The sequence below is a fragment of the Pelodiscus sinensis genome, chromosome 8 (assembly GCF_052426305.1).
Source record: "Pelodiscus sinensis isolate ZL-2025 chromosome 8, ASM5242630v1, whole genome shotgun sequence".
Taxonomy (NCBI): domain Eukaryota; kingdom Metazoa; phylum Chordata; order Testudines; family Trionychidae; genus Pelodiscus; species Pelodiscus sinensis.
The window spans coordinates 28,826,775-29,980,207 of record NC_143059.1 but is presented as its reverse complement, the minus strand read 5'-3'; the positions used below and the strand labels follow the sequence as shown (position 1 = coordinate 29,980,207).

The 1,153,433-nt window shown below is 45.6% G+C and overlaps 8 protein-coding genes, 1 long non-coding RNA gene and 1 pseudogene across 24 annotated transcripts; 4 read left to right on the top strand and 6 right to left on the bottom strand.

Moving 5' to 3' along the window:
- The first annotated feature begins 49,164 nt into the window (after positions 1 to 49,164).
- Positions 49,165 to 216,482, top strand: UNC5B (unc-5 netrin receptor B). 3 transcript variants are annotated; one of them, XM_006121488.5, is made up of 17 exons: positions 49,165 to 49,686; positions 165,848 to 166,069; positions 177,913 to 178,056; positions 181,132 to 181,235; positions 185,300 to 185,480; positions 186,288 to 186,455; positions 187,140 to 187,301; positions 191,509 to 191,541; positions 194,246 to 194,440; positions 196,711 to 197,100; positions 197,913 to 198,000; positions 199,594 to 199,762; positions 200,096 to 200,329; positions 202,613 to 202,762; positions 207,709 to 207,873; positions 209,663 to 209,841; positions 211,899 to 216,482. In XM_006121488.5, exons 1-17 carry the CDS (start codon positions 49,605 to 49,607, stop codon positions 212,062 to 212,064), a joined length of 2,832 nt encoding a protein of 943 aa, XP_006121550.1. In that variant the 5' UTR covers positions 49,165 to 49,604; the 3' UTR covers positions 212,065 to 216,482. The 3 variants fall into 3 exon arrangements, with proteins under 3 accessions (XP_006121550.1, XP_006121549.1, XP_006121552.1); XM_006121487.5 differs by having other exon boundaries at positions 49,169 to 49,686; positions 187,137 to 187,301; XM_006121490.5 differs by lacking the exon at positions 191,509 to 191,541 and having other exon boundaries at positions 49,169 to 49,686; positions 187,137 to 187,301.
- Positions 216,483 to 237,408: 20,926 nt separating this feature from the next.
- On the top strand, positions 237,409 to 279,143 carry SLC29A3 (solute carrier family 29 member 3). The gene is made up of 6 exons (XM_006121491.5): positions 237,409 to 237,985; positions 240,493 to 240,794; positions 262,089 to 262,171; positions 266,759 to 266,985; positions 269,977 to 270,139; positions 271,995 to 279,143. Exons 1-6 carry the CDS (start codon positions 237,538 to 237,540, stop codon positions 272,641 to 272,643), a joined length of 1,872 nt encoding a protein of 623 aa, XP_006121553.2. The 5' UTR covers positions 237,409 to 237,537; the 3' UTR covers positions 272,644 to 279,143.
- Positions 279,144 to 284,420: 5,277 nt separating this feature from the next.
- Positions 284,421 to 290,960, bottom strand: LOC112545527 (uncharacterized). The gene is made up of 3 exons (XR_003089023.3): positions 290,762 to 290,960; positions 285,266 to 285,399; positions 284,421 to 284,651 (listed from the first exon to the last, which is right to left on the bottom strand). It is a non-coding gene; the product is annotated as an uncharacterized LOC112545527 (long non-coding RNA).
- Positions 290,961 to 297,854: 6,894 nt separating this feature from the next.
- Positions 297,855 to 870,963, top strand: CDH23 (cadherin related 23). Of its 5 annotated transcripts, XM_075934954.2 has the most exons (68): positions 297,855 to 298,906; positions 331,929 to 332,000; positions 353,666 to 353,743; positions 435,925 to 436,067; positions 443,350 to 443,397; positions 443,736 to 443,828; positions 524,132 to 524,326; positions 530,535 to 530,663; positions 548,592 to 548,670; positions 574,922 to 575,034; positions 581,231 to 581,419; positions 613,501 to 613,650; positions 616,262 to 616,420; positions 661,020 to 661,084; positions 662,940 to 663,177; positions 666,116 to 666,221; positions 667,097 to 667,224; positions 677,166 to 677,238; positions 679,586 to 679,702; positions 682,327 to 682,439; positions 687,971 to 688,078; positions 692,036 to 692,225; positions 693,724 to 693,869; positions 694,759 to 694,978; positions 698,226 to 698,378; positions 701,108 to 701,221; positions 709,813 to 709,961; positions 729,358 to 729,418; positions 730,949 to 731,097; positions 733,717 to 733,852; positions 735,211 to 735,599; positions 735,702 to 735,803; positions 740,377 to 740,526; positions 742,851 to 742,979; positions 745,002 to 745,130; positions 747,034 to 747,261; positions 818,385 to 818,606; positions 818,694 to 818,813; positions 822,883 to 823,063; positions 825,263 to 825,396; positions 826,535 to 826,744; positions 829,528 to 829,635; positions 831,395 to 831,497; positions 832,616 to 832,741; positions 832,943 to 833,146; positions 834,126 to 834,584; positions 835,498 to 835,614; positions 837,020 to 837,244; positions 837,828 to 837,997; positions 839,448 to 839,585; positions 839,918 to 840,037; positions 841,465 to 841,642; positions 842,642 to 842,853; positions 847,998 to 848,192; positions 852,339 to 852,449; positions 853,158 to 853,287; positions 855,285 to 855,548; positions 856,244 to 856,405; positions 857,326 to 857,582; positions 858,863 to 858,960; positions 860,770 to 860,890; positions 861,333 to 861,412; positions 861,943 to 861,983; positions 863,465 to 863,525; positions 864,129 to 864,258; positions 866,071 to 866,193; positions 866,713 to 866,826; positions 869,445 to 870,963. In XM_075934954.2, exons 2-68 carry the CDS (start codon positions 331,934 to 331,936, stop codon positions 869,766 to 869,768), a joined length of 10,074 nt encoding a protein of 3,357 aa, XP_075791069.2. In that variant the 5' UTR covers positions 297,855 to 298,906; positions 331,929 to 331,933; the 3' UTR covers positions 869,769 to 870,963. The 5 variants fall into 5 exon arrangements, with proteins under 5 accessions (XP_075791069.2, XP_075791071.2, XP_075791067.2 ...); XM_075934956.2 differs by lacking the exon at positions 866,713 to 866,826 and having other exon boundaries at positions 297,857 to 298,906; positions 869,445 to 870,961; XM_075934952.2 differs by lacking the exons at positions 297,855 to 298,906; positions 331,929 to 332,000; positions 353,666 to 353,743 and adding an exon at positions 394,823 to 395,079.
- On the bottom strand, positions 576,803 to 580,927 carry LOC149523993 (uncharacterized; annotated as a pseudogene).
- C8H10orf105 (chromosome 8 C10orf105 homolog) lies at positions 714,239 to 721,428 on the bottom strand. Of its 4 annotated transcripts, none has more exons than XM_014572737.4 (2): positions 721,268 to 721,428; positions 714,239 to 716,452 (listed from the first exon to the last, which is right to left on the bottom strand). In XM_014572737.4, the coding sequence occupies exon 2, from the start codon at positions 716,445 to 716,447 to the stop codon at positions 716,028 to 716,030; it is 420 nt and encodes a 139-aa protein (XP_014428223.1). In that variant the 5' UTR covers positions 716,448 to 716,452; positions 721,268 to 721,428; the 3' UTR covers positions 714,239 to 716,027. The 4 variants fall into 4 exon arrangements, with proteins under 4 accessions (XP_014428223.1, XP_014428220.1, XP_014428222.1 ...); XM_014572734.4 differs by having other exon boundaries at positions 720,937 to 721,426; XM_014572736.4 differs by having other exon boundaries at positions 721,106 to 721,426.
- On the bottom strand, positions 764,232 to 807,033 carry VSIR (V-set immunoregulatory receptor). Of its 2 annotated transcripts, XM_006121492.5 has the most exons (7): positions 806,791 to 807,025; positions 792,412 to 792,867; positions 790,796 to 790,852; positions 784,271 to 784,378; positions 773,775 to 773,802; positions 765,604 to 765,791; positions 764,232 to 764,466 (listed from the first exon to the last, which is right to left on the bottom strand). In XM_006121492.5, exons 1-7 carry the CDS (start codon positions 806,873 to 806,875, stop codon positions 764,429 to 764,431), a joined length of 960 nt encoding a protein of 319 aa, XP_006121554.3. In that variant the 5' UTR covers positions 806,876 to 807,025; the 3' UTR covers positions 764,232 to 764,428. The 2 variants fall into 2 exon arrangements, with proteins under 2 accessions (XP_006121554.3, XP_075791076.2); XM_075934961.2 differs by lacking the exon at positions 784,271 to 784,378 and having other exon boundaries at positions 806,791 to 807,033.
- Positions 870,964 to 876,226: 5,263 nt separating the features above from the next.
- On the bottom strand, positions 876,227 to 921,791 carry LOC102446209 (prosaposin-like). Of its 2 annotated transcripts, none has more exons than XM_089780125.1 (14): positions 921,706 to 921,791; positions 897,216 to 897,349; positions 896,253 to 896,327; positions 894,119 to 894,244; positions 893,164 to 893,358; positions 890,550 to 890,681; positions 889,364 to 889,420; positions 886,967 to 887,083; positions 885,163 to 885,258; positions 884,648 to 884,831; positions 884,233 to 884,402; positions 881,096 to 881,176; positions 879,971 to 880,075; positions 876,227 to 878,398 (listed from the first exon to the last, which is right to left on the bottom strand). In XM_089780125.1, the coding sequence occupies exons 1-14, from the start codon at positions 921,788 to 921,790 to the stop codon at positions 878,363 to 878,365; spliced, it is 1,593 nt and encodes a 530-aa protein (XP_089636251.1). In that variant the 5' UTR covers position 921,791; the 3' UTR covers positions 876,227 to 878,362. The 2 variants fall into 2 exon arrangements, with proteins under 2 accessions (XP_089636251.1, XP_006121559.3); XM_006121497.5 differs by lacking the exon at positions 921,706 to 921,791 and adding an exon at positions 917,504 to 917,663.
- Positions 921,792 to 921,859: 68 nt separating this feature from the next.
- LOC102451819 (prosaposin) lies at positions 921,860 to 974,576 on the bottom strand. The gene is made up of 14 exons (XM_075934951.2): positions 974,426 to 974,576; positions 945,891 to 946,021; positions 944,283 to 944,357; positions 943,746 to 943,871; positions 942,475 to 942,669; positions 940,840 to 940,983; positions 939,864 to 939,920; positions 934,049 to 934,162; positions 933,825 to 933,917; positions 933,288 to 933,471; positions 931,673 to 931,836; positions 927,783 to 927,863; positions 926,692 to 926,799; positions 921,860 to 925,029 (listed from the first exon to the last, which is right to left on the bottom strand). The coding sequence occupies exons 1-14, from the start codon at positions 974,553 to 974,555 to the stop codon at positions 924,994 to 924,996; spliced, it is 1,638 nt and encodes a 545-aa protein (XP_075791066.2). The 5' UTR covers positions 974,556 to 974,576; the 3' UTR covers positions 921,860 to 924,993.
- Positions 974,577 to 1,054,181: 79,605 nt separating this feature from the next.
- CHST3 (carbohydrate sulfotransferase 3) lies at positions 1,054,182 to 1,116,722 on the top strand. 5 transcript variants are annotated; one of them, XR_012905598.2, is made up of 4 exons: positions 1,054,182 to 1,054,977; positions 1,106,470 to 1,106,762; positions 1,108,130 to 1,111,576; positions 1,111,980 to 1,116,722. XR_012905598.2 is itself a non-coding variant. In XM_075934948.2 (4 exons), the coding sequence occupies exons 3-4, from the start codon at positions 1,106,626 to 1,106,628 to the stop codon at positions 1,109,370 to 1,109,372; spliced, it is 1,380 nt and encodes a 459-aa protein (XP_075791063.1). In that variant the 5' UTR covers positions 1,054,182 to 1,054,977; positions 1,055,743 to 1,055,819; positions 1,106,470 to 1,106,625; the 3' UTR covers positions 1,109,373 to 1,111,656. The 5 variants fall into 5 exon arrangements, 4 of the variants coding, with proteins under 4 accessions (XP_075791063.1, XP_075791062.1, XP_006121561.1 ...); XM_075934948.2 differs by lacking the exon at positions 1,111,980 to 1,116,722 and adding an exon at positions 1,055,743 to 1,055,819 and having other exon boundaries at positions 1,108,130 to 1,111,656; XM_075934947.2 differs by lacking the exon at positions 1,111,980 to 1,116,722 and having other exon boundaries at positions 1,108,130 to 1,111,656.
- Positions 1,116,723 to 1,153,433: the final 36,711 nt, after the last annotated feature.

Below are 1,153,433 nucleotides of genomic sequence, written 5' to 3'. Positions count from 1 at the left end.
CTTTCCCTTCTCTGATTAAGAGTTTAAATGAGAAATGAAGGCTGCCAAAGGACTGTCATCCTTTTCCACGTTTCTAGGTCAATGGCTTACAGGGGGCTGTCCAGCTCCCTTCAAGGTCAGTCACAGCCCTGCAGTGAAACTCCAGCAGATCCAGAAACTGTTGTGTCTCACAACTGTTCCTCTGCAGAGCAGAGAGACAGGGCTCTGCAGTTCTCCCAACCTGCCCATCACCTGAATGCCACCCCATCTCCACTCTGCCCTCGTGTTTAGTTTATCCCTGACCCATAGTGAACACACAGCTTTCTGTGTTTGTCCACTTCTCCCTTGGTCAAACACTGCTTCATATGGGATTTTGCTCCTAACGGCCTGAGCTCGGAAAAGATATTGGCCCTGTGACTAGATGACTCAGTGACTCAGTGACCTGGCCTACCACCTTGAAGACTTCATTCAAGTCATGTCTTATGTCATAGCTGTGACCTCAATCCAGTCTCTAGAGGTCATCACAAAGCCGGTAATGTGTCAGGACTGATCATTTCTAGAACCAGAACAGCTGGACGTGCTCTAGCTTAATAATGAGGAGCACGCACAGAGAGGTTAGTAGGATTGATGCTTTATCTGAAACCCAGCCGGCCAATGACACTAAAGGATCCATTTCTGAAGTGATTCATAAGTCATTTAACTGAACTACTCCAGTTGACATCGAAGGGGATTCTGCTCTGACATGGGAACCCAGCACAGTGCCAACCCACCCAATCCTGACCCTTGTAATCAGGTCCCCATCAAGTCTGGGAGGGGTGGCACGATTCTATGTTAGTGCTCTATTAGTAGCCCAAATCCAACTCACCTCTGGAGAGCAGACTCTCAAGTTTCCAGGTGGCAGACTCCATCCTCATTGAACTATTTCAGCCTGTGCATAAGGAGGCTTTTCACACACCTTAAGTGACATTTTGCACATTGATTTTCTAGTCATTTTCTGGCTCCGTCTTCTGGAGTAGTCACAGGTTGCTCCATGCAGTGGCTGGGGTATTAGTGAATACCTGTGTCATTTCTTACATCCTGACAGATTCTCTGTTCCTACAGCCAGTCCTTGGGAAACAGAGAAAACATGCCAACCATAGCCCTCAAAACACATGCACAAGCAGCATTTAGAGAGTTATACCACCTTCTCTTCCACATTATCATCAACAAACACATTATAAAATGTCCTTTGGTCTTGAGCCCAGTAAAAATAGCAGAGAAGGGAAAGCTGATTTGGGCTTAAGATGATTGTCTTAGATTAACATTAGAACTGAGTGCAAGACCAAAAGCCCTTGTAATCCTAGACTTGCATGGATTGTTTAATTCTGCCTTGCAGGGGACTCTCAATGTTGCTTGAAGGCGAAAAAAGATGGAAAGAAACAATCCTGAAAAACCAGCACTTGGAACAATGAGAGACAGTTTTGTTAAAGAGCAGGAATTAGGTGGCTCAGGCTATGTCTAGCCTACAGAGTTTTATCGGGAAAAGGTATGCAAATTGCACTCTGCACTTTTTCCGATAGTTTTGTCAGAAGAGGCTTTTCTGAATTTTGGCCCGTGTACACTCCTCTTTCGGTAGAGCCCGTCTTCCTCATAAAGTAGTCTAGACATAGCCACAGAAACATAAGGAGTTAACATGTTTGTCTCCCATCAACCCTGTAAGGTTATAGATGAAAATGAGTTCAGTTTCTCAGACTATTTCCTAGTGGATGTTGGCTCCCAGGGTAAAACCCCACGAAAGGGGCACAATTACAAGTTTCTGCTCACGAGAAATTCAGGACTGGCACATCAGGGCTGTGATATATTGACTAGGTTTGGTGGAAATCCAGGCCTGGAGTAGTGAAAGGGAATGGAGCTATACTTTACAGGGTGGCACACGTGCATTGGCAGAGCTGGACAGAAGCCAGGCCTGGAACAGCAACTCTGATTTTTCTCTATTTGACTTTGCCATCCAAGGCTCCTGAGTCTCTACTATGTGTCAGTGTCTGGGAGACAAAGACTAGGTGGCCGCATGTTGCTCTTCCAGCAGCCAGTAAGGAGCTAGTTTGCATGCCCAGAGTGAGTTTTTTGGAAGGGTAAAAGTGCAATGCTTCGATAGCAGCTAGAGAAGCAGAAGCTCCTCCCTTACGAGCATTATACATGTCCAGTGCCTCCAGCTTCTGCTAGCAGAGCAGCAAGGTTTTAAAGCAGCTCTTCTTGTGATGAGTTTTGGTGATTAACACCGGTTTAAAATAAAGCCAAGGTAACACTTTAACTGCTTTTAGCCAGCTCTTGGTTCCCCAAAAAGAAAATAATTTCTGTATTCGTTTATAGATGGAAATGATTCCCTCATTTATGACATGGGCTCGCCTTCTTGTCATGAACAAGAGGGAACTCTACACCAATAGAGAGAATTTCAGAGAGAAGGGACACAAGACAGGCATTTATGTGCTTCAATTACAAATGAAAAGAAGCCTATGGTGCTATGGGTTTCTTCCCACCAGCTCCCCCACAAAAAAACAGATTGGGTGAAGGCTAAGATCTGATGCGGCCCGTAAATGTCCTGGATTCTTCAGTGTTGCAGGAGGAAAATGTCTGCCAACCTTTGTAAGTCATAAGACTTGTTGTGACTTTACAGTTTGAAGACATCTTCTTTCCCAATTGTCCTCATAAATAGGTAGATGGATTGAAATTGTAGGCTTGGGAAATCTGTTGTTTTTCCAATGGCAGGATGAAATCAGGCAATTAACATGGGTTAAATTAAACTGATTGATGTTAATAGCAGTTGTGGGTGTAAGTGAGCCAGAGGCCCTACTTGTGTACATTTCAGCCATTGGCTCATACCTGAAATCCATTCTCAAGTGGGCTCTAAGATCCAACCTGGCATTTCTATGTAGCTGCCATAGGGGACAGGGGCCACATAATGGGACCTCCACCAGAATCTTGAGCCTCTTGATTCATTTAGAATAAGTAGGAAGAGACTGTCATGTGGATTTATTTTTGCTGAGCTTCTTCATGAGCATTAGTATCTGGGAACAGCACGTACCCTCTTGGCAGCACTCGTCGATCCCAATTATCTACTATATATTTGTCTGTTCAAGAACCTTCCTGGTCACTCAATCCTGGATTTAAAAGTAGCTATTCTTCTACAAAGGAATCTCACCACTCACTTACAGAGAGACACTGCAGAACTGGAATTCATCTACAGATTTGACACTGTTATTCTGGGCTTGAATAAAGACATTAAGAGTCTGTCTACACAGCAGTTATTTTGAAATAACTTTACTAGCATCTACACCGCCAAACCGCTATTTCGAAATTAATTTGAAATTAATTCGAAATAGCAGCGTGCTTATTTTGAATTTGGTAAACCACTTTCCACAAGGAATAAGGCCAAATTCAAAATAGCTATTTCGAAATAAGTGCTGTGTACACACTTATATCGAAATGGGGGCCTCCAGCCTTCCCAGGGTGCCCTGGTGGCCACTCCAGCCTCAACCAAAACCACTCCTCTCCCTCCCCCCTCCCAGGGAGCCCTTAAAGGGGTAGACTCTAGCCACAGTGCCTGTGCCAGCTCCAAGCCTGCCAGCCCAGAGCCAGCAGTCACTGCTCCTGACCCAGTGGCCCCAAAACATAAGCCAGCAAGCCACAGGCAGCCAGCCCTCCACCACTCCCTAGGAGCAGTCTGCCAGCTCCCAGAAGCCTGCCAGGGCCCAGAGAAGGTGGGCAACTTCCTGGTCCAGGGTGGAGATCATGGACCTTATTCAAGTTTGGGGAGGGATGCCCCCAACGTCCATGATCTCCGCACTGGATGGAAGAATGTGGCTGTGTATGGCAGGATAGCTGCCAGCCTGGCCACCAAAGGCCACATGCGAACTCAGGAGCAGGTTTGCATGAAAATCAAGTTGGTCCGGCGAGATCCCCACCCCAGAGCCCTGAGCTTCCCCTTCCCCTTCTTCTTCTTGCTTCCCCCTTCCAGCTCCCTCCTCCCAGGTTTCCCCCTCCCCTATCCCACCCTCTCTTCTCCCCTCTCCTGCCTCCTTTCCCCAGTCTCATCAGAGTTTCATTCCCCCCACCCCAATTTTGTTAAATAAAGAGAGTTTCTGTTAGGGAGGGGTAAGTGGAAGGACGTGAGGGAGGAATGAGGCACAAGCCCCAGCGGAGCAGACCAGGGAGGCTCTTAGAGTTCCTCAGGGTGGAAGCTCTCCTGCAGGGCCTCCTGGATACTGACAGCCCCCCGATGGACCTCCCAGATGACAGCCTGCAGAAAGTGCAGCCAGGCTCGTAGCAACACGTCCACGAGAAGCACCAGAGTGCCCAGGGGCAGCTCTGGCTCCATGTTGCAGAGTGCTGTGGTGAGGGCAACCAGAGCACGCAGAGACAAAATGCTTTGCTGTCCCTCATCGAGGTAGGCAAGCAAGCAGGGAAAGCTGAGAACCAGCTGTCCGGGGGGGTCCCTTTAAGCACAGGCCTCAGAAAGCCTCAGGCAGCAGCCACACAAAGTAACTCCTGACCTGATGCCCTGCTGGACCTGGTTCCGGCCAGCCTTAAATGCGATTCAGCGTCCACTCAGTGTGGATGTGCTATTTCGAAATAGCAAAACGCTATTTTGAAATGCATTTTGTGTGTAGACGTGTTATTTCGAAATAACTTATTTCGAATTAACTATTTCAAAATAAGATATTTCGAAATAACGCTGTAGTGTAGACATACCCTAACTGGTTAACTCATTACAAAGCCAATTTCCCCTGCCTTTAACACTGGCATTTTCATATCGAAGACTATGTATGGGACACAGCCGGCCCACTTAATTAACGTCAATAACACCCATTCTACAATTGACAGGTACTTCTTTTGCTGTTATATATATCTTGGTTTCTGTTACTTATGCTCCAACTCATCTGATGAAGTGGGTCTTACCCATGAAAGCTCATGGTACTACATATTTTGGTTAGTCTCTAAGCCCTGGTCCACATTAGGACCCTTATTTCCAAATAACAAGCAGAGTATCCACACTATGCAGTCTGTTTTTTCGAAATAAGAGGCTGGTTATTTTGAAATAATGCCTGCTTTCCATAAGAAATAACATTTATTTCAAAATAGTTATTTTGAAATAGTGTTAGTGTGGATGCTCCACTGCTGCTATTTGAAAATAACTGCTCTACAGAGTCATTCAGAGTAATTACTCCCCAGTGCTTCCTGGGGCTTTAAGTCAAGGTAGCACATCCACATTAAGAAAGCCTGCCTCAGACTAATTTCGTGGTTTCCCTGTAGTGTGGACACGCTATTTTGAAATAATTAATTTGGGAGTTATTACTTCAAAAAAGTTTTTTGAAATAATTTCCTAGTGTAGACATGCCCTACGGTGCCACAGGACTCCTCCTAAACAGTAAGAACTAAGAGCATCACATTTGGTATACAGTTTCCTTTTATCATAACTTAAAGCAAGGTAAGGGTTTGGTTGTGCCAGGAGAATGGAATGTGTCTGGGATGGGATTGCTTCTCATAAAACCAAACAGAAAAGACAGAATCACAAGGCAGATGAGAGGGGCTGGCCCCCAAGTCCGAGACTGCTGCAGCCCCAAGCCTTCCACCACCCCTCAGGTACACTTTAGGGGAGGTGGGGGGGGGAGGGCTGAAGCTTCCCCTGCCCCGATTCACATGGGAACATTGCTGGCTGTTCCCCTTCATCAAGGAGCAAGGGGAAAGTGCACTGTTTGCTGCATTCCTCACTCTGGCTGGGGAGCACAGGGGGCAGATGATCCTGGACCTGCCCCAGATGGAGGACATGCACCCCTCCCCCAGCTGTGCCCACTGGAACTGCAAAGCCATGGAGAGGCGCTTTGCACCTGGTCCCAAGCTGCTGTGGTGAAAGAGGGCTGAGGTAGTCCTCTCTCCCCAACGTAGCCTGAATACTGAACCCCACATGCCCAGCCCCACCCCAGAGCAATGGTTTAAATGAAGCATGTACATTTTCATGTTATTTTCCAAGAAACAAAAATTAATTGACTTAAGGATCCAAGCAACGCCGGGTAACTCATCTAGCAGGTTATAAAATTGACTCCTGAAAGTCTAGTGAGGAGCTGTGCCAGAAACCAAGGATGGAGACGTTGTAAGGCTGATCTGGCCAGACACCTTTTCCATCCATGCCCCTAAGCTGGAAGAACTGGCCATATAGAGCTACTGTGCTGGGACTCTGCTGCCTGGGGAAACCGCAGGAAGTCAGGTAAGTTGCTTTTATAGCTCACAGTAGGGTTGAGTTTCAGGCCTTTCATGTCTTGCCTGTGTTTGCCCATGCTGCAGTGAATAACCCTTACTACAGTGAGTATACAGGCAAGACTTGAATGGGCATGCTTTTGATCTAGCTGAGCTCTAGCAAATAAGCTAAAGGAAGGCTTCTTCTGCATAGTTCATCCACTGGTAGCTCTTCCTCAGCTGAGCAAGTCACAGCTATGCAGTGACTTGTTCTCATTTGAAAGCAGCCTGTGTTGATATACAGGGGGAGGGAGATTGTAGTTCACTTTAGTCTTCTCTAGACACATTGCCCTTAGGAAGTGGTCACTATCCCAACAGCTCCTGCCACAATTGCTAAGGGAAAATGGAACAGGTGCTGGTTCCACCACATGCTAAATCCGAGCCTGTGACTGGAATCCGTGGTGCCCCTCTAGAGCTATGGTGCAATCAGGTTAGCGGGTGTGGGGAAGGTTATATTTGAACAGGATAATTGATATTAAATTAAATGGAAAAGAAGAAATTGTAGATGGGCAAGCTGGTAAACATATCTATTTTTCATTGTCCACCAAAATGATTGAAGTCAGTAGCAAGGATGATACGTGACAGAAAATTGATAAAACATTGATGACAGAGGATGAATATTTCAGAAGGGGTCATATGCATCGAGTGCCCCCCGTGGTAAATCTTTAGCCATTGCTGGATAACCTTGAGATGCATGTGTTAGTTCTCATTTAGTTAGTGGCAAGGCAGGGGTGGGTGTTTAGGGAATAGTAACCAGGGAGAATTTAGGCTTTCTTCTTATCCCACTGGGAGGTCCCATTGGTGAAGAAGAGATTTTCATAGAGCTACTGTGCTGGGTCTATGCCACCCAGTTAAACTGCCTATCCAGTTTGCAGAAAAAGCTACTGATTTACTAGTATTGCAACAAAAATCTGCAAAAATAGTCCCATCAGTGCAGCTGGCTTATTCTACAGGCAGATGCAGGAAGCTGAGATTGAGGCAGGCCTGCCTCCATCTCCCATGTTATCAATTTGGGGTGTCATTACGAGCCCCTTGGAACATACCACAGGAATTATGTCTGCACTCATGCAAGTGCAAGGAGTGCAGCTGTGACAGACTCTTGAATGATTCAAGTGAGAGATTGCAATTTACCTCTGCCAACCATGGTCAGGGTATGTCACAATTTAGCCTTAAGGTGGAAATGGGCCTGAAGCCCCCCAGAACTTTGTGGGATTATGGTGACAGACCAAGACCATTAGCAGGTTAGAATGACTGAGAGGGATGGCCTTTTTTTCATGTTTGTTTAAAACTAGTCAGAAGACACCACACGGATGGTCTGGGAAATTGCTTCTCTGCCCTGTGGGTTCTCTGATGCAGAGTTGTACCGGGTTCTCCCGTGTCTCACTTATTTTCCACTCATTTATCCTGTGTGACTGACACTGCTTACATACTTACTGGTGTCCAGGTGGAGTGTTTGGTGTAGATTTTGACCTGTAACTCTCTAAATAGCCTGAGACCTGCCTATCTAAGTAAGCATCTCTCTCCAAGTCCCAAACTAATACAGCTGTGGTCAGCAGGAGCACTCAAACCACAGGCCCTCTGGGTTAAAAGAGAAGTGAGCTGGGAGCAAAGCACTATCTAAGAGGGAGCTTCAGCTGTAGGATCTACTCTCTTCCTCCTTGATGACTTTCAGAGCATTCTACAATAACCACCTCTGTAACCTAGGTTTCAAGGAGGGACAATCTGAGGATAGCTGATATTCAGAGTAGTTTTTGGTATGGGGCCCTAGTTGTTTATTTTTTTATTTGCCAGTAGAAAAAATAAAAGTAAAATGAGGGGAGCCATAAACTGAGATATTCAAAACAGCCTAGAGGGTTGGATGCCCATTTCCCATTAGTTTTAATGAAAGCTGGGCACTCAAATCCCTTTGGCAGGTTTGAAAATCTCAGAGGCAATGCAGATGGTTTTTCTGTTCCACTTGTCTCAAAGCATGAGTATAAATAAATGCTACAAGAAGCTAGAAAACTGTAACAGGGCTAGGGTGTTAGGCTTGCCAACTTTCTGTGAACAGCACCTGGCCCATCCAGTCAGGAAAGTTAGCAATCCTAGGTGGGATTACTGTCAATACCCTTCTATGTAGTGCTAATTCTGCTCCTACTGAACCTACTGGTCAAACTCCCTTTTACATAAATGTTAGGCTCATGCTGAATGTTTTTCAACTTCCCATTCCCAGAGGGGCTGACAGACTTGCTGAGCTCCTGGGCAAGAGTGGGGAAACTCTGTGCTCCCAAAAGAGGTGGAAGGGGTGGGACAGAGGCAACCTGCCTTCAGCACCGCACCGCACCTCCAGCCCCCACCAGCTCTCAGACCCTCCTAGAGAGCGTCACATGAAGCTCTAGCAGTAATTTTAAGTAGGGTTGCCAGGTGTCCGGTTTTGAACCGGACAGTCTTGTATTTGAGCTTTCTGTCCGGGAAGCAAATTGAGAAAATACTGGACGTATAAATGTCTGATAATTTCTAATTAAGTAAGTTTTATTACAGGTAGTCCCCGGGTTACGTACAAGATAGGGACTGTAGGTTTCTTCTTAAGTTGAATCTGTATGTAAGTTGGAACTGGCGTCCAGATTCAGCCGCTGCTCCGCCGCTTTGCTTCCTCTCCCTGGTCTGCTGGAGACCAGGGAGAGGGCCCCGTTCGTAACTGCGGATCTGACGTAAGTCGGATCCGCGTAACTCGGGGACTGCCTGTATTATCAGAAGTATCAGTACGTAGTTGCGTACTGCCTGGCTGGTAGACGCGCTCACACTGCGTGAGCATATATACTAGCCAGGCAGTACGCAGCTACGCAGTAGAGAGGAGGGTGGAGGGGGCAGCGCCGGGGCAGGATGGAATCCCTGGGGCCAGATTCACTTGCGTGCCCAGCTGGGACTGTTCAGAGGATGGGCAGTACCCTGGGATCTGAGAGCACCCAGGTCATCCCCACTCCCCGCTGGCCGGTTCCTCCCTACCTCCCCCTGACCCCGCTCCAGGACAGCCCTGCTTTCCGCCAGCTGGTTCAATCCCCCAATCTCCCCCAGCCAGCCCCACTCCTCCCAACCAGCCCCACTCCCCACCGGCCAGTTCCTTCCCCTGATCTCCCCCGGCCAGCCTCACTCCTCCCGACCCCCTCCCCGCCAGCTAGTCCCTCTTCCCCCCCAAGTACCCCCAGACAGCTCTTCTCCCCACTTGCCAGTCCCCCTCCCCCTCCCCGAGCTCCCCCAGCTAGCCCCAAACCCCTCTCTCCCCAACCCCCTCCCAATCAGCCCTACTTCCCACCAGCTGGTGCCACCCCACCCTGATCAGCCCTGCTCCCCCCAACCCCCTTCCAGCCAGCCCCGCTCCCCTCCTGGACGGTCCCTCCCCCCCCCCCCCCGGATTCTGAGATCACGTGTGTCCGGTATTTTTTGAAACCCATCTGGTAAACCCTAATTTTAAGGGCCCAGGGTTTCAGCCATTGCTGCTGCAGTAGTGGCAATTGCCAGGAGTCCAGAACCCTTTTGAATTGCTGGACCCTGGGGCAACTGCATCCTTTGATTCCTCCCCTCCCCAGGTCAGTGGACTTGCCCATTCCTATTGTGTGAAATTAATATTGAAGTAAAATTATTTTAAATTGAGCTTGGAGACAAGATGAGGATGTTAGATCATAGAAGGACACGCCAATCCGAGAAAAGGATAGAAAGGCTTGCGGCTGTAGCAAGGAGGCTTGGGTTTTCCGTTTGCCCCAGTGAGAATTGAGGGGAATATTACTGAAGGATTTAGGAAAAGACTTGCCAGCAACCATCAAAACAGAAAGTGTGAGGGTATGTCTACACTACAGCGCTAGTTCGAACTAACTTAGTTCAAATTAGTTAATTCGAACTAAGCTAATTCGAACTAACGCGTCTAGAACTAAAAATTAGTTCGAATTAGTGTTTTGCTAATTCGAACTAGCAAGTCCACATTGAGTGGACTCTGAACAGGGCTTAAGGATGGCCGGAAGCAGTGCCGGCAGGGCATCAGAGGAGGACTTAGAGCGTGGAGATGCTGTCTCAGGCTAGCCGAGGGCTGCGCTTAAAGGGTCCCGACCCCCACCCGGGACAGACAGTTCTAAGGGGTGCCCCGCTTGCAAAGCAGTCCTGGCTTGGAGTGCCCGGAGTACCCACACTGGGCACATCACAGCACTCGGCCATCAGCCCGGCTGCACTTGCCACAGCCTGCCATCTGGAGAGAGAGGGCAATTGGGGGGCTGCAGGAGAGCTTCCACCCCCAGAAGCCCGCAGAGCCAGCCCAGTCCTCCCCATTGGGGGCTTGTACCCCATTCCTCCCTCACCTCCTTCCACTTACCCTTCCCTAGCCCCCCTTCTTATTGATGTACAAAATAAAGATAACGTTTCTTCCAACATTGACTCTGTCTTTATTGAACAAAACTGGGGGAGACTGGGAAAAGGAGGTGGGAGAGGGGAAGAGAAAGGCTGGGAGAGGGGAGGGCAACTAACATGATCAGGGGTTGGGAACAGGTCCCAGATGAAGAGAGGCTACAGAGACTGGGACTGTTCAGCTTAGAAAAGAGGAGACTGAGGGGGGACAGGATAGAGGTCTCTAAAAGCAGGGGTTGGGTGGAGAGGGTGCATTCAGAAAAGTTCTTCCTGAGTTCCCATAAAGAAGGACTAGAGGACACCAAAGGAAAGGAATGGGTAGCAAGCTTCAAACTAGTAAGAGAAAGTTGTTGTTCTTGACAAAGCAAATAGTTAACCTGTGGAACTCCTTGCTGCAGGAGGCTGTGAAGGCTACAACTAGAACAGAGTTGAAAGGGAAGTGAGATCAAGTCATGGAGGTTGGGTCCATGGAGTAGTCTTAGCCAGGGGGTAGGAGTGGGGTCCCTGCCCAAGGTTTGTGGAAGGCTGGAGAGGGATGGCACGAGACAAATGGCTTGGTCACTGTCTTCGGTCCATCCCCTCCAGGGTCCCTAGGGTTGGCCGCTGTCGGCAGACAGGCTACTGGGCTAGATGGACCTTTGGTCTGACCCAGGACAGCCATTGTAAGCTCAGGGTCGGGGGTCTCAGTGGACCCCCTTGATTTTCATGCACACCTGCTCCTGGGTGGCCAGGCTGGCAGCTCTCCTGCCCTAGACGGCCACTTTCCTGTGCCTAGTGCGGAGATCGTGGACGAGGTCCACGATGTTCGCACTAGCCCAGGAAGGTGCCCGCCTCTTGCGGTCCAGGGCAAGCTCCCGGGAGCCGCCAGCCTGGTCCCGGGAAGAGGGGGTGGGCTGGGGGACATCGGGTGGGTGGTTCTGTGCCGTGCCAGGTGCAGGGTCTGCTGGCTGGGTGCTGGCAGGCTTGCACCTGGCACGGGCACCGTGGCCAGCCCGTACCCCTTTAAGGGCTCCAGGGCCGGGAGGGGGGCAGAAGAGTTTCCCTGGTGTTGGCCAGAGTGGCCACCAGGGAAACCTGGGGAGGGCTAGCCTCCCACTAGTTCGAATTAAGGGGTTACACACCCCTTAATTCGAACTAGCTAGTTCGAACTAGGCTTAATCCTCGTAAAATGAGGTTTACCTAGTTCGAACTAAGCGCTCCGCTAGTTCGATTCAAATTCGAACTAGCGGAGCGCTAGTGTAGCGGCTATGAATGTTAGTTCGAACTAACGTCCGTTAGTTCGAACTAACATTGTAGTATAGACATACCCTGAGTGAAGAAATTAAGAGCAGCATGGGAAATTTGGGGCAATGGAGACAACTCGGACTTTCCTAGACCCTGGTAAGTAGAAAAGTATTGCTGGTTTGTAGCTATTTTCAGATAGAGAATTAATGAAGGATTACAGGGAAAACAATAAAGCTGTCCCAGAAACCGAAGATGTTGAAGTGTTATTGCTAGGCTATTGGAGAAAGCACTCAGCCATAAATTCATCACTATACCACTGAATTCAAAATTTCCATTGACTTCAGTGGGAGCAGAAGCAGGCTCCATGATTGTACTGCTTATTTGGGGTGCGCATGTGACCTGAATTTGTTAACTTCAGAAAAAGTCACCCGAAAGTACAAGGCAACAGCGTTTGCATGGAACCCAAGTTCAGCTCTAACATACCGTACAATGTGCCCACACAGGCATTAGGCCTAATTCTCTTCACTGACATTCAGAAGGAGCCTAAGGGACTCTCTGTATTTGCTGCTCCATAGGTTTGCTTGTTTACTTGGAAGTTGGAATTGTCCTGAACTTCTTTGTTTAATAAAACCTTTAAGAAAGTTTCTCCCTCAGATGAGGTTTTCTTGGAATGCAGGAGATCCTCAAGTGTTGTTTGGATGTTTCATGAACCCAAGTGATGATACTGCCATCATTATTTATTTGTGTTGTGGTAATGCCTAGGGGAGGCTATTGTGCTAGGCTCTCTACCCTGTACACTGGTAAGTGTGAATTAAAGGGCCATAATTCCATCAAAAGGAGCACGGTGACATCTTTCATGAGGACACCTGAATCCCAAGATGGAATTATAGTCCATTAGCTTACAAATATAATTACTCAGTTTATAGCAATAAAAAAAGCAGGAGGAGCTCCATAGAAAGAAAAAAAACACAAGAGAAAAGAGTAGCCTGTAGACAAGAAAGACACACAAGAAACCATTTCTTCATGTGGCAATCATGCCTGTTATCACCCTGTCACTAGCTTTCCCTCTTTAGAGAAGACAGTTGAGACGGTGGCCAGGTAGCATGGTAGCAGATGTCTGGAATCTTGACACTTCCTCAATCCCTTTCAGTCTAGCTCTTGGTCAGACAGTGCATTTCTTACTCTCACTGGCTGTTGACAAAATGATGGACAAAGGTCAGATGTCCATCACACGGATTCTTTAAAATCTATTGGCAGGCTCTGCTGTCATTCGCCATGAAGTTTTGTTGAATTTTCTGTAGAAGATAATACAGTTCCTAAGGTTCTTTCCTAAAGGCACTAATAGAAGCCCTATCGTTTGAGTCCCCCTACCTTTTTTTAATAAAACCAAGTAACACATCAGCAAATGTATTCTGTCTGTTTATCTATACTGTGCTCATCACTGTGATTTCCGATTCCCTGTAAGGAGCTGGTTATCTGGATTATCTAATAGTTCCTTTCATGTCTCATTTCTATTTTTCTATAACAGCGACAGGCAATACTGCCCTTGGGCTGGATCCGGACTGTCAAGCTGCTGAATCCAGCCCATGGCAGCCTTAGCCAGATTTCCTACCTGGCCTGCCCCCCGCTCAGAGAGCCCTCTGAATGCTGCAAGCCCAGGGGAAGGGGGAAAAGATTTTTCATGCTGCTCCCACCCCCAGAACAATCTGTCAGCTCTCATTGGCCAATTTCCTGCACTCCGACCCCAGGTTACAACCCCCTGCCAGACTCTACATTCCTTCCTGCACCCCTCCTCCAGGTCAGAATCTTCTTCTGCATCCATATCCCTTCCCAGATCTCATACCCCTTCATGCTCCCCAATCCTTACCACAAGCTCTCTTCTGTACCCAACCTCAATTGTTGTACAGGATCTTTTTCATGGCGATAGGGCAAAACGCCATATTTACATACATCAATCAACACTGCACCATATGCATATGATATATTACGTTCATGCACTCTCACTCACACACACATAAGCACACTCTGTGTTGTTGCTGTTGCTGTTACCAGTTAGTTGCTCCCCCTAACTTCACTGGCCAAGTGAGTTAGATGGGGGAGGGCAGTGTAGCCAGACAGGAACCCCCCTTGTAACATCCATTTTTGCTTGCCTGGAGCGTGCAGGGCACACAGAACAGAAGGCCAAGGCTGCTGTGACCGTGAATGGCTGTAAACAGAGATATGCCAATTGCTGACCAAGAGGCTGCCAAGGAGTGTCCTTGACTCAAACCCATATTGATACGAACACACAGCCGCCCGCGGGGGGAGGAATCTCTTGCCCAGTAAAGAATATCCGGCACTCCTAATTTAGCTATCTTCCTCTCTTGCAAGTGTAAATTAACTTGAAACTTGCTTGTAAGAACTGGCGCCACAAAGCGGACCAGTACAATTTGGCCTCTTAGATAAGAAAGAGGATACGGGCCCTCAGGGGTATAAAGATGGGTCCAGCAGTACATTTACTCTGAGTGTCAATCTACCATCTATCTGCTGGTCGGGTTAGGTGTTTGATCTCCCGAGGTTCCAGAGGGGACGCCCACCTCATATTCGTCTTTCCTAGGAATTGAGAGACCGGCCCTGGCCTGACACGCTGGAGTCGAGAGGCACAGAAAGGGGTAAAAATTGTACCTGGATGTGGTCCTTTGCTTAAGTATATATATACATAGTGTTAGAGCTCTTTAAAGATTAAGCTGTCACTTGGTACCATTATTTCTATTTTCTATCTTTATTTTCTTTGTAACCATTTTTTTTTAAATCTGTATTTGCTAACAGTTAAGAAAGAGAGCAATAGCCATAGTAACCATATGATTTATAAGTCTTTTTAATAAACCTGTAACTGTATAAGTTTTAACCTGACTCCTTCAGTTGCTGTAACAGAACCAAGTACAATTTAAAAGAACTTCAGCCGGTCATAAAGGGACAGTCATATGAAGAGCTTGGGCGTTTGGATCTGTGTCACTCCCAGGAGACAGATCCGTTGGGGCACTTTTCAGCCTTCCCCAGGCTGCCCGCTGCGAAGGAACTTTGTGTTCTAGCAGCTAAAATCTAAGGTGTAATAAGCTCTTCCTATATAATGGGGCGTCTGTTGGCCTGCTGGCCACCCTCTGTGACGGGACCCCGGTCCTAGCAGTAAAGACACGGATGTTAAACCTCTTCTCGGAAACACACACACACTGCCCTGACCGTCGGCTGACAGGCAGGAGCTGGGATTCTGCCGATCCGGATTGATGCTCCAGTGTTGGCGAGACAAGACCCAGGGTCCCCTGCAAGACACCCTACACTTATAGTAGCTTCCCTCTCATGCAAATCTATACATGTTAGCTGTACTAGTTAGTCATCTTATGCAAATCAATTCACTCTAGCTGTGTCAGTTAGTGATCTGTGGCACCTTCTTACAGGTATTGTCCTCGATGATGCCACATTCATCTTCAAACAGGGTTTTTGAATTTACTTCAAAAGAAGGTGCTTGCTTCTGACTTGCAAGGCTGTCAATATGTCTGATTTTTTTCTCAATGAGCCCCCTTGACAGGTCTTAGACGATATCTATACAGCAGCATTATTTTGGAATAACTGACATTATTACGAAATAACAAAGAGTGTGTCTGCATAGCAAGCCATTATTTCAAAATAATGGTGAGCTGGAGGACTTCTTATTCTGACTCATAGTAACCCTCATTTTAAGAGGAGTAAAAGAAGTTGAAGGAAGAGTGTTCTTTCTTCGACTTCCTGCTGTATAGACAGTGCCAAAAGCTGAGTTAAGCTATTTCAACTTCAACTATTCAATTGACGTAGCTGAAGTTGCGTAGGTTATTCCAACTTTAGCCCTGCTGTGCAGACATACCTTAAGGTGCATCTGCACCCTTATCTCAAAATAAGCTATGCAATTTGAGCTACACAAATTGTGTAGCTTATTCTGAGTTCATTTCAAAATAGCTTATTTTGAAATTTGGCGCTGTCTACATAGCACCAGATTTCAAAATAGAGTGCTATTCCAAAATGTTTCTTAATTCTCATGGAATGAGGTTTACAGGGACTTTGGAATAGTGAGACCATTATATTTCAAAATAACGGGCTTGCTCAAAAGATGTGGAATAGCTATTTTAGGACACTTCTGATATCCTGAAATAGCTCCGCAATGTAGACGAATCCTTAGTGTCCGTGGGTTTGGCTCCTATTCCCCATTCCAACTGTTGCAGCTGTTTGGAGGTGCTTGCCTTCTGTACTTCATTCATTTAACAGGGCCACATTCAAGTCAAAGGGGAGAAAGATCTATTCCAGTGTTTCTCAACCAGTGGTATGAGTGCCCTTAGGGGTACTTGAGAGAAGTCTGGGGGGTACATCAACACAACTGAAATTTGGAGAAAATTGAATTTTTGTTTTAAGTTTTACAGCGCTTTATTATTTTTGTACTTTTTACACCCAAAAATTTGAACACCTACCTGGTTATGATTACAACCGCTTCCCGAGTTACGACCACCTCCACTTACAACCAAAGTGGTCGTAAATGCAGATCCGAGTTATGAACGGCGATCCACACTTACAAACAGCGCGGTCGCCATGTAACTCTATGGGATCCGAGTTACGAACACTTTGAGTTACGGACCAAGTGTTGGTCCGTAACTTGTTCGTAACTCGGGGAGCAGCTGTAGTTGTTTAAAAAATGTGCTGCAATGGTAAAACAAAATTTTCTGTGTCTGAAAACTGTAGGTATTGGGGGTACTTATAATTTTTTTGAAAAAAAGGGGTACTTTATAAAAAAAAGGTTGAGAAACACTGATCTATTCTAATTCTAATACAAAGACATTTTCTTTACCTTAATTATTCCTAAGGACTATAACATTATAAAAAGATGTAATACAAAATTTCTGTATTATAAAGAGACTTAATACAAAGTTTCTACAGTATGACAAGACTTAATACAAATTACGAAAAGACTTAATACAAAGTTAAAAGACTTACAAAGCTCCTATATTATAAAATGACTAATACAAAGATTTATACACCATCCCAGACCTCACACCTCCTCCATTAATATCATGGAAGAGTGCAGCCCTTGACCACTTACCAAATTCTTGGAGTCCCTCCCCCCTATCAAAAATTATTGCCCACCCCTGTTCTGTAGGGTTCTACCCAGAGATAACATCATGCTGATTTCTATGGCAACCACCCCTGGAATTTCTCATAGCACTGATGAACTCTTGGATAATGCAATAGGAATTCTAGTGTAAAAAGAGCTATCAGCAATTCCAAAAACCACCTCTGTCGATGCCTCCTCCACACAGGTAAAAACAGGGAACAGAAGATTGGAGCATTTATACATTTCCACAATAATTCACTGTTACTTCTTTGTAATGAATAGATGTTTGCATGTATCACGTCAGAGGTTGTTTTGCACAGAATCAGTTTCACAGATAGGGGCCATAGACCAGGAAATATTTTTGAAACATGGGTGCAACAGCTCTTTAAAATTATTTGTAATCATAGTGTTGGATTCAGAAATGAATGACAGTGGTTGAAAATATTATTTCAAAAGACATTGCATATCTGTGCATGAAAGCAGGGCTTCTCAATGTGGGGCAATGATATTCTTCAGCAGAGTCCAGATGCTTAATTTTGTATCTGGCTGTTAAATGTTTAGCAAAAGACAAGTGTTCCATTATGGCGCCATGTTAACACTCCTAAATTTCTTGTTCAATTTACATGTGAATATGATCGTATGAACCCTGATTCTGCAAAGCACATACATGCTGCTTAACTTTAAGCAAGTGTTTCAATCACAAATAGGATGACTCGAGAATGTGCTTAAAATTAATCATGTACATAGGTAACTTTTTTAATAGAGATTAATTTAAGCCATTTTAAGCAGCTCGCTAATCCAGGGCCATAATTACATTGCCTATAGGTATCAGTTTAGAATTACTCTGATCTGTGAATGAAACAGCAAAATCTTTTGTGATAATACAGTGGTACCACTTATGTGAAAAAAGAAATCTAGTACCTTTGGTGTCCTGTGCTGAAGGAGAGCTAGGCATTATCAGCTGTGACATGTGTGATTTAAGGAAGACTATTGCTTTAAGAAGTTACACAGGAAAAGACAGCACAGACGCACTTAGGAAAACACAGTGAAACTAGACAACCTTCCAGTCTATTCCCCAATGCATTTGCAGTGTCCATTTCAAGGTTAGTGAAACAATAAAAATACTGAGCAAAGAAAGTTAATCTGTGGTCCAAAGCACTTGAACAAATATGTTTAAAATAACCACAGCAGACCCATTACCTCTCTCCCACATTTTGTAATAGCGTCCCTGAAATCCCATGACTAAAGATGTTACTATTTCAACATCTTTTTTTTTCTCTAGCCAATACCTAATTAATTCTAGATCTTAATGTATGTCAGGCCAGGTACTCTGAATGCCCCAATTATGCAAAAGTCAAAGAGCACCCATTACAAACAGTATGCCAATACTTCTGACCTAGTACCAGCATCTTCCTACCAAACCTTTCACATCGCTGGCTGCAACAGATTGTCGTAGTTGCCTACTGGTTTGTAGGGTTGTATGACATAGTTCCAGGATCAAATATACTCCTGAGAAAGAAATGAAAGATTTCCAGCCTGCAGCAAAGTGTAAGAAAGCAAATGATCCTTTTTGCTGTTATTGCTTCTTGCTATGTTTCTGACAAGAAAATCCACTGTGTTACGATGAGTTAATAAGCATCCTCCTTGGGATTTCTATAGCTGCAGCCCTCAGAGACTTTTCCATGTTTTGTGTCTGACTAATATTGTGTGTAGAGCATGCCAGCATTTTACAAGCACTGAAAAAGTGCTGTCTCACATTTTGGACTTTTCCCAAATGTTACCACATATTTCCAGGTGATGGTATTAAGAGGTGTGGAGACAGGAATTCAATTCTCCTAACTCCTATTCATAGACTTCCTTTCTTTATACACCTCCCAGAACTTACCTTCTCCCACTTAAACTGTCTTATCAAATACAATCTGCCCTCATTATAATGTGCCTCAGATTGTTCAGTCTCAGATGTAGAGCTATTACCATACACTCTCCATACATATACATTACAACATATTATCTCCTCATAGATGCATACGCCCCCTATTTGCATATACCTGACTAGGCAATATGTTCTGTAACTGTGGTCAGACTACACTGACATACTACCACTAACTGATACGAGATGGACTGAAACGCCCACTAAGGTCACACCTAAATCTCTTTCTGAAATGATCAAGTGCCCTTGCTCACCAAGGGTATGTCTAGACTACATGCCTCTGGCGACAGCAGAGTTCTTGCTTCTTCTTTGTATAGTTTAAAGCACTGCTGAACTGTAGTTCATAGTACTTGCTACCACTCACTTGTAGTCTAGACATACCCCAAGTGAGTGGTAGCAAGTACTATTAACTACAGTTCAGCAGTGCTTTAAACTATATAAAGAAGAAGCAAGAACTCTTTGTAATTTCTGAAATAGGCAGGCAGGGGCACCCTTGTAAATTGATTCTGCTCAGAAACAGGAAGCTGCTGTAAGGGAAGGTCACAGGTGCTCCCTTCTTCTCCATGTGCCTATTTTCAAGGCTGTGGCTGTGCATGCCCTACCCAGATGGCATATGATGAATCTACAGTGGAAGGTAACATCTCTTGGGGAAGGAAGAAAAGGTGCTGAGATGGTTGGTGTGTGCTATCCTGTGACTGGTCAAAGGGGGTCTCAGTACAGTGTAATGGCCAGAAAATGTAGTTTTATTGCTTTGCTTAATTTTACATATATATATATTCCAGAGATATGCATTGCAAAGTGATTATGGTATTTCACAGAGGGTTTAAATTTATTTGGCTTTGTGTCTTGGAATACCCCAAACGGGGCATGTTATAATTGCCCAGAAACTGACTCCTATAATGTTTGCCTGTAATGGTCTGCTTATAGTGCTTTATTAGAGCCACTCCTTAATAAAAACACCTGATTGTGGGAGATTAAAGCTGCCAATAGAAGAAAACCTCCTACTCAAGGTTTTCAGTGGGCTTTGAAAATATCCAGGAAGTAAGACTCACAGCACCTATATGAAGTACAGTGGTAAAGTATTATCATAATTTGACATCTTGAAACACAGATGCAAAGGGAGGCTAAGTGACTTGCCCCAGACCACTTCACAAGTCAGTGGCAGAGCTGGGATTAGCATTCAGGTGTTCTTGATTCCCCCATCAAACCAAGCTGTCAGTCTGCCTTTTGATGCCTAGAGAGCAATAGTGAACTATAAGCCTGATTCCAGCGGCACTCACGAAGGCTGCATACATTCACAATAACACAATTCTCGGTTTGAACTTGTAGAACATTATTGCCCATTAATTATTGATAGTTATTGTACCCTCTGGACAATAAATGATTGAGGTTACACACTGAATGGAGAATGAGAAGCAGCTTGTGTTCTGTTTACAGCATAGCAAAGCTGAGCTGTTTTTTCCTCTTTACCTTTCCTTCTGCATAAGAGAGTCCCCAGCTGAAATTAGGAAAATGCCAAGTCTCTGACTACAGTGAATCAGAGAATACTAGAACTGGAAGGGACCTCGAGAGGTCAACGAGTCCAGTTCCCTGCCCTCACAGCAGGACCAAGCATGGTCTAGATCATCCCTGTTAAATGTCTCTCCAACCTGCTCTTAAAAATCTCCAGAGATGGAGATTCCACAACCTCCCTGGGCAATTTATTCCAGTGTTTAACCACCCTGCTGACAGGCAGGAAGGTTTTCCTGATGTCTATCCTAAACCTCCCTTGTATCACGGGGCCAGACAGTACCTCTGTAGGAGTTTCCAGAGGAATCCTGGTTGGGGAGGAGGGATCCCTGAATCTTGTGATAAGCGGCCTCCCGTAATATAGAGCCCATGTAGGTTTGAGCGAGTGATCAAGAGGTGAAAGTGCCATGTCAAACACCCACCCATCCCAGTTCTGCAGTTCACTTTCACAGTAGTTGCTGAATTCTTGGTTCACAACAACTAAAGTCCACAGTGGAAAGTCTACAATGCTATGTCTGGGGTGGTTAGAAATAACAGCGATTCAAGACAATCCTATTAATAACTGGTTCTTCCCTTTGTCCTTGCAGAATGACATGACCTGGTCACCCTGCTAACATTTTCATTCTCTTTGGAGGGATGTGCTTGTAACAGGGTGTTGCAGTCACATGATATTTTGCATTTACAGTATATAGCATCTGTTATCTGAAGAGCTTAAAGCTCTTGATGTTCCTTAGAAGAACCATTTCCCAGACAGAAATACATGCATTTTCAGTGAAATGATGGGGTAGTGGTGGTGGTGGGGTGTAATTCCATGTTTACTGCAGGTTCATTTAATTGGTTTTTGTCTTTATTGGCTGGTTAAAAACAAACACTTTCTGTATTTAGGCCCACACTCTGCTAGCTTAAGGATGGCTGTTTGGCCACTGCACCAGTGTTGGGGATGAAGTTGCACGCAGAGAGAGATGTTTTCATGTCAGTATCACATAGCTACGTGCATCAAGGGACCCTCCCTTGCCAGGATCTGATGAAAGCATGGGCTAATACTTTCACCTGAGGCACTCAGATTATTTTATAAACTTTACACCTATGAGAGAGAGATGGTTTTTCACTCATTTTTTGTGTTGGTTAACTGAAGCACAAAACTGTCATGTGACTTTCCTTAAGTCATTCAGTGAATCTGTGCCAGAGATAGACGTAAAACCATGGTGTCCTGACTCCCTGGTCTCTCCCATTAGAAAATGTTTTCACTTCCTGGGAAAGATCTCACCCTTTGCTTAGTCCTACGTGCAACCAGACTTATACAAAATACTTAAATATTTTGTACCGCATAGTACTGAATAATAAAAACTGACCAATTGTGCTAACATGAAGGTGCATTTTAATATCTTTGTGTGTATAGATGTATATGTCTTTACTTGTGGATACAGCCATGTTTGATTAGACATCAAGGAGAGGGATTTCAGTGGGAAGTTCCTTGTGTTTAGTCAGGTTGGAATTGATAAAGGAGTGGTGATGACTATACTGATCTTAAGCTAACCATGGAGACTTAGAAAACCTGTAAGAAATACTGCATGGGCTGTTAGACTGATTGCCTCTTTGGCCAAGTCTCTACTACAAAGGCTTTGCCGGCTTAGCCATGCCAGCAATGGAGACACAGCATATACCAGCACTAGGAGTTTTTATTTCAGTACTGTTAAACCACCTTCCTAAACAACATAAGCTAGTGCCAGCACAAGGACTCTTTTGCTGTTATGAGCCTGTCTCTACACTGGAGTTTTTGCCAGCATAGCGACATTGGTTAGGCTGGGGGTTGATTTTTTTCCCATACTCCAACATGGCTATGCCAGCAAAGATCTAGCCTCACACATATGGTACGTCTAGACTACATGCCTCTGGCGACAGAGGCATGTAGATTAGGCTACCCGACAGAGTAAAATGAAGCGGCGATTTAAATAATCGCCGCTTCATTTAAATTTACATGGCTACCGCGTTGAGCCGACAAACAGCTGATCAGCTGTTTGTTGGCTCAGCGTGATAGTCTGGACGCTCCCCTGCCGACATCAAAGGGAGTTGTCGACAACCCAGGTATGCCTCCCAGGTATGCATACCTGGGTTGTCGACAACTCCCTTTGATGTCGGCAGGGGAGCGTCCAGACTATCGCGCTGAGCCGACAAACAGCTGATCAGCTGTTTGTCGGCTCAACGCGGCAGCCATGTAAATTTAAATGAAGCGGCGATTATTTAAATCGCCGCTTCATTTTACTCTGTCGGGTAGCCTAATCTACATGCCTCTGTCGCCAGAGGCATGTAGTCTAGACGTACCCATAGACTGCAAGGGGGTTTGTTATATGAGGTTCATAAAGCTGGTTCCATTCCTTCTCAGTTGGTAGCCTATTTACAAATGATCTTTCTGATCTCCTGCAATCACCACAGCACAAAATGCCCCTGATTTCTGTATTCTCTCCTGAAGGAGAGAGCTACAGTGAGCATCTATTCCGTCTCCCCACCCAAAGCTTTGTCCGGAGCTTGTTTCCACATCCCTGCCATATCTTTCCACAGCAGCTTGTTGAGAGGCTTGGCTGAAAGAGTGATTTGGCACACCACAGTGATGATAATTAATCATCTCTGGCATCCATTTGCAGTTTGGTCTCACCATGTTTAGAAATAGCCAGGCTCAGGAGCACCATCGCTTTATTTTCCATGTCTAATCCATGCACCCTATTCAGGATACCTAGCCCAGGTACTGGAGGTGGAGAATGACGCATGGGATGTTGTTGTTGCAAATATATTCTCTCTGGACTCACCACTGCTGTTCTCCATTTACACCTGTGCAAAATGAGTGCAACATGATTCCATTCTGATTAGCATTTTCACTCAACTTCACACAGGTGCCATTAACAGTGCAAGGCACTAGAGAATCATGCTCACATTACACACTTTCCCCTCTGCAATTGAAGCACTGCCTTTGGCAGCATACATCCGGCTTTACTGAGCCCACAGCATCACTCTGCATCTGTCTCTGCATGGAGACTCTCCATCCCCTTTCCTTGCAGGATTTGGGGAGCAGTTTGTTCTCAAGACAGAGGCAGTGTCCTCTTCTAAACAAGTGACTAGGAGTAGAATCCTAGTCTCATACAGTGAGAAAGGAAGAATACCTATCTAAGCACAGAGATTATTTCCCTGTCTTAGGCTGTGTCTAGACTACATGCTTCTGTCGGCAGAGGCATGTAGATTAGACACATAGGCAAAGGCAAATGAAGCTGCGATTTAAATGATCGCGGCTTCATTTACATTTACATGGCTGCCGCGCTGAGCCGACAAACAGCTGATCAGCTGTTTGTCGGCTCGCGTGCTAGTCTGGACGTTCCCCCTGTCGACATCAAAGCCCTTTGTCGGCAGCCCCGTTATTCCTCGTGGAATGAGGTTTACCGGGGCTGCCGACAAAGGGCTTTGATGTCGACAGGGGGAACGTCCAGACTAGCGCATGAGCCGACAAACAGCTGATTAGCTGTTTGTCGGCTCAGCGCGGCAGCCATGTAAATGTAAATGAAGCCGCGATCATTTAAATCGCGGCTTCATTTGCCTTTGCTGAACAAACAAATCTACATGCCTCTGCCGACAGAGTCATGTAGTTTAGACGTACCCTTAGTGAAATATAATTCCTTTATATGGAGATGTCAGATATTAAAATGAGTTTACACATGAGTAAACACTTGACCATCACCATCAGTGAGCAAAATAGGACTCATCTCATACATTAAGCAAAGTTTAGTAGCAAAAACATGGTTTCCCCTGCATAGATTGCTAAGAGGTACACTGATATTACCTGGAATAATCCTCAAGAACTATACAGTTAAGCCCTTGGAAACAATAGTAACTACATGACAAATGGTTAAACTACCCAGTTATGCCTATATTAATGCAGCTCCATAAATAGCTTATATCACCACTTTTATGAGCTTCCTTACCTTCTATTTTCTTTTCTACTGCCTTTATCCATTTCTGAACTATCCCACACTCCTCCTACAAGCCTGACCTGTATCAAAAGGATGCATGAGTCAGAAGGTTCTTTGACTTCTACTTCCATTAGTCTCCATTCTTTGTTGTGTATCAGCAAGGGGACAGAATCTCTGCAAGTTCTGCTAACAGTGGCTGGTGCAAGTGCACTTTTTGGAGCCTATCAAGGCCTTGATCAGTTAGAAGGATCTCTGATCAGTGCCAGAAAACCTGATTCTCCTGTGGCCCTGCGCTGTAGATCCAGCACTGAAGCAGCAAGGCTGTGTCTACACTGCACCCCTTTTCCGGAAAAGGGATGCAGATGAGACAAGTCGGAATTGCAAATGAAGGGGGGATTTAAATATTCCCCGCTTCATTTGTATAAACATGGCTGCCGCTTTTTTCCAGCTCGGGGCTTTGCCGGAGAAAAGCGCCAGTCTAGACGGGATCTTTCAGACACCTTATGTCTGATTTTAAGAGGAATAAGGGACCTTTCAGAAAAGGCTTTATTTTCTGAAAGATCCCGTCTAGACTGGCGCTTTTCTCCGGCAAAGCCCCGAGCCGGAAAAAAGTGGCAGCCATGTTTATACAAATGAAGCGGGGAATATTTAAATCCCCCCCTTCATTTGCAATTCCGACTTGTCTCATCTGCATCCCTTTTCAGGAAAAGGGGTCCAGTGTAGACACAGCCCAAGATTATGCAGAGCAGGTTTGGAAATAGAGTGTGTGCAGAAAGCATGTGAAAATGTGAGTGCTGTCCTATAGGTTGGATTACCTCTCCCTCTAGACATACCCCTGGAAGAGTCCCAGGGAAAGAAAATGTCTGAGAGGATCTCCTGGCAAGGGTTCACTCAAGTCGTTCTATGGGAGCAGATGGGATTTGCCCCACTACCATGGAGTGAGATGTGGTTTCTTCCCAAGCTCAGAGGTTTGGTTGGGGTGCTAGTCCCTCCTTGTGAAGGCTCTCTTGCTCTGTGCTGGCTGTAACACTCCCAGCACCATCTGCCTCCGTGGTTCCAGTGGCGATCAAGGCTTCTTTAGGATGCAGCTGCCCTGAGCACCTTGTTAAAAGGGGTTGCTCTGTATGGAGGCCTGTGCCTAAAGGAGAGTACAGCCTGGCATGGCAGAAGGGAGGTAAGTGCTGTGCAGCTGGCTGACCCTCCTCCTTTCACACAGGACAGGGCAACCTGGCAGGCTCTGTCTATGTGCAGAGCTAGGGCACAGGAGCTGTGCATCTGTTTGACTCTAACCAGCATGACCAGACTGGCTTTCATTAACACCAAAAATCCAGGGGGTGAAAGGAACTTAAATTTCTTATTGGTACTGTTCAGTCATAACCCGGCTCTCTGCCAGCTTTTTAAATAGCTCCCTGCTGGCTTTTGCCACAGCTCTTGCTTCTAATCCGAACTAGCTAGTCCGTGCCACGTGTAGCCACGCGGCACGGGGTCCGACCTAGCCGGCATTTAAAAATGGCGCTGGCCGGCTTCATGCAAATGAAGCCCGGGAAATTCAAATCCCGGGCTTCATTTGCAACTGCGGATGACTACATTACCTCCGCTAGTTCGAACTAGCGGGGTAGTGTAGACATACCCCAAGGCAGCAGTGCATTATATCACATACAACTGCTCTTAGCCGTTTCTTTCCCCTGACACATGCTCTACAAGTGCATGTGTTCACCTTCCTCTTGTTCCCCAAGCTGCACTGGGAGAGTGATTACAGCAAATGAATTGGGCTGAGGAGGGAGGAAATGATGCAGGGAGAGAGTGATCACAAAAACTGGGGTCTTCCTCCTCCTCCGCCGCTCTTAGCTGTTGAAGTGGATTTACATCATAATCTCAAACTAAAGCCAAGTAGACTCTGGAATCAGTAGAAAGTGAAGCGCTTTCCCTAATCGAATCACACGCTGGTGTCACTTGTGAAGCTCTGCAAAGCAGAAAGAACTCTGGATCCACTGAACTGCAAACACCATCCCCTCCCCTTCGCCAACTTGTTTCTTTCTTTTCCTTCTCCTTCTCTCTCTTTTGGCCATAAGCAAGCTGGGGCCGGGGTGTGTGTGGGAGGGATAGCAATGCCATGTGAGAGACCTGGACTTCCGCTCCTCGTCCTTCCCTTTTCTGTGCCTCTGCTTCTTGGCTGTCCCTCCGTCTTCCTTCCCCCTCTCCCCCACTTGCTTCCCCATAGCTGAGGGAAAGTGAGAGGCTGAAAATACCACACTGACTAGCTTGCGGTCCTTATTATTGCTCCTGTTGGGACAGGGCACCTCCTTTACATTCTGTGTTTAGGCACATCCTCTGAAAACACACTACGCTCTACAGGGACTTCGGCCCAATCCTGTGCGGTGCTGAGGGTCTCTCAGGATCATGTCCTGATAAAGCAGGTAGACTTGTTGTCCTACCGTGCCTTTCCCCTCTCTGTTTTCTACACTTAGTCTCACCTTCTCCCATCTCTCACCCACTCATTTCTGAGCATCTGCCAAGCATGCCCCAGGGTGAGCTTGCTCCTGTCCCCTTTGAAGTTGATTTGTTAACAGGCTCTTTGGAGGTGAGAAGCAGATGGAGGAAGATCTAGGACTGATACATCACCTGCACCAACCATGGACCAAATGACATTATGGGTCTCCAAGCAGGACCCAAACCAGGGCTTCTATGCTGCATGGCAGAAGGCCTGATTCTCCAGTGCTCTCTCACCCCTTTGGGGAATGCAGAGCAGCTGTAACCTCCGTGTAAATGGTCCCAAAGGGATTCCTTCAGCATTGTGGCACCCTGCACCAGTGAGGAACTGCTGTAGTAGTTCCTATGGAGCTCTCCTTCCCATCCCCCAGTTCAGGGCTGTATCCAGGTGAGGTGGGGAGGGTATGGACGGGGCATCCCTATACTCAACCTGGGAGACTGTGGTTAGGGGAGTGCAGCACATCCCTGGTGAGTTATATGAGTCACTTTTGCCCCCCGGCCTCCTTCCCATGGATTTGTGCTGAGAGCTTCTCAATAGTGCAGGGAAGATGGGTCCAAATGTCCCTGATGATTTACATGATTCTGTTGACAGCATCTTCTCACTAGAGTATTCTGCCTGCCACCCCAGCTGGTGTGAGGTGCAGCTGTCAGGTGAGGCTGCCATGTAGAGGAGCCTCAAGGAGGGAAATGAGAAGTTAGATGAATCAACCATGTTCTGGAAACAGCGACACACAGGTGCTTGGGATGCGGGAATTGTTATGTGTCCAAGCTCAGCCACTGCTCAGGCTCTGCTGAGGCAGCTAATAAGGACACCTCTTGCTCTGGGTGGTGGGTATGATAGGCAGGAGAAGGCAATGCCTTTGCACACTGCCCAACTGGCTCTGCCCACTCTCCACCTCCACCCTCCTTTCAGCACGACTTCCCCACTCTCCTGGGGCTGCCTAGGCTTCAACCCTGCCAAGACTGAGGCCATCCTGTCAGTCCTCCCATGGGGAGGGGAGAACGAGATGACTCGGCTCCCACGAGGGCACTGGGTAGCAGGAGCGGGACCTCGGGCAGAAGAGGTGGAGCTGGGGGCTTGCCTCCCCTCAGCCTTAGGTCCACCCACCTCTTATGCCTATTGCATTAATTTATGTGACATAGACACTTGTCTACCAGGACTGGACTGATACACCAACTCACTCATATCACATAGGCCTTAGAGCTTTACTTAGGAAAACGGCTCTCCCTGATTTCCCCCCTTCCTCTCATCTTCAGTTCATTTCTTCCTTCTCATCTCCTCTGTTCAAGAAGGGGAAGGGCAATAAATTTAAAATAACCAGGCATCCCAGCAAGTGCCCATCCCACACAAAAGCTCTGTGGCTTCTCAAAGACAATAAACAGCATCATTTCACTAGTCTGTCAATGGCTGACATGGCAAAAGAGGGGATGTGAGAATAGAAAATGGATTGAAACTGGTTCTCCTGCCCTCCCAGAAAGCAGCAGGCCACCCTGCACCTCCAGCTCCTGACCCACCAGTCAGACAGGGGTATCATTCCACTCCTACGGCCAGCTCCCTGACAGCCACACAGCTATGGGAACGAAGAAGAGGGGGAGGTGTTGCTAACACCAGGTGCCTGCTAACTGCAACACAGAGGAAAAATCATTACTAATATCTGAATGTCATTGTGTTTATTTTTACGTTTGGATTTGTCAGTAACATCCTTTTTATAACTCATCTCTACAAAAGCAAAAAAGCCGCTTCAGCACTTATCAAACCCTGGAGACTGAACTCTGTCTACTGAACAGAGATTGCAAAGGCAGTGACAGGGGAAGCCCCCCTCACATGGGCCAATCAGTGAGCCTTCTGCCTATCAGGAGGGGCCACTTTGAAGTGTGACATTCCCAGACCCATTCAGTCCTTGGCTTTTCTGGAGAAACTGTAGATCAGGGTGCAAATGATTATACATCGTGGACAACAAGGAATGAAGAACTGGAAAGAGACCAAAAACATTTGACACTCGCCACCAAATAGCCACCAGCTGATAATACTTCCTGGTCACTGCTAACCTGGGCGGATCCCATTACTACTGTCCTAAATCACCTTTCCCCTTGTTAAAACAATACATTTCCAAAAGGGAGCACACTGTTGTCAGGCATGGCCCTGGGAAGCACAATGAATGCCTCACACTCACTCCGCCAACCCTGGCATTTCATCATGCAGAGTTTTGACACATTTCATTAACCTTCCAGGCATAGCTGTGAACCAACACCTCCTCCTCCTCCCGGACCTCCTCCCGGTCATTTCTAGGCATAGCTGTGAACTATTCCCTGCCGCCATTTCCAGGCATTGCTGTGAGACAGGCACACACCTTTCCAACTACCATAGCATTCCAAAACCACTGACTTGAGTGTAGCTGACACAAGTACAACTGCTTCTTTCACATTAACATTTATTTGGGGCATGGATGAGTGGGGAAATGGTAAACAGATAATGGAGCTTTTCACATGCGAGTTGTGCTCTGATTGCTATTTAATGTATGCACCGTCGTTGAAGCCATGTTGGTCCCAGGATATTAAGCAGATCAGTTGTTTTGGTTAAATGAATTGTGGGATTCAGTCCACAAATGGATACGGCTCCACATCACAACTGTCACAAATCACAACCAGTATCCTAGCTGGCAGCCCCAGCAGAGGCCAAAGAAAGAATATGCACAAAGAGCCGTGCTATCTTCTCACCTCAGAAGGTGGCTTCCCCAAGTCTGACATCAGTCACAGTGGCAGGGCAACAGATTGACCTGGTGTTGCTCATGCTGTGTTGGTTCTGTAATAAAATGACTTTAGAATCCAGGATTTTCCTCTTGTTGGCTTTTCCCCAGTGCAGTAATTCATCCTCAATAAAAAAAAGGGGGAGAAAAACAAGCCAGCTATTTTTGTAAGGGAAGTCACAGCCTTGGGAATGAGTTGCTGTGGAATTATTTCCCTTATCTAGGCAATTCTCTATCATAGCTTTGTGTACAGGAGTTCTTGGTTTGTCCTTTTCATATACTTTATCCAGCATTACCAAAATCTCTGCCTCACATTCCTTTTTCTCAGTGTTAATTTCTCTATATTCCTTCATCTCACAAATGCCTAATTAAGTTGGAGCAACTGTCAGACATGATACTGTAGTTGTAGATAATATATGCAAATTGTCTTGAAGTCCAGAAAAGCCCTGAAATAGAATGGACAAAGGCCTATAGCTAACCCAATACATATCTGTTAAGGGGTCTTTTCAGCTGACCAAGGCTGAAAATAACAAGCATGCTGCAATCTGCCTATGAGATCTTGAATTGATAAACTGGGTGAAGGCAAGGAGACTGCCAAAAAAAGAATCAATGGTTTAAAAGAGAAATGGGAAAGTATCTTTTAAAAAAAATTTCTCTCCATTATAATCTTATCTGTATCCTAAATATACCTACCAGACCTCTCCTGGTGTCTCAGAGAACTTGTTGCTGCACAGACGTAGGCTAACTCTACACTGGCACTTTACAGTGTTGTAATTTTCTGGCTCAGGAGTATGAAAAAGCATCCCTACCTCGGGTGCAGCAGGTTCCAGTGCTGTAAAATGCCAGTGTGCACCATGCTACAATGCTGTAACTCCCACACTCCCAGGGCTGTTAGCTGTTTTCCTTGCAAAGGTTGTGTATACAGAGCTCTGGGAGATCTTTCTCCTAGCACTAGTGCTATGGCCACACTTTCTGTTCAAAGTACTGCCACGGCTGTGTTTTAAACTTTTATGTGTGGACAAAGCCTTAATTTCCAGGCCAGGTGCAGTAACATAGGCGTGCGCACAGGGTGTGCCGGCTGTGCCTAGGCACACCCTAATGTCTCGGACCAGCTAGCGGCTGCTGGAGGAGGAGAGGAATTTGTGACGGGGTGCCACAAACGTTCACTTTAAATTCCCCACAGCCATCTGAGGGGCACTGTGGGGCAGAGAGAGCGCATGCACAGCATGCTGAAACGCCGCACAACAGGTGAGAGGGGAGATGCCCGGCCGTGGCGTGACATCATGGCCCAGGACTTTCAAACCATGCGGCCCAGCTCCACAAGCAGCTGAGGCCCTACTACAAATGCCGGCCAGCCTGAGATTTTTGCACTCTGGGCCCCGCAGCACCTGCCCAGCCCGGCAGCACCACACGGCCCCCCTGAGGCACCTCCCCCTGGCCCAGAAGCACTGCGTGGCGCCCCGGGGATGCCCACACCCAGCCCGGCAGCACCACGTGGTCCCCCCTGAGGCGCCCCAGGGACGCCCCTGCCCGGCCCGGCAGCACCGCGCGGCGCCCCAGAGGCACCCCGGCTAGGGCCTGGCCGGCCTGTAGCTTGGGCCAGCTCTGACTCCAGCCCCGTGAATTGGAAGGCAGAAGCCGAAGGTAAGGAAGGGAAGGGGAAAAACTAAGAGGAAGGGGTGGGAGAGGAAGGGGATTGTGCTGAAGGGAGGGGGCAGGTCAGGAGAAGACAGGGGAAAGTGCTAAGGGAGATGGTAGAGGAGAGGCAAATGCCAGGGGGCCAAGTGGAGACAATGAGGAAAAGGGCAAGAGGGGAGGTGTCAGTGGGGGGACGACAGAGTGATGCTGGGAGAGGAGAGGGGAAGGGCATTGGGAGCTAGAGGGGAGAGGGGAAGGTGCTGGGAGAAGACTTGAAAGAAGGGGTGGGCATGAGGAAGGTGGGGATGGAGCAAGTCATGTGAGGGCACAGAGGGGCATGAGGGGAATGGGGGCAGAGGGTGGTGAGGGGATGGACATCAGGGAAAAAAAGGGCAAAGGGGGCAGGGGCAGTGAGGGAAGGTGGGGCACCAGAACAGTGCAGGGCTAAGGGAAGGTGCAGGTGCCAGGGGAGTCTGGAGGTGAAGCAGAAGGGCAGACACCTGCAGAGAAGGGACAGCACCAGAGTAGAGAGGCAGGGCAGGTGTGTAGTGGGAGGTGTTAGGAGAGGGGATGAGGAGGGGTAGCTCACATGATCAAAGTGGGGCTACTGGAGGAGTAGGCTACTGGAGGAGAGAAGGGCTGGTGGAGGGGGGGCAGGTCGCAGGAGGGCTGAGGGCAGTGAGAAGGGCAGGAGTCAGGACAGCAGAGGAGGGTGAGGGGCAGGGGGGCAGCAGGCACCAGGAGCTGATGGAGCAAGGGGAGGAGACATGGCAGCAGAGGAAAAAGGTAGCGGTTTATAAGATATTTATTAATAACTTGGGTGCCACAGTGGTACATCCAAACAAGCCCCATGAACTCAGTACTGGTGCACAACACAAAATTCATTCTGCTCATGGGAGGAAACTCTTAGAGGGAACACGTCCCCCAGCCTCTCCACCTGAGTTAATGTCACACACATTGGGGTAATGCAACTGCAGGATAGTTAAATAAGGGGAGGTTTTTTAGGGAAAACTAATCCCTATTGGTAGGAGGATAGTGGAAAAAGTCCTTGGGGGGGGGGGGGGATGTCACATGACACCTTTTCGTCATGTGTCCATCTTGCCCAGAGAGTGTTACCTCCAGAGGTGTGGCCAATGGGAGTCAGGGGCATGGCTAACAGGGTCAGGGGAGTGGCTAATGGGGGTCAAAGTACATTTTTTAAAAATTCTTTGGGTGCACACCCTAGTGAATTGTGCTGCGCACGCCTATGTGCACTAATGTCGCAGCATCGGAATAGCTGACAAGCTTTTCCAAGTGACTGTTGATCCTGTTCTCTTGGCAAGTAGGGTGGGTGGGTGGGTGTGTACAGCCACATGCACGTATGTACATAAGGCAAGTAAACCTTGCAGTTAGGATGGAAGAAAATAAACTAGTTTCTTCTTTAGGGATGCAGTGGTGTTATCACATGATTGAAGTTGGGAAAGAAGCTCCATGGCAGAAGTACCTTCAGGAAAGACTGAATAAAGCTTTGCTCCTCCTACAGGTTATGCCCCAGAGTTTTCTTCTATAATTTATATTAAAATATTATTTTAAAAATCAAGATAAGAGCACCTGGCCTTTCAGTATAGCTAACATATGTGGAATAAGGAACAAAATAGCTGACAGTCTATAGGAATAGTGCAATGTAATGGAACAGCACAAAGCATCATGTGGTCTTTATAACGGGAGTACATCACAGGAGAGCTGGGATTGCAGATATTTTTGGAAAGTGGAAAGGTAAGATGCATTATATAGGGCTGTTCCAAGTGAAATGGTTTGCAAAGAGTGGGAAGAATGAACTCAGAAGAGGTTAGCATGGAGTGGAGAAGGAACAAACTCAGAAGTGTGAAAAGGAAGCAGTCAGAAGAGAAGGTTGGCTAGACCATAGGGAAAGATGAGGTGAATAAGGAAAGATGAGGTTAGAGGTTTGGGCAGGGATTAAGTTAGGGAACCTCTATGGAATAAGATATGGAGCAAGCAATGGGTACGTCTACACTACAACGTTAATTCGAACTAACTTAGTTAATTCGAACTTAGCTAATTCGAACTAACGGATCCAGACTAAAAAACTAGTTCGAATGAGCGTTTTGCTCATTCGAACTAGCATGTCCACATTAAGTGGACCCTGAACCAGGCTTAAGGATGGCCGGAAGCAGTGCCAGCAGGGCATCAGAGGAGGACTTAGAGCGTGGAGATGCTGTCTCAGGCTAGCCGAGGGCTGCGCTTAAAGGGTCCCGACCCCCACCCCGGACAGACAGTTCTCAGGGGTGCCCTGCTTGCAAAGCAGTCCTGGCTTGGAGTGCCCGGACTACCCACACTGGGCACATCACAGCACTCGGCCATCAGACCGGCTGCACTTGCCGCAGGCGGCCATCTGGGGAGAGGGGGCAATCGGGGGGCTGCAGGAGAGGTTCCACCCCAAAAGCCCGCAGAGCCAGCCCAGTCCTCCCCATCGGGGGCTCGTACCCCATTCCTCCCTCACCTCCTTCCACTTACCCTTCCCTAGCCCCTTTTCTTGATGTACAGAATAAAGGACAAATGTGTTCAAAAATAGAATCTGTCTTTATTGAACAAAACTGGGGGAGACTGGGAAAAGGAGGTGGGAGAGGGGAAGAGAGAGGCTGGGAGAGGGGAGGGCAACTACAATGATCAGGGGTTGGGAACAGGTCCCATATGAAGAGAGGCTAAAGAGACTGGGACTTCTCAGCTTAGAAAAGAGGAGACTGAGGGGGGATAGGATAGAGGTCTCTAAAAGCAGGAGTTGGGTGGAGAGGGTACATACAGAAAAGTTCTTCATTAGTTCCCATAAAGAAGGACTAGAGGACACCAAAGGAAAGGAATGGGTAGCAGGCTTCAAAGTAGTAACAGAAAGTTGTTCTTCACAAAGCAAAGAGTCAACCTGTGGAACTCCTTGCTGCAGGAGGCTGTGAAGGCTAGAACTAGAACAGAGTTTAAAGGGAAGTGAGACCAAGTCATGGAGGTTGGGTCCATGGAGTGGTATTAGCCAGGAGGTAGGAGTGGTGTCCCTGCCCAAGGTTTGTGGAAGGCTGGAGAGGGATGGCACGAGACAAATGGCTTGCTCACTGTCTTCGGTCCATCCCCTCCAGGGTCCCTAGGGTTGGCCGCTGTCAGCAGACAGGCTACTGGGCTAGATGGACCTTTGGTCTGACCCAGGACGGCCATTGTAAGCTCAGGGCTCAGGGTCGGGGGTCTCAGTGGACCCCCTTGATTTTCATGCACACCTGCTCCTGGGTGGCCAGGCTGGCAGCTCTCCTGCCCTAGACGGCTACTTTCCTGTGCCTAGTGCGGAGATCGTGGAGGGGATCGTGGACAAGGTCCACGATGTCCGCACTAGCCCAGGCGGGTGCCCGCCTCTTGCGATCCCGGGCAAGCTCCTGGGAGCCACCAGCCTGGTCCCGGGAAGAGGGGGAGGGCTGGGGGGCATCGGGTGGGTGGCTCGATCCATGCCAGGTGCAGGGTCTGCTGGCTGGGTGCTGGCAGGCTTGCACCTGGCAGGGGCACCATAGCCAGCCCGTGGCCCTTTAAGGGGTCCGGGGCCAGGAGGGGGGCAGACGAGTTTCCCTGGTGTTGGCCAGAGTGGCCACCAGGGAAACCTGGGAAGGGCTAGCCTCCCACTAGTTCGAATTAAGGGGCTCCACAGCCCTTAATTCGAACTAGTAAATTCGAACTAGGCTTAATCCTTGTGGAATGAGGATTACCTAGTTCGAACTAAGCGCTCCGTTAGTTCGAATTAAATTCGAACTAACGGAGTGCTAGTGTAGCACCTATGAAAGTTAGTTCGAACTAACGTCCGTTAGTTCGAACTAACTTTGTAGTGTAGACATACCCAAAGAGATTCAAGAAGGGGAAAGACAGGTTCAGATCAGAGGAAGAAAATAATCTTGGCAGTGGTGCTTTGGATAGATTGATAGGGAGACAGAAAGAGATCATGGAGGAAGAGAAGGAGGCTATATCAGCTGATAATAGCCATAAGAGGAAGAACCACTATCTATAGGTTGTGGAGTGACTAGCAGGTCTCAGGTGGTAGGGAGCACAGCAGAGAAGTCCCAAGGTGGCCAATTCCACATTTTAAAGGCACTTGGAGGAGAGTGCTCAGTAAAGCAATCCAACTGATGAATGCTGGTCAAGTCCACTCTGTAAACATTGATACCTGGATGATAACTGTGATACTTCCTGGGGCAACTAGAACTGAGAGTCACCTTTTTGCTACCTTGCTCTAGCATGAGAGATTTTTGGTTGTACTAACTGGCGTTAGTTCCTTAGTACAACCAGCCTGTCAGCCATTCAACAGCTTGTTTCTGGGCTCTGCAGATTCACAAAAGAGGTATCCCAACCACTGAGTTTCTTCAGTGTCCTCCTATAGCAGGGCTACTCAACACGTGGCCCGTGAGCCGCATACGGTCCGCAACCCATTTGTTCGCGGCCCGCGGTGTAGTTTGAGTTTATGCGGGGCTCAATACATGGCTCATGGGTGGGAGCCAAAACAAAAAAGTAGTCAATATATTGGCTTTCTGTTGATATGCATTTTAGTAGACTGTCATTGCTCATTAAAAGTGCTGTCATATGTGTGGAAATCGGGTAAATATTGCATTTTATTATTATCAGCAGAACTGACTTAAATGGGGCCTACGTGTTCTGTAGTCTTGCCTTAATCTTTATATTCATGCCCATCAGTGTGAAATAAACTATTTGCATATATATTTGCATATATATACACACATGTATATGCAACTACGCTGAAGTTTCAGAGGGGTAGCCGAGTTAGTCTATACAGGATAAACTTTAAAAACAACAAATAGTCTGGTAGCACTTTAAAGACTAACAAAACATGTCGATGGTATCATTGCGGCCCTCAGGATGTTCTGTGGGTACCATTGTGGTCCCTGAAGCTTCCAAAGTTAAGTAGCCCTGTTCTATAGTAACCAGCCTGTGATACCTGGACATCTGCAGAAACCCCACATCTTTCATCCTTCTCCTGCATCAAACCCAATGCTTGAGTTCAATAATAGTAAAACAAAAGGAGATTGATTTAAGAAAGTCTAGAGCAATGGTCTCCAACCTTTTCACACCCAAGATCACTTTTTAAATGACAGAACAAGCCAAGATCTACCGCCGTGCCCCTTCCTCGAAGCTCCACCCTCTCTATTCTCCTCCTCTCCATCACTTGCTATCCCCAACCCTTATATTGCTGCTTTTCCCCCCAATTCTTCTGTAGGAAGAGGTTTTTCCAACATTTGGCCTGTCTAGACTGGACCAAATGTCAGAAAAAAAGCCCTACTTTTGGAAGCCGCCTTATTCCTCGTGGAAAGAGGAATATAGAGGTGACTGAAAGATCATGTTTGCTCTTCCACTAAAAGAAGTGGAAGAACAAATGCATCCCTGGATGCAGAAGAGTTTTTCTGGGATACCTCTGGAATCCTGAAAAACTCCTGCAGTCTAGCCGAAACCTTGCTGGGTGGAGACAGGATGTGTGGGCTCTGTGGTGGGAATGAGGGATTTGGGTGTGGGAAGGGGTGAGAGGTGCAAGCTCTGGGAGGAAATCTGGATGCAGGAGAAGGTGGATAAGGGGACACTGGCTTGGGGAGAGGGCGCCAGGCCAGGCAGTGTTGGGGTCAGATGTAGGGTTAGGGTACTAAGCAAGCCACAGACTTCTGGATGTAAGGGTTCAGGAATTTGGATTGGGGTATGTGAGGGGCTCAGGGCAGGGGGTTCCAGTGTATGTAGGGTCTGGGGGAAAGGGGAGCGCAGGAGTGTTATGATGCTGTGGCCAGATGGATTCTTAGCCCCAATTTGGGGTTTGTTGGCCAGGGTTCATTTTTAAATAAAACACTACCTCCATTTTCACTTGAGGTAGGTAGTGGGGCTTCTTGGGGGTGGGAGGGAAATGGAGGCGGGGCGGACAGGACACCTCACGATCAACTAGTCGAGGCCTCGCGATCGACCTGTTGGTGACCACGGGTCTAGAGATTCAGTGAGGAACACATGTGAGTGAACCCAAATGGCTACATATCAAACAAAATAATAAAATGTGAACTAGAGTCTACACATATTCATAGTTACCTTTTGTATCTAATAAAGTAGATTCTCACCCCAGAGATCAGTCTTTTGCACCACCGATAGTCCCGAGAAGGTAAGGCCAGGTCATTCATGAAGTACTCCCATTCATCAAGGTATCTCAGTAAATGCAAAATCAATCCATAATGTCCTTTCCCATTGTGAATGAGTCTTTTGTCTTTATTAACAGACAGGGCCATTCTCTGTCTAATACTCCTTTTCACCTCCAAAGGGGGTTGATTATTATACTGTAGTTTGTCTGGGATGGTTTTCCCATTGACTTTTCTGGGTGGGTGCAAAGGTAGACAATTGAGCAATACATTATGTAATTGGCTAACTAGAGAAGAGTGACTGACAACTGCCTCCTACTTGAATGAGCCATGACAGAGACTTAAGATTCCCCGGTGATGCCATCTCATTACATGACCATAGGGCTATAATGTTCAATATAGTGTATACTTGTCTTACATATCACCTGTACAGCAATAAGTTACCAGTTTTCAGGAGAGACCTCCATGAAAACACTGTATTATAAGATGTAGTGAGTTTGCTGGGTCTGAGGAAGGAGCTGCTTGTAAAGAGCAGTGGAACCTTTCCCAGTTGGCACCAGTTCTGTGTCACATCTTTCTTCCTTCAGTCCCTAGTGGGGGGGGAGGAGAGAGGTTGCTTTCCCTTACACAATACATATAGTCCACCTTGCTGAGTCTCACTGACTTGAGTACAAGTGCAGCGGGATGATGGAGCAAAGGATTTATGTTTTCTCTTTGAGCTCATAGGCCTCCCAGTAATGTGTAGAAGTCACAGATGCACTAAGAGCAGAATAAGTCTCCTCAATTTAGATAATAATTGTGCCATCAGTGGGATATGAACTAGCCAGCAGGATATAATTCTGGCTTCTGACCTGCTGCCACCAGGCCTGCGGCCAACTGTGCTTCCAGCCAAGCAGTGAAATGCAGCACACCATTTCTGAAAAGGTAAAGGCCATAAGCAATTATTGGACAGGGAATTGCTTTGCTCATTGAGCATCCTCCTTTAAGCAGTGTTGTGTCTCCGCCTATGCTACAATCCTTTTTGTGGTACCTGAAACTGGCTCTCATTCTCTTTCTAATACCATCCTCTGGGCCAAATCTTAGTCTCAAGGAGGACACTAGGAGTTTTAGCAGTGATTTCAAAAGGACCAGGATTTGGCCCTGTGACGGAGCACCAGGGCTCTGCACTGGCACCCCGCCGGTCTCCCAGCTACCGGGGAGGGACGGGGACGCACCGCAAGGGCCCGGCCAGGAAACCGACCGTAATGGAGAGCCATGGCTCCACGCTCAAACCCTGCCGGTCCCCCAGCAACCAAGAGCGGGCGGGGCTGTGCCGCAAGAGCCCGACCGGGGAGTCGGGAAGAATGCTGCGGGGCGGGGCAGGTGTGTTTGAGGGTGTGGCAATGCCAGGTGGCGTTGTGCCGCCATCTTTAAAAGCCGGCCGGAGGGCAGAGGCCGGGGGGAAGAACCAGGGTGGCTGGAGGCGAAGGACTAAGGGGTGCATGTGGGAAGGCACCAGGGAACAGGGGCCTCACACCCTTGCGCCAACAGCACTGACGGAGGGTAGGAAGTGGCCGAGGGCAGGGCAATGGGAGCCCGTGGGTTGGCGTGTTACAGGCAGTCGCCCCGCCAACCATAAGGGAGAGAGTGCGGCTGTTCTCTTCCCTTTAGGGCCCTGGGATGGGACCCAGTCATGAGGGTGGGCCCGGGTCCCCCTACCCTCCACCCTGCAGAGTGGTGCTCGGCGAGGGCGTTCAAAAGCCCACAACTTGTAAAATAAAACCCTTGACAGGGATCGGGGGGAGGGGTGCACTCATTAAAAGTGGTGTAGCAGACAGTGTACTGCGTACTGCCTCTTATTGGGAGAGGGGGGTTAGGAAGCGCGTAGGGCATGCGCGCTTACAGGCCCGTTATGCCAAATGCTTGAAAAAATAGATGTTGCATGCAACCAATAATTACCTCCTTTTCCATATCCCCTGTGAATTAGGTGGGCTTTGTTTTTTTACCCCAGATATTCATTGTTTGAATATTCTCTGAGGGTGCGTCTACACTGCAACGCTATTTTGAAACAACTAGTGCTATTCTGAAATAACTTAGTCCGCGTCTACACAGCAGGCAGTTATTTCGAAATAGTGTCAAAATTCTGTCAAGCTGGAGGACTTTTTACTCCGAGTCCTGTAACCCTCAGTGTACGAGAAAAAAGGGAAGTTGGAGGAAGAGTGCTCTATTTTGAAATAAGTGCTGGGTAGATGCTCCCTATTTTGAAATAAGATACGCAATTGATGTAGCTCAATTTGTGTAGCTTATTTCAAGTTAACCCCTGCACTGTAGACGCACCCTGAGAGAGGACATGTAGGTTTTGGGCCTCTGTCAACATAATAGCTCTGCTGTGTAGTGCTACAGCTAGCATGGGAGAGGAATCAAAGTAAGTCCTCTTCTGCACTGCAAAGCACAGTCCTGGTAAGATACCCAGATGGGGTTCGGGAGGGTGGCTTGGAAGCTGCAGTGGGAAGAGAGGAGGGGACTACTTCTAGTGGGAGTGGCCACCTCTCACTGTATGCTATGTAGAAACAATCAGTCACATGGATCTTCCTTGTTTCTGCTGGCAGCTGGCTCCTATACAGACTACAACTAGTGGCAAGAGTCTCGGGTAATGTGCTGTTTGAGCCAGGTTAGTCCCCAGATTGGCAGAGGTAGCCTCTTCCCTAAGCCCTGTCCTCCGAGCGACGCAGCCTGTGGAATTAGCGGGAGGGTGGGGCTATGTCGCTTCACTTCCCATGGCTCCCACCACTGCTGGTGAGCACAAGGGTAGGCCTGACCCCTGCTGCCGGTGCAAGGCCCCCGGGCAATCCTCTAGGGCTGTCCTGGGCCCCCCAAAGTGCAGGGCTTAGAGCGGCAGCCTCAAACAGTCTTATGGGTGGGATGGCTCTGTACCGAAGTTAGGCTTACTGGACTGTAATTGCCAGTAACAACTCTGGAGCCTTATTTAAAAAACATCAGAATTATATTAGCTAGTCTCCAGTCATCCAGTACTGAGGCTAATTTAAGCAATAGGTTACATGACACAGTTAGTAGTTCTGCAATTTTATATCTGAGTTCTTTCAGAATTCTTGGGTGAATACCTTCTGGGTCTGGTGACTTATTACTGGTGTGCTTTCTTTTCAGCCTCCAGCTGCTTTGAACATTCATCTTTGCTGAGTAGCTTTCTCCCTTTCCTCAGCTGCTTTCCTCAGTTTGGCCAAAGCTTGCTTCTCCTCTACTCGGATATCAGCCAGCTTTTGCTTCATTTTCAAGCCTCTTTTCATCTGCTTGCATCTGTACATGGACAGCTTCTGTTGTTACCTTCTGTTCTCGTGTCAGACTTACGGTCACTGAGCTTTAATCTTTAAAACTCTCTATATCAAATTTAGATTCTAAAATGCGTGGGGTTCGGCTCCAAAGTCCAGTTGGCCTGGTTCTGTGGGATCCTGTCCTGACTACACAAAAGTGAACTTGACTGCTGTGGGTCACAGCTAAAATGACAAATTCAGGACAGACTGATTAAAAAAAAAACACATAGGCAATTACACCCCAAACTGGTGGTTATTCTAACATAAGAGCTCACCAAGCCCATGACAAAGTAACCTGCTGTATCACCACACTGGTTAATAAAACTCTAAAAACCACAGTCCACTTAGGCAATCTAGCTCCTACCAGAGCCAAGACATCTGGTCTTTATGATGAGAGGTTACTGAAAATCAGATTCATCCTGCATAAGATTCTTCTAATCCAGCGCTGAAAGTAACCTCAATGTCTTACTGGTATATGGGGATACTGGGCAAGGTGGGGGATGGCGCTGGGCCCCTGGAAGAGGCAGGGCCTCAGGCAGAAGGGGCAGGGTGCCAGCAGCAATTTTAAGGGCCTCAGGCTCCAGCTGCTGCCACTGATGCAGTGGCAGCTGGGAGCCCTGGGCTCTTTTAAATTACAGGATCCCAGGGCACCTTCTCCTTTCTCCACCTCATTGGCAGTCCTGCCAGTATGGTCCTTAAAGTGCTGCCGCGGTGGCACTTTAACATCAGCTGTGTACCAGCCCCTACCAGTGGCCATACACTTGCTGGTGGGGGAAGAGATAGCTCAGTGGTTTGAGCACTGGCTTGCTAAACCCAGGGTTGTGAGCTCAATCCTTGAGTAAGCCATTTAGGGATCAAGACAAATCTGTTAGGGATGGCACTTGGTCCTCCTGCTGCAAAGGCTGGGGAATGGACTCAATGACCTTTCAGCTCTATGACAAAGGTATACAGGCAGTCCCAGGTTACGTACAAGATAGGGACTGTAGGTTTGTTCTTAAGTTGAATCTGTATGTAAGTCGGAACTGGCGTCAGCTGCTGCTGAAACTGATCAGTTTCAACTGCAGCTGAATCTGGATGCCAGTTCCGACTTACATACAGATTCAACTTAAGAAACCCAGGCGTCCCCAAGTCAGCTGCTGCTGAAACTGATCAGCGGCTGATTCCAGGAAGCCTGGGGCAGAGCAACTCTGCTGACCTGGGAGACGGGGAGCAAAGCCGCAGAGCACGCGGGCAGCAGGACAGTCCAGGCGCGCCCGGGCTGTCCCGCTGCGGGTGTGCTCCACAGCTTTTTTCCTGTCCCCCTGGTCTGCTGGGGGGGGGGGGCTGGGGGGCACTAGCTGCGCTCCCCCCCCACCAGACCAGGGAGACCTGGGCGGCGGGACTGCCCGGGTCCTCCACGGCTTTGCTCGGGTGTCCCTGGTCTGGGGGGGGGGGTCCAGCAGCTTTGCTGGACCCCCCCCCCAGGGAGACCGGGAGAAGCTTTTCTCGCCCCGGAGGACACGGGTGGTGACCCGCCGCCTGTGAGCTCTGGGGCGAGAAAAGTCCCATTCGTAAGTGCGGATCCGACATAAGTCGGATCCGCGTAAGTCGGGGACTGCCTGTATCTCCATTTATTTATTTCACCTCTGCTCTACTCCCAAAAGATCCACCACTTCCCCCCACTCAATATAAATAATTAAGATCTTATAAAATACCATGATTGTAGCCAATCCTTTAATAACTAAAAACTAAAGGGTTATTAATAAAAAAGAAAAGGAGAGAGGTTCAGGAATCACACATTACAAGTGATTCCAGAGTCTAAGGATCTGATTCATAAGAGTGATGGAAGTCTGCTAGCTTGTAGTAAGTTTCTCTGGTTCACCCAAACTGATCAAGGGGTCATCAATCCCTTGTTCAAAATCTCTTTTCTGTTAGAATTCATGTCCAGACATGTAGTACAGGAATGAAGACAGTGATGTCACAGTTTCCTTTTATACTTTCAGCCCAAGTGCAGACAAAGTTACTGGCAAAAGAAAAAGTCTTAGATCAAATGTCCTTACATGTCTCGCTGAATCAGGGGGCATCCATTGCCTCAGTGTCTACAGGAGAGGCTCACTGTGTGAATTGTTTGTTCTTAATGGGCAATTAAGCAGGCTGGCTAGTCTAGATGCAAATCCATCTTGGGACATCACCCAAGAACACAATGTTTGAGACACAAATACATAGGCAATATTCATAACTTCAGATACAATGTTGATACATGGATTCAAATAGGATAATCATACATAACAGGTTATTATATTTCCATTGATATCTTACATGGCATACTTTGAACAAGGCTAATTGTAATTTTGCAACAGCAGTGACTATTATTGTACCTAGTTATGTTCCTTTCTGGACATCACCAGAGTTAGTTTTTGTGTCTTTTGCTAGTTACTCTTCAAATTCTTTTTGGCTGCCTGATTATACTTTTATAGTTGACTTGCCAAAGTTTATGCTCCTTTATAATTTTCTTTCTAGGATATATGATGTCTAGCTTTTAAAGTATGCCTTTTTGCCTCTATCTGCCTCTTTTACTCTGCTGTTTAGCCATTATAGTATTTTTTGGTCCTCTTAACTTTTTTTTTTTAAGTGGGATGTACATATAGTTTGAACCTCTGATACTGTGTCTTTAAATCATTTCCATGCAGTTTGCAGGCATTTCATTCTTATGATTTTTTTTTTCAATTTAAGGAGCTTCTTCATTTATGTGTAGATCTCCTGTTTTGAATGATATGCTACGTGGTGCAGTTCTTTGGTATGTTTCCCTGTACAGGATGATGCATTTAATTACATCTTGGTCACTATTACCAAGAGGTTCAGCTATATTCATATCCAGGGCTCGACAAATAATACAATTTACTCGTCCGTGGCGAGTAGATTGCAACCCGGAAGAGCTGGGTTTGGGCGATCTGCGCATGCGAAGAATGATCTGCGCATGCTAAGAATGATCTGCGCATGCGCAGATCGCCAGACAGCGTGGCTGGCGAGCGGGGCTCGCCGTGATTCGGCGAGCCCTGTTCATATCTGCAGGGCTTGCCAAGTGGCAGCGAGGCCCGCTTGCCAGCCGCGCGGAACCGCATGCTGCACATGCACAGATCGTGCTGTGTGGCTGCACCAGGCTAAAATCTACTCGCCACGGGCAAGTAGATTACATTAATTGTCAAGCCCTGCATATCTGGACCAGATACTATATTCCATTTAAGACTACATCAAGAATCATCTCTCCCATTATGAATTCCAGGACTAGCCGCTCCAAGAATCTGTTATGAATGATGTCTAGACATTTTATCTTGGTATCCTATGTGGAGGTGATGTGTCAATATTGGGGTAGTTTAAATCCCTCGTTGTTATTATTGAGTTTTCTGTTTGATTAGCCTCTCTAATCTCTCTGAGCATTTCCCAATCCCTGTCAACATCCTGGTCAGGTGGTTGGTAGTATATTCCTACTGCTCTGATCGGTTATTCAAGCATGGAAGTTCTACCAATAGAGATTCTATAGTAAAATTTGACACATTTAACATTTTTACTATATTTAACTCTATGCTTTCTTTGACATACAATGGTATTTCTCCACCAGCACAATCTACTCTGTTATTTCTATATATTTTGTACCCTCATATTATCATGTCCCATTGATTAGCATTGTTCCACCAAGGTTCTGTGATGCCTGTTATATCAATATCCTCATTTATTACCACACTGTCCAGTTAACCCATTTTAGTGAGTAGACTTCTACCATGTGATATACAAGTACTCACAAAATTTGTCAATATTTAGTGGTCTGCCTCCATGAGATGTAATTGAGTGGGAAGTCTTTAGACTATTTTTCTATCAACCTCTAGCCTCTTTTCTTACTGGGATATAATGAATCCCCTTTAAGAAATCCTTCCCTAATGGATGTCTTTGTCCAAACCATGTGTTTCTTCATATCTGTTGGCTTCTCTACAGTCCTTAGTTTAAAAACGATTCTATAACCTTTTTAATTTTACATGACAGCAATCTGGTTCCATTTTGGTTTAGGTGGCGCCCATGCTTCCTACAGGATCCTCCTTTCCAAAAAGGTTCTTCAGTTTCTAATAAACTTAAATCCCTCTTCCAAGCATCATTATCTCATGCACATACTGATTTCTGCCAGTGTAACGGTTCCTGCATGTGGAAGTGACAGCATTTCAGAGGTCCTGGACTTTAATCTCTTACCTACCATCTTAAATTTAGCTTCCAGGACCACTCTCCTACCTTTCCTTTTGTTATTCGTACCTTTGTGTATCACCATCACTAGCTCCTCCCCACCAGTACACATAAATCTATCTATATGTTTTGAAAGGTTCACAGCCTTCAGACCCAGAAAACAATGTGTGGTTCTGCCTATCATCATAAATTATATTCCTAACAATCAAATTCCGCAATATTATTACCTGTCTCTTCTTAATGTCAGGGTTCCCTTTCCATAGAGAGGTACCCCTAGTGTGAGAGGAAACCATAACATCATCTGGCAGGGTGATCCTAACCATAGGGTCTTTTCCTCCACTCCAGATTAATGGCCTCCTTCCCCAAGGGTGCGTCTACATAGCATCCTAAACTTAAAATAAGATACACAATTTGCGTAGCACAAATTGAGTATCTTATTTCAAAATAGCTTATTTTGAAATCTGGCGCATCTACACAGTGCTATTCGAGCCATCCCCTATCCCGCGTGCAAAGAGGTTTACAGGAATGGTGAAATACCGTGCCTGTTAGTTTGAAAAATATTTTGAAATAGCAGGCGCCTTGTGTAGACATGGGATAGCTATTTTGGGATACCTCTGGTATCCCAAAATAGCTGTGCAGTGTAGATGTAACCCAAGACTTTCAGCTTTTAAACTTATCCACAGCAAAGTGGCTGACAGACAGGGAGTGGGACCATGCTCTTATGCCCAGGAAAGTCTCATCCATATACCTGTGCATCTCCCTTTTGTCCTCCAGTTCAGTCACTCTGATATCAGGAGCCCACTGTTGGTCTCTGAGGACCCTGAGTTGCTTGCACTGTAGGCTGGTGCAACTATGTCAGTGCAATACACTGGACAGCACCCTCTCACTTGTGGACTTCCTGCATAATTTTTAGTATCAAAGGTTTTTTTGTTGTGGGGCTGGGGTTTTTTTGGGGGGGGGGGCAGAGTGGGAGGGATTTGCCTAAACTTAAACAATGTTTATTAGGTGTATCTGGCTCTCAAGTTCCCTCACAAAACTCCCCTGTTGCTGCTCCTGGCTCTTAAAACCCCCTGCCCCCTTGTCAAGGGATCCTAAAGCGATTAGGGAGCAGAGCCAAGCTGCACTAGGCCCAGGGCAAGCACACAGCAACAAACGAACAGGCCACAAACTTACCCCAAGAGTCACACGCGGTCTTAATGTGCTATTAATACTATTCCCCAGCCCCGCACTCCCAGCACTTCTGCAGGCACAATCCATGTTCCACGGGAGACGCATCTCTAGTCCGCAGGGCGCTCCCTGGCCCAGCAGCAAGGAAAAGACAATCCTGGCGGGCGTTTTCAAGTGAGAGGGAGAAGGGGCTGCGTTAGCAATTCACCACTGTCCAATGAGTGCACCGAGCTTTGGGCTGCAGCGTCTCGCGCGGAGCCTACAGAGATTGGCGCTGACCCTCTCCCAAGCTCGCTTCGCGTCCCGATCGAAAGTTGGTTGCGCTGTTTGATCTTTGGTAGAATGAGGCCCGAAGGCCGCAAGCAAGGCAGCCACCACAGGGCCTGGGAGAACCCGCGTGCATTGCAACCACAGCTCTTGGAGCTGGACCGGAGTGTCCCAGGCGGAGAATACAGCGCACTGCCGCGGAGAAAGTTGCAGAGCTCCCCCTTGTGCTGATTTTTGCCATTGCGGAAGAGCAGTAGCAAGGGAGGGTTGAATAATCCAACTGCTCTGACTTTTTGTGGTGGTTCTTATTGAAGTAACTCACTGCCATTTCTTGTAGCTGAGACCAGCCCCGCGTGAAATGGTGCAGCACAGAGGAACAATAGAGCTGCTGGCACCAGACACCCCATTGATCATTCCGGCCCATCGTTGCTTTCTGTGTTTCATTAATAACTGGGGGCGGGGAGCAGTGGAAACTGAGAGCTGCCTTCTCTTCGTTTGACTTTGCTGCCGTGCAAAGCGTTACAATTACAAGCCCAAACTTGCCATTATCGTTAGCGGACGCTAAATCACTCCTGGAAGTAGGTCTGCGGTAACATCCCATTAGCTTTTCTCTCCGCAGCAAATGCTGGATCCACACACGCGCGTCTCGTGTGGGAAACAGCGGCCTCTTCACACAGCCCTAAGCCCCTTTCCACGTCCCAGTCCAGACAGCGGGGTTATAAGGATACAATGGTCGGTGAAACATACGGGACTAAGTGAGTTGCTTTAATAAACTGGCTGGGAGGTGTTTTTTGGGGTGGGTGGGAAGGGGAGTTAAAAATAACTGGGGAAAGGTGGCTCTGCAATAAACATGTCCAGGGTTATTATTTATTTCGCAATTAGGACAGAAATGCTTGGCCTGTGTTACACAATCGCGGAGGTTTCTTAATTGAGGAAAAGGCACAACCGACACCAGGCAGATTTGGCCGGCCAGCTCTTTCCCCTTTTCCCCTTCCGTGTGTATGCAAGCCCGGCCCAAGTGACTACAGAGACAGGTATCTCGCTGGTCGAGTCCCCACTCCTAAGCATCAGACCCAGGAGTGAAACCTGACCCTGGAAACCCGGTGTGTGTGTGTGTGTGGACAGGGTGTCTGGGGAGTGTCTAGATAGCTTATTTACACTGCCTAAGATTGAAGACTCGGGCCAACTCCTGTCCTTTACCTGGTCCCCCAGTTTGGGGGTGGATTTAAGAGACTGTGGTAGGTAAGGGAGGAGAAGGGAACCTGCTCTCTGGTCCCCTTCTATTCCATGATGATCCAGACCAGGAAAGTTATGAAATAAATGTAAAGGGGAGACAAGGGAAAGAAGCCCCCTTCCCCCGCCCCCTTTTTATAAAACAATAGAGGCTTTGCTTGGATAGGGATCCAGATCCCATTCCCCTAAGCAATAAACAGTAGGAGAAGCACTATACCTGCTGCATTATCTCTGCCCAGGGAACTGGAAGAATCAAAAGTATCAGATAAGCAGAGCTTCTAAAGAAGGCTCTGTGTGGATGCGGCCAATTCTGCTACCTCTCCCCTCCCCAAATCCCTTCACAAAAGGCAATAATTCTACTCTGAGCAGGACTAAGGTTACATAAAGTGATCAGCAGAGCGCAAGCAGCCCATCAGCTCACCCTAATGGTCCTTTTCTTATCCCTTTCAGATTTTGTTTTGCGGTGGGAGATGGTTATCTTTTCTCTGGTATGGATTTATCCCCCTTCTTTAATATTGTTAATCTATTTTACTTTCATATGTTGCAGACCAAATAAAAAAGAAAAAAATCAGGAAAGCCAAGAGTGCATCCTAATACTTTGAAAACCCAGCGATTTCTTTTAATCTGAAAAACTGTGCAACTTTTTTTCGGGACTCATCAGATCAACAAGAAAAGGGGAGACGCTGCAGGCCAATCCACTTCAGGATCTCCTCCCTTCTGCTCCTATTTTTTTTTTCCATTTCAAGGTAAATTTGCTGAGGACCATAGGAAAGGCACCTAATACTGATAGACGTTAGTCTGCACCCTTTGCCTCCTATCCGGAAGTTTCCTCCTTTGTTCCTTCTCTCAATTGGATGTCAAGAATCTCTGCCACTTACAGGTGCTTGTGCTTACCTGACTCGCGCACTGCATCCCCCTTTCCCGTATACTCCATAGACATAGGGCTTGGGAAAGCAGCAGGAGGGAAAGCCAGTGGGAGCTGAGGATTGTTTTGGAAACAGCTGAACCGATTATTTAATTAGGAGAACAATCACAGGGAACATGAAATATTGACTAAAGAAAAGGACAGGGCCGGGAAGCTCTGAGGAGCTGCAGAGGATGTGCAAGGGGCACTTTAAGAGGATCAAGGAAGAAAAAAAACCGTGTTCCTAGGTAGTGGCACGGGGACTGCGGTGTCAGGTGCGATGTTCATGCCAGGCTACAGCCGCTCTGGACTAGGTGGGTGGTACCTGCCCCAAGCCCCGCAACCCCAGCAGAGACAAGCACAAGGCAGGTGATGTGTCTAGCCGGAGCCCCAGTGTACGGGGGGAAAGGTGCTAGGCGCGGGCTGCTGGAAGCGCGCTACCTGCAATGATGTGCAAAGCCGAGGGCGGCTGGGGAAAGAAGGGGGGCGCGGGCCACTGGGGAAAGGCAAAGGGGGGAGGCAGAAAACAGCCTGACGGGCGAATAGGTTCCAAGCGGAGGGAAGCGCCGGGCGACTCCAGCTCCGCTTCTGCTGCGGATCCGGCCAGCCGGGTTTTCCGCCGGGTCCGGCGCTGCGCGTTGCTGCCAGGGCGGTGTGGGCCGTTCCGAACTCCCTGCCGCCCCCCCTCGCCCTGCCCACGCCGCTCCTGCGGCTGTCGGCTCCCCCCCCCCGTGGCCCCCCGCCCCTGCGCCTGGGCTCCGGCGTGCGGGCCACCTTGGCAGTGTGGCAGGAGCCGGGCTGGGCGCAGGATGCAAGTGCCGTGCTAGGCGCGGCGCCCGGCGGGGAGGCGGCGGCAGGAGGAGCCCGCAGGGATGCGCACCCAGCGCCCGCGCCTCTGACTCGCTCTCCTTGGCCCCAACTTGGGAGCGGAGCTGCCCAGCCTGGCACCGGCGGGCTCCAGGGGCGGGACCCTTCCCCGGGCTCGCCTGGCCGAGCCCCGCGTCCCCCAGGCGCGTCGGGAGGAGGCGGCCCCGGGCCGGGAAAGTGCCGGGGGACTCGGGGCCGGCGTGCGGAGCAGGCAGCCGCGGCGAAGGAGCCTGCGAGCCAGCCCCGAGGGGACGGACACGGGCGCTCAGCCGGGGAGCGATGCCTGCTTCAGCGCGGAGCCGGGCCGGGCTGCTGCTCCTGGCTCTGGCGCTGCACTGCAACTTCGGGCGCTGCGGAGCAGGTAAGGGAACCGAATCAACAAGATGTTGGGATGAACGAGCCGCGGCGCCCGGCCCCCGCCTGCCTCCTGCCTCAGGGGGCCACGGGAGAAGGAGTCCCCGGACCCCCTGCGAAGTTGGCTTCTGGGTTTCGGGGCGCACTTTTGTTCCCTTTGCCTCCGGGCGCTCCACGTTGTCCCGCGGCAGCAGGAACACGGGCCGGGCTGGCCGCAAGGCATAAGCCTGGGGCGGCTTCCCAGGCCGAGCAGTTTGCAAGTAATTGAAAACCAGAGACACGTTACTCTTCTATTTGGCGAGGAGACTGGAGCAAATTCTTCTACATCTGCACTGGGCTGGTGTCCCACTGCTCCCGATCTAGTGACTTAGAGGGAACTGCAAGAAATCCAGCTACTTCTCCTATCCCTACCCCCTCTCACCAGCAGGGTGACCCCCTAACTCTTACCGTGCTCTGGCTACCTTCCCTAGTTGGTTCGTTTTATTTTGCACAAGGGAAATCGCTTCACACAAGGGACCAGGAGGTTACTTTGGGTCTGGGCTGTAACATTTGAGGGGTGTCTTATTTAAGGAAGTTGGAAACTAGATGTAAATGTTAAATAGGGGCACAGGGAAAGAATGACAATATTAAATACATCTAAAAGGGGGTTAAAGTGTTCAGCTGGTCAGTTTCTGTAAGACCCTGAGTGCAGAGATGGAAATAAGGGCCTGCCAGTGCATTTGCAAACTCTCAAACTATTCCACCTTTGCCTAGGTCGACAGTAGTCTCATTGAAAAGGATCCTCTGCCAGCCCAGGTAGTAAAATGGGTCTCATGGAAGGGAATTAGGACCATGCTCATGTTTGCAATAATACAGTGCAACTTTAGTAACTGACTGCCACCCCTTACTTTTGTGGAGTACAGTAACATCACGTTTCAGGATTAGTCCTGTAGAGTATGCTTATTTGTATATCTGTCATATGAAACACATACCTCAGCTGCTTTCCTCTAAGGTAAATAATCAGGGTGGGAAGAATTAAGAGGTCTAGGCAAGGGAGAAAATAGTTCTCTTCCTAGATGAAACTAGAAAGGAGCTGGAAAATGAAGGAGCAGGATTTGTTTTGCCTTTTTTTAGGTGCATTATTTACTGGTGAAGGCCTCAAATTCCAGGGGAAACGGGACTGGAGTTTTCAGCTTTCTTACTGTCAGGTTACACTTTTGCAGTAAGGAACAGTGTAGGAGTTTTGACCTTCTGGTGTCAGGAGGGTGACTCAAAGTCCTCTCCCTGTGGATCATTGACATTTTTGCTTGTCTGTTTGCTGGCCGCTGTGTATGTTCTGTTCTGTGTGTATATTAAAGAGATGTTTCCATGATGGAAGGGAAGAGGACAGTACATTATCTAATTAGGGAGGCATGCCACATGTTTTTGTGCTTCTTAATCGTTTTGTATGAGTGCTGTAGAAAAGTGGAGCAGACTGTAGCTTACTGGTCCAGAGGCAAAAGGGTTCTCTCTCAGGCCCATGCATGATCTGTGTGGAACATGCTTGGTGGAAGAGTTTTAGAACAACAGATGGAATTTTTTGTATGCCTGGCACTTTTGAAATTTAAGGCTAAATCAAAGGACAGATCTGTATAGACCATGTTAGTGGCGATTTGGACTTGGATAAATATTTATAATTGACAACGGCTGCTACTCTGTAGCAGCTAATCACTTACTAGTCTTATAGGCTGTGTGCCTTTCTTTTCTAGTGCAGTGCTTGATACTGTTCTAAAAAGTTGCAACACTTTTATAATTTGATCTGCACTAATTATAATTTGTCCAGAGTCTGGTATTTAAAGATGTATTTTGGAGTTGCAGTTAATGATAGGGGGAAGGTTCAGTATGAATGGAGAACATTGTTTAAAGGGATTCAGGAATGTGAAATAGGAGCACTGGCTTAAGAACATTTAGAGTATGTTTATGAATGTGCAATACTACAAAATAGAAGTAAAGCAATAGAGCAGATATTCCAAATCAAAGGCCCAATTCTGTATTCTTTGTGCACTCAAAATGCCCAGTGAAATCAACGGGAAACTTGGGTGTGCAAGGAACATGGAATTGGACCCCAGCACAATATGGAGACACTGAAGGTAGGGTCTGGGCCTGTTTTGAATTAGTATTAATAACAAAGTTGCATTCCTCAGAAAATGATAATTAGGGACCACAGATGAGAGGAAGGGAGACAAGGAAATCTAGCTGAGAAAGTTGCAAGCTGCTCCTGCTGTTATCTCCAGCTTTGATTCTTACTGATGTTTTGTTTTGTTGGCAGGGGAAATCTACATCCCTGCTATCTATTCCATTCTCTTTAATAAGCCAGGTATTCAGACCGGCAGTTGAAATGATGGGTATAGGGTAGGGGCTTCTTACTGTGGGAATAAAAAAAAGGCTCAGGCAGTAATCATTGCAATCACTGACATTTAAGAATTACCTTTTAATTATGGATTCTGATTTCTTATTGATTGACACATGGGATTGAATCATATTCTTCTCATACTTGATCTTAATTTTGTAAATTAGGTTGCCAAGACCAGAATGAGCCCTTTCCTACAGCTCCAAAATTTCCTAGGGGCAAACAAATCTGGTGATCATGAGTCATTTAATGTCAGCCTTTCAGTTGTTTGTGTGTTTGGGATTTCTCCCCTCCCCCCAACATCCAAAAAACTCAGGACCATGCATTCTGCTTCCTACCTTCATTCCTCATACCCCGGATAAAATGCAGCTGCATGCTGCCTAGAATGACTTTACTTTTGATGTCTTGTCTCTCTTTATCTTTTGATTCTGCACCATTTATCCTTTGTCACCCTCCAGCAATAGGAAAATATAGGTGCAAGTGTTTTCCCTTTAAGTGCAGATATAAAAAGATGTCTTCAACTGTAGATCTCAAAAGTGAGGATCTATAAAGTTTGATGGCTGTGGAGTTTGGAAGAGACTATAACTATAAATGTCAGACATTTGGAGTAGCCTGTCAGCCGGTGACAAGCAGACAGCTTGTAATTTTTGATGAAACTTTAAAGTCTAACTAACATAGCTGGTCATTTTCTTCCCATATTGTGAAGGAAAAAGGATGGCTGCAGAATGTGGTAGGTGTGTGTCACTAGAGCTGGATGTTTCGCAGATTTGTCGTCTTCTAGTGAAAAGTCCTTTTTTTTTTTTTTTTTTTTTTTTTAACTTGGCAAGGTGAACTTACAGGAAAATGAACCAAGCCGTCATTTTAAAGGGCAATTAAAGATGAGTTGGAATGTTGAGTGTTTCTCAACTGGAAGATTTAACCGCCTCTCTCCCCAATACACTTCATAGGGTAGGAAGATTTATCTTTTACAAAGGTACTGTTTAAAACGTGGGGACGGGAATTGAGAGTGAAGGGAGACTAATCTTAATACACTGGATCTTTGGTTCTACAGGCTGATATTAGATTTCAGTCCTTGGTCAGCATAAGTGAAAATGAGTTGGTTAATTGCAATCTGAATTTAATAAGGAATGTTGGTCCATTTAGGGGATACAAAGAAAAGGGAAAAAACACAGTTAGTGCTGTGTGCCTTAAGGCGAGTCAGCCTATTGGACTACAATAGGGATGGTGCAAATCAGGATTTTTTTAATATGTTGACAAAGTTGAACAGAGGGAAGGAGAACTGGATTAGCAAGGGTGCTGCAGGTCTGGATTTAGGTGCATTGGCAGAGCTGCAGAGCTCAGGCTGGGGATTAGAACGGGATGCTTCGGGTCAGGATTGAAGCATATTGGCAGAACTGCGTGGGTGCCCAAGACCGGAATAGCAAGCTGTGTGCAGGTTTAGAAAGAAAAGCATTGGATTAGACCTATGTGTGTCAGAAGGTTGTACAGCTCCTGTCCTGCTCTGTCTGGAACACCTATCTGTCCTCTAGTTTTTTGAGCACTACATTCAGCATTACAATATAAAGGAAGAACCGCAAGTTGAATATGAGGCCTGAAAGGAGAGAGTCATTCTCTTCATTTTAATGGCAGAGAACTTAAACATTTTCTGTTGCCCTCTATTCCCTGTTAAAGAGGGAAGGGATTTTTAGGGTTTTATCTTTCTTCAAAAGCTTTCAGTAGAAAAATAGTAGGAGCATTTGTTCCTTTGAGATTTCTTAGGTGCTCCAGAAAATGTTACCACCACTCTGATCATACCATTTGCTTGATGGGAATTCATCGCTGTTCTCTGACATGGGACTGGTTTTGTTGTGCATTTGGTTTTTATTAGACTCGGCATGTACATCTTGGAACAAGGATCACAAGCTCTCTAGGGTATATTTCCTTTTCCCTCTTCCTTCTCTCTGCCCCACTTTGTTGCCAACCCTATGTGGGTTGTGTAGTGGCTGTGGAAAAATGGGAGTGTGATGCTGTAACATTGACTACGCAGTTACAGATACAGCATAAGCAAACCTCTCATTGTTTATTCCAAGGTAACACCATCACTTATGTTTGACTAAGATATCATCCACCACTGCAGATGGCTTTAAAGAAATAGATATACTGGTGTTACCCTGCTTGATGGAGATGGAATCTCTGGAGCCTAGGGTTAAAACAGCAGTAGGAGTTGTCATCGCAGGTCAGGATTGAGTGTCACCATATGATGAAAATTTCACAGCGTTGCCTGTACCATGCTAGGTTTACTCCCGTGCTGTCAATTTTGTATTTTTGTGACATTCCGAAGAGGTCTTTGCTTGGATCTCTGGCCCATCAATATACAGAAAAGTTACCAGGAAAGGGAAGGAAGCTTCTTGTCTCTATCCAGGATTAGGCCCCCTTGCCTAGAACATATGGGTATACTGGTGTAGGCTTCTTCAGGCAGCATTGCCCCAAATGCACAGGCCAGGGACGGCCCTAGACTAGCTGCCAGCAACTGGCACCCTAGGCGAACTATGTAATCGGCACCCCTACCTCTAAACCCCTCAATGATATTTGAGGCCATCATTTGGTGCCCCATTTAACTTGGTGCCCTAGGCGACTGCCTAGTTTGCCTATGTGGACAGGCTGCCCCTGGTACAGTCAGGTGCACCTCTGAGCTAGAGAGCTTTAATTGAGGATCTGTGGTTTTCAGTTTGGCCCTTTCATAGTGGGCCCCAGGCAAACTGTTGAGAAGACAGCCCAGTACCAAATAAGCCAGTACCGTTATCCCAAACTGATTGGAAAGTGGGTGTCTATAGAATTCTACATGCTGTTTATGTCAATCCCAGTGGAATTCCTTCCACGTGATGTCATTGCAACTGTATGGCAAAGGGAAAGAAAGATTAGACTGACCCATCAGAGAAGCCAGGAATTGCATAGCAAAGAGACCTGCTTGGCTGAAGAGTGGTGTTTGAAATGCTCCTGTGTTGTCTTTTTTTTTTCCTGGTTTTTGGAATGGGACCCTTTTCTAAAATAAAAAGCAAGTTCTTCCTTGCTGTGTTGTTAGACTAAATGTTTCTTATAAAAACCGTGAAACTGCAAAAATGACACCCTGGGGTTCTGTATTTGGGACTCCAGGCACCATTTTTTTTTTGCTTGCAACTCTAAAGTCCTTCTTAACCAGCAGCCCTGCAAAAACATCCTGAAAAGTCAAGTTGTGCCCTGCATGATGAGTGATAGTCAGAGGAGACAGATTCTACAGGTTGAACCTCTCTAGTCTGGCACCCTCAGGACCTGACCGGTGTAAAACCAGAGAATTTCTGGACCACAAGAGCTCAATAGTGTCTAGCAGCATTACCAACACTTCCACTGCTTACTGGGCTCTTAGATAACACTTAGGGGTAAATTACAGCACAAAACACTGAGAGCCAGAACTGGTGTCTATATACACACTTTGAGACCCTGGGAATCTTGGCCACACCCATGATAAGTGGACAGCTGGCTAACTAAAATCATGATGGACCACAGATGTTGGCGGACCACAGCGTACTGGACTAGAGTTGTTCAACCTGTATAGTTAGACCCTGAAGGGCAGTGCAGCTGATGCTGTACAAACCAGACTGGAATCCGTCTCTTTCCCTTGTTGTACTAGCTGTGTTATGGTAACAGGAATAAAAGTTTGTGAGCTGATATGACTGGATAACTCCAAGGAACAGATCTGTATTGAATTAGGTCTCTTTACTTAATTTATTTTCTGATTGTAATGACATTTTAAAGTCACTAGTTCCATGGCTTTCGATGTATATTGGCATGAGCGGAGTCAGGACGTAACACAGCATGCAGTGTGATCCTCTTAGATTAAGGGGAGTTCTATGTTCCAAACGCCTTTTCTCTCTTTTTTAAAAAAAAGATGCCCAGGAATGGTTGAATGGGTCGGTGCCGTCACCAAAAGGGCACCCACATGGCTAATATGTGGGTTACTGGATTTGCTGGCAGTGTGTGTGGAGAGTAGGCAGGAAGTGGCAAGCACTGAGGAGATGATGGAAGGGGCTGTACGAAGTCTGCGAGGAGTTCATTACAGCAGATGTTAATGCCATAAAGCCACAGATTCCCGCTGTTTCTTATTCGCTTATGTCCTTTCAGCTTGAGCAATGCTAATGTTACTGAAAACATTTGCTGAAGTGGAGGCATAAATTACAACTCTAGTCCCACTTCTCGCCAGCCCCCCACGTCTAGTCTTTCCCCTTCTTGTCATCTTTCTCTCTTTTGTTTGCCTCTTTCCTTCCCTTCTATATAGCAGCAGCAGAGTCAGTAGAAACTTGCACATTTCCCCCTCTGCAACAATGAGCGCACATTAGCATCTCTTTAGTGGTGTGGGTTTAATTCAGTGCTGTTCGGCAAACACTGCTCTGTTACTGTCTGCACACTCCCTCTTTCCCTAAGTGTGCTGCCACTCATTCACATGCATCCTGCGCACAATAGCACACTCCTGTTCATGAGCCCACGTGCAAGGCTGACCCCCTCACTTGCCTTCTCCTGGTCTTAGATAAAGGATTTTATCCAAGAAGTTGTAATGTTAATAATGATGTATGGCCTGGAAATAATTCTCACCTTGCATGATCCGGCTGCACTGAAATCACCGTAACTCTTTATCTCTTTCATGACAGAGACACTTGTTTCTCCGTTGATAAAGAGAGGGCGCACATGATGTGTGGTTATGAAGAATAAGCAGGAAAGCTTTCTTCTGTGGATGGGAAGGGTTGGAGTAAGGAGGGGCCCAAGTCAGTAGCTGGTGTTTGGAGTAGACCTTCCATCAGAGGGATACCGACACCCAGGTGCGCAAGGTTTAGAATTGCTGCAGAGAGAGCTGAAGAGCCACTACCCCAAACCTGAACTTGGTCTGGGTTTATTTTCCGAGTTTGAGGCTGAGCTGTTGCCCTGATCTGATTGTTAATGAGAATCCCAAAAAAAGGTTGTTTTCCCCCGAGGACCCTTCTAGGCTCCATTGTGACTGAAGTGATTCCCCCCTGCTTGGGAAGAGAGGCAGATGTACACAGGCACACACAGTACCTGTTGGAGAGGAAACAGCTGGGGTAACTTCCTTCTTTCCCACCTGGATGTTAAATGTATTCCTATTTAAACAAGGATGAGAGAGAGAGAGTCTATGGAAGTGAGTAATGGCAGTTGGCATTACTGATCCTCAAGAAATCGGGGCTGCAATGGAACAGGATTGTTTTCTTGCTTTTCCAATCAATGCTATATTTTCACCCCCAGCATATTAAACCCTCTGTGTAGTTATTTCTACTGATGCCTTTGTATTTGCAAGGGGTTTGAGTTTTCACCCTGGAATTTGCTGTGAGCAAGGGTCTTGATTCTAGGGATGTCATTTATGTTTGATAGAAATCCTACACTTTAAAGTGTTGTATAGTCCCTCATGTAAATAGGAACACTTTTCAGGTACACTTAAATTGGTTTTGTTTAATCTTTTTTAAGCCTTGTTCTTTTCAGTCTTGAGTAAGGCAGAGTTTTGTCATTTAGCTGCTGTGTTGGGAATCAGACACAATAGCTCTGTTGTGCTTGAGAACTAGAAAGGGGCTCAGTGCAAATAAGTGAAGTTGGTTAAGTGCATTATGATTGCCTATGCTGAGTGACATGCAGAAAGTAAACAGCACACATTGCACTTTTAAAATCCCTTTGGTTCTAATAATTAAAGGTGGTGCTAGGGGTAAGGAAAGAACCTGTCTTTTAAAATATGACTTATCTGCCTTGGACTGAAATTAAAACTTTCCTTTTTGTAGCTATGTTTAAAAATACTCTCTTTGTGTGAGAAAAGAGAAGGAACTTGGTCAAAGAAACAACTAGAAATTACTTGAGCAAGTTTGAGAGTCTCTGGGTTAGGCTAAAAAGGGTAAAAAACAAAGGTGATGTCACTCTCGGAGTCTCCTACAGACCACTTTCCCAGGCAGAAGAGGTGGATGAGTCTTTTTTAAACAACTAACAAAATCATCCAAAGCACAGGATTTGGTGGTGATGGGGGACTTCAGCGACACAGACACATTTTGGGAAACTAACACAGCAAGACACAGATTATCCAATAAGGTCTTGGACTTCATTGGAGACAATTTTTTATTTCAGAAGGCTGAAAAAGCTAGTAGGGGGGAAGCTGTTCTAGATTTTATTTTAAATAGAGAGGAACTGGTTGAAAATTTGAAAGTGGAAGGCAGGTTGGGTGAAAGTGATCATGAAATAGAGTTAATGATTCTAAGGAATGGTAGAAGGGAGAAGAGCAAAATAGAGAGAATGGATTTCAGGAAGTCAGATTTTAGTAAACTTAGAGCTGATAGGTAAGATCCCATGGGAAGCAAGACTAGGAGGAAAAACAACTGAAGAAAGTTGGCAGTTTTTCAAAGGGAAATTAAGGGCCAAAAAGCAAACTATTCCACTGGTAGGAAAGATAGCAATTATGGCAAGAGATCACTTTGTCTTAACCAGGAGATCTTACATGATCTAAAAATCAAAAAGGAGTCGTATAAAAAGTGGAAGCTAGGTCGAATTACAAAGGATGAATATAAGCAAACAACACTAGTATGCAGGGGCAAGATTAGAAAGGCAAAGGGCACAAAACAAGCTCAATCTACCTAGAGACATAAAGGGTAATAAAAATATTAGAAGCAAGAAGACCAAGGACAGGGTAGGCCCATTGCTCAGTGAAGAGGGAGAAACAATAACAGGAAACTTTGAAATGGCAGAGGTGCTAAATGACTTCCTTGTTTCAGTCTTGAGTAAGAAGTTTGATGATGATGGGATGCCTAACCTAGTGAATGCTAGTGAAAATGGGGTAGGTTTACGAGTTTTAAAATAAAAAAAGAACAAAAATTACTTAGAAAAATTAGATGTATTCAGGTCACCAGGTCCTGATGAAATGTATCCTAGAATACTCAAGGAGCTGATAGAGGAGGTATCCGAGGGCACATCTAGACTATGCGCGGCTTCTGAAAAAAGATACGCAAATTCAGCTCAAATTTGCATATCGTCTTCCATTTTTTCCTGGAAGAGGCTTTTCTGATATTTGGCCCGTCTATACGGGGCCAAATATCGGACCCCCCCCCCATTTCGAAAGCCCCCTGTAAACCTCTTTTTAGGGACTTTTGAAAGAGGGGTTTTTTTTTCCTGATATTTGGCCCTGTGTAGTTGGGCCAAATATCGGGAAAGCCTCTTCCGGGGGAAAAAAAGGAAGAAAATATTCAAATTTGGCTCAAATTTGCATATCTTCTTTCGGAAGCCGCAGGTAGTCTAGATGTGCCCTGAGCCTTTAGCTATCATCTTTGAAAAATCATGGAAGTCGGGAGAGATTCTAGAAGACTGGAAAAGGGCAAATATAATGCCCATCTATAAAAAGGGGAATAAGAACAACCCAGGAAACTACAGATCAGTCAGATTAACTTCTGTGCCGGGGAAAATAATGGAGCAAGTAATTAAGGAATTTATCTGCAAACACCTGGAAGATAATAAGGTGATAGGTAACAGCCAGCATGGTTTTGTAAAGAACAAGTCATGTCAAACCAATCTGATAGCTTTCTTTGATAGGATAACAAGTCTTGTGGATAAGGGAGAAGCAGGTATGGTATACCTAGACTTTTGTAAGGCATTTAATACAGTCTCGGATAAGGATGTAAGTGACTAGTCGAGTGACTACTTGACTAATCACTTCCCCCACTTTGCCTCAGGAGCCGGTGCTGGGGGTAGCTGTCTGAAAAGCAGGTTCCCCCCAGCACCATCTCTGCGAAGGTTCAAGGGAGGCAGAGGCACAGCGGGGAACTGGGCGCAAGCCAGGAATCAGCTGATTCCCAGCTCGCACCCAGTTCCCCGCTGCGCCTCTGCCTTTTAAATCTAGTGAGAGCCTGACAGCTCTTACTAGATTTAAAAGGTAAAGCCGCAGCAGGGTTGGCTCCCAAGGTCGGGAACTAACCCCGATATCGCTCTGTAGTTTCCCTCCTTATTAGCTAATCGAGTAATCAATGGAAATTCTATCAACTACTCGATTAGCTGATTAAACGAAATGTAACATCCCTAGTCTCACATGACCTTCTTATCAATAAACTAGGGAAATACAACCTAGATGGGGCTATTAGAAGGTGGGTGCATAACTGGCTGGATAACCATTCTCAGAGAGTAGTTATTAATGGTTCACAGTCATGCTGGAAGGGCATAACAAGTGGGGCTCTGCAGAGGTCTGTTTTGGGACTAGTTCTGTTCGGTATCTTCATTAATGATTTAGATGATGGCATAGAGGGTATAATTATTAAGTTTGCAGATTATACCAAGCTAGGAGGGACTGCAAGTGGTATGGAGGATAGGGTCATAATTCAAAATGATCTGGACAAACTACAGAAATGCTCTGAGTTAAATAGGATTATGTTTAATAAGGACAAATGCGAAGTACTCCACTTAGGAAGGAACAATCTGTTTCACACATACAGAATGGGAAGTGACTGTATAGGAAGGATTACTGCAGAAAGGGATCTAGGGGTCATAGTGAACCACAAGTTAAATGAGAGTCAATAATGTGGCACTGTTGTAAAAAAAAAAAAAGCAAACATGATTCTGGGATGCATTAACAGGAGTGTTGTGAGCAAGACACGAGAAGTCATTCTTCCATTCTACTCTGCACTGATTAGGCCTCAGTTGGAGTATTGTGCCAAGTTCTGGGCACCGCATTTCAAGAAAGATGTGGAAAAATTGGAGAAGGTCCAGAGAAGAGCTTCAAGAACAAGAATGGAGATATTAAGAGCTGGTTGGATAGACATCTATCAGGGATGATCTAGGTGGTGCTTGGTCTTGCCATGAGGGAGGGGGCTGGGCTTGATGATCTCTGTAGGTCCCTTCCAGTTCTAGCATTCTATGATTCTAAGTTGAAAATCAGGGAAAATTTTTGTTCAGAATTCATCCTTTTTGCCAAAATCTCAAACTTCATCACAATTTTGAAATTCAGAAAATGTTGCCTAGCTCTAGGCTTACCAGAAAGTAGAAGGACTTTTTCTGTGAAAAATTCATCCCATATTTTAATCACCTTTCATTATGAAATCAATATTTAGAAAAATGCCATCTACTCCAGAAATTGGTCCATATATCATTTCAGAACTTTTTTTTAAAACAAAGTGTAGAAACTCAGTGGCCCATGGAATAGGCCAACTTTCCAGCTAAGGAGGTCTGGCTGGGACTCCTTTCCATGATGCTGTTTACTTGACCAAAGTAGATGGAGCTAGTGGCTGAATTTTGGGACTCTCTTTCACACGACATAGAGGCTTCTGTTGCTGGGTAAAATCATAGCCTTGATGAAGTCAGCGGGATTTTTGCCACTGACTTAGTGGGTCTGAGATTTTACTATCTGTTCTGACAGAATTTCTAGTCCTTTGAGCTTGAGGAACACGAGCCTAGGACACACGCTTGGGTCTCGTCCTGAATGGAGGAGGCTGTTTTGTATTTCCTTTGGGTGGGTCTGCTATACCCAGTCACGTTTAGGCCTGTGACTGAGTGGAATATGATTTTATTTTTTACCAGTGGACCTTATTTCTCATAGAAGAACTCTACCTCCTTCTCACCAAGCATCATTCCTGCATGAGCACTCCAGAGAGAAGGAAAGTTGAAATGTGCTACTGCTTTCCTCCCTGAATCACCGCTCTTCTCTATGATGACCGTATAAGTCCATAAAAGTTAATGAGAGTCTTTTTGTTGATTCGGTGGACTTGGGATCAGGGACTAATACAGGGGTGGGCAATAAGCAGCCTGCTGGTTAGGTGCAGTTCACCAGGTTTAGCCTTTGGTGGGCAGCTGGTCACTTTATTTACCTGTGAATTGGCAGGTACAGCCACTCATAGCTCCTGTTCACCACAGTTTGCTGTTCCTGGCCAATGGGAGCTATGGAAAGTGGTGGTCCAGCCATTGCTGCTATAAAGACAGAGGGATTGGTATTTGAACCACATGACCTGAATGCGCTTGCATCAAAATATATTTGTAGTCCATTTAACACTACCCTGGAAAGAACAATTGTTATCTATTTTTGCAGTGTAGACATAAAATGATCCTTAACATGGCAGGTGCAATTGGACGTAGTAAAGAGTCAAGGACATGTCTGGCTGAAGAATGAAGGACATGACTGTTGCTGTTAAGAAATGGTTTATCATGAAGGTGACAGTATTTAGCATCTCTCTTAAAGGCCTCACTCATGTTGTTGTTGCATGAGACTCTCCTCTTTTTTTGTTTGTTTTCTGAAGTAGGTTTCTGGCCCTCATAGTTGTGGAAAGAAGCTGGAAAACATTCTGTCCGCGTATTCTAAAGGTTCAGAAAATGGAAAACAAATAAAATGAACCCAAAATATATTATTTTTCAAATCTCATGACTTTGAGGGGGCCTGACTCATGGCTTTGGAATGCCTGTGGTTGGCAGTACTGCTCTATGTATGGGCAAGGAAAGCAGCCTTCTCTTGCTCTGAAACTAATTCCCCATTTCAAGTGCCAGAGCGGGTGCAAGCAAGCACCACAGCTGTTGTGTTCTCTGTGTGTCCCACAATGGCAGTTGCCAGAAGCCACTTTTATGTCCGACTACTGAAGTGGGGCCCTCTTGATAGGATCTTCTATGTTGTTGCTGCTCATGGCAGGACTCTCTGTCTGTCTGTGAGTCTCTCTCTCTCTGTCACAGGGAAGCTTGGCTGGCTGTGAAATAGGCCATGGCAGGCTGCACATGAGCAATCTCTGTCCCCAGCCATGTGCTGGACACCTCGGTGTCAGTAGGAATGGAAAAGGTGGTGGAATTGGCCATGAATTTGCAGACTTGCCTGCTCTGTTGAGTCTGCTGATTGAGAGAAGACCTCGCACAAAGCCCACATGCCAAACAAGAATTCATCTGGAAAAGGTTAAGCAAAGCAACACTTCAAAAAGAGAAGGAATATGAACCAAGTACAGTACTTAATATGGGACTTGCTCCAAGATGTCCCACATGGCTCACGCCCTTCCGTATCTCAATCCGTGGGTGCTTCCTTCCCCATTCCAACCTATCATGCACAGCTCACAGCCCTAATACTAGGTGCTCCCTGTAAAGTGCTCTTGTAATGCATTCCATTCGTCCTTCAGGATCTACACCCTCTCCCAAGGAGTCATTCAAACTTCCTGTGTTGTTTGTTTTTTCTTCCAGCAAGTCCTTTAGGCCCAGCCCCCTTTTCATGTATGTATTTTTAGCTCCCTGTTGTTGTTGTTTATGAGAAAACAGATACACCTGTAAATACAGGATGCTTTACAAACATGTATAAAGATAGGTTCCATGCTCTGGAGGGCTTGGAATATAAATAAAATAAGGAGGATGGTTCTTCAGGGAATAGAATTGCCTGTGATAAGAAGGCAGGGGAGAGTGAATAAGATGCCAGCTGTGTTTTGAGGAGGAGAAATAAGGTATTAGGACACAGAGAATGTAGAGGGCAACATCTAAGAAGGAAAGCAGCCAAGAGTAAGAGGAGGAAACTAATGCAGGAGTAAGACTAGAGAACTGGGAGGAGTGTAGGGGAAAGAGGAGGGTATGGGGCAGCACTGTAGGTCAGGCCAAGAGGACATAGAGCCTTGCAGGTGAAGATGAGGAGGTTGCTTTCCTGTCTCTTACAACATCAGATTCAAATGAGAATTTTAAAGAGGAAGGAAAAAGATGGTTTTAAAGAGAGGGATTTTGGATAGGCTCTGTGAGCGGAGACAGCTGCAGTGACCAAGGCAAGAGATGAGCAGGGGATTGACTAAGGGGCCGGTGAGGAAAGGGCAGACTTTGTTTGCTATGTATTTTGTTTCCCCTCCCATCCTGCCCTGTAGGACCAACACCCTCTCATTAGGTCGTTTTTGAATGGCCTATGTGCCCTATTCCTCATACCAGCCTGCCCTGCAGAACTCCCATCCTCTCTGCTACACTGTAGGTCACTGTAACTCCCTTTGCAAGGCTTCTATGTATACTCCATAGCTCCCTTGCTGAAGTCTCTTCAGCAGGCCCATAATCACCTTCTTAGACCCTAGAAAATGACATAAGAGGAGGAGATAATGAACTTGCTCCTTTCTACCATTTGAATATTAATGTGATCTTGTGGGAGAGAAAAGGGGAAATATCAATTCTCAAAAGCCCTCGGATAAATCCTTGAAACTGCTCGTGGTGCTTGTGCAAGGCATGTCCACACCCGTGTGTGTGTGTGTGTGTGTGTGTGTGTGTGTGTGTGTGTGTGTGTGAATATCTGCAGCTGCACTTGAAGGCCTGGATTATACTTTGCTCTTGTATGGCACTTTCCAACTGAGGGTCTCAAACACTTTACCAACCTCACAATCCCTCCCCCTGGGTTAAACCTCATAATTCCCATTTTACGACTAGGGAAACTGAGGTCAAATAATGTCTTTAGAGTTCTGTAGAAACAGAAACTGAAGCACCCAAGTTCCAGTTCTGGGCTTTTCCCGTAAGGTCGTGCTTCTCCCTGGAACTTCATTTCTGCAGATGAAATATTTCCAATGAGTTGGTGGGGAAGAGTTTACCGTCATTGACATGTTGGGCTTAGTTCACATAGCCATGAAAATTTCACCATGCTGGCAGAGGCAAACAAGAAATTCTTCCTTCTGTTCCTGCCTTCACCCCCTCGGCTTAGTACATTAGTGCATCTTAAACGTACAGAAAGAAAAGACCAAAATCTGATGAGGAAGTGGGGCTTGGAAGGTGAAGGACGGAGTGAATGGAAGCCCATCTAAAGAACGTGTATTCGGTTATACAGTAGGTAGACTTGGAAGGGTTCCAGTGCATCTGAATCTGTAGGCATAGACCGAGCATCTGTACTCTCCCTTCTTTTTGGACAAGTAGGGTGTCTTTTGTTAGTGAATAACAATGCCATAGATTGTAAAGCTTTTTTTTCAGTTGCTCTCCCTCCAAGTCTGGTCTGATACAGCCCATGAGTTATTCACAAAAAAGAGAGACATATAATTAATGAACCCTAACCACCCAGACGTGTTTCCATTTTCTTTTCAATGAAGCAGAATGAGAGCTGGGTGGGATGCTGTTTTAGAATCATGGCAACTTCAGCTATAGTGCAATATAAAGGAAATAGCCCCTGTTGCCTGCAGCCAGCACGCCCCACCCTCCAGTGCAAGAACTCACAGGGAGTTTCCCCCGCCTGCACTTTTGTTCCCTATTAATTTTCTAAAACAGAGACTTGTTTGCAGGGGAGAGAGCTCTTCCCCAGCTGGAGCTGAGTGTGGAACTGCAGGCCACAGAAGGGCCGGATTGCCTTCCTAATCACTACAGAATCTTTATTGATCCAGATTCCAGCATTGCCAACACTCTCAGGGGGTCTCGCTAGTGTGATTTCTTCAAGGGGCCTTTGAGTGACCTTTCTTTTTCCCCAATTCCTCTTTCTTGCACACATGCACTCAGCTCCAAAGCGGCGGGATTGTTTTCTTTTGAAAGAGCGTGGAAAATCTCATTTTGAGACGTTTAATGCTTATTACGTCCATCTGCCTCTGGGGTGAGCTCCTTTTCTCTCACTTGGAGGCCACCGAAAGAGAAGCGCCAGAGAGAGACCCTTTAGCATAAGGCACAGACAGATGCAAAGTACTGGGATGTGGAGGCCTTTCTTCGAGGAAGCAGGATTGTGGCCAAAACCTGTTAGCAGTAACCAGCAGCAGTTAATGGACATTCATGTTGGTAGCTAGAGGATTAGCATGCTGATATCAAAAGGAGAGAGATCTCTGTCTATTGCCCAAGTATGTGTGTGTTTGGAAAAGTACAGAAATAGTCCAGTTGCTAAGCACATGGACATGATTTAGCCAATAAACACACACCCCATCCAATACTTTCTGGTTCAACGTGGCTACTTTATATAGGTTACCTTCCTATTCTGGGTCAAATCATGCAGCTGTTACATGGGCAAAACTTCCACTGAGTTTTTAGGTCTTGTTAAGCGAGGAGAGCAAGATTTGGCCCATTGACTAGAATTTCCTTGTGTGTGTGGTAGGCACTGGGCTGCCCTTGAAGCTGTGTCTTTTCTTATTTAAAGGCATGTGACTTTGCTTGAAGTACAGCTGCTGCCATTGTTTCAGATCCGTGCAAGAGGAAGGGACCCACCTAGCGGCAGAGAACAGATGCTGCTGCCTGGGCAATTCAGATCTCCTAGGGAGCACCGTACTTACTCTGAACGTGCCAGCCATATGCCATCTTTGATAACTTGGTTGTGGTCCCATCTGATTACATTACCAATGGGCACTAACAGAGACGGACCTCCCACTTCTCTTCCACCTCCTGGCTTCCCCGTCCATCTAATAGTTCCTCAGAAGACCTGGATCTCCCAAACAGGTGATAGTTTTGTCTGGCAGGAGGTGGCCAAGGAGGATGCCATGAGGCCAGGAAGGCAAGAGAGCCTGGTTGCAAATGGAGAGGTTGAGGGATGAAGTTGTCCATGAAAGCTTTCACAGCGCCCTGCAAAACCTAGAGCTGGGTTTGCGTCTCATCCTATTGGATGACAACCCAGGCACTCAAATAGCCTTGCCACAGAGGAACTGATCCATTGGTTCATTTGGATTGTTACATTTTCCTCTAGCTATAGGGTAGACTTGTTAGTACAGTTTAAAAAAAAACCATGTGAAGCATTGGGCAAACAGCAGGCTCTGTTGGGAGTAGGATGGGAAAATTCATTTGTGACTCAAGATGCTCTCAGCTGATGCCCTGAAACAGTGAGAGTTGGCCAGCCTTACAACCTAGCTAACTGCTGAGCGGGATGTGGTATATACAGGCTAAGGTCAGCATTGGCATTGCCTGGGAGCATTATGAAGGCAGCACAGCACGTTTAGTCCCTGGGGAGAGAATCCTTGCTTTGCAGAACAGCTACTTTTACTGAGACAGAGCCCTACCTAATACTTTGGTGCAGTGATGGTGGCTTCAGTGTAGAGGAGACGTTAAGCAGGCAGGGTGTTGGGAAGGGGACCTTGGGACACTTCATGGAGTTTGGAAGGTGTCAGGGAAAGGGTAAAAACATCTTTTTCACATCCAACTTGACCACCTTCGATTCTCTTCTCTTCCTGACACATGCTTTTCTCTCAGTACCAGCTTTCCTTGATGCAGCTGGACTCAAGTCTCTCTCCTGGAAACCCTCCATTGGATGCTTTAGAGGTGAGGGGCCCAAGAAGGTAGAAATCTGCTTGTGCTTTATCCTCCACTTGGTTAATTTCTATTTTCATACCAGTCCTTTTCATTTGTCTTACTGTTCTGGCCAAGCACCAAATGGAGCCCAAATGGAGCCAAATTCCCAGATTTGTTAAATGGATGTGAATTTTCTCATGGTTTGATTGTGCAATACATTATAATAGCCTTGAAATACAGGTAATCAAAAACAAACATTGAAATGGCACCAAGAGACTTCTGTTGTTCCTGCAAGAGACACTCAATCTGTGGTATTGTTCTGTCCCAGGATTATATTGGTGAGACTTGCCCATTGTCTGGGACGTAGTGATTTCTGCTGTATTTTTGACAAACCATGTTTTTCTGTATCATTGACTTGCTATATTTTCATTGGCTTAGAGAACAGACTGTCCTTCGGCCAATTAGAGAGTGGTTTATCCATAAAATTGCAGAACGAAGCCCTGTATTTATCCTCAGAGTGGGCATAGCACAGGCAAATGTTAGGGCAAGCTTCCCCACCCTGACCGGAAGGGACAACCTCTAGGGGCTGGGAGGTAGGCCATCCTTTGCAGAAACTGGCAATTAAGCTGCTAATTAGTGCCAGTTATGGTGATGGTTTCTGTCATGTGGACGTTCTGTCCATGGGGACCTGGCCTAAGGCCACCAGCTCATTTCACGTAGGCCACTACCCAGCCCTAGATATAAGCCACTTTGTCATTTCCTCCACCCTCTGTTTACCCTAAATAAGCAATGAGAACAGAAACTCTATGGTTTGTGCTGTATTCACAGATTTGGCTGATTTATTTTTAAATCCCTTCAGACAGTATTGCAGCACTTTGTATTTGGGTCATATTTAGAAGGGCTTTTTCTTCTGCAAACACAAGGGCTAGAGACTTCTCTTTAAATGAGCACTTTGACTCTCCCAGCACAATTATGCAGCATTTATGTGGCTGCATAATCATTCTACATAGACCCTGCATTCAATATTTCCTCCCATGAGTTTGAGCGCCTCAACCCATTCTCAGTGGGGCTCACCTAGACTTCTCTTTTCAATCTCAAAATCAAACCAGGGAGCATTGTCCTTTAATGAGTTGGTCTTGAATGATACAAAATCTAAATCCACTGCAAACAAGCTGTCTTGTTACTGCTGTTAAGTGTCTTCTAACCAGTGCACTCCTGAGTTGCGATGCTTGCATCAGGAATCCCACATTTTATCTTGCTTCCAGAGGCCCTCTGGTAGTAAGTGGTTTCAAGATGTTTGCCCAAGGTAACAACTTGAAATGGCCACTAAATAGACAGTGAGTGGGGACAGTGAGTGAGGAATGTTCCCCTCTAATTTTTTCCATCCAGGTGCAGAATAAATTTTGTTATGTACATCACATTCACACATGCATTGTACCACCAGTGGAAACACATGCTGCCAGCTGAGGGTGCCGTGGGCACTCGTGCTAATCAGCTGGGCGGCATTTGAATCTCTCCTGGGTGGCTGCCCCAGTGCTCAGCGTGCAGGGAAGAAACACTGTGTGGGAAGAGACTAAGGGCTCTCTTTAAGCCTCTCATACTACTAAATATTGTCATTCTTCCCTGCCTTCAGCTGGAGAGAGAGAGTTCTGTAAGGTCATTAACTGTATGAGAGAACATGAGGTAGGCGATCCCAGTGGGTTCTGGGCCTAACGTTTGCTTTTCAGGGCTGCTGAAATCCCATTAGACCCACCGAGGGAATGTCTGGAGATTGTGTGTTTTGTAGCTGTGTCTGTGAAACCCTTTATAAAAAAAGCTTTGCCCTTTTATGGGAAGTCAGGTGAGACAGATTCCAGGCTGTGGAGGCCTGTGCCTGCTGTCATTTTGTGGATCTCTTTCCTGGAATTGTGCATGTTTTGGGAGAAGGAGTCTGTTCTTGGGCCGTGCTTCACTGGAATTGAAATAGCTTTACAGGCAGTCCCCGGGTTACGTACAAGATAGGGACTGTAGGTTTGTTCTTAAGTTGAATCTGTATGTAAGTCGGAACTGGCGTCAGCCACTGCTGAAACTGATCAGTTTCAACCGCGGCTGAATCTGGACGCCAGTTCTGACTTACATACAGATTCAACTTAAGAAACCCAGGCGTCCCCAAGTCAGCTGCTGCTGAAACTGACCAGCAGCGGCTGAATCAGGACGCCTGGGGCAGAGCAGCTGGGGTGCTGCTGGGTTGGTCCGGAGCGGCGCTGCGGGACCAACCCGGCAGCCCCCAGCTGCTCTACCCCAGGGGTAGGCAAGAAAAGCCTGGTCTGCTGGTGGGGGGGCACTAGCTGCACCCCCCCCCCCAGCAGACCAGGGAGACGGGGATGGCGGGACCGCCCAAGTCCTCCATGGCTTTGCTCCGTCTCCCTAGTCTGCTGACCTGGGAGACGCGGAGCAAAGCCGCAGAGCACGCGGGCAGTGGGACAGTCCAGGCGTGCCGCAGTTGTCCCACTGCAGGCGTGCTCCAAGGCTTTGCTCCCCGTCTCCCTGCAGACCAGGGAGATGGAGAGCAAAGCCGCAGAGCACGCCCGCAGCGGGACAGCCTGGGCAGCTTTGCTCCTGTCCCCCTGGTCTGCTGGGGAGGTCCAGCGGCTTTGCTGGACCCCCCCCCCCCCCCCCAGCAGACCAGGGAGACCGGGAGAAGCTTTTCACGCCCCGGAGGACACGGGTGGCGACCCGCCACCCGTGAGCTCCGGGGCGAGAAAAGCCCCGTTCGTAAGTGCGGATCCGACATAAGTCGGATCCGCGTAAGTCGGGGACTGCCTGTATTGTACTGCCCAACTCCCTGTTAATACTGGTAGCAGGGGGAGGAGGTAAGATGCAAGAGAGTTGGGGAGGGATGTTAAGAAAAGCAAGAGTTAACTTAGCGTCATTGCTCTCTTAGTTATTTATTTAATTAATTTTCAACACCCTACCTCTCCCCCCCCCCCCCAAAAAAAAAAACCCGGACAGCTCCTCCTCCCCATTCTGAACCAAAGTTCATAATGGTTTGACTCGAAGCATTATGTCAAGAACAGTTAGTGTAAGTGAGGGGCTTAGTACCATTAGAACAAAGCCACCATCTGCTGTGCCCCCCAGAAGTTACATAATCTTACAGGAGATCTCATGTTCTGATGGATTTGGGGAACAGGAGGAGGGAAACAGAGGAAGTTCTGCTGGCAGATTCTTCCCACTATGCCTCTGGATGATCACATTGTTGTGTAACATGGGATACAGTCCCCATTGAACTCCTTCCTTGGCCTGTTGGTTTTTACTGTAGTCGTGTACTTTCAGAGATAAGCATGAAGTGACCACGTAGAAGTGTAGCTGTTCTGTATGTGCATGTGTTCCAGCTTTGTTTCAGTGTTTGTGAAAAGAAGGAACTGTTTGCCCTGCCAAGGCCAAACACAACCCGAACAAGCAATGTGTGAGCCACCTACTCGCTGGCAGGGCACCTCAGAATACTCATGGCATTCCAGTCCGAGGCCTTGTAGTTTTGATGGTCTCTTTGGAGCACAAGCTGTGCTGAATTGTGTAGTGTATTCTAATGAGGACAAATGGGCATGAGGCATTATCGGAGTCTTTGGCCCTTTTAACACTAGTCAGGTCTGAACCCTGGGATCTAGAAGGAAATTTCCATTCTCTACCTTAGGTATTTATATAGCACGTGTCAGTGTGTGTAAGTGACTGCCCAATAAGCCTTTCCAGAAATCCCACTATGTTGGATGTTTCCTTTTTTTTCCTGAAGAATACTCTGCTTTGTTTCTTCCTGCTTACAAGCTCATCTCTGAAGTGTCTGAGCAAAATGAAAATGGCAGTCAGTAAGCGTTTGGAATTGGCTTGCGCTGAATTTGGGCCCTGACACTGATCTATGTGACAAACGTGCATCAGCATGGCTGTGTTGGGAAATCCACACCCCTGAGCGATTCAGGTACACTGACAGAACACCCAACATAGACAGCACTGTGTCAGCAGGAGGTCCTCTCCCATTGACATACTTCACCTTCTCCAGAAGGGGTAGTTATCTACCCCGATGGGAGAAGCTCTGCTGAGGTAGCATTTTCACCAAGTGCTAGAATGCATGGCTGCAAGGGCAGACAAGTGCATAGTTAGGACTTATGGAGCCAGAGGTCATCTCTAAGAGGTTGAGGGTGAAAATGACATGTGTTTACAGGCTGGGCTGAGATTGCCACCAGCTGGCGGCATTAAGCCACACACAGTGTAACTTTGATAAGCACCAAGCTTTGTTTGTCTGTCTTAACTGATGCCTTTAATTATAGCTTAGCAAGTGATAGTAACATGCTGGCACTCAGACTTTTCCCTCTTGTGAATATGTGTGTTCTTGTTACACTATCATAGAAATCCTGTGTGGCTATCCTGAATACATGCATGGTCAGAACCTTCATTAGCCAATCAAATTCCTCCTTTCATGTGCCATATTTTAATAATAATGATAACAGAAAGATGTATTTCAAATCATAGGCTTTTACTGAATGGAAGTCACAACATTTAACTCCCCCAATGACATTTGGGGACAATTGGATCCACTCTCTCTGATCAGAAGTGGGAGTGTTAGACCCCAGGAAGAATGCTGGCATTGGAACATTGGGATGCATCTCCATGAGGACAGCTGCACACACATTTTTGTCTCTCCGATGGATGCTGCAGAGTAGAGATAGAATTAGTACTTAACCGACAGTTGGGTTAGATCTAGTGGCAATTGCCTAGAGCAGTGTTTCTCAAACTGTGCTCCACGGAGCCCCAGGGCTCTGCGAGGTTGACAAACTAGAAACATTGATAGGTACAACACATACAATCAGTGGACCGCTGGAGCTCTGCATAAATTTTTACGCATGTAAAGGGCTCTGGACCCCAAAAAGTTTCAGAACCACTGGTCTAGAGGCACAGGCTGGGAGAAATATTTGAAGGTGATTTGTCAAAGTACAAGGCTGATCTGAGACTTGGTTGTCCATCAAAATATTATGATGGTCACAATTTTTGAATCCTGGAATTAGTCATGTGCATGCTTCTTCACTTGAAACCATGCAAGTTAGAGTGTAAGTTGCGCAAAATAGCCAGCCCAGGGAGCAAGCCATTCATTTCTTTTGCTGACAACCAGGTTTGCAAGAACACCAAGGCAGGAGGCCCAGTTTTCATTTTCAGCCTTGATAAAATCTTCCAGGCAGCCACTTATGATTTTTAAGTAGTGTCCTGCATCTCCTCTGGCAGACATCAAGAGTGGACTCATCCCCCTTCCACAGCCAGAAGGAATACTGTAAGGCTCCTTTTGCTCACTTTTCATCAGACTGTTTGCCAACTTGAAGGGGAGTAGGGTTGCCAGGTGTCCAGTTTTCAGCTGGAACTTCTGGTCAGAAAAGGATCATAGTAGCTTGGGCAGCTAGAAATTCAGCTGGCCACCAAGTCTGGCTCTGTGTGGCTCCTGGAAGTGGCCAGCATGTCCCTATGACTCTTAAGTGCAGAGGCAGCTAGAGGGCTGTGTATACTGCCCCTGCCTGTTGCTCAGGCACCACCCTGAGCACCAGCTCTGCAGCTGCCTTTGGCTGGGAACTGCGGCCAGTGGGAGCGGTGGGTGTGGCGCCTGTGGAAGGGTGTAGTACGTAGAGATCCTTGGCCACCCCTGTGCCTAAGACTCAGAGGGACATGCCAGCTACTTTTGGGAGCTGCCTGAGGTAGTTGCCACCCAGCGCCCACACCCCAAGTTTCTTCCTGAGTTCCTCTCCTGCACTCAAACTCCCTCCTGGAGTCTACACCCCTCCCCCCCCCGAACCCAAACCTAGTGCTCTAGCCAGTATTTCCCCTCCCACAGTCCAAATCACCCCACCTGGAGCTCCCTCTTGCACTCCAGAGCCTGCATCTCCTGTGAGAGCCATCATCCAACCCAAACACACCCCAACCTCCTGCCCCAGCCTGGTAAAGCTGAGCGAGTGAGCATGGGGGGAGAATAAACAACAGAAGGAAGGGGTATGGAGTGAGTGTGTGTGGGGGGCGGGATGCCTCGGAGAAGGGGCAGACTAGAGGGTGCGGCAAGGGCTTTTGTTTTTCTGTAATCAGAGCTGCCAACGTTCTGAAGGGGAATGATATAGGCCTCGGTCTTAAAGTCCCTGGAAATCAATGAACAGTCTCCCTTTAACTTCAGTGGGTACTGGATCAGGCTCTTATTTTCAGCGGCCTTTGATTCACTTGGAAAAACCAGTCATCCTGTGGCATCTTAGAGACTAACAGATATATTAGGGCATAAGCTTTCATGGGTAAAACCCACTTCGTCAGATAAATTGGAGTGGAAATTACAGAGGCAGAATGTGTATATATATTTGCAAACAATGTGTATATATAGAAACAATATAATATATAAAATGTATGTATTGTAAACAGTGTGTGTGTGTGTGTGTAAAAATACATACAACCAAAAGTACAACAAAAGAAAATTATTTCTTAAATGTAGGACCAGTGTTAAGGAGGCTAATCAAGTTTGGGTGGATGTGGTTCATCAAGAGAGGGGAAATTGACTTTGTAATACATTAACCAGTTTAAATCTTTAGTCAGGCCTAATTTGTTTGTATTGAATTTACAAACGAATTGGAGTTCATCTGTTTCCCTTTGTAATAGGGTTTTGAAGGTGCTTTTTGTAGAAAGATGGCTATTTTCAAATCCATTATTGGGTCCAGGGAAGTTAAAATGTTCCCCTGTAGGTTTATGTATGTCACCTTTCTTGGTGTCTGATTTGTGTCCATTTATCCTTTGACACAGAGACTGTCCAGTTTGGCCAATATACATGGCAGAGGGGCATTGCTGGCACCTGATGGCATAGATCACAAGTGGATGTTCAGGGACCCCGATCATGTGGCTTATGTGATGCCAGAGGGCTCCTTGTTGTTTTTGCAGATACAAACTAACACAGCTACCTCTCTGAGACTTTTATAGCATGTTAGAGTTCTTACAGAGCAGATTTTCTGTTCAGCACTCATTTATTGCCTCTCTCTCTTTCTACGCACATGACTTATTGGATAGGTTTTCATTAGTATTTATGTACTAGCTGTAAGGGAATGCAGCAGCTCCAGCCTGACTGTTAATGACCCTTTCATGCAATAGCAAAGACCACTTAGCTGACTCAGTTGAAGAGTTTTACTGCCAGCCTGTCCATCTCATTCTGCCTAAGTCTGTCTTATTCCTTTAGACAGTGATATAAAAATGTCTGTGATTTTCATTTAGAACAAATGTGTATGTGTATATTTAGAGAGAGAATGCAAAATTTGTGCCTACAAGGGTTAAGTTGTACAATTAAAACAAAAACATCTGGAAATGGAAGAAGTTAGGGTTCCTACACTTCAATTGCACTGTATGTGTTGTGTTCATTGCATTATGCCTCTAGTCCCCATGAAATATGGATTGCAGAACTGGGGTCCTAATTGTGCTGCTTAAAATGCTGAGGAGTTTTTGCCCATGCTAGGGTCCCACTAAATATAAGTGGTACTGAGTATGAGTGAAGGTTGCAAACTTGGACCCTTGAGGAAAACAGAAATAGAAAACTGCATTATTCTGATTCTTTACAGCATTAACTGGAGCATAAAGTTTTGGGACTGGCTCTGTTCAATGTCTTCATCAACTATTTAGATATTGGCATAGAAAGTACGCTTATTAAGTTTGCAGATGATACCAAGATGGGAGGGATTGCGACTAATCTGGAGGATAACGTCATAAGTCAAAATGACCTGGACAAATTTGAGAAATGGTCTGAGATAAATAGGATGAAGTTTAATAAAGACAAATGCAAAGTGCTTCACTTAGGAAGGAACAATCAGTTTCACACATACAGAATGGAAAGCGATGGTCTGGGAAGGAGTACGGCAGAAAGGGATCTAGGGGTTATAGTGGACCACAATTTAAATATGAGTCAGCAGTGTGATGCTGTTGCAAAGAAAGCAAACATGATTCTGGGATGTATTAACAGGTGTGTTGTAAGCAAGACACGAGAAGTCATTCTTCCACTCTACTCTGTGCTGGTTAGGCCTCAATTGGAGAATTGTATCCAGTTCTGGGCCCTGCATTTCAAGAAAGATGTGGAAAAATTGGAGAGGGTCCAGAGAAGAGCAATGAGAATGATTAAAGGTTTAGAGAACATGACCTATGAGGGAAGGCTGAAGGAACTGGGTTTGTTTAGTTTAGAAAAGAGAAGATTGAGGGAGGACATGATAACAGTTTTCAGGTATCTAAAAGGGTGTCATAAGGAGGAGGGAGAAAACTTGTTCATCTTGGCCTCTGAGGATAGAACAAGAAGCAATGGGCTTAAACTGCAGCAAGGGAGGTTTAGGTTGGACATTAGGAAAAAGTTCCTAACTGTGAGGGTGGTTAAACACTGGAATAAATTGCCCAGGGAGGTTGTGGAATCCCCATCTCTGGAGATATTTAAGAGTAGGTTAGATAAATGTCTATCAGGGATGGTCTAGACATTATTTGGTCCTGCCATGAGGACAAGGGACTGGACTCTATGACCTCACGAGGTCCCTTCCAGTCCTAGTATTCTATGATTCTATAATTGTGTGTATTTTATTTCCTAGGCATAAAAAAAGAGAGAAAAGGGTGGTGGTAGGGAACCATGAATAAACTATCCTAATGTGGACTTTTTGGAAGCACAGGTACATTCTTCTATGTAGTCTACTATAGACATTTAACCTCACGATTTGTACACATGCATTATGTGGTTATTTTAGGGGGATTGTTTTGAAACATCCTGGGTTGTTTGTCTTTTGTTTTTCAAAATTTCCCATGAATATTTTTCAGTTTTTCCAACTAAAAACTGCAAAATTTAAAATCTTTTAAAAAAACTTCAATCCCAAGGAACATTTTCTGTAAATAAATAAAAAATTATTTTTGCTCAAAAAGCTATTTTTCTTCAAAACAATGTCCTGCCAACAGAGTTTCAACCTGCTGTATGTTTTAGGAGTGTGTGCTCAAAGGAGCCACTAAAGCAGCATTTACAAGTCTGCGTGGATTCACACAAAAAGAGACTGCAGCAAAGGTGTGTGTGGCTCCCTTGCTAATCCGGGACAGGAGGATTGAGGTTCAAGGCCTCAGGCCAGATTAACTCTTCTGGGGTTCCAGGGTTAGTGGATTTTGAGGGCCCTCCTAAGCTCTGGGGTAGGGCTTAAAATGAGGGGTTAAGAGTGTGGGACAGGGCTGCCAGTGAATGGGATAGGGATTGGGACGCAGCATCTGGGCAGGAAGTGAAATGGAGGGGGTGATGGTGCAGAGTCTGGCCAAGAGGGAGGGTGCAGGATTAGGCTGGGGGTAGGTTTCTGGCTGGTGGAGGGTGCAGGAGCAAGGGAGAGTGGAGGAACAGGTTGGGGCTGGATAGGGTGTCTGGCCAGGGTGTGTGTATGCAGGAGCAAGGGAAGGTACAGGAGCAGAGTGAAGGGCAGGGGTCTTGATGGGGGGAGGGTGTAGGAGTGGTTTGGGAGTACGGAGTCTCAGTGGAGGATGTGTTGGGGGTGGTGGAGGTGCAAGGTGGGAGAGGGGTATGAGTGAGGCGAGTGGGGGTGTAGCGGTCTCAGCTTGGGGGGTATGAGTGGGGCCAAGAGGGTCTCAGCAGGGCAGTGAGTGAGCGGGCTCCAGTGTGGGGTTTCAGCATGAGGGGAGGGGGGGGCCACTTAATTTGCTTTTGCGTGGCTCCCAATACTGTGCCCTGAGCACTGCCTCCCACTGCTCCTATTGGCTGGATTTCCAGAGTACAGGAAAAGCTCCAGGAAGCGCAGTGTCCCAGCCAGGGGAGAGGGAAGGGAACTGGCAGTGTGTGCAGCCACTTCTAGCTACACTTCTTCCCCACACGCCAGATCCGGTGGGGAGTCTCAGGGCTCCCCCTCCCTCCCACAGGAAGCCGGCACTGGTGTTTCAACCTTGTGGAAGGAAGCGGCGCGGGGGGGGGGGGGGGAGGGCGGCGCTGGAGCAGTGGAGTGAGTGAGGTAGGGCTGAGTTGCAGCTGCATAAGAGCCATATCAGGCTTGGAAGCCATAGGTTGCCGACCCCTGGCATAGGAGGTGGGGCTTTCGTGGCCAGAGAGCGGGATGCTGTTATTTTGTCAGCCAGCAGGAAATAGTTTTTATCTATCTACCTATCTATCTAATCTTACCGTATCTTCTTGTTATATCACTGGTAATATATTAACCCATTTTATACCATAAAAGATGGCCTTGTCCTTTATTACAATTTTGTTAATGGGTTTTACATTAGCTCAAAGCATTATTGAGGAGCACAGTCTTTTTGGGGTCCCCCGTCATCCATTTAGTGTGGAATGAGCAGCAGGCCTTTGCACAGAAATGCAAGGACAGCTCTTTTCTGGCTTTACAAAAAATAAATGCTGCATTTAGTACAATATGCTGAGTGATGTGATAATTGATTGAAGTTCAGCAAGGGGAGGAGACAGCCCTTCTGCAGATTGCAAAGTGATCCAAGTTCTGTCATCTCTAGGAGGTTACTTTTTAAACTCAGTTGGCCATAGTTTCTGCTATAAATTAAGATCTCTGTCATCTGCATGTTATTGCTCTCCTTTAAACCTTAGTGTATGCTCAGTGTGCTTCAGATGGCATATGAGAAGAATTCATCACTGCATTTGGTTCTCTGGTTGGCTCATTAGTTTCCCTGGCTTGGGCTGGATACTGACAGGGAGTGTAACATGGACACTGTTCCATGCCCCCCTCACTCCTTTAAATAATGAAAAGCAAAGTAATCCAGTCTTTCCCCTTCCCTTTGTGCTTGCCTCCTTTTGCTTGTTTGCTTCTCTCCATGCGGAGTTAGCTACCCTCAAAACCCCCTGCAAGATTTTTAAAGTTATATTTGTCTTCCCATTCCTGATTCCTTGCTTATCTTTTCCAAGTGGGTTTCCACTCAACTGCTATAGGCACTTGTCCTTGAGTCTGGAATGTGTCGCAAGGTTCTTTGCATGGAGGCAGAATCTCCTTTAAAGAGTTTGGTGACTGGTGCCATAGCTGAATGGGGAACTGGGAACCCACTTCCAAAGATGAGGTTTTTATGCCAATAACACAGAAGGAGATAATCACATGAAGACATCTATTATCTGAATTCTGGTTGAAAAAGAGGTATTTGCAGCCCTGAAGTATGTATGGGTTTCCCTAAGTGAGTGCTGTGGACTTAACTGAAGTGCTTAAAAGAACTTCTAAAGAGTAAGTTCTCCAAGCAAACTTCCTAACTCTGAGAGATCTTTCATTTTAAAAAACCGAAGGGACAAGGAAAATACCTGATTTTCTTGGTTAGTGTTAAAAGGCTGTTCACCCCGTAATCTTAGTAACCATCTACTTCCCCTAGAAGCCCTCAGGAATGATTCCGTATCTGGGAACAGAGTCCAGAATTAAGAGAGGCTATTGAGTATTTTTCATAGAAAGAAACTGAGCTTGCAAGCAGCGGTGAATATCTCCATGGTGGTTAAATTCCTCAGACAGATGTATCTCAGTTCAAGAGAGTCTGCCCGTTACATAAGGCAGAAGCTCTCGACCTTTCCAGATTACTTAACCCGTAAAAAGAGTCTGATTTGTCTTGCAAATCTTCAAGTTTCACCTCACTTAAAAACTACCTTCTTACAAGATCAGGCATAGAAATACAAAAGTATCACAGAATATTGTTAGTGAGAAATTGCTTACTTTCTCATTTTATCATATAATTATAAAATAAATCAATTGGAATATTGTACTTACTTTTCAGTGTATAGTATATAGAGCAATATAAATATTTCATTGTGTGAAATTTTTGTTTGTACTGACTTTGCTAGTGCTTTTAAAGGAGCCTGTTGTAAAACTAGGTAAATATCTATGGGTATGTCTACACTTGCAGCCTATTTTGGAATAGGGCTGCAAATGTAGGCATTCGGAATTGCAAATCAAGCCCGGGATTTAAATATCCTGCACTTGATTTGCATCTTCCCAGCTGGGTGCCATTTTTTGAAATTTACAAGCCTGGAACAACTATCCGCGTCTACACTCGGCAGTGAAACGGGTGTTTGAAATAAAGCCCTATTTCGAACTACCTGTTATTCCTCCTGCAATGATGTTTAACCAATATTTCGAAATAGGGCTTTATTTTGAATGCCTGTTTCACTGCCGCGTGTAGACGCGGGCAGTTATTCCGGGCTTGTAAATTTTAAAAAATGGCACCCAGACGGGAAGATGCAAATCAAGTGCGGGATATTTAAATCCCGGGCTTGATTTGCAATTCCGAATGCCTACATTTGCAGCCCTATTCCGAAATAGGCTGCAAGTGTAGACATACCCTCAGAAAGTTAATGTACCCTGGGAAGGCCCCCTGTGTACTTGGGAGTATGTGCATCCCAGAATGAGAACCACTGACATAAAGAAAGGAAGCCCAGGAATAAGAAAGTGACCAGAGCCCCAGGAAGACACCAGCAAGCTGTCCAGATCTTTTTTTCTATTGTTTGGATCCATCACAACATCCAGAGCAATGATTTTTCAATAAGGTAAAGTACAGGCTCTGTGATAAGAGGATATACAGCTTATACAGGGACAGGAATTAACCAATTCCTGTGTGGTTTTGCATATGCGAATACAGCATCATGCCTGCCATGGGACTCTGAAGGCAAAAACTGCCCTGTGCATAATGGGAGGAGCTGTGATTTATACCACTTCTGAGAATTGTTTGTGGTACAGAATCAATGGGATGCTAATGTTCCATATTGGGTTAATGTAAATATAAATAATGTAAATACAAGGATGGATATTGATATGGTGCTTGAATAACTCTAATGTCTAAAACATGCATAAGCCAAAATTTGCTACTATTAAACTAAGAACTGAAGTGATATTGAAATTATAATGAAGGTGAGATTTAGAATGTCTTCCAGGTCACTGTAAAATACAATGATACTTGTTTTTTGTTTGACACCATTAATTGTAACAGAGGCAAATGGTCTTTCACTAATTAGAAGAAACTGGCCTCACAAGATGAGTCTGAATTGGAGCACAATACACATTTTTTAGATATAGTAAAGGAATTAAGCAAAAAACCTCAATTTGTTTTGTGTATAGACATGGGGGTTAGTAAAAGACATAACAAAGAAGCTACATGTTACATTGCCATTCCAAAACTATATGTGGCTCATCCTTTGCCTTATGGTTTATGAGGGTAGGTAAAAAGGCAATTCGAACTGGAGAACCAAGGAAAAAAGTCACACACAATTTAGTGAATGGGTTACAACTGATTATGAGATTCTACTACTAATGGAAGTGTAAGTGGGTGTGGGAATTAAAAAGGCATTGGAAATCACTGTATGGGAGCTGATCAGTATCCAGTTTCAAAACCACATAATTTATTTGGATTAAATAGTAAACTCTTGTGGGTAGGGATTGTCTACTATTCATTTATTCAGTGGGTCCTTGATATTGGTTGGTCCGTAGGTGCTACCATAAACAGTTAATGATGATAAACTGGCAGAAGAGATGAAATTCATAAAACTTGACCCATCTCAAGCATATTGACAGATGGCACTAAAGTCAGTGTCTTAAAAATCTTAGTGAATGCACACGAAAGGTTAGTCAGATAGAAAAGAGTCTCAGGTAATATGGCTAAGAAGAATAGATTGAGTTCCACAATCTTTGAACCGGTTGATTATTGAGATGACATTAAGAACACTTGAGAAACCTTGAGAGAAGGTTCTAAAAAGACAGCAAAATATTCATTTAGATGTAAGGAAGTAAAGTGTGCTTTGTCCAGAAGCAAGTTGATTATTTAGGGTTTAGCATAGATGCTAGAGAGGGGCTTATATATCCCTTAAAAGAAAACCATAATCAGGCTTCTGAGAATTTGACTGTTCCATAATGTTTCAGAGAGAAGACCATTTTTGGCTATGTTAACCTATTCTGAAGGTTTTATACTGAAATTACCTGGATTAGTAAAGTCAAAGTCTTAATTTTTATAGAAAAATGCAAAGTGTATTTGGTCTGAAAAGTAAAAGGAGACTTGATGAACCAAGTTCAGAACTGAATACTTGCAATGTTTTTGGTCATCTTTTATCCAGAGTTTCCCTGCCTATTACATGGAGTTCTTCTCCAGTAGAGTGGGAACTTTAATTTCCAACACATGCAAAAATGGAACAAAAAAGCCTACAGCATTTGCTAAAAGAACATTAACAAAGCTGGAAAGAGTTCACTCAAATGGAGAGGGGCAAGAAATTTTTTTTAAAGTAACTATGTTTAATAAACATTTATTTAGAAAGAAATTTACCTGTAGGCCCAGAGAAAGTATTGTGTCCTTGGTAGTAGCCAGAATTCAGAAGAGGGCTTTAATTTCAGTGGCCTGTCAGTACATCGAAATAGCTTAATTCGGTGTTTGGTGCTGTCTACACAGCAGGAAGTCTTAAGGAAGAACACTCTTCCTTTAACTTCCCTTACTCCTCGTGAAATGAGAATTACAGGAGTCGGAGTAAGAAATCCTCCAGCTCGCTATTATTTTGAAATAATGGCTTTCAGTATAGACATGCTTCTTGTCATTTTGGAATAATGTCAGTTATTTCAAAATAATGCTGCTGTGTAGACATTGCTTTAGAGGATCTTCTCAGTACTGCAAAAGAGTAAATAACAGAAACTAAGGAATTTCATGTTTAAAGAATGATATATACTCTTTCTGGTTGGTGAAATCATACAGGCTATGTATAGATTGGCATGATTTTCCAGAAATGCTTTTAACTGAAAAGTTTTCCGTTAAAAGCATTTTCGGAAAAGAGCATCTAGATTGGCACGGACGCTTTTCCGCAAAAGCACTTTTTGCGGAAAAGCGTCTGTGCCAATCTAGACGAGCTTTTCCGCAAAAAAGCCCTGATCGCCATTTTTGCGATCGGGACTTTTTTGCGGAAAACAAATCTGAGCTGTCCACACTGGCCCTTTTGCACAAAAGTTTTGCGCAAAAGGACTTTTGCCTGAACGGGAGCAGCATAGTATTTCTACAAGAAACACTGATTTCTTACAGTAGGAAGTCAGTGCTTTTGCGGAAATTCAAGTGGCCAGTGTTGACAGCTGGCAAATTTTTCCGGAAAAGCGGCTGATTTTCCGGAAAAACTGGCCAGTCTAGACACAGCCACAGTGAATGAGAAATTTTATCATTGCTCTTCTAGGAAAAATTGAGTGTTCCGAGAACAATTAATTATGATGGGGTACAAGTATGCTGTTACCAGAAGGTTTTAACTGCAAGATGCTGTTTGAATTATCTGACTATCACCAAAGCACACTGGAAAGAAGAAGGTTGGCTAGAAGTTATTTTTGGAGGTTAAACTTAGATGAAGGAGAAATTAAGCAATGTGAACTCTCTGGTCACTACTGAAATGTGTTACAAACCATTCCGTGTTGTAAGTGGGCAGCTAACCCTTGGCAAAGACAACATGCTGATTTTGGTAGAGAAGAATAACCAAATGCATCTAACAATCAGAGGAAAGTTTACTTGGGGGCACGTTATTTTCATAACTTTTTACTGCAGATTGTCTTGTGTTCTCTAGAGCAGTGGTCACGAGTCAGTAGATGCTGCTCCTGCCCTCTGCCTGGGAGCTGTCCCCCCACCCCCAGCCTCCTGCATGCTGTGCAGGGCGGGGGGGGGGGGGAAGGGGAGAGGAGGGGAGTGCTGATGTCAGGATGTCACACTCCCTCCACCCTTGTAAGCCATCTGCACAGAGTGGCTGGAGGGGCATGATAAAGGTTCGGGACAGAGCGAGCTTTCTGGCCACTTTTGGGAGTAGCACAGGGCCAGGGTGAGCCTACCTTAGCTCTGCTACACTGCACATGATTTGCCTGAAGAAAGAGTAACAGTTGGGAATAACAGTTCAGATTGTTTCAGAGGGATTTCAGATTTTCCTCAAGAAGAATGTAGTAGATCATCTACTTACCATTCGCATTGTATGGGTTAGCAGACTGCTTTGTGTAGACACTTAAAGTCATTAGACAAAAGCAAGGGTAGAACCCTCGAAAGCTGTACTGCAGACTGTGTTTTACTGTATAGGTCAGCACTGCAGATCACGATACAGAAAGCTCCAGCAGAGTTATTTCTTAAACATCAGTTACAAACCAGATTCAATTTGCTTCGACCAGACACAGCAACTGAACTAGATGAAAAACAGCACAGAGCAAGGAACCCACAATATAAGCCTCACAAATTTTTATCTAGAACAAAGGGTACTGATTTTTAAATACAAGAGAGTATAGAAGTGTGAGGGGAAGAGGTTAGAAAGGAGTTGTAGGAAAGGTATTGAAATCCGTGACATACCTGGTTGAGGTAAAGGAGACCATAAAGAAGAAGTGTATTGTTACTGAAGGCTCAGAAAATAGAAGAGGAATTTAAATGGCTGCATACCATGTAATTGCTATGAAAGAAAACTGTTCTCCTTATCACTGGCCTGATGATGGTATCAATGTTAATATTAATGCAGAAAATGACTCTTGGAATGCAAATATTACTGTAGAAAATGGATCTGAAAATGTTAGTGAGGAACTGGAGAAGCAAATGACAACTACTCTTCCTGATGCGCCCTTCCAACCAAAACAGAATTATAAGCCTCCCAAACGTCTGAATGTATAATTTAAAAATGACTAGGGAGGAGAGTGGTATGTGAAGCTCTTCAAACGTTGGTTACTGCACCTTGAGGACCTTGAACGCTCTGGACGCAGAGCTCAAAACAAGAGTGTCATTTGGAAGCAATGGCTGTGGGAGCTGGTTGGAAACCGAACTCAAGAATGAAGCAAGAGGGATGCAGCTTGCAAGCAAGGGCCCTCTGACTGGGCAGGCTTTTCTGAATCAGAGCAAGAAAATAAACCAAAGCCCTCGTGGTTACACCACTGATGTGGTTGGCTGAGTGTTTTTTGGGAGAAAGAACAGGCCAGTGGAGAGCAGCAAAGAAAGCCAGGATCCCAGTGGTAAGGGTTGTGCAAGCCAGGCGTCTTTCAGGCCTTGTCCATGTGGGAAAATTATATAGCTATTGTACTCAGGCATTACCCCACCCCATGTGAACACTTTTCCTGCAGGAGAGGGAGTTTTTGCAGCTTCCCTTAAACTCCTTCCCAAGCAACACAGTCTGAACTGAAAAATGGCGTGGGAGCAGAGTGGTATGGGAGGGTGGGTGGACAGGGCAATGTGTGCACACGTGTTTATACTGGTATATCTGCTCAAATTCACACTCTTAGAAACACAGGGCTGGAAGAGATCTCAGGAGGTCATCAAGTCCAGCCCCCTGCCCAAAGCAGGACCAACCCCAACTAAATTAACCCAGCCACGGCTTTGTCAAGCTGAGACTTAAAAACCTCTAGGGATAGAGATTCCAACCCCTCCCTAGGTAACCCATTCCAGTACTTCACTACCCTCCTAGTGAAATAACTTTTCCTAATATCAAACCAAAGCCTGCTCCACTGTAACTTGAGCCCATTGCTCCTTGTTCTGCCATCCGTCACTACTGAGAACAGTCTCTCTCCATCTTCTTTGGAACCTCCCTTCAGGAAGTTGAAGGCTGCTATCAAATCCCCCCTCACTCTTCTTTTCTTCAGACTAAATAAGCCCAAATCCCTCAGCCTCTCCTCATAGGTCATGTGCTCCAGCTAGGGTTGCCAGGTGTCCAGTTTTGAACTGGATAGTCCAGTATTTGAGCTTTCTGTTTGGGAAACAAATTGAGAAAATATAAATGTCCGGTATTTTCTAAATAAGATGTAATGTAGATTGTGGTGTAATGTCAAGTGTGTCCGGTATTTTTCTTGAAACCATCTGGCAACCCTAGCTCCAGCCCCCTAATAATTTTGGTTGCCCTCCGCTGGACCCTCTCCAGTGCGTCCACATTCGTTCTATAATGGGGAGCCCAGAACCGGACATAGTACTCCAGTTGTGGCCTCACCAGAGCGGAAGAAATAACTCTGTTATGACATTTCCCTGCATAGACAAGGTCTTAGAAGATACTTACTCTATGAGGCCATGGTAGGGATGAGGTAGCCTCACTGGCTAGCTGTGCCAAAGAGGAAAAGGAGGCCACTGAAGTTAGACAGCCGCCTACAGAGATCCAGACATGGAGAGAGGTCCAGGCTGCCAGAACTAAAGAAGCTAGGAGGAAAAAAGCAGAAGGCTCCCATCTTCCTCTACTCCACTCAGTGAAAAACAGGTAAAGCAACCTATTTATATTGGTGGAAGATGGGAGATTGACATCCCTGAAGCCTTGAGTCTTCTGTCTAACCACTAAAAAGAGGCATTGCGTTGACAGTAACGGTGTAAGCTACCCCACCACGAAGCCCAGCTACTACCTGGAGGGGTCTCTAGTCAAGAGGTCCCCTTTGTTGACAAGTCTCAGGTTTTTTAAATTCAGCAGACTCAATTCAATGGAAGTTACTAATGCATCTTGTATGGATGCTGCACATTTTGGCTCAGCTGAAGTGTGCTGTCAATATAGTATCTGATAAGACCTATGTCACAGAGTCTATATCGAGCCCTTGCACAGAGTTATTTAATAGGTTTTTCTCTCTACAATTACTTGGACATACTGTATTCTTGTTTCTCAGAGAGCAAGAGAGCCTCACAAATGTAAATATACATTTTAGATGATACTGTATGGCAGTGGTCCTCAACCTTTTTGTGGCCAAAGCACATTCATGTTTTCAGAAGAGTATGGCGGGCGCCAACAATTTTTCAAGGCTTATTTTGTATTTTACATTAAATAATACGGAAAACATCATATTTAATATTACATAATATATGAATCCATAAGATAAAAAAAGTAATTCACATGTAAAAGGTATTAATTGAATTATTCAGTAATTATTCGGCCCCCCTTTGGAGAAAAAATAGAAAAAGGTGTCAAATGCGCAAATTGAAGGCTATTTTCATATTAAATGTGAATTGGGTAAATTTCATAGAAACTTAATTTACTTGGATAATGTTTATTTTAATTATAATGTAATTCATTTTTAAAGAAAATTCTGCATTAATAAAAAGGGGGGGATGTCCAAATGTTGAGCCAAAAAAGTACCCTCCCCCCCCAAAAAAATAATCATGGCACCTTTAAATCTCACACTCCCCATCCCCACCATCTGCTGCCATGTCTCCTCCCCTTGCTCCATCAGCTCTCCTGGTGCCTGCTGCCCCCCAACCCCTCACCCTCCTCTGTTGTCCTGATGCCTGCCCTTGTCACTGCCCTCAGTCTTCCTGAGGCCTGCCCCCTCCACCAGCCCTTCTCTACCCCCTGTGCCCACTCTAGTAGCTCACTCTGATCCTGTGAGTTACCCCCTCTCCTAACACCTCCCTCTACACACCTGCCCTGCTTCTCTCCTCTGCTGCTGGTCCCTCCCCTGCAGGTGTCTGCCCTTCTGCTTCACCCCCAGAATCCTCCTGCACCTTTCCTTAGCCCTACACCCTCCTGGTGCCTCCCCCTTCCCTCACTACCCCTGCCCCCTTTGCCTTCTTTTTCCTTGATGCCCACCCCCTCACCACCCTCTGCCCCCATTTCCCTCATGCCCCTCTGTGCCTTCACACATGATTTGCTCCATCCCCGCCTTCCTCATGCCCACCCCTTCTTTCAAGCCTTCTCTCTGGCTGTTGAAGCCTGAATGGGCCATGGAGAATTTATGGCATGTTCTGTGGGCAAAGTGGAGGCTCATGATATTGGGAAACCAGTGTTGTGTATGGGCAGAACTTTTGAAGATTTTTCTTCCATTGATTAGTTTTGAAGCTGGCAGAGCTGCTATATCTTGGCCTAGAAAAGGTGCAGGTACTTTCTTTGGCAGAGCACAGGGCATTGACCCCTAGTAAGGGCCCTGCAGGTGCGTGGAAGCAGTGATCTCCAACAAATGGATTTTCTCCCCTGCCCCCATGAAGTCTAGGGCTATAAAACCTCAAAATTTAATGGCCTTGTGCTGCTGTCTGCCTGGGAGCTCTGTCGCCTTGTAGCATTGCATGAAAGATTCTAATAGCAGTACCTCAAAGAAAGCCGTATCACAGTGCAAGAGAAGAGGAGGTTCCCCTGTGCAAATGTGTTCCAGCTCCCCTGATCCTGGCTGTACCATGCCTCCCTCCACTTCCCATTCTCTCCTTTGTGGCATGTCTCTGATGCACCTTGAAAAGGAGGGTGCTGAAGTTCTCCACACTGGTGCTTTTCATACTGCGGTGCCTTGTGCTGATGGAGCGGCAGTGCTGGAATACCTCCCTTCTCCTTTTGTGCTGTTCTTCCAGTGGTTAGATTTCCTTGTACTTTGCAGGGAATGCTGCTGAGCTGCAGGAATTGGAGGTGATGGTTCAGAAGGTGGGATGCTTATATATTAGTGCTGAACTACTGCCCTGGTTCAGCGCTAGAGAGCGCTCAGCCCTGCTGGAAGTGTCGTTCCCCCCCTCCTCCCCCCCCCCCCCGTTAGAGGAGACGATCAAAACTTCAGTTTTATCATTGTGGCCATTTTAAAGAAACCCTCCCTCCCTTGCCAGACACTTTTCACGAGGCAAGAGGTGCCTAGCTCTGATAGCCTGTCAGATTCTAGCAATGTGACCTGCCTCCCATCACCACTGCAGCAGTTTCATCTGAAGAAGCTTTCTTGCCTAACATTGGGCAGTGTCTTGCACTGTTAAACTGCTGCCATGCTCCACGCCGGAGCTGGATGAAGTGACTTTTGTGTTCACTACCCATAGCACTCAGTTCTTGGGGATTCTTTGAGATGAAGGCACCATAGAAAATGTAAGCTGTGAAGGTAGTAACTAAAGGCCTCAACCCATGTAGGAACCCCCGTTAGGACTTTGGACTGGGCCCTAAGTGGAGAAGGCAGACCAAGTTTGGGTGAAGATAATAAAAATTATACTTCCTCAGTTATCTAGCTGTGAGCTTAATAAAAGGCCTGAACACAACTGCTACCTGTGACAATAAAAAACAATGCTCCCAGGAGACTGACAGGAGTATGTCATGGGAGTCATGGCATATATGGGACTGCCACGTGTTCGAGTGCCCTGTTGCTGTAGGCAGTGTAAGAGCTACCTGTTATGGTTTATTAAATATTCCCACAGGATGGTCCAAAAAAGCATTGGATGCCAAGGTGGCTACAATGAAACAAAGCAAACTTTAATTTCCTTAATTAAAGTGCTTGTAGCTCCCATTTAAAGATGGGTGAAACTATAATAAATACAGAGTGACAAGTCAATCTGTATCCAAAGCACTATAATAAACAAAGGTACAAAAATACAACCACTGTGTCCCTGTTCTCTCCCACAGTCTTGGTTTGCTCTTAGATGCCCCTTAACTCAAGGAATGGGAAGAAATGGTAACTATATAAAACCAATTTGTGTTTAGGTGAGATATTCCAAGATACCTGATGGCTGAAAGCTGCATAGACAACCCCAACGTATGCCAGCACTGGTGCCCCTAGTGAGAACCAGCCCTTCTTGCAGGTGTCTGGACAGAGCAGCATTTCTTTAGTCAGCCCCAATAGTGACAACGGGGGTGGGAGGGAGGGTACAGTTCATAAGAGGCATTTCCCCCTCCCTCCCCAGGGCGAGGGAGAATGTTATAAGTAGTTTACGTCCTCAGTGTGAGAGTTTATTTTTAATAAAACTATCAAATCTTTGTGGCATTGGGGTGACCTCTCAAGTGGGCTGAGCTGCAAAAGCAGAGCAGCAAAAACTGTCTGTGCCCCTCTTTGTAATGGGAATGGGAAGCTGCAGGTCTGTTCTTAATGTACTTTCTTTGAAGGTGAACGAGGGAACCCTAGTTGAAGTATAAAATTAAAGGAAGCCCATGGCAGTTTGGTTTGAGAACATCGATTGGTGTTTGCTTTCACATCATGCTGGAGGAAACTGCACTGCTACTGTCAGCACATAAATAAAATAAGAGCTTTATTTTAAATTAGACTCTTTCTGCTGTTGGTTAATTAGATGAGCTCCTACCTGCAGATGCACTACCTAGGCACCAACTGTACTATGCATATTTGAGGCATATGGTTGATGCCTATTGCTTCCAAACTTCATCAGCCCCCTATTATTTTTTAAATGCCCCTTTTAATTGGATGCAAATTCCTTGGGGCCTGCTAGCATAAACAGAGCCCTTTGTAGATAGATGCACATGAAACCATCCGGCATTTCTACACAATCTCTTGCAAAGATTAAGCAGCTGGTTGTTACCACAGATTGGGACATAGCGGCAGACACTGTTGTTAATGGGAGCAGCATATCTAAATAGCCATGCGCAGTGCTGGAAATCAATTCATCACTGGCAAGAATTTACTGTCTGTGTTGGAGCGATGAGTTCTGGCAAATGGGTAATGGTTTAGGTTTCCAATTACAAGAGCAGTTGCTTAGAGTTTTCAAGTTTGTTAAAATGTAGCTGTGAGTATTCGGACTGAATGGAGGTTATGTAGTTATGGATGGACTCTCTGGCTATATCTAGACTGCAAGCCTCTTTTGAAAGAGAGCATCTAGACTACAAGCAGATTTTTCGAAAAAGTGAGCCACTTTTTTGAAAGAGAGTCTAGACGCTCTCTTTCGAAAAAGCACAGTTTGCATTCAGTAGTGCCTTTTTTTGAAAGAGTACTTTCGAAAAAAGGTGTTATTCCTCGTAAAATGAGGTTTACCGCGATCAAAAAAACTGCCACGTTCTTTCGATTTACTTTTGAAAGAACACGGCTGTAGTCTAGACATGGATGAAGTTTTTTCGAAAAAAGGCCACTTTTAAAAAAAAAAAAAACCCTGTAGTCTAGACACACCCTCTCACTCTTCAAGACCCTGGCTCTCTGTTCTGGCTGAACTGTGCTCATTAAAGTAACAAAGGGGTGAGCTACAGAAGGTGAATTTGGCTTTATTTCACCGTTACACTTTCCCTGTTATCAAACAGACTGTATGTCCATTCAGTCCCTGACATATATTAGATCAGCTTCGAGGCACTTTGAGTTTGTACCAGATGCCAGCAGCTCCCAGGGCTGTTCTGTCAACCAGGAGTAACTGGAGCACAGTGAATTTGCCGGTGCTCTGTGTTCCCAGGCCTTGACCCCTACATTTTTTATATTCTGGTGTAAACTTGTGGTCAGATATTATGGCCCCTTTGAGTCACTGGAGTAACACAGATTATCCGGCTTGGCATCCAAATGCAGCAAAAGCCCCATCAGCACTTCCAGATGCATCCATGAAATGCGAGTGGCTGTTGTACTAAAAACTTGCCCTCAGTTCAGTGGTGGCTGCTACCATGATGACTCTGGTAACCCTTACCTCTTTGAACTCTTTTTATTCCCCGGGTGTTAAACCTACCCTTTATAAGCAAATAAGGAACATGGCATGCCCTAAATCACAGTGACACATGGCATCCCCACTGCTGCTTCATTGCACCCTTTTCTTGGGCAGAACTGAGGAAAATGTTATTCATGAGTCTGAGTTACAAATCTGTGCTCCCTAGGCTGTCACCCCGCACACTCTTGCCGAATGCTGCCAACAAAAAAAAAGGAGCCAAATGTTGTTCCTCCTTTTCTAGTCGAATTAAACTTTCCTGTCAAGCTGATATATTAGGCACCTGAGCTGATATCCCCACACTTCCTTCCTCCTGTGCCTTGGCCAGCTCCAACAGCCTGGAGTTTGGCGACTGAGGGCTTGACTACATAGGAAAATGTAGCAGAATAATTATACTAGTATAATTATATGGCTATAGTTGTTATACTGGTAAAACTGCTTCTGTGAACGCTCTTTCTGCAGAGTTAAGAGTGCCTTCTTCCAGTTTATGCAGCTTTAGAAGCAATAACAGCTAAACTGGAAATGGGAGGGGGGGAATTGTTAGGTTGGTATAACTATTCTGGTATAATTATACAGTTTATAATTATGCCAGTAAACTTTCCCATGTATAAAAGGAGCCTCTCTCCTGCTTCTCCTGATGAAGGGCAGCTCCCTTCCTCTCCCCTCCTTTTGTATGTGTGTGGTTTTTTTTTCCCCCTCTCTGAAAATGTTGTACTAGTTTCCCTGATCCAACATTCCTCTTTACAAGGAGATAAGGATCCTGTCTGGCGCCTGGGTTTCAAAACTGCTCCCTGATTATCTGCAGACACCCTGGTATGAGAGCCCCAGGCAACAGATAGAGAGAAGGGGAGGCATTCTTCAGACCACAGCAGCAGTCTGGTCCCCCAGCCTGTCTGTTCTGTTTGCTGTAGCAAAACAAAACCCCACTGGGTGATTGCTTAATGCTACCATTGTGCTAAAGAAATTGTTAGCCCTGGTAAAAAGGGCATTTTTTGCTGACTGGCTTTGTCAGAGGCAGTGGGAGGAAAACCAAAAAATAAAATGAATCCAGGAGGAAGAGCTTGACTGGAGCTACTTGCTGTTAGCGAAAGGACGGGAATGGCCACGAGATACCAGGTGGCTGAATGTAACTTTGGGAGTGAAAAGCCCCCAAAGCCATCATCACCGAACCAAATAAATAATGAGATGAAATCTTGTTAAGGAAGACTACGCTGTCCAGCTCTCCCTGCTGAGAAACTCCTTCCACAGATGGAAGTGAGGAAACCAAAGCCTTAATGAAAGGCAGCTGTTAGAATTCTCTGCATTTGGCATAGGGGTTTGATTCCTACGTCCCTACCTGCCAGGTTGAGAGCTGGCAAACCTGGAGCTGGAGGGGTGAGTGTATTCCTCCTGGCATGCAGCTTGGGAAAGGAGGGAGGAATGCCCTGTGCATTTCAAGCTGTGAGAGGCAGAGAAGAAAGAGTTTGTGGTAAGTGCATTAGTTAATCATCCTCACTAGGATTCAGAAAGAACAGAGGAGATGCAATGAAACCTATAATCAGATGGTTAGCCCCTAGCAAAGTCATATTTTCTTGGAGCCAAACCAAGGGAGATGCAAGCCTTTTGGACCTTTAAACTAGGTCTACACTATAGGTTTTTTTCGGAAAAAGCCACGCAAATTGCTTTTCAGGAAGATGCTTTCCCGCCATTTGGCTGAGTCTAGATTGGGCCAAATGGCAGAAAAGCCTCTTCTTTCGGAAGAGCCCTTATCCCTCGTAGATTGAGGTATTCAGGACTACCCGAAAGAGCTTGTTTGGTCTTCCACACACACACAAAAGTGGAAGAGCCAAACGCGTTCCTTGGACGTGGCAGAGTTTTTCCAGGATCCCAGCGGGGTAAATCTACCCTGAGTATTTGTGTCTTCCCTCTCCAGAAGAAGACAGCAAACAAGCTTTACACCAGTCACAAATGTCTGTCACCTACCTTGCAGGAGAGTTAAAATGTTCTGCCTTTATTCTGGGCCTGATGACACTGAAATGCAGTGGTACAAGGTACATGCAATGCCACAACAGTTGGAAGCCGCAAGACCCTCACACTTTAATCTGAGTTACTGGTATGTAGTAATGCAGCTGTTACCACAGGATTGTTTAGTCTTGAAGACTGTCAGCGTTCTGTATGCTTCCTGCTCTAGCCCTAAGAGTTTGGGCTTCACCAGCTGTAGAACAAAGTGCTGTACCAGGTGGATGAGACCTGAGCTGGGCAAAAATACTTGTCATGTTTGGGCACCTGACCTGGTATTTTTACTGATCCATTTAAAACCCAGGTGTCCCTTCTCTTTGCTTTGCTAAGGAATTCAGCAGTAAGGGTAGAAGCTTGCTCTACTCCTTTGTGTGCTGATACCTGGAACACTTCTCCATCTCCATCTCACAGTTATTTCACAACTGTGTTAAGATCTGAGCTTTGGGAACAAACCAGAGTTATTTCCTCCCACTCTAATGGAATTTGTAAATAGTATAACATTCCCGTGATTATATTTCTTATTATTTCCTCTCCAAATTCACAGTCCATTTTAGTCAATGTAATAGTCGTAGGATTTTAAAAATAATTCGTTTTATGATTTCAGCTATTTAAATCTGAAGTTTCACATTATTATAATTGTAGGGCTTCTGACCCCAAAAGGAGTTGTGTGGGGGTTGCAAGTTTATCGTGGGGATGGGGCTGCAGTTGTGGTACTGCTAGCCTTACTTCTGGCTGCTGCAAGCAGTGGTGTTGCCTTCAGAGCTAGGCAGCTGGAGATTGGTGGCTGCTGACTGAGAGCCCAGTGCTGAAGGTAGAGCTATTGCCAGCAGCAGGGCAGAAGTAAGGATGGCATGGCATGGTATTGTCACCCTTACATCTGTGCTGCTGCTGGTGGGGTGTTGCCTTCAGAGTTCGGCACTTGGCCAACTGCCACTGCTGTCTGGTTGCCCAGCTCTATAGGCAGCGCAGAAGTAAGGGTGGCAATACCATGACCCCTCCACAACTCCCTTTTGGGTCAGGACCCTCAGTTTGAGACATACTGGTCTTTCTCCATGAAATCTGTATAGGATAGGTTAAAAGCACAGAGATTTCATGGTCTATGATATGTTTTCATGTCAGTGAATTTGGTAGGGCCCTACTCATTACAGTTAAGCCCGTTTTATTTTTGAATGCTTGGGTTTGGTGGTAGTGTGTATATCCATAGATGAGGAGGAAACCCCTTTATAGAAATACTGGCTCTCTGAGGAGGTAGTAGGTGTTAGACAAACGTTCTCTCTACAGCTCCTGGCCCTGTCTGTCTGGCACAAACTAAGCTAAAAAGAAGTTTCTTTCATCCTATCTATTAATTTGTTCCCATGGGAGATAGCAGCTTCCATGAAATGAGCTGTCCCCTGCCACAGAGCAACGCTGAGCTTTCCATGGGCATTCTGTTAATGCTGGATATTTTGTATCAATAAATATTTGTATCTACAACACTCAATGAAGAAAAAATTAGAAGATGTGTCTTAACCTGCTGCTCTACTTTGTTCAACTGCATCTTTGGGTACCTCACAAAACAGCAACGTGCTCTAGATACACTTTTTACCTAAATCACTATAGTTACATTGTTGGTATGACAAAACAGCACATCCTAGGCATATTGCTTGCCTGTTAGTGTGGTGGTAGCTAGGGATGGAAGTGACTAGTCAACTAGTGACTCAACTAGTTGCTCTCCCCCTTCCTTCCCACTTGCTGCCTCTATCAGAGAGAGACAGCAAAGGGGGGGAGGGAAGCAGGAGCCAGTGCTGGGGGAGCCAGCTTAAAAGCCGGTTCCTCAGCCACGACCCCCCCCCCCATCCCCTTGGGGGTGTAGCGGGGAACTGGGCACAAGCTGGGAATTAGCTGTCCCGTGTTGCGCCTGGTCCCCCTTGCTACGCTTCAGCCTTTTAGCTGTATTAAGAGCCTGGCAGCTCTTAATAAATTTAAAAGGCAGAGCTGCAGCAGGGAGCTAAACCTGATGTGGCTCTGCAATCTCTCCTCCCCCCATCCCCTCCCGCCATCAACAAATCAACTAGTCAATGGAAATTCCATCGACTAGTTGATTAGCTGATTAAACGCCATTTAACATCCCCAATGTTGGAGAAACAGTGCCTCCGTGGAGATGTAGGAGAGGCAACATCCATCCTACTGTGCCAACACTTATTTCCTGGGGGAAGACCATCTGCGGGTGATACTGTATCCCTATAGGGGCATTATAGGTTGTGATGGGTGTAAACACCCTCTTTCTCACACCCTGGCTGTGTCTAGACTGGCAAGTTTTTCTGCAAAAGCAGGTGCTTTTACGGAAAAACTTGCCAGATGTCTACACTGGCCGCTTGAATTTCCTCAAGAACACTGACTTCCTACTGTCTGAAATCAGTGCTTCTTGCGGAAATACTGTGCTGCTCCTGTTTGGGCAAAAGTCCTTTTGCGCAAAGGGGCCAGTGTAGACAGCTCAGATTTGTTTTGTGCAAAAAAGCCCCGATCGCGAAAATGGCGATCGGGGCTTTTTTGCACAAAAGCATGTCTAGGTTGGCACGGACGCTTTTCTACAAAAAGTGCTTTTGCGGAAAAGCGTCCATGCCAATCTAGACGCTCTTTTCCGCAAATGTTTTTAACGGAAAACTTTTCCGTTAAAAGCATTTGTGGAAAATCATGCCAGTCTAGACGTAGCCTCGTATACACACACACATACACTTCCATGTACATACACTTCCATACTAAAGGCAAGATTTTCAGATACTCAGCTCCCAGTGTGACCCGTTGAGAGCAGAACATTTAAGAAAATCTGATCAAGTAATCTGGTACCTAATTGGGAGCTGAGCTCTTTTGAAAATATGAGAAGACTGGAGTGAGGGTCAGAACACTTTTTCCAAGGTCTCCTGTCTGGCAGTATAAAGAGGATGGTAGCTATTGTGAGAACCCACATGCAATTTTGTTGCGCACTTGAGACCAAAAATAACTCTATTGATTTTGTTTGTAGTTTTGAAAAGAGGTTATCTTCCTTTGTTGCACCAAACCCAGCAACATAGCCTTCATGTTAACTCTTATCCCAGACAGTAGCTTTAGTCCATCAGTAACCCTCCTCCCAACCCACTTTTTTTAGCCAATCAACCATAAAATAATTACTCTGAAATACAATGAAAGGGAGCTCTCCCCCACTATGCATTGGGGAGGGCCTTGAATGTGCATATGCTCTTACATTCCAGTGTGGTTTATCTGAAGCTTCCCAGCATTAATATTTGATGCCTTTCCTTGGGGCAAACATTAAAAAGATATGGCCATCTCCCTTCCCCTAAAAAAAGTTTTGGAAAAAAATTAGCTGAAATGAAATCGTTTTTTATGGCTTCCCGGAGCTGCTTGGATGTGGACGGGATGGCAGTAGGTCAGGAACAGAAGGCCTGATAGCCCTGTGATTGTCTGCCTCCTTGCATCTTTCCCTTTCAGGTCGTAAATATAAAACCACTGTTTGGAAAACAAAAAGGTCATTAAGCTGTCAGCGGGCTCCTTCTTAGAAGGCTGTAAATGTTTCTTTTAACAGTGCTTCTCACTCCTGTCTCAGCTGTGGGCTCAGGTACTTTCTGTCTCCTGAAGAAGCTGTAGGATGCTGAGATGCCTGGTTTGAGCCCGTAATAAAATGAGGGAGGAGGAGCTGGATCCTGTTTACATGGTTCCTGAGTTCACACTTCAATTCTCTAAGGAGACAGAGAAATCTTATTGTCCCTTTTCCCTCCATCTCTAGGTGTGAATTTTCAGAAGTGCTTTAGTCATTTCCCCCAGCTTACTTTCCCTGACCACAAGCATGGCTGGTCCCCTCTTTGAGATTGTCCTGTGGGGCTTGTGCCCTCACTCTATGCACAGCATCTCTAGGCACTGATAGAGCACCCTTCCATCTGCAGACACCAGCGGGAAGTGAAGTCTCTGGCAGGCTGAGATGTGAAATGAAAGTGAAACTCGCTTATCTGCATACAAGCTGGGTTTCAGTGGCCAGATGGGTCTCTGCTCAGTGTTGCAGCCTTACTGCCCTGAGAAATTGCTGCTGAGCAATGCAGGGCACTCACTGTGCCAAGCCTGAACCAGATGGAGCTGTGAGCTCTACTGGGTTGTCTCCTTTTGGGATAAATGTTCTCTCAAGATGGCACAGTATCTCCTCCTGTTTGTGGGCCCTGCACATGAGGGCTGTCATGTATCTTGCGCATCCATAGAACATCTTTAAAGTGTCTTCTGTCCACAGCTGCTCTTTTCAGGGCTACCTGAGAATTTTCTGTGGCTGCCGTCTCCTTGGCTTGCACAGCGATGGTATTCTTAATACAGTTTTTAATGCCCATGTGTTGCTAAAGAATAATAAAATCTGAAATTAGATTAGCGTTTCCTAACTATTAGAGTTTCCTAATTACTGGGAAGAGTGTGTGTGTGTGTGTGGGGGGGGGGGGTCGTAAGAGAGTAGGGGTAGAAAAGAGAGAGGAAAAGAAGATGGAATGTTAATGGGAACCTGATTTCTGAGCAGTTTTAAGTTTACAGCCTTGCAGGTAATTACAACAGGCAGCCTTCATTTGCTTTCCTGTGTGTGTAGGAGGGAGGGGGACAAGGCAAGGGCACAGAATCTTGGCACTGTACCACCTCATTAAGTTAATTACAAATAACTTGACTCTGCTGCTTATTATTTGTTGAGGTGGGAATGAGGGACAATTCAAATAAATTACATGATAATACTAGTCAGAGGGAAAAGCTTATGACAGGGCATTGTAGGAGTAAAGAGTGTGTGTGCTAGTCACAAAGCCCCACTTACTAATGTGTGGGAAAAGCTGAGATGTGGCATGGAGTCAGGATCGCCCAATGCCCCCTACTGGTGAGACTTGCCAGCATCAAGGAAGTTGTGAAGTAAAAGGGCCAGGGATGTCAGGAGGATGCTGCGTCTCCACTTCCAGCCCTGTGCCATTAGAAAGAGATGACCACAGGTGTCATTTAACTTCTGTGTTGAGGGGAAGGGCTGCAGTTCCAGCCAGTGTGTCTGGGCATGGGTTGAGGAGCAAATTCCATGCCTGCTTGAGGCTTGCAGTTTGGGGCAACAGAGTCCCCAGGCCTTCCCCAAACTGTGCCCATGGGGGACCAACTTTAGTTTTGTAGGTGAATCTGAGCCAACAGGTAAAAAGCATCAGTAATGAACAGATGTGATATGATGGATGGATTCAGATTGTTGTCCAGTTTTTGCCACCCATGCCCATAGTGGCATGGCATAGTGGCACCTGGTTCTTCTGGGTAGGGAAGTTAAATATCGGTTAATTGAATAGTCAATTAACATCATGAATTCTTATCGGTATTTGACTATTCGGTAGCCCTTGTGGGTGGGGCCAGCAGCCAGTACACTCCGGCCCCACTCCTGAGGAGCCCTCTGCCACTCTATACTGCTACCTCTGTCTGAGAGGCAGCAGTGCGGAGTGCCAGGTGGGAGCTGGTCTGTGAGGGGAACCCGTTTAAAAACCAACTCCCCTTGCAGACCGGCAGCAGCACGATGTGGCAGCAGCCACTGTCCAGAGGGGGTGTGAGGTCCTGGCACAAGGCAGAACTGAACCGGGCTGCCTGCCCACCTGACTCTTAATACACTTTAAATGCAGAGCCACAGCAGGGGTCGGTCCTGGACCCAGTGCTAAAAAATGTACTGACAAGGGGGGGCGGGGAGGAGATTCGTGTAGTCTATAGCGTTAACCTATAAGTTTTTGCTTATCGGTTAATCCATTATACTATTACATTCCTACTTCTGGGACCTCCACTGTGCAACAGCATTTCTTGCCCCAGAAGCCTCCTGCTGCCCCACAGTGGTAGGGTTTTTCTACTACTCTTAAACCCCGATGGCTGGCCTGTGTCAGCTGACTTGGACTCGCAATGCTCCAGTTATCCATCTGGGCTCAAGGGCCTTCCTCCTTCTTTCTACCCCCCCCCCCCCCCCCGCCCCCCACTATCTCTTGGCTGGTTATACCCAAGCAACAATCATGCAGCATACAGGGACATTGCTGAGCACTCAGTTATGGAAGGGGCAATTTCTTGGTTGCTCTTGTTCAAGTGTGCTGCCTCAGCAAACTCCCCCTCCCACCATGGGACAGTCACTTTCTTTTCTTAATGCTGGCTGTCTGGGGGTTCTCCTCTCCCTCCTCTCTTAGCTTGAACAGGTGGATACATAACTCAGTCAAAACAGGCCACGAGGCTTTACTAGTATTGCCTTTGCTCATGAGGCTTCTAGCCCGTCTTCCCATCAGACTTTTAACCTTAACTCTGGTCTCAAGTTAGAGGTCTTCATTTTCAACTGAGTTCTAACTGGTCAATGCATTCACTTGTTGCTAACCTGGCACGCTGCTCTAGGCAGAAAGGCTTGTTTTTATTACTACACAGACATGGATCTGATGTAGATTGATGTCCTTGTATCTCAAAGGATGTGCCATGATGATGGAAGAGAAAGGAGCAGTTGAGATGAGTAGTCGAAAAGCTTGTGCTGGAGGGAAGAGGAAAAGAACAAATAGAGGGGAGGAGAGAGTAAATGGAACATAACAGTAATTTCTTAATTTTTTTCCCAAAAAACAATTAAGATACATAATACTTTCCAAATGTTACTCTCCCATAGAAGCAGTTGCTTTTGACTCAGGGATGAATTGCTATTGTGAATAGGAGTGGAGTCAGTCCATGCAGTAGGGAGTAGTAAGAAAGGTGTTTTGCAGACAATCTGTCCAATAAGATAGATATTTTAGGCTACAAATAAGAACTCCATCCATGCAATATTTTTTGTCATTTATGCACCAGATTTTTTTTCCGTGGTTGCAAACTTCTCAGAGATTGGTTACATGCCACATACTGAAAAACAAAACTCCTGTCATGTTACTAACTCTACTTAGCAGTAGCAGCAGTTTAAAATAGAAGAAGGAAAGGAATGAGAAATTAGAAATGGAAAAAACCTATTAGATCATCTAGGCTCTGACCTAGGATTATTTCTATTGCTTTGTCCAGTCTTTGTTTTAAATGTCCCTTGGGTTTCCACTACTTCCCTTGGAGACGGTTTCATTGTGTATTGAAAGTGATGTGAGGCCTGGCAAATTTATAAACTTTGTACAATAGAGTTAAAAGAAACAGTGCATGTTACTACTATTGCATTGTTTTATGTAGCCAGCTTTGCTTTTCACTCTTTTCATACCTATTTAGCTGGGATTTTCACAGGAGGCTGAGGAAGTTATATGTCCTGTTCCCACTGAATTTTGATGGGAACTAGGCATCCAACTGCTGTAGGTGCCTTTGAAACCCCCAGCCTTACATCTTTATCAGCAACATGAGTCACTCAAGCTGTGACTGACACTTTATTAATTAATGGCTTCCATGTTGTCATGCAAGACTCCTGAGTCCTGGGTACATGAGGGAGGGAGGGAGGAAAAGGTATTGTAAATTGTACTAAAGGAGAGGCGCGCACAGCAGATAAAAGGTGGTGTTACTTGCCTGCAGTCAAGCTGCCTGCTGAGTCCAATGAACTCCAAACTGCAGGAAGCTTCCTATAATTAGGGTGGTGGTCTTATTTCACTAGGTGTTTAGTTATGGAGAGGCTTCCATCTTTCATCCACTGATCTGGGCTTTTAATTGAAGTGCAGTATTGATGCTAAGGGGGCTGGTGGCCACTGTCATGAGGTCCTGTTAGGCCACCAAGGGCCTTGCATTAGAAGTGAAAACAAAGCCAGGCTTTGCAAAGATGGCAGGTTTCTGGGTGAGGCCATATAGCCTTCTCTCCAGGAAGTGTAACCCAAAGGTAGCAGCCTGTGTGTGTTCTCACTCTTGGGCTGCAGGCCTGGAGCACAGGCTGGAGAACTATATTCTGACTTCTAGTCATCATAAACAAGCCTCTGAGCTAAGCTGAGCAGTGTGGGAAAGGTGCTTCCACCATGCTGCCTGTTCTTCTGTGATGTTGCAGCATTTCAGAGAAGATAGAATGTGTGTGTGTGGAAGGGATCCCTGTCCTTCCTTCCCTATTTTTATTTGGCCCCTCAGATGGTGTCCTAGCACAGCACTCCTGAGTAGTCCTTGGGTGGTTCCCGAGGACAGCACTACTGATTAAAGACAGTGGCCGTGTGAAGAAATCAGCTGTTTCTGTGCCCAGGGGCAAGGCTCGTTCTTATGTGAGAGAACCCCGAATCTTTGCATGGGGCTTATTAGGCATCTCTGTGGTCACTCCGCTTAGATCAGTGGTCCCGAACCCTGGGGGGGGGGGAGCGCATATGCACTGTGCATCCGGGGCCAGGGCCACCCATGCACTGCGTGCCCAGGGTATGGCCGGCCCCGATCACTTGGCGGGCACACATAAATGCCCCGGTGGGTGCCATGGTGTCCACGGGCACTGCGTTGGGGATTACTGGCTTAGAGGGAACGTTGGTCACAAATATTACTGGGGTTCTGTGAATATATCGCCTTTTGGAGAGTCTGGATCCTTACCTTCTAGATGAACTTGCCTCAGTATGGGTTTTGGAAGGGGGGCAGAGGGTGGAATTTTGCCTGGGTCAGAGGACAAGCGTATGGTGTATATGTGGAGGGAGATGAAGGATCTTTATTTACTGCTGAAACGGAGCTGTTCCAAAGAGCCTGCTAGAATCCAACACCTTCTGCTATTTTTCTTAATTGAAATAGTCTATTTGCCCTCCTGCTGTATGTGTTCAAATGTCTTCAAGAGACAGTCTGCCTGCTTGTTGAGCCAAATATAGCTGTGGTGTCAAGTGCATGTAACTTCTTCAGTGCTGTTGTAACTCCTTGTGCCAGGGCTGAGTTTGGCCTGTCAGATTTCTCTGAAAAAGAAAATGTGATTTAATAACATAAAACAGTTATTGGGTCTGTAGAGGGAGAGTCCATTCCAGAGGAATGGGTGTTATAATGGAAGCCACGAGGCTGGGCTTTACTACCAAGGCAAGATTCAAATAGCTGTGTCCTTGTGTGTCTGCTGTTTGACCTTGGGTAATTCGCTTTCCCTGCCCAGCCTTTGTCTATTGTGTCTGTTTAGACTGAAGTGCTTTTTGGGCAGAGGCCTAGTGCCTAGCACAACGGAGCACTAATCTTGAAAGGGACCTCTGGGTGCTATGTTACTAGTGGAGAGGGAGTTTACCTTTGTACAGCAAGAGACAGTTTTGGGGATCTTCTTTTGGTGGAGAGTGTTCCCAGCTGCATCCTAACCACCATTACATCCTGGGTTCAAAATCTGGTGTACAGCAAACATTCTTTGTTTAAAAAAATGTACATTGCTTTGAGTGTGTTCCCTCCCTTCCTAATTTCTCCTCCTTCTATTACTATCTCCTTATTTTCCCCCCTGTTCTGTTCCCTTTTCTACCCCACTCCCACCCATGAAGTCTAATCCATAATTCTTGCCATTAAGTGTTTCAGTTCTACTTCCTCTCAAAACATGTCTCCTCTTTTTGTAATTTTTTTCTCCCTCTCCTGTTTTTACCATTAGGGTTATTTTTCTCCTCCCTCATTATCCTCTCAGACCTAATCTTTTCCTTTCTCTGTCTTTCCTGGTCCTCTTGAGACACAGCCTGAGTCCTGCTTGCCCTTCAGAGGGTGGATTGGAGAGGTACAGGCAAGCTGTTGTACCGGAGTTTGTAGTAACTCAAGTGAATACAATGGTGTTTCCTTCTTTTTAGCATCTTCTGTGGGATGCCGCCGTGCTTTACAAAGCAACGAGTGAGATCCAATCAGTTAATACATAGGTGGTGCTGTAGCCATTATGCACTTGACAATAGTCTTTGCATACAGCCTTGAACTCTAGAAGCTGGTTCATTAAGAGAAGGAATGTTGGGTGGGACACTGGGGTTGTACTTTTGCACCTCATAGCCAGCATCTGAGAGCTCATTTGAAAGGATCTTGGCTTAATCTCTCATCTGGTAGATGGTGTGCGACTGAATCACCATATTGCCAAGGGTGTCAGCTGCAGTGTTCTGAGGAGCCTCAGTCCCGAATGGTGTAGGATTCACCTCACTTGTAGCTTCCGAGAGGTTTGCATGCGATAGTGACATGCTGAGCTTTGTACACTGAAATTCAATCTAGCCACTGCCTGCCTACATATGTACAGCATTGCCAAATGAACAACAGGACACCAGATGCTCTGCAGCCCGGGAGCGTGTCAATCAGTTTGACACCTGTTGGGTCCAGCAAAGCTTTGGCTTGTAATGTTAGGGAGCTGTCTTTAATCCCCGCTGATAGAAAATGCAAGCCGCTAATCCTGGGACTTTTCACGGGACGAGTGGGAACCTTCTCTTCCTGCTTTGACAGCACACATGCTAACAGCAAACATGGGAACCATAACTTGCTCTGAACATCTTGGGCGGCAGCTTCACTCCCCGATGATCTGAAAAAAAAATCCTATTCTTACATTAGCTGCTGTTTGCTTCTGATCTCACCTGTATCTAAATGAAGCAGAGTTCACTGAAAATTTTGTCTCATTTTCCAATAGCTTTGTCCAAACTCCTGCTGTTTAATACACCAGCTGCACTCCTGGCAGGTTTAGTTTTCCTCTCCGTTGCACAGCTTTTCTGAAACCAGTGATTTTACACTGGTTAAAGTGAGCATTAACTGGGCTTCCCCCGTGGGATAAGTGTTCCTGAGCAAAGAAGAAAGCTTAGAACCACAATTATGGGTGAAATGTGCTCATCGCAGTTGGAGGACAAGTAATCTTAGGGTCCTTAGCTTGATTTGGAGCAACCTTGGAGCTGCTTTACATTATATATAGAAGTCTGCAACTCCTTTGGGGCCCTGTAAATATTCTGGGGTTGCTGGGTGTGAAAATACTGTCTATGACCCCCTTCTCCCAGAAACACCTTTTTTTTTTCCTGAGGCTGGGATGGGGGCCAATGCAGAATTCCTACACTGGCTCTATACTGCCAGAGCCCTCTTGCTCAAAGGGAATCCACAGGGAGCCCATTAAGCCTGCTTTCTGACTGGTTTGCTCCACGAGAGTGGACTCAGAAATCAGGCCCATCTTAGCAACCCGAGATTTCTGATTGTGCGTCTAAAGTGGTGGGAAACCTGTTGCCCACTGAGGTTCCATCTGCAGCCCAGGGAGCCCCCGGCTGCCCGTCTTCTCCACGTGCCTTGCGCACTGGGGCACCAGAAACTAAGGATGATAAGGACTAGTCGACTATCTGATAAGCATTAGCTTATTGGATAGTCTGTCAACTAGTTGACTACTCGATTTACCTCCTCTTCCCCCTCCCCCCGCTGCCTTTATGAGATAGAGGCAGCAAGGGCAGGGGAGGGAAGAGGTACTTCAAAGTGGCAGCGCTGTACAGCTGAACCAAGGATCAATTGTGTGGCACCGCCGCTTTGAAACCCCAAGGTGGCATTTCAAAGGGGCAGCTGCTGCACAGCTGGTCCATGGCTCAGCTGTGGAGCGCTGCCCCTTTAAAATGCTGAAGGGTGGAGCCCGGGGTCAGCTGGAGACTCCACAGCTAACCCCCAGTTCCGAACAGCATTTCCTCAGAACCCAGGGAAGCGGCATTGCAGCGCAACATGGAGCCCAGGGTTAGTGGGGGACTCTAAGTCCCCCGCTGACCCCTGGCTCCATGACTTTGAAATGCACAATAGCCCCCACTGGGGACTCTTACATTTCAAAGCAGGCATCCGGCTGCAGCCCGGAGTCAGCGGGACTTTGCGCTGGCCCTGGAGTTCCACATTCCTCCTTTGAAATATACAAGAACCCCAGTAGGAATGCGGAAGTGCCTATCAACAAGTCGAGTAGTCAGTTAACCTCATTTTAACATCCCTACTAGAGACCCGCACTTCCTACACCTCCCTCCCAGCATTTTCACCTGATTCATGCTCTGTCCCTACTCTCCTCCCAGAGCTGGAATGGGGTCAGTCAGCTGATGTAACCCCAGTGGTCTGTGGGCTGCTGCTGCCCACTGAGGGAAGGAGGGCCACTCATGCAGTCCACTCCCTATTCATGGTTGCCCATCCCTGATTTAAAGTCATGTTAAACGGGCATTGAGATGAAAATACACTCAGCCCCCAGGCCCTCTGGGCAGGATCCTTTCAATCCTCCATAGAAGGCAGCAGGGCAGTGAATGGAGATATGAACCCCAGGGCAACATGGTACTCTCAAATGTCAGCTTTGTGGGTGATGCCATACATGCTTGGAGGAGGTGAGGGCTCCAGGAAGCCTCAGGTGCTGTACCACTGGGGGAGACTCATTCCCTCCCCCACCTCCACTTGCTTTTGAGCTCTGAACCTAGTGCGCCTCACCTCGGGTGTTGTTGGGAGGGTGTAAAAAGCTGAAAGGGCAGGTGTTGCTCATCAAGGATTAGCCCATGGGGTGGGGTTTGCTGAACCAAAGTGGTCTGTTTTCCCCCCCTTCTGTTTTGGGAGGGCGGTAGCTGATCTTTTCTGTTTATCAGGGACCCATCTCAGCACCATGCTATAGCAAGGCTATCATATCTGCTGCCAGTGCAGTGTGTCATTAGTCCCCGTGCTGCCTCTGCTGGGCCATCGCAAAGCTGTTGCAATTGTTTGAAATACGCTGTGCGCCTTCCGTTATTCCATGGGGTCAGTCTGGCTGCCGCAGATATACCACGAACACTTCATCTCACTCTCCTGTGGGCTGTAATCATGACAAGTTATTTTAGACTCAGATCCATTGTTACTGACGAGCTTGGCAACACTGATGCTGCAAAAAGAGATGTCACTGCTTCACAGCTCCTTCGGTCCTGGTGTGTGTATGGAAATGTTCAGGCATGTGTGTGTGTATTTGTCGGACAGGGGATTTACCCATTTGACGAGGCAACGAGAAGGATTTAAGGGTGGGTAAGGGGCCTACAGAGAGACGGAAAGATCTGATCAAATCCCGAGATGTTTAAGAGTTGCTGCACATGCGTTTGATGAGATGGGTTGAACCAAACCCTGTTATGGGTGGCAGACTGAGCCTTCCCAAACGGCCTGGCCTGGCCCCACCCATGTTCCACTCCCAGGAGTGCCTGTGAGTTCTTGCTCGTTCATGGCTCAGGGTAGACTTGGGCTGAGATTTGGGAAGCTAGAGTGGGTGCTCTGCCTGGTGCTCTGGTTGGGGGGGTGCTGCAGAGGCGCCACCTGCCCGGTGCTCAGGGCTGGGGTTGGGGATGTTGTGGCTGCGCTCCCCACCTCACATTCCAGGGCTGGGGTCGGGGGAGCTGTGGTTGCTTTGCTCACCTTGTGCGCCAGGGCTGGGGCTAGAGGAGCTGCAGGCCCTGCACTCCCTGCCCACCCCATGCCCTGGGGTTGGGTGTGCTCTAGTGGCTCTGCCATGCCATGTCTGGCTGGGAGCCAGGGGCCCCGCACTCTGGGCTTGGGATCAGGGCTGTTGTGACCACATTGCCGATCTGGAGCTCTGGTTAGGGATGGGGGCCCTGCACTCCAGGGTTGCAGTCAGGGGTGCTGGCTTGGAGGAGAGTGAGGCCAGAAGCAGCAGGGGGAGGGGACAACGGGTCAGGGATTGGGAGGGAGTTAACCTCTAATTTCCATTTTGTGTGCTGCCCATGGATCCTGTTAACAGTGAGAACCCTGTCCCTTCTGTAGTGCACTTCAGGATCAAAAGGGGAGGGGTAAGAGGGAACAGACCTGTTTAGTTTTCATTATTTTTGAGACATGTCACCAGGTACCCCAAGAACCCACACCTCTGTAGGCTTGTAGTGTAACAAAGGCCAGATGTTTTCCAGTCTTTTTTCACTTCCCGTCTGGCTCCTCCACATTTAGCTTTTTCTATGAATGTATTTGTTTTGGACTACAAACAAAATTAAAAAAGGCTTTTATAACCCTGTTCCCATGCAGGGGACAAGTTCAGGATATAATTTTAAATCTATTCACTATTGTCTTGGGGCTATTCACCCCTCCAGCACCCTCTATCACCATACACACTTTTGTTCAAGTTTTTTTCCGGTATGACATCTTTTCTCAGGAGGCTACTGGGCATTTTCTATTCTCTTCCAGCCATCAGGGAGATGGTGGGAATGTCTTGAGGTAATTGAGAATGAAGCATGTTTCCCATGTAGGTTGAACATTTAGATAACCTGATTCTGGCTGCCAAAAAGGAACTGTGAGCTATTAAACATACATGTGCAATGCTTCTAGATAGGATTCTCCTTCCCTGTGAGTAGGGAAAGCGCTATCAAAATGCATCAGGAGCATATTTTGGTGTTATTGATTATACAGTGTATTTTGTGCATGTGTGTGCAGTTATGAATGTGTATGTAGTATTTAGTACAACTCCTTTTATCTGAGATGTTTCAGTGACATCAAAACCAGGTAGGAAAATAGGATAATTAATGGTGCTTGCAGCCCTTACTATATGCAATACATTTAGAGAGCATTGAGAGTCAGAGAAATAAGATAGCCCTGGAGAGTGAGTGAGAAGAATAGCACTTTAGATCATTTAAAACAGGATCTGTGGCTCAAGTATTTTAATTTGTTTATGTGAATAAATAAGCTTCTGAATGAGATCCTAAATAGCTAAGGAAGAGAGAAATGGTATTATTAAAGGTGCCACCACCAATTTGAAAATATTGTACCTACAATCATTCAGTAGTCCCTAAAGTGACTATAAGTTTTGGCAAATTACTTTTGATATAGTAATCATAGGGGCTATTTGTCATAATTGTAGGTACACTCTCTTTAAATGTTTAGTTTGACTGTATTTTGTGTCTAGTCAGTTTCACTGTTCCTCTGTATATTGAGCTAGTTAGTCTTTTTTTCCCATGATGAAAACACTCTTACAAAGATCGCCAAGAAGGGGAAAAGCTTTTTAACATTTAAAAAAATCTAAAATATTTCAGGAGATGATGCTTAAAAGATGCCCTGGATGAATCTGGGGAAAATAAAATTAAGTTGACAGTATCCCTTTAATAAATGTCAGTTGTTTTTTGTGCCCAGATTAGCCTTTTCTACTCTATGGAGTTAGTCTCTATAGCTCTCCTCTGTCCCCTCCCTCCCTCCCTCCCTCTCGCTTTCTCTCTCTCTCTCTCTCTCTCTCTCTTAATTGCCTGTTAAATAATTTAAATATTTAGGACTAAAGGGCTTCAATTATCCATTAATTTACATTAGTAATTTATATATCAGGCTGAATGGACACACTGTTAGTATAATGGGCCCCAGTGGACTGGTGGAATCCACACTGCAATGCATTTTACTGGAATATGATCTGTTTCTTTACACCTCCAGGCCTTTATTTTAAACACATGTAGGCACATGTGTTTGGCTGCATGCATGTACACACACACACACACACACATGTGCACACAGATGTGCCCACAACTATGTGCATTTCCACATACACAGAGGTCTCTATGTGCACACAGAGTTGTGAACACCTGCTCTTTTTGAGCCCCATGTCCAATGTACAGAAGTTTGCATTTCCACAAACACATAGATAACAGGGCGCTCACTTGCATATTTCCACTTGTTTTAGAATACAGAATCTCTTTCCCTGCGTCTCTTGAGCAATTCCAGCCCATCTTTTCCTGAGAGCTGGTGCTTTCCTGACCTGTATAATTTGTGCAGATTTGCCTCAGTGTCCTGTTAATCAGCATCTCCCAGGCCTGAGATCACTCTTGGCAACAGGATAGCAAAGCAGGGAATATTTATTGTCTATTTAATATTAAAGGGAATTTAAATCCTAGAGAGGGTGGGTATTTTTCATCTTTCAGTGGCCCACTGTGCTTCTGATGGCTGTGAGGATTCCACATGCTCTCCCTCTCCCTTCCCTCCTTTCACTGCTTCTTGCAGTTCCTCCCTTGGTGTCCACACTGTATGACCACCCTCTGTGCTATGCTGTTGTGCAGTGCAAGGGAGGGAGGGAGGAAGGAGGAGCTGGCTTAAAAGCCAATTCCGCCCAGCACAGTCTCCGCGGAGGCAGGGGAGGTAGAGGCACAGTGGGAACAGTGCAAGCGGGGACTGAAGCAGTCTCTGCTCACGCTGCTTCTGCTGCGATTCTGTTTTTGAAATGTACAAGAGCCCAGCAGGGTTCTTGTACATTTTAAAAGCAGAAGCCCCGCAGGGAGCACGGGGCTTCCTTTTGAAATGTGTTCTTGTACCTTTCAAAGGCTGAGGTGCCGCAGAGAACGTGGGGCTAGTGGGGGAGTCCTGAACAACTTTCCTGCCATTTACTCAGCTCTCCCCCCTGATCTTGGTGACACCTGCCTGTCCTCACCTAACTGATACTATGTCTGTAACTTGATTGCAATTTGCCTTCCCTGACATGCCTTTCTCTGTTACAGTTGTAATGTCAAACCAGAATCCTGTGCTGCCTCTGTTGTTCTGTACAGAGAAGAGCAGTGGCCAGAGACACCCTGCCCATCTTTGCAACAAAGAGCAATCTGCTTTTGAAAACAGAAGCTTGGTATTAATATGGGTTCTGATAGCAAAACCAGGCTCTAAAGCCAATCAGATTAGCTGTTAAACATCTGACTCTGCATTTGGATGTGATGTTTCCCATTGCAGTTGTGAAGACGGGCAGGGGGGCAGGGGCGGACTGGCCTGGCGGGATACCGGGAATTTCCCGGTGGGGACTGTCGAAGGACCGGCTGGTGGCTGCTGGAAGAGGAGGGGGATAGTGACGGGGCGCCACAGCCCCGCACTTTAAATTCCCCAGTGCTGGCCGGGTACGGGGCACAGTAGGGCCGAGGGTGCACATGCGTGGAGTGCTCAAACGCTGCACAACAGCTGAGAGGGGAGACGCCCGGGCATGGCGTGACGCCCAGAGTTGCACTGCGTGTCTTAGCTCCAGGACCAGCAAGTGGTCTGGAGCCCCAGAAGCAGCTGGGGCCCAATCACAGACTCCAGCACCGCAAACTGGAAGGCAGAGGGGGAGGGAAGGGCTTGTGCTGAGGGGAGGAGGACAGGTCAGGAGAAGAAAGGGACCAAGGAACAGGGTGGAGGAGAGACATTCCATGAGGAGTAACAGTTAATTCAAACTAAGGAGTTAGTTCGTATTAACGTTTAACTGCCACATCTAGCCACGGGCAGTTAGTTCGGACTAAGGGGGATTTAAAAATGGAGGCACCTGGGATCATGCAAATGAAGACTGGGATATTTAAATCCCAGGCTTCATTTGCAACTCCGGTTGCCCTCATTTGCCTACCTAGCTCAAACTAACAAGCTAGTGTAGACAAACCCTTAGAGGGAACACTTCCCCCAACCCCTCTGCCCCCGAGTTAATGTCACACACATTGGGTTAATGCAATTGCAGGATAGTTGCATGAGGGGAGTTTGGGACCAAACTAATTCCTACTGGTAGGAGGATGGTGGGGAAAGTCTTTAGTGAGGGGTCACATGACACCTTTTACTTCTGGTCATGTGTCCATCTTGCCCCAAGAGTGTTACCTCCAGAGGCCTGGCTAACAGGGGGTCAGGGGCATGGTTAACAGGTGCCAGGGGGTCAAAGAGTAAATTTAAAAAAAAATTCTTTGATGTGAAAAAGTGGGCCGTTCTCAGTCCATTTCCCAGGCCTACTTTGATTGCCAGTCCGCCCCTGCATGGGGGGATAATAGTATGATAAAGAATCCTTCCACTCTGTCTCATATATTGTTCAGTTTCCACTTCCCTCTAGGATGCTAGGAATGAAATCTACATGATTCACGCTGCTCATTCAGTGTATCCCATGTTTTGTCACAGAGATTTATCAGTGACTGTTTATCATGTAGGTTGTTGTCACTGCACTATTAACTTAAGTGATCAGCAGTTGGGTCTGAATGCCTGGGTTGGCCTTGCCCATGTGCAAAAGCCACATTGCAAGTCCCACTCAAGTTTTTGTGTCTGCATTGGTGCTATACTCCTGCATGGCTACGTCTACACTGGCCCCTTTTCCGGAAGGGGCATGTAAATTTCAGCAGTCGTCGTAGGGAAATCCGCGGGGGATTTCTTATTCAAAGTAAGAATAAGAGCCTCCGGAAAAGGGCACTTTTTCCGGAGGATCGGGGCCAGTCTAGACGCTCTTTTCCGGCTTTTTTAAAAGCCGGAAAAAAGCGGCGGACATTTTTATTTAAATGCCGCGGGGGATATTTAAATCCCCCGCGGATTTCCCTACGACGACTGCTGAAATTTACATGCCCCTTCCGGAAAAGGGGCCAGTGTAGACGTAGCCCATGTGTCACTAGGATTTCTGGAACCTATCTCCTGGGTCTTTGTTTTACTCTGGTGTTGTTTGTATTGGGGTAGCACCTAGGAGCCCTGGAGCCATTTGTGGCAGGTGCTATACAAACAAACAAACAAACAAACAAAAACAGTGGTCCTTGCCCCAAAAAGCTTACAGGCTAGGTAAGTGAAGTGTCTCCTTGACTCCGCAGTAAATTGTGGGAAACCTTCTCCGTCCTGCTGGACACGTGAGAGGGGCAATGTAGGAAGGTATTGGAGGATTCTGATTGAGTGGTTTCTCACAGCAGAGCAGGTGTCTTACTAACCCAGGTATAAACCTTACTTAACCTATAGCCTCAGATGCCCTGGAAGGCAGCAGTGAAGACAGCCTCTAGCAAGAGGTTTCAATCCTAAGGTGAATGTTTTCAGAAGTGGCTAGTGCTTCTGCATGACCCACCTAGTCTGAGATTAAAGCACTACCACCTTTGGGTGAGTGGGTTTTGTATGAGAAGATGAGGCTGGGGGCAACACCTAAAAAAGAGCCTGAGTTCACTCAGCAACGAAGAGCCTGAGTTCACTTCAGCCTGGTAGCCGAAGTCTTGATTGTGATGTGGTGAAAAGAACAACACTGGTACAGTAGCAGGATGGCTGGGGCTGAGCAGGACTCAGAGCCTCTTTGCTGGATAAATATCATTGGCCATTCCTAATGAGCTTCACGAAAAACAATGTGAGAGAAAGCAAAGGCCTTGTGAGTATTATCCAGTGTTGACAGTGAGCTGGGACTCTGACTTCACTTTTATAGCAGGTTTGTAGCTTTGGAACAGTGGCAGCCATTCAGTGTCTGAGATGGGTGGACAGAGAGTTTGCTCTGACAAGCCCTTCTCGCAGATAACACCCAGTGCTGTGATGCCTCCATTGGCTGAGACAACACACGAGGTCTTTGGCTTGCTGAGGTCTTTGGCTTCCATTCTTCCAGTTTGCCAACAAGGAACTATTTATACTTTCGCATATGCATTTATTTTTGTAACACGTAAAATGGCATCTTTCTTTACGCTTTGTTCCTGTTCATCCTCTGCCCTTTGGTATTAAGGAGCAGGAATGTCACAAGCACAGTGCAACAGAGGGGTGAAGACTTAAACTCCCTGCATCTGTTACGGTAGCACTTTCTGATGGGATAGGCACTTGGGGCATTCAGCACTGAGAGGCCTTCGATAGGCTCTTTGTGCAGTTGTGTGCATGTTCTATAATGCATGCATCATCTGCAGCTTTGAGTATTCCATCGTCGTTTGGCCATATATTCATCCTTCTTTGTAACAATTGTTCTCTGCTATAAAACTCAGCTCTAGCTATTAATGAGCTCACTTTCAATGACACCCAGTATTCTGGATTAGGACAGGAGCTATGAATACTAGGACATGTCTATGCCACAAACCAAACCAAAAAAAGATGGCAACTTAGGTTAGCTAAATCAGATTAAAATGGCAATAAAACCACAACAATTCTGCTCTGAACTTGGGTTAGCAGCAAGAATTCAAAAGGCAGCCTGGGACTGAACTCACTCTTGTAACCCAGGTTAAAAGCATATTTGCAGTGTCTTCACCACCATTTTAGTCTGTTAGCTAACCTGAGTTGAGAGACCCATTTCTGGGCCATGTAGACATAGCTGTATTAGTTAGCCTAGCTTAAGAAATGAGGCCTGCATAAACTCATGAGAGTATTAGAATGGAATGGATAGTACTCTGACAGAATAGATTCCTTCAGTGCCTTTTATATGAGGGATCTAGAAATGACTCTACAGACTTGTGAGTTGTAGACAGAGCCATGTCTGGGTAGGCAAATACAACGCCATAAGTTCAGTGATAGCTCTCTCACAGCCTTAGAAATCTGTTTCCAGTGGAGAACCAAGGTGTTGTCAACAGCATTTTATATTCCCTCTGTTGCCATAAGGTTGTTAGCTTGCCCCAGAGACAGGCAGAGGGAGCCTGTTTGCTCTTCTGTCCAGATACTAATAAGTCTTGATACTAACAAGTCTTATGCTGCAGCATCTCCTTCTCCTCAGAACTTCACTCCACCATTGGCATAAGAAAATGCATTGCCCAGACTTCCAGCCCAGAAACTAGCCCGAACCACGCTGAAATGAACAATGTTCATGTAGCCAGCTCTAGCACCTGCCTGTGCTAAATATCTCTAATGTGTCAGGTAGGAAGAAACCAACTAATATGCAAATATTTACATTAAACATTAATTACTGTTCTGTGTGGTGTTGTGTGGATAGGGGAAAAATAGGAGGATTAAGGTGATAGGAAGCATGAAAACCTCAGCTTTGTGATCAATAGAACCTCAATAGTCTGAACCTCAATTAGACAGACTGTTATCAGAAGGTCAGACTTGATCCCCAGGATTTGATCTCATTCTGTGGAAAACTTTGTTCCTTAAAGTCCTTAAGCACTTCTGTCTGAAGTTAGTGACCTCCACAGCATAAAGGCGTTTCCCTGAGGAATATGCCTTATTCAGCTGCCCTTCTTCTGCAGTTTTTTCTAAACTCAGTAGGCACCTGACTCCACTAAACCCATTTCAACAAATCTTTTATTATCTAGATGAACATCAGGTCCCCAGTTCCAGTCAGATAATTGAGGTTACTATGTGTCAGTTGAAGTATCTCTGAGGATATGTCTACACTGCAATAAAACATTCACAGCTGGCTCAGTGTCAGCTGGCCTGGGCCTGGATTCGGGCTATGGGGCTATAAAATTGCAATGTAGACATTCAGTGTCTCAGAGCCCTTAGAGTCCTGGAGCCCCGGCTCCAGCCTGAGTCTAAAGCCTTACAATTGATAGCCAAGCAGCCTAAGCCTTGGTCAGCTGACAGATGTTCTACTGTAGTATAAACATACCCCAAGCAATCATGTCACTCGTTTCTGGCTATTCTTTCCCAATTAGTGGGAATTTGACATGGATTTTGTTAGCAGAGTTGCATGCAAATTCTGTAAGATGTAGGCATAATGTAAACTGATAAGTGCAGGCATTTGAGTGCTGACCAAATTCTTTCTGAACAAACCAGATTTCAACTCTGGTTCCCAGGAGTGAAAGGCTAGTGCAGGCATGTCCAAAGTCCGGCCCGCGGGCCAATTGCGGCCCGTGTTCCGGTTTAATACGGCCCCACAGGTAATTTGGCAATATCTATCTTTTATGGCCCCCAACGAATCCATATGTATTGAGATGAATACATTGTAAAATCTCAGTTAATGTCAGTTGGTCTAAATCAGTTATAAATATATTTGGACACAACATATATACTTGGTGTTATGTTCCTGTTCATATTTTTTGAACTTAAAAGTTGACAGACAACCTTTATTACCAATAATATGTAATGTACTTTACAATGTTCCTGACATATATTTCAGCTTCCTGGATTTTTTTTTCATCTGGCCTTCAGATATGAAAGGCAGAGTGATTTAACACCTGTTTAGATTTGTAATCCATGTGACGAAATGAAAAGTATGCCGTTTGCAATAAACTTTACATAAAATAGTTAATTTGCATTTAATTTTAATGGTTCAAAGAATGTCAGGCAAAATGGTCGGCCCTCACGCATGTTCACTTCATCAAATCTGGCCCTGTTTGAAAAAAGTTTGGACACCCTTGGGCTAGTGTATTTACTCCCTGTGCTGCAGCAGGGAATTAGTTAACTTTCCAGGCTCAGTTTAGCATTGCTGGGTTTCTTACCTTCTGAGCAGACTTCCCACTGCAGAATCTCTAAGATGAAATTCAGAGATGTCAGGCCCCCTTCCCGTCACAGACTAACACCAGATTACATGAACTGCCAGTCACCCATTAGTTCATTGTCACAGAGATGCTTGTTTCTCATGAGGAAGATTCAGGTTGGCAAATCGCCTTGCATTTAAATCTTAATGGCTAATGTCCACTGGAAAATGACAGCCATTGCTCTTGTCTGCTGTCATAGAAATCCAGCTCAGTGTGTCACACGCACAATATTCAGACTCCACTTTGGGAGGGCAGGTTTCCTACTTGAGGTGGCACACAGGTTCCATTCCAGATGGGCACAGAAATCCAAGTCTCATAGTGGCTAATTAAATCAACTTCATCCTCTTGCCATTCCCAGAGAAACCACATCACCCACCCAGGACTTTGTGGTCTATCAGTAACAAAGTTTTGGTTTTCAAAATGGGAACCCTCTAAGCAAAATTGTGGTCTGAATTTTGATGACTTTCTGGAATGGATTTTGGATCTGCTTTTGGAACTAGTAGGAGTAAACTAACAGAGGATAAGGAAGGGGGAAAGTATTTTGGGCCAGATGGGCAAGATTGCAATCAGCAGGTAGACGAAGCAAAATGGGAAAATGAACATTTGGCTAAGAGTGAACAGTACCTATAGTTCTGTTCTGGTTCTCTGGACAACCAGCTGAACCTAAATCAAACCTCTACAAATCTCAAAAAATTGTTGTTAGCACTCTTACTGGGTAGTTTTAATTATTTCCATTTGTGTAGTCTTGCTTCCAGTAACACAGTCATTATCATAGTACCTCTTCTCTCCGCCCCAAAGGCACCAGACCAAAGGTCTTAGATTACATCTGCTGATTAGCAGTTGGGCTCATTCACACCTTTGGGCCTCATACCATTATTATCTAGGTTGCTCGTTTCCACAGTGAGTACCAGCCCTCTGGATACTCACAGAAGTGGACACAATAAGCAAATCTATTTTATTAGCACTCAAATTCTAAGGACAACCATACACCCCAACCATAAATCAACAAAAAACTAAAAACATCAATCAAACAACAAAAAATCATAATGCTGCCTGGGACATAGATAATGTTAATAGCTGATTCCTGAATCTTACTATGATAGGGGACTTGCTCTCCGAAAGGTAAAAGGATGGTGTGTGATCTGAGGGTGGGAAGCTGGGTGTTTAACATTTCTGGAAGTTCACCAATTTCAACTCTTTTATCTAGGATGCCCAACAGAACATAAGAACGGCCATACTGGGTCAGACCAAAGGTCCAACTAGCTCAGTCTCCTATCTTTCCAAGAGTAGCCAATACCAGATACCCAGAGGGAGTGAACAGAACAGGTAATCATCAAGTGATCCCTCTGCTGTCATCTGTTTCCAGCGTCTGGCAGACAGAAGCTAGGAACACCATTCCTACCTCTCCTGGCTAATAGCCATTGATGGATCTAACCTCCATGAATTTATCTAGTTCTTTTTTGAAGCCTGTTAAAGTCCTGGTCTTCACAACATCCTCTAGCAAGGAGTTCCACAGGTTGATTATGTGCTGTGTGAAGAAAAACTTCCTTTTGTTTGCTTTAAACCTGCTACTTATTAATTTAATTTGGTGATCCTTAGTTCTTATGTTATGGGAACAAGTAAATAACCTTTCCTTATTCACTTTTCCACACCAGTCATGATTTTATGGACCTCCATCATATCCCCCCTTAGTCTCCTCTTTTCTAAAATGAAAAATCCAAGTGTTTTTAATCTATCTTCATATGGGACCTGTTCCAAACCCCTAATCATTTTTGTTCCTCTTTTCTGAACCCTTTCCAATGCCAATATTATGCCAACAAATCACCAGAAAAGTAACCAGGATATGATTGCACAATAATCAGAGTTGTTTTCAGCACACTTAGCTATACCTGAGCTAGTTTTGCTTTGGTTAATTTGAGTAACCATAGTAGTAAACCCTAGCAGCATGAGGGGCAACACAGCTGTACAACCCCACTGGGGATGGTGTGTAATCCATGCTGCTGGAACTTCACTCTTGATGATGTTTGAGTTAGAGCAAAGCTAGCTTCAGGTATGTCTACAGGTCCTGCAGCCTCTGATTGCACTGCAAATATACCTTGCAACAGGGGTAGTCAATTATTAAGTCCAAATTTATTGGTCAAAATGATGATGATGATAATTAAGTAAAGAGATACCAGGAACCATTTAATAGGTCTGGCTATCTGGATTTGCCTTATAATCCCTGTGGGGTATGTGTGGGTGTGTGTGTGTGTACAGCATTTCCTTCTACTTCCCACCCTGCCAACACACCTCCTTCCCTTCTGATTAGTAAATTAGTATTAAATGCTGATGGAAAGGACATAGAATGAACTGTCAGGGGCAAGAGAAGTAATCATGGCTCGTGTGTCAACATGAGTTTGTCAATAGATTCCTTCTTCCTCCTCATTCTGGAATGCTCCCCCCTTCTCATTTTGACTCTTCTAAGCAAAATAAACAGATAGATAAAGCGGGGAAATACCAAAGAGGACAGATGAGAGGGGAGAAAGATGGGGCAACACAGCTATGCTAATGTCCTTCTGTTCTGAGTAAAGCCATTTCCTGCCATTCCAGCCCAGGGTTTTAGCAAATCTCTGCTGGTTTGCAGTAGTCCAGACCTGCAGCACCTTCATCCTTCCTCTGCTTGTGCTTTAGCTTTGATTTTTGAAAGTAAACAGAGCACCCTGGGAAAATCCCCTGGATCAGACTTGCAAGAGTTTGGCAGTACAGGAAGGTCCCTTTTGGGAGATGCTCATACTGATGCAATGTGCAGTAACTGTGGGAGAAAGCAGCCTGGAAGCTTTTTTTTTTTTCTTTTGCATGGGGATACCTGTGTTAGTAACGTAAGGTTTTCAATGCACTTGTCAGGAGTTGAACCTGATGTAACTGTCAACTTATTTTCTTTTTGTTTTGGTTCCAGTAGGTTCAACCTCTGTTGCTTGTAAGATGCAGAAATGTTCCCTGTTAGCATAGCCTTTTAATCTTTAGTATGTTGCGAGATGCTTGCCTTTATTTCAGCAGGCTGCTGTTGCCTGTGGATATCCAGAGTTCTAGCAAAATAACAATTTTACTAATCCCAGGCTACCCAGAAGATGCAAGGGTATTGTGTGACTTTTGGACTCGGACTCGGGGGTGGGTGGTTCTCTGTGTGCTGGAGATGGCACATTCAGTAGCAGAATGTACAGTGGAATAGATGTGTATGACGAAGGCTCTTGACAAGTAGTGCACTCAGTGGCATTCCTCTTATACAAGCTTCCGGCAGGTGGGTGGAAAGCAGGGCCTATTGATGACAACTTCAGAGCATGGGGGTTACTGTAATTAACTAAACTGTACCAGCATCCAAATAGCTCATGAAAGGGATCTTAAAGCGCCCTTTGCCTTTGCCTGCTCAGCTGTGCTGAACACCCCTCTGTGGCTGCCATGGACCTTGCCCAAAGCTTAGATGTGGATCTGTACAAAGGTGATTTTAGATCTAGAGCTCTGATGTCAGTAACAAGCTGCAAGGCACTAAGTGACTGCTGTATACTTCTAATAATAAAATGAGTAAAGTTTCTAGATTCTTCATATTCAACTTTTATTTCACTTCTTTTTTCATCTAGCCCTAAGGATTCCTCATTTCCTTCTGAAGTTTTAACTGGTAGCTTGAGAGTCTGTAGCACACAGAGAAGGAGGGATTTCAGCTCTCCTACAGCTCTTCAGAGAGAGTTGTAGAATGGCCCTCAGTCAATGTGTGCATGAATGCATCCATGTCACAAGTTCCTGGAGATTTCTGTGAATTTGCATGCTGCTGCTGCATGGTATTGTATGGACCATCAGTAATTGTACAGGAAATTTGCGTCAATGGTCTCTCATCTAACATTATTGGGATTCCTTGCTACAGTTGTGCGGTGGCGTAGTGCTACTCCTCCAGGCCATAGTCTTTCACGTCTTTAGCGCCCTGGATGCCCCTGAACATCGTGAAAATGAAAAATGTTTTTAGGGAAATGGTGGGTGCTGGTTAGCTTTAGTGTACCAATGGGAGCTGTTATACAACAAGATTTACTCTTTGTATTGATATGGGTAAGAGCCAGAGTATGTATTTCCGGCTCTTGCTCATTCTCAGGAGTGCCATCCTCCATAATGACTGCCTGCAAAGTGGCTTGGGCCAGCAAGCATTATGTGCTAAAAGCCTCATTACCTACCGTCACTGCAGTTTCATGTGCAGTGTGTTCCATCAAACACAGGCCTTTCATCCTGAGTGGCGCGTGGAGGGGTGAGGGCATGGGGCGTGAGCAGTACCACGCTTGAGTGACTTTGTAAAGATTAAATGTAGATAGTTTTGTTGCTGTTGCCCATCATGTCTTCAAAGGCCTGTGTGGTTCCTGTAGTGTCAGCATTAACACATGGCAAACCATGCAATTAGAATAGGGACTAGGAGTGTTAAATTGCGCTTAATCAGCTAATCGAGTAGTCGATAGAATTTCTATCGACTACTTGATTAGTTGATGGGAACAACTGCAGAGACACAGCAGGGTTAGTTCCCTGCCTGGGGAGCTAATGCTGGTGTGGCTCTGCCTTTTGAATGTATTAAGAGCCGCCAGGTGTAGCAGGGGGACTGGGCATGAGCTGGAAATCAGCTGATTCCCACTTTGAGCTCATTTGAGCCCCCAGTTGCATCTCTGCCTTTTAAATGTATGAAGAGCTTGGTACAGCATCTGGGACCAGGTGTGAGCCAGGAATTAGCTGACTGCTGACTCAAGCTAGTTCCCCCAGCTGTGCCCCTGCCACACCTACAGAGATGGTGCTGAAGCCAATTCCCCCCTGCACCGGCTCCTGCTCCCCCCACCTTTGCTGCTGTCTGATAGAGGCAGAGGGAGAGTGGGGGAGAGGGAGCAAGTATTCGAGTCACTACTCGACTACCTGATAAGCACATGCTTCTCGGGTAGTCGACTAGTCGCTTGCATTCCTAATAGGGACTTGTATGCTTTGACTGTGTTTTGCCTGAAAACCAAGCATTTTCAGTTGTACTTTGAGTACTGAATCTTAAGTAAACCAGCCACCTGTTTTCTTTCTTTTCTGTTTTGTAGGACATTCTGTTTTGTAGGACATGAATTTGGCACTCACAGATGGGGAGGGACTGATGGCTCTAGTTAGAAACAGGCCGGTGCTGTGCAAACTTCTGCTGCACATCTCTGCCAAAGTACCATAGTGCTCATTTATGGCCCTCCCGCTATCCTGGGTTTGGACCTGACCTGGATACATTGAATTATGCTCTCCTCCAATATCTTTGAGCAGCCGTTGTCCCAATCTTAGAATTACAAGGAGTGAAGATGCTGCTCACTGGGCTCTGATGGTGCCCTGTGTTCTTAACGTATCTCATTGGCAATACTCTCTCTAATCTTTTCCATCCATGTTCAGATTTTGTCCATTCATGTGTGGAATAATTTAACTGATGCATATTTGAATGGGCACCACCAGTAGAAACAAAATCTAACTTTGTGCACTCTCCTGATCAGCTGGGTGGCATCTGAATCTTTCCTGAGTGGCCGCACAAGTGCACAGCTTACAGGGAATGCTGCTCGTGTTTTGTTTTGTTCTGTTCTGTTTTCATTTTTTTTTTTAACTCCGTGTCTTTTTCTGGTGGGGATGCGAACTGCATTGTTAGCACTCAGTAAATTTCTCCCAGGAATCTTGGAGGTTTGCCACCACATTCCACCCCAGGGAGGTGCTCTTTGCCATTTTACCTTTTGGCAAAATCAGCTCCAGCATTTTGCAAAAATGATGCTGCATTTTGAAAAATGATGGAATGTCTGAGAAAACTGAGCAGGAGGAGGGAAAACAGGTTTCTGCATTGACTTTGTGTGAGCCTGGGGAATACTGAGAGAGAGACTATGGGAGGAAATTGTTTATTCTGTGAAAGTCTCCCCCCAAAAAGTAACAAAAACTGCTACAAGGTGGAAATTAATTCCCAATAGTAAAAATAGGAAAGAAATGGCATTAAGCCTAGCTGCTGGATCTGTGTTTTGAATATATTTTCGAAACAATGTTTCTTGGGTATCTTTTAGAAAATCACCAGTTAAAACTTATCTGGCTCCCTGTTTCCAAAACAGTGAAGGCTAGGCATGCACGCAGGGAGAGTATCTCTTTATAGCACTGATTAGGAAGTAATCCAGTGGCACATGAAGTGCCTGGAGCCAATTCCTGTTTGTAAATGTTAATAATACATGGTGAAAGCATAGATGCCACATATTGCTCAGTTGCTTCTAGTGTTACTGTGGGGCTAGGAGGGAGAGAGCCAGCTGCAAGACACAAACCTGAACAATTCAAGGAAACTCCCAAAGGAAACCCACAGGCTGCAGGCAAAGAGGATGAGGAGCTAACTATGAATGGAGAGGCTTCCCACCAATGGTGAGAACAAACGGCTAGCTTTAAGACTACCTTGCAATAAGTGGAAATGGAAGCGGAGGGAAAGGACTTTGCTTTCAATGTATATAGATTTCCTTTCTTTCAATACTATTTTTGTTTTTCTCACCCTTCCCCCTTCCCTGTCAGGCCAAAAAACAAAAACATCAAGGAATGAGCTTTTAGCAGCAGGTGCAGATAGGGGGTGTGCTGCATTGTAGTATCTGCTCTCAGAGGAGGTGTCATGGAGCTCATGAACAGAGAGAGAGCAATGGGAAGCGTAACTAAAAGACACATCGCTAGACAGTTATAGAGCAACAGTGATGATGAGTAATGTATAGCAAACACGTGTGTGTACAGAATGGTGAGGTAGTAGAAAGGATTGATCAGTCTGACTTTGGGATGGCCCCATTTCTTGTAGCTGAAAAGGCCAAAAGTGCACTTGCAGTTCCTAGAAGTTCTGTTAGCATCTGTATAGCAACTTGTATTCAACAGAGCCAAAGATGTGACAAAGAGCTATCTTGCAAAGGTCTTCAAGAGTTTTTAGGCTGGAATTTTCAAAGGCACAGACATGCAAATCACTGGAGACTCCTTGAAAACAACAATTGTAAAGTACAGGTGTTCTGTATATCTTGTAAAGCCAGGTGCAGGTTCTCATACACCAAATGTGCAGAGCTTAAAGGAAGAGGTAAGAATAGAACTAATAATTAAGTATCATCTGTACACAATCAGGGTGGGTATAATATTGATTGGAGATGAGGTTTATTTCTAGAAAATTCTTCCTTTTGCAGGTGAAATAAGTGACTGACAGTGCGAGAAAAATGCTTAGGACTGCATGCTGACTGTAAACTTTTTGGGACTGTATGTTTTGCATGAACAAAGGAGTCCTGTTTTATGATTGTGTACAGGGCATCCCCACATATCCAACGTATCCAAGATATGTTAAAAAAAGTGGACATATAGCGAAAGGAGGTAAAGTGGGGAATTTTTTTCCCATGGCTGACTTCTGTTTGCATGAATTGGTCTCTCTCTCTGGGTTTTTGTTTTTTTGTTGGCACGATGGAAGAGTGGAGAATGGGAGGACTAAAAACTGCACAGTTCCCACAAGCGTCAACAATACTAGTACAGAACCAACATATACTGGGGCGACTTTAGCAGGGACACCCTGTATGCAAAATATCCAAAAGTCCAAGGAGGTCATTGTGCAGCTGTGTTTTCAACCCAAAAGCACATGATATTCCATTTGGTCTAGAACCTACATTTTCTATGGCATGGCCACTGTGACATCTTTAGCAATAGAAAGGAGCAAGCATCTTGCATATCCTCATAGGAAATTATTATAATTTATTTCTTTTATAGTAACTGTGAAATTTTAGGACTTTTAAATAAGTTCCTGGTATCCCTAGGATGAGAAGTGTATATATATGTAGGATGATTTCCCTCCCCCCCCCCCAATTTTGTTCTTTATGATCTTTCTAAGAAACCTGAAAGGACATGGTTAGAGCCAAGACATGTGCCCTCAGCTACTTTATTTAGAGCATTGAGGTCAGTGGGACTACTAGCAGGTATAATTATTTCTAGGATTGGGCCCTTAGGGTGAAATAAGTTTGTTTCTCAAATACACAGGGGTTTTCCCCTTCAATGCACTGCAGAGTTTCCATATGCTGCAGTTAGCTGTTAAAAAATATTTGTAGGGTGTGTGTGTGTGTGTGTGTGTGTGTGTGTGTGTGTGTGTGTGTGTGTTTAACTTTTTAATGAAAAAACTGAAGTGGGGGTGAGGAAAAGCTGAGAAGTCTTTTGATTTTCAAATATTTTTTTAAATATTTTGGGTTGGGTTACAATTTTTTAACCTTTTTCTCTTGTTTTTCCTTTTCCCTTCCCCCTCCTGTGCCCCATGTCTGCTTTTTTCCTTTCCATTTTGCCACAGAACCGAGGAGTGGGGACAGAGAACAGAAAACTGATAATGGAAATTAAATATTTTCAGCTTTCATTTTTAGTTTCTTAACAAAAAAAAAATTTCAATTTCTTGAAAAAAAGTTTGAAATTTCCTGCCAAAAAACTGTCGGACTTTTCCCAACTGTCTCTATCTGCAATGATTCTCTTTGAGAGATTAAAGGTCTTGTGACCTTATCGCTGCCAATGTCTTATCTGCTAGTAGATTAATTTTTGGCACCAGATTTAGTTTTGTTTATAGTACAACTAAAAGATGTACCTGGTGTTGTTTTGGTCCTTAATTCAATTAATTTTTGCTTTTCTTTATTTAAATCATTGCTCTGGAGCGGGTCTGGGGACGAGGGGCTCAGTATGTAGGCCTGTGCACTTTCCCTTAGCTCTCTGACAAAGGTGAACAGCCAGCAGTGTTCCCATACTGGAGGGGGGCAGGAAGGAGGAAACTTCAGCGTCCTACACCTTCCTGAAAGGCGCCTGGGGTGGTGTGAAAGGCTCAGGGCTGGGGCAGTCCTGGATGGGAGTGGGGATAAAGAGGAGGGAGGGATGCCCCAAGCCATCCCCCTTTCCCTGTATGGTGCTTCTGTGGCTTCTGTATGGTTTTAGGAGAAGCAATCCCATTCCAGGCACATTCCATTTTGGTTGTTCCTGGAAACCCTGACCTTGCTTTAAGTTGTGATGAGAGGAAGCTGTATACTGAATTTGGTGGTCTTTGCTCTTACTGATTAGCAGGAGTTCTTGAACAGAGACAGACAGACAAACTCTCTAAAATAGATGGTGTATATTGCAGTTAGTTGTTTGGCAATCTCTAGCTGTAATGTTTTCCAGAGTGGGAAAGGGAATGACCCTTGCTAGTGTATCTGTGTTTTCTTTCCCCATTTTAGGAGTGTCTGCATAAATCTCAAGCAATAGTGGAGTGGAATGAAGTGTCCATTGCCACATGTTCTCTTTATACCACACCAGAGAGATGGGCTGCAAAGTAGCTCTAGGGATAAAGCTTTTGCTGTCGGTACAGTTGTTCATGTTATCAGAATAGTTACTAGTAGAAATGTAGAATTGCTGTGATTTATTGATAGCTTTTATTCCCCGCTGGTGCCATTTAGATGTATATTTATGCTATAATGGACAGGCTGCACTGAGCTACAAGAAGATAATTCTGTCAAGGAGTTCTAATGACAGCAAAAATCACAAGAGGTAGAAAAAGGAGACTGAGAAGGTCTGAATATAGTGGGAGGGAGTGTTTCATCACCAGCATACCAAATTAAAATGGTTGCTGTATTTTATTTCTGCAATACTGTCCATGGATAAGAAACTGTCGTGGGGCTGGGAACAGGCATCCGAAACCATGCAGGGATTTTATGGACTAAGTCACTTACAACAAAGTTGGCAGCGTGAACAGAGAAAAGGGAGGGAGATAAGCAAGATGTTGATCAGATGGCAAGGAGCAGTGATTGCCTTTCTTTTAAGGACATCAGAAGCAAGATGTTTGCTAAACAACCAGTAGGGCCTGGACGATCTAGATGCTAAAGGAGCACTCAAAGACAATACAGTCATTGCAGAGAAACTAAATCAATTATTCGCTTCAGTCTTTACAGCTGAGGATGTTAGGGAGATTCCAAACCTGAGCCATTCTTTTTAAGTGACAAATCTGAGGAATTGTCCCAGATTGAGGTGTCATTAGAGGAGGTTTTGGAACAAATTGATAAACTTAACTTAACAGGTCACCAGAACCAGATGCCATTCACCCAAGTGTCCTGAAAGAACTCAAATGTGAAATTGCAGAACTGTTAACTATGGTTTGTAACCTATCCTTTAAATCAGCTTCTGCACCTAATGACTGGAAGATACCTAATGTGATGCCAGTATTTAAAAAGGGCTCTAGAGATGATCTAATTACAGACCAGTAAATCTAATGTCAGCACTGGCCAAATTAGTTGAAACTATAGTAAAGAATAAAATTGTCAGACACATAGATGGACATAATTTGGGGGGGGGGGGGGGAGAGTCAACATTGTTTCTATAAAGGAAAATCATGCCTTACTAATTTACTAGAGTTCCCTGAGGGGGTCAAGAAACATGTGGACAAAGGGGATCCATTAGCTATAGTGTACTTAGATTTCCAGAAAGCCTTTGACAAGGTACCTCAACCAATGGCTCTTAAGTAAAGTAAGTTGTCATGGGATAAGAGAGAAGGTCTCATGGACTGATAACTGGTTAAAAGACAGGAAACAAAGGGTAGGAAAAAATGATAAGTTTTGGAGAGAGGTAACTAGTGGTGTCGTCCCCCAATGGTCTGTCCTGGGACCCATCCTTTTCAGTTTATTTATAAATGATCTGGGGAAAAGGGTAAACAGCGAGGTGGCAAAATTTGCAGATGATACCAAACTGCTCAAGATAGTTAAGACCAAAGCAGACTGTGAAGAGCTTCAAAAATAACTCACCAAACTAAGTGATTGGGCAACAAAATGGCAAATAAAATTTAATGTTGATAAATATAAAGTAATGCACATTGGAAAAAATAATCCCAACTATACATACAATATGATGGCGACTAATTTAGCTACAACTACTCGAGAGAGAGAGAACTTAGCATCATTGTGGGTCGTTCTCTGAAAACATCTACTCAGTGCAGCAGCAGCAGTCAAAAAATCAAACCGAATGTTAGGAATCATTTAAAAAGGGATAGAGAAAAAGACAGAGAACATCTTGTTGCCTCTATATAAAACCATAGTTTGCCCACATCTTGAATACTGCATACAGATGTGGTCACCTCATCTCAAAAAAGATATATTGGCATTGGAAAAGGTTCAAAAGAGGGCAACAAAAATGATTAGGGGTTTGGAACGGGTCCTATATGAAGAGAGATAAAAATACTGGGACTTTTCAGCTTATAAAAGAGGAGATGAGGGATATGATAGACCTCTATAAAATCATGACTAGTTTGGAAAAAGTGAATAAGGAAGTTATTTACTTGTTCCCATCACATAAGAACTAGGGGTCACCAAATTCAATTAATAGGTAGCAGCTTTAAAACAAACAAAAGGAAGTTTTATTTCACACAGTGCATAGTCGGCCTGTAGAACTCCTTGCTAGAGGAGGTTGTAAAGACCAAGACTTTAACAGGCTTCAAGAAAGAACTAGATAAATGCATGGAGGTTAGGTCCATCAGTGGCTATTAGCCAGGAGGGGTAGGAATGGTGTCCCTAGCTTCTCTGTCAGAGGCTGGGAATGAGTGATGGGAAAGGGATTGCTTGAAGATTCCCTTTTCTGTTCACTTCCTCTGGGTATCTGCCATAGGCCACTGTCGGCAGACAGGATACTGGGCTAGTTGGACCTTTGGTCTGACCCACTTTGGCCATTTTTATGTTTAGCGAAGGTTATAAAACTACAGTTCCTGCCCTTGTGCTAATGAAAATACACACATTTAAAGCTGTCCATTCTTGTATATGGTGTGGAGCACACAGTGTTGTGTCTCTTGTCGCTCTCGAAATCACTTGAGAAGTACTGATTTCTGAATACAGTACTAAATGCAGATTGTCTGTGGGTCTCACTTTCTAAATATGATCTTCCTTCTCTTCAGTAGTGTCACACTGTCCTTGGGGAGCTAATAGTCAACCCTTGCAAGCATTTTATTAAAAAAGTGATTTTAACGGGGCTGACTTGTGAGATTGGAAGCTGAGGTAGAGCAAATAGTCCTGCGTCAGAAGGATGATAGAACTGCAAGACTTGTATGGCAAAGAGAGCAATTATTTGGTGTCTGCGTGCTGTACTGTATAGCAGCAGTGGCATGTCTCAGGGGCTATTGGTACATGCTAAATGTCATGCAAATGAGAAGCGTCAGAAAGAGAGGCAGAGATTGAGCCCCTGAAAAGGGATCACTTGAAGTCAGTAGGGTCTGGGGTTTGCTTGCTTAGATCACTTCGTAGGCTAGGGACAAGGTAGGTGTTCAGGCTTGGTCATAGCCACAGTATATCAGCGTGTTACATCCAAACATATTGATTGTACTGTTAACAAATAAAGAGAGAGGATCTTCATGATGGCGCCTCTTCTAAGGGGAAACGTAAAACTCTAGTGCAGCACTAGTCTGCTGCACAAGTAGAGAGCTGGGGCAGAAAAACTATTAAAAAAGGAGCAGGCTAATGCTAAATCATATACAGAGGTAGTAGCTGAATAAGGCTCGTTATACTAGGGCTGGTCAGATGCAGTAGCCCCACTGTTGGGTTCCAGCCCCTCTGGGCAGTCCCGCTACCTCCAGGCCCTGCTGGCCAGCGTTGCCATGGAGCAGCAGCCCTGTGCTGAGTTCCCGGTTTCACCGCCAAAGGGCAGCCCCGCTGCTGGACTCCAGCCCTGCTGCAGGGCTCCGAGCCACCAGCCCTCCACCGGGACTCTCTGGTCCTGGAACATCATTCCCGGACCAGAGAGTCATGGTTTAGAGAGGTTCAGCCTATAGTGAAATCTATGATGTTGCATTCATCCCCTCTTACACATGGAACATTTTAATCTCAGGTGGCTTAAAAGCATTGGTTACAGCTTTTTTAAAGTCAGCATACATTGCCTTAAAAAACCATTATTTCTGCCTGTTTTCTATGGTAAGACAATTCACTGCAAAATAATGGCTTTGAATTATAAACTCAATCAGATATTTGGGATTTAAAAAAATATATATATGTGCAATTTCCATTCCTATATGGCCACTTTGTGTGTGTGAAATAGCTCCTTTATTTCCCATGTACTGTAGTATGTTTAAAGGCATTGCTCTTTAAAAAAAAAATTTTTTATTTTGTCTGAATCAGTTGTTTCAATGAGATTTCATCTTGTGCTTAATTTACTGTATGCTGGATAATAATGCTTTGGGCTTTCTGACATTCACTGGAGCAGTGACTTCCCTTTCTTCTTCTCTTTTTTTGTTTTAAGACTGTCATTCATTTCACAATAGAGTGCAACACCAATGTTGCAAGTGAAGAAAACAGAATATTACTGCATTAGCTACTGCTGGATTTTTTTATATGGTGTAAAGCCCATATAATTATATCCATTAAAATGATATTGGGGCTCAGTAAATAGAACAAAATATACACGCGTAACATGACAGTGAAATTAAAACAATACAAAGAGAAGTTACTTTTCCCATAATAAGAACCAGCATCAGATGAGATTTTGAGATAGTTTTCAAACATTACTGCCTCACTGAAAGAAATGCATAAAATAGCACAAAAGAATCTAGCACAATAGCAGAGTATAATATGGATTCACTACATTTTTTTAAGTCTCCCTTCCCTTGGTATATTTATGGAGATTTACAAGGCTCATTGATGTCCCCTGTTAAAACCAGAAATAAGGAACAATTTGCTCCAATCTGCCTGTGATATGTTATAAACCTGTGTAATGGAAAATGAGCAGGTTCATACCATGAAGAATCTCATCTGTTTACACTTCTGTGTCAGTTTCCTTATGATTAACATAATCACAAAGATAAACCAAAGAATACTACTAATAGTTCCGTAAATACTAAGATCTAATACAAAATAAACAGTCAGTCTTCTCCTAACTCTGCACAGGACAAGGCATCTTGTTTTTGTCCTAATTGGGGGTTGGTTTTCCCAATCTCTATTCTTTTGGGAGGCATCTTGTACTTGTGGCATTTAGAGTTGTTGCCTTTTTCATGGTTGAGGTTTTGACTTGTACATTGGGAGCTTTTGGATTACATGCAGATGATGGCACTGACAGGTTGTCTACCTTCCCTGTCTACCTGCCCCTCTTGGAGAGCACATGGTTAATCATTTTAGCCATATTCTTGGTACTGTTCTCCATTGTGGTTTAGAAGCCCTAGCACAAGAAGCTTGCAGACCCAATGTTGGCAAAGGGTTACCCAAAGAGATGATTTTTTTCCCCTTAGATAATGTGTCTTCTCACTTGGGGCCATGCTGAGAGGCCAGAAAAGCCAATCACAGAGATTTCAAAACAGAAGTAAATGCCAGGTGGTTCTGTTTAGCCTTAGGTGGAGTTAGGACATGGCATAGGTAATGCCTGTGATGAATAGTGAGTTTCTGTCTTGCGGAAGTCATCTTGTTATTCCTGGTGCGGCTGAATGTTAACGTACGTCGCCAGAGGTTTATGAGCCAAAGTGCACCATGTTGTGAGTCTGTCAGTGACGTATATTGAACCACTACTTTAGCACGATGGATGTTTCCATCTCAGACCTTGAACTTATAAAATGAACCTGGCTGTCCCATTCCCATAGTGCTCCCCCAAAGGATGGAGTGTTGTTCAAAGGATGGTGTGACCAGACTAGAGCTCAAATAGAAACTGCCAGGTAGATGGGAATGGTACATCCCCATTAGCGTCAGCATGAGTCATAGAGCCCTTGCTAGAGAGGCTAATAGCTAATGACTTGAGCTGGGAGGGGGAAGGAGAAAGGAAAGGGCACAGTGGGTGATCCTTAATCAATATACACCATTTATTAACACACAGGCTTTCAGGCAGTTTGTACTCATTCTTCCTGCCCAGGAGAGCAATGCAAGGCCAGTTTCAGTAGACACTGTTCACCTATTTTACTTTAATATATAAAACTAAAGTGAATGAAGAACTCATGAAAGGGAGAGAATAACAACCCTGGTAAATGCTGGCACACTCCTGGCCAGCTTCCCATGCACACAACTCTCCCCCTAACGCACAGCACCTGCAGTTCCTTCAGTCCTGAGTGTCCCACTCCTACCTTGGCTTGTGCACTTTACATTTGTTTCATGATGGGCAGTTCTTGGGCCAGGTTTCGTCCACACAGAATGGTGTTGATGCCAAATTTTGTGATGGCTTATGGTATTCTGATAACAGTGGCACTTAAAGTGCAGCTGGAAGCAAACTCTCATTGTGCTGTACGAACATAGCAAGAGGCAGTCCCTTCCTGAAGAGTTTACACACTATAGATGACAGGGGAAAGGTGGGGAAAAGGAAGTAAGTGTTATGAACCCCCTTTCACAGATGGCACAAGGCTCAAAGTCATACAGAAAGTCCCTACCAGAACCATTAATTGAACCCAGATCTCGAGTCCCTTTCCAGTGTCCTCTCCATAAAACTATCCTTCATTATGAAGCTGATATATGTTAACTAGTCTGGAAGGCCACCAAAACAATTTTATTGGAGTCCTGAGGCAGGATTTGCATCCAAACATGAATGAGCATTGCTGTAACTCATTCCAGAAGCAGTAATAAAGCTCTGATTCAGTCAGTCAAAGACGCAGGGAACTTTGTATGGATTCTCCACTTAACCTAGTGCCTGACAGTTGCAGATAGAGAACTGGCCATGCAGTGTGTTTTGTTTTATGCTTTATCTTGAAACTGTTAGATTTTACACTGTTCAGGGCAGAGACAGTTTTATTAATTTTTGAAGCACCATAGACACGTGCATCATGGACATTTACAGTGCTATAGCCTACATTTACACTACCATGGGGATAGACGCTCTGAGATCGATCCATCTCATTTGATTTAGCGGGTCTAGTGAAGGCCTTCCAAACTGATGAGAAAAGTAAGGGGCGGTGATGGGAGAGTTTCTCCCATTCACTCCCCCACAGTATAGACCCTTCAGTAATTTGATCTAAGGTACAATAACTCTAGCTATGTTATTCATTTAGCTGGAGTTACATGCCTTAATTCAGCTTCTATGGTAGTGTAGATGTAGCCATAGAAATATTTAATAACGTAAGATCATTTCATCTGAAGAAGTGGGTTTTGCCCATGAAAACTCATGATAGATACAAATATAGATATAAATATTTGTTAGTCTCTAAGGTGCCACAGGACTTCTCATTGTTAACACTAAGTCTGCTTTTCTGTGGGTGTAATACTTTGGCCTAGTTTGTTGGTGTGATTAGTGTGCTCTTGCTGGGTGGCACTGTGGCTCCAGGAAACATAGGAGATCAGACAAGATGATCCTGTGGCCTTTTCTGATCTTACACTCTGTGATTATTTCCTATAGAAAGATACTTTTCCACGACCCATTAAATGCCTCTGAAATCCTAACTTCTACCTCTGCCTCCAGATGTGCAACAGCTTGGGAGAAGCTACAGGAGAAAGCAGAGTTCCTCCCGAAGTGTAAAGCATTGTACTTACTGTGCCTGGAAGTGCAGGACCCAACAATATCGTGGGGAGCCCAGGCGGTAAAGAGCATAAAAGGAGGGAAGTGCAAGCCCAAGGCAAAGGAGCAGGGTCAGGGCAGTGTTGTTGATGGTTCTCATTCACAGGACGAAAAGTGACAGGTGATGGAGGAGGTTACTTAGGAAGAAATCCTAAGTCCTGCCCACCAAGCTGGCACAATGAATGTGGAAGATGAAGAAGAGGAGACAGAGAGGCAAAGAGAAGTGGGGGAATCACTATAAGGGCTATATTGCAAAAAGGTATCAGGCAGCTGAAGCTGGGTCAGGGGAAAGTTGTGGACTGGAAAAGTGTGACAGTGGAGAAAGGGACCACTTGCAGACTTTCAGCTAGGCCTCTCCTTAGCTCAGCCTTGAACTCTTAAAATGAAAGAGACAAGTGGGGGAAAGAACTCGACCTGATAAAACAAAAGAGGCCATTCCTGCCAGCACTTCTGAGCGCCAGCCCCTCCTAATTAGGTTGAGTTTTTTAAAGAGTTTTTTTTCTTTCTTTGTATGGACATCCCTCTCCTTTTTTTCCCCCCCTCAGTGTCCAATCCCTATTTAATAAAGGTGCACAGCAAGGGAGTTCATCTGCAGACTTTTAATTTTGCTTGGAGAAGAATCTGCTTATTTTAAAACTGTATAATTACTGCTGGCTTAAAGCACCCCCTCATTACCGGAGTCTGGAAGGAATGCTCTGTAATTATAGCATTCATCTACTGCAGGGAGGGAGGGAGGGGAGAGGAAGGGATCTGCTAACAGGTCTCAGAAGCTGGAGGCAATTCATCTGTGAAAAGCGTGTGAGAGCACACTCAGTTCTTGGCCAATCTGATCCAAGAGGTCAAAGGGAGAGGCTCAGCTAGATTATGTTTAAGGACCTGTTGGGGGTCAATTTAGCGGGTTAGTCAAGACCCACTAAATTGACCACTGACTCTGGTACTCCTTCAGAATGAGATAAGTAAGGAAAGTTGATAGGAGAGTTTCTCCCATTGACCCAGCGCAATGTGTACCCCACGGTAAGTAGGTCTAAGCTGTGTCAATTTGAGTTACGCTACTAATATAACTCAAATTGTTTAGCTCAGCCTGTCCCTGTAGTGTAGACCTTCCCTAATACTAGGAAGGCGGGCATAGGTTCAGGCTAGCCCTGGAAGCCCTTGTTGCCCATGAATGTGGGGTGAAATCATAGCCCCTTTGCAGTCCAATGGAAATTTTGCCATTGACTCCACTGTGGCCAAGACTTCCCCCCTGAAAGTATAATCCTTGAAATCAAGTGGTAGTAACAAGGACAATAAATAGCAATCACCTAGTCCTTTCATCTGAGGCTCTCAAAGCACTTTACAAAGGAGAGCAAGCTTTATAAGACCTGTTCCTGAAGCACGGAATGGAGTGTTTCGCGTTCATTGAAAGGGAGTCAGTAAAAACCAGGCCTCTTGGCAGTGAGGGGTTGGTGACATAACTCTCCCCTCCGTCCTCCCTCCCGCCCCTCTCCCCCAAGTCCTTCAGTCAGGTGGAGAAAGCTGCAAGGTTGTGAGATTGAAGGAATTGGGAGCAGAGGTGTTTCTAAAGAGAGCCTCTCAGTTTGGAGCTTCCCCATAGTACAGCCCTGGCCATGTCAAGACATCCTGAGGAAATGGAGCCATGTGACTGGTGTCCTCAAGCAGGTTAGTTTCTTCAGCAGCCAACGGATGAACCCACTAGTGGCTGGCATGGCCTGTTTAATGCAAGAGTCTAAATGTGCTCTCGCCAAAGGAAGAGAAAGGGGGGGTCACCAAAATGGTTTGGCAGAGCCAGTTGAGGTGATACGCATTAGGAAACAGGCTCTCCCAGGCCCTGTGGGATCTTGAGAGAGATTGCATGCCTCCTTGCTTAAAGAAAATAATAGACTAGTTCAGCTGCAGAGAGATTTCACCCCAGCAAGTGATTCCAGATTTGACAGGAAGGGACACAAAGGGGACCATGAAACTCCAGGAAAAGTGCAACTGGTGGAGGAAAATGAGCCTGTTAGTCAGACACAAATCCTTTTGGAAAAGGGTAAGTGTTTTTCTAAAATTCGTTTTTAAATAAAAGATTATGCAGAATAGAACAAGTTGTCCATTGTTTTGTGTGAGCTAACCTCAGGGAGGGAGGGGAAAGTGGTATTTTTGGAAACTGCACTTACTGTTACAGTGGCTGAGACTACAGTGCAAAGAGTGTTATTCAAAACTATTTAAGCTTATGATTAGAAGCATCTTCCACAACACTAGCTGCTCTTTACCCTGTTACAATCAGAGAAGTAGCAAATTGAATTCGAGTTTGGGTCAGGCTGAAGAGGCATTGGTATAAAGGTGAGAGCGTCTGAGTGTCATCATAACACAGTGTGCTGTAAGCCAGCCCTACCATACTAGGTTGGAGGCCTAAATCTTGGATAACAAGGGCAGTTGCTGGCAAAGAGAGAAATATGCTGGCAGATTGCTGGAGGGAGGAGGAGGGGGAGCTGCAGGTGAAAATGACACTAATAATAATTGTAACAGTCTTGCATTTATATAGCACCTTTCATCTATGGCTCTGCACCACTCCCTGCACAGGGCTTTGTGCAAGTCACCCTATTGATCCCATCAAAAATTCAGCTTTGGCAGAGAGCTGAGCTGGAGAAATGAATCCCCCCTTTCCCTAGAGTGGGTCATTGGCTCCTAGCTCAGTGGCTTGAGACACATTGTTGTCCTGTGGTGCCTGTTCATACATGCTGACATTAGATCAACAGAAACTGTTGCTCCACGTAGATTAATCCTTTAAACAGAAAAAAATGTGTTATTGTCATATCCGAGCATCCAAAAATCATGAGTGTGTTTCTAGAAATCCAAGGGAATTTTAAACATAATAAATGTAATAAATATAAAGGTTCTCTTTCTTTCCCTTCTGGTTTTTGAGTCTCTAGGGTGCTTGCAGCAACAGGGACTAGAATAGTGGTCCCCAACCTTTGGGGGCTGACGGACGTCCGGGGGTAGAACGGACGGTGCGGGGGCCTCCCATGCGCCTCATGCCCGGGGCCAGCGGCCGCCCCCTGCGCCTCGTGCCCGGGGCCAGCACTGCCCATGTGCTGCCTGCCCGGGGGTGGAGCCGGCCCAGATTGTTCGGCAGGCGCACATAAATGCCCCGGCGGGTGCCATGGTGCCCGCGGGCACTGCATTGGGCACCACGGGACCACTGGACTAGAAACTTGAGGTGTTTTTATGGAGGAGGATTTAGTGGGGGTTCCCATGTGGTAAGATGATAGCAGAAATTCGCATTAGGAAAAACACCAAATACATTGAGACTTGGCAACAATGTTATGTCGAACAGCACATTGTATGACTGACCATTTCAATTTTAGGAGTAGATTATGATTTCAGCTACAGGTGTAAAGATCCAGGAACTGTACTGCAATCTAGGGATGTTAAATATCGGTTAATTGAACCGTTGCTTAACCTCGTGAATTCTTACCAGTTAGTCGACTATTCTGTAGTCCCCGGGGGCAGGGCTGGCAGCCAGTGCGTTATGGCCCCACTCCCAGAGTGCCAGGAGGGAGCTGGCCTTCAAGGGGAGCCAGTTTAAAAACCAGCTCTTCTCGCAGACTGGCTGCCTGTGGCCCTGTGCTGCTGCCTCTGATACAGGGGGGAAGGGGACAGGGAAATACGTGTAGTCTATAGCATTAACCTATATGATTTTGCTTATCGGATAATTGATTAATCAACTACACTGTTACATCCCTACTGCAATCAGGACCTTTACTCTGCATTGACACCAGTGTAACTGAGCTCACAATCTGGCCTTTCATGGATAGTGTACCATTTCTTTGTTGCAATTGCAATAACTAAATCATCTTATTACCTCCCTAATACACATAGATCATAATGTCTCCAGTTTCCTTCCTCTCAGTCTTATTTCCTTCTCTCCTGAAACCATTACAGAGCCTGTGTGCCCTTCTGAGAGAGAGAGAACTGTCCTGGGGAATGCATTCCTGGGCCAATCTCCACTGAACTGCCTCTCTGTGGCCTAGCTGACACTGTGGCCGTCTTGTGAGCATTGGGAATTTGATTGGCACTTAAAGTATGTATCAGCATGAGATGTCAGATGCCAAAAGGATAGGAGCACTGTATATATACATGGGGTAGATATCCTCCGGGTCCGTTACGCTCAATTGCACTCTGCAGCTGAGATGTAAGGTATAAATATTTCCTCTTTCCCAGCTATCCTTCCTCCTCTAACTTCTCATCCACAGGGACCTGTGTCTCCGCCCCAGATTCTCTCCCTCACAGCTCCTTCCTTCGGAGGCAGTCTCACATCCCCCTACTTGTAATCACATTCCTTTTTTCCTGTGTCACACAGACCCGTTTGTTTACCCTGTTGCACTGTCAGTCCTCCATGCCCTCCCACTCCTCACTTAGAAGGAGAGGTTAATGTACTCTGCACTGAGTTAATGAGGGTGAGGGATTACATCAGCAAAACTGCAAACAATGGCGAGAAGGTAACAGCAGCTCCCCCGGGAGGGCGGTGACAAGGCCCCATTATATCCTCTGTATCTCTATTTCATCGACTCTTTCCAACTTGCATCAGCCTTTTGCAGCTCCTCGTCGTCAGTGGGTATGGGCAAGCACATAGCTCACAAACACTGCTATGTAGCCAGTTGGGTCCAGTCACAGACTCTTCACTTTTCCATCCAGGGTTTCTTAGTTTGCAGGCATGGCTTTATACATAAGCAACCCTCATAATCGATTGAAGCTGCTCTCTCAGGTGGCACCGCGTTCCTGCCCCTCTCAGCTCACAGACCATTAGACCAGAGTGAAGCAAGTCCCCGCACACTTTCCCTCATTCTCAAGGTAGTGGATCCTTAGGGAGAGACAATTTCCAGGCCATTATCCCCTCTCTCCTCCCGCATCATCTTAGATGCTCTGCTCTTACTTGGAGCCCTGGAAATGCAAAGCCAGCTTTGAGGGGGAGTCTGCAGTTTACTGCACTGAGGGATAGCAGGCTAGACAAGCAATCTTTGAGTTAGGTCTGTGACGCATAAAATGGGGAGATCCCCAGTGAATTCTGCTATGGACAAACAGGAAATTCTTGCCTTATGGAGATTTTAAGGAATCAATTGAGCATCGAAGCAGCATTGGAAAATGGGCACTGAAGGAGGAATTAGTTCAGCTGACTCAAGTGCTGACGCTGCAGGTATCCAAAATAACCACATGCAGACAGAGAAACCAAAAGGAGAGAGGCTCATGCTGCTTCTGACTTCCTGCTTGTTTAGTTACAGCAGCATGGTATAATTGGAGATTGCCAGAGCAGCATCGTGCATCTGTGTCTCTGATTGTTACCTATAAATATATGCACCCCTAATGTAGAGATGATAGCCAGATAAGTTGGAGAGTCATGTAACAAATAGATTTAATCATGCACCTTTGAGCACCTCTCCTGCCTTATGCCCATTAATCCAGCTTCATTCAGAACTTCTCTGACATCCCCAAACCCAACCAGCTCCCTGTCCTGGCCCTGCCCCACCAAATGAGCCACTTTTCCCCTATAATGAGAGTTAAGACCAAGGACCATCAGGATTCATTCCCGCAACGTGGTTCATTTATGGACCAATACCTATAGGCTGTGTCTACACTGGCCCCTTCTTCGGAATAGCCATGCTAATTTAGAACTTTGGAATAGGGAAATGCGTGGGGGATTTAAATATCCCCGCGGGATTTAAATAAATATGGCCGCCGCTTTTTTTCCGGCTTGGGGAAAAGCCGGAAAAGAACGTCCAGACTGGCGCGATCCTCCGGAATAAAGCCCTATTCCGGAGGATCTCTTATTCTTACTTGAAAGATTGAGATTCTGCATTCACTCCAAGCCTGGTAGGCATCAGGTGTTCAAGTCATGGCATCCATGGAAAAGCTATTTTAGTCTACTTTTTGGGAACATTTTACATATATATTAGTTTTAATTTTAATTCCTCTCTGAGATGCACAATTGGACTCCTGGTAACCAAGACAGCTGGATTCACAGGCAGAGGGATACAAATATAGGCCAGGTGATGTATAATAACTGACTCTTTGGTAAGAGGTATTGCTACAGCACATGTGGCATATACTTTGTTCATGGTGATGCCTTTGGTATGGAAGTTTTAATTACACATACTTGGGAAACCTGCAGAAATCTCCTGTAACTTTACCATTAGGGAAGCGAATGGTTAACTGGTATGGGCTGGAGCAGTTCCCTGCACTCTGTGGACAGGGGCTGCTCCAAGCAGGAGCGCTCCGGGTGGCCTGAGCAGCCTCTGTCCACAGCGGAGCTGGCCTGGGCTGCTCCTCCCCTGCCTGCCTCCCCTTTAATTGGTTTTCTGGTTAAACAACATATTTAACCGGTTAATCAAATAAAATGGGATTTCACATCTCTATTTGCCACATACAAGTACCGTAACCATCCTTAACCCACGCTGGCAAGATCTTTTTACAATGCCATATCATTATGTATTTTCTCTGTGTGCGTGTCTATATGTAGAAAATCAGCCTTGCAAAATTGTCATGAGACTGTATTAGCTTAGGGACAAAATCCACCTATTTTCTCATTCAATTTGGTATTGATGTAATGGGGATAAGTAGAATTGTACCAGGCTGATACTTTAGGTATGTATGGCACTGGACTTGTGGCACATGTTTCTGTTTGTCCCAGTGGATCAATGCAATACAAGATTTGAACTAACTCACTTCCCTGTACTTGGTACTTCTAATGCTGACCTCAGTTCCATTCTCTTTCTCTATATCTGCAAGTGAGAGTTCCTGGACATCTGCCTCATTTGCCAGCAGAAACGTGTGATTCCTCAGAAAGAAAAGTAATCAGTGCTAGAATATAGACTGCTTTGTCGGCTTGTGGGTTATAAAACATTACCTGTTAAGGGCAAGATTTCCCTTGCCACTTATCGTTAGCTCAAGAAGGCGAGGACAGCTCAGGGCAACCAGATCTAAAAGAGAATGGAAACTAATGGAATAATTACAGATATAATAGTTCCATAGAACCAAACTCAAATAATTGATGATTCTGTAACAGTGAAACCTGACACAGAGAGCATTATGGCCTGAAGTATTTGAGCGCCATGCAGTTTTAAATCTCCTGTTTTCAGGCATCAGTTATTACATTCCAATGTGCAATCCAGTCCAGTGATGGGCTGTGTCAATACTTGCCCTACAACTTTTGGTGCCTCGTGTTGGCAGTGCTCTGGTCCATATAGTGCAAGGACTCTTTCCTGTGCACACATGTATCTTCTTCATCCCACAAAATCGCGAAAATTGAAGGAGAGTGTAGTTCAAGTCCCAGCAAATGCATTTGGCCACAGAAGAAATGAACATGTCCTGACCTTAATGCTGAGAGGGAGAGAAATTCTCTGGCATGTGCCATGTAGGAGGACAGACTAGATTATCACAACGATCCTTTCTGGCCTTGGACTCGATGACTCTGGAAAGTTTCATGGAGCATACCCAGGGGACTTTCTCTCCATATTTTACACCCCTGACTGTGCGTGCTTTGTTGTCTGATCAAACCCCATGCCTTTGGGATGCTCTGAGTAACAAGGTCCAAAAGAGTTTCCTTCCGTTGTGCAGTCATATTGATGACAAAGGCATGAAATGAGGATGTTCCATGTGTTTATTTCAATTTCAAAGTCCTGCAGGTAAACAAGATAGTCGCATCATGTGATATGCACAGAAATAGCAAAGAAGGGGCCAGGGTGTCCTGGAGCTCTCTAGTCCCTGCTCTTCATCTTTCCATCTAAAACCAGGAAGGCTTGGTAGTGGGGATTCTGAAACAATCTTTCCCCTGAGGTCTAAACTGTGCTGTGCCATCACAGTAGGTACCGTCCACGGGGCATCTAATAAGAACATGCTGTGATTCTATAAGGCTTTTCATCTGAGGATTTCAAAGCACATCTTTACTAATTAAGCCTCACAACATCCCTGTGAGCGAGGTAAGAGGTATGGCGGTGGGGGATGCTTCATTAATGAGTTACTGTTCCTAAAGCTGTGTAAAAACAAAAGCATAAGTGCTAAGTAGAGATGGGCCAGAACTTCAACATCTTTGCAGTATGGGGAAGTTCACATTTGGAGCTGATCTTGCAGCTAGCTCCCAAGGCTCCGATCCTCAAAGACATTTAAGTGCCTATCTCTTAATATGAGTTGGGCCCCTAACTGTTCTAGGCTCTCAGCCCTAGCTCTTAAATGAGCCAAATCAAAACCTAAGGCTATGTCTAGACTGCAGGCTTCTTTCGAAAGAGGCTCTTTCGAAAGCATCTTTCGAAAGAGCCTCTTTCGAAAGATCGCGTCTAGACTGCAGGCGGATCTTTCGAAAGAGCAATCCGCTTTTTCGAAAGAGAGCACCCAGCGAGTCTGGATGCTCTCTTTCGAGGAAGCCCTATTTACATTGAAGAACGCCTTCTTTCGAAAGAGGAACTTTCGAAAGAAGGCATTCTTCCTCGTGAAACGAGGTTTACCGCCATCGAAAGAAAAGCCGCGTTCTTTCGAAATAATTTCGAAAGAACGCGGCTTGAGTCTGGAAGCAGGGGAAGTTTTTTCGGGAAAAGGCTACTTTTCCCGAAAAAAACCCTGAATCTGGACACAGCCTAAGAGCCCAACAGCGACCCCAGGCTTTGGGGAAAGCTGATGCCAAACATTGTGAGGCAGGGCCTTCTTATAATATTAATTAGGAGTATTGTTTTTTCACTCCTTACTGAAAGTTAACTATCCTTCAAATGGGATATGACATTTGTGCATAATAGTGCATGGTAAGACTATAATAATTAGGGCCCTATCAAATTCAGGTTCCATTTTGTTCAATGTCACCATCATAGGATTTTAAAAATCCTACATTTCATGATTTTCAGCTATTTAAATCTGAAATGTCATAGTCTGTACACTTATTGCGGCCAAGTATATGTGTGTGTGGTGGGGGGGGGGTTTCTCAAGGCTACTGTGTGTATATGTGTGTGTAGAATGGGGGTTGCAGTACAGGCAGTCCCCGGGTTACGTACAAGGTAGGGACTGTAGGTTTGTTCTTAAGTTGAATCTGTATGTAAGTTGGAACTGGTGTCCAGATTCAGCCGCCCCTGAAACTGATCAGTTTCAACAGCGGCTGAATCTGGACGCCAGTTCTGACTTACATACAGATTCAACTTAAGAACCCCAGGCATCCCCAAGTCAGCTGCTTCTGAAACTGATCAGCGGCTGATTCCAGGAAGCCTGGGGTAGGGGCTTCCTGTAGTCAGCCACTGGTCAGTTTCAGCAGCGGCTGACTTGGGGACGCCTGGGGCAGAGCAGCTGGGGTGCTGCTGGGCTGGTCCAGTAGCGCCGCCGCTCCTCGGCGCTACTGGACCAACCCAGCAGCACCCAAGCTGCTCTGCCCCAGGCGTCCTGATTCAGCTGCTGCTGAAACTGACCAGCAGTGGCTGAATCAGGACGCCTGGGGCAGAGCAGCTGGGGTGCTGCCGGGTTGGTCCAGTAGCGCCCAGAGCGGTGCTACGGGACCAACCGGCAGCGCCCCAGCTGCTGTACCACAGGTGTCCGGAGCAAAGCCGCGGAGCACGGGGGCAGCGGGACAGCCCAGATGCACCGTGGCTGTCCTGCTGCCCGCGTGCTCCGCGGCTTTGCTCTGTTTTGCTCCCCGTCTCCCTGGTCTGCAGACCAGGGGGACGGGGAGCAAAGCCGCGGAATACGCGGGCAGCGGACAGCCCAGACGCGTCTGGGCTGTCTGCTGCCCGCGTGCTCCGCCGCTTTGCTTCCTCTCCCTGGTCTGCTGGAGACCAGGGAGACGGGCCCCGTTCATAACTGCGGATCCAACTTAAGTCGGATCCGTGTAACTCGGGGACTGCCTATACTGCTACCCTTAATTCTGCACTGCTGCTGGCAGCACTACCTTCAAAGCTGAGCAGCTGGAGAGCAGCAGTTGTTGGCCAGGAGCTCATTTCTGAAGACAGAGCCACTGCCAGCAGTAGTGCAGAAATAAGCATGGCATGAAATGGGATTGCCAGCCTTACTTATGTTCTGCTACCTGCAGAGCTGGGCCCTCTGTCAGCAGCCTCCAATGTCCAGCGATTCTGATCTGAAGGCAGAAACGTAGTGGCAATGGTGGCATGTTATGGTATTGCCACCCTTACTTCTGCATTGCTTGTGGTGGTGCTACCTTTGGAGCTGGGTGCCCATTCAATAGCTGACACTCTCCAGTCACCCAGCTCTGAAGGCAGCACAGGAGTAAGGGTGGCAATATCATGACCCCTCTACCATAATCTTGTGATCCGCTTCCCCAAATCCCTTTTGGCAAGGACCCCCAATTTGAGAAATGCTGATCTCTCTTGTGAGATCTGTATAGTATAAGGTAAAACACAGAAATGACCAGACTTCATGGTGGGAGTCAGATTTCATAGTCCATAACACGTTTTTCACGCTCTGAATATGGTAGGGCTCTAATAATTCTATAACACTGGGCAGGAAGGAAGGATAACTGTCCTCATTAAAACTTCAAGTAAAATTTAGGTTTCCAAATATGTGTGGGTGATCTATCAGAGTTAGAATTTGGCCAGTACACCAGGAATTAGATCTGTGCTCTTATAACGAGTGCCTTGAGATTCTAAATAGGCACAAGGGATCCAGACCTTACATCCACAAGATAATATGTCTGAGATAAAATGGAGCATTGATTGAATACTGACTCCCAGAGAACAGTGCCTCAGCAACTCTTTCCACAGCACCTAGATGGCCTTTGGGGAGTGCAAGTGTGAAAACTGAGCGGCTCATGGCAGAAGGTAGTCTGACAATAGGCTGTGACTCTTGGTAGTGTAAGAGCAGAATGGAGCTTTCCTGAAGTGGCCACCGAGTTAGTACAATGTCTGTTGCTCAGGCAAAATGATTTGAACAAAGGCTGCTCTAATGCACTGGGTCTGAAATGTGTCAGAGCACCAGCCTTCAAACACTTTCAGGTCCCAAGCAATCTAAAGCTTCCTGGGAGTCTGCACTAGAGGTTTGTCTATCAGAGAATCTGATGGCCACACACGTGATGGTGTGATGCAAAGCTTGGTGTCAGTGGCTGATTTGTTGCCGTGCTGAGCATTTCCCTCATGCTTTGCTCGCCCTTGCACTCCTCTGCATTACCTGTCCACCATCTTTTTTTTTTTTAAAGATAACAGGTTTGATTCACCCTAATTTGCATCAGAAGGTGCAAATGGGGTTTCTCTCATTTCAGGGTTTTGCTGGAGCACCACTTCAGATTTTAGTCATTGGGCCATGAGAGGTTGCACTGAAGGCAAGCTTGATGAGCATGTACCCGGCCCCTGGACTAGCACAATCCACTGCTGTGGCTGAGACAGCTAAATCAGGGACCACTTGGAGAGGGGAGTTTGTGGGCCTCTTGCAGACCTTGATGTAATCCAGGAGTGAACTGAGGTCAAATAATTTATTTTAATCATTCATCTCAACTATTAAATTGTACCTGGAGAGCATGGGAAGGAGAAGGGACAATGTCTCTTGTTTCTCTGATCCAGAGACCAGTCTCTGTCCTGCAAGGTTAATTCTAGCTTGGTAATAACGGATAGGCTGTGCTGCTTCCTCTCCCCCAACAGTTCATTCATCTCAGGCACAGAATGGAGATGGCATCACCGATTGATACATTGGCTGGGAGGAGGAATCTCAGTCCTCTGAAAACAGCGGTCTTGTTTGTAGGGGGAAAGGGAATGTAAGATGTGGTGTGTGGGTTTTTTTTTTTTTTTTTTTTTGCATTGAAGTTTGCTTTAGCTGAAATGCCAACAGTGCTAATCCTTAAATGAGTGTTTGTTTCTCCAGAGGCAAGAGGGAGGGCAGAGGAGAGAGGGTGAGAGAGAGAGAAAGCAGAAATGGGGGGATGGAGAGTGTTTGGCTCCAGACTTTCCACAGGTACTTTGAAGTGCCTTTTAAAATAAAACCAGTAGCTTGAACAGTGCTGGATGTTTGACCATAGAGATAATGACCCTGTCAACTAGCACAGAGGGTTTTGAGAGCAAGGTGCATTTGGTCTCTGTTAGAGATGTTAAATAGCGGTTAGTAAGCTAATCGAGTAGGCGATGGAATTTTGCTGCAACTCTTCTTTTTAAATGTAAAGCACCAGGCTCTTACTACATTTAAATGGCAGAGCTACAGTGGTGCAAGCCACAGTCTGGTGGCTCTTACTACATTTAAAAATCAGAGGCACAGTATCTGGGGACTGAGCTCTCCAGGCTCCCACCTGGTCCCAGACCACTGTGACTCTGCCTTTTAAATGCAGTAAGAGCCTGGTGGCCTCTTACAACTGATACAGAGTCAGCAAGTGGGAGGGAAGCAGCTAGCTGAGAAGTGAATCGACTGCCCCATAAACCTAGGCTGATCAGGTAGCCAACTATTGAGCTAGTCGCTTGCATCCCTAGTCTCTGTGATCACAGTCAAGCTGAATACACTATAATACTGTACATTTCTATAGAAAATCTGTGTGAAGATCTTGAAGTGCTTTACAGCAATGAGTGAATTTAGCAACTGCCTTAGTGAGTACTGTGAGGAATATTGTTATGGCTCGTGTGGAGAAACTGAGGCATGATGGTTAAGTGTCCAAGGACCGATAGGAGATTTAGCAGATCTGGTTATAGATTTCCTGACTCCTGGCCTGGTACTTCATCTTTAGAGAATGTTTGATGTTCCTTTTCTACCTCTACTTCTGCATATGGTACTATTGGGGAAGGAAAAGAGGAAGTGGGGGATGGGCACTGGCTTTCTCAGCCATTAATGCGCTCATAATCTCCCAAATGTTTTGATGGATAACAATTGCAGAAGAGAGGATTTTAACGCTTTCCTGCTGATATTTGCATGTGATGGGGAAACAATTGCTGTGAACAGTTGAACAACAAGTAGACAGGTGTGGGAACTTGTTTTCTTAATGTCTCTTGTTTTGTTTTTCAACTGCTTTCCCTCCAAACCCTTCCCAAAATGCCTACCCTGCCCCCCCAATGAAAAACTCATTGTGGTATCTCTGGTTTGAGGATGTCAGTTTTTTAACAAGTTGAGAGAGCTGGCTGCAAACGTCTCCAAATAAGTCACTGAGGAACAGATGTTGCGGGTAATCCGGATCAAGTCCATCAGATTAAAATGTGTGACATGCATCCCATCAAATGTGCTGTGTGCCAACATTTCACCTACTGTCAGAAAGAGAGAACACGGGTCGTTCATTTTTCTGGGGCATCTAAATTGGCGGGGTCCCTACACTCAGGTCCTGTTGGCCCAGTGGCTAATACACCACTGTCGTATTGCAAGGATGGACAGAGTGAGGCGGCCTTGTACAAGCCATCCTGTGTCCAGCATTTTAGTTATGGCTTTTCCTGTTCACCTGTGACAGTGTTCTTTCACGGGTAGGTCCCATGTTTAATGACTACTAGGGGGCTGTGCCCCCTGCTTGCTGCACTCACCAACCCCCCTATCACAGGGAGTAGGCAACCCTGGTTCGCCCCCGCCTGTCTCCGCTCCCCCACCAGCCCGGGTCCTTTCTCCCCCGCCGCTCCCCTGGCCACGGCACACACCAGGCCCAGCTCTAACCCCAGCAGCCGGGGAGACGCAGGGGTGCCTGCCTATCCCGTGTGGGGTGCAGGGAGGGACAGGTAGTGCATGCAGCACTCTGGTGCACTGCAGCCTGCTGAGGTGGGGAAACCAGCAGGGTGGGGAGCCGCTGTCCTGACCTCCCCAGTGCAGTCCCCCTGTGCTGCTCACCACCCCAGTCCTGCCTGCAGAGCCCAGAGCTGCCCATCCGCCAGCCAGATGCGGAAGGGAAGGAGCAGACAGGTCAGTGTGGCCACTGCCTCGGGTGGCCTGGGGGGTGCTCTGGAAGCTGCAGTAAGTGCAGCCACTGGAGAGGGGTGAGTTTCTGCAGGGGCAACCGGACTCTGGGCAGTCGGGCACCATTCTCTGGCTCCCCAAGAGCCTGCTGCTGCCACATAAGCCCGGCTGGGAGTCCTGCTCCTAGCATCTGTCCCCGGGCTGCTGTCCCAAGCACTGTACCCTCCCCACCCCGGGCTGACGTGGCTGTGATGTAGGGTCTGCTGGCTACTGTGCCATGTTTCTTGGCATTGACAGCCCTGTGGGTTGGGAGTGGCAGAAGGGGAGTAGGTTTAAAATAGCAATTCCAAGTGCCGAGGGGAAGCAGAGAGGTTGGGTTCGAGAGGGGAAAGGGGAGAGAGTGAGGAGAGTGATGATGTCACTGCAAGAATTTTTTTTTAATATATAAAGAGATTAGCTCTGTGTTGGCTGGTATGTGTTTGTATTTTCCCTGCTCTGTTTCCTCATTAGCCTCCAGGTAGCGAGGGGCCTGGCAGTAACAATACATATTCCAAAATATGCCTGGCCATATGCTGCCTGTCTGCCACAGACTGAGCAGCATTAGCAGAGTTGTGTGGAGGACCAGGCTTGGGATAGAGTTGGGGCCGTTGGTGAGTATTAAGTTCCTGGACAGATCAGTACAGAGAAGCCTGCTAATGCTGGTCATGCGGCATGGTTCTGGATCGAATTACGGTGTAGACATAGTGCTCATTGGGTGGGCCAGGAATAGAGAAATTTGTTGGGCTACGTAGGTTTTGTGGCTCTCGCACTTTTCCATGCCAAGCTCTCAAGGGTTGCATGCTCCAGCGAGGCCGACAAGGTAAAAAGGACTTTGTTTACAGAAGCCAGCCAGCCTTTTGTTGCCACTCAGAAAAAGCTCCCAAATTGCCAAATGTAGCAGAAAGTGCTGAGCGGTGTCTATTGATACATGTCACATTCTGAAGCCTTTTCTTCTTCCCTCACTCCCTGCCTTCCCTTCTTTTCTTTCCTTTATCTTGGTCTTTCTCCTCCCCTCTCCTCAAAGATACCCCAAGGCAGACAAAACCTGGCCCCTCCCCTTTTCTCAGTGCCCCTTGCTGAGGGGGATTGTCCTGTGGGTTGAATAGGCTGATGGCAGGTGAAGGGGGAAGGAGGCCTTGACCTGCTGGTAGTAGCAAAGCAAAAACACAGTGTAGGGCAAAACAATCAAAACTCCGCCAATACAGAGGACCTTTGTAAGCTTTAGTCCCAGCTGAATAGCTTGTGTGTGTGTTCTGTTTTCCTTTCAGAAAAGTGGGTGAAGGGACTCTTCCTTTTTTTTTTTTAAACTCACCACCTCTTCACAAAATAAATAATCCTGTAATGGCAGGGAGTACAATAATTTAACCTGCGCGCAGATTTGGAGAAAGGAAATCACTTGGACCTAGGTTTTTGTGACTCCTGAAAACTGACTGCTAACCTTTGGGAGAAGGGAATGGCTGGAGAGCAGAGCATCATTAAGTCCCATATATTGATAAATTCTGGTCAGGGAGACTATAATTGTTCTGTTGTTGAAGGAAGACATGAGGCAAAAACACATCCCCTTTGATTTAGTTTAACACTTTATTGTCTTTGTCAGCTATGATGATTAGCCCTGACACATGGTGGTGCCGTATTTCAGCACAAATACAGGAACAAACTCCTTTGCAGCATAAGGTGCTGAATGCTGCTTTTTGATTGATTTTTCTTATACTGATTTTTTTGCTGGTAAAAGATTTGTTGTTGTCAGGATTTTTTAGTGGGCAGTCTTTGTCCAGACAAAGAAGGGAAGGGCCTTTTCTTTTTTCTAACCCCACTTTCTCTAACTGCATCAAGGCAGTGTCTTGCTTGGAAACGTGCTTATAGCTTGAAAATTCAGCCTTCAAAGTGCTTTTGTCCCGTCCCCCCATCCCCAAATAAAAATGTAGGTGCTATAGCAGCAAATATGTGTGTTTGAAATGCACCCTGTTTCCTACATGCTGGATTATTTTGGTTTATGATGCTAACTGACACTTACATAGTACCATTCATCAAGATCCCAAAGCATGTTTTACACAGGAAGAACCATGGCTCTTAACATTCAGTGCTAAATTCAGCCTGACAAAACATTAGTTGATGGGGAGGGTCTGAAGGATCATTTAAAATCCTGTGACTCTTACCTTACAGAACTGCAAATGTAACCCTTTCCCATTATGCCAGTGTTCCAATGATAGCGATCAATAGACGGCTTGATCCTCCACGGCCTTGTGTGATGGCCACTAAGACACTAGGGGTGCGTCTAGACTGGCAAACGTTTTTGCGCAAAAACTTGCCAGCTGTCTACACTGGCTGTTTGAATTTGTTCAAGACCACTGACGTTCTAATGTAAAAATTCAGTGCTTCTTGCACAAATACTTTGATGCTCCCGCTCAGGGATAAGCCCTCTTGTACAAGAATACTTGCGCAAGAGGGCCAGTGTAGACAGGCACCTTAATTTTTTGCACAAGAAAGCCCGATGGCTAAAACGGCCATCGGAGCTTTCTTGCGCAAAAGTGCATCTATACTGGGCATGGATGCTTTTGCGCAAAAGCACTTTTTGCACAAAAGCATCTGTGCCAATCTAGATGCTCTTTTGCGGAACTACTTTTAACAGAAAAACTTTTCCGTTAAAAGTATTTCCGCAAAATCATGCCAGTCTAGGCGCAGCCTAGGGGATTGAACCAGGAAGTTCCAGACCTGAAAGGAGGAATCTTTGCAGCTTGAGCCAGAGAGCCAGGCTCTGTATCTTACACAGTAAGGGTATGTCTACACTACAGCACTAATTCGAACTAACTTAATTTGAATTAGTTAATTCGAACTAAGCTAATTCGAACAAGTGCATCTAGACCTAAAAACTAGTTCGAATTAGCATTTTGCAAATTTGAACTAGCATATCCACATTGAGTGGACCCTGAACTGCAGTTAAGGATGGCCGGAAGCAATGCCGGCAGGTCATCAGATTAGGACTTAGAGCGTGGAGCTGCTGTCTCAGGCTAGCTGAGGGCTGTGCTTAAAGGGACCCGACCCCTACCCCGGACAGACAGTTCTCAGGGGTTCCCCGCTTGCAAAGCAGTCCTGGCTTGGAGTGCCCTGAATGCCCACACTTGGCACATCACAGCACTCGGCCATCAGCCCAGCTGCACTTGCTGCAGGCTGCCATCCGGGGGGGGGGTTCAATCGGGGAACAGGTCCCATATGAAGAGAGGCTAAAGAGACTGGGACTTTTCAGCTTAGAAAAGAGGAGACTGAGGGGGGAGGTCTATAAAAGCGCGACACCAAATTAAATGAATGGGTAGCAGGCTTCAAACTAATAACAGAAAGTTCTTCTTCACAAAGCAAATAATCAACCTGTGGAACTCCTTGCTGCAGGAGGCTGTGAAGGCTAGAACTAGAACAGCGTTTAAAGAGAAGTTAGATAAATTCATGGAGGTTGGGTCCATGGAGTGGTATTAGCCAGAGGGTAGAAATGGTGTCCCTGGCCTCTGTTTGTGGAAGGCTGGAGATGGATGGCACGAGACAAATGGCTTGGTCATTGTCTTCGGTCCATTCCCTCCAGGGTCCTTAGTGTTGGCCGCGGTCGGCAGACAGGCTACTGGGTTAGATGGACCTTTGGTCTAACCCAGTACAGCCATTCTAAGCTCAGGACTCAGGGTTGGGGGTCTCACTGGACCACCTTGATTTTCATGCAAACCTGCTCCTGGGTGGCCAGGCTGGCAGCTATCCTGCCCTAGACGGCCACTTTCCTGTGCCTAGTGCAGAGGTCGTGGATGAGGTCCACGATGTCCGCACTAGACCAGGCGGGCGCCCGCCTCTTGCGGCTCTGGGCAGGCTCCTGGGAGCCGCCAGCCTGGTCCCAGGAAGAGGCAGAGGGCTGGGTGGCAGCGGGTGGCTGGTTCGTGGTGTGCCAGGTGCAGGGTCTGCTGGCTGGGTGCTGGCAGGCTTGCACGTGCCCCTTTAAGGGCTCTGGGGCCGGGAGGGGGGCAGAAGAGTTTCCCTGGTGGTGCCCAGAGTGGCCACCAGGGCAAGCTGGGAAGGGCTAGCCTCCCACTAGTTCGAATTAAGTGGCTACATTCCATTTCAAGTAGGAATAAGAGATCCTCCAGAAAAGGGCTTCATTCCGGAGGATCGCGCCAGTCTAGACGCTGTTTTTCCGGCTTTTCCCCAAGCTGGAAAAAAAGCGGCGGACATGTTTATTTAAATCCGCGGGGGATATTTAAATGCCCCGCGGATTTCCCTATGCTGACTTACCTGCTTTGCATCCCTTTTCCGGAATTTGGGGCCAGTCTAGACGTAGCCATGCTGTTTAACTGAGAGCAGAATTTGGAGTATCTGTGTTTAAGTGTCTGACTCAGTAGCAAAATTCTGATTGAAAGTTAATGGGACTTGTGTTTCTATATCATCTATGCACTTTTGAAAGTCCCTCCCTGTCATGGCTCATTATAATTACTCGTTACCAGCTAATAGTATTAAAAAAAAATTTGAGAGAGAAATGCTTGCATATTTCCCTCTGAAAACATCCAAAGTGCCTGGGTTCAGAAAATATCACATTTCTTGTGGGTAACCAAGCCAACCTTGTGCTGTGATGTTTTCAGTCTCTCTTTAGTGCCACAAATATTTAAGACCTGAACGGATCGTAAAATGACCTTGGATTTCACAGGGTTAAGGAACACTGTTAAAGTACAGTTTTTTCCCCTGCTGTAGTGCAAGACTAACCTATATTTTGACCACAGTTGGAGCTACTCTGTTGTAACCAAGTCCTTCCATAGATTTGAAACAGCACAGACAGTTCTTAAAAACTCCCAGTTACCTCTGGGGGAACCAAAGTTTGACAAGGGACAGGAGACACCCCGGGTTAACTTTGAGTCCGCTCTATTCCAAAGGCCTGGGTTTCAGTGTAGCTAGAAAGGTACACCTGAATATATTGGTTTCCGGGTGGCAGATGTTATTTAAAAGACAAGCATGTAGTTTGATGTGATTGGCAGCCTGGCCTTGGGCAGCTGGAAGGTTGAAATAGCCAAGGATATTATAGGTCGAGACGGAGGTGTGTCGGCATCACTGTGCTGGCTTTCCTGCTTGGATCTTGCCAGTGCTATTAATGCCTCAGTACTAAGAGCAATATGAAGCTGATTAAATGGCAAAACGTTTAACCCTTAACCAGAATTGCATCCAATTTTGTTATTGTTTAACAAGGCAGAGCAACACATTTGCTTGACAGGCCCAAGGAGAAGTTACTGCTCAGGTTTTTTAAGAAGGAGGCTGTCCCCTTTGTGTTGTCTGAGGCATGGCTGGATAGGGATTTCTAGACGGCCTTGAATGAGTTCATCGGGTGAGTGGGGCATGGTGCTGACTGGCCTGGCTCTCTAATAGCCACATTCATTGCCTTGTATTGCTGGACAATGGGAGCTAGATTTATTCCTGGTATAATACCTTTGACTTCAGTGTAATTACACCAGGAATTAATTTGGACCTGTTCAAGCAAACATTTCTTCTCTAAAGATGGAAAAGAGGGCACCAGTAACCCACAATAGTTCGGCTATGAAGAGAGGAGGGCTTACCCAGGCATCATCTTCTGTCATTCTTTACCAGCTTCTTCAGCCATCACTTGAGAGTCCTCTCTCCTTCCCTCCTCTCCCTCTCTGTCCTCAAGTCTACTTCAATATCCTGCAAAGTCACTTTTCTGGGGACCCTGGCTGCCTAACTGCAAACCAGCTTTGCCCAGGATTCCAGCAAGGAAAGCAAAGGGAAAGAGAACACTGCTTCTCTTGTCTTCTGGCTGCACTCTCTCTCCCCCGCCCCCTCCCAGTAATAGCTTAGCTTCCAAGGCAGATTGTGGACTCTTCATTGTTGCAGGTTTTTAAACACAAACTGTACAAACACCTATCGAGGATGAACTCTTTGTTCCATGCCCTGCTTCAGCGCTGGGGGCTGAACTCCAGGGCTCCTTGAAATCCCTTTCATCCCTAAATTTCTATAATTCTGTGGCTTCTCTGCATGCATCAGTGCCTGGGTCCCTGTTCCCTTTCTGAATAGTCTGTTCCTTCTGTGATCTTCCTTGCCCTTTTACCCTCCTTTTTCCTGCTAACACCTCCTTTTATTTGACATTTCTTGAAAGACTAGGGAAGTGACTACTTCCTGCTATGCCAGGTGGAAGTGACAGATCAAGTAAAGGAGCTGTAGAAAACTTCTCCTAGGGGAAATCTGCTTGTACTAGGAAGAGGGTGCTTCTTGATTGCAAAAACCCTGCTTGTCCCATAGCAGTCAGCTTCCATTTAACATGAGGTTTTTTTTAATTAATTATCAGACTGTTTCCAGTTTTATACTAAGAAGAGTCAGGATCATCAAACTATTCATCCACCATGAAGCTGGTGTAAAAGGAAGGGGGTTGTTTTGTGTGTCCCTTCCTTCCCTAATACTAAATGGTTTTTTTCCTCGTGGAGAGAATGTAAGAGATTTCCCATGAAGTGGGTGGCCAAGGCTGCTGAAATTAGCAAGAGTTAGGAGGGGTATGGATGCAGAGGGAGTGCACAGCTCCCAGAGTCAATGTTGTGTGCAGTCAGCACGCACCTCACTTCATGTGCCCTTGCTTTATGCGCGTGTCGCTTTAGTAATGCTGACAAGAAAAAACCTATGAGGATGGAAACAAGCGGAACCTGCTGACCCAGCGCGTGGGCAGCCGTAAACAAAATGTCTCACAGGCCACATGTTGCCCATCTCTGCAGTTGGGGTTCAGAGTCCTTTGTCGTTAAGCAGTGGGAGCCCTGTCGGACCTGAGCATGCGTCTTAGGAGTTTCCTTGATGAGAACGGTCACTATGACCTGAGTGACAATGAAAGGGGTTCAAGTAGGAGCAAATGGGGAACAATCAGTGCGCCCAAAGGGGCCCTGAGGACTTCAGTTGTCCCATTGTAGCAAAGAATCACTAAACTGTAACAGGGACCATGTTGTGAGTGGTAACAGCCCATCCATTAACGATGGGAAAGCCAGGCCCAAAGAATTGACTCGCATCTGAGGCTTGTTGTTTCACATCTTTTGGTGCTGCAATGAAATGAGAGAGAACTGGAAGCCTCAGATCCATGCCAGGCAGGGACAGCCTATTAGATTTGTGGCAGTGAAAGGAGGAGGGTGGAGGTTAATAACACAGGCTCTCCCTTCTTCTGAATTGTGGTCTGGCTGGGGGGCTGGAGCAGGCTGCTGCTTGATGGTAATAAAGATTGATAGCAGTTATTTCTTTTCTTCTCTTCTCTTCTCTGGCCCTTTCCCTTGCCCACTTTCAGTCGTACAGAAATAAGAAGCACATTACAGAGGCCAGGGTGCCTGGCCTGAGCTGCCACTTCGTGTATTCAGGCTCTTTGCTACTGGCTGCACACAACAGCTGACATGCAGAGAGGGAAAGGGAGCTGTCTGCCTGGGAGCTGGGCTGAGGGTTTATTTTCTTTCCCATTCCTTAATTTCAGAGGAAAGAGAGGGGCAGTCTGGTAAAGTGCAGACCTGCTATAATCTGGTACAGACATCTCACTGGAGCTGTGCTTTGCTGATGCCATGGCGATGGATGGCCCTCAGACTTAGGTGGTGTCCTACACAAAGAGTTAGTTTGCTGGGTTTAGTGGTGTGTTGGGATTTATGTAAATGAACCAAATGTACAGTCCAGGAGGGGTGAGGGAATGTAACTAAAGGGTGAGCATTTCCAGACACCAGGTGCTAGTTATTCTTGATGTGGAAATGGCTGTTTGCCCCTTCAGATGAATGATGTATACAAGCTTTGTATAAGGAGTGGAGAATTGTCTGCTTTCCTGTTGTCCCATTCCCAGCAGATACCAGGTTTGGAAGTAGGAATGTTAAATTTAGATTAATTGGCTTCTCGAACAGTTGATGTAATTTGCATCAACGATTCAATTACTCGAAAGGGTGCCTCCGCCTTTGAAGTGCAGCAGTAGCCTCAAGGCTGTTGCTACACTTCAAAGGTGAAAGTGCTGCAGGGAGCACGGGGACCTATGCTCCCTGCGGCATTTCAAAGCAGCAGCACCACATGGAACCCAGGGTCAGCCAGGGAGTTCCCAGCTAACTCTGGGCTCCAGGCAGTGCTGCCACTTTGAAATGCCACATGTAGTCCGGGGCCTGCTGGGATCACATGGCATTTCAAAGCGGCAGCACCATGTGGAGCCCAGGGTCTGGCCCCAGGTTCCATGCAGCGCTGCTGCTTTGACACACCCCCTCTTCTGCCCCCCCCTCCTACCCAGGTGCCTCTTTCTGATAGAGACAGTGGAGGGAGGAGGGCAACTAGTTGACTAGTGTGTTGACTAGTCGTTCACATCCCTAGTTGGAAGTGAATGAGGCTGGATATGCAGGAATCGTTTAGACCCTTTCTTAATGCTGCCTGGTGACAGTAGCTGCCTGGAGTTCACTGCTATCTCCATGGAGCAGGTTATTCCATGTGAGAGTTAGCGTGAGTAAGAAAGAGAGATGTTTTTCAGAGGGGCAGCCATATTAGTCTGTTTCAGGGGGAAAAAAAGGTGTGAGTGTTACATTACTACATGGTGGACCAGTGCTAAGGAGGCCAATTCAATCAGGGTGGATATGGCCCACTCCCAAAAGTTGATAAGAATGCCCAAAGGGGGGGAAATTACTTTCTGTAGTGAGCTAGCCACTCTCAGCCCAATAGTGTGAAGTTTGCATATGAATTCCAGCTCATTAGTTTCATGCTACAGTTTTTTTTGTTTTGTTTTTTGCTCATGTATATCAACGTTAAAGGCTGATACTGAGGGTACGTCTAGACTACATGCCTCTGTCGCCAGAGGCATGTAGATTAGGCTACCCGACAGAGTAAAATGAAGCGGCGATTTAAATAATCGCCGCTTCATTTAAATTTACATGGCTGCCGCTTTGAGCCGACAAACAGCTGATCAGCTGTTTGTCGGCTCGGCGCGATAGTCTGGACGCTCCCCTGCCGACATCAAAGGGAGCTGTCGACAACCCAGGTATGCCTCCTGGGATGAGGCATACCTGGGTTGTCGACAGCTCCCTTTGATGTCGGCAGGGGAGCGTCCAGACTATCGCGCCGAGCCGACAAACAGCTGATCAGCTGTTTGTCGGCTCAAAGCGGCAGCCATGTAAATTTAAATGAAGCGGCGATTATTTAAATCGCCGCTTCATTTTACTCTGTCGGGTAGCCTAATCTACATGCCTCTGGCGACAGAGGCATGTAGTCTAGACGTACCCTGAGTGTCCAGGGAGGTTGAAGTGCTTTCTTACTGGCTTTGGAATGTCACCATTCTTGATGTCTGATTAGTGTCTATTTATTCTTTTCTGTAGAGACAGTTCAATTTGGCCAATGTACATGGAGGGGCATTGCTGGCCCATGATGGTATATATCACATTATCAGACAGGGATGAGAGATAATATTCTGCTATCCACATCTCCAACATCAGCAATGTGTCCTTTTCCCCTCACAGAAACAAAGGAAGGCTGGTCATGTAGCTACGAGCTGGTGCATGGAAATTAAAGGGGTTTTAAGGGATCATGTGATCAAAAGATTAGAACAAAAGACAAGGATAGAAATGGTCCTGTGTTCTAATCCCAGCTGACTGCCAACCCCGTACGTGACCACACTGGGCACGTCACTAAAAGACTGTATAACTGGGGTGAGGAGCCTTTCAGAAAATGTTTCATCTAGTTGGAACTTCTTATGTTTCAGTATTGTGAAAGCACTCAGAGCCAGGCTGAAAGGGGGAGGTATATGTGTACTTTGTGCCCTTTCAGGAGCAGACTACTACTGCACATTCCAGCCCATGCCCAAGGATGGGCCTAAATTGGACATAGGACTTGTGCATTAGGCACTAGTGGAATTCTGTAAGTACGTTAGAAATGGAAATGTGTATTTTGCATTATAGGTTGGGCCGTGGTTTTGTTACAGGAGATCCTGGGAGTCAGACTTGACTTTTCGGTTTTGCAGGCTCTTCTTGTTGCTGAGCCCCGGGCAGGGGGCTAATGGGTTGTCTGTGCTTTGCTCCTGGTCAGGGATAGGACAGATCGTTTTGCAGATAATCAAGGATGAGTCAAATCTGTGACTTTTTTTATCCATTTCTGCCATGACTCATATGTAATTCTCCCACCCTCCAAAATCCTCTCTGACCCAAAGCCCCAATTATAATCAACAGAGAAGCAAAGTGTCTACTGCGGTAGGAAAAATGTCTGGATTTTGTTTTGGTTAATGATGTGCCCTCTCACGCACACCAGAAGGATTTGCATGTTACTCCGTAATATGGAAGTGGGTCTGCTGTCTTACCTTGTTTGGGTTCTGGGAAAAAGCAATTGTATGGCTGGACTGAAACAAAACAGAGGTATTTGCATTTGGGGTGTTGCGTTGGTATTTGTTGATGTCAGAACAGTGTCTCAGTGTTGGGATATGTCTCACTCCACAACACTGGAAGTCAATTCATGGCTCTCTGATCACTGTATGACTTGGGTTTATATGACATGGGGCAGGCTGATGAAAATCCGTATCCTCCCATGAATTTTGGGTGGGAGGTGCTGCTTGTTCCTAAGCTCATGAGGAAAGAATGTTGTAAACTAAAAGGCTAAGGTCCCTTTCCTTCTGCAAGTCAATGCCCTGCTTGGAGGAAGTTCATGCATGTGCAGTTTGTAAATTGCAGTGCTGTTAGCCCATGGCATAGGGTTTAAATCTGAGTTTAAAAAAGTGAAATAAAAAACTAACTGGCACATACACAGCAGAGGAGAGAAACTTAATCGGTAGCTTCAGGCCTGCATTACAACTCTGGCCAGGGATAATATATCTTTAAGTACTTGTAATCCTTTGAAATTCCCTTCAGCCATGCCTGGGAGAGGACTGGAGATTACTGGGAGGACCAGGGTGGGGGAGGACGCTGCCAGACGCACTTTAAGAGACTAATGGATTTCTAATGTTTACATTTGGTATATACAAACCTACTTTATAAATGATCCTGGCATTAGAGTTGTAAAACAAAGTCATAAAAACAGCCTGCAGCTCAGGCAGAGCATAAATGACTCTTTCTGTAGGCAGATGAGGGGGAAAGAGAGCACATCGCAGAGTACGTCACAATCAATATTTATGTGTGTAGCCATGTGTCGGCAATACAGGAAGGAGGTGGAGCATACGCCACAAGCCATTATGGTGGAGCAGTGGGATTGTTATTTCCCTGGGTGCATGTTGGGCCTAAGGAAAATAAGGGGCAGAGAATGCTGTGGATAGAACCAGTCAGGTGCTGTGCAAGCTTCTCCCACGATACTGTTAATGTCTCTGCCTGGCCTTCACTCTCCTTTTCCTGCCGCCCCGCTGTTCCTGTGTTGATTCAGCTCTATCAGCATGCCTCATTCCTGACCAATAACACACCCAGCCACTCCAGTTTCTTGCTTCTCCTAGGCCAGGGGGAAAATTTTTGAAGTGGTTGCGGGCTGCCCCGGAAGGCGTGGGGCCTTGGACTGAAGAGGCGGGGCCTCAGGTGGAAGGGCGGGGCCTTTAAATAACAGGAGTTGAAAGAGCTTATGCCTCCCCTGCAGCTCCCAGGTATCACGTTAGCTGGAGATGGGAGCTGCAAGCCCTTTCAATTCCTGCTATTTAAAGGGCTCGCTGCTCCCTGCCTCACTGCTAGCGCATTGCCTGGGAGCTGGGGACACATGAGCCCTTTCAACTGCTTTTATTTAAAGGGCTTGCGCCTTCCCTGGGGCTGTTGCCTGCCAGCCACGGGAAGGCTCAAACCCTTTAAATAGAAACAGTTAAAAGGGCTCACAGCTCTGGCACCGCTAGCGCATTGCCTAGGAGCTGGAGCTGCACGAGCCCTTTCAACTGCTTCTACTAAAAGGGCTCACGCCTTCCTTGCACCTGTCAGGGGAAGCAGTTGAAAGGGCTCCCAGGCAACACGCTGGGGGCGGGGTTTAGAAAAGTCACGCAGGCCGAATGCAGCCCACTGAATGGCTTTTGCCCACCCCTGTCCTAGGCAGTGGCTGACAGTGTGGATGAACTGTGCCACATACTTTATATGATTTCTGAGAAAGCAGCAACTTACCTGTAGATCAGTGGTCTCCAACCTTTTTACACCTAAGATCACTTTTTAAAATCTCAGAACAGGTGAAGATGTACCGCCCCGCCCTTTCCTTGAAGCCCCGCCCTCTCTATTCTCCTTCTGTCCATCACTTGCTATCCCCAGCCTTTACTTACACACTCTGATAAACAGTTTATTTTTAAATTATGCGATATATAAAATTAAAATCACGTGTTTATAGTTATGAAATAGTCTGTTTCTTATGCACGCTATTTAAATCTAAAATGAAGCATTTATAATTATACATTTTGTGGGGACAGAGTTCTGCGGCTGGGGGCAGGGGAGAGGGAAGAGGGTGCTGGGAGGGCAGAGGACAGGGTTCTGCAGCAGGGGACAGGGTGCCAGTGGGGACAGGTTTCTGCAGCTGGGGACAGGGTGCCAGTAGGGACAGAGTTTGGGGAGTGGGGACAGGAATAGTGACAGAGTTCTGTAGCTGGGAACAGGGGAGTGGGGACAGAATTCTGTAGCTGGGGACAGGAGAGTGGGGACAGAGTTCTGTGGCTGGGGACAGGGGAGTGGGGTCTGGGGAGCGGGGAGTGGGGTGCCCATGGAGGCAGAGAGTCCCCCCGCATCTGCCTCCTCCCAGGATGCCCCCCCAGAGGGAAACCAGTGCATGCCTGACCCAGGGCCCCTGCCTCCCCCCCTCCGCGGCACAGGGAAGCCCCGCGCATGCATGCCTGCCCCAGGGCCGACCGGTTCAGGGAAGCCCTGCACGCATGCCTGCCCATGGGACCGACACCCCCCCCGGCGCAGGGAAGCCCCCCGTGCGCGCCTCCCCCGGGGCTGACTCACCCCTCCTGTGCAGTGCAGGGAGCCGATCCTCCCTCCCGCAGTACACCCGGCAGATTAAGCGATTGGCTGAGGCGGAGTCAGAGGGGAGTGGAGTTTGGAGAGTACCATCTGCATGAGGAGAAAGAAGGGCAGGGGCTACTGGCATTGGGGTGAGGCGGAGGCAGGGGGCAGTCTGTGCTGTGAAATAGGGGAAGGTGTGGATAATTCATTTGTGCTTTAGCTGGGAGTTAGGGACAGGAAAGACTGATGGTGCCTGCTAGTTTGAGAAGCAGGATTTTATCCCAGCCTCCATCTGAGCTGGAGGGAGCAGATTGCACAAGGATTGATGGGCAAAAGGGGGTGGATGTGCTGGCATCTGTGCAGTGAAGTGGAGGTGGAGGGAGTTTGTCTGGGATGTCCCTGTCTTGCTGCAGTTCTCTCTGTTTGGCTGGGGCAGGGAAAGCAGGCTGCATGGGGTGAGTACATGCCAGGACATTTCCATGATTATATTTTAAACAAAGTTTACATAGGTGTTAATGGCTTCAGGTAAGAAAGGAAAAGATTCTTTTAACAGATTTTTTTGGAGTGTTGCAGATATCTAAAATTCTTATCTTAATGATTTTTTAAAAGCCTGTGTTACAAATTAATACATGGTATATTTGACCCCTATTAAATATTGTAAGCATTGCTCCTTGCTAACTATCCCTTGTTCTAATATACTTTCTTCTACATATATGGATTGCTTTTTACAATACCTCACTCTATCTCAATATTGGTGTTGCACATTAGGGATGTTAAAATGCGGTTTATTGACTAGTCGATTAGTTGATTGAATTTCCATCAACTGCTCGACTAGTCGATAGGCACTTCCGCATTCCTCCTTTGAAATGTACAAGAGTCCCCAGCAAAGGAGGAATGCCGAACTCTGCATACAGCCTGGGGCTAGTGGGAAGTCCCACTGACTCTGGGCTGCATGCAGGTGCCTGCTTTGAAATGTACAAGAGTCCCCAGCGAGGGTTCTTGTGCATTTCAAAGCCATGGAGCCCAGGGCCAGCAGGGGACTCCCCAGCTGACCCCGAGTTCCACGCAGCACTTCCCCAGCTGATCCCAGGTTCTGGGGAAATGCCGCAGGGAGCCCAGGATCAGCTGGGCAGTCCCCAGCTGACCCCAGGCTCCATGGCAGCTGTTCCTTTAAAACACTGCCTCTGGCATTTTAAAAGGGCTCCATGCAGCAGTGGAACCCGGGGTCAGCTGGGCACTCCCCAGCTGACCCCTGGTTCTGGGGAAATGCCGCGCAGAGCCCAGGATCAGCTGCGGAGTCCCCAGTTGACCCCGGGCTTCATGGCTGCCCCCTTTGAAACACACGGAGGCGGCATTTTAAAGGGGCAGCCCCGCCTCCACACAGCTGCCCCTTCGAAATGCTGCCACTTTGAAGTATCCCTTCTCCCCCCTTTTGCTGCCCCTTTACTGCGGGGATATCGACTAGTCTACAGACTATGCGATAAGCAAATGCTTATCGGATAGTCAACTAGTCTTTAACATCCCTATTGCACATAAGAAAATTCAACCTGCCCAAAAGAAAATTTGACCTGTCCAAGGATAGAAAATGTTAGAGAAAACACTACCCCTGCTCTCCCTCAAGAAGCCAGCGCTCGTGCTCCAATCTTGCAGGGGGGCGCTGAGGTTGGAGTGCCAGTGCAGGCTTCCTGCTGCAAGGAGTTGGGGGGAGGGGACTGAGCTTGAGCTGCAAAAGAGCCATATGTGGCTCCCTACTGAGCCATATTTGGCTCGCAACCTCTGAACTAGAGGCAATGGAAGCTGAGCACGAAATCCTGGGAGAAGCTCATATGAATTCAGTAGTGAAAATGGCTCCTAAGTAAGGGTGTGGTGACACGGTGATACACACTGGCATGTTTGCTGCATGCATTGGCTTTTTAAGCATGTTCATGTGGTTTAAAACGTGTTGATTTGTGGCACATTCTGAAAGGATCCAGGATTCACTGGGAATTCAGTCACATCTGCTTGTATCAGCTGCTCTTAGCTGCTGTTTTGTGTAGGTCTCTGCAGTGCTGTGCTTGACCACCTCTTCGAATCTGCCATGCTCAGCCAAATGCAGGGTAAAAGCCTCTCCAACACTGCGCAAATCCATCCACTCACTCTGTTGTTTGTCACTGTATTACTCATCAGCCCAGGTTAGAGAAGCAGAATGTGATCAGACCTGTGCCTAAATGGGAGACGCTTCTCCAAGAAACATACAGGTTCTGAAATAGGTAGTGTTGGCTAGTAAGCGAGAGAATGATGCTGACCCCTGCCCTCCAACCATGCTGAATCAGTAACAAACCATGTCACTCGATGTGCTGCAGTTCCGATGTGAGGTAAAACAGAGGTCTTGACCACTTACAGCTGTTAAGAATCTCTCTCTCTCTCTCTCTCGCACGTGCGCGCTCACAGAGAGAGAGAGAGAGAGAGAGAGAGAATCATACTCAGATTGTAAGGACATACAGTGAATGGTCCCTTATGAATTTTACACGCAAAGCCAGACTCACAGACCTGCTCTCCTCTGTAAATCATTAACAGCATGTTCTCAACAGCACCTAGTCTGGAGAGATTTGCATGTGATGACTAGTGAGACTGATTATAGTCAAGTAAATGGATTGTAGCATGGCCTTTTATTTCTTACCTTGAAACATGTATCTTAGGTGCAGTGTGTAAACCATCCATGAATCCAGTGTGTATTCCATTTTGCCTTGTTTCTGTTGATCAAGTGCACTTCAAAATTCCTGAAACACTTTTTGTGGTATGAAGAGTTGTTATGCATGGTGTTCTGGCTAAATTTCAATTCTAATAGGGTCTGATGTTGTTACATTGCTGCGTGATAGTTGTTTTGTTTCTCCTCAGAGGTAGCAGCTTTTCAGTGATATGAAGTATAAGATGATGTCTGCCTGATGAAAAGTAAAGGCATCTCCTGCACTGCTCCTTTCTGTGCACCTGTATCAGTCGGTCTCTGCTCACTGTAGGGCAGAAAAAACTTAAGCAACAAATAGTCTGGGAGCACTTTATAGACTAAGAAAACATTGTAGATGGTATCATGAGCTTTTGTCAGTACAGCCCACTTCTTCAGAATTTTGGTCTTGTTCTGTCCTTCATGCTCCACTTTTGGGAGAATCTTGCTGTTAGGGATGTAAAATCCTGTTTAGTTAACCGGTTTACCAATTAAACAGGGCGGGTGGACTGGAGCCCACCCCACCCGCTGCTGTGGTCGTGGGCTGCTCCACTAAGGCTAGAGCACCTCCCACCTGCGGTGGGCCCTGCAGGGCTGGGAGCAGCCCCCTGCCCACTGAGACCAGGGGTCTGTGCCAGCCCCCAGTGAAACCAGTAACAGGTGAATCTTACCAGTTAACCATTAACACCCCTACTTGCTGTGCCTGTCTGTTGTGAGTTACCCAGGGATTGGTGTTCCCAAAAGACCATTGTTTAATATCCAGCCCCCCCAGTGAAAGCCTATACTCCACGGACCGTGTCACCTGCAACATTAGCATGGTCACCAGTTTTCTGTGACTCTTTCCTGTACCTATTTCCCTGCATTCTGATAGGCTCTCTCCACCCCCTCACTCCTTATCTTTGTTAGTGAAGGGGTGCTTTTGTCACCCTGCGGCATTGGTTGTCCTCTCAAAGATCCCGCTGAGCCTTCTACTGATGTCTTCTTTTTAAAGGCCAAAACAGGAAGCTGTGAAAATGCTTGTTCTTAGTCATCACTCCCCTCTGTGTATCAGTGGGATCTGCACTAAAGGACACTTATTCATTAAATCCTTCAATCCTCCAGTATTTGAATTTTCACTGCACTGTGTTCTGCTCTTCACAAAACATAATGCTTTCCTGCCCCCTTCTTCCCCTCCTACCCAACGAGGGCTTGGGGCGCCAGCCGGCAACCTGGTGTTTGAGTTGGGCAGCAGCTCACAATAGCTCACCAGGAGGGCATTGTACCTCCTAATTATTCTGTGTCCCAGCGCAATTGGTAGGGTGCTGAGAAAATTACAGATCGGCAAATGAAATCAGGGAGGGAATGGCCAGTGGCAGCAGCCGAGAGGGGAAGAGCTGGAAAAAGAGAGAGAGAAACTAGCCTGGAGTTTAATTCATTGTTTCCAAAAGAGCAGTTAATGGATTATGACAAATGTCCTACTGTTCTCTCTTAGTGTTGTGTTAAAATGGAAATGGAAGGTCAATTTTCCTAAATAGATTTTAAATGACTGTCCTCCTGTGTTTTTCACTCACCGATTTTCATCGGGGAGGCAGCTTGGTCATTTTGCTTTCTTGGTCGGCCTGATTTTTGTTTTCTTTTTACTCCCTGTAACGCTTTCTGTGGCCCTCTTTTATTCCATAGCTTTTTGCCAAGGGTGACAAGAGACTGGGTTCACCTCAGCATTGCCACCACTCAGGATTTCGTCACCAATCTGAGAATCCAATTTTCACTCACTATTTAGAAAAGGATGATCTTAAAGCCCTCTGGGTTCCAGAGAAAAGCCTGAAAACTTGACCTTAGTGTTGCCTAAAGGCCCTAAAACAAAAAAGTCAATTAAAAGAACCTTCAAATTTTAAAAGTTTCTGATTTTTGCAAGGCCCGACTCATGATTTCATGAATGCTTGGGCTTTAGTGGCTCATGAAAGTGATGGAGTAGACCGAATTGGTTAGGACTCGACATTCATAGGCCATGCAGGCTTGAGGCAAACTTCCCCTGTGCAATTCTGTTTTCGCATCTCCAGCTGAACCTGCAACATCCTCTGCTGTTTCCTGAGCATGTACAGCTCCGCTGTGGTAGATAAGTGCTCACCCACATCTATCTCCTCACTTACGTCTCACTGCTTGGCCTGAACACAAGCCACTAGTGTCCCTTTGTGTCACCTTTTCAAATTGTATTTGTGCGTGAATATTCACTAAGGTCAAACCTGACAAACTCACTACAATTGTGAACAAAATGGCATATCTGAACTCAGCTTTCTAGGGAGGAACCTAGTGTTTGAAATTCTTGTTCCACTGTCAAGAGCTCTAGGCTCTTGCTTTCTTTATAGCTCTTGATTCCTAAAGCAAATGGCCTGGCTGGAAGTAGTCACGTTTTTTTGCCAGGGGGATTGTGAGAGTGGCGTCCAAGTCCATTACCAATTCAATGGTTTTAGTCATGGAAAAAAGTCCGTGGTGCTTTAGATTACATGTGCAGCTGCTGCAAAACCTCTATTGTTGATCATTCGTGAAATATTGTGATCTCTGTTCTGGAGTGTATAATCTTCTGAGAGGGATGAACTGGGCATAGGCATGGGCAGTGGAATGTGAGTGTTATGCAAAAGAAACGGGAGAGTTGGCTGGTGTGGGGACCACTGGAATCCAAGAAAAAGCGGTGCCTAAAATCTGGAAAGACCGGTCTGTGTGATTTATGTTGCGGTCACAGTCAGCTTTCCCAGTGCAAGCCCTGCTGGGGTTTTGTTTGGATCACACCAATGCATTCCTTTAGCCTGTGGGATCGGAGACCCTGGGCCTATGCCAGACTCTGCTCATTCTCACAGAAGTGAACCTGTGAAAAGAGTTGACATGGAGCAAGAGACTGGGAGGAAAATGGTGTGAAAACCCTCCTTTCCATTTCAGCACCTTGATTTTCTTTAACCCTTTTGGTTCCGATCCATGACTTGTAGGTACATCCTCCAAGTATCCCCTTTCAGAGAAGCCTCAAGTGACCTGATAACGCATTCACATTGCTGTTTGGGGCAATGACGAGGCAGCTCTAACATGAAGTACCTGCCTCTGCTCCTGGATTGATGTGTTTTCCCTATTGAGAGTACCTCCACCCAGCAAGAACCGGAGAACTGGTGTGATTTTGGAGTTGTTGGGTGCCAATGACACACTATGGATGCCTTCAGGCTGGTTAGCAGCAGCATGGCGGGATGTCAGAGGCATGTGGCTGAATCCTAGGTTGCTCATGGCTCCAGTGAAGGGTGGAAGAGCAGGGTTCCGTAGGAGTACAGAGCACAGGAGAGGAGGGGCTGGGGACTTTGGGGAGGGAGAAGGGGCAGGAAGTGGCAGGCAGGTGAGGAGGCTTGGGGGAAGGGGCAGAGGTGGGGGTAAGGCAGGGCAGGGGAAGGGAAAGACAGGGTGGGGGCAGGGCCTCGGGTGGTTGTACTGGGCCCCACATCCTTCTAGGGATGGCCACGTTTAGGGGCCCACTATTTACTGCTCTCGTTGTGAAAACTGATTATATATTCCTATCTGTTGTCCTTTCATTTAACCAGTTACTGATCCATGAGACAACCTTCCCTCTTATCCCATGATAAGCTTACTTTGCCTAAGAGCCTTTGGTGTGGGACCTTGTCAAAAGCTTTTGGAAAGTCCAAGTACACTATGTCCACAGGATCCCCTTTATCTACATGCTTGATGACACCCTTAAAAATTCTAATAAATTGGTGAGGTGTGATTTCTCTTTATAAAAGGTGTGTTGACTCTTCCCAACGTATTGTGTTCATGTATGTGTCTGACAATCTTCTACTATATATTTGAGAGTGTCAGTGGGCGAGTTTCTGTCCCTCCATCTGTCTGTCCTCCTCCTAAACATTAAGAGCTAGGACCGCCAAGTTTGGTATGTAGCGTCCTCTTTTCATAACGTAAAGCAAGGTCAGGGTTTGGTTGTGCGGGATTGGGGAGACTAAAGTCCCCTTCCCAGTTCGTACAGGGACACATAAAACCGTACAGAAAAGAGACTTACCAGGGAGGTGGAAGGGCTGGCTGAGAGTGCCTCTTCCATCCAGGACTGCCTGAGCCCCAAGCCTCCCATCCCCCAGATACCCATTAGAGGCAAAGGGGCAGTGTCACTCCCACCACCCCAACTCACACTGGAACATTTCTGGCTGTTCCCCTTCCTCAAGGAGTGTAGGGAATGCAGGAAACAGATGAACCTGGATCTGTCCCTGCACCCCTTCCCCACCTGTGCCCCCTGGAGCTGCAGTGACCATGGAGAGCCGCTTCTCACATGGCCCCATGCTACTGCGGGAAGAGAGGGCTGGGTAAGCCTCTCTCCCCGGAGCAACCTGCATACTGAACCCCTCATCCCTAGCCCCACCCCAGAGCAATGATTTAAATCAGGGGTAGGGAATAGAGTTACCAGGTAGACCCCCCCCCCCAAAAAAAACCGGACACGCTTGATCGTGGGTTGGGGGGGGAAGTGGGGCTGGCTGGGGGGGAGGTTGGGGGCCACGGGGTGGCCGGGAGGAAGGGGGGCCGGGAAGCAGAGCTGGGGGGAGATCGGGGGCCGGGAGGAGGGGCGGCCGGAGGAAGGGGGGCGAGAAGCAGGGCTGGCGGGGGGGTGGGGGGGTGCAGCCACTGGCCTCAGACGGAGTCCAACAGGCCACGCCCCAGGCAGGCACTCCCTCTCAGTTGCTAGTAGAAGCCTGGTGGGGGCAGGGGGAATGGCTGGGAGCCACCCCCCCGCCTGGCTTCTGCACGCAACCAGAGGCTCCCAGCTGGGAGGCGGGGCTTCCATTGGCACTGGGAGCCTCTGGTTGGGTGCAGAAGCCGGGCCGAGGGAGTGGCTGGGAGTCCCCTTCCCAGTTCGTACAGCGGCCCACCCGGCTTTTGCACGTGACCACAGGGCTCCCAGCACCAATCGCGGCCCCGCTTCACAGTCGCTCCCCCGCCCCCGCCAGGCTTCCGTCCGGCACCCAGCTGGAAATTCAGAAAATACCGGACATTGCACATGTCTGGTATTTTCTGAATTTTTCTACTGGGCAGAGACCCCAAAAACCGGACTGTCTGGCAGAAAACTGGACACCTGGCAACCCTAGTAGGGAACCAAAGGCCAAGGGGCCAGATGTGCTCCCCGGCTTGCCTGGATCTTGCCCCCGAGGCTCAGGGCTCCCCCCAACATTGAGGAGCCTGCGCTGCCATCTCCCTGTAGGGCTGGAGCACACAAAATTTACTAGCCTGGGCCCCCTAGGCTCTGGGGTGCAAGAGGAATATGCGGAGGGTCCCCCTGCTTTTCTGCTTCTTGTTCTGGAGCCACATCAGTGAAGGGTTTGTTGTTGTTTTTGTTTTTTGCTTCTCACTTGTGTGAATCCCCCATCCTTACTTGTGTGATTTTTCTGTGGGTCGGTCACCTCTGACCCAAAAAAGTTTCCCCACCCTTGATTTTAAATGGGAAAAAACAACAACAATTGATTAAGGACCCAAGCAATGCCAGGGAAATTGTCTGAATCTTAAATGCAGAGCTGATAGGTTTAGACGCTGGTGATGCTTGGGGAAGCATTAGTGGAGCACATGCAGTCAGAGTAACTGCTTTCTTCATTCTCTCCCTTTCCTTGCAGGAATTGAGTACAGCGATGTGCTTCCAGATTCCTTCCCATCAGCCCCTGCAGAGACCCTCCCCCATTTCCTGCTGGAGCCCCAAGATGCATACATCGTAAAGAACAAGCCCGTGGAGCTGATCTGCAGAGCCAACCCAGCCACTCAGATTTACTTCAAGTGCAATGGCGAGTGGGTCAACCAGAATGACCATCTCACTAAAGAGAGCTTGGACGAGGTGACTGGTAAGAAACCACTCTGGCCCTAACTCTCTTTTTATCTTGTTTTCACCACCCATCCTGCCCTCTCCTTCCTATCTGACTTTCTCTCTCCTCTCCTGCTGCAGCTGTCTACTCCCTCTCTTTAAAGCTCTGTAGTGTGAAACAGAATGGTATTTAAAGCACATTACTTTGCATGCATGCTTGAAATGGAGAAATACCTGGATCCTTTTCCACTTTGGATGAGGAACAGGATTGCCACCTGCATTCAGCCTTGCCAGACAAGATTGGTCCACTTTAAAAGCAATTTATAAGCCTTTTCTCTGGCTATATACAGTCAGATTTTGGAAGTTCAAGGAAACATTTCCTACCATGTAAGAATGAATTTTCACACACCTCCATCATCATCCAGGAACCCACCCCTGCAGTCATCCCTGGTGCAAACTGTGAACACACACCAACAATTTCATCACTGGACCCAATGACATCAGCCACCAAATGAAAGGCTCATTTAACTACACATGCACTAATGTGATCTATGCCATCAAATGCCAGCAATACCCACTGCAATGTATATTGGCCAAACTGGACAATCTCTACGGGAAAGAATTAATGGACACTAATCAGATATCCAAAAAGGCACTTTTAATCTTCCTGGACACTCATTAATGGATCTCCAAATCACCATTTTGTTTCAGACTAATTCTACAAGCCAAATACACAGAAGAATTGGAACTTAACTTCATTCACCAGTTTAATTCTTATGCTAATGGTTCTTAGCAGCCTCTTGTAACTATTTGAACTGTCTCTCTCTTTTTTCTTCCTTCTCTCTCCCCCCCCCCCCCCCAATTTATTCTTGGATCTCGACTTACTGTACTCCGGTCATCTGAAGAAGCAGGTTTTGCCCACGAAAGCTCATGATACCATCTACGTGTTTTGTTAGTCTTTAAGGTGCTACTAGACTATTTGTTGTTTTTTAAGTTGTATCCTTCTTGTTGCCCTATCTCATCTAAATATTTGTAGACTGATGCAATTCCTCCCTGTACACCTTGCTTGCTAAAGCTATGTGCATTTATCTGTGTCTAATTTTCCTTCAAATCACTACTGATTTTTGTTGGTCTTAATTAAAGCCTGAGACTGAAGAACCCATGTGTGAAAAAAATATTGGAGGCCCATTCCCACCAGACCAAAGAGAACACCATTGTGATCACCCTTCCCTCTGTTCTAAAGTGTCAGCATGTGCCATCCAAAATGGAATTGATCTTTTCTGCTGCCAGATTTTCCTGCCAACTCATGGCTAATTTGTTGTCTATTATTGCCCAAAAGTCTGTCTCAGAATTTATCCTTTTTTTGCTTTTCTTCCTCCTGTTGTATATCTGTTTGAGATTATTTCTCCCCAGATATATTAGCTTGTGTTTTTCCAGTTCATTTGATTATTTACCATCTATGTCCAAGCTCTCTAGGTCACTGTGATTTCCTTGCACTCACTGTTCCTCTCAATTTTTATTACCTGTGACTTTCAATAGAAGAGTTGCCCCTCCAACTTTGTTGGTGAGGTTATTGAATAAAAAGAGACCTATCAAAACTCCCTTGCTGAACCCCACCGAGAAGCAATTTATCAACATGTTAAAAGAGTTATTTCTTGGAACATCTAGTTCTAGACAACACAGAAGGAGACAGTGTTCCCAACTTAGTCGTAAGTTACCAAAAGGAGTTCAGTCAAAAAGTAGCTATAGTTAAGCTATTTAATAACAATGACCACATTGTAATTAAGCTCAGTACCCTTGTGGGAGGAATCCTACCAGTGTGGCTTTTTTAGCTGAAAATGTATTGAAGTGTTGAAAAAGGAGAACTATTAGATATAATTTAGTTGGACTTTCCGAAAGCATTTCACAGGAGGTGGTTGAAAAAACTAAGTAGTTAGGGTCAGGTGTAAAATATTGACATTGCTTAGGAAGTGTCAGAGAGAGAAAACCAAGAACAGGGATAAATGGTCAATTTTTAGCATGGCGAAAGGTTAACAGTGGGGTACACCAAGGATCTGTATTAGGACCTGCTATGCTTGTTCAGAAAAGGTGGGAAACTTTTGGGTTGGGATTTTTCAAGGAGCGTCAGGAAGGCCTACAATTCCAATTCAGTTTCATCAGGTACTTTACTCTCTTTTGAAAATTGCAGCCCTTGGCAAAATGCTATTCTGATAGAAAAGTGATGCAAAATTGCCTGCACAAATGTGTGACAAATGCTTTGCCATTTTTGTCCCACTTTATTTAAAATCTACGTTATTATATTGCCACATTTCTGGGGCATCTGAGTCCCACACAATCTTCCATGTCTTTATCCTCATAATATCCTTTAAGGCAGGAAAGTACTATCAATCCCATTTGAAAGATGGGGAAGCAAGGTACTAGAGACTTGCCTAAAATCCAAGAAAGTCTATGGCAGAGCAGGGAATCGAACCCTGGTTTCACTAGCCCTCTCCTAGTTCCTTGACACATGGGACAGACCTTTATCTCTAGGGCCTAGTGACTATACTAGACCAGGCAGGTCGGCTTAAGGTACACCATCCAGCTATGCAAAGTGTGTACCTGGATTCAATTTACCTTAAGCCAAACCACCGCAGCATCCAAACTGCGGGAGGCTGACGGGAGCACACGCTCCTGCTGGTTTCCCTTATTCCCCACAGAACAAGGAGTACCAGACGCCAGCGGGGGCTGCCCTCAACATTCGATTTACAGGTCCATTAGACCCATAAATGGAATTCTAGAAGATTGACCTCCGGAAGGTTGATCTGCTTTGTAGCAGACATGACCATGTGGTATGGAAAGGCTGAACGAGTAGGTGGCATAATTTGCAAGTGACACAGCTTTATTTGTAATAGTCAATCTAGAGAGCTCTGACGAACTTCAGAGGGACCTAACAAAGCTGGGTGAACGGGTGGCACAATGTCCGATGAAATTCACTATTGAACAAGACAAGGTAACATATTGGAAGCAACAATGTGAATTACTTACTTTGCCAAGTTCAAAATTAAGTGGGATCACCAAGAAAAAGAGCGAGGGCTGAATTAATTGAAAAGCTTTCTTCACAGTTCAGTGACATCCGAAAAAGCCAACAGGATTCCTAGCGAACAGGATAGAAAAGAATATTGAGACTTTCATAATACCATTATATAAACCCTTGGTCTCACTGTCACCTGCAATACTCTATTCAGTTTTGCCAACCATATTGCAAAAAGGTAAAGCAGAAATGCAGAGGGTCCAGAGGCTGTCAGTGAAAATGATTACAGGTGGGGGGAGGGAAAACCTAGATGAGGCGAGATTGGAAAGATCAAGATTCTTGTTTAGAGAGAATAAGAATGGGAGATTATACACAATAATGGCTGAGCTAAGGAAGCTAGATCAGGCACTGGCATTTATATTTCTCATAATCCAGGAATGAAGGGACATTTAATGAAATTGAAAGGCATTTCAAACTGATAAAAAGAAAACACCCAACACATAGTCAATCTATAGAACTCATTGGTAAAGGGTATCAGAGGCCAGAGGCTGAGTCAGATTCGAAAAACGATTAGCTATTTAATGGCTAGTGAGAAGGTGCACAGGTAGAATTTAAAATGTATATAAGTAATATCAAAGCTCTCATGCTAAGAGCATAAATCAAACAGTAGCTGCCCTGATGAGGAAAAATGTATCTTATGGGCACATTATTCCATAGTTGTCCATTACACTTTTTTGCACTTTCCTCCTAAACCCACATGATTCTGGTTTCTGACAGAGATAGGATAATGGACTGGTTGAATCCTCAATCTGACATAATTTAAATGATTTGCTAAAATGTAAATATTTTACAACTATCCCTCTCTTCATCGCTGATTTTGTAACTGTCCTGAAAAAAAAAAGCAATCAAGTTTTTCTTGTAAGATATGTTCTTGGGACAAGCCCATGGATGTGGTGAATTATTCACATGAAGTCTTTAAATCAAGATGGAATGTTTTTGAAATGATCCTTTAACTCAAACAGAAGGACATGATGCAGTAATTATAAGATGGGTTTTTTTGACCTGTGTTATACAGGGGGTCAGACTAGATAACATCGGTCCCTTGTGGCCTTAAAACAATGAACATTGCCCATTGGTCATGATCCTGTTAGCCCCTTGATAATGCCCCCATATTATTAGCATCACTTTACTAGCAGGATAGTAATTACCAGGATCACGCTTCTTTGCTATTTAAAATATCAGCATTACTGCTTCTCATGTCCAGTCAATCAGTACTTCCCAGACTAGAGGTTTTTGTCACTTTTCATTACCAAAAGTTAGTGGTACATGACATCTGAGTTAGATGATTTGTGCAAGTTCACAATTTCCAAGTATTCATTCAGCTGCCTGTTATGAAGAGCTTCCTAATTGTCTCAGTGTTTTCTTGTTCCATCCTCCTATCATCACCATCTAGTTTTAAATGGGAGTTCACTCTGTTCTGTGAGTTCTTGTTTGCTTGCCTTTCCAAAACTACAGTGTTGAGGGAAGAGTATTTATTTTAACCTGAAATAGTTGAGCAGCTTACCTGGAAGCCATTTTTCCTAGTCTGTACATTTTTCTTTTCCAGACAATTTGCTGTCTAATATATTCCCTATAAGGTTTCCCAGCCACTTTCCATTCCAGTGAATTTGAATACTCCTTCCAGTCACACCTTATTCACAATGTACCAGATTTTAAAAGGCATTTAAACTTGCTGCACCCAATGTTATAAAGCCTAACTGATTTTCAAAATGATCACTCAGGAGCCAAAATTCCATTGATAAACTATCCGATTATGGTACTAAGAGTGTAAATCATTCCTGGAAAATGGGATTTAGGCACCTAAATCAGTTAGGCATTATGACACTGAGTGCAGCAATGCTTATGTATCTTTTAAAAATGGGCTTAGATTATTTTTTAAATAAATACACTCAAGACTCTTTAATTACCTTGCATGCTGAGTTTACAAGTTGCAGGACAGACCTATAAAATTAGGATAGTTGTGCCAATTTTGGGGTGAGCAGAAGGGAGGTACATCAGAAATCAGACATCTTGTTTAATTGCCTCCCCGTCTGGCATCTGAGGGAACCTGAGGATTGCCAGGGAAACATATGAGTGTGAATGTTGTTCTATTGTAAGTGAATGATTGTAGGAAGGAAAAATGTTTGTTCCTGAGTAGTTTATTTTGTTCTTGTTTGCTGTGTTCAGTTTTCTATCTAGAATTAATGCAGAACTATAATTAAAGCATCCATTAAAGAAATCCGTGTTGCACTGTTAAACTTCTGCAAAAGTCTGTATGAAATGGCTAAATTATTTAATTAGTGTCTAAATTACCAGTATGAATATTAAATGAATTCAGGATGGCAGGAGGCTTTATGTTCTCAGGAGGCTAGTTGATCCATACTGTTGTAATCCCAGCTGTGTGACCATCATATCAGCTAACGTAGCTAAATGTCAGGTGTGATTCAGAGGCGAAGGAGTCAAGGGGCTTGCAAAGAAATTTAATGAAGCTAGGGTTATGGGCAACTTATATATGAGAGAATGTGATGACAAATTAAACTTTCTAATAAAAGTAGCAGTTCATGGGGCAGTATGCGACATTATAGGGCAACTAATGCTGTAGTAACTGTGTCTCTTGTATTTTTAACTAGCTGGTGGTGCATTCTGGGATTTAGAATTCCATCATGGATCTTTGCTCATGGTTGGAACTCTACATACCACAGAAAATGGAGAAGCTGATTGTGCACTAATGATTCTTCTGTGCCTCTGCAGTCTAAACAGGCTCTCTCAGGTGGAAATGTGCAGATTCTTTAATTCAGAACGTGAAAACTGCAGCTAAAAAGACCACTGAGTCATTTCATTGTAGTAAGAAGATGACTTGCCTGTGGCTTTACTCTTACTGGAAGCAGTGACACAGAGGGGTTGCTATTACTCCCTGCCTGCTGCTGAAGTAGTGGCCACCTCCACTGAGGACGTGAGCTATGTTCCACAGTTGTTGGGCAGATTGCACCTTTGGCCGCTCTTGGCCTTTCCGAGCGCACTCCTGCTAAATGTAGCCATCACCTGTCTCTGGGATAGAATTGGTGCAGGGGATCGGACTAGAGCTCTCAAGGTCCTGCCCATGCCTGCATTTCTGTCAGTCTCCCACTCTGACTGGACACTGCTTTGCATTTCCCTGGGTATCAACCAGAAGTTGCCTCAGCAAGTCTGACAGTGTCCAGACCCTGCAGCTCTGTTCCCTCGGGGACAATGACAGGGGTAACTGGTGACCAAACGGCCACCTTAAAACAAAAGCATTTAGGAAAAAACATATCTTAAATACAGTACAATAGACCATGTGCATGTCATAAGCGTACCAGGTGTAAAACCATTTTTCACAGGGGGATCTTCGTTGGACTAACTCTGTGAGGACTTCTCCCTAGAGCCTCTGTTCAGCCCTGTGCCTGGGCAGAGCTAACTGACAGCAGCCTGGACAGCCCCTGGTAAATTACCCTCCTGCTCCCCACTTCATAGGACTCAAGTTCACTTTTTAACTCTTTATAGTCCTTTTGATCTGGTGGTTCTATGCTATGGCAAAACAAGGATGGCTGCTGGGTGAGACAGGGTTCTGAAACTAGCACTTTGCTCCATTGTATTGCAAGTATGTGCTCAGGCATTCTTATCTGGAAAGCCATTACATGGCCTCCATGCCTTGTACCCTATTGAATTTGAGTATTATGGGCATATAAATAAACAGTCCACTGCCCCCAGTGTAAACACAGGGAATTTTAATAACTTCAATGTACAATAACTTTCCCCTACATACTGGTTACCAACAATGTTCATAAAATTGTAACATCTCCATGTTGACAACATAGGAATTAGTGGCCATTTTGAGTGAGTGCTGTTGACATAATGGAAAATACAGGGAAAATTTTCTAATAACTTTGCTTAACTGGAACCTAATTTCTTCAAAGGCATGATTGAAGGTGTCTGGCAATGAGTTTTAACTATATGAAAAATCTGAAAGCTAAAAATCTATCATTTATAAGCAAAAGGGGGCTAGAAAATAGGGATGTTAGATATCTTGTAATTGAATAATCATGTAATTGCACCAAATATTATCAGTTACACTATTATTCGATAGTCCCCAGGGTGGGGCCAGCAGCCAGTGTGCTCCCAGCCTCACGTCCGGGGTGCCCACTGCCACCTCATGCCACTGCCTCTGCATCAGTTGGGAGGTAGAAGACGGTCTGCAAGGGGAGCCATTCAAAAACTGGCTGCCAGCACAGACCGGCTCCCGTCTGCCACCCCACGCTGCTGCCTCTGATGCAAATGTTGTGCCGGCATCCCTCGGAGCAGCTTCCTGTGTCCCTCCCCATGCTGCTGCTTCTGATAGAGGCAGCAGCCCGGTGTGGGGGGAGTGTGAGGCAGGTGGGCCAGTGCTCATGGGGAGCTGGCTTAAGAGGCAGCAATGCAGGCAGGGGGAAGAGATGCTGCTCCACTGTATCTGGTGCTTGTGGGGAGCCAGCTTAAAAGCCAGCTCCCCATGGGCACTAGCTCCCATCTTCCTGTTGCTGCCTCTGATACAGACCCAGCCACCGCTAACAGGGGCTGTTGCCAGAGCAGCCTCTGCCCACAGCCAGCCCAGGCTGCTGTAAACAAGGACTGCTGAACCCAGTGTGAGCCAGGACTGGGCCCGGCTCTTACTACATTTACAATGCAGTGCCGTAGTGGTCCCAGACCTGGCGCAAGCCAAGACTCATTAGTCCTGGCTTGCACTGAGTGCGTAAGCTACCCCTGCCATGGCTCTGCATTTTAAATGTAGAAAGAGCTGCAGGGGTTCCTGCTCTGTCCCGGCTCGCATCGGTCCAGGACCTATCCCCACTGCGGCTCTGCAGTTTAAATGTAGTAGGAGCCGGGTTGCCTGTGCCCTGAGCTCTTACTATGGGCTCATCTAGACTATGCAAAAGTGTCAAAAGAGGATATGCAAATTCTGCGGGGATTTGCATATCTTCTTCTGATCTCACTTTCGAAAGCAAAGCTTTCGAAGGTGAAAGTAGTCTGCATGTGTTTTTTCCGGCAACCCCCTGCTTCCTTTTTCAAAAAGCTGCATAAAGCTCATTTAAACTGCAGAGCAAGGGTAGCTTCTGGACCAGCATGAGCCAGGGCACAGCACCTTCCTTTATTGACTAATTGTGTAGTCAATAAAAATTGCATTGACTACACGATTAGTCAGTTATCCCCCTCTTAACATCCCTAGCCTCAGAACTGGCTGGCCAGAGAGCATCCAGCTCAGAAGCAGCACCCCGCCAACAGTAGTGCAAAAATAAAGGTGGCAATACCATATCACACCATGCTGTCCTTGCTTCTGTCTGTGCTGCTGTTGGCAGTGGCTCTGCCTTCAGAGCTGGGCTCCCGGCCAGCAGGCACCACTCTCCAGCTGTCCAGGTCTAAAGGCAACTCAGAAAAAAGGATAGCAGTACCGGAGCCTCCCGATAATAGCCTTGCAACCCTCCCACAACTCTTCTTGGGTCAGGACCTCTATAGTTACAACACTATGAAATTGCAGATTTAAATAGTCGAAATCATGATATTTACATTTTTAAAAATCTTATGACCATGAAATTAACCAAAATGGATTGGATTTGGTAGGTCCCCGCATGTGTGTTCTCAACTTGGCAGTGCTAAGATACATAAACTCACACTGGTTCCAGTTGTCTTGTTCAACTTGATTGTTTAACTTTCTAACATGGCAGTTTAAAGCTATAAACTACCATGTGGTTAAATAATTCAGGCACGATTTCAAAAATGACTAGTGATTTAGGTTCTCCTTTTTGGGTGCCAAACTGGAACACTTTAAATGGACTGATTCTTGAGAGAGTGCGGAGAACTACCCTCTGAATAGCAAATCCCTTTAAAGTCTGGAAAGAGGCTTGTCATCCAAAACATGTCACTTCTGAAAATCTTGGGGTTTTTTTTATCTCTTCCCTAAACATCCTCCCCCCCCCTCCTCCATGGGATACTTTTTTGTTTTTTTCAAGCATCTCATTTTAATTAACAAAATATATAACTAGTCATGGTTTTCAAGTCTGTGCCTTTAAAGATGCAAGACTAGCACATGATCTGTTACATTAAACGGACTTTGATAGACTGCTAGGCAACCCTTTAGGGTTGCATCTTATTCTGTCAGTGCAATAAAACTATATTGAGAAACAGGGAAAGAGTGTTAAAACGGGCACTCCAAATTTGGTGCGAAGCATGTTCCTCACTTCATACTAAAGCCATGTTCACGCAACTACTTATGTTGCCAAAACTTATGAAAAAAACCTCCCTGAGTGACACATGTTTTGCAGGCTTACTACTCTCGTGCAAGTGCTATATTGGCAGGAGATGCTCTTCCCACCAACATATTTACCACCACTCATTTAGGTGGTTTTATTACGTTGACAAGAAAGCTCTCTCTCCCTCCTCCCCAGCAAAGCATGGCTACACAGGTGATCTTACAACGGTGCAGCTGTACTGATACTGGTACCACTGTGCGATGGTAAGCTTGTTAATGTAGACATAGCCTTAGCCCGTACATGTATCCCTCCTTATGTTGTGAAAATCAAAATTCATTCCCTGGCTGTTTTGTTTCTTCAAGAATAGATAGGAGGATGAGAATGTTCCACGTGTTTCACTGTGAGTGGGACACCTGCTCAAATACCCACCTTTCCTTTAGTTTGTAATGGCTATAGATGTGATGAGGATTGTATAAAAACACAGAAAGGATAAGATATGAATAAGGCTACAAGTACGTTATGGAGGTTGCACGGGTCTTGGAATCTGTGGCTTCTAGAGACCTCTGTGACATTGGGGCCTGCAGCAGCCCAGCACCATAGGAGCAGGAGAGCTCAGCAGCTCCCAGCTGCCATGAGTGGCAGGGGAAATCCCCGTGAAGTGAGTGGGGAGGGAATGCCCAGAGCACCCCAGCCACCAGTAGCAGCAGGGGACCCTGCAGGTCCTGGTAGCCAGTGGAGATGCCCATTCCCAGTTGCTGTAGGCACCATCCTACACCCCCTCCCCATGTTCAGCCCTGCAGGGCTGTGGGGAATTCCCCTCCTAGTCACTGCACAGAGGTGGACCTGGAGCTCCCTGCCACCGCATTCAGAGGGACAGGATGCTGGGCCCTTGTCCCTCCCCATTTTGTCAGGGATGTTTATAGTAAAAGTCACATGAATTTTTGTTTACTGCCCGTGACCTAGTCATGACAAAATTGTAGTCTTAGGTGTAGGTGTTGGGGCAATAAAACAGACTCTTTAGTCCCTACACATAGTAACTGGGGCTTTATTTTAAACAAAGTCCTCAGAGTGACTTTGCATACAACTTATCACAACCTGGGATGGCTAAACGCAGCCCAGCTGGCTAAGGCATGGTCATGTGATCAGAAAGTATTAGAGGTTGACCCACTTGCCACGACCCTGTTTCTCAGCCTTCCTCTTTCACCCCGTTCTCTCAGCAGCCCCTTTTCTCCCTCAAGCTGGGGGGGGGGGGGCTGACATACTGTTCTTGCTATCTCACTTCACTACCACACTAGGGATGTAACAGTGTAGTTGATTAACTAATAAGCAAAATCTTATAGGTTAATGCTATAGACTTCACGCATTTCCCCCCACCCCTTGCCAGTACATTTTTTAGCAGGCTGGCGAGCAGCCCAGCTCAGTCCCAGCTTGCACTGGGTCTGGGACCCACTCCTGCTGTGGTTCTGCCGTGGTTCTGTGTATTAGGAGGCAGCCGGCCAGGCAGCCTGGCTCAGTTCCAGCTTGGGCCGGGTCCAGGAGCTCAGACCCCTTCCTCCCAGATAGGTGTTACCCGGGGACTATAGAATAATCAAGTAACCAATAAGAATTCATGAGGTTAATCAACTATTCAGTTAACAGATATTTAACATCCCTCTACCAAACCATATTGTGCCTTCAGTTCTCCTGTGATGGGTACAATGGCACCATGTGCACCATCAAAGCTTTTATATGTCCAAGGGTCCTGTCAGCTGCAGACAGGCACTTTAAAGGGACATTTACATGGGTGGTTGGTGAACTGCTGGTTTGGAGTGGCTAGCCCCACCACACCTTCCTAGCCCCACCACTTCTGCCCTAGGCCCTTACATGTCTGCCAGAGCCCACTCACCACTGTAGCAGCTGGCCAAAGCCCCCATGCCTGCCCCACTCCCAGACTAGTGCCCCCCAAGCATTGGGATGCTGGACAGCACAGCCCCAGTGGCACCCCAACCCTGGAGCTTTGGGAGGTCCAGCCCAGCCTCTGTAGTACAAGAGCACTGGGAAGGTGGACAGTGCGGAGCATGATGGCACAGGGGAAGAGCCAGCCACCTTCACAGCAGGAAGGAGGAGGGAGATTGGGACGGAATGTGGGTGGAGCCAAACCTGGATGTTTGGGTAGACTCCACCTTCCCCAGCCTGTGACACCCACTGCCTATGGACACTGATTTGAGATGGGATTTTAAAAAAGTAATAACCTTAAATGGCAACGCAACGAAGCCACCAGCATGTCCTGAAACATGGTGTCACCTTTAAAACACTGTGTATTGGTGGAGGAGATCCTGGCATGGATCAGAATCTGGATCGAGCCTTTGAAAAAGTGGGACAAAAGAGGGAGAGAGGAAATGACTGCCTCATGAAGAGGCCATCAAATGCATCTCTCTGTCAAGCTCCTTTTTCAAGTTGGAGGGCCATCATTTTCCTCTCCTTCAGTTTGTGTGTGTGTGTGCGAGTACACACGTGCACACACAGTAATTTCCATCTGTATAAGGAAGGGTTCAACATTCTGGGCTTCTCTCCCCCCGGCCTCCTTAACCTTCTCTTGTTTTCTCCTTCCAGGGATGTTGGTGCGGGAGGTCCAGATCGAGGTCTCCCGGCAGCAGGTGGAGGAGCTCTTTGGCTTAGAAGATTACTGGTGCCAGTGTGTGGCGTGGAGCTCTGCTGGGACCACGAAGAGCCGAAGGGCCTATGTCCGGATAGCATGTAGGTGGAATACACACTTCTCATTGATCATGGGCTCTGCTCCATCTCTGTCACTTGCTCCTTCTTGTCAGCTTGTCCCCACATTCTTTGTGGAAAATCCTTCTCATCTGCCCTTGTGGCGATTTGGGAGTGGGAAGTTTCTTAACAGGTTTAGGCATTTGACAACCTAAAGTTTTATAATTACTTGAGCTGGCAAAAGCTCCCATCTCCATTCCAAGCATCAGAGGAAGGACAGAAACTTTCCTTCTTTATTTGCTCAATGGTTTTCTCCCAACATAGTGCCATTACTTCTCCTTTTCCACTGGCTGCCACCATAATCAGGCTTACCTGTGACAACCACTGAGATAGATGCTCATCTCACTCCCATTTGATGGAGCTGGTGGGGTTCACTCAATGAGGCAGAGCCAAATTACCCCATCACACGATTCCTGCCACACCTGTTGGACTTAGTTGATTGGTCAATGTAGGCTAGTGGTTACAGTCAAGGATACGAGCCAGGAACTCCTGAGAACTGTTCTCAGCTCTAGCATTTACTCACTGTGTGACTGTGGGTAAGTCATACTTCCTTTGTATGTAGCTCAGTGTTCTCATCTGTAAATGGGGATAAGCTTACCTGTCTCACAAGGGCATTGCGGTATTTAACTAGTTGATGTTTGTGTGGCACTTTCGACATGCTCAGCACTTCCACAATACTTCATTATTTTTAGCAGCCTGACAAGTTAGCACCTTAAACATGGAAGTGATGTGCCTGATTCAGCAACTTTAAATCCCACACCCCCAGTTGTTGTTCTATCTTGTTTCCTTTACCAAGTGAATAGCATGTAAATTCTTAGGGTACAAGCACTCTACAACTGGGCTCTTCTGCCACCCAAAGGATGCTAAAGGTGATTCTCTTGACAAGGCGAGAGCTGGGGGAATGGTACGTTGCAGTGTGGAAATTTCAGATCTGCCAATAGGGAAACTGTTCTGTGATTAAAGATGCTTCACTATAGAAGCATCATGCTGAATATTGAAAGTCCATATGGAACCTACTTTAAGAATTTGTTACATTTACACTCTGTACAGCTTGCACGAGGGAGCCCCTTCCCTGTATGACCCAGCTACACAGCTGAGCAAGGCAATATGCACTTCCCCTTCTGCAAAGCTCCTAGGTACATTTTAGACCATATGTACAATATAGAACTATAATGCAGAGCAGTAATACTTGCCGTCATAGGGCTATACTGTAGACTAGGCCAACTCTTTTTCCAGAAGACTCGGGAATACTGAAAATGGCTATCTAGGGTGGAAGCTCTTATGTTGCTTTATTTGTAGCAGTTGCTTCTTTCCAGCTAAAGCCACTGACGTGTTCTCTGCCTTCAAGGCAGTTTTGACACAGAGTGATGCTTCCTGTGCTCAGTTGACAGTGCAAGGCCACAGCTGGGGGAAGAAACTGTCTCTTGTCTTTCTCTTTTTCTTCATCTTGCCTTTTTTGAGGCCACATGAAAAGCCCTCTCTTGTCTCCTTTCCAAAATGGACCCCAGCTCAGTGACATTTGCTAATGGACCTCTGCGTTTCACAGAGTAGTTCTGTGGCAGTCAGCCTGCGCTTTTCACACGCTACATAAAAGTGTGTGTGGGGGGGAAGGAATAGCACAAAAAAAGTTGGCACCCAGTCACATTTAGCTCAAGTTGGAGTGATGCTTGTTGGAAGCAATTTCTGTGGATTGCAGCGCCATCTAGTGAGGAAGGGAAGGACTGGTGTCTGTTGCTCCTTTTTCACCACTGAGTTTGCCTTCACATGCTGCTATATTGGGCTGCCTGGTTCCCTTTCATTGAACATCCCATGTGATCATGAGCAAGAACATTTGTGTTACATATATATAAAGCCCAGTTCTGCCTCCTACTCACAATGAGTGGTTCCTTACTATGCAAGAGGTGTCATTGACTTCAGTGGAATTATTCCTGAAGTAAGGTGTTGCTTAGTGTAAGGATGGCAGAATTGGGCCCATGTTACTGACAGTATATATGTATGAGCAGTGTGATATATGATCACTTTTATAGTATGATATACTACATGGTTACATATGCTGTTAACCCATACAATAGTTCTGTATAATTCATTTAAAATGAAATAAACGCAGTTTACATGTGATGAATGAAAAAGACAAAGATCAGATTTGCAAAAGTGCCCAGCTTCTGGGACTTACAAGGAGATGGACCCTTTTGAAAATCTGACCTTTTCTTTAAGGGGCCTAAATGGAAGCAGAACACTACTGAAAATATTGTCTCTTGTTTAGCCTCAGTTGGAGCTTTCTGGGGTTGAGAATCTGGTCTGGAGATTTCCTTGAAATGCACAGTGCTAACTAATTGTCACCCAGAGTTCCAGTTCATAGTAGTACATCTGCCCCTGGATCAAACTGCTCCAGCATGTACTGCCAGATCTCGGTCCCTCCTTTTCACTAGTGTAACAAAGCAGCAAGACCATGTATCTGTGGTCCCCTTTCAGAAACATAGGTGTCATCATTTTGGATTGATTTGGATTATAGAAGGTGAAGTTTCTAGACAGGCACATGTCACTCCAGCAAAAGTGGACCAGAATACATCTCTTCTCCTCCACCCCGTACCCTCTGGGCTACCTCCTCTGAACAGTTCATTTAAGGGGAGGGAAATAAATTGCATTCCAGGAGTGGGCGAACACTCAAAACCATGTTTTATCCATGGGCAAGCAAATGTCAGCCCTAGTTCTGAGACATCCTTTGGAAGATTTAGCCTTTTTCTGCTGGAATATGATTCCCTCCAAAAGATAAGTAAGTGCCTGGGAAACAGCAGTTTTTACAGTTCCAAGCATAAGGTAGGGTACAAAGAGTCCACCTGGATGGGTGGGGCAGGTACTAGTGACACCCAGAAAGAAGGGTGGAGGTGACAGACAGGAAATCCCTGGAATTCTCAGTGGCTAGTCAGTAGGCTGATATAGTGAACTCCTGGTAGATTTTATCTCCTCGCAGGCTCCTCTGTCCATAGCTGGTACCCCCAAGGTACTGTGGGTTGCTCCATTCCGGGCTGATAACACTTGGGGCTCATTTTTCTTTCCCAGACCTGAGAAAGAACTTTGACCAGGAGCCTCTGGGGAAGGAGGTTCCACTGGAACAAGAGGTGTTACTGCAGTGCCGCCCCCCGGAGGGGGTGCCCCCAGCAGAGGTAAGTTATTCTCTTGCTTTCTCGTGCATGTCTCCCAACAGCAGAGCTGGCTTGAGGGGCCACGTTAGATGGAAGGTGTCAGCCTATGTTGGGGGCATATTTTATTCCTACAAGAAAAACTACTTACCCGAGAGCTCATACATTTCTGTTCCTCCTCCACCGTCCAGCATCTTTGCCCAAACAGACCAGATTTTCCATCCACACCAATCCTGGCAGACGACCCTTCACAGTACAAAAAAGCCCTCTTCATAGCGAGGGATTACTGCAGGGAAGGCTGCACCATCTCCATCCACCAGGGGCCTGCAGTGGCATCCCCAGAATGGGCAGCACTGACAGTGGATAGAGCATTGTCCTATCAGCAGAGGGATATGCTGTTTTAGTGCAGCCTATGGTGGTCTGGCTCTTGGGCATTCCTCCGCAGCTGTCCTCCCTGGGCAGAAAACCCTAGGGAACGCAGCCTGCCCTCGGTTGGCTGTATCTGCCCCGGGATGTAATAAACTCGACTTCCCTGCCCGAGCAGAAGTGACACCTTTTCCAAGCCCAGCTCCCCATGCCCTCTCTCTCCCCCAGGCTGATGCATGAAAACACTCGTGCAGTCCAGTGGGAAAGAGCATGTTAGGCACTTTTCCTCTCTCACCTGCAGTCTCTATTTATGACTGTCCTGGTGGGTGTTAGTCTGGAGAGACTCCACCCTCTTAGATTTGTGGGAGCTGCTTTTTTGTTTCTAAGAGCACCTCTAGTTGCCGGATGTATGTTTCTATCTGCTGGAGGCAGATGCTGGAATAGCATTTACAAGGCTCCTGGCATCTCTTGAATTTTGCCAGTTTTAGCAGGCACACAGCTTTCAGTTATGGATTTTACTGCCCTGTCCCTTTTCCAGCTGTGGTTTTTGTTTATCTTTAATCATAGGACATAGAAATTACTGGTATTTAGCCCCTCCCACCTGCCTTCCCTACCTTCATCTGGACACAGCTGTGGCTTCAATGAAGCCTGATCCCAAAAGTGAACAGTTGCTAGCCAGCCCCCTACGTTCTCCATCATGATCCCCTCATAAAATAGCACAAGCTAATACCAAGTCATCTTTGGGGACGCAGCTCCTCCATATGTTGTTCATTCAGCCCCTAGAACTCGTATCTTCCCCAATGTCTCTTGCACCACCTTTCCCGCTCCAGATGGGATTCCCAGCAGCTCAGTGTGCTAGTGAAGTTGCACTTCGGAGCAAGGAAGAGAACATATGTGGTAGATAGGGCACATCTTTGCAGGTGGATTGGGCCCATGATAGATGGCCTCATGTAGGCCATCAGCATCCATTATTCAGCAAAACTGTTTATTTTGGGCAGTAGATCTGTTATTCTGACATCTAATAACATACTTAACCTCAACACCTGTTCAGCTTACGCCTCTCTCCTATACATGCTCATCTGCCATTAACCCTTTGCAGGACTGATCTGGAAGAAAAGGAAGTACAGAATGGCTGTTTAAATGCTTTGAGTAAAAAATGAGTTAGTGGGGCCTGGAAAGAGGAAGTTCATGGTAACTCGTATCAAGGCAGGGCCTTTGCCTAGTCCAGTCACCTTTCCAAACTTGTTCCAGTAACTCCATGCAGTGCCATTAACACCAGCGTGAGTGCTCTCTGTGTGTGATAAGCCTATGGCCTGTCATCTCTCATAGAAAAAGCAAGTAGGTGGACAACCAGGTTGGTGCTAGTCCAGCCAGTAGTGGGAGTTTGAATATTTGGGACTGGGGTGGGATTCTGTCCCTGTTCTCAAGTGGTAAACAGAGTTCTCCTGCCTCATGCTGCCAGCATCTCTCCAGGCAACACGAGCCTTATATTCGTGTGTAAATGTGACACTGTAAAGGGGTACGCTCGCTGCCAAAGCGCCACCAGCCGTTGGTCCTGGGAATTAGCTCGGACGGCTGGTCACGGGGTCCTTTTCGGGACACTGCCCTCCAGCAGTGCCCACTACAGTCTCTGAGTTCCCCCCTTCTGCGGGTTGGTTGTAGGCTTGTAGGCCTCCCGGAGGGGTTCCTCTGCCTCCGGGTCAGTGGGCGGTATGCCTGTCCCACTGCGCAGCCCCTGTCAATTGTCCCCCAAGTCTCTAGTCCCACTGTCAGGCCTTGGCCGCCTGGACAGGTAGAAGGGGTCAATAGTTCATGTGCCCGGCCTTGCTTCAGGTCCGAGCCATAGGGGAAGAAGTTCAATAGAGACTCAAGTCTCTCAGCTCACAGTGCCGGGCAGGGCAGGGCAGCAGTCCTAGTCCTGCCCCTTCAGGAGGCCCCGGCCTGGGCCCAGACCAGGCGGTAACCACCCACACTACATAAGCCCTGGCTCTGGGGCCAGGCGGGGCACCAACCACACAGGTTTGAGGAAGCTCCTGATTCAGGAGCTGGGCAGGTAGCTCACCTGCAGCAGTGGCAAGGGGGAGACCGCCACCCCGTAGGTGGATGGCAGGGGGCGCAGGCCCACCCACGCCACTGTGCCCCGGCCCTGGATGCAGCAGTGCAGCTGCTACTGGCTCAGCAGGGGCTCCAGCCCGCAAAGTGCTGGCCTAGGGCTGCAATCAGCCCGTGCTACCCCCTGGGCCACCCTTGGTCTCCCCCTTCGCGGTTACCCGTGTCTCCAGCAGGTCGGTCAGGGAGTCGAGGGTGGTGTCATCCCAGCAGAGCAGCCTTTGCCGGCCTTATGGAAGGCGGCTGTGAGAGGCCCAGGCCAGGTTTCAGCCTCATCAGCCAGGAGCTCTGGGCAGGCCTCTGTCTCCCTCAGAGGCTGGGCCCCGACTGAGCTCCCAGGCAGAGTTCTTATAGTCCTAGCCACGCCCCTTAGCTTCCTGTCAGGTGAGGGGGCGGGGCTAGGTTGTGGAGGATACTCGGAGGATACTTTCTCCCTTCTGATAGTGGGGGACATCTCCAACCCACTACAGACACCTATAAGGTCCAGGCAATGGAATTTTAAAACTTTATTTTTTTTAAATGTCTCTGTCACACCTGCATGTACTTTAACATACTGAGTAGTGCAGAAATACATACACACATTAGAGAGACAGTGTGCGCCATGGTCTCAATGCACCGAGGAGCTGCATGATGACACGCTGCCTTGGGGTTGTACCTTGCTCACTCCTACCCCTGATTCATCGTTTCCAAGGTCAGGAGGGACCATTGTGATCATCTTGTTTGACCTTCTATATTACACAGGCTATAAAACTTTCTCAAAATAACTCCTAGAGCAGCTCTTTTAGGCAAACAGCCAATTTTGGTGTCCAAATGGTGGATTCTCCATCACTGACCATGACCCTTGGTAAATGGGGCCAATGGTTAATTACCCTCACTCTCAACAATATTCCTGTCTGAATTTGTCTAACTTCAACTTCAGAGTACATATCCCCCTCTCCTTTGAATCCTATTCCTGCTTATCTCTTTCTGTGTGCCCATCAAGATGCCTTCTCCTTTGCTGTTTTCCTTCCCACCCCACTGCAAGGTTCTTCCTGTGTATTTAAAGCAACTGGGCCCTGATTTGGTTTACACCTTGCTTACACTGTTTGTAAGCCAGCATTGTGGTGGAGACCATGTGGCATTTGGATTTCTTTCCTAGTCCTTGCCCACACTCCCATTAGCCACATCCCATGTTAATTATCCATTCAGCCCTGCATGTGCTGATCAGCATTCATTGTGTGCTACAACACCTAGCTCAGGAAAGAGCCAGCATGCTTCCTGCCCCTTTGGCCACGGGTTTGCACACCTTCCCCATCTCTCATCCTGGGCCATGAGCATCATGGCTCCCCCTCATTCACCTAGCCATGGACCATTTCTTTTCCTCGATGGACAGTGGTGGATTTTGGGTGGTGTTCTTAGAGATTTGGCAAGGAGGCTTCTGGAAATGACAATGCATGCTGGATTTTATCTCTGTAACCTTGCTTTCTCCTAGTGAGACCTAATTGCCTCTGGTTCTCTTTCTCTTTTTTCCCCTTCCTTCCTCTGTTTTCTTTCACTAACTTTCCCCATCCTTTCCTCTCTTTTATTCCTCTCTGCCTTTCCTTCCCTCCTTTCTTTCCTTTTTTTCTGCCTAGGTGGAGTGGCTGAGGAACGAAGATGTAATTGATACCACCCAAGACACCAACTTCCTGATTACTATAGATCATAACCTCATAATCAAGCAGGCCAGGCTTTCAGACACCGCCAACTATACCTGTGTGGCCAAGAACATTGTGGCTAAGCGCCGGAGCACTACAGCAACCGTCATCGTCTATGGTACTGATTCTTTGTTCTTAGGAAGCAGGAATTAGCCATTGTGTGTGTCCACAAGCTCAGGGAAAAGTATTGTGACTATCTGTAGCTGCATCCTTAGAAGTACCAGAGTTGCGAGCTACCACACACACAACTTTAGATGTAGAGCAAATCCAGGCAAGTTTTACAGGGAAACCAGATGAAATGCTGGATTTGGCTGAATTTGTTTTGAGCTTGAATCAAAAGGAAAGGATAAAAGTTGAACCAAACCCCACACATCTGTATCTATTTCATTTCTAAAACAAAGTAGTGACCATTTTCTGCTCTGACCCACTAAAAAGCTCTTGGAGTCAAAAACATTTGTGAAGTTACAACTCCTGTAGAGCTGCGGTAAATCAGTGCAGCTCCAGCATGGTGAGAAACCAGGAACACTTAAAAAATGTTCAGCCTTTTTTAATCAGCCAGAGTTGGGAGGCACTCACATAGAAGATGCCTGTTTATGTGGTAGAAGGTGCGTGTTTATTTGTTGGAGAGCGTTGGGAATGGGGTATGTAGGATTAAAGGAACCCAGTAATTGGTTGATGTGGATCAGTCTAGGGAGCTGGAAAAGACTAGGTACCATCCTCAGCTTCTTTAGTGACCACTCCCGTCGAGTCCAGGAAACCGCAGCGTTCACTCCACCAACCACTTTCCCTATTGGCTGTAGTGACTGCCAGGAAAGGAAAGGATGAACGTGACTGGAGTGGTGCTGAGACATGAGTCTGAGTGTCAGTCCAAGGCTCAGGGTTTTTAAGTAGCGTTTTTGGTACTATTTAATTTCTCTGTACACAGTGAACGGTGGCTGGTCCACCTGGTCAGAATGGTCTCAATGCAACAATCGCTGTGGCCGTGGCTGGCAGAAGCGCACCCGGACCTGCACCAACCCAGCACCTCTCAACGGCGGCTCCTTCTGTGAGGGGCAGCCCTTCCAGAAAATCGCTTGTACCACGATGTGCCCAGGTAAGGGCAATTTATTTGAGAACCCGAGGCCGCCAGGAATCATGGCTATGTGCTCGCCTCTTCGGATTGTCCAGTTCAGCAATATCTAGCACTGCCCAGGGACTTGTGGGGATGGCATGTATTCTGGAGGGGGATCTGTAAGAAGTCACGGAGTATGAATCTCAGAGCAGCCTCCTTCCAACTAGTGCAAAGTGACTTTTGTCCTGTTGAAAACTCTCATTATGGGCTGTGAAACTCTAGGTTGTAGATGTGAAAGCAGCCATGCCCCTTACATTCCCCGGGACACTGCTGGACTGGGCTTGCCATGCAATAGACTACCATAAAGACCCCCTGCAGAACCTAGGCTGGTGGAGCCGTCCCTCTTCCCCCAAATGGCCTGACAAAGTCCTTACTTTGCCTGCCCTATCATCTAGAGAACAAACCACTAGTGAGACGGCCTTCCAGTTCTCAGCTGTTTGAGCTGCTAAGCCAATTCAGAGCTACGTTTTGTAATGACTTCACCTCCCAGTTTGGTGATTGTGCAGCAGCTGCCTTATCCTAAGGTTTCTTTTGATTATTATCTGTTGGGATTAGAGAAGCCAAGTGCCTTCTGATTCAAATTTCTCTGCCCTTCCTCCTAGCCTTTAATCAGTTGTCTTCTCTTTGTGTCTGTGTGTGTGGTTGTGTTTTCCTGGAACACAGTAGATGGAGCCTGGACAGAGTGGAGCAAGTGGTCGGCCTGCAGCACGGAGTGCACTCATTGGAGGAGCCGGGAATGCACTGCCCCTTCTCCGAAAAATGGAGGCAAGGACTGCAGCGGAGTATTACTGGACTCCAAAAACTGCACTGATGGGCTGTGCATGCAAAGTGAGTGAGCGAGCCAGTCGGGGACAGCATGGGAGGGAGGGAGAAGGAGGAAAGAGACAGCCAGGGGAAAATGTAGGCTAAAAAGGTTTATAGGAATGTGGAAGACATTGCAAGCTGAAGGGTATGTTCTGCCTTTGTCTTGGCAGCAGGCGCTATACTTGGTCTCCTGCTGTGGGTGGATACAGTATTCAGTTCAAGTTCATCTCAACTGCTCCCAGAGCTCATTCCAGGTGGCCCCAGAAACCCAAACCCACTTCAGAGCTCCTCTTACTGCAAGTGAATAATAGACCAGAGTTGCTCTCTGCCTGTCTGACCGTATCGCCAACTCCATACGCTTTTCACATTGGACAACCACTGGTAAATTCCAGACTGGATATCCGAGCCCAGCTGGAATGGATTCTGATTGCAGTGCTGCACAGCACACAGCCAAGGAGAGGTGGTGACAGCAAAATGGATGTGGGATATTTTCTTAAGCCCCATTACTGGACTCCCTCTTGTTGCCAGTGCTAGCATAGAATTCTGATACAGCCCTTTCTAGCCCAATCAGAGCCTCACTAGACTACTTGCAAACCTGAAGGTTAGACATTGTTAGGGTGGGCAATCCAATCCAGCTCCAAAACATTGATGGCAAGTGGACTGCAAGGGCCATTGGCTGAAGCACCAGCCTTTTACTTGTGGCACCTGGCTTCAAATCTAATGAGTGCACTAGGTTTTAGCTCAGGCCTCCTAACCCTCATGGTGCACATTATCATTCAGCACACTTGGCAGTGTGCTCCCTGCTGTGGAAGGACTTAGGAAGGAGTTGCTAAAAGAAAGTAAAATGTTTGTCATCACCTTGCTACGGCAGGGTGGAGGTGACTGGCTGCACTACAGAGGGTGAATGTGGCCCGCAGCTTCCTGGCCCACGCATGTAAACACAAGGCATCAATTTCCATCACTACAGAGTCCATTAACCTTAAAAAAGTACGAGTGCTCCATGTGTGTTGCCAGAGGAAAGGAAGCTGTGGTAGGAGGGAGGAAGGGAGGGGAACAGAGGGCCAACCACTTGTTTTAAATACGCCCTTTCTGGGATTGCTTTAGTCCTATATTTCCCAGATGGCTCCTCTGTGTGTTTTTCTGCTCTGCGCACCCACACCCCTCCTCTTGAGGTAGCAGTGTTTAGACACGGGTCTCTCTGAGCAGACTCAGTGCTTGCCTGTCACCCCCAGCCCGGGAAGGTTGAATATGCAGCTTGACTTCCCATAAGAGAAACATTTCATTTAAGACCACAGAAAAGGGGACCATTTAGCAGCAGTGGAAGCTTATTTCCCCTCTGATCCCTGTCCTTCACTGGTATGCCACGTCGTGGCTGAGTTCCCGGGTGTTCCCATCCTGACCCTGCCTCTAGCAGAAGTGGCCAGCCACTCCCCATGCTGATCCAGGCCCACGCAGTGGAGGGTGCTGAGCGCCCACAGCTTTCTTCAGAGTGCATTAGTGCTGCACATGCTCAGTGCCATGCTGGATCAGGCTCTCTGCAATATTTGTGTCACAATAGTGGATAAGACCCAACAAACTCATTTCATTCCTGACCTAAATCCCTAGCGAGAATAGGGATTAATCATCGTTCTGTTTTTTTTCTTCATCAGTTGTTATCAGTCTGTGTCCCAGGGCCTGGCATGAAGCCAAAAACCAGAAGTCTTTAAAATGCCTCTGAATTAAACCGTCTCCTCTAGAATTGAGGTGGAGTGGAGGAGGGCTTGGATATTTACCATACCCTATTTGGGATCTAAATAGATCAAATGAGTATTCTGAAATACCAAGCCTGTTCTAGGTCTGTGTGGCAATGAGTCTGACACGCTTCATGAGACAATCTTTTACCTGAATTTGGAATTCCTTGGACTCCCCTCATTCCTTAGTATCACTTCTGACCAGCAGCTACAAACAATCCCAGCTACAAATGGGAGGGGGGGAGGTGCTACAAGAAAAACATGCTTTAGAGAGTATTAAAAAGTGTCCTCCTTAGCCTGCTTACCAGCCAGGAATAGTACCATTGCTGCCACCTGCTTGTTCTACAGCAGTATCTGCCCTGCTGCCCTGCAGCTTGTGTGCTTAGCATAACCCGGAATGCCCCCCGTGCTGTAATCTGCTTTCAAGAATGAGTTAGGAGCACATCATAACCCAGGCCCCCCTGTATGACTGCCTTCATGTCATCTTAAATAAACTCACCATGTCGATCTGTGTTGGCAGTGAGCAAAGGGAAGGGGAAGGGGGGGGGATTGAACCACAGAAGTGGTTTCAAAGAAGCATCTTGCAAGCTAGTGCCCTCTGGGCCTGGGAGAAGCTCATGGTTGGGAAAATTAAGGCATCATGACAGCAGAGGTCGGGTCCAGCTCGCAGGCAGAATCAAGCTACGTGTGGTGCCAACTTGGTGCTGGCTGTTAACACTTAGCAGGCAGAAAGCGCCTCGCAGAGAAAAAGGAAATAGCCGAGTATTGAGGAGCAAGTCTGCAGGGTGTGGAAAGGAGTGGGGAGGGCTATTTTATATCCATGGCTACAAATCATTGAGCCGATGCTCAGGACTTAGACCAAAAGCAAAGGCGTGACCTTAGAAAGTGGCTTCCATCCTTGATCCAACTTAGACAGTCAAAACGTGAAGGGAAAGTATTTGGTAGGTTCCCATGTGAATCTCTGTGATTGTTTGCCAGCCATGTGTCTGAGTAAGAGCCCTTCCTCCTTTTCTGGCCATGGTGCTCTGCAGTTGCTGAAACTACTCTCTTGTCTCATCTTGTGTCTCAAGGCTTCAGTCCAAGCTGGAATTAAATGGGAGGCTGGGCCAGGAGGGAGAGAGCTATTGTTACGTAAGGCAAATAGCTTTGATAATCAGCAAACAAGACAGAGGACAATTTTGAAAAAGCCTAACATGTAAAAGGACAATGATTTTGTTTCAGTCATTGATTTCTAGTCTGGGGTGGGGGTAGGCATAAGCCCAATTATGGCAGAGGAGGGAAGGAGAGAAGCCAAGCAAGGATGGGGGGGGTGGAGGAAGAGGTTTTAAGAACCCATATCCTCCCCATTGCAAATGTCCTGCAAGTTGCTCCCCCCTCCCACGTGCTCCTTTGGTGGTCCCTAATGCAGATTCCATGAGACAAGCTCACGTGTACAGGCTCAGACGGCAGCCTGGCAGCAAAGTGTCTCTCTTCTGTGCGTACTTCTATACACGTGGCACCAGTGCAGCCCTGAGTGATCACGTGGAGGCTCCTCCACCCTGTCAGGAGCATGTAGCCATGTGATGAGTGAGAAGAGTGTGTACGTTGGGGGTAAAAAACCACCCCAAAATCAAGCAGAAGAGTTAGAGTAGAAAGTGAACAAGGAGGGAGGAAGTGGATGAGAGAGAGAGCAGTGAGAGGAGAAGAGGAATGGAGAGAGGAGGAGAGGTGGCATAACTGGGCTGAAGAATGGTAAATGGGGAGATGGACAGAGAATGGCCACTGTCATCTCTCAGTCCATGACATGGGAGTGCCCCCTAAAAGAAGAATCACAGGAAGGGCATCACTGGTTTTAACAGAATGAATGGTTCTCCCTGGGATACTGGACTCATTAAAATAGCTCTGAAATTCAGTGTGGCTTTCTTGGGTCTGGGCTGAGCCTAGGGCACCCCTCATACTCTCCACCACACCTAAAAGAGGCAGAGGCTGGCCTTTGAGAACTTGCCACTGCTTCATCACTGGGGCCTGAAGTGCCTGGGGCTTTTAGTCTGTTGAACCCCCTGGGAGGCAAGTGAATTTCATGAAGTCAGACCAGGGACCAAGTTCTGCTCCCCTACACCCTCAGGTGAGCAGTGGGTTGAAGGGCTTGGGAAGCTGTCTCCCCACTCACCCCACTGAAGGAAAGGATTTAGGGGCAAGGGGTCAATGTGCTGTCAGGCTCCTACAGCCTATTGGAAATGTAGATCAAAATTCATCATTCTGGTTGAGCAGTGTAGGCTCCTTTAGATGGGCAGCAAGTCCTGACTGAGTGATTACATGCCTGCTTTCTTAAAACTACCACCTGAGCAAGGCTTCCGCATGGCTTCACAAGGCTCCTTGTTCTCTCTAAACCATTTGTGGGGTTTTATCTCTCGTGGGATCCTTCTTGGCATGCTGGGGCTGATTGTTGTTTGTTTCCTTCCATTAGCATCATCACCATCAACATTTTCACCCTTTGTTTTTAACTTTGTTTTTCCTAACAGATAAAAGAGTTCTAAGCGAACCCAAAAATCACTGTAAGTCCTCATTTCATGGCCACTTTATTTCATTGTGATACATTGATTTGTTTCTTGGCACCTCTGAGCGCTCCTTGGTATCAGGCTGGAACTACAAAGCAGCTGCATTACACCACAGATGTTAGCAGATGTTAAAGGATCAGTTGCTCCATCAAACTTGAAACACCTAAATTTAACTTGTATTTCACCCGTCCATTTCTCTATGTGCATGGGCTAAGTTTTATGGTTAGTTACAACAGAATACACCCAAATTAACCAAAGTCCATGAAGTTATTCCAAAATGAATGAAAATTGAATTTGTCTGCTTGTCTTTGTGTGTGAATGTATATATATATGAATAGATACATGTACACATATGTATCCATATAAAAAGTGTGATTTTTTTTTTAAAAAATTGTTGTTTTTTTTTGCTTTGGAACAAATGCCTAGATTCACACACACACACACACACACACACCCACTCCCTGCCAATTAAAACCAGTGCCAGTAGTTCGTTTCTAGTCCTGTTGTTGTTAATGCACCTGTGACAACTTAGGAAATAACACTTCTTTCCTGAAGAAGAGCTCTGTGGAGCTCAAAAGCTTTGCCATCCACCAGCAGAAACTGGTCCAATAAAAGATTCTCTCACCTACCTTGTTTGTCTCATATCCTGGGGCCAACATGACAACAACACGGTAGACTTCTTTCCTTGCCATCTTTGTCATTTTCCATTTTACCAATGGGGTTTCTCTTCTGGGATTTCACTAGAATGGAAGCTAATGTGGCTGTTGATTTACTTCCTTCTTGTGCCTCTATATCCCCACTCATATCAACATTGTAAGGTTTGATAGTGTGTGGTTCTTCTCCGTTTTGCCAACTTCAAATATTCAAAAATTGAGTCAGACTCACCAAAAATCATATTGACTTTAAAATTAAGAGATTGTGAAAAAATAATATATTTGGTGATTCTTCTTATTTTCTTTCTGAGTCTTTAGGGTGCATGAGGGTCACATTTTGATGCTTTTTCCACAGACACAAGGGTTAGAAACTTCCCTTTTCTTTAAAAATGAAGGCTGGACCCATCCTTGACTCCAGGAGTTGGGGCTTTAAGGAAACCAAGTATAATGAGACTCCTGATGAAATCACAGGAGTTGACAGCACTACCTTCTAAAGGTGCAGAACATATAACACTGATCAACATTTTTTGTAGCCAGTGAATTTAACACTAGTAAAGATGAGCTCTTTAAAAATTGGATTCTTCCCAGAAATTAGAAGAATACTGGCCTGTGCTATAGCTCTGAAATACTTGTCTTTATCTCTGGGAGACAGGTGCAGATCATTTCAATTGTAGTTAATGTTGGATGTTGTCATATCTCCCTTGACAATCTCTGTGGAATCATCCCCCTTCTACAAAAGGTAGCACTGAAAACACTTTAGGTCTTTCAGGTTTTCTGTGAGTAGAAGCTCCTAGCTATTCCCCTTCTATCAAACTGGAATATTTCTGTAATCTTGCTGCAGAAGGAATACCCCAGAGGACAACCTACCCACGCCCACACAAATATACCCCAGGAATAGAAACAACCCTAACAAACTGGCCTTGGTTCTGATCCATACCAGACTCTGTACAGGTTAGAAACCATGAAACTAAGCAAAACAATCAAAGAGCACCTGGAAACAGGAAAGGAAAAGAGAGAAGAGGGGTAAGACAGAGAGCATGAGTGTTCAGGCCAATCTGTTTAATGTATCTGGAGTAATTTTCCTTGAGGCAATGTTCAAAACAGACGTGGGTGTATGTCTCAGAGACCGCAGCATCTGATTCTCTAATATGGCCTTATTTAAAGCACTCGACACGAGTCAAGGGTGGATGCAGATTCTGTCTTTGACACTAAAATATGCTGGAGACAAGACACTGATGCTGCAGGATCCTTGTAGAGTTGGAATTCCTTCCCTTGGCAAAGGAATGTAATCTGAGCTCATTTGAAATCAAGGGACTAAATCCCTTGGGTAAAACAAGGGTTAATTTGTTACTGAAGCATGAAAGGAAGGGAGTCAGTGACAGGAACAGAGATTCATGGGCCTGGTTCAAGCTTCCTCAAGTCTAACAATCTACATTCCCAGGCTAGAATGACATAGATTGGCTTAGGTGTCCATGCAGGCCACAGCAGCTGATCAAATCACCAGAGCAGCCATTCCGTAACAGCTGGTATTTTCCTTCTCTGAGGAAGGAAACACATCTACGAGTTTGAGGTGGGAGCAGATGGAAGAATGCCCAGTGGTTGTATGGCATCTCTCCATGTGCTATCCTATTAGCTCATTTTTATCTCTTCCATGTGCATGCATATCATCTTTCAAGGCAGATTTCTTCCTTTTCCCTGGACCAGGGGAGCCCAAAGATCAAGAGTCATACTGGGTGTGGGTGGGTGTGTCTGTGTCTATATATACACACAAACAGTGACTTCTGATTTGGGGCATACAGATAGATATATCCATTGTGTAGTTCTCATTATTGGACTACACTTTGAGCCCATCTGTTACCTTGTTGGGCCACCCTAGCCTTCCCCACCTAGCATTTCCTAAAAGCTTAATCCTAGAATTAGTAGTATCTTCTGCATAAAGACAGTGGGTTGATTAAGCAGGGATCCGGCTGTGGGTGGTCCAGGTCTGACAGCAGATTGTGCAAAGCCCCCTTTTCCTCAGGTTTCCTTTTCTCATTTATCTCTCCTAGTGTTGGAAAGCACAGGGGATGTGGCCCTGTATGCTGGCCTAGTTGTGGCCATCTTTGTTCTCATCGTCATCCTAATGGCTGTTGGAGTGGTTGTGTACCGACGCAGCTGCCGGGATTTCGATACTGACATCACCGACTCCTCAGCTGCTCTGACTGGAGGTTTTCATCCAGTCAACTTCAAGACCTCCAGGCACGGTAAGAAGAAAGCAACTGGCCTGCCCCTTCATAGCATGTCCACCTTTGATCTGCCAGAGAAAGGAGGCTGAGGGAAGAAGGTGGAAACAAATAAAAGGGGTCAGGTTTAGGGGAAGAATAGGCCATTTTGGACATCGAGCGTGAGAGGAGTCATTTATGACTTGGAGAGAAGAGTTGAAGTTCTCGTGTCACATTGCCTTTCTGTGTGAGAGCCAGGAAGGCCCACAACATTTTGGCACCTGAGGTGGCGGGGAGCTCAAATGATGCCCCCATGTCCCCTCGCTAGGGCCAAAACTTAGAATGGTCTCAATTCTGCCTTCTTGCTGTTCTACTCCTCTCATGGCACTCCACCGTCTCTGTGCATCTAGAGCAGAGAGAATACATATGCACCAGCAGCAGACACAATTTTCTACACTCTGGATCCTAGTGGTGCCCCCCCACAGTCTGGCATCTGAGGCGGCCACCTCAGTTCGCCTCATGGTAAGGCCAGCCCTGCCACAGTCAGTGCTCCCCGTGCAAAAGAACCATGCTTAGAATGTTTATATTATTTATTACTTGTATTCCTGTTGTGCCTAGAAGCCACAATCAAGATTCACCCATAGTATGAAAACGAGCTAATTATCTTGCTTGATTTGTTTCCTTATTTTTAAAATGAGTTTAAAAATAAAATGACACTTTGCATCCAGAGTAGGTTGTTTTATGTGTGTTCTTTATCAAACAAGAGAGCAAATGAGTGTTACAGGTTCAGTTGCCCACTTTACCAAAGCCACCACAGCTGAAATGAATTGGCAGCTTTATTGGAAATCTCTACAGAGACTTCTAGAGACCACATTACCCAACGGGGCACAGCAGAAGCTTGTATTTCCACTTCCTGCACTGTACCAGTTGTGTGGAAAAGAGGGCTTCAGTTTTCATGCCTATCAATCTGGCACTGTTCACCGGCATTAAATTGCCCCCCAAACTTGTTTAGAATAAAAAAAATAATAATTTCTATTTGCAATAGGCAACAGGTCCTGTTGGCTCCGAGCTGTCAGAAGCACCCTTCCATTCACCTCTTTATCCATCAACACAACGGTGCCCATGGGGAAGGGATTTCTGTCTGTCCTGTACACCGATCTGATAGATCAGATTCCATTTAATTCCTGCCCACTAACTCTCAAAGGATACAGAGGAGAAGTCCATGGTCTCATAGGTTAAGAAATGAAGTAACAGGCAAGCTCATAGGTAGAGTTGGTTGGAAAAATTACAACAAAACAGTTTTTCATTGGGATTTGCTGATTTTCCAAAATCTGAACCATTTCCATGGAACAATTCATTTCAATTCAGTTCCTCCAGAAACCAGGAAGTTTATGAAAACTGCTTGATTTCTTGCTGGCTTGCCAGCCCTACCTGCTGCTTCAGGGAAGCCAGCCAGGTGCCCCAGTCAGTGACCCTAGGGCTTCCAAAGTCTGTGGTTCTTGGGCAGCCCCACCAGTTCTGTCTCTTTGTGCGGACTCCACTGCTTGGCCTTCTATGGAGAACTTTGAAACATCGGGGTTTAATTCTGAATAAAAAAAAATCTAAGTATCACAATCCTCTGCAAAATGGAATTGCCCAGCTTTGCTCATAGGTTGTTTTATTTTTAAACTTACCGGTAGTTTAAAAAATAAGGAAACAAATCAAGCGAGATACTGAGCTCATGTTTGTACAGTACCTAGCACAGTAGGGCCTCGATCTTGATTGGGGCCTCTAGGCATAACAGGAATATAAATAATAAGCAAAAGTAACAGGAAGTATAGAGAACACAAAGCATTTCAGCAGTTCAGCATGGAATGAAATACTGTCCTGGTCATCTGAAGAAGTGGGCTGTGCCCACGAAAGCTCATGATACCATCTACATGTTTCGTTAGTCTATAAAGTGCTGCCAGACCATTTGTTGTTTTTTAAGTTTGTCCCCTTTGTGTGAGTTACAGGAGAGGTGAACTGCTTTGAGATTCTTGATAAACTTTCTGTGTTCACACGATGATGCAGTTTCTCCTTCATTCTTAAGGGAATCTTGGTCCTGATTCTCAGTCCAGGCAGTTTCCTTTCAAGTAATTGACAAAAGGGAGAGAGTTCAAAGTCCAGGCTCCAGCCTCTTGCTTTAATAACCTGTTTCTCCTAGGGAGAGTAACATACCCTTAGCCTATTGATTCACTGAGGACAGGTTTCCATATAGGACTCCTTTGATTTGAGCTAGTTTACATTGACATGTTACTGAAGTTTTTGCCTTTTTCATCTTTATCTTGCAGACAATCCGCAGTTGTTGCACCCTTCCATGCAACCTGACCTAACAGCCAATGCTGGTGTATATCGCGGCCCGATGTATGCCCTGCAGGACTCCTCTGACAAGATCCCTATGACCAACTCTCCCCTGCTTGACCCACTTCCAAACCTAAAGATCAAAGTGTACAACTCCTCCACAGCATCCTCCTCCCCCAGGCTGAATGATGGGGCAGACCTGCTTGGGGCAGTGCCCACAGGCACCTACCCAGGGGACAGTCCAAGGGACAATCACTTTATGAATTTAAGGAACAAGGCTGCGGGCTCTCAGCATCTCCTCACCCTGCCCCGGGAGCATGGGAACAGTGCCACTGGTACATTTGGCTGCTTGGGAGGAAGGCTCACTATCCCAGATACAGGTAAGCACCAATGTAGGAGGTGCACCTGCGGTTGCTACTGTCCCAGTTGCTCTCAGTAACTTACAGGTGAGTGGTGAGGCCTTGTGATGGTGGTCTTTGGTTTTGCAAACAGTCTGGTGCTGATTTGGAATAAATGATGCACATGCATATCCCTTGCTACACTGAAAACCCCATTAGGCTGCCGGCCTCAGTATCTCCATAAGAAACAGCTGATGGGAATCAGTCACTATCTTGTGGTGACCGTCGTGTATTTTCGTTACTCCATTTGTAACGTGTTGGAGAGCAATGGAGAAAGTCAGCTCCCTGCTGCACTTCTTGTGCTAAGGGTTTCCCCATCTCTGAATGCTGCCTGGCTACACAGTTGGACCCATTTCCATCTTGGCAGGCTAGGAAGTCTCTTAGGTCCTTCCATAAATTCAGTAGTGGCTGCTTTCACATCACATTGGTGAAAGCGACTGTGCCAGTAGTTGAAATAAAGCCAACATGTGACCATTTCACTGCACTTGCCAGATCACAGGCCTTACCCAGCTGCCAGTCTCTACAAAGGTACCCACTTGTGATACAGGCACTTCAACACGGTGATACGTGATCTGGAGCAGCAGTCCCACATCCTGGGAAGCTTTGGGTGAGAAGAGCAGGAAGCCTCATGCCACTGTCTGCACCCAAGTGAGGCCTCCAATTCAGTTTGTACTATGTGCCCAGCATTTGAAATTAACCCATGAGGAAACTGGAAGCTCTCCGGGAGAGGGGGTTCCTTCATCATTTCCTCACCATGAAGAATCCCAAACCCCCCTTTTTATTCTTTTCCCTAGGAGTGAGTTTGCTGGTTCCTCATGGAGCAATCCCACAGGGGAAGTTCTACGAAATGTACCTACTCATCAACAAGGCTGAAAACACTCTGTAAGTAGAATGTACTGTACAGTGGTCCCCAGTCTGTCATCGCCATAACTATCCCCAGAAAGAAATAGCATATCTTAATTCCTTCTGCACTGCCCTGCATCTCATTTCTTGCTGCTCTCTCCCTTGCTTCTGACTTGGACCACGCCTCATGCCCATCCACACATCGGTCTCTTTTATATTCTTCTCTTCATGGCTTCTTCGGCTATGCCTTTTATACCTGGAACGCCCATCCTTCCTTTCTCAGACACTCATCTTGTTTCCTTCATTCAAATCTGTCCTCAAAGCATTTCTTCCACTAAGCTTCTCAATTCTAGCTGCCAAACAAAGACACATTTATTTTACACATCATTAACGATAAAAAACACTGTGCTTCCTTGTGGTAAATTTTATCTGGTACATTCTGTGTTGGAATCGGATTGCTTTGTATGTGTAATTGTGAGCACTTTGAGTCAGTTATTGTATCTTCCCCTGTGCTTTATACATCACTGATCATGTTCTCTGGTGCTCAGTAAATAATGTCTGGGAGGGTTTTACTCCTGCACCCAAAGATGGCAGTGACTATTGCTGGCAACACAGCAAAGAGGAGAGAAAGAAGTGCATTGTGCTCTGCAGTTTGCTAATGTGGTACAGAGTGAGATTTTTTTGCCGCTTGTATTTGTTTTGTGGCTCGTTATCAGGGGATTTCTGTGCAGCACCTGGGACTCTCATGAAGGTAGTGATGATTCCAGAAGCAGTGGCTACACAGTGAACTTGGACTCTACTGTCCACTATTCAGTATGGCTATGTCTAGACTACATCCCTTTTTCGTAAAAGGGATGTAAATTAGACGTATCGCAATTGCTAATGAAGCGGGGATTTAAATCTCCCCCGCTTCATTAGCATAAAAATGGCTGCCACTTTTTTTCGGCATGGAGCTTTGCCGGAAAAAAGCGCCAGTCTAGATGCTGATCTTGCGGAACATAAAGCGTTTTCCGAAAGATCCCTTACCCCTCTATGAAATAAGGGATCCCTCTATGAAATAAGGGATAAGCGATCTTGCGGAAAAGGCTTTATTTTCTGCAAGATCAGCATCTAGACTGGCGCTTTTTTCCGGCAAAGCTCCCTGCCGAAAAAATGCGGCAGACATTTTTATGCTAATGAAACGGGGGAGATTTAAATCCCCACTTCATTAGCAATTGCGATACGTCTAATTTACATCCCTTTTACGGAAAAGGGATGTAGTCTAGACGTAGCCTATGTGTCCTCTGCCAGACAGCTCCCTGGCTAGCTCGTCTGCAGTATTTCCACAGGCCAGCAGAACTCCTAGTAATAAACACAGTAGTTTGTTTGCCAAAAAGTGATCATTGCTATCTGCATAGGAGCCCCAAGGCCTTTAACCATGGCAGAGCTGATTCTCCACTCCATGACTGTTACAACTCCACTGATTTCACGGGGTGGGAATCAGGCCCATTAAGTTTAGAGGATGGTAGGCAGCCCCTTCCTCAATTGTGAGCAACAATGTCAGCACTATGCAGGCTTCCTTCTTTCTTTGCATGCATGACTTGGCTGGCCTAGGCTAATTATTTTCCATATGTGTTTATTCATCCCCTCCAGCTTACCTTCAGAAGGCACACAGACAGTATTGAGTCCCATGGTGACCTGCGGACCCACTGGGTTGCTCTTGTGCCGCCCGGTCATTCTTACCATCCCCCACTGTGCGGACATCAGCTCCTCAGATTGGATTTTCCAGCTGAAAACACAATCTCACCAAGGAAACTGGGAGGTAATATGCCCTTTAATAATACAATGGGAACGAAATGTCATCACATTGCTCCGCCTCAGTCAGCAGGAGATGCTGGAGGGTATATGCGGGAATACTGCAGAGCCGGACACAGCAGTTCCATTAAGAGCTTCTTGAGGAATCTTCACTATTTGGGGTGGGGTGAGGGGGGCAGCTCTCCGCAGGTTTGCTGCAGGGATGGAGTGCTGCAGGAGCACTGACCTTCTCAGAGGTCTTCCAATCTGAACGACCAGTAGAAACTTTGCCTATGCTGAACAAATTACTTGGGAGCAAAAGAGCTGATCAGGAACCTTCGTTTTTAATCCCTCCCTTTAGGAAGTTGTGACCTTGGATGAGGAGACCTTGAATACGCCCTGTTACTGCCAGCTTGAGACTAAGTCTTGCCATGTTTTACTGGACCAGCTTGGCACCTATGTTTTTGTGGGAGAGTCCTACTCCAGGTCAGCCATCAAGAGACTTCAGTTGGCTATCTTTGCACCTACTGTCTGCACCTCCCTAGAATACAACCTCAAAGTGTACTGCTTGGAAGACACACCGGACGCACTGAAGGTAACACTGCCTAAGTTTGGGGTCATAAGTAAGCAACCCCCCACTGTTACATTTTTCCTATCTCCAGCCCCCTTTTAGTACCTGTGAATTCACAAGAATTCATCATAGAGCAAATAATGAATAATCACTAAGCTATAAAAGTGCTTCTTTTTTATTGTTGTACAGCTTGTCACTCTCAGGCTCTCTCTCCTAAAACTGCAGGGAAAAGCCCTGATTAACTGTGAGCAAGTTCTGCTCCATGACAGGGGAAAGCAAACTAGCTTAGAGCCTGCCAGTCCCAACGGGCTAGCAACATAAATCTGTTCTTGTTAGTCCAGCACTAACGTTAGCCAATATATTCATCAGAGATTTTCAGGTGGCTTTTTCTGCTGCACTTGATCCAGATCTGATATAATCTCGAGGGCTTTGGAATCTTTCCACGAAGTTTCCTGAACTATGTTTTGAGTTGGTTACCAGCCCACTGGTTTGTTTGTCCTTGTGCATCCCTAAATATATAGGGCCAGGCCACCAGTTGGGGTAGATCAGCACAGCTCTGTTGACGGCAGTGGTTCACACCAGTTGTGAATCTGTCTTGCAGTAGTTGGTTAACATCAAATACATTGTGCATGTAAGTTTACTTATGAATTCTGCTCTTCCAACTGCCTGAGTCTCTGTGTTTGGGTTGCTAATTGGTTCAGCCTGCTCCTGCCGGTGCTTCCAGATGTGTGTGGTGTCTCTCGGAAAGGTCTGGCTCTGGGGAGCAAACAGCCTGATGCAACCCTGTGAAAAATGACCAAAGTTAAATAATAAGCATGTTTACTGTGTTCCCCAGAGATCAGCCATAACATTTTCCATGGTCCTTGGAGGGAATATCGAGGGGAAGAGGAGGATGTCTCATAGCCGATATTGTGTGCTTTCTTTCTGCAGAGATTGCACAAGGACTTTTGTTGTTGAGACTGAAGGAAGATTTTTCTTTCCTTCTTGTACTAATCAACCCTAATGTGAGATACGAGTTTAATACTCAGTTCACCATAGCTCCTATCATCCCTGGCTTAGACACATTTTCTTATTCCTACCCAAGAATTCCTTGTCTGTTTGTGGTATAATAATTGATCATAGTATTAAACTTAGTTTTTATAAATCATCGTTGTAGGTGCGTGGGGACCGTATGATAAAAGAATATGCTAGGAGCCAGCAAGTTTCCTTGAACTGAAAATAACTATCGTGATTTGTTACTGAAGCAACAGTGGTATTAACACAGATGGGCGCACACACTTATTATAATGCCCCACCTGTACATATTAATGAAATACAGACCTTCAGATTATCTGAAAAATAAGGCAGGTTCCAATGTCCAGAACAGTGTTTCTGCCTTCACTGTGTTGTAGAATCATATTCATTTTATATTACACTCAACAGCATTCTGTTCTCAGATTCTAAAATATCCATGAGGTGACTTATGAGGAGTCACAGTCTTCCATATTTAGGTTACTCAAATCCAAATCAGAATGGTGGTGACTGAAAGTCTCTATAAAATGGCCTCTATAAAATGAGTTGGTGGACTCAGTCCAGTTTCTGTTGAACAGGTGTCAGCATCACACAATGCACTATTATGGCTCCTTAGCGGAGAGGCCAAGAATGGAATGAGTGAGGAAAGTGAATTCCCACCTCCCTCTGAGCAGTGATCCTTTGAGTTAGGGGTTCAGTTATATTGCTCATACAGATTTGGGAAGCTTGAGCTGTTGTAATTCTTTGGATAAACGGGAGAACTTATTCTCCTGGACTGTCAACGTGGCACATTTCACCAGCAAAGAATTTATTTTTAGAAACATTTTGTTCATTGGGGTCTAGCTTAGCTAGAGTCTATGCTGTAGAATTAGAGGAAATTTCAAATGATGAGCCCTTTATCGGGGAAGTAGCTGAACCTGAAGAAGGCCATGGGGAAGTGCAGCAAAGGCATTGTTGTAATTCTTAAGAGCCATGCCATACCGTAGATATGCAGTTCCTTGTGTTTTGCTAATTACTGGAGTTAAATTTGGTATCATTCTTGTCATTTCCTCTCTGATTGGGTGGCTTGCATTGCAGCACCAACCACTATACATTGCGCAATATCTTCAACTAGCCTGAACTTGAAAGAACTTGAACTTTTGTTGTTGTTTTTTGGCTTTTTGTGAAATGTTTTGTGAGCAGAGTTCATTGAACAGAGTGGACCCTTCATTGACATAGTGCTGCATTAAAAGCTCAGGTGCTCCACTTTGATGTGACCTTTGATGTCATGGCTTCTTATCCTCTGTCTGCCCATAGGAAGCGCTGGAACTGGAAAAGACTCTGGGTGGCTATCTGATAGAGGAACCCAAGCCACTACTCTTTAAGGACAGTTATCACAACCTACGCCTCTCCATCCATGATATCCCCCACTCGCTGTGGAAGAGCAAGCTGCTGGCTAAATACCAGGTGGGTGGCCAAGTGGTAACAGGAGTCATTTGGAATTTTCATGTGTAGCAGTGCACTGGAATTTAAGCTACTACTGCAAAGAATGGGGGGAGAGGGCAGGATGGGGCAAAGTGATCCGAAAGTGCCCCCCAAAGGTAATAACAACAGCTATGGAAAATTATAGGTTGAACCTCTCTTAACTAGGACTCTCTGATACAGCAATGTCCTTGGTCCAGTAGGACCACAGATGTTCCTGGACCAGAGAGCCCCAGCAATTGGGAGTCTGATGGCAGAAGGGCTAGTAGCCTGCCAGGGCTGGGACCCCAGTTGAGCTGGTGGCACAGGGGTCAGTGGCCAGAAACCTCACCAGAAGGGGAGCTTAGGAGTGGGGGCCAGTGGTTTCAGGGGAGAGGCCGGAGGCCAGCCGCAGACAGCCCAGCATTGACCTCCCCTGGTGCAGCAAACTCCCAGGTTCGGGACCAGTGAGGTTCCAAGGGTGCGCAAAGAACACCCATTCACATAGGAGCCTATGTGACACACACACACACTTTGTAATATCATATTAATATTCGAATGCCAGCAGCAATTCAGGGGTTGAAGTGAGTCTAGTTTATGCGATAAATGATCAGAAAGAGAGATGTGATCAGGCCCTGAGGGGGCGGGAGGTGGCAGTTGTCCTGGGGCCCAGCAATTCAGAAGGGTCCCAGAGCTCTTGGCTCTGCTACCACAGAAGCACCAGTGGCTGGAGCTCCAGGCCTTTTGAAACACTGCTGGACAGCCACGCAATGCACTCCGGGCAGCTCTGAGGGCTGCCAGAAGGGAGGGGGGAACCAATACAGTGCACTCCTGCCTGCGGTCCTGCCTTTTCAGGGGCATGGAGCCCCTCCGCTAACCTTGCCAGGAGGCCCAGCAAGTCTGTTGGGGCTCCTGTATGTGCTCATGCCTTTGATTATAAGTAAGCTAGGGATGTTAAAATTAGATTAATCAACTAATCAAATAGTCAATGGAATTTCCATCGACTATTCGATTAGTCAATAAGGGTGCTTCTGCTTTGAAATGTAGCAAGAGCCCACTGGGCTGTTGCTACATTTCCAAAGTGGATGTGCCATGCGGCGTTCTGCCTTTGAAATGTTTCAAAGATTGAAATGCTGCCAGGGACCAGTCCCCCGCTGGCCCCAAGCTCCATGTGTCTCTGCCGCTTTGAAATGTACAAGAGCCCCAGCCCCAGAAATATACTCTTGTATATTTCAAAGGTAGAATGCCACTGCTGCACCTCACTTTTAAGCCAGCTCCCCCAAGAACCTCTTCTTCTCCTCCCCCCACCCCTTCCTGCCTCTTTCTAATAGAAGCAGCAAGGGACAGAAGTGATTAATCAACTAGTGTGTCGATTCTCTGATAAGCTTTTGCTTGTCTGATAGTTGAGTAGCTGCTTACACCCCTAAAGTAAGCACTGTTCATACTATTGAGATCCAGGACCTTCCTTTCTCTCTCTCTCTTTTTTTTAATCTAATCAAGATTTAGGGCTTACCCATCTACCTGTGATTATCTGCTAAGAGAGTGACATATCACTCTGTGCTCTCAGGCTGTGGCGCTCAACTTTTCCAGACTACTGTAACCCTTTCAGAAGTCGGATTTGTCTTGTGTACCCCCTCATTTCACATCACTTAGAAAATACTTGCTTCCAAAGTCAGTCATACAAGTACAAAAATGACACTGAAAGTTACCATATAGCATAGCAATTACTATATAATTATAAAATAAATCAATTAGGGTATGTCTACACTACAAAGTTAATTCGAACTAACAGCCATTAGTTTGAATTAACTTTGATAGGCGCTACACACGCGAACCGCTAGTTCAAACTTAATTCGAACTAGCGGAGTGCTTATTTCGAACTAGGTAAACCTCATTCCACGAGGACTAACGCCTAGTTCGAATTAAGGGCTGTGTAGCCACTTAATTCGAACTAGTGGGAGGCTAGCCCTCTCCAGCTTTCCCTGGTGGCCACTCTGGGCACCACCAGGGAAACTCTTCTGCCCCCCTCCCGGCCCCGGAGCCCTTAAAGGGGCACGGGCTGGCTACAGTGCCCGTGCCAGGTGCAAGTCTGCCAGCACCCAGCCAGCAGACCCTGCACCTGGCACGGCTCGAGCCAGCCACCCACTGCCACCCAGCCCTCTGCCTCTTCCCGGGACCAGGCTGGCGGTTCTCAGGAGCCTGCCTGGGTCCACAAGAGGCGGGCGCCCGCCTGGTCTAGTGCGGACATCGTGGACCTCATCCACGACCTCCACACTAGGCACAGGAAAGTGGCCATCTAGGGCAGGATAGCTGCCAGCCTGGCCACCCAGGAGCAGGTTTGCATGAAAATCAAGGTGGTCCACTGAGACCCCAGACCCTGAGCCCTGAGCTTAGAACGGCTGTACTGGGTCAGACCAAAGGTCCATCTAGTCCAATACCCTGTCTGCCGACAGTGGCCAACACTAGGTACCTTGGAAGGGATGGACCGAAGACAATGACCAAGCCATTTGTCTCGTGCCATCCATCTCCATCCTTCCACAAACAGAGGCCAGAGACACCATTTCTACCCCCTGGCTAATACCACTCCATGGACACAACCTCCATGACTTTATCTCACTTCTCTTTAAACTCTGTCCTAGTTCTAGCCTTCACAGCCTCCTGCAGCAAGGAGTTCCACAGGTTGACTATTTGCTTTGTGAAGAAGAACTTTCTGTTGTTAGTTTGAAGCCTGCTACCTATTCATTTAATTTGGTGTCCTCTAGTCCTTCTGTTATGGGAACTAATGAAGAACTTTGCTTTATGCACCCTCTCCACACCACTCATTCTTTTATGGACCTCTATCATATCCCCCCTCCGTCGCCTCTTTTCTAAGCTGAAAAGTCCCAGTCTCTTTAGCCTCTCTTCATATGGGACCAGTTCCAAACCCCTGATCATTTTAGTTGCCCTCCCCTGTCCCACCCTCTCTCTTCTCCTCTCCCACCTCCTTTTCCCAGTCTCCCCGAGTTTTGTTCAATAAAGAGTGTTTCTGTTTTTGAACACACGTGTCCTTTATTTTGTACATCAGGAAGGGGAGCTAGGGAGGGGTAAGTGGAAGGAGGTGAGGGAGGAATGGGGCACGAGCCCCCAGTGGGGAGGACTGGGGTGGCTCTGCGGGATCCTCAGGGTGGAAGCTCTCCTGCAGCCCCCCGAGTGCCCCTCTCCCAGATGGCAGCCTGCGGCAAGTGCAGCCGGTCTGATGGCCGAGTGCTGTGATGTGCCGAATGTGGGCACTCAGGGCACTCCAAGCCAGCACTGCTTTGCAAGCGGGGCACCCCTGAGAACTGTCTCTCCGGGGTGGGGGTCGGGTCCCTTTAAGCACAGCCCTTGGCTAGCCTGAGACAGCAGCTCCACGCTCTAAGTCCTAATCTGATGCCCTGCTGGCACTGCTTCCGGCCATCCTTAACCTTGGTTCAGGGTCCACTCAATGTGGACATTCTAGTTCGAATTAGCAAAATGCTAATTCGAACTAGTTTTTAGGTCTAGATGCACTAGTTCGAATTAGCTTAGTTCGAATTAACTAATTCGAATTAAGTTAGTTCGAATTAGTGCTGTAGTGTAGATGTACCCTTAGATTATAAATTTTGTACTTGCATTTCAGTGTATACTATAAAGAGCAGTATAAACAAATCATTGAATGAAAATGTACTGACTTTGCTATTGCTTTTCATATAGCCTGTTGTAAAACTAGGTATATATCTAGATGAGTTGAGTCATGCCTAGAAGATCCCTGCATACACCCCCCATGTGCATACACATTCCTCTGGGTGAGAACCACTGCCCTGAATGAAGGAAAAGGCAGCAGTAGAATTTTCACTTAGGCTGTGTCCAGACTCCATGCCTCCGTCGACGGAGGCATGTAGATTAGCCAGATCGGAAGAGGGAAATGAAGCCGCGATTAAAATAATCGCGGCTTCATTTAAATTTAAATGGCTGCCCCGATCTGCCGATCAGCTGTTTGTCGGCAGATCGGGAGAGTCTGGACGCGATGCCCCGACAAAGAAGCCTTTCTTCATCGACACAGGTAAACCTGGTTTCACGAGGCTTACCTGTGTCGATGAAGAAAGGCTTCTTTGTCGGGGCATCGCGTCCAGACTCTCCCGATCTGCCGACAAACAGCTGATCGGCAGATCGGGGCAGCCATTTAAATTTAAATGAAGCCGCGATTATTTTAATCGCGGCTTCATTTCCCTCTTCCGATCTGGCTAATCTACATGCCTCCGTCGACGGAGGCATGGAGTCTGGACACAGCCTTACTGTGTTTGAGTCAAGTAGGGCAGCTGGGTCACTGTCTATCAGCTTTCCCTGTCCTGCCCTGCCAGCTGTCAACACAGAATGATCACCATGTCCTGCCAGCGGGAAGCAGAAGCTGGGAAACCTAGAATATGTCTTAAATGCAAATCTGTGTGTTATTTACTCGATTGTGTGGGCTTTATAATGCAGGGGCAGCTGGCATAATAGGTGGGGGAAGGCATTGCCTTTCCAAACCCCCGGCCTGGCCCCACCCATACTCCACCTCCAGAACGCCTATTCTAGGCATACTGGGAGTGGAGCATTACTGCCTCTGAGCACCCCCCGTCCCCATGCTCCAGGGACAGTGAAGCTGGGGCTGTGTGCCACCCCACCTCCCTGTGGTGCTGGGGGTAGGAGAGGAGAGGGCAGCTGAGCAGAAGGAGCAGAGCTGGGGCAGGACCTGCCTCCCCCAGCTCTACCTTCACCCACCACCCATATTATTGTGGCTCTTGTACAATTAATTATCAGGCACTTAAAGCCTTATTTGTGAGGTATTTTAAAAATTGCTCCTTAAATAATTTCAAATATGAAAAGCCTCATGGGCTTTTGTCAGGAAGCCCTTCCTCCATTTACAAAGGGTTGTTGAGATTTGCATCACATTGTACTGAACTAATCTACTACAGGAAATCCCCTTTTACCACATCTGGAGTGGCAGCCAGAGGGCTCTGCACTGCACCTTCTCCCTGGAGAGATACAGCCTGGCTTCCACAGAGCTCACCTGCAAGATCTGCGTCCGGCAGGTAGAAGGGGAAGGGCAGATATTCCAGCTGCACACGACACTCGGAGAGGTGAGCAAAGAGAAGAGGGAGAGAGCAGGGAGCCGTGCCCACTGATAGTTATAGTTGGGAGGGCAGAGGAAGGACCAGGGTATTTAAGGTTGGTCTGATAATGTCTCTTCTGAGGGTAATGACCTGCACCCCCAGGCCCTGATTCTGGTCTGAGTTTTACACCAGAGTAATTCTGTTGACGTCAGTGGAGTGAGACCTGATACGTGTGGTACAAGTGAGATCAGAATCAGACTCTCAGTTAGCTCAAAGAAAGCTGATGCTGTTGCCTCAGGGGTAGGGTTCCCTTTTGCCACTCTTGTTAAATAAAAGAATAACACCAGCCTGTTTCTTTAAATGTCCATTGCCGTGTTGCAGCTGTCGCCATAGATACTAGCCTAGGGATCAACAAGGCTCAGCTACAGCCCTCTGTGGATGCGTCCACTCTGCTAATTACTAAAGAGGAGGTCCCCCATCCGCTCTAGTAACAGTGAAGACTAGAAATGGTCTTCGGATGTCCTCAGTGAATTCCTGGATTTAGGGATTTGAGCTTCTCTCTCTTAACCTGTATAATTAATAATCTAGTGTAGTACCCCCCCTCAATGTTTTATATCTATGGATGCCAAGATAATACCTGTGTTGACCATGCCCCCGTGTTTCTTAGGTCTGTGGTTCAATCAGAGATTTGTCTCGCACTCCGAGATCAAGGCTTGTAAATGAACTATCCTCTTCTGCTCCCAGGCTACTTGTGGAATGGCAAGGCAGTGCAGGGAAACTGGCACTTGCTCTCCCTGCCATTACCTGATAAATAGTGAACCTTCAGTGTCTAGGTCTGTCTCCCTGCCACCTTTCACCAGCACTGCATTCACTTCAGGGGAGGGGAAAGGATGACAGAAAAAAAAGAACCATTAAATTGAATGGTCGTCCAGTTACAACTGTTGCTGAGATACCAGCAGAGTCTGGCAGGAAAAGCAAAGAGTTAGGTTGTGATAACATTTTGTTACCAGAGCGATTCAGAATCCTGATTTTGAAAATATTGATGAGATGCTGATTTTTGATACATGAGCAACCCCTAGGACACTCAGCTGCAGCTCCCTAAATAATCCCACCCCACCTCTGCTGTGTATGAATGTTGTTTTCCAGAGGCTGTTTTGGGGATGGCACTAAAATGCTAGTTGGCACTTTCCCCACTCAAAGCCAGGTGAAAGTGTGTGCTAACCAATGAGAAGGAAGTAAATGAAGAGGCTGAGAGCTGGCTTTTGGAACCACTGCACTTGGAAGAGTCGCTGGGAATTTCAGGGCTTTAATATTTATGCCTCCCTGAAAATGTGCTTGAATGCTACTGGCTCTGCTCCAAATTGTTTAGCCACATGCACTGATATTTGAAGGTTGCTTCCGACTGGGTTCACTGGAGGGACCCTTGGGGGAAGAGCTCAGTGTCACTAAGAACTAGCTGCTTCACTGTTATTCTTTGTGGCATGTTATCCACCTCTCTCTTTTGTTTCTGTTCTTAGACATCTGTGCCTAATGCATTTTAGTGAATGTTACCATCTTATATCTCTCTCTCCCTGTCCTGATCAATGTTGTCTTTTTTTTTTCATCTGTCTGAATTTCTCTGTGATCCAGAGTTATCTTTGCTGCTGGATTGTTTGTGAAAGCACTGCTGAAATTCCACATAAAGAAAAAGGCATCCCTGCTCTTGGACAGGAATGCACAGACCCCGAATTGTAGGCAGGATAAAGTAACATGGGGACACACCAGTGCAAGCTGATAAGGAAAGAATTCTCCATTGAAATCCTTTTTTCCCCTCCAGAATGCCAGCTCCTTTGATGCCTTCTGCTTGCACCATGGCAGTTCTGTGACAACCCAGCTGGGACCCTATGCCTTCAAGATCCCGCTATCCATCCGGCAGAAAATTTGCAACAGTCTTGATGCTCCCAATTCAAGAGGAAATGACTGGAGACTTCTTGCTCAGAAACTTTCTATGGATCGGTGGGTTTCAGTTCAGTGAATGGCTCTAGATCGGGGTGGGGAACTTAAGGCTCGGGGACCAGATGCAGCCCCGAGCTTGCCTTGATACAGTCCCCGAGGTTTGGGGCTCCCCCCAGCATTGTAGAGCCATGCTGGCTCTCCAGCCCCTCACTGTCTCGCTGTGGGGCTGGAGCACGTCTATCAGAAATAGCCTGAAAGAACAGATTTGCCCTAGTCTCCAGAAGATGCTCTTACAGTATCATTAAGCCACAAGGAACAATTACTGACTCACAGGGCCAGCTTTGGGAAGTGTTCAATTTGCACATACAGGTGACAGCTCTCTGGTCCAGCACCCTTGGGACCAGAGTGGAGGTCAAGGCTCCCTGTACAGCTGTAGGCTCTGTTCCTGGCTGGGGCTGCACTCCCTGCCGCTGCCTCCAGCCCAGGTTGGGGCACCACCCCCCAAAGCACCAACCCAGGCTGAGTGCCCACTGCTGGCCCTGCTGACTTCAGCCCCGATTGGGGCTGCTCTCCGCTGCCAGCCCTGGCTGAGGCTGTGCCCCCCTCAATACACCAGCCACAGCTGGAACTGCATTTCCCCGCTGTGCTAGGCCCAGCCAGGGCTCCACTTCTGGCCAGTGGCCCCACTGATTCCAGCCCCAAGGGGGGCTGCACTCCTCACCACCAGCCTTAACCAAGGCAGCATCTCCCACCCTGCCAGTCCTGAGCGAAGCTGTGCTCTCCACCGCGCTGGCCTGTCTGCTCACCGCCCGACACCATGGATGTGGAGAGTCCTGGATTTTAGAGGTTTATCCTGCACTGTGAAGCCTTGAGGGGGGTGTCTGTGACCAACAACACAGAAACTAAGCACAGCAATTTGGGAATCCAGCTGATGACGTGAAGCCAGCAAGTATCAATGCTAGTGGGCTAGGGAGAGGGAAGGAATAGGGTGTGAAGAAGCAGGGGGAGCCTGCAGCTTCCACTGGCCTCTAGGCAAGTTGGGGGTGGGGGTGGGGTTGGGGAGGGCAGATGCTCTGTGCTCCCAGAAGGAACAGAGCTGAGGGTAGCCAGGCCTCAGCACTGTCTGGAGTACACCACACCAGCCCCCAGGCAGCCCTTTGTGCTGGCCAGAGCATGTGGTGTGGAACTCTGGCAGTGATTTAAAAGGCTCAGGACTCTGGCTGCTGCCTCTGCTACTGTGGCAGTGGCTGGAGCCCTGGGCCCCTTTGAATCATTGGGCCCTGGGGCAACAATGGCTCCTTTTAACATACAGGACACCCTTGTCAGCGGGACTGGAAAGGAGACACAAAAATGAAGCCCCGGTGACTCAGAAAGAACACTGTGTAGCACTAGGATGTGCAGTCAGGAACTACTTTAGCCTCACAATCCAGGCTGAGGTAGGGCTGTGCTAGTGTGTCTGCTCTGCAGACGGAGAGATGAGGCACAGAGAGGGTGAAACAAGTTCAGTAATGGTGCACAGTGATTCGGTGCTTGAGAGAGCCCGTGCAGGAGCTCGAGTCCTAACCCTGTGTTGGTTGTGCTTGGCCTCTGTGTCTTTAGACCTGGAGGGTGGGAAGTTGCTGTTGCTTGTTGGGTTTTAATGGTGCTCCCCCTCTCCCTTTGATTGGCTCTAGAGCCCTGAAGGATGGGCTGGCGGAACATTCCAAGCCTTCTGCCATGTTTGGGCAAAGCAAGTGCTTCACACCAGAGACCTTGACTGCTCTTGAACTCTTAGGCTGTGCTGGTTTAGGATCTCACTTTGGGTCAGGGGTGGAGAGAGCATTTGTAATGTTAATAAAATAAAATTCCTTGTCTTGCTTTTCCATTAATGTTTTCTGCATCAGTGCTGTATAATAAATGCAGATGATGCCCTGAGGGGCCCTGCATTTTAATTCCGGCATTTCCATCTCAGTGCATATCAGAAAGAATTACCCACATTTGCTCCAGAGTCTAATACCCTGGCCTCCTTTCCCAACATTTTCTTCTGCTGCTCTTGGACCATACCAGCAGGGATACCCTCCTAGCAAGTAGATGTGTAACGTTAGAAACCTGCTCACATTCTCTCTCCTCCTTCACAGGTATCTGAATTACTTTGCCACCAAAGCCAGCCCAACAGGAGTGATCCTGGACTTATGGGAAGCCCAGCACCAGGATGATGGTGATCTCAATACCCTGGCTAGTGCCTTGGAAGAGATGGGCAAGAGTGAGATGCTGGTTGTCATGGCAACAGAGGGAGACTGCTGATGTTACTTTCAAGTAGCCAGTAGGAAATGGATGAGGAGGACCGAGTGTGGAGGGGGAAGGGAGGAGGAGGAGAAGGAGGAAGATAGGGAACGGCCTTTCCTGAAGGGAAAGGTGGTGGGGACAAGGGCAGTTTCTGCTTTGTCTGGTGGGTTGCTGATCTGTAGCTAACAGTAAGAGGTAGACTCCTTCTCCCACTCCTTCCTCAACAAGTCACCATCCGCCTTAGAGATCCGACTACACCGTTTACAAGCAATCCAAGTGTTAAACAGGCTCCCTCCTCCGCCTGGCCATCCTCCAGAGTGCGGCGCGAGAGCAATGCATCTTTGGTGACCGTGATGACAGCCATTGGTGAAAGTGGGCAGCTGCTTCTGCCACAGCATGCAGGAATTAGGGCTTCTAGAGTCTGGGTTGAGGTTTATTTTTATTTCATTTATTGGGGCTGCCTCCCCCACTCTCCCTTTGTTCTTCTTTAATAGCATTTATGCTTAAAAGACTTAAGTACAATCTAGACAAACTGCTTTCTTCTGTCAAATGCTTCAGACAGCTTATTAAGGGGAAAAAAGGAAAAAAACACAGTTTCTTAGGAAACGCAAATAATTTATTATCCAGATCTTTGGATGAGTCCTTTTTAAAAAAAACAACCATAAACATTAAGTCTTTTGTGTGTGAGCAAGAACATTGATCCACTTTGTGTGAGAATGAGTGAGAGAGAGAGAGAGAGAGAGAGACTTAATAATGAACACACACAAAAAGTTAAGAACAACTTGTTTCTGTATTTGGACCCTTGCTGAAGTCAGATTGGTTAAGTGCCTAGAGACCCACGTGGCATAGAAAGGGCAAGCTGAGCCCTCACTGTAACATCTTATTTGCAAATTCTCCTTTATGGCTGCAGCACAATGCACAGGAGGCCACTCAAGCAACCAGCTCACAGAAGAACAAACCCATTTCTGGAAACAAGGTTAAAGGGACATTGTTGCTCATTTCGTGGTTTTCTTCAAACTACAACTAAAGTCCTCAGAATTATTTCCAGGACCGATAAAGAAGCTGAAACCTCAAACAGCCTCCCCCCAGCCTCTGGCCCTACACTTTACAGGGATTATCCACTCCCATACCCATCTTGCGTCTGTTTGAATCAGAGAGAAGAGTGTGGCTTCATAGAATTAGTTTCTTTTTGTGTGCACCAGTGTCATCATTTCAATGGAATGATAATGAACAAAGGAATCTTTCAGCTGCAAATCAGGAAAAAATGTATTCATTGTTGGAGTGTGGAAGTTTGTCCCAGAAGGAGCAGGAGACACCCTCAAATGTGAAGTTTTAAGACTAGACTGAAGGAAATTGGACAAGATGAGCGCTACTTGTAATGGGCCCTTTCCTGGTTCCTATGCAATCAGTATAGCTCTGGGAGTTTCTTTTGTTAGTTAGCTGAGTGTACAGCCTGCAAGGGGAGGACAAGAGGCTACAGAAGAGGGCTGGTGGTAACCTATTTATGTGGATTGTTTAGGAGGGAAGGTTAATGCTTAGGCACAGTGGAGAATTTAATTGAAAACTATTTATGATTTATGGGACACCCTCCATCAGATTATTACAATTCTGGGATGGGTCAGATTTTGGAGCCCAAAGTATTTAAGATCTGTATTTTTAGAGGAAATTCTTTTAGGACTTTTGGGAACGAAAAGGATAAATTTCATCTCAACAACATAAATACAAACTTTCATGGATACAGTCAAGCACTAACACACAGCTGCATACCGCCACCCATAAACCAAGACTCTAGAAAATGGGAGTCTAAAGTTAGGCACCTAAATCTTTTATTTCGGCACTTGAAGCGAGTGGGCAGATTTTCAGAAATGCTGAGTGTGTCATGATTCCTAATGGGAGGCCAGCTGTTGAGTACAAAGGGTCTATTTTACAAAGCAAGGTTCAGTGGCCTGGGATGTAGAGATTAATTTGAAGACTATGTTATTTTAAAGTCCTCATAATCAAATCCATCTTTTGATAGAATGTTTCACAGAATCTTACTTTGATAAATATTCTTGTTCTGAACACTGGCCAAGAGACCATAAACAGTAGTACATCAAGTAGCAGAGTTGTTTGGCATGGTCCTACAGTGGGCAGTGAACTGTAAAAAAGAATAACCAGCACGTTAATGAAATTCACAAGTGATACTAAACTGGAATGTGTTGCAAATACCAGTGAAGAAAGAGAACTAATACAAAGGGAACTTGGTGAGATTAGAAACTCTGTTTGAAGATAGCAAAATTAGAATAAAATTGAAAAATGCAGCCGTTGTAGCTGCAGAAAAAGATAATCTGAGACACAAACTCATTGGGAAAGAGAGAACTTGCAGGCACTGATGTTGAATGGAATTGTGGAGTTGGGTGGGGGGAGAAGATAAGAGAACACTGCAGATTAAACATTTGCAGCACCCTGTGACAGCAAAAATTATCAATGCAACACAACTGCATGTGCAATTAGGTCAGGGTGCTTTCTGTGGCTATCACTGTGGCATACTGGAACTTAACGAACCGTTTTAAACTACGCCGGACAAATACTAGAATATGTATAGTGGGAAATAATCCCTCACTGATCTGTCTGGGTAAACTCATTTGTCAGGGAAGGATAGCATCATGGAGCTCAGTGCTTCTCCCACTTTGATCTTAGCAGTTCCTTTCTTTTCTGCATTAAAAGTGTGGTGTTTAAATGAAAGTTGGCTACATAACAAAGCTGATTTTAATTAAGGGGTATCCATGAATACAATGTAAGTTTCACTCCAGGATGTGGTATTTTAATGAAGGGAAAATATTTTGAAGGGTATTTTGAATAGCCACAAGTGGAAATATTTTACTCTGGTTGCTGCCTCTTAAAAGTTTGTCCTCCAAGATAAACACATCATGACACAAACAGCAACAGAGAGTCATATTGTGATGATGGCACATTTGCTCTTAAACCCCAAAACCTCTTACCACAAGATCTTTGTGGCCAATAATTTAAAACTTTACAGCATACAATAAGCTTCCCATCATTCATTACCCCATACTCCCTCCAGTCTGCCCTCTGTGGTATGGTGATATAGCTAAAGAAAAAGTAAACACAAACTCAGGGAGCCAAGCACATAATATAAGAAGACATTGCCTCTAAAGGATAGGTTAGTATTTCCTCAGGGTCTGAACCTCCAGTTGCATAATTCTTTAGCACACAGGTACTTACAAGCCTGTTTCCATCTCTAATGTTTCTAAATTGGTAGCAGAAAGGACCCACGGACAGAGAACACAGGCAATGCTCGTTCTGTTTAATCACATTGGAAATGGATGGATTGATTGTACAGAGGTACCATACAGTGGCAGAACGAATCAACCCCAGTCCTGAAACTTAATTGAAAAGGACTATCTCAGAGCTTGGAGCCTGGCTTATGTGTAGAAGAGGCTGTACCTTCTTGCCTGATTAGTCAGATAGAAGCAATTCTGGATTTTGAATTTTGTTTTTTATGTATACAGAGACCATTTTTATGGTGTAAATCACAATCAGTGTTCTTCAAAAGTCATTTTATAAAGACTTTTTGCCAATGCTGTGGCTATTTTCTTTTAGCTGTGCACTTGCGTTGTGAATTTCATATCATGGGTGTAATTCACAAACAATTTTATTTCAAATACAAAATGTGCATTCATTACTATTTATATTAAATTTCACTTTCCCCTTTTTAACTTCAAAACTCTTAAAGCCTGAAATAACTGTATATATCTGTAGGTAATATACAGATCTGGATAAGTATCCAAAGTTGTGGATTTGTATCTTTAAAATAATCGAAGGCTCAAAACTGACTACTTGGCTAGATCAGATACTCCAACATAACTGAATTTTTTTTTTTGTGTAGCTGGTTTTTGTTTGCTTGTTTGTTTTTAAAGACTTCCATGGACAAACAGTGTGGCTGCATGGTATTCAGGAAGTTTGACAAATATGACTTTTCTCCACCACAATTCCATTTCACAATACTGGGGAAGGCGTTGGGAGGAGAGCCCCGATCTTATCTGACATTTCATTGTGTTAGTACATTAGTTTTCAATATGTTGCATAGACTCAGCTAGAAACTAAGGGCCTGCTCCAGTTCCTCTTAGTCAGTGACTTCCATTGATTTTGGTGGAAGTCAAATATGGCTGTAATACAGGGAATGAGTTTTTCCAGTCTGTTTGACTCCATTTCATAATCTGATTTGTTGAAATCTTGCCTGTAATCTGAACAAGCAAATACAGGAAGTAATGTAGGAAGCGATAAAGCACTAAACAAATAAATATTTTAAAAGCTACCATAAATAACCAGCCATTGCGTCTTTTCTTAGAAAGTCAATGGTGTCCATGAAATGTATCCTCACTGTGCTTCTCTTGGAACACAGGTGTAGATTGTCAACCTATCTCTCTCTCCCCCTTTCTCTCATTAAAGGATCATGGTGTGTCAGTCTCACTCTCAAATCAGTGTGTGGGTGAGATTAAAAAATCAATGTGTGTTTGTGTCCCCTCTTCTCTGGCTATAGACCCAGAATGTCTGAGTACATGCTTTTCTCTCTCTCGATCACTCTGTATGCTTTTCTTAGTCTTTCAGATTAAGGGAGCTGTGTGTATGTAAGGGGTAGGAGGAGGGAAGGAAGGTACTTCTCTCCGATCAGTGTGCATGTGTTCTGTCCCCCTCTCTGGCTCTCTCTCTTGGACCATGGGATTATAGTGTATGTGGTGCTCAGATCACTGTGTCAGAGTGTCCCAAGCCTTCTCCCTTGGTCATATGTGTATGTATCTCTATCTCTTGGAGATGCACTACACTATGATCACACAAAGCGGGGCAGCAGTTTTGTGATACTGGACAGGCATTTCATAGTTTGAGTGAAAAAAACCAGCTGCTGTTTCTCTTTTTGAGAGTGTCCATTCTCTTGCTCTGTATTCTATTTGCATATTTATATGTCATGGGATGAGTCTGGCAGCATCCTCCAAACACACATCTGTTTATTCTGTAAACTAAGAACTGTAAATAAAGTTTAGCATTCCTATTGTAACAAAGTAATTTTTATGCAATAAATTATATTTCCTAGTCTAATTAAAAATGTGTTTTGCTGCTTTATTCCTATTTCAATTCCAGGTGGATTTGGCTGTAGCAGGTTTTATTTCTAGGAACATTGAATCTTGGTTTCACTGCACAGCACTTGCTTTCTGTTGTGTCTAGAGGCCCTTCCTAGCCCACTACTATGCAAGGGTATGTCTACACTACAAAGTTAATTCGAACTAACAGACATTAGTTTGAATTAACTTTGATAGGCGCTACACATGCAAACCGCTAGTTCGAACTTAATTCGAACTAGCAGAGCGCTTAATTCGAACTAGGTAAACCTCATTCTACGAGGACTAACGCCTAGTTTGAATTAACTAGTTCGAATTAAGGGCTGTGTAGCCACTTAATTCGAACTAGTGGGAGGCTAGCCCTTCCCAGCTTTCCCTGGTGGCCACTCTGGGCCCCACCAGGGAAACTCTTCTGCCCTCCTCCCGGCCCCAGAGCCCTTAAAGGGGCACGGGCTGGCTACGATGCCCGTGCCAGTTGCAAGCCTGCCAGCACCCAGCCAGCAGACCCTGCACCTGGCACGGCTCAAGCTAGCCACCTGCTGCCACCCAGCCCTCCGCCTCTTCCTGGGACCAGGCTGGCGGCTCCCGGGAGCCTGCCCAGGTCCACAAGAGACGGGCGCCCGCCTGGTCTAGTGCAGAGATCGTGGACCTCATCCACGACCTCCGCACTAGGCACAGGAAAGTGGCTGTCTAGGGCAGGATAGCTGCCAGCCTGGCCACCCAGGAGCAGGTTGGCATGAAAATCAAGGTGGTCCACTGAGACCCCCGACCCTGAGCCCTGATATTAGAATGGCCATAATGGGTAAGACCAAAGGTCCATCTAGCCCAGTAGCCTGTCTGTCAACAGCGGCCAACACTAGGTACCCTGGAGGGGATGGACCGAAGACAATGACCAAGCCATTTGTCTCGTGCCATCCATCTCCAGCTTTCCACAAACAGAGGCCAGGGACACCATTTCTACCCCCTGGCTAATACCACTCCATGGACACAACCTCCATGACTTTATCTCACTTCTCTTTAAACTCTGTTCTAGTTCTAGCCTTCACAGCCTCCTGCAGCAAGGAGTTCCACAGGTTGACTATTTGCTTTGTGAAGAAGAACTTTCGCTTATTAGTTTGAACCCTGCTACCCATTCATTTCATTTGGTGTCCTCTAGTCCTTCTATTATGGGAACTAATGAAGAACTTTTCTTTATGCACCCTCTCCACACCACTCATTCTTTTATAGACCTCTATGCTATCCCCCCTCAGTCTCCTCTTTTCTAAGCTGAAAAGTCCCAGTCTCTTTAGCCTCTCTTCATATGGGACCTGTTCCAAACCCCTGATATTGTAGTTGCCCTCCCCTGTCCCACCCTCTCTCTTCTCCTCTCCCACCTCCTTTTCCCAGTCTTCCCGAGTTTTGTTCAATAAAGAGAGTTTCTATTTTTGAACACACGTGTCCTTTATTTTGAACATCAGGAAGGGGGGCTAGGGAGGGGTAAGTGGAAGGAGGTGAGGGAGGAATGGGGTATGAGCCCCCGATGGGGAGGACTGGGGTGGCTCTGCGGGATCCTCGGGGTGGAAGCTCTCCTTCAGTCCCCCGATTGACCCCCCTCCGGATGGCAGCCTGCGGCAAGTGCAGCCGGGCTGATGGCCGAGTGCTGTGATGTGCCGAATGTGGGCACTCAGGGCACTCCAAGCCAGGACTGCTTTGCAAGCGGGGCACCCCTGAGAACTGTCTCTCCGGGGTGGGGGTTGGGTCCCTTTAAGCACAGCCCTCGGCTAGCCTGAGGCAGCATCTCCACGCTCTAAGTCTTAATCTGATGCCCTGCCGGCACTGCTTCCGGCCATCCTTAACCTCGGTTCAGGGTCCACTCAGTGTGGACATGCTAGTTCGAATTAGCAAAACGCTAATTTGAACTAGTTTTTAAGTCTAGATGCGCTAATTCGAATTAGCTTAGTTCAAATTAACTAATTCGTACTAAGTTAGTTCGAATTAGTGCTGTAGTGTAGACATACCCCAGTACCTTTCCAATGCTCCTTCTGTCCATCACCATCTGCACCTGTCAGTCATTGCTGGAGAAGATCTCCTCAGTGCTGTTCCAGCCAGATAGAAGAGAGAGTTGGACTGGAACATAACTGGGTGTGCAGTGTGGGCTGGTATGAGCAATTCCCTCACCTTCCCTGGTAGCTGAAGCTTCATTAATCTCATTCTCGCAGATGGGCAAACTGATTTCTCTTGACTCTGGTTCTAGAGGTCCATTTGCCCCACACACCATAACCAGATCCTGGCCACCTTTCCAACCACCCAACACCAGGTGCATACCAGCTTCCCTTTCAGAAATGTGTTGCAAGCTCCAGTGCTTCTCTGAAGCCACATGCCCTTTTTTCCTTTTGGCCAGGCTGTTTTGCACTCCAAATTTGACACTGAAGGCATCTGGTTCCCAGCACACAACCGTGCCTCTGAAAAGGGAAATGGCCCATGAAGCTCTAGAAAGCAGGAGTTAGCATTAGAACTGGTTGGGATTTTGTTATTTTTCATCAAAAGATGCCAATTCATCAAAACCAAAACTTCATGAAACAGCATCAGATGCAATATGTTTCCTAACTCAGAAAAAAGTCAGAAAAGGTTTAAAGCATTTTGTTTTTACATTTTAAAAATCAAAAAAGTCTTTAAAAGTCAATTCAGTCTAAGCTAATTAGACTGAAAAAATGTTTTAAAAGCAAAACAAAACATTTCAAAAATACCATAAAACACTAGAAGACTTACCTGGTGTTGCTTGGGTCCTTCAGAGTAGACGGCTGGTGGTGTGGGGGATGCAGGAGTCAGGGTAGGAGGTGAAGAGGGATTCAGCTGGGGTGAAGATTTGAAAGAGGTGGAGGGCTTAGGGGGTGCCCACCAGCTTCTCCTTGGGGCGGGGGAGGGGATGCGCACCCCGTTCACTGGGTTGTCCTTTTCGACAAGCGATGGCAGTGGAGCTCAGAATGGGGGGAGCCATACAAGCCAGCTTCACTAGCACTTCCTGGTTCTGAGGTGCAGAGGGGGGCACGCAGGCCGGCCCCATCGGCACCTCCAGGTCCAGATGACAGAAGAGGGAACTGCTTAGGCCAGGGGCAGGTGCGCTGGGTGCCTCGGTGCTGGGGAGGGCAGTGAACTGTGGCTTCTTGTGCTCCTAGGATGATGGGGGAGGCCGCAGTGGTGGGATCAGCAGAGCTTCCCCCTCCCAGTGTGGTTTGGGGTAGGGGACCACTTACCTGGGCTGGTGGCCAGCAAGATAGGGAGCCACTGTCTTCCTTGTGTGGCCGCCCCCCAGTGGTCACTCTGCAGTATAGCTTGTACCTCCCTTTCCATGTTAAGGAAAACAATTCCAGGCACATCCCATTTTCCTGGCACAACTTCTATGAGGAGTAACGGTAGTTCGAGTTAGAAAGCCTAATTCGAACTACCTACTCCGTGCCACGTGTAGCTGCGGGCACGGAGTCTGCACTAACGGGGATTTAAAAATGGCGGCGCCCGGCAAGATGCAAATGAAGCCCGAGATATTTAAATCCCGGGCTTCATTTGCAACTTTGAATGCCTACATTAGCCACCCTAGTTCGAACTAGGGTGGCAGTGTAGACATACCCTGAGTAGGTTATGGGGGCATATGCTGAACTTTACTTGGGAGTGCAAGTCTCTTAATTTACTACTAAGTTCTGACCTAAAAAGAGTGAGCTATTCCCAACTTATTTGTATAGAACATTAAACCCTGTGCTTGAGCTGGCTGTGCTGAGCCAAAATCAGCCTCTATGGCTGTGATGCTTGCAATTTTTAGGTAAATTAGGGGTAGCACCATAAAAAGTAGTGGTGGTCATCAGTGCTTTAGCCACTGTGTCATTTAGACCTCTGCTTAGAAGAATTAGATGATACGGTGTTTAAAATGGTGGGCAGATGCAGAAGCATTGTCTACATTAGTGCACCTGACTGCCATCACACATGGAGGTGAACTAGGGGCAATCTTTGCAAAAAGTCTAATGCAGAGTCTAGAGACAGCTCATGGGCCAGTGGGCTGGTTCATTACTTCACTAATTGGGTTAATGGAACTGTGACAGGGTGCAGTCACAGAAGATCCCTTGGGGCTGTTTCCCAGTGTGCTGAAAAAGCCATTGACACTTGACTTTTTGCCCTCAAGGGGCTCCTCACCACCCTTTCCTGTTGGGACAGATCTCCTGGTCTCCCCCAGCCAAGGCACAGGCACCAGCGCCTGGGAGGCCCAAGCTAGTAGATTTTGTTTGCTCCAGCCGGGTGGGGGTGGGGGCAAGCTGGAACACCAGTGTAAACTCTCCATTGCTGGGGGGATCTCTGAGCCTCAGGAGCTGGATCCAGGTAAGCCAGAGGCCAAATCCGCCCCTCAGACCTTAAGTCCTCCCCCCACACACACACAATTTAAGTGATTATAATTGAAAACAGACAGAGCAAAGTTAGTTGCAAATTTAAAATAAAATGCATGCCTAGTTCTAACACATTAAAGTGTATTATAAACTTAATCTAAAACTGTTCTTATTTCAGGCAAATCTTCAAGTCAGCGATCTTTTATTCTGACCTGGATCATTGGCTCTGTTCGGTGTGTCATGCCAGCCAAAGACAGAGACTGCTAGCTTTCTAGCTTAAATAGACTTCCTTTAGCGTGAGAATCTTTTGTTGCGCATATTTGTATCCATAAGACAATTTCATACAATGTGTGGGGAAGGGCAGGAGGGAGGGACAGAGGGAGGACTGTCATAGCAGCCACCTCCAACACAGGAAGTGGCAGCTGTTCAACAGTGCGGAGCAACACTATGAATAGTTTTGGGTGGGAAGTGAGGGTAAGATTTCCTAGCAAGGTTGTGGAATTCCTGTCTCTGGAGATTTTTAAGAATAGGTTAGACAAATTTCTGTCAGGAATGGTGTAAGTGTAGTCAAGCCTGCCTCGGCATAGGGGGCAGATTAGATGACCAGTCAAGCAAAGTTTGTTCCAGCCCTACACTTCTATGATTATGTAGATGAATACTGTATCTCATTGAAGGTAAAGAAGAAGGTGCAGGTAGATAGAATATAACTAAAATTTGACTAGGACGCCAAGGCCAACATCCCTAGCAGCTGGCTCTCCACATAGAGTTAGTGCTTTCCCTATAAGTTTTTCACATTTTATGAAGGGGAAAGAATGTGATTCTTCTGTATATTTTGTCAGGGGAGAACACAGTGAGCATCAGAAACTTCAAGGAAAGCATCACACATGATATTCACACAGAACTTCTTGCCCTTTGAAATGTGTGCCCAATCCAATGGGCATCATTTCAAATTGCTTATACTTGAATAAGTGTCTCCAGAATGCTGTTGGAAAGCGGAGCAGTCTTCAATTGGCTGAAGAAGCATACTGCATCCCAGGCTTTCTCTAGCAGATCCATTAGAGGCTGGGCCTATTTGCTTTGTTTTCCTCTCTACCTAAAGTGAGTCATGTGTGTGTGTCATCTGTGCTTTTATTAAAACCGTTTGCATGTTTGTGTGTGTCTGGGGGCGGAGGGGCATTGATTGTGCTGGGTGCATGGGCTATAAGCAAGTGTGTGTTTTTTTTCTGAAAGTGCACTTTTCAGCTTGAAATAGCCCAACCGCCAAAGAGAGAGAGAACTGGGGGCAAGTGACTCCACCTGTTATCTTTACCACATCTATCTTGTGAGGATCTGTTTTGTTAATGTAGCTGCGGAAAGTTCAGTCTGGTGGCTGCTGCTGCCGCTGCCACCTGGAGTATTTAAAAGCAAAGAGGCTGGATCCCGAAGCCTTTCAGCATGGACAAAATGCAATGTGTTTTTAAAAACTGTTTTCAGTGTGCATCATTTATTCTTTCCATGCTGTGCTAAGGAGGCCTGTTCTGCTCCTTGCCTCAGAGTCTTCAGCCTGTCATTTAAAATCCCACATCTCCTTCCTGCTGTCCAGGTCTTTATTCTTCTCTTATCCCTGACTCTCACTAGCCTTCAAGAATATTAAAGTGCACATTTGCTTCTTGTAAACATCACCTATTTTTTTTCCTTCTTCTCAGTATTTTATGATGCTTCATAGGATGGCCTATATGCAGACATCCTGATGGGTAGCCATTATCTGGAAAGGCATAGGTGTCCTGCTTGCAGTGACATAAATGATCCATTAGATGGCAACATTGCTCCTCCACCCTGGAACTGGCCTCTGAAACAGCAAGCCTGATATTTAGTTAGACAGAGCAAGGAGCAATGCATCTATTTTCCATCACTCTTATCTGCTTGATGAAATGTCACTGTAATAATTAAAACATGGCTCTGAAAAATATAGTAAATGCAACAAAATTGCCTAATATTACAGTCAGCTAAATGATGGACTGATCACAATTATTACCGGATCGGGCAGTTGCTGCATGTTGTCAGCTCAAAGGCAGATGCTGAGAGTGGTGCTCTTTTTTTCTTCTTTTAAATCAACTCAAACAACCCCAGATGGCCCGGGGCTGAGTGAGAAACCTGCTTGTATACAGGCAGGTGCTCCAGTACCGTGAGTCTAATTGTCCAGGCTTCTGAGGGAAAGGAAAACAATAACTCATACATTTAAAACCTCCAGATGTGACCTAAATCATTTTTTCTAAACATACGAAAGCCTTGCTTTAAAGGTCTAATATCCTGAGGTCTTGCAGGGCTTGTGCGGTTTGCCCATTAGAAGTCTGTGAATCTCCTCTTTCCAGCAGTGTACAGCTCTTGCTTTTAGCACTGAAGACTCATAAAATGTCCAGCTTAAACCTGATGCTGTTTGAGTTCTGTACTAGGCTTCAGGATAGTGTGATTTGGACACCTGACCTGGGAGCAGTTACTGAGTGTCACCCATGTATACAATCTAAAGTCATGCTAATGTAAAACCCTCTTGCGCAATGCCGTTACACAGGTTATTTTCAGGAATAACAGCATTGCGCAAGAGGATTTTTCTTGCGCAAGAAGGTGCAGTGTAGACACTCCTTCTGGCGCAAGAGCCTCTTCCGCAAAAATGGTGGCTCATTAGATATGCAAATGAAGCTCAGCAATATTCCACGCTTAGTGTCATTTGCATATTTCTGGCGCAAGATCGCACCAGTATAGACATAGCCCAAGTGTGTGGGTTACACAAACTGTGTAGCAGAATTAACAGATACACACTTCAGGTCCCCCTTCTTCCCAGCCCATCATTCCCAGACTTCTGTAGGTCTTTTTGGGGAGAGAAGGGATGGATACCTCAGCCTCTACACTCTTGAGCAGGATTGTGCATTGGGTGCCTCCCAGCAAAACACCTGAGGGTTCTCCTGATTTCCTCCTATCGAGAGTCCTGTGTGGATCTCTGCTCCAGGAAATTAGAGTGCCCTCTCCTGGGAACTGTTGTTCCTGTTTGATGACCTCTTTGCTTAGCTGCTAGATGATAGGTGGTAGTCTCTGGCTCGTCTCCTCCCCTGACCACAGGTGGTCACCAGAAGTGGCAATCATAGTGGCAACCAGCAATTCCCCTTCAGCCCCATGTGCATAACTGAGTACTTGCTCAGCTGGGGCTTCCTTCCACAGATTAAACTGCCCAGGGTGCAGGCAGTCTGTGCAATATGTGTTCCTCAGGTGTGCAAGAGATGTTTCTGAGTTCATTGCTAAGACTTGACAGGATAAACCAAAGGAGTGATAGTCTTCTGCGCTCCACCCACAGACCATGCGCCATCTACTGGTGATGCCATAACAACACACTGCTCATGGAACATTTGAAGGTGTACAAACTGGATTCCATCTGCTTTGCTCTCTTTCAGTGGAGATGTCAAACACACACATGGGCAATTTGGGTTTGGCTCTCCTTTGGTGGAATTAGGAAAATTCCCTGGATTCCTTTCTTCTCTTTCTGGTTTCTGGGCTCTATGGCTCAGTTTGGGGGAGGAGGAGAGAAGGAAGATTGGTGGTACTCTCCCAAATGCTACCTGCTGTTGGCACCAAAGTGAAGCATTCATTAGTTTATGCAGATCTCTTCTTTCTCCCTTATTTGCTTTGTTCAGTGGTGAAGTATGTCATGCTGATATCATAATTGGACATCTGAGTTTACAACACACTGAGATGAACATGGCTGTTCATTCTTCTCAGAACTATTATTTCAAGATGTTTGCAAACTCAGGTAGACATCACTCCATCAGCTTATATATTGTTCATGGGGGAGTTTTTTCTTCACGGTGATAAATTACCATCAGCAACAAATAACTTTATTTCCAGAAAATACTTAAAAAACAACGAATAGTCTAGTAGCACCTTAAATACTAACAAAGCACATAGATGATATCATGAGCTTTCGTGGGCAAACCCCATTTCTTCAAATACCAGCTACATGTTTTGTTAGTCTTTAAGTGCTGCTAGACTATTCATTGTTTTTTAAGTTTTTCCAGTTACAGACTAACTTGGCTACCCCCTGAAGCTTTTTTTTCCAGAGTATGGGTATGTCTAGACTACAGAGTTTTGTCGGAAAAACAGCTGTTTTTCCGACAAAACCCAAGTTATGTTCATACTGCAAGTGCGTTCTTTCAACAGTAAATTGAAAGAACAAAAGGGGATTTGCGCAATTGGTATTTCTCATTCTACAAGGAAGAAGCCTGTTTGAGAAAGAATGCTTTCACAAAAAGGTGTGTGTGTACGGGGAAGAGGGAGTTCTTTTGGAAAAAGAGAGAAGAGGAAAAAGCACAGGTGCCCTGGTAGCCATTCTGTGCATAGCAATCACTGCTTACATGTGAGATAGCACCCAGGCAGTCTGGACGCTATCTTTCAAAAAAGCACATTGCTTTTTCGATGAGCTTTTGCAGTATGGACGCTCTCTTTTGCAAGAAGTTTTTTCGGAAGATCTCTTCCGAAAAAAGCTTCTTGAGCAAAAAGCCTGTACTCTAGACGTAGCCTATGAGTCCCAAAACTAGGCACAATATGCACAGACCCAGTGGTTTATCTTGCCTTTCTGATATTGTGTCCCAATTCCCAAATCATTCCCAAAAATTGCTAGAGCAATTATCATCAGAGTTGAACATGTAATCCCATATACCATGTATATAGTGGTGATATCTACATGCTAAATTCTTTTATCATGCACCTTTGACCATTTCACCTGCCGCCTTCTGCCCCTTAAGCCCTTTTCCTTAGAGCTTAGTGTGAAATCCCAAACCTCTGATCACCTTCAAATGGATGTTTATTTCGTACTAAAATAGCCTCCCAAATAAATGTTTCTGTCTTAGGACCTACACAGGCAGTACATGACTTAATCATGATAGGGTTTAAGGTGGACATTTTACTAGCCTTAAGTGCTAAAAGCAAGAGCTTTATTCCACTGCAAAGAAGAGATTCCCAAACTTCCAATGGGCTAACTATACTAGCCCTGGAGCTCCCTCTCTCCCCCCTCCCCCCCATCAGTAGACCTTTGAGCAAGGCATTCTTATGTTCAGAAAAGGTGTTTTAGGTGACTTCTAAAGCTTTTTAAATGAGTGAATGTGAGTTACTGTTTTTCTCTTCCCTGGAAGCCTGGACAATTAGGGTGCATCTACACAGAACAGTTATTTCAACATAATTTCAGAATAACAATGCGAGCGTCTACACAACAATTCAGTTATTTTGATCTAAATTTGAAATAATGGATGGCTTATTCTGACTAGCTATTTTGGAATAGCTGTAGTGTGGATGCTCCACTGCTGCTATTTAGAAATAGCTCCTCCACAGAGCAATTCAAACTAAATCGTGGAATAACATCCACATTAGGGAAGCTTGCCTTGGACTAATTTTGAGGCTTCCCTGTAGTGTAGATGTGCTATTTCGAAATAAGCTATTTTGGAGCATTTCTTCTGGAATAGCTTATTTGGAAATAACTGTGCAGTGTAGATGTACCCTTAGATGCAGAGTATGTATGCACTTGCGTGTGTCAGAGCAAGGATTTAAAAAAAAATCCCAATTAATTTATTTCAAGTTTGTAAAAATTATTCATATTTTTTCTGCAACATGGGATAGCACAGACAAAATAGCCAAATGTGTAATACTAAGGTTTTACCAGCATGAGTTTGGGCTGGTTGCATTACAAGTGGTACAGCAGTTATGGAGGTTATCCTACTTTATATCACACCACAGAGCAGAGCAATGCACATCATAATGGCCACTTTGAGTCAGACCAACTGTTTGTCTAGACAGTATCCTGTCTTTCAATGGTTGTCAATGCCAGGTGCTTTAGAGAGAATGAACAGAACAGGTAATTATCAAGTGATCCCTCCCCTGTTACCCATTCCCAGATTCTGCAAAATGTAGTTTCCAGTCATTATTATTATTTTACTTTTTATTGGTATTGGGTAGCACCTAGGATTCCCAGGATCCTAGTATAGTAGGTGCTAGAACAAAAAAATGAGTTCTGACCCAAGAATCCTCTGCCTTCTCCTTTTCTTTGCTTAGAGCTGAGAAAAGTCTATTCTGCCATTGTCTCCAGTATCTTTTCATTTCTTTTGCCATCTCCAATAGAAAAGGGAAAGAAGATAGACTTGGCCAAGTTTGGCAGAAAATCCAACAGGCCCTCCTCATACAGGTCCTGATCCAAAGTCCACTGAAGCCTATGGGAAAACTGCCTCCTCCGCAGGCTTTGAATTAGGGTCACAGCTCCTAGGGAAAGGAAGGAATGGGGCTGAGAGAACAGCAATAGAAAAAACATGTCACGAGTGTAGGAGTCTGTAAAATCTGTTCTTATCCAACATGTAACTATGACTGAATGAACACATCCATCTTTTGGCTTTTTAAACATTTTAATGGGTACTATTTACTTGATAGACATTATCAGTTAAATACAGATTCTGTTACCAATACTAATTATATTATTTACCCTGGTAGGCTGTCACAGTGTTTGTGCTAATCTGATCAGAGGCACTTTTTAAACAGTGGATTTTTTGACATGATAGACCAGAGCAGCTCAGAAATATCAGGCAAATCCTTCTGAGCTGATGGATAACAGACCCAGATGGGCTGTAAGAGCTCCTCCGGTGCTTTCATGGTCTGATATGTCAATGCAGATGAAAATCGCAATGAAAACCAGGAACTGAAAGAATAACACTCACATAGAGTCATTCAGTCTTACAAACATTCCATTTGCTACTGTACCTCAAGGGTGGCCATGTTTCCTTTGTGTTTGATGAAAAAAAAGAGAGCCCAGGGTTAATTTTACATCTGCATGACCAAGCCAGTCTGATTTATTTCCCCAAAAGGCTCTGAAGAAGGCAGTGCAGTTGTGTTAAGGACAACATGACTATTTCCAGATGGCTGTGGGTTTTTTTATGTATTCATGCAGTGCTGCTGTGGGTAGCTGAGGTGTTTGCATTATACTGTATCTATTTTGCAGTAATTGCCTTATCACTGGAAAAAAAATTAACTAGACTTTCCTAAATCTTTTTGCATGTACGAGTCCCAGTGGAAGGCTCTGCTGTTTCTTTGTCAGCTTTGATGCAGGGTGACTTTCAAAATCTGTAGATGGGTAGGAAGTGGCAGGAGCCATTTGGACCTAGAGACAAGGCAGTTGTGTGCAGGCTCTGTGCTCCAGCAGAGACAGGATACTGAACAAAATGGGAAATATGCCTGATCTAAGATGATAATTTGTGTGTTCCCCTCCATCCTTACCTGCTTCCAAACAGAGACATTTCCCTGACACTAGGGAAAGGAAGCACAGTCTCTCCCTGCACCCCACTTTCCCCCCAAGTCTGAACCAGAGAGACCCTTTCTCTGCAATCCTGAACCAAAGAATATAGAACCAGTCCTCAGCTGGTGTAAATTGATGTAGCTCTATTGAAGTCACAGAGGATATACACCTGATTTTTCAGAAATGCTACTGAGAACAAATTCCACAGTAAAGTCAATGAGAGCTATAGCTGGTTCCCAGCATCTCTGAAAAACAAGCACTTTAGAGATGTAAAGGCTACTTTACTTTCAGTCTAGGGCTTTGATAGAAAGGGAAGTGGTGGGGAAGTAGGACTGCATGGGTTGAAAATCCAGTGAATTAGCACAGGTTAGCATGAACAACTGGAATAGTAGTCGGCCATAGTCTGTATTTAAATTAATTTAATTTATTAAAAATGAAGCTAACAGCAATGAGGTAGAGAAGCATGTAGGCATAGGTTGTCTTTTGTTTTTTAAAGCAGGCCAACCCTTTAATCTCAAATATTTTTAAAGGCTAAAATATAAACAAATATATATTTTAAATTAAATATATCAATATAAAAATGGCAATCTGAACCTGAAAAAGATCATGTTAACTATGAACAAAAATAGGACTTAAAATGAACAAAAAAACAGTAAAAATAAAAAGGTTAAAATTATTTTAGAAATTGAAATATAGGAAATGATTGTTATTAATACTTAAACAGAAAAAGGGAACAAATAAGATGCGTGCCTGATCACTTTGGGACCGATATTGCAAACATTAGTAAAGTTGCTCACTTGTGCAGTCCCATTAATTTCAATAGGACTACTCATGCTGAAAATTAAGTGTATGTGTAAGAGCTTTGAAGAATCAGCGCTCTGAGTAATCCCACTGACTTCATGTGGGCAAACTCATTCATGTGCTTAAATCTTTGCAAAATTGCCCTCTTTAGACTATAAATTGTGTGTTTTCTTATGGGTTTTTTTCAGTAACATGTACAGGTACAATGGGACTCCAGTCTTGACTGGGGCACTATCACAACAAAAACTAATAATAGTAATAATAATAATCAATTGTCTTCAACCATTTTTTACAGCAGGGAGTGATCTCATAAAAATTACAATCCATGTTTCTGATGAAGCATGAAAAACAAACGTGATAATACTACTATGACAGTATAAACCCTTGAGTTGACACCTTACAATGTTTGTACACTGTCATGTATCATTTAAAAACTCATAATTTGCTGATCAATAAAAATATGGCAAAATGCAAGTAGCAGCAGTATGTGTAGAGTTATAAATGTAAACTGAGATGCATATTTTCCAGATAAGTATGGGGACTGGCCAAGCCATTCTCTTATAGAAAATGGCAAGAAAATGCCTTAGCCAGGTGTAAACATGGCGATGGTCTATTATCTGCTAAGTGGCCATTTTTTGGTAGAAAAGGGAGCAGGGGCAAAATCCTTCATCTTATGTCTATAATGCAGCCTTCTTCCACAAAAGCTTATGCAAATGAAGCATGGAGTAGAATATCACTGTGCTTCATTTGCATAATTAATTAGCAGCCATTTTTGTACAAGAGGCTTTTGTGCAAAAAAGAGATGTGTAGACAGCTCCTTTTTTGCGCAAAAAATCCCTCTTGCGCAAGAGCCGTTCTTCCTGAAAAAATTAGAAAGAATGGCTCTTGCACAAGAGGGGTTTTTTGCACATAAAGGAGACGTCTACACAGCTCCTTTTTGCGCAAAAGTGGCTGCTAATTAATTATGCAAATGAAGCACAGCAATATTCTACTCTGCGCTTCATTTGCATAAGCTTTTGAAGAAGAAGGCTGCAGTATATACATAGCCTAGGAAACAGCATGTGGTTTCCTTCCACACAGACTGCCTGCTGCCTTACTTCCAACTGGAAATGCTTCTCAACAGGCAGGGCAGTCACTAGGGGGTGCAGGACCCAGGAAACCTCCTCTCCCGCTTGTCTCAGGCCCTGCCCCTGCCTGCTGCTTCTTCTTCCTCCCCTCCCCTGCTCTGCCCCTGCCCTGTTTCTTCCCACTCCTGCTTTGCCCTTTTCCACCCCCACCCCTATTGCATCTCTTCTCCAAAGCCCCCTTATCCAAGCAACACAACTCAGGGGTTTTTTGGGGAGTAGGGCCTGGCACAGGGCAGCAGCAGGGACTGGGCCACCACACACACTGTAGTGGAAAGTGGAGTGACACAGCAGCCTGCTGTGCTCCACCATCTTGATGGCCTGTCAGGATTGGGTCTATCTGGGGGATTTCAGTGTCTTCTCAGTTTCATTGGCATAGTGTTGAGGTCTGATCTTGGAGTTGTTTCCTGGAATTGGTTTGCCAAAGAACTTCCTTTTGAACCCCAGTTTATATAGTGAAACTTAAATCCTGCTTAGCAATACTGTAACCGATTATTTTACTAAAAATTTTACTAACCAATCCTATTATATTGTAAAGTACTTCCCTAACCAGATATATCCCACCACCTTAATTGATTCACACGTAACACAATTATTTATACAGAAACAATTAGAGAACTAGACAGAGATTATAAAGACAGACAATAGGGAAGTGGGACCACAATGACAGAACAATAAAGAGAAGAGGATTTAATAACCCCAACTATTAATAAATAGTTGCGTGTCAGACAGAATGCTATCAAACTAACCTTAACCTTCTTAACATATTTTTTTTCCCGATGATATTAGGTGCCATCAGGATGTTAAGCAGACCCTGCCCTGATATTGCACTATTTTAATGCAAGTTAGAGGGAATGTGAAGATGTGACTTCCTGCTTCTCAGCTAATGGCTGCTGCTCTTTCAATCTGGCTGCAGATGAAGACTGTAGGCTTTACGCCTTAATATGACCTCTGCAAAAGGCCTTATCCTGACACTTACATAGTGATTTGCATGCTAGAGGCTGTTTCTGAGCAGTCCAGGTCAGAGGCTACCGCAGCCAGCAAGGCACTGTAAAGAATACCCCTGGTTGCAGGCCAGTGGTGACACAACTCTCCACTACTCTGCACTGTGCCCCCAGCATGTCACAGCTACCAAGTTACCATGTTATAATTTTGGATTTCAATGTATTTATTGATTTTCGAGTAAATATGTATTTGAAAGATGCAGGTGAAACGCTCCATATGAAAAGAGGAGAGAGAAGGAATAAGAAAGATAAATTATGCTTTTATAAAGATTTCATATTGTCTTAAAGATGACAGGCTTAAATTTAATTTAGAGGTAACTTTGCCAAGAAATTAAACTCTATTATGTGTTCAAGAAGATGATATGAATATGGCCAGAATAGAATTACTAACACAGAACAGAATTCCTTTTCCGCTCACCGGTGTTTGGTATATCATAGTCCAGCATTTCTGAAATGCCACTGCCAGGGGATTTTCCTCTAGCCACAGCCTCCTGGGTGGTTATTGGGAGGGAGGGGGAATCAACAGCTTCTCCCATAGAGCTGCCTCTAGGGCCTGGTCTCTAACCCCTCCTGGAGCCAGAAACACTGTAGGACCCGGTAACCAGTGTGAGTTCCCCACCTTCCTGAGGCAGTAGGCAGAGGGACTGACAGAATTGTCAGGCTCCTGGGCAAGTTGGGGGGTGGTTCTGTGCTCTTGGAAGGGGCAGGACCATACGCAGAAGAGAAAGAGCTGGGGACAGCCTGCCCTCAGCAACAGCCAGATCGTCTTGTACCCCAGCCAGCCCTTATCACAGCCTAGAGCAGTGTTTCTTAAACTGTGTTCTGCGGTAGAATTCAAAATGGCCACCCTTAAAGGGGCAGGTGACCTTTTTTTTTTTTTTTTTTTTTGGCTCAACAAAAAATCCTTGGTGTTCCCCATAAAAAAATTATTGTTTGGTGTTCCTCAGTCTTAAAAAGTTTAAGAAACACTGGCCTAGAGTGTACCATGACCCCCCCACAACCAGGCCTCAGAGCTGCCCAGAGTGTGCTTCCCAGGGCTCTGGTGGCAATTTAAGGGCCTGGGACTCCAGCTCCTGCTGCAGTAGCAGTGGCTGGGATCCCCAGGCCCTTTTGAATCTCTGGGCTACAAGGCAGTTCTTTCCTACTTTTTGGCAGGCCTGGTGGTGAGGCTTTAGGCTTCTACCCTAGAGTGGTGAATGTAAGGCTCTGCCCATACAGTGGCAGATTTCCCTCAGCCTCAGGGGTTTGGGCTCACCTCGTGAAATCATCTCGACACCTTCTGCCTCCTCCAGCTTTCCATCACCCCTTTCTCTCTTGCCGCCTTACCCAGCTCCTCATTCAGGGCTTAATTTTACCCCCAGGATACCGGGGTTGAGTAAGTCTGCTGTGAAAAGTTATATTAACAAATATTACTTTTCACAGTAGCAGATTTACTAGCAATCTAAAAAAAAAAAAAAATCAAAACATGCAAAGCACCTTACTTGTATCTCTATTCTGTTTAGGTACAGTAAAGAATAGAGACAACTGTACATTATTTTTATTATTTTTTATTATTCCTACATAAATAAATGACAATTAGCTGGACATGTATATGCGCCCATTCGTTGTTGTTTTTTAAGTTAATTAAGTATTTTAAGAAAAATGCCACCAGCAAGAGTTGGTAGCTATACCCTGAGGCCACCAAAAATATTGGTTGAGAGAACACATAAGGTACAGCTACACAGCAGGGCTAAAGTGAAATTAAGCTACACAACTTCAGCTACATCAATTGTGTAGCTTAAGTTGAAATAGCTTAATTTGGCTTTTGGCGCTGTTTACAGAGCAGGAAGTCAAAGGAAGAACACTCTTCCTTCAACTTCCTTACTCCTCGTGAAATGGGAGTTACCATGAATTGGAGTAAGAAGTCCTCCAGCTTGACATTATTTCAAAATAAAGGCTTGTAGTGGACTTGCACTCTATTATTTTGGATTAACGTCAGTTATTCCTGAAATAATGTTGCTGTGTAGATGTACCCATAGTCTGACAATGGGCCTGCACATGAGGGTTTTTTTAAATACAAATTGATTTTGTGGCTATGCTTTTGCTAAAACTTCTCAATTTCAAATTAAAAAGCTGACATATATAGGTTTTTTTCAGTTCTAGATTTGTTTGTAAGACAATGTTCTTTTTTGCAAATGTGTCCATAAATATTCACCAAAAAAGTTGGAACAAAAATAAATCAACTTTTGGGTTGTTTGCAAACTTCACTTTGATTCTTCATAGTGCAGAGTCATGTAAGCCACATGATACTGTGTTTGTACTGATACTTAATTGGATTGTTGAAACGTTATACACAACAACAAAAACAAACGGAAAAAGTGGATAATGAACAGAGATTACTCTTGCAAATACACTAATATCCTTGACAAATCTTCATTATGTACAGCTGTATCTTAACAGACCAGGAGTGAGTAGAGACTAGCTGAAATTGCTGAGAGTTTAAAGACAGAAATTTCAGGAAATGGGGAGCAAAATTGGTCAGTTTCACATTCATGAGTTAGCTTAAAGAAAGAGTCTTCTTTGAGCGATAGTCCCTATTGTGTTCCACTGTGCACTATGCATGTGCCTGTGGCAGGGATATAAAAAGTCATTTTAAAAATGTAACCGAGTAACTGCTAAAACTCCTGTTGGTTACAGTTTTTCAAGCTCTATACTGCAGAGCATACAGTGAAGTCTCCCCAGGAGTGGCTGCCGGCCCCACTCCCGGAAAGGCTTTGCTGCACTCTCTGCTCTGAAAGTTATACTGCAGAGCCTGCTCTGAAGCTGGTTCCCCAGAAGTCAGGGAGCCAGTGTGTAACTGTAACAGAAAATAATAAACTGAGGTTTATCAGTTGATCATTTAAATGGTTACACTTTTACATCCCTAGCCTGGAATCAGAATACAGATGGGGACATCATATCTGGAAGAACCTCCAGTTACAGGTAAATAACCACTTCTTCCATGTTAATCCTCAACTGCCTGATTACAACAATCAAAATAAAAAACAGTGAACAGAGTATTAGGTTTGTAAAATTATTTTAGCTTTAGTAAGAGATTATATTAAAGAGAAGCTGATTTAAACCCTAACCCTAATTTAATCTAGATTCCTAATTTAATCTACAAAAATGATATATGCATTCAAATGGGCTAATCATATTGGCTACGTGTAGACTGGCATGATTTTCCGCAAATGCTTTTAACGGAAAAGTTTTTCCGTTAAAAGCATTTGCAGAAAAGAGTGTCTAGATTGGCACGGACGCATTTCCGCAAAAGCACTTTTTGTGGAAAAGCATCCATGCCAATCTAGACGCAGTTTTGCGCAAGAAAGCCCCGATTGCCATTTTCGCGATCGGGGCTTTTTTGCGCAAAACAATACCGCGTTGTCTACACTGGCCCTCTTGTGCAAATGCTTTTGCACAAGAGGGATTTTGCCCAAACGGGAGCAGCACAGTATTTCCGCAAGAATACTGACAATCTTACATGAGATCGTCAGTGTAGTTGCGGAAATTCAAGCGGCCAGTGTAGACAGCTGGCAAGTTTTTCCGCAAAAGCAGCTGCTTTTGCGGAAAAACTTGCCTGTCTAGATGCAGCCATTCAGTACATTACAATCTTTCCAGTGACATGTTCATGAACCATCTTGCATCACTGAGTTATGACATTCAAATCATAAACTATATGGAATATTACATCACATCCACATGTAAAGTTAAGCACGTGCAGAGTTTGCTGTCGTGACTTTAGATTTAAATTCTGACCTTTAACATGATAGGCAAAATCTTGGCCCCATGGGCAAAATTTCCACTGATGTCAATGGAGCCAGGATTGTGTGTATACAGTCACAACCTATAAAGAAATTACAACTGGCTTTGTTTCACTCCTCTATGACTCCATTTCCTTTTCTATCCTTTGTTGGTCTTTTGCGGTTAAGTAATCAGAGTAAGTAAAGGCAAGCATGAGTGTAAATCTTTGCAAATTTAGTTCTGTAGAGAGTAAGCTCTTTGGGACAGAGGAATTTCTCATGTTCTATATCAGTGCGTCTCATCTTTTTTTATAAAGTGCTCCTTTAAAAAAATTATAAATACCCCCAGTACCTACAGTTTTCAGACACACAAAAATGTTTTCTACCATTGCAACACATTTGTTTAAACAACATTGCTGGGCGAGCAATGACATGATTGGGTGTAAAAAGTACAAAAATAATAAAGCGCTGTAAAACTTAAAACAAAAATTTGGTTTTCTCAAAATTTCAGTTGTGTTGACAACCCCCCCAGACTTCTCTCAAGTATCCCTAAGGGTACTTGTACCACTGGTTGAGAAACATTGCTTTATATCTATATAGTGCTTAGCACACACAGGGCCTCGGGGTTGTAACTAAATAAATAATGCTCTATTCCACAGACAAAGGGCAGTGGACAATTATCTTTCTATATTTCCCAACTATGTGGACAACAAGTGAACTTTGAAACAAATAAGATTCTTACCCTGAAAGAGGAAGAAGTAGAAAACTAAAACAAGCAGCAGAACACAGTAGATGGAAACAGGGAAGAAAGTAATAAAAACAATGGGAATTTTGTTTTGCAAATAATATTTTTACATTTCTATAGTGCCTTTCCTCTTGAACAATTCCAAAGAACATTACATATTAATGTACAAACTAAATAATGGGATCACTTTGTCTACCAACCTGTTGTGGAATGTAGAATGTTAACAGTTGTGAATAAGCAACATTGCACAGTTGGTTAGGACAGGAAGTGACTAATATCATATCTAATTAAAATGTCAGGGTATTCAGAGAGGCAGAACGTAATACATGCACTGCAATTTGATCAGGACATTAAGGGGAACACCACTATTTTTGCATAAGTATCCTAAGCTTTTTGATGCCCATAAGAAATCACAACTTTGGTTTTTCCTTTTACCTTTTGGTTGTGTCTACACAGGCGCGATCTCGTGCAAAAGCGGCTGCTCTTGCGCAAAAACTTGCTGCCTGTCTACACTGGCCACATGTTCTTGTGCATGTAAACTGACGTTCTAATGTATAAAATCAGGGCTTCTTGCGCCAGAACTCTGACACTCCCGCTCAGGAAGAAGCCCTTTTGCACAAGAGCTCTTCCAGAAGAGGCCAGTGCAGACAGTAAACATGAATTTCTTGCTCAAGAAAGCCCTATGGCAGAACTTTCTTGTGTAAGCGAGTGTCTACACTGGCATGGATGCTCTTGCAGAAAAGCACATCTCTTCCGTAAAAGCACATGCCAGTGTAGACGCTCTCTTGTGGAAGAGTTTTTGCACAAGATCTCTTCCGCAAAAGAGTTCTTGCACAAGAAGCTGCCAGTGTAGACGTAGCTGTGTTTTGGGTGTTTGTCCCTAACATTCGATCAGTACCAGGGTAGCTATCTACCTTTCATGGTTATTAAGGACCACTATGAAAAATAAAGGACAACACTTAATTTTAAAGGCTAGCAGAACAGTGTGTTTTATTTGTGGCAGCTAAGTATGTGTCCCTTCAGGCAAACATATAAACAGTATCCGATCCCATTTTTACAAATATCTCTTCAATGGATGGTGGGTGTCAGGTACCAGATACAAGCATTCAAATCCAGGATGTGTTGATACCCCATTTGGGGCTGACTCTGAGGGATGTGAGTCACTGGGGCTTTTCACAGGTGGAGATATTCAGGAATAGCGTCTCTGGAATAAGAATTTCTGTACAACTCCATGTGGATGCTCTTCCTGCAGGCTGATTACACCGTGTTCCCATTTTAATCCGGTAGTTGGAATTTATGGCGCAAATTGCACAGTCTGCACTGAGCGTGTCTACAGGGAGGAATTATTCAGACACAAGACCACAGTTCACCTTAATCCGAATTGCCTTCCAGGAGTGCACCAACGCTAGAAGCGTTACCCGCTCCCCCCCAAACTACGCCCATGTTAAACATCGGGGGGGCTTGCCCCACTGCTCGACCGGGGCCCCCCTCCTCCTGCGGCCTGCGAGCGGGGCCGGAGCGAGGAACAGCAGAGGAAGGGAGGCCGGCCCAGCCCGCCCCCAGGCAGGGCCGAGCGCCACATCCCCCGGTCGGGGCGGTGCTGGAGGCCGGGCCTGGGAAGCCAGACCCGGGGGGCGGCGTAGAGCCGGCGCGGTGCAGCCCTGGCCCGGCCAGGCCCCGCTGCGATCCCCGGTCTTGGAGTCGTTGCTGTCCCGAGCGGGGCTGGAGCCTCACAGCGGCAACAGTGAGTGGCTGCTGCCGCCGGTAGCTCCTCTGGGGCCGCGGGGGGCCTGCCTAGCCGGCTGCCTCTTCCCTGGCCGAGGCGGGCCGCCCCTGGCTGCCGGGCGCCCGGGGCTGAGCTCGGGAGGGGCTAACAGGCTCAGGGCTGAGCTACGCGTGTCTGCTGCTTTGGGGAGCTCCAGGGCCGAGCTGAACAGGCCACTACCCCGCCAGGCAAGCGAAGCTGGGGGAGGCCACCCCCCCTAGGGCCCGTTTGCCTTGTGTGAGGCTCAAGGTAGCAAATGAGCCGCCAGCAGCGGTGCTGAATGGGACCTGGGTTGCTGAAGGGCTGCTCAGGTTTGCGATTTAAGAGCTGTGCCACACAAAGGTGAGGGCAGTGCTAGTGTCTATTCTAGGCCTCTACCTTACATTGGGTGAGGACTGTTGCCTCACAAATCTGCTCCCCCTGAGCAGCTTACTTATAGCCACCTAACTCTCTGGCTATGTCTAGATTAGCATGATTTTCCGGAAATGCTTTTAATGGAAAAGTTTTCCGTTAAAAGCATTTGCGGAAAAGAGCGTCTAGATTGGCACGGACGCTTTTCCGCAAAAGCACTTTTTGCGGAAAAGCGTCTGTGCCAATCTAGATGCACTTTTCCGCAAAAAAGCCCCAATCGCCATTTTCGCAATCGGGGCTTTTTTGCGGAAAACAAATCTGAGCTGACTACACTGGCCCTTTTGTGCAAAAGGACTTTTGCCTGAATGGGAGCAGCGTAGCATTTCCTCAAGAAGCGCTGATTTCTTACAGTAGGAAGTCAGTGCTTTTGCGGAAATTCAAGCGGCCAGTGTAGACATCTGGCAAGTTTTTCTGGAAAAGCGGCTGATTTTCCGGAAAAACTGGCAAGTCTAGACACAGCCCCTGTGTAGACAGGGCCATGTAGGTGGGAGAGCATAGCTCATTGACATAGTTGCTGCCTCCAGAGGTGGATTAACTGCTGGTATAGGAGCACTATAAGAGCGGCTTCATTAAAGCGCTGCAGCGCATTGGTGCGATTGTGCTGATGCAGTATTTTGAGTGTAAGCCTGTCTTAAAGTACTTTAAGTTATAAAATACCAAAGAAGTGACCCATCAGATTTCATTTTTACCTTGGTTCTAAGGATAGGCACAGGCTGATGCCCCTTGTATAAACTTAAAAAGCAACCAATAGTCTGGGAGCCCTTTAAAGATTAACAAAACATGTAGATGGTATCATGAGTTTTAGTGGGCAGAGCCCACTTCTTCAGATGGGTTCTGGACATCCAACACTCTGGTCATCTGAAGAAGTGGGTTGTGCCCATGAAAGCTCATGATACCATCTACATGTTTTGTTAGTCTGTACAGGGTAAACTTAAAAAACAACAAATAGTCTGGTAGCACTTTAAAGACTAACTCAGCTACCCCTCTGAAGCCCCTTGTATAGGGCATGGAAGATGTTTGTGTTCTATATGATGAGGGTTTATGATGGAAGCATTGACATTAAAGCAAGGCGCTTATTGGGACTCCACCAGACATGCCCTACATATTGCCATAGGTGGACCTGTCTGATTGCATGACAGTTCTTTCTGTACTTCTGTTGGAGTTAGTGTAGTTGGCCCAGTGCTTTTTCTGATTTCCTTTAGATCTGCTCTTGTGCCAGTGAGCAGAACATTGTGCCTGAAACCCCTCATACATTGCATCATATCCCTTCAGTGTCTCATCTGGGTCTTTGTCCCATTGTTTCCACCATCACCAACTTTTGTTGTAGCTCCTGTTCACTGTGTGTGGTCAGTGACCATGTCTCTCCTTTATCATACTCTGGGTTAAACCTCTCCAGTCCAGCACTCTCTAGTCTGGCAACATCCATGGCCTGGCATGATTTTAGTTAGCTGGATGTCCACTTATGGGTGTGGTCAAGTTTCCCATGGTCCTATAAAGTTTGTTTACAGCCTCCAGTCCTGGCTCTCAGTGTTCTCTGCTGTTAGTGAGCTCTAATTTACCTCTAAATGTCTTCTAAGAGCCTGGTAAGCCGTGGAAGTGTTGGTAATGTTGCTAGACACTGTTGTCCTTCCGTGGTTTGGCAAATCCCCTGGTTTGGCACCAGTCAGGTCCCATGGGTGCCGGACTAGAGAGGTTCAACCTGTACCTGACTCTGTAATAGCATCTCTGTTCTTTGCCAGCAGCATATGTACTGACCCATTGACCTTCAAAATATCTATGTTTCCCCACTGCATGGATGGGAAAGTGAACACAGAATTTAATTGTTTTGCCCAAGCCCGCTTGGTAAATTAATTGTTGGCACATAAGTGTTCCTGGTTCCCAATCTCATCCTGCTTTCTCTTTAGCATGCACTGCCCTCCTTTTTCTATGGACTGAAAGAGAACACTGGTATGCCTTCTTCTACAAGCTGACAGGAAATGTGTGCCTTGTGTTTCTTGGCTTCTTGAGATATTTCATCCAGCTGGTGTAGAATTTTATCATATACAATAATTCCTCTTTTTGCTTTTCCCTTAAAGTGGCTGTTGACTTGGAAGATGGAGATGAAAGACTTCAACACAGTGCAAACTCCACATATAAACCAGTGAATACCTCTTACCAAGAAGAAGAGCCTCTGATTGAGGAGCCAGTGGGGAACAGATACATTCTGCACAAGCCTAAAGATCGCTTAAATGCTGCCTATGTTATTTTTTTCATCCTGGGTATTGGCTCTCTGTTGCCTTGGAACTTTTTCATCACAGCAAAACAATACTGGATATATAAACTTCAGAACTGCTCCAATCGTGAGGATCCGGAGGGAGATGGAGTCTCCGATCTCCGTGTGAGTATAATAGGTTCCCACTTGATGTCTGTGCTAGTGCTTGCATCAGCCTTTAAGCCCAGCGTGACTGGATTCTCTGTACTTTAATCATGGTAATGGTTAACAGAAATACTAGGCACTGAGGTTGAGGCAGCAGACTTCTGCTTTCATATAGTTTGAACTGCAGTTGTGTTCTCTAAAATGGGCCTGTTAGTCACTCAGAACTAGGGAGTGGTAATAGCTGCTCTGTAATTAAAGGTTGAAACTAACTAGTTATTATCATCATAAACTTTACTTCTTTCCCTCCATCCCCTTTGCACTTCGGAGAAAAGAAACAAATTCCCCTGAAGTTTTGATGCTGTATCTGTTGGGGATACAGGGCTTTTTATTATGTTTTGTAAAGTTTGCTAAAAACAAAAATAATTCTAAATGTTATGTTTAGAACTTTTACTTGAAGTTCACTTATGATTTTTTTAATATGTTAAAAGTAAACTCTTATTTTTATTCAAATAATCTATCTCCAACAATAGCCTATGAATTTAATATGTTTTGGCATTTGCATATATTTTTGCAAATTTTAAGTGAAGTTGGGGTGTGGTGTAATTCTGATGAGGAAAGAGTTAATGAGAGACAGATTATATGACCTTGAAAAATTCTGGATCTCATAAATACTCATTTGCAGACCATTTCACATTTTTTATGGCATAAAATGTGAGTTGAGTCAAATAGTATTTTGGGTTTTTAGCTAAACTCAAAATACACTTTCAGCTTCAACTCTTAGTGTGTTTTTCATTCACTCTGTTTAATTAAACAGAGTTGATTGAGTGTTTCAATTTCAGTGCAAAAGCTCATGTCATAAGTTCTAATAGCCAGGGATTGTTGGATTTGGAGTTGTTCACTACATTCCTCCATTTCCTCCCAAAAATGAACTTTCATTTCCCTTCTCCCTTCACTGTGTATTGCTTTCCAAAAGACAATTCAGCACCAAAACGATTAAATTCAGAACTAGAGGAAACCACTTTGTCAATAGTTATGTTCATAGTTAGGTGTATAGGTCTGGTAGCATCTAATACTGCAATGTTCAGTGATCATTATTTGTTGCTATACCTAGGTCCTATTGAATAGTTGCTGCATCTGTATGTGGTTTCCTTATGGAGACATGCACACTTCTTCTAAGAAACCAATTTTCACAAATAGCTTCAATCAGTCAAAACCAGAAATTTCCTAACCTGTCTGCTAGGTCAAAAAGGGGGGAGAGTGGAAAGGTAACTCTTGTTGCTGAGTAACTGTAACAAAAATAAGTAAAAATAATTCTTTGCTGTGAGAGAAGACATGGTGGAATATGGAATAAACTTCCTGCTCTTCGTAACTTTGAGAATTAGGAATACTGGTGACAAGCTCACTCCTGATTAAGATGTCACAAAATAATGACATTTACAGTTGCGAGTATACTTCTCAGCCCCCGGGAAGGAGGGGACAACACAAGGCTTCCAGCTGCCACTATTTATGCAGCAGCTGGAGCCCTGGGACCTTTAAATTGCCACTGGAACCTCTCATGGTGTGCTTGGGACAGCTCTGAGGCTGGCAGAGAAAAGGAGAGAGGAGGGCGCAGTGCAGCATGCTAAGAACTGGCTGCTCCAACCCTTCCTCTTCTGGCTGAGACCCCACCCTTTACAGGAGCACGGAGCTGGAACCCTCCCACCCCGACCTTGCCCAAGGGCCTGGTGAGTCTGTCGTCCCCTCCACGTCTCACTGACTATGCAGGGGATTACCTTATAATGGTCAGTTTGTATTCAATGTAGCAACATCTTGTTCAGGGCTTTCATACCTTGAGAAATCCAAAGCCAACTGAGCTTCCTCAGATCAACTTCATCAGGTAAAATTAACATCTGTTTGGACTGCAGTTTGTAGCTGGATTGCTGCTTCACTATTTAGCTCTGGCTCTATTTGGAATAGACACTTTATAGTCAGTTTGGCTATATCAGATGTTTCATTGTGCACAGGGAAGACTAAGAGGCACAAGGTGTCTGTCTACTTTTCTGGAGACAAAATAAGTACTAACATGGCCTTCTAAAGAGACATTGTGCTGTTTTCAGCATCTTCCCCCTGTGCACCTAGTGATGAAGCATGTATATAAGAGGCAAAAGGAAGCATGACAGCAGGACTTTGAAAATGACAATGATAGCAAAACTTCTATGATGGGAAACCTACTCCAGGTCTTGTTATTTACAATTCTGCAGACTACCTTATGATGCAGTACAGCTTTTCCCCAAGTGCTGGCACGTGTGACTGTAGTACCTGCTACAGCAATAAGCCTCTGGCTTTTGGCATGTGAGATGAGAAACTTGTCATCTTTCGATTCATGGTCCAAACCTTTAAAAGCAAACTTGCCATTGGAGGATGAATGCTCAGCGGCTTCGTGTTTTGCATTGCATTTTTCTTCTTAATTCCTTGCTCCTTCACTTCTCATTGCTGCTGGATTCTTCAGTTCCTTGCAAGAGGTGCTACTCTGATGCCCCTATCTGAAAGCTCCTGTGGGTGAACACAAACACACCTGGCTTCACAAGACAAGCACCTGCAGTCAGATCATTTATTTACCCTAAAAAGAAATCATGCCAATTCTCCTTTTGAATGTAGCTTTCCAAAAGCAATGTTGGCAAGAGAAACTCTCCTGAGGCAGAGCAGTCCTGAAAATCTGAAAGTCTCTGTAACCCACCTACAGCTTGTGATGGCTGAGGAACTACAGGCAGTCCCCGACTTACGCGGCTCCGACTTACGTCGGATCCGCACTTACGAACGGAGCTTTTCTCGGTCTCCCTGTTCTGCTGGGGGTGTCCAGCAAAGCCGCTGGACCCCCCAGCAGACCAGGGACACCTGAGCAAAGCCGCCGCCTGGGCAGCTTTGCTCGTTTGCCCGGGAGCAAAGCCGCCCAGGCAGCGGGACCCCCGCCGCCTGGGCGGCTTTGCTCGGGTGTCCCTGGTCTGCTGGGGGGGTCCAGCGGCTTTTCTGGACCCCCCCCCCAGCAGAACAGGGAGACAGGAGCAAAGCCGCACAGGTGGCATCCCGCCGCCTGTGCGGCTTTGCTCGGGGGCAAAGGAGCAAAGCCACACGGGCGGCGGGGTCCCTCCGCCTGTGCGGCTTTGCTCGGGTCTCTCTGGTCTGCTGGGGGGGAGGCGGCGCAGCTAGTGCTCCGCCCCCCCTCCCCCCCCCCCCCCAGCAGACCAGACTTTTGTTGCGGGACGCCTCGGGTAGAGCAGCTGGGGTGCTGCCGGGTTGGTCCTGTGGGAACCTACCGGGCAGCGCCCCAGCTGTTCTGTCCCAGGCTCCAGATTCAGCAGCTGTTGAAACTGATCAGGCTGATTCCAGGAAGCTGGGGGCAGAGCAACTCTGCCTCCGGCTTCCTGTAGTCAGCCCCTGGTCAGTTTCAGTGGCAGCAGCTGAATCTGGAGCCAGTTCCGACTTACATACAAATTCAACTTAAGAACAGACCTATAGTCCCTATCTTGTACGTAACCCGGGGACTGCCTGTATGTATTCTGCTCCTTCTTGGTTTCTTCAGGTAGAAAACACATATCTGTCTACACCCCATCGATTACTAAATGTCTTATAAACATAATGATTTATGTGATTTCCATCCCAAACCACTGCCTACGTTTAGTAAAAAAACATACAAATTATATATGGATCTCTTTGCTAACTGCTCAAAGGTAGCAACTTCTAGGCTGAAACTTTCTGGCCCTTGTCATGTGCCATCTTGATAATTGTAAACTCCTCCTTTGTGGCACTCGCATCACGCCATCCTCATTCTTACAAAACATAACTTCTGAGATTTTCTTTGCCCTTCACTCTGAATATATCATCACTTACTTCAGATCCCTCCACTAGCTTCTTATTTTCCACCACATCAAAGTCAAGCTTCCTAGTTTCATCTTTTGAGGCCCTCATTACTAGGGATGTTAACATGTAGTTGATTACACAATCAACTTATAAGCCTTGGCTTATTGATTAATCTTGTCTACTTCATGCCACCTTTCCCCTACAGCCTCTGTATCAGAGGCAGTAAGGGGCGGGGAGCGAGAGCCAGAGACTGTGAGGAGTTGGCTTTAAGCAGGCTCCCCATGAGCACCATATCTGCTTGCCCTCCCACCCCCCGCTGCTGCCACTGATAGAGAGGCATCAGTGTGGAGGATGAGGAGGGCAGGCTGGAGCCTATACGCATAGGAAGCTAGCTTTCTAGTAGGCTCCCTATGTGTGCTGGCTCCGCGCACTCGAGGCAGCGAGGGGGCGCAGGGCAGGCATGAGCTCATGATGGGGGGAGCTGGCTTAACAGCCAGTTTCCCCCAGAACCAGCTCCGTGGTACTGCCTGCCCTGCCCCCCATTCTGCTGCGTCTATCAGAGGGGAAACAGAGGCTGCCATGAAGCAGCCTCTTTCTGCAATGGCCTGTGCCTGCAGCAGACAGAGGGTCAGCAGTAGCACCTCCTGTCCATGGGAGGTCCGAGCGCCCCACGAACAGAGGCTGCTTCAGCACCCATGGAGCAGCCTCTGTCTGCAGTGAGCCTGGGCCCGCCACGGACAAAGGCTGGTCCATGGCAGCAGCTCCCTACAGACAGAGTCTGCTGCTGCGGACCAGCCTCTGTTCTTGGGGAGCTTGGATCTCCTCCATGGACAGGTGCTGATGCCACCCAGCACTGCTCCCTCTGTATCAGAGGCAGAAATCTAGGGTGGCAGGCAACCGGTCTGCATGGGGAGCTGGTTTCTAAACTGACTGCCATGGTGAACCAGCTCCCGCTTGGTACCCCGTGCTGCTGCCTTTTGATACAGAGGCAGCAGCGTGAGGTGGCAGGGAGCTCCTTGAGAGTGGGACCGGGAGCGCATTAGCTGCCAGCTCTGCCCCTGGGAACTATCAAATAGTTGTGTAACTGCTAAGATTTCATGCAGTCATACGACTATTCAACTACACGATATCTAACATCCCTACTCTTTTCTAATCTGTTTAGTATTCCATTGCCTTCTGCTCCTCCAACGCCTTGAACACCTTTTTGTCCAATTCTTCCTTTGTCTGTGTGGCTTCTTACATGTCATCTGCCATGTGGGGAAAAGTTCTTCTTGAGATGATCATGAAAACTCACTTCAAGACTAACATTGACATGACTGCAGCACAATGGGAATAGATGCTTTTAATTAATAGGGAGCAAAACAACCAAATATTTCCAGATGAGCCATGCCATTGTGCATGTAAGTTGTCTGCATAAAAGAGTGGTCTAATTGTTATTACCCATATCATTCCTCTCTTCCTCTTATTGTTTGTTGCAATTCTTACTACATATTAGGTCCTGATTCTGCAATCTTATCTATATGGGCACAGCCTCATTCACCTCACGGGGATTCTATGCAAGTTTCTTGCCTTCAGATACAAGAGAAAGACCTATTTCTTTGTCATAATTTTCCCAGAATAGTACATTCATTCATTCATTCATTCATTCATCTGTTCATTTTAAAACCTGCTAAGTCTGCTTCTTAGTGGCTGGGGTGTGGGGGAAAGAACACTTTCCCCTTTAAGAGGCATTTGGTTACAGTGATCGTGAGGGCCACAGAAGTATACAGGTACATAGGAAGATTAGGGGATGCCTATGTAAATCAGATTGAAGATCAGAGCATTGGATTATAAACTCTGATGCAAGGGTTAGGGGGTCCTTTGTGGTCACACAGCACCTACCATATGCCTGGGGAAAATAGGGCCAGTGGGCTGCATCTGGCCCGCCAAGCCACCAGATGTGGCCCGCGAACATAGTGAGAAGCCTTAGGCAGACTCCCTGCTTGCCCTGCCCCTGAATGCTGCTCAGAAAAGCAGCTTATGGGCTGTTTGTGTTTCACAGCTGGGGTGGGGAGGGCAAGTGTGGAGAGGCTTCATACATTATCCCCGCCTCTAGCACAATCTCATTGGCCGGTTTCTGGCCAACCGGAGCTGCCTGTTTGAAGAACAGGCAACATGTGAAGCACCATTCTCCCCACCCTTCAGGTTCTTATTCACACATGCACATGGCCTTTGCAGCCTATGCAGGGGCAGGGCTGTCAGGGAGGCTGCCTGGGCTGCTGGCTGGGAGTCACCCAGGTAAGTCTCCCATTCAGAACCTGCCTCTGGCACTCCAGCCCCTCCCTCCCTCAATCCACCACCACCCCACATAACCCAAAACCTCTGTCCCTCTCCTGAACCCATACCCTTTCCCAGATCCTTCACCCAATCCCCCGCCCTACATCACAACCCAAACCCTGGTACTCCCTCCTACATCCCAGTCCCCCAATCCCCCGCCCTACATCACAACCCAAACCCTGGTACTCCCTCCTGCATCCCAGTCCCCCAATCCCCCGCCCTACATCACAACCCAAACCCTGGTACTCCCTCCTACATCCCAGTCCCCCAATCCCCCGCCCTACATCACAACCCAAACCCTGGTACTCCCTCCTGCATCCCAGTCCCCCAATCCCCCGCCCTACATCACAACCCAAACCCCGGTACTTCCTCCTGCATCCCAGTCCCCTGCCCCAGGTCACAACCCAAACCCCTGCACCTCAAGCCCTTGCCCCAGGTCATAACTGCCTCCTTCATCCAAACTCCCTCCCAGACCACACATGTCTCTTACCCCAAGATTCCTTCTGCACTCAACTCCATCTCAGACCCCGCACCTCCTCCATGAATAGCATGGAAGAGTGTGGTCCTGGACCACATTCCAAAATCTTAGATTGACCCCCTCATCAAAAATTCTTGCCCACCCCCAACCTGGCACAGTGCAACACCAAGTGACAGATATATCAGTCTGCATTTTCCTGAATAAAATTCCATTTTGTTATCTTGTGCCCATGTTTCTAATCTAAAGCCTTCTTTGTAATTTTTCTCCTCAGTAGTATTTGCAACATCTCCCAACTCGGTATTATCTGTGAATTTCATTAACATGCTGTTTACTCTTGTCTTTCAGTGCATTAATCAAGATGTTAAAAAAAGATCTGATCTAATATGATCACTCAGGTGGCACTCTATACACCTCCTCCCAACTTGTCACGTTGCCAGTTACTAATCTTTTATTATGGTCACTTAGCCAGTTTTCATTCCACATGAGAGTTCCCATCCAAGCCTATTTTAATTAATTTTTCAAATAAAAAATTGCTATATATTGCTTCTGTCTTCCCTCTTTTGCTCCAGTGTTTAATATCGTGCTGCCACATTAGGTCATAGTGTACTCCTATCACGTTGAGAGGGAAGAAATGGAGTAAGGAGGTGAGCCATTCATGGGTGGTTGGTGCAGCACCTCCAGCCTCACCTACAGCCCCACCCCCTTTTCTGAGACCCCTGGGTAGGGGAGGAGGCAGGGCAGTGTGCCAAGTGCTCCTCAGTCTCCCTGGAGCACTGTGGAGGGGAATATAGGGTAGGGGAGCATGCGCACAGCACAGCTCCTGGAGCATTAGGAGAGGAGAGGAGATGGTTCCAGCCTCCCTGGCCAGGAGCACCAGGAGGGCAGGTGCTGGGGACAGCAACACTCTGCCCCCAGAACGCCTATAGTAGGTGCTGTGGGGGTGGAATGCGCGCGTGGCCAGGCTGGCACTTTGAGAAGGCAGAGCCTTCCCTTGCCTTAGCCACTGGACACCCATGGAGCCATTTCTGAAAGCAGATGACAGGACTTTTCCAAAGGAGAAAAAAATGCACTATGTATTTGTACTGTGGCTTAGGACTTTTCAGCTGAACATTTTGTGAGTTCATTTGAGGGACACATCCTTCTTTACATCTTATTTTCTCATTTTGGGTGGGTTAGGGCAGTGGTTCTCATCCAGGGATGTGTAGAGGTCTTCTAGGGGGTTTGCCAACTCATCTAGATGAGATTCTCAACTTGGGGGTTGTGAACCTGAAGGGCCGGCATTAGAGGGTGGTAAACAGGGCAGTTGCCTGGGTCTCCATGCAAAAGCTAAAGTTACATGGTTCACTATGAAGTGACAGGGCTCAAACTTCAGACTCCTGAAAGGGGTGCAGTAGCCTGGAAAGGTTGAGAACTGCTGGGTTAGTGTTTCTTCACAAATTGATCTTCGCTACTTTTAAGGCAAGGCTCATCTGTAGAGCCCCATGGATGAACTGGTGTCTTTTAGTCTTCATTGGAATTATCTTACTTTTTAAAATTAATAATGTAGTATTAATGAAGCTGACTTGCCAAGCCTGAATCATCTACTTATCCACACAGCAGATATAGCAAAGGCAGGAGCACAGGAAGCTTTCCCAATCTGTGCTCCACCCATAAGATCATATCTTTATCCCTGATTTGGAAGAACCAGTCTTCTAGGGATGAGAGGGTAATTCAGTCACCATGTCCATGATCTCTCTGCCAAGGAAAGAGTAGTTGCATTTTTTCTGAAGCGGGCCTCTGTCCACTAGGAAATGGACTGAAATCAACAACTTATTATACAGGCTTCTAAATATCCCCATGTGAAATCTGCTCATTCTTTCTTAGGTGGCTTTGGAAAGAAGAAATTGTATTGGTGCTTTTAAGATCCAGGTTTATCCAGTAGTCAGCTCAGTGCCATTCACAGCTTCTCCAATAGAGTTATCTGCTGATGCCTTCTTGGCCCCAGAAGATATTGGTGCATTGAGCTCTTGTGTGGGAAGGCTTTCTGATGGAGAGCAGGGAGGGCATGGAAGGAGAAGCTCAGAGAGGAAGTAAAATCACCTTTAGCTTCCTTATAGGTATCAGTTAATTGGAAATTTAAAGAAAGCAATTAGTTAGAATGAAAATGACTGTATGTTTTAGTCTTCCTGAAAACTGCTACTCAGCCCTTTTAAAAAACAGAGTATTCCTAATAGGAGGGCACAGCCCACTATTTAGCTTGAAGATCATGTATTTATTTCACATTTTGTTCTTCATGTAGGAAATATTGAGGTCCTTCCTCACTACTGTGTATTCAGTAGCACAGAAGTGACCCTGGTTTGGTTTCGTTTACTTCCGTGGTGATGTACCAATATCAGAATTTATATTCTACATTATGGGGAATGGATATTTTAGTTAACTCGCTGTTGAAGCAGTGGTATACCTCATGCCAGTGGGATTCACAAGAAAATTGAAAACAAAAAAAAAGTCAATTTGTGTAACTTCTTTGCAGTGGAGAGTTGGGTTTCCAAGGCTTCACATCATAAAGTTGTGTTGCTCCATCACTATGTCATGGAAATTGAGTCCATTCAAAAATGATTAAAAAAATTAATTTCAGTATTTAAATTTATAATCTAAATTTCCAGAAAAGCAAACACCTTTGTTACTTTCATTCAGAGGTTATAATGAAATGACCTAATATGCTCACACCAAAATAGCAACATTTTTCTCCCTTTCACACTGTGAACCCATATGTGCTTGCAATAGATATGCCTATAAGTAAATATGTGTAGTCATTTGCAAATGGCTTTCCCAAGATTCTTCCCTAGAATACTGTGCACTAGTCCTTGCAACGCTTTAGGAATTAGTGCAGCATTTTATGGGGAGTTTTATGGTGTCTGAGGAGGCAAAGAGGTTGAGCAAATTCATTTTAGCTGCTGCATGTACACAAGGAATAGGAGCGAGTTTGCTACTCACCAGTGATGGTTAGCGACCTCTTAGGTATTACAGCCTATGTGCTGAGAAGTGAAACTGAGCTTGGAAAAATAGCAGAAAAGGTGCTCATGGAAATCTAGCTCCTCCCACTTTGACTAACTTAATTTTGGTTTTAATTTCTTGTATGGTCAATGTTTCAGTTTATAAAACTCTTTAAATAATAAACCCTGGGTATCAGAGTAAGTGCTTATGTCATGGTTTATTAGACACTTAGGGGTGACTAACTCATTCATGTGGACGAGGTTTCTATAGAAAAAAAACGAGGGTCATGTGGTTGCAACTTTATTGCTGATGACTTTAAATTTGCCTGAAAAACCTTCCTCTCTGCAGCATTCAACCACACCAGATTGCAGGAGGGTTAAATTGGAAAAAGGAAATAGATTTTTTTTAACACTAGTGAGACTTTCAAAATCTGCTAGTCATGCACCTAAATTATTAACCCTATTGAGAAGCAACTGGATTTGTGCTTCTCAATCACTTTTGAAAATCCCACTCTGAGCGAATTTTGTTGCCTATGAATGGTGGTGGCTTGCCAGACTGGAAGGATGAAATCCTCTATCTACAGAATAAACATAGCATGGTCAGCAGCCATTCAGGCTTTCAGTGTTTCACCTTGTGCTGTCCTCTTGACTTGGAGAAAATTTCTGTGAAGTTGGAAGAGGTGGTCCAGTTTCTGTGCCCATTCTATTCTTGTGTGTCTGTTGAGATTGTAATGAATGCAAAATGTGATTGCCAGACTTTGTTAATTATGGAATTAAATTGAGACCATAAAATCTAGCCCACAATACCACCAGTCATCCTCAGATGGTAGTGACCTTTGGTTTCTACCCATCTACTGCCCTGAAGCCTTAAAATCCCACCTCTCTTGTAGGAAGGATGTCAGGGAGGAATTCCCCTTCTGGCTATGTGGTGCAACATTTTCAACACTTGGGCGCCTAAAGCTAGGCTAGTAAATTTGAATGTAGTCACCTAAACAAAATGGACTGATCTTTCAAAAGTGCTGAGAACCCAATAATTCCTATAGTTGTCATTCGGGCACTGTTATAGAACTCTTGGCCATTGAATTTTAAGGCATCAGGATTATGGGCTAGAGTCAAGCCTGTAACCCACAGATAAAGGTTTCTGTTTGGTATTTAGTGTACACTGACTTTTAGCTGAGGATTTCAAAGCACCATAAAACCTAAATTAAGCTTTATACCATGCCTGACAGAGAAAGAGGTATTGTTTTTCAGATGGAGGGACTGCAGCACAGAAAGGTTAACTAACTTGCAGTGGCAAAGATGGGTGGAGAACCCAGGTTTCCTTGACTCCCAGTCCTGTGCTTTAGTCTGAGGCCCATCATTGCTTTTTATTAGGATGCTCATTTCTGTGTGTCACATTTAAAAGGAGTCTGGTTCAGGTCACTAGGGGCATGAATCCTCCCGTGAGGCAAGTGGCATGATGTTGGCTCCCTTGCTACCAGGTGTTCCAGTGTTGCCTGCTTTGAAGCTGATACTACCCAGACTTCTGGGGATGGGGGATAGTGCGCTTCCCCTGCAGAGTCCTCAGAAGCAGAACTCTGCTATCGAAAGATGAGTTTACAACTGCAAACTATTCTTGGCTCCAACCTGCTTGCTGCTGCTAATTTCATGCCCTGTGATCCAGGTAACGCTCTAGTGCCTTGAGCCGCCACCCTGGGCCTGAATTGCTTTTCTAGCCCAGCAGGAGCCAGCTGCCTGTGCTGCCGAATTTAGGCTGTAGCTGAATAAAAAATACTTTGCAGAAGCATTTTGGCAGCACAGTGTAGAGTCTGCTGAAGCTAGTGACTCATTTGCTACAGTTGTGTTTTGTTTTAAAGTACTCAGTATTCTGTTTGAATAACATCACACATAGGCAAAGATCACAGTATTGTGTTTGAAGATGCTGTAGTTAATACTGGTCATCCTCTCCATTGTAAACTTCAGTTCTCATATATTTTAGAATGCTGGTGCTTGAATTCCTTCTGGGTTGGTGTGTACTATATGGGAGATTGGAGAAAAGTATTTTTCTTCCTTTTGTAAAGGTGATTGAAATCAGCCCAGCTGGCTGCTTAGCATTCTCATTTTGCTTTGAAGAGGAAAAAGCTTGTTTTGTGCTGCATACGTAGTCATTGCATCACAGAGTGGAGAGGTGACAACCCTCCACTTCCACCCACCTCCTCCCTGTTTCTTTTGACACCATGACTGCCTACATCAGAGCCCAATACATATTCCATACTGAAGGAAGAGAAACCTATATATGGGGCTAAGTAGGAAACAATAAGAACTAAAACGTTTAGGCTACGTCTACACTGGCATGATTTTCCGGAAAAGTTTTCCGTTAAAAGCATTTTCGGAAAAGCGCGTCTAGATTGGCAGGAAGCTTTTCCGGAAAAACATTTTTCCCAGAAAAGCGTCCGTGGCCAATCTAGATGCACTTTTCCGCAAAAAAGCCCCGATTGTCGTTTTCGCTATCGGGGCTTTTTTGCGGAAAACGCTACTGTGCTGTTTACACTGGCCCTTTTCCGGAACAGTTTTCTGGAAAAAGACTTTTGCCCGAACGGGAGCAACATAGTTTTTCCGGAAAAGCACTGATGATTTTATATTAGATCGTCAGTGCTTTTCCGGAAATTCAAGTGGCCAGTGTAGACAGCTGGCAAGTTTTTCCGGAAAAGTGGCTGATTTTCCAGAATAACATGCCAGTGTAGACACAGTCATACAGTATAACTAAACTGTGAAGCAGGGGAGCAGTGGAGGAGCAGAATATAGGTATATACAGATACGAGAAGAACGTAAACACCAATAATGGGGAAGAGTTATTTAAGGGGGAATGGAGTTATGACTAGAAGCAATCATGACATTTGGAAAAGGAAAATATTAGGCTGATTTCCGGGGCATAGAGGATGGTAATTTCCTGACAGCAAAATTTAATAGTCTGGGAAATCGTCTTCTATGGAAAGTTGTGTCTCATCGATCTTCAAAGATGTTTAACATGAGGCTGGTAGGGATAGTAGCAAATGTTCTGTGAGGTGCCATCCTTGTTCTTGGAGAATGGACTTGATGTAATTCTGTACATCTTTTCCACCTCTAACTTCAGTGATGCTATAAAGATTCAACAAGTCGTTCTGTAGCACCTTAGAGCTAACAAAAATGTATAGTATAATGAGCTTTTATGGGCAAGACCCACTTCCTCTGAAGAGCAGAGTCATGCTCTGCGCATCTGAGGATGCGTGTCTTGCTCATGAAAGCTATAGTTTATGATTGTGTATTATGTTTTAAATGAACACAGTCATCAGTTATGATAATAACAGCTTAGGTTATCAAAGTGAAAGAATTTGACAAATTCAGCGCACAGTACTTGGTAGTGTTTATACTTGCTTGATGCATGCTTTTGGCAGTGATGCTAGCAATTAAATCTCTTTTACCATCAGGATTTTAGGACCTTAAACAACAGCATCTGGCCCTGCTATGGTGTAAAATTCAAAATAGCATCTATATTAGGGGTGAGCAATAATTTTTGATGGGGGGGCACTCCAAGATCTTGGTAAGTGGTCAAAGGCTGCACTTTTCTATGGAGGGCATGTGAGGTCTGGGATGGAGGTTGGGTGCAGAAGAGAGGGGACTGCGGTGCAGGAGAAGGTGTGGCGTCTGAGAGGGAGTTTGGGTGAAGGAGAGGGTTGTGATCTGAGACAGAGGCTTGGAGGGCAGGGTCCAGGAAGAGGTATGGGTTCAGGAGAGGATTCTGGCCTGAGGGAGGGATGTAGAAGGGGGTTCAAGGCTTGGGAGGGAGTTGTGACCTGGGGAAGGAAGAAAGGGAGGGTGCAGAGGATTTGGATGGTGACCTAGGGCAGGAAGTTGTGGGGAGGGAAAGGCTGGGTTGCCAGAGGCAGGCTGTGACAGGGAGGCACATACCTAGGTGACTCCCATCCAGAAGCCTTACAGGACCTTGAGGCAGGCTCCCTGCCTGCCACAGTCCCAGACTGCTCAAAATGGCTGGGTGCTTCCTGTGGCTCTCTGTTTCTGGCACCAGGGAGAGCGGGAGGCTTTGTGCGCTGCCCCGCCCCCAGCAAAATCTCTCATCTCCCATTGACTGGTTTCTGCAAAGCCTCCCCCACCCCTCTGCACCAGGAGCAAAGACTCAAATGAGCAACTAGATGCTTAAAGCAGCACTGGGATGCTCTGAAGCAGCTGGCTGTTTTGTGCCTGAGGGTCTGGGCGGGGCAGCCCATGGGCCAGATCAGGTGGCCCCAGGGCTGTAACCAGCAGCTTGGTAGGCCATATCTGACCTACTGGGCCATATTTTACCTGCCTCTCTCTCTCTCTCTCTCTCTCTCTCTCTCTCTCTCTCTCTCTGTGTGTGTGTGTGTGTGTGTGTGTGTGTGTGTGTGTGTGTGTGTGTGTGTGTGTGTGTGTGTGTGTGATATGAGTACTTCACTATAGTGTTGAGATCCAGCTTCTTTAATTGGATTTTCTAAAAACTATTTCTATTGCCCTAAAGTTTAATAAAACCTTGTTTTCACAAAACTGAATGTGAGAGTGATAGTTATGGTGACAGCATCCCTTTAAAAAATCCGCAAACAAGGCTACATTTTAATAATTAAGTTTACATTTTTCTTATAACCTTACTCTTCTATATCACATCCCATTTCCCACAGCTTTTTCTTTGGGATTTGTTTATTCATACTACTGCTATAGTAGATTTCTGTATTTATGTCTCACTCTCTTCCTGTATCTACTTCTCCACGATGACCTACGTATAAGACTACCTATTAGCTGAAATGGCAAAGCTATCAAAAATAAATTAATTCTGCACTCTAAAAATGGGAAAAGTAATGAGTGTTTTAACAGCATAATAACACATAAAATGAATTCAGAATAGAAATGCTGATCTGTGATGTTGGCACAAAAAACATTGCCTTCATTGTAATCATTGCTCTCTGTGTCTCTTCTCATTGATATTGTTGCCTGGTGTGACCTCTGTATGTCAGACTTGCCAATATTGACCTAAATGTCAGCCAAGTTACTCAGGGCATGTCTACACTAAAACTTAAGTCAAATTGTTTACTGCAGAAGTTCATGTCCAGACTGCCCTTCTTTGGTTAGTGATGTGCATCCTCACCGGGAATGCTTCCACTGACCTAAGAGGGGCAGTGAGAGGAGCTGAGACTCCAAGCTGCCTTGTATCAACGTATTTGTATAGTGTAGACCAGGGCTTATATCAGGGGCTTTCAATCTTCATTGCACTGTGATGCCTTTCTGACAACAAAGAATTACTGCATGACCCCAGGAGAGGGGACAGAAGCCTGAGCCTACACAATCCCTGATGCCCTGAGGGAGGTTGGAGGCAAAGTCTTTTCAGCTCCAGGAAGGGCTGGAGACCTTGAGCTTTAATCCTGGGTGGAGGGGCTTTGGCTTCAGCATCAGCCCTGGGCATTTGGGCTCAGACCTCATCTTGGGGCCTCAACACATCTAAGCCAGCGCTGCCAATCACATTATAATAGTTTGAGAACCACTGATTTAGATGATAGATGAGCAAATCAGGGATGTAAGGGAGTAGTTGACTAGTCGACTACTTGCATCCTCCTCCCTCTCCCCCCCGCTACCTCTGTATCAGAGGGAGCAAGAGCCAGGGAAACAGGAGCCAGTGCTGAGGGGAGCCAGCTTAAAAGCCTTTCCCCCCGAGCACCGTCTCTGCGGTGCTACCTGTCCGTCCTCCTCCACTGCTGTTTCTGTCACAGGCAGCCGGGGGCGGGGGGGAAGGGAGGAAGAGCGGGGGTGCTGCTGCCACAAAGCAACCCCTGTCTGTGGCAGCGTGGACACGGACAGGGGCTGTCTTGTGGCAGCAGGCCTGTGCGCAGGAGGTCCCAACTCCCCACTGGGACCCCTGAAGACAGAGGCTGCTGCTGGCTGAGCAGGCGTCCAAGCTCACGCTGGGTGCAGGGCCAAACCCCACTGTGGCTCTGCAATTTAAAATGCAGTGGGAGATGGCAGGCAGTCTGCCCGGCTCATATTGCCTTTTAAATTGCAGAGCCACAGCAGGGTTTGGTCCCGCACGCGGTGCAAGCCAGGACTGAGACGGGCTGCCTCTCGACTAACTGAGTAGTCAATCAAATTTTTATCAACTACTTGATTAATTAAATACCTGCCTCTTAACATCCCTAGTGCAAACACAATACAATTAAGTCTGAGTCTTAGGCCTTTTCACTGTATTGTGTGTTTTTACATGCCTTCTTTCTAGCTGCAGGTATTTTGTGTTACAGTGTATGTCCTATGCAAGGTCCAAATAGAGGAGAGAGAAGAAACAGGTTTGATTAATCATTGGAAACTTTACATTTAGTTACTTAACAATAATGTTTTTGTATTATATTCCATATAAACAAATCCTCCAAAATGCCTTTGAGTCAGTAAGCTGAGGCAAAGTGGCTAAAAGATTTGCCCAAGGCCAAGGAGAAAATAAACATCAGAAGATTAGAAACCAGGGATGTAAAAACGGTTAAAAATGTTAACCATGTAACTGATTACAGTTCATTTAGTTACATGGATAAGCGCTGAGGACGCCATGGGAATTTAACCAGTAACTGGAACTGATAAGCATCGCTTCTCTGTTAACTGGTTAACTAGTTAAACTTTTACATCCCAATTAGAAACTGCAGATTGTGGCTACCAGTCATATGCTCCAGACAAAAGATGATCTATTTCCTCATTTGCATCAGTGTCCATGAAGGGAAGGAAATCTAGGTTACTCTAGGACTAAATGTCTCAGGGGGGTAGCCATGTTAGTCTGTAACTAAAAAAACATAAACAGTGATGGTCCTATAGCAACTTAGGGTATTTCGAAAGTGAAAGTGTGTGCTGGGACACAGGTCGAACCAAACCCCTAAAAATGAGGAGTAACGTTAGTTCACTTTAGAAACAGCTTTTGATCAGAGTAATGTGCTGGCAAGATCATGCTAATGAAGTGCAGGATATTTAAATCCCCGCTTCATTGACTATTTCGAATGCCTACATTTGCATCCCTAGTTCGAACAAGGGTGCAAGTGTAGACATACCCTTAGGCTATGTCTAGACTGCAAGCCTCTTTCGAAAGAGAGCGTCTAGACTGCACGCGGAATTTCGAAAAAGCAAGCCGCTTTTTCGAAAGAAAGCACCCAGTGAGTCTGGATGCTCTCTTTCTAAAAAGCCTGTTTGCTTTCAAGAACGCCTTCTTTCGAAAGAGCACTTTCGAAAGAAGGCGTTCTTCCTCGTGGAATTAGGTTTACCACCGTCGAAAGAAAAGCCGCATTCTTTCGATTTAATTTAGAAAGAACGCGGCTGCAGTATAGACGCAGGTGAAGTTTTTTCGAAAAAAGGCTACTTTTTTCGAAAAAACCCCTGAGTCTGGACACTAACCTTTGAGACTAACCAAAAATATTTTTCATGTGAAGAATTGGGTTGGGCCCACGAAAGCTCATGATACTATCTATATATATTTTTGGTTATTCTCTAAGGTGCTATAGGACTGTTGTTGTTGCTTTTGTTTTTGTTTTTGTAAGGACTAAATGGTTGAGCTAGGACTAAGGGATACCTACATAGTCTCTCTGTGCCTTTGTTCCTCAGCTATAAAATAGGGATAATAGCACTTCCCTACTCACAGGGATGTCGTGAGGTTAAATACGTTAAAGATGTTGAGGAGCTCAGGCACTGTGGTAGTGGGGGCCACATCTGAATCTGAGATAGAAGTCAGATTAGTTCTGAGCTGGATATAAGTGCTCTTCATGGAAGCTGGTGTGAACAGATGTCGTGCTGTTAAAGGAGACAATCTTTTGATGGCAACCAAAATTATTTTGGGGATAGAACCAAAAGGGGTATATCTTTGATACAACATACTTTTGGGTGAAGATACTTCTTAAGTAGCCAAGGTTTTTTAAAAAATGAAGGAATCCTAACAAAAGGATTCCACTGCTATTAGGAGAGTGGGGGAAGGAAGGGCAATGAGAAATTAATTGGGATTGTATGTTTGTTTCCACATACTCTTCATTCTGCCTTGAAAATTCTTGCAGTGGAAATGCAAAGATCTCTAGTTAAAAGCTTCAGTTTCTTTCTTAGCTATGTTGTCTGTCTGCATGTGTCTCTGCCAAATAAAACATGTCAAGATTAATAGTTGCTAATTCTCATGGATGTGAATATACACTACACTAGACAAGGCTGGCCTTATATACAAACAAATTTCTTCTGGGAACCTGACATATAACAATATCTCTGTAAATTGTTCCATATCATAGCTTTCGCACTGGAATTCGGGTGATAAATTAAACTCAAAAATAATATTAAGCAGTATCATATTTGCTGCCAGCTTTTATAGAAAATCACAGCCCTGAAGCGGTGGAAGTCACTGGCTAAGCACCTGGAATCAGAATTTGAAGTGTTAAGTCAGCTTCAGACATCAGGAGCCTCTTGAAGAGAGAATAATTTCTTCATTTCAGTATATTCAGCTAATTCAGATCAGTGACTAATTAGTTTAAAGTTAAAAAACCAGTTGGATATTGAAAAGCAGATAAGCTTGTTTTCCTCTTCCAATCTATGAATATGAACTAGAAGTGAGAGGATGAGGTCTCGTAATTTGGTAACCAGAAATAATTAGTTGACTTGTAGCTAAATTACAGATAGTACGCTTTTGTAAACTTTCTGACAAATATTTTTTGAATGATTCTGCCACTTTTAAGGTAATTTCATTGAACTAATAAAAAATTGAAATACCGTTTTTCTGCAGTTTAATTTAATTTAAATTTCTAGCCAAAGATAATTTGTGACAAATCAGAATAAAAAAAATCATCTAGTCACTTAAGAAATGTATCAGTCATCATTTTCGTATGATACAATTGTAAAAATTAAGAATTGGAATAAATGTATGTTACGCTTTGTAATTTCTTAAGTAAATTCATATGGCTAAAGTGTATCATCCTGTTTAGCAAAAAGTAGCACCACATGTCATGTAAAAGCTACATTTATTTGCAAATCACCCTGTTTTAATGGTTCCTAACTAATGAGCAGTAACATCTGGGAAAACAAGTAGAAGTACTAGTGCAAAGTATGCTTAAAATTAATTATTTAATTAAGGGTTTCTTGCTTGGTGATATTTTTAAATATTAAAGTTGGTGTAAAGCACTTTGGTTTAAATCAAACTACCTTGACTTCATCAGTCCCATTTATGCTCCTGGCCATGGGATTTGAGGACCTGACAAATTACTGCCTGATTGTATGCAAACACAGAGGCTTTCAATGCAAATACAGATCTGCTCTAAATCCCTAATGCCTTGTCTACACTAAAAGGAAGATCGCCACTCCTGCGATCAATCTTCTGGAGTTCGATTTTAGTGAGTCTAGTTAAGATTTGCTAAATCAAACTCAGAGGGCACCCCCACTGGCAACCAGTATTCCTCCTTGTGAGGTGTAAGAGAAGCCCTGCTATGGGGACACCGCCAAGTTCGGCTTATATATTCTATGTAGTTGGAGTTGCGTACCTTAAGCTGAGCTACTGGATTTAGTACAGACCTGGCCTAAAACCTCTTAATGAGATGCTCAGACAGTGATCCATATAATACAGTGTCCTGTTGCTGCTGCAGGGGAGGGTACAGGAAACTGTGTTATAGTCAGATACGTGATTACAGTCAGATTACATGATAGTCAGTAAAACCTTTAGTTGTCTCCTAACCCTTGGTAGTTAGAGGTTGGCTTCTTAAGCCCTTAACCTTGAGGGGTTATAGCCCTTCCATAACTCTAGTTTGTTTTTATACTGAGCATTATTGTTAGTCACATACAAGTCTACATATTGTTTCTGAATGCTACTGAACTCTTGGCCTCACCAGCATTTTGTGGCAATGAATTCCACAGCCTCATAGTATATATATGTTCTGTATTTTTTATTTTCTCAATTTTGAATTTGCCATCTTTCAGTGTCCTGTTGCTCTTGTGTTACGAACTCAGTAAATGGAAGTTTCCAATCTCCCTTCACCATGTGATTTATAAAATGCTTTGGAACATGTGCAATCATGGAGAGCAGACTATATCTGGTGGTTAAATTTCATACCCTGTTGTGAATAACAGAGAGGACAGCTATGTTCTCCTTGGCTTATCAGTGTTTGGAATGCAGAATCTCTAGCCTGGTTAATACACTAGAGCAGGGATGGTCAGCCATGAATAGTGGGTGGGTAGCATAAGTGGCCCTCCTTCACCTCAGAGGGCCACATCAGCCTGCAGCCTGCTGGGGTTCCACCTGCAGCCCTCCTGTCTTCCCTCCTCTGCCAAGCACCTCTCACCCCTGGGGCACCGGAGTCCTGCACTTACCTGCCCCTCACTCTTCCAGCATTTTCAGAGTGCATGAATCACCTTATTTGCTCCCCATCCTCACTCCTCCCTTTTCCTCCCAGAGCTGGATCACAGTGAATCAGCTGGTCGCAGGAGGGGGAGGAGTGGGGTTGGAGTGCGAATTAGGTGATGTGCACACTTCAGAAGTGCTGGATAGAGAGTGAGGGGCAGGTAAGTGCAGGGCTTTGTACCCCAGTACACAAGAGGTGTATGTGAGAGGGGAGCAGCCTGAGGGTCTGTGGGCTGCAGGTGGAGTCCCAGTAGGCTGCCTGCAGGCTGCAGATTGCCCACCCCTGCACTATAGGTTGAGCCATTCTAGAATTAGCCATTTTGTCTTATAGAATATGTATATAACTAATCACTTGTGCACTGTTTCAGCCATTGATAAAACCCTTATTAGATTGGGGGACCCCCTCTGTTATACTTCCTTAGGTGCATATTTATTCACTCTCTAGGGATGTTAAATATCAGTTCATTGAATAGTCAGTTAACCTCATGAAGATTACTCGACTGTTCTGTAGTCCCCGGGGGTGAGGCCGACAGATATCACACTCTGGTCTCACTCCCGAGGAACACCCTGCCACTCCACATTGCTGCCCCGTTATCAGAGGCAGCAGCGTGGGGTGCCAGGTGGGAGCTGGTCCATGAGGGGAGTTGGTTTAAACACCAGCTCCCCTCGTGGACTGGCTGCCTGGTTCCCTGCACTGCTGCCTCTAAGAGAGGCAGCAGCACGAGGTAGCAGCAGCCCCTGTCCAGAGCAGGAATGAGCTCCTGGACCCGGTGCAAGCCAGAACTGAGCCGGGCTGCCTACCCACCTGGCTCCGAATACACTTTAAATGCAGAGACACAGTGGGAGTAGGTCCTGGACCTGGACCTGGTGAAAGCCAGAACTGAGTTAGACTGCTGGCCAGCCTGCTAAAAAAAATTACTGGTTAGGGGGAGGGAGGAATGCGTGTAGTCTGTAGCATTAACCGATATGCTTTTGCTTATCAGTTAATCTACTACACTGTTACATCCCTAATTTACTCTACCCTGCTAAGATTGAACAAATCACCATACAACACGCATTCCATAGAGATGCTAATGCAGTGAATATTTTAGTAGCTCATACCTATTTACTGTAGTCACCACTGAACCTGGAAGATTAAGACATACATTAGAAATACATTTGGTAAATTGCAGCTCAGTTTGTAGGCCCACAGACAGTAGAACCTTATGATAGTATGGCAGCTGACAGCTTTGTCTTGGTGTTCTTGATTTGCTTGCTGCTACTTGTATAGAAGGTTTCGGAGGTAGTGCTTAGCTAAACTTGTTTCTGATTTTAGGTCTAAAGGCCTTTGTTGATTTTTGCAGGACTTCTTTGAAAGTTACATTTCCATTGCCTCGACTGTGCCTTCAGTGCTCTGCCTGATTGGAAACTTTGTGCTAGTCAACAGGTAAGTGCAGTTACGTCTCCAATCCAGGATGCATTAAGCACCACTATTTCCAGACTTGCTTGCTGCCTATGCAGTCCAACCATTCCACCATTTTCTTTAGTCTTTTTAGTGTTAGCACAGCAGTGGGCTTGAAGTCAAGCTGAAACATCTAATGGGGAACTACATTTAACCAGAAAAAAATGTTAGCTAAATTGCTTAAGAAAGAGACGCACTCTGTCTTGTCTCCACTGTAAAGCCTACTTGACACTTCTTAGAGATTAGACCAGGCACAAATATATTTCTGTGCTCAAACTCATGTATCTGTTCCCTGTTGTGATGGTAATAGTTCAGTGAAATAATAGCCTATTGTAGAAAAAGTTCAAATAGAGTATTAAATTCCGTGTTACATTTCCCTGTGAAATCTGTGTTCTGAATGCTACTGCAGTTTATAACGCAATACAGGTTCCTGGAATCCATGATGCTTGTTCGAGTGATGGTCTCTATATGTATTCCAAATGTGGGGTGTGCCTGTGCACCATGTACTAGAGCCAGAAGATTTTCCTAGCAGTGTCCATTGACCCACATGTGCGTCGCAAATTCCCTGTGCTTGCAGTCGATAGTATAAGAGGCTGTGTGAGTCGATGCATCTCCATTTCCTCTTACCGCCATGTGGCCTGAGTCGAAACCCTTGTTTGTTCATGCTCTTAGTTTTAACTAAATCTGTATTCTGAATACTACTATAGCTTATAACTAGAGCCCTACAAAATTCCCAGTCCATTCTGGTCAATTTCATGACCGTAGGATTTGAAAATGAGTTAGTTTCACATTTTCAGATGATTACAGCTGAAATTTCAGTGTTGAAATCATGGGTCCTGACCAAAAAGAAGTTTTAGGGCAGGGATGGGAACCTTTTTTTGGGTCTGGGGCCATTGACCCTCAGAAATATCAGTTGGGGACCGCACACAAATGAGGAAAAAAAAGTCACTGATTTTGCTGCCCACTGAGAAGGAGAAAGACACTCCCCACATTCCCCTCACGCCTGAGGTTCCCCACCCTTGTTATAGGGGGGTTGCAAAGTTTTTTGGGGGGTTGTCATTCTCCCTTCTGTGCTGCATTCAGATCCACCTTTGATTACCATCTCCTGCTGTAGGAATCTCCATGGCTGAGCAGCAGGAGCTTCCTCGAGATGGTTCTGATCTCTCCCCAAGAGCAGCTGTGCAGAAGATAAGCAAATCCCATCCCCCTCAGCCTGGGGTATAGCCCCAGCTCTGTGTCTCCCCATTCCCTTCAATAGCTATATTTCATAGGAGAGGGCTTATTTCATGGTTTGTAACGTGCTTTTCCTGTCTGTGAATTTGGTAGATCCTCACTTAGAAGTCCCAGAAATCAGTGATTTTTAGATACCTAATACATTCATATTATGTTTACCATGTATAAATTGTCTGTCTTTGAGCTTAGAAACTACCCATCATAGTAGTAATGAAAGGCCAAACATACAAAACATTATATAGGGGATGCTACATAAATTGGCATATATGCAAACTAAATTGAGTCAAAGGTTTTTGCTCCTCTAGGCAGATCTGAAAACGACCTACCCTCACAGCCTGGAGCTAGCTGAACTAACAGTCACTAAAGTTGTGATCCCTTTAGCATCTGCTTACATAGTAAACTGGCCCTGTACATGGACATTTTTTTTTCTGTCCAGTAAACTGAGATCAGAATTTGAGGGAAGAGAGTCAGGAGGAATACTCCTCTTGTACCCATTGTCCAGTTTACCCCCTGCCAGGAAAATCTGAAACACATTGAAAAGGTTTCCCCATCCACTAAGATAAAATCTTTTAGAGAGAATTATAGTACTGCACTTGTCTTGACTCCCTGCTGACTGGCAACTACAGTTCTGTTTTCTGTACCTGTGGATTTTGTCAGTGTGCCAATCCCTTTTATCTGCCTTATTCTGCAAGTTCTAATCATTGAAGTAAGAATAGAAATTAATTTGAAGGTTAGCTTATGTATGAACAGTTTATACTTCATATTGAGTAGGTATTTAATGTTCACCATAGAAATTATTAGCCAAGTGATAAATTCTTAAAATAGGTGCTCAGTTGTTACCAATCTTTGCACGTTGTATGCAAACGGGAAAGAAAGCAAAGGAGAACTTCAGAAAATAGATCTTATTTTGCGTGCATATTCTCCGGACTGCTAATGTATCCATTTCACTAAACTATTTTGTATTTAATGAATTACATTTAAATGTAGCATCTATCTCCTGCATATCACTGATTTTTCTGACTGGCACATCTATAATCAATAAGTGTTTTATTATGTTAAATTTTCAACATCATAAATACTCATGAGGCAGATTAACATTATGAAGAATTCTGAGCAAATCGGTTCCCTGTGGTTCAAATATTATGCAGCATATTTGGCTAGCATATGCTCCACCCTCAGAATACAGCATGTTGGAAAGCTTACCATTATGGCTGTTTTAAAGTAGTGGCACTGTCTGCGGATATAGCAACACATATGAAATCATGACTATTTTTTTGTACATTGTTTGGGAGAGAATAACAAAACTAGGTAGTGCCAGCCTTTTGAGAGGACTCGTGAGTATGCTTGCTTTCGTATTGATGCTCTTATTTGACTAGAGATCATTTTTGTGGTTTAATTGGTGTTCCATGCACATAAGGCATATTTCTCAAGAGTCCTTCCTCCTCCTAGAAATGGGCTAGTCAGACTACAGTATTTTTAGTTTAGCTAACTATGTAGCATGGTGCACCATATTGTGGCTCCTTGGAGACCTCCCTAGGGGAACAAGGTTTAGTACAAGAGACCTTGTATCTGAGGATGGAGGGAATATATTTCAGCACTTCATCTTTAGATCTTTGTTGCTAGTTTAGCTTTTCTTTTTCTTCCTTTCCCCTTCATTCCTTCTCTGCCTGGAAGGTGAGCTGATAAAGTCTTATGCATCTATAAATAATTTTCCTGTTCAGTCATAAATTTGATATGAGAACTCTTTAAATAATTACTTTTTATTTCCCTTCTTTTTCTTGGTCTTTCCTGCCCCACAGGAATTAGTTCATTGTAGCTTCTTCATTGGCTCCATTTCTCTAGCCATTTGGCTTCCTTAATGCTCTTGTATTATCTCCCAGTTGGCTGGTACATCAACAGCCTGCCTTAGCCAGAGTATGCATTTCTAGGCTGTCACTTGTACTTCCAAAGCAACTCCATTGTCAGTCCCCAAGTTCCTGTGTATGGTGTGGATTCTTGAGTCTGTGTTCTAAAAAGTGAGACAGCGTGGCAGCTACCCACTTGCACACTACATTTTATCAGCAGTCAGTACTGCAAATGGCATTTCTTGGCCACCTTAAAGCAAAGGTCCTTAGTTCAGATGGTGAAAATTAGTTTGTAAAGTACAAGGAAACTCTTGAAAGCAAAAGGGTATAGATATGCAAAGTTACAAAATGATAGCCATTCTTGCATTTGTCTGGAAACTTTTTGATGACTATAGGGTTGTAAAAATGAAATATGTAGAATAGGGTAGATCATTGCCAGCTTACAGGCATTTGAAGATGAATCACATGTAAGGAGAGGCACTATGACCTAATACATTTGGAACTATACTGGGAGTCAGGAATCCTGAGTTCTTCTGCCAGTTCTCCAACTTCACCCTCACTTTGCTCTGTTTCCCCTGGACCATTGTCTGATAAGATTGTGAGCGCCTCAAGGACTGTATTTTACCATATGTGTATACCAATATATACTAGGATGGAGACTGGGTACAGAAGGGACTGGGGTGCAGGAGACGGTGTGAGGTCTGAGAGGGAGTTTGAGTGAAGGAGAGGATTGTGACCTGGGTAAGGAGATTAGGACGCAGGGTTTGGGAGGGTGTTTGGGTGCAGGAGAGGAAGCTAGCCTGGGGAAGAGGTGTATGAGGGGGGTATAGGGTCTGGAAGGGATTTGTGACTTGGGGCAGGAGGTGAAAAGGGTTTGGATGGTGACCTGAGGGTGGGAGTTGGGATGTGGGAGACAAGGCTCTGCCTGGGAGGCGCTTACCTAAGTGCCTCCTGGTCAGCACTCCCAAAGCAAGCCGGGCTCACTTCAAACTGCAGGCTATTCCCTCCATGTAGCTCTCAGCTCCAGGAGGGGGCAAGGCTTGCGCTGCGCTCCCATCCCCCAGGCCAATCTCTCAGATCCTATTGACTGGTTGTTTCCAGCTAATAGGAGCTGAGAGATTGGCTGGGGTCAATTCCTATTGGCTGGTTCTTTCTGGCCAATAGGAGCTGTGGATTGGGCTGGGGAGATCACATGAAGCCTTCCCCTCCCTCCAGAGCAGAGAGCTGCCGGACTGCGCTTTAAACCTGTGGCAGCTGTGTGCCTGAGGGTCCCAGCAGGGTGGTCGGTAGACCAGATCCATCTGGGGGCTTCATGGGCTGGATCCAGCCCCCAGGCCATATTTTGCCCAGCCCTGGTGTATAGTGCTTAGCTCAATGGGAACTGTATCTCAGCTGGAGCATCAAGGTATTACTGTCATAGAAATAATGAATAATAATGCCTTTTTGATTAAAGTAGATAATGGTGGGATCTCAAACTGTTGCATTTCTTCTTTAGAGTATCTGCCAGCATCCGCATTCTGTCCTCCTTGGCTGTCATGCTGGCTGTCTTCGTGGTGATCACTTTGCTGGTGAAAATGGACACCTCCACATGGACACAACATTTTTTTGTCATAACCATATTTTGTGTGGTTATAGTCAGTAGCGCCTCGACCATCTTCTCCAGCAGCATCTTTGGCCTCTCAGGCTGTTTCCCCATGAAGAATTCGCAGGCATTGATTTCAGGTTAATCTCCCTCTGATATTTCAAAATGGAATTGGTGGTAGTAAGTAAATGATTAGCTTTGGCAATGGAAGGCTATCCACATGCAGAGAATCAGAATGACGAGATCTGAGAAACTGCTTAGGTTCATGGATTTTAGTTTTGTAACGTATGCTGTGGGTTCTGCAGCACTTGCTCCATCTTGGTGGAGGTTTGCTGTATGCATTTCAGGCATGTGATAATGAGTTCTGCATGTTAACTGAAGTAACGTGTTTCCTTTATTTAAAAAAAAACAACCCTGTAGACTGAGATAAAGGGAAGTTGCCAAGGAAGAAACACAGCCAGTCATGTGAGCTGACTCTAGTTTCTGTAAACATTTTGTAGACTGCCATATTACACTGTATACAACAGCATTTGATCTCTCAAAAGACACAAAGAAATTCCCAGATCTTTCACATCGATATCTTATGCCTGATTTCCCCCTAAAGCAATCTGAGTCAAAGGACCACAGAGTTGACTTTTCTATAGGGAGAACGACCCCTAGTTCCACATCTGTTTATATCTCAAGAAATATTAAACTTCGCATTGTCTCTCTTTTATATTCCACATTTACACTCATTTCCATAATTGATGAGGGACATGCTGAGAGTCATAAGTGATGAGGTCCCTGAAGGTTTGGATGTGGTTGATAACATTTTAAATGCACTGCAGGGTAGGTGTGAGAGAGAGGTGAGGGGAAGAAATCAAGACAGAAATATTTCTTTGGGCCAAGGCTGGAATGTTTTAATTTTTTTTTCTTGGCGAGGGAATTAAGCTTGTCTCAGAGGTTCCTGTTGTAAAAAAGATGCATGTTGTATTGGCAAATTGATTTGCATTTTGGGAGATAAAAAAGAGAGACTCTCAAACTTCCAATTTTAGAAAACCAAGCTTATGTTTCTGATCTGGTAACTGATATTCTTCTCGTTGAAACTAGACATAGAAAATCCACATTAAAGCCCATCACACAAGATCTACCTGGCCCAAGTAGTGTAATGGAGTTGAGTATCCTTACTGGAGTGGGGAGACGGATGGATGGAAAGCAAGGCTCCCATTTCACTACAACAACTATTACACCTCAGGAGTTGTGAGCCAATAATTAACTGATTTGTAGTACAACACAGAAAAAGAGACAATACCAAATACAGGCAGACCCCGGGTTACGTCAATCCGACTTGAGTTGGACCCCTAGTTACAAACGGGGGGGGAGGGCGCAGCTATTGCAGGGTGCCTCCCCCACTGTCGCCGCCTCTGGCGGCGTGGGGGACACTTCCCCCCAGCAGACCAGGGAGACGCGGAGCGGCTTTTCTCACCGCGAAGGACTCGGGCGGCGGGACTGCGGCGCATCTCGGCGGTCCCGCCGCCCGCGTCCTCCGTGGCAAGAAAAGCTGCTCCGCGTCTCCCTGGTGTGCTGGGCGGGAGGGGGGCACAGCTAGTGCGCCCTCTCCCCCCAGCAGACCAGGCTTTTCTCACCGCGGAAGACGCGGGCGGTGGGACCGCCAAGACGTGCCGCAGTCCTGCCGCCCGCATCCTCCACGGCGAGAAAAGCCGCTCCGCGTCTCCCTGGTCTGCTGGGGGGGGGGGTGCAGCTAGTGCGCGCCCCCCCCCCCCCCCCCCCAGCAGACCAGGCTTTTCTCGCCGACGCCTGGGGTAGAGCAGCTGGGGTGCGGCGCTACTGGACCAACCCAGCTGCACCCCAGCTGCTCTGCCCCAGGCGTCCCCAAGTCAGCCGCTGCTGAAACTGACCAGCGGCTGACTACAGGAAGCCCGAGGCAGAGCTGCTCCCCTCCCAGCAGACCAGGCTTTTCTCGCCGATGCCTGGGGTAGAGCAGCTGGGGGGCTGCCGGGTTGGTCCCACAGCGCCGAGGTGCGGCGCTACTGGACCAACCCAGCAGCACCCCAGCTGCTCTGTCCCAGGCGTCCCTAAGAGCAGCTGGGGTGCTGCCGGGTTGGTCCCGCCACGCCAAGGGTCGGCGCTACCAGACCAACCCAGCAGCACTCCAGCTGCTCTGCCCCAGGCGTGTCCGATTCAGCCGCCTCTGGTCAGTTTCAACAGCGGCTGAATCTGGACACCTGGAACAGAGCAGCTGGGGCACTGCCAGGTTGGTCCCCACAGTGCCGCACCTGGGCACTGCGGGGACCAACCTGGCAGCACCCCAGCTGCTCTACCCCAGGTGTCCCCAAGTCAGCTACTGCTGAAACTGATCAGCGGCTGATTCCAGGAAGCCCGGGGCAAAGCAGCTCTGCCTCGGGCTTCCTGTAGTCAACCGCTGGTCAGTTTCAGCAGCGGCTGAATCTGGGACACCTGGGGTACAATATGTACCAGTTCCGACTTATGTACAAATTCAACTTAAGAACAAACCTACAGTCCCTATCTTGTACGTAACGCGGGGACTGCCTGTATACAGATGGACTTTCCCTTTTAAGACTGCAAGCTTTGAAGCCTCATATTTGGGGTAACTAGATGATCCATATTAATGCATGGCTTTTCACCTCTAGAGACCTACACTCCACTGAGTGTAGGGTTGAGTCAGATAAGCAGTGAGTTCAGAGGTTTCTGCCTCACCAAGTATTTGTTTTTTCCCACCTCCCAAAACTATAATACAACTTGCAGCAATTGGCTGCTTTGTATCAAGAGACCTGGAGCTGGAATTCAAGCCTTGTTCATAGGTTAGGATTAAAGTGCATTGGCAAAGCTGGGTGTGAGTATAACACGAGCACTTGCACAGCACATGCCGGCTTTGAGTCTGGCTCTGGCCAATACTACCAGTAGCGTTGTTCCAAGAACACGAAGCTTGCCCACATACTCCAATTAAAAACAATTTCTGAAATTCTTAGGTACAAGCCTCTTACCCTCAGCTCTCTTATCCCTGACTCTCTGTTTTGACTTTGGAGCTGCTGCCTACCCAAGCGTCTGGGTCTGGGCATTATTGCATGCTTCAGTGACACTGAATTCTTGCTTTCTCTCACTTCACATAGGTCAGGCCATGGGGGGCACACTCAGTGCTGTGGCATCGGTGGTGGATCTGGCAGCAGCAGCTGACGTTACAGACAGTGCCCTGGCCTACTTCCTAACAGCAGATGTCTTCATCATTGTCTGCATGGTAGTATACCTGATTCTTCCCAAGTTGGAATACTCCAGGTAAAGTCTGTCAAGTTATCACACTATTACTATGCAAATATCCTAAGCTGGGTTCAAATAATATATAACACACACATGGTGAATATGCCTCACATGCAGGTAGAGGTTTTTTTTTGTTTTTTGCATATTAAGAGCTACAAAGTACATAACTGTAGTATACTGAGGTGTGAAAAGCCAGCAGTAAGAACAGTGGTGCAAATGGCATAGCTGGGGACCTACTTTATCTTTCACTGTGTAATATAAAAGGTCAGAAAATCACAGTCTGTATGTGATGCTCGTTTCTCTTATTTCCTGCCATTTGCAGTCTTGCTTTTTATGTTCTTTGTTCATGTGCTTGTCTGTTGCAAGAGTCTACCTTTCTTCTTACCATGCTCTGAGGGCCATGCAACACACCCTATGCTTTAGGGATATAAGCAACTAGTTGACTATCTGATAAGCAAAAGCTTATTGGATAGTTGACTAGTCCCTTCCCTCCCCCTCTCCCCAGGAAGGCGGGGGGAGTAGGAACCAGTGCTGGGGAGAACCGGCTTAAAAGCTGGTTCCTCCCAGCACTGTCTCTGCGAGGGGTAGGGAAGGCAGGTAAGTAGCGGGGACTGGGTGCGAGGCAGGAATCAGCTGATTTACAGCTCATGGCCAGTCCCTGATGCTGTGCCTCTGCTTTTTAAATGTATTAAGAGCCAGCTATCTCTTAATACATTTAAAAATCAGACAGCTGATTCCCGGCTCATGTCAGGTCCTCTGGCTGTGCTCCAGTCTTTTTACCTTTAAGGCTGGTGCAAAGAGCGAGGGACCTGGCCCAAGCCCAGAATCAGCTGGGATGACTTGTGCCGGGTTCCCACCCTGCGCTCCAGCCTTTTAATACATTTAAAAGGCTAAAGCAAAGCAGGGAGACTTGGCACAAGCCGGGCCAGCTGATTCTGGGCTCACTCTGGTCTCCGCTGCTGCGCACCAGTCTTAAATGTAAAAAGGCTGGAGTGCAGTGGGGAGACCCAGCGTGAGCCAGAAATCAGCTGTCCTGCCTCAAGCTCAGTCCCCCCCCCCCCCCCGTTGCAATTTAGCCTTTTAAATTAATTAAGAGCCTTAATACATTTAAAAGGCAGAGCTGCAGCAGGTTTAGCTGCAGCTGGGGCCAGGAGCTAACCCCTCTGTGGCTTCCCCACTTATTGACTAATCAGCTATTTGATAGGAAATCCATCAACTTAATTGATTAAACGAAATTTAACATCCTTACTATGCTTTGCTCTCCTGCTGATTATGTTCAGTTCCTTTGCTGGGTCTTTCATCTGAACTTTCCAATTTGACAGAAACCACAAACAGAAACTGTGGGATTTGCAGCTTGTCTTGAGTTTCTGAAAAGTTACCTTTTGTGGGGAAGGGTGGGTGGATGACTGAAACCACATATGCAGTTTCTGATACGGAGGGCAGCACAAGCTATGTAATATAAATTGCATTCTTCAAAGTCTGGGTAATGGCTTGTAAGGGTAGGTCTTTGGCCGTTGCAAGACCGTTGCAAGATGCTTGTTTACCTGAGTGTCCACAGGCATAGCCATTTCTAGCCAATAGGAGTTGCCAGAAGCAGTGGCCCAGCAAAACGTACCATAGCTCCTGTTGACTGGGAACAAACTTGCAGCCACTGGGAGCTGTGAACAGCCATGCGTGCAGGTGCTCTGATAAACAAGTGTCTCATGGCTGACCCTTAAAGACGTGATCCAGACTTTGAAAAATCCCAGTCTAAATACTGAATTTATTTGTTGGATGCCAGCAAATTTTCCTGCGCAGTCGACTTCTGTTCTCCTTGTAACTGTCCACTTTGATTTCATTGGGATGTTGATTAGTTTTCCTTCCTTTTTTTCAGATACTACATGAGAAGCCACAAGAGTAGCACAGCCAGTGTACTGCCTAGCAGTTATTTAGAGGAAGTGGATGAGTCAGAAGACATTACCAACAGTGATCAATTCATCCCACCCCTACGTCCTATCCTGAAGAAGACTGCTGTCTTGGGCTTCTGTGTCTTCTACGTCTTTTTCATCTCTATCATTATATTTCCTTCCATCTCCTCCAGCATAGAATCTGTCAACAAGAACTCGGGGAGTTTATGGACCAATAAGTACTTCATCCCCCTCACCAGTTTTCTTTTGTACAATTTTGCTGACTGGTGTGGACGGCAAATCACCGCCTGGATCCAGGCTCCTGGCCCGAAGAGCAAACTGCTCCCTGCTCTGATCCTCCTGAGGACTTTGTCACTACCTGTATTCATGTTATGTAACTATCAGCCTCGGAGCCAAATCAAAATGGTAGTCTTCAACAAAGATGTCTACCCAGCTGTTTTCATTGTACTCTTAGGACTCAGCAATGGTTACCTAGGTACCTTAGCTATCATCTATGGCCCCAAGATCATGCCAAAAGAGTTAGCAGAGGCAACAGGGGTGGTGATGACATTTTACCTGACATTAGGTTTGGCTATGGGATCCGCCTGCTCAATTCTTGTGGTCCATTTAATATAGAAAAGAAGTGGGAAAGTGAACGATTACTCCCCCTGTGCTTTATCACCTTTGGAAGTTTCCAAAGGGCAGAACAGAGTTGTATGACTAGCATCCACATTCGTTTGAAGGGCAAGTGAGCCCTAGCCAGCACTGGAGGAAATGCTTCTGTGCCCTGCTGTACAAGGATTTGACACTTGTTTGGCACAAGGGAATACATAGCTTTCAATTTTAATGTCTTGGTGCTGTCTGGGCTGCTCTGTTTCTGGGTTTATGTTAAACCTCCAAGCTGGGCAATGGCAGAGCTAACACCTAATTGTATTTCATCACTGAGAGAGAATTCCTAGATTCCAAGTATTCCAAGGATTTAGTTCATCCTTCCCTTGCTACTCTTTCAAGGAGTAGTCGTCATTTTAGAGGGACACTCTGAAGAATCAGCTAATACATTGCATTTGTAGAGCTGTGCTGACATAATTGAGGGCACACAAACAAGAAAGTAAACAAGCCAGGTTAAAATCCAAACTCCTTAAAAAGAGGATAAAAATTCATGTTTGCTCATTTAGCATTGGATGATATTGTTAGGAAAGGAATTATTTTCAAGCTTCTAAAAAGTCTGCAGAGCAAAAAAGTAATTAAATATTGACAGTGTCCTTTTCAGCTTTAAAACCCAATGTGCAGGACATTTTTGGGGATTGCTTTAGGTAAATTATAACACTGAAGCCAAGGAATCTCAGATATCGAATTAAAAATGTGAAGATGCGATGAAAATGTGAATATGTTAGGGATGGTGCTTGATCATGTGGTAAATGCAAGGGAGTGGACTTGACCTCTCGAGGTCCCTTCCAGTTCTAGTATTTTATGATTCTATGAATTGGAGTACTTGGGTCGGATAGTCATGCCTGTGTAGTTATAGGGGTTAGTCTCAGTGTTTACTGTCTTGAAGCATTTTATATTAACCTTTATTATTGGGGCCCAAGGAATTAACTCAGGATTATGTTAAAATATGTTCTTTTTGTCAACTGCCAAGGAGCCTGCATCCAACACCTACCACATCAGCGTATGGATCCCTGGTGTATAGTGTTGCAAAATAGGAATGTCAGTGTTTGAGACTTCCATTGTATGTCTCAATGCTCCTCTAATGTACCTTTAAAACTGTAGATAATGGCAGAATAAAGGAAGGCGTGAAGTGGTATAGGTGCATTGGGGCTAACAGGAGTGGCCTCTTTGCTATGATGTGCCCCACTCTAGTTTTCCTTTTACGGTTAGGGAGTTACCTTCTGTTTGGTCAGCATCAGGTTGAGGCCACCAGCTGTTGGTTGAAGAATTTGCTCCTTTCCCCAGGGAACCTATGGTGTTGCATTCCTGAATCTGATCCTGATTAAGTCTGGAGGGGCTCAGAAGTTGAGCTGCTGAAAACCATGTGGACAGGAAGGTTACGGGAAAGCAGCAGAGTTACTTGCTGAACCTGAAGATCAGGTGAAATGAATTCCTCATTAAGAAGCTCATAAATGAGGGCCTTTCTAGTATGGAGAGAAACAGAGCATTTGCAGAAATTCTCAAGGATCAAACCCTATTCAATGCTGTAACCATATCTGTTATTTTGATCTTACATGAACTATTTGCTGGCCTCTGAAGCATCAAGCTGACTAAACTAGTTCAAGTTACTGCTAATGCTAGAGATGAACTAATAATGAATTTTGTTAAACAAACAAGCCTCTTCCCCACTCCCTCCCACTCCCTTCCCCATGTTGTTTGTGGGGAAGTTCCCATAGGCTGTACCAAAAGAGGTTAGTCCAGAAGGACCATTTTGATGGTTGGAAAGCTTCGTCTCCAGGAACAACTCAATAGGTCAGGTGGATGTGCACCAAATGTTGCTCTTTTTCTTCCATCCACAACTATGCTGTCTTTCATAAATCTGCGAACTAGGAGATGATTTTTTTTCTTTGGGATCAGCAGTCCACAGAGTTTCAAGACCTTACATTTTCAGATGCTTCAGTAAGTCCTGCTATTTTCTGCTGGGCAATTTAAAAGGACACTCTTGGAATATTTGTGATTATTTTATTACCAAATTAATGCTGTGGGACCTTGAAGCTGAAGTCTGTTTCCTTGTGGAACGCTTCCCTCATATAATGTACATATACACTGCTTTGTTGTTTAGGATTGTTTATTACAGCTGACCTTGGGTACATGTATAACTTTCAATGTTGTTTGCATATGTATAATGTGGAACAGAGCACTGAAGTGTTAGTCTTCGGGGGAGGGACGACAGAAAATTGGATTTTATATACTTATTCTAAGACAAGGAAAAACCCTGAATATTGGGCATAACTTCCTAACAATGAGATCTATTTGATTGTGGAATAGTTTGGAATAGTTTCCTTAGGGATGGAGTAGAAGCTCCTTGCCTACATCATTCCAAATTAGACTGGACAAAGCATGAGCAAGGGATGTCATAGCTCTCATCATTCTTGGATCTGTTGGAGAGTGGGTAGTACTTTGTGCTGTTGTAGACTTGAGAACATTCTTTTTTACTGTAACTAGCATAGCATGGCTTAATGGTTATTTAAAAAAAAAAACAAACAAAAAAACCTTCCTGTTCATATGAATGGACACTAACTTTTTTTCCCCTCAAACGTATCAAATGGTGACCCAATTAAATCTTAAATTGAAAAGGATCCAGGGATGATAAATGTTGCTGATATTTTAAAAGTTCTATAGTGTGTGTTGAGAAGAGAAAATTTTATAAAAAATTAGATTTATTAGAGGAAGCACTTTGTTTATTAAATTCACTATATGAGAAACATTTAGACCCCAGTAATTCAATAGACTGGCAGTGAGGGAAGAGAAGGATTACACTGGTAACCTGGTATTAGATACATTTGGCCTATACTATTATCCAAATGTGGAGATGTTTTAAAGCTTAAAAATGGCATCCAAATGGGATGGCTTTTTAAATTTATATATGAAATTTAGATAAAGCACAAACTAAACGAAATAGGGTTCTGATTATATTTTTACTCTACCATTGAATGGATTTATGATGTAAAGGCCTAATTTTATAATTTGTCATTAAAGTTGAATGTCTTTGGGGAAAATAACCATTGAAAAAGTTTCCTTCAGGATTTGATGTCTCAAAGAATTGAAAGAGGAATATCAAACCTTTTGTTTCTAGATCATTGTTTCAAATTCACCCTCAACTGGCAACTTCCTTAGTTTTTAGTCTCTCCTTTGAGCTCCTAACATGCTGGTGTTCATGTTTCCTAATCAACAGGAAATAGGTGCCGGTATGCCAGAAGGGAATCCCATTCAATTCAATTAAGATGGGAAAATAGGTGCCGGTACACCATCCTGGGGTGTACTGTCACAAGAAAAAGCACTGGTCTTGGGAATCACCTAGGTCATGTTTACACTAGGAAACTCTTTTGAAATAACAAGATTTGACTTAACTCCTAATTTTACAAAATTGAAATAGCATGTCCCCTCTATGGGGAAGCCTTGAAATTAGTCTGAGGCAGGCTCTGTAAATGTGGAAGCTCTACCTCAACTTAGAGCCCCAGGAACCACTAGAGAGTAATTAGTTTGAATTACTCTGGAGAGTAGTTATTTCAAAATAACAGCACCAAAGCATCCTCAACAATGCTATTTTGAAATAACTATTTTGAAATTAGCATTATTCCCCAAGGAAAGCAGGAGTACAGATCTCGAAATAAGCAGTCCCTTATTTCAAAATAACAGGTTTGGTAGTGTGAACTCTCTGCTTATAAATTCAACCTAAAAGGTTGTTTTGAAATAAGCCCTAGTGTAGACCAGGGCCTAGAATTAGTGCTAGTAATTCAAAGGATTTTGTCAGGATGTTGTGACTGGATGCTGTGCTGCTGCCAATGCAGAGCCATTTCTCTGATAGTTATTTAAAGGATTTCAGGTTTTGGTGTGGACAGTTAGGAATTAAAACGTGAACGATATATGTAGTGTTTTACGATTTTAACACTTGACAGAATATTAATTGGAAAGTAATCTGGCCTAGTCGCTGAAGCCAGTGCGCTCTTTTGGATTCTCTTCCTTTCTTATGGTCTGCACAGGCAATAACAGTAGGTGATAAGGTTTAAAAATTGAAGTTCAGTTTTGATAGCTGTGAGTTTCACAAAGTGTCTACCCACTGCTGGCTTTCATTACTTTATATAGAATAATACATGGCTAGCATATAACCTATCATGATTGATAGCAGTTATTGAGACTGAACTAAGTGTTTTTTCAGGATTTAGTCTGGGATCATTGGTAATACACATACATTTCAGCTTTGTAGGTAATTTTTAAACATAAAATCCAGACATGAATGAAAAATGTACAGGGCATGTGATGCAGAAGGGGAAGCTTTACAGCATGTGACTTTCTATGGCACAGCCTTTAAAAAACTGAAATGAATACTGTCTTTTCATTAGGAACTAATCCTTTGGCCTTCATTTCATGGAAATACAGCACAGCCTGGCCAAGGCAGATACATGTTAAATTCTGCTTTTGTTTAGACTGTAAAGAGTTGCTAAATGACTAAGTAGTACAGTTTAAATGCACCTCTACCAATGACAAGTATTCTTCAAGGCATGGGTGTTTAAACCACAATATTACTTGCTTTGCACTGGTACCTGCCTCCTCTGCAATGTTGTGAAGCTTTGGGAGCCTTTGGGAGGTGTAGCAGAGTACTCCACTAGACTCTCATCCCTGAAGAGCGGAACTCAAATTCACTTTAACAGGTAAAGGCATAATGATGACATTTGTGGTCTTAACCATTTCCCACAAAAAAAAAATGCCTCCATCACTTATGTCATGCAACATTGAATATTTTTCAGGAAAAACCTGGGCCAGGAATAGCAGTGTGTTGGGATATATGTGTACACAGCCTCCATTCGAGTTTAGATTTTTTTTTTAAAAAGAGGCTTAAACCCAGCATCTAGTTTTTTACCTGCAGTCAATTGTACAGACACAAACAATGACATTAGCACTTCTAATTAGCTGATTGCAACTCCAAATCAGAGAGATGCCTAAATACAATCCCTCGTGTCTGCAAATTTAGAGCCACAATTAAAATATGGCCTGTTGATAGCTCTGGGGCTGGCAGGGCAGAATCTAACAGAACACTCTTCCTATGCTGAAATTTACTCACAAATGCCATTTCAGATGCTTAAGACTAAAATTACTTCAGCCAACAGGTTGCTCTGCAATTCTCTAATACACTTGCTGTGGATGTTTAAAAGTGTTCTCAATGGACTTTAAAAATATGGAGCTGCCTACTCGATGTTCCTGCTTTTAAATGTCTCTGATTGTGAGTAGGGTACATAATATTAAGAGACAACATGATCCTTGAGAGGGATTGCTCATTAATTGACTGTTTTGCACCTACTTTGATTCTGTCCACAGTTAAAAAGAGAAATGAGTTATTACCTCTTGATACAGAACTCTAGTTGTCTCTCAGCATTGCTAATAACATTGATTTGGTACTGGGTAAATGCTAGAGTCTAGAGTGGTAATTTTTTTCTTTGATATATTCAGAGTCTAAGCAGGCTTCCCACTACCAAGGCTAATCAACAGGGAATACATTTTCAGCCACATCTTGGGATTGGTTTCCCCCATTAAAGGTTATACATTTGAGGTGCGTCTAGACTGGCAAGATTTTGCACAAAAGCAACCGCTTTTGCGCAAAAACTTGCCAGCTGTCTACACTGGCCGCTTGAATTTGCGCAAGAGCACTGACTTTGTAATGTACAAAATCAGTGCTTCTTGTGCAAATACTTTCACGCTCCCACTCAGGGATAAGCCCTCTTGCGCAAGTATTCTTGCGCAAGAGGGCCCGTGTAGACAGGCACCTTAATTTTTTGTGCAAGAAAGCCTGATGGCTAAAATGGCCATCAGAGCTTTCTTGCGCAAAATCGCGTCTATACTGGCCACGGATGCTTTTGCGCAAAAGCACTTTTTGTGCAAAAGTATCCATGCCAATCTAGACTCTCTTTTGCAAAATACTTTTTATGAAAAAACTTTTCCGTTAAAAGTATTTCCGCAAAATCATGCGAGTCTAGACACAGCCTTGGTGATATATTTACTAAACCCAAGGATGAGAAGCCAAGAACAAGGGCTGATATATATTTGGGCAGCGTGTATATACTGAACTCGTATTTGAACCTGAGCATAGTAATTGTTTTGTCCTGAGAGAACTTTTGAAATGTGAACATTGACCTCATCAGAATCTTGACACACTTACAGTGATTCTCTCCTGTATTCACTCTTAATTTATCCTCCCCTATTATGTGATTTTTTTTAAATGCCTTTATACTTCCCATTTCCATAGCACCTTTTTAATAGGAGAATCTCTAAAACAGAGACTCCTCTACAATCACTGTTTGCCTTATAAGCATATTAAGTGTTATTCCAATGATATATCACTGAGAGATGGAGGAAAGAAAGAATTAAATCTGTTGTCTGATTTTATGCCACAATAAATGGCTAGAACAACTAACATGGTTTGCCTGGTTATTGCAATCAAAACTGTGTCCTCAAAATTTGAAGGCAATGTCTTGATGGAGCAGAACAGTACCGGCAAGTAGAATGCAATCCATGACTTCTGACTATGCCGATCTTCTGATTATTAGACCAGACTGCGTCTTAGATAAAAACATTGTTGGATGCTTAGAATAACTATCCAAAAAGTAGAATAGTGATAGAAATGTAGCCGTGTTAGTCTGGTGTAGCTGAAGCACTTTAAAGACTAATAAGATGGTTTATTAGATGATGAGCTATCGTGGGCCAGACCCACTTCCTCAGATCAAGTGGATCTGGCCCACGAAAGCTCATCATCTAATAAACCATCTTGTTAGTCTTTAAAGTGCTACATAGTCCTGTATTTTGCTTTATCCAAAAAGTAGTGAGAGTCTCAAATAGAGTTTTGGAGCCAATTATAATGGCTCCAAATACATTCACATGATTTGGAGGAAGATGCAGAGCAGAGAGACTGCTTACTCAACTTACAGGTGATGCAAACAAGGAAGGATTTCTCTCACTTTTTATTGTGTTATTAATCTAGATAAATGAGGGGAGAGAGAAAATCAATAGAGGATCAGTTTAGAAGACAGACTTAGACATAATATAAAATGGAAGAATCCTGTTCAGAATTCTGAACCACCACAGAAGAACTAAGGCGACACCACCACAGAAGAACTAAGGCGATGACAATTTGGGCATATGGTGTGATGCTTCAAAGAGAGACAGATAATTTATAGGAGATTGCATACAACAGCTGGGAAGTAATTCTGTATATGGCATGGGCAAAGCCACAGGTGATATTCATTGTGGGCACTGTTTTGCTGTAGAAGAGAATCAAACTGAAGCATACAGAAGACTGGTAACAGAAATACTAAGCAAAAAGTGTCTTTTGAAAAAAGGTGGAGTTAGGGAGTTTTGTTCGTGTATGGTTTAATTGTTGTACCTCGTTAAAATATAATGTTATGACAGTGTTTAAGTCAGTAATTGGCGCAACCAAAATGGAATCTGTGATCCTTGACCTAGGAATCCATGTTGGATCTCCTCAGGCACTGACCATTCAGAGACCAGTCTAAACCGGATTTACCCACCAACTGGTCAGAAAGGTTCTATTCGCCTCAGACTTTTCCCACCCTTCTGGCTTGATAACAATTGTGTTGCCTCAGCCTCAGGGCTGTCCACCACAGCGGCAGCTGTGTGTGGGTCCATCTGTTCTGCCATCTGACAACAAGGCTACGGCTACACTGTAGCCTTCTTCCGGAAAAGCTTATGCAAATGAAGCACAGCGTGGAATGTTGCTGTGTTTCATTTGCATAATTAACAACCGCTTTTGTGCAAGAGGTTTTTGCAGAAAAAGGAGAGCTGTCTACACAGCTTCTTTTTGCTCAAAAGCCTCTTGCGCAAAAGTGGCTGCTAATTAATTATGCAAATGAAGTGTGATTAGGAATATCACCATGCTTCATTTGCATAAGCTTTTCCAGAAGAAGGCTACAGTATAGCTGTAGCCTAAGGGACAAGATGCAAGATCAAGATGAACTAGCAAATGAACTATCGTGCTTCAAATTAACATTGATCAGTCCTTCAGAAATACTGAGGAAAATTTACCTTCCACCATTATCCCTTTTCCTGTAAACAGTAGCCAACAATACATTTAAAATAGACACAGATTTACTGGGAATGGCTACCACTAGTTTAGGCTAGTGTCTGTCTAATTAATGTCTTATTCTTTAGTCATTTAACAGACTAGTAAGGGAAGTTTCTGTGCATCATTTGATCTTCTTTTGTCCATGGCCATCCTCTGATGCAGGCTTGTAACGGATTGTGCAACTTTTATAACATCCAGAAATGGAGATGGTGGACATTTTTCAAATTTCCAAAATTCTACTGAATTTTTTTCAGGAAAAACTTTTCCCGGTTTTTTTACCAGCTCTATTTCAAATCATGGGATGTTACTCAGGTGTTGAGTTTCTTTGTCATCTGAGCTCACCCTATGTTCATTGTGAGGGTTCAGAATCATAACCCTGTGTCAATTTATGCTTTCACTCTGCAGCTGGGGAAAGCTTGTTATTTCACATAGTTCTGAAGCAAAACCAGCTGAAGTGATGCAGTGTTTCAATTTGTTTCACTAATGGATGTAAGACCACAAATGATTCTTACACAATTCATGAGTTCAAACCCATGTGAAATAAAACCAAATAAAAGAGTCACATGAACCTTCCAAACTCCCTGACAATACAGTCCACACAGCACAGCACTCGTACACAACATGGCCAAAGGAAACAAGACAAAACGAAGATAAGCCTGAAGATTCTCCTCTGGCAAGGACAAATGTAGAAAGGTAAGGATGCTGAAATTGAAATGGCCTGTATTTTCAATTGTGTCCAGTCGGGCGAAGACTTTTTATCAGAAAAGTGAAGAGGCTTGTGGGGATAACTGCACTGGGAAGGAAGCTGGCAGTAGGGTTGGAGGAAGGGGAATGGAGGAGACATCCACATATAGCATAAAATACAGGCACATGCCCCAAGCAGTGTGCCCCTGTTCCTCTCTCACACCATTTCCTTACCACCATATTGACAATCTCAAGTGTTCAAATTCGTCCCCCATTCAACCTTTAAAGCTGTAAAAAGAATTTGGGGATTTTTTTTAAATGCCATCTGGTTTTTGAAGTAGTTTAGGTCTGCTCACATATTCAAGTTTTTCTCTGAAATCACGAGATCTAAAACTTACATAAAAGATGTCAGGCAATCACATGACTCCAGGAAGGGGGGGGGGCTCCACATACCATGGGACACACTGTTTCAGTGGACTAGTGGGGCAATTTGTGAAGAGTTATTCCTGTAACTTTAGCATAAGGAAACAATCTGCTTTGTGTGTGCTAGTAGCAATTCTTGCTCTGTATGTGCAGCCTAACCATACAGTCTATCTGCAAAGTTCACACACTTCCTAATGAGCAGTATGCATATTTCTCTCCATATAGGTCCACAGGCCAGCCAGTATGACCTCACTCCTAATTACCAATCTCCTGTCAGCTTGATTCATATGGGAAGGGAGCCCCAGGGAAGCATCAGTGTTTTTCATCACCACACTGATTCCAGCAGAATGTTAAGAGATTTCCCTATTACAGGTGGGTCTCAAGTCATTGCTCTTTAACCTTCCTTCAGCAGCTCATCAGCAGCTGCATTTAGAGACTTTGCTACCTTGACCTCTACAGTGAAGGGCAATGCGTGTTCATGGGACAGTTCTGCTGTTTCAGACTGTTCCAAATGTGGCCCTGTCTGTGGTTTTTTGGTTTGACATTTTTATAAGCGGTAGTTGCTTGGCAGTTGCACCCTTCCCCCCACTGTCACACCTCACATTCGCTACCTGTTTCCTTCATCCATATGTAAATCTTCACCTATACCAATGTTCTAAAATATTGAGGTTCTCTTACAAGTCACCAGGTCCTGATGAAATGCATCCCAGGATACTCAAGGAGCTGATAGAGGAGGTATCTGAGCCTTTAGCTATGATCTTTGAAAAATCATGGCAGACAGGGGAGATTCCAGAAGACTGGAAAAGGGCAAATATTGTGCCCATCTATAAAAAGGGGAATAAGAACAACCCAGGAAACTACAGACTGGTCAGTTTAACGTCTGTCCCAGGGAAGATAATGGAGCAGGTAATTAAGGAAATCATTTGCAAACACTTGGAAGGTAATAAAGTGATAGGGAATAGCCAGCATGGGTTTGTGAAGAACAAGTCATGCCAAACTAATCTGATAGCTTTCTTTGATAGGATAACGAGCCTTGTGGATAAGGGAGAAGCGATGGATGGCATATACCTAGACTTTAGTAAGGCATTTGATACGGTCTCGCATGATATTCTTATTGATAAACTAGGCAAATATAACTTAGATAGGGCCACTATAAGGTGGGTGCATAATTGGCTGGATAACCATAGTCAGAGAGTTGTTGTTAACGGTGCTAAATCCTGCCGGAAAGGGATAACAAGTGGAGTTCCGCAAAGGTCTGTTTTGGGACCCGTACTGTTCAATATCTTCATCAATGATGTAGATATTGGGATAGAGAGTACGCTTATTAAGTTTGCAGATGATACCAAACTGGGTGGAGTTGCAACTTCTTTGGAGGATAGGGACATAATTCAAAATGACCTTAGCAAGTTAGAGAAATGGTCAGAGATAAACAGGATGAGGTTTAATATAGAGAAATGCAAAGTGCTCCACTTAGAAAGGACCAATCAGTTCCATACATACAAGAGGGGAAGCGACTGTCTAGGAAGGAGCATGGCGGAAAGAGATCTAGGGGTCATAGTGGACCACAAGTTGAATATGAGTCAACAGTGTGATGCTGTTGCAAAAAAAGCAAATATGATTCTAGGTTGTATCAACAGGTGTGTTGTAAGCAAAACTCGTGAAGTCATTCTGCCGCTCTACTCTGCACTAGTTAGGCCTCAGCTGGAGTACTGTGTCCAGTTCTGGGCGCCACATTTCAAGAAAGATGTGGAGAAATTGGAAAGGGTACAGAGAAGAGCGACAAGAATGATTAAAGGTTTAGAGAACATGACCTATGAAGCCAGGCTTCATGAACTGGGCTTGTTTAGTTTGGAAAAAAGAAGATTAAGGGGGGACATGATAGCGGTTTTCAAATATCCAAAAGGGTGTCACAAGGAGGAAGGAGAAAATTTGTTCCTCTTGGTTTCTGAGGACAGGACAAGGAGTAATGGGCTTACAGTGCAGCAGGGGAGGTTTAGATTGGACATTAGGAAAAAATTCCTAACTGTCAGGGTGGTCAAATATTGGAATAAATTGCCAAGGGAGGTGGTAGAATCTCCCTCTCTGGAGATATTTAAGAACAGGTTAGATAGACATCTGTCAGGGATGGTGTAGACGGAGCTTGGTCCTGCCTTGAGGGCGGGGGGCTGGACTCGATGACTTCTCGAGGTCCCTTCCAGTCCTATTATTCTATGATTCTATGATACATGGGCTAAAGGAACACCAAGACCTGGAAGTGGAGCTCCAACTGTGATAGTCAAATGTCTCAAGGCCTAATTCTAAGTCAGTTGACATCTATGGGAAAACTCAAAATGTCTTGAATAGGCTTTGCATCATCAGCCCCCAGCAATGGAACATTCCAGGGCAGATGGTCTGCTCCTATACCAGACAGGATTGTTGTTGTATCTTGTAGCATTTCACTCTGTAGAAATAATTATACTTTGAAATGTAGACAACCAGCTGCAGACTCGCCCTCTGACTCTCTGTTCCTGTCCTCCTTTAGCAAGTTTTATGGAGTGATTTGTACTATAGTTACACAATGGTGATAAACCGTTTTTAAAATGGAATGAAGAAAATGCAGTTGAATGAATTGCTACAAAAAGTCCTGTTTACCATTTTAAAAAAAAGTATTAAAAAATCACCATTATGGAGACATTCTGTTAGTCAGATGTGGGTAGTTTTCTGTTGATTTGTGTCCCTGATGTGAGGAGAAGCAGCCACAGATGCATGTTGAATTCTGCAGGGAACATATGCATGCATTTAAATCATTTACAGCTTTTTACTGGTGCAATTGTAAAGCACATTATTTTTTTGCATTTGTAATTAGGTTCTAAACAGATGGTGAAGGGCTGTAGCTCGCACTAAGATGGGCTTGTGCTCTGTTGGATTGCATTGAAAGAACTAACTGAGATAAGAAAGTTTCCTAATTTATTACATCATATTGGGAGGGAGGATATAACTATGTAACAGGGGTTGGCTAAATATGAATTCCAATGTGTATATATCTATCTGGAAAAAATTAAACTAGTCCACTTATCTGCTTATAATGTAATAAGCACATTTCTATGAATACAGTCTTCACTCCCAAAACTTAGCATAGATTCCAGATTTCATAAATATGAGTGATACCCAGTAGCAACTGCTCTGCACAGCATAGCTTTTATTGTGCAACAGTATAAGACATAATATCTGCTGTGACAAATGTTTTTAATATAAAGCAGAAGGTTTTGATTTGAAAAGAGTCTTTAGAATTAGAGCAAATTTGAAACACGAGATTATATACAAAGGCCAACTGTCCTGTTTATGGTTTTCACTTTGCTTTTCAGCACTGCCTTTCCCCTTCAAACCTACCTTCCCATGCTGTTTGAAGATACGGTGTAAAGTTCTTTTAATCCTCTTCTGAGGACAGCCTTGTAAACTGCAGCAACATCACAAACACAGTCTACTTCCTTCATTGCAGGATTAAGAACAAGGAAGACAATGAGCTGTGAAGGAGAAAGCCCTACTTTAAACATCTCTCACTATGGGCTGGGTAAGATGGTTCTGAAAAACACATCACGAGTAGCTAAACTAAACAGTTGTGTGTATAAGCATAATCCATTTTAACCTTACTCCTAGAACTAAACTCCTGTTCTCAGTTTATACTCTACACAGAATTAAAAACCCCACAGCTGGCCTGGGTCAGCCAATTCAGGTTCTGGAGCTGAAAAAAATGCTATGTAGACATTCTGGCTTGGTTTGGAGCCCAAGTTCTAGGACCCTGTGAGGGTGCAGGTCTCAGAGCTTGGATTCCAGCTGAAACTTGAACATCTACACAGTGATATTTAGCTCTGACGCCCAAGCATGCCATCCCATTCAGCAGACCTGGCCCAGCAGTGGCTTTGCTGCAGCACTTTTGTCCCTGTGTAGGTGTACACTTAAAAAACTAACTGGATCTGCAGATGTTTGCCTTTACCAAGCTGCAACTGTTCTTTATGAGCTAAGTAAGCATGGGTACCAACCGGATAATTCCACACCTTATGAGCTGCCTTGTTTTCAGATAAGCTGTTGAGTGGAGGAGGAATTCTTAAGATGCATTTCTTTGTATTATAAATGTATAGGTGTCTATTATTCTGCTGCATCTGCCCCAGTTTTTTGTGTTTTGTGTGGGGGGGGGGGAGGGAGGAAGAGAAGAAAAGGGAATTAGGTGTGTGCATAGTTAGGACAGGATGAAAACAGACAAGTGGAAATTGAAGGAGTTTAGAATAGAGCCAGGCTATACCAGGAGCAAGTGTGACAAGGCTGAACCACTAAAAGAGATGCAATGCAAACAGTCTTATAGGTAGGCACAGGACTGAGATTCTGTGTTCCAGTTCTTCCCAAAGATCCTCTGTGATCTTGGATAAGATATTTAAGTTACTTCCTCACATGTAAAATGGCAGTAAGGATATTTCCTTTCTCCCATCCTTGCCCTGGCTTGTACATTTATGTTGTAAACTCTGTGGAGGAGTTGTTGCTTATTGTGTGTATGAACCCAGTCTACCACAGTGGTGTTTTATGCTTGGTAAGGCCCTTTTAATTCAAATGTAAACAAAATGCTGGCTGTTTTACCAACATGCCATCTCCACTGTGTTCACCCAGAGTATGTTTAAATGATAGTGGCAAAAAATGTCATGGGACATCAGCATGTTTTCTCCCCTCAAGCTTATGCTGTTGCTACTGCTGGCACAATCAAGAACTCTTGAAGTGTTGAGTATAGGCATGGTTTGAGTCTATGGAATATGAGAAGCAGCTAGCTTATGCTGAATTGTTTGCTGCTAATTCCTTGTCCTTAGCTCCAGCTCCTGAGTTGGTGGAGATTCCAGCAGTTTGTAGGGCAGCTGAGAAGACTGAACAATTGCATCCAGAGAGAATGGGAGACTAGCTAGAGGCAAAGATGCAAGGTGCTCCAAGATTATGAATAGTTCAGCTCTTTGCTGTGGCACAGAGAGTTACTAGACAAGTTTTTTAATCATTTAGAGCACACCTCCAGGTCAGAAGTTGCTGGGACCATTTTAAGCAATGTGTTTTTGTTCTACAATGGTGCCTGTTCCTTCTCTCCGTGTCTCTCCCTTACACCTTCATCTTTAAGAGGCCCATGGTGCCAGTGCAGGTGATCCTTTACAGAATGGACATATAAGTGAGCCACTTATCTGCCATTCCTTGTGCAGGAAGCTGGGCTTTCTATTGGTGGCTTTCTGGCTGCTAGAGAACAGAAGTTGAGAGGGAAAGTGGCAGTTAAAGCTTTCAAATGGCAGCCATGTGCTGGTGACTGGAAAGGAACATTTCAGAGAAATCTGCCCAGGGTCTTGGAGCTCTTGTGGCCCTTAAAGTCCTTATTTTGCTGTGAAGTCTAGGCCTATGAGAGGGGAGAAAAAGATATCAAGGCTTCCTCCTACATGGGGATGTTAGTAAGTAGTCAACTGGAGTATCAACTACTCACCACCACCCCTCTCCCACTTGCTGCCTCTATGAGAGGCAGCAAAGTTAGGGAGGGAACAGGAGCTGGTGCTGGGGGAAGCTAGCTTAAAAGCTGACTCTCCCCTCCCCCTCACCCAGTGCAGCCCTGCAACCCCCCTGCTGCCTCTGGGTGGGGGGGGGGGGGGTGGAATATGAGATACTGCTGTGAAGCAGCCCCTGTCCATGGGGGTCCCAAAGGAGAGTTGCCCCCTGCAGATGGGGGCTGCTGTTACCAAGCAGCCTCTGTTCGTGGCAGCCAAGGCTGGCCATGCAAAGGGGTTGCTTCAGCAGCAGCCCCTGGCCATGGCCAGCCTTGAGCACCATGAACAAGCGCTGGTGCCAGAGCAGCCTCTGTTTGCGGTGGCCAGGTATGGCTGCCATGAACAGAGGCTGCTCCAGCAGCAGCCCACAGCAACCTCTGTTCATGGTGGAAATTGTATCAACTACACGATTAGCCAGATAACTGCAATTTAACATCCTTATTCCTACACTATGCTCATCTGGATGAGGATAGCAGGGGCCACTTGTCCAATTTTCCCAGCTGTAGGCAAAGGGGAAGAAACAGGGTAGAGAGGAGAGCAGAGGGGAGTGAAACAGTTCTTGGCCCCATCCTCTTACTTTCAGCCACAGTAGCTGGCTGGGCACACAAAGGGAAGTGAGTAATCTTCTTCCTTACCCAGCCCTAGGGAAAGGGGGGAGGGAGGAGGAGAGGAACTGAGACAGTTCATTCTCTGTATGGCTCCTTAGTGTAATCAAAGAATCATAGAATACTAGGACTGGAAGGGACCTCGAGAGGTCATCGAGTCCAGTCCCCTGCCCTCATGGCAGGACCAAATACTGTCTAGACCATCCCTGATAGACATTTATCTAACCTACTCTTAACTATCTCCAGAGATGGAGATTCTACAACCTCCCTGGGCAATTTATTCCAGTGTTTGACTACCCTGACAGGAACTTTTTCCTAATGTCCAACCTAAACCTCCCTTGCTGCAGTTTAAGCCCATTGCTTCTGGTTCTATACTCAGAGGCCAAGATGAACAAGTTTTCTCCCTCCTCCTTATGACACCCTTTTAGATATCTGAAAACTGCTATCATGTTCCCCCTCAATATTCTCTTTTCTAAACTAAACAAACCCAATTCGTTCAGCCTTCCTTCATAGGTCATGTTCTCTAAACCTTTAATCATTTTCATTGCTCTTCTCTGGACCTTCTCCAATTTCTCCACATCTTTCTTGAAATGCGGTGCCCAGAACTGGACACAATACTCCAAATGAGGCCTAACTAGCACAGAGTAGAGTGGAAGAATGACTTCTCATGTCTTGCTCACAACACACCTGTTAATGCATCCCAGAATCATGTTTGGGAAACAAATATTTGTTAATGAGCTCCTCAGTCTCACAGAGAAAGATTTAACATAATCCAATGGCTGGAAGTTGAAGCCAGATAAATTCAGCCTGAAAATAAGGGACAACATTTTTAGTAATTAACTAAATTAACTTGATTTAGTAATCAAGAGTAATTAACCATTGCAACAATTTACCAAGGGTTGTGGCAGATCCTCCATCACTTGCAATTTTTGAATTGGCTGTTTTTCTAAAAATTCTGCTCTAGGAATGATTTTGGCAAAGTTCTTGGGTCTGTGTTACATTGGCGGTCAGACTAGATAGGGATGGGCAATAATTTTTGCAGGGGGGGCCACTCCAAGATTTTGGAAAGTGGTCAAGGGCTGCACTTCTCTGTGGAGGAGATATGGGATCTAGGATGGAGGTTGGGTACAGAAGGGTACATGGGGTACGGGACTGGGGTGCAGGACATGGTGTAGAGTCTGAGAGGGAGTTTGGGTGAAGGAGAAGGTTGTGACCAGGGTCAGGGGATTGCAGTGTAGAATCAGGAAGGGGATATGGGTGCAGGAGAGGATTCCGGCTTGGAGGAGGCATGTAGGATGGGGCACAGGATCTGGGAGGGAGTTGTGACCTGGGGCAGGGAGGTGCCGAACATTTGGATGGTGACCTAGGGGAAGAAATTGAGGTACAGGAGGGGCAGGAGTGCCAAAGGCAGGTTCTTGCTGGGAGGCGCTTACCTAAGTGTTTCCCAGCCAGCAGTCCTGCAGCACCCCAAAGGCAGGCTCAGCTCCCTGCCTACTGCAACCCCAGACCACTTGAAAATGCAGGTTGCTCCCTCCATGGGGCTCTCAGCTCTGGAAGGGGAGAAGAGGCTTGCACTGTCCCCATCCCCCACGCCAATTTCTCAGCTCCTATTGGCCGGTTGTTTCCCATGAAGTCTCCCCCTCCCTCCAGAGCAGAGAGGCACACGGAGAAGCTCTGAGTTTAAACAGCAGCAGCTATGTGCCTGAGGGTCCCATCAGGGTGTCCGTGGGCCGGATCCAGTGGCTTGCAAGACGTATCTTACCCAACCTTGGACTAGGTGGTCACAAAAAACTGAGGGCAGGTTGTCAAGTTCCAATTTAGCCCACAGCTATCATCTCAGCAACAGTTCCTCACTGATATCTAGAAGCATGTGCAAGGCCCACAGGTATAACTGAACCCGTGACCTCTGGAGCTTAGTGCACGAGTCTTTACTGCTTTCACTAAAAGCCAGCTGTGTCTCAGAAGGCTGTAGACAATCAATCCCGTTTGTGTGTGTGTCTCTCTCTCTCCCTCTCTCCTCCCTCCCTTTCTATCCCCCTTCCCAGTTGCCGCTAGGTGGGACAGTACACACATGCACCAACTGCAGATCTTCCCTCCTCTCTCTGCCTGATGTGTTCAGGTCAGAAGGATGGCATCAGATAAGTAAATGATCATGACTTTATAATTTGATGCTACCTTTGAATTCTACACACAAGTCCAGAGAGAGAAACTGGAATCTAACCTCTCCCTAATAGGGAATGCTTCGTGGACAACTTCCACAATTTTAGAAATGAGTCAGAAGTCCTGTGTAATCAACCCCTACAATGCAGGATTGTTCCCAAAGGTATGTCATTTAGTGCTCTAATCCCTCCCTCTGCCCCACTTTGGAACCAATGTTCCTCTCAGCTGCTTACTCCAGTCACTTAGTACCTCACTGTGCAGGGAAATACTTTGATTGTGAGCTCTTTGGGACAGGGGCCATCTCTTTGCTATGTTTGCAATGGGTTGAGGCGACTAGGTGCTATCGCAATACAAATAATTAATTATATAATCAACCTCTGAGCAGATCTAGCTGATATCTACCTTCCCACCTCAGAAATGCTTCTTAGTCCCTTCCATCACATGCATTAATTATTAGTTAATATTTATATTAGTGTGGTGGGTAGAGAACCCAGTCAGGGTTAGGGCTCCATTGTGATAGGAACTGTACAAACATATGGAGTCATGGCTTACAAAGAGCTTACAAGGCATCTATGCAGTGGAAGTTTCCTCCATGCTCTGATATCCCGGTTGTGAGGGTTCTTAGTCAACAAGGCAAGCTCATGGGATTAGCATATTACTGTTTCAGGAGAAGAAACCAGCTCTTTTTGGGAAGCTGGAGAGCTAAAAGGCTGTAGTGTTGACAGTTAGCCTGTAGATGGCACCTTTTACTGTGTCTGTGGCTGAGCTGGAAATAAATGATGAAAAAAGTGTTACAATGCAGGGCTCAGAATTGAGAGGGAGAAGGGAACCTCTGGGACTTCCCTAAATGGCATCTAAATCTAATCTGCAGCAATGGCTCCAGAGTGCTGCAATCCAGATCCAAATAAAGGGACTTGGACTCCAGTTCTGCCTTTCCCTGCCCATAACTCCTTCCTCACTAGTAACTTTTAATCATTGTATACTTGCCTTTCTGTCCATCTCCATATTTTCCTTTATAGGAAATTATTACAACAGCTATTTCAGACGCTAGAGAAAAAAGTCTCTAGCTGCTTGAATTGGAGTTGTAAAATGTATGCCAGCCATAACGTTCCTTAACCCCTCATATGTTAGTGTATGAGAAACACTTTTAAATATAGGACATTTATGTATCTCTATTTAAATGAATTTATCCAATGTAATTAGCATTGTACAAAGCAGACAAAGATGATAAATTGCTAAAATGGAGCTTTTATAATCTAAATTAATTGCAAACAAAGTATTCCTCTTCAGCTTCAATTAACTGCAGTTGGCCAAATGTTCTCCACTGTCTAGTTGTACAAATAACTTTCAGTTTTTGGACTAAAGTTATGCTTTTGGGTCTGCAGTGGCAGAATGTTCAGAGCTATACCTGCAAACCCATTCCATGGGAGCTCAGAGCTCTTTTCCAAATGCTTATTCCCAGGTAGTTAACATTTCTATGCCTCTAGTTGCATGGCAATGAGGCACATTCCAGAACATGGAGCTCCCATTACCAAGGGACTCTGAGGGATCCCTAACACACTGAAACAGAGATTGTACCAAAGCCATCCAATCCCTGGCCAAGAATTATAGGAGCCATTGGAATAGAGCTCTGCACAACGGTTTTTTGTCTACCCAGCCTTTAGTCTTTCCATCATGTTTAAATGTGTGATTTTCACAGTGGATACTTTATTAAATTTTAAATGCCATTACTTTCCTAAAAATATTATTTTTTTCAGAGCAGAGCGATCAGTTTATATATCCGAAATATATCCACCATCCCTTTAATCAACAGAGTGGACAATCCCTTAACTTTATACAGGCTTCTTTGCCTCACCTGCTTACATTTCTCAAATAAATGGCATGATCTTAAGATTTGTCTTAAAATGCTGTATAAAATTAACCTAGAAATTAATTTCACGCAGGAAGAATGGGTCACGGTCAACCATAACATTCAGATATGTTGCATGGACTATCAAATCAAGAAAATTCAATGCAAATCAGTTCACAGCATTTAGCGAAGCTGATTTGATTGTACCAAATGGCCTGTCCCAAACATGAGGGGCTAAAGCTGGGGTGAGGGGAAAACACCATCATCTACATACTATCCCCATTTTAAAGTGCTGTTGTATGAAGAATCACATTAATCCTGGGAATTCCTATTGTTGATCTGTTTGCCAGTTCTGTGCATTTCTTAATAAGCTGGGGAAGATGTAACTTTCTGGTGCCTAGAGTAGTCTTCAGATAATAGTTCTGATGAACCTGGCTGGGTAAACTGACCCTTTGTGTAGAAACAAAGAACAATGCTGAATTTCATGTTGCTGAAGCCAATACCCTCCCTTTGTCACCAAATTGAGGGATTATGCTTTTATACGCAGCAGTGAGTTTTTAAAAAAGTCCCAGTATATGGCTGTTTAGCAATAGAAGGGTTGTTGCAGTCAAATAAGGTAAAAGAGCTGTGCATGTGATGCATTGTTGAGTTATCATTCCATAGTATCTTAGACATTCTTAAGACAGTGTTTCCCAAACAGTGGGTTGTAATCCAGCAGTGGTCATGGGGAGGATGGGTTGTGGACCAGTATGGTGGGGAAGTTTTAGGGGAGATTGGAAAGCAAACCTGCCTTGCACTCATCTAACAGAAGCAGCATCTGTCTTCCTGGTGTGAGCCAGAGTCTCCAGTCCAGCCATTGTGGTGTGACCTGTGTGTGCATGAGGTCACATCACCACATCATAATGAAAGATCAGCCAGGACAAATTTGAATGAGTACTGTTCTGACCTTGTGCCAAACATAATTGGCACTGTGACCCTGTGTGTCTGGTCAGAATGTGCCGAGAGAGAGTCTGGGCTTAGCCCCTTTGGAACTGCTCTGTGAGTATGAGGGAGGGGGTTGAGCTCCAGTATCCACTCTCCTCAGGTCACCCCTCTACATTGGGCCAAGATTAGGATGGTGCCGGGGGAAAGGAGCTGCTACAGGTGATTGATGGCCCTTTGATGGGGAGAGGAGGAGGGAGCGATAAAGAAAGAGGACACTGCTCTGATTTGTTCTCCCCTTCAAATTTGGACCTTGGGTGGATCACAATAAAATGCAGTTGGTGGGTAATCTTAAGACAAAGTTTGGAGACCACTGACTTAGGAGAGTACTTATTAAAAAATGTCCTGTTGGCTAGTTCAAATAGTCCACAGTTCTGCAAACAGGTGTATCTATGACCTAAAAAAAGCCCGTCAAGGTTATAGGTTGAATAGTGTTCTGTGGCGATGTAGAATATGAACAAGAGGAATAGGACAATGATTCTTAAGTGTAAGAGAGCTGCACTTTAAATAGAAACACTGGCCTGAATTTATCATGGCAAGTCATTAAGTAAGCCATCATCAGTATGAAGTCAGAATGACTGCAAATGACCAATCCGGAGCCTTGTCTGCAAATAGCTTTTCCCCCCCCCTTAATTATTTTGTCTCTTGTAGTTCTCTACTTTATTTGTCTATGTTTTATGGATGTGAATGAAATCCATCTGTACAGTTTATTTGTATATTCCAGCAGCACTTAGCCTGTGTTAAAGGCTGGCCAAGACACCATTCCTGCCCCACAGAGTTCCTAACCTAAGGGTGCATCTACACAGCACCCTAAACTTGAAATAAGATACACAATTTGCGCTATGCAAAGTGTGTATCTTATTTCAATTGAATTTCAAAATAACATATTTGGTGCATCTACACAGTACCAAATTTTGAAATAACGTGCTATTCTGAGACATCCCTTAACCCTCGTGGAACGAGGGTTACAGGGATGCTAAAATAGATATCAAACTAGCTGATGTGGTATCCCAAAATAGAGGGTGTATTCAAAAGATGCAGGGTAGCTATTTTGGGATACTTCCAGTATCCTGAAATTGCCCCACTGTGTCAACCTACCCTAAGAGAACAAGCAATATGGGTGCAGGGGAGAGACACAATCTACCATGCAATTTATGTATGTTAAAGTATCAGCGAGGCCCTAACTGCCCCTCACTATATGCATTATTAGCTGGCATTTCATTTTATTTCAAATGAATTAAACTCCTTCCTGATTCTCTGGCGTCCAGCTCCTTTCACCAGCAGTCTCCATCTTCCAACATTAAAAGACAAGGAGATACTTCTCTTGACTCAACCCTAGTACTGACTTTGAGTGGCCATTTGTCAGCAGTGTCACTTCTGGAGAAAGGGACTCTTCCACCTGCTGGACACTAAATGACACTGCTATCACAATATTACTCTACTCCAAGATGGGCAGTGCAACCTCTGATAAGTCACCTGCTCCTCCCTGCAGTGCCTGTTTATAATCTACCCCTACAGTACATCCCCCTTCTATCAAGGTAATGACTATCTCCTCCAGAACTATGATTGCACTCCAATCACGGTGGTGGCTGATGAGGGAAGGGGGGTTGAATAATACAGAGAACTCCCTTTACCCTCCCCATATTCAAGAGAGCAGGGGTAATCTACATCTTATTCAGATTGCCCAGTGCCCTATAGCCACTCTCAGGGATAGTCTATACTTGAAACACTGCTGCGATGCTTCAATGTAGCTACTTACTGTAGTAATGGGAGGGGTTTTTCCATACGCATAGGTAATCCATTTCCCTGAGGCATAGTGTTTGACTACTATGATACTGCAAGTATTTAAACCCTGAAACTACTGATCAGAGCTAGATCAGTGGTGTTTGTTTTGACCATTAAAAACAGATTTGATTCTTGCATAATCAAATTATCTCAGTAGGAGAGGATCATGAGGGAGGCAGGTAGCTGTATGGATAAGCCAGGAGGTCCTGTCTCACCCTGTCACCACATCTTATTCTTGGGGCGCCGAAGGACTTCCTTGCTGCAGACAGCTGTTCTTGAGAGGGTGTTTATGATGCTGGTTTCATAATGCAAGGTTTAATAGGTCTGGTAACAGAGAGAAACTTAAATTTACAGTGTGGTTTGCTCTCTAAGGTACACCACTGGACTTAGAAGCCTCAGAGAGGAAGGTTTTATACATAGCTTCCCAGTTCACTTCTTTATCTGAACTAGCAACACTTACCAGAGTCTGGGATCCTTCAAAGCGAACAGCTGCATCACAGCAGAGAAACAGAGTAACCTGAGCACACTGCAAACAACAACTTGTGTGATTTCACTACTGGAGCAGACATTGCACACATGCACTCCTGCAGAGGCTAGACTGCACAGTTACAGACTATATAAGGGAATCACCTCTAATATTTTATACCAAAGTTGTTTGGAGGATTGTGGTGTAATGCAAATGCTTACTCCATTTACAGTCCGGGGGGGGGGGGGGGCGAGGGCTTTGTGATACGCAGATTACCAAAATCAAACTGGCTTGTGGATGCTAGAAAGTAAATATTTGATGACATCTAGTCAGATGCACCAATATTTTGTACTTTTGAAAAGCAAACTATTCAAAATGCTTAATTAAAGAGATCTCCATAGTGCAGCAAATTAAGTCTCTAGCCTTTCACCTTGGGTTCAGATTGCTCACAGGCAAAATGATTTACTAACTACTAGGGTCTAAACTGAAGATATTTGTCCACTCCAAATCAATAAGCACCACACAGTTTGGTAACGATCTAATTGTCCACAGATGTTCAGGAGAGTCCTCAGATTAATCAATGCTACCAGACCCTGACTTCAGTAAGCTGAATGAGTCACTCATCCAAAGATGTTTTTAAAGGGGGGGGGGGGGGGGGGGGGGGGGGGGGGGGGGAGCATTTGATTAACAAAGCATGCAGGAAGAATTCTGTAACAGTCTAAAGCTGAATACAGATGTAGATTTACCAGAATAACTAGTGCTCAACTTGAGACCTTTTCCACAAACTGGTTCTCATTGTTTTCTGAAAATCCATGATCTTCAAGCTGGGCACACAAGAATCACTATTCATTTTTTTAAGAATTAGTGAATAATTTTTTAGAAAGAAAAATATATATTTTTTCTGAATTTAGGTAAAAGGCTATGCTGTTCTGGGTTTGCTTCCATGATTTCTCTGCTGAGACCAAATGTGAGATCAAAGAGACAGAATTGGCAGTTTGTATGGAAAAGAAACTCGGGACTAGTGCAGTGAGGCCATTAAAGGTTAGGATTGAAGTGTGTTAGTACAGCTGCAATGTGTGAGAATTCAGAACTGGAATAATAGAGGCAATTCAGAGTTAATAGCAGGCCTAGCTGTTGCACATTAGGATGGAGGTGCATTGTCAGAATGGAGTGGGGAAGATTGCCCAGTTCACCTATGTGAGTAGAGATAGTATCAAGGGTAAACGGGCCCAATGGTGCATTAATTGCATCCTGAAATACTCCTTCCAGTTTGGCTCCCTTTAGTCACTTGTTGCTTTTGCTGATGTGATTAAACTTAGTCCTATATGCAAGCAGACTGAATTCTGTTGTCATATCATAGCCTTGCTATGCCAACGTGCAAGAAAACATTGATTGAGATGGCTTTAGTATACGTCAGACTAGTCCTCAGACAAGCCATGTTTAGTGGATGCAATTTAGCATCATTAAGGGAGTAACTTATCATTAAATGTAAAACTAAATCTCTCTCCATTACTTGTATTGAGAGTTACTGGAAATAACTTATTTTGTGGCATTCATGGAGCAAAACAGGTGCAGAGAAGATATAATTGCCCTCTTCCTCAGTGGAAGTCAGGTGCCAAGATCATAAACTGCCAGTAACGGGGAAGATAGAAATAACAGCCTGTTACCAATGAGAAGCATTGCCTATGCAAGTCAGACCCCCCCAGGCACCAGAGCGCAAACAGGAGGTGAATGTTGCACTATTCCAACTGCATGCCTCTATGCTGACACCAATCCATGCCAGGGTTTGCTATTTCACATTCATCTATGATTCATGCCAGTCCTGGTAATCCAAGTCATTCTATGCCCATTTTCATTTGCTTTTAATATCATGGTTGTAGCAGGGCGTATAAATAGATAATGGCACAGAAGCCAAGAGGAACTTTATGTACACACACACAATGACTAGTTTAGAATTATGGGAGGAAAGGAGGCAGGGTTGTTAGAGGCAATTGTTTCCCACTGCAGTTTATGCTGCTACCAAAACCTAGCCCTTTTCTAGGTTGTTTCTGTTTTAAATGCTGAGCTATCAGCCAGAGGCCAACCCTGATTATTGTTAAAAGAAGATTTTGGATGCTTTAGATTTGCCAGCCTCCACAATTGAAAACCCAAATTTCTATTCAAACATGCTAGTTTAATGGAGACAGAGATGATTGAGGGACAGGGAGCCAAAGCACTAGGAAGTGCTTCTAGAAGCTGATGTTTTAAAATAATTGTACATGGCTTAAAAAAAATCCAAGGCCTGGGGAAATTCTGCACGTACTCTTCAGACCAGAGAGTGACTCAACTCTGCTAGAGGAAGGGATCACACTGAAGAGAAGCGGAGCACTGCTGAGAATAGAAGTGGATGCGAAGCAGGATTGAATTTCCAATACATGTAGCTCCCCCGCCTCGCTAAAATGCTAACTTCGTATTCTAGCACAAAGGCAGCTGCATCTCGTCTATTTACCCCCCCGTTGAGGGATTCTTCAGCCCCATTTACCAACGGTATGGCTAGGTGCTTTTGCCCAGAGCCTGTTTTCCCGCTCAGCTCTATCAATACGGACTAGACCCGGTGGCATTAATAGAGTTGGTCAGGCTTTTACCCCGGCTCTAAAGGGATCCGCACCTATCCCTTGGGTACCTATATTAGTCTCAGGGCTTTGCTCTGCAAACTCCCAGGGACAATCACTGTACACCGAGCAGCGATATTTAAATACCGACATTCCTGCTCCCTGGGCAGGTAGAAAGCAGCCCGTTGTGAGGAGACAGCGAGGGGAGGATCGGAGAAGCAAGGAGCTCACTGACAAACAGCATCAGCTGCACCTGAGTCTGGTTCCTGCGCTCCGCTCGGCTTCTCTCGGGGGATCTGTAGTCACCAAAGCAGCAACCACCATGACATCAGCTGAGGGCAGTTTAACGCGCACTGAAATATTCATTACCTGGCAATGAGGCACTGCCTCCTTGCAAAGTGATCAGCAGCAGCTGTGCTGTCTGCACGCACTCTCCCTCCACCCCCCTCTCGTTTGCAACCGGGGGCCTCAGTTTACTCCTATTGTTTCCAAAGCCGGGGTGAGGTCGAATCCCCCAGAGTTCCTGATGGCGCTGCTCCCGGGAACCCCGCAGCACCCCATGCCTCTGCGCCGCGGCTCTCGCAGAGGGGATCTGTGTAAACGGACCTAAGTGGGGAGAGCGAAGCTAAAGTTGCCCGCGGACGCCATTCTCTTCGGACAGAGCAGTCAGCAAGGCGCTGGGCTGCAGCGGGGCCCCTCCAGGGTGCGCTAGGCTGTGAGGGCATCTCCCTGGCGCCCCTCGTTCGCCGCGCGTTGGCTTGCGCCGAATCAAGCCGTGTGAACGTTCTGTACGCGCAGCGGAGACCCTGTCGTTGGTGGGCAATGGAAACAGGCTGGGAGTGGCGGGGAAGCGCTCCCAGCTGGAGTTGATGCCGGGTCTCTCCCTCCTGGCCTGAACTTTCCATCCTTTGCAAGACACTCGTTAGCCCGGGGGAAGAATTTCCAACCTAGCAGCCTCTGAAGGGACAGAGCGAGCCTCTTCCCGCGTCATTACAGAGCAAACGGTCCCCAGAGGCGGAGCGCTCCCGGGCGTCAGGTAAGGCAAAGTTTTACAGCCTCTGCCGCCGCCTCCACTCTGTGGAGCTGTGGGTGTGAGCCTGGCTTGTCCGGCACGCGCGGGAGAAACACTTGTTACTCCGCAGCCTGTCTCTGGATCGCATCTCTCAGCCGTGGTGTAGCGAGACAACCCTACTCCCTCCCCTTATTTCGTGTCTTTGTGTCGCGCTGTGTTTTGGAGGGGGTGGCAGGGAGGCGACTCCCAGCGTGGATGAATATTTAAAATACAAACTAAAAGCGAACAATCGATCTAATTCTCCACCGTCTCTCCCTCGCCCCGCGTCCCTCCTTTGCAAGGAATTTAAGGAAACTTTTCTTCTACCTGTCAAATTGTCCAGGTAGAGGAGGATTTTCCCGAGGGGTTGCCCTCCTGTGCCTGTGGTCAGTTAAAACGCCCAGCCCTTCCCGTGGCCTGGTGCCCAAGCAATATGCCGAGAAGGGGCAGTTCTTAGTGGCTGCCCGCGGCGGGAGTTTGACAACTTGTAGTTATGTTCCAAAGGGCGGCGACAGCTCTGGGCACGATCCGTATCGCGGTGGGCCGGACGCGCCAGTCCGGTGCCACGCGAGAGCTGCAGGAGTTTGGCTAACTTAGAGGGACGGACATTCCCTCCCCTCTCCAGTCCCTCAGACGTGCAGTCTTCCTCGATAATGGTCAGAGGATCCCGTTTCTGACAAGCGGGATCTTGTGTGTTGGGTACCGTCGGTGCTCACAGCTATTCGGGTGCATGGCTTTTTCCCCAGGGTGGCACTACAGAGCCTTGCTGGAGTAACCCCCCATCCTTGGGGAGGGGTCACACCACCTGTCTGGAAAAACACGGTCACTAGACAGCGGGGTGTCTATGGCCAGCGCCTGGCTCTGCCGCGGAACCTCTCCTGGCGCGGCGCTGCGAGAGCAGGCGAACCGTTCGCGCGCTCAGCTGGGCTCCGGCAGGCTGGCCCGGCGAGGCGCAGCGGAGGCGAAAGGGGTTCCTCGCAGTGCCGGCCGGCGGCGTAGGGGCGTTTTCACTCGAGGCCTCCCAAACACCAGGCGGGGGAGCCTTGGCTTCGAGACCGTTCTCCTGCCCGCTCCTGGGACCTGAGGCTACCTCCCCGCTCCTGTCAGGTCGGCGATCGCTGTCTGCCAGGCTGGGGAGATGGCTGGGGACCCGGGGGAGGAAGGCGCTGGAGGTTTCTGCGCAAAGAGGAAAGCAGGCGAGTCGCCAGTGGCGCCCGTGGTTGTCCTGCATTTGACTAGCTGGTAGGAGTGGGTACTTGTTGCAGGCTGGTCTATGCCCCGCTCTGGCAGGGAGCCGCTCTGATCCCTTGGCCAGTCCGGGGGCAAGGTGTGCAAACTGGCCCAGCTCCTCCCCGGGCGCCAATGCTGCCAGAGCGCATGAGGGGCTCTGGCGAACGGTCTGTTCTGCTTAAAAGCAACAAGCCACAGGAAGGGCTGTTTGCAAGGAGAGTTGGATAACTGGGTTTTATTGGCTAACGTACCACTAGTTCCGGTTTCAATTGCTCCTGTAACAAAAAGTTAATATTTAGTATTTTTAAAGTGCATTGGGGCACATGGTGGTCTAGAGAGAAACTGTCCTGTGAAAAGTCTAAGCTAGACAGTGGTGGGCAAAGATTAAAACACCGATGGATAAGGACCAGGAGAGAGGCTCTCGCTGTGCGCACATTCGGGCCCCGATTCTGTAACGAGATGAGGACTTTGGATGGTTCCTATTTGTTTGGAGTATCTTGGGGGAAGGGGGAGTACATTTGAATTAATATGTCAACATACTAACAAATCAGAAAAGATCAGTTTGAGAGTTCCTAGGAAATAGTAGGGTAATAGCCATTGTGGATTAATCAAGAACAAATCAAGTCAAACCAACCAGCTTTTCTTATTTTGTATGCTTAATGGCCTACTGCATAAGAGGGAAGCCATAACTGGGGTATCTTGATTTCAGGAATGCTTATATGACAGTCTCATATGACATTCTCATAAGCAAAGTAGGGAAACACAGTCTAGATGAAATTACTATGAAGAGAATGCATAAAGGGTTGAATGAGCATTCTCAAAGAGTATTTATCAATGGTGCACTGTCTCACTGGGAGTATGTATCTAGTCAGGTCTGAAGAGTTCTGTCCTGTGTCCACTGCTAATTAAGATGTTCATTAATGAGTTGGAAAATGGAATGTAGAGTGTGATTGCATTTTTTGGACAACTCCAAATGGAGAGGGTAGCGAGCATTTTGGAGGACAGGATTAGAATTCAAAATGATCTTGACAAGTTGGAAAAATGGTCTGAAATCAACAAGATGAACCTGAATAAAGAAAACAGCAAAGAACTATAATTTATAAAGGTGAAAAAATCAAATGCATAACTACCAAATAGGGAATAACTGGCCAGGAAGTAGTACTGTGGAAAAGGAGCTGGGAGTTACAGTGGCTCACACATTGTCACAACATTGTTAGCTGATATTCAAAGTTCTAATTCTGAGATGCAATAACAGGACTGTCATCTATATGATAGGTGGGAGCTATCCTGCTCTCCTTGATTCTGGTAGCGCATTGGCTTGAGTATTGCTTCCAGTTCTGGAAGCTTCACTTTAAGAAAAGATATGGACAAAGTGGAAAGAGTCCAGAAGAGAGCAACAAAAATGATAAAAGGGTTAGAAAACCTTAGTTATGCGGAAAGGTTAAACAAGCAGCATGTTTAGTCTTGCGAAAAGAAGGCTAAGGGAAAGGGAAAGCAGCAGGAGGAGGATGGAGCCTGATAAGTCTTCAAATATCTTCAGAGCTGTTTATAAAGACAGTGATTGATTGATCGTTCTGTGTCCACTGAAGATAGGACAAGAAGTAATGGGCTTAATCTGCAGCAAAGTAGATTGGGGTTAGATAGGTGGAAAAACGTTCTAGCTACAAGGATAACTAAGTTGGGAATAGGCTTCCCAGGGAGGCTGTGGATTTCCCATCATTTGGAGCTTTCTAAGAGCAGGTTAAACAAACAACAGTCAGATGATCTAAGTGTACTTGGTTCTGCCTCAGGGCAGGAGGCTGGGCTAGCTGACGTCTCAAAATTCTTTTCAGCCCAAAACATCTGATACAATTTTTGCTTATGATGTATCCACTTCCTCCATCCTTTGCTTGTTCGAATCTTTTTCTGTAAATTCTCAAGAACAGAGTTTCTCTCCTCTGTTTGTGTAGCACAATGGGGTCTTGCTTCATCTTTGAATACTACCATAATTTAGGTAGTTACTGCTTACAATTAATATTTGAGGGAGAAGTAGGGTCGGGCAAGAAGTCAGCCATGAAAGGATAACTGAATGAAGACCTGTTTGAAAGCTGCATGGTACATATACTCTTGAAAGGTATTTCACTTCTGAGGGCATGTAGTTCCCTGTCTAATGTGATGCAGTCAGCCAGAAGCAGAGTTTCCAGAAAGAGCTACTCAGTGCCACAGGGTCCTATTGAAATGGAGATATTATTTGTAGGTGCACCCAGCATAGCTGTACCATTACATGAAAAATTCATGGAGACCAAAATGATCACAAGACAAAGAAGAGTATTTCATCTTGCCTGAGATCATCATGACAAAGATGAAGCCATTAAAGCACCTGGAGAAGTTTTAAATCGCAGTGTAGAAAAGAAAACGTAAAAGAGTTCTTCCTTTGGGCAATGGTAGTAATGGAATAATCAATCTATTGTTACTATTGCATTGAAGCAACTTCTTTCCTCCTTTAGAAAGATACCAGAAAGTTTATTCATTCAAACTGAGGTCCTATAGAGGCCAATGTTTTCCCATGACTCAAGATCCCTTCTTGCATGCCAAACGATATAGCTATAGATTTTTATTGTGAGTTTTTCCTGGGGATTTTCATTCTAATGATAAAGGCTAGGTAAGGAAGTCTCTCCTCATGAGACAGGTTAAGTGCCACTCTTAATCTTTCTTGAGCTAGGTGTGGATAAAACACTACTGTTGGTAGGAGGACCAAATTCTGATTTGGGAGTAGCTTATACCTACTTTGCACTGTTGCAAATGACTATACAAGTTGCAGAGAGAGACTGGCAAATCAAGCTTGTAATATTCAGCTATTGAATATGAGATGGCAAACTGGAGCATCTGGGATTTGCACAAGAAAGAGGACAGTCTAGAACCTGGCATGTCTAGTGATTAACATGCTTTACAGTAATACCTGCTTAGTGAAAGCCTTCACAGACAGGGAAGGAACAGACTAGAAAGCACACACTTATCCCAAGGCTGCAGAAAGGGATTCCTATTGGTGAGTGGAAGGAATATTTAGGAAGTACAAGAGTATGAATAACTTAGTGGAAATGCCAGCGTGAGGACCACTCTGCAGATCAAGAAATCAGCTGCTCTGATTGCTGGAGTATGTGTTTGCATTTATTGCTTAACATTGTGTTTTTTAAATATGTTTGCTTCCATGATATGCGCTGTTGGGGGTGCAAGTTTCTTCTGGAGTGAGAAATTAGTTAAGCAACGCTGCCACCTGAGTAAATGACCAAGACCTGTCCAAGTTGAAGGAGAGGATTCGCAGGGATTGCAGAAGAAATGGCAGGATGGTTTTGATTTTGACAAAAGTAATTGCCCTGTCAATTGTCTTGCATCTAAGATATTGCAAATCAAAGGCCAATTGGCTCCTGGTTTTGATTCTGGATGCCAGGCAGGAAGCTGTGAAAGGCTCCAAACATTTTTAGGAAGATAGTAGAAAAAAGATTGAACTTCCAAAAAGTGTAAGGTACAGGGATATGAATTTACCACAGAAGCAAGGGTTTAAATTAAGCCTCATCTGCAATAGCTCCTAAGAACCATTCAAACAAAACTATAGCCCAAGGCTACGTCTACACTGGCTCGTTCTCACGTAAAAACTCTTTTGCGAAAGAGTTCTTCTGCAAAAACTCTTCCAGAAGAGACTGTCTACACTGGTATGTGTTTTTGCGCAAGAGACGTGCTTTTGCGCAAGAGCATCCATGCCAGTGTAGACGCTCTCTTGTGCAAGAAAGCTCTGATGGCCATTTTAACCATAGGGCTTTCTTGCACAAGAAATTAACGTTGCCTGTCTACACTGGTCTCTTTTGGAAGAGCTCTTGTGCAAAAGGGCTTCTTCCTGAGCGGGAGCATCAGAGTTCTCGTGCAAGAAGCCCTGATTTTATACATTAGAACGTCAGTTTACTTGCGCAAGAACATGCGGCCAGTGTAGACAGGCAGCAAGTTTTTGCGCAAGAATGGCCGCTTTTGCGTGAGATCGCGCCAGTGTAGACACAGCCAAACAGAATTGCATTGTAGCTATAGCTAAATAAAATACAATACTGAAATAAAAAATAACTTTTTGACAAAACATTTTTTTACAAACGAGTTTTTATAAACATTTTGGCTTTCCAGGTTGTCTTTTTAAAATTAAAAACAAATTGACCAAAACAAGCAATAATAATAATATATTGAAGATCTTCATTGGAAACTGAATCTTTTTCTGACCAGCTCAATTTGTTTGGCTAGAGCGAATGGCTCCAAATTAAATAAGAGCAGTGGCTCTCACTATTTGCGTAGTTAGTAGTTCTTAATGCAGGTCCGTACGTAGTGGAAGGGTATGAAGGATGTGAAAGCATCCCACAAGGGCCCCCCAAATAAGCATGCTCTGGCTGGCCAGGCGAAGGCAAGAGTAGCACTCTGCCCGAGCCTCCCTCCCCCATGCTCTGACCAGCCAGGGGAAGTTGGGGCTGATTTCCCCACTTATTTGGGGGACTTTGAGGCGTGCATTCACACCCTTGCGGTCCATACTTACAAAAAACCCACACGCACCTCACAGAAATTACTGCATATGGGCCTGTAGTGGGATGTGACAGGAGCTTTTGTTAAGAGCATCTGCAAGTCTAGAGAGCATTGTTTTGACAAACTCTTCTAATACAAATTGGATCCTGTTCATACTGGTCAGACAAAATGTGTTAGCCTCCAGTTTGGCTACAGTGGAATTCAGATCTAATTTAGGCTTTGTTTGCATTTAAAAGTGGGAGAAAAATCTCTCAGCGCTCTATGCAAATCCCCTCTCTGAGGGGAGTAGCTAGCTAGCAGTACTGGAAGCCTGGCTCTCAGTGTGTTCACAGCCCCAAGCCAGACTGTTACAGTATTGTAAAGTGCCAGGGTAGACTTAGCCATAGATTATAAAATCAGGGGGTCTTTGTCTATTTACTCTGTTTGTACAGCACCTGGCACAATGGGCTCCTGGTCCCTGTTAGGGGTCCTAGAAGCTACCATAATATAAATAACTTGGAGACCATGATTAATTGCCCTTTTAAACATGGCTGGGGAAAGATAGGTATTACCGTTCAGTTACCAAATAACTAGAATTCTTGACAGTGTAAGTTTTATTCTGCGTAAGTCTGAAGCAAGAATGCAATGAGTTGATGCAGCCTGGTTGATGAGAAGAACTAAGAGCCATGAAACAATGTATTGCCTCTGTTGGATTAACAACTGAGCTACATGGGGAGAAAACAGCAACTTGGAAGCTCTGTTGCAGGCAGAGAGGAGAGGAATAGCTGAATAAAAAGTAGTTCCGTGGATCCCAAGAGAGCCGGTGGGGGGGTGGGGGATGAAAGCCATTGCATTAATTAGCTCCCTCTAAGGATGTAAAATCCTGTTTAATTGGTTAACCAGCTAAACATTGTTTAATTGGTTAACTGATTAAAGGGGAGGTAGATGGGGTCTGCTCTGGAGGGTCCTACCACCACCTCCCTGCCACTGTCAGAGGCTGTACAGGCTGGGACACCATAGCAGCCCCTGTCTGTGGTGGGTCTCCTGCAGGGCTGGAGTAGTCCCTGCCTGCATCAGGTGGGGAGCTGCTCCAGCCCTCACCTGTTAACCTTAACCAGTAAGCCTCACCCGTTAAGGTTATCCATAGCTCCATCTAGAGTCTTTTGGAATCTGGTGCTGAGCTGTCAAGAAGGAACAATGTAACTGAATGCCAATCCATGTGCGGTGCCTAGGGACTTCTGTGTGTAATTAGGTTCTCTGGCACAATGCAGGCAATGCACAACGTATGTAACTGGAGAGTTTACAGTTAGACACAGATTTCTCTATGCAAAATGACAGATCAACTCCTCAGAGACATCCCAGAGTAAGTGTAGAGGAGAATCCCTTTCTTTGTTTTTCTCTCATATCTCTTTTCTCTCTCCTCTTAACCCCATCTGTCTTCAATTTGTCTGGTGCTGCTCCTAGCCACTGCTTAGTGGTGCAGCATATTTCATAATTTTTCAGGCCCATGTAAATCAACTGTTTCTGATCTGGACCTATAACTGTATTTGAGGAGAAGAGGGCACTTTGGATCTGGGTGCCTCAAAATTAGGTTGGGGGAGGTTTGGAGGACCCATTCTCTAGTAGTGCTGCTGGTAGAGCTGGCGAGATTATATATGTCAGCAGCTTACATTTCATTCCAAGTGTGAAACCTCATCAGGGCTTGTAGCTCAGTATCACCTGCTCTGCTCCTCAGTTATTCTGGCAGAAGATGTCACCTGCTCTGTTCCTTCCCAGTTGAATCCCACGTGACAGATTGCCCAGTAACCAGGAGGCTGTGCAGGCAGTCTAGTGTAATGAGTAACTACAGCTGACTATTTTCCAATGGAATGTTTTTCCATCAGAAAATGCCTATTCATCTAAATCAAACTGTTCTGTTATGTATCTGTGTTGTTCTGACCCTTCAAGAGTCAGGAGACCTGGGGTTGGCCAGCCCTGCCTAATTAGCCCTTCCCCACTAGACCTGTGTTGGGTGTGGGGAAAAGGGGCTAGAGTGGGAGCCAACTCCTAAGTTGGTGGGACCAGGAGTTTCATACAGGATGGAAGCCTGACAAGCTACAACTGAGGAAACAGCTGTAGGCAAGACCTGTGGGTACCAAGATCAGTTCCTGAATGGAAGAAAGGAAATGAAAGCAGATCTGAGTAGGAAGACTGAAGTCTCCTGACTCAAATGTGGGGTGAGATGCACTAAACTGGGGCTGGGGCTGGAGGGCAGTGGTGTAAGGGCAAAGTAAATTGGATCCCATGTGGGGAGAGCTTTAATTACCAATGGATTGTGAAGGGGCATTCTTGAGGAGTTGAGGGGAAACTGAGGAAAGATGCTGCAGTGCTACCTCTGACAAGAAAAGGGAATGTGAGAGGCAGCCTGTGGGAATGTGTTTAGAAGATTTTTTTTTTTAAAACAAAATTTCAAAGCATTCTATTCTGGAACTGTTAAGAGGGAGAAAAGTTTAAAATTGCTTCTTTCATTCTTTACATGTTGTTACACATTATAATCTACTATATTTTTGAGAGAGCTTGTCTGTCTGTCCAAGAATGCCTTCTAAATGTAAGAGCTAGGACCACCACATGCAGTATACAGCTTCCTCTTTTCATGACATAAAGCAAGATAAGGGTTTGGTTGTGCCGAGAAAATGGGATATGCCAGGAATGGGATGGCTTCTCATAAAACCATACAGAAAAGAGAGAGAATTACCAGGCAGGTGAAAGGGTCTGGTTGGGGGGGGGGGGGGGGGGGGGGGGGGATGCTATCCAGCCCCAAGTCTCTCACCCCCAGGTGCCCTTTGGGGGGGCTGAATCTCACTTTTCCTACCTGCTCCCCCCATTCACACAGGAGCATTGTGGACTCTCCCCTAGGGGAACATGCACAATTTGCTGCAATCCTCACTCTGGTGGGGAGTGCAGGGGGCAGGCGAACCTGGACCTGATGCAGCCAAGGGACATGCACCCCTCCCCTAGCTATTCTCTCTCTCCCGGACAGCATGCATACTGAACCCTCATCCCCAGCCCCACCATTTTATTTTCCAAAAAACAAAAATGTAGTTGATCACCCAAGAAATGACTGGTAAAACTACTTTTATTTTATGCTAGTAAGAAATACAATATTTTTATTGTAATGGTTTGTTTCAATGACTTTTTCCCTAAAAATATTATTTTGTAGGAAACTTAAAATGTAATAAGTTTCAGAGGAGTAGTCGTGTTAGTCTGTAATTGAAAAAAACTTTAAAGACAACAAATAGTCCTTCAGTACTTTAGAGACTAACAAAAAAGTAGATGGTCTCATGAGCTTTAAGTGGGTTGTACCCACAAAAGCTCATCATACCATCTATATTTTTTGTTAGTCTCTAAGGTGCTTCAGGACTATTTGTTGTTGGTTTTTCTTTAGTGTAATGTTTCAATCCTATTGGAAAACAAATCTAAAAAAAAATGGGATTTCCTGTGAAATGGAAATTCTGGTTCCCACATAGCCCTGCGAATAACTGTGGAGCTTGCTGGAGTTGCCCCTACATGCCACTAGACCTGAATGATTTGGGGGAAGAGCTGTGCTCAGTTGGTTAATGAGGGACCCAATCACCAGTTGTATTCAACCACCTTTCTGCTCATGGGAATCTCACGAATGGGCAAGATTGTTTCACATCACTGCATTATCTGTGTTGCTTTAATAAAACCCAACAAAATAAAAGCAATGAGATGTTTGCCTCCCCCAGCCATGACCTCCTAGAAGTACTGAGAACTGTATCTTAAAACTGATTTAATTTGTCAAGTTTCTTAAATGTTCTGGCTGCTCTTTGTGTGGATAACTTTCAGCAATGACGCTTCTAAATGTAAAAACGTAAAAAACAACAAATAGTCTTGCAGCACCTAGAGACTAACAAAAAAGTAGATGGTGGTATGAGCTTTTGTGGGCACAGCCCACTTCTTCAGATGAATGGAGTTTAAGGGTTCCAGTTTTCAAATAAATTGCATAGAGAAGAGAAGGAAAAAGAAGGGGAAAGAAACTGTCAGTGTCCATGCTAAATAGAGCTGATAAGAGCACTTAGTATCCACTTTAAGTACCCTTTGTTTGGTTTTTTATGTCATTAGGCTGTGGAATATAGTAGGCCATTCAGCCAATGTCTTTATTTATACTTCTGTTGTAGGTAACAAACTTGTAAATGAAATTAAGTTCTATAGCTTTCCTTTAGAGCACGCTTTTGAAATTGGTTTGAAATAATACGGTGACTTTGAGATCCATTAATGAATGCCTTGGTGAGCTTAAACACAAAAAGGAAGCTTACAAGAATTGGAAACTTGAACGGATGACTAGGGAGGAGTATAAATATATATTGCCCAATATAGAATGTAGGGGACTTATCAGGAAGGCGAAAGCACAATTAGAATTGCAGCTAGCAAGGGATGTGAAGGATAACAAGAAAGGTTTCTACATGCATGTTAGCAATAAGAGGGTCATCAGAGAAGGTATGGGGCCCTTATTGGGTGAGGGAGGTAATCTAGTGACAGACGAGGTGGGAAAAGCTGAAGTATTCAATGCTTTCTTTGCCTCTGTCTTCATGGACAAAGTCATCTCACTGCGTTGCCTAGTGCATCAGTCTGAATGGGAAGGAGATGGACAGCCCTTCATGGGGAAAGAACAAGTTAGGAGCTATTTAGAAAAACTAAACATACACAAAGCCATGGGCCCAAATTTAATGCATCTGAGGGTGAGGGAGTTGGTAAATGTCACTGCGGAGCCTTTGGCCATTATCTTTGAAAACTCGTGGAGATTGGGAGAGATCCCGGATGATTGGAAAAAGGCAAAGGTAGTGCCCATCTTTAAAAAGGGAAAAAGGACAATCCAGGGAACTACAGACCAGTCAGCTTTACCTCACCTCAGTCCCCAGAAAAATCATGGAGGGGATCCTCAAGGAAACCATTCTGAAGCACTTGGAAGAGGGGAAAGTGATCAGGAATAGTCAGCATGGATTCATGAAGGGCAAGTTGTGCCTGACCAATCAGATTATCTATGATGAAGTAACTGGTTCTGTGGATATGGGAAAGTCAGTGGATGTGATATACCTTGATTTTAGCAAAGCTTTTGATACCGTCTCCCACAATATCCTTGGCAGCAAGTTAAGGGAATATGGATTGTATAAATGGACTGTAAGATGGATAGAAAGCTGGCTAGATTGTCGGGCCCAACGGGTAGTGATCAATGGCTCGATGTCAGGTTGGTGGTCAGTTTCTAGCGAAGTGCCCCAAGGATCTGTTTTGTTCAACATCTTTATTAATGACCTGGGTGAGGGGATGGATTGCACCTTCAGCAAGTTTGCAGTTTGCAGATGACACTAAGGCAGATACGCTGGAGGGCAGGGATAGGGTCCAGAGTGACCTGGACAGATTAGAGGATTGGGCCAAAAGAAATCCGATGAGGTTCAACAGGGAGAAGTGTAGAGTCCTGCACTTGGGACAGAAGAATCCCAGGCATTGATACAGGCTGGGGACTGAATGGCTAAGTAGCAGTTCTGCAGAAAAGGACTTGGGGATTACAGTGGATGAGAAGCTGGATATGAGTCAACAGTGTGTCCTTGTAGCCAGGAAGGCTAATGGCATATTAGGGTGCATTAGGAGGAGCACTGCCAGCAGATATAGAGAAGTGATTATTCCCCTTTATTCAGCTCTGAGACCACATCTGGAGTAGTGAGTCCAGTTCTGGGCCCACCACTATAGAAAGGATGTGGATGCATTGGCGAGGGTCCCGCAGAGGGCCACCAAAATGATTAGGGGGCTGGAGCACATGACCTATGAGGAGAGACCGAGGGATTTGGGTTTGTGTAGTCTGCAGAAGAGAAGAGTGAGGGGGTTTTGATAGAAGCCTTCAACTTCCTGAAGGGAGGTTCCGAAGAGGATAGAGAAAGGCTGTTCTCAGTAGTGATGGATGGCAGAACAGGGAGCAATGGTCTTAAGTTACAGTGGGAGAGGTCTAGGTTGAATATTAGGAAAAACTATTTCACTAGGAGGATGGTGAAGCACTGGAATGGGTTATCTAGGGAGGTGGTGGAATCTCCATCCCTAGAGGTTTTTAAGTCTCGGCTTGACACAGCCCTGGCTGGGTTGATTTAGTTGGGATGGATCCTGCCTTGGGCAGGGGGCTGGACTCGATGACCTTCTGAGGTCTCTTCTAGATCTGATTCTAATGCCCGGGCAAGTTAAAATGTTCCCCAACAGGTTTCTGTGTCTTGCCTTTTCAAATATCTGATTTGCGTTCGTTCATTCATTCGTTCTCATAGAGACTGTCCAGTTCGGCCAATATACATGGTAAACGGGCATTGCTGGTATTAGATGGCATAGATCACATTAGTGGATGTGCAGTTGAACAAGCTTCTGATGAGCTTGTTTATGTGGTTAGATCCTGTGATGATATCTCCTGTATAGATGTATGGACAGAGTTGGCATGGGGGTTGATTGCAGGGGTGGATTCCTGGGTGATTATGATGGAGGTGTGCTGTGTGGTTATTGGAAATAATTTTTCAGGTTATGGGGTTGTCTGTTCCCCAAGGCTTGTGAGAGTGAGGGGTCATTTTCCAGGATGGATTGTAGATGGTTGATAATACGTTGGAGGAGTTTAAATTGGGGGCTGTAGGTGATGACAAGTGGTGTCCTGTTGTTTTCTTTGTAGGGCCTGTCTTGAGGCAGCTGATGTCTGGGTACTCATCTGGCTCTGTCAATCCTGTTTTTTCACTTCTCCGGTTGGGTATTTCAGTTTTAAGAATGCTTTTTATAAATCCTGTACGTGTTTGTGGGATTGGAGCAAAGTTGGTTGTATCTTAGGGCTTGGCTGTAAACAATTGATTGGGAAATGTGTCTTGGATGGAAGCTAGAGGCATGAAGGTAAGTGTAATGATTGGTAGGTTTCCGGTATAAGGTGGTGGAGATGTGTCTGTTGTGTAATTGTACTGTAGTGTTAAGGAAGTGGATCTCTCGTGTGGACTGATCCAGGCTAAGGTTGATAGTGGGGTGGAAGTTGTTGAAGTCCCTGTAGAATTCTTCAAGGGTCTCTTTCTTGTGGGTCCATACGATGAAAATGTCATCAATGTAGCATGAGTAAAGTAAGAGTGCTAGGGGGTGAGAGCTGAGGAAAAGTTGTTCAAGGTCAGCCATAAAGATGTTGCAATATTGTGGGGCCATGCGGGTGCTCATAGCTGTGCCACTGACTTGAAGATGTAAATTGTCTCCAAATTGGAAATAGTTGTGGGTGAGGACAAAGTCGCAGATATTACTTTTTAAGGTGCTACTAGATTATTTGTTGTTTAAGTTTTTCCTGTTACAGAGTAACTTGGCTACCCCTCTGATGCTAAATGTAAATAGTATAGGATAGATTTGCTTTGACTTTTTCTTTAGGACAGATTCCCTGCAGTGCATATGTACAGGAACAACATATGTCTTGATGTCATCCCTGTAGGGTTTTAAATGTAGTGTTTGCTCTCTGATAACTTATACTTTTATGCTTGTTGGGCAAACTGACCCCAATTTTTCACAACAGCCACTGGAATTTTTCTCCTGTAAAATTTCCTTCACTCTAATAGTGACAACTTCATGCATGTTTAGTCCTTGGGTTTGAAAATATTTAGGCCCGTGCTTAACTTCAAACACATGTGTAACCCCCTTTTTCCTCCCCGGGTTACTGGGGAGCAGGTCACACTCACAGGTGTGCCTGGGCGCCTGATGTTTTAACCCAAAAGAGATCCTGAGCACCCCAGTGGTGATGGTGTTTAGTTGGGGAAAGCCCTATCCATCCCCTTGCTGCAGTCCCTTGCTGTAATGAATGTAAAATGGCGGTGCCTCCACCTGACTGGCCTTGTACACACTCACTGGTGTGTCTTGAGAGCCTCCAGGAACATCCTCATTCCAACATAAATCTGGATCTAATTCCAGAACAGCTACAAATCATATACGTCTAATAGAATATTTTATTTAAGTAAAAATTGTTTATTTTAAACAGGGGTTAACAGATTTAGCAATGAATAGCATTAACAAAACACATAACAATAACTGAAGCTTATATAGCTAACATTTGTACTGACAGTGACCCCACCCCAGAGTGTGCACACCCCTGGACTCTCCATCCCAGACTCTTGCTTGCGTTGGCGCGCTGATGTTGCAGCTGTAATGGAGATTCTGTCCAGGCTAGACAGCAGCTCTGTCCCAGGCAGCACTTTCCCAACAAGGCCCAAAAACTTACTGCCTCATGCTGTGCCTATTGAAAGCAGCCTGCTAAATCCCAGTTCCAACAGGCATCTAGTCCCGGTCTGTAGCTGCACTCAACAGCCCCTGGACTGGATCAAACTCCTTGGCAGCAGCCTGGCTCCCCCTTCGGTTCCAAACTCCAAGGCAAAGTCCCAGACTGCTAGGGCTCTCTTCTCCACGCACACGGAGAGAGGCCGTCCTCTCCCACACAAGAGTCCTTCCTTCCTGTTTTTCCCAAGGGCTCATGGGAATCGTAGTCTGGATTGTAGCACACAGGGTCTTTTCAGAATAAAACAGAGGCCCCTTTAGTAAGGGGACTACACATGTTTGTTCAGTGCCTCACACAATGGAATGCTGGTCCTTGACTAGGGCTCCCATGCACTCTGGTAATACAAACAATCCAAAAAATAGAGTACCTTTGCTGACTTTTTCATAAGACTATTCATTTGCTGAAAGTAAAGTACGAGTCTAAGTGTTTGCAATATTGGGGCCATGTAGTCTTTCAGTTGGGAATTTTAGTGCTTTGCAGAGAGTTGTATTGTGCTCTATGTACTCATGCCGATTCCTTGACTTCCTTCCCTTCCCAAGCTTTGAATTTTTCTTTTTTCCCTGTCCCTGGGGAGGGAGCAGTACACTTCTGACCAGTCAGAGCACCCTGTATAAACCTGTGGTGCACGGTGCTGCTTTGGTGAGAAAGTAATATTCCTCGTGCTGGTTCCACCCCCAAGGAACACTGGTTTCCAGGTTAAGATGAAATCACCCAGGTGAGGAGGGCTATACCCAGATGCTAACAGATGCTCCAAGTGCAAATGACAAGCCACAGGGTGTGGCCTTGCCAAGATGAGGCCTGGGTTGGATTTTCTTTCTGTTTGGGCTGCACTATCATGGTTGGTAAGGCTTGAAGTGGAGCCTTTGTGGTCCCTGGGCAGAGAAGCTTCTCTGACTGAGGTGAGCTAGCAGGATCTGTGCTGAACCTCTACTACAGCTGTCCTCTTTTTTTTTTTTCCCAATAACCTGCCAGTGGACAGTCCTGCAGAAACACTGGCACATTTGCTTCTCTTTCCTGGATCTGGTACATTGGAGGCTGCAGCATATTGCTCCTGGGGAGGAGTGGGGGAGAGAAGGGTGTGTGTATGTGTGTGTGTAGAGGGAGAGCTCTGAACAACACAGGCTAGTCTTGTACACTGTCTTTGCTGGTTTTAATGGACAGAAGCACAGGTTCAAGACTCCCTGAACTGACACAGAAACATGCATAGGTGGAGAGTGTCTCTCTGGTGTCTCTGAAGTACCAGATTTCTGGAACTGCTGGGTGGGGCAGAGATGGGCCAGAGCTACCTTTACACAGGACCACCCTAAAGGAAGTAGTAAAAGCCATCCATTAAAACATGTAAACAATGATATGAGACCAGCCTCAGCAGTGCCAATGGCTCCTATAGCAGACCAGAGGTAAGTTTCTTCCACAGACACTGGAGGCTGTGCCAGACATTAACAGCTTCTATAAAAACTGTATTTTAATGAAATGCCTTTGAATATTGCTGTCCTTTTTCCTGTATTTGTTTTCCCAATTTTAACATCCAGAATGTGCTCGGGGCTTTTCTAATATAGGGTCAAGAGGGATCTACAGTCTGGAAACAATGGGTAGAGAAGAGATGGGACTCAGCTAAAGCAACAGATAAAAGGGGGAAGGTCACCACTTCCTCACTCTTGGTTTTTGTTTTTCTCCCTATTCTTCCCTCCCTGCCCCTTCCTTAGTGATTACTAAGAGGCTGGTGGTGTAACAAATCTTCCCCAATTCCTCATCAGGGGTCCAGAATGAGTGAAAGTGTCTGTCTCTCTTTTAAAAAAAATCCCCAAATCCACAAATTATCCCACATTTCATACTGGTCCTATTGTATATGAGGTTAAGACTTGGGCACTTTTTGCATTGCTTAGTGGATGACCATGCAGTGTGGCCATATTCAACTAAGCAGATCAGTCAAGGCTACAGTGAGAATAATGACATGTCTGATACTCAACTGGGCAAGCCCCAAAGGCTCTGCTGTTTATACAGCTGATTAAAATCTCCTCTTGAACTTGCAGAATTGGGCAGAAACAAGAGCAGCTTTTCCTTTTGATGAGGGCTCCAGAGCCAGACACATGTGGGAATATAAGTGAAAGGCTGACTGATTGCCTTCACAACCAAGGCTGATGTTTCAGATGTTCTGTTTTTAATCCCCATTGTTCTGTCCCATTCCTGGTCCTAGTCAGTGGGTTTGACATCACCACCACTTCTAAGAAGTGAATTATGTGAAAGAATCAAGAAGGGATTGAGGCTAAGGAAGGAAAAAGAGTATTTTATACATAAATCATGGTATATTGTAATGATGGGGAAGGAAACTTGGGGGGGGGGGGGAATGACTGGGCAGCTTAATGGGATTTTGGCAACAGAACAAGAATGTTTGCATGAGTGTTTGTGGTGGCTGTTTAGCCATTGACTATCTAATAAGTTGCCAACTAGTTTGTTTCATGCTAGGTATTTTGTTTTTCATTTTGTATCTCTCCTCCTTTGACTGAACAATGGGGTAGCTTTGGTCTGACTGTTCTAAGTAGCCCTCTTTTTCCTTCCTCTCGCTACCCCCACCTTTTAAAAAAGGTTTCAACAAGCAAGTGATTAGCCTCAGCGTGTCCACAGTGTTACTATATCAGACAGAGTGTCAGTTTCATTAGCTTGAACAGCTAGTGGGCCTTGGAAAGGTCTGCAGCAGAAAAGTGCCTCTCCCTGAGAGTTAAGTGAGCCTTGTGCAAAACCAGCAAGGACACTTGCTCTCTCTTGCTTCATTTGGATGAAAAGAAAAATGGGTTGAAAAAGCTTTTGCCTTTGAGACTTCCAGAGAGACCTTTGCTTCTGGAGCAGCTTTGGGAGCTCTCTGAGATTTGCCCTTTCAACCCTTTGCTCCACAGCTGTAGGAATGGACTGTTGTAGCCATACCGGTTCTTTTTTTTAATGTAGTGATGCAAACGCTGTGGAATAGTTGGAGATAGTAAAGAATGATGAAAACCTTGGAACCCCTTCCAGTCCATCACCTGCTTGTGTCTGGTTCATGTACAGACACTGATGTGGACTTTAGATGTAGTCTGGTTATTTTTGGGCAGGGGGGAGGAACAGAAGTTTGGAAGGAATTTAAAATGTAGCTTGATTTAAAAAAAAAATTGTGAATTTCCAGCATTGAAATCAATAAGGTTTGTTTCTGAATTTTCTGTCTTTAGCTTTTGCATCCAGGATTCTGCAGAGGGGAGATCACAACTTAAGGAAATGGAGGTGCTTTTTTTTGTGTTAGGAAAAGGGAAATATTAGTGTTTGAGGATACATGGACTCTAGCCTAATGTTGCCCAATGACCTGGCCATGGGCTCCCTGACATAGTTCAGAAAGGCAGCAACCTGGCCCCTGGTATGTAAAAGGTTGAAGAGCTCCCAAGAGCTCCCTGACATAGTTCAGAAAGGCAGCAACCTGGCCCCTGGTATGTAAAAGGTTGAAGAACACTGCTCTAGGCAAAGGCAGGGCCAATCCCCAGTCCTGTCAATGGACAGCAACACTAGCCTGCAATTCCCTGCTGCTTTTCCAATGTTGCTTCTCGTGCCAGTAACCTACAAACTACAATTCGGAGCAATTAGTGGTCAGACTCGTGCATTTGAAATTAAGGCTACATTTTTATTCAGTACACAAAAAATGAAGTTGGTGCCTCTGAATAAAATCCCCTCCACAAATGCCTTGAAAGTTGCAAAATAATTGTTCTGTGACTTGTTCAAATGTAGAGGAGCTGGAATTTCCCAAGTTTGCAGGCATGATATGTGTATGTGCAATTACACTGCACCAAAGTGGCAGATTCTAGGCTAGCATGTGAGCATTCAGGGCTCCTCTTACAGTTATTTTGATGCTACTGCTTGAAGCCTGTATGAAAGAGCAATGTAATTCCTGATGTGAGCAGGTGGAACTTGTTATATTATGGGGGACCCAAGAAGAAAGGGTGTAGGGTATGGAACAGAGAAGTCCAGCAGGGGAAATGCTAGGAACAGCTAAGAATAGGGAGAAAACTTAGACTGAAGTCTGTGTTCCAGGAGCAGTAGTGTGATCTAATGGATAGGACACTGGACTGGGGCTTGAAATCGGAGTCATGGTGGTGCCTCCATTTCTCCAGCTGTGAAGGGAAATGATGATACTGAATCCTTTGCAAACACTTTGAGATCTATGGCTGAAAAGCTGACTCTTAAGATTTTTTTTCTGTGTACACTACTGAAGGAAGCACAATACTCTTGACTCAGAGGTGTCCATCTAACATGACAACTTTTGATCACCACCTTTGATCAATTCTAAACTTTGAGGGACTATTTTAGGTAACAATGGCAAAAATCGAGTTGATTTTGGTGAAATTAGCAGAATCAGCCAGTTTAGCCCTCTCTGTAATTGTCTGTATAGCTCAAAGAACCAGACCGTGGCTGCTATTAACATCTTCCGACATAGCACTACTCCTATCTCAGCTCTGCCCTTCTTCCCAATGCCACTTTAAAGTACTGATCCCCTAAGTGTGTGGGAGGGATGTTTCGCGCACACAGCCCCGGAAGATGTCAGAATTGGGATTCTTTGGTATGGGGGTTTGGGAGGGATATTGTTGGCATGGGGAAAGGGGGGAATTGGGTCTTGTAAAGAGTCCAAGGCATGGGTGGTGAGGAGAGTGAAGGACAATTATGTGGAGTAGGGAGGTATATGGCAGAGACAGAGCCTCTGATGTGGCAGAGATGTGAATCCGCCAGATTGGGGATGCAGAGAGAGCCTGAAATAGAGAGGCATGGGTGGCTAGCCCACAGAGAACTTTTGGGGGAGGGGTGAAAGACTGAAGGGATGCAAGAAGTGTATGCAAAGAACTTGGTCTACATAGGTAACCAAAGGTGTCACAATGTAGTGAAGGAAAAGCCCAAGAAGTGAGAGTTTGGACTCTAAGAAGTGTCTGTAAGTATCCAGTTCAGAGCAGGAAGGGAATCTACCTCTGGTCAGGTAGGGTTGGATAATGCACTCCGTAAATAATGAACCCCCCCATTGATTTTAATCTGCACCAGTTTAGGCTCTAAGGGACTGGAAAGTCTTCTATTGACTTCAGAGGTCTTTGGATAAAGCCTTAAGTGCCTAGCCTTTCCTACAGCCGTGTGCCCCTCTGTGCCAGCAACACAGTGCCCGTTTGATGTTTGTTTTAAACACAGTGCCCTTTGCAGAGTAGAGTCTGCTCATCATCCAAAATGTGAACTGCACACACTGATTTCATGCATGTGTTCGTCTTTTGTGTTGCTTGAAGGGAATGTTCACCTTCCTGAGAAAGGGAAGCTCTCCAAGTGGAGGTTGATTGCTAATGACAGTAGAATTAGATAGTAATTAGCAGATTAACTGCATTGACACTGTACTGGCAACTTTGAGAAGGAATTGATCTCCTTTCCCTCTCTGTATTGTGTTGTGTTCACCACATACACACTAAAGCACTAGATAAAAAACAGGAATACTCTTGCAGGAAGGTTGCAACATGACATACTTATTTCTTAGAATTCAAAATCACACACGAACCTGAAAGCAGAGAGAGGGAAAACTGGCTGCTCTTTAGGCAGTGAGGCACAGCTCACGCTTGCTTGAAAATTAGCTCTTTACAGACAGACTCTGCAGGGACCCTATAGCCTGCTAGCAGCACCAGGACTGCCCTCTCTCCTGAGCTTACAACGATGCCCTACTATTCCAACCGCATTGGGTGCTGGTGCATTTTTGGAGATTTCAGCACACGACAACCTTTAAATAAAGATTAATCTCTAATTCCTGGAGAGTTGGCACCCTAAACACAGTCCCCAATACACCACATGTTGGGGCAAGGCTGCTCTTTTTTTTTTTTCATTCTGTTTGTGTATGTACAGTACCTGACACAGTGTGGCTCAGATCCTTGAGTGGGGCCTCTGAGCTCAGTACAAATAATAAATAGAAGTAGTCGTACCAATATGGCTAACTGGATTCCTATTACCAGTCATCTAGCACAGCAAAGAGGTGGCTCTATCTTACTTCCCTCAGTCTCCATTTGTAAATAGTACAGAGATTGCGGGGAGGTGGGGGGGCAGGGGGGGGGAGGAGGAGGAGGGAATGAGCCTTACATTTGGCAACTGAGCATTACAGAAGTGTGTCAGCATGGTGCTGCAGCTGATTGTATGCTCATGGTTGCAGCAGGAAGTCCTGCACTGTGGATTATACAGCAGATTTCCCCCCCCCCCACACACCCCCCTTTCGCTTCTGCCACAAGGGGTAGAGGAAAGGTGTGTATGTAAGGTTTCCCCGGCCCACTGCATTGTGCTGAGAGGGAGAGGAAGTGAAGGAGTTCATTTTATAAAATGTTTTCAAATGTGCTTTTCTCCCATGATGCATGGGACTGTCTGCCATAGCCACTTGCTCTGTCTCTGTTCACGATTATAGATCTTGGAAGATGTGCTTTGCTGTAAGATTTAAGGGGAGATTGCTTCTGATCTATTTTGCCAGGTATGATTTAGGTGAGGACTTGTTGCAGTGTGACTTCCTGGACCTGCTATTGTTTCCCTCCTTGCTTCCCTTGCTCTGGGCCATGTTGTGATAATTTTAGAAATGGGTGTATCTTGGTCATTCGACCGATGGAATATCCAGGGGATCTCAATTCTTCTATGAAATTGCTTGCTTATTTTGCTATCTGAGAGAGATGTCACAGTGAAGTGTTCATAGATGGGAGACTGACTATATATTAAGCATTCTCCTTGCTGGGGCATTGACAAAAAAATGCACTGGCTGTATTCACAACCCCCAATAGAGCCTCTTTCACATCCCTGTGCCTTGCACCCTTACCAAATATCAATACATATGTTGGCCCACGTGTATTTAACAAATAAAGTGTTTTTTTTTCTCACTACAGGGTTGGGGGTGGGAGTGGAGAAAGAGGGCAAAATTCTTCACTGGGAACAAATCTCATTTTCAAGAGTCCTGACAAAATGAGCCATAAAATTACAATATTTCAAAGAGCTCTGTAATTCCAGTGCAGATGGCTCTTCATCATGGAATCTGAAAGCTCAGAAAATCTAAAACTCATTAGATTAAAATAAACCACCTACTGCGAGGAAGAAAAGCTTATTTATCAATATCAATTTACTTCTGATTACCCTGCTCTGCAATTTGTTATTTTCAGGAATTATGATTTGTGTATTGCTCATGCCAATGTAATTTTTTTAAACTTTAGTTTACTTTTCTGTAAAATTTATTTTTTTAATACATCTAGCTAGGAACTACTGGTAGACTCCAGAGCAGCAGAAGCTACTAGCAAATTGTGACAAAAAGTGAGCCATTTATATTGCAAAACATCCATAAGATATTTGAGGAAGGGAAGGGAGGGTGGAACTGAGTATGTTAGTAAGAGTTGGGGGCTCTGATTTAATAGTAGTATAATGGGGCAGAGATTTGATCATACAATTGTGATAGGTACTTCACAGGGATGTGAGAAATATTCAGGTTGTAAAATCAGCCTTGGTTGGCGTTGGACTTGCATTCATGCAGCAGCAGTAGTTAGTACAAAGTTTGTATAAGTTTCTTGCACAAATTGGATCCAATTGTGTTTGTGATCTTTAGATACTAGCAATGTTTGGAAGCTGCCATTTGCTGATGATTTAGGAATATAGCTTGAATTCACAACTAGAGATCATGTGGAATTTTTTTGGTCCAATCAAAGCTGAGCCTTTCCCAGTTTCAACAGTTTTCAAAGTGATGTTAATTCAAATACTGTACTAACAATTTTAGAAAAACAATTTCCAGCTGGATTTGGTCATGGTTGTATGACTTTAGTATGAACAGATCTCTGAATGGAAACTACTTATGAGACCGTGTCTACACTACATAACTGTGCTGGCAGAGAGTGTCTACATTGTAACAACTGGAGCAGCAGAGCTGCAGCTTTGCAGCTGTATCTGTGTAGCACAGGGGTGTTTTACATTGTCCTTATGGAAAGAACCTTTTTGTCAAGCAATCCACCTCTCTGAGTGGCAGGAGCTAGGTCAATAGAAGAATACTTCTATCAACCTTGCTGCATTTATAATGGGGGTTAGATTGACCTAAGTAAGTTGTTCACTCAGTATGAAATTGTTCACTGCATTCAGCAATGTAGTGAGGTTGACCTAAGTTTTAGGTATAGACTAGGCCTTTGATGAAGCTCGTGCCACCAGAAAGAGGCATTCTGTAGGCATAGCTACACCACCTCCATGTGCAGTGTTGGATATGCTGGCAGAAGCACTCTTCGGTTGGCACAGGTGTGCCTATTTTGGGGTTTTGCTGATGTAGCTATTCAGCTGGGCAGGGTATAGTCGGGATGTGCTATCAACATAACTATGCTGGCATAAGTTTGTAGTCTAGATGTGACTTGAGGTACATCACTCATTTGGGATCCAAATTAACTCTGCCTCGATTAAACCTGGCAGCATTTTAAATTGCAGTCATGATTTCCCAAGTCTCAGAAGGGTAGACTTGTTAGTCTGTATCTGTAAAAATAATGTTTCCTGTGGCACCTTAAAGACTAACAGATTTATTTGGGTATCAGCAACCGTGGGTAAAAGCTACTTTGTCAGACGCATCTGATGAAGTGGCTTTTATCCATATGAGCTTATGCCCAAATAAATCTGTTAATTTTTAAGGTGCTACAGGATTCCTTATTGATTTTTCCAGTGGTCATCTAAGCTCTGGGCAAACATTAATTAAGGCAAATGTCCATAGAATTTCTAGAAATCAAGCAATATCCTTCATTTAGGTCTGAAAGTTGTGCTTGCATTTCAAATATGGAATTTGATTTGAGTCCAAACTTCTTCCAAGTTTGAAGATGTTCAGGCTCATTGTTTTGACTCAGTCCATTGTAGAGACGCCTGAGTACCAAGGCAGATCCAAAGATTGGGGACCAGGGTTATAGGAGAATAGTTCATGCACATAGAAGATCAAAATTTGGCCTTCAATGTTTAAATATGGGCTAAAAAAAAGTTAAAGCCCAACTCAAAGTTGTCTTTTGTCTCTGTGTCCTTGTATCCCATGCTGTGGTTCTGTATGTGGCTATGTGATATAAAAGCTTTATGAAGGAAGTTTTCTCATAGCCTCAATCAATTGATGTCTATTTTTTTTTTTTAAATCCCTGCATCATGCCATGATTCCATGATGGATATTTTGTTGTTGTCTTTGCTGATGTGCTTCCCTATGTAGGGGTCTTTCTGTCTACATTTTAAAGACCATTGTCATGTTGAAGCATCTATGGGTTAGAAAAGGTTAGAATGTGTTTTCCATTCCCTTTGTTCTTGAACAAATGGGAGCAGAAGGAAGCGAGAGAGCCAGGTGTGATGGGAAAAATCACTGCAATGGTGGTAGTCAGTATGCCACTGCAGAAGAAACCTCCTTGACAGGTGGATGAATGCCACATGCACATACACAGATCCCTATTGGGTTGCCAGAGATCTTTTTTGTCTTTTCTAAAAGGAAGCAAATACCATTAGTGGGTAGCCCCAGCTGTTGTTTCCCAGCTGCAATTATTCTGTGAATAGGGGGTGGGGGAAAGGGTGTGGGGGCCGAAGCTCATTAATTGCTCGATGGGTGTCTAGAGAGGCAGTTTGGAGAAGGGAGCGGAGAGGGGTGGTCTAGCAAGCAGTTCCTCACACAAAAGCCATTTGGGAGATGCTTTGATTTATACTTTCATTTCTTCTTTATGCTCTTGGAACAGCATGCAGCAAACAGAAAGACTGACACTGTAAATTAAAGACACAAATATTGTGGTGGTGTTTGAGAGAGAGAAGGCCAGGTGGGGGAAAGGGAGAAGAGGATTGTAGGTTTGGGATTATAAAAATGCCAGCAGCAGCCCAAATGTTTCTGCATGGCTGCCAACAGGGCCCAGGCAATGCAGAAGCTGCTGCTGTTCTGACAGAGGCAATTAAGGGTACTTTGTATGTATAACAACTCCTCTCCCGCAGAAGTGTCCCAACAGTGCATTTAAAATAACCAGTACAGGTGCACAGCCCTATAAACTGCTACTTCCCAGCCGGATAACAATACACAGAACAGCAAATCCAGATATGGTGTAAGTGGGTGCATCAAGTCCATATTGTTTCTAGATAAAACATTGGCAGCTTCACCACCACTTGTTACCAATTCCACCTTGATTAATTTACAGTGAAGGCATGGAATGGGGACCTGGAGCATGCACCCCCTGGGGTGACTGCAACTCAACATAATACAATGAAGATGGAGTGTTTATATAATTGATTTTCTGCTCTCTCTGCCTGGTCAAAGGCTTCAGAACCAAAGGCAGAGAAGATCCATAATGATTTCTTGGTAGACACTAAGGCAAGACCATAAAACCAGAGGATGTACAGGCAGTCCCCGGGTTACGTACAAGATAGGGACTGTAGGTTTGTTCTTAAGTTGAATTTGTATGTAAGTCGGAACTGGCTCCAGATTCAGCCACTGCTGAAACTGACCAGCAGCTGACTACAGGAAGCCCGAGGCAGAGTTGCTCTGCCCTGGGCTTCCTGGAATCAGCCGCTGATCAGTTTCAACAGCGGCTGAAACTGGATGCCTGGGGCAGAGCAGCTGGGGTGCTGCTGGGTTGGTCCAGTAGTGATGAGGAGCAGCGCTGCGGGGCCAACCCAGCAGTGCCCCAGCTGCTCTACCCCAGGCGTCGCAAGAAAAGCCTGGTCTGCTGGGGGGGGGGGGGGAGGCGCACTAGCAAAGCCGCGGAGGACGCGGACAGCAGGACTGCGGCGTGTCTGGGCAGTCCTGCCACCCACGTCCTCCGAGGCTTTGCTCCGCATCTCCCTGGCCTGCTGGGGGGGTTCCCCCAGCAGACCAGGGAGACATAGAGCAGCTTTTCTCGCCTCGGAGGACGCGGGCGGCGGGACTGCGGCGCGTCTGGGCGGTCCTGCCGCCCGCGTCCTCCAGGGCAAGAAAAGCCCAGTTCGTAATTGCGGATCCGACATAAGTCGGATCCGCGTAAGTCGGGGACTGCCTGTATTACTATTAGTTGCAGCAGCAACCATGCAATGTGGCCAAGTGGGCAGAAAGGTAGAGGCTTTACATGTGAACACAGATTTGATTGCAGGATTGGGATCTGTTATCTAAAGTGCTACCCCTATTTCTAGCCAGGGTGATAGATAGTTGCTTTTATTAATCTCACTATGTCACTACTATTACAGGCTTAATACTGCCAGATGATTACACAGCTACTGCAAAGTAATACAACAATTGGCATAGGCAAAGAATGCATGTAAGAGTAACAGGCACTTAGAAATGCTTACACCCATTTAGTCTGTGGGAAGTTCCATTCCGGTCACCTCGCATCCGGCTGCAGTGGACATGGCTCCAGCTAGGGGGATTCAGGACACCCTTTGAGGTTTATGTCCCTGGTGAAACTCTCAGAGGGGTGGGATTGCCAGTGATCCTATACTACAGTTGTTTACCGGGTGTGTACCTGGCTCAGCGCCATTCTTATCACTCTTATGAGCTGAGACTGAGGTCACACTTGTTTACCGCTTAGTAGTTTCCCAGCTTAAGGCATGAGTTAGAGCTGATAAAGCCCAGCTGCTGTTTGGGCTTGCAGGGTCCCAGCTATGCTAAGCTGGGTACAGTAGAGATGGAAACTTCCATGCCAGGCCTGCCGAGCTGCAGGACCCACATATGACTTTCATGTGACAAATGAGTGTACAGAAATGGGTGTCACTGGGATGTGAGTTGTTCTTTGGAGCACACCAAACTTGTGGGTGAGCAAAAGTTTCACTTAAAATGCTGAGTGACACTCAAGTCTACATAAGCAGGCATGTCTGTCACCCTCTAGAGCAGAGGTGGGCAATAATTTTTGAAGTAGCCCCAGACCACCTGGAAGGGGTAGAACCTAAACAGGAAGGGGCAGGCCTAAATGGGAGCTAAATGGTCTGGGGGTGGGGGAGCCCCTTTGCACCCCCTTCCCACTAGGCACCCATGCCTGGGAAGATGCTAGGCACACTCCCCCACCCCCAGGACTGTCAGGGCCTGGGGGTGGGGGAGCACGGGAAGCCTCCTCCCACCCTGTGAGGAGCATGTGTCATTTTGAAGTGCCACAGGCTCCTCATAGGGCTGGTGCAGGGCGAAGGAAGCTTCATGCAGCTCCCCAGGCCTGATTGGCCTGGGGGCGGGGGAGCGCGCAAAGCCTCCTCTGCCCAGCCCCCACTGCGAGCAGCGTGCATTGGTTCAAAGTGCCACGTGCTCCTGGAAGGGTGGGAGGAGGCTTCAGGTGCGACCCTGCCCCAGGCCAATTAAGGCCTGGGGGTGGGGGAGCATGCGAAGCCTTCTCCGCTCTGTCCGCCCCCTACGAGCTGTGCACGACACTTTGAAGCGCTGCTCGCAGGGAGGGGGCAGAGCGGAGAAGGCTTCGGGAGCTCCCCAGACTCTAATTGGCTTTGGGGTGGAGGAGCGGTGGGGCCTCTGCGGGTCAGATCCACCTGCTTGTTGGGCTGGAACTGGCCAGCGGAGGCCCTTTTGCCCACCCCTGCTCTACAGGCTGGCTTGCTTAGTGTCTTGAGACTGCTTCTGCCCCTCAACTAATGGAGCTTGTCATTAACTTAACCAGTAGCTCCTCAGGAAGTCCCAGGTTCAGGTCCCTCAGATGACCTATCCAGTGCCCTTATTTGATTTATATATACAAGAAACTATGTTTCCACAGTGAATCTTTTTTTGCTAAGAATCTCTTTCTGGGACAAGGCACAATTAAATAACTCTTTCCAACACACAATTTTAAAACTCTCCCTTGACATTCCAGAATCCATAATATCAAAACACAACCATCTCTGGAAACCAGTGGGAGAAGTGCAGCATTGCTGAAGAAAGACAATCAAAATGACAGTTCAAGCAATTGCTTGTGTAATGAAAAAGTGACTTTGGATATACAATACTCAGATTATCATTCAAATTAGAAGGGAGGCTGTCAGCTGTCTTTGTCTAAATAATTTGAATGGTTTTTCCATTGCTAGTTGTTTTAGAGAGAGACACTGAGAAGCTGGAAAATAGCATTTCACCCTCTCTGGCTTGTGGTGGGCTCTGGTTCAAAACCACAAGCTCAGCTTTCTCCTCTTGTGAATCTGGTGCAGCAGACAGCAGGAAGACAGGATGTTTTGTTGACGTCTTCATTTGGGCCACAGCAGCATCCTCCCTGGAGCCAGCAGAATGTGCACCGCTCTGGAATTAAGGTTATTTGACTGCGTGCTGGAAAGGGACACTCATACTTGGGTTATGATGTGTGTCACACCAGAATGGCAGTGCTTAAAAGGGGATCTGCAGTGGAAGAAAATGGGTTTGTGGACTTTCTGGATTTTCCCCAATCCTGCTATGTATAAACCTGGTAGGTTGGGGAGGAAAGGATTAAGAAGGCAATAAGAGGGGCTTGTGGCAGAGTACTCGGCAACAGCAGCTGAGTCAGCACTCTGGTCACTGCAACTCTAATTAATTACCACAGAGCAGACCTCATTAAGAAGAGTGGTGTCTGACTGACAGGTGAGGAGAACTAAGTGACTAATTAGGCCATCGGGCAGATGGTACAACAGGCACAGGAAAGAAGTGTGGGAGGGGGAGAGGAATGAAGCAGATTGCTTTTCCCTGCTTGTCTCAGGAGCTGAGGGCTCCTGAGGACTGTAGAGCTACGTCTACACTGGCCCCTTTTTCGGAAGGGGCATGCTAATTTTGAAAGTGGGAATAGGGAAATCCGCGAGGGATTTAAATATCCCCCGCGGATTTAAATAAACATGTCCGCCGCTTTTTTCCCGGCTTGGGGAAAAGCCGGAAAAAAAGCATCTAGACTGGCCCGATCCTCCGGAATAAAGCCCTATTCCGGAGGATCTCTTATTCCTACTTCAAAGTTTGAAGTAGGAATAAGAGATCCTCCGGAATAGGGCTTTATTCCGGAGGATCGGGCCAGTCTAGATGCTTTTTTTCCGGCTTTTCCCCAAGCCGGGAAAAAAGCGGCGGACATGTTTATTTAAATCCGCGGGGGATATTTAAATCCCCCGCGGATTTCCCTATTCCCACTTTCAAAATTAGCATGCCCCTTCCGAAAAAGGGGCCAGTGTAGACGTAGCCTAGGTGTAAAGCTCTAGTGCAGTGTTTCAAAATGGGCTTCAGACCTGCCTGGGTAAGACATGGGTGTATTGCTCACTTCCCTTTGAGGGGGTTATTCTACACATGTATCTGCCAGTGAAGAGTGAGCTCCACAAGTTTTGGCTTTTCATATTAGCTTGGATCCTTTACAAAGCTCACCGAATCCTTTTAGTTTTGTTCTGCTAGGCTGGAGATCGCCAAAGAATTAGCCTCCCAAAGGTTTCTCAGCTTCCACTCCTAGCTGGAGAGGTGAATGAAACATGGGAAAATATATAAATGAACTGTGACATACCTTTCCATTTTTAAATTAATGGTGATGCCCAAACCTTTCTCAATATTGGGCACAAACCATCCTGGGCTCGTTTCCATTGTATTATTTCTAGTTTCCTTTGCTCTATGCTGTGATGTGATTTTTCTGAAGGAAAAGGCAGATGCTTTTTGGCTGAGGATGTGTGAATATTATCCTGGTAACTTATGTAACAGGTGTGGGAGAAGAGCATAAAGGTTACTTCAGGACCAGGAGTGCCCCTAGTATGTTCTTAACTCTGGCTGCCTATAACGTGAGTTGAAGGTGCTGACAATGGAGCTGTTCCGGGCTGTCCTTTTGCGGGGCCATCACAGAGGGTCCTCTCCATTGCAGTGTGATCACTATCTGTCCAGCCGCTCTCTATGCCTGCAAGCTACTAGCTGAGTTGGAAGCTTTGCTGGATTCTACACTAGCTGCTCACCTCCTTGGTCACAGCAGCAGTAAGGTTGGAAAAGCAACAGTAAGGGGAAAAGGTTAGCAAGAGTGGGGGAATCTGCATCTTGCATTCCCTTGCGCTTCCATTTCTAAAGGCCAAGCACGATGAGAGAGGAAGTGCTTTGGTCTGTCATGGGCTAAATATATGTGGAACTAGAAGATTTACCCAGTGTTGCTTGGATCCTAAATTCAATTTTTGTGTTCTTGGAAAATGAAAATGTATATGCTTCATTTAAATCATTGCTCTGGGGTGGGACTGGGGATGAGCGGTTCTGTATGCAGGCTGCCCCAAGGAGAGAGGACTACTCCAGCCCTCTTTCAGCTCAGAAGCTTGCAGCCAGGTGAGAAGCACCTCTCCATGGCCACAGCAGCTCCAGTGGGCACAAGGGAAGGGTAGACCTGTTCCCTATCATGGGCAGGTCCAGTTTCATCCTACCCTCTGCGCTCTCCAGCCAGAGTGAGGAATGCATTAAACTGTGTACTTTCCCCTCACTCCCTGTTGAAGGGGATAGCCAGCAATGATCCTGTATGAATTGAGAGTATGGGAGAGCTTCAGGCCCCCACCCTAAAGGCTGCCTGGAGGGTGGGACTAAGCCTCCCAGACTGGAGCAGTCTTGGAAGGAGGAGTGTGACGGGGTGTCCTCGCCCCGTCCCTTATCCGCGACCAGGGAAGCACTGGGCAGCCGCCGCGGCGGGGAGCCTCACCCGTGCGCCGCCTGCTCCAGCGCCACTCAGCCGTCACTCCAGGCTGATGTCAGGAGGGGTGACGTCAGGGGTGCCCCGGAGCGAGTGGAGGGAGCGAGTAACGGCCCCGCCCCCAAGGAAGGAGCCAGGGTGCGCACCGTCCCAGACCGGGGACGGGACGTGGGGATGCTGGCATTGGGCAGGGCCGGGGCAAGCTGTTGATATGGCCCCTGCCCGTGATAGGATGGTCAGGGCAGCGGCGGCTATTCAAAAAGGCACGCTGGCCTAGACCAGGGAAGGACCGAGCCCGAGCTGGAGCGGGAGGCCCAAGACCGGGAGAAAACAGCCCGTCGTCGCCAGGAACGATTGCATCTCCACCAGCAATCCTGTCCACAAAGGGGAAGGTGGGCACCGTGGGGGTGGGGCTTTTGGGGGAAGGGAAGTTGCCCAGGGCAGAACCCGGTGTGGTTGGCAGGTCAGTGTGTTTAGGCGACTCGCCCCACTGACCGGACCGGATCCTTCACGGATCTGAGTCCTTAGGGCCCTGGGCTGGGGCCCGTGAGCGAGGGCAGGTCCGGGCCCCCCCTTCTCCCTGCCGTGGTACCCCTGGTCGCCGTAACGAGGGTGTCGTGGTGGCACTATCAGCGGGGACTATAAGGGCAAGGCTGAGGCAGGGAAGGGTGATGATGATGCCGGTGATGAGCACCCGAGACAGACTGTAGGCGGTCCAGCGTTGGACTGAGTGAAGACAGTCGATTGGGGCACTGAGGCACGGTGGGGGGGAGGCGGTCACGGGAGCGCCTCCTGACAGGGAGCGACCCCCCCCCCCCGACAACCCCTCTTCTGTGTTTAGTGATTCTATTTTCCGTGTGTTTTTTGAGAAGTGACTGTATTCTAGGCACATCACGTTTCTGTGGTACAACCAAACCCTTACCTTGCTTTAAGTTATGACAGAGGAAACTATATACCAAATGTGGTGATCCTAACTCTTACCGTGTGGGAGGAGTTTTTGAACAGACAGACAAACTCTGTCCAATATATACCCAGCATTGCTCAGGTCCTTCAGGGTAGGGGGCTGGCAGTGTGAGTGCGGGGGGGCAGGGTGCAGGAGTCAGAGTTGGTGCATGAGGTGTGGGTGCAAGGAGATGGGAAGGGATGGGGAGCTCAAGGGACAGGGTGGGCGTGGTGTTGGCTTCTCCCTGGAGCTGGCCTGGAGCATGGTGGGGGCACACATCACACTTGCCAGCTTCTCCCTGGAGTGTGTGTATGTGGGGAGTAGGGACCGTGCACCCTGTCTGCCAGCTTCTCTGCAGGGCTGGCCTGAGGCGCGGGTGTGTGCACGTGCAGGACAGCATATATTTTCTTATCAATCATGTAATTTGATTTTATGTTTACCTCATTTTAAAATATGATTTTTCTGTGGTTTGGAGGTTTTCTGTTTTTGGTGCCCCCCTTCCCTGGTCTCTCTTCTGTAAAGCATCTGACCATTCTAATTATTTCTGTTTTCATTTTTAATTCTGTGGCCTCATTGTAAGCAGCCATGTGCTCTGTTAATACTAGCCTGGGAAATTCTAGAAGCTAAGTGAGGTGCGGGAGTGTTCGTTTGCATGCTAATGTACTCAGAATATTCTTCCAGCTCATAACTATTTCACAGCAGTGCTGGTGTTTGAGAGCTTTGGATGTGCTTGTATGTTCTCTGTTGTTTTCTGCATTGTACTTCTAAATTCCTAGTGAATTTTTAGTTATTCCAGCCCTAGTCTCCCACACAGTTTTGCCAGTACAACTTGGTAATTTGCTGCTACACCAATACTGGGCTCCCATATCACATTGCAAAACAACTTTAAATCTCACCTCCAGCATTTCACTGTTCTCTGCTTCCTACCAGCTTGTCCTGTGCATCTTAGACGTGCAGCACCTCTGCTGTGCCAGTTCTGAGTTTGGAGAGCTGTCTTCTGCGCAGACACTGTTGATCATGCCAAACTGTGAAATGAGTCTTATGATGTAAGCAAACATCCACTGGAAACATTGATCTTGTTTTGATTTGTGACATCAGCAGTCATTTGACCCTGGTTTCCAGCTACAATTGGACAGATTCTTCCCTCGGGTAACTCCACTGACTTCATGGAATTAAATCAGGGATGCATCTGATCTAATAATTTTAATCCTTTGATTCTGCACACCGGGTTTTGTGAGAGATGGGGGGGGGGGGGGGAGAAATGAGATCTTTCACAGAACGCAAAGTTATATGGCAATGCTCTCTAACTGTAATACTTCTAGACATACCCGGATGAGATCAAAACAACTAAGAGTAGTAAAGACTATTCTTGTCATACTGCCATTCAGATACAGATAGTCAATGGAGAGGAGAAATATGGAAAGCAGTGACTTGTCAATCAGACAGGAATTTTGTAAAGAAGGCAGGTTTTGGACTGCCTGGATTAGGAAGGGGGTAAGTGTTCTATTTGGCTCTAGTGAACCTATCCCTGGAATATAGGGTTTTTTTGGGGGGTCGCTAGACAAAGTCCAGTAACTATTCTGAAATAACAAATGAAGCAAAGTTTTAAAAAGTTAAATATAATTTGGATTACTCAAGGGAGACATGACTGTATGTGAAGTATTTAAACCCAAACAAGGAGTGGAGGAGTTCAGAATAATCCAAACGGCTATAAATAAGAGTAATGAAATTTAAAATGAGCAAACAAAAACTGGGCATCAGCAAAGATTTTCCTAACAATGAAATCTCTTACGTTGTGGGAAAAAATCTCCCAAAAGAAATGCCAAAAGTCCCATCACTTTAGATGGTTGCTTTTAATGTAATATTGAACTGTAGGATCCAATCCTGTTTAGCCAGAGTTATGGACATATACTCTGGTATAAATCTCTTGTATCTCTAATTTCCATTAAGATGTATAATTTCACACTATGGACCCGATCAGTACTTCCCATAGCTTATAGATACCTCTGTTCACATCATCTGAATGCCCACCAAGTGGCATCCTTCTGCTCCCTTTGCCCGATATATGGCCACATACCGCGAGCTTTAACCAGTGTCTTGGGTGAGGTCGGTGATGACTGACTGTAAGATGAGTAGCAGAAACTGTCAGATGGCATTTGTCATGGACATGAGTGTATTTCTCTCTATCTCTCTGCATTTATTGTGTAGGGTGGAGGTTAAGGCTTTCACAGGTTTCCTATCTCCTAATCGAAAGACCATGGCTTGTCTCCTTCAGCCAATATGTTTTGGACTTCCTGCCTGGGTGCATGGTGATTTTGTTTGCAGTGTCATGGCTATACCCCATGTTGGGAACAGATTTTGTCCTCCAACCCCACCACACAAGTGTGCATTGGGAGGAAGCTGTCCTTTACCAAAACTCATGAGACTTAAATATTAAATTTGCCTCTCTTCTTTTATCAGGAACCATGAAGTGTCATTTTGCCGCCAGCAACTTTCTTCTCTCCCTTATGGTCTTGGATTTTGTCTGTTTGGGTAAGTAAAGTTTCTCTCTGTTCAGTTTTCCTTCTTTTTTTTCCCTGACTCATCTTTTTTGACTCATCTTTTTGTTGCAAGCTTTCCGGTAACACTTAAACAGCTTAACCGTTGCATGACTTGGAGTTTATCTCTAGTGACAGAAAGGCTTCATCTTTCGACTGAGTATGTGATCTCACTAGCTACTTAGGCTGTGATTGAGCCTATTGTTAGATAGATGCCTTTGAGAAAAGGCACAGAATGAACCAGCCACCACTCCAGAAAATGGGGGGTGAGCAGCACATAGATGCTAAGTGCTCCAGGGCTGGGACTGTCTTATGTGTTTATATTCATAGCACAATGAGGCCTGGCTCTGTGACTGGGGTCCCTAGGCACTGCACGAGAAAATAATTGTTATACCGAGGAAGATCAGTTCTGATTGAGTCTGTCAGTTGTTGGTAGTTGATGCTTATCTGCCACCAGGGTTTTCTATCACAATAGTCCTTTAAGAGAATTGGGGCCTGCACTTTTAAGTTAGTTTCACGCTGTATATGATAGATTGAGAGAGGGAAATATGTTCCCTTATGAAATAAGACCTACTGAGAAACTCCATGCAGTGAGTAGTTTCATTATTGCCTATTGTTCTATTGGAATATATCGGACGAGGGGGTCAAAAACCCTGGAGACTTGTCATACATTACAGATACATGGAGCCCTGCAGAGATAGACATTTGTATCCACATCCGATCCACAAAAACAATCTGTGGCTATATAGCAGGTACCCATGGATTTGCAGGGCTCTGCAGATACAGGCCAAGCCAGCTGGCTCCTCCTGGAGGCAGTTTTGGTACCAATGTTGGTGGCAGGTGTTAAGTCTTTGTTGAACATAGTGGACTAATTGCATCCCAAATATTCTGTGCTTTTCTTTCACATCCCTCCCACTGACCAGCGCTCAGAGTTAGAGGACAGACTCCTTCTCCAGGCTGCTGCTTGTCTTCTGCATTGAGCCCCTAAGGGTAGGACTACTGGGCTGAAGAACCTGTGGCCTGCCTGAGTTAGCTAACTCTGGCTGGGAGGGGGAGAGGCTCAGGTTCCGGGCCTGAAATGTTGCCGTCAGACATTCTTCCTCCCTCTAAGGGCTGACACAGAGAATCAGGAAGAGAGAGGCGAGAGCTGCTGGGGGAGGAAAGGAGCACCCCAGCACCAGGCCTGCAGACAGGGGGAGCAAAGGGGGCAATTGCTCTGGGTGCCAAAGTGCCACTCCATGCAGCTTTGAGGGCTGAAGGGGGTGACCGAGTGCCATGCACTGGACAGCACTAAGGGATGACTGCTCTTGACCCCACCCCTTCTGGAGGCATAGAGACCATTGCCCCATCTTGTCCTGGGGCCCACAGTGGCTGTCAGCCCCACTGTCCAGCACAGAAAGCAGCAGAGAGCTGGCAAGAAGTGCATGGGGAAAGCTCCAAGGGACTGGAGAGAGAGAGGCATTCTGAGATCTGGAAAAGAGCCACAGCTACTGTTTGAACCTGGCAAGCAGCAGGCTAGAGCACAGGTCCCTGGGAAAAGGGAAGATCCAGCTTGGCCAGAGGAAGTTAAGCCCAGAAGCAAGAGGGTTGTTGCTGGAAGATGGACCCCAGGGTAAGCCTAGAACTGATGGGCAGGAAGGCCACGGTAGTGCAACACTGAATGAGGCGGAGCCCTCTGGGTGAAGAGCTGAGAGGGGAGCTGCAGGAAGAACCTAGGAGCAAGGTCTTGGTCCCCAAGGGTGTTCCCTGAGCAGGGGTTGGAGATTCAGGCAAGGAGGCATGGGTATTGGAGCATTACAAGGAGCTCTTTGAAGGGAGGTGATGGCAAAAGAGACGTGAGAGTGGGGCCCTGGAACAAAGCACTGCTATTGACTCCTGGCTGGGTGATTTGGAGCCATGTCCCTGGGGTGAAGAATGGAAAGCCTACCAAGTTTGTATCTGCTTCCTGTGGGAATTGAGTCGTTTTACCATCAGAGAATTACTGCATTCGTGTATGAATAGAGTATACCCAGTAGCAGGCTGTGTGTGTCACGCACTGAGAGATGATGTTCCTTCTGTGACCAAGCAAAAAAGGGAAACTGAAGCTGTGTGCACCTGTCATCCTGCAGCCAGCCTCTCGCTAAAGGGTGCCCCCAGCAGTGCTGCTCTCCTTAAGTACCCGGATGCTAAGATCATGTCCCTCCAAATGCAGTCTGGTTTTTCTTCTGCACTTCTGCTCCAGCATGATGTCAGCAGCTCCTAGCCTCACCATTTGCTAGAGTGAGTGTGAAAGGCATTACAGATGATCAGATGGTACACAGCATTAGTACTAGCTCTGAGTTCTCTAAATAATGCCCACTAAAAGCTGCTGAGACCCGAAAGAGCAGTGAGCCTCGGAATGTGGCGGAAGAAGCTCCAGAAATACAGGCATCGCCTTGGTGTCAGAGAGGAGCTGCTCCCCTACCTCAGCCTGTTCAAGGAATCTGCAGATGCACTTGTGGGAGCCTCTCATTCTATCCAGTAGAGGGCAGTGGGACACACACGTAGATCTAGGGACTGGGCTTTCTCTGTATTGGGATTAAACAGAGGACCAGCCAGTTGTGCTAGAACTACGATCAGTATGATAAGCGTCTCTTCAGTCTTGTGTGTCTGAGATTAATATAACTGAATGTGTAGTACATATCCAATACTAAAACAACATTGCTGGGGGGTGGGGCAGCAATATTATTGGCTGTGATGCCAAAATGAAAAACAATTCAGTTGTATAGTCTCTGAATATCACATCTTCTACCTTCCTGAACAGCCACATGATCTACCTGCATTACAGGGCTTGTTAACAACATGGTAAGGAACATGTCTCTAAAGGGAGCAAGCACAGTATGGGAGATTCCTACGTCTTCCCCCCCCCCCCCAATTAAATTTAAGACCCTACATGCTCCTTCACCCTGCTCTTTTGGAAAGTGGTTGGTGGGAGTGGAGGTTGACTTAAGGAAGGGAAAAGTTGAAGCCAGCAATTGTGGAAATTTCAAACCTGCTCAAGTTGAAAGGTTCGCTCACAATTTTCAAATGTGGGTCAATGTTCTCCCTACTTTTTTCCACCTATGTGTGGAATATACTTTGTGTATTAAGGCATTTGCAGAAGTGTACCAGGAGTAGAAACACATGCAGCTGGCCATGGAGACACTGCTGATCAGCTGAGCGGCATTTGAATCTCTCCTGTGTGGCTGTCCAAGCACTCGGCTTACAGGGAACACTGGCTGGGGACCTATACTCGGGCATTTAAACCTATAATTAGAGACTTAAATATGCAGCATGATTACCTGAGGTGCCCAGCCTGGCAGACAAGCATTCACATCTCAAAAAGACACTTCTAAAATGATCAATAAATAGGTTTCTGCCAGCAAAATTCATAGCCCCCTTTCCCAGTTTCCTACTATGATACCACCTTATTGGTAATAGGGAACCACCAGAAAAACAAGAGGAAGCCTATACAGCCTGAAGTAAGGTACTAAGCCCCAGAACTGGGACTGTAACAGACTCCTGTCTTCTGTGGATCAGACACATATGGGAGACTCCTGTCTTCTGTGGATCAGACACAGATGGGAGTCTGTGATGCCCAGTGACCATTAGTGTGACTCCTAACTAATGATGAGACATGCCTAAATGTGCTGCTGATCCCCTTTAGCACAGTAGGAAAGGGAGAGGTTTGGGATAGCACTGGCTTTTTCACCTCTTTCTTTCTTCTGATCCAAACTCTGAGCTTCTAGCCAGGAAGCGTTTCCTCTTCTTTGAGGAGGGTCCCCGTAGGTCTTTGGGGCACTACTGCGCACCTAGTCAGAGATTTACAGTAGCAGTGTCCTCTGGTAGGCTGCATGTGCGAGGCAGACGTCACGTGTGGTGCTTCTACCATACATGCGCATCCAACCGTCTCTTCAGTTCCTTTTCTACTGCTGCCTACGTCAGTCAGAACCACAGTTGCTCTCTGATTTCTTCTTAAAATACTTTAAAAAATTGAATTTTTCTGTGTTAATAGTTAGCTAGTGTTACAGTTTTTTCTAGTTTAGAGTTAAGGTTTTTGTCTTTAAATTAAAAAACAAAACCCCACCCCTCTATTCTCCAGTTTGCAAGGCTGAAAACAGTAGCCACCTGACTTTTACTACCTGGGATGCCTCGTTCCCTGGAATTCAAACATTGCCTCTCCTACAGGCTATCTATCCCTATCTCAGATAATCATTCCTAGTGTGTGTGCTATTTGGGTCAGGCACACGTTTTACCACACAATGCCAGCATTGCAAGCAGTTAACGGCTTGCACGCAGAAGGCATGGGAGCTTCAATTAAAACTTCTGTCACTTGAGAAAACAAGACAGAACTATGTAGCACTTTAAAGACTAACAAGATGGTTTATTAGGTGATGAGACCTGCCTCAGATCCAGAACATTCCTCTTCCCCGTGCCAGCCATCCCCCGTGGCCATGTCTGAAAGGGCCACATCTGACACCTCTACCTCGAGAGACTCTTCCTCTGACCAATCTAGAAAGGGATCTCATTCTTCAGGGAAAACAAGCTCCCAAAGTACCCCCTGCTCCCATCCCTGCTATGGCTCCAGACAGGGAGATTCTGGGACTGTCCAGCACCAGTGGTTCCCAAGAGTCCAAGGACCTAGCCAGGCAAAGCCAAGTCTAAATCTGCGCCATCGGCACCGTCAGCACACACATCCATGCTGAAGAAAGATAAGACCAACTCATCTTCGGCTGAGGCACTGCAGGCACTGAAGAAGCCTAAGCCTTATATGGCACCATCGGTACCCATGCCACCCCCAGCACTGAAGAGGCATAAGCAGGTGGCACCGACTGTTTCCCGTTCAGCACTGTTGGCACCACAGGTAGCAGCGATAGTCCCATCTTAGTTGCTGTTGGCACCACAGATGCTAGTACCTTTCCCATTCACCACCATGGAGGAGCTCAAGGTATCCTTGGTTCCCACAACGCCTCAGTTCAGCCCAGCTGGCATGCCCACATTCGGCAGCTTTTTACACTCCGCTACACCAGGTTTGGCATTGTCATTGTCTATCGATGAGGACGAGGAGCCCTTGGTCGGCACCCACACACCAAGGCATTCCTCCCCAAAGCAACCCCAACCACAGCAATAGGACACAGCAGTGCAACTGCATCCGCCACAACGGTTGCCTCCTTCCATGCCACTCCCTTCCAATTGGCCCTATTGGGACCCATGGGCAGCGCATCAAGCACAACATCTGCAGCAGGTGCAACACCTTCCTCTAAGGCACCATCCTTACCATCACTTGACAGGTCAGTCTAACAAGAGGAGAAGGAACCAGCATCTAGGGGCAAGGAGTCTTCTGTTTCCTCCCGTCTTGCAATGCATATCTCCTTCTCCTGACAACATGCTGGTGCCTCTGCTTCCCACGACGGGAGGTGACTTCCGTTGTTTCTAGGAACACTACAAGCACGTTGCAGAGGTCCTTGAGGTCTCCCTGGTCAGCCTTCCCGAAACTGAGCACAAACTGACCAGCATACACCACACTTCACCTGCCTCCAAACTGGCTTTACCCATGGGCCTATGCTTATGGACCCTGCCAGGTGCATATGGCAGACACCAGCCACAATACCGCTGGTCTGCAAAAGGTCTGACTGCAAATTCTATGTGGCCTTGCAGGGTGTGCCACACACACCACCCCATATGATAAAGAATGGAAGCACCTAGACTTCATGGGAAGAAAGGCCTATTCCTCAGCCTCCCTTCAGCTCCGTATATCAAATTACATGACAATGTTGGCCAAATACACCCACCATATCTTTGAACAGCTTTCCCTCTTTGACAACTTATCCAAGGATAAAAGAGAGAGCAACTCACAGCCAACGTAAATGATGGCATGCTGATTTCCCCTACGGCCCCACAAGCAGCCTTCAACACAGCCAACAGAGCATCACGATCAATTGCAACCACCATTGTGATGAGAAGGTCCTCCTGGATTCACTTTTCAGGTTTTCCCTGTGAGGTACAGGCCACGGTAGAGGATCTTCCCTTCTAAGGATCAAAGTTGTTTGCAGACACCATGGGTGCATCCCTTCATTCACTTAAAAATTCTAAGACGATGCTGAAAACTCTTAGCATATACATACCTGCAGTTAAACACAAACAGAACAGGTATTTTAATCAAAGATACAAATCTTCACCCTTCAGTCAAGCTCAGAGGCATTTTGTCAATAAGAGGAGGTAATGACAAACTGGACATAGACAGGCCCCTGGCCAACCTGCTGCATCTCAACCATCAACCTCAAGGCAGATGTTTTGAAGATCAGGTTGAGAGTCTGATTACACCCCCTTGTCTAGAGCAGGCTCAAACCCATCTGCTATTTCATCAATGCCTACTACCCTTCTACCACCACTGGTCCTCTATCACAACTGACAAGTCGGTGTTAGGCATCATGAAGGATGGATACTGCATTTCTTTTGCTGCTAACCATTCTTCCCACCCTCCCTGTCCCTCTTCAGGGACCCATCTCCCAAGAGTGTTCTACTCCAAGAGATTGAACGCTTTCTCCACCTAGGGGCCATAGAAGCCGTACCCCAGCGATATAAAGGCAGGGGTTTCTACTCCCATTATTTCTTCACAATAAAGAAATCGGGAGAGGGGAGACCAATTCTCGATCTCAGGAGGCTCAACCGACACAACGTCAGTGCTTCAAGATGGTGACCTTATCTACAGTAATACTAGCCTTAAATGAAGAGGATTGGTTATCGACTGTCGACCTCCAGGATGCTTATTTTCATGTATCCATCCACCAGAGTACGTAGGAAGTACCTAAGATTTGCACTTGGCAACACACGTTTCCAATACACAGTGCTACCCTTGGGACTCTCCCCAACCCCAAGGTTTTTCTCAAAGATAATTATGGTGGCAGTGGACCTCCCCAAACAAGTCCCAGCCAGCGCTTACCTCCAATTACTAGGCCACATGGCAGCGGCCACATCAGTGAGACCAATGCAGTAGTGACTAAGAACAGTATACAGCCCTCATTACAACAGTTTCAACAACTGATTTCATTTCCAAACAAAATCAAACAATCACTAAACTGGTGGGTGGACCCAAAAAACATGTGCACTGGGGGTACCCTTCCGCAGAAATCCCCTGATGATCACAATCATGACGGACACCTCCCTCCTGGGGTTAGGGGCACACTCTGAGCCTCTGAGTCTAAGATCGATGGGATCCACATTAATGTTCTCTGCAAATCAACGTATTAGAACTCAAAGTGGCATGATATGCGTGCCAGAACTTCCTACATCTGATACAGGGCAACACGGTACACATTTTTATGGACAATCAAGCCATAATGTACTACATGAACAGGCAGGGTGGAGCCAGATCTCAGCACCTATGCAGAGCGGCAATCCACCTATGGTCGCGATGCATAGATCAGAATATCTGCATCCAAACCTCTTACCTTTTGTGCAAGGAAAATCTTATGGCAGACACCCTCTTATGGAAGACACCTTCAGCTACGAATGGGATATGGATGATGACATAGTACATATGATCTTCAAATGCTGGGGATTCCTGTTGTCATTGGTTTCAAATAAGTCCACCGTAGGGAAGTGTCCATAGTATTGTTCACGTGTGAGCATTGGGTTACACTCCCTGGGGGATGCCTTTACAGGACTTTGGAATGCACTCCTTTTCTATACATTTCCACTGATCCCACTTCTTCACCAGGTGATCAACAAGACGAGTAGAGGCAGCATCAGTAATACTTACTGCTTCAGCAAGGCCATGCCAGAGTTGGTACACTTACCTGCTCCACATGTCCATGAGACCACCATGGCATCTCCCTATAGTTCCCCATCTTCTAACTCAGAAAGATGGTAAAATCCGGCATCCATTCCTCCAGATCCTTCACCTCTGGGCATGGTTCCTCAGTGGCTCTTCTCAATGGAAGCAACGTTTACAGATCAAGTCAAACAGATCTTAATAAGTAGTCGCAGAGTAACAACAAAAATGTCTTACTTCCACAGGTGGTGCAGATTCTCCCTCTGGGTGAACCAGAGATCCACAAATCCATCAACAATCTCACTTTCCAATATATTAGAGTACCTCTTAAACCTAAAACATTCAAGTCTTTTGTTTAGTTCATTGAAAGTACACCTCGCAGCCATAACAGCTTTTCACCAACCCATCGAAAACAAATCTGTTTTCACCCGCCCAACAACTAAGCACTTTTAAAAAGGAATTCAAAAAATGTTCCTGACAGTTAAAACCCCAGTTCCAGCCTGGGACCTCAATCTGGTACTCCACGCTCACCCATGCACCATTTGAACCTATGGCTACGTGCTCAATGCTTCACCTCTCAATGAAGGTGGCTTTGCTGGTTGCTCTTACATCAGCCAAAAGAGTAAGCGAAATTGGGGCACTAATGACTATCCCACCTCTCACGATATTTCATAAGGACAAGGTGGTTCTGCGACCACACCTAAATTTCTTACCAAAGATACTTACCTCCTTTCATTGCAATGAACCATTGGTGTTACCTGTTGTCTTTCCAAAGCCTCATGCCACTGCAGAAGAAGATAAATGGCACACTCTTGATGTGTGCTGAGCGATTGCCTTCTATTTGGAAAGGACAAGGACAATTTAAAAAAAAAACCACACATGCTTTTCATCGCCACTGCTGAAAGATCCCTGGGCATGCAGATCTCTACCCAGAGACTGTCCAGATGGATTGTGGGCTGCATCTGCCTGGCTTATGCCAGTTAACCAGGAGCCTCCATTTCAATCATGTGCACACTCCATGAGGGCCATGGCAAACGTGACAGCTTACCTTAGTAGCACTCCTCTCACAGACCTTTGCATAGTTGCAACTTGGTCTTCTGCATACACCTTTGCCCTCGATACTTACCTGAAACAGGGCACTCAGTTTGGACATACTGTCCTGACCAATGTCCAACACAGCACTTAGCTGAGGCACCCTCCTTCCCACTACAGATACTGCTCTATAGTCATCTAAGGTGGAGCACCCACAGGGACACTCCTCGAAGAGAAGGTTACTCACCCTATGCAGTAATGGAAATTCTTCGAGATGGTTGCCCCTGTGAGTGCTCCACCACCTGCCCTTCCTCCCCTCTGCTTTGGACACATTGATTTCTCCTTCTGGGGCAGAGAAGGAACTGAAGGGACAGTTGGCTGCGCATGTGTGGTAGCAGCACCATGCGTGCTGTCTGCCTCTCATGAGCAGCCTACTGGAGGGCATTGCTACTGTTAAATCTCCGACTAGGCTTGTAGTGGTCCACCCAAAGACCTAAGGTGGAGCACCCACAGGGACAATCATCTCGAACCTCCATTACTGAACGGGGTGAGTAACCTTCTCTTTAATGGTGTTTAAAAATGGCTTTGACCATCTAGCCTAGGAAATAATGAATCTTCAACCTCAATGAAGGAGGGGCTATGGGACATCGCTGTCAAGTAACGCATTTTTGGCTGTCCCTCAATGTGAGGATGATGTTTGCCAAGGGGGCTCATTGGTGAGATTTTTAAGTGTCTGAGGAGCCCTACAGATTTTCCCAGAGAAGTGACTAGTGTAATCCTGGAGGACGTTGTTGGCTGGATGGTTGTACCCTTTCTTTCCTCCTGTGTTGCTTCTATTGAATGAGCATGTCTGTTCTCCTCCACATGGGCTGTGACTTGGTGTATAGTGTGGTGCCACTGTGTTCTGTCCTGCACTGAGTCCTCCTAATTTGTTGGGCTGATGGCTCCCTTTTTAAGGTGCACTTTCAGTGTGTCTTTGAAATGCTTCTGTCGCCCTCCATGAGCCTTTCTTCCCTGACTTGACTGAAAGAAGAGTACTTGCTCTGGGAGGTTAGTGTCAGGCATATGTACTCAGTGGCCAGCCCAGCAGAGTTGGTATTATATTACCTGTGCTTCTATTCTGCTGATGTTGGCTGCAGTGAGAATACTGGTGTTAGTATGTCCGTCTTTCCCAGCTGATCCTGAGAATCTTCCTGGGGTGGCTGCTTGAGATGTCATCTGTAGGTTGCTCAGGTCTCGCGCTCGTAGGAAAGGGTGGGGAAAAATAACTGCAATATAAACATAAATCTTGGTGCCTGTTTGCAAATCCCTATCACTGAAGACTCCATCTTCCAAAAGATGTGCTGGCATAGCAGATCCTGATTCAATTTCTGTGTCGGTGCTGATTGTTTGGGAGAGGTGGCCATCAAGATATAGGAAATGACCCAGGTTTCCAGGGGTTCTCTGCAGCCGGTGATTTGTGGATTACAAAGATTAGTTTGTGCAGGTGAAGGCTGGTTTGTGCCGTGGTTTTCCTGAAGTTGAGAGAAACCCAGGCTGTGATAGGCATCTGAAAAAAGATTTTAGATACATTGCAGGTAGCCTATGTGTGTGCAAGACTGACAGTCATCTGCATACTGAAGGTCAATGTTGACAATTCTGGGGAATTTAGATTTTGCTTAGAGATGTGAAGATTGAGGAATTGGCCATCATATGATGTTCAGTCTTGATTCCATTAGAAAGGTGATCACAGATGAGAATTAGGATCAGGTGAAGATAAAGGGAGAAGAGTGTCATTGGAACAATGACCCAACCCTGCTTGACACGGATGTGAATGATGAATGGTTGGTTGTCCACAGAAGTTAATTTCCAGCATCAGACTTCTCCATGATGGGATGGCTGCCAGCATTTTGTGCAGTGGCTCTCAAGTAACAACACTTGGGAGCAACAGATTATTTTCTTTGGGTAGATTGAGTCCAAGGCTTTCTGTAGTAAGATGGTAGGGGCACAGAGCCTCTGTTATCCATTAGTTCTCCTCTATCCCCAATGACCTTCTGGTAGGTTAGCCCTGCACTAAGGAAAAATAGTGTCTTCCATATGCTCTTCATTTGTCTGCATGGCAGGATTAAAAGGTAAGTAAATAAAATCTAAAGGAAAATAAAACAAGCAGACAAAAGGCTAATACATGAAGTGGAAGGCAACAGTTGCTACATGAGAGTGGGACCATTACCCCAGCATGTGGCAGTGCTTTCTCTTCACTCTTAAACAGACTTCAGCAAGAAGATTATTAAGATAATTGTTTAATATATTCCACGCAGCAACACCCATTCCTTAACTGTGAAACAGCTTTAGAGTTCCAGTGGAATATTTACAGGTACATATAAAGCTCACAGCAAGAAAGGGAAATGGTCCTGCCCCCCTCTCTCCCCCATGAAACCCTCCACTTTCCTGTTAGCTAATGATATTAGCAGCAGTTTGGCTCATTTCTCACATGCACAACAAAGTTAGTGACAAAAGTGTCAACAAGATCAGCAGCAGCCCTCTAAAACACCCACTTGGCAAATCTCCCATGTGGGGAGGTAACAGTGTAACACAGTGCAGATCCCAGGCAAGGTGAGATGGCTCCCAAGCTTCACACCAAGGCTTAGCTTTTCAATCAAGTTATTTCTGTCTGCACTTAAACAGGGCCCATGTGGTAGCCAGAAAAGCAGTGTGATAGTATCCAAGTCCCCAGGATTTCAGAGAAATAGAGGTCCTGTTCTGCCCTGGTGGCTAGTGTTTGAATGCACAATGACTGTAATGTTGCTGCTTAGTATAAACTGGTGATCCCTGCAAGTGGCATTGTGTCAGGGCACACTCAAATAAGTTTCAAGTGGCTTATTTTTTTGTTGTAAAAGTGTATAGCACAGCCCCATGAAATGGAAATAGGTGCTTGAGTAATTGAATAGGGACTGTTAGCATGGGGAGCTGTATGTGACTGAGAAACAGCAGCATGCTGTTGACAACACTGCACACTTAAGCAAGTGTTTCTCTGCTAAGAGACAGTAGCAAAAACAGGAGCCACATATTTGGCCCAGATTAAGTCCTTTTTGTGCCACTTCAGTGAGGATTTAAAGCTGATTGAAAGGGAAAGACCAGATTTTCCCCCAGTAGCATAAAAACTGCCTAGTAGGGTTACCAGGTGGGTTTTAAAAAAAATACCAGACACACTTGATCTCAGATGTGGGGGGAGGGAGGGACTGGCTGGGAGGGGAGTGGAGCTGGCTGGGAGGAGGTGGGGAACTGGCTGGTGGGAAGCAGAGCTTGCGGGGGGCGGGGGTGTCGGGGGATAGCAGGGCTGGCCAGGGGAGATTGGGTGTCGGGGGACAGCAGGGCTGGCCAGGGGAGATTGGGTGTCGGGGGGAGGGGGGGCGGCAGGAAGCTGGGCTGGCTGGGAGGGGGTCAGGGAGAGCAGAGCTGGCCAGGGGAGATCAGGGGGTCAGGGGATATCGGGGGGCAGGGGAGGGGACTGGTTGGTGGGATGCAGGGCTGGTTGGGGGCAGTGGGGTTGGCCGGGGAAGATTGGGGGTGGGGGAGACCAGCCGACATGGAGCAGGACTGACCCAGGCGCACACAGATCCCAGGGCCCCGGGGATTCCCTCCCACCCAGGCCTTGTGTAGTTGCGTATTGCCTGGTTGGTAGACACACTTGCACAGTGTGAGTGTGTCTTCCAGCCAGGCAGTTTGCAACTACGTAGTGATACTCCTAATAATAATAATAAAACGTACCTAATTAGAAAATACCGGACATTTTATATGTCCCGTATTTTCTCAATTTGTTTCCCGGACAGAACCCTCAAATAACGGACTGTCCAGTTCAAAACCGGACACCTGGCAACCCTAGTTTTCTAATACTGGCTTTGTTACACACTGGACTCGGGAGGGTGTGACCAGGGTAGGGAGAAAGGGACTGCACTCCCAATCATCCTGCCACCCATCTCAATAGAACGCTCCCTAGACCGGGGTTTTCAACCTTTTTTCTTTCTGAGCCTCCCTCCCACATGCTGTAAAAAGTCCACAGCCCACCCATGCCACAACAACTGTTTCTCTACATGTAATAGCCAGGGCTGGTGTTGGGCTGGGGGGGAAGAGAAGAGTAGCAAGCAGGGCAATTGCAAGGAGCTCTGTGCCACAGGGCCTTTGGTTTCAGGCCTCAGGGGTGTGGCTTGAGGCCCTAGGCTTCTGCCCCACAAGTGGGACTTTGACTTTTTTGCTTGGCCACAGCAAGTCAAAAGCCAGCCTTGCTTAATGGATCCCCTGAAACAGTCTGGCAGCCCCAGTCTCTGGACTGGGAACTCCTGGCCTAGATGTCTCAAACTGGCCTCCAGAGCATGTTAATCTCCTGGCTGGCCCCAGGACTTAGGAGTATAGACAGGTGCTTTTCAGCCACCTTTAGTGTTCAGCAAACCTCCTCAGTGTTGTGCCTACTGTGAGTTTGGGGCAGCTGTGAATCAAATCTATAGGTATGTATTTAAATGGTTTCCAAATGACTCCTGTTCTTCAGGTCCTTTATCTTTGACCTACAGTTGTGTGTATTCCAAAGATCTTTCACCCCCTCAGCACTTCGTTTTCCTTCTCATGTGAATTTTAACAGGCCATCTTCTTGGTGACAACCATCATGTCAGAGATGTAACCCACTCTTTGTACTGGGAAGGACAGAAGACGGGAGATGTCCTCTTTCAGGACCCCACCTTCTTGCTCCTGACCTAGCTGTATCTGTATCCAAGCACCATAGCTGGCTCACGTATGTTCTGTGATCTGACAGCTATAACACATCAAACATCCTAATACAGCTGTTTTAGGAGCAGTTACCATTATTTCTAATATACTGTATAATATAAATAAGGCCATCACGTGAATCAAGACAAATCTCCTCTACAAAGCCAAGGCCATTCAGCCTGCAGAAAAAACTGCCCACTAGGGGCTTAAAATGAAATGCCTGTTACTCAGAGGTCTGCTTTGTATGTAGCAGGTGATCTCAGAAAGCTGCTGCCCAGCAGGGCGTGCAAAGACTTCAGTGGCTGATTATCGGCAAGTACTTTAAACTACAATTTTAAAAAATTGCATGCCACAGAGAAGGTCTTTTTGGACTTGTGAATTTTGTCTGGCTCTCTTATCTTTCCCCCTCTTAAGCTCCCACCCTGGAACATCAATCAATGTGTGCTGACTTCTAACCCTCCGGAAAAGTAATTAGCATAGAATGAATCATTTTGTCTGTGTGAGTTGTAATTTTTCCAAGTGCTTAGCATCGGAGCCCTCAAGGCATTTCACAAATACCGATTGTGTAACCCTCCCTGTGCTTGTTTGAGGTAGCCATGGGAAAAGCATTATCCCTACTTTAAGGGGGAGGGTAGAGAACACAGGAGGTGGCTGTGGGAGCCAAGATGAGTATGTAGGTTTCCTGACTCCATTCCTGTATGCTTGATGCTCCTTAGTTTGCTTTCATTGTTGTATTTCAAGAGGTGAATTTTGTCACTTCAGAAAGTGTACATCCAAAAGTAGAACTTCTGATGGGCCTAGTTCTAGCTTATAATCCAGATCTCTGGGGTGCTGGAACAATGTGTATAGTGGGGTGTTGAGAGCCATTGAACCAAACTGTAAGCCCTCTATACTTGGAAACCACTTTAACCCAAGTGATGTGACACTACCCCTAGTTCCAGAATCTACGAGATCTCTGCCCCTTCACTTTGCGGCCACCATGAATTTGAATCCAGTCTTCAAAGAGGCTGGTTTCACTGGTATTTTGGGAGCATGTGGGAGCAGTGCAATGAGGATCCTTCCTTCTTCTGGTGGCTGGCCCTAGTGACTCTACTCAGAGCTAAAGGAGCTCTCAGTGGAAGAGCTCCATGATGGGTCATGTTTTTGTTTTGGAGGGGAGATGATGCTGTTGGTCCCATGTTCAGTGCCCACCAACTGTGATGGCTGACTGAGCAGCTATTGTTTGTTGCAAGAGATCTGTAAGATGTAGAGTGTCTCTGGAACCAATCAGTCATTGAGAGATGAGACAAGGAGTTGGAGTGGGCTGTGGGAAATGGAAGCCATGCCTCCTCTGCCAGTTCAGAGGCATGCAGATATATAAGGGATCTAAGCACCCAGCTCACCTTTCTTCTTGTGTGTTCAGCAAGCTTAGAGACTGGAGGTTTCTGCTGTAAGAATGAGTCTTTCTCTGTCCTCTTTGGAACCTCCCTTCGGGAAGTTGAAGGCTGCTATCAAATCCCCCTCACTCTTCTCTTCTGCAGATTAAACAAACCCAAATCCCTCAGTCTCTCCTCATAGGTCATGCGCTCCAGCCCCCTAATCATTTTGGTGGCCCTCTGCTGGACCCTCTCCAATGCATCCACATCCTTTCTATAGTGGGGGGCCCAGAATTGGACACGCTACTCCAGAGCCAAATAAAGGGGAATAATGACATCTCTGGATCTGCTGGCAATACTCCTCCTAATGCACCCTAATATGCCATTAGCCTTCTTGGCTACAGGGGCACACTGTTGACTCATATCCAGCTTCTCATCCACTGTAATCCCCAAATCCTTTTCTGCAGAACTGCTACTTAGCCATTCAGACCCCAGCCTGTAACAATGTTTGGGATTTTTCCATCCCAAGTGGAGGACTCTACGCTTCTCTTTGTTGAACCTCATCAGATTTCTTTTGGCCCAATCCTCTAATCTGTCCAGCTCACAGTGGACCCTATCCCTGCCCTCCAGCATATCTACCTCTCCCCCACCTTAATGTCATCTGCTAAATTGCAGAGGCTGCAATCCATCCCCTCATCAATGTCATTAATAAAGATGTTGAACAAAACTGGCCCAAGAACAAATCCTTGGGGCACTCCGCTAGAAACCGACCACCATCCTGACATCGAGCCGTTGATCACTACCCGTTGGGCCCAACAGTCTAGCCAGCTTTCTATCCATCTTCAATCCATTTATTCAATCCATATTCCATTAATTTGCTGCCAAGAATATTGTGGGAGACGGTATCAAAAGCTTTGCTAAAGTCGAGGTATATCACATCCACTGACTTTCCCATATCCACAGAACCAGTTACCTCATAGAAGCTAATCAGATTGGTCAGTCACGACTTGCCCTTCATGAATCCATGTTGACTATTCCTAATCACTTTTCCCTCTTCCAAGTGCTTCAAAATGGTTTCCTTGAGGATCCCCTCCACGATTTTTCCGGGGACTGAGGTGAGGCTGACTGGTCTGTAGTTCCCTGGATTGTCTTTCTTCCCTTTTTTAAAGATGGGCACTACATTTGCCTTTTTCCCATCATCCGGGATCTCTCCCAGAGTTGTCTCATGAGTTTTCAAAGACAATGGCCGAAGGCTCTGCAACGACATTTGCCAACTCCCTCAGTACCCTCGGATGCATTAAATTTGGGCCCATGGATTTATGTATGTTTAGCTTTTCTAAATAGTTCCGAACTTGTTCTTTCCCCACCAAGGGCTGTCCACCTCCTTCCCATACTGCATTGCCTAGTGCATCAGTCTGGGAGCTGACCTTGTCTGTGAAGACAGAGGCAAAGAAAGCATTCAGTTCTTCAGCTTTTTCCACATCATCTGTCACTAGGTTACCTCCCTCATACGGTAAGGGTCCCACATCCTCTCTGATCACCCTCTTATTGCTAACATGCCTATAGAAACCTTTCTTGTTATCTTTCACATCCCTTGCCAGCTGCAATTCCAATTGCACTTTTGCCTTCCTGGTAAGTCCACTGCATTCTTGAGCAATATATTTATACTCCTCCCTAGTCATCTGCCCAAGTTTCCACTTCTTGTAATCTTCCTTTTAGTGTTTAAGCTCACCAAAGACGTCTCCAGTAAGCCAATCTGGTCACCTACCATATTTGCTTTTCTTGCTGCGCATCGAGATGGTTTCTTCCTGTGCCTTTAATAAGACTTCTTTAAAATACTGCCAGCTCTCCTGGACTTCTTTCCCCTTCATGTAAACATCCCAGGGAATCCTGCCCATCAGTTATCTGAGGGAGTCAAAATCTGCTTTTCTGAAGTCCAGGGTGTGTATTTTGCTACTCTCCTTTCTTCCTTTGGTCAGGATCATGAGATGGTGGGATTCAGGATCACTGCTTCCCAGGTTGTTACCCACCTCTACTTCCCCTACTAGTTCCTCCCTGTTTGTGAGCAGCAGTTCAAGCTGTGCATGTCCCCTGGTCGGTTCCTTTAGCAGTTGTACCAAAACGTTATCCCCAACATTCTCCAAGAACTTCCTGGATTGTCTGTGTACTGCTGTATTGGTCTCTCAACAGATGTCAAAGTGATTAAAGTCGCCCATGAGAACCAGGGCCTGAGATCTGGAAGCTTCTCTCAATTGTCCAAAGAAAGCCTCGTCTACCTGGTCTGATGGTCTATAGCAGACACCAACCACAACATCACCCCTGTTGCTTCCATCTCAAAACTTAATGATACTCTGTCAGCCGACGGTCAGGGCAGTGAGTCCCTTATGACCGGCTGAAGTTCTTTTAAATTGTGCTTGGTTCTGTTACAGCAACTGAAGGAGTCAGGTTAAAGCTTAAACAGTTACTATTTATTGTTACAGGGTAAACTTAGTTGTTAAATGCTACTACTGTGTTACAGATAACACAAACACTACAAAGGACAGGACAGAAATTACACTAAGAAGTCACTTACAGGTACCATGAAACCCTTTTGGTTCTCTGAGCTCTTATTAAATGCATGCAAAATACACATAGCAGGTATATATTCTCACCCCTGCGTTCCAGACTTGGCGTGGCCAGCGTCTTTCTCTCAATCCCTCGGGAAGAAGTAGGGCGAGGTTGGGCGTCCCACAGACCTCGGGAGACAATCAATACCTGCCAGCAGGTATAGATGATTGGAGCTCAAATGGGGTGGGCTGCTGAACCTCTTTTATACCCCTTGGGTCATTTAGGCTTCTTCCTGGGCTCAAGTGGCCAATTAGGAAAAATGGCTTTGAATGCCAAGTTTCCCACGAAGGGTGCAAAGCATAATTTACACCTGGGAAAATGCAGACAATGGGCACCTCTGGTATGTGATGGGCGAAGATTCCTCTCCTGGGACAGTGCAGGCGTGTCAATTACTGGTACTAGCCATCAGGGCGACGGGAGGCCCCGGGTCGTCAGCTAGCCCATTTACTGTCTGGTTTCTGTTTATGGTAGAGTCAGGGACAGGCAGCAAACCTGTGTTCCCAGGGCATCAAAGGCTGACTGCCTTTCTCTTGCTTTCTGGGGGAGGGGGGGGAACAAGATGGGGCTCGTGGAAAAACAAGATGGGGTTTTTGTGTCTGGCTACATACTCTCAACAGTCTTTTCTCCCTCTAAATACTGGAGCTCATACTGTTCTCTTACATACAATGCTGCTCCTCCTTTTTTCTCCTCTGCCTGTTCTTCCTAAACAGTTTATACACTTCCATGACAGTGTTCCAGTCGTGTGAGTCATTCCACCAAGTCTCCGTTATTCCAATCTCATCATAGTTCTTCGACTGGTCCAGGGCTTCTAATTCTTCTTGTTTGTTTCCCAAGCTTCTCGCATTTGTGTACAAACACCTTAGATAGCCAGCTGATCGCCCTACCTTCTCCATCTGAATCAGGGGTCCTCCTTTGTTGCTAACTCCTCCGTGTGATTCTTCCTGGTGTCTGACTTCCTCACTTACCTCAGGGCTTTGGTCACCGTCCCCCAACAAACCTAGTTTAAAGCCCTCCTCACTAGATTTGCAAGTCTGCCCGCAAAGATGCTCTTTCCTCTCTTGGTTAGATGGATCCCATCTCTGCCTAATAATCCTTGTGCCCGGAACAGAGTCCCATGGTCTTGGCAGTTAAGGAGAAGAGCCTGAACCTATGACCCCAAAAGGCTCAAACACCAGAAAGCAAATAAAGCATCTTTAAATGCATTATTTACAAAAAAAAAAAAACCTCATGGTTTTGGGGTGCCTGACTCATGGTTTGTGAACACCTGATGTTAGCAGTCACCTACTTCACACAATCATACTTCAGCATAGACTTGACTGGGCTCATCCACAAAGCCAAGGACAGTGCAGGAAATTCAAAGGCACTATAGCTAATCTTCCAGCATGTCCTTTTCAGTTTTTTTCTGCCAAAGAGCTTGCAGAATAAATAGAGAGTGGCAGAATGGAGAGTGTTCCCAGTTTTAAAGATGGGGAGCTCAGGCATAGAGAGAGTGGTGGGTATGAGATCATTCAGGTGATCTGTGCGCAGCCAGAAAATTGATCCCAGACCTCTTCAGTGTCACTCCTGGGCTGTGCTCACCCTCCCCCCAGCTGGCATCTGGGGCATTCCCTTGGCTTTTCTAATACAACTAGGCTAATGATTGAGGCAATGATCTGGACTGGCTGAGTTGATCCCAACTGATCGGATAATTGGTTTTTGGGTCAGACCACTCGTATTCCCAGCGGCAGCAGGACATTGTATTCGGAACCTGACTCCTGCAGTCACTCACTCCTGCTTTCCAGGTGAGCCAGAAACTGGAACCCATAGAATTCAGATGCAAAACACTTCTGACAGGCCAATTAAAATCTCCACTTCCCTTGTTCAATAATGTTTGTTGTCTGGCAGTTAAACTGTATCTCCTAATGTGTGAGTGTACTGGCTATTTCAGCCCTGGCTGGAAATCCAAGGGAACTCCATCTGTCAAATGCAGTACTGTCAACCATAGGTCCTTTTGGAAACCTGCTGTGTGTGTCTCCTGCCAACTTGTATCCCATCTCTGCCCTTGCTCTCATGAGAGAGCCACAATAGTTACCTTTTCCCAAAGCTCAGGCTGCACTCTTGGTCCACGTGGTCTGGCCTGAACTGTCTCAGAACTAATGAGCTTCAGCCCATGGGGTGGCAATTGCTGCAGTTCTGGGGACAGGAGAACGCGTCTCCAGCCTCACTCTCACTAAGTAAACAGGGAGTTGAAATAACTGAGCCTGGTTATTAAAGGCAAAAGGAGGCAATTATAAGGAATGTGGTAGTGACTCTTTGGCAGAATTAAGGCTGACAAGGCAAAAGGCTCTCAGCCATGGGAACAATGCGAGAAATTAATCATGCACTAAAACAATTATTGCTGTCTCCCATCCCTGAGCTGCTGCTCCCACTACCATCACCCTACAGAGTATAATGAAAAAAGGCACTGGTTGCGGGCTGCATTCCGAATCCCTGTATCCATGCCTCTCTTAAATCAATCTGCTGTGAGCCAGCAGCAGCGCAGAGACAGATCTGGGCTGCTAGGATACTCTTCCCTCTTTTTTTTGTTCTGGGCACTTTAGTGCTTTATCTCCTCTGTATTCTTGTCTGAGCTCCTGGGGCAGGGGAGAGACACAACTGGGCAAAAGATTACTGGCCTGTTTCATGTCCCTGATTTCCATTGCATGTTTTCTGGGGGCCATATCTTCACTACAAATACTACATCTGCAGTGACATGGCTGTAGGAGCTCCACTACAGCCAATGGAAGGGTTAGTAAATCCACAGTCCTCTTCAAGAGGTGGCAACTAAATCTAAGGAATTCTTCCATTAAACTCTACAGTAGGAGTTAGATCTACCCAGTTGCATCACACAGCCTTGAGCAATGTAGCTAGCTCTACAGAAGTTTTTAGGTGTAGGCCGGGCTCAAGTATCTATGCAGTTCTCCCCCACTGGAATATCAGAACACCCACTGTGTACAATGAAGCTTCCCACTTAGTTCAGCAGCTTCTGAGTCAGCCAGTGATGGACAGGCCCGTTGATGGGGGAGGGAGGGCAATTACCCTAGGGCCCAGGTATTCTAAGGGGCCCGGGACTCCCAGCTGCTGCTGTTGCTGTGCACCAGCAGCAGCCGGAGCCCCAGGTCACTTTGGACCACTGCTGGAGTGCCAGAATGCTGTGCCGGGTGCTCCATGGGCTCTGAGGGCTGGGGGAGCAGTGTCGTGCTCCAGGTGGTGCTGAGTGCCACTTGCCCCTGATCCCACACCTTCTGTGTGAGGCCTTGCCCTTCCTAGGGGCACACAGCGCCCCCCGCCTCTCCCCCCCTTGCCCCAGGGCCAGTGGTGGCTGTCAGCTCCACTGGTGATCGAGCTATGAAAACTGGCCCCATTTGTTTCTCAGGAATGCAACCCTAGAGAGAGATGGTGGGGGAGGTAATATTTTATTGGACCATTTGCTGTTGGTTGAGCTTACACAGGTAGAGTGCTCCATTAATGCATCTTCAGTCATGGGGCATAAATCCAATGTGTCTGCTTACCCTGTGATTTTTCGTGTCTAACAGAGCAATACATGTACATTCCTTGGCTCATCTTTTGAAAGCATTATGCAGATTTCTTTTGAGAATGGAGACCGATAGGTCAGATATAGAGTGATTTGTGTCCTATGACTGCAGAAGTATTAATGGGGCACTCCTCCATGAACCATCCCTTCTAATATGTGCTAATTACCAATGCTAAACAATCTGCTCCCCCTTGAATTTAGCTGAGACTTTGAGGGTATCTTTCCCAGACATGGTGAAGAGCGCTGCATAAATTCGTCTTTCACCAACAGGTGTTGGTCCAATACAAGAGATCGCTTCGCTCACCTCGTGTGTCTACTGTCCTGAGACCAGCATGGCTATAGTTACGCTGCATACAGTGTGACCCTATTTGCTATCACAGGCAGTTGGATGAGGAATGGGACCAGGTGGGTCCCTCAAGCTGCATAGATTTTAAGGCACAGGAAGACTGAGTGTCTTGCTGCTGGCCCTGCAGAGAGTTAGGGCTGGCCCCAGGGTACTGCCAGCTGTTTATGGCATAGGAGTGCTTGGAATAATCTCCTACCAATCAAATGAAATAGGATAAAAATACATTTAAAAACCTTATTTTTCTCCTTCATCCTTTCAGGTCTGAGCAATCGGCTGCCGTACTTCATCAACTATTTCTTTGATACCTACCTGCTGATCAATGAGGATACCCCTGTGGGTAAGTGAGCCTCACTTGTGTTCATGAACGGATTGCATTGTGTTCCAAGCCTGTTAGGGTGTGTGAGGAGCACAGAGTGGCTAGCAGGCTCCCATCACATGGACTATGAACAGGGTTGCCCCCTGTCCATACATTCACGGAGAATTGTAAAAAAGGGCTAAAACTGGACCTGCCCATAAAAGCATTTAGATATCAATAAAACCCCCGAGCTTTGTAGTGGAGCTGAGGAATACGTCCCCTGAGATCCTGCAATGAGTTCTGTGTCGCGGGGCAGCTTCAGGAAATCTTCAATTCCTGAGGCGGGGCAGAGAGGGGAATCCTCTGACTTGCTGCTGGCTAGCGGGGGCTGCTCTTTTCCACTTCCAGCTTCTTTGGCATCCCTAGTGTCAGCACAGCAGCAGCCTTTCGTGGGTGTATGTGCAGCACACACCTCTGCCTGGCTCTCTGTGCTGGGGAAGGGGTTGGGGAAAGGATACAAAGGGCTGGGTGTAGCATCCTTCCATAGGTTTCCTATCAGTAAGTTACAGTGGGGTGGCCTCTGGTGGCGGCCCCGTCTCAGCTTGGTGAGTGGTTCCTAGACATCTTCTCTCAGGGTGGGAAGAGAGTCTGGAGAGGGGATGGTTTGGGCCATGGGGACTGTGATTGGAATAGGATTGTATCTGCATGCCTGGCCAACATGTTGTAGGTCCAGCTGCCTGTGTTGTAGGCTTCCCCCCTTCCCCTATCCAACTGCCTGCTGCCTGGCTTGGTTTGCTGGCTGGGCTACAGTTTCCTAGGTGCCATCACTGTCAGTTCAGCTGAGAGACAGGAGTGTTGTGACATATGTGTAAAAACACTGAATACTGTTCACTTTTTTGTCCTTTTGAAACCTTTATATTATGCGAGAATGTGTCTGTTTTCTGTAACTTTTTTCTATGCTGCCCATAAAAATAATTTTCAGCAACTGGCAACCCTGACTAGGAAGTGAGTATGAAATAGCATAACTGGGAAAAAGATCCAGGCCAGCTGGGAGAAAGGAACTTATTTTTTAAAGAAGACAATAGGCAGCATTCCCTTGGGAAGTGTGTGACGTTTGATTATTTTAAGATATCAGTCAGACTGAATGGTGCATCCTGCATCAGCGCTTAGGTGCCTTTTCTCCTGTAGAGAAGCCAGATCGGCTTTATATGCAAACAAGGCAGGTGGGAGATGTCTTTCTGCCCTGACATCTCCAGAGCAAGGAGCTAGTCTTGAGAGAGTGCTGCATGCCCTCCACTCTCAGTGCAGCATCACCCAGGGAGAGCTCAGAGTAGCACAGCACTTTGAAAGATCAAGCCTCAGTAGAGCTCTCTTCAGGGCCCAGTTCTCCATTGCCCAGCAACATTTTTTGTCACTCACCCCAGCACAACGTGTAAACTGTTACCAGACCAGAACGGTAGTGCCTGACACCCACTTTGCACCAGTTTCAGTGGCCACACAAGGTGCAAGGCAACAGAGAATCAGGGTCTGGGTGCCAGTGGGAGTTCTCTAAATGCATTAGCGGATGGAAGTAGAGACTTAAATAAAATTGTAGCTCAGAACTGGAACTGCTCCGAGAGGTACCTGTGGAGGAAGAGTTACACATGGATACGATTGTAGCCTGGTTGCACTTTATACTAAAATAATATTGTGTAATATACAAACTGCATGTGTTCTCTCAGATTTCCTCAGTCCCTTTTTAATGTTGGCTGGCTTTCTATAGATAGCCTAGAAAAACCAAGGTGTATGAGACATGAGAGAGGCTTCTAGGTGGTGCGGTAATAAGCAAACACTTTCCCTTGGCTTCTTGTAACATGTTGCCTATTTCCCTCCTCTTTCCTACTTCCCGCTGGAATAGGTAAACAAGTCCGAAAAACTTTCACAGAAGCAGTTACAAGAATTTGAGGTGGGAGAGTGACACAGATTAGTTAGCTCAGGGAGGTTTACAAGTTTAAATTCTCAGAGAGAGGCTCTTGTTGGACAGTGGTAACTTCCCCCTTCCCAGACCTGCGCACACATGCGCAGCCAGAGTCAGTTGCCAAAGAGCAGGCGGTTTGGGTAGAAAAGGGATTTTTTTTGTATAGTGCCTTTGGAGAAAAATGGCAATTTTTGATTGACAGATGTGGCTTTTTATTTTATTTATTTGTTTTGCTAGTGATCAGTTTTAGTAAATGTAGAAATTGATCGGGCCTTTCTCAGCCTCTTTCCAGTCTCTCAGTCCATTAAACTTGTGCTCTTCAATCAGGGCTGGTGACTGGCTTTTAATGCTGAAGGAATTGATTGACCAGTGTGTTGTGTGGGTCTGGGCCTCCATCTGCAGGCTAATAGCTGTGATCTTATCAAGGCCCCATTTACACTGACTTCCTTCACCTGCCTCTTTCCCCCTGCCCCCAAACATAAACATTGCAGATCCATGCAGCAGGAACCTAGCAGCTTCTGAAACATCAGCAGGATTTTCACAGTTTATCTGGGACCCCAGTTAAGGGTGCTTCTCTGAAGAGACTAAATAGCACAGGTTACCAGAGTCAGGTCTGCCCATCCAGCTCTGGGAGGGACCTCTGTTCCATATTTAATTGTTCTGAGGACCTATCCTGAAGTGGGAATATGCTGTTATATTTTTATGACCCTTGTGTATTTGTTTCCCTCTGTGCTTTGTACAATCAAATGTGTAATATTTACTCTTGGGGCAAAGCAGGACATGAGGTGAGGTGTCATTTTACATCTTGGCTGCAGTGACTTGGGTCATTAAGGAGCTGTCTGGAATATGCCAAAAGCGACCCATATCAATGCAGAAACAAAAGGCAGGACTATGTAGCACTTTAAAGACTAACAAGATGGTTTATTAGATGATGAGCTTTCGTGAGTCAGACCCACTTCCTCAGATCAAATTGTGGAAGAAAATAGGCATATACCAAAGGGATACAATTAAAAAAAAAAACGTGAACACATATAAAAAGGACAAATCAAATTTCAGAATAGAGGGGAGTTGAGCGGGGGAAAGGTAAATGTCTGTGAGCTAATGATATTAGAGGTGATAATTGGGGAAGCTATCTGTAATGGGTAAGATAATTAGCCCCCATCTTCCCCTCCCCCCCATCTCCCCTCTGTTCTGAAATTTGATTTGTCCTTTTTATGTGTGTTCACTTTTCTTGTATTGTATCCCTTTGGTATATATGGTCATGCCTATTTTCTTCCACAATTTAATCTGAGGAAGTGGATCTGGCCCATGAAAGCTCATCACCTAATAAACCATCTTGTTAGTCTTTAAAGTGCTACATAGTCCTGTTTTTTGTTTCAGCTGCACCAGACTAACACGGCTACATCTCTATTACATATCAATATAGAATCCCCAAAAGACAAAGGAAAAGCCTCATGGATGAAACAATGACACCATGAGACCCACTGAGCAAAAGAAAGGAGTTTTGTTTCGCAGATCTTAGCAGTGAAACTGAGCAGACCCCAGCTTGAGAACAAGACTGAGTCATGGCAGGCAGGGAATCAGGAGTTGGCTCCTGGAGGAAGCTGGCTGCAAAGGAATGAGACAGACAGACAGACAGACATGATGCACTACAGCCTGGCTGGTAGTTTGTGCGGGTTTGTCCAGGATGGACAATGTTGTAACCTTGATTTCTCTGTGCTAACCTAAGAACTTCCAGTGCTGTGTGCCAGCTGTCTAATAAATCGTACTCTGTTTTGAAAACACTGCTTGCGTGTCACTGTAACTACCTGCTGAGATGCATTAGTCATGGAACAGTGTACAAGTCTCTTTCAAGAGTCTATTTCATCTGGGCTAGTTGAGCAGAACTCACAACATGAAACAGGAGTGCTGGAGCCAATGTAAGGGGACAGTTAGCCCTTTACTAAAACTCAGTGGGAGTTTTTGATTGGCCAGCTCCCAGAACCAAAAGGGGAAGGGCCCATGAGAAATCAGGGCCCTGAGACTGACAGACCCCAGGGACAATGGGAAGAGGCCAACACTCCAGCTCAGCCTGATTGACAGGTTGAACAGGCCAATGTGGGAATTAGGAGGCCAGGTTCTGTCCTCCATGTAAGCTGGAATTTTCTGGGTCTGAGTCAAAGGGGGAGAGAGCTATGAGTAGTAGCAAGGGGTCCAGGCTGTCCTGACAGGCAGACCTGCAGCGACAGAGCCATACACATGCAGTCCAAGGAGTGCAAGCTGTGCTGAGGAGCAGACCTGCAGTGACCAGAGCCAAAGGGGTCAGAGAAGCAACACAAGAAGCTGGAGGCTGGCAAAGCAGCAAGGTCTGGAGCTGGATGTGGTGAGCAGCTGGGACCAGCAAAGGGGGGAAAAGAAGCTCTGGGAAAAGAGGGAGATGTCACCACCAAGATGCAGGCCAGACTTTGAGAGAGATTGTAACTCCAACTGGGAGAGGAGTCCTGCCACCTAGAGCCTGAAGTTGTGCGGTCACTACCATAGCAAGCGTGTCCAACCTGCAGCCCCCCTGCAGCACAGCCAGGGCCTGAAAGAGAGGCCTGGGACCTATATGGAACAGACTGTGAACTGTCCTTACACTCTGCAAACTGCTGTTTGTGATGTCGCGTGCTATGGAGCGGGGCTATGTGTTCTCTTAACCTTTCTCAGTTTTTCCTTATTCTTTTCTTTTTAATCAGTTGCTGTTTAATAAATTGTATTCGCTTTGAACTGTATGTAACAATCTGTGGGTCAAGAAAGCATCCAGTGTGAAGAGAACACCCCGGAGTGGGGACACACTAGCCCCTGCCCTAAGTAACCACAAGGTTGGGGATTAAGCCCCAGAAAACCTGTGCCCAGCCTTGTTGGGATTTCGAGGACTTTGCTCCACGGGAGTGTAGAAGGGGAGCCCTCAGGGTCATGGAAGCCTTTGGGTAAAAGAAGTGGGAGTGGGGATTCAGATGCTTTCGCTGGTCTGTTTCACCGGGGTAGTATAGAAGCCAGGAAAGTTCCCCACAATAGCGGGACCATTCTCCTGCTTACACCTAGATGCTCATCTGCAAGGTGGTGAGGGTGTCTGGTCTATGCTGAAGGAAGGAGTGGGACCCCTTGAAGGTCTGCCACACTAAAGGGGTTGCTCCAAGAGACTATTAACAAGATGGGACATAGCACAACTCCTGTGAATCTATGATAGGCCCCTCAAATTGAGTCTTGCATGCAGCCTGTGGTGGTGCACTTCATAGAAATTCTCCAGGACAATGAAGTGGCACAGCCCTCCTCTTGGAATATATCCTAGAAAGTCCAATGGCTTGTGATCCCTTCCTTGAGAAGCTCTCTAAGGCAGTGAGATGCAAACATTTTCAGTTCATCCTCCCTTTCCATTAACATAATGGCTACATCTAGACTGGCCACAAATTCCGGAAAAGGGATGCAAATCAGGAAAGTCAGCATAGGGAAATCAGCGGGGGATTTAAATATCCCCCCGCAGATTTAAATAAACATGTCCGCCGCTTTTTTTCCGGCTTGGGGAAAAGCCGGAAAAAAAGCGTCTAGACTGGCGCGATCCTCCGGAATAAAGCCCTTTTCCAGAGGATCTCTTATTCCTACTTTCAAGTACTTTTAGCTAGTGAAATGCAGCTAAAGAATTTCAAATGGGGGAGCAACAGTATTCTTTCTTGAGAGAGACATAGGGGATCTTCTTCAGTAGTAGAGAAGAAATGAACTCTCTCAAAACAGATCTCTTGGGTTCATCAGCATGTGTGACTAGGAAAAAGTTTAGGTAGTTGATAAGGTTTATTGTTTGGGGTTTGGAAAATTATGTCTGAGCTGGTTAATTGTTCTCCTTTTCTCTCCTGTAACCAAGAATTAATCCCAGGGGGAATCCCTGAGCTTTGTTTCAATTCATGGCTTTTTAAAACCAAGCCATTTGCTATTCCTGCAACGAGTCTTGTTTTAATAAGAAAAGTGGGGTGTGTTTTTTTTTTTTTTTTTTTTGTTCTGATAACTGGTACTGTTTGATCTTTTGTGTCCTTAAACTTATATGCCTGGCTGCAGACATGTTACTAGAGAGAGAGCACAGGTTCATTGTTCTCTGCGACAGTGTTTTGTTTTTTTCCAACTCCTTTGGGAAAGGAGGTTGGGGGTTTTGCCCTCAAGGAAGAGATTCCAAGTGATTTCTTCCCTGGAAAAGGAAGTTTATACATGTGGTGGTGGCAGTATCAACAGATTTCAGGGGAAACTGAAATCAGGAAAACTTTTTTGTCTCTGGGTACTACAGAGACAGGATCTGACGGGTTTTGTGTTATTTTATTTAGCCAGCCCCTATTATCTACACTCTTAAGTGCCAGGTTGGGGAGTTCAGCTGTGACACCCTCCATGGGGTCTGGCCTGCACCTGAAGGACAGAGGAGGGCTGGAAGCATGGTGCTTCATTCTTGGCCCTTGGAGGTCTGGCCTTGGCCCTGTTGCATGCCTCCTCACAGAGTTCCTTCATGTCCCCGCCATTTGGAGACAACTGATCCTTCCCCAAATTCACAGAGGACTGACTGGCAGGACCCAAGTAAAGATGGTCAGGTAACTTTTAGGGAATTACAGCTATGGATTTTAGCACCAGTTGTATCTTGGTGATTGTCCAGACAAACATGTAGGAGGTGTTGTAGTCTACCTGAAAAACAGAATAGCCTCCTGCTCCTGCTGATCGAGTCAGTACCATGGTGGAATATGGACCCTAGGTATGAGGGGTAGCATCAGTAACAGTACCTCTCAGTGGTTTGTAATGTAGTGCAATAGAACAGAACTGGGTCTCTGATTCTTGGTTTGCTGTAAATCTCAAACTTCTTCATATCTTAAAACAGATTTTAATGGGCACTACCTTTCACAATCTTTGAAAATGATGAAGATTGTATAAAAGAAACAAGAAAATAAACTCCCTTTTAATATGATCTGTTGTTTTGTACCTGTACTGAAACAAAATTAAGAGGTAGTAGGTTTAAAACAAACAAAAGGAAGTTTTTCTTCACATAGCTAACCACTGGAACTTCTTGCCAGAGGATGTTGTGAAGACTAGGACTTTAACAGGATTCTAAAAAGAGCTAGATAAATTCATGGAGGTTAGATCCATCAATGGCTATTAGCCAGGATGGATAGGAATGGTGTCCTTACCCATTTTCAGGCGAACAGAGGCTAACAGGAGCAGGATCAAATGATGGTTAACTGTGTCCCCCCTTCCCACTAGGCACCCATGCCCTGGAAGAGGCATGGCACACTCCCTCACCCTCAGGCCCATCAGGGTCTGGGGGCGGGGGAGCACAGAAGGCCTCCTCCCGCCCTGGGAGGAGAATGTGGCACTCTGAAGAGCTGGAGTAGGGGAGCGTGCAAAACCCTCTGGCCTGGGGGCGGGGGAGCCTGTGAAACATCCTCTGCTCTCCCCACCTCCCTGCGAGCAGCATGCGGCACTTCAAAGTGCTACGTGCTGCTCGCAGGGCAGGAGGAGACTTTGCGTGCTCCCCCGCCCGCAGGCAATTAATGCCTCGGGGCGGGAGAGCACCTGAAGCCTTCCCTGCTGTGCCCCGCCCTGCTCGCAGCACACGGTGCTTCCAAGTGCTCCATGCTACTTGTAAGGCGGGAGGAAACTTCGTGTGCTCCCCCACCCCCAGGCCCTAATTGGCTTGGGGGTGGGGGAGCAGCAGGGCCTTTACGGGTTGGATCCACCTGCTTGGCAGGCTGGATCTGGCCCTCAGAGGCCCCTTTGCCCACTCCTGGGCAAGAGTCAGCATACCATCTTGGACGCTGGAAGCCATATTTCCTGAGGGAATTCTGATCATGGTTATTGGTGCTGCTCACTTCATATTGCCAACCTATCTTTAAATTCTACCAGCACTGTGGGCACAAGGGACTGTGCTTTAAGGTCACATGCAAAGGGCATACTAGCAGGTCAGTATCCCCTTCTCCTGCATTGATGTGTCACTGCTGGACATACAATTACTATGTGAGGGATTTCACCCTTTGACATTTTGACACTCACATAAGAATGGTGCTGATGAAGACTTACTGAAGAATATAGTAATCATTCCAATAGCTGCACTCATTCAACAGAAACTGAACTGCAAAATGCAGCTTGGAGTGGATACTTTCTAGGGCCACATTTTTACTTGTCGTGCTGAAGATGGATCTTTTGGTGTTCAATTTAGTGGGTCCCACTAAATCGAATGCTGAGGGTGGCTGTGGTTGGCGCTGGTACTCCTAGCAGTTCAGGAGAGAGGCTACGTCTAGACTATTTTGGAAGAAGCTTTTTTCAGAAGAGATCTTCCGAAAAAACTTCTGAAAGAGAGAGTCCACACTGCAAAAGTGCATCGAAAAAGCGATCTGCTGTTTTGAAAGAGAGTGTCCAGACTGAATGGATGCTCTCTTGCGTGTAAGCTATGATTGCTATGCATGGAATGGCCACCAGGGCACCTGTGCTTTTTCCTCTTTCCTCTTCTTCTGAAAGAACTCCCTCTTCCCCATCCACACACATCTTTTTGCGAAAGAGCTCTTTTGCAATTGCAGTGTGGATGTTCAAGTTTTGTCGGAAAAACGGCTGTTTTTCCGACACAATTCTGTAGTGTAGACATACCCTAAGTCTAAGGGAAGATAGACAGGAGTGTTTTCTCCTGTTGGCCTCCCTCCGTGAAAATGACACCAAGTTCAGCTTAAGGTAAGCTGACTGCAGCTCCGTATTTTACGTAGCTGGAGTTGTGTACCTTGATCCAACCTGCCAGGTCTAGTGTAGACCTGGCCATAGATGTTCATTTGATTCAAAAGGTATCCACTGTCATGAGGCCAAAGAAGTCAGTCATCCACAGACAGGAGAAAACCCCTCCAAACTGCACCCAACTTGGTATACCCTAGATGGAGGGAGGAAGAAAGTTTCAAAATATCGGCAACATTCCTTTTTCTGTTAACTTTTTCTCTCCCAAAAAAGCCTCCCTGCATTCTCACCTACCTGGCTAGAAATTGACAGTCTCCTCTTCCCTCACGTGATACCTAAAAGAGTCTTAAGCAACAATTAAAGAGATCATTCCCTCTCTAATCACTTACAAGAGTAAATTAGTCTTGTCAGGAGCTATTAAGACAGAGCGCTTGGAATTCATTAGGCTAGATTGGGCCTATGGAGCTCCTGGCACTGCCGCCAGTCCAGGCTGATTAATTTATCTGAAAACACCATCAATGCCCATCTGTTTCATTTAAGTCCAGGGAGAGCAATTTTCAGGTGGAGTGATCCCCCTTGTCAGTTATTTCACCCAGCTAGTAATGAAACACACACACACTGCAGAATTGGGGAGGGAGAGAATTGGAGGGGGAATATAAAATACAAATACACTGTATGAAGAATACAAAAGCAATTGAATTTGCTAGGCAGCAGAGAAGAAATTGAAGGACAATAGAGAAATGAGTGAAGTAAAGGAATATTAGGTACTTTATGATGTGCATGACACAAGAGGTTGGTTTAAAGAAAGGAGAGGAGGGGAGAATCACCCAGCCACAGGGCTGCCAACCCAGAGCCATTGCAGAGACTCTTTACGTGCAAAAAAAGTGGCTCATGGTAGAAGAGAGTGAGGAGGGTCTGTTTTGAAACATGCAACTTCAGCCATTGCACATACAGAAGCTATGAACTAGGTGGGAGAGACGGATTGCAGACACTTGGGCCCCCAATCACTGTGATGGGGAGCAACGAAGACAAAACTATAGGGCATGAACCTGGACTCAGATGTTTAATCCAGGTCTCATTGCTTTGTAGCTGGTGGGAGGCAAGTTGTAGAAAACCAGAATTGCCTATTAACTGTTTTGTACTCTTTAATGCAAAGTCAGTAGCTAATGAAGGACAAGGCCCCTGACTTTGCATGTATGGGTGAGACAGTTTGATGAGGAGGAGGATGCAGGACAAATATTTGTGCAACTGTATCTGATAAGGTGTATGGTTCAGCATGAGATTAGGGAAGACTGAGTCAGAGGTGCTGCTGTGTTTGCATCTGCCTCTAAGTGAAATGGAGTTTGTTATGTTCTAGGTATCCACAGTTACAGAAACAATAGTTGGCAATTGCCTTTACTCTTAAAACAACTTCAGAAACATTTGACTAATCCTCAAAAGAACTAGATAATAATATTACCATTTTATAGACGGGAAGGGGGGGGGGGGGAGAGATAAGGCTAAGAGGTCAGGCCAAATTAAAGGTATTTAGGTGCTTAAAGCCCCATATAGATATTTTTGAAAGCCTTTTCAGTAACTATTTGCATCTTTAAGTGCCTTTAACCTCCCTGGGCCCTGTTCTCTCCCCCCCCCCCCCCCAAAAAAAATAATTCTAGCCTTTAAATGTCTTGATCAGAACTACAAAGGGAATCAACTTTATACTGGGATTAGGATTTGGCCGTTTTTGCCTGCTATTTCTCCTATACCATGTGATCAAAAACAAAATGTGCAGCCCCTGAACATTTCTTTACTATAAGAAATGGGGAACATCCCATCCTGGTGTGACATTTGTGGGACAAAATAATTGCATGATGCTGTAGCCTGATTATATGAAATGTGTGTTTTCATATCATCCTAGAATATCATCACAGGCTGTTGTGGCATGATGTCTTTACATGATTACAATGTTATCACTGAAAATCAGCAAGCAAATGGTCTGGTAGCACTTTATAGACTAACAAAACATGTAGATTATATCATGAGGTTTTGTGGGCACAGCTCACTTCTTCAGATGACTGGAGTTATGACTAGGGGATAAGAAAATTTGAAATAAATAGAAGGGGGGGGGAGAGAAAGATGCAAGTCATGAACTCTCTAATTGCCCTGTGAGATGGATTACAGGAGGTGGGACAATGAAGTGAAAACTGAGATTGCCTAACAAATTTCAGAACAGCAACCTTGTAATTAGCTGTGTTACCTTTGCACAAGTTTCTGGAAAAGTTGCATGCTTTGGAGCCTTGCAAATACCCAGCAGATGTAACTCAGGAAAGAAATATACTTTAAGTGAGTCTGGTTCTGAGTTCCCTTCATCTTAGCTGCTGCACTTAAATGTAATTCGGAATAATGCTCTCTCCAAGTAGTAATAACTGATTATGTTGTCAGAATGGACTCCAACAACACACCTTAGGACCGACTATTCCATTCTCAATGTAAGAATGAAAGTATATTGTGTGTGGGTAACTACAAGGTTTGATATCAGGGAAGAGGACAGGAGGGATGGCCAAGCAGAACTACGTTTTGGGTACTCTAGTTTTACATGCTCCATTCACAGGTTGGGAGGGCCTACTCAAACCAGAGCTGTAAAACAGGAGATTGAAACTGATGTAATAGTGGCAAATATCAATGAGTACTCCGGTGTTTCACTGTGAGGTCTGACTGTCCATTCATAACTTCAGCATGGAAGGGGTATGGTACTTTTGTTGTTCTTTCTGGGACTATCTCTTCAGCTGTGTTTGGTTCTGGATGAGAAACCAGTCTGGGACTGGGAGCTTTGCCCAGGAGCGTAGCACACCTACTTCATTTCAGACAGGTAGACACACAAAACTCCCCATTTGTTCTCCAGCAAAAGGCTCCTTCTAGCTACATATAAGTTCAGCATATATTTTTGGGCAGAGAGAGTAAACATGGCTGATGTTCTAGCTTACTGCATTCATGATGAGATATTGGCTCAATACCTTTAGTGTCACACATCAAAGCTCAGATCTCTGTGCCCTGTTCAGAAGTCGCTGCAAAGTTATTGGCTCAACAGTTGAGTGCTGGGCTTGTGTCCAGGTAAGAGTCTCTGCTTGGTCACTGGAACAGATACACTAGCTTGCTGGATTTATGCAAAGGCCCAGCCTCTGTGCACTCTCTGGCTCAGCACCTCTTGCTTGCTGGGAAGATGCCAAGGCACCAGCCTTACGGTGGAGACCTGTTCAGCACTGCTGGCTTTCTGGAATGACCGAAAGCTGTGATAGCTTTCTGGTGTATGGTTCAGAATCTTTCTCCACATATGGATGGATGGTGAGTTACGGACCTCTCTGAGTTCACTGGCTAAGTACCTGTAGTTTACTGGTTTGTTGTGAAGGCCCAGGTCTCTGTAGGACTTTGGGCATTCTGGATTGCTACCAATTCATGGGCTCTTGAACATTACTGGCCCAGCTTTCATAGAATGACAGATCACAGGTGGTCTTGCTTAGTGGTTACAGCTGGGCAGGATATGGTGGTAGCTGGGCAGGAGCTGTAGGAATAGGAAGAACCAGATCATATAAGCAGGCTGGGGTCCAAGAGTGGAGATCAGAAGGTGAAGCAGGCTCTGAGTGTGACAGCAGGATGAAGTCTGTGTGGGTACCTAGACAACTTCCTGGGGCAACCCTTGGGGTTAACTTGGGTGCTTGGCTTATCAGAGGGCCACAGGGTATTAGTCAGGGGTCTCTTGGATGGCATTTCCTTTGCATAATGCTCCATGGCAGTGCCTCTGTATGGCATTGCAGGGCTTCAGCCATCCTAACTCTACAGCCCTGGGTTCTTGTTCCAAGTCCTTGCGTGCTACAGTACTGGATGTTGGACATCTGGACAAAGGTCTTGAGTCCACAGGCAGTAAGTGAACCTCTGGATTGGGGAGGTTAAGTCCTGGCCCCGCCTGTTCTGCCTTGCCCCAAGCTGGTGCCCTCCCTCTCTATTGTGTGGACTCTTTCAAGGTGTGAGACTGTAAGAGCTATGAGAACTGTGCCAGTGAGTGGATTTGAATTAGGGATGTTAATGGGTAATGGCTTAAATGGTTACCAAATAAGCATCGCCCTTATAGGGTGATACATACTGGGTAACCGTTAACCGGTACCCAGGAACATACCCCTGCTTGCAGCCTGGCTGTGGGTGGAGGGCTGCTCCAGCCCCACTAGGTCCCCTGCGTGACGCTGCCATCAAGGGCAGCTGCAGCAGTTCCTGCCTGCAGTGGGGCCAGGAGCTGCAGCAGCAGCCCCTTCCTGTGGTGAAGCTGGGAGTCACTGCGGCGGGGGCTGCTCTAGCTTGATCCCAGTGGCTGGGGGCCACTCCAGTCCTGCGGGAGCACCTCTGCTCCCACCTCCTTTTAAATGGTTGAATATAATGGTATCACTATGTTTAACTGTTTAACCAATTAACTGGGATTTTGGATCCCTAATTTTAATATGAACAATGGATGCATCTAGGGGCCTGGGCAAAGTACCCCACAAGCTGAACTGGGTAGAATTCTTTGGAACAGCTGAGGTGTTTAGTAAAGGAAGGTACTTGTTGGAACCGAAACTATTTTATAATTGTGCAGTACTGTAATTGTACAGTAGTAACTGCATAATTGGGCTGAATCCTGCCATGGGATGCCTCCTACTTCCATTGACGTGGAAGGGAATTGACAGTGCTCTGATTGTCCCAGTACTGGGACCATACTACATAGTATTATAAGGAGTGTATGTGTGTGTGAATATTGCTAATGGTGCTTAATAAGAGTGTGAAAAGGGCTAAAAGCCACAGTGTCAAGAAAGTGCTGCAGGCATACTGTTAATGAGATACTAATTGGGTACTAACCAGGTGTGAATTAAATGAAGCACAGAGGATGGTTGCCAAGCTGTTGTAAACTCATTGTTGAGACAAGCTGAACTTCTATGTTGGCTGCAGTTCTTGTTACCTTGTGTATTTGTGGGCATGGTGCACACCAAGAACACCTATTTGTGGACCAGCCAATCTTTGCTCTTTGCACTACTTCTTTGGTGCTTGTTAGGAAGGGCAGGTTGTGGTTTGTTATGAAGAAATGTTTAGCAACATTTCACAAAATGATTCTGAATTTGCAAAAACTTGATGAAGCTGAAGCACAATTAAGAAGCTGTAGAAAATATGCTTGTTTGTAAGATGAGATCTACATAATATAGCGTGCACCACATGTCTACCATGTACATCAAAGGACATGACCTCCATTAGGCTAAATGCCCACATCAGAGGACCCAGAAATTAGAAGAAATCAGAGGACCCAGTTGTTATATGGTTAAAATGAGTCATGCAGACAGTTCCTGAATATGTTGGCACTTACCCCAGTTGCATTGCAAATGAGTTACACCAGAGCTGACAATTGTGAGAGCCCTAAGGTAGACTATTTCTGCTGTCTTTTCCAACCTTATCCACAGCTGGTATAGATGACAAGGTGGTTAAAGCACTGTCAGCTGGCACTGGCAATTTTGTTCTAATAGCAGTAATTGGTGGCCAACGACTGGTATAGATGCACCAGAGCAAGCTCCAACTGTAGATCAGTAAAGCTGTGATTTGTACTGGTGCAGTTTACACCACTTTCAGCCATGAGGAAAGCAAGCAGTTCTAGATGATGATATGGGGGATGGAATTCTGCTCTCCCCCTTCTATAATATAGGTACAAGGTACACACACACAAAGAGAAAGAAAAGCAAGCTGTAGAGCCACCATGTTCTCCTCTGAGTGCCATGGAGTACAATTACACCTGTGAATAGAGATGGTGAGGAGGGATTGTTTGTATGACTGAGCGTCCTAAAGCTCAGGGAATTGGACAATTAAGCTGGACTTGGAGGGCTGGTGATTCTCCCAAACCATGAACTGAAATTTGGTGGTATGTAAATATGTGGTTACTATATTTCTTCTGGTTTTTTCCCCTCTTTTCGACTTAATATCCCAGAGTCCTTTGTGCTTGCCAGTAGGGATAAGTCACCTGGAAGAAATCACATTTTAAGTGTCCAGAGCCAAAAGTAGGAGTGCAGCTCTGAGTAGAACCTTGAGGCATCCTTTTATTTACATCAGGAAAGGACCTAGAGGGATGGAACCTGGCTCTTTACTGCTGGCTCTGGCACCTTGGAGAAGGGTTACATAGTGGTATAGAAGGAAGAGTATCTAATGTATATCAGGCCTTTGTGCAAAATGGTCTGGCTGCCTCAAGTTCTGAGTTTCTCCTTGAGGCTGAACCATAAGGCAGAAATAAGCAGTTTGTGTTCCATTCAAAGGATATGGCTTTTCCATTCCTGAGAAAAGTGTGTGTGTGTGTGTGTGTGTGTGTGTGTGTGTGTGTGTGTGTGTGTGTGTGTGTGTGTGTGTATATATATATATATGTTCATCACCATCATTACCCCACATGTGTGCACCATTATTCTGAGTGGCTGCGTCTAGACTGGCATGATTTTGCAGAAATACTTTTAACAAAAACTTGCCAGCTGTCTACACTGGCCATCTGAATTTGCGCAAGAGCACTGACAAAAATCAGTGCTTCTTGTGCAAATACTTTCCCGCTCCCACTCAGGGATAAACCCTCTTGCGCAAGAACACTTGTGTAAGAGGGCCAGTGTAGACAGGCACCTTAATTTTTTGCGCAAGAAAGCCTGATAGCTAAAATGGCCATTGGAGCTTTCTTGCGCAAAAGCACTTTTTGCTCAAAAGCATCTGTGCCAATCTAGATGCGCTTTTGCGCAAGAAAGCTCCAATGGCCATTTTAGCTATCGGGCTTTCTTGCGCAAAAAATTAAGGTGCCTGTCTACACTGGCCCTCTTGTGCAAGTATTCTTGCGCAAGAGGGTTTATCCCTGAGCGGGAGCGTGAAAGTATTTGCACAAGAAGCACTGATTTTTGTCAGTGCTCTTGCGCAAATTCAGGTGGCCAGTGTAGACAGCTGGCAAGTTTTTGTGCAAAAGCAGGTGCTTTTGTGCAAAATCTTGCCAGTCTAGACGGGCTCTGTGTGTGTGTGTGTGTGTGTGTGTGTGTGTGTGTGTGTGTGTGTGTGTGTGTGTGTGTGTGTGTGCATTTAGCAGAATTGATTTGGCATTTACAAAGGGTAATTCACTATGAATAGTCTGGTCTCTGACCATGGGACAGATTGAGATTTTACTGAATCTGCTTGGATGGTTTCGCAAAATGCATTCTAGATATGTCTAAAAAGTTATCAATAATCTGGGGTTTAGCTTACAGAGAATAATACAATCTCCACTTTAGTATTTGTAGTTTGGAAAAAGTATTGCCCTCAACCGTTATGACCTGTCTAAAATTATACTGCAAATTCTTGGGGCAGCAATGGCAACCTCTTATTTGTTCTGTAAAGTGTCAGGCACACTTGTGAGTGCTATAATGATAATAAATGTAATTATTTAAAACATACATTATGAAACAGTGAAACACAAGGATATTCCATTTCAATGCTTGATACAGTATGAAAAATGTACTTCACTATCTGTGGAAATAACCAGGTTTGAATACTTGTGTGAAGCTCCCAAAGGTGTGAGTACCACTGTCATGATCATGGGGGTTAGCTAGCAGCCTGGGAACTAAGGGGTTAACCTTACCTAAGTCAGGTAGATTCAGCCATTAGGAATGTAGGTAGGAATTTCAAACTGAGACAAAGGAATCTTTGGTTTCTCCCTCCTTTGTACTGGACAGTTTCTCTCTATCTACTGAGGGGGACAGACAGAATGTCTCCCTCCAAGAATAGACTCTTCACTCTTCTGTAAATAGGGTAAAGTTTAGATAAATCCGTTAGGTTTTATTGTTTTATGGGTTGAGAAATGGGGTCTGATGTCTGTGCATTGAAAAATGCTTTTTGCTCTCTTTTGTAACTAAGCTCCTGGCCCATGGTGGGTTTCTCCTCCAGGAGTATATTACTTTCTAACTTTCCATCTAGTCATTATGCTTGCAACAGGAATATTATGGTGACAATAAAAGTTCTTTCTCTTTTCTTTTCTTAACCTGGCATTGGTTAATTTTTGTGTCCTGATTTGTACTTTAGGGCTGAGATTTCCCAAGTGATCTCTCCCCTGATTTTCTTATCAGTACTTGGGTGGTGGCAGCGGAGTTTTCCCCCCAAAATCTAGGTTAAGATTTTGGGGGGAAGTTTTTTACCAAAGCCTGGAAATATAAGGTTTTGGGGTACTTTTGTGGGCCCCCACTTCTGCATTTATTGTGCCAGAGTGGGGAAGGAGCCATGACAACCACACTCAAAGCAGACTCTTAAAAATCAAGGCACAAACCACAAATTGGTAGGGAGTTCTATAAATAGATTCACCAATCCACTTCATTACATCTGTTGAAGAAAATGTACTATTTTACATATTTTTTTTGAATAGTCAGATATTTCTTGAATCAACCACTTTTTTCAAACTAAACATTGGGGCTATGTCTAGACTACAAGCCTCTTTCAAAAGAGAGTGTCTAGACTACAAGCAGATTTTTCAAAAAAGTAAGCCACTTTTTCGAAAGAGTGTAGATGCTCTCTTTCGAAAAAGCACAGTTTGCATTCAATAGTGCCTTTTTTGGAAAGAGTACTTTCAAAAAAAGGTGTTATTCCTTGTAAAATGAGGTTTACCGCCATCGAAAAAACTGCTGCGTTCTTTTGATTTACAGGCAGTCCCCGGGTTACGTACAAGATAGGGACTGTAGGTTTGTTCTTAAGTTGAATCTGTATGTAATTCGGAACTGGCATCCAGATTCAGCCGCTGCTGAAACTGATCAGTTTCAACAGCGGCTGGATCTGGACACCAGTTCTGACTTACATAAAGATTCAACTTAAGAACCCCAGGCGTCCCCAAGTCAGCTGCTGCTGAAACTGATCAGCGGCTGATTCCAGGAAGCCTGGGGCAGAGCAACTCTGCCTCGGGCTTCCTGTAGTCAGCCGCTGGTCAGTTTCAGCAGCGGCTGACTTGGGGACACCTGGGGCAGAGCAGCTCGGGTGCTGCTGGGTTGGTCCAGTAGCGTGGCCGCTCCTCGGCGCTACTGGACCAACCCAGCAGCACCCCAGCTGCTCTGCCCCAGGCGTCCTGATTCAGCCACTGCTAAAACTGATCAGCAGCGGCTGAATCAGGACTCCTGGGGCAGAGCAGCTGGGGTGCTGCCGGGTTGGTCCAGTAGCACCAAGGAGCGGTGCTGCGGGACCAACCGGCAGCGCCCCACCTGCTCTACCACAGGTCCCGGGCTTTGCTCCACGTCTCCCTGGTCTGCTGGGGGGGGGGGGCACTAGCTGCGTCCCCCCCCCCTCCGCCCAGCAGACTAGGGAGACGCTGAGCAAAGCCACGGAGGACCCGAGGCTGGACCCGCGGCTGCTTCCAGATCAGCTGGAAGCGCCGCGGGTCTGGCCGGGTCCTCCGCGGCTTTGCTCAGTGTCTCCCTGGTCTGCTGGCTCCCCCAGCAGACCAGGGAGACGGGGAGCAGCTTTTCTCGCCCCGGAGGAGGCGGGCGGCGGGACCAGGCCTCCCACCGCTCCAGTCCTCCGGGGTGAGAAAATTCCCGTTCGTAACTGCGGATCCGACATAAGTCGGATCCGCATAACTCGGGACTGCCTGTACTTTTTTCAAAAAAACCCTGTGGTCTAGACACACCCTGGCACTAGTTCTTAATCAGGTATATGTGTTCAATCTTGCCAGTCTTAAATGTTCGTGGAGTTGAGCCCCACCCCTGCCCCAAATTATGATGCCCAAAAAATGGGGTGAGGGAGAAGGAGGGGGTCTCTTAACTTTCCTTTTGCAGTAATTTGAGCCTTTGGGTATGCTTACTTCATGTGTTCAAGCTTTTCTCTGTAGCTGCAGAAGGTAGAGACTTTGCTGCTTTTTTGTTTTTGTTGTTGACATCTAATATTTTGATAACAATGTCTTGATTCTAGTAGCAGGGGGAGAATTGTGCCGACACACAGTGATTTGCAAGATTATCAATTTATCAGTGAAATAATGCAATCATATGCATCAAACCTTTTTTGTTGCAGTGCTGGCATTTTAGTGAAAACTGCCACTATGGCAGCAAACAAGATTTAATTGCACTCCTTTTTACACACTTTCACACTCAGAATCTTCTGGAAAATTCATTTTATAATGAAACATTTTATGCTTGTGCTCAATTGTAATGTGTGGACTTTATTTTTAAAATGCTTAGCAAAATACTTTCAGTTGCTTTTTAAACTGTTTCCTACTGTTTATAATTAAAGATCACATTTCTTGTACCATGGTTCAAAGATGGCTGAGCTTTAAAACTTGAGAATTGAAATATGGCTAGTCTTTGTTGAAGAGAATGGCCATAATCAGGTATGAAAATAATTGGGTGAAAACGAACAGTTATAAGCACTTGAAAATGTTTTGTACTGAGCATATTTCATGAAATTTCTGTCTCTGATAGTTTTCTCATTTAAATAAGCCACACACATGATTGGTGCATCTCTGTAGATGTGGACATTATCCTTTTTAATTCCTTATAGCTGTAAAAGTACTTACACCACCGTTATTGGTTAAAATAGCCTAATGATAAAGTTTAACCCTTTCCTTTTTTAAATAAATAGGAAAATGTAAACTTTTTAATGGAATATTAAAATTTCATAATATAAAATGAAAAGTTCCAATAGCACTTTCATTTGACCACAGTATGAATGTAATATATTTTATTTCTGTTTTCCATGTTATTGTATGACCTGGATATACAGAAGGTGCAATGTGCCCAAACTAATATTGCTGTTTGAGTCAGCATTTCATAATGTTTTAACTGTGGAACCTTAACACAAAGCTGACACTCTTTTTCATGTAATAGATGAATGTTTGAATGGCAGCATAAGTTAAAAAAGTTGTCATGACTGACTACTCATACACATGGATGGCTTTTGCATCAGCTGTATCCATTTAAGAGAACAGATTGCGACAGAATTGTGAACAGTGCAGTGAAAACATCTCTTGAGTTTGCAGCTGCTGTTTTTAAAAGAGTGAATAAGCTGTGTACCTATTTCTTAAAGATGTATTAATATTGCATTTTACACAAGGGGGAAAGATTTCAAACACATGATCATTAATGGTGAGTAACTCAATTTTATTCCATTCATCTCCATGGCTTTGTCAAAAATTATTTCTCTTTGGAGTCTCATGTATTATATTGTGCAGGTTGACTTTCTGTGGTTGTGCAGTTAGGAAGGTAATTCAGTCTTATTTTTCTCTTGTGTGTTTACTACAGGCAGTCCCCGGGTTACGTACAAGATAGGGACTGTACGTTTGTTCTTAAGTTGAATTTGTATGTAAGTCAGAACTGGTACATATTATAGGGGAAACTCTAGCCAAACTTTTCTCCAGAGCTGTGTTTTATTCTCCCACACCTCACTTCCCTCAGTCCTTTATTCTCAAGCTGAGGTGTCTGCTGAGAAAAGCCGCTCCGCGTCTCCCTGGTCTCCTGTGGGGGGGGGGGGCGGTGCGCTAGCTTTGCGTCTCCCTGGTCTGCTGGGGGGAAGCAGCTAGTGCAGGGTTGCCTCACCCCGTTTGTAAGTAGGGATCCGATGTAAGTCGGATCCATGTAACCCAGGGACTGCCTGTACTTACATATCACATATTTAAAAATTCAAATTCAGCTAAAGGAATTTGGTGGGGGTATGCTCCCGAGACAGGCCCTGAAAGGGCTAATGTGGGCCCGAGACCAGACCAGTTATGGTGCCTGGCTGCATCTGGAGGAGAAACCAGACTTAAATGAACATGAAGCCCAGCTGGGCAGAAAGCACTCTGGTTAGTATAAAGCCAAGAAGTTGACAGCAGAAGGAGGCTGAAGTCACTCTTCGAGAGCAGAGATGAAGAGGTGAAAATCTGAGGGAGAAGAAGCCCTGGAATCCTAGCCCTGGAAAAAGGATTAACTCCACAGGAGTTGTGGGGGAAAAGCCTGAGAAGGCAAGGCAGGAAGAAGCCAAAGGAAACAGTAGCAAAGAAAGGGGACCATGTAGATGTTGGCTGCTTGTTATAGGATCCCTTGGCTAGAATCTAGTTCTTTTGCCTCACACTGGGAAATAGCATAGCAGTTGTCAGACAGACCCTTCAGACCAGCTGTCTGGTAGACACCTGATTCCCTGGAGTGGGGGGAATGTACAGTAACCTGGCTTGTCACAAAGAAAGAGCACCTTGAGTCCAGAGGAAAAGAGATAATTGGGTAAGAAACTGAAGGAGAGGGCACCAGAGGGGAAGAGAGCTAGGTGAAGCCGCAAGAGAAGCCACAAGCTAGCAACTCTGTAGCGACTGAACAAGGAGATATAGAATATTATGAATATGCATAATACCATTATATAAATCTGCTATAGCCTCATCTTGAAAACTATTAAGTTCTTCTTTGAGTGATGTCCCCGTGGATGCCCCACTGCTGGTGTTGGGCTCATCCCGGCACTGCAGATGGGAGACTTTTTCAGCAGTGTCCAATGGGGCGGCGCATGCGTGAAAGCGGTGTGTGCTGATTGCGCCCCTGGAATTTGCTTGTGTGGCCCGACTCCTGTCAGTTCCATTTTGACCACCCTTAGTTGCAGACAGAGCTCTTTTGCTCTCCTCCCTCCTCAGCTGCTTTTTTTCTGTAAACAGGAATTCAAGCAATTAGTTAGAAATCATTCCATTCTCGTATTTATAGTCAGTAGTACTTAGTTAAAAATTTTTCCTCACGGTGATTGTAAATAGTTAACCCATAGTGCCTAAGGGATGATGGATTTACAACTGGAACCCCTCAGCCCTCTGGTACCAAAAAAAAAGAGAGAGAGAGAGAGAAGTGTGTGGCACAGATAACAGAAATGCCAGTCTGCACTCATTTTAACAAATGTGTAACATGCTGAGATTCTATGCCTGTGTCAAATAGCCATGTGTCGTGCATTCGATGTGCCACAAAAGTGTGCTCACTGCTTGAGCCTTATGGACAGACCCACAAAAACAACAGAAAGCTCAGGCTACGTATGCTGCTGTTCGACAAGGCACTCGAGCCACAGGTGAACTGCGATACTGACTCTGCAGTGAAGCAGAAACATAATCAGAACTTGCTACTACATAAGTTGTCCACCAGAAGAAGGACCTCTCCTGCTTGCTCCCTCCCATCAGAGTTACCAAGGGACACAAACCACGCACTCTGGCTTGGCATGCCCACATGCAGCATCGGTGCTGGAGTTGCAATCCCGTTCAGAGCAAATTACAATATTGACTGCCCCAGCACCGGAGGCATCTGACACTAAGGATCTAAGCAGCACAGTGTCACTGTTGGTGTCTTCTAAGACCTCGGCACCTACAAAACCCAGGCAAAATTGGTGAGGTTAGTGCATAGCCCTCACACTACACCATCACCAGCGGCACAGATGCCGCCCTCCTCGCATTCCCATTCTCCGGCACCGCAAGAACCACCATATAGTCAAGCACCAGTGCGACACCAGGATCAGGACCTCCATATACTCCTCCCCATTTTCTTTGCGTGGCTCTCCGATTTTACCACACTCGCCAGTGCTTTCATACTACAGCTGCTGCAAAAGGGACCATAGGAGTGTATTTTTCTCATAACACTTTTCCCCAACCAGATGGCATTCACTTTATGGCAGGCACCATCTGCACTATACATGTCACTCAATATGGTATCCAGACTGGTCTTACCATCCATATCATCCACCCCGTTGGTCTCCATATCCACATGGGGCACCTTCATAGCACTGACCTACCGTGCACTCAATTCTATCTCACAGATCACTACCTCCTTCACACTTATACCTCTGCCTCCCATATCACAGCAATGGACACTGAGGAGGGACAGTTTATAGATGATGCAGATACCAAACCGCCAGATGCGTCTCCAGTTGACAAATCTTCATCGGTTCCTGATGACTGGCTGTCATCCCAGAGGGCCGGTCATCAATTGACCACCTCAGGCAATACAGCATGGACTTTTTATTTTTCCACCCACAACCAAATTCCTTAGTGGTGGATGCTGCAACCCAGAGGGACAAAATACCACAATACAGATCGGTAGCACAAGGCCAAGGTCACGAGCACTAGATCTGTTTGGCAGGAAAATGTGCTCTTCTTCGACCCTGCAGCTTCGAATAGCTAACTATACATCACTTTTAGCAAACCGCAGTTATACTAAAATGACAGAACTGATGCAGCACCTCCCCGATAAGACCCATTTTAAGATCTATAATCTAGGAAGGCTACGCGATAGCCTGAACAGTGCTACAAATAGCACTTGTCACTGCATACCTGGCTGCAAGAGCAACCACAACATCTGTTGTCATGAGACTCACGTCATGGTTACAAGCAGTTGGAGTCCCCAAAGAGCTCCACGCCAAAGTTGAGGACTTGCCATTTGACAAGGACAAATTATTTGCAGCTAAGACTGATGAAGTTCTCTGCTCAAGTAAGGACTTGAAGACTACCTTGTGTATACTGAGGGTGTACTCACCGCCTTACTGCAGGAGACAATATACTTCACTTTTAATATACTGCAACAGCAAAGGCCCTGTGAGAACAATTAAGCCAAAAATGAGAAACCAGTACCCATGACCCAGCAACACTTGCTCATCTAATCACCAGAACTCTAAGCAGCAGGTTTGAGGTCTTGGTCAAGGGCTTGCAAGATCTCTTCAATTCACCAGTGCCTTGCCAGTATGCGGTATTTCATCACCATTTACGCCACTTCTACAACCAGTGGGCAGCAACAACCATGAACCGTTGACTTTTAGAAATCATCAGGTACAGACACTCCATTCCCCTTCTCTTAAATCCCACCAACTTCCCCACCCTCCCCAGGGAAACGTCTCATGAGACATTGCTTTGTAGTGAGGTGGAGCACCTCCTACACACAGGAGCCATAGAGAGGATACCCGAACAATATCAGGACAGAAGCTTTTATTCAAACTACTTTTACTCAAAAGAATGGGAGGATGGAGACCTATTCTTGACCTTTGCCCCCAGACAAATATCTGTGCAAACACTGGTGACAATAATCCCAGCACTAGATGAGAGACACTGGTTTGCAGCCCTTGACTTTCAAGACATATACTTTCATATAACGTTTCACGCCGTGCACAGGTGCCTTCTTCGCTTCACACTTGCTCAAGAACACTTCCAATACAGAGTTCTGCCATTCAGTCTTTCATCAACCCCCAGAGTTTTTTTCTAAGACCCTGGAGGTTGCAGTGGTGCATAGTCATTGCAAAGGAATCATGATATTCCCATATCTCGATGATGACCTCATTCGTGGACCATCTCAGAAGGCTGCAACGGATATGATCCTCTTCACAAACAATTTCTTAGACTTCCTAGGGTTCATTATCGAAGTACAAAAATCTACCCTTCTTCTGACCCAATCCCTAGAGTTCATAGGAGCACATTTCGACTCCCCTATAGCACTAGGGACTTAGGCTGCTGAGCTGCACTAACCCTCATAGAAGGGGATCTGGTACTCAGACTCCAGCCATTGAGCCGTACTGACACTGGTAAGCAGACTTGTAGGGGATTTTGACCATGGGAGTCTTCCTGAGGGGAGTCCGCCTGTTGGTTTCTCACCCAATTTGCTCACTGAATGTCATGCAGATTCCTAAAAGGGCTGCGTAACCTACACCCATCCTATAGACTGATTTTTTTTTCCCCCTCATGGAATTTGGAGTTAGAACTGCATGCACTATCCAGACCACCGTTTGAACCCATGACTAAGAGCTCACTCTAATTATTAACTGTAAAGATGGTTCTCCTACTGGCTATCACATTGGCAAGACGTGTAAGTGAACTCGCTGCTCTAACAGCATTGCTCCCTACACCATCTTTATCAAAGATAGAGTAATTTTATGCCTTCACCCTTTCTTCCTTCCCAAAGTTTGTTCCAACTTCCATATCAATGAACTCATAGTACTTCTAACCTTCTACTCAAAGCTTTACACTTCTCGAGAGGAGACTTTCTGCATATGCTAGACGTTCACAGAGCGTTCTCATTCTGTAGAGACACAGTCCTTTCGGAAGTCTCACATTTTGTTTCACTGGCAAAGCAATCCAAGGGAATGCCACTCTCATCCCAGACGATTTCTAAACTAGTTACAACCTGTATCCTCCAATGTTACCCCCTTCAGGATACTCCACATTTTGTGCTTCCTAGGGCGCACTCCACACATGCCATGGCAGTGTCAACAGCCTTCTTGAAAGGAGTTTTGCTCACAGACATATGCCGAGCTGTTATCTGGTCCTCCAGTCATGCTTTCATGAAACATTATGCAATTTCAACTCAACCAGACATGAACTCTGCAGTAGCCAATGCAGTTTTATCATTGGCACATAGAACCTAGCTGAAGCCCACCTACCATCTGTGGGATACCGCTAGGTAGTCACCATGCGAAGCACCCAAAGTTACTCTCCTTGAGCAGGAACAATTGTTCTTTGAGATGTGTCCCCCTGCGGGTGCTCCTCTCCTCTATTTTGGCATAATAACTCCGGCAACAGGGCATTCACGAAGAAACCGCGGGGAGTCAAGCCGTGCGCATGCACACATGCCACGGTTGCAATTAATGTACATGCAACACCAATTGTACACTGCTGAAAAAGTTTCCGATCTGCAGCGCCGGGACAAGGCTGACACCAATAGTGAAGCATCCACGGGGGGGGGGAGACACCTCTCAAAGAACGGTTACTGCACAGTGAATAACTTCCTTTTTTGGTCAGGTAATTTTAAAAAACAGATCTAGCAGAAAAGAGAGCTAGAGGAGAAGAAATGTTTCAGGCCAGGGAAGAGAGGGGTTGCCACACAGGTGAGACTAATGAATTTGGAAAGGAGGGGAGAAAGAATAGGTATGTCAGAGAAATATAAAATGCCTTGTGGTATACAGAAAATTAGCCTGCTTTATGGCATTTATCTTTTTCCATAATACAAAAGCAATGAAATTTAACCATTTTAAACCATGAAAAATAAGCACTTGTGTTTGCAAAGTTTTAGCATATGGAATTCAGTGAAGTGGGAGATCAAGGCAAATGGCTGAAAGAAATAAGCAATGAGTCATAAAAAATATCAAATGTTCTTGACCCTGATTTAAGCGGGGTCTATGGGCACATGCCTAACTTAAAGCATGTGGGGAGTCATACAGACTTCAAAGCTAGGCGTGTACTTATGAACCTTGCTTAGTCTGGGCCTAACAGTATACTAACAGTATGGCTACGTCTACACTGGCCCCTTTTCCGGAAGGGGCATGTTAATTTCAGCCATCGTAGTAGGGAAATCCGCGGGGATTTAAATATCCCCTGCGGCATTTAAATAAAAATGTCCGCCGCTTTTTTCCGGCTTTTAGAAAAGCCGGAAAAGAGCGTCTACACTGGCCCCGATCCTCCGGAAAAAGCGCCCTTTTCCGGAGGATTTTATTCCTACTTCAAAGGAATAAGATCCTCCGGAAAAGGGCGCTTTTTCCGGAGGATCGGGGCCAGTGTAGACGCTCTTTTCCGGCTTTTCTAAAAGCCGGAAAAAAGCGGCGGACATTTTTATTTAAATGCCGTGGGGGATATTTAAATCTCCCGCGGATTTCCCTACTACGATGGCTGAAATTAACATGCCCCTTCCGGAAAAGGGGCCAGTGTAGACGTGCCCTACATGTTTATCCTCCAACTATACGGTTAGTGCATGTGCTTCAAAGAATAAACTATTTAGGAAGAAATAGGTGACCAGGACACAATGTTCTGTTGTTAGGGAAGCCCAAAGCCATGTTGGCCCCTGAGCAAGGTGGGGGGGGGTCCCCAGTTCTGTGCTACTGGAAGGGGTGGAGTCTCAAGCAGAAGCGGTTGGGGCCAGAGCTGCTAGCCCTCAGCACCATCAGGAGCACACCATGCACCTCCCACCCCTTAGTCACTCAGAGTGTGCTGCGTGATGCTCCAGTGGTGACTTAAAGGATCCAGGGCTCAGGGGACCACTGCAGAGGCAGTAGATGTGGCAGTGACTGGGAGCCCTGAGCCCTTTAGAATCACCCAATCATGGGGTAGTCCCCCCTACACCCACGGTCGGTGGGTCTGTCCGTTGCTCATAATGAGATGTGCTTATATAATGTAGGTCGTTTTTCAAACATCTTGACATTGGCAGTTCTGTATAGCTAAGATCCCTGAAACCTAACTTCTCAGCTGCTACAAGTAAATATAATGCCACTGAAATCATCCATCTAGACAACTAGAAAGCCTGTGGACTTTGCAAGTCTTCAGTGACTCTGTATCCACTGAGAATAAGTTGACAACATGGATACGGCTCATCCTTTCTACATTGGTGTGTAAGATTATATATCCCCCTTTATACCAATGGTAGCATGAGTGTACCAAGCAGTGAAAGACCGAGGTCAACTTAGATTTGTTTTCTCACAACACTTCATTAATGAAGCCTGTGTTGTCTGCTAGAGATGCTTCTACAGGTAGATGCCTTAGCACAGATCCATAGGGACTAGATTAGAAGGGGTGTTCTGTTGAATTCCCAATATAGAGCTGTAGATGGTAGGATCACAAAAGTCAGAGTTTTGTATGTGCTGTTGCACAAACATACCAAGCAAATTTACCTTTGCCCTGGCAGGGGGGAAACCTCTACTCACCAGTGAAACTCATCTGGATTTTCTGCCTGTCCAAATGGTGCATGCAGTTGAGCATGTCAAACGTGGGGTCTGATAATCTTCATGTCGTCTGCCTGACTCTGCCGAACTGCTTAAGGATGCAACTATGCAAGAGATTCCCCATGCAGACAGCACAGTCCTTCTGGTTATCAATTTTTACAGCTGTTTACTTGCCATTTTGCTGAAAAGTTGGAAAAAAAATCTCCATAGCGGATATGAATTCACTTTCCTGGAGAAATTGCCCCTGTGATTGGAACATTGTCTGTAGTCCTGTCAGGTACATAGCCACAAATGGCAGGTTATAGAAAGCAAATTGGCTAAAAGCTATTACCCTTTTACTTCTGTGGACTTGGAAAAATAGTCATAAATTAATGTTCCATGCTGGAGAAGAGAAGTAAAATTCCCCAACAGGCAAACCCATACTTTTCTTTTTTTGGGTTGGGGGGGGGGGGGGGGGGGGGGGAGAGTCCTAGGGAGAAATAGGATGCTATGATAATAGATTTAAACTTCTGATGCCTCTTCCAAATTACATACAGTCCTGTCACTGGGGTGGGGGAGAGGGAGAAGCCTACAAGGCATGGGAGCCTGGCTCTGAGCTGAGCCTGGCATGGGGGTTTAGGGTGTGACCTCCAGGAGGGAGTTCAGGGCTGGGGTAGGGATTTGGAGTGTGAGAGAGACTGAGGAGTAAGGGCTTATGTCAGGCAGCTCCAGTTTGGTAGTGCAGGGGTTAGGCAGGCTCCCTGGCCCTGGCCCTGGCCCTGCACCAATCCTGGAAGCAGCTGTCACTGTGGCCCATGGTGTGAGAGGTGGCTCTGCACACTGTCCTCAGCTGCAGGTACCACTCCCACAACTTCTATTGGCTGGGAGTTCCTGGCTAATGGCAGCTGCAGAGTTGGGGTGAGGGCAGAATGTGGCAACTCCATGGCCCTCCAGAGGCCACAGGGACGTGCCAGCTGCTTCCAGAAGTGGTGTGGGCCAGGGAAGGCAGGGAGACTACCTTATGTCTGGTGTGCTTCTGGTTTGGCTTCAGCTGACTCTGGAAGATAGAGCACAATTCCAGGAGACTCCTCGTGAAAGTGGGTGGGTTGGCTATTCCGATAGTGGTTGGAGTAATCGTCTGAGTCAAGGAGTCAAGCCAACAGTCAGAAATGGATTTGAATACTTGGCAAGGACCAGGACCGGGGACAAGGCAAGAAGGCTGGGACCTGTGTAGCAGCCAGGCAGAACTCAGTTGTGTGGACAACTTCCTGTGCCTCTCTTTAGGTTTAAATAGGAAGTCCTGAGCAGAAGTGTTGTCAGCTTCAAGCAACTATTTGAAATAATGTACTAGACAGGAATGAAGTTAAGTGGGTTTCTCAGAAAATCTGAAGGTGGAGGTAAATGGAAATATACCACTCCAGACTGTACAAAAACCTAGACTTTTGAAGCTACACCTTGAGGAGAGACCCATTGTTGGGCTGATTACCTGGTCAAAGTCTCTACAGATCAAAGACCCAGACTGCAGAAAAAAGGCTAACCTAAGCATGGAGGTGATTGTTCTGAGTTAAATGCTGTTATACACTTGTAAATCACAGAACTCCTCCTTGGTGGAAGAGAGCTGACACCTGCCAGAGCCCTAGGTGGAGTTGGGGTGATCACTGGTAAGATTATTATTGTGTGTAGATTCTTTTATTACTTTGTTTTTCTCTGCAATGCTCTCACTTTTAAGAATAAATATGCTTACTTAGAAAGGGCAGTGTGGTATGCTGTAACTGTGTCCAGTTGTGCTGTTTTATAGCCTTTTGATGAGCAAGCGCAGCAGGCTTGCTTTTGCAGTCTGACTTGTTAGAGAAACTCCTAATATAGGTAGGGAACCGTGCAGCCTGGGAAAAACCCTGGTCAGGTTTCTGCCCAAGAAAATTCCACAGATCTTTGCCCAAGAAAAATGACTGAGGATCTGGGAGCCTCAAAGAGAACATAAGAACGGCCGTACTGGGTCAGACCAAAGGTCCATCTAGCCCAGTATCCTGTCTACCGACAGTGGCCAGCACCAGGTGCCCCAGAGAGGGTGGACCGAAGACAATGATCAAGCGATTTGTCTCCTGCCATCCCTCTCCAGCCTCTGACAGACAGAGGCCAAGGACACCATTTTATCCCCCGGCTAATAGCCTTTTATGGACCTAACCTCCATGAAATTATCTAGCTTCTCTTTAAACTCTATTATAGTCCTAGCCTTCACAGCCTCCTCTGGCAAGGAGTTCCACAGATTGACTACACGCTGTGTGAAGAACTTTCTTTTATTAATTTTAAACCTGCTCCCCATTAATTTCATTTGGTGTCCTCTAGTTCTTCTATTTAGGGAACTAATAAATAACTTTTCTTTATCGACCCTCTCCACACCACTCATGATTTTATATACCTCTATCATATCCCCCCTCAGTCTCTTCTTTTCTAAACTGAAAAGTCCCAGTCGCTTTAACCTCTCCTCATATGGGACCCATTCCAAACCCCTAATCATTTTAGTTGCCCTTTTCTGAACCCTTTCCAAGGCAAAAATATCTTTTTTGAGGTGAGGAGACCACATCTGTACACAGTATTCAAGATGTGGGCGTACCATAGTTTTATACAGGGGCAGTAAGATATTCTGGGTCTTATTTTCTATCCCTTTCCTAATAATTCCTAGCATCCTATTTGCCTTTTTGACCGCCACTGCACACTGCGTGGAAGTTTTCAGAAAACTGTCCACGATAACTCCAAGATCTCTTTCCTGATTTGTCGTAGCCAAATTAGCCCCCATCATACTGTATGTATAGTTGGGGTTATTTTTCCCAATGTGCATTACTTTACACTTATCCACATTACATTTCATTTGCCATTTTGTTGCCCAATCACTCAGTTTGGTGAGATCTTCTTGGAGTCCCTCAGTCTGCTTCTGTCTTGACTATCCTAAACAGTTTTGTATCATCTGCAAACTTTACTACCTCACTGCTTACCCCTTTCTCCAGATCATTTATGAATAAGTTGAAAAGGATTGGTCCCAGGACTGACCCTTGGGGGACACCACTACTTACCCCTCTCCAATCTGAAAATTTATCATTTATTCCTACCCTTTGTTTCATCTTTTAACCAGTTCTCAATCCAAGAAAGGACCTTCCTTCTTATCCCATGGCCATGTAATTTACACAAGAGCCTTTGGTGAGGGACCTTGTCAAAGGCTTTCTGAAAAATCTAAGTACACTGTATCTACTGGATTCCCCTTGTCCGCATGTTTGTTAACCCCTTCAAAGAACTCTAACAGATTAGTAAGACAGGATTTCCCTTTACAGAAACCATGTTGACTTTTGTCCAACAAATTATGTTCTTCTACATGCTTCACAATTTTATTCTTTACTTAATTTTATTCTTTACTTTGAGGTGCCTTTGTTGGACAAGGAGGAAAGCTGACTCAGGTGTAGTTGCCCTGAACTGGGACAAGTACTTCAGAAAACCAAGGTGCTTCCTGCTGCATTTTGTCTTGTTGTCAAGTGTGGGATGAGTACACCCTATCTTCCTTGCAGAGACAGGATAAGCTGCCTTTGCTTGCTGTATAAAAGGTAATTAAGAATTACACACAGGATAATATGGGTCCTCCTTTCCAGAGAATTTGTCACCTTTCCCTGGTGCTCTAGATAAGTTGGGACAGTGCCAAGTAAAGGACTCTTTCTTGTACAGGAACACATGTTCCAGCCCTTTCTCCTGGATTTCACTTCTCCTGGCAGCACAGGAGCATTGTCCAGATCCAATTAGGCACAGTGCTCTGAGAATTCTCCACAAGTGTTGGATGGAATAGCTGTGATATTGCTGTTTTGATAGGTCACAGAATAAATTTTCTAGGGACAATTAAACACTTCACAGTAAAAGGGGGGGCAGGATTTCCGGACCACTGGGAAAGTTAGGGTGACTCCTTGCTCCAGGATGGGGTGGTGTCTTAGTTGGAAAGGATGGAGCTGGGAGCAGCCAGCCCTCAGGACCATCCAAAGTATGGTGCACTGAGGCGCCCCCTCTCAAGGCAGCACTCAGTGCTCCAGCAATGATTTAAAGGATCTGGAGCTCCGGCTGCTGCTGCAGTAGCAGAGGCGGCATCCAGGATCCCTGGGCCCTTTTGAATTATTGGGCCTTGCGGTAGTTGCCCCCTTTTCTGCTCCCGCTGACTCAAAACACTCAGGATAGCTATTTTCTCAGAACTTTAACCTTCCTCTTCTCCATTGCTTGGCAGATTTGTGAACAATAGCATTGTCCTAGTAACCCTGATCTAGAAGGGTCTCTGCCTTCCCAAGGTTTAGCTGATGTTTTTCTCTGTTGCAGCATCCTTTCAAAGGGAATTCAAAGATAGTCAAATCATCCGGAATTGAATCCTTGTGGTTTGCATTTTCATGCACTTTCTCATAGAAACTGAGCTGAGAACATCAGCTCAGTGCTTCTGTTGGCCAGTCCAGAGGAGAGCGCTTGGTTTTTGGTTATCTACAAAATGCCTACTGTTTTAGTATCCAAGCACAAAGCCATTGTTCTCGGGGGGCCGTGGATATAAAGTTGATCAGAACCCCCTGAGAATCTCTAAATGAGGGACGTTTTCTGGTTCTCAAACTTGTGATCACTCCAGATATGTAAGAATGTTCATATATGGTCAGACTAACAGTCCATCAAGCCCAGTATCCTGTCTTCTGACGATGGCTAGCGCCAGGTGCCTCAGAGGCAATAAACAGAATCCTAGAATGGAAGGGACCTTGCGAGGTCATCGAGTCCAGTCCCCTGTTCTCATGGTGGGACGAAGCACTGTCTAGACCATCCCCAATAAATGTCTATGTAACCTGCTTTTAAATATCTCCAGAAATAGAGATTCCACAACCTTCCTAGGCAGTTTATTCCAGTGTTTAACCTCCCTGACTGTGAGGAAGTTTTTCCTAATGTCCAACCTAAACCTCTGTGTCTGCAATTTAAACCCATTGCTTCTTGTCCTCTCCTCAGATGCCAAGGAGAACAATTTTTCTCCCTCTTCCTTATGACACCCTTTTAGATACCTGTCCCCTCTCACTCTTCTCCTTCCAAACTAAACAAGCCCAATTCTTTCAGTTTTCCCTCATAGCTCATGTTCTCTAGTACTTCTGTCATTCTTGTTGCTCTTCTCTAGACCTTCTCCAATGTCTCCACATCTTTCTTGAAATGTGGTGCCCAGAACTGGACAGAATACTCAAATTGAGTCCTAATCAGCGCAGAGTAGCATGGAAAAGTGACTTTGTGTCATGCATCCCAGAATCATGCTTGCTTTTTTTGCAACAGTGTCACACTGTTAAATCATATTTAGCTTGCGGTTCACTATTACCCCTAGATTCCTTTCTGCAGTACTCCTTCCTAGATAGTTGCTTCCCATTCTATATGTGTAAAATGGATTGTTCCTTCCTAAGTGGAGCACTTTGCATTTGTCCTTATTAAACTTCATCCTGTTTACCTCAGACCATTTCTCCAGTTTGTCCAGATCATTTTGAATTATGACCTTATCCTCCAAAGCATTTGCAACCCCTTCTAGCTTGGTATCATCTGCAAACTTAATACGCGCGCTTTCTATGCCAATATCTAAATCACTGATAAAGATATTGAACAGAATCGGTCCCAAAACAGACCCCTACGGAACTCCACTTGTTATGCCCTTTCAGCATGATTGTGAACCATTAATAACTACTCTCTGAGAATGCCGCTTCTTGTAGTAGCTCCATCTAAGTTGTATTTGCCTAGTTTATTGATAAGAAGATCATGTGAGACCATATCAAATGCCTTACTAAAGTCTAGGTATACCACGCCCACCGCTTCTCTGTTATTGACAATACTTGTTATCCTTTCAAAGAAAGCTATCAGATTGGTTTGACATGATTTCTTCTTTACAAATCCATGCTGGCTGTTACCTATCACCTTATTTTCTTCCAGATGTTTGCAGATTAATTCCTTAATTACTTGCTCCGTTATCTTCGCTGGCACAAAAGTTGAACTGACTGGTCTGTAGTTTCCTGGGTCAACAAGTGATCCATCCCCTATTACCCTTTCCCAGCTTCTGGCAAATAGAGGCACAAAGTGAATTAATAATGGCACAAATGCTTCTTTTTGCTGACCAAGCAGAGTCATAAATGGCCTTCATTCTGAGCAGAGGTCCCCACTGTCACTAGATGGAATTCTCCATGTTAACAGAGGGTCAGCTTGTGTTCCTTGCTGTCTAAAGCGGGCATCTATTCAGGGACACTTTCCTTAAGCCATTCTCTGAGTATAATTTTAACAGTGTAATTAAATGCTCGCCCCGAACAGTTTTATTAGTGCGATTCTGTGCAGGAATTATTGGAAAAAATAAAATAAATATTTTTCTAAACAAGGTGGAGAGCAGCAGTTATGATTATAAGTGACGGCTATAAAGGGCTGGGCTGTGCAGTGGGCTTCTCCAATCCTGTTCTCATCCCTTTTATCTATTAAACCTGCTGTGTTGTAAACGCAAACGTGGCCCAGGTGGCAGGATAATCACCTCTTTAATTGTGCTCTGAATGAGATTAATTTCTTATCTGACAGCTTGACATCTTTATTATTATTAATGTGTGAGTTACGCTTTCATATTTTTGTAAATGTGGTGGCAAATATTTTCTTTGTTTCAATGTATTGGTTACATCCTTAGTTATCCTAGGCTGGATTCTGAGCCCACTGCAGATGATGTGACTGGGCTCAGTTGACACTTGTTTTTCTTTCCTCTCTTTATTTCGTGGCTCTATTGCTCCTGCATTTGTTCCTCAGAGAAATGGAGATGCTGGCTGTGACAGAGTTCCAGTGCTAAAAGCACAGCAATGCTAGAATTTCTGGGCCTAATAAAAGGAACTCACGGTAAATGTGCTCTCGGCTGGCTGAAATGTCAAGGAGAGCCCTTCTTGCTCACCACCATTACAGCTGGTTGATCATTTTAGAACAGCAATGCTGGTGGGATTGAGGGTTCAGGGCATCATATAACTGTGGTGACCTGAATGGGATGCTGGCTGCAAATTTTCAGTCACCGGTGGTATAGCCATCGCTCTGGCTGAATCGCCTCCGCTCTCATCCATGGTGCATTGACAGAAATGTGGATAGAACCGCAGTGGCTGCAGCATCAGCGCTGTAGCAAATGTTAGAGCAGAGACTGGATATAGGGAAAAGGGATTGTGCTGTGGCTTGCAGCTGGTGTCCAGGCAAGGGCTGATGGCATGTGTGCATCCCAGTCAAACCAGTGTTGCTACTTAACTAGCTGTTCCGTGGAATGACAAGGTCAATAATGCCTTTCCCTGTGTGAGTTTTAGCCAACATTGCTATCAAAACCAACATTAATTCTCACTAATTAGGAGTTGCTACTAATGAATGTCACAGCTAATTAACTCATCTGTAACTCAGTCAAGGAGCAGACCACATGCCCAGCATCTGAGAATGAGAATCTGACTTTCCTTAATCTCTGCCATGCTTTCATTTATCACTTGCCTGCTTTCTGCAGTCATTCATTCTGTGAAGACAATTCTGTGCCCATGTGTGAACTGTGTGTGCATGCATACATTTCTGTGTTGCTCTGGAGTGGCAAGTTTGGGAAGGAGCAGGAGCATCTTTACTGAACTACTCCAGACTGCAGGAGTTGCCTGGCTCAATCTGAAAAGAAATGGTGATTTAGCAGATGATCAGGTGAAGCAAGAAAGGCTGAGAGAAGGGGGCAGGAAGCTGTAAAAAGGACTTATATGGCTGCATTTGAGAGAGAGCTGGCCAGCTGTGAATCAACAGCACTTGATGAAACAAAATGAGTGCAAAGGGGGATGAGGACAAGCAAGATGTTGGATTTCAGTGAGATTATAGAGCTCCAAAGTCAGTTTTTTACAAAAAGTACAAGGAAAACTCTCTCCTCCCTCTTTCCCCCACCCCCAAAAACCCAACAACAATAACCCATGACTGCAATAGGACCATATGAGATGGGAAAAGAATTGGAAGAGTTCTCAGCAAAAAAGCATGGGGGAGGGAGGGGAGGTGGAAATGGCCCTGATGGGGAATTTTGGCAAGGTGATTTTTTTTCTTTTTCTTGCTTGGACCTCTGGAGGAATATTTTGAAGTCCTGCACTACATATTTTGTGTTGCCCTCCCCACCTCTGCTCAGATTAGTTTCCTGTGACAAGTCAGAGAAGCTGATTTGGAAAATGTGCAGCACAGGAGATGACAAAAGAGCTTGCTGCAGCTGAACATGTTAGGTTAGTAGAGGCTTTTGCATGGATTAATTTTCTCCTTGTAATTTCTTACAATGGTATCTATATTGTAAAGCCATATGCCCTGGTTTTTATTGTCTCACAAGAGCAGGGCAACCCATGATATGGACATTTTGGCAGTATTTTTATGATTCTAATATGCATCCCAAGTTTGCCTCATTTCTTGGTGTTACTGTGCACACTGAGTATAAAGAGCACCTCATGTCTCCTGCTTTGTTATATAATTGTCTTGGGCTATTTATGACTGGATTGTTAAGGGCAGGCCAGGACCCTACAGAAAGTCAATGGAAATCCCAACTACTGAATAACTGACACCTATTAATGTGAGACGGCTCCCAGCTTACCGGGGTAGTGCACACACAAACACAGGCCATGTCTACACAGCAGTGGCATAGCTGAGGGTTAGATTGAGAGCTATATATTTCAGGGATGAGGCTTTTTCACCCCCGTGAGTCATAGCTATGCTAAGGTAAGTTCCCAGAGTAAAGCCACCCTAAAACAAAGGGACAGAGACAGGAAACCAAGAGGTCCCTAGAGCAGCATGGTTCGAGGGACTCCATATAGTTTATGGCAGAGCTACATCTTAACTTTTACTTCTCTATGATAGCCTAAGGACTTGCTGACAATGAACTCTAATTGACTTTAAACACTACTCTGTTCTAAAAAGGCCACATGGAGTTTCTGCAAATACTTTTTGAGGTGCATTGATCCCTGAAGAGGCTAAAAGACTGAGCAGGAGTCTATCTCAGTTGGACTTGCTAGGTAAAACTCCTGGGGAGAAACAGAGTGCTGTATCTCAGAAGCTTAGTCTTGGAGGTGCTGAAACCATGAGATCTGGCACACTGAAGCACCGACTGTTAAGTAGGCACAGATTCTGTGGATTCAGACACACGTCCACAAATGTTCTTTGGAATTTTTAGGAATGAGCTTAGCCAGTGTCTGTACCTTATTTGTGTTTGTTTTCTGCAGGGTATATTGGCAGGGCTAGCCCACTGATGCTACAGAATATTTCAAATGGATAATCATAACTATTGCACAGGAAATCAGTCTCCAATTCATCCATGTCGGAAACAGGACCATGCAATATGAGTTGTGTGTCCAATAAAATGACTCAGATTTTGAAACCAACAGCTCCAAAAGAGATACAAGCCAAGAATTATTCAGAGATTTTTTGACAAATAGTTCTGACCACATGTTTGGGACCGTTGCAGTCTGTTTGCAGACAGCTTGCCAACAGAGACACATCAAAATTCATTGAATAAATTATTTATAGTTTATTTACCTCATTCTAACTAAGCCACCTTACTGCTTCTCAGTACAGGCAGTCCCCAAGTTACACAGATCCGACTTATGTCGGATCCGCACTTATGAACGGGGCTTTCTCGCCCCGGAGCTCGCAGGCAGCGGGACCGCCCAAAGCACAGCGGTCCCACCACCTCGAACTCCGGGGCGAGAAAAGCTGCTCCGGGTGCCCCTGGTCTGCTGGGGACCGTCTCCAGCAGACCAGGGACACCTGGAGCAAAGCCGGGGAGGCGGAGGGGTCCCGCGCCTCTGAGGCTTTGCCAGAGCAAAGCCGGGGAGGCGCGGCACCCCGCTGCTGCTGCGGCTTTGCTCCCCGTGTCCCTGGTCTGCTGGGGGGGGGGGCGCAGCTAGTGCCCCCCCCCCAGCAGACCAGGCTTTTGTTGTGGACCCTGGAGCAGAGCAGCTGGGGTGCTGCCGGGTTGGTCCTGCAGGGACCTACCTGGCAGCCCAGCTGTTCTGTCCTAGGCTCGAGATTCAGCCGCTGTTGAAACTGATCAGTGGCTGATTCCAGGAAGCTGGGGGCAGAGCAATTCTGCCTCCAGCTTCCTGTGGTCAGCCCCTGGTCAGTTTCAGCAGCAGTGGCTGAATCTGGAGCCAGGTCCGACTTACTTACAAATTCAACTTAAGAACAAACCTATAGTCCCTATCTTGTACATAACCCGGGGACTGCCTGTACACTCCTTTGTTTGAAGATAGCTATCCTGGGGCAGAGAGGTGAGCAATGCTTGCATTGCCATTGCGTTTTGAAATTTTATTTAAGAAAGTTAGATGAGCTGTACATTGAGTTGTCTGAATTTCTCTGATGCCCCTATACTTGTACCTCCCCCAAAGCCAGAAAATAAATGGATTTTTTTTTGGGTGCCTGTACCCTGCATATCATCAAATTCAGCCTGTTTTGGACCAAAATAGGGAATGAGTTCTAATGGCCTCATGGAAAATTCTCTGTCGAAAGTGAGTTTCTTTTTGTAATCTTAGCCCCTTCTGCCCTGGTGGCCTTGCTGGAGTGCTGTGACCAGGAATCTTGATCCTTGATAGTATTCCCCATGGACTTAACTTTGGAATGTGCTGTAGGTTGCTGATTCCAAGAAGCATTCTGTCACCTGCCCCCAACCATCACACTCCTTGTAAGTCCCGCAGACACCTTTGCCTTCTTGACCTACTCACCAGCCATCTGCCTCCCAGTGACCTAAAATCCTCCTCAGAGGGAGACGAGAGCAGCAGCAGACTGACCCTTAGGCAGCACACATGTCACTTTCTGCTCTGCTGCCCTAAGCCAGCCTCTGAAATCAGGCGGCTAATTGCTCTATTGTTCAACATAATTATATGATACTGTCTGTATCCAAGGCAGGTTCCAAGCCATTTAGACATTTAGAGGTTGAATGTAACACACTAAACCCACATGAAAATTAACATTTCCCTCTACGGTTGATCCCAGCCAGAGAACATGTTTTTAAAGGTATTCAGTTCTGTCTACACCTGTGTGTGAAACGTTAGTTGAAATGTGTTGACTAACCTACTTTAAAACACACTGTTTCCCCTTGTCTGGATATGGTTGTGGAGATGATTAGGAAGCTCAGAGAACAGCCTAGAACTATGGAGATATGTTCCTGACTGCTGGGCTTGTTGGTCCAAGCTCATATTTCATAGGCTGTTCCCTTTCCAAAATAAAATCAGCAGGTCTCCCTTAGTCTTGAACACAAGTATGTAAGCATGTCAACTGGAGATTAGCTTGAGTCAAACTTGAGTTGGATGTGTGCATCATTTAGAAGCAGAGTATTTGCCTTACTAGAGCAAATCAAGGGCCCATCAAGACTGGGATGTATTCTGGCAGAATCCAATACTTGATTCTTTTAGAAGAAGAAAACTCACAGGGTCTGACTTTGCATTAATGTTGTCCTGTTTTGAAGGAAGCTAATGTGGAGTAGGAACCTTTTTGTTCTTGTCCAAAGTGTCCGTGTGGGGAAGTTACAGGACAGCATGTTGGTACAGGGCGTCCCCACTATAAGTTGCTCCAGTATACATCCATTCTGCACTAAAGTAATTGACACTCGTAGGATTAGAAGTCCTTCCATTCTCTGCTCTTAAGTCACACAACCCACCCCCCCAATCTGTGCAAATGAAGTCAGCCATGGGGAGAAAATTCCCCGCTTCAAGTTGTTTCACTATAAGTTCAAGTTTTTTGAAACATACCTTGGACTTATAGCCAGGACAGCCTGTATACACTGCTGTGCCTGCCCCCATAGTGTGAACTGTGCAGCAGTGTAGCCATGCTTTTGGTTTCCCTTCATGGTGAGTTCGTTAAGATGATGTGCACTGTGAGAAGATTTCCAAGATTCACCTACGTTTTACTGCATCTCTTGGTTTTGGGAATCTCTCTCAGTACCAGTCACAAAGGCAAAAATACTGAGATTACGGAAGTGGCAAATAATTCACTACAAGCACCCAAGGGGTTAAAACAGTCTTCTGTAAATAGCATCATGCAGGAGCATCCTGTTTGATGCATCAAATGCCCTCTGGAAATCAGTGTCTCATCCCTGAAAACACAGAGTTTTTGTGAGAACTTACACCAACAGAAGGTAGAGCTGGCAGCACAGCACGCCCCTGCCTTTCCTCCAGCGTGCTGCCACTCTTCGCTTGGGGGAGTGGTGGATGAGAAAGTTGCTTTGCACTTAGTACCCAGGAAAAGCGACCTTCAGGCAGAGTAGTTCTTTGGAAAAACTTCCCCATCCGTGACAGATTTGACTATAAATCTCCAGTATTAATGCTCTGGTTCCCAAGGTCTGTCATCCTGCATGCCGGTTAGGCATGCAAGTTGCTTGAAAACAATGTACTGATTCATCAGTCATTTCTGAGATGTGTTCCTGTTGCTGTTACCAGGCGGTTGAAGGAAGACTCCAAGAGGTGTTTATATGCATGTGAAATAGAACGCTGCCGTGGGGGTTGCCATCCAAGGGAGAGGAAATAATGGGGTATATTTGTGCACTGGAAAAATTATTACTGTAATGCAAAAAAATCTGTCTTAATGTAGGAGAAGCCAATTTGTGCAAGGTTTTGATCCGCTCACCTTTCACCTCTGGAGCCCTGGCTCCTCATAATAAAAGGCTGAGGTTTTAAACATTGGAGGAGAGCTGTGTGGCTTTCTGAATTGAATTGGCAGGGCTGAGGCAGAGCAGTTCTGAAATGTATGTAGTCATAACTGCTTGGGGAAAGTTTGTAAACCACTTTACACTATACTGGACTCTAATCCGTGCTAGTGTCAATTTCTCCCTTTTGATTTGTCCTCAGAACTTCCAAGCCACACAGGTGCTGCTGCAAGAACTAGTCATTTCCATACATTTGTCTTTGTGTGGTCAATAAGATGATGAATGGGGTTTCTCTTGCAAGGGTCATACCGTGTTGCATTTGTGTCAGTCGGGCTGAGTAGCCTGCCAGACTCCTAATTGTATTTTAATCAGAAAGCTATTTTTTCTTTCCCAAATGCTTTTGTGACTACTTTCTCTCTAAAGCAGTGGTCTCCAACCTTTTTACCACAAGATCACTTTTTCAATTTAAGTGCAATATAAGATTTACCTCAAACCCAAATGCTCTTTCCCTGCATCCTTCCTACCCCTTCTTTGAGGCCCTGCCCCTGCTCCACCCCTTCTCTGAGGCCTCACCCTGCTCACTCCATCCCCCTTCCTCCCCAACCTCCCTCACTGTCACCAGACTGGCGTAGGGATTGGGGTGTAGGCTCTGGTCTTGAGCCAAAGAGTTTGGAGTATGGGAGGGGCTCCAGGCTTAGCCCAGAGTGGGGGAATGGGGTCCAGGAGGGGTTTGAGTGCAAGCTCTGGGAAGGAGTTTGGGTGCAGGGGGACTCACATCTGGGGCAGGAGCTTGGGTGTTGGAGGAGGTTCAGGGCTAGGACAGGGGTTCAAGAAGCAGGTTCTGGCTGGGCACTACTTAACTGAGACTGCTTCAGGGTGGTGGAGCAGCAGAGAATTACTCCTGTCCTGGCCCTGCACCACTACTGAAAGCAGCTGGCACGTGCAGCAATGGCTCCATGGCGTTGTGTGCTGCCCCTCATCCACAGGCACTGAGCACACAGCTTCTACTGACTACGGTTCCCTAGAATTGATCAATGGGAGTGTGACGGGGGTAACCTGCCCCGCACTGAGCAGGAGGGAGAGGAGCCCGCTTATTGGGTAGAGCACGCCCCTCCCCCACAGCCCTACTGGGCATGCTGGAGGTGCAGCCTCACTATAAAAGACTGCCGGGCTGCTCAGTTGGGGCAGACCGCCGGGGAGGAAGGAGCTCTGGCCCAAGCTGCAGGCCCGCCGCCGGACCGGCCGCCAGATTCAGAGCCGGAGGGACGGCCGCTATTGCTACTACCATCTCCGGGGCGAGCACGCCCCCAACGCCGACGCCGGGGGGCCGCCCGCCCCGCTGCAGGAGACACCCCCTGCGCTGCTGCCCCAGAGATGGGACCAGCTGCTGCTGCCGCCGCCGCCAATCCAGCTTCGCCATGTGGGACCTTCGTCGGCCCCAAGGCTGGGGTAGGAAGCAACCCAGGGCAAGGGGCAGGGAAAGCCTCCCCCCATGGGCTCGGCGTGTTTCGGGGAGGACCTCTCCCCCCCGCTGAACCAGTGGTGGGAACCACCCTCCACCATTAGGACCCTGGATTGGGGTCCGGTGCAGAGGGAGGGCCCGGACCCCCCTACCCCAACTCCTCAGGATGTGGACTAGGCCTCAGGGCCTGTTGCGGAGGCTGGACTAGGCCTCAGGGCCTGTTGCGGAGGCTGGACTAGGCTTCAGGGCCTGCTGCAAGTGTTGGACTAGGCCTCTGGGCCTGTTGCGGCTACTAGACTAGGCCTCCGGGCCGGTGGCTAGCGCTTTAATCACGGGGAGAAGGGAAAGGGGCGGGGAGGACCCCGCCACAGGGAGCTTCAGGAGTGGTGTCTGTAGGCAAGGACACCATGTGGAGACTTCCTGATCTGCCTTTCTCAGGGGCTGCAGGGATATGCCAGCCACTTACAGGAGCAGCAATTACCACAGGGATAATTACTCCAGACATGACAGGTTAGGCATTTTAGAATTCAGTACTCAAAGAATTAAATTTAAGCGCAAGAGAAAAATGAAAATTATGAAATGCACAGACCAGTCCAAAACCAAAAATAACACACTTTGCAGGCAGTAAAAGAAGTAACAACCACCCCCCGTGTGTATGTTGGGTTGGGAGATAAGTGAAGGACAGTGTGGGTATGTCTACACTACCCCGCTAGTTCGAACTAGCGGGGTAATGTATGCATACCGCACTTGCTAATGAAGCCCGGGATTTGAATTTCCCGGGCTTCATTAGCATAAGCGGGGAGCCGCCATTTTTAAATCCCCGCTGCTTCGAACCCCGTGCAGCGCGGCTACACGGGGTTCGAACTAGGTAGTTCGGACTAGGTTCCTAATCCGAACTACCATTACTCCTCGTGAAACGAGGTGTACCGGTAGTTCGGAATAGGCACCCTAGTCCGAACTACCTAGTTCGAGCCCCGTGTAGCCGCGCTGCACGGGGTTCGAAGCAGCGGGGATTTAAAAATGGCGGCTCCCCGCTTATGCTAATGAAGCCCGGGAAATTCAAATCCTGGGCTTCATTAGCAAGTGCGGTATGCATACATTACCCTCCTAGTTCGAACTAGAAGGGTAGTGTAGACATACCCTGTGTGTTTGTGAGTATGACAGAGATACAGTGTGTGTGTGTGTGTGTGTGACAGAGATTTGTATTGCCAAGCTCCCTCCATCCCCATCTCTGTGTGGAGACAGGGTACAGGAGTGTAAGGAGGAGGGACACGCTGACATCAGTTCTCTCCCCCCACACTTCTCCCTCCCACACCCTGCACAATAAGCAGGAGCTTCTCCGGGTGGCAGCTCCAAGGCAGAGAGCAGGAGCAGCATGACAGTGGTTGGAGGGGCAAGTGAAGTGCCAGTGATTGATAGCTTCCCAGCCAAACCAGTCAGAATCACCTGTTAGAGGCTTCGAGATGTACCGGTAGATCCCCATCCACTGGTTGGTGACCACTGCTCTAAAGAAAGAGGAGAATGGGAGCATTTTCCTACTGAAGATGGAAAGAGTAAGGTTGATTGCAAAATAGATGCAGTGAGGGTATCGGTTTTATTTGTAGAAGCATTAAGAAAGTTATGAATCTCTTGCAGTTCTTTCTGCTAAGAAAATCCTTTCTTTATTTCTTTCTCATTCACTTCTGGTTAATAGGGCTTCTGATGACTCATCAGTAATAAGGGTGATAATCTTGGGCTTCACACCAAATCTGAGAGAATTTCAGAGGTGTCTAGGCAACAGTACTCTCTTCAGCCTCACAAAGATAAGGACCAGAATCAAGAAGCTTCAACCATTCACCTTTTTGCAGTGTTCGCTATCTTCACTACCTCATACTAAAACTACTATCTTTTAATGGGTTGGAGGGAAAGGGGTATGTTTCATGTTGATGAAAAGCGTGTGATGACTGGCTAGAATGAGGTACTATACAGTAAGGCATTGGGCAAACTTCCTTTACATTGAGTGAGGCCAATGTGCTTCAACCTGCCATGAAGTAGTAACGTAAACAGAAGCCCAATAGGGACTATGGATCGTCTGAGCCTGCCATGTTTATTTAATGTGTGATTCTAAGTCTCAATTGTTAGCTCAGAACTCTAGAGGTGAAAGGTTAGTACATTAATTTGCTATGCCATTCTTCTGCCAGTACTTCCTGCCCTCCAGCAATAAAACTCCTGAAGAAGACTAAGAAGGGGACTTGACTCTGATTAATTGTTCTCTGTGGCCCTGAAGATAGGGCAAAATATATTGGGCTTAATCTGTCTCAAGGGAGATATAGATTTGATATTAGGAAAAACTTTCTAACTATGGGGGTGGGGAGGAGTTGTCCTTTGTCACTGAAGATGCTGCTGCTGATATTCCACCCAGAGAGTCGTACGCTGGCGGCTAAAAACAGATGCACGAGTGGCAGTTCCTTCCCCATGAAGTGTATAGTTAGCCAATGCTAAGGAAGGGAGTACAGTCTGTGCCTGCTGTGTCTGACAGCAGTTAATCTTGAAGTAGGTAACCCTGATGTTGACTACTGCTTGCCAGCTAGATCTGATTGTGGTGGATTCCCCACAGCTGTTAAAGTTATGTTTCAATGAAACATTTCTTTTGGCTGCCTCATTCAGTGAACCACTTTCAGACCCACATATGAAAACTGCCATGGTGATCTGGTATTATCTGTTGTGATGGGGGTAATGTCACACAGATCTAGTGATCAGAGCAGAAGTTGGGAATCTGGCTGAGTCAGGCAACAAGGACAGAATCCAAGACAATCCAGAGGGTTTTATACCAAACTTTTTAGCTTCTGAGCTCAACATGATCTTTCCAATTTTTGTGGCTTTTAAAAACTTCTGATAACTACTTAAGAAAAATCCCAGGATACCTATTTGGCTGATATTCCCTGTAGTGACCACTTCTATTAACTACTCCAGCCAGTATTCATGCATTGGAAGTCAGCAAAGGCAATTGTGAAAGAAGCTTGGGAGGAAGTCAGTTGCTTCTCTATAAGGAATGTGTACTGAATAAGAGAGGATGAAGTATTAAACAGGGATATGCACACTGCCAATCTAGTTATTAGATTTTTCTCATCATTTCAAGAATGGCTAAACAGTATAGAAAGGTTTCCATTTCCAGCAAATACACAAGTTTTCAGTATAGAGAATTTATATAGACCTGAATCCCGGAGTCTCACCTTTGTTGGCAATGTGTGTGTAGTGCAGTGTTCGTAGTGTGTTAAGGAATTGGCCTTTTGGAGTTCCTGAAATGCTGGCTTACCTGAGGAGCATGTCAAGATAGGAGACTTAAGAAGTGTTGGGAGTGAGCTGCTTTGACATGCGAGTCAGTGGTGTTATGGAAGCTGCTAATATTGAATTGGATGGAAAAATACATAACACACTAGCTATCCGTATACAGGCTGCTGTGTCTTGTGCTTTTCTCCTCTCTGATGTTTACAAGTAGCTGTTGGCAAGTGTATGCTGAATTTAGTGGTCAATACCCAACTCTCTCTCTTAACAATAAACATTTAAAGCTTTACTCTGAGAAATTGGGGGGAAAAAGTCCAAACAGTGATTTATAGAATAATTTTCCTCTCCATAGATTTCCACTTTTAGAACAGCCTATGAAACCAGTGTGATTACTTTTTCTCCCTCCTTCAAACATCTAGCAGCTGGGATTTCATTTTTTTAAAGATTTTGAGGAAGTTTTTATGCTGTGGCTGGGTTGGACACAGGAGAGAGACATGCATAGAGTCAAAGTCACATATTGGAGCTGCAAAGCTGAATGCAGTAGAAGCTGCATGACTTGCTTCCTGTGCAGTCTGATTTTTGTAGGTCACCTTGGCCATTAGGCACACATTGGTCTGAAGAACTTTACCTTTTTCCATGTTGTTAGTTTATTTTATATTTAGGGCTTGCCTAAGCTTATAGCACTGTAGCTGCAGTACTTAGTGAAGATTCTATCTATGCTGACAGATGACCACCTGCCATCTGTGTAGGTACTCCACCTTTTGGGAGGAGGTAGCTGTGTTGATGGGAGAAGCTCTCCCATTGACATGGCACGGTCTACACTGGGAGTTAGGTTGGTAGAACTATGTTGTTCAGAGATGTGGAAAATCCACATCCCTGAGTGAAGCAGTTCTGTCATAATTAGTGTATAGTATAGATCAAGCCTCAGCACTGTTTACAGTCTAATAACACTGGAGTGTAATGACACCTTCACTCCATCCTCTCTGCCTCAACAGGTCTAAGAGAGAACCAAGTAGAGGGAAGGTCTAAACAATCCCATTGCTCCAGGCCCCCCTATTTCCCCTACATTTAAATAGCTTCTTCTCTTCATTTTGTAATAACCCCCATGAACATCTAGGAATGTGGCTATGTGAAGTATCAGATGCCCCTAGACATGCTGTTTTGTGAGAACCACCTGACTGGATAATACCTCCATCCTCCAGTAGGAATAAGGAAGAAAATGCAAATATAGTAGCTTCTGCACATAATCTCACTAAGAACTGGGCACTGTCCTACTTTTCAAGTCATCTGTCCGCCCCCTGACTGTTATTTTTAATGTACTGTTGATGTACAGCACAGATTTCCTACTTCAGAATGCTAGGACTAGAAATCTAGGAGCGCCACTATTGTCAGTGTCTCCTGTATTTCCTACAGCAGCTTCTGCAGTGCCTGAAGAAGCATTCAACTTTCCCCACCAATGGGGGATACTTCCTATAAACATTAGGTTACATTCTGGCCCGATTGGAGTCTAAGGGACAGGATTTTGTCCACTCTCTTTCGTTTTCTTAACCCTTTTCGTTCTGAGGTATCTCTACCTCAAGCTTGCAATAATATCATGAAACTGCACCAGTCCATGCACAACTCTTTCTCCACAGTAATGAATATAATAAAAAAACAAATGATTTCACCTCTGTCCTAAAAATGAAACTCACTTGCTCCAGAATAATAATTTTTTCCAGATCTACTTACCATGCATTACAAGCCATCCAGGAGTGACTTCACCTGCTACTGTGAAGCCTAGTAATCAGTTAGGCAGCTGGCACAGAGGAAGGTACAAAAGGTGCAATGGGATTCATTAATATGCAGGTAGAACTGACAGGATTTTGGTTTTTAACATGTCTTGTAATGATCACCCTCAGCCCATACCTGGTTCTATGCAGCTTATTACAGTTCATCTGCTTCAGAGAGATGAAGGGTTGAGTCAGCCCTGAAGGGGTTAAAATCTGTAATTTCAATGGAGTTGGGTGTTTCAAACCTGATGCTTGCACCCCATAACTATGATACCTACCAACACTCTAAGGCTATGTCTATGCTATGGAGCTATTTCGGGATACCAGAAGTATCCCGAAATAGCTATTCCACATCTTTTAAGCATGCCCATTATTTTGAAATATAACAGGCTCTCTCTATTCCAACATCCCTGTAAATCTCATTCCATGAGGCATAAGGGATGTTTTGGAATAGCAATTTATTTCTAAATAAGTGCTGTGTAGACAGCGCCAAGTTTCGAAATAAGCTATTTCAAACTTACCTCGAAATAAGCAACGCAATTTGTGTAGCTCATACTGAGTCACTTATTTTGAGCTCCGGATGCAGTGTAGATGCACCTTAACCGTGGGAGACTGGGATTAGTGTAACTCTCTGGAGGGATCTGGCACATACATTATTTTACATGGGAATTTATTACTGCAGGGTTGTTGGTTTTCTTTCATGGAGAATCTCTTGACGTTTTGAGGTTTCTCATAGTTCGCATTCCTGATTTCTTTTCCTATTTCTCTGTGGGGGCAGCTGGTAGTGAAAAACACACAATAAATATGTTTGTTGAGTTGGTTAGACACAGAGGCGAGAGACCAAGATATGACAATCAGATATGTATAGCTGACCTCGAGTTAGATTAATGCTTTTGTGAGATGTTCATGAATTCTCTTCTGAATACAACAATGCGACTTCATTTTGGTATTTCAAAGCTCCTCTTATTTTCTTTGTATTGACATTCACACAAATAACCGTATAGTTTCAAGGAAATTCATAGAAAAGTAATGTCAATACTCACTATTTTTGCATGTGTGTTCACATGTGAATTGCATGCCATCTTGAAAGCTGTTTCTGGATTTAGGCATCATTTATTCCAAAAGAAGAAACAATCCTACATACTTTAGGTGACCATGTGAACTGCAAATACTCAGAACAATTGTCATAATGAGAGAGAATTCCATAGCCTGAAATACATTTCTAATAAACCACTCATTGAATACACTCGAATAACGTATATGTTCATAAGAATCCAAATCTATTTGCAGATAATTCACAAACAGGAAGAAGGGCTAAGTTCACCAAATACATTGTTCACTAGGAATAGTGGTCCAACTGTAACAAGGACTTCCAGATGTTTGCTTGCAGTAGTACATTCTTTTTTGGATCTGCATACATTAACTCCTAAGCAGACTTCTGGTGCATACTTGTATTTCCACCTGAGAAGCTCTATTCTAAGAAAGCCAGCAAAAACTCTTTCATTTCCCACTTATCATTCTTCTGGCCACATTTGGCATCTCATGCAATGTGATGGAAGAGACCTGTGTGAGTTTCCAGTGCTTCATCTAATTGAGCCCTAATACAGTGGGAATGCTTTTGTTTCTAGTGCAGGCCAACTGTTAGGTCTTGACTTTTGTGTGGGTTGGTTGGTTTTCTAGATATAGTTGTAGGAAAGAGGGATGATGAACTCGCCAGTCTGTCAAGTTTGAGAGGGCTAGTGTTTGTTCTGCTCTTATGCATTATATTTGAGTGGAATTGTGGTTTCTTATGGGATGTGGATGGAAAGCCTGTATATGAAGTTGTTAGAAAGGTGGAATGCCATAGACTTGATGTTAGCCAGCAACCAGAATTTTGACCAGCCCCCTCTAAAAGAGGAAGGATTTATCGGTTCATTAGTGAATCATCAGTTCAGTGTAATTCATTCATTTCCCCCAGTTTTATTTTGTTTCTGTTACTAAACACCCCAAGATGGTTTTTAAAGTCCTGTAACTGAACTGGCCCATTACTCACATGTGAGAGGACAATAGAACACCAGGCCGCTCTTAAATGTCTCTCCACGTCGGTATCATTAATAACAGTAATGTTGGCATCACTCGCTCCTAAATAGCCTCATTTATCAACAAGCAATTTACCGTGGAGCGGTGGCAGGGACGCAGATAAGCAGTCGTGGCTGAGATACCACGTGCCACCTGCAAAGTCTCTCTCCCCACTTTCTCCTTTGGCATTTCTGTGCTGGAGACAGGAAGAAAAAGAGAAACACTGGAAAAAACTCAATTTGAAACGTGACTTCCATTGTGAGCGCCCATCTCCTCCCAGCAGTCGCAGAACTAGTTTCTGATCTGTGGCAGGCCACTTCAGAACTAGAATTGATGGGCTAAAGGTATTCCTGAACTGAATATGCCACTTATAATAGAAGCATCCATGTGCAAGGGTGTGGTTTGGTTAAAGGTGGTGTACATGCAACTCTCTAGTCCTATGATCTCCCCCACACCCTTTCATCACTGTTCTTGTTAGCTATTCATCTACACTTGGATGAATTCTTTACATTAACTGTCCATAGCTGGCTATTTCTGTTGTTGTTTGGTGGTTTTTGTGGTAGGGGGGGAGAAGGGGCTATAGAAGGTATATAGAGAGTCCTTGTCTGTTCCCATGGGTCCCACTCATACTACAGCTGTACCTTGGGGATCGTGGGTTGTAGACTCTCATCTGTGCAGTGGGTGAAGGAAGGATGTAAAGCTGTATGGTTTTTGTTATATTTTCAGTATATCTACTTCATAATACATGGATTGAAACATCTATCTTAAGTTCAGGCACTGAAACCAATTTCGTAATGATCACTCCTTGAAAAACCTCACTTTGGTTAAGGACTCATACCATTATAGGATAGTTCTGACCATTAACCCTATTTCCCTTTGACTTCAGCCAACCAGCATGGAGAGCTTTCTCTGGAGAGCTTTTCCTCCTCTCGCTCCCCCCCAAGTGCAATTCATTATTGCACCAAAGTCCACTCTGGCCACTAGCTCACCATGTTGGCCAGCCTAATGATACTATTACTGACTTTGCTCTAAAACAGGGATTTTTAGCTGCCACTTGAACAACCAGTTGTGGGCAGAAGTGACCTTGTCCAAAGTACAGTACCCCTCTCCCCAGTTTTCTAGACAGTGGAGCCCTTTTTGAGGCACCCTGACATGCCAGGGCATGATTTTTTGGAGCAGAATATCACAATGCACACAGAATAAAATGCATAAGCAGGGTGAAAATGCCTCAGTGAAGTGTACACTGATCTTAGAATCATAGAACACTAGAACTGGAAGAGACCTCAAGAGGTCATTGAGTCCAGTCCCGTGCCCTCATGGCAGGACCATCCCTAATAGATGTCTATATAACCTGCTCTTAAATATCTTCAGAGATTCCACAACCTCCCTTGGCAATTTTTAGAGTTTTTAACCACCCTGACAGTTAGGAAGTTTTTCCTAATGTCCAACCTAAACCTCTCTTGCTGTTGTTTAAGCCCATTGCTTTCTTGTCCTAACATCAGAGGCCAAGGAGAACAATTTCTCTCCCTCCTCCTTGGGGCACCCTTTTAGATACCTGAAAACTGATATCATTTCCCTTCTGAGTCTTCTCCATTCCAAACTAAACAAGCCCAATTATTTCAGTCTTCCCTCATCGCTCATGTTCTCTAGACCTTTAATCATTCTTATTGCTCTTCTCTGGACCTTCTCCAGTTTCTCCACATCTTTCTTTAAATGTGGTGCCCAGAACTAGACACAATACTCCAACTGAGGCCTAATCAGTGCAGAGTTGAGCGGAGTGTGTGTGTGTGTGTGTGTGTGTGTGTGTGTGTGTGTGTGTCACCAGTGCCCCCTTTCTTCAGCAGCTCAAAGTAGCATAGTGGGAAGGTGGGGCTACAGATAAGCTCTGCAGCCCTGTGGCTTTTCTTCCCTTTGACAGAAGTGGGAACCTTAAGGCCTCTTCATCTTGCCATCAAGTATGTGTAATAGGAGCTGTATGTTCTTCTTCGAGTGGTGTCCCCATGGGTGCTCCACTCTAGATGAAGGGTCACTCTGAGCCACAGATCAGAACTTTGTATAGCAGTTTCCCCTGTTGAGCCACGCATGCCCAGGAGGCGTCTCGAGCCCTTCCCGCCTCCTGAGGAGCACGGCTCAACCCCCTCCCTTTCAGTTCCTCTTTAACCGCCCTCGTCAGTGGACGGAGCAGCTAGGAGCTCCCTGTCAGACTATCTGACTACTTTCCTTTTAGTTATTTAGGCATAGTTACCTTCCCCTGTTCTATCCAAGTTAGTCTCTCCCTGTTTTCTTAAAAAAACAAAAAAACAAACAAACAAAAAAGAAAAACCTAGAAATAGGAAAAATAGACTTAATTAAAATCCCCCCGCGGGGGGCTTGAACTCACCCCAGATAATTCATATAATCGATACCGGTATGGACAATACAATCGACCACAGAGGCCTTATGAAGACACCAGACCAAGACAGCGAGGTCCCAGAAGGCGACCCAACCAAGCCTGCCCACTGGCTACCCAACCATCTAAACAGCAAATTTGAACATTTGGTCGAGGGCCTGCAAGACCTCCCTCATGATCTAGCACCACCTCAGCCCGGCCATCTATTCAACCACCGCTTGTGCGCTTTCCTCCCACAGTGGGAATCCATAACAGCGGACCACTGGGTCCTAGAGATAATTCGAGTGGGCTATACCATCCCTTTTATTTCTATCCCCCCTACCCTTCCCCCTGCCCCGTCCCTTTTCAGGGACCACTCTCACGAAACCCTTCTAAAACAAGAAATCAATCGGCTCCTCGTCATCGGAGCTATAGAAAGGGTACCCCGAGAGTTCCATGGGAGAGGGTTTTACTCGAACTATTTCTTGACTGAGAAAAGAACAGGGGGTTGGAGACCTATATTGGAGCTCCGCAAACTGAACAAATTTCTCAAGAAACAGCGTTTCAAGATGGTCACTCTCTCCGCAATCTTTCCTGCGCTAGATCAAGGGGACTGGTTCACAGCCCTCGACCTCCAAGATGCCTATTTCCATATAACCATCCACCCCTCCCACAGACGCTACCTACGCTTTGCGCTCGGTCCAGACCACTTCCAATACAACGTTCTTCCCTTTGGCCTCTCATCAGCTCCTAGGGTGTTCTCGAAGGTACTAGCAGTTGTAGCTGCGTACCTCAGATAGCAGTACGTTATCATGTTCCCCTACCTGGACGACTGCCTTCTAAAGGGATCCTCATACACCGAAACCACCTCTATGATTCATACGACTGCGGCCCTCCTCAATCATCTAGGCCTTCTGATCAACAAAGAGAAATCAACACTGCACCCCGTCCAAGATAGAGAGTTCATTGGCGCAGGACTGGACTCCGTTACAGCCCGAGCATACCTACCTCGGCAACGTTTCGCAACTATATAGGAAATTATAACCGGGATGCTCACAATACCTACTACCGCAGTACTTACATGCCTCCGACTAATGGGACACATGGCTTCCACCACCTACGTAGTCCACCATGCTCACCTACACTTTCGATGCTTCCAGCTCTGGATGGCGACCGTTTACATCCCATCATGACACCCTCGAAGAAAGAGAATTACTATCCCACCAAACGTGCTTGCATCCCTACGATGGTGGACCGTGCCAAAGAATGTTCTGGCGGGGGTCCCATTCCAACAAACCGAACCCACTATCCAAATTACCACGGATGTTTCCCTCCTCAGCTGGGGTGCACATATGGACAGCCACGAAGTTCAGGGCAGGTGGTCCCCAAACGAGACACTCCTGCACATTAACCTTCTCGAATTAAGAGCAGTAAGGAACGCTTGCGCACACTTTGCTTCCGACATCACCCTCCTGGGCATGCGTGGTTCAACAGGGGAAACTGCTATACAAAGCTCCGATCTGCGGCTCAGGGCGACCCTTCACCTAGAGTGGAGCACCCACGGGGGGACACATCTCGAAGAACACTCATTACTGCATGAGGTGAGTAACTCCCTTTTGCCTCCAGAAGGGTTCAGCTCACTTCCTCTACTTCATGTCAGGTCACCATAGCCAAATCTTGGTCAATATTATGAAGACCTGAGGGCGCTAGATCAGTCTGTTCATTGCAGAGTCCATTTTATGTTGAATGGTAGATTTCAGTGCCCCTTCCCTTCCCTTATGCACAGTACTCAAAGCATTGTGCTATGAGAGGGGTGACCTCCAATGGGGAGAACTGTTGTGCCACGCCTGCTGGTTCAGTATGCCAATAGCAGGAGTATATTGGGAATTAGGTCTCCTGCATTCTACTCTAGTGTTGTCCTTCACTTGCACACAGTGTGCTGCATATTTTCTAAACAATAGAAAGACACAATCCCTGTTCTGGAAGTTCTATGCTCAGTTCTATGAGAGAGACTCATATACTTACTTAGCAGGAAGTTCTGTCTAAATATTTTGTCTGTAATGCACTTTGAAATGCTCAGGTAGAAGATGCTATCAACCTGCAAAATTTAATATTCCCCATTGATTCACCTGGTAAAGCTGCTACCTTCAATTTGGAGGATCCTGGCTTTGAGTCTTGGTTTCAGATCTTGTAATCAGGATCTGTTAGGTCGAAAGTCCTCTATTTGCCCCTGCGGTCTTGCTAATTGGCAATTACAATAATGAGCACAATCTTCCCAGTCTGAATCTGGAAAACCTGTATATCTCATCTCTCCAGTGTCCTCCCTGTGCTTTCAAGCTAGTACTGCATAAGTACTGCAGTTTTGCCTATTAACAATCTCTTGTACAACTAGCCTTATGACAATCTGAATAATTCATACAAAACATTCCTGTTTCCAGCAGTTGGTGCATAATGAATCCCAACAAAAATCAACCACCACAAAACCCAAGTAATTTGGAATTTTTACTGAGAAACAATCATTTTGCAGTTACTTGATGTGAGTTTTCTGAAATGCAAAACTTGACTGCTGCAAGATGATTTTCTGACACAGTTGGCAATGCCAAATGGTGGCGGACTGGATAGCTCAGAAAACATTGGGTTTAATGTAGAAGCTCTGCTAAAGGCTTGACACAGGTGGATTGTGAATGAAAGTCATTTACTGTCTGGTGTTTGTGGGTACAAAATTAGTCTGTGGTCTCAATCCCATTTTCAGTGAGTTGGTGTTCCTCGTACTGGAAAGAGTAACCCAAATGGAATGTTTCTTGGCTGAGACACTTAGGACTGAATGGACATGAAAACTGACCTAACTCCTGGTTCATATTTGGAAAAACAAGGATGCTAATGTTCTTCCTAAAGGCTTTGTTGGCTTGGACACACTCTGAATTCCTCTTACACTGTGGGAGAGCCTTCCTTTCCCATTTCTGCCTTGGAAATCAAACAAAGCAATGTTTTATAAACTGAGGCAGGGATTCCCAAGGGGCTGACGTCAATAGAGCTGTGCACCCAATTATCATAGATGCTATTGAAAATCCTAGCTACGATGTAATTTATTCATCCTAATGGTGGGTGGGTGGGTGTGTGTGTGTGTGTGTGTGTGTGTGTGTGTGTGTGAGAGAGAGAGAGATTTCTTGCTCTTTTTTTTTCTCTTCTCCTCTCTTCCATTTTTCAGCCATAATCCACTTCCACCATACCCTTTTCTATTCATCAACTCAATGACTACTCTTGCTGTTCCACTATCTGGTGCCTCTTTTCTGTTTTACAAACAATTCATTTCTGTTTCCCTCTCTCTTTTACTCTCTCCCATAGTTTGTCCTTTTACATTCTCAGTTCTTTCTTTCCCCTCCCCCCACCTTCTTTTACTCTGTTCTGAGGCAGGACTATCCTTTTCTTTTGTTCACCATTCTCTTGCCTTTGTCTTCCAGCCCACATTTCCACCTCCTTTTTAGATTCTTTCTTCTCTCACATACCCTTCAAAGGACATCAAACTCAGTTGATCTCCTCCTCCTATCCATTCTCAGCTCTCCAGCCTTCTGCCTTCCTTCCTTTCCTCTCTTCCTCTCTCTCTAGACTTTTGGGTCTTGGCCCAGCTGGTGCTGGTTATCTTCCCACAGCACTCTTCCTGCTATTCCTTCCCTTTTTCTGTTGGTTCTGTGCCTTGCCCACATACGCCATCACCATTTATGCTGGTTTCCACCATCTCTAGAGTTAGTTTACCACATAGCGACTAGGAGATGTGCATATCCTCAATGGGTAGCATGACACAATTCAGAGAGGAAGAAATGGCTGGCAGTGAATACATCAGTACACTAGGACCCAGGACAGAGATCCTCAAGGAAGGCAATAAGGAAGCACTGAGTGGTTCTATAGTGGGAGGAGAGTTAAAACATTGAGAAGAGCACTGGCTGCGTGTTGTGAGCTGCTACTCAGTCACAGAGCAGGAATAAACCCCAAGATCTAATCCATGCCCGTGTGGGGAGCTGTCAGTAGGTGCTGATATATGCTGTTTCACATGCTGCCCTTTCATGTCTCACTTCAGGTCAGGATTGAGGCACGTTTGTGGGAAAGATTGTTCTACCTGTTCTGTGAGCAAACAGAACTTTATCAGTTTCCAAAGCTCTCTTATATTCTTCACAAGCACTATTCACTGGTAATTCACTCAGTGAGATTAAAATCACTATAGGAATGGCTTTGTGCAAATGATAAAAAGGGATTTTGGTGCTCTGTGAAACTGTCATGGGAGACTGTATAAAATCTCGATTTTCATACGATGTGTTGTCTTCCCAGTGTATTACACTCCATTGGTTTGTAACTTCGACTGAGAAGCTAGAAGATTCAGTTCCCTTACCCACATCTATTAACTAGCTTATTGAAGAAGCTTGCACTTACCCTTCACGACTGCTCAGTGTTTCTCCACAGCACTGCCACAAATATTGCAATAGACTTTTGGAAAGACAGTTATGTCCTTTTCCTCAGGGGGCCAAGCTGTTACATCCTTGGATTGGTCGGGATGTTTTGATGAACCATTAAATCCCTCTGTTACAGGGGTCTCATCCCAGAATAGGGTCCCACATGTACAGAGCTGATTCAACAGCAGTCAGTGTGCCCTTGGGATTGGGTGTGGGCCTGTACTGGGAGTCCACGTACAACTTAAACCACAGTGGTCTTCTGCCCCTTCTAGGCTTCTCTTCATTTCCCTGTTCCTCTTACAGTTGCCCTAACGCAGTGATCTTCATTTCCTCTTAACGGTCCAGCAAGGGTACCCACTTCTAGACCTCCAGCTCCTCACTGTTGTCTTGCTTGGCCTGCATCTCACTCACCTGTGACTGATGCATTTCTAGGCTGGACCATTCCTGGCCTGTGGTGTTGTCAGCAGAGACAGCTGCCTAGCACACATGCTTGCTCTTTCTTTTGAGTCTGCTGACAGAGTAATGTTCAACAGTTAGAAGTCACACACAGCACTTCCTATGCAAGCCCATTTTATTCTGAAATAATATCTTGAATGGAACTACCCTGCAATCATGCTGGCGGCTGGCAGAGCCAGTCACCAGCCAGGGACAAACAACCCAAGTTCAGTTTATAGGCTTTGCCTCAGGGCTCACTCTGTAGCCTCTTTACAATCTTTTTTCTGCAGCGTCTGGCACGAGTTCATATTTTTCAACTCTCATATGGAACTGGGAGCTCCCTTTTATCCCCCATCTGGGACTGATCTGTCCCAATTGCTTGATGATTTAGTGGCAGATGCCCAGCACTTGACTTCTGTTTTCCTCTCCTGTCTCTTAAAGGGGGAATCCTATGTCTACACCAAATCTGTTGGTCTGAGTGTAAAGATTAATTCAGTGACTTGATAAATGTGTGTGTGAGAGAGAGATTCCTACCAGTGATTAAATGCCCATGTAGCACTAACAGAAGCGACTATAGTACTTGAACTTTAGGCTTATGATCTGGTTGGCATGATCACCAGCACTACAAAACTTCTGGGTACCATTTTCTCATACACAGTATCAGGCCTCTCTGAGACAAAATTAGGGTCAGTTAAAATTCAACTAAGTGAGTGAGTATTCTGTTGTATGACTTTGGATCTCCATTTTTGCCTCACAACTGAATAAAATATAGGAAGAAGGAGGCCCATGTGGAGAAAACAACTTAATCATCACTTTGAAGAGACAGATGGACAAACTTATGAGTTTAGTTGTATGCTGGGGCTGCTTGAAATGGTGGTGATGGGGCCTCAGCAGGGTATGTTCCTAACAGCTCATAGCCCAGGGCCTCAGGAAGGGATACTCCCCCCACCCCCAATATTTTCTAGGAGGATTTTTTTTTAAGTTTCCTTGTCTGGAGCTTCAGAGATGGCTATAGCTGTAGAAGGGACATTGGGTGGTGAAGTCCAGGGCTCTGAGGTGGCACTGAGCATTCTGTCTCAGGGCTTTGGCTGGTTGGTTCTTGCTCATGTGCTATGTTTGGTTGTGAAGTAATTTTTTCCCCAGGATCTAATGGAAATGACCTTTTTTTTGCTTCTCTCAGCAGTGTATCAGTGCAGGTCACTTGCCAGAATTAGTATTTTGCACTTACCTCTCTGCTGTTGCAGGGGCTCAGGAATTGGTGCACGTGGGTCTATCCTGTTGGTTACCTGGGAGACACAATACTCTAGCCTTCTACGGTCTGTAATATTCTGGTCTAATTTGAGTTGTTGGGATTAGTGTTTGGGTATGTTGCTTACTTCTTGCTTTGATTTCACTCTTTAATAATTCATTCTTTAGACTCTTTTCTTCACTCTTCTTTGTAGGCCTTTGAGAGACTATTTCATCCCTTCTCCATCTATAATCCTGATTTTATCTACTCTGATAAATCCTTTAAAGTCTGATCTAACTCCTCTCTATTTCTGCTCATTCTGAACAGCAAGAAGTCAGTGTTATCATACCTTCTGCTGCAAAAATGCCCCTTTTTTCATCCAAGCTCTAATTTATACTTTCCTCCAAGGTGTTGTGGATGGACCTTCCCTTGTTGGCTCACAGCCACTTTCCACAAATCCTCTGTTCCAACAGGATTGATGAAAACTACCATGACATGCATTTCATGTGTACTGTCTAATGAATAAATGACAGAATGAGACTTCAGAGACTCTGAAAGGACTTGTGCATCCATTGTCCAGCTGGCTGCTGGTTGCCATTTCACAAGTGGTTGCATTTCAGCAGGAACGTAAAATGAGACCAAATCTTGAGGTAGTATTCGTTCAGACCATCCGTGATCAAAACTCCCAATACCATAAAATATGAGTAATGATGCCAGGTTAAAAAGCACCATATAAAAATGTGACACTTGCTGGTGTTGCTCATTGTAGGTGCCCATTTTTCTACATCCTCTTCTATTGACCAGGAATCAGTTGCTTTCAGGGCACCCAAAGTTTTCTGTATGTTTGAAAGTGACCTTTGGGATTTGCACACACTCTGACACATGGATCTATTTATCAGAGGATTAGCTGGACTTGTGCATGTTTCTGTATACACATGCATTTTATAAAAGGTGACTATGACGTGTGTAATGGTGTAACTTCAGAGAGATGTCCCAGAACTTGAGAGGATTGGAGAGGGAGAATGGCAGGTACAATTCAGAGCAACCATTCAGTCTTATAATCCTAATAATATCTTGCTCTTCTATTGCACTTTTCATCAGTAGTTCTCCAAGTACTTTTCAAAGGAAGTCAATGTTATCCTCATTTACACATGGGGAAACTGAGGCACAAATTGAGGCCCAGAAGTGAAAATGCATGTGCCTTGCCATAATTTTGAGGAAACATCCAAGAGACAGACCACCTCTGTCCCCTTCAATGGTTGTACCTCTGGGTTCAATTAAATTTCTCACAAGCTATCTAATGTTCTGATTTCCCAATTCTAGCAGCATTCTCTGGCTTAGAGATTGCCCAACAGTCACACTTCCAGAATGTTTGGCAACTGCATGTGTTCACTAAGAGTAGCAAATTATAACCATTAACATTTGTTTTCCTATATATTTCCTCATTGTCCATGATATTTAAATGAAAGGAGAGGTATATGCTTTTTTCCTCTCCACAATAGCGTTAACAATAAAACTATGTTGTTATATATTTGAAATCAACTATATACTTATCAAATTGGATTGCTTGATTAGTTAGAAACTGAAATATTTTTTTTTTTGGAGTGGGGGACATGTTCTTAATCCTTTCTAGCCTGTTTCCTTATCTGCAAATTTAAATTTCAACAAAGGATATTCTGTGGATTTAGGGTTTAAAATTTGTCAGAAATGTTAATCAAGGCTTTAACTAGATTTGCTGAGCCGTATGAGAGGGTATGTATATACAGCACTTAAGTAGGGTGTTTATAAGGTTCTGTTGATGGAGGTGTAGGAATATATGTACATGGACAGGGAAAAGGGTTTGTGTATTTCCAGGAGTAGTATTTGATCTCTGAACATTTCTTCTTGGCCAGCTGGCCAAAGCCATCTCAACTAATGCAAGTTAGCCATAAAATTCATTACATTTCTTTTCCTCCAAAAGATCTTCCAGACTCAGAGGGTTCTTCCCAGCCAAGCTGCAGATAGTCATAGGTCCCTTATTTTGAGTCTATGGCATGGGGGTTCACCAAAAAGCAATGCAAGGTGGCCACTCCATGATAGGCAATTTTTCTGATTTTTATATTTCCAACAGTAAATAGGGATTTCCACCTCCATGTTAAATCAGTCCTAGGATTACAAACCCCACACTGCCACCTATTCCATAAAAAGGGTGCTGCCATATTGTGGAGAGCATACAATTTACTTCTGTGTTGAAAGCTGGAGGAATTTTACTTTCCATCCCCATTCAGTGTCCAGGCAAACCCTTCTTTCCCACTGGCCTTGGGGTGGGAAACTCTACTCTCCTAGCAAGAGAGAGGAATTTCAATTTTCATGTTGATTTCATTCCTGGATTATCATTTCTCTCTCTGTTCTCTCCTCACTGCAGTGTTCACAACATAAGAGAAATTAGGGATGAAAAAAAGTATTCCTTTAGTCCATGCTTGTGGGGCCAGTTCAGGGTTGTTCCCAGTGGCATTCTCTGTTTTGTCTATTTTTTTGTCCCTCTTCCATTCCACACTCTTGATCTAGTTTAAAAGTGCCAGTTGAATAGGTCTTCTTCCACTGCTTCCTGGAGACTCTTCAGCATCCTAATATACCTCACTGTGAGGCAAATTACTGCTAATATCAAATCCACATTTTCCTTTACTTCTAGTCAATCTCCCCTCCCTTAACCTACATAATTCTTTGTCCTTGTTGGACATACCTTGCAAATAGTTGTACATGGCCATGGTATTTCAACAGGATGGCCTCTCTGAAACCAAGTTATATGTAATTGCCTGACTCTTTTTTTTTTGAGAGAGAGAGAATCTTCCACCCAGTCCTCTAATGCCTCTGCACACTGTCAGTGCTTGATTTGTACCAAGGCTGAGCCCTGGTGCCTCTGTGCTTGGCAGTTTATAGCCTGGACATCTCTGGGCTTTCCACATCTGTTATGAAAATAAAAGAATTGCTTAAACCCAGCACCTGCTTGAACTCCGGCACCTCTTTCATTACAAATTAAGGACTGCACACTGTCTAGAAACCAATGCAGTATTCAGAAGACACTTGCATTAGAAATTATCACACGTTGCTTTGTGGCCTGGGTCCTTGTCTATGTCCTTCAAAATCACATTTGCCTTTAAGAAATGTCAGAAACAGCTAGTCCAGGGGAGAAGCTTAGGTTGAGGCTTGTGTTTCATCATTGTTTGATTTACCAGGAAAGATAACCTAAGCTGGAGAGTACGTTTTACTTTATACAGCATGAGCAGACTTTATCTAGAACAGTTTGGGAGTAACACCTGCTTACAATGTCCTTCTGAGAGTTTTCATGCCCTGACAGAGTGCTTATAACTAAGCCACTGTGAATTTTGTAAGACTTTAAGACAGTGCATCAAATAATTTTCTGAACTGATGATATATGTTGTACATTTCCTTGCCTCCACTCATTTTATAGTTCTGTCATAAAAATCAAGTTTATCTGGTGTGATTTCTTCCTTTATAACTTCATGATGTTCATTGCTCATGTTTCTTTATATGTTTACATCTTTTTCTCACAATATTTATTCTATTACTTTACCAGAGACTGACTTTAGACTTTCCAGAGGGTAAATATTTGTGTTTTTCCAATTCTCTGGTACCTCTGCAGCACTCCAACTCTTCTTGAAAGTGGTTTGCTAGCTAATTTCCTTCAGATTAGTTTAAAACGCTCTCCTAAAGTCTCTTGAAATGTTGTTTTTATTAAGGGATCCTAATCTTTTCCTAAACGAGCCACCATCCACCGATATGAGGATAAAATTTTTATAGTTTTTTATGGCTAATTTGGGAACTATGTGGTCGTTCTGTGATGCATTCTGAGATCAAAACTATGGCCATCATTTGATCCATCATCTTTGCGAGAGACTAAAGGGGCAAAGATGGCTATCCATAAAAGTGAATGAGATTGTTTGACGGTGCAGCTTCTGAGACGGAACTTTTTATAGCACAAACAATGGATGGAGCAATATTTGCATAAATCTCATTAGAAAATTTGCAAGTTTCATAAATCTTGTGATAAATTAGTGTGATATCATTCCAAATGTGATGTATTAATTTTAAGGTAAAATGTATGGTTCTGTGATCATAGCTGGTAATTAGGCTTCCAGGCAGTACAGAGAGGAAATGACTTTTTTTTTTTGTTAAAGGGGGCTTTTTAGCATAGGAACTTCTATCAGTCTGGGGATGGCTAAATAGGCACTGACACCAGCCTTTCATAATGCTTCATTTGTTCTACTCCTCATTGTTCTGTAATTTGGTCTTATTGTTTGTCCTTCCCTCTTTAAAGCTAATAAGTTTTTCAATTTTTTAAACCTTTTTCAATTTAGTAACGTGTTAATATTCTCGCTTACATCACTCCAGTATGCCAGAGTGTTTCTAGCGGAACTGGAATCAATAATGCTACCTGTTACTTACTTATTTGCACACCCGCATTATTGATAATCTTATCAGGAATGTGTCAGTTTGCGGAAAGAGTTTAACAAGCTGCTGCAGGGGCACAACCAGCCGCAAGCTAGGAAAATGAACTCATACTGCAGGGACTGCTTGGTGCTTGGGATGTTATTTGCTACTTTGTGGGCTCTTGATCTAGAATTGAAATTGGCACTGGCATGGGGATAGATGCATGCACCAGCTTCTGTATGACTATCTGAGGATAACTGTACATAACAGAAATTGCATCGATTAGAAAACTATCCACGATGACTCTGAAAACAGCTGCTCAGTATGCAACAGCAGTCAAAACAGCTAACAGAATGTTGGGACCTATTAGGAAAGGGACAGATAACATGGAAAATATAATATCCCTATGCAAGTCCATGGTGTGCCCACACCTTATATATCTTGTGCAGTTCTGGTCACCCCAAGCCCCTCCCCCAAAAGATGTATTACATTTGGAAAAGGTGTAGAGAAAAGAGACACAAATGTTTGAGGAGATATGGAACAGCTTCCATACAGGAGAGATTAAAAAGATTATTAATCTTAGAAAAGAGATGGCTAAGGGGGCCTATGACAGAGGCCTATACAATCATAAATGATATAGAGAAAATGTATAGGGAGGTGTTATTTTCTCCTTCATAGAACACATGAACTAGGGATCAAAAAAGAATTAGCTATGTTCATGGAGGATAGGTCCATCAATGGTTTTTAGCCAAGCTGGTCAAGGGATGCAAGCATATGATCCTGTAAGTCCCTAATCCTCCAATTATTAGAAACTGGGACTGGACAATGGGATGGATAACTTCATAGTTGCCCGGTTTGGTTTATTCCTGCTGAAGCATATGAAACTGGCCACTGTTGGAAGACAAAATACCAAGCAAGGGCTATGTCTAGACTATGGGGTTTTTCTGGGATAATCCTGCCACATCCAGGGAATGTGTTCACTCTTCCACTTTTTTTCCGCATAAGAGCAAATGCGCTTTTTCAGGGAGCCCTGTATTCTTCATTTCACAAGGGATAAGGGCTCCACTGAAAGAGGCAGCTTTTCCGCCATTTGGCCCTATCTAGACCGGGCCAATTGGCGGAAAAGCCTCTTTCAGAAAAAGTTACACAAATTGTGGAGTGCAGTTTGCATAGCTTTTTCCAATAAAGCCCTGTAGTCTAGACCTAGCCTTGATGGACCATTGATCATATATTCTTATATTACTTTCTAAATCAATTTACCCAACATGGTGCCAGCCCTCTTGTGTGGACACTTAAACTGGTTTAAGAAGAAGTGACTTCCACTTCTGTATTAATCAGTTTCAGTGAGGTCCAGGCCCCTGCTCTGAGGCAGGATGGAATACAACTAGACCATCCCTGACCAGTGGTTGTCTAACTTGTTTAAAAAACCTCTCAGAAACCTATTCCTGAGTTTTACTACCCTTATAGTTAGAGTATGCACACATGGAAAGCCAGTCAATTTAATACAATTGATTTTAGAAGTCAGTTTAATTAAATCAGTGCAGTATGTGTGAGTATATGGCCTGAGTGCACATGAGAGAACAGCTTGCTAAGTGGGTGACATGTATGCAAGAACTGACTGTGTATGCTATATATGGTATTATTTTTGTGAATGATAATGTCAGGAAAGTGCAGTTTGACATTGTTTTTCCTCCCATTTTCTTTGCAAAGATAATTGAATTAAGTTTTTTTTAAACTTTCACTTCACTAATCACCACTATTAAATGATGAGGAGATCTGAGGCACCTTATAGATGAACAGATTTATTGGAGCACAAGCTTTCGTGGGCAAAGACCCACGTCATCAGATGCATATAGTGGAAATTCCAGAGACAGGTATAAATATACAGGCATAAGAAAAGAGTACCATATCAAGACAAAGGCTAGAGATTCCGAGGTCAATTCAGTCAGGGAGGATGAGGCCCACTTCTAGCAGCTGATGTGGAGGTGTGAACACCAAGAGAGGAGAAAACTGCTTTTGTAGTTGGCTAGCCATTCAGTCTTTGTTTAATCCTAAAATGATTATATCAAATAGGCCAGTGAGGAATTAAGTATTCTTTCTTACTTTCATTCTATTTTCTATTCTGGGTTCATCATCTGTTACTTCTCCCCCCTAAAAATCTGTCCCTTCTGCCCAAAAATCTTACTAAAATTGCCATTTTTTGAACTGCATATATTTGTCCTCCTTCCGGTCATTTCCCCCTTTCATAGAAGTATTAGGTTGGAAGGGATCTTGAGAAGTCAGCAAGTCCAGGCACCTGCTATGAAGCAGGATGGAATACAGCTAGACCAGAGGTCTCCAACCTTCTTCCACCGCAAGATCACTTTTTCAATTTAAGTGCAATGTAAGATCTACCTCAAACCCAAATACCCTTGCCCTGCTTCCTTCCCCCTCTTCTCTGAGGTCCCACCCCTGCTCCACCCCTTCTCCTAGGCCTCACTCTGCTCACTCCATCTTCCCTCCTCCCTGAATCTCATTCACTTTCCCCAGGCTGGGATAGAGGGTTGAGGTGCAGGCTCTGGTCTTGGGCCAAGGGGTTTGAAGTATGGGAGAGGACATCCTGAAGGCAGTGAGGTGGAGTGCGTTCTGGAGTGGCCTAGGGCATTTTTCTGGGGAGAGCAGGGTTGGGGGCTCAAGTTCCTCCCTCTGCTGTGCCCACCCTGGAAGCATCCAGCCAGCCAACACAGGCTGCCCCACAGGTGGAGCTGGCTACTGCATTAGGAAAGTAGGATAAGGGATCTGCTGAAGATAGGGAGATGGTGTGGGATGTGGAGTGGCCATGGGGCTATGGCATCAGCATCTGGAGCAGAGGGTGGAGGACTTGATCTGATCGCCGCTCCACCCACTCAAGCAGCGGCCTGGCAGCCAACACCAGTTGCCCCAAGGATGGACCTAGCTCCTGCATTAGGAAGGTAGGATAAGGGACCCTCTGAAGGTATGCAAGTGGGGTGGGTTCTGGAGTGGCCTAGGGTATACAGCATCTGTCTGGGGAGTGCAGGGTGGTGGACTCAAGTCCTTCCACTCCACCCACATATGCAGTGGCCTCGCACCGCAGCCAATACCAGTTGCCCCAGGGATGGAGCTAGCTCCTGTATTAGGAAGGCAGGATAAGGGATGCCCTGACAATAGGCAGGTGGGCTGGGTTCTGTAGTGTCTCAGGAGATAGGGCATTCACTTGGGGAGCATAGAGTGGTGGGTTCAAGTCTGCCCCCCCACAGCAGCCCAAGCCTCCTCTCCCTTTCCCTACCCCCCATCACCCCTGGGAATGATCAGACTGCCAAGACAGGATAAGGGATCCTCTGAAGGTATGGAGATGGTGTGGGCGATGGAGTGGCCTCTAGGGGATACAGCATTTGCCTGGGGAGTGAGCACAGGGCTGGGGGCTTGAGTCCCACACCCACCTTGGGAGCAGCTGAGCAGCCAACACAGGTTTCCCTAGGGATGGAGCTGGCACCTGCGTTAAGGAGGCAGTATAAGGGAACCCCTGAAGGTAGGGAAGTGGGGCGGGTGGGTTCTCAAGTGACCCAGGGGCTAGGACATTTATCTGGGGAGCACAGGGTTATGGGTTGGAGTCCCACCTCTGCCCACCCTGGGAGTGGCCAGGCAGCTGCCCCAGGGATGGAGCAGTGGAGCCAAGGAAGGCCCACTCTTGCCCTGGCCCCGCACCACCCCCAAAAGCAGCTGGCATGTATAGCTGTAGCTCCATGTGCTGGACCATACAGTTGTTATCCACCACATAGTAATTTCATTTAGACCACATTTCCCTAGTATTGGTTATAAGAATGTCCATGTGGGACTGTCAGGTTTTGTTGTTAAATAAAACAATATCCTTTACCTGGATTTTGTCACCTGGTTTATTCATTTATACAATTTTTACATCTAGAAGGACAACTCCCATTCTCCATGTGTCTGTTTCTCCTAGCACCATGCCATTCACCTCTGTGAGCCTGACACAGAGCAGAATAAATCAGTGCACAAATTGTGGGAGCATTTCTTGCTTGCTTGTCATTTAGCTGGAAACCAGATTTTTTTCCCCCCTAAGAGAATTATTGTCCCCTCCATCTCTCATGTGCTCGCAGTTTGGCTTGTGTTGGATTGACCAGTGATGCAGAAATGTTGGCATTAACTTGCCTTTTGATGTTTTCCCTAAGACACAGTTTTCTTAAAGTTAAGGGGAGGAAGCATTTTTAAGGTGTGTGTGTGTGTGTGTGTGTGTGTGTGTGTGTGTGTGTGTGTGTATAGAATTACATGGACTGTGCAAAGATAAAGGAAGAGGTGAAAAATTAGGAACATAGGATTCACCTTTCATGATTAGGTGTACTAGAAGCCTCTTTCCTATAATGAACAGGGCCAATTGTGGAATGCTTTATATAGAGATGGGGATTGCTTCCTCGCCCTGACAGTGATCATCTTATGTCCTAGCACTTGAGATGAGCTGTGTTTTGTCCTGACCATAGCGTGCATAACTAATACATCAGTCCTGCAATCAGAGCCACTCAAGCATGGGCTGTCATGCCAAGCCTGGATTATCACCGAAGTCAATGGGACTCTGCATCAGTACACATGCCCTAAGTAGTGGTGTTCATTATCTAGTTCTAAAAAACAAAATACAGAAAAGTCAGCACTAGAGTTTGATTTGCTGATCATCGCCAGCGGAGGATTTTGCTGACACTGCCACCCCCTTTCAGCTTTACTTTGACAGGAAGCTTTTACTGGAGCAAGGTGTTTTGTAATAAAATGAAGCCCTGAAACCTGGTGCTGTTTGTATGGAGTGTAACTCTGGATTGCCCTTTGCTGGGCAGGGCTACCTAGTGATATTATCTTATGTGTCATGTGTAAAACTCTGCCAAAAGATCTGAAGTATAGTGAACTTACACTTACACTTATGTAGAGTATTCCAATAACTCTTGTGCTCTCAGACAGTCCTCTTGGAAAGCACATATGGGAAAAAGGCCTTGGTACAAAGAGCTGCTTCTGCCTTTGTCTCCTCCCTCAGTGTGCTTTATGTAGTTTCAGAATGAAGTGCTGGTTCCTTCTTTCCCATGCTTTGATTTGGGAGTGTATGGTTTTCTGTAGTACATTTTTTTCTATAAGCTGAAGCTTTGCTGAGTTCTCTCCAGATTCTGGCGTGCCTATTGTATAAATGACAAGAAAGAACAGTGCAAAGAAACTGTGCAGAGACTGTACTATTGCATTCAATAATAAGGCCAGAAGGGGTCAGACCAATGAAGAAGCCAAGGTTAAGAAAACAAAGTGCCTTTTTAAAATGAGATTTTAAAACAGAAATATTAAATGTACTTGGGGTCAGAAGATCTGACCCAAAGTCCATTGCAGTCACCAGAGGGCCTTGCACTGATTCCAATGAGCTTTGGAACAGACTCTTTGAGGATGTTTTTTAAAACAAATAACTAAAAATCCAACCTTTAGTATTGGTTTCAGCATCCTCCCCAGTCTCCTTTACAGTGTCCTTTCTCTCCTCTGGTACCAGCATCTCAGATGTAATTCTCCATGTTGTACTCTCTTTCCTGGCTCAGGAGCTAGCTCTTTCCTGCTCCTGAGGTCATCTGTTTTTGAAAACTCCACTGCATTTTGAGGATCTTTATTCTTCTTGGGAATTCATTGTCTATTCTTTCAAATACATTATTCTGCGAAAAAAGAAAGGGGTTAATAGTGATGTTAGTCCACTATAGCAGTCGGATTCAACATAGCACTTTTTTCTCACTCTCCTGCAGATGGATGGAGGGGAAGTTGTAAAAGCATTGTTACCGAGGAAGTTCTCTCAGAAGAGAATTCTTAGTTTCCAGGCAAAGGGTGAGGAAGGGGGGAAACTTCACAACCTTTGAAAGGTCATTCTGTTAAGCCCAGTGCTCTGTGGTCCATGATAATCGGTATTTGCAGTGCTAGAAAACCCCAGATTTAGAGATGAAAGCAAGACATTGAGGTAGGAGTTTTCTACTTGAAAAACAAGAAATCTCCAGGGGAAAAAAACAACAAAAAAACCCTGAGGTCAGTCTAAGTTCAAGAATCAGGAAAGAAGAAAGTGAGAGATGCAGCCATGATTGAAAGAGGGGAAGCATAAGAAGACAAGATAGATTGTGATTATCTGGAGAAATCAAGACACTTAACTGCCCTGTCTCATTCCTGAGGGGAAACAAATGGAGCCTATAACTTTGCACTACAAAAAGATCATTTGTTCTGGTTTCCTTTGTCCTTCTGCTAAAGCAGCTGACGCATGTAGACTACTCTGTTCTTCTCAATGTCCAGCACATTTTTGGCAACATGTCATGTTCCTTTTCCTCTCTAGCTCTTGAAAAGTGAGCTCTGTGCAGTATCCACCTGTGTAGGCATAGATCAGTGTATCAATCCCTGCATAGCCCATCTAAGGGGCAATCCTGCTCCTTGTAACAAATCCATGTTAAATTTTTACCAATGATATAGGAACCTTCATCTCGTGATCTTGAGGCCTTTGTTAAATATTTCTGAATTATGCCTCACAATGCTTGTGTCCAGCAAGGAAATATGAATATTCTTGTTTTGCAGATGATGACATAAGGCACAGAAAGGGTGCACAATTTTCCCATAACTAGACTGGAAGTCTGTGGCACAGTCATCAGGAACAGCTAAGTATCCTGAATGGCAGTCCTTTGTATTTCCACCCCACCCCTGATGATCCTTCCTCCTTGAATGTAGCACTGATGGTTAGTAGCTGAACTAAGCATTTGAACTGGCTTACAAAGTGCCAACCTTTGCACTGTTGGTAACTTTCCCGTTCTGAGCAGTCTGAGCCACAGTGAGTGCAGCAGGTAAACAGAGCACAACAGGAGAAGTGAGAGAGGGTGCCCATGGGAGCCAGCAAAGGTTAATATGAATCGGAAAGGTTTAAAAACAAACAAAAAAAACCCCACACTAGTCTCCTGGGTTTCACAGTAGTGTCCTGTCTTCTCTCTGTGTGTCTTTGGACCTGTAAACTCCTTGAAGGAGTTGTTTGCTTTGTGTCGTCGTCAACGCTGAACACATTGTTGACACTTAAAATGAGATGCTAGGTAAAAATTGTCTTTTGTTTGCTTTTTTGTGGGCACAAACCAGTTCTGCTGGGATTTATGTTGTTTGTTATTGTCTACCTATTCCACAAACTGCCATGCTGGCTCGGGGCAATGGCTCTTGACAACAGTGGCTCCACTTTCTGGTCCTTCCATCACTGCAGTCACCAGGAGAGGCGTATGGTTGTGTGAACACAGATTTGTATCAGTGGTCAGGGGACCAACAGACTTGCTGGGCCCTTGGGCAAGGTGGGGGAGGGCTGGCTCTGTGTTCCTGGAAGGGGTGGGGTCTCAGGCTGAAGGGGCCGCCCGGAGCACACTGTGTGGTATTCCATGGGTAATTAAAGTGCCCAGGGCAGCGGCTGGGAGGCCCAGGCTCTTTTGAATTTCTGGGCTCTGGGGCAAGTGCTCCCTTTGGCCCCTACCCCCATCGGCAGTGGATATTCATATGTGGGCATATACATTTGTATCCACACAGGGCTCTACCAGTCGCTATTGGTTACCTAGTAATCATAGGTGAGCTGGGACAGAATAGCCTCAAGCTGCAGAAAGGAGGATGTGATGATGCGGAGTATTATGAAATAGACTCATGAACATGAATATACACAACTCAAAGGTGGTTTGAGTGAATTATTTCATGTAACCCATCGATCTTCATGTCATGATCCGCTGGCTCTGTTTATCTTACTCTGTTGTATGTATCATTTGGGTGTGTAAAATTAGACACGTGGAGTGGGGAATACTGTGTGGATTTCAAATGTGTGAATGGGAGAAACTGAGGGTATTCCCTGCAACTTCTAGATGAGTCACTGTTAAACAATCTTTTGTCCTTAAGTCTGAGCCCTGGTTGGTAGGGAGGGGCCTCAACTCCTTACCAAAAGGAATAGGAAAGAAGACGCTGGAGTCTTTTGGCTGAGCTGCACCTGATGGAAGGGACCAGGGACTCCAGGGTGTGGAAGAGAGCCCTGGTTTGGAGAGGCAGCTGGAAAAGAGGTTTTAGGGTGAATTTGATTAAGTTTGTACTGAGGTTTCAGTGTAAAATTAACAAAGTGGTTTTGTTTCTTTTGATTTGTAACCTAATTTGCTCTGCCTGTTCTCACTTACAACCACTTAAATCCTACTGCTTCCACTCAATAAAATCATTTTTATTTTCTATCAAGCCCAGTGTAAATAATTGTTACCTGGGGGGGGGGGGGGGGGGGGGGGGGGGGGGGGGGCGGGGGGAACCAGTGTGCACATTCCCCCTTTCATTGTTAAAGGTGGCTTACCTAATTCTTTGGTGTTTGATCCCATCTGGGGAGTGCTACCTCAGGAAGGTGGACCCTAAACTGCACTCTCCTTGGACCTGAAGTGGTTCAGTGTCTGTACTGCTTCTCGGTGGGGGCAGGGACCTCAGCTTGGGGCTTTGGCTGGGGGAGACCAGCGGAGCTGGCCCAGCAGGACCGGGTGGTGAAGAGCCCCAGAGAGCGGGAAGGTGAGTGGCAGTGGCTGTGTCAACACTCTGGGGGCACCCTGAGGGGTCGTCTGTGACAGTACCCCTTCACAGACGCGTTCCTTGGACTTGGCATTGCTTTTCTGGGATACCTCCAGAATCCTGGGAAAGCAGTGCAGTCTAGGTGTAGCCTATGTGGGTTTTATTTAAGGAACCCCTTGAAGGTGGAGACAGGCAGGCCGTGACCTCAGACATGGAGGAAGGCATGTGGGAGGCAGTCAGCTGACGGATAGAATTCTGGTGCAGCAAACAGCTGTAGAGTTATCAACGTTGGGAGGAAGGGAAACCGGTTCTCATTAGCTTTGTCTGAACCAGGCTTCCCTTTTGGAAAACCACTGCTGCCAAGGCTCACAGTTTTATCAGACTTTTGTTACATTTGGTATTTTTTTTTAAAACCCAACCTCTTGGAGACATGAGAATCTCGACTTTGAATTTATTTTAAAAAGTAGTTTCTCGTCATCCTGGTTGCAGGAAAAAAAATGGAAATATGACCCTTAAAAGCTCAAAGTCAAGAAGACATATATAATTTTCAAGTTATTTTAATTTATGTTTATTCAGGTGGTTCTGATTCAAGGTTTTTATGTGCTTGGGAGTGGGAAGTGGTATTTATACATGAAAATAATTTAAATTATTTGCTTTTATTCAAAGGAAAATTATCAAAAAGTTGGATTAAAAATAATTAATCTCGAATTAGTTTCACTGGAGTTTAGCTCAAACCCAGGGCCGATTATTACACTTTCTTTGGTACCACTCCTGCATGCGTGTGACTGCAGGTGAGGACTGTATGCTGCTGCTGTGTGTGCTGCTGTGGTCCCTGCTCAAGTAATTGCTTGGTGGTGTGGAAAAGCTTTCTAACTGGGGAAAGAAACAATGCAGCCCTCCCAAGCCTAACAAATGGTTAGCAGAGGGTTGCAAGATAGCGCCAGAAGAGTTTCATAGAGAATGCTGGGAGGATTCATTGGGCATCCTGTTGTGAGTAAACAAACTTTTTCTGCGATGCGTGCTCTGCCTAGCTGCACAGGGAGATGAGAAGTCAATGGAAACTGTTCCTGCGTTGGTTATTTCACTATCACTTCCAACCCGATTTAAAAAAGCAGTACATGACCAGTTGTATCCCTGAAGTACTGAAGCAGAGTAGAAGTCTCAGGGGGTAGTTGTGTTAGTCTGTAACTAAAAACAACTTAAACGACAATGGTCCTGTAGCGTCTTAGAGTCTGTCAGGGCTGTTTCTCACGCTGGCACTCTGAGTGCAGAAAATGGGAGCCTGCAAGAGACCTTAAAAATACCTTGCCTCTGTAGGTTTCTGCTTACAAAGACTCTTGCCACCATCAAGTGTAAAAACTCTTTCTTGCGTAAACCAAGAAGAATCACTTGAACTTTTTCCAGAGGGATACCCCAAGTTCTTTTCCCACAAGAGAACTTGGAGAAAAAAAAGAGAAAACAAACTGCAATTCCTGATAGCTGACTTCCCACTCTAGGCACACATACATATACCTCCTGCTACTTTCCAGGACACAAGAATCAAATCATCGCCTTCAAAAGAGGTGATTTTATTAACAAAAGAAAAAAATATACTAATAAAGCATATTGATTGCTAGGTATTACAGAACAACTAAGAAAAACAAATCAAAACAGAGAAACATAGTTTCTCTGGGCTGCAGCTTAGATATGATGAATGGGGGAAGGAGTACACATGGATTAACACAGAGAAGTTAATCAAACAACAAAACAAAGAAAATAACCTGATTGTGACTAAATATACATTTTCCCCTATTATTCATGATCCACTTCAAGGTCCAGTCCATTTTCATGCCCAGTATTCCTTGGAGTCATGGTAGTCCTGCCTGGATTTAAAACATCCTGTTTCACCAGCTCCTGGCTTAAATTTACACAAAGGAAAAACGTCAGGCAGGTATATCTTTACAATTCATATTTCAGCGCTGTATCCCATTGGTTCTTCTGCTTCCCTGCCAACACCCCTAGCTATCTTAGCTTAACCGTTTAGTCACCAAATGCTGGACAGCACTCCTATCTATCACAGAGAGAAACAAAAATATATAAATAGTATAATGAGCTTTTGTGGGCATAATCCACTTCTTCTGGGCTGTGCCCATGAAAGCTTACGATGCTATTTATATATTTTTGCTCGTCTCTAAGCCTACGTCTAGACGATGTGGCTCCGGTATGCCTCGTGAAACGAGGTTTACCAGAGCGGTCGGCAAAGGCTTCCCTTGTCAACTGCGCTGCGTCTAGATTGCTGTGCTGTGCCGGATCAGCTAATCGTCGGTACAGCGCGGTGGCCATTTCTATTTTAATGAAGCAGAGATTATTTAAATCCCTGCTTTTTTGACTATGCCGAATGAACTATTTTACATGGCTCCGTCGATGGAGCCGTGTAGTCTAGACGTAGCCTCTGGTGCTACAGGACCATTGTTGTTTAAGTTTTTTAAGCAGAGAAGTGTAGCGCCTCCTCTCCACCCAGTTACCTTCTTTAATGCCAATCTGCTTATAGGTTTTGATGGACAAGTCTGGGTTCTTCTGGATCCCGCCACCCACTCAGCAGGGTGTATCCTCTTTATTTTTCCCTATGAATTTATTTGGCAGTGACTCCTTCCTGGCAGGGTCACCAGCGCAGCTTGGGAGGAAAATTCTAACCACAGGGTAATCCCCACTTACTTGCCAGATAGTTGGAGACTTCCAAGAAATAACACAAAACATACAATATATTCAACATAATAATTATATGAAACAGGAGACAAATATAACATCATAGGGTAAAACACTGTTTTTAGGTTCCCATGTGGCTAATGCTTGCGACTTGCCCCAGTCACGTGACTTGATGTAGCAAATGTAAGATTAGTGTCCCGTTGGTACGCGTACTTTGTTGGGGCCCTTGATGACCTATGACCACAAAATTCTTCTCTGCAGTGGTTTAGCAGTGGGGCTGACAGGGTCCAGTACAGCCCAAAGGACTCAGAAGCGGGAGAAGGTAGTAAGTCCCTCCACAGGTTTAATATGCAGCAGTTTATAAAATCCCCAAACCCTTACTCCCTGGCTTGAGGACACAGTTCAGGGAGTAGGGGGTCCCCAAAAGAAGTTCCGTGACTACCTAAAGGATAGTGCGCTCACAAACACCATGAATGATGCTCAGGTTCAGAGATGACTCTGGATGACTCGGTCACTGCAGAGGGGCTGATCTCTGCTAGCAAGAATCCTCTTCAGGCAGGAATCAGGCTGCTTCAGTCTCAGGATTTCCCCTTACCACAAAGGGGTGCAGGGCTCAAGGTGCAGATTACACAACAGTACTAAAATCCAAACTGTAGTCTCCTAGCCCAGCGGCCAGACACACACACAGCAGGCAGCAACCCTGAACTAGCAGACAGAGCAGAGCTGACCATGTGGTGACTGGTCTCACCTAGGGAGCTGGAGGGCTAACTCAGCCTGGCTGGGGAAGTTTCCCAGCAAACTCTACAAACTGGGAATCAGGAGTGGAGAAAGGAAAAGCCCACCTGAGGGATCTTGCTTTTGGGTCCCTAGAGGCCAGTTCTCAGGGAGAACCCTGCATACAGGCCTGGGGCTTACCAGCTCCCCACACAGCCAGCCCTGCCCTTGCCTTGGCTTGCTCCAGACTCCCACCAAAAAAAATGGCTTCTCATAGACTCATAGACTTTAAGGTCAGAAGGGACCATTATGATCATCTAGTCTGACCCCCTGCACAGCGCAGGCCACAGAATCTCGCCCACCCCTCTTAGAATAATCCTCTCACCTATGTCTCAGTGATAGAAATGTAGCCGTGTTAGTCTGGGGTAGTTGAAGCAAAATGCAGGACAATGTAGCACTTTAAAGACTAACAAGATGGTTTATTAGATGATGAGCTTTCGTGGGCCAGACCCACTTCAAATACTTTGAAGGCCCCAACATGCAGAGAGTCCTTCAGCTGTGATCTGTGCCCAATGCTACAGAGGAAGGCGAAAAACCTCCAGGGCCTCTGCCAATCTACCCTGGAGGAAAATTCCTTCCTGACCCCAAATATGGCGATCAGCTAAACCCTGAGCATGTGGGTAAGACTCACCAGCCAGACACCCAGAAAGTTCCCTATAATGAATGGTCAATTAGTTACCAAGATCATGTTATTTCATCCAACCATCCCCTTATCATAGAATCATAGAACTGGAAGAGACCTCAGAAGGTCGTCAAGTCCAGCCCTCCGCTCTAGGCAGGACCAATCCCATCTAAATCAACCCGGCCAGGGTTTTGTCAAGCCGAGACTTAAACACCTCTAGGGATGGAGACTCCACTACTTCCCTAGGTAACCCATTCCAATGCTTCACTACCCTCCTAGTAAAATAGTTTTTCCTAATATCCAATCTGGACCTCTCCCACCACAACTTGAGACCATTGCTCCTTGTTCTGCCATCTGTCACTACTGAGAACAGCCTCTCTCCATCCTCTTTGGAACCTCCCTTCAGGAAGTTGAAGGCTGCTATCAAGTCCCCCCTTACTCTTCGCTTCTGCAGACTAAACAGACCCAAGTCCCTCAGCCTCTCCTCGTAGGTCATATGCTCCAGACCCCTAATCATTTTGGTTGCCCTCCGCTGGACCCTCTCCAATGCGTCCGCATCCTTTTTGTAGTGGGGGGCCCAGAACTGGACACAGTACTCCAGATGTGGCCTCACCAAAGCCGAATAAAGGGGAATAATGACATCTCTGGATCTGCTGGCAATGCTCCTCTTAATGCATCCTAATATGCCATTAGCCTTCTTGGCTACAAGGGCACACTGTTGACTCATATCTAGCTTCTCATACACTGTAACCCCCAGGTCCTTTTCTGCAGAACTACTACTTAACTGGTTGGTCCCCAGCCTGTAACTATGCTTGGGATTCTTCCGTCCCAAGTGCAGGACTCTACACTTGTCTTTGTTGAATCTCATGAGATTTCTAGTGGCCCAATCCTCCAATTTGTCTGTCACTCTGGACCCTATCTCTGCCCTTAAGCGTATCTACCTCTCCCCCTAGCTTAGTGTCATCTGCAAACTTGCTGAGGGTGCAATCTATCCCCTCATCCAGGTCATTAATAAAGATATTGAACAAAACTGGTCCTAGAACCGAACCTTGGGGTACTCCACTAGAAACCGACCGCCATCCTGACATCGAGCCATTGATCACTACCCGCTGGGCCCGGCCTTCTAGCCATCTTTCTATCCATCTTACCGTCCATTTATCCAATCCGCATTCCCTTAACTTGCTGGCAAGAATATTGTGGGAGACCGTATCAAAAGCCTTGCTAAAGTCAAGGTATATAACATTCACTGACTTTCCCATGTCCACTGAGCCAGTTACCTCATCATAGAAGCTAATCAGATTGGTCAAGCACGACTTGCCCTTTGTGAATCCATGCTGACTATTCCTGATCACTTTCCTCTCATTCAAGTGTCTCAAAATGGATTCCTTTAGGATCCCTTCTCCCCTCTCCTGAACTCCCCAGGAGGGGCATCTCACTCTCTGTTGGTTGCCTGGCAGACTCTGAGTTTGCCTTGGCTCCCCCTCCCTGCCAGGGACAGTGTGCCTCTCCCTGAACTGCCAGCAGACAGAGCCCCAGGAATCTAGCTAATCTCCTTTGGGGTTACAGTAGTTTTACCAGACATTACCTCCCCTGCAGCAGGTTGAGCAAAGCCGGGCTGGTGGGACTCTCTAGACCAGGGATGAGCAATAAGTTTTGATGGGAGCCCACTCCAAGAATTTGGTAAGTGGTTAAGAGCCACACCTTTCTATGATATTAATGGAGGGAGTGCAGGGGCTGGTATGGAGGTTGGGTGCAGGAGAGAATTCTTGGTAGGGAATTGGGTCACAGGAGGAGGTGTGGGGACTGGAAGGTGGCTTAGGTGCAGGAGACTTGGAGGAGGGGCAAGGTAAGGGGTGCAGGGTCTGGGGGAGAGTTCTGACTAAGGTGGGGGTACAGAGGGTGTGGTTTGTATCCTGGGGCAAGGAGTTGGGGTGCAGAAAGGGATGGGATGCCAGGTGCAGGTTCTGGCCAGGAGATGCTTAGTGTAGGCAACTCCTGCTCAGCAGCCCAGCAGGACCCTTGGCAGGCTCCCTGCCTGCCATGCCGTCACATGCTGCTCAAAGTAGCTCACTGCTGGGGCCAGCATGTTTGTTTGTGCTGCATGTCCCTTTGGGGGGGGAGGGGGGCAGGGCGGGGCTGCACTGCGTGGATCTCCACATGCTGCACGTACCTGCAAACATGGTCCAGGTAGCTCCTATTGGCTAGTTTCTGTGGGCCAGATCCAAATGTTTGGCAGGCTGTATTTTGTCCCTCTGTGGTCTAAACTGCTCAGGACCCCCCCCCCCCAAAGAAAAGGTCACCCCATACCACCAGATTGCCTATCTATTGCCCTTCTCATCTAGTACATTTCCTAATCTAGTACTTTGTCCTCTGGGTGCACTCCAGTGGCCAGTGACTCCTGCTCCCTACTGTGTGCATGGAATTCTTGGCAGTGAAAGTGGAGTTGCCACCAAGGATGGAGTGCAGCTCCTTGTATAAGTGCCAAGTCTGTTGCTCTGCACCAGAATGTCTATTTGCCTCTCTTGTCTGCTGATTTGCCTGCCTCATCTCCTTGATTTTTATCTGGTACTGCTGGGTGTTATTGTCATAGCTCTTTTCCACCAGAGCTTAGGTGATCTAGCCATCTATATCAAAGTTCCTTTGGTAGGAGTAGAGCTGTCACTGAATGGCCTCCTCTCCCCACAGACCTAGGAGATCCACCCCTTCTCATGTACTCCAGGCAGGAGCGTTCTTGTTGTGTGAAAACAGCATCGTCAGCAAAGCAGTTGCTCTCCATGCTGAACAAACAGGAAAAGCATATACCTGTGTACCAGCCTGCAGGGTAGCAGAGTTCAAATGGGTGACCAGAGCGGTCATGGTGGGCATTCTGGGGCAAACTCCTGGAAGCCACTTAGGGTGACGTAAGCAGCAAAAAGCTCTGTGCCTCTTGTGCAGGTGGTTTTATTCGGTTGGTGTAGCTGGTAAGTTAAAGCGGAGGAAGGCGCATTGCAGTATGTACACCTTCATAATTGGGCTGGAAAAGCTGCCTTATGCCTGCCTAACTTAGTAATGTAGACAGATCCTAAGACTTACCAATGTGTTTAGAATTGTACCAGGAATAGGCAGAAATGACCCTGATGTAATGTTAAGGAATTTTTGCTCCTTGCACTGTACAGCTTGGCCAGTTGCATACTCTTATCAAAGTGATTAAATCTTGTACTTTCTCTTGAATATTTAAAAGATGGGTTCACCTACAAGAATTGGACCTTTTGGATCTGATTATCCTTTGGATACACATCCACTTCTGCTGTTGGCTTCTGACCATTGCAAGTAAGTCTCTAAGGGCAGTCAGGCCCATAAACTATACTATGAGGTTAAGTCATGATCCATAAGAATATTAAGGCAGTGCTCATTCCTTTTCTCACTTGGTTTTTCTTTATCTGCTCTTATGCCACTTTATGCGTCTTCCTTCCTGACTTCCACCTGGCAACCAAGTTTGACTGCTTCATGGCATATTGATCTTCACCTATTGCCTCAAAATCAGGTATCCCGAGTGGTACTACAGTGTGCCAGTGGAAATGAGGCAGAGAGTACCAGCCTCATTTAAGATCAGGTACCTGTTTTAAACAGTGTTGCAGACAGATGTACAGTTTAGGGGAGAAGCAACTTCGCTCTCTCCATGACATTTAAAACAGCCTTTGGAAGCCAAGATCTTTTTGCAACGTCTTATGCAAGGAAGTTTTCCATGTAGGCAGGAATTAGCAAACTCCACACGTTGGGCACGGGCCATGCTTGGAGCAGCTGCCTCCACTGAGATGTGACCTTCCTGACCTTTCTTCCCATGAATGGGAGGGGGAATCTAAACTCCTATTTGTGCGCACAACCTCCATGTTGCTTTCCCTCAGTTAAAAAATGGCCTCTGGCAGTATAAGGGGCTTAATGTATGTCAAGTGGCCTAACTGAGGGTTGGAATTCCTCTGGGCTTCCCTGCCTTTGATACAGAATCATACTGTGCATTTTGATCCATTTCATTGCTGCTCCTGATGTTTTTGCCTTCTTTTTACCAAATATCTCGGGAGGTTTTTTCTTTTACAGTGATGAAATCACAGTCATTGCTGTCTTCCTCTTGCGTCCGCTCTTTTTTCTAAGACTCTTTAATACAGGCAGAAAAGAATGATAGGTGATAGGGACATTTAGGGGGCAGGGTGAGCCAGGATCTCCTTAATACAAAGCATACCAAACTTTTTTTTTCACTTCTAGATCAGCAGTTTGCTTTGAATGCATGAAGGAAAGGGTTTGCCAATCCTTAAGCCACACCCATGCATATACCTCATATGGGTAGTAAAACCATGCACATGAGAAATTCACATATGCATTGCATACACAACTCTCTCTAACTCTGTCTCTCTCACACACACACACAGACACACACACACACACACACTCTCTCTCTCTCTCTCTCTCTCTCTCTCTCAAAAGCAAACATGTGCAGCCTTTCATATGTGTGCAAGCGTAAACTCATCTATGCCTGGTGCATATACAACATCTACGACTTAGCAACATGACATGCATATATATCCGTATCATTTGACCATAGAGCAGCTGCTGGAAATATTTTGATTTTTTTGATATTTTGACCAAGGGTTTTTGAAGGGACAAAGGAGTGGGGGTTTTTATAGTTTGTTTTTTGGACTGTATAAATGAGAAATTGACTCCGTTGCATTTTGTGGCATTAGTCTTGTGTGCATTTAGTGCAAATTAGGGGGAATTGGGCCTATTACCTCCAGTTGCTGTTTAAATGTAGGGCATGGGGTTGTATAAGTTTAATTCAAGGCAGCATTTAGGCTATGTTGTTGTATTGTACGACATCAGCAATCTCGATAGGCAACATTCTGAGCTGCTTAATGGCAAACTCAGCTTTCTTAGAAAGTTAGTTGTTTGTTGATTAGTGAGACTGCCATATAGGGAATCTAGTGAATGAAATCATGAATTAGTGTGGAGTGCTTAACACTTTTGGAAAATGCCTCATCAAAACAACATCATGAGACTTTCACAGCGCAAGACCTAGGCTATGTGTTTGAGGACTGTATTTTGTCCCCTACATCTAATTCTTGCATGTCCACATCACAAAGCCACTGCCTGATTTGGTCTGACTCCCAGTTCCAGTTCAAAAGGTGACCAAGTCTGGAACATAAGACAGTACTAACGGATGGGGCAGAAATGCAGGAGCTCAGATAAGGTCTGGCTCTAACTAGGACTAATTGTCTCACTGGTTGAGCACTAGAATTCCCTGAGACCGCCCAAATCTCATCTCTATACAACAAAAGCACTTCTACTACACTGATACTCTCTAACAAACACACCCATGATTTTGTGCCAACATACCCGAGATGGAGGAATGAGCCTAAACACTCCCAGTGCTGACACTTCTGATCCTGTTTGTCCTGGTTCCTGACTCTGCCACTCCCTGTGGGTGGGGCTGTTGAGCAGGTGGGACATTCCACAGGGGGCTGTTTGAACAGCTGTGCCTCCTGAGCTCTCTAGTTTGAGATGCCATTTACACTGCTTAGCTCTGCGGTGCGCAATAATTTTCAATGGGGGACGTGGTCAAGAGCCGTACTCTTCCATCATATTAATGGAGGATATGCGGGGTCTGGGATGGAGGTTGGGTGCAGAAGGGAGCTCATGGTAGGATTTGGGGTATAGGAGAGGGAGTGGGGTCTAGGAGGGAGTTGGGATGAAGGAGGGGGTTGTGACCTGAGGCAGGGGATTAAGATGCAAGAGGAAGTGCAGGCTCTGGGAGTAGGCATGGATATGGGTGCAGAAGAGGGTCCGGACCTGGAGGAGGGTGAAGGGGGGATGCAGAGTGTGGGAGGGGGTTATGACTTGGGGCAGGAGTACAGGAGGGAGTTCAAAGATATGTTCATTTGTCAGTTGTAACCTGGGCAGGGCACTGGGGTGCAGGGACTGGGAGGAGGGTATGGATGCAGGAGCAGGGGTGCAGAAGGTTTGGATTGTGACCTGGAGTACGGCAACAGGAGGAGGGTAAAGGATTAGGGAGGTGGGAGGGGCTGACGTGCCCAGTGCTGGCTCTAGTCACTTCCCCTGTTCAGTGATGCTGCTTCTGTTTTTTAAGTGATCTCTCTGTGAGAAGGTGGAAGAGAAGAGGTGAGGTGGAAGTCACTGTCTTTCATTCTTATATCCCACTCCTCTATATGGGGATTACCCCCCAGTGGGGCATAGTCTCCCATGTATGCTAGAGTTGAAATGTTTCTGGGAGGAAATGCAAATTATTTGTTTATAGCCCATTCCGCTCTCCTGGCTGGTGCAATGGTCAGGTAATGGCCCTTTAGCATTTTGCTGTCCTACTAGGGCATCTTTGTCTCTGAGGAATTGGTTTGTGGACATTATCCAAAACTACAAAATAGTTCCCTAACATTCAGTAAAATCTAACACCTTTATGCACAGTATTGTTATACACATCTTCAAAGGCCAGTGATATTCTGCAGATTGTGTATTCAAATAATACCTCACAAGGCATAACTTGTACAAAATGTATAATAAATCATAAAAAGGGAGAACATGGGGGTACAGGGTTTCACAGTAGGATATGTGTTTGATGGATGAGAAATGCAATATTTTAATATAATATTAAAAGTCCACCTTCAATTAATGTGTTCAGGAAAGGTCACTTGCAATTACACACAGACGTGTAAGTGGAGGTGCCAAACACTATGCTAAGCTATTCAAGATGCTCAAAAGGGTGGTTTCTGGCAGTGGATAATTGAGCGCTGAAAAATGGATATAAGTAATAAAAATTAAAGGTTTGGTGGCAACTGATGATGACCTTGTCCTAGCTCTCTTCACATTCTTGAGGTATTTGGGCTCTAAATCCTCTAGGAAGATTTGCTTTCATTATGATCATTCTGACAGATGTTTCCATTTGTCCTCCTCTTATGCCTCAGTGACTAGTGAAGTACCGGAGAAGGTACTTGTTTGGTGGTGGTGCTCTTAACATGGGACTTTTAATATACTCGGGGCAGATGAGAGTGCCGTGGGGCCCCGGGCAGGGAAATTTTGCGGGGCCCCACCTTTGAAATGGTGCATGCGCCGTGGCCCCATGGCGCACGCGTGGGGCCTCGAGAAGCGCGGGGCCCGGGGCAGCCGCCCCGCTTGCCCTGCCCTAAATCTGCTGCTGAATATACTAACGGTTCTCACATTGGCTTCCTAAATGCTGGGTTGCTCTGAGCTATGGGCAGCCTCTATAAGACTCCTGTAAATTAAAACAGCCCCCAAGGTTGCTGTAAATTGTTGTGGGAGCCATTCTGGATGCTCAGCCAGACCAGAATCTGAGTGGCATTAAGGTGGTTCATAACCATTTGGGCTCTATCTTCAGTTCCTTGGGGTTTAATTCTGTCTCAAGCATAGGAAATTTAGTCCGATATCCCCATAATCCCTAGTGGGTATCTGTCCACAAAAACACTCTGCCATTTGGCACAGTGTAGAGTTGTAGGCAGTCTCTGCTCAAGGCCCAGAAATAGAGAGTTCATGTTGTAGGTGAAGACAGAGAAATTAATCGGCAGATGGGTGAAGAGGGCTCTAGCGTTGAAATGAGAGTGGGTCCTTTGGCAGAATTGTGTGAAGGAAGCACACATAGTAGCTGTTCCTTTGTTAGTCTTGGTATTCTTGTTTTCCCTGTTACTTCCATAAGCACTAAAATTCAGTAGTAACAACTTAAACAACATGAAAGTGAAGTGCCTGACAGCTCTGAGGACAGATCATATTGGCAGACTGGTGCCAAAAAAAGATGCCTGGATTATCTCTGTTTCTAGTGATAGGTACAGCTGCATGCTGTCACTTTTTTCAGAACTAATTCTACTTTCCCATATACAATAATTCCTTACCTACAAGGGGTGCAGTTTGAGGAAATGTGGACTCAGCTTGGCAGTGGTAGCTCTGCTGAAGGGAACAGCAAACCTATCCTCAATTCCACCTTTGCTACTTAGATCACAGATTGTTTGAAACATTGCAACATTTGTAAATATATTTGAGGGGAAACTTTTTTTAAGCGAGCAAAGATGAGGCTGCGACTCAGACTTTCAAAAGTCTAACAATGCCATTCAGCGATAAGAAGCTAATTGGTTCCTTGAGTCTGACATTTTCTTCCTTTTTTTCCCCCACTCATCCACTTTTCCTTTTGTTCTTGCTTATGTTGTTCTAGGTTCGTCAGTGACCCAGCTGCTTGCCCGGGACCTAGACAATGACCGTCTTGTGTTTGGAGTTGTCGGAGAGGAGGCCAGCAGGTTCTTTGCCGTGGAAAGTGTGACTGGCGTTGTATGGCTCAGGCAGCCCTTGGACAGAGAGGTAATGTCACTTGCTGCTAGGAGACAAGCTGCTACACCTTGATACGAGGGTTGTTTTTGTCAGAAATATTCTCCTTTCCCCCTTAGTTTTACTTCATAGTCAGATAAGTTCTTTTCTTTTCCTAATTTCTCAAAAATGGTTTTTCTCCTTTCTTGTCAGCTAGCTGATGAACACTTACCATAACTGTCTCTCTGGGTTCCAAGTACTGCATTACATGCAGGGCCATCCCTATATTGGATGGTCATTCACATTGTATTAAATGTTTGGGAGAGTCTCACATCCCCCAGATATGCCAATGAAGCTTTGGATTTGGTGTCTTAAATACAACACCAAGATATTGGCTTCTTACTTCCCCCTTTCTCTGAATGTTACCACAAACTAGCTCAGTAGAAAATTTCCTCTGGGTCACAAATGGAAGTTAAATGAGACTGTCATGCACGATATATTCCATATATGAGGTAACCCAAAACTGGACCTCTTTGCAACTGTGATGATCAAAAAATACCCTGAAGTGCAAAACTAGGGAAACGCTCCTTCTAGGGATGCGTTCATGATCCCATGGGACCACAAGTTACTGTACATATTTCCCCCCCAATACCATTTCTCTACAGGTTGTAGACAAAACTATGGACAGACTATTCCAGGGTCAGTCTGATATCCCCTACATGGCCGAGACATGTGTGGTACCCCGTCTGTACCAAGATGTCAATTCATGTACCAGTTCTGCTCCCCTACCTTCTGAATCTCTTATTGCAGAGCTATTGTTGACTAACTATTCCATCCCAACCTAGCCATATTACACCTCAGGGCCTACCTCCTTCATTGGTCTCTCATGATAAATTAACTTGTTCCGAACAGGTTCAAAGGGGGTAGAACACATTTTTATATGCACACCTACCTTCATAAATGGACAAAATTCATGCACTGGTGTGCTGACCAACCACTTCTGCACCTTTTCCACTAATACTCAATTAATCTGTTAGAGCTTAATCTTTCTGTACTCTCCCTCAGCTTCATCAAGGTCCATCTAGCTCAATTACAATGTTTCATCACAATTTTTGGAGACATTACTATCTTTGGTCATCCCATTACCAAATAGTTTCTTAAGGGCCTTCAGTTCCTTTACGTGGACATTAAACCATCCACTCCACCTTGGGACTTTTGCTTAGTCTTAACATTCTTGACTCAAAAATCATTTGAACCATTAGCAGCATGCTCCTTTTTTACCTCTCCATGTAGTATTCATGGCAATTACCATTGCCACACATGTAGGGGAAATTGGAGTACTCATGGCAGATCTACCATACACTATATTTTTTTTAAAGACAAAGTCACCTTCAGACTGCACCCCAAATTTCTTCCAAAGGTAAACCTGTCCATTCATTTCAATGAACCTGTCCGTATACCTACCTACCTACCTTCTAAACGGTATGCAAATTCCTAGGAATCCACAATGCACACACTAGATATGCGCAGAGCCTTGTCCTTTTACTTGGATAGGACCAAACCCTTCAGGAATTTTATGGAGCTCTTTGTCTCCATTGCAGAACACTCCAAAGGCACATCCATCTCTACTCAGAGACTTTTCAGCTGGATATCTGGTTGCATTCATCTCTGTTATCAATTTCAGAATACGATTTTTTTTTCAACTAATACCAGGACTCAATCTACCAGACCCATAGCAACCTTGGCGGCTTTTCTACATAATCTTCCCCTCAAGAATACTTGGGGCTTCTGAACACAATTTTGCAAAACGCTGTGCTCTTACCTAAGGATGATACACTATGTGTATGGGTAGAGCTATCTTGTCCACCACCTTCTTACCAGATCTGAAACCCCTACCTCCTTGAGAAATGTGGCTTTTCAGTCACCCAGAGGGGAGCGCTCATCACTCAGAACATATCTCTTTCAAAGAGTAGGTTACTCACCTGTGTAGTAACTGATTATTTGAGATGCATGTCCATGTGGGTGCTCCACTCCCCACCTCTTTACTTTGGAGCTGTGGCAGCCCCTCTTGTAGAGAAAACTGAGGAGACTGGTCATGCACATGCACTATTAAGACACGACAGGCATGTGAGGTAGTCTCTGTGTGCATGTGACAGGTACGAGTACTGCTGTAGAAATCTCTGAGCGAAGGCACAGAGGTGTATTGACACCTGGAATGCAGTACACACAGGGACACACATCTCCAACAACATCAGTTACTGCACAGGTTTGAGACCATTCTTGGGAAGAATGGCGAGCAGATCACTTCAAAGCATATAATCTGTTGGTGCCCTTCCACTATTCCTCTAGTGGGATGGTCTCTCTAGTCACCAGTCCTGAAAACAGGACTGACCCATCAATCATCTGATGCAGGTTTTGGCCAAAGAAAGATATAGAGAGTTCAGGCTGCCTTAGCCTCTGTAAAGTTGCCTGGAGTCTGCTATTGCTAGGTGTCTGCCTTTGAAACTCTTGTACCTTCCCCAAGATCCACAACCACAGTAGTAATTGGAAATGTGGGGAGACACCATGGCTCTCCTGTTAGGGTCTACTTGAGAGTTTGGGGAGGGGGTTCCAGAGCATGGAGCTCTGTTGATTCCCAGGCTTTATCCATCCCACGTTTGCACTGGTTTACTTCCAAAGCTCTATCAAGCTGCACAGAAGGCAAGGGTGTGTCCAGGTGCTATCAATACTCTATCTCTTCTGGGGTCAGGATGGGTTCAGGGCTCAGACGAATAGGGTTTGGCATAGTGGGCATGGGATCAGGTCACCTATTCTTTCCTACTTCTGCTTGCACAGCTGAGAATCAATAATGGCCTTTATGCAGTTAGGGTTTTCAAAGAGTGCTATCTCACCTTGAGTGGCTTCACCTGAGTACCCTCCAGAATTGGTATAGCTGGGTTGCCTCATTCCATTTGAGATCAGCTACAAGCTGTCAGGGTGTCCTAGGAGGTGGCTGGCCTGGTCCTTGTCCTTGTCCCAGCAAAGCTTCCCAGGGTATCCTATGGAGTGGATGTGATACTGATCATCAAAGACGGTTGAGCAGGCATGTGTAAAGGCATTCCTTTTGGAAAGTACTGGTCCATAATGTAGCTGCTTCTCCTTGCAAATGTACTCACTGCCCACACAGAGCTTGTGCTTCAGCAGCAAGCTGGGTAACTAGGGTGTTGTAGCATGAATTTCCCCACCCACAGGTGAGTGACTTGGTCCTGCAGATTCTGAGACCTTGGGGAGTTACTGATCGGAGCAGGGCCTGCCACTTCTGTCATCTGTGGAGGGGCTGGATGGATTGAGAGTGAGCAAAGGTGATCTGAGCAAACTTTCAGGACAAGGCTGTGAACAGTTTGTGTGCACTGCTCAGTTACCAAGCTGCAGGCTGGAGATGAATTAGAGGAGTCAGGATCAAGCTAAAGCAGGATACCAGGAAGTCAGGGTCAAGCACCATGTTGCAGACAGCAGGCAGATAGCTGAGTTGGGGACTTATTATGGTAAGAAGCTGGACTTTGAGATCTTCAGTAAGGCAAGGTGTAGAGCAGAAGACACTGGTTAGCTCTGCCTACCCTGGTTAACAAAAGCTTAAATGAGCACTGACTGTTAAGGTGTGTCTAGACTACATACCTCCGCCGATGGAGGCATGTAGATTAGACAGATAGGCAAAGGGAAATGAAGCTGCGATTTAAATAATCGCGGCTTCATTTAAATTTACCTGGCTGCCGCGCTGAGCCGGCAGACAGCTGATCAGCTGTTTGTCAGCTCAGCGCGCTAGTCTGCACACTCCGCGCCGACCTGAACGCCTTTTATCGACATCCCCCTTATGCCTCGTAGGATGAGGTTTACAGGGGATGTCGATAAAAGGCTTTCATGTCAGCAGGGGAATGTCCAGACTAGCGCGCTGAGCCGACAAACAGCTGATCAGCTGTTTGTTGGCTCAGCGCAGCAGCCATGTAAATTTAAATGAAGCCGCGATTTTTTAAATCGCGGCTTCATTTCCCTTCACCAAAAAAACAAATCTACATGGCTCCATCGATGGAGCCATGTAGTTTAGACGTACCCTTAGAGAACATAGCACTTAGAAGCTCCAGGAGAAGTATAAATTCAGCCTGTCTCCTTTTAAGCCTACACCTTGAGTCCAATTTTCACTTCTAAAGAACCTAAACCTGCATTTAGGACCTTATTTAAAGAGATACTGGATATGTCTATTTCTACTGTGTTTACATGGCTGCTTCTCCTCAAGCTCAGGCACTTGGATATTAAAATTGGCACAATTCTGGACATTAATGACTCATTTTACATACTCGCAGTCAATCTTTATTTGAGAGCCTAAATTCAACAGATGGATGATGTCTTATTTAAGTTCTCATCTTTGAAAGTTGTGCTTTGCTGGTCCCCTAGCTGTTGCATCTCCTGTATTTGTAGTGAGAGGGAGGCTAGTTTCATACGATGAAGGTACTGCCACAGACTTCCTGTGTGACCTTAGGCAATGCACTTAATCTTCTCCATGTCTTTGCTCCCTATCTATAAAACAGAGAGAGCACTTCTCTACCTCACACAGAAATGAGGCTAAACTCCATTAGTTCAGGTGGGGTACTCAGGGACTATGGGGTTGGATACCAGAGAAATCCCACTTTTTTTTTTAAGTAGGGAGTGGAAGGATTTTGCATAGCAATGGAATGGTTCTTTACAGAGGACCAGATTCTGTGCTGTCTCTCACATGAGGGTTGGCACAGCAGATGCAGGCTGGGGTGGTGGTGTAGGGGAGCAGGCAAAAGGTAGTTTTAGAAGAGCCTGTATATGAATTGGTCCTGGGGGAGTCTGCAAGTGATTATGTATTGGCTTGGTGGTGAGAAGTTGTGTGTGTGTGTGTGTGTGTGGAAGAGTTTTGGGGAGGTGTGTGTAGTTTTTATATGCAGGAAAGAAGAGTAGGTGTGAGTTTCAGAAGATGAAGGTGGGAAGAGTATACAGAACTTAGAGTGAGGAGCATGAGAGAGGAAAAGAGAGAAAAAGGAGAAGATTACCAAGTGGGAAGAAGAGAAAACCACATGTGGAAAGCGAAGGAAATACACCAATTATTGCCCAATGTAGGAAAACGATATGGAGGGGCAAAAAGACATAGGACAAAACTAACACAATAAATAGCAGTGGAAAAAGAGAGAGCAGTGAAAGGGGAAAACATGTGCCGGGGAGACAAAGTAAGCTTTACAAGATCCATGTAATACTAAGAATTAGGTGTAAAATGATGCAGTAAATAACCAAGTCTAAAAAGGAGTGTGATTGAAATGTGCAATTGGGACAGAAATTAGGCTGGAAATGGCTCTCTCCATCTGTCCAGTCTCTTCCCTGCTTACCTTTTTTACGTTCAACAAAATCTGGAGTTGATCCCCATTTTCCAATGATTTCTTCCTCCCTCCCACCTTGGTTGTATTTGTGGGTGGAGAGGGTGTGTGTGTGCAGGGAGGAGGGGGAGAAATGGGGATGAGAAAGCTGACAGGATAGAGTCTTACAGCAAGGAAAATGGCTCTTCCTCTTGTGTCCTTGGCATTTGGGCTGCTCAGAGTAGCTACAGGCATTGCCCCGAGGCCTTCTCAGTTTGCATTACCTAAACCTTCATGGAGGGTAATTTAGGCTTTGGTAAATCGACCCTGAAGTCCTCTCCAAGGTAAACAGCTATCCTGATGTAAGTGAGGTTAAGTTGCAGTTTGGGGAATCAGAGCCTGCCGGCTATCCCTGAGCTTTCCTACTAAGAATAAATCAGACTAGTCTATAGCACATAAGATGATCCAAGCAGCTTCCAGATTGCTCCTGTGCAATGCTTCCAGAGCACTTGTCACTCCACTCCCACAGCAGTAGCCATTTAGGGGGCAGAGAAGCTGTAAAGGAAGAATTGGAGAAGGAAAGGAATCGTTCGGGTGGTTGGGACACTGGGTTAAATGAAACCAGATGGTATCCAGGTAACAGTTCTGTTATAATATTTTGCATCTCACATCACAGCCCGGCATGAGTTCTGAGACAAGATTTTTATGGCTCTCAAATGGGACAGTCCTGGGTGGAAAAAAGGTGATCTGAAAAGAATGTTCCTCCCCTCCTCCTTAAGTGTCCGATGCCAGCCATTGCTTGGATGCAAGGCACTAGAGTTGACGGACCAAAAACCTAATCCAGCCTAGCAAACACATTCTGTATTCCTGTCCAGAAGCTATTGATACACTCGCATCCAGGGGCTGGTGGAGATGGGTGGGAGTGGTACAAAAGGAGGGAGAGCAAAAGGCTTTTTTTTTTTTTTAAATGGTATGAAAAATCGATGGGACTTCGCGGGTCCCTTGTCTCTAATCTGTAAACTAGGGCAAAGACACAAGGATTTTGCTTCCCCTTGACTCTTCACAGTCCTGGATTAAAATCATTATCACAGGGCCAGTTTGGTGGGGGTTATTTATTTATTGTTACATAAAGCTGTTGAATTCACTGAGATGCTAATGAGCATTAATGGAATGGGACATTTGAGTTCTCTAACTTTTCCCCTAAGGGGTCTCAAACCATTGTCTAGAGTGCACAAAATATCATGGATGCCTTCTGTGGCAGTCCCAGTTGCAGAACATCCCAACAACTAAGGAGTATCAGAGTAATATTAAGAAAGCAGTGGTGTGTTTTAGCAGTCTTTAGTGAGGCAAGTATGGTATCCTTTCTGGCAAAACTTTACCACATTGTTTACATTTACTCTTCACTTCACCACCCCCACACACCTGTGCTTTAGCTCTCAGCTAGAACCAAGAATGACAGGCAGCTCTTTGCAGACACCTTGTGGTCCGGAGGCTACAATGTGGGAGCCCTCATCCTAGAGGAGTTTGCTCTCTCCCTCATTTACTCCTCCTCACTGCCAGTGCTAATAGCCTTTGTTGCCAGGATCACAGCATATGCCAGAATAACACCACAGGGGGTGGGCACAACAAAGAAGGTTAAACAGCAGACTGCTTTGATCTGTATGGCTTTCATGGAGTACTCTTCTGGTTAGGAGTCCTCTGCTGGCAGTTGGGAAGCTGGCTACATCCATAATTGCCACCTATTGACACAGGGGAAGAGCTGCCTCTTGTGTATAGGTAATGTACAGGAGCCCCATGCAATTAATACTCATGAGAAATTGCACCCATATACAATGTAAGTAAATGGACTTGGAACCCCTCCCTGTTCTCTTCAAGGCCTTGATGGTATGTGGCATGAAATAATACTCGGCTAAAGTTTAAAGCTTGCCATCCACAGATAACCACTACAGTACCTCTAATTATGTGTTTTTCTTCTTGTTTCATTTCAGACCAAGTCAGAATTCACGGTTGAATTTTCTGTCAGTGACAGCCAGGGGGTAAGTGTGACTTTTTTCATTTATGATCTGAGACAGGAGATATGTGAAGTGGGACTGGAGAGCACTGGCTGTTGAGGAGATCACAGCCTCTCTCCAAAAGGGGCATTAGAGTGGCATCTGCTAGCAGGGGGCATTATAAGACCCATTGGTCCTCTGGGGATCTAAAGAGAATGGTATACAGCAGCTGTGGCTTTAGGGGAGTTCACAGCTGCTGAAGTTGTCTCTTCTCTTGCTGCCTGGTTCTCCAATTCTACCTCCCTTTTCTGAAATCCTTTAAGAATGAAGAAAATATCCAGTAGCCTAATCCCTGCTGTATGCTTTTATCTTTCTGGTGACAGGTGATCAAGGGAACCGTGAATATCCAAGTGGGAGATGTGAATGACAATCCTCCAAGGTTTCACAATCAGCCCTACAGCGTTCGCATTGCAGAGGTAGGAGTCTGATTTTCCTCTGGAAATATTTTTTCCCAGGACACACTTTCTTCTTTTGAGCAGAGCTTACCCTTCTGCTTCAGTTAATTATCAAAGGAGCAGAACTCCTTCTCCAGCTGTGTGGTGAAGTCCCTCTGAGGTGTTTGGTTTGAAAGTACTGGAGAGCAGTTTGGATTCATCTCTTCTGTCTGTCCCCTCGGGCCTCCGTGGAGGATGAAATCCCTGAAAGTTTAGACCATTTGTCTCCAATCGGAGTAGTGGAATGATAATGCTTCAGAGGCAGACTATATCCATTGGGAAGTGTAGGTAGAAGAGTGGGCTGTGAGCTCACAGAAATGTAACACATGCTCTGGGTGGGGCTTTAAACTCAGGAGCAAGCTTTGGGAAGGAGTGAGGACTGAAAGCTACCCAAAATAGGAATCTGTTGTTTGCTTCTGTTTTCTTTTGAGGATAAAGGAAGAGGAATCTCCATGGAGGTAATTTTGTGTCAAAGTAAATGTTCCCTCAGGCCTTTTTAGATTAGTCGTAAATTCTGGGGAAAGTGCCTGAATGGCTCTGCCCTCTCAGCTAATCAGTTTCCTTGTAAACCTCGCTGGGGCGTCTTCCCTGGAGATTGCCTCCCTTCTTCCAGGGAGGCTTGGCCATGCTAACTCCTGGGAAGAAAATAGGTCCTATGTGTCACTAAGTCAAGTAGAATGATCAAGGAGCTTCTCATTCTGGAGACTTCAGGATGATTTTTAGAACTGTTGGGTGCAATCTAGAAGCAAATGTTTAGTGAAGGAGAGTCTGCAGCTCAACAAGCTGCACCATGGCATGTACTAATCTTAGTCAAATGATTAGCAGTTTGGAAATGGAGAAATGAACTGATGGAGCTCTCTCCCTATCTGATACTGGGCCAGGCCCTGCTGTTCCCAGACTAGAGAAGCCCTGTGTGACGCCAGGCAGGCTCATGTTATTCTTGGAGCATGCGTCTGTTTGCAGATAAAGGGGTACATCTGTATATGTGAAACTAAGCAGTCTTTTTGGTAATTGAGAAGTACAAATTGTTGGATTACAAATGGTTGTTTAATACATCGGCTGCAGTACTCTGTTGTAGTGGAGCTTCGCTGTTCCTCTCCTGTGTGGGTGAGTTTTCTTCATTAGGCTGTTTGTAATACATTGGTCTGGAGTTTGTTTCCCATTTGCTTTGTCAGCTCATCTGTGAAACAACTAAATCGGAAACAGCCCATTGAGAGTGACAGTGGGTCTGAAGCATTTCTTCTCTCTCTCTTTTTAAGAGAGTAAACTTAAAACAAAAGTCAAACCCCTTGAAATGAAGGAATGACTGAATGGTCATCCTGAAGATATCCTCTATACAGTGATATGTCTGAAGGGGAGGGTATTTCATTCAGTCTAAAAAGTGAATGGTCAGTTGGGGTTGGAATTGCATGTCCTATCTTCCACTCAGGGATATGGGAGAGGAGGGATTTGGCTTTTAGGTAACTTCACCTAAATCCTTGAACACACAGACCCTTTTTTTCCTATTGCTCTACTCTTCTTTTCAAACTGTTTTCTTATCTACAGAAGCAGTATACTCCCCCAGAACACAGGTGAGACTTAAGAGAATGTTTTCTCTTGCTTTCCCATCCCAACTTCACTCCTTAAAAACCTGTTAAAATATTTTATGGTGTCTTTTAGATAGAGTGCTCCCTCCTGGTTCTGATTAAATGAATGGAAACTGAATTTCTGTACTCATCTGGATTTGACACTAGACTATGCTCCTATATTTAGATAGCTAGATATAAGCCATGCCATTTCTCCTCTTACTTGTCACCTCCACTTTGAGAATGAAGATCATAAATCTCTAGCCATCCATATATTTGTATTTAACTTACTGGGATCAAGTATGGGCAGTAAGGAGGGCCAAGGGTCAGGAACTGATGTGAACATAAAACTTGGTAGAAAAAGGCACTGTGGTGGCAGTGCTGGAGGACAGAAAAAAATTTGTCATACTTTGTGTGTGGTCTTTTTCTAGCTATGAATTATCTGCTCTGCAATGAGAGGTTTTCAGACCATCTTGCTGTGTTTGGTTATACTTAGCATCATGTTACCCATAATGCACCAATGCTAAAACTTACTTCTCAGAGCTCATGCTTTTTAGGAAGTTGGTCTAACATAATTAAGCATGTTCTTGTGCCAATTTGCAATTTCTAGCCATGTTCTTTAAGCAGTGGACATGGATCAGAGCTAATGAGCCACATACTCATCATTCAGCCAGTATCCTGAAAGTATTTGTTTCTCTACTAGGAGATAACATTTCCATCGGTTCTTTTTAATGTGTGGTAAAGTACTGAGAAAAAGGGTCCTCTATTCCTCCAGCACACTGTTGGTGAAGTTGCTTCTAGCTTATTTATATGACAGGTTCTGGGGCTCCTGAGCAGCCTGTCTGGCTTCAAGCTTATGCTTTTTTCATTTTGTAGTAACTTTGGCTTGGCAGGAATATGCCCTTCTCTCTATCACAATATCACTTTACATTTTCCAAGATCTGCCAATTCATCCCAGTTCATGTGGGAATTCTGATGGAGTCATCACATAACCCATCCTACTGGTCAGAAGAAAGCAAGCAAGCAAGAGAGATGATACTTTTACAACTGACAGTTGGGTGTGTTGATTAGCTGCCTGCTGCTACACTCAGCTGGTGCTGAGGTGCCATTGACTTCACAGGGAGGTATACATTCTCTTCATCTTGGGAAATCAAGCACCTGGTATAAAAGGGTGGCTTTGTGCATTACAAGCTGCTTCATGCTTTCTTTGATGTGCTGACATTTTACCAAAAAAGTGGTCCCAGGAATGTTATGGGTATTAAACAACGAGATTACTAATCATAAGCTATGACCCCCCACCCCAAAGAACTTAGGATCCAAGTTCGAGACCAGATGTGACTAGACACAATGAACAAATGGGATTGTGAAGTTGGGGAGGGAGTCCAGGTTAATAGCAATGCAAATGAAGTTAGCAGTTGGCATAATAATGTGTGGAACCCTTCTGCCAGGTGGAGCCAGCAGCAGTCATGACTGTGTGTTCAATATCTAGGTGGTGTTCTCCACCTGTCTAACACAGAACTGGCTCAGGACCCACCCATCAACCTTGGAAATTTGCATATCACCCTTGGTGCCTCTGAGCAGCATTACTTCCCCACTCATAAGTACAGAATCTAAGTGTAGAAAATAAACTTTTAATAAAAGGAAGGATGTAACATGGCATTCATTGGGGAAGATGCCTCAAGCAGGGTTCATAAACATAAACCATGCATAAAAGTCTCACCTCAAGTAGGCTGAGCAGTGTCTTTTCCCCTCAGGCTCTTAAGGCCAGCAACCTGAAGGTCCTCTTCACGAGTCCAACCCTACTCACAGTTGCTGCTCGTGGTCAGTGCAGACCAAGAGTTCAGAGGTGCATCAGCAGAGTTCACCTCCAACTCTGAGTGGAGGAGGGGAGGAGTAAGGAGGCATTTTAATCAACTCTGTTTGGCCTCTCATAGTGCCTCTCCACTGGCTGCCTGCTCGCCACTCCTGCTAGCTCTCTGCTTGCTGCTTTCCCTGGCCACCCTCACCAGGCAGTCCCTTAGGGTATGTCTACACTAGCCACCCTAGTTTGAACTAGAGCGGCTCATGTAGTCATTCGAACTTGCAAATGAAGCCCGGGATTAAAATATCCCAGGCTTTATTTGCATGTTCCTGGGCGCCGCCATTTTTAAATGCCCGGTAGTTCGAACCCCCTGCCCGCGGCTACATGTGGCATGGGCTAGGTAGTTCGAATTAAAGCTCCTAATTCGAACTACCGTTATTCATCATTGCAGGAGGAGTAATGGTAGTTCGAATTAGGAGCTTTAAATCGAACTATCTAGCCCATGCCGCGTGTAGCCACGGGCAGGGGGTTCGAACTACCGGGCATTTAAAAATGGCGGTGCCCGGGAACATGCAAATAAAGCCCGGGATATTTTAATCCCGGGCTTCATTTGCAAGTTAGAATGACTACATTAGCCACCCTTGTTCGAACTAGGGTGGCAGTGTAGACATACCCTTATTGATTTTAGCTCTCTATAAGCTGGGCAGAAACACAATCCTGCCACAGATGATTTCAGATCTGTCTGAACAATTTAAAAATAGCAAAGGAGACTCCTAATGAATCCTGTTTACTCTATTCTTAAACAGGGGAGAAATAGGTTGAACCAGTCTTGCAGCAGGGCCTTGAGGGCATGAAGCAGGTGGGGGCTCCTATCTTCTTCTTCCACAGGGCTCTGACATTTCAGCCCTTGTCTGTCCAAGGCTCTTTCAGCCAAGAGTGGTTTCTCTTTTGGGACAGATTAAGTAGTTTTTCTTTTCTGTATTCCCATAATAATTACAAACACTGGTGACCATATTTCACTATACCTGCTTTCAATACTGCCATAATTTGTGATTCAACACCAGTCAAGTTGATTACAATTAGCAAAACACCACTCCACCAGCTGAATATCTAACAAATCTAAGCAAAACATAAACACACCCAGTGTCTCTCCCCTCTTCCAGCTAGCTCTCAGGGAAGCATTTATTCAGACCCGCCAAACATGAAAAAGCCCACCCTTTAAAATGCTACTTCTGATTAGGCATACAAGTGCCTCACAAAACCCATTTGCTTCAAGAACATAAATTATTTGGTCATGAGCCATGCCATGCAATTTGAGTGCGTATATGTATGAGTGAGGGAATGTGTGAGTAGTTTTAGTGGGGGAGGGAATTAACATCCCTTCTGTCACACTCATTATTGGACTGATGATCATGCCTCCTTGCCTTATGCGTTGGTATGGTGCTTGTGGCATGGTGGTCTTCAATGCCTGTCATGTCTTAATTACATCAGTCACCTGTTTGCAATAGAGAGCAGGTGTGTGTTTATGTGGAGGGCGGGGGGTTGAGGGGTCTTTCTCTCCCCCAATACCTCACTATGCTGTTCCATTGTAATTATCCATTTTATCTGGGCTAACGGGCCTGCAATTCACTTGTCGAACTCTAATGAAGCAGCACGGATGCTTTCAAGTCTGTAAAGGAAGGGGAATCCAGCTAGAATTGGCAACTTAATTCACCAAGCTGGCCTTGACAGACCTCATTAAGTTCCCGTGTATTCATTTCAGGCTAATGGCTGTCATGCTCACTGCTGTTTGATTTGCTATAATAGACTTTTATGGCTTTGCAATTTGCTAAAACGTGTTTGCCTGTGTCTGTGCCCCGGAGTGTTTTGGTAGTACATTAGTTAGGCATCCATGTGCATTCCATGTTGACCTTCAGGGTTTGTTCTCTAAGATGCATTTTTTCACTTTGTTCTCTTTGCCCCTGCTACAAGGAACCATAGACTCATAGAAACATAGGGCTCAAAAGGACTGTTAGAGATTATCATGTACAGCCCTTTGTGCTCAGGCGATATCAAGTAACCGTAGCCCATCCCTGGTACGTTCTTATCCAACTTGTTCTTAAAAACCTGCAATGACAGGGATTCCACAATCAAACTTGGAAGCCTATTTCAGAGCTCACTTACCCTCATAGTTAGAAAGTCTTTCCTAATATCTAACCTAAATCTTTCTTGTTGTAGATTTAAGCCCAGTACTATTTATCCAACCTTTAGCGAACATGGAGAACAACTGATCTCTTGTCTTCTTTTTGACAGCTCTGACCACATTTGAAGACTGTTATCAGGTCCCCTTTCCATCTTTTTTCAAGACTAAACTTGTCCAGCTTTTTCACCTTTCTTCATAGTTCAAGTTTTCTAAACATTTAATAATTTTTCCTGTTCTTCTCAGTACTCTGTCCAATTTGTCCATCTTTCCTAAAGTGTGGCTCCCAGAATTGGACATAGTACTCCATATTAAATCTCAATAGTGCCAAGTTGAGAGGAACAATTCCTAAGTGTTTTATGTACAACACTCCAGTTAATACACCCCAGAACAATATTTGCTTTTATTGCAACTGTGTCAAATTATTGACTCATATTCCATTTGAGATCCTGTATAAACTCCAGATCCTTTTACCCTAGGGCTGTCAAGCGATTAAAAATTTTAATTGCGATTAATCACACGATTAAAAAATTTAATTGCGAGCAATTTTGAAACACTGTGGTGGTGCTTCCAAAGGGCAGTGCAAGCGGAGCCCCTTTGAATTGCAGGAGTGGCACTTCAAAGAGGCAGCTCAGGCTAATGCTTTAATGGCAGGCATTAACACAGGTCAATTAACAGCCCTATTTTATACAAAACAGCAACCAATCAGTTATTTATTCTCTGTAGTTGTGCATTAGAGTTTTTCTTCCTAAGTAATTTCACTTTATATTGAATTTCATCTTGCCAAAATCAGACCAATTATCCAATATATCAAGATCATTTTGAGTTCTAACCCTGTCCTCCAAAGTGCTTGTAACCCTTCCCACTTGGTGTCATGGACAGATTTTTAAGCACTCCATTATCCATGTATTGAATGAAAATATTGAATATTACCACCAGATCCAGGACTGGCCCCTGTCAACCTCACTAGATATAGCATCCCAGTGAACCATTGATAACTACTCTGATTATGATCTTTCAATGAGTTGTTCATACAACGGAGAGAAATTTCATTATCTTTTTCTTCCCCTTTTTTTCTCTGTTTTGTTTCCATTTTTCCCAGAATCTGGATTTTTAAAAAGTATAATATTGAGCAATTCCTCTGTATATTCTGTGTTGTTTGGAAATAGATGTGAAACATTAGTAAATATCAGAAACCCAGTTTTGTGCATGAGATCTAACCAAGCTTTGGGGTTGTCCAGACTGTATTGGGGAAAAATGGGTCTTCCTCAATCTGAAAACTCTTGCGCATCTTTAAATGCAAACTAGCCATTCCTTTCATTGTGCATAACATGTAGGAAAGTAAGACTCTTGTCTACCAGCTTGAGATGGTATAATGATACTATTGTGACTGGGTCGTTCCACTCATGGGCCTTAGACCCCTGTTCAATTCACTGTCTTGTAGGTAATTTAGGCATTGCAGTATGGGCCTTGCTTGCCCTTGCTGAGGTTTGGGCTTCTGTCCCTCGGCTAGAAGGGCATTGGTGTAAGTGCCCCCTGGTCAGCTTGGGGCTGGATAAACAGTCCTCCTCAGTGACTAGCTGAACTCTCAGGATTCCTGGGAAGGGAGCCCAAAAACACTACTCCTTGTTGGAGCTCCTCACCTCCCCTTATCTGCTTCTCTGATTCTCTCCTTGGCTATGTCTACATTGGCAAGATTTTGTGCAAAAGCATTTGCTTTTGTGTAAAATCTTGCCACCTGTCTACACTGGCTGCGAGTACTTGCACAAGAACACTGATGTTCTAATGTATAAAATCAGTGCTGCTTGCGCAAATGCTCTGACACTCCTGCTTAGGGATAAGCCCTCTTGCGCAACTGTTCTTGCGCAAGAGGCCAGTGTAGACAGGCAACATCAATTTCTTGCTCAAGAAAGCCTGATGTTTAAAATGGCCATCGGAGCTTTCTTGCGCAAGACAGTGTCTACACTGGCATCGATGCTCTTGTGCAAAGGCACATGCCAGTGTAGATGCTCTCTTACTCAAACGCAAAAACTCTTGCATTAAAGAGTATTTGCGCAAAATCTTGCCAGTATAGACGTAGCCTTTGTCTGTTAAACTCTCGGTCTCACTCCAACTTCCTTTCCCACTCTCCACACCTTCCCTCAGCAAGGAAGGCTTTTTAAAAGGCCTTGTGTCAGTCTCAAGTGAGATCAGCTGGCCCTAACTGATTTATAGCAGCCCGTCTCAGCTGCTCCCACTCCACTCATGATAACTCTGGTCAGTTGTGCCTGGTGCTCTGAAGGAACCCTCTTCTAATTAGCTAGGGTCATTTCTGTTTTCTAAAACTGCCCCCCTCTCCCGTTCTAATCTAACCCTCTGGCCTGACCCTGTCATACTATGTTAAGCAAGCTAACAGACAGAACAGAACCAACACTTATTTTTGGAGTCTGGTCCAGGAAGGGTGCTAGGCTAGACACAGAATATTTCCCGCAGGCACAGTACTACCTCTCTTGTCCAGTTTGCAAATACATAGCTTCCAGGGGCCAGTGTCTCCCCATACTCTGGGTTATGCATCACATTCATGGTGGGAACCTCTGTGTTTGTAAATAGCATGGTTCTGCACACACACATTTTCTGTCTATTAACTCAGCTTTTTGTACCTAGTGAGCTAACTGTTTTAGCAGGGAGAGTGATTAAACCACAGTAGGCCAGTATCCATTAGTAGGGGTCATTGGCCTATATTCTGATTCCCGTAGAGCCAATCACTGCTTTTAGTTTCCCACTGTTCTGAACCACTCTTACCTTGCTAAGCATGCCTCGGTTCTCTGTAACCGTTGGGGAATCATGAGTCCTGATTGGATGATAGAAATGTCAATTGATTGTTTCCTTCTTGGATGAACCTCCAGGTGGTCATTTCCAACAGGGATTTTCTGTTCTGTAGCGGCAATTTCCCCATCTCCTTTCTGTTGTATTTAACACACTGGATGATTTATAAAGTAATATATCTTACTGGATTATTTCTTCTGGCATAAGACAGTCTTCTCAGTCATGTTTTAGGTTTCAGACTGCCACTTAGTACCTTAACCACCTGTGAGATGACACTTACACCAAAAGAAGTTCCTGTAACTTGACAGAGCATATTAATTTATACTAGGGCTTTATTTACAAGAAGCTTCCGCTGCATCTATAACCACCTGCCTATTGATCTGTGAGAGAAAGGAGCAGAGCCCTATAAATCATCTCCAAACTTCTCTGCTGTTGGACTGAGCCATTCAACTGCAAGTGCCTCTGGGCTACAGGATATAAATATCTTACATCTGCTTCAAAGAACATTTTGTGGGCTGAGGTTCTTTGACCTTTCCCTTCTGTTAGTATGGTGAGGAAGTAATGAGAAAATTCCTCTAAACATCAGATAGGTGGGCATCATTTAGAAAACTGACAACTTTAGCTTTGTAGCCCCATGACTTTGGTCTGTAGCAGTTTAGCATATTAAACAGCATCAGGCATAAGAAGGGACGGGAGTATAGCATAAGCCTGCATCCATATGTGGTTTCCAATAAAAAACCAAACCAAACCTGGTATCCACACTGCAAGCAGCAAGTCTTTGCACTATCCACTTGCTAGTCTGTATTCCAGCCTTCCAGAGAATCACAGATCATAGAAACATAGGGCTGGAAGCCCTGGTCTACACTAGGGAGTTATTTCAAAATAATAAGGTGGCACGTCTACACTACCAAACCTGTTATTTCAAAATAACGGGCTGGTTATTTTGAAATCTGTACTTCTGCTTTCCTCAGGGAATAACTCTTATTTCGAAATTATTTCAAAATTGCATTAGTATGGATGTTCCACTGCTGCTAATTTGAAATACTTGGCCTCCAGCGGCCTCTCACAGTTGCTCTTCTGACCACTCTGGCCACACCTGATATCTCTACTGCTCCCCTTCAGCAGATTTTTAAACTCTAGGCAGCAGGAGAAGGGTTTATCACACATGGCCAGCTTTGCCAGCCCTGTGCAGACAGCAGCATCCCAAGAGCCATGAGTGACCCAATGCTCCCTTAGAGCCTCCCATAGCTGCCAGCACTACAGCTGCTCCCTTGGCTGTCTCTGGCCAGGGATTCAGCAGAGCTCTGGCCTGGATTGGTGCGGAGATCCTAGACCTACTGAGGTCTGGGGGAAGGAAACCAATCTCCAGGATCTCCACACCAGAAAAAGAAATACAGGTGTCTATGGCTGGATCGCTGCTGTCCTGACCAACGAAGGCCTCAGCTGGACCCTGGACCATTTCTGGGTGAAGCTGAAGGAGCTCCAGCCGGTCTACTACAAGGCCAGGGAGCAGAGCAGATGCTCTGATCTAGCACCACACACCTGTTGCTACTTTGAGCAGCTGGATGCCATCCTAAGGAGGGGCATGTTACCTTCTCTTCCCCCTCCCCCCCATCATTGAGTCTAGCCAGGACACGCCTGGCATCAGCCTCCAAGAAGGCAGGGTTGTGGACAAAAGAGAAAGAGGAAGCCAACCAGGTGACTTACCTACCACCAGGAGATGCTTCTCACCCTGGAGCCAGTCCCCCACCTCAGGATGTCTCCCAGGCTTCAGAGGAACCCAGGGAAAGCACTTGAGGTGAGTTCTATAACTTTCACTGTCTACACGTGGGGCAGGCAGCAGGCTGTGAGGGGCTGCACACTCCTCTCTTGGCCTACGCGACCTGGGGGCCCCACAACAATCTGTGAATGTGGGTGCACATGGAGCACCAGTCTGGAGCACTCAGCCCCATAGGCGTACACAGCACCTTTCATTAGAGTGTGCACCCAAAGAACTTTTTAAAAATATACTCTTTGACCCCCATTAGCCACATCTACTGACCTCCATTAGCCACGCCTCTGGAGGTAATACTTTTGGGGCAATATGGACACATGACCAGAAATAAAAGGTGTCATGCAACTATCCTGCAATTCCTTTAACCCAATGTATGTGACATTAACTCGGGGGGTGGAGAGGCTGGGGGAAGTGTTCCCTCTAAGAGTTTCCTCCCATGAGCACAATAAATTTTGTGTTGTGCACTAGTACTGAGTTCATGTGGCTTGTTTGGATGTACTAATGTGGCATTCAAGTTATTAATAAGTATCTTATAAACCTCTACCCTTTCCCTCTGCTGCCATATCTCTTCCCCTTGCTCCATCAGCTCCCCTGGTGCCTGCTGCCCCCCCCCCCAACCCCTCACCCACCTCTGCTGTCCTGACTCCTGCCCTTCTCACTGCCCTCAGCCTTCCTGAGACCTGCCCCCCCTCCACAAGGCCTTCTCTCCCCCCTGTGCCCACTCCTCCAGTAGCCCCACTCTGATCATGTGAGCTACCCCTCCTCATCCCCTCTCCTAACACCTCCCACTACACACCTGCCCTGCCTCTCTCCACTTGTGCTGGTCTCTCCTCTGCAGGTGTCTGTCCTTCTGCTTCACCCCCAGAATCCCCTGGCACCTGCACCCTCCTGGTGCCTCCCCCCTCCCTCACTGCCCCTGCCCCCTTTGCCCTCTTTTTCTCTGATGCCGACCCCCTCACTACCCTCTGCCCCCGTTCCCCTAATTCCCCTGTGCCCTCACACATGCCTTGCTCCATTCCTACCTTCCTCATGCCCACCCCTTCTTTCAAGCCTTCTCCCGGCACCTCCCCTTCTCCCCTCTAGCTCCCCAAAGCCCTTCCCCTCTCCTCTCCTAGCATCATCCTGTCCCCCCTCTCACTGACACTTCCCCTCCTGCCCTTTTCCTCATTGTCTCCATTTGGCCCTCTGGCATTTGTCTCTCTCCTCCACTCTGTCCCTTGGTGCCTTCCCCTTTCTTCTCCTGACCTGCCCCCCTCCCCTCAGCACAAGCCCCTTCCTCTCTGATCTTTTCCCCCTATTTTTCTCTCCTCCTCCAGCAGCCGCCAGCTGGTCTGTAACAGAGTTCTAGGGTCACCCTGACTGTCACCCTTCTGGTGCTCCCCCTACTCTGTCTTTTAGGTTTCTCAGCCCCCTTTTGGGCCACAAACTCCCACCCCGCAGTCTCTGGTTCCTAAAGTTCCGGCAGTCCCCATCACTTGGTGCCTGCACCGGGTCTGACTCATAGGGTTGCCAGGTGTCCGGTTTTCTACCAGACAGTCTGGTTTTTGGGCCCTCCTTGCACCCCTCCCCCGCCCCAAGCCCAGCTGTGCTGCCCCCGGCCCCGACCCCGGGTCCCCCCACCCCGAGCCCAGCCGTGATTCCCCCTACCCTGACCCCCCCCCCCCGCCCCGAGCCCAGCTGCGCTGCCTCAACCCAACCCCTCCTCCCCCACACCCCACCTCCAGCTGTGCTGCTCCCGAGCTGAGGCGAGTCGACCCCTGGCCTAGCTGTGCTGCTGTCATCCCCTGCCCCGGGGGCAGGCACACCCCCCGCCTTCCCACCTGGGGTTTAAACTTACCTCGCTTGCTGGGGAAGTGGGGTGACAATTCTGCTCCCTGCTGCCTGTTTCTGTGGGGTCCTAAGACCTGCCAGTTTTAGCCACGCATGTGTGACAAACCCTGCTCAGCATCCATTCCCCAGCGCACCAGGGCGGCCCTTTGAAACATTAGGGTGTGCCTGGGCACACCCGGCACTCCCTGTGTGCACGCCTATGCTCAGCCCCATGACACTCCCATGCAGGAAACCCTTGGTCCTTCTCACAAAGTTCCTGGAGAGGCCTGCCTTTCTCCAGCCTGCATGATGAGATGCTTTCCCATGACAAGTCACCACTAAGTAATCTGGTGTCATGCCTGCACTCAGGCAATGTTTGCTCCTGATCAAGCGCAGCGATATGGAGGAGACGGATCCTGTGCATAAGAACATGCTCGGGGGAGGAAGAGAAGGGCAACTGAGTAGCACTGTCTCTGGCAAGCAGTGTCTGCAGCTAACACACACCTCCCCCAACATTCTCCCCCTCCTCCAGCGGGCAAGGATGCTGCCAGTGCCAGACCCGGTGTTTGTGGGTTACTGAAGGAAATTGAGCCATCCCATCCTCCCCTCCTGCCCACAGGCTCCTGGCCTGTCTGGCACCTTCCCATGCCTGCTTGTCCTCTGCAGAGGAGGAGGGGGAAGGTTGGAAGGGAGGGCAGGGAGAAGGAGGGGTGGGAGAGGAAGGGCACACAGAGGCAATGCAGGGGCTCCTTCTGGAAAGCCATGCAGGGGAGTCTCACAGCTGGCCTTGGATGAAACTCTCTCTCATATGCTCATATGCCCTGGCCAGTCATTCAGTCTTTGGCCCCATCCTGGCCGAAAAGTCTGTCCCTTGCTCTCTCAAAGGTTGTGGAGCACACTGCAGGCTGCTACCACAAAGAGGATGTTGCACTCACAGAGATCCCGGTGGGTAAGGAGACTTGGGAACTTTCCCTTTAAATGGCTGAATGCACACTCCACCACCATGTGGCACCTGCTCAGTGTGGCTTTCAAGTGCTCTTTGGTGGGGTCCAGGCTGCCTGTGTAGGACTTTGAGCCAGGAGAGCAAGAGGTAGGCTGCGTTGCCCAAGATGCAGATGGGCTTGTCCACTTCCCCGACTCTGGCACTTTTTCTCCTCAACTGCACCATCAATGTGCATCTTTTGGAACAGGTAGGAGTTCCAGAGCATGCGGGCATCACGCCTCCCCCAACCACTTGCTGATGATGTTGGTGAAACGTTCCATGTGACCCATGAGGGCCTGCAGCACTCCTCATGGGAAGTACCCCTTCCTGTTTACGTAGTCCAAGGCACGGTGGTTGGGGAGCCAGGATGGAGATGTGCATGCTGTGTATGACCCCCTGGAGTTGGGGAAGCCCATGGCAGCAAAGCTATCCATGTCCACGTTCCCCAGTGTGACCTCCATAGCAACACCTGGTTGATGGCCTTGGCTACCTGCAGGAGCATGGCCCAGACTCTGGATTTCCCCATGCCAAACTGATTCCCAAAGGAGTGGTAGCTGTCCAACATGGCGAGCTTCCAGAGCGCGATGGTGATACCCTTCTGCACTGGGATGGCGGGTCCTATCTCCTGACATCAGGGGCAAGCCACTCACAGTGCTCAAGGAAGGTGGCTTTCCACAGGGGGAAATTCTGCAGCCACTGCTGGTCATCCCATAGCCGCAGGATGACACGGTCTGGCAGAAGCAGTGTTCCATGGTGTCCAGCGGTCTGAGGGGTATGTGCAGCAGCAGGAGTGCTGGGACCTGGGTGATCAGGGCCTGTGGTCTGAGCTGGTCCATGTCCTGCGGGAGAAGCATGCAGGCAGTTTGCAAGTACTGCGCCATGAGGCACAGCACAGGGTCTGTGAGTTTCGCATTGCTTTGCAGAAGCTCCAGCTCCAAGGTGTGTGTGCTGTGGCGACCATGAGGGCAAGCAGAGCACACTGCTTCCCTTTTGTGTCCCACAAGGCGGGAGGAAGTGGAAGAGTGGTGAGAGAGACGTGGCTGTAGAGAGGAGTCCCTGAAAGCACATGTTGCAGCTTGCCTGACCAAGCAGCCACAGGAAATCTCTGCTCTCCTGGTGCCCTCCTCAGAGTGCTTCTGGGGGCTCTAATTCTGAGGCAGGCTTCAATCTGTGTGGACGTGCAATTCTGAAATAATTGACTAATTTCAATGCTTCCCCATAGTGGGGACACGCTATTTCGATTTTGTTAAATCCGGAGTTATGTCGATTTTATTAATTCAAAATAATTTCCTAGTGTAGACATGCTGGAAGGAACTTTGTTTCCCTTGTTTCTACTGTATCTGTCTCATTCAAAGCAAATAAGAACGAGTCCAATAGCAAATAGGGCTAGAAAAAAAGGAAATCCCTAGACAGCTTTTAGATAGAATCGCCACAGGAAATTTCTGCAAAGCAGAGACCTGCATATGTAGCCACAGTCCATCTTGTCAGTGGTTTTGATAACCATGTATTTTAATTGGAAATGTGAAGGGGATACAATCACTTGTCATTCAAAGCAGTTATTTCTCTTAAAGCAAAAGCCTCTGGGAATGAGGCTTCACAAGCCTGACATTACCATTTCCGTTTTTAATGTATTGACACCGCTGAAGCAGCGTTCTCTCTTTAGTATTGGACAGAAAGGTGTGCTGCTGCCCAGGATGGAGGCTGCAGGAAAGGGTAGTCATCACACTGCCTTACTTGGAATGAAATAGTTCTAGAAGAGGGCTGGTAGGAAAAAAAACAAAGCCCCTAATGTCATTAAAATTATTATTTTGGTTTAATGGTAATAACGTTAGTAATTACATCAGTTTCCCAGCCGGTCCTGCCCAGAAGTCTTTAGAGACCCATACCATTGTATTGCAAGGGCTACACGGCCTGATGCTATGAATATGAAGCAGTTAGAATGAGTGTGAACTTCTATTTCAGGCACATTAGTAATTCTCGTACACACTTCAGGCCACCTTTGATTATTTTTAAATAAAAAAAACTTCAAATTGAGGGAGATAATGCTCTGATAGGACAGAAATTTCTGCTACTCTGCAGTGCTGTCAGTAATCAGTGCTGGCTAGATTCCTTTCTCTTTTCCTTTTTTTAATCCCGGCTTGCCTCCTTCCTCTCTATTCACCCTTATGTGCCTGTGTGTATTTTAGAGCAACACAAATGATTATCAGTGAATAATTTATCTGGCAAATCTATCCTCCTCCCCAGTCGTACCCATCCCAGGATAATTGAAAGCGGATCAAGATTTCCTCAGATGTACTCCGTATGCAAAATTATCTGATGAAGATTTTTAAGACTTTCTGGATTGATCACAAAAACTTCTATAGAATATTCACTATTCAGAGACTGTTGGTTGATTGTGATTGGTCAGAAATCATGGGATTCTGTTCTCAGATTGGTATGCAATTCACATTTCCAGCACAAATACTCCCTAATGTGAATGTAAATTTTGGCTTATTCAATTACTCATCTTGCAACTTTGTAATTCACTTGCTGCAAACACTCTTACCAATAACACTCAATGGCACAAATGTCCATGGGAAATGAACACCAAAAAAGTCTGCAAGCACATCCTGAGAGAGCAACTTTAAATATTCAAAAGAACATTTATTGAAAAACATTTTTTTGTAGAATCCATCCAACTCTACCATATTATTTAAAATACTGTAACATTCAATCTCACAGGGATTTAAAAAGCCCAAAGATGAGGGAAAGACATTCATTCACCATTCAGGCAAGTGAATCTCTCTGTTTTGATATCACTTTCTTTGAGAGAGTGAAATTAGTTCTGATGATAAATGTCAGAGTGATAGCTCTAAAAATTCTTCCATGACATTATGGTCCTCAACCCTGACCAAGTGCTGAGAGGGGAGGTCTGTAGGTTCCCTACTGAGATTGCAGTTGTCATGGTGTCTTGTCTGGGAATGAACACCTCCCTTCTAGGAACTAAATTGAGCCCGTTGGTTCATTTTATACATAGGCTTCTGAATAGGGGCTGGAAAGTGATAACTTTTGGACTTCTGAACTAGAGCTGTCCATCTGAAAGAGTTTTACTAGCTCCTCTGCCATACACAGACCTTTGGTGGTTGAGAGACTTGCTGAGTTCTTATATAATTAGATCTGTTCTCATATAATGTATTGAGTTCTTGTACCACTAGAAATTCCGAGTTCAAAGGTTCTATGACTTGCTTACATTACTGATTAAAATGTGTCCTTGTTGCTGCCTTTAAAATGTTTGCATTTTTAGTACAGATGGAAATGAGGAATTGCATTAGCTGGGCATAGTCTGAGCAGGCTTTAATTTTGACAGCACTTTTTAATCCTGTCCTGCAGTTCTTCATACTGCTTCAGTTCTAGGAACTCTCAGAGCTTTGCAAAAATAGTCCCTTTCTGACTTGCAACATCTTACCCCTGCTAATTCAGTCCTAAATCTCTGGGCAGAAATCGCTAATCATGCCAAATTTTGTGTCACTATGAAATGATTTTCAGTTGCAAACATGAGAACGCTAATTTGAGTTGATAATTCTGCATAATAAAAACTAGAAAGTGGGATGGTTTGAGTTTTATAAACTTTACACAGAGATGTTTGCACAAGCTGTTATGGAATCATTTATAAAGCATGCAGTCTAACACACTGAAAGTCTCAGAGAGGGCTGGGAGAAATCAGATTCGCATGCTGAAATCCTAAGGAGATCAGCCTGTAGCTTTTATTCCTTGGGATGGGGTGCTCACCACACATCAACCCTGAAAGGGATAGGTGGTTTACAAGTGTCCAATTAATCTTATAATCTGCATCTGAAATGGGGAGTCAGGCTTGATTGATCAATCTAATTTATGGTGACACACATGTGGGCAAAGGCTGACAGATCTTGTATAAACCTAGGAAGTTTGCAACAGAAAGGGGCTTCTGGGGGAGAGTTTGCAGATGCTCCCTTGGTACATACAGGAGTAAACCCAAAAGGAAGCAAAAGCCTTGGGAACTTAGCTCTGTGGCAATGATTTATCCAAAGGAGTTTTGGGTAAGAAAAGCCTGTGGAAGGCAGAGTAGGAAAAAGGCCAGGGAAAAACGCAGCAAGGTTTGAGTCTGTCAAGACTTTGGTTCCTGCTACTGGAACCCAGTGTAGCAGGTGGGCTTGAGTTCTCTTATCAGCTGCTGGGAAAGTCGTGCAGATCAGGAAATGCTACAGAAGTCTGCTTGGTATGGTGTAGAGACAATTGGTGTGTGGGGGATTTTGATACCCTCAAAGACTAACTAAATAGTGACCTGGCTGGAAAGCTGAGTCAAACCCAGAAAGCACCTTGAGTCTTGCACAGAGAGAGGGCAAAGGGTGCCAGACTGGTGGAGAACTGATAACCAGCACAAAGGGGCATGCTAGTGGTGAGTGAACCCTGTTATGTTCTTCCGCTAGCCACTGGAGCTGTAGAAAAATTTTTTTGTGAGCTGCAAGTGCTGTGATGCTTGCTCGTTGAAACCACCTGTACTGCTGTGTGGGCGCTTTGAGTACAGTCAACAGCGCTTCCCTGTTCCGACAGAGATGAAGATGATAAAGCATCTTTGAGGAAGATGCTGGAGCCCCTGAGACCTCCCCACCTCAGTGCACACTGCGTCCTGCATGGTCTTTAAGGGTAATAGCTTATGCATCCATTCTAAAGTCCCCAGGCATGAATACTTTGTTATTCTTATGATAGTTTTATGCTGGTGAAACATGAACAATTTCAGTGTGCTTACTCTGAAATAAAGCTTACATAATGAAGTGAAGAGTAAGGTCTTGTCTACACTAAATGGAAGACCACCACTGCAGCAATCAGTCTTCCAGAGTTTGATTTAGCAAGTCTAGTTAAGACTCGCTAAATCAAACATGGAGGGTGCCCTCACTGATGTCCAGTACTCCTGCTTTTGTGAGGAGTAAAGGAAGCCAATGGGAGAGTTTGCTCCCATCGTTTTTCTACTGCGGGAATGCCATCAAGCTTGGCTTAAGGTAAGCCAAATCCAAATATTTATTCTGTGTAGCTCAAGTTGTGTACCTTAAGCCGAGCTGCTATGCCTAGTGTAGACCTGCCTCAGGTGCTCTAAGTTAGATTCAAGCTGCTGTCAGTGAGTGAGTCTCCTTCAGCCTAACTAGTGATCTTTCAGTTCACTAATAGAGTTTCTAAAATTTTCCCGCCCGCCTGGTAGGCCTAACAACTTTTTGCTTTTTAGTTTGTATTCATGGCTGACTCCTTTTTTGACATTGGGTGGCTCCCTGGCACTGCTGGCTGCCCATGCCACCCGTGGACTGACCTTAAAGTTCTATCAAACAGAGTAAGCATAAAGGAGACATTGTCTTTAGATGATTTCCAATGAGCATCTATAGTGTTAGGGGAATTTTTTACTGTGTTCGAGGTGTGTGGACTTTGTGAGAGAGCTGATTGGGAGCTGTGGGAACACAGTGTCAGGACAAGGAATTTATTTAGATTCCAGTGTCCGCAAATCCTCTAGAAAATGCTATTGGCTGGTAAAGTGTTTTAGTCTTAGTTTTGTGATTGCTGCTCTTGGGCTACAGCCCATGGAAAGGATCTTTGCATATAGTTTGTGAAAGAAGGTGTACAATGTATTACTAAAAACGTATATCACGGTATTTATTTACATACTTTGGTTGTGCTCGGAGGCAAGAAGTTGAATGTTGGGTACCTTTGATAGGCTTTGTGCTTCACAACTTAGAAATCCTTACCAAGTAGTGCTGTGTCAATCTGGCCAAGGAAAGTATCCCAATTTTGATTGCCTGGAATGTATGTAGGAAGATGGGACAGTTATGGATGCTGCTCATCCTCACAGAATTCCGCATTGTGACACGTCACCATTTCACAGAAGTGTAACAATACGCTGCAGCAAATGAATGGGGGCATTGCCGGGGCCATCCATTCAGAATGTGTGTAAACTGTAGACAAATCATGGGCTTAGATTTGAGTGTTTTATTTACACTATTGCAGATCTTGGGGGAGGCAGTTATTTTATACTGTATACTGCTGCTGTATTGTTTTCAATTGGTATTTATTTTTGTTGGGATAAATTCCAGCCCCCTCTAGCTATGGTTAATTTGTGAGCAAAACAGGACAGATCTACATCTTTTCTCCCTGGCATTTGAATAATAAGTCACTAGGGGCTCATTTTGTTGTATATTCAGAGCACTAAGCTCTCCTCCCTTTAAGCTGGTGGAATGGCAATAATTTCTTTGATTTCTCAGCAACCTTTAATTACTTCCCAACTTTGTACAGCAAACTAGCAGAAGCGTGAGGTGTCCAATGAGAAGTAAGTGATTTCCTTTAATAATCTTAACTGGCTGCCTAGTGGCTAGCTGTAACAAAGCCATCGCTGAGCTAGATAAGATGATGTCTTAGAGAGGATTTCATTTGATCTGTAATTATTAGTAGATTACAAATGTCAAAAACTCTGAAGTGAGTAAAGAAAAGAATAAATGGGGGCATTTTAGTGATGATTTGGATGCTGGAAGCAGGAGGATTTTGTACAAGGTTCAGAGGTTATTGAATCTCCCTGCTCCATCCTTTGAGTCTTGTTGTCTATACAAGGAGTCCGGCCAGTCAGAATGCCTGATAAAACTGAGAATTTTCTGCCCCTGAATATTGTTGTCATATAGGTTTCTTTGTCTCTCTTGGTGGTGCATGCTCTAATAAATCACAGAAAAAACTTCAAAACCTTTCTGGAAACTTACCCCTCCCTGAATGAGCTTATTTCCTCAAAATCAGAGGACAAAAATTCTCCACCTCTGGGAGTCCTGCCATTTGTCCTAGTTCGCTGACATGTACAAAACCCTGATTTTAAAACATGTGCCCAAGAAGTGAAATGAGAAATGCAACAGAAACTACTGGGGCGGAAAACTCCAAATGGCGTGGAAGTAATATCTAAAGTGCGCTGGAGATTACAGTCATTTCCACAGACAACACTTTGACTGTATGAGGAGGGATATTGCAGCAAAAGAGGAGGGGGAAACAACCTAAAAATTAAAAATAATAATTCCATTCCACCCAATGTAGTTCCCCCAGGATAGACAAAGAGGGACAGAGAAACTTAGAAAGTGGAGAAAATGGCAAATTTGGATGTCAAGGAGAGGTGTATGTGGGGCAGAAGATAATTCTATGCATCTGCAGTGAGGCTGTTGCCTTGGGAATATAAGATTCCTAGAACCAAAGGAATAATTTCAGGGCAGAATAAGAAAAACTATACTCAGAAGAATTCTTCAAACAATGCACACCTAAAAGGGAGAAGGGAAAGGAGGGAAGCTGACCTTCGATAAAGAGGCAGTCATCCAGCTAGTAGTAGCATAGTGAGGCTAAATACTCTTTCAAGACCCTCATCCCCAATACGTATATATTTCATATTAATCATTGCACATAAAGATAGCTCCAGTTCCTTCCCCTTATTGGCTTCTAAAGATGTGACATTGTCTCATCCACATTATTGTCTTGAGACCTTGCTCATGACTCTGAACACTTTTTCTTTTTGGGGGGTTGCAGTAAGCAAGAGAGGGTTAAAAAGGATTAGAAAGCTAACACACAGTGGAAGTCACCCAAAGTATAGCTCCTTTCAGGTCCCAGAACACACAATGCATATTACATTGTGTGTTCTGGGACCTGAAAGGAGCTATACTTTGGGTGACTTCCACTGTGTGTTAGCTTTCTAATCCTTTTACATTGCATATTACATTGTGTGTTGAGGGAACTCATGGAAATCCCTTGAGCTTGGTATCACCACCTACTACTAGCAATGACGGCTCTTCAGGATCTCCTCAGCCCAGTTGGAAGCAAAGCATTTTTATTAAGACCTTGGTTTTAGAGCCTGGTGATAGCCTATGGTATTGACACTTTCCATGAATGAATACTGCCTAGTTCAAGCCCATGATGTTGCAGAAAACATAGCACCAAGAAGGACTTCTCTAATCTAGAAAAGAGGAGAGATGAAGTAATGGAGAAGTTTTGGTTTTACATTTTTACTCTGCATCATTTATAACATTCTTATAGTAGCTTGAAAAAAGGTGCTTTTTTGTTTTTTGTTTTGTTTTTGCTACAAGTTATCCTTTTTCAAATCAGGAAAGTTTGATTCTTTGCACTGCAGTTTCTAATGAAATAGAAATGAGACAGTTCCTTTTTGTTTGCCTCTCTTTTTGTGCATTTATGGCCATAGGTGTGTGGTTCCGTTTGGAAACAGGTTTTCTTGTTAACTGTTGCAAATCAGGCAGCAGAGGGAGCTCACATGTAGTAACTACATAGTGTGAAAAACCAAACAATATTACCCAAAAAACAACCACCCCTCTTTCAATCACATTTACTCTGACAGAAACAGATACTTCAGAGAGATTTTTTTCAGACTTGGGACCCAGAGTGGTTGCACACAATGTGTATGTGCATACACTTTGACGTAATACTCTGTGAATTAAACAGATACTTGGAAATGGAAATCAGTACCTGGTCCAAATACAGCAGATACACAGTTGTCACAGGTCTGTATTTTGCAGGCATAGCTTAGGTACCAAGTTTTGAACATTTAACTGTAGAATCAATGAGTAGTCCTATGGCACCTTAATGACTAACCAATTTATTTGGGCTTCATTTTTCATGGACTGCTTCATCAGGTGCACATTTGGCTGGTTAAAAAGATGGATGTCTGACTTGAAAACCAATCCTAGAACTAGACTTGCCTGGCCCTGCCTCTCTTTAACACATTTATGTAAACTATTGATTTTGTTTTTAATCACTGCACCTCGTGTACCTTGTCCCTTCGATATTCCCAATGTTGAGAGTTCCACCCTTTAATTATGAATTCTGTGCATATATGTAGAGTGCCTTCTATTGGGATGGTGCCAACTGGGCACCATCCAAACACCTTCCATCTTAGGATGTCAAAGTTCATTACAAATATTAATGAATTGAGCCTCACCACAGTCTTTTGAGAAGGATACATATTATCCCCATTCAGGAGTGGTTCTAGACGAGCTGCTGGCAACTGGCACCCTAGGCGAAACGCGTGATTGGCACCCCTGCCTTGAAAGCCCTCAGTGGCATCAATGGTGCCCTAGGTGACCGCCTAGGTCGCCTGTATTGACACGCCACCACTGTCCCCATTATATAGTTAAGCAAGGTGAGCTACACTGAGGCTAAGGCCAAAAACTTCTAAAGGGCCTATGATTTCAGGCTGCCATAATTCTTAGGTGCCTGACTCAAGACACTTCCTTCACTTTCAGTGGGGCTAAGCACTCACACCTGAAACTCACTTTTAACTGGAGTTGTGGAAATCAGGCTGTGCATCTTTGTAGTTGAGCACCTAAAATGAGAAGTGGCATTTGAAATTGTCTGGCCATTAGCCTTGGAGATGCCAGTCTTGTATGCTCATTTCTCACAAGTGTGAAACTGTCCTTGGCACTCATGTTCACAAATGCCCTCTCACAAATGTCACAGTCACCAGGGAACACAGTTGGTTGTTACCTGTTAGTATTACTGCATGTGAAGAATCATTCTCTCCTCCATTTACTGCCCAGTTCAGTCCTGGCTTGTTTAGGTCTCCTTTGGCTGAATAATTTGTTGCCTGCATTAAAGGATGAGTTGTCCTGTAGTGATATTCAGTGTCACGTGAATACTGGACCAAATCTCAAACAGAACCTGGACTTAAAAGCAGAAAACATTTTTTTTGGACTGGGTTCTTTAGATACGAGCTGCCTGGTCTCATCTTAAGCGCTCTACAGCCCCAGTCTGGTACATGCAGCCTCCTCTAGTTTGTTTCCCTATGCCTTACCTAGTTCACTCTGGACTTCCTGGCCTTATTAATTTTCAAACCCATCTCAAATCATCTGTACTTCCTATTTCTAAATAAATAAATAAAAATACCAATGTCAGTCAGTGCCAGACTGAACCAAAGAGACTGAGCTTTACCTAAACTGGATGGACCTGGGTTCAGGTATTTGGTTTCCTATCTTCATATCACCCCATCCATGGTTCCAGAAACTTTGACACTGAGGAGCAGTGCACACACCTCTTTGACCATCCCCTGTGCTGCAGGGTGCTGGTATGAGACTCGTTCCCTTCTGAGCAACAGAACAGGGCAAATGTGCAGGAAATGAGCTTTCTAAATATGCTTTTTCAGTTTCCTCCCTCCCCCCCTTCTCTTTGCTCCTGCTGCATCTCTGCCACTCTGCCTTGCTTTCCAAATGTCACTCTATCCTTTCAGCATCAGTGGTTCCCATTCTATTGGCTCAGTCCCAGCACCAGCTCTCTCTCCCTTTTGGCTATTTGGTCTTAGTTTAAAAATACACCATAAGCTCTAAAGGTACTCTCCCACCAAAAAAAAAAGTGGACATATAGCTGTAAGTGAGAGAGATTCAAGGCACCAGAAAAATGCATCCACACATAAGTTCCATGTTTTAATACAATCCAAGTAATGCAGACAGGATTCATCTGTCCTGGTGGCATGGGCAGTAGAAGAAAGAAGAGGAACTTTGCCACTAGTTTATTGCCATTGAGACAAATTCATTATGGCATGTTGAGGTGGTGATAGGTTTTTTTACTCTAACTCTCAAAATGAGGATGATGTTTGGTCCTTTCTGTGTCAGGTACTTCAGTTCCTTCCTCTTGTCTGGCATTGAGCAGCAATTCACAGTCTGTAGATTGGAGGCTTTGTTTCTGGAGGCAGAACAGAAACTGGGGCTGTAATCAGTGAGAATTCCTTAGGACCTGCTGCAAGGGTAGTATAGAATACTGCTGTAAATCAAACTGAAGGGAGCATGGAAGCTAAGGAAGACAAGCAGAGGGGTAATTAGCTGGCCATCTTCTATTCAGTCAGCACATGAGTGGCTTCTGCCCCTGAACATGCATACGTGCATACTCCACATGTTGCTTGAGGGCTCGAGCCTAGATGTAATCTGTCTATCATGAGCACTACACTGATTCTCAGAATTAGGAAGGTGATAAAAGTTGGGAATGGATATGTGAATCAGCCTATTAGATGAGTGACTCCAGTTCCTGTTTATTTGAAAGGATAGGCAATATGCTAGTAGAAAATACTTGTATCTTTCTGTCAGCGATAGGTCCAAGATGAAATCCCAGGATCTAAGCTCCTCTGAACTTTGCGGAAATATAAATCCAGAGCAGAATTTTGCAGGTTGGGCCTCTCTCTGCTTTATACCATGGTTTGCAATACGTGAATAAACTGCGTGGCTAATAAAAACTCTGATCTGTGTAATTTTGAAACCCACGCCCAACGTGGGGCAGGAACTACTGAGCCAACATAAAAATAGCTGTTATATATGCTAAAGACACATGGGCAGATGTGCTATTACAGAGTCTCATTTGCTCTCATGCCTCCCTGGAGTAAATGTTACCTACCCTGAGAACTGCATGCCAGTCCTTATTTTTGAAGATTGGTCAAGGGACAGTGATAATGTTAAGGCATAAAGCTGTTCCAGTACAGTGGCTAATTTATAGTCCGTGAAGTGTCTGCCCCTGTTTGTGATATGTTGGTAGGCTGAGAGCACAAGTGGTTATTCTTTTGCTATGTGTATTTTGTGCATTTGATAAGGGAGATTTTGTAAAAAGGCTGCCACCCCATTCAATGAATTCCCAAAGCAATAAGAGATCAAGGAAATTGTTGCATCTGCATCTCAGAACATCAGAAACGTTGCAGTTTATGCAGGGCCTTAGTGGCCCTTAACCAGATTATTTCTGCTTGAAGCGGAGCGGGGAGGTTAGCGAGAGGAAGCAGAAGGAACCTGCCCTCCTCCTTTGTGCCCCTGCACAGATACAATCTCAGTGCCTGGCTGTTGGTGGTGGGGGAAGTTAGTGCCAGTAGCATGCCTGGGATTGGAGCTGGCCCTATCTCTGTGGAGCACATACTGCAGTCTTTAGAAAGGTGTAGCAGGAGCTCCATTAGTATGTCTGGAGATGCAGAGCCTGCCTTCAGTGTAGTACATCCAGCATCTCCTAGGACTGGACCATAACTGGCTTGACCTCAGTAGAGTCTGGACCAGGCCTTAAATGCACCATCTGACTCTAAATGCACCACAAATTACATATTTTTCAACCAGCTTGCATCCCTAAGGTTTGTCACACTGGGCATGGTTCCTTGTCATGTACTATTCCTTACCTTTGCCCTAGTGTAGATTTTTCATATGGACACTAGAAGCTGTCTGTAAGGTCTTAGCATTCACTCAGAAACAGCAGATCCATATCTTTTTTTTTTTTTTTTTTTTTAAGAAATGTGCTCTACTTTCCCGAAGCTTTGTCAAGGAGCAAAGGGTCCATGTTGTGTTGGTTTCCTGCCCTTCTACCTTGATCTGCACAGTATAGTATGAACAGCTCTGTCCTGCTGGAGCGAAACATCCCAGCTGGGGCTATAAGTCTCTCTTGGCAGTATAGGCTGTTTGGTATCACACACATTACCAATACTGTGGGGTAGCACTTCCTCCAGGCTCCAATCACATGACTTTAACATGTTTCTAGAACCTGGTTCTTCCTATTTCGGGTTGGAGTCAGGTGGAGAAGCAAAGGCTGGAGAGCAAGTGAAATGATTCCTTTCTGGGCTTCCCCTAGGGAAAGACAGCTGGAGGAGATGGGGTAACCGGGGCAAGCAAATATCTCAAGACTATCAAGCACACTTGGTGAGCTGTGAGGTCTATTAGTCACGTCCATTCTGCACGTTTGCGCTTCAGGCTGGGCTGCGGCAGACATGCTTTTTTTGTTTTTGGTTAAAAAGCCTCATCGGAGCGTTATGGAATTGGAATGTGAAGGGTAATTGAGCTGAAAGCCATTCTCTTCCTGCAGTCGGCGCGATAGGAGTGATTGAAGCTCCCTCAAACGCCAGCCCTGGGAATCCTGATGGAAGAACATGTAGCAGCTGGAGAAGAGGGGGAAGGGAGAAGTAGGAGCTAGGGAGAGGGAAACACAAGTCTCTTCTGTACATTGTCTCCAGTTCAGAACTGCCCAATGCCACCTAGGGTTTTATTTTCCAGCCTATCCTGTTACTGAGGCCATACTGAGCCCCTGTACCCCAAACTTTCAATTGCACAGCAGAGATGATTTGTAAGGAAACAGAATTCAGGAGAAGCTGGGTTAGTGACAGACAAAAGTTTGGGGTATGTCTACACTACAAAGTTAATTCGAACTAACAGATGTTAGTTCGAATTAACTTTGATAGGCGCTACACTAGCGCTCCGCTAGTTCGAACTTAATTCAAACTAGCGGAGCGCTTAGTTCGAACTAGATAAACCTCATTCTACGAGGACTAAGCCTAGTTTGAACTTACTAGTTCGAATTAAGGGGTGTGTGGCCCCTTAATTCGAACTAGTGGGAGGCTAGCCCTCCCGAGCTTTCCCTGGTGGCCACTCTGGCCAACACCAGGGAAGCTCTATTGCCCCCCTCCTGGCCCCGGATCCCTTAAAGGGGCATGGGCTGGCTACGATGCCCATGCCAGGTGCAAGCCTGCCAGACCCTGCACCTGGCACGGCTTGAGCCAGCCACCCGATGCCCCCCAGCCCTCCCCCTCTTCCCGGGACCAGGCTGGTGGCTCCCGGGAACTTGCCCGGGACCGCAAGAGGCGGGCACCCGTCTGGTCTAGTGCGGACATCGTGGACCTCGTCCACAGCCTCTGCACTAGGCACAGGAAAGTGGCCGTCTAGGGCAGGAGAGCTGCCAGCCTGGCCACCCAGGAGCAGGTGTGCATTAAAATCAAGGTGGTCCACTGAGACCCCCGACCCTGAGCCCTGAGCTTACAGTGGCCGTCCTGGGTCAGACCAAAGGTCCATCTAGCCCAGTAGCCTGTCTGCCAACAGCGGCCAACCCTAGGGACCCTGGACAGGATGGACCGAAGACAGTGACCAAGCCATTTGTCTCGTGCCATCCCTCTCCAGCCTTCCACAAACTTTGGGCAGGGACACCACTCCTACCCCCTGGCTAATACCACTCCATGGACCCAACCTCCATGACTTGATCTCACTTCTCTTTAAACTCTGTTCTAGTTCTAGCCTTCACAGCCTCCTGCAGCAAGGAGTTCCACAGGTTGACTCTTTGCTTTGTGAAGAAGTTGTTTCTGTTACTAGTTTGAAGCCTGCTACCCATTCCTTTCCTTTGGTGTCCTCTAGTCCTTCTATTATGGGAACTAATGAAGAACTTTTCTTGATGCACCCTCTCCACCCCACTCATGCTTTTATAGACCTCTGTCATATCCCCCCTCAGTCTCCTCTTTTCTAAGCTGAAAAGTCTCAGTCTCTTTAGCCTCTCTTCATATGGGACCTGTTCCAAGCCCCTGATCATTGTAGTTGCCCGCCCCTCTCCCACCCTCTCTCTTCCCCTCTCCCACCTCCTTTTCCCAGTCTCCCCCAGCTTTGTTCAATAAAGAGAGATTCTATTTTTGAACACAATTGTCCTTTATTTTGTACATCAGGAAGGGGGGCTAGGGAGGGGTAAGTGGAAGGAGGTGAGGGAGGAATGGGGTACGAGCCCCCGATGGGGAGGACTGGGCTGGCTCTGCGGGCTTCTGGGGTTGGAACCTCTCCTGCAGCCCCCCAATTGCCCCCTCTCCCCAGAAGGCAGCCTCCGGTTCAGGGTCCACTCTGTGTGGACATGCTAGTTTGAATTAGCAAAACGCTAATTCGAACTAGTTTTTTAGTCTGGATGCGTTAGTTCGAATTAGCTTAGTTCGAATTAACTAATTCGAACTAAGTTAGTTCGAATTAGCGCTGTAGTGTAGACATACCCTTGGTGTGTAATAAGCACACCAAGGTAAATAGTGTCCCTGAATTAGAATCTCAATTTCAGCCATGAGCTTCCCAACATTTTCTGAATTAGTCCTTTCTCCACTCACTGCACTTTCCTTTGCTCTCTTTTCAGTGATGGTGTCCTCACTTCATCGTTAATCCTATTGTACCCTCTCACCATTTCCAGAGCCTCCCTTGGACATCCTAGTACAGTTCACCCACCCCTAAGACCATGTACATTTTGTAAAAGGTTGCATACTATTCACTTGATCAGCAAGATGTGTTCTATTTTAAATGATTGGAAAGGCTGGGGAAAAAGATGGCATCTGACTGGGCCAGGAAGGGTGCTGTTATTGGGTATAACTGGTTGAGGCTAAATATAGTAGTCACATTTGCCTCTATTAAAAGCATGGAGTAACACACTACAGCAAATGAGGTTACACAGCTACCTGCACTATGTCAGAGGAAGGGGTTAGCAGAAAACTCCTGTCTGTCTAACAAGGCCACCCACTGACATGCAAACACTTGATATGACTGTGCACCTTGCCAGGTATTATTGATTGCAAAACAGGCAGCGTTAAATGTGTTTCATTAATATCTGTTTTGGTCCCTTCCCTAAACTCCGATGTGTGGAGAAGATGCTTCTTATCTCTCTCCTGCAGGTTTTATTTCTGGAAGATTCCACTTGCTCGTGGCAAACCCGTTTTTGTAACAATTGGGCCACTTTCCCTGATTTTTTTTCAAAATTCAGAAATTCAGTTGAAAGGCCATTAAGGCTATTTTTTTAAAGCAATGTTCAACTTGTGCAGCTGAATTATTGACTGGCTTGCTCAGAGTCATAAATCTATCAAAAATGGATCGTATGCATATGTGGTTTACTTGGGGTAATTTTTTTTAATCATCTTCTTACCATATGCACAACCTGCCTCAGTTGGCATGTGACCAATATCCACCATCTAATTTGATCCGCTGGTTGGAACATGAGCTTTCCTGGGACAGTGTGACATGGACGCTGATCTCCAACATTTGAAAGTATGTGCATGAGCTGGGTAATGGGATAGCTGATGATTCAATCACTGCGTGTGAGTTAAGGTGTTTAAGGGACAGTATGAAGGGTTTGGAAACCCTGTGGTCATCTATTTTCTATCTTTTTTTTGTGTGCCATGGCCAGGCCATTGTTACTTCCAGTCTACATAAGATCCCTTTGGTTTGCTCTCATTAATTTTTGGTTTCCCTGTTGTATCTGTCCGCAAGATGCTCAGCTGACCTTTTTGCATATTTCGATGGCCACTGGCTAGCTCCTGTTCTGTCTCTCTGATGAGGTAGTTTCTGAGGTAACTGCACCTCTGACCCCCTTCTGGTTCCTTTAATGCACCTGCCTAAGTCTCAAGCTATCACTTCCTTGGGGTGTAACTCTGCACAGGAAGATATTAAGACATGCCTTTCTCATTAGTGGAGCCACGCCGCGTGCCTGCACTAATTAGCTACCTCCTCCTGAGTCCTGTAGATGGACAAGGTGGAAGAAGTTAAGGTTGGGGCCGGGGGGAGGGGGAAATAGGAGTGAAGGGTGTGAGCAGGAAGTCAGGAGGCAGAGGGAGAGTTGACTCTAAGAGTCCAAATCCCTCACTGTGCCTGTAGAAACGGCATCTCCTCCTTCTCAGCCAGCACCAGCAGCTGGGCTGCTGTAGTGTGCCTGCAAATGGAAGCAGCAGCCCTCCTTCACGCCTCCTTCCAGGCAACCCCATGTGCTGAGCTGCCAGGGCTTTCAAATAACAATGGCAGCAACTCTGTCCCCTCTGCTTCCTCTCCCTCTGGCAGCCCCATGTGTTGGGCAGCTTTTCAATAAGCTTTTTTTATCCCTCTGCTGTCTTCCCCCTTCCAGGCAACCCCATGTGCTGACTGCTTTGATTAAAAGTGTGGGAAGCGCATTGCACTCTCCATTTTCCCCTCTCAGGCAGCTTCCTAGGTGTTGGGCTGCTTTGAGTCAAAACGGTGCCTCCCTGTTTCTTCTGCCCATTCCCCTTCCCACCAGGTAACTCCAGCTGCTTGGCTGCTGTTCAGAATAAAAGTCAGGAAGCACCCATAAAATAGACCAAGTCAAATCTGAGACTGACTGTGCTAATTTGGTGCTAAAATGCTGAAGCTTGCTGTCTACCCACTTTATTCAGCCATTCCTTAGGTGCAGAAATAAAAACAAAAGAGTAAAATATGCAGGATTTCATTCGCCAAGCTTTCCCCAAAGCTGAATCACACCAACTTTGATGAATGGCAAAGCAAATTGTCTGAAAGATTTGAGATATGTAAACAGAACTGAAATATTTACAAAAATCCTGTTTCTTGGGTAATAGAGAGCAAGATGTGCAGAAAAAGTGTTTAGAAGTGAGCCCATTAAATAGCATTTAGTCAATAGTTGAAAACAATTAAAAACTTCTATCCCAACAGCCCAACCCAACCCCTACTAGCTAAAGTCCCAGTGCCTTCAACTCTTACTTTCCTGGCAAGGACAGGAGCAGACACCATTTTAATAAGATGCCAAATGGCTACTGAAAAATTTGCGGTATTAATTTTATTTTTATTTGATTTCATATTAAATAAATATGTAAAGTCAGGCACCTTGTTAATTAACCCACGTTTTAGGGCTTGCTGGTCCAGGAATGCCCATGTTCCTGCTGGACCACAGATGTTGCTGGATGAGGGAGTCCCAGTTTTGGGAGGTCCAAACTGTACTAGTGTTTTGTTGCACCTAACCATCTGTCTGCTCCTGAGCAATGTGCCAGTGCTTTGATTGTGACATTGCAATAATGTCAAATGATTTCACAAATGCCCACGCTGTGACATCACTGAATGATTCAGGCTTGCGCATGAGACTGAAGAGAGCTAGTCTGTATGCAAACACCCTGGCAGTTAGCAAAAATGAAGAAAATACAGAGGAAAGGAAAGGACGGTTGAGTGAAATGTTGATACTTATTTTAAATGTTCCTGACCTGCAATAAAGGCTGTTGCAGGAGAGGGGGAGATGTGATATGATTGTTTAGGCTTTTTAGCCCACCAGTGAGATTCTGTTGAATGGAAAATCTGTTGGTGATGATGAATGTGATGGCGGAATGCCGTACCCTGAAGATCGGAAGAAAGGATGCCTTAGTTCTGTGGTTCTCTCCAGGGTCACATGTATGCAGAGGTGTTCCAGAAGCTACATCAATTCATCTGGATATTTGCCTAGTTTTACAACAGGCTATGTAAAAAGCATTAGCAAAGTCAGTACAAACTGAAATATCATACAGTGGCTCATTTATACTGATCTATATACCATACATTGAAATGCAAGTACAATATGTATATTCCAATTGATTTATTTTATAGTTATATGGTAAAATGAGAAAGTGATTATTCCTTAATAGTGTAACACTTTTGTATTTCTAGGTCTGATTTTGTAAGCAAATAATTTTTAACTGAGGTGAAACTGGGTTGGTATGCAAGACCAATCAGATCCCAAAAGAGGTACAGTAATCTGGAGAGGTTGAGAAGCCTTAATTGACCTGTTCTTTCATAGATGATGTACATCTTTAGTTTGCTTTTGAGCCATCTGGTTCTGGTTTTTTTTTCCTGGTGATGATTTTGTTTTGGATGCCCTGTTTCCAAATATCATAGAATCATAGAATACTAGAACTGGAAGGGACCTCGAAAGATCATCAAGTCTAGTCCCCTGCCATCACAGCAGGACCAAGCACCATCTAGATCATCCCTGATAGATGTCTAACCTGCTCTTAAATATTTCTAGTGATGGAGAGTCCACAACATCCCTAGGCAATTTATTCTAGTGTTTAACCACCCTGACAGGAAGTTTTTCCCTTGCTGCAGTTTAAGCCCATTGCTTCTTGTCCTATCATCAGAGCTCAAGGAGAACAATTTCTCCCCCTCCTCTCTGTGACACCCTTTTACATACCTGGAAACCACTATCATGTCCCTTCTAAGTGTTTTCTTTTCCAAACTAAACAAGCCCAGTTTCTTCAACCTTCCCTCACAGCTCATGTTTTCTAGACCTTTGATCATTTTTGTTGCTCTTCACTGGACCTGCTCCAACTTTTCCACATATTTCTTGAAATGTGGTGCCCAGAACTGGACACAGTACTCCAATTGAGGCCTAATCAGTGTGGAGTAGAGAGGAAGAATAACTTCTGTGTCTTACATTAACAGGAGTGTTGTGAGCATCCCAGAATCATGTTTGCTTTTCTTTTTGCAATTGTGTCACACTGTTGACTCATATTTAGCTTATGGTCCACTATGACGGACACCCCTCTGAGCCAGTTCCTTCAGCAATGTCAAGGGATAAAATGATTAGTGTCTGCACTTTTTTTTTTTTTTAAATCTCAGCATTACAAAGGGGCTTGTAAAGATGTTTGGAAAAACCTTGATGGGAGCAAGTCAATTGGATCCTCAAGGGCTTGTAGTTGGCCAGTTTGTGAAACAGAAATCTTTGTGTTACAACAAAAAAGCCTCATCTTTTAAAAGCATCTCTCTACTCCCCACCACCTTTTTATTGCTCCTTACAAATTTTATAGTGTGAATCTTTGGGTTTATGAGTGAGAAGAAAGACAGAAGTGGTAGTGAGGGAAGGGCAGGAGTGTTTTATTGACATCTCAATAGGATGGTGACACCGTATAAATTATACCATTTGTGTATGCTTTGTGAGGTCACAAATGACCAGCAAGAAACCCACTAAATAAACAGATAACCTTCTGCCCCAAATACTTTCTTTCCTATTTTTCCAGCAGGAGTTTCTCTCAGAAGGCTTTGTTGTTCCATGTAATATATTTTGGCTTGGTGCATGGAAAATACTTTTTATTTAACAGATCTTTTATTGGGTTGCTTTTTTTCTTTGGGCACACTTGGGCAATTTATTTGTTTAACAGGTTTATTCCTGTGTCAGGCATTTTATTTTAAAGGACTTCTTTTGTATTTCTATGGACAGTTTGTTTTTCTGTGTGGAAAATTTATTTTGTTGTTGGTTTGCTCCTGTGACAGGGGTACATCTAAGTGGGTTCCATTGTGCTACTAGGTAGCTTGACATGTGTTTTACAAAATTGGTGACATCAGAAATGAAAACCAATGATGATCTTATATTAAGGCTTTGCAGGCTCAGAATTCACTACCGTATCTCCAGTAAGGTTCAGGTTGGATAATTGCAATGATACTATCTATGGGGAGAAAGAGTTTAAAGGACACTGCTAAATACCTTTTAGATGACTTTTTAACTGTTATAAAAATCACTGAAAGAAGTTGGAAAATGCAATTTGATTGTTCAAAATGCAAGAAGGAAAGATCTGAAGAGAGTAAATGGCTAATATATTTTGTATGTTTTTTTTTTTTTTTTACTTAGGCATAGAGAAGTGCTGCATTCACAAATATGTGGAATTATGAATTTTCCGAATCTTTCAGGATCTAAACATCTTTTATAAAACAAGGTTTTATCTCTTCTGCTTGCATGGAAGAGGATTTTTGGAGTTGTCTCTACTGATTTTTTTTTTTATGTCCCAAATTTCCCACCATTATCATTACAAATTTAGCTCCACTGGTGATACTAATGCTGTGAACTCTAGTGTGGATAGGGCATGAGAGAGCTGCTTTGCACTTCAGGCACTGTATTCAATGCAGTAGGAGATTTAAGCAGCTTTCTTGGAGCTCAAAAGTACTGTGGGACAAGAAATTAAATTCCTAGTTATCTCAGACTCTCCCCTGTGTGCCAGGAAACCAATGTAATTTCCAGGGTGTCTTCTCAAATTTAATTCCAGAGAGGACACCAGCCTCTTCATTGCTGAGGAAGAAGTTTGCTGTCTGACCTTTGAAATGTAGTCACCAAGTGGCAGAGGTGGTTCTGCAGAGTGTACTGCAATTCGGCTACTAAACCTACTGAGCAGGTGCTGCAGTGGCTACAGGTCCTATCCCTGAAGAATAACCTGTTTTCCGCAGTACCTGAGAGTTCATGGGCTAGAATGCCATTTTGGAGTCTGAATAACAATGACAAACATGTTGCAGTGAGGGTCTCTGAAGATAGAGGATGAGCAGCAATGAATGCAGAGTTTCATTAAAACGAGGAAAAGTCTTTTCTTGAGTCAGCTAACTCTGACTTTGCAGCAGTAGGTTACCAGGATAAGAGTTCTACTCATCTCCTCTCCCCCTGCCCTTTTTATTTTAATTTTTAAATGTGGCAGTTGCTCTGTGGAAGCTTCCTAACCTGAGTTACTCACTGGCTGGGAAGTCCACAGTGGATAGTGTTGCCGTGGAGTTAGGACTGACAATACATAGTATATTGCAGGGACATGCAGTGATGGTGGGAAAGAGATAACTGAAGGATTCGTGCAGTTGGGATCTCTTGTCTAGGAGCTATTGATGGAAACTGCATGCTAGGTTTGTGCCCTTACTCCTCCTCAACAAGTCAGAGGACATTAACAGTCAGAAGGGGTATAGTCAAAAGTGACAAAGGCCTGAGTGGATTTTTCTGACAAATTCATGAATGTGTATGGAGGCTGGCCAGGTAAAGTACTTGATACTAGAATTAAAAACACTCTTGACTTTTCAAGAAAAGTAGGAAACTCTTACCACTGCCTGACATTGACACAAATGACATTTCAGCTCCCACTGTGATTCCCAGGACCTCTTATATGTGATTAAATGTGCTTTTGCCATGACTAATGAATGAGGATTACACAGATGTGAAGAAACATCTATCGATCTCTACTCTCAGTGGGTGCTAAATTAGGGGAGTTCCTCCACAATGGAGGAAGAAGGTAGCAGGATGGGAAGCAAAGCAACTCAACACCTAACCAGACAGACAAGCTGTTGCTCCTGAGATGGAGCTGATCATCATCAGTCTGAAGTTGTCATGCTTTGTGTTCACACATCCAAAATTATGATGAGAAAATGGGTGGTGGATCCTGTATGGAATTGGTGATGTTTTGAGGCATCTCAAAATTATGCAAATGAGCTCCATAGTGCTCACAGTGATTTTGCTATAAGTAAGTGGTTTCTAGCAGTGGAGGGCAGCAGAGTGCAGAAAACAGATCAGACAGGCCACTTGAATAGTGATTGGTGCTGGGAGCACTATTTGTTGTGTGGCTATTACACCAGTGATTCCTGTTGATGGCAGTGTACAGTGTAAATTAGTCCGGTGGCAGACAACACTAGAGTTAACCTTGCTTAAAGCTGGTCTTGTGCAAGTGGTGGCATGATTGACTCTTTGTGCTGCTGGGAACACCTTTTGTGCATGGATGTGCTTGGCCTTTTAGAGGTGTCTAGGACACCAAGCAGTGATAATTAGGCGTTTTCTACAGTGCCCAGCATGATGCGTTCCTTCTCTTGATTGGGGCCTATAGGTCCTACCATAATATAAATAACTAATCATGAATTTTGAGTTCCAGTTTTGCTAATGTAGACAATGGTGGACATAACCCAGTTAGGCAGGGTATGAATTACGCACCATGGTGCATATGGATTTCCCATTTGGTACTTTCTTTTTGTTAGGTTACTTACCCTTGGGTCAGAAACAAACCATTTAAAACAGTATCAACCATTTTTTCTCACAGTGCTAATTAAGCTTCGTGCACTAAGAAAGGATTTGCCCATAGAACAGAACAAGTAGCATTTGGACTTCCACTCTCCCTCATGGGAAGGCAGCTTTTGTTTTCCTTCTGGGATTTCACCAGAGCCTTTCTGGTGGCATGCTGCAAGAGGGAGGCTGAGCTAGGTAGGAGCTGTGCAGCCATAGAGGTATCTATTGCCTGATGTATGTGGAAAGGGTTCCATACAGAGGGAAATGTTCAGTAGCAGAGCTGTACCAACATAGAGGAAACCTAGGTTACTTAATGCTGACTGGGATTTACATGTGGTAGGGTTAAGTGAGGGGGATGCTGCAGAAGAGTATCTGTTTCCAGTTCCGTTATGAACTCACTAGAGCTTCCCATATAAAGTTATGGGGCAGCAGAGCCAGAAATTCCTTTTCTGGGCTCTCTTGTCACTGTTCTGCCCCCCTTCGCGCCCCTCCCCCCCATTATGTTCTTTAGTCTTCGGCTTCCTATGTACGCAAATTTGGCTAAATGACCAGTGGGCTAAACTGAGACCCATTCCACACATCTCCCTAGAGACTAAAGGTCAGTTTAACCTCCATTCTAGTGTTTCCTGAAGCTGCTTTGTCAGAAAATGGATTTTTGGCATCCAGAAGTTCGGGCATTTGTCCTGAGCCAGAAATACACACAGATTTGCTCTCTAATTTAATAAAGTCATCCAAATAATATGATTTCTCCCATAACCATCATTTGTTTCAGAGCAAAATGATAATGAGAAAGTCATTAGAAGTAATAAACAATACCAAACCCACATGGCATTAATCCTTCACTGAGCCTGACTGATGATGAGAACAAGAATAACACTTGAATCTTAGTTAGCCAGTGCAATGTTTGCTGTCTGCTGCTGTTATTTAAGCAAATGTAAAATGATGCTTCAAGAAGATGGTTTTTAATTTTTTTTGTTTTGTTTTTCTTCAGAGGATTTTGGTGCCTCAGCAGATGGAGACAGTGAGTCCAGTGCTAACTTTCCCTTTTGGAGCTGAGTTTTTATTTTTGTCTAATACTCTATTGTTATGGTAGTTACAGCATCCTTGCTTTCCCCCTGTAAGTATGCTGGTACAATAGATAATAAACCATAATCTGTCACTCCCCAGAAAGCTTTCCTTTCCGCATTATTTGGCTGACTAGCTTTTTCTTAGTTGTGCCGCCAGCTTGTATTTTAAGAACCGGACCTGCAGGAATGCTTGTGGGTTCGTACAAGCACATGTTTCTGTCCTTGTTTCCCCGTCTGATGGGGTTTAATAAATCCTTATTTAAAGCTCAGTCACCACCTTTGCTTTCCCTGACCAGTATATGCAGAAATGGCTCCTCCTATAAGAATGTGATTTTTTTTTTCTCTGTAGGTATTAAAAACTAAATAATCCAACAGAAATACAGGAAAACCCCTTAAAGGGGCAGCTGTGTCTCCAAATCTCTGAAAGGCTTTCTCTCTTGTGTATGTACTCTTTTACTACTTGTGGCTCTCTTTGTTAGACACTTGTCAGGCCTGATGAACTAAATGATGCAAAACCAGAGAGATAACAGCTCCTTTTATCTCCCTCTGAAAAACCCAATTTGTCCCTGCCATCTCTGGGGCAATCCACTGTAAATTCCTGCTGCTGCTGCTTTTTTTTTTGGGGGGGGGTGCATTTCAAGTATTACTCTATTTTCTCCCATTCCCTCCTAAGGGGGGAACATTTTATCTGTTTTGCACGTTCAGTGCATGGTGAACGAGCAGGTGTGTCTATGGTACAGCTGCTAGCATGATTGCATAGGGTTTAACAGACCATTTGGAAATTTTATTTTTAACCCTTCTTCCTCCCAGATGTGGTTTAATCCACTGAGTGGAGAGGACATCCTAGGAGAAAACGCCTTTCTCTGCCACTTTCTTTCCCAAGAGAAACTGTGATGAAAATACTTAGCGATAATTTGAACAAAGATTTTTTTCAATGCAAAGGAAAGGCTCTTCGGGTCAAATTTTTCCAAAGTCCCTTTTGAGACAGATGATTGCAGGATGCTTAAATTCATGAAAAGTTATATACCTTGTTAAATCTTCCCAGCTCTTTGGGAGTGGGGCCTCAAACACATTGTGGAACTGATCCTACTGGAGCTATACAGACTTCATCAGCTGAGGCACTGAACCTCAGCCTCCCTTAGAGGTCTGTAGGTTTAACACCTCTGTAGAGAAAAGGCAACATTCTTGACCATTAGGGACACTGTAGAAGTGTAATAGTCAGGCTGTATCATTAATGCGTCTTATATTTATTTTCAAAGATCTATTTTAATGCCACCTGCTGTGGTCCTGAAGGATGGTCTTAAAAGATTTTTTTTTCCCTTATGGTATTTTTTCTTCTCCATCTGGGACATTTATTTCTTTGTTACTATGTTCCTGATGGCACCAGAACCCTGGTACTTCACTCCAGGATAAATAGGCAAAGCACAATCTTGTAATTATTTATCTTTAAGGTATATTGCAACATCTTTGTTCCAGACTGACAAGTTGGAGGCACTACCATTCCGTTCTCCAGTGCACTGAGGTCCTATTGCGGAGCAGAGGCTAAAACCAGTAAACATGGAGTTAAAGAGCTCCTCTGGGAATCAGCCCCAATCCAGCCCCTTGAGAGGTTTGTCAAGCCTGGAGTCCTTTAAAGGGAGGATCCCTGCATGACTTGGGGTGACACTCAGGAGGAGTGGGGCTGTAACTGGGAGCTCCCCAGCCCATGGAAATGGGGGTTGCTGACTGGGGAAATCACTTGGCAGCCTTTAATAAAGGAGAGGAGCCTGTTATTTTTAGTTTTCTAAAAGCCTTTTGTGGGGCATCCTGACTTTTTTGGACAGACAGCTTTACCCCCTGTTCTGAGGCAGATGCTCTGAGCAGCATAGATTGTGGACTGTGCCCACGATTCCAAGACTGCTGTGGTGAGGGGAGGGATCTCCAAGATGATAGCAGTGCTCACTTGTTTCTAACAGGGTGCCAGAAAGTTATGCACTTAGCTACTAGAGCCTACAATGGGACATTACCTGGCATCATGGCACATTACTTGGCATCCTTTCAGAGAGTGAGAAAGTAAGAGTTTAGTAGTGGCGGTGGTCCCACTGCTTTTCCATGCAGCTTTTCCAGTATGTGTCAGAAATGTGTCGGTGACGATCACTAGATATAAAGCTTCATGGAAGGGTGTGCTAGTGAGGAGGTAGCGGCTCCTGTTCTTTTCAATGGAGATGTGAGTGACACAGTTCAGTTGTACTGTCCTGCCTACTTTATGCAGCAAGGGCTTTGGCACAGCTCTGAAGGCACTTATCATTCAGCTGATGGCTTTTTGGAAATAGTTGGTCATCAGACACTTATGGATCTCTCAAGCCCCTTTCTCTCCCTAATAATCCCACCTCTTGGGAGGTATTGATTCCTCACTGTGGGCTGTCTCTTGGTATTCCATGGCCCATTTTTGTCTGTATAAATTGCTGTGCTATTATTTTCACGCAGCAATTACCTGCTCTGATTTCTTTTATCCCGAGTCCTTTGCCAGAAATCTAAACTCTGTATTGACAAATCACAGCAGCAAAAGAAAGGGATGGAAGGTGGGAAGAAGTTTAAAGAACAAACTTTGAGAAGGGTTTCCTCCCCTGTAAAATAAATAAAATGGTATGGCTATAGAGAGAGAGAAAACATATATTCACTCCTTGGATCAGACACACAGTGAAGTTGTCATGTCACTTGCTTCTCTTGCCACTGTGTGGAACTTACATGACCAATGAAAAGGGGATTGGAAAATTGTATGGGGAACAGAGCCTAGGGAGGCCTGCGAGTCAGATCATTGAAACCTTCCCCTCCTGCCTATTTTTACTGAAAACATAAGAGATTCTCAACCTCCACAATCATACCATTTGTCATAGGCTTTGCCTAGAGACTTTGAGGCAAGGATTCTTTGGGAGGGGATCCTCCCAAACTTAATTGAATTGTTTTATATTAAAATATGGAACAAGATTGATCAACAGCAGCTTCCCGCTGTAGAAGGAAAGGAACCTGCCTGTTTGGTGTGTGCATTGGTGCCACCATCTTGAATTGTTACGCAAGGGGCAGTTATTCAAGATGTGGTTTTGTGGATTGCTTGAAGAGCACTGGGAGGCTACTCTCTGGATTCTAGCACCTTGCAAAGATTAATCAATCAATACATCCCTTCATGGACTGTCCATAATAGGCTTTCTGGCCAAAAATTTCTCATCCTAGCTCATGCTGGGTCAGTTTCATTTGTGGTAACAAGACAAGGCTCTTTGCTGCCACTGGTATTTTCACTATCATGTGGTCTCACCTTGCTCAGAGCAAGTCCAGAGAGCACAGTGTTTGTTGTTCTGGGATTTGCTGGCACTGTGGTTATTACTATTGGTGGAGTTGGACTAGCAATGGTTAAAATGCAATAATTATCCATGTTTCACAAATGGGGAAATGAAGGCAGAAAGATTAAGTGTCCTGACTGTGTCAGAGCTGTGTCCCTTGCTTGAGCCACTAAATGTGCTGACTCTTCAACTGTCAAGCTACTATACTTTGTGGCTTGAGGTCATACTAGTTGCTCTCAGAAGTGTTGAGTTAGCTGCAAAGCGTCGGAGGGAGCTTATAGCCACCTGGACAACACTGCTTCAAAACAGCTGCAAGCTGAAATGAGTTCCAACATCAAAAGAACCTCAGAATGTGTTTTTTCAGACAGGAAGACCAGCCATGGGGAGAGATTAGGAATTTGAATAATCTTGGATAGTGAGGAAAATATTTGGATACTTTTCAGTCCTTATGATCTGTTCACATTTTTACTTCAATTACAAGGAAAGGAGCTAGAAATTTAATTTTTGAAACAAGAATTGAGATTAGTACTGATATGCATAGCTCCCTAAAATCTTGTATGAGATTGGGTTCTGCAGTTGCTGGTTTCAAGGGCTTCATAGATCTTTTCTGATGGAAGACATTTGCCCAGGGAGATGAACGAACTTCTAGTTTAAGTCAAAAGACATACATGTAGTGACCAAGAGGTGTTTGAACTCTTCACCAATATTGGTAACTGGTATCAAGAGAAGACTTACTGAATAAATATGGTGTTCATATGGCATCTTTCCTTTTATTTCCCAAGACAGGATGGTCTCTCTTGAACCAGGGTTAGGGTACATCTGCGAAACAGATGAGGGAAGAGACTGGAAAGCTTGAGAGAGAATGAATTTGGAGTGACTGCCATACAGCTTCTATTGAGATGCATTTTTTTCAAGGTAAAAATAGTGAAGTAAATGGAGAAATAAGGCAGTATGTTAGGTTTCTCTTTGTCTTTGGATTTCTATTCCTATACTGTTTACCACATAATGTACAAACTTCTAGAGGTGACATGAATTTTCTATAACATGGCACAAAGTTTTACTTCCAAACTTGAAGGCATTTTGTTATTAAAATGGTACGCCTGGCCAGTGAGAGCGCTCACTTGAACAGAATCCCCATCCTAGCAGAGAATAAATTAAAACGCCAACTGGCCAAGTCTGCCTCAGGAGTGCAGGGAGCAGAGATAGGGCCAGAAGTCAGATAACAGTGTCCAGAGTTGTGAAGCCTGATGCAAGGCGTGAAATTAAAACCTTTTCTCCCACCCTTTTCACCCTGTAATAAAACAGTTCCTTCCACAGTCTGGCAATACTCAGAGCAAAGAGGAGAATAATTAATAAATAGCGATTTTGTTTCTGATGGCAGGTCTTCCCAGGGAAATGTTCTTCCTCCTTAGTCTCTGTTTTGGACATCTGCTGCTAATTTTGCAGTATTGCCCCATGTTATTTCCCCTCTGTATAGCATGCTTAACTCAGGCACTAGCCTGTGACAGAATCTATTTTTCCTCTCAGCACATGGTAGAGAATGCTGTAAGTGCCTAGTTTAGCCCTGCACTTAGTTGACAGGTGTGTTTCTACAGGGGAAGGTGCAGGGTACGCCAAGCTTTGGAAACCAGTTCCCAAACCCTCCTAAAACAAGTGCAAAGAGTTGCTATCAGACTTCTTTTCCAAAACCTAAGCCTATTCAGAGCTCTGAAAGGACGGACTCCTGTTGCTTCTCTGGAGTTACCACAGAGAAGCGATGAAGCAGGCAGCACTTTTTAATCAAAGTTACATTAGGTGAAGCCTTATATTATTCACCCTGCTTTATTACAGCTATTTTTACACAGGGGTTAGAAGTTAATACTATTCTGCAAGCCTGGTTTTACTGAACTCTCGCAGGCACAGAAATCCATCAGCAAATCAAGACTGTGTAGGAAAGAGCCAGAATAGAAAAATAAACTCACCAACTGAACAGAGAGCTGTTAAAAACAAACTTTAAAAATCCCTTTAATAACAGAGGGTAGGGACTGAAGTGGCAGGAACAAACTAGGGATATCAGTTCTAATCAGTAGAACTAAGAGGGGCTGCAATCACTGCAGTGTGGGAAACAGGGACTACAATGGGAGTGGTGAAGGGGAGGAGAGAAGAGGGAGTTTCAGTGCTGTTCTGTAGGCAGGTTGCTTTTCATGGGCTAGAAAATTAATCAGAACTCTATTATGGTCCTCAGCCACACACCCAGTTGAATTGACAAGGTTTCAGCCTGATTCTATGAGCAGTACATCAGAACTCAGGAGACTGAGGTGTTGGCTGATGTTACGTGCGTCGTTTCAGGCGTTTTTAGCAAATAAGATGTGATGGGGGCATATTTCTGAAGTGATACATAGGGCTTCAACAGAACAACTTCCTTTGACTTGGACTCAGGAAGGGTGGGATAATATGCCACAATATATTAGCAGATCTGAAACTGTGGGTCTGAACCCCAGAGTGGGTCAGGATCCCATTTTAATGGAGTTGCCAGGCCTGGCTAAGACTTGCTGGTGCCGAGTCAGAACTGAAGCCCAAGCCTCACCACCATGGTATAAGCCCCTGGCCTGGGGCTGAAGCTCTAAGGTGCCCCACACCTGAGGCAGTGGGGCTCAGGCTTTGGCTTCATCCCCACCATCCACAGCAGTGGGGCTTGAGTGGGCTCAGGCTGTAAGAGTCCTCAAAAGCTAAGTATGGATGCTTAAATCCCACTCTATTAGCCTCATATAGCATGGGCTCTATAATTAACAGGGTTTTTTTTTCTCCCCCTCTCCTTTCTTTTTCTGCTTTAACTTTGGGGTTTCTGTCCCTTTTGCTCCACTCATCTGAAGAAGTGGGTTGTGCCCACGAAAACTCATGATACAATGTATCATGTTAGTCTCTATGGTGCTATAGGACCATTCATTTTTAAAAGGTTTTTTTAAGTTATAGACTAATATGGCTACCCCCGAGACTATAAAACCAATACATTCCTTATTTTCTCTTCCATACCTCATCCCATCCCATAACATTCCTTCCACAGTAGGCACCCACTCCAAAACTCTGCGAAGGGACCACAGCAAAGCTCACTTTCTTGCACTAAAGGGAAGACTATGGCAATATGATGTTTATAAAGATCGGTTCTCTATGTCCACATTCACTGGTAGATCCAGTGCCAGTCATTAATGAGTTACTTGTTTGCTTGCAGCCGTCAGAGGGACACTCAGAGTCTGAGTGCATAGCACTAAGTGTCCATGAATTGGGGCAGATATATGAAGCAAGTGAATGGCTATGATCCTTCACAAATCAGGTTGGCACAGGAACTTCCTACTCATATTTGAGAGAGTGATCCTCAGGGCTTTTTAAAAATAAAACCACTTATACAAATCCCAGAAGATGGTCTTAAGCGCCTATCTTTTGTCTCCCATTTTTAAGAAACAATTTCACTGAGTAGTAGCCTGCGGTGGGAATTAGCCAAACCACATGCTTAGTTCAACATTGTTTTGAGAATGCCCAGAAAAATGCTTAATTTGATCAATCCTAGTTAACTGTGCCTGCTGCCAATCACAGGACAGACCACAGGGAGTCCTTTCTTTCTTCTCTTGGCAGCGTTCTTTTGAAGACTGAGAGGAGTAGTGAAGACAGGCATTTATAAACTTTGGCTAGCTTTCCTCTTGTATCCCTATGCACAACATTCCCGGCAGACATCAAGAAGAATTTTTTACAATCATGGGAAAGAAGGAGAGAGGGTGGGAGGGAGAAGAGGAGGCAGGAGTTGTGCCTGTTAGTTTTAAGTTTGTAACCTAAAATGGACTTTTCCCCCTCTCTCTGTTTCTGATGATAAATTTTTCTATGGAGGGAATCCCGTACACATTTGACATACAAGTGTGAGCATGGACACAGCTGAGTAAAGATGAGAACCTACATGACCTATCAAAAAAAGTAGATTCACCCTGTTTCCTAAATGGGTGACAGAAGGGATGACATTTAAAACATACCTGTTTCCAGCCACAGAGACATGCTCCTCTGTCTGGATTTTATTGTTTAAAATGAATTACAGGAATTCAAAACATTGCTGCTTTAATCCACATACAGGCATAAATCAATTACTAAGGTTAATATTTTGTCCGCTATTTTAGTAAAAATCAAGGAAAGGTCATTGGCAATAAACAAAAATTCTCAGAAACCCATGGACTGCCCTTTTACTAGAAGTACTCCGGGGAGCACAAAGAGAATGCTGCCAGAGCTTGCAGCTACTAAAGCCCCATTGCTGCTGTTGCTGTTCCAGGGGGCTATTGGCTGGTGCTCTGACAGGCTCAGGGCTGGCCCCTGGTCAGCTTTTCTGGAAGCCACTGCTTCGGTGGCCCTGGGTCTGTAGGCTGCTCCAGCTCTTCCCCAGAAGAAGTCAGAGGTCCTGAGTTGCCTGGACTAAGATTGTGTTAATTTCTAATTACCCCCTTTAGAGTTGACAGGTTCTTTGTCCCAGGATCAGGCCCAACATTCAATTATTCTACGGTTAGGAACCCTGATGTTTACAGTTGCCATACTCACGCTATAGAAACTCTTGAATATTTACAAATATAGTTTATTAATACAGTTAGCACAGTCACGAACACCCCAATTTCATAAGATAGGGAATGTCCATCCATATTTCATACCCATATACTTATATCATTCCTTCTAGAACAATCTTAGGTGTTAGCCCATCATCTTTCTCATTACCTTTACCTTCCCCATCTTCACCAGGGGCCATCATTCTGGCCCTTCCAAAGGCTACCTCTTCTTCTCCCTCTCATCCCTAGGCTGGGGTCCCACTTTTATACTATGTGACGCTGCATATTCAGTAGGGGATGTTTCTAATGTTGAAGTGTCCTTTTCCTATGTATCATTGCTCTCAACTTATCATATACGTCAGTTCATTACCATGGGCCCTTGTGGTCATCTATTACATGCTGTATCCTGATTACTCAGCTCAGCCTGAACCAGTTATTTTTGGACTTTTTATATAATGATGCATCTGCTGAGTCTGGGGGTGAGTCTAGACTACAGGGTTTTGTTGACAAAAGTGGACTTTTGTCAACAAAACTATACCTGCATCTACACTGCCGCTGAGTTCTGTCGACATAACTTCGACAGAACTCAGCAGTTTTGTCGACGGCTGTAAACCTCATTCTTCTTCAAGTGGCCCCGTGGGTGCTCCACTCCAGGTGTCGGGTCCATCCCGGCGCCACTGATCGGAAGATTTCATAGCCATACCGGGCCGGGCCACGCATGCTCCCTGCGCTGCTGGTAATTCGCGCCCTTTCTAACAAGCGCGGCTCGGCCCCCCCGCCAGTTCCTCTCAACCGTCCTCGGTTGCTGACGGAAACTGCGATCTCTCTTCGGTCGCTTGCCTTTCTCTGAAAAAAAAAAAAAAACCAAAAAAAACCGCTAGTTCTGTAAATAGTTGATCTTTACTGTTAGTTAGTTAGTTATTAGTCTTTCTTTAGTTAGTCTTTATTCCTTTTCTTTTTTTTTTAAACTAAAAGAAGATCATTTTAGTCGCGCGCTGAAGCGCTTTCCTTGTCAGTTTCACCGCCATGTCCGGATCACCCGGCTTTAAGCGGTGCGGGCAATGTAAAGAGGCTATACCTGCTTCTGATGGGCATACTCTCTGTTTTCGCTGTCTTGGGGAGTCTCGTGTCACAAGCAAATGTGCCCACTGCTCTAAACTGACTCCGAGGGCAAGAAGAGACAGAGACCTCCGCCTCAAACTCCTGCTTTGTGATAAGGCTCTTCAGCCATCAAATCCTCTGCAGCAGGAGTCCCATCAAACCCCGAAAAGAAGGGCATTATCCCCTGCAGCAGCCGAAGCTAAAAAGAAAAAAGCCTCCCCGGCCCGCTCCCTGCCAGCGGTACCTCTCCCTCCGGTGATTCAGGGAGACCGGGGATCGGACAACAGCCGCTCCGCGGCTAAGTCAATTTCGCAGCCACGATCCTTGAAACCGGGCAAGCAACGCACTGCTTCTGCCCCACCGCCAGCCTCCCCTCTCCATGGGGAGCACGACCAGACTCCGATCCCTTCGGGGAGCAAGCGGCCCCGGCTAACGGCGCCGCTGGAGAAATCATTGTCCCCGGAACGGCAGGACATGCAGGGGTCGGCACCGGAGTTGGCTGTCCAAGCGGTCACGGAAGTGGTGCCGCTTATGGCTCCGCGAGACTGGGCGCCTTCGGCACCAGACAGACGGCACCGGGAGAGCCCGGCACCGTCAATGCAGCTGGCGCCGGCAGCTATCAGCTGTTCCTCAGCGCACCCGGTGCCGTGGGAATTACCTGCATCGGCACCGAGAAAGTCCTCGCAATCTGCTCAGCAGCCTACGTCCATACTGCAAACAGGCTCTCCCTCCTCCCATGAATCAGGCTCCCCATCTGTCAAAGAGATTTATTGCAGCACAGCAGGGCACTCTTCAAGTGTTAAAGGGCACCCATCATCAGCCCATACAAAGGCATCTGGGAAGTTGATCCCTAGGGATCATTCACTGTCTCCCTCTCCTGTGCTTTCAACATACCCTTCCCCACCCCATTATTTGGGACCGGGAAAGGAACCTTACTATCCCAGGCATAGGTCTTCGCGTTCCCCGCAACGAAGATCTCGCCGTTATTACAGACACACATCTTGCTCTCCGAGTTACTCTCCTCCAAGATCTCACCATACTAGACGTGGCAGTAGATATGCGTCCAGAAGACCATCTCCTGATTCAGACTACCGTTACCACAGGAGTTATTACACGGGGAGGGAGTGCAGATCACCGTCCCACTCGTATTCGTGTTGTTGCCATCAGTCATCTTACAGACGCCACTCGCCAGCGGTCTCTGATCATCGACTGTTGCAGTCACCCAGACCACCTCCTAGTGCCCCCTCAATTTCAGTCCTGTCGGAGCCTGAAGAGGGCCAGATATCGGACACAGATGAGCGGGCGCCACAAGCTTCCCCACGGGATGCTCAATCATCTTCCCCTGATGATGCAGTTTTTGCAATGGACTCCTCACCACCAGATGACACCAGAGAATTTCAAGACCTCTTTAAGAGGGTAGCACAATCACAGGAGGTTCAGTTAGCGGAGGTGAAAGCGAAGCAATATAAGTTACTGAAGAATTTACACCCTAGACAGCAATCTAAGGTGGCTCTACTGCTGGATGAGGCGATCCTGGAGCCATCCACAGAAATTTGGAATACGCCGGCTTCCACTACTCCATCATGCAAGCGAGCAGAGAAGAGATACTTTATATCTTCAAAGGATGCTGAGTTCCTTTTTACTCACCCTCAGCCAAACTCGTTGGTTGTGGATGCAGCTCTGCAAAGAGCAAAGAACCCGCAAGTAAGAAACTCGGCAGCAGACAAGGACGCAAAGAGACTGGACATATTCGGGAGGAAAGTGTACTCCTCTTCAACACTTCTCCTCCGAATCGCAAATTACTCAGTGTTGCTTTCCAATCATAGTTTTTGACAACATTGCAAAATTATCGGAAATTGCTCAGAGAATTTCCGAAACTGCCAAAGTACTTCTCCGATCTATACTGCAGGAGGGCTATGCATGTGCCAGAGCAGGTTTGCAAATCGCCATGGATGTGGCAGACACAGCGGCTCGAACAATTGCAACAGCAGTTTCCATGAGAAGAGCTTCATGGCTTGCGACCGCTGCCGTACCGAAAGAGTTGCAATCTAAGGTCGAGGATCTTCCATTCGACAGAATCAAGCTGTTTGCGGAGAAGACGGAGGAAGTGCTCCACACGGGCAAAGATTCCCGGGCTACCTTACGTACCCTCGGGATCTATGTTCCACCTTTCCGTCGTAAGCGCGATTTCCCATTCCAAAGACGTTACGATTACTGGTTTCGCAGACAACAAAACCGTCCATATGATCAGAACCGGTCCAAGCAGAGGACACAGCGCAGACGCCCTCAGACATCTAGGGCAAATAACGCAGCAGCACCCAAGCAGCAAGTTTGACTTTCAGGTCGAGGGCACGCCGGACATTCCGGTATCAGTCAGAGACACCACTCCCATTTTCAAACATCGGTTGCGACCCTACTACCATCAGTGGGTGGCCATATCATCGGACAGATGGGTGTTGGAAGTGATAAAATCCGGACTCACCATTCCATTCACATCCCTTCTTCCCCCTACCCTTCCCACCCTGTCCCTTTTCAGGGACCCTTCTCACGAGACCCTCCTAAAACAGGAGGCCTATCGCCTGTTGGAAATCGGAGCAATAGAAAGGGTCCCAGACTGCTTCAGGGGAAAAGGATTTTATTCAAGGTACTTCCTGACTCAAAAGAAAACAGGGGGTTGGAGACCCATACTTGATCTAAGGGAGTTAAACCGTTATCTGCGAAAGCAACGGTTCAAGATGGTGACTCTGACTACGATAATCCCTTCTCTCGACACCGACGACTGGTTCATGGCCCTCGATCTCCAAGATGCCTACTTTCATGTGGCCATACATCCGGCGCACAGACGTTTCCTGCGATTTGTTATAAACAACGAGCACTTTCAATATTGTGTCCTTCCGTTCGGGCTGGCTTCTGCTCCAAGAGTTTTTTTCAAAGACCCTTGCCGTTGTCGCCGCCCATCTTCGTCGTCTCTGAGTCATCATATTCCCTTATCTGGACGACTGTCTCATAAAGGGAAGGACGGCACAGGAGACGACTCGGATGCTTTCAACAGTCAGAGAGACTTTCAACTCACTCGGGCTGATAGTAAATGAACAAAAGTCCACGTTAATTCCAACACGAAACATAAAGTTCATAGGAGCGGTTCTCGACTCCTGTACGGCGAGAGCATATCTGCCCATGGACAGATTCCAGGCAATAAAAGACCTGGTCAATCTTCTCCAAAGAACCACAACAATCTCAGCACATGCTTGCCTGCGATTGCTCGGCCACATGGCGGCGGCCACCTTTGTTGTCCCGCACACATGTCTCCATTTAAGAAATTTACAGCACTGGCTGTCAACGGTGTATGTCCCATGAGACACGACATACGCAAGTTGGTTACTCCTCCAGCCCACGTGCACAGGTCCCTCCGATGGTGGACGAACCCATTAAATATTCTCACGGGAGTACCGTTTCATCAGCCATCGGTTCAATTAACATCAGATGCTTCACTCATCGGATGGGGTGCTCACATGAGTGGGGAGCGCATCCAGGGACAATGGTCTCACGCCGAGAGATGCCTTCACATCAACCAGCTAGAGTTGCGAGTGATCTTTCTAGCATGCAAACACTTCCTCCCCAGTCTGAGGGGCAAAACAGTCAGGGTGTTGACAGACAATGTAGTGGCGATGTATTATATAAACAGGCAGGGAGGGGCAAGATCACGCTCCCTATGCGCCAAAGCGGTACGGTACTGGAACTGGTGCATACAGAACAACATAATTATAACAGTATCGTACTTACCTGGCATAGCCAATGTCATTGCCGATTCCCTCAGCAGACGCTTCCCCACGGACCACGAGTGGGAGGTGAGGCTGGACGTACTTCAGAGGATCTTCTGCAGGTGGGGAACGCCCCTGGTAGACGTCTTTGCGACGTCTGTCAACAAAAAGTGCCGCCTTTTTTGCTCCAGAGCGGGGATCGGCAAAGGATCTCTCGGCGATGCACTCCTGACCAATTGGAAAAAGTCGCTACTGCACGCTTTTCCACCAACAGTCCTCATTCCCAGAGTAATAGAGAAAATCAGGACGGAGAGAGCGACAGTAATTTTAATAGCACTAGCTTGGCCGAGGCAAGCATGGTACCCGTTCTTACACAAGATGTCACTTCGACCGCCATGGCCTCTGCCCTTGTATCGAGATCTCCTCTCTCAAGACTGGGGGTCTCTCCTTCACCCCAAACTAGAAACATTGCGCTTGACAGCGTGGCTCCTGACTGGCTCACACTAGACGAAAAGCTTTGTTCACGTCAGGTCAGGTCCATATTGATACATAGCAGAAAGACATCTATGCGAAATACTTACCTGGCTAAATGGCGCAGATACTCCTGCTGGTGCCTCCAGAATAACGTTCAACCGTTGACTTCTCCTCCACACCAAATTCTCGATTACATTCTTCATCTACGAAATGCAAAGCTTTCTCTGGCATCCCTCAGAGTTCACCTGGCAGCCATCAGTGCTTTCCATTACCCAATACAGGGTTATTTGGTGTTCTCTCACCCGATGTTGAAACGATTCCTGAAAGGTCTGACCAATATGAGCCCACCTCGAAGGCCGCCTCCCCCGTCGTGGAACCTCGACCTGGTACTCGATACTATTATGCATCCCCCATTCGAGACTCTAGCATCTGTACCTTTACAGATGTTAACCATGAAGACCGTCGTCTTGCTCGCAATTACATCAGCTCGTAGAGTTAGCGAGTTAGGGGCGATAATGGCAAATCCCCCCTTTACTTCTTTCTCGAAGGACTTGGTAACGTTACGATTACACCCAGCGTTCATACCCAAAGTATCTTCATCATTTCATATAAATGAACCGATCATCCTTCCTTCCTTTTACCCTAAGCCACACGCCTCAACGAGGGAGGCCCTGCTACATACGCTGGACGTTAGGCGGGCTCTTTCCTTTTATATGACAGAACCCGCCAGTGGAGACGAACAGATAGACTTCTAATATCGACAGCGAACTGATCTAAGGGTGCTGCACTCTCCACTTAGCACATTGCCAAGCTTATCACCTTGTGCATTACCACATGCCATTCCATTCGGGATAGACCCTTGTCTTCTCAGCCACGAGCGCACTCGACTAGAGCAGTGGCGATATCTACCGCCTTTGCCAGAGGAGTTCCTTTAGCCGATATTTGCAGGGCAGCCACTTGGGCTTCCAGTTCTACATTTATGAGGCATTACGCTATAGTGCAGAAGTGGGAGGCGGACCATTCAGTGGCTTCTGCAGTCCTTTCAACAGTAAAACCTAAGTAACCCGGAGCGCTCTTAGTTCCGACTACTGCTATATAGTCACCTGGAGTGGAGCACCCACGGGGCCACTCGAAGAAGAAGGGGAAGTTACTTACCTTGTGTAGTAACGATGGTTCTTCGAGATGTGCCCCGTGGGTGCTCCACGTCCCGCCCTCCTCCCCGCTCCGGGTTGTTTTCTTTCTTTCTCTTCCAGAGATCGAGCGGTGAGAGGAACTGGTGGGGGGGCCGAGCCGCGCTCATTAGAAAGGGCGCGAACGACCAGCGGCGCAGGGAGCATGCGCGGCCCGGCCCAGTATGGCTATGAAATCTTCCGATCAGTGGCGCCGGGATGGACCCGACACCTGGAGTGGAGCACCCACGGGGCACATCTCAAAGAACCATCGTTACTACACAAGGTGAGTAACTTCCCCTTCTACGAGGAATAATGCCTTTTGTCGACAGAGTTCTGTTGACAGAAGGCGTTATTGCGTCTACACTGTCCTTTGCGTCTACACTGTCATGTTGACAAAGTGGCTTGCTTTGTCGACACAACTGAATGTAGTCTGGATGCTCTTTGTTGACAGAAGCTTTGTCGATAGTATCAGTCGACAAAGCTTCTGTCGACAAAAGCCTGTAGTCTAGACGTACCCTGAGGGTATTTTCCCTACTACCTCCTATTTGGGTGAAAAATCCCAGACATAAGTTCCCCTTTAGAGTCCAGGGAAGCTATAAATAAGCTATGACCTGTGTCTGGATGAGACTCGTGTCTGGGTGAGACTCGTGTCTCAACCACAGAAATCTGCTAACCTTAGCTTCTGCTGATCTTGCAAATGGCCTATTACAGCTTTTCGGAGATTTCTTGTATTACAGCTCTCAAATTTTACCTTTATACTAAATCTACCCATTAATCTAAATCAACATAATCATATTATTAGCATGATAGGCAAGCAGCTTGATAGGCTACACCTGAAAGTCACTGATTCCATGACCTCTGTGACAGAATCATATCATTATCGGTGATTTATAGGCATAAATCAATGTGTTGGATCCTCAGGCAAATTCTTTTGAACAGGAATCATATTAGAAAAATAAGGTCCAATTAATACAGTTGTCTAAGGTGGCATGTAAGGTAGTATTTGTGAGTTGGTCCTGGATATTGGAGAGATGGGATGGAGAATATATTTTATTGGACCAACTCTGAGTACATTTCCTAGACCTGAAGAACATCTCGGTGTAAGCTAAAAAGTTTGTGTGTCTCACCAATTGGCAGAGATCTTCTTTAGGTCTGGGAAATGTACTCAGCATGCCACAGGTAATGACAAGATGGAATGCATTGTTTAGCATACATAGTTAAGTAATATTTCAAGGGATCTTTCAAGGTGAGGTGAACGCATCTCCAATCATAGGAGGGAAAGGAAGAAAAAAAACTTGGTGGTGATGGTCATTAATGCCCAGGATATAGATTGGCCATAAATCCAGGATCTCATCAGTCCATGATTTTTAGTGCCTAGCAAAATTGAGAAGTTAAAACTTCCAAACTCATATTTTGAAGGTGTTGTGTAGATTTTCTTTGAAGAGGACTGAGAGGTCACTTATAGAATTATCATTTTGTGAAAAGTGCTCATCTGCAGTGAGGTGGTGGTTTTGTATTTTATTGTTTTTCTGTGTGAGTTCATTTGAGAGTTAATGATTGTCTCATTTCATCCAGTTAGCAGTTGTTGGGCCACTTAGGGCACATCTACACAGCAGGGTTAAACTCGAAATAAGCTACGCAATTTGAGTTATGCTAATTTTTGGTGCTGTCTGTACAGCAATTATTTTGAAAGAGCACTCTTCCCCTGACTTCCCTTTTGAAATGAGGTTTACAGAAGTTGGAGTTAGAAGTCTGTTATTTCAAATTTATTTCAAAATAATGGGCTTGCTGTGTAGACCCACACTATGTTATTTTGGAATAGCTGAGGTTATTCTGAAATAATGCTGCTGTGTAGACATAGCCTTAGTGTCCTGGCCTGTGGAGAGCTTGCTTTTGATCCTGAACTTGGAGAGGTTGAGGGTTGATGGAAGGCTGTAAGAGGAGGTTCAGGAAAGATTTTTTTCTGAAAGTGGTCCCCACCAAGTATGTATTTGTAACTGTTTAATAATACCCCAAAGTGGTTGTAGAGGGGGGTAATAGGTAACAACTACAGGTGTGCAGTTGAGGAGGGGGTTGGTTATTTCTGTGTTGAAGCAATTTCTCTTGGGGTATGTTGGTGGCCTGTTCCGTGATATGACCTACTCCTCTTGTGATGTGTCCTTGCTTGGTTTAAAGTATGTTAAGATGTATATCCTGGACTTTCTCCTCCAAACATGCTCAGTAGTATCTGAGTGCCTGACTGTAGGTGACAGATTTCTTGTAGTGTTTAGGGTGGATGATAAGTGTGGTGATCTGAGTATGTAGTGGTTTGTAGGTTTTCATTGCTGAAGCTGATCATGGTGTCCAGGAATCTGGTATTTGTGTTTGAAAATGTAATGGATGGGGGATGGTTGTTGAAGTTGTGGTGGAAATCTGTGAGGGAGTTTAGGTTGTCTGTCCAGAGGATGAAAATAACATTGATGTATCTGAGGTATATAACTGGCTTCATGGTAAGATCTTTGACTAGTTAAAACCAGGGGATTTAATAATTCAAAGAGCCTTGTTACCATGAAGGAACTTTCCACATGTCAGTCTCAGCCTGAAGGGAGTGGCACTGACCAGGATGAGGGGAAAAGTCCCTGCTGGATTGGTTGCCCAGAGGCAGTTAAGATTTTACATCAGATTGTCTGACAAGGAAATGTACCTGCATCTGTATTCAGGCTGTTGAATCACACACTCAAATTCAAAGGAAACAATGTTCCTGCTGTGGTTGCCTGAGGCATTACTCTGATCTTGTTCTGTTGGGCCAGAATCTGGCCCTTTTTGAAGCTTATCTGGTCACTTTTCTCAAGGCATAATTTATATGGCCAACATCAATTAGGATGGTGAATTCCTTCTCCCCTCTGACTGGCAGCTCAGCTGTATTGCCCTCTTCCATCGCATTTCCTTTTACTGCTTCTGAGTGAGGTAGCTCAGTTCCCTTTGCTCCACTTTCACACATCCCTCTGGGCATCTTCTTCTTTGACTGATAACTTTTTGCTGTTTTCCCTGAGTTCACAAGTCCATGTCCAGTCGTTCTTGGCAGTGTTTTCTGCAGTCTTTAACTCCGGCTTTCACAGATGTATGCAGTGTATGTCATCTATGGAGCTATCTGGTAAGGGGGAAATACTGTACTTGATTGGTCACTGTTGATCTCCGTGGAGAAGCTTTGCTCTCATTCTGACTCATCTTCAACACTGACATGCAGTTGCCACCAATCTTCAGATACCCACTTTTGATCCAAATATTTGCTACTCAGGTAATCCTGGAGATTGTGCATTGAGATGGCCATATACAGGCGGTTATGTTATAGTAGAAAGGCTGAAGTCCATGGGCTATATACCAGAACTTCCTGAGCCACGCTTTAGTTATACTTTTTAGAGTGTGTGTGTTGCTGTTCATAGTATCATAACTTTTATTTATATGAGTAATTTCTTTGCTTTGTATTGCTAGTTGCATTATTTTGAATATTAAGTCCTTTCCTTTGGGTTGTCCATGTGCTCAGTTTTATTTCCCACTCATCAGTGCCCATCTTCCTTTTCCCAGGTCATCTAAAAACAGTGTTGTTAATAAAACATGTATTTTGTAACACTTATTTAAACAAGGATTTCTAAGGATATTGGCAGAACTGCCGGATGTTGTGAATTGGAGTACATTCGATGCCAATGCTGTCTCATGCAGACCACTGGCTAGAAGGAATTTATAGGACACACCTATTAGTCTGTCAATCTGTCAGGGTATCCAGAATTTACAAATCTGACAAGGAGTGGATGTGAAAGTTTGTGAAAGTGTTAACCTGACATAGCCCATCCTGTTACGTGTTGATCCTGTTGCAGGATTGTGTGTGTGTGACTGAGGTATTGAGGCAAGTGAGTTCTACTTGGATATATGCGGTAGATAAAAAAGTGAGCAGAGAGACTAAATATTCTGAGGTTGGCCTGTTTTGAAACAGGCATCCTAGGAGCAGCTCAGCCTATTGAGAAGACCTGAGCTGAATTTTATTGATAATTTCTTAGTTAATAAAGCTATCTCCAGGAATCTGAGGTTTTTTATTCTATGCAATGTTTTGTTTCCATCAGAGATCTTGGAAGTAGACCCTGTTCAGTCTTCCAGAAATTTTTCAATTTAAGAGGTTTTCTTCACACTAGTTTAGGTGAACATACAGGTTCCAGGCATCAAGTAGATTTTCTACCTTCATGGCCACACAATATCTGTTCCACTTCTGATCAGAAATGGAGCATCTTTGCACAGCTCTTTGCTAAGGTGAAAAGCAGTTTTAGCCTGTGTTACCAAAGCATAACATTTATTTTAAACGTTTGTGAAAGAGCTATGGAAACCATAACTAACTTCCTGCATTGTTGCTTGTTAAATTCCTTAGTCCAGGCGCAGCCTTTTCCCTGTGGCAGGAGGGGTGTTTGCTCCAAGTGGCTGGCTGTTCTCTGTGGCTCTCTGTGTTGCAAAGGGCTGGGAGTGGGAGAGGCTTCACGCATTGCACCTGCCCCCAGCAAAAAAACAATGGGAGCTAAGAGATTTTTTTTCTAGGGGTGGGGGCAACGTGCAGATCCTCCCCCTGTAGCGTAGAGAGCCACATGGAACAGCCAGCTGCTTTGAGCAGTTTGGGACTGCTGGCAGGCAGAGAAGCCTGCCTGAGAGTGCTGCTGGGTGGGAGTAAGGATGTTAAGTTGTGGTTAGCTGGCTAATCATGTAGTCGATGCAATTTTATCGACTACACGATTAGTTGATAAGGGGCCACTCTGCAGCGGGAGCAGCTCCAAGAGCTGGCTGGAACCAGGACTGAGCAGTCCTGACTCATGCTGGCTCTGGAAGTCACCCACGCTGCAGCTCTGCATTTTAAATATAGTAAGAGCTACCGGGTAGCTCTTACTTGATATCAGCAGTGATGGGGGAGGGGCAGGCAGCACTGCGGAGACAGTACTGGGGGGAACCGGCTTCTAAGCTAGCTCCTCAGGACACCGGCTCCTGTTCTCCCCCCTACATGGTGATAAGTATCAGAGGGGTAGCCGTGTTAGTCTGTATCTTCTTAAACAATGAGAAGTCCTGTGGCACCTTGTAGATTAACAGATTTATTGGCATATAAGCTTTCGTCTATAAGGTGCCACAGAACTTCTCATTGTTCTCCCCCCATTGCTGCCTCTCATATAGAGGCAGCAAAGGGGGGGGGGGAGCAAGTAGTCAACTACTCTCTAACATCCCTAGGTGGGAGCTGCTTAAGTAATCACTTCCCATTTTTTGATCTGAGGAAGTGGGTCTGGCCCACGAAAGCTCATCATCTAATAAACCATCTTGTTAGTCTTTAAAGTGCTACATTGTCCTGCATTTTTTTTCTTGTGAGTTTGACTCGTGAATAAAATGTATTGCCTGGTCCTATTTTTAGTTACTACTTAGTGCGTCATGCTGTGCAGGAGACCATGGTTCAAACCTGGTGGTTGGAACCTTAGGGGCAGGAGTGGGGGGAAAAGAAGAAATATCCTCTATTGCTGGAGGAGTACAAAGGCATTTTTTAGGGAAAGCAAATTTGATACCAAACTACTGTGCAAAGGAAAATGTGTTTGCAGACACCCTTAAACTTTATGTATATATTTGCAATATGTTGCATAAATGAATGTAGTACCTAATGATTCGTGATTATTATTTGAAGGGTCCCACTGTTTCAGATTTATTTGTCATTTCTTGTAATAACACAGATGATAATGAATTCATTTGTATTAATGTAGGTGTCGTGGACTTCCGCTGAAATTCTGCATTAATTAATGTACCATTAAAACAAAGTGTCACCCAATTAATATCAAGTAGAGGTAATACTGCAAGTGTCCTATCATTAGGAATTCATTTGTAAGTGATTGTATTAACACTCTGCTTAATGAAAGTCATTTGCAATCCAGAGTATCACCCCATAGGCTTCTCTGGGAGTGCCAGCATTAAATATGAGCTAATGGACTTATCAAAAGAGGGTTACTGATTTGAATTGATAATGACAAGACACTGTTAAAAGTGATACTCATTAATGTCTCACCCCAAGTCCACATCAGATTGCTTAGAATTCCAGTATTGGCCTTCTTCCCTCTTCCATATCAGCTGATTAGAGAAAGCCAGTTCTAGTTTTTTGTTTGTGTTTAATTGTCCTTCATTCCTCATCTGTAGCATCAAAGCTTTTTAGAGTCCCAATTGTGCAGCAAAATTGGAATTTGTTTACATATCCACTGGTGATTAGGGATTCTTTCCTTTTTATTTGTGTTACAGTAGCATCTGGCCCCTTAGTGCAAGTCACTGTGCAAATGAGTAGTAAAGGCAGTCCCTGCCATGAAGAACTTACGGAATAGATATATATATGACAACATGCAACAGGAGAATGGAAGAGACAGAAGGGTTATGGGAGGGGTCAGTGGGAGGAACCAACTCAACATTTACATCCTAGTCAGCTACATTGACAGTAACTCACTTTATTACTGATAGCCCTTTCCCCTGCCCCATTATCATAAGCCAAGTGTGTTCATGAACATAAGCAGCCACTGTAAATAAAATATTACCTAAGGAATAGGATCTTTTGGGTCATGACATAACCTTAACGCAGGAATCAGTGAAATAGTTTGTCCTAAAAGTGCTTTGGTCTGTAAGAAAAATCTTACTGAAGACTTGCTTTTGCTTACTGATTTAAGATATTAGAGGAAGAATGGTAGTGAAACTTCAGCTGGTGGTATAGGAAGACCCAATGTCATCCAGTGGTTACAGAAGGGTATCAGGATCTAGAGACCTGGGTTCTATTCCCAGCCCTGCCCTTTCATTGGGGAAGTTGCTTTCCTATCTGTCAGTCATCTTCATCCAAAAACCTGGGTTAATAGTACCTGCTTCCCAGATATCATTTGATTGCAGTGGGAATTGCAGGTGTCCATCATCCCAGGTGGACAGATGTGAGGGAAGGGAGAATGTAATGCTGCTAGCCCAGGCTGCTATGCTACTTATTTTATAACAGAGATGATTCTGGTACCTGGTGGTATTACACAGGGGGGTTGTCAGACTTTTTCTAGCCACACACCATTTCTGAGGTAAGGTGTCTATGAGGTCAGAAGCTAAACCAGAGACAGGCTAAACTCTCTAAAATCTTTTTGTCTCTCAGAACAGCATTCTACCTAGGAACGGGGGTCGGTTTGTGCATGACGGCATGAATGAGATAAAGCTGTTGTGACATGACTGGAAACCTAAATCTGGAGGCAGAAGCTGAAGGAGGGAGAAGGGCTCACTTTCCCCATCTGAGTTGAGGGCTTGCTGGGACAGTCAGAATGAGCTCTCAAGCAGAGCTTCCTGAAACTGAAAATCTACTGCTTTGCTTCTACTAAGGGACAAGAAAGAGCAAATGAATTGCCATTGTGAGGCCCTGAGCTTTGTGACTGACAGGTTTTCACATTCTCAGCATTTGCTTCTGACTTTCAGATGTCTCATTAGGCCAGCCTGGGTTCCCATCTGTCATGTCCTAAATCAGGACTGACATGATAGCAATTCAGAACATTAAAACAGGCTACTCTCACAGTCCTTCTTTGGCCCCCTTTCCAGCTGCTCAAGGGCTGCAACCTTTTAAAAGATTTCGCCTCAGAATGGGCATGTTTCTTGAAATATGCTAAAGATGAGGGCACCAGGAGAGGCAGCAAATTAATTCTTTCCTTTAATCCGGGCATGAGGAACCATTTTTTAATTAGGGGTGGGGGGAGAGGTGCTGATCCACAATTGAAATGCCGCACACAAGTGAGATGCAAAAAAACCCAAACAAACAAACAAAAAACTCCCAACAAAAACAAACCCTCACTAACATGGCTCATGTCTTAGAAGGAGAAAGACACTCCCCACATTCTCCCCTCCACACCAGAGACTAAAAAAAAGCAAGCAAATGGTCTGGTAGCACTTTATAGACTAACAAACCATGTAGATGGTATCAGGAGCTTTTGTGGGAGCCTTGTTTAGTAGATTTTGTGTGCTCCAGACCAGTGGTGGGGCAGCAGAGGGGCTGGAGCACCACCACAGGCTCCCCAATGCTGGGGGGCAGGCCCTGAGCCTAAAGGGCAAGATCCAGGCAAGCTGGGGCGGGGTTTCCCACCACTTCTTTAATCTGTGGACACTTCAGATCAATTAGGTCACAACAGAAATAAATCTAGAGACTTTCACCTAATCTGGAAGGCAGGCTAGCTGCATCAGAATGTCTTGAATCCTGCACATCTCTGCTTGTTATTCAATCTCTCTTTTGGAAAGAACTCTGGCAGAGAATAGCAGAGGTTGCTTCCTATCAGTATTAAGGCTGACAAAGGCTGGAGTTGGTGGGACGATATAGAAACTGGTACAGTGGGGCATGCTGCCAAAAACTATTGGAGATTGCTGCCATCCACCTAAACCTGCTTCAGTCTGTCACTTTTACTATCATGAGAATGCATCTTTAATTAAAGAAAATGCTTACAATTATAGCAGTTGGGATAGAAGAAAGGGCATGAAGATTTGGTTTAGTGATTTAATCCAGCTTCCTGGACAGCCCCTTGTGTTAGTAAATCTGAATGGTATTAATTTGTTGTCACGGGTTCCTGATAACTTACTTTCTAAGAAATCCCACCTAGACTTTGTTCATTCACAAATCTATCTGATGCTATGTCTGCAGATAACTAGAATTATATTGGGAGGGGTAGCTGAGTTAGTCTGTAACAGGAAAAGCTTAAAAAACAACAAATGGTCTAGTAGCACCTTAAAGACTAAGAATACATGTAGATAGTATCATGAGCTTTAATGGGCACAACCCACTTCTTCATGATACCATCAACATGTTTTGTTAGTCTTTAGAATTATAGTGACACTCCTGACCGGTGCCCAGACAATCCTGATGTACGGTATGTGAGGGACATTGTAAGAGTTAATTTCAGAGAAGGATGCCAGTCCAGAATTTCCCTGTGGCTATTGCAGATGGAAAATGGTACCAATGAAAGGCTGTCCTGCTGTGAAAGAGAGAAAGTAGGGTTTCCTGGTCAGTTTGTGTGGAAAAAGCTAATGCACTAGATTCATGGCTGTCATATAATGAAGACCTCACCTGCTGATGTGAAATCTGCTGATAAGCTGTAGCCGTACACAGAGATAGCGAGAGGGGGAATGTGTGTGTGTGTGTGGGTAGATAGGGGAAGAAAACAAAAATTCCATTTCATGGGGATTTTGAGATTTCAAAATGTATATTCTAATTTGAAACAAAGCCTAAAAATTGTGGAATTCTCTATGAAAGAGAATTCTGGGGAAAATATTTTGGGGGTAGATCAAAATGAGGTGTGTATGTGTGTGTGTTTTTAACAAGATGAAAATGTTTAGTTGTGTTTTGACTTATCTTATAATACAAAATTTAAAATATTATAAATGAAAAGTTTTAAAGGAAACATTGAATTTTTTCAATCTGACATTGTCAAAGTTGGACATTTCAAGTCCTATTTTGACATTGTCAGAATGCTCCCTTCTTCTCCAAAACTAAATTTCACTGAAATCAACATGATGTTGTGAAGTGTTTAGATTTTGATGGATCTGAGTTTTCTTATGCAAAAACTGTTCCACTGAGAGTTTTCTGATGCAGCTTTACTGTGGATATGGCTGTATGTCATTCATGTCTATTTCTATGCATGTTTTTATAGGTTCATGTAAATACTTAGAGAGCTCTGAGAATCATATTCATTGTCTGCAAAATGAGGGGGAAATGAACTTTGACAGACAAAACTGATCAGTCTGCTTAAATATCCAGGTACAGCTGAGAGAGGAAATTGTAAAAAGCTGGTACATCACTTTTGTCCAACAATTTTCCTTTAGTGTCTTATGGTGCTAATACAGGCACCTTTTTTCTTCATTACTTTATCTTTGCAGCAGTTGTTAAACAATGTGGTGTTCACGTTATAAAGACATCCAGTTTCAGTGCAGAGCAACATGATTTCACTGTTTTTTATGAGAGGAAAATATGTGCTGCATTTCTCTTTGCTTTGGTTTTTAATGCAAAGAATCTTTAGGGATAAAATCGGAAGTTTAGAAAACTTATATTTGTAGCAGTGACTAGAACCCCTATAAGAAGATAATTGAAAATGCTGCACAAATCTGCTAGCATACTCAGTTCTTCACCTCAAATATCCACTGCTATTGGAATCCATCTGACTCTTCTTCTGCATCCCAGCTTTGCTAATGCACTTTATCCCATCAAACATGACCTGCAGCATCCTAGATACCCCAATCCTGAGCTCCCACATGTATCTGGCAATGCATCTCTCTCCTGATCCATAGCACCCAGTTATTCTGGTCTCTAGTCTGCCCTGAGCAGTGCCTCCTAGTCATGTTGAATTTTTCTTAATAGTATGAGGTTTGTGTGATGTGGATGACGTTGAAATTACCAGGCTCATTTCATTTGTGACTTAGGCCAAACTTGAATTAATGTCTAGGATGTGGCAAAGCTGATGTGCCAACTCGCTTCATTTCTCTCCTCTTTCCCTTTTCACATCTAGAATTGTAACTGATCTGTTACTTTTCCAGGCTGCACAACACTTAATGCTGGAACTGGCAGGCACCACATTTTATGCCTGGCTGGCAAACATGCTGTAGTCTTGGTCAAACAGGGTCCCTTTTTGAAGTGGCATTGTCAGAGATTTACTTTGTTCCTTCCTCATCTGGTGATCATTTAAAAATATACATAGATTCCAGAGGAGTGTGTTAGCCTCCATGCAGCGCTGTAGCTCTGTTGCTCCCAAAGCTGGAGAGTGGGCAAGTAACAGGTTTCCCTTAGCATATCACTTCCTGGGAGATAGAGCGGCAGCAGTGGGAGCTTATAAATAAGAGACACGTTTTATTTCTTCGTCTTCCATCTGCCTTTTTTCTTCTCCCTCTTCTGTTTCCACTGTATTACAAACAAGTCGTCGATAGGTGTGGTGTTTGAAGTAGTATTTATCTGCCTCCATGACAAATAAGCCAACTAGGTGCCCACAGTGGAGACCCACTAGATACTTGGGGAGGGGGGCTGTCAGTAGTGTGGCTTGACAGAGATTACTATTGCTATACTGCACTTGGTTTATGAAGTACTGCACAACAGGCTAAGTAAGCACAGATTTCAGGTGCTTTCAGGGACACAGATCACCTCCTTTTTCTCCAGAGGAGGAAGTGAAGGGACTTCATAGGACTGAAGGAAAATAGATGTTCTGCCCCCACAATACTGGAGCAAGGACCCAAACTACCCTTCCCCCTGCTTGCCTTTAGGCACCTAGCCTACCTGTTAAGTTCTGCTGCTGTTGGTATCTACAAAGCGTGTGGCAGAACAGTGTGTGCTTTATGTATTAAGTTGTCTGGGAGTGTTGAGAGACCATTTATCTTCCTACAGCAATATTTCCTTTGCCACCACCTCCACAATGGGATACTTGTGAGAAGTTATGTGTATGTTACAGTATTTCACTACATAGGGGACCATTATTTCCTTGTAGTCCATGACTAATTGCCCGCATGCAGTCAGACGTTCTAGTAATTGCTCTGACCAGTGCACCATAAGCAGCATTCCCTGACACTAGATGCAGAACAAACTGGCTTCCAGTGTGTCAAATTTCTGCGAAGGCCTGCTCATTATAATGTTGCGTTCTTTAACATTTTTGCATTGAATTGGCCTGTTTGTTTTGAATAACAGCACACCGAGATGAGAGCAGTTAAACAGGCTGTAATTCAGCCTCGAGTTTTGCTAACGTGAGTACTCCAGCTGTGATTATTATGTTTTCAGAGGCTCCTCAATTGAATTACTGCTCTGTAATGGCTGTTTGCCAATGTTACCCTCTACTCTATAAGAGAGAGGTTACTTAACAGAGATAACAGGAGATAAATATTAAATAGAGCCGGTGAAAAAAGGGACAAAGTATTCACCAAATATTTGTCCATTTTTTAATCCATTTTGTTTTTGAGATTTTAACTTTGACTTGGTTTAATATTAATGCATATTTAATAATAATAAATCCTTAATAAGTAGCTTGGAAATCCAGGGGAAGGGGTGGACGTGTATATTCAATGGTCTGTATATGTATAATGCGTGAAGCAAGAGGCTGATTTGATGTGGCAGCCAGGTGACCTCTGAGAGAGAACCAAGGAATGGAGATGAAGCTTTAGATCAGGACTCATTTTTCCTCTCGGTGGAGTGAAGAGCAAAGGTGAAAGTAAGCTGGTGTGCCACATGAGAGACTGGCTGGCTGGGGGATGGCTGGGGGCACACAGGCTTCAGCACTGATGCTCTGGCAGCGCAGCCCTGGCCAGACCCCATGCTCGGGTGGTGCAGGCAGCTTGGCCCTGGCCAGCCGTCCCAGTGCTCGTGCAGCCAGGGCCGCGCCACCCCAGGAGTCTGGCAGTGGAAAAGAGGAGACTGGCAGGGGGGGATATGATAGAGGTATATAAAATCATGAGTGGTGTGGAGAGGGCGGATAAAAGTTATTTATTAGTACCCATAATAGAAGGACTAGAGGACACCAAATGAAATTAATGGGTAGCAGGTTTAAAACTAATAAAAGAAAGTTCTTCTTCACACAGCGTGTAGTCAACCTGTGGAACTCCTTGCCAGAGGAGGCTGTGAAGGCTAGAACCATAACAGAGTTTAAAGAAAAGCTAGATAATTTCATGGAGGTTAGGTCCATAAAAGGCTATTAGCCAGGGGATAGAAATGGTGTCCCTGGCCTCTGTTTGTCAGAGGCTGGAGAGGGATGGCAGGAGACAAATCGCTTGATCATTGTCTTCGGTCCACCCTCTCTGGGGCACCTGGTGCTGGCCACTGTCAGCAGACAGGCTACTGGGCTAGATCGACCTTTGGTCTGACCCAGTACGGCCGTTCTTATGTTCTTCCAGGAATCCCTCACCCCTACCTTGACTCCTGGACCCCCAGCGCTTTGCCCTGAACCTCTAACATACCCCAAGCTCTTGGCCTGAGCTTCCCACACTCTGAGCTGCCTGCACCCACACTGTCCCCTGCCCCAAGTCTCCCCACATCCACACCCACTCCAATAGGCATGACACTGCATTAACAAAAATCAGAGTTATTGCTTTAATGACATCTGTTTTACATTCATAATATTTACATTACAAATCCTCTTCAGTTTTCAATTTTTACTTTTCTATCTGGTGAGATATGGTCCTCTCTGGTGTGATATGACATAACAGCACTGTCCTATGGCAACCTGCTCTCCCCATTGCAACTTGCCCCCCTGAGGAGGAGGGTTACAATAGGACAGTACCTGTAAGAAACTTGATAGAAATGTAGCCGTGTTAGTCTGGTGTAGCTGAAACAAAATACAGGACTATGTAGCACTTTAAAGACTAACAAGATGGTTTATTAGGTGATGAGCTTTCGTGGGCCAGACCCACTTCCTCAGATCAAATAGTGGAAGAAAAGGAAGTGGGTCTGGTCCACGAAAGCTCATCACCTGATAAACCATCCTGTTAGTCTTTAAAGTGCTACATAGTCCTGTATTTTGTAAGAAACTTGTTACTTTCACTTCTGGTGTAGAGAGAAAGATCTCAGGATAGGATTGATTCAGATTCACAATAGAGCTCTCCTTCTACTTTTGCTTGCTAAACCCTCCAGGGCACCAGGAAATGGAGATTCAGCTGGGAGCTGGGGTGGGTGCTAATGTCTCACCAGTCAACTTGCAAAATAAACTAATAATCCCTTTTCCTCCCTCTAACCAACGAACCAACCCGTGGCTCCCCTTGGCTGCAAAGGACGAAACTGAGGCAATGGTGGCTGTGGCACCGGTAAATAAATAAACCGGGGAGGCCAGTTAATGTTTTTCCGAGAGTGGTTCTGTGGAACAGAGTCAGAAACATTGATCTAGTCCCTGCCTCAGGCACAAACTGGGTTGTGTCTAGACTGGCAAGTTTTTCTGCAAAAGCAGCTGCTTTTGTGGAAAAACTTGCCCAGCTGTCTACACTGGCCGCTTGAATTTCCGCAAGAACACTGATGATCTCATGTAAGATTATCAGTGTTCTTGCGGAAATACTGTGCTGTTCCCATTCGGGCAAAAGCCCTCTTGCGCAAATGCTTTTGCACAAGAGGGCCAGTGTAGACAATGCGGTATTGTTTTGCGCAAAAAAGCCCCGATCGCGAAAATGGCGATCGGGGCTTTCTTGCACAAAACTGTGTCTAGATTGGCACGGATGCTTTTCTGCAAAAAGTGCTTTTGCGGAAAAGCGTCCATACCAATCTAGACGATCTTTTCCGCAAATGCTTTTAACGGAAAAACTTTTCCATTAAAAGCATTTGCGGAAAATCATGCCAGTCTAGTCGCAGCCACTGCAGTCTGAAATGGCCACTCATCTTTGGCAAAGGGGTGTGGACCTGCTGCCTTCTTCTACACTTCCCTGCAGCCTTAGTGCTCTCAGGCCTTGCCTCAGGTCCTGCAGCCTGAGCTCTGGCTGCCTTTCCCCAGCACTGTTCTGTCTCTGGAAGCCTCTAGCTTCTTTAGTAGACAAGTCCTTCCTGCTTCACAGCTGGAGCAAGAGTGTATTCTTCTCTGCTCCAGGAGCCCTTATTTATACAACCCCAGCTGGGCTCTAATTGGCTGTATCTACCTCAGCTGCAGGCTCCACCATCTCAGCCCTCTCCCAGGGCTGCATTTTAATCCTTATAGTGTCAGTGCAGAGCAGATGCCCCATCACAATTGGTTTGAATCAGAGAAGCGATGGTTATCCCCCTGATTGCTCTGGGAGGGGAAAAGAACCCAGCATGTGGTGACACCAGTCTGGCTGAAAGCCTCAGCATGACATAAGCCTGCTTTTGGAAAGAGCAGAGTGAGAATGACCTTGCCTATTGTTCTAACCCCAGTGCCCGTCAGAATGCACCCATCAGTTCATTTCTATTATTGTCTCTCATTTCATTGACCTTCAGGCAGCTGTTTGGCCAGATTGCCTGCTGCTTTTACACATTATTTGCATTGGTACCGCGGGCATGCCGTCGCATCCTAATCATGTTACCAGCTTCTGTTCCTCTATTGGTGAGTGACTTTGTCCAGGGCAGTGATATGGTGGTCCTGTGAATTCCTCTGGTTGCTCCTAGATGATGCAAGCCACATTTTACTGGATCCTGTTCTTGCTGGCTCGCTAGGCTGGCTAAAACACCTGTAGTGAGTCTTCCACAGGAAACTGCCTGCTCTCTTGTCATTCACTTTTCAACCCAGATGCATATATGTCCTTTTCCCATTGATCACATCTTCAGAGGTGTGAGGAACATGACCCACAGTCATGCTGGCAATGAAACCTCAAACTACAGCTGCAGATTCCTCCATTTGGGCAGCAGAAAAAAGGAAAGACATGTCTAAATAGGAGACTGACCCTGAGCAGAGCCCCCTTCCACCCCAGGCAATGTATACATGCCATTAAGTATTTTCTCACTTTCAGCTGCTACATGAACCCTTATCTCATAGTGTTTAGGAACTAGATGAGGTGCAATTGTGCCTCTTTAGAATATGAGTCTGCCTTTTGGGCTCAATGGGACAGGGCTGATGCCTGGTCTTAAGTCTTTGCAGACTGGGGGCAAACAAATTTAGTTTTCATAGTCAACAAAACACAAATAGATACCTGCCAATATGTAAAAACACAATACTGTGATGCACAACTTGGCACAATAGGCCATTCTTGTTCAGGAAGGGTCCAGAATTGGAATACCGCAGTCCCAGGGTTCAAATTCAGCCAGAGCTGTCCAGGGCAGACCTCAGTTGCATATTTTAAAACCTGTGAGAATTCAGGCCTTCTGTCTCACAGGGTTGGGGCTGTGAGACCTCATAGGTGAAATCCAGAGCTCTGAATGGTGTGGGGAGAGGTGCTCTAGGAAATACCATTTGAGAATGTATTCCCTGTGCAATGCAGAGTGCTGAAATTCGGGATTGTGGCACGATGACAAAGCTGGGTGAGGCACACAACTAGAACAGCAATGGGACCTTTGAAATCAGGATTCTGAAGCACTTGTCAAGGTGGGTGGAAGAATTTGTACAATAATTTCCTGGCATTCTACTTCAAATTGGTACTGCCTGTTCCTCACCTTCGTGAACACTGTATTTGTATAGAAGTGTGTTTGTGTTTCTCAGGATTCTCTTTATGTTTTTGGAAGTTCCAATGCTCTTTATCTACCCAGTAGTAGAATGCCCCTTAGGTTTTCAAGTTGTGGCCAACATTTGAATCAGATTTTGTTTTAAATTAATTCTTACATTTAATGAAGGAGGAAACTGAGAGATTTACTTTTCAAAGTCTACCTCCACTTTGCCCACCTTTATTTGTATCAAATACTGATCCTGCTATAAAGGAGTCAACTTTTTTTTTTCTCTCTCTCTCTCTCTCCTCTTCATACAGATGGGCACTTGGCAGTCGGCCAGTTGGATGAGACGGATGGATCAAGTCACGTTCTAGGTGTTTGTGGCTTGTGGTCCGTGAAATAGTTTTGATACGGTGGAAAGCTCTTAAAAGCATAGTGCGATTCCATTCCTTTAACAGGTTTATTCATTTAGTTGGGCTTCTCTTGTACCTCTCTATCTGCCTTAGGTTTTTATAGAGAGTTGGAGTTTTGCCACTGCAAATGTCTTGGGCCTCGTGAAGGGCTCTCGATGCCAGGTTTATATTGTGAGAGGGCCTATAGTTTAACTCAGCACCAGCCTGTTGTCGGAATCCACAGCACATGAAATGTTCATAACTGGGGGAGAAGGTAGAGGGCAAATGGCAGGAAGGAAATTCAGACTCCTGATACTTTTAATTTGTTTTAGGTTTTCATAGCAGATGAATTCAGCTTCAGCACTAAAGCTGACACTGTATTGGTATGGTATCCCCATTATCAGAGCATCTGGGCACCTTGGTCTGAAAGCCTGAGCTGTTTCATGCATATATTTTTTGAAGTCATGCATATAAAAAAAAGACTGAGAATGGCTGAGAACTTAGCAATTGGATAACAAAAGACTGCAAATCCCAGCTATGTTTGAATCTGGTGATATTTTGAACAAAGAGCTCTGACTTGGGCTGGTAGCAGTTTTTGTTGCTTTGCACTGACTCTACAGAGATATTCAGGCAGGGCTTAGCTACGTCAATTGCGTCGCTTATTTTGAAATTGAAATTGGGAGCATCCACACAGCACTTATTTTGAAATAGAGCGCTCTTCCTCTGACTTCCCTTACTCCTCATACAACAGGGCCAGCCCACAACATTTTGGCACCTGAGGCAGGGAGCTCAAATGATGTTCCCATTCCCCCTTATTTCGGCCAAAACATTGAAAGGTCTCAATTCTGCCCTCCTTCCTCCAGCACAGCACTCCACCATCTCCGTGCATCTAGAGCAGAGAGAATACATTTGCACCAGTAGCAGACACAATTTTCTACACTCTGGATCCTAATGGCACCCTTCCCCCCCCCTCCCCCCCCCCCCCCGCACACACACAGAGTCTGGCACCTGAGGTGGCCGCTTCAATTCGCCACATGGTAAGGCCAGCCCTGTTGTACAATGACAGTTACAGGAATCGGAGAAAGAAGTCCTCCAGTCTGACAGTATTTTGACACTATTTCGAAATAACTGCCTGCTGTGTAGACACCGATTAAGTTATTTCAGAATAGTGTTGCAGTGTAGACATACTCAGAGTGACAATCAAGGAATTACGTAGCTCTTCACTTTTATCCCTATTTTACAGATGAGGAGCTGAAGCACAGAGAGGCTATGTGACTTGTCCAAGGTCATACACTCAATACTCTGCTCCATGAAAACTGAGACCACATCTTTTGAGTCCCCAGTTAGGGTTCTAACTAACTACTGCACAATCCTTCTCTTGTCCCCAATGTTAGTTTAAACATTGGGTCCATAAGAGAAATGTAAATGGAACTATTTCTCAAAAAAGACTCAAATTAGTTGTGTTATAAACTAAAGGAGAAGTATGCTCAACAAGCTTACTATGCCTTGAGGGACTTGACCTCTGAATTTTCCCGTTATTTGCAGTTTCCTCTTTGAAGAGTTCCTGGCATATTTTGGTGTCCAATTTAGAACATTCCACTATCTGGAGCTATTGTTATTGGAACCTTTCAGGGAAAGTTTTGATATCTATATAATCTGTGAAATCTGAATTATGTAATCCATCTGGTATTATGAGACATGCATGCTGAAAGGCTACATTTTGTACATGTACTAATCTGCTATATATTGTTACACTTTGTCAGAATAACTTCTGTAAAAATTGATTGCTAATGCATGTTATATGCCTTTTAATATCTTTATAATCAGACATTAAACACTGTAGTTCTCTCTCCTGGGCATATCTTAAATAATTAAAAAATATCTTTATATGTAGTACCTTCATAGAATGTTGGTTTGCGGGTGCCTTTTGTTTAGAGTGTTATATAAGGCTGGAGTGGGCAATTAAGTTTTGAAGGGGAGCCACTTCAAGAATTCTAGAAGTGGTCATGGGCTCTGCCAGAAGGGGTGAGGCCTCAGATAGAAGGGGCAGGGCCAGGGGACTTTGCATGCTCCCCCACCCTCTGACCCTGAGTGGCCAGGGGATGGGGGAGCATGTGAAGTCTTTGCCTCCCTGCTCCATCCTGCCAGGAGCAAGTGGCGCCTAAAGAGACCCACCAGCTGTTTTGAATAGCTGGCGGTTCCCTCTAGGTGCCGTGCACCCCTGGCAGAGGGAGGAATAGAGGAGACCTTGTACGTTTCCCCCGTCCCCATGTCTCAGTTGGCCTGGGGGCAGGAGATTAGTTGAGCAACCACGGGCTGGATCAACTGGCTTGACAGGCCAGATCTGGCCAAATATTAACATAGCTGTGTATCTGTGTGCCTTAAAACATTTGATTTCCTCATGCAAGATACAGGCTTACACAATGGGTGGAATCCTTCCCTGGTTGAAGTCCACAAGAGATTTGCTATGGACTTCAAAGAGGCCAGCAGGATTTCATTTTATATACTTGAGCTTGAGCAAATCACAAGAGCTCTGTCTGTTTCCTCAATTGTAAAATGGGGCTTTAGTAGGTCAATTCAGTTCATTAACGTTTTATTGGTGGCACAAGCTATACTGGTATTGCTGAAATGTAAGAGACAAACCCCGCATTCTATGCTCCTCCAGGGGAATGTGTAGTCTACTTAGCATGGTGCTTCACACGGTTTGTATTTGCTCTCCTGTATGCATTTGTCTTTAAGGTCCGTCTTTAAGGTCCATTCTTTATCCAGAGGGGAGGGTGCAACATAGTTTAATGTCATTTCTGCTGAACATCTTCTTTTCCTCAGGACTAGATACAGCTCTTCCTTGTAGCTTCTTGAAGAGAACTCTTATTTCTGATCATTTAAAGCAGTGTTTCCCAATTTTATTTGGCCATGGAACCCTTTTAAACTTGGAAGTATTTCGAGGAACCCATAGGGAAAATTTGTCAAGCAAAATTGCTGGACCTGAGTGCCATGACACGCCCCCCTCCCCAATAAGTAAGGATAATAATAATGAACAAATGCTAAATAAGGTCATGAGATCAACATTTAGTTTAACTGAACATATTTAAAAACATAAATCACATTTAATGTGTACAAAAAATAAAGCTCAAAAACTAATATGAATTATAGTGGCAGTTTTCAACGTGAGGAGTGGTTTTTCTTCTTTTCTTGGCAAATTCTTTTTATATTTTGTTTAATACTAAAAAGTTGGATTTGCATATCTGTCGCTGCATTCAGTTGATTTCTGTATTTTGTTTTTGTTGCTGCATAATTCGAGAACCCAGTTTCACACAACTATGTGCTCGTGAAGGTTAATAACTGACGAATTGCACGTCTTGATGAAGCTGAATATTCTTGACATATGCTGCCCCAAAACGTAATCAGAGAAACTTCTTTAAATTTTTATATTAATTGGCCATCTGAAGTGACTTCGATTAGGATTTCATTATCTTGCATAGAAAAACTGACTGGCTTTCCTGTTATACTTAATGGATTTCAAATCCAGTTATTGTTGTCATTTATGGTTGGAAAATACTTCATGATGTTTGTGTATAAATCACAAAGATGATCTGCAATGTCCTGGCCTGGAAGAAGAGTACAGGAGAAAGCTTGGGGAAGAGTTGTCTGGACGGGGGAAGGTACAAGAGGGGACTTAGGGCAGGGTGTCAGAGCATGCTGGGAATGCGGGCTTTTGGTCGAGGGGGAGAGGAGTGAGGGGGATATGGTGCAGGGTCTGGGCATGAGGGGGGATGCTTACCTGGGTTGGCACCCTGCTGCAGCAGGGAAAGCCTGCAGGCAGCACGCTCTTGTTCCTGGAAGGGGGGAAGCTCAGTCTTCTCTTTCTCTCTCACACTCCCACCCACCCACCCTGCCCATGCAGTGGGGAACCCAGCGCAGCTGCAGCACCAGGTCTAGTGTCCTGCTGGCAGGGCGTGTGGGTGGGGAGGGTGTAGAAACCCCAACCTTCTCCACCAGATCAAACTCTGCCACTTCCCCAGCAGGGTGAGGAGGGGTGCAGGGGAGAGAGCAGCAGCAGCAGCATGTGGGGGGCAGCAGAGCCCGAGCATGCCCCGAGGGGGTGCAGCAGAGCCTGAGCACATCCTGGTGTGTGTGTGTGTGTGTGCCGAGGTCCTAGAGCGGCTCCTTGGCTCTGGCCACTCCTTCCCCTCCTCCTCCCAGCAGCAGCTGCCACTATAAATGCTGCCACCTGCACATGAGGCGGAAGCGGCTGCAAGGCACTGGGACAGGGCAGTCCTGTAAGGTAAGGAGGGGCTGCGCCGTGCATGGGGGTGGGGCAGCTGCAGTGGGTGGTAGAGTGGCCAAAGTCGCATGCCCCCAGAAGCCCATCCTCACTGGCAAAGCCCCAATGGGAGCTACCTACGGGTTCTGCAGGGGGCGGGGGAGCAGAATTTTTTCGCGGAACCCCAGCGTTCTGCGGAGCACCATTTGAGAAACACGGATTTAAAGAAATGCCTTTTGTGCTGTACCCCCGTTGTGTTGGACTGGAAAGTGTCTGTCCCAATCTCTCCTCAGTCATACTGATTGCTCCGTCACTCTTTTCTTGGTTTGGACTGTTACGTGTCTCCCAGGTTCCAGCTCTACTTTATGGTCACTGATTCTGTGTTTGGTAAGACTCTGCCCCTGCTTTGCATATTTCACTGCAATGAAGTAGGCTGCTAGTGTAAAGTTCTGTTCAGAGATCTGTACTAGTGTGGCTTGTTTTTTGATGGGCTCTTCCCAGTGACTTGTATATTTGTGTATTTCAGTGTGATTCTGGTCTGTTTATCATTTTTCAGTGTACAGTGGATTGTGTGCTCTGTTGCCTGGGAAGTTAGTCTTGTTGATGACAAACCAATGGAGCATTCTTTGATCTGTATTTAAATGTTGATCTTTTAGTGCTTTGTTGTGAATGTTTCACTGCTTTGGTTGAGAGGATGCTGGAAGTTCAATGTTCTTTTCTTTGTGTTGATTAAGATGGGGAATGAGCCCACTTTGGCTTTGCAGCCATTGCTGCTGCAGTTTCCATATACATGCAGCTGTATAAATACTACAGGTATAGGCTTTATATTGGGATTTTGTCCTAGCTGGTGTAATTGTCCATTACAGTTAGACCCCAGATTTAATTCCCATGTAGTAAACAAACTTAAAATATACAGCTGAATAGTTCTAGCCATTGGTTTGCTGCAAGACTGTGTCTTCTAGTCAGTCATAGAAGGCTCACATAGCTTTCTCATTTCTCCAGCCATTTGAAGCTCTTGATGTGTTTGTTGTAGGGCTCAGGCATGTTCAATATAGGTTTGTTTAACTTTGGGCTTTGCACTAAATGTTGAGTTTGTGGGTGGTGGTTTGGGAGCTTTCTCTAAAATACTGAGATTTTGGTTCTTTCCATACTGTCCTGGAGGGCTATGAACTACAATCTGGTGGTGCTGCTGGTGGTGTGCGGTGGCTATCTTGTGTAGGTAAATACACTGTCAAGAACTGGCTGGCTCATTACCAGACACAGTATTAAGTCCCACTGCAACATCCGGCCAATAAAGGACTTCATGACCTCCAGAGCACAAAAGAGAGAAGTGCCACTAGAGGACAAGGGAGACCTAGCTCAAGAGGTTGCTGGTGGCTGAGTGGGAGCAAGAGTTGCTGCACCTGGAGGCCAGCGTCTAGGAGCTGGCTGTGGAGAGAAGGCCAGGCACTGTGGGATTGCAAGACTCATAGCTTGTCTTGGAAACAACTTTTACTGGCAAGTAGGGTAGTGGTAGCCATAGCTAATGGATCATGAGAAGCAGCCTCCAGATGGCAGTTGTGCAGACTGTTTCAACCAGTATGGACAAAATAACTGAAATCTGGTCAAGGCAATTGGCAAGCTGGGATCTGATTGCCTCCAGGGTGGAACCTCCCTGGCATCAGGCCAGAAACTGCCTTCAGGGGATCAGCTTGAAGCTATTGGTTCATCTTTTGCATGCAACTTAGGCTATGTCTGCACTTAAAAAATTAAGCACAGCCACGGCAGCACTTTAAACGGAAGGTGTGGCTCCCAACACTGTATGTAAACCACCTCCACCAGAGGAATAGCTAACTGTGCTGGGAGTTAGTGCTGTGAAGTGACAGAAAAGATTTTGCATGAGTCACTGTCCTGACACTGTTTTTCTGACAACCCAACAACCCTTTTTATAAACCAGACTAAGGCAAAATCTACACTGGCACTTTACAGAACTGTAACTTTTTGGCTCAGAGGTGTTAACCCTTCCTCCCCCCAAGTGCAGCAGGTCACAGTGCTGGAAAGTGCCAGTGTGAAACAGGCTACAGCTCTGTAATTCCTGTACTCCCGGCACTATTGGCTGCTCCTCTTGTGGAGGTGGTTTACATTGAGTTCTGGGAGGTCTTTTCCCTAGCACTTGTGCCATGGCCACAATTTCTGTTTAAAGCATTAGCTGCAGCAGCACTTTAAACTTTTAAGTGTATGGGAGGGTGAGAGCCTAGTGCTAGATGTGCCTACTGCTTGGTACATCTACCTTTGCCAGACATGTAGGGACTGGTATACCATAGCTGTTAAGTATACCATACAATAGTTAAGTCCAAAGCAGAAAGTGAAGAGTTTCAAAGGGATCTCACAAAACTAGGTGACTGAGCAGCAAAATGGCAGATGAATGTTAATGTTGAGAAATGCAAAGTAATGCATATTGGAAAACATATACCCAACTATAAAATGATGTGGACTAAATTAGCTGTTACCACTCAAGAGATCTTGGAGTTATTGTAGATAGTTCTCTGAAAGCATCCGCTCAATGTGCAGCAGCAGTAAAAAAAGCAAACAATGTTAGGAATCATTAAAAAAGGATAAAGAATAAGACACAGAATAACTTATTGCCTCTGTATAAATCCATGGTATGCCCACATCCTGAATACTGCGTGCAGATGTGGTCACCTCATCTTAAAAAAGATATATTGGCATTGGAAAAAGTTCAGAAAAAGGCAACACAAATGATTAGGGGTATGGAATGGGTGCCACATGAGGAGAGATTAATAAGATTGGGACTTTTCAGCTTAGAAAAGAGCAGACTAAGTGGGGATATGACAGGGGTCTATACAATCATGACCGGTGTGGAGAAAGTAGATCAGGAAAAGTTATTTACTTTTTCCCATAACATAAGAACTAGGGATCACCAAATGAAATGGATAGGTAGCAGATTTAAAACAAACAAAAGTAAGTATTTTTTCACATAATACAGTTAACTTATGGAACTCCTTTCCAGAGGATTTTATGAAACCAGGACTTTAAGAGGGTTAAAAAAAGAACTATATAAATACATAGAGGATAGCTACTTCAATGGCTATTAGCTAGGATGGGTAGGAGTGGTTTCCCTGGCATGTTTGTCAGAATCTGAGAGTGGATGACAGGGCACTTGATGATTACCCCTGTTTTGATCATTCCCTCTGGGACACCTGGCATTGACCACTGTTGAAAGACAGAAAATTGGGCTAGATAGACCTTTGGTCTGACCCAGAATGGTCATTCTTATATTTTTATGTTCACATAGTGACGACCCCCTCCCCCCCTTTGAAATGGCTTGATTACAGCATGGCCAGTTCATCAGTTTAGAAGAGGTATTTTATCTCCAGATTGCTTCATGGGAGTCCTGGGTTAGTGTATTGATGTATATGTTGAGGAGGGTCAAACCTGGGATAGATTCCTGTTTACATCTTTCTGTTGCCCAGAGAAATTGGCATGCATGTTTATTTCTACCCTACATCTAGGGGAATGGTACATGGGTTTAATGATGATGTGATTGTTTCCCACAGTTCCACTTTGGTAATAAGTTGAAGGTTCAGTTCTAAGTGATGGACCAAGTAAAAAAACACTTTTTAAAAATTTGGGGAAGCAGGCAAATATTGCACTTGTTTTCAGTGAGCATATGTAGGGCCTAGACTCGGCCAGTGATTTGATTCCTTTTGGAATGCATTTGACTTCTTTGCATTTACTTGGAGCTGAGATAAACAACTCTTAAATCAGCATGGAGGAGGCAGAAAGTTACATGGGAAACATATAAGCATTTTGTAATGGGCCAGGCACTCAAATGTACAAACATGACTCATCTTGTGTGATTTACTGGTTATACGCATTCATGAGTTGTGCCTTCAGCTAGCTATTTATAAAGAAATACTAAATCATTCCAGAATGTTTACCCAAATGCATCACTCAATTGTGGTGCCTCTTTGTAGACCTAAAGTGCCATCTCTTGCTGTGGAATATTCTGAGTGACCTATTTGTTTGTCACTCTTGGGAGGAAATGGAGGAGGATTTTTAACCTGTTTTGTTTATTTTAAGGAATGTTAATGGAAATTCCTCTGTTATCTGTACATTCTAGCATAGGTATAAGTGCTGCAGAGAACATCTCCTTTCTTAGTGGAGTGCTGTTGTGTTTTCAGTCTGTGCCTCCTGTTTGGGTCTCACCAGAACTCTCACTTGACACGTTTGAATATGAAAAGGCGCTTCAGGGGATAGCTGAGTGAGTCTGTTACAGAAAAAAACAACAAATGGTCTGGTAGCACTTTATAGACTAACAAAACATGTACATAGTATCATGAGCTTTCGTGGGCACAGCCCACTTCTTCAGATGACTGGAGTGGGCTGTGCCCACGAAAGTTCATGATACCATCTACATGTTTTGTTAGTCTATAAAGTGCTACCAGACCATTTGTTGTTTTTGAATATGAAAAGACATTTTCAGGAGCACTTCTTGATATAGGTTCACACCCTTAACCTCTGTGCAAGCCTGAGTTAAATAGGCTTTGAGCAGATATTCTCAGCAAAGCATGGGGTGATGGGATCATCCCCCAAGACTCATGACCATGGAGTAGTAATGGAGCGGCTTCTCAGAATACCTTCAACAGAGCTACGTCTACTGCAGGCTTTTTGCACAAGGACTGTTTTGCGCAAGAGTTCATGTGCAAAAGGTCTTGCGCAAGAGCGCATCCATGCTGCTATGTGCTTTTGCGCAAGAGATGTGCTTTTGTGCAAGAGCGTCCATGGCAGTGTGGATGCTCTTGCGCAAAAAAGCTCTGATGCTCATTTTAACCATAGGGGTTTCTTGCGCAAGAAACTCCTGTTGCCCGTCCACACTGCCTTCTTGCGCTAGAGCTCTTGCACAAGAGAGCTTGTTCCTCGTGGGGAGAGGAATAACTCTTGAGCAAGAAGCCCTCTATTCTGACGCTTTACTGTAATTTACTTGCGCAAGAACATGCGTGCACTGTAGACGCTCCACAAGTTTTTGTGCAAGAACGGCTATTCTTGCACATAAAGCCTGCAGTGTAGACGTAGCCCAGATGTACCAGCCGTAGCTCATGTGCTCTCCTTTCCATAGGGTTTTGGGTCAGTTGGTCCAGGCTGTTTTGGACCTATTGGCCATTCTGTTGCCCAGTCGTGCCTCCAATAAACCTTTTTCTGTTGGTGTGGAGCACAATCCTATATCTGTCAAGGGCACAGAGTGCCCCGAGAAGGTTTTTCAAAATCTGCCCTCTGCAGCAGAACTTCAGTACTTCTAGTGATAGAAATGTAGCTGTGTTAGTCTGGGGTAGTTGAAGCAAAATGCAGGACAATGTAGCACTTTAAAGACTAACAAGATGGTTTATTAGATGATGAGCTTTCGTGGGACAGACCCACTTCCTCAGATCAAATAGTGGAAGAAAGTAGTCACAACCATATATACCAAAGGATACAATTAAAAAAATGAACAAATATGAAAAGGACAAATCACATTGCAGAACAGGAGGGGGTTGCGGGGGGGGGGGGGAAGGAAGGAAGGAAGGTAAGTGTCTGTGAATTGATGATATTAGAGGTAGGGAGAGTGGGATGTTTGTGAGTTAATGGTATTAGAGGTGATAATTGGGGAAACTGTCTTGGTAATGGGTGAGATAGTTCAAATGTTTGTTAAGTCCTTGTTGGCAAGTGTCGAATTTTAACATGAGTGACAGTTCAGAGGATTCCCTTTCAAGTGCAGATGTAAAAGGTCTTCAGTATTTCTGTTGACCTTTGGGCTAATCAATGTGTTTAGAATGGGCAGCAGGATTTTACCTACATCATACAACCTATGCACATCTCTTTCACTTGCATCAGATATGTGACTCTGTCTGCCCACATTGTAGCATAGATATAATAGCACAGCCAGCACCTTAGTACCAGTTAGTAGTGTGAATTACTGAGGTTCTACACTGTAGCTTTTGTTTTTGTCCATGAAGGAAGCAGATGGTGAATAGTAAAGTTAACATGGGCCATATATCCAGGATTGTGAATGTACCTTAGAAACGGATTGTTAAAGGGTCGATGCCCATCTCAGTTTCTGCAGCATTACCAGCTTTGTTAGCTTCAGAATCCCACATCCTTCCTGCTGGCTAGTTTTGAAAAAAAGATATGAGAAATAACTTGGAGGATTTAAATAGTGCATGACATTATGATGATACAAGGTTACAATTAGAGATGGGCAAAATTGATCCACGGGTTGATCAAAACATTTCATGAATTCATATAGGATTCAGAGAATTGTTTCAGCAATAAAACTAACTCAATTTTTTTAAAAAAATTACACAATTTTGTTATTTTTAAAGCAAAACATTTCAAACTGAAACAACTTTTTTTTCAAAATTTACTTATATTTCATTTAAAAAATAAAGCTTTTTTGTTTAAGGAAAAAAATATTGTAGGGACACTTTTTGGTTCCTCCCTCCCCCTCACAAACACCCTGGATTTTGAATTACCAGTGAAAGAAAAATGTTCATTTCATAGTGCTAGTCATCGTATTGGTGGGGGGTTTTGTGCAATGTGATGTTTTGACATTACCCTTACATTGCAACATCATGATGATGATAAATGTCAGTGCAACTTGAAACAAGTTAGATAAACCTGAATAAACAACATTGTTAGTTTGTTTGACTGCAGCTGTGCTAGTCAGCTTGTCATTTAGTCAAATATCTACCCTACTTAAATCTCACCTGCACAGCTTACCTCTCTCATATATGTGGCTGCATGTCTCTTTATAACATGAGCCTAGAGACACTGGACCCCCTTCCTTGTGGATAATGTACACTAAAAATACAAAGTCTGAAACCCTGTTCACGTGTAACTTTAATATAGGCGAAGTACAAGAGGGAGAGCCTGACCAGTGAATTTCTGAGAGAGGAGAGTAATTGACTTTATCCTCAACCAGAATCCAGGCTTCATAGCCGTCTTGATTCCAAACTACTTTTCCATCCGCAAGAAACTTTGTTGACCAAACCTAAACTTATCACATCTGTAACCCTGAATCCTCTGTGTGGTTTCAGTTTTGGAACAACTGTGCTGCCTTGGGGGCTAGAGAATGAATTCCTTTCAAAGGCTGTTTTTTTTTGGCTATTGTATGAAATACAATACCAGCTAAATCAAACTCTTCTTTTTCACAGCCAGCCATGCAGTCTGATAATTGTTGGTGACCAGAGCAGATTTGCATGTTAAAAGGAGTGACTGGGGACACTTAAAAAGAAGTGGAAACATATTCATCAAGGCTAGCTTTATCCTTATGAATATTATTATTCCTAGGGACAATACCCACAGACCTCATCAGAGCAGGCCTCTATTTAGACTCCTTTTTTCTCCATTAATAGTTAATTTGTAATGGTTGGAGAGACTTAATGCTTATTCTGTGCAGTTCACCAGAAGGAATTAAAGATGGAGCCTGTAAGGTGCTCTCTAGCAGCAGTAGTGCACTGCATTGGAAGGGTAGTTGGAATTGAAAGGATGTGCTAAGGGGAAGGGCAGGCTGTGGGGCAGCTGGGAAGGACAGCTTTCTCAGGAAGTGTATAACGCTGGAGTTGTATAATGCAGATTTGCCTGCATGGAATGAACAGAATCATAAGGCATTACTAGCAGGCAGCTAACACTGCTGGTGGCCCACTTGATGCTAATAAAAGGGGACTAGATTTCTGAAATAGAAATTGGAGACACCATGTCTCCCCATCAGAGGGGGAGGTGTAGCAGGGTTTTGGTAGAGGGGGGCTAGAAAGAAGGTTCTTGTTGTGATTCCTAATGAAGTAGTGCTTAACAACGATTGCTCCCTATCCTTTCCTACCAGAGAGGAATCTCTTCTCACTCTCTGCAACTTTCATTCCTCTATCAGAAGCAGTGGGGGAGTGGAACAGCGGGGGGCAGGGGTCCATGGTGGGTCCCAACTACCCACTGGGACCTCCTGCGTACAGGGGCTGCTGTCGGCTAGGCAGGCAGCCCGGATCGCACTGTGTTTGGGTCCAAGCCCTGCTGCAGCTCTGCAATTTAAAACACACTGACTAGGCACCGGGGGGAGGCTGCCCAGCTCCTACTACTTTTTAAATTGCAGAGCATCATGGGGTTTGGTCCCACACCTGGTGCAAGTGAGGACTGAACTAGGCTGCCTATCGACTAATCAGGTAGTTGATAGAATTTTTATCGACTACTCAGTTAAATACCCACCTCTTAATAACCCTATTTTGATTGCTGTATATGGTATAATTTTTCTGACTTTAAAGATTTACTTTCAAGAATGTGTATCTAAGTTGCATGTGTACAAAATGGAGTGGTTTTGTCCGAAAAGGATAATTGTGCTCTTACAGCTAATTAACAAAAGGAAATGCCAAACTGTGTTTGTAGTTTCTGATTTTGTATGCTTGGCTGTGTATATACAGATTACTTACTCATTTATGAAAATTTAGACTGTAATATGTATGTAATCTGGCCAGGTTTCAGTTGATGTAGTGGCTGTAACTCAGTATTTCATGTAAATTCTAGCAGTAGTGTTACATTTAGTACAATTCTTTTTGCTCTTTTTCTAAATGCCAGAGGTAAAAAAATTGAGTAATTTAATGTTGAAATAAATGTTCTTTTGGGCTGAGAAGAAACAAGAAGTTTCAGTTATCAGAGAGATTTTTCTGGCAAGTCATAAGTGTCGAAAACAGGTGTTTAGATTGAAAGTATCTTCTTGACCACAACTGTGTAATTATTATCATAACTACATTGACATTTTTATAGCAATGACAATGCTGTAATAAGACAGCAACTGCATACCATATAAACATCCTAAAACACAGAGAGCTTGTTTATTGTATTCACATTTTTTACTTCCAGAATACTCCAGTGGGAACTCCCATTTTCATAGTGAATGCCACAGACCCAGACCTGGGGGCAGGAGGCAGTGTGCTGTACTCCTTTCAGCCTCCGTCTAGCTTCTTCACCATTGACAGTGGCCGCGGCATTGTTTCAGTGATACGAAGGCTGGATTATGAAATCACCCAGGCCTACCAGCTCCAGGTCAATGCAACGGTGAGTAAGGCCATCTGCTTCATTTAATTCTTATGCTTGGCATTTGAGACACTTCAGCTGCCGTGGAAAGAATATATTACAGCCTTGTTTTATCTCTTCTCCTTTTACTTTCCCTTTAGAGTCCTGGGTTCAGGTGGATTGCAACAGTAAAGTTCTATTTTAGAATATTTTAAGTGGTCACATAGGTGAGGTTAGGAGGATTTTATTTAAGCAAATGCATGCAATATGTGTAGTCAAGCTACCTTACACTTGGGCGTGGAACGAGGTGTACAGATAGATCGGAATGGCTACATAGTTCGAACTATCTAGCCCGTGCCACGTGTAGCCGCGCGGCACGGGGTTCGAACAAGCCGGCTTTTAAAAATGGCGGAGCTGGCTTTATGCTAATGAAGCCCGGGAAATTCAAATCCCGGGCTTCATTAGCAAGTTCGGTATGCATACATTACCCCCCTAGTTCGAACTAGGGGGGTAGTGTAGACATAACCCTCTTTTCCTGAGTCAGTTTGCATGGCCAGCTATGGTTTTTTAGTTACAGTGTAGATATATCTTTTAAAGACAGTGGGCCCAGGCCAACCAGCCCCTGTTTCAAGGCATGGCCCTTTTAAAGAAAGGATCAGGAAGATCAGTCATCCAGCTGGGAAGGGGGACCAGGTGTTTTAGTCAGATGACTATAACTCAGTTCAGGCTAAGAGCCTGTGTGGAGCTTGAAGAGGGGAGCCTACAGTCTGGAGAGATGTGGGAGGGGGGGGCTTCCCAGCACACAATATGAACCCTGATAAGGGAGAGCTATGGTTTTTAGTGAGGACTAGAGCACTGTGTGAGCAAGCAAGTCTGAGTACCTTATCCCAAGGGAGAAGAAGTTTGGCCAGAGTGAAGGCAGCAAGCATAGAAGAGGCCCTGAGAAGGAGCAGCAGGGCAATTTGCAACTATGTGGGACAGAGAGGTTTTTTTGCCAAAATCAGTTCATCAAATAAACTGGGTGTCTGGGAGCACGCAGCTGATGGAGAGTTATGTACAGGAGCTAGTTCTTTTCCTGAAGGGGAAAGGTGATGAAGCGACATTTGACCAGTTCTCCAGGACGTGTTGAATACCTAGGACCATTTCAGCTAAACTGGGACTGTTAGAAGGTATGACAGAGTTGAGCTGCTAGGGTCTTCCCCGCAAGTACCCATGGCTGGGGGAGGGCTGAGAGAGACTCTGTGGAATGGAGCCACAGAGACAGAAGATAATTACAATTAAGCATCTGATTCTGTGCCTTGATCTCTGACTTGATGTTTCAATCAGTGATGCTGCAAGTCACAAGGCTTGGAAATGGCAGAGATGCTTAATGACTTCTTTATTCAGTCTTCACTGAGAAGACTGAAGGAATGCCTAACATAGTAAATGCTAGTGGGAAGGGGGTAGGTTTAGAACATAAAATAAAAAAAGAACAAGTTAAAAATCACCTAGAAAAGTTAGATGCCTGCAAGTCACCAGGGCCTGATGAAATGTATTCTAGAATACTCAAGGAGCTGATAGCCTCTAGCTATCATCTTTGAAAAATTATGGGAGACAGAAGAAATTCCAGAAGACAGGAAAAGGGCAAATATAGTGCCCATTTATAAAAAGGGAAATAAGAACAATACAGGAAACTAAAGACCAGTTAGTTTAACTTCTGTGCCAGGGAAGATAATGAAGCAAGGAATCAAGGAAATCGTCTGTAAACACTTGGAAGGTGGCAAGGTGATAGGGAACAGCCAGCATGGATTTGTAAAGAACAAATCATGTCAAACCCATCTGATAGCTTTTTTTGATAGGATAACAAGTCTTGTGGATAAGGGAGAAGCGGTGGATGTGGTATACCTAGACATTAGTAAGGCATTTGATACGGTCTCCCATGATATTCTTATCAATAAACTAGGCAAATACAACTTAGATGGGGCTACTATAAGGTGGGTGCATAACTGGCTGGATAACCGTACTCAGAGAGTAGTTATTAATGGTTCACAATCCTGCTGGAAAGGAGTAACAAGTGGGGTTCTGCAGGGGTCTGTTTTGGGACCGGTTCTGTTCAATATCTTCAGGTATCTAAAAGGGTGTCATAAGGAGGAGGGAGAAAACTTGTTCATCTTGGCCTCTGAGGATAGAACAAGAAGCAATGGACTTAAACTGCAGCAAGGGAGGTGTAGGTTGGACATTAGGAAAAAGTTCCTAACTGTCAGGGTGGTCAAACACTGGAATAAATTGCCCAGGGAGATTGTGGAATCTCCATCTGTGGAGATATTTAAGAGTAGGTTAGATAAATGTCTATCAGGGATTGTCTAGACAGTATTTGGTCCTGCCATGAGGGCAGGGGACTGGACTCGAGGTCCCTTCCAGTCCTAGTATTCTATGATTCTAGAGTGCCATGAAGTATGCTTTGCAATTCAATGTCAAAGCCAAACTATGATTGCATTGTGGCCTCCTATGACTCTGTTCATTAATGACTTGGCTTTCCAGCTCCTTCAGGACAGGTGCCCCTGCCCAAGCATTCCATGTCTAGACACAACTGAAGCGAGTTTAGTGATCTCCTCCTAAGTGTGAGTGTCTACTTGTCATATTAGAAAGCCACATGTGCTACAGCAGCATGGTCAGTGTGAGCTCAGAAGAGGCCAGGTTTGAGTTCTTCCTGGTGGAGTGGAGTGTAAGTCCAAGCTTTGGGATAGAAAGGAGTATTGTGGGTGAGCACTGGGGTGGGGCCGGGCTTCTGTTTGACAGAACTAAGGTCACACTGGCAGAGCCTGTTCAGCTGCAGAAGCCTGTGCAGTGCCTGCCTGCATGGTGCAGGCCACCAGCCTGCACAATCAGTCTAACTTCACCAGACTGAAACTAAGCTTGAAAAAGTAGAAGTTTTTATCTGAAGAAAAGAAAATCATCAAGCCAACAGTGATGATGGCAGAGTAGCAGGAGAGTGTGAGTCAGAAACAAGCATCCATCAAGGCCATAAACACTAAGGCCTATGTGTTAAGAAGGTAATGTACAAGCTGTGTTGTTGAATGCAGGTTAAATTAACATTAATCTCCTGGCAATCAGTCCTTTTTGGTGTTGAAAACTATTTGCAGAAATGTGCAGTAACCTCTAATATTTTGCCTTTCATCATTGAGCTTAATGGTTGGGTAACGAGACTTGTTTATCTCCATTCATGTTCTCATCCATTCTGCTTCTCTTCTACTGAAAATGTAACACATTAGCACTTTATTTGGCAAAGGGCTACATGAGCTAGCATGGGCTTGGGGCTCCCATTATGGAGAGACGAGTTCAGGGGTCGGCAATCTTTCAGAAGTGGCACGCCAAGGTCGAATTTATTAACAGAGCTGTGTGCGGAGGGGAGACAGGGGCAGGTGGGATACGGTGACCATATTTTCTGAACAAGCTGCAGTTAGGTAGAATGGTTTAATTTAATTTGTTAAACAGTTTAAGTGTTTTAACTTCCTCATGATAGTTTATCAAACGTCATTTTAAATAAAGTAAAATATTAATTTATGTCCAACATAAAAGGCTTCAATGTTTTCTTTCTTTATGGCAGGGATGGGGAACCTTTTTTTGGGTCGAGGATCACTGGCCCACAGAAAAATCAGTTGGGGACCACACAAATGAGAAGCAAAATAATTCCTCCAAAAAACCCCAACCCTCACTGAATGTGGCCCCCAAATGAGATATCTCACTCCTCTGTGCTCTAGCCTCACAGGGTGAGAGGAAGGGACAGGGAGGTTTGAGGTTCAGGGTTTCCAAAAGGACAGATTTACTTTTCTGAGGTCCTGGTGTTAGTGAATTTTATGGACCCCGTTAGGCTCTGAGGTAGGGACAAAAATGAGGGTGTCCAAGACAGGGCTGCCAGCGAGTGGGATAGGAATGGGGTGCAGGATCTGGAAGAGAGGTAGGGTGCAGAAGGGGGAGAGGTTGGGAACTCTGGGTGGGAGGTAAGGTGCTGAAGCAGGCTAGAAGTGGGGGGTCTGGCCAGGTGGAAGGAACAGGAGCAAGGGAGGGTGTTGGAGCTAGCTGTGCGGTCTTGTTGTGGGGAGGGGAATAAATGAGGGAATTGGGATCTGGGGCTCTGGGAATGGGGGGGAGGGATGCTTACTTGGCTTCACACCCCCTTGCAACGACTGCTGTGGCCATGAGATCCAGGGCCGGCCCTGGAGGAGCTGCTGTTGCAGCCATGTGGGATGAGAGAAATTACAGAGAAGTGCTCAGAGATCTCGGGTGCTAAGAAACTTTGCACGAGAACAGCAGAAAGTGGAATTTAGAGAGTGGAAAGCCGGAGCTAGAGCTGGGATGTTGCCGAATCCCATTCAGGGGCTGGGGCTTCTCGGGGCATGTAGAGGGGTGACCAGCTGGACACTCCCAGGTTTTGGGGTTCCTGCTGCCCTGCATTTTTCTGAACTCCCACAGTAAAGCAGCCTCCTTGCAAAGGGTGCACCAGGAGAAAGAGGCACCAGTGCCACTCACGCACCCGGTGCATGGATCTGGATGGGAGTGGGAAGGTCAGAAGGGCTTGGCCACTCAGGCACCAGGGGCAGCACTATGCAGGTGAGGCAAGGCATAAGCCAGGGCTACATAGCTTAGGCTCCCCTCAGCCCAGCGGCACTGTGACCCCAACTGGGCAGTGGCTGACCGCAGGAAACACCCAGACCCCAGGTTTGGTGAGGGGAGGAGGGACGTAGCCACTATGGGGTGGAGCTTGGGGACTAGAGCCCCCCGCAGGCAGCCAAGACACACGCAGGGTGACATGGATCCTCCTACTGCACTGACCTGGGATCAACACAAGCCAGACCTACCTGAGCCATCAATGCTGCCTGCCCGGCCTGGTCTGTCGCCGCCACCTCCACCATGTGACCCAGGCCAGAATGAAGAGGGGTGGGCCAACAAGAGTCTTCTGGGTCAGAGGCACTTCCAGGGGCCTGGCAGTTGCTGTGGCTGCTGTGGGTCGGCTCGAGGGGAATTTGTGCTGCTGAGGAGCCTCAGCCCCAGCTGCCTCCTCCCCAGGGCTGCCTTCTCCCACTACAGCAAAGCTCCGCGTGGTGCGCCAGGGGCTGACCTCCCACTGCATGCCAGTGAAAATCGGCTCGCCTGTTGCTTATGGTGTGCGTGCCGCGGATTGCCAACCCCAGGACTACTGCAAGAGAGCTCCTGTTACAGCAGACCTCTCCTGATGTGGGACAGTGCCTGCGTGGACACAGTCCCAACTACTGCTTCCCACTGTTGGGAAAGTTCCATCTGTGGCATGTTAGCCACTGTGGCTGTAGTAGAGTGCATACTGCAACAGTCCTGTGTGGCAGTAATAGGACTCAGTGGTACGGGTGCCTACTTCACTGTCTTGAGACCATTGCGGGTTATTTCTCTTGCAAGCTAAGCCATGTTTGAACCCAGACGTCCAGCAGTGAAAAGCGTACAATAGCCCAATCACCCTCAGCCCCCTGGCTTGAAATGTTCCAGGGCTGTTGCTTTAAAGGTTTTCATAACAAGACCTCCTACACACTTGTTCCAAGCTCTCACCTCCCTACATCACAGGAATCAATTTGCTGAACATAGAAAGAGAGCTGCAGTTGTACTAATCTTGCCCAACTTCTTTAGAATAGAATAGAAGTGGGTGACTTTTGACTTATTTAAACTAAAAATGTTACCTACTTGCAAACGATTTTAATATCACGAGGGCATGCTGTCCCATGTCTAAAATGTTTGCATTTTAACCCATTATGTCAATTGTAGAAATTAAAATTAAGGGTTGCTATTTGTGGAGCCTCTACACATGACCATGTTATGGGCCCTTGTTAGTTACTAGCAGCCACTGCACTAGCAGTTAAGAAAATCTATAGCTTTAGTTAAAGCTAAGACATTTCAATATAAGTAAACTATGGATTGAAATATTGGTTAAACAAAAAAGCAGACTCTGTTCCATTCAAAATAGAGAAAAAAACACAATGTTTACTAAATTGTACAGAGCAAATCTTGAGGAGAAAAACATGTTATTTTCCAGCTCAGAGAGATGTGTTGACCACACTAACTTCACAAGATAGTTTTAAGAAAAAGTGATTTCCTGTAGTATTTATAAATCCCAACCTCCTCGTGGATGAGATGGCAGGAATTCTGTAAGTGCAAATCTGAGACACTTTACCATTGTGTGGGATGAACGATTTTTCTGGGTATCTCTGTTCTTATCGTATATTTTTCCCCCTCTCTGGGTTTCCAGGATCAAGATAAAAGCAAGCCCCTGTCCACTTTGGCTAACCTGGCAATCACCATCACAGATGTGCAAGATATGGATCCAGTCTTCATCAACCTGCCTTACAGCACGAACATCTATGAAAATTCACCTCCGGTAAGGGCGTCTTTTTCTTGCAGTGAGAAGGGAAGTGAGCTATGGCTAAGGGGATAAAGAACACTAGACATCATAATGCTGGGGATGAATAATCTCCTGTCAAGTACTGTGGCTTCCTCCTCTCAGGATGGTTTCCTTTGGTTCCTCTGTCCCAATTTTCAGGTGTTGAATCTGGGCTTTGTATGTCCAAATGCAAACACCACAGCATAGTTTTTGTTCTGCAGAACAAACAGGGTCAGTGGCAGATAGTCCTTGGTCTGAGGTTTACTAAAGCTGTTAGTTATGACAGTAACAAGGTAATAAGGTATCTGCTCGCTCTTGGGGAGGGGTAGCTTGACTTACGGTAGCATTCTCAAAAATCTCTGCATCCTGTATGCCATTGAGAGTCAATGGTATTTACATTTCAAAGTAATTTTTGAAGACTTTGCCCATAAAGCACGTGTTCTCTATACTTCGAAAATTACATTCTGTCCTAAAATTATCATGTGCTAGATTTCCATGCACTCACATAACACATCTGGAATCCTATGTTCAAATACTTAATTAGCTCACAGTTTAATTTGTTCATCTCATCCAGCTACACAATGTAACATACAGATGCACAAGAACAACCAAGAATGAGAATAAATGTAGTGTGGATTGGCGTTGAATGTACATGCTGTATAAAGGCTCATTACAGGAATAGGCACAGTGGCTACAAATCAAAGTTAAGGTGAGTTGGTGATATTGGCACTGGATGAACCTTCTTCAGACTCGACTATTCTTAACTCAGGCTTGGGTTACATATGCCTCACTTTCATAGCTCTATATTCATCTATAGAGGTTCTCAATTCCACCCCCAGAATTCCAAGTAATTTCTTCTGCATTTATTGTATGCTCGTACTGAAGAATTTCTAAAATACTGCATACTAACTAGAACATTACAAAGTCTGTGTGAATGGGCCTGGTAGACCTGCACGCTAGACAGGAAATATAGGGTGAATACATTTTTAGCATCCTCTGAGTGTGTGGTGGGACTGTCACCAGTGCACAGAGAAAATGGTTGTAAATCAGATTGGAAATCAAGCATCAGTATGGATAATTAACAATTAGAACAATGTACCTTGGATTTTAGTGTAGTCTTCATCACTAAGAAGGTTTAAATCAAGATTGGATGTTTTTCTAAAAGATCTGTTATAAGAATTATTTTGGGGAAGCTCCATGAGAATCAGACTAAATTATCACAATAGTGTCTTCTGGCCTTGAGAGAGATGAATATTTGATGGTGGAAAAATTATTATTATGTGTTTGATGGGACAAATGTCGTGATATTATGAAGTCATGTCAGCATATCGCAATGCAATGTACATGGTAGAGTGAATGTAGGAGGACTTTATAAGCAATGCTTGTGATATTCAAATCACTCCTTTGAAAACAGGACAATCTTAAAAATACAGACACATCATGGAAATTCTAAATACATTTGATCTTAGCTGAAAGGCTGAGAAGTGATTCAAGACGGAAGATGCAGTTAATAGATACAAGTGACTACATGAATTATACTCACATGAAATCCTGTCCTGTTTATATTAAGCATTTTTTCATCAAAGTTCCTACTTAGAGTGTTATTAACAAAAAAAAAAGATATGAAATGAAAATCCTCATTATGAGCAAAGATTATAGACTAGATCACCTTCACAGAGTGACTTTGTAACTGTGTAAAGACTCTCTCTTACATTAAATGACAGAATAGCAAGAAAAGCTAAATAGTCCCTTCATGTTGTTGTTTACACTAACATACCTAACAATTACTTTCTGAAAGTATAGTTCTCCGCCTGGACAAAATAACTAAAGAATCCATGTTTGAGGTGCAATATGAGATCAATCCATAACTACTAAGTCACAATCTAACAGATTTCCAGTTTGTTAAATATTTATTGTCTCCTGTTCTTCCATTGCATCTGGAAAAAATCATATAATAGCATCAAAGAGAAAAAGAGGTGGAAACAAAATTCGGATCCGTCCAAGTGTCCTCATTCTCCATATAAAATGCATGAGAGTGCAGCTTGTAAAATTTCCTCGTCACTTTCTCTATCACATTGGTACATGCAGTAGATGGGAGCTCAGAGGATCTGTATGGTGGAGTGTAAAGATGGGCATATTTTTCCTTCAGGGGACAACTTCTGAAGTCTGTAAAGAACATAAGAACACAAATCTCTGTGCAAATGCTGAAGCTGGGCTGTGCCACTTTTGTAAGACAAGAAATGTCTCATCAAAGCACCAGCCAGGTGGTGTTATCTACAGGACCTCTTTCCTTTCAGATCTCCAAGCTGTCTGCCTTTACCTCTAGTCTGGAGGCTTTGTGACCTAATAGTCTCAATATATATGGGTACGTCTACACTACAGCGCTAATTCGAACTAACTTAGTTCGAATTAGTTAATTCGAACTAACGCATCTAGAACTAAAAACTAGTTCGAATTAGCATTTTGCTAATTCGAACTAGCGCGTCCACACTGATTGGACGCAGGGGCGCATTTAAGGGCAGCTGAAACCGGTTCTGGCAGGGCATCAGGTCAGTAGTTGCTTTGTGTGGCTGCTGTCTGAGGCTATCTGAGGCTCGTGCTTAAAGGGACCCCCCTGGACAGCCGGTTCTCAGCTTTTCCTGCTTGCTTGCCAACCTCGCCGAGGGACAGCAAAGCATTGGTCTCTGTGCCCGTCTGTGTCGGTGCTTCCCTTCGGGGACGCCGCCGCAGGTGGCAACATGGAGCCAGAGCTCGCCCTGCACCTTCTGGTGCACTTTCTGGACTTGCTGCTGCAAGCCTGCCAGCAATGGCTCGAGGCTGCCTGGCACCACCTGGTGCACGTCAGCCCCCTGCCTCTCCGCCTGGCCGCCCTGGGGGCCGTGGAGGAGCCGCGGCGGCGCCCCGGCACTGGCGTGCCCCGCCGCATCTGGCATCTGGACACCAGCAGCGACTGGTGGGACCGCATCGTCCTGGAGCGCTGGGAAGACCGACAGTGGACCCAGAACTTCAGGATGAGGAGGGACACCTTCCTGGAGCTCTGCGAGTGGCTCACCCCTGCTCTGCGCAGAAGGTACACTCGCATGAGGCCTGCCATTGCCCTCTGGAAGCTCTCCATGCCGGACAGCTACCGATCCGTCGGGAACCAGTTCGGCGTGGGGAGATCCACCGTCGGAGCGGTGCTTATGCAGGTATGGCACTCGTTGGCCACTGTGCCGGAGGGGGGAGGGGGACTGCAAGGAGGGGATGGGCCGCCCCAGGGACAAAGGGGGGGCAGGAGGAGGCGAAAGCACCCTGCACCGGAGGGGTCGGTCTGTCCCGGCCGTACTACACGCCGCCAGGGGGGTTGCTTCTGGGAATGGGGCGCGGGGCACTGCCAGGGCACGAATGCTCCCAGCCATCCGGGCGTCCCACTGATTGGCGCTTTGCTGTCTCTCTCCCCGCAGGTGGTCAAGGCCATCAACCGGGTGCTGCTCCACAGGGTGGTCCGCCTTGCCGACCCGGACGCCGTCATCCGGGGATTTGGCGCCCTCGGCTTCCCCAACTGTGGGGGGGCCATCGACGGGACGCACATCCCCATCCGTGCACCGGAACACCAGGCGTCCCGTTACGTGAACCGCAAGGGGTACTTCTCCGTGATCCTGCAGGCCGTGTGTGACCACCGGGGACCGTTCACGGACATTAATGTGGGCTGGTCCGGCAAAGCACACGACGCCCGGGTGTACCGCAACTCCTCCGTGTGCCAGCGGCTGCAGGACGGGACCTTCTTCCCCGACCGCCACATCAGGGTCGGGGACGTGGACATGCCCGTGTGCCTGGCGGGGGATGCCGCCTACCCACTTCAGCCGTGGCTGATGAAGCCCTACACGGGGCACCTCAATCCCTCCCGCCAGGCCTTCAATGCCAGGCTGACCAGGGCCCGCATCGTGGTGGAGGGGGCCTTCGGGCGACTGAAAGCCCGCTTGCGATGCCTCCTCACCCGTCTGGACCTGGCCGAGCACAACATCCCTCCCGTGGTGGCAGCATGTTGTGTGCTCCACAATTTGTGTGAGAGAAAGGGGGAGGCTTTCCTGCCAGCCTGGATGGCTGAGGCTGAGCGCAGCTTCCTGGTGGAGGAGGAGGACTGACCTCTCCCTGCATGCCCCACTGGGGCCTTTTTCCACCCTACTCCTCTTCCCCTTTTCCCTCCCTCCCTACTGTCAAATAAAGACACCCGTTTTTCAAACAAAAACGTCTTTTTATTTTACATAACTGGGGTGGGGGGAGGGAGGGAGGAAGGAGGGTGGGAGAGAGGAGGTTGAAACCTGGGACGAGGGAACTGGAAGGGGAGGGAAGGGAGGAAGGGAAAGGAAAGCTCAGGGGTGGGGGTCCGGCTGCCTCTCCTGTCTCGCAACGCTGCGGGTCCGGGGGCGTTGGTGGGGAATGGTTGTGGAGGGTGGGGCAGGAGGGACGGGGGTCGTGGAGGAAGCAGGAGGGGGAGCAGAGGGAGGAGGAGGAACAGGAGGGGGAACAGGGGAACAGGAGGAATTGGGAAGCGGTCGAGCAGGCTCTGGAGGTGGCCTCGCAGGGCATGGCCCTGCTCCTCCAGTGCCTCCAAGCTCCTCCGGCGCAGCCTCAGGTCCTCCTGGACCCAGTGGTCCTGGAGATGGAGCTGTTGCTCCAGGAACCGGAGGTGCCGCCTCTGGTACTCCTCCTAGTTCCTGGCTCTCCTGCTTGCCTGGGCGTGGGCGGCTGCTGCAGGCGGTGTGGTGTGCCCTGCAGGCCCAGGTGCTGCGGCTGTGGTGAAACCAGAACAGCGGTCAATTACCCCAGGGGCCCAGGTGTGTGAAACCCAGCTCCCCTCTGCAAGGTCAGGGCCCCTGCAGGATCCCCAGCTGCTGCTCCGTGGTGGGCAAGGCCCAGGCACACGGTCCCGGGGCTCCCTCTCGCCCCAGCCCCCCGTACACATAAGGGGAGCACGATGGTACTCAAAGGTGGACACCTCCCCGGCCTCGGACGACACAGGCGAGCGGCTCTGTGGGGTGCCTCGGGGGTCCCAGGTCCTGGGCAGGCTGCCGGCAGGGTCCTGGCTTTCGGAGCCCTCCTCCTCCTCCTCCGTCTCCTGGAGCGGTCCCTCTGCCCCGGGGTCTATCACGTCCCAGGGGGCAGGGACGGCATGAGCCCCCAGGAGGCGGTCCAGAGCCTGGAAGTGGGGGCAGGCCTACGGGTCGGCCCCTGGCAGGCAGGCCCGGGAGTAGGACTGCCGCAGGTCCTTGATTTTGCAGCGCACCTGCTCCCGGCTGCGCTGGTGGCCCCTGGCGGCCAGGCTGGCAGCCATGCGGCCGTAGACTGCCGCGTTCCTGTGGCTAGTGCGGAGATCGTGGACATTGGAGGCTTCCCCCCAAACCTCGATGAGGTCCACGATCTCCGCACTAGACCACGCGGGCGCCCGCCTCTTGCGGCCCCGGACAGGGTCCTGGGAGCCGCCAGGCTGGTCCCGGGAAGAGGGGGAGGGCTGGGTGTCATCGGGTGGCTGGCTCATGGGTGTCAGGTGCAGGGTGTGCTGGCATGGGTGCTGGCAGCCTTGCAACTGGCACAAACTGTGTAGCCAGCCCGTGGCCCTTTAAGGGCTCCGGGGCCGGGAGGGGGGCAGTAGAGTTTGCCTGGTGTTGGCCAGAGTGGCCACCAGGGCAAGCTGGGAAGGGCTAGCCTCCCACTAGTTTGAATTAAGGGTCTACACAGCCCTTAATTCGAACTAGTAAGTTCGAACTAGGCTTAATCCTCGTCGAATGAGGTTTACCTAGTTCGAACTAAGCGCTCCGTTAGTTCGATTTAAATTCGAACTAACGGAGCGCTAGTGTAGCGCCTAGGAAAGTTAGTTTGAACTAACGGACGTTAGTTCGAACTAACTTTGTAGTGTAGACATGCCGTATGAGATTAGGAGACTAGTGGGAAGGAAACTCTGATAGTATAAGAAGTTACAGTAGAATGTTCTCTTGCAGGAATAGTGATCCTGATTAACAGCAAAGTGATTTCTCTTCGATGTACCAGTACAATAGCTTGCCACTTACTTCTGCTTAGTCACTTTTGAACCTTAGGAAATCAAGCATTAAGATAGGATCTAGCACAGTGGTCCTCAACCTGCATTGCAGTCTGTGCAATGCAGCTGTGGCCCATGCAATATCCCCAGGTAGTGATGGATGCAGCCCACAATGGTTGAGGACCATGGGTCTAGAACAATAGCGAGCAAAATACAGCCCCTGGACCAGATCTGGCCACCAAATCACTGGATCCCACCTGCCACTGTCCTGTGGCACAATAGGAGCCTCAAGCAGGCTCCCTGCCTTCTGCACCCCCGCATGCTGTCAAAGCAGCCAGCTGTTGGGGCCATGTGCATCTCTGTGCCACAAGTCCATAGGGGTAGGGGCAGTTCACAGAGCCCCCCCTCGGGCACTCAGCATGCAGAGACACACATGGCCCCCACAGCCATGCTTTGAACAGTGGGCAGGTGTGTGGCAGGCAGGGAGCCTGCACAAGTCTCTCATTGGGCTGCTGACTAAGGTAAGCGCCTCCCGGCCAGAGGCTGCATGTGGCACCCCATCCTCCCTCACCCCCCCAGCCCTGTACACCCACATTCCTGCACCTATGCCTCCTCTAGACCCTGCATCCCAATCCCCTGCCCCAGATCACAACCCCGTCCATATTTTGCCCTCCCTCCTACAACCTTCTCCCAAGTCAGAATCTCTCTTGCACCCATACCCCCCCCTCGTATCCCACACCTCCTCTGCATTCCAGTCCCCTGCCCAAGTCACAACTTCTTCCTTCACCCAAAATCTATCCCAAACCTCACATCACCTTCTGCACCCCAGTCCCTTACTCTGAGCGCTCTCCTGCACCCAACCTCGATTCCAGACCCTGCACCTCCTCCATTAGTATCATGGAAGAGTGCAGCCTTTGACCACTTACCAAATTCTTGGATTGGCTTCCCATCAAAAATTACTGCCCACCCCCGGTCTAGAGCCTATCATGATGCATACATGGACTGTGAAAACCTTCTAAATACACATTCTTCCTGACCTATAACACCTTTGATACTCAGTTGAGGGGTGAATAAAATAGTCAGTGTGTGGTAGTTACGTGACATGAAAAAAAAAAGTCCAGTAAATATTTTGATGACGCATCTGGGCTTTTTTTGCCACAAAATGGGCTTCAACTTGATCTGCACACTGTGAACTGTGTGCCATGCACTGTGGCCTTGATATATACATCCTCTTCTGGCACATTGGGCTAATATACACGCAAGCTGATTCTGCTATTGTAAGTATTAGGGTGTATACAATGTTTGAACAAGGCTCCTGTTAGTTTCCCTAGCCTCTTTACCTTTGTCTCTCTCTCACTGTTTATCTGTGGTGCACAGCATGATTGTGTTTCTCTATCTACGCATCAGGCAAGAATAACTAATCTAAAGTGTATATGTTACCTAATAAAATCTTCTTATTTGGGATTACTGCATCAAATTTTAATTTCCTGACTCAAGTAACAGCATGTCAGCCAGCCTGTCAGTGAAGAGCTGATAGAAGGTGAAAGAAGAGGATAAACTGCAGCAAATTACTGAAAACAGATCCCTATCAGCCCTTTGACTAGAATTGACTGGAAATAAGGAGTGAGAAATAGGATTTTTTTTAACCTCAGATTCCGCCATGGCAGCTTTCTTAAGCACATGATCCTCCCATTGGCTCCTCCTGCCTTGACACAGGCTATGGTTCATCTTTCAAGTCCTTAATCCTGAGGCAGAAGAAGGAAGAGAGAAGAAGAGTGCTGCTGGAGTTATTTTTCTGACCTCAGGGTGCTGTGCCATTATTCAGAAGCATTTTGCACATATTCAGACTCCGGGAAGAAAGAAATCTCCCCCACCTCCCATTTAGAATTCATTAGCAGTCAAGGAGGGAGAGAGATTTTGTCATCTTGTTTGGAACTGTATATTCTTTCTTGATGTAGTGTGTATTTTCAATGGGAGCAATACAATTTTTCCCTGTTTCCTGGACAAATGAAAACAGAACACATAGTTACAGTAATGTTCAACACTTGTGGTACAGAGTTCTTTTCTTCAAAACGCTTTACCAATATTAATCCCCACAACCTGTATCAGTTAGTAAGCATTGGCCATTTTACAAATAGGTAATGGAGGTACAGAGATGGGATTTACTACCAGCCATAAAGACGTCTCACTTCCTGATAACCCAGGACTTCTTGATTCCTGGCTTTTTGTTCAGCCCACAGCTTACTCTTGTCCAAGAACTTTAAATCAAGACCCATTTTCAAAGGGGACTTCTGCAAGAGGTAGGCAGAGGCACACCTGAATGCATTCTACATTAGCAGATGAGAAACTGTGCAATAGTGGATTTAAAATTAGCCATTATTCTACAAAGGAATTTTACTACCCAATTACAGAGAGAGACTGCCGAACTGGTATTAATTTACAAATTTGACACTTAAAAAACATCAAATAGTCTAGTAGCACCTTAAAGACTAACAGAACATGTAGATGGTATCATGAGCTTTCGTGGGCAAAACCTACTTCTTCAGATGACTACCAAAAGTGGGTTTTGCCCATGAAAGCTCATGATACCATCTACATGTTTTGTTAGTCTTTAAGGTGCTACTAGATTATTGGTTTAATTTTTTCTTGTTACAGACTAACTCGGCTACCCCTCTGAAATTTGACACTGTTACCCTGGGCTTGAATAAAGATATTAACTGGTTAACACACTACAAAGCCCATTTCACCTGCCTTTAAGATCTGCGTTTTCACATCAACAAACTATGAATGGGAAACATCCAGCCCACTTAATTAGCTTCATGAACATGGGTCCTACAATTGACAATTGCTTTTACTGTTATATCTATCTTAGTTTCTGTTACTTCCATTCCAACTAATCTGATGAAGTGAGTTTTACCCTAAATAAATAATCTTAAATAAATATTTTGTATTAGTCTCTAAGGTGCCACAGGACTACTTGCTGGGTTTTCCAAGGTCAGAGGATAATGCGTTCCTTATTACAGCATGGCATTTATCTCCCTTAACATAGAATTAAAATACTTGTAGGAGTTTTGGGCACTTCCAAACTTCCTTTCCACCCAAAAATCAGTAAGTTAAAGAAATAATGCAAAAGTAGTACCACCTTAGCTCCAGTGTGTCAGTAACTCTCAGTTAATTCCTTCTTAGGATAGTTCTAGCCCATCAGTGTGAATACTTTATTAAAAGCTCAGGGTTTTATTAAAAAAGGATTTATTTATTCTCCTCCCAAAACCTTCAAACTTTATTTGGCTAATGTAAAATCCTTTTTCTGGTTTTTAAGCATGGGACTGTTTCAGATTATTGCTTTTTAAATCTTCTCCTCCCATCCACATGGGAGCGGGTTGTTTTGAATTGTAGCACTTCACTTCTCACTTTACATCATCTACTTCAGGGCTTTGTTATAGGCCTGTGGTCCCCAACCCGGTGCCCGCGGACGCCATAGTGCCCGCCGGGCTCTTTACATGCGCCCGCGGAGCCATGGTCCCCAACCCGGCCCCGGGGGCACTGCGCGTGCCCTTGCCGGCTCTGGCGCCGGCCTTGGCCCCGCCCCCGGGGGCGCCGTGCGTGCGCTGGCCCCGGCCCCGGCCCCGCCCCGCCCCTTGGCCCCGCCCCCGGCTCCGGCGCCGGCCTTGGCCCCGCCCCCGGAGGCACTGCGCGTGCCCTTGCCGGCTCCGGCGCTGGCCTGGCCCCGGGCCCCCCGCCCCCGGGGGCGCGGCGCTTACGGGGGGGAGCGCCGGCCCCAGGCGCGTGGCTATGGGGGGGACCCGCCCCCGGGCATGCGGCTGGGGGGGGCCTCCCCCGGGCGGGCAAGTGTCCCCGCCCCCTGGCGCCCGGCGGGCGAACGGCCACGCCCCCTGGCACCCGACAACCTGAAAAGGTTGGGGACCACTGTTATAGGCTCATCCCTCCTTGATGATCAGGTAAATACTGAATCCCTGTAAGAATAGTGGGAGCTTTCAGGAGTAGCTGCGGACACCAGTTTACCTGACAGAGGCATGGATGACTATCATATATAGACATGAACTTTGATTTAATCTAGGAACCTCATTGTATATTGGTTATAACAAGGACTTCTCCCAGGTGTAAGTGGCAGAGTTACCTCTGATTTAGAAATGAAGGTAACTGCGTGCCTGCTATTGAAGTTCCCTGGATAATAGGCTTTCATCTTACAATGATCTTATGATGGGTTGGATTGTAGAAATCTCCTTGGGGTTGTTACCCGGTGTGCTGATCAAGCCTGTGACACCATCCTTCCTGCCCTCTGGAGCTTCCTGTCCTGCTGGGCCATAAGCTCTGATCTCCCCAGCCAAGGCACAGAGTTGGGGTAACTTCCCCTGCTGCAGAGCAGCACAGACACTGATAACTCAGCTCTGGGAGGGCTCAGTGATAAGATCACTGTTAGCACCCAGGAAACCAACCCCCCCAAAGGACCAGAACCCCAACGAAATCCATCTTACCCTGTGTAAAAGTTTTACACAGAGAAAGCTAATAAAGATGTTCACCCCTTTATCAATGAAAGAGATATGTATGCAGTGGTAGCTCCTCTCCAGGCAATAATTATTTATGCTGGGCTTGATAATAAATAAAGTGTTTTTGTTAAGTATAAAAAGTCATATTTAAGTCATTGCAAGTGAAATCAGATGGAGCAAAGTTAAGTTAAAATAAAGAAAAAAAGCTAGCTAATTCTAAGCCCCTACAAAACTTGTTACATGTAAATTCTTATCCTAAACTGTTCTTATCTCAGGTAAAATGCTTCATGTCAGAGTTGGGTCTACAGCTTTTCAGAGTTCTTTAGAGTTCGTTTTCAAATTTCTTTGTGTATCCTCTTAGAGTAGGCAAGGCAGTTTTAAAAGCCAGCTGAAGATGTCAAGGCTTTTCCCCACTCTTCTGAATGCAGAAGTGAGGGCCCACAAAAGCACCCCAAAACCTGATCTCTACAGGCTTTGGTACAAAAACTCCCCCCAAAATCCTAATACCTGGACTTTGGAGAATAAAAACTGCTGCCATCACACAAGTAATGGTAAGAAAACCAGGGAAGAGATCACTTGGGAAAGCTCAGCTCCAAAATAAAACCAAGACACACAAATTAACTAATACCAGGTCAGTTAAAAAAACCCCGAACTTTTATCATCAAAACAATACCTCAGTTACAAGCATAGTTGGAATGGCTAGATGTTAAGAGCCACCAATTAATATACTCATCAGGGATTCCCTCCTCCCCCATGGGCCAAAACTTAGTTACAAAAGAGAGGAAAAACCATTTCCAACAGCACAGACCTCAAATCCAAATTCCCAAACCAGAAAACAATAAAACCTGACGGATTTATCTAGACTTTACCCTACTTACACCTTATGAAGAGTCTCTTTCTTGGAGAGAGACATGTCTTCTGTCTTCCTCAGTATCTAGAGAGCAAACTGGCTCAGAGATAAAGGAGGGAAAACCCCAAAATTCCTGTGTGTCAGTTTGAAATCCCTAACTGCATTTCTATTGGCTGACTGCTACCTGGCTAGGTACAGGGGGCAAAGACATGATTGCTTTCCATTCCTTAACTAGACCTTTCCCCAGGATGGGAACCCTTTGTTCAGTTTCCTCATCCCAATAGAAAACTACTAGATTTAATATGGATGCCAGTACCAGGTAGGTGGCATGGTCACATGTCTTTGTATGACCCACCACTGTTTGGTCTTGTAGGAAAAATAAAACTATTCATGGGTCATTGACTTGAGTACTGAGACATTAAATTCCTAAAGTATCACTAATGGCCCTCATTAGCAAATTTAGAATTAAAAACAAATTCACACTTTGTGTTTTAACTTCAGATACGAGAATGATACATGCACAAATATAGGATATACAGATTCAGCAGATTGTAACTTTAAAAATATGTTACATGAGCTGTTATGCATAAAGCATCTTTGAGTTATGGTATTCATAGTCATATGCCAATTTTCATAAAGCATAAAAGGGGCATGACACACCCCACAGACAAAATTAGGGTGCCTTGTAAGAAGAACCGGGGAAGAAACCAGCTGCCAATCCAAGAGGAGCTGAGAGAAACAGCACAATGAGGAAATTAGCCAATTAATTTGCATTTCTTCATATGAGGAATTATATAACTAGGATGGAGCTGTCAGGGCTTTCACTTGTACTCTGTATAGCTGCCATGGAGTGCTTCTGTATTTATTAGCATACTGAGGGTGTTTCTGGGTGGGGCCTCAAAAGTACTTTTTGATTTCCCTTTGACCTTTGCAGCAAATGGAGAAATTGCATCAATTTACATTTCTATTCCCAATACAGGCAGTCCTCGACTTACGCGGATCCGACTTATGTCAGATCCGCAGTTACGAACGGGGCTGCCCCGGAGGACACGGACTGCGGGACCTTGCGGTCCTGCCGCCCATGTACTCCGGGGCTTTCTCTGCGTCTCCCTGGTCTGCAGACCAGGAAGACGCTGAGCAAAGCCGCGGAGGGGCTCGGGCAGCGAGGCAGCTTTGCAAAGCCTCGGGGAAGCCGGCAGTGGAGCAGCCCAGGCGCGCCTGGGCTGCCTCGCTGCCCGAGCCCCCCCGCGGCTTTGCAAAGCCTCAGGGGAAGCCGGCAGCGGGACAGCCCAGACGCCCCGCGGCTGTCCAGCTGCTGGCGTCCTCAGAGGCTTTGCTCCCCGTCTCCCTGGTCTGCTGGTCTCCAGCAGACCAGGGAGACTGGAAGCAAAGCCGCGGAGGACCCAGGCGGCGGGACCGCGGTGCATCTCGGTCCGCCACCCACGTCTTCCTGGTCTGCTGGGGTGGGGGGGCGCAGCTAGTACGCCCCCCCCCCCCCAGCAGACTAGGCTTTTCTCCAGACGCCTGTGGCAGAGCAGCTGGGGTGCTGCCGGTTGGTCCCGCAGCGCCGCTCTGGGCGCTACTGGACCAACCCGGCAGCACCCCAGCTTCTCTGCCCCAGGCGTCCTGATTCAGCCGCTGCTGGTCAGTTTCCGCAGCGGCTGAATCAGGACGCCTGGGGCAGAGCAGCTCGGGTGCTGCTGGGTTGGTCCAGTAGCGCCGAGGAGCGGCGCTACTGGAGCAACCCAGTAGCACCCCAGCTGCTCTGCCCCAGGCGTCCCCAAGTCAGCTTCTGCTGAAACTGACCAGTGCTGACTACAGGAAGCCCGAGGCAGAGTTGCTCTGCCCCGGGCTTTCTGGGATCAGCTGCTGATCAGTTTCAGCAGCAGCTCACTTGGGGACGCTTGGGGTTCTTAAGTTGATTCTGTATGTAAGTCAGAACTGGTGGTCAGTTTCAGCAGTGTCTGAATCTGGACGCCAGTTCCGACTTACATACAGATTCAACTTAAGAACAAACCTACAGTCCCTATCTTGTACGTAACCCAGGGACTACCTGTACATGCACTCTGAGATGCAGCAGAATTTCAACAGATGCAAACAGAATCTGTTCCGAGTTGGTGCCAAGTTTGTGACTGAAGCCTCAGAAATTAGTTGTCATGATTTCTGATGTGCCAAACCTTCCTGAAATTCAGCAGTGAAATATGGGATGTTTTAGGGGCAAATTATTTGGGGGAGGGACTTCTTGGTTATTTTAGGACATGAGAATATGTAATTAAAGCATGGCACATAAGAGAAAATGAAGGCTATAGAGAAAGTCCTGTGTTAGGGCCGAACTTGGCTCTGTACAGTTTGCTCTGGGATAGCAGATCAGTGTTTCCATTTGAGGCTGTTAACCAGTGCTCACTGTGAGGCAGGTCTTGGCTACACTGTTATATTTCATTTCATGTAAGCAGTTAATTGAAGATGTACAGTTAGGACCTGATACTATGAATTCAGTGGAAAGATTTTCAATTACATTGATGGGCTTTGGATCAGGCTGTTAGTGGGAGATGTACAAACTCCTGGAGTTTGGTTCCACTAGTCACTGGGATGTTCAGGGAGCATTCTATAAACAGGACTGCACAAAAGACAAAGTCACACAGTCTGGTAGACCATAAAGCAAAATGTAGCTGGTGACAGTTGCTGTCTCTGCTGTGGGTTCAGGAAATGGATGTCTAAGCTGTGGAGGTGAGGTAATTCTATCTCCAGTAATGCATGTTTCACTATCATGAATAAAGTGTGAATCATTGTCAGAAGGGCATGAGGAGGGGCTTCTAAACGAGAGCAGAGGAGTAAAAGGGTTGACCCAGAATTGCAAAAAACAACTCCATGAAAACCTGTGTCAGGCTTTCCAGAGGCAGCAACGCCCTAGTTTCCTGTGTTGCCAGTTCTTTAATCCTCATGAAATACCAACAACCCTGTGGGTTACCCCCTGGCTCTTGCAGATGGGTTTTTCTAAAAAGAAAATCCCTGAACTCTCACAGCAGTGTTGGTATTCTTAGCTTCTGCCTCTGGCAACGATCGCGTCACTTGGCACCCACAGAAGGTGGCTTTTTGTAGGATAAACTTGCACCACAATAAACAGGGCCATTACTATTCCTGTGCCATCCCTAGCCCCTCATTCCTAGCAATTGCTTTCCCTTTGAAATGTACAGCACGGCTTGTGACACTTATCATTCTGAGCTGCTCCTTCTCTCCTGACAGGCGATGAGTGAACTGTCAGATAGGTCGGCATTGCATCTTGTGTCTTTGGAATGGAGATGCACTTTAGTTTGCCATTGAGCAACTGGAAGCTCATCTCCCATGGGAACAGTAAATTGAAGTGTTCCACTTTGGGAAGTGAAGTGAGCACTGAATTGTCTGCACTGAGGTCTCTTTCTCTTCCACTTTGTCTTTTCTGTTTTCTTCACCTCTCTAAATCCCAGCTCTTGGCTCCCACCTGCCTTCGTTTCCCCATTTCTCTGGGGTTTGTAAATACCATCTTTATCTGTACTTGCTGATTTGGAAATCACAATTAAGCCTGGTCATTTAAATGCTCTGTAGTGTCCGCTGGATCCCAAGAAGCTGAGTGACTTGGGGAGTTATGCTTAATGCTATCAAATAAAAGTGCAGATTTACTTTATTGAAATGCCAGGGGAGATTTATCAGAGAAATATACACGGCCCAAATAACTTCCCTTTTGATTATAGCCAGTTCCATATTTTCTCCACTCAGTTTCTCTGTGCTCCCTGGAATCAGACAGACTGATGCTCTGAAAGCCGGACAATGAAAATCTGAATTTCTGAGGAGAGAAGTTCTCTTGGTGTTTTCTCCAAGGTAGCTCAAGGAAGTTTTTAATTTCTAAATGAGCTGATTGTGTTGTCACAGGATCACTTTCCTCTACTGCACTGTTAATAAGATTCCCCTCTGTTTGGCTAGTGTACTTGTGTGTTTTGTGCACACACATACTCTGATGGGTATTTCATTTGCATATGCTTAAGCAGGCAGGCACAGATACTCATGGGTAGGCAAGTACGTACATAGCAGCAAGTGTGCATATGCCTACCCATCCCACACCTGGGTACTTGTATGCACATCATTATACCCATAGTAACTGAAATACGCACCTATATTGGGGTGGGCAAAACATTTTGACGGGGGCCACTTTGGACATTTTTTAATTGCCCCCCTGGCTGCCTTGGAAGAGGCAGAAACCTGCGGAAGGGATGGAGCCAGGATACTTCCATGCTTCCCCACCCACAGACTCTGATTCCCCTGGGGGTGGGGGAGCATGCAAAGACTTTGTCCTCCTACTCCCCCCCCCCCCCCCCCGCCAGAGAGAACCGACAGCTGTTCAGAACAGCTGGCAGTTCCCTCTAGGTAGCCGTGCCCCCTGTGGTGGGAGGGGACTTCACATGCTCCCCCCACTGCCACCCAGGTCAATCGGGGCCTGGGAAGGAGGGGCATGTGCAGTCTCTTGCTCCCTGCCCCCACCCTGCAAGGGAGCTCACACTTAGAGTCAACCACTAGCTGAGCAGAAGCTGGTGATTGACTTCAAGTGCTGAGCCCCTTGCAGGGTAGGAGGAGACTTCACACGCTCCCCCCACCCCAAGCCCTGATTGGCACTTAGAATCACCGTGTGTGCCTGGAATGGTGGGAGGAGACACACTCCTTGCAGGGCAGGAGGAGATTTCGCACACATTCCCCCCTGCCTCCAGGCCCTGATTGGCCTGGGGGCAGGGGTGCAGTAGGGCCTCCACGGGCCAGATAAACTCACTTGGTAGGCTAGATCCAGCCCAGGGAGGCCCTTTTGCCCACCCCTGACCTTTATGCAATGCATACACATTTATATACACACATTCTCATGCATTCTCAGTGGCAAGATTTTTTAAATTTAGTGCAGGTCGTAAAAAATCTGTAGTTGTAATGAAAAAATGAACCAGTAAGGTTGGTTAAATAAATGGTGGAAACTCAACCTTCGGCCTTCAGCTGATTCATTTTGACATTGGTGGAAATCAGCCAAAGCCAGCATGCTGTCTTGCTTCCTCATTAGACATGCAAATGCCATTGTTGACATTTTCTCTCAGGGTGAAATAAATGCCTCTTTTCCTGCTCTCAATAAACCAATGAAAAGGAAGCAGCTTAATGTCAGAAATGTGTTCACACAACATTAATTACTGTTTTGTGTGTGTGTGTGATGTGCCCATGCATGGACTCACTCGAGCCTCATAAGTAAAGCCAAAGCTAGAGATGCCAGATAGTGAATTCATGAATAACATTTCTGTTTCAAAAAGTAATCCTGGGTCAGTCTTTGGCCATTTACAGTTTACTTGGGGCTCCTAGGCTTGTACATTCTTTTGGCTTATTGTGGGAGAGCAAGTCATGTGACTTTCCTGAAGGAACTTGTGGAACTGGATGTCTGATAGAGGCAACCATCGGTAGACTGACCCCTATTCTGAGCTTTGTTCTGACGCTCATTCTGCCTACAGCATTTTATTAAAATGTAACTGATCTTTTTAGTTCTTCCAGTCAGTCAGGTAGCTGGCCAGCCCTGATCATTGCTGAGAGAGCCTCATTCAAAGAACACTGAAGACAAATACCAAAAGAAATCAGAACTGAAAATAAAATGGACAGGTGGAATCTATGTACTGATGATTGTTGAAATCTATGGTGGAAAAATGATTGCCTTGTGGGATATGAGGCCTGAAGCTCTAAGCAGAGGAAGCTATTGCTTAGTGGAAGTCCTTTTTCTCAAATTAAGGAATAGATAGTTTCAATATATAAACTCCAGTATAAAAACTCCAGTCTTCGTATCTGTTCCAGTCTTAAATGTTTTTTTTCCTTAAATTTGCTACACCTTCCTTTACCCACAGCTGAGCTTTCTCTGGTTTAGTCCTAGTGTTAAGAGAGCTCAGATATTAATTGCAACATTCACCTTGGTGACATAGCTTCAAATTCTTCTATTAAAGGTAGGTGGCAAGTGACAGTGAAATGTGTTTGTTGGTGTCATCATAGTCCCTGGTGGATATTTGCTCACTGCACAAAACTACAACATGATTTGTCTCAGTTTGTTCAGAAGACCTTGTGTGTTACAGGTCTAGTTCTGCTTTGGGTATTACAGATCAAGACCAAGGTACGTTGCCAGAGCTTTGTGAGGGGCACAGGACTTGAATAGCAAAGGGTGTTGCAGGACAGAAGTAAGCTGTATTGGTGCGTTGGCTATGGGAAGCTATTCTGGGGCCTTACTGCACAGTGCCTTGTCCTGTTCATGAGCAGTTCCTGACTTCCACAAATACTCAGCACATAATAAACCACATTACATTAACAGGGCACTTCAACTGCTATACTTGCATTGCCATGAGGTTCTCTGATTCACTCTGCTATTCTCATTCCCTGAGTGCATGTGAGTTAAGCCTTACGCACCATAGAAGTGCAAGAATTTGTAAACATTCTGCAGTATTATACAGCACAGGAAAACGATACAGTGGAAGTCTACAGGGCCTGGCATGTTCACATCTTCCTTTCCTTCCTAGGGTACAACTGTGCGTATGATAACAGCAATTGACCAGGACAAAGGACGGCCCAGGGGTATTGGGTACACCATTGTCTCAGGTAAGTCCTGTGGAGAATTTATCATGACCCTTGGTTGGCATATGTTGGAGGTGAGGGAAGAAATGGACTTTTAAAGAGTTTTCACCTTCCCTGTCCAAACATGAAAAACTATTCTTTTATTCAACTATTATCTCCTTAATTGTGTTTTTTTAGGTCTGTAGTCAGTTCTTTAATTGCAATCATTGCTGATTACCAGAGCCTTCTGACATAACTGAAATCTTTCTGCATTCTGATGAATTTCTTTTGCTATCAGTAATGTCACAAAAATACCCTGTTAGTGACTTCTCAATTCTCTTGAGTGGAAATGGTCATTTTACGTACAATTTTCCAATATTTTTATATTGTCCTTTCAGTGTTAATAGCATGCAAGGTACATACAGCATGACTACTAGACTATATACATTTCCATGTCCCCAATGTTGACTTTGCATTGCTTGCTTTGTGCACCTTTGGATGCGTCTACCTAATAACGGAATGCAGTTCATCATTCTGCATGTATCCCACTAGCTCAAGGCTGTGTGCAGTTTACATGATACAAACTTGCAGGTGATTAGGAGAGACCTTAGGGTGGGCATTTCCCTGTGATGGTGTTGCTTTTAGAAAAAGAATATATGTAAGAGTAGACAGTATGGTACATGCTTATTTTCAAGAGTTAAGGATTGCTGCATGACTTACATGTTTTGCCTTGCTCCATCACTTGTAAGTATTGTTTATCACAATGGAATGGTTCCATCTCATACCACACCAGAGAAGACGTCTGCAGATAGCTAAGTGTAAGCATTTTGTTGCTGATACGGTTGTCATATTATTGATATAGTTATGGAAATAGTGTGATTTATTACCTACTGAATTACTGAGACCATTTTCTGCAGCACCTAAGTGTTCCCTAATTATCTCTTATTAAAGTATTAGCCTGGCCCACCAAGACTCTGCTTAACTTGTGAGATTTAGTAGGATCATTTCACAGGTTGGTCTGCCTACATGCTAATTTTTAAACCTATTTTAACCCAATCTGATTGTGCCACCTCACTCCCCAATACGAATTCTCCTTTCTTCTGGGGCTTTATGTCCTCAGTTCTTCTTCTCTGTGGTCAGTAGGCATTTCTCATGCTGCATTGGGAGCCTGGACCAGAAAACACTTCCATGTGGGAGAGGTCTGCTTAGTTTATACCCTTTCATTGCTGCTTTGGAGTGATCTGTGTGAAATTCCCAAGCAATCTAAAGCCACCCGAGTTACAGTAAAACTTGTTTAAGATAGAATCTGATTTCAGAAAAAAATTGAATTCAGTTATTTTTTCTGCATGGATACTTGAAATTGAACTCTGCAACAGCTCCTTTAGATAGATACCATGCAGGTAGTTATGAGGAAATAAGCATTATTTTCTGCTTCCCATACATACATTCATCCTTTCTCTTCAGACAATGATCCCTTTTACTGGCTTCTATTTGCAGAGACATGGCCTTGAGTCTCAGGATTCTCATGTTGTCCTTCCTCTCTCTTGCTCTCTGGGATCCCAGCCCTTTATACTTTGAGATGCTTTTTAATAATGGTGGTTTGGACAGAATCCAGTGGCATATCAAGTATGCAGGGCTAGGTTGCAGCAGCATTTCAGCAATGAAATGTTCAAGCAGGTGTCTCCTCATTGGTGAAATGTAACAAGCTGTGTGCTTCATGCAATGACTATTGTACTTTGTTCCTGCTCACAGTTACCACCCTACCCTCCACATCTTACTCTGGAGCTACTTTAGAGTTTTCTTTCTCAAAGCCTAGTGTTTCAAATGTCTTTCGATATTGCCTGCACCTCAATCAGCCTGAAGGGTCAGGGTGACTTGATCCTGGCTTTCATGTCTGTTGTCTCTGGCTGGAAGTTTTAGTCTGAATCCAGCTCAATCTGACTTTAAAGAGACTGAGATTATACATTTGTATAATTCCCTTTTAACTTTTTTCTGATCTACATAGAGTATGTATTAACTGACTGATTGGCATTGACCTGTCACACAGGGATATTAATCAGAGCAAATTACAGTAGTGGGTTTTTTGTGATGTAGACACAGATTCACTGGAAACTAGACTGGGACCACAACATCATTTCACAGAGGCCATCAAGCAACCTTCAGATGGTAAAGACTTTCTGCAACTGCTGACCTGTGATGTATTCAAACCCATGACCTAGAAATAAAAGTCTCTGTTATCCAATTACTCCTCTCCCAAGGTCCATTCTATAAGCTAATCCTCCAGGATGTCATTTCCTGAGTGCTGCTCTGTATATAGCCATCACCTTTAATTTTGTCTGCTGGCTTGGCTGTTGAGTATGTTTTGGGTTAAATGTGTATCCCCATTACTAATGACCCCTGGTTTCCCACTTTCACAATTGTGGCTTTTGTCTGTGTTCCTAAAGGACAGCTTTACTGCAGCTATCCCTTTCATTCTTTCCTGTGTGATCACCTTGAGGCTCAGAGATATTGGGAGGGGGCAGGTTCCTCCTGAGCCTTCTATGCGCTAGATTTGCAGGAGATATTTCCCCTTTGTGTTGGTGATGCTGGGAACACAAGAGTAGATAAGGCACCAATGATCACAAGCATTTTTACTCATTTGATCTGTAGGCCTGCTCTAAAGAGCATTAGACTAATGTGTAGGGCCCTACCAAATTCAAGCTCCATTTTGGTCAATTTCACTGCTATAGGTTTTTAAAAATGGTAAATTTCATGATTTCAAACATTTAAATCTGAAAGTTCAGGATGCTGTAATTGTAGGGATCCTGACCCACAAAGGAGTTGTGTGAGGATCACAAGTTTATTGCAGGGGGAGTTACAGCACTGCTACCCTTACTTCTGTGCTGCTGTTGGTGGCGGCGCTGCCCTCAGAGCTAGGCAGCTGGAGAGTGGTGGCTGCTAGAAATAAGACTTACTGTGTAGACGTGCACAGCACTATTTCTGAATCACATTAGTGATTTCGAAATAATGCTTCAGTGTAGACATAGCCTTAGTGAGCAGCTGCCACTCCCTGGCTGCTCGGTGCTGAAAATACCCAACCAACCAGAGCTGGCCCAAGCTACGGGCTAACCGGGCTACCACCCTGGGCACCCCATTGTAGGGGGAGCCGTGAGAGGCTGCTGGGCGAGGCGGGGGCAGCACCACGCATGCTCCGCCTGTCCGGGGTTGGGCCGCGCATGCACTGTGTGCCCGGGGCAGGGCCACGCATGCGTCGCACTCCCGGGGGCGGCGCTGCGCTCCCGAGGTCCGGGGAGCACGAATGGCTTAGACTGGCCCTGCAGTCAACATTACAGACACTATTCTCCGGTTACCCAGTTTTGAAGGCAATGAATAAGTAAGGGTGGCAATACCGTGACATTCCTAAAATAGCACTGTGATCCCTCTGCCACTGCTTTTTGAATCAAGATTCCCAATTTGGGACATGCTGGTCTCTCCCATGACAGCAGTATAGGATAGAGTAAAAGGACAGAAAAGGTCAGATTTCTAGAGGACACCAGATTTTGTGGTCCTTGATGCATTTTGTATGGCTGGGAATTTGGTAGGACTCTGAGTAAGCAGTAGTAAAATCCCTGATTCCCTGCCTACATTAGTGCTACTGCCTAAATTAGAAGTCATACTGGTAATAATGGAGCAGTGGGAGATTTCCCACTAAATCCAGCGTAGACTCAGCTCGTATGTGACACTGCAAGTTTTCATTGCAAAATTTTGGCAATCTGTTCTGCTCAGCTACATCATGCATGAGCAGATTCCAACAACATTTCTCCCTTTCCATACAGGTTACCTTGTGCTTCTAAATTCAAGTTTCCTGAAGCACTGTCACTGATTGGCCTTGAAAAATGTTTAGGGCTGAAGGAAGTTTGTGGTGTGAACATGGCCTTTCTTGTCCCTCTGACTTTTGGGGGGCATTCTGTAATTGCTCTCAGCTGAGAGGTTTCTCTTTTTTCCAAAAGGTGGTCACTGACATCATTTTAGGCATGAACCTCACTTGGCCTATTCCATCTGCTCTGGCAGAGTCCCAAGCAATTTTGCGTTCTTTGTTGTGGACTGGTTTTTTCTACACATCCATTCTTTACTTTGAATTTTGATTGATTTTTATCGCACAGAAGAATATTTACTAGCTCTCTCCCCCACCCGATAATCCTTTTAAAAACAATGCCACGTGATGTTAAAACAGTGTGATTTGATTAGCCGGTCTAAGTTATTAACCAGTCAGTATGCTTTTATTACGTTACTAGCCAACTGTAGTTGATAAAATAATTTTTACTCAGTCATTTTGCTGTAATAATAATATATATGAGCTAAATATTTTCCCTGTCATGCTGTTTAAAACTGAATATATAGTTCTATAGCAAATGAAACAATGAATTCACGCTATTGTGGCTCTTTTGGTTAGTGATGATTGCTAATTTGGCTCCTGAGCCACTGAGGGCTAGGTATCACTGCTGTAGTGTGTGTGAAAATGATCAAAGAACAGTTTTACAGGCCCATTGGGAAGCTAACATTGTAGCTTTGAAGAAATGTGATATTTTTCATTTCACTTTACTTTTAGGTATTTTCTTTTTAGCTTGTCAACTGCTATCAATACAGGCAGTACCTAGAGTTGAAATATTTTTCTATCCACTGGCCTAAATCTGCAAAGCAAACAAACATGCATGCAGTTTACAGGTCAGCTAAATTTGCTCATGTTCACATCTGGTTCCCTACTCCATTAACACCCTGTTTTAATTAATTCCTTTCTTACATATGCTCTGTGGCTTGGCTAGTGTAAGTCTTGTCTGTGCTGGTCCAATCATTACTCAGTTGAGATACTATGGGAATAAATGAAAAGTGCTTTGGAGTGTGGGTTGTGTGTGTGTGTGTGTGTGTGTGTGTGTGTGTAGAATTTATAGTCACAGGCTTGCATTCGGTGCCTTAAAGACACTTGGATTTGCTTGAATATGCCACTAACTTAATCGCTGCCCCTGGATCTGGCCTGGTGGGAGAGCGGCTATTGCAGAAAACAGTAATTAAGAATACATCAAAGCCACAAGCGATTAAATTGTTTTGCATTTTTGGGGAAAGCCAAAACACAGGAATTTTAAAATATTTTGGAAACTGGCCATATGTTACCCTGTCTGATAACCTCAGTACTCTCCACTGTGACAGTGATACTGAGGTCTGAGGGAGTAGCACATTCATGGACAGATTGAGTGCCCAGTAAAGGAGAAGGATTGGAATGTAAAGGTATGTATGAGGTACCGAATGGATGGGTTGCCTAATGTATGCAATAGAACAAGCTGAAGCCTATTGGGCCCAATCCTAATCTTATTTACACCAGTTTCAATTATAATATTTTTATTTTTACTCATTTACTTCACTGCAAGACCGGAAGCAGGTGTATGGTGTTGAAACACAAAGCAGTGAGGAATTCTAGTAATCTGTGTCCTGAAATGGGATAAATGAACATTGCTACAATCTGAACCTACAGACACTACTGTGATATAAATAATAATAAGAAGAAGATGTATTTTTTCATGGACATCAAATCCATTGAGTCCTTTTAGCACTAGCTTTTGCAGGGCAGCCTTCCTGTCCCTCACCCTACTATAGTCTTAAAACAAAGGTTTGAGAAAATTGCATTTTGGGATAAAGGTAGGGTTGCCAGTTTTCTGCTTGCACAAAATCAAACACTCTTGCCCCATCCCTGTCCTGTCCCTTCTCCAAGGTCCTGCCTCTGCTTATTCCATCCTTCTCCTCAGGAGTGCAGGCTTCAGGCGGTGGTTATCTCAAGCAGCTTCTGGAAGCAGCAGCAAGTTCTCCCCCCCCCATGGTTCTACATCTGCAGGCCATGGCTCCCATTGAATGGGAGCTGCAGAGCCGGCACTTGGCTGCACCTACACATTGGAGATAGAGGGGGGACATGCTGCTGCTTCTGGGAACTGCACAGAGCCACAGCAGGTAGGGAACCTGCCTTACCACCATTGTGCTGCCAGCCAGACTTTTAACAGCACTGTTGTCAGTGCTGACTGGAGTTATCAGGGTCCCACTTTAGCTGGGCATTCCAGTCAAAAACCTGGTCGCCCTAGATAAAGACTGGGTTGTAATCAATTACTAACATAGTTTGTGTGTACAAACAACATGCCTGAAGCTTGGATAGTAACCACATCTGTTAAGTGTTTCATCCATGTTCGAGGCCTAGGCTAAGCACATGGGAATCTGTCATCAGCACAGCATACTATATTTGCGCAGTGCAAAGACCTCCTAACAGTGCCTAAGAATAGGGTTGGCCAGAGTGCATTGCCCCATATGTTGCTGGCACTGTTCTCTGTTCATGTGCTCCACGCACTCTGTCCACTGCTGAAACACTAAAAGATAATTACCATATTTCCGCAGAATGCACTAATACAAACATAGTCTGGAAGTGTGGTATGTGCAAGTGCACAAGCTTAGTTTTAATGGCAGAAAAGCTATGACGTGGCCGCAGCCTGTTAACTTCCTCCAGCCAGTTAACAAAATCACAGTTGTGGATGACTAGCTTTTTGTCTGTTCCACTTAAAAGAAAGGTATTTTAAATTCACACATCATTAAACTGATACTGGTAGGTCAATTTAGGCTCACAATTTAAATTTTGTAAAAATAAACTTTATGAAAAACTTAACATGAACAGAAATGAGAGTGACTCCTTTTGAATCATATCTCTTTAAAATTTCCATGACAATAACATTTTTAAAAATAATATACTTTCTTATGCTTTATATTCTAGACATTGAAACATTGTTAATTCATCCTTGCAAAATTCTACTCACACAAGGCAAATAGTTTTCTGGCAGTCAAATAAAACATCATTAATTCATCATTATCCTTAATCATTATGGTAAAAGTCAATGAGTATATTTTGTGCCTATGCAGGTAAATTTTCATGGCAATTTTGCAAAGCTGTATAACATATGGGTATCGGGAAGTTAATTGAATTAGCAACTGACCATAAGCAAAAGTGAAAATGAATAATAGTAATAGCTAGCTAGATCTTATACAGCCATATCATCAGTAGATCTCAAGGTGTTTTACAAAGGAAGATAAACCTCACCATCTCTATTTGACAGATGGGGAAACTGAGGCACAGGGATGGGAAGTGATGAATCTCAGATTACCAGGAAACTAATGGCAGACATGAGAATAGAACCCAGTCTTCTGAGTTTGCCAGTGATAGTGTCCAGGCAACACTGTCTCTCTTACATACTCATTTCGTCTGTTTTTATTATCCACATTGTGAAAATACAGCAACAAGTAAATTGGATATTTATTGGTTTTACATTTTAATAAATTATGGTGTTAATAGCACTGGAAAGGACATTTTATAAAAATTCTGAATCATAAGGTGACATTGCCCATGTCATCCCCTTCCCTCTTTTAGTTGTGCATTAGTTTGTGTCTTCTGGATATTCCGCAGATACTCTTATTTATGCAGCGGTCTATGAGTAAAAGATTCTCATGACTGGAAAACAACAAAACTACAAGATTAACCCAAAGCATATAAAATAAGTCTTAAGTCATGTTGTTTGGTTTCAAAAATATTAAAGTCTGAAATCATACAGAATCCAGTGTTCTCATCCATATGCCTCTCTTTCTTGGTCGGCATGGCTGACTGAAGTTCTCTGTTTCCAGCTAGCTGGCTGGTTTATCTACATACTAATTTATAGATTTCTTCCCTTATGGAGAAATCCCTTTTAAAATTTGCTTTTTGTGAATAAATTAATACGCTTCTCTCCATGAAAATATTTACCATTTTTGACAATTTTGGGGCAGGTGGGGGAGGTGAAATTTCAAATGTCAATGAATAATTTTATTGAAAAATTCAAAATTTAAAACATTCTCTCTCTAAACTCTAGGCTTAAGCGTAATGGGAGAAGCAATGTCATAAGCCACCAGAGGCTTGTCTACACTAAGGCTTCCATTGATGCAGCAGAACCATTGATAGCAGTGATGGGAATTTCCCTAGAGGGACATGTCCATAGAAGTAGTACAGTGGGAAAAAATGTTGGAGATGGGGAAGGAAACTAGCTGCAGGCTGGTTTTTTTTTTTTTTTTTTGTCCAGCTTGCAGCATGTGGAGCTACATCAGTGTGTTTTACTGATGATTTTAATCTTACTCAACATTGTTCAAGGCAATAATAGAAATACCTGTGCTTCTTATAAGTGAAATTCAATGAGGAAAAGACTGTCCTTGGTATAAGTCTACTCATTTCTCTCCTGGCAGAGTCAAAACCTTTCTTGACTCCTCACTAACTGGGTTAACAGTACTGAAAGCAAGAGAAAATAAATAACATCTGAGCCTGAAAGAACAAGAGAGAGCTTTTACTGAGGAGCAGTAGTAAAAATAATGATGGTTTGTGGGGGTACGTGCGAGAAATCACCGAACACCATTCAAAAATCAAACTGCAACCAGCAAACAGCTCCTTTCATCAAAGTTCACTAGTTGCCTTGGCAGGTTAGTGATGCTCAGCAGTTGAGGTCAGGGCTTTGTTTGAAGGACAAATCATTAATTCAGCAAAGTAATCCGTGACTCCTTTTTTGGCAGATTTATGGAGATAGCCTCTGTCCCGAGGACTCTACCTCATCATCTTTCATTTTCCAGGCAAAGCAAGTGACTTGTTATATAACATGACATGTTCTAGATAAGACTTTTCATTTAGGGGAGCTCTTTGGGCTAAGGGAGATTGATTTCCTGGAGCCATCCAAGATGCACCAGGTGATGGGAAGGCAGCAGAACTAGTGTTGGAGGTTCAGGACATCACTTGCCTTCAGAAACAGAGAAATTAAAGCTGGCTGGTCATTAGCTGTTATGTTTACACCTCACAAGAACCCTATTGTACCTTTTTAACTATTGTTCCTCCCCTCCTCATTCTGTTTTCAGCATCCTGCCCCCTTAAGGGAAGTGGGAGTAAGCAGTCCATGCTCAAGACTGCAAGGCACCCAAGTGACCGTTCTTGTGCATGGCTGTGCAAAGGTCACACACATGGGGGAAAACTTTTTGCTAGCCCCCATGATCCCACAAGGGATGGGCACAGTGTGACCACTAGTGTATTGGGGAAATATTTCTTGTTTGTAATAAGCAGAGAGTTCATTGTTGGGTGTGCTAATGTGTGTGGAAGGCAAGGTGAGAGATTCAGGATATGCTAGCTGAGGAACCGTCCCTGTGTTCTGTGGTTGACCGCAAACTGTTCTACATCTTTACCACAGTACCTGTCAGGAACCAACTTCTCGCTTAATTGTCACATTGGCTTCTTTCTTCCCCTGCCCAACAACTGTACACAGTTTTCACCCATAGAACCCTTTTTTTCTGTTCAGTGATTGGTTGTCAGCCTCTGCTCATTCAGTTGTGAGCTTCCTCATCTGCTGTTCACCCACTAGGAGCCCTTCTCCCCAGCAGCTCCTGGAATGACATAGTAACTCAAGTGACATGGTATACTCAGATGAAACTGGGGCTGCTAGCAGAGCTATATGAGAAAATGCATGGCTGGAGAATAGTCCTAGGTTTGGGGGAGGTGTCTGCCAGAAAGCTGAACACTTTAATTTTCACCCAGTCTCTCTCTGGAAAATGCAAGTTTTCCAGATGGAGCACTATCATCTTTCTGCAGAAAGCTGTGTTTGCTATGGTGGAACTAGTGAAATTTCTCTGAAAAAAAAAATTGGTTTCATGCAGCTCTGACTATACAGACTTGTACCGAATGCTAAGAATTGAAGTAGAGAAAAAGAGATGCATTTCAGACCAGAACCCTTACCTCCCAGTTTGGAACCAATCATATGGTACTTAGCATACCCTCTTAGGTATGGGGGGGGGAGGCTTTTAATTCCTCTTGGAGTCGGTGGGAATGGAGATTGCTTTGTATTTTGAAGGATCAGGTCACTGGAGAACAGCATGTTTTCACACTAGCAGCTAAAGAACCTAAGGTGTGGTGATTTGTATGGCATTTTAACAACAGGATTTTCATAATTAATTAGACACAAGAATATGAATGGTACTCAAGCCCATGATAGGCTAACGCTAACCTATTGCTCCCCCTGTATGTAAAACTTATCCGTCAGTGAGCTTCTGTTTTCCCCTCATCTCCTGACTTATTTACAATAGGTGAGAATTACAAAGATGTTCTATTCTGCTACCCTAAAAGCTTGTGTGATGGTAAATGCAAAGGTGCAGGTGTACAAGCATGTGTATGCTTGGCCACCGCAAATAAGAACTAGGAAAGAATGCTGCTTCACCTATATAGAATAACTTTCAGAGATTATGTGGGAAATATCTAAATGGTTCTACTAATATTTTGTGAAATCAGGTCAAATGAATCATAGAATCATAGAACACTAAAACTGGAAGGGACCTTGAGAGATCATCAAGTCCAGTTCCCTGTCCTCATGGCAGGACCAAGCACCATCTAGATCATCCCTGATAGATGTCTGTCTAACCTGCTCTTGCATATCTCCAGTGATGGAAATTCCACAACCTCCCTAGGCAATGTATTCCAGTGTTTAACCACCCTGACAGGAAGTTTTTCCTAATGGCCAACCTAAACCTCCCTTGCTGCAGTTTAAGCCCGTTGCTTCTTGTCCTATCATCAGAGGCCAAGGAGAACAATTTCCCCCTCTCCTCCCTGTGACACCCTTTTAGATATCTGAAAATCTCTCTATCAAGTCTCCTCTCAGTCTTCTCTTTTCCAAACTAAACAAGCCCAGTTCCTTCAGCCTTGCCTCATAGCTCGTTTTTTAGGCCTTTAAAATTTTTTGTTGCTCTTCTCTGGACCTTCTCCAATTTCTCCACATCTTTCTTGAAATGCAGTGCCCAGAACTGGACATAATACTCCAATTGAGGCCTAATCAGCGCAGAGTACAGCGGAAGAATGACTTCTCGTGTCTTGCTCACAACATTCCTGTTAATGCATCCCAGAATCATGTTTGCTTTTCATGTCGGCCCCGGAAGAGACACGCGCTGGTTTCCCTCTTGGGGGGGGAGGGGAATCCTGGGAGGAAGCATATGCAGGGGACTCTCTGCCTCCACTGGCACCCCACTCCCCAGCTACAGAATTCTGTCCCCACTCCCCTGTCCCCAGCCACAGAGCTCTGTCCCTATTCCTGTCCCCACTGGCACTCTGTCCCCAGCTGCAGAAACCTGTTCTCTGCCCTCCCAGCACCCTGTTCCCTCTTCCCTGCCCCTAGCCACAGTACTCTGGCCCCACAAAATGTATAATTATAAATGCTTCATTTTAGATTTAAATAGCATGAATAAAAAACAGACCATTTATTTCATAACTATAAACACGTGATTTTAATTTTATACATAATTTAAAAATAAACTGTTTATCAGAGTGTGTAAGTAAGGGCTGGGGATAGCAAGTGATGGACAGGAGGAGAATAGAGAGGGCAGGGCTTCAAGGAAGAGGCGGGACTGTTTGGAGATTTAAAAAGTGATCTTGGGTGTAAAAAGGTTGGAGACCACTGGTCTAGGTATACCACATCTACCGCTTTTCCCTTATTCACAACACTTGTTATCCTATCAAAGAAAGCTATCAGACTGGTTAAAAATCAATCAGAAAAACCCACAGCACTGGGGACTGGTCCATATCTTACTTGGAAAGCTGGTTTGGAGTATGCAAAACTGTCATTTTTCACCTTTTCAGGTGCCATAAATGAATTATTTGGTGTTTCATGCATAGGCCTGCATCCTGCATTCATCTTATAATGATTGCTAGAAACCCCAGTAGATGTTTCAGTGATCTGGGATTTCTAGTGTGTAAGGATCAGTGCTACCTGAAAATCCTTTTACACAGGGCACATCCTCCTCTGGCAGGCTAAGAAGGCTTTAGAACAGTTTCATGCTAGTAGAACAGGTCAAGGCTGCCCTAATGCAGAGGAGGATCCAGTCTATGGTCTGTAGTAATATGCTCTAGTTTATTCTTTCCAAGTGTCCCCATCCGCCTTTGCAATGTTATTAAGCTAAAACAATAACATCCTTTCCCCCCTTTGAATAATTTAGCTTGTTCTAAAATAGAGGGGCATAAAGTAAATATGCAGGACCCTGACTACTAATGTACTTTGTCAATAGGAGAATGTAGTAAACTGGTTCCCACTCCTCCCCTTCCCCTCCCCCCCCCCCAATCTGCCATTCAGCTAGCCACAGCCCCTGCAGCTTGCTACAATCAGGGATTGGTCCAGATGTGTGGATCAAGATGCTCCCTGCCAAAGTTCTCCCCCTCTATCATAACTCCATTCAGGATCTGGATTGGAGCGTCAGAATCAAACTAGTGGAAACCTTACGTGAATATTTCCTGCACTGTTCTTCATGCTTCCTCCCTCCCATCATCCCATTTACCAGCTCTTCATATAGTCCCTCTTCTCCTGACAGCTGAGTATTACTTTACTGCTTCAGATCTTCATGAGGGTCTTTGGGGTGGGGCTCTTAAGATACTCCTGTCCTCTCCTCCTCAAATTGGAGGGGAGCGACACCCTCTTGTGATTGCTATGAAACTATAAAAGAGATGGGGATAAACTGTAATGGGAAATGTGACTGTTCCAATCTCTGCTTGCCTGTTGGGAGGACACCTGCCACACCTCAAAACAGCTTGGAATGGTGCTCCTCTTTGGAAGTCTTCCTACAGCTCTTAAAGGAGTAGCCAACTGCCTCCCCTGATCAGAAAGTGGAAGGAAGGACAAGGAATAAAGAGCACAGTGCCCCATCTCACTGATGATTGGTAGGTGGAGTGGAGTAAGTCCAGTCCTATGGTGTGATGGAAGAGGGGAGGCAGCCTTAGGGGCAGAGGAAGGATATGTTGGAAGCCAAGAAGATTGAACCTGCCGAGACTTGAATCTAAAGAGTCACAGCCTGTAACATTAGCTTCTTTCTAATTATCCAAATCAAACCAATTTGCACTCTCTGAGAGTTAGGTGTTTTTGTCTGTAACTTTAAAAACAATGAGTAGTCCTTTGGCACCTTATTATATCAAGAACTTTTGTGGGCAAAACCCACTTCTTCAGATGTGCTGATCTTCAAAGGTTACTCAGGACTTCACTTTTGAACCCACATCACCACAGGTGAAAAGTAAGTCCTACCTTGCCTGTTCCTAATTATTCCATCCCTTTTGCTCCTCCCCAGATGTCCTTTTCACTTTGTATTAAAGTTGATCCTAAAATTAAAAAAGGATACAAAGCTTTTATTTTAATATGGCACAGAGATTTAGGATCCCTGACATGTATGTGTAGGAATGGCTTATACCTTAAAGGCAGATACCAAAGAGTTAAATCAAACAGAAGGCTTCATGGGCTCTGGAAAAGCAGCGGCTACCTCTGATGCCAAAACGTCAATCTCCATGTGATTGACAAATTTCAGGTTTAGTGATGGATGGACAGCAGGGAGATTACACAAGGACAATCAATATGTCCTTCCCAGTACATGCAGAGCCTTTGTAGGAGACAGTAGAACAACGAGCCACAGAGCTGCAGTGAACAGGTGGAGTTTAAGGGGTATCATGAAACCTCTAGAACATTTTTTTAAAAAAAGTTGCAAGCTTTTGATCCAAACATTTCCCACCTGAATTAAAGCTGTTGTACTCCAAGGGAAGTGTGAATTAAATTCATGATGCTGAATTAAATCCAACTAAATAGAAGCCCTTGCTACAGAAGCAGTGTGGATATTTCTTGAAAGTATTGCTTTTCCTGCTTCTTGTATTACTGGAGAATCCTAGTTTTGAAAACATGCAGTAGCTCATGAAGCACCTTTCTCCAAAGGTAAATAGAACACAAGCCCCCTTACTTTTCAGTTGTTGTACACATTTTTCCTGTTACAGACTCTACCCCCTGAAGATTTTTAAGTCAGTCATTTGGCCAAATGAGATCTCTCATTCTCATATTAGGAGATTGTTTAGCCTTCTCTTTGTAATTTCCACTGGGCATCCCTCTATATCTTTAGGTGTCTCTCAATACCTTTAAAAATCTGGTCCTGAGTCCCTAAACTGGACACTGGAAGGGAGAGCATATAATGGAAATAAGACCTATTAGCTTAATATACCCTTTCTGGTTGGCCTAAATTGTTCTGGCTCCCCCCCCCTCCCCCCATTCTAATCACTCTGAATTACTGTGTGATAAAGTCTTCTAAAATTATACCTGCCAGGAAGACCTTCCTGTGTGATTTGTGTGATCAGAGCACAGTGTTTTGGAAGGAAGACCTGCTGATGGGTAGAACTACACCTCACGCTACATTATTGATCAAAGGCTGCTTTTTCACACCAAAGCAAGAGAATAAGACTGCGCATGAGGGTGAGGTGGGCGGCTGTTGTTCTGGCCCTAGTTTACTAGGCAACTTGCATACTTGTCTGGTACTGGGAACCAACAGGCTGTGATGCTACTTTGGCCTGCTGACAGTCCAGGAACAATGATAGTAAATATGGCTTCTATAATAGCTGCCTTCATTTCAAAGTGCTTCCCCGGCAAATGGTCTTCAGTAATTAAAACTATAAGTCAGCATCCGTTTGGGAAATGACTGAAAAACGTGAGAGGGTCTGGCAGGCTTTTGGGAGGGTGAAGTGGGACTGAAGTCTGCATTTGGAATTCATTGTTAATGTTGAGCCAATTAATTTCAGATTTCATGAAAAATAATACCAGGCAGTACCCCACACCTCTTCATTACTTGAACATGTCAGATCTGCTCTGCCAGGAATTGCAGAATTGAGAAAGGAAGACACCCTAAGTGACAGAAAAGAGGAGTATATGTACACAATCTGGATTGGAGAGAGAACACTTTTTCAGTAGCAAAGACAGAGAGCTACATGGAAGTGTTTGTTTTCCCTTTTCCCTAAGGAGTTATGAGTCTAAAATGTGTGAAGTTATTGCACCAGGTAGACAAGATGCAAATAATTACACAGTGAACCAAACAAAAAATCATCATCAATCCGTTAGGTATTTTAAAAGTCAACTCCCCCATTAGGGAGTTGGGATGTTGAATTCTTGCTTTTCGTGTGTGTGATTTTTCTTTAACAAAAAAAAACAACCAACCAAACAAACAAAAAAAGTTCACTTGCAAAAGAACCATTAAAATATTGATGACTGACTCATATTGGAATTTCAATGTGTATCTGTTTCAGGGGGCTAGGAAAAATAGAAGTTCTTATGTTTTAGCCAGGCCTTGACTGGAAGAGTTTCTGATAAGATTAGCAAGGAAGCATATTTATTTATGTTAAAAATGTATCCAAAGAAGCAATGACAGGAAGAAATGCCACCTGGAGGTTACTTTATATCAAGTGGCCCCCAGTATTGCTTCTGATATCATCAGGAAGCTGCTAATGGGTTTGTGGAACTGAAACCCATCTGTTAGTTCACGAGTGTGTTTTCTGTGATTGGAGGGGAATGAGAGAGATTTATGAACCTCAGAAGTCCAGTGCAGAAAAAATCTGCATAAACCTACCCCAGTAGTTTTATGGGTGTGTTTCTTTTGTATGCAGAGTTGTGAAAATTCAGTCCATAAATCCAGTCAAGCTGTAAATGCATGAACATCCAAATGTGTACAAGGCACATACTCTCTTTGGGAATATATTTGCCTTCTGCTCCCTGTTTACTTACATGAAGCCCGCTGCAAGTTAAATAGGACATTAAATAAAATGGTGAAATGAACATTTTATAAAAGTTATGTCATCCTTTGGGAATTACAAAAAAATGTTTTGTACTGAGAGGGACACAGAACAAAAGCGAATGGAGTCTTGAGTTGTATCACAATGAAATGGTATGAATATTAATAATTAATTTTTCTTGTTAAATGTGGTTGAAACAGATTAAGTCGTTAATACTTTCTTATTCTGTACTGGTGTACTCTTTCATAATCCTATATAAGTGTCCCAAGTGTTATGGTGACTGTCACTCTCAGAAGACAATCTGCCCATTGTAAAAGTTAATATTTTATTTATACGTGAATTCTGTAAACTCAGGGAACTTTCAGGCTCTAGGGTTGAGCAAATGATTACAGTTTTTCTGCAATAAGTTTTCATTGCATTCAGTTCATGGATTAGAGGTTTGATTCTTAAAATCTTTGAGGTGCATATTTGAATATAGAAGTCAGACCATGTTGACTGAAGGGCTATTTGTGTTGTTCCTGTGCTTGGAAAATAAAACTCTGCCTGGAAAGAGACCCTGATTGGCACCGAGTCATTTGTGGGCAGGGGAATGGTCAATACATTGCAATAATAAACTAGGTTTGGGACTAGAAATTTATCACAGAAGTTATAATAGTCATGGAAACCGTGAATTGGAATAATGTCCATAAAATTGGGCTCCCACTGCTTTCGGAATGGCTATGAAAACACATTTGATTCAGGTACCAAATTGAGTGGAATTGCAACCTTGTGCACTGTCACAGTGCCGTTGAGAGGAAGAGCAGTGGCAGGGCCAAACCTGAGTGGCATTGTGATCTTGTGTACCAGGTTGTAATCCCCAGAGCAAGGAGCACAAACTACTGCCACTGGACTCCCTCTGCCTCCCTACTCCAGACTCACCTTTCAGCACCCTCACTCTACTCTTTGTGTATGCTGCTGTAATGAAAGCTACTTTATTTAGTTACCTTTTTTCAGCAGTTTTTTCCCTTCACACCTCTGCTGTGAAATGTATTACATAATTAAAATTATTTAAAATTTTCATGCTGAAATCATAGGTTTAACTATGATGAGCTCAAAAGTCCAATATCTTTAGAATCTATGGGGTTTATCCTGCTCTCCAATACATGACTGCAGCTCCTATTAACATTAATGGGAATTGTCAGTATATCAGAGTGCAGAATTGGTCCTTGTGTGTACATGTGACTCTGTCCAAAACTGCTAGTTCTCGAAGCACATGCATTGTGTTTTTTTTTTAACAAAACATCCCCATCTAGATTTGAATGCTATGGGCAGGAATTGGTGTTTCTAGAAACAAGCAGCAATTTGATTCTGAATCAGAGAGAACACATAATTTTTTTTCTAGAACTGGAGATAATGAACTTGGAATCTCTGTTCTTAAGGGTGTTGTTTATGAAATAAAGAACAAGATGCCATTCTCCTCCCCTTAGAAATGTCTTGTTTCCTTCAAAACTCAGTGAGGTATGCACTTACTGATAGATTATGGGTGTGTTGAGGAAGAGGAAAGCTGCCCTGAAGCACTTGTCTCCGTATTTCATGGGGCAAAAACTCAAGGTGAAAAGCAGTGAGGTGGTCAAAGCAGCTGATGGACTATTTATATAATGATAACTTTGTCTGTTGCTGACTCTGTGAACCACATCCAACAGCATCTATTTCAATACAGAGGAGCCCTGACAGAGCACATTTTGATTAATAAATTATCCAGCGCAAGGAGGGTGATGAGTTCCCCTTTCACATCTCATGAAAGTCATTCACTCCCATTTCAGTGGCTTGGTAAGTCCCCACCATTCTGACAATGCATGTCTCGGCCACAAATGTCCCTTCATGGGGGTCTGTTGTAATGTTCACCTAAGGCATAAAGGGTTGGATGGTACTGGTTGAGAAGCAGTCCTTGATTATAGATGGACTGGCCAAATCTTTTTCTTTGTGCATAATTTGAAAAGTAATGAGCTACCAGTAGCAAAGGAGGTGGGGAGGAGACTTCAATATCTTTTTCCTTTTTCTGGAGTCACTCCAGTATGTTGAAATAACCTCTCTAAACTGAGAGAGTCAGCAGAAGGTATTAAGAATCATGGTCCTTACTTACAACATCCCACTTTATATCATTGTTTCTCCAAAATGGCATCTATATCAAGACCCATTCTTCACAATGAGACTAGAAGAGAACTGAAATATTGCTGTTGTGGGATAGCCCTTGTGCTCCAGATGTGGTTTCCTTCTCTTCATCTTGTTTTTCTTCACCGCAGCAGATGAAAGGAATTTGTGAGTTGGATAGGATTTATAATAGTCAATTCCCAAAGGTGAATTATCTTCTGGCCAGATTGATCTGATCCGTGTTCTTGTTGTTGTGTCTTTAAATCTCCAAACCCCACTGGAAAAATCCATATAGACCAAGAAAAACAAAGTGCTACATGAAAAATTTAGCAGAAATGGTGCTGATCGTATATTTACATCGTAAGGCACTATGTGTTTACACTGTTGCGTAACCATGTTAGTCCCAAGATATTAGACAATATCTTTTATTAGACCTTTTATGCACTTGCTTCTTTTAGTGAGAGACACAAGCTATCGAGACACACAGACCTGAAAAAGAGCTCTCTGTGGCTCAAAAGCTAGTCTGTCACCAACAGAAGCTGGTCCAATAAAAGATCTTACCTCACTCACCTTGTCTCTCTGTGATACCATGAGGTTCCCATTACCATTGTATTTGAAGGGCTCTTTGTGAACTCTTGTGTGGGGCATCAGAGAGACTGCTACGGAATCTATGTAGAGATTCAATGCAGTTTTCTGTACTATGATAGTCTGTCTCTTCTTTTCACATGCTTCATTTTTTCCTTCTATAACTGAATGCATTCTTCCCCCTCCCTTTTCAATGGCTGTTTACTTGAGTTTGTTTCCATAATATTTTATTTATTACATTTAAATGTATTTATCTGTAACAGTTTTATTTTTCAGATTCTTCCTTCTACTCTGAGCTATTTTACTATCACCTTTTCTGTTTTTAAATTTTTTTTTTAAAAAAATCTTACACTCCATTTTTCTTGCTCCATGACCAATGTGCTTTTTCTTGATACAATTCTTCCTTGCTTCTTAGTATAGCTCAATCCCCTAGGTTTCTTCTCACTAGCTCTGCTGTCCCCTCAGTCCAATTCAGTCTGCCCACAATGACTGTGTTCAGCTCCACCTACAGCCTCTTCTAGATCAGCAGGTTTTCATTTGTGTTTCAGTATAAGGGAGGAAGAATGGGAGCCACCGATCCCAGGTGGGCTAAGTAGCTGTGCTGACTCAGTAGTAACAAGAAAAGACCCATCAGTTCCTGAAATTTGCCTGCTCAGTCTGACTGAGCCAGAAGAGTTCCTGCCTATGACAGAAGCTCTGTTCCCAGACAGAACAAACAGTTTCTTATTACAGTCATGAGCTCTCCAAGCACTTCAAAGGGAAAGCTCATTTCATCATGTTCATGGGACTGGCATTTGTGGTCCTTCTCATGTTTTGTTTCCTCCTGTTCCTGTTTAGTCCAGGGCTAGACCTAGACCAGCTTGTTGGTACAGCCCTGGGAGAGCACAAGGCCCTAGCATAGCACAACCCAGAGAGTGGGTTTGAAGACTCTTGCAGAACTGAGATGGCAGCAATTAGATAGCAGCTCTCTTCCCAAAAGTTCTACACAGCTTTGGAACAGACTCTTGTCTAGTGGAAATGTGTTAATAGTGAACCTGCTAGTGATGCCTGAATTTGTTTACGATGACTTAATTACCTGGCTGGAGTACACAGCACAGGGAAGCTAGTTCACTGGCTGATTGCTCCATTAAATGGTACTGGAACGTTTGTTCTCAAGTGAATCTGTTATGTGAAGGTTGTAGCATAAACTGTTAATACAAATCCAGCAGAAAGAGCTGTGGATAGAGGCGTTGGTCGGTATAATTTCCTCCTGAAGGGAAGTCACCTTGAACACTTTGCTTTCAAGTATTCATATGATATGATTATTCAGTATCAGGTGAACTTTTAGTGTCAGGTGCTGACACTCTTTGTCTGGGTCTCAGAGGGTTTGTGTTCTGCACTCTGAGGCTATGTCTACACTGGCGGGTTCTTGCGCAAGAACCCGCAGAGTGTCCACACTGCCTGCCCGCTCTTGCGCAAGACGATTTACAGTATTGCGTGGTAAGAGAGGGTTTCTTACACAAGAGCTATGCTCTTTTTTTTACAAGTGTAAGCCTTCTTGCGCAACAGCACTTGCGCAAGAGGTCAGTGTGGACATGTAGCAGGGGTTCCTTGTATAAGAAAGTCCTATGGCTAAAATGGTCATAGAGCTTTCTTGCGCAAGAGTGTGTCTACACTGCCATAGATGCTCTTGCGCAAAAGTACATCTTGCACATGGCAGTGTGGACGTGTTCTTGCACAAGACTTCTTGCACAAGAACCCGCCAGCGTAGACATAGCCTGAGAGACCCGTAAGAAAGAGCGAGAAGCCTGCTGCCACTTATGGCTGCCAAGCAAAAGAATTCTCTTGGTAGATTTCCTCCATTTAAAATACACTAGAGAGGGTTCAGTGTACCAGTCATGTCTGGATATTCAGCGCTACTTCAAAAACATAGTAATCAGAGGAACAGCAACTCATTGCACTGACAAACCCGTGTCAGGGTGGCAGGTTAGAATGAATAGCACTGGCAGCATTAGGCAAACAAGACTAGGGACAGAAAGACATGACAGTACAGATAGCAGAAATATAGGGCAGGTAAGAGTGGTCTAAGCAGCAAGGCAAGGATAAAAAACCAGGTGTCTTTGGACAGGCAGGTAACACTGAAAACAGTAGACAGGGTCAGGGTTCAGAGTGGCATGAGACAGGCTCTGAATGTCTGTTAGACATTGAGATAATGGCATAGGCAATGCAGAGAACACTAGCAATCGCCCTAGGGTCCTTTGAATCACCAGGCCTCGGGGCTCTGGTTGCTACCGCTGCTATTGTGGCAGCAGCTGGAGCCCTGGGCCCTTTTAAATTTCTGCCAGAGCATTACACCAGCTGCTCCGTGCAGCTCTGAGGGCTGGGGCAGGAGGCCCAGCGGTGTGAAAGGCTAGCTGCTCCCCAACCTCCCCCCCTGCCAGCCATGGCCCTGCATTTTCCAGGAGCATGAAGCTGTTCCCACACACCTTGCTCCAGGGGCCCGCGGTGGCTATCATCCTCGGTGCTGGTACCAGATCTGCAGTGGTATATGAAGATGGAAACATATTGATGGGTCACTTGCCAACATTATGTAATAGAGAGTAAACCCCTTGCTGTAGGATTGTATTGGATACTTATTATGTGCTTCAGAGGCCATTGAAATAATAGACTTATCTTCAGTCATTGTCCAGCAACTAGGAATTGGAGTCTGAGCAGCAATGTGCCAGAGAGCCATTTGTGCTCCTCAGTGTCCCATATTGTATGGCTCTATTGCATCCACCTCCATGGAATCCCTCCACCTCTGTGGCTTTGTCTACACGATGCCCCTTTTAGCAGAACAGCCCCGTCGCTACTGTTCGTTAGCACTTTTGCTGACAAAATGCTTCCACTCCCAACAAATGAGGTTAGCTTTGTTGGTAGGAGTGCGCGCTTCACACCAGTGCTTCTCATCAGCAAAACTTTTGTCTTTCGGGTGGGAGGTGTCATTTTAACACCCCTTAAAGATGAAAGCTTTGTTGTTTACTTGTGAGTGTGGACACAGCCTGAGTGAGTTGTTGCAGGAGTGTAGAGACCTGCTGGTTTGGAAAAGGGATGTAAGATCCCATTTAATCAACATTTAACCTGTTAACCACTTAAATGGGATCCTGTGTATGGGGTACTGCTCCAGCCCAGGCTCCACACCTGTGGTACTGCCATGCCATGGGCTGCTCTGGCCAGCCAGGCCATTGGTTAACTGGTAACCAGTACGCATCACCCTGTACGGATGATGCTTATTGGTTAACTGGTGACATCTCTAGTTTGGAATGGTTTCTCTGCTTTCCAGACACTGAGGGAAAGGAGAAAGAAGAGTGAATGTAATTGCTGTTAGAGCAATGGAGCAGACAAACCAATTGAAAGCCATCAGCCTGTGTTGAAGTACGCACAGTCAGACACACACTAAACTGCAGTTAACCCAGGCTGGGACTTTTTACTGGGTCAAAAAACTGACAGATAACGAGAGGACACAGGATGAAGGAGAGATTTTATAGCAATAAGGGGTGGAGAAAGTGGAAGGCTGAGTGACAGCAAATGGGGAGTGAAAAGCAAAGATGGCTATTTTTCCTCCATGAAAGAGATGAAGAAATTGAAAATGTAAAGATAACGAGAGAGTTTCCAAAGAGAAGTATCGAGCAGAATTTGCTTTGTTCTGTGGTGCAATATTTCATGGAGGAGTATTGGTCAGAGGATTAATGAATTGATGGTGAAAGAGGCTTTGTAGAGGAAAATTATGAAAACACATTGACAAATCTGGACACGTGTCTTTCCTTCTTCAATGCTGTTTTTAGAGCCAACCAACTCGTTGTAGACAAAAAGGCTCCCCAAAGGATAGCCAGCACACATCTTTAGTTTGAACAATATTTGGAAGGCTGAACTAAAGGAAAATGTCTGATGTGCACAGCAGAGCATTTGGGCCCTTAAATTGTTCCATTTCTCCTACGCCACCTTACCACTTGCTTTGGGAATAGGGGAGAGAGCCCAGATTGCAGAGGCATAGTGAGTGCAGGGAGCTGGTGGCTATAAAATTGGAGAAGTAGCATGAAGTATGTGAAGACTTTGAAAATCAAGAGGACATCTGTAGATTAGATATGGAGGTGAATAGGAATCCTGTGAAGATGAGGGAGACACTGGCATGAAAATGAATGAGATGACTTAATACTGCTAGGTCTTCTCTATAATAATAATGTTTTCAGCCTTATTAACAAAGTTATGGGTTGACTTAAGGAGATACTTTAAGTAAGATCAGTGATGTGGGGCAAGTGTGTCTTCTCTCTCCCACAGTTCTGAAAGGGGATTTAATTAACCATGCAGTAACTACTATCTGAGAAGCAAGACAGATAAGTGAATATTAGAGAGATCTGAGAATAACCCCTCTCAAAAAAAAAAAAGACTGTAGTTGGGTGACAACTACATTGAGGCAAAGATAGAAACCATTGGTGGACTAGGCCCAAAGGCCCCCTGCTAGTGGAGACCTCATGGCTCTGCCTCACCCATTCCCAAACAGGAGCTTCAGAACAGAGTTGTAGTTACTTGCTGCATGGAACTCAAGGAGTGAAGACCAGGTGCCTGGCTAGTGAGAAGAGCAGATTCTTGAAAAAGTCAGTGTAGGCAGGCTGAGCCTGAGGGTACTAAGCACACAAAGGTACCAAGATGGGCCCTGCTACTCTGGCTCCACACTGAGCCCAAGGAGAGCTGCTGAAAAGGACATCAGCTGGGTGGATGAATGCGGCAGTGTCTTGCAGAAGCCACCATGGAGCTACAGTCTCATACCAGGGTTAAGAAGGAACTGTATACTCAGGAAGAAGGAACAATGTTGGTGGCTTGGGTGGAGGCCTAGATTGCTGAAAACCCACTGAGAGAAATAGCAATAGGGACGGGGTGCTTATGAGAACTGGGTGCCAATCCTGATACATTATCATTACGATTTGCTCCTGAACATCATTTAATACTTGTAAGTAGATCCTTTACAGTTCATTAAGCTGTTAACTGTGTCACTTGAAGCAATCAATGGGCCATTTCAGATGGAAGAGAGAAGAGGCCCCACGGACAGAATCATGAGGCACTCTAACTGGAGATCTGAGGGAAAATGTAAGCCCTCCACTGCAAAGGAAAAATGTACAGTTACAGAGTTAGGGCTTGGTCCAGGACAAGGAGGAGACACTGGTCTCTTTGCTCATGGTGTTTCTGGAAGGTAAAATGTCTGAGAGGATTGAAAGCTGCAGTGCAAACCAAGTCAGGTGAGAGTACAGCTGTAACGAGAAGCAAGAAATCACCCATGTAAGGTAGTATCTCTATGATGTAAGTGATATTAAAGTGGCTTGGTTGGGCAGGCAGAAGTACAGAATGGAGCAAGGTGGTCAAGAGCTAAGGAAAGGACATTTTTGTAATGGCAAATTTTCTTGAATGCATTCCCCAAAAATTGGCAAATAGTTTTTAACATAGAAAGATACTGAGCAATTCGGTGTCTTTTCTCTTCCCTCCCCTGCAACTGGATGGAATGTAACAATCCCCCACCTCCTCTTTGTCTTTGCTTTTGGGATCAGGAATTCTTACACACTAAGAGAGTTCAGGGAAAGTGGTGGTTTAGTACTACTGTGTTTGCATGTGTGTATGTGGAAGCCCCTGATCATTAATTCAATAGGCACGTCTTTGGATAGCACACAAGGCAAGCATCAGATATCCAAGTGTCCAAGTGACAACTGGTTTCTTTGTCTCCATTGATAAAGATAGAGGAGATGAGATTATAGTGAGGGCAGCCCAAGTCCTTGGAGATTCAGCATATTAGTATCTGCTGACAGTTGGGCTCAGCAATAGCGTGTTAACCTTCTGCCAATGTCTATTGCTAAAGGAGGAGAGAACTGACTCAGGTTGCCATTAGAGTGCAGGACATATGCTTCTGGATGAAGCACAAAACAGTGAAGCATTAAGTCCACATTGCATACAGCCAGTCACATGTGTAACCTTTGGGGATGCCAAATTTAGAAGTTTGTAGAAAGGCACCAAAAAGCATGGAAGGAAGAGTCTCCGCAACTAGATGGGAGCAAATGAGAGGGTCCAGACACCTCCCCAAAGGAAGTGAGGACACTGAGAAGGAATGGCATAGCCAGAAGGGTCCACTTGGGTGGGCCCTGACTTCAGGTGAATGGGCAACAATGGGGGTGGGAGTTAATCCCCAGTCCCTAGCTAGAGCGCTAGGCAGAATGGAATATATCCAGGTGCCCCAGCCATAGGTGGGCCTTCATGCAAAGCCACAATCCACTCAGGCCCACCCATGGCTATGCCACTACTGAAAAGAAGCAGTCTGCCCTCCAGAGGACATAGTGGCAAGTTCCGGGGGAGAGGTGTGGGGGAAATGAGAATGCAGTCTTTCCACTAACGCAGTCATCGTCTAAACCAAACCCTGTTCAGTTCAATAACTCAATTTTCCTTTTGGTTGTGCTACTTTAGTGCTCTCCTAAAACCATGTGGGACAGGACCATGAGGATACTATATCACAAGCCCCAGGTAAAGGGCGGTGTGCAGTCTGTTCCAGGAGCAGGCCAGCTCCTAGTTGAGCCCCTGCTTCCCCTTTGCTTCAGGGGAGGAAAAAGTTGCAGGAGCTCAGCTCTGATGGTTGGTGCATGAGAGTGGGGGTGGAGCTAAGCTCTGCTCATCCCAGTCTTGTCCAACCATTTCCTACCCACCTTCATGTGATGGAGTAGCTCAGTCATGTCAAACGTGCAGCCTAATTGAATATTTTTGCGACCTGCAACTACATCTTTATAAATTATCTAAGTGCAGCCTGCCCAGTTACATTGTTTATAACAGGGGTGGCCAACCCATGGCTCTTAAGCTGCATCTGGCTCTTTGATTAAGGAAATTCAGCTCCTGCTGGTTCTGAGCCACACACCAGAGCTGCTCACAGCTGGCCGCTCTGTGCATGCGTCCTAGCACCTGCTCGCGGCCTACTACTCTGTGCATGCATCTGGAGGGAGAAGCGATGGGCGGCGACTCCAGAACTCAGGCATTTGGGGGAGAGGGGAGGCATTGGGTTAGAGTTGGGGGGGGGGGTGCTGGGAGTGCCTGGCTCTAGGGAAGCAGGGGGCATAGGGTTAAATGGGGGCATGGGGGTGCTTGGCTCTGGAGGAGAGGAGGGAGATTGGGTTAGACCAGGGAGACTGGGAGTTTCTGGCTCTGTGGGAGGGGGAGGGCATTGGGTTAGAGCATGGGGTGGGGCTGAAGCACCTTAAACTCAAGAGTCTTCGTGGATGCAAAGAACAACAATTTTACACATCAAATTATTGTATTATATTCAAACAAGACCTGAAAAAATATTATAAAATATACCTAAACATAATCTACAATAATAAATAATTACGACTTTCCAATAGAAGTACATTTTCTTTGGTGGCCCTGAAAGCTATCCATTTTTGTTTCTGTGGCCCTCAGTAGGCTTTGAGTTTGACATGCCTGGAGTAGCTGCTCCACTGTAGCTGTTTGGTCCCTGTGCTCAGTCTTTGATGCTGGCTAAGAGGTAAGCTGCAGAGGTGTCTGTATACACAGAGATCCCTCATTAGTAACAAGGCAGATGTGGAGATTTACGTTTTAGCAGAAACTCTTTGAAATTCGTACGTTGCCTGAAGTGTTTGCAATGCTATCAGCTCTTGCAAGGAAAGCACAGTTCTGAGCCCAGTATTGGGTAGGTAAGTGAAGGAGGAATTGATCTACAACCATTTAATTTTAAAGTAAATGTATAATGCTTTGAGTCTACCCACACTAGTATAACCTGTTACTTGGCTTGGAGTCTTCAACCAGACTACAGTTCTGAATTCTAAAATTGCTTTTTGAATCTGATCGGGTCAGCATGGAGGATACACTTGTTCATCTGTGTTAAGTCCATAGTTGTCTGTGTCTTTAGCAATATGGTCTGCTTGTGCTCACACTGTTTGTTTACATTCCCAGGTAACACTAACAGCATCTTTGCACTGGACTACATCAGTGGAGCTTTAACTCTGAATGGACCACTGGACCGTGAAAACCCTTTCTACAGCACTGGATTCATTCTCACAGTGAAGGTGAGGTACTAAGAACAGTATCCCTTTGGGAGGTGGGGGGAAGAATCAGTATAGCTGAAAGGAGAGGAAAGGCACTTCAACCCAGGATCACCTGTGATTGTGTTGCTGCTTTATGTTGCTCAGTACTGAATTATTTCAAGTGAAGGATGCTGGAATTACTCTTTCTTGTCCCGTCTGACACCTAGGTAGATCTCTGCTATTTACAGTGAAGGACCTCTTTCTCCTTGTCCAGCATCAGAGCCAGACCCCATGATCTCTAGACTGAGGGAGATGGACATAGAATTTACATGTTCTGTTTCCTGTCATTCTTCCTGACTCCCACTAGCTCAGTTAGCCTTTCCAAAACTCTGTGAACTTCTGCCCCGGGTTAGTCTAACTCACCCGATGAAGTAATCTTTACCTATGAAAGCTCATAATATATTTGTTAGTCGCTAAGGTGCCACAGGGCTGCTAGTTGTTTTTAAAATTGCAAACTTACATAGCTACCCCTCTGAGACTTTCTGCCCTGGGTACGTCTTTTCTGGTGGTCTCTGTCTTCTGCAGTGTATGTACTGCTCTGTTCTGGCTGAGGGGTACTCCTCTGGATGGGAGGAGGCTAGACGCAGACACTACAGTTCTCAACCTCTTCGAATGGGGGAATGTGCTGATGAAGCTAATAGGTACTGTGGGATGCATGACAAAAATGGGTCTTATTTTCAGATCTCAAGGTACCTGTATTTTTGGTGTGCAGCACATCCTTTAGCTGCATGTATGTCCAAGTTGTGTGGTAAAAGGATTCAAAAGAAAAGGCTAAAAGTCACTTCATCTTGAAAGTGCATCGAAGCATAACATTCCAATACCACAATGCCCCACCAGAGAACTGTTCCCCCAACTCTGTTTTCAGTCCTTTAATCAAAATCAATACCAAGTCAGCCAGTTAGTTGGAAACACATTTAGAAGCATGGATTCCAATGGGCTGGGGTGGGCGGGGAGGGAGCTCAGCATGTTAGATAGGTCAATGATTGGTAGGATGGCAGCCAGCTTTGGAAGAGCACAGATCACCTCCTTGCTGTGGTAGGGGCAGCATTTTGTCAGGGAGAGAAAATGACATGTAATTACTCTGCTTGACCTCTGGTGAGGGTCTTTCTGTGGAGTTCCACACGGTCAATATACTATTATCATCCTTTGGATTCCTGCTTCTTTCCCTTGATTCTCGGGAAGGCAGAGAGGGAGCAAGGTTGATTTGGGGGTTAAAAACTAGAAACTATTTATATAGAGAGAACAGGCCCAAATGCCAATCTGTGGAAATGCTGATTTTTATGAACTCCGCAATCTTAGCCTCAGGATGATCTTTAACAGCCCCCTCTGCCTGCCCTCCCATGTTCATTGGAGCTGCAGGGGGTTCTTTCCTCCCCGTGCCTCATATGGTCTTGTCTCCATTTTTGTAGATTATACAAAGGAAAAATGCTATTTTCAATGTTCTTCGCCATTCTAGTTTCTTTGACAATAAGAAGATTCATTCTTCAGCTCCCCGCTTCTTTCCCTCCACCCCCTTCCCCCCAAAAAGAACTCACTGTAACAGGGACTTAGAGCAATCACATTTTTGAATTGCTCTGCTCCAGCTCTGCTCCCGCACCATTAATGACTGCTCCAGCTCCTTTCCGACTCCGCGCTCCGACTCAAATTAATTTTTAACTAAATAAAATGTGCATACTGTAATTTTGAAAAAACATTTTTATTCAGAGTTTTAAAACAATTTAAATGTCATCAGCAATGATACAAACTAGAATCATTCATAATTCAATCTGTATAAAATTATTGCAGCTATCAAGTCATCTTTCATAGCCTGCCGCAGATCATTTAAAATGAACTTTAAAGCCGAAAACAGTCACTCTACACTAGCTTGAGTTGTTGGCATGCTCGAAGCAATTCTACAGGCAGCCTGAATGCGGTGTGGGTAGCTGTGAATTGCCTCAAAAACAGACTTAACTTTTAGCCTACCAATAGACTCTATCACCTCACAATCTTCCCGAAAGTTTCTCTTGAATAATGCTTCATTACAATTATGAATTGCAGAAACTCGCCAGCGTCTTTCTTGTTTATCCAATTCCTTTTCGAAGTCATCGTCATATGAAGAATTGGTGCTTGAATTATCTCCATTTGCCTGTGATGGTTGAAGACGTCTCAGGGATGGACACTCGAACAAGTTCAGAGTGGAGATAGAAGTCTGAGAACAGCCTGCTATTTCTGAAGGATGTGAACTTTCCGAAACTGCAAATTCGATTGTTGATGACTTTGTTGTGTTTTGTTTTCTTCAACCTCTTTCGCCAAGTTCAAATGTAGCAATAGATTTTGTTTTTTGAGTCATCGAGCAATATCAAGGAGCCCTTCCTTTGCCTTTGGTATTTCCCTTGAGGTAAGAAGAATCCAATACCGTGGGTCAACAAAAACTCCAGCAAGGAAATGAATATTTTCAAAAAGCTTCTCTTTGCGTTTCTGCATGGAGGATAGGATTCCTTCTGCAATTTGTCTACCATTTTCTTGCAAGAATGTTGACAGTTTTTGCCATTCCTTCATTAATACTCCTGGGGTTACATCGACAGCTTGAAGATTCACGGTTGTTTGGTTTGGCTTTGTCAAGAGGTCTCGCAGGTTCTTCACTTCATCCCATTCAGCTTTTGTTAACTTGAGTTCTCTTATTCCAGCAGCAGCCACTTGTTCACAGTAAGACTAAAAAATGAGAAGCCGATCAATCATCGCAAATGTTGAACCCCAGTGAGTCACAGTATCCAATGATAGAGTTACCCCATGTAGATCAAGCAGAACACTTTGAATACTTTGGGTTCGTCTTTGACAACGACTTTGTCGAATTTTTGCCAGAAATTTCTTCGCATGTTCTTTGTTCAGACCATCCCAGATTGCCAACTGAAGAGTGTGAACACCACACCTCATCAGTTGGACTTTTGAGTCGTTCTCATGAAGCCATGTTGGAAGTATGAGGTCAGTAACTCATTGGACAGCAGCATCTATGTTGAGTTTGATTTCATCCATTCCTTTAGTTCCTTCATCAGGCAAAATAGCTTCAGTTCTGTCCACATCCCTATTCTCAGAGGGTATGTCTACACTACCCCCCGTAGTTCGAACTAGGGGGGGGTAATGTAGTCATACGGAGTTGCAAATGAAGCCCGGGATTTGAATTTCCTGGGCTTCATTTGCATAAAGCCGGCCGGCGCCATTTTTAAATGCCGGCTAGTTTGGACCCCGTGCCGTGTGGCTACACGCAGCACGGACTAGCTCGTTCGGATTAGGCTTCCTAATCCGAACCAGCTGTACGCCTCGCGTGGCACGGGGTCCGAACTAGCCGGCATTTAAAAATGGCACCGGCCAGCTTTATGCAAATGAAGCCTGGAAAATTCAAATCCCGGGCTTCATTTGCAACTCCATATGACTACATTACCCCCCCTAGTTCGAACTAGGGGGGTAGTGTAGACATACCCAGAGGTAGAAATGGTTTCACTGTCCTCGCTGAAATTTTTGACGGCACACGTCATGTTTGCTGCATTGTCAACGCAGATGCTCAGCACTTGCATTTCACTGATCCCAAATAGATAGTCTAAAATAGCTTTTACTTGACTTTTTACGTAGGAAGAATTGACGCCCTTCAGTGTGGATTATGTCCAAGGTTTTTACCACAGCTTTATCTTTTCCTTCTTTGTAGTATTGAGCATTGATTGTAAGGAAATTTCTGTTTCCATGGGTTGCTGCATCCATTTTCAGGTAGCACAATTTTTGCTCCAAAGCTTTCTTGAGCTCTTCGCAACCGGTCTCAGCTGTGCTGACAACTAAATGATGAACCGCATCGTGTCCCGTCGAAACGCCAAGCTGCTGACCCATTTCACCTGCAATTTTTTGGAGTCTTTTGTTCTTTAGCCTGAAGGTAGTGAGCGGTGTTGAACTCAAGCAAACCATTTCCATCAGCCTTTCATGGAAAGTATTGGCATCCATGGTGACTGTAACCTTTGAGGATTTCAAATATGAATCAAGTTTTGTTTGCACAATTTTGGGTTTCTTTTCAGATGAAGCTCTGCAAAAAATCTTTTCTCCAGGAGTTTTCAAAGAGCCAGATGAACGTCGTTTAGCCACGTCAGCTTTCTGTTTTGCCTCATCTTCCTGGTCCATTTTTGTAACCAGAGCCGTGTAGTTTTCAGGATGGTTACATTTTACATGCCGCCTAAGGTTGAAACTTTTCACTGCACTTGCTTCACTTGTCTTGGAGCTACATTTTTTGAGCTCGCCATTCACTTCCTTTTCCACCTTGCACGTTGCCGATATCTTCTTTGCTTTTCCCAAAAGCCCAAATTTGGGCTTTTCAAATTCAAAAGTAAAGACGTCATTGAGATCCTTTTCTGTAAATTGGCTATCAATCATGGTGGGCAGATTTGATTTTTTTTGTTGAAGCCATGGCCAAATCTTGTGCTGCTACCGCATCCAAATGTTTCTTGTTATGATCTTCGAAAAGCAATGAACAAAAGCATTACTTTTTTTATAACGTACCTGCTTGTGATATCGTAACCACTTAAGGTACTTAGAATTTATTTTGGATTTTCTGGACAAAAATGATCGCATTTTCTTTTTACACAAAATTATTATTAAAGTATATTTTAATATTTTAACACATTTCTAGCAGTTTTAATGAAGCAAGAAGTATTTTTAATATACATAATTAATATACATTTTTATGTATAAATTGCAAGTTAGTTTTTCTTATGAAATTTTGCGGTAAAAATATTTGAAATATTTTCCAAGTTTTAATTAATATCTTAAAAACGCTTTAATATAGATATATCAATGAAATTTGGTATGTGCCGTAGCGTTAGTACATGCTATTGCTGTTCTGCAACATTAATTGTTGGGAAGTAACGAGGCTACATGTTACAAGGTTGAAAATAAACACATAATAATCTAACTATCTAATCTACGCAAGTACATACTCGCCTACCCTTTGCACAAGGATGGGAGCAGTCTGCAGTGTTGCCAGATGTCTGATAATTATCTGATTCTTTAATAAAACATATCTCCAAAAAACTTTGTAATTTTGTATCTGTACATTAAATCTTTATTTCGGCTGAAGTGAGAATAACTGTGACATATTATGTAAAGTGGTAAAGTAAATGTTAATATCAGTTGTTATACAATCTGAAACTTTTTGGCACCATTAGGACTTTCTTGCTAAAATATCATTCATTTTGGATTGAAAATGAAAAAAAACCACTGGAGCAGTCAAGATTTTCTGTGCTCTGGCTCCGCTCCAGCGCCGGGCAAAAACCTGCAGCTCCATGCTCCAGCTCCACACTCCGCTCCAAAGCTCAGCATTATAAATTTTGATGTCTCATGGGAACGTATGCCCTGGTCCTTCACATTTGCAGCCAAACCTATTTTAAGTCACAAGTAAAACAAGTTTGCTGATCTTTTCCTATTTTTCTAGTGGACATTTGTCTCCATCACATCACAACATGATTTTTGCTATTGCTAATCTGACTTCAGGAGAGGCCCTGAAGAACCTGATGTCACTGCCTTCCCCAGATCTTATGAGAAACCCTGGTTTTGAGAAGTGTCTCCCATATCCTGCTCGGCTACTTTGCAAGATGTTGACAATCTTGACATTAATACTAGTGGAGGGGAAAAAAATCTCCTGTATTCCTGTATGCGTGTCACAGTTATGAGTTTGTGTCATTACAGTGCACAGTATCATAATGGGAGACAACAGTTTTGGTCCCACAGAGCACATCTATAAATATTTGTTACTACTGATTTACAAAGCCGCCTCTCATTTACATGAGAGGTGGATTTGTAAATCAATAGTAACAAATATAGTCTGAGTGATAGGAGTGGGATAGTTCAGGTAAAAATTCATGTGTGCCCATCCTTGGCAGACCTAGGAGGTGAGGGAGTTTGCACAGATCCTGACTACTTTATGCTTGACTGAAGTCACAGTTATCAGTCTATTACTTTGAACACTAAACTTAGACCACAAATGCACATTTAAAGCCTTGGTCAAATCATGCAGCCTCCATGATATGAAAGACAAGGAAAGGCTATTACTGTGCCATTGACTTTGTCTCAGTGACAGCAGTCAAATGCAGTGCTCGTATGTAATTTCTATATGATGGCCCACAATCTTCTGCATTTCTCTTATACTTGTTCTTTTCCCTTGCAGGGTACAGAGCTGAACGATGACCGCACCCCCTCCAATGCCACAGTGATCACCACCTTCAATGTCCTTGTCATCGACATAAACGACAATGCCCCTGAGTTCAATAGTTCTGAATACAGCGTTGGCATCCCAGAGCTGGCTCAGGTGGGCTTTGCCCTTCCCCTTTTCATCCAGGTGCAGGATAAAGATGAGGTAAGACATCAGAATGATTATCAATAGTCACTTGCTGCGGATGCACCCTACGGAATCCTCTGTCACATACCTCTGATACCTTTTGTGTAATTTGCATGTTGTATTTAGAATAGTACGCAGACCACAGAGAGATAAGTGGGTACTAATATGTAATGAGGAGTGCGGTTATACCTAGGATACCTGCATGCCTTGGATATTTTCCAGTACCTTCTACAGCTATCACTCTACCCCATCAGTCCCTAAAATGCAGACAATTTCACGAATCTCTTGTTGCTTTTGTAAAATAAGACTAATGTGAATATGGTTGTACCACATACCAGTTCTTGTGTGCTTCAGGGCACCTGTCTGGTAATCAGCTTCCTTTCTCCAGCTTATCCTATAAATGGGGATGATTCTGCGGTGCTGACATAAACTGTGACGAGATGCAACTTAGTCATCAGAGCCCTACCATACAGTTATCTGTGCATTAAAATCTACAGATACAATATGATTAAAGAACATTTAAATGAATAGGCTGTGTGAAAGTTGAAGATATGTGTCCTGTGGTAATATGTATTCAATCCAATGTGTCTGTCTGATCTTTACTTGTCTTTTAAAAAAAACAAAAAACAAACAAAAAAAACAATAAAGGGCTTGGTTTGTGTCAGTGCATAGAGGAGGCTAAAACCACATAATACAGAACATTTTGTGACAGTGATAGTCTCTTTTAGAAGAAAAAAGTTCTACTAGGTGCTGCTGTTAGAGGTGTATGGATAGAGGCCATGAATCTCAATGTGTTGTTTAAAAATTACAGATAGAAGTTCATCCAAACTACACAGGCTGTTCTAGAAATGATAAAGAACGGACAACTTTTCAACCTCTTTATCAAGGCACTTTCAGTTCTCATTGTAAAGAAGATGAAGTAAAGATAAATAAGCTAAGAAAGTTAATCAGTAACCAGAGAGCTTCAACAAATGAATAGTTATGGAAGGAAATCCACACAGATCCTCTTGTTTCCTCTCCTGTATTCCACATGCCCTTTTAAAGCAGTTTTTCTTCTTGGAGGAGTGTCCCTGTGGGCACTCCACTGTGGGTGTCTCAGCAACCCTGCACTTGTAATTGAACTTTGGGCTGCCCCTGGGTGCTGATGTGCATGCACGATGCTGCTCACTCCATAGTGTGCATGTCAATGTCAACCATCCTCAGTTCCTTCTCAACTGCCTCTGGCAAGGGCGGAACTAAGCAGCACTGCAGCTCTTTATAGCAGATAAAATTGTTGTTAGTGTAGTTCTTTCTTGTTAGCATTTCCTTTAGGGAATTCGGGTGCCTTTTCTTCCTATTTTCTTAAAAAAACAAAAACAAAAAAACCACATCCTCCAGGTCCCTAAAGACCAGGGATCTGCAGTTCAAGCTTCTAATGGTGAAGACAGTGAGACCAGTGTCAGAACCGGTATTACAAGCCTCTTCTCTGCAAACATCTCCTATGGCAGTTTCGGACCAAGGGACAAAGGTACTGCAGGAGCCTCCAGAGAAGGAGATGTCAAGGAGAAAGCGCACATCCTCTCCCACCACAAAAAGGCCTACAAAAAAGGAATCACCTCAAGAGAAGCCTTCCTTCGCACCGATGGCACAAGCTTCAGGGGATAAGCAGGTTCCAGGCACAGCCGGTGTGAACAAGTTCTGAGGGGTGGTGCCTACCAATGAAGCACACTTTGCAGACTCCACCTCAAAACCAAAACTGACACAGCACATCGGTACTCAGAGGCACTCAGATCCGTTGGTAGAGACCCTATTTAAGATGGCACTGGGACTGCATACTGAGACATCTCTGGTACCAAGGACTCGATCGAATAATGCCTTCAGACCATGCCACAGTATACCCAAATAACTGCACGGTCGGTACCATTATTTCCATCACCATGTCCACTGAACACACAGCAAGAGCTGGTGGTCACATTGATACTGGGGACCACCCTCTTTGGCACCGATACCACTCCTAGGTTTGAGGGACCAACCAGGCTTGTCACCCACTCTAGCTCAGCTCCACTTTTTCCTAGCAAGGATGAAGGGTTGTGGATTCACTGGACATCTCCCTAGTGGAAGTTCCTGAAGTCCAGCATACATTTATAGATATTCTTCATGCCTCTGCCTCATCCAAGATAGCACTCTCCATAAACGAGGCCATCCTGGATCCAGCTAGGATCATCTGGCAGCCTCCAAATCTCCAGCATCCAAAAGGGCTGATAAGAAATATTGTGTGTCAGCCAAAGGGGCAGAGTTCCTGCTTACTCACCCAGCCCCTAACTCCCTTGTAGTTGAAGTGGTTCACACCAGGGACAAAAGGCCCATTTCAAGTCAACACCATATAACAGGAAATGGAAGAGGTTGGATATATTGGGATGCAATCCCTACTCATCTGCATTCTTGCAATTTAGGATTGCTAATTATTTGGCCCTCCTATCAAAATATACTTCCAAACTTTTCAACAAAATGAATACCTTTATTGAACACCTCCCCGAGGTCCCCTTCAAACCCAATCTTGAGGCGAGGTCATTCATAGCCAAGATGGCATTGCAAGCCTCCTTGGATTCAGTTGACACAGCACACCATTCTTTGGTGATATCTGTTGTGATGCACAGGGCCTTCTGGTTACATGTCTCAGGGTTTCCTAGGGAGGTGCAAAATACAGTTGAGGATCTTCCTTTTGAAGGTCAAAAATTATTCTCTACATCAATGGACAGATCCCTACATATTCTCAAAGATTCTAGGGCTACATTGAAGACCTTAGGCATGTACATCTCTCAGCCTAAGAAGAGGCAGTACTGCCTTTATATTTCTTGAGCTAGATCATCCTCGTACACCTCCCACAAGAGAGGCTACTACTTAAGATGGCATCAGAGACAGCAGAAGAAGAGGCAGCCTCCAGACCAGTCAACTGTGCCCCAGTCAGCAACCACTAGACAGGCATTTTGAGGAATTGTTTGAGGGTGCAACATCGACTCCTATACTGAGTCAGCGTTGTTACAATCTGCACCCTTTCCATCAAGCCTGGTCGCATATAATTTCTGATAGTTGAGCATAGGAGATAATCTCCCAAGGGTTATACCATCCCTTTCCTCTTCTTCTCTCCAACACAACCCCCTTTCCCATTCCTCTTCAGTGACCCCTCTCCCAAAACTCTCCTACAACAGGAGATAGACAAGCTTCTCACAAAGGGAGCAATAGAACCAGTGCTGCCCTCCCCACAGGGGAAAGGGTTTTTATTCCTGATACTACTTGACTCCAAAAAATCAGGAGATTGCACAGATCCAAGATGGGTCTCCAGACTGAAAAAATACCTAAAGAAACAACACCTCACCATTGTAATGCTGGCAAAGATAATTCTGTCTTAGGAAAAAGGAAACTGGATGTTGTCCCTCGACCTACAAGATGCCTACTTTCACATTACAATTCTCCCATTGCACAGGGAGTTTCTCACATTGACCCTAAAAGACTATCACTACCAATACTGTGTCCTTCCCTTCAGACTTGCCTCACCCCCAAAGGTATTTTCAAAGGTTCTTGCAGTAGCGATAGCACACTTAAGAAGATCAGCAGTGATAATCTTCCCATACCTGGATGACTGCCTCATAGTAGCTTCCTCAGCCCGACTAGCAATGGACTCCACAGCAAGAACTATCAACTTGGTTCAACACTCTGGGCCTACAAATAAACACACAGAAGTTCCACCTGACTCCTACTCAGGAGTTGGAATTCATAGGTGCAATGCAGAACTGCATCTGAGCATAAGCCAACCTTCCACTTCACTGTTTCCAGTCTCTAGCTTTATTAGCTCAAACCATTATCAACAGCCTTATGATGTCAGCCATACAATGCCTACGATTGCTCAGCCACATGTCAGCTGCAACTTATGTGGTGCCATATGCCTGGTTGCACATGGATTGCCTCTAAGCATGGCTCAGCACCTGTTTTCGACCACATAAGCACCGTCTGCACAAGATCTTGAGCCTTCCAAAAAGGGTAAAAGAATCCCTACATTGATGGTTGCAGTCCAGCAACCTTTGCAAGGGGATGCCATTCTAACGCACCCCTCCATCCATCACAATAACCACAAATGCTTCTTGAGAAGGATGAGTTGCACACCTGGACAAACAGAACATTCAGGGAAGATGGTCTCCACCTAAGTCATCACTTTGCATCAATATTCTGGAGCTCCGAGTGATCAGACAAGCATGTGAATATTTTCTCCCTCTGATTTACAATGAATCAGTAAGAATACTCACAGACAACATGGATTGCATGTTTTATATAAACAGTCAAGGAGGAGCCAGGTCTTACCATCTTTGCAAAGAGGCCACAGCTCTGTGGCACTGGTGCATGTGATCATTTCAGCAGTCTACCTCCCAGGAAAGCAAAATATGATGGCAGACCATCTGAGCTGAAACTTTCTTCAGAAATACGAGTGGGAGATCCATCCACAATTCTTGCATACCATATTCCAAAAGTGGGGCTTTCGGACATAGACTTGTTCACCATGTTTTACAATGTGAAATGCCCCAAGTACTGTTCCAGAGCAGTCCTGGGCAAGCACTCCCTAGGCAATGCCCTATTATTCAACTGGGTTGACAAACTAGCATATGCTTTTCCACCCCTACCACTACTCAACAAAGTCATCCAGAAAATAAAGCAGGAAAGGGCTCAAATCATATTTGTAGCACTGGTATGGCCCAGGCAAACCTAGTTTCCTTACCTGTCACATATCTGTGGCTCCCCCACTTCATCTTCCACAAGTCTCAAACCTCCTATCACAGGACGAGGGCCAAATTCTCCACTCAGACATCCAGCGGTTACACCTCAAAGCCTGTCTCCTTCAAGGCTGATCACTTCCAACTCTACCTATTTGGAAGTGATCCAGCACTTCATCATGAACAGATGCAAACAGAGTACCAGGAAAACCTATGCTAAAAAATGACAACGTTTTGTTCTTTGGGCCACACTCAGTTCACTATCATTCACTCTGTCGAGGGTGCTAGACTACCTGCTTTCCTTGAAGAAGCAGAGCCTCTGAACTTTAACTGGTAAGTTTGATTTGGTGGCATTTTCAAGCAAGCATTCCCAAACAGAGGGACTTTGCTCACCCTACTATGAAAAGGTTCCTGAAAGAGCTCAGTGTGTTCCCTCAATTTAGGCAAACTCCACCATCTTGGGATCCTAACCTTGTCCTTACAACCTTGACTGGTTGCCTGTTTTAACCAATGGTAACTTGTTCGCTTTTGCATCTCTTGATGAAAGTCGCTTTCTCATAGCCATTACCATGGCAAGAAGAGTTAGCAAGCTCGCTGCACGCATGGCCGATTCTCCTTTTACCGTATTTTATAAGGGTGAAGTGCTCAGACCTCACCCAAAATTTCTTCCCAAAGTGGTTTTGCAGTTCCACATTAACAACCCATTATACTTACTGGTCTTTTGCCAGAAGCCTCATCCAAATGCCAATGCTGCTCATCTCCATTTCTTAGATGTCCACCATGCCATTGCCTTCTACCTGGAAAGAACAAAGCAATTTAGATGTTCTCCTAGACATAGCAGATCATTCTAAAGATCAAGCCTTTTCCAAACAACGACTCTCTAAATGGATAGTTAATTGCATCAAGATGTGTTACTTGATCAACAAAGTACCACTCCCAGATCAAATACCAGCTCACTCTACCAGAGCAGTAGCTACCTCTACAGTTTTCCTGCAGAATGTCCCTATCACTGACATTTGTAGGGCCACAACATGGGCTTCAGTACATACCGTCACTAAGCATTATGCCGTAGATACGTATGCCTTTAAACACACTACATTTGGAGTGGCAGTTCTATCCAATACAATACACGTCTGAAGCCTCCCCTTCCAAATTCTCAGGGCACTGCTCCATAGTCACCTACAGTGGCGTGCCCACAGGGACACTCCTTCAGAAAGAAAAGAGTTTATTCACCTTGTGCGGTAAATGGTGTTCTTCAAGATGGGTGTTCCTGTGGGCACTCCATGACCCTCCCTCCTCCCCTTTGCTTCAGAGTCTTAAAATCTCTCCATGGTGAAGAAGGAAACTGGGGATGGTTAACAACACGCGTGTGTCAGCACGCTCGCTACAGCGGAAGCGGCACTGTGCATGTGCATCGGCACACAGGGTACTGCTGCTAAAAAGTTCTGATTCTAAGCACGGGGTGCTGAGACGCCTATGGTGAGGACCCACAGGGACACCCATCTTGAAGAACACCACTTACTGCACGAGGTGAGTAACCTCTCCCCTCCCGCCATGATACAACATGACATTCCAGAAGCAGCTATCGGGATATCTGTGTACCCCATCTTCTACCCATCTTCTATCCCATTAAACCTTTAAACCTACATGATGATTGCTTGGTGTAGTTCTTAGATGGCTTGGCAGGAAGGGGAGCTGGGATACTTATTTTCTTACTACTCTTCAGTGGCTGCAGTTACACCTAGTAACATTTGCCTACAGCATCAGTGACTCGTTCTCTGCTGCTGTTAATGGACCTTCTATTTATTATAGTACTGAACCATTTCACTTAGGAATTCCATTAGGTTTTCCAGCCCTAGGGTTATACTCTTCAATTACTCTTCATATTTGACTCATGAAATTCATGGCCTTTTTCTTCTACTATCCTAACTTACAACTATGCCACAGTCTACAATGCCTCCTTTAAAAAACAAAACCAAAAAAAAACCTAAACAAAAAGAAAACCCTGGTAGCACCACATGGAGAAGTTTCTAAAATATCTAAAAACAGTCCTGTTTCTGTGGCATAGAGGATTTTTATTTCTCTCCCCTTCCCCCTTTATTGTTACCATATGAAGAATATTTGCAGGACAACATAATATTAGGGTTTTTTTTTCAATTATTCTATTCCTGGTATTTATTCAATCTACCTGAAACTATAATTGCAATATTGTAGGGGAAAAAATTAGATGGCTGATTAAAATGTATAATGTCTCTGTAAAAATAGCACATTTTCATTTGCGGCAAAAGGAATATTTAGAATTTGTTCTGAGGCTGTAACTGCACTATTATTTATCAAAAAAACAATGTTTGCTAGAATCGTGACCAATTTCTCCTGTGGATGAAATTCACAAGTTTTTGCAAGAGCTTGCCAACATAGTTGTTTTCATGTGTGAAGGAATTATGACAAAGTACTAATCAGAATAATTAATTATGACCTGTATTACAGAGTTATGACTTCAGGTGAGAGACATGCAGGTGAGCACTTCAGTGCTAATAAGGTCATGCTTTCTTGCAAATGTCCTTAGCAAATAAAGAACAGAATTACAAATAAGATGATGGGTAGCTGGGATTGTTTCTCAACTGAGTATTTGTCATAATGTTCCAAGAAGTGTCAGCAGCTCTTTAATTGAAGGACATTGTAGTAAGAATGTGTCAATAGAGCAAAGGCTCTATCATTGTTTCTGCTTCAAAGCTCTGTTTATAGAGTGTATAACACATCTCTGCAAATTCAGTCCAGTCTTCACCCTCTCTTATTTTAAAAAGTGAGAAAAGTCATGCGTCCATTTAAGTAATGAATACAGAAAATAAACTAGTTTTGTGGTTCGCAATGAAGTTTCTTTCAGCTTCTGTAGCTCCCAAACAGATTGGTTGCAGTTGTCAAAATCACTTTGCCCTGCCCTAATTGTTCTGCCATTGAAGCTGATGAGATCCTTACCTTTGATTTTAATAAAATCAGTGGAGTTATTGTGCATAGAAATGGCATGGTACGTTGCTGCACTCATCACGTTTTCCAAAAGTAGTCACTCATATTCTTAGGCAGCACCTAGATCAGAGCTACTCAACACATGGCCTGTAGGCTGCATGCGGCCTGTTTCTTTGAGGCCCATGGTGCAGTTTGGGTTTATGCAGGATTCAACACACAGCCTTTAGGTGGGATCCTTTGAACACGCTCCACAACGATGAGTCAATATAATGCTCTTTTGCAGATATGTTTTTTAGTTGTCAAATTCCTCATGAAAAGTGCTGTCATATGGGTGGAAATCGGGTAAATATTGCATTTTATTAATATCAGCAGAGCTGACTTAAATTGGACCTGCGTGTTGTATAGTCTTGCATTAATCTGTGTATTCATGCCCATCAGTGTGAAAGAAGCTATTTGCATATATATTTGCATGTACATACAACCACACTTAAGTTGCAGCCCTTGGCATATTCTGTATGACTGTGGCCCCCAAGGCTTCTAAAGTTGAGTAGCTCTGACCTAGATTAACCAGGAAGTTGGTGTTTTAAAAATCTATTGGGGGAACAGTGTATGAATTGAGAGGGGCTTGAACTTTGTGGAGATTGGAACTGTCAGGTCATGCTTTCTAGCATGGCTGCGAATAGATGCTTGCAACCTGTGAAACTGCAGTGCTGTAAAAGGTAAATTACAGAGGCTCTCGTGATAGGTGTGCATTCAAAATGGCAAGATTACTCATCTGGACAGCCTTCTTGGAGAAATGAGATTCATTTTAGAAACATTCATGAGCAGTTTGTTTACTCTGCTAAAAAGCCCCCAAAACCCTAAAACCATTTTTGTATGAAAAGTAGAATATTTAACTTTTTTATGTACATGAACATAGTAGTTTCAAGGTAGCAATAAACCTGCTAGCTTTGAGCATTTCCCCCCACATAAACCTTGGAGTTCAGAGCAGAGAATTCATTTTAGTCTGACAGGGGGAAATTCTGGCCCTGTTGAAGTTAATGGCAAATATCCCATTGATTTCAAGGGTGAGGATTGTACCCAAAGACTTTTGATCTGTCATAGACTCATAGACTTTTAAGGTCAGAAGGGACCATTATGATCATCTAGCCTGACCCCCTGCACAGTGCAGGCCACAGAATCTCACCCACCCCTCCTAGAATAATCCTCTCACCTATATCTCAGATATTGAAGCCTTCAAATACTTTGAAGACCCCAAGATGCAGAGAATCCTCCAGCTGTGATCTGTACTCCATGCTACAGAGGAAGGCGAAAAACCTCCAGGGCCTCTGCCAATCTACCCTGGAGGAAAATTCCTTCCCGACCCCAAATATGGCGATCAGCTAAATCTTGACCATGTGGGCAAGACTTATCAGCCAGACACCCAGAAAGTTCTCTATAGTAACTCCTATCATCCCTCCATTGACCTATTTCCCACTGATAATGAATGGTCAATTAGTTACGAAGATCATGTTATCTCATCAAACCATCCCCTTCATAAACCCATCTAGTTTAATCTTGAAACCAGATAGATCTTTTGCCCCCACTGCTTCCCTTGGAAGGCCGTTCCAGAACCTCACTCCTCTAATGGTTAGAAACCTTCGTCTAATCTCAAGTCTAAACTTCCTACTATCCAGCGTATATCCATTTGTTCTTGTGTCCACATTGGTATTAAGCTTAAATAATTCCTCTCCCTCTCTGGTATTTATCCCTCTAATATATTTAAAGAGTGCAATCATGTCCCCCCTCAGCCTTCTTTTGGTTAAGGTAAACAAGCCAAGCTCCTTGAGTCTCCTGTCATGATTTGGTCACAATTATAAATATAGCTAAATGTCATTCTTTGCCAAATGTTTAAGTTCAAATCTTGATTTTCTTCTTTTGTTGTTTTCCTGTTAATCCTTTCTTTCCATGTCTCTCTTTGTTCTCTACTGTTTGCCTCCTTACTGCCTGTCCACATGTATATCCTCTTTGATATCTTCCAGTGGAGAAACACATGTTCTTTTAGCAGGTCAAATGGTCATAGGCATGACTGAACTACATGCCCCATATCCCATAGCAGGAAGTAGGGAGAGCAGTTCCCTACTCCACTAAGGGATTGTCAACACAAACATTTAGTTCATAGAAAGCAGGGGCATGAATCTAGCCTGCTGTGCATTAACTGTCCAGATGGACCCTGCTGATGTGCATTAACAGTTTTGTAATGTGCTTTCATCCAGTGCCATTTCAAAGAAGACTAGATCAAAGCACATTAACAAACTATTAATGCATATCAGCGGGGTCCACACAGACAGTGCACAGCTGTTTAGTTCAGGGTAGATTCACATGCTAGCACTAATTGTTTGTGTGCACAAGTCCTCACAAGACCCTACTCTTCCTTGTTTCTGATAGTGTCATTAGCAGTGGGGATTGCAAATGGGAATGGGAGGAGCATGAGGGGGAAGAGATCTTCAGGCACAGAGCTGAATGAGGATGCATCTGACAGAAACTATTTCAATATCATGGCCTTCATGCAGGAGATGACACAATTTGTTTGTATGAAAAGCAATGGAAAAGAAAAAGAGAATTGTTCAACTCACTGGGGAAAGTAGCTAAATAAATAAGTATAGATAGAGATGGGCAAAAAAAAAACAAGGCAAGGTTTTTTAATATCTTTAGAAAGACCAGTTCTACTCCTTACTTTATGTACCATCCCTACTTCACATTATAATTCCATAGACAGTCCTTCAGTTGTTGTTTAAAACCCCACAGGTGTGTGGATTTTTTTTTATTCTTTCCTCACATCTCCACCCACTTGTGATTTTTGTTACTGATCTTGAAATTCCCTTCAGTTTGTTAACATCTTTCTGTCATTGAGGTGCCAAGAGATGAGCACAATATGTGTTGTCAAGGTGCATTCTTGCTACATTGTATGGAGGAGAGAGAAAATTACGCTCTCTCTGATTTGTGATGTGGCTGTGTAGGCAGCTTAAAATCACGTTTGTTTGTGTCTTTTTGGTGTCACATGAAGTATTTACTCTGGGTAGGGCTCGGCAGTAGCATAAAAACTCCATACTACCATTGCTAATGCCAGTGCAGTAACGCTAATAGTGGACCAGTGGTGAGAGAATTGTCTATTATTCCACATCTCCCTTCCCTATCTCCCTGGAAGTAAAGAGGCAAAGGATTCATGAAAGAAAAAGCTCCTGATCTAAGGACTAGTCAGTGCTTTCATTCCTTCTATTTTAAAAATAAACCCCAAGCCTGCCACTGAAACCAAATTGATTCATGCTATCTGCAGACATGGTTAGCTCTTAATTCAAATCAGAGTCCCACATTTCCTGTTTGTAGGGTGCCTTGATTGTGTTCGGCTTCTGAACACTCGTAGAAGGGGTAATTATGTGTGGGGTAGCCCCTTTTAAAATGTTTTAGGTGCTATTACAAGAAAGAGAGATTTTAATATGTTGACATGTTTCATAATTAGAACTGTGTGACATTTTTTTAAAATTGCTAGTTTCTCCCCCTCCCACCTGATTTTGCACACATTAATGTTGATAAAATGATTATGGTTCTGATTCAACAAAACACTTAAGCATGTGCTTAAATTCTGCTGAAGTTAGGTACGTAAGCATGTGCATAAAATTAAACGTGCTTAAGTGGTTTGCTGAATCAGGGTCTCTATTAGCACCAAAAACACTACGAAGAAAGAAATCTGGATGTTTTCAGTCCAAAGCCACTTCCATTAAATCATCAGCCTATTGCTACACTGGGCATAAGAACATAAGAACGGCCGTACTGGGTCAGACCAAAGGTCCATCTAGCCCAGTATCCTGTCTACCGACCGTGGCCAGCACCAGGTGCCCCAGAGAGGGTGGACTGAAGAAAATGATCAAGCGATTTGTCTCCTGCCATCCCTCTCCATTCTTTGACAAACAGAGGCCAAGGACACCATTTCTACTCCCTGACTAATAGCCTTTTATGGACCTAACCTCCAGGAAATTATCTAGCTTCTCTTTAAACTCTATTATAGTTCTAGCCTTCACAGCCTCCTCTGGCAAGGAGTTCCACAGGTTGACTACACGCTGTGTGAAGAAGAACTTTCTTTTATTAGTTTTATCCCTGCTATAAGTTGCCCCACTATATATCTGTTCCACAGTGAAGTCATTGATGCTTGTAGGAATTGATGGATTGTAAGTCCTCCCATTCCTCACTCTTAAGTTGTGCAAAAAAACCCAACCACAATTTGCACAAATGGAAGTCAGCCCTAGGGGAAAAAAAATCCCCGCTTGAAGTTGTTTCACTAGACGTTCAATTTTTTGGAACGTTATCTTGGACTTATAGTGAGGATGGCCTGTATTAAAAATCCACTCACTATCATTCAAAAATGGGCAGTTTATCTTGGAAAAAAAAATCGTTCCTTAGCAAAATTTTCACAAGTGAGCTCTTTGTATCTGCACAACTACATACATATCTGTGCATGCACAATCCACATTTTTGCCTGCAAACAGGAACTAGTGAATGGAGATCATGGGATGGCAAAATTAAGAATTGATTTGGATACACATCTATGAGGTTTTGTACATGCAAATTTGGTGCATGCAATAAATCAAGCGTGTTTGTGCTTAATCAGATATTGGTTTGAGATGGCCTGAAAATCTAAACAGTAAAAGAAGCATCACCAGGGATAGGCAGTGCCAGATAGAGCAAATATAAGAAATAATCTATGTGGGTTCTGTTTCAAATTCAGCAGTAAAATGTTTTTTGCTGACTTTCACTTCCTGCACCTGAAGAAATTATACCAAATTTGGGAACAAAGGGAAAGCATCTGGGTGTGAAAGCATATCAGATAAGAAAATCCGTTTGAGAATTGAGGATGACCTCAGATGTGAATTCTGGGTACAACCATGTGGTGTTTATTGAGTTGGCCTCTTGTCACTGCACAAAGGAAAGGAGGGGAGGAGATTGGCATCTGATGACATTCATGTAGGAGCATGGAAGATTGATTTTTCTTCTTCAGGAGTAATTAGCCAGGGGTTTCCATGTGTGTTAACACTCACTTGCACTGTCTTAATTCAATTGGCCCCTTTTGCTTTTCTACTGATAGCACAAGTTCAGCCATCAAATCATTGTGCAGCCTCCAATGTGGTCTGCAGTAAAAATGAGGCCTAAGCATCAGGAGACCTGCATTTTATTCTTGACTCTGCTACTTGCTTGCTAAAGGCATGGTCTGAAGCATGTTACATTTAGTGGCAATCTTTTCATTGACTTCAGTTCTCTTTGGATAAGGCCTCTGTGAACTTAGGAAAATGAATTAACCTCTCTGTAACTCAGTTTCTCCATCTGCAAAATGGGGAGTGATCTGCTTGAGTATGTTTTCTAAAGCTGATTCAGAGCCTCTTCTGAAGGACAATGAAAGCCATTCCCACAGGCACTGTACTAAGCACTTTCCAGAAGAGTAATCCTATATACATGCGCCTTCAGCTGACTTTTCCTGTCACTTACTGCAATAGACCAGTATTGACTCACCAAAAGAGTAAAACCTCTATGAGTGAAGGGGGTTTGAGGCCTACTATTATGTGTTTCAGTTCTGAGACTAGGAATTGCTCTGTGGGGATCAGGTTCCAGTTCATAGAGTAGTTCAACCAGCACTAGTTCCTGGTGTAGATGAGGAGGATGAAGGTACCGTTTCATTCAATATTATTACTCTTTAATACCATCACTTTGTGTGACACTTCACAGAGATTATAAAAGGTAAAATAGTTGCCCCAAAGGACTTGATCTAAACTAGGGAAACCTAAAATGTGGTGATAATGTGGAGGGAGAGATCAGTAGGGGGAAAAGAGAGGTGTGTTACAATACATGGAATAGAGAGGCTTGTAGCATGCAAAGTCCTGATGGGATGGGATGAGTACACAGCAAAGGGGTTGGAGTTAATTTTGAAAGAAAGATGAAGTTGGTTTTTAGAGAGGTTTCAAGAAGAGGAGTGAGAATGTTTTGCACACTGGAAGACAGATAAGCAAAGAGATTGTCAGGACTGAGCTGAAGGAAAGCGTGGAAAAAATACTCAATCTTTTATGAGGGGAGCAACAGTGAGGCAAGTGATAATACTTGAGATGGGGAAGGGACCTAGGCAGACCAAAGAGGCATTGTTTTAGCTGCTGAATGCTGTATAGGCTGGAGGAAGGAATGTGCATATTTAGGGAAGCTGGAGGTGAGGCAGCCTGTGGTCTGGATGAGAGGGATGGAACTATGGTTTTGGCAGTGAGCGTGGAGAATAAGTGTTAGAAATGCTAAGAGGGAGAAACAACAGTATTTGGTCAGAGTCCAATGAGGAGAGAAGTGAAAGAAGGAGAAAGGCATGATGAGGGTACGGTTGACAGGTACAAAACAATCTTTTTATCTAGCCATTTCATCTATGTATTTTGTACAACATTTCTTTGAACTACACATTTTTATTAAGGTATGTCTACACCGCAGAGTTTTTCCAGGATACCGGTATCCCAGAAAAACTCCGCCATGTCCAAGGAACGTGTTTGCTCTTCTGCTCTTTTTTTTGCGGAAGAGCAAACATACTCTTCTTCTTCAAGTAGTGTCCCCGTGGGGGTTCCACTACAGGTGTCGGGATTGTCCCAGCACCGCAATCTGGAGAGTTTTAGCCAGCAGTAGTCCCCGGTGGACTGCACATGCGCAGAAGCCACCTCGCCCTGTTCGCGCCCTTTCTGTGCAGCACTGTCTATCACCAGTTCCTCCTAACCGTCCACGGACTTGGAACACACTCCTCTTCACCTGAGGAGAATTTGAAAATTTGTTATTCGTTCTGTCCCAGTTAGTCCGCCCCACCACCCATCATAGTATAGTTAGTTATCGTTAGTTAGCGAAATTAAAACAAAACCAAAAAAACCCAGTTTTTTCTTCTCGTTCCGTTTGCTCTCAGGCCCGTTCATTCGGCCTACCAGCTATAGTCATGCCCACGGGGTTCAAAAAATATGCGTCATGTAGCGACGCGATGACAGCCTCTGATGGACACTCCCGATGCACACACTGTTTGGAAGAAGGACATATACCGCAAAAGTGCGGCCATTGCTTAAAATTGACTGCTAAGGCCAGGCGAGACAGAGAAATGCGCCCGAAGATGCTCCTCTTCAATAAGGTGCTTCAGCCTTCATCCACAGATGACCGTTCGGAGGCCCCAATGCCCCATAAGCCCCGCGAAGGGAGGAGTTCTGCTCCATCTAAGAGTGTAAGTGCAGGGGGTTGCACCGAGCCCTTTGGGACTCCCACCCAAGCATGGCTGGGAGAAATCTTCCAAGGGCCATAGCACGTTGGTGCCTAGCCCCATGCTTTCCTCAGTAACACCACTGCCACCCTGTGCGGCACCATGCTCCAAGTCCACACCTGCACTGGGTGCACGGACGGCACCGGAGCCACAATCAGCACCATCCGAGCCAGCACTAAGGGCTGTGTTTGAGCGCCACGCTCGACCAACTGTGGCTACTTCTAAGTCCGTGCTGCGGCATGAGCTGGCACTGAGAGGCGAGCCGGCGCTGACACACAAGCCGTCACCGAGACATGAGCTGGTGCCGAAACATAAGCCGGCACCGGGACCTGAACCGGTGCTGAGAGGCGATCTGGCACTGAGAACCGATCCAGCACTGAGAGCTAAGACGGTGCTGACAGTCGACCCCGTGCTGGGGTCACCACAGGTGCGAACAACATCCCGCGAACCGGCTCCCTGACACGTGCGAGCACATAAGGCATCAGGCCCTCTCGGACAACTGGCACCAACATTGCATCTGACACCGGCTATTCAGTCAGCACCTGAGGCCCAATAATCAAGCCCTTCAGCAGAGGGCACGGCACTGCCATCATTGGCCTCGGCACCTGTAAAGACTCCGGTAAGGACTCCCGAACTACATTAAGAACGCTCAGGATGTATATGCTGCCCTTCAGGCGCAGAAGAGCATGGACCTATAATAGACAAAGGCCTCCCTCCTATACCTTACAGCAATTCAGGCCTTACGACCAACACAGGCAAAGGCAGTGACCGCAACGACGGTGCCAGCAGCCTACCAAGACGCAGAGTCAACAGCAGTCTCGGCAGCAGGTTTGACGCACCTGTCGAGGGGCTGCGTGCCATTCCCCTTTCAAAAGTAGCCAGACTATTCCATCACTGGTTGAGACCCTACCACCGTCGTTGGTTCGCCATCACCACAGATCGATGGGTCAGGGAGAGTATAACATCCGGTCTCTCTTATACCCTTTTCCACCCTTCCCCCTTCCACCTCTGTCCCAATCGGGTGAGGGACTCCCTCACGTGGTGGCTCGACTCAAACAACACACTAGTGGGAGTCCCTTTCCATGCCCAGACCCTAACCATCCAGATCTCCACAGATGCATCCCTCATCAGCTGGGGAGCACATATGCACCATCACCAAGTCCAGAGTTTATGGTCACCTCACAAGACCCTACTTCATATAAATTTTCTAGAGCTCTGAGCAGTTTTCAACACATGCTGCCAGTTTGTTCCTCACTTGCGGGGGACCACTGTACAGACCCTTACGGACGATATATGCACGGTCTACTACTTAATCGACAGGGTGATGCCAGATCCAGATCCCTGTGTGCGGAGGCCATATGCCTGTGGAATTCAGTGATCCAGCACGGTATTATGCTCACAGCTGCTTATCTTCCCGGCAAGAGCAATACCATTGCAGGTGCTCTGAGCAGAACCTTCCATTTGTAACATGAATGGGAACTGCTCGACGATGTAGTCCACAATGTTTTTCAGTTTGGGGGATACCCGGACATAGATCTCTTTGCGACTCGGTGCAACAAGAAGTGTCGCCTTTACTGCTCGAGAGCCGGCATAGGGACCAACTCAATGGGAGATACTTTTCTCTTCAATTGGAGAATGTACCGGTTGTTATATGTCTTCCCACCAATCCCCTCATACCAAGGGTGATAGGAAAGATACTGGCGGATGGCGAAACAGTACTACTGATAGCATCATTTTGGCCCTGTCAAACCTGGTTACCGCAACCCATACAGATGTCCATATCTCAGCCGCGGTGACTTGCACACGTGAGCAACTTGCTCTCGCAGCAACGCGGTACTCTCCTGCATCCAAGCATTGACCGACTCTACCTCATAGCATGGTTCCTGATTGGCTCCAAGGGTCGGAATTAGCTTGCTCCCAAGCGGTGAGAGAAGTATTGATACAAAGCAGACATCAAATGACCCAAAGGTCTTACCTTTATAAATGGCATCGCTTCCAGGCCTGGTGCCAGTTACAAGGCACGGATCCTTTGCATGTACCCATCCAGCAAATCCTGGAATACATTCTTTATTTATGTTCCCAGAATTTGGTGGTCGCTTCATTAAAAGTGCATTTAGCTGCAATCTCAGCCTTCCACCCATTTATAGAGGGTGTTTCAGTGTTCGCACATTCTATCTTTAAGAGATTTATGAGGGGTATGGCCAATCTCCACCCACCACGTAAAACTGCTCTGGAACCATGGGACCTTACACTGGTGCTTGATACTCTAACCCGCCCACCGTTTGAACCCTTAGCAACTTGTGATCTACAGACTCTCACCATGAAAGTTGCCTTTCTTTTAGCTATCACCTTGGCACAACGAGTCAGTGAGTTGGCAGCATTGTCGGCCGATCCTCCATATACTCTGTTTACTCATCAAACTGTGACATTACGATGCCACCCTTTGTTTCTTCCAAAGGTTAACTCATCGTTCCACATCAATGAGCCCATAGTCTTTCATATGTTTCACCTTAACCCTCACTCCGCTCCAGAACATGCACATTTGCACACCCTGGATGTCAGGAGGGCATTGGCTTTTTATTTGGACAGAACACGTCCCTTCCAGAAATCACAACGCCTATTGTTGTCAATCGCAACACGATCTAAAGGTCAACAACTGTCATCTCAGCGTATTTCATCACATATTGTGAACTGCATCACCCACTGTTATGCTCTTCGAAATAAGCTTTTGCCCTGTAAGCCCCGGGCGCATTCGACCAGGGTCATAGCACTTCCACGGCCTTCCTGAAAGACGTTTCTCTGCGTGACATTTGCCGTGCAGCGACCTGGTCTTCCATGTCTACATTTGCCAGACATTACACTCTTGAACGTATCACGGCAGCGGATGCAGCAGTGGCTCAGGCAGTACTCTCCTCCATGCACAGATAATTCCGAAGCACAACACTAGCATTTGGCTACTGCTTCATACTCAACTGTAGTGGAGCACCCATGGGGACACTACTCGAAGAAGAAGAAATTGTTACTCACTCTGTGCAGTACCATCTGTTCTTTGAGATGTGTGTCCCCGTGGGTGCTCCATGATCCGCCCTCCTCCCTGCTTTGGAACTCTTACAATTATGTTTTTCAGATGTTCCGGCTAGGAGGAACTGGCGATAGACCGCGCTGCGCAGAAAGGGCACGAATGGCGCGAGGCAGTTTCTGCGCACGTACAGTCCACTGGGGGCTACTGCTGGCTAAAACTCTCCAGATTCTGGCGCCGGGAGAAGCCCGACACATATAGTGGAGCACCCACAGGGGGACGCATCTTGAAGAACAGATGTTACTGCACAGGGTGAGTAACAATTTCTTTTGGGGAGCCCTGTAAACCTCGTTCTACAAGGAAAAAGGGCTTCTCCAAAAGAGGAGACTTATCTGCCAAATGGAAAAATGCTTTTTCCGAAAAAGCAAACGGAAAAAGCTATAGCGTAGAACTAGTCTTACTGTTTTTCTTATTAAAGAGTAAGTCAGGACACTTGGGAGGAGATTTTGCTAACTGAAGGAACTGAAATTCTTATTAAACAGGGTAAGAGTTTCCAAAATTGGCTTAACTTTGCTACATCAAAGTGTTCCAGTTGCAATATCAACTCCTGTAATAGTCTAAAACATGCAGCATCCCTCATGTAGCTGTAAGCCCTTATCACCAAACTGTATTCTGTCTAGATTCTGTCCTCATCACTCTAAAAAAAGAGTATGTATTTTTGTTAGTCTCTAAGGTGCTATAGGACTACTCTTTATTTTTAAAATTACCGACTGCAGGCACATCTACACAGCAGGGCTAAAGCCGAAATAAGCTATGCAACTTGAGCTACATCAGTTGCATAGCTTAAATTGAAATAGCTTATTTCAGCTTTTGGTTCTGTCTACACAGCAGGAAATCTGAGGAAGAACACTCTTCCTCCTACTTCCCTTACTCCTCATGAAATGAGGGTTACAGGTAGGGTTGCCAGGTGTCCGGTATTGACCTGGACAGGCCGGTATTTTCGCCTCCTAAAATGTCCGCTATTTTCTGATTTTTTTTTTTTTTCCCTGGCCAGGAGGCAAAAATACCGGGTGCTTACCTGGTTCCGCAAGGGACCTGTCTGGCCCAGAGCAGGAAAACAAGATGGTGGATGGCCTCCAGCAGCCTGTTAGGGCCAAAAAGCCTCAAAAGCATTTATTAAAGGGGCTATGCTGGTTTTTTGTTTGTTTGTTTGTTTTTATTTTTTTGTTTTTTTTGCTTAATAACTCTTGGCGTCCTTTTTTTTGTTTTGTTTTGCTCAACAACAATGGTCTCCCCCTATTTTTTCCCCAGTGGTTAATTTTTTGCCCGGTGTTTTTTTTTGGGGGGGGGGGCAGTGTTCGATATTTTTGGATAAACCATCTGACAACCCTAGTTATAGGAGTTGGAGTAAGAAGTCCTCCATCTTGGCAGTATTTTGACATTGTTGAAATAACTGCTTGTAGTGTGGACACGGACTATGTTATTTTGGAATAACATCAGTTATTCCAAAATAACACTGCTGTGTAGATGTGCCCTATCACAGCTACCACTCTGAGACTCATCACCCCAGTATCTGCAGAAGTAAAGTATTAAAGTAAATGGGAGGACGCCCTAAACAGAAGGTGAAATCAGGTATGGAGAGAAACAAACTTTTCTATTTTGGCTTTGATTGTATTGACTGATCACGGCTGACAGCAGAGAGGGTGAGAGACTGTGTACTTAGCACATGAACCACTGCAAGTAAATTGATTTAATTAAAAAAAAGTTTTAAATATTCATTATTAAAAAGATTTCAAACAAGCACTATTGGAATCTAGAAATATACGATGCATAAAGTAGCCTTAGACAGCATTGTGTTATTCATAAATGGATATAAATATATGTATGTAATGTGTGAATCTTTATTTATATAGTATATGTATGCATACAAACACACACAGTATAAATATGATATATACAGTACATAATTATAAAAGAAAATTGACAGATCTCCAGTATTCTTTCCCAAAAGTGCCAGCTGCCAATTGTATTGAATTAGATTTCACAGGGTGTGGTTTTTTTTTTTTTTTTTTTTTTTTTTTTGCAATACATGGATTTCACCAGCAAATTACCCTTAAAGAGGGAAAATCAATCATTTGGAGCAGAGATAAGCTGAAGGCGAGTCAGCCTCGGATTGATCCCGTCTGTGCAAGCGTGTGTGGAATTCAGCAGATAACTGGGGGAAAGCAAGAAAGGAGGGAGGGGAAAAAGGCAAGGAGTGTGTGGAAAGAGGCGCTTGAAGAAGGAAGAAGGCTACAGAAAAGGTGTGTGTGATCGAGTCGAGGAGAAGGGAGTGAGTGAGGAGAGAGCAAGCGAAAGGCTGAGTGAAGCTAACACCTAAAGGAAGTGGGGAGCATTAATTTTTGTGCTCTAGGAGTAAATGTGGATTCTTTGTTCTCGGACAACAGCCAGATGATTACAGTACTGGCAAGTGCAGACTGTTTCTCCTCCAAACCTCGGGCTGACTAATCTTTGGAAAGAGAATCTCTTCTACTTCTACCCTACCTCCATTCCCTTCTCGCTGGTCTCTGTGGCCAGGACAGTAAGGGTGTGTCTAAATTACATGGCTCCGTCGATGGAGCCATGTAGATTAGGCTGATCGGCAGAGGGAAATGAAGCCGCGATTTAAATAATCACGGCTTCATTTAAATTTAAATGGCTGCCACGCTCTGCCGACCAGCTGATGATCAGCTGTTTGTCGGCAGATCGGGGCAGTCTGGACGCGCCGCTGTTGACAAGGAAGCCTTTGTCGACCGGTGCAGGTATGCCTTGTGAAACGAGGTTTACCTGCGCCGGTTGACAAAGGCTTCCTTGTCGACAGCGGCGCATCCAGACTGCCCCGATCTGCCGACAAACAGCTGATCATCAGCTGGTCGGCAGAGCACGGCAGCCATTTAAATTTAAATGAAGCCGCGATTATTTAAATCGCGGCTTCATTTCCCTCTGCCGATCAGCCTAATCTACATGGCTCCATCGACGGAGCCATGTAGTTTAGACATACCCTAAGGGGAGGGAGAAATATGCAAATGCTTTTCTGGAGCTGAGAGGAAAGAAATAAACTTCATTGGTAATGTATATTGAAAAATGGAAGAGGGTAGTGGAGAAGAGTTGCTGTAGAGAGGTGAGCGAGGGAGAGGAGTGTGGAAATACTGGATTGAATAGGGCATGGTGGCAGAGAAGAGAGTGGAGAGGAAAAGTGAAAGAGTAGTATAAGGGGTAATTGAAAAAGCACCAAAATGTATTCTCATCCCTTCCTCCCCCCAGTGTTGAGAGGCACTGAGATGTAATGCTGAAGGCTGTAGGAATGCCTTTGGAAACAAAAAAAGCAGGATGGGCATTTTGGAGGTAGGGAGGGGGAGGTCTTCTTCTGTCAAAGGAAAGGGTGGTTGATATTCCAGGGTCCCTTCTCTGCTTCTTGTAATGCTGACTGAGAGGGGATTTTGCAGATACTCATGAAGGATGAAAAGAGATGAAGGTAGCCCTGTGCAGCAAGAGAAATGTAAATGTGTGCAGAAGGCTACATAAACACAAGGGAGTAGTAGGTGATGGCAAGAGAGGAGCCTAAGTGATACACTCCCCTAAAAAATATACCATGTCTAGACCTATATCACTACCACCCACATCCTCCCCAGCCTGAGCCCCTCTGTCTCTGGTGCACACAGCTATGCAGAGATCAGTAGACCATCTCCATTCCTCATCCCATCTCTGTCTCTGTCCTGGATGCATCAGTGCCTTCATCTATGCCCAGTCTGTAGTTCAGTGCGATGCTCTGAAGTCATTGGTGGGGAAGGCTAGTTCAAGAAGACACTCAGGTGTAGCTGTACTGTAGCTACTGGATGAACACTGAATGAACAGGCCAGATTGTTATCAGCAGCCATGCCTCTAAGTTATTCAGTCACATTTCCAGTGTTAACCCCTTTGTGATCTAAGTATACCTTGAAGAAGTGCCAAAGGATTTGACTATTAAGAGGTGGAAGGGTATTCTCACAGACGGGGGCAACTGTTTTCTTAAACTTCTTTTCCCCAGAGACCAGATAATTTTTCTCCCATATCAAAATATCCTTAGTAAAATCCCAGGGGTGCCATTTCAGATCTTGGTAAGGGAGGGGAAACCACCTGTACATGCCGCAACAGAGGGTGCAAGTGAGGACATGAGGGAGCAGATTTAGGACAGTGGTTTCAACAGGCTTACTGAGCATGCTCAGTATAAGCCAAACAGTAAATCAGAGAGGGAGTAGGACTGACCCTGTCCACTCTCCCACCCACACATACACATCAAGTCTTTCCAGGGGCTACTTAAGCACTTGAAAACTCTATATTTTTGGTAGCTAACTTAGCAATTAACTGACAGGAGCACTGTATCTAATTCCAATACAAAAGAGAAAATTAAATAAATATTAGATCCACTCAACTCTAATACTAATATATTCTGATATCTTGTGGCAAGTCATTTAAGGGATGCCAGTTAGGCTTGCATTTTTAATATATATTCTTACTTTGTTACAAATTCTGAAGAGAGAGAGAAACTGTCAGGACTTCTGGGCTCTATCTCAGTTTTGAGAAGGGAGTGGGGGTCTAGTGGGTTACAGTAGGGAGCAGATACTTCTGGGTTTTATGTCAGAACATCAGACTGGCCAGACTGGGTCAAAACAATGGTCCATCTAGCCCAGTATCCTGCCTTCCAACAGTGGCCAATGCCAGGTGCTTCAGCATGAATGAACAGAAGAGGCAATCTTCAAGTGATCCATCCCCTATTCTCCATTTCAAGCGTCTGGCAAACAGAAGCTAAGGACATAATCCCTACACATCCTGGCTGGTAGCCATTAATGGACAGATAATTGAAATTCTTTCATTCTTATTGGAACATTGTTATAGTTTGAGCCTTTCCACCATCTCCTGGCAGAGTTCTACTGTTTGACCATGAAGAAATAATTTCTTTTGTTTGTTTTAAATCATCTGCCTATACATTTAATTGGGGGGCCTTCTTGTGTTATGTTAGTGGAGGAATAAATAACATTTCCTTATTTGATATTTCCACACCATTCATGATTTTCTATTAGGGATGTGAATTTATAAATGTGTAAATGGTTACATGCAGTCTCCTGCCTTGCTCCTGGGGAGCTGGCTGCCATCCCATGCTGCTGCCTCTGTATTAGAGGCACCGGTTGAGGGGGCGGCAGCCAGCTCCCAGGGACTGAGGCTGCAGGCAGGAGCTGGTGCAAGCCAAAAGCTGCTGATACAGAGGCAGCAGCACGGGGCAGCACCTGGCTCTCCTGGGAACGGTGCACACTGGCTCCCAGGGAGCCAGCTATGGGTTCGAGTAACTGTAACCACTGAGTTTTTCAGGTCATGCATTCACACAATTACCCGTATTTTAACATCCTTATTTTCTACACCTTAACATATCCCCCACCCTTTAGTCATTTCTTTTCCAAGATGAAAAGTCCCAGTCTTTTTAATCTCTCCTCGTATGGAAATTGTTCCTTGTTCTTAATCACTTCTGTTGCCCTTCTCTGTACCTTTTCCAAATCCAATATCTCTTTTTAGATGAAGTGACCAGATCTGCATACAGTATTCAAGATGTGGGCATATCATGACTTTAGGTAGAGGCAATATGATATTTTCATGATCATCTAAAGATCCTGTTATTTGCTTAATGTGTGTTTTACGTAAGTTTTGTTATCTTAATCACTCTACCTCCCCTGTTTATAAACAAATTCCTTGTTCCAAAGGCAAAGCTGGGAGCAGCACAAGCTCTGTTGCAGTTAAGAGCTGTGTCTGGAGTTAGAGCATATGCTTTAAGCAGACCTCAAGTATGAAATTCAAGGATTCAAACTTTGGGGTGCTGAACAGACTCCATGTGGTGCCTTGAGACCTTAAGTGAAAGGTTGGTTAGTGTAGAAAGAATATGAGAGTTACTGCATAAGCATTTTTTTTTGTATGTTTTTTGAAGGAAATGTAAACCTGAGTCCTGATAATTTATGATAATTAAAGATCCTATGCTGTTTTCTCCAAGAGCAGGGATGCTGATCCCTGTGTTCTGGCCATATTCTCTTAGTTTGTCTACTTAAATTTTCAAGTAATTTCAGTTAGATATAGTGTGGTATGTTTTCTTATTATTAATTGTATTTTATTATTTGCATTCAATTCTTGTGTAGCAATTGCTATGTGCTGTTAAAGAGTTCTGCGTTTTATCTAGAAATGGCTTCATTTTGCTGGCAAATAATCAGTTTTGTAAATAATTTTCCAATAATTTGGGAAGGCACTGGATAAGTGCAAGATATCATATGGACTGAGTCAGCATGCATTGGTATACTAAAGCTGGATATGTGTAGCAACTAGAGCACATGGGTTATTTCATATATACACTTTAAAGCAAATTTTGAACACATGCAATGTTCAAGAGCAAACTGTATAAAAAGGTCAGAGTAATATTTCTGTCTCAGATCAAAATGGAATTATGGAACACGGCAGACTTTCTGTGCTGCCTGCGTGAGCTCAGACCCTGCTGACAAGGGAAGTTCCATGCATTGAGAATGTGAGCCACTAGAGCCAGGGTCTATCACAAGCCTCAAAGAGCCAAATTTTGTTCATGACTCATAGTGGGGACCATTATATTAACTGTTCTCTTACTCTGCTACAGAGCACTTGTGTACACTTGTATATACATGCGTACATGTCAATGTGTCATAACCGGAATGCCTGATCTGAATCCCTTCCTCTCTCTTTCTTAGGAACAACAGGGACTTTCTATAAGCTAATCACTCTGCTTTGTTGTTGAACAAAAGAAAAAATAGCTGGTCAGTAGTTTTGGAGGATAAAATGCTGCTTATGCAATGAATGGTCTAAAATGGCCCCCTAATCCATTCTTTGTTTGCCTAAGATCCCTCTCATCTCCTCTTCCAAGGCAAGATGGCTTCTTATTTTTCAGCTCTGTGTGTGGTCACTCTAGGTGTTTGATTGGGCTTTAATTAAACGAAGCAGAGAATGGACTGACAAAGAGCAGAAATACTGTATAGTTTGATTTTTCTGTCACTCTACACACTAGATTAGGAATGCAAAGCAGGAAGCTGTTAAGCAAGTAATGAGCACCATGCAGACAGACACATGCCGACATTCTCCCACCCTCACATTTTAGATAATCAGAGGTGGCTGCTGAGTTCTGTTCATTTGTGAACTAAACCCAGAGTTTTGAACCCAAGGCTCATGTTCAGAGACAGTATGTAGTTTAGAGCCATTAGACTTCTAGATTTACTTATACTCACCCAGCATGTCGAAGGGAGTGTGTGTTGCCATACTGTACACACTGAGGGGAGCACAAGAAAGAGGAAGCCCCCAGTGCACCAGCTAGACTCACCTCTGGATTTGATGCAAAGCCTCCAGAGTGACATGGCCTGTTTATTGTTCCCTTGACTAAGTGGTTTGAGTTGTTTCCCCTCATGCTATACTGCAATAGAGGCAGTCAGAAGGGGTGCTCCAGTGGGACCTTCTTGCTTTAAGTGGGGGATGGGGTTACTGGCATGATGGTCTCCGTGAAGATGTATCTGACTCTGGAACTCATTTGCCACATTGGTCTAAAAGCGCCCAGTTCCTTCTCTGTGCTCACAGCAAGGCTCATTCCTTCGTCTCCTCCTCCCCCCCCCCCCCCAGGAATTTGAGGAGTAGTCTTCCAGGGGATGCGGGATTTTTCATTGGTTATTGGCATAAGGTAGCTAGTTATCTCCTTTGATTGAATGAGTGGTTTATTTGTTGTTGATGGACACGGATATGGCACTGACAACTGTAACTATTGCAAGGGCCCCTCCAGCACCAGATGCCTACAGTAATTTGCTCAGAAGAATCACCATCAGAAAAATGAACTAATCCAGGGTCTCCAGTGTGTGGCTCTTAAGCTGACAATCATCCATTTCCTTCACAACAATTTTGAAGAAGGTGGTATGTGAACCAAGAAAGTTTGGTAGCACTAATATGTACTACTAACGTGACATACATTCTATTTCAGTAACTATTGAAAGAGCCCCGTGGCGCGCCCCTCCCTCCCCCCACCACCATGAGATGCCTCCAGTAAATTGCTTAGAAGATGGTCTCCATGAAGGTGTATCTACTAATATTTACTACTAAAGCTAGGTATATTTTATTTCAGTAAATTGGAACACCTTTCTACAGTTAGATTTATGCAAAGGGCAGGCTAATTGCAGCAACAGCTGCTGCAACCATTGGATACCCATTGTGCTCCTGGATGCCAATGAGCTTCAGTCAAAGATGCAGAGTTCAGATACTAGGTTGTGAAAGGAAAAGTCTGTGCAAGAGGAAAGTCTATGAAGGCAGGCTTTTGCAGCTGCTCTCCTGGTTTGTATCTGTCCTATTGCCTTTCTCTTAACATTCTGTGGTGAGGACACTGGAGTGCCAAGAATGACCTCTGTCTCTTATGAATGGTTGATAATATTTTGCATTAGGCAATCCAGGGACAGAAGTTGATGCCCCGCCTCTTTGTTTGTATTTTGCTTTTACAAGTTATAGTCCTCTTAGAGTAGAACAAGAAAGCCAAAGGGACTCCGTGCTCTATTTGTGGAATGGAGTGCTTCAGTTTAAATTAATTGCGATTCTTAATTTTGCATTAGAAACTACCACAGACACTAGGGAGAATGCATTATTAAAGAAATTAAAATGGCATTTTCTAGCTTTTTGTTGTTAATAATAAACTTATTTCTGAGCTCTGTTTCCTTTTAGAATAATTTGTTTCCTCTACAGAATGCAAACACACTGATTTATTATTATAGGGTTATATATAAGGGCTGGGCTATGCCTGTTGGTTCATTCTTTTTCTGTTGTTTATAAGCTGACCTTAATTTTTTTTAAGAAAGAAATAAAGACCATTGAAGTACTTAATTTTCAGGGGTGAAAAAATCTAAAGCATTACATGGGCTCTGAAATCAAATGAAGTATAAAGAAGGGAAAACAGCAGAAAAAGTTTGGGGGTCTCCAACCTCAGCAGCGTTCCTTTACAAGCAAGACGTACTCGGGTCACAAACAACAACAGATGCTTCTAATGCCCATTTTTCCTTTACCAATCTTATAAAGCAAAAGTAAGTGTGTCTGCCAAAGAAGGTTCATTTATGAGCCTACCTTTATAGGAGAGAATCTTTACGCAGTACAGAGACACTTTATTTATTTTTGCTCATCTCCCCCATGTGGTGCAGGTCCTCTCATTGCTTCATATGTAGGATGGAGTGGGGAAGAGAAAAGATGTCTTTTAAAAAAACAATAGAAAAAAATCTTTCTTCCAAGTCTCCTCCTTTCCTGTAGGGAAATGTGTGTATGGGGAAGAAATAGCTGTATTTCAATCTAAACCCACCTGTTCTTGTGGACAGCTGATAAAAATTTGAATATTTGGATTTGCTTTCAGCCATCCACAAGGAGTTCAAAGACTCCAATAACTAGGAGCAAGGAAAGCAGCATGGGGGCGGAAACCAAAAATAAATAACAAAATAAATAAATAATAGGAAAATTATAGCAACTTTCCCAACAGGCAGATGTATTCCAGCCCTTAAGATTTCATGTGGGGAGGCTCAGGCATTAGAGTGGTTGGTAATTAGGGATGGCAAATATCAATAGACTGATCTGCATTCCCAGCTGGAGTGGAATTAATCCACCCAGCTCCCTTTCACACATGCTGGGGTTCCTTTTGATGTTCAACTTTATCTCTCATCCCAACAAAATCGCTCCTCTTCAGTTCCAAGAAAATCCACAGCGTCTTACAGTGATGAAAGGCTCCTTGGCACACAGTGACAATGGTACAAGATACTAGAGTTGGGCTCCAGTCAGATGTGAGGAAAGGGCTTTCTTTGACATTGTCCAGCTTGCAGGGCTGACTTAACCATTAGGCACAGTAGGCACAGTGCCTGGGCCCACGAAAATGTTTTAATTTCTTTTAAAATCAGAAGGAAAAAAATGAACTTTTAGGGTCGAAGAAAATGTTTTGATTTTTTTCTCACATCAGAAAAAAATGAAACTTTTAGGGCCCACGAAAATCCATTAAATTTTGCCTAAAACAGAAAAAAAAATGTTGAAGTAATTAAAGTTATATCAAAAATAATTTTTAATATTTTTTTTATGGAGGAAGGGGCCCACGAAGGCAAAAGTGCCTAGGGCCCACAAAAGTCATAATGTGGCCCTGCCTGGCTGCAGTGGCCTCCATGTTAAAGGACAGCTGCAGAGTGTAGAGGGAAAAATGGAAGATTCTGATCCGCATCCTCTTGATTTCTCCAAGTTTCCAGCTTGGGACACTGCAGACTCAGGTATGACTTGTCTGTAGGCATTCAGATGCGATGCTGTTAAGCACTGTAGGATTGCCAATAAATAAATAATTTTAAATAATTAAACCATTTATATAAGTGCTCAGTGAAAGTGAGGAACTACTGTGAAAAATATCTGAGAACTTGATTCTGATACCCTAGCACATGCTGGATGGTACACAACTCCACATGTAGCTCTACTGAAGGTAAGAGGTCTACTTGTGGAATAAGGTACTACTAAATATAAGGCAAGATAGCAAAATCTATCTCTCTATTATGAGTCATGCTGGAATAGGCAAATCACAGCTGTTGCTCCAGTTTGTAATCCTTTTCTGAACTGAAAAAGGGCCTTTGTTCAAATGTGTTAGGACTGAATGTGCTATAATACAGACAATATAAACTGACATAATATATGCATCTTCTTAAATTTGTGCCCATTTTTACTGCTTCATTACTAACTCCACTTCTTTCGACCACTTCCTGAAAGGCTGGGCTCAGAACCAGTGTGTCTAGAATGTCCTAGCGATGTTAATAGGTATACACTCAGCATTCATGCTGGGGAGATGAACATCTGCGTGAGCCTCTCCCAACTTCTGGCAGTGCATCCACTTACTTGTAATGACATTCTTAAAACCAGCAGAATTTAGAAGTTGATCATGGTTGTTAACCTGTTGGTTTCACAGTGAGTATGTAAATTAATCTTTTGCCTACCCTGGAAGGTTACACAGTCTATTTGTTTGAGATGCTAGAATGTGACACATGGCGCACACAGATGTAGATGTAGTGTTTGAGTTTGCTGGGCATGTGCCCTATGCACCAGAGATACTGAAGGGGATAAAAGCAAACAAGCAAAGGCTATTGAGCACTAAATTCCTACATGAAGATGGGATTGAAAATTAAATGGAGGGACAGAAAAAAAGCCCTCAACATTTGTCTATGAAGCTATAGAAATAGGATAAGTACTCTTATTTAAGGAAAACTTGCAAAGAAATTATTTTTAAAAATTGGATATTGCCCCTTTTTGCTGCTTTGATGTAACTAGAGGGCTGAAAGAAAGGTATTGATGCATCCATATGTTCTTCATAAACTGCCTGCACAAAGGATACTGCAGAAGCCAAGCAACTCTTGTTTTACGCTAGTCATTCCTGCTGCAAGAGTTAGTGTCTGACTTGATCTCCCTTCCTTGTCCCTCCTCCCCCACCTGCCACCCCTCCAACCTTGGGTGTAGGTTGGAGGTGGAAAGGGAGGTGGGAACAAGGAGGGAAGGAGGAAGTATAATGCTTATCATAAGTAATGGAGGCATATTATCAATTCCTCCTTAGGACTCAATAGAATCAACAAGCCCATCCATGAGATTAGTGATGCTTGTGTTTTACTGAGAACAGACAGTGAACACTACACATACCATAGCTACCATAGAAGTGGGCATCTCCCAATGATCCAACTCCATGTGCTTTCAAAACATTTTCAAATTCCTAGATCAACAGAAAAGGAGGGGGTCACCTGTTGAATTATCTGACATATCCATTCCCCTCCAGTGTAACTGAACAGTTGTCTTCACCTTAGGTAGAGGCAGAGATGCTATAGGTATAAGCCCTGTTAGTAGGATTTGCTCTGATAAGAGGTCATCATAAAACCCTTTGGTCTCTTTTCTGGCTGCAACTTCCAAACCAAGTGAGAAGACCTCACAGCAAGAAGTCTGTAAATAACTTTTTTTGTTCTTGCTAAAGCTTGGCTTCTATTTGGTGTATACGTGAACTCTCCTACCTCTCCCCACTTCCTCCAAATAATCCAGTTCTGTCATACTAGATTCTAGGAGGCCTTTACCTTGTCCTCCTGATTCTCAGAAGTTCAGTAGCATTCAGTTGTTCCAGCCAGTGAAAAAGGCTCTAATTGCTTTTCTTCCAGTTCACCATCTGTACTCCAGCACAAATCACATCTCATCTCTCTGTGACTGTATTTAAAAAAAAAACCAACAGGGCTCTAGCGTATGTGAAAGTAGGCACACTCCAAAGTGCAACACCACAGCTTGTAATCAGAGCTTTACTAAGACCATTTTGCCTCTGGTTTTATTTATTCCCCATCAACTCTCATAGTCTAATAGTTTTTGGTCTCATTTAGCCTGATGGCTCCTTGAGGCAGAGATCTTGTTGTCTTAATTTGTCTGTGATGTACCATGCATGCCTCTGGTACTATATAAGTATCAGGAATATTCAGCGCTCTCTCCCCTCTGCATGGGAATATCTGTTTTTATTTTGATGGGGGGAGGGAGGGGAGAAATCGAGAGGGGACTTTCTGGCATGTCACCTCTCAGCAGTCACGCTCAGCCAGCTTTTGCTATTAGTGCCCCTTCGTGCATTTAATTGGTCCCTCCTAACAGGTTGGAGTGGAGACCATTTGTGGGAAAATTAGAAATTTGGCTCTGGCGGTTTCTGAACTTTATTGTAATGTGCTCTGCTAAATTGCACCTTGGGAAGGAGCTTGTTGCTTGGTTGGAAGGTTCTGAAGTGTCACTATCAGTACTTGGGAAAAGGCTCCTGCTTACCTGCAAAGAAGGCTTGGAAAAGAGGGGTGCTCTTCAGTTTCAGCTGTATCTTAGGAAAGTGAAGTGTTGTCTATAAAAATAGCTGTTTAGAATCCATATGTGCATTTCTGGGAGATTAAAGGATCACTTTGGTGGTGTAGCCGGCTGTGGTTTTGAACACTTTCAGGCTCAGCATGCCCTTGGTATGTGTAGGCATCAGTCTGGACACGTGACATCTATGCATGCATATGGTATATTGGACATGTAATGTCTGTGGGCCTAACAAATGAGTGGCCTGTTAGATGTGTGCCATTTCTGAGTTCAGTGTGAGCACGGCGTGCTGGACATTCACTCCCTTTGGCTTGGTGTGTAAGTGGCACGCTTCAGTGTATGCTGTCCCTTTGCTATCAGGTTTCTATTTTCCCTGGCATCCTGCCACCTTGGCAGTGAAAGGTAGGACTGGTAATGTAGATCCATGCTGAGATGGAGGAGGCTGGTCAGGTCACACAGAGGCTGAGTGGTGACAAACTATAGTATTTCTTGAATGGGAGCACAAGTCTTTGACTACAGAACAAAACATAAGGGGAAGCACATCTGCTGTACTTACCATAACATGGTGTTTGTAGGTAAAATATGTGTGATGTGTACAGAATCATCCTGTATCTTTATATATGTCAGGCTTCATTTCTTACATTTATATACTATGCAATAAGTCCATGATTATATCAGCCATAGTTCTGCATCCTGTATATGTGCAATGGGACTCATAAAATATTATTATTATAATTTCTAATTTGCATTACTATAGTGTCTAATCGTGGCTCAAGATGCCATTGTGCTAATTGCTGTACGAACAAAGAAAAAAAGACACAGGAAAATAGGGAAGAAATAATATGTTTCTTCCAAGTAGACATCTCTATTCCTGGCTGTGTGACTTCTCCCCATTATCTATTTGCCTGTCTTTCCTTTCTCTTTCCTTGTTTCTGGCTGGCTCCTCCATGCCTCTATGTCCATTTGTCTATCTGCTTCTTCTCTCTACCTGCATCTTGATTTCATTTCCACTCTCCTTTAATTCATATGTATTTTTGGCTATGCCACCATTAGATTCCCTTTCAGCCCATCATGCATTTAGTCTGGGCTATCTATCCCTGCATTTAGCTGGGTACATTCTGCATGTGTTGTTGTTAATGTTCCTCTCTTTATTATTTTGAAATATTGTTCTTAGGGACTCAACAGTGTTTTTGAGGTTTACCTGGTGGGAAACAACTCCAGACACTTCATCATCTCCCCAACCTCGATCCAGGGAAAGGCAGACATCCGTGTGCGAGTTGCAGTGCCGCTGGACTTTGAGACAATTCCTCGCTATGAATTTTCTGTAAGAAATTTCCTAAGGATGGGGTGAATGGCTGGAGATGGGAGGGCCTCAGGGCTACATTGTGCAGTAAGATAATGCATTAGCCCATGGGTGGCAAACTCACTCAGTGAGACACCATCAGCTGGGCGTAAAAAGTTCACTAGCAAGAGAGTAAAATGCAGTTTTGTCCAACTACAGAACCTGCTTCTTCATCCAGCAAAGTTAAATACTGCATTTAAATACTATTCAAGACATCTTTTGAAGATTAAATGCATTTATGTAACCTCCGTTTCTTTTTCTGTGAACTCTCCCTCTGATATCCTCCCATCAACAATCATACACTCTTTTGTGCATGCGTGTGTGTTGGTGTGTGTCTCACTCACACATATGCATGTACACACCTTCACCCCCTTTCATTGCATCACTAACTTTGGATATACCCTTCCTCTCTTCTCTTCTACTGCCTCCCCCCATTTAGGAATTCTCTCCTCCTTGTGCACTGTCCCTTGCTTTCTTTTTTTAATTCCACCCTTGGGCTATGTCTGGACTGCGAGCCTCTTTCAAAAAAGAGCATCTAGACTACAACCAGAACTTTCAAAAAAGCAAGCCGCTTTTTCGAAAGAGTACACCGAAGCAATCTGGATGCTCTTTCAAAAAAGCACAGTTTACATTACATAGCACCTTTTTTCAAAAGAGCACTTTCAAAAAAAGGCGTTATTGCTTCTAAAACGAGGTTTTCTGCAATCAAAAAAACTGCAGAGTTCTTTCGATTTACTTTCAAAAGAACGTGGCAGCAGTCTAGATGCAGGTGAAGTTTTTTTTTTTTTTTAAAAAAAAGGCCACTTTTTTTCGAAAAAGCCCTGTAGTCTAGGCACACCCTTGGAGAGTTACCCCCTTTTCCTTCTCTCTCTCTTCCCGCACCCACCCTAGTCTCTCTTCCTCTTTTGGCAATTCCCACCCTGTTTTAGGATGATTCTTTTTATGGGCCATGTCCTCTGGGAGAGGAAGAGGAAGTGAAGGGGCCACTGCTTCCCTGAACTTGGTCCTGTGAAGCCAGCAGTGGAGTGGGGAAGGGAGCTCTGGGTCACTGAGGGCTCTACAAAGGGCTGCTGCTGGGTGAGGAGGAAGAAAGAGGGATGAGGAGCTCCATTGCTTGTGCCCAAGGAGGCATAATCTCCTTCCTTCCACTCTGTCTCCAGGGCCTTCCTGGCCTCTTTGAGAAGCATTATCCAGCAGCTGCCAATTGTATATGTTGTAGAAGGGTCTGTGAGCCAGACAGATGAGTCCTAAGAATGAGATCCTGCCTACAAGCTGTATATTTGACACTCCTACCTGGCCTATCCCCTCTGTGCAGCCAACTCCACCACCAGACTTCAGTGATAGGGTTTTAATTGTGTCAATCGTTCTGGCTGGCTGTGACCCCACAAACCTACCATACTGTTTGGCGGCATAGAGATGGAGTGGCAGGGCTGAGGGGGCAGCCTACGACTAGACTGGCAGAGCTGCCAAAGCTCAGTGAAAGAGTGCACTAGCAGAGTTACATTTGCAAGCTTGTATAGTACTTGCTCACTCTGCTCCTGCCTCTTGGATTCAAAATCATGAACATTTACCCTACCACCTTCCAGAACAGGACGAAAATACACGTATTTTTGTTCTGCGCTTCCTCTCTTTTTCCAGAATTTAGAGCCTCAGCTACTAGAGCTTAAACAGAACATGTGTTCCCCCCCCCACACACACGCTGTGGGACCATAAAAGCTTTATAGAGCATAAAACTTTATTTTTAATGCACCTATCAGGCAGCAAAACTCTTTCCAGCCGCCTGCTTGAGCCGCGTCCCGCTGTTTGGCTCAGCTATAAATTCTGGCAGGCAAAGCAGCTTCCTGATCATGCCAGCAGCTCCTGTTGCTATTAGTCCTGGCAGAGGGGCTTTTATATACCAGTAAAGATGCATAAATAAAAGTCTGCCTTCCTTGAGCAGTGCAAAATGTAAACCAAAACCAGTGCTCCAGTTCCATTCAGCTAGCTGTTAGATGGCGAGACAGTGGCAGCTCTTAATGTCATGACCCCAAGAACGAGATGCTTAGATTTATCATGCTCAGGATACCTTTAAAGAGTGAGGATGAGTAGGAGACGGTTGTGGTGCTTTAATGCTCATAGAACAGATGGTTGCCACAACTTGTGTGCATACCAATATTGTATTCTGTGGTACAAGACTGATTATTCTATGCTCCTTAACATGGATCTCACCAGCAATGGAGCTTGGTTCTCAGAGTTATAAGTCTGAGATTTGGTGTTATTTCAAGTTAGAGCCCACAAAAGAATGGGCGCAGGATATTTGACTCTGTCTAGTACAACCAAGGTCTTATAATTTGGTAAACAGGCACAGTTGCCTGGAAAGGTTGGGAAAGATTTATCTTCAGTGTTGACTTAGCTGTATTGTTTGTGCATAGCCTACCAGCAGCAGAGGCATGCTGCTATAGTACCAGACTATCAGAGAAGATGACAAAAAACAAAACAAAAACAACATTTCTTTCTCCCCCCCCCCCCTCCCCCCCCCGATGCTTTTCTGGCTTTAAAAATGAGACAAAAATGAAATCTCCAACTGTGTTGCTTGCCTCCTCTTTCTGCTCAGCTGTTTGCAAATGAGAGTGTTCCAGAGCACGTTGGCTTTGCTCGTGTGAAGATTAACCTCATCAATGAGAATGACAACCGCCCCATTTTCAGCCAAGTCCTGTACAACGTCAGCCTGTTTGAGAACGTCACAGTGGGAATCACAGTCTTGAGAGTCCATGTAAGTAGAAACTGCCTTGATTTTTGTTAATTTCCAGTATTCATTTTATTACAATTTCTCCTCAAAGCTATGATACAGTGACCCCACAGAATGCATAGTCAGTGCAAAGGAAATCTCTGGGTACTGTGTTCTCAGAACAAATCAGTCATGGACTGGTCACATCCTGAGGGCAGGATGCTGTTATCTAGCTATTTCTGGGGATTGATTTTCTCTGTTGTGAATGCCACATATACAGCAAGGCTGTCTGAAAAACTGTGCCCAACTATAGGAGACCTGACTGGCACAAACACATCGTAGGGCAGGCATATGTGCCACTGAAGGAATAGCCAGCCTTGCAAAAGCCCCGGGCACAAGGGATGTTTTGGGGCAGAGTAAAGGATGGTAGGTGGGCCAGATGAAGGATGGGAATATCAAGGTCTAGACAAGGAGTTGTGGTGGACCTGAAATTATGTGGCCATACAAAGCCCTGTCGGGGCTTTTGTAGCAGAATTAACTGCCTTAGTCTGTACTAAATCAGGAGATGCACCAGCTGCCTTCTATCATCCCCTCCCTGACACCTGCACTGTTGCAGAGAGGAGTCTGGTTCATGCCCCTCAGTGTGTGATGCCATACCTAGATAAAACAGGTGGAGCTAGAGACAGAGAAAAGGTATGTGTGCGCCCTTCCTGATGGGTTTCAGATGGTAATTAGCTAACAAATACCATTGCAAGAGCAAGGCATGTTCAGAATGAATATGTCTACACTATGAGATTCCCAGCTTGAGGAGACATTTTGTGCTAGATCCCACCAATCTAGTGTAGCCATCTCCTTTACATGCCTAGGATTTGTAGTGTGCATGTGCTTGCAGGGGCTGGCCCTTCCCACTCCTTGCACTCCCACAGGTATCTTCTACTTTTAGCACAGTAGATTGACGAGAACTAGCCTGAGAGTGTTTCTGCAAGCTGGGAATCAGACTCCCAGCTAGAAGGGTAGACATAACCAAGCAGAAAAGTAACTAAAAGTCAGGCAACTGGGGTTCTATGCTTCATTTCATCAAATGGGAAATGAGAAAATGTAAAAGGCAAGAAAATGCATTTATTGAAGAAAAAATAAGGAATTACTGATGGCACAGAGCAAAATTGCAAACAAGAAACTCAACCCCATCTTTAAAATCATTAAAATAGAGATCAATTTCTACCTCAGAAGAATGCCATCACTGGAAACTGAGAGAGCGCATTTCTGGTTGGTAGGTGCTCCTATACTGCTTTAGTTAAATAGACATAGATTCATCCTCTGACATGTGTTTCGTTCTCCCTCGTTCCATCGCCTAATACATGTTCTCTTCATTAGCCCCTACATCTCTGGATGAGTATACTACACATCCACACTAGCGTGCTCGCATACACACATACGAATGAAAGCTCTGACAAAATGATTTGGGGTGTGGAAATGTGTTTACTCTACAAACAGATGGTGTGAAACTGTATAGAGCCCCTGAGCAGTTCCCATCTGACAGTTATTAATATTTCAAACAGATGTTTAGCTAGTCAGGCCATCAGACACTAAACAATGAGATTGTTGCAGCGTCTTTTTTCCAACTTCTAGCTATGCCAGCATTTTGGAGCAAACACATAATGCCAGAAGTTGAATCTTGTATGATAAATCAGAATGTATGCAATTAGCACTGAAATCCAGATTGTCCTCCCAGCTGATCCCAAACTTCTAACAGCCCTCATAAAATACTATGTCTTGTATATGAGATGCAGCGCTCTACATTTGTCAGAATGCTGTTTGCTTAACATGCTTGTTCCACAGACTGTCCCACGCTCCACAAACAAAATGAATCCTGGGAGGACACTGTAATCTGAGCATTGCCTTTCATAATGATAAACTACTGTTTTTCCAAGAGTTTCCTGGGAACCTGAAGTGAGTGACTATTAAGTACAGATTTTAAAAACCAGCCGTGTAAATTTAGTGTGCATTCTTACTCCTCTCCCAAAAGTGCATCAAATGGGTTACACATGCAAAAGGCCATATATCTGTTCCAAATTCTGTATTGAAAAAATGCCCTTTTGCACAAACAGGCTCATATTTTGTGAGTGCATTTTAGACAGCTTTGAAGTCTTAACTTCTCTAAACATAAATTCCCCTGTACTTTGAAAGATAGTCAGAAAACCCACAATATGGTTATGGAGAGTAGAAAAAAATGGTCTCCAGGGGATTAGCCCAATAGCAGAGATAGGTGGATGTTGAGACTGAGTTTCCAAAGTGATTACCTCCATTCCAGATACATCAGCACTGAGCAATGGTTTCTGGAGGATTAATCTTCAATCATAGACAGTCTTGCACTGAGGGTAATAATCGCATTGACATTATCCCAATGTCACAGACAGTCCAGCACCAGGACAGCGGCTTCAAAGGGATTGGACCTTTGTCACTGAGGCCTTGTCTATACGAGCATTTCCCTCATGTTCTCCACTTTTGCACCACCATTAATGCAGACAATAATAAGCTCTTGTAGATCAGCCACCAGAATTTAAACCACTGTGTCATCTCCTCACCCTGCTCAGTGGAGATTTGGCTCAGGATTCCGAGAGAACAGAAAAAGGGAGGATTTCAAAATTAGCCCTCAGTCTCCTTAAAAACTGAGAACCAAACATTTATACATTTCAGTGGGAAATCAGATGTCTAGACAGAAACAAACCCATGTTACAGAATCAATGTGAACAGGAATTCTTTGTGTTTTCTCTCCTCCTGCGTTCTCAGATTCTGGTGTTCCTCTGATTCAAATAACTCTGCCCCCATATGGTCTTCTGTGAGTGAACATAGTAACTTTTCCTCTTTTCATTGCAGCACCTATTGTGTTTTGGGAGTGTGTATTCCCTGCCTTGAATAATGGAAGGCGGTCTCCAGGATCCCAGAGTCTGTGTCAGCCTTTTTCTGGAAATGGCAGAATGGCAGCTGGCGCTACAGTGCCTACAGCTTGTTCCAGGCAAAGACATGGGCTGCTCAAAAATAGGGGAGGTCTGGGGAACAGGAAATCTCTGATCTTCTGCACGATACAATAGTGATTAAAAACCACTTTTCTCTACTTCCTAAAGAGGGGAAGAGTTTACTCTCAACTGCCTTGAAATTCTGGGCTTTCAGCCAGTGTTCCCTGTAAGCTGTGCACTTATGTAGCTGCTCATGAGAAATTCAGATGTAGCTCGGCTGATTAGCAGAAAGCCCACAGTTAGATTTTGTGTTTCTCCTGGTGGTGCACATTCATACATGCCTTGATGAACATAAAACAATTATTCAGCACATGGATGGAAAAGATTAGAGGGAGCATTGCTTTCAAGCCCACTTTTCCAAGTCCCCAGCCTATCAAATTTCTATCCCCGTTATTTTGCTATTTGGGCATAGGGGAGGGAAAAGAGGAGTCCTGGGGGAGGCAGTAAAAAATCTAAGCCTTCCATTCACAGCATGTATAAACACACAAGCTCCTTGCCACAGTTCCTACTTTCCTGCTACCTCCTCTCTAGGCTTGAACATCTGAAAATGTAAAAGAAAAAGACTTCACTTGTGATGACAAATGGCCATTTGTTTCTGCAGTATTTGACCTCCTAATGTCACTGACAGCAGGGATACACTGTCTGGTACATGTATAAATCATCAGTAAGTACAAGCAGCAGAGAGTCAGAGTCTCCTTTTACTTCTGCTCGTGGCTCCCTACTCACCTTCATCTCTTCCCTGCACAAGATATGCGCAGGTTCAAACACGTGTTTCCACATGACGCTTTTGGTGAAAGTCTAGGTGGCTTTGGAGAGCCCCCAACCTCCTCGACCATGTAACTTTGGGCAGCCTTTTCCTATAGTGTCCACATGTGCGGCTCTCTCTTGCTATTTCACATTCTCTGGCTACCCTTTCCTTTCCTATCTATCTGTTTCCATCCATATAACGCATGTATCATATAAATTCAGGGAATAACATGCTGACATGTGAACAGCAGGAATACATAGACTTTATGGAAGCAGCTCCTCAGTGCGCACACTAACCTGGATCATGTGGGAAGGCAGCCCCTCAGGGCATGAAGATGATTTCCTTTCAGGAGACCCATTTCTTTATAGAACTGCATTTAGGCATGGAGATATATTGGCTGAAATTCAGCCCTGAAGTCACATGCTGCAACCCACTTAAGTCAAGGGAGTTGCTTAGGGTTGCCAGATGGTTTCAATAAAAATACCGGACACACTTGACATTACATCACAATCGACATTACATCTGATTTAGAAAATACCAGACATTTATATTTTCTCAATTTGTTTCCTGAACAGAAAGCTCAAATACTGGACTGTCTGGTTCGAAACTGGACATCTGGCAACTCTAGAGTTGCTTCCTCTTACAGTAGGGCTGAATTTGGCCCATTTTATGAATGGTCCCTGGCCGTTGAGCGATTTTCAGCCAGAGGCTTAAAAGTGCATTTAAAAAAGTTGAAGAAGCAGAACAGTCCAAGGAGACAGCACTGCACTGGGACTCAGGAACCATGGGTTCTGTTCCACACTCAGCCACTGACTTCCTGTGTAATCTTGGACAAGCCACTCCATCTCCTGTGCCTTTTGCCCTTCATCTTGTCTATTTAGACTGTAAATTCATTGGGTCGAGGATTATCTCTGTTTTTAACCATGCCCAGTTCAAAGAGGCCATGATTTTAGTTTAGGGTTTGGATGCTATTGTAATAGAACTCCAAAATATTGATTATATTCACTATATGAAGGGGGAAACCGAGGCACAAAAAGTTAGGTGAGTTGCCCAAGATCATAAAGTAGCAGAGTGAGGAAGAGAGCCCAAACCGTTGACTTCGAGATCAGTGAATTATCCCGTGACATGCTGCTTCTTACAAACATGGGAGACTTAGCTTTAGCCCTTTACAATAATAATATATTTGCAGAACATAGTTTTGAACTGGACCTTACTTTCGGAATATAATTTTGCATCTGCACATTTGTTCATGCATCTTCTTGGCCATTCAAATACACATGTAAATTTGTGGATGCTATTAATGCAAGCACCAGAATGCACTTGCAGAAATGGAGTCATTATTTCAGAAAAGAGACTCTAAATCTCTTTAGGCCTTTTGCATTAAAATATTTAACAAAGGGCAAAATTTGCGGTGATGAGGTACATTGTGAGAGATGAGACTGGAAGCCAACACATTCTGTTCTCCCCACTGAGGCCTGCAATTATTCCTGTCCATCCTTCTCACTAACAGTGTGCAGACCAGATTTCTTCAAATGTGCTGAGCACCCAAAGCTCATATTGACTTCAGTTAGACTGCTCCACCCTTCTAAGGCTCTGGGAGTTTCAGAGATTAGTGTGACTACAGAGGCCTGGCATGGGTGGGTGTGTGTTTGAGAAAGAGAAGGCAAAATCTATTCCCCAAATCTTTTTTAAAAGTCTCCTTGTTTGCAAAAACAATTATTTTCTTACCCTAGATGTGATGCACTTTATTTTTAGGATAGCTCTCCTGCCGGGCTTTGCTGAAGCAGCCCTCCTTCTGGGGAGACATTTATAGTTACAAATGTTGAGAGCACAGAATAGTGATGTGTCCTGTATCCTTTGCACATATGATTTCACTCTTTACAGCCTGAAAATAACTTCTTTACCAACACCACAAAGCAATGGGGAGATTGGCCAAACAATCCCTAGCATTGGGTCCTAGGTGTCAGAGGACCCTAGTTTTATGTGTTCTCAGCGCCTTTTGCTTCTTGTGGGCATGAAGTTATACCAGACCAGCTTGCTCAAGAAGTGTGAAATTCCTGCTCTGACCTTTTCTGTTATGTTATTAAAAGGTTTCACAGCCAGTTGTTTCAGAAAAAAAAAACCACCTTTAATATCTGCTGGTAGCTGGGGCAGAACCTACCAGTCTCTCTAGCCTAGGGATTGATCAGCTGACTCTATGTACACCCTGTGCTTTGCTGCTTTGTTGCTAGGTGTAGCATTGTCTTTCAGTCTAACTCATTGTCCCCATGTACAGGTTTCCATGGGGAAACACAGGGAAGACAGACAAAGAAGTCTGTATGCTGAGTGCAGAGACTTGCTGGAATGTGCCATGGGAGGGTGCAAAAACAGTCTCAGGGGGATGAATGGAAGCATGCACTTGAAAAGAGTGATTGTGAGTGAACCTGGTAACTCTGCTGTGTATGCCTCTTGATTGAGAGCACCAGGTTACCGGCACTTGACAGCACCAGCTTGGGAATAGTTTTGTTCCTTAAGGGGGTTCTGCAGAAGCAGTCCAGAGAGCTCTCTAGTTGCAGTGCTCTCAGATAAAGACAAGGGGAGACACACTGAGCTACTGGTATCTGCTTGCTCTATGTTAAATGAGACCTGGCTGTGTGACTACTAGAATATAGGCTTGTACAATGATCAGAGTTGCATGTGGACCTATGCTCTTAAGGATGCAGACCTACAGACCTGGGCTCAAATCATTGAAATCTCTCCAAACAACTGCAAGGCCCACAACCATCAATACAGAAGAGGGCTTGTGTGTGTGCTGGTATTGTAACCATCCTCAAAGCAATTCCCAGGCCTCTGTTGTTTTTCCTGCTGTGAGTAAATAAGAAGAAGCAGGGCAGGGAATAGTCTTCAAAGCCCTGCTCTTACCAATTATGAATCTGTGAATGGATAGACTAGAAGGGGAGAGGTGAATTGATAGATTAGAAAAAAATTCCCTAAACAAGAACAGCTGTAATATCAAATCAAAGCGCATAGAAAGACTTTAGACCAGACTCGAGAATAAATCCATTGAAGAGAGGAACAGCTCAAGAGATAAAGGGGGGAAAAGTATATAAAACTGAATGGCCAAAAATTCTAAACTCCACCCAATAATATCAGTCCAAGCCCTACAGAAAACAAGTTGTGGCCCAAATGGCAAATTTTCCCCATCATACACTCTTTACAGTGGAGAACACATGGTGCATGGAACAAGGAAAGAGTCAGAATCAGTGGATGATGGAGCACAGCAGCAGTTAGAAGAGCAGTATGACAGGTCTTGGTAGTGTAGAATGTTAGATCCCAGGCCATGTCTACATTAGAAAAGTATTTCAAAATTACTAAATTCGACTTAACTCCTGATTTAAATTCAGGATTCTCTGGTCTGGCAACATCTGTGGTCTGGCATGATCATGGATGTTCCAGGATCAGAGTGTCCCAGTGCGCTATAGGAGGGTGGGGGCCTTGGAGCTAGCGTAGGGCTCAGTTGGGCTGCAGCAGGGGAGGACCGGGAACCAATGCCCGGTTTATCTGAGCGGTGGGGGGGGGGGGCAGGAAGCTATTGCGCATCTCAGCCGGGCTGCAAAGGGGGGGGGGGCAGGGAGCTGGTGCGTAGCTAAGCTGGGCTGTGGGAGCCGGCACGCGGTTCAGCTGTGCTGCAGGGGAGAAGGGGAGTGCTGGAGCTGGCACGTGGCTCAGCTGGGCTGCAGAGGGAGCCAAGAAGCTTGGGGGGGCCTGCAAGAAGGGGGCCTGAAATGACCTCCCATGGTCTGGAAAAATCCTTCATCTGGGACCAGTCAGGTCCCCAAGGTGCTGGACCGGGGAGGGCCAACCTGTACTGTGTTCATACTATGGGGAAGCCTCAAAATTAGTCCAATGCAGGCTCCGTTAATGTGGACGTGCTACCTTGGACTTAGAGCCCCAGGAAGCACTGGGGAGTACTTAGTTCACATTACTCTGGGGAGTAATTATTTTGAAATAACGGCACCAGAGCGTCCACACCATTATTTTGAAATAGCTATTTCAGAATTAGTGTTATCTTGATGAAAAGCAGGATTTTGAATTCAGCGGCCCATTACTTTGAAATAATCACTTCAGCTCCACATATGGAAGCAATGATGGGAATGCATGCTAATGTTAGCACACTGTAATATGGCATGACTCACCGCCACAGCGCCTCCTGCTGATCTCTCGGGTAATCTGCTCTTTAGACCTGGAGCGCCCCCTTCTGGCTGGTGTCATGCCTGCCGTTCCCTGTTAATGGCTTCACCACCTTGCATTAGGATCCATGCCCCTCCCAGAATGTGGCATCCTCCCACCTGGGTACTGCCCTTCCACAGTGCCTCCACACTCTGGGGTCTTCCACCTCAGGGAATCCCCAACCCACTATACCCACCTTGCCTCAGTGACCCACAGCCAGTGGTCCTCTAGCCCCTGCCACAGAGGCAAACTCCACTCTGAAATGGCCACTCATCATTGGCAAGGGGAGTGTGTGGACCTGCTGCCTTTGCCTTCTCTGGCTGCCTCCCTGCAGTACTAGTAGCCTCAGGCCCTGCAGCCTGTGGCTTGCCTGGCCTGAGCTTCCCTAGCCAGCCCTGCTCTAAGTCAGGAAACTTCTAGCTTCCCTGACAACTAGGCCCCTCCTGCTCCACAGCTGGAGCAAGAGTGAGTCTGTCTCTGCCCCTCCAGGAGCCCTTATTTATACAGCCCCAGCTGAGCCCTAATTGGCTGTATCTGCTTCAGCCGCTGGCTCCACCACTCTAGCCTTCTCTGGGTGCATATGCATTGCACCCTTACTGCAAAATAAGTTACGCAATTTGTGGAATGAGGGTTCTTCTTCGCGAACTGTCCTCATGGGTGCTCCCCTACAGGTGTCGGGCTTATCCCGGCACCGCAATCCAGAGAGTTTTGCCAGCAGTAGCCCCCAGTGGACCGCGCATGCGCAGAAACTGCCTCGCGCCGTTCGCGCCCTTTCCACGTCACGTGGTCCGTCGCACCAGTTCCTCCTAACTGTCCACAGCCGCAGATGGAGTTGGAACATTATCCTCCTCGCCTGAGGAGAATTTGAAGAATTTGCTACTCGTTATGTCCTAGCTAGCCCACCTCCTTGTAATAGTTAGTTGTGACCCGACCTGTCAGATTTTTCTAAAAAATTTAAAAGAACTTAAAAGATCTAAATCATGCCCAGCTCTCCGGGCTTCAAAAAATGCGTGTCATGTAGCAATGCTATGCCGGCCTCGGACAGCCACTCCTGGTGCATCCACTGCCTGGGAGAGGGCCATATACCACAAAAGTGCGGCCACTGTTCAAAGTTGACTGCCAGGGCCAGATGTGACAGGGAAATGCACCTGAAGATGTTACTCTTCAATAAGGCACTTGAACCCTCATTGGCAGAACAGCAACCAGAGGCCCCAGTGCCGCGTAAGTCCTGTGAAGGGAAAAGCTCCACTCCATTTAGGAGTGTAAGTGAAGGGAATGCACCGAGCTCACTGGGGCTCCCGCCAAAGTATGGCGGGAAAAAGTCAACTAAGGGCCATAGTATATCAGTGCCTAGCCACGTGCTATCGTCAGCAACGGCACCGGCAGCTCATGCGACACCGCGCCCAAATCCACGGCAATGGCACCGAGTGTGCAGATGACACCGGAGGCTGAAGTGGCACTGTCTACGGCACTGAGACCTGAGCCGGCACCGAGGGCTGTGCTGCAGCGTCTTACTCCTCGGCCAGCTATGACCACTCCGCACGCATTCAGCACCCTGCGAATTGGTTCCGCAGCACGTGCGTGGAGAGCTAGCACTAGCACCGAAGCACACACATCATGGGCCAGCACCGAGTTCGCATGGACAACCAGCACCGACAACACACCTAGTACCAACAGTTTAGTCAGGGCCAGTACTAGAAACCCAACAATCTGGCCTTTCAGGCGAAGACATGGCACCGCCATCGCCAACCTTGGTACCCAGATCACCATCCCTGTCAAGGGATCTATCCGAGTCTGCCTCTGTCATTTCTGTACAAGGCAGCCCGGTTCCCACAGCCCCCCCAACTGCTACTAGAGTACCAACTAAAGCCCAGAGAAAAATACACACACCCTTGCCCAGTCCAGATAGGGCTGTCTTTTCACCGGGACCTTCACCCTCACCTCATCACAAGAGGCGGGACTGTTATTGATGCTCACCTTCACTGCGCTACTGGAGATCTCCGAGGCATTCCCTGACACCTCCACATTATCATCGCTCACGTTACTTGAGGTCCCCTTCACGCTACTTACTATGATCACGATCTCCGTTATCGCCTTCTTGTTCACATTACTATCAGCACTGGAGCACCAGTTCATACTCTCCGGGGTACTCACACCATGGCCAACATCATCGCCAATGCACCTCGCATTACCGCGACCGCCCACGTTCTTCCACAAGGCGTGCACCTCCTTCATCACCAGAACGCCCTCAGTCATACCACAGCTGCTGACCCAGGATATTATTCCTCCAGCACAGCCTCCTCCGACACCCACGGGCGATGCTCCATCTACGTCCACTCGTCATGGTGATAACGGTCAGTCCCCCACCGCGGAGCAGCAGCCGATTGACTCCAACAAACCTCTCCTCTTCCTCACCAGACGACGCAGTCTTTAATGATGATTCTTCACCTGTGGATGATTATAAACAATTTCAAGAACTGTTCAAACGAGTTGCCCATTCACAGAACTTGCATACCTCAGAAGCCCCTCAGAAACAGCATGCCCTTCTGAGAAATCGCCAACAGTCCAGCAGGTCAAAGTTGGCTCTTCCCTTCAGTGAAGCAATTCTAGAAATTTCCAATGACATTTGGCAAACCCCAGCACCCTTTCCACCAACAAACAAGCGCTCCGACAAGAAGTATTTTATCAACGCTAAGGATGCGGAGTTTCTTTTCACGCATTCCTCTCCTAATTCCATTGTTGTCAACGCAGCTCAACAGAAGTCAAAGGCTGCACAACTGAAGAACACCGCTTCTGACAAGGATGCAAAAAGTCTGGTCCTGCTCGGGAAGAAGGTCTAGTCATCTGCTACAGCCACCCTGAGAATGGCCAATTACTTTGCCCAACTTGCGAATCATGACTTTGACAACTATTCCAAGTTGGTGCCTCTAATGCAACATTTACCCGATACCAGAAAGGAGATACTTAAAGCCGTCGTGCGGGAAGGCTACACAGCAGCCCGCTCAGCACTCCAGATCTCCCTGGATATTGCTGACTCAGCATCCAGGACTACGGCAATGTCAGTTGTCATGCAATGCACTTCTTGGCTCCACCTTGCCTCTGTACCCAAGGACCTGCAACCCAAGGTGGAAGACATACCCCTTCAACTTCTCCTCTTTATTTGCTCAAAACACCAATCAGGTGTTCCACTCTGGAAAGGATTCCCGAACTACCCTGAGAACGCTCGGGATGTATTTGCTGCTCTTCAGGCTCAGGAGAGCCTGGCCCTACAACAGGCAAAGGCCTTCTTCGTATACCGTACCGCGCTTCAGACCTTATAACTAGCACAGGCAAAGGCAATGCCCTCAGCGACAGCACCAGCAGCCTACCAAGACACCAAACCAACAACAGTCTCAGCAGCAAGTTTGATGTGCCCGTTGACTGGATGCACACCATTCCCTTTCTGGAGGCTTCTTCACAAGTAACCAAATTGTTCCACCATTGGCTGAGACCCTATCATCGTCGCTGGTTTGCCATCACTATGGATCGCTGGGTCAGGGAGATCGTAACCTCCAGCTTCATCATCCCTTTTTCCACCCTCCTCCCCTCCAATCCTCCTTCCCCGTCCCTTTTCAGGGACCCCTCTCTCAAGATGCTGTTGCGACAGGAGGTTGTGCGCCTACTTACTATTGGAGTGGTGAAGACTGTTCCATGCCAATTCAGAGGCAAAGGCTTCTATTCCCGATACTTCCTCATGCAGAAGAAGTCCCGCGGATGGAGGCCAATCCTGGATCTTCGCAGACTCCACCGTTATCTAAGAAAACAAAAATTCAAGATGTTTACTCTAGCCTCTATCATCCCAACTCTGAACGAAAGGGATTTGTTCGCATCCCTCGACCTCCAGGGTGCGTATTTTCATTTCCGTTCACCCAGCCCATAGGAGATTCCTACATTTCACCCTAGGCAATGGCCACTATCACTACACAGTGCTCCCTTTCGGGCTTTCGGCAGCCCCAAGGGTATTTTCAAAAACCTTGGCAGTAGTAGCCGCCTACCTCTGATGTTCCGGTATCACGATTTTTCCATACCTCGATAACTATTTGCTAAGAGCCCCCATAGCAGATGAGGCACAAGCTGCGGTTACTACTACCAGAGACACGTTTGAGGCCCCTTAGCCTCATCATCAACCTCCCAAAGTCTTCCCTGATTCCATCCCAGTCCATCGAGTTCATTGGAGTGAAACTGGACTCCAAGACTGCTACTGCAACCTGCCAATTGACAGACTTAGTGAACGTTCTGCTCACCACTCCCACAGTCTCTATACTTAAGTGCCTGAAGTTGCTAGGGTACATGGCAGCAGCGATGTATGTCATTCCACACATGCAGCTCCACATGCAATGCCTTCAACATTGGCTCCTCATAATCTACAAACCAGGCATCGACAATACCCGCAAACTTACATCTATCCCCACTTGTGTGAGGGACTCCCTCACATGGTGGCTCGACCTGAACAATACACTGGCAGGCATCCCCTTTCATGCTCAGGCCCCATCCGTTCAGATCACAACGGATGCATCTCTTGTCGGCTGGGGAGCACATATGCAGAATCACCAGGTTCAGGGTTTGTGGTCACATCACGAATCCCTACTCCATATAAATTTTCTGGAGTTCCGGGTGGTCTTCAATGCCTGCCGACACTTCATCCACAAGTTGCAAGGGACCACGGTACAGATCCTTTCTGACAAAATCTGCACTGTCTACTATATCAATCAGCAAGGGGTTGATAGATCCAGATCCCTATGTGCAGTGTCCATACGCCTCTGGAATTGGGCAATTCGGCATGGGGTTACGCTCACAGTGACTTATCTTCCTGGCAAGTGCAATACCATTGCCAATGCTTTGAGCAGAACCTTCCATTTGCAACACAAATGGGAACTGCTAGACGAAGTAGTCCGTAGTCTTTTCCAAATATAGGGCTACCTGGACGTAGATCTGTTTGTGACTCGACGCAACAAGAAGTGCCATCTTTACTGCTCGAGCGCTGGCATAGGCACCGAATCAAAGGGAGATGCCTTCCTCCTCAATTGGAGAATATACCACCTGTTATATGCCTTCCTACCAATCCCCCTGATACCACGGGTGATAGGGAAGATACTGGCAGATGGCACAACGGTGATATTGGTGGCACCCTTCTGGCCCCAACAAACTTGGCTACTGCAACTCACACAGATGTCTTTATCCCAGCCTTGACGACTTCCGCAATTGCGCAACTTACTCTCGCAGCAACATGGCACCCTCCTGCATCTGACCATCGACCAACTGCATCTAACAGTGTGGCTTCTGACTGGCTCCAGGCGCCAGAATTAGCCTGCTCCCAGGCAGTCAGAGACGTGTTAGTACAAAGCAGGCGTCAAACTACTCCTTTGCTACATGGATCCTTTGCTAGTACCCATCCAACACATTCTGGACTGCATTCTTCACTTACATTCACAGAATTTGGCAGTTGTTTTGCTAAAAGTGCATTTAGCTGTGATCTCGGCCTTTCGTTCTCACATAGATGGCACTTCAGTGTTCGCACACCCGTTCCCTAAGAGGTTCATGAAAGGAATTACCAACCTCTACTCCCCGCACAAACCATGGGACCTAACCCTTGTACTTGACACACTTACCCGCCCACCGTTTGAGCTGCTAGCAACTTGTGACCTACAGACTCTCGCCATGAAAGTTGCCTTTCTCCTGGCCATTACGTCGAGTTACTGCTTCATACTCACCTGTAGTGGAACACCCATGGGGACATTACTCAAAGAAGAAGAAACTGTTACTCACCCTGTGCAGTAACATCTGTTCTTCGAGATGTGTGTCCTCGTGGGTGCTCTATAACCTGCCCTGCTTCGGAACTCTTACGTTTGTATCTTTCAGATGTTCCTGCTAGGAGGAACTGGCACGACTGACCATGCAACGCAGAAAGGGCGCGAATGGCGCGAGGCAGCTTCTGCGCATGCGCAATCCACCGGGGGCTACTGCTGGCAAAACTCTCCAGATTGCGGCGCTGGGACAAGCCCAACACCTGTAGTGGAGCACCCATGGGGACACACATCTCGAAGAACAGATGTTACTGCACAGGTGAGTAACAGTTTCTTACAGGGAAACCAGAATAACACACCCGTTATTTCAAAATATGTTTCAAAATAACAGGTGCATTTAAAGATGTGGAATAGCTAGTTCAGGATACTACTAGTAACCCAAAATAGCGCTGTTGTCTAGAGGTAGCCTCCCACAGCTGGGATTTAACCCTTAAAGGGTCAGTGCGGGGTAGACATCCTGTGTCACAAACCATTAACATTTTAACCTCCATATTCCCCACAGCACATCTAGATGACCCAGTGGCTAGTTCCAGTCCCCATTCTGTGTTATCGCTATTTCTGTTGCTACCACTGTTGGAGCTGCACTGGAAGCAAGGGTAGTTAGCGTATACCAGCCCTACCCTAGCACTGGTCCCCTGGTGAAAATAGGAGTACTGTACGAACTTTCCTTTGTATGATTAATACAATGTCCTATGTCTGCATTAATGGATTTCCTTTTTCTCCCTTTCACTGAAGCCACAGGTTTTTTTCTTTTGTATAATCAAGGCCATTCTTCACTGGTCCATGATTCTTACACATGAGCAGGGGGATGTGGAAATATAGATACAATTCCATTTCCCCCTGTCCACATCCTGTCCCTTGTGTTGCATAAATGAAAAATGCTTTGGGCAGAAGATAACTGATCACACAACAAACTTGCCTTTGGTGCACTCATGTAGGACATCATTATTCAGTCTGTCAGGGGTTGCCAGGAGTTGGGGCCAATCAGGGGTTTCCTCTCTATAGTTAGGAATGTACAAGACGGCCTAATTTGTACTGTGTTAGGGTTTGGCAATAGCATTACCAAAGCCTACAGGAATGGGGCATGGATATAAGAAAGCCTATACGAGAGGAGAATTAATGGGCAGGGAGGTGGTCTTAAGATTCTCATTTCCCTAAGATTTGCACAGTTGAATCTGTCTGAAAAAGGCTGATAACTGAAATATTTAAAACTGAGAGGAACCAATGTAGTTTGTTTTTAACACAATATGCATTCAATTTGCCTTGCCCCAGAGGGCCTGCAGACAAATGATTCCTCAAGAAAGGGTTATTTTGTATGGTAGCCTAGACTCCAGGGTGCGTCTCTGGGATTTTTAGGTTGTTTAGATTCAGATCAGTTGTTTAGGCTGCCTGGATCAGCTGGTACCAGGATGAATCAGCTGACTTGTTCTTTAAGCGTCCAGGAGTTCTGCTGTGTGTATTCCCCACTGAGCCCAGGTTTTTTTTCTTAGTTAAAAAAAAAAAAAAAGTTGAAAAGACTGTAGAAAGTAAGTCTGTGTTACAGGGACAGAGCAGGAACTTCAGTGTTTAACCCCCTTCACCTCAGTTCGTTACTGCTCTTATTGAAGCAGCACACAACTGTCTTGCCGTCATTGCCCAGACCCACACTTTACAAGAGACACATTATAGTGTTTTGGACTGTTCCCATAGAAATCTCTAAAACAGAGAAATGTAGGAATTGTTGTGCCAGACCAAATCAGCATTCAGAGCAGAAGTCCATCCAGTCCAGGAAGCTATCTTTGACACTGGACAGAACTAGATTATAAAAGGGGCTTTAGACACTGTAACATGGAGCCCATGCGTGTCGTGGCTCAGTCTGTTGCGGGGGGAAGGGAAGTGGCTCTGCACACTGCCATTCCCCCTCCCACCCTGGGCTGGAGCTGCGTGCATCACTGCTAGCAGTGCTCACCTGCAGGCTCCATACCCGCCACTCCCATTACCTGGCAATCCCGGCCAATGGGAGCAGTGGGAGTGGCGCCTGCACGTGCAGAACTGCATGAAGCCATGTGTTCCCACCCCAGGAGCTGCACCAGGTAAGTGCCCAATCACCGGCCCCTTCCTACACCCTACCTCCTGCCCAGACCTGGCACCTCTAGCCTCTATGCGCCCACCTTCCTGCTCAGAGATGGCACCCCAACCCCACTCCTTGGCAGTCCCCTCCTGCACACTGAACCACTCCTTTTGACCCACCCCAGAGCGTAAGGGGCCCTGCAAAATGTACTAGTCCCGGGAACCTAGAAGAATTAATCAAGAAGATGCAAGTTATTTCTAGTCCTCTAAGGTAGAGGTTGGTTTATGTCCCAAAGCTTGACAGCTCATTCTTCTGAACATTTAGGGATTTTTTTAAGTAGGGTCTACTAATGTAACTTTTGATATTATTATGCATGTCAATGTCCAGCAATTGTTTGAATTCAGCTAAGGTCTTGGCTTCAAGATGTCTTGTGGCAATAAATTCCAAAGGCTAATTCTAAGAGATATTTTAGTTATTGGACTTGATGCATACGTGACATTCTATATCCAGTGTTAAGCAGGAAGTAAAATTTAATTATCAGAATGGTCCTTTCTGGTCTTAAAATCTTTGACTCTAGAATAACATTGTATATTTAAACAAAAAAAGTAATTCCTTCTCTGTTTTAAGTGTACTGCCTTGCAGCATAATTAATGGTTGCCTTGCTCTAATGAAAAAGGATAAACAGAAATTCCAGAAAAACCTTCTTTACACCATTCATTATATTGTCTGTTTTTATCATAGCCCTTCCGATTCAATACTTCTCCAAATAGTCCAAACCTTTTAAAACTCTCTTTGTGGAAAAAGTTTTCCATGTATCTTCCACTTATCGCTGAAACCATTCCATTTCAGTTATATCTCATTTGAAGCGGAGTGGTCAAAATGGAAAATAGTGTTCCATGGGAAGGTATCTTTTGATTTGTGCAACAACCATTTTTATATTTTCCGTGTTCTTTTCTGACCCAGTCTTCTTGCATCCCAACATTTCTCTGGGTTTTGACAGCTGCTGCACATTCAGCAGAGGTTTTCATTGAGCTGCCCACTATGATGCCCAGATCCTTTCCTGAGTTGTTGCAGTTAATAGAAACCAATGAAGTGTATGAGTAGTTCAGATTATTTTCTTCAATTCTCATTGCCCTGTATTTGCCAACACTGAACTTCCTCTGCCATTATGCTGCCTATTCAGACTGGCTTGGTTAAGTTCATCTGAAATTCCTCACAATTGTTCTGATTTGGAGAAACCTAAATAATTTTGTGCTAGCTGTACATTTTATCTCCTCACTGCTCAAATTAATTACTGCATTAAACAACTATAGTCCTAATACAGAGCTTTGTTGTTTTACTCCTTGCTTAGACACCCTCCCTTAATGTGCTCCAGATCCATCCAGCACGTAGGCATGTAATCTGCTACATTCTCCCTCATACCAATGTCTAAATGTACACACACTTGCACAGTACCTAGACTCATGTTTACATAGGAACCCTTCTCTATGCTTCCAGTGACATTCACTGTCTCATACATGTATGTTCCCTCATACTTAACTACACACCTGCTCAACTGCCCATAATTTTCATTTCTTCTCTCCCTCCCCCATACACACACTACACATAACCCTCTCCTAATATCTTTGTAGAGTTGGGAGACACCTTGTTAGAAAGATTCTTGTACAGTAAATGTGCTAATTAACCTTTCATTGCTCCCCTCATTATGGCACCTTTAATTTGGTTGACGAAGTCTCTCTGTCTCTCTCTCCCTTTTACCATTTCGGCCATCACTTTTCTTCTTCGCTTCGATCTCCCCTTGTCCCCCCACAAGGGACAAAGAAATCGATCCCTGTCCGATTTTTTCCTTTTCTTTCCAGCCAGCTGTAAAAGCTAGTCAACAAAAAAGTAATAATGTAGTCATCCCACACTGGGAAAGAGAGCCCCAGACATCAATAAACTCGTATTTAAAATGCAAATCACTTTCTCAATCAGCTGTCAGTCTGCTGTGGGCTCTTACTTCCTGACAGCTGTATAAAGAGCTTTTGTGGCTTGATTCTGGGGTCTGCAGGCTGCCGACAGAGTCTTAAGCCCCTGTAAATACCTTCCCTTTGGATTTGTTCTGTCCAGTGATTGTGTCCCGCAATCTCAGCTTGGTGACTGAAAGGTAAATAAGACATAGTTTAGTAAATGGGAACCTGTCTGCTGGATGTCAGCTATTCCTGCAAGTGGACTTGACACACTGGACTCTTCTTATGTTTCTGCTGCTACTCTGTCTCCCGTCATCCCAGATTCTGATCCAGGGCTTCATCTGTTCTCAAGCAAACACAGAAGCATTGTGTTTCAAGGCTGCTGCCATTTCCACTCAGTCATCAGGCTTGGCACCCTAAGGTGGTTCAACTCTCCTTTTGCCTATTCCAGCTTCCTTTCGTTCAGGGAGGGGGGAGTCTCGCTTTCCTTTCTGATATTATACGCTGCTGTCTGGACTGAAGTATAGTACAATCCCTCCTGTCCACATAGGTAGGGGTATCTAGTAGCACAGCAGTCCCTGACCCCTTTATAACTTGTAAGGTGATGAAAGATCAGGTAGAAGTGATGGCACCTACAGCTGTATTGTGTCCCAAACATCATGGGTAAAAGCTGGAAGACACAATTTCTTTGTTTTTATTCCTTTATTTTACTGTAGGCAGACAATGAATGTATTCACAATCAATAGGAATTGTTAGGGAGTGTGGCTGTGAATAACATAATTGGTAAGAGGATGGGAGATTAACCATCGGGGTAATGGGCCCTGCTTTAGGTGCAAGACCTGAAGTAGGCAGGAATGGGGTAAGGGTGGATGTGGCTAGGGATAGTAGCATATAATGTAAAGCCCAGTGTATTATACAGAAACCCTGGTGTGTTGTGGAAGGCTGCTGGGTTACCTGTAACAGGATAGAGAGGAGAAGGATTGAGGATTTGTGGTTGTGGATTTGAGATAGGGTGGAATGGATATAATGGATTAGTGTTCTAGTAGCATTTGAAGGCTCGGGTATGTAAAATGGTTGTAATGTTTTTCTCCTGTCAACGTGAATCCCATGAAATCTCTGGGATAGGGTAGCCTGACTTCTCTGCTGCAAACAGGAAAAATAAAGCTTTGGGGAGGGGCTGTTCTGTTCAGATGTCCTCTGGGCTTTGTTCTTTCCCCCTCCCACCACCTCTTCTATCCTTTCTGCCTGGCTCTCTTCACTACTGGCATCTTAATTGATCTCATTGTTCTCAATCCCCCTGAGTCCTGAGACTCCAGCTGTGCTTAAACAGAACAAAATCTCTTCCAATTTCCCCACCGTTTAAAAGAAAATTGAATTCTTTATCTGCGATAGGAGAGAGAAACTGCAAACACCCGAAACGGTAAATAGTTAAGTAATCAGAGAGGAGATTCCAAATAGTCTGGAAAGTTAAATGCAAATGTTTTTATATTATTATTTGGTCAAGCCCCTTGTTCTTTTTAAATATTTTTATCAATTTATCTTAGTAAATAAAGGAGGGGGGAGAAAGGAATTACTAGGTAGCAAACTGATTGACGGATCTGAAGTTCTCGTCTGTCTGTCAGGGCCCAGTGCTCTTTGGTTGTGTTTATCTCTTTAATCTAAATATCAATCCGTAAAACCGAAATGGGATGGAATAGGACTCATGACAGCCCAAGAGCTAAAGAGACAGACACTTATTGCAGCCTTTGCAGCTGCCGTGTCTCCTGATGGAGCTGTCAGGATAAATACACACTTTCACAATGCATAGGCAGAAAAAAAAATGAGATGAGAAAAGGAGTGAAACAAACCAACAAACACACATTTTCACCTGTCCAAATTATACCCTTTAAAAAACAAACAAGTGAACAGGAGTCACTCATTGAGTATTGTTATTTGGAAATTGCTCCCCATTGTTGTTTTTTGCTATGCTGGTAGTTTGGAAGCAGCTGGGAGCTGAAAGGAGTTCTTGTTCAAGGAGAGGTGTTGCTCTATTTTAGACTGCTGGTTGGCTAAAAATTACCAAAATGCAGGCTTTACAAATACAAGTAACAATCCCACATGGCAGTAATCATCTTTCAACAGATTTTCCTCATCGGGATTTATCTGTCCTTTTGTCTTGCACCGGAGCTACTGTAGAATATCCTCCCTCTCCCCCCTCACATACCCACCACCGCAGGCACTCAGTTCTGGCCTGCAACAATTTGCTATGAGAGCTCCCCATGGCCGTCTGCCAGGTGTGCTGTTGTGTTTGTGATGTGAACAGGTACCCACTATTAAGAAGGCTGATCCCACAACACTATGATTAGGCATGTTGCAGGCCTAATCATAACTTGAATCCAAATCTTAACACAAAAGCTCATGATACCATCTACATGTTTTGTTAGTCTTTAAGGTACTGCTAGACTATTCATTGTTTTTTAAGTTTCTCAACAGGTTCAGTTAGTACATTAGTAAAATAGAAAGGAATAGGTTTATTCTGGAACCAAGCTTCGAGACATAATTTTTGTCTACCTGTTTTTGCATTCTGCTGCTCTTGTTCACTGTTATAAAATCAAATTGTATCTTTGTTTTAAATAAGTTCCTTCATATGAACATGCTGAGAAATCCTGGTTTTACTGCTACTGCATGTTGTGTTTCAACAGCAGTGAAATGTGCCAAATACCAGCACAAACAACCATCTGCCCCATTGGAACTGAGAGGGGAATTTTTACCTCTAAGGAAAAAAAGGACTCAGAGACCTACCTATCTTTCCCTGGGCTTTAGATTCTTTCCTGAGCAAATGTATCTGGTGGAATTCTTCCACAGTGCTTGGTATTAGAGCCCTTGTAGGGCAAAACTGATTGACTTAGCTTCAAGAGGAAAAGATATCTGTGAAACTGGTCTTCAAGACTATCACACACAGGGATACAAGAGATCAATTTCATAAGTAATGCCAAAGGTTCTGTAACTTGGACACTATGCCAAACCCTCACATGCTTGTTCATCTTTTCTCTGATACCTACTTATGCACTCTCTGTGGTTGTGTAAGAACATCTAACTTTGTGTGAATCTAAATTAGTGTACACGGAAGAGCTCAGAAGAAGGAAACATTAAAGGGAGAATACTTAAACTTGCACCTTCTTCTAGCTCCTTGATGTATATGTTACAAAACTACTTTACACTTCTGAGTTTGATTCAGGGACCTTTTCTAATGATTAGTTCTGGGTTATGTCCAATACCTCAGCTGCTTTTTGTGGAGATGCCTAACCATAGGAACAAACCTGGAGCCAACCGTGCACCTGAATGACAGTGAAAAGTTTTGGGAAGAAGGTCCCATTGCCAGAGGATATTGTAAATGCCAACACTATAAAAGGGCTCAAAAAAGAGCTTGATAAGTTCATGGAAGATAGGTCCATCGATGGCTATTAGTCAGGATGGGGAGGGATGATGTCCATAGCCTCTGTTTGCCAGAAGCTTGGGATGGCAACAGGATGGATCACCTGTTCTGCTTATTCTGTCAGGTGCACTTGGCACCAGCCATTGTCGGAAGACAGGATACTGGGCTAGATGGACTTTTGGTCCGACCCAATGTGGCTGTTCTTAGGTTTTCTCCCCTTCCCTTTCTCTCAGATATTTTGATACTACCCACTTTGTTGTTTGGAAGTTTCTCCATGTCCACTAGTGTGGTGTGGTGTGCTATGCCTTGCCTGCTCTATGCATCTGACCCACAACTGGGGTCAGCCCACACTGTGCTGGAAAATCTGCAGCTACTGGCACATCCAACCCACCACCGTGAAGCTGAAATGCATATGGTCAAGTTGACCCTTATTGTGCACATTCTAGTGCTATTTGGCATGCAGTTCAGGCTGCTTCATGGACAACTGAGACCTCTGTGTGGATGGTAAAGTCAGGCCTGTGGGGAATCAGGGGATGTCACCCTGTATGCCTTAGCAGTTGCACCTGACCCCATCCTGTTTGTCATTAAACTTCCACCCACTATCTCTCTCTCTCCAGAAACACACCCTCCATTTCTGAACATACTTTCTGTAATAGAGGGAGTAGAGAGAGAAGCAATTGACTTGGCAAGTGGCTGCCCATTGATTCTTGGGCTGCCTCATGTAAGTCTGTGCAGGGAAATTGAATTGCTTTGTAAGAAGCCCAGCTCTGGTTGAAGCAGTCCTGTCTATAATATCACTCCTGCTTCTCTAATGGCAGGTGTCAAATGTGTATTAATGTAGACATTACATGATAAAGTTGCTGTCACAGTTATATATGTGCATCTTAACATATAGAGGAGTTATTAGTCCTGGGAGATACCAGGTGAATTACCTTCCTACCTTTTGGACAAAGACTGGGCCATAAGTCAGATTCCTCTCCAGCAGGATCTGATCTGTTCACACCCACCTTCAGACTGGTTCTAGTTCTATCTCTCGGTTCCTCTGGATGGGAACTTAGTGTAAATTCACTCCTCCAAAATGGGCTGCCCCTCTTCCCGTTCCTCAGGCCACAAGAGCAGACCAAATTCTAAGTGTTTTCATCAGCTCTGTTCTCTGGATAAGATGGATTTGCTAATGGCGGCAAAGGGAAGAGAGAGGAAGGCTAAGAATTATATGTATGAGCTCTTGTGAATATTTCAAAGATTGTTGGTGATTTATATTTCCTGCTTCGGACTTTGACCTTAATTCCTTTCGTTTTGCTGGGCTGTAAAATTCATTAAAGACCTAACAGTGGAGTGATTGAGATGTCAGCCATGCAATTGTGTGGTTATTTAATCTATCAGATGTGCTGCTTGCCATTTAGGTGGACAACAAGAGAATATGAAATCAATACGGTTCATTAGCAGAGAACTTGTGCCTAGCCCAATCAGAGACTCCAATAAAACCTGGTGAGGCGAATGTCTAAATTGTATTGGTGTCACCTTAGGGAATAAAATAAAATAAAATAAAGGGGAGGGGGGAGAATGAGTGTATGTGGAACCCCTGGGTAACTTCTCTGCTAAAGAGCTGCCTTCAATATGGCACAGCTATTGAATAAAATTTTAGACCATAATCTCCAACCACAAACAGCCTGACTGCAGTAAATTACTCTGTGCTGAATCGAGGCTGTTGCTGCATGGATAACAGAGCTAACTGCTCTAGCGGCTGGCTGATGTTGAGGGGACTGCTGTTATAAAACACAATCAAGGGAAGCTGTTGTTTTTTCTAACAGCTGGGAGAGGAGGTGGAAGAAGCTTTGTAATTCCCAGGGGGGTTGATTGGCCTTTTTTTCCCCCTGCCAGTCTCAGCAAGAGCTCTCTTGGGTTGTTAGTTTAGCGTTAACCCCCCACATCCTTTCAGACTCTGCACTCTCTGGCTGCTCAAGAACCACTTTAGGTTTTTGCAGTGTCCTGCTCTTAGCATCCCTCCATCTCCTTGATTCCCTGCTTCTTTCCTCTCCGCCTTCCTCTCCCCACAGCCAATCACCTTTACACAGCTCCAACCCAGTAATTCTGATCAGCAGGTCACCTCTGGTAGGATTCTGATTATAATCTCCTGCCCAGGTTCCACTCTTTAGATGACACAAAGAACGAGGTTCCTGAAAGTGATAGTGCAGAAGATGTAGTTTTTCATTTGCCAAATTTATAATAGTTTAAGTGGAATTCCTACCAGGTATTGATCTGTTTTTATATCCATATGATTATTTCTATGGTTAGCTTCTCAGTCTCTCTTTCTGCACATCCAGTTGTGGTACAATCAGTGTGTACACTGCTTTTCAGGAAGTACAATATTGAGTAATTATCGCTAGAGCTTTTTCTAGGACTTCCGACAGGTATTTTATGGAAGAGCCATTTGTTTGTAAACATTCTGAAAATGGTGATGACGTTTGAGTGATTCTGGAGACTGGTAACAGGGCATAGAAGAACTCATCATCACTAGATTCAGGTTCAGTTGTGGCCAGGATTGGGGAATTGGGTGGCTGGGGAATAAACAGTGACATCTGTAGTCTTTTTCACTTAAGGATATTGGTTTGAATCTGGTCTGGTCAGTTGTGACCAAAAGCTGCCATGTAAAATGTTTTGCCTTTCAAATATTGCTTTGAAAGTTGCCCAGTGGTGGAGGATTGGATGGCTTGGCAGCTTCATACAGGAATTCAGAGCTTTTCATTTCTAAGTCACTCTCATGAATTTGGCTTTGATCAGTAGCACAATGTACTACTACTACCTGATGATGGGTCACGCTGACAGAGAATCACTCTTAAATCTAGTTGATGGTGGGAGAATATTCATACTATGAAACTGCAATGTTGGAGCTGGTTCTGATTACCCTTTTGTTGGCTACCTCAGGGGAGTGTTAACTATGCTTTTGTCTCTGCAATTGGTTCCTCAGATCAGTATTGAGAGACAGAGCAAAATGGCTGTGGTACGGAGCACAACTATCTATCTATGTTATACATCTGAGTTACTATGAAAATGCCTTTGCCCAATTTACTTTCTAAAAAACCCTGCAAAAGGGGTTAAGGAGGATCTTCCTTTTGCCTTCAACTTTTCATGGCTAAGGCCCAACAGTCCATGGTGAAGATTAAGGCTCTGTGAGAGGTGGGCTAGAATATTTTCTGCCAGGCAGACAACGTGGCATATTACACACACAGTTTGTTTCTACTTCATGGTCCCATTTCACTGCTGCTCACCGCACAGAGTACCATCAAGAGGCTGGCAGGTCACTCAGATGCTTTGACAGTTTTTTGACATTAGGTAATTGCTTTCTTGCTAGGACTCTTTTAAGCAGAGAGTTTCTGGCCACAACAATTTGCTCCCCATCAATTTTTATTTCCTGATTTTTAAATAAAAAAAGAGAATAACCTTCCCACCCATACAATAACAACAAGCCTGGGAGCTCCTTTATCTAACAGCACTAGTGTCAGGATCATTCCTTTTGCCTGGGCAGCCCTGTCCTGCCTGCAGAGTGACATACATCTTAAATGGAATTCTCTCATCAGCTGGGGTTGTTGTGACCCCTGTCTTGTTCCTTTCACTCTCTAGCCCTCCTTCTTTTAGCCTCCGGTTCTGTCATGAAAAGAATCAGCAGACTTTTCCAAAAGGCCATTTCATTCAGGAATAACATAGGGGAATTTGCCTCCTCGAAATCTCCTCTTTTTTAAACAAATGCTATGGTCATAGTCTCAGCAGCTGTAGACTTTGTGTGTGTGTGGTTTTTAGTTGACAGGTATTGCTTAGAATTGCTATTGATTAGAAGGACAGGCAAAAAGGAGAATAAAGACACATACACCTCTGTAAAGTTCATCCCTGCCAGGCCATTTGTCATGCCTGCAATGAGGGCTGTGCAAGAGAGGCCACAAGTGTCCTTAATTTGTTGTCTGTCCCATAGGTGTTTACTGGATATGACCGTGCATGCTTTTCCTCCTGTATGCAGGCTTTTTGTCTCTCTAACTCCCTGGAGAAAAGTGATAGAAATGTAGCCTTTTCATATGTGTTCATTTTTTTGATTGTATCCTTTGGTACATATGGTCATGCCAATTTTCTTCCACTATTTGATCTGAGGAAGTGGGTCTGGCCCAGGAAAGCTCATCGCCTAATAAACCATCTTGTTAGTCTTTAAAGTGCTACACAGTCCTGTTTCCCTGCAGAAAGTTTGCACCGATCCTCTCCAAAGGCAGTGCTTTTCCTTTGACTGAGGAGGAGGAGGTGGATTATATGGAGAAAAGACATCCCAAGGGGAAGAATGTGATTATCACCCCAAACTTATGATTATGGCATTCATGATGTATCATATATTAGTTAGTTTATATGAGTATTCCAATAGCTCTCTGAGTCTTGGATTGTGTCCCCAGCATGCTGGACAGAGCAGTGATCTGGAGTCAACAAGCAGGCACTAGCATTGCTGACACAAGTCTGTGTTTTGCAATTAAAAGTGAGGGTCCTTGGATGACTACTCAGAGTTTTTTGTGCAACAGGATAAACCATTTTCTGATGTGTACATCCCTGTAATGTCAACATGAAGGGAGGCACCAAGACGGTTTCAGAAGTGGGAAGGTCGAGAAATTCTCCTAGAACATAAGAACGGACGTACTGGGTCAGACCAAAGGTCCATCTAGCCCAGTATCCTGTCTGCCGACAGTGGCCAGCACCAGGTGCCCCAGAGAGGGTGGACTGAAGACAATGACCAAGCGATTTGTCTCCTGCCATCCCTCTGCAGCCTCTGACAAACAGAGGCCAAGGACACCATTTTATCCCCTGGCTAATAGCCTTTTATGGACCTAACCTCCATGAAATTATCTAGCTTCTCTTTAAACTCTGTTATAGTCCTAGCCTTCACAGCCTCCTCTGGCAAGGAGTTCCACAGGTTGACTACACGCTGTGTGAAGAAGAACTTTCTTTTATTAGTTTTAAACCTGCTACCCATTAATTTCATTTGGTGTCCCCTAGTTCTTCTATTTAGGGAACTAATAAATAACTTTTCTTTATCGACCCTCTCCACACCACTCATGATTTTATATACCTCTATCATACCATTTTCTGATGTGTACATACCTGTAATGTCAACATGAAGGGAGACATATTTTATATACCTCCTCCCCCAAAAAACAAAGCAGAGATGCCCCAAATGTCTCCTCCAGTTTCACTATTTTTGTATAATTTTTCTTCGAGCAGTTTCTGAAAGATTAAACGAGCAGAGGGGTGGTATAAGGATGTCAAGTCACAATATCTAAGGACTATGCTGTTCTATTACAATAACCTCTATCAGGCTGCAAGAGGTTATAGTCTCATGGCCCCCCAAGTAAGCATGAGGGGACTCTGTTAGGGAAGTGTGTCCATGGCTAGAGTGCCGTGCCCCTCCTTCCCCTCACAGCAGAGAGCCTGTGCTGGTGCTCCAGCCCCATCATCCCCTCGCCCCACCCACGTGGTTGGAGCGCTAGTGTCGGCTTCCTGCTGGCGTGGGGGGAGAGAGAAAGTCCCAAGCCTCACTGCATGATCCAGCTGGCAGGGAAGAAGTGCTTCCCCTCCCCCTGGCTGGGGGAACAACAGTACATGAATGTGCTGCCTGGAAGCTTTCCCCTTTTTTACCTCCCTGCCAAGACCCCGCATCCCCAACCTGTTCCTGCATCCTCCTCCCTGCCCAATATGTCTCAGATGCAATGGTACATATAATCACAGTGTGTCTCCTGTGATGCTAACACCACAATAGAAAAACTTAAAAACCAATGAATAGTTTAGCAGCAGACCACTTCTTGATGGAGTATTAAAAGTCCAGTTCCAAAAATAGACCCACAATAGAGTCAGGTCCCAAAGCCCAGGCTCTCATCTGAGTCCAAGTGTCTACACTACAATTTTTCAGGCCCATAGCCTGAGCCACAGAGACCAACCCCAGATGGTTTAATAACAGTGTAGGCATAGTGATGTGCACAACACTGGGAGCAGCAGAGAATTGTGCTCTGAAGTATGTACAGTGAATACCTCCTCCCTAATGTTAGCACGTGTCTAAGCACTGGAGACCTTCACAATACATATCCTGTAGATGTCTTTAGAGGGTTGGTCACAGACGATTCAATCAGGAGCAGGGAATAGAAGGCAGCATCGTCTAGCAGATTTAACACAGGGCTATAAGTCAGGCACTCCTGGGTTCTAGTCCCCATTTTGTGGCCTTGGGTGCATTACTTCAGCCTCTTTCCTGAGCATTAAAATGGGGATGGTGACAGTATTTCTTCCCTCCCAAGGAAGCAGCAAAGACTAATTGATGTCTGGGCAGTACTTTGAAAACATCCAGTGTGGTACATTGTGGCCACATATAGGTTAAGTCTTTTTTAGAAGACTGTTAATTGGGAGGGTCCTTCCATATTGATGACCGGTGAACAGTCACTGCAGGAAGAGTTCAAGAAGCACTGTCACAGCTCATAGGGCATATTTTAAAGGGTTATCGCATTCTGCACATTATTTTGCTCCCATTGTTTGTAGAAAATGCTCCTGTACCTTTAAGCTCTTCTCTTCCTCATCTCTTTGTTCCTCCCTGAAACTGCTGTGAGTAGAGTTAATCTCATGTAGTTTAAGGAGATGCTCAGTGGGGCTCAGTGGATGATGAATGTTGAAACCATTACCGGCAAAGCACCAGGACTCTGTGGAGCTGTTTAAAAATGCATTCTCCCATGTAAATTTCTGCTCCATCAATCCTTATGACATGTCAAACATTGCTATTGTTTCCTGAACAAATTGTACGACATGCCCTTTTCTGCAGATTTGTGCACGAGAGCAGAACTGCTCTACAGCTTTGGCTTCCGCTTTTGTCTTGTAGCAGCTCTAGAGCAGCAGCTGCTCTCATGCTGATTCCCATCACAAGCCTCCTGCAGGTATGTGTGGGTGATAGGTGCCTAGGAATGGAGGAGACAAAGTATATACATATATGACAGGCGTAAGGTGTTGCAAAAACGTACACATGTGCAAGATAGATAGGCTTGAAAGGGGGTGTTTGTGTATTGCCTAGGGATGTGTGAAAGGGGGTATTTTTGAATGTAAGTATCACAGTATGTGTGGTCTGTGGGAGAGTACAAGAGATATTTATCTATTGGTGTAAAGCTGAAGGAGATGTGCCTCAGTGTGATTGTACATATTTATGCATTATACACACACGTTTGTATTAGGATAGCACCCACAGTATTCTAGCCTCTCTCCACCAATATAACTCACAGTACACAAATGTAACACAGTGTCATTGCACCATGTCTCATGAGTATATTAAATCACTACAGTGTGGTTCTGGGAATTACTCCTTTGGCTTCTTTATATCTTGTCTTGCTGACACTCTTCTGGAGTTTGGTTGTACATAAATGGTCTCTTGAAATGGACTGCTGCAGTGATAGCTCATAAAAGTACAGATATAGTCTCATGTTTTCATTTTGACCTTTGCAGGCTACACTAGACAAACCCTATTTTAATATTCTGCACAGGAGATGAACAGCCATAAAAACATTTGATTGATTCCTGACATCGAACTACTAGAATCCTCCACCCAGCTGTGTTTTCTCTTGTCTTTGGTATCAGATGTATGCTGAGGGGGCCAGAGGAAGAGGAGCAGAGCTGAAGTCCAAGAATTATGTAGCCCAGGGATACGTAAACTGAGTGATTCTCTGTGTGTTTGCATATCCTTTAGTGGGAGCAGTTGGTTTTCTTATTATGTTCTTGTGATAGCTTTGCTAATCGGATTTATAATCCCCAGTAGTTTTGGGTCCTTTCCTGAGGGTTCTGTTCCACTAAGTAGTTTCATCATTAAAACTAAAAGATTCTGTAAAGTACAAATTATAGCAACCACAAAAAAGTAAATATGTCCAGGTATGTATTCTTACTTCCCTCTTGTCTCCTGACATCCACCACAGTAACTTGCATTATTTTGCTGATTGCCTCTGAGATATGAGTGTGCATGGCACATGACATGGGCCAGTCATCACAACAATATCCTCTGAGTCCGACTCTCCTCATCTTTACACTGGTGTAAATCAGAAGTAATTCCACTGAAGTTACTCTGGATAACTCATTTAAGAGAAAAGAGAATTAGGCTGGTTGTTTCTGTTAGAAACAATTACCACGGAACATGTCATTTACGTCAGCAGCTTGCTGGTATTTTAGCTTGAAGTAGTCAGCACATGTAGCACAAAAAAGCCTTTGAACCAGTGGGCTGGGTGCATGAGAGCTACTACCTGGCCTTGCATTTCGGCCATTCCAGGGTGTGGGAGATATTGGAGCAGGGAGAGGGCTTTTTTTTCCCAGAAGGAAGGAAATCAGCCATGAAAATGACCAACAGCTCTTTCTGTATAATACGGTAGTGGTTTTCTTTTGCTGGGAAATCATAGAATTGGGCTCTTTATATAGTGTGGTTTTGATCCCTCTAGGGAATGGCAAAGTTCACATTCAACATACTGCGGCCCCATGGAGCAGCTCTTCTCACCTTGTACTACACTAACCTTCTTTTAACCTCTTTCGTCTAGTTGGTTTTTTGTCAGCAGAAGAAAATTACACTTCCCGGCATTGTCCATCACTGAACTAAGCACTTACAAATGTAATTATAAAGGGCCAAATGAGGGAATTAGTTTTGCTAGTAATGCCAGCCCTCCATGGCATTGTCAGGCCTGCTATAAATCATTACCTCATCACTGGCCAATCCAAGCATTCTGAAAAGCCTTTTGATCTGTCTGCTCCTGTCCTTTTATGCTGCACTTGGGGCTTAGGAAACCAAGTGCTGGCTGGTTAAACACTGCGCTCTATCAAGTTTAAAAAAGCCCCTCCTCATTGTTTCTAAGCATTTATGGAATGTCCTTAGGGGAGGTTGGGGGGTGACTGTCTATACTTAATTTTTTTTTGAAAGATTTGTATCATAGCAAGCTGTAAATAAAGAATACCCTGTAAACTAATATCTAAAAGTTCATGCCCTCTCGTATCAGACATCAGTGTTACAGGCAGTCCCCGGGTTACGTACAAGATAGGGACTGTAGGTTTGTTCTTAAGTTGAATTTGTATGTAAGTCGGAACTGGTACATATTGTAGGGGAAACTCTAGCCAAACATTTCTCCAGAGCTCAGTTTTATTCTCCCACACCTCACTTCCCTCAGTCCTTTATTCTCAAGCTGAGGTGTCTGCTGAGAAAAGCCGCTCTGTGTCTCCCTGGTCTGCTGGGGGGGGGGGGAGGGAGGAGCGCTAGCTTCGCGTCTCCCTGGTCTGCTGGGGGGAAGCAGCTAGTGCGGGGTTGCCTCACCCCGTTTGTAAGTAGGGATCCGATGTAAGTCGGATCCATGTAACCCGGGGACTGCCTGTACTTGACTGAGAGGCTGAATGGTGGGGCTGTTCAGATTTGCTTTGTAATTGTCTCTCATAAACTGCTACCAAGAAAGCTCTCACACAGGTGTCCCCCACAAACCAAGGCAAGCATATATTACATCTAAAGAACATGGCAGGATGAGGGGAACAGGCCAAGCATGGCAACTAGAGAGCAAAATTATCTGAAGAACATAGGTACCCATAGTAAATATCCTTTGAAAGTCCATGGCATTCCATACCTAAGAAAAATTCTTTTCTTGATTAGGAATGATAAAAATCTGCCTAATATATATGTGCACTGAAAACCAGAGTGGATCAGGTTTTCACACACTGCATGTTCAAGGAGTGCCCAGATCATTGGTTTTGGTGTAATTTCATGTCTATTGAAAACCACAAGTAGTAACTATATGTATATGTTTTTTAATAATAATGGTCTGATCTTTACACAACACAAAATAGACATACCAAAGGATACAGCGATGATAATATTTGTACTATAGGTGTTTTAGTGCAAAGATGCAGTTGCATCGAGATATTTTAATACTAACAAAAATGTTTGGTACCCAAGTATTTTTAAGACTGTAATTTTTTTCTAAAGCCTCTGAAACTAAAAGAAACACAAACCCTATTATGTGCTTTTGGAAATCTCATTCTTAAAAGCATGTTGTTATGTTATATAACTGAGTTTAAAAGGTTACTTTCCATTATTCAGCTAAATTAGCATCCCTATACGCACCCAAACTGCAGTCTAGGTTAATTCATTTGACAAGTTATAGGAAAATTTCATTCTGTTTGCATAGGAACATAAGAATGGCCATACTGGGCCATACCAAAGGACCAGCTAGCCCATATCCTGTTTTCTGAAAGTGGCCAATGCAAGGTGCCCCAGAGGAATGAACAGAACTGGTAATCAAGTGATCCAACCCCTGTTGCCCATTCCCAGCTTCTGAGGCCTTGTCTTCACTCCATGGAAGATTGACACTGCCACAACTAATCTTCCAAAATTTGATTTAGCAAGTCACTAAATTGAGCTCAGAGGGTGCCCCCATCAGCGTCTAGTACTCCTGCTCTTGTGAAGAGTAAGGAAAACTGATGGAAGCATTTGCTCCGTTTGCTTTGGGGATGCCACCAAGCACAGCTTAAGGGAAGACGACTCCAGCTATGTATTCTATGTAGCTAGAATTATATACCATAAGCCAAGCTGCCAAGTCTAGTGTCGACCTGGCTTGACAGAGGCTAGGGACATCATTCCAGCCCATTCTGGCTAATAGCCATTGATGGACTGAACCTCCATGAATTTATTTAGTTCTTTAATTTCATTTGGTGACCCCCTAGTTCTTGTGTTATAGAAAGATGTAAATAACTCTTTTTTTGTTGATTTTTTTTATACCGCTCATGATTTTATAGATGTCAATCATATCCCCTCTTTTTGTCATCTTTTCCAAGCTAGAAAGTCCCAGTCTTGTTAATCTTGCCTCATATGGCAACCATTCTATACCCTTAATCATTTTTCTCCTTTTGTGAACTTTTTTCAATGCCATGGCATCTTTCTTGAGATGAGGTGACCATATCTGCACACAGTATTCCAGATGTGGGCATACTGTGGATTTATATAGAGGCATTGTTCTATATCCCTAACATTCTGCTTGCTTTTTGGACTTCTGCTGCACATTGAGTGGGTGTGTTCAGAAGTTCTGTGCTACACCCTGTTAAACCCTGCTTAGCATTGACTTTTATTTTCCAAATTTAATGACCTGCACCCAGTCATTTCAACCATGGAGCTCTTTAAAACAAAATAAAACAAAAAACGTAGCTACAAGATTTGTGTGCGCTGGGAGGCAGGGGCATTGTTTCGATGAGTGAGAAAAGGGTCATTTTTCACTTTGTTCTTCAGTAATGGTTAGCTGAACTTTGTGCGACTTATCTTTGAACAGTGACCATCTTTAGAAAATTTTAGTATAGTATGTGAAAGTTTTGGAAAGTAAGAAGCAAATGAAAGAAGCTGCAATTAAAATGGAAAAGAATATGCAAGTTAGCTGTAGCAATTGCTACCACTTGAATTGAAGGTTTGAACATGCATGATAAAAATGTACAGATGTGGACACATATTATAAAGTGTAGTATTTTCCTGAAGGGGCCTGATTATGATCTCAGTTTCATGAGTTTAACTCCACTTACTTCAGTAAAGTTACTCCTGATTTACATCACTGCATGGAAAGGATTAGGTCCTATCTGATTGGCAGCCTCTCTGTATGACAGACCTAGGTTGGGACTATTACAGTGCTAAAGATTGATGTGCATTGGCAGAGACGTATCTGAGCACAGGACTAAAATAATAGGGGGTATTGCCTGTCACAGTTGAGATGTAATATCAGAGCAGTGTGTGTGAAGCTTGCACACTGTTTGCCTGCACTATGCCAACTGTTATTACTTCACTCTCAACAACAGTAAAAATCCACCAACCTAACCCCAGAAAGAGGTTTCTTATCATAAAGGTTTCTGCTAAGCATGTGCAACTTCAGATCTATTCCTTTCCTTAACACCAGTAGAAGTGATATTTTTCCAAACCTGTGAAGTAAAGCTGGTGTCTGACCTTGAATTGCACTGTTTATCAGAACTGGGGGCTGTGCCTGTGATAACAGGGATCTTGGGAGCCTAATGTAGAAGATGATCTCTTTTGGAGTTGGATGGCTGCTGTGTGATTAGAGTCACCTAACATAGGATGTTCTCAGCAACTGTCCAAGCAGTAGATTTCTGAGGTCTGCTTTGATTCATCCTGAATTCATCTTCCATGGGTCCACAACAAATATGGCTAGAGCACCTTACCATTTAATCCAGCTATCAAAATAAGACCCACTGAGCCGCAAGGTACATTGGTGAAAATCCACTGATTTTAAAAGTATGAATTGATACAGTGGTCATGAATTTGTCTTTTAATTTTTATTTTTTGGAAAATATTTACTTACTAGAAGATTTACCCAGTGTTGTTTGGGTCCTTAACTCAAATAAGTTTTGTTTTACTTCATTTATATCATTGTTCTGAGGTGGGGCTGAGGATCAGTATGCAGGCTGGCCCAGGGAGAGAGGACTACTCCAGCACCCTCTCACTGCAGGAGCTTGGGGCCAAGTGAGAAGTGCTTCTCCGTGGCTGCTGCAGTTCCAGTGGGCACCTGTGCTCTTTATTCAGAATGAAGAATGGAGCAAATTGTGTACTCTCCTCTTGCTCTCTGACGAAGGGGAACAGCAGTAATGTTCCTGTATGAATGGGGGGACCTTCAGCCTCCCTTCCCTCCTTAAAGGGCTCCTGGGGGTGGGAGTCTCGAAGCTGGGGCAGTCCCAGATGGGAGGGTGGGATGCCCCCGGCCACAGGGCTGGCTTTACCATGAAGCGAACTAAGGCAGCCTCTTCAGGTGCCAGACTGTGGGGGGAGGGGATGCCACTAGCACCCATGGTGTGTCTGCTGCTGGTGCATGTGTATTCTTTCTGCTCTAGATGCACAGAGATAATGGAGTGCTGTGCTGGAGGAAGGAGGGCACAAGAGACATAATAGGCAGGCAGGAGAAAAGGTGGCATGGGGGCGTCATTTGAACTCCCCGCCTCAGGTGCCAAAATGTTGTGTGCCGGCCCTGCCCGGCCAGCTCCTTTCATCTGCCTGGTGATTCTGTATCTTTTTTGTATGGTTTTGTGTGTCCCCGTATGCGTTTTGGTTGGGGGGGTCATTCTCCCCTACTAAACCCTTACCTTGCTTCAAGTTACAAGAAGAGGAAGCTGCATACCAAATTTGGTGGCCCTAGTTCTTACCATTCAGGAGGAATTCTTGAACAAGCAAACAGAGACACACACTTGCGCTCAGACAAACTCTCTCAAATATATAATAGACAGTTTGTACACACATCTTCTCAAGTGTGCCTGACATACACGCTGGGCCAGAATAAACTCTAAAGCTGAAAACAACATATAATTCGTGGAGATTCTCTTGCATCTCAAGTTACAGAAGCCTCTGTTTCTGGAGCAGAAATTCCAGGGTTCTTTTCATTCCCCATGCCACATTTGTGTTATATAGCCAACAACCACAGTGGATTTGTTAGAGAGATTTACAGGGAAAGGATCTGAACAAAGCAAGAGCCTGAAGCAGTAAGTGGTTAGAAGTGAAGAGATCTTTAGTTAAAACAATAATATTAATTATATATAAAGGCTCCCTGGAATGTACAGAATTTGCCACCTGGTTGTTTCGTTTGTGCACAGCCTGTCAAATGGATACCGATATACTGTATAAAGATGTAGCTAGAAATCCATTCCTTCTCAGTGAACATTTGAGGCTCTGAGGACCATAGAGGTGAAGGGCCATCTGGACACCCATGGGTAGATGTACTGACCACATTAACTCAGAGCAACCAGAGAGCTCTCTCTGCAAAGATGAGGTTGGATCAAAAATGAGGAATTTGCTACTTGTGTGAGCACTCATTAGCCTTCTCCCTAATGGGACAGAATGCATTTGGTCCAAGAGTTCAGATAACTCCTTCTCAAAGCCAAGTTCTGAGTAGAGAAAAAACTGAAGGCTGATGCTGAAAGACCATGCTGCAACAATTACCATAGCAGGAAATTGCAACTTCTCAGCTTCCAGCTGGCAGGGGAGGATAAACACCTGGAAGGCTTGCTGGGAGGCACTGAGCTGTTGCAAATTAATAGGTATGTGAGTTTCCTATGGGGCAATCCTGGACAGGCCAAAAAGCAGCTTTGCTGAATAGCGGGATGGGAGGGGGAAAGAAGAGGTGGGGAGTCAAGTGGCAATTATTTTTTTTTGTCTGTCCTCCTTCCCTCTGATCCTCTGCATTGAGGGTGTTCTCTTAAGGCAGAATAATCAAAGATATGGGTGCAGCATTGAGATGTGCCCTTCAAGAAGGGTGATGCTAGTTAGAACAAAACCATAGACATTTCCTGCAAAGCTTTCCCTTTCGTTGCTTCATGTGCCTCCTCAAGGACTTTCATTTATAGGCGGGGAAAATATGCAGGTAGTCTGGTAAGGAACCCTCTTTGCTTATTGTGGAGGGGACTGTGCTTGTAAGAGAAATACATATTTCGTGTCAGCTATTCTCCATTTTGAGGGAAAAAGGAAGTGACACACATACTTGGACTAAGGAAGAGGAAATGACTGCAGCACTGTCCCCTCTTACATGTAAGGATCTGGTTCCTTTGCCACAACAAAGAGGAACCTAATGCAGTGAAGAACCCACTTCAGAGAAGTCTGCCATCACAGGTTCAGTGTAAACACTACGTCCTGCAGCACCAATGGAAAACGACTGCACAGTTCCCCAGGACATCTAGTTTACCATACGAGTTTTGGTGTGTACAGTTGAACAAGTCCCACTTCTTTTGAGAAGCAGGCTCTGTGTGTAGTAAGCAGTGATACCAGCCTGGAGGGAAAAAAGTGGTCTCTTAAAGGGATTTTCCTTGGCTACTGGGCTGTAACTAAAGGCAGGGGTGACTTGCTTAGTCATCTAATGTACAGAATAAATAAATCAAACGTTACAGCACTAGTAAGCAAAAGGCTGTTCTGCTAAATGTATGTGCAGGTCTTAAAGATGTGCACGTCTAGTTGAAAGACATTCAGTGTTAGGCATTAAGAACTCACTGCCTAATTGGGGAAGGTGTACATGACTTCTCTCTGGTTAGTTTTCATACTTTCTCCTCCTCTTCCTTCTTTCTGTGTCTTTCTATGCCTAGCTGCAATGCTCTTTCTGTTTCTGCCACGTCCTCCTTCCTCATGACCATAACTGTGAGGCAAGCTAAGCACAGCTAAAGGGGTTGCCTCCCCCTGTGACACACTTGGACTTCTGTTCTATCAAGGATAATCAAGGGCATATAAAAGACGACAATTGCAGGAGAGGTTTCTATTCAATGTCAGTTCTAAAATACAGCCCTTTAATGGCATTATGAAATGAAATGTATTTCTGCTCTTTCCCTGTTCTGTGGAAGTGAAAGAAACCAAGACACGGGCTCAATTTAGAAAAAAACATGAAAAAAAAAGATAGTTTGAGATTTTTATTCCATTTTTCTCATTTTAAAATAAAACTTTCTGGTCCTTTTCCTTTGCTGCCATTCATACATATTTTATATATTCATTAGAGAAAAGACTTTAAAACATCTACAAATCTTGCTCACCCAGAGTGACACTTTCAGCATTACACATTTTGCTGGGCTGGTTGTTATTATTTTGCCATAGTCAGCCTGTGAAACCTGTCACAGCTCCAAACAATTTACATGGATTGTCTGCTGATGGTGGAAGGCCTTAGATTCTGCTAGGAGCTAAAAATACAGTAATAGAGGTTCAGTCCCTCTCTCCCCATTGCACCCTTACAAAACTGCTTACTAAATAAAGAAAATATACCTCACAGATCTTTCCTTTCAGAACATTGGGTGGAGCTAAAAGAGGTGGTGTGCATTTGTGTGATCAGGTGTTTCTCTCATACAGTCAAGCTGTACCTACACTTGCACTATCTCAACAAAAACGTGTCATTCATGGGTGTTTAACGTCCCTGCCACCCCATGAATGAAAAGGTTTTGCCGCAGCAAGTACATGTGTAAATGCTGCTTTGTCATCAGGAGTGCTCTCCTGCCGACAAAGCAAAACCTTTTTGTTGGGGGTGGATGGAAGTATTTGTCAGCAAAAGTGCAGACAAAGGGCTGTGTCAATATAGCCTTGTTGGTAAAAGCTATGTAGCTCCTATACTGTTAAACTGTTATCTTCATGTGACGTTTATTAGGCAGTTGTCCTGAATATCCTGCTGTATGGCTCAGAGTTGTAGGCCATATATCACTGCCATGTTTTGAAACTTGATCAGTTCCATATGTGACTGCCCATGTGAATTGGTGGAACAGAATTCCTAACACGGAAGTCCTTAAGCTGTGTGGTGTCATGAACATGGAAGCAATGCTTATGGACAAAGAATTTCTCTGGATTGTTCATGTTCTGAGGGTGGATGATACGTGGATACCTAAGCTAGTCTTCTACTGCTGGGTTGTTCACAGAAAGTGCTCTATTGGTGGTCAGTAAAAGCATTATAAAGGTATCTTAAAGGCCAATGTGAGGTCATGCAGCAGAATCTCATGGTGACCTGGAAATCATAGCTCAGGACAGATTGTTCTGGCAGCAAACTATTGTATAGGCTCTCAAAAACTTTGAGTCAATGTATAGAGACATTACAAGAAAAGTGTAGGATCCAAAAAGAATGTAAAATACTCATAAATGGTGGATTTTTATGTGGCATCTGTAATCAGATCTCTTGATCAAGGATTGGCTTATTCGCTCACCAATGGCTTCATAGAAGATGAGATCTGTTGATCAACTGCTCAGTGCATACATCCAGACATACCCACAGCCACATGCATGAGCATGATTTCAGTGCAGTGCCCTGTGGGGCACTCAGCACCTCAATGGATAAGGGAAGATTTTGGAATAAGGGCAACAGGGCACATCCCTACTCTGACTGAAACTACTTTGGGATCCTTAATAGCGAGGCTAGGAGATGAGACTTCTTATATTATCATTATTTTTAAGGTTTTGTTTGAAGGACCCCACACACAGAGAAGTGCATGTCACTCACTTTGGCTACCTGGGTAGGGTAAAAAGCTGAATTGACCCTTCTATGATTTGAGTCTTTTGTTGTAATGAGATTGAGTTTTCCAACTTGACCTTCAAACCATGAAGCTGTCCCTCTCAGAGCCTGCATTTTTTGTCAGGGTGAAATGTTGACTGAATAGTGTGCACTGTGGTTTGAATAATTCAGAAGTGCAGGGGTGCTGAAAAAGTGATCATAAGGATACTGAAGAAGGACAATTTTTGGAAAGGTTTTCTTATTATGAGTCTGTTCTCTACTACAAAAATTGGAGCTTTAAGTATCCAGTTAGGATCTATCTATGCCACTTAGATACTCATTTGTCTACCTTTATCAAAGTGTCTCAGCGCTTTTGGTGTATTTACCCTCGCAATGCTCTGATGAGGTAGGGAAATAGAAATAATAATGATTCAGAGAAGGGGAACTAAGGCAGTGAAAGACCAAATGGTTTGCCCAACGTCTCCTGGCTCCATACCTCTGCCACAGAATTTCTGTATGTCGGCTGCCTAGAATCCCAGGTTCTAACCACTAGGGATGTTAAAATTAATTTATTCAAGTGAACGTGCTACACGGTTACAAGTGGGGAAGGGGATCATGCGGTTCCTGCCACCCCACGCTGCCTCCTCTGAAACTGCGTGGGTGATGGTGTTGCATGTAACCACGCACTGCAACCAATGAGCCCAGCCAGGCTCATCAGTTAACCATGTACATGGTTACACTGTCACGTCCCTACTAACCACTGGAGCCGTCCTTCTTTTCCAGCAAAATTCTTCTCAGAATTGTGTTCCTGCTTGCTTTAGAACTGGCATTTTGGATCCAGTCCTCTGATTTAAAAGGGGGAAAACCTGGGGAAATTGTGGATTGGGTTAACTGTTGAGCATTGACCAGTGGTGACTCATCCAGAAGTTTAAGGGAGAAAATTGACAGTCCACTCCTCCTCTGTCATAAAGAGAGATGTTGATTGTGAAGAGACTTTGGAGGATGATCATGGAGATTACAACTGTGGAAGCCTTCTTTGGGCTCCAGCAGGAATCAGAATAGCCCTGGAGTAGGAAAGCAGCCTGGGTGGCAGGTACCAGAGGCAAGGGTAGGTAATGCCTTCCCAAAGTGCCAAGTGTGGCTCTACCCTGAGGGTCTCCACTTCAACGTGGCTCCCTTCTGTCTTCAGCTGTTTCAAGGCTGGCTGGCCTCCCACCCTCCCCTGATCCAGAGCCAGAAAGACTGGTGCTGTGTGCCACCCACCCTCCTCATGCTCCGGGACCGGGAAGTTGTGGGTCAGATGAGTGGGGCTAAGGAGCCTGCCCCTACAGTGGAAGGGGGACTTGGCTCCCACAGGGGGCCTCGGGCAGCAGGGGCAGGACCTCAGATGGAAGGGGCGGGGTTGGGGGGCTTGCCTCTCCCAGCCCTAGGCTCACCCACTGCCCATGGAAGGCAGGATATGATTTCATATTTCAGATGGAGTAGGTTTTGCTTTGTTCCTTCATATTGCAGCATGTTCTACCAGATATTTGTGTCAAATGATAAACCACAGTAATTCCACCTGCTTACCTGGTAAAATTAGAACAGTGTGACCAAGGATATGTCCCAAAAGACATTGTGTGCCAACTCTTGTGAAAACTGGATTTCATGTGCATGACCTGGCTGCTGGGTCACTTTTGGACACAAGAGTTATTTGAAAATCACGGGGAATAGAAAATGTAAATAAGATTATACAAAATGATGCAATGTGCTGTGGCACATACCCATTGATATTTTCCATCTACTTTTGTCATATTGAGGCTAAGTAAAGTGGATTGGTATAAAAATCAAAGCTTTAAATTGTTCCCTTCTCTGGATTTCCTATAGTATCTGCATTTTGGACTGTCAAAGGTTTGGGACAGAGTCTGTCTTCGTTTCTGTATTGTATACAGTCCCAAGCATATTGCTAACACTAAGTAAATAGTAAAAATGTGCCTCAGTCTCCAGTTTGACACTTTAACATCTTCACATGACTGTGGCTAGCATCAAAGGATGTTGCCACTGAATGTGACAAATAGGAAAGTATGGGTCTGTCTACACAGACAAGTAAGGAGATGAACATTGATTTAGGCAGAGCTGTTGAAAGCGTGCAGATCTTTTGAGGGTGAAAATGGGAACTTAATGCAGGAGTTGAGAAGCAGGAAAAAGATTCTTAACCTCTTGTTTGGATAGGGATCTGGGAAATGGTAGGCTAGAGATGGGAAAGTTTCAGAATTCAAGATAGTGTAGTAAGAGAACCTGGATACCTACTTCCAGGTCTCCGCAATCTAGCATGAGTTATGAGAGAATATCTTACCTTCAGAAATCTTTAGCCCTGTCAGGGCATAGAAATTTGGTCCTTTCTGAGATCCACTGTGTCCCTCTGGAACTTTCTGTATCAGCTCCTTGAAGAGCAGATATACAATTCTGCATGTAGTAAAAGAGTGATTGTATGGTAGGCTGGGTTCAAATATAGATCATCATCTGTTATGCTATAGTGTATACCCCTTGGCTGTGTCTACACTGGCATGAATTTCCGGAACTGCTTAAAATGGAATACTATTCCGTTTTCAGTTTTTCCGAAAAAGGAGCGTCTACATTGGCAGGCTGCTTTTCCGGAAAAGCCCCTTTTCCGGAAAAGTGTCTGTGGCCAATGTAGATGCGCTTTTCTGGAAAAGAGCCCCAGTCGCCATTTTCGCGATCGGGGCTTTTTTCCGGAAAAGACTACTGGGCTGTCTACAGTGGCCCTTTTCCGGAACAGTGTTCCGGAATAAGGACTTATGCCCGAGCGGGAGCAGAATAGTTTTTCCGGAATAGCGGCTGATTTTGTACAGTAAAGCATCGTTGCTTTTCCGGAAATTCAAGGGCCAGTGTAGACAGCTCGCAGCTTATTCCGGAAAAGCGGCTGATTTTCCGGAATAAGTGGCCCAGTGTAGACACAGTCCTTGTGTTTCTGTACAAGAACATATGAAGGAAAAGACCTACGTCACACCTGTTTAACCTCAACTGCCTTTTGTTTGCAACTGGATTCTCTGATATCTACATGATGCAGTCATTCTGCTGCCCCCCCCCCCCTTTTTTTATTTTGCAAATTTGCTTTTTCTAGCACTGTTTGCTTTTGGGGAAGGGGACATCCATTCCCTCGCCCCTTTTTTGAGACTGGGCTCCTTTTTCCTTCATCAACTCTGGCCTAAGATAAAAGCAAGGGTGAGAAATGTAGCCTGTAACAATTTCTGTTAGTGTATTAGGATTAGCTGGCGTGTTTTGTTTATTTGGCTTTTGTAATTTACTTTGATCTGTTTTCACTTTGTCACTTAAATGCTACATTTTATACTTAATAAAAACACTTTTGTCTATCCGTCCCAGTCTAAATAATTGTTACGAGGCAGGGGGAGGGAGCAACCACTGTACATCTCTCTTTCATTGCTAAAGAGGGCAAACTTACAAGATTTCTCCCTGTAAAACTTTTATATAGAGTAACGCTGATTTATTTGGGGGTTTGGTCATTTTGGGCGGGGACTGTGTTCCCAGGTGCTGTTAACCGCCTTATAGCTGAGTCCTCCCAGAGCTGAGCTGGTTCAGTGTCTGTGTTGCTTTGCTGGGAGGCTCTTACCTCAACTCTGTGTCTTTGCTGGGGAAGACCAGAGCTATGGCCCAACAGGACAAGCTGTTGAGGCAGTCCAGAGGGCTGGTTGGCAGTCTCAGTAGCATGACCAGCACACTGGGTGACAATCCCAAGGGGACCCCTGTGATCCAATTCATCACAGAAGGATCCTCAGAAAATCCTCTTCTTACATTCACTTCATTTCTAGATTGGGACACTAATCTACAGGATCATACAGCTCAAGGCAAATACTTTTGAACAATATGTAATGATCCCATAACATAAGAACTAAGGGTCTCAACTGAAATTAATAGACAGCAGGTTTAAAACAAACTGACGGAAGTTTTTCTTCACACACTGCACAGCCTGTGGAACTTCTTGCCAGAGAAGACCAGGACTTTAACAGGGTTCTAAACAAAACTAGATAAATTCCTGGAGGCTAGATCCATCAATTCTTATTAGCCAGGATGGGTAGGAATGGTGTCCCTAGCCTCTGTTTGTCAAAGGCTGGAAATGGGTGACAGGAGAGGGATCACTGGATTATTACCTGTTCTGTTCACTCCCTCTGGGGCATGTGGCATTGGCCACTGTCGGAAGATGAAATATTGGGCTAGATGGACCTTTGGTCTGACCCAGTATGGCCATTCTTATATCTTATAACACTACACATCAAAGTTATTTCAGAGTAACGGCCATTATTCTGAAATAACTATGCGAGTGTCTACACAGCAATTGCATTATTTCAAAATAACAGATGGTTTAGCCCGACATGTGTAAACCTCATTCTATGAAGAATAATGACTATTCCAAAATAGTTATTTTGAAATAAGGCATGTGTAGATGCTCCACTTCTGCTATTTTGAAATAGCTCAGGCCTGCACAACATACGGCAAGGCGGGCCGGCAGGGGCTCACTGTGTGGTCCGTGACGACTACGGGTGGTACGGCCCTATCTGATCTTCTAGCCAGGCGGAGGAGCTGAGCGCCACCGGGGAAGGGGAAGTGTGGCGATTCTCGCTGCTGGGCTGCCTGCGTGCAGCTCCGGCGTGAGGAGGCGGGGCGTGAGCCAGCGGGCGGGACACTGGCAGACGCCAGGACGCTGGTGTTATGTGGCGTCGTGACATCACAGCTGGTGACTGCCGGATTCAAAAAAGCTCTGGCAGCCCTGCAAACTGGAAGGCAGAAGCCGGGGAGGGGAAGGGGCTTGTGCTGAGGGGAGGGGGACAGGTCAGGAGACAGGGGAAGGCACCAAGGGGCAGGGTGCAGGAGACACAAATGCCAGGGGGCCAAGTGGAAATAATGAGGAAAAGGGCAGGAGGAGAGGTGTCAATGAGAGGGGGGACGGTGATGCTGGGAGAGAAGAGGGTAAGGACATTGGGAGCCGTATGTTGTGCAGGCCTCATTTAATTGAAAAATTCTTAATAAAGTCCCCCCCCCCCCCCCCGCAAACCTACCCTTGTGGCCTGCAGCTGTTTTCTTTGGAGTAATATAGCCCTTGCCATTTTCCAAGTTGTGCAGGCCTGAAATAGCTCTTCACCAGGGCCATTCCTAAGTTATTCCTCCTGGGGATCTATATAGACATAGCATATCTAAATTAGGGAAGCCTACATTAGACTAATTCTGCGGCTTCCCTCAAGTGTAGATGTGCTACTTCAAAATGAGCTATTTCGGAATAACTATTCCAGAATAGCTTATTCCAAAATAGCTGTGCTGTGTAGACATAGCCATGTCCTAATGACCCAATATATAGGAGTGCTCTTTTACACACTTTTAATTGAGGGTTGCTTGACCCCAATTAGATAAGCTGTGACTCCTTTTAGTAAGTGCCACGCTTATTTTCTTTCCTTGGCAAACAGGGCTTTGCAATTTTCTCTGGAAACATCCCCCACCTCCTGCTCCCATCCCACCCAAGTATCCCATGTTAGAGATGACTCCTCGTTATTGTGTGGATTTTTGTATTAGTTTTGTTCTGTGGGATTGTATCATGCAAAATTCAAACAACTGGTGTTTCTTAATCGTATTAATTTTCTTAATTTTCTATGGCGTTTATTGTGTCTCATTGTTGAGAGAGATATTTTTGTGTGTACTTACTATATGAGCTGCTCTTGGTATATAAGTTAGAGTATATGGAAAGCTTCCTATTGCTAAAGTTTTGTGGAAGTGGCGTAAAGAGGATTTGATGGAGTGTTGTTGTCTAGGGCAGAGTGTGAGTCAGAGACATACACAGAATACATTTCAGGAAAGCAAAAACACCTGAGCCTCAGATTTATCAGATGAAAAATGTCAGCTAACAAAATCTACTCTGGTGTCAGCCCATTCATTCACTTGTAAGGAGAAAGGGCAGAAAGCAGTATTGGATTTGTATACCTACTTGGAATGGATTTTGGCAGTTTGGAGGATCAGAAAAGCAGAGTCCTAAGAAGAGTGTAACAACATCATACCCTCATCCAGTGTTTTTTTTTTGTTTTTTTTTTTAAAAAAAGGAGTGCCCGTACTTCAGGGGAAAAGTTGTTGAGCTCTAACTGGAGTTGCTGGTACTGCATCTGGAGGTGCTGGTACTGTCACAAAAAAAGCACTGTCCTCACCCTTTCTGTAAGACACTGTAGAGAAAAGGGACCATAGAGGTAACCTAGAAGGATATCAAATGAACCATCTGGTCATAGCTTGGCATCTAATACAGAAGAGGTTGAATTAAGATTACTATGGATTTTTAAATGTTATCTTTATCAGAATTTACTGTATAAGCTAAAATTCTCAAACATATTTGTTAATATTCTTTTTCTATTTAAACTTTTTAGGCCACCGACAATGATGTAGGCACATATGGGAAAGTCAGCTATTTTTTCAGTGATGATCCTGACAGGTATGTGCGATGCAACTTTAGTACCTTAAAATCCCTTTTTGGTTTTGCCATGAAGTTGTGAAATTGGATTGTTCGTGACTTTAATCTGTGAAGTGTCCCCTGAGAGAGAGACTACCATAAGCAAGGAGGGCAAACTGACCCTAAAAGAAGGTGTATTCTTGTTTTTACATGGCTTGTTTCTATTTAAATTTTGGGTGTTCATAAATTGAAGAAGCAATTAGAGCTGGATCATGCCACAAGGCTTATGCCTATTCCTGTTGAGGTGAATAGCAAAACTTCCATGTACTTCCATTGGATTAGCCCTACACTGAGTTCAGATACTATTTGAGCCCCCCAACCATCTGTGCCAGTTCATATCAGTCCAAATCTGTGTCTGGTTTTGGTGCCCATACTTGAAAAAGGATAGTGAAAAATTAGAGAGGCATCAGAAAAAAGCTACAAGAATGGTTTGAGGTTTGTCAGGCACAACTTAAGATGAGAGATTTATGGAAGTCAAATCTGTTTAGTTTATCAAAGAGAAGACTCAAGTAGTCTGTAAGAACAGGTTGGACCTCCTTGGTCCAGCGCCCTTGGGACATGTCCAGTCCCGAATGAGGGATTTTGCTGGAGGTCAATTCCAGCCCCTCTGTTGATGGACTCCAGGCTCTCCTAGTGTCTATCCCCTCTGGGCTCCACATCTCCACCTAGCATCTCTGCTGGCCGGTCTGGCTTCCATCCCAGCCACGATCCTGGCCTCTGGGCTGCTAATCGGGTTTCACACCCCTGGTCAGGCTGTGCTGCCTTAGCCACTGGGGTCTGCTGCTAGCTCCCTGCCCCTGGGCTGGCTCCACTGCCAGCCTCAGCACTGGGCTCCTGGCTCCTCTCCGAGCTGGGGGTCTCTGGTCCTGAACATCCATGGTCCTGCCATACCCAGGATGTTGAAGAACCAGTGTCCCTGAGCACAGAGGTTCAAACTGTACCTATACAGAGAAACTTTCTGATACTAAACTGAGCTTTAGCATATCAGAGAAAGGTATGGCATTTCCCATGGCTAGACATACTCACATTGGAAACAAAGTGCACATGCTAACGTTTAGGGTAGTTCTCTTGTGGAACAGTTTACCAAGAGAGGTGGTGAATTGTCCATCAATTTGAATCGCTAAATCAGGGATTGGTGCTTTTCTAAAAGACAGGCTCTTTTTCAGGCATTACTAGATGAAGATTCATGGCTTGTGAAATTAAAAAGGACTTAAGTCTGTGCTTAAAGAGAAACGTATGCTTAATTGCTTTGCTAAATCTGGATCAAACTGCACAATTATGTCACTTGAGGCCAACACTTAATAGTAACCTGTTTGATAGTATTAGATCTAAACATGCTCAGAGTGAATGACTGAGAGTCCTTTCCTAGAATGGAAGACATATGGTGTTGACATTAAGGGGCAAAATTCATCCCAGGTTTGATTCCAAGGACTTCACTGGGAGCTGCAGCAGCTCAGCCCAGTTGAAAATCAGGTAGCTCATTTAAGTGCTTAAATGTGGATTTGTGTGCCGAAGTTTGAAAATGTTGTCATTAACCTCTTCATGCCCCAGTTTCTTCAGGAGCTTGGCTTTAACTTTGCTGGAGCTCTTTCTGTCAAACAACAACTACCACTCTGAGGTTAACAGTGAATTGGTGCCTGAAAAATATGATGAGATATTGTGAAAGGTCAAGGCTATGAGGCAACTATGAGCTGATATGTCCAGCATCAACCCTTTTCCAGTTTCTCTTTCTATGCCTGTTTCTTACCATATTGTTTCATGCTGCTGTTTCCTAGAAGCCTGAAAGGAAGGTTTGATTTGGTAACTCCTCTGTTCCCCCTCTTTTTTTCCTTCTCAGATTCGCCCTGGATAAAGACACAGGCATGATCACGCTGATTGCGCGGTTAGACTTTGAAACGACACAGCGGTACACGCTGACTGTGATTGCCAGGGATGGAGGTGGGGAAGAGACCACAGGGAGAGTGAGGATTAACGTTCTGGATGTCAACGATAATGTCCCCACCTTCCAGAAAGAATCCTATTTGGGTGCTCTCCGGGAAAATGAGCCTTCAGTCACTCAGGTGGTCCGTCTCAGGGTAAGACATGGGAGCACCAATTCACTTTCTCCCTTACTCACCTTTTTCCAGATCTACAATGGTCAGTATTATTAGGGGAGATCTGTGATCCAGGCTTTTTCCAGTTCGGGTAAGTCTCAGATGCTCCGTGAAGAGGAGCAAAACAGCATAAAGTACATTTTAAATCTTTTTCCCCCTCTTCACTCTTTCAATTTCTCATTTACTTGTCATTGCTCTGTTATCCCCTCCTGTGTGAAAGCAGTCTGAAGCCAGGGTGATGCTACTGTACCACAAGAAAATCCCAAGGAGAGAGCTAGCCACTGTAATCAAACTCTTTATGGATACAATTCAATAGGAGTATTATTGGGTTAGGAATAGTGGGAGGGGGCCAGGAGGAGAAGGAATTTCAGACCATCTGCTCCTTTGAATGCTTTAATTACTCTAACTGCCATACTTACTTTTACCATGTCCCTTTCGTCCCCTCCTCCCCTGGCTTCCTGAGATGTGTATAGGATTTACTGTCTCAGACTTTATTACACGGAGTGATTGGGACTTCCCTGAAGGCTGTCTGGATTTTGTGACAGAATTGGAAAGATGCTAATGAATACAGCTAAGTAAAGAGACGAAACTGTGTGAGGTTGGGAGAGCTGAATTTCCATTATGAGTGTCTGTATTATCACTCGGGAGTTCCTGTGAAATGCAGGGCTATAGAAGGAGAGGAACCGTATTGCTAAAGGGAAATGTAGAATTAGCAAAGGCTGTGGAATTTCCATTTTGATAGGTTTGAAATTTGAGACAAGCTTATTCAACTTCAAAATTTACCATTGGCATGACAAGCTCCACAAATGTAGACAAGCTAGGCTTAGCAAAGAGGAGGAAAGTTGCAGGAATTTCCCTCCAGGCTGTATCATTGCCAGAGCTACACCTGGAGTGTACCATATCCAGCAGCAAAGCTTCTTCCAGAATGCAAACTCATCTTCATTATCATCAGATCCTTTCCTGATGAAATTAGCATTTACCTGTGGGAGCTGAGCAGTTTGTTGCTCATCAAATTGTAAGCTTTTGCTGTTTAAGAAAAGAGATGATGGAACTCACTTATCTCCTAGAGCATGACAGGAATAAACTAGGCCTTTTGCAGTGTTCTCTGAGCTGGTATCTGTCTTCAATAAACTCAGGCTGTGAGTACTGTAAGAGTATTGTTGTGGTCATCTCTTAGGTATTTTAGAGCTAAGTGTCTGTTCCTTATAACTCTGAGCAAAACAGAGAATAAAGAGGAGGTATTTGAGACACAGTGATTCTTGTCTGAGATGAGATTTGAAAAGAAATGATTATTTTAACACCCTGGCAGCTTACCAATTCACAGAGCAAGATGGTCTCTATCATTAGTGAATATTTCTGTCTTACCCTCACAAACTCCAGCAAGCAGTCCAGAAGGAGGGAGGACATCTTATCCAAGGCACAAATAAGTGAGATGATGAAAGGATATTTGGCATAAGCATGAGGATGAAAGGGTATTCCAGAAGAAACCAGAAAGTGGAAACTAAATGTTTCTATTTTGTTACAGTATAAGGGGCCCCATGATGCCATACATAAACTTTATCCTTATAGGGAAGGGGTTATTAAGGAGCTGCTTTGGGCTGGTGGGCCCTGCCTCACCACACCTGCAGATCATTCCAAGACTCGAGAAGGGGTTAAAACAGGGCTACTTAACTTTGGAAGCCCCCGTGGGCACAATGATACTCACTGCACATGCCAAGGGCTGCAACTTAAATGTGGTTGCATATACATGCAAATATATATGCAAATATATGCAAATAAATTTTCACAATTATGGGCATGAATACAAAGCACTTCCCACAATGCTCTGGCACTCCCGGCACCTCCTCCCTGAGGGCTAGAAATGCCAATACCCTGTACCTGTCTGTTCCAACCAGTCCATCCACTTGCGTCTTTCAGTGCTCACCCCGCCTGAGCAGGAGCGGCCCTAGACTATCTGCCAGCAACTGGCACCCTAGCCATGCAATCGGCACCCCCACCTCCAAACCCCTCAATGATATTGTGCCACCATTTGGCGCCCCATTTAACTTCGTGCCCTAGGTGACCGCCTAGTTAACCTATATGGACGGGCTGTCCCTGCGCCTGGGAGATACCTCGCCATTGTGGAGCATGTTCCCAGTGGAGGCCATGTTCAAAGGATTCTACCCAGGGGCCCCGCATAAACCCAAACCGCACTGCGGGCTGCAAACAAACAGGCTGCGGGCCGCATGTTTAGTAGCCTTGAGTTAAAAAAGGGAACACCACTCAGATGGGAGCAGGCCTGGAGAGAGGACTGGCAGCCTGCAGAGCCCTGCCCTTGCAGAAGGAGGGTGCAGATCCCCTGAGTTAAGAGGAAAGAATTGAGGCTTGCACTGGAGGCCAGGGAACTTTAAAGTAGACATTGATACTCCCAGACCGCTCTGAAGCAAGAGAGACCCTTTCCCTTGAGGGAGTTGCCTTCAGTTTTTTCTTTGCCTTTCTTTTGGTTAACCCCTTTTTGCTGACTATGGGTTGTTTGGTGGCATCACTTAGGATACAGAGAGGGAACACGAGGCCCAACTAGAAGGCGAGCACTTGGGGTGAGAAGGGAGACAGTTGTGCACAAACTCTTCACATAGCCCCCTAAAGGGGACATGCTGCCACAGAAAGATCTGTGACCGATCCCCATACCCACCACCTAAAATTAGTTATGACCATGGTTAGGGTAGAGGAAAAGCTAATATAAACCTTAGGAAAATCCATTTACAGATATCCATTCCTTTGCCACTACTACTAACCGTGTTCTGTTCCTCCTAACCTCTTCCCCAACTTTCCCCAAAATTCTTTACTTTTTATTCTCTGTGTATTAGGCTGCAGCATTTCTCAGAGACCATGTCTCTATTTATATGGTAATACTAGGGCTTTTTTCCCATTTTTAACCTAGGCAGCTGATGAAGATTCCTCTCCAAACAACCAGATCACTTACAGCATCATGCAAGCATCAGCCTTCCGAAGTTCCTTTGACATTAGTGTCTCTGAAGGGTATGGAGGTGAGTGATGCTGGGACAGTGATAGGGTGCTCTATGAGAGGGAGGAGTAAGGGGCCAAGTGGCACTCAGTGGAGTGCAGTGGTTTGGTTATATATACTACATCTCCACTTGGGCTTGCTGCTGTGGTTGCATATGGAAAATGGTTTGTGGACGTGCCAACTGGTGCTGTTCTTTTGACTCCTGATATCCGGAGAAGAATAAAACAAGATTTTCAAAAGTGACTAGTGCTTTTGAGTACTTCAGGTGTTGGATTCCCAGCTCAGGCCACAAATCATTGGGGCTGATTTTCAGGAAAATTCAGCTCCCCACCTTCCCCCAAGTTAGGTCCCTTTAAAGTATCTCAGTTTTGGAGTTCAGAATTGAGACCTTCCCCCAACATTTGTTGTTTGGCCTTAGTCAGGGCAGTTCTGCTGAAAAAATGCAATTGTTTTACTGGGAGTGCTGGGAGATGACGCTTGCTCTGAAGAGTGGCTGGTGCTAACTCTGCTGAGTGACAAGGCTGACTCATAGTAAATGCTTCTGTAGATTACTAAGAGTGTGTCAGTCCTGGAAACATCTGCAGTTATCTGCACCAGAGCAACTGCACCAATGTTAGCCATTGTGGCCCCTGCAGAATGGACAAGGCTCTGGCATTGTAAGCACTGTGGCCAGCTGCTGCCAGAGGTAGCGCAAGTGCAGTTATATCATTGAGGAATAAAAACTCATGGATTTTCCTATTATAGACTCGATCTAAATTGGTTGCTCCATGAGTGTACCAGATGGAGCTGTTCTGCTGCTATTCTGTGTGTGCCTATGTGCATGTGCTTGGTTGGATGAGTTATCATTAAATGGGCTAGTGCCAGCTGCATTTACTCCAATGCTTTATGCCATTTCAGTGATAAGTGTGACTCGTCCTCTGGATTACGAGCAGCTCTCTAATGGAGTTATTTATCTGACCGTGATGGCCAAGGATGCTGGTGTCCCATCACTTAACAGCACTGTTCCCATCACCATAGAGGTGTTTGTAAGTACCAGCCATACCTGCCATTTCACTCTTTTCCTCCCTACAAGTCCTACCACAAGCAGAAAATTCACATCGTAGCATACTTATGGCTAGTAGCAGCAGCACTGAGTGTGTCCATATGCTTGATGCCAATACTTCATCACTTTTCTGCTTTAGTAAGAATAATGCTTTGCATTCACATAGCACCTTTTATCCAAGGATCTTAAAGAACTTTACAAGCCCTCTGAGGTAGGACATGCTCATGACTTCAACATGTAATATAAGACACAGATTAAGTGAGCTGCTAAGGCCCACAGACCAAGTAAGTGGGAGAACCAGAGTAATACTCAGGAGTCCTGTCTTGTAGCTTCTTTCTATGAAGGCAACACCCGTGGGTATATATGTAATCTGTCATGTGCATGCAATACAGTATGTGTTGTATTTATATGTATAACAATATGTATATATAGATGCATGAACATAAGCCCTTCTCTCCATTATTTAAAAATTCCAGCAATTTAAAGAAAAAGCATTCCTTTCCCTCTCAAATATGTGGGGGGTTTTAGATAAAACTCACCCTTACACCGTCCTTTGTGCTTCTAATTGAGAAGTAGGCTTGGTGTGAGCATGAGACTCATCAGTGAAATTAGCAAGTACATGCACATCTCTGCAATAATTTTTTTTTGTTGATAATCTTCTCTTGCAGCACTAAGGAATCAGTTTACAAACTGATTTTGGTGTGAGCTGCAAGCAGAGTGAAAAAAATTCTCGCTGAGATAGAATTCTTTTACATAATAAAATTAGTAATTTAGGGCTGGATTTTCAAGGTGACTAAGGGAGCTAGAAAGGAAAGGAAGGCACAGTGCTTAACTCCCTTAGATGCTTTGCAAACCTAAGCCTTAGGGGCCTACAAGATACTGCCCAACACATTATAGTTACTTAGAGAAGATAGTTGATTTAGCCACCTGATTTCAACTAAGGCTGGCTCTAATATTTGATATGTGACTGACAGAGAGAGATCTAACTGTACTCTGAGGTCTCATGTAAAAAGTGAAACAAATATTGATCATCAGGACTCCATTCCTCTGTTCTCCTCTCCTTTCACTGCACTCGAAAGCCATTGGAACCCAGGCATGCAAATCTAATTGTAAATGACTTGAGCTTACGGAAAGGTGAAGAGAACATTAGGGAGGAATGGTTAGGGATGTGGGGATAATACTTGGCAAATTATAAAGTGCTTTCTGTCTTCAGCAATAACAACAATGTGTATTTTAGGAAAAGGGAAACTGAAAGTTTACGTCAACTTGCCAATTCTACAGAAAGAGGTTTTGTTCACTCAGAGTTAGACCATAGTTCCTGACTCAGAGACTGTTCTCAGCCCACTAGACCATTCCTCTCTCTTGCTGTAGACCTTATAGGTAATGTATATGCAGCATCTGATGGTTACTGCTTTGGGAATCTGACTTCCCTTTGTGGAACTTGCTAGGTGTCCCCCAGGTGTTACCTTTCTGTAACTCTCTCAGTTGCTCATGCTGTGGGCTCTTGGTGTTGCAGAGGAACAGAAAGTATAAATTCAGCAGAGTGTAGTGTAGATGGATTCACATGATATGGAATTGGTATTCATAACTGTGTAAGAGTGATGTCTTCCTTTTCTCCTTATGCCAGCTAACCTGACAGGCAGCCGTGGGCACATGGGGATCAGAATGGGGTGAAGAGGGCAGATGCCTGACAGGAGAGGGACTTCATTCATTGCCGTCTTTGCAAAGTTCAAGAGGATTAATAAAGGCTCTTTTCCTTTTTCTTCCCCACTTGCCTCATATTTAAAGAGCTAAAGGTGCCTGAAACCAAACGGCACAGAATCTGACATGAATATCAAATGCACATTAGCACTTCCAGTTTCTGAAATTATCAATCACTGAACCAGTCACAGTCAGTTGTTTATTTTTGAAATGCTAGCTGTCCTGGCTGGATAAGGTTTGAGTTGTTGCATTGTACCAGATGCTTTCCTTTGCCTTCTGCACCCTGACACAGGTGTTCTTATCAGAGATGATATGTGTGTACTGATGGGGGAATTAGCTTATAAATGTTGCTCTGTCGGATTAGATGAGATTGACTGTTTGCAACAAATTGTGGCTTGACAAAGGCTGGAGGAAGGTATCAGCAATGAGGTTGATTCACTTGATAACCCTTTAGTCTTATTGTGATCTGATCTGATCTTGCTCATAAGTGGCATCAGTGCTGACTGACGAGAAATGAAGTAATTCACTGCTGTAAGAATTGAGTGATTTCTTCCATCCTCTTCCTCTTACCCCCAACTTTTCATAATATTTTAGGGAGAATAAGAGGGGAAAAAGAAGGGAATTTAGCAGTGGCTAAATACAGCCAGGGGAGGAAGTTCTATGGACAGTGTAATCAAATCTGTCTAAAGACCACTCTTGAAAAGGTCATCTCCTTCTGGCTGATTTTGTACATTGGTGATTTTTAAGTAGCTGTCACTTTCTCCACTTTAAACCAAAGGGATTTTCTCTCAACTGAAAAAAAGATGATGATGATGAAGTGGCTCACAATGGCACTTACAAGGGGAAAAAAACAGAACAAGAGAGTGACTGAGAGTGTAAGGAAGGTAATTTTTTTTCATCCTTTGCTTGTTGGTTTTTAATAAAGAAGTCAAACTCGCTTTGTAGATTTCCCATTAGGGGACAATAAGCTTTTGTAGAGGGAGCCACTGAATTAGAACTAATAGCAAGTGATATGCCAGGATCCCAGGAAATATCACCACTAATAAGTTTCTGCCTAGCTCTCTGTCACTGACATTCTAGATGCCGTTTTGTGCAGTGAGCCAGTAACTCTAACTATATGTAAGTATATATTAAAAAAGGTGCTGGTGATTGACAAAGTCTTCTCTTAAGAGTGTGCTAGCTCTGGCTGTTTGCTTTGAGAAAGGGATGGAGCCTTTGGCGAGGACGTTGTAGTGGTAGGTAAACATTTTAAATCAGTTTATCTGAAACCAAAATGCAGGACAATGTAGCACTTGAAAGACTAACAAGATGGTTTATTAGATGATGAGCTTTCGTGGGCCAGACCCACTTCCTCAGATCAAATAGTGGAAAAAAATAGTCACAACCATATATACCAAAGGATAATAAACCATCTAATAAACCATCTAATAAATCATCTTGTTAGTCTTTAAAGTGCTACATTGTCCTGCATTTTGCTTCAGCTACCCCAGACTAACATGGCTACATTTCTATCACTATCTGAAACCAGTGAGTCAAATTTAATGAGCCAGGGAGTAAGGTTGGTGGTGGGCAGAAAGTGGGGCTCTTTTTACCCTGATGGGATGAATCCATACTTTTGAAGGAGCTTCAAAGTTGCCATGTTGCTCTGATCAGTAGTTGCCTTCTGTCTCCAACACCGGTATGATTTGGGGGAAGTGCAGAAAACCTAGAAGTGAAAAATGATAGAATAAGTTTTCCAGGGGTTGATGAAAATTTATTTCATGATCTCTTTTTTAACTTGCTTTCACCATCCATGTTGAAACAAATACACCCCTACATACACACACTCTGTCTCTGTCTCTGTCTGTCTCCCTCTTTCTGTGCAAGAGTGTTAATTAAGCCTGGTCTAGACTAAGGGGAAAGGTCAAATTAAGATACGCAACTCCAGCTATGTTAATTACATAGTTGGAGTCGACATACCTTAATTAGAGTTTCCACACTGTTTCAATGCCGTCTCCACCAGCATCAATGGAGCTGCTCTTTGAGTTCAATTTAGTGGGTCTTTACTAGTCCCACTAAATCGAACAGAAGATTGACCGTGGTAGTGTTGATCTTCCACATAGTGAAGACAAGCCTTACATTCCCATACTTAAACACTACGTGCAACATTAATACATTTGATATGTTTTGATTGATGGGTTTCCTAATAGCCATGCCCTCCAAAATGGCAGTATAAAAAAGAATTACATGGTGGAGCAGATTTCCACATTAAGGTTCATTATGCTATGAGGAGGGCAGTGTGCAAAACTGAGCATCACAGAAGTGATGCAAAGGCTGATTAAAGATCACCTGCTTCCGGCAACGATAGTTGAGGATAGCAATTTAATTAGAGTCTGATGGGTATCACTGGCATGTGAAATGGCCTAAAATATCAAGTTCAATGGCAAAAGCTTCAGTCATGCTACAGGGTTATCAGAGACTTCTAGAAAGCTCCATCTTTGACATAGGGATCCAAGCAAATGGGGTATTTTAATTCTCTGGCAATTTCATCCTTAACTCCCTTATGCTGCTGGATTTGGTCTGTTTATGGTTGATCCTTGATGTTACTTCAATGGCATTTAAAACCCTTTTAAGCTGATCCTCCTTCCATTTTTAGGAATATCTTAAACCAAGCATTATTGATTTAGTTTCCCAAGACAGCAGCAGTCTGTCTCCCAAAAGAGACAAGCTTAAAGAGAGGCCATCAACATAAAGATCACATTTCTTGTCTGAACCTTTTTTGTATTTACTAGCTGAGATAGGATCACTTAACATTCCTATAGCTTTGGGAGTAGCCAAGTTAGTCTGTTACAGAAAAAAAACAGCAAGCAAATGGTATGGTAGCACTTTATAGACTATAGCAGAGCATGATGGTAGTAACCATCTATCTTGAAAACCTATAGTATAAGCATGAAAGCTGTTCAGTTACTGTACGTCATGTTGTAGACTAGTAACTAGAAGTATTAATGAATATGTTTTTCACAATATACCTTTCCAGTGGTGAATGTATCCTAGGTATAGAATGTATTCAGAGATCAATATTTAAATGATGGAATTATTCCAGTGCTGGAGAACTGTCACTTCTTACCTTGGTATACCTTAAGTTTTCATGCCTAAAGAGCAGAATAATAAAATGAAAGGCTATAGAAAATATGGCCTATAATGGGGGTATGTTTAGTTTGGAGAATAGAAAACTAATTGGGGGAATTGATATGTTTCAAATATGTAAAGGGCTGTTATGAAGAGGACAGTGATCAATTATTCTGTTTGTCTAGATAGGGCAAAAAAATAATTGGCTTAATTTACAGCAATGGAGATTTAGGTTCGATATTAGGAAAGCTTTCAAACTTTAACAGTGTTTAATTATTGGAATAGGTTACTAAGGGCATCCCCATCATTGGAGGTTTTCAAAAACAAGTTAGACCTGGGGTTCTCAGACTTCATGAACTGCAACCCTCTTCTGACAACAAAAGTTACCACACTACCCCAGAATGGAGAGTCAAAGCTTTAGCCAGCCTAAGCACCGCTCAGCGGTGGGTGCTTAGCTGAAGTCCAAGGATTTCAGCCCCAGGCAGAGGGCCTATAACCTGAGTCCCAATAGGGAAGGCTTCAGCCTTGGTTGGTGGGGCATGGGCTTTGACTTTGGGCCCCTCAAGTTTGTCAGCTCTGTCGACCCCCATTAAAATGTAATTGCAACCCATGTTGGGGCCCCGACCCACAGTTTGAGAACTGTGAGGTTAGATAAACACTTGGGCTACGTCTAGACTACATCCCTTTTTCGTAAAAGGGATGTAAATTAGATGTATCGCAATTGCTAATGAAGCGGGGATTTAAATCTTTCCCGCTTCATTAGCATAAAAATGGCTGCCGCTTTTTTCCCCGCACGGAGCTTTGTCGGAAAAAAGTGCCAGTCTAGATGCTGATCTTGGGGAAAATAAAGCCTTTTCCGAAAGCTCCCTTATCCCTCTTGAAATAAGGGATCTTTTGGGAAACGCTTTATTTTCCGCAAGATCAGCGTCTAGACTAGCGCTTTTTTCCGGCAAAGCTCCATGTGGAAAAAAAGCGGCAGCCATTTTTATGCTAATGAAGCAGGGAGATTTAAATCCCCGCTTCATTAGCAATTGCGATACGTCTAATTTACATCGCTTTTACGAAAAAGGGATGTAGTCTAGACATAGCCCTGTTGAAGACGATCCTTCTGCAGCACAGGAGGATGGACTTAATGGTGTCTCAAAGTCTCTGCCAAACCTACATTTCTGTGATTTTATATTTCAGTTTCTAATATGCTGGCCAAAATTTTGCAAAGTGGCCATTTGATTTTAGAGGCCCAACTCGATATTCCTTGCTGTCTATTTTCAGAAGTTCTGAGCACCCATAACTTCAGCTAAAACGTACGGGAGCTGTGGATGCCCAGACTCTCTGGAAACAAAACCCAAGGAGTGTTAAGCTGCATGTTAAAAATCATTGGCCACTTCTTTGAAATTTTGGGCTAAACCATTTTAAAGTTAGAGGAAAAGGGGAGAACTTCAGAAGGGGTTGGAGGACTCAGGACACTGATGCTATGCAGCTCTCCAAGCTGATCACTTTTATCTTTTGGTCCCAGCCTGGCACAGGTTAGTTATGACTTAACATCTGACAGCCATTGTGAAAAGAGTGTGTGATCTTTCCTTACTAGTAGACAAGTGTCCAAGGCATAAATACGCAGAGTTTTTAGAGAGTCTTAGTTGCAGTACTTGGAGATGGCACTGCTCTCTCATCCTCAGAGGTGGTCTGTGTATGATTAGGTGAGTGGGGCAATATGGGAAATATCGTGCTGCCACTGTCTGTCCCGTAAGGGTTGTCCTGTGGAGAGAGGATTTATTGGTTTCAGAAGTGGCATCTTTCACCAGCACTATATTCACTTTTTTCAAAGAGATTCCTTCCCTCCTCCTTATAAACAGGAATCAGATTAACTTGTTTTGCGCATAATAAACAGATAACATGACTTCTAGGATCATGTGTCATTGGCCAGTGTGCTCCTGAATGATAACATCTCCTTGTGCTGCTCTGAGGAAGAAGAAAGAAGAGATGATGCTTGTATTTGTTTTTTTACTTTTGTAATGTTTTGCTCCCTTCTAAAATGTGGTAGAGGGCAAGGAGGAACTCACAAGACACTCCCTAATGAGTACGGGGAGGGAAGAAGGAACAGTTTATAGAACCAGACTTCATTAATTGAAAATGTTTAAATCAGAGGAGAAATCTCCTAGGGATACTGAGTATCAGTTTCTCACGCCATCCCTCCAAAAACTGTAAGCTTTATCAGTTAGGAAACAAAAGAGAGACAGCATCACTTTTATGGAATTATAGTCGCTCTGCAGAGACAGATAATTAAGGGTATGTCTACACTACAAAGTTAATTCGAACTAACAGACATTAGTTCGAATTAACTTTAATAGGCGCTACACATACAAACCGCTAGTTCGAACTTAATTCGAACTAGGTAAACCTCATTCTACGAGGACTAACGCCTAGTTCGAATTAAGTAGTTCGAATTAAGGGCTGTGTAGCCACTTAATTCCAACTAGTGGGAGGCTAGCCCTCCCCAGCTTTCCCTGGTGGCCACTCTGGGCACCACTAGGGAAACTCTTCTGCACCCCTCCCGGCCCCGGAGCTCTTAAAGGGGCACCCAGCCAGCAGACCCTGCACCTGGCACGGCACGAACCAGCCACCTGCTGCCACCCAGCCCTCCGCCTCTTCCCGGGACCAGGCTGGCGGCTCCCAGGAGCCTGCCTGGGGCCGCAAGAGATGGGCGCCTGCCTGGTCTAGTGCGGACATCGTGGACCTCATCGAGGTTTGGGGGGAAGCCTCCAACATCCACGACGTTCGCACTAGGCACAGGAAAGTGGCTGTTTAGGGCAGGATAGCTGCCAGCCTGGCCACCCAGGAGCAGGTTTACATGAAAATCAAGGTGGTCCACTGAGACCCCCGACCATGAGCTTAGAACTTAAGAACACAAGAATGGCAGTACTGGGTCAGACCAAAGGTCCATCTAGCCCAGTAGCCTGTCTGCCGATAGCGGCCAACACTGGGTACCCTGCAGGGGATGGACCGAAGACAATGACCAAGCCATTTGTCTCGTGCCATCCATCTCCAGCCTTCCACAAATAGAGGCCAGGAACACCATTTCTACCCCCTAGCTAATACCACTCCATGGACCCAACCTCCATGAATTGATCTAATTTCTCTTTAAACTCTGTTATAGTTCTAGCCTTCACAGTCTCCTGCAACAAGGAGTTCCACAGGTTGACTATTTGCTTTGTGAAGAAGAACTTTCTGTTATTTATTTGAAGCCTGCTACCTATTCATTTCAGTTGGTGTCCTCTAGTCCTTCTATTATGGGAACTAATGTAGAACTTTTCTTTATGCAACCTCTCCACACAACTCATGCTTTTATAGACCTCTATCATATCCCCCCTCAGTTTCCTATTTTCTAAGCTGAAAAGTCCCAGTCTCTTTAGCCTCTCTTCATATGGGACCTGTTCCAAACCCCTGATCATTGTAGTTGCCCTCCCCTCTCCCACCCTCTGTCTTCCCCTCTCCCACCTCCTTTTCCCAGTCTCCCCAAGTTTTGTTCAATAAAGAGAGTTTCTATTTTTGACCACACGTGTCCTTTATTTTGTACATCAGGAAGGGGGGCTAGAGATGGGTAAGTGGAAGGATGTGAGGGAGGAATGGGGTACGAGCCCCTGATGAAAAGGACTGGGGTGGCTCTGCGGGCTCCTCGGGATGGAAACTCTCCTGCAGCCCCCCGATTGACCCCCCCCCCCGGATGGCAGCCTGCGGCAAGTGCAGCCGGGCTGATGGCCGAGTGCTGTGATGTGCCGAGTGTGGGCACTCAGGGCACTCCAAGCCAGGACTGCTTTGCAAGCAGAAAACCCCTGAGAACTGTCTGTCCGGGGTGTGGTTGTCGGGTCCCTTTAAGCACAGCCCTCGGATAGCCTGAGGCAGCAGCTCCACGCTCTAAGTCCTAATCTGATGCCCTGCCGGCACTGCTTCCGGCCAGCCTTAACCCTGGTTCAGGGTCCACTTAATGTGGACATGCTAGTTCAAATTAGCAAAATGTTAATTCGAACTAGTTTTTAGGTCTAGATGCGCTAATTCGAATTAACTAATTCGAATTAAGTTAGATCGAATTAGTGCTGTAGTGTAGACATACCCTTAGAGACATTCTGTTAACATCTTTACTAATACTTATGCACATCCAGAGATGCTAACAAAAGGAAGCCATTATGAGCTCTGCTCCATTTGAAATATGTGTAAATTAGTGTTGTGATTGGTGGAGGGAATAATGTTCATCTGATGTGTTTAGTTTAAAAAATCCTTCAGGAAAGACATTTTGGGCTAGAGTCTCATTTCTACTCCAGTCACTTTGAACCATTCAGGCGGAGTAGCCAAACCAAGCCAAAGTGTCAAACAGAAATTCTCTTCCGGAGAGATAAACAGCCTGCTGGCATAAAGCAGGGAATGCTAGCTTCTTAGTCAGCTGTGCACTCCCAACTTATAGTATGTAGAACCTGGAGAGGGGATGAGCATGATTGAGCTATGTTAGGCCATGTTGATGCTTTCTGTTTGATTGGTGTAAGGTCCCAAACAACACAGAATCAGGTCACTAACTGTCTCTCATGCCTGCTGGTCCCTTTTGTGCTCACCACAGTTTGGAAACAGAAAAGAGGTGAACCATTTGTTTTCAAGCTTCTTATAATTGTAGCAGAGAAAATGGAGAGGAAAAGAAATATACAAAGTAAAGCACATGCATGACCTCTAGACATTGTTTGCAGATAATAATGCATACCATTTACATAGGACTCTCCTCCCCAAACAACTGTCCTGTTGGAGCTAATTCATCTTCACAACACCACAAGGAAAGAGATGTTATTGCTCCCATATTATGAATTAAGAAACCAGGGCACCAAGAGACAATGTAGCATAACTTGACCAGAGTTACAGTGGAAGTCTGTGAACAGATCTCCATGGCTATAAGTAGCCTTGTGCCTTCACTGCCCTAGAATCCAGCCCCTCGGTTAAAGCAGCAGTATTCTCTTCAGAAAGGAGAAGTAAGTCAGGAGTAACTAGACATTTCCATGTCCTATCACACCAGTGTTTTGTCATTATTCTGTTGTTTTCTTCCAAGTTAGTGTTTTCCAACATCTCTTCTTTTCTCTTTAGGATGAAAATGATAATCCACCCACGTTCAGTAGGCCTTCCTATGTCATTACTGTGCTGGAGGACATCATGGCGGGTATGGAAAAGTGTGCTCCCTCTCTCTCTTTATATGGCTTCCCATTTGTAGTTTCATACTGGTAATATTTTATGACAGCCTACTCAGCCAATGGAGAGGTGGCACTAAGTTCCAAAAGAGCCCAACTACCTGGCAGAAGGTGTCAGCATCCCGTTGGAAGCAATTTTTCAGAGAGAGAAAATTAGCTAACTAATGACCAGGTAGACTGATTTCAATACATGCATAATGCTTTGCATGCACACAAGACCTATGCTGTCATGTACACAGCTTCTCTTCACACGTACCTTTGTATCAGCTTAACCCACTTGAGTGTTTTAGCATCAGGCAGTGATGGAGGGGAAGTTGAATGAAAGGCCATTGGCTCTGGGTCCCTTGCTATTCAACAGCTTCAAATTGTTAAGCCTTCCACTGATGAGTCACAAAGAGTATCTTTTTGTTTTAGCATTTGCCTAGGGGCAAGAACTTCTTTTACCCACAGCCTCACCTCAAATCAAGGTACCCTGTGAGATTTAGCCTTCAGGGTTGACACTCATGAGCATATTACCAAGTGTATATGTGATGACTGTCATCTCATCCAGCCCTGGGGATTGAAACAGGGAGCTCCAGTCCAGCACTGAAAGCCTGGGCCTCCTCAGCCTGAGCTAAAGAGCCAGCTACTGGAGTTGTAACACTCCCAGCCTCTGGATTAGGTACAAAGAGGGAGGAGATACAACACATGCTACCTAATAGGATTCAGATATCTATTGATATTGTTGGTCATTCAGAATTTGAGTGATGGCCCCTTTTATAAGTTGAAAGTTAAAATGTGTCTCTTCCATAGAACTCATACAAAACATGCAAATCCCACCCTGTACATGCCATGAAATGCTCTCTGTGGTGGTAGCAATGTAGTTATTGATTGTATTCCTGAAGTGCCTACAAGCCTTGATGGAGAGCCAGCCCGCCCTTCTCCCCTCCCCCATTGTGCTAGCAGTGTACAAAAGACAGCCCCTGTTGGCCAAACTCTGCTCCAGGAATCAATGGTTAAATTCCAATAGAGTTCACTGGAAGCAGAGACCGGCCAACTCTGAATGCTTTTGAAAAATCACACACACAGCTAGATAATGTACTTCTTACATCTTACAGGTATGGTGGCACCTAAGGGAACTGTGCCATCTGAGCAGTGCTAATATTGGCATTGTGCCTTCTGAGGGCAGAATCTGGGACACTACCTTAGGGGCGCTGAAATACCCCTTTGAAAAAAGAGTTGCTTGTATTTTTCTCAGTGCCATCTTCCTAAGGTTCACCATTGTATGTAGGACACTTTGTCCACATCTGTTCCCTCTTGGATGCTCAGCCATGCTAGTGGGCTTCCAACCTTATTAGTGGGAAACACTGGATACAGAAATATTGCTCTCACTTGCATGATAGCATAAGGCTGACAAACTCCCAAAGCACCTGTGTTTGATACACTTGGTGTGGAAAATTAGGATTGTATGGGCATACTGTACCCAGGGAGTAACAGCACATCTGCTCTCACCAATCAGTCAGGAAATAGTATCACTGTGTTCATAGCTATGCTGGTAAATATCAAGTAAAGCATGTACTTGATTTGTGCTTATACAGTGAAAAACAGCAGTTAAAGTAAACCTGGAAAAGGCAAAATTGACTTCCTATCCAATTGGAGCTCAAGCGCCTCCACTCTCCACCTTCCCATACAGTTCTCACACCCATATCTCACCGAGAAAGCAACTTGTGAAAGCAATTGCCTCCTTGCTTTCTTCCAGCTAGGCAACCAAAAGTCCTCACCATGGCACTTAAATCCCTTTAACGTTAAGTGCCTTTTTGTTAAAGAGTTTATCCTTGTCAGCTTTCCTGGGGCCAGTAAGTAGCAATCCCCTCATGAACTGCTGGCTGGTCATGATCGATCTGTTGGTGTCAGTGATTACACATCCAACCAGAGATGGCTCGTGCAGCCTCCGTCCTCGTTCCCCTGGATTAACATTAAAATGCCACTAACATGGCACTTAAAATCCCTGAGGATCCGTGTACTTCCTTTAAAAGTTGCCAAGTGATTAAGTCTCTCACATTGGGATTCCTCGACACAGTGACAAGTTTGAATTGGGAGTTAGAGCTGCTGCTGATAAAAGTCAGCTCAGAGAGATGGACCAGTTAGCAGGATAGAAAATGATAAACCCATTAAAGAAACAGCTCAGGAATACATATGACCATATTTCCTGGTTTGGAGTGACCATGAGCTAACTGTATTAGATATTTTAGGAATGCTATGCTTACTGTTCCAGCTGTTGTCCAATTCAGTGTGCTAATAAACATGCATTTTTTGATTCCTTGTTTGATGTTTTCCAAGGAGCCACGGTGCTATTTTTAAATGCCACTGATTTGGACCTGTCCAGAGAATACGGTCAAGAGTCAATTATCTACTCACTGGAAGGTTCCTCTCACTTCCGGATCAATGCTCGCTCAGGTGAGCCTGCCTATGGGATCTTTCTCTTTTCCCCTCACCTGTCTTTCTCCTTTGGATATCTGTTATATTTTCTGCCTCTCATCTTTCTTTTTCCCTCTGTCCTTTTATTCTTGTCATTTTCCACCCTCCAGACCTCTCCTCCCACCCCCCATTCTGCAATGTGTTTATTGTAGAAGAAACACAGCCTAAAGGAGTATAAAATGCAACTGGTCCCAGCACTTCAGGCACAAGTATCCATCCTGCCATTATGGTACCTGGTGCCCAAATCCAGAGTCATTTTCTAGAAGGAATGGGAGAGTGGCCAGCAAACAAAGGGCCCTGGTCCAAGGGGAAATTTAATCCATGTTCTACTCTATTACTCAGTCTAAGAGAAAAGAGAGGGGGGTTCATTTCCCAGGGATGCTTTGGGATTTGTATAGGGGATATAACTGGCCATTATTATAAAGAAGGTCTGACCACATTGTTCTAAGATGCTGTTGACCTAGCAATGCTGAGAGGAGCTGTCTGGAAAAAGCTGAGTATCTATTATGATCCAAGAGCTTCTTTTATCCACAGCCTTACTTCTAATCAAGGTACACTGTAGCATACATTGGTGCCTAAGGGTGGAAAAGAAAGCATCTGCAAAACTGCATGTGCTTGCTTGGTGCCTTCCAGGTATATGCACTTTCTAGAGAAGTTCCTGATTCAAATTAGCTGAACCTGCTCTGTAAAGATGCACTTAATTAGATGTAATCTTGTGGACAAGAGGAATGATCCATCATTGCGACACATTCATATTTAAAACTTTTTTTACTGATTAATTTTTTCAGCCTGTGAATTAATAGATGCCACAAAACTTTAGAAGCAAATATATTGCAAGAGGACCTTTTAACTTTTAAAATTTCTCTCATCTAGATTAATTTTCCCTCTGTTCCTGCTTCCTTCCATTTATGCCTGGGACTGCCCCTCACATTAAAGCTCCAACATACTGGAGCACAGCCCTCATTACTGATGTCCCTTTAGCATCTGGAATGTGGAGTAGGGGGAGAAGTAGTAACGGGAAGGAAGGTGATTTGTCACTGAGGGCCAATTACGATGGTTGATGAGATACCCAATGACATTATTTCATTTATGTCTACACTGTACAGCTATTTCAGGATACCGGGGGTATCCCAAAATAGTTATCCCGCATCTTTACAAGACACCATTATTTTGAAATATTTTTTGAAATAACAGGCGTTATTTTGGCATCCTGGTAACCCTTGTTCCACGAGGGCTAAGGGACATCTTGAAATAGCGTGTTATTTCAAAATTTGGCACTGACTAGATGAGCCAAATTTCAAAATAGTTTATTTTGAAATTCAATCAAACTAAGATACGCAATTTGTGTAGCGCAAATTGTGTATCTTATTTCGAGTTTAGGGCATTGGTTAAACAAACCCATTGGGATCTGCCACAGCATGGAAAATTCTGTCCAAATCAAACAGAAACTTGGCTCCTTGCTGTGAACTTCCTATTCCTTTAGGAATCTCAGATATTAGATTCCTGTTATTTTTCTACATTAGTTAAGAAACAATGATGTCATTACAAGGCAGTGAAGTCACTGAGCTCAAGCCAGGCAACATCACAGTTATGTCAGTGATTACCTCTTGTCTTAGGTTAAATTTTCTGAAGTTGGAGACCAGAAAATCAGAGCCTGGATTCACCCAGATTCTTTCCAGATTGTGCCAATACTGGTTCATATGTTCTGCATAGTCTGAGCCCATGATCATAGTGAAAAGATAGACAATGACATTGCAGAGTTGAACTGTTTGTACAAGTGTTCTATCACAGAAGATGTCACTATGCAAATCCATCTGTGAACTAGTCCTCACCACAGCTGTTTCAAAGGGATTGTTATTGTCATCACAATGCATTATCCTATGTCATAAGAACGGCCGTACTGGGTCAGACCAAAGGTCCTTCTAGCCCAGTATCCTGTCTACCAACAGTGGCCAGCACCAGGTGCCCCAGAGAGGGTGAACCGAAGACAATGATGAAGCGATTGTCTCCTGCCATCTCTCTTCAGCCTCTGACAGAGGCCAAGGACACCATTTTATCCCCTGGCTAATAGCCTTTTATGGACCTAACCTCCATGAAATTATCTAGCTTCTCTTTAAACTCTGTTATAGTCCTAGCCTTCACAGCCTCCTCTGGCAAGGAGTTCCACAGGTTGACTACACACTGTGTGAAGAAGAACTTTCTTTTATTAGTTTTAAACCTGCTACCTATTAATTTCATTTGGTGTCCTCTAGTTCTTCTATTTAGGAAACAAATAACTTTTCTTTATCAGCCCTCTCCACACCACTCATGATTTTATAGACCTGTATCATATCCCCCCTCAGTCTCCTCTTTTCTAAACTGAAAAGTCCCAGTTGCTTTAACCTCTCATTCATGGAAGAACCTGATCATATTTCCAAATCTGAATTTTTCACGTCTTCACAATGATCTTCCTCTTTGCACATGCAAATTCAGACTTGTGGGCAATTTTTTGCATTAGTATTTCCAAATGCTCATACCACTCCCCTCATCCCATGTGGACAAGTGCCCAGGATTCACTATTATCTTATGAAATCTCTTTTCTTTCCCATTTCCCTTTTTTGCAGGTGAAATTACCACAACGTCTCTGCTTGATCGGGAGGCCAAATCAGAGTACATACTCATTGTCCGGGCCGTGGATGGGGGTGTGGGTCATAACCAGAAAACAGGCATTGCCACAGTGAGTTCAAATGCTTCTCTTCTGTTAAGAGCTTGTAACATGTTATCATTTCTCTTTGAAACCAGACAGTTGAGTCGATTTACATTGGCAATACCAGGACCTTTCATGTCTGGGTCACTGCACCTGGAGTCAATAGTGATTGAATGTTGTTATTGTCTGACAGCAGTGATGAGTTTGGTGGTCCTAAGTTCAGTTACTAGTGGACAATTTTCTGCATTGCAACAGCTACTAGATCCACTGGACACTACTTGTGGACCATTTCAGTAAGGGGACAAGGACAGAACGGGCCTGGAGTTTGCTGAAACACAAAAAATGTAGTTCCTTCTATTTCTGCTTCTTTATTTAGATGTTTACAGACATGAAGAGCATTTATTTGTATGCATGCTCCAAGCAATCTTGACATAACTTTAAAACTAAAACAAAATTAACACCCAATCAAGCTCCCTTCACTTTCAACGCATTTAACCATCTGGTAATTTGTCCTCTCTGTTCCTCAGTTTCTTCATCTCTAACATGGAGATGATCATACATACCCACATTGTCTCTGCTCACAAAGTGGTTTTTACCCATGAAAGCTTATGACCAAATAAATCTTTAAGAAGCCAGAGGACTCCGTATCATTTTTGCAGATACAGACAAATATAGCTACCCCTCTGAGCCAAATAAATTTGTTTGTCTTTGAGGTATTACAGGACTCTTTGTTGTTTATATCCACCTTGCCTCTTGTGAGGCAGAGTTTGTTAATATCTCTGTGCTTTAAAATCTTCCTGTGGAAGGAATCCTAGGAGCGCTTAAAGTATTACCTATAATTGTTATTCAAATAGTCTGTGTGCTATTTGAATGATGCTGTCACCTTGACACAGATGCCTGTCTTTAAAACATGCATCTAGCCAATCACTGAAAACGCTTTAATAAAACTTAGACAAGATTTTACAAATGTCAGAAAGCCAGCAGCCAACGACACCTTTCTCATTATTTGAATCCCTGTGCCAGCATGTGTCTTTCAAGGCCTTTTGATCTCAGTCAAACTGCTCCATGCTTTGATAGTACAAGAGATGTAACAAGCAGTGGGTACTAATATAAAGATGACAATCTTTCTTGAATCTGCTTGTTTTTCTACTTGCGAATCACAGAAAATGCCTTTGCAGTGCTAACAGGGAGAGCTCTATGAGGTAGTTCTCACCGTGCTGGGTACGGTGATAGCTTGATGTTTCCTGTTGAATCTGGAGCAGGTAGGCCTGCCCTGCCCAGTTGGAGGTGGCTGTCATGTTTACTACTGTGTCCTCTTTGGGGCTTCATGGGAGACGACTCATCTCCTAATAGATTCATTAAAAGACAAGGAACAGTTTCTGTAGAAATGGAGAAAAAATACATTAACATATTTCCCTAAAAGTATCTGTAATTAGAGAACCTGAAAACTTGGTGGGAAGTTGTTCTCTGATGAAAAGTTTGCCTATTGCATTTGGCAGGAATGTACACCTAGGATTCATCAGCCACAGTACCATCTTTGAATAAGAAAGAAGAGTCCACAGGCATGTGGCTATGGGGGGGGCCGCCCCCGGGCGCGCAAGTGTCCCCACCCCCTGGCGCCCGGCGGGCGAACGGCCACGCCCCCTGGCGCCCGACAACCTCAAAAGGTTGGGGACCACTGCCCTACACAATGCAGGCCACAGAATCTCACCCACCCACTCCTGGAATAATCCTCTCACCTATATCTCAGATATTGAAGCCTTCAAATAGTTTAAAGACCCCAAGATGCAGACAATCCTCCAGCTGTGATCTTTCTTGGATGTTATGAAATGGCACTAAAGATCATATACTTGTGATTCAGCACATCAGCAGCAGGTCCCATGTGCCCATCACTTGGGGATATCCTTTGAGAATCCACACCTGAGCTAACTTGAATAGAAAACAGTGCCTGGGCTAGCTCAGGAGACCACAAACGTGAGTTTCTCCTGACCTGCCACTGGATGGCACCTGTGCTCCACCTGAGTGTTGCTGAAAGCACTTGCATTTCTCTGAATTGCCTGATCTAACCCACTGTCTCCCTTTGAGTTCTATAGATGCATGGTTTGCTTGATTTGTTTTAGGAGACTATTTGCTAATATTAAAACCCTGACCTTGACTTAGCTTCTCTTGGAGCTTTGGAGTGATATTGTAGAAGCAACCATCATCTGGGGACTGCTATCTGAGCCCTGAATGCTGGAACAGATGTGACAGGGTTCCTACTATCTCACTCTGAATTTAGACCATCTCCTGCACATGAACAATAATAGAAAGTGTTTGTAAGATCTGGTTAAATCTCTTTAAACTGTTACAATCAACAGCTGGTTCACAGTCTGTGTATGGATACATGCTTGCTTTCTGGTTTGTGGGGATCAGTAGAGCTAGATTTGGCACTAAGGATAAATGTACGGGGGATTTTAGGAAGATTTGTGTTTAAAAAGAAAGGTATCCCACAAACAGGGGTTTGAAATGTAATACAAGTGGTTATCTGACAGTATTTTGCTGTGTGCCTGCGCAGTTAGCCCAATCTCTCTAAAGCTACACTACAGTTTGATTCAGATTTCCTCAGCAGCACCTTCTGCCATTCCTTCCTTCCCACACAGATTGGCAGAGATATGGGACCTTTCCACTCAACCAATATCTTCATCAATAATTTAAATATCAGCATAGAGAGTACACTTATTAAGTTTGCAGATGATACCAAGCTGAGAGGGGTTGCAACTGCTTTGGAGGACAGTGTCATAATTTAAAATGATCTGGACAAATTGGAGAAATGGTCTGAGGTAAACAGGATGAAGATTAATAAAGACAAATGCAAAGTGCTCCACTTAGGAAGGAACAATGAGTTTCACACATACAGAATGGGAAGCGACTGTCTGGGAAGGAGTACGGCAGAAAGGGATCTAGGGGTGATAGTGGACTACAAGCTAAATATGAGTTCACAGTGTGATGCTATTGCAAAAAAAAAAAAAAAAGCAAACACGATTCTAGGATGCATTAATAGGAGTGTTGTGAGCAAGACATGAGAAGTCGTTCTTCCGCTCTACTCTGCGCTGATTAGACCTCAGTTGGAGTATTGTGTCCAGTTCTGGGCACCACATTTCAAGAAAGATTTGGAGAAGGGCCAGAGAAGAGCAACAAGAATGATTAAAGGTCTAGAGAACATAACCTGTGAAGGAAGACTGAAAGAATCCGGCTTGTTTAGTTTGGAAAAGAGAAAATTGAGAGGGGACATGATAGCGGTTTTCAGATATCTAAAAGGGTGTCACAAGGAGGAGGGAGAAAAATTGTTCTTCCTGGCTTCGGAGGATAGAACCAGAAGCAATGGGCTTAAACTGCAGCAAGGGAGGTTTAGGTTGGACATTAGGAAAAACTTCCTAACTGTCAGGGTGGTTAAACACTGGAATGAATTGCCCAGGGATGTTGTGGAATCTCCGTCTCTGGAGATATTTAAGAGTAGGTTAGATAAATGTCTATCAAGGATGGTCTAGACAGTACTGGGTCCTGCCATGAGGTCAGGGGACTGGGCTTGATAACCTCTCGAGGTCCCTTCCAGTCCTAGTATTCTGTATTTCTATGAACCCCAAGGTGAAGCTGGAAGCAGAATGTGAACGTGGATGTATAGCTGTCATTTCACTAAAGAAGTGGCTGCATGGGCCTTTTTTCACATACACCCCTCTTTATTTTCACTCTTCTTCTTTGAGGCTTTTTATTTTGGCTGCTCTTGACTTGACCTGGATTTAAACTGGAGAGTTAGCATGTGAAAGGCTCTGCATCCCACTGCCAATACCAGGAGCCATTTAGACCCTGTATGCTGACTCCCAGCCACTGCCTTTTCTTACATTGAAAAAAATAGTTAACACTTTAGAGTACTATTCTCTTCCTGCTTTTTATCCTGTGCTCTTTTCTGCTTCTCTGTTGCTCCCTGCTCTGCACCCACCATTCATGTCCTTTTACCACTTGCCTGCTCTCCCTCTTCCATTCTTGCTTCTGTCACTTAATATGCTTGTCCTTCCCTTTTTTCCCTCCCTTTCCTAATATTTTTCCCTGTGATCCCTACATCCTGCCATAATGACTGAGTTAGGTGCCCTGCTGGGAAGATAACTTTCAGAAATACAGTAAAGTACCCTGTTCAATAAGCAGTAGCCCCGGGCCACTAAATTAATGGGAATTTCGAATTCTGTAAATAATTTACCAGGGTAGTGAAAGATCAAGGAAATTGCTCAGACTACATCTTGTTGTGTCTCTGATTAGTGTTTGAGAGGGAAGCAGCTGCTCTCAGACCTGCCAAAACATTTTCATATAGCGAATGGTGACTTTGCTACAATATAGCGCTAATATATTAGTAGGGCAGTTGTAATGAACAATGGCATCCCAGCTACAGCCCCTAACAACATTGGCTACTGTATATTGCACTGCCCACCACAGGAAATCAAGCAACTCCCATTGGCTTCCTGCAAACCGGAGAGCTAGTTTAGGTTTCCATCCTGCTGGCCTTACCTCTGGAAGTAGTGCCATTAACTGTGACCCTTCATGTGAGATGAGCAGGATGTGTTTGGCTCTGTGCTGTAGCAGGGAGTATGTGGACCAGAGCCCAGGAAAAATAGAGTTTGGGGAAAGAGTGTAAAAAATGTCCTGAAAATATTTGTTTGAATGTTTAAACAAATTCCCTTTCCCTGAGCCTACTGTATTCATTTTCCATTAATATGCTTGTGTGTGGTTTTCAGCCTGGTGATTCCAAGAACCCTTCCCTCCCTTTATGTCCAGGCATTGGGAGTTCTGAAATGTTGTTCTGTGGTAACATGGGTTTGTAGCATGGAAATGCCCAAACCATTGTCCTACTTAAAGAATTCATGGATAGGAGTATTTGTGGAAACAGCAGCTTCCATGGGAATGTATAAGAATATTCATGTACAATTCACTCTGAATTCATAAACACAGGAATTCACTCTGTAAACTTGAATCACAGTGTTAGAGTTGTCCAGTCAAGGAAAGGAAACAGCCCCAATCAACCATTATATAATAAAATGAACCAACTTTTTTTTTTTGGTTTTCAAATATTGAACATGTCATCCAACATACAGACTAAGACTACTCAGCAAATAATTTCAAATAATGAGGAATTTTACTTATTTTCTGTGACTGTCACTTATCTCTAGACAGCAGTGCTTATGGAGGGGAAAGTGGCTCTCATGGCACCCAGCAGTGTGCTTCTGAAAAGGTTTGTGGTGAAAAGCACCTTCTTCTGTGATACAGACAATGAATTGAATTTAAGAAGAAATCTTTTTCATTGCTCTCTTCATTTCAGAGTCAACCATTGGGGCAACTATCTTGCTAAAATTACATCATTTGTGACACTAGCTTCTGAGGGAAAGGTGAAGAAGGGAGCAGTGTCAGATATTGTAAGCTCAACCCCATCTGACATTAATAAGCAGAAGCACCGAGGTAGATTTGCAGCTACTCTAGGGTTACACAGTACTAGTTACTGGATAGGGAAGTCCATATTCACACTTGTCATTTTGCAGGTTAACATCACTTTGCTGGATATTAACGATAACTATCCCACATGGAAAGATGATCCATACTTCATTAACCTGGTGGAAATGACCCCTCCAGACTCCGATGTCACAACGGTAAGTGCTGGGACAGCCAACGAAATGCACCCTCAGAATCAGGAAGCACAAAGAACTAGTTTTAGTCTTTAGCATATTTAATATGAAGGGCCAATGCTATTCACTGGAGACAAAGATCTTTGCATGCTTCTGCCTCACAGTGTTGCCAGGGTACCTCTGTCCTGCTTTAGCAGACCCAAGTCCTGAAACACTTTTGTTCATTCATCTCCATCCTGAACTGCCATCCCGTCCTCACCATCATTCCAAACCTGGCACTTTCCCAGGCAGGAATTGGCACACTGTGCCAAATTTATTTTCTCCTCATTCACTGTGTTTGGCACAGTGCAGAGAACAGTTATTTTAAGGATTGTTCCTTTAATTCAATGGGGTTTGTGTGGCCAGAAAGTGGAATGCAGGCAGGGAGTCCTGGTGCTTAGTCTTTGAGTTAACAGGCCTTTGTTGAAAGGAAGACTGCAGTTTGAATTTTAAAAATGCAATAACCAACTCATCTGATTATGACAATTTGTAAATCACCAACAGGACTGGCAACAGACTTCACCAGGCCCTGGGCAAGCTGGGTGCAGGGGGGGCTTTGACTCTGGGCCTTCTGGAAGGAGCAGGGCCTTGAGTGGAGGTGGGTAGGGCTGGGAACAGCCTCCACCATTCAGCCCTCAGCACTGCATAGACTGTGCCATGTGGGGCTCTGATAGCAACCTGTTGTACCATTTTCTAATAAATATCAACATTGACCTGAAACTAGAAGTCCCTTGACATTTCACTCATTTATCATCTCAATAGCAGTTTGTCTGTCTCCAGTGGTCTCCAAGTTGGGTGAGTGGGTCTCGTTCAGGGATCTCAGCACTGTTTAAAATTGCAAAGATACCAACACCATGGCAGAAACCTTTTTTTCCTCAAAACAAGCTAGTGTAAATGAGTGTAACTTCACTGCCCTAGGTGAATTTGTCCATTTGCACCAGCTGAGGATCCCATGTATTTGCTTCTTCTAGTAAATATTCATTTAGCTATCTTAAAGCCCTGATCTTGCCAGGACTTCTACACATGGCTAGCTTTATGTTCTGTCAGTAATCTCAGTCATTGACAGTAACTGGACTATTGTTAACAGTGCAGAAAGTTAAGTCTTTGCAGAATCAGAGCTTAATATGTTATGACTACAGCAGTCAGTGCAGATCCCTTAGGTTATGTCTACACTAGCTCGTTAATTCGAGCTAGGTAGGCAAATGAGGCAACCGAAGTTGCAAATGAAGCCCTGGATTAAATATCCCGGGTTTATTTGCATGTTCCCGTCCGGTCACCATTTTGAAATTTCACTAGCCTGAACTCACTGCCGCGCGGCTACACACGGCAGTGAAACGTTAGTTCGAACTAAGTCCTTAGTTCGAATTAACTGTTACTCCTCATTCCACGAGAAGTAAGAGTTAACTCGAACTGTTAACTCCACGAGGAATAACAGTCAATTTGAACTAAGGACTTAGTTTGAATTAACGTTTCACTGCCACGTGTAGCCGCGCGGCAGTGAGTTCGGGCTAATGAAATTTCAAAATGGCGACCTGACGGGAACATGCAAATAAAGCCTGGGATATTTAAATCCCGGGCTTCTTTCGCAAATCCGGTTGCCTTATTTGCTTATCTAGCTCAAATTAACGAGCTAGTGTAGACATACCCTTACAGACAGAGCAGACTCTCCATAGTATGAGCCTAGAATTTGATTTACATGTAGTATGGGACTTGAACTTTGTGTCCTGCATTGTTCATCTGGGCCCTGATAGGACTACAAAAACTTGACAGTCTGTTTGGAGAACAGTCCTTGAACTGCAGCCATGCTTTCCACCACAAGTGTGTTGCAGTCTTTTCTCTGTATGTGTGTGTGTTTTTCTTTAAAACAATGTTTTTGGCCAATTTCTGCTTTCCTAGCCTCGCTTGTGACCTCCCTCAAGGACCTCTCTGAAAGGCATTGATTTAAAGTCTTTCAAATCTCTTCAGCAAAATAAGAGAGAGGAGGAGAGAGAATTATTTTCCATCATGTTGGGAGAAAAATGACGGGCGTGAAACAGAAAAATAAATGAGGGAAAAGTGAAGAGAATCCAGAAAATCATCAAACAGGAAAAGCTGGAAAAAAAATCCTGTAGTGAAACATTAATATTGGAGGGGGAGGGGAAATAGATTCCATGCTAAGCCCACCTTGCAGAAATTAGCCTTAGCTGGTCTACTGGCTTTCCCTTCCCTATGGGTGAGCAAATTGTGCTTTACGAGTGCATAATTCACTTGGACACATGTAAGCAGCTCTTCTTCCATCTGTTCCTGTTATTGGGAAGAAGCTGTCAGCAGCAGGATAAGGGGAAGTAGAGAGGATTAATAATGCGTTTAATTATTATTTATGCTGAGCAAATATTTCTTCTTGTGTAATTAAAATGAAGCATTGTGGGGCTGTAAAGGCAAAACTGAGATGGTTCCTATATCATTTTTGTGTGTGACCCTTTGCTGTGCCCCTGTATCTCTGCACCTGGAAGCGCATACCTGGAGGAGTTAGAACAGACATTTAGATCACACAGAGCAACATTAACTGGGCAGAAGCAAGTGGATGGGCTTCCTTCCATTTCAAAATATTCTTGCACTCTTTGTTACTATGACACTTCCACCTATGGTGATCATCAGGGGCATGGTACTGGACTATTTGACCCTGAGTCTGTTTGGATGTGGCAGTTTATATGGTGTTTGAAGACTGGTAAAAGCTGTGAGGTTCAGAGTTGGAGTTTCCATTCTTCACATAACTCTACCCATTTTACAATACCTACATTGTATAGTGCAATGCAGTGCTAAGGTACACTTCATTACTATTTGTGTCCACATTTTTGTGCATTATAGTTGTGCCAGATCTGGGTCCCTAATCGGGGCTATATTGTGCTAGGTGCACCACTGAAAAGTACTAGCATGGTTAGGGGCACAGGACAAACAATAAATCTCTGTGGTATCCAGGAAATGCAATCTTCTATTTGTGTTATAATGTTCATGTAAAATGGGGTGAGTTGAGCAGAAAGATTCAGGGTTTAGAGGTTTCAGGAATGGCCCCTAAAGATCAACTGTCCTCAGTTGATAAATCCTCCAGCGTCTATATCCCAGCACGGATGTGTTGTAAGGCCAATGCTCTGCTTCCATATAGCAGTTAAAACTGATGGCATTTTTTGTGTTCATATCAAATTCCTGCGCGGGTAATTTGTCTGTCTGAATACCCCCTGCAGTTTGAGTTGGGTATTAAATTCTTCTTTATTGAATCCCCTAATTTGTTGTATGGGGTTGCTGTGCTTTATTACACAGAACCCCTCTTTCACCCAAGAGAAACACTACTCTTAACTGGTTGGCAAATAATCCTTATCTACTTCAGAGGACTATTGTGCAGTTTGATTAGTCTCAGTAAAATTCTGTGAGATCCTTGGATGAAAGATACCATATAGGGGTTCCATATTTCTCCTTCATTATTTTTTATCTATAGCAATGTCTTGTAAGGAACACAATCTATTTCTTCAGCATGCCACTGCTCCTGCTGCTTATTCCCCACTGAAAGTCATCTTGCACTTGGCATCACAATTAGTTTCTGGGAAAATAATAATTGTATCACCAACATAATACTTTTTCAACGAGGGAGAAGCAACAAGAGCAGTGAAGTCCTAAGTAACAAAAATCTTATTTTTATGTAAAGGTTTCCAAGAATTTAAAAACTCGAGGAAGAAAAATAAAACAGAAAATGTCTGACATAGAAGAGATGATGCCTAAATAGATTTTCAAGTTTCTCCTGGGGCAACTCGAGCTCTTTTGTGCAGTTAATATTTTATTCCTTTTCTGGTTGCTTTAATTTCCTCTCTTCAGTTTCTCTTCTCAGATCCAAGAGTTGGCTGTGTGAATGCGGTGCATTGAACAGGTTCTCCTGATTAGCAGACTGACATCTGCACTTGGTCTCTCCAGGTGGTTGCTATTGACCCAGACCTAGCTGAAAATGGCTCCCTTGTGTACAGCATCAGGCCACCGAATAAATTTTACAGCCTCAACAGCACCACAGGGAAGATCCGGACCACGGGGGTTGTGTTGGATAGAGAGAATCCAAACCCCCAAGAAGCTGAGCTGATGAGGAGGATCGTGGTCTCTGTCACTGATCGTAAGCTCCAGTTTAGTTTTTCTGCTCCTTGCTTTTTCTCTTGGCTTACAATATGCCTTCACCTTTTCTCTCTCCTATTGCTCCAAATATAGGATACATATATTTTTCAGCATCCTGTTTCTTTTTCTGTTTGTACCATCCCTTATTAAACAGGATGTGAGTTACCAAAGTGGCATGATAGAATTCTCTTAAATTATCATGTTGCATACATTTTTCTGAGATAGCGGGACTGGCAGTAACCACTGTTGGTAAGGTTATATAAACATTTCCATTCTAACCCTCCCTTGCATGTACTTTTCTGAAGCTTTCATGTATCAGGCTAAAAATTTCCAACTCTGATCTCTGCTAATAGGTGACTTACACACTTTTTTGTTTATTTTTGTTTTATTTTGAGCAAAATAGATTAGTCATTTCTGAGGAGAAGAATGGAAGGAGAGGGGAAATACTTGCTCAGTTACAAAAAAAAATACAACTTTTGTGATTTTTGTTTAACAGTCCAGACAAATTAAATGAGAGGGGTAAAATTTGGCCTGGAAATGGCCTTGACTGAGGAGAAGTGCTTTTGAACATTGTGGTGAAAACTGGTTTGCTTTCACTGAGTTATGACCAGATTGCACTTTGTGCATGCACAGCGTGTTTCAGTTGGATTTTCTCACTCACGGTGTAGCGTGTGTAGCTGGCAAAGGCTGTGGTGTTTGCACATGTGTGATTAATTTAGCTAGGTCCTACAAAACAGATGTTAGGGAAACTTTAGGAGCCTTTGCTCCAACCCAGACATTTTCTATAAAGGTTTGAGGCAGGGCTTTTGCAAAATTCACTTCCATAAAAAGATATGTGAGGAGCTCCTATTTGGCAGACTGTAGGTCAGGGGGAGGAGACCTCTGCTACTACATGCCATACTAGGGGGCTGCTGTCATATGCAAGAGAGAAACCCTGCTTCTGGGTTCTGTATTTTAAAGCTGCAGCCTTAGGCTTGTGTTTCTTCTGTGAGGCTTGTAAAATCCCTGGAGCACAGGGGACTACTCTGAAATCAAGCATGCCATGGCCCTTGCGATTTGCAGGAGAGGGAGCTCCCTCCTACAGGACTTGTAGGATACATAGGACATGACATTCCAGTAATATCATGCTAAATAAGGTTATCGTTTATGGGGAAAGGACTGCCAAGTGATATAAAAAACAGGTTTTTCCTCTGAAAAGCATATCCTATGAGGACCGTTTCCTTTTTAAAATTTAGTTAAATGAACATTCTTGTTGCACAGCTAAGCACTCAAAAATTAGGGAAAGACAAAGTAAGGCTGAATGTAAGAACTCCTGTCTCTGCCATGTTTGCATTACTACTGCACATATCCAGCTGGAGAGAATCATCCTACATCGCTCTCCTTCTAGAAGGAAAGATGACCCTGTAGAACTGTCATTGGCATTCATCCTAAGAAGTAGGGGGATTTCTGCCATTAACCTGGTTTGTAGATTAAAGTTGGGCCTTTCCTGGACTTTGCAGGTGGGAGACCGCCTTTACGGGCTACTAGTAGTGCCACGGTTTTTGTAAATTTGCTGGACCTCAATGACAATGACCCCACCTTCCAGAACCTGCCTTTCATTGCTGAGGTCCCTGAAGGCCTTCCAGCAGGCTCCTCCGTCTTTCAGGTAAATCTTCTGCTTTCACTATTTCCATTTCAACATGTATTTTTTTCAGTGGTGGTCTAGCCATGTTAACCTGTAGTAATCACCATCATTTGTAAAAGTGCTAATGAAGTGTTTAGTATGATGATCATAGCTGTATTTTGATGAGAGCCTTCTGCGTAGTCAGTGCCCTCTTCCCAGATCAATATGGCCAAAGTCAGCAGCCAGCACTGTATAAAACAGGGATACAGTAAACGATTCTTTACAAGGGTAAGCCCCGGACTCCATAAGACAGGCAATGTTAGAGCCTAACCAAACACTAGGAACTCAGGCTCAGTTTAATTTACTTGTGATTGTCATGGTGATAAAGTGGTTATTTTCTCCTCTCACATCCTCTGCCTCTTGTTGGCCCCTTTCTCTGCAAGAAAGTGTGTCAAATTGTTTAAACACAAAGTTAAAAATGGGGAACTCCTGAGCTCAGGTGCTGGCTCTGTGACCGACTAATACTGTGGTTGCTTGCTGTCTGTACCTCCGTTTCCCCGTCTGCAGAAAGGAAATGTCATCATTGGCCAGCCAGGAGGTCTGCAAGGCTTAGGCAGTGTTAGCGAAGCTCCCTGTGTATGCCCTATGTAGCAGTACTCGCACTCCTGAAGCCTTTCCCCACAGATGTGACACCAATACTTTAACTCATGGGGAGTGCAACCCCCCTGTAACTGTAACTACTAGCAGATGTGATATTCAGAGAACCCTTTGGGTTTAACTCCGAGTCTGTGGGGGATGGAATCTCTTTCTCTGGCTCCAAAGTTTATGTGTTTGTATTTTTTTTATCAATATAACACATACCGGGCTCTCATATGAGACATGTGATGTCAACCTCTTTCTCATGCTCACTTCTCCCCTTCATTCTCATTAGGTGTTGGCCATAGACCTGGATGAAGGTTTGAATGGGCAAGTGACTTACCGCATGCAGGTGGGGATGCCCCGAATGGACTTCCTCATCAATAGCACCAGTGGGCTCATCAACTCCACAGCCATGCTGGACAGGGAGAGGATCTCCGAGTATTACCTCAGGGTGGTAGCAAGTGATGCAGGAGTGCCATCGAAGAGCTCCACCAGCACCCTGACTGTCAGAGGTGACTGCAGGGCTGGGCATCCCAAGGCTGTTACACTCACACTAACACTTTCCTAGACCTGGCTAGTGTCCTAGGAGTTGTTTCTATACTCTTAGTCCCAGAATCCCTACTGCCATGCATCGGGAGGAGGCCAGCCTCAATCTGCTGTCCACACATGTCTTCCTCTGAGGTCAGATCAGCTGGGGTGCTCACGCGAGCAATGCTCAGACATGAGCACTGAGACAGTGATGTCAGGGCACTGTCAGCAAGTGGACCTAGATTGGTGGATTTGTTCCCCCCATTGCTCTGCCAGTCCTAGTATTTCTGTACCTTTCAGAGTGTGTTGCAAGGACAATCTGTTTACCCAGGCCTTTGCCTGCATGGTGCTGAGTTTTTGTCATGCTTCGGGGGTTGAGTTTTCAGAGCTGATCTGTAGTTAATTAACCTCATGTTTTAATTTTTGTGAGTTTACTTAATAGCCAGAATGGGTCAGACTAATTATTCCATCTCATCCTGTATCCTGTCTCGGCCAGTGCCAGGCACTTCAGCAGGAATGAGCAGAACAGGACAATTATCAAGTGATCCATCCTCTGTCATCCAGTCCCAGCTTCTGACAGTTGGAGGTTTAGAACACCAGGAGCATGGGCTTTCATCCCTGGTCAACCTGGCTAATAGCCATTGATGGACCTATTCCCCATGAACTTATCTAGTTCTTCTTTTAACCCAGTTATTGTTTTGGCTTGCACAGCATCCTATGGCAATGAGTTCCACAGATAGACTGTGCATTATGTGAAGAAGTACGTCCTTTTCACTTTCTCCATGCCATTCATGATTTTACAGATGTCTATCATATTCCCCCTTTGTCGTCTCTTCTTTTTAATTTCTTCTCACATGGAATATGTTTCTACTTCTAATCATTTTCATTCCCCATGTTTGTATCTTCATCAATTCTATATATCTTTTTTGAGATGGGGCAACCAAAACTCCTAGCAGGATTTAAGGTACCATCAATATCTGTTTCCTACTAGACACTAACATTTTTAGCTTTTTAGACTTCTGCACATTGAGTGGTAACAGCTAATTTAGGTCCCATTGTTTTGTATGTATGGTTGGGATCATTTTTTTCAATTTGCATTACTTGCATTTATCAATGTTGAATTTCATCTTCCATTTTGTCACCAAGCGACTCAGTTTTGAGAGATCCTTTAATAACTCTTCAGCTGTTGATGTAACAGTGTTGAGTTATTCTGTAACATCTGCAAATTTTGCCATATCACTGTTCCTCCCCTTTTTTGAATCACTTGTATCTTGAACAACACTTGGGATCCTTGTAGGTTGGCATGGGTACTTCTCTCCATTGTGAAAACTGACCATTCATATCCTTTGATTCCTATCTTTTTAACCAGTTATTGATCCATGAGAGGACCTTCCCACTTAGCCAGTGACTGTTTAGTTTCCATAGGAGGCTTTGATGCAAGGCTTCTTAAAGGAAGTCCAAGTACACACTGTCAACTGGATAGGATAACTCTTGTTCACATACTTGTGGTCTCTCTCAAAGAATTCTAATAGATTGGTGAGGCATGAATTCCCTTAAAAAAGCTGTGTTGTCACTTCTCCAGAATATTGTGTTTGTCTATGTGCCTGATAACGCTCTCTTTTCTATAGTTTCAATTTGCCACTACTGAAGTTGGGCTTAGCAGTTTGCAATTGCCAAGATCATCAGTGGAGCCTTTTTAAAAATTAAGTGTTACTAGGGGGCTGCACCCTGCTTGCTATGCTCGCCAAACCCCTGACTCTTGCCACACAAGGGGCTGCCCCCTGCTCACTACGCTCGCCAACTCGCCTTTCTCTGGCCACTTTTGTGGCAAGAGAGCATGATGACATCATTCTATCACCTGGCAGGAAAAACTTTTTTTATATATAGAGAGAGATAAGCTACCCTCTAGTTATCGGGTATAGAGGGTGATTTAAATGGTAGGTTACATACTATAGTTCTGTAATTTCATATTTCAGTTCCTTGAAAACTCTTGGGTGAATACCATCTGGTCCCGTTGACTTATTGCTGTTCATTTATCAATTTGTTCAAAAACCTCCTCTGCTGACATCTCACTATGGAACAGTACCTCAGATTTGTCACCCAAAAAGAATGGCTCACAAGTGGGAGTCTCCCCCAGTCTCTGCAGTGAAGACTAATGCAAAAAATTAGTTTAGCTTCTCTTCAACTATCTTATCTTCTTTGAGTGCTCCCTTAGCACCTTGACCATCTTTAAAAAAATGCTGTTGTTGTGTCCTTACATAGTTGCTCTTCAAATTCTTTCTTGGTCCTCCTTATTATAATTTTACGCTTGGCTTGTCAGAGTTTATGCTCCTTTTTATTTTTGTTGCTAGTATTTGACTTCTGATTTTTAAAGGATGCCCTTTTGCCTCTAACTGCCTCTTTTACTGTGCTATTTAGCCACAGTAGCAATTTTTTGTCCTTTTACAGATTGGTGTGTTTTAGTTTCCTTGTTTTAATCTGGGGCATATGTTTAGCCTGAGCCTCTATTATGGTGAGTTTAAATAGTCTCCATGTGATTTGCAGACATTTACCCTTGTGATCCTTCCTTCTAATTTCCATTTAACTAGCCTTCTCTTTTTTGTGTGGCTCCCTTTTTTGAAATTAAAAGCGATGTTGGTAGGTTTCTTTGGCATTCTTCTCCCTACAAGGAGATTATATTTAATTATATTGTGGTTGCTAGAACCTAGGGTCTCTGATAAGCATAATTTAGAAATGAGAAAAGAAATAACCTAGAGTTCCTTCAGTCCAATGTGTGGAAGGATCTTTATCTACATCTATAGCCACAATATGATCTTTGCCATGTACTAGGAAGACATTTGACTCTACGTCCCAGATTCCTTTCCCTCTTGCCCTGGGGAACAGTGTGGACTTTCTCTGTATGTCTGTCCCTCAGAATGTTTCCTGCCCTATGATGATAGAGAATCTACTTGTACTGTAAACTCTTGTATGCCTTTCAGGGCAGGAATGGTCTTTTCATTCTGTATTTGCACACTACCTAATACCTGATCCCGAATGGTGCATCTAGGCAACTGCACAATACCAATAATAAATAATAACATTAAAGTAAATGTAAAAATGAAAAATTCAGAACAGTCACCAGTAATGGGATGTATTTGAGAGCTCAGTAGTTAATGGTGGGCTTTTAAGAGCAGCAAATTAACCTACATATATAGGCAAGGGACATACTTGATCTTCCACTGTTTGTTACAGTTCTGGATGTGAATGACGAGAACCCCACCTTCTTCCCAGCTATCTACAATGTCTCCCTACCTGAGAACATACGCCGGGATTTCAAAGTGGTCCGTCTAAACTGCACTGACGCGGATATGGGTCTGAATGCTGAGCTCAGTTACTTCATCACTGGTACCAAATATTTCTAAGCCTTCTTATCTCTGATCTATCTTGGCTGTGTTGTTATTCAGTGTGCAGTAGAGCTCTCCAATCTATCCTTAGACCTGTTCCAAAGTCATGGTGCAAAGCACTGTGGGTAAAATATATGCAAATTAGACAGTCAAAGGGGCTTTTCATCCTGCTGTTGCATTGCAAGGCTGATTTGCTTACATTTTCCTATGATGCTTTGCAAATGACTGGAAAACTGTTTTGGGCTGTTTGAGGCTGAGAATTATCTATGCTTCATCAACCTGAAAGTGTAATGAGCTGTGTGTGTCTGCACAAAATGAGCATGAGGGCTTGAAGCAGGAATTGTAGGTCTCCTTTGCAAGGTCAGGTGAAGCATTGCCAAGGGAGCTATATTCAGGCAAGCATGGAAGTTGACATGAAAACGTGCCGCCTCCAATCTTGTCGGGCACTGTGGATATAGCTGTGAGATTCAAGTCCCTTACCACTCCTGTTTTTCTGGAATAATCCTGGCATGACTCCAACTATTGCTAGCATTCTCTGGGCCCAGCTCTCTGGGGGGGAGGTACAAGCTGCGGCTGGCTACAATTTCCAGTGACATCAAGATATAGGCGTTGACTTCATGGGTGTTCTGGGACTGAGGGGAAAAAATTAGTGGTGCAGAGCACCCACCAGCAGCCAACTCTCCTTTCCCCTGCCTCTCATCCACTGGTGGCCCCACTGACCACCTCCCACCACTTCTGGAGCACCGCAAACAGCTGATTTGCTGTGTTCAGGAAGCTCTGGGAGGAAGGGAAAAGAGCAAACATGGGGCAAGCATGAGGGGTGGCAGGCAGAGAAGAGGCAGGGTAAGTGTTTGATATGGTAGAAGTGGAGGAGGACGGTCTAATTTGCATATGTGGCGCTTATCTAGTTGATGGCAGTGTTATAGTATTTGTAGTTGTTGGAGACGGTGCTCTCTGAGGAGCTTTGCTGTGTAGTTCAGATATATAATTTACAAGACAGAAAGTTTGTTCTTCACACTTTCAAAAAGCTTTGAAACAATGTTCCACTCATAAGGTCTGCTTTCCTCAGAGGTTCCAAAAGTTGTGCAGTATCGCCCTCTTCTGTACAGATATGTAGATGATAACCCAGATTTATAAGTCTCAGAGGGCCGTGTTAGTCTGTAACTGAAAAAACTTAAAAAACCAACTAATGGTCCTGCAGCACCTTAGAGACTAACAAAAAATATAGATAGTAGCTCATGATACCATCTACATTTTTTGTTAGTCTCTAAGGTGCTGCAGGGACCATTCATTGTTTTTTAACTCACATTTATATTAGCTCTAGCTGTTAAGTAGTCCCATCCTTTAGCCAGGAAAGAAGTGCTGAACCTGCATTTCTTCTTATGCATTCTGATTCTCATTCAGATGGTCTTGATTGAAATCCAAACTGGAACTTTTTCCACTTATCCCTCTGCCACATCTTGCCTCTCAGCATCATGAAACAAGTGGATTGGCTTAATGCAGCTGAGAGATGTGTGACTGAGTCATAAGGCACAATTCATTTAAAGTGCATTTATTGGAAGCATGCCTGTAAAAATACAAATCGTATATAAAACACCATATTTCCCCTTCCTAAGTCAAATCTGTTCACATTGCTGAAACAAACATGTTTTCATTTCTGTTAAAACTACAGAACCAACGGAGTGTTTAGAGAGCAAACTAGATTTTAATCTGCCTTGTACATCCTCACCAAAAGAGTCAGTTGAGTTCTATGGCAGAATCTCTAATACTGAAAGTGAAGAAAAAAGGCAAATCCCCACCACAACTTGATCTTCATATCCCTAGCTGAGTTTCTGCACCTGCAGTTAAAAACCCCTTACAGAACTTTGACTTGCAAACTGAGCATATGTGACTTGGACACAAAGAAGAAAATGCAGAGAAACCAGTAGCATCATATTATGATCACTCTTCTCACTGTAGCTGTGCTGTGTTATGTCCAACATTCCATGTGCTCTAGCAAGAAAAAAACCTTATGTGTTTCCCTATGGATACTATGAAATTGTATGAAATAATTCTCTTCAGAGGCACAAAGATATTTTAACACATTATTTCCCATAACCTGTGGTGGGCTGTAACCTGTCTAATAAAGACTAGAGCCAGTAGTTGGATGGATGGAGAAAAATAAGCCATTGGTTCAACAATTATTGGCCCGTTCATACTTCACCATATAAAACACTTATCTTCCCCCAAAGAGTGCAGATATGGAGTTGTTCTGGTGTTTCTGACTGAGTCACTGATCAAATCATGCTTTGTTGGTTTGTTCTGGTTAACCAATAAAATTGTATCATTTGGTTTATGTGGGTAGTAATGTGGTGTTCTAAGTAGCATGAGGGATTGGGCTATTTGTGTCACACTGGGCATCCGTGTGGGTTGTGGGGAATGTGCTACTTTTTATACAGTTGACATTATTTGGTTGTGTTAACTTATCCAATATCCTGGAGACTAAATTTTTCATGTGATCTGGCAGAGCAGGTACAAGACAATGTTCAATAATAGTTTTAAAAATGTGTCTTCCTCTTCAGAGCAAAACAACATACTAATTTACGTTGTCATTTGTTAGAAGGAGCCCTAACTAAAAATTGATTGTTTTCACTGATGGTTTTTTCTCAATAGAATATGCTGGTCAGTTTTTAATGTATGTATCTGTTTTCTCATTCTGTCTTTGAAATGTTTTTATTTGCCCTGCTGTAGGTGGAAATCAGGATGGTAAGTTCAGTGTTGGCTTCAGAGATGGAGTGGTCAGAACAGTAGTGAATCTCGACAGAGAAACTATGGCATCGTATACTCTAGTCCTGGAGGCCATAGGTAAGGATTTCCCTCAGGTTTTGCTTTAGTTCAAGCAATCAGTTTAGTTGTATACAAGTCTTTGGGGTGCACTGGAGAGAGAGGGAACTGTCTGTAAACACCATATAAATCAATGTTAGTGCATGTCGTTTAATAATAATGATTTATGGCCCACTTCTGTTAATCTATCTCAGCCCCAATGTGAGGAACCTGCCTTTTCTGGGTGGCAGGGGGATTCCTTATTCAGGTTTGTTCAGTCCAGGGCTTTCCCTGCACTGCTCTATTGTGATGTGGAGGAAAAAAATCTTCCTTGAGTAAGGAAGCAGTTCAGTCTCTTGTTACTGTGTATCCCACTGTAGTGAAAATATTCACTATGGAATTATGTTATAATAAAATCAGTCTCAAAGTGTCATGCCAGAACATGGTTCACTTACTGCCAGTTAATACTATGAGCCAACTGGCATGATCAAAGGAACTCAGTGCCAACTATTTTTTGGCCATTATCACCAAGGGCTTACAGGGCTGTGTTAGTTTATGGGAGCCTTGCCATTGATCTCCCCTTCCAAACAATGCCAATGTAAGAATTTTCTATAGACTACACAACGGTTGGAATGCATGTGAAAACCAACTGATACAGGGAACACAACAGTATTAGGAGACCAGCAGTAGTTCTTCGAGTGCTTGCTTATGTCCATTCCGTCTAGGTGTGCGCGCGCCCCGTGCACAAATTCTGGAAGCTTTTTGCCCTTAGCAGTACCCGTTAGGCCAGCAGGGGAGCCCCCTGGAGTGGTGCCAGTATATCCCAGCATATAATCCCCTGCTGGCCTTCCACCCCCTCAGTTCCTTCTTTCTGCCTGGGACAGTTGCTGGAATGCTCTGCTTGCCTTTCCAAGTGCACCCTTAGCTTTCTTATGTAAATAGTTTCTCCTTAGGAGTAGTTAGCAGTTAATTGTTAGTAGATAGTGATTAGATAGCGTTGATAGTAGTTTCCCCCTTCCCTCTGCCAGGAGGGCATGCTAGGGCCCCAGGGCTTCATACCCTGTCAACAGTACTCCAAACCCATGCTTCTTGGAGATCCACATACAAATTGTTTGAAGTGCCTCTGTGAGAGCCATTTAACTAATGCCTGCAAGATCTGCAGGTCCCTTAAGCCTCATACGCAAAGGGAGAGAGACTCCAGGCTTAAGCTCCTCTTAATGGAGTTGGCACTTCAACTCCCTGTGCTGGAGCTGGCACTGTCCATAAGGAGCGCACTGGCGTCAACTAGAGAGACAGAGGGGGCTCCAAGGCACGCAGTGGCTTCCTGGTACCGATCGGCACCGAGGCACCTATCTCATTCACCAGCGCCGTCAACTAGTAAACGGGCGCGAAGTGAAAGGTCGCCGCGAAAGCAGGACCAGAGTACCTTCCCCTGGGAGCCAGTGCTTCAACGGAGGAGCCCGGTAGGATCGGGAGACCAAGGGGGCTGGGACCTGTCCCTGGAGGTGGTCCGGAGGCCATCCACGCCAGAGACGTTCTCTGCAGCCCAGGAGTTGATAGAGCTCACGGCCTCCCCAGGCCTGGCACTGCGCGGCACGGAGGAGCACAAGGGCCACGAGACCCATGTGCCTAAACTGGCCCCAGCACCGCAGCTGGCACCACCCAGACCATCACCCAGGCAAAACCTGGGCTCGGCACCGTCGGCACCGCTGTCCCTGGTGCAGGAGGCTCCATGGAGGAGGGTGCCTCTTCCCACTGAGTTGGCACTGAGCACTCCGGTACAGGAGTTCCCTGCCATGCCGCCCCGCCAGTGTTGCCTGTAACCCATAGAGGGAAACCGGTTGCAATGGCTCACCATGCGGCACAGGGGGAAGAAGGGTCTTCTGCACCACCATGGTCGGCATCGAAATACTCTTCGGAGTCCGATGCAGAGTCTCTGGTCTCATCAGCCTCTTCTCAACGGTTGGCTGCATCTAGGGTCTCTCGCTCGTCCCGTAGGTCGGCGCACTGCTCCAGGTCGGGTCACCGGTCTTTGTCTTAGCACCGCTCGGGGCATCGCAGCCCACCCATGGTCCAGACGTGGCCCACCCTCCCCACCAGTGGCAGCCGCCTATGCAGTGGCCCTTCTGGACACTGTGGGCCTATGATCAGGTGCAAGGCCCTGACCCATCGAGACCAGGGTCCGTAGCGACCTTGGTGCGCTCTAGCCATAGGTCTGTCCCCTCGGTCAGCCTGCTCACCAGGGACCTGGGCTCAGATACTAGAACCAGCCCCCTGGAGTCAAGGGATGAATCGGCTGAACCACCCCATCAACCTTTTCCAGCAGGCCCTGAGCAGAGCCCTGGCCCCAGGACTGAGCCTGTCGCCATGGTTATGGTTCAACCCCAGCTGCTGGAGTCCTCGTCCTCATCACTGGATAAGGCCTTAGCAGATCCATCTCCGGGCATGCCTACAATGGACATGTGAGCCCATCAGGACCTCCTCAGGCACCTCGCTCAGAACTTGGGGATACAGGCAGAGGAGGTTAAGGAGGAGGAGGAGGACCCGATGGAGGACATTCTTACGGCTGACGCCCCGGCTAAGATCGCCCTCCCTCTGAATAAAACGGTGGCAAAGATAGCCAAGACCTTATGGCAGACACCGGCCTCCATTCCCCTGACACAAAAAGGGGTTGAGGAGGTATTTTGTGCCCCAGTCCAGGCATGAGCATCTCTTCGCACATCCACCACAGGGTTCAGGAGTGGCTCAGGCGGCTTGCCAGAGGGAGGTGCAGGGGCAGTAGGGCCCTGCTCTGAAGAGTAAGGAGCCAAAGAAGTTGAACCTGCTGGGATGGAAGGCATATGCTACGGCGGGCCTACAACTGAGGATCACAAACCAGCAATTGATGCTCAGCCGGTATGCATACAATGCTTGGGTGGCAGTGGATAAATTCAAGGACCAGCTGCCCCAAGCTTCCCAGTGGAAGTTTGCCGCTTTTATGGAAGAAGGAAGAATAGTCGCGCGAACAGGCCGCCCTGGATGCTGTGGACTCGGCAGCTTGGGTCATGGCCACGGGCATTGTTATGTGTAGGTGCTCATGGCTCCAGATCTCTGGCATACCGCAGGCGGTCCAGGTGACGTTGCAGGACCTCCCCTTCAAGGGCTCTGGGTTGTTCTCGGAGCAAACAGACAACAATCTACACATCCTTACAGACTCCAGGGCCACCCTAAAATCCCTGGGCATCCACAGCCGGCCCTGCAGTGGTGTCCACTTAGCCTCTCTGTGGCCTCTCGTTATCAGCAAGGGCCACGGTTTGATAGTAGGAGGAGGTCTAGGGCTCCCACAGCTAGGGGGAAAAGAAAGAGATCACGGGATCCTCCTGACCAGAACCCCGGACCCTCCAATAAGTCCCAAGGGCCTGGGCTGGCCTTTTGAAGATGTGCCCGAGGACAGAGTTCCAGTCACTCCCATAGATCGACTCTTTTGCCAGAGGCTATCCCCTTTTTACCAGACCTGCTGCGCTATCACCATAGATTGTTGGGTACTGGACACAGTACAGAGTACTCTATCCCATTCCTTTCTTCCCCACCCTCCCATCCCCCTTCCCTGTCCTTTTTCGGGGACCCCTCTCATGAGACCCTGTTCAGGCAGGAGGTCTCCATTCTACTTTCTCTAGGGTGGTAGAGGAAGTCCCCCTGTCCCTCCAGGGAAGTGGCTTTTAGTCCTGCTATTTCCTGATCCCAAAATCCAAGGGGGGTCTCCGCCCCATCCTGGGCCTAACGGGGCTCAACGTCTTCTTAAGAAAGTCAAAATTCAGGATGGTGATGCTAGTCTCCATCATCTCCTCCCTTGATCTAGGAGACTGGTATGCCACCCTTGATTTGAAGGACGCATACTTCCACATCTCAGTTGTTCCCGCAGGAAATACCTTTGGTTTACCAGTGCATGGCAGTAGTGCCGGCATTCCTTTGAAGGAAGGGACTGCATGTTTACCCTTACCTAGACGACTGGCTGATTAGGGGCCAGTCGAAGGACCAACTTTTGTCTGACATCAACCTAGCCAGGGAAACATTCTTAGGGTTGGGGCTCATACTGAATGAAGAGAAGTCCACCCTTACTCCAACCCAAGTGATAGAGTTTGTGGGGGCACATTTGGACGCAACATGTGGCAGGGCGTCCCTCCCACGTCCATGGTTCCTCTCCCTGGACGACATCATTCATGGCCTCCAGGCTTCCCCCATGACCACGGTGCGGAACTGCATGAGGCTTTTGGGTTACATGGAGGCATGCATGTATCTGGTGCGCTACGTCAGGCTCCACCTCAGGCCTCTCCAGAATTGGCTGTCAACGGTTTACAGGCCAGCCTACGACCATATCAATCTAGTCCCTCCCACGATCCTATCAACCCTGAACTGGTGGCTGAGGAACTCCAAAGTATGCGAAGAGGTCCTGTTCCACCACCCCACCCTTACAGTCCAGCTGGTGACCAATGCGTCCAACGCAGGATGGGGTGCCCACCTGGTGGATCTTCGTATGGAAGGTACGTGGTCGGGGGCAGAGAGGAACCTGCACATCAATGTCAAGGAGCTGAGGGCGGTTTGGCTGGCTTGTCAGACATTTATGCCCCAGCTACGGGGGAAGTGTGTATCTGTTCTCACGGACAACATGACAGCGACGTACTACATCAACTGTCAAGGTGATGTTCACTTCTCCCCCCCCTTGCCACGAGTTTCTAGCCCTCTGGGATCTGTGCATTGCACAGAGGGTTCATTTGCAGGCCACTTACCTGCCGGGGTCATGCAACACCCTGGCGGACTGGTTCAGTCGGACCTTTACGGCCCACGAATGGTCGTTCAAGGGGAAGGTGGTAGTGTTATACCAATAAAAGCAAGCAGGATCTTATGAGGGGGATAAGGCAAAAAGCCACATTTATTGTAAAGATAATAATAAAAAAATAAAGAAAAGATAGAAGCAAACAACGTTGTTTAACTACTTATTCCTAACACTACTTAAACCCTTATACACTTTTATATATATATATATATATATATATATATATATATATATATATATATATATATATATATATATATATAACCATTCATTCATACATCCATTCATTCAAGTTCTGTGTATAGTTACCAGCCTGGAAGTTGCTTGTGACAGAATACTGGCCAGGTACTTTGTACACAAGTGATGGTAGTGGGGAGCGAAGTCCTGATCAGATGCGCATCTGAAGCTCCTGGTAGGCTGGCAGCAGAACCTTGGACTCTGATTCCATAGTTTTTTAGTCCAGTTCTTATAGGAATTTTTTCCTATGCCAGTCTATGGAAATTGCTGCATCATGCTGATGTCTCCAGGGTGGCTGCCAGGTGCTCGTCAGTGATCTTATTGGGTGGACCTCCAGTACTTGGTTTTCTCCACTTGACACCTTTTGGTTGCACTGGCACCTGACGCCTTCTTCAGCCCTTTGTTGCTGTATTCTCAGGCTGGCACCTCTCAGAACCATTTATTCATCGTCCAAGCACTCTCTCATACATTCATACAGTATTTTGTATAATAATAAAAGTTGTAGTTACAAAAGTTTCTGGGTGGTATTGCTTAAAACATTCTCTGAGTGCTGAGTAAAGTTACAATGTTTTAAAGAGAACAGGCGTCAATTATGTAACAATGCCCTTAGTCAATTACAGGGGTTGGCTCCCATAGCAGAGTTAGTGGCTTGACAATGCATTGTTACAATGTATCTCTGCAATGTTAATTTCAAGCAGCCCCTTGCACAAACTTGAGCATGCCCTGGAGCACAGAGGGGGGGCTGTTTCTGGCTACATAGGATTACATTCTTAACAGTTCTAAGTTATATGACCTAATACATTATATTCTAAAGGGGCAATAATAATAATAAATCTAAACATTTAACAATCTGAACAAATAATAATAATAAGAAGAAGAATTAATAATAAATTTAAAACACTTTAAGTTGTGGGGAACAAATTATGGGGGGTCACTTCCATTTGGAGGAATCATTTTCAATACATGAATATGTTATCCCTACACTAGACCCCCTCTTCTGCAGGTGGGGAACTCCCCTAGTAGATCTGCTCACGACCCTTGCCAACAGAAAGTGCCCCAGGTTCTTTTCGTACAGGGGTCAAGGCAGGGGGTCTGTGGGAGATGTCCTTGTGGGAACATGGCCAGCGGGCCTGCATATGCCTTCCCTCCCTTCCCCTTGATCCATGATGTGCTCATGAAGGTTAGGCAGGGCGGGGCTACACTCATTCTCATAACCCCAGACTGGCCCCGGCAACATTGGTACACGACTCTGGTGTCCCTTTTGAGCGCAGATCCTGTCTCCCTGCTGATGATCCTGGACTTCCTAATGCAGGAGCTTGACCAGGGTTGGCTGTGCCACCCGAACCTCAAATCCCTCCACCTCCAGGCTTGGATGATCAGTGGCTGCGGGGGGGAGGGGGAACTCCTTTGCTCAGACTGGGTAAGGAAGGTACTCATGGAAGATAGGAAACCCTCCACTAGATCCTCCTACCTAGCCAAATGGAAGAGGTTTTCCATTTGGATCAGTCAGAAAGGGGTGGCCCCGGAAAGGGCCCCTATTCCCCTTATTTTGGACTACCTTCTTGACCTCCGGGGCCAAGGGCTGTCCACCTCATCGATTAGAGTACACTTGGTGGCCATTACAGCCTTCCACCAGGGGGAAGGGCAAGAGGTCGCTCTTTGCGCAGGATATGGTGAAACACTTCCTGAAGGGATTGGACAGGTTATATCCCCACGTGCGTTGGCCAGTGCCGCGGTGGGATTTGAACCTGGTGCTGCGGGGGCTCATGTGCCCACCGTTAGAGCCGTTGGCTACGTGTTCTCTCTCCCACCTCTCATGGAAGGTAGTGTTTCTGGTGGCCATTACCTCAGCCAGGAGGGTTTCTGAGCCGCGCGCCCTCTTCTCAGAACCCCTGTACACAGTGATTTTGAGGGACGAGGTGACGATGTGCCCCCACCCAGCTTTCCTCCCTAAGGTAGTTTCCCTGTTCCACATGTCCCAGGAGATTTTCCTGCCAGTGTTCTATCCAAAGCTACATGCGGATGAGAAAGAGAGGGCACTCCACTCACTGGACGTTAGGAGGGCTCTCGCCTTTTATTTAGACAGGACGCAGTCGTTTTGCAAGTCCACTCAGTTGTTTGTCTCCATAGCAGACAAGATGAATGGTTCCCCTGTTCAGCTCAGTGTCTTTCATCATGGATTACATCGTGTATCAAGACCTGTTATGATCTTAGAGGGAGGGTGGCCCCTCCTATTACGGCCCACTCGCCTAGGGCCCAGGCCTCCTCCATGGCCTTCCTAGCTCAGGTGCTGGTCGTGGACATATGTAGGGTGGCCACCTGGTCCTTGGCCCACACCTTCACCAAGCATTATGCCATCACACAACAAGCTAGTCAGGATGCAGTGGTAGGTCAGGCAGTGCTTCAGTCCGTTTCACTCTAGGTTCCGACCCCGCCTCGTTAGGGGTTTGCTTGGAATCACCTAGACAGAATGGACATAAGAAAAGCACTTGAAGAAGAAAAGACCGTTACTTACCTCATAACTGTTGTTCTTTGAGATGTGTTGCTTATGTCCATTCCGATCCCGCCCACCTCCACCTTCATCGGAATCTCCAGCAAGAAGGAACTGAGGCAGTGGAGGGCCATGCTAGGATATACCGGCACCACTCCGGGGGCTCCCCTGCTGGCCCAACAGGTACTGCTAAGGGCAAAAAGCTTCCGGAACTTGTGCATGGGGCGCGTACACACAGAGACAGAATGGACATAAGCAACACATCTCAAAGAACAACAGTTACGAGGTAAGTAACCATCTGTTCTCAGTGTTTGCAGCTATCGATAATATCTCCCTTTTATGGATTTTGGTCCTCTTTGGGCTACAGACACAGAGGGAACTTCTTTGTCTCCCATCTCCAAAGAACCCCATGGAGGGTGATGTTGGCACTTGTCTTACCAAGTCAGCTGGATATTTGGTTACCATATTTGAAATAACAAAGGATAAACACTGACCCTTGGGCAGTTACCGGAGTATCTGTATTTCCAAGTTGCCAGGTCTTCTGTCCCCCAGTTTACTGTATTTAAAACTAGGTGTTAAATTCTTATTTCTCATTGCTTATGGTAACCTTTAGGATTCTTAAAACCAAATTGCATTTTCATTCGATCATTTTGTTTCCTGCGTTGTCATGCATATTGATTTATGCTGCTGCATCAGAGATGGGCATCTGATGCTGTTTTCCTGTTTTTCTTTTGCCTTGAAAAGCCGAAATAATTACACAGATTTTGAAATTGCACAGATGATGTGGAGGAAAGAGAGTCTGAGACCAAGAGGGACAAAATGTGGGTCTTTTACTAAATTAATTGGTCATTCTGTGTAGAATAAGACTGTATCTGCATTTTTATGATGCCATAGTCTGTTTCCCTCCAGCAGGTGTGGCAGAACTGGTGTGTCTCATGTGTGGCCCAGCTCTGGCATAACAAGAGGGAAGGCCTTTTAACCTTATAGAAATGTAATCCTCAATGAATAGTCAACACCTAACAATGCCTATGTGCTCCCTGTGCATGAGAAGAACGGAGAGATGGACCACTTTGTGTTTTTTGTTCTTCACAGACAATGGCCCTACAGGAAACAGGAGGACTGGGACAGCCACTGTGCACATCACTGTACTAGATGTTAATGACAATCGGCCTATCTTCCTTCAGAGCAGTTATGAGGCCAGTGTACCTGAAAACCTCCCAGACTCCAGCAGCATAGTGCAGGCACGTATCCCTCCTGTTCACCAGGCTCCAAAGGAAATGTGTGACTGTGTAAAATGGAATCTCCTCTCCCTTCCATCTTGCCACATTCCAACTGTTAGCTGGAAAGACACAGTTGTATAGAACTTAACAGATCTTTCCACCTCTGGCTATGGTCCATTTCCCTGCCAGTCTAGGATTATTCAATACTTTACACTTGCTACCCAGTCCTTCCTCTCTTTTCATGGACCAAAAACAGAGCGCCAGAGAGGCTGGGAAAAAGGAAGCTGGGCAAGTGAAAATAAGTAGAGACAGGGAATGGGAGGGAACCCGGGAAGAGAAAAAACAGGAAACTGCTTCACCCCACTTCTTGAGAAAACAATCTCTGTGTGAGAGAGTCTCTTCCTTTCTCTTTCTTTGGCTTTTCTTCTCTTTCCCACCCAGCTGGCGTTCTGTATGGTATATGTGACTAAGGACTCAGCAGCAGCAGCGCTGCACTCTGCAAGTTTCCATTCTGCTTGGGGAAAGTAACATTTTCCATGGTGGGGAGAGAAAGGAGACAGTCCTCAATAGCAGGCAGCTAGTGCCCCAGAACAGAGGCGCTTTCATTGTGACACTGGCTGAGGCTGCAACGTCCTTTCTCTCCTCTCAGTGAGCTAAGAGGCTGAAAGGCCACAGCAGTCTTCAAAGAGAGAGTGAAAGTTTGGAGTCTCATTTTTATTTTTATTTCCCCTTTGGAACTAGCCTCAGTAGAGCTGAATGAGCCAGGAATAAATGCATGTATTCACTTAGCCTCTGAGGGTTTCCAATGTTTTCTGGAGCAGACGCCAAGGAATATTTGCAGTATACTTTGTGAGGCCTTCTTATGTTTTGAATGCATCTCTTAGAGCTGGAAAAGGAGCAGTGAGGTGACAGGGCTTTGTCCCTGTCATGTGGAGAGGGAAATGGCAAAGTGATTCACTGGAAAAAAAAATTGAGCCTTTCACTTGTTGGTCTCTTGTTAAATCCCGCCCAGATCAGCAACAAAATTGTCGTCTGTGAAAGGTTTTTGGTGTGAGCTGTTCCTAGTGGATATAAGAGCCTACAGAAAAAAAAATTACCACAAGTCGTATTCTTTGTTGTCTGAATTTCAGCTTTTTATGTGCTTGGTTCTGGGTTGTGCTGAATAACTTTGCTGCACCTTAGCTATGCTGGAGTGTTATTTCTCATGTGGGTAGTTTTTAAATTAGGCCAGTATATCAGTAGGATCCCTTTTTATTCTGTGAATATACTGTACATCTAAATACATAAGTAGAAAATCTGAGGACTGAACAGGCCTGGAGACTAGGCTGCTCTTTTACCTTAGAGCCAATCTCTCCAAGTCAAGGCCCAGTCACATTGCCAGGGCACCATGGGAAGAAGTACCAGGCTCTGTTGCTGCCTGCTCTCTGGATTCTTTTGGGTCCTTGCTCTCCAGGCTGTCAATTCAGCTCCACATGTAGAGGCAAACTTTTAAAAGGTATAATCAGTCAAAACTGCATGACTGGAGTTTTTTACTTCCATAGGCAAAAGAGAGATTGCAAAGCACATGTAATTGTTGTCATTATTCCATCAGGGCAATCTTAATTAGGGTGGTGGTGACGTGGACACCTGTCACTCCCAAGTGCTTATGGGTGAGGACGAAAACTTCCCTCTCTTGAGTGTGTGTCCATGTACACCTGCAGACTCCTCTTCAATCTCTCATTTCCAGGCAAAAAGCTAAAAATTATAGTTATGCACTCAGAACCCATGAAGCTTTCTCATGTCCTGTTCTGATGTTAGGGCTGGCTGGGCGGGAAACCAGCCCCAGTGAAGTTAGAGCAGCTTAACTTCCCGGAACTGGGGATTGTTCTGCTGGCTCTGGATTTCTAAAGTGCATTGTGTTCCATCTCGGCTCTGCTGTACTGGCCAGACCTCTATAGGAGGAAGTAAGAAGCAGGTGGTGTAAAGCTCACTGGGCAAGATTTGCACAGCTGAGAATTCTCCCATGCAAGGAGAATCTGCAGTTTCCCACATTGGCCTGACTTAGGGTTTCTTTTGTGTCACTTTGGGAGCACAAAGCAATCTTGGTGGGTGCCAATGGCTTTCCCTCCAACTTTGTAAACAGCCTTGTAACTTTCTGCTTTGGGATGATGTAGTGATGCTGTTCAGACCCCCTAAATTCAGGTAGGCTGCACAATCCCAATAAGCAACCCTGTTTTCAGTCATTTGATGGATTTGCTCTGGATGAGCATAGGCTGATCATGCTAATAACTTCAAAATGTGTGTTTTAATTGTTTTTTTTTCCTATTTAGACTTGCCAGGCCCCTTAGCTCCTTTTGATGAGTTTTAAAGAAAAATATGAGCAAATCAAAAGATGTTTTTCCATTAGAAGGAACATCCATGTTTGACAATTGGCCTGTGTTTAGGCAGAAACTTTTTTGATTGCCTGTCTTTTGATTCTAACATAGTATAGAGCAACACAATAATAACTATGAAATAAAACTGAAATTATAGACATGGCTTCCCCACAAAGGACAATACAATGTTTTCTAAAATGCTCCCTGAAATGAAATGCACCTGAAAGTCTGGAAAGGAAGGGTAGTGTAACCTAGAGAATTTGGCAGTAAAATATTCTTTAATGACCTTCCAGGAACGTTAGTTTTCCCTGAAATAAAATGTAAGAGAAATGAAATTCATTAAACTGGGTAAATGATGTCAGAGTAAATGATATAAACAGTGTATTTTAGTTTACTGAGTAAATTAAGGAAAATGCATTCTCCTCTCCCTTCGTCTTTCCCATGGTTTTCATTGTGTATCATGAACCCTTAGGGCTAAATGAGAATCTTGCAGTTCCCATTGTTGTCAAGGTTGTGGATATAAAGAAGGCTTCTCTATTGTTCTAATGGGAGCTGCTAGGCGCTGAGCACTTCTGAAAATATGCCCGCTTCATTGAAGTGCCTAAATGGGAGTTGTTGGGTGTAAAACTTTGGGGAAAACCTGGCCTTAATATACTGTGTTGTTTTTAGTTATACTGCTTTTGTTAAGACTGCCTTTGTAAAAGGGAATGCAGATAACCAGGCCAGTCCTAGGTCCCTCACAGCAGAAATTGCACAGCCTCTTTCCACCTCGCCAGTGATTGAAACCCTCAAAAGGGCCTTTCAGTACATTCACAAATATGTTTACCTGATCCTGCTGCTTTATTCATTGATGCAGTTTTTCAGTGCGGGTTTGTGGAGTTGAAGATTACACACAAACTTAGAACAACTCATGGATTATACCATTGGGAAGAGTACATAGGTATTATATGGTAAACAGAGGGTCATGCAGTAGAGCCTATTCAGCACACACCTGTTTAGGAATAGGCCAGCGGAGAGAATACATTTTCCGTGCACAAATTCCAAACCATTCCAGAATGATAATGAGACCTCAGATCCATGATAAATCCGCTAAAAGAATACAATTATAAGGGCAATAAAATGTAAAATACAATAGAAAACATAAAGGAATACATCTGATTAAAAGAAATACACATTACTTTATACCACACTTGTGTATTATATTAACCCTGTGTCACTTATCCTAGAAGCAGTGTTTGTTGTGCCTGAGAGGTTATGATTTGTTGCCCAAGTCATTTGTTACAAGTGTTACATGACTTACCCAATGTTCTTCAAAAGAAACCAAGCAGCACCTTATGAGCTGTGTGTTTAAGCTTCTCGTGGATGTCATTTGGACCTACCCATTTCAGACCAGGAAACAGGAGCCCTGAATATGTACTCCACACAGATAGTAAAACTGAAGTACCACAATTTCAATTCCTCTTCCACCTGGACCTAAGCTCCATTTTCCACCCCATTCTAGAAAGGGGAATCATTAGTGGTTAAAAGATAAAAGATCACAGGGACTGTAGTATTAGAAATTCTCAAGACCTCCAACAGAAGTGCTTAGAATAGCACTTATTTAGCTTTCCTTACTAATATTAAAGGCTAGTGCTTAATGCAGATGGTGAAAATCAGTGAGTCCTCAAAATATTTTAATTTGGTGTATTTGGACAGGTGGGGGTATTGTTAACAGAGCTCCCTAATTTCTGTGCCCTAGAGAGGGATCCAGTATTCCCTCTAGTTTTTTTCCCTTCTTTGTCTTCTCCCTTACAATGCCCTTCATCACAAAGGGAGATTGAACAGCACTGTTTGGAGCCCAGCAGTGTGCTTTGGGGTGCAATAAGTCCTTTTGTCACCGAGTGTGGGAGAGTCACCAGGCCCTGCACCCCCGTCCGCAACCAGATGTGACTCTCAGCCAGAAAATAGAACAGAAGGTTTATTCGTTGACAGGGACACAGCCTGGCATGGACTCATTGTTACAGGAACTAGGAGGAGTCAGCACAATCCATCCTGGGAATAGGGGGGCCCAGAGCCAGGGCCCCTGCCCTGGCCCCCAAGCCAGTTGGCTCTCTTCTCCCCCAGCTAGCTGAAAACTAACTCTCACACCCAGCAACTGCTCACAGCCCTACAGGCTTCCCTGCCTCCTGCTTTGTTCAGATTCCTGGGCAAAGTATCACTTGACTGAATCCTCTACCTAGTTCAGGTGTCAGGCCAGGCCTGGGCCATTCCCAACGTGCCTCCCCTCAGGAGTTCTCCCCCAGAGATCCCATCCCTAACTGGGCCCTGCACACACAGGCACACACACAGTCACTGCAGATCAGCATAGGATAGTAGGAATCACATAAAGCACAACAAAGCAAACAGTGAATGCAAAACTGGAGTGAACACAGGACTACAAGAGTAGACAAAATCCCCACAACGTCACACCTTGTTTTAAAATGGCACCTGTGTTGTGGGTGAGGTTTATAGGACATTGTTTCCAAGAAAACATCCAGACTCACACAAAACAGCATGTTATGTTGTTGCCCACGGTGGCAGTGATATATCTCAGCACTGTGGGGTGACATTGATGGGGGAAGAGGTCACACTGTGGCTGAGCATCAGGTCATGACCCATTTCTCCCAGGGAACAAACTTTAAAATGGTGGCAGCCCATGTGCCACTTTTGAATTGGTCAGTGCTCAGTGTTTGAAGGGAGATCTGGTCTGAACGCAACACCTGTAGTGCACTTCCTCCTACCACCTACTTGCAGATTGAATACAATGCATTACATTGGGTCTGCTTCCCTCCACCTTACTGGCTCAGTGCATACAGAGTGAACCGAACCCACCACTTAGCCTCTGTTCCACCCCTGGCTAATCAGGACCTTGTACTACTTCATACATAAAACAGCTGGGTTGAGGGTTTTTGTGTGACTTTGCCAAAATCTTTGAGAATTAATTAATTAAGAGTTGTAATGACTAAGGTCTAGTCTACACAAGGAAATTAGGGCAGTGTAACTATGTTGCCCGCAAATAACAAACTTAAACCAACCTAACCCCTGGCCCTAGGCACTATTGGACCAATGGGAGAATTCTCCCATCAACCTAGCTACTGCCACTCTGAGGGACATAGTACCTATGCCAATGGGAGAACCCTCCTGTTGTAGTAGGTAGTGTCTTCACTGATGCCCTATAGTATTGCAGCTGCAGAGGTGTTATGGTATGTATGTAGCAATACCTTAATGCTTCTGTTTGTGAAGAGATGGCAGATATTTTAACATCAGTGTTAAAGTATCCTTGGCCTTTATACTAAAGGAGATAGTGGAAAAACTTAAAATTACACAAAATTGGAGAAATAGACACTTAAATTCCAGGGAGACACTTTCCAAGGGGCTTTACAATTTGTGATGCCTTCTGTCAGATGCTTTCCCTTATGGCACTTGTTAGTTCCTGATTGCAGGGTCCCAAGAAACAATACCACATTGGTATAATCTGGTTCTATCAGCTGGTCTTTACAAACTTCATGCTCCAAACTTGTGGGCTGTGGGAATCCTTTAGATATTTCCATAGTCACAGGAATCACTGCTTCTCTACTCTCCCCAGCTCTTCATCCTGATCCTGTGTTCCACAGAGTGGCATTGGGCAATTTGAGATCTCATTGATAGCCGTGAATGGGGATGCTGTGCAATGAGGTGAATTGGTTTTTGCAGCTGAAGAGTGGGGAAACAGCTGTCACATTTTAGTGGACTCCATGAAGTCTGAGTCCTGGGGGGCTGGTGGCGTCCTTGAGCAGGTCCAATGGTGCTGGGAGACTGGCTGGGTCCGCCTGAAGCTGGTTATGGAACGCCTTAGGGAGCCCAGCCGCTTCCAAAACCTTAACTGTGGTTCACTGGCATCCTCTGGGTGGTAGGGCATGCACTCATGTGGCCCATAGCGGGCCTGGTCAAGTGCTGCTGGTTTGCAGAGAGTGACAAAGATGAGACAGGTAGCCAGGAGGAGGAAGATGCAGATAAGTGCGATGATAATATGCAAAGGATCTGGCTTCTCCCCTGTGGGCACAGGACTTAATGGGACCAACTGTGTGGTGTTTACAAGAAATCCAAGTATTCTAGGTGTTGGAGAGGTCTCGTTCCCAACATCATCTGTGTTCATCTTTCCTGCAATGCACAACATTAAAAGAAATAAGGTGATTTAAGCTATTACCATATAGAAGCTGTTCCGCAGCTGTTGTAAAATTGACTGCTGGCCTCAGTCCATAGAGGTATGAACATCACCAAAACCACCCTCATGGCTGATGCCAGTCGGCAGTGATGTGGCCCTCCAACATCAGCAAAGACAAGTACAATTTGGGATTCGATATGGGATGACCCTCTTATCCTTAGAGGATGGTTCCTCCAGAACTGGGCTGAGGCATATCAGTGGGCCAGTGTGTGTGATTCATGTCTTACACATGTTCCTTGGATAAAGTAAAGACTTCAGTTCACCAGGCTGCCAACCCAGCACCTTCATCATCAGTACTAAAATACATCTGAAAACATGATACAGGACTGGCCCCAATAAAAGTGAGGGTAGCTGAAGCTTCCATAAAGCCCATCATTACACAGGCAACCTCTTTGCATTCCGCTCATAATTCTGATGCCTTCCAACAAGCAACTGACATTTTATTTTTAATAAATTGAATGACCTGGCTGATAGTCCAAAGTTCGGACTCTCTAGAAATGAAGTACGGGCTGCAAGCCTGTGACATGAGATTATGGAACTCTTTGTTCTAATACACCAGCAGGGACAGTGCATCAAAAGAGACCCTGTTGTGGGATTTAGGTCTATTAAATACAGTTTCTGTGCACTGAACTAAAATACGTGATATAAAGCAACAGAGCCCCCTGACAAATCTGTTAAAGAGAATATATACCCACAAATTGATTTATGGAACAAAACACACTATCCTTCTTGTCCTGAGTAATTAGCATACCGTAACTCTAGTGCTGCTTGAAACTTGACAGGAGGTGACCTTTCTTTCAGGGACTGTGTCTTTACCATCCCCATGAAAATCTGTCCTGGTTTGGCCATGTTATAAGCCTTTCAAAAAATCATAGCAAATATCTGTGAAACCCGTGACACTATGATTAGGAAAAACTTAAAAAACAACGAATGGGCCTGATATGTTCATGATACCATCTACATTTTTATTAGTATCTAAGGTTCTATTGTTTAAGTTTTTTAAGTTGTAAACTAGCATGGTTACGCCTCTGAGACTTGAGTAGGAAAAATACAGGTTGGACCTCCTTAGTCTGGCACCCTTGGGACCTGACCAGTCCCAGATGAGGGATTTTGCCAGACCAAGGGAGGTCATTTCTGGGCCCACCCCTGTCACCCCCACTGCCAGTCATGGCTTTGCTGCTGGCTTCCCAGCCAGCTTCCTGCTGCCACTGGCCCCTTCTCACACAGGGCTCCCAGCCCTACTATGGCAGCCCCACTGCCAGCACGCAGTCCCACTGCCAGGCTCCATCCCCTGTGGGACAGCGCCCCCTGCTGGGGTCCAGTTGTGCCACCAGGCGACAAGACCTGCTTGGACTTCAGCCTTGCTGCCTTCCAGCCTTACCAGGCAACTCCACCGGTGACAGTGGGGCTGCTGGGCTTTTTGCTGCACCCCGCCACCAGGCAGTCTGCGGTCAGGTTCAACCTGTACTCTGCTGCATATTTCCACAGAGATTGAATCACTATTACAGAATATTTCCTATGAAAACATTCTAAGTATTAGACTGGCATAATGTGCAATCAAAACATTTTAAACACACGAAAATATAAGAAAACACAATTTTAAAATTATCTATAAAGCTTTAAAGCAGATCTATTAATTATAATAAAAAGACAACAGCATTTACACACACATACCACATACTCAGTCTTTAAGCAATCATGTTATATTCCAGCATTAATACTTAATCAACTAGTCCCTAAAAAGACTTGTGGCTGATGGTGCCTGTTTAATATGATGAACATATGGTGAGGGATCAGACTTAACATTCAATGTGCACAGCTATAATTCAGTCCCCCTGTGACACTGTATCACGATCTCAGTCCCCTGGCGCTCAGAACTCATGGATCTCTGCTTAGCCCCATTTATCTTACTAAATGTCAGGTCAGAGCTGTGTCAGTTCCCCCTTCTATCAATAGGATACTTTTTCCAGGTTGGTAAGATGTTTGCTTTTGTTTCAGCCTCTGTTCTTCCCACATCTTCAGTGCAAATGTTTTTCATGGTAAAAATATGAAAACTTTCCAGACTTCACACCCCTCACCCTGGCATTACCGCAATGCTACCACAACTCTTCTGGAGGAGTGGCTGAAGGCCCCCTTTTGGATTCACCGGCATTATTGTCAGTGTTCACTGGAGTGTGACCAAAGCACTCCTTTCACATGGCTTCAGAGGCAATTCCATTCCTAACCATCCAGGAAAATAAGCGAGGTTTTGAGTCATTTCTTTTTTCCACTTACTGAGTCATTTGGGAGTAATTTTGATTTCTAGAGGGGAATTCTCAGCATGAATCACAGAGTTCTGGCTGACATGAACACTACTTAGTCTTGCCAGCTCTTTTCATTGCAAGTCTTGCAGTATTTGGTGTTTTCTCTTAAGGATTCAGTCCCTGAGTTCAAGTCATTGTATGAAAATTTCAGCTTTCACCATTACAAAGCCAAGCTTGAAAATGTGAACCTACATTTAGCACAGAGGTTCAAAAAACTGAAGACAAAAAAATAGATTTTAAGCCAATTTCATTTTTGGAGAACTGTCTCATGAGCTTTAAATTCTTGGGGTCAGTAGTATGAGATGCTCCACTGTCAATATCCAGTCATTCAGGAAGAGAATACATTAAGGGATTTGCAAACATCTGTCACTTTATGGGCCATATTTTTCTGTGGGCCATATTTTCTCTTGGTTATATCCAATGTTCTTATAACTCCATTGACTTGAATTGAGATACTCTAAATTTACACTGCTGCAATTGCAGGCATTTGGCCATTGGGCTCTGAACTAAAGAGTGGAATCTCTTTGATAAACCAGACAACTTTCTGCACTGTATTGTCATTATGTCTGTCATTTTGTTTTTCTCTACTTCTCAGATTCCCCCGATTTAATGTCCACTATTGTTTTCCTGAGACAATGTATTGATTTCCCTTCTCCCACCAAGCCTGTTGAATGCTCATCCTAATCCAAAAATAAACTAAAACAGACTTGCAAGTCTGAGAAGAAACATTTCTGCTCTCTTTCTGCAGACCCTTTCCCTTAATTGCTTGCACCTGGCAACTCCCTCATCCCTTCCCCAGTTGTTTGCCCATCTCTTTCTTACTGAGATGGTGTTGCCAGAGCCTGTACTCCACACTGAGTTGGCACAGGGAACTGCTGTGCGGTACCCACTAGTAAAGGACTTTCCATGTTACTGGCTGTCTGGAACTTCCCCAGTAAGGCCCACGTTAAGTGGGACCCTGTGCTACTACACAGTCAAAGGCCTTCATCAATTAACTGTTCAGTCCAGGGGGAAATGATGGCTCTGTACAGACTCATTCAGGCCAGCACTGCAGCTAGCAATTTGAAATTAGTTTTATGCTACTGCTGAGCAAATTGTGCCTGATATATATTTAAAATTGGCATCTATCCACTTGAATTGAAATTAGGATTCAATTCAGCCACATACGCAACTAGAGGTGGCAAATTTAGAATTTAATTTCCCCTTTAGAAAAAATCTCATTAAACACACTGGGAAAATTATTCTGTACATATGTTAATAAAGCTTTGTCCAGAAGTATTTTTACATATATTAGCCACTCTATTTCCTCTCAACCCTGCCTGCACAGTAGTCTTGGACTACAAAGTTGCCATTCTGTGATTGCTACTATAACACGCAAAACGATCTAGTGAAATCCAGCAGTGTTAATAAAAAGCCAATTTAAAGACAAATCTGCTTGTAACAAAAACGTCGCCCAATCTGATTAAATACAATATATAGTGACTGGCATATGCCCGTGATTAATTGGGAAGGGGTTTGTAAAATGTTCCCAACACAAGTGAAAAAGTCATATGGAATATAATAAGAAATAGAACAAAAAGTTCCTCTCCTTAGTCTCACCAAATAGCAGGAGTGGGTTTGTGCATATTTGCAGTTGTTTTCACAAACTCTCATCCCCTTTTCTGATCTTTGAAAGTCATTTTCAGTGGCTTTTGCTCTTGTGACACATCCCTGGTGAAAAGTGGCTTTCCTCTTCTCTTCTTATTGTATCTTGTAAGTGGCGAGTGCTAAGGAAGTGTCCCCAGCTTTGCTTAATATGCGCACACACAAAAAAGAAACCAACCCAAAATCACTTTTCACTTGTGTGGAGAAGGAGGTATAGCATTCAGTGGCTCAGTTTTCTACTAACAAACTCAAAGTTTCATAAAACATGGTATTTTAGTTTGCAATTAATGCAGAACAATCATTTAAAATATGTGTTCATTTGAGTAATCTCCTCAGTTCATTGCCCCAAAACCCTACCAGCAGAGCAGTAAGAAACACATGCATAGACCAGTTTCTCTCCTCCATTGCTGGGATACCCCAGCAGACAGACAGACAGACAGTGATAATGAATGACCAGGTTTGCTTGTGATCACCTTATTTCAGCAGCATCCCAGATCATCTCACACCCTCATGGCCTGGCTACTTTAAAGCTCGTATGAGTCTTTTGCTTTTCTTCAAATTGTTGTGAAGCCAAACTTGAAAATGGGGATGAGGAAGGGCTGGGATAGACTATCCAGATTGGAAGAACCTCAGTGCACTGACCTGTCCCTTAGAAGCTGTCAAGAAATGCTGAATAACACAAGCTGAAAGATAGTTCCTCAGAGTTAGTCCAGATCATTCATCATTTTCCCATTTGTGTACTCTAGCAGCTGCTGTTATTTTTCCAGGACAAAACCATGATGCTGCAATCCCCTGGCTTTGTACCTCTCTCAGTAATTCTCAAGCTGCACAGGAGTGTCTACTTTTCCTGTCTCTTCCCTCTCGGCGGTGTGCCTGTCCATAGCTCTCTTTTGTCTTTCAGTCCTTTACTTCTTGGGAGAGGAGAAGGGGGGGGGGGCGGGGTGTGGATAAGGTAGGATAGGGGGAGAGATGGCAGCTAGGATGGGAATAGCTGGGACTGACTAAGCCAAAACAACTTATTGAACCAGCTAAACCTACAGAGATCCTGCACTTTAGAATCAACAAATTCATTTGATCATTTCTTAGGACTGTATTTTTTTTTAAGGTTTGGATGTAGTTCCTTTAAGGAAGGGATATCAGATTAAATTGTAATTCTTTGAGCAGCTCTCACCTTCCCCTGTGTAAAGTTTGAATGGTACAGTCTGGTGGCTGGATGCTATTCACTGAATGCCAGCCTTTAAGTTACTCTGCAAGCAGATTTGGGATCAGCAGCTGGGGGAGGGGGAGAAATAGAAGTGGGTCTCTCTCCTTTGCAATTTCTTCTCTCTCAGACACACTTTCTCTCCTGCTTGTTTCATTCTTCTGTTTTTCTTGTCTCAAAATAATTCCTTAATCTTTCTTTGCTTTTTCTTTCCCCCGTTTAACTTTCCTTTACTGCCCATTTTTGGCCTCTTTCTCTGTCCTGTACCTATTGGTCCCTCCTTTTAAAGTTAATGTGCAAAAGGGATTACTGAGGGGACAGATAGCTCAGTGGTTTGAGCACTGGCCTGCTAAACCCAGGATTGTGAATTCAGTCCTTGAGGGGGCCATTTAGGGATCTAGGATAAATCTGTCAGGGATGGTACTTGGTCCTGCTGTGAGGGCAGGCAACTTGACTCAACTTGATGACCTCTCAAGGTCCCTTCCAGTTCTGAGATAGGTATATATCTCCAAATATTACACAATTTACCAGGGATTCTTTGTGTCATCTTTCTGCTTTTTGATATACAAAGCAACCCTGACAGTGATGCGTGTGTGTATGTTTTGAAAAAGCAGCTTTTCCCTGCTGACTACTTTGGAAATACCAGGAGTATCTTATCTTGTCTTATCAATTTATTTTAGAGCACTCGCCACAGGACTGGCTGCAAAAGAAGGAATGTTGAAACTTTCACAAAGGGCATGTCTACACAGCAGGGCTAAGGTGAAATAAGCTAAGCAACATGAGCTATGTCAATTGCATAGTTTAAGTTGAAATAGCTTATTTCGGCTTTTGGCGCTGCCTACCACAACAGAAAGTCTGAGTTGGAGCACTCTTCCTCCGACATCCCTTACTCCTCATAAAATGAGGGTTGCAGGAGTTGGAGTAAGAAGTCCTCTAGTTCACCATTATTTCAACATTATGTCGAAATAACCGCTTGTGTAGACGTGAACTATATTATTTCGGAATAACGTGAGTTATTCTGAAATAACGCTACTGTGTAGACATAGCCAAAGAGAGCTTTTCTCCCATATGTTTCCACTCTTTTGAATTAAATGGGTTTTAAATATAAGCGGTCTAACTAAATAGTTCTTCCTCTCTCAACTACTCAGCTTTGTCTATTACTTGTGATGTCCTAATCCTGCTGCTTCTCCAGTCAGCAACAGAATCTTTCAGAAGAAGACCAGATCTAAAATTCTAATGTAGAAAACAATCAGAAAATATTACAAAATATTGTGGGCAAGTTGCCTTTAGCAGCTTTAAAGCAAGATTTTCATAATGTAGAAAATCTTTAAATCTACCATATTAGGAAATTGGATTTTGGCTTTGTGCCTTTTTCCTACTTTTTGATAAGTATCAAATATATTAGGGCCACATTGTTCTACCATCCCAGCCCAGGAATGGTAGATTAGTGCACAAGTAGCTTTGTTGAAATCAGGACTATTTGAGGAGTAAATATACTACTCTACATGAATAAGGGTATCTGAGCATTTTTGTTTAACCAAATATTTCCCTCCAACGTTCCTAATGCTGGATTTGTTGCTTCCCAGTCATTTTAGTGGCATCCTAAGCACCTGATTGAAATTTCCTCAGCAGAGAAGCTGGGCAGCGAAGCAGAACATGTTTACTGAAAACAAATAGGTTAATAAATGCAAATGGAAGCCAATGGCTTGGGTGCCAAAGCACTCTCTTTCCACCTACTGGCCCATTTTGCACATATCTCCATGTAGCCTACCTGCCTTCTGGCTTTATCAGCTAACCTGGGATGGGCTATGAAAAAAACTTCCTGTGTGGAAGTGGATGAGGAACACTTTCTGGGTGGTACTTTCAACTCAGTTTAGGAGATTTGGATGCCTAATTCCTAGGAAAGGCAAAGCTGTTTCAAAGGTGAGTTCCCCCCGCCCATCATAGCTAACTTGAAATTCGTTTCAGTTGACCCCAAAATCTGTTATTTTGCACACTTTTCACTTGGAAATAGGTCCCCTTTAATTTAATCGGGTAAATTAAAATGGGCCCAGACCAAGCTAAGGCTGTCTTTGAAAATCAGACCATGGACAGGGTAGCTGAAAATGCAGCAGGGTGCATTGGTCAGCCCTTGGCCAGCAGAAAAACTCACCATGTGCTTGCAGCTAGAAAATGTGTAATAATCATATTTTTCTCAGGGAGGAGGAGACATGGTAAATATCTGGGGGAGATGGACTAGACAGACACTGAGGAGGAGACATGGGGATGAGTGAGACGCAAGAAGGAAAGCTGGATAGTTTACGATTGTGGGGGGTCAACATTTGCAAAAGAGGCCATTGACGTGGGCTGTCTTCACTTTTTGGATATCCTACTGAAGGCACGTAGGACCCAACTTTTAAAGGTGCTAAGAGGCCTGTGCTTCCCATTAATGTCATTTAGACTTGGGGCTGCCTTGGAAAACCAGTACAAAGATGTCTGAAGATGGACACTCAGGAATGGAGGCACCCCAATGTAGTGGTTAGTTCTAATTATTTGGGCCTTGCATCTGTTCTGCAGCCAAGCAAAATAAAATTCTTTGGGTATGTCTAAACTACATTGGAAGAGGGATGTAAATTAGTCAAATTGAAGGTGCAAATGAAGCGGGGATTTAAATATCCTGCACTTCATTTGCATAATGGCATCAAAAAATAAGAAGTACGGGATCATTCGAAAAAGGGTTTTTTTCCCGAAAGAACTGCGTCTAGATGGTACTTTCACTTTTGAAAAACCTTTTTCGAAAAAGTGCTTCGACACCATTATGCAAATTTAAATCCCCAATTCATTTGCACTTTCAATTTGCCTAATTTACATCCCTCTTTTGACCGAGGGATGTAGTTTAGACATTCCCCTTGTGTAACTAGCCAATAGCCCGTCATAAAACGGGATTTTTCTGGTCTCACCTCCATGTCCGTCTCTCTCTCTCTTTCTTCCTCCTCCTCCTGACTCCCCCCCCCCTCAGCTCTCCTCTGCCTCCTGCCTGCCTCTCTATCTCTCTTTCTCATCTACAGCGTTAGAGAGTCACAGACATTGGGCTACTATATATATGATGCCACATTTGGAGTTTGTATTGCAAATCCCCTTTCTGGTTTATTAAACCAGAATATTCAGCCAAAACATACAGCCTTGACAGAATGAAACATTTATACTACGTGGAAAAGTAATTCAAGAAAAATGCTTGAGAAATTTTCGGAATTCGTGCGCATTGATGCATTTTTTTTCACTGTGGTCACTTTGCAAATTAATAGCCACAATTTACACTTGCTTCCTTCTGCATATTGGGAGAAGAAGGATGTTTGTTTCCCTCCTTCAAAGGAAATTAAAAAGGGTTGAGTCATCTGGGATAGGAGGCATTAGAAACTCCTTCACTGAACCCCTTCAGTATTCTGCTTGAAGGTTGCTAAAAGCTGGGGTGTGAGCAGATTTGCTATAGCTGCTCTGCAGATCAGGCAGAGGCGGGGCAGGAAGGATAGTTGGTGGTGGTGGGTTCCTGGAAAGTGCTCTTGTGGAGGGGAAATCTTGCAGTGTGCGATAGAAACACCAGGTGGACCCATTATGTAAAGTTTCCCCAAGTGTTTGGCAACATTTCATTCAACACTATAAATCTAGGATATTGGAATTATCCTTCTGCAATCCATTCAGCCCAGTAACTTGTCTCTGATACTGTCCAGAACCATATGCTTCAGAGTACAATGCAAAAAATTCCATAATGGACAATTGTGGAATAACCAACCCAGCAAGGACATTTCTTCACGATCTCCACAACTAGGTTTTGGTTTTGCCCTAAATCATGAGGCTATATTGCCCATATACAGTATATACTATATATAATATACCCTACAGAATGTAACTGTGAATGGTCTTAGCTGCATGAAGCTTTTCTGATAGCTCTGTGATTTGAATCCAGAAGTTCCAAAGCTTGCTGGCTCTATTGCATAAATATTTTGTTCTGTCGATTTTACACTTTCTTCCTTTTAAATGTGTTGAATGTTACCTTTATTTGCAATATGACAGAGGTCAAGTGGGTGCTCCTATTTACCCTTTTCCATACCATTTACTACTGTAAACTTCCATTATATCTGCTCTTGCTCATCCCTAGTCTAAACTAAGTAGCTCCAACCTTTTCAGTTTCTCTATATCTGGAAAAGGGGTAGCCATGTTCTTCTGTAACTAAAACAACAATAGTCCTTTAGCACCTTAGGCTGTGTCTAGATTACATCCCTCATTCGACAGAGGGATGTAAATTAGGCACTTCGAAATTGCAAATGAAGCTGGGATTTGAATTTCCCACGCTTCATTTGCATAATCTCGAAATGGTGCTCTTTTGAAAAAGCGCTATTTCAAAAGTAAAAACGTGGTTTAGACACAGTTCTTTCAAAAAGGGAAGGCTTTTTCAAAAGACCCTGTAACAGTTTTTATGCAGTTTTACTTTTGAAATAGTGCTTTTTTTAAAGAGCGCCATTACATGAATATGCAAATGAAGCGTGGGAAATTTAAATCCCGGCTTCATTTGCAATTTCGAAGTGCCTAATTTACATCCCTCTGTTGAAAGAGGGATGTAATCTAGATGTACCCTTAGAGATTAACAAAAACATATAAATAGTATCATGAGCTTTCCTGGGTACAACCCACTTCTTCAGATGACAAATATGGAGCAAGAGGCCCAGAGTTTGGAATATAAAGAGAATCTGCAGAACTAGCTTTTATATGCAAATTTTATACTATCTCACACAGCTTGAACAATGACATGAACAGGATGGGCCATTATATTCAACACCCAAATGACATTAAAAGCTAAGAATCAGGCACATCCTACTCAATTAGCCTCATTTAGCATGGACACTTTAATTGACAAATTTTTTTCCTTTCTTTCTCCTCCTCATCTCTCTTTTTTTGCTTTATATTTCAAAATCTGGGCCTCTTGCTCCATATTTGTCATCTGAAGAAGTGGGTTGTGCTCATGAAAGCTCATGATACTATTTATATATTTTTATGAAACTCTACGCCCTGGTCTACACTAGTGAGTTATTTTGAAATAACTCTCCTTATTTTGAAATAACAAGCAGAGCATAAACACTTCCCAGACCCGTTATTTCAAAAATAAGGGGCCAGTTATTTTGAAATAACTCCTGCTTTCCTTGGGGAATAAGGTTATTTTGAAATAGTTATTCTGGGAGTTACTATTTTGAAATAAGTTCCTAGTGTAGAAATGCCCTAAGGTGCTACAGGACCATTGTTGTTTAAGTTTCCTTCATCTAGAAGTCATTCTATGTTGATAGTCATTGTTGTCACCTAGCTGAGCCCCTGCCCTATTTCTGCTATATCTTATTAGAGATAGGTTGACCAGAACTGAACACAGTACTCCAGGTGAGACACACCATAGATGACTAGTCATTACAGGAGGTCCTTGCTATAAGTCGCCCAGTATGTATCCATTCCACACTAAAGTCATTGATGTTTGTAGGAACTGATGCATTATAAGTCTTCCCATTCCTCGCTATAAGTCGTGAGAAACACTGCCCCCAATTTGCTTAAATGGAAGCCAGCCATGGGAAAAAAATTCCCTGCTTTAAGTTGTTTCACTATAAGTCCAAGTTTTTTTGGAACGTATCTTGGACTTATAGCAAGGACCCCCTGTATAACATTTTCAAAGTCTTATAATTTATCCTATTCCTCACGTAGATCCTAACATTCTGTCTGTTTCTTAACAGAAGCTGTTGCACATTGAGCAGAAGTTTTTACTGAGCTGTCCATAGTGACACTCACGTCTTTTACCTGAATCATTAGAGCAGTGGGTTAGAGAAATTCAACATCTTTCTTCCAATGCACATTTTCTCGCATGTGTCAAGAATACATTTCATCTGCCATCATGCTGCCAGTTCCCTGAGATTTATTAGGTCTCTCTGAGGTTCTTTGGCATCTTCGCTACTACTTAGCTAACCTAACTTATTTTCTGTTATCTATGGATGTTTCTCCCTTTTCTAGATCGTTGGCAAATGTGTTCATGAAACTAGTGATGTGAAACCTTGGGATAACCAATAAGCTTACACTGACTACATCTTTTGCTGTGTAGGTACAAGGGACAGCAAGGTGGGAAATCCAAGCCCCCTTCTGTCTTTAGTATGCCAAAATTTGACAGGCCTTCTATTCTTTAAACCAATGGTTAGTATCTGTGTTTCTATCATTTAAATTCACTTACTCTCAGCTGTCTGAGTGAGAATATCTAGACTTCTGGTCTCGAATCAACCTAGAAGCAGGTTATTTTTTACTTAATTTAGTGTAGATGTGACAACCTTGGAAGTTATAGCCTGTTTAACCACAGTACGTGGTATAGCACAGGCAAAAGGCGTTCAAGCTTTGCTGTCATTCACTCAATCGGCCTCAAGCCTTAAAGAGAGAGCAGGTCAATTTCAATGACAGGTCAGTCTTCACTCTGAGTCTTCACTCTTTCTGTTGACATTGCCAGCTAAGGTGAAAATTAGTGCTGGATGTGGTGATGATATTGTGATATGCAGTAGGCTGTTGACCCACTGATTTCACGTAGACCAGAGGTTAGTCATCAAACTGTAATGACTTTCAGTCAGTGCTGAACAGGACTTGGTTTGAATTTGTCGAACACGCGGTGAAAGGCTCCTGACCCTTTACAGCTCCTGTGTCCCATCAGTTCCCGTCTATGAGAGCATTTTAATGTGCCTCCTAGAAGTAAAGGAAATATAGCTGTAAAACTAGACAGCTACTAACAATGTTAAGTCAGGCAAGGGTCAGATGCATTGGGTATAGTCACATCACCTCTATAATGACCTAAACTCTGCAGGATTTTCAGTGTGCTAATTGGAGTGGGGTGGAACTGCAGACAGGGGATGGGAGAGGAGGCAGCTGCCCCAAGGCCCAGCAATTTAGAAGGGTTCAGGGCTCTTGGCATCAGCAGCAGCTGGAGCTCTGGTCACTTTAAATAACCAATGGAATCCCGGCAATGTGTGCCCTGCGGCCCTGGTGACGCTAATGGACTGGCTGGGGAGGCTAGCCTCAGCCCTGTTCCTTCTGCCTGAGGCCCTACCCTTTCCAGGAGGGTTGGAGCCAGCTCTTCCTACAGCCTGCCTAAATCTCTCATCAGCCCTGGAGTGAGGTAACACTAAACAAAGGCAACATCCAGATGAGGAAGAAACAGAAGGGTGATTAAATACACTGATGACTTTTTAGTAAAATGTTTCCATTTTTTGTTTCTCTCTGGCTCAGTTTTATGTTTGGCTGTCACATGCCCTCCGAACAATTAGCGCAGTCTAGTCTTACATTCGCTTGCAGAGGTCTGTGGGCAGTATGTATATTTTACTTCTGCCATTGGCAGAGCAGACCAAGGAGTAACATTTCCTCACTCAAAGCGCAGAGCTACAGAAAGGTTTAGCCATGCACTTACAACTTAAACTACAGTTGAGCTGAGATTTCCAAAGGGCAAGAGCTCTCTGATTGTGCACTCATTGGGAAATGGGGACGTTTAAACATGTGCCCCTGTGTCCAAGAGGATTTGGGGAAACAAGATAGCCTTGGGTATCCAGACTGTTACTTTTGGCCTTGTATGAAGGAAGGAGAAGGAGAGGGCTTTTGGTACAATCTGAAAGTCACTGGCCTTTATTAATGGCTTCTTTTTTTCTTTCTGAAGGTGAAAGCCACAGATGCAGATGAAGGTGTTAATGGGAGAGTGTGGTACAGGATTGTCAGTGGTAAGTGTAGATGACTCTTTGCAATGGGGATTTGTGTCCCTGTGATTTTGTTAACTAATTTTTTTCTATCCCCTTTTGGCCAGATAAGCACATGGGCAATCTAGCATGATGTACCTATTTCATCACATTGTGGTGTTCTTTGACCTGCTCATCAGCTAACAGAAACACCCCTTTCTTTTATGTATTAAAGTCATCTCAAAAAAGATATACTGGCATTAGAAAAGGTTCAGAGAAGGGCAACTAAAATGATCAGGGGTTTGGAACGGGTCCCATATGAGGAGAGATTAAAGAGACTGGGACTTTTCAGCTTGGAAAAGAGGAGACTAAGGGAGGGGATATGATTGAGGTCTATAAAATCATGAATGGTGTGGAGAAAGTGAATAAGGAAAAGTTATTTACTTGTTCCCATAATATAAGAACTAGGGGGCACCAAATGAAATTAATGGGCAGCAGGTTTAAAACAAATAAAAGGAAGTTCTTCACACAGCGCATAGTCAGTCTGTGGAACTCCTTGCCAGAGGAGGCTGTGAAGGCTAGAACTATAACAGGGTTTAAAAAAGAACTAGATAAATTCATGGAGGTTAAGTCCATAAATGGCTATTAGCCAGTATGGGTAAGGAATGGTGTCCGCAGCCTGTTTGTCTGAGGGTGGAGATGGATGGCAGGAGAGAGATCGCTTGATCATTACCTGTTCGATTCACTCCCTCTGGGGCACCTGGCATTGGCCACTGTCAGCAGACAGGGTACTGGGCTGGATGGACCTTTGGTCTGACCCAGGGTATGTCTACACTACCACCCTAGTTCGAACTAGGGTGGTTAATGTAGGCAACCGGAGTTGCAAATGAAGCCCGGGATTTGAATTTCCCGGGCTTCATTTGCATGTTGCCGGGTACTGCCATTTTTAAATGTCCGCTAGTTCGGACTCCGTGCCCGCGGCTGCACGCGGCACGAACTAGGTAGTTCGTATTAGGCTTCCTATTCCGAACTACTGGTACTCCTCGTGGAGTTGCATATCGATGTGCAACTTCCAGTTACAAATATTAGTGGTTTAGTAGATCTCAAAAAGTACTTATCCAGTGTAATTACACTGCACTCCTGGCCAATTACAGCCCAGTCCACATTACTACTACTTAAGCCTTTTTTTAAGGAATTAATTTAATTTTCATCCACACAACGTATTTCTTAAACTTGTCCCTTCAAAGGGAAACAGTGTCTCCTGAGCACAGTATTATTGAAAATAGTTTGTTTAATACGGGTTCTTTGCAGTGTGGATGGGAGTTAAACTCTTCTAGTTAAACGCTTCTAGCTTTAAAAGTTGCTCTGAGCTGGGCTTTGTGTGGATGTGGTTTGACATTCAAGGGCAATGAATAAGAGGATATAGGCCCGTTTCAATGCTTTAGAGCACCACTATCACCTCTAATTCACTTTCCAGAGTTCTACTTTTGCTGTCTGTGATGATCCCATGATGTTTGTTCCATGTGGAGAACAGACTGATATGCATTCTGTTGTGTTTTGCTTGTTTACCAATAGGAAACAATTACAACCACTTCCGGATCAACCCCGGCAATGGGCTTGTCATGCGGGGTTTACGGCACCTGGACAGAGAGCAGAATTCCTCCCATGTCTTGGAGGTGGAAGCCTACAATAGTGAGCAAGGCTCAATGAGGAGCTCTGTTAGGGTAAGAACATTTCTGAGGTTGAGGAGGAAGGGAGCAACAGAACCCATCAGGAGCTACATCGGGGAAGGCTGGCACTGGGCTTGTGAGGGGGACCTGTACACCAGAAAGCTAATGACTGGATCTTGAGCAGTGGGGCCGACAGTAACAGCAGACCCCAGGGCAAGGTGTGTGTGGGGGAAGGGGTGAAGCCTCGGGTAGAAGAGGCGGAGCCGAGGGCTGTCAGCCCTTAGTGCCACTCACACTGTGCTGAGCCTTCCCCTCTCCACCCCCATCCTCCCCCGCCCTCAGAGCCACGCAGAGTGACTCCAATGGCAATTCAAAGGCGCCTGGAGCTCCTTGCTGTGGCCTCAGTAGCTGCAGCAGTGGCTCAGAGCTCAGGACCCCTTTGAATTGCCAGACCCCTGGGCAACTACCCCTTATTCTCCCCTTCCTTTCCCCCAGTTGGTGGGCCTGACCTTGAGTAACAACGAGGTAAAGGTAAAACCAGAAAAAACTTTGTGAAAGATTTTTTTAGTGCAAAGTATTTGTGGTTTCATCAAATGTTGGTAATTTCCATGCACTGCAGTGCAGTGTTAGCTGAGATGGAAATGTCAGCAAAATGCTGTAGAAATGACTGATGGAAATTCTATGGGTACTGCTTTTGGGTGGAGGATATTTTTCTGTGCCATTTCATAACATAATTAGGCTGAAAATTGGCAAGAGAATCAGCAGCAAAGGGAAATTTTTTCAAGCAGCTAGAAATGGGTTATGCTTGAATGTATTTATCTACAAGTTAGAAAAAAGATGCAATATACATACACAGACAACACGATATTGAAAAATGTTTACAATATGGCTACATTTGCCCAGTATTTGTCCATGTCTGCAGATTTCTCTTCTTTTTTTAATATAGTCTTGCTTACTTAGCTTCCTTTTAATATTTGTACATTATGGCTGTGTAGGCAGCTGTATCTTGAGCTTTCTGAAAAGGCAGGTGTGTGGCCAGTGACATATTTAAATAAATCAGATGTTATTAGCAGTAATATTTATTATTGGTACAATTCCATTCTTCTTGAAGGATCCCAAAGAACTTCATGATCCATGCCCCAGTCCTGCAATCAGATACATATAGGTGATACTCTATAGCAGTGATACTTAAACTCTTTGGCTCGTTGCCCACTCCATTCAGCACAGACCTTTCTGCCAACCACCCACGATGACAAAAATGGGTGCAGGTGTGGGGTCTGACCAGGAGGTTGGGTGCAGGAACCATCTGAGGGTGGATAGAGTCTGGGTGGAATGGAAGTTGCAAGAGCAGGGTGGGGGAGTCTGGGAGGGAGGGTGCAGAAGTAGAGTGAGTTGTAGGGATGAGGGAGGGAGGATGGGAGGTACTTACCTGGCTCTGTGCCTCTCACTGCTCTCAGGCACCCCGCAGCTGCTCCAATTGGCTGTGAAAGCTTCCAGCTGAGCTGGTTCCTGTATTGTGATTCCCCTAGCTGGGGGGAAGGGTTGTGGAAGTGCATGGAACTGCTTCTTTCCCCCACAAGCTGGATCTAACCCATGAGTCCCCTCCCCCCCCCACCCTGTAGCGGGAAGCCTGCACTGGTGCTCCAACCTTGCAAGGGGGCGGGGAACAGGGCTGGAGCACCAGCGCAGGATCCTTGCTGCAGGGAGGTGAGGCAAATCCCAACTCCATGGCCCACCTGCAGGACAGTCACAGACCAGTAGTGGTCCACAGACCACACTTTGAGTATGTCTACACTACAGAACAAAGTCAAATTAAAATACACAACTTCAGCTACGTTAATTGCATAGCTGAAGTTGAAGTAGCTTAACTCGGCTTTTGGTGCTGCGTACGCTGCAGGAAGTTGAAAGATGCACACTCTTCCTTCGACTTCCCTTACTCGTGAAAGCCGGGTTACTGGCATCAACTGGAGGACCCATCTCAGTTCGAATTAGCTGTCTTAACTAAACCACTAATTCGAACCTTGAACAATCAACACCTTCAGTCTTCCTCCCTAGTAGATGTACCCTTTGAGAACCACTGCTCTATTGCATGCAAATCCACTGACTTCAGCAGAGTTCTGTATGGTTGCAGGAATCTGCCTGTGTGAATATGATTGCAAGATTGAGGTAATATACAAACACTACCATTACACTATGGAGGAAGAAGACAGGGATAGGATGGCAAATAGGCAGTATGCAGCACACCATTTGTGGAAAAGGATACATTGGGCTACACACTAGAGTGCACTCCAATACTTACAAAATATGCCACAGGATCATTAATATCTGTGTGGCATATATAGGCTCTCACTTTTTAAGGTCTTATGCTGATGGCTCCCACACAGGAAAGTGCATAGATTTCAAATTGTTTCTACCCTGGAGTAAGATCCGAATTAGTGGTTGCAGGGGCCTCAGGTATTTCAGACCACAAAGCCATCTCCCCAGCAAATAAAGCAAATTCATAAAAGTGACTAATGTGGTGATGAGTTGGCAAAACCCCATAACATTGGGCAACCACATTATTTCTTTATCAACTTCCCAGCTCTATATTTTATTCTTTTTTCATTTGAAATATGAGAAAAGTTGGACTCAAAGCATTGTGGAGTGTCATGATTTGTACATGATTTCCCCCAGGTGATTGTGTATGTGGAAGATGTTAACGATGAAGTGCCTGTGTTTACCCAACGGCAGTACAATCGTCTGGGGCTGCGAGAGACTGCAGGGATAGGAACTTCTGTTGCAGTTGTCCGGGCAACAGATCGAGACACAGGTAAGGAGGCTGTGATGTGCTGCAAAAGTATGCCACCACTGCTCCCCAGCCTGCTCTGAGATTATGCCACCTGGCTCTGGTTTATAAGTGGAGTCTCCCTTTCCCCACTCTTGCTATGGGAGTGCAATGGATGCAGATTAGAATTTGAGAGAACAGAGAGTGGTTGTGGGATGAAAGCCTGCAGCCACTGTCCAGTCCAGTCCTCTGATTTGGGGTTCTTTTACCCCAAACAGCAGAGGCCAGATAGATGGACAGTCAATCACTGTTTTGTCCTAGGTGTTTTCAGGGAAGGGAGGAGGTCTGCCATAGCATCTCATAAATGCTGTGGGGCATCTTAGAGGGGAAATCATTAAAACAAAAAAAGGAATGATAAAACCAACTGTAGTGTGTGGGGAATATCCCGGTATTGGCTTAAAGTGCTTCAGCTAATTCAGCTTAAAATTAACATTGCATTCTGGGCCTTGGAGTCTCAGCAGGCTGCACCTCAATATTAAATACTAGAAGATTTACCTGACGTTGCTTGGGTCCTTAACTCAATTAATCTTTGTTTTTTGGAAAATAAAATGAAAATGTACGTGCTTCATTTAAACCATTGCTCTGCGGGTGGCGATGGAGATAAGTGGCTCAGTATACAGGCTGCCCTGGGGAGAGAGGGCTGCTCGAGCCCTCTTTCACCGCAGCATCTTGGGGTCAGGTGAGAAGCATCTCTCCATAGTCACTGCAGCTCCAGAGAGCACATCCTGGGGAGGGATGAAAATGTCCTCTGGCTAGGATAGGTCGAGGGTCATCTGCCTCCTGTGCTCAGCTGCCAGAGTGAAGAATGCAGCAAATTGTCACACTTCTGTCACTTCCTCATGAACGGGAAGAGCCAGAAATGTTCCTGTATGAATGGGGGTGGGGAAAAGCTTCAGCCCCTTCAACCTCCCTAAAGGACGCCGAGGGGGCGGTAGGCTTGGGCAGTCCCAGACTGGGGGGAGGGGGTGCATCCTCTGCCAGCCCCTTTCAGCTGCCTGGTGATTCTGTCTCTTTTCTGTATAACTTTATGAGAAGCCATCCCATTTTGGAAATGTCCCATTTTCCTGGCACAGCCAAACCCTGACCTTGCTTTAAGTTATGATGTGAGGAAGCTGTAGGCCAAATTTCGTGGCCCTAGCTGATACCATTTAGTGGGAGATTTTGAACAGATGGACAGTCTTTCTCAAATACATAGTAGGTAAGAATATTTGTAACCTCTTTCGTCTTAGATAGACAAGGAGCACCCTGGAGGCTTTTAGCATGTTGACCTGTTGGACAATGTTTGGCCTTGTCTGCTTCTCTGTGAAGTCCAGTCTAACACTGATCATTTATTCCTCCCCCAGGGAATGGAGGTCTGGTGAATTACAAAATCCTCTCTGGCTCCGAGGGGAAGTTTGAAATTGATGAGAGCACTGGCCTCATCACCACCATCGACTATCTGGACTATGAGACAAAAACCAGTTACCTGATGAATGTCTCTGCCACAGACCAGGCACCCCCCAACAACCAAGGGTTTTGCAATGTCTATGTCAGCCTGTTGAATGAATTGGATGAGGCTGTGCAGTTCTCCAACGTCACCTATGAGGCAGTGATCACAGAGAACATCCCCACAGGCTCTGAGGTGCTGCGTGTCCTAGCACGTTCCATTGACAACCTGAACCAGATCACATACAAGTTTGACCCCAACACCAATGCTCAGGCCCTGTCCCTGTTCAAGATCAATGGAATCACTGTACGTAGCTAACAATCGCCCATCTAGCTGAGGCGTTAGGTGCTTGAGCATAAAAGCATGACATGCATATTCACTATCTCTGTGGTGGTTTGTCCCTGGTAGGGCGTCATCACAGTCAAAGGCCAAGTGGATCGAGAGAAGGGGGATTTCTACACTTTAACAGTAGTAGCAGATGATGGGGGACCAAAGGTTGACTCTACTGTGGTGAGTGGATTTTAGTTGTTTTTGCGGTAGTCTTTTATCTTAGACCTGGTATAAGCTAAACAATGGCTGACGGCATGAGAACATCCTTTTATTTCTTCTCTTTTGGGAAGGAGTACCCCAGCTAAACGTCATTCACTTCTCCTGTCTAAGGGTTGCCTTTGTTTCTTACTTTTGACCCGCTCAATCAGTATCCATTCCCCAGAGTGCAGATGCTCTGCTGCGAGGACAGACTACAGTGACCTCCTCAGATCTCTGCAACTGTCACTCCCCCAGGAGTCAGCACTCTAGTAGTTTTGCAATTCAAAATCTCCCCTCTCTTTCTCTCTCCCCTCCACTTCGCCAAGGGTCAGGTGAATCCCCACTGCAATGTACCTGGTCTGCATCCACCCAGGCACTTTCAGATGTGCACTTTCTACTAAACACAAATCATGTTTGTGGTAATGCCCCAAGGACGGCCACAGGACCTTCTCTTTTCCCTTTCTCCTTTGCATGCCTCTTCCTGCAGCTCTCTGTAGTCCTGTTTCCTGAACTGCTAACTCATGACTTGTATGGTGAGTTGATTGTCAACCTGAGGTCTCCTGTAGTAACCTCCGTGAGGTCTTTTGATTGGGTATGAAGCCTATGGTCTTGATTCTATTCCCAAACCAAGCAATGCTTTCTTGCCAAGCCATCCAGAAAATTGAGTTTTAGTCCTGAATTATAGGGTCATGGCCATAAGCATGGGGTGTTGTGTTTTAACTTCCATATAACAGGCTGGTTTTTAAAAAAAGGAAATACTTAGAGTTTGGAGGAGGTTACTCACCAGATTAAAACAGTTTGCAGTTAGGTAAAATTTGGGGTCTAAAATCTTTGATGGTGTGTGGCTAACACTCCTTCCTGAATATCCCAATTGTCCTCGGGATTGCAAAGATTCATGATCTACAGGCAAGTTGCAGGTCATATATGCTACAACACCTAACACAAAAGTTCAGCTAAAGAGTGGAACTACCGCCATATCCTTGGTGGAAAGGTAATGGAGCTATATTGATTTACACCAGCTGAGAATCTGATTGAGAGATTTTAACTCCTAACCTTCTTATTTTTGTTTGTGTCATTTCCAATAGCTTGAATTTTGGTAAATCTGTTACCTTCAAAAATGACATGCTCAGGCAAAACAAATGCAGCCAAGTCACAACTGATACTGGCCTCCAGCAGTCGGGGTACCAGTGTCTTTTCTTTCTAGACACTGTCATAATAATTTCTGGGTTAATCTGAAGCCAGAAGATTGAAGTGTTAGAGCAAGCGGCCCGGGTGGAGGGAAGTGAATTACCCAGGGAATGTGCATTGGTTTGCAGAAAGCGTAGTGGTTGTTTTAATCTGAATTTTGATAGAAGTGTTTGCCTTTCCCCTTGGGGGTCCTGCCTCCACATCACAAAGCTACTCAACAAAAAGGAGCCTCAAACTATGTGACCTGACCCATGCAGCCTCCCTTTTTTGTCTTCGGGGCGTGGGTAAGGTGCACTGGTAGCAGAGTTATGGAGGGGAAGTTTGCACAGCATCTGCCTTCATTGTTCTGGTTCCACCAGCGTCCCTTTCCCCAGCCTTTCCAAAGCACTTAGCTCATGCTGTGTTATTAAAAGAAAAGGGAAATATCTGTTAACTGTATTTTTTTTCTTTTTCTTTCCCATTCTGCTTCCCTCCAACAGAAGGTAAGAGTGTTTGTATGTCTTTATCCCTTCCTTCCTCCTGCCTGCCTTCCTCTCTCACAGTCACTGCATAGGTAGCTTTACAACATCTGTCATAACACAAAAAACCTGGGCACCATACAGATTGATAGCATCTACTCTACCATTTAACCAGGTACAGCATGCACTCCCCAGTGCCCAGCCAAGGCCATGGCCTTTGGGTCTCCATTCCTATGGGGTTTCTAGTGCTGGTGCTGGAGCAAGAGTTCCACAATCCTTGTGCCGTGGGACTTCCAGCACTATGATAAATCCTGGCCTCTGTGCTGCAGTGGGGAAGGCTCTCTGACCCTGTACTCTTCCCCCACCCGTGCAGTCTCACCTTTGCTGTTTCCTGTGTCATGAGTGCTCAGCAATGCAGCCTCCGTTTTTCTCTTCGTATGTGTGTTTGATGGAGTATTTTAAAACCACATCATGAACCGGATTATCAGATGGCATGAATCAACATAGCTGCATTGAAGTCCAGGAGCTCTACTGATTTCTACCAGCTGAGCATCTGGCCCTATGTAACCAACCCACTAGGTGCATAAGGAAAGAAAGCCAAAGGGCCTGGAAAGCAGGTTAGCCGGCTTCCAAGATGCAAACGCTCCCCTGTGCAGTGGCTCATTCCAGCCAGAAAGGGTTGGCTGCTGAGAGTGTGAGGTTGCCTCGGCAGCTGCAGATTTTCTGCTTGAGCTGACTGGGTTTTCCCCCTCCTGCCTTCTTTTTTAGCTACAACAATAACAGTGTCACCCAATTTTTAAAAAAAAACAAACCCACAGGTTTCCTCCAGGACGTTATCACATTGACTATAGGGCTGCACCTGGAGCCCATAAATAGAGCCCCAAGAACAAAAATGTTCTTCCTCTCTTTCTCCACTATTATATATAGTGCATAAGACTTTAATTTTAAGCATGATGACAGCATTTCCTCTGGCTAATGACAGAAGTGGCAGACACTTGTCTTCTTTTTTAATTGTTGACCACAGCTGAGCAACATTTACATCTACTACTTCTTTTTCCTGCTGCTGCTACTACTGGTTGTGTCTTAATGCTGTGTCTGTATACATGAATGCTGAATCATGGCCTATTTGATTTATGGAGCTTTGCACATTGGGCTTCTCTGCATTGCTGTCTTCCTGGCAAAGCTGAGTGGTACACAGATTGCAGCTGAGGCATGGAACCCATCTGTGAGCTGTGGATCCATCTTGGATGGACCAGAATATCATCCCCTCTTCCTGTGTGAAGAAATATATCAGCCCAGGAAGAAATTCTGGGCTTGTCCACACTCAAAACTTGCCCAGGTTGTAGCAGTTTAGTTAAATGGATGTAAACTTCTGTGTGAACACGGAAACAAGCTTATTAAATGGCTTATGTTGATTTCATTTATTTCAAATCCTTCCCAATGGAATCAAATCAAAACAAACCAGTGCAATTTTGTGTGTAGAAAAGGCCTAGGAAATTGCATGAGTTTAACAGAAAAACCCTGCCCTGCACAATGCTAGCAGAGCATCCCCTGCCAGGGCAAATCTATACATTTTCTGGTTAGCCAGCTAAAACTGAGAGCTCTGGGTAGATATTGACCCCCTCAAATACCACTTTTTTCTCCCCGTTGCACTAGCCTTTCCCCCTCCCTTGTTTAACTTACATGCACATACAGAACAGGGCCATGGGCAGGAATTTCTCTGGGGAGGAGCGTTTTTTTTGTAAATGTGGACCACAGTTTTTTAAAATATAAAGGAATCCAAAATAGCTATGCAATGAGTGTGCATAACAGAGGTTAATGAAAAATGGGAGTGGAAACAGTGGTTGGTAAAATGATTTTGTTATAACATACTATAAATGTATACAGTAACAACGGTTTTATAGAAATTACCTTCTGGGATCATGGCGGGCAGCGCAGCTGCCATGGCACCCTGCTCCCTTAGTCGCCTCTGCCTTCTGGTGCTCTACCTGCTCGATGAAGCCAGCGCCGGGTGAGTGCGAGCAGCTGGGAGTGCCATTGCCCCAGCCCTGCTGCGCTGCCACCAGCCCTCTCCCATCCCCGTAACATAGTGGTTCTCAAACTTTTTGGCCCATGGACCACCTAGCTCAATGCAAACCTTTCCACGGATCATGGGGTGTGCGTTCGCACCCTTTGCACCCCCCCCCCCCCCGCATATAGGCCTGCAGAAGATTCACATATTATAGGTTATAAGGCCATTGGACACCAGCGTAATCATCTAGTATGACCTCTGGCATAAAATAAGCCCTTTACTTAATTCCTGTTTGAACTAGATGTCCTCAGTGCGTTTGGAGGAGTTAGTGATACAGCCTTTCAACTCTTGAGACCTGCACTCAAAATGTAAAATGAATGTCCTGGTCCCATCCTATTCCTAGCAGAACATACATTCACCCATATTCTAAACAACAGTAATGTTGTCACAGATTTTAATCCCTTCTTGGGCAAGTCTCTGGACTGCCACAGCCACCTCAGTGAGTCAAGCTTCAGCTTCATCAGCAGCACCAAGTGGGAAAGGATTGCAGAGGGTCTGCTGTCATTAGTGTGTCTGTCCCTCTTAAATACACTTAACAGGAACCACATGCTAAAGATTGTCCTCAGCCACTCAGCAGAACCTGGATTTAACTAGTCTTTCACTGAGATTGTCTGGTTCTTCTGCCATTGTCAGCACACCTGGGCCTGAGTGGTGAGATCTAATATGATGGGGAGGGAAGGAAATACTGAATGCCAGCTTATACCCTTTAAGATGCTCTGTACATTTCTCATTTTCATCCCAAAGGCTATGCCATCCCCAACATGGCTGCCTTCGGGAAGTTATCATGAGCCAGACTCCTGGTAAAGCTCTCATTAATCTCTACACTCTTGTTCAATAGGTAACAATCACCGTTCTGGATGAGAATGACAACAGCCCACAGTTTGACATCACCTCTGACTCTGTGGTGAGTGTAGCGGAGGACAGTGCCATTGGGAGGCGAATTGCTGTTGTCCTGGCCAGAGATCCAGACGCAGGAAGCAATGGGCAGGTACCAGTGCTTATGCAGCTATAAACTATACTTGGGTGTGTATATGCTGCACCCTTACCTCGAAATAACTGACAGGAACACGTTTCATAAAGAGGGGGGAAACATGCAGTTCCCAATTTATACTATAGTGTGTCTGCTTCCTGCACACCATGTCCATATTCCCAAAGAGTTAAACCTTATTGTGTTTCTCTAGCCAGTTTCAAAAAGGGTTAAAAATTGAAGGAGATAAATTCATGGAGGATAGGTTCACCAATTGCTATTAGTTAGGATGGGCAAAGCTGGTCACCGCAACTTCTGTTTGTCAGAAGCAGGGAACAAATGACGGGATGGATCATTTGATGATTTCCTGTTCTGTTCATTCCCTCTGGGGCACCTGGCATTGGCCACTGTTGGAAGACAGGATTCTGGGCTAGATGGACCTTTGATCTGACCAGTATGGCTGTTCTTATGGTCAAATTTATCTAGAACCTCCTCAGAGATATTTTTCCAGCTACTCCTCTCTCAGGGTCTCTAAGATCTTAGCCTCTAAAATTTTATTGTTTATGAACATTAACACCACAATTTTTTCGCAATGGGGCTGCTCTTTAGTTTGGGATGGATAGTGCCAAAAACCAGCAGGGCTTGTTTGGTCACTGTGGAGGGTGTCTGAAGAAAGACATATTAAGCATTTCCCTTGAGTGCCAAGACACAGTGGACCTGAATATATGGGGGGGAGGGGGAGGGTGTATGATTTTTCTATGCTCCCAATGGACAGCAGGGAATTTCTATCCAGATTAAAATAGGAAGCTCTCTCCATTTTGCCAGAAGAATTTATAAGATGCTGTGAGATTCCAGCAAGTTTTTTACTTAAAATTAGGACTGTCAAGCAATTAAAAAAATTAATCGTGATTAATCGCGTGCAACTGCCCCTTTGGAAATGCTTTCAAAGAGGCAGCGCTACAGAAGTCCAGGATCAGCTGGAGTCCACACAGACCCTGGCTCAGTGCAGCACTGCCCCTTGGAAAGGCTGCCCTGGCGTTTCCAAAAGGCAGTGCTGAGGAAGCCTGGGGTCAGCTGGAGTCTTCAGCTGACCCCAGGCTCCATACAGCTGCCCTTTGGAAAGGCCACGCTGCACGGAGCTTGGGGTCAGCTGGAGACTCTAGCTGATTCCAGGCTCCTAATTCGCTGCCCCTTTGAAGCGCCAGTCCGGCACTTCAAAGGGGCAGTGCAGCATAAACGCCTGTGATTAACACATTAAAAATGGTGTTAATCCTTCCCTGTGTTAATGGCAGGCGTTAATTCACATCAGTTGGCAGCCCTACTTAAATTAATCAGCCTAGTCCTTCTCTGAGTGACAGCTTAGTACATCCAAAGCAAATTGAGCTGAATATACATACTGAATATATATACTGAATTCAGCTGTAAGGTCAGGTTTGCCACAGTCAAAGCCTAGTGAAGTCAGGGAGTTCCTTTCTTAACACTGTGAGGCCTTTCAAAGTGCAGCCATCTTCCTTTCATGTTTGGAAACCATCTAGTACTCACTGAGGGCTACTGCTAATAAATACTTTATCATCATATAATGATATCAAGTTGTTCCTGTGTCTGCATGCCACTATGACAGCCTCAACCATGCCAAAACCTGGAACAACTGGTGAAACAGAGTAGAGATGAGCAAATCACGTCACGCAGAATAAAATCTTTCCCAAATTAAGAAATCTCATGGCATCTGAACTAGAACCTGAATTGTGGTTAGAAGTTTGGCTTACATTCTAAAGGGCGATTTTTCTAAATCTTTCTCACCAAAACCAGCAGCAAAATGCAGGGCAATGTAGCACTTTAAAGACTAACAAGATGGTTTATTAGATGATGAGCTTTCGTGGGCCAGACCCACTTCCTCAGATCAAATAGTGGAAGAAAGTAGTCACAACCATATATACCAAAGGATACAATTAAAAAAAATGAACAAATATGAAAAGGACAAATCACATTGCAGAAGGGGGATGCGGGGGGGGGGGGGGAGGAAGGAAGGTAAGTGTCTGTGAATTGATGATATTAGAGGTAGGGAGAGTGGGATGTTTGTGAGTTAATGGTATTAGAGGTGATAATTGGGGAAACTGTCTTGGTAATGGGTGAGATAGTTCAAATGTTTAAGTCCTTGTTGGCAAGTGTCCAGCAGCACATATACAAAATACTCTGAGAGTCTGCTGCATTGGATTTTCAGCACAAGAGCCAGCACAAGCCAGGTTTAGTAAGACCTCGTCAGTCTGTAATGACTCTTCTCCCTTCCTTGACCCCTCTGCTCCTCACTTCCCCACACTTCCCATTATTTATTTCCTTCTTACCAGGTGACCTTTTCACTGACATCAGGAAACATAGGCAGCGTCTTTGAAATCCGCACCACCAATAATACCTATGGAGAAGTGTTTGTGGGAAGGCCATTGGATAGAGAGCTGCTAGACCACTACACCTTGAAGGTAACCTGGAGCTTACAACCATCCTAACTGCATTTTCTGCAATATGCAACAGACAAGTAGTTCAGATACAAAAACTCATTACCCATCTAGATGGTACTCCAAATAATGCCTTTGGGGAGTGAAGTTTAGCAGTCTGAAACTACAGTTTCTGAATGTGATTTGTATGATGCTGCAGTTATTCCTGTGGCTACTTAAGCTAATTATTGGGAAATTTTCCACATCAAATATATTATAGCTTCCCTGTTTGTGTTGCTTATTTCATACAAAGTGTTGCACATCTGTGTTTGTGTGTGTAACTATAAAGGCACAAAGCTCTACATTGCTGAATAGATAGCAATAAAGCACATATTTTAATTGTCAAAAATTGGCAGGTGGAGGGGCAGACTTTCACAGCAGCAATTTCAACATTCTAGTTTGTATTGGTTCTTATAATGCACTTCCCATCGCAATGCACTGGAAGGCACTCAGATATTAAGCAATGACATCTGTCACGAGTTTGTTCTGTCATCCTCTGTCATGGTGATAGCCATGGTACCTCTGCTCAGAGCTAGTTAGAGAGGACAGTTTGTTAGGAACAAAAATGTATAAACATATTTGATATCCCTACAAGGTGATTCTCAAAGTGTTTTAAAGAATACCGTCATATTAAAAGGGGAATCAAAGGAAACAGTTTTTATCCTTCAGTACAGGCAGTCCCCAGGTTACGTACAAAATAGGGACTGTAGGTTTGTTCTTAAGTTGAATCTGTATGTAAGTCGGAACTGGCGTCCAGATTCAGCCGCTGCTGAAACTGATCAGTTTCAACAGCGGCTGAATCTGAACGCCAGTTCTGACTTACATACAGATTCAACTTAAGAACCCCAGGCATCCCCAAGTCAGCTGCTGCTGAAACTGATCAGCGGCTGATTCCAGGAAGCTCTGGGCAGGGGCTTCCTGTAGTCAGCCACTGGTCAGTTTCAGCAGCGGCTGACTTGGGGACGCCTGGGGCAGAGCAGCTGGGGTGCTGCTGGGTTGGTCCAGTAGCGCCGCCGCTCCTCGGCGCTACTGGACCAACCCAGCAGCACCCAAGCTGCTCTGCCCCAGGCGTCCTGATTCAGCCGCTGCTGAATCTGACCAGCAGCAGCTGAATCAGGATGCCTGGGGCAGAACAGCTGGGGTGCTGCCCGGTTGGTCCAGTAGCGCCCAGAGCGGCGCTACGGGACCAACTGGCAGCGCCCCAGCTGCTGTACCACAGGTGTCTGGAGCAAAGCCACGGAGCACGGGGGCAGCGGGACAGCCCAGACGCGCCATGGCTGTCCGCTGCCCGCGCGCTCCGCGGCTTGGCTCTGCTTGGCTCTGCTTTGCCCCCCCCCATCCCCCTGGTCTGCAGACCGGGGGGGGGGGGGGACAAAGCAGAGCCAAGCCCCGGAGCGCCCGGCCAGCTGACAGCCCAGACGCGTCTGGGCTGTCAGCTGATCGCGCGCTCCGCGGATTGGCTCTGGTTTGCCCCCCCCCCCCCCGTCCCCCTGGTCTGCAGACCAGGGAGACGGGGGGGGGGGGGCAAAGCAGAGCCAAGCCTCGGAGCGCGTGGGCAGTGGACAGCCCTGTCCGCTGCCCACGTGTTCCGCCGCTTTGCTTCCTCTCCCTGGTCTGCTGGAGACAAGGGAGAGGAACCCCGTTCGGAACATAAGTCGGATCCGCGTAACTCGGGGACTGCCTGTACTTTTTTTTTTAATGCTACACAAAAACAGCTGAAAATGTTTGTTGGATTGTTTATTTGGTTGCGGGAAGAAGGGTTTTTAAAAAATCATAGAATTTTAACATTTGTTTGTTTTTCATTGGTTACACTGTTTTTGTCATGCTTAGATTTTGTTAAAGCCATTTCTTTTAAAGCAAAACAAAAAATGTTGAATCTCCCCTATTGGGCAGTGCCTTTTTATGATTTTTTTTTCTTTTGCGACATTATAGCTGACTTTTTTTTCAACAAGATTTGAGCAAAGAAATATGCCCCTGCCTAGATATAACTATTGTGCTTCACTGTAGATCCAGGCATCTGACAACGGAATCCCACCTCGGAGAAAAGAACATGCTTTAAGAGTTAATATCCTGGATGTCAATGATAACCCACCAGTCATTGGAAATCCCTTGGGATACAATGTTAGCATTAATGAGGTAAACAACTCTGTTGCCTTATGTAACAGATTCTCAGTTCTCTTCCAAACTACAGCCTAGGGGCTATAAAGTCAGTTGATCTTCTCACTGGAAAATATCCTCAGTAACATTAGGATTCCCAGAGTATGACTCTGCTATCTCTCTTGCAGCCCTCAGCATAGGTATTTATCAGAGGAAGCATGGCCTGAGCACAAGGCCATCTTGTACTCTAGGCTAAAGGAGAATTCCATAAAGAGCTGTTAAGGGCAGTATGAATTATAGAGCAGTCTCTGGGGTAGTTCTAACTTACAACAGGGACTTTTCCAGTCCTAGGCACGTATAGGATACAAGAGGCAAAGGTGGCCCATAGCCTCTTCACCCCACTCAAGTATCACTCTGAGCATGACCATAGCCTGGAACCAAACTCTCAGATTCATGTTCCAGTGTGTGCTGAGATCCATGCTGTGACTTTGATCTGCCGAGAGGGACCATGATTTCCAATAATTTCCTCCAGAAAACACCACATGAATTCCTGACTCCTCTGTAGAAAAGACATGGATAACTTCTTCATTTGGAACAACATTCTTTGGAGGATATTTTGAACCTATTGTCCTTCGTATTAAGTGGCATTACACAGCTGCCAGGAAAAACAGAATGACCCAATGATCTGATGAAACTTCCAGAAAATCACCTGGAATTAAAGGGAATTGCCTCCCCAGAATATGAATTACTATCAGGAAACAGTCTCTGAAAGTTTGGTAATTAAGCAATAGAACAATAAGTATGAGAAAGGAAACATATTGCCTGAACTGAGATCTTTATGTGATTATGAAAAGTAAAATAAAAATAATGTGCATGTACCCAGTGACACCTTGCTAAATCTGCATGGTGTGTATGATTTATAGCTTTGAATTAAACCTAATAGTTTTTTCCAAACCCTCTTCTCTATTTAAATTGTATCTGAATTTTCTGTACCATTGGCCCTGGGAAATCAGCTGCTCAGCTTTGCCTTTTGTTTGGCTTGAGTTGCTCTAGAAGTGTTACCTATGGCTGAAGCAGGCTCAACATCTGTTCTGCTGCACTCTGCTTCAGTGCAAGTGTGGTCCAGAACAAAATGCTTTCAGCACTATTCCAGCAAACTGAAGCCGTTCTGTGTGATCAGTGGGGCACTCTGGGGTAGTCTCCTGTGCACCGTCCTTACAGGCTGGTCTGTTTTGGAAGGAGCTCAAGCTATGAAATAACAATGTGTGCAATTTCTTTTGTTAGCGTTAGAATCGTACAAAGGTGAGGATTTGTAACAAGGTATGAAGCATTCCCCTGCCAGCTCAGCGATTTAATTCTCAGCTGAACTGGTAGTGGCAAAATGTTGTTTCCATCTGACAGCTCTTCAGGCCTCTATGAAATGAGCTGGTAGCCCTTGTCTCACTTCCTAAGATGAAGGTGTCTGTTCTAGGAAAAACCACAACTTCAGCTGGCAGTTCAGTAATTCTCACCTTTGCTGGCATCTCTCAGCAGTTGGCCTGGATTGATCTGGTAACTGAATTAATCATTCAGCCCTAGAGATAACACTTCCAAGTCTAGGTTGAGGCACATGGGCAGAGTGGTGGGGGGATTTGTTTGTGCTCCATCCTCCCCAGAGAGCTTTCATCTCCAGGGCTGGTAGATGCCATCAACAACTATTGAGAACATTTTCCAGTTTCCCTCAGGCTCACTCTTTGTCAAGGTTTCATGTTGAGTAGAGCAGTGCGGCTGAGGTACCTGGAGATTTTTATAGTGAAAATGCTGGAGGAGCCTTCCCCCCTTCACGGTGTTCGAGGGCACCTCTAAGAGCTGTTTCACAGGGTACATTCTTGTTCAGATAAATCTGTGCCAGACGCTGACTTTTCTTTCTGTGCTCTGTCCCGGTCTCCTCATGGATCTCCAGAACGTTGGGGGAGGCACCGCTGTGGCTCAGGTGCGAGCAACCGACAGGGACGCTGGACTCAACAGCGTCCTTTCCTACTACATCACCCAAGGGAACGAAGATCTCATCTTCCGCATGGACCGAGTCACTGGGGAAATCGCTACCCGCCCATCCCCTCCTGACCGTGAGCGGCAGAGTTTCTACCGGCTGGTTATCACTGTGGAGGATGAGGGCAACCCATCCCTTTCAGTAAGTGCTGGTAGGGGGAGGGCTTTACCATTCTTATGTTCTTATTGTTGTTCTTATTGGTCTTATGTTCTTAACGTGGTTGGAATTGAGTAGAAAGTGCAGTCTGGTCCCAAGGATATCCCTAAGAAACTGTATGAGTAAGAGAACGTACATCTGTATCCAGGGCTGAAGAGATTATTTTGTGAATATTGATTAGTGTGGGTGAAGTGTAAATAGTCCCTCCATATCTAGCTGGCTATCCCTAGTAGCACACCTAATCATGGTGGTTATTTTCATTTTTGTGATTTACCCTATTACAAGGAGTAAACATGTTCATTAAAGATTCACTTTGCCAGTAGTGATATACATATTAGAACTTAGGCCTGGAGTAAAATGAGGTCTCCCTCCCACACAGTCCTGAGTCACAACAGCCTTTTGCTTCCTGTATGTGTGACTGTCTGAGAAGGGGTGGGGGTATGGGGGAGTTGACATTACAATTCAAGTTTAAGATCTGCCAAATGAGCGGTCTGACTCAGCAACCCCAAAAACCCACAGGGTGAGGTCCCTTCTCAAGAAGCACGGTGAGGAGTCTTGCGACAGTTGGTGAGACAAAGGCAAATGTTTTCTGCTCTGTATTTGCAATAGGGAGTTTCAGCCTGGCCCATTGGTGGGAGAGTAGTTCTCTGTGAGTATCCAGAGTCTTCATGTGAGTTACTCCTTGTGGAGCATTCAAAACTGAATCCAGGGAGTATTGCCAGTACACCACTAAAGCAGCATCATTGTCTCCCAGCATGACCTACTGTCACTGCTTTTTACCTTTTATAATTCTGCCCTGGCATGGTTCCAGAATAAGCCTTGACTTATTTATCTCCTTGTGAGTACTAAAAACACAAGCAAAATCCCTGACGTGCCAGCCACTGCCAGGGTCACCCTGCCCTGCCCCACAAGCACTGTTTGTGCTCTGTCAGACATGCAGGGCTTTGTCTACCCAGAGCTTTTTGTCTTGCTTGTCTTCACTGTGCAGTTTGCTCACTCAGAACCACAGGGATAGAAGTAAAATTCTACTTAAAAACCACTGGGGTAAGGGGTGGACTCTATCTTAAAAAATATAGTTCTTCTTCGAGTGCTTGTTCAAGTTGATACCAATCAAGTGTACGTACGCCACATGCATGAGTGTCGGAAACTTTTCCCCTGGCAGCTCCCATAAAGTCGGCTGTGGAGACCCGAAGAGTAGCACTGCTATATTAGTGCATATATACCACTGCAGACGCTACCCTTCCCTCGGTTCCTTGATGTCCGTGATGGCGTTGGAACTTCCTAGCTGTCTTGCTGTGGCAAGCTCCTAGTCCCTAGCACAGGCGTGGGCAATAATTTTAGACTGGGGGGGCACTTCCAAAATTTTTGAAGTGGCCCTGCTCTGCTCTGGAAGGGGCGTGGTCTTGGGCAGAAGGGGTTGGGGCCAGGACACTTCCTTGCTTCCCTGCCCACAGACCCTGACTGGCCCAGTAGTGGGGGGAGCATGTGAAGTCTTTGCCCCTGCGCCCCACCCAGAGAACTACCAGATGTTCTGAATAGCTTGCGGCTCCATCTAGGCAGACCCCAGAATACATCCCCCCCCCCCCCCCCAACGGTCAAAGGGGTTGAGAGGAGGAACTTTGTTCCCTCCAAAGGCTATGAGTTCCTGTTCTCATATCCTCATCCCTCCTCTCTTCTGGTATCAGCCTTCAACAAGAAGGAGGGTACGTCTACACTACAGCGCTAATTCGAACTAACTTAGTTCGAATTAGTTAATTCAAACTAAGCTAATTCGAACTAACGCATCCAGACTAAAAAACTAGTTCGAATTAGCGTTTTGCTAATTCGAACTAGCATGTCCACATTAAGTGGACCCTGAACCTGGCTTAAGGATGGCTGGAAGCAGTGCCGGCAGGGCATCAGATGAGGACTTAGAGCGTAGAGCTGCTGCCTCAGGCTAGCCGAGGGCTGTGCTTAAAGGGACCTGACCCTCACCCCGGACAGACAGTTCTCAGGGGTGCCCCGCTTGCAAAGCAGTCCTGGCTTGGAGTGCCCTGAGTGCCCACACTGGGCACATCACAGCACTCGGCCATCAGACCGGCTGCACTTGCCGCAGGCTGCCATCTGGGGAGAGGAGGCAATTGGGGGGCTGCAGGAGAGCTTCCAACCCCAGAAGCCCGCAGAGCCAGCCCAGTCCTCCCCATCAGGGGCTCGTACCCCATTCCTCCCTCACCTCCTTCCACTTACCCTTCCCTAGCCCCCCTTCCTGATGTACAAAATAAAGAAAACGTGTGGTCAAAAATAGAATCTCTCTTTATTGAACAAAACTTGGGGAGACTGGGAAAAGGAGATGGGAGAGGGGAAGAGAGAGTGTGGGAGAGGGGAGGGCAACTAAAATGATCAGAGGTTTGGAACAGGTCCTATATGAAGAGAGGCTAAAGAGACTGGGACTTTTCAGTTTAGAAAAGAGGAGACTGAGGGGGGATATGATAGAGGTCTATAAAAGCATGAGTGGGGTGGAGAGGGTGCATCAAGAAAAGTTCTTCATTAGTTCCCATAATAGAAGGACTAGAGGACACCAAAGGAAAGGAATGGGTAGCAGGCTTCAAACTAGTAACAGAAAGTTGTTCTTCACAAATTAAAGAGTCAACCTGTGGAACTCCTTGCTGCAGGAGGCTGTGAAGGCTAGAACTAGAACAACGTTTAAAGAGAAGTGAGATAAAGTCATGGAGGTTGGGTCCATGGAGTGGTATTAGCCAGGGGGTAGGAGTGGTGTCCCTGCCCAAAGTTTGTGGAAGGCTGGAGATGGATGGCACGAGACAAATGACTTGGTCACTGTCTTCGGTCCATCCCCTCCAGGTTCCCTAGGGTTGGCCGCTGTTGGCAGACAGGCTACTGGGCTAGATGGACCTTTGGTCTGACCCAGTACGGCCATTGTAAGCTCAGGGCTCAGAGTCGGGGGTCTCAGTGGACCACCTTGATTTTCATGCACACCTGCTCCTGGGTGGCCAGGCTGGCAGCTCTCCTGCCCTAGACAGCCACTTTCCTGTGCCTAGTGCGGAGGTCGTGGACAAGGTCCACAATGTCCACACTAGCCCAGGCGGATGCCCGCCTCTTGCGGTCCCGGGCAAGCTCCCCGGAGCCTCCAGCCTGGTCCTGGAGAAGAGGGGGAGGGCTGGGGGGCATCGGGTGGCTGGCTCGAGCCGTGCCAGCTGCAGCTGGGTGCTGGCAGGCTTGCACCTGGAACGGGCACCGTAGCCAGCCCGTGCCCCTTTAAGAGGTCCGGGTCCGGGAGGGGGGCAATAGAGTTTCCCTGGTTTTGGCTAGAGTGGCCACTAGGGAAAGCTGGGGAGGGCTAGCCTCCCACTAGTTCGAATTAAGGAGCTACACACCCCTTAATTCGAACTAGTAAGTTCGAACTAGGCTTAGTCCTCGTACAATGAGGTTTACCTAGTTCGAACTAAGCGCTTCGCTAGTTCGAATTAAGTTCGAACTAGCGGAACGCTAGTGTAGTGCCTATCAAAGTTAATTCGAACTAACGTCTGTTAGTTTGAAGTAACTTTGTAGTGTAGACATACCCGGAGAAACAAGGGCAACAGGCCCCTGATCCCAAGACCAAAGAGGCCAGAAACACTGACCTGTTTGGCAGGAAAGTCAACTCTGCATGAGGTCAACAGCTGAGGATTGCTAACCAACAGGTGATCCTCAGCCATTATGCATTCAAGTTGTGGGAGGTGCTCTAAAAATATAAGGTGCTCCTGTCTCACGATAACTGCCAGGAGTTTGGGCCCTGATGGAGAAGGGCTGCACCATAGCCAAGACCTCTTTACAAGTGCCCTAGACTCTGCAGACTTGGTAATGAGGACATTGTCAATGGGGGTGACTATGCGCCAGTCAGCATGGCTTCAGGCCTCGGGGCTTCCCCTGGAGGTCCAGTACACATTTCAGGACCTCCCCTTTGAGGGCGAGAGCCAGTTCTCAGAACAGACAAAATTCTAAGCTACATTCCCTCAAAGACTTCTGGGCAACCACAGCCATTTGGAGAAGCACACCCCAGCTTCCCAAAGTCACCCCTTCCGTCTTTGTCCTCCACAGCAGAGGTTTGCACCAAGACAGCACCCTGAACAGCAGCGCAGGTGCAACAGGAACAATAACAGGAGAACCCCATCTCAGCAAAATAACCAGGGGAATAACTCCTCTAAAGCCCTGTAGACCTGAAACAGGCCTTTTGAAGGTGCACCCAAGGGCAGAGCACCAGACCTACCAGATCCCTCCCATTTATTTTCAGCCACACTATTCCACTTCTATCGTGCATGGGCCAGTATTACTTCAGATCACTGGGTCCTCTGCATGGCTGGGGTGGGATAGTCCCTGCAGTTTACATCCCCACCGCCTCACCATCACCCTTCCCCGTCCCTCTTTAGGGACCTCTCTCACAAGCATCTCCTGAAACAGGGGGTCTGATTGTTCCTTGAACTAGGTGTGATACATGAGAAGTGGTCCCTCTGGGGATGAGGAACAAGGGTTTTTACTCCCCTACTTTCTGATACCAAAGGTGAAAGGCAGTTTAAGACCAATCCTAGACCTAAAAAACCTCAGCTGCTACATGCGGAAAATGAAATTCATGATGGTCTCACTAGCCACCATAATTCCCTGTCTTGATCCAGAAAACTGGTTCACTGCCCTCGACATGAAGGACGCACACTTCCACATTTCAATCCTTCCATGTCACGGACACTATCTCAGATTTACAGTAGCAAACAAGCATTACCAGTTTGCAGTGCTCCCATTTGGCCTGTCTACTGCCCCAAGAGTATTTACCAAATGTATGGCAGTGGCAGCTGCCTTCCTGCACAAGAAAGGGGTCCAGGTGTTTCCTTATCTGGACGACTAGTTATTAAAAGTGACTTCCAGAGAGCAACTTCATGCACACATGGGGCTCATGTTAGAGCTGTTCAGAGCCCTGGGCATCCTTCTCAAATGGAAAGTCAGCCCAGCAAAAAACAGAGTTTATAGGGGTGACCCTGGACTCAAGGGAGGGCATCTCTTCCAGAAACCCAGTCTCAGGTGATATAGGACTTGATACACACTCTTACTCATTGTCCTGTTACAACGGCGAGAATGTGCCTCAAACTTCTAGGTCACATGACATCATGCTGCCACGTGATCAGATGTGCGTGTTTATGCCTCAAACCCCTTTAGGGATGGCTCGCCTCAGTATATGTGCCAACACAAGACAGTCTGGATGTGGTGGTGTCTATCCCCCAGCAGGTGATCAATTCTCTCAGGAGGTGGCTGAACCCGCGAAACCTGTCAGAAGGGGTGCAGTTTGCCCCTTTAGCTCCCATCCTAACCCTAGTAACAGATGCAACATGAGACTCAACAGCAGGAGAGAGTTAAGAACTGTGATTTTATTTATTTCAATTTAGAGCCACCGTGTATTTCCCTACCTCCAGGGGCTTGTACAGCAGTAAAAAAGGCATACCGAATAATAAAAGGAATACCATTCTGATGCACACTTATACATATTAGATTTCTCAATTTATTATGACCCGTACCCAGGTGGCCCACTCTAACGATTTAACACACACTAGCTTGTGGTTCTTCTGCATGCCATGGCATGTTTTTATATTCCAGTGTCCAGCTTATTGCAGAGTGTTTGCGTGTCTTTTCCATACCTGTCCATTCCCAGAGCAGCTATATAAGAGTATTCATTCATGATTTATAAGATCTAATTCCATTTGTTTCTAGCAAAAGAGAAGATGCCAGATTGTGGGAATCAAGAAAATGCACTAGCAGTGAGAAATATTAAATTCCAAAGCCACTTTTACCAATTGAATCTTCTGAATGGTGCAGGTCCGATTATGTGTGTGTCTGTGCATGTGTATCTGATACTTCCCCCTTGTGGAAGAAACATTACAGATTATTTCACCACACTATCAAATGAACACTAGGGCACACTAATAAACTAATATTTGTCAATGAAAAACAAAACTATGATTTTACTATAAATATTTTCACTTTCCTTCCTTCCATGGAGCTGATCATGAACAGTGACCTCTGGGACATTGAACCAGTTTTCTCTCTGGCTGATCACTCTGGTTTTTAAATGTCTGTACTGAACTCATTCAGATATTTTTAGTAAACACGTATTCCTCAAGATCACACCTTCAAGCCACAGTGAACAATTGTCAAGCATCTTTCTTTCTGCGGCCCCATTTCCTGCTATCTTGTATCATCTCTCTCAGATATTTGTGAGACTCTCCAAGGTGCAGAAGTCTGTTCTACTTTGGGAGGAAATGTTGCAACAGCTATGAACAGTTTGCAACACTTGTACTGTGACTCGCACTTACCCCAGTTGTCCATTCCAGGCATTTGACATGTCTGTCTGCCCATCTATCAAATCCATTATGAAAATATCAGAGCTGCTAGTGAGGGTTGTATCAATTGGCTGTAATGTCTGGAAAAGGTCGCTGACTTAAGTTCAATGGAATATGAACTTTCTTTACAAATGGGATAGGATGCCTAAAGCACTGGATGAGAAAGCACATTGACTATGATGAGCCCTCTGGGATAGATGCTTCAGGAGTCCCACAATGCACTAGTACAAGCATTTATAATAAGGAATACTATGCATGGAAGTACCAAAACAGTTCTGATAGAAACAGGGTTGCTATGGAGATGTGCTAAATTTTTGTGAGGACAAGTGAGACAAATTATTTCACACAAAAAGGGCATCCCAGGTCACACCCAAGGAGAATATTCACAGCACCCATTCTCTGTGTCTAGCATTGGATGATGATTTTGACCCTAGGGCATGGGACAGCAGTGAACTTAATTTAACCTCTCCTAAAGTATAAAAAATAGAAATAAAAAGATCTTGTGAGGCTGAATTTCTGCCTGCTGGAGATTCCATTCTTTGCCCAACCCCTGCACCCTTTCCTGCTCAAGTCAGAGATAAAATAAGGCGTGGAGTTGTGATTCTTTCACTTTTCATTTCAGTAGCTTCAATTTCAGAAGCCAACGTAGAGTAAGTCTCCAGTGAATCTGGTTTAGAATCTTGCCTTGGAAGATAGTAAACAGGTTCAGGCAACAAAGTAAAGCACCTTGTGGATCTGAGTCAGATGATTGTGTGGGGGTGGTTGGGAGTTTCAACTGGAACTGAGCCTGATCCCAGGTTTACAATGCAATGTAGATGTATCTGTGAAGGCCTAGGAGTGGGATAGTAAACACAGCTGCGAGGCACAGCGGATAGCTACAGCTGTTGCATGTGACCATTTTTCTCCCTTCTTTATTTTTACATTTTCCCCTTTCTATTGGCAAGTGCATTGTTTGCTTCTTTGGGGATGGCGGTCTGTGTAAACAATTACCTACTGCTCCTCTTTGGCTGGATTTGCCTTGTGATCACAGAGTGCAGAACTCAGTGAGTCAAACTTCTGTCCTATCCCAGGCTTCTACTTTCTGATTAAATTGCCTAGTAACAACTTCGTTTTTTTTTAAATGCACTGAAAGCAACCTTTGGTATCAGGAGATCACATCTAGTGCTTTAGTACTGGTATTAATAACTTAATATCTGTGTTCATGGTCTCTAAAATCTGCTTATTCCTTTTAATTGTATGGAGAAGCAGCTGGTATTTGTTTGGACAGTTTTCACAGTTCATTGCTTGTCCTGCTAATGGGCTGAAAGTAGTGTAGGTGCACGCACAACAGTTGAAGTGTACACGCGCATGTCTTTATCCTATGCACCCTGATTTGTCACATCTGTGGGTACCGTTCAGGCATTGTTGGTGGGGTTCTTTTCAGAAAGTTTGGTTATTTTGCACTTATCTTCAGAAGCAGAGTAGATGCTAATTTTCAATAGTGTCATTCATACTCCATGTGCTAAAGCACTTAGTAAAGCAAGAGATTATGTATAAGTAATTGTGGTAGCAAAGGCATCTGCCATTCTTTCATGCCCCAGAACTCTCACTCATGCTTGTTGGAACTTTATTTAATTGGGAGAGGGCTGGGATTCTGGGGGATAGGTCTCTAAAGATCCTAGGCACTTTTTGGAAAAACCTGACCCTCCATCCGAGCAGCAGCCAGGGCTGGGTAATTTGATGTGTGAGGGAGAGGAGATGTGGCAGCGCAATGATGCCTCCCCCTGGCATGGCACAGCAGTGTCAGCTCAGCTCTGGGTAGGAGCCTGAATCATGAAGTGGGACTGGAATCCAGAGACCAGTGCAGCTGGCTGTGCTATCCCCAGGCCAATGTTATTTTCTTGTCTCCATTTATGAAAACATCTCATGTCTTGACAGCGCCACAAGTCTGTGCTCTCTTGTCCCATCACACAGATTCCTTCTCGCCATCTTTGACGCAGCAGGCCCTTTCTCCTCCCCTCATGTAATATGTGTCCCTTTGCTCCTCCCTCCCATGTGCCCTATCCCCCTGTGGGCTTGCACACACCCCTCTGTCATTCAGAAATGCAATTTGTTACAGTGGTTGCATATTAGCTGGGTGAAACAGGGCCCGAATGTACTAGGCATCCACGGGCAGAACCTGTTGGTTTAGGTGTCTATCAGAACAACAGCAAAGCCTATTTCAGAGGAAAATCCAGGCTCCCAACTGCCCGGTACAGCTGGCAGAGGAATCTCTCTGCTGCCCCCTGCTGTGATCTATAGAATCTCTTTGCACACACACCAAAGGCAGCAGCTTAACTGGGAGTCTGTCAGTAGTCTTCACTCTTAACAGAAATGAATGAGCCTCACAGGAAGGGCTGGGAGGAAGATGGGAGTCAGTGCAGTGGGGAGGGAAGTAGGAACTGGGAGGAGGCAGAGTGGGGATGAGGAGGAATCAACAGAGGCAGAAGGGCTGGGCAAAGGATGCACAGGAAGCCAGAGGGCAGTGAAGGAGAGGTTGGTGCTGATGCAAACGGGAACCTGGTATGGAGGAATTGAGGCTGAGAGTGGAGGGGAAAGCAGTGACCCAGAAAGAGGGAAGCAGGAGGAAGGGGGATGAAGGAGGAACCTGAAATGTAATGGAAATGTAGCGCAGTGGTGGTGATGAGGGAGCAGGAACCTGGGGGCAGGGAGTGGGTGGGTTGGTGGTCATGGAAGCAAGAACCTGGACAGTGGGAGCAAGGAAAAAAGGGACTGGTGCAGGCATGCAGAGCAGGAGATAGTGGTGCTGGGGGATGGAGAATTGCAGGGGTAGGAGGAGAACCAATAGCATGCCATAGGAGGGAGTTGGGGGAACACAGAGCCCGTGCCGTGCAGAGTTAGAAGGGGATGGAGAACAAAGAGGAATTTCTTTGATGTGGTTTCCAATATTGGGAAAGTGAGCCGTTAGCATGCATGCTCCATTGCCTCTTGGCTAGAGGGGTACAGTGCTGGTATCATCTTAATGCAATGCCCCTTCTGAGAAGTACAAGGTCCTTGTGCCCCAGCAACAGTCTCGGGAAGGGCACGTGGCTTTTGCTACTTTCATTAAGTTGCCCTTATTGCAAACATGGGCTATGGCTGTCCAGGCCCTTTGCCAGTGACAGGAAAAGCACACTGCTGTTGCCATTGTGCTGAAGTCTCCTTAATGGAGCACTGAGATGCTGCATACCATGCAGGGCTGGCCCAGGGGAAAGGAAACCCTTGGAAAACCTGTATTTTGGTGTGCTGTCTTTGAGTTTGACAGCAGCATAGGGCACAGGGCATAGGGTATGAGAAGCTGGCACCAGAGTCTAGTCTGGCTGCAGAGAGGAGAGTTTTGAGCTGGGAGTCTCCCCCTCTTAATATATCCCTGATCACCTACCAAGTGGATAGCAAGTATGTGGCCATCATCCATGTCTGCAGGAAGAGGGGATCCAGGGGCTGGCCCACTAGCTCTGCAGGGGTGAGCCCTGCTGTCTGAGATTCCCTGAAGGCTGGCAGATCCAGGCAGCCTTACCTGCTCCCCACCCAACTGGCCAGAAGCTCCAGCCCAGGCTCACTTGCACTCACCCCTGCTCCCGAAGCCAAGGCCTGCTAGCTTGTGGTGCTCAGACAGTGCACACTGACCATGGCACCCAGGTTGGTTGCCCATGTCCCTGTGCCCCAGAGAGAAGGGGATACTGTCAGTGCCACCTTTCTGAAGTCTCCACTCCTTGTCCAAGCAGTAGCAGAAAGAAAAATGGCTGGAGACCAATTAGGGCTAAAAAGACAACTTAGCTGGGCTGAAAACAGGAAAACCACAATGCAAAAACATGTTTAAAGACAAAAGAGGAAATAGAATAAAGGAAGTATGGCAGCACTTCTCTTCCGCCCTCCTCCCTACACACTAAGCACAGCTGTTGCAGAATGAGGGTAGTGGATTTTTTAATCGAGATAGATATTGGGTGAGCCTTGGTATGGAAAATGTTGGTTCCAGTAAGAGGAGATTACTTTACGTAGTCTGCTACACTCGGCACTGTATTTACTCATACATAGAATGCTATGAAATAGAGTACCTGAAAATTTGAGTCACATCTGGGTCTTAATGTCTATCCACCTGCCTCTTACTATCCCTGTTCTGAAGCTCTGCTTCCTCTGGACAAGATCTAGTTAACTTAAAAGTGTAGAAGCCTGCCAGACCTATTGGCAGAACCTGTGATAGGGCCATTTGGGTGATAATGAAGCCATTTAACGGGGCAACCCAAGGTATTTACTGTCCGTTTCTGAATTTACTGTTAATCCACAGGATCTTTGTTTAACATTAGTTTTAAAAATATTAGTATGTTGCTGAAGATTATAAATTCGCATTTCTAAAAATTTGCCTCCCCTCAGCTTCCGTGAGGCATAGAGGCACCAGATTAATAGTACTACATAGAGCTCCATAAATTCAAAGGATGGCCCTGGCTGCTCTGGTTGTAACGTGATGTGTAGCCCTCCCACAGTTTTCCAGCAGGGGACAAGTGTGCTACAGAACCCCATACAGATTCAGAAAGGGAGGGACAGTCTTGTACAGTTCTGGCTAAAGACGTCATTTCTTGGAATGATTTAGGTTGATACAAAAATCTATTCCAGCAAAAGAACTTTGGTTTTGTCATGCAGGTAACTGTACTCTGGCAACTTGGAGCTTGTCTCTTCCTGGTTCCCACTCCATTTTTCCTCTGATTGCCAAATTCACATGGCATCATCCCAGTGCTGCTGTTAACCTCACCATCATCATTTTAGCCACTGATATTTGACGGCATTGACCCCTCCTTCCCTGTAGCTGGCTAGATTTTGACCTATTATTTGTGAATCACTTTCTGTTATGTAAGAAAATAATACTTCCAATAAAACTTTATTGCATCAATCAGTATTTTTAGAAACAAATGCATGCAAATCTGGAAAAATTTCAGAGCAATCAGAATATACAAATAGCCCAAAGCAGTTGATCATCTCCTATAACATATTGTAACCATTACCTTTGTTTTATACTGTTCACCCCGCCTCCTTTCAATCTTGAAACATGCCACCCTGCTGTCAGTGGTCGCAGGAGACACACAATGTGAGCATTTTATTCTAGCCTTGGAGAGAAGGGATTTTTTGTTTTTGTTTTCTTTTTTAAATAGAACATCACAATTAAACCCGAAAGCAGTGTCAAGAGCTACTCTTCCAGATCTGACACATTGTCGTGCATTGTTCCCATTGGGCTCATGTCCTTTCAAAAGCAGAGACATCGTCATGCCTTTAAATGCTTCCGACATGCTCTGCTCTTCTAGTCTCTTTCTCTGGAAGAGTGTTTCTTAAACTGTGTTCCAGGGCACACCAGTGTGCCTTAAATAGGCGACTTTTTTTTTCCTCAATAACTTTCCCCCGACCCTTTTTTTTTTTCCCTCAACAAAAAAATCCTTGGTGTTCCTCATAAAAAAAATTGTCTGGTGTTCCTCGGTATTAAAAAGTTTAAGAAATACTGCTCTGAATGATCAGGAGAACCTCAGAGAAGAGGGGAAATGACCCTTTGAACCCCATCCTGAGTCCTTTATTAACTGGAACATGAAGGGACATCACAGAAACAGGGATAGCTTGCATGGCCATATGAACCAAAGAGACTTAGGCCCCCAGAGAGAGTTTTTACCTGATTTTTATTTTGGTGGCAGGAAGGAGAGCTGGGAATTTAGATTGGTAGTGAAATCCTTTGAATGGAACCGTGAATAGGAGCAAGTCAGTAGGTGGGAGCACCCAGCTGGGTTCCTTCTGCAACCAGGAAGTTAGTTTGTCCCTTTTGGGACAAGTGGCAGCTGGTTTGCACAATGCCACCACTTTCCCGCAGACTTCTCATTTGCTTCTTTTTTTAATCTCTAGCCATGTAAAGGCTTGTTTCTCAGAATTATCCAGTGCACTCTTCAGCAAGAAAGCAGTTAACAGCTGACAGCTTTAAACAAATAGTTCCCCAGATCAGATATATATACACTTGTCATGCAGATGTCCCCATGCTGGAGGATCCGCAAGACTGGTGATGATCATGCAGAGTAGTTTGCTAATCTAGAGAAGATTTCAGCTTTCACACAGATTGTCAGGTTTCTTCAAGGGGCCCCTTTGCATCACCTCAAAAACAAGTCCACTAAAGGAATTGCCCCAGGCTTGTACCATTAAGCATTACCCTGTTAACAAAGATGAGGCCTGTGTTTGAAGTTCTGAAAGGCTGGAGCTTCTCAGATGGGCACAGGCATACAGTGTGGTTCAGGATCATCTTTTTGCTGTGGTGTACCATGATATACTATCAAGGTCTTTTCATTTCATTCTATTTACATTTTTTGAGATTTTTTTTCTGAGATTAATCAAGTCCTTAGGCAGCAGTTGCTGCCAAAAGATTTGATCTTGTCGTGTCTTTGGAGTGTTGAAGAGATGTTTTGCTCATCCCATGTTATGATGAACACTGGCCTGTGATGGCTGCCTAGATACACTACATCGGTGATCTAGTTGGGAATCATCTCAGGGTGCTTATCTAACAGAGCTGAGATTAGACCATACCTGGCACAGTAGCTGGATTTCTAATGGACTGGAGCCAGCCCACCCACCATGACAGCCAATGAGTCACAGTAGTGGCAGTCATCACAACAAGTAGCTTTCCGGAGTAAACTTTTCCAGACTTGTCTGCCTGGAAATCTACCCAGGAGCATATTCTATTATTTATATGACTTTTTAGATTTGTTTTGTTTTTAATGTCTGCTGGTAAGCTATGCAATTCTGGCATGGCAGTCAGTTGGGTATGACATCAGACACTATGGGCATCATGCTGCTGATTTTGGAGTCATTTCAAAAACACTATTTGTGTTCTGTATTTTGGTGGTGATTTCTCTAAGTTATGTGTTATGATCTTAGTGGAACTCCATTCCCCTCTGATCATCTTCACCCTTGCCTATAGATGGGACCTGAGAGTATCAGGGAATTGAGACTCCTAGGAATTTTTCCTCTTGTGACCTACTTCTCTGTGCTAGGTGGCAGGGAGGCTAGGTTCTAGGAGACAGGGAAGACTGGGCCTAGGTAGAAGATGGAGACTCCCAGGCATTCCTCTGGACTAGAGGACACTAGGAAAACTGCTGAGAGAAATCTCTCTGCAACAAAATGTAACATACACTATTAAACAGATGTCTCCCACTCTTCTTTCCCACCTGCCTCAGAATATGAAAGGTATAAGGGATGGCTAAGTTCCAAACTGCATTTCTTGCTGCAGTTTAAAGAACTTTCTAAACTGTACAGAGTATCACATGGGCCCCTTCTCCCCTCCAGTGAGTGAGATGTATTTGCCTCTACAGGTCATGGACTCATCACCTGGAAAGGGTTCTTTTCAGGGCTTTGGAGCGGAGCCCAGAGCTGGAGTACGGAGCAGTGGAGCTGCAGGTTTTTGCCTGGAGCTGACAGAAAATCTTGACTGCTCCACTGCTCCAGTTTTTTTTTTCTTTTTTTCATTTTCAATCCAAAATGAATGATATTTTATCAAGAAAATCCTAAAGGTGCCAAAAAGTTTCAGATTGTATAACAATTGATATTAACATCTACTTTACCACTTTACGTAATATGTCACAGTTACTCTCACTTCAGATGAAATCAAGATCTAATGTACAGATACAAAATTACAAAATTTTTTGGAGATATGTTTTATTAAAGAATCAGATAATTATCAGACATCCAGCAACACTGCAGACTGCTCCCACCCTTCTGCCAAGGATAGGCGAGTACGTACTCACGTAGATTAGTTAGATAGTTAGATTATTATGTGTTTATTTTCAACCTTGTAACGTGTAGCCTCGGTACTTCTCAACAATTAATGTTGTAGAACAGCGATAGCACGTACTAACGTTATGGCACATACCAAATTTCATTGATATATCTATATTAAAGCATTTTTGAGATATTAAAAACTTGGAAAATATTTTGAATATTTTCCTGCAAAATTTCATAAGAAAAACTAACTTGCAATTTATAAATAAAAATGTGTATTAATCATGTATATTAAAAATTAAAAAATTATAGTTAAAAATTAATTTGAGTCAGAGCATGGAGCGGAGCTAGAGCAGTCAGTATTGGTGCTGGAGCGGAGCAGAGCAAAAAATTGATTGCTCCAAATCCCTGGTTCTTTAAAAAAAAAAATTGTTTACAGCTGTGGGAGGGTGGTTTTTTTTAAGCATCAACATCTTGATTATTTTTATCAATGCCCATGATTGTTTTAAAAAGTAAAGAACATGAAATAGTCTGTTCCCCGACTGAAACTCAGACTGCCAGCTTGAGTGACTCTCAAGTAGAGATGGATGTGTTTTGAACCAGTTGAAAAACTGGCCTCAGAATGAGAGCATCAGACTTTCTCTTTAGCTATATTAAAACTGTTGTTGGTGTGATCCTATAGGATGAGATCTTTTTCTGTTTCCCTCTGCATGCTCACATGCACACACACCAACACACACACACAAGCACAGATTTGTTCATGCTGAGAGGCTGCCTTGATCATCTCCTGATGCCTCTTTAGTTGCGTAGTTCCAAATTGGCATAATTAAAGTGTTATAGAATAAGTGACACGCCATCCTTTCTGAGGGAATATGAGAGGATGGTGGGAGAGGAAAACTTTAGGATAGGTGCTAGGTTTTACTGCACCTGGCCTCAATATCCAGGCCATTTTCACCATCTTTTCCCCCATTTTATCAGGAAAGTTCTGATCTGTCAGGACACAAAGGCTGTTCAAACATTGTGTGTCATCTTCCTTCCCCATCCTGATGGGATTCTGGGTGGAGCTGACTGTTGCTTATCTATGCAGTCATCATGGCCTACCACTCAAAATCAGGTCTTCATTCATGCTTAGCAACGCATATTTTTTCTGTGACAATCTATACCTCGCATGAAAATCTCACATGTGGTAGGTCATTTCTAGAAAGATTATATGTTATGGTTTCCTTCAGACTCATGCATTCCTGCTGTACATCTATCCCAAACAGAGCAAGTGACTCTTGAACTAAAACTTTTTTCCAGAGTGTTCTCATTGTTTTTCAAAATCTCCTTGGCCCTATCTGCATTGCACCTTTCAACCATGTTAAGGAACTTAGGGTACATCTATACTGCGTGGCTATTTCGGGATAATGGAGGTATCTCAAAATAGCTACCCTGCATCTACAAAAGCCACCTGTTATTTTGAAATATTTTTTGAAATAACAGGGGTGCTATTTCACAATCCCGGTAAATCTCGTTGGATTAAGGGATGGCTCGAAATAGCATGTATTTCAAAATTTAGCACTGAGTAGACATGCCAAATTTCAAAATAAGTTATTTTGAAATAGATTTGCAATAATATACGCCATTTGTGTATCTTATTTCGAGTTTAGGGTGCTCTGTAGATGCACCCTCAGAGTCACATATCTGAAAATGGTTACTGTGGTCAGTATCATGACTACAGCTTTTAAAATCATTTTATGACTTGCCAGTTATCATCCGACCCTTCCATGAGAGCTCTGATGAACACATGCTACTTTAATTCAAGTTGTTTCTCATGGGTGTGCCTCTAATTGGAATGCAGTGAACAGTGTATGTTAGTTTTCCTGGAAATCTGAAACACTAACTGCTTGCAGCCTTTCTAAGGTACTCTGCCTATGGATATTTAATGTGGCAAAATATACTGTTTCCTCTTAATATTAGATGTGCATAAAGCATTTTAAAAGTTGTTCCGAGACAGGGGGATAATCTCTAATATGGCTATGAAAACAGATGACCATAAAACAGATTATAAACCATGGTAATAGGTGGAACCATTTGACATGATTTCTGATATGGTTGGTTGGTTGCTCGCTCAGGCTCTCCATTTGATATTTACCATATTTCTAAGAGAGATGGGGTTAGGTTAGAAAACTAGATCCCTACCCGCTTGGACTTTAGGCAAGGTAGAATCTGATTCTAGGGCCAAAGTCCACAGGTCAGGTTCATCTCTATAAAAGACCTGAGTCGGAGCAGTAGCTGCACAAACATTCCTGAACTTTTCAAAACTTTTTGGCTCTTGATTTGAATCTAGATCCAAACAACATGACTTAAGTAAGTCTTTTATTTCTGACAGATTTCTTATTTTTAGCTATTGTAGCCAGCAGCCAATATTATTTTTCTTCCCATCATATGTCTTTTCAAACTGGGACACAAGTTCTAAACATATCATACAGTTTCTATGCAATAGCATCAAACAGTGCAGGCAACATATACACACGTACTTCTCTAAGAAAATAGATAGCAAAAATCTAAACCCATTGAAAGGAGACTCGTTTTCCCCTTTACAAATTTCCATTGGGGTGAGAGACATGGAACGTGGGGAGACAAGGGATGATTCTCACACTCTGGTTCAGTTTATAAGACTTCTTTTTTTTGTTCAGCATCTCTCTCCAGTTTAATAAGTCATCTTCTTATATCTGCTCTAGATGCCAGCGTTGTAAATAAGCAAGGTGTTGGAGAAGTTTGGCAACATATTGGTCATTAAATTGTAAATTCCTTTGTGCAGTGCAGTAAAATCAGCAAGAGCGTCAATATCTGTGGAGATCTTTTTTTCTTTTTCTTCTTTTGAGAAATGTTCAAAGGAAAATATGTGCAGCGATGAGGTGCCAGAGAAAGTGTCTGTGATTTTTTTTCCCCTTCAGAAGTGGCCTTGTCTACAAAGCCTTTGCTCCAGCAATAGCCAAATACTTTCCCTTATTGCTGACAACTAATTCAGCGGAAGTTGTGCTCCTTCAGCAATTTTATGCATTCATGAAATTTGGAGAATCAGGAACAGGCTCTAAAAAGGAGAGACAATTCTGTTAATAGTTTTTTGGTTATTTATGAGTGTGGAGCTCACTGGGCACTTGTGAGGCTGTGGTCTGAGGTGATTAACAGAAGATACTTCCCTCCACTATAGACAAGATCCTATTGGCTGGGAGTGCACATTGCCATTTGTAGGCACCTTTAGCAATGTGATTCAGCCAAATGTCACCAGCTGCAAAGATGCTAGGGAATGAGAACTAAGGGCCTGACCCAGAGCATGTGGTGGGAGTTAATAGAAAGACTTTTGTTGACTTCACTGGGCTTTGGGTCAGCTCCTAATATTCCATGGCTCATCATTTTAATCCCCCAGAGGCAACATTTTTAAGGCAACTGGCATGATTTTTTCCCTCTAGCAAGTAATCAGTTAAGGGCTAGCTTTCCCTACTTGTAACAGCATCTGCTGTGTTGCTAATAACAGGCTGTGAAATGGCAGCCTGGCTCTGGGAAATTAATATGGTGATACTCTGGGGGAGGGGGCAAGGGACTGACAAGAGGGCCCCCAATTTAACATTGCTATCCCACATCTGGAACTCAAGAGTACTGCAGAAACTGGCCCGCTGGGAAGAACCCCTTGTATGAAAGAATAGCAAACCCCATGCTGCGGGACAAACATAAAGAGCCAGTCACACCACAGCTGTGTTTCTTTCCCTCCAAGACTGAGATCTTGTCGCGTTCCCCTGTTCACCTCCAGACCAAAGATTTATTATTTTGGTTTGTATCAGCAATTTCTCTCGACACCAAATAATTATGAGTGGACAGCTGGCCAAATTCCATTGATACCAGTGTAAATCTGGAATAACTTCATTGGCTTAAGTCGAATCACTCCATGTCTATGCTTGTATAATTGAGATAAAAATTAGGACCATTAGATATAAAATGAGGCCCTACAGCAGAGATGCAGGGTTTTCCCCCTCCCCAGAGTCACAAGACTATAAATTTCATGTTGAACAAGGTTAGATTTAAACTGAATATTTAACAAGGGATCAGTCCCCTCCCTTTCTGACTCTTTCTTTCCCATGTCCCTCTTCAATGGCTAAAGTTCCCTACCGTCTGTCATGGCAGCTTTAGCTTGGGTCAATCAAGGAGCTAGTTTTATAAAATGGACACTTACCCAGTGTTGGGAAGAAGCAATCTCCTGTGCCAGGAGGAGACAGTGGAGTGTTTGGTTCTGAGAGAAGGTGTCTGCCTGATTCTGACGGCTGGCGGCTGGCAATATATGTCATCTGCAGCTTGGGCCTGGACTCTGTATTTGTGGATGGAACTGCTTCAAAGACAGGATTTTCAATGCCTTGAGCATTACTACAGGAGAAAATACAGCGTCAGTCCTCACACTCACACCCCCACCTTCTCTCTCACCCACTAAGAGCTCCAGAATTCTAGACTTTCTTCCATTCTAACAGTAGTACCATGTGTGGCAGGTAATGTAGGCAAGGGAAGGCATTGCCTTCCCAAAACTGCCTATACTCTCTAGCCACCAGGGAGGGCTGTGGCTGTGGTATGCTAACCCTGCCCTCCAGGTGGCCAGGAAGGTTTGGGCTGTTGTAGTGGGGGGCTTGGCTCCACAGGGGGCGAGGGCGGGGAGAGGTTGCTGAAGGGGCAGGGCCTGTGTCAGAAGGGGCAGGGGCTGGAGCATGCCTTCCCCAGCTGGGTCTTCACCTGCAGCCCTGAGTAGCACTTACTATTTTTAGTTCCTATTTATCTGTCTTACACATAAGTTAGTGGGTCTCTCCTGTGTTTGTCCTTGTGACGTCTCAATGACCAAGCTCTCTATTGTTTTCCTAGGGCTTACTTCCTAACATCTTGTCTTTCCCCTGTCATGCTGCCATGGTTTTGTACTACAAACAGCTGTGATGTGACACAAGAACAGGATTAGAATCTTTAGGGAGGAAAGCCAGGTTTTTGAAGAAGGCAGGAGCTCATTAAAATATTATAGTAAGAAGAGGTGTAACCCTTGTCAGGGGATGCTTTAAGGGAGTCCAGGCCCAGATTACCATGATAATCTAATTTAAGGGGAATTAATCCACCTAGGTATTTGATGAATAACAAACACTGGGCCTAATAAAAGGCTATTGGGGCTCATTTGCAGCGACATGCTTATAGAGAAATTATCCCAATAGACAGGCACTTCCAGAGCCCACAGGTGCACAAGGAGGAAGGCCATGCACATCTCTGAGTCAAAAGAGGGACCAGGACTGAAGCAGCAAGTAGTTGCAGCATTGGGTCAGCAAGGGGTGCAAAAGGGCGGACATGCCCTACAACCACAGGTACTTGAGTGGGATATCAAGACACCCTCCACCATCAAGGAGGAATGACTTTGTAGGACGGTATAAACACCTGCCCTGGCTGTGGGATTTTGACTGTTCCATGACAGCATATGGAGGGGCAGACACAACTGTAGAGGTTCCTGCTTCAGATTGGGGGCATACTCAAGAAGCAGCAGAGGTGTCCATGATGGAAAAGGGTCAATTGCAAATTGCCATCAACCCCAAAAGGGAAGAAGGCACAGGCTCAACCAGCTTATATATATTTACTATGAAGAAGTGAGGCATGCAGGATGGGTTGGCCACTATATGAACAATCATTATAAGGCTGGTCTGGTTGCTCTGAGTACCAGAGGGGAACCAGGGAGAGTCAGGCTATCAAAGATACTCTTCCCAGAAACTGCTGGGGCCAGGACTATTGTGAAGTTTGAATAATACTGTGGGGACTCCGTTGAGACAAGAAAGAATAATGCCCGAGGACCAATCTTTTTTGGCAGTGGGGAGAAGAGGCAAATATAATGGTGTTGCCTCTCTAAAATATGTCTATTTTATGGTGGACACTAATTTTGAGGAAGCAAGACCCTATAAGAATAGGCAAATGTGGCTTAGACAGGGAAATAGGCCCTGGGTGAAAAATTAAAGGTGGGAGGCGGTGAGGTTCACTATTCCCATTAGTTAAGGGAGATGCTCTACATGACTTTTAGCCCCAGAGTGTGAGAGCTTGAGGAACTTGAATAAAAGAACCAGAGAAGACCCAGGAACAGAAGGAGTTCCAATCAAGGGGATCCAACCAGAAGCCCTAAAGGATGACAGGATTCTGGGGTAGAGCAGGCCATATAAAATATGGAACTTGACTCAAATGATCTGGAGAGCCAGGGAAATGGAGGCTACAAAAGCCATGATGTGATTGCTAAACAATTCAATGAACTACAGATCCAAGTAGTAGATTTCTACCAGGAATTGGATAGCTGTACAAAGCATTAGAAGGCCTAAATTCAAGAAATGAGGTGGAAATGCTCTCAGGCTATACGGGAGCTGATCATACGGTAGGAACATACCAGGCCAACAGAAGCAGAGCTTGAGAGGCCAGAACAACCAAGGCAGAGCAAATGTGTAAGGCTGACCAGAACGTAAAGATTCCTCAACCTGGCAACAAAAATACTTGAAACTCATAGAAGGAAGTGACAGAGCTGTAAATGATCTTGAAAAGTGACCTCAGGACAGTCAAGCCAATTGGAGAGCAAGTATTTTAAGCCAGTGGATAAACTGGCAGAGCTGGTAGTGAGCTAATGCAGGAGTTACTGCAGAAAGCAAAACACAATAAACTGAGTCTCCATACTCTGGTGGACCTGATAGAGGAGAAGGTGCCATTCTAAATTGGAACCTTTGAGAGAGAGAGATTTCCAGCCTAGAAGGCAGAGAGACAGGAGTTGGAATAGCTGCTTGTTTTGGAGAGGGAATATTCTACATACTACTGAGACAAGTAGAAACATATTAAAAGAGAATTGCAGGAACAGGTGAGACCAACCTTCTTCTGGAGCAGAGCAATGGAGGAACACTTGAAAGAGAAGCTGGAGCCAGAGCATGGCATGAATATCTTGGAGCAGAAGGTTATTAAAATGAAAAAGGAGCTAGAGACTGACTAGTGAGCTCTGGGACCTGGCCATTGAGGCAGGAGCCTTATGCACGCTGGAAGAAGAAGGTGATTTGCAGGGGAAACTGGCTGGGGATTGTCCAGGAAGCAGGACCCAGGTGCTGGCACCCATGGAGAGACATGCAATAAGATGGAGAGCACATAAATCAATTACAGGGAGCTTGTGTTGATACAAAGGGTCTGACTGACAAGTAGGGCCTCCAGAAAGACCTTCCAGGAGGAAAAGTCAACTGATTGACAATGGATTGTGTGCCCTGAGAGACAAACCCTGAGAGGCAAAACACGGCAGAAGTTTCAATGGTGCCAGCGGCTCTTTCGGCTACACAGCAGACCTCTCTAGTAAAGGATGGAGTGAGCGGGGAGTGAAGGCTGCAACTGTGGATAGGAATCACATTGAAATCCTGGAACTGCAGATGCAGATGGCTGAAGAACAGGAACAGATGTGTTTCTCCAGGGGAAGGATCTTAGAGCAGTCTGCAAACCAGAAGCAGCAGCAGCTGCTCTGCCTCCAAAAGGACACTGCAGAACAACAGTGTTTGCTGCTTCAGAGGGAGATGACTAAGCTCCAGAACCTGCCTGAAGATGCAGCCGCGGCTGAGATCCAGCTTGGCTAAGGATAAAGAGCTGGAATCCTGTGGGGGTGAGGCCACTACTACAAGAAGATGGATTTAGCAAGAAGGTACAGCAGCCCTCTGAAGCTAAGAACTGCTCTGTTGTGGCAAGGCCAAGCCCCAGCCAGACCCCTGCTAAAAAGAAGGGTTCACCCCAAGAAAAAAGGGGGACCCAGACAGTGCGGTGATTCCAAAAGTACTGTAGGTCTGGCAGTTGCAGAAATCTGTGCTGACTGGGTTATTAACAATGATAGGGTCCAATCCTTAGAGTCTGGAAGCCCTAAGGAAGTAGGATTTAGATGCAGCTATTTTTAATCTCAATGATGATGCTTGTGTTTGTATCCAGGGGGCGCCTCCCTAAGGGTGTGTCTACACAGCGGCATTATTTCAGAATACCGGCCATTATTCCGAAATAACAATGTGAGTATCTACACAGCAATTCCATTTTTGAAATAATTTCGAAATAACGCGTGGCTTATTCCAACTTCTGTAAACCCCATTCCACAAGGAATAATGCCCATTCCAAAATAGCTATAGTGCGGATGCTCCACTGCTTCTATTTCAAAATAGCTCCTCCCCAGGGCCATTCAAACTAATTACTCCCCAGTGCCTCCTGGGGCTCTAAATCTAGGTAGTGTGTCCACATTAGGGAAGCCTGCCTCAGACTAATTTTGAGGCATCCCTGTAGTGTAGATGTGCTATTTTGAAATACCGGTAAGCTATTTCAGACTATTTCTTCCAGCATAGTTTGTTTTGAAATAAGCATGCAGTGTAGACATACCCTAAGAGATCAAGTAGTAGCCTTAAGCCAGATCAGCTGTGGTGAAAGCTTTGTATTGTTGACCATACCAGAAGTAGCTGGGGAACTAGGCTTTCAGGGGGTACAGTATATGGTGAACTATGACATGCTGAGATCTATGGAAGAATACATTCACAACATGAGGCACTTATAACATAGTGGAATTCAAGTCCTGATCATGTCATGTTTTATGGAGGGAGGCAAGAACATTGCCAAGGATTTAACAGATTTCCTAGTTGCTGCTAAAGAGGAAGTTCCTCCTGGTTGGAGATGACCAAGCATTAGCTATTGTTGATACTACATTTCAGTATAAGTTGGTTTTGCTGGGAGAAGGTATGTCACAGGATTGTTTGCCCCTTGTTTGCTGGTGCTTAAAGAGAAAAAAACTATCCTATGGAAGAGGGTCTTCCAGAGACTACAGGTCCTCAAGGCTGAAGACCAATGGGAAAGACTTTATTTCGAGTTTGTATTGTATTTAATAATATAGTAGAACCCCAGTGAGAGAATTATGTCTTGTATCTTTTTGGACTGTGGAGTTGTGTCCCTGAGAAAAGGAAACTGAGGAAGGGAGTGTCTGCAGCATCGTGCTAATTAGCAAGTAGCACTAAAGTGTAGATAAATCCCTGGCTGGTGGGATTTTAAACTCTGATTAACATTGTCCTAGACCCAACACTGCTAACTGGTAAAGGACATTTTCTTTAGTTCAAGCGGTGGGAGCCTGAGTCTTCAGAGCACCAGGATATGAGTTCTAATTCTACTGACAATGGAAAGTTCCAGATGACCACAGAATGCAACATAATCACAATCATGAAGCTCTCATTGGCCTTGGATTAGAAATAATATAAGGACACTGATGCCTCTTTCTAGTGAGACAAAGTGATTAACACATGCTACCTGAATACAACCAGCAACCAGGAAATGCAGCTGAGCAGTTATTGCAATTACTGATATTGTACATGAGAGCCATTTATAATACCTGAGGCTGTGTCTAGACAGCTTTCCTCTTCCAAAAGAGGAAATGCAAATGAGGGAAATGGAAGTGAAGCACTGATTAGCATGTTTGCGTGCTTCATTTGCATATCTTCTTCCAATCCTTTTTTCTGAAGAGGTTTCCCCCTCTCCCCCCCCCCAAAAAAAGCAGTCTAGAGGCGTTCTTTTGGGGGGGGGAAAAACCCCTTTTTCGAAAAAACCCTTCTTCCTCAAAAAATGAAGTTTACAGGGTTTTTTCGCAAAAGGGTTTTGTCCAAAAGAACCGCATCTAGACTGCTTTTTTTTCTGAAAAAAACTCTTCTGAAAAAAGGATCGGAAGAGGATATGCAAATGAGTGCACAAACATGCTAATCAGCGCTTCATTTGCATTTATGTTTTCCTCATTTGCATTTCCTCTTTTGGAATAGGAAAGCCGTCTAGACGCAGCCTGAAAGAGGCAATGATACCCTTAAAAATACAATGTAATAAAGCACTGAAACACAGGGAGAAATGTCAGTAAATTAATGTTTCTTTTGCAGACCAGGAGAGATGGAAAATAGTAATTTTAACCCACTCGCAGTTACTGAGCAAATGGAATGTCACATCTGATCCGTTTCAATATGCATCTCTTTTCATCAATTGTTAAAAATGCCCCCAATAACAGCTTCAACCAAGTTGCTTTTCTGTTCCTTCCACATAAGGTACTATCCCTTTGGAAGAAAGAATGTAGCTCCCTATAGTGTTTTGTGCTGCAATCAGCTGACTAGATTTCAGCACTTATTAGCAATCAATCAAGACAGCTACAGAGGCTTGCAGGCCAATTAAATGTGTAATTTTTGTTTAAATGTTTCTTCTTGATGTTTCCTCCACAATGAAGGGTGTTTTTTTAAGGCCAAGTGGCCAGATGGCCTTTGAGATTTCATCAATGTCAATAAACAAAACCAAGGTTAATTTGCATTCTTATTTCAGTTTCTGATGTATGCTGCCAGTTTCAGTTACCGCTTGAAACAGCCTAACAGGGCAGGCAGTGGGGTTAGCTTTTTGTCAAGGCCTGTCTGGCCTAAGTTGTTGAGACTTTTCAAATGAAAAAGTAGGAAATCTGTCACAGGAAGAATTGAGGGGTAGTTGCATGCCTGAGAATGGGGATGGAGAATGCCCTCCCCCAGCCACCCAAGTTTAAAATGAAGAGCCATAATGAAGCATTATGAAAGCAATAGTCAGAGTGGATGGATACTATAATTACTTCTCTTGTAAGAGGTCAACCACACGTTCTGTAACAAGTAGCGAATATAGTTTGGCTTAGTCTGTAATAACAGATCAGGAGGAAGACACAATTGATACCCATTGCCAACCATGCCTCTGAATGATCACTGCGACTGCAGTTCTTTATTCTTCTCTTTCTTCTCACAGTCTCATTCAATATTGCCAAACACAAGAGATCAAACCAGACTGCCCCAAAACATGATGTTTTTATCTCAAATAATATTTTATAGTCTGACTGTTTAAACTCCTCTCTATTCCTCTCCCAGTGCATGGGTTCTAATTTCAGGTTGAAAAGTCAACCTTTGATGAATACACAAATACACAGCTATGCCCACTGCCCGGATGTATACTCTACTCACCCTCTCCTCATCCCCAAGACAGGGGAACTGCTAGCCCTTCCCATTGCTGTCCTAGCCCAGCAGCAATGCTTACCTGTCTCCTGCTGCTCCAGGGCTTCTCCAGCCAGGACTCAGCAGCACCTGACTGTTCTCCTCCCCTGCCTCTGAGTCCCAGCAGCACCACTTTCCTGCCTCCCCCTGCTTCAGGTCTCTCTGCCATAAAACCATACCTATAAAGGCAGGGCCCAGTGGTTGGGCAGGTCTGAGTCTCCAGTCCCAAGGCTCTTGCATGAGCTCTTCCCTCATGCCCAGCCTTAAAAATTGCAGGATTGGGGTTGCTCCTCAGCACTGCAAGAGATCCTCCTGCTGGTGCCAAAATCCCATCATTTCCAATCAGTACATGAGACTAGGCAACACTACCTTCCCCTGGCTCTACAGTGCAAATTCCCCTTACCCAACACTGCCCCCAAACTGGAGGAGCTGTGAATCTGTCCTTTCAATTCCCACCCCCACTGTCCTATGAACTTCCAAGGCCTCTGTCCTGTCCTTCCAATCCTCCAGCACCCCTGAAATCTGCCCCCACTCTCCATCACTTTACCCATTCACTTTTCAAAGAGTCTCTTCTGCTCCTTGCATTCCTGTGTTCTGGTAATTCCCCTGCACACAAAACAGCAGCCATTGCCTGTGGGCATAGCTCCAATTGCACTGGAAGAAACAATGGGAGGTGGCAAGCAATGTTGTGCAGGGCAGCTCAGCTGCCACTTGCAGATAGGCTTGTAGGGAAATGGTAGCCATCTTGCTGGCTTGGAAAACATGTCAGTTGGCAGCCTTGGTTAAAAATGAAAAACACCCAAAACAGCCAGAGATGTGATGAAATTGTGAGAGTCAGCACTACTGCTAAGGCTGTTCACTTTCTGTGGCTACCTCTCTCTCCTCTCTCTCCCCCTCCCTCCCTGCTTGGTTCAGAAGCCAAAACACCATACCATGCTGGAGCCTGGATAAGCTCCCTTATCTTTGATATCTCATTCTCTGTATACTGTATCTGATGCCAGTAGGAACAACTGGCATAGAGCAGATAACTTGAAGCTTTAGGAGTGGAGATTTGGGAGTCTCCACGGTGCAGGAAGACTCTGATTCTCACTTGACGGGGTTAAAACAAAGTGGGTGGGTGGGAACAGGGAGCAGAAGTTTGTGAAAGTGAGGTGGGTATCTAAATGTGGATCCCTACCACTGTGTAGGGCGTCAATACACCCCAGAGTTCCAGGCAATCTGCCAAACTAAAGTTTAAGTCATTATCAGAGGAAAAGCAGGCCACTTTCAGGGTCATAAGGAGGGAAGGGAGCATGAACAGGCCAGTGGAAAATGGAAAGACTTAAGATTTCCTCACCTCTCCATTCTTACAAGTTCATGGGCACCTGCAAAAAGACAAACAAAAAGTGTTTATTATACTAGTAAAAAACAATGGTTGCTATTTACAGTCAGCTTTAATGGAAAAAATATTAACGCAGAAAATTCAGAAATCCCTGTGCATAGTTTCCTGCTACAGGGTGAGCACTTTCACTGCTTTGAAATTGAGTGAGTAGCCCAGAGCTCTCATTTAAGGTGTTAGATACACGAGTTTTGTGTTCAACTAAAAAGGCTGAGACATGGGCATATTACATCAGCAGTGAAAGGATTAAGTGTGGTGATGTATTCCAGCCCTAGTGACAGGGACCAGAATACCGGTATGTTGCTGGAACTGAAGCAAGACAATGCAAAGGAAATGAGGTACTCCGAAATGCAGCACATGAGGGGTTAAAGCCTCAGATTCCTTTCCTTCTCACTGTACTTGTGTTTTGTTTTTCTGAGCAACATTTTCTGTTCCCATAAATCTGAGATTTGGTGGTTTGGACTAGAGGAACGGAAACTGACAATTCATCTGGAAAATGGATACTGAATCACGTGCTCTGGGGTTTGCAAGGATCTGTCTCTTCCCTCTTTGATTAATTTCTTCATTCAAACATTTCAAAGATGAATAAAAGTGGAAGCAGGCATAGCACAGGCCTTTTTACCTCACATGATTCAACACTGGCATCTTGACCTGCAGCTCCTCCTGCACTCTTCTACAATTTATGACCTTCAAGTCTGACTTGCAGAGCTCTCAGGGTTTTCTACTCCTCGTCACAAGGAGGAGGAACCCTGTCAACTTGCAAAATCAACAGATCAGGTTTTGAACATAAGATTCCAGACAGGAAGAGAAGCTTATAATGGATGAACCCTTTCTCCAAGGCTTGCTGTGGGCAGTCCAACAAGGTTATCCCAATGAAAAGCATCCAGATAAGGAGAGTGATCCATTATGACTTTTTTGTGTGAACTTTTTAAGTAGCAGGCGTCTTTCTGGCCCTTTGTTTTGGATTTCATATCTGTGCTGTGCTGTGCAGTGCAGTAGAGCATCTGGTTTCCTTAGGGAAACTAAAGCAAAGTATAAACAATGAGGAGTCCTGTGCCACTTGAAGACTAACAAATGTATTTAGGCATAAGCTTTCATGGACTGCAACCCACTTCATCAGGTGCAACAATGTTAATTGTGATTCAGTGGCATTGGTGTCAATTGTAGTAATCAGAACTATATTTGCAAGACAATTGCACTTTACTGTATTTGTTCTTTCATTCAGGTTTATTGATGGAAGCGTCTCACAATGTGGCCACTCTCTCAACAGGCTCATGGCTAGAGCCCTGCACGGATATAAAATCTGTATGCACATCTGCATCTGCAAAAATGATCTGTGGATATCTGAATCCACATCTGTGGATGCAGCTACCCACAGTGATCCACAAATTTGCAAGGTTTTAGATACAAAATTTGTATCCGCATCACATACATATCCACAAAAATGAACCGGAGGTATCCACCTCCACAGATGCAGATACCCACAGATGTAAAGCCGATAGCCATGGATTTGCAGGGCTCTACTTATGGCATGATTAGGAGTTTTGTCTGAGCTTGGACCTTAGGATTGGCCCTGATGTCACTAATATCAGTATTAGTGTTAACTGATGTTGAGGTTAACTATTATCTCACCACTGTTAATAGGGGCGGTGCTAATATTAGGACCAATACCACCACTATTACTACATCATAACTATTACTCCACATCATAACAACATCAACAGAGCAGATGCTTGGCCTGCTCTGCCAGTTTTCAGGGAGAGGATTCACACTCGGTGCTGTGACATGTCCCATCCATGTAGGGTCTGTGCTTTTGTGGTCATGTAAGTGTGCAAGGCAAGTAGTAAAAACTCTGCAGAGAGCTCCCTTGGCACAAGGGGAATGTTCACTTCACTGACACACAGCTGTCTTCTGACACAACATTCACCCCCTCAGAAGGCTTTTACCACATAGGTACTGCTGCTTTTGGAGGCTGCTTTCAGTCCCTGCAACAGAGCGCCAACAAAAAGTCTCTTTTCCATAAAGATGTGAGTAGATGTGATAAACTGGCATGACCTTTATACATGGTTAATTGTCTGCAATAAATATAGAGCAGGAGTGGTGTTTGGCTGCTCTGTGGATTATTTCATGACTAGAATTGCTTAGTGTAATGAAAATGGAGTGGATTTCATTATACGTCAAGTGTAACAAATATGCTACTTTGTCATAGGAACAACCAGTATTTTTCTGCTCCTTATTCTCCCTTGCTTTTCTCCTTTTGTCTGATTCCTGTGCCTCTTCCTTATTCATTTCTCCTTTCCCTTATCCTTTCCTTTCTTCCATCCATCGATCTATTCTTCCTTCTCTCAGTTAAAGGGGGCTGACGCTTGGTCCCCCATACGCCTTATTTTCCCAGCCCTGATCTTCTATTCAATTGGCATTCCATGGGTTTGAACAATTGGACTCTGTCAGGCAGATTTTCTAGTATTAATCCTGAAAATGTTGTGCTCTGATTCCATGATGCACAATTCATCAGCATTAACTACTATGTTTTCACTGGCTATAACAGTAGCATGATCTTGCAGCAGCACTGCCATCAATGGGAAGCTCTGTGTTCAGGAGTGATCTCAGTCTTCTGTCACTCCCCTTCCTCTCCCACCCGCCGCCACCACCACCACCACCACCGCCTTGCCTAGCATAGAGGAGTGTACAGTACTCGCTGCTGCTATGGGGACCCCTTCTAACTGGGATTACTGACAGCTTTGAAAGAGAATTTAAGACACACACGTGTCTTGAACCTTAAACCCTGCTCAAGGAAAGCCTAGGATAAGGGGAGTGATAGGAAAGGACAAGTTGAAAGGCAGGTCCAAGAATGAAAGAGTAGATTGCGTTTGCCAGGCTCCAGTTTAATATCCTGACCTTCCCGGGATGTAGGGGGAATCTTTGCATACAGGGTGGGTTGGGTGTGTGGAGCGGAGCTTGCACACACTTGAGCACAAATCAGCAAACTGCTTGGAGCACTGCCCAGGCTTGCAGATTGTTCGTGTTCTGATGTTCCTCCCCCCTCACTCAGCAACTTGGAGTCTCAAATTGCTTGAGCTTCTGCAGTACACAAAAGAAGCTTGGAGGGAGGAGAAGAGGAGGAATATTCTGCAATACCGGAGTCAAGGGGAGGAGGAGGTTGTTCATCAGTATCTTCAGATCTTAAAGCCTCCAGTGTTCAGCTGCAACACCCTCTTGAACTCTCAGAGGAAGTAAGGAGCCTGAAGTTTGTGGTTAACTGTGTTGTTTGTTCTAGAAAGTGGATAGAAACTTAATAGATGGCAGAGGAGCTTCCATTTCTGAATTTAGCACAGTGTGAAACAAGGTACAACTAGGGTACTGCAAGCTTGTTTGTATCGGAATGATTCTCTATACAATGCATTTCTCATGGGCTAACCTTACAGATAGGCGACAGGGTCAGGGGGTGCCTTCTGAGTGCCACAAGCTGGCAGGCCTGGAGCGGGAATGAATGCGGATGGAGTCCATGACCAGCTGGGCAGGCAGAGGGCAGTGATACCCCAGAGAGCTTAGCAGGGAGGGTCAGGCCAGCCCCTGACTCCTACTGCCCATGCTTGTGTACCCACTTTCCTGTTAGGTGGTCAGGGATGTATACGTAGGGGAGCCCCCAGACTCAGAAACACCTCAGCCCGGCCCGTCTCTGGGACCAGGACCTGATCCTCACTCTGTGTTTCACACTGCTGTTCTAAAATTCAAAGCAGGGCACCAAAATACAAGTTCTCCTAGAGTGCCATTTTTCTTAAGGCCAACCTACATTTATTTCTGCATGTGCAGGCAATGTTTTTATAAGGGGTCCCTAAAATATTTATGGTTCTAGCCTGTGATAAACATTATGTCCCATAGTTGGATGGCCATGCAAAAAACAGTGGGGTAGGACAGGGAAATGTATTTATTTGTTTCTTAATTTAAGAAAGAAACGCTTTCTCATAAGCACACTGAAAATGCAGCGCATCTTGATAAGCACTCTTTTATATTAAATGCATGTATTACAAATATTGTAGTATTTTGTTCCTGAGTAATATATTGATAGGTAAGGCAGGACAAAAGGCCTAATGAGATACTGGAGGGGGCATAGGTAACCTCTTTGAGATTTTTTTTTAAATAAATGACACCGGAACCGTCTGATGCAGTCCAGTTTCAAAATACCTGATTTTCAGAGGTACTTTTATAAGCTCTGGGACTTAGTGACCTCTGCCAGGGACTTAGGGTTGCCAGGTATCCCCCTGGTTCCCAGCCCCCCCGCTTACCTGGTTCCTCAAGGCTACTGGCACAAAATGGCTGCCAGCCAAAAGATTTAGGGGAAGCAATGCTTTCCCCTGGGTCTTAGTACTCAACTTCTCCTATCCCTGCACTCACTTTTAAAGGGGATGTTTTAATGTTTTTTTATTGTAATTTTTTTTTTTTTTGGCTTAAGTCCTTGGAGTCCTTTTTTTTTATGTTCAACAACTTTGATCTCCCTCCCTTTTTTCCCCCTTCAACAGAGGGGTTTTTTTTGGGGGGGGAGGTGTTCGGTAGTTTTGTTTCAGCTATCTGGCAACCCTATATATATCCAGGGACTGGTGAACTCATTAACAGACAGCAAAATCATCATCCTTCCCTTTAAATTGAGGAAAGAATTTTAACACAGATTTTCAGGGAGACTTGTCAGCTGCAGTTCATTGTCTGTATCTGTGTGTGTATGCACAAGCTCATATAGCTTCCGTAGGTATTGTGCCCACAAGCATGCCCATAGTTACTGCATGTGTAAACTGGCTATGTAGGAGCACAGATGTATGTGCTGCACATGCCCATTTGTGTGAAGGTCTGTGTGCAAATGTTGTCATGTGTTTTATGTAAGTGTGTGGGGGAGATGGAAAGAGCTGGGTAAATACTGTGATCATTTCAAATAATTCATTTGGATTTTAGAGCATTTGACTTTGGCTGTGTACACACCCCTCTGTGCTCTCTTCCCAGGAGTCAGAGGTCAAAGTAAGAGGGTGTGCCCAGCTCCAGCAAGAATTGGCTGAGCTGTGGCAAAAGCCAGCAGGGAGCCATTTAAAGAGCTGGCAGGGACCTGGATTGCAATAGGACAGTACCTGTAAGAAATGTTAAGTAACTTTCACTACTGCCAGGAGTATTCCCTTAATGAAACTCCCCAGCAGGAATGTTCACAGAAAAGTACAGGTTAAGTGTATATCACCAAGTGCCCACAGGAAATCCCTTTCACATTTGTAATCAGGAGTGCTCAAAGCAAAAAGCTGATTCTGCTGCGATGCATGCAGATAAATGCTGGAATTCAAATCTGTGGAACACAACACAGTACAAAAGGCATCTGCCTTAATCATTCCTTCTGTCTGTCTATTGTAGCACCACCCTTACTGAACCTTGGCCAGAGCCTATTGCCAGCTGTAGCAGAGCAGCATTGAGATTGTGTTGTAACCCTGCCATGCGCCTTCACTTTGTTGGATGGAATATTTTCTTTTATTCCAAGAGTTTCACCATAGGTGCATCTGATGTCCTGAAAGGAAGAAACTGCTGGTCAAACTTGAATCTGTATTTATGAAGTTTTGGGGCAGGGAATTTCTGTTGATGGTGATTTGGGTTTTTAAGCAAGTGGTGCTAGTGAAGGGGTATACGTGTGAGCCTTTGTATAAAGCTGTGTGATTTATTTTTTCAGTTCATTAGCCATACTGAAAAATATGGATCCAAAATGATTGTTCGTACATTTTAACAACTGAAAAGTTGGAAAAATTGTTTGGAGTCAAACAAAACGTTCTGAGAATGCTGCCGAAGGTACGACACAGCCTCTCAGCACCTGAATGAGGCTCAAGTTCAGCAGTGGCTACAGTACAACACCTTCAGCTACCTATTTACTCAGAAGTCAGCATGCCTGAAAATACTGGCTTGTCACAGAGGACCAGACCTGGTGCATAAACGAAATTACTTTCTCTGGCTCTGGCTCTTCAATTTGACTTGATCCATATTGTTGAGCCGACTGTTACCTTGAATAATTTTTATAATATTGCTTCTCCCGAGGCACCATGGGCACTGGACGCCAATTGAGATAAAACTTTAACCGGCAATATCATTTTGGGAGGAGCAGAATTATCGTTTGAGCGCCACGTGTTTGCAAACTGTAATAACTGAAAAAGGTTGATGCCATATTTTTGTTAAAGAGGAGTTGTTTCTCTGGAACTCCATGCCCAAATGACCCCAAACTTTGAACACTAGCCCCACCCAAAATCCTGATGAAGCATAGTGAATGCCAAAGCAATCTGGGTATGCATGTGGATTTTAGAGCACTTTAAAAACTGTCTGTTAGTAAACAGTCTCACTCGTAATTTATGGGGTGCTACTACCCTGGTTTAAATACATAAGACATGCCGCCCTGGTATATGTACCCTATGTATTAATTCAAAACAAAAAGGATTTAGAACAACAAATTATCACAGTAAGAATGAACATAAGCTAAGTTGTATCATTTAGGATAAAACTGCTATGCATGGGGAACTTTACAGAGTTCCCGCAAAGGCCATTTGTGGAGGGAGGCATGTTTCAACCCCAGACTCACAGGTGTACAGAGGGACCTTGTAGGTAGCTATCTCCCTTTAGGGTGGTGCTAACTTGAAGCTTTTTAATATAATGTCTTAGCCTTAGACCATTGACTATAATACAGTGAATAAATACGCATTTTAAATTGGCGCAGCTCTAAAAAAAATCAAATTCAGATTAAAAACCCAAGATTAACACTTTTTAAAAATCAGTCACACCTTTAAAATCACCAGCTCCAAAATAATTTACAAAAGTAAGTTTTAAAGTACTATTAGGAGTTCCTTATTTCATTGAGGTCAAAAGTAGCCTTTCATGGACATACTTTCATCTTATTTTTATAGTCAGCCAGGCAAATCCGGCAAGAGCCTGTATAACTGAAATATTTTGCACTGAGTAGGAAAAATTGTAATATCTGATGTGATGTCATAGAAAGCATCACAGCCAGGAATGGAAATAGCCATTTGAGTCTCCAGTAGCAGTAGAGGTTACAAGTCAAGAAACACTGGTACATCTTCAACTTGGCCAGCCCCACATGCCAACATACCTCCCTTTCACATAAGCTATCTGCATAATTTGGAAACAGAAAACTGTAAGGGCCCTCTTTATCTTATTGCTGTTCCAAATACGTAAATATTCTTCATAACTCTAGCTATTCATTAAAAGATAATGCCAAATAGACATTATTTGTTTTGTAAAAAATTAGCATCTCCAGTTGTTGGCGTATGTCTTCTTATCTGAGCTTACTTGAGGTTTTCATGCTTTTACTTATAATCCTAAACAAGTCAGGTTCAGAAAAGCCCAAACAAAAAATTAAGGAACAGTAAATTTTCAAAAGCCAACGGAACTTTAGAGAATGTGTCCCGGTGAACTGTTCCTCCAGAGACAGAGCTTTGAGAGCAGCTGTTGTTGATTCACATTCCCCTACCTCTGTGCTGAGTAAGGCAGCTGCAATGTTACTTGGCAAGCAAAACATTCTCCTTACAAATTTGTTTTGCATAACCTTTAACTTACTAAGATTCTTTCAGGTCAAATTTCCTCATGATGGTATGTGCAAGATTCTGCAGTTCAGTGCGAGTGCAGGGTCTGGGCCCTGCCTCTTTTCTGCCTTCCCATTCTCCCTTTGGGATGCTGCATCTCTTTGGGAGCACAAAGAAGGAGTCCTGATCCCCACCAATGGCAGGAACTGTGAGTATGTGAGAGTGAGAAGGTCCCAACTGCCCTCCCCCTGTTGTGTAACCACACAAGGGCCATGGGCCATCAGGCCCTGAGAATTATGTTGATTAATGCTGAGTAATTAGAAAACAAGTAGTCCTGTAGCACCTTAAATACTAACAAATATATAGAATCATGAGCTTTCATGGGCAAACCCCCCTTTCTCAGATGAGCAGAGTGGTGGTTACACTGAGTTATGTGGACAATTTGTCCACAGAAAAAGGGGCAGCATTTGTCTATTGACCAGTTGTGAAATGTTTGCCTCTCTGTAATGTGCGGCATGACCATGCGCTCTGCATTTGTATGTTACAAGGCTAAACACAGGCTCAGTGGATGAACATTCATACTTCCTTGTTTTGTGAGGGGCATTGCAAGACCCCTTCCCCAGTCAGTTTGTTCCGTCACTGCTACATATCCTTTTTCCTTGACCTCTGCTTAAAAGTGACTTGCAAAGCAAAAATGTAACCAAGTTAAACTCAGATTTAAGTCCCAAATGGAGCGGAATTGTGGGGTTGCAGCAAAGAAATAAGTTTAAGCTAAACTTTTCAAATTCATTTCTCCTTGCACGCATCATCAAAATCCTACTAGTTCTTGGTTTAATGACTATCTCATATATCTCAAACTGCATTATTATCTGACATCATTACAACCATGACTAGCATTGATTCCAGACAGACTTTCATATATGTTGATGTCACATTTTGGGACACATGTCCAGTGACTCAGGAACTGCTAAGAGAACCTTTTAGAAGCCAGAGAAAAGATATTGAAATGGTTAAACTTACTTCCTTACAGACTGCTCCCTACAGCCTGGTTATCTGGGACATTCAGCAAGTCACTCTCTGTTAACTAAGTGTTCATTTTTGCTTTGCCATTCATTTTAAAGCATCCCTAAGTTTTGCACAGGTCAGTGCTCCATGGGGCAGAGGGTCCTGTACCTAGGGTTACTGACATAGTGGCACAACAGCACCAACACGGGACCCTCCTTTCAACTGGAGATTGATGTTGAAATTTGCTGCTATATTTCAGTAATTACATTTCACCAGATTGTGCAACACAAATCACTTCTCTAATTTATATTAGAGCAACATAGTTACCCACATCTCCCCAGCTTGATAAAATGTCACCACAGCCAGGACTTAAATTCTCATAAACTATTTCCCAAAGCTCCCTATCATTCCCCTTAGCACTTTGCGGCTGAGACTTCAGCCCCGAGGGGCATATCAGAGCTTGGGGCTTCAGCCGTGTGGGCTGAATTTAAACCTTGATCACAGCAAAAGATGGTCTGTTGCTGTTCACTCATAAAAAGAAGACTCATTAGAAGAATGTGAGCAGGGCTCTGCCTGGGTTCCAACTCCTCTCTTGAGCTATCTACATGCTTTCCTAGGGCTACCGGGGGCTGGAAGGAGGAGACATTCTTCTGGGATTCTGTTGCCAAACAAATGTAGAATATAGGAAGTGGGTTTTTTTTTTTAGAATGTTATAGTGGTAACTAATTTTTTCAGTTATGTGAGTAGAAGAAAAGCAGAATAGAAGGGCTATTTCTGTTACATAATGGAATTCAAATTAGGGGATACGAAAATTAACACTATATTTCAGAAAATGTGTCTGCAACAGTAGAAGAGACTTGATGTGACCATGTGTCATGATGTAATCAAAGTACCCCACCACACCCAGGCACACTTTAAAACTTGCTGTTGCATATTTACAGCATTATTAAGCTGCTCCGCCCTCCATCTGGTTTACCCATCCCATCTCAAATCCCCAAGAGATTTACATAAACTAGCTTGTTTCCTCCAGGTTCCTCCTTACAGTTGAGAGCTTGCTAAGACCTAGATGTGGACAGCTGGCCTTTAGGATGCTTAACAAAGATGCATAATCAAGGCTGCTGCACAAAGCTGTTAAAATAGGAAGCTGAAACCGATGAGCTAGAGTTCTTTAACATACAGTATATATAGCTTTCCATAACCACAGTTGCAAATTAGCATTTATTTTGTACAAATGCAGCCACTGGGAGATGTGAGGATGTTTTCCCCTCCCCCAGGTTTTATTGGTTTCCCACCATTTCAACTTGCCTCCTCCCCCTACGTTCTGATGTAACATTACAGTAAGAATGCACATGCATATGAGGAACAGGAAGAAATATGGGTCTTGAATGAGTGATCTCCTATGCTAAAAATGTGGTAACCAAAATTATCCTCCTGATGCCCAAGTCAATTAAGTGTGTCGCAGTCAGTATCTCAGTGTATCACTGTGGTCTTTTGCCTCTTCTAGCCCTGAATGCCTATTATAGACAATACGCAAGTGGCTTCAGAGGGCCTGGTTGTTTATTCTCACAGGTGACATATGAATAAATTTTCACTGCGCGGGTGGGGTTAGCCAACAGCACACTTTAATGTTGTCAGGGATCATTCAGCTAACTTCAGTTCAACCCCTGACAGGCTTGGTGATGTAGCACACTTATTCCTGCACTGGTGAGAATACTAGAGCTTTCAGAATGTCTGTCCTCTTCATGAGAGGTCTTAGCAAGCCAGCAAAGAGAGAGAGAACTCAAGAAGACTTTCATCCTAACATCAGTTAGTGGTAAACATTTCAGCCCTCAGGACTGTGAGAGATTGAAATAAAAGTGAGGAAGGAAAGGAGTGTGGGGATGGGAACATTTTGATACATACGCCTGTTGTTGACTGTTTGTCTCTGCTTGTAAATGAGGATCAGTATGAGGGGTAAGCAGAGAATGCCCACAATGCATGCCCCTGTTGCCAGTGCAGCTGCTGTGAAATCTGCAACAGAACAGGGAAATTAGAGATGAAACAACCAGCAAAAGCCATTTCAAACTGCACACTTACAGTCAGGACCTCTTTTGAATGAGCAATTAACTAATGTTCATTCTCAGGAACCTCTCCTCTGTTGAGGCATTCAAGATAAAAAGCAAAAGGTTCTCTGGATTCAGGCCTCTTTTCATACATGAAGTACAAAGCTAGAATGAAAAACAAGTGTGTGCAAAACATTGCACTGAATAACCACTGGACAGGCCAATGATGGAATTCAACACTGAAATAAGACTTCATTTACCATTCCTGTCTGTGAATCCTCCAGAACTTGCTGGATTTCTCAAGATACCCTGGAAGCATTCTGTAATAGTGATGTTCCCAGAAGTCTCATGCAATCATGCTACCCTTATTCCTATAATACCTAGGTAACCGATCAAACTTCTCAGAGCAGGAGGCTTGACGTTGCTTTGGAAGAGTAGCGAGTGGCATTTTATTTCTTCTGTCTATAGAAGTGAGGTGGGATTAAGCCTTAAAGTTTAGTTCCCAAGCCAAACTTTTCCGAGTTCTGGAGATACTCAGATACATGGGCTCTGTTCAGTCCCAGTTATATTACAGGAACATGTAGAAAATGACTTAAGTGATAATATGCCTGATCCGAAGTCTTTTGAATCCTGTGGAAAGAGTCCCACTGACATCAATGAGCATTAGGGTCAGACCCCTAGTCAGCTAATAAAAATTAGTCGCTCTTTAAGGCTACGTCTATACTGTACCCGTTTTGCGCAAGAAATATGCTAATGAGGCTAAGCGTGGAATATTGCTGAGTCTCATTTGCATAATTAACGAGCGCCCACTTTTTGCGCAAGAGGATTTTGTGCAAAAAGGAGCCATCTACACAGCTCCTTTTTGCGCAAAAAACCCTTTTGGGCAAGAGCTGTTTTTCTGGAAGAAAATGTGGAAGAACGGCTCTTCTGCAAGAGGGCCTCTTGCGCAAAAAGTGGGTGCTCAATAATTATGCAAATGAGGCTCTGCAATATTCCACGCTTGGCCTCATTTACATATTTCTTGCACAAAACGGGTGCAGTATAGACATAGCCTTTGTCTTCACTAGCCACTTTATCCTGATGGTTGCATTTTGTAGACAAAATTCTAAGCCCACAAATAACTACATCAACAATGAATTCTGAGCACAGATAATCAGACAGCTACCTACAAAGCTATAGTTGCAAATCAGATAGACATACAAATATTTGCATGTGGGATCAAAATTGTGGTACAAGTTGTACTTTAACTGCGACTACCTGGTCTGCCAACATCCATGGTCTGATGTTCCTGGACCACAGAGCCCAGTAACAGGGAGGTCTGGCAGCAGGGCAAGAGCACTGCAGGGGGCACCAGCAACTCAGTGAGAAGCCCAGTGTTTGGGTATCGGGGGAAGAAGGGGGAGAATGGGTGGCACAGTGGGGAGTTCTAGCCTCAGTGGTGGCTGTGGAGCTCTGGTCCTGGCCTTGGAGCCAGGCAGCTGTGGAGCTTTGCCCCATTTGTGAAGCTCCAGCCCCGGCCACAGAGCCAGGCAGCTGTGGAGCTCCGGCCATGGGGCTGGGGCAGCAATGGAGACAGGGTGAAGCCCTAATCCAGTAGCAGTGCGGGCCAGCAGAGAGGGACCTCCGCTAGTCCAGCAAATCCCCTCGTTTGAGATCAGTCACGTCCCAAGGGTACCAGACCTGTATAGTTACTTGCAGACAAATAACTGTGCCTACAAAATCAAAGCTGAGGTTCAGACTTGCCAGCAAATGGGTGTCTTCCTTTATATTTACCTAAAAAAGCAAATTTATTGAATCACTTAGCTCTCTGAACAGAAAGGGAAATTTTTATCATTCAACTGGAGTAGGAAGGAAATTGTTTGTATGTCAACGAACTGTGGTGAGAAAATATCTACAGTAGCACAGTTTGGTGCTGTTTTTAATATGAGGAAGAGATACAGCAACACTCCCATATTTACAGTTGTGGGCAGTAATAAGTGAACTGATTATATACTGGAAAGGACTTTGTAACCCAGATCCAGATAAGGAATTTCCTTGATTTTCTGTGGAAAGCTAAATATTTGATCTCCGTCCTTTATAATGTTTAGTGAAATTTATGGTAAGTTCAGCAAATGCAAAGGGAGTAAGTCAAGACAAATATGTGTGCTGCAGAATTGAGAGGCAGAGATTGTGCCAAAATATTAAATAATTAGATTGGGATATATGGGATGTAGGTTTGAAGTTAATTTAGCGAAAGATTCCTGTCAGGGTTAGCTAGCAACCCGGCAGATTGCTGCATCTGATTCAGATTCTGTCAGTGGTATTTGTTGGACCTGCAGAAAAGTGAGAGCAGATCTGACACACCTTTTCTGGGAATGCCCAGAGATTCAGAACACGGGAGGAGGATCATGCTGATGGTGATTTCCCAAATGATCTAGGATGTGGGAGACCAGCTACAGAACGCAATGCACCGCAAGATGTAGAAAGCAATGCATTTTCAAGTTGTGCCTTTTCAAACTGACACACCATTCTCTTAAAACAAAAAGTAATATATTGAGCAAGTGAATGTTAACATCTGGGCTAAATATATCTTGGTGGTATGAAACTTAGAATTGATTTCATGCAGTGTGACAGACAAGCGATTTTTGATGAAATTGGGCTATATTTTTTGAGCTTCCTGATTATGGTAATCTCTCTCATTTATAATACAGGGTCTGTTTAATTTTAAATGGACCATATTCAGCTCTTATGCTAGGATTAAGTTCTACTGATTTTCTTAGGTCTGAATTTGGCTCATGAATTTCGAATGCTTGGAGTTGGGAGCACTGTGAATTCACAGAATATATTATATGTTATTTAATATTCTGTGAATTTACAGTACAGAACTGCCAACTCCAGGCATTCAAAAACCATGAGTCAGGCCCAAATATCATGAGTGTGGCTTGATAATACCAAGTAAAGTTATTTTTATTAGCATTCTGGTTTTTAAGTCTTTAGAGGTCATGTTTTCCTGGTTTCTCTGCAACCATTGGGGCTAGAAATTAATTTATTTTTAAAAAATGAAAAAAAATGTCACAGGGAACCCTTCCTGACTTCTTTTTCTGAGAAGTCAGATTTATTTTAAAGTGGGTCAGAATGAGATTCTGATAGATTACATTATTAATATGCAGACAAATACACAATTGGTTCATGATTCTGTTTAACTCAATATAAGCAGATTTTCAGTAGGACAGTGATTTTTCCAGATTTCTTTCAGTAACATCTGGTTCAGAATTAGCATCCTGCAGATTTCAGAATTCTGAGTGGTTGTGGGAGGACTGTACTGCAGGATACAATTTAGTTTTATATAGCATCTTCCATTCTCAAGGTATCTTCAGAGCAAAAAGTTAGAAGACTGGAGTTCAGTGACTGCATGGACAAACAGAAGAATTACATTGTGCCCAGCAACAGCCCAAACCCACAGGGCATTAGATCCCTGCTGAGAGAGGGAATGTTGTGTAGGGCATATTGGTGATGATTTCCCTGTTCCTTCTGGAAAGTGTCATGGAATATTTCCATATCTGTTTGCACAGCCACTACAGCCAAGTAGCTGAGGCTCTGATTTGCAGTCTCCCACCTAAAAGATGGTAAGTGAAGGCATCAGGATGGAAGTTACCTTTTGCAGGCCTGTGACTCAAGCAGTTTCAAGGCACGTGGTGGATCAAACCACCATGACATGGCAAGATGAAAAAGAAAAAGGTCTGAAAAGTACACTGGTAAGTGAAACTGCTCTATGCATCCAACCTGAGGCCTCTCCACTGCAGGATGAATTCTGCCTGACAGTAGTGGGTTAAACACAAATTCAAACAGGCAATCCTTTGGCTGCCATTAACCTTTTGGTGCTTCATGCTTGATACTGGAATTTGTCCAGTGCTGCAAAATCTGGTGTCCTTCAATGTAAGGACAGTTCTGACACATTCTAGGGCCTAAGGCTAACACTGGAAGAGCAAGTACGTTGTACCAGAGGGCGAGCCATCTGTATTATCACAGAGAACTCACTTTTAATTATGGAGATCTGTTTTGGACAGTTAGGTGCATAAATATATTATTTACTAATGTGTGGTATTGGTCTGATCACTCACACGAGATTTGGATGTCCTCTTTAGATACTCATATTTTCAGGTTAAATTAGCCTCTATGTCAGAAAGGAGGTGATTCAGTCTTAGAATAGCAACAGAGTTTTCATGGTATCACACAGGAAAAGGTTTCTCTCAGACTCTTCAGCTCTCTAAACTAATCCACTGCTCAGTTCTTGTTTGTGCAGTAGCAGTTAAATCTCAGACTTGTGTTCTGTTTTCTCCTGAACTGGACTTTCATATTTACTCCATCCAGGCCTTTTGTGTGTTTGCGCTGCCTTGGGAGATTCAGAGAGTAGCACATTGCAAAATTCCTCTTTCTAATGGCTCACTTCCTACTTTCACTGTTTGTGCAGTTTGGAAACTGAACCAGTCATCACAGATCCTTGAATGATGGTAAACCAATCCAACCAGTCAGACACAAAAAGTTACTCCCAAGATGGTTCCAAAGCTCTTTGGTATCATACCGTCCTTAGAAAAGGACCTTTTGTAAAGCACTATGCAAATCTCTGGTGCTACAGAAATACTAAACACTATGGGTGAATAAGGGAGCATACAGAAGAAACTCCAATATACAGGCAGTCCCCGGGTTACGTACAAGATAGGGACTGTAGGTTTGTTCTTAAGTTGAATCTGTATGTAAGTCGGAACTGGCGTCCAGATTCAGCTGCTGCTGAAACTGATCAGTTTCAACATCAGCTGAATCTGGACGCCAGTTCTGACTTACATACAGATTCAACTTAAGGAACCCCAGGCATCCCCAAGTCAGCTGCTGCTGAAACTGATCAGCGGCTGATTCCAGGAAGCCCCGGGCAGGCGTCCGGAGCAAAGCCGCGGAGCACGGGGGCAGCGGTTCAGCCCAGACGTGCTGTGGCTGTCCTGCTGCCTGCGGGCTCCGCGGCTTTGCTCTGCTTTGCTCCCCGTCCCCCTGGTCTGCAGACCAGGAGTACGGGGAGCAAAGCGGCGGAACATGCGGGCAGCGGACAGCCCAGACGCGTCTGGGCTGTCTGCTGCCCGCGTGCTCCGCGGCTTTGCTCTGCTTTGCTCCCCGTCCCCCGTCCCCGCTCTGCTTTGCTCCCCGTTCCCCTGGTCCGCATGTTCCGCCGCTTTGCTCCCCGTCCCCCTGGTCTGCAGACCAGGGCGACGGGGAGCAAAGCAGAGCAAAGCTGCGGAGCACGCGGGCAGCGGACAGCCCAGACGCGTCTGGGCTGTCCGCTGCCTGCGTGTTCCGCCGCTTTGCTTCCTCTCCGTGGTCTGCTGGAGACCAGGGAGAGGGAGGGCCCCGTTCATAACTGTGGATCCGACATAAGTCGGATCCGCGTAACTCGGGGACTGCCTGTATACTGTTGTGGAGGAAAGGGGAGGGGGGAATAGCTGGCATGCCACAAAGTATAACAGATATATCATTTTCACATTAAACTCAATTAGCCCTTTTAGGGCCTTACCCTGCATTGATCTACAGACAGAAATCTTCAGTGAGATAAATGAGGGAGTTCTGTGTAAAACTGAATGGCTAGCTATGGTGTTGGGTGTGGGATTTGGGAATGCCAGGAGGGAGCTGGAATGGACATGATGGGATACTGAAAAGAACCCAGAGAAGGGGGAAAGTGCTGCTGTCCTGTCTCTTGTTCTGGGAATCCCCCCTACATTCTTCACTGCAAAAACAGGCAGGACTGTCCCCCAAAGAATTTATCCCAGGCTTTATGTGCATGCTGGGATACAGCTTGGGGAGCTTAGTTAGCACGGTGTTATGTAAAATCATGCAGTGAAAGCTGCAGTTGAATACTGCGACAAACAAAGCCTCAGGGCCAAATGCTTGGCTAGTGTAGATTGGTGCAGTTGATGGAATGATAATTATTTAAACCAGCAAAGTATTTGGCCCAGCATGCTTTGTTTCATTACCCTTATTCACTCACCTTCTCATCACCGTGACGAGTCATAAAGAGAACAAGCCTAGTCCTTTCTCTGCATACACAGAGCATTGAATACCACACACCACAGTTTGAGACTGTGCTATGAGTGATTCCCATTGAATTCAGTGGGAGCTATTTGTAGTCTGCATGGAGAGTCTGGACCTGAGGAGATTCCAGGAACCTAAGACACAACTATCCCAATGGCTATTATTGCATAGAAACTAGAGAATAACTCTTCAGGAATTTAACTGAAGTTTGTATCTTTTAGGACAATTATTTTGTCCAGGTTTTGACCAAAATACACGTGTTCATTTTACACCTCTGCCTGGGAAAATACATAGAACAGGACAGTAAAAGGGCATTATAAAGAACACTTACTTTCTTTTTCTTTGCTGGCACCAAGATGAAATGTGCAATTTGGAAATGCTTCTCTGGCTGTGGAATTAAAGAGAAGAATTGGTTATATCTCCTGAGAGTCACTTCTCAGGGATCCAAAAGAAAATCCTACTTAAAATTTAAATAAGGAATTTCATTTAACTTTGCTTTATTGTCTTTCTTTTTCATTTAGGGTATGTCTACACTGCGACTATTCTGTGTCTTGACAGAGCGCCTGTTATTTCAAAATATCAGGCGCGCTATTCCAATGTCCCTGTAAACTACGTTCCATGAGGATTAAGGAACCTTTCAGAATAGCAGCTTATTTAAAAATTTGGTGCTGTGTAGACAGTACCAAATTATGAAATAATTGCGTAGTTCAAATTGCATAGCTTATTTTGAGCTGAGTGTGCAGCGTAAACACACCCACTGAGAAAATCAGGATGGCAGATTCCAAAAAATGGGGCATAAAAATGGCAATGACAGTTAGTTATGACTGTTATTTCTGACCTTCCCTCCACCTAATCCACCTAGAGCAGAGAGAGAAGTTGTAATGTAAAGGATTTATTGACACACATTTGAAATATGACCATTCAGGGTGCTAGTGGCAAAGCTACTGATGTGTCATTTGCCGCTAGCAAGTAGCACTACTCATTTGCCACAAGCAACGTGTATAAGTGCCAGTTAAACTAATTATACCAGGAATTGTCAAACGATTGTGTCCTGAGGCCCACATCTTATTGGAGGGATTGTTTAGTGATAACTAGCTTCTCTCTTGGTTGTGATCATGTTGATCACTGTGCCTGTTTTTGACCACAAAGGCCTCCTAACTGCCCATTCACAATTGCATAACATCCCTGTGGCAATGACAGGAATTGTTTGCATGAAAAAGTAATACTGATATTTAGCTGTCAGAGCACATGCCCAGTTGGTTCTCTGCATGCATATAGCATAAAACTCCATAGACCACAGTTTGAGGTTTATCTTTAAGTTGGGAGTAGCATAAAAAAGAAAATCAGCATTTGCAGCAGTCCAGTAAGATACAGCTTTAATTTCTAGCCCTTGATGTTTGCAAGATATTGGATCCTCAAACTGTCACTAGTCCAGGACTAAATATAACTTTTGCATCCAAAAACAATGTATGATATTTCTCTATCATTTTTGGCCTGACGGTGAACTTTTTTCTGAAAGAGATTGAAGAAAATCAAGGTAACTTTGTTTTTATTATGTAAACATGGGGGAAGTGCTTTCCAGATGCTTATATATTAAGAAAAAAGTTCTGATCTCTTCTTCCTTCAACCCAGGCCTATGACATATGTTCTACATCCAGGGTTGGGCCCCACAGAGTTTTGCAAATATACCTTGATCCTGCTTATAGCACCCCCTGGCCATCCAGCTCTGAATGCTAAACAACCTGAGCTTGTGTTCCTCTGTGTGGGCCTATAGCATCACCATCTTTGTCTATTGATTTTTGGGTCCAGTCTGGTTCCCACTAAAGTCAGTGAGTGTCTTTCTACTGATTTCAGTGTGAATTGAAGTTGTGCAGAAATTTAGTTATTATTTTTTCTTTGTAAAAGTCTCTCACATGCATTCCACACACGTGTCCCAGTTACATCTACCTTTCTGTATGCGGAGTTCCATGAAGCCATGAGACACTTGCGTGGTATGCAGTTTGCCATGTTCCTTTTTCGTGTCTACCACATAACAGCAGTAATTGCCACTGTCCTGCAGAGTCAGGTTCTTTATGATGATATGAAATGTCCCATGGTGATCCGAGGTGGTCTCCAGCCCATGGTAGTTTGCTCGCTCCCCATGGAAATACTTTTCAGTGACATTGCTGTGTGTCCCATGATGCCTCCCCAGCTCATGATGTAGGTCCCTTTCAGAGATGTTGCGGATATGCTGCTTCTCAGAGCAGCTTTGGTCTCTGTTGCTGCTGAAGTACCAAATTTTGTAAAGTAAGTCATGTGGAGCAGAGAGTGACCCAGTGAGCTTGCATGTCAAGGTGACATTCTGTCCTTCTGGGCAGACATAGAGTGAGTAAGGAGTCGTGATCGTGAAAGCTGTTGTCTGTTCTACATGGAGAAAAGAAAATCTAGGCAATTACAATGTAAGATAAACAGCAAGATGTTAAAGAATAGCAACTCTTTGCACTACTATGAAGATCTAATTAAACATACACCTGCAAAGAGCCCTGTTTGGTAGATAAGCACTATACCCATTTTACAGAGGAATGCACTGAGACACACAGAGGTTAGTTAAGCAATTCATACAAGGTTACACAAAGTGTCATTGCAGCTGATTTGGGATTAGAATCCAGGAGATCTGATCCCTAGTCCTGTGCTCTAAACACTAGTTTAAGTGCATTAGATTGGGCAATTAGATTGTATAGTGTACACATCATACAGGACATCACTAATGTTTGTAAATCATCTTTCCCCTAAGAATTAGATCTGAGGTCTCACTGTGTATCTTGTCATTTCACTGTTCCGTAATCATGGTATCTCAGAGTGACCAAAATATTCTACATTATAGCTTCTTTTATTCCATACAGCTACTACTGCTCTTTGGTGCAAACTATTAAAGACATTCTTTTAAAAAAAAAAAAACAAATTTCACCAAGAAATGTTAAGATATTATCAGTTCTGGCTAACTCTCTTGCATTACACACCTGATCATTTAGGATAGTTTTTCTCCACATTAATGCTGGCAAATAATATACTTCATACAATTCATAGAATCATAGAATCATAGAATAATAGGACTGGAAGGGACCTCGAGAGGTCATCGAGTCCAGCCCCCCGCCCTCAAGGCAGGATCAAGCTCCGTCTACACCATCCCTGACAGATGTCTATCTAACCTGTTCTTAAATATCTCCAGAGAGGGAGATTCCACCACCTCCCTTGGCAATTTATTCCAATATTTGACCACCCTGACAGTTAGGAATTTTTTCCTAATGTCCAATCTAAACCTCCCCTGCTGCACTTTAAGCCCATTACTCCTTGTCCTGTCCTCAGAAACCAAGAGGAACAAATTGTGTGTGTCTTTTACACATTTGGGGGAGGAGGGAGAGGGAGAACAGGATACAGTAAACTTATGCAATAATATACAAAAGGAAGTATGTCTTGTGGTGCAGAATTGTATAAGAAACCTTAAATAAGTAAAAATCAAATTCCTTTCATGGGGATTAGGTCTGTGAATCAAAAATAGCCGAAGGCAATGGGTGTTTCCCTCACAGCCAAGTGACTTCCTGATCATTCAGTTAATGCTATACCTGTCAAATACTTACATATTTTGGTGTCATTTAATCTGAACAGAGTCAAAAATCTTGTAATAATGTAAAATGCTTAATGCATGTTCGTTAAAAAAAAAAAAAAATTCAAGTAGAGCCCCCATGATAGTGGCACATGACCATTCTGGATTTTCAGATGCATTCAAAGCAAGTGCACTTTGAACAGATAGCACTTTGTTTGGACAGTTCATAATGTGCAGGACCCATAAAATAATCAGTTTTCTTTTGAGGGTCCAGTAAGCAAGAGGAAAAACCTTTTAAATCTTAGTGCTAGGTCCTGCTTCCATTTAAGATGGTAGCAAAACTCCCATTCAGTGGTAATAGGTTTGGTGGACACCAAAGTGGTACAAAGTTCTGGCTTTTTATGTAAATCATGTAATGAAAAAGTTTGACGTGTACCTTGATCTTATAAATAAATAACTTCTTTCAGTAGGTATAGTGTACTTGAACAATATAAGTAGTTACTATTTTTACTTCTGTAAACTAGCAAGGAGCTTTTGCCCTTTTCCTGGTTTGGGTGGCAGCAGAGATGTTATGCAGGTCACTCGCTTATTGAAACTAGGCCTGGGGGATGCTGTTGCGTGGTATCTTCGCACTGTAACATTTGCTGAGAGAGATCAAAGTGGATCAGGAGCCTCTGTGTTTGTGGGGGAAGACTGATGACAGGGGGAGTGTATGGTACTCAACTGAAGACATTTCAAAATGGCTGTGATTCAATTACAAATCCCAATCATTGGTGTTATAGTTAGTTCCTTCTCTCCCTCCTCCTCCTCCTCCCTCCCCGCTCCTAACCAGGGGGCTGTTAATGCCTGTTTTTTTAAAAAGAGAAATAACAACAGCTTATGAAACACTCCCACTCCAAGATCAGACTGTTTTAACCTCACCCTGTTTACGCAAGACTGCTTGTGTTTTCCATTTTCTCTAGAGGCAGAGGTGGAACTGGCTGACACACAAAATTCCTTAATGAGAGAAGTTGTTCTCTGCCGAGTTCAGAAATCCCTCATTGTTTACTGAAAATTGTTCTCAGAGGCCCAGCAAAGGAACAGCAGGGAATGTTTGTAGCTCCAAACTGAGGTGTATTAGCAGAGCTGTTTCTGAGGCTTGTGTTAGGGTTATGCAAGTCAGGATTCAGGTACATGAGCAAAGTTGAGTAGGTAGCAAGGACTGGAATAGTTAGGGTGCTAAAGGTTGGGGGTAGTAAACTGGAAAATCTCTGAGGTACCAGGATTGACATGGTGAAGCAGGGTATTATAGCCAGTTCTTCAATTTGTATACCAATGAGTGGAGGAAGACTAGAACAGTGCCCACCTACGTTCTGTCTAACTGAGCCTCCAGCTGTGCCACTGTCCCAGAAGCACTAGTAACCACAGGGATCCTTCAAAAACTAAAGAGGGAAAAAAGGAGGATTTCTTTACTGTATTTTTGAAACTCTTGGTAAAGAGGAACCACGTAACAATATGTCTCCAGGGTTTGGTTTGTTACACATATGATGGTGTTATGAGGACAAGATGTTCTCTCGCTACACTTACATCCTGTTGTTCAGTTGGATTCACCTTTATTTGATTTTTCTGGTTTTTCATTTGATGTACTTAGAAGGGCCAACAGAATACATTGCTCCAAACTTTCACAGAAGTCTTCCGGTACTGAAACAGGCTCATGTTCACTTGGTATAAATACTATGTAGGCCCTCTTTCCCACCCTCTGAAGATGGACAATCCTTGTTCAAATAGGGTTTAAAAACTACATTCTAGCCTAGGTCCCTGCGTTGACAAGAACTTAGTTTCTAACACAGAGCTGACTCTGTTAACCTTTTGAGGGTTATGTGACTTTCTCAGCCTGTAGCAGATCTCCAGCTCAAGTAGTAGAATTGATCTTGGACAAATACAAGTGAAAAAGGTCCTTAAAGTCTTTCCAGTTTTGTCCATTATTTGTTATATTTAGAACATTGTTGGACTTGGACCTCTTGGAATCATTTAACTGTGTTATTTATGGAAGCTGGGTCTGAATGGATTGATTACTTCCTTGTCAGCAATCTGGGAGAGGTGAGAGACCCTGGGTGTGTTTATGTAAATACAGTTTGCTCCTGCTTTGCTTAGATTTGCTAGATATTCAGCTAATAGAGTGGTGTTTTGCTCAATGTAATAATCTTGGCTGGCATTGAGTCTAGGATTGCCAGATGGTTTAAACAAAAATACTGGACACACTTGACATTACATCACAATTTACATTACATCTTATTTAGAAAATACCAGACATTTATATTTTCTCAATTTGTTTCCCGAACAGAGAGTTCAAATACTGAACTGTCCGGTTCAAAACGGGACACCTGGCAACCCTAATTAGGTCACACATTATGTTAGTACTGAATGCTGAGAGAGTGAAATATTGTTACCAATGTTGTAATTATTGTGAGACTACAGAAAAGCAGGATTGTGCTTAAACCTGTCCCAAAGGAGGGGTGTCACTCTTAGTTGAAAGAAGCTCTGTAAGGACAAGGGCTCAAATGTCAAAGCCATGTGAAAGAAAGAAGTGAGGGGGACAAGTATTTTGGTCAGGAGGCTGCACTCTCTCCCCAAAAGCACTCCCTAGAGTAGTCTGACCTATTTCTCCCCCCTATTCAAAGAATACAGCTAAATTGGTATCTTCAGAAGCCTGTTTGTTATTTTAATTGCACCTCAGAGCTAAAACTAGTTGTGGCAGAACTATGTTTCTGGTCTGCCTGCTAAGAGTTAAAATCACTGGGCGCTGAAGTCACTTGAGATGGGGCAGTATTTCTCTTTAGCCTTCAAAAGAGCTAAACATTACTAACAGATTGGTGTGCAGTTGTCACAACAGAGACATGCGGGCAATGGATGGCGAGTGACAGCCAGTAAGGCGGCAGCAGACAGTGTGACAAGTGGCTAGCAGGGTAACATCAGTAGGCGATGAGCAGGCAGCTACTGAGAGTAAGATGACTCTTTACCCCCCACCCAGGGTGGAAGGTAGGCGTGACAGGGGTGGGGCATGAAGAGCTTGTACCCCAAATGCTGCCAGTGGGAGGGGTACGGGGCTAGAGCCTCTGGGTAGCATGGGGGACTAACAGGGTGGCCTGGCACCTGCAGCAGAGGTTGTGCCTCCCTGTGCACACTGGTAGTGGTGAGGGGAAGCAGAGTAGTGCGGCCGTAGCCCACTACACTCCCCTGTCTTCTGGCTGCATCACTTGAAGGAGTGGGCGGGACCGTCCCCACGCTCACCAGTGGGAAGCTGAGTAATGTGGGTGGGAACCAAGGGAGCAGAGTGAGCTGGGGCCATGTCGCTCTGCTTCTCCTGCCACTAATAGGGGGGCTCAGCCCCTACTGCAGATACCAGTCCTCCTCCCCGCCTTGTCCCCTGGGCTGTACAGAGGCTCTGGACCCTTGCTTTTCCCACTTGCCGTATTTGGGGTCTGTGGCTACCTGGCCATCATCTCATGCATTGCCAGTGTTCACGCTGAACAGCAGTTGCTAGGTGCTGAGAAATGGGTGATCACTCCACCTGGCAGGATCAGCATTGTGATAGAGCCTGCATTGCCAGCATGTGGCGCAGACTGGATGAAAGATTTTCCATCCTTCTCCCCTATGAACCTGTGATCTCAGTTGCAATCTGTGGTGTGGGTCGCTTGTAGCAACTGAGCTTATATTTTATATGGACTTTGCATTACGGTACTACTGGGGTGTTGCACTGTTTGAGGTGCCATCCCGCTAATGAAACAATATCTCTTCTGCCTATCTGATAGTGGCTGATGTCTAAGTAGACATTAGAGAGCTTATGACATTTTATTTTAAGGCATGCATGTTTGCGATGGGGGCACGACCCCTTACCAAATAAGAGAAGTTATAATGTCCAGGGTTAGGTCTGAGCTATTGCTGAGCATGTTAAAGCTGTTGTTTTTGCCTATACAGTCACTGAGTTGCTAGGATCTACCTAATCACTTTGGGTGCATCTACACTGCAGGGCTTAACTCAAAATAAGCTCCGCAAATTGAGCTACATCAATTGCATAGCTTATTTCAAAATAGGGAGCGTCTATTAAAATACACGCTTTGAAATAGAGACAAATACAATGAGGATTACAGGAGTCGGAGAAAGAAGTCCTCCAGCTTGAAGTATTTTGACCCTATTTTGAAATAACTGTCTGCTGTGTAGATGTGGACTAAGTTCTTTTGGAATAGCACTAGTTATTTTGAAATAGTGTTGCAGTGTAGAAGTACCCTTGTGATACTTGTTTATGAAGAAAGCTAGGGAAGTCCTTCTTATGTGAGGGTGAGGGGGTTTTTGGACTTTTTTTTTTAATACTGAAAGAGTATATTCTTTAACCTACTCTGCAAGACTCTGCATCTTAAACCAGCTCTTGCTTCACCCACAGGATTTGTTGAGATCTATCTACAGTGGAAAATAAACACAACCCACATTTTTGGTAAGAGCTGCTATGCCAGCACTTGTGTGGGGGCAGAAGTTGCCACCTATGTAAAGTGTCTTTGGTTTATGTATTTGCCTTTTGTTTTCCAAGGTCAGATGGGAGTTCTTTAAAGACATCTAATGCAGCGGGTCTCAAACTTCAGCAGCTTGAGAACCCCCATTTTGATATAAAAAATGTTGAGGACCAACTCCCCCCATGCGGTCCACCCCCCCTTTCTCTGTCACTTATTCTCCCTCACCTGTACTCACTTTCAGCAGGCTTGGGCAGGCGCTGGTGTGCAAGAAGGGGGAGACGGCTCCAGCTGGTGGTATGGCTTGAGGGTGAGGTTTTGGGAGTGAAAGGACACACTGGGCTGGGGCAGAGGGTTGGGGTACAGGAGGGGTGTGAAGGTCTCTTCTGGGGGTACAGGTTCTGAGGTGGGGTTGAGAAGTTTATAATGCAGGAGGGGGCTCTGGGCTGGGGCAGGGGGCTAGGATGTTAGGGGGTGTGGGTTATAGACTCCAGGAGGGAGTTTGGATGTGGAGAAGTTGGGGTGCAGGGTCTGGGGTGGGACCAGGGATGAGGGGTTTGGGATGCAAGAGAGAACTGGGCCGGGACAGGGGGTTGGTGCATACTGTGGGACGGAGTTTGGGTACAGGAGCTAGTTTAGGGTGCAGAATCCCAGCTGTGCTTACAGTGGCTCGTTTGGAACCCAGGCCATTTATCTTTATCAACGTAATTCCTAGAACATATATTTTAGAGAAACATCCAAATCTTGATTTTAAAATTCTTAGCATTGGAGAATCCAACACAACCCTGGGTAATTGTTTCACTGGTTAATTACTCATGCCGTTAAAAATGTATGCCTTCTTTCCAGAATCAATTTGTCTAGCTTCAACTTCCAGCCATAGGATTTTCTTCTAGACTGAGGAGCCCACTATTAAATACTTGTTCCTCATGAAGATACTTATAGTCTGTAATAAGTTACTCCTTAACCTTCTCTTTGTTAAACTAAATAGATTGAGTGCTCTGAGTTCATGACTATACAGCATGTCGTGTAATCCATTAATCATTCTTGTGCCTTTTCTCTGAATCCTCTTCAATTTATCAACATTCTCCTTTAACAGACGGCACCAGAACTTGATGCAATATTCCTGCAGCAATTGCATCAATGCCAAATATAGAGATAAATTCCCATACTTGAGATTACCATTTGCACGTCCAAGGTTTGCATTAACTCTTTTGGGCACAGCATCAATCTGGGATCTCTAATTCATCTGATTACCTGCCATAACACCCAGATCTTTTTCAGAATCGCTGCATTCCAGGATAGAAACCCTGTCCTGTGAGTATGGCTTACTTTCTTTGTTACTAGATATCTACATTTACATTTAACCACGCAGTTTTGGCTTTCACCCAGTTTACCAAGTGATACAGATTGTGTTGAATCAGTAACCTGTCCTTTTCATTATTTATCACACTCCCAATGTTTGTATCGTTTTTGACTATATCAGTGATGGTTTTACATTTTCTTCCAGATCACTGATAAAAATTTAAATAGCGTAAGGTCTAGAATCAGTCCCTGCAACTTCTCTGGCAACACACCTGCTTGATGAGAATACTCCATTTGCAATTACATTCTAAAATCAGTCAGCCAGTTTTTAATCCATCTAATGTGTGGCATGTTAATTTTATATTGTTCTAGTTTTTCTTAAAAGTGCCATGTGGTACCAAATCATGTTGTGACATCCTGACATGTCATTGGCCGCACAGCAGTTTCAGGTTTTGATGGCACAGAAGGCCTATCTGACAGAGCATGATGCTGCCCATCCTCATCAGGACTTTCCCACTGGAATCAATGCAGGTGGTAGATCTGACATGAACGTAGCAGAGTAGGATCCATGGCTTTCACTACCTCTACTCAGTCCTACTCTTAGAAGTAATGGCACAAAATGACCTTTGCTTTTGCCTGCTTTCATGGAGCCCCTCTTTTTCCAGATAACTAGCACCATAGCAGCCCCATACAAAGCTGTGAGGAAAAAAAAACCTTGTAGGGTAGCATACAACTGGTGTCTAGGTGAGAGGAATATTCTGCTCTCTTAGACAGTAATGGGGGTTCTTTCTGCACAGTTGACAGAACTGCTGTCTAGAACTCTCAGTGGCCCTTGTTCTTATGAGGAGGGGTGCAGGTCATACACTGAGCCTATCCAGCCCTGGAAATACTATGAGGCTGCTGGAGTCTCTGGTAGATGGTTGGGTCTGTTCATGAGCGTCTGGCCCACAGCTGGAAGACACAGGTCTCGAGTGCATCCCATATAGTGTCCTCTTCATCTCCAACATTTTATCCTAACAGTTTTGCCTTAACCCAACCAACACACTACTGTGGCCTTGGTTGTGAAACCTACTTCCGTGTTCCTGCAACCTGTGGTGACAACAGAGAATGATGCAAGCATCCTGGGGACTTCAAGGAAGGCACAATTTCACATTTCACCTCACCAATGATCTCTAACACTGCAGGATTTCATTAAACAAAAAGCAGAGGAAAAACCCTAAGGTCATTTAATTAATTTTGTATCACTGTTGAATTTCTTAAAATAAAACTAACTTTATTTATTTTGTTTGAACAAATGAAAGTTCCTCTCCCTATCTCTCTGGAGAACTTCTGTGCCCTCTTAGGCCTACACTATGCCCCCACCTTCGGTCAATCTAAGGTATGCCACTTACCTATACAAATAGCGTAGCTGAAGCTGCCATACTCACCGCCATGGTAAGGTCATTGGATGCTGCTCTCCCATCAACTCTACCTTCTCTTCTTATCCTGACAGAGCACTGGAGTCGACGGGAAAGTGCTTGGTGGTCAATTTATCGCTTTTAAGCAGATACGATAAATCCACTGCCGGTGGATCAATTGCTGCAGCATTGATCCACAGTATAGGGAAGACAGACCCTTAGAGATCTTCCAAAGCTCTTTTGTTTTCAGTCCTCCTTGTTTTTTCTATTCCCTTGTCTCCCAGTGTCAGCATAGCAACATTCTGCTTACTCACATTTCCAGGGTGGGTAAACACAATATTTTATGTATTTACTTTTGTAAAAGTTGAGTAAAAATCAGTTTTTTCACTATTATCTTCTCCATGACCAGTGCTTGAAGTGGATTTTAACAAGAAGATGGTAATCAGTTAGTCTACCAGCCAAGGAGGAGGGGGAACTGTGAAGAAATAGTAGTTCTTTGCCTAGTCAGGGAGAGGGAAGGGTCTTTCTCTCTGCTGTTTGTGGAGAAGTGAAAACCATTCTGCACCTGTTGATCCTCACAGGTAGATTTTGTATCTAAGCTGTACATTTTCATGAATGTTGCAAGACTCTCTTAATTTGTTATCACTGGGCTTCAGTTTTCACCCCAGAGAGATAAATGTGGGGAATTCATACTTCTGTTAGGGCACAACTACATTGGGGAAAGGATCTTGTATTAACAATGCTTTCCTTGGTTTACTGTGCTGAATACAGATCAGTTATCCGTGGGGATTGGACCAAATTATTACAGAAAGTGAGATTGTGTTGATAGGTTCAACAAATCTACACTATCAGCCAAACTGTTTTCAAAATTGGTTGGAAGGGACAGAGAGGAACCATCGTTAATACCACTGTTAACTATTGGTCATTTTCAGTGTGCAGAGGGCACTTTAGAGTGATTCTTTCAGTCTGTCTAGGGGATGTTAAACCACTAACTGTGGTAAGCTTACCTGTAAGTGTGAGGCTTAGTGATATGCTTATGGGTTAATCAACCCTTGTCAGCAAACTCTGACAGTGGTCAGCTATGCCAGGCCAGAGCAGCCTCAGCCATGGAGTGGCCAGCAGGCTGGGCTGTGGGATCCATAGCCACAGCGGGACCCTGGCATGAAAACGGTTAGCCAGGTAAGTTCTCTTGTTTATTCAGTTAACTGTTTTAACTTCCCTAATATTGACTCATAGGCTTTAAGGCCATAAAGGACCAACATGATCACCTTGTCTGACATCCAACATATTGCAGGCCACCCCAGAAGCTCACCCATCCATTCCTTCAGAATAGCAGCATCAATCCGCTTTCATAAGAAATAAAGCAACTAAAACTTAAAATCCTGTTTAAATTCTTCAGTAGAAAGACACCAATTTTACAAAGATGCGCCCCGTGACCCAGCATAGCATTTTCCATGGGCTGTACCTCTGGGAGCCTTAGTTTTTAGAGTTTTGCTGTGTTTCAGTTTTCAAGAAAAAAATCATAGTGAAACTCTGCTGAATCTGCTGAATCTACATGTGAAACCACTACATTTCTCGCTGTTTCCACCTGAAATGTTACCTTCACTCACATTGCGGCCCAGACGTGGCATGATGAAAGGTTAATGAGCTATAGCAAACATTACCTGAAATTTTTAGAAATAGTGTGTGATATTTTTAGAAATAGTGACTAACACTATTTTTTTCAGCAAAAAGTACAGATTCAGTTGCACAAAAATTATTTGTAAATTCATGTTGGTTTACCAAATTATTCATGTAAAAATTACAAATCTAAATGTGGTGTGTTCAGGTTTTTTTAAACAAATCTTTGTTTATTATTATCATTTAGATTTGAAGTTAAGTTTTCTTTCAGAATTTCCAGTAATTTAATTTTTTTAATTGTCAAACATTTTAAAATGCTCCCAAATGAAACAGTGTTTCACTTTAAGCACATGCCATTTCATCTGACTTATGGGTTGTTGTTTTTTAACTTTTCTGTCCACCGGGAAATTTTTTTGACATTTTTAAATTGCCAACAAACCAAAAGATACGTTGTCTCTAGACAGAAATCCCTTAGCTATTACAACATAAGAATGGCCAAGCTGGGTCAGATCAGTGGTCCACTGAGCCTGGTACTCTGTCTCTAGCACTGGCCAGTGCTCCTTCTGAGAGAAGGAACAAAACAGGCCAATTCCCAGTGATCCATCCCTTTTCTTCTGGACCCAGATTCTGACAAGGGGTGGTTTAAGGACACCCAGAGCATAGAATTACATCTATTACCATTCCCTTCCTCTAAGTTCTATCTGTTTTTAAGGCTTACTGTCAGAAGTTGAAGTGCAGCAAGCTGGGGTACAAACCTGCCTTGGCTAGCATACCATGCACTGATGGCCCTTGGAGATCCTACTGCCACACACTAAATTTTCAGTTACGTGGTTTAATTTATCCAAATCTGAAACACAAGTTGAATAAAGTGCACCGTGGAAGTTTAAATGCTCAGCACGAGGGCACTCTCAGGGTGGCAGGCTGGGTCATGGTAGATTTACAGTTGAGCTTATTAAAACAAGTAGAGCCCTGCACAGGTACAAAATTTGTATCTGCATACGAACTGCAAATATGGTCCAAGGATATCTGCAGATGTCTGCCAATTTTGCAGGGCTCTATAAAAAAGCCTTAGACTGGCATCCTCTTAGGACATGGACCATCTCCTTGCATCTCTCTGAAAAGCACCCTGCCCATAATAAGCACTACTGAAGACAAATAATAGTAAACTTAAATTAGCATATTATCACTCTAAACACCATCTAATGTTTAGTTAGCTGTCCAGGATATTGGAGCTGAAATGAAGCTGTCACTTAGGGTGTGTCTAGACTACCTAGTTTTGTCGACAAAAGTCCACTTTTGTCGACAAAACTATACCAGCGTCCACACTACCGCTGAGTTCTGTCGACATAACGTCGACAGAACTCAGCAGTTTTGTCGACGCTGGTAAACCTCATTTTACGAGGCATAACACCTTCTGTCGACAGAACTCTGTCGACAGAAGGTGTTATTGCCTGTAACGTTGCGTCCAGACTACGGAGTTCTGTCGACAAAGCAGCTTGCTTTGTCGACAGAACTCAATGTGTCTGGACGCTCTTTGTCGACGGAAGTTTTGTCGACAGTATCTGTCGACAAAACTTCCGTCGACAAAACGCGGTAGTCTAGACGTACCCTTAGAGCTTAATCTGAAGCCCACTGAAGACATTGCTGATTTCAGTGAGCTTAGGATCAGCCCCATAATAAAATGCATTTTAATCTGCACAAGACAGTATAAGCAGAACTTCATTACCCTGGAGTCCCTCCACTCTCTGCACCATGTGTAGTGCTATCTTCACCCTGTTCCTCACTCCAGGTTCATTCCTGTCCTCATCGGTGCTCTGCAACCCACCTTTCCACTGATCTATTCTGTGCAGGATGCCTGAATGCTTGGCACAGTCGTATTAATATTGGATTGGCAGTGTCTGGACGGTTGGCATGACAGATCTTTGAAAGAGTGTTTGCAGGGGCTGCTCATACACCTGAGCCCAAGACGGGATGTCTGTGCTCTAAAAGGCCATTCCCAGAGTGTGACTAGCAGAAGGGGTTATCTCAGAGGAAATGTTATGCTGGAATCAAGGGCTAGTGTTAATTTCTGTTAAGCTTTGAAAAATCTTTTTGTTTGATTGCTTAAATATCCATGTAAATGTGTCCAGAGGAAGGTGCAATTGGCAATTTCCACAAGGTCAGCCATCTCTCTTTCACCAGAGTAACCAACCTCCTTTCTCTATGGCTTGATCTTGCATTTACTGATGTGTGCGGATATCTGATCAGTGTCTATCCAGCTGCATGAGGTTTCTGGATTTTGACTTTGTTTTTTTGACTGAGCAAAGCCAAAGTTTTGCACTCAACTCTGTCATTTCTCAGTTTGTCTGTAGATCAAAGAACCAGCTGATAGCAGCTTTTAACGCCTTCCAGCATAGCAATACCCCATCTCAGCTCTGCCTTTCTTTCTGATACAGTTTAAAACATTGACTCTCTGAATGACTTATCTCACAGACAGAATGAAAAGAAATGGGGGGGGGGGGGGGAATACACACAGGGTTCCTGGCCTAAGAGATGGGGTAGTAGTGCAGAGAGTCCTTGATATAGAGGCAATGGGAAGGTAGTGCAGGGCATTTACAGAGGGGAATGAGATAGATGCAAGGGGGCTTGAGTGTGAGGCATGCAGAAACAACATTGTGCACCCCCTTAGTTATTTATCACCTCAAACCACAGGAGATGTTCTTAGCAATTATCATCTGACTAAAAATACCTCTTGTGTGGCAGATTTCTCCCTTTACACATTGCAGCCATCAGTAAATCTGCCACAAGTAACCAGGAAATAGAAAATGAAGTGTGAAAAAACAAGTTTTTTTCTTCTGTATAGTAAACAAACATTTGTGGCTGTCCAGTGTTAAACTGATTGCCAGGTTTGGAGCCAGGATGGATTTTTCCTTAGGTCACATTGTCAGCAACAGAACTAGAAGCATGTTGTTAGGCATAGAGCATGATGTCTCACATAATTATTTCCCTGCAGTTGCAGGCATCATTACAGAACCCCACTCCTTTCCTTCCTTTATTTGTTAACCTGTTGTGCCTTTAATATATAAAACTCTTCTCTACATTCAGCAAAGGCCGTGAGATACATCACATGTGAGATAAGTGACCCTGATTTGAGGCCAGCTGAGGGCACCAAAGCACAGCCGAAGGCTAGCAGCTTGTTTGATATCCAACTTATCTGGAAATACTCAAGACTATTGGAGTACAGAAAACTTCAGAACCCTAGTGTGATCTCTCAATAGCTCAATTCCTGGAAACTCAGGAGCACCCAGTTAATAGATCAAAGACCACTCTGGTTGGTGTCCTGTATGCTCAGAAAAGCCGACAGAAGTAGCAACTTCCTGGTGTGTGCGCACACAAATGCATGCTGCTCAATAACAAGCATCTCTATAGAGGACAAAGTTGTCTTATTGAACTCAAACAAACTGCCTCTATCTGCCACCCCCTGTTAATAATGAAAGACTCCATTCACCTAGATGCTAGGCCAAATGTTCTGTGCTTACATCTCCAAAAGAGCTGAGGATAAGCAGCAAGTAGAAATCTACTCTGCATCTCTGTATCTTCTCCGTATCCCTTTATGGGACTAGTGCTGTTGTTTTGTTTATGACTTGGTTTTGTTCTTAGGCACAAATTAGTTCAAAGTGAAGGAAAAGGGAGGACAATAATTGCAGGAAAGTAGAATTTGAAAAATACAGCAGCTCCCCTTCTTACCCCTATACAAACAGCACTCATTAGCCATCCCCAAAACAGAGCCCCCTCCTTAAGTCTTTGAAAAATCTCCCTTGAGAACTTTAACATACGGAGAAAAGTGAGAAATAACACAATTTGATCTATTCTGGAATACTCAGTAAATACAGAAAGCAGAAAAAAATTAGATTTTCCTTTCCTCTCCATTTTGAATAGAGGAAAACCAACCTGACTTTACCTTGGTAGAAAGCCAAGTAGAAAGTTGTCAGCAACAGCCAGCCCTTCCATGTGCTGTCCATTGCACGACTGGAGTAAATATCCATCTTCGCTCACTGAAATTGGAGCTAACCCTTCTCCAGAATTTTTCTCTCCTGTGTCTTACACACACACTCTGAGCAACCCTGAGATAGTCAGGCAGAGCAAGAGGGTTGCATACACAGGAAATTTCACTGAGATAATGCATACTCCAACTTGAGAGAGAGAAGCAGAGAGCTGAGAGCACCCCCAAGAGGTCAGAGGGAAAAAAGAGAGAGAAAAAAAGAAACTTTGTGCTGCTTAGCATAATGATCAATCCCTGCAGGTTTCTTGAGATCAACAGGATATTGTGACTGGGTAGGACTGCTAATTTCAGCTGTCTACTTCCAGGACACACATAACAGATGCACTAAGATCAGCTGTGAACTGTGAAATGCAGCACTAAACTTCAGTCCATTTTCCATGTATACGGTACTGGTTTTAAAATAAGTGGTTTAGGATAGCAAGACTCTGATTTGTTACATTCAGAGATAGCCAGTTAGACACTTCAGAACCTGCTTTTCCTCACAAGAATTCAGATGCACAATCCAGATTTTCACTGAAGTATGTTCTTCTTAAAAATATCTTGCTGGCTTGACTGATGTGTAAGTTGTGTGAACTTGCCTGCACACTTACGCCGAGGGCTTAGCTGAGCCTAGAGTTACTAGGTGTCCGGTATTTACGCAGACAGTCCAGTATTTTCGGCTCCTGTTCGGTAAAAAGTTCAGAGAATACCGGACACCTAAAATGTCCAGTATTCTCTGAATTTTTCCCCGGCCAGGAGGCAAAAATGACAGGCACCTGGCAACCCTACAAACACTCAGCGCCTGCCCTCCCTGAGCCCCCACCTGGCTCCCAGCCCCCCGACCCCAGCCCCCATGCTTACCTGGTTCCCCAAGGCTGCTGGCACAAAATGGCTGCCAGCCAAAAGAGGTAGGGGAAGCAATGGCTTTTTTTGGCTTGTCTTCGGAGGAGGGTTTTTTTTTCCCCCTTCAACAGAATTTTTTCCCATTTTTTGGGGGGGGGGGGGGTGGTATTTTTGTTTCAGCCATCTGGCAACCCTACTCAGGCTGAGCCCAGCAGAGTGAGTTAGCCCTCTTCATGCCAGAGTGAGGCCACTCCGCTGTATTACACACCCACACTCTTAAATGCATCTCTGAGGAGCTGGGATTCACCTTCTGCCACCCAGGAAAAGAAATGGCTGTTTGTGTGTCTTACTAGCTCAGAATGGAACTAAGAGGGCATGTGATTGAGGATCACACGTAGGTTAGTCTCCTTTTCAGTATGCAGTGGTCAGTCATTAGAGTACGGGGGCTCTATTGCAAGGCTTCTGCAGTACACTTGACAGTTGGGACCTCCTTTTCAATCACAGACTAGTTGTGCTTGTGTCGAAACAGCTTTCAGGTGAGATAAATCAACGGGTGCTGTTCTTCCTTGATTTCTCAGAAGAGCATTACTCCCAGAGATTGGTTTGAAGGATGAACTCTCGAGAGAATCAGGGTTGAACACCATAGATTGTTGTCACAAGTGGTCTTTAAGTGCCTGAAAGGCTCGAACTCAGTCTTCTGTCCAGTGAACTGATTGGATGTTATCCTTCAGAAGTTCTGTCAGTATCAATGAGAAGTTGGGGACAAAGTGGCAGTAATAACCTGCTAACCCCAAGAACTTTTTGATTGACATGGTAGATAGGGCTGAGTGGCCTGGACTTTACCCACAAGGAGTGGACTTGACCATACCCAGGATGTATCCTATATAAGTGGCCTTCTTCCAGCCTAGTTTGCATTTGTTGGCATTCACCATGGGCCCAGCGGTGTAAAACCTGAAGGATGTTGAGACGGTCCCTTCCAGTTACTGCTGTACATGATCACATTGTCCAAGTAGGTGGTGGCACAGGTACCATGAAGCTATAATATGTAATCCATCAACTGCTTGAAGGTGGATGGAGCCCCATAGAGCCAGAAGGGCATCATGGTAAATTGGTGTAGTCTTATGGGGGTAGCAAAGGCTATTGTCTTCTTGGAAGCTAGATCCAGCAGCATGTCTCAGGATCCTTTTCTGAGGGTCTACAGTGGTAATATATTGGAGTGCTCTTGGCAGAGATAACCAAAGCAGCTAGCTACAGGCACCCAGATTTCCATCACTATGTGGCCCTCCTTGACTGCTCTGCCAGTACCTGGGATCCTGTCTGTTGGTATGCCTCTCACTCAGTCTGGGTCTTTGAATTTGTGCTTGTTCCTCTTGGGTGGACTGGGCTTTTGTTGACCACAAAGTTTTCCATTAGGATGATTGCTTCTCTCGGGGTGTCCAGCTGATCACAAAGGACCCATGCCCTTCCGTATGGCGATAGGATGGGAATAGATTGCTCCAGGACCACCCATTTGGTGACCTCAATTCTAGTATGATGCTCAGGTTACATCTACTGCCAACAGACATCTTCATCCCCTGCATGATTAACTGTAGTTTGGACCCCAGTGGGTCCATCTCTCTCCAGAATTGTTGCAGGAAGTATTGGGCATAATGTTGAGGGCAGTGAGGATCATGTTTTTCAGTTGCCCATTAAATATGGCATGAAGAGGCTGTCCCACTCTTCAGCAAGTCACTGTCTCACTGATGCAAGACATTCAAATATGACCAGTAAGGCCTCCAGGTTATCATCAGGCCACCTCTTGGTAAGGTACGTGGTCACGGCAGAGGCTGTCTGGATCATTCTTCCCATAACGTCTGGTGTCATGGAGATCAGCAGCAGGCATTGGTGCTGTTGCTCTCGATGCTGGGTTCCCAATTCCCAAGTCAGCCTTTGCTAATGGTTGCTCAGCTGTTGGACGAGGAGCTGCTGCTACTTTTGGGTCTGGAGTGCCTGTTGTTGCTCGCTCTTGGCAAGCCACTTTATAAACTTTTCCATCTCCATTAGGCTCAGAGGGGAAAATTCTCCTTCTGTCTCTGCAGTGGGTGAATCAGATTCGCATTTTTTCTCCTTGTCCCAGCTGGAGCAGAACCTGCATTCTCCACCATGTTTGGAAGGGGCCTGTGTCTTGGGGCCAGGAGTTCCCCTTTGTTGGTGATGGGGAATCTGCTCGCATCAGGTTGGTGGTAGCCAAGCCTGCTCCGTGGGAAGTGCAAAGCAGGCAGCCAATAGATCAGGTCTTCTTATGCTAAGGTTGAGGACTCCAGTGGTTGTGGTTCAGGCCTCTAGCCTCAGGGCTATGGAGAAAAGCAGTCATCAGTCCAGGCCTCCTGGGAAGAGGTTAAGCAAAAGCAGGCAGTGGCTCAGGCCTTCATGCCTTGGGGTTAGTGCTCATCCTCCCCCGAGTGCAGGGCCAGAGGTTAGGGGACCTGAGACCATTGTGCTCTACCAGGTGCCAGCCCAGGATCCGGAAAGTGGCAAGTGATCCCATCACAGGATTGGCAGGGAAGCATAGGGCAATTGTCTTGCCTCCCAGCAACATAGCTGAGTCATTGCCTCATTTCTCTGAGCTACTTCCTACCATCATTTGGCAAGGCTTCCTTGCAGCTGGAGGGCCTGGTTCCTCATCCTCGTGCTATGTGATTCACTTTCCACTTCCCCTTTGGTTCTGTCTGTCTCCTGGGGCAGCAGCAGTCCTTCCTTCAAGGCTAGTTCAGGGGAATCATCACCTGCTTCAGCCAGTCATGGGCTCTTTGGGGAGTTTGGCTCCCTGGAAAGGATGTCTGGCTCTTTCACTGGTCTGGCTCCAATGGAGCTGCAGGGCCTTGCTCTTACATTTTCTGCCCTGCCCTCTGCACTTCCTGTGAGGAGGTTGAAGAGGCAGGTTTAGCTAAGACCAACAGGGTGAGTTTGCCTGCTATGTACTGGAACGAGGCCATTGCACCTCAGTACAGATCCCAACACAACCTACGTCAGAGGATGAGAGAAAACAGTTTGCCTTCTTTGGAAAGAGCATCTAAGATCTAATGGTAGGAAGATGACAGAAAACATATAATGCACGTAGTGGCATCCTGCTCAGTATAGGAGATGTGACTGAGTTGTGTGACGAGAACTGGTGAGAAGGACAGGAGACACCAGTCCCCTTTGCCAGGCAAGCTTCTAAATGCACTTGGAACAATACTGTGCCAAGATGTTAGCAGAGAGGCACATAATGAATCCTGTTCCTTGTTTTTTGCCTCAACAGACATCTTATACCCTACTAGAAGAGGCCCAACTGGTGCATGGCTTGAGCTAGTGGGCAGGAATGGGAAAATATATACAATAGCAAATGACCCATGACTAATTAGCCTCCCCTTCCTCCTCCCCAACCCCCACTGCTTGTAACAATAGTGTCAAGAAAACATGTTCTACTATGTGCAGTATTTGCATTTAAAACTCTCATTTGTCCAACCACCTTGAGTATCCCCCTTTTGCTGCAGATAACTTGAATTTTGATTGTTTATAGTGTAGATGTTGTGAGGGGCAGGGAGGGGGCTCAACTTCTTTTCTCTCTAGCGCTCTATAGTGTTTCTCTTTAGCTGTCTGAAAACAGTGTGTGCACAGTGTGTGCCAGTGCACAGCACTTTATAACCCAATTCTCCCCTCAGAGAACTATATCTAGACTATACCACATCCCCCCAGTGGTAGAAAAGTGCTCATAAAAGGGAGTATCATCTTCTCAGATCCGCCTGGAATGGTGATCTGGTGGGTTGGTTGGTATGCTTGGAATGTATGTTTGTTTTTGTTCCTCAGAGTGTTCATGAGGTGCCCTTGTGAAAAGCCTCACACGTGCAGAGCCAATCTCTACTTCAAAGGACAGAGCATTGTAAATCCTTCACTTTTATTAGAATTTTTGTATTCCGCATGTTGACTTATCCATCAGATAACAGCTGTATTATTATAGGCTGTGGCTTCAGTTCCCTGCCTCTTCTGACAAGTTAGAGATTGGGACAACTGCCTCTTTTTGCACATCATTGCATATGCGTGTCTCTTTTTTTCCTTTTTTGGAGGAGGGGGTACTTGATGTCCTATTTCTGTTTAAGTATTTGGAGTCAGATAAAGTAGTGTCTCTGAGGAGTGCTCTGTTTTTTTTTCTCATGACCCAGTTACAGTTCCATTTTTGTAGAGTACACAGGGCCTTCACTATGTTCCCAGTCTGACCTAAAATCTTGCTTCATGGCTTATCAAGAAAACATTTGATTTTATCCACGTAAGCTTGTAACTTCTCCATCTGTCACCTGAGTTTCAGATTCAAACAAGCTCAAAATCTCAAAACAAAATTCAGCCAGAATTGCCAAGTTCCACTTCTTCCATGTCAAAATTGTGACCAAACTAATCAACTGGAATTAACGAGAAACTGAGCCCAACAATCAAACAAGGTTAGCAAAGCTAAATGGCTACGCAAAGTGGAGCCATAGGCCATGTCTTCATTCCGGGGAAGATTAACGCTGCTGTGATCAATCTTCCAGAGTTTGATTTAGTTGGTCTTTTAAAGACCCACAAAACTGAACTCAGTGGGTGCCTCCGTCTGTGGCTGGTACTCCTGCTCCTGCAAGGAGTAAGGGAAGCCGGTCCTGTTGGCCTCCCACTGTGGGACAGCAGGGAAACTCAGGTTCGTTGACTCCAGCTATGTAATTAAGGTAACTGGAGTTGAATATCTTAATTCAACCTTCCTCTTTAGTGTATACTTACCTAACACTTTTAACTCCTTTCTCTCTTTTTTCTCTAGTGAAATAAGTTTAGAAGACAAGGTATGAGTTCACTCTAAATGCCAGCAAATGTTCTAAGCAGCAATGGGAAGAATCCCATTGATCTGATGACAGATCAGAAAACCAGAAAAACCTGATTTCCACACACTGTCATTTGGGGCTCCAGGCAAAGGAACACAGTGGTATCATAGCTGCTTTCTCACCCCTTCCAATTAAAACAAAAAATAGGACTGTGTAGCACTTTAAAGACTAACAAGATGGCTTAATAGGTGATGAGCTTTTGTGGGCCAGACCCACTTCCTCAGATCAAATAGTGGAAGAAAATTGTCACAACCATATATATCAATTTTAATTGTATCCTTTGGTATATATGGTTGTGACAATTTTCTTCCACTATTTGATCTGAGGAAGTGGGTCTGGCCCACAAAAGCTCATCACCTATTAAACCATCTTGTTAGTCTTTAAAGTGCTACACAGTCCTGTTTTTTGTTTCAGCTGCACCAGACTAACACGGCTACATTTCTACCACTTTCCTTCCAATTACTTTGAGTACTTCACTGCAATTGGGTTGAAATGAATTAGCAAATGATGCATAGGTCAGGACTGAGGTTCTTTAAGAGAGCTGGGGATATGTAGCGCCCCTCTCCACCTGGTTACTTCTTTAAGGCTAATCTGCTTACAGGTTTTGATGGACAGGTCTGGGTTCTTCTGGGTCCCACCACCCACTCAACTTTATTTTTTCCTATGGATTTATTTGGCGATGCCTGAACCGTCCTCACTCCTTCCTGGCAGGGTCACCAGGGCAGCTTAGGAGGAAAATTCTAACCCAGGGTAATCCCCACATACTTGCCAGATAGTTGGAGACTCCCAGAAAATAACACAAACACATACACTATAATAAACAGGACAAATATAACATAACAGGGTAAAACATTATTTTTAGGTTCACCGGTGCCCAGCAACTGTAAAATTAGTGTCCCGTTGGTACATGTATTTTGTTGGGGCCCTTGATGAATTATGACCACAAAATACTTCTCTGCAGTGGTTTAGCAGTGGGGCAGACAGGGTCCAGTACAGCCCAAAGGACTCACAAGTGGGAGAAGGTAGTAAATCCCTCCACAGGTTTAATATGCAGCAGGTTATAAAATCCCCAAACAAATTCCCTGACTGACTAACTAAAAGATGGTGCACTGACACACTCCATGAATGAGCCTCAGGTTCAGAGATGACTCAGTCACTGCAGAGGGGCTGGTCTCTTCTGGCAGGGATCCTCTTCAGGCAGGAATCAGGCTGCTTTGGTACCCCACTGGAATAGCAGAGACTGCTTCTGATCAGAAGCAATATTGGCTGGAGATTTGCACTGTGGCTACCTCCACAGAGTAGCTGGGTAGGCCAGGTGATCAGTTACCTATGCCTGATCAAAATGGGATAGGCCCTGTGTAGATGAACCTATCTGCCTACTGCGCCAATGGGCACTGTCAAAAGGAGAGGTGACCAAAACAGAGGCAGTAGAATTGGAGGTATGGTTAGTGTTTGTGTAGTAAGGATCACTGGAGGAAGAATAGTGATAGAAATGTAGCCGTGTTAGTCTGTTTTTTCTTTGTGATCCTGTCTAATATCTGTTTTGTGGGTATTGATCCTTTGGTGAAGTGTCTGAGACGTTTGTCCAATGTACAAAGCAGACGGACACTTTCGGCACATGATAGCATAAATTATATTTCTGGATGCGCAGGAATATGTATCCTGTTCCAGTACAGGCAGTCCCTGGGTTACGTACAAGATAGAGACTGTAGGTTTGTTCTTAAGTTGAATTTGTATGTAAGTCGGAACTGGTACATATTGTAGGTTAAACTCTAGCCAAACATTTCTCCAGAGCTCAGTTTTATTCTCCCACACCTCACTTCCCTCAGTCCTTTATTCTCAAGCTGAGGTGTCTGCTGAGAAAAGCCACTCTGCGTCTCCCTGGTCTGCTGGGGAGGGGGGCGCTAGCTTCGCGTCTCCCTGGTCTGCTGGAGGGAAGCAGCTAGTGCGGGGTTGCCTCACCCCGTTTGTATGTAGGGATCCGATGTAAGTCGGATCAATGTAACCCGGGGACTGCCTGTATAGGCTGTAGTTTATTGATAATGTGTTGGACAGGTTTAAGTTGGGGGCTGTATGTGATGACAAGTGGTATTCTATTGTTGGTTTTCTTGGGTCTGTCTTGAAGTAGATGGTTTCTAGGTATTCGTCTGGCTCTTTCAATTTGCTTTTTTATTTCTCCGGGTGGGCAGTTGAGGTTTATAAATGCTTGGTAGAGATCCTGAAGTACAAATCAACAGTTTCTTGCCATTTCAGCCAGAAAGGACACTGTCTCAACGACTTAATTACCTGCATCCTGCTTCAGAAGCCTTTTAAATCTGCACTTGAAAGGGAATCCTCTGAACTGTCATTCATGCTAAAATTCGACACTCTACGCGTGGGTCTCAACAAAGACCCCAGTTATCTTACCCATTACAAAGATAGCTTCCCCAATTATCACCTCTAATACCATTAGCTCACAGATATTTACCTTCCCCCCCCCCCCCCCCCCCGCATTTCCCTTCTGTTCTGAAATGTGATTTGTCCTTTTCATATGTGTTCTTTTTTTTAATTGTATCCTTTGGTATATATGGTTGTGACTATTTTCTTCCACTATTTGATCTGAGGAAGTGGGTCTGGCCCATGAAAGCTCATCATCTAATAAACCATCTTGTTAGTCTTCAAAGTGCTACATAGTCCTGTATTTTGGAGGAAGACTGTGATGGCTGGCTAAGTCACAGGGCTCCTCTGCTGCAGCACCAAATAGATGTTGTCAAGGGGATGTTGTTGATGAAGCTGATAAAAGTTCTAAGAGAGGAGGAGGAGGAGGAGTGGGTTCCATAGCTTGTCAAAATGCAGGTTTAGTGGCAGCACCTGGTAATTGCATCAGATTATTGGGTAGACTGTGTTTCTGCCCCTCCTGCTGCCTGCCAGCTCTGCTGCATAACCAGTGACACATGCGACCCTGTAGTGAAGCTCTCCAACTAACCTGCCCCAAATTCTGAGTCTGTAATGGAAAGAGGAAGCCACCTGACTACTCTGTGGTTTGAGGTTTTGCTGCAAAATTTTTGCAAAACTCTTGTGAAAGCTATTCCCTGAGGGACAACAGGCTTCTGCTTAGGGAGATATTTAGGTACAAAGTCAAATAGTTTTTGCATGGTCAAAGGGACCCACAACAGTCCCATTTTAATTTACCCTAAACCCTTCCTATGTCACATGTATAGCCCTCTCGCCGCCCTATGCTAGGATGAGACTGGTACATTCCACTCTGATGCCTTCTCACAGAGTGAGACTTCCTGTGGCAGCAGGTAACAAGACAGAGTAAAAATGTGTCTCTAGCCTTCTCTTCTTGCTCAGAGACAGGGGCTGGTGTGGACAGGAATATTCCACTGAGACATTGGGGGGAGAGTTAGTCATCCTGCCAAGTGTCTTGCCTAAGATATGTTTTTGTCCTTCTCCAGCCAGTGGAATAAAAGAAACGTATCTCTGCATGACTTATGGTGAATTTTTCATTTGTCGTCTCCTACTCCTGTTAAAAGGGAAAGGGGCATAATTAAGAAGAAGCTGATGGATTTATAGTTTTTCTCCTGACAGTCCTTGTGCACTTCAATTATCATCTACCATTGAGATATGACTGGAAGAACTTTCAGCGACTCGCTGGCCACAAAGATTGTGCAATAAACATTTTCAGACACATGGTCACTGTTTATTAAAAGATGGAAGAGTCCCAAGAACACTTTGTTTAAACAATGGATGAGTGTGGCTTTGGGGGTAGATCATGGGACTGGAACTCCAGCATCCTATTTCCAGCTCTTCTGATTCATTCTGGCAGTGCCAACGTGACTTTTTTTCCCCTCTCCATTGTTGCTGCCATCATTGGCAACCACAGTAGAAGCTCTGGTGCAGACTAGTGCCAGCCTTTTAATCTGTTCTGAGCAGGGTTAGACAGCAGCCAATCTTCAGTGGAACTCCCAAAACAAAACTAGGCTAGGTATGTGTGACAATAGGCATATCACTTAGGGTTTGTCTACACTACAGTGTTATTTTGAATTAAAATATTTCTGAATAATTATTTCAAAATAAGATATTTTGAAATAATGCATCTACACACAAAATGCATTTCGAAATAGCGTTTTGCTATTTTGAAATAGCGTGTCCACACTGATTGGATGCTGCATTTAAGGCTGCCCAGAACCAGTTCACACAAGGCATCAGGTCAGGAGTTACTTTGTGTGGCTGCTGCCTGAGGCTATCTGAGGCTCGTGCTTAAAGGGACCCCCGTGGACAGCCATTTCTCAGGTTTCCCTACTTGCTTGCCTACCTCTCTGAAGGACAGCACAGCGTTTTCTCTGCTTGCTCTGGTTACCCTGACTCAGGACACCAAGCCCTCTCCACCATACAGTCAGAGCTGCCCCTGGGCACTCTGCAGCTCTTGGACATTTTGTTGTATGATCTGTGGCCAGCAAGGCCCAAGTGTGCAGTGCCTAGCCCTTCCCCTGCCGCCCCAACGCATAAGGGAACAGTGATGGCATTCATCTGATGCTGCTTTCCCAGCGTCGGACAACACCTGGGACATGTCCGCAGGGAAGGTTTGGGGGTCTTGGCTGAGCTGGATGGTGACACTGGCCTCATCCAGGTCCTGGCCTCTTCCTCCGTGCTGTTGTTGGGGGCCTCAGCGAGGATGATGACAGCTGGTTCCACCCCAGAGTCGATGACCATCTGGGGGGAACGGACTGTCCTGCCCCCCAGGATGCAGTCCAGGGCATCAAAGTAGGGGCAGCTGTCTGACTCTGCCCCGGGTCGAGAACTTCCCTCTCTGGCTCTGGCATAGGCCTGCCGCAGCTCTTTAACTTTCATCCGCACCTGTTGCTGGGTGCAGATGTGGCTTCTGTCGACCAGGCTGGCAGCAATATGGCCATAGATGTCTACATTCCTGCATCTAGTGCGGAGATCATGGGGGTTGGTGGCATCCCCTCAAACCTCAATAAGGTCCATGTCCTCCACACTAGACCAGGAAGGCGCCCATCTCTTCCGACTCCTGGCAGGCTCTTGGGAGCTTGAGGACTGCTCCCAGTGAGTGGTGGAGGGCTGGCTGGCACTAGCTGCCTGGTTCATTTCGAGGCCACAGAGTCAGGGGCAGCAACAGAGTGGCTCAGGGCTGTGAAACCTGTTGCTAGCCACAAAGGCTCTGGGCATACTCTGCACCTTTAAGGGCTCCAGAGCCGGGGGCGGGGGGAGGAGAAGAGTTTTCCTGGTGTGCGCTCAGAGTGGCCAGCAGGACACCCTGGGAAGGGCTGGAGGCCCGCTAATTCGATATAGCCCCTATTCCTGCTCTACACAGCACCTATTCCGAAATAGCTATTCCTTGTACAATGAGGTTTACAGATTTCAAAATAAGCCGTCCGCTATTTTGAAATTATTTCAAAATAGCGGTTTGGCTGGGTAGACACTAGCAAAGTTATTTCAAAATAATGTCTGTTATTTCGAAATAACTGTGCTGTGTAGTCATACCCTCTGCCTCTTTGGGCCTCAGTTTATCTGGTTGTTAAATGGGGATAACAAGACTTATCAATCGTAAAGCTTACTTAGCTAATGTTTGTAAAGTACTTTGAGATCCTCAGATGCAAAGTGCAATAACTATGAAAAGCATTGTTGGGTTTTTTTGTTGGCCATGGTTCACATGTACCATTATTAGCCATCCTGCAATCATTGCACTACCAGGCCCGAGCCCATTCTAGCCAGATCATTGATTTCCTGCCAGGACTGACCAGCAAATATCATATATTTCGTTTAGCACATGACTAAAAGAATGAGTTCTTTGCCCTGCAGGCCACTACCACAGTGTGTGTCACTGTCCTGGATGAGAACGATAATGCCCCAGTGTTCCAGCAACAGCAGTATGAAGTCACGCTGGATGAAGGGCCAGCCACCTTCAACGCCACCCTCATCACCATGAAGGCGCTGGATCAAGATGAAGGGTCCAATGGCACAGTTGCATACGCCATCACAGAGGGGAATATTGTGGGCACCTTTCACATTAACAGCGCCACAGTTAGTAACAACATCACCTCTTTATCCCATGTGTTTGGTTAGTTTCCCGTGCACCAGACAACCCACCACTTTTGCATGCCTTTTCAGGGGCAGATCCGCACTGTGAAGGAGCTGGACTACGAGATCAGCCATGGACGCTACACACTGGTTGTCACTGCCACAGACCAGTGTCCAATCCCATCACGCCGTCTCACAACCACTACAACGGTACGTAGCTACTATGTGAGCAGTGTTCCACTGTTGCTCTAGATCATTGGAGAGTGGGGTGTTATGGGAAGTTGTCGGGGCTAGCAACATTCTGTGCAGTAGTGCCTCGTTGAGAAGTTTCATGTCCCCCCACTAAGGAGTTTAAAAAGTTTCACTCATCTGAGTTGATAAGGTCATTTGGTCTAGTAAGTCATTGCTCAACGATGTGTAGCAGCTGCACTCTGTTAGCAAAAGGTTATTACAAAACATGGAAGAGAACAGGAAGGGGCAAGTTCATTGTGGTGATCCCCACCAAAGGGAGAAGCAGATACACACTGAATAAATGGGCTGAGACAGGCATTTCTGTCAACACAGCCCACGTTTTCTAACACTATACTCCACCCATATTTTTTTGTAGCCCGTTGTTATTTCCATCAATATTCCCCCTGACTTTTCCACTGACAGCTTCAGTCTCCATTACTTCCTGTTCTAAATTGTTGTGCAGCATTATTGTGTCTTATTAAACATATGCTGTACTTCCTTGATGAAAGGCAATGTGTTTTTACATGTCTAATTAGCCTGATTATTTGTATGTTATTGTGTCTAGGGAAAAAGTATTTTCTTTTATCCTTTTTACATTGACCCTTTTCTTTTCTTTGAGGGCCCTCTTATTATTGTATTGGGGGAGGAGAAATAGCAGAGCCTGGCTGACTTTTTCTACATCATCTGTTACTTGACATCTATCAAGTCACCTTTTTATTCATCTCCTTTTAAAACCTACTATTCCCGTTCCTTCTAATCTCCTCATGTGAAAGTCTGTCCAGGCCTCCAGTCATTTGTTGCCCTGGATTGTTGCCTTTTATGCTACATCCTCATTGACCAGAACTGAACACAGTTGTCAAGGCGAGGGCATAAAGGGCAGCTTGTGGTAAGATTGTTTCTTTAATGGAATTAAATAGACAAGTAGTTCTAAAAAGCGTATTTGATTGTGCCCTCCTTCTTTGTGTCTATAGTCATTCACACCCCTCCACACAAGTATAAATATTGCCACCCAGCTCTGAAGGCAGAATAGAGAATAGTGGCTGCTGGCTGGACACCCAGCTCTAAAGGCAGCACCATGCCAGCAGCGAGCGGCACAGAGGTAAAGGTGGCAATGTGAAAAGTGATATTTGTCTATCATTTTTCACAGCAGATTTAGTGCCCTATTGCCACTCTTACTTCAGTGCTGCTCCTGCCACTCCAGATTTGATAGTGGAGGCCTGCCGCATTCAGGCAAAGGATTATGGAAAGGTGGAGAGCCCAAGCCCCAGGTCTTGATCCCCACCTCCCCGGTATGCACAGCACTTCTGCATGAACCCCAGCCACCAAGGACTGACAACCAGAGCTTTTTTTACAAAAAACTAAAATCACCCATGCACACACTCGTGCCTTCCATAGCAGGCACAACCCATAGTTTGAGAACCACTGGGGGAGTCCATCCAGCTTTCTTTTGTAACTAAAGGCAAACCTCAAGGAGTCAAATGGCAGCATCTCTCTGTATCCTCCGACCTTCAGTCAAAATTCTTACAGTGGCCACTCCAACATTTTCATCATGTGCACCTGGAATATCTACTCATATTTCAATATATTAGCAAGTTAGACAAAAATCTGTCAGGGATGATCTAGATGGTGCTTGGTCCTGCTGTGAGTGCTGGGGACTAGACTGGATGACATCTTGAGGCCCCTTCTAGTTCTAGTATTCTATGATTCTATGTACTTTAACTGTAAGTTGTGTGGGGCAGAAACCATCTTTTTTATTTTTCTCTATACATCACCTGATCCATGACTGGGGCTCCCAGTTGCTATCACATTAGAAGTTATAAACCACAATAAGAAGTAATCGCATTAGGAAAATGCAGCCATCCAGTCCCGGACTTCCATTTCCCTAGAAGTATTTTAATGTGCTAGGACATTAATGTTGAGCTTTGTATTTATCAAGGGCTGAGTATCTACTGTGAACAACTTAGAAATATTCACTCCAGTTTGTAAATCACTTTTCTTCGGCTATATTCCCTCTCCCCTATTGTTCATTTTCTGTGAATATTCTGGTGAACAATTTACTAGCAAGAAAGGTTCTGCAAACAGAGAGGAATTTTCAGTATATTCTTTGCCAAATATTTGGAGAAAGTGAATCTCAGATTTGTTGCCTTGAACTTTTGCACCAGAAACCTAATTGTAAGAGGAAGGGCGGGCTTTAGATGAAGGCCCTGGACTGAGCCTGGGGAAATCTGGGTTCACTGCCAGCACTGCCTGCAGGCTCTCTGTGTGATCATAGACAAGCTACTTAATTTCTCAGTAAGATGGCCATCTGTAAAAACCAAAAACAAATGGGGATAATAATACTTCCTTTCTGACATCCTTCACAAGTCTCATCTGTAAGCTCTTCATGGCAGAAATTCCTCTTTCTATACCTTGTATTCTACCTCAGTGGTGGGGGGGAGATGATCTTGGCTGAAGCCCATAGATCCTGCTGTCATATTAGTTAAATAAGATAAATGACTCAGTAAGTCAGGAAAAAGAAGCACACAACACCAAGAGATTCCTGAGGTAAAATATGCTTCATCAAAGTATCCATATCTTTGGGTTTCGTTTGGATAAGTACCCAAACTTCATAGGTTTTAAGGTTTGTGCAATGTTAGAAACTAACATATAAGTTGTATGATGCAAACAGAAGAAGTAAAGCAACAGAATACTAAAAAGATAGCAGCCTACAACCTCATGTGGGGACCCGGGCTTGCATATCAGATTGATAATCGCTATGATCAGATAGGGTTGCCAGATGGTTTAGCCAAAAATATTGAACACCTCTCCCCCCCCCCAAAAAAAAAATCTGGGAAAAAATTCTGTTGAGGGAGGAAAATAGGGGGGAGAGACCAAAATTGTTGAGGGGGAAAAAAAAAGACAGGACTCCAACAGTTATTAAGCAAAATAAATAAATAAACCCAGCATGACCTCTTTAAGAAATGCTTTTGAGACTTTTTGGCCCTAACAGGCTGCTGGCAGCCTCCGCTATCTTGTCTTCCTGCTCCGGGCCAGACAGGTCCCCTGCAGAACCAGGTAAGCACCTGGGATTTTTGCCTCCTGGCTGGGAAAAAATTAGAAAATACCCGACATTTTAGATGTCTGGTATTTTCTGAATTTTTTACTGGACAGGAGGCAAAAATACCAGACTGTCTGGGTCAGTACCGAACACCTGGCAACCCTACGGTTAGATGAGTTTTTAAGATTAAGGCCTAGGATTCCAATTGCCCATCCATTTCTCCACATACCTCAAGTAGTCAGTTTGTCCGGCTTTGTATCGGTGTGTGCTGCAGAAAACTTGTAAATCATCTGATTTTTTTGCTTTAATTTGCCCCAACATTTAGAATGGCGTGGAGGTGTCTGCTTTTAAAGCACCAGAATAACATGTCAGTGGTCAAAAGGAGGCTTGTGCTGTTGTTACCTCAGCTTGGCAGGCTGCAAAACCAACCATACAGCAGTGCACCAACCATAGTGCACTGGTTCACTTGGACACTACCAAACTGCAAACGCTTCAAGGACATTACAAAATTGTGGGATCCACAGATTCTCTGCCTGCCCATACAGACTTTATTTGCCTCATACTATATTGAATTTGGCTAAGAACACGGCCATAATATGACCAGCATGCTCAGGGTCAAACAAGCATGTTCATTTTGTATTTAGTGACTCCACTGAACCTTCCAAAATTCAGTAAACCAGAAGAAGAGGAAGGTAATTTACAGTCTTCTTGGTCAGTGTGTGAAAACAGCAAATCTAGAAGCATTTTGCTTGTGTTCCAAAATGAATAAACCTAGACAACCTAGAATGTTTAAAACAAACAAATAGAGGCTTATAATAAAGTGAGACGACAAAGGAGATGCCACCACTTTAACTTAAGAAAACAATCGGGGAAAGAAAGTCTCCTGACTCCTCTGCCATGGTGCCTTTCACTAGGATATTCAGTACTTCAGGCTGGAAAAAGTGGTGGGGTCTGCTTCCATGGCTCTCCAGGGTTTCTCTGTTACTGTGTGTGTTCTTGTCTTCCCTGCAGGTGTTGGTGAACCTGAATGATATCAATGACAACCAGCCTACTTTTCCAAGAGCCTATGAGGGACCCTTTGACATCACAGAAGGGCAGCCTGGCCCAAGGGTATGGACTTTCCTGGCTCATGATGGAGATTCGGGGCCCAGTGGACAAGTGGAATACAGCATCATAGCTGGGGACCCTCTTGGTGAGTTGGGACATAGGGGAGAAGCAAATATCTGGAACGCCTTTGGGTTATTCCCACATCCATCAAACTTTGAGGGTAAAGGGCAGGACTAACTCTCAGAAACTGTCTGCACTATTTTTGGCTCTGCCTCAGATTTCCTTAGGTAGGTCACTTCAGCTATGCTGGCCTCCGTGTATAAATAAATAACATGTCCCTACTTCCTAGAGGTGGTGTAAGAGGGACATCATTGAGATGTTCAGCTACTGCAGGAAATGCTGTTGAAATGCCTATAAGTAAATACAATGTTAGCACACTTCCTGGTACACACACCCAGCTGTGTATATCTCTGCATCCACTTACACAGCTCTCTGTGTATACACAACTATTCACTGATAACCATCTCTCTGCACATACTCTCTCTCTTGTCCACCCAACCTGTACCTCCTTGGATACAGGCCAGCTCCTTGTTAAAAAGGCCAGTAGAAAGTCCAGTTGTCCAATCTGATCATTGAATAAAAGGGATAAGGTTGAAAGTCCAGATGCCAGCTTTGTGTGGACAGGTGCAGGCAGAGGAAAGGTGTATTTAATAATGTCTTTTCCTAGAGATCCAGACCAGACCAAGTGTAACTGATGAAAGTATCCACAGTTTCCTCCTCCTCCTCATTCAGATGATCCTATTACCCTGGGTAGATGGAGCCCCACACTAGCACTTCCAATCAAAATATACTTTTCCCCCCTTTCAGACAGATGAGGAGAGAATGGAAAAGGCTCAACTGGTTTAGAAAAGTTCAGGAAGCGATTCAAAAACTTTCTCAACTTGCTTCTCTGAGAAATTAGAGTTTTTACATCAGGAAATCCTGTTACGAGAAGCATCTGCTCTGCAAGGAAATATTTCAACTTGTTATTGCTTATTCATAGGGGCCTTGACCTTGGATTTAGCCCAGGGAAAAAAAGGAAAACCAGCTAGGGAGGGGTTTGAGGAAAATCCAAGATGGGCATGGAAGCTGTTTTAAAAGAAAAACCCCTCTTTGAACTACACACACGGCAAGATCTATGCTGCTGGGCCTGACACAGGAGTTATGGCTCTGCCTTGCATAGCTGCAGTCCAGGATCCCTAACTCTCAGTCTGTAGCATCAACATCATATAAGCCCACATCTAAGGAGGAAACATTTCACTCGGCCTTTGGGCTCATGTCATTCAGTCGGTAGGATGTTAGAGGAAGGAAGGAGAGTTTCTCATTTGTCATTAGAGGGGCTGAATTTCAAAAATCTTAAGAAAATTAGTCTTCTAGCCCTGACTCTAGCCAGCCCTGCTGCATGCTGCCTTTGTGCAGGTTTCTCACTGATGTACACAGTTCTTCCACTACACCTCAAGCCAGAACTACAGGACCCCTGGTATCCCAGTCTTGGGCCATCGCTGAGCACTGACTCCTTGCCAAGCCAGACTGTGTATGCAGTGATATGTGCTAACAAGGGAATAATTTACATCACCATTTTCATGGTTAATTAGGGAAGGAAGGACATCCATAAGTGCCAGCTGGCCCCCATTTCAGTCTCCTAAATAACCTGGGTGCAGTATGCGTCCCTTGAGAGGTGATTGTGACACTTGTAAATCATTTTGGGACTGTCCTATATCCAAGGACACGATAATGAAACCGCTGTCACAGAAATGGCTTTGAGTCATTCCACAGCCTGGTATTTACACATCTGGCTCACCCAAGTATAAACACAAGTCCCAGATGGGGGCACCTAGCACATCAGAGTCCCCAGCCACTTCCCCAGGTAGGTGCACTTGTCTGGGGAGTGTCACAGCGGTAACCACTGCCCAGTTTGGTGTCTGCTGCTACCTGCGGAGCTCACTGTGGATAGGGTGCCAGGAAGTGACCTTCTCCCCTGTATTAATATTTTAGTTGCCTGAAATAAAATAAGGGAGGCAACATTTTCTTTAATTCCACAGACCTGACCCAATTCTATATGTGCAGCTGAGACCTTTTCAGAGCCTATATTTCCTGGTGCAAAGCCTGTAAAAGACAATCATGGGAGCTACAGGCCCCAGAGCCCACTCCTCCTTGCAAGGTCTCACCTTTTTGTCCAGACGTGAGTGAGGTCCATGCAGGCTACAGTTTTCCAGTGTCTCATTCCTCACTCCTTGGTGCTAGAACAATTCCTATTGAAAATGTCCTGAATCCCTCTTCTCCCACTCCTTTCCCCCTTTTGCAGGAGAATTTGTGATCTCTCCGGTGGAGGGGGAGCTGCGGGTTCGGAAGGATGCTGAGCTTGATCGAGAGAACATTGCATTCTATAATCTCACCATTGCTGCCCGGGACAGAGGGACACCTCCTCTCAGCTCCACAGTGAGTCCTGCTGGCAGGTCATGAGGCAGGGCTGGTAGGACCTGCCTGACATACATAGTCTTGTTCCTAGCATGCTTTGTACACGGAATGGAAAGGTGAGGGGCCAGAAAGCAGACAGAGTCCCTAATCCACCCTTCTCACCTTCCTTTCCTCCTCTTTGCATTTTCCATTCTTTTTCTGACACTTGACAACCACCACCCCTTCCCCCCCTCTTCCCCCCCAGCCTCAAAGAGGAGCTTGAAAAAGTTCTTCCTCCTCATACCTTCATCCCTAATAAAGTTCTGGCATGTGCTAGAGCTGGCACAAAGCCCCACCAGTCAGCACACTAGAGGTTGAGTCTTGTGATTTAGGGCATGGCAGTAGGTTCATAATTATGGCATCAATCTTGTAGTTGTGTTGCAGGAGACCCCCCTCCTTCCACATCAAAAGAGACATGTCCTGTCTCAGATGGGGCGTGGGATCCCACATTTACAGAGCAGGGCTCACCACTTGATTCCTCCATTCCTATTTAGGTGTAGCATTTGGTGCTCTGCTGTTTCTGTTGTTTATCATTAGGCCAAATCCCAAGGTCTCAGCCACAGTCAGGAGTATGTGAAGGAGATGAAGAAAGCTGTCAGGAGAGAAGCTGAGAGAAAGTCTGGGGTGGGAGAGTTTTGAAGGAGGTAAGACCAGATGGTGGTGGGGCAGAGTAATGGATGCTTTGAAATGAAGGAGAAGCAGCGTTAGCATTATGTATTGAATGCCCTCCATGGGCTAGACAAAATATAGATATAGGCAGGCAAGGTCCCTGATCGAAAGAGCTCACAATCTAGGGGATGTGTCTGCTCAATGACTGAGTGGCAGGGGTAATATCTTCCTTGTAAATTCCATAATTTGTATTTAGACGTTGATTTCTGTTATTTAGTTATCTATTCCATTTTCTCTCACTGTATTAAGGAGGGTCTTGAAGGAGGTGAGGGAGGAGGTCGTGGCAGGACAGGTAGCAAATTCCTGGCACATACGGCTATGTGGAAGGAAGCACAGAGCTTCAATGTGATATAGAAGAGGAGTGGGAGTCCATAGGAATTAAAAGAGTGAGAAGACTGAAATGCAGATGGTGTTTGCCTTCTTATCCGAAATCCTCTTCCCCATATTTCAGGTCGTGGTGGGAGTGCGCATTTTGGACATTAATGATAATGATCCTGTGCTCCTCAACCTGCCGATGAATCTCACACTCAGAGAGAATACCCCTGTCTCCAGCTTTGTCACCCGCATTCTTGCCCACGATGCTGACAGTGGGCGGAACGCTCTCCTGACGTTTAACATCACTGCTGGCAATGCACAAAACGCCTTTTACATCAATGGCACTGTAAGTCTCCTGGTCTCATTCTCTCTACATGCAGCAACATACATGACTGTGTATAGATGCCTTCCCACACTATGTGTAATGGCACAAACATGAACTATGAAGAGGGCTTTATTCGCTGCATACGACAGGCATGCCCACATATGCTGGTGACATATGCCCTACATGCAGCTGTGCAAATAGAACTGCATACAGAATACTAATGCATATGTGGTTTACATGCACATATTGCCACACATTAGCTAGAGAAACACACACACACAAATTATGCAGACCTACATATTACCTGCATGATATAACTGGCAGTACATTCTGCACAGCATGGGTTTTGAGTGCTGTGCGTATAAATGTAATGCAAAAAAATGATGAGCAAAATAGGAGATGCAACAGACCCGGATGCTGTGTTACTGAGGGTGGCAGTACCCATACACCAAAGCACTCTTTCCTTGGAGTAGTCGAGAAGCCCAGGAAGAGAGAGAATAACTTGCAGATGATGGCACTTGTTTCTCCTTTGAAATGCTCACACCTGCTTCTTTTTCACCTTGACCTCTTGAGAGTAAGGTAGTTGGTGAGTAAGGCCTTGAGATTGACTTCCACTCAGTGCAGGTGTGAGGCCGACGTGGAATGCATGAGCCTCTACCACTTGAACTAAAAGCCAGCTGTCTCTTAGCTAAGACCATAGAGCAAACTCATTCTGTCTTTTTTCTCTAAGTGCCACTACACGGGACAGTGAACCACACCCAGTAGGTGTGTGGGTTACACAAGGAATGTGCAGGTTATCTTTGCCAGTTTGCACGGGAGCAGAACAAATCAGATCTCCCTGCTTTGCACCGTGCATGTATTGGCAAGTTTTAAACATTAACAAGATACATCATAACAAGAACATTTAAGGGGCACACCACATAGCAATGCCTTCCCAAATAGGGAAAAGACTGTTTCTCTACACTAGTCATTCTCAACCTTTCCAGGCTACTGTACTCCTTTCAGGAATCTGAATGGCCTTGCGTGCCCCAATGCTCACCTCACTTAAAAACGCAGGCTTCGACACAGCCCTGTGCAGTGAGGCTCCATCATGAGCTTTCTGCCCTGGGCCCCAGAGTATCCAAAGCTGGCTCTAGCAATCCCATTAAAACCAAATCACAGTTTGAGAACCACTGATGTAGTATACAGAGCAGTATAAACAAGTCATTGTCTGTGTGAAAAGTAAGGCCACATCTACACTACACTTAGATCGGCAAAACTTTTGTTGCCCATGGTATGAAAATCACCCCCTTGAGCGGCATATGCACTCATATGCACAGTGCTTTGTCGGTGGGAGACACTCTCTAGCTGGTATAGCTACCACCATCGGTTGATCTGGTTTTATGATGTTGACTGGAGAGCTCTCTCCCATAGCCATATTGCTGTGCTGCTATAAGCTTATAAGTGTAAATGTGGCCTTCATTTGTACTGACTGCTAGTGCTTTTTATGTAGCCAATTGTAAAACTAGGCAAATAACTGGATGAGCTGATGTATCCTTGGAAGACTTCTGAGTGCCCTTAGAGAGTTACAAGTGCCCTGGTTGAGGACCACTACTCTAGATCAGTGTTCTCTCTAAGATGAGTGTTTGGGTGGCCATGCAGGAGAAATTCAAATGCTGCCCCCCTGATTAGAAGAGCACCTAGGGCTGGCAGCAGCTGGCAACATGTGTAAAAATGCTCACTAGGGAGAAAGAAAGCATGTACCAACCAAAGAAACAGCAACAACAACACACGGTCAGGGCAAGACCTGATAACAGAGACATTTACTGCATGAACATCAAATCTGGCATAGTCATTTAAGGCTAGGGCAGCACACAGTTCCTTATGAGAAAGGGCGTCCCTTATTACTTCATCTCTATTCAACAAGATCAGAAGTTGCTGAGTGCTGCAAAAAGCAGCAAGGAGTGCCCCTGGTGAATGTATGTGAGTACTGTTTATTAGTAATAATACTTAATAATTTTGAGAGGAGTGGTGGATTGGGGATGTTAACAAGTCCCTTATTTTTGAAATACAATGTTGGCATCCTATTTAGGGCCCATCGTTCAGCAAGCCTCAGTTGTTGGACTTAAGGCATAGTTTTCCCAAGACAGCGAGCACCCACAATTCTAGTTTTATTCAGGACGTGTGACCATGTTCAGTACTTCTGAAAATAAGGTCTGTGGGGACCCAAAAGTAGAGGTGTTTTATTGAAATGTTGGCCTTGTGACCATGCACACACATACAGCGCCACTTTTGCATGTGCATTATTTACAATGGGACAGATTTCAGCTAGGCTTGTGTGGATGCACAAGAGGGGGCAAACAGAGCAAAGACCTTCCCCATCTCTTGGTGTTGCATAGGGGCCAGCTCCAGTCACACTGGAGGGGGCAGGAAAGTGAGATTTTTTTTTAGCATCACTGCTGGCAGTAGACTCCTGTACTGAAAGGGGCAATGGTGAAGCCATGGTACACTAAACCTCTGTACACACTAGTCAGCGCAGTTGGATTGGTGTGGAGGAAAGCATGCATTGTGCCTTTTCAAAAGATGACACCACTCCATCACGCAATCCCCTTGCAAACTTCAAGATGAGCCAGCCAAAATTTATCTGAGGAGTCTCACTGAATGCTGTGTGGCCTGTCCATGTGGCAGGGACTCTGTGTGGCCCACCCACTGAGCCTGAGGAGCGCTGTGTTCTCTGCTCCTCACCCATCGCTGGTTTTTCTCATCAGTTCAGCCTGGAAAGGCCCATCTCTATTTGATCTTTCTCCTTCCTTTTTTCTCACCAGACTGGCAGTGTTTATGTGAATCGCCCCTTGGACAGGGAGCTGGTGGCTGAATACAGACTGACTGTCACAGTGAGGGACAATCCTGAGAACACGCGCAATGCCAGGCGGGTAATTATGGACACTACTTGGGTTCTTTGTTGAAGCAGCCGGCGGGGGGAGAGGGGAAAGCTTCTTATCAGCACGTTGGTGGACTATTCACTGAAAACTTTACATGGCAACCTCCTCCCACAAATTAACTTCTGAATTCCAAAGGCAGGTGACCCAAGCCCCACCTAGGTCAGACAACCAGACCACACTTTTTTCACACAGGGTAGAATGTTCTTACTAGGCCTTTACCCAGCCTTTACTTCAGTAATGGTCTCTCAGCAACAGCTCACTTCACCTGGCCTTTCTGAAACACAGAGAGACACCTCGCAATGGAAGTACAGTAAAACTCCAATAGTCCGTCATCCAATAGTCTGCACTCCTGATAGTCCGGCATCAAAATGGCTAGAGCCTAGTGAGTGAGCTTCGGCAAAAAATGAGTCACAAAGTAACAGCGGCAGCAGCTGAACTGAGCAAAAAGGGTAAAAAAAGGCTTAAAAAAACTCAAACATTACAGTATACTGTATACAGTATGTACAATAAAAAGGGTTAAGAACACTTTATATGCAGTGCATAGCGTAAACAGTATATATATAACCAGCTTATAGTACCTCCTGATAGTCCAGCATATTTGATAATCTGGCACCACCTAGGTCCCATAGGTTCCGGATTATCGGAAGTCTACTGTACAAGGGAGAACTAGATGCTGTGTTGCTAGAAGAGATAATGCAGATTTTCTGGGCTGTGAATTTCTGGACCTTATTCTGGAACATGGTGATATCCTAGCATGTAGTTTGTAGTTCCAGGGTTGTGTGCTATAATTACAATTGTGGTTTCCTGGACCCACTGTTGTGTTTGAACAGAACAAACATGGTATGGCTTGGTGACCAGGTTCTTTTGTAGAGGGTATCTGTGGGGTGGAGGCTTCTAGGGGCCAGCCCCTTCTCCTCTCTAGAGAAAGGAGTGGAAACTGCAAGTGGCCCGCTGCCATCTCTGGAAGTAGCACCATTCCTCCACCTGCTTGACTTCCCACCTGATTGACTTCATAATCTCCCAGCCTCTCTTACAGGGGCACAATGTATAATTCTGCCGTGGTGGTTTAAGTCAATGAAAACATTGTTACGTAAGCGTATTAAAGGTTGCAAGGCTATTTCTTTGCATGGCAGGCTATGTTGTGCAGTACTGCAGTATGGCAGCAGTAATGCAGTCAGACCAAATGGTCAGGAGTAATACGATTGCAGATGGCATCTGCTTGCTGCCTGCAGAGCTCAATGTGGGAGGAAGTGCTGGGAAGTCCTGCTTTCCCTTTATTAACTCCTTTACCGCCTGAAATAAAATAGAACAAGGGAGACCATTTGTTCTTTAATTCCACAGATGCCATGCGTGTGGTTTAAACCCTTCCAAGGAGAGAGCCTGAATTCTCTGGTGCAAAGCCTGTATTCCAAATGGCATGGTCTATTAATGATACAGAATCTGGCCATGTTCAGCTATGGAACTGCATTTATGGAATGATACCACAGAATGTGTAATTCCCCTACCCTGCTGTCTCAGACCTCATGTTGCTATATGACATTGGGCATGAAGCCCAGGCATCTGGGCAGAGGCACTATGGATCCTATGGTATATTCTGGTGATGCATTTCCATGGTTGCACATAATCTAGGCTCTCTGTGGTGCTGAATTAGGAGGAGTGGTACATGGCAGACACTGATGCAGGAAGTGAGTTGAGGAGTGGGTATAATAGTCACTGTCCCCTTGTCTTTGTTTTATTCGTACACCCTTAGGATTTTGACCTGCTGGTGATATCAATAGCAGATGAAAATGACAACCGGCCGCTTTTCACTCAGAGCTCCTATCAGGCAGAGGTGATGGAGAACTCCCCAGCAGGTAGGTGTGCCCTCCCATGAATACATTATTCAAAACTTGCAGGGACTTTCTTTGATTCCCAACCCATCCCAGTTGCCTCCAGATAGATGAAGGGAAGGCCACTGAGGCAGAAAAGCTCTCCTTCGTGGGCTGTCCTATAAAACATCATTAACTGAAAGTCGACGATGTCACTGAACAGTTAAACATTTTCCATCAGTAAGAGAGGATATTGAAGTAGGCTAAGGTGACGGTGTTACATGGTGATGCAGATAAACATAGAGAGAAGGCTGGGTCGGTCTATGAAAGTGGATATTTTTCCCACCGAAGTGACAGTCTGGTCATCTGGTTGTCTCACATGACAAACCCTTTAGAAATCATACCTCTGGGTGGCATCGGGCAAATGTGCTGCTTTCTTATCTAGCTGATGAGCTCCATGTCCTGAAGCCACAGCATATGTTCTGAAATAAAACTAATTGTTCTAAGACAGCCAAATATCTATTATCATGTGTCGCTGAAATATGGCAGCACTTTGTTGTTGTCATTTCAAATGATGTGTGTTCTGTCTGCCATAAAACAGGATGAGGCAAGCAGCTATCTGCTTCATTAGTGTGTTTCTGTAACTCTCCCTTCTGGATTGGTGTTGCTTTTAGAGCTAGTAGAGTGAAACATCTGGCTTCTGCCGTTTATATCAGAGAGCTACTCTTTGAGAGGGACACTCTTTGAGACTAACCTGCTTCCAAAATATCTAGCAAACTCCAGCTAGCCCCAGTTGATGTCCCTGTCCCAGATGCTCACATACAGACATATATATTTGGGTGAGTTCAGGAACAAACCAAGTAAATAAGCCTCTGAAGCAAAGCATGCTGAGAAGTACCTTTTAAGTCTGAATGATGGGTTCAAAGGGTCTTATGGCTTTCTTTGTGTGTTTCTTTTTAGCAGGGTGTTAGACTTCTCCCTACGGGCTTCTTGAGTCAGTCTGCCAAGGCTGCAACAGCCATTACTTCAGTCTCATGTCGCCTCATTCTGTTTGCTTCATTCGTTTGTTGCTCTCAGTCACAAGTCACAGGGCGTAATGGGGGGAGGGAGAAGGTGTCCATGATGAGCTCACCACCAGTTGCTGACATTCTTGTCTGATTCAGGAACTCCCATCACAGTGCTCAATGGGCCAGTTCTAGCTTTGGACAGTGACCAGGGCATCAATGCACTGGTGAGGTACCAGCTGCTGGGGATGCCAGCGGACCTCTTCATTGTCAACAACAGAACAGGTAAGCTAGAGATGTACCAGGCTCCCAGTCCAAACAGACTGTCTGAAATAGAGAGCTGCTGGGCAGCTTTGCCGGGTCCAAGGCATAGAGGCCTCCAGCACTTGAAAGCTGTTGGATTGCACCTGAATCCCGTTGGCACTCTCTCTTGACATTGCCTCTTGGTGGTGGTTTTTTTCCTGGCTGACTTTTACTATCCTCCAGGTGTCATTTTGGTAAAACCTGGCAGAGTGATTGACAGGGAAGCTTTCCTGAACCCAAGCCTTGAGCTCACACTGATGGCAGAGGATATTGGCAAGCTGAACAGCACTGCTAGGCTCTCTGTGACCATCCTGGATGATAATGACAACCGGCCAATATTTAACCCAGCAGTGATGACAGTGCAACTGAAGGAAAACAGCCCCCCAGGTCAGTCTGCTACCACTGTGTGGGAGAGAGCTGGGACACAGAGGGAGACAGGGAGAAGCCAGCCATGGAGAAAGCAATAGGACAGAAGATAGCAGGGCAGGGAGGATCCAGGGTGTCAGTCTGGAAGACTGAAGGGATTTTGCATAAAAGGGAATTGGGGGCAATGTTTATAGTGGCCCCTGCCAGTAGCACAACTGCTTACAGGGGAGAGGAGGAAGCCTCTTCTCTCTCTAGTGATAATCATGGGCTACTTTCCATCAAGGAACTGAGCTATCTGAGTGAAGCTCAAGTTCATTGTTTGCATGGGGTTGCCTGTTTCCTCTTTTCATACTGTAGGTGTGGCACATTTGCATTGTGCACACTCTGATTTCACACTCCAAACTCCAGACCACTGGTGTCAGCATTGACATCACAGGGTTGTGGAAAGTAGGGCACTTCTCCATACTTTTGGTGACCCTGCGAGCATGATATTCTTGTAGCCATCTAGCTAATGGTGGATTGGTACAGGTAGTTCTGTTACTGCATGGCAGATGCATATGTGAATGTTGCTCAGTTTTCTTTCTGTTTCATGGGTCAGATCCAGTAAGGAGAATTTACCAATCAACTTGACAAAATTGTCCTGGTTTTTCTCTTGCTTCTGTTACACTGGCAAGGTGCGATCTTCCCCTCTGCACTTTACTCTGACACCCGAGGAATAAGCCAGAAATCATTGGTTTGATTTTTATCTATGCCTTAATTTGCTTTGCTTTGCTTGTCAGTCAATTTTTATCTGTGTGCTGGCAAGGGCTGTAGCTCCCCATGTGTAGGATCCAGCTCAGGGAGAAGTAAATTTCCCTAAGTGCTATGATGTTGCTAATTTAATTAAAAAGGTACCACAGCGTCACTGGCAGCCTACAGCACTGGCCACGCTCAGCGAGGCTGCTGACCTAGATGAATGAAAAAGCCTCAAATGTCAGAGTATGGGTTTCCTCCCCCCCAGGTTTTTCTGTCCTTCAGGTAACGGCTACAGATGCAGACAGTGGTCTCAACCAGCATTTGAGCTACCGGATTGAGAGTGGAGCTCAGGATAAGTTCCTGATCAATGCTGACTCCGGAGTAATCCGCGTGGCCAATATCACCATAGATAGGGAAGAAAGGGACACCTACAGGCTGACAGTGCTGGCAGTGGATCAAGGCATGCCCCCTCTCTCTGGCACCGCCACCATCAACATCCTTGTTGACGATATTAATGATTATCGCCCGGAGTTCATCCGTTTGATCCAGACGGTCAGCGTGCCTGAATCAGCAGTGCCCGGCACCATCATCGCCGAGGTCACAGCAATAGACAAAGATCTGAACCCCCGGCTGGAATATTACATCATTGAGATTCTAGCAAAGGATGATGCCAACGCTCTCGTGCTGGGCCAGCAGGGAGTATTAGCTGTGGATTTTAAAACAGGTACAAGAATCGGAGAAACTCTGTATGAATGTGTGTCTCTTTCCCCTTCTACTTCTTCCTGTCCCTGTCTACTCCCCTCCCTCCTCCACCCCCGTAATGCTTTCTCTCACTGTCTTTCCTTAGCTTTTACTTGCTCTCATCACCCTTCTCTGTCTGTTTCTTCCTTTCTCTTCAGTCTTCCTCACTCTCCTTGCCCTTTCTCTCAGCTGCACTTAGACAGTACTGCACTGCCAATGAACTAACTAACCTTTTTCTTTTCCTTGTGGCTCTCAGCTCAGCAGGTTTGAGCTCTCTGTTTCTGTGTAGATCTGTCAGTCAGGCCTCGGTCTGCTTCATCCATTGTCTTCTTTCCATCTCAGTCATAACCATGGTCACTTTCATCACTGGCTGGGTGCTTGGCTGCTTCACGCTGGGAGGGAGCAGCCCTGACCCATGCAGCTGGCTGTTGTTTAGCCTTCGCAGACTGAATGCAGACAGCTCCTCAGCAGCATCTTGCTGATGGGGTAGGGGGAGCCTTTTGGGTAAGTGATCCCTTGCTCGCAGTGTTTTGGGTATGGAGAGGTGGGCATAAGGGATGTCTCGCTTGCCAGAGAAACTGCATTCCCAGAATACACACCTCCCGTCTCTTCATGACACAGGGCCTTGTGCTGTGAAACAAATGGACTGATTTAGTGCCTGTTCAGCTATGGAAAGCTGACTCGTGAAAAAATCACCTGTTGCTCCCTCCGTCCTCTTCTGTAAATAACATAAGGAAAGGCAGGAGGCCACCAAGAGGGACAAAGAGAATTATGGGGAAATAGCAGGTCTCCTGGGGTTGGTGCTCTGTGCCACTCTGCCAGAGGAATCAGGCAGGGTCTCTGTGGGGTTTGCAGTCTATGTAAGTGGTGACTTTTTTTCCTTTTCTGCTTTGCAGGAGCTGTGAAGGTTAAGTCGTCTCTAAACAGGGAGCTAGTGGCCACATATGAAGTCACCATCTCTGTTCATGATAACGCCAGTGACGTTGTTGACCATTCTGTCAGCATACCAAATGGTAGGCAAACTCCTGATGCCGACAGGCTCAGCCAACTCACGTTCCAATGTGAGCTTCGGGGAGGGGGGCAAATCAATTCGGGCTAGGGCATTTTTTGGGTAAGGATCTGGCTTCAAATCCTGTTGGTGATGGATTCTCAGGCAAGGCCCACAATGACTGTGTTTCCACATTTACAGTTTGGCATGATTGCAGTTTCTGCTAAGGGGGAATCCTAGGAATACAGTAATAGCAGGGGTGCAGGTTGGGACCAAGGGGGGCTCAGAACTAGAAAAGCAATGAATGTGGCATGAAGGAGATGGTTGTCAGAGCTGGATGGGGACCCACAACTCGAATAATGGGGGAGGTGTCTTCCACTTGAAAGCTGCATTATTCCTCTTGCTGTTCCCCTGGGGCTTATTAATTAAATCTGTTTTTCTTCCTAATAAAACAACCCCCGGCTAATATTGCAGGCCCTGTGCCAAAAGAAAGCTGCTCACATGTGCTATATAACAGCAGTAGGTGTTTTGTGGCTAAGGGCAAAGTGCTGTTAGCCAAGAGGGTATGTTGTGATCCAAGGGTACGTTTAATTGCAGCACCTCTATTTTTCCAGGCTGCTGGGAGGTCTCTACTGGAAAGATACATGCTTATAATTGATCGGGCCAAATATCACATTCCATTCTAGTACTGCTTTCACCATGGCTGTCTTAGATTTTGAGTAGGAGCTGAACGGGTATTTAATTTCCATAAATAATGTACCACAGCTAGTAATGCCCACTACTGAGGTTAGTGGTCCTGAATTCTTGGATGCCCTGATGGCCTGTTACCTCTTGGGTAGGAAGTTTCCTTTGTTCTGTCTAATTTCAGCTCTTTGAGAGTGCTGCAAGTAGCAACGGCCTTGCAAAACTCTGACAACAGTTTACAAGCCCAGGCCCACGTGCCTTTTCCAGGATGGTGGTGATGGTAAAAAAACTGCTCATCTTTTACTTTCCCATCAGAGACAGTGACTTGCTCGGGGGCATATGAATGACTAGACTTTTTCAAGTCTGCTATTGGGTCTTTGAATACACCAGGCCTACACTATTTCTTTAAGCAGTTAATGAAACTTCCCTTCTCCCACCAATGAGCTAGGCATCAAAAACAGACGAAGTAAAGGCTTCAGGCTGTGTTCAAAGCAGCTACTGCACAAGCCTGGAGTTCTCCTTGTAGGAGTGGGAATACATATAAACTTTCTAGCCAGATCCTGAGCTCTGGTGACTTTCATGGGGCTCTATAATTCCATCAGCTGAGGACCTGATACACCATACTTACCTTCTCTCCTTGCCTTCTCTCAACCACTCCACTTGTTTCTCTTTCACCCTGTCTGTTTTTCGTCTACTTTCCCTTTCTATCACTCGCACTCCCACTTCTGTCTCCCCTGCCCTCACAGCTAAGCTGACAGTAAACGTGCTGGATGTCAATGACAACACTCCCCGATTCCGTCCTTTTGGGGCCACCTATTTCACTGAGAGGATTGTGGAAGGGGCCACGCCAGGGACCACCCTGATTTCCATGTCTGCGGTGGACCCAGACAAAGGTGCCAACGGACAGATCACCTATGAGTTGCTGAACCTTTCACCTGAAGGATATGCCCGACTTGAAGATCTCTCAGCAGGTAGGTGGGAGGAGGGGGGCGGGATTTAGGAATCCCTGTTCTAGCTTGTGAATCTCTAAATCTATCAAAGGGACAGTGAGGAAGGGATGAATGCAGATGCTGAGGTGAGAACTAGTCTGTTGGTGGCTTTTGTACAGTCCTGACAGCCTGATTCACAGCCATCCTTACTCACATTGAATGGTACCTTATTTTATGTGCCAAGAGATCCCTGAAAGCATGATGCTGATCACGCACGCTGTCTCCTTACAGCTGTCAGCACCAGCACTGACCAGCTAGCACATTCCTATACCAGCTCTTCCTGGTCTCCCCTGCACCCTACAATGGCATTGCTCAGAGAGTCTTGGTCAGCCTTGTTGATCCTGGTCCCAGTGGTGGTGAGGAAGAGATTATCCCATGCAATGGAACCCATCCTATGGCAGTTTTCATGATCCATGAACATGTAGAATGAGGGAAATGGCCTGTCCCTCATTCCATAATGGACATTACAGAAATGAGTTGACAGTTACTGACCTGTACCTTGTATGGCATGGCCAACAGTGGAAGGGCTTAAAGGCGTTCTTGTTTCAGTGTCTGCTCTTTCTAGGGAAGGTTATTGCAAATAGCACAGTGGACTACGAAGAGGTGCAATGGCTAAACTTCACTGTCCGGGCCTCAGACAATGGCTCTCCCCGGAGATCAGCTGAGATCCCAGTGTATCTCCAGATTGTGGATATCAATGACAACAATCCCATCTTCAGCCAGACCTCTTACCAGGTGAAGGGAATTTAACACTCAGAAAGTGTGTGTGATGCTGGGGGCTGACGGATGAGAGGTGCATGTACCTTGGCCATTATAGCAGGCCGGACGCTTATAGGCCAAATCATTGTGTACTACAGAGTGCCTGCTACAGCAAACTTCCGATAAACCGGCACCTTTGGGGGTGCCGGATTATTGGATATGCCGGAGTATCAGGAGATACTCCGGCAGGGGGGCTCTGACGGGGCTGGAGGGTGGGAGGGTGGGCAGGGAACGGCGTGTTGTGGGGCGTACTAGGTGTTGGTGAGGGGCAGTGCTGCAGAACCAACCCGCCAGCACCCCAGCTGTTCTGCTCCGCGCTGCTTCCCCAGTTCCGCAGCTGGTCAGCTTCAGCAGTGGCAGCAGCAGACTTGAGGAAGCGGCGCGGAGCAGCTCCAATTGTCCAGCTGGCCAGAGCACTTCCAGGTTCCAGTTGGTGCCAGACTATTGGGAGTGCTGGACCACTGGATGCGGGACAGTTGGAGTTATACTGTACTTAGAATCCCATGAGAACCATACACAGGGGAGAACAAAGCAATTCAATAAAGCTAAGGGCAAAGCAGCTGATTTGACACTTCTTATGGAGACTTTGTGTAAATGAAAATCAAGCCCTGAATGTTTAGCTATATCTGAATTGGAAGAATCTTAACTGTTTGCTTCTGCTTAAATTGGAAGCAGTGAGGTAGATGATAATATTGGTATTTACCTTGTCATCATTAGTTTCCAGAGTGAGCACCAAGTCAGATGTGTATTCCATTTCACAACTATCTCTGGGCTATTATTTCAGGCTCTCTCTCTACCGACTCAGAATTAATAGGTGCCTCACTGAGTTCAGTTCTGCAGATTTTGTCCCATCCAGACAAGTTCAGTGTCCATAAGTTTTAAATAAATGCTTAAAATTTCAGAATCTGATGTTTAAAATTCAGGGTACGTCTAAACGGTGGGGGGGGGGGAGGGGTTCGAAAGAGGATATGCAAATTCTGTGGGAATTTGCATATCTTCTTCCGATCTCACTTTTGAAAGAGGATTTTTCAAAAGTGAAAGTAGTCTGGACGCGTTTTTGCGGCGGGGGGAACCCTTTTTCAAAAAACCCGCGTAAACCTCATTTTTTAAGGAAGAGGGGGTTTTGGGGTTTTTTTTCGAAAAAGGGATTTTTTCTTCCGAAAAAAACCCCATCTGGACTACTTTCATTTTCGAAAGATCCTCTTTCAAAAGTGAGATCGGAAGAAGATATGCAAATTCCCACAGGATTTGCATATCCTCTTTCGAAAATAGAACATTTTAGACTCTATGCCGGTGACTTAGGGCAGCACCTCCCCTGCATAATCAACACACTGATTCTTTTGAATGCTTTGTAGTTTTTACTGTTCTGTAAGGGGGTGAAATCCTCACTCACCTGCCCTCTCTCCTCTTCTTTTTGCACTTGCAGAAGCCAGTTTTTGAGGATGTCCCATTGGGTACAGTCATCCTAAGGGTCAGAGCCACCGATGCAGATTCTGGGCGCTTTTCCCTCATCCAGTACAGCCTGGGAGATGGAGAGGGCAAGTTTGGGATAAACCCCAACACGGTAAGAGGTGAAGAATGGAGCTGTACAGCGCTAACAGTGGGGATATGGGACCAGGAGCACTTTAAATGGGAGGGTTCTGCTGCTGACAGAGTCCCATCTAAGGTCAAAATCTCGCTATATTACATGTGAGAAATTGTGGGGAGGGGGCACACTCAATGTTCCCCTGCCCTTTTAAGGGGAAGGGAGTCAAGCCTGAAGAAGGGGATTCTGACCCTTCTGTCCTCCAATTTCTCTTAAAATAATGTCTTGATATTGGCCAAGACCTCAGGTCAACTTACCACAGAAATGACATGCCAATGGCCAATAACTTTCTGAAGGTTTGTGTGTTGCAGGGGGATATCTATGTCCTGTCATCCCTGGACCGAGAGAAGAAGGATCACTACACACTGACTGCTGTAGCCAGGGACAACCCTGGGGACATTTCTAGTAACCGTCGAGAGAACTCTGTGCAGGTACCATGCCACCAAAGCTGATCTGGGATGTATTTAAGACACATCTTTATGCCATAGATGCAATCTCCATGAGTTTGTGTGCATATTTTGGATTATAGAAAGGCATTTGCTTTTTACAGAGTATGAGAAAAGGGAGCAGCAAAATCCATCAGTGTCGGTATAACAGAGAGAGTGTGCATATGAGTTCCAAAAGAAGGTGGTGCAAGTGAATGAGGGAAATAGCAGAGAAGCCCAAGCAAGAGACAGAGAGAAAAACAGTTTAACAGAGACCGCATCCACAAGAAAGTGCCAGAGGTTCAAGATGGAATTTCTTGGTTTAGCTTGGGTCAGAGTCACTGGGGTTTTATACTACAAGGGGACATTGTAGGATTGAACATTACATTCCAGTGTCCAGACAAGCCCAACAGTGCAGTTGTGATAAATAGATGCAGTTGTGCTCATATCATGTTACTTCACAAGTTTACCACAGTCTTTATTTTAAACAACTCCAGAAGATGTAGTGTGGCCAAGAGAGAAGAGCATGCAGGATGCAGATGCCTCTATTCTATCTTGTAATTATTGTAAGATACAGTCTCAGGTTTAGTGAATATAAATAGGATTCTTTTTGGAGGCCACTGGACACAGACCATGTAGTTCTGTCAAGGTCTCTAGCTTCCAAAACTGAACACAGCCAGAGCTGCCTAGCATCACTGCATAGACTCTCTAGGTCCTGACCTTGGAATGTGGAAGGGACTACTGCCCATGCTACAGCTGCAGGTTCTTGGAAGCCAGGCATGGTAGAAAAGAAACTCAGCAACTCTGAGCTCTCAGTTCTGCCCTTTCCCAACAGTGCCAGAGCACTTGCCACAGAATCTGGAGCTAGCTCCTCGACCCTTTCCTGTTCACATATCTGCCTGGACAAGGCAGTTTCTGAAAAGCTTCTAAGGAGCAATGGGTTTAGAGTTTTCTGGGCAGGGACTTCTGATAAGGCCTCCAGTTTTTCTATTAACTACTAAAACTATCTCACATGGTTGTTCTGGAGCAATAATCCACCACCTGAGCCTATCTCTGGAGAAGTCTGTCATGCCCCATACGCCCTTGCCAAAGCACAGTTTTCTACTCCATAGTGAGAGTAGAGCAGCTGCTGCTCAGCTTTAGGAGAGCCCATGATGTGGGTTCTGAGCTGTATGGTAACTAGCAGGGACTTTCTGGTGAAGCAGCTATTTCCCTTCCTGCTAGGTGAGGCTGCTGTAATCATTGTCCTGAATGATGCTCGGAGACATGGCAATGGCTGTTATTGCTGGAGTCTGTCAGCATTGTGTTTAACAAAGTTAAATAGATAAAAGTAGAGCCGATTGTCTTTTAGGGTCATCGCAGTCGCCTTGTTCTCTGGTCCCTTATAGGATTCCTCTGCCCTTATCCACATGACCACTTTGCTTTTGCTTAAGGTGTTGATTACAGTTCTGGACATCAATGACTTCAGGCCGCAGTTTGTCAAGCGACAGTTCAGCACCAGTATGTATGAAAATGAGCCAGCGGGGACATCTGTGATTACCATGACAGCCACGGACCTCGATGAGGGTGACAATGGAGTGGTGACTTACAGCATCGAGGGCCCTGGAGTGGGTATGTGGCCTTTAGGCATTTAGGGGATGGAAGAGTGACAAAGGATGTTTCCAGAATGATATGGAAAACACAGAGTTAAAACTGGAGAGATCTAAGAAGATGCAAAGACCTAATAGAAATTTTTCTATTTCACCAACTATTAAGTTAGCATTAAGGCCACATGCACACACAACTACTGCACCGTGGAAAATTCTGTTCCCTTGTAGGCCATGCATTGCAGCCCTACAGACCTTTCCATTGCTGCTCAGTCTCTGATTCTCTCTTGTCTACCACATCCAAGACTGTCACTTCCCAGACTTCCTAGTTACACACATGTAAACTGTTTCCTGAGTTCCTGCTCCTGGAGTGAGTCCACTACACATGCTCTTACATAAATAAAAAACAGGAAAAGGTGGAGAGTGGGTTATTTATTGAGATGGATAGTTACAGAACATGAATTCCAGAGTACGAAGTCTCACTGCCGGGTGGTAGCTACAAGGTCAGAGCCCACATAAGTATATAGGAAAAGGAGAGAAAACCCCACTTTTCTGACACCTGTGAGTTTACCCCTGTTTTACGGCAGCATCAAGAGGGCTGCATGTGGAATAGGGGAGGAATTGAAAATAATATGAGAACACCTGTGACCTTTAAATCTTTCAGTGAGACCAGTCACAGCCTCTCTTCAGCTTTAAGAGATTCTCTGAGACTCCAGCATACCATTTCAGTGCACATGTACTTGGAACAGAACTGGGAAGTGTGTTGTGCTCTGTAAAAAATCTACTCATGGCTGTAGGGTCCTTTACCCTATAGTGACTCAGATTTAGTGTGTTGCTATGACTGAGGGTGCTGCAGCCAATAATTTTCAACCAGTGAATTATGGTGTATGCAGCTGTCTGCCAGAAGCTCTTAGCTGGCTAGACTGCTCCATTCTGCTTTCTAATTTATACCATGCAATAATTTTATAATACTTCCTTTCATGCAGAAGGCCCAGAGTGATAGATTTGTCTTTTCTGTCCCTAGAGGCCTTCAAGATAGATAAAGACTCTGGGCTCATCACATCCCGAAGGCATCTGCAGTCTTACGAGAGGTTCAACCTGACAGTGGTGGCTACAGATAAAGGCAGGCCACCTTTGTGGGGAACTACCATGCTCCAAGTGGAGGTCATCGATATTAATGATAACCGGCCAGTGTTTGTTCGGCCACCCAATGGCACCATCCTGCACATTAAAGAGGTAAACTGCTAACATGGTGCAGTGGGGCAGATGTCTGAAAGGACGATTACTGGCCCTGTGCCATTAAGGTGTCCACAGAGGGGCTTGTACTGACAGACGCAAAATCCGGAGAAGCAGCTGTGTCCCCACTAACTTGGACAGCAATGTCATGTGACAAGCCAGATTTCCAAAGGAGCAATCCATTAGCTATTGTGGTCCCAGTTTTGACTGTCTCTTTGATCTGACATCTCACTTCCTGTTCTGGCTAGCACTGAGCATGATGCTAAGGTAGATTTCTAGCCCAGGTGAGGCACTGGAAAGAAAATTGGGGACAATCCCCTCAGTGACACCCCCAAAAGCTAGAGCACCACATACACCAGTTTTCAAAGAAATTCCACCCAGTCCTTCTTAGCCAGGAATTGGAGCCCATGTCTGCGTCCATGACACTCCTGGTTTGTACTTTTGAAAGTTGTTGTTTGACATCATAGATGAAGGAGAGAGGGAGGGAGATGATGGCTGCCAGTCTAAGGAAAAGACAGGACTGAAAAGTCCCATTTGTCAACACCAGAGTACTCTTCTCTAGCTTGGGTTGTTAGTCACTGCTGCGGGTGGGGGAGGAGAGAGCGAGGGGTGCTCATGTAGGAGCCCCAGGTACAACGGCCAAAACCTTTCATGCTCTCCCCGATGGACAGTTTCCGCTCACCTTAAGCAGAGGAGCTTCTCCCTATGGTTAGCAGAAGTCCCAACTGAGCCATCTTCAGGGGCTGAACTGCAAAAGACCAAAACCTACCTTTGGCCTAAACCTCTCCTTAGCATGGGGTCCTCCTGTCTCTAAAAATGTATTTTGAAACACAGAGAAAATATATCACTGTAGCCTGCTGCAACCTGTCCGTGTCACAAGAGCACATGAGGAGTTCAAGGAAAGCAAATTAATGGGGATTCTCAGAGTAGCTTTAGGGAATAGAAGCTTCAGGAGGCAAGCAAAATAAGTAGGATGACCATATTTCCCTATGATGAATATGGGACATCTGGTAAAATTACAGGTTGAATCTCTCTTGTCCTGCACACTCTGGTGTGGCAGCATTCATGGTCTGGCATGATTTTAGTTAGCCAGATGTCCGCTTATCATGGGCAGGCCCAAGTTTCCTCTGCCCTCCCTCTTATCCCTGTCTGCATCGCTCACTGCCCCAGTCTGGGACCACAGCTGGGGTTTGTTGTGGAGTCCTGGGTCAGGAGTAGAGCCCGGGGGCTGACAGCCAGGACCCCAGGGGGCAGTTGGGACTCTGGGCCATCCTTGTGGTCTGGCAAATTCTCTAGTTCAGCAATGATCAGGTCCTGTGGGTGCTGGACTAGAGAGGTTCAACCTGTACTCGTCCTCAAGTGAATTCAAGCCATTCAATCAGAGCTATAAAGTACAAATGTTCAAATCAACATCAATTGAGTGTGCACACGCACACCCACACTTTTACATAGCTCTCCTGCACAAGACTGGCCCCCTCCTGCCCACCCAGCATGCTCTGCCCTCCATGCCTCGCTGGGCCCCGTGGATAGACTCACCACTCCTGGTACCTGATGCCATGTTTTCTGAGGCAACATGTGGGGGTGGCACAGGGTCATATACCTCCTCCCAGTTTTCTACCAGGGTTCCCACCAGATTGTAGCCAGCAGCAGTTTTTTGGCACTGTGTGTGGGAGGGGAGGGATGATCTAGCCATGTCTTTTCAGAGCTCATCTCTCCTCTCCCCTCCCCCTTGCAAGTGGAAGCAGTTTGACCTTTCCTGCCTGCAGTGTTGTGAGGCAGCTACCACATCCAGGCTGCCACTAGCCATCAGCATAACCCAGCCACCTCCTGCCCCCTGGCTACAGCATGGACAATGCCCCAAGGATGCATTGTGCACCAAGGCCTAGGAAAGCTGACTGCGGGGGTTCCAGCAAAGGCAGCCAGAGAGGTGGCTCAGCTGGGGAGGGTGCTCTGGGGAGTGCAGGGACAGAGCAGCTCCTGGGGCAGGCCATGTGTGTGTGTCACTCCCCTCCCCCATGCGGGGGGCACCTTCAGGACATGAATAGGCTGGAAATCACACACTCCCTCTCCCACCATTCCAAGGCTTAGCTGAGAGGTGGAGCAGCTTCCCCCTGCCAGCGCTGGGTGGAGCTTTGGTACATGCTGGGCTCAGCTCCTCCTGGCCAGCACCCCAAGCTGTAGGTTCTTGGGCTTTCCTAGGGTGGTGGCCCAGCCTCAGGTAATGGGAGAGGAAGGGGCCTGACAGCCAGGCTGTTGGTGAGCTGAGTGCTCTGCCCAGGGACTGGTTCTCTGCTCAGTGCTCTGCTGGGAGGGATATGAAGGAGCAGCAGGGCTGAGCGCAAAGGGACAAAGCAGGAAACAAAGCGAGAGTGGGGAGCACATAAAGGGCCAATGGGGGGCAGCAGAGGTGACATGTAATCGTCTGCCCTCTGCACTCACCAGCCATCACAGCTCACAGCATCCACCACTGCCTGCCAGAAATGAAATGAGGGGGTGGGGCTCTGTTGGCCCAGAGCCATCACACACAGGCAGCCGTGCTGACAGACCAGCAGGGGGGACAGCTGGCCCATGCACTGCCCCACACTAGCTTTGCACACTCACTCCCATCGTCAGCCATTGGACTCCCACTCACACAACTCACTGCTGACGAGCAGGGCTCTATGTAGGAGCAGGGACCTACCGTTACTGACTGGGGAGGCAGAGGGGAAGAGAAACAGAAAATATGACTGTTTTTAAGAAAAATTCAGGATATCTGCAGGAGGGCTTACATGTAGGAATATCCCTTTAAAAAGGGGACATCTGGTCATCCTGAAAAGGAGGAAACCACTGATGTGCCAAGTGTATTTATAAATTAGGTCTTCAGGCTGGGAACTGAAATGCTGATATTTTAAACGGTTTCCTGTCCACATGAAGCTCTCCTTAGCTCATAGGGTATGTTTACACTACAAAGTTAATTCGAACTAACAGACGTTAGTTTGAATTAACTTTGATAGGCGCTACACATGCAAACCGCTAGTTTGAACTTAATTCGACCTAGCGGAGCGCTTAATTCGAACTAGGTAAACCTCATTCTACAAGGACTAACGCCTAGTTCGAATTAAAGTAGTTCGAATTAAGGGCTGTGTAGCCACTTAATTCGAACTAGTGGGAGGCTAGCCCTCCCCAGCTTGCCCTGGTGGCCACTCTGGGCACCACCAGGGAAACTCTTCTGCCCCCCTCCCGGCCCCGGAGCCCTTAAAGGGGCACGGGCTGGCTACGGTGCCCGTGCCAGGTGCAAGCCTGCCAGCACCCAGCCAGCAGACCCTGCACCTGGCACGGCTTGAGCCAGCCACCCGCTGTCACCCAGCCCTCCGCCTCTTCCCGGGACCACGCTGGCGGCTCCCAGGAGCCTGCCCAGGTCCGCAAGAGGTGGGCGCCCGCCTGGTCTAGTGCAGACATCGTGGACCTCATCCACAACCTCCGCACTAGGCACAGGAAAGTGGCTGTCTAGGGCAGGATAGCTGCCAGCCTGGCCACCCAGGAGCAGGTGTGCATGAAAATCAGGGTGGTCCACTGAGACCCCCGACCCTGAGCCCTGAGCTTAGAATGGCTGTACTGGGTCAGACCAAAGGTCCATCTAGCCCAGTAGCCTGTCTGCCGACAGTGGCAAACACTAGGGACCCTGGGAGGGGATGGACCGAAACAATGACCAAGCCATTTGTCTTGTGCCATCTATCTCCAGCCTTCCACAAACAGAGGCCAGGGACACCATTTCTACCCCCTGGCTAATACCACTCCATGGACCCAACCTCTATGACTTTATCTAACTTCTCTTTAAACTCTGTTCTAGTTCTAGCCTTCACAGCCTCCTGCAGCAAGGAGTTCCACCGGTTGACTATTTGCTTTGTAAAGAACAACTTTCTGTTATTAGTTTGAAGCCTGCTACCCATTCATTTCATTTGGTGTCTTCTAGTCCGTCTATTATGGGAACTAATGAAGAACTTTTCTGTATGCACCCTCTCCACACCACTCATGCTTTTATAGACCTCTATCATATCCCCCCTCAGTCTCCTCTTTTCTAAGCTGAAAAGTCCCAGTCTCTTTAGCCTCTCTTCATATGGGACCTGTTCCAAACCCCTGATCATTTTAGTTGCCCTCCCCTCTCCCACCCTCTCTCTTCCCCTCTCCCACCTCCTTTTCCCAGTCTCCCCAAGTTTTGTTCAATAAAGAGAGTTTCTATTTTTGAACACACGTGTCCTTTATTTTGTACATCAGGAACGGGAGCTAGGGAGGGGTAAGTGGAAGGTGGTGAGGGAGGAATGGGGTACGAGCCCCCAATGGGGAGGACTGGGGTGGCTCTGCGGGCTCCTCGGGGTGGAAGCTCTCCTGCAGCCCCCCGATTGACCCTTCCCCGGATGGCAGCTTGAGGCACGTGCAGCCGGGCTGATGGCCGAGTGCTGTGATGTGCCGAGTGTGGGCACTCAAAGACAGGACTGCTTTGCAAGCGGGGAACCCCTGAGAACTGTCTGTCCGGGTAGCCTGAGACAGCAGCTCCATGCTCTAAGTCCTAATCTGATGCCCTGCCGGCACTGTTTCCGGCCATCCTTAACCTCGGTTCAGGGTCCACTCAGTGTGGACATGCTAGTTCGAATTAGCAAAACGCTAATTCGAACTAGTTTTTAAGTCTAGATGCGCTAATTCGAATTAGCTTAGTTCTGTAGTGTAGACATACCCCCAGAGAGCCCAGCCAGGCAGTAAGGCAGTTTTTCAGGTGTAGAAAATGCCTTTGTTTATGTCCCCAGACTCCTTTGGAATCTGCCTGGTATTCTCCTGAACATCTGAATCTGTAACAGCAGCCTTGGCCACCAGATAGCAGCATAGCTGACACACAGAAAGGCTAGGGATATTGTCAGCAATGCAGCTGTACAGTGGAGATGTGCATGAATTTTGCTGGTGTGATTTAAACCAGTATTTTGTCCTGGATCACCTTACAGGACATAGTGGGGACTTTCTCGAAATGTTTGTGGGTGTTTACAGAAACAGACAGGACTCCCATTACATGCTTTGCAGACCACTCTTTTTGTCATGGTCTGTAGAGAGGGGCATTGGGAGATTGAGCACATTCCTCCTGCATGTGGATTGATATTCTGCTTGTTTGTGAATAGGAAATTCCTCTGAGGTCCAATGTGTATGAAGTCTATGCCACAGACAAGGATGAGGGTCTCAATGGAGCTGTACAGTACAACTTATTAAAAACTGGTGCAGGGAATAAAGACTGGGAGTACTTCAGCATCGACTCCAGCAGTGGACTCATCCGGACAGCAAGGAGGCTTGACCGAGAGAAACAAGCCATGTACAGTGTAAGTTTTGGTATAGGAGTGGAGGCTGGGCCACGTGATTGTGTTTGTCCATATCACAAAACTGTTATCAAGTTAAGAGCAGTCTCTGTCTCAGCCCAGGCATCACAGGGACTGAAACATACCATTGTGGGAGAGTCATGTGGAGGTCAGAGCTGACCGTGCAGCCATAGGAGAGAACAGGGAAACATTGGCAGAGCTATGGATGGAGACAGGACTGCAAGAGTGGGGGCGGAGGGGTTGGCAGGTCAGAATTGAAAGTTTGTCACAGAGAGGGGTGGGTGAGTCCTGTGCCGTGACTGTGTTAGGCTCTGTGTACATTTCCCACTTTCACAATTAAAACCTTACCTCTCAAACAATAAAATGAGCAGGAAGCAGTAACTTAGAAACTGCAGGTCCTGATAACAAACTGTTTTTTCTGATGCTGTGTATTCCTCCCAAACCTGGTCCCTGTCCAAATGTGGTCATGAGCTGCTCTTTGCCATGTCAACTTCCCCCAAAGATATGATTTGTCCCAGAGCAATCCAGCTACTTTTAGGGTTATGCACCTCACACTCAGACTGGGGGTAGAGGGATTAAATGGTGGGGCTGCACATTTTGCACCTTGTAGCAATTTTAGGCCAATAGCTCACTTCAAGCTGCTGAGCGCAAGCCTCCCTAGTTTATCACCAGCTAGACAGCTGAGGAGAACACAGTATTTATGCATCCTCCAATTACACTCCTTTTGCCCCAGGAGTTAGGGTCACTGTTATCCTTCATTTGCTATACTTAACCCAGGAAAAAAACCCACTTCTTTTAACCTTCACCTTTTTCTCATTCCCTAACTATCACTGTCTCGTGGGGCCCAATTCAGGACAAAGTGCTGCACAGTACGGCAAGCTCATCCCAAACTGGTGGTGATTCTATCATTGATTTATACCAAGCCTGGGCAAAACACCTTTTGCGGGCTGGAACCAGTCCACCAAGCCATTGGATCTGGCCCGCAGATGCAGCAGGGAGTCTCAGGCAGACTCCCCTGCTTGCCCCACCCGCACACACTGCTCAGAAAAGCGGCTGCCGGACGTTTGTGTTCCACAAACTGTGAGCAGGGGGGAGAGGGAGTGGCGCTTCATGGCTGCTCCCGCCCCCAGCAAAATCCCATTGGCCAGTTTCTGGCCAATGGGAACTGCCTGTTTCAAGAACAGAGAGCTTGCAAAGCACCAATTCCTGCCCCCCCCCCCCCCCCCCAGTCAGGCTCCATCCACATGGCCTCTGCAGCCTATGCAAGGGCGGAGCAGGGTCCTGCCTAAGAAATGTGCCGGGCTTCTGGCCAGAAGTCTCACAGGTAATTCTCCCTATCAGAGACCTGCCTCTGGCACCTCAGTCCCTCGCTCCCCCTCCAGCTATCTATACCCCCCTCCCCACTCCTACCCTCTTACCCCACATAACCCAAACCCTCTGCTCCCCTCCAGAACCCATATCCCCTCCCATACCCTGCACCCTATCCTCTGCCCCAGATCACAACCCCATCCTGCCCAAACCCCTGCACCCCAAGTCCCCTGCCCTTGGTCAGAACCCCCTCCTGCGTTTGGTCACCACAACCCAACCCCCTGCACTATAATCCCCTGCCCTAGGTCACTACCCAAACTCCTGTGCCCCCTCCTGTACTCCAATCTCCCGTCCTAGGTCACAACCCCCTTCTGCCTTGGGTCACAACTCAAACCCCTGCACCCCAATCCCTTGCTCCAGATCACAACTGCCTCCTTCACCCAAACTGCCTCTCAGATCTTACAGATCTTCCTGCACTCCAATCCCTTACCCCAAGATCCCTTCTGCACCCAACTTCCATTCTAGACCCCGCGCTTCCTCCATTAATATCATGGAAGAGTGCAGACCCCAATCACTTTCCAAAATCTTGGAGTGGCCTCCCATCAAAAATTATTGCCCACCCCTGGTTTATACCAAGCCAGTAACAAACGTGAACTTCTGTATCACCCCATTGGTTAGACAGAAGCCAAACATTCAGCCTCCTTAAGCATTACAGCCTTTGTCTCAGCACCCAGACACTGGACTCTTTGGTTAGTAGTTGCTGAAAACAAACTACTGGCCAGGATGTATAGGATCTCACTAATCCCAAAAGAGATAAACCACTTAGCCAGGTCAATGTAGAACTCAGATCTTACTTATTAATCATGCTGATGCCAGTCCTTTTAGTAACTAAAACTGAATGTTAAATAATAAAAGGAAAAAAGAGAGGTAAGAGTGGTTAACAGCTCATCTACAAACAAATAATTGTGAAGTCCTTATATTAGGTTTGTAGCAGTGATGGAATACACTGCTTGCTTATAATGTGTCTCTGGTGCTTTCTAGAAGATTGGAATATCCTCAGTCCATAGTTCAATATGCTCCTTTTAGTTTGAAGTCCATACTCTAGAGTATCAGGGCAGGAGATCTCAGGAGTCTTTTTTTATCCTCTTCCATGTGCCTGGCAATTTACTGTATCAAGATGGAGTACAGGGTCACCTGACATATCACATGTCCTTACAGAGCATGATGACTCACAGGGTGTAGCCATTGCCCATATTCTGGCTGAGGCGTCCACAGGAAGTACTGTCTGGGTAGAATGAGTTTCTTCTATGTCCCATTGTAAGAACTAAGTGTCTTTGATCAATACAGAGCTCTCTGGCCTTAGTGTAAATTTTACCTTTAATGGGGGTTAACCATCATGTACTGTGTTTGTGTGCCAGTTCCAGACTCCAAATTTAGAATAGGGGTTCTAAACAGAATGTCATAGCCTGCCTCACAAACATGTATGAGTACATCGCTGTACATGAGTACATGCAAGTACATCGCTGTAGGAACAGAATCTGGACACCGTATATGAAGAAAGCAGGAGAGTTTATTACAGTGCTGGCAGAGTGTCACGTCGCTTGTTAGGCTTAGTGAACACTGCCAAACAATAGGGGTATGTCTAGACTACATCCCTCTGTCACCAGAGGGATATATATTAGACATACCAAAATTGCTAATGAAGCGGGAATATAAATATCCCGCACTTCATTAGAATAAAAATGGCTGCTGCTTTTTGCCGATGCGGCAATTTGCCGGCAAAAAGTGGCAGTCTAGACGGGGATTGGTCGACAAGGAAAGCCTTTTCCGACCAATCCTTTAAACCACGTCGGCAAAAAGCGTCGGCCATTTTTATTCTAATGAAGCGCAGGATATTTAAATCCCTGCTTCATTAGCAATTTCGGTATGTCTAATTTACATCCCTCTGGCGACAGAGGGATGTAGTCTAGACATACCCTAGGTTACAACTAATTATGTAAGATGCTCAATGGGCAGATTAAGTGATGGGGGCAGGAGGAATCCTGGAACCCCTGGATAGATGCTAATTGTGAGGCAAAATAAGAGCAATAATATAAAGTTACATAGTGTTTCTAGTAAAACAAGTATTTAAACAAAGCAGACATCAGTTATCAATTATGTATGAAGTGGCGATGTGTCTGTCATCTTCAGGAAGAAACAAAAGACAGGACTATGCAGCACTTTAAAGACTAACAAGATGGTTAGTCTTTTGTTTCAGCTAGACCAGACTAACACGGCTGCATCTCTATCACTATCTTCAGGAAGGTATCTCTGCTCAAATGTGGTGCATTTGGGGATTAAAGCAGAGACATCAGGAGTACTTGACAATTGCGCATTTGTTCCTAGCATGAATGTGTCATGTCCTGTCTCCCATCCTCGGTCATTAGCTCTATGATGAACTTTCTTCGATGGGCTAGGTGCAGGGCGGGAGGAAACATCATGTACTGTGTTTGTGTGCCAGTCCCAGACTCCAAATTTAGAATAGGGGTTATTAACAGAATATCATAGCCTGCCTCACAAATTCTTACCCTACAGTTGCCAATGTTCATGACTTTAGATTCAAGAACAATACAGGATAATCATACTTTGTGAACCGAAACTTCTCCATTGACACCTTGCAATGACATACTTTGTACAAGATTTGTTGCACTTGTCTAACAGCGCTAATATCAATGATATAAATGTTCATATTCAATCATGCAGCATCACACTAACCTCTTAACTTGCATTAGAGTCCCTCATCTTTGGGGAGTCTTAAAAGGCAAGCATGTGACCAGGGTTGCATGTGTGTTTCTTCTGCAGCTGATCATCGTGGCGTGTGACCAGGGCCAGCCCACATATGAGACCATGCAGCCCCTCCAGGTGGCACTGGATGACATTGATGACAATGAACCCATCTTCCTGAGACCACCTGTAAGCAGAGCTAGCTTGTCTCCTTGCAGGGGAGAATTTTAGGCAAAGGAATATGGACTATTGGAGTACATCTACATAGGGATAAAAGTCAGGCAGCACAGCCACAGTTGGTCTGGGTTGGCTAATTCTAGTTTGGGCTGCAGAGCGAAAAATCAACGTGTAGACACATTCAGGATCAGGCTGGAGCCTGAGTACTAAGACCCTCCACCCTCAGCGGGTCCCAGCACTCGGGCTTCTGCCCAAGCCTGATCATCTGCATAGCGATTTTTCTGGAGTCTTAGAAAATCCAAGTCAGCTGACTCAGGCCAGAGGTGGGTTTTTAATCCCTATGCAATCCCAAAACATACTGGAGTCAGTGAGACAGCAGACAGTTAATGTGTTAATTGAAATGAACTTTAGCCATTAAAACAAAAATACTCCTCTCCATCCAGCTGTTGATCCTGAGCCTACCCTGTGATTGCAGGGGGTGCAGCATGTAGTATAAGTAATGAATGAGTAATACAAAGCCTGAGGATTAACTGAGACCCTTGGTGTAACTTTAATGACATGTGCTATGACTTGTCTGTTGTTAGCTTTTGAAAGCAAAGAGAAAAAGTCTCCTCCAGTCTGGGAGGGCAGAGTGAGCTCCATAACATCGTGCATATTCTCACTCCTCAATTGCCTTCCCTTCTAACGCACCTTCTCTTCTCCCTGGGCCCACTCTCGCAGAGAGGTAGCCCCCAGTATCAAGCTCTGTCTGTTCCTGAACATTCCCGCCCGGGTACCATTGTGGGGAATGTCACTGGTGCTGTGGATGCAGATGAAGGCTCCAATGCTATCGTCTATTACTTCATAGCAGGTAGGATTGCATCCCTTCTCAGCTTCTCTGGGGAGTTGTTTGTTTTGTGCTGCTGCTTTAATTTTGGGTGAATTAAAGGCTTGTCAATGCTGAAGACACTACTATGGCACAGCTGCACTGCTGTAGTGCCTGAGTGTAGATGCTACCTATGCTGCCAGGAGGTGCTCAGTGTTTTGTGATCTCTGCTGCTCTGCAGGCATGTGCCCTTCCCCTTTCAAAGCTTCGGGAAGTATCTGACAGCTGAGTGAGCGACTCCGTTTGGGGAACAAAGATCAAATCATTGGAATGTTTCTATTCTGCCCTGTACTAGGAACACAGAGGCAAGCAGACTGCTGCTGCAGGGGGACAGTTGAAAAGACTGCTGTGCTACTTTGAAATTCCATAGCACAGAGAGCTCACAGAGCTACGAGGGAATCCCAAGAAGCACAGGAGTCAGCTCTGCCTTCCCACAGCACTGCACTGTAGGATGCTTAACCACATTGGCTTGCCTTATCTGTCATCAGCTGTGCTAGCAATGTGGCCATGAAATGTCGACAATGGGAGTCAGAAAAATTGGTTTTTAACTGATTTTCACTTTTGGCAACTTTTGCATGTTAACAGCATTTTTGTCACCAAACCTTCCCGGTGTAGACGTAGCCTAAGGTCAGCTATCCCTTCCAACATCCCCCCTCCCGGCATACCTGATTCAATAACAGGTCTCTGGCCAGTTGGGGGCTGGAACTCCTGTCAAGGTAGGTAGTTCTCCAGGATCAAAGTGTGTCTGTCATTCTGGTGGTTCTGGCCAGTCCTTGGCTTCCTTTAAGTCTGTAGCAGCCTCCCAGCTAGTGAACGCAGGGCAGGCATCTGGCTTCTCTGGCAGCGGGGGGCTCACTGTACTCCTGGGCCTGCCTTTTATACTTTTGCCTGCCCCTGCCTTCTGGTAAGATGATGGGATGAGGAAGGACTCCGCCCTCTGGGTCAGTGGGTGGCCACTCTGCCTCACCATAGCATCTAATGGGGGACTGGTTAACCCCTCCCATCTGCTTTTTCCTAGCAGGCTTAGAGGTATTTATGCCATTGGCTATTCGCACATAAAAGACTATGCAGAGAGGGGAGTTACCAGGGGAGATGAAGTAGAATGGTAAGGAGAGCAGGAGGAGCCACTGTCGTGACATCAATGGTGCTCATTCTAGTGGGCACAGAGATGGATCCAGAGGGTTCCATTTACATGATGCTATGTTTAGAATATCACATTACTTCCCAAGAACTGGCTGTGGTATAAAGCCCAGGATTCATGGCAGACTCAGGGTGCATCGAGATTGCAGGGTTTTTTTTGGAAGAACAACTGTTTTTCTTAAAAAACTTCACTTACGTCCACACTGCTATTGCGTTCTTTCAGTTTTCTTTTGAAAGAACACAGGGTTTTTTCTGACATTGGTAAACCTTATTCTACGAAGAAGAATGCCTTTTCCGAAAGAGCTCTTTCAGAAAAAGGCGTGTGTGGACACAGAAGAAGGAGTTTTTTTGAAAGAGGAGGCCTCCAGGAAAAAGCACAAGTGCCCTGGTGACCACTCCATCCATAGGAATCACAGCTTACAGGCAAGATAGCATCCATTCAGTGCAGATGCTATCTTTCGAAAAAACAGATCGCGTTTTCTATGCACTTTGGCAGTGTGGACGCTCTCTCTTTCGAAAGAAGCCTGCAGTCTAGACGTACCCTCAGTGAGCAGGAAATGTATCTTACTGGGTGTTTGTAAAAGCTGTGTAAATGTATGGTACTAGACACATCATACCAACATTTTTCCTGTAGGGACAGAGAGGCCTGAATACTGTGCTTGTCTAGAGTGGGCCCAAAATCGTCTTGGGGGCAGTCTGGAGAAAGACCAGGTTTAGGGTCTGAACTATGTTTCTGTGCCCATCTGTGTTCCGCATCCATGTACGAACCTAGAAGCCTAGTTCCAGAAGGGAAGTTTTGGGGCCCAGGTACGACTAACATGCATTCCATTTACCCTTTCTAGCTGGTAACAGGGAGAACAATTTCAAGTTAAGCCAGGATGGGAAGCTGCAGGTTCTACGAGACCTGGACCGAGAGACAGAGCCTTATTACTCCATCCTTGTAAAAGCTTCCAGTAACAGGAACTGGGCACCTCCCAGGGGTCACAGGACAGCTAGAATCCAGGCCCTGGACCCCAGCACAGACTCCACGCTGAAGGAAGTCCGGATATTTCTGGATGACATTAATGATCAGCCTCCCCGGTTCTCTAAGTCCGAGTACACGGCAGGTAAGAGGTGGTGTTACAGCTAGTTCGGTGGGTGACTGTTTTCCCTGGAGTAAAAACAGAGGTTGCCATTCAGGGATACAAACTCAGGTCCTGAGCACCCTGGACTGGCGGGGTCTAAGAGTGCCATGGCCTGGGATGGGTACTACTGGAAGGAAAGCTGTACAAGAGGAGAAACACAAACTTCTCCAAGGAGATACCTGAGGAGACTTAGATTAACACATCACGCTAAGCTCCACCATCCAAGAATTGCCATACTGCACAGCCAGTCACAGTTTACCAGCAAAGCCCTGGACAGCAGCTACACTGTCAGCTGCAAGCTGCCCAGGGAAGTTCACTTGCTGATGGAGACTATTTGGCATAGGAGTCTGGCTATGCAGCTCCGTAGTAGTCAGGGCTTCTCTCTCTTTGGAATGGGTTACTGGCAAAGCCAAGGAAACAGAACAGGTGCAGGGAACAGATGAGCATCTTCTCCATTCTTCCATATGGAACATATAGGAGTGATAAGGAAACTTCTCGGTGAGGGGTTATTTGGGGAGTTGCAGGGAGATCCCTCTTTGCCACCATAGCAGTTGGCATTTTCAGGGGAAACACTTCCTTACGGTGCCTCCTTACTCCTGGGTATGTGGCCCCAGATGCCAGTTACATACCCTGCTCATTTCCTACTCTTCCTTTCTTCCCCGCCCCACCCCCAAAAGGGGTTGCGACAGATGCCAAGGTGGGTTCGGAGCTGATCAAGGTAGTGGCACTAGACTCTGACGTGGGGAACAATAGCCTGGTCTTGTACAACATCCTGGCGATCCGTTACATCAAGCAGCATTCCAATGAATCTGAGGAGGTGGCCAGTGTCTTCAGCATTGGTAAGTGCCCATTTGTCACCGCAGGAACCTCAAGCAGAGATGTTCTCATGGAGGGATCCAAAGGATCTCGTTCCCTTTCCTCCCACCCACAAAGCAGGGACTGAAATCACAGTTAGGTAGCCTGAATAGAGAAATTTAGGGAAGCCATATGTTTGCAGCCAGACTCCATTCTCAGATTTCTTTGGTCCTATATGTGTTCCTCCCATAGCAGTGACTGAAATTGATGCTGTTTCTGTGGCTGCAGGGCCGCTCTACCCATGTGCAGAATATACAGCTGCATAGGGCATCCAAGAATTGGGGGTATTAATATGCGCCCACTTGCCTCTTCTGATCCTTGCATTTTGGTCTGCTTCCTCTGGAGAAGATCTAGTTAATTTAAAAATGAAAGGCCTGCCAGACCTATTAGCAGAACACTAAGGAAGCAGTAAAAGAGCCATTCAAGTGGTAATGAAGCCATTTAACATGTATATACTGTCCATTTCTGAATGTACTGCGTTAGTCTACAGGGCCTTAGTTTAAATTTTGCTTTAAAAATATGTCATTAGTGTGCTGCTGAAGATTATAAAATCACAGCTCTAAAAAATTGTCATCCCCCTGCCCAGGGCTGCGGTTGGGGGTAGGGACCCATACATCCTAACGATGCCCCTGTATGACCAAGAGTGGGCAAGCAGTCCTGTTCACCACACAGACAGGGGGCATCTTTTTCTTCATCTCACTTCAACAATCCCATCCTAAGGATCCATTTGAAGTTTAAGTGGGTTTGCATGAGGAACATAATTCCTCCCCTCAAGGCACAAGGAAAGGAATAATGTTCACACTGGATTGATCCTCCCTCAGCATAAAGGAAGCAGAATCTGTTTGCTGATAATCATCTCAAATGATTGGGCTAATTCTTGATTTGTGGTTGGTTCTCTGCAAAGGTAATTTGGATGGGATCCTGCGAACCTTTGACCTCTTCACAGCCTACAACCCTGGATACTTTGTGGTGGACATTGTGGCTTCAGACCTAGCAGGGCATAATGACACGGCTGTTGTTGGAATCTACATCTTGCGAGATGACCAGCGGGTGAAGATCATCATCAATGAGATCCCAGACAAAGTGCGGCAATTTGAGGAAGAGTTCATCAGTCTGTTGTCCAACATCACAGGAGCCATTGTCAACACGGATGATGTGCAGGTAATAACAGCTCCCAGGCCATGCACACACCCTGATGTACAGTAATATGGATCACATTGCCCAGAATCTGGGAGTGGGGAATGGGGACAGATCACTTGAAATTTCCCTGTTCTGCTCATTCCCTGTAAGGAATCTGGCATTGGCCACTGCTGAAAGACCGAGTACTGGGCTAGATGGACCATTGGTCAGACCCAGTGTGGCCATTCTTATGACTTACCATAGAAATACCATAGAAATCCCTCCACAAAGTGACTGATCAACTACTGATCGGTCAAGAAATCCCCTTGTTTTATTTTTGATTTGTCTCCTCTGAAACAGGAGCAGAACATGAACCCTGCTCCTTCCACCAGTCACCATCAAGAACTCTAGTGGAAGCAGAGAAGGATCCAGTCCTCAGCAGCATTTGGGACTGATATCTGGTGTCTCTGTATAGAAAAGGAAGCATGTTGGGATATAGCCAGACAGTGGTCACTTGATCATTGGGATTCATTAGAATGTGTCAGCTCAGTGGGAAAACTGCAGAATAGAGCCAACAAAAATATCAGTTTCATTGCTCTGGAAAGCAATGAGCTCTTTCCCCACATTTCTCTGCTGGTCTAGTCTATGACTATTTCTTAGCGGTTATATAAAGCATGGGCACCTGCAAAGTGCCTACAGAGTAGTCTCCTAACACTGCTGTATGGGAGGTAAGTCACATTGTCCCTTTTTTATACATGAAGAAATACAGAAGGTTGTGACAAATTTGCCACTGATGTCTTGTGTGAGCTTGAATCTGGGATTAGAATTTAGCAGCGTCTGGCTTTCTAGTCAACCTAAATGTCTGTGAACAAAAGCTGCCCTTTCTGGGACAGCAATTTGTGTCTTTGTGCAGCAGAAAAGGAGGCATAACAGTTGAATCAAGGAAGAGGGCCTCAGCCATTTATTTCCAACACATAGTGGCCTTAGTTTGCTGTCTAATGGTGTAGGACCTCCTGCATGGCCAAAGCAGTAGGCTAGTGAATTGCAGAGGTGGGCCCAACATGAAAATGTTAAAAGACAAATGGGGCATTGCAAGAAACCCTGGCTTGCAGTCTCCTATTGGCAAGAAGCTTTCTGGTATGTGTTCTGAACTGGAGTTTCAGCCCCATGAATTCCTGACAAACCGTGCCATGGGAGAACAGATACAGGCATGGCCTGAGAACATACACACAGCCCATTTGTGCACTAGAAGTCGGAGTGGCTATCCCAGAAGGTGACGTTCTCCTTGTGGCTATATCATGAGCATTTGTTTTTTCTCTTAGTTCCACGTGGACAAAAAGGGCCGCGTGAATTCTGCTCAAACAGAGTTGCTGATCCACGTGGTGAATAGAGAAACCAACAGGATTCTGGACGTGGAGCGGTAAGCGATTGTCTTTCTGTATGGGAAGATGGGAGAGGGAAGGGAGCATGAGGATGGGCATTCATGCTTTTGGAATCAAAAAGCAAGTTATATACCTCAATCAGAGTGCTTCACTTCAATGCACTGGAAGGTTAATGCCAGTAACATGGGGTCTAGGTGTTTTTCTGTATAAATGGGCTTGCGCTCCCAGGGCTATCTTACTGTGTTTAAACATACATTAGTGGGAATGACTGACTGGTCAGCATAAACCAGGAGGAGTCATATTTGGCTGGTTTACAACTTGGGAATCCTGGCCCCATCTGTAGGACAGTGAAATAACAGCTGCACATACTCCACTTTGCCCCAGCTGCTCATGATTGTTGCCTTAGCACCACCAGCAAAGCTTGTTGCCTGGACCAGAACAGGTGAAGATCAATTCCGGACTTTTTAGGAAATATCTGGCTGGCTGCACCACCAGGCACTTGCTGATCGCCTCAGGTGAACAGATTCTTCTGGCCCAATCCAAGCAGCCCAAAGGAGTGTGTGCTTCTGCTTCCCAATGCCAGTATGCCTTGAACTATCTAGAGCAATGGTCTCCAACCTTTTTCAGACAAGATCATTTTTTGAATTTAAGTGCAACCCAAGATCTACCCCTAAGAAAATGCAGAATAAACTGTCTATTTTTAATTTGTGCTATATAAATCTAAAATCAAGTATTTATAATTATACATTTTGTCATCTGCTCCCCAAGTCTCAGTGTGACACCTATGACTGCACATTATCTGCCAGAAAAAATGTGTTAGCTATATCTATAAATAGGTTCAGATGCTTGTCCTTTAAAAATGTTGAAATGAAAAACTAAGATGCTCTTATTTATACATTGTGTTACAATACTAAATGTTTTATATTTTGAAAAATACCTCTTTCTAGTCGTATCCACATTTATAATGGAGATTTCACAATAGTATCAAATGGTGACGGGTTATTAATTGTCTGTAAAGATTTGCTCCCCCTCTCATACTGTGCTCTAGGGCTGAGCAATGGTGTGGAGGAGGAGAAGGTGGTGCATCTCCAGCAATGGTGGTAGAAGCAGTGTTTGTGCTGGTGGGAGTCAGGGGAAGCCCTGGGGCCATTAGGAACACTTGGGAGTCAGGGTTGCCCTTTCCAATACAGAATAGGTGTAGCAGAAACACTTCACCCAGCCACACGGCCATCACCCCAGCCCCTGGCAGCAGCAACCCACCTGCTCTCGGCCCCAGCCCCCAGCGATAGCAACCTGCCCGCCCATCATGCAGCCCCAACCCCCGGCGGCAGCAACCCGTCACCTGCCAAATGGCTGCAAACCCCAGTAGCTGCAAACTCTGGTGGTAGCAACCTGCCTGCCCAAAATGCAGCCCCAACTCCCAGCAGCAGCAGCCCTGGCTGCTAGAGCAGCTGCTGGAACAGTGGCCCCTCAGCGTGGACCCGGGCCTGGCCCATCCCCATCTCCACCCACTGTGCGGCCCCGGCCATGGGAGCAGCCACACCATTTACCTTTCAGGGCTAGCAGGAAGGCGAGTGCTGCTGCGCAGCTCTGCAAAGGAAGTGGGCAGGCTTAACATTTTTGGTGCATGCCGTGCAGGCACGCACCTGAGAGGGAACACAGACTGAGACTGGGATCAGCTGTTAGAGACATCGCGATTGACCGTTGGTCATGATTGATGGGCTGAAGACCACGGATCTAGAGGGGGGTTCAAGTCTTCTGGGACAAACTGTTAAAAGGTATTTTCGATCTTCAGTGAATGAGAGGAGCCTCTACTCAAATGGCTGCTCTTTTGTCTGTCTTCCTAGAGTGATTCAGATGATTGATGAGAATAAAGAGCAGCTGCGGAATCTCTTCAGGAATTACAACGTGTTGGATGTGCAGCCTGCCATCACTGCCAGGGCCCCAGATGACCTCTCAGCACTGCAGGTAATGAGAGAGGCATTCTTAATCCCCCACCTGCATATGCCACCAACACTTTTGCCTCCCTGCAAATGACTTGACATGGCTGCCCAGCACACCTACTGGGTGACACTAAAGGCAAGTGCCTCTTGCATGATTGCCTCCAAATTGCCTTTTCTTTTTAAAGAGCAAAACAATATTTGTAGCTGAAGGAAATGTTTCTACTGTCACCCAGTGGAGTGGGATGAGTTGATGTAGGAGTCGTTGAACCTTCTGGCTAAGTTGCTTCACTGAATCCACTAGCAGCTGCTGAACTGTCCCTTCTCTGCACCACAAGCTTTCTTCCCATTGACACAAGCTTACCTAAAACCTGGAAACATTTCCTCTTGTATTAATACCTAGCTTGTTTGCTCTCCCTCGGCGGTTTCAAACTGCTCACCTGTTGCAAATAATTGGCTATCTTTTCCAGATGGCAATTATCATCCTGGCTATTCTCCTCTTCCTGGCTGCCATGCTCTTCATCCTCATGAACTGGTACTACAGAACAGTGTGAGTACCCCTGAGCTCCTGGCACTGCAGGGCAGAGCATATGAATAAACCAAAGTGTTTGGCTACTATAGGGCAGAATAAATGACAACAACCTGAATGGATGGGACATTATGAGTAACCCATGCAATCTGGGAATGAAAGGACAGAATAGCTATACGAACTTCAGTACAATAGGGTGAAATCAGAGGCACCAATTTTTAAAACACCTAGTCTTTCAATGGAAATCAAGCTCTTAGTTCATGGGTGGCTGAAAATATTACCCGTGTGTCCAAGAAGTACAGTCCTTTGATAAGGGATCTTTCTGCAGTGACTGCAATAATATACCTAAAGAGAGAGACTACACGTGTTATAACTCCTGCCAAGAAAAGACGACACCACCTTAGCTAATATATAGTTTTTGTGAGTGTCCTGAAATCATAGTGACCCTATGACTGTACATGGGAAGAGATTTGCAAGTACTGTCCCATTTTACTTGATTATTCCTTTAAGGATCTTTCTTTCTTCTAATTTTTTTCTTTTTTTTCCCCTAGACACAAAAGGAAATTAAAAGCTATCGTGGCTGGCTCAACAGGTGGGAGAGTTTGAGGGTTCTTTGTTTGTATAACAATATGAGAGTCTTCTTGAAGACATGCAGATTAATAAATATCAGGTGTAATAGGTGTGGAGAAACCCAGGAATCTGTTGAAAGAGACTTGATGCTGCTAGTGGCCAATAAATTAGAGATGAATTTGCCTCATTGGTAATAGATGGGTATACAGGCAGTCCCCAGGTTACGTCGGTCCTACTAATGTCGGACCCCTAGTTACGAACCTGGAGGGGGAGGGTCCGCTAGTGCGGGGTGCCTCCCCCCACTGTCGCTGCCTTCGACGGCACAGGGGATGCTTCCCCCCAGCAGACCACGGAGACGCGGAGCTAGCGCCTCCCCCCACCCCCAGCAGACCAGGGAGACGCGGAGCAGCTTTTCTCGCCGCGGAAGACGCGGGCGGTGGGACCATCGAGACACGCCGCGGTCCTGCCGCCCGCATCCTCCGCGGCGAGAAAAGCCGCTCCGCGTCTCCCTGGTCTGCTGGGGGGGGGGCGCAGCTAGTGCGCCCCCCCCCCCCAGCAGACCAGGCTTTTCTCGCCGACGTCTGGGGTAGAGCAGCTGGGGGGCTTCCGGGTTGGTCCCACAGCGCCGGTTCTCGGCGCTACTGGACCAACCCAGCAGCACCCCAGCTGCTCTGCCCCAGGCATCCCCAAGTCAGCCGCTGCTGAAACTGATCAGCGGCTGACTACAGGAAGCCCGAGGCAGAGCTTCCTGGAATCAGCCGCTGATCAGTTTCAGCAGTGGCTGACTTGGGGACACCTGGGGTAGAGCAACTGGGGTGCTGCCGGGTTGGTCCCCGCAGCGTTGACGTGGGATGCTGTGGGGACCTACCCGGCAGTGCCCCTGCTGCTCTGTCCCAGGCGTCCAGATTCAGCCCCTGTTGAAACTGATCAGCGGCTGATTCCAGGAAGCCCGGGGCAGAGCAGCTCTCCCTCGGGCTTCCTGTAGTCAGCTGCTGGTCAGTTTCAGCAGTGGCTGACTTGGGAACACCTGGGGCAGAGCAGCTGGGGTGCTGCCGGGTTGGTCCAGTAGCGCCGAGGAGCAGCGCTGCGGGACCAACCCAGCAGCACCACGGCTGCTCTGCCCCAGGCGTGTCCGATTCAGCCGCTGCTGGTCAGTTTCAACAGCGGCTGAATCTGGACGCCAGTTCCAACTTACCTACAAATTCAACTTCAGAACAAACCTACAGTCCCTATCTTGTACGTAACCCGGGGACTGCCTGTATATGATATTAGGATAATTTCTTTAGTTGCCAGAGCTTTGAATTATCAGCCCCCATAATTCCCCACCCCCCAATTGACACTGCAGCTGTTTCCTTCAAGATCTAGGGTGCTGGGCTGTTCCTTCCCTATCTCTTCCTCCAAATAGAAAAGGGGATTTGTTTCCCCTGCCATGCCGGTGTTTATGTTGTTTGTTACTCAGCCTATATAAAAGTCAGTTTAACCTACACCTGGTGCCTTCCACAGGGAATCGAGGCTTCATGGACATCATGGACATGCCAAATACAAATAAATATTCCTTTGATGGGTGAGTTCCCAACAGGTTTTTGTTTTGGTTTTTGGCTTTTCACAGTTTGCTCTACATGACCCTGCAGCAGGATTCTCTGTTTTAGCACGACCATTAGCGTCTGCTAGCATTTCCAACGCACGCCATATCTGCAGCCACTTGCCACTGAAAGCTAGGATTCCACAATATTAGGAAACACGCTAAGATCATTTAGAGCAGGACCTTTCTTGCAAGAAGGTCATCCTTTGTATTAATCCAGCACCACCAGTCCCAAAGCAGCACAAACTTGTGGCCCCTACTGATGAAGAGCAGATATGACAGAACTTTGAAAATCACTTGCAGGTAGATGTTACAAACTTTACAGTTTACCACCTATGGATTCTGATAGGAAGGGGTTGTTTAAATGCCATACGGAAATGGCTCTTAATTTAACTACAGCTTGACGGTAAATGCAGGATTGAAGCAAATTACTATTTTATTTGTGATGGAAATCTGGGTTTTGGGAGGGGTGATTACAGTGCATAAAATTCCCTAGAGCAATGTAGTGTTTTCAGGGAAGCAGCTGTAGCAGGCCCATCTTACTGTCTCCCTTCCTTCACCTCGGCCCTTTGTGTGTCTGTGTAGGGCTAACCCTGTGTGGCTAGATCCTTTCTGCAGGAATATGGAGTTGGCAGCACAGGCAGAACATGAAGATGACCTGCCTGAGAACCTGAGTGAAATCACAGACCTGTGGAACAGCCCAGCCAGGACACACGTGAGAAACTGCCAGCTTATTCTTACCTTTGGGGTTGGGGGCAGAGTGACAGCACAGACAGGACTCAGATGGACTGGATTCGTATGTCACTTAGACCAGTGCAAATTATAGTCATTCCATTGTAGTTAATAGAGCTAGATCAGGCGAGTGAGGAGAGAATCAGACCTTTAAGATTACCTGTTTTCATAGAATCATAATACACTAGAACTGGAAGGGACCTTGAGAGGTCATCACATCCAGGCCCCTGCCCTCACAGCAGGACCCAGCACTGTCTAGACCAGGCATGTCCAAAGTCCGGCCCGCGGGCCAATTGCGGCCCGTGTTCCGGTTTAATACGGCCCCACAGGTAATTTAGCAATATCTATCTTTTATGGCCCCCAACGAATCCATATGTATTGAGATGAATACATTGTAAAATCTCAGTTAATGTCAGTTGGTCTAAATCAGTTATAAATATATTTGGACACAACATGTATACTTGGTGTTATGTTCCTGTTCATAGTTTTTGAACTTAAAAGTTGACAGACAACCTTTATTACCAATAATATGTAATGTACTTTACAATGTTCCTGACATATATTTCAGTTTCCTCGATTTTTTTTTCATCTGGCCTTCAGATATGAAAGGCAGAGTGATTTAACACCTGTTTAGATTTGTCATCCATGTGACGAAATGAAAAGTATGCCGTTTGCAATAAACTTTGCATAAAATAGTTAATTTGCGTTTAATTTTAATGGTTCAAAGAATGTCAGGCAAAATGGTCGGCCCTCACGCATGTTCACTTCATAAAATCTGGCCCTCTTTGAAAATAGTTTGGACACCCCTGGTCTAGACCAATCTGCTCTTAAATATCTCCAGAGATGGAGATTCCACAACCTTCCTAGGCAATTTATTCCAGTGTTTAAGCACCCTGACAGTTTGCTGTGTGGCATTTAATCTTCATCAAAGCAAAAGAAAAGCTTCCTAAGCTTAGATTCTGGTCAAGCTTCTCCTTAATGGCTCTGCTAGTACAGGCAGTCCCCGAGTTACGTACAAGATAGGGACTGTAGGTTTGTTCTTAAGTTGAATTTGTATGTAAGTCGGAACTGGTACATGTTGTAGGGGAAACTCTAGCCAAACATTTCTCCAGAGCTCAGTTTTATTCTCCCACACCTCACTTCCCTCAGTCCTTTATTCTCAAGCTGAGGTGTCTGCTGAGAAAAGCCGCTCCGCATCTCCCTGGTCTGCTGGGGGGAAGCAGCTAGTGTGGGGTTGCCTCACCCCGTTTGTAAGTAGGGATCTGATGTAAGTCGGATCCATGTAACCCGGGGACTGCCTGTATATCAATCCCCAACTCCCACGATCAGGTTCTGCAACCTGTTATCTCAACCCTAATTATAACACTGCTGCTGTTGTAACCCAAAGCCTCCCCTAACCAGGGACTGCTCATCACTCCAACTTTCCTGATTGCTTTGTGATATGCACAAATATCTGCCAAGGGCCTTCTTAATTCTACTCGATGTGATGCAAATATTAACCCCTGATATTGGGTTTGTTGGCTCGTTGTTTGCTCGCATTGTGTGTTACCACTGATACTGGGTTGGAAGTCTTTGACTTGTGGCAGTTCCAACAAGTTAGGGCTGTGAAGGGTGTGCATCAGAAATGGGAAAGATATGTATAGGATTAACTACAGCAGGCAAGAGAGCAATGTGGAGTAAGTAAAAGGTGACAAAGCTGTAACTTAGGGCAGGGGAAGGAAGGATGAGAACAGAGGTTCCACCTCTGGTCCACTCTTGCTGAGGTTTTGTTTTCAGAAACTCCCATTCATTGCAGGGCACATTTGGAAGAGAGCCCTCTGCTGCCAAACCTGACGATGACCGTTACCTGCGAGCAGCCATCCAGGAATATGACAACATTGCCAAACTAGGTCAGATCATGCGGGAAGGGCCCATCAAGGTGAGTGGAGCTGGCTTCCTCCATTTCTGTCCAATAGTCTTCAAGTTCCTCTCCTATGCCATCTCAGCCATTGTCCTCCTTCATGAAAGTAGCAGGAGAAGGTGAGCTTTCCAAATAGCTGCGGATTCACCACATCTGAGAGGAAATGTTGCTCAAACGCTGTTCACTACAGACTAGTCTTTGCTGTGTCATAGCTGTTGGGAACCTAATAGGGACACAGCCCTGAAATAGACAGAGCACAACATTTGAATGGAAAACCAGCCTTAGCATATTTGCTATGGCTGACCCAAAAGCTAGATGCCATGACATAGACCATGTTTAAAATATAATTGCACTAGATTGACATGAGACCACGTGGTGGCTTTTGAGATCATTTTTTGTTGAAGGGAAAATGCCCCTCTGGTTCCTCCTGGATGGAGTTAGGGTCACACTTGGAGACTCACCCTGAGGTAGTTTCACAGTTTGGGCCTGGTGGGGAGGAGCTCCTATATAATCTCTCCTGTTGCCCCCTCCATCCAGGGCTCTCTCTTGAAGGTGGTCTTGGATGATTACATGCGGCTGAAAAAACTTCTTGCCCAGAGGATGGTGCATAAAGCCACCACCAGTCAGGGGGACCAGTCCTCGGTTACCGAGGTAGAAAGCATGTGCATGGACATGAGAGGAAATGCTTGCTGTGCCCTCTGGAATGCAGTGTCTGTTTCCATGCCTTTGACCTGCTCTAAACTCTTCTGAGTGACCATTTTGCCCCCTAAAGCTGTGTGAGCTCATGGCTGTCGGTTTAACCAGACCTGAGGGAGGGGCCTCCCTCAACCTTTTACTGGAGGCCATACTCACATAAACACTCTGGCTTATCACAAGGAGATTCCAGCAGTAGCCATATTCCTGGCCACTCTCCAGTGTGCCAAGTGGAGTGGTGCAGGAACACAGTGGAGTTGATGGCATGCCACTCATCAGAGTATGTCTCCCCCAGGAGGGGTCTGACAGCAAGACGGTGTCTGTCTTTCGTCTGTAAATATCCACACTGACACTTCTTTTCATCCCACCACCCCACAGTTCTCCCTTTATCCTGTGTGCTTGGACTATTTGCTCTTTGGAACAAGCCTTTGGAATACATTCTGACAATAATAATAGCTATCTGATGAGCCTCTCCATTTCTTCAGCGCTTTGCTCTCCCGGTTCTCCTACACTGCTGCCTGCTCATTCAACATCTCACATGGTGGCTCTCTACCTCTTGGTCCCATGTTTGTTGATTTGATTCAAAATTGCATCCTCTTTTCACATGACGTCTTCCACTTTCTTAGGGTATGTCTACACTACCCCGCTAGTTCGAACTAGGAGGGTAATGTAGGCATACCGCACTTGCAAATGAAGCCCGGGATTTGAATTTCCTGGGCTTCATTTGCATAAACTGGGCGCCGCCATTTTTAAATCCCTGCTCGTTCGAACCCCGTGCCGCGCGGCTACACGCGGCACGAACTAGGTAGTTCGAACTAGGCTTCCTAGTCCGAACTACCGTTACTCCTCATTCCACGAGGAGTAACGGTAGTTCGGACTAGGAAGCCTAGTCCAAACTACCTAGTTTGTGCCGCGTGTAGCCGCGCGGCACGGGGTTCAAACGAGCAGGGATTTTAAAATGGCGGCGCCCAGTTTATGCAAATGAAGCCCGGGAAATTCAAATCCCGGGCTTCATTTGCAAGTGCGGTATGCCTACATTACCCTCCTAGTTCGAACTAGGAGGGTAGTGTAGACATACCCTTAGTTTCTAGCCGCATCTCTGTGAAGGGTTCCCAGGCCTGCCTCTCACTGGGACTTGTCCCGTCTCACATCTCCTCCTACACTTCCAACCAAAATCTCTCTCTCTCTTCAAAGCACAGTTTTTAGGTTTTCCTCCCCATGCATGCCCATTTTATTTCCTATGCTCACTATGCTCCCATCTGCCAGTCTTGCTACTGTCATTTAGCTCCTCTCCTCCCTGGTGCTTGTTTTGTGGAATATTGTCAAATCCCATTCTGCTTTCTTTGCACTCATCACTAAATCACGGCCACTGGCAGCTAGTGCCTCAAGTGAAGGGTGGAGTTGCAGGTAGCAAGGCCCAGTCTGGTGCTTTTTTTTATCCCCTCACCAGCTCTTCCACCATTTTAGGTTCAGCAGATTGTCAGAGTGGAAAATCTGAGGCACAGCTGTGGGAATTGTAGAGAAGGGTCTTGGGGACAGGGATTGGGGGAGAGATGAGAGAAAAGGAAGCTCCTCTTCTACCACCTTTCCCTGTTCAGAATAAAAATCTGAGTTACCTTGCAGGGCAGGCTGGGGGACAACCAGAGTTAGACTCCTAGTCCCAGCCTCTTCCTCTTCCTCTCCCTCTCAGAGCCCCTTCTTACTATTCTTGTTCCCTTTAACCCATTCCCACACAACTCTGAACCCTTATTCACACATGGCCCCAACTCCCTGACAATAGCCCCGTTCCTTCTGCTTATCTTCCCTAAGGAACCCACTCACCCTCAGTCATGCTGGTAAACCCACTCCTCCCACTTTTAACATTCCTCCATTCCCAGAGTCCTCTCAGCTCCTTCCAACACAACCCTAGATTGTGCAGAAAGCTCCTTCCTCCAGATTTCCCCTGTCTGTGTTGGCCTTCACCCCCCATTCTGCCCCCAAACTCCTGCTCTGGTACTCAAGAACCTGAGGAGTCTCTTTCAGCGCAGTGAGAAGATAAATCTGCTGTTGAAATCTCTCACTTGAGCTCATCCCGTTTGCACTGTCCACTGCACAGTATTTAGCTCCAAGACCCATACAGCTCAAAACCCAATTCCATGGCCCTCCTGCAACACACAGAATAAGTTCTTCAGACTTTAGCTTGCAAGCTCCTTGGGACAGGGACTGTCTCAACCTACATTTCTATGCAGCTTCTAGCACAACTTAGACCTGGTCCCAGCTGAAATCCCTGGATGCCATTGATTAGAGTGGAGGAGTTCAGAGTTACAGAGTGTGTGTTAATGCTCATACATCATGTAGGATGCACTGCTGATTCCAGTTTGGCTTTAAGAGGTAGCAAAGAAAACACTGTTGTGAAGCTGCCTACAAGTGTATCTAGTGGAACCTGCCCCTCATGCTGGCTCCTGCTTCAGGAGAAGCTGACTGGGACCTTCAAGGGGACAATTGGCAACCAACAATAATTCTAAGGGAGGCAGAGGAGGGAAAGGGACACAAGTATTTGAAACCAAGTTGTTGATTTGTGTTCGGGTTTCTTGTAGCTGATCCAGAATGACCTGGATGAAGAGGAGGAGCAGAGTCCGAGCCAGGGGAGTCTTCGGTTCCGGCACAAGCCACCTGTTGAGCTGAAAGGCCCGGATGGTATCCACGTGGTGCATGGCAGCACAGGTACTCTGCTAACTTCTGATCTCAACAGTCTGCCCGAGGATGACCAGAAAGTGCTGGGTCGGTCCCTGGAGACACTGAACACAGACTGCGGTGGCTATAACGACCGCAATGCTCGCACTGAGTCTGCCAAATCCACCCCCATGCACAAGATGAGGGAAGTGATTATGGAGAGCCCACTGGAGATCACAGAGTTATGACTAGAAGTGGCGTCACTCGTCTAGTGTTCCAAGAAAGCGTGGCCAAGCAGATCGGCACTGCAAAGAAAAAAAAAACAGACTCGGGGCAAGAGGGTAGAAGAGAATCATGGTCCCCTTCTGAGAGCCAAGCATTTTATTTTGATACAGCAGCCTTGGGGAGCCTTACCGTGGTGGAGGGCTCTCCGGACTGTGCTCACATCATTTGATCATTAAACTCACATTTTTTATTTTTTTAAAAAATATGAAAGATGAAAAGCTGTAAATCAGAAAAGGGGAAGCCCTGTGGAATTGAGGCACAAGCTTCTACTGTTTAGGGTCGCAAAAACCTGCACCAAGTGGGTGCAAAGACTCAAGAAACTTGCACATTTCCTGGCTCCTCAGCTTATCCATGGCTGCATCAGTGCTTCCTCCTAGTGTGCATGGGACAGGGTCACATCCCGCCAGGGTGAGGGCAGAAGGTTCTGGGGCTGATATGGCATTCCAGGAAGCCTATAAAGGGAGTCTGAATCTATTTGGCATTAATCTGTATCATCACCTTACCAGGAAGAGAAAACAAACCGAAGACATGTCTACATTTTGCTGGCTTACCAAATCATATATAACGTCAACCAGAAACAGACTGACATTAACTTGGGTTTTGAATGTAGAGTGTTCGTGTGTAATTTTTTTTGTTTGTTCTGTTTCAGATAGTAACTTGTTGAGAGTTTTGGGAATGGTCTGTTAAATGAACCAGAAATACAATATTGATTTGGTTAACCTGTCCATCATTCTTTCTCTCTTGCTACCAGGCAATTCCCTGGAGAAGGTGTTGGGTTTACATACCTCCTGGGTTAACGTAGCTTCCGGTGCGCTCTCAACTGTGTATATGTTGCTGTATATCAGCAAAGAACTACTTTGGCTGAGTTTCTTCTTGTGGATTAAACACAGAGCAGTGTGTGGTCTCACTCAGTTCCTCTGCTCACTGTTGGTGTAGTGTATAACTTCCCAATCTGCAACCATACCCATAATCTCTACCCCACTAAGCCCTGTCAATACAACCCAAACAGGTTCCTTCCTTCTAGCAACGCAATGTCATCCCTGTGAAGAGGTCAGTGCTATTCCATAGTCCAGAGAGTGTCCTGCTGAGCAACAGCATGCATATCATTCAGACTGCAGCCATTTCTGTAGCTCGACATTAGGTTTGATGTGGGAATTACCTTGTGAAGGTCGGTACCCTGTGTTATGCAGTGAAGGTTGGTAGCCTGTGTTCTGCAGGAGGTCAGACTCAACTACCATAATAGTCCTTTCTGGTCTTCAAATTATATGAACACATTAACAACCTGTAGGACACATGGTAAGATTCAGCTTTAGCTAAGGTCAGGCCATAACAGAACGTATAGCTGAGGAACATGGTGACCACAGCACATGCAAGCCAGAGAGAACTTTAGCTACTACTGCATATAACTTGGGCAGGGGGGAGAGGACAAAAGCACAATGCTGTCCCATTTGCAGGACATTTTTTATTGTGAGAGAAGTTTCAGCGCAAAATCGAGAGACTGTAGATATCAGTTATATTTCCCTCTCCACTTCCCAGCCACTGCATCTAATGCTGGGAAGGAGCTACAAGAACAGGCTGATCGAGGGTCCTTTGAGTTCAAGTATGCCACCTCACAAGTAAGTTCTGCATTCCCCTTATCTGCACAGGTACACCTCACTGTGGTATCCAGGTGCCACTCTGTGGTATCCTTCCCACAAACATTGTCCTTTGTTCATTACAAGACGGCAGGAATATTGAAGCCTCCCCTCAATATACAATTCTGTTCAATCACAATGAAAAAAGACACGAAGGAGGCAGCAAAAGGGTGGAAAGGAGGGGGATCTGGGGCAGGGAACCAAGCACCGCCCAGCTACAGGGAGAGTTGGGCCTTTACCCCTCCACCCCAATGCCAAATAGGCAAACCCCTCGTGCAGCAGCCATTGCAGTCTCTGCCCAATCCTGCATTAAGGTCATAGGAAAGCTGCACTTACTTTGAACACAAAGCTGTGCATTACTGTTTTCTATCCCAGACTAATGTCCTTAATAGCTAAGCCACCAGAAAAAGTGACACAATGAAAGAACGTTGTGTCTTACCCTGCATAAACAGTTTGCTTATGGCTAAATTGTAGAAATGAAAAATCACACTCTCCAGCAAAGCAAATACACAAGATAATAGTCATAGCAACTAAACTAGCTGTGTCTTGAGGTTCTCTGCGCCTTGCCTATAACGTTTAGCAAAATGTGTGTGGGGGGGGGAATTAAAAATAGAAAATCTCAAAACCAAGAGGATTTTTGGTTTGCTTTAAACCTGGCAAGACAATTACATGTCAAATACCTTATTGTTTTGTAATATTTTCAAAAACAGGGCTGTTAATTCACACTGAACGGGTGGGAGGCCTGAGAATACACATTTTTGCCCTTTTCAATTTCACTTTCTCTGCCCCTACATAATGATAGACCACTCCAGTGCTCAGAATCCACCATAGAATTAAATTGCCAATCAAACAAAGCTTTGTTCGGTCTCCATTGCAGACCAGATTCCCCCCTGAGAAGCAAATTTGCTACAGTAATTAAGCTAAAGATACAGTTGGGAAGAAGACCAGCAAAGACCATTTCTGTCTTAATTTTAAGGTGTGTCACCTACAGTTGACAGAATATTTACAAAAGCCACAGTCTGAAAATTTTCTTCCAGTTCCACATATGACTTGAACTGAGGCTGAGAGTCAAGGAGAAATTAGCTGTGAAACTATTATTGCAAGTCAAAGAGCATCCATTGTTACTTTCTGGGAACAATTGGGAGCCCAAATTATTACCATTATCCAGAGATCCCTCTTGGGCTAATTTTGTGCCCTAATCTCATGCTCACTAAAGCTAAGAGCAAAGCTCCCATTGATAACAGGGCAGGACCAGGCCTTTTATAAGCATCATCTGGTGCTTCACAAGACTCTATTGGATTATATAGACGAATGTAGGAACCTTGGTCTGAGTTACAGTCCCGACTCCCAAGTCCCCATGTAGCTTGGTGGTAGGAGTGCAGCCAAAGGATTGCATTGCTAAAGCAGGGAACAGCAGTTCCTCCAGGTGCTTAACGGAGGACATCAAGAGACTCCATGAAGCCCTGTCATTGATTCATCCTGGCTGGTGGAGAGGCTTGATTTATAACTTAATAAAAATGCAATTATGATATATTGGCCTCCTTGCAGTATCAATGTTATATATCAACATAGCTATAGACTTGGCTATTTACTAGTATCGTTGCATTAAAATGGGGTTTGCTCTGGGAGATCTCTCCAAAGGACTCTGTTTGGTGCCAGATTCCCTGCCACAACACGTGCTTACACCTTTCCCTTTATGTGGCTCCTAAAACAGGCTGCCGTATCTAATCTCAGTCTCACTGATGCTGTGTCACCGCCCTGCCCTACTTCCTCCTCTGCTCATATGATGACTTTAGCCATATTCACCGCAGTACCTTGGGAGCTCCTATTAAGTGGCTTGCCCAGCATGACCCCTAAATCCTCTCTTTTGGCATGGAGGGGGGGGTGCATAGTGCTAGTGAGGCACATCTTGCCACTGTTCCTACTGCTTGTGTTCATGGTCCTGGCACTCAGGCCCCCAGAGGTGAGCTCCGCTGGAGGGGAGAAGAGGCTGGCCTGCTTCATTACAGTGAAACCTACTGTTGGCGATCTCTTGCTTCAGCCCTGATTCTGCTGAAGCAGGCTATTTCCAGTGAGTGGGTGCTCACATGAGTGCTAGGGTTCTTGGGGTTTCCAAGAGCGCTGCAGTCCAAGCTGCTTTTTGGATGGAGAATTGAGTTTTTGACTCTGGGTATGTCTACACTGCAGAGAAAAGTCAAAAGAAGATTCACAAATTGTGAACCTCAACTTGCTTATCCTTTTTTGCCTTTTTTCCCCCAAAAGAGACTTTTCTGAAATTTGGCCCCTCTACATGGGTCCAAATTTCAGAAACAACTCCCTTTTCAGAACATCCCTTATTCCTCTCACTGAGGAATACAGGAATGCTGAAAGAACATCTGCTTTTTTGGAAACTGTTCCGAAAAAGCGGACGTGTTCCTTGGACGCAGCAGGGCTTTTCCCTGGAAAAGCTCTGCAGTCTAGACATAGCCTCACTGACATTTTTCACAAAAATAGCTGCTTCCTTCAGAAAAATTAAATTGCCTCGTATTCTTCATTTTCCTTTATGGATGGGTGCTCCTGTGTGATCTAGTTCTCCCATAATGAATTATACTGGGCCTCCCCTGATGACCTGCATCCCCACAACAACAGCGGAAACTGTGGTTCATCACAGGAGACTTAGACCATGTAGCGGGCCCTGCCTCTAGGAGACCAGACCCCAGCCTTTCCAAAGCTAACTTCTGATTTTCAGCCTCAATAGTTTTGAATTTTTGCTGAAAATTCACATTGTTTATGGGAGGGCGACATGTTCTGGTCAGAAATGACTTCAGGAGCTGGGGGTCTGTAACGGCTTTTGTAAGGTCACACTCCTGCCTGGTGTCAGAATCCTTCATCTTGGCACCTGCACCAGCAGCTTGAGTAAACTGGGTAATGGCAGCCCATAAGCCTAACCCTGTCCCAAAGGCACCACCTCCACCCTCAGCATCAGCAGTTCAAGGAGTTAAGTGACTTGGGGGTTACGTCCACACTGCAGGCTTCATGCACGAGAATGGCCATTCTTACGCAAAAACTTGCAGAGCGTCTACACTGCACGTATGTTCTTGCTCAAGTAAATTTACAGTAAACTGTCGGAACAGAGGCCTTCTTGTGCAAGACAATGAAACCTGATTAATAAACTAGACACAGCAATCAAATGCTGATATTCAAAGAAACTGAGCAGTGCTGGTGTTTTTGTAGGTGAATGTGTTTTGAGTACTGACTAAAAGGTAACTAGATACCGATGTATCTAGTTGTCCTCTGTCCCTCATGCTACTCATGTTCCATAGCACCAATCGTCCATATTTCTAACCATTTCTCTATGGGTGGATGGATTAGTTTTCTTTTTTCCAATGAGAGGTTACCAACCGGCTACCACCCGCTGAGAAATGAATTCATGTGAGTGACCATGTTCTCTAGGAAAAACTAGGAGTATCACCAAAGGGTCATCTGGTAACAAATTTCCAGCAATTTATAGTGTTTGGGTACAAATCGCCATCGCGCTCTAATGACCGAACATGTCCACAAAAATCTTTTTACCAACATTTTCCCCATTCAGTTTGTGTGTTTAACCCAGGGGTCTCAAACTCCCAACCCACGGGCCATCCCTGCCCAGAGCAATTGCACAGACTAGCCCAGGAGTCCCGAAGGGCCAGGTAACGTCCATTACCATTCCCCAAACCCCACCTCTCCCTGCCGACATGCTGCTCCTCTGGTACCCGATCCCCTGAGGGCTCAGCCTCTGGGCTCACCAGGGGCAGGCACAGCGCAGCAGCAGCCAGGCCTCCTGCACTTCCTGCAGGGAAACAGGGTGCACTCAGCAGGCACCCACTCTCCACTTCGCTTCCCCAGAGCACCTGCCACCACAGGGAGTGTTAGGGGGTCTGACCACTGCTGCACACTGCACCAGGCCCCCTCAGTGATCCCCAAAGCTGCATCCTCAGGGGCTGGGTGCCATGGGGGTGAGAGGACAAGGTGTTGGAAGAGAGCGGTTTGGGGAACAGCAACAGTCACGCCCACCGCACCAGGACTCCCAGGCCAGATTGCGCGATTGCTCCAGGCAGAGACTCTGAGACCCCTTGTTTAACCTGACAGCTGAGAGATACGTGTGAAACAGTGTTTTAAAGAAATGTCATTTCATTTTGATACAAGATGAGGTTGCTGGTCCTTTTTTCCAGCTCAAACTCGCATTCCCCGGGGTAATTTGTCTATCCAGGTCGCTTCCCAACAGAGCATGTATGGGCATTGCTTGGCCAGGACAGTGTCTGCAAACATGGACAGCAATTAGTTCTGCGGTTTTTGTTTCCTAATTGACCAGATTCCATCACTTCTATTCAACTGAGCTTTCTGTAGGAAACAGTTTTTCTAGAGAGTTGAAAAACAGTGTCTGACTTGAAAGCACTAGCCCCGGTGAACTAGCCAGTTAAAGTTAGCTTTGATCTCTAATCAAGTTAGAAAAAATTCTTCCCAGAATAGCTAGCCAAGGGTATGTATTCAATAATCTCTCCTTTTCCAAACAACATCCTGGCATCAGTGTTACCCTGCATTCATGCAGATTCGCAGCTCAACAGCAGAAAATAGGCCCTTCATATTCAAGCCACCTGCATAACACATTCTACCTTTAGGAGTTTGGGGCTCAATTTGACCTTTTTCTAAATTCAGTCAATAAGCAGGACTCACAGCAGAAGGATGTACAAGGACTGGATCACCAGCTCATGAAAGCCAGTAAGAGGTTTTAAGAACTATTGTGTACAAAAGGAGAAAGCACAAAGATGTCAGATTTACAGGATGTCTTTATTCTTAATTACAGAAGTTTGCATGCACCATTAAGACCACGTTTTACTGAAAACAGCTGCATGTCTCCCCTCCACATCCACAGCAAGGGAGACGGGAAGCTCAGGGATTCTGCCTGTGGAGATAAAATGGCTCCTCTCTATACAGGTATTTTTACTGAATTTTCCATAAGAAGATCTGAATGACTTGAAGGAGCATCCTAGCCCAGAAGTTTATTATGCCAATCATTCCTCACAAGGAAAAGGAACATTTAAAAAACTCACTTCAGCCGGACCAGGAATAGGGCTTGGCTCTAGTTAGACATCAGGCTGCATTACCAGAAGAAGCGTCTTGCAGCTAATAATGCCAGGGGAGAGATGCTACAGCTAAGGGGAGCTGGATGCTCTCCCACTGATGTACAAGTTAAAATATCCATATAAGGCAGTTCCTTCAGTAGCCACTACACAAACTTTCATCACACTGAGTGAAAACCTGCTGCTGCTTTGTGTCTTTCTATGCCTTGTGAAAATGAAGCACTTTCAGATCCTGTACTAATTCCAACAGAAAAGCTATGCATCATGGCTTTGTACCTCCTTCAACTTACCCCCCCCCCCCCATATTGAGGCTGTACCACCAGAGAAAGTAATGAAATGTAAGAATTACAGTTAAATTTAGTCAGTTACTTTCCTAAGATGTCTACCAAGAAGTACCCCAAACCACCATGACCATGTGCACAACAAGACAGCGCCTGACAGCTCTGCCACATATGCTGTGCCTTTAAGATTGCCCTTTTCTCTGCTACAATGACAAGGCAACTTAGGAACAGATCCTCAGCTGGTGTAAATCAACATCACTCCACTGACTTCAAGTTGAGCTATGCCAATTTACTGATGAGGATCTGTCTCAACACTTATTTCCAGTCGCAGGTGGACTCAAACCCCCAGCTTTCCTTCTCTAAATTAGAGGCGAACCATTTCAAAAGGGCAGTTTAACTTTTCACTTACAGGTCAGTAGTATTTAGGGTGGGATGTTTAAATAAACCCAAGGGATTGAGATTTGGAGGCCATATTCACTTGCAATTCCTAATTCCCTCAGGCTGCTTTAAAAAGCTAAGCCTTAAGGCTGTGTTTAGACTGGCAAGTTTTTCCGCAAAAGCAAGTGCTTTTGCGGAAAAACTTGCCAACTGTCTACACTGGACGCTTGAATTTCCACAAGAACACTGACTTCCTATTGTCTGAAATCAGTGCTTCTTGTGGAAATACTATGCTGCTGCCGTTTGGGCAAAAGTCAATGTGCAAAAGCTTTTGCGCAACAGGGCCAGTGTAGACAGCTCAGATTTGTTTTGCGCAAAAAAGCCCCAATCGCGAAAATGGCAAAGTGCTTTTGCGGAAAAGCATCCATGCCACTCTAGACGCTCTTTTCTGCAAATGTTTTTAATGGAAAACGTTTCCGTTAAAAGCATTTGCGGAAAATCATGCCAGTCTAGATGTAGGCTAACTGTCTTTCACCAAGTAAGGGCAGAGTGCTCAAGAATAGAGCCCTACAAATCTACAAATATCCACTTTATATCTGAGTATCCACATCCACTGATGTAGAGGCGGATATCTGTGGCTCATTTTTATTTTGTATCTAGACCCTGCAAATCTGTGACTATCCACTTTATACCCACATCCACAGATGTTATTGTTGATATCCGTGGCTCATTTCTGCAGATACTAATTTTGTATTCACACAGGGCTCCACTCAAGAACATTGCAGTAAACGCAACACCAGCCAACCACAGAATTTCAGTTGGGTCCACCTGCCCTGTTTTTTTTTTTTAATTAGACATTGGGCTATTAATTCACAAAGGAACAAACCCCACACAACCCTACCCAACACCTCACCCTCCTTCCCCCGGCCCCGCACCAAACGCACACAAAATGGTACTGTTTAAAGGCTTTTGTGGAGTCAGCAGTACAGAGGAGCTCCCTAAATGGCAGCAGCACTACACACAAAGCAGAAGGCACAGGACCATCAGAAGGGAGAGGAGAGACTGTTCTTGACCCAGCCTCAACATCTCACCCATCCCTACCCAAACAAATTCCAGGAGGCTTAATCAAAACCATGGCAAACATTTTCAGCTGGAAAGGTTTCTTCTAAGACCATAAATGGTGTTTGCAGTGCTCAACAGCCTAGGAGAGAGAGAGAGAGAGATGTGAAATAGGCCTGTGTTGTCACGTTATACTATAGCCAGCGTCAATGTGCATGAACAGCTTGGAGCACCATTCAGGATTTCAGGGCAAACAGATACTCAGTGCTCCTCTTCTTTAGTGGTCCTAATTAGCACTGTATGAGAAGCTTCACCAGCAAAGACGGGGACAAAGGAAGTAAATTATACATCAAACCAGGACTGTTGTAATTCTGCCGTGTCATTGCCACAGGCTAAGGAGAACTGACTCTCCCCATAGGAAGCAACTCACATCTCGTCAGCCTGCCTGGATTATTGCACTGCCTTGTCACCATTGTACCCGAGTCTCTCTCATCTGTTAACAACTAGCTCCTATGTGGATGGTCTCTATGGACTCCGAAAGGTACAGCTAGTCCTCCATGGCTGGAAGGACAGAACCATACAAGTTAAGGCTCCATTTATACCTTAAAGAGGGAGTCTGAACTATTGACAAAGGGGTCCAGGAGTGGGAAATGAAGGCCACTCCCATACTTTCAGTTAAACATTAACAGAAGTGAAGCTGGATACTGTGTATTCCCAACCTAAACTTCTGCTTTATACAGCTCACCCCTCTGTACTATAGGACAACAGCCACTAAAGTGCTTACGCTGCTTGGTTACCCCTTTTTGCTGTCATTAATGAGTCAGTGGAGTGACGACAGGAAGCGCTGCTAAAATTTATCAGCATCAGTATGAAACAGCCATCCAGTACATGGCTGGAGCATGGGAAAAGAGCAGGGAGACTCGATTATACAAGACTAAGAGACTATCTACCTTGCCAGGAAAGAAAAGTGGTTCATGGATGTGCAGCATTAGCTTGCCTTGCGCTCTCATCCAGTACCCCCAGCCCCAGTTGGGGGCAGGGCAAAAACATGGTCTCCACAAAAGCTCCACACTTGTTTTTTCCTGGACAGAGCCAGACCATTGTCACAGGCTTTTTACTATGAATTGTCTTTTGGGACTGGTGAGAGTTCAAGTATTAGAGGAAATGACCATGCCAGATGTGGGCAAAACTAACTTCTTGGATGTGACCAACCTCCTTTCCAGATGATCTCATTCCTTTAGGCTGTAATTTTAGTCCTATCATCAAATTTCCCATTTAACTCCTCCCTATTAACATTGGTGGATTTCTCCAAAATAATCTCAGATTCCTGACACCTAAGGGATTAAAAGCATTCAGTAGTAGGCCAATTACAGCTTCTGAGTCTCTCAGCTCAGAATCAGCTGTTCAAAACTGCATCAATGAATCATCAGGTTTTAGAGGCGGAAGAGCCTCTATTCTCATAGGTAAACCTCCCTTTCCCAACAACTGGGGGCCGGGTCTTTGTGCTTCTCTCTCACAGACATGGCCTGATTCTCCTCTCATTTATACCCACATCACAGTGATCCACTTCATTCAATAGAGTTACTCCTTCACACCAGTGGAAGTGGAAAAAAGAACTGGGTTTAATATTTTTAAAGTAAATTTTTAAAGTTTGTTGCCCATTAGTTTAACGGTACCTCAGAGCTCCCCTTTGAGGGAGCCTCTGGTGACTTACATTGCATTGAGCTGCAGTCTCCATGTTCTTACACCAGTAGCTTGGACCCCACACACATGGATCCTCACCCAAGAGATCTTCGGACGACTGACAAGCTCCTATTTTCTGTGCAGCAAAAGAAGCAAGAGAATGAAAGGTGCAGCTACCCCTCCCTGTTTAACCACTGGCATTCAGCGGTCTCACTTCCTCCCCTGTGATCCAGGGCCTCAGAGCCTGCACTGCAATGACCATTTCCAATGGGGTGTCGGAGTGTGTAGACAAAGCAAAGGCTGTGCTGGGAGCGCTAGACAGCTAGAGACAGTTTGGTCGGTAGCTGAACAAACATTCTTGTGAGAAGCCCATTGAGAGGATTCTGAATTTTAGACTCTAGATAATTTCAGTCTCTGTGTGAGCTGCAGATTTGTTAATCCCATTGGTTGATCCCATTCGAAGCAGGGCCATGCACCTCACACTGGGTACGTCTAAACTACATGCCTCTGTCGGCAGAGGCATGTAGATTTGTTTTTTTGGCAAAGGCAAATGAAGCCGCGATTTAAATGATCGCGGCTTCATTTACATTTACATGGCTGCCGCGCTGAGCCGACAAACAGCTGATCAGCTGTTTGTCAGCTCGCGCGCTAGTCTGGACGGTCCCCCTGTCGACATCAAAGCCCTTTGTCGGCAGCCCCGGTAAACCTCATTCCACGAGGAATAATGGGGCTGCCGACAAAGGGCTTTGATGTTGGCAGGGGAGCGTCCAGACTAGCGCACGAGCCGACAAACAGCTGATCAGCTGTTTGTCGGCTCAGCGCGGCAGCCATGTAAATGTAAATGAAGCCGCGACCATTTAAATCGCGGCTTCATTTGCCTTTGCCTATGTGTCTAATCTACATGCCTCTGCCGACAGAGGCATGTAGTCTAGACACAGCCACTGTGTTACATGACAGCTACATTTCCTGCATTTGAATCATGGGGCAGGGAGAAGAACGATTAGTCTTTGCAAAAGGTAAATACTATAAACCTCTCTCTTTTTCCCGGCCAAAAGCCAATAGTCAGTGAACAACTGTCCTTTCACGAGACCATGCAATTAGACAGCTACACTGATAGTGTATTTCCCCCACCGCATGTGGCAGAGGGACTACTTACAGTGCACACAAAAGACGGTTCCATTATGCGTTCCAGGAGTAGCAGGGCTTGCGGTTCATACTCCAGCACAACCTCATCACACTGCAACAAGAAGAGAGGACATGAGACTGAACACTCTGCTGGACCATCACGAGACAAAGACAAAGTGCCCTGATTCAAACAGGGAATGCCAAATTATCTTGTGCTTTAGAGAGAAAGCAAAGTTTCCACTGAGATTAGAAAGGAGACACTTAGGGAGAATAATTCAGAGCTTTAGAAACGTGCAGGGCATCACCACATTGTACAACTATCACTCTCTGCATGCAGTGAGGCAGATAGGAAAAGGGAAGGAAGAGGGACACTTCTATGACCTTATGTTGAAGCACAAAGACTTGCATTCCTGTGCAGGAGCCAGCCAGATGTCAGCCCTGCACTCACATGCTATGAACGTGTCAGGGTATGTCTACACTGCCGCATTATTTCAAAATATCTTATTTCAAAATAACGTGTCTACACACAAAATGCATTTCTAAATAGCATTTTGCTATTTCAAAATAGCGCGTCCACACTGAGTGGATACTGAATCGCATTTAAGGCTGCCCGGAAACAGGTCCAACAGGGCATCAGGTCAGGAATTACTTTGTGTGGCTGCTGCCTGAGGCTTTCTGAGGCCTGTGCTTAAAGGGACCTGCCCCCAGACAGCCGGTTCTCAGGTTTCCCTGGGCACTCTGGTGCTTCTCTTGGACACATTGCTGCGAGTCTGACAGCACTTTCTGCAGGCTGCCATCCAGGAGGTCCATCGGGGGGCTGTCAGTGTCCAGGAGGCCCTGCGGGAGAGCTTCCACCCTGAGGAGCACTAGGAGCCTCCCTGGTTTGTCCCACTAGGGGCTTGTGTCTCATTCCTCCCTCACATCCTTCCACTTACCCCTCCCTAACCCCCCTTCCTGATGTAAAATAAAATACGCTTATTTTCATGAACAAAAACTCTCTTTCTTTATTTAACAAAACTGGGAGGGGGGGATATAACTGGTGAGACTGGAGAAAGGAGGTGGGAGAGAGGAGGAAAGGGAGGGGGGAACCTGGGAGGAGGGAGCTGGAAGGGGGAAGAAGGGGGAGGGGACGCTCAGGGTTGGGAGTCTTGCCAGACCAACTTGATTTTCATGCAAACCTGCTCCTGGGTTCGCATGTTGCCTTTGATGGCCAGACTGGCAGCTATCCGCCATAGACGGCCGCATTCCTCCATCTAGTTTGGAGATCATGGACGTTGGGGGCATCCCCCACAAAACTGAATAAGGTCCACCCTGATCTCTGCCCTGGACCAGGAAGGTGCCCACCTTCTCCGGGCCCTGGCATGCTCCTGGGAGCTGGCAGACTGCTCCTGGGGAGCGGTGGAGGGCTGGCTGCCAGTGGCTTGCTGGCTCATGTTTTAGGGCCACTGGGTCAGGGGCAGTGACTGCTGGCCCTGGGCTGGCAGGCTTGGAGCCGGCACAGGCACTGGGGCCAGAGTCTACCCCTTTAAGGGCTCCGGGGAGGGAGAGGAGTGTTCTTGGTTGAGGCTGGTGTGGCCACTAGGGCACCCTGGGAAGGCTGGAGGTCACCTATTTCGAAATAAGTGTCTACACAGCACTTATTTCGAAATAGCTATTTCAAATTTAGCCTTATTCCTCGTGGAATGAGGTTTACCAAATTCGAAATAAGCGCTCTGCTATTTTGAATTAATTTCAAAATAGCAGTTTGGCTGTGTAGATGCTAGTAAAATTATTTAGAAATAATGGCTGTTATTTCTAAATAACTTTGCTGTGTAGACATACCTTCAGTGACTCTCAGCAGCAGTGCCATAGTATAGACACAACCAAATGGTCTTAGTTCTGGTGTAAACTTTCCCCTTCCATGTAACAGTGTGGCATCAAGACGGCAGGCGTGACAGCTTTTACCCAGACAGCAGAATGCAAAAGAATACACAAACTTGCACTGCTACCTAACAGTGGCTTTTCAGACTACTGATAGCTCAGAATGGGACAAGTACCAGCTCCTTTTACCCTCAAGAGAAGGATTTGAAATGTCTCCATGCACACCACTCCGACTATGGTCATTGTACTGTATCTGAGCTGTTCAAGTCCAATATACGATAGATTTCATTGGCGTGACGACGTACATCCGAGTTAGAACGGGAGGCACCTCTCTCTGCTGAGATACTGAACTAGGTGGCTTTACACATTTGTCCATTCTATATTACTCACAAATTCTGATTATGAAGCAGGCTGCCTGCTGCCACAGATCCAGGGCCAAGGGCTGCCTTCTGACCTGCAGTAGACCAGCGTGCTCTGTACACATACCATTTATTTTTGGTCAAAAAGGAACAGTAGCTGATGCTGAGTAAAAGGAGAGAAATCCCAGCAGGATTTAGACCTAAGTCACATTCCAGAATCCCAGCTGCACTGTGGCCAGTTTCAAAGCAGAATCACCAGTCCATGAACCTTTTATTGATTCTCCAAATATAATCTGCTGGAGATGGAGGCAATCAGCTATTTCAAGCACAGAAGCCACTGCGAAGACTCAGACATTAATGCCTAGCCTCAGTTCTTGTGAATTTGTTCCCAGATGGATTTTAGAATAGATAATCTAAAATTATAGGTATAAAGCATTAGGGAGGGAGCAGCAGACAGGCCACAGTCACTGGGAACAGGGTGCAAGAGTGGCTCTCAACCAGGGGTGCACATATCCCTGGGGGTATACTGAGATCTTTCAGAAAGTACATCAACCCATCTAGATACTTGTCTAGTTTTAGAACAAACTACATAAAAACCATTAGGTCACGTCTGTGCAAAGGAAAATTTCATACAGACAATGACTGTTTATACCATTCTGCATACTATGCACTGAAATGCAAGTACAATATTTATATTCCAAGTCATTTATTTTATAACTATATGGTAAAAATAAGAAAGGAAACACTTTTTCAATAAACAGTGGGCTGAGACACCTTTGTATTTTCATGCCTGATTTTGTGAGCAGTTTTTAAGTTTGAGGAAATGTGAGGGTACACAAGACAAATGAGGCTCTTGAAAGGGCTCTGGAAAGTTTGAGAGCCGTTCCAATGTTATCCAGATGGATGGGGGCATCCGACCCGCCAACCCACAATAGCTACTTGCAGTTACCTTTTCTATCAAGGGTTGTGGCAGAAAGTGACAGCCCTTCTCGAGCATCTTTCCAATTTGAGCCCTTGTCTCATTCTGATCCAGCTCATTGTCGATGTAAGTTACAACAATCTGACACACATCACAGAACTCGCCAGGGTTTGCTGGTAACTGCTCCAGAGCTCTTCTCTCTAGCAGACACACAGAGCATTAGCGTGTTAGACAGGCCACATTACAGAGAGAGTTCTCAGCAGCTTCCTGTGCTCTAGTCCCAGACCTAGGAACCAGCAAAAGGCTCCCTCCCTCCCTCCCTCCCTTCAACTTCAGCAAATGGCCTCAGATGAGTACAACACTAGTACCTTATGTGTTCATAGATGGGACTCTTCCCAAGTAAACAAGCATGCTTTGGGCAGAATACCAGTCACCCAGGACTTACCAGCATGTGAAGGGCTACTCTTGGGGCAGCATTTCAGCATGATGCATATAGCTTCAGGATTAGTGGCTTCCAACAACATGACGACAACAGCCTTGCCGTAAGAGTCCACAAAGTCCTTACACTGTCCTAAGACACCATGGGGCAGCATGTAGCAGACCTTCTCCATTTCATGGACTATTTGCTCCTGGAACACAAAAGCAGCAGGTGGAGGGAAGAGAGAGAATAAATCTCTGCAGTAGGGAGCAGAGGCACACTAGTTAGGGTTCGTGCGTGAATCGGCACAGCAAAGCTTTGCAAGAGGGAAGAGCTGCACAGAAAACTGAGATGACAAGCCAAGACCACTCCTGCGTCAAGCCTTGGGAGAAGCTTGCAAGCAGCATGTAGCCCTTCACAGAATTGTGTCTCCCCTAGCAACTCCTAACCCACAGAAATGAGAATACAGGGCACAGTTAAGGCTACTGTCTGGGCTACATGCCAGCTCTCTTACACCCCTATATCAGCAGCAGGCCACATACCTCTGTCTTGTTGTTCTCCAGCATGCGCTCTGCTGCCTTTACTGCAATCTCACATATACTGCACAGGGGAGTGTTGTTTTCTGGTTCCTGGTGTTCCTATTTATTAAAGCACAACAGAACACTCATATAAAACAAAGCCATATGGGTGGGGAGTCATTTCTAGAGCTCCCTCTTGCTTTCATCCCTATTATATTCCATGCAGTGTTTTTCCCAGTGATCTGACAGACACTGCTTTTGCACTGAAGTCTCAAATGATAAACTGGAGAACTGATCTGACAGCAGGATGAAACTTTGCACTTGTCTGTATTGAATAATACAGATAGAAGGGGGGAAAAAAATCAAAGGTACAACTTCAAAATGGGGACCAATTGGGCAGTTGGATCTGGGGATATGAGCGGCTCACAAAGTGAACGAGTCAGTGACGTGACGCAGTAGTTGAAAGGGCTAATAGCATGCTCGGATGTGGTAACAGGAGTGTGTAAGACATGGGAGGAAATTGTTTCACTGTGGGCACCACAGCTTAGGAAAGATGCGGACAAGTTGGTGAGAACGCAGAGGAGTATGACCAAAATGATAAAAGCTTTAGAAAACCTGGCCTCTGAGGAAAGGTTAAAAACCTATATATCTCATTTAGAGAAAATTAAAGTTATCAGATGGAGGTACCTGATAACAGCCTTCTACTACGTCATGGGCTGTTACAAAGAGGACTTATCAATTGTTCACCATGTGCACTGAAATCAGGACACGTAGTAATGGGCTTAATCGGCAGCAAGGAAGATTGGGGTCAGGTATTAGGGAAAACTACCGTATATTCCGGCGTACAAGATGACTTTTGATGTTAAAAAACATCCCCCAAAAATCGGGGGTTGTCTTGTACGCCGGGTATACATCCCAGGCGCGCCTGGGATGCCCCGCCGCCGGCTTCCCCCGAGGCTTTGCAAAGCTGCTGCGGCTTTGCTCCCGGTGCCTCTGGTCTGCTGGGGACCGTCTCCAGCAGACCAGGGACACCAGGAGCAAAGGAGGCGGAGGGGCGCTGGGGTATAAGATGAAACCCTATCTTTTAATTAAAAAATTAGGGGGTCGTCTTATACGCCCAGTCGCCCTATACGCCGGAAAATACAGTATTGCAATATAGGTAGAAAGTTAAGTAGTGAAATAGTTTTCCAAGGGAGGTTAAAGAATCCACCTCATTGGGATGCCGGGGTGGGTTTTTTGACCCTGTCTCAGCACATGGGGTTGGACCAAAGGATTTCTCTAGCATCCTTGCAGCCCTATTTTTCCAGGATTTGAAAGCATATGCTGGTCTGAGGTATGTGCATGTGATCACTGGACATTTAAACATAAGAGTTTGACAATGCCAAACTTCAACTTTGCCGGAGATTAGCTCTCAATAAGGACTAGTTCATCTGATGATGTTTGTAGAATTATTTATCACAAACCAAGTTATAAGCAACTGAGAGTGATGGCATGACTGGAGCTGGAGAAAGAGGCTTGGGGAAAGGTTAAGTGAAAACTTTTTGGCAAAACAAATATCAATTTTTTTTAAATGTGAAAGTTTTAATCTGTTCTGATACGGACCAGGCCCTACTTCCATGCTGCATTTCATGCCACCTCTATGAAGTGAAGCAGTTTTGCAATGAGGAACAGTGAGGAAATCTGTACTTTATGCCAGAGGCAAAGTCAGACTTCTACGTGCACTGCAGTATTGCCTGACTTTGACCCTTCCTCCAGCTCCAGATGGTAATAAACAAGCCTTCCTCTTACTGCAGCAAAGCAGCAGAGGGCACTGAAAGACTCATTGTACCTGAGCTGGCTCCTTTGTATTGAATGCAGGAATCACTTTGGCTGGTACCAGATCCTGAAAGGGCTCAGATTTCAGGGAAGGACAGAATCCAACTCTGCCACAAATATCCTTTGGGTGCTAGAGGGAGAGATATGAATGAAGTAATTACAGGCTCTATCCAGTTATATCGGCTCTATAAAGAACTGGCCAATGAGGGAATAGACAACCCAGTGTGTTATGACAGTTGCAATGCAGCTGCAAGTGTAGTTTTTTCCAAACATTCTTGGAGGGAATGGTGGTTGAAGATAGGTTACCAGGCCAATAGTGTGATCAGATTTCCTTTGTCATATACTATCAGGATAAACTGACAGACTCTCACGCTTAAAATCAGGAATAAGGGACCTTTCGGAAAAGGCTTTATTTTCCGAAAGATCCCCATCTAGACTGGCGCTTTTTTCCGACAAAGCCCCGAGCCGGACAAAAGCAGCAACCATGTTCCTGCAACTGCAGCAGGGAAAATGTAAATCCCCGCTGCATTTGCAATTCCAACTTGTCTCATCTGCATCCCTTTTCCGGAAAAGGGGTGCAGTGTAGACACAGCCCTCATGTTATTGCTCTGACCCTCAAAGGTTACCATAGAGTAGAACCAATCAGAGCTTTCAAACACCAAATGAAACAAAACATCAACACCAAACAAATCAAAAAATCACCTTTGATTTCAAATAATTGTCCCTAAAAAAATGAAAGTGGAACAGCTTCAGCAAAACAGCACTTTTCATCCCTTCCCACCCAAACAAAACAAAACAAAAAATCCCCACCCCCACCCCAAAAACAAAAAAGTTGGAAAATTTCAAATCAACTAAAAACTCCGGGCTCTTCTTGAGATCAGAATTAAAGCAAGGAAATAACCAGAGCCAGCAGCGAGATACCCATATATCCTCATCTCCATCACAGGAAGGACTTCATATCTACATCTCAGGTGGCCTCATCACCATTAGGCTGAAATCTTAACTGACACCTGGTACTGAGAGCAGGAACCATGACTGATACTCATTGATGTACATCACTGCCCTCCTTCCCCTCCCGCTGTGGCACTCAGCTGAGTGCTGCGCCCCTCAGCCGGGCCGCTGGGAGAGCCAGCAGTGCAAGGGGCTGTTTGGGCTTCCCCGTGGTGGAGGAAAAGGGAGGGTGGTGACGTACACGGCCCCACCCCCTGGCTGTGTACGTCACTGCCCCACCCTCCACCCTTGCAGTAGCCTGGCTGAGCAAGCAGCACTCAGCCAAGTGCCACGGCGGGCGGGAGGGAAGGGGAAGGAGAAGGGGACAGACAGGCAGGAGGGGGAGAAGAGAAAGAAAGAGATGGAGAGAGAGGCAGGAGGTGGAGGAGAGCTGAGAGAGAGGGGGTAGGCAGTAGGAGGAGACACACACAGACAGACAGGCACAGAGCAAGAGCGCTCAGGAGAGAAGACCTGAAAATCCCATCTTATGATGGGCTAATAATGTTCTTATTATTCTACAAAATGTCTCCACAGCCCCAAATGACAATGAAAGAACACATCCCAAACAGGAGCCCATAACAGCCCTTTGAATTTGAATAGGGTTAGGTTCAAGTAAATTTATCATCTGAATTATTCTTCTTTAAAAATAATTCTTTAGGTTTAAAGGCAGCATTGCTATCCATCAGAACTGGCATTAAAAGTCAACCCTGCCTTCTGTTCCTCACTGACTCAGAGTGACACCGGGCAAGTCAATGTGCCTCAGTTTCCCCTACTCTACAATGAGCATAGTACTACTTGGCCCCCTTTCTAGAGTGCTTTGAGATCTTGAATGAAAAGTGCTACATAAGTGCAAAGTGCTACTCTAACAACAATTTTTACAGCCAACATCAGGGCCTCACCACCATGGCCATTACATTTTTCTCTACTCTTCTCCATAGTTCTCAATCCAACCCACACCACTCCAGTCAAATTTTCAGTTGCCTTAGTGCCCCCGGAGCTGTGAAGCTTTTTGGGGATGTGCAACAGATGCTCCATTTGTTCCACTGGGAGGGACCTACTCAGGTGCATACGTGAAAGATTCTGTTTGCCTAGAAGCTGAAAGTATAAAATATAGGAGAGGAAGTCTACAGAGTGGGAAAATTTAGAAGCCACATTAGATGCAACTCTGACAACACAGACCCCTCTGCATCCAGAGTGACAGAGTTACCTAGAAATGAGACAGTGGCAAAACCAAAATCCACTAGTATTTGTTCATGGCTAAAAGGATCCATAGAACATTAACCACTGAACAATACCACAAGGTTCATTCCGAAGGTTAAAAGGCCGTAAGGTAACTTTTGCCAGAACAAGTTCTGATGAGGAACCAGCACAAGGAATAGAAAAAGATCTAAAGAGGCTTTTTACATTGTAGTCAGCTTACCATGTGCATCGCCATCTGGATCGCAAACTCTGAATATTTATGAACATAGCTCTTGCACTGTGGGAGAGACAGACATCTAGTAAGTACCAACAAAGCACTCGTGCCACATGCCACTTGTTACTGCTGCATCAAGAAGGTGATTGCAGCAGAGTTGGAAAATTGAAAACGATGGTTGCCACAGAAGCTAGCCTGACCTGAGCCTTTTGAATCTGAATTAGTCTATGTGTTATCTTCAAACCTTATCAAAGGTGTAACAGAGATACAGTCATGGGGAGTGGGGGAGATCAGAAGTGAAGTGCTGGCGTTCTGAAAATAATGTAATTTTGGGGCCTAACTTTTTAAAGACTCCCTAGAATTACCTCACCTGACTCTGGAATTAATTGTCCCTCCCCTCTGACATGTGTCCAGAATTATGGATGCTTCCCTTTTACAGCAATTATATTTTAAGAGTAGGAAGGGAGAAGGAAGAAAAAACTCTATTTACAATCATTATGAACCTAAGGGAATCAAGTGACCAGTACTAACAATGTTGACTTCTTACCAAAGGAGCTGGACACTAGCTTCCCCAGATGCTCTTGATTCCGGCCCTAACCATTTAGAACCCAAAGCCTTGTGTTTGAGAAGTTGGAACAATAAATAAAATCAAATTGCGTACCTACCCTATCAAAAATATTATTATATCTTTGTATTTCAGTAGCACTTGAAATGTGCTAGGCAGTCTCCTCACACAAAAAAACCACAACCTCTACCCCAGAGAGACCCAATCTATGAACATAAGCAAGTAGGCAGGATGGTGCAAAGGGATAACACAGTCACCGTATAGACAGTTTCTTCAAAACCCAATCAATTTTGCCTCTCCCCAGTTCACTCTCAGTCTAGCTAATGTTAGTGGGTTAACTTCTTGTCAGGATCAGAGCAGAAGTAGATGGAGGAAGGATTTGAAGAACGAGATGGTAGAGGCCATATGGACTTTCATTGGAGACACATCAGCATTTTCATTAAGGACAGATACAGCCACAAACATTCTGTGCACATGAAAGACCAGGAAAAGAGCAGCAACAGACTCTGAAAAAAGACTCCAGAGCAGAGCACGTATGGCCCCTGCCACACAAAGGGCTGTTCAGTTCTCCCTGGCCACAACTAGAAGCAGTTCAATTATCTTGGTAAAAAATCAAAATTCTGTTACCCCCTCAGCCAAGCTAGATCCCAGGTGTTCACACAGCTGCTCGGCGGTAGCAACCAAGGACTTGGTGGTTCTCACTTCTTTCTGAACATCAGTGACCAGCTGAACACAATCTTGACACAAGGGTCTTCTCTCCTGACCAAAGATAAGGGAAGAGGCAAAAATCAACACGTGGCCATAGAAGCGTGGTGCTGTCATGTCCTCATAGTAACCAAAGAAGCACTCATGGCAGGTTTGTCTTCAGCACCCTTTCTAACATAGCTAATCTTTGCAGTGCTACAAGGGGTGGGTATTAGCCCATCTCAAAAGTGAAGAAACCAAGGCAGAGTGGTTCAGTCGTTTGACCAGGAAACAGAGTGAGGCCATGCGAGTGCATTAACACTCAGCATTCCTACCCTCCACTCTTGGGCTTGCATATTTCTCTCCAGGGAACAGCCCCTTGAGAAGACAAGGAGACACACACTCTTCCCAGGCTTGCCTCTCCTCCTATTTAAATCCCACTGTTGCTTTCCTTGGGCACTTACGGGGCATGCCAGCTGAGCCCTGATATCCATCTGGAATTGTTGTGCACAGGGCGGAATCTCTTTCACACATTTTCTACCTTGCCCCTCACCCCAGTGGGAGCACGGAGAATTAGTACAGTAAAACTCCATTAGTCCGGCATCCAATGCTCTGGGACTCCTGATGGTCCGGCACTATCAGGAACCAGGAAGTGCTAGGGCAGCCAGACAGGCTTCCCCCATTCAGCTGCTGCTGAAACTGACCAGCAGCTGAATCGGGGAAGCCGGGAGCAGAGCAGCTGGGGTGCTGCCGGGTTGGTCTCGTAGCGCTGCCCCTCGGGGCTGCGGGACCAACCCGGCAGCACCCCAGCTGCTCTTGGGGATGCCCGGGGCAGAGCAGCTGGGGTGCTGTGGGGTTGGTCTCGTAGCGCCGCCCCTCAACGCTGCAGGACCAACCGGCAGCACCCCAGCTGCTCTGCCCCAGGGGTCCCCAAGTCAGCCACTGCTGAAACAGATCAGCGGACAGAGCAGCTGGGGTCCTGCCGGGTAGGTCCCGCAGCGCCGTCCTTTGGCGCTGTGGGACCAACCCGGCAGCACTCCAGCTGCTCTGCCCCAGGCATCCCCAAGAGCAGCTGGGGTGCTGCCAGGTTGGTCCCGCAGCCCCGAGGAGCAGCACTACGGGACCAACCGGGCAGTACCCCAGCTGTTCTGTCCCAGGTGTCCCCAAGAGCAGCTGGAGTGCTGCTGGGTTGGTGCCGTAGCGCCGCCCCTCGGCGCTGCGGGACCAACCCGGCAGCACCCCAGCTGCTCTATTGCAGGCATCCCCGATTCAGCTGCTGCTGAAACTGACCAGCAGCAGCTGAATCAGGGATGCCTGGGGCAGAGCCGGACTATCGTAAGGGGGGGCTATGAGGGGTCTGGGGTGGCATCCCCTCCCACCCCACTCCAGACCCCTCATAGCCCTCCCTTCTGATAGTCCGGCATATCTGATAATCCGGCACCCCCTGGGTCCTAAAGGTCCCGGATTATCGGAAGTTTACTGTACTTGCCTAGATACTATCATTTTAGATGGTGCAAATTATCATAATCCTTCAGCGAATATAATCAAATCTTTTAATATGTACAGTACAAAAGAGCTAGTAAAAGCTACAATGTAATTATACATAGAGCCCTGCATGGATACAAAATCTGTATACATATCCATACCTGAACCCACAAAAATGAGTCACAGATAGCTACTGATTTGCAGGGTTCTAGATACAAACTTTGTATCTGCATCCATATCTACCAAAATGCAGCAGATAGCCTCATCCACCTCCACGGTTGCAGAGAGCTGCAGATATAAATTGGATACCTGCGGGTTTGCAGGGCTCTAATTATGCACTATGAGTTGGCAGCTGGGACCCTGGGTGCCAGGCCTTGTGGTAGCAGGGACCCTGGACACTCAGCTACACAGCAGTCAGGATTTGGGGGGGAGTCAGGATCGGGCAGCGGGGAGTTAGTTGGGCCTCCAGGTGCCAGGCCAGCTGCAGAGCCCCAACTAAAACTTGGTGGAGCGCCAGCACCTCCTGCACCCCTGGTTTCCATGCCTATACATTTAGCTTGATCAGATTCCTAGATAATTCTTGTAGTTAAGATAAGAAATTCAGAAACGATCCAAATTATCGTATGACCAGAAATGTTAATTTTCTGTATTATTGAAACCACCTTTGTCATTGATATATTTTTAGATACCCACGGATGGGTATTTAAAAGTCTGTTTGTGGAGACGCTCATATACTCTCCTGCTGGCCACCACAAGGGAAGAGACCCCATTCATTCAAAGGACTGCTGCTCATTCTAAACCAGAATTGTAACAGAATTGCAGCCCCTGTCCGTCAGTGCAGCTCCATTGCCTTCAGTGGGGCTATGACAATGAACAGCTGCTTGGGAATTGGCCCAAACATCCCCAAGTCCAACTGGCAACTTGGAACCTGCTCTCTCACATTGTAAAGCTGTGAGTTTGTGCTCCCAAGTGACATTAGTTTGGCATGAATTACTGAGACGCACTGTGACACTGAAACAGAACACAGCAGCTGATAGAGTGAGAAACCAATTTGTCCATATTGCATCCTCACCCAGGTCTCTTGCTGGGTCTTGTCTTGGGGGTAAAGGAGAAGAGGGACATTAGCAAGGAAGGGAGACACCATTTCAGGGAAGTCCATCACAGGTATCTCATTGGACTGCAGTGGATTCTGACGCTTCGGAGCATCCTCATGATTCTCTATGGATTTGCACAAGGAGATGGCCCGGCACACAACATCAGGGTTGGACTAAAGAGAACAAAGGAAGGCCAAGTCATTGTTCTGTTGATATCCACAATCCATCCTACTCAAAGTTAGCCTTGCAGCTTGGGGAGAAGAAGGGTACAAATAAAAAAAGCAGCAGCAGCCATCCCTACTACTTAGTGCTCCTCAGAGAAGCAAAGTGTAAGTGAACAATGCAAGAGTTGCTAAGATAACCAGCAAGGAAATTGTTTACAGAGCTGAAAGATTTATTTGCAATCCATACTCTCCACTTCCATGCGCTGGAACCTGTTCCATTGTTTCACTGTAATCCTGGTGCAGTCCCATACAGACCCACTAACTTTCTTCTATCTATATGTATAGAAGTGACAACAAAAATACATGCAGCCTGCCAATCTAAGTGCTTTAGAAATTAATGGAGATGAAATGTTAAATATCATAAAATGGAAAAAGGGTGGTGCAGCATCAAATTGTGTGCAGAAATAAACATTGGAGACACTGGAAAAGTAACTTAGGTTTTAATGGTGTTATCAGTTGCTGTAAGTCAATTAGGACCCTGAATTCAAATCTTGGCAGATAAGTGAAGTATTTGTTGATTGGCTATCTATAGTTCTGGGGGGTTATTACAGAATTTAGTGTATTGGATTGGAACCTGCTTATAATGCTCTTTCAGAAGCTTATTACCACATTCTATGTATTATTGTCCTAAAGGGACAAAGATGCAGCAATTCAGCCTGCTAATTTTACATCATAAATATGTGCCATTGTTTTCCCCCTAATCAATTACCAATATTTGTTTGCTCATCTCTATGATCATTATCAAGCTAGTATCCACCATCTTCTTGCACTTCAGTGACCAGTCCTGGTAAGGCAGGCACTGGCATATCTTATCCAAGAAAGCATGGATCTTTTCCTAGGAGACAAGAGGAGAGAGGAGAGTTATGGGTTGAGTTCCCGTGCACAGTGACAAAAACATGTGTAACCCTTCCACATTCACAAGAGAGACTATGAAAAGTCTGGGCAAAAGGGACCATTATGATCATCTAGTCTGTCCTCATGCACAACGCAGGCCACAGAATCTCACCCACCCACTCCTGGAATAATCCTCTCACCTCTCTCTCAGATATTGAAGTCCTCAAATGATGGTTTGAAGACCCTAAGATACAGAGAATACTCCAGCAAGTGATCCGTGCCCCATGCTACAGAGGAAGGTGAAAAACCTTCAGGACCTCAGCCAATCTTCCCTGGAGGAAAATTCCTTCCCGACCCCAAATATGGCGATCAGCTGAACCCTGAGCATGTGGGCAAGACTCACCAGCCAGACACCCAGAAAAAAGTTCTCTATAGTAAGAGAAATCCTGAAGCTCCACACTAGGGAAAGGCAGCTTTTTAGCAGAACGCAATATGGGTGGATAAAATATTTATTTTTCCATCCCCAAATTTAAAAAAGGCAATGCCAGATCTTCTGAGAGGTGAAAGGATGCCAATGCTGGCACCTACTACCCTGTAATACAAGAGGCAGATTTTCTGCAAGACCTGTCACTGTGAGAAAGAATTCTTATAGGTTTATAGGCTTCATAAAAGGCTTTAAAGCACTCTAGCTTATAAGGGAGATCCACTATCTTTTCTGTTTCACACACACACAAATTCTAACTAGAGAAAAGAAAGGAGGCTTAAAAAAACCTGACTACATGGCTGGATTGCTTCTGACCAGATGGAAAGGTGCTTGAACCAAAGGGAAAGAAGGGGGTGGAGGGGTGCTGCGTAGCTGCTCCAGAATTCCCTTGCCACATCACATCACAGATCTTTGTAGCGTCTTCACAGACAGCATGGCACCCACCAGCTAACTACAGCTAAATGACTGCTCCAGGAGGGGCAGGGGAAGAAAGCGCACACAGCGCCAAGTGACAGAGTGTTCTGTAGAAAGTTGGGGCATATCAGAGATAAACAGCCGTGAGTCTACCCATGGGAGAGGGAAAGGGACCCATTTGCTAGAGATGCTGAAGCCCAATGTCTCCATGTGTGCTAGGATTCTCAGGCTATGTCTAGGCTATAACTTTTTTTTTGGAAAAAGGTAAGCAAAATGCACCCCACACTTTGCATACCCATTTCTGCTTTTCTTTTTTCCCTGAAAGAGGCTTTTCCAAAATTTGGCCCGTCTACACTGGGCCAAATTTCAGGAAAAAACCTTCTTTCAGAAGAGCCCTTCTTCCTCATGGAACGAGGAAGGCAGGGCTTCCTAAAGAGCATGTCTGCTCTTGCGCAAAAAAAGCAGAAGAGCAAACATGTTACCTGGACACAGCAAAGTTTTTTCAGGATATCTCCAGTATCCTGAAACCCCCCCCGCAGTCTAGACGTACCCTCCCTTATACCCATTCCCTTCTTAGAATAGTAATAGAGATGTAGCCGTGTTAGTCCTGTCTTTTGTTTCAGCAAGACCAGACTATGCAGCACTTTAAAGACTAACAAGATGGTTTATTAGGTGATGAGCTTCTCATCACCTAATAAACCATCTTGTTAAGTCTTTAAAGTGCTGCATAGTCCTGGCTTTTGTTTCATTCCCTTCTTAAGCACTTTTCTACTGCAGTGTAACCCGAGGCAGCACAGTGTAGAGAGTCCTAAATGCAGAGGAGATTCTCAACCAATATCTGCATGGAAATCCCTGACTCGCAGGTAGAGAATAATAGTGTTAAGCTACTTCCAACCACCAGGTCATTTTCAGGTTTTGTGAACATTCTGATTCCCCACCAGACAGAGGCTCTTATGGTTGCTTTCCTTTACCTCTCTGTGTGAAACTTAGGTAACAAAAGCTAGTCATGATGTTCTTCCCCTTCCTTGCCCCTCCCTGGGTCACCACGATAGTTGCAAAGGCATCTAGTGCCCAAAGCCAGGAAAGCTGCTGGGTTCTTTAAGCTACTTACATCTGTACGATTGTCCTGCAAGATCTTCCCAACCACTGACACCGCCATTTTACATGCTAAGCAAGGGACGCTTTTCTAGGAAAGAGAAAAGAGAAAACATTACTTGAGAGGGATCCACATATTAGAACGTAAAATTGCTTTTCCCTTTCTTGTCTCTGCATCATGTAATGAAGGAGGAAGCCAACAGCCAGCTTCCACATAGGCTCCAGTTTCAACCTCTGCTCTCTCAGCTCCTAAAAACCTGATCCTGGGCTCAGCTGTGTGGTGCTGCCAAAGGACCTCCTGTTCCCCTTCCCTCCACCCTGTTCCTGACTCAAATGTAAGGATGGGGCAACTGAGAATGAGATTCTCAATGATTATGTACACAGAAACCCAATACGTTTTATTGGCGAGGGCAAGTTTCCAGCACACAGCAATTGTGCAGTTAAAGAGATCTAGGCTAGTCCAACATTTAGCTTCAGTTTCTACAGAAAAGTTCCATCCATGGGAATTCTTGGGAAAATGTATAGGCATCTCTACATGCTCATAAGCCTTTGGTTTTTATTGGAAGGCCTGCAAATCTTCTAGCTTAAGTTTTACAATGGTTTAATGTGATCTCTGAAATAATGCATTTTTTCTGGCAGGTGCAAGAGCTAAACGTTCATCCCTGTAAACCTAAAAAAAAGGGTTCTCTATTGGACTAATGATAGCCTGTCATAGAAGGGAATGATCCATGCAGAAAGGGACTGAAATAGAGATGTCAGCCAATCCGTCTGTCCCTTTAATTCGTTCACACAGTGCATGGATCCTCTTGGTATCAAAGAAAGATGTAATACAAACATTTTAGAGGATAAAATCACAGAGAAGCACAATTCAGAAGTCTCATTCCTTTAAGTAGGACCTGAACTTTAGAGGGAGCTGCATGTGGAAATATAAGGGCTAGGATAGACAATAAGAAGTGGTTCAGTGGGACTACACACTCACCCCAGGAAGCTTGTTCCAAACAGTCTGCCAACAGTGTTCCACAACCCCACATTGCAAAGCAGCTTGAAAATCCTTACACCAGTTCTCAGGACCCTCCGAGCACTCTTTCTGCCATGAGAGTGGGCTCGCCGCAGCTGCCAATGAGAGAAAAAAAGTCAATTTTCAAAATGAAGGGGATTCAACCTTTGAAGAAAAGTTACCCCATATTGTTCCATATGGAGGCCTTGCCCATATGCCCCATTCTAAGACATCTATATTACATTTTAACCTGCACTGCTGCCTAAGATTTCAGGTTATTTCAGTATTTATTGTATAGGCTGCCCCAGGCTTTCTAGGTCCTGATAACCCCCCAAACCCTGATTTGTTTCCTTCTGCAATTAACAAATTAAATTATACCTCCAGCACAGAAGAAACCCCTGATTCTAGTATGCTAAAAACCATGTAACAGCCTAAAAGAATGTGGAAGAATCAAGGAGATAAAATAGATGAACTTTAGGAAAAGGATTCCAGAAACTTTAGTCCAAAGTTCCTCCAGTAGATCTCAGTCCCCCCAAGACTCCCTGCCTTCACACAAAGTATGCCTTGAAAAGGAAAGTATTAGAGTCTTTTCACTGCTACCAAAGGGCTAGCATTCCTGGCTGGTATGCGTTTCAGCACTGAACTAGCTAAATAGAGTACTAGTAGTAGAGTATTGCTTGCATTATTCAGTAACCACATTAGGTGTGTGGGTTACGTACTTCCCCTCAGTGAGGAAGCAAGGAAGCACATCCTGAGCTTCAGAGACCCAGCTGAGATCCCAGACAAGCCCCCACTTGCCATGAGGTGGATTTGAACCTGGGACCTTGGAAGCAGAGTATAGGAGCCTCTACCCTCTGAGCTAAAAGCCAGCTGGCTCAGTAGTAGAGTAATCTCTGGGACATTTCCCTCCTATTTTTCTGAGGGGGGTATGATTTTCTCATGGGGGAAGAGGAATGAAACCAATGCAGGCTAATTCATTTCAGGATGAAGCATGTACATTGCATGAGGATAACATCTGAACTGCAGTGTGAGGAATTTTGTCATTGTATAAGATACTAACTTGGGCACTTGCCTTCAGATGTTTCCCCTGTACACAGAATATTTACCTCTAAGTCCAATTGGCTAAGGAAAATTCACTTTGTCTCAAACCCACTTACTTTCCCTCCTAGTTAAAAGCCCACCACCTCTCACCCATGATTAGCACCTTAATAGGTTAGCCACACAAGGCTTCTCATTAAGATTGCATTAATATTCATTCTTCAGCAAACACCAAAAGTGTGTTCAAAATGCTGTAGTAGGATTTCTGGATCCCAAACACTGTTGCAGCAAATTAGAAATGCTATTCAAGTTTCACATTAAAATAATTTTTTCAATGAATTACATGAATAATGTGATCCAGGCGATGGTCGCGGAGTTGTTCATTTGTTAAACCATCTAGCAGACTTCATGCTCTCTAGACACTGTTGTAGTAACAATCTATAACTGTATTATAGAACTTGTTGGGGACAGATGGGAAATTTTTGCAGCCAGCTCGAGGACAGAACATTAGCAGCTTTTTGCAGCCAAGATGCAACGGGAAGCAGGTCAGGAGTGTGGAAGAAGCACATGTGCTGGAAGTTTCAGATAAGGATCAACAGAGAAACCATGAACAATTTATGTAAATTGTCATCTTTAAGCTTCCAGAAAATCACCTTCTTAGAGTGATTGATTTAGACATTCTGCAAACACAGAAGACATCACTGCATCCCGTTGTGCAAATTTTAGCCTTAATCTCACTGTATCTCAGATCAAATTATATAATGGGAACAATAACCCCTATCTCTCAGGAGTGTTATGAAGATAAAGCCATTGATGCTTGTGAAGCATTAATATACAATGATATCAAGCAATACAGAAAAGTCCATGAAGACAACAGTAATTACATATTTAGTGCACACAGGTTGGCACTGGTAAGTAACCGGTAAGTAACATATATTCTTTTATCCTCATTCAATGAACAACTGCCTCATTCTGAGCACTTTCGATCCTGGGCATAGAATGAAGCAGAGGTTCTATAGATAAATATTATATGATCATGAAGATTCTCTCATAAGGTATATACACAAGAGGGCAGAACTAATGTTCTGTAGGCAGCCACAAATCTGACAATTCCTGATTTATGTGATGGTCTTTCCAACCTTAAAAATATCCTTTTTAGTGTAGTTTAATTGCGTGAAATTTGCACATAGAACAATGTAAGTGCTCAACAGTTGAGCTTTAATAAGTAGCATAGTCTTTGATCTAGAAGGCTCCTGCTACAGGCAACGAATAAGAACTGGAAAGTCAGAAGTTGCAGTAGAATTTAGAGAATTTCACCATGTTTGTTACTGTGGTTCTCAGACTCTCCCATACTGCAAGAAGAGGAAGTGCTGGGAGGACAGAAAGCTCCTCCCATCCTGCCTCTTGTCTCTTCTGTAGTATTATTATAAATAATTGTCAAATGAACTATTCAGGTTAGCTTGTTCCTCCTCTTAGTCACATCTTGTTTTCCTTGGCCTTCTTAATATTACAACTTTAACTGTGTTGTGACTAAGAACAGGAAATAAATCCAAAACATACAAAATGAGGTTTGCTAAAGCCAGCATGGGACTGGCACATAGCAAATTCCATGTTAAATACAACAGTAACGAGAAGTCACGGAGAAAATTCCACTTGATTCAAATATATGCTAGAGCCCAATTACCAGGGTTTGGTCCACACCACAACTTCCTTGCACAAAGTGAAGAGGATAAGAGCTATTGACATATAACTTAGCCCTGACACATGCAGTAATCTATATAAGTGAGATCTAGAGGAGTTTGGCGCTATGATTACTACAATTATCCCTGCTTTATTAGACTTAATGGGAGGGACAGAACTGTGAATTTATTCCAGAATGGAGCATATGATAAGCTCTAAGTCTTCTAGGCTAGAGTGAATGACAACTAGCTTTTATGGCATCTAGTCTATTTTATTCCTTGATTTTAGAAGTGCAGCACAAGGACTCTAATCCCAATCCAATACCAGGTTTTGTAAGTATCTAATGGAGTCTTCCTGACATACTGTGGCAGTAGCTATAGCAGGAGTCCCAGTTCACCAGATCAAGCCAGGAATGGTAGATATACAAGAAATCCCATTGCACATCACTAAATAATCTGTACAGAAAGTATCATAGTCTAATGTAGGATTAAGTGGACTGTAGAGAATCAAGTTACAAATGCGAGTCCAACCATAGCCAAGAACACAACTCCCAGAATGCTACACCAAACATGCTGAGGGTTACTTCTGGTTTCAGTCTCATAGCGGCTTCATCCTCAGTCATTCATCTGCCCCAGTACCAGTGACTTTTGCCAGTTTCAGCATCTACTCTCAAAGACAGAAAGCAATCTACTTTAAAAGCCAAAAGAAAGAGTTAACTGCTGCTTAGAAATAACCCAATTCATTTAGGGCTAGTTGGAAACTTAAATACAAGTTGGGACAAAGACAAACTATTATGTTCATAAGGAAGTCAGAGTGAAACTGAGAGGAAACAAATTGAGATCAGAAGCCAATACAATCAGCTCCTGGGTTCAGCAAATTATGGAAAGTAAGAGGGGATTAACAGATAGAGGGCAACAGTCACTGGTTCACCCCACTGGAATTACTGCTAGTTTAGGGATTCCTCTGCAATATTCCCTCTTGTCTTTTCCATCTATGGGCAGAATGATCATTAATTTGCACTGAAGCACGTGTGAATGTGCACCATCAGTAGAAAAAGGAAACTAGCTGTGGGCGCTCCACTGCTGTTTGGCTGGGCAGCATTTGAAGCCCGCCTGAGCAGCTGAGCAAGCACAGAGTTTACAGGGACACTGTTTCTGTGTCCCATCTACATTTTCATAAGCAAGAAAAAATAAAACATGGTGTGAAATCCTGGCTTGACTGAAGTAAATTGGAGTTTTACCATTGATTTCATAGTGGCCAAGAACTGATTTTACTGGGGCTAGAATTTCACCCCTTGTATTTACTCTATGTTGTGCTCTGACAGGGTGCTCATTACTGTACTTAATGGGAGAGAGACAAAGACCCTGCCCTCTGAATTTACAATCCAATGAGCACAGAAAATGCACTGCATGGAGAAAACGCTTCCCACTTCTAGCTTTAATTAAAGTCACCCGCTGTGGTAGATGCCACAGAATTGAGTCTCATCTATTAAAAGTCACTGTTACTCCAGAAATCACTTTCCCAGTGTAAACCATTTCCTTGCTTATGTAGCCTACAAGAAAACCATATTGATCTACACAGCAGCCAGAAAAGCATCAAGTACCCCTTACACTCAGCTGGTCCTTTACCTCAATAAAGATGTCAACTCCCAAGCCTAGTTAGGACCTTTGGAATGTACTATTTCATGGAACTTTAACACCGTCCAGTGTTTTGCTCAACAGGAGGCATTCTTGAGTGATTTGTTCCCCATAGTAAGCATTTTCTGTCACAGAGATTATAGGCCTGCACAAGTTTATGTCATTTGCCCCACCTTGTTTTTCCAATCTCCTGTGTAGCAACGGGAGTGAAGACTGGGCACATAGCCAGGCCTTGACTGGGGAATATTATAGGTTCAAAAGACTTGCATCTTAACCCAAAGATTCAGTGAAACTAGTACTGCTTCCCAGTTCTTCGGGAATGAACATGGCACAGTCTAGAACCAAGGCTGGACATCACCCTCACTCTTAAGTGCATAGCAAAGCTCCCATTAACCGCTCCTCGTGCAACTCGGACATAGGGATTGCGTGTTCCATTTTGAACAGCTAGGATCACGGAAGTAACCCTTATAAGGCCAAATTTATCCCTGGTTTTGTTCTACTGGCTCTGATTGGCTTCCACACAGGATAAATTTGGTCTGCAACATTTAACCTGCCTCCTTAGTTATTCCTCTGGCACCAGCAACAAGAGCAACTGAAACAGCAGCACCAATGCAGAGGTAACAGGGTGTTTGGGAGGTAGCTGCAGCACTCTTTGCAGAACCCATCTCTTCACATTGTTGGGTGAAGGCCTGGAATTCAGGTCAGAACTGGTCCCAGGTCATCTCCTTTACCGCAATGTCTACAAAAAGACTTGATAATTAAGGCAGCTGGTGGACAGAGACCACTGCCCAGCATGCTGATCAGTAATGTCTCATTCCTTGGGCTCCCTCAGCTGCCTGGCTGTATCCCCTCAGTGCCTCAGATCTTATACTTATTACTTTGCTGGTAAGCTCGTTGGGACCAGGACACTTCGTTCTGTGTTTCTGCATTTCTTAATACAATGATTCCCCAGTCCGTGGCTGGCTCTCCTGGGTGTGACCACATTACAAGTAAATAAATAGCTACGCTTAGGCTGTATCTACACTGACCCCATTTTACGCAAAAAATATGCAAATGAAGTGAAGCGTGGAATATTGTCACACCTCATTTGCATAATTCATGAGGCCCTGTTTCTGCACAAAAGCCTTTTGTGCAAGAGCTGTTCTTCCTGAAAGACGTGGAAAAACGGCTCTTGCGCAAGAGGGGGTTGTTGCGCAAAAAGTGTACACAGCTCCTTTTTGCACAAAAGCCTCTTGCGCAAAAATGGAGCCTCATTAATTATGCAGATGAGGTGCAGCTATATTCCAGGTTTTGCCTCATTTGCATATTTTTTGCACAGAACGGGTAGTGTAGACATAGCCACTATGCATTGTATTCTTTCTAAAAGCCTGGGGCAGAAGACACTGAGCAGATGATTATACATTGACTTTTAAGGCGGCCATATCACATGCCCAGCCATATCTCACCAGCCGACTCTACTAGGATGGCCCACATACATTTTTGTGATGCCAGGCTACTGTGAAGTCTAATGAAGGAGTGGTGGTTTTAGTTTTCAATGTAGTTTGAAAAAAATAATAATTCTGGGGGGGTTTTTGTGAACTACAAGCAAAACCTTCAATAAATTCACGTGAAATCTTTTCCCGTGAGTCTTTGTGAGCCGTCTCCATTGCTCTAGAAGTGTTCCTAGGAATTGTGATAACAGCAAAAGATGGCCAACCCAGTGCATAGGATGACAAGTTCTTCCCCCCTCCTCCCAACACGAGTTATTTGCTTAGTGACATCCTCCTTTATGGCTCTCAGCATTCAGTTCAGAGGTGTCATTTCCCCACCAAGACATTATCGAGGTCCCCTGTTGTGAACTTTACACGGTTAACATCTATAACTAGGTCAAAAGTTGCTCAAGCCAGTGAACCTGTTGACAAACATCTCAGGCAACCAATTGTGCTATGAACACAACACATCCCTCTGTGTAGAGCAGGGTTTCCCAACCTATTGGTCGGGACCCAAATATGGGTCGCCATTACATTTGAAAAGGGCTGCCAAGTGTCTCCCCAGGTGGCTCTACCCTCCCTCCTCCCCGTTTTTCAATTGCTTTGGGTCACCAAGTCTTCCTGAATTATCAAAATGGGTCCCCATCTGGAAAATGTTGGGAAACTGTAAAGCAACCAGCAAGTTCACAGGAAATATTTAATCAAACTGAGTATCAAGTGCACAACTGCCGGTTGTTCAATGCCACCCCCATAACCCTCTCAAACATGAGGCACAGACTAAGCAATAAATGGAAACAAAAATACTTTGCAATAAATACAATGACCTTCCATAGGTCTTTAAATTAAACACGCTAAAATAATCTAAAGGTAGCATAGGCCTCCCAGCTACAGTCTCCCAATAGCTTCCTTCTCAGACACTTGCAGTTAGGACCATGCCTAGGGATTGCACAGGGTCTAGGGCAACCCCCTGCTGCAGGCCCTGCCCTGCCCATACTCCATTCCTTCCCTCAAACTCCGCCCCTGCTTCACCCCCTTTCCCAAGGCCTCTTCCCCTGAGCAATGTGGGCTGGAAAGTTATGAGGGGGGCCTGTAATGGGGCAGCAGCAGGGGTCATCCCCTCCTTCGCATACACTCACTGTGGCAGTGGGAGCCAGAGCAAACCAGCAGCCTACACCACCATGTCCTTCTGCCATTTCCAAGCCCACTGCACGTGGCTTCACCTCAGTGGGAAATGGCGCACCCTGGAGTGGGGCACTCTGCTTCCTGGAGTGCAGCGGGCTGGGAGAGAGCAGCATGGGGCAGACTGTTGGGTTGCTCTGGCTCCCACCGGCATGGTGAGTGGGGGGCGACCCCAGCTGCCTCTGTGCACCAGCCCCCCGGTAATACACTCGGACCCTATAGGCCTCATCCATAGGATGGAAGAAGTGGCAGTCCCAGGCTCCCCAAGCACTGGGCCTGGGGAGGCCACCCTGAACTATCCTGCGGAGGGATGACTCTGGCTGCAGAGTCGGAGTTAATAATTATGATCTGTTTGTTGGTCTTGCCAACCCACCCCGGGCTTTGCAGGTCCGGCTGGGTTTTCACTACTCACATTTATCTAACAGGGCCTGCTAATACCCACAGTTACCTTTATGCAGACCTATTGCCAGCATTTGGTTTGCCCAGGTTGGCCCTAGAACTGGAATTAGGAATGTTAAATTTAGTTTAATCAACTAATTGATGGGTTTTCTATCAACTAGTTGATTATTTGATAAGCAGGGAGCCACAGCAGGGTTAGCTCTAGCCCGGGAGCGAACCCTGCGGCAGCTCTGCCTTTTAAATGTATTAAGAGCCTGTCGGCTTTTAAATACATTTAAAAAGCAAAGCACATCTGGGACTAGGCATGAGTCAGGAACCAGCTGAATCCCGGCTCACGCCCAGTCCCCTGCTACTGCCTGCCAAGACGGTGCTGGGGGGAAAAACCGGCTTTTAAGCCAGCTCCTCCCAGCATCGGCTCCCCTCCTTGCTGCCTCTGATAGAGGCAGCAAGCGGGGGGAGCAACTAGTTGTGTACACCCCTAACTGGAATCATTCTGTTGATGACACACAAAGGTGAGAAAAGTTCGTCTCGCTCTGCAATAAGTGTGCTGGTAATAGATATGCTGAATCGATGGTGGATTTTTAATATGGTCACTTTTCATAGGAAACCCACAATAAAGTGACATTAACATTCTGCCATCACCTCCCCACCCCTCCGGAGTGGCCATGAATTTGCCAGAAATGCATGTTTTAGGACGTTAATTAGTTTTCAGACACTGCCTTTTGGTTTAAAAAACATGCTCCTCTTGTTTGCTCCTATAAGTCTCCCTCATTCTCTTACTGAGGGATCAGCAAGCCCTTCCATTTGTTTCTCTCTCCTGGCTGTCCCTCTTCTCTTTCATGATCCCCAGGACTACTCCTCCATTCTTGTGATAAACATCTCTGCCCTTCACTTCTCCCCACTCCATCACTTCAATCTGTTCTGCTTTTTGGATACTTCAGAGCAACCTGCCAGTGACATCCATAAGACAGAACAGAAGTGAGAAAGGGCAGAAGAAGCTGTCTCCACAGACTTGGAAAAGTAACTCTGTACATGAGGGGATAGAGGACAGATGCATTGAGTTAGGTACCCTATTGAACATGTATATTTTAAGAGCACCTACATTTGCATAGCAGACCTGCCCGGAGTCATGTAATACGAATTTCAATCCTTGCTTTAATTTTATTTGGTTCTCTTAAAAACAGCTAGCTCCTAAGGGTTGCGGTATTTATAAGTCCACCCAATTACTTTAAGGGCCATGTGGTGGAGTGTAAATAATCTTCTAGGTAGGTAGCAAATGCAATCTTTTATAAAAGACATCCACAGGAACTGTCAGGGACTGCCTATCAGATGTCGCAATACTGGACTAAACTCAGACAGGCAGGATGGTGTAGATTCCAATTAATAGCCTCAGCAAGACTCACATGTGTTAGCCCAGAGCTCTGGCTCATACTGACATGCTATTACAGGAGAAAAACAGGTTTAGCAACAAGACTCCCTTGCTGTCCTAGGTTGGAGCATACGCCCTGAGGTTTAGAGTCAGCTCCTGCCTGGTCTACTTTCAAAGAGGCTCCATGCAAACGAAGTGACAGACTCCTTCAAAAACTAATTTCTGAACAGTATTTAAAATAAGGATTTGGAAGAGTAGTTTTTAAAAGCAAGAAAACTAGCTGGTGCCAGTCCGCAAGAGCAAAGAAAGGCTGCCATATGCAGTTCCTGGTCCCTCCCCACTCCCAACTCTCATTATTCCCTCTCCCCCTATCCTTCTCAGCCATCTGTTGGCTGACATCAGGTGGGAACGGCAATGGCTTCTAAGGGAGCATGGCCCAGCTTGTCTCCAAGATGATCTGCTCCAGTCCTTGATAGATTAGGCAAGATTTTAGTTATCTGCTCCCTTAAGGAAGCATTAGAGCTGTAGCATTAAGTCCTTGAGCCATCAAAATTTCTGGGATTGATAGTTTTTCCAATTGCGTTTCCTTTAGGCAAGTGATTATACATTTGCAAACTGTATATTTCAATATCTAAAACCTACTAAAAACTAAGATTTTTGGGAGGTATGTATAGTATTTGCAAAACTTGCATCAACATTCTAGTTCAAACATTCACACTGCCTATAATCTTTTTTTTTTTTTTAACACAAATCTCAAAAGTTTCCTTACAAATAGCTGCCTCCTGCTCTTATTGTATTATTTAGCTTCTCAAAAGCTAATCAGGAGACAAAAATCCCGAACCAGAAAAAGTCCAGAGCGAGCTGGGGGAGAAAAATTTCAAATTAGCAATTAAAAAACTTCCCATTGTTTATGTTCCAAATGCTGCATTGTGGAAATTGACTTAAGATTAATTTTAACAGTGTCTAGCACCGTGGTGTCCAACCAGTCCTGAAGCAAACTAGCCACACTCAACTGGCCCAATAGCCACAAGTGGCTAGTGCGTTGGACACCATGGGCTCTGAGATAGAACTCCAAGATACTGCTGTAAATACAATTTAAATAGTTTTGACAATAATTGTAAACCACAAGCTAGAAATTCTAGCCAAAGTGTTCAAGCTTTGGATACCTAAAGTGAGGTTTCCTAAATCCACATTTGGGACTTGATCTGTACGAGGTGCTGAACATTCACAAGTCCTATAAAAGTTAGATTTGTAGTCAGTGAGCAAAATAGTCTTCCAAAAACGGGATCAGTTTCCAGGCCAGTAAGCACCTAACTTTAGTACCAATGTTGGAAAGTGTTAGAGTATAAAAGTAATGAAGATAACTAACTGCCAGTAGATTTAAAACCAGGATGAATTGCACCATAGCTTATACTGGAGCGTCAAGGGTAGGATTAAGGCTCCAGGCCAAAATTAGTAATTCAGGTTTCCCAACAGAAAACCTCCCCCACACTTTTCCTAGGAGTGCTATATTTAAGTCTCATCAACAGCGCCTTCTGCCAGGGTCTCAGCACTGGGGGAAACAAACAGGAACAATGAAAAGGTTAACAATTTCAAAATGAGTAAAAAACAAAAACAAAAACAAAAGTAGGAGGGAGAGAAAAGGACCATAGTTTGTTTTTTAAATTTGAGTTCTCACACTGGAAGAGGCAGGAGGACATACCACTGTTCAGTCTGGGGTTACAATGTTCATCTGCAAAGATGACACCCTTATTCATCTATTTCTCCATCAACTATATGGGGGAAGGGTAAAGTAGCTAATCCTTGTAGCCCATTTGTTTTCATCCTAGCCAGTCCTATGAGCTGGGTGTCAAAATCTGTCCCATGATCAAGCTGTTCTTCATAAAGACAACAAGTCCGCCCTGGCTCATCTAAGCAGCCCATGTTTTCAATATGCATTCAGTCACCTGCTCACTTTGTATTCTTAGCAGGGTTTATTTTGCCAAGAACAACTGAGGTTTCTAGCAGAGACGAAAACACTGATCTGGGTTTAGTCCTATGGTCAGAGACCAGGCCAGGTCCACACTACAGCTGAAGGTCACTTAAGGTACCCAACTCCAGCTACATAAATGTAGCTGGAATCAATGTACCTTAAGCTGAGCTTGGTGCCAACCCCACAGCAGGAGGTCGATGGAGAAACGTTCCCGTCAATGTACCTTTTCTCGCTAGGTGTAGTTCTGGTGGCAGGGGAGGAGGGGAGGCACCTTCAGCATTCAATTTAGTGGGTCTTTATGAGACCTGGTAAAAGTCGAACTCTGGAAGATCAACCGTCGCAGCGTCGCTCTTCTGAGAAGCACAGACTAGGCCTAAGAGGCTTTAAGGAACCAAGGCTACTTTGGCTTCAGTGTTATTTAGAGCAGCTCTAGAGAAGCCAGCTGAGTATCACAAGAGCACTGCACTCTACAGTCATGTCCCCTTCGCTGTAGACTGCGGTCAGGAAGAAGCTCAGAAATGGTTGTATAAGCAGCTGTAATTCCTCCGCCAGGAGAATCTTCTATCTGCCCTGCTCGGGCACTTTTCCAGCCATCTTTGCACTAGTAAAGTAGCAGCCAGAATCTGGCCTTAGATCAGGCTTTTCTTACACTTCTATGGAGTATCTATGTCTCTCTTTGGGGGAATGAGTAATTTCTAGATACAGGCCTGTCCCCAGGAATTTCTGCGGGGTGGAGGGGTGGGGGAGTGCTTTTTTACAAACGTGGACCACAATTTTTTTAAATATAAAGGAGTTCAAAATAGTCATGCAATGAGCGTGCATAAGATATGTTAATGAAAAATTTGAGTGAAAACAGGGATTGGTAAAATGATTTTGTTTTAACATACTAAAAATGTATACAGTATTAAAGGTTTTATAGAAATTACCTTCTGGGATCTTGCTGTAATATCATAAATGAAAAACATATCCCAAAATATTCCAGTCCTCGGCTTGAGAGTTTTTCAGTTAAGACTATATATAGTCTAGTAGTAATGAAATATATTTTAGATAACAGCAAACTTTTCTTCATGACAGTAAGTTCACAGCAGCATCTAAGACGTGTTCATAGTGAGTTTCCATCTTTAAGAAGAGTTTGACACTCCAGTCTTCTAGGGAACTTCTGGGCAAAGATATTGTGTGTGTGTGTGTGTGTGTGTGTGTGTATGAAATTGTAATACTTTCAGACGAATGGGGAGGGAAGCGTGCTACTCCAGCTTTCCCCCAGCCTCATCCCCTTCGCTTCTCTCACCCCTTCCCCCCGCGCTCCAATGTATGAGTGCGATATGTAGGGTGATATCCTGGTTCTATTGAGGTCAGTAGCAAAATTCCCATTGGCTTTAGGAGCTATAATTTCACTCTTACTATGTACATTTTGTGTCTTATGGTTTAGGGTTTTGAGCTGTAAATGCTGCCCTGATTGCTTCCTACCTGTCAGAAGTCTTTGACCTGGAAATGCCTTATTCACAGTGGCAAGTCTGAGCATATTTTGTAGGAAGGACTGTTACTTTCACTCCATTTGTTAGAGACACAGGCCTCTTAAATTTGGTTAACTTTAGAGCTAGTCAAAATACAAGAGACCCTTTCCGCAAAAGTGTTAGAAATATCAAATTTTTCTTTCATGAGCTATATAATGGATCCATTTTCCATGAAATTTTCTGAGATTGATTTAATTATTTTTTCTTTTAGTTGGAAACTCCATTTTTGGTGAGAAAATGCATCTGTCAAACAAAACATTGAATGTGAGTTCAGTAAAAATTATAAAATTCCCCCCAAACATTTCAGTAGTGTTGCCAATTTTGTGTTAAAAAAAATAAGTGTCACACGGGGGAAGAGAGGCTTCTATAAAACACAAAAGTTTGGTAAGCACTAGTTAATATTCTGCAAGAGGCTGAAACATGGCTTACGAGAGATACTGAAATGATCCTTATCAGTGTACAGCCCACAGGAAGCTACACAGCAGAGACATTAGGAAATTTCTCTGCAGAGCAGATCCAAATATATGGGGGCTGGGGAGTCGCAGCAACCTCCCTAGCTCTGAGGGGGTGGGGATAGTCAAGGAGAACGGAGTACAGTGGCCAAACTCACATTTGCACTCGTTTTAGTGTTGATACATTTTTTTTTTGTAGATTCTGAATACCGAGACTGTAAATTCAAAGCAACTGCCGGATACCTTGCCACTGCTGAACATTTTAATATATGTGCCTATTACCAAGCCAATGTTTCCTCTAAGCAGTGCAGCAGCACAGCCCTGCAGATACTTAATGAGCACTGCCCTGCCAGGGGCTCAGGACTCTGGCATGGAGCTGCCTGGCTAGGCGAGGGGCACTTCTCCCACAGGGGCAGCAGCAGCTCCCTGCTGAGAACAGAGCGGCAAGTCTCTCCCAGCCCATAGGGACACATCCCGTCCCTACTGCTGAGAGAGACTCGCTGTTCTGCCCTCAGCAGGGAGCTGCTGCTGCCCCTGAGGGAGAAGTGCACGGAGCCCTGAGCCACTGGCTGTAGCCCATGAACTAGCTGTGGGGATGTGTTGCCATGCAGCTTAGAGGGAGTCTTATACCGGATCTTGGAGCCTCTGACAGGTGATCGTGACTGGTTTGGCCACGTGGCTATCAAGTGCTGGCACTTCAGCTGCTCCTCTTCCCACTGCTGCATATCTCCTGCCCTTTGCCTTGGAACAGTTCCCTCAGGAGCCTCCTGCTTGCTGGGCAAGGCAGGGGAGGGGGAGAGGGAGGAGGGTGCTGATGTCAAGGTGCCCCCCTCTCCCACCTTGTATCCTATCTCCACAGAGCAGAGAGGGGGCACAACAGGGCTAGGGATAGAATAAGTTTGCTGGCTGCTTTTGGAAGTGGTGCAGTGCAGGGCTGGGTCAGGAGTGAGCCTGCCTTCGCCCCACTGCACCATCACCCAGGAGCCACTTGAGGTAAGCCGTGCCCAGTTGGAGTCCACATCCTGAACCCCTACCCAAGTCATGAACCCCCTCCTATGCCTCAAGCCCCTGCCCTAGCCCTGAGCTCCCCTGCATCCAAACACCCTCACAGAGCCTGCACCTAGAACCCCCTCCTGCAACCCAACTACCTGGCCCAGGCTCAGGTCAGATCCCTCACACTCTAAATCCCTTAACCTCAGACCAGAACCTGCACCCCAACCCTCTGCCCCAGCCTGGTGAAAGCGAGTGAGGAAGGGGGAGGGGGGAGGGAGGATATTGTGAGCAGGGGCAGGCTCCTCAGAGAGAGGCAGGGCAAGGAACACAACAGAGGTGGGGCAAGGATATTTAGGTTTGAGGTAGATCTTGGATTGCACTTAAATTCAAAAAGTGATCTTGTGCTTGAAAGGTTGGAGACCACTGGCATACAGTCTCACACACCCTTTACTGTTATTTCCTTACCCGGAGGTGCCCAGGCCAGTGCCCTAACCCCTCCACCTTCCTACCTTCAGAATACTTTTTATCCAGCCTTTCTAGTGGGACAGTTGGTGCTGGCTGTGGTGATGCTCCTCAGTGGGCAAGGCTTGAACCCACAACTCTGGGGTCCCCAGGCCAGTTCCCTAACCCCTAGGCCACTCAAGAACCCAACCCGCCACCACCTCATATGGACCTTGAAGAGAGGTTGATTGATGCAGCTGCTGAACTGAAAGTCCCTTCTCCCTTATGGTAGACAGGGTGAGATGGCAGAAGGATTCAGAGAGGAGTGAGCAGGGGGCAGGATCTTGGGGAGGGAGGGGGGGTAATAGGTCATGTGAGAGCTGGGCTCCAAGGAAGTGGAAGCATAAGGGCAGAGCTGTAGTTGAAGCACTATTGATGCTTTACACGCACACTTTCAGGGGGTGTCTGCCACTCCATACACCGGTGTAACTGCACCCACAGTAGCAGCTAAAGCAATGTAGCTTTCTAGAATCACTTAGACGTGCCCTTAGTGTTTGGACGCCAAAGTAGTTTTACAATCCTGAATTACTCCTAATGGTGAATCCTCATTTTTCTTTTCAGTAAATCAGTGGAGCTAGGTAACATGTTGACTTACATCAGCCATAGAGCTGGCCATTCAAAAAAAATTGATATAAAGATTTGAGGTGACTCCAATACAACCCACAACCACCCTCTTAGAATGGGATCAGAAATGAAACATTTTGAAGGGAAGACAAAAGCCAATGCTGTTTTCAAAGCAGTGGGGAACATGTATGTCATTCACATGCACTTAGGGTAAAATTCAACCCCCCTGAATGACACAGCTCAAAGCAGCATCCAGGCATGACTAAGACCGTGTCCACACCAGGGACACTTTCCTAGGAACACCCAGGCTGTGTCTAGACTAGCAAGTTTTTCCACAGAAGCAGCTGCTTTTGTGGAAAAACTTGCCAGCTGTCTACACTGGCCGCTTGAATTTCCGCATGAACACTGACGATCTCATGTAAGAAATCAGTGCTTCTGGAAATACTATGCTGCTCCCATTCGGGCAAAAGTCCTTTTGCGCAAAAGAGCCAGTGTAGACAGCTCAGATTTGTTTAACTTTTCCGTTAAAAGCATTTGCGAAAAATCATGCCAATCTAGACGTAGCCCAATAGTCTCTACCAGCAAAGCATCCCTACCGTGAGCATAGCTCTAGCAGGAAAGCCATGCGTCATGCTGCTCTAGTAAAATCTCAGCCCACAAGCGGCACAAGCTATGTTGGAAAAAGCATTGTTTTGCCAGTAGAGCTGCTTCTGCTTCTGCCAGGGACTTCTGCCAGCACAGCTATGAAGGTTGGGGGTCACATCTCTTCACATCCTGATCCACATGGCTATGCTGGCAGAAGTCTGTAACGCAGACCAGATCTGAGGTTAGGCTCATGATGCATCCTCCATACACCAAGGGTACCTTGAGCAACACTGCAGTTACACCAGCTCATACAATTGTTGTGCTTTGAGAGCAGTTTTGATTACTGAGGGGCTCAACTCCATTCTTTTGATCTTTCATGTTTGTTATGTGACCAAATACTGGTAGGCTCCTCGAGGCAAGGAGGCATCTGTTCAGCTTGCAAAAGCGCTACAGGTACGTATGATGCAATCTTGTGTAGGTGGTAGTGTGGCTTATGCTGTTGACAATCTTCAGCCTTATGGTGATAGACTCAAGGAGCTCAGTATATTAAGCTTCTCAAAGAGAAGCTTACAGAGGTGATTTCATTACTGTCTGTACAAAACTACATAGAGAACAAATATTTAACCCATAGATAACCATCTAATGGCTGAGAGTTAAAGCGAGACAAATAAAGTGGAAACTTTTGACAGTGGAAAGCCATTAATCATTGGAACAACTTACCAAAGGCTGTGGTGGACTCTCAATGGAAATGTTTAAATCAAGATTGCGGGGGGTTTTTAAAACAAGATCTGCTGTAGGAACAGTTTGGGGGAATCTATGGCCTGTGTTACCAAGAAGGTCAGACTAGATGACCACAACTGGTTCCTTCAGTCCTTAGACTCTATGAATGATCAGATCACATCCCAGAGATGACTGTACAAACTCCTTCCAGACACCCATCCCAAATCAATACATGCGTAGAGCAGGGGTCAGCAACCAGTTCAAACCAAGTCACCAAACTACTTCAAAATTCAGAACAAGTGGTCAACAAAAAGCCATTTTAAGAATGCCCATTTGCATGACTGAAAATACACAACTTAATATGTTTGATAAATTGACAATGATGAATGATAACACACATGAAACATTGGACTCACAGACTTTATTTAATGGGACTTCTGCTGCTGCATCTTTTCACACATTTCTTTGACATTTACAGTATAACTGGTCAAATCCAGCTTGATGCAGGTATTCAGGCCGTCCTCTGTCCATTTTATGGTAGGGGACTGAGGATATGGGGGTGCATGATGAACTCAGGGGCAGCATTCCCTCTCAGTTGCATGGCAGCACAGCTTCACAGGTGAGTAATCAGCCCCACCCAGCCAGAGGCTTAGGGCTCCCAGCAGGGAGCTGACAGACTGAGAAGGGCTGATTACTCACCTGTGAAGCTGTGCTACCCCCCAGCTTAGAGGGAACACTGTTCAAGGCACAAGGTTGGGGTGAGTGGGGGGGGTGCAAGAGTATTATGGCAGGGAACTGGGGGTGCAGGAGTCTGGGCATATGGTAGTATGAGGGGCTCTGGGCAAGGGGTTCAGGTGTATGATGGGCTCAGGGTTGGTGTGGGGGAGGCACAGGAGTGTTATAACACAGCAGCCAGATGGGGGCTGGTCCCCGATTGGGGCTTGTTGGCCAGGCTTCATTTTTAATGAAAGTAAAATGTGTCCAGCACAAAAATTTACAACTTTGTCTTTCTTTGTGGCAGGAGCAGGGAACTTTTTTGGGTCGGGAACCACACAAGTGTGAAGCAAAAAAGAAAAAACCCTCCACCAACCCTCACTGATGTGGCCCCCAGCTCAGACACTTCACTCCTCTGGTGCTCCAGCCCCATGATGGGGGGAGAAGGGGAGGGACTGAGGTTCAAGGCCTCAGGCCAGATTTTCTCTTCTGGGATTCCAGGGTAAGTAAATTTTGTGGGTCCCACAGGCTCTGGGGTGGGCCAGAAATGAGGTGTTAGGTAGGTGGGACAGGGCTGCTAGTGAATGGGATACGGATGGCAGTGCAGAGTCTTGGTAGGTGTTGGGGTGTAGGAGGGGATGAAGGTGCAAGGGAGGGTGCTGGGAGGAAGGGGACAAGAACAGGCTGGGGGCAGGCTGTTGGGTGGGGGGAGGGAAAGAGGAAGGAACAGGCTGTCAGGGCAGCGGGTGGGGGGACAGGGTGTCTGCCAGTGGGGGAGGAAGCAGGAGTGGGCTGAGGGCAGGATGTCTGGTGGAGGGGGCAGTGAGGGGAGGGGAATGCAGGGACTGGGCATGGGGACACTTGCACATTGTTGTGCCATGTCACAGGCACCAAGTAACACGGCTTCCTGCTGCTCCCATTTGCCAGAAGGAAGCCTCCAGGAAAGATTTGCAGGGGTAGCCTCCAGGAAGTGTTTCTTGGGGAGGGGGAAGAAAAGGGCAGCATGGAGCCATTTTTGGCTCCACTTGTTCCCCACATGCTGGATCCGGTGGGGAGGCTCAGGGCATTCTACCCTGGGCCCTGGCTCGCTCTGAAGGAAGCTGGTGTTCCAATCTTGCAGGGGACTGGTAAGGCTTTTAGCACCAGTGCTGGTTCTCTGCTGTGGGGAGATCGGGGGGAAGGGAGCTGAGTTATGGCTCTTCTGGAGCCCCATCTGGCTCCCTAGTGAGCCATTTTTGGCTCATGAGCCATATGTTGCTGACCCCTGAGCAATGCTTCCCTTTATGCCAACTACAGACTGTAAACATGATCTCCAAATAGTCCCATATGGGAGTAATGATAGTGGGCAGAGACTCCTTCCCTCCCTCCCTCCCTCCCTCACTTCACTGGAGTAGGCCTGACTCCCTGCTACAAGAGCTTGGGGGATGGGGGGAAAGAGGGTAGCTGGTTAGTTTCTCAGACCTAGAATTACAGAGAACTTAAGGTTTATCTATATTACCTCAAATGGCAAATCCCTACAGTACTGAATAAACCTGTGAGCTCAGATTTCTTTGGGTTAGAGGCCTGAAGCTTACAGATCCAACAGATACACCAGGTACCCAGAAAGAAGGTATATCCAGTACCTTGTATGACCTACCACCCTTACCCCATTGCATGGCATTTACCCAGGATATGGAGTTGGGTCAAGATCACCTAAAATCCCCAAGAGTCTTATGGGAATCAAACACTTCCTCCTTTTCTCAGTTCCACGTCTGGCATCTTGGCCACGTCAAATGCCTAGCTCCTCAATCTTCTTTTAGAGTAGGGGCTCAGCAAGCCCGCCAACAGGGAGAGAGAATGGGGGCAGCTGCCCTGAGGCCCAGCCATTTAAAAGGGCTTGGAGCTCTTGACCACGGCTACTGCTGAGCCCTGGGCAATGCCGAAGGGCTCCTTAAGGGAGGCTAACCCCGTCCTCAGGCCCTTCCCTCTCCAATGCCCAGAGCCACTCCCTCTCCTTGCCCAGGGCCCGGCAAAGTCTGTCGAAAGAGCTTAAAGTGCAGATAACCTACTCTACCCCATGTGTTTTGTAAAGGAGTCAGCGAAGGCTTGTCTGCATGCTTTCTGGAATAAGACAGGATGTGAATTCAAAGAGAAATAGTTATTATGCAATAGCTGCGTAGATTTATGGGACTGGTTTACACATGGACAACCAAAGAAATTACTCCAAATTAACAAAAACAGAGTAACTAATGCAGTTTCACTAATCCACTTAAAATACTGGTGTAAATGCTCTTACTGAGAATTACAATGGTCTTACTTCCTTTAGCTTAACTCACTTCCTGAATCCAAGAATTCTGCATAGTAATGTGTACCACATCCTGCTGCTTTTGACCAATCTGCTGGCCAGACAAGCACATAAGGCTGAAAAGCACCCTAGCTCTGGGAGATCAGCTTCACAAGCACTGACATGCCAGCAGCTGACAAGCTTCCCTGAATTTCCCAGCTAGCTGATTCTGACTCTGCTTTTGGCATTTTTATTCCGTTCCTCAAAATAAGAGGGGTGCTCAGATCACTACCCCCAACAACAGGCAGTCTCACTGGCAGGACCAAAGAAGCTGGAGGAGGGATGGGAAAGTATTTGCATCTCCATCTATTAAAGTATTTCTGCCTACACAGTGTAAACCTGCTTGCCAGCTTTCATGCTGAGCACTTTTCCCCTAAGGGAATTTGGCAAAGACCTTGGTGTTTCTTGGTCTCTCCCTAGATGCGGCAACAGAGATCACATGTTCAGAGCAGATAGGAATACAGTGGGTATTGATGGGCTTGGGTTATTTTCAGTCTATTTATTGGTAAGTTATGGCTTTAGTTTTCAGTTTGTGACTTACTAGCAAATATCCAAAGCTCCAATGCTGAGATTTCTCTCTAACCAATGAAGTTCTGGCAATGCCACGAGGTCAGAATCCTAACAAGAATTCACTGAAAACACGAGAGAAGTTTGGCAGCATGACCAACATGTGCTTACATGCAAGTAGTCATAGTCTTTAGGAGAAAAGCTTCAGACCATATCATCCCACAACTTTTTTTTTTAAAAGTAGGGAGCAGACCATTCATGGATCAATGCAAAGGCAGATTCTACCCACTCAGAACTCGACTTGACGTCTCCTAACATTCCTACATACACATCGCCTCTGCAGGAATGAGACAAATCGAGCATCTTTCTAGGCTGCAGGGCAAGTCTCCTGTGAACTCCTATGACGCCATTGTCCCTCTGCTGCACTGGGAACAAACCAAGTACATCCTTCCCTTCCAATGCAGGGCAAACATGATGCTGCGCTTATTTCCTAGCTGCACAAGGTTAAACCACAAATACAAGCTATAGAACACTGCAACAGTATCTCAGCATATAATGGGGCAGGGGAGCCTGGAGAAGGGTCAGAAAGCAAACATCTTTCAGATCCCCAAAAAAAGGTGGAGTGGGGGAGGAGGAAAACCAGCCCGACCTTACCTTGGTAGGAAGCCAAGTAGAGAGTGAGCAGCAGCACCCAGCTCTTCCACATGCTGTCCATGCTGTTTCTGGGTTAAAAATCCTTCTGTATCTGGAGTCGGAGCTAACTCCTCCAGGGCTTTATTCCCTGCTATGCGTCTCTAACACCAAGCAGCCAGTGAGGAGTGAGCTGACACCTACACAAGATAATTGCCACACCCATTCCCCTGCACATCATCGCAGTAATTACCAGTAGTTACATGTATACGGAGGAAGGAATGAGAAATGATGGCACCCACAAGAGAGCTATACCTGATGCTGTTCAGCACAATGGCCTCTTCCATGATGGTGGGTGTCTGATGGGGGTTTATACAGGGCCTTCTCTGGGTTGCAATCAGTGGGGGTTCATACGTGGCAGCACACAGGCTTCCCTCACCTCACCCCAAACTATTTTCATTGCTGGGCATGGAGTACGGGGATTCTTGGTGGTAAAATTATACTGTGCTTAGGGACAATCAAGTTGCTACTTACCAGATGACCAATAAAGAGTATTTTTTAAAAAGATCCTTCCCTCCCCCCCCCGGCCCACCCACAAAAAAAAAACCCTCCATGAAAACCCAGTTCAAATGTTTGAGACTAAGAATATCCCTCGGATCAGGACATATCCAGGTAAGAGACTGCAAGGGGACAGACATTTGAAATGCAAGTCTGGTTTGTAGACTAATATTGCCATGTCTCCAGCAGAGTCCACCCCTCCCCTGCCCGCAGAGCACAGTTGTGGCATTGTGCTACCTTAATGTTGCTTTGGTATTCTATGACAGAAGAGACACATTGGGCAATAATGGTTGAGCCAGTTAATCTGCTCAGTATGGAAGATCTGACTGGACCATGTGAGAGAATGGTCAGTGTGTGGAATCCCCTCAGTACTGGAGCCCAGAAGAAACGATAGCTCCTTTTGGCCCTGGAGAAGTCTTCCATCCTATTGTGAATCATATATATAGTAGCCCAATGTCTGTGACTCTGTAACGCTGTAGCGTTACGTCTTGCCTCTGGGGGGCACTGTTGCATCCCGTCATGGCGCCTGGCTGAGCGGTGCAGAAGTCAGCCAAGCGCCATGGCGGGAGGGGAAGGGGGCAGGGCCCGGCCGTGTATGTCATCGCCCCCCTTCCCCTCCCGCCATGGCGCTCAGCCGAGTTCTGAGCCACTCAGCCGGGCCACCGCGCAGCAGCAAGTTGTGCAAGAGGCAGTTTGGGCTCCGCGGTCCCCGTGCTGCATGGGGAGCATGGAGCCCAAACAGCCACTTGCCCCTGCACGGGGAGCATGGAGCCCAAACAGCTGTTTGGGCTCCACAGTCCCCCGAGTGAGAGACAGGAGGGGGAGGAGAAGAGAAAGAGAGAGTGAGAGGCAGGAGGGGGAGAAGAGAGAGAGATGGAGAGAGAGGCAGGAGGAGGAGGAGAGACACGGACATGGAGGAGAGACCGGAAAATCCCGTTTTATGACAGGCTATTGGCTAGTAGATACAGATTAACAATTTGAGATCCCAGAATATTATTTATGCCAATTAAATTCCAGTAAGAATTTTGAATACTTCCCATACAAAATTTGGCCTCAGTTTTTGTCCTTCCTCTCCCTACATCTCTCAAGCTAAATTAAGACTGGATAGCTGCCCCTTTACTGGTACACATCAATTGCTGTGCCAGGTCTCCTCTTGGAAGTATTTTCTATCACCGGGGGTATATCTAGACTACGGAGTATTTTTTTTAATGGCTTTTTTTAAAAAAAAACTTCACCTGCATCTAGAATGCCATCGCATTCTTTCAAAATTATATCGAAAGAACACGGCGGTTCATTTGATATTAGTAAACCTACTTTTACAAGGAAGAACGCCTTTTTTTGAAAGAGCTCTTTCGAAAAAAGGTGTTCTTGAATGCAAACTGGACTTTTTCGAAAGAGAGCGTCCAGATTGCTTAGGTGCTCTCTGTCAAAAAAGCGGATCGCTTTTTTCAAAAGTCTTGTGGGTGTCTAGACGATCTCTTTCAAAAAAGGCTTGTAGTCTAGACGTACCCTGGGAGATGTGAGAGAATAGGAAGCACCAAGCCCCTGCTCACTTGAATAGTTATACTACCTGTGGCCGTGTGATCTTTCTATATTGCCACATGGCACTTCAGCAAGAAAGGTGTGGGAGTTGCATAGCTCTCAATCCTTTGTTGTGCAAGCATAAATTGCTTAAATAACCAGCCTCAGTGGCTTCAAGGTCTAAGGTATCGGTTAGGTAATCACTTGAAATCAAGTCCTCACTGAATTTCACCACTCAGTGTATAAATTCCATAGGCTGTGTGTTCCAGGTAAAGTTATAAGAAAACCTTGATCTCTAAACCAGGGGTCTCCAAACTACGGCCCGCGAGGCCCTCTCATCCGGCCCGTGGAGACCTTTTTGTCTGGCCCCGCCTTCTTCCGCGTGCCGGTGTGACGAGGCGACCCCCGCCCGTCCCTGGGGCGCCGCCGAATGGGCCCTTCTTGCCGCGGGGGGGGGGGGGGGCCCTGTCAGGGGTGTGCGGCGTGTACTCACGCTGCGCCGGGGCAGAAGCGGGCCGCTCCGCTGACAAGCGGCCACGCGGCGGCAAACGGCGCAGGGGGCGGGGGTTAGCACGGGCAGCGTTCCCCCGCCCAGACTGACAGGGCAGCCGGCCAATCAGGGGGCAGAATGGGCGGTGGTGGTAACGCCCGCCCGGCGACGTGCAGGGGAACGTGAACCCCGGCGGGAACTTTAAAAAGGTGACCCCTTCCGCCCGGGGGGGGGGGAAGGAGTGAGCGGTGGCAAGCAGGAGGGGAGGACAGCGTGCAGAGGAAGGGGAGAGCAGGGGGAAAAGCCCCCCCCCCCCCGAATCTCAGGTCACTGTTGATGTTAGGGACAACAAATCTAAAGCCAGAAATGTCTGCTATTTTGGCATCCAGGAAACAATTTCACCATTCACATTAATACAGGTGTTCATGTGTAGTGTATCAATGTGTTATTAAATAATAACTGAATAAAATAATATTAAATAAATAATTTAAAAAAACATCCATGTTTTGATTGTTTTTTATTTGGACCTCAAGTGTGTAGTCGGCCCCCGAACTGCTGTTTGATAGTTAATGCGGCCCTCGGGCTGAAAAGTTTGGAGACCCCTGCTCTAAACCATGGCACCACTTAGATAGGTCAATGTGTATTTTCCTTCTAGTAAGGATGGAAAACCCATCAAGAATGTCAAGGCTGTTCCATATTTCAACAGTTTTGGCTCATGCTAGAGATCCTGTTGGAAGACATGTAGTCCCCTTACTAAAGGGGCCTCTGTTTTTTCCCTGGAAAGATCCTGTGTGCTGCAATCCAGACTACAATTCCCATGAGCCCTTCGGAAAAACAGGAAGGAAGGACTCTTGTGTGGGAGATGACTGCCTCTCCATGTGCATGAAGAAAAGAGCCCTAGCAGTCTGGGACTCTGCCTTGGAGTTTGGAACCGAAGGGGGAGCCAGGCTGCTGCCAAGGAGTTTGATCCAGTCCAGGGGCTGTTGAGTGCAGCTACAGACCAGGACAAGATGCCTGTTGGAACTGAGATTTAGCAGGCTGCTTTCAATAGGCACAGCATGAGGCAGTAAGTTTTTGGGCCTTGTTGGGAAAGTGCTGCCTGGGACAGAGCTGCTGTCTAGCCTGGACAGAATCTCCACTACAGCTGCAACATCAGCGCGCCAACGCAAGCAAGAGTCTGGGACTGAGAGTCCAGGGGTGTGCACACTCTGGGGTGGGATCAATAGTCAGTACAAATGTTAGAAATATAAGTCCCAATTATTGTGTGCACTTTGTTAATGCTATTCAATGTTAATCTGTTAACCCGTTTATTTAAGTAAAGATTGTTTATTTTAAAGTATTCTATTAGACGTATATGATTTGTAGTTGTTCTGGAATTAGATCCTGATTTATGTTGGAATGAGGATGTTCCTGGAGGCTCTCAAGGCACCAGTGAGTGTGTACAAGGCCAGTCAGGTGGAGGCACCACCATTTTACATTCATTACAGCAAGAGACTGCAGCAAGGGGGTGGATAGGGCTTTCCCCAACTAAATGCCATCACCACTGGGGTGCTCAGGATCTCTTTTGGGTTAAAACATCAGGCGCCCAGGCACACCTGTGAGTGTGACCTGCTCCCCAGTAATCCGGGGAGGAAAAAGGGGGTTACAGACATTTAACCCTTAGGGGCATACGGCAAGATCAGATCTCTAAATTCAAGCCCTTCTGGGAACTTCCAGAGGAACATGCACAGTATTTGCATCATCAACAGACCAAAGCTTGAAGCCTTTTACTAGAAGTACTATATACTAAGAAAGCAAAAAGCACAAAGATGTCAAGTTTTCAGTAAGTCTTTATTGTTAATTACAGAAGCTTTAGTGCAAAAAAATCAAGACAATGTTCAGAAAGCAACTGCATGTTTTTCTCCTCCAGTCTAGAGTAAGACAATGCTATCATTCTACAGAAGAAGAGGAAAAACTAAGTTCTTAATACTAGAATTTAAACACTACACAAAACAGCTCCAAATTCACCTTGTCCCAAATGTGACTGTTAAATTGTTTGCTTCTATAAAAACAAGACAATTAAACGTTGATCCAGAGAAAAACAGTCATAATAGAAAGGATGCCACCTCATTTAAAAGATTTAAGGTTGCAGTATAGAGTGCAGTATCACACATCCTAAATTCTATAGCAGAGACGCTACTGTTTAAGGAGAGACCACTGTTTCCGCAAAGCATCTTGCCTGCCCACCCCAATGCTGGGCAGAGATACTCCACATAAAACAGAAGCCACTGCATAAGCCTGCGATCACAGAGAAAAACTGCAGATGCTTAGAATTTTACAGCTTTTTTGATAAACAAAAATTCTCAGAGTTCTATACAGAACCAAACAAAAATACACAAAATCACTGATCTCAATCAACTAGGAAGTACAACTACAATAAAGAAACAGTGCAGAAAGATGCAACTGAGTGGTTTAAGTTAAATAATTAGTTTGCTTGTTCCTGAAGTGTGCTGCTAGAACTACTCCCACTCTCCTCCCCCCACTCCATCCTCCCATACCACTTCCCACAAAGAATGCTCACACAGAGAAGCAACCTTTCACTGGCACCTCTCTGAATAAGTTGAAACTGGAATTTTCAAAGCTCTCTGCCTAGCTACAGACATGTGCTTAGCTGTACACCTACTCTCCTCCAGAAACATTTTCCACGTTTATTTTGGGGGCCTCTTTTACAAATTCTATTCAGAATTATGCACTCAACTCTGGTAATTACTTGTGTGGTCCAAAGCCAAGTATTTGGGGACCTAGTCAATACCCACTTTGAATGGAATTTTTCCCAACAGGTTTATGATCGTTGTCTATACTTTGGAAACAGAAGACTAGCATTCTGTGCCTGGTTGTTCTGTACTGTGTGCTAAAGGAATATACATTATTGAGTTTGTTCTGTACACCAAAGAAATGAATATAAAAATGCTTATGAAACCTATGGTTTAATTTACCCTGACATTTCAAGAATGCCTTCCCATTATTTTAATGCTTAGGCTATAGAAAGGAACCCATTTCTTTGGTGTGCAGAGAAGCATTGCTCTAATACGATACCATTCCATTATCCATGCTCTGTGCTACATTAATCTAGGCAGAAAGGTGGTCTACTGCACAGGCTCAGCATGAACAAGCTTGTTTTCCTTGCAAACTAAAAGAGATGTCAGACAGATCTATAGTACAAGCATCCTGCAGGCAAAGCACTTCTGTATCTTAATGGGTGCCCTGCAGGGTTTCTCCTGGGGCTATTCAGGAAGATGTTAGCATTGGTGATGCTGACAGACTGTGGGGCAGATGAAAATGAATGGCAGCTCTGGGCAAATTCAGGGAAAAGTTCTGGAGTCTTGGATCACTGAAACATGCATCTTAATGTTAGCTGTCTGGGTGAATCTCAAAACAAGCAGTGTTATCACTGTTCCCACCCTTTAATCACTGCCCTCTTCTCATCCCTTTCACACGCTCCTTCCAGCAAAATGTCCACATCCTGGCACCGTTCTGTACACAGAGATGGGTCCTACAAAGCTGCTGAAAAGAAGCAAACACAGTTAATAGTTTTTCCAGTGGGAGTGGGAGGAGCTGTGCCTTCAATGTTTGCCTGTTGCCTGTGGAATGGGCACTCTCCTCAGGACTTCATTCTAGAGGCTCCAGTCCAAACTGCCAGAATGCTCCCAGCTCATGCAGGTTGGTTTGTCCACCCAGACAGGGTCCAGCACCTCACCAGCAGACAGATGGAGATGCACAAAGGAGGCGCACGTATCACACTCATGAGGAGTCCAGCAAGTCATCCTTCTGATAGCAATGGCTTCACAATGCCCCAGATCATCACTATTTCCAGACTTCCAGATGTGCTGGTTTGCCTAGCAGATGAGAGCAGCTTCAAAGGCTACCAAGGCCCACATTATGGACCCACAGCAACAAACGAGAGCACTGCTCACCTGCAGGGCATCCATATAGGATCTAGCTTCCATCCCTCCTCCTCCTCCCCTCACATTTAGCTAAAGCTCACCTTGATATCACACAGCTTTTGCTTTCTCACATTAACCTTCCCCCTTCTCTCCAAAGAGATTAGAAGATACAGGTGAAGTTCCCTACAGGCAGTCTCTGTAGGAAAATCTACTGCCCAAAAGCTTAGGCATGCTCTGAGATTTTGGAACTTTACACTGCATAAAAGCCTTTTAGGTGGCCCATTACACTCACACAGCATGTTTGGATTAAGCCCTTAGTCTCAAAATCTGCTGGAAGTCCACAATTTATTAAGCCGTCTTTCAACTTTAGCCATGTGCTCAACCTAAAAGCTGCCCCACTCCACACAAAAGACCTTTCACACATTTTTTACTGAAAGTTTTCCACGAGCATTAAATTCCCTTGACACACCGATAAAGCTTTGAAAATTCCAGCCCAAGGGATTCATGGACTTAGGTAGCCTAACACTACAGATTACAGAAGGAAAATACGTTTTGCAAGTAGTATATAATTTAATATTCTTGCCAGATGTTTATGAAGAGCCCTCAAGAGCACATAGACATCTTCTCAACCAGTGACAACAACATTTAAAATTTAGAATTATCCTGATCCGTTTTAGCTCTGACAGAAGTGTGTTTTATCTTCATTTCACTTTCACTGTATGCCACTGCTCCCACAAGTGTAAATACTGCACCCTAGTGGTGAAAATCCACAGTGTAATGCATATTTTTAGAGTAAAATCAACTAAACTGTATGATCAAAAATAGCCTCTGTTAAGTCAACATTGCAGATCAGAACCTTCAGCAGCAGTACTACAAAAGAATGACAATAAAGGAACTTCAGGGTTGGGAAGTTAAGAAGGCTAGGAGAGGAACAATGGAGACTCAGCTCTCCTACCCACCTCACCCCACAATTTAAAAAATAAAAACCCTGGACAGACATTTTCAGAATTTAAGATTTTCTTCTAGTTCCACACGTGATGTTTGCAGTGCTCGACAGCCTAGGAGAGAGAGAGAAAAGAACAGGAGAAGTTCAAAAGACAGTTTGCTAGCTATAAATAAAGCCACCACTGTATGAACTTGCCTCTCCACAAACCCCAGGACTTTGGAGGGAAATATCGTTGTGTGTTGCACTGAATTAAAATTCATTGAGGGGCTTCACAAGGAAAGATTGGTGGACAAAGCCTTAAACATTAGAGGCCTCTAAGTTAGATTTCATTTTCTCATCAGGGCCTAGAGATAGCACCCCACCAGAGGAAATAAACCCCACCAATGAGCAGTAATAGCCCACCACCACTACTGTGTTGGGAGCCAGATGAATCCATCCAGTAAAGAACCATGCTAAGTCCTCCTTTGCTGAAAGAGTACTTGGCTAAACACAAGGCTCATTTTGTACCTTTGATGGGATGCATTCATGCTGCAAGTCAGCGACAGGGTAAGAGACTATAAATTAAACCCCCGATGTAATTGGAGCCTCCCAAATGTTCCCTCTATTACCAACCCATGTGTGTAATAATTTTTGTTGTTCGCACCAGTGGAATGTGATGTACAGGCAGTCCCCGGGTTACGTACAAGATAGGGACTGTAGGTTTATTCTTAAGTTGAATCTGTATGTAAGTCGGAACTGGCGTCCAGATTCAGCCGCTGCTGAAACTGACTGCCAGTTCCGACTTACATACAGAATCAACTTAAGAACCCCAAGCGTCCCCAAGTCAGCTGCTGCTGAAACTGATCAGCGGCTGATTCCAGGAAGCCTGGGGCAAAGCAACTCAGTCTGCGTAAGTCGGGGACTGCCTGTATACCACCAGTAGAAACCAAACACCAAGACAGAATTTTTTTTAAAGTTACCAATAGGGATAACTGCTCCAGCCAAGACTACTTAGACATTTCAGAAGATTTAGATTTAAGTGTAAGAAAAATAAATAATGAAATACATCGACCAGTCAAAAAACTAACATCACACTTTCTGCGACTCAGACTGCATGTGCTAGTTGCTGGGGAAATCTCTGAGACACTCCCATATACTGTCTCTTTAAGGCACTCACTGAAAGCTTTCCTCCTCCTGAACCATTTTGCAGAGATGGTGTATGGAGGGGGGGATGAATGTGCATGTGCACACGCACGCACTGGGGGAAGTCAGAGACAACTCCCCCCACCCCACAGGTTTGTGCAGACCTCAAAGCTCCTATGGAGTCCTGAGCCCTGTGCCCTCTATATTGCTCTGTAGAGATGAAGCACATGAGCTGGGGCAGTGAGTGGTGGCAATCTGATATCAGCACCCTCCCAGGGTACAGCCAGCAGGAGGTCCCCAGGAACAGCTGCAGGAGCAATGTGGCTGCAAAGCAGCAGGGGGGAAGGGGCATCTGCATATAGGTTTCCAGCAGGATGCGCATGGCTCTGCTAACAACTACTTGGCACCTGAATCTCTCCTGGGCAGCCAGCCAAGCACACAGCTCACAGGGAACACCCGGGCCCACTTCTTTGCTTTCTGAAACTGGGTTTCTGAAATTAGGTTTGGGCAGTTCTGTTACAGAAGCCAGAACATAGTACTGTATGTGTAAGAGCTGTAGCAAAAGCGAGTGTGTTTCTCTTCGACCTTCTGAGGCTCAGGTTTGCAGCACTGCCTCAGAGCAGATACTGAAATGGAAATTCCCATGACTTACATTGCATTGAGCTGCAGTCTCCATATTCTTACACCAATAGCCTGGGCCCCACACACATTCTTCTGACCCTAAAAGATGCTGTTTGGACAACACACAGACTCCTAGTTTCTGCACAATGAAAGAGAAAGGAATGGTAAGCCGTGTCTTCCCATTTACATTTGGTGATCTCACTTCCTCTCCTGTACACCTATGACTGTTGCCAATGAGGTTGGAATATGTAGCCAAAACAGAGGCAGTGCCAGCAGCTTCCACACCTGCAGTGCCAGCCTGCTACTGACAATTCAGTCTGTAGCTCCAGAGTGCAGAACCTAAGGCCAGGATTTGAACCTTGGCTTGCCTGGATCCAACCACCGGGACTCAGGGTTCCCTCCAGCATTGGAGAGTCCGCGTTGGTGCTCCAGCCTCCCCATCTCTCCTGCGGGGCTGGAGCACACAATCTACTAGCCTGTCCCCCGTCCCATAGGCTCTGGTGACCAAGGAGAATATGGGGAGTGTCCTTCTTTTCAGTCGAGGGACACATCAGTGAGGGGGATTTTTTTGGGGTGCTTCTCACTTGTGTGCAGTCCAAGTGATTTTTCTGTAGGTCAGGGCCCTCCCTCCCCCCAAAGGTTCCCCACCTCTGCTGTAGCTAAACAAACAAGACTTCTGAGACTCCCCTGGAGGACACTAGGTCTCACACATTAGACAGTTTCTGCTTCTATGCGGCTTTCTGGCCTCTTGACTTAATATGGAAAATCCTACTAAAAGCAGGAGACCTCATATTTGAGTGTCAGGAGTTATTCACTAAACGTAAAATTGTTGTACTCAAGATTTGGGAAATACAGATCTGGTCACTCAGGCAAAGGAGACACATAAAAGCCTTTGCTCTGCCAAAGGCCAGAAGACTACAACCTACTGTATGTTCATAAGTCATTGATCAATTGAACAGTCATGCAAGGCCCAATGCACTTAGCTGATAGTGTATATGTGTACATTACAGTGGAGCCTATGCGTGCTAAGCACTGGACACAGAGAAAGAAAGAGTCAGTCTAATCCCTGCCTCAGAGAGCTCATGCTACACAGAAATTACATTAGCTGCATGCACTACTTACTCTGCACACAAAATCTGGATCCATTATCTCTGTCAAGATGGTCAGAAGCATTGGTTCATACTGATCCACAAACTGAACACACTGTAACAAGACATAAGTGGTTGAGACATTTTGTATTCATTTAGATGTGAGCATATGGGTTAAAGATGTTAAGACCCTGATATTGTTCAACATTAGAATTCTGTTAAAACCATATTTGGGGTTTTATATACTGAGACTTTAGCCTTAGTACCATTGTAAATAAGAGATAAAAAGAAGTTCCAGAAAATGGAAAAAAGCATTTGAAATATAAAGTATTAAGCAAGGCTTTTATTTTAAACACTGCTGGCTGTTCCCTTTCCTTTCAGCTGGAGAGAGTTTATAGTAAGGATATGAAGTTCTTAACCAGCCGGGTTAACCAATAAGCATCATCTTATCAGTTAAACTCTCAGCCCCATGGAGCTTATACTGCAGAGCCTGCAGTGCAAAGACAGCTCCCCAGGAGCGGGGCCGACAGCAGGAGCTAGTGCACACCAGGAGCCAGCTCCCAGCATGCTCTGGTGTCCGGGGAGTCGGCTGAGCTGCGGGCTCTTCAGTATAAAGCTTATATATGAAAGCTTTATACTGCAGAACCCACAGCATGTGTAACCACTAGGATTTTTAACAGTTACATTTTTAACCTTTTCTCATCCCTAGTTTATAGAAGGAAAATTTCCTCTTAGGTAGTACCAATGATGGTAAAACTGCCCTTTTGAGGCCAGGAGAAATCAGTTGAGATGGGCTGTTATTGCTGAAGTTCAATAAGTTTCAAGATGAACACACAAGGAAAGTGTCTGGGGATGTTGGCTTTCACTTGCAACCTCACTTTCTTAACAGTCAGTGCGGCCTGGCTGTTTCAAGCACTGCATTTTATCTTTTTTTGGTTAGATGCTTAAAGCCAGACTTACAAAGGAAAAGTGAAGAGATAGCTGGGAAAACAAAAGAACTAAGGCAAGGAAGGGAAAGGATACATGGGGATAGTAGGAAGAGAAAAGAAACTGTCTAATACCAGTGTTTCTCAACCAGTGGTACAAGTACCCTTAGGGGTACTCGAGAGAAGTCTAGAGGGCACATCAACACAACTGAAATGTGGAGAAAACTGAATTTTTGTTTTAACTTTTACAGGGTTTTATTATTTTTGTACAAAAATTTCATTGCTCACCTGGCTACGATTAAGTTGTTTAAAAAAATGCGTTGTAACAGCAGAAAAAATGTGTCTGAAAATTGTAGGTACTAGGAGTACTTTTTTTTTTTTTAAGGGGGTTATTTTATTTAAAAAAAAAAGATTGTGAAACACTGGTCTATACAAAAATAAGTTGACCTTTTTAGGTTTACTTGCAGCCACTGTATTAACTACTGCAGTGACTGATGTGCACAGCATCTTCATGTGTACATCCTGACCAGAGTGTTTTCACTGACCTACGGGGGTAGTATGGGAGCCTGGGTGTCTCAGCTCTGTTGGCAGCTCCCTACCATTATCTTGGTTGTGCCACCACAGCCATGACAATAGACAAGAGTCAACATTCCCCACCAGGAGCAGGATCTAGCTGTCCTGGGGCTCCGCATGGGAACAGGGAGCTGCTGTACTCTAGCTGTCTGGCTCGTGTCAATTTCACAGTGAAGCTAGGAAACTGAAAGAACAACAGCCAATAGCCAAGACAGGGAGCATAGCATCTACACAGATATGGTGTTGCCCTAACTATACCAGCATAAGCCCTACAACTCCAATTGAGCTGGTTTTATTATTCACCGTAGCAGGGAGTACATGGTCTGCATTTCAGTGTGTACACACCTCCACTGTTTTGTCAACAAAAGCTGACTTGTGGACAACACGGATGTAAAATCCTATTTCATTGGGTAATCAGTTAAATGTGATGTTTAATTAGTTAAAGAGGGGGCAGGTGGGAGCCACTCCAGCCCGCTGAAATAAAGGGGCCACTAGGCCCGGCCATAGGCTGCTCCAGCCCCTGGGCAGCCCCTGTTCATGGTGGGCCCCATGGGGCTGGAACAGTCCCCTTACCAGTTAACCTTTCACATCCCTAGTGGACAAACCTGTCTAGTGTAGACAGGGCCAAAGTTTCACATCCCAGGTGGTGTTCACAATTTAGCTAGAGCTGATGGAGTTAGCAGTGTCATCTGGTCCGGTAGCCAATTTTTCCTCCCAAAAGTAATCTTCAAGGACCCAAATGCAGAATGATGTGCAGACTACCCCCATCCTTTCATTATTCTGTCTACCAATCAGGTCTTATTTTCAGTGTATCAATGGTGACGTGTGGATTTCTGCTTCATTTTTGTTAATTATGATTTTAAACACAGTTAAGAATTGTATTAGCAGGCCCTTTTATTTGGTCTAATTTAAAGTCTTCCCCTTCCCTCTACCTTTTACTAACATTTGCTGTTTTAGATTGTGATAGATGAAGGGATTTATTGAAAAGCTTACAAGACACTCCTTCCCTTCCTCCAGTGTTCAGCAAGGGAATATGTTTTAGCTAATAACAAACACCATGATGGCACCTATATTTTATGAGGAAGGAGCACCAAAATTGCACCTGCCATTGAAGCTAAAACTCAGAGCAGTAGCTTAAAATGGGATCACAAGATGAAAAAACTAGGAGGGAAGGGGAGAAAAACTACACGTACAAAGTATTCTAAGACCATTCACAGTATTATGGTGAGAAGTCTGCTCAACGTTTTTAAACCAAATTTTAGCACAATGGAAGAGACTGTGCTGAACACAGGCAGCAGCAGAGCAAGCTCCATTGCACCAATATCCCTCAGCCCTCTACTGGAGAGAGGATCTCTAATGGAGAGAAAATGGTCCACCTCCATGACCATTCAGTCTATGAATGCTGCGGAGAATTCTAACAAGTTTGACAGTTGTGACATGAGTTAATTACCACCTCACTGGACAGCCAACAACTTCACTCATTTTAATAAGACCCTATCCTGGATTTAGACTGGCAATCTATGTGAAAGGCTGTATCTCATTAGCTCTCTCTTCAGCCATCCAATGAAGGGTTACCAGAGTATCTTCAGCTGTGCACTACCAGGCGCTGGTTTTTGCTAACTCATGAGTCAGTATACACTTGCAACTTGGTTAATCCCCTAAACTGTACCAAAAGGGCTGAGTCAATCCAACATGTGATCTGCTCCTGTGTTTCAATACAAGAAGTGGATTTTTAAAAATTGAACCCAGTTCCAGATGGGACAGCAGAGAACTCCCAGCTCCTTTACCCTCCAAAGAAGGGACAAATTCCTTCACTTTCACCATCATACTTACTACAGTTGACTGACCATCAATAATTGCTTATTGTGCCAATGGGCAATATGGTTCACAAGTCGATGTGTGAATTTTTTTTCTACCGTTTTGCTGAGCACAATGGTTTTCTACGTTTATCCAATTTGCATTGCTCTGGTTCTAAGGTAGACTGCCACAGATCAAGCTTCTTCCTTAATTGTGCAGTTTACTAAGAACAAAAAAAGGAAGCTTATGCCCTTTGACACCACGCATCAGAGAAATCCCAGCAGGGATCAGGCTTCCAATTTGGGGCTATTTAGAACCAACACACACTTCGGAGTCTCAGCTGTATTGTGGCTAGTTTCAAAGCAGTCAGGGCAAACGGGCCACTCAAATATCACCTGCCCGAGATGGAGGTTTTCAGCCATCTCAAGCACAGAAGTCACTGTGACAACTCTAGTGTTAACATCCAGGCAAAATGGGCAAGAATTTGTTCCCAAATGAGTTTTAGCAAGGACAACCTACTAAAGGATCAGGGTAGAGAAAAACCACTCAAACAGATGACTGGGCACCTATTTTAGCCTCAGATTCTCTAGCCTCACAAAAAGTATGTGTTATATATAACATCCTCTACCTGGTCGCTGACAGATTTTGGTAGGAAGTGACAGACTTTTTCAAGTGCAGCCTCAATTTCAGCTCCTGTAGCATTCTTCTCCAGTTGCTTCTCTATGTAAGCTACAACCATCTTGCACACGTCACAGAAGTCACCAGCCTGTAACTGCTCCGGAGCAATTTTCACTGATCAGAAATTAAAAAAAAAAGTGCTAGTTGTCAGGCTCAATGTTTATACTGGAAACCTCTACCTTGCAGTTGATCCAGTTCTTAGACTAAAGAGAAGCCAAAAGGCTAACAGTTAATGTCTAGGCCAGGGCTGGGCAAATTCCAGCCTGAGAGTTAGATCTAGTCCACCAGGGTTAGTCCCTGGCAGGCCCCACTGCTACATTTACAGGTATCAAGGGATCGCAGTTCTCCTTGGCCACTGCCATTCGCAACCAATGAGAGCATCGAGAAACGGTGTCCTAGTCCATGCCATTTCCCACAGCTCTCGTTGGCTGTGAATGGTGATCTGCAGCCAGTCACCCAATACCTGCAAAGGCACAGGTGAATATAATAGTGGAGGCCTGCTAGACTGCCTTTTTTTATTGCTCACCCCCATCTAGGCAGTCCCCGGGTTACGTACAAGATAGGGACCGTAGGTTTGTTCTTAAGTTGAATTTGTATGTAAGTCGGAACTGGCGTCCAGATTCAGCCGCTGTTGAAACTGACCAGCAGCGGCTGAATCGGACACGCGTGGGGCAGAGGAGCTGGAGTGCTGCTGGGTTGGTCTAGTAGCACCAACCCTTGGCGCGGCGGAATCAACCCGGCAGCACCCCAGCTGCTCTTGGGGACGCCTGGGGCAGAGCAGCTGGGGTGCTGCTGGGTTGGTCCCGCCACACCGCTCCTCGGCGCTACTGGACCAACCCGGCAGCACCCCAGCTGCTCTGCTCCAAGTGTTCCCAAGTCAGCCACTGCTGAAACTGACCAGTGGCTGACTACAGGAAGCCCGAGGCGGACCTGCTCTGCCCCGGGCTTCCTGGAATCAGTCGCTGATCAGTTTCAACAGAGGCTGAATCTGGATGCCTGGGACAGAGCAGCTGGGGCGCTGCCGGGTAGGTCCAGTAGCGCCGCACATTGGCGCTGTGGGACCAACCCAGCAGCCCTCCAGCTGCTCTATCCCAGGCGTCGGCGAGAAAAGCCTGGTTTGCTGGGAGGGGGGGGAGTGCACTAGCTGCGCCGGCCCCCGCCCCCCCCCCCCCCAGCAGACCAGGGAGACGCGGAGCGGCTTTTCTCGCTGCGGAGGACGCGGGCGGTGGGACCGCCGAGACATGCCGCGGTCCCTCCGCCCGCGTCCTCCGTGGCGAGAAAAGCCACTCCGCGTCTCCCTGGTCTGCTGGGGAGGGGCGCTAGCTCCGCATCTCCCTGGTCTGCTGGGGGGAAGCGCCCCCAGCGCCGCCGGAGGCATCGACAGTGGGGGAGGCACCCTGCACTAGCTGCACCCCCCCCCAGTTCGTAACTAGGGGTCCGACTTAAGTCGTCGGACTGACGTAACACGGGGACTGCCTGTAGTATTGTAAAAATCTCTACAGGTGAATCTGATCACACATTACCCAGGTATGTTTTACACTCAGTACTGGTCATCCAGTCCTTACCTTCATGAGAAGGCTTGTGGCTTGTGCAGCATTTCAGCAGGATGCATACAGATTCGGGAGTAGTTGCCTCCAACAACATGTCAATAACAGCTTTGCCATAGGTATCCACAAAGTCCTTACACTGGTCTTTGATACTTTGAGGGAACACGGAGCAGAGCTTCTCTATTCCATACACAATTTCCTCCTGGAATGAGAGAGTAGGAGTCATGGAGAGAAGGGAAAAAATATATCCATGGAATCAATCCCATTGTATTCATTTGGGTCACTAATCCCCTCTGCTGCCCTATACGCCAGCAGTAGGGCGATGATGATGATGATGGACCCCCTTGGCAGGAGGGACAGAGATCTCATTGTTCCAGTATCTTGAGGAACCCGCAGAGTACTACTACACCAGTTACCACATATCAACTCTCCCTCCACCCCTATAACACCAGTAGTATATGTGCCAAGGAGCTGCATCATCCCAGCAAGTACTTAGTACAAGTTCTCTTTCAAAACATCACAGTACAAGAGCTGTGCTTTGGATCAGCACCACACCTCTGTTTTGTTGCTCTCCAGCAGACTCGTCACCTCTTTCACCACCATCTCACATATATCGCAGACAGACGTTTCCGATTGCACCAGGTTTTTCTGCATTTGAGTATAAAGCAACATTTATAGAAGATTATTATGACAGTTTGCATGCAGCCATGTAATTTTACTTCATTCAGCTCAAAGAGCCTGCTCCTTTTACAACAAAACAGAAAGCGGTCCCATCATACCTCTGCAGGCTCCATTTTCACTTTAGGCACCACTTTTGCAGGCACCAGGGTCTGCATGGGCACAGATTTCAGGGAAGTGCAGAATCCAATCATGGCACAGATATCCTTTGGTAGCTGAAGAGAGAGATACAAATCAGCTGAAGACAGAACTTAGAATAGAATCTGTGTAGAAACTCTTAACCTCACGGACTCCATAAAAATGGAAAGAAAAAACAGGCTGAACTGAAAACAACTAGGAACTTGAAAAAAGTGCAAGAAGATTGTTTTCAAATGCAAGTATAGTGGAAGGAAACTAAAGTTTTGACCATCACAGTTATAAACAGGACAAACTGATCAGGTTTTGTAATTTTTAATCCAAAACTAGTATGGATTTAGTACTAGTTCTTAGGCATTTTCAAATGACCAACCCTTAAAAGACATGTATCTTCAAAGCTAATATGACCACAAGAGAGGGAGCACAAGTTATCTGAGCTTTATAGAGCTTGTGGCAGATCTAAAAAAGGCTGGGCAGTCCAAGATTAACTGATATCCGGGAAATCAATTATTCACTGGTTGCCATGTCATGTGATTAATTCTGTAAATGAAGTGTTGACATGAAGAGCTGCTTCCAATAAAATCACTCAGGCAGTGATTATATATTATCCCTGCAGCAGTAGAGAGCTTAGCCCATGCTTCTCTATATTATCAAAAAATGCAAAAAATAAATAAGATAGGCAGAAACCAGTTATTTGTACACAAGACTCTGGGCTTTGAGTATCTTCAAGATTTATACTATGTTACTAATCACAACACAGAGGAAGGAGCAAACCAATTAAAGCTAGTAACGTAAACATGTAATCATCAAATAAATTATAAACTGTGTAGCAGATAGGATTTTAACCAGGGATGTGGGGGGATCCCAGCTGTTGCCTGTATTCAGAGCATCCCAGTGTGCCTGGGGTATTGGCAGCTGGCCCAATGTGGAGTTGACAGCCTGGACCCTGGGCAGAGTTTAATCATTAAGGAAAACCAATAAGCATCAAGCAGATCGGTTAAGTGGTTACACTTTTACATCTCCAATAGACGTAAAAGCTCTCAATCTTAAGCAAGCATGGTTCTTGCATTGAATCCTCCCCTGTGGTACAGGAACAATTCTGCTACAGCTCTTTGCAATGGTACAACTATTCCGGCTCAGCAGTCCCAACCATGGTGAACGGATTATAGCTCTCTGCTCTAATCTTGCTGCAGCACCGAGCAGCAAAGATATTCAGGGGCACACCAACAATTTAAAGATAAAATTCAGACAGGGGAGTGACTTTGTTACAGCAATATTAAGTGTCCATTGTACTTGTAACAGAGTAGAGAAAACAACATCTCTTCTATTTTGTACATTTTATAACACAACCTCCCATTTCTGTTGATGCTTCACAAAGCAATAAAGGACAGTTTTTCTTTAGACTGACTAAATTTCAAGAACAGAGTTTACTTGATTCAGTGACCTCTGTGCTCAGAGTAATACTTTTTTTTTTTGGGGGGGGGGGGGGAGAAAGATAGCAAGACTGGAACTATTGTATCCATAGCTTGACCCACTACAAGCAATGAACTATAAATATACACCAGAATGGAGAGCTTACTGTAAAAAGGGACTGCATTCTTTTCCACCTATCCTCTTTGTGGGCATTTCCCACATACCTGGAATCCTGAAGGAATGATTTATGAAAGGCTAGGACAGAGCAGTGAGATGAGAGGCTCAAGTCCAAGAATGAACTGGGTTGAAATTCCTAAAGACTAGTTTATTCTCTGAAATAAGACATTTCCTGCCTCACTCTTCTCCCAAGGTAGGCCTACTATGGTTTGCTCCATCCTGTGTAGGGTTAATATAGCTTAGGGAAAGGTAAGAAAACTTTAGTAGGACTCAGGACCATACAACAGGCAGTTCTAGAGCACTTATAGCCATAAGTGTGTTTTAAGATGCCATCAAAGTGTGTTAGAAACAGATAAAAAATATTTCCCCTCTTTAGAAGTGGAGATTTTTAGATGCTTAAATCTGTGCAGACACCACCTCTACAGAGTCTTGAGTCCTTTGAAGCTGGTGGTACCACTAAAATATTTTTTTAAAACCACCGCTAGTGCCAGACACATGAGACAGGGAACAACTGTTCCAAAAGGATTCCTCATACCAACTACAGGCAGTCCCCGGGTTACGTACAAGATAGGGACTGTAGGTTTGTTCTTAAGTTGAATCTGTATGTAAGTCGGAACTGGCCAGTTCTGACTTACATACAGAATCAACTTAAGAACCCCAGGCGTCCCCAAGTCAGCTGCTGCTGAAACTGATCAGCAGCTGATTCCAGGAAGCCCGGGGCAGAGCAACTCTGCCTGGGGCTTCCTGTAGTCAGCGCTGGTCAGTTTCAGCAGAAGCTGACTTGGGGACACCTGGGGCAGAGCAGCTGGGGTGCTACTGGACCAACCCAGCAGCACCCCATCTGCTCTGCCCCAGACGTCCTGATTCAGCCGCTGCTGAAACTGACCAGCAGCGGCTGAATCAGGACCTGGGGCAGAGCAGCTGGGGTGCTGCCGGGTTGGTCCAGTAGTGCCCACGGGCGCTGCAGGACCAATCGGCAGCGCCCCAGCTGCTCTGCCCCAGAGTCCAAAACAAAAGCCTGGTCTGCTGGGGGGGGGAGCACACTAGCTGCGCCCCCTCCCCCCAGCAGACCAGGGACACGGGGAGCAGAGCCGCAGCGGCAGCGGGGTGCCGCGCCTCTGAGGCTTTGCTCTGGCAAAGCCTCTGAGGCGCGGGACCCCCCGCGGCTGCGGCTTCAGTCAGGGTGCCTGTGGTCTGCTGGGGACCGTCCCCAGCAGACCACAGGCACCGGGACCCAAGCGGCAGCAGCGGGCGGGTTACTGCGCTTCTGAGGCTTTGCCAGAGCAAAGCCTCAGAAGCGCGGGAACCCCCGCTGCTGCCGCTCCAGTCTGGATGCCTGTGGTCTGCTGGGGACCGTCCCCAGCAGACCACAGGCACCCGGACTGAAGCCGCAGCCGCGGGGGGTCTCGCGCCTCTGAGGCTTTGCCAGCGCTGGCAAAGCCTCAGAGGCGCGGGACCCCCCCGCGGCTGCGGCTTCAGTCCGGGTGCCTGTGGTCTGCTGGGGACCGTCCCCAGCAGACCACAGGCACCGGGTCTCATGCGGCAGCAGCGGGGGTTCCCGCGCTTCTGAGGCTTTGCTCTGGCAAAGCCTCAGAAGCGCAGGAACCCGCCCGCTGCTGCCGCTTGGGTCCCGGTGCCTGTGGTCTGCTGGGGACGGTCCCCAGCAGACCACAGGCACCGGCACCCAAGTGGCAGCAGCGGCGGTTCCCGCGCTTCTGAGGCTTTGCCCTGGCAAAGCCTCAGAAGCGCGGGAACCCGCCCGGTGCCCCTGGTCTGCTGGAGACGGTCTCCAGCAGACCAGGGGCACCGGAGCAGCTTACGAACGGGGCTTTCTCGCCCCGACTTCCGGGGCGAGAAAGCTCCGTTCGTAAGTGCGGATCCGACATAAGTCGGATCCGCGTAAGTCGGGGACTGCCTGTAAATGAAAACTGAAAGCACTTATAACAGCATAGTATACAAAGCGAGAGAGTTTTGTTTCCAAATAGTTTGCCAAAAACGTATCTTCAGCACAATGGCTAGCAGAAAAAGCAGTCTAGTTAGATGTGGTCAGACTCATTTTACATGTCAAATTGCCCTCTTCCCCCCACTACACAGACACACGGCCTCTTAAGTAGTAATAGAAAGGGAGCTGAAGTGTTTTCCCATCGCCATCCTCTAGAACATGAAACAAGCTTCAGGCAATGGAGGTTTACCGCTTCTATGGAACAATTTTTCTATCCCAAAAGACTTCCATGCATAGGTAGAAGCAATACCTCAAACAGATGGCATCACTTTAGACTACACAGATTCAGGTCAGCCAGGCACTGACTTTAGCTCCCTGGTTCATGCACTATAATAAGCATTCCAAGGTATTAATGCTACAGCAGCATCACATACATGCAACATGCCCTTGTTGTAACATGACAGACACAAGGTCTCCCAGGATTTTTCTAAATAGAAATCTAAGAGGCACTGAAAGGGCAGAAATATGAATGCCCCCTGTATCTTCTTCCCATACTTTGGAGGTCTACCACTGCCTTGAGCTATAAAGGTTATTCTAGCAGAAAGCCTGTCACAGCGCTGACTTCATCTTAGAGCTCAAGGCCTTGAGAGTAAAACCAGACACTGATTAGAGACAGCATCAAAATGTTCCCATACCTTCACCTGTACCCTTGAAAAGTAATCTGGTCCACTAGTGGTTCCATCATTAGGCTGAAATCTTAATGAAGAGCTGATACTGAGAGCAGGAACCGGACCTATTCATTGCACATCTTTCCTCTTTTTCACCCCACCCCCAAACATCCCTTGTATCTGTCAAAGCTGACTGCAGTCACACACCATGTACACAACTAATTAGCAAGAGGTGAACTACAACCCTATAAGCTAAAAAGCAAAGCACCCCCACAGGCAAATTTCTCACATACCTGGTCCTGCTGTTGATAGAGGAGATTGGAGAAAGAGAGAGAGAAAAAGAAATTGAAGACATAATAGTTTGATTAAGGGAAAACATGTCAAGCAGTTGAATTGCATGGACTGATTTTACAAAAATCTTGCTAGTGCCTCTGCCTCTATGCGCGAGGTAGGCAGTGCAAGGATGACACTTCACTTACCTAAATACTCCCTCCAGAAAAGCTTGTAGTGTATTAGAAATTTTTCAAGCTATGACACTGATAAAGCACCCTGGGAAGGACTACAGACAAAGTTTGAACACTGCTCAGAGCAAACCAGAATGTTAAATGTGTTCATGTTCCAATTCTGAAGTATAGCTAAGACTCAATTGTTAAAATTGAAAGTCTCAAGCCAACTTTACTTGGAATGAACATTCTAATTCTTTCTTGCATAAAATGTGCCTTTAACTTCTGTAAGCCATTTGTAACTGACAGACTCCCAAACAGGAGGCTCACAATGTATTGTCATATATTGTTCAAGCCTTTCAGACAAACTAGCACAATTTAAGTAAGGTTAAAAAGAGTTAGCACGTCTATTGCTTAGAACAAGTGTTCAAATCAGTCATGGGCTCTATTCACAGATCTACCCCGCCAACGAATGTGTCACTTTGGACACATCCCAATGTCTCAGTTCTTCTATTTTAAAATTAGAGATCACAATGCTTACCAGTCTTTGTAAAGTGCTTTGCAATCCCTGGATAAAGAAGTGCTATTTGGGTGGTTGCAAACAAAATTTATGCATTTTTGTATACAACATTTGTATCAACAGAATTATAATTCTCTCTCTACTACATACACCCCAAACTCAGGTGCATTAGAACTTCTTCTGATAAAGCTTACTACTCTCAGGATGTGATGCATTTATTTATTCAACCAGGTTTTGTTACCATAGCAGCCCCTGGGAAGGTCCAGCTCTGGTATATGTGAGGAGTATTTTTGGCATAAAGGTGAAAAAAAGAAGTAGCCAGGTTCAAGAGAATATACACAGTGGAAGATTTAAAAGCCATTTATTACATGCAACAAAGATGTCCAGGTACTCTCAGAATGACTGTGACAGATACATAGAGGAAACAGCTATAGAATGAATTCATTCTTTAGTCACAAACTTGATTAAAGAACCAAGACTTTAGCTATGAAGTTTAGTCTGGAGTCTTCATGACTTTTAAAAGGTTCAGGATACGAACACTCTCCAGACTACATTAAGAGGAAGCTACACATAGTAAAGAAATCATAGCAAAAGGCGGTTTAGGTCATATGATCTTACCATGTGCATCATCATCTGAATAGCCAAGTCTGAATACTGGGAGATGTAGTCCTTACACTGTGGGACAGAAATACAATCCAGTAAACAAATAAAATCATTTTACCCATACAAACTTATTAATGCCACGTTATGGTGAGATTACATACATCTTGGAAAATTCAAAGTGAGGTTTGCCACAATGAATTTGTTCCCCAGCATATGTAGTATTTTGCAACATATTATACAGTTTCTTGGAAGGTAACTGCAAGTAAACAATGTGGTATTTTGTCACAGTCAAACAAATTTCTTGATTTGTGCACATCATGTGCTCCCTGCCATTCCATTTTGTTGGTTTTAATATATTTTTCATTCATTAAATATCACCTTACCTCAGCTGGTAATTGCTATTAACTCTGAGATTACTTGCCACTATTCTTTGGGCTTTTTAAAATGTTACGATGCTTACATTAGAGAGAAGATTTCATTTTGGGAGATGGAAGGAGGGTGGCTTTTTTGGATCAGAAAGATTATAGTTTGTAAGCATTGGGACAACAAGGTTGAGCCACACCTAACCTTGTTTCTACCAAATATAAATCTCATGTAAGAGCTTTTACAGAGACCATTTCATGTCTCCAACACGCTCATCGGCTAATCCTAATGCTTACATGCAGCACCTCTCCCCCACCGTCAGAGGCAGACGGGATCTGGTAAATGCGGGGTGCCCGCTTTTAAGCCAGTTCCCTGCACAGGCCAGTTCTCGCAGAGCTGCCTGCCCTGTCTCCCTGCTGCTGCCTCCCACAGAGATAGCAACACTGGGAGAGGGAGGGGAAAGAAACTGGCTCCCCACAAGCACTGGTTCCCGCCTACCTCTCCCCCCACATGTGAACTCAACTGCTGAAATTTACAGGGGTCACACATTTACAAAAATAAATGCATTTTCACATCCCTTATCTCCACTACTGACATTTCCCTTAATCAACACAGGTTGCTTTGTTACCAGTTGAGCTGTGCCCGGTCCCAAGCGTTCACACTCCTCCTTGGCATGAGCAATTAAGGAAGTCACAAAAGATGAGTTTGTCCTTACAGCTTCCTGAACATCAGTGATTAGCTGAACACAGTCTTTGCACACATCCCCAGTCCCCTGAAATGGGAGAAAAGGAAAATACTATATTGGCAGATGTCCCCACACAGCAAGATCTAGACTTGCGCTGCTGCTGTCAATTACCACTTCTATGGTAAGAACTTCATAAAACCAAGAGTTCTCCTAATACACTTCAGCTAATGGAGTAGCTCACAGGAACAGAATGTCGCCATCACTAGAGCGGTCAGCAGGTGTCCAAACTATTTGCTATCCACACAAGAAGGAGCTCCATTCCTTGCTCAGGAGAGGAGCCTTTTGATAGTCATAGGCCATTATACTTCAGGCCCTTCCAGTCTGTCCCCTTCAGCATGACGCCCCAGTCTACTCCCTATGCAACACATCTTATTCTTTCCCTGCATGCCAGTTCTTGTTGCCTTGCAGAAGAGGAAGTAACCTGAGTCCAATGCTAAGGCATCAGCAGGGAGATTTTTTCCCTGGGGTCTCAGTAATCTTAATTTCAGGGCTATTGCCCCAGTGGCCCCTGCAAACACTTGCAGGAAAAATCCTTCTCAGACCCGGCAGCATGCTCAGGACAGACAGAATTTTCAGCAAATTTAGTTGTTAAATTCTAGATAGTCTCTACTGAGCATTGCAAATTTACCATCTTTTTCAGAGGCTTGTAAATTGGCCAAATCTGTGTACTTTTTCACCATAAGAGCAAAAAGCACTTCCCTGCCAAATTTCAAGCCCACAGGCTGAAGTGAAGAGAGGTACAGGTCAGACCTCCGTGGTCTGGCACCCTCAAGACTGGAGTAGTCCCAAACCACGAAATTTTCCGGATCAGGGAAATTCAAGGCTCCTCACCTGGCTGTAGGTTCTGCTCCTAGCTAGGGCTGCCCTCCTTGCTGCCTGTCCCACTGCCTCCAGCCCCCACCATGCCAGCCCCATACAGGGCTACACTTCTGAACCTGGCCAACTGGGGCTCTGGTCCAGTAGTATCAGGGGCCCTGCCGGACCACAGATGTTGCTGGACCAGAGAGAGTCTTAGATTTTAGAAGTTCAAATCTATACTAAAATTTCACTAACAATAAATTTTGTTTCTTTAAAATGGACAAAATATTTCGCCTTCATCCCATTCTCTGAAAGAGCTGAACCACTTTTGCTGAAGCTTTCAAATAACAGTTCTGCCTGACGCTGGCATCTAGCTTGAGAAGAGTTTTACCTGAAAGCTAAAATTTGGCAAAGTTATAAGCAACTAGAAAAAGCAGAATCCTATATTAGAAAAAACATCAGGCAACCCTAATTATAGGTAGCATCGTTACATTGGACTATAATCAATATTGTATAACCAGCACAACAGCTATTTCACCCTCAAATGTATAAACAGAATTAATTTGTAATGCAGCATCCACTTAAAGGCACGTTGGCTTTCCAAACTTCTAAAGTTGCCTGTTAACCCAAATCATCACCTCTATTGATGAAGACCACTGTGATACTTGAAAAGGAACACAATTATGTTTACTGTGCCCAGAGATAATATTGCATCCTTACCTGAGACTCCTGCTTGGGCTTGTCTTGAGGGTAAAGAAGAAGAGGCACATTAGCCATGAAGGGAGATGCCACTTCTGAGAAGTCCAGCTCAGGTATCTTATTTGACTGGAGCTGTTTCTGAAGTTTCATTGCAGCAAGATGCTTCTGAAGGGATTGGCACAAGGAGAGGGCACTGCACACCACCTCGGGATTATCCTGAGAGAGAAAAAAAACAAACACAAAGCACTAGTCTGATGCCATATTCAATCCCAGAGGAATAATATGCATATACATACACCTCAAAAGTGAGCAAAAATTCACTGCAAGAAAGTGATTTAGGATTTAAAACTATTAATGGTTTCCTTGCAATCCCTAATCCGCACCTTTGTGAAATGAAAACTCTTCCATTGGATTTATATTGCAACATTGTATAAGCAAGTGAACCAGTGGTCCCCAACGCGGCGCCCGCCGGGCCATTTCTGAGCACCCGCCAATTGATCAGGGCTGGCCCCACCCCCAGGTATGCGGCGCATGGGCGGAGCCAGCCCCTGGGTACATTGGTGGCACCGGCCCCGGGCACGCAGCACATGGTCAGTGCCGGCCCTGGGCGCGCAGCGGTTAGGCAGGCCCACCCCCGGGTGCGCGGTGCGAGGTCTGTGCCGGCCCCGGGCGCGCCGCACAGGGCGTGTGGCGCATGGGCACTGCCAGCTCCTGGGCACATGACACAGGCGCTGGCTCCGGGCACACAGCGCATGGGCAGTGGCGGCCCCGCCCCGGGCGCGCAGCATATGGGCAGCCCCACCCCTGGGCGTACAGCACAGTTGCGGCGCCAGCCCCAGGAGTGCAGTGCATGGGTGGCGCCAGCTCAGGGCACGCAGCATATGGGCGGCTCTGCCCTCGGGCACCTGGCAGTCCCAAAAGATTAGGGACCACTGAAGTGAACAAATCTTTTGTGGCTGCAATTTCTATCATGGTATTAACCCATTTTAGATCAAAGACATTTCAGGACATCAGGAACATTTATACTCCCAGGAGTAGGGAAATTATGAGGTTAGGACAAAATTTAAGAACCGGAAGATTTGGATGTGGGAGGTTCAAAGATAAGATTTGAACAGACACCATTTCAACTGGTTTTCATTTATTATATTGACTTCTGTCTGCGTATTAGGGGAGTTACTAAATCTGATCTTATCTCCTGTAAAGATTAAATCCATCCAACAGAGACAAGACTCGAGGACAGGACATAGTTTTTCAATGTAAAGGTTTTCAAAAACTGTTTACAGTCAACTCACCAACTCTTCTTTGATCAGGTCCATGACAACTGGTAGGTAGGCATCCACAATATCCTTGCACTCAGACACTAGGCCTTGGTCCGGAAGGAACTCACATACCTTCTCCATATAAGAACGGATCTCACCCTATGAGATGAGAGGAGGCTTATTGGCTGAGTTCATGTGTGCAACGGCAGAGAGGTGTGTTCATTCTCAGAGAAGACTACACACCATCTGGAAACCCTGGAACTCTGAAGTGGGTTGAGGTATGATGGTGGAAGCCTTTGCTCTCCAATAGTGATGTTACTAGGTAGATAACTGGGTAAATGTGTAACCGCTGAAAAGTCTGGGCTTATCGGTTAACCATTTACATGGTTAAACGTTCACATCCCTACTCTCCAATACCAGATCTACTCCGAGATGCCATTGTAGACAATGGCTGCACTAAGGTTTTCAAACACTAGTTTTTAAAGGCGTTAAGCCACATTTGGAGATCGCTCCCACTCCCTGTTGCATTACCACTACTACAATGAAGCCACATAGCGCTCTTAAACTTACCTCTGTGCTATTGTCCTTCAAGACATTCCCAGCCACTGTTACAACCTCTTTACATAAGTCACATGGGATGCTTTTCTGAAGGAAAAAAAAAAAGTGTAAAGAAGAGTTACTTGAGAGGGACCTAAAGGTTAGCAAATATACTAAGTTTTCTGTGCACATTGCATTTTTTAAGCTTTGTGCTTTATCGCCCCTCTTCCAAAAAAATAATCTGACAGTCCAATTCTCTTCCTATTTGAGTCCAAAATCAAGGCCATTTCAAAAGGTCTCAAGTTCCAGTTTCTAGAATAAACTGATGTCAGCCACAAAACCAACATGTGTGCTATTGCTTTGCTTTCTTTCACACATCTACTGCAGTAAGAAATTTCACTAATACAACATGTTTTCTCTCATATTACTGAGAATTTGCTTTTGATCTGATCATCTTAGGAGGGACTTTCCTGTTCCATCTTCCCCTTAAAGACATTTGGACTGGAGACTGGTTTTTGACTGCTTGATTTAGGAATTAGGTTGAAAACCTGCAACAAATTGATTTTCAGGCTGTGCGCTGAGTAGGAGAAATAAGATCCGTGCAAAAACTGTAGTCCAAAACTAGTGAGAATCGAACAGAGATATCTTCCCATAGCCATTTTTTTTTTTAAATCGAGCTAAAACACTGCCTCTGTAGGAATGGTATTCAATTAGTTTTTGGTCCTGTCTGTAACAAAAAGTAAAATTAGGAATGGGAACAGATAGTGTAGTAAAACTAGACTCCCAGCTAGGTATCTTCCAAACACAATTCCCAATGCATAACATTAGCTATATTAAGACATACTTCCTCAAGCACATGGATTTGGGAAGTGTACCGACTGAGCTATTATGGAGATGAAAGCCATTACCATAATATAAGATTCCATAGGAAATGTGTTTAGCTTTAGGAAACACTTCAGGCATTTATACAAGTTACACGTGCTTTACTTATTTTTCCACTTCTATGCCTTCAAATTTAGTAATAGAGATGTAGCCGTGTTAGTCTAGTCTAGCTGAAACAAACTGTGGAAGAAAATACATATGGTCATGCCTATTTTCTTCCACAATTTGATCTGAGGAAGTGGGTCTGGCCCACGAAAGCTCATCACCTAATAAACCATCTTGTTAGTCTTTAAAGTGCTACATAGTCCTGTTTTTTGTTTCAAATTTAGTATAGCTCAATGTGATCTCTACAAGTAAAATGGATGTTAGACACAAGCATTGAATTTATAGGATTCACTCCTGGAAGCATAAGAGAAATAAGTTTACATAGCTTATTTGGTCTCTGTCCAGGATGTAAGATGGATTATTTTCCGCTCCCTGTTGCCAAACAACAACGGTAATTGGACTGACAGATAGAAGTGAGAGTGCTCTTCCTTTCTCTATATAGCTTGCATAAGACAATCCTATTTCTAGGAACTGAGTTAACACGTTGTGGCCAAGTCTTTGATGAGACAGTAAACACTGAATATCTATAAAAAGTGAGATTCAAATTATACCTTCCACCTCCAAGTCCGACTAAAGCTTCAGAAACAGTTAAGCAGCACATGAAAATACAGATGAACTGAATAGTAGAGCAGCAAGTGACACAATTATACTCACCACAGAAGGCTTGTTCCAGACAGTTTGCTGACAGTGTTTCACCGCTCCACACTGCGATGCAGTTCGCAAATTCTGACACCATATCTCAGGACCCTTCACGCAGTCCTCCCATAAGAGGGGGCTTGCCACAGCTGTTTGGAGAAGTTTTTGAAAGTTACACACCTGAAAGGCTCTGTACCCTCAGTAAATACAGGTTGGACCTCCCTGGCTGGCACTTTCAGGACCGGACTAGTCCCAAATGAGGGATTTTTCCAGGTCAGGGGAAGTGATTTCAGGCCACTAGCCTCCCCTTTTCCCCCTCTTCTGCCACTGGGCTTCCTGGCTCTCCCCATAGCCCAGCTGAGCAGCATGCCAGCTCTCGGCCCCTCCCTAGCCCAGCTGAGCTGTGTGCCAGGTCTTGGTGCCCACCCCCCAGCTGACCCGCATACTGGCTCTCGCAGCTCAACTGAGCCACACACCCATTCCCGGCTTCCCCTCAGAGCTCAACTGAGCCACATGTCAGATCCTGGGTCCCCACCCCCCGTGCAGCACGCCCAGACTCTGATCCTGGAACATCCATGGACATGCCAGATGTTGCAGGACAAGAGAATCTAAGATTTTAGAGGTGCAACCTGTAGCTACTCCACATAATCCCTCCTTCTGTAGAGAGAGGGAAGCAAAATAAAGATAATGAATTTCAAAGGCGGCAGACTTGAGCAAATTCAGAGAGTTGGCAAATAAGATCCCATGAGAAGTCTAGAGGCAAAACAACTGAAGACAGCTGTCTCCTTGAAAAACTGCCATTAAGGCGAAGAGTAAACTATTCCACTCTGTAGGAAATACGGATGTAAAACCTCATTTAATTGGCTGGCTAAACATCTTGTTTAACCCCCACCTCACACTGCAGGCAAAGGCTGAACCAGCTGGGATGCTCTTCCATACCAGTTTTCCACATCTAATGTTTTTCAAATCTAATTCACGTTTTCCTTAAGGTAAGGTAGCAGGGGAAATAAAGCAGCCTAGTGGGAACACTAGGTTTCTGAAGTACCACACAATTTAGAATGCTGGTTCTATAAACTCTTAATCTGATTACATATTAAGCATTCAAGGCTGTTTATGCATTAGAACTTAATATTTCTTGCGTTTTGGAAATATGGGCAGTGATGGGTAGTACTGTGTATTCCAGTGCTTAACCAGAGTGCCTGCAGATCAGGAATCTGCAATCTTTTGTTCTATTTATTTTAAGGGACACCCGCACCTATGACATCCAAAAACATGTGGCGGTGTTGCCAACCAATGTGTGTTTGCGGCCCACGGTGCAGTTTGGGTTTACGCGGGGCTCAACATGCGGCCCGCAGGTGGGATCCTTTGAACATGGTCTCCACTGGGAACACACTCCACAACAGCGAGGCGTCTCCCAGGTGAGGTGAACACTGAAAGATGCAAGCATATGGGCTGGCTGGAACAGACGGGTACAGGGTGCCAGCATTTCAAGTCCCCAGGGAAGAGGTACCAGGAGCACCAGGGCATTGTGGGAAGTGATGGCTGCTTAGTCTTGTGGGCAGAGTCTGAGGTGCTGAGTGGCTCACACTGGCCACATTTGGGTCTGCCTCAGTCCCGCACGAAGCGACAGACTCACGCGTGGGACGTCAGCCCTGGTAGGAATCCAGGACGGAGATCGCAGGCATGTGCACTTTTTTGCCTCTTGTGTCTGGCCTGACTCACCCAGCTCCCCGCAGATTGGATCACTCTGGCTTGGAAGCTTTTCTTTTTAGAGTAAAATCATTCCAAGAAACAAACAACCTGAAGCTTTGAGCTAGCAAAACACTGGTATACAATTTTCTTTTTAAGAAGAATTAAAAATGGCAACAAAGAAGAGACGCTTGTTGGATAAACACAGGGTTTTCAACCATATTAGGGAGACAGTATTTGCTTTTGCAGCGATAAAATGGAAAACCAATGTGTCGTCTTTTGTCAACGAGATTATCGCTGCATTAAAGAAAAACTTGCAATGGCACCATGAATCTTGTCACCCTGAGTTCAAACTCTTGTATCCATCTGACAGCAATTTAAAAAAAACTAAGATACGTTCCTTACTGCCCATCAGTGTGAAAGAAGCTATTTGCATATATATATTTACATATATATGCAACCACACTTAAGTTGCGGCCCTTGGCATGTACTGTATCATTGTGGCCCTCCGGGTTTCCAAAGTTGAGTAACCCTGCTCTAGGGAATCCCCTGATTGTCACTTGTTTTCAGGGATATATATGTATTCTGACGGGAAAGCAGTTCTCACAAGGGGGCAGTGTCAATCTATCCAACCTTTCCAAGTTCATTTGCCAAGGTTCCTGATTCATTTGCATAAACTCCATCTGGATTCATACTTTTAAAGCAGTGGTCACCAACCAGTAGATCGGGATCTATCAGAAGATCTTGGAGAGTCTGACTGGTAATCCTGACTGGTTTGATGTGGAAGCTAGCAAGTGCTGGCACTCCAGTTGCCTCTCCACCTACTGTCATGCTGCTCCTGCTCTCTGCCTTGGAGCTGCCCCCCTGGGAGCCGCCTGCTTGTTGTGCAGAGTGCGGGAGGGAGAAGAGGAAGGGTGCTGATGTCAGGATTACCTCCTCCCCCCATTCCTGCACCCCATCTTCACACAGTGAGAAGGGGATGGAAGGAGCATGGCAATGCAAATCTGTCACACACACTGTGTGCGCATCACTCACAAACACACACAGTCCTTCCCTCATCTCCAGACCCATCACATACATGGAAGCTTGTTACTACTTTTACTGCTTGCAAGTGGGTTATTTTTGGTTGTTGACACATCTGTGTAACTTTTGTTTCTCTCTCACTCTCTTAATTCTTTTGAGTAGTGCGTTCTAAAATGCCTAACCTGTTATGTGTGAAGTATTTATCCCTTTGGTAATTGTGCTCCTGGAAGTGGCTGGGATGTCCCTGCAGCCCTTACAAAGGCTGGGGAGGGGGTCTCCACATGGTATCCTTGCCTGAGGATACCACTCCTGCAGCTCACATTTATCAATAACTGTGGCCAGTAGAAGCTGTGGGGTCAGGGCCTGTAGATGAGGAGCAGCACATGGCACAGCTGTACATGCCAGCTGCTTTCAGGAGTGGTGCAGGGCCAGGTTAGGAGTAAGCCTGCCTTGGTTCTGCTGCTCCATCCCTGGGGCAGCTGGCTGGCCACTCCCAGGGTGGCTGGCAGGACTCAAGGAAATGCTGTATCCCCTAGGCCACTCCAGAACCCACCCCACACCTCCCTACCTTCAGAGGCTTTCCTAACATGGGAGTCAGGTCTATCCCTGAGCGAGCAGAAGGAATTGAACCCACCATCCTGCACTCCCCAGGTGAATCCCTGCCCCACCTCCCAGTTCACTGGAAATCCCACTTCACCTACCTACCTTCACAGTGGGTCCCTTATCCTGCCTTCCTAATGTGGGAGTCAGCTCCATCCCTGGGGCAGCCTGTGTTGACTATCTGGCCACTCCCAGGATAGGTAAGACTTGAACCCAGTACTCTGTGTTCCACAGGCAAATGCACTATCCCCAAGTCCACTCCAGAACTCAACCCACCTTCCTACCTTCAGCTGGTCCCTTATCCTGTGTTGGCTGTGAGGCTGCTCCCAGGGTGCACAGGACTCAAGCCCCCAACCCTGCGCTCCCCAGACAAGTGCCGTATTCCCAAGTCCACTCAAGAACCCATAGCACCTCCCTACCTTCAGCGGGTCCCTTGTCCTCAGTTGGATGTCTGGTCACTCCCAGGGTGGGTGGAGAGGGACTCAAGCCCACCACCCTGCGTTCCCCAGGCGAATGCTCTAGCTCCTAGTCCCCTCCAGAACCCATCCCGCCTTCAGAGGGTCCCTTATCCTGCTTTCCTAATGTGGGACCTAGATCCATCCCTGGGGCAGCCAATGTTGGCTGCCCAGCCCCTGTCTGAGTGTGTGGAGGGGGGTGGGATAGAGCTCACCACCCTGTGCTCCAGAGGCTGATGCCCTGTCTTCGAGTTCACAGGAGATTAAGTTTTGATTGGATAAAGTTTTGATTGGAATTTAGCTTTTGATTCATTAGTGGATAGTTATTACTTCTGTAGCTGAGATGACATGAGCTGAAGTTTTTTTTTCCTGTCTACTAATTAGTAAGGGGAGCTGTGCTTATTGTTGCCGAAGCCCACATGTGTATCTATCTGTTTGCAGTAGACTAACTGCCAAACTTCTATGGCAGTTTTAGACTACCTGGAATAATGGGCTATTAAAAGTCAGGGGCCAGGCCATATTCTCAACTACAGGCAGTCCCCGGATTACATACAAGATAGGGACCGTAGGTTTGTTCTTAAGTTGAATTTGTATGTAAGTCAGAACTGGCGTCCAGATTCAGCCGCTGCTGAAACTGACCAGCGGCTGACTACAGGAAGCCTGAGGCAGAGCTGCTCTGCCCCAGGCTTCCTGGAATCAGCCGCTGATCAGTTTCAGCAGCCTGGGGCAGAGCAGCTGGCGTGCTGCTGGGTTGGTCCAGTAGCGCCGAGGAGCGGCGCTGCAGGACCAACCCGGCAGCCCCCCAACTGCTCTACCCCAGGCGTCAGCGAGAAAAGCTGGTCTGCTGGGGGGGGGGGCGCACTAGCTGCGTCCCCCCCCCCCCCCCCGCCAGCAGACCAGGGAGACGCGGAGCGGCTTTTCTCGCCGCGGAGGATGCGGGCAGCGGGACCGTCGAGACGCGCCGCGGTACTGCCACCCGTGTCCTCCGCGGCGAGAAAAGCCACTCCGCGTCTCCCTGGTCTGCTGGGGGGGGCTCTAGCTGCGCATCTCCTTGGTCTGCTGGGGGGAAGCGCCCCCCATGCCGCCAGAGGTGGCAACAGTGGGGGAGGCACCCCGCACTAGCGGGGACCCCCCCCATTCGTAACTAGGGGTCCGACTTAAGTCGGACTGACGTAACCCGGGGACTGCCTGTAGTTGAACTATACTTTCAAATAAATTCAACCCTCTGCTAAATCTCCAGCCTTAGCTTTCCTCATAATGCTTTTATGAGCAGTCTGATGTTCCCTCATTAATTTATTACGAGTCAGGTTTAGCATAGTGTCCAATTACATCTGGATTTTTTTTTTAAGTCAGCCAGTAAAGTTAATTCAACTGCAAGATATATCTACTAGGAATAGATTTACTTAGAGACAATGTTAAGTATCTGATAATCTGGAGAGGAATTCCTCCCCTGCCCCTCACTTGTTAGTAGAAACCTTTGAGTTGACAGCTGCATTGGTAGAGGCATCAGGTCTTGGAACAGACTATATTGCAAGGCAATGGTTGATACTTGCTTGTGATGTTTTTGTGTTTGGAGGGCATTAGTACAAGGCAAAGAACTGCAACTGCTGCTAAAACAGCACTAGACAGACTTAGGTAAGGACTGAAGGCCCTTATTTAGGAGCATGACAACAAGACCGTGATATGTTATTTTACTAATTCTTCATTAGGATGTAGGTTTTGCAAGGAAGATGTTCAGGGGAGGGGGAAGGAGGGGTAAATGAAGATGGGTAGGAAACCAACATTTTAGAGTAGCCTGAGGTGCTATTAGATGGCATATTATGGCAACATCACCTTTTGAGAGGTTATAAAAGTTATTTTCTTTCATGTTCCTGACTTCCCAAACTTTGGCTGCCTCTATTATTGCCTAAACTGGGGTGGGGAAACTCAGGCCTGGATGCAGCCCTTGGCATGCCCATTAGCTGGCCCCTGAGGGTATATCTACACTGCAAAACTTTTTGGAAAAACTGCCATTTTTCAGAAAAAACTTCAGTTATGTCCACACTGCAATCGTGTTCTCAAAAAAAAAGGGGGGGGGTGGTTCTGACAGTGGTAAACCTCCTTCTACGAGGAAGACTGCCTTTTCCAAAAGAGCTCTTTCAGAAAAGGCATGTGGACGGAGAACAGAGTTTTCTTTCAAAAGAAGAGGCCTCTGAGAAATAACACGTGCCCTGGAGGCCACTCCGTCCAAAGTAATCAGAACGCTATAGTTCCGGGCACCCTGGACAAGGCTTGTGGCAGGAAGCTGGCATGGAGCAGCACCCTGACCGCACAGCTCTCCCTGGCACAAGACCCCCCAAAACCCCTTCAGGCCTCGGAGGGAGCATGACCAGGGCTCTGAGGGGTACCAAGTAGCGGGCACCCTCACGGTCTGAAGTGGAGATCCTGTCCCTCCTCAAGCTCTGTGTGTGTGTTTGGGGGAGAGGGGGAGAAGGAGGAGAGAAGGAAACTCTGCGCTAGATGCCGCAATATGGACATTTATGACCAAATGGCTGAGGCCCTGGCAGAGCAGGAACACCCACCCCGCACCTTAGAACAGGTCCAGGGTACTGTGAAGGAGCTCCACCATGGATTTGTGAGGGCCAGAGAGCGCAACTCACACTCCGGGGCAGGATCCCACACCTGCCCCTATTACGCAGAGCTGCACCAGATCCTGGGAGATGGGGATGCCCTCCTCCGCATCATCATCTCCTCCAGGCTGGAAATGCCCATTAGTGTCTGAAGGTCGCACAGGAGTGGGAGGAGGACGATGACAACAGGAGACCATAATGACACTATCTATGGGTAGCCATGAGCCTGGATATGTTGCAGGCATCCTCTGATGCCGGGGAGGGATCTTCAAGTGAGTGCTCTCAGTTGGACACTCAGGGAGGGGGAGTGTGAGCATTGCTCAGTGTGGACAGTGTGCTGCAGTCCATGCATGTGGAACCATGTGCCATGTTATTGTGTGCCACACTGACACAGCAGCCAGCCCCGGGCAGCCCCAGGCTCCTACATGTCTGGCCCAGGAAGGGGGAGGGAGAGAAGTGAGAGAAGAAATGGGACACCCCTCCCACCACATCTGGAAGCAGCCTAGCCACAAGGTCACATGCACAAGCCCAGACCCACTGAGGAGTGCCACACACTGCCCTGCCTGCATGGGTGAGGCAACACCTGCTCCAGCAGATAGCACTGTGAGGTGCAGGTGTGTGCATGGGCCCCAGGGACGGTTAGGCTGCTCCAGATTCTTCCACCACCCATAAGATTCCACTGCGGCCAGACACTTCCCTTGCCTGCTTGTCCATTGGAGGAGGTGAAGAGGGGAGCACACAACATGGTTCCTGTGCTCTTCAGAGCCCCTGTGAGATGGGGCCTACTGTATAGCCCACAAGGCCTTGCTCCTGGGATATTCCCCAGCTTCTGACCCAAGGACTGTTGCTCACTGCTCCCAGAGGAGGGCACAGCCTCAGGGACAGCATCTGCATGGATGACTGACCACTTCTCCCTCTTTTCTCCATAGCCAGACCAGCCAGGACTGAGGGGTGATCCACGACACTCAACCCAGCTGCCCAACCCAAAAGTGCACCAGAGTCCAGGAAGACCTAATGAGGAAGCATGTGAGAGTCCTGCATGACAAAGCAGACCCTGGTACAGGTGGTCTGGGAAGATGCAAAGTGGCAGACCCATATGTGAGACCAGCTTGTGCAGCAGGGAAATAATGTGTGCCATCATGCAGCAGATGGTGCACCCAGCTGCTTTCACTGCTCCTAACTACCATTCTCCTGCCCTCCTGGCTATGCCCATGCCCCCTTCCCAGCCATACCTGGCCTCATTCCAGCCTCTTCTCTCCTCCCCACTCACCCAACTGTAGTCCCAGAACCCACCCAACCCTAAGTTTGAAACGCTCCCCACATCTGAAGTAGGACATCCATTCAGCCACCATGCCCCACGCCACTCCCAGCCCTAAACCCTTCTCTCCCCCCCCCCCCCCGCTTTTTTTAAGATACATAAAGTTCATTCTGTAAACATTCGAACGGGTGTCTTTATTCAGAGTTCAGGAAAGGGAGGGATTATGGTAGGAAAGGGATATTGGAGCAAACTGGGGGAGGCCCTGGGGACCTCAAGAGAAACTCCCTCAGGGGCCCCCCCAGTGTGCACCCCAGCCTCATGGGCCTCGCAGATGGCAGCTGTTCATGGCTGCTCAAAAGGTCTCCTTGCAGCTGGCCTCTGCCCCCCCCACCCTAGGAGGAAGGTCTCCCACTTCCTTGCCACAATGTTGTGGAGGACACATGCCGAGACAACCGTGGGGATGCTGTACTCCCCCATGTTCAGGCAGGTCAGTGTCCAAGACAGAACATCAGAAATGGCTGCCCGTCGCAGGGAGCCATAGCCTGTAATACCTCTGAGGCTGGTATAGGGGGCTCTGTCTGTGAGGTGGAGTGTTTTCCATATAAGGGCATGTAAATTAATAATCTTCCCCTGCTCGCTCCACCCATTGCAGTAACAGATCAGCCAGTGAGCTGACTGGTGCTCAGGCCTGCTACTCCACCCACTGCAGCAAAAACCAACCTATGGGGTGATAAGTTCACAGGCAATAAAACAGGCAGGCAGCCCCTCTCTCACTGGGGATTCGCATTGAGTGAACGCCTGGCCTGATCACCCAGACGCCTTGCACCCCCCGCTCTTGAGTCTTACTGAGCGTACTCCGAGTTGGTCGACCCGAGTGGAGACAGTTTATGAGCGTGTGACCGGTACTTGTGTTCCTGCTGTCTCCAGAACTGGTATAACACCCCTTCCCCCCCACCATCATCCCTATCCTAATTGATTTTTTAGTTGTCCTTATTGCTTACCAAGTGACAGTGGCTAAAAAGTTACTAAGTTAGTTTATAAATAGTTGTGGTTTAGGTTTTTTACTGTTTCCTTGTATAAAGTTGTGTAAATAGTCAGCCCTATGGATAATACCAGTGTTAATTCAACTGTTCCTAACCCCTGGGCAGTTATTGGGAATTATTGTGATTTAGAAAAGCCTCAGGGAATTGTTTTGTGTTGTCTGGCAATCTGTTTAATTTTTATTCTGATGATTGTCTGGCGCCATCAAAATAAAATCAGTTTGTTCTTTTTGAAACCCCCAGTTGTGGTCTCATCCTTTCCGGCATCCCTTCGAACCTCGTGTATTACGGGGACTGACATGGCGTCACGAACAGGATGCCGGAACCCGGGAGACCATGACAACTCTGATAGTTGCCCCTGGGCTAAAACTGAGACCCCAGGTTCTGAGGAGGATCAGTTTAATCATTTGCAATACCACCTCCTCTGTACTCGACAGCGCGAAGGGGCCCCTAACACTTTTGACTGGGTCTGTGTCATAGGACACGGCCATGATTGTAGGACCTACACCATTCCTTTGGGGTTGAGCGATGTGGGCTGCTTGCTAACTTGCCATCCCACCTTCAGGGCCACCCCGGCCGATAATAGCCTTCAACCACGTCTCACTCAAGTGGGTGAGACAGCCCCTAATTCAAACCCTCTTAGCCTCTGGAAAGAGGTGAACAGGGTAATTAAACTCTGTGGGGTAGCCCCCTCCATCTTGGCCCCCGAGCCAAGAGCCCCACATGGATCACCTGCACACCACCTGTTAATAGGATTGGTCCAAAGGTTAAATGGGATAAAAAAGGTTAAAAAACTACGCCCCGATTCTTATAAATCAGAGGATGTTCTGGCTGCCATCTGCAATACCCTAGCAGCAGCCCTTGATAAAGTTACTGTCTACCATGGGGCCGTTACAAATTGTGCACGTGGGGTGGCGCACTCACAGTCAGAGGGAGAACCGGAGTTTTCCCCTCAGGCGCCAAAGACGCCTCCTTTAGAGACACAACTTCCTCCCCCATACCAAGGCTCTCATGACCCACCAAACATTTACCCTGGCTTGACTACCCTGAGTTCAACCATACCCACAGCTCCCGACCTGATTGTACCGGAGGCCCTCCCTGTGACTGTAACCCGATTAAAAATGGATGGTCAGGGGAATACCTCTCAGGTAACTGAGACCCGCCCCCGAACCAAGGCGGAAATGAAGGAGTTCATCACAGATACTGCCCGACGTCCAGATGAGCCTCCTATAATCTGGGTAGGGAGATTAGCCTTGGAACAGGGGAGTGACTGGGTTGACCGGGAGGAAGCCTTAACGTTAACCCGTACCGGGAGTTGGTCGCGGGGCCTTATGGGGGGAGTATTGGCAGCGAATAATCATTGGCCTGTAACGGCCGCAGCTGCCGCGCACCTCCAAATACAAGGGGGATTTCGCGCAGTACAGATGCCACCTGATTGTGTGAATAACTCCACTACCCTTATGTACGCAATCGCTGGGAGTTCTATTCTGCTCTGGGATCCCACTGCACACCCCCTCAACTTAACTAACGTTCAGACGGTAGCACAAAACCCATTTCGTTTTGTTGATGATCCCACTCAGATTCCCATAGAAGATGCGGCTGTTACCCTAGCTGTGGACAACAGCCCTAATCTAGACACAGGGGCTCTTCTGTGGCTAAGGGGATACACAGGACAACCTATTGGCCGACTATACGACGCTGTAGAGAGGGTGAAGTGGGCAACACTAAAGGCCGCCCTACTTGCAACCCCCTCTACTCTGGTGAAAGGGTCCAAAATGGCGCCCAAACCCAAATACCCTGAGCGTTCGTTCATCGAGCGTAAGATTTTTGGATTTTTATTGGGTAAGGGACTCACCAAGGAAGCTATTAGGAAAATGAATAGTGATCAACAGAAAGACTTGGCTGTGAAATTGGGGTGGGAAGATCGCCCTATTCCCCCGCAGCCAAAAAACGGGGAGAGGCCGAGTGCCTAGCGGTCACTCGGCCCGATTTAAATGACCCTCGACCCTATCAAAACCTGACTACCGAAAACGAGACAATTATCCCCTTTTTGTTAGACACGGGGGCACAGGTATCCATCATCCCCCCCGATATGCCCCACACCACCACTGGAAAGATAGTCTTTGTACAGGGATTAAATAGCGTTGAAGCAACCTACGTTAGTCCATCACAATTGGCTTTCTCTTCGATCTTAATTAGCCCGCCTTGAGGGCGTTGTTTGTCCCCTTTTTGTTTTTCAGGTACCAACCCATTCGAGCCCCCCACCGGCTGTTTGACTTCCGGAGCCGACGAGAACCATCAAGATGAAAAAAATTTAAGTCTGCCACTGAATCTTTCGTTTGGGAATATGTTACCAAATGTCCCGCAATCTCGAAGCCCTCACTAATTTGACTGCTGAAGGGTTTCGACAAGTCGATTTGGCTCTTACTGTACTAGCTCATTATGCCGAAAAGAATCGTCTAATGATACAGGTTATATTGCAGAAGGACTTTTGTATGGCACTCGAGGACCTTGACCCCAGGTTTAAGGACCAATACTGTTTGCGTTTCAAGCCCGGGTGGAACAACGTTTCAGCCATCACCCAACAGCTGACCTCACTTGCAGTTCGGATTCACGAACAGCGGGAAGAATGGGACTGGTGGCAAACAAAACTTTCCTCTTGAGGACTGAGTACTTGGGCATCCACCATTAAGCAGTGGTTGATTGTATGTGCTCTTGTGTTACTAGCCTTTTTAGTGAGCATTGCTGTTGCAAAAGCTCTTATCCACAGAGTTGTTTCCACTTTCCCTGTTACTGTTGCTTACTTTTCCCTTTCTCCCCTTTCTGAAGACAGCAGCTCACCAGAACCTCAATTTACCCAATTGGCTTCTTGCTGATTACCCTTACGTGCGCTCTCACCTTAGGCAACCCCCTTACCGCTTGCTCCGGACAGCCACGGGGGCATGTCCAAGACAGAACATCAGAAATGGCTGCCCGTCGCAGGGAGCCATAGCCTGTAATACCTCTGAGGCTGGTATAGGGGGCTCTGTCTGTGAGGTGGAGTGTTTTCCATATAAGGGCATGTAAATTAATAATCTTCCCCTGCTCGCTCCACCCATTGCAGTAACAGATCAGCCAGTGGGCTGACTGGTGCTCAGGCCTGCTACTCCACCCACTGCAGCAAAAACCAACCTATGGGGTGATAAGTTCACAGGCAATAAAACAGGCAGGCAGCCCCTCTCTCACTGGGGATTCGCATTGAGTGAACGCCTGGCCTGATCACCCAGACGCCTTGCACCCCCCGCTCTTGAGTCTTACTGAGCGTACTCCGAGTTGGTCGACCCGAGTGGAGACAGTTTATGAGCGTGTGACCGGTACTTGTGTTCCTGCTGTCTCCAGAACTGGTATAACACCCCTTCCCCCCCACCATCATCCCTATCCTAATTGATTTTTTAGTTGTCCTTATTGCTTACCAAGTGACAGTGGCTAAAAAGTTACTAAGTTAGTTTATAAATAGTTGTGGTTTAGGTTTTTTACTGTTTCCTTGTATAAAGTTGTGTAAATAGTCAGCCCTATGGATAATACCAGTGTTAATTCAACTGTTCCTAACCCCTGGGCAGTTATTGGGAATTATTGTGATTTAGAAAAGCCTCAGGGAATTGTTTTGTGTTGTCTGGCAATCTGTTTAATTTTTATTCTGATGATTGTCTGGCGCCATCAAAATAAAATCAGTTTGTTCTTTTTGAAACCCCCAGTTGTGGTCTCATCCTTTCCGGCATCCCTTCGAACCTCGTGTATTACGGGGACTGACAGTCAGGAGGCCACATCCCCCACGATGTACTGTGGAATCTGCACATCAACTGCAAAGTCATGGCAGGGGAAGAATGCACCTGCCTTGAGCTTGCTGTAGAGGGTGCAAGTTATGAAAGACAGGCATTGTACACCCCGGCGGGCCACCCGACAAAAACATCAGTAAAATGTCCACAGTGGTCAATCAGGGCCTGCAGCACCATTGAAAAATATCCCTTGCGGTTGATATACTGAGCCACTCTGAGGTGCACATATCAGCAGGGTTCAACAAACTATAGAATCTACTCTCCCGTGGTGAGTAGATTTCAGTCATGTGCCCCGTTTATTGGTGGTGCAGGGCTGGTGAGCAGCTTTCACCGCCATTTGTCAAGCCCTGCATATCAGGATGTGAGTGCCATCTATGGCTCCATCACAATTCGGGAATCCCAGGCCAACAAATCTGGCCATGATCAGGTCCAGATCTTAGGTGGATGACCCTGCACCTGCAGAGGGAGACCAAAACACACAGAACAGAAAATGAAGGTGCCCATCCCCTCCCTCCCCACTGAATACCCCAGGAACTAGCCCCTATGAGCCCCCCCCCCCAGCAGCAGGGTTGTGAGGGCAGAATGGCACAACACCCCAGGGACAGGGCCTCACCCCTCAACCCTGCCCCATACCTCCAGCCTCCTCTTTCCCAACAGGCCCCCTTTTCCAGGACTCACCCCCCTCTCCCTCCCACCTTTGCACAGACTGCAGCCCAGGAGTGCCTTACCTCCATGAAGGCCCTGTTGGTGGTCTTCCCCATGCCAAATTGGTTGCCCACTGACTGGTAGCCGGGGGGGGAGGGGGGGAAGAAGGAGGAGAAGCTTCCAAACAGCGATTGCAACCTGCTTCTCCAGGGTGTTGTGTCGTTGGAGGGCAGGGGCAAGCCAGGCACACAGCTCCAAAAAGGTAGACTTCCGCATGCAGAAGTTTTGGAGCCACTGCTGGTCATCCCACCACTCCATGACCAGCCTGTACCTACCACCAGTCAGGACTGATGTTCAGCCTCCAAAAACACCTCTCAACTATGGGGTGCAGTTGCAAAGGTCTGGCTCCCACCCATAGGGAGAAGGGCTCAAGAATGAGCTCAGAGTCGAGCTTGAAGGGCCAGGAAGGCAGCCTGTACAAACTGCTGCAGTTTCTGCAGCATGGCCGTGTGGGGCCATCACATGGCCAGGAGCAGCTCTGGCTCCATGACAAAAAATGCTGTTGTGTCCAAAAAGCTGGGCAAAGCTGGCACTGCAAGAGCTTTGCTGTCCTTTGAAGAGCTAGGCAAGCACGCAGCAGAAGCAGAAAAATGGCTGTCCAGTGGGGTCCCTTTAAGCATGAGATCCCTTTAAGTGTCTCAGGTAGGCTTGAGCCAGTACAGGCAGTCCCCGGGATACGTACAAGATAAGAACAAACCTACAGTCCGTAAGTTGAATTTGTATGTAAGTCGGAACTGGTACATGTTGTAGGGGAACTCTAGCCAAACATTTCTCCAGAGCTCAGTTTTATTCTCCCACACCTCACTTCCCTCAGTCCTTTATTCTCAAGCTGAGGTGTCTGCTGACAAAAGCTGCTCCGTGTCTCATAAGAACGGCCATACTGGGTCAGACCAAAGGTCCATCTAGCCCAGTATCCTGTCTACCGACAGTGGCCAGCACCAGGTGCCCCAGAGATGTCTCCCTGGTCTGCTGGGGGGGGAGGGCGCTAGCTTTGCATCTCCCTGGTCTGCTGGGGGGAAAGCAGCTAGTGCGGGGTTGCCTCACCCTGTTTGTAAGTAGGGATCCGATGTAAGTCGGATCCATGTAACCTGGGGACTGCCTGTACTCAGAAGCAACTGATGACCTAATGCCTTAACTGAACTGATTTTGGGTGGATTTATATGCAAGATTAGCATCCAATAAGTGTGGATGCTATCTTCCAAAAGAGCATCTGCTGCTAAAGAGCATTGAAAAAGCTGATGCTCTTCCGAAAAGTTTTTCCAGAAGATCTCTTCTGGAAAAAACTTTTGGAAAGAAGCCTACAATCTTGACATGGCTCCTGAGCCTCAGGAGCCCTTTCCCCCTCCAGCTTTGGGGAGCCCACTGATGCTCAAAATTTACTAGGTTAGGCCCCCTGGAGACTCTGGTATGTGAGGTGAATATGGGAAAGCGTCTCTCCCCTCAGTTGGAGAGGGGTGGAGTGAGAGGTGGGGTTTCTCACTTATGTTTCCCTGCCAACTGATTTTTGGTGGGTCAGTGGCCCCTGACCCAAAAAAGGTTCCCCACCCCTGACCTATACCAAGGCTCAGTCAGACACTGAGGAACAGTCTCCCCTAGTCCTATGGAAGTACAACTTTGTTTCAGGATCCTTGGTTTAAAGGAGGCTCAGGCAGGAAAAACTCAGTTCAGGCAGAATTAAAGTGACAAAGGCAGCAGTCTACTGGCCTGTACAGCTGAAACAGTTGAGGTTATGAATTCAGAAGTTTTTTGAAAAGTGCTAGTATAGTAACAGGTGAATTTAAATGGATAGGGATGATGGCAGTGACTAAGGAGTGGGTGAAGTTAAGCCTATTGTGTTAGGTTAATGCAATCTTCTGTGAATAAAAGTCTTCACATTTAAGACCAAGCTTACTATATTTTAAGCTTAGAGCTATTAGAATTTTTAAACTATGTTGCAATGAGACTTTTAAAACCAAAAAAGGAGTCAGAGGGTTGCACTAGTTTCACATTGGTTTGGATTTGTTAAGCCTTGGATTTGTTAAGCCATCTTTTGTTCAATGAGGAGAGTTATGTTTAGAGAATTTTAGGCACAATTCAGATAGGCCATCAGAGCAGTTCCACAAACCTCTTTCGTGCAGAATGGTTAAGAGAGTCAGTTGAGTTGTTTGTTTGTGGCTACTACAACTTCTGGAAGAACAAAAGTTTAATTCAAATGCATGTTTATCAACATTTAGCTGCATGCTTATAATGCAAATTCCTGCTCCTTGGATCTATATTGGACACATTAATGAAACAGGAGCAGCCATGAACTGCTCTATTCACTAAAGCATGTAAATGATGAACATCCTTCCATTAGAAGTGGTGGGAATATGCTTCTCAAGTTACCGTGCTGAGAACACTATTAGAATGATGCATATTCTTTAACAGCCTCTTGTATTTTACATTGAGCAGGACCCAGTTGTAATAAGACCTTTAAAGGAACGCTGAATAATATGGTGCAAGTAAAAACAGGAGACTTGCAATATAAGATACACTAAGTCAGCAGTGTGATGCTGTGGCCAAAAAAAAAAAAGCAAACATGATTCTGGGATGCATTAACAGGTGTGTTGAGAGCAAGACATGAGAAGTCATTCTTCCACTCTATTCTGCGCTGGTTAAGCCTCAGTTGAAGTATTGTGTCCAGTTCTGGGCACTGGATTTCAAGAAAGATGGAGAAGTTGGAGAGGGTCCAGAGAAGAGCAACAAAAATGATTAAAGGTCTAGAGAACATGACCTATGAAGGAAGGCTGAAAGAATTGGGCTTGTTTAGTTTAGAAAAGAGAAGATTGAGGGGGGACATAATAGCAGTTTTCAGATATCTAAAAGGGTGTCATGAGGAAAGAGAAAACTTGTTCACCCTGGCCTCTGAGGATAGAGCCAGAAGCAGTGGGCTTAACTGCAGCAAGGGAGGTTTAGGTTGGACATTAGGAAAAAGTGCCTGTCAGGGAAGTCAAACACTGGAATAAATTGCCCAGGGAGGTTAAATATCTCCAGAGATGGAGATTCAACAAGAGTAGGTTAGATAAATGTCTATCAGAGATGGTCTAGACAGTACTGGGTCCTGCTGTGAGGGCAGGGGACTGGACTCTATGACCTCTCGAGGTCCCTTCCAATCCTAGTATTCTATTATTCTAAGTGGTATCCTATGCATTTGACAATACTACCTTTTTAGCAAGTTTCCTTGTTGCTTGGAAACACTCCAACACTTTAATAAAATTGTAAAACCACACAAATGAGCAGATAAAGTTAACTTTATCTTTAATGTAAGATACATTCAGCTCATCCCCTCCCCCCCTCAGGTTGCGTAAGTTATGAGTGGGCTGCAGTTTTTACCATTAGTCTGCATAGACACCAACACTGAGCCACTAGGTCAAAACAAATCATCCCCACATCTTTCAATCAGTAACTTTGAAAAAAAAAAAAAAGTGGGCTGTGTTAGGTATCTGCTCTTCACTCCCAGAACGCAGCAGGAGCAGGGTAATACAATGTAAGAGAGGCTATGATCAAGTGCCAGTGAAGTCAATAACAGCACTCAGGACTTTGACAGAAGAACACTCTATAGTCAGGTAACAAAAGGTGTCTCTAGAGTACAGGATTTTCTCAAAATGTGGCCTTTAAAAAAAAGCAAGCTTCCCCTGTGTCTAGACTGCTGCCATGTTCTCTTGAAAATAAATATCGAATGAAGGCAGCAGTTTTCAACCACGGAAAACTTTGTTTTATGAGGAAGAACGCCTTTTCAAGAGTCCTCCTTTGAAAAAAGTGTTATGTAATGTAAACTGTGCTTTTTCAAAAGAGAGCATCCATGCTGCCTGGGTGCTCTTTCAAAAAAGCAGCTTGTTTTTGTCAAAAGTACTGGTTGTAGTCTAGACCTCTTGAAAGAGGCTTTTTCTAAAGGACCTTTCTGAAGAGGCTTGCAGTCTAGACGTAGCCAAAGAGAATCCAACAAAGGTAGATGAATAAGATGTTCATTTTGGGAAGGTCAAGCAGATGGTCAAGGATAAAGACCAAAAAACAGGAAAGCACAAGATAGGAAGCTAGATTAATAAAATACTATAAACCAATCACTTAGTGACTACAACAATGGTTCCTTGTGAACGTATCAGTTTATTACAGCTCTACCAATCTCACTGTCTCAGCTATCAGCCTTTTAGTTGGCAGCAATGACTACCTCTCCCAGCCAAACTCAGTCCCCAACTCCATATTAAAGTCACTGTTGTAACACTCACCTTCACAAAAGTGTAACTCACTTCACAAAAGCACAGGCATTACATACATCTAAGTTAATTGAGGATTTTTTAACATCTCAGCAATATTTAACAAGCACAGATTTTATCTTTTATCTGTATTTTTAGGCAAATATGCTACAGTGTCTCTGAACCAGTTCATATTTTGAAATTGAACTGTTGTATTGGCATTATACATTATTTAAGAAATGGAGGGCAAACCTTAGTCTTGTTTAAGAGCCATCAGGCCATTGAACATCTGAACTCACTGTGCAGGAAGCAGGACTGTCCCAATTTAGATTTTACTGATCCTCACCCCCCCCCCCTTTTGCTACAAGTTGCGCCTCCCTGGTCCAGCACCCAATGAGGGAATTTACCGGGCTACCGCAAAGTCTCAGTGACCCTGCAAGGCAGATTGTTTAGATGTTCATTCTGTCTCACATTCACACCATCCCATGTAAAATCTAAAATGTTAGCCACTCATCAGCCATCGGCCTAGTCTTTCAACACTACTTCTGACTAAGAGCTAAAACTAGCTGTGAGCTACAGTTCCTCCTTTGTGCTTTTGTTTCTACAGCTACCAGTTTCAGGATTTGCCTAGTTTATTGATAAGCAGGGCTCAACAAACAATACAATCTACTTGCCCATGGAGAGTAGATTTCAGCCGCGTGCCCCATTCATTCGGGGCATGCACATTTGTGGCTCTTGTGCATGTGCAGTACGGGGCTGGCAAGTGGTTTTTGCCGCAGTTTGTCAAGCCCTGTTGATAAGTAATTAAGGAATTCATCTGCAAACATCCGGAAGATATACTCCTGCCCCTTTCCTTCTTCCCACAAATGAATTCACCTGTACCATTTGATAGTTTCATGTATTACATGATAATCTAGAGAAAGTACAAAAATCTCTAGACCAGGGTGAGGAACCACAAGCCCAGGGGCTGTATGTAGCCCCCTGGCTTTCCTGGATCCAGCCCCTGAAGCTCAGGGCTCCCCCCCAGTATTGGGGAGGCGGTGATGGTGCTCCAGCCACCTGTGGGGCTGGAGCACACAAAGTCTACTAGCCTGGGCTCCCCAAAGCTCTGCTGCATGAGGAGAATGTGGGGAGTGTTTCTCCTTCTCAGTTGGAGGCCACGTGAGATAGGGTGTGTTTTGGGGTTTTTTTTTTGCTTCTCACTTGCGTGTGGCTCCTGACTGTTTTCTCGGTGGGTCAACAGACCACAACCCAAAGAAGGTTCTCCACCCCTGTTCTAGACAGTTAAAGCTTGGTCACATTACCTGCCATTTTATCTTGAGTAAAAGTCTTTAACAAGCAAAGCAACATACTTGTTACACCTCCCCTCAAAGCTCAGTTCTTCAGGACTGGTCCTCACACAAAGCACTTCAGATGCACTAGCATAACTATGCCACTGTAGCAGTAGCTACATTGACATAGTATCTTCATTAACCTCAAATAGAAAAAACCTTGGACTCACTGGTTAATCCTAACAGTTACCATGCAGCCCCCAGCCAGGGGCAAGAGGCAAGAGCCAGCACAAGTGGGAAGCCAAAGGCAGCAGCAGGGGAGCAGGAAGTGGGCAAGTGCTGGTGCATGTGGGGAGCAGTCTTAAGGTGCCACAGATCCACCTTCCCCTCCCCACTCCATCCCTTCTGTCTACTACACCAAAGATTAGGTCAGTAAAACTATGTTGCTCGGGAGGGGTGTTTTTCCACATACAGGAGTGATTCAACTATACCAGTATAAAAGTCTGTAATGTAGAGATTTGGCCTCAGTCTCATGATTCTTCAGTTATAGGTCTGCTTCACTCCATTTGCAGTATGGTATGCTACCAACTGATGCCTATCAAATGCATACAAAAAACCCAGCAGAAAGGGGCAGGTCAAGGATTGAGGAAGAAAAGCAGCAGCCGTCAGAATTACATGACAAAAGATTATTAGTGGGGCACCCAATTTAACAAGTTGTTTTTAAAATATCTATCGAGTAGACTGCCTTTATAGGGGGGAAAAAAAAGCAGGTCTTAAAATGTCTGTTGCCAATTATAGTGTGTATTCCATCAGCCACATTAAAAATGAGTTGCCAAACAATTTTGAGACAGACAACCAAAGCTTGACTTTAAGACTAGCTCATGAAGTAAAACTATGCTACATTTGCAATACTAAGGAAACTGACTGGAATCATATAGATTTTGCCATGGAGAAATCAGTGGGTGATCACAGCAAGATTCACGTGAGCAAGCTCAGAGCATTGAATGGTGTCGAACAGCACTCAGAACCAACAGACCTAACAAAAAGTCCTCTGTTTTGCTCAATAGTTTCAAACAAGGGTAGCAGGAACCAGGCAGAGTGCACTCCCCCCACGCCAGCAATAAGAGTATGGGAGGCTAGCTCAGAGGCAAGGGGACCCAGCACTGTCTGCGCACACACACACCACCCACCCCATATGCACATATATGAGCAGAACCAAGGAGGGGCTGGAGTAACCACTCACCGCAGAGCTCGACATCAGGCCAACTGCTAGGGAACATGTTGAAACAGCTCTCCTTTCCCTACCTTCTAGTCACTGTAATCAGTCATTCAACCCAGGAGAAGGGCAGGAGCATACAAGATCTATGGGAAGACATGTCACCAGAATCTGGGCCTGGAACACAAGGTACCAAGTGGCAGCAATAGGAATGGACTACCCCTTCCCAGCTTGGAGCAGCCACCTTACCACTCCTCCACCTCCTTGCACTCACAGCAAACATGCACAACAAGACTAATCCAGCCTCACTGTCACAGTTTAGGTAAACAGTGTGCATCAAGTCTGAAACTTGGGAGAAGAACAAATCAGGTCTTCAAAAAAATTACAAGGCATTAGCAGACCTGCATTTTTTTTCCACTGCTAAAATGCAAAAATAGCTTAGATGATTAACTGAAGACCTAAGACAGTTAAAATAAGAATTAATGTTTTTAAAACAAAGTGATGGCCAAGCCACTGGATTGAAGATTGCCCTTCAGTGTTTCTTCATCCACTCCAAGATGTCTCAGTTTTCCCCAGGTATTTCTCAGAACAGATAAATTTTACAAAAAAAGGCTGTGTCATCCAGGACTAGCCAGCTATAAACTGTCTTTGCTACAGGTTGAACTGAAAAGTCTCAGGAGCACCAGTCTAAGGATGTTAAAGACTAGTCAACTATGGGATGGGCTGACTAGTCAATAAGTACTTCCGCATTCCTCCTTTGGAATGACCAAGGGCCCCATCAGGGGTTCTTGTACAGTTCAGAGGACTGCGGAATTCTACCTACAGCCAGCAGGAAGTCCCACTGACTCTGGGCTGCAAGCAGGTGCCTTCTTTGAAATGCACAATTGTCCTCAGCGGGGGGGCTCTTGTGCATTTCAAAACCATGGAGCTCTGGATCAGCAGGGGACTCCCCAGCTGACCCTGGGAAATGCCACAGGGGCCAGCAGGAAGTCCCGCTGACTCCAGGCTGTACGCAGAGTTCTGCATTCCTCCTTTGACAGGTACAAGAGCCCCAGCGGGGCTTTCAAAAGAGGAATGTGGATGTGCCCATTGTCTAGTCCAGTGTTTCCCAATTGGTGCTCCGTGGAATACTGGGGTTCCGCAGAGCACAACGAGGGGTTCCGCGAGGAGCCGGCGCTCCCCCGCCCCCTCTGAAAAAAAGAGAGACGGCCAGCAGAGGCATGGGCAGCAAGTTGTGTGCATGTGACGGGCCAAGAGCAGCCTGCACTGAGGAGCCCGAAGGGGGACAGGGAGAGGCGGGGTCCTCTGCTGCGACACCCAGCTGGGGGGAGCCGTCACGCGGCAGAGCCGAGCTGCAGCCAGCCCATCAGGCAGCGCATGTCTGCTGAGGGCGGGGCAGGGTGTGGCGGAAGCACGTCACCTCCGGCAGGCCATTCAAAAGGGGCCCGCCAGCAAGGAAGGCGGGGAACAGTCGTGGAGGCCGGCTCCTGAAGAGCGGGGGGCTCGGGAGGGGACAGTGCCACCTCCAGGAGCGGGGGGCTCGGGAGGGGACAGTGCCACTTCCAGGAAGCCCGGAGCTGCTGACGGGGACTCCCGGAGCCGGGAGTTTGAAGATACCTGCAGCCGCGGGCTGCCGCCAGACCTGGACCCTATGACAGAGAACAGACTCCTCCGTGCCGAACCGGTAGGCCACAGGGACCCCACGGGCAGGGCAACGGAGTCCGTAGGGGGGGAGGAAGCAGCCCAGGGCAGGGCCCTTTCGGCGCCCGTGTGGGGAAGCGTTTCGGGAAGGCATCCCACATCCACCGCACAGGGAGCAAGCAGACCTCTGTGCTTAGGGCCCTGGGCTGGGACCCGGTGGAGAGCGTGGGCCCGGGTCCCCCTCCTCCCTCCCTGCCATCGTCAGGGGTGAAAGTTGCTCCAACGCCGGCGAGGGGGAACCTCCAACGGAGACCGTGGGGAGAAGCCCCGCAGAAGGAGACAGGTGACCCCTGGGTTCGCAGATCCCCCAGACTCGGCCAAGCGGGGTGATCAAGCCCAAAGACGCCAATACCGACTGAACTCCGGGACCAACAGATGAGGGCCGTCGACGGTGTTCGCTGAACCCCCCTCCTGGGCAGGAGGGGGTGATCGCACCCCCGATGTGGTCACAGTGGGCTTGTGGTGCCCATGCTCCTGCAATATTTGGAGCTGGACCCGGTCCCGACCTCCCCCCACTCCCGCGTCCTCCCAGCCTGGCCCCAGAGCGTCTCTCCCCCGTCCCTGGACCTGTACCTGCCGTGCGCAACCTTCCCTGAGCTCCCCCTCACTGGCTGCTGCTGCCTTGTGTTGCAGGCTCAAACCAGTGGGTGGAGAGATGCCTGGACATGACAGAACGTCACAGCCCGGGATTTTAAACTTGCTGGGCGCTGTGTTGCACCGCATGGCTGAGTTGTGGGTTCGGAGTCCGGAGACAGAGCACAGACTCCGGCCCCACAAAGTGGAAGGCAGAAGGTACGGGAGGGGGAGGGGCTTGTGCAGACCAAAAGGGAAGGGCTGGGAGAGGAAGGTGCTTGTGCCGAGGCAGAGGGGAAGGCACCAAAGGGACAGGGCTGGAGGAGAGACAAATAGCAGGGGGCCAAGCGCAGACAATGAGGAAAAGGGCAGGAGGAGAGGTGTCAGTGGGAGGGGGAGAGGGTAAGGGCATTGGGGGCTAGAGGGGTGAGGGGAAGTGCTGGGAGAAGACTTCAAAGAAGGGGTGGGCATGAGGAAGGTGGGGATGGAGCAAGTCATGTGAGAGGGCACAGGGGCATGAGAGGAATGGGGGCAGAGGGTGGTGAGGGGTGGGCATCAGGGAAAAATGGAGCAAGGGGGCAGGGGAAGTGAGGGAAGAGGGAGGCACCAGGAGGGTGCAGGGGTAAGAGAAGGTGCAGGTGCCAGGGGATTCTGGGCAGACACCTGCTCAGTGGAGGGACCACCATCAGAGGAGACACGCGGGGCAGGTTTGTAGAGGGAGATGTTAGAAGAGGGGATGAGGAGGGGTAGCTCACATGATCAGAGTGGGGCTACTGGAGAAGTGGGCACAGGGAGGAGAGAAGGGCTGGTGGAGGGGGCAGGTTGCAGGAGGGCTGAGGACAGTGAGAAGAGCAGGAGTCAGGACAGCAGAGGAGGGTGAGGAGTCAGGGGGCAGCAGAGGGAAAGGTAGAGGTTTAAAAATATTAATAACCTGGGTGGCACATCCAAACAATCCACATGAACTCAATACTGGTGCACAACAATTCATTTTGCTCATGTGAGGAAACTCTTAGGCTATGTCTACACTGGTTGTTTCTTGTACAAGAACACATCCACTCTTCCATGTACGAGCTGTGCTTTTGCACAAGAGCATCTATGGCAGTGTGGACACTCTTGCCCAAGAAAGTGCCAATAGCCATTTTAGCCATAGGGCTTTCTTGCTCAAGAAATTCATGTTGCCTGTCTACACTGGCCTCTTGCACAAGAATAGTTGCTCAAAAGGGCTTATCCCTGAGTGGGAGTACTGTAGTTCTTGCGGAAGAAGCCCTGATTTCATACATGAGAACGTTAGTGTACTTGCGCAAGAACACACGGCCAGTGTAGACAGGCAGCAAATATTTGCTCAAGAGCGGCCGCTTTGGCGCAAGATCCTGCCAGTGTAGACACAGCCAAGGGGAGGGAGGAAGGCAGAGGCAGGGAATCAGCACTGGCTCAGCATGTCTACGTGGTTTGGGGGAAGGTGCAGAGAAATTGAGCTCAGCTGGGTTGCAGAGTGGGGAGGTCTGGGGGGCTGTGGGGTGGGGTGTGTGTGTGTGTGTGGAGCTCAGAGCTCGGTTTGACTGCAGGCGGAGGGAGGTGCCGGGAACTGGGGCTAGACTCAAGGGGAGGGAGGGACAGGGAATGGCTCTTGGCTCAGCAGTTTTGTGGGGCTTGGAGGAGGTGCAGGGAAACGGGTCTCAGCTGTGCTGTGAGAGAGGCATGCAGGAAACCAGTGCAGGGCTCAGCTGGGCTGGGGTGGATGGGGGAGGGCATACAGAACAGACGGGCAGCTCAGCTGGGCTGTGAGGGGCTGCAGGGAACTGGTGCTGCACTCCCTTGGATTGTGAGGGATGGTTTTGGGGGGAAGTGCAGGGAACCAGCAGGGGTGGGCAGCTTAGTTCGGTTGCAGGGGATAGAAGCGCAAAGAAGCCTAGTGGGGAAGGGAGGGTGGGACCAGGAGCCCTGAAATGACCTCCCCTGGTCCAAAAATTCCTCATCTGGGACCAGTCAGGTCTAGAGGGTGCCAGATCACAAATCTGTATCCTGAGCCCATCATACTCACAGCCTCCTTGCCCTGAGTCCCTCACATATCCAGCCCAAACTCCTGCACCCTCACATCCACAAGCCCTGGCTTGCTCAGCACCCCAAGCTTCCACTTGAACCCAACACTCCCCAGCCTAGAGTCCCCTCCCTGAGTCAACAGCCCCTTCTCCTGCATCCAAATTCCCTCCTAGAGCTTGTACTTCTCACCCCTTCCCACACCCAAATCCCTCATTCCCACCCCATACCTCACTCTCACTAGGTTGAGACAGGTATAAGGGCTGGGTATAGCAAGTGATGGAGAGGAGGGGAACAGAGTGGATGAGGCCTCACAGAAGGGAGATGGGGGGGGTCTTGGGGAAGGAATGTGAATTTCATGAATTGGTGGGTCCCTCACCCCCCTTTTTTGCGCTTGACAAACCTAGGGGTTCCTTGAAATTTTGAAAAGCTGAAAAGGGTTCCTCAGCCAAATAAAATTGGGAAACACTGGTCTAGTCGATAGAAATGCCATCAGCTAGTGAATTAACTGCATCTAAAGAACAATTCATAACTGAGGGGACAACTACATAGCAAGACTTCAAAAATAGCCAGCATTATTTCAAAATAACTTAAGTCCATGTCTACACAGCAGTCAGTTATTTTGAAATAATGTCGAAATACGGTCAGGCTGGAGGACTTATTCCAGCTCCTGTAACCCTCATTATATGAGGAGTGAGGAGGTAGAGTGCTCTATTTTGAAATAAGCATTGTGTAGATGCTCGCAATTTCAAAATAAGCTACACAAATTGAGCCAAGTCCTGCTGCATAGATGCACCCCGAGTTAAAACCTCCTTTCTAGTCAAGGGTAGAGATGTTTAGCATATAGCCATTTACAGGGCTTGACAAATGGCAGTGAAAGCTGCTCGCCAGCTCCGCACAGCGCATGCACAAGAGCTGCATTGCGCATGCGGGCACTGCTGGTAAACAGGGCACATGGCTGAAATCTATTCGCCACAGGTGAGTAGATTCTATAGTTTGTCGAGCCCTGGCCATTTATACAATGAACACTCATTGATTCCCTGCCTCCTTGCAAAGCGGTGGAGGGTTTGCCGCTCACTGTGCTGTTCCCCACTGACCCCCCCCACCCGATGCCTTGCCCCCTCACCTCTGCCCCCACTTGCGGGCAGGCAGCTTCATGGCACTTCTCCTGTCTCCCTGCAAAGTGGTGGAGGGTTCGCTGCTCGCCGTGCTGTTTACCAGCGCCCCCCCTTGCTGGACGCAGTGCGGGTCCCAGCAGATTGTCACGGGGCATACTCCCAACCTAATCCACCTCCCCTTCCCCAGAGCCAAACACCTCCCCATCCTGCTGTAACCCAGTCCCCTTTCTCCCCCAACCTTATGTCCTGGTCCCAACAGACACCACCACTTGAAACGCAACCCCCACTTCTTCCATTATTTTCAATGGGAAAGTTGACTCCACATAACATGTTCTCATGTAATACGATCATTTTCTGAAACATATCTATAGTGTTAAATGAGGAAGTACTGTATTCTCAACTATATGCATTTCCTCTCCACCCTTTGCTGCCTCTCAGAGAGCAAGGCAGGGAGGGGCCCTAGCTTAAAAGCCATTAGATCTACCTGCCACCCCCACCCCCCATGTCTCTAATAGGTGAGGGGGGGTAGGCTGGCATCAATACATGAGGGGAGCCAGCTTTCAAGCCAACTCCTCCCCCCCCCCCACACACACACACATCCACTCCCGTGGACCCACCTACTCCCCACCTTTGTAGGCAGGGGCAAGAGGCAGGCAGGAGCCAATGCTGGGGGGGGGCTAGCTTAACTGGTTCCCCCCAGCACCACTGCCAAGGGAGCGGAGGGGGAGGAGGGAGGAAGACAGGAGAGGCTGCCAGCAGGCCCAAGCTCCATGTGGACAGAGGATGCTCTATGGCAGCAGCTCCTGTCTCTGGGGGTCCAAGCTCCCCATGAACAAAGACTGCTCCACATCCCACAGAGCAGCCCGTGTCCATGCCCAGGCTGGGCCTGCCATGGACAAAGGCTGCTCTGCTGCAGCAGCAGCTTCTGGCCATGGGGAGCTCAGACCCCTCTCCCCATAGACAGAGGCCACTGCAAATCCACACTGCTGCCTCTGTATTAGGGTGTAGACCTGCACAGGAAGCTGTTTTTTAAACTGATAGACAGGCAGCAGCAGGGAATGGCAAGGGCTCCCTGGAAGTGGGGCCAACAGTGCACTGGCCCAACCCTCAGGGACTACCACATAACTGCTTAGTCATGTAACTGCATGGAATCTTTTCAACTGCACAATATCCAACACCCCTACTCTGTATCAGAAGCAAGTGGCAGAAAAGTTGGGCCAGCTCCCCATGAGCACCAGCTCTCCCATGCCCTGCTACATGTAAATGTGTAACTGCTTAAAAAAAGTCAGCAGTTGTGTTTACCCAAATACACTTTACCACCACTTTTACAGCCCTAGTCAAAGGTTAAAAATACATGTGCTCATGTATAAGTGAGATGGTTTGGGGGCAGGGTGCCGTTAGAGGACACCATCAGTTTTCTGCAGGCTATAGTTTAAAAGTGTTTTAGCCATTGATTGCAAAAACACTTTCAGGTCAGAGCAATACTGTACTGCCTCTCTAGTCAGGCTAGGTGCAACTGATATGTTTGCTGCTGTTCAGAACTTTCCCAAGCTACAAAGTGAAAATTGGCAATACTTGATGAATTTTCATCTCTACTATTCATAAGCTTATGGACAGTTATGAAACTGAAATACACATTTCATTTTCACTTTACCAACAATAGGTAAATATGAACAAATGCAGAGACCAGCATCAGACCTAGTCATTCAGGGGAAAGAGCACTCTAACACAGAGAAGCAATTAAGGGTAGAATAGAAACACCTCCTCCTCCACCACCAAGAGGCTGACATGAGGATAGAGTAATGACACTGCCATTAGCAGGAGTCTGAGTTGACATGGGGCAGAACAGAGAAGGGTTCAGTTGGTAGGATTTCCAAAACTCCAAGTATATCTGCCTACAACCAGCAGCATGAGAGGAGACAACTTCCTACTACAAATCTCAACCTAAACCCATTTTTCAGTAATTGGTGTGAAGGCTGGCTTCTCATCTGCACTTTGTTCCCAAAAGTGCTCTCCAATTTAGTTTGTTCTGAATTCGGTGTCAGGTCAATTTTTCAAGACCTGGGTTTTTCTTTTTTGATAGATTCAAGATAGGCCCTTCATAATTCATATGAAACACTACTCCTCAAGAAACCCTTCAAATTTGTTTTAGTTTATTCCTTTTTTCATTATTCTGCCAACTTCCCTAATATTCTGTTCTATTAAGAACATAGACTATTCAGGACACAAAATGTTTATTTACTGCTGTAAAATACTCAAACACACCAGAGCACAAAAGCACAGAGTATCAAGCTAAATTGCATAACGGTGTGTATTGCAGTGTCATTAGTACAGTAATATTAAGGCTCTAGGCAAGAATTATTTTCTTCCAACTCTCCACCCACAACATGTTCTTGGATGCTTTTTCCTATTCCTCAGGCTTTGGCAGCCAGCAGTTTTACAATGCTGTGTTATTCATAGAACCAGTCAGCATTGTCTTTTGAAGAATGTGCCTGTAAACTTGATACCAACATTTGGTAGACTAATTTTATGTTAAAAGGTTCTTTAATTTTAGTCCTTGCTAGTGGAGAGGCATTTAGTCTAAGATGTTAGGATCATTTGGCAGGTTTATTTTACTAGAGAAGCACTGAAGGTCATATAAAATATTGACTATTAAAATCAGTACCGTGTAAGTGTTCAGCCAACATCTGAAACAGCCAAGTAAGAACAGGCCAAACCTATGGCCCTGGCTATGTATTGACTATAAGGAGTGGAGTGAAGAGAACATGAGCAAGGATATTACAGGAGTTACCGCTATTGTCTTCAGACAGACCAGCCACCTAGTACCGACCCAGCGCCCGAAGGCTGCTGCGCTGAGGCCAGTGCCCACGCAGGGAGATGGCCGAGGAGGACACTGTGCCGGCGGGGGCAGGGGAACAGGAGACTAACTGAGCCTACGGTCAGTAGGTGCCGCTTCGCTTCCCGCTCCGGCCGCTACATGGCCACGGCCCAGGCTTGACAAAGCTCCGAGGACACGGTCCCCGCGTAGCGCCCACTGCACCGGTGCGGGAGACACGCAGGCTCCGGCCTCGACCCCCCAGCCCGGAGACCAGCCCAGCGCTCCTGACGCCAGGCTAGGCCGGGCGGCTCCGCTCTGCCCCGTCGCACGTACCGGCCTAGCCTCCAGGGGCGAGCCCAGCCCGCGCACCAAGACAGGCGGGGGCGCCGCGGCCCAGCACCCGACCCCGCTTACCGGCAGCCAACAGACACGAGAGAAGCAGCAGCTGCATAACGGCCTCTCCAGAACTCCACCGTCTGCAATGCGGAGCCGTATCAGCTGATCCCAGCCTATATACGGCCAGCCCAAGCCCCCCACTGCGCATGCTCTGCCCACCCTGCTGGGGTTTCCCCACCGCCACTGCGCATGCGCCCATCACTCCACCGTTGACCCCCCCCTCCCACCCATATTGTCCCCAGCGGCTTCAGTACCGCGCATGCGCCTTTTCTCCTGGTCTCCTGACGCTGACTCAGATCGGGCGACGAGGGATCAGGGAGATGGCGCGTGCGCAGCAAGGAGTAATTGGGGGGAGGGGGGATTGTAGGAGGGGGCACGCTCGGACACCACGTGACGGGCCAGCCGAGGGGTGCTCGGTTCAGCTAGTTATCCCGGTGTGGGGACGTGCCCGGCCTCCCTCCGCTTGTAGGTGGGCACGGAGCCCGGCCGGGGCTCACCCGCCACCCTCACCCCAAGCCCGGGGCGTCCGCGGAGCCGGAAAACCCCTCTCCGGCTGGCTCAGGCGAAGGGCCCTTGGGCTGTGTGGCTCTTAGGGCTGGAGCTGCGGCCTGAGCTGCGGGAGGCCAGAGCCCCATAGAGCAGCGTTTCTCAACCCCTGTAGGGTGCCCTGAGGGGTACATCAGCACAAGTGAAACGGGGTTTGCCCTGCGAAGGGGATTGGGGCGGGGCGGTGCCACGTGCCTGTCAAATTGAATGTTCGGAGCCGCGTGCCCAGCCGTTAACAGCCGCTCTGCGCACCCCCCAGCGCTGGTGGGGAACGCGTCTCGCTGTGGCGGCAGCTGCGGGGAGACCCTGGGCAATTCTAAGTTGGGGGGCGGGTCTCGGCGGGGGGATGGGAATCACTCCCAAGGCCGCCTCTCCTAGTTCGTTTCCGCTCTGGCAGCCTCCCCGGGTGCTCCAGTGTGGCGGGCGGCTGGACCTGGAGAGGCGCATTACCCCTACCCCTGCCAGCAGCTTGGTGTAAGGCATCCCCGTTGCTGCTTCCCCCGTGGCACTGCGGAGAGGAGCTAAAAGATGGTGAAGCAGCTCAATAAACTTTGCTCCAAAAGACCCCCCCACACACACACATCAGTGGTGTAGCCAGGATGGGCAAGGGGGACAGTTGCCCTCAGGCACCACACTAGGGGGGCGCCGGGCTGGGGCGGGAGTGCACAGCCCCACATGGCGAGCCTGGCGCTGGCAGGCCACTTGCTCCCTGGAGACAAGCCACCAAGGCAGGGCCAGGTAGTGGGAGTGGGCACTTCAAAGGTAGGGTTACCATATGTCTGGTACCTGGCTCTGAGGGAGAGATGGGGCATTGGGTTAGAGCAAGAAGGCTGGGGTTGCCTGGCTCTGGGGGTACTTATACTTTTTTTTAAAGGTGTACTTTATAAAAAAAAGGCTGAGAAATACTGCCATAAAAAACATGGATGCTGCAGTTGCACAGTCCCATGAGCCCACTCAGTGGACAAACACTGGCCCTGGGATGTTAGTTGCCCTATAGCCGCACCTCAAGGGTCAGAAGAAGAAGTGACTTGCTTCTGCCTCTCAGCATTTCTGGCTCACTGCTGCTGTTAATTGCTCATGTTTAACTGTAGATTACATTACTAATGTGTCCCACAATGCTAGCATTCAGGAGTCTTCACAGAAATATACAGCCACCAAAATCTCCTCTTACTCCCCAAAGAAAGAAAGTGGAAGAGTTGTTTTGTTCTACCACCACTGGCATGACTAGAAACTGTGGGTGAGTGGGCAATGACAGCAGTGGGGTTTAAGCACTGATGCAGAGTCGTAACTAGTTAATTTGGTGCCTGAGGCAAGACCTTCCTAGTTGTGGGCGGGGGTGCTGACCTGGCACGAGCAAAGACAGTGTAGTAGCTGTCTTTTCTGTGCCCTCTCAGCTATGTGCCGGAGGCAAGTGCCTCCCTCGCCTTGCCCTTGTTATGGCCCTGCTGTGATGTCCTGGTCCTGCTACCAGCCAGGGTGTGTCTAGACTACATGCCTCCGTCGACGGAGGCATGTAGATTAGTCAGATCGGAAGAGGGAAATGAAGCCGCGATTAAAATAATCGCGGCTTCATTTAAATTTAAATGGCTGCCCCGATCTGCCGATCAGCTGTTTGTCGGCAGATCGGGGCAGTCTGGACGCGACGCGCCGACAAAGAAGCCTTTCTTCATCGGCACAGGCAAGCCTCGTGAAACCAGGTTTACCTGTGCCGATGAAGAAAGGCTTCTTTGTCGGCGCGTCGCGTCCAGACTGCCCCGATCTGCCGACAAACAGCTGATCGGCAGATCGGGGCAGCCATTTAAATTTAAATGAAGCCGCGATTATTTTAATCGCGGCTTCATTTCCCTCTTCCGATCTGACTAATCTACATGCCTCCGTCGAAGGAGGCATGTAGTCTAGACACACCCCTAGAGTGCCTGACAAAGTGGGGTCAGTCCCTGCTCCCCTGCTGCAGCACTGGGCAAATCAGGGTTTGCCCTGCGGTCTCTGTAATACCCTGATCATCTCCCCAGCTGCAGTAAGAGCTGGGGCCTAAGCCACAGCCCACTCAGGCCCACCTGTGGCTATGCCATAGATGAGCACAAGACCATGTATTAGACTTATTAAGAGAAAGATAAATCAGAAATTAATTCAGCATTGGGTTCCCAATACTCAGAAGTCAATGCTCATTCTTACCTGTCTCAGGGTATGTCTACACTACAGCACTAATTCGAACAAACTTAATTCGAATTAGTTAATTTGAACTAAGCTAATTCGAACTAGTGCATCTAGACCTAAAAACTACAGGCAGTCCCCGACTTACGCGGATCCGACTTATGTCGGATCCGCACTTACGAACGGGGCTTTCTCGCCCCGAAGGTCGGGGCGAGAAAGCCCCGTTCGTAAGCTGCTCCGGTGCCCCTGGTCTGCTGGAGACCGTCTCCAGCAGACCAGTGGCACCGGGCGGGTTCCTGCGCTTCTGAGGCTTTGCCAGAGCAAAGCCTCAGAGGCGCGGGGAACCGCCGCTGCTGCCGCTTCAGTCTGGGTGCCTGTGGTCTGCTGGGGACGGTCCCCAGCAGACCACAGGCACCCGGACTGAAGCCGCAGCCGCGGCGGGGTCCCGCGCCTCTGAGGCTTTGCCAGATCAAAGCCTCAGAGGCACGGCACCCCGCTGCCGCTGCGGCTCTGCTCCCCATGTCCCTGGTCTGCTGGGGGGGGGGGCGCAGCTAGTGTGCTCCCCCCCCCCCAGCAGACCAGGCTTTTGTTTTCGACTCTGGGGCAGAGCAGGTGGGGCGCTGCCGATTGGTCCTGCAGCGCCGCTCTGGGCACTACCCCAGCTGCTCTGCCCCAGGCGTCCCAAGTCAGCTTCTGCTGAAACTGACCAGCGCTGACTACAGGAAGCCCCAGGCAGAGTTGCTCTGCCCCGGGCTTCCTGGAATCAGCTGCTGATCAGTTTCAGCAGCAGCTGACTTGGGGACGCCTGGGGTTCTTAAGTTGATTCTGTATGTAAGTCAGAACTGGCGGTCAGTTTCAGCAGTGTTTGAATCTGGACGCCAGTTCCGACTTACATACAGATTCAACTTAAGAACAAACCTACAGTCCCTATCTTGTACGTAACCCGGGGACTGCCTGTAGTTCGAATTAGCATTTTGCTAATTCGAACTAGCATGTCCACTTTGAGTGGACCCTGAACCGAAGTTAAGGATGGCCGGAAGCAGTGCCAGCAGGGCATCAGATTAGGACTTAGAGCGTGGAGCTGCTGTCTCAGGCTAGCCAAGGGCTGTGCTTAAACGGACCTGACCCCCACCCCAGACAGACAGTTCTCAGGGGTTCCCCGCTCGCTTGTCTAACTCGATGAGGGACAGCAAAGCAGTCCTGGCTTGGAGTGCCCTGAATGCCCACACTCGGCACATCACAGCACTCGGCCATCAGCCCGGCTGCATTTGCCACAGGCTGCCATCTGGGGGGGGGTCAATCGGGGGGCTGCAGGAGAGCTTCCACCCCGAGGAGCCCGCAAAGCCACCCTAGTCCTCCCCGTCGGGGGCTCGTACCCCATTCCTCCCTCACCTCCTTCCACTTATCCCTCCCTAGCTCCCCTTCCTGATGTACAAAATAAAGGACACGTGTTCAAAAATAGAAACTCTCTTTATTGAACAAAACTTGGGAGACTGGGAAAAGGAGGTGGGAGAGGGGAAGAGAGAGGGTGGGAGAGGGAAAGAGCAAACCTGGGAAGAGGGAGCTGGAAGGGGGAAGCCAGGGGAAGAAGGAGGAGGGGAAGTATCAAACTATGGTACGCCATATCTTCAGTACTGTGTACAAATGTGATCTCTTCACCCCAGAAAAGATATTTTGGCCTTGGAAAAGGTTCAGAAAAGGGCAACTAAAATGATCAGGGGTTTGGAACAGGTCCCATATGAAGAGAGGCTAAAGAGACTGGGACTTTTCAGCTTAGAAAAGAAGAGACTGAGGGGGGATATGATAGAGGTCTATAAAAGCATGAGTGGTGTGGAGAGGGTGCATAAAGAAAAGTTCTTCATTAGTTCCCATAATAGAAGGACTAGAGGACCAAATGAAATTAATGGGTAGCAGGCTTCAAACTAATAACAGAAAGTTCTGCACAAAGCAAATAGTCAACCTATGGAACTCCTTGCCACAGGAGGCTGTGAAGGCTAGAACTATAACAGAGTTTAGAGAGAAGTTAGATAAATTCATGGAGGTTGGGTCCATGGAATTGTATTAGCCAGGGGGTAGAAATGGTGTCCCTGGCTTCTGTTTGTGGAAGGCTGGAGATGGATGGCACAAGACAAATGGCTTGGTCATTGTCTTCGGTCCATCCCCTCCAGGGTACTTAGTGTTGGCCGCTGTCGGCAGACAGGCTACTGGCCTAGATGGACCTTTGGTCTGACCCAGTACGGCCATTCTTATGTTTTTATGTTCTAAGCTCAGGGTCGGGGGCTCACTCGACCACCTTGATTTTCATGGAAACCTGCTCCTGGTTGGCCAGGCTGGCAGCTATCCTGCCCTAGATGGCCACTTTCCTGTGCCTAGTGCGGAGGTCGTGGACATTGGAGGCTTCCCCCCAAACCTCTATGAGGTCCACGATCTCTGCACTAGACCAGGCGGGCGCCCGCCTCTTGCAGCCCCGGGCAGGCTCCTGGGAGCCGCCAGCCTGGTCCCGGGAAGAGACGGAGGGCTGGGTGGCAACGGGTGGCTGGCTCGTGCCGTGCCAGGTGCAGGGTCTGCTGGCTGGGTGCTGGCAGGCTTGCACCTGGCACGGGCACCGTAGCCAGACTGTGCCCCTTTAAGGGCTTCGGTGCTGGGAGGGGGGCAGACGAGTTTCCCTGGTTGTGCCCAGAGTGGCCACCAGGGAAAGCTGGGGAGGGCTAGCCTCCCACTAGTTCGAATTAAGTGGCTACACAGCCCTTTATTCGAACTACTTAATTCGAACTAGGCATTAGTCCTCGTAGAATGAGGTTTACCTAGTTTGAATTAAGCACTCTGCTAGTTCGAATTAAGCGCTCCACTAGTTCGAATTAAGTTCGAACTAGCAGTTTGCCTGTGTAGCGCCTATGAAAATTAATTTGAACTAATGGCTGTTAGTTCGAATTAACTTTGTAGTATTGACATACCCTCATAGTCTAGGCTGACTCCTGTGGAACTACTACCTCTCTCCTGCCCTTATAAATCTCTGTTAGTTTTTAAGGTGCTGCAGAACTAATGTTTTTTAAGCTTTTTTCAGTTACAAACTAACATGACTACCCCTCTGTGTCTGTTACTAATCAGTTTTGTTGTTTTAGCAGCTTATAACTGCAGTGGGCGCATGAACAAATGAGGCAGGCAACCTTACAGAGCTGTGGTCACCAACCGGTCGATTGCGATCCACTGGTCAATCGCAAGGGCTCGACCAGTTGATCGCGAGGCGTTTCAGGGGGCCCCCTAATTTTCCCCCACCCCCTAGAAATCCCAGTACCTACCTCCAGGGAACATGGAGGTAGTGCCGGTTCCCTGCAGGGTGGATTGAAGTCCTGCAGCTGCGTGCCACTTCCGGGGGTTCTGGAAGAGGGGCTGCTCCCCTCCCTCAGGTCTGTGGCGTGCTGGAACTTCGGGGGGGGGGCAGAGGAGGCGCGCACCGGGGCTTCCCTCCTCTGCAGGAAGGGGAGTTGGCCCTGGAGGAGGCGCGCTCAGGGGGCTTCCCTGCGCCACAGAAGCGGGGAGTTGGCCCCAGAGATGGTGCATGTGGGGGCTTTCCTGCACCGCGGGAGGGGCAAGTTGGCCTCGGAGGAGGCGGCAGGGAGGGGGAGTTATGAGAGGAGGCTGGTGCAGGGGACTCCCTGCCCCCACTGGCACCCTGTCCCCTGCTGCAGAACCCTGTCCCCTCCTCCAGGGTACCCTGTCCCCTCTCCACTGTGCCCTGCTGCAGAATCCTGCTCCCACCCCAGCACTCTGTTCCCTGCCCCAGCACCCACTAGCACCCTTCCTCGGTACCATGTTCCCTGCTCCCACCAGCACAGTTGGGGCCACATTAGTGAGGCTTGGGGGGTTTTGAGGAGGAGTTTGGGGGGGTTGCATCTCTCTTGTGTCCCCAACTGACTTGTCTGTGGGTCAGTGACCCCCTGTCTCAAAACAGGTTCCCTGCCCTTCTCATAAATAAAGTCAATGCAGAAATGTTTTGTGTTTGACGTAGTCTTTTATTTAAAATGAAGCCTGGCCAACAAATCCCCAATTGGGGCCAAGCCCCCATCTGGCCGCAGCATTATAACACTCCTGCACCACCACTAACCCCAGACCCTAGATCTGAGCTTACCATACACTGGAACCCCCTGCCCTGAGCCCCTCACATACCCAAACCTAAATTCCTGCACCCTCACAGCCGCAAGCCTGTGGCTTGCTTAGTAGCCCAGCCCTCTATCTGACCCAAGACTCCCCAGCCTGGAACGCCCTCCCCAAGCCAGCATCCCCTTCTCCACCTCCTCCTGCATCCAAATTTCCTCTCAGAGCTTGCTCCTCTCACCCCTTCCCACACCCAAATCCCTCATTCCCACCCCAGAGCCCACACAACCTGTCTCAATCTAGTGAGGGTATGGCAAGACTGCAGGAGTTTTTTCAGGATTCCAGAGATATCCAGAAAAACTCTTCCGCATCCAGGGATGCATTTGTTCTTCTTCTTTTTTTAGTGGAAGAGCAAACATGGTCTTTCAGTAACCCCTATATTCCTCATTCCACGAGGAATAAGAGCGATTCCAAAATAAGAGGTTTTTCTAACATTTGGTCCAGTCTAGACAGGCCAAATTTTGGAGAAACCTCTTCCTACGTAAGAATTGGGGGGGGGGGGGGGGGAGTGGCAGTATAGAGTGTATAAGGGCTGGGGATAGCAAGTGATGGAGAGGAGAAGAATAGAGAGGGCGGGGCTTCAAGGGGGGGGTGAGGTCTTGTGGGAAGGATGGGGCAGTAGATCTTCACTTGTTCTGAGATTTAAAAAGTGATCTTGGGTGTAAAAAGGTTGGAGACCACTGGCATAGAGGCTTTGGATACTAAACAAGAGCAGCAAAAAAAGATCTGAACAGAATCTAAAATCATGTCAGTCCTTTTTTGGTTTTGGTTTTTTTCCCTCATCCCCAAATATAGTGACTTAAAAATAGAGATTTAAAAATAATAAAATTGGGTTTTATGTGTCTTCTTACTCTTGTGCTTCAGAGCTATGTTTTCAGTCTTTATTCTGCAACTTAAACAAAATTGAGCTGAGATTCTCACATATGTGGGTTTAGGAATAAAAAAACACAAGACTTTAAATTAAAAAACAGCCACAAAAAAGTTAGTACTGTAGTTGTAGGGGATTTCAGTATGCAGAACAGCAGGTCAATATGTTTACAGCAGCTCATGCTGCTGAGCAAGCAGCCAGGTGCTGTACCAGCTGATGCTCCCTTAGGCTGTCTGGCTTCATTCCCAGATATGGGAGTTGCAATTATTGAGCCTGGAGCTCAAAATTGTGGATCATTGTTGCTAGCTGTATATCTGAGATAAGGGAGCAAATTCATGTCCTGTGCAAATGGAATGTATTTAGGCCTCCAACCCTAGTACAGAGGAACCTGAGGCCATGAAACACCTTTACAATGAATAGGTAGATGCCTTCAACTGAGGAGGGACTTGGGGGAGCTATGGAGGAGGCAAGTTTCTCAAACTGCTTCCCTATTCCCACAAGTTTCACTTCTCTCTTGTTTGGGTTCAGTTTCAACCTATGCACCTCTGCTAGGTGCTGATCTCTTCTGTGCAATAAAAGATGGTGTTATTTACATCTTTTCATATCAGATGTAAAGCTGCGTGTTACCTGCATGTTACCGATAACTCTGTATTTAACCAGTTTATGCAAGTGCTTTATATTACATAGATACAGGGTGACTGAGATCCTCAGCCATCTGCAAGGGCAATGGGATTACAGGATGGCATCCAAAGCACTGCTGCATTAATTTTAAAGTAGTCAAGGAACACTGATTCTGCTTAACTTGTTCATCCACTCCTAGTTTATTTGGTTTGATAGAATATGCTCCCCCATGATTTGGCAATTTGGTTGTATCCATTAGTAAGGATTGAATCTTGGTGATAGCTTTGTGGCTTGAGCAGGAGAGAGAGTAATTTTTGTGTTTGCCTTAGCAATATCCATCCCAGGACCAGTGTGGAAGACTAAAGGCTTCTAAGGAAAAACCTAAAAAGGAGACAAGATTAGCCAACAGATTTCAGGTTGTTGAAGCAAAGGCACTTATTATTTTCTCGGGAGACTTTAATATACATACTATCAGCCATGTAAATTTTATCATTAGGGCCTTCCCAAATTCACAGTCCATTTTGGACAATTTCAGTCAGAGGATTTTTAAAACCATAATTTTCATGATTTCATTTAAATCTGAAATTTCACAGTGTTGTAATTGTAGGGGTGCTGACCCACAAAGGAGTTGGAGAGTGCTTGCAAGGTTATTTTAGGTGGGAGGGTTGAAGCACTCCTACTCTTACTTTTGTGCTGCTGCTGGCAACAATACTTCCTTCAGATCTGGGTAGCTGGAGACTGGTGGCTGCTGGCCAGGAGCCCAGCTATGGAGGCAGAGCCGCTGCCAGCAGCAACACAGAAGTCAGGATAGCATGGTATGGTTTTGCCACCATTACTTCTGTACTGCTGCCTGCAGAATCGGGGACCCAGCCAACAGATACTGCTCTCCAGCTATGAAGGCAGAATAGAAGTAAGGGGTGGCAATAGTATGACCCCATAAAAAAACTTTTTCACCCTGTCTGCTACTCCTTTTTGGATCAGGATCCCCAATCTGAGAAACATTGGTTTCTTAGATCCTCTTAGAAGACACCCTCTTAGATCCTCCTGGAAGCCTTTTGCACGGGGAGGTTTATGGCTTTTGGGGAGCTGTATTGTGAGTATAAACGTATTTGTGAGCATTTGTTTGACTATGTTTGGCAGTTTGAAAAGTGTGAATTGGGAGTCCTTTGTTCCAGGTGGGCCTTCAGGGACTAATTGGATTAAAGACAAGGCTTTGAGGCAGACCTAGCCAGCGGCCTTATAAAAAGGTAGCCAGAGCGAATGCAGTGAGCAGTGAACAGGGCAGCAGCCAACAGGGTATATGCCTGGGAAATACCCTGAGGGGCCGCAGTAGTGTTTGGTGGTCTTGTTCTTGAATTTTGTTTCTCTCCTGCCCTTCAAGGAGACATTTAAAAACATCTGAGGAATCTCTCAGAAGGAAGGCAGGTATGGATAGTGATAGGTCTGCTGCTGTTACCTGCACATCATGTGCCATGTTTGTCTTCCTCTCAGAGGATAGAAGGGATTTCATCTGCACTAAGTGCAAGTTGGTCACCATTTTGGAAGAAAAAATTGGAGGACTTGAGGCCCAAATATCAACCCTGTGTTCCATCAGAGAGGATGAGGACTTCCTCGAAAGAAGGCAGCATTTAATTCTGCAGGCCCAGCAGTCTGAAGAAGCAGTGAGAGCAGTACAGAACAAGGAAGAAAACTGGAAGCATGTAACCTCCAGGAGAAGGAAGCCAATTTGGGTGGACGTAAGTAACCACTTTCAGGCTCCCTGCACAGCACTACTGTGGAGAGTGCTTTGGCAGGGACCTCTCAGGAAAGAGATCAGAAGGAGATCCCATCTTCCGGAAGGCATGGGATGTGTAGTCCTAGGGATGGGGATTCCACGACCACTACTCCCAAGAGAGGAAGACAGGTCGTGCTGGTCGAGGACTCTCTCCTAAGAGGGATGGAGTGATCCATCTGACAACTAGAAATGGAATCTTGAGAAGTGTGCTGCTTAACAGGAGCTAGAATTCAAGATGTGACCGAGAGTCTTCCAAAACTGATCAAACCTTTGGATCGCTACCCCTTCCTACTTCTCCATGTAGGAACTATTGATACGGCCAAGAATGACCTCAAGCGGGTCACTGAAGATTATATAGCGCTGAGAAGAAAGCTCAAGGAATTTGAAGCGCAAGTGGTGTTCTTATCCATCTTCCCTGTTGAAGGAAAAGGTCCAGGTAGGGATCGTCGAATTGTGGAAGTAAACGCGTGATTGTGCAGGTGGTATCAGAGAGAGGGCTTTGGTTTCTTTAACCAGGGGACTCTGTTCCGGGCACAAGGATTGCTAGGAAGGGATGGAATTTGCCTAACCAAGAGAGGAAAGAACATTTTTGTGGGCAGTCTTGCAAACCTAGTGAGGAGGGCTTTAAACTAGGTTTATTGGGGGACGGTGACCTAAGCCCTGAGGGGAAGTGGGATACTGGGAAGAAACACAAGGAGGACCCCTGATTTGAATGAAGAAGGTAAGGCAATCAAATAGTAATCTAAGGTGTTTGTACACTAATGCAAGAAGCCTGGGAAACAAACAGGAAGAATTAGAAGTCTTGGCACAGTCAAAGAACTATGATTTGATTGGAATAATGGAGACTTGGTGGGATGACTCACATGACTGGAGCACTGTCAGGGACGGGTTTAAACTGTTTGGGAAGAACAGACAGGAGAGAAAAGGAGGAGGAGTTGCACTAGGGCTACATCTAGACTGCAGGCTTCTTTCGCTATGTCTAGACTGCAGGCTTCTTTCGAAAGATGCTCTTTCGAAAGCATCTTTCGAAAGAGCATCTTTCGAAAGATCGCGTCTAGACAGCAGGCGGATCTTTCGATAGAGGAAATCCGCTTTTTCGAAAGAGAGCACCCAGCGAGTCTGGATGCTCTCTTTCGAAGACGGCCTCTTTACATTGAAGAACGCCTTCCTTCGAAAGAGGAACTTTCGAAGGAAGGCGTTCTTCCTCGTGAAACAAGGTTTACCGCCATCGAAAGAAAAGCCGCGTTCTTTCGAAATAATTTCGAAAGAACGCGGCTTGAGTCTGGATGCAGGGGAAGTTCTTTCGAAAAAAGGGTACTTTTTTCGAAAGAACCCCTGAGTGTGGACACGGCCGAAGAGATCTTCTGAAAAAATGTCTTCAGAAATAGAGTGTCCACACTGTCAAAGCGCATCAAAAAAGCGATCTGCTTTTTTCGAAAGATAGCATCCATTCAGTGTGGATGCTATCTCGCATTTAAGCTGTAATTACTATGGACGGAGGGTCCCCAGGGCACTTGTGCTCTTTCCTCTTCTTTCGAAAGAACTCCCTCTTCCCACACACCTTTTTCTGAAAGAGCTCTTTTGGAAAATGGCTTCTTCCTCATAGAGGTTTACCAACGTCAGAAAAAAACCCTCTATTCTTTCGATTTTTTTTTTTTTAAAGAACGCAATTACAATTGGATATAAGTGAAGTTTTTTCAGAAAAATGGTCATTTTTCTGAAAAAACTTTGTAGTTTAGACAGCCTGTATGTAAGACAGCAGTATGATTGCTCAGAGCTCCAGTATATGGAGGGAGAAAAGCCTGATGAGAGTCTGGGTTACGTTTAGAGGCGGGAACAACAGGGGTGATGTTATGGTTGATGTCTGCTATAGACCACCAGATCAGGTGGATGAAGTAGATGAGGCTTTCTTCAGACAACTAAGAGAAGCTTCCAGATCACAGGCCCTGGTTCTCATTGGAGACTTTAATCACCCTGACATCTGTCGGGAGACCAATACAGCAGTACACAGACAATCCAGGAAGTTTTTGGAGAATGTTGGCGATAACTTCCTAATACAAGTGCTGAAGGAACCGACCAGGGGCCATGCGCAGCTTGACCTGCTGCTCACAAACAGGGAGGAACTAGTAGGGGAAGTTGATGTGGGTGGCAACGTGGAAAGCAGTGATCATGAGATGGTAGATTTCAGAATCCTGACCAAAAGAAGAAAGGAGAACAGCAAAATACACACCCTGTACTTCAGGAAAGCAGACTTTGACTCCCTCAGAAAACTTGTGGGCAGGATACCCTAGGATGCTAACATGAAGGGGAAAGGAGTCCAGGAGAGCTGGCTGTATTTTAAAGAAGACTTATTGAAGGCACAAGAACAAACCATCCCAATACGCAGTAAGAAAAGCAAATATGGTAGGTGACCAGATTGGTTTACTGGGGGTATCCTTGGTGAGCTTAAACACAAAAAGGAAGCTTTTAAGAAGTGGAAACTTGGACAGATGACTAGGGAGCAGTATAAATACATTGCTCAAGAATACAAGGGAGTAATCAGGAAGGCGAAAACATGATTGGAATTGCAGCCAGGGACTGAGGCATGGGCAAGCCGGGCAGCTGCCCGGGGCGCCAAGCAAAGAGGGTATCTGATGGCAGCTGTAAGGGACGTGCGGCGTTCCTTATAGCTGCCATCAGGCGCCGTGCACCCGGATCCTGCAGCGTCGGCCCCACAGCGTTGGACAGCAGCGACCTTCCCCCAGCAGCCGGGGGGCCCTGCACGGCCCGTGCACGTGCCAGCAGCGCTAGCCCGGCTGGGCTGGGCAACGCATGCACCGTGTGCCCCGGGGGCAGGCCCTAGGCTGCTGCGCATGCGCTGTGTGCCTGGGGGCGGGTCCGCACACTCTGGGGGGGCAGGCCCGCTCCCCACGGGCCGGGCCACGCATGTACTGTGTGCTCGGGGGCGGCGCCGCGCGCCCGAGCCCAGGGCGCCAAAAGGGCTCGTGCTGGCCCTGATTGCAGCTAGCAAGGTATATGAAGGGGAACAAGAATGGTTTCTACAGGCATGTTAGCAATAAGAGGGTGATCAGAGAGAGTGTGGGCCTTTACTGGATGAGGGAGGTAACCTATGGTATGTCTAGACTACATGGCTCCGTCGACGGAGCCATGTAGATTAGTTTACTAGACATAGGAAAATGAAGCGGCGATTTAAATAATCACCGCTTCATTTACATCAAAATGGCTCCCACGCTGTGCCAATCAGCTGTTTGGCGGCACAGCGGAGCAGTCTGGTTGCTCTGCAGTCGACAAGGGAAGCCTTTGTCAACCGCTCCGGTAAACCTCATTTCACGAGACATAATGGAGCGGTCGACGAAGGCTTCCGTTGTTGACCACAGAGCATCCAGGCTGCCCCGCTGTGCTGCCAAACAGCTTATCGGCACAGCGCGGCGGCCATTTTGATGTAAATGAAGCAGCAATTATTTAAATCACCGCTTCATGTTCCTATGTCTAGTAAACTCATCTACGTGGCTCCGTTGACGGAACCATGTAGTCTAGACATACCCCTAGTGACAGATGATGTGGGAAAAGCTGAAGTACTCAATGGGCTTTTGCCTCTCTCTTCACAGACAAGGTCAGCTCCCAGACTACTGCACTAGGCAGTGCAGTATGGGAAAGAAGTGGGCAGCCCTTGGTGGAGAAAGAATCAGTTAACTATTTAGAAAAGCTAGACATACACAAATCCATGGGTCCAAGTCTAATCCATCTGAGGATACTGAGGGGGTTGGCAAATGTCATTGCAGAGCCTTTGGCCATAATCTTTGAAAACTCATGGAGATCGAGAGAGATCCCGGATGATTGGGAAAAGGCAAATGTAGTGCCCATTTTTTAAAAAGAAGGACAATCCAGGGAACTACAGACCAGTCAGTCTTACCTTAGTCCCTGGAAAAATCATGGAGGGGATCCTCAATGAATCCATTTTGAAGCACTTGGAAGAGGGGAATGTGATCAGGAATAGTCAATATGGATTCACCAAGGGCATGTCTTGCCTGACCAATCTGATTAGCTTCTGTGATGAGGTAACTGACTCTGTGGACATGGGGAAGTCAGCAGATATGATGTACCTAACTTTAGCAAAGCTTTTGATACGGTCTCCCACAGTATTCTTGCCAGCAAGTTAAGGAAATATGGATTGGATAAATGGACTCTAAGGTGGATAGAAAGCTGGCTAGATTGTTGGGCCCAACAAGTAATGATCAATGGCTCGATGTCTGGTTGGCAGCCGGTTTCAAATGGATTGCCCCAAGAATCAGTTCTAGGGCTGGTTTTATTCAACATCTTCATTCATGACCTAGATGAGGGGATGGATTGCACCCTCAGCAAGTTTGCAGATGATACTACAATAGGGGGAGCGGTAGATATGTTGGAAGGCAAGGATAGGGTCCTGAATGATGTAGACAGATTAGAGGATTGGGCCAAAAGAAATCTGATGAGGTTCAACAAGGACAAATTCAGAGTCCTACACTTGCAACGGAAGAATCCAAAGTATTGTTACAGGCTGGGGACCGACTAGCTAGGTAGAAGTTCAGCAGCAAAGGACCTGGGGATTACAGTGGATGAGAAGCTGGATATGAGTCAACCGTGTGCTCTTGTAGCCAGGAAGGCTAATGGCATATTAGGGTGCATTAGTAGGAGCATTGCCAGCAGATCTAGAGAAGTGATTATTCCCCTTTATTCGGCACTAGTGAGGCCACATCTGGAATACTGCATCCAATTCTGGGCCCCCCACTACAGAAAGGATGTGGACGCATTGGAGAGGGTCCAGTGGAGAGCAACCAAAATGATTAGGGGGCTGGAGCACTTGACCTACAAGGTAGACAGAAGGATTTGGGCTTATTTAGTCTGCAAAAGAGAAGAGTGAGGGGGGATTTGATAGCAGCCTTCAACTTCCTGAAGGAAGGTTCTAAAGAGGATGGAAAGAGGCTGTTCTCAGTAATGACAGATGGCAGAACAAGGAGCAATGGTCTCAAGTTATAGTGGAGGAGGTCTAAGTTGGATATTAGGAAAAACTATTTCACTAGGAGGGTGGTGAAGCACTGGAATGGGTTACCTAGGGAGGTGGTGGAATCTCCACCCCTAGAGGTTCTTAAGTCTTGGCTTGACAAATCTCTGGCTGGGATGATTTAGTTGGGGTTGGTCCTGCTTTGGGCAGAGGGCTGGACTCGATGATCTCCCGAGGTCTCTTCCCGAGGTCTCTTCTAACAGGATAGCAAAGTTAGGCTTATTTTGATTCAGAGAATTAAATGAATGTGTTTGTAGGATTTTGTTTTGCTAGAGCCTCTTTAGATTTGAGCTTTCATATTAACAATACAAATTGTAAGTGTTGGCAAAGTCTTCAGGGGGTTTCCTGCTCATATCAGCTGAATTTTGTGTGTATTTTGCTCTGAAATGTCAGAGGAAGCAGTGGTGTTCTGTTTAATTATATGACACAATGCCAAAAATAGATATTAAATAAAAAGCAACATACGTATGCATGCCTAAAACTAAAAAGCCTGCACACTTCCATCTCTTCTTATCCCCGCTCCCCCAATATCATTGGGAGACACGAGTATCACTTTGTTCAGATGAACTATGTCTGTTTCTGAGCCACATTTATGGAAATCCCCTCATAGTCCATAGAATTTTTTTGTTTTAAGTTTCATTTTGTTTGGATGCAGACCAAAGTGGATACAAATCTTGAGTTTGTTTTTTATTATTATTTATTATTATTAATGGTTATTTTATTAAAACTGTTGAAATAAAGTCCAAATTTAATCCAAAATACGTTTAAGCCTAAATTTATACTGCTACCATTTAAATAAAAATATGCCTCTATCAAAACCTTTGAGTTAATGTTGTCTTTTCTATATAAAGAAATATGTTTTTCTCATTATTCTAACTTTGAAGGTCAAGCTTTTTAAATATGGCACAATAATTCAACCAAAATAACTTAGCAGAGTATCACTGCTCTATGCTTTGTCTACAGTGGCAGAAGTAAAGCACTATCAGTTACAGCACTGGTCACATCGCACATCAGCGAAACCACTTGTGTAGCCACGTCGTCAGCTGTCAGTGCAATAGCATGGACACATAGCACTTGCGGTGGCATGTGGAGCCGTGCACTCTGGGCAGCTATCTTACAGAGCACCTCTTTCTGTTCTGTTGCTGAGGCTTGTGGGAAGGTGGAGGCACAGGGCATTGTGGGTCCTGTTCCAATGCCCCATGATGGATCAGTTCATATCCCAGCAACATCTGTGCTTCCTTTCACATTTGGTGCCATCTTTCAAGGGCTTTTGTGCTTAACACTGTGCCTCTTCAGTCTATGGGAATGGATCCTAAACTGTTGAAGAAAATGCTGACAGGTCTCACTAACTTGTCACAAATGGGTGCTGACCACAGTGGAACACTGCCTTTGGGCTCGGGAAACAAGAGTTATGCAAGTCTGGGATGACAAGCTGCAGCTGCAGAACTTTTGGATGAGAAAAGCCACTTTCATGGGACTATGTAATGAGCTTGCCCCCACTCTGAGGTGCAAGAACAGGAGAGTGAGAGCTGCCCTACTAGTGGAGAAGTGTGTGGCAATTGCATGGTGGAAGCTGGCTACTCCAGACAACTTTTGCTCGGACACCAGTCATTTCAGAGTGGAAAAGTCAACTGTTGGACTTGTGTTGATGGAACACCGTGACTCTGGGAAATGTCCATGAAATCGTGGGTTGCTTTGCACAGATGGGCTTCCCTAACTGCTGGGGTGGGGGTGATAGAGGGCACTCATTATTCCAATTCTGGTACCAGACCACCTACACTCCAAGTACATTAACCAGAATGGGTATTTCTCCGGGGCTTTCCAGGCACTTGTGTATAACTGTGGGTGTTTCACAGACATTAATGCAGGCTGGGTCGGGAAGGGTGCATGATGCATGCTTCTTTTGGAACAATGACTTGTGCAGGAAGCTGCAAGCAGGGAGTTTCTTCCTGGACCAGAAGATCCCTACAGGGGAAGTCAAAATGCCCATTCTGATCTTGGGAGACCCTGCCGACCCCTTGAAGCCATGGTTTATGAAGCCATACTCTTTCTATAATATATATGAGCCTTGACAGCAGTAAGGAGTGGTTCAATAACAGGCTGAGCAGATGCAGAATGACTGGAATATGCTTTTGGTCATTTAAAAGCTCACTGCCGATGTTTATACAGGAAGCTGACCGATAAGACCATCCCTTTTATAGTAAGCTATAGCATTGTTGAAATATATATAGTTAGAGTGTATCCTCCTACACAGCAAAGATGTTTATTAATCAGCATGTTTTAAAAGTTGTATCAACCAATGAAAATTCACCTTTCTTTAGAACAGTTGTTCTCAAAGTGCTGTCCTCAGACCATTAGTGGTCTGCACATGCCTTGCAGGTGTGCTGCGGCTTGAAGCTCAGCCCCATCCACCCTGCAACAGGGAGCCCATGCTGTCACTGCAGCCCTATCCCCTCCGTCCCCCGCCGCAAAGATGGAGCACTAGCTCTGGTCTCTCACTGTGGGGGGAGGGAGAGTCCTGAGCCTCACAGGCTGGATCCAGTTTGCAGGGAGTGCAAATGGCTCCACACACTGCCATTCTTTCTCCCCCTGGTTGGGGGAATGACAGCACAGAGAAACGCTGCTTGGAGGCTTTCCTCTGCATCCATTGCCCAGAATTGTAGCCAATGGGAGCAGCAGGGAGGCTGGTAAGTCAGGTAAGTGCCCCCCCATTCCCAGACCCCACACCTCCAACCCCTCATGTACCCCCTCCTCCCCGCACTCCACCCCGTTCCTGCACCCTCTCTTCCTCCTGCACCCTGTTGCCCTCGTTGCCGCCACTGTCTGTGGGCCTGCCTGTACTCTACTTCCTGCCCAGATTCTGTATCACCCCTCCTTCGAAGGATGGTAAGTAGCATGTAATTCACTAATCAAATAGTCAATGCATTTTTGCATCAACTATTCAATTAGTCAATAGGATGGTGTTGCTCCTTTGAAATGCTGCTACGGCATTTCAAAGAGGCAGCGCTGCATGGAGCCTGGGATCAGCTGGAGACGCCACAGGCTCCACGTGGTGGTGCTGCTTTGAAATGCCATGGTGGCATTTCAAAGGGACAGTGCCACACAGCTGATCCCAGGCTTCGTGAGGCTCTGCCCCTTTGAAACACTGCTGCAGCGTTTCAAAGGGGCAACACTGCACAGCTGATCTCAGGTTCCGTGCGGTGCTGCCATTTTGAAATGCGGTGGCAGCGGGGAGTGGGGGTGCGGAAGCAACTAGTCAATTAGCCTGTCCATTATCCAATAAGAATTTGCTTATCGGATAGTTGACTAGTCCTTAACATCGTTACCTCCTTCCCCCACTTTTTGTCACCTTGGGTGGTTGACTAGTGATCCACGGAAAGGTTTGCATTGAGTGGGATGGGCCATGGGCCAAAAAGTTTGAGAACCATCACGTTAGTTTAGAAAATAAGTGATGTGAAGATGAAAACATTAATTTAAACATTATTTAAAGTGAGGCATTCCAATTAATGATTTTTAAAAATCACCTTGCTTTATATTAAATCCAACCTGATGCAGACTCAGAATGTCAACAGTAGATATGTTTGCACTGAGAAATTTCTCTGCAGCTAGTATATATTCTAAGCATGGAAACACAGGGGTACCAGTTGCAGAAATAATTGGTCCCCTTGTTTGTCTTTGCAAGATATAGCAAGTCCACAAAGCAACTTTGGTTTTGACAAACATTTTGATACATCCACGTACAAGAAGAGGCACATTATCTTCCACAGTGATTCTCACTAGTTGCTGGAAGCAGACACCAGGAACTCCATAGGTGCTGCTGAGAACACAAGTTCTCAGGTGTTTTCCAAACCTGAGGTATTACAATATGCGTTAGATCTCACTGAACAAGTTGTCACATTATTGGATTTTAAAGTGAGCAGACAAATCATTATTGCATCCACTGGTGGTGCTTGCTCCAAATTCTGTACAAGGTGGGCCATGGGAGGTGTCAAATGAAAGCTTATGCTCTGCTGATTCTATGTATGCTACTCATATGGTTGTATGATTGTTGTATGTGAAGTTGTGAATATGGGCTCTGTTCTTGTATTTTAAATGTTCTCTGTCTGTGAAAGAGCAATGGGCCTGCACCGCCTATTGTGAAGAAGGATTGATTAGTGAATTGTTACCGGATTTTCCCAATACTCTGGGGTATGCTCATTTATCAGGGTTACTCTTAAGGGACTGGGGGAAGGTTAACAATTCTATCAGTGTGCTGTTTGTGCTTACTTGTGCTCTCATATGGAGCTGAATTCTCCCTGCTGCCAATTCCCCCTCCCAATGGAGCTCTCCTGCAGGAACTAGGTTCCTCAGGATGGGGTTCTTACCACCTTGGCAACATACACACTCACACCCACTAATCAGAGCATGTCTGAGAGGACTGGGTACTCAGCACTCACAAGCTGACCCCCTCATATATCCCTGGACTCAGCTGGCTGGGTTTCACAGCAATGCCACACTGCACCCTCATGTGCCTTTGGACTCCGTGGGCTGGATTAAACAGCACTTTAAGCTGCCATCCTCATAAGCCCCCAGGTTCAGCACCCTCTATCCCCACTTTCACACCCCAGTCACTCACTGGTAAACCACACGATGAGCAAACCCCACAGGATTTTGGGCACTACAGGGATCTTTAGCTTGGGTACAAGAAGCGTTGTTGCAGAGTGAATGGGGAAGCCAAAACAACACCCCTTAAGGAAGAGTGAGCAAAAGAGAAAGAGAGAGAAGCAACCAGCTTAACAATGAAAGTGATTTATTTCTGAGTAGTGAATAGATATAAAAAAAGTTACAACATTAAATCTAAATTGAAACTGATTACAAATGTAACCATATAACAGTTTACGTAGGGCAGGGTCAGGAGGCTATGCTTAGAGCGATAGTTGATGGGAGAGAGAGAAAGAGAGAGAGAGACCTCACGACTCCACGGAGCTTGCACTGATCAGGATTCCCAGATGATGATGGTAGCTGGGGGTCCAGAGGGCAGGAGAAAAGCAGGACAGAGCCCCCAGCACGATCAGACAGGAGATGAAGAAGTCTTAATGGAACTGATACAGTTTAAGTCCAGATATCAGAACAGTTTTTCTTGGGGCAAGGATAGGAGTTTGTATAGGGATAGTTCAAAGAGAAAGAGGAGAGACAATAGAGACTGATCATCCCTGGTTATGGGTGATGTTCCTTGAGTGAGCTCACAATGCAACTAGGCAGTTTCAGTATTTTAGATGTCAATAGGATCGTTACTAGAATTGGTCTGGTAATGACTAATTTGGGTGTGAGCAGGCCTAGGCATTAGCATCTGGAGCAGGGATTTCCCATCAGGCAGTGCTTCTCTGCTTTCGGTGTCCCATAGTTCACTGCGGTTCTTGCCTTGGAAGAGCTGCTCTCCATTCTGTATGCTAATGAGATGTCCCTCTGTTCCATCTATAATGCAAATGAGGCTGGGGTGTTTCCTTAATTGTATCACCCTTGTCTGAAGCAGTTTAGGTGTGTCTTCCCTGGCCTTTTCATTGCTTTGTCTTTGATTCTAGCAGAGGCCTGAGGTGGGGGGGGGAGGAGGGATGGTTTTCCATGAATGTCACTCCCTGGCTCTCAAAAGCACAGGGCTGGTAGGTAACAGAATGGCTGCACTAACTAACACTGCTTCGTGGACAATGGCTCTCAGAGTGGCCAATATACACCTGAGGAATGCATCTGGAAACCTGCAGACTAGCCAGTGCATAATGGCTACTTGCATGTGAAACACAGATAGGTCACTTGATCATGTGGCCAGCTCCAGTTTGGGAGACACCAGGAATATAAAAGTGCCATGAGGGCATCTCCATCTTGTCTTCAATCCTGCTCCTGATTCCAGACACATCCTTGCTAGGGACAGAGAGCGGGGAAGGATTTGCTGACCCATCCTGATACAGGATGTACACCAGAGACTTCTAAGCTAGCAGTTTGTAACATTCTGCTAAGAACCTGCATCAAGAACTTAGTAATTGACGTATGTAATGTATCCTCTTTAACAATCTCACTCCCAACCTTTTCTTTCTTTTATTAATAAATCTTTAGATTTTTGCTTCTAAAGGATTGGCCCACCATGCTCTTGTGGGTAAGCTCTAAAGTGATTGTCCTGGGACTGTGGCTGGTTCTTTGGTAGAATCTGTTCAGAATTGGTGAGATTAAGTTTTATAGTCTCTTATCTGTGTGTAAGGTCTGGGTCTCACTGTGCCACAAGGAAAGCTCGGGCGTCCCAGAGATTTTGCTTGTGAGGCTTTTTGCTAGCCAGATGGGCAGCTGAAGCACTCTGCATGACTGGTTTGTGGTCTATGGGAAAGGACTCCAGTCGTGGGCTGTAAGTAGCCCGGGTTTTGATCAATTTGCCTTGAATCAACTTCCTCGGCAGTGCCCAGACCTGGTCTGGTCCGTTACACAAGTGACTTGTAAATTCTTGTCTACAAAGGAGCAAATCTACTGCAATGGTTCAGCCAGATTAAAGAAAGACCTCCACTTCAATTAAGTTTACAGCACTTAAACTGGCATTTTACAGCACTGTAAAGCCTCCTGCCCTGCCCCATGACACACATCCCCAAAGCCCTGCCCTGACTACTGCACCCCCCCACACACACACCACCAGCGCCCTGCCCTGAAGGACCTGGGCAACACCAGGTAAGTCTTCTAATGAAATAATAAGACCAGAACTGGCTTTAAAAGCCTAGTAATGTTCCTTTATCACTGCTTACAGGAACATTTACAAACACAAGGTTCCATGATATAAATCACTTCATCTGTTACCTAAAAATCATAAACATATATCCAGCCAGCCTGACAAAACACACCTCCCCAAACCAAAAGCATGTTCTTCAAATAGTCTCCTGCTTGGAACTAAGTCATGCCTTAGCACAAGCCTTCTAGGATTTGGTGTTGTTTTTAATTAAGTATATTGGTCAGATGATGCTTCATGGAAATGGCAATATGGTTTGATTCAACTCATAACAGTTTTGGAACAGGCACCTAGTTAATTATTCTGCACCCATTACTGAGGTGCAGTGTCTGAGCCCTTTCCAGTTTATCAGACTAGCCATACAATTATCTTCTCCGCCACTGCTATAGCAAAGGACAACTGAAGATTTGTCCTCGCAGGGATAAGTTTAACAACCCACTGGTGAAGCATCAATTACCTTGTTGCCCCACGCCAACATTTCTCTCTCCTGGCCTGTCTTTCACATCTCTCAGATGTACGGACATGTTTTGATCTCTTTGGCTACATCTACACTATAAGGTTTTTGCGCAAAAATGGCCATTTATGCTCAAAAACCTGCGGAGCGTCCACACCTCAAGCGTGTTTTTGTGCAAGTAAATTTACAGTAAATCAAAAGAACAGAGAGGTTTTTGTGGTATAGGTATTTCTCTTTCTACGAGGAATAACTCCTTCTTGCGCAAGAGTTTTTGCGCAAAAAGAGCCAATCAAAAAAAGCACAGGTGCCCTGGTGGCTATTCTGTGAATAACAATCAGAGCTTTCTTTTGAGAGAGCATCCATGCAGTCTGGACACTCTTGAGCAAAAGCGCATTGCTTTTGTGATGTGCTTTTGTAGTGTGAATGCGCTCTTGCACAACAAGTTTCTGTGGAAGATCTCTTCCGCAAAAAACTTCTTGTGCAAGAAGCCTGCAGCGTAGACGTAGCCTCTGATTTGAGGTCACACTTGAAGACGGTGGGGTGCTTTCCAGGGGACAGTCCCTCTACCAAATAATCAACAAAATAAGACAGGAAATCGGAAGCAAGTGCAACACCTCACAGGAACAGAAAGCTTACAGCAAACCATGAGAAGCCCTTGCTTTGATCCAAAGTTCCTTTTCCAGCTTTATACTGGTGGATGAGAGTCAAGGAAATCCCCAGTTGGGAACATGACTCATTCTCATGGGGTGAATTCAGCAGCTGGCACCTAATGTAATTTCCTACCTAGGCTGACAGATCTAACACAAGAGATCCCAGCTGGCATGAGAAAGTAAAGACAAAGTAATTTGCTTTGTGCTGAGACTTCATGTGCTGCCCAGGGCACCCAAGTAGTTTTTGTTGTCTCCTCAGGCTTCTTGCGATAATCTCAGATATTTGCTTATGCAGCATGCCTGACACAGCAATTTGGAAACTCTGGGAACCCATCCAAGGACTTTTGCAGCCTGCCCCAACAAGCTCTAGGCTATATGCACTTTTAAAAGTGCCTTCACTTAATGCAATGGATTGGCTTCTCTAACAACAAAAATGTTTTTTGGTGACCACACTGAGCTAGCAGGGGAAAACATGAAAAAAACCACAAAAACTGGAAAGGTTGACATTAATTCAGAGCCACTCTAGTACTGCATTTTCAAACAGTAAATGCTATCAAAGTGAATCTGCCAAACTAGCAATGTTTTCATCTCTAGTTCTCAGATTTTTTTGACAACTGACATCAAAGTAGTCAAGTTTTACATGTAATCAGCTCAGATTCCAAATACTTTCAGATGCAGGATACATTAAATTGATTTGCACAGTTAACTCTCCAGAACTCCTGTACCTAGTTTGCTGCAGAAGCACTGATGACTGGAAAGAAGTTTAGATCAGGCACCAACCACAGACGTTTTGCCATGTTAACACTGTTGAATTACTCTGGTGCTGTTAAGGTCTAGACTTAGGGCAGGGGCAGATGACAGTTTTGCGGGGCCCCAGGCAGCGTAATTCCGCGGGGCCCCCCCTTTGCCACAGCGCATGCACAGTGACGCCATGCACATGTGCAGCGGCGCCACGGCGCATGCACGGGGCTTTTTGAAGCGCGGGGCCCAGGGCGGCCGCCCCGTTCGCCCTGCCCTATATCTGCCCCTGACTTAGGGCATGTCTACACTAGGAAATTATTTCAAAATAACTTATTTCAAAATAATAACTCCCAAAATAACTATTTTGAAATATTGTGTCCACGCTACAGGGATACCTAGAAATTAGTCGAGGCAGGCTCCTTTAATGTGGATGTGCTACCTTAACTTAGAGCCCAGGAAGCACTCGCCAGGGGAGTAATAATTTTGAATTACTCTGGGGAGCAGTCATTTTGAAATAGCACCAGTGGAACATCCACATTACCACTATTTCGAAATAACAATTTTGGAATAAGTGTTATTCCTTGTGGAAAAGAGGAGTTATTATTTTGAAATAACAGACCCTTCTTTCAAAATAACAGGTTTGGTAGCATGAACGCTCTGCTTTTTTTTTTTAAATGAGGGGAGTTATTTCAAAGTAACTCCCTAGTGTGTAGACCAAAGTTTAGAGGGTAACAACAGTGTCAGCAAAGAGCAGGGTGAATCCTATTCCAGCTCAAAGCATTTACTTTTTAAGCACAGGAAGATAGCCTAAAACCAATACACTCTTGACAAGTTCAGGAACATGTAGTACAAGGGTTTCCCCTTTTTTAAACCTGCATTTAAGAACCCAATTGTGTCTGCAATGAAAAAAAAAGTTTTGAAAAGATGCCTCCATGACTGGCTCATAGCCAACCCTTAAAGGTGATCTGCAAAGGGAAAAATGTGTCTGACTGTCATTGACTACTTGCAAGCTATAAAGACAAGCTTTTTTATTTCATTATAAGTTTAGATTTGCTTACCTTGGGAGATTTTATGGATAACTGGAGAGGTAGTGGTACTGTGACTTCACATGCCAAAGAAATGAAGCCTGAGCAATTGAGGGAAGGGATTTTTATTAAGATGTTTTAACCTTCATTTTATTCATACAATTGGATGAAAAATTTCCCTAAAGGAGTCAGCACTTCCTCTGCTTCTGTCGGGGTTAAGGAAACTCCCAGTACATACCAAATCATTCATGAAGTCCTCTGTTAAGTCTTCCCCTGGCTTAAAAATATTCTTGGGTATGTCTACACTACCCCGCTAGTTCGAACTAGCGGGGTAATGTAGGCATACTGCACTTGCAAATGAAGCCCGGGATTTGAATTTCCCGGGCTTCATTTGCATAAGCCGGCCGGCGCTATTTTTAAATGCCGGCTTCTTCGAACCTCGTGCCGCGCGGCTACACGCGGCACGGGCTAGATAGATCGAACTAGCAAGCCATTCCGAACTATCTGTACGCCTCATGGAACGAGGTGTACAGATAGTTCGGAATGGCTTGCTAGTTCGAACTATCTAGCCCGTGCCGTGTGTAGCCGCGCGGCACGGGGTTCGAAGAAGCCGGCATTTAAAAATAGCGCCGGCCGGCTTATGCAAATGAAGCCCGGGAATTTCAAATCCCGGGCTTCATTTGCAAGTGCGGTATGCCTACATTACCACCCTAGTTCGAACTAGGGTGGTAGTGTAGACATACCCCTTGAAACTCATAAGGTGAAATACAAGCAGAAAAAAATAACTTTGAAACCCTCCAGTTTTCAGGCCTTCACAGTAGATTATTTAAAAAGCAGAATATGACACACGCCTCCTTTTCCCCAAAGGAAGACACTTATAAAGCAGCCAGTGCTGTTAGTTGGAGGCGTAGCCTGAATTTCAGGAGTGGCCAACAAACAATGAACAGCACTGCTTCTTTTCAGGCTCTAAGGATCCTACAGTCAGCTGTTTTATGGAACATGCCTCTTCTATCACACTGTATTATCTGTGTAGACAAAGTGTAATTTGAGGTAGGTCTATATTTAAAATGTCACCGTGTAGGCAAAACTCTAGTGACATGAGGAGTTCCTTCACTGTAAAAAGTCACAGAGAGTAGCCATGTTAGTCTGTAACTTTAAAAACAATGAGACAGACCTGTGGAAGCTTAGATACAAACAAAAATATATAGGATCATGAGCTTTCATGGGTAAAACCTAGGGATGTTGGATATCATGTAAATGAATAGTTGTGCAACCGCATAAAATATTATCGGTTACACAACTATTCGATAGTCCCCAGAGGAGGGCTGGCAGCCAGTGCACGCCAGCCCCTCTCCCGGGGAGCCACCTGCCATCCCATGCTGCTGCCTCTCTATTAAAGGCAGCAGCATGGGGGGGCAGGTGGGAGCTGGTCCATAAGGGGAGCCAGTTTAAAAACCAGCTCCCCTCACAGACTGGTTGGCTGTCTCCCTGGGCTGCTGCCTCCATGGGATGCAGAGAACCCTCTGTCTGTAGGGACTTTGGACCCCCACGGACAGGGGCTGCTGCCGCTGTGAAGCAGCCTCTGCCCATAGTGAACCCAGGCTCCTGCCTGCCCCCCTCACACTCTGTGCTGCTGCCTCTCTATCAGAGGCAGCAGCAAGGGGGAGGGGGGTCGGTGGATCCAGTGCTCATGGGTCTTAAAGCCAGCTCCTCATGGGCACTGGTTTCCACTTCCCCCCACCTCCTGTCTCTGATACAGAGGTAGCAAGGGGTGGGAGTGAGTGTAGTCAATGGGATTAACCAATAAACTTAGGCTTATCAGTTAATCGCTTACTCCATTATCCTCTAACATCCCTAGTACAATCCACTTCATCAAATTATTTGAGTGGAAACAACATTATACATATATACATATACTGTATAACAGCAAAAGCAGGTTCTTGTCAATTGCATGACCTGTTAATGAAGCTAATTAAGTAGGCTGGATGTGTCCCATTCATAGCTTTTGTTGTGAAAATGTGAATGTCAAAGGCAGGGGAAACTGGCTTTGTAGTGCATAAATTAATGAATATCTCTATTTACACCCAGGTTGACAGTTTCAAATATGTAAATGAATTCCAATTTAGTTGTCTCTCTCTGTAATTGTAAAATTCCTTTGTAGAAGAATGGCTACTTTTAAATCTATGGTTACATGGCAGAGGGGCATTTCTGGCACTTAATGGCATAGATCACATTAGATGATGTGCAGTTATAAAAGCCCCTGATGTTATGGCTTATGTGGTTAGGTCATGTCATGGTTTCTCTCATACAGATGTGTGGACAGAGTTGTCAACAAGGTTTGTTGCAGGGGTAGGTTCCTGGATGAGTGTTTTTGAAGTGTGGTATGTGGCTGCTGGTGAGTATTTGCTTCAGATTGGGGGGCTGTCTGTAGGTGTCTCTCAAGGCCTGTCTCTCAAGGCCTGTGACTGCAAGGGTTTGATTTCCAGGATAGGCTATAGATTGTCAATGATGCACTGGAGGGGTTTAAGATGGGGGTTGTAGATGATGACCAATGGTGTTCTGTTATTTTACTTGTTGGGCCTGTGTTGAAGTACAGGCAGTCCCCGGGTTACGTACAAGATAGGGACTGTAGGTTTGTTCTTAAGTTGAATTTGTATGTAAGTCGGAACTGGCGTCAGCCGCTGCTGAAACTGATCAGTTTCAACTGCGGCTGAATCTGGACGCCAGTTCTGACTTACATACAGATTCAACTTAAGAAACCCAGGCGTCCCCAAGTCAGCTGCTGCTGAAACTGATCAGCGGCTGATTCCAGGAAGCCTGGGGCAGAGCAACTCTGCCTCGGGCTTCCTGTAGTCAGCCGCTGGTCAGTTTCAGCAGCGGCTGACTTGGGGACGCCTGGGGCAGAGCAGCTGGGGTGCTGCTGGGTTGGTCCGGAGCGGCGCTGCGGGACCAACCCGGCAGCCCCCAGCTGCTCTACCCCAGGGGTAGGCAAGAAAAGCCTGGTCTGATGGGGGGGGGCACTAGCTGCACCCCCTCCAGCAGACCAGGGAGACGGGGGTGGTGGGACCGCCCAAGTCCTCCACGGCTTTGCTCCGTCTCCCTGGTCTGCTGACCTGGGAGACGCGGAGCAAAGCCGCAGAGCACGCGGGCAGCGGGACAGTCCAGGCGCACCGCGGCTGTCCCACTGCTGGCGTGCTCCGAGGCTTTGCTCCCCATCTCCCTGGTCTGCTGGCCAGACCAGGGAGACAGGGAGCAAAGCCGCGGAGCACGCCTGCAGGGGGACAGCTCAAGTGCACCTGGGATGTCCCACTGCGGGCATACTCCAAGGCTTTGCTCCCCGTCTCCCTGCAGACCAGGGAGACGGGGAGCAGCTTTTCTCGCCTCGGAGGATGGGGGCGGCGGACCGCGGCACATCTGGGCGTCCCGCCGCTCCCATCTTCTGGGGCGAGAATAGCCCCGTTCATAACTGCGGATCCGACATAAGTCGGATCTGCGTAACTCGGGGACTGCCTGTAGTTGACTTCTGGGTATTTGTCTGGCTCTGTCAATCTGTTTCTTCACTTCTCCAAGTGGGTATTTAAGTTTTAACAATGCCTGATAAAGGTCTTGTAGGTGCCTGTCTCTGTCTGTAGGATTGGAGTAAATCTGATTGTATCTTAGGGCTTGCCAATGCTTTATTTACCTTCACCTCCACAGGTCTGGGCACATCCAGCTCCCTTTGGTAGATTGCCATTCCTGGCCAATGGGAGCTGCAGCCTGCAGGAAGTGGTGTCCTGGTGAATGCTGCTTCCTGCAGCTCCCATTGACTCAGAATGATGATCTGTGGCCAAGGGGAACTACAAGCTCCCATACCTGTGGAGACTCAGGTAAATAAAGCAGCAGCATCCTGGCAGGTGCTAATCCTGGCGAACTGCCTCTATCTTATTGCCTACTCCTGTGATTTAGGTCAAAAGAAGAATTCTTCCATCAGCCTAGCACTGTCTACACTGGAGAGTCAGGTCAACTTAGCTATGTCTTTCAGTTTTGTGGATTTTTCACATCCTAACGAGATGTAGCCATGCTGATGTAACTTTTCAGTGTAGGCCAAACCTTGGTTTAAGCAATCTGAGTGACATTCGTCACCAAGTTATACCCTACAAACAGAAATGCCACAGGTATGTCAGCTGAAGCTATATCAAATCTGTTTTTAAAGGTCATTTTCTAAACGGCTGTTTGTTGCAGTGCAGCAGGGCACTTTTGCTTTCCAAAGCAGCTGCTAGCTACATTGCTGCTTGGCCTGCACTTTCATCCTTATTTGTTGAGGTTTCAACAGCAAGATAACTGTCATTATGGAAGCAGTTACTCCAGGCCCTGAGATATTGATTAAAGCTCCCTTAATACATACCCCAGCTGTGTTTTTTAGGCACAGGGCCAAAGTGAATGAGCTTGTAACTGCCCCAGAAAGGTATTAATGGAGTATCAACATGCGCCCCAGAGAATATTGTGGCTAACAGAACATGTGTCTTTTGTATTTAAAAAGAAGTTTTACAAATGAAATTAAAAAAGAATCAGTCCTAGAGTCTTTGCCATTAACTCGCATGAGAACTTCAAGAGAGTAGAGGTGGAATATGTGCTTCTTTCGCTACATTTTCTACTCAGGAGGAGGGGGGGTCAGCCAAAAAGCAGCAGGAAACAGCAAAAGAAAGGAATTAAAAGCCTTTTCTGTGACATATAATATGTGTTCCCACCAAGAACAGTTCTCTATGCACAAGAACTTCATTCTTCCTGAAGGCCCTCTTGTCATTCTTTGGGCGAGTAGGGCTGCAGGGGTCTCTTTTTCAGAGTTAATTAATAATTGAGGCACTCCCAGTCCCAGCCTTCAGAAGATTTGTCCCAGGACGTGTTTCACCTTCAAGGAAACATTTTATAAAAACAAGTTGCTTTTTCTCATTAGGCTTCTCTACCCAGTGGATGAGAGACTAAATCTTGGTTATTTGTGTGACAGAGCAAAGCATTAACCACACAGTCACCAGCCCAGCATGCTGGAACATTCTCCATTCCTTTGTTCCTCTTCCTCCATGTGAAAGTGCATCATACATCCAAGCTTTTTCTTTTTTAATTGCTTCTGCTATTGCCTTTTACAGTCCTCCTCCAGACTGGCTTCATTCCAGCTTTTGACAATGTATCACATACCGCAGAGCAGCTTTGCACTACCATCTCCCTCCCCCGCTTTCAAAAATTAAGACAAACAGAACCCCTTACCTTAATTAAACTATATATTTGGGGGTTTTGTTTTCTTTTTGGTTTCTGAGTATTGAGGGGTTTCATTGTTGCAAGTATCTTGAAGCTTGACAAGATAGGCTAGAAACCCACTTTTTAAAATAATGAAAATTAAGTTTAGCAAGCAGAAACCTTTGCTTTCTGATTCCCCATTGCCAGAAATGAAAGGTAAGTAATTCTTCTATGAAGAGAATGATCCAAACCAGGGTGCCTCAGATTGCCTAACTCCAATGTGTATACTAGCACTTTTGTCAGTAAAACATATGTTGCTCAAAGATGTGGGGGAAACAAAAAAACAGCCGCTGAGCATCACTGTCACCAGCATAAATAGTAGTGTGCAATGTTATGCCAGTAGGAGAGCTTGTCCCACCAACATGAGCTACTGCCACTTGTTGGAGTTATATTTATTATGCTTGCAGAAGAGCTCTTTCCTGTCAACACAGAACTCTTGGACTTTGTCTACACTGCTGACTTTTGCTGGCAGAGAGTATGCAAATGAAGCGTTGATTAGCATTTTGCATGCTTCATTTGCATAATCTATTCAAGCCATTTTTTCTCATGAGGTTTTGTGCAAAAAAACCAAGCAGTGTAGACGTTTCCTTTTTGTGAAAAACCCCCCTTTTGTGCAAGATCCTGATCCCTCTCCGGGATGGCAGCACAGCTATGATGCTGTAAAGTCTCTTGGTTTTATTGGCTATGTCTACACTCAACAAATTCTCCTGTGTCACTAAAACAAAAGAGCAAAACCCACCCAAACAATTTAACTGATTTTTAGAGATAGGACAAGTTAATCATACGGTCTGAGGTACTAAAAATAAGGGGTCCATATGAAAGGATTTTGTTTGACCTCCCACTCCTTTTTGGCTCCTAGTATGTTGAGAAATCTGCAATCACTTAATTAGGTCAGGGTTAAGCTGCCAATGTACACAGGGGTTACTCAGAAAAGCAATGCCACGCCATCAAAACATACTTAAACATTGTAAATCAGAGACTTTGATCCAGATAACAATGTTCACCGGTGCTATCAAAATAGACAGAATTCTAATGGCCAAAACTTTGACATGAGTCAGAAAGAATCAAAACCACATGGGTAAAATGAAGGAACTGATCTGTCTAGATGCTCACTCACCGCAACCTTTAAAATGTTTTCTTGCTGACAATTATTTCACAATGTCACATGACAATACACAATGTCTGGGTCTATGCTATAAGGATACTAGGAGTCAAACTCAGCATTTCTGTAGCGAAGTCTAAAGATACAGATTCGTCAGAAGCCAAGATAGTCACAATTGAATTTTGCATTTTAGGCCACAGAACTCAACCCCAGAATTCTTCTAAAACTGGGGCAGAGTTCAAACAAGTCTATCTGTTTTGTCCAGTGATGTGTTTCAGCTTCAAAGAAATCCATTTTAAAAACAAGTAGCACCACACCACACTGCAGCTATTCCCCCCACCCCTAGATGTGCAACAAAGAAACATCCCAATTTTCAGTTCCACAATGCAAAAATAAGTTGAAATCTGAAAGAAAGTTGCTCAGTGGCACCACAAATAAGGAAGCCTGTTGTAATTCAATACCCTTCTGTTTGCATTTCATACAACAGTGTCCAAGAATACAACAACTGAACATGTGGTAGCAGGAAGTCATATATACATTCTTCAAGCTAAGTCCCATTTATGTAGATTTACAGTTTAATCATTGTTGGTTGAATTCAAAGAGGTCTTTTTTGATTTAGTCTGATAGTGATCCAGAAACAGTACTGGGCCTTATGTTAAGACCCCCAGATGTGATATTGATCCAATACAGTATGGATTTATGCCAGCAGTGAAAGTGTCAAGGCTGATGGGGTGAGACAATACCACCCCTAAGATACTTTTTTCAATGGCTGTAGTAATGTTCCTAAGAGCTGTTCTGAGAAGGGATGAAGAGTGAAACAAAACTCATCCTTCATCTTCACCAATGAAACATCATTTTATATGCAGTAAATATTTAGGTAGAACCACCAGGAAAAAAATATCTTAAAGGAAACCTGAAAGCTCTGATTGTCTGTCCATGGAACAGGGACAGAGGCATAAAGTCATGTTGCTAGCTATAGACAGTGTGGTCTTAATTTAACATCCCAAGTCAATAGAGCCTCTTGCAGCATAAAGGTCTAAACACAGAAATAGATAAACACAAGACGTTACGACTTGAAGAATTATAAATATCAATTGTAGCAACAGAAAAATGTACTGGTTATTCGATCACCTGCATGCAATAAGCCAAAGTTGCTGCTGGTGCAACTATAGTGAGATGAAGATGGTCCAGTGTTTCAAATGAGGCTGGTACCATTGTAGCTCCAAACACAGCACTCTGTGTCATTGACCTCTGTTAGTTGCACTGAATCCACTCTGGCTATGTCTACATTGCAGGGGGGGGGGGGTTTTGGAAAAAGATATGCAAATTACAAACCGCAATTTGCATATTTTTTCCACCTTTTTTCGGAAAAGGCTTTTCTGACATTTGGCCTATCTACACAGGGCCAAATGTTGGAAAAAACTCCTCTTTTGGAACATTCCTTATTCCTCATACAAATTGTTCCAAAAAAGCAGAAGCGTTCTTCGGACGTGGCATGGCTTTTTGCTCTGCAGAATAGACGTAGCCTCTGTAAATCTTCCCTCTCCCACCCCAGTCTGTAGCTTGGATTGTCCAGCAGCAGTCCCTTTTCATTACTACATCTGCAGGTGAGGGTTAATGAGTGATTGAGGAAAATAGTTTTCCATAAAAACAAAAGTTATTGCCTCTGCAGTTTAGTGGGCACCCTCAGAATGCAAGTGTATTTTGCCTTGATTTGGTTCTGCTGACACTATATGGCAGTCGGAACATTTCACCAATTTTAAATGCATCAGATTCTACAAACATTTATAGATTCTTCCTTCCACCCCATGCTCTTTCCATGTTATTTATTTTGTGTGTGATTCCTTTTATTGGAGAGCCTTGGAAATATATGCAAACTCTAAGTGCCTTTTTGTACTTTTCACTGTCTTTATGAAAATTACAGTTTTACAACCTGTCAGAGCTTTCAGACCAGTTGCTACTACATACATGCATAGAGAGAACATGCTAAGGTGAGGGTGATGATGATGTTCGTCCATCGTGTTCGAAGAGGACCTTGACATCTAACGAGTTGTGGGCTGTCCACGGTGTGTCCGCAGATGGCTGATAAGGCCAATGCGGGCACGAAATGTTCTGCCACAGGTCGGGCAGACATGTGCAGGCACCACTGTTGCAGCGTTTGCAACTCTGGCTTTACGGAGTGCTCGCTTCTCTTGTGCTATGGTTGTCCTTCTGGCTTCAGATGTTTGACAGCCTTGTTGGATCAGCATGCGCCATGTCGATCGGTCTTGTGCCAGGGTCTCCCAGGAGGTGGTGTCGATTTCCAGGGACTTGAGAGAGGCTTTAAGTGTGTCTTTGTATCTCTTCTTTTGTCCCCCGTGCGATCGCTTTCCTTGAGACAGCTCACCATAGAAGAGCTGTTTAGGGATGCGATGGTCTGGCATCCTTGCAACATGGCCAGTCCAGCGTGTCTGGGCTTTCATCAGCAGGGTGTGAACTGACGGTAGGCCTGCTCTAAAAAGGACTTCTGTGTCTGGCACCTTATCCTGCCACCGGATCCTCAGAAGTCTGCGGAGGCAAATCGTGTGGAAGTGGTTCAGTTGCCTAGCATGCCTCCTGTATACAGTCCAAGTTTCACTGGCATACATCAGAGTAGTTAACACTACTGCTCGATAGACTTTAAGCTTTGTAGCAAGGCTTATTCCACGGCGGTCCCACACTTTGGTCAGCAGTCTGCCGAAGGCAGAGCTTGCCTTGGCGATTCTGCAGTTGACCTTGATGTCGATTGTCACTGCGCAGGAGAGGGTGCTGCCAAGGTATGTAAATTGGTCCACTGCTTGCAGCTTTTGTCCCTTCACTGTGATGGTGGGCTCTTGATGTTGGGCTTTCGGAGCTGGCTGGTGCATCACTTAGGTTTTCTTTGTGTTGATGAGAAGGCCGAAGTTGTCGCATGCTGCTGTGAATTTGTCCATGCTGGCTTGCATTTCCTGCTCTGATCCAGCATTCAGGGTGCAGTTGTCAGCAAAAAGGAAGTCTCGTAGCACAGTCTCCTTTATCTTGGTGACAGCCTGGAGTCTTCGCAGGTTGAACAGTTTCCCATCGGTCCTGTATCTCAGGCTGACTCCCAAGGAACTGTTCTGAAAGGCGTCTGACAGCATGGCTGAAAACATTATGCTGAACAGGGTCGGTGCCAGCACGCACCCTTGCTTGACGCCGTTTGTGACAGGAAAAGCCTCTGAAGCTTCTCCGTCGTCCAGAACACGAGCCGTCATGCCGTCGTGGAGCTGACGTACCATCAGGATGAATCTGTCAGGGCACCCAAACTTCGACATGATGCGCCACAGACCTTCGCGACTGACAGTGTCAAAAGCCTTGGTGAGATCCACAAAGATGGTGTACAGTTCACGATTCTGCTCTTGACACTTCTCTTGGAGCTGTCGGGCTGCGAAGATCATATCCACAGTGCCATGCTCTTTGCAGAAGCCGTACTGTGTCTCGGGTAATAGACCCTGTTCCAGGTGGTCAATCAGGCGATTCAACAACACTCGTGCAAGGATTTTGCCTGCGATGGAGAGCAGTGATATTCCTTTATGATTATCGCAGACTTGTCGATTTCCTTTCCTCTTGTAGAGGTGTATGATGGACGCGTCTTTCAGTTCCTGAGGAATAGATCCTTGATTCCAGAAGGACTGGAACAGCTGAGTGAGTTTGTCGACAAGCACTGCACCACCACCCTTATAGACTTCCACTGGGATCGCGTCAGATCCTGGGGCCTTACCACTGGACAACTGGCTGATGGCCTGTAAGGTTTCAGTCTCTGATGGTGAGACATCCAGGCTGTGGTTGACATCCGCCTGGGGCATTCTATTAATCGCCTCATTATTGATGGAGGATGGGCGGTTCAGTACGGATTGGAAGTGCTCAGCCCAACGCTGTAGAATCAGAGTCTTCTCAGTAATGAGAGTTACACCATCTGAGTCCAGTAGAGGGGAGCTCCCTGAGGGCTGAGGTGAGGGTAACCAGTAAAACAAGACCTACATGACTAGGAAGAGGAAGGGGGGGAAAGAGATGAGGTTAGGTGGAATGGAAGTCTGGAATTCTTTAAGCCACCTTGACAGTTTGTATCCAAGTATATCTAGAAATAGGGAAACGTATTGCATTCATTAATATAAATGGTCTCTAGGGCAATGAGCTATTCTTTCTTTGGCTGCAAACTCAGACAGGTCTGGATATCACTGCTTTATTCTAGGGGTAAGCCAGCCCTTCCATTTTTGTTTAGTCCTCCCCATACACACATTTACAGCGATTGTTGCCAGCTCTCAAAAACCATGCAGCATGGAGGAGGCAGTAGTGCAGGGTGAGCACTGGCAGCTGGTTACTTCCGGCAGCAGGCAGTGTTCCACCCCTGCTCCTAACCCTCCCACTGTGTTGTTACATAACCGTTACTCTTTACTTTCAGCAGGAGACAAGGAGTCACCCCCCACAGTGGAGGAGACCAGGCCTTGCACCACCAAGGTTGAGCAGTCTCCTGCCACCACTGCGAGGAGGAAACGTAGAGTAGTGGTGGTTGGAGACTCTCTTCTGAGGGGAACGGAGGCACCCATCTGTTGCCCTGACAGCTCATCTCGAGAGGTATGCTGTCTGCCAGGGGCCCGTATCCGAGATGTTACGGAGGCATTGTCGAGGATTATCCGGCCCTCTGACTACTACCCCATGCTACTCATCCACGTGGGCACAAATGATACTGCCAGGTGTGACACTGAGCGGATCAAGTGTGACTACAGGGCTTTGGGAGTACGGGTGAAGGAGTTTGGAGCGCAGGTGGTATTCTCTTCTATCCTTCCTGTCAAAGGTAGGGGCCCGGGCAGAGAGAGGTGCATCCTGGAGGTGAATGCCTGGCTGCGACGATGGTGTCGCCAGGAGGGATTCGGCTTCCTTGATCACGGGGTGCTCTTCCAGGAAGGACTGCTTGGCGGAGATGGAGTTCACCTTTCCAGGAGCGGGAAGGCCTTGTTTGGACACAGACTGGCTAACCTTGTGAGGAGGGCTTTAAACTAGGTTTGTCGGGGGCAGGTGAGCAAAGCCCACAGGTAAGTGCTGAATGTGCGGGACTGGGAGATGGATTGGAAATGGGGGGGACTATGGCCTATAATGGCAAGGAGAAAGGAGGGTCAGGGCACAACAGGGAGGCAAGATCAAATCAGTATCTTAGATGCCTATATACAAATGCGAGAAGTATGGGTAATAAGCAGGAAGAACTGGAATTGCTAACCAATAAATACAACTATGATATCATTGGTATTACAGAAACCTGGTGGGATGGGACGCACGATTGGAATATTGGTATGGAAGGGTACGGCTTGCTCAGGAAGGACAGACAGGGAAAAAAGGGAGGAGGGGTTGCCTTGTATATTAAAAATGTACACACTTGGACTGAAGTGGAGATGAACGTAGGAGATAGCTGTGTAGAGAGTCTCTGGGTTAAGCTAAAAGGGGTAAAAAATGAGGGTGATATCATGCTAGGAGTCTACTACAGGCCACCTAGCCAGGTGGAAGAGGTGGATGAGGCCTTTTTTAAACAATTAACAAAACTATCCAAAGCCCAAGATTTGGTGGTGATGGGGGACTTCAACTATCCAGACATATGTTGGGAAACTAACACAGCGAGGCACAGGCTATCCAATAAGTTTCTGGACTGCATTGGAGACAACTTTCTGTTTCAGAAGGTTGAAAAAGCTACCAGAGGAGAAGCTGTTCTGGATTTGGTTTTAACAAATAGGGAGGAACTAGTTGAGAACTTGAAAGTGGAAGACAGTATAGGGGACAGTGATCACAAAATAATAGAGTTCATGATCTTAAGGAAAGGTAGAAGGGAGACCACCACAATTGAGGTTATGGATTTCAGGAAGGCAGATTTTGATAAGCTCAGAGAACTTGTAGGTAAGGTCCCATGGGAAGCAAGACTGAAGGGAAAAACAACTGAGGAGAGTTGGAAGACCTTTTATAAATACATTAAAAGCAAGAGGAAGACCAAGGACAGGGTAGGCCCACTGCTTAGCGAGGAGGGAGAAGCAGTAACAGGGAACTTGGAAATGGCGGAGATGCTCAATGACTTCTTTGTTTCGGTCTTCACCGAGAAGTCTGGAGGTGTGCCTAACGTAGTGAATACAAGCAGAGAGAGGGTAAGTTTAGAAGATAGGATACACAAAGAACAAGTTAAAAATCACTTAGGAAAGTTAGATGTCAGCAAGTCACCAGGTCCTGATGAAATGCATCCCAGGATACTCAAGGAGCTGATAGAGGAGGTATCTGAGCCTTTAGCTATGATCTTTGAAAAATCATGGCAGACAGGGGAGATTCCAGAAGACTGGAAAAGGGCAAATATTGTGCCCATCTATAAAAAGGGGAATAAGAACAACCCAGGAAATTATAGACCGGTCAGTTTAACGTCTGTCCCAGGGAAGATAATGGAGCAGGTAATTAAGGAAATCGTATGCAAACACTTGGAAAGTAATAAAGTGATAGGGAATAGCCAGCATGGGTTTGTGAAGAACAAGTCATGCCAAACTAATCTGATAGCTTTCTTTGAAAAGATAACGAGCCTTGTGGATAAGGGAGAAGCGGTGGATGTCATATACCTAGACTTTAGTAAGGCATTTGATACGGTCTCGCATGATATTCTTATTGATAAACTAGGCAAATATAACTTAGATAGGGCCACGATAAGGTGGGTGCATAATTGGCTGGATAACCGTAGTCAGAGAGTTGTTGTTAACGGTTCTAAATCCTGCTGGAAAGGGATAACAAGTGGAGTTCCGCAAGGGTCTGTTTTGGGACCCGTACTATTCAATATCTTCATCAATGATGTAGATATTGGGATAGAGAGTACTCTTATTAAGTTTGCAGATGATACCAAACTGGGTGGGGTTGCGACTTCTTTGGAGGATAGGGACATAATTCAAAATGACCTTAGCAAGTTAGAGAAATGGTCAGAGGTAAACAGGATGAGGTTTAATAAAGAGAAATGCAAAGTGCTCCACTTAGGAAGGAACAATCAGTTCCATACATACAAAACGGGAAGCGACTGTCTAGGAAGGAGCATGGCGGAAAGGGATCTAGGGGTCATAGTGGACCACAAGTTGAATATGAGTCAACAGTGTGATGCTGTTGCAAAAAAAGCAAATATGATTCTAGGTTGTATCAACAGGTGTGTTGTAAGCAAAACTCGTGAAGTCATTCTGCCGCTCTATTCTGCACTAGTTAGGCCTCAGCTGGAGTACTGTGTCCAGTTCTGGGCGCCACATTTCAAGAAAGATGTGGAGAAATTGGAAAGGGTACAGAGAAGAGCGACAAGAATGATTAAAGGTTTAGAGAACATGACCTATGAAGCCAGGCTTCATGAACTGGGCTTGTTTAGTTTGGAAAAAAGAAGATTAAGGGGGGACATGATAGCGGTTTTCAAATATCTAAAAGGGTGTCACAAGGAGGAAGGAGAAAATTTGTTCCTCTTGGTTTCTGAGGACAGGACAAGGAGTAATGGGCTTAAAGTGCAGCAGGGGAGGTTTAGATTGGACATTAGGAAAAAATTCCTAACTGTCAGGGTGGTCAAATATTGGAATAAATTGCCAAGGGAGGTGGTGGAATCTCCCTCTCTGGAGATATTTAAGAACAGGTTAGATAGACATCTGTCAGGGATGGTGTAGACGGAGCTTGATCCTGCCTTGAGGGCGGGGGGCTGGACTCGATGACCTCTCGAGGTCCCTTCCAGTCCTATTATTCTATGATTCTATGATTCTATGGGTTAAAGCCAGTTTATCAGGTAAATAGACTAGGATATAATTTCTGGCTGCTGTTTGAGTGCTAAGGCTGAGTACCGTTTTAATTCTTGTGCCCAGCTCTTTCCACTGCTGCCAAGCCTAGAGCATAAACAACAAACTTCAGAGGATAAAGCCTAGCTTTTGTGCAACCTCTGTGGCATCCAGTGCATTTAGAATACAATCTTTTGGTGTATCAAGGAGAGCCTGAAATCCAGAAAGAACATTTAACATGATGGAATATGCTCCACCATGGGGTTCTATAAGGAATTATAATGACCTCCAGATTAACAAAGCTCTTCTTCATTAACAAGGGATGCATAATGTAAAGAGGCATGCAGAGTTTATGAAGCATTTCTCATGGTATGTCTACACTACCAATTTTTTTGAGAAAACAAATGACAACACGCAGAAGTCACCCTCCCCTAGAAAGGCACCAAAGTGTGTTTATACTTGCTCCCTCAGTCGACAGATTATGTCCACATCTTTAGCTACCCTATTGACAGTGGGAGCAAAGCACTGTGGGTATGTATCCCACAGTGCCTGGTGATGCAACATGTCACTTTTTTGTGAACATCTTCCTGCTTAGAGTAAGCCAGATAACCAGGGTACAGCTTCTCCAGGCTTGTGGCTTTTGCCCTGCTCTATATTCAGCCCACCAATGTTCCACTTTTGTTCTTGCACCAGTGATAGATGAATGCATCGGGTTACAATCGGGGGAGGGAACGAAGCTGCACTGCCATGGGCTGTGCAGCAGAAAATCTACAAATACCTCTCCAAAAGTGTTGATGGCCTCTCTCAGGATTCCACTGAGATCAGGGTGAGCATCAACACACTGCTTGGCCATATCGATTAGCTACACGGGGATATGTGCAGCTCTCAAACACAGCCAGCTTCCCACTTTTCCATGCCCTTTGCCCTGCACTCCACAAGCCACAGCCACTTACTCTGCATCTTATCCCCTGCCTCCTGGTCCCTGGAAAGTGGTTGCTCAGACTAGCTATGTCTGTCAGCAGTGGAAAACAGTTCCTGGCTGCCAGACACATTCGGCAACCCCAGAGGGAGACCCTTGTCCTCATCTACCGCAACCTCCTCATCTACTGTTTCATCCTCCAGGTTAGGTCCACTGTGTACTGCATCCTTGCCCTTGGTGGGGCTCTTGGTGCAGGAGGTAGGGTTGCTGCTGAGGATTACATCCAGTTCCTAAGAGAAACAGCAGGTCTTCAGCGAGTTCACTTCATGGACCTTATGAGAGGCTTGTCTTAGTTCTTTAATCTTCGCTCTGCATTGCAGAGTATCCTTCTCATACCCCTTTTCACAAAAGGCTCAAGAAATGTGCCCAGAGGTGTCCCAGGTCCTACAGGTCACTCTCAGCTGGGAGTGAACTGACTCCTCTCCCTAGACACCAATCAGATCCAACAGCTCTGAGATGTTTCAAACTAGGTCTGTAAGTGACTAATCAACTAGTCGACTACCCGATAAGCAAAAGCTTATTGGATAGTTGACACACTACTTGACTAGTTGCTTCCCCCCACTTGCTGCCTCTATTAGTGGGGAGGAGGAGGGTGTGCTGGGAGGAGCTGGCTTAAAAGCCGGTTCCTCCCAACTCCAGCTCCTTGGGAGGGAGGAGGGGTGCAGCAACAGCATTCCACCTTTGAAATGCACAAGAGTCCCTGCTGGGGACATTTCACAGTGGATGCACCGCATGGTGCCCAGGGCCAGCGGAGAAGCCCCTGCTAGCCCCAGGCTCCATCTGGCCTTTCAGTCTTGTACAATGTGCATCACTTCTGCCTTGGAAATGTAGCAACAGCCGGCCAGGCTCTTGCTACAATTCAAAGCGGCGGCGCGTTGATCGACTAATTGAATAGATGATGGAAATTCCATCAACTATTCAATTAGTTGATTCATCTTAATTTAACATCCCTAGTCCAAGCAGGGGAGCATTTGGTGCAATGGTCAGGCATGGGCCCTGGAAAGTAGCCATGAGAACACTGTATGCTGAGCCACCTCACAGGGGTGTCAGGAGTGGGGGTGTTGCAGGTTTTCAGGCAGCAAGAAAAGGGATTTAAATTTTGCCAGGCTTGCAAGGGAGCAGCATGGGTAGCTGGTCATCTGGCTGCAGGGCAGTGGAGTTCAAACTGCTGATCAGATCGGATGATTGGGAATTGTGGGCTACTTCCAGGATGCCAGAATCAGCAACAACATGCCTCCAGGTATCCACACTGAATGCTTGTCAACAACCCAGAGAGAAGAAAGAAAAAAACCCTGGTGGAGAGGGAAGTTTTTTGTCTATGAAAATGACAGTTTTTCATGACAAAAGTGGCATTGCAGTGTGAATGCTCATGCACTTCACTTTTGTTGACAAAAGGCATTTTTCCTCTACAAAACTTGCCAGTGTAGACAAAACCCAGGAGTCCTGGGACCTCTACCATTCTGAGGGCATCCAGACTAAATTGATGTGTTAACTAAGCAATGCCTTAATTGTAACTACTGCTACTCTTGCCCCGGATGGTACATTGCTTTGTTGTTAGAAAGGGGACAAAGTTCTTTCAAATTATAGATTTGTTCCCAATTTGCAAGTCTGGATTGCCCCAAATTAGTACTTGTGCATGACAATAAGGATGTAATTGGTATCTCTTAACTAGGATAATCCAGATCCTTCACACAGCCATCACAGAAAGCATGTTATTTTCCCCCTTTGACCAAAAAAGGAACTGTGGAAATGGATCCTCCCCTCTTTCAAACCTTTGTTCAAGATGTTCCATATTCACTCAAAATTCACTTCATTCATTTCCAGTCTTTCTACTACTGCATTCAGGGATTGTAGCAGACTGAGATTTTCCCCATACATAGAATGGCTTCCCCATGATGATGACCATGTGTCCCCGTTTTCAAGGCCTGTTCCAGTGGACTATCAGTTTTATAATCCAGCAGTTTTGTCTGATGCCGTGGTTAGCTGCACCTGTGACTCCTCAGTCTCTGGAGAGTTAATTTCAGTTTTATAATCCAGCAGTTTTGTCTGATGCTGTGGTTAGCTGCACCTGTGACTCCTCAGTCTCTGGAGAGTGCACTCTTGCAAGTGAGTGTTGTGCCTTCACTCCTCCCAGGGTGAAATCCCATAATACTCCCACTAACAGGACAGAATACAGGACTATGTAGCACTTTAAAGACTAACAAGATGGTTTATTAGATGATGAGCTTTCGTGGGCCAGACCCACTTCCTCAGATCAAATAGTGGAAGAAAATAGTCACAACCATATATACCAAAGGATACAATTTAAAAAAAGTGAACACATATGAAAAGGACAAATCTCATTTCAGAACAGAAGAGGATGCAGGGGGGGGGAAGGAAGTTCCTCCCCCTCCCACCCCCCCCGCATCCCCCTAACAGGACAGGAAATTCATCCACCCTATGAATGGCAGGTAGGTTTCTAGGGGAACCTGTTTGGTTTTCTGTCAGCTCACCTGTCAGGCTGCTGGAGAGCCTGGGTTTCCAGAGGAATAAGCTGGGGGCAGCCAGCTACTCCATGTGGTTTTTGGAGGGAGCGTGGTGGGAGGGAGTTGAACTGGAACAGTACGATCTTCCCAAAATGAAAAATTTTGGAGTTTCCTTTTTGAGAGAAATGTGTTTTCATTTTCTTGCCTGCAGGCCACCTCCCCTGCCCCAAGCTAAGGACATTGTCCCAACATTTCCTGACATAATGCATTACTGGCTTATCCAATGCCAGTGTCTCAGACACTGCTTGTGTCTGCCTGCCAGCACTGCCCTGCTGCAAACCCAAGAACCTTGCTGCAAAATTTGGGTCTTGTCTATAAGACTTTGGACATAGTGTGCTAGAAACAACTACACCCACCTGTAGGCATAGCTCATGCCTCTGGCTGGAAGACTGGGGCCATGTGCCAGGTTAGCACTATATGGGCTGCATCTGAAGTGGGGACATCTTTTAGACACTCTTTCACCCTATCTGAGGATGGAGGCTCACAGAAAAGCAACAAAGAATCATAGAATCATAGAATACTAGGACTGGAAGGGACCTCGTGAGGTCATAGAGTCCAGTCCCCTGCCCTCATGGCAGGACCAAATACTGTCTAGAAGACCATCCCTGATAGACATTTATCTAACCTACTCTTAAATATCTCCAGAGATGGAGCTTCTACAACTTCCCTGGACAATTTATTCCAGTGTTTGACCACCCTGACAGTTAGGAACTTTTTTTTAATGTCCAACCTAAACCTCCCTTGCTGCAGTTTAAGCCCATTGCTTCTTGTTCTATCCTCAGAGGCCAAGATGAACAAGTTTTCTTCCTTCTCCTTATGACACCCTTTTAGATACCTGAAAACTGCTATCATGTCCCCCCTCAATCTTCTCTTTTCTAAACTAAACAAACCCAATTCTTTCAGCCTTCCTTCATAGGTCATGTTCTCTAGACCTTTAATCATTCTTGTTGCTCTTCTCTGGACCCTCTCCAATTTCTCCACATCTTTCTTGAAATGCGATGCCCAGAACTGGACACAATACTCTAACTGAGGCCTAACCAGAGCAGAGTAGAGCGAAAGAATGACTTCTCGTGTCTTGCTCACAACACATTTGTTAATGCATCCCAGAATCATGTTTGCTTTTTTTGCAACAGCATCACACTGTTGACTCATATTTAGCTTGTGGTCCACTATAACCCATAGATCCCCTTCTGCTGTACTTCTTCCTAGACAGATGCTTCCCATTCTGTATGTATCAAACTGATTGTTCCTTCCTAAGTGGAGCACTTTGCATTTGTCTTTATTAATCTTCATCCTGTTTACCTCAGACCATTTCTCCAATTTGTCCAGATCATTTTGAATTATGACTCTATCCTCCAGATTAGTCGCAACCCCTCCCAGCCTGGTATCATCTGCAAACTTAATAAGCGTACTTTCTATGCCAATATCTAAATCGTTGATGAAGATATTGAACAAAGCCGGTCCCAAAACAGACCCCTGAGGAACGCCGCTTGTTATACCTTTCCAGCAGGATTGAGAACCATTAATAACTACTCTCTGAGTACTGTTATCCAGCCAGTTATGCACCCACCTTATAGTAGCCCCATCTAAGTTGTATTTGTCTAGTTTATTGATAATAATATCATGCGAGACCGTATCAAACGCCTTACTAAAGTCTAGGTATACCACATCCACCGCTTCTCCCTTCTCCACAAGACTCATTATCCTATCAAAGAAAGCTATCAGATTGGTTTGACATGATTTGTTCTTTACAAATCCATGCTGGCTGTTCCCTATCACCATGCCACCTTCCAAGTGTTTACAGATTATTTCCTGAATTATTTGCTCCATTATCTTCCCTGGTACGGAAGTTAAACTAACTAGTCTTTAGTGTCCTGGGTTTCCTTTTTATAGATGGGCACTATATTTGCCCTTTTCCAGTCTTCTGGAATCTCTCCTGTCTCCCATGATTTTTCAAAGATGATAGCGAGAGGCTCAGATACTTCCTCTATCAGCTCCTTGAGTATTCTAGGATGCATTTCATCAGGCCCTGGTGACTTGCAGGCATCAATCTTTTCTAAGTGATTTTTAACTTTTTCTGTGTTCGTTTCCCAACATATATCTCGATAGTTGAAGTCCCCCATCACCACCAAATCTTGGGCTTTGGATGATTTTGTTAGTTGTTTAAAAAAAGCCTCATCTACCTCTTCCACCTGGGTAGGCGGCCTGTAGTAGACTCCTAGCATGACATCACCTTTGTTTTTTACCCCCTTTAGCCTAACCCAGAGACTCTCAATACTTCCGTCTCCTATGTCCATCTCCACCTCAGTCCAAGTGTGTACATTTTTAATATATAAGGCAACATGTCTTCCCTTTTTTCCTGTCTATCCTTCCTGAGCAAGTTGTACCCTTCTTTCCCCACATTCTAATCATGTGTATTATCCCACCAAGTTTCTGTGATGCCAACAATGTCATAGTTGTATTTATTTATTAGCACTTCCAGTTCTTCCTGCTTATTACCCATACTTCTCGCATTTGTATATAGGCATCTAAGATACTGATTTGATCTTTCCTCCCAGTTTTGCCCTGGCCCTCCTCTCTCTATGCCATTATAGCCCACGCTCCCTCCCAATTCCAAACCATATCTTTGTGTACTTTCTATTGCTGAATTGTGCTCCTGTTGGCCAGCACAACTCCTATTAAAGGAAATAGGAAAACTTTCACTGATGTTAATAAGACTTAGAGCTGGTCTCTGGTCACACACAACTCCACTGAGGAAATCTTCAGAATCAAATATATTTGTGTATTTGACAAACTGAGGGCACATGTAGTCAGAATATAAAAAACAGCTTGGTTCATCTAGCTTTGCCCTTGACCCATATGGTACATTGAGGGACATTTTATTTATACAGATTGACTCATCTTAACCTTTGCAAATTTTGTTCTTTATATTGTCTGTGTTAAAAGGAGGGAAAGGTCACAGAGAAAAAGCAAGTTGTGCAAGAGGGATTGCATTTGCCTTTGAGTTCCTACATTGTTTTGGGGTATCTCTTCTCTGTGGTTTGGGAAATGTGCCTTGTGAAAGAAAAAAGGGGGTGCAAGTGACTTCTTTATTTTCACTGCAGCAGCCTTAAAAAAACAGAAGTGAAAACGGAACAGAAACTATATTGCTGAGCCATTTCAAGAGCATACACATGAGTGTGATTGTGTGCAGCTAGTAGAGGACAATTCACACAGTTCAGTTAAAGACACAGAGTTGATTGCACAAGTTAAAACTATCTTACCTTAACAAGTACATTAAAAAAACCAACAACACGCACACAGCAAGAATTGCTGAAAAGTACAAATCTTGCTAATGAATTGGAGACGATGGGATTGCATTGCATCTATGGGTGACAATCAGGAAGGCATGCAAAAAAATAATACCCAAAGACTAGCTATATCCATGAAAACATGGCAGGGGGAAGCAAGCCCCCAGCCCCACATCCAGCCCTGCCCCTTCTTCTGAGGCCATGCCCCTTCCCTGTCCCCATGGGGAGGTGGGGCAGCGCACCATGTGCTCACTCCCCCTCTCAACCACTGGGAGAGCAGGTGAGCAGGTGGGTGCATGCTCATCCCAGCCTTCCCAGCCCAGGGGAAGGCAGAGGGTGCACAGCATGGCCTCAGCCTCCCCAGTCCCAGAGGAGGGCACACTATGTGACCCCATGCAGCCCAGCCTTTCCAGCCCCAGAGCACTGGGGGAGGAAGGAGGGCGCTCCACGCAGTGCAGCCCTTCCAGCCCCAGGGAAGTCAGAGGGTGGGTGGCATGGCTGCAGCTTCCCCAGACCTGGAGCAGGACACACTGTGTGGCCTGGCCCAACCCTGCTTCTCCGGCCCCGGAGTACAGGGAGGGTGGGTGCTGGGGACAGCAGCACTCTGCCCCAGAATGCCTACAGAAGGTGTTCTGGTGGCAGAATGTGGGTGGGGCTATGCCTGGTGGTTTGGGAAGCCAAAGCCTTCCCCTGCCTTACATACTGGATGCTCATGGCTATATCCCAACCTGATTGCACTGTGGACAGCAGCTATTACTTACTTGTTTCCTGTTCTGAAGAGAGGGACGCTGTACTGAACAAGTGTCCTGGTGAAAATACTGTCTTTTGTATGAGACATAAAACCAAGGCCCTGACTATTCAAGATCATCAAGTATCCCACTGAGCTTTTCCCAACAGTGTGGATGTTAACACATATGCCACAGTTCAGGGCTCTCTGCACTGTGAGCCCCTCGTAGTTTGTGTGAGTGCAGTCTTTCCAGGTGACTGGCCTCCTGCCCTCACTTCTCAGGGTGGATTCTCCTACTCTTTAGTCTGGGTCCCAGGGTACTCTGTATACTAACCACGTTAAACATGATCAATCAAAAGGCCCAACTAGATTGGGCAGCCACTCAGTAGCTATGACCAGTGGGAAATACAGTGCCATAAAAACAGCCTGACAAAATAGCATTTGGTCTTTTACAAATAAGAATAAAGCACAATAAGAAAAAGTGGGTTCCACACAGTCTAACCACACCTGTCCAACCTAAATCTTAGGCAGCTCTATGTTCTCCAGATATGCTCCCTTTTGGGGTTTATTCCGCTGCCCCACAGTCCATGACCCTCTCTCTGACCATCCTCTCTAGGAAGTATGTCCCTATTAGCCACTCCCAAAATCCTCTATCTCCCTGTATCTTGCCTGTTCCAACTGGTTTATACTGTCCCCTGGGTGTTGGGAGAGAGAGACTTCACAGCCATTGTTCTCTATATTGTCTTTTAAGTATTGTTTAAATAGGGAGCTATCAGAGGTGTTTGTCTGCTTTCCTGTTTGGGCTGTGTGCTCTGGTTGGAATTAACCTCTTTGTAATCATACTGCAGCCAATCAAAGAGACAAGAACACATGGTATTCATAAAACACAGGCAGCCTCAAAGCTCTTCATAATAGATGTCCTGACCAAATTGGGTAGTTACAGTCTGTCCCGCATTCCTTCTACCTTTCCACATCTGCCCAGTTTTCCTTCTTCTCCTGGCCTAAGCCTCTGAACAGAATTATTAATACCTACTGCCTTCCATGCCAAATATGGGTGCATCCTTACCCATATCACGTAATTCAGTTTTAAAATGGCTTTTTTCAACCCAGAAGAAGGAAAGTCAGTGAATCCTTCAGAACAGGCTTAGAATCAAGGAATCTAACCGTCACACTAGAAAGTGGAAGAGCTTGTAAATTCTTTGATCTTCACATATTGCTTAGCTTAGACATTTTACAAGCTCCAGGGCTACGTCTAGACTACATCCCTTTTTCGTAAAAGGGATGTAAATTAGACGTACTGCAATTGCTAATGAAGCGGGGATTTAAATCTCCCCTGCTTCATTAGCATAAAAATGGCTGCTGCTTTTTTTAAGCATGGAGCTTTGTCGGAAAAAAGCGCCAGTCTAGACACTGATCTTGCGGAAAATAAAGCCTTTTCCGAAAGATCCCTTATCCGTGCGGAAAAAAGCGGCAGCCATTTTTATGCTAATGAAGCGGGGGAGATTTAAATCCCCGCTTCATTAGCAATTGCGGTACGTCTAATTTACATCCCTTCTATGAAAAAGGGATGTAGTCTAGATGTAGCCCAGGTATATCCCCATCACCCTTCCCCTTCTGATTTTCCTCCCACTCTCCTACTTCTTTAAGCAAACAAAGAAACAAAATGCAAAACATTAGCATTAATACAACATTAAGCTGAAATATCAGGCAAGGTGAGGTCATTCCAAAAATTAAGGTGGCTCCCATAACATTAATTCAGCTGCTTTGCACATATGTAGCAGTTTGTATTCCTGTTTGCTTTAAAATGTAAGCTTTAATGTATTGTTCCCCACTGAGGTAAGTAACAGTGAAAGGCCCCTGTTGACCCTAGATCAGGCCCTACACTAAGACGGGGAGTACTACCCTGTTGGCTTACATTTCATTATAGCAAAAACTTGAGTTTGCATGGAAAGAATATCTGGCTTCTAATTTCTCCTGGAAGGTGCTGCTTGCATTGATAAATTGATGAGTGAAGCAGATCTGAGCAGCCACCCTACTGGAGCCATTCACCACACAGCAATGGGATACAGCAATACAAGTAACAGCTAGAGATTAATAACTAATCTTTCTCTCTTCACCTTCTGGCTGGGCTGGTGCAGTGAAGGGTAGGAAGTGAAACAGGGAAGTGTGGCCAAACTGAAAGTTCCTGTTCAGCCCTTTGTACCCAACATTTTTATCCAACACAACAAAAATACAGTAAGGAGGGTTCACAGTGCTTTACTATAGTTAAAATGTGCTAGACAATGTCCTTGCCCCAACGGGCTATGAAGGGCCTACACACAGACACAACACAACACAACACAACACAATTTGTGCAGAACAAAAATTAGATCACAGAGTTCTATATGGTCCTCATAGATGGAGTGCCACAGGGAACACAAGGTCTGGAGGAGAAGGGGATTAAAGAGGTGCTGTGAGAGAAGCTCGGGCAAAATGTAGAGAGGAAGGCATTGTGGGATGCGTTGAAGTCACAATTATACCTACCTCACTCTGTTAAAATCGATAGCCCATCTCCCAGCTCTGCCAATGGGTTAAACCACAGCAAGGCGTAGGCAGGAGGATTGCAACAGATTTGGAAATACCGAAGCAAGGACATGGAAATAAATGAAGCAAGAGAGAGCAGGTGGTGACATGATGAAAAGGACAAATTATGGAGTTGGAATGGCCAGAATTCAGACTCAGAAATAAAAAAAGGAGGAGCAAGATTGAGAAAAGCCAAGGCAAATTTTGTGTACCTTAACTTTACACTTGTAACCTCCACCACATCAAAGGAGAAGGGGTGAGAGCACAGAAGCATCCAGAATCAAGAAAAATGTGGATTCTGTTGGGTGTTTGGGAGGAGAGAAGGTGTCAAACAGTATTCCACCACCCTTCTCGGACAATTCCTTTTGGAAACCATCAGTATCAGTCCTTAAATCAGCCAGCATGGTGCACTGGAAATGGTGTGAGCCCCACTCCCAGGGCTTGGGGCTGAATATACCACCACACTTCACATCACACTGAATACAAGCTGTAATATGTTATATTAGACAGGTCAGGCTGTAGGAAATTGAATCTTGTAGCATGAGGCTTCACTGTACCATGCCAGATTGAATGAGGGTGGATGGAGTCTTATACCTATACACAGGGCTCGACAAATTATAGAAAACCCTACTAGCTAGACAAAAAAGGGACTCGCCACCCCACCACGTGACCCCCACCCTGCAGGTGCACGCCACCCGGAGAACGGGACAACCAGGATGGCATGTTTGCTTCTGTGACAGGGCGAGGCCGCTCCGCAGTGGCGAGGGCGACCCGCCCCGCACTTCAACGGCACCGACCCCCGTGCTGCACGGGGAGCACGGCGTTCTGACAGTGGTCTGCGCCGCTTGCTCCCATGCGGCTGCCCAGCTGAGTGGCGTGCAGGGGGGCCGAGTCCTGGGATGGGAGCCGGAAGTTACATGCGGGCTTAGGGCGGGGCCAGAGTGTGCATGCGTCCCTGATGTCAGGGGGAGAGGCGCCGGCGCAAGAGAGCGCCGCATTCAAAAGGGGAGCAGAGGAGAGCGGAAGAGAGGAGGGAGGAGACAGAGGAGAGTAACAGAGGGAGAGGGGAGAACAGAGGAGTGAGCTAGAAGACGATGGTAGGCGGAGGAGTGACGGGTGAGAGCGGAGGAGAGAGGAGGGGGACGGGAGACGGAGGAGGTCAGAGAAGGCAGGAGGGAGACGGGGAGTGGAGCAGAGAGCAGAGTATGGGGGCAGAGGACATGAAAGGAGAAGCAGAGGTAGGAAGCAGCCCAGAGCGGAGACACTAAGCAGCCCCATCCTGGGCTGCTTCCTACCTCCGCTTCTCCTTTCACGTCCTCTGCCCCCACGCTCTGCTCTCTGCTCCACTCCCCGTTTCCCTCCTGCCTTCTCTGACCTCCTCAGACTTCTGTCCCCCTCTGCTCTCACCCTTCGCTCCTCCGCACACCGCCATCTTCTAGCTCACTCCTCTGTTCTCCCCTCTCCCTCCGTTACTCTTTTCCATCTCCTCTCCCCCAGCCTTCCTCTGCTGCTCTCCTTTTCAGTGCGGCGCTCTCTTGCACCGGCGCCTTTCCCCCTGACGTCAGGAACGCACGCACACCCTGGCCCTGCCCTACGCCCGCGTGTGGCCCTGCCCCCGCTTCCGGCTCCTGTCCCAGGACTCGGCCCCTCCTCCATGCCGCTCAGCTGGGCAGTCGCACGGGAGCAAGCGGTGCAGACCGCTGTCAGAACGCCACACTGCCCATGCAGCACGGGGGTTGGCGCCATTGAAGTGCGTGGCGGGTCGCCCTCATCGCCGCAGGGTGGCTCCACCCCGTCACAGCTCTCCAGCTGCCAAAATCCACTCGCCAGTGGGCGAGCGGATTTGTCGAGCTCTGCCTATACAGCTGAGGTGAAATTCACTTGGAAAAAAGAGCTGCCTCGAGAGATTCCTGAGGACATCAGACTAAATATTTTCAATACAACGAGCAGTACTGTGGCATCTTAGAAACTATTTTGAAAACAGTGTCCCAGCCTCTGAAGTTTCTTTTAAAAAGAAGTCTGAACCCTCTCTGTAAATATCCCCAGTTCTCAGTCATTACAGATTAGCCTGTTAGAAGCAGCCAGATCTAGGGGCCACACTACTAGAGCACCTCAAGAACAGACCACTGTATTCCACACAGCCAGGACTGCTCTCTTCCTGTTTGGGGTGGGGTATTTTGTAAGGGAGACTTTCACATCTCATCCTTGGGATCATCATGCTAGTGCCTAGCTTAGGGCACTGTATCCCAAAATGGTGGATTTAGAGGTCCAGTAGGGGAAAGAGCTTTGTGTTACTTGGTCTCTCTGGTAACAGGTGTGTGAAAGTGAGGAGTTAGGAACAAATCAGACTTTGAGCGGTATAATCTCCCAATCGTCGACTTTGGCCTATAGTAAACTCAGGAGTTTGAGTGTTACCAGAGAAGATCCCAGTTTGAGGCTCACACCATTAAATGCAAGATCACTGGTTAATAACATTCCAGTTGCCCATGATTTATTTAAGGACAAGGCCTGGGTCTTGCATGTAAAACCTGATGGGGTGATTTCACTGGGCCGGTTTTGGCACAGTTGATACTGACAGAGTATTCAGTGCAACCTGACCCTCAAAGAGCTTGGGGGTAAAGGGGAGGTGCTGTGGCTCTACTGTTTTCATCCCACCTGAAATGTAAGAGCTTACCTCCCCTCCAGCTAAACTGAATATGCTGCATCCATTTACAGTCACAGTTAGACATGAGCAGCGGTAATGGCAGTGGGCAGGACATGAGTATTCATTCTGAGTGGTCAGAGCAGACATCAGCAGGCAGGAATTAGAGCCCAGTATCAGAAGTGGCTGCCAGAGCCAGGCTCCCTGGAGAGAGCACGGCAGGAGCAGGGCTGGGCAGGGGCGGCCCGTGAGCCTAGGCAGACTAGGGCGCCGCCAGCCCGGGCACCCGATGATGATGTCACGAGGCATCAGGGCGCCCCATGATTACATCACGGCCATTGATGGCTGTGCAGGCGGGGACACCAATCGTGCCTTCTGCCTGGGGCACCAGCTGCTGCAGCCGGCCTCAGGCCGCTCCTGAGGCTGGGCACATACAGACTGGAGTTATCAAAGCCATGGGCATGTATTTTGAGCTGCCACTGAACTGCTACTGGGTTTACTAGCCCATATGCTGACTCTTCCCACCAAGCAGGCAGCCTGTTATTACAGGCTAGCTCTTCTCATTAGGTTGCCTGGAGACTGGCTCTGCTGCTAGCCCAGCTTCCTTATAGGTAATCAGGCTGGAGGCCCTCAGATTACAGAGGATCACCTCTCCGCAGGGCCTTCTTTGTGTAGCACGTTGGATTCTCCTCCTTTCCCCCCAGGTCTGAGCTAGCCCAAATGTATTGCCACTGCAGTACCTCTCCTTGTCTAGCAAGACTGCTGGGGATACAGGGAGGGCCTGGCAAGTGTTCTTTGTCAGGGGAAGTGGGGTTCAGTGTACTCCTGCCTCTTTATGTTTGGGGGGGGGGGGTTGGAAGCTGCTGGTCTTTACTTTTGTTCTGATTATACTGATAATTTTTGGCAAAGGCTACCATAGCTCTGGTGAGGCACTTTATATTCATTCTGGCTTGATTATTTTTCGATACAATAACCACGTTCAACATGACTGATCCATTATGGACAAAACCACGCTCGGTAATTGCACGTTTGTCTCTGAACTGATGTACAGTGATAGCAATAGAGAAGAAGCCGGGGTTCAAAACTAGGGGGGCCTGAGTACCAGAAAATGGACATTGAAACCTCCTGGCCAGCATCACTTTATTTACACCATAAGTCAAGAAATCTAAAGTTTCCTGGTGCCTGCATCAGCCACCAGACGGCAGCAGAGCACAATTTCATTCTATAACCAGGACTGATTCCATGCTCTGCCTGGATCTGCAGTCCTCCCACCTAACAGTGGTCAAAGCATGGGACGGTCATGGGGTGCTGTTGTTTTGTTAGCTTTTCCAACTGACTATGAGCATCACACGATGTAGAACCTGCCTCCAAATCAGGCCTTGATAACAGGAATACATGCACATGGGGGAAAAGACCTCAAGCACCACATAAAACCTGCCCTGAGCAGATTGTATCTGTCTCTGACTGGGCAGCTGACGGGTGAGGGTGTGTGTGAAAGGGGCTCTGCACCCCTGGACGGGCAGAGCTTTGGGCAGAAAGGAGCGACTGGGGGCTAGCTTTTCCCAGCCAGCCCTAGAGCGCTGGCTGTTGCGCGCCGCCTGAGGCTCTGGCGGCAATTTAAAGGGACAGGCTTCTGACTGCTTCCACTGCTGCTGTAACAGAAGCCAGGAGACCAGGACTTTTTTAAATGGGGGCCCTGGGACAGCAGCTCCCTTTGGGTATGTCTACACTACAAAGTTAATTCGAACTAACAGACATTAGTTTGAATTAACTTTGATAGGCGCTACACACGCGAACCGCTAGTTCGAATTTAATTCAAACTAGCGGAGCACTTAATTTGAACTAGGTAAACCTCATTCTACGAGGACTAACGCCTAGTTCGAATTAACTAGTTCGAATTAAGGGGAGTGTAGCCACTTAATTCGAACTAGTGGGAGGCTAGCCCGCCCCACCTTTCCCTGGTGGCAACTCAGGGCACCACCAGGGAAACTCTTCTGCCCGCCTCCCGGCCCCGGAGCCCTTAGAGGGGCACGGGCTGGCTACGGTGCACATGCCAGGTGCAAGCCTGCCAGCACCCAGCCAGCAGACCCTGCACCTGGTACGGCTCGAGCCAGCCACCCGCTGCCACCCAGCCCTCCGCCTCTTCCCGGGACCAGGATGGAGGCTCCCGGGAGCCTGCCCGGGGCCGCAAGAGGCGGGCACCTGCCTGATCTAGTGCAGACATCGTGGACCTCATCCATGACCTCCGCACTAGGCACAGGAAAGTGGCCGTCTAGGGCAGGATAGCTGCCAGCCTGGCCACCCAGGAGCAGATTTGCATGAAAATCAAGGTGGTCCACTGAGACTCCCGACCCTGAGCCCTGAGCTTAGAATGGCCGTACTGGGTCAGACCAAAGGTCCATCTAGCCCACTAGCCTGTCTGTCAACAGCGGCCAACACTTGGTACCCTGGAAGGGATGGACAGAAGACAATGACCAAGCCATTTGTCTCGTTCCATCCATCTCCAGCCTTCCACAAACAGAGGCCAGGGACACCATTTCTACCCCCTGGCTAATACCACTCTATGGACCCACCCTCCATGAATTTATCTCACTTCTCTTTAAACTCTGTTCTAGTTCTAGCCTTCACAGCCTCCTGCAGCAAGGAGTTCCACAGGTTGACTATTTGCTTTATGAAGAAGAACTTTCTGTTATTAGTTTGAAGCCTGCTACCCATTCATTTCATTTGGTGTCCTCTAGTCCTTCTGTTATGGGAACTAATGAAGAACTTTTCTTTATTCACCCTCTCCACACCACTCATGCTTTTATAGACCTCTATCATATCCTCCCTCAGTCTCCTCTTTTCTAAGCTGAAAAGTCCCAGTCTCTTTAGCCTCTCTTCTTATGGGACCTGTTCCAAACCCCTCATCATTTTAGTTGCCCTCCCCTCTCCCAGCCTCTCTCTTCCCCTCTCCCACCTCCTTTTCCCAGTCTCCCCGAGTTTTGTTCAATAAAGAGAGTTTCTATTTTTGAACACACGTGTCCTTTATTTTGTACATCAGGAAGGGGGGGCTAGGGAGGGGTAAGTGGAAGGAGGTGAGGGAGGAATGGGGTACGAGCCCACAATGGGGAGGACTGGGGTGGCTCTGTGGGCTCCTCGGGGTGGAAGCTCTCCTGCAGCCCCCCAATTGACCCTCCCCCATGGCAGCCTGCGGCAAGTGCAGCCAGGCTGATGGCCGAGTGCTGTGATGTGCCGAGTGTGGGCACTCAGGGCACTCCAAGCCAGGACTGCTTTGCAGTCCCTCATCGAGTTAGACAAGCGAGCGGGGAACCCCTGAGAACTGTCTGTCCGGGGTGGGGGTTGGGTCCCTTTAAGCACAGCCCTCGGCTAGCCTGAGACAGCAGCTCCACGCTCTAAGTCCTAATCTGATGCCCTGCCGGCACTGCTTCCGGCCATCCTTAACCTTGGTTCAGGGTCCACTCAATGTGGACATTCTAGTTCGAATTAGCAAAATGCTAATTCGAACTAGGTTTTAGGTCTAGATGCACTAGTTCGAATTAGCTTAGTTCGAATTAACTAATTCAAATTAAGTTAGTTCGAATTAGTGCTGTAGTGTAGACATATCCTTTGTGTCCCCCCACCTTCCTCCTCAACACTTCCCTGCATTGGTAGGCCTGATCTCAGAGTGCCCCGCCTTTTCACATTTGCATGAAGAGAGGTTAAAGCGACTGGGACTTTTCAGTTTAGAAAAGAGGAGACTGAGGGGGGATATGATAGAGGTATATAAAATCATGAGTGGTGTGGAGAGGGCAGATAAAGAAAAGTTATTTATTTGTTCCCATAATAGAAGAACTAGAGGACACCAAATGAAATTAATGGGTAGCAGGTTTAAAACACTAATAAAAGAAAGTTCTTCTTCACACAGCGTGTAGTCAACCTGTGGAACTCCTTGCCAGAGGAGGCTGTGAAGGATAGGACTATAACAGAGTTTAAAGAGAAGCTAGATAATTTCATGGAGGTTAGGTCCATAAAAGGCTAATGGCCAGGGGATAGAAATGGTGTCCCTGGCCTCTGTTTGTCAGAGGCCGGAGAAGGATGGCAGGAGACAAATCACTTGATCATTGTCTTCAGTCCACCCTCTCTGAGGCACCTGGTGCTGGCCTCTGTTGGCAGACAGAATACTGGGCTAGATGGACCTTTGGTCTGACCCAGTACAGCCATTCTTATGTTCATATGTTCTTATGGCTTGCCATGCCAATAGTGTAGTACTGAATCACGAACTTGGACAAGTTACCAATCTTGGTGCCTGAGCTGCAGTAGAGGGATCATAATACAACTTTTCTGTCTCAGAGGGGTGTTGTGAGGCTTCATTCATTACTGTCTGTGAAGCATTTGGAGAGCATCAAAGGAAAAGCATTTAGGTAAGTACAAGGTATTATTAAATACTGTATTGTTCTAGTGCAGAGAATGGTGCACCAGCTCTGGCTGTTGCCTCTAGGAAGAGCTCAGCCACCTACACCCAGCAGCAGTCACTGAAGGAAATGGGTTGTGCACTGCAGTGTGGTGGAGGGCAGAGGTCATTGCTGCCTATCCTCCTACAGCAGGCGCCACTGTGGAGAGAAATGAAGGAACCCTTGCTCTCCAGCCTTTCCATACTGGTCACTTGTAGGAGTAACAGCAGTCCCAGTTACTTCCAGCAGGAGTCAGCCTAGACAATCACTTAGCTTGGCTGGCAATGGGAATGTCTCAGCTCCTGTACTCTGATAGACCTTACCTAAGGCATCCTATTTATTTTTCCCCACCTCGGCCAGGACACCAGCTTACAAGTCCATAAAGAATCCCCAGGCATTGTTTCCTTGCATTTAGCACCAAACTGTAGCTTTCTGCAGAGCACAGAGGACATCAGTTTTCCCAAGTGTCAAATAACAGCCTGTCCCAGGAAGCAGGGAGACTGGCCAAGGAGTAAATGAATCCTAAAGAAGTGGGTCTCCTTTCCTAGAGAAAGGAATAGGAGTGTTGATGTGTGTGGGGAAATGTAATGAGTCAGGAGAGCAGCAGGGCCCCACTTCGGGGGAAGGAGAGGAAAGAAGGATACACGTTACTGAGGCCCAGAAGCCCTGGGGAGGGGTGTGTGTGTGCTTAGTTCAGGCTGCAAATTGTGGTGTGTATGTGGGAGAGGGTCCATGTTACAAATTTGTACTGGGCCCCAAAAATTATGCTTGGGCCCTGGGGAGCTGTTACCAATGATCAGTACTATAGAAGGATGAGCCATCTATCACAGGATTATGTGCCTTGTCACTGAGGCCAGACCCAGCCTCAGTGACACTAGGCCTAGCAGCTAAGCTTAAGGTCTGCAACTCCAGCTATGTAGAACATGTAGTCGGCTTACCTTTTGCCAAGTATGGCAGCGTCCCCACAGCAGGAGGCCAATGAGAGCAAATGCTCCCATCAGCTTCCCTTACTCCTCACAAAAGCAAGAGTACTGGACGCTGGTGGGGCCACCTTCTGAGTCTGATTTAGCTAGTTTTAACTAGACTTGCTAAATCAAACTCCAAAAGATTGATTGCTGCAGCAGCGATTTTCCTTTCTATGTAGATAAGGCCTAAATCACACCGCTTGGAGTTAGAGATAGAGCAAGACACCATTGTGTGCTAAAATGTTATTGCCTTCTTTTTTATTATTTCTAAGAGGCACTCAGATACTGTGGTTAAAACCAGAATGGATGATGCCAACAAAAGTCATTACCTGTCTCACTCTCCAAACTTTGGGAGGTCCTGATAAAATAAGATCTGTGGCCTGTAGGTTTTGCAAAAAAAAAAAAAAAAAACCCTCTAGTTTTGCAAAAGCTGATCACTTAAATCATTTGTCATTCTGCCATCTCTGCTTCGAGCAGCTAACTTGTGTTTATCCCTCACATTGTCCCTCATTCTTGTACAGTTACATACCCGAGAACAAATAGATATCCATATATTTTATTATGAGTGGCTCATATTTATAACGTTACATTGCTGACTTATTCCAATGTAGCCAGAATACATGTTAAGATCAAACAGGGTAAATATATTTCAAGAGACCTAGGTTGCAAGTGTCTTGCTGCACACCTCACTTATGGAACAAACCCAGCTCACACTACTCAAGCAAATGGTCCCATTGAACAAAGTGCAACTATTATTCCTCAGATGAAATTCAACCCTATGCAGAGTTGAGCACCAGGTCCAAGCACCATTTGAGTCCTTGAAGTCTTATGTGAGCTATAGGTAGTACATAGATCTTATGTTGTACCCTGCTGCACAGGGGTGAAACCCTCCCTTCCTCATACAGATACAGGCAAGCAAGTTTTGGCCATTTAATCTGAGGGTGGTTAGACTGCAACATTACACTGGGGGAAGTTCTTGTGACTATTTTCACTATTATCCCATATTTTAATTGGTCCTAAATATCTGCAGTGTTTACCCCTTTTGGAGTTGATTTTTCCATGCTTGGTCTCTGCATGAGAGTGAATTGACTTAGAAACATTAATTGAACTGGCAACAAATTAGCACACTACAGAGAGACTATGGATTAAGTGGCCACCAAGACTGCACTCTTCTCTGACTCAGCAGGGGACCCCTCCAGGCCCAGCATAGCATTAAAGGCACATTGGCAGCACTGTTTGGCTGCACATTGTTGTAGCCAAAATATGATGTTTGTATGATTTATACACTATTGTATGTGTAATGTAGCTGTAGAACGTTTTAGGATTATAGAGGGTTCAGTTATATATGTTGTACTCTGCCAGCCACTCTTTTTCACTAGCATGAGCACCCTTGCTCACTAGCATCGGGGTATGCACTTATCTATCAATGCCACAAGGCCTTGTGCCATTGGTAGATAAGTGCATACCCTGATGTTAAGGCAGGAAGAGATCATAACTTCTTATGGTCATTTCTTTTATCTTAGGACATGGCTTTAGTCTAATATTTGCTATAAGAGCTTGCCTCTTGTTTATATTGCAAACTAAATTGGGTAAGGTTCTTTTGTAATTTCTTTAGTAACCATACAGTCCTTTCTAAAATGTATTCCTGCCTAAAATTCTCTGTACAATTGTTTGGTGTGAGTGAAGGATGTGTGCATATTTAGGGAGAAACATGAAAGCTATCACTAATGTCCAAATGGCCAGATTAACAACCCTAAAGCATAAATATACACTTCTGAAGACAAGGTAACAGATAAAGCAAAACAAGATGTGGGAAAACCCCCAGTGACAACCATCGAAATACTGATGATAGTGATGGACAGAGCTCGCCAAGCGCGCGGTTCTGTAAGCTGCGCATGCGCAGATCGTGTGGCGCCGGCTGTGCCGGCTTGTAATCTACTCGCCACGGGCGAGTAGATCATATGATTTGTCAAGCCCTGGTGATGGAAACCCCCCACCTCCCAGTGATGATGATGGAATAAAATGCTACTTTAAGGATTAACAATCACAGCATGACATTGCAAAATCCATACACTCAAAATGGGAACTTACAATTATAAAAAATAGGGTATATTATCACAGTTCTTTGGGTTCAGTCCTGCAAAGCCTCAGAGAATCGGATCATGACTGACAGCTCAGCTCCTTACTTGTATTCAATGTAACTGGCCATTAGATTGACTTGAGCCATGACTAACTGGTAAGGCCATCTGTAGGACATCTGTGTGAGTGAGTGAGTGAGTGAGTGAGCGAGAGAGAGAGAGAGAGAGAGAGAGAGACTGTTGTATTTTCAATAAACACAGTGGGTTGCCTTTTCCACTGAAAAAGATCCAGTGTGCTTCTTATAAGCATAACACTGTAGCCATGAAACTCCTCTAACCAGGAAGCTGAGAATTCCCCTACTGTTGTGTAAAGGCCAACATAGTCAACTTTGTGTCACCCTGTCAAAGTGTGGCCACTTAAAGAGCGCCCCCTCATGGACGGGGTCACTTTATAGGCACGCTACCCGTTATCCCCTCTTGTCAGTATCTTGGGCACTCTAGGCAGTCCCTGTTATGATGTCTTTTAGCACCCATTTCTGGGGCTGGTTTAATATCAAGTAAAGTTCACACAGTCCTCAGAGTCCTTAACCACAAAATAGTCCTGTGATGAATGGGTAGGGTACAATACTGCTCTTTTCTGGAAATCCCAGCCATTCAGTTAACTAAATGGCCTTTAGGGGTTAAAACTGTAGGCAGAGAGTCCAAAAATGTTAGGGAAGCAGGAAGTGTTGGCAGAAAGCCAGGAGAGCCAATGAAAACAGAGTGGGGGGTTTTGAACTGGAAACAGTGATCTTTCTGTTCCAGTCTTTGTCATTGTGTGACCAGAGCAGAGCTGGGAGAGGTGAACTGAGCCAGGAAAGCAGGCATGGAGGAGTCAGCAACATTCATGCCTAGGAAAGGACTAATCAGTTGTTCCAAGGCTATGTGAGTAGAACAGGGGATGTTTAGTCAGACGTGATCAGATTATTTTCTTTATTTTCGGGTTAGTTGGACTTCTTTGTGCTGAGCACATACATGTACTACCCCTGTGACGGACGCTGCCCCCCCCCCCACCCCGTGCTTTATTAAGTGGATTTACGGACATAAATATACATAACTCAAAGGTGCTTTGAGCAAATTATTTCATGTAACCTATCAATCTTCATGTCATAATCCACTGGTTCTCTTTATCTTATTTTGGTATATGTATCACTCTTGTGCGTAAAATTAGACATGTGCAGTAAGGAATACTTTATGATTTTTGAAGGTGGAAATGGAAAGCCATCAAGGGTAATTCTACTGTTGGGATGCCTCAATGTCTGGGCAATCATATGCAAATAGCCTTTTGTCCTTAAGTCTTAGCAGTGATTGGTAGGGAGTGGCCAGCACAATAAGGGTATGTCTACACTACCCCGCTAGTTCGAACTAGGAGGGTAATGTAGGCATACCGCACTTGCAAATGAAGCCCGGGATTTGAATTTCCCGGCCTTCATTTGCAGAAACTGGGCGCCGCCATTTTTAAATCCCTGCTCGTTCGAACCCCGTGCAGCGCGGCTACACGCGGCACGAACTAGGTAGTTGGGACTAGGCTTCCTAGTCCGAACTACTGTTACTCCTCATTCCACGAGGAGTAACGGTAGTTCGGACTAGGAAGATTAGTCCGAACTACCTAGTTCGTGCCCCGTGTAGCCGCGCTGCACGGGGTTCGAACGAGCAGGGATTTAAAAATGGCGGCGCCCAGTTTATGCAAATGAAGCCCGGGAAATTCAAATCCCGGGCTTCATTTGCAAGTGCGGTATGCCTACATTACCCTCCTAGTTCGAACTAGCGGGGTAGTGTAGACATACCCTATGGGAATTCTTTAAAAAGAATAGGAAGATAGGAGTCTTTGGCTGGCTGGACACACCCGGGAGGGTGAACCAGAGACCCCAGGGGAAAGGAAATGACCCTGGTTTGGAAGGCAGCTGGAACAGAAACAGTTTTTAGGGTGAGTATGTACTAAGTTTGTACTGAGGATTTTAGTGTTAGAATTTGGATGGTGCAGTGTAGCATCGAAGGTCAGGGAATCTGTGACCTTGGGGAGTTTTTAACAGAAGCCTTTTTTTAGAGGAAGGTATTTTAAAGACTCTTGTGGGACTCCCACTTTATGCACTCAAAGTACCAGAGTGAGGAACAGCCTTGACAAATCCAATCAGTCCTCAACATAAAAATCTAAAATCATAACTGACCAGTTCATACCAAATTCCAGTTCTTCAGCCACATCCAGAGCTCCTCACTGTCAGTCAGTGCTACCTGCAGCCCTTGACTCTTTCTAGCTAGAAAGCTCCGCCTTCTGGCCTTGCTTCCTTCTCCTAATTCCTGAGCTTCTCTCACCCATGACTCCTCTGCATCTTCCTGATGCCTTTTACCCTGATCTAACCCAGGTATGAGTTAGCCTGTAATCAGGACTGGTTTAGCCCCAGGATCTCCAGAGTATTGGTCATGTCATCTTATTATGCACCCTCTACCAGACACACTCCTATGTAAGGGTATGTCTACACTACAGCGCTAATTCGAACTAACCTAGTTCGAATTAGTTAATTCGAACTAAGCTAATTCGAACTAACGCATCTAGAACTAAAAACTAGTTCGAATTAGCATTTTGCTAATTCGAACTAGCATGTCCACACTGATTGGACGCAGGGGGCGCATTTAAGGGCAGCTGAAACTGGTTCCGGCAGGGCATCAGGTCAGTAGTTGCGTTGTGTGGCTGCAGCGACTGGTGGGACTGCATCGTCCTGGAGCGCTGGGAAGAACGACAGTGGACCCAGAACTTCAGGATGAGGAGGGACACCTTCCTGGAGCTCTGCGAGTGGCTCGCCCCTGCCCTGCGCAGAAGGGACACTCGCATGAGGCCCGCCATCCCCCTCCAGAAGCGGGTGGCCACGCCGGACAGCTACCGATCCGTCGGGAACCAGTTCGGCGTGGGGAGATCCACCATCGGAGCGGTGCTCATGCAGGTATGGCACTCATCGGCCACTGTGCCGGAGGGGAGGGGGGCTTCAAGGAGGGGATGGGCCGCCCCAGGGATAAAGGGGGGGTGGGAGGAGACGAAAGCGCCCCGCACTGGAGGGGTCGGGCTGTCCCGGCCGTACTACACACCGCCAGGGGGGTTGCTTCCGGAAGTGGGGCGCGGGGCACTGCCAGGGCACGAATGCTCCCAGCCACCCGGGCGCCCCACTGATTGGCGCTTTGTTGTGTCTCTCCGCAGATGGTCAGGGCCATCAACTGGGTGCTGCTCCGCAGGGTGGTCCGCCTCGCCGACCCGGACGCCGTCATCCGGGGCTTCGGCGCCCTCGGCTTCCCCAACTGCGGGGGGGGCCATCGACGGGACGCACATCCCCATCCGTGCCCCGGAACACCAGGCATCCCGTTACGTCAACCGCAAGGGGTACTTCTCCATCCTTCTGCAGGCCGTGTGTGACCACCGGGGACAGTTCACGGACATTAATGTGGGCTGGTCCGGCAAAGCACACGACGCCGGGTGTACCGCAACTCCTCTGTGTGCCAGCGGCTGCAGGACGGAACCTTCTTCCCCGACCGCCACATCAGGGTCGGGGACGTGGACATGCCCGTGTGCCTGGTGGGGGATGCCGCCTACCCACTGCAGCCCTGGCTCATGAAGCCCTACATGGGGCACCTCAATCCCTCCCGCCAGGCCTTCAATGCCAGGCTGACCAGGGCCCGCATCGTTGTGAAGGGGGCCTTTGGGCGACTGAAAGCCCGCTTTCGATGCCTCCTCACCCGTTTGGACCTGGCCGAGAACAACATCCCTCCCGTGGTGGCAGCATGTTGTGTGCTCCACAATTTATGTGAGAGAAAGGGGGAGGCTTTCCTGTCAGCCTGGATGGCTGAGGCTGACCGCATGGCTGGCCACTACGGTCAGCCCCGCACCGCCGCCGTCCAGGAAGCCCAGCAGGGGGCCGTCCGGATCCGGGAAGCCCTGCGGGAGAGCTTCCTGGTGGAGGAGGAGGACTGACCTCTCCCTGCATGCCCCACTGGGGCCTTCTTCCACCCTACCCCCCTTCCCCTTTCCCCTCCCTCCCTACTGTCAAATAAAGACACCTGTTTTTCAAACAAAAACGTCTTTTTATTTAACATAACTGGGGTGGGGGGAGGGAGGAAAGAGGGTGGGAGAGAGGAGGGGGAAACCTGGGACGAGGGAGCTGGAAGGGGAGGGAAGGGAGGAAGGGAAAGGAAAGCTCAGGGGTGGGGGTCCAGCTGCCTCTCCTGTCTCACAACACTGCGGGTCCGGGGGCGTTGGTGGGGAATGGTTGTGGAGGGGGGGGCAGGAGGGACGGGGGGTGTGGAGGAAGCAGGAGTGGGAGCAGGAGGAGGAGCAGGGGGAGCAGGAGGCGGAGCAAGGGGAGCAGGAGCCGGAGCAGGAGGAATTGGGAAGCGGTCGAGCAGGCTCTGGAGGTGGCCTCGCAGGGCATGGCCCTGCTCCTTCAGTGCCTCCAAGCTCCTCCGGCGCAGCCTCAGGTCCTCCTGGACCCAGTGGTCCTGGATGCGGAGCTGGTGCTCCAGGAACTGGAGGTGCCGCCTCTGGTAGTGCTCTTGGTTCCTGGCTCTCCTGCTGGCCCGGGCGCGGGCGGCTGCTGCAGGCGGGGTGGTGCACCCTGCAGTCCCAGGTGCTGCGGCTGTGGTGAAACAAGACCAGCAGTCAATTACCCCAGGGGCCCAGGTGTGTGAAACCCAGCTCCCCTCTGTAAGGCCAGGGCCCCTGCAGGATCCCCAGTTGCTGCTCCGTGGTGGGCAAAGCCCAGGCGCATGGTCCCTGGGCTCCCTCTCGCCCCAGCCCCCCGTACACATAAGGGGAGCACGATGGTACTCACATGTGGACGCCTCCCCGGCCTCGGACGACACAGGCGAGCGGCTCTGTGGGGTGCCTCGGGGGTCCTGGGTCCTGGGCAGGCTGCCGGCAGGCTCCTGGCTCTCGGAGCCCTCCTCCTCCTCCTCCTCCGTGTCTGGGAGCGGTCCCTCTGCCCCAGGGTCTATCACCTCCCGGGGGGCAGGGACGGCATGAGCCCCCAGGAGGCGGTCCAGAGCCTGGAAGTGGGAGCACGCCTCCGGGTCGGCCCCTGGCAGGCAGGCCCGGGAGTAGGACTGCCTCAAGTCCTTAATTTTACAGCGCACCTGCTCCCGGCTGCGCTGGTGGCCCCTGGCGGCCAGGCTGGCAGCCATGCAGCCATAGACTGCTGCGTTCCTGTGGCTAGTGCGGAGATCGTGGACATTGGAGGCTTCCCCCCAAACCTCGATGAGGTCCACGATCTCCGCACTAGACCACGCGTGCGCCCGCCTCTCGCGGCCCCGAGCAGGGTCCTGGGAGCCGCCAGGCTTGTCCCGGGAAGAGGGGGAGGGGTGGGGGGCATCGGGTCGCTGGCTCATGGGGTGTCAGCTTCTGGGTGTGCTGGCTGGGTGCTGGCAGCCTTGCAACTGGCACAAACTGTGTTGCCAGCCCGTGGCCCTTTAAAGGTTCCGGGGCCGGGAGGGGGGCAGACAAGTTTCCCTGGTGTTGGCCAGAGTGGCCACCAGGGAAAGCTGGGGCAGGCTAGCCTCCCACTAGTTCGAATTAAGGGTCTACACAGCCCTTAATTCGAACTAGTAAGTTCGAACTAGACTTAATCCTCGTGGAATGAGGTTTACCTAGTTCAAACTAAGCGCTCCGTTAGTTCGAATTAAGTTCAAACTAACGGAGCGCTAGTGTAGCGCCTATGAAAGTTAGTTTGAACTAACGTCTGTTAGTTCGAACTAACTTTGTAGTGTAGACATACCCTAAGAGCCAGAGCCAAGAGCCAGGAGCAAGGGGTGTGTATGTGTGACTGAAGTGATGCTGTGCTCTGGTTTTCCCCATTGTTGTAATAGCCCCCTGTAATAGCACATTGCCAGCTGACAGAATTTAGAGCAGCCTATGTTAATTGCATGGGAAAGGCATGACAAATTGGTCCCCAGAAACTCCTGGGATCAAGTGTGCACAGAGATGGTACCCAGCCATCTTGATTCAGTTCCCCACCATCATTGCTATCAGTTGTACCAAGCGTGCCTCTGCTGGACTCCAGGAGTAGGCCTAGGCATGAGCTTTGCATTCTCACCGTGGTGACATAATAGATTCTTTGAGGCCCATGATGAGTTGTTGTAAAAGTTTAAGTTTATATTTTTAGACTCGATTGACAAATTGACTAACATTGGCAGGGAGGGAAAACAACCATATATGGGGATGTGGAAAAGAGCCTTCCAAGATTAATCTTCTCAGGACAAGTGAGCTCATGTTTTGAATGAAGTATGAAATACGGCCCTGACAAAATGATATTTTCAGATTTTTTTCTCAGTTGTATAATCCCCCAGATAGTCAGTCATATTGACTGTCTTAAAAATATTCCTCAATTGCCTTCTTCTGGAGTGTTACATATAAAACTATGGATAAGTGCAGAAAGTTGGAAAGCTGGAAAAGTGTCTTTCAATATGAGGTTGCTCCATCTGTCTCTGGTGAGGTAATCCAAACCAACTTTTCTGAAACATTAAGAAAACTTATTAATAACTTCCTCCTGGTGGTTACAGTCAGTATGCTAGAAATCACAAGATGAGAATAACTCTTGCACAACGGAGAAAGTCTGGTGGTGGCAAGTATGGTTAATGGTGGCAGGGCCGTTTCTACCAATATGCAAAATATGCTGCATAGGACACCGAGGAATTTGGGCACCACACAGCTGTATGCTGCATATGCAGTGCCGGCTCTGGGAGCCAGCTCCATATTGCAATACACCCCAAGGCAGGCTGCACCCAGCTGCTGCTCACCAGTCATTTACTCTTCTGGAAGAAGGGGAAACTGCCGCTTGTGTCTGGCTGGCTGCACGGTTGCCCCCTGCTCCATCTCAGGCTCACAGCTCATGCCACTCCCTGCCTGGCCCCACAAGTCCCACCTGCTCCATACAGCTCTGGACCTGCCTCCACAGCTCCAGTGCCCATGCCCTGCCCATTAGGGAAGACTCCCCTGCCCCGTGGAGCCCTGCCCCCCCAATGGGGGTATATGCAGTGCTCAGGATGAGTATTGCACCAGAATTGGCAAAGACAACCCTGACTGGTTGCGATGGGACTGGAAAAATTCTACTATGACACCCTGGATGAATAAATGGCCTTTTAAAGTTCTTGAGTATTTCCTGTGTATGGAAAATTAGAGACTGAAAAGATGAAGGATGACATAGAGGGATGATTGACCATCTCATAGGAACTTCAAAATTAGCTCTAATTTTGCCAGTGTGACTCTTGCCTTGACTCCTGCACTCCCCCACTCACAGCCCCCTGGTCTAATGGACCCAAGCAAAAGTGAGGCCAGGACATAAGGTGCAGGAGCAGGTTGAAAGTGAGGGTGCAGGGTCTGGCAGAATGTAGGGTGCAGGCTACGGGTGGGAGGCAGGGTGCATGAGTGGGCTGGAGGAGAAGCGAGGGTAAAGTCTGGTTGGGAGGAACTGTGCATGAGTGAGCTGGAGGAGAGTAGTCTGGGTGTCAGGTAGGCTGCAGCAGTGGACTGCGGGGTCTGGGTGGGAGGTAGGGTGCAGGAGCAGGCTAGAGGTAGGCGTGTGGGGTCTGAAAGTGAGGGTGCGGGAGCACAGTTAGGGTGAGGAGTCTGGGCAGGAGGAGGGGTCAGGAGGTGGCTGGGGATGCAGGTCTAGGAGGGAGAGTGTGAGAGCACACTGGGAGTGGGGGTGTGAAGTCTGGAAGGGAGGGAGGTGCTGGAGTGTTGTGTGGGTGCAGAGGATGGATAGGAGGGGCAGGGGATGGGTGCACCAACTTGATGCAGCTCTGGGGGGAGGGGAGTGCATGTGGCTCTGCGTAGCTTTATTAATTGCAGGGAAGTGCCTCCCACTGGCACCTCCCCCTGCTGCTCCTATTGGCCACTATTTGGCCAATGGGAACAATGTGGGGGCAATGCCTGCATGGAGCATTTCCCTGCAGCACGCAGGAGCTGCTTCCTCCCCCATTCCAGGGAGAGCCCACTGGCCTGGATTGGGCCCTTGAGGCTCAGGGTTCCCCCTTGCAGCGGGGAGGTGGTGCTGGTGCTCCAGCCATGGCTCCCCCACATGTGGCTGGAGCACTAGTGTCAGCCTGCACTCCTGTTGGGGGAGGGGACAAGCCCTGAACCTTGGAGGCTGGATCAAGGCAAACTGGATCTGGCCCATATGCCGTAGGTTCTCCACTCCTGGTTTGGAGGGTCTGTGAGCAGCCAGTGTCAGGGACTGCATATCACAGGGGAACTATTCAAAGATATTCAAGGATTGGCACTATATTGGCATGCACCTAGGCTGTGTCTAGACTGGCAAGTTTTTCTGCAAAAGCAAGTGCTTTTGCGGAAAAACTTGCCAGCTGTCTACACTGGCCGCTTGAATTTCCGCAAGAACACTGACGATCTCATGTAAGAAATCAGTGCTTCTTGCGGAAATACTGTGCTGCTCCCGTTCGGGCAAAAGGGCCAGTGTAGACAGCTCAGATTTGTTTTGTGCAAAAAAAGCCCCGATTGCGAAAATGACAATCGGAGCTTTTTTGCGCAAAAGCACGTCTAGATTGGCACAGACGCTTTTCTGCAAAAAGTGCTTTTGCGGAAAAGCATCTGAGGCAATCTAGACGCTCTGTTCTGAAAATGCTTTTAATGGAAAACTTTTCCGTTAAAAGCATTTGCGGAAAATCATGCCAGTCTAGACGTAGCCCTAGTGTTAACCTCTCTGGTGGGAAAAGAACTGACATAAACCCAGAAGAGGATGCTTGAATGGCCAAAGCACTGACAGTGTCAGCAAGCCGACACCCAGATACCCCAAGACTTCGTCTCATAGGATACAGGGGTACATGGTGACTCACAGTCCTGGGTGCCCCAACAACTCTTCCACTACTCTTCCTGCTGCTGCATGTGAAGAATCCTCAAACTGCACCATGATGGTTCTCTGTAAAGTGTCAGAATGAAAATGGAACCTCTTAACTCCCCGGAGCTGCTCCTTGTGTGTATTTAGAGTCGCATCTGCTGATTCTAGTGTCAAATGTAAATGTTTAGTATATTTGACTCGTTAGCCCTGCAGAGCCACTATAGCTAAGAGGGAGTGAACGAAATTCTGCTCCATCTGTGCATCATGAAGAAAACTGGTTGCTAAATTCCAGTTACATATATAATCAGTTAGCCCTGTGCAGCCCCAAAGAAGGCAAATAGATATTACACAGTTGTTGGTGCAGGTATAATCTATAGATAATGAAGTTGCACTTGCACAGAGATAATTTGGCCTCCAAAACCTTTATTACTGGTGATAATATTAGAAAAAACTGCTTGACCCTCAGCTCTCAGGCTGAGTGGGTAGGGTTGTTTAGAAAAGGAAATGGATTTAATTGTAAACGGGGAACATTTGATTTGGAAATTATTGAGAGACAGTAACTCATGATGGTACTTTCCACAAATTGTTTAAATGTCATCATGTTAAGTTATTTTCCTTCATTCTGACCAGAATTGAAATGGGATGTTTACTATTTCCATATCCATAAACCTCTACAGCGTACACAGAAAAACAAATCTTCCTATTACAGAAAACTGCTCATCATTCAAAGATAGCTCTCAAGGGTGTTGCACACAAATGTGCTTGTCCAATTCGTTCCTGCCATTATAACAGTTACGCACACAAATGATGAGTTAGGTATCTAATTGGTCGTTTGACATGGATGTCTGGTAACCAGCTATTTGCTGCTGAGCTTATGAAAATCAAGTATGACCAATGTGTCTTGATTAAGCCAGTAATGATTTTCAATTTTCAGTGCATATTATGAAAGATTATAAATCAGAAGTAAATTGACATATTTGTACCATTTGGTCCTAGTTATTTTTTCCATCATCCGTATGTCCTAAAATCTAATACACCACTCTGAAATGTTTGCTGCAGACACTGGTTTCAAGTCTGAGGGATGCTACACTATTTCATCCAAACTGTGTAACTCCGGTTGGTTTGGTAGCCATCTTTCCGAACTGATGATATGTGAGCCTTCTTCCTTTCATGTGAATGCCACAAATTCCTTTGTGTGTGTGGAAAGCAAGCAAAGCTTGCTCACAATATTAAGTTTCAGAAACATGGGGTTACTGTGTTATTTTTACTCAACTAAATCATCAGGTTGTTTTCAATCACATAATTTTGAGCCAAGCTGAGGCCTTGTCTACATTTACTGGGAGATTAGCACTGCAGGGATCAATCCCCCTGGGTCGATTTAGCAGGTCTAGTAAAGACCCACTAAACCAGCCACTGATTTTGCTCTCCTTGACTCCAGTACTCTGCATGATCGAGACACGTAAGGGGGTTGCCACAGTAATTTGATCTAAGGTGTTTCGACTCTAGCTACACTATTCACGTAGCTGGATTTGCATACCTTACTTCAACATTGCCCCCAAGCATAGTCCTGGACTGAGTTTTCCCCCATGAAACTAATTCACAACCATGGTGGATTTTCTTCTGCGACATGAATTTCCAGTGTTGCTGATGAACTATTACACTGTCAACCACTGATGCAAACTAGGGGAGTGGATATAGAGTAAAAAAATTAAGTTATCTCCATTGAGCTTTTTAAATGACCTTTTCAATGAATGTACTGAAAGCATAAAGTGCCCAACTGGCAGATATAAAATCCTCAATTTAACCACCAAAATGTATAGTATAGGGAGCAACAACAAAGCATCATCCCACACTTCAAATCTTTAAACCTGCTTCACCCCTGATCAGGAGAGAACTTTCCTAAGGATAAGCAAATAGGTCCTTCTTGACTTCTTTCACTTTTTGACTTCTTTTGATGAAACTGTCAATAAGACAGCAAACTGTGATGTGGACAGCTTTCCCTAGGAGAACACAGACTACTAATTAATTGTAAACAGGCCACTGAGCAGCCATGAAATGCTAAATGATTCGCTGTCACTGCTGATTTAGGCTGAGTTTGTACCCATGCAGGTCCTATAGCTCATTACCAAATTCTAGAGCTATCTGGCCCAGAAACGCATCATTCCTTTTGGAATGCCTGACTTTCTCCAAGTGGCTGTCTCCTCAGCCAGCATAAATATGAATGCCAGAGTGGTCACATGCTCAGAAAAATCATAAACTTCACAGTGACAGAAACCAGGAGGGAAGCCAGGTGAATTATTCCAACTGCCCTGTTCTGTACAGTCTAAGGATGTTAAGGGCTAGTCAACTAGTTGACTATCGGATAAGCAAATGCTTATCAGATAGTTGAGTTGACTAGTCACTCCCCTCCACCTTGCTGCCTCTGTCATATAAGGGGGGGGGGGAGATGGGATACTTCAAAGTGGCAGCACTGCACTGAGCCCGGGATCAGCTGTATGGCGCTTCCTCTTTAAAAAGCCACCACGGCATTTCAAAGCGGCAGCACTGTGTGGAGCACGGGGTCAGCTGGGGACTCCCTAGCTGACCCCAGGCTCCATGTGGCATTTCCATGGAACCCAGGATCAGCTGGGGATTCTTGTACATTTCAAAGCTGGCATGCCACATGCAGCCTCGGGCCAGAAAAGAGTCCAGCTGACTCCGGGCTCCACACAGGTGCTTCTGCTTTGAAATGCACAAGATTCCAGGGACTCTTGGCCCCCCACTGCATGTGGGAGTTCCAACTTTGAAATGCACATTTCCCAGGAGGAATGCGGAAGTGCCTATCAACTAGTTGAGTAGTCGATGGAAATTCCTTGACTAGTAAATTAATCGATATTTAACATCCTTAGTACAGTCCCTTGAAGTTCGGGGCATTGGCTACTGTCAGAGACAGGATACTAGGCTGGATGGGCAAATGGTCTGTTGGCTATTCTTATGTTCTTATAATTTCAAAGTGAATGAAAAACTGGAAGGAACAGAATTTAATCTATACTGCATTTTATGTATACATTATTTCCAAATGCAGTATATTAACCCTGTTCTACCATGTGACATCCAAAAATTCTTTAAGGAAAGTACAGTTTTAAGACATTTTTTTGGAGAAATATATATATATATATATAATTTGTTGCACTATCCTATGCAATGGGTAAGCAATACAGGCTCCTGCATCTGGACAAATGTGTGCAGAGGCTTTGATAGTATTAAATACCAGTTGGGTAAGGGTTAACTTAAAAACTGCCAGCACTTTTAAAAATAAAACTGAGTGATATTGCAGACACATCATCAGCTTGGACCAAGTACAGGTATCCAGAGCTCCAGTTAAATAATTGGAATCAGATGCACTCCTCTCCCACCCCAGCCCAATGCATTTTGGTTGCTGTAGCAACTTGCTCCCCTTGCCTCTTTTCTGATATCATGCTTGGACAGCCTTACTTCAAAATGTAGGGACAGTGGCTGGGATAAGGAGGTGAGATGCCTGGAAATACAGACTGTGAACTCGCTCTCTGGGTTTGAGGAGATTTATGTTTGAATTCAAACTCCAAGAAAGCAGTTCCTATGGCAGTGGTCCTCAGTCTTTCCAGACCACTGTGCCCCTTTCAGGAGTCTGATTTGTGTACCCCCAAGTTCTACCTCACTTAATAACTACTTGCTTACAAAAATCAGACATAAAAATACAAAAGTGACATAGCATACTACCGTTTCTCATTTTTACCATGTAATTTATATATTTATATACAGGGCTTGCCAAGCAGCGGCGAGCCCTAATTGCCAGCCACGCAGTTTCGTGCGGTTCTGCGCATGCGCAGATCACTCTGCGCCGGCTCTTCCGGGTTGTAATCTACTCGCCACGGGACAGTAGATTACATTATTTGTCGAGCACTGTTTATATATATGAGTGTGTTTTATCTGTCTGTGAGTCCTTTTGTTCAAGAACTCCTAAATGGGAAGATCTAGGGGCACCACATTTGGTATGCAGCTTCTTCTTACCCTCACTTAAAGAAAGGTCATAGTTTGGTTGTGCCAGGAAAATAGGAAGTGCTGGGAATGAGACTGTTTTCCAAAACATGGAAAGGGGGGGACAGAGGATATGTCTACACTACAGAGTTATGTCGGAAAACACTTTTCCTACAAAACCTGAGTTATGTCCACATTCCAATCGTGTTCTTTCAAAAGTCAATCAAAAGAACAGAGGGGTTTTCCTGATGTTGGTAAATCCTCTTTCTATGAGGAAGAAGCCTTTTTCCGAAAGAGCCCTTTCAGAAAAAGGCGTGTGTGGACAGGGAAGAGGAAGTTCTTTCGAAAGAAAAGGAAAGAGGAAAAGGCAAAGGTGTCCTTGTGGCCATTCTGCCCATAGTAATCACGGCTTAAATGTGAGATAGTATCCATTCATCTTTCAAAAAAGCAGATCACTTTTTCAAGCGCTTTGGCCGTGTGGACACTCTCTTTCGGAAGAAGTTTTTTCGGAAGATCTCTTCCGGAAAAATGTGTTCCGAAAGAAGCCTGCAGTCTAGACATAGCTGGAGAGGAGGGACACGATGCTCACAGAGACCTCTGGGGACAGCGAGTGCAGGGGATAGCTATGCTGCAGAGTGCCCACTGGGGTCAGGTGCATCAGTAAGGGTATGTCTACACTACAAAGTTAATTCGAACTAATGGACGTTAGTTCGAATTAACTTTGATAGGCGCTACACTAGTGCTCCGCTAGTTCGAACGTAATTCGAACTAGCGGAGCGCTTAGTTCGAACTAGGTAAACCTCATTCCACGAGGACTAAACCTAGTTGGAACTTACTAGTTCGAATTAAGGGGTGTGTAGCCCCTTAATTCGAACTAGTGGGAGGCTAGCCCTCCCCAGCTTTCCCTGGTGGCCACTCTGGGCACCACCAGGGAAACTTGTATGCCCCCCTCCCGGCCCCGGAGCCCTTAAAGGGGCACAGGCTGGATACGGTGCCCGTGCCAGGTGCAAGCCTGCCAGCACCCAGCCAGCAGACCTGCACCTGGCACGCCATGAGCCAGCCACCCGATGCCCCCCAGCCCTCCACCTCTTCCCGGGACCAGGCTGGCGGCTCTCGGGAGCCTGGCCAGGACCGCAATAGGTGGGCACCCGCCTGGTCTAGTGCAGACATCATGGACCTCGTCCACGAACTCCGCACTAGGCACAGGAAAATGGCCGTCTAGGGCAAGTGAGCTGCCAGCCTGGCCACCCAGGAGCAGGTTTGCATGAAAATCAAGGTGGTCCATTGAGACCCCCGACCCTGAGCCCTGAGCTTAGAATGACCATACTGGGTCAGACCAAAGGTCCATCTAGTCCAGTAGCCTGTCTGCCGACAGCAGCCAACTCTAGGTACCCTGGAGGGGATGGACCAAAGACAGTGACCAAGCCATTTGTCTTGTGCCATCTATCTCCAGCCTTCCACAAACTTTGGGCAGGGACACCATTTCTACCCCCTGGCTAATACCACTCCATGGACCCAACCTCCATGAATTTATCTAACTTCTCTTTAAACTCTGTTCTAGTTCTAGCCTTCACAGCCTCCTGCAGCAAGGAGTTCTACAGGTTGACTCTTTGCTTTGTGAAGAAGAACTTTCTGTTACTAGTTTGAAGCCTGCTACCCATTCCTTTCTTTTGGTGTCCTCTAGTCCTTCTATTATGGGAACTAATGGAGAACTTTTCTTTATGTACCCTCTCCACACCACTCTTGCTTTTATAGACCTCTATCATATCCCCCCTCCGTCTCCTCTTCTCTAAGCTGAAAAGTCCCAGTCTCTTTAGCCTCTCTTCATATGGGACCTGTTCCAAACCCCTGATCATTTTAGTTGCCCTCCCCTCTCCCAGCCTCTCTCTTCCCCTCTCCCACCTCCTTTTCCCAGTCTCCCCCAGTTTTGTTCAATAAAGAGAGTTTCTGTTTTTTAACACACGTTTTCTTTATTTTGTACATCAGGAAGGGGGGCTAGGGAAGGGTAAGTGGAAGGAGGTGAGGGAGGAATGGGGTACGCGCCCCCGATGGGGAGGACTGGGCTGGCTCTGCGGGCTTCTCGGGGTGGAAGTTCTCCTGCACTCCCCCGATTGCCCCTTCTCCCCGGACGGCAGCCTGTGGCAAGTGCAGCCGGGGTGATGGCCGAGTGCTGTGATGTGCCGAGTGTGGGCACTCAGGGCACTCCAAGCCAGGACTGCTTTGCAAGCGGGGAACCCTGAGAACTGTCTGTCCGGGGTGGGGGTCGGGTCCCTTTAAGCACAGCCCCCGGCTAGCCTGAGGCAGCAGCTCCACGCTCTAAGTCCTCATCTGATGCCCTGCCGGCACTGCTTCCGGCCATCCTTAACCTCTGTTCAGGGTCCACTCTGTGTGGACATGCTAGTTTCAATGAGCAAAACGCTAATTCGAACTAGTTTTTAAGTCTAGCTGCGCTAATTCGAATTAGCTTAGTTCGAATGAACTAATTCGAACTAAGTTAGTTCGAATTAGCACTGTAGTGTAGACATACCCTAAGACAATGGCGAGCTGCAGACAGGGCTCTGCATGTCGCTGGCCAATGGAGTGAGAAAGTAGCCCCCCTGTCCAAGATAGCCCCCTCACCCACACTCCCCTCCCAAGGAAAGCCTGGGAACCAGGCCCAAATCCTTCTGGAGGACAGGCCTCTCTCCTTCCCTGAAGAGATGCTAGAGCCAGGAACCATGACCCAGCCCCGGATAGGCTTCAGTAGGGCCATGGAGCCCAGGGCTGGCCCCGGACTTTCACGCACATGCCTCACAGAGAGCCTGCAGACCATGGGGACCCTGCTGGAGGCTGGACTCCTTCCCCATGTACAGCCTCCAGGCTGCAGGGTGTAGGGAGAGCGGCTTCCAGAGCCGACCCCCAGAGCTCACCCCGTCAGACTCGCTGACGGGCAGGGCCAGCTGCTACAACCTTGCCCTTTCACCCCACATCCACAGACAGGCTGCAGGTAATGGGAGGGCTGCTGCAGGCTGAGGGATCCCCCCTCCCCAGAGCTTTGTCCCTCCATGGACCATCTGCAGGCTGGGAGCTCACCCCCACAACCTGCACAAGCTGGAAGCTGCTGGGGTAACTGCAAGCTTGGGCCAACCCCATGAGCCTACCCCACCTGGAGACAGGCTGCAGGGGGGGCACTGGAGGCCAGGGCCAGCCTACGGAGCCTTGTTGCCCCTGGCCCAGCCGCAGGGCATGGGAGACACCTGTATGCCCGCAACAGCATAGGACCCCTATCCACTCTGGACAGGCTCAGTGCAGGGGTGGCACCTAGAGGCCAGGATCATCCCCCACAGTGCAACCCCCACCCCTGGGAGTGCTGCATGGGGAGCGCAGGGCCCAACTGGCCTCTTGTGCCGCTTGCTCCCGCATGGCAGCCCGGCTGAGCGGTGCAGAAGTCAGCCGAGCGCCACGGCAGGAGGTAACAGCTCCGCCCAGAGGGAACAGCTGGGGGCGGGGCCTGGACAAGTGAGCATCTCTGATGTCAGGAAAGGGCGCCGGATTCAAAAGGAGGAAAGCGGAGCAGACATAGAGGACACAGAGGAGACAGAGAGGAGAACGGAGGATGTGGAGGACAGCGAGAGAGAGAGTGAGAGAGACGCAGCAGGAGGAGGAGAAGAGAATCACAGAGTGAGAGGCGGGAGGGGAGAAGAGAAAGAGAGAGACGGAGAGAGAGGCAGGAGGCAGACGAGAGCTGAGAGAGAGAGAGAGGGTGAGGCAGTAGGAAGAGAAGAGAGAGAGGCTGTTTGCGCTGCTTGCTCTTGCGTGGCAGCCTGGCTGAGCGGTGCCGAAGTCAGCCAAGCGCCACGGCGGGAGGTGAAGGGGGGCGGGGCAGTGATGTACACTGGGCAGGGCCTGGACGAGCATGCATCCCCGATTGGGACAGAGGAGAGCGGAGAGAGAGTGAGAGGCGGGGGGGGAGAAGAGAAAGAGAGAGACGGGGAGAGAGGCAGAAGGCGGAGGAGAGCTGAGAGAGAGGCGGAAGCAGTAGGAGGAGGAGAGAGAGAGAGAAAGAGACACAGAGCGAGATACCAGAGACTCAGGAGAGAAGACCGACGTGGAGGAGAGACCTGAAAATCCCATCTTATGACGGGCTAATCGGCTAGTATAATATAAAAGGCAGTGTACACCAGCCATTCGTGTGCCCTGGGCCCCACGAGTGCGCTGCCGACCCTGGGAGTGCAACGCATGTGCGGCTCTGCCTCTGGTCGCCCAGTGCATGTGCTGCCCCGCCCCAGGTATGCGGCCCATGCGTGGCCCCGCCCCCGGGCGTGCTGTGCGTGCAAGGCCCCACCCCTGGATGCTTGGCACGTGTGGCGCCGCCCCGGGCACGCGGAGCATGCGCGGTACTGCCCTTGCCTGGCCCGGCAGCCCTGCGCGGTGCCCCCTACAATGGGGCACCCCAGGCAGTCGCCTGGTTGGCCCGTACCTTGGGCTTGCTCTGGTGGCTAGAATAGGAGGACAGTAGAAATCCAAACTCCTGGGCTCTTTCCCAAGATATAGCCCTCATCTACTTTTTGGAGAAGTCACTTAAACTTCCTGGGCTTCAGATTACTCATCAATAAAATGGAAGAAATTATCCTTATGCCACAGGACAGATTGCTAGACTTAATACATGTTTGTAAAGTATTATGCAATCCTCAGAAGGAAGGGTCTATAGATGGGAAGAGAACTGTTATTTTTATGAATGAAAAGACATCAAGAAGAGATTTGCTCTCAGTATTTCCATTTTAAGTGAGTTGAAATCTGGCAAAAATCATGCAGATTTTAAACTAAAATACAGCAAGGGCACGCATTCTGACTTGACAGAACCTGAGAACCAAAAGATTGTGCTTCTCCTCTAACTCCCCAAGTATATCACTACTGCTATTGATAGTGTACTAAAAACCTAGGCAAGACATCATGCTCAGATAACATGTGTGATGAATTACAGACCCGCCTCCTCCTTCATTCATTTCAATGTTATTGTCATTTTAAAATGATGTTTTGATTAGAATCTTCTTTGACTACAACAAATAGGTATACTCACCTGTTATAATGGAAGTTCAAAAATACTGCAAGTTTGCTTAGCTATGTCTAGAAATCACATATAAATCAGAATGGTGTGCAGTCAATCCAGATAATCATCATTTTTCACATGTCTAATCTCATTTTTTCCATAGGCCCAATCCTGTAAACCCTTTGCATAACTCTACCATGCTTTAATGGGAACCCCATACATAAAAGGCGTACAGGATCAGACCATTCATGTCTTTATTTCTTTAAATATAAACCTGAAAGCCAAAGAATACATTCAGTCTTTTTTCACCCGCCCCACCAGGATTGCGTACAATACTTTCATGACTACATAGTACCCAGTCACACCATTACAGCACCAGAGTTGTATTTGGGCTACCATATCTAACTGCAATGTCATCCAATGCCAACATTTAGCTCCTTAGTATGAACTGAAGATGAAGGAAGCAAAATAATACAATCAGTAATAGGTTCATTGATCCAACCAGGTGGGTGTGACATGAATGAAGAGGCAAAGTCTAAGCAAACTGCACTGGCTGCGATGTAGACAGGAAGGGTAAAGAAGCCAAGCTAAGGTTGTTTGAGGATGCAGAAATATTGTGATGCTTTCCTTGTAATACAAAAGCCCTTTTCCTAACTTGCCCTTTTCCTGTTACCTGAACCCTTCTCTTCTTTTTTGGAAGAGAAGGGTAGTGAGCTACTAATGACCAATCAGCAGGGAGAGGTGGAGTTTATAACACTACATGCGTGGCCGACACAAACCTAACATAAACTTTCATATATAAGTGAACAAATACTGTTCCTAAAGGCACAAATGCTTAAATTAAATACACACACACACTATAAATTAATAGATTTTATCAGCCTGAGTTGGGATGTGGTGCCCTATACCTAAGTGTGGCAAAACCCCTAATAAATTATGTGTGTCATCCCAAATTAATGCCACTTGAACCTTCATTCCACACCGCACTATTAGACACATGAATTCTGAATATACCATGTATTACACACCCATACCCACAAGAGGAATGTTAGAGTGCTTAATTTTTTTTATTGGGACTATTTGTTGTATTTCTGTGTTCCTATAAAGCCAGATTCCTTAGTTACCATGAGTCCAACCTTATAGGGCTCAGAGACAGCTCACTAAATACATTATAAAATGCCTTTTTTATACAGAAACAATGCAGCTTTAAAGTCTGATATCTTGTGGCTCTGCAGGACTAGAAATGAGTGCTGTGCTGTCCCATTAATAAACAGAAATCTCCCTTTCCCAGAGATGAATAGCTCCTATTTCAAGCCCTATTGGACTGCAACATGTTTATGTTCAGAAAAGCTGTAACTGGCTCAGACCTTAATCTCACTTGTGGTAGGCCTCAGGCTGAAGTACTTTGGCTGGAGGAAGAACACTCTTGTGATACATGGATTTTTTTTTTTAAAAGGAGGTTGTTGGTAACAGTTGAGGGGTTGGATGTCAGAATGAATCTTGGGGAGATAGATTAGAGGGCCGAGGGCACGTAATGCAGCCCTAGCTGAATGATAACTAAATTTATCATGTCTGTGCAGTTTATCAGAGGGGCGGCACTTTCACGTTTATGGTATATATTATACCATTCGTGTACAAACACTTGTTCATATACACACACTTGCAAACTCATGCATGACACATACATATACAGTTACAACCTCACTTCTGTATATAGACATAACATAACACAAAGATATGCTCACAAATTCATGTATACACACAAAGTTTTAATGCCCACATAAATAGTCACACAATCTCATTTACAATGAGAAACTGATGCAGCAATATCAGAAAAAAATGACCATTACAATATGTTCAGGATCCTGCTTAGCTTCCGCATTTGGAGTCAGCTGCCAATTTAAACAGAAGCTAGGGAAATAAATTGAATTTCATGACCTCTTGGTGGAGCCGTTTTCCATGTGTCTTACTTATTTCTTTATTTGAGGATCTCACCTCATTGTGGGCTTATAGATTCAGGAGTGGCAGCAAGTTTACAAGTTCTGAAGGGCTTTTACAAAAAAATGGAGCCTGTGACTCCTCACTATCTGCTCAGCTGTTCCAAAAGAACTGACTTTGCCTAATACCATAAATACATTCCATCTCGCAGGGTTCTGGTGATCTGAAAGGTGATTTGTGGCTTCCAATATAATCTGAATGCTCCAATGGAGTTGGAAGTTGTGTATACATGGCTGTATACCTATCAGTATTATTCCCCTGAAGTATTTCAATAAATGGTGTGCAGGTACTCCTTGTGGTGCTAGAAGTATGTGACAGTGCAGACTGTATTCAATGTCTACAAGTTTTGGGTCACCCCATCAGTGACTAACAAAAATGCCCCCGGAACCTAAACCCTGTCTGTGGATGTGCATAAACTCTGGGATGTTTGAGATTCAGAGCTGCATCCTGCATTTGCTCCTTCCAGATGAGGTATTAAGAGTACCCCTGAGTGCAGGGAAGAGTCCTCTTCCAAGAGCAACTGCTGATCTCAGATCAACATCCTGTACTCCACCTGGGGGGAAATGTCCACTGTACTGTATTCTGCTCCCCTGGCTCGGGAACTGACAGTGGAAGCCTTATTACCATGAGTTGCCCAAAGCTGAGCAAGAAGGGTTACAAATTCAGTCCATCCTCTACAAGGAAAGCGCCCCTGAAATACCCAACGGGAAATACCCAACGATGAACGGAAGCAAGAAGACCCACCGCACTAATATGGACGCTGCTTAGGCACAAATGCACTTTCCTTAGAGAGGAGAGCGGCTATGCATAGCCCCCCCTTTACTCCTAGGTACTCTCGACCCCTTTGTGCGCGCTCCAGCGACAAGCGCGTCCAATTCCACCACGATCCGCCTGCAAAGTTACCACCGACCCCACCACAAGAGCGGGGCCAGACAACGGCCTCGGGATACGCAGGCGGAGAAGGCGCCTGCAAACCCTCCTGATGGAGTCTCGGTCCGAGTGACTTCGTCGCTTGGCTCCCAGCGCCCTGCCCGTTCCCTCCCAGGGCGTTTCCCCGCCCGCGGGGCACAGGGAACCTGGCACCAGAAGCGCGCAGGGAAGCCCCCCCCAGCCAGTCCCTGTGCCCGGGCCAGCGCGGCGCGGAGCTCTCCGCCGGCGCGGCCAGACAGCAGGGGCGCCTCGAACAAAGCCAACAGAAGGGTCCTTGTTAGCGGGCTGCTCCCGGGCGGGGGCGAGGGGCGGGCGGGGGCGGGGGCTCTCCCTGCCCGTCTCCTCCTCCTGCCCGGGGCCCGCCGCCGGGCCCCCGCTGGGGACTTCAGCTCACTTGCGAACTCTCGTCGCGGCCGCCGCTGCCTCCGGCCCGCAGCGACTTTCCGGCGGCTCGCGCCAGTGCCGGGGGAAGGCGAGCTCGCTCCGCCGCGCGGGGCTGCCCTGGACCCGACGCGAGCCTCCCGCGCCTGGCCCCCTGCCGCCCAGCGAGCGCGGATGGTGCCCGGGCTGCAGCCCATCCCGCCGGGCCGTCCCCGGGAGCAGCGCGCCGGCCCCGGGCTGGGTAAGGAGCGTTCGCGTGCTCGGCCGCCGCCGCTTTTGTTCCTCGATGGGGCGCGGATGCCCGCGCGGGCTCAGACCAGCACGACAGTGCGGGGGGAGGCGCCGTCCAGCTGCGCCCCGGGGACTGGGGGGAGGGGGGAAGAGAGCTGGAAACGTGTTCCGAGGAGCGTCCCCCCCGCCCGAAAAGCGAGTACGGGAGGGGGGGGGGGAGAGCCGGGCTGGGGGCAGCCGCGGAGCGCGGCCCCTGCTCTGTCTGTCTGTCTGTCCCACAGCTCCCGCGTGCGCCCAGCGCTCCCCGGGACCAGACAGGACGGGCAGGAGGAAAGGAGGGAGCAGAGCCAAGAGCACGCGAGGGCGGGGGGGGTCCCCGGGAGCGAGAAGCCGGGTTGAGCTTTGCAGAGGCCACGCTACAGGCGGGAGTCAGCGGCATGAAACAGAAAGCGGAGACCCAAAGCAAGGCTGCTTTGGAGGCTCAGGCTGCAAAGCCGGGAGCAGTGGTTGCAGCCCTGGCCGGGCAGGAGGCTTTGCACTGCTTGGCCCTCCAGCTGTGGGATGCGATTCGGGAAAACTTGTGCGTGTGCAACGCGGCCTGTTCAGCTGGAAGTTCCAGAATGTAATTGCCAGCAGATTTAAAATGAAGCAGCATTGCTGGGAGTGAAAGGCAGCTCAGAGGACCAAGCTAAACTGCTTGCCTTGAATATGCTGGGCAGGGCTAATTTACCGCAGGCGAGGATCTGGCATGTTACCTATCTTTATCTCATTACAGTGAAAATACATTCACTGGAATTAAAAAGAAGACTGACTCACCTGTCCAGGTAGATGGAAACAAAGGGACGGGTCTAGGTATGGTTTCTTTTTCCATGATATGAAGAATAGGGAATTGCAGCTATATCGGAAACTTGGTGGTCAGTCTGTCAACACTAGTACAGTATCCTGTTTCTGCAATGGTCACTTGCTTTAGAGGCAGGTGTAAAACCTCCTTAATGCACCAAATTTTGCTAGACAGGGAGAGGAGGAGATATTTTTTTTCCTGCTCCCAGCTGATGATCAGTATCTACCCTGAAACAGGAAGGTTGGTGATCTTTGTAAACTGTCTTCTAGCTAGGGTAGCTTCAGATGTTATTCCTGTCTCATATCAATAGCTACAACTTTGTATGCTTCCCCCCTTGGCTCTTCCGTTTCTTTACACACACACACACACACACACACAACCCCCCCCCCCCAATTCAGTCTTTAGTTGCAGCCTCTTTGCTGGCCCTGCCATTCATCTGAAGAAGTGGACTGTGTCCATGAAAGCTCATGATACCATCTACATATTTTGTTAGTCTTTAAGATGTTGCTAGACTATTCATTGTTTTTTAAGTTTTTCCAGTTACGGACTTAAGTCGGCTACCCCTCTGAAGTTGCCTACTATAGACAGCTTTGATAATCCACCTCAGGCAAACCTGGCATGCAGCATCCTCTGATAATTCCTGGGCCTCTCATAAGCAGAGAGAATGACAGATACCAATGTGGGACTTCATTTCACTACTGGTGTTAGCCAAATCTGAATGCTGTTCTTCAGGAGAGAAGATCTTATTAGTAGAGTATCTTCCCACACCATCTAGGTCTTTTGGTTACTTTTTTAAAAATTAAAGACAGACAGTCCAGCTTTTAACAGTGAGCTTCTGTCCAAAATGAGCAATGTTTCTGGCTCTAGAAAAGGGGACTTACTCATAAGTATCTTGGAATTGCATCATCTTTCTTGTCAACCCTGTTTGCTTGCTCAGAGGTGTGGAAAATTCTCTTCACTTGCTTCTCTTTCTCCCTGAGGAAGTGGTGGTGCAGACTGGGTCCATGTCTGAAAGTTCCACCCAGAGAGTTCCGATGCAGAGTTGGCATTGGCATGTCCACCACAAATTTTGCTAGTTCCTCTCTTTTGGACTTCAGCCACCGTGATCGGAAGCCCTGACTCCTGTTGACTTAGCTGATTGCTGTAGCCGAACTCCCAGATGGAGAAACAGACACATGGGTGTATTCTGTTGAGCACGTGAGGCTGTCTGTGGATAATTCCTGTTAATATTCAGAGGACTTATCCGCATAAATCCCTCATTCATCAGTGGGAGAATAGATCCCTATATGTATAAACCACAGGATTTCATCTTGACTTACCTCCTTTCCCCAAGGGATCCAAGTCCTTTTTTGCTTTACTTGTTCTTTTCCACTACTAATTGGGGTGATTTACGGGTCCAGAGCATGGTGATGAAGAGAGAATGATGTTAGTCAATAACACACACCTCTGACTTGTTGCTTTGATGGGGGACTGTTTCCTGGAAATGAGCTATGTGTACACGGATGCATTCTGGGATATTACTCTCAATGTCCCAGGAGCACAACAGATTTATTTATTAGCTGGAATTCTCTGTTTCTTAACACTACTTGTTTCCTGTCCCATCTGCAGGAGCTTGGATAGTGTGATTAGGCTAACATCCCGCTTTGTTTACATCATAAAACTGGAGCAAATGCAAGTCTCATGCTAGCCTATTGAACAGGCACAGTGCTGGGCAACTTCTCTTTTCTCTCAGTACAGGAATGGTGGGTCAGGGGGATTATGAGAAGCAGAAAGGGACATTCCATTCCCATAGAAGCTGGGTGACTGTCTAGAAGGGGCATGTTCCCAGAGTGTGAGAGGAGGAGCCTGAGCTTTGGGAGGTTTTGAAAGTACTACATACAACACATAGACTTGAGAAAGAACTTGCTGAGACAAAGACTTGCACTCCTGGTTTCAAATATGTGCTAAGGACAGAGTGGAAAAGAGCTTGCACACAGCAGTCAACATTATACCTTGCTATAGAGCAGCTGTTCTCAAACTTTTTGGGCTCCGGAGCACTTTACATGTGGTCCACTGATTGTATGTGTTGTACCTATCGATGTTTCCAGTTTGTCAACCTTGCGGAGCCCCTGAAGATGTCTCGCAGAGCCCGGGGGCTCCACAGAGCACATTTTGAGAAACACTGCTGTAGAGAAACAGCAGCAGCCAGGCACAGTTCATTCCCTCTTTACCTGCATTTTACCTACTCTGGGGTGTAAGCCAGTAGGTCTTGGGTCTACTCTTGGCTCAGAAGTGCCTCCATTTTCCCTTCTCTGCCAAGCAGTGCCGGCTCGAGCCATTCATGCGCCCAGTCAGCGGGAGCGGGATGCATGCGCGGCTCCGCCCCCGGGCGCATGGCACATGCGTGGGCATGCAGTGCCTGATGGCAGCTCTACAGGGCGCCGCGCACCCGGGGCTGAGGGCTGTATGGCGCTTGATGGCAGCTTTAAGGGGCACCATGCGGCTCCCGGCCCTGGGCGCACAGCGCCCCTTACACTGCCATCAGGCGCCTCCCCGTAGGTTGGCGCCCCAGGCAGCTGCCCGGCTAGCCTCCCCCTCCCCCTTAATTCAGCCCTGCTGCCAAGTGAATCACTTCGGGATTCAAGTAGGCAGCAGTTGAGGGTTGGGGAGAGGGGAGGAAGAGATGGCTCCAGGAATTTATTTTGCTAGGTTATAAGGATGTTAATGGGTAACCCATTAAACAGTTACTGGGTAAGCATTAATGGGTGATGCTTACGAGGTAACAGTTAACCTTTACCCTGGGAGTAGCCCCCTTCCTCCACCAGGGGCCCAGCAGCGGGCGGAGGATTGCTCCAGCCTATTCAGCCCCCACCTCTTTGCCCCATGTAGCCGCCCCTGTTGGGGGAAGGTGGGTCCGGAGTTGTGGCAGCAGGCTCCATGGAGGACCAGGAGCCACAGGCAGGAGCAGCCACACTGGAGCAGCACTTGCCAGTGGTGGAGGCCGCTCTAGCCCAACCTCAGCAGGCGAGGGGGCAGCTTCAGCCCGCTGGATCATTTCTCCCCTGCCCACCCTCCCTTTTAAACAGTTAAATGGGATTTTACATCCCTATTAAGTAGTCTATAGAATAACTAGTAGACTATATACTGTTCTTCTCCTTTTCCAAACCATTTCCTGTGTCATACTCTTTTAGAGAACTCACATACCTGGATAACTCTTCAGGGACATATAGGCCAATAGGTGATCAGGAAAAGTCTTCTCCTGTTACCTTTGCTGCCTAATATGGAGAAGAATAGAAGATAAAACTTTCATCAAGACTCTCTCTTGAACAACTCATCATGACATTTGCAGTCTGTCCCTACTGATTCATCTGGCCCACAAAGACCTCACGGTTGTTGGAAGTTACCTTCTCTGTTACTTCTGTGGTTTCATTTCTCTTGTTTAAATGCTGATTGAGGGCAGAACCCTTCGCTGGAATGTGGCCAGATCACTGAAGGAGTGAGGTAGGGTCAAACCTTTCATATTTGTAAAACAAGGGGAAACTGAAGCCACTAACCCTACATCTGCACTTGAAAGGGAATCCTCTGAACTGTCATTCATGTTAAAATTCGACACTTGCCAACAAGGACTTAACAAACATTTGAACTATCTCACCCATTACCAAGACAGTTTCCCCAATTATCACCTGTAATACCATTAACTCACAAACATCCCACTCTCCCCACCTCTAATATCATCAATTCACAGACACTTTCCTTCCTTCCTTCCCCCCCCCCCCCCCGCATCCCCCTCCTGTTCTGCAATGTGATTTGTCCTTTTCATATTTGTTCATTTTTTTAATTGTATCCTTTGGTATATATGGTTGTGACTACTTTCTTCCACTATTTGATCTGAGGAAGTGGGTCTGGCCCACGAAAGCTCATCGCCTATTAAACCATCTTGTTAGTCTTTAAAGTGCTACATTGTCCTGCATTTTGCTTCAACTACCCCAGACTAACACGGCTACATTTCTATCACTATTCTCCCTCATCAGTGTTTCTTCTTTTAAAATGTTTTTTTAGCCATTCTTATGCCAATCCTTCTGACTAGAAGGTTTCTGAGGGTATTACTACATCACCTGGACTTGTAATGTTACATGAAATTCCATGCCTAATGCATATAATCAGCTGGAATAGCACAATGTGCTTTACTGTTTCATTTATTCAGGAGTGGGTCTGAGCCATTGCAGGCTCTTCCACACTTGCATTTCCTTGTCAGAGCTTCCTGAATGTGAGGCATCATTTGGTCACTTCCTTTTTGGCTCCCCTTCACACCAGCTTATAACATAGCAACACAGTGTGTGTCTGTACCAGAGGATTTTTAACCCCGGTTGGTTGATAAAAATCAGTTTAAGTTAGCTAGACACATTTGTACATGCTACTGTGGACACTTCACAATCTTTGTTCCAGGACACAAAAAGTCCCGGCTGACATGCACCAATGCATTTTACTTGAGTTCGTTACTTGGTAATGGTAATGAAGAGAAAACCAGAGCATAATCTGGTAAGGACTGCCTCTTGTGCATGACAGCAATAGGAACGTATTTAGAGAGCCAAGAGTGGGATATACGATTGGAGAGCTGCTATCCAAATGCTACCTGGAACAAGCCCACTGCCCAGTGTTGATGTCTTTCTCTAAAAATCCATCTACATGTAACCAGGGTTGAGTCAAGGGAGTATTTTTAGAGGCAGCAAAAATATCCAGTGAGGCACTTTTCACTTATAGTCAGATCCAGAAAATAATAATAGGGTTCTGCTTAATTTCAACAGATTTTCCTGGCAAAGAGCCGGGGCGGGGGGGGGGGGGGAGGGGGGGGGAGGGGAAAGGGGGCAACCAGAAAATGAAAGGGGGGGATAGGTAACAAGCCAAACAAAATTGCTAGAGAAAGGCAGAACTGCTAGAGGAAGAAAGGAGAAACATTTCCCTGCCTCAGGGGTGCTTTATGGGTATGTCAACACAGCATTTTGGAGCAAGCCTCCCAGCCTGACTTTACACAGTCAGTTGGCCTCCCATTAGTGGTCTAAAAATAGCTATATAGACAGCACTTTAACTTGCAGCTTGGGCTGGAGGCAGAGCTTGGAAACCCACTCCCTTCCTTGCTCTTTGGAGCCCGAACTCCAGCTCCCACTGCAACTTCACAGTGCTGTCTCCATAGCTTTTTTTATAGAGTTCTAGTGAGCCCTGCTAGCTCAGGTCTGTTTTCACTGGGGAAAGGGCCCTTCCTGACATTGCACCTCACGTTGTCAGACTGGTGTGGAGGAAAGAGACTACATTGTGATCCATCTGAACAACACAGTCATGTCAGCACTACCATAATTAATCCTATTAAATATCCCCCAGGTCTAAGTCATTGCCAAGTAAAGTCTTTGGCATTTCATGAGTATAAAAGGCACAACAGAAAATAGGGATGTTAAAATGCGTCTATTTGTGTAAATGTGTAACCGCTAAATTTTTTAGTGGTTACGTGTGTACATGCATTTGGGGGAAAGCCGGAGCCAGCATCCGTTCCTGTTCCCCCCATCCCCTCCCAATGAGGGGGGCAGACAGCTTTGCAGAGGGGAGAGGGAGGTGCTCATGAGAAGCCAGCTTTTAAGTCAGCTCCTGCCTGCCCATCACACACCTCTCCCCCATGATGCTGCTTCTGTGGGAGGCAGCGGCAGCGGAATGGGGGGGTCAGTTGGCTCCAGGGAAGCCAACTCTGCTTCTACTTGGGTATATGTTAACATCCCTAAGAAAATGTCTACACAGCAAACCGCTATTTCGAAATTAAATTGAAATAGCGGAGGACTTATTTCGAAATTGGTAAACCTCATTCCATAAGGAATAGCGCTAATTTCGAAATTGCTATTTCGAAATAAGCGCTGAGTAGACACTTACTTTGAAATATGGGGCCTCCAGCCCTTCCCAGGGTTCCCTGGTGGCCATTCTGGGCACAACCAAGAAAACTCCTCTCCCTCCCCCCCCTTGCCGGAGCCCTAAAAGGGGCAGTCGCTGCACCTGACCCAGTGGCCTCAGCATGAGCCAGGCAGTGAATACCAGCCAGCCCTCCACCACTCCCTAGGACCAGTCCGCCAGCTGCCAGGAGCCTGCCAGGAGCCAGAAACGGTGGGCGCCTGCCTGGTCCAGTTCAGAGATTAGGGTCCTAATTCAGGTTTGGGGGATGCCCTCAACGTCCATGATCTCCGCACTAAATGGAGGAACGCAACCGTCTACAGGTGGATGGCTGCCAGCCTGGCCACCGAAGGCCACATGCGAACCCAGGAGCAGGTTTACATGAAAATAAAGGAGCTGAGGCAGGAGTATGCCAGGGCCACAGGGGGAAGCTCCCAACCAGGGGCAGACCCAGACTCCTGCCCCTATTTTGATGCCATGTACCACATCCTGGGGGGCAAGATGGTCCATGCCCCCCAGGTGGTCATCGACCCTGGGGCAGAGATTGCTGCCTCTTGCTGTTCCACCCCCTGCTGCAAACCCAGGTACCGTTCCTCCTCCCACTCCTCCTCCCCCTCCCGCTTCTTCCTCCCCACCCTCCCCACACCCCCAGGGGTGCCGATGCCCCCACACCTGTGGTGCTGAGAGACAGTTGGGCCGGCGAGACCCCCAAACCTGAGCTTCTCCTCCCCTTGCCTCCCCCTGCCAGCTCCCTCCTCCCAGTTTTCCCTCTCCCAACCTCCCTCCTCCACTCTCCCACCTTCTTTCCCCAGTCTCACCTCAGTTTCATCCCCCCCCCCCCCCGACCCAGTTTTGTTCAATAAAGAGGCTTTGTTGTAATGAACACGTGTCTTTTATTGTACAGCAAGAAGAGGGGTTAGGGAAGGGTACATGGAAGGACGTGAGGGAGGAATGAGGCACAAGCCCCCAGTGGGGCATACTAGGGAGACTGTTACTGCCTGAAGAACGTGCTACCAGGCTCGCAGCAACACGTACAGGGGAAGCACCAGCGTGCCCAGGGGTGGCTCTGGCTCTATGCTGCAGAGTACTGTGGGGTCTAGAATGAGGGTAACCAGAGCAGGCAAAGAAAAAAAATGCTTTGCTGTCCCTCAGCAAAGTAGGCAAGCAAACAGGGAAACCTTAGAACCGGCTGGGGGGGGGGGGGGGGAGGATCATCCCTTTAATCACAGGTCTAAGATAGCCTCAGGCAGCAGTCACACAAGGTAACTCCTGACCTGATGCCCTGCCAGAACTGGTTCCGGCCTGCCTTAAATGTGATTCAGCGTTCCAATCAGTGTGGACACGCTATTTCGAAATAGCAAAACGCTACTTCAAAATGCATTTTGTGTCTAGACGTGTTATTTTGAAATAAGCTATTTCGAAATAATGCTGTAGTGTAGACATACCCTAACAGAAAAGCAAATTCCATCCTGGTTATCAAAGTGATCATTTCCTATTTCAAGGCAGACACAATAATAAATAATGAGTCTAGAATTTTGAACTAAATACGAGAAAAGATTTTTATAAAAGATCCCAGTACAGATCTGCTAGCTTCTATCAGCACATTTTCCTGTTTCTCCAGTCTGTGCTGGGATGGGGAGCCAGAACACAGCTTCTTTTCTTACAAATGCTCTCATGCCACTTGCTTTTCCTTTCTGAGTGGATGCAACTGTCCTCAGCACACTTAAGCTTTGTCTGCATTTAACAGTTTAAAGTGCAGCTGTGGCCAAGCTATAAACTGTAAGGCTGTGTCTACACTGGCACCCCTTTCCGGCAAAGGGATGCTAATGTAGCACTTTGGAATAGGCAAATCTGCAGGGGATTTAAATATCCCCCACGGCATTTGCATTAACATGGCTGCCGCCATGGGTAGGGTAGGAATAAGAGATCCTCCGGAAAAGGCTTTATTTTCCGGAGAATCACGTCTAGACTGGCGCTTTTCTCCGGCTTACCTCCAAGCCGGAAAAAAGCGGCAGCCATGTTAATGCAAATACCGTGGGGGATATTTAAATCCCCCGCGGATTTGCCTATTCCAAAGTGCTACATTAGCATCCCTTTTCCGGAAGGGATGCCAGTGTAGACACAGCCGTTAACGTGTGGCCATGGCACAAGCACTCTGTGAACCACCTCTGCAAGGGGAGTAGTAGCAGCCTGGTTCATACTGGCACTTGATAGCACTGTAACCTCCTGCACTCGGAATGGGAGTGTTTTTTCACACCTCTGAGGCAGAAAGTTATTATAGTGCAGTAAAGTGCCAGTGTAGACTTAGCCTTAGTCAGTTTAACAGGGCTTTGGAAAACATACCCAGAGTGGTCTGAAGGAAGGCCTTGAGGCAAAGTGAGAAAAATAAACAAACAAGTTCCCAGCTTGACCTCCCATGAACTCCAGTGAGTAAACAGGCTAAGAAAACCTTTGGTATCTGTTTTAAACTTTAAGTATAACCCTTGCACACATGTGTTCTCTCTCACACACACATTAGGCACCAAAGTCAATGGGAGTTTTACCTTCAGAATTTGATTCTTTATTCAAAGACAGATAGATAGATTTTTTAAAAAAATAGGACCTACATAGCAGTTTTCATCAGTAGGTCACAAAGTGCTTTATAAAGAAGAGCAATGCCATTATTCCCATTTTACAGATTTAGAAACTGAGCCAAAAAGAGGAACAGAATCTCCTGAACTATAGTGACAAAAGTCTGCCAATATCAGATATCTGCTGTGCTCTCAACACTGAGTGCACATATGCTGCTTTTGTGTTTATATCTAATAAGACTGCCTTTGACCATCCTTTATGCGAGGCCACTGCCACATGGCAGTATCTATACAACTTGTTCATTCCTACTCGAACCCATCTCACCCACATATATACCCACTTATATAGTCCTTCCCTATATTCCTCTACTGCACATACATTTTACCATCTAACCCTCTAAATGGCTGGCAGATAGGGAGATCCAGCTTAACTCATGCGGAAGCTTAGTCCAAACAGAGGAGTCATTGAAAGTCTACTCAGACAGGATTCCCTGACCCTGCTTACTGGAATCAGTGCTGTAAATGATGTGTAGAAGAGGACTGGGGAGTTAAAATATGTGTGTGGGCGGGGAGTGCTTTTTAGCTTGAATTGGCCTATACAGAGATGTGCCAGAATTCTTTTTGCTCAGATGAGAGCTGTATAAATTCATCCAGTTTTTCAATCTACTCCAAGAGACTGAGTCAGAATCAAATAGGAGAGAGAGTACAAATGTTTTTAAGGTGCAGTTACAAAGTTCTGGGAGTTTTTTAAGGGATGCCACCTGGAAAAAAAATCAGTGAACGTCTGTCCCCTATATCCATGTCGAAGAGTCATAGGTAGGATGGGACAACAGTTATTTGTATACCTACTGGCTCCAACCTTTCTATTCTGAAGCTTTCCAAGGGAACACTGGCTGCTTAATTTGGATGGGAGTTGTTGCCATTTCAGGAAACTTTAAAAATGCAGTGAGACAACTTTTTTTTTTAAACTCACATATATAGTCTTTGATTTTAATTTTTAAATGAAATCTGCTTGGCCATCCTCTTAAAATAAAATGGCCACGTCAGTCAAACATAGCTCAACATTTTCACCCTGTTGCAAAGCGACGATGTTGGTCCCATGTTCATGATGCTTCATGTTATGCATTTCCTAATGGAACTCCTTTTTTGCATGGCTGCTCCCAGTTTCACTGACAAGATGATAGCTACACTGTAGATTGTCTGCCTAACAATGAGAATGACCCAGTGACTATAAATTCACACACATTACCCTATCTAATGTTCCTCTTTCAGGGACAAGTGGCCACATCTACATGCTTAGAATCAAGTTGATAGTTCTGAGGATGTGCTTTGAAAACAAGCTGTGCAGTTCACCCAAACTTTATTTTATCTTTACATTACTAGCATCATAACTTGAGGAACTGCAGAGATAGCATCAACGTTTCACATAGAGAAAGGGAGTGGAGAGAATTTGTCATGTTTCCGAATTTGTCATGTTTGAACAAGCACTGAAGTGGCTAATACAATGTATTATAGTCTGGGTCTGAAGAGTCAGTCAGATTAGAAAGAATCATAGTTTACGAGTTTTTCTTCAGACTGTGAACAAATAAAGCAGCAGAAACCCAATTATGACTTCACATTTTATCACACTACTATTTCCATAGTGTTTTTTCACATCAGATCTGATTATTTTAAATCACATAAAGTAAAAGGATGAACTAGATATTTTAAGCAACTGAAAACAGAGTATTCTAGTGGAAAGAAATTGTCAGCTTTAACTATAGCAGGGCTACCTGTAGCACTTTTAATGGACAGACAGGAAGAAGAAACAAAGCAACTCCCACTCGGCAGGAATATCCTAGTCTATGTGTTCTGTCCCCTACTGTCCTTTGAAGTGGGACAGTAGCACAATGCATTAGGATTCAAATAGGAAAGTTTCACACACTATTTGGGATTACAAATTATATGAGTTTGCTGAATTGAGTGTTTGTTTACATCACCAAACTACTATCCACTGTAGCACTGGGCATCATGTCTGGAAGTCTCTTTGGTGTAAGCCTAGGCATGAACTTGTGTAAATGCTGCACAAAAGATTGAACTACATGGGTGTAGGCTCTGGCTGCCTCTAAGTCTTGCAGTCCAGTTCACAGTAATCCCCTCAAAAACTGCATGCTGATGGCAAGACCTTTTGGCTGGTGCAGTGGTTCCCTTTGTGACGGTATGTGTTTTAATAAGCCCTCCAATATACTTTTATTCAAGGGTATTTTGTCTGAGGTCTCTGTTCTAGGCAATGAATCACATGCAGTCCACACAAGTGTAAATAGTTCACAGCCAATCCATCCAGTAAGTGACTGCTTTTTTGCCATCTATGGCATTAGAAGGCCTCTCAAGTGCACCATGCTCTTGTAGTCACTCCAGTCTGTCTGTGAACTTACATATAATGTAAATATTTCCAGGAGCTATAGCCATAGTTCCAGTTTGACTGATGGGATGAAATTCAGAGTTGGTTCAAGCAGGCTACAGTTTCTCAGGAGTTACACCCTCTGGCATGGGTCTGAATGTGGCCAATGTAGTCTGTAGTCACCCAGTTCAGTTAGGGTTTGAAGAAACATCTCTACCCTGCACTAATGCTATAAAACACCATTGCCTATTTAGTCACTGAGGGTGTGTTTAGACTACAGGGGTTTTTTCGAAAAAAGTGGCCTTTTTTGAAAAAACTTCCCCTGCATCTAGATTGCTGCTGTGTTCTTTCGAAAGTAAATCGAAAGAACGTGGCAAATTTTTCAACCGTGGAAAACCTCGTTTTATGAGGAATAACGCCTTTTTTCAAAAGTGCTCTTTCGAAAAAAGGTGCTATGTAATGCAAACTGTGCTTTTTCGAAAGAGAGCATCTAGACTGCCTGGGTGCTCTCTTTCGAAAAAGCGGCTTGCTTTTTCAAAAGTACTGGTTGTAGTCTAGATGCACTTTTTTGAAAGAGGCTTGTAGTCTAGACGTACCCTGAGTGTAACTTGTCCCTGAAGAGTGTGTCTGAGAGGTGTGGTGGGGATGGACAATGGAAGGATGGAGAAGTGCACAGTGGAGGAGATGCAGAGTCAATGCAAAGTGAACTAATAGAAACCCGTTCAAGTTTTCTCATGCCAGATGAATTTCCATACTAAGAAGTTGCACCAGGGCATTGGAGAGGAGTAATTAGTGCTACAGGTTCAGTCCATTGAGTGTTAATTTGTCTGAGTACAGTCATAAAAGAGGGGTTGGAGGTGAAAAAAAGGATGAATGACTAAAGGAATCCCACAAAGAAGGGGCGGGATGTGGAAGTAGAGGCTCGCAGTTTACACTCCAGAGGCTCTTTCGCTGATCGAGTTATTTGGGGAAAATGAGACTTTGTTTATTCACGGCCTTCCACGGGTTGCCCTAGTAATCTGAACTGTTACATTTATTTCCTTTCCTGTATTATGTCTCCCATTTTTTGCCGCCTGTAGTCTACAGCACAGGGATACAGACAGACATGAGCAAACTGCCTTTGACTTTGGCAGGTGGCTAGCCCACCCAGATTCTCATTCCATATTTTTCTCCTTGACACAGTGGCATAGGTAGGACAGGAAAAGTGGGTGGGCCCAGCTTTCAGGTGGGTGGGCATGATGGGGGACAGGAAAGAGGCCTTTGTGGAGGCAGGAAGGTGCAAGGGCAGAAAGGATCCAGTGTCATAGGGAAGGTGGGAAGGGAGAGGGTGCAGGAAGGGTCCAGTGACCTGAGGAGAGGGGAAGGAAGGGGAGGGATCGGACCCTGGCAAGAGGGGGCAGGAGGAATGGGGGACCTGCCTCTCTCCATTCTCCTCTAACTGCTCAGCAGGCACCTGGGGCACACTGGCTGCAGGGAACATCAGTGGGGTAGAGGGGGACCCCACAGGCGCTTGAACTCCACCCACACCTTCCAACCCCAGTTCAGTGTTTGCTCTCCAGCCAATGTGCTATGCACTGCTGCCCCCGTTTCCAGCATTAGCCCCACGCAGACCTTCTCCCATGCAGCAACCCCCGTGGCAAGGTGGACAGCAGGAATGGGGGAAAGGGGCGAGTAGGGGTCCAGTTCCAGGGGCAGGAAGAATAGGGGACCTGTCTCCTCCCGCCCTGCTCTTACTGCTCAGCAGGCAGCCCTGCCACATTGCTTTCTTGCTGGTATGCCAGGCACTTCTGCCCTAGTTTCTGGCCCCAGCCCCATTCAGACCTTCCCCCCATAAGGCACCCCGTTCCCCCCACGGGGCTAGCACTGGGGCCAGAGACTAGGGCAGCAATGTGTGATGCAGCCAGGCTGACTGACACTCAGCCAGAGTCAGGAGTCCCAGACTATACATTTGGGGAGGTCCATCCCTGATTTGGGTGAGCCTGGAGGCTAAGTGGGTGGGCCGTGGCCCACTGGGGCCCACTTGCAGCGATGCCCCATCCTTTACACGCTATAAGAGGCAGCAGTTCCATCTGTGTTTTTTGCTTATAGAGACTGCAAGTAACACTAATGTAGAATTACGTGCAAGTAGGTGAGATGGTGCCAGCAGACAGCTTCAGGAAAGAAGAGATTAAATCCTCAGAGCTGTAATTGTGCTGTTGGTGAAACAATTTACCATTCTGGCCGCAGGAAGAGCAGCAGATGGGCTTTTCTGGCAAGTGCTGCTTTGAACCATCAAAAGAGCAGGGAGAACTTACCATACTGTTCCATTTCCACTTGGCTTGGGGACCTTGTTTTTTCTTTGCAGTGATACTTCTGTGTTTGTTTGCTTGCTATGAGACACTGAGAACACTGGAGTTCATGAGTGAGCTGGTTACACAGGCAGGCTCTGTAGTGCTGCTGGCTTTTTTCCCCACACCAATCTCTTTCAGGCCCTTCCCACAGGGCCTGGTTTATTAATTCACACATAAAATTAGCAAAGTAACCCAAACCAAAGCTGTTCCCTTGACCAACAGAGATTGCGGGGGTCTTTCATTCTGTCTCCTTTCTCATGGGGCCAGCATTGCCTGACCCCTTCACTCCAGCAGGGCTGACCATGCTGCTCCAGAGTCAATCAGTTGGGATAGATGGAGTGACAGTGAGTTTGCAGCTACAGAATAGTGTGAATGTGTGCACGACTGGAGAAGAGAAGGCAGAGAAGCCAGGGCACCTCATACACATCAGTCCTTTGCCACATGCCACTGTTCTGGCCACTGCTGCTCAACTGTGCCAATGCACCTGAGTTTGGTTTACAGCATGCCTCTGTCATTGTCATCTGCCAGTTTTTCCTTGGCCTTCCTCTCTTGAGTAAACCAGTCAGTGCTTGCTTAGCAAGTTTCCCATCTGCCATAAGGTGCACATGGACCAGCCACCTAAGCTTTCTTTCTCTGATAATGTTTTCTAACATGTCCTGTTCTCTTAGCACCTTTATTCTTATCTTCCTAAGCCATCTGTCACAGGCGGTCGCCAATCTCTTATTGTTCTCCATTGTCATTGGTCAAGTCTCTGTTCAATATAGTAGCCTGCTCAGTATAATTGCATGGCAACCTGAATGTTAATTTGATGCAGAGATCTCTGTTCATTCTTTCAAATGTGGTGTTTGCTTTCCATAATCTTGTATATCTATATTACAACCACTTCCAAAAGTTATCATGTTTCCCAGAGAGCAGCTCCCTTCTACTTGTTTCATTTATTTTCCATCTACATAGACCTGTGCATTGGTTGTTCAGTTACCTTCCTCATCTTGGGTTTCTTTGCTGTTACTTACAATTCAATTTTTCCTGCTTCCCATTCTTACATGTAAGAGCAATCATTCTGTTTCAAGTCTTAGGCTATGTCTACACTGCAGAGAAAAGTTGGAAAAAGATACGCAAATTGCAGTTTCCAAAAGAGGCTTTTCCGAAATTTGGCCCATCTACACAGGGTCAAATTTTGGAAAAAACTCCTCTTTCAGAACATCCCTTATTCGTCTCACCTCACATGTTTACTTTTTCAGAGACTGTTCAAAAACATCTGGTATCCCGGAAAAACTCTGCAGTCTAGACATAGCCTTACTTAGTAATGCAGTTTCATTAGCAAAGTCAATCTTGTGCACCTTGTTTCCACTCACCCATTTTACACTGTCAATTACCATAAAATCTCGACTATAATGCGCTCCTATGCATAATGCGCACCTACCTTTTAAACATGAGAATTCCGGCATAAACTGAGCTCCTTTCTATAATGCGCACCCCGACTTTGCCGTATTTTGTTTTGTCTTATCTTGTCTTTTTGTATTGCCGGGTAATCACACGTGAGCGCATGAGTAAACACTGTGCAGTGTTTCCATGCTCTCTTTGGGATGCCGTGAGTTGTCGGTGATCTTACACAACTGCTGAAAAACTTAAAGTTGTTAGCTATGCTGAGGCTCATGGCAACAGAGCTGCCAGCCATGAATTTGGTGGCATAGCAGAGTCTAACATTTGACTTTGGAGACGGCAGAAAGAGCGCCTGCAAGCGCTGCCTTGGATGAAGATGGCTGAGCGAGGTAAAAATGCTGCGTATCCTGAGCTGGAGCCAAGATGGTTGAATGGATTGCTGAGCGTAGATAGCAAGGCGGTGGTGTTAGCATCGCGGAGGTTAGTATGAAGGCTTTGACCATTGCCAAAACGTGCACTAACACAGCTGGGTTTAAAGCTTTGTATGGCTGGGGCAATCGGTTCATGAATTGCCATAGTCTATCGGTCCGACGCCAAACAACTATCGCACAGAAGCTACCCATGGACTCAGACACCAAGCTACTATGGTTCCAAAAGTTTATCATAAAACTACACAAGCAGCACTGCTACGACCTTTCATTAATTGGTAATGCAGATCAGACACCATTAAATTTCAATAATCCCTACAACAGAATGCTTGAAGTGAAAGGTGCCAAGACCGTCTCCATTGCTACCACAGGCCATGAAAAGTCTAGGTGTACTGTAATGCTTGCTTGCATGGCTGACGGAACGAAGCTGCCTCCTTATATTGTGTTCAAGCGCAAGACAATGCCAAAGAATGTTATATTCCCGAACACCGTTCATGTGCGTGTTCACCCTAAAGGCTGGATTGATGAAGCTTTAATGCTTGATTGGCTACAGACGGTTTGGGCGAAGCGGCCGGGTGGACTCATGAGAAAGCGATCTCTAAGGGTATATCTACACTACAGCACTAATTCGAACTAACTTAATTCGAATTAGTTAATTCGAACTAAGCTAATTCGAACTAGTGCATCTAGACCTAAAAACTAGTTCGAATTAGCGTTTTGCTAATTCGAACTAGCATGTCCACATTGAGTGGACCCTGAACCGAGGTTAAGGATGGCCGGAAGCAATGCCGGCAGGGCATCAGATTAGGACTTAGAGCGAGGAGCTGCTGTCTCAGGCTAGCCGAGGGCTGTGCTTAAAGGGACTCGACCCCCACCCTGGACAGACAGTTCTCAGGGGTTCCCCGCTCGCTTGTCTAACTCAGTGAGGGACAGCAAAGCAGTCCTGGCTTGGAGTGCCCTGAATGCCCACACTCAGCACATCACAGCACTTGGCCATCAGCCCGGCTGCACTTACCGCAGGCTGATTCTAACAAACGCGAATTTGAGGGCTTCGAAGATGAGTAGAAGATCAATTAACATACGGTATTTGCTTGTTTGCGCTGCAGTGTTGATTTCATTTGTTTAACTTACCTTTTTGAAATGGTGTATATAGTTGCTTGTCGATGCTAATAAAAATCAAATTAACCTCTGGTGTCCAGCGATTAATTAAGTGCCGCGGAACCGCCAAATGAAAACTTTGGAAAAAAAACTCCTAAGGATAATGCGCACCCCTACTTTGACGTTAAAAAAACAGGAAAAAAAGTGCACACTATACTTGCAACTTTACGGTATACCTTTTGGTGCCTTCTTCATCACCCTGTCTTGTGAATCAAAGAAGACTGATGGTAACCTACACCCATTCTAATTCTAGTTACAAACAATGCTGAGCCACTCACCCAGGCCTGTATCTGATCCTACTAGGCATCTGTTTCCTTCATATACACCTCATTTGCTGATCAGCTTGTGTGGCGTTCCATAGCATCTAGCAGTATTCTACAGTGGCTCCCTCTGGACATTACCAAATGCTTTTATAAAGCTGATTAAGATGGGATTTTTCCAAGCAGGAGTTATTTCAGTGATCTGTTAAAGAGGGACTAACACTCTACGATGTGATCTATCTGTGGTCTTCTTCTCATAATATTTCTTCCACTGCCTTCTTCATTCTGTTCAGTAAAACAGGAGCCAATACTTTGCCCAGAATTGGTGGCAGTACTATGTCTTTCTAGTTCCTGCACTGATGTTGTTGCCCTTTTTTAGAAATGCCCCGGTGATACCATCTTTCCAGTCTCATGCCACTTCTTTCATTCTTTTACAGAACTTTGTTAGCTGCTCAGTTAGAATTTTGCATCCAGCATTTAGTACCTCGGCTTGAGTTCTGTGAACCCCAGGAGCCTTCCTCTGGCTTGAGGCCTCTGATGGCTGCTTTTATGTCACTGGTGTTATTGGTCCCTTTTCTGTTTCTAACTTAGCATTGCCATTTCTCTCAAACCAGTACATGAATGTCAGCTCTAGACAGCTTAATGTGGAATGAAAATGTTCTTTTTATTGTCTGGCTTGTTCTTCAATCCAATATAACTTCTTCATTTCTTCCATGCATTGCTCCACCTGAGTATAAATTGGTCAAACATCATCATGCTGCTCCCTGCCCATTTCCTCTCCTTGACACCAAGGATATTCACATGGGATTTTTTTATTTCTGGTATAACCTGTGCCAGCTTTTGTGTACTATACAAAGTGTGTATGTGTCAGTATCTACTCTTGTTACACATTTGGATATTTGGTTTTGAACTCCATCTCATCTACCACCCTCAAGTTTGGGTTGCAGCAAGATTTTATCTGAGCGGGCTGCAAACTCAACTGCAGAGTCTTTCAGGTTTATGCAGGCTTGGGACTGGCACGGTTTATCTGTTTCTAAAGAAATAAGATGTGGACAAATAAAGAAATATGACAAACCATTGCTCTGTCGGCTGCTCAGAACAGTTCTGTGGTCTTTTTTTAAAACTAAACTCTTCTCAGCCCTGTTGATTCAGTGGGGTGAGGACCAGTGTAGACACTGCAGTTTGGGCTGAAACTTGAGCTGTGGACCCTCCCCCTGGGGCTGCAGAAGCCAAGCTCCAGCCCAAACCTCAAATGTACACAGTGTTAGCCCCACAAACCCATCTGTACATCTGCACTTTGAGACTTGCTGCCATGAGTTTGAAAACGCAGTGTAGAAATACCCTTAGGCTTTGTCTGCACTACACAGCTTTTAACAACACAGCCTTGTTGCCACAGCTTTGTTGCTAAAAGTCGGGTGGTGGAAACGCTGTTTGTCAGCACTTTAGCCAACAAAATACTTCTACCCCCAACCAGCAGTGCTCACATTGTCAATAGGAGAGCACTTCTGTTGAGGACACGCTGTTCACACTGACACTTACTGCAGCATATCCCTTTTGGGGTCAGGGAGAGGGAGAAGGAGTTAGCGCCTCTGCATGACAAAAGTTTTGTTTCTCAGTTGTCAGTGTAGCCTTAGATGCCCTGTCATGCAGATGCCACTCTCTCTGGAGGAAGTTTCTCTTATGTGGTGGCAGGAATTCTCAGCTGGTACCATTTTGGCTTTGGCATCATGTTCCCATATGAGGATTCATCTTATTCCTAGTGCAGACACTGCAGTGCAGTATAAGGGCCGAGTCTGTATAAGTAGGGTCTGGACAAGGTGGAGTTGTGGTCTTTCAGATGAGATGTTTGACAAACACTTTCTCAAGACATTGGCTCTAGCTGCTGTACAGATGGAAGTTGAAGAATTCCCAGCACTTTTCAGAAAGTAGAAGCATAATCTTTGTGGGCAGACTGCCAAAAATTATCTTTAAGGGCCTGCCCAGCTAAGTATCTCTGGGCATCTCAGGACCTTAAACTAGTTTTGATGTTCAAGGTAGCATGTGAGCTGTGGCTGAGCACATACATAATGCCATGCCTGTACAGCCACTGCATGCCCAGTTTCTTCATAAGATACTTGGAGGTATAAGAGGTGATCTAGAATAAAACGGTTTCATTCTTCCATGCTCCTCCTCCTCTCCGCCCTCCCCCCCACACAGATGTGGCTAAAACCAGTGACATCTGTTTCTTTCTATCATCAGTATTAGGTTCAATGTCAACTCTGGCTTTCTAAACTCCAGAGATCTATGAAAGATTATATGTTCTGGTGTCTGGTGTGGGTTACGTCAAATTCTAGTATCCCATTCTGTGTTACTGTGATGACTGTGTGCTATCTTTAGTAGAAAGTTTCAGTAATTTTCCATAATACCACTGAACCAGTCTGTCCTTGCCTGGGGATATATAGCTGTGTGTGTTCCTAGCCGCAAATTTGCTTATAAGAACTGCATTTCTTTGACTAGTATTTATTAATATTAATAAGCTTCCAGATATAAAAGGGTAAAGTCTTGACCATCTTGTCAGTGTCAGTTGTAGCAACACGGGTCATAACTGAAAAACATTTCCAGCTCTAATTGTGGCAAGACCACTAGTCAGTAGATGGGTGAAGCTCACGACCATTACAGAAGCAGGGGAAAGCTCAAACAGCCTGTGCTTAGTTTTAGGGGTTTTCTTTCTATGTCTAATGTTACATGTTCCTTTTGCTTGCTCCGAGACACCTGGATCGGTGTGACAAAGGAAAGCTAACAATGGCTCAATATTTGAGCAATTTAAATAAAGACCATTTAGTGGTGAAGATGATGTGGCAGAAGCATTTAATAGGGCTAGACAAAGCTAGTTATTTCTGTTATCTTTCAGGCGATATGAATACACATTTACTTCTGTTTTCAAACCATGAAAAATTCCCGTCATCTGTTTGTACAGAATACAGAGGCCATGTATAGTTGGTTGCCTAGAGCTTTAAAAACCTCTCTGTTCTCAGCAGTGACAGGGCCAAATACAAGGAGGAGAAATGGGTGTGTTTGCTGGAATCAGTTCAACTTGCAATTTGCCAAGATATTCAGTGAGCCCAAGGTTGTATTAAAAATTGCAAAAAACCAAAATATCAGTGACCTCTCTTTTCCATGCAAGCAGATTAGAGCAATGCTTCATGTATGTTTAATTCAGAAACAAATAGGAATATATTCACACCTTGGAAGGTACTGACCACTATACTTACACACCTCCAGCTTTCACCCAGAACACATCACATGATCTATTATCTACAGCCAAGCCCTAAGATCCAACCACATTTGCTCTAATCCCTCAGAAACAAACACCTACAAGATCTCCATAAAGCATTCTTAAAACTACAATACTCACCTGGAGAAGTGAAGAAACAGATTGATAAAGCCAGGTGGATACTCAGAAGTCACCTACTACAGGACAGACCCTACAAAGAAAGCAACAGAATGTCACTACCATTACCTACAGCTAAAACCTCTCCTACACGGCATCAAGGACCTACAACCTATCATAGATGATGATCACTTGCTCTCACAGACCTTGGGAGGCAGACCAGTCCTTGCTTACAGACAGACCTCAACCTGAGACAGAAACTCATCACCTGCTTAACACCCTGCAACAGAAGCCCTAATCCAGGAACCTATCTCTGCAACAACCCCATTGCCAACTCTGTCCACACATCTACCGTAGAGACACCACAGAACTTAACCACATCAGCTACACCATCAAAGGCTCATTCATGTGCACATCTAATGTGATATATGCCATCATGTGCCAACAATGCCCCTCTGCCATGTACATTGGCCAAACTGGATTGTCTCTACACAAAAGAATAGATGGACACAAATCAGACATTGACAACGGCAACATACAAAAAACAGTGGGGAGCACTTTCACCTCCCTGGATACACAGTTTCAGACTTGCAAGATGCCATTCTCAGGCAAAAAACCTTCAAAAACAGACTACAACAAGAAATTGCCAAGCTAGAATTAACATGCATATTTGACACCCTGAAACGAGGATTAAATAGACAGATGGAGAGGTTTTTACATTACCACAGGTAATTTCTCATTCAGTTACTCTCACCTGCTTAACACGATTGAAGTGACCCACATCCACTCCAGTTTAATTAGTACTGATTAAACACTCCCGTCTCTGAATCCCTTCCTGATTTTTTTCCTTTTCTCTTCAGCATCTGAGGAGGTGAGTTGTAGCTCACTCACAAAAGTTTATGCTCCTATACCTTAATAAATTTGTTACTCTTTAAAATGCTACTGGACTCTTTGGGTATGTCTACACAGCAAAGTTATTTCGAAATAACAGCCGTTATTTTGAAATAACTTTCCTCACATCTACACTTTCCTCACATCTACACAAGCCAACTGCTATTTCGAAATTAATTCAAAATAGTGGAGGGCTTATTTCAAAATTGGTAAACCTCATTCCATGAGGAATAGTGCCACTTTTGAAACTGCTATTTCGAAATAAGTGCTGTGTAGACCCTTATTTCGAAATAGGGGGCCTCCAGCCCTTCTAGGGTGCCCTGCTGGCCGCCCTGGCCACAAGGTAACTTCTGACCTGATGCCCTGCTGGCCTTAAATGCGATTCAGCATCCAATCAGTGTGGACGCGCTATTTCAAAATAGCAAACAGCTATTTCGAAATTCATTTTGTGTGTAGCCATGTTATTTCAAAATAAGATATTTCAAAGTAACTATTTCAAAATTAGATATTTCAAAATAACTCTGTAGTGTAGACATACCCTTTTATAGTTAATAAACTGAGTACACTGAGTTCAGGTTGTGTCTTGAAAGAGAAGAGCACAACACATCCTATTTATTATCCCCTTTTGGGTGCAGTATCATATCCCTCAGAGAGATTTGGGTTAACAGCAAAACCATTTAATCAGGGTCGATACAGCCATGAGGGTGCCTATCACTTTCCTTTTCCTGCAATCTCAAGCTAGCCAGCCCATGGGTTTTTACAGAATCACAACTCTGTTGCATCACAACGCCAATATGCTTTAGCTACAAAGCTTGCTGCCCCCAATCCCAAAGTACCAAATCCTTTGTCAGCAACATGGTCTGACTTTGATTTGAAAGAAAACATAATTCTCCTCCACCCAGAAATCCTAGTTCTCATGGATAAAACAAAGTTAGTTAGGAGATTGGGAGTAACTTATCCACGAGGGAAGTGCTAAATGGTGCACAGAGACCCTCTCTGTTTCAGCTAACAATGGCCCATTTATGACTTTTCATTCTGTTTCATCACTAGCCAGCAGGCAGGCACACATGCTCACAGTTTACTTCCAGTACTGAAGAAGAGAAAATAAAAAGTAGGAGGGACTGAATTTGGCCTTGCATTCTTTACTGAGGATGTCTGTTAGGGAGACCATCTATTTCTTTTACCTAGACTTCTTTGTGTCCCGAGCTCCTCTATTCTGTAATGAGGTCTTGGGTTACCAGCAATGAGCACACACTTTCTCTCACCAGTGTTCCTGCATGACGACATCCACATGTGTTACCCAGTCCGATTTTCACTCTTCCTTGCCTCCCCCTTGAATACTAGCTACAGAGGTACTTTTAGGGTTACCAGATAGTTTCAGAAAAAATACGGAACAAAAAAAACTTGTCAGGAAAAAGTTTGTTGAGCAAAAAAAAAAAAAAGGGACCCCGAGGGTTGTTAAGAAAAAAACAACAACCCACTGCATGGCGAGGCTTTTTGGCCCTAACAGGCTGCCAGTGGCTGCCTACCATCTTGCCTCCCTGCACAGGGCTAGACAGCTCTCCTGCGGAACTCAGTAAGCACGAGAGTTGCCAGGCTGCCTTCGTATTGAGCCGGAAAGCCCGGGATTTTTGCCTCCTGGCTGGGAAAAAAATCAGAAAGTACCAGACATTTTAGGTGTCCGGTAGTTTCTGATTTTTTTTTGCCCAACAGGAGGCAAAAATCCCGAACTGTCCAGTTTGAGACCAGACACCTGGCAACCCTTCGTACTTTTGCTGTGCCGAGTAGCAGAGAAGAGCAGGAGAGCAAACTGTTACTCTTGTGCTTCTCCCTTGCAATCCCAGGAATAGCAAGGCCCAATCTTAGAATGACCCTCACTGTTGGTGATAGAGGGCTGACCTCTCAGTGCCTTGTGTTTGTGTCTATCAGTACGGACTAATGGCATATTCGGACTCAAATCCCATATTCTCTGACATACAATTTTCAGTTTCATAGAAGTAGGAGATGATGTAGTCATATTATAGGATATTACTCTTTCCATTCTACTAGTATCGCAGAATGATTTTAAAACAGCAGCTACTAGCATTAGACACTTTAAAAATCAGCAAGTCCAGACCTTGCATACGTGCGTTTTAAAAGAGGTGGTTGTGTTGATTTTAATAAGTCGTGAAACACCTGGGAATTTCCAGGAGACTGGAAGACAGCTATTGTTCTATCAATATTTTTAAAAAGCTAAATTGAATGACCTGGGTCATTATAGGCCTATCAGTTCGATGTTGATCCTTGGCAACATAATGGAGAGACTAATATGGGACTCAATAACAAACAAGGGTAATATTAATGACAATCCATGGATTAATGGAAATAGATCTTGTCAAATTAATTTGAGATCTTTAAGAAGTTACAAATTCACTGATAATAGGTAACAATGTCAATATAATAGACTTACATAAGGTATATGACTTGGTGCTATATGAAATTTTGATTAAAAAACTGGAAAAATAAAATTAACAGGTTACACAATAAAGCTGGCTAATTGATAGGTCTCAAAATGTCTTTGTAAATGGGGAATTATCATCTAATGGGTATGTTTTTAATGAGCTACCACAGCATCAGTCCTTGGCCTTATGATATTTAACAGTTGTATTAACGATGTGGAAGAAAACATAAGATCATCACTGATAAAGTTTAGAGATGACACAAAAAGTGAGAGAATGAAGACAGGTCACTGACACAGAGCGATTGAGATTACTTGTTATGCAGGGCTCCAGCAAAAAGTATGCTGTTAGTGTGACTAAATGTAAATGTACAGCTCTAGAAACAAAGACTATCAATCAGACTTACATGGTGGGGCACGCTATCCTGGGAACCAAGAATTCGGACAGATATTTGGGGATTGTGGTGGATAATCAATGTGATGCTGTGGCCAAATGAGCTAATGGAATACATGCAGGTATAAATGAGAATCTTGAATAGGAGTAGAGAGGTATTTTACCTCTGTATTTGGCACTGGTACTGCCACTACACGCATAGTGTCTCTAGGTCTGGTGCCCACAGTTAAAGGAAGATGTTGATAAATTGGAGAGGGTTCAGAGAAGAGCCATAAGAATGATTAAAGGTTTAGAAAACCTGCCTTAGACTGGGCATCTTGAATCTTTCAGTATATCTAGCTTACCAAGGAGCAGGGTAAGGGGGTGACAAGATTACAGTCTAAGGTCAGGTCTACACTAGACCTGGAAGGTCAGGTTAAGGTACACAACTCCAGCTACATAAAATACATAGCTGGAGTTGGCTTACCTTAAACTGAGCTTGCCACTGTTTTCACAGAGGGAGTCCAAATGCTCTTGTCAGCTTCCCTTACTCCTCATGACCGCAAGGAATACCAGCGCCAACCGGAGCCACTCTCAGCATTTGATGTAGTGGTCTTAGACCTGCTGACTCGAATTCCAGAAGACTGATCTCCAGTGTGGCAAGTGAAGATGTGCCTAAGTATTTACATGGGGAACTAATATTTAATAGTAGATTCTTAGGTCTAGCAAGGAAAGATATAGCAATCTAATGGCTGGAAGTTGAAGCTAGACAAATTCATATTGGTAACAAGGTGTACATTTTTAATAATAAGGGTACTTGACAATTGGAACCACTTTCCAAAGGTCATGGTGGATTCTCCATCACTAACAATTTTTAATGCAAGATGGGCTGTTTTTCCAAAAAAGATCTCTGCTAGAAATTATTTGGGGGAAATTCTATGGATTGTATTATAGAAGAGATCAGAGTAGTTGATCACAAACCTTGTGGCCTGGAATCTATGAAACTATAGTCACTGACAGGGCTCTTTTACTCTTTGTCCGGATTCTTATTAACACGTGTTATTCCTGGAGGCAAAGGCTCAGCAGAGGCTGAGGTTGGGACCTGGCTCAAGCCAGGATTGAGCTAGCCTGCTCATGTGCCGGTTCCTAAATTGCGTCCAGTGCAGAGTCACAGCGGGGGTTGATGCTGGGACCTGGCGTGAACTGGGACTGAGCCAGCTGGCCTGTGCACTGGTGCTTAAAGTGCTTATAATGAAGAGAAGTTGCCAGTACCCAGCTCGAGCTGGGACTGAGTGCTGGCAGTGCTAACCCTTATTGATTAATCATGTAATTGACAACATTTTTCTCAACTACATGATTAATGAATTATGTGCTTGTTAACATCCCTATTTCACAGCCTTCCACAAAGTTTGGAGGCTCCCAGGGACAGAAGGTTTGCTGGAGCAGAAAGAACAAAGCCTGTTTATGCTAGAAGTTATAGGACTGTTGGTCTCTGGACAGTTCAGTTAGAACCAGTACATGAAAGCAGCCTCAGGGGGTGGCATCTCTCTGGAGGTGTTTAAACCCAAGAGTGATTCCCATTAATCATTGCCTCCCCTTTTCCTCATCAGTTTTTGATTTCCTATAGGAGCCGTGGTAGCCCAACCCTATAGAGTAGAACACAATCATACATAAACCATTCATAAGCTGTATACAATATGGTCCCCTGAGATACATTGCATGTAGTTTCAGTATCTATCACAATCTCACAGGTAGAAGTGGCATGGGAGCTAACAGAATACAAGAAAGAAGTCATTACTCTCACTTGACATCTCATCTGGAAGAAGGTGGCTCAATTGTCACTTAATATTTTATGAAATTTAGCACACACAAAGCATACAATGCTCTCATCCATCAAAATTACACACACTCCAGAATGCTACCGATCACTAGATAACCTATTGTACCAGGTAATTGGCCCATCCAAGCTTGTAAGCTGTATCCAGCAGTGGCAGGCAATGGGCACTGGATGTTTTTTCAGGGCACAAACCAAACCATAATGTACTTGGATGGCTGTGTAACTGAGGGGTTGAGAGCAGGGATTTCTTCCTGAAAAGAAGCTTTGTGTGTGTTTGAAAATTAGAGGGTCAGCAGTTGCAGTCTAGAGAGAAGAGAGGCATATGGAGTTCAGTGTGATCATCAGCAATCTCAAATTTCTCTGTACAGTTAAAGCAAGAGGGCAATATTCTAGATAACTTTTCTTTCCCACTGTACCTGATGACTTATTCCCTTTTTGGATGGATAGAACTGGGTGCATATTTTGTAGCCAATAATTTAAGTATTGTTGCCTCTTTCAGTTTGTGACTTGTCTGTGAATAGATCTGTTTTGTCAAACATAGTTATCTGAAATAATTCACTGAAAAATTCCAGCGAATAATTTTTGGCTCTGACTTATTTACAAGGAGTTTGCTGTAAGTATCGGAAGTTGTAGCATCATCTGTTCGTTTTCATTGCCCATTGAGGATTTATGGTAATGTTTAGTTCCCTGACTGGATGAGCTTGACTCTTCAAGTTTCTGGTGCAGATATCTGTGATTATAGGTTTGAAATTCACTTTCTTTAAATACCCGCTGTATACATATATAATACCCACAAAAACAGTGAATCGCTGCCAATAAACTCACAGCAGTATCCTCCACAAGCAAACAAAAAAGTACCATAAACACAGCAAATTTGATTTTATTTGAGAAACTGAAAAAGTACTCTTGTATTTGCTCAGTTCAAGGGATGTGATGCTCCACTCTCTGCACTCTTGCCTCCCTCCTGCCTCCTAATCCAGAAGGAATAAAGAACAATGCACTTTTGTCATGTCTTCTTAACTGCATTGGGCTCCTTAACTCCACAATGAGCTATTTTTATTTTCTAATAACCTAATGGAAGGGAAAACAAAATTTCTCTCAAATAAATCAAAATCTCAGAAGAGATTGTTAAGCCTTATGAAATGTAGAAGCAGAAACAGAGTAGAGAAGATATTTAGAGGGGGGCGTTGTATTTTTTTTCTTATTCAGTTGCTCAAATATTCTGACAAGTTCTGTCATCACTTAGACACTGAGCAGAACATTGAAAGCTTTACTTTCTGGCTGAAACTGACTAGTGGCAACCCTAGAGTCTAGTAAACCAAAAGGCAGCTGTCCCAGACACATGTTCCCTCTGAATGGTTTGCTGACAAATTAAACTAACAAAAGCTTTAAATATACAAACTGGTGCATGATTCTTTCACTGCTGGTCACTACAAAGGTAAAGTAACCAAAATTTCAGGAACCATGTAGCAGACATGCACTGAGCAGTTCAATAGGCTGCTTTATATACATGGAACCAGGAAGCACTAACCTTTGGATCCAGTTGTGTTCAATTGACTAGTATGAGCCAAAGTGAAATAACTACATATAGGCTACGTCTAGACTGGCATGATTTTCCGGAAATGCTTTTAACGGAAAAGTTTTCTGTTAAAAGCATTTTCGGAAAAGCGCATCTAGATTGGCAGGACGCTTTTCCACAAAAGCACTTTTTGCGGAAAAGCGTCCGTAGCAAATATAGACGCGCTTTTCCGCAAAAAAGCCCCGATCGCCATTTTCGCGATCGGGGCTTTTTTGCAGAAAACAAATCTCTGCTGTCTACACTGGCCCTTTTGCACAAAAGTTTTTCAGAAAAAGACTTTTGCCCAAATGGGAGCAGCATAGTATTTCCGCAAAAGCACTGACAATCTTACATGAGATCGTCAGTGCTTTTGCGGAAATTCAAGCGGCCAGTGTAGACAGCTGGCAAGTTTTTCCACAAAAGCAGATGATTTTGTGGAAAAACTTGCCAGTCTAGACACAGCCATACAGTAGTTGCTTCTGCTGCAGCTCTTCAGTGAAGTGTTACTTCAAAGGATCAACATTTGTGGATGTATTATTGAGTAGCGGTGCTGTTATCTTAATTTGAAAACTAAAATTTGTTTTCCATAAAAACTTTTGTGTATGCAGAACTTGTCTTATGCCTGTTGGGTATCTACAGACCAAGAATTAGAGATACAAGGACAGATTTGCACTTCAACAAAAGTAACTGAGTTAATGAGCTTTTACCACCAATGGAAATAGTTCTTTTGTCTGTGAAGATACAAACAACTTTGCAGACATGTACATATCTTTGTCAAATATGCAAATCTCCCAGAATACCGTATCTCCAAAATGTGTGCATGCACATGCATGCATGTGTGTGTGTATAAAGCTAAATATATTTGTGTCAAGCTCATTCCATTAACTGAAATGCACCAAATCCAGTAATAGCTCTGATGCACAGCAAACTCTCCAAATTGTTCCCATGCATTGGAATGTGCAAAACAACAACTGCTGTACAGGGAGCCTCCACTGATAAAAGTTACATTATGCTAAGATTAGTGTAAAAACAAAAGGAAGCAACTCTCTTTGAGCCAATTGACATTCAAAAGCCTAAATGTAAATATAAACTTTAAACCAAGTAAAACAATCACTGCAGTTCAGGTAGTTACATAATACCCCATCTGTCAATTTTGCCAAAGATTACAAAATACTTTATGTACACTACTCTTTTCTTAGGAACAGACTTTGCATGACACTAGAGCATCAGTTCACAATGATGCTGATTCATTGATTGATTTTACACCTTGCAATCCTGAGTGACAGCTATTTAAAGAGAAGCAGAAAGCACAGAATGGGCTGGCTATCAGTGGGCTTGATTCTCCTTTTACCTGCACTACTGCAGTGGCATTCCTGTTTTACACTGTCATGAGAATGGCTTTGGATGTGGATACAAGATACAGTAGTTAGTTGGCTCTGCTTACAGAGGATATTAATGTTTTATGCACAGAATTGAACAGTGATAGGAAAAGAACAGGGAGAAATTTACTGGACCAGGAGGGAAAAAGTTTCCACAAAAATAGTTATTTGCCTTCCCCAGAGTTATTTAGTAGAAAATCATCTTGCACAATGGAAAACAAATGTTTTATCAGGCACCACACATCTGGTTTAAGAAAAGTTGTTTCTCAGAAGGGGGAACTTTTAATCTTACTATGCAAATCTTTTTTTTTTTTTACTAAAATGCAGATTGACTACTATGTGAATTTTCTTATGTTATATAGGGTTTTTCCATCACTGACTTTGTACTGAGAGGAAAGCTTCAATGTGTTTTTGCTTTGTTCAGCTAAACATCCTCAGCTTCCTGTTTACTTCTGCATTACTGACAGGGGGGAGTTGTCCACTCCTTCTTTCTGTTCAGTTCAGTGGCCAGTCTCCCATTGACTTCACTCAAGCTGAACCAGACATCTAAAACAGAAAAATCTCATATTTGTCTTCTGCTGAGAACAAGGAATCTCCACTGTTTTGGAGATAGAAATGTAGCCGTGTTAGTCTGGTGTAGCTGAAACAAAAAACAGGACTGTGTAGCACTTTAAAGACGAACAAAATGTTTTGGAGAATTGCAGTTGGTGAATGAGCCTTTGTTCTTTCTCCAGCAACTCTAAACATCTCTTTTGTTGCCTTTTTGATGGCCTTAAAAATATGTCTGCCTTCTAGGAATAGCTCTTTTGTACCAGTCTAACTTAACCCCAATCAGTTTTAGCTCTCTTCTTATATCCTTCTCCATCTGACCCTTTGCTCTTTGTTCTCTGCATTGTTTTCTTTCTCTACATTGTTTCTCCTCCACAGCAGGAAGGTTATGTAGCTAATAATAGCTGATATACAATGCCAGAAACATATTTTTTTGGCTTTTAAGACCAAGTACAAGAGTTTTCTGGCTGGCAATGTCTCTAGTAGTGTTCTTTTAGTCCTCATTCTGCTGTGGGACACAGTAAAATAATAGCTGTCACACAGGCTTGGTCTTTCCTCTACTCGGCAAAGTGAATAAGTTACACCCAATTACAACTATTTCAAGGCTGTGTTTCATTAGGGATGACAATATAAACCACGAGGCTCAAATCACTGGAACTTTGAGATGAAATTGAAGCCAAAATTCAGTTTGTGTGTGTAACCTTGGTTATAATATTTGGGTGCCAACAGAAAATGGGTAAAGAAAGCAAAATGTAATTTGTTTTTTTTTAATTTAGAGAAGTTAGGGGCACGTACATCCCATCACAAATCATGGGACTTAAGCATCTAAGCAAGTCAGGAGCACTAGAAAAGCCTACCATTTCTATAAATATGGTATCTTAGTTTATTTATATTTATTTGCTCATCTTCACATCTTTCCTTTCCCTTCCCTCCCCCAATCTATCCTCCCTCTCTCTCTTGAGAAAAAGTTCTAAATCTGGAGCTAGCTGAAGATGTTTTATAAAAACTAGCAACCTCGCAAACAGCACTTTTAAACTCAGGGATCCCAAAGCATTTTACAAATCAGAAACAAAGCATCAGTGAACTCCACCTACCTCTGGAGTGGGAGCAGTGTTCCCTGTTTGCTGTGCAGGATTGCAGCCACTCAGCTGATTAGTAGAGCTCCCACAGCTATGTTTTTGTTTCTGTTGGTGGTGCACATTCACACTTGCCTCGGTGCACATAAATACATTTATTCTGGATGTGGATGGAAAAGATTAGAGGAAACATTGGGTGGGAACTACAGCAGAGTAATAAATTAGTAGGTATTAATATCCCTAGGACACTTAAAACTAGACAGATCAGAGAACTAAAAGTACAGTAGGTAGAAATCCTGCCTTGGAAAGAGATGAAATAGATGTTCTTCCCATCTCTAGAATATCTGATTCTCATGTAGGATACTGTTCAGAATTACATAATGCGCTAATTATGACATCCTTTTCTGTAACAGTTGTTGCTCTTTTGCAGTTTGAGATATCAAGCTGCAAGAGTGTCCCTTGGATCTGCTTATGTAGAGTTCCTGGGGTTTGTAGTCATAGAAACTGGCCTTTGTAAATAACTTCCTGGGTATGTCATTTTCATCCTCTGACTTCGCTGCCTATTACTGAAACACTGCCTGATAAATCAGTTCCTCATTCTTTTGCAAGAATTGCTATTTTGCTTCACACATCATCTCAATTGTTATCTGAGACAGCTTTGTCCCACCTGGCAGCTGCTGTATGCTGACAGCTTAGCTGCATCTCTTCACAAGGGTCAGATTGTGATACAAAGAGGCATGGTTAGCAGTGGAGTGCAGAAATACAGTATCTCCTTCTGGGCACAGTGGCAGAGGTACACTGGTGGAGCAATGAAAAGGAACTGGAGAATCTGTGCAGATTCCTCCCAGAAAGGAACACTAATTGCTTATATTGCTCCTCCAAAGGGCCTGAACTGAGCTGAATGAACATGGAGAATGAATCTCCTCTGACCACAGCAGGGAAGAGCTATGGAATTGTGGGGTCCCTAGTTAGGACAATGAGGAGACACTTGGGATTCTCAGAGGAAAAGCTGGAATTTTCCCAGGTGAGGAGCACAGGAATTCTGAACACTGAACTGCTGACAAAACTTGGAATTGTTTCAGCTTCCACTCTAGTCAAAGGCGCAGGGAACTTTCTGTCTGGTCAACTCCTTGAATTTCTCTTTTTCCTGGAAGAAAAGCTGTTTGGAGGAACATTCTCAAGCAGAGCCTCAGATTAAACTGCAGATCATGTTACTTTGTGAGCCACACTGCAGGCTTTAAACAGTTACAGTAAAGCCCATAAACCAAAATGTGATGTTTAAAAGGAGGCCAGTGTTGAGACAGAGGTCAGAGAAGCTGCTTTTCTGTCAAAGCTTGCTATGGACCAAGAGACCTGGCCAGAAGGATGTAGGGCAGAGAGGCTAGTCCAGTTTAAAAGCTTTGGCAAGGTGTGGGGTAGCTAATTTCCTCATGATATAGTCTTCTCTCTCCCCGACTCAATACTGCACTTTTGACCTGCAAACTTCCCAGCTAATCACAGCTATTGCTTTCCTAAGCTGAGTAAGGTATTTGCTATCACTCTGTGCAGGACCCTGAGTTCAGAATGCGTTGTCTAGTGTGTCACTTTTTATATGCTCATCATGTTAGACATGTTCTGACAAAATTGTGAATGGAAAGAAGCTTGTAGTAGGGGGTTGGACTGGATGACCTCCTGAGATCTCTTCCAACCCTATGAGTCTAAGAGAAATGTTTCTGCTTATTTGTTTTGTTTTGTTCCACCCTTAGAGCTGTTCCTCTGAGCAAAGCAGAAGGCCAGAGTTAATTAAGATGATACTTAACCTGTCTCACCTTGAACTTGTCCTCATTTCAACCCTGACACATGGGACATGAACTATCCCCTCTCCTAAAATTAGAGGGAAATTGAGTCTCTGTGTTCTTTAGTCCTAGTGTTCTCCCCCAGCTTACATTAGTGGGGATTTAATATTTTATTGTTAGAAAAACCTGAACTCATGCTATGAGTGTAGAATTTAATCTACAAGCCACTGCCCTCTGAACCTCTCCCCATCCCTCTCTGTCACAAAACACTTGCCTCTGAAAAGTTAGCACAGTCAAGGCAAAACATGTTTCTAGCCTTTTGGGTTTATCTCTTGCCATTAGCTGATCACCGGGGCAGTGTTAGGATTAAGGAAGGACAATATTTTAATTTATTTTTTTTAGATATTTTGAGTAAACCTATAAAGTATCAAAAAGGGGGCATGTGTGCATGAGAGAGAGAGAGATGGGGTACTAGGAAAACTTGCTCTCTGTTTTTATGTGGTAAAGAGCAGAGCAGGGCAACACAGAGTGTGTTGTATGCATGAAAATCTGAAATAAGAACTGTAACATTTTGGTCTCTTTTTAAATGACTATAGGGGGCTGCCCCCTGCTTGCTTTGTCCCTCCTCCACTGCTCTCAGGCCATGAAAACCCCCTGCTTGCTATACTTGCCAACTCCTCACTTTCTGGCCACTGGTCATTTTTTGAGGAGTAATGTTAGTTCGAACCAAAGGGTTTGGTTCGAACTAACGCGTCCCGGCGCACACTTCCTGGTTCAAATCAGCTGTTGAGCGGAGTAATGTGCCGGCAAGATCATGCTAATGAAGCAGGATATTTAAATTCATTAGCAATTTCAGTTGCCTACATTTGCATCCCTAGCTCGAACTAGGGAGCAAGTGTAGACATACCCTAACAGAGGAAAACAATGAAAAAGTAAACAAAATATACAGTAAAAAATCAGATACATAGCTAGACTGTGGGAGTGAGGGGGGGAGGGAGTGACAAGGAAGGAGGAAATTGCTTATTGTACACATCAATTAAGTGGCTTATCTGGAGTTACTACGAATATCAAAAGGTGGGGAGGCTGTCTTTGTAATGTGTAAGGTAATTATCTAAATTAAAGCCCATTCGCAATGTGTCGAATTTTAGCATAAAAAAGAGTTCTGAAGTCTCTCTCTGTAATCTGGTGTTAAAATCTCTTTGGGTACGACTACCCTTGCTCCCTAGTTCAAGCTAGGGATGCAAATGTAGCCGACCAAAATTACTAATGAAGCGGGGATTTAATATTTTTTGAAGAGTAATGTTAGTTCAAACCAAGCGGTTTGGTTCGAACTAATGCATCCTGGAGCGTACTTCCTGGTTCGAATCAGCTTTAGAGCGGAATAACATGCGGGCAAGATCATGCTAATGAAGCATGGAATATTTAAATCCCCGCTTCATTAGCAATTTCACTCAGCTACATTTGCATCCGTAGCTTGAACTAGGGAGCAAGTGTAGATGTACCCTTTGAGATGATAATTACCTTACACATTACAAAGACAGCCTCCCCACCTTTTGATATTTGTAGTGACTCCAGATAAGCCACTTAACTGATGCTTACAATAAGCAATTTCCTCCTTCCTTGTCACTGCCCCTCACCTCCACCTTCTATGTTATGTACAGGCAGTCCCCGGATTACCTACAAGATAGGGACTGTAGGTTTGTTCTTAACTTGAATCTGTATGTAAGTCGGAACTGGCGTCAGCCGCTGCTGAAACTGATCAGTTTCAACCGCGGCTGAATCTGGACGCCAGTTCTGACTTACATACAGATTCAACTTAAGAAACCCAGGAGTCCACAAGTCAGCTGCTGCTGAAACTGATCAGCGGCTGATTCCAGGAAGCCTGGGGCAGAGCAACTCTGCCTCGGGCTTCCTGTAGTCAGCTGCTGAAACTGACCAGCAGCGGCTGAATCAGGACGCCTGGGGCAGAGCAGCTGGGGTGCTGCCGGGTTGGTCCGGAGCAGCGCTGCGGGACCAACCCGGCAGCCCCCAGCTGCTCTACCCCAGGGGTAGGCAAGAAAAGCCTGGTCTGCTGGGGGGGGCACTAGCTGCACCCCCCCAGCAGACCAGGAAGACGGGGGTGGCGGGACCGCCCAAGTCCTCCACGGCTTTGCTCGGTCTCCCTGGTCTGCTGACCTGGGAGACGCGGAGCAAAGCCGCAGAGCACACGGGCAGCGGGACAGTCCAGGCGCGCTGTGGCTGTCCCACTGCTGGCGTGCTCCGAGGCTTTGCTCCCCGTCTCCCTGGTCTGCTAGTCAGACCAGGGAGACGGGGAGCAAAGCTGCGGAACACACCCGCAGCGGGACAGCCCGGGCGCGCTTGAGCTGTCCCCCTGCGGGCGTGCTCCGTGGCTTTGCTCCCCGTCTCCCTGGTCTGCTGGTCGGGAGACGGGGAGCAAAGCCGCGGAGCACGCCCACAGGGGGACACCTCAAGCGTGCCCGGGCTGTCCCGCTGCGGGCGTGGTCCAAGGCTTTGCTCCCCGTCTCCCTGCAGACCAGGGAGACGGGGAGCAGCTTTTCTCGCCCCGGAGGACGGGGGCGGCGGACCGCGGCACATCTGGGCGTCCTGCCGCTCCCGTCCTCCGGGGCGAGAAAAGCCCAGTTCGTAATTGTGGATCCGACATAAGTCGGATCTGTGTAACTCGGGGACCGCCTGTATCTGATTTGTTACAGTATATGTTGTTTACTTTTTCATTGTATCCCTCTGTTACATAATGATCATGCCTATTCAGTTTCACAGTATGATCTGAAGAAGTGGGTCTGCCCCACAAAAGCTTATCACCTAATAAACCATCTTGTTAGACTTTAAAGTGCTACATAACTGTTTTGTTTGTTTTACCAAGATCAGACTAAACCGGCTATTTCTCTATCATCTTCCTGTCCGTGCTTCTGTGACTCTGGGGATTATCATTATTATTATTATTATTATTATTTTGGTAAGCAGAGCCTATAGAGGCATGGTATTTAAAGTATTTCGTGTCCCCCCCCTCCCCTTTTCTACACTCAGAATACCAGAGTGGGGAACAGCCATGGTAGATATATATATAGAGAGAGAGAGAGGGAGAGAGATTCATGGCTGTTGTGTGTAACATGGTCTGTTAAAACAGCTTTGCACTGTCACAGTAAGTCAATCTAAGGTACACAACCCTAGATACATACCTTCGGTCAAGTTTACTGCTGAGTCTACACTATGTGAGTTTAACAGGAGACAGACTTCTCCCTTACTATTCTCTCGGGTAAATTACAGGGGTCAACTAAAGAGGGACCTGTGGTTGATTTGGCAGATCTTCACTAGACCCGCTAAATTGACTGCTGATATATTGATCATAGAATACTAGAACTGGAAGGGACCTCGAGAGGTCATCAAGTCCAGTCCCCTGCCCTCCCAGCAGGACCAAACACCATCTAGAACATCCCTGATAGATGTCTATCTAAACTGCTCTTAAATATCTCCAGTGATGGAGGTTCCACAACCTCCGTAGACAATTTATTCAAGTGCTTAGTCATCCTGACGGGAAGTTTTTCCTGATGTCCAACCTAAACCTCCCTTCCTGAAATTTAAATCTATTGCTTCTTGTTTTATCATCAGGGGCCAAGGAGAACAATTTTTCTCCCTCCTCCCTGTAACACTGGAAACACTCCTTGGGTATGTCTACACTACCCCGCTAGTTCGAACTAGCGGGGTAATGTATGCATACCGAACTTGCTAATGAAGCCCGGGATTTGAATTTCCCGGGCTTCATTAGCATAAAGCCGGCGCCGCCATTTTTAAAAGCCGGCTAGTGCGAACCCCGTGCCGCGCGGCTACACGCGGCACGGGCTAGATAGTTCGAACTACGTAGCCATTCCGAACTATCTGTACTCCGGCTTTTAAAAATGGCGGTGCCGGCTTTATGCTAATGAAGCCCGGGAAATTCAAATCCCGGGCTTCATTAGCAAGTTCGGTATGCATACATTACCCCGCTAGTTCGAACTAGCGGGGTAGTGTAGACATACCCCTTGTGATGATACCTGAAAACTGCTATCATGTCCCCTTTCAGGCTTCTCTTTTCTAAACTAAACAATCCCAATTCTTTCAGTTGAGAAAACATGACCTATGAGGAAAGACTTGTAATCATTTTTGTTGCTCTTCTCTGAACAATTTCTCCACATCTTTCTTAAAATGTGGTGTCCTTAACTGGACAGTGCTCCATATGAGGCCTAATCAGTGCAGAGTAGAATTGGAGAATGTCTTCTCATGTCTTGCTAACAACACTGTTAATGCATCCCAGAATCATGTTGGCTATTTTTGCAAGTGTCACACTGTTGACTCATATTTAGCTTGTGGTCCACTATGACCCCTAAATCCGTTTTAGCAATACTCGTTTCTAGACAATCACTTCCCATACTGTATGTGTGAAACTGATTGTTCCCTCCTAAATGAAGTACTTTGCATTTGTCCTTATTACATTTCATCCTATTTACCTCAGACCATTTCTCCAGTTTGTCCAGATCATTTTGAATTTTGACCCTATCCTCCAAAGCACTTGCAACTCCTCCTAGTTTGGTATCATCTGCAAACTTAATAAGCGTACTCTCTATGCCATCATCTAAATCATTTATTAAGATATTGAACAGAACTGGTCCCGAACAGATCTATGCAGAACCCCACCTGTTATGCCCTTCCAGCATGATTGTGAACCATTAATGATTACTCTCTGAGAATGGCTATCCTGCCAGTTATGCACCCACCTTACAGTCACCCCATCCAGGTTGTTTTTCTCTAATTTATTGATAAGAACTTCATGTGAGATCGTGTAAAATGCCTTGCTAAAGTCTAGGTATACCATGTCAACCACTTCTCCCTTATCCACAAGGCTTGATATCCTATCAAAGAAAGCTATCAGATTGATTTGACATTATTTATTCTTTACAAATCCATCCTGGCTGTTTCCCATCATCTTATCTTCCAGATGCTTGCAGATTAATTCCTTAATTACTTGCTCCATTATGTTCCCTGGCACAGAAGTTAAGCTGACTGGTCTGTAGTTTCCTGGGTTGTTCTTATTTCCCTTTTTATAGATGGGCATTATATTTGTCCTTTTCCCTTCTTCTGGAATCTCTCCTGACTTCTGTGATTTTTCAAAGATGATAGCTAAAGGCTCGGATACCTCCTCTATCAGGGTATGTCTATACTACCACCCTAGTTCGAACTAGGGTGGTTAATGTAGGCAACTGAAGTTGCAAATGAAGCCCGGGATTTGAATTTCCCGGGCTTCATTTGCATCTTGCCGGGCGCCGCCATTTTTAAAGCCCCGCTAGTTCGGACTCCGTGCCCGCGGCTACATGCGGCACGGAGTAGGTAGTTCGGATTAGGCTTCCTATTCTGAACTACCGGTACACCTCGTCCGAACTACCTACTCCGTGCCGCGTGTAGCCGCGGGCACGGAATCCGAACTAGCGGGGCTTTAAAAATGGCGGCGCCCGGCAAGATGCAAATGAAGCCCGGGAAATTCAAATCCTGGGCTTCATTTGCAACTTCGGTTGCCTACATTAACCACCTAGTTTGAACTAGGATGGTAGTGTAGACATACCCTCTGCTCCTTGAGTATTCTAGAACACATTTCATCAGGCCCTGGTGACTTGAAGACATCTAACTTTTCTAAGTAATTTTTAACTTGTTCTTTTTTATTTTAACTTCTAAACCTACCCCCTTCCCACTAGCATCTCAGAGAATGGATCCTGGATGTAGTGTAGAGGTAGCCTCAGACAGAGGACAGTGCAAAGCTAAACAAGTCTCCAAAAGAGGCTGATGAATTTGATGCCTGTGCTACTTATCCAGGGGTTATTTCAAAATAACTGCCCTAGTGTCTACACAAGCCAACTGCTATTTCAAAATTATATCGAAATAGTGGAGGGTTTATTTCAAAATTGGTAAGCCTCATTCCACGAGGAATAACTCCAATTTTGAAATTGCTATTTCAAAATAAGCGCTGTGTAGACACTTATTTCGAAATAGAGGGTCTCCAGCCCTTCTAGGGTGCCCTGCTGGCCGCCCTGGCCACAAGGTAACTTCTGACGTGATGCCCTGCCAGAATCTGTTGAACCTTAAATGTGATTCAGCATCCAATCAGTGTGGACGTGCTAATGCATTTTGTGTCTAGACGCTTTATTTCAAAATAAGATATTTTGAAATAATGCTGTAGCGTAGACATACCCTAGGGCTGTGTGACGTAGTGGGGGTACTTGCTGGGCTGTGGTGACCCCTGCTGTCTGGAGCAAGACCCAGCAGGGAAAACCTCACTATGCAAAGGTAGTGCCAAACTTGTTGAACCAGTGGCCAGACACCCCCCATGGAGAGGAACAAAGGAAGGTGGATGCTGCCCTGGCTGGGGGGCAGGGCTGGAAGGGAATTTAGTTAGTTACTGTCTGGGAGCATGGAGGAGAGCCTAGGGAAAGAGGCTGGAGTTTAGGGGCCCAGTCTCCCCCATCTCAAGGGGGCCTGAGGCATCCTAGCCCAGCTCTGTGACCAGACGACATCTGTGCTGTGCTGTATCCTGGAGAGGCAATAAACTTCCTCTAGTCCACCGGTTGGTGCGGTCTGTTTGTGCCATTTCGGGGTGCAGGAGACGGGGGACCCCCAACGCGCCGTCACAGGCTGTGTCTAGACTGGCAAGTTTTTGCGGAAAGACTTCCCAGCTGTCTACACGGGCCGCTTGAATTTCCGCAAGAACACTGACGATCTCATGTAAGAAATCAGTGCTTCTTGTGGAAATATTATGCTGCTCCCATTCGGGCAAAAGTCCTTTTGCGCAAAAGGGCCAATGTAGACAGCTCAGATTTGTCTTGCGCAAAAAAGCCCCGATCGTGAAAATGGCGATCGGGGCTTTTTGTGCAAAAGCACGTCTAGATTGGCGCAAATGCTTTTAACGGAAAACTTTTCCGTTAAAAGCATTTGCGGAAAATCATGCCAGTCTAGACGTAGCCTAGTTGTTTGTTCTAGAAGTAGGCTGTATCATTTAATCAAAAGCAAAAGTTCATCCTGCAAGAGGAAGTATGAGCACAATGTAAAGGAAGTAATGTTTGAGCATAATTAGCAAAGAGGGGCTACATATATTATATGGGTGATGATTGCATGTAAGATATTCACTGTCAGTGTGAAAACGGTAATGAGAGCATTGATTCTGGAGAAGGGGTTAAAAAGACAAAGATCTCTTTATAAACAACAGTTCAGGATGTTTGACAGAGTTTTATGCTCTTCTGCCAAATTCCCTGTTTAGAGATGAAATTAGACTCATTATACTTGTAATTCCAAACAGTGGATTGGGTTTGATTCTAGTGTGGATTTCACCTGGATTTGTTTTGCCTTTTCCTCAGGCTATCTGGAACACTTGGAATTCATTCAAAGTGCATGCACAAAACTATTACTGCAACATTAAGGTGGAGACCTTAGTAGCACAATAGCCAAAGTAGTCAGAGCCGTGGGTTTTGCAGCACTGGAACTCTACATCCTTTCGTATGTTCTGTACAACAGTCTCTTTGACCACTGGAGTGGGATACGTCATCAGTCAGAATAATATGAAGCAGCCTCTAGGCTAACACTTCATTTTAAATAAGTACCTTAATTTTGGATTGAAAATGAATTCACCATCCCCATCTCTGCTTGATGGTTGAGGCACAGACTGGAATAATGCAGTCCTAGTGTTCTCCCCAGTTCACATTAGCAGCATCCAGCCCTGATAGCAATCAGTGTCCAACATGGGAAGAGGCAGACAAGGTTGCTTTAATCAGTAGCAATTTCAGCTCAAAGAGGAGTTTGAGAAAGTTGAAGATGACTGGAAAGATGGGATGTAGAAGGGACATGCCATTGCACTCAACTATAGCACAGCTCTTGAGATGCTGTAATAGCAAGCATAACCTTCATTTACTAGTTGTAGTAGCAATAACTAGGCATTAGAAATCTGGTACATTACTCCAGAATCTCACATGGGTAGCCATGTTAGTCTGTAACAGGAACAACTTAAATAGTTTAATAGCACTATAAAGACTAACAAAACATGTAGATGTTATCATGAGTTTTCGTGGGCACAGACCACTTTTGCAGATGATGCGAAAGTTGGAAGTCCAGAACCAAGAATCTATTAAACTATTTGTTGTTTAAGTTTTTCCAGAATCTCAGTCATTTATAAACAGACCCTTCAGCTTTTAAGTATACCAAACTTGGCCCTCTCTCAGCCCAAGTTCAGCCCTTACTGAAAAGGGCTATAGAATGTAATAGGAATAAAATCAATAATGCAGTATAGACTTTGATAGAGAACAATATCCTTTCCATGGGTTTTAAAACTATCTTTTATAATTTTATATCAGGGATGTAAATCTCTGTTAGATTCCATCCGATTATTCCCAAACCTACAGAAAGTTTCTCTCTCTATTAAATTCCAGAAGAGTTTTACCAAAGACAGTTTGCAGCAATTTACAGAATCCAGATTGACTGAAAAAGGTATTCATTAGAAAGCAGGTGCTACAGTTATATCGCTGCCTTGTCCTTTTCATATGTGTTCATTTTTTTAAATTGTATCCTTTGGTATATATGGTTGTGACTATTTTCTTCCACTATTTGATCTGAGGAAGTGGGTCTGGCCCACGAAAGCTCATCATCTAATAAACCATCTTGTTAGTCTTTAAAGTGCTACATAGTCCTGTTTTTTGTTCCTAATTAATGTATATCTTGTTTGCACAAAAATCATAGTTGAAATAGTTAAAGGAATTATTTTTATTATCCACTGCAGCCTTCCCCCGCATCTTCAGCAGCATGGGGCCTGGGTCCCTTGCAGGTTTAAACAAGTGTAAAAGGTTGAGTCTCTAACCACTTGTAATTGTTAAACCATGATTTGAGGATGTCAGTAAATCATGCAGTGATTAAGAGTACAGGAGTGGGAGAGGGTGTGTGGCCTGCAGTGTGTAGAAGGTCAGACTCTAGATGATCATGATGATCCCTTCTGATCTTAAAGCCAGTGTCTGTCTCTAACAAATGCATCTATCTTATTTAAAGATGGCTAGTGATTGACTCTTAGTCAAACTGTTCCACTCTGTCCCTTTGTCCCTGACACACCGACTCCTTTTCTATTAGTTTTAAACATGGAGGGTGTGATTTTCAGTTGCCCTGTGCAAGCATTTACACCAGTGCAAACATGGGTGCAAAATACAACTATATCCACTTTTCACTCACATTGTACCATTGTGAATGACTACACAAGATGCAATAGAGAATCAGGCCTTTAAAAAATGGAATCCAAGTGAAATTTGCCCCAGTACATACAGTGGGGCAAGTGTTTTTTCTATGTACTATCAATAATTATTTTCTTAGTTGTTTGCGAAGTAGAAAAGGGGAATAAACAAACTATGTGAAAAACAGTACCAAATAAAATGTGTTGAGCTATTTTGAATCTTCCTGTACCCCTCCTCCACCACAAACAAAGCTGCTGCAGAAAACTAAATATCTTTGCTCTTAGATACTACTCAGAGAGAAACGTTTCCTGTGACTTAAGTTTCTCATCATAGTCACATGATCTGAGAAACTGATTAATCCATAGCACTGTGGGGGCTGTGCTCTAACTAGTGAGGATTGAAAGAGTGTTGCTTGCTGTCAAGTTTGTACTGGGGAAGAGACACCCATCTGTAAAATAATGAAATCAAGTTATTTCAAAGTCCAACTGTAAATAAAAGTCTTTGTGAGACCAATTGCAAGAAGCTCCCTGTTCTGTGCAGTTGAGAAGTAGGGAAGAGCAGAGACTCTACAGAGTGAGTGATATTCCTAGGTATCTGTTTCATAATCTCCTCTAGGCCAGTGACACAAATGCACATTTCTGGGCTCTGCTCTTCACTAGTCTCTCCGGGTATGTCTACACTACAAAGTTAGTTCGAACTAACGGACGTTAGTTCGAACTAACTTTAATAGGTGCTACACTAGCGCTCCGCTAGTTCGAATTCGAACTAGCGGAGCGCTTAGTTCGAACTAGGTAAACCTCTACGAGGACTAACGCCTAGTTCGAACTAGCTAGTTCGAACTAAGGGCTGTGTAGCCCTTTAGTTCGAACTAGTGGGAGGCTAGCCCTCCCCAGGTTTCCCTGGTGGCCACTCTGGCCAACACCAGGGAAACTCTATGCCCCCCTCCCGGCCCCGGACCCCTTAAAGGGGCACGGGCTGGCTACGGTGCCCGTGCCAGGTGCAAGCCTGCCAGCACCCAGCTAGCAGACCCTGCACCTGGCACGGCACAGAGCCACCCACCCGATGCCCCCCAGCCCACCCCCTCTTGCCGGGACCAGGCTGGCGGCTCCCGGGAGCTTGCCCTGGACCGCAAGAGGCGGGCACCTTCCTGGGCTAGTGCGGACATCGTGGACCTCGTCCACGATCTCCGCACTAGGCACAGGAAAGTGGCCGTCTAGGGCAGGAGAGCTGCCAGCCTGGCCACCCAGGACCAGGTGTGCATGAAAATCAAGGGGGTCCACTGAGACCCCCGACCCTGAGCCCTGAGCTTACAATGGCCGTACTGGGTCAGACCAAAGGTCCATCTAGCCCAGTAGCCTGTCTGCCAACAGCGGCCAACCCTAGGGACCCTGGAGGGGATGGACCGAAGACAATGACCAAGCCATTTGTCTCGTGCCATCCCTCTCCAGCCTTCCACAAACTTTGGGCAGGGACACCACTCCTACCCTCTGGCTAATAGGACTCCATGGACCCAACCTCCATCACTTTATCTCACTTCCCTTTAAACTCTTTTATAGTTCTAGCCTTCACAGCCTCCTGCAGCAAGGAGTTCCACAGGTTAACTATTTGCTTTGTCAAGAACAACAACTTTCTCTTACTACTTTCAAGCCTGCTACCCATTCCTTTCCTTTGGTGTCCTCTAGTCCTTCTTGATGGGAACTCAGGAAGAACTTTTCTGAATGCACCCTCTCCACCCAACCCCTGCTTTTAGAGACCTCTATCCTGTCCCCCCTCCGTCTCCTCTTTTCTAAGCTGAACAGTCCCAGTCTCTGTAGCCTCTCTTCATCTGGGACCTGTTCCCAACCCCTGATCATGTTAGTTGCCCTCCCCTCTCCCAGCCTTTCTCTTCCCCTCTCCCACCTCCTTTTCCCAGTCTCCCCCAGTTTTTTTTCAATAAAGACAGAGTCAATGTTGGAAGAAACGTTATCTTTATTTTGTACATCAATAAGAAGGGGGGCTAAGGAAGGGTAAGTGGAAGGAGGTGAGGGAGGAATGGGGTACGAGCCCCCGATGGGGAGGACTGGGCTGGCTCTGCGGGCTTCTGGGGGTGGAAGCTCTCCTGCAGCCCCCCAATTACTCCCTCTCCCCAGATGGCAGCCTGCGGCAAGTGCAGCTGGGCTGATGGCCGAGTGGTGTGATGTGCCCAGTGTGGGCACTCAGGGCACTCCAAGCCAGAACTTCTTTGCAAGCGGGGCACCCCTTAGAACTGTGTGTCCGGGGTGGGGGTCGGGACCCTTTAAGCGCAGCCCTCGGCTAGCCTGAGACAGCATCTCCATGCTCTAAGTCCTCCTTTTATGCCCTGCCGGCACTGCTTCCGGCCATCCTTAAGCCCTGTTCAGAGTCCACTCAATGTGGACTTGCTAGTTCGAACTAGCAAAATGCTAGTTCGAACTAGTTTTTAGTTCTAGACGCGTTAGTTCGAACTAGCTTAGTTCGAATTAACTAATCGAACTAAGTTAGTTCGAACTAGCGCTGTAGTGTAGACGTACCCTCCCTCTCTCACCTAATGGAGAGCGATTGACTGTATACAACAAATCAGAAACCCCCTGTTGAGGGGTGACAAGCCCTTGGAGGCCCCTCAGCTGTAATCTCTTGGTTGAGTAAACTCACAACCTCTGAGTCTATTATGGCATGGCTCAACGATCTCAGTCGCTATAATTTCCCCTTTACTCAGGGTGTCATGGCCCCAATGGCCTCAATCAAATAGTCACCCCTCTGTACTCAGGTTATTACAGCCTAGTGGCCACATTCAATATACATGCCCCTGTGTGCAGGGTCATACTGCCCAGCAGCCACAATCAATATACATATCCCTGTATGCAAGGTAATATGGCCCAGAGGCCTCAGTCCATATATACTAATCCCCTCTCTTCCAGGTAATATGGCCCAGTGGCCTAAGTCCATGTATAAGCCCCTTTAGTCAGGATATTACGGCCCTGCGGCTCTAGTCCACACCACAGTCCCTCTAATCAAGGTGTTATGGCCCTGCAGCCTTAGTCAATACATCCTTGGTAAAACTCCTTCCCCTTCCCCCGAGCTGGGGATACGTATGGAGGAGGTAGGGGGACCAGGGCCCTATTGGCAGAAGCACAGTCCACTGCTTGCTCTGTGGGGAATCCTGCCACTACACGCTGAGCTCTCAGGGAGCAATTCCCTGCCCTGGGCTAGTTCCTACCACTTCCTGGTAGACGTCTTCTCCGTATGCTTGCTCTCATTCTGCAGCTTTTCTGGTTGTCGTGCAGAGCCCGGCTGCCTCTCTTTGGTCCAGCTGTGCTTCCTCCTGTGGCCCTCCCTTAGCACCTCCTTCCCCTTCAGCAGTCAGCCCTAACTGAGCTGCTCCAGAGGCTTTTATAGCCAGTCTCCAGTCGGAGCATGCCCAGCAGGGCTGTGGGGGTGGGACTCTCTGCCAACTGGCCCAGTGTAACTCCATCAGTGATACACCCCATCACCACCCCCCAACACTTTTATGCAAAAAAAAAAAACCAACAAGGAGAAAATGCCCCTGACTGTTCTGCGTTGTTTTGGTGATTGGTATGCTCTTCCTAACTGGCCTCTATTTACACTGACAGGGAATCTCAGTACTCCAGGTGTCCCTATTGCGGGAATACCCATGGTACGGATACGGAGGAGAAGGCATAGAGTGATAATATGACTTGGCCAGGTCACATAGGAAGTCTGTGGGAAAACAAGAAATTCATTTTAATCTTCTGGGTTCCAGTCCTGGGCCTTAATCACAAGAATCTCTTTACTCCTCTTCCCTTGCGTTCTTGTAATAAGGACATTTTGCACCTGCATCATGTAGTGTCCTTCATCTGTAATTTACAAATATAATGTAATCTAAACTCTCCATTGTGGGATCTAAGAATTAGTATCTCCATTTTACAGCTGAGATAACAGAGGCAGCATGGTTAGGTCACTTTCTCCTGGCAACAAATGAAATCATTGTTAGAACCATGCCTGATATGCAGAAGTTTCTAGTTCCCTGTCCGGTGGTCAGGCTACTAGACGACATGCACTGCACAGCCCAGATTTAACTCAATGTGCAGCAGCAGTCAAAAAAACGGAATGTTGGGAATCATTAACAAAGGGATAGAGTAGAGCTACTCAACTTTGGAAGCTCCGGGGGCCACAATGATACTCACAGCACATGCCGAGAGCCACAACTTAAGTGTGGTTGCATGTACATGCACATATATATGCAAATAGCTTCTTTCACACAATGCCCCAGCGCTCCCGGTATCTCCTCCCTGGGGGCTAGAAATGCCGACACTCTATACCAGTCTGTTCCAGCCAGCCCAGCCCGTCTGCTTGCATTTTTCAGTGCTCACCCAGCCTGGGAGATGCCTCACCATTGTGGAGCATATTCCCAGTGGAGACCATGTTCAAAGGATCCCACCTGCGGGCTGCATGTTGAGGCCCGCGTAAACCCAAACTGCACCGTGGGCCACAAACAAAAGGGGCTGTGGGCCACGTGCAGCCCGGTATTGAGTAGCTCTGGGATACAGAATAATACAGAAAATATCTTATTGCCTCAATATAAATCCATGGTTTGTTCACATCTTGAATACTGCATGTAGATGTGGTCGTCCCATTTCAAGAAAAGATATGTTGGAAAAGATCTGGGAAAAGCCAACAAAAATTATTAGGGATATGGAATGGTTTCCATATGAAAAGAGATGAAAAGCACTAGGACTTCTCCGCTTGGAAAAGAAACAATTAAGGAGGGTTATGATTGAAGTCTATAAAATCATGACTGTTGTGGAGATAGTAAATAAGGAACTGCTATTAACTTCTCATAACACAAGAAGGAGGGGGCACCAAGTGAAAATTAAGAGGCAGCAGGTGTAAAACAAATAAAAGGAAGTACTTCTTCACACAAAGAGTAGTCAGCCTGTGGAACTCTTCACCAGAGGATGTTGTGAAGTCCAGAATTACAACAGGGTTCAAAAAAGAATTACCGTATATACTCGAGTATAAGCCGAGTTTTTCAGCACATTTTTTGTGCTGAAAAATGCCCCCCTCGGCTTATACTCGAGTCAGCGTCTCGAGAACTGAGGAAAGTGAGTACGCTGGTCAGGTTCTAAGGCATCCAGGTTGTCGTATCTGTCAGGAGGTGTTATTGTTATGGACTGCACTGTAAATTCATCATCAAAGTATCTCGTGTCAATTTCTGAGGTCTGAAAGCTCTATGTATGTGCGATGAACAGCGCACATACATAGGCTTGTTGGCTGCACAATGACTGCCAGTGATTGGCTTGTCACTGTGCTGTGGGCAGGGGGCGGGTCCGGAGGCAGAAGCGCGGCTCGGCGCAGGCTGAAGAGAAGAGATAAGGTAAGGGGCCTGAATGGAAAGGATAAAATCCTTATGGAAAGCAGGATCTGCCCAGGGATTGTGGAAATATTTTATCCTCTGTGTCGGGGGAATGGTATATGTGGAGAGGGAGTTGCCATCTGCAAGTTTCCCTCAGCTAAAAACACGAAAACAGCTAGGAAGCCGGGACACCTGAGGAAAAGAGCTATGGGGAGCTGATTGAGCTTGGTTGCTGATTGAGCTAAGGTTGTTGTACTTTTAAAGTTACGGTATTTTTGATACCATATTGTTTTTGTTGACCCCCTTTTCCACTTACAGAGCTAGGTTATTGTTTTTCTTTGAAATAAATATTCATGTAATTTTATTGGTATCTATCTTCATTTTTTACATTTACCAGTAGCTGCCTCATTTCCTACCCTAGGCTTATACTCGAGTCAATATTTTTTCCCAGTTCTTTGTGGTAAAATTAGGTGCCTCGGCTTATATTCGGGTCGGCTTATACTCGAGTATATACGGTAGGTAAATTATGAGAGATAGGTCCATCAGTGGCTATTAGCCAGGATGGGCAGGGATAATATCCGTAGTCTCTGCCAGAAGCTGGGAATGAGTGACAGGGAATGGTTCAGTTGATGATTGCCTGGTCTTTTCATTCCCTCTGGGGCTCCTGACATTGGCCACTGACAAAAGACAGAATACTAGGCTAGATGGACCTTTGGTTTGACCTAGAATGGCTGTTCCTATGTTAACTGCTATTCATGTGAATGTAAAGACTCCTATCAACTTAAATGGAGTTTGGACTAAGCCAGGCATGTCCAAAGTCCGGCCCGCGGGCCAATTGCGGCCCGTGTTCCGATTTAATACGGCCCCCGCTTCCTCCCCCTCTCCTGGCTCCCCGGCGCTCTTCTGAACTGGCGCGCCCAGCGCGCCGCTTCCGGCCGCGCCGCTGCCGCCCATGGCCTCCGCGGTCCTAGAGCCTGCCCTGTAGAGCACGTCCGCAGCCCCGCTCCCCCGCTCGGCTGCGGGTTCGCCTTGCCCCCGGGCCGCCGTGAGGCCGGCGTGCCCTGCGCTCTCCGCCCGCCTCCGACCCTGCGGGCCCTCCGCCTTGGGGCTGAGAGTGCAGGGACAGCCCTCACGCATGTCCACTTCTTCAAATCTGGCCCTCTTTGAAAAAAGTTTGGACACCCCTGGACTAAGCCAAATGAGAAACTGGATATTTGCCTTTTGTAAAGGTGACATTACCATTGGGAACATCTGGGGAATCAGCATAACCTCTGGGCATAAGAAAATACTCAACTGAGATTTTCACCATAATTATGGAAAACACTATGTAACGATTGTTATATTAATATCTACAAAACAGGAAGCTGCCATTAGTTAAGAAACAGTCTGTAAATCTGCTAAGCACATGGCTCTGACTTGCAAGACAAACATGTGTTGTGCCTAACCAACAATATGCCTCATCCCCAGGGGATGAATGTGCTGCATACATAGCGTTTGTATGTAACGTCTTAAGATATACTATTAATCCAAAGTAGGAGCCATGTACTGTGCAACCTCATATTTGTGATCATATAGGACTGTGGCTTGGAGTCACTATTGGAGCTGCACACGTATTTGTATTGAAAACCCAAACTAAAGCCAAGTCTGCAAATTTGGGGGTTTCATTACTAAACCAGTACTTGGGCCAATGTTGACTACAAAGTTTTCTGAGTCTCACAAACCTCTTGGTGGACCTAGGCAGAGTTCTGTTGAACTGAAGCCGTAGGAAAGATCTCTGTGAAGCCTTAGACAGGAAAGTCACACACAGCTCCAGTCACAACAGTATAAATTTGGACATGTGTATGAATTTCATCCCTTGCAAGGGCAGAGTTTCGTGCGGGAGGGGGGAGGAGAAGCTGCAGCCACTTGTACCAGGACACAACTTGCTTTTCATCCCGTTCCCCTGATGATCAGGGACCAAGAGCAAAGTGGATTCTGTGGCTTTCTCCCTTCACCAGCCATGAGTGAGAGGTATACGGGGAATCCAAGTACTTTCCCCTCGCTCCCTTGTCATCTGAAGAATGGGAAGAAAAGCTGCATCCCAGCACACACAGCTGCTCCCCGCTCCTCCCACCCTGCTCTCCCGAAATGCCACCCTTGGTCTCTTGTACAGGTACGAAATTCTAAATTAGCAAAAAAGCAGTTTTCAATGATCACTTAGGCTAAGTCTACGCTGCCACTTTACTGCACTGTAATTTTCTGGCTCGGGGTGTGAAAAAACGCCTCCCCCTGAATGCAGCAAATGACAGCGCTGAAAAGTGCCAGTGTGAAGGGCACTGTGTTTGCTATGCCCCTCGCCGAGGTGGTTTTCATAGAGTGCTGGGCAGGCTCTCTCCCAGCATTGGCGTCATGACCACACTTTCTCTTCTCTGGCAGTGCTTTAATTTTAGAAGTGTAGATGAAGTCTTAAAAAAAAAAAAAAAAAAAAAACCCTAAAAGGACATTGTCCGTACAACAAAGAGCTGGTGACTTCTGGAAAATGAGAATGCTGTGTGGTGCTCTAGGAAATCAAGCAAGAAGGATATGAGCACGGAAGTCTTTGATTCCCTACACCGTTTCCTCTTAATGGCTGAAAAACTATAAAGCTCCCTTCCAAAAATACATTGCCTTCAGGCTGGGGCCTGAGTATAAAATAACAGCATCAGGCTGGAATGGTGACTAATGAAGCAGGAATTCCATTTGCAACAAGCCTGTGTGTCAAGGCACTTTCAGGTGCGCTCTCTTTGCCCTGGCTAGTCCTGACAGGCGAGTGGAAAGGAAACAGCAGGGCCCTTACTTCCACGCAGGATTTGTTGGTTCTGGTGCTGTTTCAACAAATCCGAGTGAGGAAAATATTCCTTGCCTTCTGTTTTCTTCCACAGAGGCCCTGTTTGTTGTCCACTGGCAGGGTGATGGAGAACAAGGCTGCCTTCCTCATCCCCTCCCCCTTCTCATGCCCCTCATTGGTGAGTCACAAGGAGGGCCTGTAGGGCACAGCAGCTGAAGAACTGGTGGGGTGGAAAAAAATGTAGATAGTTGTATCAGATCTGAGAACTGAGACTCTGATAGGTGCAGGGGAGGGAGGTTGCTGGAGGGGAAGTGCAGCAAGGGGGCTCTTTCACAAGATTTAGTTTTGGAACAGGGTGATAATAAGGGGCAGAGGCTGGCGGATGCTCTTGATAGCTGTTCCTACAGAGCAGGATGGAGGTTCTAAAGAGGAGGAGGCCCCTTGCATGTTTATTGCTGTCATTGTTAGGGGAAATTTGGTTGAATTCAGCACAAAGGAATTGTCTACAGACCTCTGACACCACCCGCTCTCCAGATGTTGAGAGCAGCAGATATTTTCCTAACCGGTTGTTAGAGCAGTTCTCTTCGGAGGCTGAGCAGAGAGCTATATGTTTCCAAAGCATCAAGTCCTGACATTTTTGATTCACTTATAAGTAAGGAATCCACCTCTCCACATACCTTCCTACCTTCCTCTCTTACTGCACTTTGACCGTCATCCTCAGGTGACAGTGTAGTAAAATATAGTAAAAACTATGTGTGCTTCTTCCCCTTTCCATTACTTAAGCTTGAAACAGCACGTATCATTTAGCTGATTGCGTATGTTTTAGAAGCTGTAGAGGAACTAGCTGTTTAGACCCATTTCTCAAGGACTGGATTGCATGTATTACTTGAGTTAGGGAAATTTGCTAATTGCTATTGCTTAAGTAAGCTATACTGGTGGTTGTTACTGAGTGGAATAGAGTTGAAATATGCTAACCGATAACGCTGCAACACGAAGCTAAGGTAACAAATCAAGACATGCCAAGTTAGATAAGAAAGTTAAAGTATAAAAAAGGATGCTTAGCCAACTCCTCGTGGAATGAGGTGTAACAGTTAATCCGAACTAAGTCCTTAGTTCGGATTAACTTTAAACTGCCGCGTGTAGCCGTGGGCAGTTCGTTCGAACTAACGGGGATTTAAAAATGTCGGCCGGATAGGAACATGCAAATAAAGCCGGGATATTTAAATCCTGGGCTTCATTTGCAACTCCGGTTGCCTGATTTGCCTACCTAGCTCGAATTAACAAACTAGTGTAGACATACCCTTATTGACTGTCTGAGGCAGCAGTGGGCCAGGGGGAGAAAAAGTTCTTTGTGCGGGGCAGTCTGTTGAAGCCTCTGAGCAGATACTAGAGGAAATATCACAGTAATTGGGCAGGGGTAAATCACAGTGGACATTTCCCTGCATCAGCATATTGTATAACTCTTGGAATCTAACTAGAGCATCCACCATATAAAAGATGCTGTCCCTGTAAAGGTTAAAAAGCTTCAATTGGTATATTCCAGGCAACCCATCTTTTCATTCCCCATGCTAACATTTCCCCTTTTCTCTCTCTGTGCAGGGCAAGGGCGTCACCAGCCTGATCAGGAAGTATTAAAACTGGACGATGCCGTCTAGATAGCTGCAAAGCAGTAGGAGCCAGGGAGGTGCTCCTTTATTCTCCTTGGAGGGGGAGGGACTTTCCGAGGCAAAACCTTGGACACCCCAGTCTCTCCCCATGGATAAAGGACACACTTTACCCCAGGATATCCGGGACCTGCGGCACTGCCTGAGAATGAAGAGCAAATATGCCATTCTCCTGGTGTTTGTTGTAGCTCTTGTCATTATCGAGAAGGAAAACAATATCATTTCGAGGTAGGAAAAAAGAGGGAGCAAACTCTTGTTATATTGGGAGGGGATTTCTCTTCATCCTCAATGTAGCCTTCACCCCACCTATCTGCAGTGAGCCTTCCAGCCCCTCAGAATTGGATACATTTCTCCCCCCTGGAATGTGAAGGCCATTAATTCTGTTTCTGAATTCCGGGGTTTAGCCTGAAGGAGTTTCTCATTCACATACCTAGATATCCCAGCAACGAGCATGTTAGCGTTGGAGTGACACCACACATTTCATTAAAATCTCTTCCAGTCGTTTCCTTAGTAAGGTTTTCCATTTCTTTATCTCTTCTCTTTTCCCATTATTACTTTCTTTTTTCTGCTTTGTTTCCCTTCTCTTCCTGTCACCCTGTCACCTTTCCATTACAATCTCAGTCTGTCACTACAGCTGTCTTCAGAGAAAGGTCTTCTTGCAGCAGTGCTTAGTCTTGGTTTTTCAAGTTCTTCCCTCTTTCAGTTAACAGCCTGCTCCATCAACCCAAACATTTTTATAGTGACTCCTAGATCATCGGATTACTTTGTAAGTCTCGCACTTTGAGAATGTGCCTGCCAATCACACTGGTGATGGGCATCATAGACGATTGTAGCAAGATAGACTATAACAAGTAAGGAGATACCAAAGTGTCTAGCTGAAACTGCCAACTTGCCTGTACTGAGGGAATTAAAAGGGTTTTTATTTAAGCCTATGTCTGCACTTACACTACCATGACACACCTGCAGTGGTGCAGGTGCAGCAGCATTTCAGTGCAGCTGTTGTAGTGACAGGAGAGTTTCTCCCTTCACTCTAGTTAATCCACTTCTGCGAGAGGGGGTAGTGAATCAATGGAAGACTTTGTCTGTCTATACGGGGTTAGGTCAGCTGAACGACGTCTTTCAGAGGCATGAAGAGATGTAGCGATGCCAGTTTCCAGTGTAGACATGCTGTTGGGCTTTTGTTTTAAAACCTGATAAATGTTAATGATTGAGAAAATGAAGGGTGACTAGAGTGGACACGGGTGGCGCAAGCTGTTCTACCGGAGTCCCACAGTCCTGACCTGCAGCAAGCCCTGCGGCTCTACTTCTGGGTCCCCTGATAGCTCCACCAATGCCCATTAATCCTGACGTACAGCTCTGACTTGCTGCTCCCAAACCAGACCTCTCCTGAAGAAGCTGCCAGTTGTGCCAGTCTGTGTGGGCTTTGCAACACAGGCAGCGGGGCACAAGGGAGTAAGCTGAAATCACTGACCTCTTTAGGCTTCAGGTGAAATACGCCTTGCCCTCAAATGCTCAGAGGTGAAAAATCTAAATGTGCCCCTTTTTAACCCCGGCCTCATGGTTTTTCTTTGTGGTTTTGTTCTCTTTGTTTGCAGGGTATCAGACAAGCTGAAACAAACCCCACAATCTCTGATGGAGGCCAACAGCACAGACCCTGGCCTAGTGCTGTCAGAAAATGGGTCCCTCTTGTCCCTCAGTGAGCTGGACTCTGCCTTCTTGCAGCTCAAGAGCCAGCTTCAGAATGTCACCCTGCAGCTGGGGGGGAGCAGGGAGCCTGCCATGGCACAGGAACCCCGGAGACACGTCCTCCTCATGGCCACCACCCGCACAGGTTCCTCCTTTGTGGGAGAGTTCTTCAACCAACAGGGCAACATTTTCTACCTCTTTGAGCCATTGTGGCACATCGAGAGGACGGTTTCATTTGAGCCCGGTGGCGCAAACGCGGTGGGGTCAGCCCTTGTCTACCGAGATGTGTTGAAGCAGCTGTTCCTCTGTGACCTCTACATCCTAGAGAACTTCATCACCCCGCTCCCGGAGGACCACCTGACCCCGTTCATGTTCCGGCGGGGCTCAAGCCGCTCCCTGTGCGAAGACCCTGTTTGCACCCCTTTCGTCAAGAAGGTCTTTGAGAAGTACCACTGCAAGAACCGGCGCTGCGGCCCCCTCAACGTGACCCTTGCTGCAGAGGCCTGCCTGCACAAGGATCACATGGCACTCAAGACAGTGCGAATTCGGCAGCTGGAGTTCTTACGACCCCTGGTTGAAGACCCTCGCCTAGACATGAGGATCATCCAGCTAGTGCGGGACCCCCGGGCAGTGCTGGCCTCTCGCATTGTGGCCTTCTCGGGCAAGTATGAAACGTGGAAGAAATGGGCTTCAGAAGGTGAAGCTCCCCTAAATGAGGATGAAGTGCAGAGGCTGCGGGGGAACTGCGAGAGCATCCGTCTCTCGGCTGAACTTGGCCTGAAGCAGCCAGCGTGGCTGCAGGGCCGCTACATGCTGATCCGCTATGAGGATATTGCCAGGTCACCCCTCCAAAACGCCAAGGAGATGTACAGGTTTGCTGGCATCAGCCTCACCCCGCAGGTGGAGGAATGGATCCAGAAGAACACCCAGGCGCCGCAGGACAGCAATGGGATCTACTCCACCCAGAAGAACTCCTCAGAGCAGTTCGAGAAGTGGCGCTTCAGCATCCCCTTCAAGCTGGCCCAGGTGGTGCAGAGTGTCTGCGGGCCAGCCATGAGTTTGTTTGGCTATAAACTGGCCAGCAACCCAGAGACCCTCACAAACAGATCCATCAGTTTGCTGGAGGAGAGGAGGGCCTTTTGGATCACGTAAGAGCCCTCAGAGCTGGGTTTCTATATGGAAACGTGTGATTAGACTGAGAAAAGGAAAACCTGAGCACAGGATCAGCTGGGGAAGCAGGAAAAGGGCAAGTGGAAAGGGACCGCCGCTGTCCTCTGCTCACATGGCTCACATCCTTGTTTGTAAGGCTTGTGTTTGCCCTGTGCTCCTCCTTTCTGATTCTCCAGGGGACAGCAGGGGAAATGCAGTAACATCCAGGAGCTCTGCCTTATCTAGATGGATTATAATGTGGCCACCCTTTGAAACAGAATGGAGCTCAAAATCTGGCAGTGGGGAGAAAGAAAGCAGTAAGCACTAGCTCCCATACCTCACCTCTTAACTGCTTCTCTGCACAAGCGCCACCCTTCTTTCAAAGGGCATTTCTGCACTACACACCCAAAGAGAGAATTGTATGTTTTAAAACTGTCTGTACACTTTACAGTCCCTCGTCTCGCCGAGCATGAGAAGAGGTGAAAGGAGCTAAGGGTTGCACTGATATCGTCTTGGGCAGACTTAAAGACCTCGCGTAGCTGGTTTTGGTTGGATTGACAGAACTGTCAGAAAGGGACTTGACTGGGATTTGTTGCGAAGAAACATCTTACTAAATCCCCAGCGAGGGGCGCCTGGGGGACTCCTTCCTTCCATGCTGACTGCTGCTGCCTTACGCTGACAAAAACTCCCGTATAAGACACGCTGTGCGTCTCTGCAGACTTTTAAACATACCACCCGCCCATTAAACCTTGAGAGACGTGACTGAGCCCTACAAGGATGAACACACTCCCTTAGACTGTGCACTGGGAGAAGCAAAATGCCGAGGACATCGGGAAAACGTGTAGCAGAGCCAGCAAACAGCCGCACCAGGATCACGGGCCCTGGTGGAGCATTTTCCACCTCAGCTGCTGTTTGTGTCATTATCAATTGCACCAAAGCCAGCAGCTGAGAAATGGCAGGGAGACAATAAAAACACTATGAGGGAACGAGAGAGAGCGCATGCAAGTGCACAATGCTCTCCATCCCTGGGGATTCAACTTGTCTCCTTCCAAGGTGGCATCAGCTGTTTTGTCTTCCACTACCATGAGTCTGTAGGCTGGGTTGCTCAGTGATCATTTGCTGGTGTCTAGAGATCGATATTGAATGCTGTCTTGGCTGGTGGTGGCAGGGTATTTCTGTAATTGTATTTATGTTTTTTTCCTTGCTATTGTTTGTATTTCTTTGGAAGTGCTGGTTGGAGGCTGCCAGCAATTCTCTTCCCCAAGACGGAGGGAGATATTTTGTACCAATTAGCTTTTTGAAAGGAGAGGGAGAAGGGGAGAGATGGGGAGGCAGGCAAGAGGAAACTCGTCCAAAATTAGTCAATAGGAATAGTTTCTGTAACAGAAAGATGGTCTCAGATTTCAGCAGATGAATTCCTAGCCTTGTCCAATGGACAGTTAGCTTTGTTTTTTGCTTCCTGGAGTCCGAGCTCTTCCCGAGGCAACCCAGAGACTAGTCCAGAAAAGAGGTCCTTAGACTCCTCTGCAGCCCCATGATTATGCTGAGATACCCTTTGAGTCCCCTCACCCTTAAATACAGCCTCAGGGAAGAAACTTGGAACAAGGGCTGGGCTGGGAGGGATTTTTTTAAAATAATTTTTCAAGGGGCAGTATTAGGTTTCTGTTTCAAATCCCATTTAAAGGGTTACTGTCAACACAGATGTCATTTCACTAGAAATTACCTTTCCTTACTATTATCACCGATTAGTACTTTAGATTAGTCAAATGTAGAGAAATTGCAAGAGACATTTCTCTGTTTTCTTCATGCATTTACCAGCACTGTGGGCAATCAGTTTCGCCCATATTTGGATTCACTTCCTAATTCATGCACGAGCATGAGAGAATATCAAAAAATTCTTATGCACAAGGGTGGGGGGTGAGCACAGCTGGGCAAGGGAGTAACTCCCATGGATCCTGAGCATGGCCTGGGAGCACTGGTAAGCTGGAACTGGACAGCAGGTAGAAAGAGTAAGCTGTTGCTGACATGGGTAATTCGCATAGTGGGGAGATGCTAATGCAGAAGGAGATCCAGACACATCTTTTTTATGGTGATTGTGCTTGAGAACTGCACACACACATGCATTTAAGTAACCTATATGACACTGGCAAGAGAAAGTGGAACACGCAAAAATAAATGCAGAATAATGGCTGAAATACATGGGCTACGTCTACACTGGCCCCTTCTTCGGAAGGGGCATGCTAATTTTGAACTTGGGAATAGGGAAATCCGCGGGGGATTTAAATATCCCCCGCGGGATTTAAATAAACATGGCTGCCACTTTTTTTCCGGCTTGGGGAAAAGCCGGAAAAAAGCGTCTAGACTGGCGCGATCCTCCGGAATAAAGCCCTTTTCCGTAGGATCTCTTATTCCTACTTAAGAGATCCTACGGAAAAGGGTTTTATTCCGGAGGATCGCGCCAGTTTAGACGCTTTTTTCCAGCTTTTCCCCAAGCCGGAAAAAAAGCGGCGTCCATGTTTATTTAAATCCTGCGGGGGATATTTAAATCCCCCGCGGATTTCCCTATTCCCAAGTTCAAAATTAGCATGCCCCTTCCGAAGAAGGGGCCAGTGTAGACATAGCCACAGTGTATTTCCCCAATCTTCACTCATGTGAAAGTGTCCCTGCCCCAGGACCACGCACACAAGGGGCAGCTCCTCCTGCTTGCTCTGGAGATCAGATCTGTCCATCTCCAGTGCCCCTTCCTCTGCTCCCCGCATGCCCTGATCTCTCTCACTCTCTGTGACAGGAAATGCAGTGTTTCTGTGGCTTGGCCCTGCACTGTAATCTGCACCTTCCAGAATCTGCACCTTCCAGTATATCTCTAAACCAGCTGTCCAGTGCGCATCTCCAGTGCTCCTGTGCCACTTCCCAGGGGCTGGTTAGGGAACCCAGGCATGCCCCCTACACCGAGTTCCAGCCGAGAGACCTTGTAACAGGCAGCCACGGTCTGCGTGGTTCTACCCCTCACTGCTGTTTCTTTTGGTTTCTTCCTGTCTAACTATCTCAGGCTTCCTTTCCCCCCAGGTCCTCTGGGGTTGATCAGAACCCTGATGCTTCTTTGACCTCTTGTGTTTTCACCTTCCTTCCTCTCTGCTCCCCAGAGCAAACTCAGACAGTCTCTCTGTAGCCCCCTTCTGCAGCTAACATCCTGGCTTCATAATCCAGTCTGCTCCAGCCTAGCTGAGCCGCTTGTTCAGTTAGGCCTGGCTCTAATTGGGTCCCCAAGCCCACATGAATCTTTTCAGGGCCTGTGTGTAGTATGCACCCATCACAGTTCCCTTTTAAAAAAGCAACAATTTATGCCTCCTGCCTGGGGTTGCTAACAACAACTTACATCGTTAAAAGTGAAACTGTTTTCAAGGATATGAATTTAATTTGCCCTAGTTATGCAGTTTGGTTACTTTCAGCATTTCAGTTTGGACAATGAAAGCAAACCAGGCACTGAGAGCTGGAACAATTTGTGTTGTGGGGAAGCTGAAAACCATTGAACCAAACTAAACCCTGTATATGAGGGAAACCTCTTCAAGCCACGGGCTGCAGCCAGGGATGCCAACATGAGGAGAGTGGGAGTAAAGGGGACAGCTGCCCCGGGGGGCAAGAATTAAAAAGAGCCTGGGGTTTCGGGCTGCTACCATGGCAGCGGCAGCAGCCAGTGCCATGGGCCCTTAAATCATCTCCGGAGCCCTGCACAGATTGGTCCGGGCATCACTAAGGCTGGGTGAAGGAAGCTATCCTTCAGTACTGCCCCTTTCTGTCCAAGCCCATGCCCTTTCCAGAGACCCAGAGCTGAGCCTACACACCCTAGCCCCCACGTCCACCTTGCTCAGAGCCCAGCAAAACCTGTAGCCAGCTTTGGCTGCAGCAGCACCTCCGGCTTCAGCATCCTCCTTCGAAGCTCACTGACCCTCTGGTGCATGCAGTTGTTTTTGAGCTTTCTTTAATATTCACATTCTGTCCTATAACTGCCACATAATGTATTCTAATTAGTTTCTCTTTCGTAGGTAGCAGATGTAGGCCTCAATTCAGGAAGGTACTTATGCTTGGCATAACTTTAAGCACACTTCACTGTTCAGTACGTGCAGCTATCTTGAAGCGAGATGCATTCCAGAGTAGTATCCTTAATGCATACTGGAGAGTTTCTTCGATTATGCCCAAAACAAAAAATGCTGCAGGTACAGCAGAAGGGTCCTGTTTGCAGTTGCTCTTTACCTAGTGTCATCATTCATCAGTGGCTGTAAAAGGTCCTCACAACAAAATGGCAATACTATACTGTTACTATTACTTTACACTATATGACTATCCAGCTGACCTAACCCAAGGCCCATTTAAGTCAGTGGAAAGACTGCCAGTGACTTTGACAGGATTGGGATTGGCATCAAGGTGCAGAATAACCAGAAATCAGATCCACAGCTCACTTTGATCAAACTTACTTTGCAGCTATAGCAGGGAACCCCCAATGGAAATGGTCCTGGTGCATTCAGTAGGGGAAAGAGTATTTACTTGAAGCTCCAACCAGCACTTTTGGTTCTGATGGAATAGGTGTTATTATTGCTATTGTTTGTTTTGTTTGTTCTTTTCTATTTTGTGCTTTTTAAAAGTTTATTTTTATTTTTTTATCTACAAGGGCTGCGGTCTGGCAGGAAAGAGGCTGCCACTTCCTGCAACATGTAGAACCGTTCAGAGAATGGAGGGTTTAATATTGTAAACTGCAAGGGGAATTTATTTATTTATTGTATGAAAAAGAGGGGAAATATTTTATTAGCAGGGAGTTTGAGCTACACCCAAAAACAAGCAGGCAAGTATCCCAAGAAATGGAAAGAAAGAGGGGAAAAAGGAACTAATTAAACCTGGAACAGTACAGTAATGATTTCAAACAAAATTCTGTTGTTTTTGAGAAGTCTCTTTTTTTGCTTAACACCCCAAAACAAACAAACAAAAAATCACACTTCTGTCTAAAATCTGCTAATTGCTGTTGTTATAACTAACACCTACGCACTCAATAACTGAACTAGGCTGGAGAAAAATATTTTTGCATAGTCCAGTTTGCTATTCCCTGTTATTAGCAAAGTCAGGGGCCTTTATATAGCAACAGGAGAATGGAAAACATCTTTTTTTATTTTTAAGGAAATGGTAGTTGAAAAGAAATCTCAAAAATGAATGGACTCGGGTGCTCAGGCTGTCGGACAAGAAACTATTTCAGCACTTTTTTAAAATGACATCCTTTCAGGTGGCCATTGTCATAATCTGAGAGTTTGTCTATACTACAGGTTGTGCTGGTGTAATTTATGTGGTGGAAGTGTGTGAATAAGCCACTCTCTCCTCCCCCCCCCCACCTGCACATGACATAACTTACACCAATCTGAGCTCTAGCGTGGGCATCAGTGTGTCAGCATAGCTACCCTTTGTGGAGGTGGTTATCTTATGTCAACAGGAGAGCATCTTCACCCAAGGCTCTGCAGCTGCACCACTGTTGCCTTCTAATGTAGACTAGACCTGAGACACACAGTGAATCCCAGACAAGACTAAGGCTTTGGATATAATCTTCTGGCCGGGGAAAGCACAGAAATGCAGAGGGAGTGAAAGGGCACATGCCTCATTGGCATAAAAGAATGGATGTTGGCCTCTGGGGAGCCCATCTGGAATCAGCCTGTGCATAATGAGAAGTAAATATGGAGGTTTCAATCCATTTTCTCCCTTCCCCCAAGATAGAGCTGATACCAGGTCCCCTCATCCCAAGAGATCAGAGGAAGGTTGCAATAGTCAGCAGAGCTGAGGTTAGTTGGTAGATGAATGCAGGTATGTGAATAAATATGGAAAACCAAAGCCTGCCACAGTTCACACCATTGCAATCCCACTTGACTTCAGTAGGTCTTAAATCTGGGCAGGATTTGGCCTAGAGACTGGAATTCTGTCTCATCCCAGGAGCAGTTCCTCAGGGCAGGACTGAATTCAGTAGCAAACTCATGAGCACCACAGTGGATGGGTTACCTTCTCTGTACATAGCCCTGGGACAGTCAGACAGAGGGAGTGAGTGAGATCTCTGCTCAGCCAGCCAAGCACAAGAGAGTCATTCACCAGTTATTTGTTTATTTAAAAGTTTTTTTTCTCTCTCTTTCTCTCTATAAATACATCTTCAGGCTGGGTGAGAGAGACAGATGCTGACCTTGGCAAATGAAAGGGACTAAATAAACCAGGACTCTATGTTCTGGTCACTGGACACAGGAAGGCAGGTTTCAGCACCACATTCTTTCTCTCCTGCGTTCTACAGGGCTGTACATCCTCTTGCCACTTCTCTGTTCTGTCTGACAGGGACCAGGCCGAGGTGCTAGAAGGAAGCACTGCTTGCAGTCAGCCAAGCCACCCTGAACCCCAGCTTGCCTGCCATAGAGCAGCAGAGTAACCTGCTATCAGGCTAGCCTTGAAAAGGACATTTTGTGGGGGTAGGGCCCTTCACTCACTAACATTTCAGGGTGGGAGGAGGGGCATGGAGAAAGGCAACAGCAGGGTCTGATTGGAGCCTTTAACTTACTGCTATGCTGTGTGTCACCACAGCAGGGCAGGGAGAGGAAGGCTCACACCTGTCATCAGTGTGCCTAAGGCTGTAAAATGGAGACACACTTTATTACTTCAGCTGTTTTCTTCCTTCCCTTCCACCTCCTCTCATCCATCTTCGCTTGTCAGCTCAAAGGGAGGAATCTCAGGCGCCTGTCCCTTTTCAGTGGCTGACATCACACAGCCCCTGAGAGCTGTTTTGTTGGTTTAAAATCAGAGCGCCCTCCTCCAGCATTTGAACCAGACGTTGTCATTTTAGGTGCAGGGTCTCTTCACGTTGGCAGAGAAAATCCAAGGGAACAGGAGGCGTGAGTGAGGATTGCCCACGACATAAGGCTAGCTTCAAAGGTCAGCCTGGCGTGGGGCTCCCTGGACAGCTGCAAACACACACTAGGGGAATCCAGCACCCCTCTCTTATTTATCGGGAAATGGACAACTCTGTGCTGCCACCTAGGAGTTTTTGCAAAAATTCACTAACAAAGCATTGTCCAGATACTTTCTTACGAGCCCTGTGTGGAGGTTTTAGCTTAGAGGCCATCCTAGCTCCATAGCAGTGATGTTACACAGGGTTTTTAAACTACCGGGGCACTGAGGTCTGCTTGTCACTGGAAGCGCTGACAGACACATCATCTGAGAGTACCCGGCACTCTAGTTTGAATCTTCCTTGCACAGAAATGAATGTGAACCTTGTAACCTGTTAGAAGATGGTTGACTTGACTTATTTAATTAAAAACACAATGGAGCAGAATCCAGAAAAGGTATCTCCTGTCTCTCTGGCATTTATTCACTTGTTATTTTTGGCAGTTTGAGAGGTGTAGACATTAACAGCAGCAAATGCAGCAGCCAGTAAATCTCTGGGTAACATGCTCCCTGGGGCAGTGACTTGCTCTCCTTATCCCTGTAGCAGCAACAACAGCACTCAGAATCGACACATTGGAAGACACTCGGGAAAATAAGATCTGGGGCTGAAAGAAGAAACAGCTCAGCTGAAAAGAATTTAAACAAAATTTGTGGGTGCCCACCACAGCCCCTGTGGTACTGAGCAACTCCCATTCAGTCTTTTGGAAGCTGCAAGTGTTCATTTCCAGGCAAGCTTAGGCTTCTGGAGTGCTGTGCAGCAGCTATTTAGCAAACCTTGGTAGCAGAGCTGTGTGCACAGGAGCTTTCCTATACAGAAGAGATGGAGAGAAATGTTGGTTTCAGAGAAACAAAGAGAACAGTGTTACCAACCAGCAAAAAGGGGAAATACCCTAAAACAAACACAGAAAATATCTTCTTGTCCTGATGTGGACTTTACAAACCAGAGAATCAAACTATTGGGCTCCACCCTGTTTCTTTTCTTCACACACAAATTGGCATCCTGGGTGGGACTCACAGCAAGTTGGTGAGTTCAATATGAAAATATCTGACTTTCCCAAGAGGCCACTCACTTACTCGAAATCAAGGTGTATCTTAGATCTCCCACCTGTAGCCAGTCCTCTAATAAACTAAAAGTTTATTATCGAGGGAAAAGAAGCGAGACAGGTTAAAGCAAAGAAGTACATACACACAAATGAGTGTACTAATCTGTCAATTCAAAATTTCTCTCCGGGTGGTCCCAAAGTAACTCTTGGGAATCTCTGCCTTTGTTTAGTGTCTCTGGCCCTTGGGGAGTTCAGACAGCAAAGAGAGGTTTTATCGCTTTTATTTAGCCTTCCAGTCTATGAGCTGGCCTACACCATACAGTTAGGTCAGGGCTGGGCAAAATACGGCCGGAGGGGGGGGGACGGATCTGGGCTGCCAACCACTCTGCCAGGGACCCTCAAGCACATACAGCTGCCATGTTTAATGCAGACCCTGCGTTCCTCTGCTCTGCAGGGAGGAGGAGGCGTCATAAGATCTCTCCGCCCTCCAGCCCAATCCTCAGCTCCTATTGGCCAGAAACAACCAGCCAATAAGTACTGACCTCAGCCTATCTCTCAGCTTTATTGGCTGGAAACAGCCAGCCAATCAGAGCTGAGAGATTCGCCTGAGTGACTAGGGCAGCCGGAGTTGAGAGCCAGGTGTATTTTCAAGTGGGCTGGGGCTGCCTGGCGGGAGACACTTAGGTAAACTCCTCCCAGCCAGCGCCTGCCTCTGGCACCTCTACACCTCCTGCACCCCAACTCCCCCCCCCCCAGATCATCATCCAAACCCTCTGCACTCCTGGCTATGTCTACACTCGCGGCTTCTTGCGCGAGTAATATGCAAATGAGACTAAGCGTGGAATATCGCCCAGCCTCATTTGCATACCTAACGAGCCACCATTTTTTTCAGAAGAGGCTCTTGCACAAGAAGGAGCGTCTACACTGCCCCTTCTTGCGCAAGAAAAACCCTCTTGCGCAATGCCGTTACACCTATTACTTTTCAGGAAGAACGGCATTGCGCAAGAAAAAACCTCTTGCGCAAGAAGGGGCAGTGTAGACGCTCCTTGCGCAAAAGCCTCTTCTGAAAAAAATGGTGGCTCGTTAGGTATGCAAATGAAGCTGGGTGATATTCCACGCTTAGCCTAATTTGCATATTACTCGTGCAAGAAGCCGCGAGTGTAGACATAGCCCCTGCCCCAGGTGACAACTCCCTCCCTGACCCTGTACCCCCTCCTACACTCCTCCCCAGGCCAGAATCCTCTCCTGCACCCACACCCCCTTCCTGACCCTGCACCCTAATCCCCTGACCCAGGTCACAACCCCCTCCTCCACCCAAACACACTCTGAGACCTCACGCCATCTCCTACACCCCAGTCCCTTACTCCCTGCACTCTTCTGCACCCAACCTCCATCCTAGATCCTGCATCCTCTTCTGCAGAAAAGTGTGGCCCTTGACCACTTACCAAAATCTTGGAGTGCCCCCCCCATCCCTGAGTTAGGGTGATGTAAGGCAGGACCTGTGAAATTGACAAAGAAGCTGGACAGCTAGAGTCCAGATGCTCACCACTCCCCTGGAGAAGTGGGCTGGATCCTACTCCTGGCTGGAAGGTGGGATGAGAAGTCCACACTACCCCCCATCCATACACACACTTCTAGCTGGGAGCTGAAGTGAGAAGCTCAGGCTTCCTCCTCCCCCCTCCCCCCACACACTCTCTCCAGGCAGCTCCTCCTCCACACAAACTCCCAGCTGCAAACCTTGCTTTGGCTGTCTTGTCAATTTCACAGCTCCAGACAAGTCTGCTTGGCTCCCAGCAGGGAGCTGGGAAGGAGAAGCCAAGGCAGCTGGACTCTAGTCCCAGGGGCAAGCCCCGGGCAGATTTCCCCTGCTTTTTGGCGGGGGAGGATGAAGCTGCCCAGGGGACTGGGTCAGCCAGGCTCCAGGTTGGGAGTTTCCAGAAAAGTTGACAGTGCTCCTCCTCCCCCCAGTCTCTCTCTCTGTCTCTCTCTCTCAGATCAGTGGGCATGCTCCTGTGAGAACACACACATGCAGCACTGCAGGGATGGCTGGAAGTGGACAAGCCCCTTTTCATGAAGTGATGAGTCCATGCATCAATCCTTGTGATGTTCCTTAATCTTGATGATTCTCCTTGATTGTGTGAGTGTGTGTGTGTGTGGGAGGGGGGGGGGTTCATGTGCCTGGGTTCACAAGTTCAGCGCAAACATTTTCAAAGTTATAGAGCTAAACGTAGATATTTCCTTATACCACAGAATACAGACTGACCAGCGAGCTTAACACATGCAGCACAAAGCATTGCATGGAGTCTGAACCCTAAATACCTTCTTACATAACTAAGTCCTATTTTGAATAAAACTAACATACAAGGAGAGAGTTTGGTTTCTAGCCATGAGTTTGATAGTTCTTAGCTAATGCCTGTGAATGGTCTTGGCCAGAGCTAGCATTTCGTTTACCAGGCTCATGGGCAGATTTCCCAAAATGAACTAGGGCTCAGCAGAAAAGGTAAGGAGAGCCCTTACCTCCAGCATACTTTGTCCTCACCTCACAAATGCAACAACAAACACAACAGAAATGGACTGTTTTGGAGAAAGGGTGATTTTGCCTGAGAACAGGAAAATTCATGTATTCCCATCTTTATATTGCTAAAATAGCTACTTTACATTGTCACTAGAATGCAAAGCACAAGGAGACAACAGTGAGTGTTTGTACCAACCTTTGGGAAACAATTGTGACGTTCATGTAGATCTATTAATGAGCGTGTATACAAATGCTCGTAAAGGGTATACATTTCAACATAGCTAGACACAGGTTCCAAATAGTCAACAGGTCCCCTGGAGGTGTAATCTTTTAATAGCTAGTAGACTTGCTAAATGCAGCCCTGCAGTTTATTGAGAGAACAGGCGGGTATTAAAAGCTCAGCAGGACAAGGTTTACTCAAACACTCATAGGCTGGAGAAGAAAAGAGAAGCAGGTCTCATTTGCATGTGGGCATGGGATGGCTGTGTATGACTGTACTCATTGAATGAAAAAGTAGATATAGGGTTGCCACTTTGTCTTCAAGTGCATGCTGCCTCTTTGTATCTTTGTAGGAAAATGTCTGCCTATGAAAATGTCTGCAGGCAGATGTATGTCAGATGTGTGGTCCCTGAATACCATACCAGTCTGTGCATCTATGTGTTCGTCTGTGATCAGTTGTGAATTTGCTATAAATGGCTGTTCGTTTGTGTGTGGGCACATTATGGGCTGTGGCAGAAGAAATAATATATTCCAAAAATGTCTGCTGTTTTTCACACATATCCTGCAATGTGAACACCACCACCTCATTCAACACTTGGATACGAAAATCACAAAGTGACTCTACAGGCTGTCTCCCCACTGTCTGGTAACACCACAGCTAAGCAGCAAAAGTGATTTGTCGTATGAGCCAAAAAGCTGCAGAAGACTGGCATGAGCAGGCCAAATGGTGCAGGCAAGGCACAGGACAAGTAATTCTTTCCATGAAAACAGGTCAGGCCAGCCCAGAGCGGTGGCTGCTGAGAAAATGCCTGTGATGTGGAGGCAGAGAGGATTATGACTTGAGATGTAGAATATGCAGTAGGACTGTCTTTTCCTGTGCCACTGCTCCTCCTCTCTTCCTGTTCCACTTCCTTAGACTAAGCTATATTGCACATACGACAATGATTCTGTCTGCCCTTCTCCCCATCTAGATCATACTTCTCTGCAAATCTCCCGTTACAGTAAATGAGTACACTAGAAACTTCCCTAGGAGAGAGTTAAGATAGACAGTGTGGATCAGAAGAACAGGTAAGGGACACAGGTGCACTCCTGTCATATATTCCTTCACTTTCCAGCTGTACTAGCATAATTGCCTGGTAATACCTGGAAGGAAAACTTGTATTGCCATTCAACTGGACATGAGCCTTCTATACAAGCAGGTTATGCAGCAGAGCTTCCAAACAGCTAAATATGATCCTCCTCACTTTCTGTAGCAGGTATGATCCAGGCAAGACTTGCCTCCGCACTATAAAGCTGACTGCATTGCAAGAACTATATGCCAGCTGGCCCTTGTGCTAGAGCCCAACTTTAGGAGCATATAATGCTGTGCTACTTTTCTCACCCATTCCAGGGCACCAACTCCCTACCCACACCTTCCCGCCAGCCACCCCAGAAATTCTGGGCCTCAGGACAACACATCAATGGGCCCCCAATCTCCTTCCCTCAGAGGGAGCCAGAAGCCACCCCTCCACCCCCACTCATAGAAACTCCAAGCACCAGAGGCAGATGACCGTTTTGCGGGGCCCCGGGCAGCATAATTCCGCTGCGTGGGGCTTGCGTGGGGCTTCCTGAAGTGCGGGGTCCGGGACGGCTGCCCCGTTCGCCCTGCCCTATATCCGCCCCTGCCAAGCACCACCCCCAATGAAAGGACCTTCTGCCTGGAGGTGCCCCTACCACTCTCCTTCCTCTCTCAGCCCCCCCAGTCACCCCCAGCCCAGCTCTGCCTAGGGTTGCCAGGTGTCCAGTTTTTGCCCAGACAGTCTGTTTTTTTTGGTCCCTGTCTGGTAAAAAAAACAACAGAAAATACCGGACATGTAAAATGTCCGGTAGTTTCTATTTCTCTTGGACAGAAGGCCGGCAGAGACAATCTTCCCCTGTCTGATGTGGGCGGGGGGAAGTGAGGAGCATGGGAATTCTTAAAGGCACAGTGCTTTTTTTTTTTTTTTTTTTTTTTTGCCATGTTCAGGATTTTTAGTGACAGCATCCAGCAAGCCTAGCTCTGCCCCACAGTGGTTCTGGCCCCCCTTGGCTCCTTTCTCCCAGCTGTCCCTGCCTCTACCCCTCCACCTTCCCAGCCTGGTTCCTCGGCCCCCCTCCAGCCTTTGCTCCCTTCAGTCCCATGCCCAGCTCTACTCCCAAGCTTGGCTCCCCTGTCTCCATTCCCAACCTAGCTCTCCCCTGCCCTGCAGCTCATTGGACCCAGGCTGGGGTTCCAAGCTGCAGGGAGCTCGATTTCCAGCCCCCACCCTCATTCCACAGTCTTGAGCAGGGCATAAAGTGGCAGGGAGGTTTCTGCCCTGCCTTCCCCCACGTGGCTAGAATGCTACCGCTCTGAGCATGGGGCTTAAAGCAGCAGGGAGCTCTGGGCCCCCTTCCTACCCTCGCCACAGCACCTGCCTCGCTGCCATTGCAGCGCTATTCCATAGGACCAGGTCAGGGCTGCTGCTGCTATATGGAAGCCCCAAGCCCATTAATTCCACCAGGCCCCAGTGCAATTGCTCCCTTTGCATCCCGTTGGCCAGCCGGATGAGAGGTCAGCACAACGGGGAGACTGAGGGTCAGCAGGGAGGGGATTTGCTGGCTGCATAGGCCTGGGAAGCCAGGACGGCAAAGCCTACATGGCTGTGCTGCTGTTCAAAAGGAACAGGCCATGCTGAGAGACAGATAGGACAGTTGGTGCACAAATGAATCCAATCCCTGAAGCAAGAGCCCAGGATTCCTTCTAAAGGCCGGGCTGGCTCCCCTGCCGCAGCTGAACACACTCATCCTGCTAGCATGAAGACCCGTCCCTAGGCAGTTCAGTTTTGTGCCCCCCTAATCAAGTCCAGTCTGATCAAAGAGTTCCTTGGAATTCCTTACACACCCCTTTGTCCTGACGCATGGGATCTAAAACTAGAAACCGCCACCACTGGGCTGTGGGGACAGGCAGGCCACCCGAAAAACAGAGCCCGGGCAGCAGAATGGGGGTTGGGTTTCCACTGGGATGCTTGCAAAGCCTTCATGCCACAAGGGACCTTAGAAAGAGAAAAAGAAATCTTTGACTCTAGGGGTTAAGGAAACATATTAAGGTCCATTAGTGGGAGAGGCTTTGCTAATTCTCTAAGCCAGGGTTAACATAAAAAGCAGCCAAGAGAAGAGGCCAATGAGGAGAGAGGCAAAAATAACACTATTACCAAACGTATGAAAATACAAGACTTGGAAACAGGCCTGAGTTTTAACCTCTCATATGCTGCTGTGTCTCTCCTGCACAATAGAGCTCCTGCATTGCTCATATTCCTCACTAGCCTGGCTGAATCCCTCCCTTGGGAAATGCAGATTATTTTCTGAATGTGCCAATTTTAGATGCTGTACACAACCACTGAGGTTTTCAGGAGCGAACTTGGCCCCCCATAGAATGCTACCAACAGGCAGGGGCGGCCCGTCCAAATAGGCGAACTCGGCAGTCGCCTAGGTCACCAAGTTAAATGGGGCGCCTAATGGTGGCACAATATCATGAGGGGTTTGGAGGTGGTGCCGATTGCATGGTTTGCCTAAGGCACCAGTTGCTGGCAGCTAGTCTAGGGCCACCCCTGCCAACAGGGTTTGAAACATTTTTACAAGGGCAATTTTCCAAATACACTGAGTGACTCAATCTGTCAGATGCCAGAGAGGTCTTGGCTGCAGTCAGGTGACTTTTAGATGATTGCTATACAAATATAGGGCTGCCCTCTTTTGCAGTTTTAGCATTAGTGTCACAATGTTGGGTGTTTTTCTTAACGCACCACCTGGATTCATGTGACTATAATACACTCTAAAAATTCCTCGAAGACAGGGATTTCCCTCCAGCTCCCGATGGGGGTGTATACCCCCCCTGAATTTCCCCAACACCTCTCCCCAGTTTTGTGAACTAGTTACATGCCAATTTAGTGATTGTTTGGAAATTTGAATTGAAACTGAAACGTTAATACACACTTTAAAAGCATATACAGTGTATGATAATATATGTGTATCTGAAAAAGTATAATAGAGTTGAAAAGTATGAACATAGACTAGCTTTCTTATACAGCTGTTGTTTTTTATGACAATGTCAGTGCATTCATTTTGGTGATGTTGGCCAACCTAATAATTTCAAATTATGATTTGTAAGCAAAGTCAAAATGAGCTCTCCCTGACAGCTAGTGATGAGCTGGGGGCTGGAGGGAAAGTCTTCAGGACCAGACTGTATTTACATTCACACCTAACCTACCTAGGTATCCAACAAATAGAGCTGTGTTGCTCAAGTGATAGATTTTGGCTGTGGTTGGGTTACAAATCACTTGAATGCAGGGGGTGGGGCGGATGAAATGTTGTTGTTCTTATTATATGAGTGAAAGGCAGCAGAACTGTACTTAACCTGTACTGATTGAGGGCATCAGGAGAGAGGGTGGGGACAGGTGTTTTGCTTGATGGTCTGTCTGAGTCACAAGTACTATTTGACCTGCCCCTCTCCACTGCTTAAAGACAGAGCTGATTAGGCTCCATAGTCTTTTGTTTTAAGTGACCACTACAGCTGAAATCACTGATAATCAGGTCTAAGTGCTTAGTCCTGCTGTGGGGACAGTGTTCCTGTGGGTCCAGTGGTTTTGTATAAGAGACAGCCCAGAGTGCACTAGCAGTGAGGTTCCCCCACTGAGAGCTCAGCTGAAATCACTGAGAGCTGGGTGGAACCTCAAGAGACCAACTTGCAGAGGTCACAATGTCAGGTGGCAGCATAAGGTCACAGTGCAGGGCCATTGGCAACAGAGCAACGGAGTGAACAGTGGCACAACGAACAACAGTGGCCAGAGCGAACAGTGAGCAGCTGGAGGAACGAGCAAGGTGCCTTCTTGCCCCCCACCTGTGAGGTGTACTCATGTGAAAGCACCTCTGAACTCTGAGTCTCCACTGACCAAGGACAATACCGGTGAGTGGAGGGAAAAATGAGGGACTTGTTAAATTAACATTTGTTTGTTGGACTATATTTTAGTGACTTTGCTCCAGAATGCTAGATTTATGACTAAGAATAGACACTTACATAAATGTGTTTCCTAGTAGGCCAAGATTTTTAAAATGCATTATTTGCCAAGGTTGTTCTCTCACATCATTACTATCCTGAGAGGTCATTATTGGGGAGTTTCTGTACTAAACATTTTTATATTATAATTACTTTTTACATAAGAATGGTCAGACCAGTGGTCCATATAGCCCGGAATCCTGTCTTCCGACAGTGGTCAAGGCCAAGTGCTTCAGAGGGAATGAACAGAACAGGTAATCAAGTGATCCATCCCCTGTTGCCCATTCCCAGCTTCTGGCAACAGGCTAGGCACACTCAGATCATGGTACTGCATCCCTCCCCATCCTGGCTAATAGCCACTGATGGACCTATTCTCCAGGAATTTATCTAGTTCTTTTTTTAATCCTGTTATAGTTTTGATCTTCACAGCATCCCCTGGCAAAGAGTTCCACGGGTTGACTTTATGTTGTGTGAAGAAGTACTTCCTTTTGTTTTTTTAAAACCTGCTGCCTATTAATTTCATTGGGTGACTACTAGTTCTTGTGTTATGTGAAGGATGAAATAACTTTTCCTTATTCACTTTCTTCACACCAGTCAAGATTTTATAGACCCCCTATCATAATCCCCCCTTATCTCTTTTCTAAGCTGAAAATTCCCAGACATTTTAATATCTCTTCCTGTTTCATACCCCTAATCATTTTAGTTGCCCATCTCTGTACCTTTTCCAATGCCAATATATCTTTTTTGAGATGGGGTGACCAGATCTGCACACAGTATTCAAAGTGTGCACGTACCTTGGATTTATAGAGGCAATATGATATTTTCTGTTATGTGTTTTTGTGTATTTTGAATTATCCTTATGTTAAATTCGCATTATCCTAACAAAACATTTAATTTATTCATATCTCTTTTATACGTTGCAGGTCAAAGTGAAAACAAAAAGACAAAAAACAATACAACAATTTTTCCACTCAAAGGCCTAAAAAACTAACCAAGGTAAAGAACACATCAAGAACCAAGAATATATCAACATGTCATCAAACATGGCTGTGGCATCATACTTTCTATTTAAGCAAGAGATACCACACACTACAAACTGGAGGCCAATGTTAAGTGCATTGTCACTTGTTCAATCTGAAGTTGAACACTAGTTCCGAACAAGACCAGCAAATGCTCACTATCTTTTTGCAAGAAACTCAACTGACTGGCTAGAAGCATGCGGTGCAACAGTGAAAGACTCAACAGTTGAAAAAGTGAAGAACTCTTACCACATTCAAAAAATTTGCACACATGGCTGATGAATGCACAGATGCAAATGGGCATCAAGTATAAAGTCATTGTGTACCTTATCTTGATGTCAGAGGTAGGCCAGTAGATGCATTTCTAGATGTTCAAGTTATAGAAAACACATCGGCTGCATCTGTGACAACCCACATCTTAGAGTTAAATGCTTGTCAACTGGACCCCAAACAGACGGTTGCTTGTGCATTTGATGGAGCTGCAAACTTCTCTGGAAGACGTGGTGGAGTACAAGCTTTGCTCAGAGAAAAGTGTAACCCTAATCTCTCCTATACACACTGCAGAGGCCATCAACTCCAACTAGCACTAGTACGAGCTGCAGAATCTTCAAAAGACATATAAAAAGCTATACATTTAATGTCTTCATTATATTCTTTTTTCAGCAAGAGTCCAAAAAGACTGAATATCTTGAAAATATAGAAGATGCACTGGGACTGAAGTTCAAATTAGTCCAACCTGGGAAAACCCGCTGGCTTTCTCATGAGCGATCCTTGGCTGTTGTCTTAAAATTATGCCAGCTGTTATTACTGGCTTTGGAAAATATCTACCAAGATGGGATGGATCTAAGTAGTGAGGCTGGTGGATTACTTTTGCTACTATGTTCAGAGAAGACTATTGCCATTCTCTCTCTCATAAATCTACTGTTGAAACCACTTGGGTCATTAAACAATGTCATCCGGACATCTGCTACAACAGTAGTAGATCTTTGTTCAGCAATAGAAGTTACATTTGGATCAATCAGAGAGCTATCCATTGAAAAAATACTGGAAGAAGCAAAGATTTCAGTCCAGAAGTTGACTAATGAAGGCATTTATATTGAATCCTTAAGTCCGTGGTCCCCAACATAGTGCCCGCGGGCGCCATGCGCCCACCAGGTGCTCGGGGCTGGCCTGGCCCCGGGCGCGCGGCGCTGGGCGGGGGGGCCGCCCCCAGGCATGCGGCTATGGGGGGGACCGCCCCCGGGGCGCAAGTGTCCCCGCCCCCTGGTGCCCGGCCGGTGAACGGCCACGCCCCCTGGCGCCCGACAACCTCGAAAGGTTGGGGACCACTGCCTTAAGTGAAGAGGACAAGTGTTTGTTAAGACAACTGAAAAAGTACACAGACTTGATTCTTAAAAATCTATAACAGCGACTTCTTGATTCTACTCAACCTCTACATAGCTTTTACAGATGCCTGTCCTATAAAACACTGACAGTTGAGTGGAGTGAGGTACTCCCAGCAATGGGGCTGCCATGTGCTCAGGACAGAATAGAGAATTTGAACACAGAGTGGAATATCATACAATGAATGAAGATTTGACTTCAACTTCTTTTTTATCTTTTTTATCATCACTAGTGGCTTGACCAGATCTTTGTGCTATGTTTCCTGGGATGAAAGAAGCAGGAATTCATCTCTTGCTACTCCCAGTCACAACAGCTACAGCTGAGCGTTCTTTTTCATCATTGAATAGAATTTTGTATTCTGAAAGAAGTTGCCTTCTGCCTGATCATGTGAATGAACTAATGAGCATATCAATTGAAGGAATGGAAGTACCGGACACACAAGAAGCAACCGAAGAGGAATGCATTGCATTCAAGAATTTCATTAACAGAGTTGTGCAAAATTGTAATAAGAAACCAAGAAGAATATAGACGTAGTGCTTCATAGAAGGCTTGAGTATCCAACTTTCATTTGTGTGATTTTAAAACATGAGTTAAATCTAATAAAATGGTCATGAAACATTTTTCAGTTTTTACTATGGTGCCATACAGCCCACCTTCACCCTTACAGTCTCACCCCTCATCGGCCCTGACACTCCCTCCCCTGTAAATTTGAACACCCTCCCCCCTAATTTTAATTCCTGGGGAGAACACTGCTCGATGAGAACTCTAGAAAGCTAGAAAATATGAACAGAACACACACTACAATTTAAAAAAACAGAAGGTAAATAAAAATCCCACATTTTTTTATGTCAGCCCGATGATTTCTGGTGCCCTGATTCATGATCTGAATACTTTGGGGACAGGCAATACTGTGATTCTCTCAACTGGCAAGACATCACAGCTGATGCAGTTTTGAGGCTTTTAAAGAACAATTTTTCTTCCCAACCAATATGTTCTGCAGATTATGCTGGGAATGATGTTTATTTACAACAAGGAGAGTTGCAAAAATATGGAAAAACGAGCAAAAAATCAACGTGAAGAACATAAACCTGCCAGATCTGACAGGAGAACCCCCAAGCTTTGGAGACCCATTGTGATGGTCAGATGCCTGCTTTAAAGCATGGCGACCCATCCCTAGCAGTCCACAGAGCCTTTTGCTGTACATCCTCCCCCTACCACACTACAGAGCATTGGGCAGTGGGTAGCCGAGGCAAGGGAAGGCACAGCCAGGCCTGCTGATGGCAGAGGGAGGGGGAGGAAAGGGGACAGCTGCCCTGGGGCCCAGAGATTCAGAGGAGGCTGGAGCTCTGGGACCCTTTGCATTGCCACCAGAGCACCACTGTGTGTGGCCCTGGGAGCTGTGGGGGGGATGAAACACTGCAGTCCTGGTGGTGCTAAGACAGGATTGGCAACCTATGGCTCGCAAGCCAAAGATGGTTCACAGCTCGAGCGCCTTCCTTCCTTGCTCCCCCCGCATCTGGGAATTCGCGCTAGTGCTCCAGCCTCACAGTCCCCCGCAAGATTGGAGCACCAGCGCCAGCTTCCTGTAAGGGCAGGAGCCAGGGAAAGTCCTGAGCCTCCCCACTGGATCCAGCTTGTGGGGAAGAAGCCAGAGCCAGAAATGGATCCACACTCTGCCACTGCCCTTCCCCTCCTCCCCCGGCTGGGGCAACAGCAGCATGCAGCTATGCTTCCTGGAGGCTTTCACCACTGCTCCCATTAGAGCAGCAGGGAAAGCCTCCAGTGTCTGGGAATGGCACACGGTGCAAAAACAAGTGCCCCCCCCAAGCCCCTCATGCCCAGCCCCTACGCCCCCAGCTTCCTCATGTACTCCTCCCCTGCCGAGACCCCACAACCCCAGCTTGGTCCTGCACCCTCCCCCACCCAGATATCTACCCCCACCCTGCTCCTGCCCCTCCTGACACCCTACTTCGAGGAGCTCCTGCATCTTACCTCCCACTCAGACCTCACACCCTCACCACCTTCTACATCCCACTTCCTGCCCAGATCCTGCACCCCCATCCCTATCCCACTCACTGACAGCCCGGTCCCACACACATAACACCACATTTTTGGCCCCACTCCTGAGCCTAGGGTGGCACACAAAATCCACTACCCCTGGACCCCAGAAGAGTAAATCTTTTCTGAGGTCTTGAACCTCAGTCCTCCCTCATCCCCCCCCCTCCACCCCACCATGGGGCTGGAGCACCAGGAGGGTGAGGTGTTTTAGTTGGGGGTCACATCAGTGAGGGGTTTGGAGGGTTTTTTTCTTTTTTGCTTCTCTATGTTGAAACCTTTTGTGTTGGACATAATATTTTATTTAAAAATGATGCCTGGCCAAGAAGCCCCCAACTGGGGCCCAGCCCCCATCTGGCTGCAGCATCATAACACTCCTGCTCCCCCCAGCCCTGAGCCCATCATACACCTGAACCGCCTGTCTTGAGCCCCTCATACCCACACATCCCCAGTCTCCTGCACCCCCACATCTCCAGTCCCCTGCCATAACACTCTTGCACCCCCCACACTACAACCTTGTGCCTTGAGCCCATCATACATCCCAATCCAGTCTCCTGCACCTCCACATCCCCACCCCCCTGCCATAAGAGTGACAGAAGACAGCCTGAATGCACGCATGAAGCTGGATTTGACCAGTTATGATGTAAATTTCAAAGAAATGTGTGAATAGATGCAGCAGCAGAAGTCCCATTAAATAAAATCTGTGAGTACAATGTTTCACTTGTGCTATTATTAATTATGTCAATTATCAATAATATTAAGTTGTATATTTTCAGTCATGCAAATCGACATTCTGATACGGCTGTTTGTTGACCACTTCTGAATTTCAATGTAGTTTGGCTCTTTGGTGCTAAGGGCTGACTGCCCTTAGCCCTACCCCTTCCACTCTCAGGCACACCCGTCTGGAGCCACATTGCCAGGCCCCTCTCTCAGGGTATGTCTACACTACAGCACTAATTCGAACTAACTTAATTCAAATTAGTTAATTCGAACTAAGCTAATTCGAACTAGTGCATCTAGACCTAAAAACTAGTTCGAATTAGCATTTTGCTAATTCGAACTAGCATGTCCACATTGAGTGGACCCTGAACCAAAGTTAAGGCTGGCCGGAAGCAGTGCCGGCAGGGCATCAGATTAGGACTTAGAGCGTGGAGCTGCTGTCTCAGGCTAGCCGAGGGCTGTGCTTAAAGGGACCCAACCCCCACCCTAGCAGTCCTCGCTTGGAGTGCCCTGAGTGCCCACACTCGGCACATCACAGCACTCAGCTATCAGCCCAGCTGCACTTGCCGCAGGCTGCCATCCGGGCGGGGAGTCAATCGGGGGGCTGCAGGAGAGCTTCCACCCCGAGGAGCCCGCAGAGCCACCCCAGTCCTCCCCACTGGGGGCTCGTTCCCCATTCCTCCCTCACCTCCTTCCACTTACCCCTCCCTAGCCCCCCTTCCTGATGTACAAAATAAAGGACACGTGTGTTCAAAAATATAAACTCTCTTTATTGAACAAAACTCGGGGAGACTGGGAAAAGGAGGTGGGAGAGGGGAAGCGAGAGGGTGGGAGAGGGGAGGGCAACTAAAATGATCAGGGGTTTGGAATAGGTCCCATATGAAGAGAGGCTAAAGAGACTGGGACTTTTCAGCTTAGAAAAGAGGAGACTGAGGGGGGATATGATAGAGGTCTATAAAAGCATGAGTGGTGTGGAGAGGGTGCATAAAGAAAAGTTCTTCATTAGTTCCCATAATAGAAGGACTAGAAGACACCAAATGAAATGAATGGGTAGCAGGCTTCAAACTAGTAACAGAAAGTTCTTCTTCACAAAGCAAATAGTCAACCTGTGGAACTCCTTGCTGCAGGAGGCTGTGAAGGCTAGAACTAGAACAGAGTTTAAAGAGAAGTTAGATAAATTCATGGAGGTTGGGTCCATGGAGTGCTATTAGCCAGGGGGTAGAAATTGTGTCCCTGGCCTCTGTTTGTGGAAGGCTGGAGATGGATGGCACAAGACAAATGGCATGGTCATTGTCTTCGGTCCATCCCCTACAGGGTCCCTAGTGTTGGCTGCTGTCAGCAGATAGGCTACTGGGCTAGATGGACCTTTGGTCTGACCCAATACGGCCATTCTAAGCTCAGAGCTCAGGGTCGGGGATCTCACTGGACCACCCTGATTTTCATGCAAACCTGCTCCTGGGTGGCCAGGCTGGCAGCTATCCTGCCCTAGATGGCCACTTTTCTGTGCCTAGTGCGGAGGTCGTTGATGAGGTCCATGATCTCCGCACTAGACCAGGTGGGCGCCCGCCTCTTGCGGACCTGGGCAGGCTCTCGGGAGCCGCCAGCCTGGTCCCGGGAAGAGGCGGAGGACTGGGTGGCAGCGGGTCTGCTGGCTGGGTGCTGGCAGGCTTGCACCTGGCACGGGCACCGTAGCCAGACCGTGCCCCTTTAAGGGCTCCGGGGTCAGGAGGGGGGCAGACGAGTTTCCCTGGTGGTGCCCAGAGTGGCCACCAGGGAAAGCTGGGGAGGGCTAGCCTCCCACTAGTTCGAATTAAGTGGCTACACAGCCCTTAATTCGAACTACTTAATTCGAACTAGGCGTTAGTCCTCGTGGAATGAGGTTTACCTAGTTCGAATTAAGCGCTCCGCTCGTTCGAATTAAGTTCGAACTAGCGGTTTGCCTGTGTAGCGCCTATGAAAGTTCATTCGAACTAATGTCTGTTAGTTCGAATTAACTTTGTAGTGTAGACATACCCACACACCTTGCCTTGGGGCCTGTGGTGATTGTTGGCCCTGCTGAGCACTGCTCCCCCAAGCCTTTGTCCTCCCTTGTCATAGCCGCCCAGTTCAGAGGTCAGGGGCCGCGGGGCTTGCCGAGAGGAAGGGTGGGGGCAGGAAGCAGAGCTGGCGGGGGTACAGCAGTGCTGGACGGGAGATCAGGAAGAGGAACCGGCTGGCGGGAAGCAGAGCTGAGGGGCAGTGCAGGGGGGGCTGGCTGGGGAAGATCAGGAGGGGAAGTGGGGGAGAACCAGCCGGCCGGGAAGGGAGGGGGGGTGAGCAAATCGGCCGGTGGGGAGCGGGACTGAGCCAGGCACTTGCAGATCCCAGGGCATTGCCTGTCCTGCGCTCCCGATGACACACGAGCTTCCCCTCCTCCTCTTTACACTCAACCAATTGAGGGCTCCCAGCAGCAATCACAGCCCCGCCTCCCAGCTGGGACTTCCAGCTGCTCCCCCCGCCCACACCAGGCTTCTGTCCAGTGCACAGCCAGAAAAATCACAAAATACCGGACATTGCACGTGTCCGGTATTGTCTGATTTTTTTTACTGGACAGAGCGCAAATACCGGACTGTCCAGTACAATACTGGACCCCTGGCAACCCTAGCCCCATCTGAATCAGGGCACCTGACAAATATGGTCCAGCATGGCAGCTGATGAGCTGAGGTGGCTGTGACCATATGGCGTGTTACACACTCAGGCTAGTTCACACTACAGAAGTGGCAGGTGGGGACTGAAGACACTATGAAAAGTCTCATGGGCATCCTCTCCCCTGGATGGGCTGCGTGGAGCTGCTGACATTGTACAAGGATACGGCTGGGGCTACAGAGACCAAAGGCAGAGAACTCCAGGCAGCAGGTCCCAGCAGCCTCTGGTTTCTGGGTTGTGTACATAACAGTGATACTGTTGGACACTCAGAGGTGTAGTGAAGGGAGAGCGGGCGGGGGGGGGGGGTAATTGACCCCAGGCATCATGCTAGGGGGGGCGCCAGGCCGGGGTGAGAGCGAGCACATGCTGCGCAGGCTCACCTGACGCTCATAGGTGGTGAGTTATATGGGTTCGTGGTGCCTGTACTCCAGCAATATTCAGAGCCAGGGGCCCTGCTCCAGCAATATTTGGAGCTGGGTCTCTCCCCCGGCCCTGCCTGGAGCAGGCCCTGGCCCGCACCTGCTGGCCCCCCCGCACGTCCCCGCCGTGCACAGCATTCAGTTGGCTCCCCCTTGCCGGCTCACTCTGCCGGCTGCTGCTGCCGCCATGCGAGGCGTTCCCAGGTGACCAGGGAGACACCCGGGCGTGATGTGATGTCACGGCCTGGGACTTTAAAACTGCTCGGCACCGCGTTGTGCTGTGCAGCCTAGCTCCCAGTTCGGAGTCTGGGGCCCAAACGCAGACTCCGGCCCCGCAAAGTGGAAGGCAGAAGGTATGGCAGGGCAGGGCAGGGCAGGGCAGAGAAGAGGGAAAACTAGAGGGAAGGGGTGGGAGAGGAAGGGGATGTGCAGAGAGGAAGGGGGAGAGGGTAGGAGAGAAAGAAGTTTGTGTGGCAGGGGAGGGGTTGGGAGAGGAAAGGGCTTGTGCGGAGGGGGAAGTGGTGGGAGAGGAAGGCACCAAGGGACAGCCTGGAGGAGAGACAAATGCCAGGGGGCCAAGTGCAGACAATGAGGAAAAGGGCAGGAGAGGAGGTGTCAGTGGTAGGGGGTACAGGGTAATGCTGGGAGAGGAGAGGGTAAGGCATTGGGGTTCAGAGGGGGGAGGGGGAGGTGTTGGGAGAAGGCTTGAAAGAAGGGGTGGGCATGAGAAAGGTGGGAATGGAGCAAGTCATGTGTGAGGGCACAGGGGCGTGAGGGGAATTGGGGCAGAGAGTGGTGAGAGGGTGGGCATCAGAGAAAAAGAGGGCAAAGGGGGCAGGGGCAGTGAGGGAAGGGGGAGGCACCAAGAGGGTGCAGGGCTAAGGGAAGGTGCAGGTGCCAGGGGATTCTGGGGGTGAAGCAGAAGGGCAGACACCTGCAGGGAAGGGACCAGCACCAGAGGAGAGAGGCAGGGCAGGTGTGTAGAGGGAGGTGTTAGAAGAGGGGATGAGGAGGGGTAGCTCACATGATCAGAGTGGGGCTACTGGAGGAGTGGGCACAGGGGGCAGAGAAGGGCTGATGGAGGGGGGCAGGTCGCAGGAGGGCTGAGGGCAGTGAGAAGGGCAGGAGTCAGGACAGCAGAGGAGGGTGAGGGGTTGGGGGGCAGCAGACACCAGGGGAGCTGATGGAGCAAGGGGAGGAGACAGGGCAGCAGAGGGGAAAGGTAGAGGTTTATAAAATATTTATTAATAACTTGGGTGCCACAGTGGTACATCCAAACAAGCCCCATGAACTCAGTACTGGTGCACAACACAAAATTCATTCTGCTCGTGGGAAGATGCGGTACAAGTTCCCCTCAGCTGTGCACCAGGTTTGGGGCCATGCCACATGGCGGAGGGGGGGGGGACGACAAAATTTTTCCTTTGCCCGCGGGCGCATAACACCCTTGCTATGCCTCTGTTGACACCAACTCTCATTGCTTTCGTACACAGAGCACAGGGTGTCTGTGACAACCCCCCACAATGAGCTTCGGCCAGCGCTCCACTAGGTCCCCAGGAGAGAAGGACCAGAGCTGGAATGGAGGAGGAGCATGGTCAGCGCAGCTCTGGAATCGCACACCAGTGGACTACCAGACATTTCTGTGGCTATAGAAAAATTCCTGTGACAATGAAGAAGGCCCTTAAACCGTCAGCACCTCACAGACCTATGCTGGGGTTTCTGTTACAATCCATTTGGTCTGACCCAGTATGGCCGTTCTTATAAGAGGCCAAAAGGTTTGAAGACACCTTCTGGAGGCTGGCTGCCTAACCAAGTGAACTGAGTGGGAGGCCCTCACCAGACGATGCAGCCTTCTGCCATGTAACCTCTGCTTCCTAGGGTTGCCAAGTGTCCAGTATTTTCGCCTCCTGTCTGGTAAAAAAAATTCAGAAAATACCAGATACCTAAAATGTCCAGTATTTTCTGATTTTTTTTCCCTTGCCAGGAGGTGAAAATACTGGACACCTGGCAACCCTATGACACACTCAGCAACCAGGCCCAGCCCACTCCCCTGCCAGCCGCTTCCCGGATGCTCCCCACTTACCTGGTTCTGCAGGGGCTTGTCTTGTGGCTGGGAAGAAAAACAAAATGGCCACCAGCAAAAAAAAGCCTCTTCTTAAAGGGGACATGCTATTGGTTTTTTTTGTTTTTTTGTTTTGTTTTGTTTTTGCTTAACTGCTGTCAGGGTCAATTTTTTTTCTTTTCTTTTTGCTCAACAACTTTGGTCTTCCCCCTCCCCCTTTTTTTTCTCAAAAGAATTTTTCTCCCAATGTTTTTTTTGGGGGTGGGGGTGTTCCGTATTTTTGGTTAAACCATCTGGCAACCCTACTCCTCCCACAGCACAACACAGCTTTAGGCTTTCTTTCTCTGGGCCCAGTTCAACCCTATGCCAGAGCTGGACAAGCAAATGTGGCTTCATGCCTTAATGTAGGTTGACAGCTTTAATCTGTACCTTGCTGCCTATCACCCCAGGCACCATTACAGCAGCCAGTGCTCCTGTCATGCCCTCCGTATGCATCTGATGTACTCCTGTGATGAATTAGCCACTACATTAATTGAGCCTTCACCTCCCTCTCCCTCGGAGGACCAGCAAATGGGTTTGTTTTTTTTAAACTTGTGGACCAGCAAACAGCAGGGCTGGCCTCCTAGTTTCTATCCAGAGTTAACTCCCCTGACTTTTAATTTATCCTGTCAAACTACCTCAACCACACAGATGATCCTTCAGGCTGAAGTTGGGGAATATTAACAGAAAGGTGCAGGAATATTTTCATGCTCCTCTAGAACCAAAAAAGAGTTTTATTTCCAGGGCTGAAAAGCCAGCATCTTTCAGCAGAACTAAATGCCTCATTCATATAGCACCATAGGCACAAATAATTATATTCAGTCATCACCTATCAGGGCATCAGGTTTGTAAAAATTTTGGTCATGCCCAGAATATCCAGAGCCCCGCCCACTCTAACTCCCCACACCCCAACACACCTGCCTAAGGCTCTGAGAGGAAGATTGGGTACAGGAGGGTTGAAGGGTGGAGCTCTGGTGGGGCTTGAGTGTAGGTGGGGGTCTGGGGTACATATGTCACCTATCTAGATACCTAGGAGATCAAATTCCTTTATCATGGTGTGTGAGAATATATATACACCCATGACATTATAGTGACTGTGACAATGAGTTTTGATATTCTCCTAGGGCTTAGAAAATGCAAGTCCAAACAATGTTACTCTGTAGCACAGATTGCTCAGAGCATCTGCTCATGGAGAAAAGTGTCTTTGACCTCCATGAAGTTTACCAGCAGGCTGCAAACTTTGGTAGAAACCTGGAAGGAATGACTGTGAATATCTGGAACTTGCAGTTTCAGCTGCAGGCCAGAAACAGCTGCAGTGTTTCTATGCAGGCTATGGAATACCAACAAGGAGATATTGGCCTTGATCCAGCACAGAGTCCTGGAAGTTTTCTGGGTCCTAGCTATGAAAATGCAGCACATTAAAGAGGCATTAAGCACATAATGGGGTGTCAAAGCACAAGGTATGTGCTGGCTGGCTGCTGTTTCTGCCAAAGCACAAGATACTGACTGGTTGGCTGCTGTTTTGTCTTCTAGGGCCCAGTCCTGCAGATCCTTGCTCATGAAGTAAGTTCCCTTGAAATAGTTGCCTGAGAAGGTTTTGCAGGATCAGTTCCTTAGTGGTTTGTTTTGAAAATACATCTAATACTTACTTTGCCAAGTATCAAGACCCTCCAGCATTACTGATTTGAACATTTAATTAACATTCAGTTATTATTAGGTTTCATTTCACTTAAGAGAACTTGTGAAAAAAGGAGCAGAGAATTGGCAGAAAAACCTGAAATCCAATGAAAAAACAGACCAGTGAACAACCAGAGTGCAAAACAAATCAAAAGACTGAAAGAAGGAGCAGAGAGAACAATTCAATGGAAAAGCTGCTCCAACCAGGGTCAGATTTTCTGAAGGACTCAGCTCTCATTGAGAAACCTAAACAAAGGCTAGATTTTCATGCTGAACTCTTTTGGATGTCTGGCCCTGGATATACTAGGAACAGGCCCTCACATGCTTTTACCCCTAGCATGCAATGAAGGCTTCCCTTTAGCACTCTGGGAACTACAGAGCCACTTCCTATTAGGTAACTAAGTGTGGATTTAGGAGGTAGTTTTAAGCACTCAAGTTTGACCCTCTTGGCCTTAATTTCTTCAGAGCTTATTGGTTCTTGCTATTTATTTCACACCTGAAATAATTATCATCTTTGTGATTTCATGAACATTTCCTCAGAAGCTAATTGTAACAACAGCTTTAGTTGAGGAAACTCACAGGAAAAGTTCAGCTTTCAAGATTACACTATACTGATAAATGAAAGAAGAGAAAACTCTAATACATGCTCTATATGAACACCCTATCCAAATCAATTTGCAAAGCTGCTGCCCTTCCTAGGACCCCCTTTTCTATGCTATGGTAAACTGCTTAATGGCACTGACTTGGCAGGTGGCCTGTTAGCAATTCATTAACATCACTTTTACTCCTAAATTCTTAGAAAATTTTGTGTCTCCAGTTTGGACACCTAGCTAAGAATGTATTCAAACTCATGTTCCTCTTGCAATCACCTTTGCACCCCCTTGTGATGGCACTCCAAAAGCCATGCTAGCACACCCTCCTGGGCATCTTGGGGATCAGCTCTGCAGGTCAGCGTCCCCACTCCCAGTGGTGTCTTGCCAATCATTGCTTCTGCTTCTGGATCCACATTACTCCAAGGACTGCAGCATCCTCGTCATGACACAGCCCTCCGGCCTCACCACACACTTCTATCGCACCTTCAAGCTGCCAGAAGAGTAGTCCAAATATCCAGCCACTTGCTCACTGCTGAGTTGGGGAGGGAGGAGGGTCCCAGGAACCATGGAGATGGTAGCCACATTCTTCTTCCCCTCTAGCCTTTCACTATATTTCCCTAAGCCACTTCCCCATGGCTCCAGCACCTTCCTCACCCTTACCTCAGGGCCTCAGCTTGCCAGTTTTAACAGCCACCCAGGAGCTTTCTCTTACTCTCCTGTTCCTACCCAGTACTTCTCTGTCCAGGGTGCTAGCTTTCTTCTGCCTGCAAGGCAGTCAGTGTTCCCTCCTTGAACTCCAGGGAGCAACTGACCCAGGGAGCAGGGTCTTTTCTTCTTATATGACCCTTTCCCATTGGCTGCTTTTCACACAGCTTCTTTAGAATTCTATTAACCCCTTATAGGCCAGTGTGGGACAGATGCACATCACATCCCTCTTTCTCCCTCCACTGTAGTCTATGCCTCTTGTCTCTTAAATGTACTTAGGCCCTGATCTTGAAAACATGTGCATATGTATTTTACTTTAAGGACTTCAGCGGGACTGTACACACGTTTAAATTAGACATAGGCATAAAATTTACCAGGATTAGGATCTTTGATTGTAAGCTTCTTGGCACAGAGACTGTACTTTATTAAATGTTTGTACAGCATCCAACACTATAAGGCTCTAATACTGACTGGATTCTCTGGGCATTCCTTTGCAAAAAAATAAAAATAAAAATCCAGTAATGTGAAGGGTTGTTTCTCTATATTTCAGTTCTCTATAAGGCATCTTTAAGTAACCACATGTCTAGCACTCTCCTTCCAGTCCTCCTGCCATTCAGTTCTCAGACATGCACTTGAGATAACTGCTTGATGGTATTTCAAAACTCTAGAAAAGCAGTTTTTAAATACAAAATGTGTACACCAGTGGTCACCAACCAGCAGTTCAAGATCTACTGGTAGATCTTGGAGTCTCTAACAGGGGATCCTGACTGGTTTGGCTAAGAGAGTATCAAGTACCAGCACTTCAGCTGTCACTCCTCCGCCCCTTCCCACTGCCATGCTGCTTCTGCCCTCTGCCTTGGAGCTGCCCCCGGGAGCCTCCTGCTTGCTGTGCAGGGTGAGGAGGCAGAAAAGAGGGGCCACTAATGTCAGGGTATCCCCCTCCTCTCATACCTCTACCCCATCTCCACAGAGTGAGCAGGGAAGAGTCTTGGAGAAGGGGCAGAGTGGAGCCAGGCCTCTAAGAAGAGGTGGGGAAGGAGGTGGGACAAGGGTATTTGGATCTGAGATAAATCCTGGATTGACTTAAATTCAAATAGTGATCTTATGCTTAAAAAGGCCGTAGACCACTGGTGTACATGCTCCACCCATATTTTCTGAATATTCCACATACACGCTGAAGAAATGGAATGAGCTTTAATAGCCTGGGATTCTGTCACTAGCTGGTATTTGAGTGAGACCTAGACATTTACAAAAATGTGTTTTAGAAAAGTGTGATTGAACGGTTAAGCAGCAGCAACAGAAGCAGTGCTGGAGAACTGCAGGGAGAACTGAGTGAGAAAAGAAAACCAAAATATATAGAAGGCTACACTGCAATGCCTGAACATTTTTCTTTTCCCCGTTTTTAATCATGAGCAACACAGTTGTTGTGAAACATCTGGTATCTATATGTAACTTTAATAAATTCAAGACATTGTCTTTAATCTGGAAGATTTGGAAGATATTACAGAGATAGGTTTCTCTTTGTGTGTACATGTGAGAGTCAACATCTTTTTCTAGCTATTTTAGGTATTTATATTGTTCTCCTTATCACAGTGCTTGAGCACTGAACAATCATTAATGTATTTCTCTTCACAGTACCCCTGCTATTATCCTTCTTTTGCACATGGGGGGAGACATTGAGAGGCTAAAAGAGTCATCCAACATCACATAGTGATTCTGTAACAGAGCAAAGAACTGAAACCACTTCTCCAACCCCTCAGACAGCACCCTAGTAACTAGATCATCTTTCCTCTGCTGACATTGATCAGCATAATGTCCCTGAAGTCAATGAATTGATTCAGGCTCTGGGTCTTGGAGCCTGTAGAAATATTTACTTTTAGAATTGCAAAGAAGCTCAGGTACCACTCTGATGAGAGCAATAACAATGGACAAAGAGACATCTCTTGTGCCTCAGGCTTGGATTATTCAAATTAAGGGCTTTTATAGTTTGATCCCATTGTTCATTTGGTTTGCACACTGATTCTTCTGCATTCTCACACACAGCCCCTGAAATGACAAGCAGCCATTCCAAAGCACAGCTTGCTCCCCGAATGAATCCATTTTTGTTTTAACCTTCCTGCTGGGGAAACGGAAATGTCAAGTTCAGCTAGTTGTGAGCAGATGTGCGCAGGGATGGGAAGACTTTGTAACTATGTCATTTGAAATCTCTTGTGATCCTCAGAGGAAAATACTGCTAACCCCAGAACAATACTTGTGGGAAATCCAGGATATGAATCACAGACAACGAATGAAAAAAGGAGGAACACATTCCCCAGAGACAAAAACTGATACAAATCCCAGTTATAAATCAAATATGTGGGGTTCTATGAATCAGGTAAAATATTCAAAACGTACAGCATGACTTCTCAAAACAATGCCTAAGCCCCCCCTCGCTCCCTCGCAAAGGATGTGTATAAACAAATCACAAAGCCACAAAGGCACCAATTTCTCCCCATGCTTCAGCTGCACAGCAAGAAGCTAGAAGGCCAGTTCCTTCAGATTCCAAGGCAACTCTTCCTGGCATACAAGGCATGGTGAGGGTGCTCCTCCTCTGTCGAACTCAAAGCACTGAACGTAGAGCAGCCCTCACTATCTATGCCTGAACCCCAGCACAGAATGGAAATATCAACCCAAGAGCCGTGGGAAAAAGAGGCGTGCCCTCCCCAATCCTGAGATAAAAGCAGTAACCAAACTCCTCCTTGTTGAGAACAGGCCCAATGATGTGTGAACTGGGGTACAGCACTTCTGGTAGCATCAGCCCCATCACAGACCTCCAAGACAAGTGCTGCAGATGTGCGAAGTGTTGGAGAGCCTGGAGCGTCTCCACCCCTTGGTGGGCTTAGCAGGAGAGGCTGGAGCCATCAAGCAAAAGGAGCCTTCATCCTTAGCTGGGCAGAGTAAGAGCCCTGAGCTGACATGCAGGGAAACGCACGGCATGGCACCAGTACACTATACAGACTCCTGTGACCCTTCAATGCACACTTCACCTTTGCACCTTGTGTTTTGACCAGGCTGAGCAACCCTGGGCTGTCTCCTCCAAAGGGGAGACAAAATCCAGCCCTGGTGCAACTGCAGTGGAGTTAGGGATGCTATACACATCAGAGATTCATTTGGCTCTTTCGGAAGCCATATCGCTCCTAGATCACTGGGCTGCATATTCCTGCCATTGCTGATCTCCATGGAGGATGGCTTGTGTCCCTCCCAGTGTCTGGATCTCCAGCTCTCTGGCAGACTAGAGCAGTGGCCTCAAGGATGCTCCCTATACTGTAAAGGAGACTGTACTCAAAACCATTTTGAAAAGCCACATTTTGAACAAGGCTTCAGTTAGCTCCGGGCTGGATGAGAGAACAAAGCCATTCTGTTTTAAAAAACCATTAGCAGGACTCTTGGTGCATCATGAAAATGATCAAAGATTTCTGGCTATTTCTGTTCCCCACAAAAATACCGCTGGTCTGCTCCATGTATCCTGCTTCATTTACTACTACAGCTGAGGACGTGAGCTGAGCTGAGATCTGCCCCTGCCCCTACTACCTGCTCAGTTCCGGGTTTTGCACCTTTCTCCACTAGATGCAGGGTCTCTCTAGCACCAGCCTCCGGCTCCTCCCCAGCCCAGCTGAGCCTCACGCCAGCTCCTGGGCTCCCATACCCCTTCAGTTCCAGGACTCTTTGATCCTGGAACATGGTCATGCCAGATCACGGATGTTGCTGGACCAGAGAATCCTGGATTTTAGTATTGTATATAACTGTGTCTAGACTAGGGGTTGTGCTGGTGTTTTGGAAATGAAATGACACCCCTGACTGACATAATTAAGCCTGTACTAAATCTGTGTGTAGACTAGACCTTGGCTGGTCAGCGAGTAGTTCTCTTCCCCTCTCAGAAACTTTTACTTTTCAAATGAAAAAAGCATACTGGCATAAAACCATGCCATCTTGTGACATGGCAAAATCCTCAGTGTAGATGTAGATGCAACTGTGCTGATCAGAAGAGTGTTTCTGTTGACATAGCTAACATCTCACAGGCAGGTGGTGTTCTAGTACTACCAGAAAATCTGTCAGCTTTGGTGTATACCTACCTTGGCATAGCCAACATAGACTCGATTAGCACAGACATAGCCTTGGAGAAAAGAAGTTGCTTTCTGCAAAAATTCTTGTTTTGTCAAAACCCCAATTTTCCATTAAAAAAACATTTTTGACCAGCACCAGTCAATATCCAAACTTCCGTTGACTGCAACGGGAGAAGAAGGTGACTTTTTGAACAGCATCTAAAGAAGGGTTTCTCAGCTTTTTTGATATCAAAGACCAGCTTGATGCCTTCCTAAACTGTGATAGGAAGATCTTAGGATTTGCACCAGCCTACAGACTGGTCATTGAGAAACACTGTTCTCAGGCCTGCCAATAGGCAGGGTGGAGGGAGGGTTGGGGGGAAGGGTGCAATTGCCTCAGGGCCCGGAAAGTCAAGGAGACCCAGAGTCCCTGGCCACTAAAACTGCTATTTTGGCAGCAGCAACTGTTGAAGCTCTGGGCCCCTTTGAATTGCCACCAGAGTGTCACTTTATGTGCCGCTGGCAGGGGACATGCGCCATGGTCTGGGGAGTGCTAAGGGCTGACTGCCCTCAGCCCTGTGGCATCTGAGGGCATGGAACAACCCACCCACACTTTGCCCCAGGGCTTGCTGTGGCTGCCGGCCCCACCCTAATTCACTATTTCCCCCCCTTCCCGTATTTATTTTGTAACTGGACTTTCAATACTCCAGTCATCTGAAGTGGGCTGTACCCATGAAAGCTCATGATACCATCTACAGGTTTTGTTAGTCTTTAAGGTGCTACTAGACAATTCATTGGGTTTTTTTTTAGTTTTTCCAGTTACAGACTAACTCAGCTACCCCCTGAAGCTTCTATAGCACATGCTTGCCTCAACAGTTTTTAGCAAACCAGTATTTCTTTAGGTTTAAGAAAAAATTGCTCCTGCAAGATGGTTCTCAGGTTTTTTTTTACAAACTACTTGGCTGTGAATTCTGTGGTTAATATTCCAACAGTGGAATCCTGTGACATCATAAATCATGAAGACAAAACTAGAGTTTTTAAAGCAATGCACAATAAAATCTAGTAAGAGTGTGAAATTTAAGAAAGGATGGCTTCAGATCAGGAGCTTTGGATGGATAAGGTTGTTCTGAAAATATACAGAGCCCAACAAGAGCTTCTAGAGTTAACTATTACTGAACCCATACCTGAAAGCAAGTATACTTTTACTATTTCTAAATACCAGTACAAAAACTAGTCAGTCATTCTGTATGAAAAGGTGGAGACAGTGCTTGTCAAACTCAGAAAAAGACCAAAGTGTTGCTAGAAAGCAGCATGGGTTCTGCATACCCTTTGATATGCCTGACTAACTTCTATTCATATTAAAACAATCCCAATAAAATCAGAGGGAATTTTCAAACTGACAAGATTGAGTTGAGAAGGATAGAACAGATCTTTTCATTTTGAAACAAATGTGCCCTGCACTTTGAGTAGTCACTGACACCTCTAAAAAGGAGATATAAAATGCCACAGGCCCATACACAGGGTGTGTGTGTGAAAGGTGTGAACCCCTCTCCCCCCATGGTCCCTTAAGTAAGCATGCTCTGGCAGGCTGGGGGAAGGCAGAAGTGGCGTGCTGCCTGAGACCTCTCCCTTCCCCCTCCCCAAGCTTTGGCCGTCTGGGGGAAGGCTGGGGCTCATTCCCTCCCTGCAGGAGCGAGGCCCAGCCTCCCCCTCCCCCCTGCCTTGCTCCTGGGGAGGCGGGGGAAATGAGCCCCATCCTTACCCTGGCAGGCCAGAGCACGTTTACTTTGGGGACACGGGGAGGAGGTGCGTTCGCACCCTTGCGGTTCACAAAAAAGCACCCCCCACAGAAATTCCTGCTTTCGGGCCTGAGGCAGAATTCTGATCTGTCAGTCAGAGCAGCACATGAAATGAGAAACCCTGGATAAGTCTGCCTCCTTTCCACTCATGATAGGTTAAGACCTGGCTCAAGGAAAGTCAACCCAGAGTTCATGATAAGAGTGGAGGTCTTCGAGGAGCATGATAACAGAGACCTACAGTGGACACAAATGGAAAGGGGTGCAGGGAAAAGTTATGTTCAGTTTCATACTTTTTTTATAGGATGGGGTTGGAGGTTGCTTAATCTTAGCTGGCTCTCCTTCCCCATGCCCTAGCGCTGCCAATGTGAAAAACATGGTGTGCAGGGCTTTTCTTCACTATACAGGGGATCAACGCTGCAGCGATCAATCCACCAGTGATCAATTTATTGCGTCTGCTAAGACGTGATAAATCAATCTTCTGCACACTCTCCCATTGACTCCGGTACTCCAGTAGGATGAGAAGAGTAGCCAGATCCAACAGGAGACCAGCCTCCGCCAACCATACAGAAGACCCCGCGGTAAGTATACTATTTGCATAGCTGAAGTTGCATAGGTTAGATTGATAGAGGGGATGGTATAGACAAGGCCTTTCACAGTCCTCTCTTGATGGCCTCTGCTTTCACCATTCTGACCTGAAACCTGGAGTTCTCTGAACCTGATCCCAAAACAGAACTAGAAGGATGCTCTTGGCACTGGCTGTCCTGCTTCCACATTTCAGCCAAGCCTACCCACCTCATTGTCATCAGTAGAGACACCAGTGTGACTACCACTCTCACTGGGTGCCAGACTCAGAATTTAAGTAGGCCCAACCTATAGGAACCAAATTGCCTGGTAAAGCGAAACTTTTCCACATCATTCCATCCTCCTAGCATTGTAGAAATACAGCCAGGGCCTTGCATAATAGCCAGGGAATAACTTAAGGGCTGTGTCTACATTGGCCCCTATTCCGTAATAGGGATGCAAATGTAGCACTTTGGAATAGGCAAATCCGCGGGGGATTTAAATATCTCCCACGGCATTTGCATTAACATGGCTGCCGCTTTTTTCCGGCTTGTAGATGAGGCGGAGAAAAGCGCCAGTCTGGACGCGATCCTCTGGAAAATAAGCTCTTTTCCGGAGGATCTCTTATTCCTACTTTCAAGTAGGGCTTATTCAGCCCTTTCAAGTAGGAATAAGAGATCCTCCGGAAAAGAGCTTATTTTCCGGAGGATCGAGTCCAGACTGGCGCTTTTCTCCGCCTCATCTACAAGCCGGAAAAAAGCGGCAGCCATGTTAATGCAAATGCCGCGGGGGATATTTAAATCCCCCGCGGATTTGCCTATTCCCAAGTGCTACATTTGCATCCCTATTACGGAATAGGGGCCAATGTAGACACAGCCAAGGACAACTAATTTCCAAGCCATACAACACATTACTTGCACGGAGTGTGGACAGTGGCAAATGTCCACCATCCCCCACTTTAAAAAATGGACTGGCTTTCTCTATTGTGTCTCTCCTCCCCCATCCCTGAGTTCGTTCCACATTGTTTTATACTTACTCCATGACCTCTGTGATTTGTGCCCTCTGCATACCTTTGATGTGTCCAAGCACAGTGTGAAGGGACTGGTGAGATATTGAAGTTGCTTGTGAGTTTTAGGCTTACAGGATTAATTGTTCTCCTAGGACAGGGGCGAGGAACCTTTTTTGGGCTGAGGGCCACAGATCCACAGAAGAATCAGTTGGGAGCCGCACATAGGTGAGAAACAAAAGAGAAAAACCAAACCTTCACTGACATGGCCCCTGACGTTGAAGCAGAAAGACATTCGCCAAAGTCCCCTCACACACCAGACTGAGGAGACCCAGGCTAGTAGATTTTCTGTGCTCCAGCCCCATGGTGGGATGGTGGAGGGGAGATTCGAGTGCCAGTGCAGGCTCCCCAATGCTGGGGAGAGCCCTGAGCCTCTGCTGGATCCAGGCAAGCTGGAGGCTGCATTTGGCCACAGCTATGTTTGTGTTCCTCCTGGTGGTGCACATTGCACATGCCTCTGTGCACATAAGAAAATTTATTCTACACACAGATAAAAAAATCCACACATGAATGGAAGAGATTAGAGGGAGCATTAATCATGTTCTGCAAAGTGGAGGGAGAAGGGAAAGAAGGCAGAGTGCACAGAGTGAAACATATAGACCTATGAAAATTCAGGAGAGGAACAAGGTTGCGAGGCCGCTGTCCCCCTCTCTGCATAGCAAATGATGCCCTTGCATAAGACCAGAAACATACTGACACATGCTTTCTGTTAAAATACAGCATGTAGATCAAGGAGTACATATTGCATGCAGATGGGATAGCTTCATCACAAAAAAGATGTATTGGTAATGGAAAAAGTTCAGAAAAAGGCAACAAAAATAATTAGGAATTGGGAATGGCTGCCATATGAGAAGACATTAAAAAGACTGGAACTTTTCAGCTTAGAAAAGAGGAGACTAAGGGGAGATATGATGATAGAGGTTTATAAAATTGTGACTGGGATGGAGAAAGTGAATAAGGAAAAGTTATTTACTTGTTCCCAGAACACAAGAGCTAGGAGTTACCAAATGAAATTAATAGGTAGCAGGTTTAAAACAAAAAAAGGAAGTATTTCTTCACACAGTACACAATCAAACTGTGGAACTTCTTGCCAGAGGATGTTGTGAAGACCAGGACTTTAACAGGGTTAAAAAAAGAATTAGATAAATTCATGGAGGATAGGTTCATCAATGGCTATTAGCCAGGATGGGTAGGAATGGTGTCCCTAGCTTCTGTTTGTCAGAAGTTGGGAATGGGTGACAGGGGAGGAATCACTTGATGTTTACCTGTCCTGTTCATTCCTTCTGAGGCACCTGACATTAACCACTGTTGGAGGACAGAATAGTGGGCTGGATGGACCTTTGGTCTGAACCATTCTTATGAGTAATATATCTGAATGGCCATTCTAATGTTCTTATGAGTAATATATCTGAACGGCCCCTTCTGCATAAAAACTTTCAGAACAGAATCTCAACATGAGAAGAAGCTTTTCCCTACATGTGACACTCAGGACAAATAAGGAGAGAAGTGCTTTGAGTCTGAGACGTGGTGGCAGCAGCACTGAAACCTAGAATTGTACCAAGAATGAATTATCCTTTCATCCTAGGAGACCTTCCCAGGCCATTTTAAAAATTCACAATTGGATCAGTTTTGAAAAGGCTGTGTGATGGGGCGGCCTTGCCCCACCCCCTCACCGAGGGAAACGCCGCGCTCTGGATGGATGCTGTCGATAAAGAGCGTCTAGAGTACATCCAGTGTAGATGAAAAGGACAGTGTAGATGCAATAACACTTTCTGTTGACAGAACTCTATTGACAAAAGGCGTTATTCCTCATAGAATGAGGTTTACAGCCGTTGACAAAACTGCTGAGTGGCAGTGTAGACGCAGGTATAGTTTTGTTGACAAAAGTCCACTTTTGTCAACAAAACCCTGTAGTCTAGACACACCCTTAGTGGAGAACTCGACGACCAAGGACCAAGCGTCTCGGGAAAGGGCATGAGGTATTGCCAAAGGGCTCGAACGCCCCTCAGGTAGCGTCCTACTTGGACACCGGCCGCAGGCCAGATCGTTCAGGCTAGGCCACTGCCCCTACCAAAGTAGGGCTAGAACAAATCCGGGGCAGGGTGCTCCCCACTACCATGGGGAGGGTTCACCGCCCCCACAAGTATTTGGGGGCCACTTGGGCAATTGACAGGCTCGAAGACCAAATTTTTCTTCTACATGTAAAAAAGAAACTAGCCCTGTAAAAATTAAACTCCTATACCCAGACCACACAATGTAGGACTTACAGACTATGGAGGACTTCTCTGCATGGGATAAATCACGGAAGTTGTCTATCGGTGTTGCATGGACAGCCTTTCATCTGAGTCTGTCACAAAAGCAGTGAACACAGGAAACACAGAAAAAGTTCTTATTTTTCTTGCTGAGAACCACAGAGGTGAAGCTCATTTTTGCCTGCAGGAATAGGAAAGGGACCTGGGAATGCTTAAAGAAATGAAACGCAGATGCAAATATTAGTGATGACCTCACAACATATTATTAGATACAAAGTTATAAAAGGCATTGCTGCTAGCTTCAATTTAATAGAGGATACAGTATCATCCAACTAAACAAACTTTATTTAATAGCACTTTTGATAAGCTACATAGTTTGGGAAGGTAGCAAGCTGCTCTTGGGTATCAAACGTTGAGAAATAGTGTTCTAAAGCACTTGTGCCCTATTAAAGAAGAAATCCTTCATACTTGGGAGCTTTCACTGCACTTTGGTCTGTTCCAAAAAAAGACCAAATTCCATTCAAGAAAAAGAGGAATTATTGCCTTTGCTTCTCAAGATGGGCTTTTTCCAGGGAAGTTATATCATACAATTGTTACATTTAAAGCTGGGCACAGGAACCATCCAGTTAGAAAAGTTGAAAAGTGTGAATCTATCATGAGAATTCCTCTGTCCCAGAAAGCTCACTATACTATGGGGACTAGTCAATATAACCTATGCAGTTTGTGTTATGTTAGCAAAGTAACTCGAATTGATGTAGCTTAGACATACTGCAGGGTCCACACAGCACTGAGTTGACAAAAGAAGCTCTTCCGTCAACTACCCCTACTCCTCTCATTCTGATGGAGAACTGGAGTCGACAAGAGAGTGATCAGTGGTCGATTTAATGGGTCTTCAATAGACTCGCTAAATCAATCCCCAGTGGATCGATTACTGCAACATCACTCAACCTCATAGTGGAGACATACCCTAACTTCTTTGCTGTCCAAAGTAACAGATTATTCTGAAGATCTCACTCCTCAGTGTCATATGGGGATTAGAGAGAATGACCTTATATTTTTTCCAGTTACTTTGAAGAACACAGTGAACAGGAAAAAGGAGGATCAGATGTCTGAGCTGATCTATGAAGTGAGGCCATTGATATAAAAGACTAAACAAAGCATTTCTCTGTAGATGAAGAGTACACTTTCAGCTATGTAGTGTTTACAAGAGACAATATCACTATCTTGGAAATTCTTGTCTGTGCATGATGCTGCAAGACAAATAAATAAAATACAATTTCCCTTGGGAAACCAGCTTGGAGAGTTCAGCTCTTGGGTTAATAAAACGTCCATCAAGAACCCAAGTCCCTTTCTTGACAGTGCAGCCAAGTCCAATGGTGAATCACTTCTGAGACCTTTTTAAAGCTCGCCAGATTTTCAGCTTCAGGTGATCTTTGTAGAACCCACAAGTCATGTTCATTGTGGAATCTGGCAACTTCACAAAACCAGACATACGCATCTAGGGAGGAAAATGCATGACTTGAGCCTTCCGTTATCAGGGGCCCAATATTAAAATACCTCCAGCATTCCATGGCATTTCATGAATTCAGGAAACATGGATTACTACAGATTACTAGAGATTTGGAAATGGACTCAGCCATGTGTGACTACTGTCTCATTGCTGGCTTTCTTTTCTTCTTCTTGATGGTGTTCAGACTAATTTCAGTCATGTGATGAATCAAGCATAGAATAAAATGCTAACTTGTCTATTTTTATATCAATGTGTATCTAAAATCCCTGGGCACTAAATACTTAAGTGAAGTCCTGCTCTGTGCTATGATCCTTGCAACACAAACTCCAGAGATTGGGAGTCTGATACTTCACTACTTTGCACATGCATAGTCACTTACATCAGTGCAAAATGAGGGCAAAATCCCACCAGAATGAATGGTAGCATTTTATACTCTCTTTTCACTGCTGTAAATGAGTGCACAATGCACCCTCGGACCCTACCACAACATAAGCAAAGGAAACTCACTTTGAAGCTAGTGGAAGAAGCAATTGCTGACGCTATTCCAGATTCATTCCTGCGCTATTTCCCATAAGATTTGCTAGCTGTGCCAGTGACTCCAATTCCAGAGAAGCTTTTTTGAAAAGCAAAGTGTGGGTTTGTCACTTTTTTTAAAGTGGTGGAAGTTGACAGCGTGTTTTTAAAGCTGTAGCCCGAAACTGAGACATGCCCCTTTCAGTTATGTACTGCTTTGGTTTAAAATGTGTGATTGTCCCTTTCACAATTTACTATAGAAAGCAGTGAATACCACCTGGAACCAGACATCTCCCTCCCTTTGTAAAAATAAAGTAAGCCAAAGAATGTGATGGCAGGATATGCTCATTATTAATTAATACGTCATTGCTAGGAATAGTAATAGAGAGGTAGCCGTGTTAGTCTGATCTTGCTAAAACAAAATGAAAAACTATGTAGCACTTTAAAGACTAACAAGATGGTTTAATAGGTGATGAGCTTTCATAGGCCAGACCCACTTCCTCAGATCATATTCTGGAAGTGCTACATAGTTTTTCCTTTTGTTATTGCTGGGAATGTGGAAGTCATTCAAAAAAATAAGAATTATGGAGAAGGATGGGGAGATTGTCACACATGCACTGAAAAAGCAGAGCACAAAGTCCCCAAACTCCCTTACACAACACTAAACACAGATGGGAAATTGCTAGTCTGATCGCTGGGAGAATTTCTAACAGCTTGTTGCTGTTTGAAACTTGATCATGTTTCTGCTCCAAAGATAGAGATTCTCTGATGTGCAGATAGACACAAATGGAAATGAATATCTAACCCAGCCACTCTGAGAATTTAATACAGTGAATGATGCTATGTCAGTGAAACCAGTTACCCCCAATCAAGAGGACCCTTACATTCTCTGGCTGTAAACATCTGCATTATGGAGAAGTATCAAAGACTGAACACTCTGGCTTTGTCTACACTGCACGGTTTTTGTGCAAGAAGCCAGGCCACGGATGTTACAAGATCAGGGAGTCCTGGTTAAGGGAAGTACAAACTGTAATAGGCAGCAAGTTAAAACAAACATAAGGAAGTACTTCTTTACACAGTGAACAGCCAATCTGTGGAACTCATTGCCAAGGGATGTTGTGAAGGTCAAAAGCTATAACATGGTTAAAAAAAGAATAGGTCTACCAATAGCTATTAGCCAGAGATGCTCCATGACTGCCAAGAGTGGAGGGACAGATTAAGAGCAGCCAATTGCAGGAGTGTTACTGAGCATGCTGAGTCAATCTGAGCATGTTCAATACAAGCCAAGCAGCAAAACTAGTTGGGGGGAGGGGAAGGGGAAGAGGCATGGGACATTGTATATCCCCCTACACATCACATCTGTGGTTAGCCAAGATGATCATGAATGCAGCCCCTTGCTCTGTGTGATCTGAAGCCTCTGACTGTCAAATGCTGGGACTGGACAACAGGAGATTAATCATTTGACAATTGTCCTGTTCTGTTTATTCCCTTCAAAGCATCTGGCATTGACCACTGTCAGAATATAGATACTGAGCTAGATGGACCTTTGATCTGATTCAGTGTGTCCATTCTTGTGTTCTTTTGTTATTAAACAATGAAGTTAAAACCGCAGCTTCTGCATATGAGAGAGTGATTAACAAAAGGTGCGGGTTTTCTGTGGGGCAATCAAAAGGTAAATTGCCAGTGTGTGGTGCAATCACTAAAGGCTTCCAAGCAGTAGCCTCCCCAGGAATTGAAATTAGGGGAGGTGTACGAATTTACAAGGGGGGCGTGTCAGGGCTGATGAGGAGTGAGATCCTGAGGGTGAAGGTGGGCTGTATGGCACCATAGTTCATAAAACTGGGGGGGAAGGGCATTGGAGAAATTCAGAGGGGGTATACACTCCCATGGGGGGTGTAGGGAAATCCCTGCTTCCAAGGTCGATTCTCTACTGAATAGAAGAGATGCTAGTGGATGTGTAATGAGCCATCAAACGTGAATTCCAGCTGGCAGTGTCCTATAACCAGAGCAGCGGTGATATGTGTCTGATCTCATGGATAATACAATGAAGCTTTATTTGGCATACTTATGATTTTTTATTTTTCTGCATTTGAAAGGGACACAACAGGTGTCAAAACTAAAACAACAAAATAATCAAAAAACAACCAAAAACAAAACAGGCCATCATTACAATTCCAGAGGAGTGATTTTTAGTAGGAACGTAAAAGTAAGTTGGAATCCTTCAGAGGGAGTCCAAGAGCCCAGGGAAACCAAGCCAGGTTCCATCCAGCTTTACTCTCATCTTCACAGTTACAAGCACTAGTCCTAAATAAAAGACAGTACTGTTTGCTTAAATAGTGACAATAAAATAATGCTTGGGAGTCAGCAGTAAAGTCGAAGAGAAACGGATTTAAAATGGTGATATCATCAGGCTGTCATTTTTCAACAAAATGGAAACTGCCAACAGAGTGCACAAAAACTCCAGCCGTGTTTGGTTTATGGGCAGTTTCTATTCACACTTCACCAAGGGTATAAAGCATTTTTCACTTATACCTTCTGATTTTTCCGAATGCTGGGTTCAAATCAAAGGGCAGAGCTGTCTCAGAAGAATTCTTAACATGTCTTTATTGAATTTTCAGACAGTAACAGCCACTGTAGGATGTGGGTGCTGGGAGGAATGAAATGAATCAGCTGAATAAAATAATAATTAGCTGGAATAAAATTAAGAAAGACTTTAATGTCTGTCCAAAACACAAGCCAAACTGAGCCTTTATTGAGGCTTGAAAATAATCTTTATGTTTTGTTGCTTCAGCCATTAGTCTTTGTGAAACATTATGATCTTCTCTTGTAGAAGGCACACTAAAGGCAGAAAACTTTATTAATTATTCTTACGTATTCATCCCGAATAAGTTAGATTTCCAGGACATCAACTAAAGTCAGAGAAGTTTGGACTGTAACATTGAGCAACAACAATATTTAGTAACACATTCTTTATTGTCATGTACATGAATAAGAAGCAGTAGCTTGTTTTGCTGGGATGGCTGCAACCCATCCAAGCATACATATTGGCAGGCTGAAGATTATATCCAACATCTACATTTATATCAGTTACCTGGAGAGGAGCAACAGGGGGCTGCTTTCATAAGGTGGAGGAATTTGAATTCCCT

Excerpts from the sequence above, each read along its gene's own strand:
- UNC5B (XM_006121487.5), top strand. The coding sequence starts at position 49,605 with ATGCCTGCTTCAGCGCGGAGCCGGGCCGGGCTGCTGCTCCTGGCTCTG. Across the intron at positions 185,481-186,287 it reads AGCAACCGTCATCGTCTATG|TGAACGGTGGCTGGTCCACC; the intron begins GTACTGATTCTT and ends CTCTGTACACAG. Across the intron at positions 191,542-194,245 it reads AAGCGAACCCAAAAATCACT|TGTTGGAAAGCACAGGGGAT; the intron begins GTAAGTCCTCAT and ends TATCTCTCCTAG.
- SLC29A3 (XM_006121491.5), top strand. The coding sequence starts at position 237,538 with ATGGCGCAAATTGCACAGTCTGCACTGAGCGTGTCTACAGGGAGGAAT. Across the intron at positions 240,795-262,088 it reads ATGGAGTCTCCGATCTCCGT|GACTTCTTTGAAAGTTACAT; the intron begins GTGAGTATAATA and ends TGATTTTTGCAG. Across the intron at positions 270,140-271,994 it reads CCCAAGTTGGAATACTCCAG|ATACTACATGAGAAGCCACA; the intron begins GTAAAGTCTGTC and ends CCTTTTTTTCAG.
- CDH23 (XM_075934954.2), top strand. The coding sequence starts at position 331,934 with ATGAAGTGTCATTTTGCCGCCAGCAACTTTCTTCTCTCCCTTATGGTC. Across the intron at positions 443,829-524,131 it reads ACAGCGTTCGCATTGCAGAG|AATACTCCAGTGGGAACTCC; the intron begins GTAGGAGTCTGA and ends TTTTACTTCCAG. Across the intron at positions 709,962-729,357 it reads ACTCCAGCAGCATAGTGCAG|GTGAAAGCCACAGATGCAGA; the intron begins GCACGTATCCCT and ends TTCTTTCTGAAG.
- C8H10orf105 (XM_014572737.4), bottom strand. The coding sequence starts at position 716,447 with ATGAACACAGATGATGTTGGGAACGAGACCTCTCCAACACCTAGAATA.
- VSIR (XM_006121492.5), bottom strand. The coding sequence starts at position 806,875 with ATGGATATTTACTCCAGTCGTGCAATGGACAGCACATGGAAGGGCTGG. Across the intron at positions 792,868-806,790 it reads CTACTTGGCTTTCTACCAAG|AACAGACAACAGCTTTCACG; the intron begins GTAAAGTCAGGT and ends TTCTCCATGTAG. Across the intron at positions 764,467-765,603 it reads TTGCTTCTTCCCAACACTGG|AGCCTGTTCCTGATTCTCCA; the intron begins GTAAGTGTCCAT and ends TCTCCTTTTTAG.
- LOC102446209 (XM_089780125.1), bottom strand. The coding sequence starts at position 921,790 with ATGATGCAAATACTGTGCATGTTCCTCTGGAAGTTCCCAGAAGGGCTT. Across the intron at positions 893,359-894,118 it reads AGATGAGCAAACAAATATTG|TCCAACCCTGATGTTGTGTG; the intron begins GTAATTGATTAG and ends TGTTCTCTTTAG. Across the intron at positions 885,259-886,966 it reads ATACAAAGGAGCCAGCTCAG|GAACACCAGGAACCAGAAAA; the intron begins GTACAATGAGTC and ends TTTAATAAATAG.
- LOC102451819 (XM_075934951.2), bottom strand. The coding sequence starts at position 974,555 with ATGCGCAGTGGGGGGCTTGGGCTGGCCGTATATAGGCTGGGATCAGCT. Across the intron at positions 933,918-934,048 it reads TGAAAATGGAGCCTGCAGAG|AAAAACCTGGTGCAATCGGA; the intron begins GTATGATGGGAC and ends ACTCAAATGCAG. Across the intron at positions 931,837-933,287 it reads CCACAAGCCTTCTCATGAAG|TGAAAATTGCTCCGGAGCAG; the intron begins GTAAGGACTGGA and ends ATTTCTGATCAG.
- CHST3 (XM_075934947.2), top strand. The coding sequence starts at position 1,106,626 with ATGGATAAAGGACACACTTTACCCCAGGATATCCGGGACCTGCGGCAC. Across the intron at positions 1,106,763-1,108,129 it reads GAAAACAATATCATTTCGAG|GGTATCAGACAAGCTGAAAC; the intron begins GTAGGAAAAAAG and ends CTTTGTTTGCAG.